Here is a 961170-nt window from a genome sequence, read left to right as displayed (position 1 = left end):
GTGGGTCTCTTGTAGACAGCATATATATGGGTCTTGCTTTTGTATCCATTCAGCAACCCTGTGTATTTTGGTTGGAGCATTTAATCCTTTCACGTTTAAGGTAATTATCGATATGTATGTTCCTGTGACCATTTTCTTAATTGTTTTGGGTTTGGTTTTGTAGGTCCTTTTCTTCTCTTGTGTTTCCCACTTAGAGAAGTTCCTTTAGCATTTGTTGTAGAGCTGGTTTGTTGGTGCTGAATTCTCTTAGCTTTTGCTTGTCTGTAAAGCTTTTGATTTCTCCATTGAATCTGAATGAGATCCTTGCTGGGTAGAGTAATCTTGGTTGTAGGTTCTTCCCTTTCATCACTTTAAGTATATCATGCCACTCCCTTCTGGCTTGTACAGTTTCTGCTGAGAAATCAGCTGTTAACCTTATGGGAGTTCCCTTGTATGTTATTTGTCATTTTTCCCTTGCTGTTCTCAATAATTTTTCTTTGTCTTTAATTTTTGCCAATTTGATTACTATGTGTCTCGGCGTGTTTCTCCTTGGGTTTATCCTGTGTGGGACTCACTGCACTACCTGGACTTGGGTGGCTATTTCCTTTCCAATGTTAGGGAAGTTTTCCCCTATAATCTCTTCAAATATTTTCTCTGGTCCTTTCTCTCTCTCTTCTCCTTCTGGGACCCGTATAATATGAATGTTGTTGCGTTTAATGTTGTCTCAGAGGTCTCTTAGGCTGTCTCCATTTCTTTTCATTCTTTTTTCTTTATTCTGTTCCACAGCAGTGAATTCCACCATTCTGTCTTCCAGGTCACTTATCCGTTCTTCTGCGTCAGTTATTCTGCTATTGATTCCTTCTAGTGTAGTTTTCCTTTCAGTTATTGTATTGTTCATCTCTGTTTGTTTGTTCTTTAATTCTTCTAGGTCTTTGTTAAACATTTCTTGCATCTTCTCGATCTTTGCCTCCATTGTTTTTCCGAGGTCCTGGATCATCTTCACTATCATTATTCTGAATTCTTTTTCTGGAAGGTTGTCTATCTCCACTTCATTTATTTGTTTTTCTGGGGTTTTATCTTGTTCCTTCATCTGGTACATAGCTCTGTGCCTTTTCATCTTGTCTATCTTTCTGTGAATGTGGTTTTTGTTCCATAGGCTGCAGGATTGTAGTTCTTCTTGCTTCTGCTGTCTCCCCTCTCGGTCAAGATCTTTCTTGTGGGAAAACATCCCAAAGTGAAATTCACATCACTTCTCATTTTTATGCTAAGGATTCCTATTTTGATCTTCCCAGTCTCCACCTGTCTTCTGGGCTCTAGCATTACATTTCCAACCTCTTGGTGTATTTTATCTCTTCCCCTAAAAAGTCCACACATTTAAATTGTGCTATATACAACTAAGACGTCTTCAAAGGACTTGAAAAGCAGAAAGAATAACGAAAACTTGGTGGAAGGTATGTAGTACATTACATCTAAAGGGAAAAAAAAAATCCCAAGCGTGAGGCAGTATTTTGTACTGGATGCCACAAATCCTCAGGTTATCCTCCTCCTTCTGTGGTCATTAAACAGCAATCTAATTATTAATCTGGCTTTCCAGGGAGTTCTACCTGTAAAAGTGGTTCTTCTCAAATTTAATGCTTTTGTTTACCATAAGCTAAAGTTCAGTTGCTGTCTCCGTGTTCAGAAATATTTTTATTCAATACGTGTTTATTGAGAGTGCACTATATTCTAGGCCCTGGAATCGAACATGATAAGTGACCCACAATATATATATGTGGATCTAGAAAAGCAAATAACTCAGATTTTTGACCTAGTCTGTGGGATCAGAGGGCTTGTCTAAGGTAATGGCATTTGAGAATGCTTAAGGGCCTTGGGGATAAAGGAAGTAAATTAAAGTTAAAAAAAATAGTGTTCTAAACCTGGTCTGGGACAAAATGTTATTGCTTGATAAAACTAGTAATCTTCTTTGAATAAATCAGAACATTGATACATGTTTAGTAATTTTCAATAATTGCCTAATTACTTATGGGATTAATATTTGATTTGGGAAACCATCTACTCACGCATCTACCTGACAGTCAAAAGGCTGGGAATCTTTAAGTAGGTTTTTTTTTTTTTTGTCTAATCTACATTTTCTATAAATGTCTCCCTAAGAGAGAAACCTTTAAATTGGCATACCAGAAGTTTTTTCCATACATCACGATTATAAGAAAATGCTGATGCATGCTCATAGCTAAATTGTCTGGAAAGTTGATGTTAATGTTTCAACAATTACTTCTAGGTTCTACAATTAGGCTAATGTAGAGAACAGACCAAAATGGTGGCAGGGGACATGGTGAAAAAGGAAGTCAAGGGATAAGCAAAATCCAGATTGAGCAAAGAATTGTCCTTTGACATTTGAACCTTATTCCTAAAAACAAAATGCAAAAGAGGTGAGGGAGGTAGGTGATCACATTTACGTTTTATAAAGATCAATGTTTCTATAGTAGTATTATCCAACAGGAATAGAAATATAAAGTGACACACAAATATGAACATCATATTTAATTGTAGAATTTGTAGTAGCCACATTAAAAAAGGAAAAATAATCAGGTGAATTAATTTTAATACTACAGTTAAAATAATCCAATATACTGAAAGTATTTTCATTTTAACATGTAATCACTGTAAAAATTATTTACTCAGTTGTTCACCAGCTTCAACTGTACCATGCTAGTCTAGAATATTCAGGCAAACTTTAAAAATTCCAGTGATAAATAAAATGTTTACAAGTTTTTTTACAATTTTATGGAAAACAACTTGAGAACTTTCATTTTTCTCTAATAAGATTCTAGTTCAGAAAGTGCTATGTTTAATTTCTATAAATTTGTTTTCTTGCTGATGAACTCCTGAGTAACTAAGAGATAATGTATATTTCATGTGGAGAAGAGAGCCTCCAACGATTACTTATCCAAATCATCTTCACTGAACTAAAAATTAATATTGAATTCAGTAATGCAATATTTTACCCATCAGTCGGTTCCCCCACCCCCGCCCGGCAAGCAAAACACTGTTGAAGCTTTTTAAACGTCTTAACTGATCAAAGACATAGATTTAGACAATTTTTAAGGTGGCTTATTTCTTATAAAAATACTGTGATTTTTTTTTTAACATTAAAGTCCAAAAGTCTGAAATAAAGGTATTTGAATTTCTCCAAATTTAAACATAATCCCCTGGTATTGTTGATTCTACCACTGTCTGAATATCTTTTAGCTACTATTCATTGGATTTCTCATTGGTCACTCTCTAGTGGAGAGCTTAGGTACTCATCAAAATAAGAAGCAGAGACCCAATTGTACTAACTGTAAGTCACTTAGGTTTGTGGCCTGAGTCTCAATGATTCTGATGCCTAAGAAAGTTGCTTGGCACATACTAGGTGTATAATATAAACATTTGTTGAGTAATAATAATAGCCAACATATAGCACTTAAGATGTGACAGACTTTTCTGAGTGCTTCTTGTATTTTAAAACATTCCATCTTCCTAAAAACCACATGAAAAGATGATCAACATCACTAACTATCAGAGAAATGCAAATCAAAAGTACAATGTGGTATCACTTCACACCAGTCAGAATGGCCATCATCAAAAAGTCTACACACAATAAATGCTGTAGAGGGTGCGGAGAAAACGGAACCCTCTTACACTGCCGGTGGGAATGTAGATTGGTACAATCACTATGGAGGACAGTAGAAGTTCCTTAAAAACTAAAAATAGAACTACCGTATGATCCAGCAATCCCACTCCTGGGTATATATCTGGAGAAAACCCATCATGCACCCCAACATTCATTGCAGCACTATTTACAATAGCCAAGACATGGAAGCAACCTAAATGTCCACTGACAGTGGAATGGATAAAGAAGATGTGGCACATATATACAATGGAATATTACTCAGCCATAACAAAGAATGAAATAATGCCATTTGCAGCAACATGGATAGATCTAGAGATTATCATATTAAGTGAAGTAAGTCAGAGAAAGACAAATATCATATGCTATCACTCATATGTGGAATCTAATTTAAAAAGATATAAATGAACTTATTTACAAAACAGAAACAGACTCACAGATTTCAAAACAAACTTATGGTTACCAAAGGGGAAATGTTGGGGGGGGGGGGAGGGATAAATTAGGGGCTTGGGATTAACATACTCACACTACTATATATAAAATAGATAACCAACAAGGACCTACTGTATAGCACAGGGAACTCTATTCAGTATTCTGTAATAACCTATATGGGTAAAGAATCTGAAAAAGAATGAATATATGCATAACAGAATCACTTTGCCATATACATGAAACTAACACAACATTTAACTCAACTATATTCTAACAAAATTAAAAAGTAAAAATAAAAAAATTGAAAATATCTAAAATAAATAAATAAAATATTTCATCTTCAAAGCAATCTTATGAGTAGATACTATAACTATCCCATTTTACAGATTAGGAAACTGGATGAAAGACTTACTTTTCATAAGACTTTAATATTACCATGAATACATTTACAAATTGAATCTTGAGAGTATTTGTTACACTACTGACATTATTAATTTATTATAATGGCAGTGCTAACACAGCAGCTGGCATTTATTCAGTTTCCTGAGTGCCAGGCATTGTTTTAAGTGCTTTACAGATCTAAACTCACTGCTACCAACAGCCTTATGAGGTAGGTACTATTACTACCACCATGTTATAAATGAGAAAACTTGGTTAAAAGATGCACTCTTAAAAATTTTTTTAAAAATACTGTTGACCCCTGAACAACACAGTAATCTGTTGAGAAATGGGTATTATTCTGATCATCATTTGATAGGTGAGGAAACTAGGCATAAAGAGGGTGAGTAAATTGGCCAAGGTCACACAGAGAAGAATGACAGTGTTGGGATTCACACTTATGCAGCCTGATGTTGCATGTGTCAGAATTATGTTCCAGTTTTGAATTAATTCAGTGTTTATCTGGATAAGATGAATTGTGGAAATTTCCCAATCTCCTAAATTTTAATCCATTATGGATACTAGACCCATATTAACTAATATATATATATATATATATATATTTTTTTTTTTTTTTGCTCAATAACTGTTCTAATTTTCCTGTTTTTAGAATTAAAACCCTACTTAGAGTACCCAAATGAACATTCCAATTACTGGGGTTGGAGACTGAGGTGCTTTGAAAAAATTCTCATTTTAAACGGGGTTCCGTTTCTTTTTATAATCTCTATTAAAAATAAAGCACCACCAGAAAAAATATTTTATGTTAAAAGCATCTTTAGAGCTAAAAGCTTAAAAAAAAGAGTTAATGGAATAAAAACAAATAATTAAGTGAATATCAACATTTTATTTTATATGAATGCTTATTTTATAACCATTTAGGTAGACTAGTCAGACTTTTCTAAAAATATTCACTGAATAAATACTTTTCATTTAAAAAGATATACCTAGTGCCTTCAATTTATTTCCTTACTTAAAAGCTATGAGGTCCTTTCTACAAGAAATGAAAAATAAAAATTCACATACATCCCTATTTATGGCATATTAATAGTACAAGCAACATTTTAAAGCTTGATACTTACGGTGCATAATTATTCAATTTTCTCCATATATAGACGCCACACCTTGTTGTCAATAAATAATTCCACTTTAATGGCAAAGTAATAATTTAGACAGATACAGGGTGCACATTTGCAAAAAAATATATGCAAGCTGGTTTACAAGCTAGAGGAACAATCAACCAATAGAAAATACATCACCCAGTTATGTCCACTGACACCAAGTACTTGTTGTCGGGGCTTTACAAAGACTACAAAACTTTTCAGATGATTTATTTCACTGTTTCTATTTACATGATATGTTACATCAAAAATGTACAAAATATAAAATGTATACAGACAAATGTTTCACAAACTAGTTTAAGTTGTAAACTAGGCGGACCTACTGGGATGTATTGCAGGAATTTGTTTATGATCGTGTTTGGACTGTGTTTCTCAAAACGGCAGGGAAAGATTAGCAATTTTCTTAGATCACATATTATACAAGGGCCACTAGTCACTCATCCAGCTACATATATTGATGCTTCACCACAGATGTGATCCACGTTTGAGGCTTCGTAGTCAGGGTGACCATTCTATGTGCATAAATTCAGTTCCGATTTCCCTTAGGGCAATAGCACCGTGGAGGACCTATAGACTGAGTGACATTCTGACAACTGCACAGATGTCTCGTGTTGTTATTGTTCTACAGCAACTGACCCGTGGGTGGTCACAGAGAGTAGCACCAATTGCACGTCCTGAAAGTAGCACATTTTCACGTGCATGGGACAAGCCTACACCATGGCCTAGCCCTTGGGTTGATAAATTTCAAACCTGTCCCCTGTGTGTGGTGGGAACTCCTCCAATCACTCCCATCAGTTTTCATGCACTCTCTTGAAAGCCTGCCACGACAGATGCATTTTCAGACATTTTTACTTTTCCGAAAATGGATTGGCTTCATGGACAGTTTTGAAGCATGCTCACTCTAGCACTGATAGCTCCTGCATGGTCATCACAACTGTAAATACAGGACAAACACACCAGATCATAACAGTGTTGAGGGTTTGCATTCTGTATTTGCAATGTACAGGAAATCTCAGCAAGTGAAACATCTCTTAACATCCACAGGATAAAATACAATTTTTGTGTGTGTGTTTGTTTCGATTTGTGCAAGTTTTTAAAATGATTATTTACAATACCTACCCAGTAGACTGTGCAAATCTAACGTCCTTTTACAGTATAAACGCTTCCTCATCCACAGTGACTTCACTGCATCAGTGTTCTCGAATGCTGAATTTCTCATGTACAACAATATCCATCAAAACAACATGCTCAAAACTCATAATAATTAAAAAAAAAAAAAAAAAAAGAATAGGGGAGAAAAGCGGAATCGTTGTGCTCATGCTGCATCTACTGCTTCCAGCTCTGCTGGATAAGAAATCACAATCTCCCGCCTTCTGAAACTCTTTCCCCTAGAGCTGGATGAAATTTAGCCACATGGCTTCGCTTTGAAGTGACAGTCAAAGAGGGTTTCTGGGTTGACTTGAGTATTTTGGAGGAGAGGCAAAGCAATCTATTCACAAGGTAAAAATACTGATCTTTCTCCTATCCATTTCTTCAAAAAACAAACACAAAACTAGAGAGAGATGGCTACTGCGTTAACCGGTGTTGTAAATGAAAAGACAGTGGCAATTACCAATGGTTCAGGATTTAAACCAACTGTTAAACTGTTGTAGAAATTGGTTTTAAGGCAGTGAGACAGCACCATAGGAAATGTTGCTTCTTTTCACTGACAAGGCTCAAACAAATAAAGCCCTAAAAAAGCCTTTTATCAGTGTTGACTAATAATTGGTATAAAACTCTTTTTAAGGGAGTGGGCAGGTGGTTTAAAAAGACCACGGTGGTAAAAACCACCTTTTCAAACCCGTGACTCAGACACTAAAAAGAGGGTGGAGCACATCCTGTGATCATGGCAGTTGAATGACACTGGCACTTCTCCAGCTTGTCACAGCAGTGTTTCCCTGGGGGTTGCACAATTCCATTTGTGCTTGCGGAGGCCTGGCCTCTTCATTTAGGAAATGGGGTGAGCGCACAACACAAACACTACTGGGGCTCCGTGACCAGCACCATGTGGCACAAAGGAGCTTGGAAGGATCAGAAGAATGGACCCTGCTTGGGGAGAACAGCCCCTCAGAGGAAACCAAAGGAAGGAACAACAACAAAAAAAAAGGTCTGCATTGTAAACTTTTAAAGAGGAAAAACAGAAAGTCCAGTTTGGCTAATCCCATGTGCAATCTATTCAGTTGCCCTGTCATTAGGGTCCTTTCCAGTTGAGTAATGGAGCCTTACATCACTCCACGGATATAAAAATGCCTAGAAAGGAAAGCAAGTTACGCTTCCGTGTCAATTTAGCATCTTGGCAGTTCAAACTTAGTTCTACTGCCTCCTTGGAGACCACGGCCCTGGGTCAGGGCGCTTTCATATTGGCAGTGGTTTAGTGAAAATACCTTACTTTTTAACCTTTTTTTTTTTTTTTTTTTTTTTTTAAAGCATAGTCTTTTCCCCTAACTTTGTTCACCCTCTAGAGGGTAGATTCAAGAGACGAATCCAAAACGTCTTCACGGTGGCTGGTGCTATCACTGTCGCAGCTTTGTGTGCCCGAGTAATTGGCTGCTTCTTGGAGTTTCATTAGCATATTCATCTGAAGGAAGAAAAAGAGACATCGATGGAGGCGATGATGCATCGAGGAAGCCAGTCCCAGAAAACACACGGCCCCGAGCCACACGGACGACCCATCTCATCCCCTCCAAGGGAAACGGAAAAAAATTTTAGATTTTTACTAGTTGCCCCTGGCTCCTACACTGTTTCTCCCGAACATGACTACAACAGCAAACCATAACGACAAAATAGGGCCTCCGGGTAAGTCTTTGATTTGCAGTTGTAAATGAATACAGCTCCAGCAGGGAGACTGGAAAGGAAACTGTATCACAGCTGGACATCTGGGCTCGTGGCTGGAGAGTACACCAAGCTGCTCAGCTTTCTGGCTGCGAGAAGCAGAAAGCACTGAATGACAACTGAAAGTCCTGAATGTTCCTACAGGCAGACGCACGCATGGGCTCCCGGACACGGTCCCTGGAGAGGAGGTGGGGATGGAGTGGAATGGAGCCCCCCCATCTGCTGCTTAGGAGCTGACCTCGAGAGGTGACCAAATGAAGCCGACCATGAACGTTGGAAGAGGGAGAAGGGAAGAATCACTGTCAAGTTTCTGTGGTTGTTGAATGTCTGGCTAAAATATGATGGATATCTCACTGAAAACTAAAACCACCTTCTGGAACAAGAGCGGCTGTCTCAAGTTTCCCAGCCTTATAGGACAATGGCAATGTTTGTTCTCATAAAAGGGACGTAGGCATGAAAGCAGCTGGGGAGAAAGACAGCTAGCATTTCCATGTATTAGAAAATAAAAGGCAGCCACCTTGCTTGGATTTTGATAGATCTGCAGATCCACTGGTAGGGATGGAAAAAGAAAGACTGTTTAAAAGTGAACCATGAATAAATGGTTCAACAGTTTTAGAAAGCACAGAAAAAATGGCACATGTCTTCGGGAGGGTTGTTTTCTTATCAAGGGTTTCTGTAAATTGTAATAATCTTTGTATTGTTTAATGCGCGCTAACTTTGCTATTTCATAATGTAATCAAAGTTGTTTTTTTTTTTTTTTTCCAACTCAGAAATATAGGGAATCTGATCCCAAAGAAAGGAGAAATCTAAAAAGGATTCCTTAGTCATATGTTAGGCTCTGCATGCTTGTATGCTCAGCGTAAAATGTGTGCTCAAAAAACACCTGTGAAATAAAATGACAAACTGGTAATTACCAATTCCAGCAAGGATGCCTTTCTGATGAAGAAGCTACAGTTATAGCATATTTTATAGCATATTTTAAAGTCATTTTAATATTCTTTAGGACAATATTTTTCAAAATAATTTTTTGTCTAATTCCCTGAATTTATTAAACTAGCTACATAAAGATACGAAATTAAAGTAGTTGGTGATAACCTCTTAAATCCAGTGAGTCAAAAAGCTAAATGTCTCCATCAATATACTGTTTCTCTCTCCTCTCTTCTTTGTTTCTCTGTCTCTTTCGTGCGTCTGAGTGCATACACACACACACACACACACCCCTACCTTCATGCACATTCATATTCCCTTTTTCCTTTCTTTTGTCAATCCCTCCCTTATTAGTAGCGGCTGTATATTCAAGCATCTGGGTGAAGATGATTTGTAAAAGAGAACTGTGTTTTGAGCACCTTCCAAGAGCAGAAATGATTTCAAGGGTTGTGCTTCTATCTCAGTCACAAATGTTTGAAATCACTTGAATGCTGACTGTTGTAAAAGTTTTACCGTGTAATAACAGTATTATTAAAGTCTTAATTTTTGAAAATGGTGCCATATAGTAAATACGTTCTATTAGAATAAGTTCAGAATCTCAGATTCATAATAAATACATATGAAGGCTTTACTCTGCCTTCTCATAGGGTTGCTTTGTACATTCAAGTCAAAGGAGATTACAAGAGGGAGGTAAGGTTCCATACCATTCAGTAGTCACTCGGATAGATCATTATTCTCTACAAAAGTACTTCCTTCCTCTCTTCCCCCCTCCTTCTTTCCCATACCCAGGGTGAGAAATATAATGTCTTACATTTGTAACACCTCCATAGGTCCTTATCATCCCTGGTATTTACACATCTGTTAGTCTCCCAGCCTCCATCCTCTCTCCTTTAATCTGCCCTCTATTCTATTATCAAGGTGATCTTTATAAACTGCAAATCTAATGAGATAAGTCCCTTGCTCAAAAACCTTTGGTGGCTCCCCATTGTCTGTGTGATAAAATTTTAACTTCCTACAAGACAAACAAGGCTTCACATGATTTTACAGTTGCAGACTTCTGTAGCTGTAATTCCTCCCGTCCCTTTTGTTCTAATCCCAACAATTTGTATACAGCTCCCTAAACTCATTATCTTTACTGTACTGTTCCATCACGTTTCACGTGCTATTTTCTTAATTTTGGGTCTTCTCCACCCAACCCCATGATGAATTTCTATTCATCTTTCCAGACCTAGCTCAAGCCTCTCCTCCTCTGGAGCTTTCTCCTAATCACTTCCTCAACAGACTCGCAACTCTATCTAGGATATATCTATCTAGGATATACTTCTATCATTATTTTACTATAATTCATATATATACATGTCTCTCTCCATGGCTGGACTGTGAACTTCTTAAGATCAGAAATGAGATCTTATTTATTTTCTGATCACCAGGTCTTTGCCTTGAGTACATACTTATTATTTACTAATATTTACTGAATGAATGAAATTAATGAGTTTGTTGATGATGAATACACATTATATTTTTAAACACTGTAAGATGTGCCAAACACTTGCATCCTTGTTCAGATTCAAAAATATATTACTGACATTAAATAGTAGATTTTTTTCTGATTTAATTGGACTGCAAATATGTTTTTACCTTATGTCAATAATTACAAAAATATAGAGCAATAAACGCAGAGAGATACTTACTTCTCTATCAGAATGTGCCTAATTCAAAGACTTTTAGATGATAAGGTTTTTGTCATTTAACATGTCAGATATCATAACCCCTTGTTCCTTAAGATGTTTAGGTGAACAGCAGGTTAGGAATCAGAGATTTTTTTTACCCAGATTCTCATTCAGAATGTGGAGATCCTGATCTCTTTTCCATACTAGAAGACAAGAGCATCCTGAGCCAGGGAAAGGAGTGATTAATGGGTTTAGCTGACCAGGACTATGGGAATTGGGAAAATTTAGGACATCCCGTAAATGTCCCATACTCTGTAGAGTAACCCTGAAAACAAACCTTTTAACACCTCACCTTTATCTGGAACTGTATTAAAAACTGCAAAGGGAGAACTGGAATTTATAAAAAAAATTCAGAGGAAATAACCCATATTTGTACTCTAAGGCTTAATTTTACTCTATTACATTTTAATAATTCTATCAGGAATTACTTAGTGTCTGCTCACAATTATGCAGAATTCAAACCAATTCCACCACCACTGTTGATTTCTAGCTACGTATGAGCTAAAGGGCCAGATACTTGTTATAAAAATACAAGTCCAGGCCCTTAAGAAGTTTATAGCCTAGACCAAAAGTCCTAAATAAGAGAACCCTGGGCTCTAAGTAGGTCAATGTATATATCTCTGTGACTTTATGGAACTTTTCGAAATAGTATGCAAAATCTTCTGTGTGTGTGCATTTCGTTGGGAAAAAAATCATGAAACTTCATCAGATGGTTCACATATAAACCCCAAAATGTTCAGAATGATCAGCTGAAATGATGACGACATATACATGTCAGGGTTGTTGGTATAAGGGTATTCCACAAGACAGCAAGTCATTTTCTGTCTTTAGGTACAGTTATAGATTATGATTTTAATCATTTCCTTTTTTGTTTGTTTTAAGTAACATAACAACCTTTATCTCAGCATGTCTTCTTTCTGTATTGGTTTCCCAGTGATCCCTTTAGTCAAGAGAATGGTAAGCTAACAAACACATTACGTTTGATACCAGTCTATGGAAAGTCATCTCTAAAAATAAAAAAATACATACAAAAGAAAAGTCATTTTACTAAGAACATCATGTACTTAATATTTTCAGAGTATTCATACTTTGGAGTTTTATTGACTTATATTAAGCCTTCCATGATTGCAAACTGAGCAAGGCAGAGAATAACGTCCCTTTGATTTCAAGTCAGTTTATTCTTCTCTACTGTTGCCAACAGAGGACTAATTCTAAATTTAGTCAGATACATGTAAAACATTCTTTAGTTCTTCAAGCATACATTAGATTATATTCTTTTGGTTTCTTTCATTTTAGAACAAAATTCAGTTTTCTCTTACATACCTAATGAATTGAGTACTGAATGTTTAAAATTTATTGATTTATTTACACAATTTTCTGCATAATAAAAGAAAAATTATGGCTGCAGAGTTCAGCCTGGTTTCAGTGTTTTTTTGATTATTTTTAAGCATATGAGTTTGGTCTTTCATTTTAAGAGTTTCACCCAATGAAAGTAGGCAAAAGGTAAAAATTTTAAAACTGAGTACCAATATCAGGACAGTTTCAAATATTACCTAGGATAACTAATGTCTCTGATGCATAAATACTAATGACCACACACTATAGTCAAGATTATACAGGAAGAATCAAACTATAAGCTTCTTACCAGGGGATCCCCCTCTGTGTCAGTTTGTGGAATGTGCTTTGAGGTTGTAGCTTCCTTTGTGGATATGCAGCCCTCATACCCAACATCTTCTGGTCGCAACTGAAGTAATGCTGGGCCCTCCTGAGGCAAAGATGCTGAGCTCCATGGGTATGTATCAAGCACCCACTTTGAGGGATCTTCCCAAGGTGCTCGTTTCCCATACATCTAAAAAGTGATCACATATTTAGCACATATAAAATGCATTTCTATTCAGTACAAAAGGTGACTACTAATTGATTGATTCCTTTGCACACTGAGTTCTTATGGGACTCAGGGGAATGAAGTGTCCATACACAATTTTCCAGATTTTAAACGTATATCTCTCTCTATAGTTCACTTAAAACTTGAAGGCTAGACAAAATAAAGCTAGAGACAAAATAAAGCTGAACATTTGGGATAGATTGTCAACATTTGGGGGAGAGCATGAGGGAGCTTTATTTTAAATACATGAAGAAATGGCTGCCCACATTTATCTTTGTTAGTAATTTTACAAACTGAAAGAAAGCTCATCATTGAGAAAGGAAAGTTCCAGTAATGGAGAAATAAAAAAGCTAGACACTAAATAGCTTTCTTTACTAAAGTGCACTTTGGAAAGATGATGAATGAAAGAGACTTCTTTTCTCTGTCTACTTCATTCTACTCAAATTTTCCTTGAAAATAAGAATCCTTTCTCCGACAACCATTTCCCTCAGATTAACTTCCTCTATAATCTCACTGCTTCCTATTAAAACTTTTTTTAGATATTTTTTTATAAGGCCACTAGTAAAAGAGGAAAACCATGGGAAATGAAAGATTTGTCAGAACTCATATGGAGGGAGAAAGTTAATAGAAAGAGATTATAAAGCCTGGTTAAAATACTGGCAGTGGAGTAGAGGGCAGATGAATCCAAGCGATGTTAAAGAATTTTTAAGCTGAAAGCAAAGCCAAAACCAAACTGGGAAGGGCACACTGAGGAGAAAGAGGTTGATGGGACTTGGTAAAAAAAAAAAAAAAAAAAAGTATAAGCAACAGGGGCACAGAAAGAAAAGTTAAAATTAAGAGGACGGTAACATGGGTACGCTAGTTCTTTAATGGACTCTCCTACTCCACTGAGAGCAATCCTGGTTACTAGGTGTATACACATCTTGGTCCTGGATGGCACAGAACACAGTGTGAAGTGTTCTATGTGGCTTCTTGCGGTTCAGTGAGACAAAAGCAAAATGGCGGACACTGAGGCCATGAAAGCCCATGGCTGCCTTGGAACTGTCTTTTGAGTTTCTCCTGGAGAAGTTGTATGACGTTGTGGCAGCTTGCCTTAAGAAAAAAAAAAAGTTCAGGTCCTGATAGCTGTGCATTTCTTTAGGGGGTGATGGTAGGGGTGGCAATGGCTAGTTTTCTTTTTTTTTTTTAATAGTTCTCTTCTTTTAGAGCAGAAAATTTCTCTCAGTTAAAAATCTACTTTATAGAGGATGTAAAACATAGCTTGCTATACAACTTAAACTAACTGAAGGAAAGTGTATAATCCTTGGAAAGGAAATGCTACCAAAAAAATATGAAAGTCTAGTAGAATCAATAGATGCCAGCCTTTTAAAGAATCACCAAGGACAGCAAAATTGGGGGTGACCAATAAAAAGCTAAACAGGCTCAATTCTATATTTCAGAGTAAAATAGATGCTATAGAAGAAGAATTGAAAGAAATGAAATTTAAACATTCAGAAGGAGATAATCTGATTGTTGACGTTTCAAGAAAGATAGAATCATCAGAATAAAAATTGGAATCCAGTGCATCACCAGTGCTTTTTTCAACTAGAACATCTGGTAAAGGGTATTCCCCATACGGTTCCCCATCAAAGCATCAGCCTTCATTTGAAGAGAGATTTTTCTATTCCTCTCAACTCAGATTTTCATCTTTGCAACCATGCTTTGTTTTTCCACCTCTTGTTCCAATTCATGGTTCTTTGTTGCCAGGAGATCCAAGGAAATGGTTCATGACGTGTGATTCCTTTTTTTCCTGTTCCTCCAGAAGTCAAATATGGACCATCCCAAGAACATCATCTGCCAACAGACTTCTGTTCCAGCATATCCTTCAGTAGAAATGAGAACTCTCTACTCACCAAAGGGTTTTCCTTTTTCTCTCCAAGTGCTGAATTCCTCCTGCCTCCTGCCACCACCCCCCCCCCCCCACCAACCCCCAGCTACTCCCTACATCATGGTTGAACCAGCTTTCACACTAACCTACTACTAAACATCCAGAACCACAGCAAAAATCTTGAGATCTTTTTATCCCTCCTCAAAAAAATTTTTTGAAGTATCTCTCAGTTTGGGAAACTGGTATTACCTTAGTGATTATGCCTTTGTTTAAATGGAAGCTTTATAGTATGATAATTCTCAGGACAGTGTTTTATAAATAATATTGATTTAAATATTAAAAATACTTTGTACTTAAAACAATGAGATCTAAGGATTTTTAGGTATTATTGTTTTTGAGTTTTTAAAACGCTTCTAATTCTTTCTAGGTATTAGCAAATGAATAGGAAATAAGGAGAATTTCATATATAAAGATTTGGATCATAGTTTATTAATATTGAAATAGTATATAGAGAACAAATAATTCATTTAAATATTTATTTTAAAATTATGACTGTGAATATTTTAAATACATTTTCATAAATATATATATATATATATATATATATATATATATTTTCTTTTTTTTTGGTAAAAATGGTTGAAATCAAGAGCCCCAACTCACATCTGACATAGCATAATAGTTTTAGAGGAATTCTGACATGTGCTATGTTATACTTGAAAAATAAAAACCTTTGGTACAGTCTTTAATTTTGTTGGAGACACTTTCTGGGGCTAGTTTGGCTTATACCCTTAAAAATATGAAATTGAGTTATTTAAATATGGATGAGAACCAATTAATAGCATTCTCTAGGATCATTACCTCTGAATGTTCAGATCATCCTCATAATATGATAGTTCTAAATCACTGCCATGCCCTTCTACTAGGTGAGGAAAGCATGATGGTAAAAGGAAGCGAAATGAAGTAAAATAGAAAACCAGTTTTTTTAGACAGTAAAATAAAGACTTAACACAGTATTGCAGATGACAAAATGTGAAAAGCATGAAGTATATCTTAATTCTAGCAGCAGTTGTGATAACCAGAAATAGAGATGCCTAAGCAAAAAACTGCCTAAATCTTAGCTAAGTTATTGTAAAGATGACTGGATTTTTCTGCCACAAGTTTGGTAATTATACAATATCAATCTTAAAATATTCACACGTAAGTTTTATAATTCTACAATTTCATGAAATTTCAACTTCAATATAAGGAAAAAATCAAGACTGATGGAAAAGGGATGATATATTTTATTGAAGAAAAAGGGTTTTCTTATTAGTGATATATTTCGACTTCTTAGAGAAGAGTAAATAGAAGGGGTGGTTGCAGGGCCTCACGATGCAAGGTAGATGACAGGAACAGCAGGGGTGCTCTTAAACCAACCTGCCATAGATTTTAAAAAGTCAAATGCCTTAGATTTAGAGCACTCTCATAAACAGTAAAGGATCTTACATGTGACATTAAAGGGCTTCAAACAAAGAAATATCCTAAAGCAAGGAAACTATAAGCAAAAACTACTTGTTGCAGATTATATAAGAAGAGAATAAATGATCAAGGTCCATAAAAACATGCCTTTCTCATAAGATGTAGAACTGCGCAGTTAACTAGCTATCTAATAAGAACAGGTCTGGGGACTTCCCTGGTGGTCCAGTGGTTAAGAATCCATCTTACAATGCAGGGGACACTGGTTCGATCCCTGGTCAGGGAACTAAGATCCCACATGCTGCAGGGCAACTAAGCCCATGTGCCACAGCTAGAGAGTCCTCGCGCCGCAACTAATAACCCTGCGTGCCACAACTAGAGAGAAGCCTGCGCACTGCAACAAAGAGCCCATGTGCCGCAACGAAAATCCCAGGTGCTGCAACTAAGACCCAGTGCAGCCAATAAATAAATAAATAAATATTAAAAAAAAACCCAACAGGTCTGTAAACACCTATGGCAATAAATTTGGCCTTCAGTGTGTAGTTGTTGGAATAACTGTGCTTTCTCTTTCTCCTACATATTTATTCTCAGAACAGAAAAAAAGTAGTGTATACTATTTGTTCTTTCAAACTTTACCACTATATTTATATAGTTCATGCCTTTATTTTTCTGCACAAATACTCAGAGAAATGAATTATTTTTGCTTTTAAAGGACGATTTTTTTTCACTTAGTTTTTTAAAACAGTAAAGAAAATTGAGTACTCTACCTGCAGACCTTCTCTCACTGCCTCCAGAATATAAGGTACCAAAGAATAGTTCCAGAGATCCATGAACCATACTCTAGAACCTTCTACATCCATGGGGCAAGGAAGGAAAAGTCGAGGACCTGAGAAGAAACAAATAACATTTTTAAGAACCATTATATGTAGCAATCTAAACCCATATTTAGACACCATTTGGGGGGAATGTTTCTTATAGGATTCTTAGAAAATTATAATCTTGGCCAGTTTGACTATTATTAAAGTGTGTTTCACTGAAGACCCAATCTCCAGGACCCTCCTTTCTTTTTACACTAAAACCTTAATCTAAAACATAACATTTTAGCATTAGGAGAAACCTGAAAGGTCATAATCCAGTCAATCTGCCCCATTTTACAAATGACAAAACTATGCTGGAATGAATTGTCAAATATAAAATATGTCATTATTTGCAGAAGTGGGTCTCTGCCTTGGTCTTCTGATCACAAATATAGAATTGTTCTTTCTAATTTACACTGTGTCTTTAGTGAGTATGTCTTTATGATCCACCGCAATGGGAAAGGGACATATTTTTCGTGCAATTTAAGAAGGAATACAAAAACAAACATCTTTATGCCAACTCAAGACAAATAATTCAAACAATTTTGTCTTCATGAAAAATGTAAAACAATTAAATTACCTCTAACTAAAATCTTCTCTCACAACTATATTTGATATGAGCCATAAACTAATATTTGTTTTTAGCATAAAAAAGGTACTCTAAACAGATACAATTTATTTCAAATGGTTATCTGATTTCTAGGTATTTGTCTCTATTAAACTTATTTGATGTCAGTAAAATCTTAGTAAACCATAATAGTCAGACAAAATGAATCTAATTAGAAATATTTATACAAAGCTTGGAAGAAGGCAAGCTTTCAGAAGGAAAAAAAAAATGAAAACTTAAATCTTTGGAAGCTTGAAAAACATTAGCTTCTCTTGTTATTTTCTGCCCGCCAATCTGGCCATCTTTACCACGTACACGTAGTTCCTGGAAAATGGCATATTGCAATTTTGGAACTCACCAATGGTAACATCAGAAGAACTGTGTGTTTCCAAAAAACTGTTGAGATGATGCCATGTCTTAGGAATCCAATCTATAATTTTGACTAGGTCATTATTGCGTATGTTCCTTTCAATTTCCATCTCTATCAGTTTCCTTCGAAGATATCTGCCTAAAAAGCCTTTCACTGGTTCTGTGTGGTTTGCACACAGCACCCACCTACAAAAAGAGAGAAAAAAAATACAAACTCAGAAATCTTTATATAAATTAAACTTTTATATAAATTAAACTTTTATATAAATTAAACTTTAAGTCCACAGTGATTCTCTTTCCAATATAAAGTAATAATGTTCCTAATTTAATTGGTGGCCATATGTTAATGATCACAGGGATGAGAAGGTCTATTAGCATTAGAGCTATACTGTAACTAACTTTTCATTCTGAGCTAAAGAGAAGCTCATGTGCGTCACAGCAGTGAGTGGGCATGTACAGGCTGAGCACTCTTCTGTAGGAGAATCACAAATCCTGAAATAGGAACTGTCTTCACATTTCTCACACTTAGAAAAAAAGTGCTCTACTTTAGCCAGTGACATAGTCAGCAGAAAAAACATTTCTTTTTTCTTCTTTTTGAAAGAAACACTTCTGATTACAGGTTGAGGATCACAAAATGTCTGCTTGAGAAAGAGTGTCAGAAGAAGTGAGAATTATTTTCACACCCCAGGTCACCACTGGCAGGATTTGTCAATGTACAAATGGAAAAAGCAATAACCAAAAGCAAACAGAAAAGAGACAATATGAAATAATTCAATTTATCTTCACCTGAAATTGTGATGCAGCTCTAGATTTGGTGATGAAGAAACTCCCTGATTCATTGTTCCAATAATATATGGACTGGGGAAAAAAAAGAAAATTTATATGTACTAACGGTAAGAGAGATTAATACATTAAAATTGTCTCAGAAAACAATTTAGATAAATATGGATTTTTCCATTTTAACATTAGGCTGTAAAAGGGTAATGTTGTAGTGATAGGTTGGAAAATGACAAAGATCACTGAACTGGAAATTAAGATTTGGGGTTCTAATTTCAGATCTGGCATCCTAAGCAAATCATTTTCCCTCTCTAATCCCACGTTTTCTCATCTATGAAATGAAAAGATTAGACAGAATAATCACAGTGATCTCACTCCACTCCAACATCTTATGATTCTTGTGCTTATAATCTAATTCATTAACTTTTTTTGTTTCATAATTATTTCAAAGGTTCTTAATAACATGAAAGAATTTGTATTCTTGTTTCAATATTTATTTTATGCTGATTAATTTTTAACATTTAAAAAATCTCTAGCAGAGATAACGGGGTTACTTGCACCATTAAAACTAACATTTATGTTGTTGTTCTTATATGTCCTTTTTTAGAGGCCATTCTATAGTGAATCTTAAGTGGGTTTTCAGATTTTTTTTATACCCTACTTTAACCCTTTCTTTCATGTAAATAGTTAAAAATTAGAATCACTAGTGGAGAGAGGTATATCTGAATGTATTAAAATTATTTCTACAGGAAGGTTGAATTTAAACTTTTATGGACTAAGAGTGAAACAAGAGCTCTTTAGCTTCGTTCTTGTTCTTAATTTCCCTGATTCAAACATTCCATCATTGATAATGGTCTCCCAGACTTTCAGCATACCTGTAGAAGTTAACATCATCAAGTAAATAATGTTGCCATAAAAGTGCCTGGGACGCCATTGTTAAATGAATAAGTAGATGTTCTAATGAACACGTAGAGGTTCTTTGGAAATATGGTATAATAGTAATGAAGGCTTCTCAAATTAATAGCATCCACTATACGTCTTAAAAGGTATAAAGGCACAAGAATGCATATTTGATCACCATTTTTTCATATCTTATCACTCGAAATATTTCACAAGCATACCATTTGTTGTATTTACAGTTGAGAAAACCATTGAAGACATCACTCAAAGAGCCCACATGATGAAGATTATCAAGAATTATTACAACTGGAAGCTCTACACCGTTATTATCAGCACTGCATTGTTCAGCCAGGTTAGCTAGATATTGTTGCAATTCCTTTAAAAAAATAAAGAAAACAAATACATCAATGAGAAATTTATACCAATGGAAAGCAATTCATAGTTTAGGAATGATACATTTTGTCTTCCATCCAGGTTCTTTGATTAAAACTCACAGATCATTCCATTGATATAAAACCTTATTTTACAAAGCAAAATAACATACAATGTTGAGAGGATACACTTTTAAAGGAAAGAGAAAAGCCAGTACAGGACACCTGAAGTAAATATAAAGCTGTAAACACAAGGACATATTTCTCAGTTGTTTTCTCCCTGGAAGAAAAGTGAAAAAAAAAAAAGAATTCTGGATATGAGCTCCTATGATAAACCACAAATTCTGAGATTCATTCTTGTTTTTGGTATTACAATGATAAAGATGGATTTTAGCAAACCTTATAATTTCAAGTATAGACTAAATCTAAAATGGCACCCCTAAGTTTCCATTAAGACTTTAAATATTTTAATTCCAATTCATTTTGATGAGGTGCATCTGAAAATACAGCCCTGGGACTCAAATAAAACTGTGGTTGGTTGGTTGGTTGGTTGGTTGGTTGGTGGTTGATTTGTTATTTATTTATTATCTGCTTGCAATTGTTGTAATTTATAACAACAGACAAAATGTGTTATATTTCATTGGGTCACTTAACATTAGCATTTAGCATTTATTAAGCTTCTTGGTTCTTTACAGATATTATTCCTTTCTAATAGCTTTTAATCTAAATATGATAACCAGTTCACTGATTGCTCTCACAGATGGGTAGGCCAGAAATATAATTAGATTTCTTAGAATTATCCTAATCAGTAAGAGCATTTCCATAATATTTGCATATTTACAATGACATTTTCAATTTGTACATCTTGAGCAGGGTTAAAAAACAATTTCATGATGGATCTTGAATAATGAATAGAATTCCAAATGATAAGTATGTAGTTTTTTACTCTTTCAACACAGCTTTAGCAAGCGCCTACTATGTGCCAGGTACTCTGGCACCAAGGATTTAGAGATTACTTCTATATTCAGGCATTAGAGTTGATAGAAAGGCAGGCCAACAAGTGAGTCTCAAGGCAGTGTGATAACTGAAATGCACAAAACACTATAGAAAAACTAAAGAGAGGCATCTAATCCAGATTTAAGGTTCATAGAACAAGAGGGTATGAGGGTAGGAGGTATAATTGAAGAATAAAGAGTAAAGTGTAAGAGGTGGAAGATACAAGTGTGTGATGTGTTGGGAGAAATATTGGTGTTCTGCTTTTGCAAGAGAAATGGTCCGTGGCAGTAGTGATCTCCATGAAAGGGGAAATCGAAAAGACTTTGAATCCATGCAGAGGAATTTGGATTTTACTATATAAACATGTGCACCATTCATATGTTGTTGTTTTCCCCAGGGTAGAGAAATTTATTTATCGAAGGAAACATACATGTGAAGGATAGGATGATTAATTAGAAATGGAAAACGCATTCAAGATGCTTACTGCCCGGAATAGGTTAGGCATGTATATAGATAACTAAAATTCACAGTGAAAACTCATACGTTACCTCAAAAGAATATACACCAAAGATTTTGTTCAGAGCATGTCAAGATTACTTGTAGCTTCTGGGAAAGACTTTCTGGTGGCAGTATTATTTGCTATTAACCCTTTATTTTAAAGATTAGGTAATACTGTGATGCTTAAAAATGGAAGAAGAGCTTTCTTCACAGATGGAGAAGAACAATGGCAGAAACATAAAAATATGATATCCATGTAGGAAAAACCCAGTAGTATATGTTTTGTGAAAGACTGGTAAATAAATTGGAAAGGAAAGTTTGCAACCTTGAATGGTTGGTAAGACTACTGGACTTTTCCTACTGACAGTGAAGAAACACTGACTATTCTGGGGATCTGAGTGATGTAGTTAGAATCATGATTTCAAAGTGTGGTAAGTACATTGCAAAGGAGGAAGAGGAACCAGTCAAGAGAACACTGAAATTGCTGAAGCCAAGAGACACTGTGGGACTCAAGAGGAATAGTAGAAGTATGGGAAGATTTTTGACCTAGAGCAGAAAGCAGTGGGGAAACACTGCAGGATTTTAATGTGGTCAGCTTTTAATTATGAAAGAAGAAGAATTATGAATGAATAGAAGACATTCTATTTCCATGAGGTGCAAGGATAAAGAGGCAGAGAGAGAAGGGGAATTTAATGCAAGTTGTAAATCAAGCAGTTAGTAAACAATTGCAATAGTCCAAGTAAGTGACAGAGTGTTTATTTGGGTGGGAGGGTAATGGTAATAGAGATGGATGAAAGAAGATGGATTTGTGATATATTTTCACAGATACATCACAAATATACAAGAATTGAAACTGGCATTTCTAAACATGTATATTTAGTATGCTAATGAAAACATACTTGTAAGCTAATAGAAATGCCTACCATATGGAAGAGTGGGCATGGCTAATAGTGTCCAATTGGAGCCAATACAAGTTGAAACAAGGGAGTCATCCAGATGAGAACAGAAGTGGGAGAGAACAGAATGTTGGGGAATATTTTCATTTACTGGAAGGTGAAGGAGAAACAGTCAGTGAAAGGCACTGGGCATCAGCTTATTAGAGGGTAGGAAGGAGACAAGGAGAGAATGATAATCATGAAAATCAGAACAATTTCTAGAAAGGGGGGATCAATTATAGCAATTTAGTATATACAGATCAAAAGAGGGAGAGAGAGGTGGGGGGAGAGGAGGAGGAGGTGGAGGTGAAGGGGGGCGGGAGAGGCAGAAGGGGAGGGGGAGAAGTTTGAATTGAATTTGGTAAATAAGATTCACTGGGTGATTTTGGAAAAAGAGGGCCATTAGATTCTCTTGTGGTCCTCTCTCATCTTGAGAAGGGTAGTAGATCCCTTTGGGAATCTAATGAAAACTATGGACCAGTCACAAGTAGAAACAGCCATACACAAATAATTTGGTCATACAACTTGAGTTTTCTCAAACCTCTTTGAAATCACTTCATGATCCCCACTCTAGCTTAATCGGGGTAAAATCTTAGATTGAAGTACTGATACATTAGCATTAGAAGTTTCATGTCCAAGATCTAATCAGGCAGAAAAAAACAGGTCTATCTATCAGATGGACATTGATAATGAGATGAATCCCATGCTTTGAAAACATACACAGAACATAGCAGTTATATAAAAACTATTGATCATTGCTATCTCTGATTTTGACTCCAGACACACTCAAAATGAATCTGCCAAGTCCAGCTTTCTGATCTTTTCCCACCTAGCATTCCAAGTGGCTTCAGCTGGCCACATATTCTTTACTAAATCCATCTCTAGCCTTCTGGGCCCACCATATCAAATGTCACAAAGTGTAATTGTTTATGTGTCCTGCTTTCAATCAAAATATTCCAGCTGGCAACTCGAGAGAGGGCTTGAAGAGTGGGAAGAGGAAAAGAATGTAAAATGCAGAGGGAACAAAAACATGAGAAGATTTTTTTCATTTGATGGTTTATTATTGGATTTTTTTGGAATCAGTGAGTGATTTGTGGCTTTGTCTCTTCAGAGCTATCGAAGGCATAGTAGAAAGCATGTCAGCAGTTACACAGTTCCACTTCTCAGGAAAAGAATTTATTTCGTACCTCATTCACCCTTTACTTAAGTAAATCTACACTCGGTAGCATCCCTCCTACAATCCCAACCTGTCATCCCCGTTTCTCTATACCACTCTCACATACAATCAACCCCCCGAAAATAAAGTGTGGATTCTCTGACAATTTGGCAAGAATTGGTCAAATTCTTTGGCCATGACTTGGTATCCAACATTACTGACAGCTCATTCAAATCTTACAAACCTAAAGAAACAATAAGCATTTGTTAGTTGTAGTTTGTGCTTTCTTGGTGATGAATGCCATGTGATTTGTCCATGGATTTCTTCCTATTACTGTTTACTAGCATCATTTGTTCTGTTCAAAGGCTCTTGGCAAGCTTTATTTTTCATCAGTTTGTAATAACAAAGATTAAACTGACCTCATAATGGCACAAGTGATTTTATTCAGAAAAAGTAGAAAATAAGAGTGCTGGATATATTTGATCAAATTTTAAAGGACATATAAATTATTATTGATTAAGAATATCTCCAAGTACTAAACATTTTTTTTAACTGAAATAAAAAGAACTATATATAACAGTATATTTTGGAGTGAGGCAAATTTTAGAACCAAAGTTAAGTTACCCTACTTTATTTTAGCATGTCGAATTATATCCAAGTCAATCTATCTGATTCAGAACTTGATTTTAAGTGATTCTCCAACTTTATCAAAATGCCTGTTTCCTCTAATAAATCTGTTCTTCTCCTATCTTCCAACCACTTGTTTTTTTAATAACAGAAGTAACTTCTAAAGAGTTCTGTCACATCAACATTAAGGAAACACCAAAGAGAGCACTGAGGGTAATTAAGAGATGTCAATTCTTTCATCATTTTGGCTGAAAAGAAAACAAAATGTGCTAAAAGCTTTTAAATAAAGCTACGAGGAGACCCAGAATTCACTGGAGGCGTTAAAGGTGTAGGCTGAAGCAAACAACTGCACTCTTCCTGCTTCTGCTTAAAGAAGAGTTCAATATTCTGCCTCAGGTGCCATGTCTCTCTCTACCTGAAATGAGAATGGGTGGTTCAACCACAATCCGAATAGTGCTGAGTTCCAAAGAAACATTTGGAATTCATGTGCTGTACTGAGTCCACATTAAGAGATCCCATCATGCTTTATACACACCTTTGTTCTCCTTGAAAAATACATATAAGCCAATTTTGAACAAAGATCCGTGTATGTGATGGGGGTGGGTGGTCTGTACGGGTCTGTGTGTATTTGTGTAAGAAAACCTTACAGTATTGGGAACCAAGAGCTATAATTAATAACTGCAGGCAACCCTTAGGTGGTGCTTGCTACTTGTACTATTCTCTCCCTCTCTGTGCTTCTATCTGTCTGTCTGTCTGTCTCTCTCTCTCTCTCTCACACACACACACACACACACACACAGAGATACACACTCATTTTGTCCTTACCACAACCCCACTATTTTTTCCCATTTTACAGCTGGGAAAACTAAGGCACAAAGAAATTCAACAATCAGCCCTAGGTCCCACAGTTGGTCAGTGATATGGACTTAATGAATTACTCCTTTAAGAAATTTTTGTTCACTAAATTAAATGTCTTGTTTATGTCAAGAATCCAGTGGGTTTGGGTTGCTTTTGGGAGTCATGCTTCTTTCCTAAAAATTTGCAGGCCAGAGGTTTCTGCGAGACTGGGTCAGTTTAGATCATCTAACCAGGTTATCTCTGGAAAAACAACGTGACCCAGTATCATCTGGATATCTTCAAGGTATTGCTTATAACAGATGTAGTTTCCTAAGAGAACCTTAGGTTGCACTGATCGAGAATGTAAATGAATAACTATAGGCAAAAATAGTCCAGTGTTAGGAATATATTAGGCATCAACTATTTCCTTTTTAGGATTCTTTATTTCACTCCGAATATACGAAAGTACTGGCTGGGTTTTATAGCCCCTCATGCCTATTTAAGAGCTGAGAGCATTCAGGATGATTATGGTACATTAAACCTTAGCAGATGGTGAAATGGAATATTGTTCAACTTCCTAAGGTTCCTAAGCAGAAATCCTATAGAAATATGATGTAAACAAATTGCTGTTCCCAGAATTTCTGCTTAGAATATATTAATTACACCCAAATTCCCATTGCTGCAACATCCCAGTTAATTCCTACTTATTTATTATGACCTAGACCAAGTATTGGCTTTTATAAAGCTCTGATTCCTGCAGGAAGAGTCATGGCCTCTTGTTTCTATGGTATTTGCATGGATCTCTTTCTGCTCTAATACTTCCTAAATGGATGTCTATGAGAAATCAGACAACAGAGACTCTGTCCTTTTCTTCTGTCCATTCTCAATGCTTGTGAATACCTGACACCTGCATGTCACTGAGCAGTCTTGTTCAAATTCATGAAATAGGGTTTAGTCATTCACCAGATTCTAGTTTTAGCTGAAGAGCTGGGTATGTTTCCATGTACAATATGGAAGTTTCATATAATCTTAAAGCTTAGTTTCTTAAGACACGGATAAATAGCAGCAGTTGTCTTAGGAGTCTGTGACTTACCTTACTAGACTTGTGGTCCACATTAAAAGTGGCAATTGCATCCTCTGTTTTTTTCCTCCCAGATTTGGTTATTACATATTCAGCAAGTTTGTTTGCTAAATAGGTCTTTCCAGTACCACTAGGTCCTGAGAGTATAATTCTGTGATGCTCCATCAACAAGTTAAAGTACCTTTGGGTAATTGGCTTAGGAATCAGCGTATCAAAAACAAAACTGTCCAAACTGTTTTCTTCTACCCCTGAAGGGAGAAACAAAGGGAAGAGTGTGGCTTATTGTTCTACATAACCTTGAAATTAAAATATAGTGTCAACTGGCAACGGGGCTTTGTTAGCCATTGGAATGCAGTCCTTGCAAGACACCTTCCTTGACATTTCGATCCCACGTGTGTTGCTATTTTAAGACAGAAAACATCAGTAGTAAGGCAGAGTGAACATCCAAATGAAAGCAAGTTTTTTTCCTCTTTGCTTAGACTTCCCTTGTCTATTTCATGCTTCTCACTTATGTTTCCACAGAGAGATGGAAGCATTACTATGAATTCTATCATAAAATCCTCCTTCTCTTTGAAGGTGGTAGTTTTGTTAAGAATAAATGTAAAAATTAAAATAAAAAGTACAAAAGTGTGTATGTTCTTCTCTTTTTCTTCCTCTTTCCTCCTCTTTATTTCCCTCTAGCTCTCATTATACATCCAAGCTGTACCACCCCTTAAGCTTTTGAAGAATATAAATGTAATAGGTATTTGGCAAGGAATTAAGAAGGAGAGCAACAGTTTCTCCTTTTACTCACCCAATTACCTTAATCATAAAATCAAATATTGACAAATCCCTCTATTAATCCATAGTTTATAGAGATGTGTTCTGACTCTTTAACATATACGAACAAGGAATTATGGATACAAGTATACTTTAGATATTCCATTTGCCTAGAATTAGTCACATTATTCAAAGCAAAGAGAATTTCTCATCCCTGATTCTTAACTTCCATTCTCTATCCCCAGTGGGTACTTACTGGGTATACATATTTTTAAATTAAAGGTAAAAGAATGAATATATTACCTTGGAATATGCAATAAACTTTTTGAGTCTCCCCTAAATCTAAGATGATAATGGAGAAAATCTAGAAAACTGAAATTTGCTAAATCACATTTGTTTTTCTGAGTCTTGGAGAAACTTCAAAATTACATCTCAAAACTCAAAGAATTCCATTTACTTGGATTTTTGTGTTTTTAGTAGGATTTTAGTGTTTTAAATATAAATACAGGTCACATCATATCAAAATTATCAAAGTGGTTAACATAGTTTTCAAATATGAAAATTTGAAGGGAAACTGCAAAAAAGAAAAGAAAAGAAATGTTGGTAAAAAAAAATACAACTGTGCTTTTCATTTTTATTTTTACCTTTCAGGTTCACAGTGATGATGTTATTATCGCCGACAAGGTATCCACAAGGCAGCAGTTCAGGCACTTCTAGGTTATGGGATCTAATTAAATCTCCTATACAGTAGCTGGCAATGCAGTCAGAGCTCAGACCAAGGCTAGTGGATGTATCAATTCGGAACACATATTCCTGAAATGGTATACACAAAAAAGGAAAGTCAAAACAGAGGTCCAACTCCTCTACAACAAATACAAAACTCATGGGGATGTGAAGCTAGCTATCAAGAATTTTAGAAATGGGTAATATAAGAACTATTAATATCAAACAGCATAAAGAGAGGATGGAGGAGAGGAAAAGCAGATATCTCTATGCCATTAAAGCTAAGGGAAGCATCCAAAATGAAACACATTTGAAAATTAATATCAGGATGTCTTGCACAACTTACCTTAAAGAGACGTCTAATTACACCATCTAAGACATCCCACTTGGTTTTTCCACTGACACCAATGGATCCTATCAAATATGCCTGAGACTTCTGATCCTAAATAAGAACAAAATAAAACAAGATAAAATCCAACTGTGTGTCTTTTTTTTATTATGATATCTTCTACTAAAAAATATTAATATTAGTGGTGATTAACACTAAAATATATATTAAACCTATGGGTTTTATAATAACAGACATACACAGTGGATTATACAAAATACCCCAACAAACTAATCAACCAAACAAACAAACTAACTAACAAAGTAACAGGATAGCAACAGAAACAAGAGAGAAAGAGATTAGATGAAGTAGTATGGTCAAGGAAAACTGATTCATGACCTGTTCAGTAGAAGGGAAAGGGCCAGGAGAGAACAAGTCTTCCGTTTTAATGCAGTGGGTGCATTCCTGAAGAGAAGCAACTTGGTAGGAAGGAAATGGTGACAGAGATGGAACAGAACTATATCATGAGTCCTAGAGCCTCATCTTAATGTTTTTGTGATCTTATCTTTAAGTCCAAAACTCAGTTTATTTTTTTATTTAGATTATCTCTAAAATCCAATCCAGTTTTGAAAAATAAGTTATCCATGGTAGTATGGCATTCACATATTCACAACACAGGTCCCATTTTGAATTTACCAGAAAATTCAATATTTAGAGGAACTTGCCAGGGAATCCTACAGGACTCATTTTGTCAAGCAAAGAACTCCTTTATAATACAAACAAAGGTCCCAAATTTATCGTTTTTGTAGGATGGAATTTTGAGGAATTTCTACATATATTAGAAAAGTAAGCAATTCAGTTTATAGTCTAACTGAAGCCGTTTTTATGTTGACTGGAATGGTTACATGAGATAGTGATCATGACACCAGTATATATAATTAGACAGTTGATATATCACAATCCTGATTCTAGTCACCAACTTGCATAGTCCTTAAGAGGTGGTAGAAAAAAAACCGAGTCAGGTGTTAGAAGACATGGATTCTACAACACACAACATCTACCATGTAATTAAGAAATGTGATGTTAGTTCAAGCCACTTAGCTGGCTCAGAGCCTCAATTTCTTCAACTGCAACATTTAACTTTATAAGGGTAAATGATTATCAGCACTATTTAGATATAACCTGAAGCCAATATCGGTTACAGAAAAAGTTGAGAAATTCACAGCAAACCATTCGTATTTTGTAACTACTGTTATAGACTGAATGTTTGTGTTCCCCCCCCCCAAATTCATATATTAAAGCCTCAACCCCCAATTGATGGTATTTGGAAATGGAGCCAGCAGGAGGCAATAAGAGCTAGATTAGGCCATGACAGTGGGTCTCTCATCATGGGATTAGTGGCCTTCTAAGTAGGGGAAGTAGTAGAGAGATCTCTTTCTCTCTCCCCAAGTACACACACTGAGGAAAGGCCAAGTGAGGACATAGGAAGAAGGCAGTCATCTGCAACCCAAGGAGAGAGCCCTCACCAGGAACCAAATCAGCCAGCACCTTGATCTTGGACTTAATAACTGTGAGAAAATAAATTTCTGTTGTTTAAGCCACCCAATCTATAGTATTTTGTTATGGTAACCCAAGAAGACTAAGACAACTACTTTCCAATGTTCAAAAATATTATCTTTCAGAATTACTTTGAAAAAGAAAACTTGTTTTACAGCGTTATTATAACTGAATCAAAATGGACATGCATACAGTGCTTTTAAGCAGCTGCTTTTAAATCAGAGATCATTAGACTATCTAAGCTTCACCGAGACTATTACAGTCTTTTACATAAAGACCCACTTGGGAAATTCAGGCACAGATCTGCAGCTCAAGCAGAAAGTTTATGGCATTAGAATTCTTGCAATACACGCTCAGTGTAAAACTTCACAACTGCTAGCTCACTTTTCAAACTTAAATACTTCAATTATCTTAAAATTCTAAAGATTTTTTTGTTTCTCTGTCTGATAAAAATTTTTTGGATACTTAAAAATTTGTGTTTTTGGCCACTGAACTACAATTTCAACTTGAAATAATAGTTTTAGTTTCAAGAAGAGGCTAGGGTCAGAATGGTATTGCCAGTTTGAAGGCAATATTTGATTCCAGAAAAATTAGAATATTTGCCTCATCATCTAAGACCTTGCTTTAAAATGATACACACAAGTAGCATCAATGAATTTGTCATACTGAGTTCAATAAGATATATCTTTCCAGTGTTTAGAAGAGCCATATAACTTATAGTCTCTTCTTTGTACAAAGACCATCTTGGAAGTTCTAGCGACATGTTACTATACATCATAAATATCACCTGTATTTAGTTAGACAAAATGTTTATGTCAAAGAAGGCAATGTGCTTTTTTGGTTTTAGAAATGAGAGTGGCTGACAACCAATATTGTTTTCAGTGAATGAACATGACATACTGAGACACATTTTTACCTATAGGATGATGTCATTTCTTTTGAGTCCCTAACTTTCATGCTTTTATAATAGATTAGGCCAATGCCAAGACAAACACCGCTGATAGTATATTTATGACAAATACTTATTTGATTCATGGTCATTCTCATCTTTTAGTAATAAAGAACTTAAGGTTAAAGAAATACCTTTGCTCGACCGTAGCCCTTGCTTATGGAGACTATAATTTTCACATTGCGGCCATCTTTATGTCCGGTTGCATCACCAGCATCATCGAGCAAAATATCTACCAAATTTTCAAAGAAACATACACAGACACACACACATACAATAGAGTCACATTAGCTTGGATTTCTTTACTGTCATCGTTTTCTCCCTCATAGTTTCACATCTTTCAATGGGAATATTCAGATTTTCTGCCACCCATTCTAACCTAACTGGTTTGAAAAACCTCAGCTTTCAAGAAGATGAGTGACTGTGTTGGGTTAAAGTTTCCATCTAAGAATTTATTTCTGCTTCCAAAGATCTTCACCCAAGTGTTCGGCACCCATTGCATTTAGATGAGGAAATAAGGGGTTCCTTTTTTCTATTATGCACAGGTCTGAGTAATACCTGAGTAATAGTCAGTTACCATTATAACCGTGACAACCTGAAAAGCAATCTGATTTTTCTATCCAACCGAAAACATCCAAGGTCATCACCCATGTAATTATGAATGCAAAGGTGGTGAGACTGACTGTCAACTGAAATGACTTTCAAGCATTTGGCACATTCCCTGCTATATGACTACTCACCTCATATCTATAATTTTAGGTAATGTTTTGAATTTCAACCACGGCATTATACTTCCCCACAGAAATATATTAATTATTGCTTTCCTGTTCTTTTTATGCTTATAGCTTCAAAACCAAAATAATACTTCTAGTAATCAGCTAAGAGTTACAGAAGTATGATAAAGCTAGCTAACCATTAACCCACCAACTTTAAAATGTGATTAAAGATTAATTTTCAAAATATATTATATGAGATTAACGTCCAGTTTGGAGAATGATTAAGGCAAACTATCCCACATATATGTTTTCCTTTGACAAGGATGCTATTATGTTTAATATGAAGATAGTGTTCTGGGGACAAAGAAAACTTGGTTATGTGTTGAAGAGCACATGGGCCTGGTGACAAGAGGACTCAACTGCTCAAAGTGTAAATTTAGAGGGCCAAGGACTGTGACTGTACCATTATAGAAGCAACAATTTCATCAGGTGCCTTCTGAAAATAAAATGGTTCTATTATCTTAATAATTAGGAATATGAAATTTTGCAAAGGAAGGAGTTAAAAAAATGCCATAACACCATAACAATCAAAAGCACATTCAGAGTTTAAGGAATATGGAGTTTTTTTGCTAGAAATTTTTAAATTGTCAAAGACAATCTCCCTTACTGAAATTTATTTATTTTTTTTACTAGATTAACATCCTCTCAGTCTCTCACCATTTTTCCTATCCAACTCAAACCTCTTCCTTAAGTGTCATTTTAATTCTCTTCTTGCTCCTTTTCTCAAAAGTTTAAAGTGGCTTATCGTTCACATCTAAATATCTTGTAATTCATGACCAAATTACCTCTTTAGTACTTTGCTCAATTATTCATAACTTCCTAGATATTCAAAAATATTTATTTTAACTAACAGTTTATTAAGCATCAAAGAAATCAGGAACTGTGGATTTCCCTGCTGGCGCAGTGGTTAAGATTCTGCCTTCCAATGCAGGGGCGTGGGTTCGAGCCCTGGTCTGGGAAGATCCCACATGCTGCGGAGAAGCTAAGCCTGTGCGCCATAACTACTGAGTCTGCGCTCTAGAGCCCGCGAGCCACAACTACTGAGCCTGCATGCTGATACTACTGAAGCCCGGGTGCCTAGAGCCCGTGCCCTGCAACAGGAGAAGCCACCGCAACAAGAAGCCCACGCACCACAACAAAGGGTAGCGCCCACTCGCCCCAACTAGAGAAAGCCCACACACAGCAACCAAGACCCAATGCAGTCAAAAATAAAAAAATAAATTTATTAAAAGAAAAAAAAAAGAAATCAGGAACTGTGTTGGGCATTGGGAATGAATACCATGGTGAGAAGGAAGATGAATTCCCTGCTCTTTTGGAGTATACATTCTCAACAAGGTAATATTGAATGTTTTAAGTGCTTTAGCAAAATGAATATAGTAGTTAAGAGTCAGGCACTGGAATCATCCAGATCTGGGCTCAAATATTAGCTCTATCACTTATTGGATGCATAATCTTGAAAAATTATCATAATCACTTTCCTAAGTCTTGGTTTCCTCATCTATAAAATGGGGCACAAAAGCACCAGCTTCGTAGGGTTACTGAGAACATAATAGAAAACACTTTTAAATCACTTTATCCTCCGTGTTTAGTAAGTTTATCTGTTCTAACCATTACTCCTTTTCTCTGTGTGTTTATTCTAACTCCTTGTGTTGACAGTGGGAAGAGCACATCATGACTCACTCTGGGTCCCCCCTGCCCACCCTGCCCAGTACATTGACGGGATGATCGCCTGAACAAACGACTCTGAGTAAAAACAAATAACAGCCAGTTTGAGATAAGGGTTCTCTGTGCTGTTTTATGGAAAATAAGTTAGAGTCCTCTGTTAACATTTTGAAAAAAGATTTGCCATTCTGGTTACGGTCAAGTGAAATTCTGACAAAAACTGAAGGTTTTTCAAACTTCTGTCTTCACTAGATGTATGGAACATGCACTATTATTTCAGGAACTGGACATTTGTCAATTAGCCTCTCTCCTGCCTACTTCTTTTTAAAAAAAAATTAATCATGAACTCTAGAAACTTTTTTTATTAAAAAGCCCCAGCATAAAGGCACTTTTGATTTCCAATTTTGAACCCACTAAACAAGAGTGAAGGCAATGAAAACAGTATCCTAGTCAAGTGATGTCAAGTGATTTACACTTTTTTTGCTAGTTCAGACATAAGTATCGCTATTGAAAAATAGTTGAGGAAATAAAATAATATAGGACTAAAAATAAACCATGAAAACAGGTCATTATAAAGCACATTTTTGAAAAAAAAAAATCTTCTCCTCACAAAATTGCCCCAAATTCTGAATCACGGCCATCAGTTCGATGGACACAGAAAATGTAAATTTAATTTCTTTGATTTTATATTTATCTTTATGAGTCCTAGTCTTTCCTAGACATTAATTTTGGTTTCATTTTTATATGGCTGTTCTTCCGAAACTACCTTCAGTACTAAATTTGCCTCCTTCAGACCTTATCATATTTCCATAGGCTAAACCAAAATCATGTAACAGGCAGTAAAATCCCACCATTAAGGCATCCTATAAGGTACCAGTCCTTTTCTCTCCTTAGAAGGGAAGCTCCAGGACACAGGCAGGCACTGACTGCCATTAGGTGTGGATCCTACCTCACCTCTCTCAGGTTCATCACCGACAAGCCAATGTACAGGATGCGGCTGAGGACTCTCAGATTCTATACATTTAAAGTTTTTGTTCCTTCTTTTTTCCCATCTTTTGAAGAATGTGGATGATAACACTTCATAGACAATTTACACATTCAAGTTATTACCATATTTCCATAGTTTTATTTTACCTAATGATTTATAAGTTCATTTAATTATGACATCTCGGTTTTTTCTTAGCTACTAATATTTCTTTTACTTGATGTGTATTCTCAAAATTCATTTTCCTTCCCCAATCCCTGCCAAATGGTATAAACGTTGTTTTCATGAACTTCAGGAAATTCCTACTTGCCTTTTAGTTTCTAGTTACCTTTTACAAGAAGAAAGCAAGTATGCATTTGGGCCATTCATTTTACACCATGAAGGGCAGATATAATTAGTAGAATTTTTTTAAATTCTGACCTTTTAGAAGCAAGAGATATGATTCATTAAAATATCATCAATATCAGCTTGCTGTATTTCTGTTTCTTTTCTTTTTTGTTTTCATCTTTATCTTTTTTTCTATATTTTGGTGTAATTTAAGGCAAGCCGTGAAGTTTCTCAATTCTATCATGGGATCTAAAATTGCCCAGGAACATGTATACATATTATTGGTTTCCAAGCGTCATCTAGTGGCTGTGTTTTGCAATCACTGCAGATCCTCATGTAAATCTTTCCTCACCTAAGTCTTATATATGTAGAATGATTCGATGCCATAGGAGCAGTTATACTTTATAATTGAATAGTTCATCAGCTATTGAGACAACATTATGTCATATGATTCTATTTGCAATTGAATAAAACTGTACCCTTGTTCCATCATTAGTACCACTGAATACAATAATAGAATCCAATGTGTTCTTTTTGTTTGTTGAAAATCTAATAGAGCTGCAGTCTGGGCAATGTAGTAGCATTATGTTCTCCCTGGGCTGCATCATGCAGGATCATCTAGTCAAATTTAGGAATAGGTCCTGATACACTTGTATACGGGCTTCGTACACTTAAAACACTATCAAATTGCATGGGGTTCTGAGTATTATATTCATTAGTACTAACAATCATCACTGAGAATATTACTTTTTCATCCTATGTGTAACCCTGGAGGAAGTACTTCTCAAACACAAGTAATTGTTTTAAAAAATGATATGAAAACCATATCTGTATGTCTTTTTACTCTTTCACACAGAATGTTCTTTTAAAATGACAATGAAGGGGTTTCCCTGGTGGCGCAGTGGTTGAGAGTCTGCCTGCCAATGCAGGGGACATGGGTTCGAGCCCTGGTCCGGGAGGATCCCACATGCCATGGAGCGGCTGAGCCCGTGCACCACAACTACTGAGCCTGTGCTCTAGAGCCCACTAGCCACAACTACTGAGCCCGTGTGCCACAACAACTGAGCCTGCACTCTAGAGCCTGTGCTCTGCAACAAGAGAAGCCACCGCAATGAGAAGCCTGTGCACCGCAATGAAGAGTAGCCCCTGCTCTCCACAACTAGAGAAAACCCGTGTGCAGCAACAAAGACCCAACGCAGCCAAAAATAAATAAATAAAATAAATTAAAATGATAATGAAGTAAAATAAATTTATAAGAGGAAAAAGGACTATTTCTGAGAACTAGGCCATTAACATTTTGAAGAGGGTATGGGTGAGAGCTGCAGCGGGTAAGGGCCTCCAAATTCGAGGTCTCCAGGCTTGTGAAGTCAGAGGCATGCTTTGATTCAGGCAGGCGTGTGCACAAAATCACCTGAGGTAACAGACTCCGTGATGTTCAAATTGTTCAGAGAGAGTCCTAAGGACTGGCGTGAGGATGAGGAGGAAGTGCTACTTGCGGACTCAGACGGGGGCCGAGCTGGCTTCGCAGCATTCCCCGTTTCTGCCTTCAACCGGTCGTTTTCCGCCTTCAGTATTTCAATCTCATTCTGTTGTGAAGATGGAAAACATGAAAAACATAGAGCTAGCTTGATTGAGAAAAGGGTACCAACTCTTTTAACAGGGTTAATTGGTTCATTTATTAAATAAACCATGTGGTGAGATATTAAATAAACAAACATAAATTATGGAAACAGGATTTCCTTCCAAAGAAGGAAAAGTAATCCTTTTCTCTGTCTCTCACATACACATATTCAGCTATTCACAAATACACACACTAACCAGTAGAACTTTTTATAATTTTTTAAAAATCTATCATATATTTGAGGAGTTTTCCAAATATGACATGGTCTCATGTGAATTAAGAATAACATAATTGAGGGCTTCCCTGGTGGCGCAGTGGTTAAGAATCCACCTGCCAATGCAGGGGACATGGGTTCAAGCCCTGGTCTGGGAAGATCCCACATGCCGCGGAGCAACAAGGCCCGTGAGCCACAACTACTGAGCCTGCGCGTCTGGGGCCTGTGCTCCGCAACAGGAGAGGCCGCGATGGTGAGAGGCCTGCGCACCGCGATGAAGAGTGGCCCCCGCTCGCCGCAATTAGAGAAAGCCCTTGCACAGAAACGAAGACCCAACACAACCAAAAATAAATAAAAAAAAAAAGAATAACATAATTGAAAAGTTCATACCATTTCTCATTTTAAAAGTAAACATACACACTATACATATATAAAAATAGATAATCAACAGGGACCTACTGTATAGCACAGGGAACTATACTCAATATTTTCTAATAACCTATAAGGGAAAAGAATCTGAAAAAGAATATTTATATCTATATCAATCTATATATGTATATATTCAGTTATATACGTATAACTGAATCACTGTGCTGTACACCTGAAACTAACATGACATTGTAAATCAACTATACTTCAATAAAATAAAAAATTTTAAAAAACTTAAAAAAAAAAAATTTAAATGAAAGTAATGTTAAAATCTCATAGAAAATAATGCCATTTGTAATACTCTGAATTCAGGGAGAGTTGAAAACCACAGTAAAACAAAAGTAATAAAATAAGGTGATTTAAAATGACCACTTCAGAATCCTAGCTAACGTCTGAAAAAGTTTTTGTTCCTTCAAAATGGGGCACTAAGCTCATAAAAACAACACAAGCCTATTGATGAATATATCCATTGGCAGATGAATCTGCTCAGCAATGAGCTTTTCCTATTTCAGTCATCTGTGGTACCAAGTGATTACTGGTTGACCATAATAAAATGAAAACTTAGTCTGAGCACAGACTGATTCTGAATTTAGCCTTCAGATGCTTCCAAAAAATAGAAAAGCTTTACTTCTACAGATGGCATTCTACATCACACTTACTTTCATATTTAGAAAGCTTGTGTTATATTTCTGTTGATTCCTCATTACATTCGTTTTTCAATAGAAAACAGGTAAAGGTGTTTTTGAAAGTCAGATTTCAAAAGAATAGGAAAAAGTTACCATAAGGGTAGATCATGGAAAAGTGAAGAAGCAAGGGCTGTAGTAGTGTCTCTAAAACCTTGGCTCTCAGTGAATCCAATCACTAGTACAGTGCCTTCAATGGTCCTTGAGTGCAACTGGCCAGTTTGCACTCCCACTTCCAAACCTGGATTTGACAAAATTCTCCACCCAGTATTGAGAAATGAGGTGCAGAGACTGAATAAACAGAGTGTATTTCCAAAAAGGATTTAAACGTGAGATTTGTTTTTATAATAACTAAGAGAAGAGAATAAGCAGCATTTTAAATCTCTCCCGTTTGTTCCCTGAAGGTGCTTTCGGACCGACCTGCATCCGATTCATGGCTTCCCGGATCTGATCGAGATGATGAGCAGAGCTGAGGGCCTCCAGCCGAATATCCGTTAATTTTAATTCCTTTTCTCTGAGCTCACTCTTCAGCTGCAGAATTATCTCTGCCTCAGCCTCTGTGCATTCACAGATCCTGAAGAAAGAAACAAGCACAAAACCAGTGGTTGGGGGATGCCAGAGGATTACGAAAGGCAATGCTTCTTTTAAAAGCTGAACTGCAATATTATCCAGCAGGTACAGAGATTATTTGCTGCTGGCAATACCTAGAGAAAAGGAAAAAGTTTTACAAACAGTAGTACATTCACAGGTTCAAAACTGAAAATAGTAGCCGTCTCTTTTAATCTTTTCTTCCTATTTTCTGAAGTTTAAAAACAATCTATCTTTACTGTATATAAAGTGATCCTCAAAATTCCCTTGTTGCTGTTTATGGAGCTGAAAAGTCATAATATTACTACATCTCATTCTACCATTTTTCAAGAGACTTGAGCCTCTATTTGCAACATGAAATTTGTTTAAAGCAAAGTTATTATGTCCTTAAAATGTTGATTTCTTGTTTTGTAAAATTTTGCAAAGAATAACCTTATTTGCCACAATACTATTTTCAGGTTACGATACAATTCAATATAAATATTGTAGAAAATAAATCAGGGAGATTAGTTTTGGACATTTAAATAATGGATGAGTGTTATATAATCCTCCTGGTAGGCTCAGCTGATTTAGGAGATCAGCTAATGAAACTGAATCACAGGTTTCAACCCAAATGGGCAGGCTAGTTGGGGGCTGCTTGAAGGTCATATACATTATATCCTATTGTTGTTCTGTAGACAGCTTTGTAGGAAGTATGTCAAAAGAATTTATTTTATGTTAATGAATATCTTTTCCATTTAAAATATGAGGACTAATTGCTGGTCACAAAATGATAGTGCTATGTTCTTTCCTCTAAGTCAGGAAATTATACAGGGTGTACAAGGGTCTTAAATAGTTCTATTAGTGGCCCTGCTTTATATGAATTCTGGGTGAGCCACTGTCTTGGGCACACAAGGAAATCTCATTTAAATAGTATATAGAACAAAGAGAATTATCAGAGCACATGTTTTACATTCTAAATGTTTTATTCTTTCTTGTAACATCAACTAGTGGGATACTATAAAAAAAAAATGCTATGCTAGATTATCTAACACAATTAAAGAAAAAAGGATTGAAGTTTGTCTTGAGGAAACCAAATTTTACTTCCAAAACAGGAGGACAGAGAAGGTAGTCATTGTTGAAATGCATGCGAGTGATTTTAGAAAAGGCAAGAGTGAACACTGCTTAGGTTAGAACCAGGATCTTTGCAGTTTTCATGCAACACACTCCATTTTACCGGGATCTATGCTTGTAGATCACAGGGCCATTTTGCCGTTTCTTTGGTGGCCAGACAAGGGGTAACCTGCATTTAATGCACAGTTAGACAGATACACGGACAAATGCAAGTGAAAAGAAGTGAAAATAATAACTTAGAAAAGGGGAGAATGAGATCAAGAACGGTCAATTTCTAATGTATGGAAAGCAGAAGAGAAACAAATGCTGTCTGCTATCCTAAGGAAGATCTGAAAATAATCGGTACAGAGATGGTGCTGCAGTTCCATTTAGAACACAGATCTAGGCTTGGCCTGAAGTTGTCTTTAACAAAATACTTCCGCAACCGGCAGAGGGAGTGACTTACGCTGAGGCGGATTGCGAGGGCTTCATGGAGGCTGGCCCACAGTCACCCGCATTGTGGGGCAACTTGGGGGACGCTGGAAGGGACGAATCAGTAAGCTCTTCAATGTCCGAATGTGAGGATGGAGGCTTGGTGGATTTTTTCTTCCCAAAGGCTTGTTTGAATGAGCTTCTCAGCTGCAAGAAGGACAGAAATTACCTTCCTTGTCTATTTGCACTGGGGGCATCTTGCTTTGGGCCGTTAGTTTGCAGGTGCCATCCTAGCCACTGCCTGGGGTCAGTATGTATAAGCAAAGGATTAACAGCTGTAGCACAGTATCTCTAAAAAAAAAAAAAGATACCGTGTTTTGTGTTTTTGTTTTATTCTTGTATTAATCCAGCGCAGCGCAAACATGGAAGGCTTTTAAACAGTGCAGGGTCAAGGGCATGGCTGTCAGAGCACTCATTTAAAACGAAGTACCTTGAAGGGATCTCCGTTCAGAAGGCTCCTCTCTTCAAGGCAATTTGTTTTAAATGGCTGCTTTAGCGCTACAATCAAGTCAGGGCCTGCTGACAATATAAACTTAAAAAGCAAAATGAAATCAAATTCACCTAACACTTCATTAATTGTGAGTTTCTATTCAAATTTTCAGTTCCCGGACTATGAGAAACCAGAGTTGGTATGCCCTACCGCGCTATTCAGAAAGTAGTTTTACTTCTCTTTAAAACTGGAGATTAAAATGAAAAGACACAAAGAAAAGACATACAAGGTAATCTGTTTTTAAAAGGTATAAAAGCCTCCTGCCAAAATGAATAGCATTCATGCCAAGGGTGGGTATTTTTATAGATGCATGCCAAATTGTCCATGGTTTATATTCACCTCACTTCCTCTAGAGTTCACCTTGCAGAAACATGAAAGAGTGTGGAATTACAAATCAAGGGAATGAAGGCTGATCAGTATTTTAAAATATTACCTGCATAAACATTTTTTTAAAACAGAAAAGATATTTCTCTCATTATTTACAGAAAGCACTCCAGTAAAATCCTCTGCTAGTTGTATTTTGGATTTCATCAAGAGTTCTACTTATTTAAAATCTACTTTTTTCTTTCATGGCATTAAAAGAAATCCTTTACTTCATTGTTTTTAAACATTTTGCAGTGATAGCATCTTCCCCTCAGTTTTTCAGCAATTACTTAATATCATAAATTCTATCTCTAGCAAACTTAAGGGACAGTCCTGTTAAAGTACATTTCTATATTTATCCTATGTTCTTTTGGTAAAAATACATATAGTTGATTTCTTATACAGTGACACTTTATTCACACTATAAACCCTGTTGATGCAAGGGGTAGAGAGGCTTTCAAGGTCTCTTCTTCCCCTTTTACTTTTTTTATTCCGTTTTTTCTCCACTTCCTCCATCCACCAGCACCACCACCATCACCACCATCAGCATCACCATCATCTTTTTCTTCTTCTTCATCTCTACCTCCACGGTAAGCCCCTGCTCCGAGCCATTTATTTACACATGTTACCCTATTTTTCTTTACAGTATCTCTATAAAGTCAGTATTAATTATCCAATTTTTACAGATGAGAAAATTTAGGCTCCCCAAAAGGTGAAGTCACTTGCCTAAGATCCAAATAGTTAAGTGTCAAAGCTGGGATTCAAATCCAAGTTTAGTTAGTGCCAACTCCAAAACGTTTGCTCTTCAGCACCATGCTGCCCTAATCTTGGTGATGAGTGTAGCCTTTGAGGTGTCAGCCACTTGAATGAGACACTGTAAACTGCTGTGGATCTCTAAAGCCCAAAAGGAAAAAGCCTGACTCACTGTGCAGTAATAAGCTTCTGAATTAGATGAATGCTAATGGCTTACCCAGTTTTTCTTTTTCTTCTTCTTGGAGTCAGCATCGTTACCACTGCCAATGCTGGAATGGCTCGTGGCACTGTTGATACTAGAAACGCTTTCGGAGGAATGCTGTCTTCTGATGCGGAGATCTAGCCACAGATAGACAGTATCACGTTTACCCATAAAAACTTGCAATCTGAACAAACAAGACTTTTAGGCTTTCTCAGAGGAAGTCCTCTAATAAATGTCAACATGGCTTTGTACAGATTATTACAATGCAGTTTTGGTTTTATAAGCTTAATAAAGTACAACCATATTTGCTTTAATTAACTGGGTTATTTGTATTAAGATTCAATGGGAATCTCAAGTAAGTCTGTAGCACTGGTGTTTTAATGAATTCTGAGTTTTGTCCCAAAATGAACTGCTATGCTAGTGATTTTTACTGAATACCTGGATCAAACAGCACTTCCAAAATGATTTATTCCAAATGATTTGTTCCATGGAGTAAAAGGAAACTCTTAATAGCATGATAATTAATCGTGTGTTTTTAATATTTGTCCTTCGAATAAAGCTACCAAAGCCAAATATATTAACTTTCCATTTCATGGAATCATACCTTGTTAGAGCCAAAACAAACCTTGCAAGTCATCTAAGCACTTCATACCACAGATGGAGCAACTGAAGTGCAAAGAAGTTAAGTAACCTGACCAAGGTCAAAGAGCCAATGGGGTGAAGGTCCTCAAGAGAGAATGTGGGTAGACTGCATTTGTGAATTAAACAGAAATCATACTTAAGACAGTGCAATTCTTGCATCATACCCTTAACCCCTGTCCATGACTTGGAAGAGTAATAGTAGTAACAATAATAACAGGTAATAATAAAGCTAGCTTTTACTACTCTGCTCTGGGAGTATCTAATTTTACTCTTAAAGTAAACCACTGAAATGAGTGTAATTATTAAATTTTCCCTGTGGTCACGTAACTGAAAAACAGTGAAGCCAACTTGAGACTTAGAAGTATCCTACTGTCTATTGTACTAATTGCCAGGTGATATGACCTCTATATACTCCTAAAAAGCATGGAGTGCTTCTCTAGATAATAAGATATTTTGAAGAGGATACCATTTGATACTAAATCACTTTTTGAACATATTCACTTACTCCATACAATCAGCTTATAAGATTTATTTATAGTCATTAAAATTAAAATTGAAATGATTTCTACTCACAGTGAACTTAAGTGTTAGCGGAGACACTAATAATTCATAAAATTATTTTAAGGTCAAATATGCTTTTAGGCCATTTCTATTGTCATATATAATTGGTATCAATGCATATTAGCCAAGCAAAAAAATCTCAGTGGAACTTATAAGATGTCAGAAATTATTATATAGCTTTCAAAAAGTTCCCATAGAAATAATAGTATGTAATCAAAGCTTTGCAGTTGACTAATTTAACAGTAAAATGACTGATGGCAATGGAACTGTAACTGGTTACTTTCAAAACATACAATAAATAAGTATATGTGTGGGTGTATAATACGCATATACATATCTCCATCCTTAATCTCATGTACATACATACCAATAAGTACTTTAATTTTTCCATTAAGAGAATAACCATGCTGAAAAATTTTACAGGAGGGTAAAAACAGAGCTGTTTTTAAGAATCCCTAGAGTTTGGTCCAAGAGTATTTTTTTTTTTTTAATGATGAGACCATTTACTGTTTTTGCATGCCCAAAACATTACCAGTACCAAAACCTAAATCAAGGTATTTATGTGTGTTGTTTTGATTCAACAATAAAGGAGCACAGTATCCTTTAATCAACTAATATGGAAATTATATGAATAAGCAATAAAAGAACATGTGTAGGTATCTGTGTTTTAAATTTCTGCTACAGTTGGCTATAAGCTTTTCTGAACAAGATTAGTATTTGCTATTTTTCCCTTCATAACTGACTTTTACAAATAAAACAGATGTATTAAGCGTTAAAGTATTCCAGAGTTTTTATTATATCCAGAATTAATAAATTATATTTGACTTCAAGTAATCCCAAATTTTAAAAAGATAGGTAAATTCTTGTAATCGTAGGTCAAAAGTAGTCCTTGGAGGTATTAGTTATGTTCAATTATGACCGCATTTCCAATAAAGATTGGCAAGGGCATAATTTCAATAATACCATGGAATGAAGGGAATGCATTTTACTTTTCTCTGGCAATTCTTTTCTAGTGTTTGTAAGTATCTGATTGAGTACATGTGGCATTGCAGAGCTCAGTAAAGAATGGCTGACCAAATGAATATCAACAATCTGAATGAATGGAGAAGCTTATTTTAAAAATATCTATTTCAGTTATATGTTTATTCATTCATTCATTTTCCACTTCCCACCTTCTGCACCGTCACTGTTGTAGTTCAAGCCACCACCATCACCTACCTGCTCTAAGAAAGAACAGCTGTCCAACTCACCTTCAAACCATTCTACAAACCATAGTTAGAGAAATCTTTTTAAAGAAAAACCTCATCATCATTCCCTTACCTGAGACTTCCCAGTAGATTTCCATTTTAATAAGAATAGAAAACATTTCAACTCTTAAATATGGCCTGAAGTTTCCTCAGTAATCTGGTCAGTATTTATCTCTCCAGCCTGGTTCTACTTACTTTACCTTCGGTCATTATCTTCCTTGTATCAGTTCCATAAAGGCACTAATCTCTTTTCTGACTCAAGACCCTCCTGGAATGCTCTTCTCTAAATATTTACAATATGCCTTGATATGAGTTTTAATACTACAGAAACACAATCTGAATATTCTATATACATTCAACCCTTTAAAACTATTTGTTTTTGTTAGTTTTAAATCTTACAAAATTATTTTTTAATCTTTCTTGGCCAAGTTGAATATTAACTATTATCATTTTGTTCATTTTAGGTATCCCTCCCACATTTCTGAGCAAAGGAGTTCCTATTTTTCAATTCCAGTAGATATATTAAGCTACCTGTTGCCTGAGATAAAAGGAATCTTTCCAGAAAGTTTTACTTCAGTGACTTGTACTGTGGTAAAGAAAGGATTAAGCCTTTTTAAATCCCTTCTGGACCTATTTACTGACATGAAGATTTAGAACATAAGCTGCTTTATTATAGCTCTAAGATAAGCTTTAAATATGCAGTAATTTTCCATGCCACATATAAATTAACTCCCCCACATGGAAAGTTGCTAAATTCTTAAGAGAAGTAGCCCCTAGAGAACTAGTTTGTCCTTCAATTTAAGTATATATAACTGTTTTCCTATAAGTTAAATTTCAAGTTTTTAAAAATTGTATTAGTCCTTTCTATAAAATTTGAATAAGCCCCTTTTATGTGCAAGCCATCATTACGGCCAGGATTAAGGATTAAGAAAACAGACCACCGTGCCATCGACCAGGAAAGGCAGACCATAAACAAATTAAGGCACCAAAGTGACTGAATGCAAATTTTGATGAGGGAAGTACAGTTATTTCCAGAAACATATCACAGAGGGACCTCATATGGTTTAGGAGACAAGGAGGCATGTTTAGACTAACTCTTGCAAGATCTCAAAAAGTTTTTATGCTGAACAAATAGGGTAGAAAGTTCCAAGTAGAATAAAGAGAATATATAAAGAACTTTTGAAGAACTGAAAGAAGTTCTGGATAGCTGAAATATGAAATACACAACACGACAAAATAGCAAGACATAAGGTCTAGAACAGTGTCTAGCACATAAATGGTAATATCAATAAATACTTGTTGAATGAATGAAGCTGGCAAAGAGAGATTATGTCATGTTAAGGAGTTAGTAGTTCATCTAAAGGCAATGGGATACCTGTTAAATATATATTGTTAGGCAACTGCTCTGGTCTCAGTGTGAAGAATGGCATAAGGAGGTGAAAGATGAAGAGAAGGAAGGCTCCTTAAGACTTAGGAGTTTGTGGTCATAGTTCAGGGGAGATATGAGGAATGGTGATAGCAGGATGAGAGAAAAGGGAACAAGATATATTTAATGGATGGAATCAATAGAACTTAGTGATTTACTGTGTAAGAAGGGAGGATTTCTGGCCATATGGAAGGATGGTGATGCTGTTTACTGAGAAAGGAACACTGAAGGCAAAGCAGGTCTGAGAAGGAAGAAGATAAGTTCAAATTTGGAGATGTTGACTTTCAGGTGACAAACAGACATCCAAAGATAACCTAATGGAGTTTTCTCTTTGGCAGCTAGATATACAGCTCTGTAACTCAAGAGACGAGCCTGCCCTGGAGAGATATATTTGACAGTTATCAATACATAAATAATAATTATAGGTAGAGTACTAGATGAGCTTGTATAAAATTTTAGATAGGATGAAGAGAATCATAATGTATAAAATCATAATGGAAGTCAGTTTAGGACTGCATTCTACGAAACATCAACATTTAACAAATGCATACAAACGAGTGAATCTACAAGAGAAACTGTGAAAGAAATTTCAAAGGAGCAGAAGAAAAACTAAGAATGTGCATGTCATGAGCATTAGAAGAAGTGAATGTTTCAAGTAGGATGCAGTGGACATCAGCATCAAATGCTATTTGCACAACAAATACAATAAGAATTTTAAATGTTGTACTGGATTTAGAGTCATCTAAGTCATTATTGATGATGGAGAGAACAGTTTTGGTGGAGTAGTGGAAAGAGAAACCACACTCCCGTGGTCTGAAGTGTAACTGGATGTTGAAGACAATGAATGATTCCATCAAACTTTCCCAAAATTCATCTGGAAGTGCGAAGAGAGATGACAGAGCACTCAGGATTTAGGAAAACATTTTTCAGCTGGTAAAGAGTTGAGCATATTGAATGCTACTGAAAAGAGTCAGAATAGGAATAAGTAGAACCTATGTAAAGAAAACAATGACATGACATTATCACAGAGTATTTCTTCAGTGGCAATCTAAGGAGTGGGGTAGTGGCAGAGAAGATTATTTTATCATTGTTTCCAATTGTTGAAGCATAGTAATAATTAAAAACACACCAACTTTTAGTCCATTTTCTTACTGTTATTTTAAGTTCTCTACAGAAAAGTACCTTTTTATTGCCCCCACCCAGGACGAGTTGCTCCCAGTATCCACTACTTCACCATATTGATTATTGTATTTTTACATACAGATCTAGATTTTCATACTCCTTCCCAGGTTTGTTTTGCTTGAAGGCAGCTATGAATACATTAATCAACCTCCTCAGACCCACCTTCACCAAATCAGATGGAGAGAAAAGTGTTGGACTGTAGAAGCAATTTCCTTAAGGTCAGTATGATACTGAAGCCTACTGTTCTTAAATTCTGAGATTCTGACTGCATTAGTAGCAACTTATATTGATATATTATAAAAGGCAGTGCGACTGAGTAAAAGCAGCTTTGTTCTAATTAATAAATAAAAATAGATTCCTAGCAGATTGGATGAAAAATGGCAAGATTTCTAAACATACCTTTGGGAGGGTGGTCTGGACCATTGAGTGCTCCCTGAATGGCTGCCTGGGCAGCAGAGTTCTGGGCCTTCAGCATTTCAATGGTTTCTCTTAGTTCGATCAGTTCAGACTCCTGTGAAACGAACAGAATTTAGGACCTTTAAAAGTAAAAGTCTTTTTCATAGCTCACTATCAAATGAGTTTGATTTTATGTAGTGCTAATGTCCTGGTAGATTTAGATGCGTGGCTGACCTTTCAAGTTGTGTCTTACAACCTCTTACTTGTAAATGTAAGAAGGTAAATGCAATAGAGAATTTAAAAATAATGTCTTGGTTATTCTCTTATAAATGTGATCTGAACAGTCTTTATTTCTTTAAAAGGGTGGTACCCAGAGCTGACCAGTACCACATAAAGCAAGATATCACACTGCTCATTTTAGATACCAAACTTATTAATACTACCCACGATTATATTTACATAAATACTATTATTGCATTGGTACATCATATTGCATTTACTGTTAACTGGAAACCCTGAGTTTTTGTCAAATGAGTGATTTTAGATTTTCTCATTTATTTTGCACTTAGGAAAGAGATTCTTTATATTCAAGAACAAAACCTGGAATTAATTCCTAACTCACTCCTATTAAATGCCATATGTCATCCTAGATTCTGGCACTTTTCAACCAACAGAATTCCTAGTATGAAGATCTAGTTTCACCAAGCCAAAGCAATACAGGAATTTTTAAAGAAGTGAATAGAAATATAGTCCTTAAAATAGTTAAATTATTTAAAAAGCTTACAAATCAAATTTTTATAAAACACCTATTTTCTTATTGAATTAAGGGTAATTTTAAGCTATGTCTCAACGAAAATCCGTGTATAAATTTGATCTCCCATAGTTATTTAAATGAATATCTTTACCAGAAATAAAGGACTCACTATTAGGAAGATAAGATAACAGCACCAACACAACAACAAGGAACAGGAGTGCTGTTTCAGCAGAAGCAATATTTCCATCAGGAGCACAAAAACAAGTAGTATCCTTCTTGGCAGTGATAGCAATCCTAAAAATTAGAATTCTTGTCAGCCTCTAGGAGGGGAGAATTCCTCCATAACGTGTTTGTCATTCATCGTTTTCTCCATTTTCTTTTTTGGCAGAAAGCCAAAGAATCAGACTTGGGTTCTTCACTCCATGGTAAGCAGTTTATCCCTACTTAATGTCTCCCAGTATATACGAAAAAAGGCAGGACCATGACAACTGCCTCTGCAGGAAACTGCTTCATACATGAGAATGTCCAATGACTATTCCAGCCTTAGACACTTTTTAAAAAAAAAAGATAGATGGTGCTAACTGAAACGATATCCAAGTTCGGAATAGATACTTGGCATCTCATATATCTATCTTCTTTGAGTATCTGGCATATTCCTGATAGAGGACAGTTAGGTATTTTTAAAAAACAAACCCTCTTACAGACTTTTAATAGCTTATAAGTCAAAGAATCTCATAATAGAAAATCAGTAGTGACCTCCTGGATTCATAGATGGATCTTCAAATACTTGAGTATAATTTCATTTGCATTTATTTATCATAAAGGAAAAAGAACATGTTTGTGAAAACTGCCAATACCATGACAAATTCAAATACAATTCATCATAATTTCTCAGTCTCTCCAAGTTTTATCTATATTCTGTCCCTTGCCCAACTAGTAATAGATAATTGTACCAAAATTGAATCTACTTCCCATTTAAATAAATCTCCCAAGTGATAAAATATTTATTGGAAATCCATTCTGCTTTTACCAGGAATTTATTCACAAAAGAATACCTATAGTGCATACTTAGTGAATCACATAATTTAAGTAGTTAATTTTACAACATATAAACTAAGATGAATGTTAAATTTTAAATAAAGTCAGACTTTCATCCTTGAATTTAAAATCAATAGTGTTTGTACTTTGGATTAAAAATCTGCTAAAACATTTGGCCATAGGTTTAAAGAGGAAAAATGAAATTGGAATCTCATGCAAATGTCTAAAAATTTAGCTTAATTTTACGGGTTGGCTGACTTATTTTACTGTCAAAATTCTACTCTTTTCTAGAGAAATCTCTTCTAAAAACTTTTTTTTTTTTTAATTAGAAGTAAAATGTCCAGGTAATATTGATTTTTCAGAAAACTGTGCTTAATGAAATAGAAGAGTGATCACTTTCTAAAATTTTAAGTATATTTTTAACAACAACAGATATTAGCAGGGTAGTTGTTACTCAGTGTGGCACAATAAACCCAAAGGAAGAATAACTAAGTAAGAAATATATTTGTTATATAATGTGGGAAAATCACATCTATGAAAATATTAGTTTAGCCAAATTCAGATTATCAGTTCTTTCGGAGAACTTCGTTAGTATAAATTGTCTTTAATTAGAAAGATAGTTAAGCAAGAAGAACTACAATCCTGCAGCCTGTGAAACAAAACCACATTCACAGAAAGACTAGATGAAAAGGCAGTGGGCTATGTACCAGTTGAAGGAACAAGATAAAACCCCAGAAAAAAAACTAAATGAAGTGGAGATAGGCAACCTTCCAGAAAAAGAATTCAGAATAACGATAGTGAAGATGATCCAGGACCTCAGAAAAAGAATGGAGGCAAAGATCGAGAAGATGCAAGAAATGTTTAACAAAGACCTAGAAGAATTAAAGAACAAACAAACAGAGATGAACAATACAATAACTGAAAGGAAAACTACACTAGAAGGAATCAATAGCAGAAAAACTGAGGCAGAAGAACAGATAAGTGACCTGGAAGACAGAATGGTGGAACTCACTGCTGCGGAACAGACTAAAGAAAAAAGAATGAAAAGAAATGAAGACAGCCTAAGAGACCTCTGGGACAATATTAAACACAACAACATTCGCATTATAGGGGTCCCAGAAGGAGAAGAGAGACAGAAAGGACCCGAGAAAATATCTGAAGAGATTATAGTCGAAAATTTCCCTAACATGGGAAAGGAAATAGCCACCCAAGTCCAGGAAGCGCAGTGAGTCCCATACAGGATAAACCCAAGGAGAAACACGCCGAGACACATAGTAATCAAATTGGTAAAAATTAAAGACAAAGAAAAATTATTGAAAGCAGCAAGGGAAAAACGACAAATAACATACAAGGGAACTCCCATAAGCTTAACAGCTGATTTCTCAGCAGAAACTGTACAAGCCAGAAGGGAGTGGCATGATATACTTAAAGTGATGAAAGGGAAGAACCTACAACCAAGATTGCTCTACTGGGCAAGGATCTCATTCAGATTCAACGGAGCTTTACAGACAAGCAAAAGCTGAGAATTCAGCACCACCAAACCAGCTGTACAACAAATGCTAAAGGAACTTCTCTAAGTGGGAAACACAAGAGAAGAAAAGGACCTACAAAAACAAACCCCAAACAATTAAGAAAATGGTCAGAGGGACATACATATCAATAATTACCTTAAACGTGAATGGATTAAATGCTCCAGCCAAAAAAAAAAAAACAGGCTTGCTGAATGGATACAAAAACAAACCCATATATATGCTGTCTACAAGAGACCCACTTCAGACCTAGGGACACATACAGACTGAAAGTGAGGGGATGGAAAAAGATATTCCATGCAAATGGAAATCAAAAGAAAGCTGGAGTAGCAATACTCACATCAGATAAAATAGACTTTAAAATAAAGAATGTTACAAGAGACAAGGAAGGACACTACATAATGATCAAGGGATCAATCCAAGAAGAAGATATAACAATTATAAATATATATGCACCCAACATAGGAGCACCTCAATACCTAAGGCAAGTGCTAACAGCTATAAAAGAGGAAATTGACAGTAACACAATAATAGTGGGGGAATTTAACACCTCACTTACACCAATGGACAGATCATCCAAAATGAAAAAATAAGGAAACAGAAGCTTTAAATGACACAATAGACCAGATAGATTTAATTGATATTTATAGGACATTCCATCCAAAAACAGCAGATTACATTTTCTTCTCAAGTGTGCATGGAACATTCTCTAGGAGAGATCACATCCTGGGTCACAATGAAGCCTCAATAAATTTAAGAAAATTGAAATCATATCAAGCATCTTTTCTGACCACAATGCTATGAGATTAGAAATGAATTACAGGAAAAAAAATGTAAAAAACACAAACACATGCAGGCTAAACAATACGTTACTAAATAACCAAGAGATCACTGAAGAAATCAAAGAGGAAATCAAAAAATACCGAGAGACAAATGACAATGAAAACACGACGATCCAAAACCTATGGGATGCAGAAAAAGCAGTTCTAAGACGGAAGTTTATAGCTATACAAGGCTACCTCAAGAAACAAGAAAAATCTCAAATAAACAATCTTAACCTTACACCTAAAGGAACTAGAGAAAGAAGAACAAACAAAACCCAAAGTTAGCAGAAGGAAAGAAATCATAAATATCACAGCAGAAATAAATGAAATAGAAACAAAGAAAACAATAGCAAAGATCAATAAAACTAAAAGCTGGTTCTTTGAGAAGATAAACAAAATTCATAAACCATTAGCCAGACTCATCAAGAAAAAGAGGGAGAGGACTCAAATCAGTAAAATTAGAAGTGAAAAAGAAGTTACAAGAGGCACCGCAGAAACACAAAGCATCCTAAGAGACTACTACAAGCAACTCTATGCCAAAAAAATGGACAATCTGGAAGAAATGGACAAATTCTTAGAGAGGTATCACATTCCAAGACTGAAGCAGGAAGAAATAGAAACTATGAACAGCCCAATCACAAGTAATGAAATTGAAACTGTGATTTAAAATCTTCCAACAAACTAAAGTCCAGGACCAGATGGCTTCACAGGTGAATTCTATCAAACATTTAGGAAAGAGCTAACACCCATCCTTCTCAAACTCCTCCAAAAAATTGCAGAGGAAGGAACACTCCCAAACACTATGAGGCCACCATCACCCTGATACCAAAACCAGACAAAGATACTACAAAAAAAGAAAATTACAGACCAATATCACTGATGAATATAGATGCAAAAATCCTCAACAAAATACTAGCAAACAGAATCCAACAACACATTAAAAGGATCATACACCATGATCAAGTGGGCTTTATCCCAGGGATGCAAGGATTCTTCAATATACGCAAATCAATCAATGTGATACACCATATTAACAAATTGAAGAATGAAAACCATATGATCATCTCAATAGATGCAGAAAAGGCTTCTGACAAAATTCAACACCAATTTATGATAAAAACTCTCCAGAAAGTGGGCATAGAGGGAACCTACCTCAACATAATAAAGGCCATATATGACAAACCCACAGCAAACATCATTCTCAATGGTGAAAAACTGAAAGCATTTCCTCTAAGGTCAGGAATGAGACAAGGATGTCCACTCTCACCACTATTATTCAACATAGTTTTGGAAGTCCTAGCCATGGCAATCAGAGAAGAAAAAGAAATAAAAGGAATACAAATTGGAAAAGAAGAAGTAAAACTGTCACTGTTTGCAGATGACATGATAGTATACATACAGAATCCTAAAGATGCCACCAGAAAACTACTAGAGCTAATCAGTGAATTTGGTAAAGTTGCAGGATACAAAATTAATGCACAGAAATCTCTTGCATTCCTATACACTAATGATGAAAAATCTGAAAGAGAAATTAAGGGAACACTCCCATTTACCATTGCAACAAAAAGAATAAAATACCTAGGAATAAACCTACCCAAGGAGACAGAAGATCTGTATGCAGAAAACTATAAGACACTGATGAAAGAAATTAAAGAAATTAAAGATGATAAGATGATTAAAGATGATACTAACAGATGGAGAGATATACCATGTTCTTGGATGGGAAGAATCAACATTGTGAAAATGACTATACTACCCAAAGCAATCTACAGATTCAATGCAATCCCTATCAAATTACCAATGGCATTTTTTACAGAACTAGAACAAATCATCTTAAAATTTGTATGGAGACACAAAAGACCCCGAATAGCCAAAGCAGTCTTGAGGGAAGAAAACGGAGCTGGAGGAATCAGACTCCCTGATCTCAGACTATACTACAAAGCTACAGTAATCAACAATATGGTACTGGCACAAAAACAGAAACATAGATCAATGGAACAAGATAGAAAGCCCAGAGATAAACCCACACACCTACGGTCAACTAATCTATGACAAAGGAGGCAAGGATATACAATGGAAAAAATACAGTCTCTTCAATAAGTGGTGCTGGGAAAACTGGACAGCTACATGTAAAAGAATGAAATTAGAACACTCCCTAACACCATACACAAAAATAAACTCAAAATGGATTCGAGATCTACATGTAAGACCAGACACTATAAAACTCTTAGAGGAAAACATAGGAAGAACACTCTTTGACATAAATCACAGCAAGATCTTTTTTGATACACCTCCTAGAGTAATGGAAATAAAAACAAAAATAAACAAATGGGACCTAATAAAACTTCAAAACTTTTGCACAGCAAAGGAAACCATAAACAAGACCAAAAGACAACTCTCAGAATGGGAGAAAATATTTGCAAACGAATCAACGGACAAAGGATTAATCTCCAAAATATAGAAACAGCTCATGCAGCTCAATAATACAAAAACAAACACCCCAATCCAAAAATGGGCAGAAGACCTAAATAGACATTTCTCCAAAGAAGACATACAGATGGCCAAGAAGCACATGAAAAGCTGCTCAACATCACTAATTATTAGGGAAATGCAAATCAAAACTATAATGAGGTATCACCTCACACCAGTTAGAATGGACATCTACAGAAAATCTACAAACAACAAATGCCGGAGAGGGTGTGGAGAAAAGGGAACCCTCTTGCACTGTTGGTGGGAATGTAAATTGATACAGCCACTATGGAGAACAGAATGGAGGTTCCTTAAAAAACTAAAAATAGAACTATCATATGACTCAGCAATCCCACTACTGGGCATATACCCAGAGAAAACCATAATTCAAAAAGACACATGCACCCCAATGTTCATCGCAGCACTATTTACAATAGCCAGGTCATGGAAGCAACCTAAATGCCCACCGACAGACAAGTGGATAAAGAAGATGTGGTACATATATACAATGGAATATTACTCAGCCATAAAAAGGAATGAAATTGGGTCATTTGTTTAGACATGGATGGATCTAGAGACTGTCATACAGAGTGAAGTAAGTCAGAAAGAGAAAAACAAATATCGTATATTAATGCATATATGTGGAACCTAGAAAAATGGTACAGATGAACCGGTTTTCAGGGCAGAAATTGAGACACAGATGTAGAGAACAAACATATGGACACCAAGGGGGGAAAGCAGCTGGGGGGTGGTGGTGGTGGTGTGATGAATTGGGCGATTGGGATTGACATGTATACACTGACGTATATAAAATTGATGACTAATAAGAACCTACTGTATAAAAAAATAAATAAAATTAAATTTAAAAATTAAAAAAAATGATAGTTAAATTCTACACTGATAGTCTGTTAAACCTGAAGTAGTTATCTCTCCATATCTGCAGAAGTCCCTTCCTTTTTTCTTACTTCAGTTAATGCGATCCACCCTCACCATCATTCAAACTAGCACTATCTCTTTCTCTGAGTCTTTCCATGTGATTTCCTCCTGTGCTTTGAATATCCTTCACCCTTAAGGGCCATGGTGACACGTCTCCATCCACATGACACCTCTTAGTTTTCCTTTGAGGAAAAATGAGCAGGTTCCTTCTCTATGCATCCAGACCATTTAATGCATTCAGCTTATTTAGCTGTCGAAGAGTTTATCTTTTCACCTGATTTATGATCTGATCTCAGTAAATCTTGGGACGATTTTGTTCAAATGTCTGGTCTATGTTAAACGGTGTTTCTTCCCTTCAAAGAATGATGTAAAACTTCAACTCTACTGCATATTTTAACGAGAGGGTGTCGATCACTTAGGATGCTATATACTAAAAACATCAATAACTTTATTATTCATTATAAACTGAAAGTCTCAATGTGGCTAAATCAGTGGAATCACTTCCTTTGGATGGCAACAAAGTGGGTTTTCCTTCCTCTCTTCTCCAAAAGTGTATAGTGATGAATATAAAGCATTTTAGAATGAAAACTGGACTGAGACAGAAATTTCTAAATAGTTTATTTCTCGCCTTCCTTTTTTCCCCTTTGTAATTATAGTTGATTGCTCACATTTATTTTTAAGGTACATATTCTCTAAGATGTCTATAATTCATGGAGCTTGCAGTGCTGCCGCCAAGGACAACTATGGACTCCCTGCTTTAGTTTTAGCCGTGGCAGGGAGTGTGGATTAGAAAAATAATTAGAAGTGAGTTCCAGAGATAAGCAACTATAAAATCGTTTGATAATCTGAAATATTTTCACATAGTCTTTTCATCTTAAAGGTGACCTAATAGAAGATAACTTAAGTTTTGAGAATCCCTATTAAAGCTTCAGAAAGAACCTGGAAAATGTAGATACCATCAAGAGATGAATTTGAAGTCTGTTCCTCTAATTTAGTAGTTCTCAGTTTCCTACTCTTCTCCCAAAGAGAAGACTGGGGCTGGACTAACTCTGCAGAGGGTCTTGGGAATAAGATGATCAGATAATATTTTATTGATATTTTCCACTTTTCAAAAATGATACTTTAAAACGTGAGAACCGAACTCAAATTTCATTTACCTACAATGAGCCATTCAAGATAACGATGCCCCAAACATAGGCTGACCACGTGAGATTCCAGTAATGTAGTCCATGTGAGTTTCTTGTGTAAAAGAGGCTGGATGGAGTCAGTATCTCTTCTAATTGTTTTGTACATGTCTCTGAGGCTAAACAAGCTATCAAGGTCAGACTTGAAATGCTTCAAAATAAAGTGATCAAATGATCAAATATTGTGTCATAATACTGGCGTTGCTCCGTGTTTTTCCAACTTAACTTCCTAACTACATCTGACCTCTTTCCAAATTTCTCCTGGGCACAGGCCTTATTGAGAATCTCACAGCTTGGCAACAAATCTCGTGAAACAGCCTGACCTTCTGTTTGAATTTCTAGGCAAGGCTCTTAAAATTTTTCCACTAAACCAGTCTTTTGCTTCCTCACACTAACACAGTTAATCTCACATTATCTAGCTATAGTTTCTTTGAACACACCCCACTCTCCAACCCCTCGTATGTGTCTTGAAATTTTGTGAAGTTCTCTGCTGAAAGAACCTGGCCAGCCCTGGTTCTAACTAAATGAACTGAATTCATCAAACCTCAGTAGCATAAGTAACTTGAATCCATAAGTAACTTACAGATTCAAATTATCCTATGCCCTAAAAGGCTAATGAATGTATTTTCTGAGTCTAGTGATAAATTTTTAAAAACACTTCTAGATGATAAATATTTAACCTGAACTAGGAGTTAATGTAAAGACCCAATTCAACTAAAATTTTAGCTTCTACATTATCTATTTACAGAGTTGGTTTTGAATTTTCTAAGTTTTAACATTTAAGTGTCTATTCATCTAGTCATCCAAAAAAGTAGTTTCACAGAGGTAAGAATGAGCAAACCCTAGACTTTATAGTTAGCATAGAATCAACATCTGAGCTCCACTACTCAAACAAAAATATATTCCTCTGTCATGCTCTGACCTTCTAACAAGACTAACCTACCACACCTTAACATATGTTCTAATTGCCTCTGGCACTACAGATATAAGGAAGTGATTTGAAAGTCTTCTAATTATCAATGAGTATATAGCCATAGTAAATCTGCAAGGATTTAGCAGTAGTTGTGTAAAAATTTCATTCATAAAAATATAGATTTGCAGAATTCTTATCATTTTGATGACCTTTATTGCAGCATAAGAAAATAAAACCCTGAACAATAATTTGAGGGACAATTTTTTCAATTCTGACAAGGATGGTACGTAGCTAGTACCACTCTATATGCACTGAAAAGAAGCCGTTTCATCACATATAGTGATGCTTCAGGGCATTCGGTCTTAATTCTTTTAAAGAATCTTGGTGGAAAAGTAGTAGTTAAGGGACAAGGACCTGAAATCCAGGTAAAATTCTTGATCAAACTATGTCACCATCACAATCTGTTGAGCCTTAGGTATAGGGGATACCTAGAGATAATGTCACTCTCTGGGCAGCATTACTGACGATTATCTTAATTACTCTTATTTATAGACTTACTGTTCCATAACACATGGTCTTCTGGCAGCTACAGGGAATGCTGTTAAACTACTGGGAAATGCTGCTAGACTGATCTTCATTAACTAACTTTTATCATGTGAGCCTAGTGTCAAAAATCTTTGAATGGCTCCCTGTTTCCAAGGACCAGATTCCTTAGATATCTTTCAAGCCTTGGTTCCACATTTCCCTCCACATTCCTTCTTTTTCCCTTAATGTCTCCCGTAATTTCCTTCCTTGCTGTGCATGCTCATGGTGTTCCTTCCTCTATGACATGCGGTCCTCCATCTCTCCTGAATTAATTTTTTTCATCCTCCCAGAGCCTGACAAGGCTCCTCTCGGCCACCTCTCCTCTAAAACTAATGTAAATAGACCCACAGACATAGAAAACAAACTTATGGTTACTAAAGGGGAAAGGGGAGGAGGGAAAAAATAGGAGTTTGGGATTAATATATACACATTACCATATAAAAAAGAGATAACCAACAAGGACCTGCTGTATAGCATAGGGAACTATACTCAATATTTTGTAATAGCCAATAATGGAAAATAATTTGAAAAAAAATAGATATAACTATTCTATAACTATATATATAACTGAATCATTTTGCTGTATACCTGAAATTAACACAACATTGTAAATCAACTATATTTCAATAAAAAACAAAACAAAACAAAAAACCACATAAAAAAACCTAAACCCCCCCCACCCCCAAAAACTAGTGTGAAAATGCAGTGGTTCTCTGTGAGAACACTCATGACATTGTCTTGTTATATTTCTAACTGCACCTCATATTTTCTGCCTCCTGAGTTATTCATACATGTCTTTTCTTTCTTTTATTTTTATTTGTTTATTTATTTTTACCAGGCTACAAGTACATAAAAGCAGTGTTTTGGCACATACATTTAGCAAGAGAATCGGTGTGACTTGGCATCTGGAAACAAGGAAAAAATTTAGAACATTATTCAAGGGAGTGATTTTGGTCTATAAACCTAACTAAAATTTTGATCCAGTTTTCAGGCTATTAATGCCATATGATTGTTGAAAATCACACACTGAAGCAGGAGTCTTGGATCTGAGTCCTAGTTTAGTTTATCTCTTTCTTTCTTTCTTTTTTTAATTCTTTTATTTTATTTTTTCTAAGTTTATCTATTTCTTAAGTAGATAACCAAGCACATGCAACCACCTTGGCCTTTGCTTCTTCATGTGTTAGCATCCTACCTTGCTTCCCAATATACTCATTCTTAGCTTAAAATTTTTCAGTGGTCCTTATCTTCACCTGAAATTCCCATATACTTGAATTATATTTTTATCATAATCTGTCACCTACTAGAATATAAACTCTATTTTATATTATAACTGGTTATAAACTAGGATATAAGTGTGTGTGTGTGTGTGTGTGTGTGTGTGTGTGTGTATTTCACTGCTGAATTCTCAGTAGCTAGAACAGTATCTCATACACGATAGAAATTCATTATTACTTTGGTGCACGACTAAATGGACAAAGGAACCTTGGAAGTCTAGAACAGAGTTTCAAAACCTCTGCTTTATATTCTCTTCTCTTTTTTCCCAGGATTGTTGGATCACCAGAGAACAATAAGCCCTTTTATCTCAGCTCCCTGAAGAAAATGGCTTTCCTGAAATATGACTAAATGTTATGCCCTCAGCTTTTAGAGAAATGTCTATTTGAACAGAGATTTTGTCTTTTGTTATTTCATGACCCCAATTTAAGAAACTTTACAATAAATTTGTCCTTGAATTCAGTGCCTGAAAGTTTGTCTCTTCAATCTAAATTATGCTCTTCTGGTCAGAAAATGAAAACTAAACACGTCAAGCAATCTCCCTTTGTGCCTTAGCTTCCTTGAGATCAATTCAGTTCAGTGAATTTCTACTTTGGGGTGGTAATTACCTAGGCTCAAGCATCTTGTTATATACATTCCTCTACTGGTTTTCACTAGATTCTGTCATTGAATTGTGTTATATCATAATCCAATAAACTTTATAAGATTCTCAAAACCACTCTGGAAAAAAGCAAGTTATAAATCTCAGATTACTAAAATAAACATTGTTAAATAAATAATATAATGAAATAAACATTGTTAATAAAATACAATGCTAATGTGAATGTTAAAAAACCTAATGTTGATAAAATAAAATAAGCATCGTTTTGTGTGTATACATATTTCAATTAAAAGAGCAACCATTCTACTTTCAGTTAAAAAAATGGCAAGGGCAATTGCAGACATGATATCTTCTGAGAAAACTTTACAATTTTGGCAATGTTACTTCAAGGATAATGTGCAAACAATTATATAATTCTTTGTATTATGGAGATGTATTCTAAAATATTCAGGAATTTTTCATAGACATTATAAATTAACAAACATGTATATATATCCAATTTCTACGAGAAATTTGCCTACAAATAAAAAAGAGCTGAAGGAAATATGGAGAGGCAAAATATATAAATTTTGACTTCTTAAAGATATTGTGACTTAAATACTAACCATGATTTCAAGCAATATGCCTGGCATACAACCAATGATGAATTTGGTTTATCTTACATTTTTTAAGGAAAAAAAGGAGAGAAATATAAAGAAAGGTAACATTTGTTGACTATCCACTGCCTGTGACATATTACAGTATCTCACTTACTCCTCAGAATGATTCTACAAGGTAGTTATAATAACTCCCACTTCTATAATGATAAAATTGAGGGTTACGAAAGGGAGATTCTCCAGCTCTTGAGAGACCTTGCCGAGATTCAAACTTGAGGCTACTGGACTCCAACATTTATAATCTTTCCCACCTGTATGCCCTTAAAAAGGCCTTGTAATCCTATTTGCTGAGTTCTTATGTTACACAGTGAAATGGTAAATTGTATCCCCCTCAAAAGATTAAGACAAAATTTATGTGGTCAAAGGAGTTTGTTATCTTCTCTTTCGGAACAGGCTTGACAGGGAGGGACAGTGTTTTCTTTCATGGGCAGGGGAGAGCTATGAAATAGGAGAATGAAAGAGAAGGGCAAACAGCATGCAGGTCTATAATTACACCAGGCAACTATAGGAATATTTGATTTTCTCTTTTGGTTTAATTGGACTGTTCAGTTTTTTGTTTTTTGTTTTTGTTTTTTTTAACTTTAAAAAAAGTAGTAAACTGACAAAACTCAATAATACATGCTAGTTCTTTAAAGCCAAAGCCATACTTTACAGAACTGAAGCCAAAATCGAAGCCATCCCTATGGAAAGATATAGGAACTGATTCTGAAATTATCCAGAACTATTTAGATATGGATCTCTTTGAAAATTAGATGAAAACTATGGAAATCTGCTCATATTATGCACATATGCCATTTTTACAAATATTTCCACACAATTTTAGAGACTTTTTAGACACTCAGCCAAGGACTCAGGTTAGGGCCACCAAATCAATGGCAGGGAGGTAAGTTACTGGTCATCATATGGAAAGTGTCCAGATTCTTTCTATCCAGTGTGGACCTTTTGATATTTCTGCCTTTGTGAACCAAATTCTCTGTTGCTTTTTTTTTTTTAAAAACCATTCCTTCTTCTACTCCATAAAATCCTTCAGGTTTATTTTAAAGCTTTTGATGTAGCCTAGCTTTACTTCAAAGACAGCATCCCCAGATGCCAACTAGTCTTGTTACTCCAAAATTACACAGGACTGTTCCTTGTCTCGTAGATACGGTAACTTAAGGCCCCTTACTTTACAGAGCCCTAACCTCTGTTTCAGGCCTTCTCCGTGAGTATCTCAGATCACAGCCATGGTCTATAACTGGGCTTATAGACCATGGATTTGTGAAAATTCTTGTCAGAGTGCAATTCTCATCAACTGCGTTAAATTATTCCTAGAATATTCTAACTCTTCTCCTGTTTCTTTTTCTTAACATTTGGCATTCTTTCAATAGTTCCAGTCACAAGTAAAATAATAGACTGCCTAAAAAGAACGTGTGTGTGTGTGTGTGTGTGTGTGTGTGTGTGTGTGTTCCAATATAGGTTAATCTGAATCATAAGTCTTTAAATTAAAATCCGAAAAGAAAAGGTATTATCTTGCCATTGTTCCAATTTACTTTAGAATGGATCCTCTCAGTATTATTTCTAAGGAGCTGCATCTCAGGTATTGCTTAAACACCCTATGCAACTTCCTGTCTTATTTCAAGCCCCAGTGGCAATTCCTGAACATACCTTCTGTTCCGCTGTCATGGTTAGACTTTGCAGTCGGCCAGTCATATTCCCTAAACTCTTTTCAAAAGCTGCTACGAGGTGAGCCTGCGAACAAAACAGAAGGAACACATCTTAAATGTCAGAACCTTATGTGGATGGATGAAAACCCTTCTCTTTACAAAATGCTTAATTTCAGGTATTCTTACTCTTTAAATACTATGACCGTCATGTCTGGCTTTCAGTGCTGACTCTCCGTTAACACAAATCTTCATCTATTATTTCTAAACTTCAGCTTAAAAATCAGTGTTTCAATCTTGAGTTCAATCTTGAACTCACTTAATGAGTTCAGCTTAAAAATCAGTGTTTCAATCTTGAGTTCAATCTTGAATTCATTTAATGAGTTCAGCTTCTGAAAGGGAATGGTATTTTGCACATAAAAACACCTTCTAACTTGCACATCATGGAGGATTTGACACCCAAAATACTGGATAAAGTTCTGAGTTGCCAAGTTTTTAGACTCAAAGCCCGGGAGGAGGTCGCAGCAATAGTCAATGGACGAATGTTCCTCATTTTTATACCTGCATGATGACCTTTGAAGATACTGTTAGCTCCTCTATTGAAATGATGCTCTCCTCCAAGTGCCAGACATCTGCTGACAGCTATAACATTATCTTTCCTCTTTTTCTACTTACAAAGAATTGAATCGAAAAGAGTTGTCTTCACTTTCCAAACTCTTTTCAATAAAAAGGGCTTTTATTCCTACTTTTTTCCCTTCCACTAAGGAAGTGTAGGTAGGCCAGCTAGAAATAATATTCAGTCATATTTTATTTAAGTTTTTGTGGCTCTGGGGTTTTATTTTAAATCTCAGAGAATTATACACATTGCAGTACATAACCGTAACTCTTACGATTAAGAAGTATTTGAAAATCTTATTATAGTTCTAAAATAGGCCAGTTTCTATTGACATGCCATCATGCAACAGCTTGACCTACAGAATATTATGCATGAAGAGATGCATCAACCTCTCACTATGGCTTGATGTAGAACCACAGGTATGTTATCCAATTTTATCGCATCCATAAAGAGATACGAGTACAGAATATTTTACAACCGACATCTATAATAAACTAGGTGTGGGGGAAAATTGGCAAAAGATTATTTTTTTGAGAGAAGGGAGTGAGAGGATGCAATTAAAATAAATTGCCTTGTAACTCTAGCAGAGCTGAAAGGCTGAGGTACCTATTATCAAATGGGTCACAGGAGTCCTAAGAATTAGGGCACTAGAAGTTTATTTCATTATTAGTAACAGCCAGAAGTTTATTCCATTACTGGCAACAGCTAGAATGTACAAGTCCCTTCCATTAGCATCATGATATAAAGGTGTCTTTGTTCCTAGCTCTGAGCTCATCCTGGGATGCCTTTGTTTTCCTGACACTGTAATATAGAGAAAGATAATTTATAGAAGATGCTATTAATCTTCAGTCCATCAGTAAGTAAAACTCTATTCTTTTCCACCTAGCTACAAAACAGAAACAGACTCACAGACATAGAGAACAGACTTGTGGTTGCCAAGGGGGAGGGGGGTGGGGGAGGGTAGGACTGGGAGTTTGGGGTTAGCAGATGCAAACTATTATATATAGGATGGATAAACAACAAGGTCCTACTGTATAGCACAGGGAACTATTCAATAGCCTGTGATCAACCATAGTGGAAAAGAATATAAAAAAAGAATGTCTATATAACTGAGTCACCTTGCTGTACAGCAGAGATTGGCACAGCATTGTAAATCAACTCTACTTCAATAAAAAAAAAAATTTAAATAACCAAAAAAAAAAAAAGCCTCTATTCTTTTCCACTCCCTTCTCCCTCTTTCCGCCTTTCCCTCTCTCTCAAACACACACATACACACGACCTTGAGAACTGTACTCCAAGGTTTGTTAGCAGGTTTAATCAGATAAATAACACTCTTTTTAAAAAACGAATAGTATCTAATAGTTCAAAACATTTCCAATGACAAGGAATGTCATTACATCAGACTTAGTACCCTCAGAAATTAGCATAAGGTTATGTCCCACTTTCTCTTATACTTAACCTTCACACTATGTTAAAGGTGAACAAAATGAAAATGTACACCTCACTGGTTTAACGTCGCGAATATTCATGCACTCAGCAGCCAAGTCAACAAAGAGGATTTGAAGACCCTGGAAGTCCTCCCTTGCCCCTTCCTCATCTCTGTCCCCTCTCCCTTCCGAAAAGATAACCACTAGAGTGACCTGTGTGATAATTATTTTCTTGCTTCCCTATATAGTTTGGCCACCTAAGCTTGCATCCTTAAACACTATGTTTTAGCTTGGCCTATTTTTAAAACTATCCGAGTGGAATCACATGGCATGATTTTCTTGGTGACAGTTTTCTTTTGCTTAACATTGTGTTTTGAGATTCATCCATGTGGTGTGCAGCAGCAGTTAGAATTTGCTGTAAAGCACTGCTCTGTGTGATTTATAATCTATTTGTCCATGACGACCATTAGTGCTGATTCCAGTTTAGACTGTTAAAAATAATCCTGCTATGAAGATACAATGGGTTACTAAATTCTAAAGCTAAAATAGCTTGTTTTCCTCTAAAATAGAAGAACTTTGTTAATATTCACTACAAGAAATGCCAGACTCTACATAACATTGAAAAGTTTCAATTCTCCCAAATAACTGTAAGGTTTAATTGTTGGACAATGAGTCCTTGAATATATATACTTACAGAAAATTACTTCATTTTACCAGCTGTGCATATTTTATCAGTTTAATAGGAATTAAAAATATGACAAAGAAAGCAGGGCTGTGAAGAATATGCTGCACAAATATATTGCTTATATTTGGTATCTATGAGTAAATATAAAATGTTCACCATTAGAAGGTCAGTTTTCAATCTTTGGAAAATTGCTCTTCATTAATTATTTACAAGAACATATATAACTAGTTACAAAAGAACATTTTAATTTGAGTCACATTGCTCTCAGTGAAAAGTTTGTTAAAAGTATGTTCGTGAAATGCTGCTTTAAGTTTATGTCCCCTTGACTTAGTTTATCATAATAGCTTTGTTACTTTGAAGTTAATAAAAGGGCAACTTTCGCACCAATTGGATTCATGGAAAGGCACTACAATAGGTAAAATAAAGGAAGGCATTTATACCAGTGATAATCTTTGTCACCTTACTGGAGACAAAAATGGAATGTAAGACTGATTAAACTATAGGAAAATATATCGTGTCTAAAAACTCTATAAAATGATGACTTTAAAAGAACTGTGGATTTTTAGGGGGACTGTTAATCATAGTTTACATGGTTCTGACTTTTCTCTTAGCAGCTGCATAATTTTCAAGCCACAGTAAAGTTGTATCAATATGTTGATGAATATTCCCTACTTGTGTTAGGTGAAGTCTGTGAAGGTAATAAAAGAGACAAGACTGAATATTAGTTAAGTTAATATAAGTTAAGTTAATATTAGTTAAGTTAATATAAGTTAATATTAGTTAAGGGAAAATATTTTTAATACATATTGCCTTTAGTTTTGGAATCACATAACGTAATCTGAATAGACATGTAAATAACTGTGGTACTAAAAAATAAGGTGGAATATCATTATGAAAAATGCCTGCATTGCATTTGTTCATTCAGAATTCAGTGACAGCCCATTAACCAAGTAAAAAATACTCTTTACATAGATGTATATGGGGATAGATAGACAGATTACATAGACAGACAGAAATAGAAGACTTTACATTTGAAAATCAATAGTTAGATGAACGGAAAATGACTCTGAAACTATCATAAATAAGATTTCACATTTCTTTTACTGTATAAAATTGTCCCTTCAGTGTCTGTCATTGTTAATCATGTGCAAAATAGTTTTCCCTTAAAGGAGATGCAGAAACACAAAAGTAACTGCCAGATTATATAAAAATATTAAATAGAGCAAAGATATAGGACACAATCCCAAGGAAAATAACACCTGAGAGATTTGTGGTTAAAAGACTTATGTGCTGAAAGGTAAAAAAACAAAACACACAAAACACAAAAAAAACTTTTTTTGGTTACACATTCATTCAGCGATATCTTTGAAAAGTGGTAGCGATAACTAGCCTTAGTGCCCATTTCCAGATGACCTAAGGGCGGAGATTTGTAAGAAATACATTAAGTGCATCCCACCTGGCTTGGCAGCATGAAGGTATGGGTCAGAGGCCAGGGGGCACCTGGCTGACTGTCTGATGTGACCGTACATTCCCGGGGGCCTTGGACTGTGGGGCTCCTGTTCTCTTCCTGTTTGTTGGTGGGGTATTGATTCAAGGAAGGCCAGGAAATAGCGCTGGCCAACATACCCTCTCTCCTTTCCCCAGACATCCTAGTGCACACAGCTCTATAAAGAGGCTTCCCAGGCTTTCTGCAGCTCTGCTCAGAGAACTTCGCAAGGAGAGGGGAAGGCTCAGCGTGCCTTCTACTGAATGGAGGTTATACTCTGTCAGGCAGATGAGAGGCGAGCTGACTGAATAACTTTCTGACTTACCACTGCCCCTTTTAACAAAGGGGGAGAAAAAGCAGAGAAACAGATGTTTCAAATTTAAATATTAAAACACAGATTATTTTGTCTGGACTCCATATAAATATAATCACGCTGCCAGGTCCAAACATGTGACGCATCAATTACAAAAAGAAAAAGAACCCAAAAAGCCCAAATTAAGGAAAACCAATTAAGTCCTGATAGAATTATTCATCTATTGAGTAAAACTGAATAGCTGGATCTTAAAATGATTACTAAATAAACAATAATAATAACAATTAATGATATTTTCTACAGAACCAGACATTGTAATTTGTCTTTATAAGTCATGGCTATGACACTTCTATACAATAGTGGTCATTGTAGTGATCCCATTTAACCGAAAAGTAAAAAGTTTACTTGTGGTCTGAATAAAATAATAAATAAAAAGCACATCTTTACCTCCAAATAGGAAATGTACAAGATTAAAAAATGTTTTTGAGTTACATTGAAGAAACTATACAGAAAAATTTTTCAGTCTTATAATTAATTTAAGTTCTGTACAAGTATATTAAAATATATGCATATATTACATACATCAACAGATGTTAACTCAGAGGCAATGACGCGAAACACACTCTGAATGAAATTTAAATGCAGTATTTCTTAGAACTGAGAAACCAAGTGTTTTCTCAAGTAAATCCTTTGATGACTTATAATGGTGCACTGAATCTGAAGTGTCATTTTAAACTAAGTGCTAAAGAGAATGAGTTCAAGATGGTTTGTACCTTATAAATAATTCAAATTTCTGAATGTGTAAAGGAGCTTATATCCTTAAAGATACAAACGGACATAAATATACAAGACTCCATCCCTAGTAATTATAATGATACTATTAAATGTTTAAAATAGGATTGACCTTAAAATGATTTTATAAACATTTATACAGGCATCCACTTACACAAGTTCTTAGTTACTGCAATAGTTTTAAAGTGAATTTTGATAAACTGCTTTGTAAAAGAGTAGAAGATAATATATATCTTCATTACCTGAATCTCCTGACTTTCATCTTTTGACAGTTTCAGCAATACATTTACCTGATGGTAAAAAGCTTTAACAATCCATATCACCACCGAATGAAAAAAGCACTAAATGGTGAAATAAGATTTAAATTCCCAAGAAATTAAAAACTAGACATCACTTTTAAAAATTGTGATAGATCTTTAGGTGTTTAATTTTTAAACTTGAAATAATTATAGATTCGTAAGAAGTTTCAAAGAGAGTACAGAGAGGACTCTTGTACCCCTTTACCCAGTTTGCCTCAATGGTTACATTTTATAAAATTATATATAATATCAAAACCAGAAATTCATTATTGGTACACATATGAAGATTCACAGATGTAAATAACCACCTTTCATCACCACAAAGCTCTTCCTATTGCTACCCTTTATAGTTACACCCACCTCTCAGGAGAGAGGTGACCACCTTCCTTAAATCCTGGCAACCACTAAGTTGTTCTTCATTTCTATAATTTTGTCATTTGAGAATGGTGAATAAATGGAATTATATAGTATGCGACCTTTTAAAATTGGTCTTTTTTTCACTAAGCTTAATGCACTTGAGATCCATCCAAGTTGCTGTGTGTATTAATAGTTATTTAATTTTACTGCTGAGTGGCAGTCCACGGTATGGATGTATCAGAGTTTGTTTATCCATGGACCTATTAAGAGACATTTTGGTTGTTTCCAATTTTTGCACTATTAAAAAATAAAGCTGCTACGTACAGGTTTCTGTGTGGGTCTGAGGTGATTTGAGAATATTTCTAAAATGCATTATGAAGTAAAAAAAGAAGAACCAAATAGGATATATATTAAGCTACCATCCACAGGCAAAATGTACTAATAATGATAACACAGACGTGCACAGGGAAGGCTGGAGATATTTGGATAGTTTTTCCAAGACTAGAACTTTTAAAACAAATTTATAAATTTGGCACCGATTTTTCTAATTTTATGTTTCTTACATTTTTTTCTTTATCACCCCCTAGGGAGACATCATAGATTTTTTTTTTTTCCTAATTGTCCCCTTCCTCCATGGCCATTTTAATATCACAAATATGCTGGATACCTGTTTATGTACTCTCTATATATCTGTGCTTTATGCATAAAAAGAGTACTTTAAAAAAAAAAAGAGTACTTTTTTTTTCCCCACCATAAGAACCACTATTCATGCTTTGACGGTCATATCAATGCCCAGCTGAGAATACATAGTCCATAGTCATGAAAACACAACAGTGAAAATAGTGTGGCATGCATGACTTGAGAGAAGTGGCAGATAGCCAATGGCTGACATCTTTGTAAAATGTTTGTTACCTTTCAAAACAGTGGCGTCGAGTTGTCCCCCAGGACTGTCCTCCTATGTTAGAACTTGGTTCCTTCTGTGTGTCTATGTGTGTGTGTGTGTGTGTGTGTGTGTGTGTGTGTGTGTATAAGCCTTTCCAAATGTGTACTGTATATATGTATTCAGGGGTATATAGAAGAACAATGTTGAAAGGAAACACAAGAAATCAATCAACAAGAATGGGAATGGGAATCTCAGAGGGAAAAGCAAGTATATATCTTTTATTAAACACTTCTTTTAATTTCAGTTTTTCTTTTTAATACAATATACATGTACATTTGTCACTTGGTATCTGTGGGAGATTGGTTCCAGGACCAAAATCCATGGATGCTCAAGTCCCATAGTTGGCCCTCCGCATCTGTGAGTTCCACATCCAAGGGTTCAACCAACCAAGGATGGTGTATGGTTGACCCTTAAACCACACGGGTTTGAACTATGCGGGTCAAGTTATATGCAGATATTTAGAAATGTGTGGATCCACTTACATGCAGATTTTTAAAATATCCATGCATAAGTGGACCTGCACAGTTCAAACCCGTGTTGTTCAAGGGTCAACCGTATTACTTTTTAAATGGAGACAGTATAAACATTATTGTGTAAAAGCCCAAATTCCATTATGTATAGCAGCCATTTATTAATCCAACAACTGATATGTAAGTCCATGCAAGAGACATTTACAAAATAAAACAAAACTCTGAGTAATCATTCAAGACATTTATATCTTTACTATCCAGCGCATAGGGTCTGTCGTTGAGCCTTCCTCATTGCAGACAAACACAACCCAGTGTGTTCCGGCTTTTACACTGTAATATGTCCTCTGGGTACAAATTCAGGAATCTAGACAGGAGTGCTTCATACTACTGTACATATAGCCTATAGTATAAAATTTACAGTGGCTTCTGAACTATTTAAGAATTATTCTTAGACAAAAAATATGGGTTAAATAATACTGTTCTCTTCCAGTATTGTCTAAACAGTTCTCTAAAACCTGCTATTATTTTAAGAATCCCCTGACAATATCTATAAAAAATAAATATAACCAATCCCAAATTCATTTGATTCTCCCAAAGTTAAAAAGCTAAAGTCAATTCAAATACAGTGCTAAAATGAATGCATTGTGAGTGAAATGACTTACTTATATACTGTGGAAGGTACTGGACTGGGCAAAAAATTCGTTTGGGTTCTCGATGGTATGGAAAAACCCAAACAAACTTTTTGCCAACCCAATATATTGCACAATAACTTTTATTCTTAAAATCTCTCTTATTTAAATCATACCCAGTGGGCCCACATTTGCTCACTCTTGCTGTGTTAAGCTTTGTTGAACAGATGGAAGAACTCCACGCAGAGCAGAGCGGTGAGGCAGGGAACAGGCCCAAAGCCACCCCGCGGGAGTGAGCAGACTGATGTTGAGTGAAGGTGTCAGGACATACGGCAAAATAGCAGGAGCTTCCTCACCCCTCACTGCTGCTTCTAACACTGTTGTTCCCTAGGGCCAGGCACGATGCCACATGTTCGCCTTTATTTCTGCTCCTACTCTGAGTATACTCCCTGGCACACTGAAAGATCTTCAGTAAACGTTAATATAATTGATGGTTTTTGCCATCATCATTTTTTGCCATCCTCAGCTGCTTAAACTGCTATAAGGAGGCTACCAAGGTTTTTGAGAGAACTGTAGCTCATTTATAACATAGCTAAGAAACCCAAATTTAGAGAATTAACTGGCTGCTTAACTAATTGTCCAATAAATTGTGCTGAAGGAGACAGGGCACAAGAATTTTTTATACTCCACAGTTAATCACTGTCAACCCCTCATTGTCTTGGAGCTGAAGAAAGTCTTACGTATGTGGGGCTGGGCGTTGGTAACAATGAGAAATAAGAAAAGAAATGACACTTGTAGGTTTTACTAATGTTTCCAACTTTACAAGAAACAAAAAGCCATTTTAACCACATTGTGATTTCTCATCAATGTGGATTTACGTTTGATTACCCAGCGTGAAGGAAAGTCCCACTATTTAGTGACTTAAAGTCTGTATACGGGCTTCCCTGGTGGTGCAGTGGTTGAGAATCTGCCTGCCAATGCAGGGCACACAGGTTCGAGCCCCGGTCTGGTAAGATCCCACATGCCGCGGAGCAACTAGGCCCGTGAGCCACAACTACTGAGCCTGCGCTTCTGGCGCCTGTGCTCCGCAACAAGAGAGGCCGCGATACTGAGAGGCCTGCGCACCGCGATGAAGAGTGGCCCCCGCTCGCCGCAACTAGAGAAAGCCCTCGCACAGAAACGAAGACCCAACACAGCAAAAATAAATAAATAAATAAATAAATAAATAAATAAATAAATAAAGCCAGAAAACATTAAAAAAAAAAAAGTCTGTATAATTTTGGACATTTAAAGTTTGTGAGTCTGTTACTAAAATTATCCCATTTACTATATAAACATCTGTTTTAACATATCAAAAAAAATCAAAAGTGACTTACATTTGCTGAAAGTTGAGATGTGAGAGTGGCAACTTTTTCCTGTGATGCAACAAGCTCTCTCCGTAGTTTATGGATTTGCTGAATGTAATTTAAAAAAAAAAAAATCAAATCAATATGCTAGTAGATTTTAACTTAAAACTAAGAATTCAATCCAAAAAAGCCAATACTATATAATTAGCTCACCTTACCCCCATTAAATATACATATATATATTTTCTGGGTCTTTTAATTTTTCTATCCATTTTTGTATGTTTATTTTTGTTTCCTATACTTTGGCAACTTCTCAGAAGCTGTAGAATATCCTGCAGTCACTGAAAGTTGGCTCCAATTCAACATTTAATGATTACATATTTGAAAATAATTTTATTGGCTGGAGTTTTAATTCCTAACACTCAGAGAAGCCTTCCCAAGTCTTTGTTATAATGCCCTTTATTCAGTGAGTTACTATGAGCTCTGGGCAGAAATGCTGTTATAGATTATCCATAGTTTCAAAAAAGGGGAAAAATCAGTAATACTGTGCAAACGGCTAGATAAACCAACAACATAAATATGCTAAAATGTTTTCCTGTTTGGTTAGGTCCACACTCAAATAAAAGTGAACCAGAAAAAGATGAGAGTATATATCATATTTAAAATTTTAATTTAAGCACTTTCCACAGTTTAATCTGCATGTTTCACGTTTCCATGAAATATAAACAGTGATTAGTAAGGTTAAGATATTCATAAGCAACTGAGACTAAGTCTACAAGTATACTTCTGGTCTCAAGGGATTTTAGTTACTTTGGTGCCAAACATTCTACTCTGATGATTCTCATTTCTTCAAAAGCAAGTTCTCTATTATTGTAGTTAGACTTTCAAAACACTACCTTAGTTTGAAAGAGCATTATTGACACAGTTCATTAACTGTCTTTTTTTTTTTTTTCCTACCCATTAGATTTTTGTGGAGAAGAAATGGTGGTAAATACTGAAAAGACTCTAAAAAAGAACTAAACTTTAAACTGGAATTAGAGACAGGGGACATTTACATAATTTTAGTAAATGTGATTCCATTTGACTCCTGTCCTTTAAAAAAAGAGATACACCCAGACCCAAAGAGCATTTGAGCTACATTCAAATGATGATGACCGCAAAAGGTTCCAGAAAGCAGAGAACATCTATTTTATTCTTAAAACAATACAAATTCAAAGAGGCTTTCTCAAATTAATAGTCTCTATTACATGATCAGATTTCCTTTAAAATAGAATCTAGGAAACCTTAAAGTAATATAAATCATTAAAAAAGAACCATGACCTACTATGGGGCATAAATAATTAAAGGAGAGGTGGATAATTACTAATACGGCAAACAGATGCGGTATTTCTATGCCTTAGTAGCTAATACATATTGTGGTCGATGGTAGAATTTTGCCATGTCCGTGAGATGTAAATAGTTTAGGTTTTTCAAAACCATATTTACTCTTTGGTCTAGCAATTATAAAGATAAAATTGAAATAATTTACACTTTTTCAATTTTTTTAAAATACGCACAAATTTTACTTTAAAAGGCTAATAAAATAAAACTTCAAAGGGAAGAGTTCCTTTGCAGAGGCTGTTACCAACGCATTTTTCTTTGCTCATGGTAAAACCAATCAAATAGTCATTACCACACCTTGAATAAAGGCCTAATTAAAGTCTCCCTGCTCTCCTTGGCCAGGACAACTCTTACACAAAGGGAAAGAAAAATAATGTTCTCTCCAGGCTGCAATCTGATTTGTACATGATTGCGATGAAATATTTGTGAAATGTGCGTGATTAGAACAATATACTACACTAGACATCAAGTGATTAGAAGCAGCAAAGTCCTCACACCAAATAATAGATGGGCTGGGATACTGATAAATTGTGTTGTGGAGGTCTAGTGCCTCAAATTCAATACTTGCCTTAATCCTATGCACTTAGTCTAACAGGCAGTGGGGGAAGAGACTATAATATAATAGACCACACATTCATTCATTCATCCATCAAAGATTTGTAAGTGCTTACTACTAGAGACAACTTATTAGATGTTGAGTTAAGACTCCAAGCTAGAATGTGAGAAAAGAGTTTGCTTCTAAAAACTTCGTTTCATTTTCTTTTAAGAGGAAATATCCAAGACCATTTATCACTAGCTGGGTCACTTCTATTAGCAGTGTTGGAGAGTTATGGGTTGTATCACAGAGCCCTCTAGTGGTCGAAACACTCATTTCATCATAAATGTAAACGAAAACAGTCAAATGTAAAAATGCTACAAGGTTTTTACCTCTGAATGAGCCTTTTCTTCAGCCTGTAAAAGAAAAAAGGAAAAAGAACTTAACTATAAATAATTAGTGTCAATTCATTCTACAAGTATAAAAGAATAAAATAATTATACTGTGTATTTAAAATGTTATTTTGGTCTAACATAAGAACATGGTAAAATATATGATATTATTAAATTAAAACAGTAAAAACAGGAACCTGTAGGACTGCAAATTACTATTTTGTTATATACAAACCTAATGGTATTTTTAAAATATCAGTTATTTGATTTATGGATATATACTCTGTCTTGAAAGCAAAGGATAGAATTAAAAAATGGTGTTACCCTAAGATCCAGACCATAAACAACAAAAAGAAAAGTTATAAAATTATACTTTAAAAAAGATGAGTGCAGAAAAAAATAATAGAGGAGATTTTTTTTTTCCATACAGATTTTAGGAAATTTATACTCTATGAAATTACAGAGATTTTTAGCCAAGAACTAGGAGTCGGAATTTTATTCTGCGATATATAGATCATAAAGAATGCCAAATAAGACTAGAGGCAAAATATTGACCTGTACTGACAACCACAGAAAATCTGCTGATTAGTTTCTATTTTATTTGTTTTTCTTAACGATCATTAAATAAGTTTACTGGGCTCCAAGTCAGCAAAACATTAAAACCCCCAGCGGTAAGGTGGTGATAAAAGTGTCTGACAAACATCGGCTCCACAGATAATGGAAATGAGCACTGCTGTAGGACCTCGAGGGGTGTTTTGGCCTCAGCTGTAGAAAACTCCTAGCTCTGTTTTTCTTCTTCACGTTGGGCTGCAAAACGCCAGAAAATGAATTATGTGCGCCATTGTATTTGCGAAGCTCCCTCATTCTGGAAAAAGCTGGAGAATGCACAATATTGCTGAACATTACAAGTCTGTTCATTGCCTTGAGCAGATCCAAAGCTGAAAAACAATCTCCTATCTCTCCTTTTGAGACATTTCCTGATTAACAGACGCAGAAGTACCTAAACCATTTTTTATCTCTTCTTTTCCTCCAGAAAACATAAACTAAAACAAAGTAAAATAACCCTCAGGATATTTTTTATGCATAAGCATCTCTTTTAAACTGGATTTTTTTTCTATCCTATATTTTCTTTATTCTTAAAAAATATGTATAGTTATTAATATAGTGGTTAAATGAAGAGTGGTTAACTAGTAGAATCCTAATAGCCTTGATAAGAAAACTGTTTTAAAAACAAATTCTGACATAAAGCTTTAATGTTTTATATCTCAACTTTTTAAAGTGAAGATTCAATATTTTTAAGTTATAATAATTTCAATGTTTCACATAAAGTTTGATTTTTGAATCAGACAGAATGAAGGAATTTTAAGATAAAAATTTCATGGATCAAAAGCTGGAGGTTGTTTGCCTTGAGGCATATGGCATGATTAACTTTGACTATTTGGTTTCCCTGGTATTTTGCGTATTTACTGCCAGTTTATTCTGTCCAAATCCTGCTTCTAGGCTTGTTAGGATTATATAGAACTGATACTCAATAAGTAACTTGCATATTGAAAAGAGCATTGTATGTTATTTTAAAAAAATAGTCAAGAAAGACAGTCATCACATTTTTTCATTAAAAAAGCCCTGAATAAGTTATACACACTAGTTATATGCATAACCATCACATATTAATTCTATATATACTGTATAGAATGACTTTCTCTTTGCTGACTTTTCAGAACTAACTTTTTCTTTAATCTTTGCCTTCTTTCATATCCTGTGGTTAGCAATACTGGGTAGGTGTTACCATAAAGTTGAAGCAATGAGCCAGAATATTAATATTTCTTTCAGTGGGTTAGGCATGGATTGATGACATTATGATGGAATATGATTACTTGCCATTTTTAAATGATAGTTTTGAAGCTGGCCCAATGTCCTCAAGGGTGGTAAACAATATAAAACACCTTGCCCAAATAAAAATATATTAGATGATTCTTTATTCTGTAAGCCATTACTTGGCCATTCATTCATCCTTTCAAATTTACTGATCAAAAAATGTTTACTTTAGTATTAGCTATGTGTTAGGAAATATGCTGAAGGGCCCCACAGTGAACTAACGTAGCCCTCACTCTTATGAAATCAATACAAATTAGATTCAAAGTACAAAACGGATCCAATACAATTTTTAATATACAGCCACTCAGAAAACATCTATTGCAAGGATCAAAATTTTAAATGTTTAACAGGACTAGACATACAAAGAACAAAAAGAGCCCTGGGTATTAAAAAAAAATCACACAGCCTTCCTAGGTTATCTGTTTTCCCCACTTTTCATAAAGATATGGATACTGAGGAGTATTTCTTTCCTGCAAGAAATGCAACAGCACAATAATAACTAACAGTGCAAACTCAGCTTCAGTGTCAGGAAGAGAACTGGTGGAGGCTGGGTCTTGCCTGAGATCACATGCCAACATCTAAAGGGGGCCATGCTGTAAACCTGGAGGAATTTCATCTCCGTGTTGCTAGATATTCCGATTACTTTAAAAAGGAACTGAGAAATTTGAATTTTTAGGTAAAACTCCATATTTTTTCAGTGTTGGCTTAGATTTAAAAACAAACACACAAACTCAAAAGTTTGCCAAAGGTAACAGCTTGGCAGGTCAGATTGGGTCTGTGATTTCCAACCAGTGTGTAATCTCCCTGGATCTTTCTGCTCAAAAATTCTGTAAGATGATTTACTCAGCTTTATAACAAGGTACTTTGGAAAATTTTACCAAACTGTAATTGGTAGAGACTTCAAGAGTTATATGTGAAGAAACAATCCTTTCAATTGGATTTATTATATTGGTAATTTGACAGGTAAATGTTCTTTGCAACAAGTCATCTTTGTTAGTTTAATATTTTTAATCAAAACATAGAATTCTATAAGTTGCATAAATGATGGTGTTAAAGACTGTTTATATTCATGGTTAGGAAGAGCAGTATATTGCCTCATAATAGCAAATAGTGTCTAATAGTCCTTTAAAAAAAAGAATCTATTTTCCCTAAACACTTTAATTTTTTTTTTTTTTTTCCCACACCACGTGGCTTGTGGAATCTTAGTTCCCCAACCAGGGATTGAACTCAGGCCCCTGGCGGTGGAAGTGCGGAGTCCTAATCACTGGACCGCCAGCAAATTCCCTAATTATTTTATGAAGGGATATCATGCACAACTGTGTTACTTGCACATGGCATAACTTCAAAGGTGCAAATCACAAAGACTATGATATAAATGGTGCTCCCATGCAGTTTATAATTTTTTGTAATTTATGGTATGTAATGAACCTTATCTTCTCTAACTATTGCAGAAATCCCTTGGGACAGATGGGATAGATCTGGCTGCTGTTTGTCAACTTTATGTTGCAGGTATAGTCCACAGAAATTTAGCAACTTGCCTGATGTCACACAATAATTCCTGATAGAGTCAGGCAAAAATGTAAATCAACTGATCCTTTATCCTGAGTCCTTAAGGAGGCATGCAAAAAAATGATAAATTGATTTTTCACTTCATAGTTTGAAAGCACTTTCACAGATATCTTTTCATTGCCAATTAACTATCAGTGCATGATAATGGGGGACTGGAGACAGAAATGACTCCTCTATCACCTGCAATTTTTCTCTTTATTAGTCCTCCACATATCCATTTATTTTAATTGTCTTACTACAGGTTGTCAGTTCAAGTATATAATTTCCATCATTTCCAAAAGAACTATTTAAATTTCTTAATTTCCTAATAATATCACCTTCTCATGTGATTTGATCACCTAATCCATTCTTTTCACACTTAACATGAGGGTCTATTTCATCACATAAATATGTGTGTATAGTCTCTTTATTTTCATCTCTGTGCCTATTTCGTATTGTACTCTTAATACTTCTCATTTATACTTTCTAATTTATCCTTATTATTTTGACATCTGCTCCTATAAATCTATAATTTTTAAAATGTACCTCCTTTGTTCCCTGTAAATCTGTAATATCCAGTATAGCAGCCACGAGGCACGTGTCTATATAAATTCAAATTACTTAAAATAAAAGATGCACTTCCTTTGTCATACCACACTCAATTCAAATACTCAATAGCCACATGTGACTAGTGGTTACTATATAATCTAGTACAGGTATAGAATAATTTTATTATCACAGAAAGGTCTATTAGACTCTTGTATACTAATTAGCCATCTGTTTTTCCTCAACCCATGCTCTTTTTCTTCTTGAGTTTTTCTCAGGCTTCATGAAGGTAGTTTCTTATCCAAATATTGTTTTTTATATATTTAAAATATGACTATAATGATGTTGCATCTTTTAATGTTATATAGAGACTTCAATTGCAAGGGTTTAAGTCAGAATATATCTCCCGTCAAGCAGTGGCATTGGCCCAATAGGAGGAACACGACATATTTCTTCTTTGTGTTTTTTCCGATACATTTTTCCATTTCTCACTTCTTTACGCGTTTGCCTAAAACAGCAGATTTATCTAAACACTAACAGTGATTTCATTATTCATAGAATCGATTGGCAAGGTTAATCATTAAAAGGAGAAATGATAAGAAAAATATTGCCTCTGCCAATGACAGTCTGATCTTGAGTGACACTTTAAAGCAATAAATATAAAAAGAGGGCCATAACATTTGAACTTAACAAAAATGAATGAAAAAATTAGCATTGCCCTTAATGCTTAATTATTCAGTGACAGCTGAGGCGTTGAACTTTTCATGAACCTTTCGATACAGGATTAGGGATTATTCATAGTGCTCAAGACTCAGTGAGATTCATAAACTAAAATATACCCCGCTCTAACCTAGGATGAAGGAACCTTTTCGTGAAACGTAACTGCCTGTAGACTATTTTTTTGAAAATGATGAAATTTTAATAAGTGGACAGAAAACTCATCTTGGCAAAAACAAAATATAATTTCACACATTGGGAAAATACGTTGATACACTGGCATTTCTCTCTTAAGAAATGAAGTTTTTAAAACCACGCTCTTTCAGAAGATACAGTTTAAAAAATCACCAAGCCTTTTAGGCTTTTACCCTTTGGTATGATCTTCTCAAAAAATGAACTTAAAAAAGAAAACGGAGAAAATACCATAGAACAATTACCAGTCATGGCTCAGGGAACCGAACAAGGAAAAGTGGTCAGTATTATAAGATTACAGTGGATCATCGTACATGGTTTCAGGGATTCTGAGTCATAGCCCATTGGGTTTTATGAGATTCAGTTTTCTATCCACTCATTGATTACAATGAGTACATAAAAGTCAAGTGGAAGCACATACAAATGAGCCATAGAAGGGCTGGGAGAGCACCCGCCACCTTATCAGTATGCAGGAGCTTAGAGGACACCCTTCTTTAACTGCGCGGCTTCTGTGTAAATGCCAACCTATTTAACCATTTGTGTGCTTGGCAAAGGCAAAAGCGTTTTCTTAACAGTCAACACTTACCGTAGAGTAAAGAGAAGAAGTGCTGGAGACCAGTGATAATGAAGAGCCATGAACTAAAGAAAGCAAAAAAGAACAAGAGGTGAAGTAATGAAGTCTGCTCAGAACTACCCGGCCTTTACTGAAAAGTGAAGAATAGGTGGTTAAGGAAATAAAAATAACATAAGAATCTGAGAACAAGTCTGCTGTCATTTTTTAGAGATCGAAATGTTGAGCCATGGAAAGGTCCCTAAAGTATCTCCTCCACCACGTTACAGAGAACTGACAAGTGCAAGCCCTTCTAGCATGCTTTGCACGTATTGAAAACTAGAGTAAACTCCCACATAATAAATAATCAGAAAATCATGGACACCTAAAGTTGCCATGAAAGTTTAAACTTTAAAAAAACTTTATGTATTTTATTTAATTTCATTTTTATACAACAAAGATCCATTTTCACTTTTTTTCTCCATAAACTTTCAGGGAAATAAGCTCTTCCAGCGTTATCTGTGACGAGCTGATTATACCCATTCTAATGGAGAAGGATGGTTTCCTTCATAATTTTAGTAACAGAAAAGTACTTCTTATTTCAAGGTGGTGTCTCATTGAAATTAAGGATGGAAATTGCATACTGTCTTTTAGGTAGGTGCATCAAAATACCAGTCTTAAACAATTAACAGAATGATTTCTATTTCTGCAAGTCCAATGTACAATATTAAGCCCAAAAGGTGCATAAAATTGTGCTTAATTATATTTGTAGAAAAGTTCTTCCTCTTTTCATTGTGGGATAATATAAGGATATTTCTGCTCACTCATCCATTAAATAAACATTAGTCAAATGCACACAATGTGACAGGCCCTTGCTAGATGCTGGGACTGTAAAATTGAATGTCACAATCCTAGGAGCTCAAAAAGAAGTAGAAAGATATGTAACTAAAAAGATAATCACAACAGGGTCATATACATACTATTAAGAGCAATGCTCTGGGTACTACAAAAGCACCTGGGGGTGCTCACGACCTGGTCTGGAGAGCACCAGGAAAACTGTGTAGGATAGAGGCAGTTGGGATGAAAATAAAGGGATGAATTTGAGAGACACCAGGAAGAACCTCTTTAAAACTGATGTGGGTCAAAAGCGGAATAAAAGACGACTCCCAGAGTCCTAGCTTGAGCAAATCACTCTGTGAGATGTGAAAAATGCTAGTCATCTTTAAACAAAAGCACATTCTTTCAACTTCTAGTAACACTGGTGTGAACTTAGACTGTTAGCATGGTGTACCAGTAGGAAGGTGGACGATGAATTAGGAGATCCCATTTTTAGTCTTTTTCTGCTGCTTAGGTCTATAACCTTAAAGTTTGTGGCTCAGTCTCCTCATCTTTCACCGTGAGCACCAGGCAGGGAATCAATAAAGTCCCTTACATTTCCTGTCCAACAATTCCTTGATTTTAGAGCATAATTTAAGAATTATAATAATTCAGTATTCAATGTATAGACATCAAAAAGCCATCTCGCCCACTGGGGCTGGCTTTCAACAGTTCAGATTATTTAATTCTCATACATGGAAGGCCAGAATTTCCCACCATATAAAGAGCATTCGCTCTGTAAATGAGGCATTCTAGAAAGCCATCAGTATGCTTAGCAAATCATTTTTCCAGTATTATAAGAGTGATAAAACCTGTCTGTGAAGAGAGTGATAGAACCATTTCAGAAAAGCGATGACTTGGGCTTCCCTGGTGGCGCAGTGGTTGAGAATCTGCCTGCCAATGCAGGGGACACGGGTTTGCGCCCTGGTCTGGGAAGATCCCACATGCCGCGGAGCGACTAAGCCCGTGCACCACAACTACTGAGCCTGCGCGTCTGGAGCCTGTGCTCCGCAACGGGAGAGGCCATGATAGTGAGAGGCCCGCGCACCGCGATGAAGAGTGGCCCCCACTTGCCGCAACTAGAGAAAGCCCTCACACAGAAACGAAGACCCAACACAGCCATAAATAAATAAATAAATAAATAAATAAAAATTAAAAAAAAAAAAAAAAAGAAAGAAAAGTGATGACTTTACATTTCAGATTAATTACATTTTGTCTACACTTGAAGCAATCAGCAGACCCTCAGGGTAAAATTCACTACCTGTCATGGTGAATTCAGTGGTTTGGTTAACATCCCAAAAGGCAGTGGCAACTATGGTCAACTGATTTAGTACCAGCATGTTAAATAAATGTACAGCGGTAACCTGAAGACCGGGAGTCAATTTTCACAGCTACCTCAATTATAGTCAGAAGATACTTTAAATAGGAAGGTGGGAAGGGGAAAGAGAAGGGAACAGAACTATTCTTGACTCTGCTTTCATCCTTAGAAATTACAGATACAGAAATCAGGGCTAATAAAGTTACAAAACTAGCTCATGTTCATACCACAGATAAATGGATGACCAGAGGTTTAAACCCTTGGTATGCTTAAAGATCTAGAGTCCCTTCTTTTATACAGACTTACTAAGGACTAGGATAGTAGGGCTGATTACACATCTGATTTTATTCTAATCTATTTGAACTTCTGTGTTTACCTTTATTTTATCCTTAGCTGATATGCTTTATAATATGTATGCCACAATTTTCCTTTGTGGGTACTTAAAAATCATTCATTAAATCAAAGAAGAAAATCTCTCAAATATTATCATCAAGTTTGACATTTGAGGTTATACAGTTTAGAAAATTACATACATTTGAAAATCAATTACGCCTCCTGAGTTTTTCAAAGAGTTTTTGTTATAAAGTATTCATGTAGAACTTTACAACTACAAAGACATTTATTAGGTCAGGTGAGAATCTTAATGTAATGGATAAGGAAATGTAACTTATAAAGCAAAAAGCAGGCACAATATGAATTCTAAAATAATATGATAATAAAAACTAACACCAGAGGGAGTTTCTGAGAATAAAAGTCGGCAGCATGTGGTTGTTTCATAAGAGAATTTTTTCTGGCTTATAAATCTTTTATGGTTTTTAAACTGAGGTGTCAAACAAAACAGTCACTTGGATATTTGGCACACCAGGGTAAAGTCTCTAAAATTACACAGATTTCTGTATGAGAACACCAGACTTACTCTGAACTGCTCTATAGCCAAGTATTAGTCTAAACAATTTCTGGCATATTTCCAAATACAGAAAGAAACAGAAGGTAATGCAGACTAAAATTTCTTCAAGCTTCAGGGCTCCCAAGTGAGAGTTTTACTTATTTACTTTGTTGAGGGAATCCTTGTGACGTGAGTGATGTGATAGTTTTCATGTCTGAGTTAACTAAAGTAACTTCATCTTTATTTCCCCCGATGCCTACCTTCTTCCATGCTGTCCCTGAATGAGCCTGAATGGCTGATGGCCCGTGGCCTCTCCTCCAGAGACGTGGCACTCCCACAAAGCTGGGAGTCGTCGTAGAGATCGAAGGATGAGTCTTGGGCTGGGATGCTGTTTGAACGCATCATGCTGGGCCCAGGAAGGTTAAATTGAGACAGATTTGTCGGGCTCACTGAAAAACAAAGCACACACAGCCTATTATTCTGGGATGTCTGCCTCTGAAACTTTCAATAGCAGTTACAGTGGAGTCCTCTTTTTTTCTAGCACTTTCATGGCAAGCAGTATGTCAATTTCTAAAGCAGTATTAAACAAAACCATCGAGCCACCTCTACTGTTTTTTGCTAGAAGTAACATGGTATTTCCTGCTGCCCATTATGAAGGAAAGATTGTCTTCCTAGAGGCTGCACATTTCTTTTTAGAGAAAAAATAGATCACTTTAATGGGAAAAGCAAAAATAGAAAGGAATATAAAATACAAGAAATCTAAATTTCCCAGGAAGAAATGTTTGAAGCTTCCAACCAAAGACTTTCAGTCATTTTGAGTTCTAAATTTTTGTCAGTTCATAATCAGTACCATCATTATTATCAAAGTTAGGTTATAATAGAGGCAAATAAAAATGAAATATAATCTAATGTACGTGGTATCCATAGCTCATCGTGAGGTGAATCACATAAAACTACCTTCTACTGTGTCTAAGATGAGAATGTCACGGTGAGACTGTCAAAAGTCATAAACTTGTGTTTCCAAAGCTGTACCTTAAGTCTGTAATTTGGAATATGAATTTATTTACCTAGTGCTTATTGCCGAATAGTTCTAATGACACTCAACATTTTAGGCCAACTGATAATCATCAATTTAAAGAAAGATGTGGTTGACTGAATGTGTAATTACATTGGAAAACAATGCTGTTTTAAAATTTGGAATAAAAGCAAAGCAGAAAAATTAAGAAATATATTTATCATAAATGCTCATATTTAAGAAACGCAAATTGTTACAGGCATATGAGAAAGCAGGCAGGAAACTCTTAAGATAGGAAGAGAACTGCTGAGTACTTTCAAAGCCTCGGGGAATTTATATCTTTGGCTTAGAAATAGTCTGATATCGTTTCAAAATATGTTATTTTTTTCTTTGACACAGAGACTACATTTCTTAATGTAATTACTGGATCTCAGAACAAAGTAAAATAGGAGGAGTACATACTATAAGATAACTTAAGGAGATTATCTCCTATTTGCCAGGCACTATGCTGGATATTTTACAGGTATTAATGAATCAATACACAGAACAACTCTGATACAACTAGCTATGAATTAGAGTAAAAAAAGACAAGAAAAGAAACAAAAAACCTAAGAACTGTATCTATGTGTGCATATGTGACATATAATAAAGAAAGAAAGAAACTGTGGATTTGCAAAGTCCCCAATCCATTGGAAGGAGGGAAGAAAGGATGGAAAGAAGGAAAGAAAGAAGAAAAGAAGAGAGAGCGAGAGAGCAAGAGAGAGAGATCTTTCAGGCACATTCCTTCAGTCAGCAGTGACAATCAATCTGATTGCTGAGGACAGCCAAAAGACACTCCAAAGGACATTCTAGACTTGAATGTTTATGTTTAACGTATCTGGATTGGGGTAAATCGTACTCTTCTAGGTCCACAGTATGAATTGACTTTTTGCTAAATAAATGAAGTATTCAACGCAATGAAGTACATCATTTTAATATATGTATATAGAGGTTAGAAAGACATTTCATTCACTGTTTGGCTTTGCGTAATTCTTACAGAATGGTTGCAGAGATATCCAAGTAAGTGTCCTTCTATAATTTTAAAACATAACACTTAGCTCATTCAAAGTGAAATAGTAATGAGGATTAGGGTAGACTTTAAAAGGAATAGTTTGTATTTATAAGCACTTCTGATAGCTTCTCCATTGGAAATATATTCATTTTATTTAAGAATGTTCAATTAAGTTAAAATCTATGACGGGTCTGCTTTTTTGTTATTGTGGTTAAATAGAAAGATAAATATGGCAAGATCCCGGGCTTCAAGAGTGACCTGTAGGGGAGGTGACTGAAAGGTAGAGAAATTAATAACATAGAATAGACTGAGAAAAGTTATGCAATAAAAGACAGAAGTATGACGGACAGAGAATTTTTGTAATGGGACACAAATTAGTACAGGGCTTCTAGTGGTGGCTTTGCTTTCCATTTGCTTTAGGCAAATACCTCCATTTCTACCCTTCAGTTTCTTCATGAATTAAAAAAAAAATGGCATAATAAATGGCCTCTAAGATCCATTCAAAGCCAGGAGAAGACATGTAAACATTTCTAATAGGACAGATATAGGTGTGACTATATATTAGGGAAAAGAGGACTACTGACTTTGTCTTAAGTTATATATCATACCAAAGCCACTGTTTTAATTAAATTATATGTTTATTTGTAATGATTTGAGGAGAACAGGAACTGACAGAAATATGGAGCGGGTTTTTAAATACCTCCAAGTTGCCCCCTGACTTTGCTGCCACATCTAGACACATCAGTGAGTTTATGATGTTGTTTTAGTAAGAGTTGTCATATGTAACCTAATTTTAATTTATTTTGTGGAATTTGGGAATATAACTGGGAACTAGGTGGAGATTCAAGAAATGTTTATTTGATCATTTAAAGAACTTCAGAAGTGTGATATATCTAGATTTAGGTAGTTTCTGCCATTGGCGGGTTTAGAGGAGAAACTAGAGCTGTCGTTAGAATTTACATAATAGATGCACGATTGAACCAGATGTAGGTCTTTTCCAACTCTGAGATTCTATTCTTCCATAAGTATAGAAGAAAGGGCTTAATTCTGAATGTCCTGAAGGGTGAATATGGAGAGGGGAGTAGAAGGACATTCAAAGTAGAGGGACCTTTGGGAGTAAAGCAAAGAAACTTCCTATACAAAGGTGTTTAAACATCACTCTGTAGGCAAAAGGGTCCATCAAATATACAGAATTTGAAAGTGACAGGTTGATAATAATGCTTCTACACGGTAACCCTTGAAGCAAGGTGAAAAATGAATCTGAGCAATTATCATCACTTGTGGGACGATGACAATGAGTCTCACTAGGTTATGGGATGCCTCACAAGGGCTGTGACCAATAGCAAATGAAATTGCATCCAAAAATTTATTATTTTTTATATAAATATATTCTGTTATGCTTTCTTGGGTAGGAATGGTTTCTAACGTAGCTATCACACCAGAGACTCTATACAAACCAGAGTTTACTTCGGCAGTAGCTCACAGTAGTCTACTAATAATGACATACTAGTAGTGATCTTAAATTTTAAATGTTTGTTATATATATGTGATTTTTTTACAGTAATATTTCTAAAAATTTTATGTATTAACATATTTTTAATGGGTAAGGATAAAAAAACATGGATACTGCAACTCTTGAATGTTAGTAATAATCACTTATCTTACTGATCATTCAGAAAAATTAATGATCAAATTGAAAACAAGTGATGACCAAAGTAAAATGTAGGACAATGCTATCCATATTCAAATTAAAGAGCTACATTTGATATAGTTTTTTAAATTTAATAATAAAGTAACTCTTATTTATGACTGCATTTTAATAGTATCTACTTTCTTGCCTAATAAATGTAAGTTCCAGAGATCTGGAAATACAACCCAAATTCTCTAAAAGTAATTTTCATGATTTTAAAATTAGTCATCGTTTTCTCTTGTAAAATAATACAACATAGAGATCTCACAGCGCCTGATTGGAATCCACATATGCTTATAAAACATGGCTGGGAACATGAGAGTGTGTTGACATGTATGGGAAGATCTTTCTTCATAAGTCCCACTGGGTGAAAATGTTGAGAAATTTGAGTAGAGGCAGTAAGATCAATTTGAAATCTACTGCAATTGTCTCTGACAGTGTAAGACATCTCTTTCCAATAAGAATGATGATGTAGCAGAGTCCACCAAGTCTGATAATCTCCTGTGTCTTTGCACACATTAGTCATGCCTCACAATATAACCTAGGTATTATGAACCCATTCAACAGAAGAGAAAGTTGAGGTTAAATGACTTGCTAAGATCAGACATAGTAGGTAGTGAGTTTTTTTTCTTCTCAAAGAAAGATGGAATAGATAGAGTCAGAGTAACAACAATGGGAAAATAATGGAGTGGGGATTCAAATACTCAAATTAATGTCAATTAATGAAAAGACTGACAGGAGACATGAGATACCCAGCAAACTCAGCAAACTAGGTGACATGGGTTTGATTCCAATGTTGCATAAAATTAGATTTTGTTTCATATGCCTATGACTCTATAAAAACATTTTTATTTCATTTTTTGAAGTCAAAGTTTTAAGCTTCCTGCTGTGTGCGTGTAACTACAACTCAAAGTAAAAGTTATACCATTCTTTGCCATCATGAGGCAAAGAAGTCTCATCATTGTGCATGTTTAGCAACAAAAACTTGGTGTTTGATATATATTCATTAGTGCATGTGGAACCATGACCAAAATAATTGTTTTTTTCATTGTCAAAAGCTCTATTCTCTATAGCAGGAATAGTTACAATAGAAGAGAAATAGCTTTGACTATCCCAACAGGGCGGAAAGTTGAAAAGTCCAAATTATTAAAGAATTTGGACAATCTGTTGGTCTATCATTAAAAAAAAAACTTCTCAAGTGAAAAGAGAAAAAAAAAAAATGATACTATTTTATATGTGACTTTATAGAAAAGAAATCTATTTTTAAAAGCATTGGATCTATTAAATGATAACTGTCATGTTTAGACTTTATTTTGTCACTTTCCCTGTGTTTTCTATGACATTTACACAAATGATTTTATATTTCATACAAATTATGCTAAACACAAAGTAATCCAATGGCTCAAATAGTCATTTCTTTTCACTGCATTTATCCAAAAATGTTCACAGGTTATTATCTTAATAGGAATTCTCATATGCATTTTAAGGAGAGTTTTAACTTTAAAATGATAAAAGAAGTGATCGTGGAGTCATGGAATCACATATTTTTCTTCTTCCTAATTATTTCTATTTTCTATTTTTCTACAAAAAGATAATTCATTTTCTTATAAGGATTAAGAAAACTTAAACAGAAAATAAGGAGGCGTTTTACTGGTTTTTAAGAGGACTCTGAGAAAACCCCTAGACTTAAAGTCAGGTGTTCTGGCATCAATTACTGCCTCTGCCCCTTACAAGGGGTGAGACTTTTTTTTTAAGTCAAATAATCTCTTTTTGCCTCTGGATCTTAGACTATAATATAACAACAGTATTACCTATGTCAACTTGTTGTCATGAGCAATAAACTGCATAATGTTTGGAAATTATTTTGTGGACAGTAAGCATACAAATAAAAGGTACTGTTAAGGTGTCTTTAACTCCTCTTTAAATGAACCATTCTTAGGGAGAGATGCCAGGGCTCCTGGGAGAGCAGGTGGTGAAAGGAACAAGATGAAACTGATGTTTTAGAATATTTTACCCAAGTTGGAAAAGTGGTATTTTCCCGTTGCAGAAGATGACATGGCAGAAGGGGAGACCAGGGGCGACTGATTGCCGGTGTCCTGCAGCCCTCCGGTAGAATGCGAGCGCAACCACTCTTTGCCCTCTTCTTGGTTGGCCTGCCGAGATGACGGGGTATATCTGCAAAACAGCACAGCTAAGACACTTCAGCACATCTGCAAGGGCAAGGCAATACTGAGACGAGAAAACAGTTGAGAGGAGCTAACTAGTCAGACCGAACAACATTCTCAAACAGATTGAATCTAATTATAATTGCTTAGTTCTTCCAGATGATTTGACACCATCTGTTTGAATCTCACAGGAAAAAAAATAAAGGATTTTGAAAAGAAAATGATGCTTCTGTGAGACATGTAGTTGAAAATCGTAAGCAGTGAGCAGACAGCCAGGTTAATCGAGAAGGGCTCAAAAGCACAGTGTTTAGAAGGATGTGAAGAGGGTGAAAAAACAGACTAAACATGGTGGACAGTAGTAGGCCAGAAGCCAAGGGAATTGCAGTAATGCTCAAAGGAAGACATAGGAAATAGAACACATATTGACAGATCATTTTTGTAAAAAAAAGGAAAAACACTTTTTTGGTTAAAATGCCACTTGACACCATGTCTGGATTTTTTTTTAAAAAAAATGGAGAGAGAAATGGGCTTACTTTATTGGAAAATAAATTTCTGGAATGAACTCTTAGAATGGAGTAATTGCAAGCTGTTTGCTCTTGCTAAGGAAGTGGAGAGGAGGAGGAGAACAGAGAAAGACCTATTTGGCCAGAATTCACTTTTATCAGAGTAACTAAATTCTTAGTACCAAAGAGCAGTCGACTTATGTTCATACAGTGTTATATCTCTATTCATAGTTCCTTCCATATCTTCTCATCAGATAAAAGTGTACAGTAAAGGATGGCCATGCATTAAATTTTATTTTATTTTTTATGAGGAACTGAATAATTATTTTGATATTATGATGTAATACTAGGCTAATTCATGTCTATATTGATCTGATAGATACCAGCACCCCTGAAAAATAGAAAATAAAGCTCTTCTTAGTTTTTACCAAAAGGATTCTTTAAAAATTATACCTTAATTACAGTATTTGTCATCTGATGATGAAAATATGTGTTCTTTGATTCAAATGAGAGCATCCTTCAACTTTTCAACATTCACTGGCCACATCTGTAGACTATATGGGGCGAGGTTTTGCAAGCATATGCCTCCAAGACGCAAATGTTAGGAAAATTAAAATTTTGTTTTAATTTTCAGAAGTGAGTTCTGAATTCGAATAAAAGTTGCTGCCTCCGAAATAATGGCTTTTACATTAGATTTAATTTACTGAGTTTTGGCCTCTAACAAAATCTCTACCTGAGGGCCATCTCACCAACTCCTCAGGCCAGAGAAAACATCAGGATTAAAAGTGATTTCATCCTCGATGTCAGGTGCTTCTTCGCAAACAAAAAAGGAAAGAGGTAAAGAGACAGCACAAAAAGTTTACGTAACAACAGAGAAAGGCAGCAATTGTGCTGAGAGAAATATATACCTTAGTCCCTTTTTGGGTAGTGTATTTCTGTCAAGCTGCATGCTGTTAAAACAAAGAAAACCCCTAAGGACATAATGTAAACAAAACTTCGAAATTACACATCCAACATAAATGGTTCTGTTTGAATTACACAAAATAAGTCTTTTTGTAACACATATTTAATGCTTAACTCATTGGAAAAGGCCAACCAAAGGAGACCAGATGTCCATTGTTGTGACACCTTCGATGATAATTTAGTGACAGGACTATGAGAAGATAGATTATATGTTAACATAATTCTCCTCTAGATTCTATTTACCTAGTCCTATGGTAGTTTTTCCTTCCCCATGCAAATAACTAGACTTCTGCTATGATTTCACATGCAGGAGAATCATAGAGGCGGAAATAAGAAAGATCTTCTCTGCCTAAGTTAAAGTGACAACTTCCAATGGACAGAGAAGATATAAAACACCTTTTAATACTTATTTTTTGTATTTAAATGATCTTTAATAAAAATAAAGGCAGATGTAATCCCACTTACACATAAGAGAAGAAAAATAATATATAATATCTGCTTGAAATGTAATGTTTCTGGCATCATTTAAATATTTTAATGAAATTAAACTATGCCACTTTTTAGAAATTATAAATTAGATGTTTAAAAGGCTATAAGCTTTCAGTTTCTATTTTTAAAAATTCCCAATTGGTCTTAGAAGGGGAAGAAAGAATGTGTCTGGAGAAAATGAGAAGTGGCCTTCCTAAAAATAGAGGAAGAGGGTGTCAACAACTAGGTGGGATAAGTCTAGGAATTTCTGTTATAATCTTTGGCATGTGGCTAAGCAAGTGATAAAATTAATTTGAATTTGCAGAATGATACATCTCTTCCATTAGAACCTCAAATGATCAAAATTAAATACACATGATATGCATAATGGGGATGATACAACATGAATGCAAGCACACTGACTTGAAATTTAATCACTCAAAATCAAAGCTAAAATGTTTTCTTCTATGTGTACTCCATTATTTAGCACTGCAATAGAAAGCATCCAAAAGCATCATACAACTTTTACTTTATGTTTTGGGAATGTCCACATAGGGTAATTACCATATTATGCAGAGGCCAGTTCTAGCATACATCTTGACTATAGATGTGTTTTTAGTAGTGTAGATAAACCAACAAACAAAAAGGAATCATACTGAACAAATATGAGAGACCTCTAAATATAAACTACACAATGCTGAAACATTAATATAGTCATAAGCCATTTTAAAGATTATCTCTTTCATGTGTGCAAATTTATTAATTTGAACATTGCAGAGTACATTGAAAATAGGCATTGTTTTGCCCATGTTATTAATTGTATAAACATTATGTGTTTGTATGATGCAGAGAATTTAATGAAAGAAAAATCAGAAAAAAATTTAAGTTTACCAGTATAAGTTAAAACTTTAAGTAGAAATATCTGTTTGAATCTGGATATTAATGATTTTATAATATAGACAGTTTTCACAAACCCTGAAAAGTCGAAAACTCTTACACCTGCCTAAGTGAAGGAGGAATTTTAACCAACAGTCTGAAGAAGACAGGCACCGTTTCAGTGCACGGTTATAAAGGCAGGGGAGCCAGATCTGGTAGTTAAAAACGAGCCAGAAATTTTAAAATTTGGCTACAACTTTAAATTATTTTTAAGGTTTGGTTTGGTCACAAAAAACAAAATGAACAAAACAAATGTGAACTATTAATAGTTATAACCAAAGGCCACCAATGATCTAGAGCAGTTAGAGGAAAAATTGTTAAAGAATTTGTTTGTTTGTTTATGATATTTTAATGAGGAGAAATTTAGACTAAAATTAAAATCTGAATGAAAAACTAACAGTACTAAGATAATGAGTATCAATAAAGTCTTCTGAAATCGTAGATAAACAGGTAAGTCATGGACTTACATACATCTCTATTATATGTTTCTAATTACTTTGTCTTAAATATTACACTTTGGCACATTTTCTCTTAGGCATGGCTCTTTGGTTTCCTTGATGTTCCCAACATTCTGCGGACTTAATTATGATTAAGCCAGGATCTCTGATAGGATCTAATTTTCTCTTCAAGGGATCATAAAGTTCTTGGGTGTACTTTAAAGGATTAGAATAAATTGCTATTGCTTGCAAATTTGTTCGCAAGAAAGAAAAAGCACAATTTCTTATATCAAAAATTATTTCAATCCAGTAATCCATTGGAAGAAACTAATTAAATGTTTATATTATATAATATACCTATGAAGATAATTTGCTTTTCACAGTTTAATATTCATCAATATATTTTACTAAGAACCAAGGGCAGAACATTCATTTATTCAAAATGAGTTTATTTAAAATTTATTTTAGAAAAATTATTTATCTGGCTATTTATAATACATCCATCTGTAAAATTGGTCTATTTAAAAGACTGAAAAAAAAAAAGATTTGCTTAAAGAGAATAAGTAACTGTGTATTTGCCAGTGTATTTCTATAGTGAGACTATATATATGTATGTATACTGACTTCTGTTAAAATATAGATCAAAGTAAAATATTAACATTGCATTTATGTTGCATAAAACTCATCAATCTTAACATCCGGTTTTATTTGAGGGTTACTTGGTTACAGATAATTACTTGACCATTTTTCTGTGTTTTAATGTATCAATGCCAAAGAAGTAGGTTGATGGTTAAACGGTCAACTTGTTGCAGTCATATTCATGATTAAAAACTAATCAGTATCTTGGAGGTTGATTCTGGTTAACAAACAATAACCTATTTGCCGTGTGCTTAGTTTGAGGTGATATGTCAGCGTCAATAATAGACTGAACAAAAGTTTGGGAAAGGTATCAGGCATTTTCAGTGACCAGGGGTGCTTTCACAAATAACTCAATTAAGATATACAGCCAAGACCATTTCTGAAAGCTTTAGGTGTGCCAAGAAACAAACAGCATTAAGTTCATCAGGAAAAAAGGGACAGTTTTAAGACGTGTGCCTGGGGGAAAGAGTCAGTACCAAAATATCTGAAAAAGGGTTTTTTAGGGAAGAGAATCTAGAGCCATTTTGGTCAACAGAGATGCTTTCTGGTAAGTATATTAGGTAAGGAATGCCTCATTATGGTCTTCATTTTAAGTTTAGAAGAAAACGGTAATTCATTAAATCAATGAGAAACACCTTGTAATGTGGTTTATTTTTAAAGGGCCTACTAAAAATGTCACCGGTGTTGTAATTTTCTCTAAGAATTCATATCTGACAACTGATCTTTCTTCCACTTCAACTAGGATTCCCAGTGATCCATTTGCCATTTTTCCACAGAAATGCTAATAAAGCCAATCGAACATTTTACTCTGAGCATAATCGTAGAATCCATTTAAATTTGGTCTTTAAAAATGCTTAAATTATCCTAAGGAGCTGTGCTGTCCTGGAGCTCAAGCCAAATCATTGACATGTCTTGAGAAAACATCATTCAATATGTAAATACATGCTATGAATTTTATTTAAATTGCCTATTGGGTATATATGTATGCATTCATATTAAGAAACTAATTATTCAATATTTTATGGATCCTTACTGTTTTTTTTCCTTCTACAAACTTGGTAATGAGACCAAAGAAAAGGCCCAGCCAGTCTCATCCATCTGACGTCCCTCTGCAAAGCGGCACTCCCACTGAAATCAAGGGAACTGAGCGGGGTGTGGGGAGAGGTAGGCACAGTGCAGGGAGGAGGGGGAGAGGACTTCATCGACGCCTCCAGGAGAGCTCACCTTTCTGAGAGAGTAGATCTCACACTACCCGTTCTCATGAGCAGGCTCTGCACCTCGTGAGTGCCTGTGGTCAGTCCAGACAGGGAGCCGTGGTGGCTGAGGGGGAGGTCAATGGACTCAGAGCTCGTATGGAGGCTAGTCATGGATTGGTAACTTGGAGTGTCCTTGCTGCCAGCAGAGGAACTGCTGAGATTGGCAGCCCACACGAGACCACCTGATGTGAAAGAGTGAACCGATGCTGGGCTGGAAGCCAACGAGTGACTTAAGCTTATAACATCTGTAGTTAAGTCTGAGGGTTTATTGAAGAGAGGGCTGCTGCTGCCACTTAGCCCACCAGCACTGCCCATGCTGCCCGTACCAGACGACGGTGATTCCAGACTGCCTTGCCGCGCTAATGTGGTACTAGGACTGGGCATTACAGAGGAGGATTTCACACCCTCAGTATTAGGTGCAGAGGCAGATTTGCCACCTGCCTTGGCACCAAACAACCTAAAAGAAAAACAAATAACAACTTCAGTTGTTCCGAGAAACTAATATCCACATTTAATATTTAGGGTTACAGTACATAGAGCCAAGTGTGCTTTGGTGGACCGAGCTACCGAGCACTTCCTGTCTCTATGTTAATGAACTTGATAAGCTTGAACTCCTAGTGCCAAAAATCTCTCATATCGCCAAAAGGGTAAGTCGGTCCTGGGCTGCCACCCCAGTGGTGGGGGGACATGGGCCAAACAAAAGGAACTATAAATCAAACATGAAAGTCCCTGGTTTTCACAATTAAGCGATCATGAGAATCTTTTGCAAAAATTAAATAGTTTGCACGTACTTGCTGCTACCTATTTACAGAACCATTATAATGAAACAACTTCTACGCATTCGGTATATAACATGTAAATTATGTTTCTTTTCTTTTTTTCTTTTCATTTTAACAGTTTATTCAAAATCTAAAAGGAATGCTTAAGGCAAGGTTTAGGAGGTTACGCTGTATAGCTGGTGGCCTGATTGACTTTCAGAGAGTATTTGTTTAGAAACAATATTGGACACTGACAGCAACATGTTGGTTTGTCTGTATTTTCCTCAAGAAAGACCAAAGGGTTTTATGTCAGTTGCCAGTGCTATTCAAATACATATCTGTAATAGTGATTTGAAACACAGTTGGTGCTAAGTTAGATGCTGGAGTTTAGTTCAGAAAACATTTTAGTTTTGTAAATGAAGCAGATGATATAATCGAATTTATGTAAATATGGAAATAAAGTGACATGAAGTAATGGCATAACGATGACTAATTAAGTTGCAGTGGAATCCGTATTTCCTACAGTGAAACATTTTGTGACGAATATGAGAAATTGTTTCATAGGTAAGGGCCACTGGAGGGCACCACTGGCTTCTACTTAAGCAACAGAGATATTTACTCTCACTACTAGAGACTATTCTTTCAAACGCGAGGCAACATTTCAAAAAAACAGCTCTTCAAGACTAATATTGCTACTGAGAGATATAAAACCTCTAGGTTTTGCAAACAGCCATGTATCTGAGATTGCCTGAAATATAAAAGTAAATGGTTCAAGACCCTTGATATCTCCCAGATATCAAGGTTCTTGGGTTAGTCAGTATAATAAAAACATTAAAAATACTTAACATGTCATGAAAGACAAATCATCCTCTCTCATTTCATAGATGAGGAAACAGACCCAGAGAGGTTTGACTATTTGTCCCAAGTCTTTCACTGTATGTATTTTCCTGCCACTTAAAAAACACATCAGTATTTAAAACAGTGATATCTCGAAGGAGAACTCTGCATATTCAATACCAAAGACAGTCCCGGTGCAGAAACCAAGTCCTGCTGCTTATCAGTCATATCAAAGAAAGCTGATGAAGAGTTAGAAAACCTAGCCCATTCCTTAGTTATAATCCTGTATCAAACATCCAAAGTTTTTCAGATTCTGTCAGTCATATCATACCTTGATTTTCATTCATACGTCAAGATATGGTACTATGTACATCTGTCCATTGTGATCCAGTACTGTACAAGGAACACAACTTCATCCACACTCATGATCATCAGCTCATTAAGAGCCAGCAAGATGATATAAACACTAGAAATGAATACCAATAGTCATAAAGACCTATTACGTTCTATTTTATTTTTAACTGTGGAAAGATGAAAATCTCTGGAAATTTTGCAAGCTACTATTTTATCACTCCTCCTAGGTATTGCCATCTGCTTTTAAGTCTCTCATAAATGCTATTTGTGTTGCTAATATGACAATGATAGTGAAACTACAAAGTTGAAGCAATTCTCAAAATGAGCCATATTTCTTTTACAAGCTATTTATATCATCAGCTTCATAAAACTCATTTTACTCAGAAACTGAATAACACATTCTAAGATATATGTGTCATAGAACATATATACTTAGGACACATATGTTTAGGATATACATCTTTTATACGACAGGATATAGGACACACATATATCCTAAGATATAGCATTTTATATTTTCTCAGCATCATTTTATGCTTTCTTACCTTCGAAATGTAGGTGAGGCAATGTCAGGATACTTGGACCCTGGCTGCCTGAGCCCTTGTGTCCCACAGGCACTAGCAGACGTGGGGCTGGATTTGGGGGAACCAGACAAAGAAACACTCTCTGAATCTGAGACTGCTACTTTTTCCTTCTCCTTGTCTGTCTGGTTGACAGTGACGGGACTCGAGCGCCCTGAGGCGATCTTCGTGGGTTCTCTCAGTTTCGAGGTAGTGGCACCAGCTGACTTACTGCTGACATTGGAATCTATACTGCTGGTGCTGGATCTGTGGCCACCTCGGCCGGGAATGCCACTGGTGCTGGATTTGGACGGGCGGGGCAAACTGCGGTATTGCAGGGAGGTCTTCGAGCTGACGTGCAGCACAACATCGTCCTGATTCTGTGAACCGTCCAAACTGGTTTTTCTCCCGGCATTTGACTTCCCACCAATGGCAGCAGATTTGGGGATCTTACCCAGTGTTGCTGAGCCACTTGTTATGGTGGCTCCACTGCTTGTGATCATGGCAGATGACCCTACTCCACTTGGTTTCTTAAATCCAAAAGAGCCAGTGGCCGTTGATCTCCCAATGCCTGAGGGGGGCTTTTTCCCCTCATCTCCACTGCTTTTTCCTGCATCTGAAGGAGACCTCTGTAGAGTCGATCCTTTCAGGGGAGTTTTCCCTTTCTCAGAAGCTTTGGCATCATCAGTTTTCCCTAATGAGTGAAAAATACACCAATTTATGTGCCTGCACAGTTTGATTTCACAATATTTCTTTAAACAAAGTATAAAATGTGAATACATCTTTATATTACTTCAATTCCTAAATAATCGTTGTTTTAGATTTAAATAGGCATGTCCTCTTAATACATTCAGAGGATTAACTACAAAGCTGTAAAAATATGGCTGTTAGAGGAAAGTGACGAGAGCTCAAGGAGATAAAATGAAAACGCCTATTTTTGCTATTTATTATTGCCTTATATCTTGCAACTCCCTTCCTTTATAAAGATAGCACTTAATCTCCTCAAACTAAGTGCTCAAAAAGGAATTCCTTTGACTATCTCTGAGATGATTGTATTTGGAGTGCCCCGTTACATCAGTACTTCAGGTGGCACTATTTAAAATGAGGAACCATTTTTAAAATAGGGAGAGAGTCTTTAAAAAAAAAAAAGGATAGTACAATTTGCACAATTCTTTCACTCTCGTTTTGCATCAAGTCTAATTCAGAAATGATGTTTCAAATCTCCAGCCTTCCAGGTAGATGAGCGTGACTGCTCTTTCTCTCAGAATTGTAAGTGAAACGTAGGGGCAGAGTGAACAGAAATATTCCAAACTTTCATAAGAAAGTCAGAATGAAGGCAATCTTATGTTTATTAATAAGTAGGCTTATTTCATTTCCACATGATCAGAAATGACTGTGGCAAAATAGACACTCACCAAATTACGATGATGCCCTCTAGAGGATGCCTGGAGCGTTACATTCATGTGGATGCATATGACAAAGCATGTGAAATTTAGAAATTTAGCATGAAGAAAAATCTGATTTAATTAAGAAAAGCTACTAAGAAAGACAAAAAGATCGAATGGAAACAATAAAACAATTTGGCATAACAGCTTTCAGATGACAAGCCTACCAGGGGTCTTGAGCGCACTGGTTCCAGCTTTTTGCCTAGATGGCGCTCCTCCTTGGGCTGACATGCCTCTCCTCCAGGAGCCTGTCTGTGAAACAGACAGGGAGGCTTTCTGCCCTGCCTTCTCAGGGTCTTCAGGAAGTCCAGAGGAAACGCCCTTCCACTTGCCACCTCCATCCCCATGGCTATCAAAGTCCTCCTCTGTTTTTTTCACCTCCTCGGTACTATCCCAGGGCTCATCTGTTGCAGATCGTTTCTCTGAATCTGTCTTCAGCTATGAAGAAAATAGGACAGAAAAACTTTGTGCAGAAAAGTCTATAAAGTGTGAATTAGGCCCTGGAATGTCCTTTCAGATAACTGGTTAAAAAAATAAAAAAGAAGCAGTGATTTGTATTTCAAAAGAGTTCTGAAGACTCCTCTATTTTTTTTATGTCTGTCTTCATTTAAGTTTCATTAATTTTAGCCCTATAATTCTCAATTGCACATATTAGAGAATGTCAGAAGAAATGTGTGCAAAAAACCCCAATTGAACACTCCAGAGAGGAAGGCACTTTCTATGTCAACTCTAACAAGGAAAAGTAAGACAAAATAAAACTTAATTACCTAATATTCATTCTCGATTCACCATTCACAAGAGATCCAGCAATGTGTCTCAGAGATCAGTATAAAAGTAATCAGGAACTATCCAAAATTAGACTATTAAAATCATTTTTGGAGTTCTAGACACACATATTATTATAAAGACAGATATGGCAACATAAGGCTTTCTGGGTTAGACTGTAATCAACTGAAAAAATATACATACCTAAACTGCTTCAGTTTATGCAATTCCTTCAGATTAAGAGGTTGTGCTATGTTTTAATGCAATGCAACATAATTTGGGGGAAAATGTGGCAGAAGCACTGGGGAAAGAGAGAGGGCAATTCTCACCTGCATGTTCTTTCGGGACGGGGCAGTGGCGTTGGAGTAAGAGCTGACGGAGGACGTGGTGTTCAGGTCATCAGTGCTGATGTTATCCAGGGTGTCACTGAGGCCGCTGCTCACCGAGCTGCTGTCATCCCAGCTAAAGGCAAAACAGGCAGCAGTAATGAGCTGAGCACACGAGGCACGATGCAAAAGTCACCCACACTCCCATTTAATGTGTGTCACGCGTTGGGAAGAGAATTCTTATTTTTTTAATCTTATGATGAAAAATGTGCACTTTCCATTTTTGGAAAATCATACTGCTAAGAACTGAGTGTAAACCTGAGAGTTATCTTATCGGAGGTTTGCTAAGAATCAGTGTCTACGGCAGATCCAGGGGAATGTTTATAGAATGAATGAAAATACTGCATGGCATCAGGAAAGAAGAACATTATCCATAACCTTTTTTTTTTCCCCTGAGAAGGCAATCAGGAGTCACATAGCATGAAAGAATTCACCCGTTGTGTTAAAAATTAAAAACAAAACAAAACAAAAAACTGGGCTTTGCTCAGGAACCAGAAAATCATTCCTCATTCTTTCTCCTACCAATAACTACTCCCAATCATTTACCAAATCTTGAAGATTGAGACTTATTCTATCATATCATCCCTCCTGCCATTTCTGGCCTGGGCAACATACAATATTCTTTTATCTGGCCTTCCTGCCTTCAGTCTTTCTCAATAAACTTCATCTGCTAAATTTGGGTCAGTGCTCAAATGTTCACATCTGGCCATGTCACTTCCTTATGTACCACTCTTCAAAGACTTCTCTTTACCAAGGTAGTAGATTCCAAAATGTAATGCACCTGCCCTGCGAGGTGCACAAAGTAATCCCTTGGGGCATAAGAAAAATATCTGAAATTCTGAATACATCTGTTCTTAATCTAAAGAAGAAGAAGTAAAATAGGCTATATTAATATTCATGTGCAGGCTAACATAGGCACCCTCACTTAGTCAGTGTGTCAGAAGATGCAGAAGTAATGTAGGGTGAGCAGGGTCAGCTGAATGAGAATGGGAGCTCCACAGGGTGAAGGGTTGAACCATGGTTCTCTCACTTACTGGCTGGTTCTCAGTCTCCTATGATACACTGCTGCTCACCTGCACTCTATTAATTGAATTCATGTAAACTGGATACAGATATTAGATACAGACAAAAGTTAAGCCTCATAAAATAGACAAGTGGCTTTAAAAAAACTGCCTGCAAATAATCCACACATTGAAGAGAATATCTGTAACGAAAGCACAAGCTAACCATAAAGGAATGGTGAACTGGTAACTTTTCCTACTCTGCTATGTGTACTTTATGAGTCTCACCACACATTCCAAATAAAAGTGATGTATTTAGATCATATAGCAAACCAACTAGAAAAGTAATTATCAAGAAGAAAATCTGAAATTTGAACTTATAGAAAATATCATTAAGGATGATCTCCCCCCAGGTGAGTATTTTGCTTGAGATATTAGCTACTGAGAGCTTAAAACATGATGACCAAACACATTTATAAATCATATTATTACCAATAATAATTGTATTTTTAATGACAGCAAAAGAGTATTTTGTACCACTGTAGCAAATACCTGCCATTTGTGGCTGCTCAAATCTTTTGAATATCTTCCCTACATCCTATTTTGATAAGTTCCCACATTATGAGTCTTACCTTCCGAAGGTAGACTGCAAAAAACTCACATTTCCAGACACCCTTATAGACAGATATGACATATAACAAAGGGCCTACAGAGTCACAAATGAGAAAATCTTCTGGCAAACACAGTAGCAGTCATTCAATTTTTCTCTTGTAAACACTGGCAGATATCTGGTCTCTAATTCCAAGGGTCAGAGGTGCCAAGTAGAGGAAGTAGTGATGCCCTAGAGCTATGGTTGGCTAAGCACCTACAAAGAGCCTGGTTCTCCAATCACCCCAATTATTCAGAGAGCCTTCTTATAACACTTCATTCCTTAGATAGTAGATTCTGTAGTTTGCAACCAAGAATCTCTATCGATACATTCATAATTTTAAAAATATTATTTCTTCTTTAACATATCTTTAAATTTTTCATGTTTATATATGCAGTGTAATACATATATTACCTTCTCATAGGAATGCATGCATATAATCATAAAATTATAAATATACACACTTGGGCAAGCACTAGTCTAAAGCAAAGTTCAGGCTCCTTTAAAAGACATACGAGGCTTTCCATTATGTGGCCCTAGCCTACCTCTTGAGCTTAAACTCTTTACATCCCCTGCCTCACTTTGCACACTCTGACTTAGAGCTGCATTCAATTCCCATCACCATCACATTATTTCCAACCTCTGTCTTCAATCAAGGTACCCCTGTGTGTACTTGACTAACCCACATTTATCTTGTAATGCAGTTCTAGCATCCATCTTCTGGGAAGCCCCTTTTACCTGCCGCTGTCGGGATGAATTAGGTAGCTTCCCCTCTGCACTGCCATAATACTATGCAGACTTATAGGACTGGATTTAGCACATTGTTTTATAAATCTATAAATATGTGTCAAAATGGACCATTAGCCTGTGAGTTTTCTGAGCACAGAACTGTGGAGTATTTTTCTTTTAATTTCTACTATTTATGGCAATGGCTGACATAAATGTTTAATAAATTCTCATGTTTTATTGAGATTAAAAGAAAGGCAGTTACAGAGGTAATCTTTCATAGTCATATGAAATGAATTTTTAAGAAATACTTACCACAATATATTCAGTACTCAAAGAGCAAAATTAAACAAAGAGGAAGTTTTACCTTTTTTTAAAAATGAATATTTTTAAAGTAACTATTTTTCTGGCAAGGAAGATAGAATCAATATTTCTAATAATAGCGTTTACCAATGTTAATCTTAGCATTAGCGACTAAAAGTAAATGTATCAACTCTTACTAGAATTTAAAAAAATCACTTGTTTTAAAACCATTTAAAGACTCAAATGAACACAATGACTTTGTAGTTAAAATGATATAAGTGAAAGAATCCAAAATAAGATATAAAGTTTCAATCTCTTGATAGAAAAATAAAAATATATCAAACTAACAAACATCATAGACATGAAGAACAAATTTCCAAATTTATCCTGGTGTAATGTAAAGCACAATGGATTCCTAAAATTAAAGTCTTTCACTTGAGCCTTTTTTAGAGGGGCATAGCTAGTATGTTCACTTAAACTTGCTACTCTGATCTCTCTGTCTCACAGAGTAGTGTGGGAAGCAAATGAATCATTTATATGAACCATTTGATAATACTTTACATTTTTCCATCTCCTCAAACTGCTTTACCTCTAAGATCTCAAATTCTGCAATCTCATTTTTTGATCACAGTCTTCTACACTTCCGGTGCTCTAAAATCTACTGATTTCCTAATTTTTATGTCTAGTTTATAGCTACTTCCTATTATCTATTTTTAATGGCCTTCTTGTGTTTTTTACTCCACTGAGCTCTTTACCAAATGATGCAGGATCCAAAGATGCTGGAACAAAAGGATCACTAAAGTCATAATCTAACCAGTACTCTGTTCTAGTTCTTGCCACCATAATGGTCTTCCATACCGGTCCTGTCTCTATGTTAATTAAACATGTTTTCTCCATTATTATTTTGGAAAATGACAGCAAATTCAACTAATCAGAATGACTAATATAACAATATTATTGTATATTTCATAATACATAATAATTATAATGACTGAATGCATATAGATTCAAGTTATCTAACCTCAGGTGATTTCTCAGCGCTACTAAGAAATTCTGCCTACTCCAAAAGTGGTTTCCTTCAAATTCCAAAGATATAGCTTTCTCTCTTCTTCCTCTGGATTCCAAGATCTTCCTCCTAATACTTTAGTGAAACTGCTTTCATTGAGGTCAATAAACCCATGGACTGAGTGCTTACTATGTGTCCTACTCTAAAATATTTTATATAATCTAATCCCAAACAAAACCATGAGACAGGCATTGTAAAGATAAAGGGGTTCAGGTAGTTTGAATGATGTGCCCAAGGCCCATGATGGAGCTGGGATTTGAACCCAGGAATTATGTCCCAAAGCTTGGTCAGCATTCCACTCCATTGCCTCCCATGTTCTCACCCCTTTTACCTTGAAATACACCAATGATGAGCCTTTACAGGCTCTTTGCAAACTTCACCAATCCACAGAACCCTTTACTTTTCTCCTCTTCTTTGGGATTCCTTTGAATTCCTCAAAATTCAGTACTTAATCTTAACTCACCTTAGACATTCTTTCTTGGAAATTTCTTAGTCTTTCACAACTTCAGTATCACCTCCATGATTATGACGCTCCAATTCACATCTCTAATCCAGACTTCTTTCCTGATTAATTGATCAGCATTTCCAGCCTTCTACTGAACACTTTCTCAAGGATGTCCTGTCAACATCTCAAATTCACTCCACCTAGATTCCATCATTTCTCGTTAACAATTCTTCTCCCTTTCAGTTACTGACTACCTGCTTATCCTTCTGCCATAAAATATTAGTGTTATTACCTCTCTTCTCTCACCTGGATCCACTGTTAATCAAGTTGTCTCTAATCCTTGAAAATCCATCTCAGCTATAGGTGACATGGCCCTCCTTGTGTTCCACATCGCCACTGTGCATGTCTGTCCCTCCTTCCATAAAAGCTATTAGTAAGAATCTGCTCTTATTCATTAAGTGATGAATAAATTATAGCTCCTCTCCTTTGAAGAACTCACTGCTTATTGTGGAGGTCAGAAGTTGAAACAAATTGTTATAATACAAAATGGCAAATGTTGTAATAGAGATGAATGTTAACTGTGTGGCAGGACAGAGCCACTACCACTCATTTGAAGAATTCAAGCATTTCTTCATGACAGAGATACTGCAGAGTGGTCAGAGGAAATAAATGTTAACCACTGTATTACAGCATATATCACTTGTTACAATCTAACCACTATTTTGGTGTTTTTCTATCTTCTTTGCCATGGTCTGAATTACCTGAAGCCAGAGACTGTGTGACACTTATCTTTATAATTCTAGCATGCAACATGGTGTCAACTATTGAATAGATGACTAGTAGATGTTTGTTAAATAAATGAAGCAGTTTTACTTAGAATACTGCTTCTATCCAATAAAGTTAAGTCGGATTGAATGCAATAATAAATGTAGAATTTGAGAAAAATGTGTTCAATATATTTCTCTGCTAAACAATCTTAAAGGAACAAATTTTGATTGATGACAACATCATTTTCCTTATCTTAAGGTTCTGTGTTTTGACTTTCATCTTTGGTTTTGTAGAGCCAGAATTCTCCCTAGGTAGGATGTAATTAATCTTGCTTATTATGGAACACTTAATTAAGTTAAAAACTTCATAGAAAACAGTTTTTTTAACTGACAAAAATGTTAATTTACTCACATAATTAGCCCTGAGTAGTATTTCTCAAACCCATCAATATATTTTCTTTATCCTTTCATTTTTAAATTCCTTAAGTGTTAAGAATTCTTGACTATATTCTTTATAAAAGGGCAAGTCTTTATCGCCTCCAAGTTACAGACCTATTGATCTGCTAAATTCTTCTCAACAATCTAGGATGGCTAAAAAATTACAAATCTGAGTATCTTATCCACATAGTTTGCATTTACACACTGAGTTATTGCCAGTTTTAAAATATTATGAATAAAGCTGTTAAGAACATTCACATACATTCCATTTATGTGGCATTCTAGAAAAGGCAAAACTATAGATATGTAGGACCGATCAGTGACTGCCAGTGGATGGGAGTGTGGGAAGATTTGTGGTGGCTGTTACATGACGATGCATATGTCAAAACTTACAACTGTAGAAAAAAACACTGTATGTAAAGTAAAAACAAATGTAGCCAATTAACCTGTTGATAAATTACAATTTGGATATACACTACTCATTATTCTAAGAAGAAAAGGATTGTTTTGGCATGCCTTTTACTATTTATATTTTTAATGCTTAATAACTCAATGGGGCTGAGGATCTATTTTATTTATCTGGTTGTGCATTTGTGGCTCTGACCCCTACGTTCACCCCTGGAGTTATATTTAGAAGCAGACCTGCTTGAAAACAAATGTGTTATATATTGAGAGTCCTTTTTTTTGCTTTTTATGTTGAAGAATTCTGAAATATTAAGTAAATAAATATTAAAATAATTTTGCAGATTTAAACCTAATTCCAGAGGAAAATGCTAGTCCTGTTTATAAGTAATTTTTTAACACACTCCTGTTTTTTGGTGTAGTAGCACTTCATTTAGCAGGTATTCAATCAGGCTCTTTGATAGCTTATATTGGCAGGTCAGCTGTACTACTTACACATATACATATAAAACATAGAGATTTTCTTTCAATAAAAACTAATTTCTATACTTCAGGCATTCAACAGTAACTTAAGTCTCAATTTGCCAGCTCATTAAATATTTCATTAATGAAATAAACAAACATGCTTCCTTTAGATGTACTCAGTTCCAACCCTAATTCAACTACAATCATGGAAATGCTGCCCACTAAGGTGATATTATGTCTGATTGCTATAAAAACACCTTCTTACACCTAAACTTTTAACAATATACTATTTTGTTAGCTTATTTTATTAAAGTTTAAAATAAGAAATAGCCATATAAACAATGTTTGTGTAACTTTTTAAATTATTTGATTATATATTGCATGTTTTTTAGAAAATATGGATATTTAATATTTGTCAGTATCTGAGTGTTCTTAGGCCAATGCTGTTGGAACACTATGGAACCAAGTGCCTGAGGTTTACCATCAACATTCTTCCTCCAGGGTACCAGCATGTCTTACTCCCTCATTCATGATGATTCTTGCAATATGTACCTGATTCTTAATGCTGACAGTAATCACCTGGTCAGACTCTACATGTATCACCAACCATAGGCTACTGTACACTGCTTTAGATTTGTGGATGCCACTTCCATTTACATCTCAGTCCTCTGAATATCACTTAGATATATAGGACAGGTCTTGAAACAAGTCCTAAATCTTTCCCCACAACATCCTCATTCTGAATTCTAAATTAAAACTCATATATCCTTGGTTCCATTTTCAAGTACTTTAAGAACATAAAAAGTTTTAAAATGTTAAGCAAATTCAACATTTTTTATATGTGATTTAAACGAAAATTCTGGAGTCAAGTTTGCCATTGGTAGATAATGCAGATAATGTAAATAAAGTGTTCATTCCAGTGCCTGAGACCTGTGGACACTCCACAAACATATAGTTTGATACACTAGAAGTATTAGTATTTAGGCACTGCAGACACTTAAGACGAATGTGGAGATTCCCATTTATTCCACAAGTGTCTACTATAAAATGGGGATTTTTAAAGATGTAAGTAAGGTAGCAGAAACAGAAAAAAATCTAGAGGCTAGAAGAAAAGGGGATACAAACTCCTAACATTTCATTGGTATATTAGAGGTCCAATGTTAAAAATCTCCTAAGATAATCATACTGAGAAAAATTGCTCTCTTCCAACCTAAATATTGGAAAACATAATAAGATACGATAAAGCATAAGTTCTAAGGATTTTACTAAATATTTCTTAAGACAAATAATTATTTCATGAAAAGAAAAACAAAGTCTCCGTAGCTATCCATAAGATCACTGTGTAAAAACTTCTGGGTATGCTTCCTGTTTCTGAGGGAAAAGTAAATAACATTTGCCTAAGAAAATAAAGTCACCACTTAAAACAAAACTCTATCACATTCCAGGATAGCTTTGTTTTCCATTCCCATTGTTTATGCCAATTTAAAAAATACACATAAGGAGATACAGGTATCTTAAAACTATTTAGACATAATGACCTTTGCAATAATAATTTTAAAAATACTGAGAATCAATTGTCTAGGCTTTGCACTTTGGTACTAATATGTTAAGTCAATGATATTTCCCTCAAAACTAAATGAGCACAAAACCACTTAGACCTATGCCATACTTTTTTTTTTTTTAAATCAGCAAACACAATACACTACCTGCCACATTTGAGCATTGCAACTGCTGAAGTGTAAATTCTATATTACTTCAGGGTCATTAATAGAAAGCAATGGAGTGTATTTCAACAACGATTTATTCAGCATTTCCCTGGAAAAAGATTTTATTACCAAGAAAAAGACTTTAGAATTGTAGAAACCTAAGTATATAACAAGATCAATATACTAAACATGATTTTACGTTAAAAATAGTCCTTTCAACCTATACAATGAACATGGTCTTTATCGCAGTTTTAAAAAAATGTCCTTCTCCTTTTAAAGTGTTTCGGCCATCCACTGCTCATTAACTGTGCAGTGGAGTATAAGCAACTGGTTTATAATCCAGTTGAAACGTCATTTCCTCTATGAATCCTTCCATGATTTCCAAGGAAACATGAACTCTTCCATGTCTGTATTTACTACAAGTGTGCTCCCACTGTCCTGTAAATTGTCTGCTTGCAAAGTGGGTTCAGCTACAGGACTGTGGTTGAGGGCAAATAGAGCGACTTCTTTTTTGTAGTTCCAGGGCTCAGGTTGGCATCTGGCCCATGACAGGTTCCTAGTGCTTGGGGAATAAATCAATTGTGAGTGAAAAAATGTTGCCTGCCATATCAGTAAACAAAGGATGTTGCAGCCATCGAGCCATCACATTAGAGCTGCCCCTCAGGAGAGAAACAGCATGCCCGCCATCAAGCCATCAGCCCTGCAGCCACCTCCCAACGGTGCACGCTGAGGATACTCAGGATGGGAAAACACAGGATGCTGGCCCCAGACAGCTGAGGTACATATCAAAGGAATGATTTCAATGAGCCCAGCCTTTTGCATCTTCTCATACATAGAAAAGCACTCAATTCATTAACCTGAGACGTCTGCTTTTCTTTAACTAACAGTTGTCTTTTGATGTTCTGACTACCTGGTCTTTGTTGCAAAAACTCCTATATATCCTGGCTCCGCCCTTATCTCTTTGGAGCAGTCCCTCAAAGCTATCCAAGCGTCTGTGTCCAGGCTTAAGTCCTCAGTTTTGTCTACCAAATAAAACACAATTTCAATGCTTAGGTTGTGCACTGTTTTCAATTGACACAATAAATCATCTAGTCTTACAGTCACAAACTACAGCCTTAATCTGTGGTTCATTCACTCATTCTAACACTCAAATGTGCGTATAACTATGAACTGTGGTTAAAAATCAACGTGATTATGTGAGAGGAAAACCAATCAGAAAGACCCACTACTTCTGGGTGAATAAAGAATGGCCTCTGAGGAGGTCGTTGTAAACAGTCATTAAGTAGACAACTGAAGGGTGCAGGAGAGCCATCTGTGAAAAGGGTGGAGAAGACAGCAGTACAGGAAGAGGAGACAGCCAGTGTAAAGACCCAGAAGCCACAAAGGTCAAAGGGCAGCAGGACTGTGCACCAGCAGGCAAGGGGGAAGTGTCAGTTCTGAGACTGGGAAGGGATGCAGGGCAGCCCTTCAAGGATCTTCTAGACAAAGACATGAGAGTTCCTTAGAAATCTGATAGAACTTCATCAAACAGTTCTAAGCAGTGAAACGACATGAGCAGATATAGGTTTGAAACATACTACTTTAGTGTTATGAATATATTAGAGGTAAAGAAGCGTAGAAGTGCGAAGCTCGATGCAGAGACTATTGCAACATCCTTCAGTTTTTGATGAGGGGTTTATAAGTAAATTAAAAGAAGGCAGTTTCAAGATATATTTGGAGGTAGAGAGGACAGGATTTGCTGTTGGATGGTGTGACATAATAAGATATAGATATTTGCTTTCTGTCCCCAGTTGCTGATTCAGAGCTACTAAAAATTTTGTAATTTTCTTAGTGATAGATGTGCTAGAACCTTTTGTTCTAATAGTTTTGTTCTACTATTAGAGACTTTTGTTCTAATATTTGGTCTTGGACTCCGGTGCCTAACACAGAGCTCCTAAATCCCTTGGAATTTCCTGGGTGAGAGGAGCATCTTTTGTTCTAATAAGACAACTCTTGGTTGGCTCCTGGATAGCCCATTGGTCTTTATTTTAAAACCACAATTCATAACTATTTGCACACTTACATATTAGAATGAGTGAATGTATCACAGATTAAGGCCTTAGTTTGTGACGTTGTAAGACTACATCATTTATTGATTTATCTCACACCTCCATCCTCTGGGAGGGAGAGAGGCTGAAGATTGAGTTAATGTATTATGCCTACATAATGAAGCCTCCATAAAAGTCCATAATTTATGGGGTTCATAGAGCTTCCAAGTGAACACACGGAGGTGCTGGGAGGGTGGCATGCTATACCTTGCTCTATGTAAATCTTCAATTGGTTGTTCATCTATATCTTTTGTCATATCCTTTATAATAAACCAGTAAATATAAATAAATGTTTCCCTGAGTTTTGTGAGCCATTCTAGCAAATTTTTGAACCTGTGGAGGGGGTCATGGGAGCCTCCAATTTATAGCTGGCCCGTCAGAAATACAGGAGGCCTGGGCTTGCAATTGGCACCTGAAGTGGGGCAGTCTTATGGGACTGAGCCCTTAACTTTGTGGGATCAGATGCAAACTCTGGGTAAATAGTGCCAGCACTGAGCTGAATTGAATTGTAGGGTACGCAGCTGGTGTTGAAGAATTGGTTGGTGTGGAGAAAAAAAACCCCAAACATTTGGTGTCAGAAGTATTTAGTGAGTAGGTTGCATTGAAAACAGTTTTTCTTTAGTTGGAATGTGGTAAAAGAGAAAACAAAAAGACTCTAGATCTCTTGCATAGTTTTAATCTTAAATTTTGTTTGCATTTAGTGCCATTATTTTCATATACCAAGGGAAGCTTATATGAGTTTACAATATCATAGTTTAAGTGTATAACTCTTGACAAAACTGGCAATTCACGTCAACACGGGGTTAAAGTCTCTCTATTTTCAGTATTTTTAGTGTGCACAAAATGCTATATATTTATCCATGAAATATTTAGAGAGACCACCATAAATACTGTGGGGATTTTGGGTAAGGAGAGCATCAATAAACTCTATGCATTGACCTTTCATTCCCTTTTCTTTTCTCTAGAAAACAAATAATGAATATTTACAACTATTCTATTATGGCATCAGATAGGGTAAGATAAATAAAAGAGAAAAAGCTCTTGTTCTTTATAAGAGAAAGCCCTATGTAGATTTGATTAAATGTGATGAATGGTGTTAGCTTGAAATGAATTTATGTAATCAGGCAGATTTTTTGTTTTAATGTTATCTGAGGCAGATAAGAAACATCTATTTTTGTGTTTATTACTATATGGGCTGAAATCACGAGATAAAATAATCTTATTAAAAATTACTTTGCTGAACCACATCACTGGAACGATGTTTTTATTATGGTTTTGTTAGTTTATTTCAAAGCCTATTTTCACGATGCTGTTATATGGCTGAAATGTGTACAAGTTTATTTAAACGTTTTCTATTAGTGATAAGCTGAGAATATAACATATAACTCATATGAAAGCTAACTCAGGATTCATTAAGGTCCATTTGGTATCTTTTTGTACTAATTAAAAGACCAATACGTGCTCATGGTTGAAAACTCAGAAGTCCAGAAATATATAAAAGAGACAAAGTAATTCATCTGTAATCCCACCTAGAAGTACCCACCAGTAACATTTTATAATTTCTGTCCAGTCATTTTCTGGATGTACAATATATACATATGTAACATACCTGGTTGAGACCTTGCTGATTATACCTGATTATATATCTGATTGTACCTTATTCATTTATTTTATATCACCTTATAATGATTTTTAATATCCTTAAATTTTCTTTGACACAAGTATATTATATGAATTATTATACATTTTCCCATTTCTGTTTTAGGATATATGAAATACTTTACAATTTTTTTTACTGTTGTTAGTAATACTGCAATGAATATTTTATATATAAGTATTCAGGTTACATTTATGATTATTTTCTTAGGATAAATTCCTAGAAAGAGAATTAGTGATTCACAGAATACAAACATTTTAAACACTGCAGATGTAGCATAATAAATGAAGAACACATCATTTTACACTCCTGCCAGCCATGTGAGTGCCAATCTTACAAAACCTGGATACTTTCAGGTATGTGATTTCCCTCAGTAATTCAAAAATTTTGAAATGTGAAATAGTTGTTTAATGTAGTTTTAATTAAATTGAGCAATTGTGAGATTAAATTTTCTATAGGTTTATTTGCTATTTTTATATCTATAAATTGTCTATGTCCTTCGTGTATTTTTCTAATAGAGTTTAAACAACATATAAGTATTAGATTTTTATATATTTAAAGTGTTTCAAATATTTTCTCAATCTATTTCTTGGTTTTTAGTTTTATTTATTATATTTTAAGGTATAGGGTTCAAAAAAATCAAGCTTTGATCTTTTCTTCTACAATTTCTCCCAGAAAAATTTGCATATATAATCTGATTTCTCCTCCTCCTTCTTTTTATATTCCATTGTTATGGTAAAGTAAGAAACTATTTTTTAAAACAAACAGTGAATTTCAAAGAGATCATTTATTGATAACTATTCCTTTCTATTTATTATTATAGTTCACTTATCAAGTCTCAATATATGCTATTTTTAAATGATTATGTATGTAATACCATACATACATGTAATACCGTGCTGTTCTAGTATAGTGAGGTCCAGAGGTTTTTTAATATTTTTTTTTTAGACTAAAGACTACAACTTAAAAATATATATTTAACTAAGAATTCAAGCCTTTAAAAAAACTTTCTCAAAATTACAGTAATTAGCTATTCTTCTAAAAAATTATTACCATGCATAGCTTTATTCACTAATTAGTGCATGAAACATTTATTGAATGGTATCATTATGGAAAATACTGAGAATACAGAAATCAAAAAGATATTATAGAGACACAACTTTTCCTTTAATGTAGAAAATGTGTAATTCTCACTTTTGAGAACCCAGACTTTTTTTCGATAGCTGAACATTTAGTTATAGATATTTTACTTAATAAGTAGCAATCACAGCTACTAATCCTCAGCTAAATCATCTCCCCTCTCTAAAATCTCCTTTATCACTTGAAATATTTTTGGCATTAGCCATATCTTTCAGAAGAAGAGACTTCTCTTCTTCCCCAAGTTACTATAATCTCATGGTTGAGTGTACAGAAACGTTATGTAGAGATAAAAGAACTTAGATAAAACCCAACAACTTAGCTACAGACCTAATAGCAAACAAGGTTGAAAATGGAAATCTGTTCCGTGTTATCTTGCTTGAGATAGCATACATTAAAGTAACAAGAACTCAATAAAATATTTTTATTTTTAAGAGAAATATTATTAACAATGAAGAGATATTTTTGCTCTGAGATACATAAAATATGTTATATAAAAACATTCCAGATTCTTCCATTCAACTTTCGGAAAGCTGCCTTGGTAAAGAACATTCCTTTACAAGCCACTCCAGCAAGTGAATATCTCTAGGAGGGGGTGAAAGATAGTTCAGAATCAGAGAGAGGTTTGCCAGGAAATTCACATCCCAGCAGTGAAGAACAACAGATGGCAGCAGTAACAATGAAAACTTGCAGCAGATCCTGGCTGGCACACTTTCAAAATAGCCATTTACATTTCCCACCACAAACAGCTAACTGCTGTCTCCTTGTATCGTATGCATGGATATAAAAGAGAAAAAAATGCAAGAATGACACTTAAATTGCCTTGACAGGGAAACGATTAAACCTTAAAAGCAAGAGTGAAGTGACGATGTGACCCTGGCTAGGTGTCTGAGTCTCCTGAGATTTCCCAGGCACCTAACTCATTGCTGAGGCTTTGCCTAAAACTATCTCCGGGTCTGAAACATTGCCAGCTGCTCCCAATCTACCCTCTCACTTTCCACACTCCGTCTCTCTGTCTCTGAGCCCGGCTTAGTAACTTCTATTTGATTTCTGTCTTCTTCCAGATGAAGATTTCATCCACAGATTTTTGTTGCTAATCCCGGATCAGAATATCTGACCAGATTCATCTTGTGTCCCACCCAGGAGGAACTGAGGATTCCGAAAAGGTGACACTTCAAGACGAGGCAGTGGTTGGTAAACAGACCATCTCTCACCTCAGGCAGGTAAAGTGGAGTCAGGGCACACCCAAAAAGAAAGAGGGCAGAACAGAAGCAAGCAAGAGAGGTCACTGAGTCCTCGCACACTGGGGAGTTAGTGGATTTATAGGAGTTGAAAAGGCTCAGAACATAAACAGGAGAGAAAAAAAAATGCGATACTCAGTAACAAAAAAAGATTTTGACAAATGGGTCAGTCTTCCATCTGAAACAGAGAGCATTTATATCAGTTGAGCAGAAATCAATTTCCCAGGATTTAGTGAGGGCAAACAGAAGAGCCTGAGGGAATGATGTAAAGCCGTGGAGAAAAGCATCTCCTTTTCAGGTAGTTTGGGTTGCAGGTTATGATGTTATTCCTTAGTCCTCTCAAGAGAGGAGAACTAGGTTTTATTCTATAAGCTTGGAGGAAGTCAGGTAATTGCTTGGGGCATATCCTATGTGGTACTGATTCATGGGATTGATTTTGAGAATTGTATTTCTCTTTTCCACATAGTGGATTTAATACTGTCTTGTCTTAGATTCAGGCATAAGACAGATATATGGAGACTCTTCTCAGGCTTGTATGAGTTAAAATGTTAGGGTCAGAAAATGAATTTTTTCAGTAGTGTTTAAACCAAATCTACTGCATTTCCTATATTCCATCTGGGTTACAGCTAGGGCTGTCAATAGCCTATGCAGGACTTCCCTGGTGATAAAGTGTTTAAGAAGCTCCCTGGCAATGCAGAGGACATGGGTTCGAGCCCTGGTCCGGGAAGATCCCGCATGCCGCGGAGCAACAAAGCCCGTGCGCCACAACTACTGAGCCTGCGCTCTAGAGCCCACGAGCCACAACTACTGAGCCTGCGTGCTGCAACTGCTGAAGCCCGCGCTTCTAGAGCCCATGCTCCTCAACAAGAGAAGCCACCGCAATGAGAAGCCTGCGCACCGCAACAAGAGCAGCACCTGCTCGCTGCAACTACAGAAAGCCCGCATGCAGCAACGAAGACACAAAGCAGCTAATAAATAAATAAATAAATAAATAAAATAGCCTATGTAGCAAGTGTATTTATATAGTTCCACAGAAGCATGGCTTTGAAAGCAGTGCGGTCTGGGTTTCAGCTCCACAGTCATTCAGCTGTGCGTACAAGTATACAACTTGTATGATCCTATATGACCATCCTGAGTACTATCATGGAAGCACACGCCCAAGACAAAAACCTAGATTTCTCCATCTTGTACGACCTAAATCCAATTGGTCACCAAGCTCAATCTGATCTCTATTCCCTCCATTTGCATTTCTTCATCCCCATTGCCACTGTCTTAATTAATGATCTCATGACTTCCCAGTAGACTAGTACTACTATCTCCTAATTGTCATCTCGGCCTCTGGTCTGGTCCAGTGCATCCTCCAAAAAGCCAGAATAAATTACCAAGAACTTAGCATGGTACAAAGACTCTTCGAAGTCTGCTGTTTGTGTTTTAGCCTAGTTTCCCATTGCTTCTCTACCTATAGTCATGTGGAGCTACCTTGCACTTTTTCAAGTGTTCTCTCAATTTCATAAATTCATGCATTCCTTAATGTATTTTTCTATATGTACATTTCCCCCAGACTGTTACATGTCTTTAGTTCCTTCTCAAAAACCTTCTCAAACGCCTCAGGCACTCACATAACCCTCCTGTGTATTCTGTGAGTATCCAATTCAAATGTTTATACTCCTTATTATAGCACTTCTCTCACCAAATTGATACTACTTATTTTTTTAACCTATCTTTTTACTTGGGATGTGATCTGCTTGAAGGTAATTTCTGATTACATGTATAATAAATTCTGTAAACTTGTACAAATACCATGGGTTACATTAACAAAACATTTATATAAGATTGGGAAATTTCATTCTCAAAAAGCTAAAATATGACACTCTCCCAATCTTTGCTTGTCTTTCAGACAAAATCTCTGAAAAATAAAATGCAGCAATTTAGTAATTTTTTACTCTTCAAATGTTAACACATAAAAGACTGCGTTGGGTCCAGTAAGAATTCAAATAAGGCAAAAGATGCAGATTTTGGCATTCCTAAGCCGAAGTCTTTCTATTGATCTTCCTTTCTTTATCCCTAGGTGGTCTCATTCAGTCTCATTACAACATATTGCAATTTATTCACTTCAGCCCCATAGGAAGCAGCTAGGTTTTACTGAGGGGCCAAAATATATGAAAGAAACCGATCTTCAATCCTAGAATCATTGCTTGTCTCACCCTACAGAAAGAACTCTCCCATTTGTGCTCACTCTGGGGTCTGGGCTCTTTGAGTGGACTGGTGAAATAAAAACACCAGGAACCCTTCAATTGTGTTTATAAACATATATGTTCATATTCTTTCTCTCTTTTACGCTTACACTTTCTTTAATCCTTGAGTTTGAATTGATTGAGGAAGTTTAAAGAAGTCACTTTCAGCAACTGGAATACCTTCCTGTAGAGCCTACCTAATTTGCAAGGCTCTCTGGAACTTTGGTATTGACAGAGGTAATGCATAGTATGAAATACAGCAATACGCTGTCTATCATATCAAGAAATATTTTTAAATATCTTTCATGTGCAAGACACTAAAACTAGGTGGTATATGCTTCTGATTTATAATCTGGTAGTTATCAATAAAAAACACTTTTTCTTTACTCTTCCTCATATTCTTGAGGGTTTTTTCTAATAATGACTAAAATAGTACACATTTATAATTGTGTAGTTACAAAGTGTTATAATTATGACCTTAAAAGATCAAATGATTTAGGATGTTCATAATGATATGACAGGGTTAATGTCATCCTCCAAGTTTAAATATGTAATTTGCAATCATCTCAGTAATTGTTGGTACTTTATCAGGTATAGTTTTTTGATTTGGGGAATTATTTCCTTCTCTTTAAAATGTTGTATTGATATCATTATATCCACTGAGTCATTTTAATTAAAAATAAACAGCCCATAACTTAACAAACGACAAAATGTTATACCTTGGGCATTTGAAATTCATATTTTTTAGATTGCTTTTGGGATAAAGGACGAGCAGACTTCATAGGTGCATGTTGGAAGGAAATTCCAATCTGGTCCAATTCTTCGCAAACAATCAGCTTCACAGTGTTTTTAGATAAACTCAAATGAATGGACACGGTATGAACGTCTCATCCTCCAATTGTATTCAAAATTGGTGCTTTAGAATTTCTCTTCAAAAATACAAATAGGGGCTTCCCTGGTGGCGCAGTGGTTGAGAATCTGCCTGCTAATGCAGGGGACACGGGTTCGAGCCCTGGTCTGGGAAGATCCTACATGCCGCGGGGCAACTAGGCCCGTGAGCCACAACTACTGAGCCTGCGCGTCTACAGCCTGTGCTCCGCAACAAGAGAGGCTGCGATAGTGAGAGGCCCGTGCACCGCGATGAAGAGTGACCCCCGCTCGAAACAACTAGAGAAAGCCCTCGCACAGAAACGAAGACCCAACGCAGCCAAAAATAACAAATTAAAAAAAATAATAATAATAATGTTTATAAAAAAATACAAATAGAAAACGATTATTAAGACATCTTGGTAAACGACAGTCTTCTGAATATGCCCTAGAATAAGTATATCTTCTAATGTAAAAGGAAAGATGATTTGGGGTAGGAATTAATGTTTACTGGGAAAGAAGAAACTTGTCTATTTTCCTGCTTAATGTGCCACTGTTTTTTTGTTTGTTTGTTTGTTTTTGTTAGTCCCTAGAGTCCCTGTGTTTTGTCAAACTGACACAGAGAGCATATGGCCTCCAGCCCCTATAGCTTGCTCTTCCAGTGCTCTGCAAATCTTTATACTACAGTGATGTGTGTTTTATTTCCAAACATTTAATATTTGGATTTGTTGTATTACTTCCATCACAACCTCATATACCATGAGATTTAAGGGTACTTTTGATTTCCTAATCAAAGCTTAAAATGCCTCCTCTGTTCTTTTATTCCATTCTTGATTTATGAGCGCCTTCTAAATTCCAGGCTCCATACTAATTGCTGCTATAAAATAATAAACAAAAATTAGATTGTGTCCTCAATAAGCAAACAGGATGCAGAAAAATATAGATGGGTAAATATCTATAACTGAGAACCTGAATTTTAGCTTATTTTTAGTCAATGACAGAAAATTAAGAATGCGTTACGGAAAATCTACCCCTGAATTTGTTCCCAAAACAGGCAGTCACAGATGTAGCCACAGAAACTTGAAAATGTTACTTAATGAATCATATTCATTGTTTATGAAATGATTTCTACTTTCATTTATTCATTCATGCTCCAAGGATTTGCTAGGTGCTTATTCAGTCTATGAAGATGAAAGGAACAAAATCCAGCCCCCTAGGATTTGACCAAATGGAAATTATTGTAGGAAGTAAACATGACTTGGCAAGTTTCTCTGGGGGATTTGACCAACCAACCAGATAATACTTAATCAATACATGAAAGCCAAATACATACCTTACTCTGCACTATGCAACAGGGAGAAATAAAATGTCTGCATCTCCTTACTATGGAATAGCCTTAGAACTTGGTTTAAGGCCCAAGTGAATATGGATGAAACAGTTGGGAAAATAATAAATACTTTCAAAGGTTAAAATGAGTTTTTTTTTCCTGGCATTAGAGAAATATTACCATACCAAGCATGAGCACATCTTTAAAGATGTATTTATCTTATACACTGTAAAACTCCCTCGATATAAGCCAAGTATTTCAGATGGGGCTGACCACTCCCTGCTCCCTTGTCTCCCAATTTTCACGGGTACCAATGTGAAATGTTACTTAAAATATCCTTGAACTTGAATGTGAACTTCACATGAATTCAAGAAATTCTGCAAGAATCTGGGCTATATGGAACCTGTGCTCTGCACTACTGTATCCCCAGCTGCCCAGCGCTTTGTATATATTAGGTTTGGATATTTGCTGGAATAATAATGAATGAATGTCACAGGCTGAAAAATACCAGGAAAATTAAATAAGCATTTTCCTTCTTACCCTTATGACTGCTCTTTAACTTAGAGTGAGTGAGTGCTATTTTGATAATGAACTGAGCATGAGAGTGATTCTTTGTCCAGACTTTAAAATGAAAACTCAAAAAGGAAGAAAAGGAGGAACAATAAGAAATGTAGCCAAAGAACAGATGAATTACTTGCTAAACCTTGATTGAAACACTGGTTTCACATAACATTTACTTTGAGTTAAGTTTTCGATCTGTTGAACGTGCTGAGCATTGAGGATTTATCATAGGATCATTTCCTGAATCACTAATTTTCAACAATTTAAAAACTGTCAACATTAATCAAAGAAAAATGCATTTTAGCTAGAAAGGGCCAATAGTGCACCTCCAAAGAACTGATCATAATCCTCTCCTAAAACCAAATTTGTTCACAAGGCTAAGGTTATTATTAAATGTTACATCTTCAAATGAGCTTTCAAATGTCAAAACATCGGAGAGACCTTCAAGATGGCGGAAGAATAAGATGTGGAGATCACTTTCCTCCCCACAAATACATCAGAAATACATCTACATGTGGAACAGCTCCTACAGAACACCTACTGAACGCTGGCAGAAGACCTCAGACCTCCCCAAAGGCAAGAAACTCCCCACGTACCTGGGTAGGGCAAAAGAGAAAAGAAATAACAGAGACAAAAGAATAGGGATGGGACCTGCACCAGTGGAAGGCAGCTGTGAAGGAGGAAAGGTTTCCACACACCAGGAAGCCCCTTCGCGGGCGGAGACTGCAGGTGGCGGAGGGGGGAAGCTTCGGAGCCACGGAGGAGAGCGCAGCCACAGGGGTGTGGAGGGCAAAGCGGAGAGATTCCCGCACAGAGGATCGGTGCCGACCAGCACTAACCAGCCCGAGAGGCTTGTCTGCTCAGCTGCCGGGGCGGGCGGGGGCTGGGAGCTGAGGCTCGGGCTTCGGTCGGATCGCAGGGAGAGGACTGGGGTTGGCGGCGTGAACACAGCCTGAAGGGGCTAGCGCACCACAGCTAGCCGGGAGGGAGTCCGGGAAAAAGCCTGGAGCTGCCGAAGAGGCAAGAGACTTTTTCTTGCCTCTTTGTTTCCTGGTGCGCGAGGAGAGGGGATTCAGAGCGCCGCTTAAAGGAGCTCCAGAGACGGGCGCGAGCCACGGCTATCAGCGCGGACCCCAGAGACGAGCATGAGACGCTAAGACTGCTGCTGCCGCCACCAAGAAGCCTGTGTGCAAGCACAGGTCACTCTCCACACCACCCCTCCCGGGAGCCAGTGCAGCCCGCCACTGCCAGGCTCCCGTGATCCAGGGACAACTTCCCCGGGAGAACACATGGCGCGCCTCAGGCTGGTGCAACGTCACGCCGGCCTCTGCCACCGCAGGCTCGCCCCACATCCGTACCCCTCCCTCCCCCTGGCCTGAGCGAGCCAGAGCCCCGGAATCAGCTGCTCCTTTAGCCCCGTCCTGTCTGAGCAAAGAACAGACGCCCTCAGGCTACCTACATGCAGAGGCGGGTCCAAATCCAAAGCTGAATCCCAGGAGCTGTGCGAACAAAGAAGACAAAGGGAAATCTCTCCCAGCAGCCTCAGGAGCAGCAGATTAAATCTCCACAATCAACTTGATGTACCCTGCATCTCTGGAATACCTGAACAGACAACGAATCAACCCAAAATTGAGGCGGTGGACGTTGGGAGCAACAATATATATATAATTTTCCTTCTTCTCTTTTTGTGAGTGTGTATGTGTATGCTTCTTTGTGTGATTCTGTCTGTATAGCTTTGCGTTTACCATTTGTCCTAGGGTTCTGTCTGTCCGTTTTTTTTTGTTTTTTTTTTTTTTTTAGTATAGTTTTTAGCTCTTGGTATCATTGGTGGATTTATTTTTAGTTTGGTTGCTCTCTCTTTTCTGTTTTTTTTCTTTTTTTATTACTTTAAAATTTTTTTATTTTTAATAATTATTTTTTATTTTACTAACTTAATTTTATTTCTTCCTTCCTTCCTTCCCTCCCTCCCTCCCTCCCTCCTTCCTTCCTTCCTTCTGTCCTTCCTTTCTTTCTTTCTTTCTTTTTTTCTCCCTTTTCTTCTGAGCCATGTGGCTGACAAGGTCTTGGTACTCCGGCCGGGTGTCAGTCCTGTGCCTCTGAGGTGGAAGAGCTGAGTTCAGGACATTTGTCCACCAGAGACCTCTTGGCTCCACGTAATACCAAATGGTGAAAGCTCTCCCAGAGATCTCCATCGCAATGCCAAGACCCAGCTCCACTCAATGACCAGCAAGCTACAGTGCTGGACACCCTATGCCAAACAACTAGCAAGACAGGAACACAATCCCACCCATGAGCAGAGAGGCTGCCTAAAATCAAAATAAAGTCACAGACACACCAAAAAACACCACGAGACGTAGTCCTGCCCACCAGAAACACAAGATCCAGCTTCATCCACCAGAACACAGGCCCTAGTCCCCTCCACGAGGAAGCCTACATAACCCACTGAACCAACCTTACCCACTGTGGCAGACACCAAAAAAAAATGGGAACTAAGAACCTGCAGCCTGTGAAAAGGAGACACCAAACACAGTAAGTTAAGCAAAATGAGAAGACAGAGAAATATACAGCAGATGAAGGAGCAAGGTAAAAACCCACCACACCAAACAAATGAAGAGGAAATAGGCAGTCTACCTGAGAGAGAATTCAGAGTAATGATAGTAAAGATGATTCAAAATCTTGGAAATAGAATGGAGAAAATACAAGAAACATTTAACAAGGACCTAGAAGAACTAAACAGCAAACAAACAATGATGAACAACAGAATAAATGAAATTAAAAATTCTCTAGAAGGAATGAATAGCAGAATAACTGAGGCAGAAGAATGGATAAGTGACCTGGAAGATAAAATAGTGGAAATAACTACCACAGAGCAGAATGAAGAAAAAAGAATTGAGGACAGTCTCAGAGACCTCTGGGACAACATTAAATGCACCAACATTCGAATTATAGGGGTCCCAGAAGAAGATGGCAAAAAGGGACTGAGAAAATATTTGAAGAGATTATAGTTGAAAACTTCCCTAATATGGGAAAGGAAATAGTGAATCAACTCCAGGAAGCACAGAGAGTCCCGTACAGGATAAATCCAAGGAGAAACACACCAAGACACATATTAATCAAACTATCAAAAATTAAACACAAAGAAAAATTATTAAAAGCAGCAAGGGAAAAACAACAAATAACATAAAAGGGAATCTGCAAAAGGTTAACAGCTGATCTTTCAGCAGAAACTCTGCAAGCCAGAAGGGAGTGTCAGGACATATTTAAAGTGATGAAAGGGAAAAACCTACAACCAAGATTACTCTACCCAGGAAGGATCTCATTCAGATTCGATGGAGAAATTAAAACCTTTACAGACAAGCGAAAGCTAATAGAATTCAGCACCAACAAACCAGCTTTACAACAAATGCTAAAGGAACTTCTCTAGGCAGGAAACACAAGACAAGGAAAAGACCTACAATAACAAACCCAAAACAAGTAAGAAAATGGTAATAGGACCATACATATCGATAATTACCTTAAATATAAGTGAATTAAATGCTCCAACCAAAAGACACAGACTGGCTGAATGGATACAAAAACAAGAACCATAAATATGCTGTCTACAAGAGACCCACTTCAGACCTAGGGACACATACAGACTGAAAGTGAGGGGACAGAAAAAGATATTCCATGCACATGGAAATCAAAAGAAAGCCGGAGTAGCCATTCTCATATCATGCAAAACAGACTTTAAAATGAAAACTATTACAAGAGACAGAGAAGGACACTACATAATGACCAAGCGATCAATCCAAGAAGAAGATATAACAATTGTAAATATTTATTCACCCAACATAGGAGCACCTAATACATAAGGCAAATGCTAACAGTCATAAAAGGGGAAATCGACAGTAACACAATCATAGTAGGGGACTTTAACACCCCACTTTCACCAATGGACAGATCATCCAAAATGAAAATAAATATGGAAACACAAGCTTTAAATGACACATTAAACAAGATGGACTTAATTGATATTTAAAGGACATTCCATCCAAAAACAACAGAATACCCTTTCTTCTCAAGTGCTTATGGAACATTCTCCAGGATAGATCATAACTTGGGTCACAAATCAAGCCTTAGTAAATTTAAGAAAATTGAAATCGTATCAAGTATCTTTTTCCGACCCCGACACTATGAGACTGGCTATCGATTCCAGGAAAAAAAACTGTAAAAATACAAACACATGGAGGCTAAACAATATGCTACTGAATAACCAAGAGATCACTGAAGAAGTCAAAGAGGAAATCAAAAAATACCTAGAAACAAATGGCAATGAAAATAAGATGACCCAAAACCTATGGGGTGCAGCAAAAGCAGTTCTAAGAGGGAAGTTTATAGCAATACAATCCTACCTCAAGAAACAAGAAACATCTCAGATAAACAACCTAACCTTACACCTAAAGCAATTAGAGAAAGAAGAACAAAAAAACCCCCGAAGTTAGCAGAAAGAAAGAAATCATAAAGATCAGATCAGAAATAAATGAAAAAGAAATGAAGGAAACAATAGCAAAGATCAATAAAACTAAAATCTGGTTCTTTGAGAAGATAAACAAAATTGATAAACCATTAGCCAGACTCATCAAGAAAAAAAGGGAGAAGACTCAAATCAATAGAATTAGACATGAAGAAGGAGAAGTAACAACTGACACTGCAGAAATACAAAGGATCATGAGAAATTACTACAAGCAACTGTATGCCGCTAAAAGGGACAAGCTGGAAGAAATGGACAAATTCTTAGAAAAGCACAAGCTTCCGAGACTGAACCAGGAAGAAATAGAAAATATAAACCAACCAATCAGAAGCACTGAAATTGAGACTGTGATTAAAAATCTTCCAATAAACAAAAGTCCAGGACCAGATGGCTTCACAGGCAAATTCTATCAAACATTTAGAGAAGAGCTAACACCTATCCTTCTCAAACTCTTCCAAAACATAGCAGAGGGAGGAACACTCCCAAACTCATTCTACGAGGCCACCATCACCCTGATACCAAAACCAGACAAAGATGTCACAAAGAAAGAAAACTACAGGCCAATATCACTAATGAACATAAATCCTCAACAAAATACTGGCAAACAGAGTCCAACAACACATTAAAAGGATCATACACCATGATGAAGTGGGGTTTATCCCAGGAATGCAAGGATTCTTCAATATATGCAAATCAATCAATGTGATAAACCATATTAACAAATTGAATGAGAAAAAGCATATGATCATCTCAATAGATGCAGAAAAAGCGTTTGACAAAATTCAACACCCATTTATGATAAAAACCCTCCAGAAAGCAGGCATAGGGGGAACTTACCTCAACATAATAAAGGCCATATATGACAAACCCACAGCCAACATTGTCCTCAATGGTGAAAAACTGAAACCATTTCCACTAAGATCAGGAACAAGACAAGGTTGCCCACTCTCACCACTATTATTCAACATAATTTTGGAAGTTTTAGACACAGCAATCAGAGAAGAAAAAGAAATAAAAGGAATCCAAATCAGAAAAGAAGTAATAAAGCTGTCACTGTTTGCAGATGACATGATATTATACATAGAGAATCCTAAAGATGCTACCAGAAAACTACTAGAGCTAATCAACGAATTTGGTAAAGTAGCAGGTTACAAAATGGAGAGGGGGAAGGGTAAGCTGGGACAAAGTGCGAGAGTGGCATGGACTTATATATACTACCAAATGTAAAATAGATAGCTAGTGGGAAGCAGCCACTTAGCACAGGGAGATCAGCTCAGTGCTTTTTGACCACCTAGAGGGGTGGGATAGGGAGGTGGGGAGGGAGACGCAAGAGGGAGGAGATATGGGGATATATGTATATGTACAGCTGATTCACTTTGTTATAAAGCAGAAACTAACACACCATTGTAAAGCAATTATACTCCAATGAAAATGTTAAAAAAAAATGTCAAAACATCGTAAGAATCGATAGGTATTATTTATATGATCTTTAACACTTCAAGCACATAACTTAAGTAGGGTCTCCTGAATTCGCTAGGTTAGTAATCCATTGTATTTCAAAAAGGCATTTTAAGATATAAACTGCACTCTTTTCAATTATATTATGCCATTTTACAATATAATAGTTACTTGAGTAAAAAGTTAAATTTGTATCTCTTTGGATATGTTCACACTTACACACACATGCCCACACAAAGCTCAGAAATAGCTCCAACTCTTTGCAAGATGTCATTCATCTTTCACTTTTATTGTTAGAGTTTGGAAGTGAAAGGATGGACCCCATGCAGAGGAATTTTCACATCTTTTTAACTTTTATCTTTGAAATCAATGGATTCTAGAAATATGAAAGTAACTATTGTAGAATCGTCTTTATCACTTTAAAGATAGATCATAAAGACTTGTATAGGGCGTCAACCATAGCAATTTCTGTTTCAGAGAAAATTTAAAAACATATGTGGAGGTAATTTTAAGAAGAACCTATAAAAGCAGTGCCTAGGGTTACTCTGTAATAAAGTCCACAATATACTGACAACAAAGGTCTATTTAATGTCAATGGTACCATGATCAGTGGGAAAATATTCCAAGAAGCTCACTCATCATATACTTTATATTATCTAACAGTTTGGAATCATTTAAGGCGCAATTCCTACGGTGAATTCTAACAGGCATCATCAGGCAATGTGGTTAATGTTAGTAGCAGAGGCTTTAAATTCAGACAAGCTTAAATTAGAATATTGGATAAATTTTTTTAACACCTTTGAATTTTCCATAGCTTAGTATTATAACATCCACATTTATTTGCAGTAGTGGAACCAAAGAAGTATGGATATAGGAACACTTGCAATTTAATGCAACTTTCAAAATATTTTTTGGAGGGGCCTGAATACAAAGTATGTTAGTCATCGCTTGATGCGGAGGATGATGGAGATACAAGAGAAGGAGAAACCTATGTATGATTCTAATTTTGCAAAATGGTGATAGAGTTGAATTCATAAAATAAGCAAACAAAATCATATAAAAGTCAAGCAGTGCAGAGCAGAAGAAAGCTTAAGTCAGAGTTTGAGAGGGAGGTAGTTTTGCATAGATATAGAAGACGGTGCAAAGACACCAAGCAATTGAAGATACCAGCCAGGCAGGAAACCAAGGCCAAAGCTGAAGAAGAACTAGAAGGTGATGATACACTGAAATTTTTGGGATCTGAAATTACTTTTGATTAGATGAGTTAGGTATAGTAGCTACGGAAGTATTGCCAGGTAGTATATATGTAGACTGGTGACCACAAGCATCAATCTACATGTGGTGAGGAGACAGAAGGGAACCAACTTCCCATAAAACACCGAGCATCTCTCATCATAACCCCAGAGTCCTAATTTCCACTGTTGACCCTGCCACTAATTAGTGCATTCAAATAGGATTAAAATCTCAGAAGTCATTCAGAATGCTAAACCTAAAAGCCATTATCCAAGCTAATAAAACAACTGAAATGAAGTTTACTTCATCTTAAAAATAAGGGAAGGAAATTAGAGAAAGGAAACCCCTGGAAAATCAAATGTAGTATATCTATGAAAAGGCTAAGTATTCTGGAGATTTATAGCTTATTTTTTGACAAATCAGAAACAAGAGTATGCCTATTTAACCAAGGCAAAGTGCCTTGGTTCTTTTAATACGTTAAATAAAATGGAGTTTCTTAGGTGTGTTACCATGTTTATCTGGATATTTTATTAATAATTATGGCCTTCTCCATATGGTTTAGCATTTATCTCTTTCTCATTTGTTTCCCCTGTATTAGCTTTATCTCTCCACTTGAATTAAATCTCAGAGAGGAGAAATCTGAGCTTATAAATAGGTGAATTCTATAAGGTTTGTTTTGTTTTGTTTTGAGGGGTAGGGGGAAAGGGGTGGTGGGGGGCAGAGAATCAGCTGGTTGACTAAATCACAAATTTAAATGATCAGATCTGCCATGTTTGCAAAGAGAGTGCAATGCACAAACATGCCTCTCATGCCGATTTCAAAATATATGAAGAGTAGAATCCATTAATAATCTCAAATTCTAAGAGATCAATGTGCAGTTACTGACGATGAACTGCATAGTTTCTTATGAAAGGTCAGAAGTTAAAACTCCTAATCTAAATGCCAGTAAGAGATTTTGGGGGCTGTAATATAAATGTGTTTTTTTTGGATCCCATCTTTGCTAGTACAACATGTCTGTCTTGGATCCACTCTGCAGTGATATGGGACACATAGCCATCTTCCCGCTCATGCTCTCAGATTCTGGGTGAGCCATCCCATCTTCAAATTCTCTGGGGACCCCTGTAAAAGCAAGTAGTTGCTGCCTAAGAGAAGCAAGACCTAGAAAGTTGCAGTGGTTGCAAGAGCAGTAGCATTTACATAGAGTTCTGGATAAGAGGATTTATTTTAGTTGCTTCCTGAGTTTCTCTCTTGAGAGGAGAACAAAAGGAGAAAGAAGTGGGATGAAGAACTTTGATCTTCTCTTCTAGAGAGGACATTATTAGCATTGCCTGTAAGTTTATGTGACAGTGAATTTCAAAAAAGCACTGAATTTCAAAAGTAAAAGTTGCCAAGCTAATTTGATCATTGGGTCTTCCCCCTTTGTTTGCCTAGTTGAGATAATATTGTTTGCAGTGATAATCCAGTCACACATTCTATAATAATAGAATTTTACGTTTTGTTGGAAAGGTGTTTGGAAAGAAAAGACAATGCTTGAATGAATTTTATATTTTACCCTGTTATATTTTGTTGATAATATGCTACCTGTAGATTTAGTTTTCTTCACATGCATTTCAGAACCACTATTTGATTTTAATCTATTTTATGTATTACATGAACTATATAGCTGTGACAATAAAGATCAATTCTAACTGTCATAAGGAGACTTACATGTTAAGTGAATAAGCAGCATATAAAATTGAATGAACCTTATACAGTATCATGTAGGTAAATACAAATATGCATATGAAAAAAGATTAGAAAAGAAAAATGATAACATCAGTTGTGCTTAAACAAGAGGTGGGGATTTTTTCTATTTAGCAAAAGTTCTCTATGATGTTATATTGCTTTTGCAATAAAAAATAATAGTTCATATTAATCATGTTGATCAATAAATGAATATTCAAATTAATTTTCTATTAGGATTTCATCTGCAAAAGTAAGGAAAATAAATATATCCTTAATTAAATATAAAGTCTCTGTAAGACTATAAAAATTAATTAGCTGGCCATTTTGATTCTAAAATACTCTTTGCATAATATACAGGGAAAACAGTCAAAAGAGGACAATACATTTTAGAGGCTGCATTTTATAAACTATTATTTCTAGAAGCAGACAGGAAGGTGAGACCTTATACTTCATGATAAGTCTACTTGACCATTGCTAGATTACTTTACCACCCACTAACATGGCTGTCATTAAATTAAAAAAAAAAAAAGTCAAACAACATAAAACTGCATGTTAAATCCCACCCAGGTCACAACCCCACCTTCTAAACACCCATTTCTTGGCTGTGCATTGCAACTGGGAAGGGGAGGGCAGGGAGGTTATAGTGATAATGTACAGATACTTTTGGATTCCTTCTGAATGTACAGCCTCCAAACTCATCTGCCCAATACAGGATAGAATACACACGTGGATACCAAGAGAACCTTTAATCCTCCCTGAGGCTGTTGATTTTCAGTTAAAAGTTTGATTTCTAGAATTAGATCATACACGTCAAGTTCTGTTACAAAACCAGCTCTCGCAGATTCATGTATCTTGGCAACTTAGCAAAGAAATCCTCGATATCAGTGAGATCAACAGAACCATTTTTAGAAAATCACTGCCAGACCTGAAGCTAATTTCCTTTAATTCTGCAACATCTGTAAGCCTCATATGGGAGTCTGGGTTTTAATTAGCCCTGCAGTCTTAAAAATGGCTAGTGATGCTTAAAAAAAAATAAACACCAAAAACCATTTCACAGGAAAACCGCAAGATAGTATAAAAGAGCAATATGGGCTACAGACTCTAGAATACATATTGTTTCACTGACAACTGTTAACACTTCATAGTCAGTTAATTCAAAAAAATGGGAAAAAGTGTTGGTGTCATATAAAGAGAATCTTCTTCACTAAAGAGTATTTAATTTTTTTTACTAGTATGAAAGATGGCCAGTGAAGCCATGATAACCCCAACACACAGATATATCTCAGTGGAAATCACATCTCAGTGGAAAGAAGTGATAATGCAGAACAAAATGTAAAGTGAATCTGGGCCACAAGTGGGCTGTAGAAATACTGACAGTAAAACAGATATATCTTTTCAAGTTTCTAATTCTAGCCAACTTTCAAGAGTTGTTTCATTTATTTCTTTGAGCTAAATGGAATAGTCCTTCAGTAATGTTTCATCTCTTCAAAATTTTTTCATTACCATGACTTCTTATGAAGCATAAAAACTTAAGAAGCTGAACATAAATAGTACCAACACCATCCAAATAGCCTTTCAGAGTGTCAATGTGATAAAAATATTGGTAGCAATAAAGATGCATGCTGTACGGCCATATTCTGACAAGGAGCAAGAAGTAAGCATTTGGGTGCAATTAATTTAAAAATAAATGTTATTACTCAAAGTGCTGCACACATATTATAATTGAATTTAATCTTATTTGCATTTTTCACATAATTGGATAATAATTCCAGCCATTCTTGTTAAGTTGTCAAAAGAAATTTTAACACGAGTAAATAAAAAAAAACATATGCTTCAAGAAAAGGCTTCAGGAAAAGCAAAGGTAAATAAAGCCAGAGTTAATGTTTTCTTTTTGTAATTTTGTTAACAGCATTACTATCACCAGTTCAATATTTAAAACAAGCCAAGAGCTGTCTGAGCATTTTGCAAGCAAAATCTCATTTAAGCTTCTCAACAATCCTATAAGGTAAGTGTTATTGTCACTATTTTGCAGAGAGGGAAACAGGTTTAGGGAAGTGAAATAATTTGCCCAAACTGAAAGAGTTACAAAATGGCTGAGCGGTAAGGTAAAACTGTATCTTGGACTCCTGAGCCTATGTTTTTAATTTTTATGCCATACTGTCTTTCTGATAAATTCACAAAACTCAGTACCTACTTGCTAAGTAAGTCTAGGTGACTTGATAGTAGATCACCAATCCACACTTCTATCAGAATACATTTTACTCGGAGCTTGGATTTTTGTAATTTGGGAACCACCTACTCTATTTCTTAGAGTTAAATCCTTTATCTCCTTTTGCCAGAATGTAGGTGTTTCCAAATGATCTATTCTTGGCTTTGTTCAGAATCTCCAGACCTGACCTTTTCCCTAAGTGCTAGTTTTCCATTTCAAACTGCCTGTCTGACATCTGCTCCCGGATGTTCAGCCTACACAAAATATGTTTCTTACTGAATTCATCTTCTTCTTTCCCAAATCCATCCTTTCTACTAGATTTTCTGATTCTGCCCACTCTTTTCACAATCACTTAGGAGGATAGAAACTAGTAGTTTGAATTACCCCTATAGTAAACGGTATACTTGTTCACAAATAGTCTATCCCCCTTCTCTTTTTGTGGCTTATCCATGTTTATCCCATTGACTTTGACCTTGGCCATGTGATGGTCTTTGGCCAACTGGGTGTCAGCAGATATGACATATGACACATCCTTTAAGTAGCAGTGCACATTTCTGCTGGCTTTCTTGTTCTTCCTCTCTGTCTTAAGAAAAGATACTCAAACAGGGGCTGCTCCTTCAGCCTGGATCTAGGAATGAGAAAACAAAGGAAAGCCAAGCCATAGCAGTCAAGCCACAACTGTGGCATGTTTTGTAAGCAAGGAATAAATGCTTGTTATTGTAAGCCACTGATATTAGTAGGTTATTTCTTGTAACTGCAACTACACATTTTCATTTTACTCTCACCTTGACATCAAATCCATTGCAATTTCCATTAGTTCTACATTTGTAATGTATCTTCCATCCTTTTTTTTCTTTGTATTTTCACCACCACTATCCTAATTATGTTGATCATTACCATCCCTTTTGATGATTTGCAATTCCTTATGCCTGCCTTTTACTCTAGTTTCTATCAAGATGACTCTTCCTCAAGTGAACTTTGAGCATCTCACAAACATCATATATGATTCTCTAAGGGGCAGAGGAAGGAAAGGTCTCACAGAATACTAAGTAACCCACTTATCAAATAGTGCTGATAGGTCAGTCAGAAGAGGAATGAGAAATGACCACTGGATTTAGCAACATGTATTTGACCTCAATGAAAGTCATTGCTAACCCTAATAAGAAGTTCATTTATTACCTCAAGAGGAAAAGATTTGCAAGAGTGGAGTCAATAGTCAACAGGATGAGAGAAATTGGAGATAGCAAGATAATTTTAAAACACGTTTCAAGAATTCTGGTGTAAAGAAAAGCAAAGAGGGTAGTGGCTCAAGGGCAATATGGACTTTGCAGAGGGGGCTTTGTCTTATTTGTTTATGGTGAGAGATAAATGTCAACATGTCTGTGTGCTGATAAGAATAACCTAGGGGAAACAAACAAACAAAAATCTGAAGATCCAGGCAGCTTAGAAATAATGGAGCTAAAAGTTTGAACAGAAGATAGGGGATGGGATCTAGTACTTAACTGGAGTGTCTGGCCTTGTATAATAGCTGAGACAGACTAACAGAAGATAATATAAGTGAGCGGTAAGTAAGTAGAGACGTAAGTGAGAGTTCTATTTGAATTGCTTCCGTTTTCTCAGGGAAATGGCAGGCAGGCTAACTGGGAGTTGAAATGGGAAGGGGAGATCAGGAGTTATGAGGAGAAAGAAGAGGTGTGAATTATCTGTTAAGAGAATGGAAGGATGAGTGACTAAGGGAATGCAGGGTTTCTGGGCATACTAGGAGTCCACTTGAGATCACTAGTCATGAATCTGCTATGAAGTCAGTCTGCATGATTTTTGAAATTTTCTGGCCACGTTCAGCTGGGCAGACGCAGAGTACAGAAAATGTTGGATTCAACTGCAGGTTGAAGTTTTGCTAGTCAAATAAGCAAAGGGAGAAGGGGGCAGTGGAGTAGGCGGGACATCCATAGCCAATAAAGGGATTTTTTTTTTGATGAATCATGGAATCTCACTCGCCTGAAGAAGACTATGAGGACACAGTGAAGGTGTGGGATTCTGACAAGTTTGGAATTAAGGGATTAAAGGTCCTGGTAGAATTATGTTACTCTTGGGGCTGGAATAACGAAAGGAGGAAACTGGAGGAGTCAGAGTGACTGTTATCATGATACTCAAAACTGTTCCAATGCAGAGGGTGAAACTTTTATCGACAGCAAGTTCTAGGAGGGGATAGTGGGAGCACGTGGTGAAGAGAGGATGGAAGGCAAGATCCCTGCAAGGTAAGGCGTCAAGGTCCCGAGAAGCTAGGCTGTTGGAAAGTGTGTGCAGACACTGACACCGTAATGGATTATGGCAGGAGTAGTGTAAGAGAAAGTGACAAAAACTGAGTTAACATCTTGCATACCTGAGGGAGAGTGGCTTAAGGTTCTTGGAATGATAACACCAAGAAGGGGCAGCAGGGGGTCTAGAGTGATAGTAGGGGCTTCAAAACTGGATGTTTGTTGGAAAGAGAGGGGAGTGGGTAGACGAAGGAGGACGTGGAACCTACATCCAGGCCCAGTCGCAGGAGGTCTGTGGGCAAAGAAGTGTATGGAATTAGAAGCCTAGGGGGAGAGGCGGTTTAGAGTGAAAAGAAGGTGAAGGGTGTGATTCAAGAAGAGATTACTGATAGAGGCAATTTAGCTGACAGTGGTTTTAAATCCTAAGAAGTGCGGTGAAAGGATTTCACGTATCGGGAAGGTGTGGAAAACAGAGTTTGAAAACGGATTTACAGGACTATATCGCTGTGGGGTATAGGTATGAGGGAGAAACTTTTAACTGTCACACTAAATGTATGTCTTGAAAAGTTTGTTGTATGTAACAACATAGTTTGTAAATCAAACATCTTCTGTTAAAATGTTAACAGTAGGAGGACTGCATCACACACTGCTTTTGTTTAATAATAGATGAACAGAAGCCACACGGAGCGTGTCTAAAACAAAACACCAAAGTAGTCAAGGTATAACTAGTTACCCTCATGTTAAAACTTAGCAGGAAAAAAGTTAACTAACCCAAAAGAACATGTTTTCCTTAAAACTCGTGCACAGATATTTTCAAAACGGGTCATTCATTTGGCAAAACAATGGAGGTAAAATAATTCATCAGCCCGTATATTTATATGTGAAAATGCGCATATGCCAGGGAATAAGATAAATTAAAGAGCACCCAGGGAAATAACACATCAGTGTGCTTGTCTTCAGGAAGTTTTGCATTTTAAAATGAAACATTACCTTTGCGGGTGGTCAGAGGCAGAAACACACAGCACAGGTTACAAAAACACGGGGCTGGTGAATGTGGAGGGCTCAGAACTCAAGATGCCTGACCCTGGGGACCCTGGGGACCCTGGGGACCCTGGGGAGCGTAACAGGTAGCCCCTCTCTTGGGCCTGGGAGAAACATGATCATTTCCACACAGGATGAACAGCACAGTGCCTCAGACAAACCTCTCTCCCACTTCCAGCCCGGACCCTCTCAGATTTCCCAGGTATATAAAAAGGCCTAGGCCAGGGTTTTAATAGAGAAAGCAGCAAGAGGCAAGGAGAAGAAATGACTGTCGACAGCGAGCAAGAGATTGTCAGCAAGACAGACAGCTGACATAAGCTGAGAGGAGCGTGAAGGACAGAGGGCACGTCCCCCGTGCATCTCCTGCCACTCACATCCTGTTAAGGTTTGCAATCACTACCTTGGGGCCCTTAGCTGTGCCGAGCCCCAAGCTCTGCGTCTGCACCAGGCCTGCTATGAGCCTTGCGGAGCTGAACTAACAGGCTCATGAGCTGCACCTATAAAAGGCATCATAGTGTCTGCTGACTCTGACCAAGAGAGATTCTTTCGAGAAAAGAACATTCCTTTGAGTCTGAAAAATCAACCTCACTTTCTCTTAACATATTATAATGTTATACAGTTTATAAGATATTAGAGATGCTGTAACACTGTAAGCAACTAAATGTTTCAAATACACATTGAAGGAAGAGTTATAGATCTTGATAGGTTTTTCTCCTAAGGGGGAAAAAAATCAAATTCTGACTTCTCCATTTCCTGCCTTATCGCCTTTCCTCTTCATACCTGCTAGCTTGTCACGTAGATACAATCTCTAAAATGCACCAGACCGCATTTATGATGACTAAATTGCCTGCGGTTGACAGGACTTTGAATTAGCCTATTTGTTATTACTGTGTGCATGTGCTCAGCTAAATAACGTCATAAGACAAACAACTTTGAGATAATTAGATGGTGGTGATTGTACGTGCGGCATGCACTTGACTCTCATGATTATTTCTGCAGTGAAGACTACCCATCCCATTGCATTCTGCAAAACAGAGCATCACAGTAGGAGAAAACAGTCCTGAGTCCCTAGCGACCATCAGTATCCATTTGAACACTATTATCTTACCATGAGTCCAATATCTTGGAAAAACTCCAAGGTAGCAGCCAATCAAGAGTTATGATCTATTTTAGATAGAAATTAAACCATAATAGGCAAAAGTGGTGGTGTGATGAATTGGGTGATTGGGATTGACATGTATACACTGATGTGTATAAAATTGATGACTAATAAGAACCTACTGTATAAAAAAGTAAATAAAATAAAATTCAAAAATTAAAAAAAGCCCAAAAAGCCAGATATCTCAAGTTAAAAAATAAATAAATAAATAAAAGTCATAATCAATACTGACACCCACTGTGTTAATGAGCTGCTGTCCTTATAATAACAATGCAATCAGAAGGTTAAGAAAAGTATCTCGGGGCTTCCCTGGTGGCGCAGTGGTTGAGAATCTGCCTGCCAATGCAGGGGACACGGGTTCGAGCCCTGGTCTGGGAAGATCCCACATGCCACGGAGCAGCTGGGCCCGTGAGCCACAACTGCTGAGCCTGCGCGTCTGGAGCCTGTGCCCCGCGACGGGAGGGGCCGCGATAGTGAAAGGCCCGCGCACCGCGATGAAGAGCGGTCCCCGCACCGCGATGAAGAGTGGCCCCCACTTGCCTCAACTGGAGAAAGCCCTCGCATGAACCGAAGACCCAACACAGCCAAAAATAAAATAAAATAAATAAAGAATCCAGAAAGGTCAGATATTTTAAAAAAAAAAAAAAAAAAAGAAAAGTATCTCTTCAAAGTGTGGTGATTAAGCCTTTAATCCAAAGAGAACATTTACTCAGATGAAAATTTATTCTAAAAGCATGTTTCAAGATAGAAAACATTTAAAGTTAATTTAAGGCTCATTCCATATATCACACAGACAACTTAATTTTACAAAAATTAAGTTGTCTTTAGAAAACAGGAGAAGGAGGCCAGCTCTACTTCTGCTGCCTGCTTGCTAAGGGGATGTGATACTTTCCTTTTCCTCTTCCCATTGGTTCTTTGTACTGTTATACCTCAACCTACACCACATGAGTACCTACTATGGAAGGGATACTTGTAAGCTAGAAAACTCTTAACTATATCCAATCCCTAAACTATTCTAGTCTGAAATAGCAGTCAAGAAAGCCCAGGTATGTGGATATAGTTTGAGATTCTGCTGTCAGCAGAATGTGTGTGTGTGGGAGAGGGCAGGATCATGTTCATAAGGTATTAAAATATAAACAAAACGCATTTGGCATGGTAAATGTGTTGATTCTCCATGCTTCGGTTGCCTCATTTGCAAAATGCAGAATACATTACTTTGTTTATGAATATAGGACACTTGGCACAGCATCTGGCCTGTAGTTAAACAATGTAAGTCCCCTTCCATTTCTCTACTGCCATACGCAGGGAAGGGAGTAACCATCACTTACCTTGCACGGAGTGACGGAAACTCCATTTGCTAGACAGGCCTAATCACTTCTCCAGCGTTCTCTTCGAAGATGCTTCTATTCTAGAGGTATGATCAGTGCACCAGGGTATCTAGTCATTCTCTAGCTAATTAAAGAGGTCTCATCTTTGTTTTCATATTTTTAAAGATGGGAGAGTTTTTAAAAATTAACACTTCTGTGATGAGAAAGAAAAAGAATTGTGCTTGGCACTATATAAGATTACAACTGTCCTATTAAAGTAGGTTTGGGATGATGGAGCAGGTATCAAATGCTGAATATCAAACAACAAATACCAAAATATACTGCTTCCTTTTGCTGATAAAAATGTCATCAGTCATGAAAATAATACATGGATCAATGGCAGCCTAATAAGACTTCAAAGAGATAGAATACGATGCTCTATTTTAAAGCACATTTCTTTCAAAATTGATGACTATGGACCAATTTTTCCAAAGACAGTTTCAGGTATATAAGCTACAAATCTAAGCTTTTATATCGAAGAACCTCACATGGTCTTTTCATTTAAAATTTTTTAAAACACCTCTTTAGAATTCCTGTGCTAACCTATCCTTGCCCCAGCTGTATGACTCAATGGCATCTCGGCTCTGCATGCTGTGACAGCTCTAGTTACAAAAGGTACGACACTTCCTAACAACAAGGCACATTCACAGCTGGGGATTTCAAATGACAGTTTTATTTTAGAGTCAATTCTGTCTGCTGCTTGAACACAGGAGGGTGTGATTTGTGTGAGTCTTATTCTTGATATTTTTAGGGAATCACAGAGTTAAGGATCTTAACCAGCAGAATATTTGTTAGAAATACGGTGACAATAATTTTCCTTATAATTTGATTTTTCTACATATTGCTGCCTATTTTCTAAAGTGGTTAAATATTCAGATGACTGATACGATGCCATATTTTCTTCTGGGTGTTTTGTAGGATTGAAATGGCAAATCTTACAGGGTCATCTTTCCAGTTTCTTGGTTCAGTTCTATTTGTCTATTATTACCGTGCAGTGTTACTGAGAGAGAAGCTATGGCTTGACATTTAGAAGGACAGAAAAAGTAAGATACAACTCTCATACTTGTTACTCTACCTCCTGGTGGCAACCAAGTTGGATGTAGTACAAAGAGAATGAGAATGTTATGGTTGAACTGTATGCCACTCTCCTCACCCGGCCAAAATTCACATGGTAGAGTCCTATTCCCCCAGCATGTTCAGAATGGGACCTTCTTGGAGATAGGGTCTTTACAGAAGTAATTAAGTTAAAGTGAGGTGATGAGGGCGGGCACTAATCCAATATGACTGATGTCTTTATAAAAAGGGGAAATTTGGATACACACACACAGAGCAAGACAATGTGAAGACATGAAGAGAAGACAGCCATCTACAAGGCCAGGAGAGAGGACTAGAACAGGTCCTTCCCTCACAGGTCTCAGAACAAGTCAAACTTGCAGACACCTGCATTTCCTACTTCTAGCCTCCAGAACCGTGACATTACATTTCTATTGTTTAAGGTGCCCAATTTGTGGGAGTTTGTCACAGCAGCCCTAGCAAACTAATACAGAGAATAAATGTCAGGCCTAAGAATGGTCTAGAACAGGAATCACCAAATTATGACTGTGGACCAAATTTCTGGTTTGAGTGTCTTGACCAAAATATTTTTAAGTGATCACCAGCTAGAATCAAATCCACACATTTCACACCTTAAACTTACACAATGTTATATGTCAGTTATATCTCAATTTACAAAAAGAAGCAAATAGCAATATTCTGGATGATAATGATTTTCAAAGACATTCACACATAATAAACTCTTCCATAATGCCTTCAATGTTAACGTTCTTATTTACATGCTTCTTTTTCTAACCTATATTTTTAAAACAAGCTCTCCACAAAATAAAGCATTTCATTTATTCACTCATTCATTTAAGTAAACATTAATTGAGCACTAACAGTGTATCATGCTCTGTGTTAGATGCTGAAAATACAACGTTGGATAAGATATGGAAAAAATATTTTTGATATCATGTGGAGAGTATTGTATAATACAAAAATGCACAAGATCAAATGGGGTTTCAGGACAACAGATGTATATTGACAACAACTGTATTTGAAACTAGGGGTAAGAGGATGAATAGGACACGGTCCCTGTCTTTGGATATATCATAGGCTTGTGGGAGAGACAGACACATAACGAGAGTCTTCAAAATAATACGATGAATTTTAAGATCGAAGTACACCCGGTACACAGAAAAGGAACACGGAGGCCGTTAAGGTTTTGAGGAAAGCTCACAGAGAAAACAACACCTGAAGTAACTCTCAGCGAATGAGTAAGCATTATGAAGGAAGACAGAAGGGTTGAGTATGGAATTCCAGGCCTAAGCAAAGACATGGAACAGCTGATTTTAGTATGTCGATATGTGTATATGTGTGTGTGGGGGGGGAAGCAATAAATAATTCAATATTTCCAAAGCATAAACTGTGAGGTCAGGCAAGGTCACATATGAGGTAAAGCTGTGGGCAAGAAGCCAGGAAGCCCAGCTTTAGAACAGAAGAAGGGAAGGAGTCAAAAAAAGGGTGCAATGGTAATTGTATAGATTAAGCAAGTTAAGATACAAGTAAGGACTTAGGCAGTGAAAATGCTTCTTTGGCCATGGTGACTAGTTCAAGAATGTGCATACCATAACCTGTCCAATTTTATTGAGTCTTAGGAATGTCGCAGAAGCTTGCTTCTGCACTGAACTTGAACCTTGAATTATATAGGACTCAGATAAAGGGAACCAGATACTGTTACATGCAGCTGCATTCAAACTCTGAGATACTTAGGGACCTCTCAGTTATTGGAACAGAGCATGCTTTTTTTCTTAATTCAGTTTTAATATGACTGTCTGTCATTTACAATTAAAAGAGGCCTAAGAGTGTAACTAGTTATTACTAATAGATCATTCATTTTTGTAAGTATAAAAATGAGGCTAAGAGAGCTATGTAACTTTCCAAAGTCACACAAACAGCCATTGTTTAGCTGCGATCTGAAGCCAGGAATCCAAACTTCAAAACCCTTTTTAATAACTAATTATGCTAAATTCTAGATCACAATACCATATTTTTTTCCAAATGTATACTGCCTATAGTGATTTAAGAATTTGTGGGCTTCCCTGGTGGCGCAGTGGTTAAGAATCTGCCTGCCAATGCAGGGGACATGGGTTCGAGCCCTGGTCTGGGAAGATCCCACATGCCGCGGAGCAACTAAGCCCGTGAGCCACAACTACTGAGCCTGCGCATCTGGAGCCTGTGCTACGCAACAAGAGAGGCCGCGACAGTGAGAGACCCGTGCACCGCGATGAAGAGTGGCCCCCGCTCGCCGGAACTGGAGAAAGCCCTCGCACAGAAACGAAGACCCAACACAGCCAAAAATAAATAAATAAATAAATTTAGAAAAAAAAAAAAAAATTTGTAACGAGTAAGCACATGGCAGGTACATGGGGAAAGTAGAAGGTAAATGATGGTCCTCATTAGATGGACTCATACCTGGTTGCCTAAATTTAGACTTAGGGTCTAAACTGGAGGAAAAGCTGGGAATCTCCATGTTTATTATGAAAACTTCATTTAATTACCCTGTGGTCAGTCCTCAACTGTACTCTGTGTCCCACACAAATTCTATTTCTTTTCTCCTCCCCAGAAAATAATCTCCAGTCTTTTGCTAAGATAGAAAAGGGGCAGGTGCCCAGTTATTCACGGTTGGGTTGGGGATCTGGGGATCTGACTGCTTCTTAAAAACCTTTTAACCCAGTTCCTCCTATTTTTACCTCATACTCATCCCTAAATCCCAAGGTAATTAATCCTAAAATTCCCAAGCCTTTTGGGGTTCCCATGGTGTAAATTGCATTGCTTCTTGCCTTCACCCTTGGCACGCTCCGTGCTTTCACGGGGCTGTTAAATCAATCACCATTCTCCCTCTGTCTTGCCGTTTTCCCAGCTTTCCTGCTATTGCTGCCTTCTGTATAGTTGTCCCTTGGTATCCGCAGGGGGATTGGTTCCAGGAGCCCCCACCCACCCTCCTAAAATCCAAGGATGCTCAACTCTGTTACCTAAAATGGTCCCAGATGGGGAACCTGTGGATTCAGAGGGCCAACTGTACTCTGACCATTGTGGCTTTATGTGTTTTAAAAATCTTTTCACTAAAATATTTGGAGAGTTTCAGCAGCAGCAGAGCTGGTATGATATCTGAATCTTAAAAATCAACTACACCAACATATTCTCAAAATGTAGTAGTTAAGTGGAATTTGAGCAGAATTTCTATTGGTTTTTACTATGATCAACCTGTTCTAGCCAACAGCCAATCAAACCGGCTTAGACAAGAAGGACAGAGGACAATCAAATTACTTAGTCAAAACTAAAGCTGGAAAAGATTTAAAAATTAAAAAAAGGATACTTATGAATGTTGTTTTTATAATCCACTTGTTTTGCTTCACCTGGGTTTAAATCCAGCTCTGCTATTTACTAATGGTGTGAACTGAAGCAAATGATTAATCTCTTTGTGCTATGGATGCTTCATTTGCAAAAAGATGACAATTACAGTTCCAAATACAGAAGGTTGTTATGAGGATTAAATTAGTTAATGCATGTGAAGTATTAAAAACTATTTCATTGGTTTCTGCTTTTATGTATATTTTCTTATTTCTTTGGTTTTAATTTGCTTTTCTTTTCCTAACTCCTTGAACTGGAGAATTCCTAACTTCTTGTAAGCTTAGCTCATTGATTTTCAGCCTTTCTTGTTTATTTTATAAATATAAGTATTTAAGGCTATAAATTTCCCTCTAAACATGATTTTAAGCTATATCCCACAAATTCTAATATGTAGTGTTCTCCTTATCGTTCAGAACAAAATATTTTCTATTTCCATTGTGATTTCTTCTTTTACCCAAATGTTATTAAGAAGTACATTTTCTAATTTTCAAACATACAGAGATTGTCTATCATTTTTGTTAATGATTTCTAGCTTAAAGCACTGTGGTCAGAGAACATACTCTATAGTATTTCAGTTCTTTGAAATTTGTGGGGACTTACTTCATGGCCCAACACATCTTTTTGTAAATATCCAATGTGTACTTGAAAAGAATGAATTCTACTATTCTTGGTTCTGGTGTCCTATACATGTACATAAGGTCAACTTTCTTATTGTATGGGTCAAATCTTCTATATCTTTATTGATTTTTTTTTGGGCGGGGGGTGCCTTCTTGTTCTATTAGTGACTGAAAGAAGTATATTAACATCTTCAAAGATGAAAAAAAGAAATATGTCTGGCACTAATGAGACACTCAATAAATACACTATTATTATAATTATTTTTATTTTTATCTAGTAAATATTTGGGTTATCAAGTGGATGTGCCTTGTACAAACTGTCTGGGATCAGAATAGATTATATTGTTAGAGAAACAAATGATAGGGTTTTGTTCTGTTAAGAAATAAAGCCCTTTGGATATTTGCTTAGGTTTGAAGAAGAAGCAACACAGTTTCAGTCAATATTGTTTACCACCTATTTTGTAAGAAAAACTGGCTGACAAAGTATTTTAAAATTATATCAAACTCATGAATTCTAAGAGTTTACAAAGCCCTAAATATACACTTGAAATTTCAAAAATCTAAAGTACAAGTAAATTACAAAACTTAATCTTAAGGAATGAGATTTACTTGGAGAAATAAAATTAAATTCCAAATGCACCTGTGTATATACATACACACACATATATACAAATATGCACATGTGCATATGTGAGGTGTTTACCTTTTAAGAAAAAATACATATAGACAGACAATCAGATAAGTTTCTCCTAATGGCCTTGCCAATAAAATCTGAAATTTGATGTATGTCTTAAAAATTTTGTGGTTGATTACACAAACTCCTTAGATAAAATTTATCTCATGTGATATTAGAGCACGCAATCATTAAAAGTCATATTTTAAAAAAATGTTTAGTATTATGGGGTAGTGTTCATTACATAAGTAGGTAAAGAAAGCAGGATAATCTATTGTATAGATGGTATAACCCAAACTGTGCAAACAGAGCGGATGAGCAAGCCTGGGAGGAAATACATCAAAGCAATATTCTTGGTTGTTCTGGAGATGGGAGGATTATGAATTATTTTTAGATTCTTCTTTATACTTTTACTTATTCTGTGAACTTTCCTCAATAATCACAGAAAAGCTTTATAATAACAAAATAACTAATTCAGAGAATAAGCACTCATTTGTAATGAAAACACTTTCATTTGCAACTTATCTAAAAAAACATATGGAAGCTCTGTTGATGCTTAAAAAAAGAAAAAATACAGCTCACTGCAGATAACTTTAACCGTTTCAAACACAAATTAAGTCAAGCAAGAAAAAAGAATATAAACAGAGCACATATGACTCTAATAAATATGTCCATGCCACCCACTCAAACAGCTGGAATGAGGAAGGTGCAGAATTTATCAGCTGCCAGCCGGAAGCCCTCAGTTGAATGATCCTAAGTTGAATGTCTCACCCCATTAGTTAGCCTATAAAAAAAGAATTCATCCGTAGCTTTTGAAGGGGGAAAAAAACTGTTTCATGTATAGATGCAACTCTTAAATCAAATTTAACAATTAAGTTCATTGACAAAAACCGCTCCCATTTATTGCTCTTTGTAAGACAAAAAAATCATGTAATATAAAAGGTCCACATTGTTTTTCCCTTCATATAAGTATACTTTTATTAGTATTTTTCTGTATATAAGATGAATCATATTTCTCCCCTTTCCATTTTTCTATTATTTCCTTGAGCCTGTTAGATATTTCAACAGACATTAGATTTCAAGATTAGGATAGATTTACATGTATAAAAGAACAAAACACTGCTAAATTGTGTTACTGATTAACAAACTAGCCAGCCTTTTAGAAGCTCTAATGCATGTGAAAATATTGTTCTGTCAATTGTGTTTTTACATTTATTGACAATCTGCAGTAGGAATAGAAAATGATCACATGCTGAAGGAAATTACCAACATTTACGAAGCTGAATAAGAAAGATCTATTCATATTTTACAGGTATGTTTAGCCAGAAAGGGACAACTGAAATAATTTTAAAAATCAGAGTATGTTATCCGGGCATGATAAAGCCCTTATCCATATTAATAATTTTATGAATAACAGTAAGAGTACAGGAACTGGATTCAAATCCAACCATTACCATTTATTAACAAAGTGTCTATAGGCAAGTTACTTGATCAAAGGACTGTCTCCCTCACTTATAAAACAGCAGTAATAAAGTCCACTTCACAGGGCTGCTGTGAAGATAAAATATAATAATGTACTTAACTAGTACGGTATGTTGGTTGCACTACTAGATCCTCAGTACAGATAGAAACTCTGGATATTTTTACTGTAACAGCCATGACTCCTCCTTGTCCTCAAGATCATCATCACCACTTTCATAAGATTCATTAGCAAATTGTTTTGGAAAGAGATAAGGTAAAACTACTCCATAAATAAGAGTACTGGGGACCATCTCCGCTATTGGGAGATGTATTCTGTACTGGTAAAGTTTAGCCATGGCCAAGTTTAATATCAGGGGCAGTCTTACAAAGGGTGGTAAAACTTACAGCCACCTGTATGTATGTTTTAAAAGATACTAAAAGGTATCCCAATCAAAAATATCTACAACTTGGGCTAGTTGTACTGACTAAGTATCCTTTGAATCTCAATGGCTTATAATAGGGATATTTTAAATAATCAAGGTGAGGCTAAAAAGCCCTTCTAATGTAAGACCTAATCAAGCCTAAAAAGCCCTTCTAATGTAAGACCTTTGAGTACAGGGTCCCCCAGGATTGAGCACAGAACTTGGCAGAGAGCAGGGTCTCAATACATGTGCACACATTATGTACATGTGTACACAATGTGTTCACATGTGTACAGCGTGAATTAATTCTATGAGGGGTATTACTTAAAAGTATTGGAAGTTTGTAAGATTATTCACAATGAGGTCAGGCAATGCTGAGAATCAGGACACAGGAGAGAAGTTTAGCACCAGTGCATAAGCCTGCAAAGATGAGCAAGGTACCCAAGGAAAGTTGAGGGGGGCAAATAAAACTTTTTCTACTTCTCCAGTGTTTTGCATTGGTCTCTCCCTACTTAAAGAAAGGAGGGCCAAAATGGCAGGCCATTTAATTATAAAATGAAATAATTATATTTACTTTATCTATTTTAATCTCAGCCTATTAAGCTTTTTTGTGTTTGCTTTTAATTACTATGGAAAGCCAGTAAGCTAATGAAGGAAATACTTCAGATATGGGAATATACTGATTCTGTGATTATGCAGGAATAAATCAACACAGAATAGAAGGAATTATTAGAATGTACATAAACTAGTGACAAGCATCATGAATCCAGACTCTGGAGATATCTGCTTGGTGGCTTAGGAGAAATCTCAGTTGCCTTCGCTTCTCTTGTTTGGAGAAGTCGTGAAAATACCAAAGGCCTCCTACCCTTAGAAATGACTCCCCACCTGATTTTATGAGAATTTTCCATGAGCCTTTTTGTAGAGGCAGTACAATTTTCTACACATTGATGAAAACTGTAGATTGAGGGTGAAGGGATACAAAATATACCACTGCAAAGAGCTTTTTCTTTCTTCCTAAACTCCCCTTGTCTGCCTGAAAGTGCCTCCCAAAAGAATTCAACTGTCATAAATCTCCTCCCTGGGAGTTTCACACCAGACAGGATTGGCTCCTATCACCAGAGACAAATGGCACCAAATAAGAAATTGCCTAAATAGACATTGTCACAAAACTATCATATCTCCCATCTCTTCTTCTATGGCCCCATTTATCTTTCCTAAAAGTCATTTGTTTTCCCAAAAGTGTCCTTCTCCCTGCCCCCTTCTCCCTATGAAGATGTCCCAATTTCTAACCATCTCCTTAAATCACATCTTTCTGTGATCTCCTGCATACATATGTGTATAAAAATTTGTCTCTTGTTCTTCTGTCAGAGTAATTCGCAGGCCACCAACCACTAAACCTAAGAGAAAAGATTTCCTCTTCCAGTAGGGGATTCATTATGACTAGATGCTTGGAACTATATATAGTAAGTTATAATGACTGATAATCTAGAGACATGTAATATCATGATAATCCTTAATGCCTTTTGTAAACTCGTTCATCAGCTGTGATTTTAGTTTCTCGATTATAGTATCATAAATGAAATCAATCTGTCATTTAATACAAAACAAAAATAATTTCTAGGATATATTATACTTTTATATTTTCAAAAAGTCATGACTAAACATGCAAAAAATCAGTAAAAATATGAATAGTTAAATTGATTCATTTATAATTGAAATGAGCAATCACTATATTTAAGAATATACTTTAGATAACAATGTAATGTCTATTACAGAATCCAGAATAGACCTGGTGAAATCTATTATTACAATTTGGGGAATTTGTCGGTTTTCAATAAAGACTGGTACCTGGAGCTTTGTCTTCCTCTCTTTTGAGACTCATTCTTTCATCATGAGTTAATGGCCACCTGGATAAATCATCTGCATAACCGAACTTTGACTTCTATGACCATTCTACTCTAGTAACTCAGGCGATGACTTACAGCTTGCTTAAATCATCCAGGAAACTTTACCTCTCAAATGTTAAACTTCGTATTATTTTACTTTATTTTTTGGCATAAACTCTCTTCACCTAACTTAACCTCTCCATGGAATTTGACATTGGTGCCTATTCCCTCTTCTCTCCATTTTAAAAGTACCAGTTAACCCTATTTGTCCTCCCCTTTGTGTTGGAGCTGATTTCTCTGCCTTCTTCAATGGCTGCTCTTCCCTTATTCCCTTTTTAAATGTCAGGGGTTCATTCTCAAGGTTTGTTTTCTCTCTCTACATCACCGATCCAAATGAGCTTTTAGCCTGCTCAGTGTTGATCTTCAGAGTGTTTTAAACAAAATCAACTATAGTTGCTGCCGTAACAGGCCTCACAGCCTCCAGAGTGATTTTATGGCTGGGATACAGACCTTAGATTGGTCCTATCTTGTATTAAAAACTTAGAAACGTGCTCAGATAGTTTTGCCACAATCCTTGCACCTGCCGGGCAGGCTTCTCACGAGTGGCAGCATTCTCATTCTGTACAGCAGGTATCACCACCAGCGTATCTCTTTGGGAAAATTTAATGGACCTAGGAAGTTTACATGACCATATGTGAGAACGTTCATGGTTTCTTGCTTTATATAAGCTTCTCTGTGATTTCCTAGATTACCTGACATTGAAAAGAATGTGTATCTTTATCTACTGATCTCACAGATGTGCTAAGATAGTTACCAATACGTAAAAATTGGGAGAGTTCTCAAAAAAGTCTAGACTCTTGACTGCACTTTACGGTTACCAAAGGGGAAATGTGGGGGGTTGGGGAGGGATAAATGAGGAGTTTGGGATTCACATATACACACCACTATACATAAAATAGATAATCAACAAGGACCTACTCTATAGCACAGGGAACTCTACTCAATATTCTGTAATAGTCTATATGGGAAAAGAATCTGAAAAAGAATGGATATATGTATAACTGAATCACTTAGCTGTACAACTGAAACTAACACAACATTGTAAATCAACTATACCCCAATATAAAATAAAAATTAAATTTAAAAAATCAAACGGTTTGCAATCCTCAGCCCTCCTTTCTACATTTGTGCATTTCCACAGGCAGCGACCTCTACAGTTGAGGGTAGATGCCCACTTGGACTGGTCATGTTTACCATGTCTCTTCTGCTTCACTCATTTCATGTGACGTTCCTGATCCCCGTAGGGTTTGGGCTTATGATATGCATAATACATATATTCACTACTTTAATCCAGCACTTACAGAAAGACTGAACCTATAACTCCAAGGATAAAACCACCTGGGAGTTACACAGTTTTATGGACTGAATTATGCCCGTCCCTTCATCCCCCATCACCACCAAATTCATATGGTGCAGTCCTAATCTCCAATGTGTCTATATTGGAGATTGTGCCTTTATGGAGGTAATTAAGGTTAAATAAGGTCATAATGGTGGGAGGAGGCTAGTCCAATACAACTGGGGTCTTTATCAGAAGAGAAACAGGCACTAAAGATCTCTGTCTTTCACTGAAAGAGAGCACAGAGAAAAGGCCATGTGAGGACACAGTGAGAAGGTCTGCAAGCCAGAAAAATGTCCTCATAGGAAAATGAATTTTCCAGCACTGTAGTCATGGACTTGTAGCCTCCAGAACTGTGAGAATACAAATGTCTGTTGTTTAAGCCACCCAGTCTGTGGTACTTTGTTATGGCAGTCCGAGCAGAGTACTACATACGGACCAAACCCAAGTTCCTCTCGAAATGATGCCCCGCTTTTGTTCTTCAGTTCAGTGCTGATCTTCCTTCACCTGAACTTGTACAGTCACTTCCTAAGGCAGTCTACCTAGGTTTGCATCATTCTCTTCAATATTCGCTGTGCGAGAGTTCTTTTTAAAATATAATGATTATAACGTGTTCTCACTTTAAAAAAAAAACTAATTAAAATAAGTAAAATAGCTTCTTATCACCTACAGATCCAAACACTCTAGAACAGCCATCTGGATCCATTGTCTCTTGTCCGCTGCTACCCACATCCCCAGGACACTAGCAAAATCACATTACTAATGGCTCTGACAGAGACTCTCTCCTTGACAGAACTTTAGTCAGAGTCCTCTGAGGTCGCTTCTCAACTCAGCCTTGACCTTGGCCCCTTGCTGGGCCTGCACAGCCCAGTTTTATTACAAATCCTGCTAGGACCATTCAGAAAGAATTCTCCACCCTTTACAGCTGATCACCTTAGATATCTGGTCAACCTTCTCATCCTCCACCCTCAGTACCTAATCAGCCTGGCCTACACTTCAGCAAGAATCCTGCTGACTGGGTTTAGCAAGACTCCCTCTACCCTCATATCTCCTTTCAGTAAACTTCCTTACCTAACCCCCTTCATTCTGCTTGTTGGCTATAAACCCCCACTTGTTCTTGCTGCACTCAGAACCAAGCCCAGCTCTGTACTGAGGTCATTTTCCCCCTACTGCAATAGTTCCTAACGAAATCTGCTTTTTACTGTTTTAACTCCCGTCGGCCTCTGGATTTCTTTAACAACTCCTTAAACCAAACTCTACTATGCCTCTATGCTCTCACTCCCCTATTCCTTCTGATTCCTCCCAGGCTGTATGTCAAAAAGTCTTAAGCTTTATTTATGGCCCCATTTAAATCCTACTGCTTTTGGAAGTGTTTTCTTATACTCCCAAGTCAAAATAATTATTTTCCTTTGGTGCTTCTAAGGCACTTTGTATACAAATCTATTATGACTTGGTCAATTTTATTATCACTTTATTTTTTGTTTCCATTATCCTCTCTGACCATTAAACTCAGGGCCTTTTACCTTTATTATTTTGTTTTACTTTTACCCAACGTGCTATTATGATGTCAGGCACTTATTATGATGTCATCACTTATTATGATGTCAGGCACTTAGTAATTATGTATTTATTAACTAAATATTGTTAATGCTAGTACAGAAGCCAGTGTAAGGACAGTAATAGGAATTAATGAAAGTAAAAACAACAATCATCTCCTACCCTCTCCTCAAAATTACCTTTTAAAAATAGCTCAACGAAACTGTATAAGTGTATGTGAATTAGGACTGACCTGATTATAACCAGAGCCAAATGGATAAAGTCTACACATTCTGTCTGTTATGAATTTATTCCAGTTGGCTGCTGGAAGCCCTCCTCTTTTCTTTGGGGCCATTTCAATCTGCTGAGAAGAGGAATTCAGCTATTCTCTATTGCCCATCACATTTTCTCCAGAAGTTGATCAAAGGGGAGCATATAACCTTCACTACAGCAACACGAACAATTCAAATCCATTGCCATACTAGCCAGCTGGGTACTTTGCCATTATAAAAGTGCATTTTTTCCTGATATACCTTTTAGAAAGAATATCTAAGAAATATGAAAACACTGCTGATTTTTTTTGCATTTAAGCTTTCTTATCAGTGAACTATTGTAAGCCCTATTATTTACCAATTTGCTAAAATGAACCAATCACTAATACGTTTTATATTATTATTTTTTTTTTTTAAAAACCTTGACTGAGGTATCTGGGAAACTAGAAGTACAGGAGTAAAAGACCTAATTCCTCACTCTTTTATATCCACTAAATGAGAGCATTAGGCTAAATGAGCATTTCTTAAAATATTATAGGAACAAATTATCATTATAGAGAAAAAGGTGGGGGAATCGATGAAAACAACTTAAGGAGCAATGAATTAAAGTTAAGCAGGTTTTATTTTAAACTGCAGGACTTCTCAGTACCTTCAGCCATTCTTGTCAATTCTATTTGGAATGGATATCAGAATTAAGAAAATTTTATGAAACGTTATCCTTTATAGATTAACAGGACTTTCACAACTTTAATATCTAAGATTATGCATTTTAAAACAATAACATCTTGAATCACTTTCTGAATATACTATTTTAAAAGAGCTTGAGATTTAGCTATAATAAAAGAGAAAATCCTAAAACTCCTATAGTAGGATTTTCACTATAACCCTATTGCTGTTTAATATATAAAAGTGATCAAAGCGTTTTTGTATTCCTCAAATTACACAATTCTTTCAAAAACCTTCTACATAATTCTCAAAATCTGAATCTGAGACAATTTATTTCAGGTGCAACACATCATTATTTGATCTAATTTAAAGATTAATGCCATTGTTATTTTGATAGTCTCTTTCACTTGATGAAGCACAGCTAATGAAGTAAAAATTTCCAAATATTATTTTTTATGTTTACATGTTTATGTTAAATGTTTACATTTTCATAGTCCTGGCATCTATTTGTTCATTTTAAGATAGTGTTTCATGAGTTTTGGTGTATATGTGAATCACCTGGTTAAAGCTCCGAATGCTGGACCCCAGGTTCAGCGAGTCTTAGATGGAGCTGATAATTTGCATCTCTAACAAGTTCCCAAGTGATGCTGATGCTGCTGATTCAAGTACCACACTTTAAGAACTGTGGCTTTTGCTGGTCGCAATTTATTAGTTGAATACCTGGGTTTTTCCGTTGGTCTGAGGTTCCTCAGCCAGGCTCCAGTCTGGAGGCTGGAGAGCTGGTTATCCCAAATGCCTCCAAAATAAGTCACCTTTGTATTGATTCCTAGCTTTTGCTATCATAAATCTCATTTCCCAAAGACCAACAGATTTTTTCCTCTCCTTTAATGTTTTCCACTGTCAGCTAACAATGAGTTGGTCATTAGTTTCAAAATGTGGCCCACACTTTGGATTTCTTTCCCTCTAATCACTCCTTCCTATTTTCCCACATAACTCATTCCCTCTCTTACATAATATCCTTGCAGTATCTTGTCTCTTTTCCCAGTCTTATTTGTCTCTTTAGCCAACTGGATGCTATCGCTAGCCTATATGAATATATAGCCTATATTCATTCCTTTGTTCATTCACTCCACAAGCATTTGTTAAAAGCTCAAAGTATCATAAATATGATGAAAATTTTGCATTCCTGAGCTTACACTGTAATGGGGGAGATACAAAACAAACATGTAAACAAATAATTAGGAGTGATGTGTACGTTGAAGAAAACAATATAAGATAATGGGAAAGAAAGTGACGGGAAATGAAATGTACCTTAGCTACTCTGGAAACACTTCGCTAAGAAGGTAACATTAAGCTGAAACAGAAATATGATGGAGGCAATAATGTAAGGAATGTAGAAAAGGGCATTCTAGGCAGAGGAAGTATCAATGTGAAAGCAGAAGTCCATCGTGTTTGAAGTTAGTGAGAGTCAGTGAGGGAAAACAGTTGAAGAATAGTTCAGGTGGGGGGTGGAGTGAGCAAAATTTTTCATAAGCCTTTTGTAACCACATGCTTCACACAGACACCTTGTGTACAGCCTAGGAGACTAGCGTATATACAGGATGAGAGCTGGCCAACAGCAGTTAAAACATCAACAGCATTTGAGTAAGGAGGAATTGACGACGAATATGAGAATTCACTGTCTAGCCTTTGAAGTTGGCAATATTAAAATGCACTATGAATTGTACACAGTTCTTATTTCAGAATGTGGATACATTAGGTCTTGCCCTTTCGTCCCCTTCATAAATGCTGAATTAAAGAACTACAGTAGCTCTGGAAATAGGCAATCCCTTCCTGCTTAAGAAATTAAAAATTCTGAGTGAAGAGGGGGCAAAATCAGGTCAGAAATATGTCTTACAGCATTATTTCACAAAGACAATATTGTCAAACAGCAGTGATTCTGATAAAATTGGCAAAACAATTCCCAGCAAAATAATAACAAGTATATGAAACACACAAACCTGTAAGCAATTTGAAATATGAAAGAGATTAGCTTAAAGCAAGAGTTGTATGCTTTCAAGAAACCCCTCAAGAAAAGCATCAAGCTTATTTTACCTGATAATTAGAATTATGTTTTAATCTTTATGTCATTAGCCCCCAGGTAGATCTGAGAGCATCTGAATTGAAAGGAATTTATCAGCCAGGGTTCTTTTCAAGTAAGGAACAGAAGTCTATGTTTATAATTTTGCTTTTGCAGATATTAAAATTTGCCACCATGTAACCTGAAATTTGTTAAATGTTCTCAACAGCAATGCAATTTCTTTTAGTGTACAGAGCTAAAAGTCTTGTAAGCAAAAGCACCTTAGTTTTCAAAATGTTCCAAAATAATTATTATATCAAAATAAAAAGTCCTTTGGTTTAATCCTGTAAAACTCCTAGGATCTCATTTATAGAATTGCTTTATGCATTCCTCACCATCAAATATACCGATGACATTACCTGTCTGCATCCACTGTCACATCATGAACCCCTCTCTGGATGACATCCCTGGAAGTCGCTGTGTCTGGTATTCGGTTCAGACTCCTAGTATACAGGTTGAGCCCTCCATCTGTCATGTACCTGAAAATAAATGCCTAATTAATCAACAGAAAATTAATTGACCTCAGCTGTATAATTTAACTTAATAAACAAATGGTGTGCAAAATTTTTAATAATTATGCAAATATGCTCTATTATAGTTTTTTCTATATGAATAGTCTACTCACCAGGAAGTATTAGAAAATCTTTTCAAGTTTATTAGGAAATTAATCTTCCTTACTGCAACAAGTAACTAGCCTATTATAAGACCTTCCTTTTTCTCCCCTTTGTTATCAATATTTTGAACAGACTTAGAGATAATGTAACTCTTAGCAAAATAAGAGCATGATTATTTCATTTTGTAAACACTATCTTTGAAGCATTGAAGGTCACAGGAGTAATCTTAAAATTAGATTAATTTATTTGATAAATAAAATATATACAGCAATTGACCACTATCATAAAATAATTACTAAGATGTATTAAATGCTTAAGATGTTGTCAGGAACCATTCTTTATAGTTTACATGTGATAACATTATTATCCCCACATTAGTGATAAAGAAAATAAGTAAGCACGAAATGGTTAAGGACTTACACAAGGTCACTCAACCAGTCCCAGCAGAATTGAGAATAAATCTAGAAAGTCAGCTTCAGAAACCATGATCTTAACCACCATGGACTGCTGTCTGAACTGAAGGACCACACTGCCTGCCTGTTTCCTGTCTCTGAGAACTACTTCCTTGCTATCACAGGACCACCATCTTCACACAGGGCTGGGAGACTCCCATAGTCATGTTACTATTAGATAATCCTTCCTTGGCAATGGGGGATTAGAACAGGTGTTAATCTCCTACCCCATGTGGGGCTAATCAAATGTTTCTTTCTTGAGAAATGGGATTAACAGATAGCTCATCAGTCTTTCTATGTGGAAAGAGTTTATGATAATGAAAACCCAGGAGCTTTGGGTATTTATCTTCACCAGATGCAAAGAGGCATAGAGAAAGCTGATCAGCAAAGTAGAAAGAATGACACAGGTGCACAAAAAGCACACTTGGCCGTGTGGTTTCAGCTTCACAACTTCTCCTGGGGTTCTAGGAGATATCCTTGCTTCCTTATAATAAGATCCCCAATTTGCTTAAACAAATTCGAGTTGATTTCACTATTTGGAACAAAAAATGTAATCATGACCATATTAAAGATCGACCAAATAGTTAAAACTACGATTATGAAGTTGGCTAATTGCTTACATGATTAGTAAATTCTGTCCTTATTAGTTGCAGGACCTTAAACAAATTTCTTAAACTGTGCCTCAATTTCTGCCTCAAAATGGGAAGAATAAAATTTACTGAAGATAGATATTATGGTAATTAAAGGAGAAATACATAAAGCTTTTAATATGAGAACTCTATAAATAATAGCGACTTGTTATTCACAAAGTCTCTCCCAACATATGTTTAAAAGGAAATATATGAATTTTATACACAAAACAAAAAGTTATGCTGTATTATCCTCGTAAGGTACTCTACATGGTTAATTTTCCTGAAAACCAAAGAATTTAATGCCACCAAAATTAAAACAATAAAAAGAGTACTTTGGTTCCAAAATGTGCTGAAGACTGACATACTCTTTTAAACAGGGAATACTAGATATGACAACTTTTCTTGATAACTAATTCATGATTATGAGCATCAATTTCCTGTATGACATATAGTGATACTAAATGAGACAAAGATTAAAGGATATTTGTCCTTCATACTTTTTAATTTGTCAGCTGCCATATTGATGCTGTCAGTGTTTTATTGTTTACTCTTACTTCCAATTTCTTATCTTATTGATATTTTCCACATAGTTCTCAACCAATTCTAAATATTTTTATTGCTTCTTTTCTTAAGGTGGAGTATATGAAATTCCTGATAAAGTAAAAGTGTTTAGTGAAAAATATTTTTCTCATTCACTCTCCTTTTGAAATTTTTTTTTTAAATTTTTCTATTTTATTTATTTTATTTTTGGCTGTGTTGGGTCATCATTGCTGTGCACGGGCTTTCTCTAGTTGCTGTGAGCGGGAGCTGCTATTTGTTGTGGTGTGCAGGCTTCTCATTGCGGTGGCTTCTCTTGTTGCGGAGCATGGGCTCTAGGCACGCGGGCTTCAGTAGTTGTGGTTCGTGGGCTCTAGAGCGCAGGCTCAGTAGTTGTGGCACACGGGCTTAGTTGCTCCGCGGCATGTGGGATCTTTCTGGACCAGGGCTCGAACCCGTGTCCCCTGCATTGGCAGGCGGATTCTTAACCACTGTGCCACTAGGGAAGCCCTGAAGCTGTGTTTTAAAAGTTTGGGGATGATAGAAATTTTCTCTCCAGATAAGTGAGATACTCCTTTTTTTAAAAAACTATCAACATGCTTGATCCTAAACTTAACCTCAGGAGGAAGTTAAAACAATGTATACATGTTAAGTTTTACATCTTATTGGTCTGTCTTATTCATTGGTGTATCTCTAAAAGTGTTTAGTAAAGTGTTTTGTATATAGTTTGGTATCAACAAATATATTAAACATTTGTTCAGCTGAATTTAAAAGGCCTCCGTACTGCAGGAAGAAACCATGACAGCAGATCGCAGCACTTTAGCCGTAATGGCGATGCATGTAAACAAGAAATAAGATGGAAGATGACTTCTATTAGAAACATAACCTTTCAATTATTCAATGCTTACAGAAGGGTAAGTTCTATAGACAAAGTTTAAATGCTTTGAAAACTAATTTTCCAAAGAAAAAAAAACTTTAAAATTTCAATGAATTAAGAAAAAAAATCAACTTTTTTCAGGAAGCGTTTCAAAGGATACTCATTTTCCTTTGACCCTGGGATTTTCCAGGTAATATCAAATAGGTTTACAACAGGTATTAATTGAACCAAAAATAGTCATATTTCCTCTGTTTACAGACACTGTCGCATTGGAATGTTGGTAGGGCATTCTCATAACAGAACCGTGAGTTTTTTATTTGAAAAATTATATATGGGCATCACACGAGTAAAGCAAATTTCTCATTTAAATTTTTTTCTTGAACATTCTTCCTTCTTTTCAGTTTTTCTGAAGGATTTAAAAATCTAAAAGAATGTGCGTTTCATAGTTCCTCTAGAAAAATTTGCTACAATCCAGGAAATATAAATGTTAGGGATCGGTTTGAAAGAATAATGTAAAATTTTAAAAAAAGATTTCCTAATAATGTTATATCTAAACTTCTAAACCATAAGCTAAGATGAGCTTAAGAGGTCACAGTCACAGGATGATTGGTACAAACAAAAAGTTGCATAGGAAATTTGTGAAGGTTACTGACAAAAAGTAAAATCTCTCAAACTATGAAAGTCTTAGGATAATTTTAGCCATGTTCAAATTCTATAAGCTATAAGATGATTCACATAAAAAATGCAATAGTCTCCCAAAGCATTTCTAACTCTTCCTCCCTTCCACTGCCATCTCTCGTCTTCCTTCTGTTGTACAAAAACTTTGCATACTTTGGCACATTTTCTTTAGGTGTGTGTTTTCCATATTAATATTTCCAGGCCATAGTGTTCCACCCTGCACTAGAATGAGATATTAAACTGCTTCCTGTACACAGATACGTGGATTTCCCATAACCACCTCAAATATAGCATAAACAGACCATATATTGCCTTTACCACTAAAGCTCATGCTCCTTTTGTATATGCTAATATAGTCATAGGGAAACACACCATCCACCTAGTTAACAATCTAGATAAATGACTTTCTTCTTGTCACTCACCACCCTCAACTACTACAGGATGCAGTCTGTTCAGACCTGTGAATCAACATCACTAGGTTCTAATTATGTCTGGAATTCACTGAAACAGGAAGAAACTATAAAAATCTTCTTTCTGTATGCTATTCAATCCCATTTTCTCAATCAACATAAATACATACAACTCTACCTCCACAGCAACTCCATGCTTTTTTTAAAAAAAGCTTCATATTTAAATACATCATATTTTTGCAACAGTATAAAATGTAACAGTACACATTAAATAATAATTAAAAAATAATATCAGTTTTCATGTACCCATAACCTGGCTTCAGAAACAGAACATTTCCAGTTTCTTCAGTGACCGTATAGGCTTTTTCCAGTCCTACATTTCTAAACTTCCTTTCTAGAGATATCTATTGCCCTAGATTTTGTGTTAAGCATTCCTTTACTTTTCTTTATGGTTTAGCCACATGGGCATATATTCCTAAAAATACACTGTTCAGCATCTCATGCATGTGAACTTCACATAAATTGAATCACATTGTATATATTCTTTTGTGACTTATTTCCTTCACTCAAAATTATATTTTTGCAAATCAACTATCTTGATGTGTATTACTGTATTTTTAATGTTAGTGTTATACAGCTTTGTTTTACAAGCACACTAGTTTATTTATCCGTTTGACTATTACAGACATTTGAGCTATTTTTAGATTTTTTGCTGTTACAAACAACTCTGCCGTGAACAACTGTATATGCACATTTCTTTACGCTCACAGGCAAGAGCTTGTCAAAGGTCTATATCTAGGAAAGGAATCATTGGGTCAAAAGGGATACACACACATATTCAAACCCTACTAGTCAATGCCAAAGAGTTTTCAAAATATTTTCAGAATAAACTCCTACTTGTCTATGAATAAGAATTCTCATGTTGGCTTTAATTCACAAGTTCCAGATTACCAAGCAGGTTGATCATATTTTTACTTTGTTATAGGCCATTTATGTTTTGTCTGTGAAATGTCTGTTTATGACTTTTGCTCATTTTTCTATTGGATTCTATGTTTGGTTTTGTTTTTTTCTTTCCCCATTGATAGTAACCCTTTATTAGTTGTATGTCTTGTATATGTTTGTGGCTTATGTGGGGTTTTATCCTGACATTTTTCTCTTACTTATTTTTATGTGAAATTAATTCTTCAGAATAAGAAGAAACTTGATCTAGATACCCTTCTAACTTCACACAGTAAATGCTTCTGTTATTTTTGTGTAGTGTTTTAGAATGTGATAATTAGCTTTTTTGAGATTTTTGGACTCTGTTCCCATCTCCCACTTTTATCTGGACCTTCTCTACCTTCACTTCTATTGCTACATCCTGTTCAATTTGCTTCTACTCCCGGAAGTTTTCCCTCAGTGTGGCGTCCTGTCCTGGAAGGGAGCTGTGGCTGGAGTTTAATGAATTCAATCTTCAACAAGATTGCTCCACTCCCTTCAGATATGACCTTCAGCCCTTACTGTCCCTGGCTGGTCAAGTGGTCAAAACCTTCCCAGCTTCAGTTGCTATCTTCAGATAGGCCCTGTGTGTTTTCTAGTCAGTTTCTCTTGGCTATTTTGTGGTTCTTCTGTTCTCAGTGTTATCAGACGCCCCACTACTACCTTCTGTTTCTTCGTACATAGATGCTGATGTCATTCTGCTCCTTTCTCCTTTGGCTCTTGACTGTCCTTCATTGCTTATACTTGGGGTTTGAGGTGATACCTTGTCATCTTCTTTTTTCAACAACGATCACGGTTTTTTCCCATGGTTTTGCTATCTAGTTGCTTTGTCTATTTTTGTGGGTATTTGGAAAGATTCACATATGCCCCTACCATATCTTCCTAGAATTCCGTTTTTACATTCAATATCTTATATCAGAAACTGTATATAACAATTAGCTATTTGTTATGACATGAAAACACAGGGCATCTAAAATGTGTGTGTGTTTTTTTAACCTCCAAGGAACTCTAGTTCAGCATCTAGAACACAGATCATGAACACAGATAATATTAAGGATTGTCCCCTTGATCCAAGGTGCCAGCTAAGAAAACTATACTAACAATGAATGATTGTTGTGAAGCTCTGTTATGTTCGTTTGTAAAAAATCAACTCCTAGGAGAGAAATGTGGACAAGTAGACATGTAGACAACTTCACAGGGTCAGTATGTCAAGATGGTTAAGAGTGGAGACTGGAGCCAGACTGCTTTTAAGTTCAAGTCCAGCACTGCATGCATCAAGAAAGTTTGAATTCTCAGAATACCAATGAACTAACTTTCTGAGTTCTACCTAAAGTTACTTAACCTATCTATGCCTCAGTTGTTTCATCTGTAAAATGGACATAGTAATGATATGCTTATCTCTTACAGTTATGGTGAGATATAAATGAGTTAGTATATGTAAAATGCATAGAGCATTACCTAGCACATAATAAGTGCTATATAAGCATTGACTAACATTACTGGCTATTTTTTCCATTAGACTTTATACATTCACTAAAAATAACTCTCATATCTTGAAAATGAAATGAATAGAAGCATTGTGATTAGGAATATGTGGTTTCCCATGTACATCCTTTTAACCCAACTCAAGTAACCCTGCCCTTCCCAATGCCTTGCATGCTTCAGTCATCACAAAGTTTCCTAAAGGAGAATTGTGGGAGGATCAGGGGATTAAAGCAGCATTAAAGTATCCACCTCCCTTTTAAAAAATGTCATTCTCCAGAATTAAATTACTTTGCGTTTGGGCCATTTAAAGCAGGATTTTAGGTTATATACTTGGCCCAACTATTTATCACTGTGACACCTGCAGATAACTTCAATTTCCACCCAATTAAAATATGTAACTTTTCCCCCAGTTTTCCAGGGTGTTCTGTTTTTTGCTTTACACATGGAGAATTTTTCGAAGAGATTCATTATAAGTAAGAGGCCTTCCTCTGACTAATTCCTAATTACTGGCAGATTCACATCCCCAAGTGTTTAAAGTAATTTTTAGAAGAGAAGAAAGAGATAAGCCTTTCCATGCTTCAAGAAATCTCGAATTCTCAGAATGCCGATTAACTTATTTTCTGAGTTCTACCTGAAGTACATGAAAAAAATGAAACTCCTTTCCCATTTACTTCATGACATTCCTTCTTGAATGAGAAAAAAATCCAAGATTAAACATCTTCATTCACTGCTTTGTCTTTTGAGCCTTTTTTGTCCCTTTAATCACTAAAACATACTTTAAAAAATTGGGAACAGACAGTTAACTTTGTGATTCAATTTTTTTCATGAATTGTAGCACAGACTTTTCTATGCCCTTTTTTCTTAAAGAAAACATCAAATTAAAGTTCCCCTGGGATATCTTCCTATCTTTTAACTTTAGGCTGACAAATCGGGCTGCATCCTACTGATGTTGACAATGGTACACTACATACGCTGGTGAGCAATGAGGAAGTACAACACATCCTGGGTGTCCTCCCCATAACCCCCCAGTCACCCTTGAGCTGAGACCAGTGACACTGCCTGCTGACCACGTCTAGTCATGCTCCATCCAGGGGACAGAACTCTGAGTCATTCTTTAAATTTCAGTGTCCCGTACTGTACCATGGGAAAGAGAACATGTATAAGGCCAAGCAGGTAAATATCATCAGAGGAAGTTTTCAAATAGGATTTGTGTTATTTTTACTTAGTGGTTTTTTTTTTTCTTCTTCTTCTTCTACTTTAGACACTGAGTATGAATGACTCAACACAAAGCGTGCAGACCACTAATGCGTTCTTACATGGACTCATTTGTGGGACTATTCAAGACCTCCTCTGAAAGGCCAACAGGGAACAAAACTGGAGAACAGATGTGAGAATCAGGTTTCCAGTGAGGCAGGAAACAAGTAGGAAGGACAAAGAACAGTATCTTAAAAATTTCTCATTAGTTCTGCAGAGACTAGCCAGCTCTCATCAAACCAATTTCCTCTTCCTCCTGGGCACAAAGATGAACGTTGGTTCCTGGCCTTGCTGTCAGTGAGATGGGGCTGCAGCAGTTCTGGATAAGGAAATGTGGGTAGAAGTCATAACCCCCACTTCCAGACCTGGTACATATGAACTATTCTTACACCATCATTCTTCCTCTCTTTTGTCATCTGTCTGTTGAAATCAACACCCAGGGTGACGTCGGCAGTCTGGTTGGATAATAGCAGAGTTACCTACCATCCATCTTAGTCCCCAACTGATGATCAGAAACACCAGGAGGGGTTTTATGTGAAGGAGGAATTAACTTCTTTGTGTTAAGTTACTGAGATTTTGAGATTTCTCTGTTACAGAAGTTAGTTGTCTAATACCGCGAGAGTCCTGGGAAATACAAAATGCTCCTGACTATAGGTATACTGGTAAAATACACTACTATAAGCAGAACTCAGTTTATTAAAAAATGACTTTCAAAAACCCCTTATCTAAGAATGTATATACATACACACGTACATACATATGTACACATATTACTATTCATTTATTGAATAAATGAGCAACTATAAAAATATAAAAACACTAACATGTGAGTATACGTGGGCTGGTACTGTGTCTATATTGTTCACCACTGAACACACAGTGCCTAGAATGTTGCTTGGCACATAGGAAGAATGCAACAAATATTTTTGAACACATACATACATACATACATAATTCAGCTCACGATCTCTCTTCTCTATTCTTTTCCCAGGATTCTTCACACCTCTCACAATTTCTACTCTCTCCTATATAAGATCATATCCTATGATTATTAGGTTGTTAATCATTAGATTAATAATTATTACTGATAAAAAAATGTAATTGTGATGATGATGATAATTTACTGAACACATATTGTGACAGGCTTTGTGCTAAGTACAATTTTGTGGGTTATTTTCTTCATTCCTAACAATTTCATGAAGATTTTGCAATTTTATCCTTATTACAGAAAGGAATTTGGATACGTTAAGCTCCCAAGGAGTTGGCAGATAGCAAATGGTAGAAAGAGACTTAATTTAGACACTCCAACTCCAGTGGCAACTCAACTGCTTCCTACCCTAATTAACAATAACCTGTCTCCCTAGTTCTAGACCTTTAGAAATTCAGAGCAGGTGGCCACCAGGAATGAACTGGTGGGTATCAGGATATCAAAGCAGAGCTGTTAAGTCTGATCAAAAACTCTTTTGTACTTTTTAAGGTCTTGTTCCCATTCAAACAAGCTTTTCATGACTGAAGTTAGGAAAGGTTACTTGTACAGAAGAGCGATTTCTGAGACCAGTCCTCTCAGATGCATAAGGACAAAGAAGAGGTAAAAACCTGGACTCACATGGAAAATATAGATAAAGTTAATTGGGAAGCTTTTCCTTTTATTATAGAGCCTAGGTTTTGAAGTCAGATGTATCTGAGTCCTAATGCAAGTCTAGTCTTTGCTTAGCTTTAATACAGTTGGGGCCAAGTGGGATCAGTTTCCTTATCTGTAAAACAGGTATAAAAATACTTACCTCATAAGGGTTGGTGGTGGGGAGGGGGTTAAATGAATTAATGTCCTTAAAGCACTTAAAAACAGTGAAGTAGGTAATAAATTTTCAACGTGTCAACTACAGTTATTAATAGAAGTAGTGTTAATAGAATATCCTATTTCCTCCTTTGGGCTCATCCTCAGATTGAACTAAATATTCCAAATTGCCAAAATGCTTTTGAGAGTTTTATAATCACAACTCTTTTTTGGAATGTAATAGAAAACAGAAGGAAAACAGGGGTTAACATAAAAAAATCTGATGCCATCAAAAGAGAATAAATAGACTGAAATTTTCAAATCTAAAATGATTTTCTCTCAAGTTAGATCGGAGGTGTATAATTGAAGAATGCTAGAAAATCTGTGTTCCTCAAAGCAGTTACAGGCAGCTTTGGCAAGCCAAAAAAAAAATCAAGCAGCTCAGCAAAACTCCTCCTGTCTCCTTCCCACGTCCTTCACTACAAAATCTGTTACTTAAGAAGCATGTGAAAATCACTCTGAAAAACACAGGGCACATGTGTTTCTCTGAACTAACCATAGAAAAAGTTAATGGGTTATAATGAAAAGACTTTATAGAAATTTTGGACATTTTACTGTTCATGAATGATTAGAAGAGAAGGCTGAAATACCCCCAAATAACCTTAGATTTCTCACATTTTCTAATGACTTTATTAACTAACCTATACCCCCTTCCTACAGCTACTGCATTGTAGTAGACCACCTCTCTTTACACAATTCTGTTAGAGACCGGGGCCCAGGGCCACTTACCCACTGTTGATGTCATCGGCCCTGAGACTTTTCCCAAGGATATCACCATCACTCATATATCCACCAACATCGACTTCAGAAGACATGTCCAGGTCACTGCTTGCTTTCTCACTCATGTCAATCTGTGACATGTTTCCCAGCCGAGAGACAGCAGCTCGACGGAGAGGCGTAGTGTACATGAACCTTGAGGGGTCTGTGTGGATGAAACGACTGGTACTGCTGCGAGGGTAGCCAGCACCCAGGGAGGGAGCATCTCCAGCCTGAAGTCTAGGACATGCCTGGCCCAACCTCCAGGTCATGGGAGTGGGTCGACCTGTCAAGTTGGGTATGGTCCTGCCGTTCACTTCCGTCGTCACAGTGCTGTCAAATGTTGTCTCCAGGGTGCTGTCAAATAAAATAGAGAAATCACTATATTCTGGTTCACCTGGGGCCATGGACCCAGAATGCATGAAGACAGGAACGCCTACAGTTGAGAGTCATTTCTTAGAAGTATGTCCATTTTCATGAAAGTCAAATTATACATTCATTTTGAGATTCTAAACACCTCTGCAGGTATCAAAATGTAGGACGGGGCATTCATCACAGATTGTTTGCTTTCAAAGGAAACGCCATCATTACATTTTAGATAAAACAAAATATTGTTTCACATTCTCAACCAACCCTTAATTTAACCCATTGTAGCCTTCCCAGAACTTTTCTGGAAGTTAACTACAATTATGTTTGAAAGACTCTCTACCACCTCTCCTCAGATGCATTTTAATTACAACTTCCACCATTGTTATTTGAGGCAGGCGTGAAAATCCATTTAGCAGTGATGGTGGTAGTTTCAGTAGCTAATTCAGATTAAATGGGAAATTATATTGAAGAAGAGATGGATAGGAGAAAAACATCACTGGGTAGGGCTGAGAAGTCACCAGTTGATTGTCATATAAAATTTAAGTGGGGCTTCCCTGGTGGTGCAGTGGTTGAGAATCTGCCTGCCAATGCAGGGGACACGGGTTCAAGCCCAGGTCTGGGAAGATCCCACATGCCGCGGAGCAACTAGGCCCGTGAGCCACAATTACTGAGCCTGCGCATCTGGAGCCTGTGCTCCGCAACAAGAGAGGCCGCGATAATGAGAGGCCCGCACACCGCGATGAAGAGTGGCCCCCACTTGCCGCAACTAGAGAAAGCCCTCGCACAGAAACGAAGACCCAACACAGCCATAAATAAATAAATAAATAAAAATTTAAAAAAAAATGTAAGTGAGAAAATAGTAAAGGAAAACTAAAATTCCTTCTTTATCATTACAAGAAGTTAAATGCTTAATTGTAATTTTTTCTTTATTGGCCCCAAAATAGGCAGAATTGAAGAAGACCTGTGACTTATCTGGGTCCCACGAAGACTGGACATAGTCTCTTCTAAATTCTGCCTCAAATCTGCTATGTTTTTAACTGTTCTCATTCTTCTTGTTTCAGGGTCTTCACCTAGAAGAGTAACATAATAATAAATTTGTTATTCATGCCATTTACTGTCCTGTGAATAATTTGAATAATTATATATAGATATAGATATAGATATGAGTTCCTTTTCACAAAGGTAAAATAATAGGTAGAAAATTCCAAATGACTATTATTATCTGAAATTATAATTTTTTTTCTACAAATAAAATGTGAATAGAAACAAATGTAATGTTACAAGTAATAATTTGAAGTGGCGATAATACAATAGTATTCCGTAGGTCTATGACCTTAATCATTGCAAAATGAGAGAGTCATTTGGAAATATACTGTACAGTGCTCCATGTTTCTAAGCTTAATTTAAAAATCTGAAACTATTTGGATCCCAATTACTTTCATAATCACCTATTTCAAAGTGTGCTCAGAATAGCTGAGATAAACTTGACTTATGTAGCAAGTATACATTTATACTCTGGGGAATCAGACAGAGGCCTTTTCTCATAGAAGCAATATCTTTTTAAGTCTTTTATTTTATTAGACTCAAGAACCAAGATCCAAGAATTGGATAGCTTTATTTTTAATTATTTCTCCACTTTCTACAGGGAACCAAAATATCCACATGTGACACCAGAGTGCCAGTAAAGTCTTAGGCATCTAATCCAGTAATAAGTCTACACATAAAATAAACAGCTCTGCCAGGGTGACAACTGTTGGCCTTGTTCAACCTCTATCTGTCATTTGGGGGCAGAGGTGCCATTAAACCATTTTGTTTATGGCCATGTAATAATTCCCAGGCCAGTGGCCATTGAAATTGGTGAATCTGGATAATAAGGACAATATGGAAAGGAAGGAGAGGAAACATAGTCTTAATTCTGTTCAATTTGAACTCAGGAGGATGTCTAGTGATGAGGAATTTTAAATAAAAAGAAAGAAGGAATAAAACAAGGGAAGGAAGGAAGGGGAATGAATGGATTAAGGGGCGAGAAGGTATAGGAAAGAAAGAAAGGAAGAGGATGGCAAAGGAGGGGATGGTAGGGAAGGGAAAGGAGTGCAGAAGGGATGGAAGGAAAAGAAAAAAAGAAGGAAAAGTGAAGGTAGAAAATGGCATGTATTAAATTCCAGTATGAAAACTGTCACATAGACAAGTCAAGATGCATATCTACCATCAGTTTTAAGAATACAGGTAGATATTCAACCTGTTCATTTTTCTTCCACAGTATTCATGCCAGGTTAAAAAAAACACACACAACAAATGCACACATTTAACATCTATAATAGAATCTTAGAGTTGGTGGGGACTTCAGAGATTGTCTTGGCTCACCTCTCAGCCAATGAGGGAAAACTCTTTGTGTCACTAGCGAGGTGGCCATGGGTCTCTGCCTAAAACCTCCAAGATCGGAAAGGCTTCCTCCTCTCCAGTAAGAGGCGACTCTTTCCAATATTAGGCCAATTAGGTCTCATTATAAAAACAATTCTGAGGACGTGTAATGATTTGCCCCCATTTAACTTCCACCCAGGGGTCTCAATGGCTCTGAAACCAAATGAATAATTTTATATCACTTTACCATGGCAGCCACTCAGAAAGACAAATGCTAATTTCTTCTTCAGCCAAACATTACTACACTGTTCATTATCCTTCATCCTGAATGGTTGCCAAAACAACCACCACTCTGCTGCCAGTCTGCAAATCTCTTCCTTTTAATTTACCAATTATTTGAATGATTGAAATATGCTTAATAACTGTATTATTATTTCAGATTTAGAAAGTACTGAAAAACTTCCTTAACTTCCCTGTGTGTGTGTACACACACACACACACACACGCGCGCGCGCGCGCGCGCGTGGAATATTACTCAGCCATAAAAAAGAATGAAATAATGCCATCTGTAGCAACATGGATGGATCTAGAGATTATCATACTAAGTGAAGTAGGTCAGACAGAGAAAGACAAATATCATATGCTATCACTTATAGGTGCAATCTAAAAAATGATACAAATGAACTTATTTACATAACAGAAACAGACTCACAGACAGAGAAAACAAACTTATGGTCACCAAAGGGGAAAGGTGGCAGAGGAGGGAGTAATATATACACGCTACTATATATAAAATAGATAAACAACAAGGACTTACTGTATAGCACAGGGAACTATACTCAATATTTAGTAATAACCTATAATGGGAAAATGATCTGAAAAGAATATATATATGTGTGTGTGTGTATAACTGAATCACTTTGCTGTACACCTGAAATTAACACAACATTGTAAATCAACTATACTTCAATAAAAAAAAAATTTAAAAAAAAGAAATAAGAGTATGTTGTACCCTCACGCACATGGCATAAACTTTTCTAACCCTAATTCAAGTCATACAATTTCTAACCTCATAGATTAACATTATTTTAAAATTCAGAACTGTTAATAACCCTTAAGACTCTAATTATATTTTCTCTGGAAATTCTTCCCATTCTTCTCCTCATAAATATAACAGAGCGTATTTGAGAAATGGCTAGAAAGAAGTCTACCTCTTATTTCCAAACAATCTGGCAGTATGCTGAAAGAAAAAGAAGGCTTTGTAAGGAAAATCTTGAAGGGCAGAAAAAAATATCATTACAGTCAAAGGAAAGGCAGGGGTGAAGAAGAGATTTTACTTAAAAAGGGCAAAAGTAACAGTGAAGGATGAGACCAAACTGGAGACACATTAAAGCTAATATTCAGTAGTTTATCTAAGATTTCACACAGTAGAGAAGCCTAAGATTCTAAGTGATGGTAAGAGAAAAGTCTTAAAGGAGAAAGTGCTGAGATGACTTTTATTGGAGGGAGTAAGGAAGGCAAGTCATTGCCCTTACACAAGTGTCAAAAATACACCATTACAAGTTCCCTATCTCCCATCTCCTAGCCCCTTCCCTTGGGGAGAACTTTGACTTTGTAATCAAGCTGCACCTCAACTACTTGCCAATTGCATAATATTAGTAACACTGATATTTGAATTACTTTCAATATCTTTTTTACATAAACTTTAAGAACAGTGTATTTTCAGACATTCCATTTCACTCAGTATTTTTTAACACCTTCTTTATCTCCTTTTAAATTTCCTTCTTCCAATCCAACAGGCATCTTAGATCCTTGGATTCTTCCAGTTGAATCCATTGTTTATACAGCTTCCCTCATATTTCAGAACCATTACCTCTCTCTCTCTCTCCATTGCTTTTTCTCCTCATGACATCTACTCATGACACTGCACCACTCATGACAATCAGACAAATGGACCTTTTCCTCCCAACACTTACTGAGCAAAACATAATTGCTGCCTCATTCGTGTCAGGAAAGATAATAACCAAATCAAAATTTCTTGCAGCAAATGTTCTCAATGACCCATGAAAGGCAAGATAAAGTTAAATGCACTTACAACCCCCCTAAGTATTGCACAAGCCTGAAATATCCTGTAAATTTGTATCCAAATGATGTCTAGAGAAATGGGGGCAGGGAGGGAATCACAACTGTGAAAAAGCCAAATGTAAAAGCGCAAATACCATTAAATATTTAGGAACAAATAAAAGTTAGCAGAAAAATGCACATGAGAAATTTAGTCACAAAAATGTATCCCCTTTCACTTTTATAATCTCAAAGCCAGCTATTATTCCTGAAAGAAGCCTCCTGTCAGACAAAATAGTAAGGGCTTATACACATTTTCCAGAATGGCATATTCTGCAATTTGCTTTGAATTTTTAACATTAGTGCAAACTACTTTCTCTTTGCTTGTAACATCTCTTCTATTAGGACAGAGTAACAGGGTCAGTTCGGTGCTTTTGCGTTTTTACTTAATAGCAGACGGACCATTTAATCTGTGTGGTCCTGCCCTTACTTTTCAAGCTTTAATTACACACATTGTAATGAACACTGCCAGCCTTTGTCATCTTTTACGAGGAAATCAAATTACATATGAATGAACCTGATTCACAGAGAGTTATGTCCTCTATACCAGCTATATTACAAATGTTATTTTTTAGAGTACAGCTGCCTGATTTATTTGGAGAAATCACCCTAATTTTGTGGATGACCCCAAAGGTGAGCTGGATAGAAAATTTTTCGACTCATCAGGTTAAACCAGACACTTTGGGGGAAAAATAGCAAAATATGGCTAACAGCTTTACCACTACCTTTTAAATATTCTCCTATATAGTTATAGCACAGACCCTAGTGTGTCTGATTTATTTAGGATATCCAGGAATAAAGAGTTGAACTCAGGGAACTCTGCCTAAAAACTAACTTGGAAGAAGCCATTTTGAGTCAGAAGCAGAACCTAGTCAAGCACGTAGCAAAAATCCTGCAATTCTTGTGTGCTGTGGGCTTGGATATATTTACCAACTTAACATGCATCATTATTTAGGGAATTGCATTGCAATGCTTCATTATCCTGATATGATTATTCATATCAGAGCTATTTGAATAAACTCTTCCTCTGACTTTCTCATTTGCATCTTTGAATACTGGCATATGCTGGGGGAGAAAAAAGCCTTAAGGAGAATAATCCCATAAATAAATTAGCAGATGCTCAGTTTAAAAACCATGGAATACACAGACACCTATTGAGAGATGACCCTCTGACAGTAATGCTCCAAGTTATTTATGTACAAAAAGGCATATGTCATATACACACCCAGCCACAGCATGCTATAATTTAACAGAACAACCAACACATGCTTTCAGGGGACTTTACTTTGGTCATATCTTTGAAAATACTTACATAAGAGGTATTTAGAACAAGATAAATGCTACCATTTTCAAGGCAAAAGACAAATATTATTTGATTCTACCGTTTCAGAGGATCAAGAAACAAAAAAAGATTCTTAAGGATTAAGACTCCCCCTCTTGCCTTTGTACTGCATGCAGGGTTTTTTGTTTTTTTTTTTTTTTATGAGAAGCAGTTCATCATGGAAATCACACGATGGTGAAGAAGTAAATCTTCAGTGTCTGAGCACTTGGTGTATTCAGATTCAGAAATCACTATTCCCGCAACTGTGGAAACATTACTCTTTTAAAGCTAAACTAACAAGAAAAATTGAGCGATATTCACCTCTGCTGTCTCTCTAAGCTTTCTTCTTCTAAAGCTGGTTCACTAAGATTCCAGAAAATCTCATAAAACCTCTTGTAACAGGAGAGTCTACACAGAGAATAAAAACAAACCTATATTTGGCTTCAGTTGTATGAATCAGAAACAAAGGGATCACTGGTCTGGTTTAATTCTTTCGAATTTAATGAGTCCTATATGAAGTCCTTTGTGGAAATACACACTGACATAAAAGAGGATGTGGTCAATGGCTTAATGCTTATGACTTTTTGAAGAAGGCACCATATGATATAAATATGCTACAGTAGAGCGCTGAACTTAGATATAACAATTAAAACGTATACAGTTTAGCTATTCAGGCAGGTGGCAAAACTGAAGAATTACTTCAGACATTGTCCTATCTAATTAATTAAAGATTATTATCAGAAGTTACTCCTAAGAATCATGTCATCAAACAGGCCTACTTTGTAAAGTATCAGAACAGTTCACACTCATCTACATAGTAATTTAAATAGTTATAATGTACACACTCAGAAGTATGTTTTGCCAAACACTTCAAAAAAAAGTGAGTAAAGCTGTCAGAAGAGGCCTCTGCATTTCCAGCATAACTAGAAAGTATGGTACTTGTCACCGAGGTACAAACAAGGCCATCTATTCAGACACCACTGAGGCAGCAGAAGAAACTTGACTATACAAAAAATTTACCCATGAGGTCCTTCATTCTTCATTCCAAATCTGTGGTGAGGTCACCTTGAGGGAAGTTGAATAAATAGGCCCCGTTAATGACTAAGTAAAAAAGAAATTTGGAGTTTTAAAATGTTAACACTTACTTATGGATGTCTAGAGTGTACTAGACTCCAGGCCAATAATGCCCAGGGCGGGTGGTTGCTATTTACTTTCTCCATATACACTTTACAACGAGTTCTCACAGTTCAGCTTTCTGAAGACAATCATTTCAAGAGACAAGGAATTTAAAATTGTTTTGAGTAACTACGGTTTCGAAAACATCAGTCAGAAGAACAGAAGCTATTTGGCTTAGGCAAAGAGGCAGCTTCTGAAAATTCCATCCTCCTTTTTAGGAGCAGACCCGACTTACCTAACAAGTCAGTGTAAAGGGCCTGTTCCAGGTCGCCAAGCATTGTCAGGATCACATCGTCGTCCAGAAGAGCTGTGCCTTCCCGCAGGCAGCTTTCTCCCTCCTCTTCGGCCCAGCCCCTGACGGTGCTGCCAGGCCTGGGGGACACATTTTCCTCTTCGGACCGGCTGTCTTCATCACTCTCACCTTCCAAGAATTTTCTGGAAGACCACTCTTCTAAGCTCTCCCTGCCTGCACGGCTGGCGGGCAGCAGGTTCCAGGCCCCCGGGCCACTGGTGTGGTACAGGGACTGCACGGACCTTGACAAGAATCTAGACAGCGAGCGCCTCTCTGCGTAGCTGGATTCCCTCTGGCTGGCCTTGGCGGCATTTCCAAACCAGTTGGAAATGCGCACAGTGGGTCGCCTCTCCCCCTCACTGGTGAGGGACAGATTGGTCAGAGACTTTTGCTTCTGAAGGCCAGCTCCCTTTGGCCTTACTTTGCTCTGAAACACAGAGAGTTCAGCCGGCCGCTGCATGACTCTCCTTACCGGCTTCTTCTCTTTCAATTGGACTTCATATTGTCTTTTCTGCACTGAGATGCCAACTGGCCCTTTTGGTTTTGATTAACACTTGCACTTCAATAAAAGCTCAGGCAAGGCTCAAACATCCACGTTAGATCCTAGAGCTATAGTACAATCAATGAGTTGCCCACAATTCAGCTTGCCAGGTCATGCCCCTCATCAGCAGTACTTACAAACATTTTGCTTGTGTATATCGGAAGCAGAAAAGAGTTCATCAAAGACACTGCTCCAGCTGAAAAGTAGCACAGGAAGCCAACTACGTTTTCCAGTCTTCATCCAATCACGTGTCTCAGCAGGGCGATGGGTCCACATTTCCCTCTATCGCTTCTGTATTCCCAAACGCGAGGTAGTGAAGCACCAGCGATGTCTCTGGCTTTGCTTTTTTTCCCTGCCTCTCACCAGCCCTTCACGGATCTATCTGGGTCTGCAGCCCTTTACTCTAGAGGAACTGACAAGGTGCCGCATGTAGAGCCTCCACATCAGAGCCCCGTAAGAGCAGATTAAGCACTGAAGCCAGCCCTGCACGCGCCTCTCGTGTTTTAGTATTCCACCTGCATTCTCAGATCTATGGCTCTTCCTTGCTGCAGTGGCTGCTGCTGGCTGCCATGGCAGCAAACATCCTGCTAAATTAAAACAGAGGCACAGAAGCGGCTGTCCAGCCTAGCATGCCACAGGTTTCAAAGCCAAGCCTGAATGAGATGCTACACGATTAACCCTATGCATGTTTAAATCACTCTCGGCTACCCCGCCTCAGATACGGCGAGACACACACACACACACACACACACACACTACATACACACTCACTCACATACATAACACACACTCCACGACACTGAGAATGACAGACTAATTCTCTAGAGCTGCAGGCAGCTGAAGCAGGCAGATCTGTCTTCTGAATGTTGGGATTTGTGCTGTAAAAGCACAAATCAAATTCAAGAGTGTAAAGGACCTAAAAAACGGAGCATGGCACTCTCCACCGGCAGACAGATAATGTTTTAAAGGGAAAGACTTCACCTCCTCTTTTAAAGAACAAATCCAAGGGCTTTTTATTCTGAAGATATTTAGTACAATCCTAATCTGACAATAAAAATCAAGATTTATTCCTATACAAAAATAGCGCAAAAAAAAACCTCAAAAGGTTTTTTTTTCTTTTTTCTTTTTGAGAAAGAATATTTTCACTCCAAGCGTATAATTGAAAGTTGATGGCCAAGTGTGTTGAAGATAATGATGTGACAAAAACCATAAAATGTATATTATGTTTTCTGACATAGAGCATTTTTCTTAGTCTATTCCATAAACCTATTACTGTATAATCAGCTCTTTAATATTTTGATAAAAAGCAGAAAACCTAAAGGGTAAATTTCTTTTTTTTTTTTTTTTTTTTAAATTTATTTATTTATTTATTTACTTTTGGCTGTGTTGGGTCTTCATTTCTGTGTGAGGGCTTTCTCCAGTTGCGGCGAGCGGGGGCCACTCCTCATCGCGGTGCACGGGCCTCTCACTGTCGCGGCATCTCTTGTTGCGGAGCACAAGCTCCAGACGTGCAGGCTCAGTAGTTGTGGCTCACAGGCCTAGTTGCTCCACGGCATGTGGGATCTTCCCAGACCAGGGCTCGAACCCGTGTCCCCTGCATTAGCAGGCAGATTCTCAACCACTGCGCCACCAGGGAAGCCCAAGGGTAAATTTCTTATATTTATCTTGTACTGGTTATAATTACCATCCTGAAATTCTGACTTTAGGAAAACTTTTAAAACACTTATCAGGTATAGTAGAGACCATGAACCACTGAGAGCTAATGAGAAGAGCATCGAGGAAAAGCTTTTCAGATTTTTCTGCCCATAAACATTCCTCACTAAAAGGGGGCAGCATGGAGAAATAGATGAAAATATTTGTGTCATTCAAATTGATATAATTCCCTAGCATTTTCTGAGCTAATATCATCAAATTAATTCTGATTTTTCACCTCCTGTTGCTAACTTCAGCTAAGGGGGAATGCTCAGTCTCTTAACTATGTAAATTAGCATTATAATGTACACTGCCTATACCTTTACATATGGTAACAACTTACTTTGCAAAGTTAATTATTCCTTATGCTCAAGCTCAAGGGTGTATGTAAAAGGGAATTAGCTGGAAAAAGGGCAATCATTTGTGATAAAAATTTTTGCAATTAAACAAACCTGTGAATTATGAATACTGATTCTCAATTCTTCATTCTTCAAAAATAAATTATGTTTATATAAAATGTGCTTAAATAAAATGAGGGTACAAAGGCTGAATCATAGAAACTGACAATTATCCTTCTAAAAACATCATTTCATAAAGTGTTTTTCAAAAGATCAAAATGCTACCCCACTTTGGATTTTTTCTTCATTTGGAGTTACTGTGATCCAGTAAATCAGCAAATTAGAAGACTAGAGTAAATTTGTTAAGGTTATGAAACTTTCATGTGTTTGATATGTATTACACTAAAGGACATATGCAGCATCCTCTAAAGTCTTACAGATTCACAAAGAATGGAATTCTTATGCTTTAGGCATCAAAAGTTAAACTTGAGCATTATAAGTGAAAGCAATAATGATGCCCTCTCCTTATACAAGGATACTTGTGTACCAGTCAGCTTAGACCACTGGTTCTCAAACTTGAATGTTCAGAACCTCTCCGAGGGTTTAATACAACGGAACCTGCTGGGCCCCAGCCCCATCTCTACTCATTCAGTCGGTCTGAAAGGGGCTTGAGACTCTGCATCTCTAACACATTCCCAGGTGATATAGATACTGCTAGGTCTCAAACCCCACTTTGAGAACTTCTAGGTGAGACTAGAGACTAGTGGTTTTCAACTGGGTCCTCCCGAGGGGACATTCAGCAGTATCAGGAGACAGTTTTGGTTGTCACAAAGGGGGGGTGTGGTGCTTCTGACATCTGAGAGTAGAAGCCAATGATACTGCTATACACCCTATAATGATAGGAACCCCACTCCCCAAACAAAGAATCATGCAGACTACATGTTGATAGCTACAAGGTTGAGAAATTCTGGCTTGGGCTACATTATATTGTATTTACAAATGATTTAGAAATTTCAGTGGCTTACAGAAACAAAGATGCACTTTGCTCACATTAATGTCTACTCTATGTTGGCTGCAGCTCTGGTCCAGGTACCCTTTATACAAAGACCCATATTGAAAGAGCAACTTCAGTCTAGGATATGTTGATATCATGATAGAGGGAAAAAGAGACAAGAAATCTAAGCTTCTGCTCAAGAATGGCCCATGTCATTTTTCCACTCACGTGTCATTGGTCAAATGAAATCACATGGCCCACTCTGACTCAGTGGGGCAAAAAGTATAACACACCTGTAGGGGTGAATTTAGGAAGGGACTAAGTCCAGTGGAGACAGCAGCAAGGGGCTGGCTATTTTGAAGATATAACCCGAACAGAGAAAAGCACCAAAAGGGCATTTTTGCTTGTTTCTTTGTTTAAAGATATTGTCAACTTGTAGTTATAGTAGTTTTTCCCCTGGGAACAACTACATGGGTCCTTAAGTTTACCTTGAACAACAGCAGGGGACCCAATTATTGCTCCTCTAGAGGCAGTTATCTCTGCTTGCTTTTGGGTGTACATTCATACATGGGTGTATTTATACTTACTTGTATTCAATCGTTTATTTATTTATTTTTTTAAAATAGATTATTTATTTATTTTATTTTTGGCTGTGTTGGGTCTTTGTTGCTGCCCGCGGGCTTTCTCTAGTCGCGGTGAGCGGGGGCTACTCTTCGTTGCGGTGCGCGGGCTTCTCATTGCAGTGGCTTCTCTTGCTGTGGAGCACGGGCTCTAGGCGCGCGGGCTTCAGCACTTGTGGCTCGCGGGCTCCAGAGCGCAGGCTCAGAAATGTATGTTACACAAGGCGGAGGAGGAAGCCTCGGTGTATGAGACAAACACGCCCAATCAATACTGAAAATGTGAATCGCTCTAATTTAGCCAAGACCTCACATAAAGTAGAGCTACTATAACGTTCTGAAAAGGAATGCTTTTGAGCTCTTTAGTAAACATAATTACAAAGTAGCTATTTAAGTAAAAGATCCAAACTGATTTAAAATGACCTGAGCTTGATCATCTTAATCTTTATAAACATCCAAGAAAAAGGCAAAATAAGTGATCATTTACAAATGTCTTAAATACCAAATATTTCCCATTATTCAATACAAAGTCTGGGAAGTCAGAAAAAAACACATGTAACCATTAGTTTATCTCTCTGTTCAATTTAAATTCTTACTTCTAAAATGATTTCCTGAATTCATCCAATTATTTAATTACTTTATTACAAATGACATATTGGCTTCACTGATTCTGATTCAGTCTGGCATCTATCACCATTTTTCAGTGTTGAAAAGGTTAAAGGTTAAAAAGTGGATTAAATAAATGTTATACATGTTGGTAGACAGTCTTATGCAAAACAAGGGGCATGTGTGAACCTTTGTATTAAAAAACATCTAAAAACTTTCTGAATGATTCCAATGGAATGAAAAACAAAGCTCACTTTGCATTTGGCAGGATCTCTTGGCACTTGATGAAAGGGATGGTCTCTGAAGCCAAATTCTTTTTGTCAATGAATGAGAGAATAAAACCCAAGCCAAAGCAGTAAAATCTAAACCGTCAATTCAGCTGGACTTGTAATATTGAGGTCATGGCATGAGTCTTAAGGATAGGCTGGAAGCAAGAAGCTCACTTGATCTTTGTCACAAATTATATAATGCATATCACCTGACTGTAATAATTAATAGAACCACCATCATCAGATTGGGTAAATATCACAGTTTCCTCCCTAAGAACATGACAAATAATGGGAAACTTGAGAGAGATACATAAAGACTTTGGAGGGATAAAAGGTCTCCAAATTGTAAAAGTCTTGAGTTTTCTCCAGCATATGCCATTTTATTGTGTAACTCATTTCTGATACTTATCTTCACACCACAATTTAACTATGTTTTTAACTTCTGCTACCATTTAGTCATGAAGACACTGTTCTTATAAATTCAAATGAGTTACTGCAGAGAGGAAATGTAAAGAGCTAAGCCTCCTAACAAATCTGCTTTTCAATGTGAACTATTCAAGTTTGCTCCTTAACAGTATCATAGAACTTTACATGTCATGCATCTCACAGGTCATGCAATAGGCATGCTTTTCACATTTGTTTAAGTACAAAAAGGGATATCCCTGGGTAACACAACAGAAAGGTGCAGGGAAGGAGGGAGACAGAGTCTCTGATGTGGCTTGTTCAGGGGCTCAGACATTTTCTGCAAAGACCTTGAGCTAATATTCTTCTGCTTTAGGTTCTGTTTTCCCTATGTTTGTTTCACTCGAGGGTGAAGGTAACTGCCAGCAGCTCCAAGCTTTCTTCTGATTAGCTTCAGGTCTAGTGGAAAAACAGAGTGTCTCTTTCCTAACAGCCAGGAAAAGTTCTGAGACTGATTCTCATTGGTTCTGACTGAACTGAATTGGGTCAGTTGTCCACTCCTGAAAGAGTCACTGTGGTCAACGGAATGGGTTGTTCTGATTGGATCTGCTTGGGTCAATTTCATTTGAACTACCTGAACAGAGACTGATGGGGCTATGGTTCCCCAAAAGAAAATCAAGGGGCTGTTACTAGCAGATGCAGCAATGGATGCTGGTCAGGCAAAACTATACCAGGACATCAAGGTACGTCAACTGTGAAGCCAATGGTGTTTAATATACAGAGCTTCTAACTTGGTTGAGCCAATGTAACTTTGTATTTTTTAAATTATTTCCAGGCTCCTCCAAATTGTATAGGCTTCAAACATTCACAAAACCTGGATCTTATCCAGCCAAGACTAACTCCATCAGAGTTCTCTATTATTTAGGCTACTTCACTTGGGGAACAGGACAGATTTACTCCCCACTGAGGTCCCCACAGCAACCTTTAACAATAAGGCTTCAACAGTAGCACTGGCATTGAAAATCACTGATCTACCAAAATTCCAAATGTACCCGGTTTTACAATAAGAAACAGACAAAAATAACAAGTAAAACTTTTTTTCAAATTACTTCCATTGAAGTTGTTTCTTCCTGAAATATTATGTCCTGATTTCTTTACCCATTAGAATTCTACTATACACATGCGTGGTCTTCTTTTAAGCCCTGTATAAATCTTTACAGTTAAGTTAGTTGTTCCCATAAATCTAGTAATTCAATTATTTGTGGTGTTAAAGTTTATTTGTCTCTTATTCCCCCATAGGAGAACTCATGTCTTAGTCATGTTTGTTTTCCCAATCCTTGGCATGCTTGGCATTTATAACGTACCTGGCGATGATTACTGAAAAGGTGGATGGAAGAATAAAACCGTATCTCACAATAATCCGGAGTTTACTAAGCATCACTATAGTCACCTCACAAAAAAGGGAACTAAGGGACAATGCAAACAACAACATAATGGCAGTGCAGAGGCCAGGATTAAGTTTTTCTACTTCCTAGAACACTTACCTGCTCATATCTCATGCTGTCTTTGAAGAAATATTCTAAGGGCTAGTCTAAGGCGTGGCATTAAATTCAAGTGTATATGTGGTTTGTGGTTTCCCTAGCAGCCAGAATATAGTAGCAACAAGAGAAATTAGAGAGAGAAAGAAAACTGTGGAAGGGGTCAAGGAAAGTTGTTTTGTTTTGTTTTAAATTAAGATTGCAGAGATGGCAGCATCCTGTGGGCTAAACAGAGTGGTTTGGTATAGAGGGAGATAAGGTAGAAAAGAAAGTAATCCAAGGAAAAGTGAAGTAAATAGGTATAAAATGCTGTACATGGGTAGATATGGTGGCAGGGGTTTGTGAAATTCTTTTCGCTCTGCTTAAATTTTTTTTAGTGACATCAACATCAAGGTCATCAGTTAAGAGAAAGGATGGGAGAAGTGGCACTGTAGCTTTGAAAAGAAGAGATAAGGTATAAAATTGTCATCTAAGAACAATCTCAAGTTCTTAGATGACAAAAAAAGAGTAAATGCACCAGAGAAATACAGAATGATTGCCGGGCAGCATTAACTACTCACTTGAAGTTGGTGGTCATGAATGTAAAGCGAATCACATCAACACGTGATGTGTTTTTCTCCAGGTTCATTCATTGCTGGTATGGACTAGGTGGAGACCTGAATGTTACCAGGTCCGTGGTTTCATCCAATGAGAACAATGAAGTGAAAGAGGTGTAAGGGAGTAAAGGGTATATGTAAAAGTAAAATCACATTCAGCCACTACAGGAATTCATCTGATTAAGGAAGGAAGAAAGGATATGTAGAGTTTGGAGAGGGTAAGTAAATGGTGGTGGGATCAATAAATTGGAAATCTTAGTAGAACCAGTGTCAGAGTCAGAGAATGAAAGGAAGGGCATTGAAAGGATAGGAGGATGTCATCAGCAAGAGTGGGGTGCATGGAAGCGAGATTATAGAGAAGCTGCAGATTCCGACGGTGCCCAGATGTAGGGTACGAACAGGAGAATAAGTAGCTCAAGGAAGGATTAGAGGGCAAGATCATTAGAAGAAAGGCCAGGGTATGCCAGCTCTGCTCTTGTCACTGGCCTACTTCCCTATGACTGTCATCCTCTCATCACTGGTCTACCAGTATACTCTCATCTACATTTCTCCAATTATGGTAATCAATTTATAGCTTTCTAATCATAAATATCTTTCTTTCATGAAATCTCAAGTTTGCAATTGAGAGAAATTTTCAGTACTCCACTATAGACTCATTTTAAACAAATGATCGTAGGAATGACATAATCAGATAAGCCTCATTTCAGCACTTATGTGTTGTTTTCTTTCTTTTATTCCTATCTAAATCATAGATTTAAATCTATGATTCTATATCAATACTTATTGACATAAATTAATATTATACCTTCTAATAAATCCATCAGACTATTATATTATGTTAAAGCCTAGTTTATTTTTCACTTTCAAATATTCTATTAAAAATCAGAACATTAAATGGAAATTAAAAATGTTTTTTTCCAGTTTTATTGAGATATAATTGGCATGTAGCAGTGTATTAGTTTAAGGTGTATAACATAATGATGTGACTTACATAAATGGAAATATTAACTGGAAGTATAAAAAATGATTAAATGGTCAAAAGAATAAGAAACTGGAGGAAAAAAGTTCAAAAATGGGTTACCGATTCAATCAGAGATACTAAGCGATATACTAATTTCAGAAAAACAAGGTTTCTTTGTGAAAATCACATAAAAATTAGAATTCAATGTGTACTTAAACGCATTTTCTCCTACAGATTTGAGCTCCAGTATTTTGTAGGCATATTGATACTAACTGAAGACATGCATGAGTAAAGAAATGTGTGAAACGTTCCACACTATGTTTAAATAATATCTAGTCACAATACAGATACATATCATCATTCACCAAGGGGCTATCTGGAGCTATGGAAAACCAACACTTTCTCCAAGTGCTTGAAAGATCTACAAGTATCCATATAGCTATGCCTTGGCATTACCATTTCTGCCCTTACCCTGAACTGGCCCACTGTAATCTCCACATGAAAACTCTGAAGCCTATGATACCACTGATGTTAATTCCAAAAGGAACCCTTGGGATGTTGTGCTGTCCTTGTTGTCAATATCCATTGATGGATACTGCAGTGACTGCTAATGCTCGCCAAAGTGTTTCAAGTCTGCTGAAGTGAGGAAGTTTCTTAACCTTCAAATTTGTGATATGGCTACGCTCATGAGCTTCAGAGCAATACTTTGAGTTCTAGGAGTACTACAGTAATTTTTAAAATTGAAATAGTCCTTTTAGTTTTTTCCTTAGGAATATACAAGGGCTGAGCCAGAGATTTATTGGACCAAAAGACATACCTCTACTGCCATGCATTCTTATACTTGGAAACACATAAAATGTTCTTAAACTGTCTTTCCCCTTAGAAGCAGTATATCACGTTAAGAGCCTACTTAGTTCCTATATTATATATTATATAGGTCCATATGGACCTATATATAATAAAATTATACCAAAGGCCTTCCATATGTGCCTAGGCTTATCCAGATCCTAGGAAAAATAGTGGACTAAAGCTGAGAATCTGACAAATTGGGTCTGGAGCATGTATATGTCATTTTTCTTACATTATTATATATATAATGAAATATTTCCATAATTACATTTTTCCCAGAACACACATTTGGAGCCACTGTGTAGAAATGTTCAAAATAACACAGAATTGTAGACAGCGCAGGGTTGGAGGCCTTGGAAATTTTACATTGCCATCTGATCATTAATATTTTTTTAAATCTCTAGATATATTCAAGAACTGCCTTATGAACAATAGAAGATTCTCCAGGTCTTCTCTGATAGTATTCAACTAGACTGAGGGCAACCATGACTTAAAATCTCAGCCTCCGAGAGCACTACCATTCTTTACAGAATTCATTACAGAGCAACAAAGAGACCATTCTAAGCAGAATAGTCAAATACCTAAGCATCTCTGAAGCATGAAATGTACACAGTCCATTTATGCCTAAGGGAAAACAGTATAGCATAAATATGATTTAATAAAAAGACTTATGGAGAGATTATAAAAATTCTGAGTTTGACCTACCCACCAATCAGGTCACTTACCGGATATCTCCTCTAGGCACTGCTTAGCTGTCTTACTGTATGATAAATCCATCTTAGTAGGACTGGTACAGGAATCGGCAGATGGTAAAGAGGTACCTTCATTTTCTGAATGTGCTCTGAAATTAACCAAGAAGACAGAAATACCAATTGCTGTCACCAGCGACTCATCAAAGTTCTCTAGTACAAGAAGAAATCAATGTATTAAAAGTTTTCTATGAAGGTAAGTGAGCATTTCTTTACGTCTGGGACATTCCAAAGCTGTCTATCTACAGGAGAATTTCCTTACTTTTCATATACAACCCAAGTTGTAGTGAGGTATTAAATCTGATTTCTTAGACTTTTCTAAGTTTGAAAGCTTGTAATTACCAATAATTGACTGCACTTTTTTGGGCAAAAGACTTGAAAAGATTCTTTTTTTTTTGCTGTCTCAGAGGAAGTCTGGCTAAACTGTGTTCTTCTGAGAATAATAAAAGCACTGAAAACACCCCTAAAATTATTTTTTCCATGCACATTCTATAAAATATATCCTAAAACACAAAGTATAAGTAAAATAAATATTGACTTTGCTATGGGCAATAAATGTCACTATGATGTCTTGATTTCAGAAAAATTAAAGTCAATCAAAAACAAATTCTCATTCTGACAACCCCCTTTTATAATATGTTTTATAGTTGTGTATATATGTTCATGGGTATGTATTTGTGTGTGTGATTAACATGTAAAGAGTAGGTCTAATCAAATAAAAAGCACTCCACAGAGGGACTGCATACGTTTTGATATTCCAATCTTCATGCATTGCTTCTTCCTTTTATGCACAGGCAAACGTTTTAAGAGGCACTATCTTTCCTTATGCAGCTTCAAAATCTACATATATTTGGTCAAAAACACCACATCTTTAGAAAGTCCACAGCGTGAACGACAAGAGAAAGAAGGAGACAAGACAATACAGCATTGTACACTGGACTTTGTTCTTTATAGTTATCTCATTTGCTCGGAGTCCCATTCCTAGTACTGAGTTTGGACCATGGCAAGTGATCACTAAACATTTCTTACTTTAAAAAAATCTAAAGAGAATATTTATATGTGAAAGAAAAATTCAGTATATCTTTAAATCAATTTTCGCTTAATATGTTACTTTTATTCTAAATCCTGGTTTTGTTTGAGAGAAAATAAAGTGCAATCATTGATGCCAGAAATATTTTCTATTTATCTGATGGGTCTAAAAACTCTGAAACGCTCATTAGGATTTTAATAAATCATGGAAAACTATATGCTGTATGTATGTATGTATATAGGAATTGACATATTAAAAGAAAGATAGAGCCATGCAAGAATTCATACAAAGCTGTGCCTTGACCTCCAGTGATTTCTGGCAGACATTCCTAGCTTATTGTAACTTAAAACTAAATATAAGGAGCACAGCAAAATTCAGAAGAGGACATGCTGTTCAAATGACAGGATATACCATTAAGGCCAGTAAAAATTTCAATGTTGTGAAAATCAACAGACATTTTTAGTCTTCACCTTCCTTGATATCTTGGTAGCATTTAGAATAGCAGACCATTCCTCCCTTCATGAAACTCTCCTTCCTTGGCTTCTATAATAAAAAATTTCCAGTTTGTTCCCCATTCTCTCTGGATGCTACTTTTTTTCTCTTTGTTCTCTTTTACCCAATCATTAAATGTCATGGTTGTCGGTAGTAAAAAAGAAGGGCAAAAAGTTGGGGGTTCCTCAAAGCAATATCCTAAGCTTCTTCCAGTTTGCATTGTACAGTCTCTCCAGACGATCTCAAACATACCTATTGTATTAGTGATGGCCTATCCACACATGAAGTCCAAATTCAAACTCTAACCCAGAACTTTTCTCTGAATTCCAGATGTGAATCATAACTGTCTAATTGACATTACCTCTTGATTATCACAGAGATAACTCAAACCCATCTTGTACAGAACTGAACTTGTGATATTTTCTCAACAAACCTGGTCCTTGTTCATAGCGCCCCTGGGTGAAACCTTCAGGGAGCCTGAGAGGCTTTGCATGGTCTGATCTCTGTCTGCCTCTCCAGTATCATCTTGCACTGGACTCCCCTTATCTCTCTCCCCTGTGGTCACAAGAATCTTCTACCCACATCCTATAGCTCCTGGCCTCAACAGGTCCTTTCTACTTGAATATTTTCCTTCCCACGACATCCAATTAAATTTCTCCCTTCAAGTCTCAGCTCAAGTGACTCTTTCTTAAAGAACCATCGCTAATTTTCAGGTGAAGTCCCAAGTTACAAATACTCATTTCTCCCTGTACTTATCTTGAGCACTTCATACTCTCGTAACATGACATTTGTGTAATTATTTGATAAATGTTCATCTTCCATACTAGAGTCCATTCTCGATGTTTAAGCTCATCATTGCACCCCAATGCCTAGCCACATGTCTAGCAGATATGCTGCACTCTGCAAATATTTGATAACTGAATGAATAAATCTTATCAGTAGTGATCATAAAATAGTGTCATTGGTGGGTAAAGCATATAGAAGGAAGCATGGTATAATGGTGCATGCTTTGCATTTGGTTGTAAAACAGCTCTCTCACTAAACAGTTATTAACTCACGTGACCTTGCTAAGTGACTTAGCCTCTCTGAACCTCAATTTGCTTATGTGTAAAAGGCAAAGAAAAATATGTTCCTCGCAAAATAATTGTGAGCTCAAGTGTTGTTATTACTAAAGGCCCGGAAAGGCATTCTCCTGAGGCATGTGGGATTCCGGTCAACGTTAAAATGTGGGGAATATATCCGGCTCTCTGGGCTATTTCTTTTCTTCTCTGGCCCCCAGGGTCTCCAATGTCCCCTGTCTATTGCCCCTCCCCACTCACTTCTAAAGTTCATTATCATCTATTCTTCCACTTGGGCTCTTTCCTTGTGAGCCACTGTACCACCCTGGCTTATTCCTTAGCCTAATGTCCATGAACGAGGGGAAAAGATTCCTCTGAAGTTTTCTAAGGATTGTTATTACTTGCTGAAGCCGTTTAAATGGAGAGTATGGAGTGAGATAGGACACCCCAGGGAAAGCTTACTGGCTGCTTGCCAAGAAGCCTCAGAGAGGCATGGTGCCTGGGTGACCTGGCTGGGAGCCAGGGTTGGCCTACAGTCATACAGGCTCAATTCACAGACCGGTTTCTCAGATGCTGAGTCACATAAAGTAGTTCACTGGGATGGCTGTCTAAAGCCCAATGCCAACTGATTTTTACTAGAACAAGACCAGAGCAATTACAGGAACCAGAATACTTGTAGCCATGTTAGTTATAAAGATGCAGAGCATCTCCCTCTAGGAAAATCTCTATGGAGCAAGAGAATATTCAGAATGTGTTTTGGGAGTCGAGTTCTTTCTTTGCTGCAAATATACAGATCTTAAAAAATATTCCTCAGTGTATGGCTATCTTTCTCAATGTATGAAACCTAGTACTCAATTCCATTGGCTAAGTCCCCACCCTCTGATAAAAAAAGTATTCAAACTTTGGTCTTAGAAACCTTTGTTTTACTTTATTTTTTAATGTGGCAGTGAACGTTTCTGGCTGATTTATTCTTTAATTTTTTTTTTTTTTTTTTAGTTTAGGTCACAAGAGAAAATCTTATTTATACCATATTTTCAAGTTCTTTGGTGTATGTTTCACAGTGTTCCCTATCTGAGTTACCTACATTAGAAATGATAGGGCAACAGACTGATCAAGGGAAGGAACATGGTGAAGTTAAACTTCAAATAATTATAAAAAGATCTCAGAAATTATCTTTGGTTTGTATTCACATGTAAATGGGTCCAGATCCCCTGCTCTATATATGTTACAAGACATTGATTTCTCCAGGATTTCTACCTCATTATTTGTTAAAGTGGAATCAGAGTTTAACTCCAGTCTCCAGAGGGACAATCAAAGGCAACTGGTAAAGATTTAACTTTTATACAAATGATCAAAGAAGTTCAGTTTAATCTCTGAAGGCTCTAAGCATGTCCTCTATTTTTGTGCATGCTTCATTCCAGTAAAATAACAGGTTTTGGTGTTGATTCATAAAACAATTTACGAAGACTTCAGAATCAACAGTGTTCTCTAACCAAAAGGTAGATATTGCAGTGGCATCATTCACTGTTCCCATGTAAACCGATATTGCATTCCTCTCATATTGACTGGGAAAAGGAAAAAATGATTCAAAATATTTAGAAGACATCATCCTGTGCAGACTATCTTACTGTGCATTTACAACATGGTCAACATGTTATAAGCACTTACTGAAACTGTAAGATAGGGCATTGCAAAAACACCATTTAATTTATTTAGAGTTCTAATAAGCTAGTGCTAGTGTCTGTTACTAAGAGTCCTAGTAGTTAAAGGTCTAGGTTTCACCAATAATTAACATAAAAGCTAGTTCTTGTTTATGTGCACTTACTATATGCCAAGTACTATGCCTAGTGTTTTATCTAGGGCATATCACTCAAACTTCACAACAATTGTGTTGCTATGGACTGAATATCTGTTTCCTCCCAAAATTCATGTGTTGAAACCTAACCCCCACTGTAATGATACTAGGAGATGGAGCCTTTGGGAGGTGATTAGGTCATGAGGATAGAGCCCTCATGCATGTGATTAGTGCCATTACAAAACAGACCTTGGAGAGCTCCCTTGCCCCTTCTGCCATGTGAGGACAGAGTGAAAAGATGGTCATCTATGAACCGGGAAGCAGGAGCTCACCAGATACCAAATCTACCGGCACTTCGATCTTGGACTTCCCAGCCTCCAGCACTATGAGAAATAAATGTTTGTTGCTTCAGCCACCTAGTCTATGGTGTTCCTGTTAGAGCAGCTGGAACAGACTAAGACACCTGTAATTTAGGTGCTGTGGATAAACTGAGGCTTCTAGAGCTGTAATAATTTGCCCTGTGTAACAAACTGGGAGATACTTAACCTGTACTTAAACCTGGACGCTTCTAAATATTGTTTTATTAACCACTACCCTACAATTTAATTCCATCCAAATGTCTCTGGACATTGAGCATGTTAATGTATGTGATCTCTCCTTAGCTGGCAGATAGCTTAGTCACTAAGTTATTAACAGACAGTACTTGAATGTGACAATACCCAATGGCCTAACCTTAATTTTACTCTTTACTACCTTAAATTTTTACTCCTAAGAAAAGGAAGCTATTATACATGCCATTTAAAGGAACTCAGCAATACATCTAGATACTATCAATCTTTAGATTTCCAATTTCATAAATAGGGGTGTTGCATATTGGTTTATATTAAAAATACACCCATATGAATTCATCTTGATATGGATATACTAGTCACAAATGTGGACACAGACAAAGCTGGTTTGAGTCAGCAACATTAACTAATGGTCTTATAGTTCCTCCTTTATAAACCCAACCTAAAAGAAAGAAAAACAAATATCTTTCCCAAACCAGCTCTCTCTTTCTTGGTGGGGAGGCAGACAGGTGACAGACAGGGCCAAGGCCAGGAATCTGTCGGAGTGAAGAGTAGCTCAGTGTGGATGGGAGATTTGTTAGATTTGTATGCTAGGGGTCGGGGGGCTGAGCAAATAAGAAAACATATTGAGTATAATGGGAGCCAGGTTTCTCCGCTGACAAAGGAAGGTGCAAGTATGGAAAGGAGAAAGCAAGCATAAACTCTGTGTGTTGATTTGGAATTGGAGGCGCTGTGAATTTATGGTTATATACCCATCTCTCTCTCTCTCTAATAGATAGCTCATTGATATTGAGATAAATACATGTGTAGGGACTTCTCTGGTGGCGCAGTGGTTAAGAATCTGCCTGCCAATGCAGGGGACACGGGTTCGAGCCCTGGTCCGGGAAGATCCCACATGCCGTGGAGTAACTAAGCCCGTGCGCCACAGCTACTGAGCCTGCGCTCTAGAGTCCGCGAGCCACAACTACTGAGCCCGCGTGCTGCAACTACTGAAGCCCGCGCGCCTAGAGCCCATGCTCCGCAACAAGAGAAGCCGCCGCAATGAGAAGCCCGCGCACCGCAATGAAGAGTAGTCCCTGCTTGCCGCAACTAGAGAAGGCCTGCGCACAGCAACGATGACCCAACGCAGCCGAAAATAAATAAATTAATTAATTAATAAATTTTTAAAAAAGGAAATAGGTTTAAAAAAAATATGTGTGTGTCTGTATGAGTGTGTGTGTACCTACATATATTTTACTATTTAGGAAAGCTAGGAGCAGTGAGATCTGGTTCCTAAATATTACTCTTCACAAAAGAAATCAGGGCACCTTAGATAAAAGCTAAAGCCAAGGCAGTGAGAGAACAAGATGAGCCTAGATTGCCTTGAGCCAAAAAGAAACAAAGTTCTCAAAGAATAATGGGGCAGAAGCCAGCTTGAAGGGGATCCCAGTAGCCAAAACTGGGAAATTCTAAACATCAAAATAAATAGTCATATTGATGGATTATAATCCACTGAAGACAATAGGAATCCATTAGTCCACAAAATTCAAAGAGAGGGAGAGGGAAAGAGTACAGGAGAAGGAAAAGGAGGAGGGGGGAAGGAGAGGGAGGAAGAGGGGGAGAAGGAGAAAAATAAGAAAAGGACATCATTTTCTTAAAGTTGAATGGCAAGGCATAAATGCAGAAGGAATAATGGAATTAGAAATCACATGACATCCATTGGAGTAAACTATTAATTTAGGCAAGAAACCTCAATGGATGCTAAAACCTATGGGTGAAAGCAGATCAACTGTGGCAAACATCATCCCAATCAAGCAATCAAATTCAACACCACCAAAATGGGGAATATCAATAATGTTGATACCTGATAGGAAGGCAATGGAAAAAACACAGTATCATTTCTGTGATATTATATATATCTAAATCTATATACATTTATATATATTTATATATATATATATATATCTGCAATCACGAGAAAATATCAGACAAACCCACATTAAGAATCATTCTATAAAATGCTTGCCTTCAACATATCAATGTCACGGAAGTCAAGGAAAGATTAAAGCACTGTTCCAGATCGAGGGATGTTAGGAAGACATGACGACTGGGTACAACGTTCATCCTGCATCGCTACAAGTGCTATCTCTGGGACAATTTGTGAAACTTGAAGAAAAAGGTCTCTGGGTGCTCTGAGTTAAATGTATATGGGAGTTCTTTGTACGATTCTTGCAAATTTTCTGTAACGTTAACAGCTTTTCCAAGAGAAGATAAAATACAGAAAAAAGAAACAGTTGTGGTTTGGTTGGGCAATCTGGCGCTGAACCTCGTAAGCTAAATACAGAAAGGGCAGTTTATCAAGCTTCTCTGTGGGGAGAATTGCCAACTCATAGCAGTCTTCTACACAACAGACCCTCTTCCAGCATTGGCTCTGCATTCCAGCTTAAAAATACTGCTGTGTGAGGGAGGTTAAACTGCTACCCAATGCACAGATATATATCAAACCCAGCCAAAGACAAGTTTGCAAGACAAGCATTCAGTAAGCTTTAGTTTGTGCTGATAACCAAGTTTGCCCAGTTCACATAAAACCACAATTGCAGTATAATCTGTAATAATAGCTGCAGGGCTTACAAAAGCTTTATCTGCAAGATGGTTACATGCTCCACATTTCAAACTTCATAGACTCGCAGCTCCTCCTACTCAATCTACTGGCTCAACAAATAAGCCAAACTTAAAACCATGTGAGTAAGCATTTTCAAAACTAATGTTTTGTATTCTTTGCCTTTCAGAATATAATATATTCAAGGGCCAATTTTCCATGTCACTTTCTAGGTAAATCTGAAATCTCACAAAAACTGTTACAACAAAAATCTTTCCTGAGAACCCTTGATGTTGTTATATAAGACAAATCATATTATACCAATTATATATATACATATACATATACATATAGAGTAACAAAAGGAAACCTCTAAATTCAGACTTTCTTGACCTAATTTTACAAATCAAGTGTGTACAGAGGGTTTCCGCTTATGTTTAACTAATGGGTTTAAGAAGCACAATGATTTTCTTCTCTGTTTAACAATGTTTTGCCTTATCTAAAGGTTGGGTTCCTTTTTCTTCTTCTGTGAACTGTCCTCACCCTGATTCTCTCCCTTTGCCTTTAGATGTTTGCGTTATGTCCAATGCACTGATTTCTTGACATTTACTACATACAAATGGTCAGAAAATAACAAAGAGCATGTAGACCTCAAACTAGCAAGTTATGAATCTGGTTAATAGCTATTTTGAAATTTATTGGGGGCTGTTAAAAATACTGAGGTTTAGAGAAAATGTGCACGCCTTTCTTTCCTCCTTGACTAAGGAATCACTTCACAACTTTACTTCACATATCTCTGCAAGCACAAGAAATATAGCTGTGAAGTAATGAAAGTAAAAACAATGGAAGAAAAAAAATGGCACATCAAAAGAGGGGAGGCAATCTTGAAGGTCCAGAGGAGCTGAGGTAACAATTTTTGAGCTCCAGGAAAGGAAAGCAAGTTTGAAGAATACAGCATAAAGGGCAGACACCAAGAAAGAAGAGGAACAAGGAAAAGTAGGTTTTTTCTTCTTAACTATGCTCTTCCTCTCCTTGCTATAATTGGTACCTCTAATTCAAGTCTTAACAAATCTAACTCTGAAAGTCTGTAAATTTCTCCTTCATCCAGCCATTGAACCCGGTGTATCCTACCCTGACCTCTCCCACTAACAATTCACTTACACAATAAAGACATAGTAATTTTCCAGATTATGCTGCACACACACACAAAGTCCAAGTTCTTGACATTCAAGAATTTCTACTAACACACCACTGTAAAGCAACTATACTCCAATAAAGATGTTAAAAAAAAAAAAAAAAGAATTTCTACTACAATCAGGTTCCAATCAATCTTCATTTTCCAGGAAAGCTAATCTCCTTGCCAACCACCTTACACATCTTGTGTTTACCCTATTTATTTGGTTCCTTTAGTCTTACATTTCCTTTCCTGTCCCCCTCATCTCCGAAAGCCCAAATCCCACTTCTCTTTCAGAATTCAGCTTAAGTGCCACTTTCTCTGATTCCAACAACTAGCGGTAATTTTCCATTTTTTGAAGTCTCGGTGTACAAAATCTGGTTCACTGCTGGGGGAAATGTTTACATTTCCTGCTTCATTCTGTAGTTATGTTTCAGTCAGTCTCTTGCCTACTACATTGTGGACCATGGAAGGGAAATAACATATGGGATGTGTGATGTTTCACTCTAACCGTGATGCCTTACACAGTAAATGTATTTAGTAGGTAGTCGAAAGAGGAAAAGAATAAGTGAATGAAGGTCCCGAAGAGAAGACATGGTTTCATTCTATAAACAGTTTAAAGCTGTTTACATTTCAACTAAACCCTACCATTTATAGGAATAAAAGACTTCTGAATTTTTCTTATTCCATTGTACATTTTTGGTAGTGTTTCTACTCTTCTATAGCAGATGAGTCTAACCCATGATGATGGTGTTTCATTCAACAATTTTTATTTGGTTCCTATTGTAGGTAGGCTCTGTCCTGGGCAATTACGCTACTAAATAAAAAAAGACAAGATGCTTGTTTTTCATTGAGTTTATGTTATAGTCGGAGGTGGCTGAAATCACACTTGTTAATAAGTAAACAAAAAGCCAGTGGATGGTGATAAACTCTATGAATAAAATACAAGAGGACAATGGCATATAATTTTGGCGAGACGCATTGTGAGTGTTCCTTCAGACTAGATGTTTGGAAACAGCTTGTGTGAAGAAGTAGCATGTAAGCAGAGTTCTGATGAGAAGGAGGCTGCTTTGATCCAGAAGAGAGTCCTTATACGCAAAGAGAACATCTATGACAAAGTCCCCAAAGCAGGACAGGTTAGTTTGTTAAGAAACAGAACGAAGGCAGGGAGGCAGTGAGCGTAGTTTAAGGGCTAGATAGAGGGCAGGATTATGTAGGAACTTGTAGGACTTGGTAAGATGCTTAGGTTTTACTTTTCAAGTGTAATGTAAATCCATTAGATGGTCTCATGAATTTAAATGACACGCAATTTATACTTTTAGAAGATTAGAGTCCCTGCTGTGTGAAGGCTGCTACTGGAAAGGACCAAAAGTGAATGCTGGAAGACTCATTGGAAACTAGGTGAAAATTGGTGGTGCCATGATCAGGGGAAGGCAGGGTGGAAATGGAAAGAAATGCCCAACTGAGGGTATGTTTTGGAGCAAGAGCCAATAGGACTAGCTGAATACAAGATGTGTTGGGAGAGAGTGAGCGAGAGAGAAGAGCAAAGTATGGATTCATTCCAAATTTTCTTCCTAGGCTCCCATTCAAGTAATCATGAATTCTAACCTCTAGTCTTTAGCAGTTTTGGTTACTAGCATTTTGCATAGCACTTCGTAATTTGCCTGTTATTTTTTCCAACATGCTTGGATTGTAAAATTGTAGAATGTCAAATTTGGATGATGCCATAACATTCCTCCTTCCACCTGACAAATTCTAACTCATCCTTTAAGTCTCATCTCTTCTCTTACCTCTTCTGTAATGCATACACTGACTCCACCCTCATGTAAGATTCAGGACAACTCTTCTACCTTATTTGTTGCATACACTTCCATGACAGCAATGATGTTTTAAGTTCTTGATTAAATTCTTTTTATTATCACCAATAAAACTGAGCTCCCAGAGAGCAGATAATTTTTTTTTTTTTTACTCTTTGTAACTCTTATTACATAGTATTTGCAGAATGAGTGATGAGTACATAAAAGAAAAAAATATTTGGTGAATTCCCTTAACTTAAACTATGGCAACTGGTCACTGTATCACTTCTTAAAAATCACCGGTAGCCACCTGCAGCACTTAAAAAAGGCAGGCTATTCCATTCACACAGGTCTACTTATTGGGAACTTCTTATATTGAGCTAAAATCTTCTTAAAGTTTTCACCTTTGATTTTAGTTATATCCACTCATTAAATGGATAAAGATATGCCCAGTTCAAAACTACTTTTATCACATAGTAGTGATAAATGAGTTACAAAAACTTAATATAGAATATCCTTGCACTGTGCAGGAAGTAGGACTAAAATGGAATTCATTAACTTCCAGAACTCCACATTATATTTATAGGCCTCTGAACATTCAATTTGCAAGAAAGAGTATTATGAAGCATATATTAAGGTCCCAGAAGGAATAATTAATAACCAGCATGACCTAGAAGTGGGCTGAGAACCGGGGAAAAATATCACCATCACCCATGGATCTTCCCATTATATAGAGGTTATTTAATTTTCTTTAAATATCAAACATATGTATGTTTATACATATATATACATATATATGTATTTTAAAGTTATTCTACTTAAAAGCAATTAAGTGTTTCCTAATATAAATGAATTCTGATTGCGATATCTGCAAATCTGCTATTGACATTTTCCCAGCCAGAATTTTCCTAGTAACAATAACTCTTATTTCTACACATACAGCAAGAACTGCTAAGCAAAGGAAGGCACACTACAGATTGAGGCATATATGGATTCAAAGGCAAACTCCTGCCAGGTCTGTGGCTTTAAGAGATTATCGTTATTCTGCCTTGAAATCGCTGCTTCTTCATCTCTGTAAAATGGGGTAACATTCCCTTGTCATGGGTTTATGACACAGTTTAAATGAAAAAAATGAACATAAATTTTGTAATACAGACTTGTATTAAGTAAGCATTCAACAAATACCATTATAAAATAGTAAATTATTACTATTATTGTATCAAATGATTAGCAACTCCAGAAAAGTCTGTCAGGGATTTTGCAAGAGAAATTCTTAAATGGTGTTGGAGTAGTCAGAGTTGAAAGGACATCAGGGGTCACATAAGCCAGATGACATGACTCTATGATATCTCTTTCACTGACAGTTAAGAAATTTGAATATTGACTACTCAACCTTAAGAGGATTTATATTATCATTTACAAAATTATTCTGAATTCATAAAAGACTTCAAGCAAACTTTTCCTCATATGTAGACTATGATGTGACATTTCTTATTAGATGGTTTTATTTATTTTCAACTACTTTATATTATTGATAATAAAACAAATAATTACTGACATTTATAAGCAATTTATTCTGAATCTGGCTCTGTGCTGAAGACTTTACACAAGATTGCCTTATTTAATCTTTAAAACAACCAAATGAGGTAGATATTCTTCTACCACACTTTACAGAATTAGAAACTGAAGTCTGGGGAAGGTCATTTACTGTGTGGCAGGTACTGTTCTGAACCCTGTATAAATATCAACTCATTTAATCTTCAAAACAGCCTTATGAGGAAGCTTCTATTATTATCATGCCCATTTTACAGATTATAAAAATTGAGTCTCAAGAGTCTTTAAATGCATTACACAAAGTCACATGACTAATAAATGGTGTCATCAAGATACCAACCCAGGCAACCTGGCTCTTGGGGCCATTGTCTCAATAATACAAGGTGCAGTTTCTGAACCATGGTAGAGCAAACGGACTCTACAGCCTGTAATCCTAGCTACTTGGCTATATTACCTCACTTTTACAATCTCCGTTTTAAAGAGGGCAAAAAGAAACTCAAAGAGGCTGGAGGATTTGGCAGTCACACGGTAGATTCACACTTTAACCTCTAAACTGTGCTGCTTCCTCTTTCAGATAGCAAAGGTTACACTGTCAAATGAAAATCACTAAATCCGTACCCACTGGATATGTTATTGCAAACAACCAAAGAAGTTTGCTGCTACTTATAGGAAGAAGCTTGCTAAACTGGTGGATATGTTCTTTTTGCTTAGATTTAGACTTTCCTGTGAAATTCATCCGTGGTGATTTGAAATGACTGATGTTCTTACAGAATACATTTGAGAGTGACAAGTGTGCTGAGAATGACATATTTTAAACTTTATAATTTTTTCTTATATTTTTGAAACGTGGATTATGATTTTGACATCTGAAATTCTCCTTTGTCAGATAGGGTCTCTGGAGCTAGAAGGATCTGCAGACTCCCATTGTAATACAGGTGGGACAGGCGCGACCTAGAGCAGTCCCCCTCAGCCATTGGCTGGCACCGCAGTGGGCCCCTCCCCCAAGCGAGCGACCATTAGTGAGCAACTGTCAATGAGCAACTGACTGTTAGTGGTCCCACTCAGCCATTGGCTGGCACTGTAGTGGGCCCCTCCCCCTCCTCCGTAGAAAAAGAGCAGCCCAGAGAATGCGGACTGAGGGAAAATGTTTTTTTGCGACTAGGGTGCCATCTTCTCGGTCTGCTGGCTTTCTGATTAAAGTCGTTATTCCTTGCCCCAACAACTCATCTCCCGATTTACTGGCCTGTCATGTGGCAAGCAGAGCAAGCTTGGTCTCGGTAACACCATGTGATGCAGATACAAAGGTTTTAAATGAATTTTTGCTATTAAAGTCAGAATAGCAGCCTTAAATGAGGTAGCCTAAGACCTGAAATTCAATAATTATGCATTTGTTTGGATGAGTACATAAAGCCCCAGAAAAAAGTCACTTAAAGCACTTAGGTTTTTCACTGAGGGAAAACAAATCATTATAATTATTTTCTTTACTTAAAAACTCATATATTTAATAAATTTAATAAAATTTGAAACTATATAATCGTGACCTTTTCCTATTTGCAGCAGATCCTACATCCTGTTTTTCCTGTTGATGAACCTGCCAAAGTCGCGGGCATTATTCCTCCCTAGCCACCTCTTCACTGAAAGGACAGTGGATAAAAACGGAGACACAGCAGCACTGACATAGTCCTAATCGAGTAAAACTTACCACAAGACAATAGGCAAAGTGTGTTCTTTTTACAACTGTCTAGTAGGATATATATTTTAAAATATAGCATGTGCTATGTATTTTAATAAATGAAAAATAATACACATATATAACAAAAATTTTAATAAAGTTAAATATAATAATTATATAGATTATTATTTTTGCCTGGAAACAACAGGCCTAGCTGTGGAAATTAATATAAATTTTATGTTGGGAAAGCAACGCCTTATAAACAACATTTAACAAACATGTACAGTGTGCCAGAATATATAATAAGCATCTTATATGCATTATGCCTGTTATTCTTCCCAACTCTACAAGGTAGATACTATTATTTCTATTTGACAGCTGCAAATGAGACTAAGAGATGTTAAATTCTTTGTCCAAAGGCATATAGCTGGTAAGTGGCAGAGCTGGGCATTAAGTCTATATCTGCCCGATCCCAGAGCGTGCCCCCTTAACCATTATGGTTTACTTTTTCTCATGCGTGAAAACAAAAATATCTCTCAACTCTATAAAAATGAGAATTATTTTAAAAGACTAATAATAGAAATAATAGTAGTAAAAGTAATAGACACAGGGAAAAGTCATGACATCTGGGTTCTATTTTCCCTTTGACGACAAGTAGGTTAACTTTCAAAGGCCTCGGTTCTTGCGTGGGGGGGGGGGGGGAGGGGAGGGGGGAGGGGAAGGAGATGAGGACTAACAGATTGGAGGATATGGGAGGCTTTCTTTTAAAAATTTGAATTCTAGGCCTCTCTCTCCAGCATGAAACACCGTTCCCAAAATGACTATGTGAAATAGGACTCCGCAACCTTCCTTATTATGTATACTCTTGAGAATGCAGACCTGTCAGTGTTTACAGCTGTGGACCCGCGGAGCCCGCCTTACCTATAAATGAACGGAGCCACGGTGGCAGTATTTGGGTGGTTGTGTTGCTGCTGCTGAGGGAGCTGGACGGCTCCATTTCCCACGCTCTGCGCACTGCCTTGCGCCGCTGACCCAGCACAGGAACCCGCCGGAGAAGCGTGGCTAGCTTCCCTTCCTTCCAAAGGAGCAGGGCAGTTGGATGTGCTTGCTTTCTCAGTCGTTACGGGCTTAGGGAAGGACTGGGAAGGGCTTCCCTTGGTAGTCCTGAATTTTTCAGACTCTTTGTTTGCTGAGCCTCCCGGTGAAACAGTTTGCTTTGCTGTTGGCACCTTTGAGCCCGGTTTTGGAATCCCACTGGAAGAGGGGATTAAGCTTTCCTTCTTGGCTGCTGTCGTCTTGCTGCCCTTTGGGATTAAGCTTGCAATTTTAGAGGTCTTTTTTGGAGTCGTCTCCGCCACCTGATCTTTCTCGTCCTTGACTGGTTTTTCAGTGCAAACTTTATTTTTGTCCCTGTTCTTTTCCTCTTTTTCCTTTGGCTGTAGCAAAGACTTTTTATTGCTGAGATTTTTGCTTCCAGCTTTTGGAGGGGCTAATTTCGGTGACACTTTGGGGCTGCTATTGGTTGAGCCGCCACTATTCAGACCACTGTTAAAGCCTTCCATTTCACCAGATTCAGATAAGGCATCGTCCTCTTTCCCACCCTCACTGGGTCCTGAACTGGGAGGTTGCAGGGGGCGTAAAGCAGTCCGTGTATTGACCAGCTTGAATTTCTCAAGCATGGATTTCTGTCCCGAGGGAGCTGCTTTGCCCCCGTCTGAGGCAGGGGGCTTCAGTCTGTCTGCAGATGGTGTGGGAGAGGTGGCTGGGCTCGACTGCTTCACGGTCAGCATGGTGGAGGTGGCGCTGTGCTTGGCGTTCATGGACTTGCTGCGCCACGGCTTGCTGGTGCTCGGAGAAGGGATGGCAGAGGCCGGGGGCTGCCCAGCGGTGCCGGGGGGCTGCGTGCTACCACTCACACCTGAAGATGGTTGAGGTCCTTTGGAGGAATCTGGACGTGGTTAAGAAGAAACATTGTTAAAAAGGCTGATTAGTTTTTGATCACTTATGTCACACCACTGAGTATTTCTAACTATAGGCACAAGGAAGTTTCTTTCCTCTGAACTGGAAACGGACATGCTATGTGGCATCAATCACTTCTGTAATGTGGTGGTTTTTGTACCATATATCAAACATTCAGTGTCTGAGGGACAGTGATTTTTGGGGGAAAAAAACACAACACTTTTTTTCCCTTCTAAAATTATTCTTAGCCAAATGAATTTTGCTGGTCACAGAGGTCTAAAGATGAATAAAACACTCTCCCTCCCCTAAGCAATTCTCTGTATTCTTCCAGCCACTACTGTAGCCCATAGCAGTGAATGGATATTCCACCTTGCCCTATAAAAATAATGAATACTGAGAAATTGCTTTAACTTACAGGAGCCTAGCTTATTCTTATCTGATTAAATATGCTTTAGAATCATAATTTAGCTTTTTTTTAATATTGTTTTTATTTGTACAAAATAAATATTGAAAGGGATGTTTATATGGGTCAGATAATCTACTAAGAAATATATAAAATATGTAATACAAATATGTAATACTACGAAATGTGTAATAATATGTATAATCCTTATAACAACACTACAAGGTATATATTGATATTTTACAAATAATTCTTACAAATAATAATTTTATAAATAATTAAAAAAAATTCTACATAACTGGTCTGAAGTCACCCGGCCTAGACCTGAACTGATTTCAAAGCCTGTGCTCTTAACTAGCACACCTGCAGGCTCCTGTAGTGATTTGAACAAACTTTAAATTCTAATTAAAAAAATCAAGCTACTTTTTGGGGGCTGTAAGAAAATAAGGCCAATTGTCATATAAGTACTTATAATGCACTAGTGTTTACTTACTTTCCACTTAGAAATCTCATTATGATATGAATTTCTATATGACTGTTATAGCACTGATTAATGCTTGATTACAAGTCTTATTTTTAAGCATGAAAAACTAAACCAAAAAGAGATTTTACAACAATGTATAGAATAAAAAAAAAAATTGAGCTTGGAGTTAAGAGATATCAGTATAAATGTTAACACTGGAGAACTATATAATTCTGGTCATGTCATTTACCTTAAATTTCATCTACCATAAATACCTCCCTCTTCCATCCTCTTTTTCCTTTTTTTCTGAGAAATGGAGTGACAAATGATTAAATTAGATATTTATGTAAAAGAGGCAACGTTGATACTGTTAACATACTAGATATTGTCAAATAAATGCTAAGCTGTTTTTGATGAAATGTCCAAAGGAAATATTTTATTAATAAATCCTTTCATAATATTCAGGAATTGGAGACCATTAAATTCCATTAAATATTCATAGATCTAAAACTACAATGCTTTCATTTTTAAATGTTTTTTCCAACAGTATCAAAATGCAGGATAAACATTAGGTAATTAAGCCAATTGGTATAGAATACTTGTCTTACCCATTTTTCAGAAGAAGAAATTTACATTAAAAAGTTAATAAAGAAAATTAGAGATAGGAAGAGGTTAAATTCTTCATTAAATATTTGTGTGAGTGAGTTTTTTTTAAAAAAAAATAAGTGTGCCTAAAATAATATAATAGATTTGTGAAGTTTATATTAACAATGCTAATAGTATAGACAAACGTAGATAACTTCACTGTGATTGCCTGTTTCCTCTACTGCACTGTTGATACAGTCCAGGAAAGCAAAGACCACACCTGTAATGCATCGTTCTACATTACACACATAGCACCTTCTGTGTGACAGGCACTAAACTAAGTTTTTGAAATACATTAACTCAGTCCTTCCAACAACTGCATAAAATTTTCATTATTACCCTCATTTTGCACATGAAGAAACTGAAGCACAAAGAGGTAAAAGAACTTGGCCAAAGTTACCCAATTTGTAAGTGACAAGTCTGAGAACAGAACTTAGCTTGGGATTCTAAGTTAATTCTGTCAAACACTATGTTATACTATTTTTCAAATGTACAAGAAGTTCAATGGCTTATCAGTTATAACATTATTCCTTGACTCTAGAAACACAAAAAATAGTGAATGTCAAATTCATGCCTTTAATAGGATTGTCAAGTAAACTTTATTTCTCGATTACCTAGATTCAACTGGAAACTAAGAACATCTCCAAACAAGATGCATTTTCTCAAGTTCAGTGAATTGTGTACATGCCTGTGCATTTCACACAGTGACCTTACTGTTGTGCAGATTTCTGTCCAACATATATGCCTCTATTTTTCTACTATTTCCAGAAATATTAATCAATGCTATTCAGTTCCTACAATCTCTAGGACTTGAATCTAGGCATAACATCTGTTAATATTCACTGAGTGGCTATTCTGTGCAAGACTCCCCAAGACACCTTACAATCAAGTCAGAGGAGAGAAATCAGACTCACAAAAGATGAATGGCATATATTAAACGTTAAACGAGTAGGAGGTGGGAAAGAAAATGCTAGAGATCAGAAGTGCACAAAGGGCTGTACAACATTAAATAAGATCAAGACAAATGAGCTAAGGGAGACATGCAGGCATTCAAGGCAGGAGTAATATAGAATTTTTATATGAAACTATGTGAAAATTTATTCTATTTATTTACATTTTAAAAATATGTACATACGTGTATTGGGACACAGAGTTAGAGAGAAATAAAGTACCCCCAAAATGAAATCGTAGTCTGTTGTAATATTGCTAAGAGGAACATAATGGCCTCATATTGAATTTATCTTCACTTTCTTACATTGATCTCAAAAGTTATTTGCGATATTTCTTATTCTATAATGAAAATAATATTAATAATTATTACAAATATAATAATGCCGACTGGCATTTTATTGAAGATTCTTTAACTATATTATCTCATATTAGTGTTCACAACAACCTGATGAGATGGGAAGGGCTCCTATTTTTTTTTTTTTTGACAATTTCATAATCACTTTGCCTATCTTTTTTTGGAAGGGCTCCTATTTCTAATTCACACTTGTGTAAACCCAAGCTTTGAGGGTCTAAACAACTCATTCAGTGGTGCACAGCTAGTGAGGAATGTGTGGTGTGGCTAGGATTTGATCCCACATGTGTGATTCTAGAGCCCAAGCTCTATAATTATCGTAGAATGTCTGATATTTTAAGTGTTTAACATAACGGTCTCAGACTTTAATGTGTGCTTAAGTCACTGGGGATCCTACTGAATGTACATCACATTGTGCTTCAGCAGATCTGCAGGAGGCCCCGAGATTCTGCATTTCTAACAACCTTCCACATGATACCAACGCTGCTGGTCACAGACCATGTTCGGCTTTAAAGAGTTATTTCTTATGACAGTGTCCAAATTGGCTAAATTCATTAAATGTTCCATAGCTCTGCAGCATTAATATTCTTCGCTCTGTGGACTTCTGGAACCTTGGTCAGTTCTGCATTCCCCCCAGATGCTTGGCAATCTGTGGTGAGAGACCACTAAAAACAAAAGAGGTTTTCCTAATGTCTTTTATTTCATCATTTTCGCCACATACTTAGCGTATATCTTCTGTGTTTCTGTAACTAGGTTAAGAAGCCAGGGGACTCCTACCCCTGTATGCCTGGGAGCTTTGGTGAGGATAACAGAAGAGGGCAGAAAAGGACCAGTCAGGATGCTCTGTAAGTGTGCCGACATTAGCTAGATAGACTGCTATCGCAGTTCAAGTACAGAGGAAATTCAACATCATCACACCCAAAAATGAGACAGGAGGGACTCTAAATTATGACATCGACATCCAGCCTACCGTAACGGTCACAGCAAAAGCTATAAAATCGTTCTCAGATGAGTACACACATAGAAGACACTTCTCTGAACTCAACTCTCAATCTGTGCCCAGCTCCTCTCTATAATCAGCAATGAGGTGCTTCAGGTTTCATGAAGAGTGAAAATCATAAGTCACTGTGCATCAGGAGAGCATTAGAATAATGAGTGTCTCTCTGGACACCTCACAAGAAAGGGTGCAGAACAACAGCTGCTGAAATGGCAGCCTCTGCAGCTCTGACAGATCGGGGGTCAGCACAAATTCTAGTCTCTGTGCGATTTACATATTCAATAGTAAGTAGCCTGGTCTCACTGATACATTGCTGACTGTTGTTAACTCAGCTTCTGACTATAAATGAACTGTTAGCTGGGTATGGCGGAAAAGCACAGGTATCTAATGCACATATTTAAGGGCATTCCTGCAACAGACTTGTATCTTGCGTTTGCAGGGCCTCTCTGCCTATAGCTGTTCCTTGTCTCTGGCGTCCAAAGAGAAAGTTTCTTCCACTCCCTCTCCTTTTCCTCCCCTTCTTCTTCCACCTCGCATCCACCACCACCAATTCCATTACAACCAAATAATATTATTTATCAACTGCTTACTTTTCCCAAGTACTTTGATACATGGTATCACATTTGGAGCTTCTACCCATATGCCTCTTATTTAAACTCATAATAATCTACAATATACTTATTGTTTCTCTTGTTATAAATGAGAAAACTGAAGCTTAGAGAAAGTAACTTGCTCCAAATCATGCATAGAGTAAAATTTAGAAAAGACAAAGCCAAAACTGGAACCCAGGTTTATGTGACTACAAAATTTGGAGGCTTTTGACTCTCCCTTCTTTCCATATGTTTGCCTGCGCACCCAAAAATTCTACCGGTTCGGTTCTCCAGAAGTCACATGTTTGTCACAACAGTGAAGGCAACTGGGTAACTCCCCGAAATATGGGTTCCTTCTTCCTCAATGAGCAGAATATAAATGGGGAGAACATGATACAAGATACTCACTATTCAGTTAGCTATATACTATCTCCTGGGGCATCCTACTGGCACCATCCTTTTGAGTTGATGTAAGAATAGATTTTAATTCCTGCTTAGAAAACATCTAAAGTCAGAGAGTTAATTTTTAGTTATTTCATATTGCAAAAAAAAAAAAAAAAACTTTGATGACCTGGGAAAAATGCCAATCTAGTTCTAAAATTAATACACGGAGGTAAATGTGGCAGTCACAACAGGCATATGGGAAGTTTAGATAAAGACGATTCTCCATGGAAATTTGGCAGGTTAGCTTCAGAGCTTAGTGCTATGTTGCCAATGGTGCTACTAGCCTGAGAAAGGACCAGGGAACATCCTCAGTTGTTTACTTCTTCTTCCTCACTGACTAGTATGCTGTTTGGATGGAAGCAAACCAGCTTTCAATTCACAAAGTAACAACACACAAAGTAGCAACAACAATAAAAATGACAACAGCACCACTCTTTTTAAAGTATTCACTGTACAGCAGGCATTGTGCTCAGTGATATGTATGGTCCCTGCTAATTATAGAACAACTTCAGCATCACAGATCATTATGGAAGGAAGGAAGTGACTGATCAATGTGGTGATGGCAATTAGTTTGGTAAATAATTAACTTAGACTCTCATTTTACAATAATATACCAAAATACACTGAACATTTTGAAAGTTAAAAAAAGTAGCATTCAAATTTATATATATTTTGTTACCAACTGGCCCCTTGTTTACCTCACCACACTGTCTCCCATAAATGACGGCTTGCGAAATGCCTCAATCATCAATTTTATGATGAACAGAAACATGGAATGCTATTACGGGGATTGTAGGGGCACTGTCCATTCTGCACATGTATATATTGTACCGTTTGTAATGTGAGAGTGCCACTCTGTGGACTATTGAAAAATTTAGGGAAGCTTTAATTCACCAGCCAGATTTTTAAAAAGTATGTAATTTGTGTACAGGCATATAAAATACGTGTACACCTCAATATGTAAGCATGTATACATAAGTAAACAACATATATGCCCAAGTCTATTTAGTCATATCACTTGATCTATGTACTTAATTATGTTACCTCATAAAAATCCTTAAGATTAACTTGAAATTATGTCATTATAGGTTTATATAATTATTAAGGAAATAAAGCAAAAAGTCATGGTGGAACACATAATGAAATCACCAGTAAAGAGATATAATGAGTAAAACATATTTGCATTGCATTGAAAAGGAAATAAAACAGTTCAGTTCTTTGGTCTTAAGAGTAATTTCAGAGTAATTAAAAAAGTACCTAAGAACTAGATAACTATGTTTTAGCTGTCAAAACTCCACGACTAATGTAACATTCACATTAAACCTATAGTTTTAAAAAGTTCAATTTCAATTTTGCTCAATTCTCCATATCAATCACACTAAATCTATGTTGAGTGTAAATGAAAGAAAACACTTTCACACCAGAAGATACTTCATTAGAACCTAGGAGAACAGAAAGGAAATCTCCTCTTCCATAGATGTACAGGTACCATGTAAGAATCACATGGGAGAAACAATAAAGAGATGGGAGCATGCCCTCTGGTACTGTGGCATGTTTCTTAGCAACATAGAAAAACATCTCTCTACTACGGAACTCTGTCAAGTAATAAGTATTTACAGATGATAATTCAGAAAGTGAATTCCAAATAGAGCTAGGGACATTTACATTCCTAATAATACTAAACTGTTAAGCCTTTTTCATATTTATCACGTCGATTTTATAAAACAAGAATTATTTCTTAAGATAATTTGCTTCAGGCATATAAAATGTGTGCCCAAATGAACCAGGGCATTTTTTTTTTTTTTCACAACATCCCTGATTTCCACTGAAAAGATATTTGATTTTTCTTTAAAGCATACATCTGTCTAGAGTAATCTCATAGGGTGCATGGGCAAATTGATAAATGCTAGTGTCAGAACATATTATTCATTGTCAGTCTCTGCATGTCAGGTCACCAAGGGAAGAAACTTGGACTCCCCAAAGAAATGCTTTTCTACAAACAATATACTATCTTCATTCCACCATTTGTTCTGAGAAATTTGTTCCTACATTCCATTTCAACAGAATGGTGGGGTGGCATTGCTTTCTATTTTAACATTTCTATTTCAGCCTTCTCTGCAAGTGATCATCTATGGCCGTGTTCACCGATATTTTAATCCATTTGGTGAAATGAGCACACTATTTTTTGGATTGTATTATTATTAAAATGGTATTAGATGTATCTTTTGAAATGCAGTTTGTGATTCTCTACTGATTTCCCTTTATTAGATAAGTCACACAATTCGTAAATAAGCTATTTTTACCATCCCATACATGTGAGAAGCTACTGTGCTTTCAACAGTATGTTTTTTAATAAGGAAGTGAAATTGTTTTAATTGTGAATAAACCTATACTATCTATTACAAATTCTAGAGATTCCCCAATTGATTCATATAACTCATCGTTTAAGACTTCTTAAAGAAAGTAGACAGTACATATTCACTTAGAAGCATTCAGGGAGCACATTACAGATAGTGTGATTATTTCTTTTGAGTAAAAATATCTTAATTTATTAAATTTAACTGTTATACTTTCTAATAACTAAAAAGGAATGGCAATTAGAATACTCAAGTTAGTAATTTCTGAATTCTGTCATTATAATATTGTAACCTTTGAAAATTCTTCTTTAATTTTCACCTTATTTGGCCATGCCTAGGATATGTATGAACTATATTGTCACAGAGATCAACCTGTCATCAGATGGAATCTTATATTTTTATATGCTATGCTAACATGAAAAATCTCCATGTCAAAGGTTAAATAAAACATTCTTATCCAAAAAGATGTACCATTCGAATAGTCTAAAGAATAAATTATAAACTGTTTCATATGTGATGTTTATATTTGTTTTGTTTGCTCTATAATTTAAGCTAATATTTTGGAAATATAAAATAGCATGACACAATGATTAATTTAGAGATGATATTGCATATACTGATATGAAGTTGTAACTCCACATTAATAGAAAATGCCATATAGCGTGTAAAACAAATTCCAGAAGGCTGTATTATATAATACAATTTATGCTTTAATTATTATTGACAGTTTACAGACATTTAATGCCAACATTTGATATATAATATTATAAATATTTGTGAATGTGAGATCATACACTTTAAATGTTTTGGAATTTTACTTTGTTGGAATTAAAAGTAATGGCTAATTCACCATGAAAACTCTTGCTCTTGATACTGACCTAAGGAAATCTGCTTATGGTCAAAAACCTTGTAATGTATGTTATCTGTCTCCACCTTGTGGTTATTATAAATATTGCTACTTTCTAATTTTGCACTACTTCCTAGACATACATAAGAGAGGCTGAATGGCTATGGAAAGATATGAATACTTGGCTACCTCTGGATTTTTACTTTTAGACACCAGAAATACAAAAAGTATTTCACATGATCAAAAAATACGTTATGATATCAAAGCGTTGGGTCATCTAAAGCATTTCTAGGTTTCTTTGCCAATGTTATTAGTCGTTTTTTGCAAAACTCTTATACAAGTGTAGTATCATGTAGCTAAAATCAGACACTTGAGCAGTCCACTCAGCATATCTTAATGTCTAAACATGTTTATTTTCCCTTAGAATTTCATAGCACATATAGGTCTGTGTATGATGCTTTCTAGGAAAGTCACAAAATGAGGGAGGTGTTTTTCTGATAAGAAATTCTTGTCCCCTTTCTCTCCAGGAGAAGTGTAAGTCTTCAGTAACATTTCTTAGGCCCTCAAATCAAAGGTTTTATTCTTTATTTTAAAGACAAAATCCTAACTTCCAAACACATACTATTTTCTTCTTTTTTCCATTCAACTCAAGAACTGGGGATGTTACAGGGATCAAGATACACTGCTTTGCTTACAGGGATTTACGGTCTGTCCAATTTTGTTTTAATGGGTAGGAAATTTTCACGGAAGTGTATAATTCATAGATCACCCCTGTCAATTCATGTCTGAGTAAGAGAAGTCTAATCAGATCATCCATATGAAACAATTGGAAATGATCTAATCTGAGCCAAAAAGTTTCTACCTGGTTCAATTAGTCAAACCAAATTTGCCAGCTGTTCTACTAAGTGTATTTGTCACTTTTGAATTTCATGTCTTGTTGCATGGAGAGTTAAATACTACACAGAGAAGTTAAAGTTTTACTGATTAGAAAATACTACCTCACAATCCCACAACGTGCCCTAGTCCCTCACAGGGTCACACTGCTCCCAGCAGCAGAGGTTCTTGATTTTCTCATGGTTTAGATGTAAATTACACATCCTCCCATTTGGATGCAGATTCCACAGGGATATGCATCAAGCCAGCACCTCTTTAAATACGCACTGTGCACATTAGAGAGAACTGTGTATCATACAGTAGTTAATATATAATCTGCCTTTAACACACACTTCCACTGTGTCTTTTCTTCCTGATCAATGTGTGATTGGATATTTCTATCATACACTCGTTCAAGAAAATAAAACAAACATGAATAATTTGTCTCTTATAGGAAAAACTAAGGTCATAATATTTATCTGTCCTGCTGCTTTCAAAGACTAAATACCCTTCATAATTATGTCTTAAATTTTGATGCTCCAACCTTAACTTCCTCAAACACGTATGGCACTTAATGTTAACTAAAACCAAGGATTTGAAAACATTTCATATAGGTTTATGACTTCAAGATAAGTGTTCATAGAACATGAGAAAACAAAAGAAAATGCTATTTACATGCATCCAGGAGGAACTTTTATTGAGAAACAGATTTTATACTTGGGGATAATCACTAACCACTTTAATATAAATGACTATATTTCCTTAAAGTGTTCTTCAGATAGGAAAGGTCCTGAAGAAAGCTGGAATTCAGGAGGAGGCACTTAGACAATATAAGAAAGTCCACTGATAACATTTCCATTCCAAACACTGCTTAAATACTAGATTTAACATGTAATTTATGAGGCTCATATGTTACACTTGTGCCTTAATGATGTAACGGGCGAACTCTTACCTTTTTCACTGCCATTTGCATAATTTGGAGGCTTGTTTTTATCAATGCTGTTAAAGCTCTGACTTCTCCTATTTAAATTGGAGGCTCCCTGGACCTTGCTGCTGCTGCCTGCAGCTGGCACCCTAGAGGGACCTGGAAGCCTGAAATAGTACAAGAAAAATTACATCATTATTGCACATTACAAAAAGATAGGGAACAGGAGGTTCTGAGCAGGGAAGGGTTAATGGGAAAATCATAACTTACGACGTTCAGCAGAAAATGTTGGTTTAAGTGACAAATAGCTAAACACAAGGTTTGAAAATCTTCAGAAAAATCTTGGTTCATATGATATAATTTGCCTCCGAAGTATATTAATAATGCAGGACGATTAGAAATAAAGTAATTTTAACTAAAAAAGTCATACCTATACGCACCTGATGAATAAAACTTTGATTTAAAGGTACTGTAACAACTACATGAAAAGCAAGGGAAATAATACTACTTAACTAGAATCTATTATATTCTCAGGGTATTAACCAGCTGCCTGCAGTTGTTGTTAAGTTGTTCTTTTCAATATACGGGGCATTTGTTTTTATCTTAGGTGGCTGTATCTTAAATGAACTTGTACATTAATAATAAGAAGAATAAAGTTACATACAAATTGCAAATAGCAAATGCTTACTGAGTATCTAAGCTAGTTAATTACTCGAAAACACGGTGTGGAGACCAAGGTCATGAGTTTGTTCATATTTGACTGATCTGTCTCACATAAAAACTTTCACTCTCTTGCCAAAAGTAAGCACCTAGACTCTAGCTGGTTGTCTCACAAGTGTGGCCAACTGATCACACAGGCCATGCGGCAAGGATGCAGGTCTCAGAAGAAGAAAATCTACGCTAGTAGAATGACAATTTAAAATACACCTACAGTGATAGTAGCTTTAGCTGCTCGCTGTGTATGAAGGACAAGACATGAGGAAATGTAGGTAGACTGTATTAGAATTAGGGGAAGTTTGACGGGAGGTAATTATCTGCAGTTATTTTATTTAAACTATAATTAAACATCAGTTTGGATTATTTATTTCACTATTTAAACAGTTTCCATATTAAAATTTCAGGTATCAATTATTTCAAGAACTGTGCGTAAAATATGCAATTACTATATTTTATTTTATACTAATACTAATGTATATTGTATATGTATAATAAACTCAATCTGCATAAATGAAAAACTAGAAATTAAGAATTAATATTGGACTCTTAAGACATTTAAAAACATGATATTAAGGGTCGCCAGCATCTTTGCTAGCATTTGCTGCCACCATGTGAATGTCACAGTGTACTGCTCTAATAAGTTCTATTTTAAAAGAAAAATAACAAAAACAATCCATAACTTATAAATGTAGCAATTAATTTTTTCTTGTTATACAAAATATTTAAAATAAAAGAATGTTTACATCTATTATATTGGTACCCGATATATCACAATTTCACAATCAGTTGCTACAATATTCACATTTTAACTCACCTTATTATACTACTTGACACATTATTTCCATAGATTATCAGGAAATCAAACTCTTAAATGTATACTATAAATATTTTATAATAGTAACAGGTATTGCGAAATGGAATGAACATCAGGAAAACACACACGCCAGCTTAAGACCAGAAATGTTGATATCTTGGAATAGTTAATAGTTTCAAAATGTTGACTGTATTTTGGAGTTTAAATACATATGGCTAATAAATAGTTCCTTCAGCTATTTTGCTAATTAGAGGTTGTGTCATGCACAAGATTGGAATCTTTTCCAAATGACTCCAGCATTTAACTTTTACTCAAATGGATCTACAGGGTTTGTAAGTCTAGCACAATAACCACAGACACCAGCAATTTTGAGTACCAGTGACTGCACTATGTAGAAGGAACTCAACTAATTAATTTGGCCAAATGTCCCATCATAATAAACCTGAGAACTAGTACTGTAGACACAGCCATAGGCTTAGAAAGTTCATTCCAAACTCACATTTATAAACAAATTTTGTCACAAAATTTGCCCTACTTGCAATGAAACTTGACCTGTTTCTAGAAAGCAATTAAAATGCATTTTGATCTTGACTGTGACCCATGAAGCCAAGTGATCTTTAGTTCTCAGAAGAACAAATTAAAGCAAATTAAAAAATCCATTTGCTCGTCTCATTACCCTAATTTGACAGTCAGCCAGAGCTCCAGATCATTCATCAAAGTAATAAAAAGAGAAATGAGAATGAAGCCAAAAAAAGAGATGTTCTATTAAATCAAAGAAGTACTTAAAATATATTTTATATTCATTAAGTCTTAGAAGTAGTAATAAAAAATGCTTATTGAACATGGCAGGTCACTGTTCTTTGCGCATCCTAGTTTATATCATTTCTTTTGATTTTTAATGAAATACCCTTTTAATTTGCCTTTCCAGAATCAGTTTAATTACTATGGAAATGAACATAACTTAGGAAACCAAGGCAAGGGGGAAAGCACATAACCTCAAGTCAAGGCATCATAAGTAGTTCTTGTGGTCAAACACTGCATAATATGATTCATTATTAGAGTAGTGACTAGTAAACCACCACTGAGATACTTCCCCAGTAAGTGAGATGGCACATATAACCACATAATAATCAGGGGGGCAAAACACATTTGCTGTGGCTTCACTTAGCTGTACCATCATGCCTCCAGTAACTTAACATTTAAAAAAATCACTTTCCACACATTTTTCTATACCAGTATTTTCCAAACAGTATATAATGCACTGTCATTTATTATAACAGATTGCCTTTAAAATACATATGTCATAAAGAAGCAAAAATTTAAATGATTAAAGATAAAAGAATGGTTCAGGCTGACCTGGTGCTAACTTTCCCACAAAAATCTGCCAATGTTTCTCACTTCTGCTTCAAAATGTGCAATAGTTAATGCATACCCATTTCAAAAAGCAATTACAATCTTGTTTTCCTTCCAGATTTGTGGCCTGGAAAGAATGGGGTCTTCAAAGTAATTTTTTTCCTTGACTTTCTCTAAGCCTAGAACCTAGACCTCAGCCCAGTCATAGCACTATGTATAACAAAACTGAATTAGAAGAACCCAAGACCCATTTCATCATCTAACACAAACATGTTCACGCCCAAGAGGGCGTATGGAAATCTACTTGGAAGAATTCGGTACTCTAACCTTTACATCCAGAAGTATGTCAGTTTTTGAAAAAATTTAGAATGGTAGGACAAAATATCCCTGGGCATTTACTTTATTATCACTAACAAGCAATAAATTAGAGATATTAACTGACCTAGTAGGCTTTTTTTGACTGGTTGCAATTCCACTGTGATTAGACTGAGTTGCATATCTGGCTGCCAGACTGTATGAGGAGAAACAGAGAAATTGAATTAAAGAGATTCTTTGAACATGGAAAGAAAGTACAAACTTACAAGAAAACTATGAGTTAATGAAATGCAATTAGAACATGTATAAACATGTATAAAGAACAAATTAGAAAATTATGATAATGCAACACATATACCATGACCTTTGACTATGAACATATTATGAAATAAATAATGCTGTGGACCCCTTAAGTGTGTCATCAACGAATTTTAAAAAATGGTTGTGTGACAATATTAATATTTTTAAAGTAATATTATTCCATCTTAGAAAAAATTCAACCTTTGTAAATGACAGTGAAAACTTCAGGAAAGCTAAAGCTTGACTTAACACCATAGCAAGATCTCTTTCTCAAAAAGATTCAAATGGAAAAAAGAGTATGAAATGAGAGTCATTATTTTCTTCTATAAACCCTTCTAGTTTGTTGTTTTAACCTAAATACTATTTTGAAAGACAAAAGATTAAAATATCTGGTTTCTGTGTAGTAAGTTATTGTTGATCTCTAGTCCTGGATAGAACATTTTATGGACGTGATTAATACAAGATGTTTTTCTAGAGAAAGATCTATGCAAAAAATTGAGATTAAAATGGAGTCAAATTCTTCAAAAACGGACTGAACAACTGCTGATGACAATTTCTGGGCATTCTTGAATTACAATTCTTAATGATTTTTTAAATCACAATCTTTGGTTGAAAACACACCAAAAAGCATTATGGAAACCAAGTTTTGAAGAGCAGTGGATACTTTATAAGCAAAATGAACATTTGTGCTTTAATTTGAACTGATTTCTGAATTACCTAATGGTTCTGAAATTAGTGTCCTGAAGGATATAGTAAGACTCAGTGGGCCTAAACATGTTCACACGTGCTGTGATGGTCATGGGTTGACGTGTGAGTGGAGAATCGCTCTGCTGGTGAATTGTGATGACTCTGCATGAACACGTTTGTTGTACACGCAGAGTTTCCAAGGCCTCCAAGGAAACAGGAACAACGTGGGGCTGTTGGAATCAGGGTGGAAGGGTCATGTGGAGCCCTGCTGTTAATCCAGTTGCTTTGCTGCTAAGTAGAGGGTATTTAACCAAGGGAAGGATCCCTTAAGATGGTGACATGTTTCCTAAGTAAACTCTTACTCCGTGCAGCCAGTCTGTGGTGGGAGTATGCAGGCCTTCGAACTGCCTGGCTAGAGAGGAATAAAGAATTCCTCATATCTAGACAGCTTTTCAGAGCACTTGTTTTTCAAGTGGATATGTGATATATTCTTATTCGCAGAGAGTGCATTCTGTATTCTAACTGTACTGGACACTGAGACAACTGGCTACAACCGGCCAAACTACCTCAGCAACAATAATATCAGAGGACAATTTAAAAGTAAAAACGAAAGCACTCCAATGAAATATTAATTCAAAAATTAAAAGTACCCAAAGTGAAAAAAAAGAATCTTCTGTGAACATATCAGTCTACTTTGTCAACCCAAGAATAAGAGAACTACCTACAGGTTCACCATGATGTCTTCTATCCTGTACCCTCCAAATTGAATACAAATATTAGCAGGAGAGATGCCAATAAAACAATGTACTTTCCCTCAGGGAACTGAAGCCACCTCATTGATTTTTTTCCTCCATGATTTTAAAGATGTATCATAATTTCTAGTATAGAAGTGGAAAACCAACAACAAAATCTAGAGGTTAATCGACTTGGCCAAAATCAATCTGATTTTATTGCCCACTTGTGTTTTCTGATTATTATGAGAATACTCTACTAGTTGCCTATATTTTTGCACCAAGCCATCCTACTTTAATTCTTTGAAACTGGGCTTCTGCTCTATACTATCCTTATAAATGTGAAACTGTTATTTGAAGAAGAGTTTGATTCAACTCTTACCATATTCTAATATTTTTATATTTGACCATATTTTTCCCTCTGCCTTTTTAAATTTCTCTCTTTCATAGACTGTCACACGAATAAACTCACTTGATCTGCCCACCATCATTCTTGTCCATTTTCTCTTTCTTTCACCAGGACTTCTTCCATTACCCATCTCTTAAAAGCATGCTTTTTCATATGTCATCTTTCCTCAAACACTTGTATGCATTCTTTCATTTGATTCTTACCTAAGATTTCAGATGAAATCTACTAGAAACTAGAGTTAATATCTGCATCATACTCCCGGACATCAATATCAACTGAATAAAAGACATCCATTTCCATGACCTTCAAAATCAATTACCACATCAAACTCACCATTTTCCTTTTTTTAATCCCCCAAGTTCTAATCAGATCCTTCCTTTCATTTCATGATTTCTGTACACAGGATCACCATTTTCTTTAGGTCTTTGGGCTTGAAACCTCAATAGTCAACTCTTCCCTTTTTCCTTCTTTTTAGTTATTGTAGATGTGCAATCAATACCCTGCCATGCTGATTCAACCTCTACAAATTTATCTATGTTCTCCTTCAATTTTCATGTTTACCACCTAACTCAAGCCCCAACGCGTCTCACAATGCCTCTAGCTCCCTTTCTTTCTTTCTTTCTTTCTTTCTTTTTCTTTCTTTTCTTCCTCCCTCCCTCCCTTCCTCCCTTCCTTCCTTCCTTCCTTCCTTTTATACCTGGCCCTGGCTCTCTATGCAGCAGAAACGAATTTTTTCCCCCACAGTGCTTGTGATACCATGTCCCTAATTTCAGATTTACAAATGGGCTAGTAACAAAGCAGGTGAATAGGTACAGCCAAAGCAGTTTATTAGTGAAATAGACACAAGGGACATGTAGACACAGCTCTGAGGCAAGTGGGGGTAGATAAATAGAGTCAGAACACCACTAAACTAAGGATTTGCAGACATCTGGTTAGAAGATTATGTATTTTTTTCCTGAAATGTTGTCAAATGAAAGTCCTTCTAGTTAATGGGTGGCAAAAAGTATCAGAAACAAAAGCACAAAAAATAAATATTTTGAGACACACTGTGGGTTCTACTAAAGGAAGTATCTTCTCATCTATCCTGTAAAGTAGAATATCAAGGGAAAGCTTTTTATTTCCCCTAACATGGAAGGGAAGAGGAGGAGATTAGAGACAGTCAATTAAAAAAAAGGATGAAACTCATCTGGTGTTCAATACACAGAAGGATCCAAACTGCCAGAACTATCCAATACAGCTTCAGTGCAAATCCCCATGTAGAACAGTAATATCCATTTATTATAAGGAAAGAAAGCTTCTCAAAGTAAACCGATCCTGAATTGCAATCACCTATTTTTATTAACCACCAGAGCCTCACTACTCATGGTATTGTCCACAGACGAACAAAATGGCATCACCTGGGCCTTGTTAGAAATACTGAATATTAGGTCTCATCCCAAATCTACTGAATCAGAATCTGCATTTTAACAGGATTCCTATGCATAATAAAAGCTGTGCTCTACAGAACATCCACAGATGTCCAAGCTTGGAAGAAAAACACTTGTTTCCAAAGTCAAAGAGCATAACCTAAACATCTCAAGCCATGCCTCATTTTCTGTTCTGCTGCGGCTGCTTTAGACAGTGCTGACACCCTCCTTCCTCTAGAAATCCTCAACTCACTTAGCTTTCTTAACACGACCGCTGTCTCTTGAGCTACTCCTCCTCCTTCCAAGACACAGGTCCACTCACCATCACCCCTTCTAAATTTTGTACTATGCCCATGAATATTTTCAAAGCCATAATCCTAGGTATCAGCTAGTATATCCCTCCATTCTTTTTATATCAAATCTGTATTTTATACTCCAATCTCAATTCTAAACTCAGAGCCTCTTTTCTAAGTATCTCATTATCTCCTATATATTCTACCTGGATCTATCAGCTATATTTCTCCCAGATATACCCAAAATGTTCAAACCTTAACACATTATTCTTTCAAATCATCTCTCTCTCTTTGACTTTGTTATTTAAATTTAGTGTCACCAACTTTTTTTTTTCCATTGAACAAAGAAGAGTTGTCTTCCTTGACATGACCCACTCCATTTTTACCTCTGTGTCATTTCTCTCATGGACTCTAATAATGCCCCTCCACTAGTCCCTTTGTTATTATCCCTTTTTTATTGCCAACCAAATCCAATCATTCTTCTCACAGTCAATAGAACTAACAGAACTTTCTTTCCCAAGAGAGAACAGATGTCAATCTCTTTCTTTGAAATTGCTGTTGACTCCCCATTGTCTGTAGGATATAGTCCAAGCTCTGTGATCTGGTTTACTGAGTGTTTCCGTGTGTCTCCTCAGACTCTCTTACAGCTTCATCTCCTCTACACATCTTCCATCCCATGTTCTCCACTGTCATCACACCTCTGCTTCTGGCCTGAGGCCTCTTCTCCCCCGGCTCCATGGCTTTTCTCATGAGGTTTCCTTCATCTGAAACACCATGGCTTCTCTTCCCCACATTATGAAATCTTACTTCTGCTTTAAGATCCTGCTCAAGTGTCACCTCCTTCTTGAGGCATTTCTCAAGTCCTGTAGAGTTAGTTTTGTCTTCCATTAGTCCCCAGGTCTTTATTCATCTCTAAGGATTAGGTTAACACGGAAATTTATCAGGGTAAATGCTTATCTCCTGAACAGATTACATTGTTCACCAGGACAGTAATTACGGTATGTTCATTTCTTCATTCTCAGTTCCTATCATGGGTTGGTACGTGTTCAGTAATTAACTATTGATTGCTATTTACTGGGTAGTATTATCAAAAAATGGTATGTTATATCACCATCTTTTAACCAAGGGAAATTGTTTTAAGAATGGAATTATCAGAAGTATATTAAAGGAAGACACTTGTCTTCATTGTGTCCTTATCAAGTGACAGTTTACATTTATTTGCTCATTTATTCCTCACAATAGTCCTGCAAAGGTGATCCTCTATTCCTGACTGAAAAATATGAAACCGCATTTAAACATTAAGTAACTTGTACAAGTTATACATCTTATAAATAATAGTACTGAAATTTAAACTTTCTTCTGTTGGATTCTATAAGCTGTGCTAGGTTCTAGTATATCATATCATTTTCTTGCAAAGCACAACTTGTGATACTTTAATGCTTCTTTTGCTATTAATTCATTGCCCTTTGGATTTGTATCTCCAAGACATTATGATAATAACTTTATATTGCCTTCAGAGTATCATCTCTTCCAGTGTCAAATAAATCTACTTTCAATAGATACTCTTCAGCATTTAGATAGGGAATTTTAAATAATTTCATTCCACAGATGACTTTATGTAGAAATCGGAAATAAACAGTAAAACAAATTTTAAATGGTCTGATGTTTTTAGTGTCCAAGCAATTCTCAAAAATCTTCCAAGTAAACACTATCTTTTAAATGTTTAAGCCACATTTTAGTAAGAGCTAGAAAATTATGGCATACTATTTATAACTTGCCACTCCCATGTTCATTGCACACATGACTAATTAATCAATCACAGAACTTTTTTTCTGCTGAGTCCTGTGGTAGCCTCAAAATCCTTGGCTAGGATTCCAGCAACCCTTATTAATTAGAACACTTAGAATGAGAGTAAAAACTTACTCGATCTCTTCCTTATGCTCTCATCAAATATTGTTAAGAAGATTTTGAGTGGCTCAGTGCAAGATTTTCGTGGAAGGTTCTATTTCTATTGTAGTTATTCTAAGAGTGGACTTCCATGCAGAAGTAAAAATTATATAATCTTATTCCTTAGCTTTCATCTTCAAAAATCAAATTGGACCCAGATATAAAGACATGTGCGTCATTAAAAGTCACCAAAACGTAATATCTGAGCCTCACACGTCTATCATTCTTTACCTCCATTGGCTACGATCAAGGTTCTTTCAAAAAAAAAAAAAACTCAGTTGAGGCAGTTAATATTTGAATTGCCTTAACTGGTTTTTAATTCCTATGATAGTTAAAATATTCTTTTAACAACTACTAATTGCCCAAGTAAAAAGTTGGAGAGCCACAGTAACTTCCTAAGAAATTGAGCCTTTGTCATGACCACAGCAGAGAATACCAAAAGGTTTAAATTGCAGAGTAAATAATAAATTCCCAGATTAGTGAGGTCCTTTTCTTTGATATGTAAAGAAGAAACTGGGGGGACGAAAGAGGTTGGGATATTTAGCAAGCCTGGAACCAGGAGACCACATAGGAAATCACTGCTACAATTCAGGAAAGATTTGATGAGGGCCTCAATGGAGGCAGAGGCACAGGAAATAAGAGTAAATGATTAATGAGAGAAGTTATAATCACGGACATAGGACTTGAAGGGAAAAATCTAAGATGGCTCTGGGGCCTCTGGCTTGGGTTGCACAGTACAGTTACATGGGAGCAGAGGGCAGGAAAAAGAGATTTAACATCCCTGATAGCGTGTAAAAAGGGAAAAAAAAAATCAAGACTCCACTTTTAAGTTATGTCATTAGTCAAAGGGTGAATAAAGTAACAGGAAATACTAGGAAGATGGATATTCACAGGTGAATAAATCCATTTTCACAGCAGAGATAAAGATTACTTTATGGTCTTATTATAATAGCTCTTTTATAAAGCACATAATAGTTTTGGATATTGAATAAATTAATAAATAAGAAATTGACTTCACACCCCTAAGGTATTTAAAGTGGCAGACAGACATAGATATTGAGAAATTTGATTTAGTTTTGTGTTCCACTTATTCTAATAAGCATATATTGATTGACATTATCCACCAATTAATAAATCATTTAAAAGGTTTTTACTGGGGCTTCCCTGGTGGCGCAGTGGTTGAGAATCTGCCTGCTAGTGCAGGGGACACGGGTTCGAGCCCTGGTCTGGGAAGATCCCACATGCCACGGAGCGGCTGGGCCCGTGGGCCACAACTGCTGAGCCTGCGCATCTGGAGCCTGTGCCCCGCAACGGGAGGGGCCGCGATAGTGAGAGGCCCGCGCACCGCGATGAAGAGTGGCCCCCGCTTGCCGCAACTAGAGAAAGCCCTCGCACGAACCGAAGACCCAGCACAGCCAAAAATAAATAAATAAATAAAAATAAAAGTAGCTATAAAAAAAAAAAAAAAAAAGCTCATAAAAGGTTTTTATTGACCACCGGCATGTATCAGCAATGTGCTAGAATGATTTAATTTGGGAAAATTATGTTTAAGAATGCAGGGATGACTGTTTCACTCTGAGAAGTATAACCCTTAAGACCATGTATTCCAACTCAAAACCCTTCCTAAAAAATACAATTTGGTATTTAATGGAAACTGAACTGACTTCAACCTTGGACGGAGAAACACAACAATATTAGGCAAGTGTGCAGAAAGTGGTACATTCAAATATCTATTTTCTGTGAATTATTAAGTTGAAATGCCAGTAGTAAAGATCTAACATATTGGTTAATAGCACAGACCCTAAAGCCTGAATACTCTACCTGAATCCCAGCTCAACTGTTCTCTGTGCCTGTGTCCTCAGGGGTTAAATAAGGATGACAATATTATCTATCTCAAGGTTTTTACAAGGATTAAATTGTAGATCACTTAGAAGGGTGTCTGGTAGAAATAAGTGCTGGAACAGTTAAAAAGAAAATTCAGTGGGATTCAGATGTACGCTTGGGAGTCCCTGGGTTCACTAAGCCCCCATGTGAGGCTCTATAAATAGTCTGGTGACTTCATTACAACATAACTTCCTATGTTCCTACAACTACCCTGCCCTCCTGTGCTTGGTTGTCTTCTCAACACCACATTCTTTGGTCCCACCTATCACTTTTGATGCTACTACATTCTTACTCTAAGACCCACAAGCCCGGACATCTCAGGACAGTGCCTGAGCTTTTAACTCTGGCTCTCAGTCTCCTGGTTTATAATTACTTTGAGACCCGATTTCGTGCAAGCAAATACAATTGTCTTATTCTCCCTCAAACCTCTCTGGATACTACTCACTCTTCTTGTTTTCTAAACTCAACAATATCAAGCCCTATAGGTACTAATCTTACAAAGAATCATCAGAAAATTGCCCCAATAGGACATCCAAGAGCCACCATTCCCAAAACAACACGCACAGGATGAGCCTTCCAGAACCTACAATTCTCAACACTGTACATAATCCCCAAAGTATCTCAAATACAGAATTTCATAAATGTTCTGTTCTGTGATACAGTCATTAGATGAAAATATAATTTTGATATGCTTAATGCTAGAGTATATTTGTTTTAATATTTCAACCACAGTTTTGTGTTAGATTTGCACTCTAAATGTCACAACTAATTTGAAAGACAGGGGTAAAATGTGTCAGAAATTGAGGCAGTCCTCGATAACAACAACAAAAATAATTTGCCTTTAAGAAGGTAGCAAACAGGCCTCCATAATTCTGAATATATTGCAGAACAACAAAAGGAATTCTCTTGTTTGCTCACTTGACCCATAAATGTTTGTAGTCTCCAGAGTTTTGTTCCGAGCCCTCCTTTTCTTCCCTAGCTTTATACTCTCTTCCTGAGTAATCTCTTCCATTTCTATAGTTTCAATCAACAAAACATTGCTAAGCCGATGTTCCCAGGTCCATATATCTGGCCGTGACCACTCTTCTGGGCTCCAGAGTCTCATATTAGATATCACCATCTAGAAGTCCCACTGAAATGTCAAGTTCATGAAGGCCAAAGCTGAACTTCCTTCTCTGCATCTCCTGCTCATCTGTTTCCACCACAGCATTACTATTTTTTCCCTGTTGAAATACATCATCACCAGTGAGTCAACAAAACTAGAAACGTGATGATTTCTTTGGCCCTTACCTCCAAACAGTCCCCAAATCCATCTTCCTCAGTCCCACCCTCACGCCTATTAACATGAAATTGTTCAAACTCTTGCCTCTATAGCTATAATGTATGACAAACCTGCACCCTCTCACATTTCTCCCCAAAGCACATTTTTCTCCACCCTGTCACCAAGGTCATGTTCCTAAGTTATAAGCAGCCTCATTTTCCTTCTGCTAAGAAAATTCCTGAAGCAACTTCCTTTACCTTCAAGAAAGAACTGGAGCATCCACAGCCCCCATGAATTGGCCTCTGCCTACCTTTCTAGCCTCCCTCTCATCATGCCCTGTGGCAATTTAAACCCAGAGCTATAATCAGTTATTTGATGCCCCTGTCATTAAAAGGTGAGATCTCTGTCCCACCCACCCTCCCTTTGAAGCTGGGTGGAATTGTCAGTCCTTCAACTATTGGGTCACAATACAGTTGGGTCACAGTACAATGTCCCTGAGACAGCCATGCCGGTGAGGCCACATGTAGTCGCTGTTCCAGACACGTGAGTGAGGAAGTCACCTCGGAAGTGGATTCTCCAACCACAGGTGCTTTGCCTCGGGGCAGTCTGTGACACTCCAGCTATTCCAGCCTTCCCTGTTCCAGAAATAGTGGAGTAGAGACAAGCCATTCCTGCTGTGCCCTGTCTGACTCCTAAGCTCATAAAATCCATGAGTATAATAAAATCGTTATTGTTTTGTGCCAATATATTTTAAACAGCAAGAGATACCCAGAACACATTTTCACTTTCACTTTCTGCTCGGCCGAAAGGTGGCAGTTTCCTGAAAGTGAAATGGCATTTTCCTCATCAGTGCCTTTGTATGGGCTTTGGTACTCTGTTGGAGTAGCTAGCACACCTCACTGAACCACCTGTTTGAACATCTAGGTCCTCTGTTAGATGATGGGCGAAATAAAAGGTTAAAGCATCACCAGATCTCAGCTACACATCTAGCATAATTCCTGGCACACAGTGGGGGCTGAATCTTTATTTGTTGAAAGGTCACATCTGAACTTTCGAACCACCGATAAGAAAGAACCCTGTGCTCTAAGGTAATATATGAAAGATCACTAGAACAATATTGTTTTTCATTAAGCCATGTGGTATTCACGGACTACACACAGTGACTGGTTCATCAAAACATAAAAATAAGCACAAAACAGTAATTTTTAAAATGGATGTACTTACTATAAATATGATAATACACTATGTTTATCAGAGCAATCTTTCATATTATGTAGGTTTTTATAACTCATCTATATTAAGAGATTTTACAGAAAATTGTTTTAGAATCAACCATCTTTCCTCCCTTCAGTCTACTTAACTTCAGCCTTGGAGTCACACGAATAGGAGTGGAAATCCCTATACACAACCCCTCTACAGTCACACCTTTAGTACTCTTGATTCCCAAAGAAAGAGAAAAAATGCTTAATCATAAAATCACATTTGTTCTACTAACAACACTATTCCCAAGGAACCAAGGAGGAATACAAAGAAGGAAATTACACAATATGAGGTAAGAAATTTCTTGGGCATAAATTTTGGTGGAAGTTTTTTACCTCCCAATCATACTTTTCTTTTGTAAGATGGTATCACGTGAAGAAGACAGGAATCATTTCCTTTCAAATTTACTAAAAATGGCTTGAGAGAAAATTAGGGATAAATTACCCAAAATGTATTATAATTAAGTACGTTGGAAGAAAGTCTTAAACTAAGGATTTTATATAAAATAACAAACATTGAAGATAGTAGAACACATTCACTAATATTTTTAAGGCTGAGATAGATTGAAATACATTTCCTTATATATCCTATGATTGCTAGAAATGAAACCGTACCTTCAGAATGAATATTTAAAGAATTCTTTAAACCAAATTCTTCCTTTAGTATATACAGTTTCCCTTCTGTAGGGTCCTTGTTCAATGTTATAAAATGATAACTGACAAGCTAATAGCTCTAAAAAAGAGGAAAGTGTTCGGCCACTTCTGCAAAATATCTTTTGTACCTTAAAATCATATACGCTCCTTCAAAAATATTTAAGACATTTTGTAACAACTATACTCACATCAGAGTATGTGATAAAAATATGTTGTCTCTATACATAAATTTTGCTGAGACTTCACTAAAAACAGTTATTGCCTAATCCATAAATGAGTCAGAAGCTTAGCCTTCATCCACATGTGTTTCTTTTTAGCAGTTGGGTGGCTGAAATATCATCCTGATTACACGTGAGACAGGTTACTGTGATAACTTATCCCATTAGTGAAATATGGCATGTAAATCTATTATAACCTCTGTCTTATCTTAAATTTCAACTGACAGTTAATAAGGCCACCTGCATGGTCTGCTTTTGTGGGATCTCAAAACAGTAACTAAAGAGGGAGATGCCTGGCTAGGATATTACTGCATCAAAGTCTCACGCTCTTTTAGGAATGGAGAACTTCAAGATAAAGAACTCAGGAAACCAGGCTCACATTTCTCTCACAATGTTACCATAAATTAGATTTTCACACTGCTTTTACTTACATGTAGCTCAAAACACTATGCTGCTGCATGGATCTTTTCCATTTACAACTTTCAGTGTGGAGTAAAATTATATCGCAATGCATTCAGTGTTCCATTCTAAAAGCCCATTTTAATGCAACCACCTTAAAAAAACTGGACCCTGAATACCGCTACACAAAACTATTTTTTTAAGTTAACTTTTATTTTATATTGGGATATAGTTGACTTCAATGTTGTGTGAGTTTCAGGTGTACAGCAAAGTGATTTAGATATACATATATATATATCCATTCTCTCTGATTCTTTTCCCATATAGGTTATTACTATTTTTTTAAGCTAAAAATGTAAACAAACTTTGGCAAAGACTACCCTGACGAGTGAAAAAATCTGGATTATTTAATACTTCTGAAGATTTTAAAAGTAAGGGGACACGGGTTCGAGCCCCGGTCCGGGAAGATCCCACATGCCGTGAGCAACTAAGCCCGTGCACCACAACTACTGAGCCTGCGCTCTAGAGCCCACGAGCCACAACTACTGAGCTCGTGTGCCCCAACTACTGAAGCCTGGGCACCTAGAGCCCGTGCTCCGCAACAAGAGAAGCCACCGCATTGAGAAGCCCGCGCACCACAACGAAGAGTAGCCCCCGCTCGCCACAACTAGAGAAAGCCCGCGCACAGCAATGAAGACCCAACGCAGCCAAAAATAAAATAAATAAATAAGTAAATAAATAAAAGTATTGTAGGAAGCACAAACTATGTTAAACTATTTCCTAGTACCCACGTTCATGAAAATGAACTTAATTATTATACTTATAAAATAATTATATAAATGTTTGAAGATCTATAAGAAAGTCCATTTTAGAGAGTCCTTATAATTGGGCTCCTCTCAATTTGCTGCAAAGCAAATGTAATCATTAATACAGTCAGTTTCATATCATTTAGGGGTAACTGGGGTCTCAAAACATCTCTGATGGTGGACTCTGGTCTAGAGTCTGCCCCCACTTGTGAGGAGAGAAAGCTGATTTTATTTACACATCTTTTGAGACTGAGAAGTCATTTAGAAAGGGGTGGGGGCTATGAGGGTGGTCAGAAGCAGAAGCACAGGAAATGGAGTGTAAAGAGGCAAATGTTGACAGTGCGCTTTGTAATGAAGAAGGACTCAACCAATGGCAAGACTATCTCAGCTGCAGAAACATGCAAGTCCCCCAAATTCAATTCTATGCTCACCCAGTCATCCCCTGATTACAATTTGTCTTTCTCTGTAGACCTGATGACAGGAAAATATTCAATGGTCATACTGACACAATTATACTGACACAGTTTTTGTGACAGGTGCATTTCTCCATTGTAAGACAATAAGTTGAACCTTTAAGACAGATTTTAGTGGAAAACAGATTAATACATAATAATTTCATATGGTATAAAATTGCAGATATAATAATCAACTCTACATTATCAGTGCTCTATTTGAGAAGACAGTACCCCAGAAATAGTAAAGATCAAATAGAACCAAACAATTTCTAGTGTTTGGGAGACAATGTTCATGCAATATATAAACAGGATATCAAAATGTCCTGGAGTAAAATATTAAAGAAATAAATCACCAATTAGCTATTCTGAGTAATGGCTCTGTGATGATACATGAATCATATATTTGGTAATTATAAGAGAAAATTATGAAACATTGGCTTACCATTGTTTTTATCGAGACATTTATGTCAGAGAGCACAAGTCTTAAATTCTCTAAATTAGGAGAGAGTCTAATACTTTAAAATATATTATATTCTCACAATTCCCTTGGAAAGATAGAGTACAACTGTGATGTTTTCATTTTCTACCTGGAGAAATTAAGCTCAGTTAATTGATTTTTATTTAGTTAAAGAAAAAAAAAAAAACAAAGTTATCAGAATGAAGAATGGTTCTGTCGATGAATGTGATGCCATTAACATGTTGATAAACAATAATTAAGGTTTAAGTTCGCAACAGCAAAGGATAACATGATAGATAAAAGGGGCCATCAATGACCAAGAGACTTCAGCAGCTTTTGGAGAACTGAAAAGAAATGAAGTATTTTTGATGTGGAACACATAGCCTCCATGTGTTCTCCATCAAAAATGAACACAGAAGCCTCATCCTACTATACGCATGGAGGGGGGATTCAGCCTGTAAGACTGAGGGAGGCTGGACTAGGAAATTTCAGATAAGATGAAGGGGATATAAGAAGAGGGAGAGTAATCGAACACCCATATCAATTACTATTGATGACCACTCCATGGCCAGACACAAACAAACCAATTAACCATCCAAACAAACAAGAAGTGATTTTAACTATAATAACTGAATAATCAAAGAAAAAAAATGCCCGCAAAGAGGGGTCTCTCAATTTACCTGGACTGATATCCCTCTAGAGCATCATTAAAGGAGCTATGGCCTATTCTTTTTTTTCAAACCAAAGTGTATTGCTCAGCCATTAAAAAGAATAAAATAGTGCCATGTGCAGCAACACGAATGGACCTGGAGATTATCATACTAAGTGAAGTAAATCAGATAAAGACAAATATCATATGATATCACTTATATGTAGAATCTAAAAAAATTGATACAAATGAACTTATTTACAAAATAGAAACAGACTCACAGACTTGGAGAACAAACTTCCCCCAGGGGGGAAGGGTGGGAGGGGGGGATTGATTGGGAGTTTGGGATTGATATGTACACACTGCTATATTTATTTAAAACAGATAACCAATAAATTAGAATTGCTTTCTAAAACAAATAAATAAATAAATTGAAGTGTGTCTTTGATACACAATAAGTTTCAAGTGTATAACACAGTGATTCATAATTTTTAAAGGTCATATTCCAATTATAGTTATTATAAAACACTGGCTGTAGTCCCTGTGTTGTACAATATATCCTTGTAGCTTATTTATTTTATACATGGTAGCTTGTACCTCTTAATCCCCTACCCTTATCTTGCCCCTTCCCCCTTCACTCTGCCCACTGGTAGCCACTAGTTTGTTCTCTGCATTTGTGGATCTGTTTCTTTTTTTTAATATTCACTAGTCTGTTTTGTTTTTTTAGATTCCACATATAAGTGATATTATGCAGTATTTGTGTTTCTCTGCCTGACTTACTTCACTTAGCATAATACCCTCCAAGTCCATCCATGTTGTTGGAAATGGCATTATTTCATTCTTTTTTATGGCTGAGTAATATTCCACTGTGTGTGTGTGTGTGTGTGTGTGTGTGTGTGTGTGTGTGTGTGTATACACATATATACACACACAATATCTTCTTTACCCTTTCATCTGTTGATGGACACTTAGGTTACCTCCATATCTTGGCAATTACAAACAATGCTGCTATGAACACTGGGATGCATGTATCTTTTTGAATAAGTGGTTTTGGGTTTTTTTGGATAGATACCCAGGAGTGGAATTGCTGGTTCTATGACCCCCTTTGCTCAGTATCATCTGAGTGAGGACTTTCCCAGAAGCCTGTTGAAATGTGCAGAAATATGGCTCCTACACATCTTATTTCTCCTTTTCTGATTTATGCCTCTCTACCATCAGCTGTCCAATTACTAGTACATACTTAAGTTTTTAATTGTTTGTCTATCACTAAATGTAAGCTTCAAAAGGGCAAGGATTCTTAGATTTCTTTTGTCCTCTACTGTATCTCCAATGCTTAGAAGAGTGCCTGGAACACACAAAGTGCTGAATAAACATTTGTTGAATATATTAATGGGGGATGGGAGAGATGGGAGAGTGTGTACATCAAAAGATAATGATCAAATTAATGAATAAAAATTAGTGGCAGTAGTATTTTATTTAGCTATAAGGGAGTAATTACTAAAGGAAATACCTAAAATAATTAATGGGGTTACCTCTCTGCAGCTAGACCAGGCTTGGGAAGGTCTGAGCATTGGGCCGTTATTTTTAAATCATAAGGATGTTATTACTTTGAATTACATTTATGTATTTAATAGAAGTTAGAAGTGTAATGGACAGAACTGATCAGAGAAAGTGAGAGAGGAAGGAACAGTGATGAGGGTGACTGGAGGTTTTTTAATGTGGGTCAATATATTTCATTATATATGTGATATGACCTAGAAGCGGGAGGAGGAAAGATGAAAGTGGCTGGTTTGAGTGCCTGTTACATGCTAAGGGCTGTGCTAAGTAAGGAGGAACTTTAAACACAAATTATGTCAGGTGGTCTTCTCAATACCCTTTTGAGAAAGCTACCACCATTCTAATATGAGGTAAGAACACTGGTATTTGAGCAGGTTAAAATCACTTGCCTCATGCCACATCACTGGGAATTGGTTGGCAGAATTGAAACCCATGTTTGCCTGACTCTAAAATAACCAACACTATACAGATGCTGCTTCATCATAACAACAGAACTATGAGTGGTTGTCAAGCTTTTAAAATAATGGAATAGAAGCACAGAACATAAGCAGTGTGTGTATGTGTGTGTGTACATACTCTTAGTATTACACCCTCTCTTGGTTTCCTCCATCAGTCAATTAAAGAATAATTTCTTTCCCTTCAATTATTTCTCTCTAGGAATAAAAAATTCTGTTATTTAAAAGGAGATTCATAAATGTTGTTTTTGTTTGTTTCATTTTCTTTAAAGTTTAATTGATTCCCTGTCTTTTATGAAGAGCACATTATAGGCCACAACACAGAGTCAATTAAGCAACTAATTGAAGCCAGGTTCATGAGGGCTTAAATTACCAGAGCCTTCCTGTCATCTTAAATTAAACTTCCTTATATACTTCTCAAGATTTATAACCCCAGGCTGAAAAGCTGTAAACCATCCCAGTTTCAGAGTGAATCTCCCAGAAGGAAATGATGTTTCCTGGAAAAGAGGAAGGCAAATGTCCTCCATAGAAGAAGGTTCCAAAAGCAATGTGTGTGGCAGGGGTCATGGGAGCCTTGAGAAGGGGCTGCAAAGGGAATAGACAAGTCACTCAAATAGCATGTGCCCAGAGATTTTTGCAATTTGACTTGTGAGTCCTATAGGAAGGAGCAAGTTCATCTAAACAGCAAGTAGACACATTCTTGACTTTCTCCTACAAAATGAAAAGCAGAAGGGCAAATGATTTTCTGTGGAGATCATAATCTCCCAAATTCCCAAAATAGCTCTTATTTTAGTTGAGAAAGACTTATTATCACTGCCTTTAACACTCTATCACCTATCTATGTAATTTCTTACCTACACTTTCACATGCATTTTGTTTCTTTTTTACATGTTTTAATTCTCTATAATATAAAAATACTTGTTCATGTGATTCAAAAATCACTGTTTTGGGATTGGTACAATTCACCAACTATTTAATAGTGGGATGGGAAATCATTTAATAATGTAGACAAAAATTAAGCTAAAAGGCCTGTATTCTAAGGAAAATCACCTCCCTTTTTTAAACTTTTAGCAAATAGAAAACATTTTTTTTCATTTGTTACTTTTTTTAAAAAATTAATTATTTATTTATTTTTGGCTGTGTTGGGTCTTCGTTTCTGTGCGAGGGCTTTCTCTAGTTGCGGCGAGCGGGGACCACTCTTCATCGCGGTGTGCGGGCCCCTCACTGTCGCGGCCTCTCTTGTTGCGGAGCACAGGCTCCAGACGCGCAGGCTCAGTAGCTGGGGCTCACGGGGCCAGTTGCTCCGCGGCATGTGGGATCTTCCCAGACCAGGGCTCGAACCCGTGTCCCCTGCATTAGCAGGCAGATTCTCAACCACTGAGCCACCAGGGAAGCCCTAGAAAACATTTTTTATGTATACTATTACCCTAACATCTCATGTATAACCAGACCAGTACATAAGAAAAATGAATTTTCATTTTATAATTTTCTTTCACTATAATGCTTTACTAGATATTCTCAGGAAAATTAGACATTCATGACATGATTTCTGCTCAGTGTTGGCTGGACTCACGTGCCAGGCACTGTGTACGGTTTTGGTGAAATTGAACTTTCTGTTACTTTTCATGTCAACGAGAATTCTGTCAAAACACACATATGTAAAAATATGATTAGCAGAAATATCCTGAATGTCTATGACATATTTACTGATGGAAATACATTTTCTGAGTTTGAAAATTATAGGATTCATGTCTACCTTGTTTTTTGAATAAGAAGTACTATTTTCCCCATCTCCTGGTTAATGCCTATAGAAAATAACTATGATCGCAACTCTTATATAAGATTTTTAGTACTTTATATTAAAACAGTTCTCATATTTTTTCCAGTTGGTTAGACAAAGGGCCTTTAATATACTCTTTTCAAAATAAAATGAAAAGCCAGAAAAATAAAAGAAATTGATTTTATATTTTATATTAAATAAATGCAAACAGGATACTTAACATTCTTTAATATAGCAAAATGTTTAAACTTTACTTACGTAAAGTCCTTCCAAAGATCACTGATATAGAGAAAAATTAATTTTTATATGAAATATGTTCAAATTTTTGAGATTGCTGAAGGACTGAGGAAATTTAGAATGAGTCGCAGCTTTATTTTAATACACATACTGCAAGTGGATAATTCAAGTCAAATGATAAACAGATCAGTGATCAAGGAAGAAGACTACCCTCACATATCAACACTAAACTTACACCAACCATGCCATTTTAGGGTTAATTCAGAACGTAGGTCTTTCAACAGTATTTTCTCCCTTGTAATATTAGTTTATGTTGACAAGGTAAGGACTTTTGTATTAATATTATTTATTAACAAATTAGTAATTTGGACATTTTAAAGATAATACGTTTGTGTCAGATTAGTTATGGCATTCATTTTTTTAACCAGCCTTTAATTAAAAATTTTAAACTCTGTACTAGCTGCAAATTAGAGGCATCATTTCTTAATACTAGATCAGATACCTTCTTTCGTTGTCTAAACCAAACATGACAGAGAAGACAGGAGTTATAAACATGCAAGCCTTTAAGCTATCAATGATATTTCATAGCCCAAACACTTCACTCATGTTACCTATTACTTTTTGTGGTACCAAAATGCTAATGATCTTGGTAATCTGCTTCCTTATCCCACAAAACAGAAACCACATATTGGTAAAGGAATGGTACTCCACAGAGGCAAGCAACACTGACAGCAGTGAATTAATGAATGACAGCCAGAAAACAAAGGGAACAAAATATTTATAATAAATAGGTAAAAGACCAAAGAGGTATATAGTCAGGCATCAACGAGGATGGAAGCAAATAGTTCCACACATCTGGATAAGGGCTGATGGTTCCACTACATATCATTCTGAAACTAACTGTAGTTCAATATCATGACCACCCAAGAATCAAGAACATTTTATCTTTATTATAGCAGTTTTGTAATACACACAATTCTCATTTTAAATGATGTACCATTGCAACTGTGAATGTTAGAAAGTTTCCCTACCTAAAATTAGAAGCAGCTATAAGAAAGATTCATTCACTCTTACTTAACTCATTTCAGAAATCATTACTAAGGACGTACTGTGTGTAAGGTTCTGGGCTAATCCCCTGAAATATAGAAGTGGTTACAATGTAAAAATACTGCTGTCCTCACAGTGCTTACATTCTGGAGGGGAGGAAGTGGCAATAATAAACAATGAATATAATAAATAAGTTGTAGGTTAGAGAGGGATTAGAGCTACAGAAAAGAAGGAAAACTACAGCAACCATGATGTGGAGTGCAGATGGGCAGCGTGCAGTGTTAAAAGAGAAGTTAAGGTCAGCATCAGTGAGAAGGCAACACTGGAGCGGTTGACTTGAAGGAGGTGAGAGATTCAGCCAAATGGCTATCAGAGGAAGAGCATTCCAGGCAAAGGAATCAGCTACAGCATATTTCCTAAGCGGGGAGCAAGCCTAGTCTATTTGACACCGTGGCAGGGCTTTGAGCAAAAGAGTGACATCTGACAGGTATGTTCAAAGAGTTTTGTAGATACTGACCCACTGAACCCCCAAAACGACTTCATGAAATCGGTGCCATTTTTTATACCCTTTTAGCAGATGAGAACCTGAAGCATAGAGAGGTTAGGTAAGTTGCCCAAGGTCACACAATTAGGAAGTGGTGGAACTGGGATCCAAGTGCAGGCAGTCTGATTCTAGAGGTGAGCGCTTAACAAGGAGATCTTCAGTCCTTGAACAGGACACACACAGGCACGCATGCTCGCTCACATGCGCACACACCCACACACACACACTCAAGAGTGGAGAGGAAGCTGAGAAGCCAGAAGAGGAGAGTTTGTTATCCACATTCTACGTCTCTTGGTCCACATTTTATTTTCTCTCTTGTATATTTTACTGGTTAACCTTTAGATCAAAATGTCTGTTTAAATGAAAGATGTTCAAATTGATTGAAAACATTTGGGGTTATTCTCAAAAGAGCAAAACAAATGAGCAATTCTTAATGTATAAAATAAATATTGTGGAAATATAGAGAGTTATGTCAATTTACTTTAAATAAACAAAGGGAACAAAACAAAAATACTCTCATGAAACAATGTGCACTAAAATTATTTTAGGTCTACAGAGAAAAATACAAGAACATTTTTCTGGCTAAATATCCACAATAATATAGCCACCAGTCATTTAAGCTATTCACTTGGGAAGAGCCTTGGAAGCAACAGAAAGGCTTCATAAATCATGATTTATGACTCTCATCTCATGTAAATGAAGATAATGTATCACTGAGATTCTTTTCCATGTTAATTATCTTGGTTCTATTGTATAGACACTTATTCCTTTCCTATGTATACTATCAATATAGGCTGTGAAAAATGCTTAGATACATTGTTATATTTAAGTTCACATAGATAATAATTCATACACTATTTCACTATGTCAGATCTATACAAATGGAAATAAGTATTAATGTCTGAAATATAACATTCTCCAAAACATAGAATAAATTCTGTTAAAATGAAGACTTGGCACTCCTCTTTATCATGGTCTTAACTAAGCACTACCTTTAGTACAGTAGCTACTGTGCATTTATTAAATTAACAATCCAAAAAGTAATTAAATCCAATTTATCAAAAGAAAAAATTGGGCTTCCCTGGTGGCGCAGTGGTTGAGAATCTGCCTGCCAATGCAGGGGACACGGGTTCGAGCCCTGGTCTGGGAAGATCCCACATGCCGCGGAACAGCTGGGCCCGTGAGCCACAATTGCTGAGCCTGCGCGTCTGGAGCCTGTGCTCCGCAACAAGAGAGGCCGCGATAGTGAGAGGCCCGCGCACCATGATGAAGAGTGGCCCCTGCTTGCCACAACTGGAGAAAGCCCTTGCACAGAAACGAAGACTCAACACAGCCATAAAAAATAAATAAATAAATAAATATTTTTAAAAAAGAAAAAATTATTTGAGTCTATCTCAGAATTAAAGGACACTGGTGAAAAGAATGCTTTTCCTAACCTTTCACTGAAAAAAATAAGATAGCTCTCCCCAAGATGGTATAAAATGACCATGCCTATTATATATAGGTCTATATTTTAAAATATAATCCAGTTTCATAATATCCATGCATATCCACCAAGAAGAGAAAAAAATTTCCCCCAAAGGGTCATAACCACTGAGAAATGTGGGGCAAGAAACTCCACATGGCAGATACAGAAATAGAGTGAGGGAAAGCAATGACAAATGATATCTCATCTCACTTCCAGAGTCAACATCCTTTGCACAACACCACTTCACTTCCTGTATTTTTCCAGCTACTATTCTTGCTTCTTGTCTGTTCAAATGGCTTAAACCAAACTCTAGGAAATATTATTTCTGGCAGTTCTCAAAACCTAGATCTCTTTCTACCAACCACCACTCCCCCCAAAAAAATTAATAATAAAAAATTTTAAAAATATATTTTGTTTTTTCTTCTTCTCTATTCTTAAGGACATCTAAAGAACTTATACTGTAGAGAATGTTTTTTTCACTTTGATTCCTGCACAATTTCACATGACATCACAAAATACCAAGACAAGCTTAAAGAACAGAAGCACATCTGCATTACTGAGTAAAAACAAATATCCCTTATCACTCCATGGCCTTTGTAGTACACTCTATATTTTTTGGTGAAACTGTGATTTTTCTTTATTAATAATTCACTAATGAGTAAAATTTGCCAAAGGAAATGAGTTTACATGGTTGTACAGAGACAGAAATATTGCTTAATATGAAGTGAGGGATGGTTGACAGATGAAAGAGAAGGGGATTTCTGAGCTGCTGAATATTTGACAGTAAGTGGGAAGTGGTTTGTGAATGTATCTTGGAATTTTATGTTAGCTTTCTGAGTCAATACTAATTGCCAAAAACAAACTCAAGGCAAACTGTATTATTAGGTTTTAGGCTTGGCTTCTAAGATGGAAAAAGTTAAATATTTACATATGTGTGATACAGTGTGTATATTTTAGTAGATGATAAAAGAGTAGTTTCATATTGGACATTCGCCCTCCTTAAGAAAAATGATCATAGCTATGTATGCCATAGAGCTAATGATCTGATAATCCGAACGTTGATCAGAAACATATGAGTAATTTGCCTGAAACCTGTTAACTTAATTACGTTCTGTGATCATTTTTTGATGTGTCAACTTAGCTAGGTTTATTTAGTTCCACTTAACACCAATCTGGTGTCGCCGTGAAAGCATTTTGTGGATGTGGTTAAAGTCCAGAGCAGTTGATTTTAAGTAAGGGAGATTACCCTAGATTATCACTAGGATAGTAGGCCTGACTCACTCCTTGAAAGGTCTTAAAAGCGGGAGTGTGGCCTCCTTGAGAGACGAAATTCCACCAGTTTATAGCGGTTTCAGCTCGTGCTAAGAGTGTCAGCTTGTCCTTCCTGCTGGGCTGCCCTCAGGATTTCAGACTTGCCTAGCCAGCCCCCATGATCATGTGAATCAATTCTTGAAAATAAATCTGTTTGCACTCTTTCTTACTGATTCTGCTTCTCTAGCTGAATCATGACTGATATAGTTCCAAACTGGAAAAAAGCAAAAACGAAAGAGTAAAGGAAGCTGCAGTGGTTTGTCAGCACCCCACACCGGCTGTGTCTACATGCACCCACAGACTCAAGTCAGACAAACAATGTGTGTATACAAACTCACACACACGTATACACACACATGCATGCACAGACAATCTCACATCAAAATGGTATGTTCCCAAACACTCAAACTCCAATGTTTAACAGACCTGAAAGTTTTGACAGATTTAACGATTTAATCGATCAAAAGCATCAACCAAAGAAAACTACACAACTGGAGACTAGGACTCAAAAAGCACATTCTAAACAATAATTTGTAGAAGGAAGGAACTGCGATACACTACTTACAAGAAAGACATTTCACACATTTTGATACAAACCACAATCACCTTCAGAAAACAAACACAAATATTTCACCTAAAAAGTGATAAGTGTTGGTCATCCAACCAATAGAAAAGTGGTTTTAAATTCTATAAGGTTAATCAAATAATCCCATCACTTTGATACAACTCCATAAATACGTTTTCCAAACTCTCAAACAAAAACTTATTAAAAACAAGTTGTATCAAGATAAATTCATTCTAAACACATTCCCCGCTTCCCTTCCTTACCTGGACTGCATATCTTGCTGGGTTTTGGCCTGACTGGCTTCTGCCTGAGGGCAGGCGTGAGTGACCCGCTGCTGAAGCTCCACCAACGACTGGTAATACTGCTGCTGCTGGTGTTGCTGCTGCTTGTAGCGAGACAAACTGAAAAACAGCCCTAGAATGGCTTTTAAGTTTCCATTTCTTATTTCTGTATCAAGTGGAAAATATAAAAAAAACAGTATCGTAGAAAATGATTATTTTTTACAAATGAAATTCTAGAAGCAAGTCTCTTAGGCTCAATCTATGGAGACAGAAATACAACTTGATTTTCTCAGTCACAGATTTAAGCAAATCTGATTTTCTGAAATATGCTAGCATTTCCAAATAGCTTGGAAATTTCAGGGAGAGAGAGGGAAGGGATGAAGCGTAGAGAGAACAAAGCTTACGCAAGTGATGTTCTTTGCTGACCCTGAACGACAGTTTTTCTAGAGTTAGTTTCTTCATGGAAATGGATGGGCTCTCAGTCTTGTGCTAATCATTTGGTTTAGCACTCTGCTTCCCTCACAAACACACACAGCTGTTACCAACACAGTGGTGGCTATGAGCTAGAGAAAGAAAGCCACTTAAATGCTGGTTGTCCTACATTATAACTACTGACGCACCTCATAATACGGGTGCACCTCATAATAGCAACTAGACTTATAACTGTTAGCACAATTCTAAATCACCCACCAACCAATTTATTTTAAAAAATACATGTATATGTCCTCCAAAAAGCAGACTACATCAGAGGTATCCATTTTTAATGATCCAATTCTTTTATTTTTAATTTATGTTACATATTAATAAATATTAAAGATCACCTGACTCATGACTTTAGATAACATAATTGAATAAATGTAAGTGGAATTCCGAGTTCTAACACATGGGGCTCCTGTGTAAGTTTTTCTAATATTGAATAAAAAATTAAATGCACAAAGTAGGCTACAACATGAGCCTACGTTTTCCTCCTGCAGTTATAACTTTAAAATTAGAAAAAGAGATACAAGTAAAGCTTGATATAACACTACACAACCTATAATCATATTTTAATTGAAACTTGCTATTGGCAATAAAATATATCCTCCTTTGAGGTCAAGGTTTTACGTCTCCTTTTTGGAATTTAGAAACATTAATAAACTACTTAGATTTCTTGCTCTCTGATGGTTTATAATGCCACACACACTATGCCGTGGAATTATTCATATAAAATGAGGCTGAATTGTTATAACCCTCAAATCTTCCTCACAGGGGTCATAACATATAAGTGTTGGCTTGATCAATATAAAGCTACAGTGAGAAAGTATTAATTTTCTCCTGTAAACCTGAATGATCTTATTGAAAGAGGTTTTTTTAACTTCTTATTTTATTACTATGCATGTTTAATCAACTTAGAAAATCATTCTGGGCATTCATATATTTTTAGGAGATAAATAAAAAGCAAGAGGTTTATGTTAATAAAAGATATCATGTTATACTCCCTAACACCATACACAAAAATAAACTCAAAATGGATTAAAGACCTAAATGTAAGACTGGACACTATCAAACTCTTAGAGGAAAACATAGGCAGAACACTCTACGACATAAATCACAGCAAGATCCTTTTTGACCCACCTCCTAGAGAAATGGAAATAAAAGCAAAAAATAAACAAGTGGGACCTAATGAAACTTAAAAGCTTTTGCACAGCCAAGGAAACCATAAACAAGACGAAAAGACAACCCTCAGAATGGGAGAAAATATTTGCAAACGAATCAACGGACAAAGGATTAATCTCCAAAATATACAAGTAGCTCATGCAGCTCAATATCAAAAAACAAACAACCCAATCCAAAAATGGGCAGAAGATCTAAATAGACATTTCTCCAAAGAAGATATACAGATTGCCAACAAACACATGAAAGGATGCTCAACATCACTAATCATTAGAGAAATGCAAATCAAAACTACAATGAGGTATCACCTCACACCGGTCAACGGCCATCATCAAAAAATCTACAAACAATAAATGCTGGAGAGGGTGTGGAGAAAAGGGAACCCTCTTGCACTGTTGGTGGGAATGTAAATTGATACAGCCACTATGGAGAACAGTATGGAGGTTCCTTAAAAAACTAAAAATAGAATTACCATATGATCCAGCAATCCCACTACTGGGCATATACCCTGAGAAAACCATAATTCAAAAAGACACATGGACCCCAATGTTCATTGCAGCACTATTTACAATAGCCAGGACATGGAAGCAGCCTAAGTGTCCATCGACAGATGAATGGATAAAGAAGATGTGGCACATATATACAATGGAATATTACTCAGCCATAAAAAGAAATGAAATTGATTTATTTGTAGTGAGGTGGATGCACCTAGAATCTGTCATGCAGAGTGAAGTAAGTCAGAAAGAGAAAAACAAATACCGTGTGCTAACACATATATATGTAATCTAAAAAAAAAAAAAAAAAGGTTCTGAAGAACCCAAGGGCAGGACAGGAATAAAGACACATACGTAGAGAATGGACTTGAGGACACGGGGAGGGGGAAGGGGAAGCTGGGATGAAGTGAGAGAGTGGCATGGACATATACACACTACCAAATGTAAAATAGATAGCTAGTGGGAAGCAGCTGCATAGCACAGGGAGATCAGCTTGGTGCTTTGTGACCACGAAGAGGGGTGGGATACGGACGGTGGGAGGGAGAGGCAAGAGGGAGGGGATATGGGGATATATGTGTATGTATAGCTGATTCACTTTGTTATACAGTAGAAACTAACACAACATTGTAAAGCAGTTATACTCCAATAAAGATATTTAAAAAAAAAAAGAATATGAAAAAACAAAACAAAGCAAAACAAAAAGATGTCATGTTATATGGAAGAGACATAAAACGAATAAATGGTAACATTTCTCACCAACTTTAACCACTTAGAAAGTAAAGTATTATCCTGGAGGATTTTATCAAATTTTATTCTAAGTAACAGAACCATGAGTTAGGTTTGAACATAAGTTTTTTGCCATTAAATATGTAACTTAATATTAAACATCATGATGACATATACAGATAAAGGATTAAAGAAATTTAAAATAAAATTTAAACAGTGAAGAAAAAGTGACAAACGTAAATAATTCTAGTACATGTCCATAATATTTCAGAATTCACACAATTCCTCTTTTTCCAATGGCAGCAAACTTTGAACAGCTTAGAATTGTCTAATATTTCTACTATCTGTGGGGGGAAAAGGCTTTTCAGAGTAAACTGACTGTAGTAGAAACAAGAAGCAACATAAATTGTCAAAAAGTGTTTAATCATAAAATTCTAATTAAAAATGGTTGTTGCTGATACAGCTCTCAAAGGACTTGGTATTTTATAACTTTAGCAATTGTTTTTTATTTATAGTACTAAATTGAAAATTTTGCAAAGGCTTCCTAAAAATATATGTGGAAGAAAAAGAAATACAGAAAAAAAAATAACAGATCTAGTTTTCTTTTTCCACTTTCCTATATTTCAATGTCAGTGATGATCTTTTAAACATTTAATAATTTTAAGGCCTTTACAAAGAACAGTTATTAATACTGTTAGTGCTAATTATTTAAGAACTCCTGATGACTTATTTAAAATTAACAAATATTTAGACTTGGACTACCAACTTGATTAAATTACAGAATTGTTATTGATAAAATATTTGAGCATTAATTACACTACTTTAACTGTATTTATGTCCATATACTGTATTTATTATCCAGCATTATCTATCTATCCATCCATCTACTTAAGACTCTAAAAACACTACCAACTGGTAATAACATAAAGATATTTTGTTAATATGTCCCCCTCCTATATACTCGGTAATGTAAAGAACAATTTTGGCAAAATCTGGAACATACCTACATAAAGCATACATTAACAACCATTGAATTTATGTTTCTATTATTTTGGAAACTTTACTGATTTCCTTTCTTGTATTAAGGGGCTATGTACTCCCACTTTACATTTCTAGCGTTATAAAAAGTCTTTTACAAACATGGATGCCATTTGTGACAACTGTGCTTTTTCTTACCTTCAGCAGATAGACCTTGAACATTTACTCCTCTGGCTGCTAGAAAACTAAGGCAGACATCAACATTTTCAATCTGCAACATGAAAAGCAGTGAAAAAGTAACTTAGAAGGTTATTTTTAAATAAATAAATGAGCTAGAATGAAGCCAGAGAGAAAGATAAAGAAAGAATGAATACTTTACATTCATTTCATACTAGAGATCTTTAACCAGAGTTTAACTAGAATTATTTTGGCTAATTGCAGAATGAATATAAAGATTGCATTGTCTGATTTAGTACTTACAAACAATTCATAGAGGCCTGACCAAGAATGGCATTCTTACAGATTAGCAACCCACCTACTTAACATAAAACCAGACTGATTTTGTGCTTCACAAACAAGTCTCAACTAAAGCATCCAAATAGGAGGAGACTCTTGCTTCTGTGAGTTAGAATACTAGGATGTGGGTAACTGAGATTCGAACAGTAATATTTGGTAAGTATGTCAAAAGATAAATAAGATGGAGAAAGGGTTAATATACATGAAAGAAATGAAGCATATTTTCATCCTAAATCATAGAAATTCTTTATTTTAAAAACTGCATTTGTACTTCTACAGTTGTTAATTCTCTGCTTAAATATAGGTATTGCCTTTGTAATTTAAAAGAGTGATGCCACTGCTTTTGAACAGTTCGTTTCAACATGATAGCCAGTGATTAACCATTTAGGGTGAGAAGCAAAAAAAAAGACTAATTTATGTTAATTCATGGGTTGATTTCAGTATTAGTTATGGCATTATGTAGCAAAGTTAAATAGCTAAGACTTTTTAAAAGAATGTAGGAAACTAGAAAGTTCCAGTTCTTTGTGAGTCATCTCCCTGGGTTTTGTGGTATTCCATAAATCTTGAAATTCTAAAGTAAATAAGAGATTTAAAGTTAATACTTGGCAAGGTACTGTTTTCTGTCTTATTAAATTCTCATCAAAAGCTATGCAGGAGGACATACAAAGTTTTGCCAATGTCCTCTCTAGCTGAGCTTCATAGGAAGGTCAAAATGTCTGTTAAAGAAAATAAAAAGAAAAAAAATATATTCTAGAATCTGTCTTTATAAAATGGACAACTGTTTACATTCCTTTTTAAATGTAATTTTGTGCAAAATTAAAGTAATAATATCCAATGAGAGGTTCTTTGCTTTAAAATGATTGCAGCCAAGGTATACACATTTGCTTTGAGAAAAAAATAACTACTTTATTGATTCATTTCAAAATAAGTTTTACTGAAAGAATGATAGAGTTGAAGACGCTGAATGTTACATGACCAAGTGGACCTTCTCTTTCTACTTGTCAACGCCTAAATACCTAAAAAACCTATGGTTCTGGAATCCACTCCAAATTCCTTCCTTCACATTTCACTTTGCTATTAGAAAATAAGATAACATAAAGGAAAGAAAAAGAAAAGTGTAACAGACACTTTTACGAATATAAACAGAATATACTACTGTGTCTACCCAATGTGTTCTTTAAAAAATTTTTTTTCGGATTGATTAAAAATAAAAGATGCCAAATAATTATTGTGGCCTAATATTAAGACAGAGAATTGAGCTGAGTATTTTTGAATGTTTGCTGTAACAGTCCTGGTATTATTAATTTTATATCAATTATATGAATTTTATAGAAAGTAAGAAGATTTCTGGCCCAAATATATATAATTTACTGCAAAATGTATTTTTATTATACATAAACAGATTAGTTCATTGGAAGACCAAGAAAATATTCATGAACAGTGTCTGTAATTAAATGTGTAAAATGGCTTTTTTGGCTGTTCAGAATAAAAAATAAACTGCTGTCTAGATTGGGTATTAGACACAAACAACTCTCTCTCAACACGCACCATAAGTTAGAAAGGGAAATTAAAAGGGTCCTAGTAGAGGAAAGAAAAAAATACTCAAAATATACCTTACATTCCTTTCATATCGATTTATCAGAAGCATTCAACCTTTTGTAATAGTCCTTTACAGTCATTCACTACGAGCACCGACAATTTGAGGTAGTTAATTCTGTTTCCCATCTTACTATAGCAGGTAAGTAACAGCAACAGAATAAGTACTTGAATACAAAATCTCCAGTATGACCATTAAAGGATAGTTCATTACAATTTATTTATTTATTCACCAATTTTTGTTTTTGGTCAAAATTAATTTTCGAACAATGTAACAACATAACAAACATAACTTAAGAAAATAATATCCTCTCCCTACCTAACTCCAAAGTCATCTATAAATTCAATCCTGTTTGTTGGTACTACTTATATTTTTTACCCAGCGGTAAGTTATAATAAAAGAAAATGGCTGTGAGAAATGTTGTTAAATGTCATTTATATGATTAGTTTCCTTATCAGAGGCATACTCTAAAATAATTTGAGAATACTTTCTACCTATATAATAATATACTTTGGTTAATGATTATTTTTATTTTAATAAATTTGAGACATTAGTTTCTCATAATTCCTGCTTTAAAATAATAGATTGTCCCCTTACATTTCCCAGTTAAATATCTATAAATACTGTTTTAGTTCCTAATTTTTTTGTCATGTCAAACCTCAACTGTTCTTTGAACTAAAAACCTCTAAACATTTTTGAAATCCCAAACAGATAAAAGTGATTTTGCCATCAAATTTATCCAACTAACTGAAGTGAGTTTTATTTTTTCTCAGTATTATTTGAATCATATACCAAATAAGCTATCAAAATTCAAACTGTACTTTTAACAGCTAATAATTTGGGTCAATTTTTAATTAGAATAATTTCATGTACTTAATAAACAAATAAACAACCCAATGCACAGTTACCTAAATATAATGGAAACAAAAGTTTCATAGATCAGTACTTACACTTACTACATGAAATCGCTGTGATGCTTTCTACTAATAACATTGTCTTCTCTTTTCATTAATTAATTAATGCTTTTTAATCTGTATTTAAATATTGGTTAAAATCCACTAGATGAATTTCAGGATCCATTGATGGACAGTAATCAACAATTTGAAAAACACTGCCCTGAAGAAGACCAGAGCATTGACACATCTACAGTACCTTTTCTTTTGGGGGGTGGGGGTGGGCGTTATATTCAATGACTAATCAGAAAGTGGAAAATTATCCTCACAAGCGAAGTCTCTGCATGGATTTAATTACATCAGTTAACTGGCACACAACAAAAACAAAATATTAAAAATACCGGTTATATAATCACATAGTTAATTTTTAGGATATGTTTACAAACGGCGTCCTTGGGTTCAAGTTAATTTTTAGGATGTGTTTACAAATGGCGTCCTTGGGTTCAAGATCTGAAAAAGAATTTTAACTCTTTTCAATCCCCTTTAATTTGTCTAGATACCAAATCATTTTGAAAAGGAAAGCAACTGAGTTGAAATTTGAGTCAATCTTTTACAAGCAATCAGTTATTTGACCAAATTTAAACAACTATTTCAAAATTACTAGGTTATTTAACAAAGTCAATCATTTCTTGATCTCTCTCTCTCTCCTCACTCCCTCTATTTGGTTTGCCGGTAAATAGAGGTGTTTGTTGAGTTTTCATAGTGTTATTTATTTATTTATTCCGGTTTTTTTTTTTTTTTTTTTTTTTTTATGAAGACATGGTTTTAGTGAAGCTCTAAGCCTCTGAGAGACAGGAACTGAATTTTGTTGACTCGTGTACCTTCGGCAGCCTAGCATGGTGTTTGGTGTCTGATAGATGCTCAGTACATACTTGAGGAAGAAGGGAGGAAAGGAGTGTTGGCCAATTGGTCCTTGTATTTTTGGAAGAAATGAATCCAAGAAAAAAAAAAAAAAGAGAGAGACAGAGATAGACACAGAGGGAGACAAAGACAGAGAGTCATTTGATCCAGAGGCTACATGTTATATTCTCTTTGGGATCTTTTAAAATATACTACTTCCCTGTGCCTGACCCCAGACAATAAGAATCAGAAATTCTGTTAGTTGGGATTGGACATCAGTTTGTTTTCAAATTTTAGCTCCTAATCTCAGTCTACCCTCATCTTTACAGATTAAGCAACTGACCTCCAGAGAAAGTCTCACATAAAGATGAGCAAAAGAAGCTAACAAAAGAGTATATACTATATGAGGCTCAATTTATGAAATTCAAGATCAAGACTAAACAATGAAAACAGACATTACAATAGTGATAAACTTTGGAGGGGTACAGTCTGGAAAGCAGCACAAGGGGAACAGACACGCTAGAAGTGTCCTTTGTTTTGATCTGAGTGGTGAGTACACGGGTGTAGAGATATTTAAAATCAATCATCTATACACTTAAGACTGGAGTATTTTATACACTTTTTATGTTTGCTTTACCTCAAATTCTATTAGAGTATTTATACTCTTCTATGTATGTTTTACTTAAATTAAAAATAAAAATAAAATGATTGGTCCCTCGCTTTGTTGAGAATAGATTCCAGGCATATAAAGACAGAAGTACGGAAACCTGTCAGGTAGCTCGTGCAAGTAATTCAAGTGAAAGATGATAGTGTTTCAGACAATGGTGGTGGCAGTGAGGTGATGAGAAAGGATCACCTTCTGGATCCGAAAGGATCAGATTCTGGATATAATTTGAAGGAATCTAATGGGAAGATGCGGCATATAAGAGACAGGAGTCACGGATGATGCCAAGGTTTCTGGCCTCAGTAGCCAGGTGGATGACATCTCCAGCCATAAGATGGGAAAAGCCACAGACAGATACAAGGGGTTAATTTCTGGACCTGTTATCTAGTCTCTTAGACACCCAAATGGATGTACAGGCCTTTGGACACACAATCTGGAGTTCAACTGAGAGGTTTCGGAACAGAGATCTAAATTTCAGGGTTATCCTCATACAGAAGGTAATTAAAGCCATGGGGCTAGATTAAATCACCAAGGACGTGCAGCTATAAAAGAGAAGAGGAACAAACAGTGGGCCTGAGGAGACTCACTGGAAAGAAGAGGAGGAACCAACAGAGGAAACGGAAGACAAGCCACCAGTGACATGTCAGGCAAATCAGGAGAGTATGGGACACAGAAAAGCACCTGAAGAAAGTACATTAACTCCAAGGGGCACATGAGCTCTAGCTAACGCAGCTGGTTAGTAAGATGAGAACTAAGAACTGACTCTTAGATTTAGGATTAAATAAATCAACTCATAAAAGCCTCAATCCTACTACTCCCTGCCTCTCATGCTTGCTGGCACTTGGGCTCTCTCTTTCTCTTTCTCTCTCTCTCTCTGTATATGTATACACACACAGAGAGAGAGAGTAAGAGTACCTTAGGCACGCTATCAACAATTGTTGAGGGAATGAATTAACTACACAGGGATAAAATGATGTTTTATGCTTAGATCATTCAAATAAAAAAAGACATAAACAATACTTTATAATACTATTAATAATCAAATTTAGCGTTATCTGCCCAGGCAACTTAGACTTCTGCAGCATCCTAAGCTTCTCTCTAATGCTCACCACACTCATCTCCACTGGAGGGATCCGGCATCTCCCCTCTCCCATTTACCCTTCTATGGGAACTTGTTGACATTATATTTTAGGATTGATAGAAATAAATAATTTAAAAGAATTTCCAAAATTGAGGAGCCCATAAAGATCATCTTATCTGACCTTTTCAAATTAAATAATGAGATGAGAACCAGATAATATACATCATTACTTAGAGGACCCAATGAAATTGCACATAAATACGTACATAGTACAATGCACTGCACATAGTAAGAACTCTAATAAACTCAAGAATAAAAAAGTAGCTGTGATTACTGTAACAGTCTTTAATATTAATAGCAGGTGGTAATGGTATAAAATAGCATCATAGCGTCTTTTGCTTTTGGTATTACAGCAGTTTTTCTGAGAATTATCCACACTGCACAAAACCTGCTTTCCAAACTTTTAATTCAACAGTTTGCAAACTGTGCTACACATTAGAATCGCCTGATGAACTTTAAATCTATACATGCCCAATTTACACCATCATCAGTTAAATCAGAATGCCTGTGGAGAGCAGTTATCAAAAAAACTGTTCAAAGTCCCCAGGTGATTCCAGTTTGCAGCGATGCCTGGAAAACAAAGCTTCCACCTATGCTCTTCAAAGAAAGTAACTGAATATAATTTCAATTTACCCCATGTGGATGAAAGAATTGCACTGTTCACACTGTAGCACTATATTGCCTTTTGTGTATTTGAACCACTATACTATATAATTCATTGTTTTACACTTATTCCTTTGGTATTAAAATATATCTTTGTCGGGCTTCCGTGGTGGTTCAGTGGTTAAGAATCCGCCAGCCAAAGCGGGGAACACGGGTTCGAGCCCTGGTCTGGGAAGATCCCACATGCCGCAGAGCGACTAAGCCTGTGCGCCACAACTACTGAGCCTGTGCTCTAGAGCCCGCAAGCCACAACTATTGAGCCCACGTGCCACAACTACTGAAGCCTGCACGCCTAGAGCCTGTGCTCCACAACAAGAGTAGCCACCAGAATGAGAAGCCCACGCACTGCAACCAAGAGCAGTCCCCGCTCGCCGCAGCTAGAAAAAGCCTGTGCGCAGCCACGAAGACACAGTGCAGCCAAAAATAAACAAATTAAATAAATAAATTTAAAAATATATATATATATAAATATCTTTGCCTTTGTAGTAGTAATACAAAGAAATCCATTCTGTTCTTTGGACACCCCATTTCTCATCTGGCTCAGGTAACAGTCATATCTGCAGCTCATGGACAACTCCCAGGACTTCTACTTGCCTATTTTATGTCATGCACTATTTCTTGGGTCCTTCTGTTTGTGGCTTACATTTTATTGGCATGGAACACCTACGTTGCCTCTCTTTTTCCTGCTAAATTTGAGGATGGCTAAATAACTACAAAAATACTGACTGTATACTGAAAATAAAACCAAAAGTTTCTAAATTATAGATACAATCAATGTTTCCAGAAGTTTTAAAATGTTTGGGAGTAAAAAAAAAAAAAAATGTTTGGGCACACTGAGCCTTTAGGCTTTTAGATTGTATGAAAATAATGTTATCACAATGGCCTAAGCCAAAACAGTTTTTCTAGAGTAAATAAGTAAATTGATCATTGCGTGTGTTTTCTTTATTGAAGATACTAAATAAATTCAACAGAAGTTGATTCATATTTTTAGACATGAATAATTTCTATTTGTATAACCAATATTAGTATCTTAAAGCAATACCATTTAATTTTGTTTATGTTCTATAAATCAAACCATTCACTGATTCATCATTTTTTAAATTATTTTTCTTTTTTAGTTTTTTTGGTTTAAAAAAAATTTTTAGCATCTTTATTGGAGTATAATTACTTTACCATGTTGTGTTAGCTTCTGCTGTATAACAAAGTGAATCAGCTTTATGTATACATATATCCCCATATCCCCTCCCTCTTGCCTCTCCCTCCCACCGTCCCTATCCCACCCCTCTTCGTGGTCACAAAGCACCAAGCTGATCTCCCTGTCCTATGCAGCTGCTTCCCACTAGCTTTCTGTTTTACATTTGGTAGTGTGTATATGCCAATGCCACTCTCTCACTTCATCCCAGCTTACCCTTCCCCCTCAAACCCAGGGGGGCATTTTTTTAGATTCCATATTTATGTGTTAGCACACAGTATTTGTTTTTCTCTTTCTGACTTACTTCACTCTGTATGACAGACTCTAGGTCCATCCACCTCACTACAAATAAATCAATTTCATTTCATTTTATGGCTGAGTAATATTCCATTGTATATATGTGCCACATCTTCTTTATCCATTCATCTGTTGATGGACACTTAGGTTGCTTCCATGTCCTGGCTATTGTAAATGGAGCTGCAATGAACATTGTGGTACATGACTCTTTTTGAATTATGGTTTTCTCAGGGTATGTGCCCAGTAGTAGGATTGCTGGGTCATATGGTAGTTCTGTTTTTAGCTTTTTAAGGAACCTCCATACTGTTTTCCATAGTGGCGTTATCAATCTACATTCCCACCAACAGTGCAAGAGGGTTCCCTTTTCTCCACACCCTCTCCAGCATTTATTGTTTGTAGATTTTTTGATGATGGCCATTCTGACCGGTGTGAGGTGATACCACATTGTAGTTTTGATTTGCATTTCTCTAATGATTAGTGATGTTGAGCATCCTTTCATGTGTTTGTTGGCAATCTGTATATCTTCTTTGGAGAAATGTCTATTTAGATCTTCTGCCCATTTTTGGATTGGGTTGTTTGTTTTTTTGATACTGAGCTGCATGAGCTGCTTGTATATTTTGGAGATTAATCCTTTGTCAGTTGCTTCGTTTGCAAATATTTTCTCCCATTCTGAGGGTTGTCTTTTCATCTTGTTTACGGTTACCTTGGCTGTGCAAAAGTTTTTAAGTTTCATTAGGTCCCATTTGCTTATTTTTGTTTTTATTTCCATTTCTCTAGGCGGTGGGTCAAAAAGGATCTTGCTGTGATTTATGTCAAAGAGTGTTCTTCCTGTGTTTTCCTCTAAAAGTTTTATAGTGTCTGGCCTTAAATTTAGGTCATTAACCCATTTTGAGTTTATCTTTGTGGATGGTGTTACGAAGTACTCGAATTTCGTTCTTTTACATGTAGCTGTCCAGTTTTCTGAGCACCACTTATTGAAGAGGCTGTTTTTTCTCCATTGTATATTCTTGCCTCCTTTGTCAAAGATAAAATGATCATATGTGCGTGGGTTTATCTCTGGGCTTTCTCTCCTGTTCCATTGATCTTTATTTCTGTTTTTGTGCCAGTACCATATTGTCTTGATTACTGTAGCTTTGTAGTATAGTATGAAGTCAGGGAGCCTGATTCTTCCAGCTCCGTTTATCTTTCTCAAGATTGCTTTGGCTGTTCGGGGTCTTTTGTGTTTCCATACAAATTGTGAAATCTTTTGTTCTAGTTCTGTGAAAAATGCCATTGGTAGTTTGATAGGGATTGCACTGAATATGTAGATTGCTTTGGGTAGTACAGTCAATTTCACAATGTTGATTCTTCCAATCCAAGAACATGGTATATCTCGCCATCTGTTGGTATCGTCTTTAATTTCTTTCATCAGCGTCTTATAGTTTTCTGCATACAGGTCTTTTGTTTCCTTAGGTAGGTTTATTCCTAGGTATTTTATTCTTTTTGTTGCGATGGTAAATGGGAGTGTTTCCTTAATTTCTCTTTCAGATTTTTCATCATTACTGTATAGGAATGCACGAGATTTCTGTGCATTAATTTTGTATCCTGCTACTTTACCAAGTTCATTGATTAGCTCTGGTAGTTTCCTGGTAGAGTCTTTAGGATTCTTTATGTATAGTATCATGTCATCTGCAAACAGTGACAGCTTTACTTCTTCTTTTCCGATTTGGATTCCTTTTATTTCTTTTTCTTCCCTGATTGCTATGGCTAAAATTTCCAAAACTAAGTTGAATAACAGTGGTGAGAGTGGGCATCCTTGTCTTGTTGCTGATTTTAGAAGAAATGGTTTCAGTTTTTCACCATTGAGAATGATGTTGGCTCTGGGTTTGTCATATATGGCCTTTATTATGTTGAGGTAAGTTCCCTCTATGCCTACTTTCTGGAGAGTTTTTATCATAAATGGGTGTTGAATTTTGTCAAAAGCTTTTTCTGCATCTACTGAGATTATCATATGGTTTTTATCCATCAGTTTGTTAATATGATGTATCCCATTGATTGATTTGTGTATACTGAAGAATCCTTGCCTTCCTAGGATAAACCCCACTTGATCATGGTGTATGATCCTTTTAATGTGTTGTTGAATTCTGTTTGCTGGTATTTTGTTGAGAATTTTTGCATCTATGTTCATCAGTGATATTGGCCTGTAGTTTTCCTTTTAGGTGACATCTTTGGTTTTGGTATCAGGGTGATGGTGGCCTCGTAGAATGAGCTTGGGAGTGTTCCTCCCTCTGCTATATTTTGGAAGAGTTTGAGAAGGACAGGTGTTAGCTCTTCTCTAAAAGTTTGATAGAATTCACCTGTGAAGCCATGTGGTCCAGGGCTTTTGTTTGTTGGAAGATTTTTATTCACAGTTTCAATTTCAGTGCTTGTGATTGGTCTCTTTATATTTTCTATTTCTTCCTGGTTCAGTCTCGGAAGGTTGTGCTTTTCTAAGAATTTGTCCATTTCTTCCAGGTTGTCCATTTTATTGGCATATAGTTGCTTGTAGTAATCTCTCATGATCCTTTGTATTTCTACAGTGTCAGTTGTTACTTCTCCTTTTTCATTTCTAATTCTATTGATTTGAGTCTTCTCCCTGTTTTTCTTGATGAGTCTGGCTAATGGTTTATCAATTTTGTTTATCTTCTCAAAGAACCAGCTTTTAGTTTTATTGATCTTTGCTATTGTTTCCTTCATTTCTCTTTCATTTTTTTCTGATCTGATCTTTACGATTTCTTTCCTTCTGCTAACTTTGGGGGGTTTTTTTGTTCTTCTTTCTCTAATTGTTTTAGGTGTGAGGTTAGGTTGTTTATCTGAGATGTTTCGTGTTTCTTGAGGTAGGATTGTACTACTATAAACTTCCCTCTTAGAACTGCTTTTGCTGCATCCCATAGGTTTGGGGTCATCTTCTTTCATTGCCATTTGTTTCTAGGTATTTTTTGATTTCCTCTTTGACTTCTTCAGTGATCTCTTGGTTATTTAGTAGCATATTGTTTAGCCTCCATGTGTTTGTATTTTTACAGTTTTTTTTCCTGGAATTGATATCCAGTCTCATAGCGCTGGGGTCTGAAAAAGATACTTGATACGATTTCAATTTTCTTAAATTTAGCAAGGCTTGATCTGTGACCCAAGATATGATCTATCCTGGGGAATGTTCCATGAGCACTTGAGAAGAATGTGTATTCTGTTGTTTTTGGATGGAATGTCCTATAAATATCAATTAAGTCCATCTTATTTAATGTATCATTTAAAGCTTGTGTTTTCTTATGTATTTTCATTTTGGATGATGTGTCCATTGGTGAAAGTGGGGTGTTAAAGTCCCCTACTATGATTGTGTTACTGTCGATTTCCCCTTTTATGGCTGTTAGCATTTGCCTTATGTATTGAGGTGCTCCTATGTTGGGTGCATAAATATCTACAATTGTTATATCTCCTTGGATTGATCCCTTGATCGTTATGCAGTGTTCTTCTCTGTCTCTTGAAATTGTTTTTATTTTAAAGTCTATTTTGTCTGATATGAGAATTGCTACTCCAGCTTTCTTTTGATTTCCATTTGCAGGGAATATCTTTTTCCATCCCCTCACTTTCAGTCTCTGTGTGTCCCTAGGTCTGAAGTGGGTCTCTTGTAGACAGCATATATACAGGTCTTGTTTTTGTATCCATTCAGCCAGTCTATGTCTTTTGGTTGGAGCATTTAATCCATTTACATTTAAGGTAGTTATCAATATGTATGTTCCTATTACCATTTTCTTAATTGTTTTGGGTTCGTTTTTGTAGGTCTTTTTCTTGTCTTGTGTTTCCTGCCTAGAGAAGTTCCTTTAGCACTTTTTGTAAAGCTGGTTTGGTGGTGCTGAATTCTCTTAACTTTTGCTTGCCTGTAAAGTTTTTAATTTCTCCGTTGAATCTGAATGAGATCCTTGCTGGGTAGAGTAATCTTGGTTGTAGGTTTTTCTCCTTCATCACTTTAAATATATCCTGCCACTCCTTTCTGGCTTGCAGAGTTTCTGCTGAAAGATCAGCTGTTAACCTTATGGAGAGTCCCTTGTATGTTATTTGTTGCCTTTCCCTTGCTGCTTTTAATATTTTTTCTTTGTATTTAATTTTTGATAGTTTGATTAATATGTGTCTTGGTGTGTTTCTCCTTGGATTTATCCTGTATGGGACTCTGTGCACTTCCCGGACTTAATTGACTATTTCCTTTCCCATGTTACAGAAGTTTTCAACTATAATCTGTTCAAATATTTTCCAGACCCTTTCTTTTTCTCTTCTTCTGGGATCCCTAAAATTCAAATGTTGGTGTGTTTAATGTTGTCCCAGAGGTCTCTGAGACTGTCCTCAATTCTTTTTTCTTCATTCTGCTCTGTGGTAGTTATTTCCACTATTTTATCTTCCAGGTCACTTATCTGTTCTTCTGCATCAGTTATTCTGCTATTCACTCCTTCTAGAGAATTTTAAATTTCATTTATTGTGTTGTTCATCATTGTTTGTTTGCTCTTTAGTTCTTCAAGGTCCTTGTTAAACATTTCTTGTATTTTCTCCATTCTATTTCCAAGATTTTGGATCATCTTTCCTATCATTACTGTGAATTCTTTTTCAGGTAGACTGCCTATTTCCTCTCATTTGTTTGGTCTGGTGGGTTTTTACCTTGCTCCTTCATCTGCTGCATATTTCTCTGTCTTCGCATTTTTCTCAAATTACTGTGTTTGGTGTCTCCTTTTCACAGGCTGCAGGTTCTTAGTTCCCGTTTTTTTTTTTTTGGTGTCTGCCCCCCAGTGGGTAAGGTTGGTTCAATGGCTTGTGTAGGCTTCCTGGTGGAGGGGACTGATTTCCATGTTGTGGTGGGTGGGGCTGGATCTTGTCTTTCTGGTGGGCAGGGCCACATCTGGTTGAGTGTTTTGGGGTGTCTGTGAACTTGGTATGATTTTAGGGAGCCTCTCTGCTAATGGGTGGGGTTGTGTTCCTGTCTTGCTAGTTGTTTGGCATGGGGGGTCTAGCAGTGGAGCTTGCTGGCCATTGGGTGGAGCTGGGTCTTAGCGTTGAGATGGAGGTCCCTGGGAGAGCTCTCATCAACTGATATTACATGGGGCCAGGAGGTCTCTGGTGGTCCAGTGTCCTGAACTCGGCTCTCCCACCTCAGAGGCTCAGGCCTGACATCAGGCTGGAGCACCAAGACCCTGTCAGCCACACGGCTCAGAAGAAAAGGGAGAAAAAAAGAAAGAAAAAAAATAATAAAAAAATAAATAAATAAAATAATTAAAATAAAAAATACTTAAATAAATACATACATACATAAATACATAAATAAATAAAATAAGAAGAGAGCAACCAAACCAATAAACAAATCCACCAATGATAACAAGTGCTAAAAACTATACTAAGGTAAACATAAGAATCAAAAACAAGTCAGTCACAGACAGCAAACCCCAAGTCTACAGTTGCTCCCAAAGTCCACCACCCCAATTTTGGGATGATTCGTTGTCTATTCAGGTATTCCACAGATGCAGGGTACATCAAGTTGCTTGTGGGGATTTAATCTGCTGCTCCTGAGGCTGCACAGAGAAATTTCCCTTTCTCTTCTTTGTTCGCACAGCTCCTGGGGTTCAGCTTTGGTTTTGACCCCACCTCTGCGTGTAGGTTGCCATCAGGCATCTGTTCCCACCCAGACAGGAGGGGGTCAAATCAGCGGCTGATTCGGGGGCTCTGGCTCACTCAGGCCAGGGGGAGGGAGGGGTACGGAATGCGGGGCGAGCCTGCGGCGGCAGAGGCCGGCATGACATTGCAATAGCCTGAGGCGCGCTGTGTGTTCTCCCGGGGAAGCTGTCCCTGAATCATGGCACCCTGGCAGTGGTGGGCTGCACAGGCTCCTGGGGGTGTTTGGATAGTGACATGTGCTTGCACACAGGATTCTTGGTGGCTGCAGCAGCCTTAGTGTCTCATGCCCGTCTCTGGTGTCTGCGCTGATAGCCGCGGCTCGCACTCGTCTCTGGAGCTCATTTAGGCGGTGCTCTGCCTTCTGTGAGCAGACAGGGAAGGAATCCCCTCTCCTCGTGCACCCCGAAACAATGGTCTCTTGCCTCTTAGGCAGCTCCAGACTTTTACCCGGACCCCCTCCTGGTTAGCTGTGGCACACTAGCCCCCTTCAGGCTGTGTTCACGCAGCCAACCCCAGTCCTCTCCCTGCGATCTGACCGAAGCCTGAGCCTCAGCTCTCAGCCCCCGCCCGCCCCGGCGGGTGAGCAGACAAGCCTCTCGGTCTGGTGAGTGCTGGTCGGCACCCATCCTCTGTGCGGGCATCTCTCCGCTTTGCCCTCCACACCCCTGTTGCTGTGCTCTCCTCCGTGGCTCCGAAGCTTCCCCCCTTCCCACCCCCTGTCTTCGCCAGTGAAGGGGCTTCCTAGTGTGTGGAAACTTTTCCTCCTTCACAGCTCCCTCTCAGAGGTGCAGGTCCCATCCCTATTCTTTTGTCTGTTTTTTCTTTTGCCCTACCCAGGTACGTGGGGAGTTTCTTGCCTTTTGGGAAGTCTGAGGTCTTCTGCCAGCATTCAGTAGGTGTTCTGTAGGAGTTGTTCCACATGTAGATGTATTTTTGATGTATTTGTGGGGAAGAAGGTGATCTCCATGTCTTACTCCTCTGCCATCTTGAAAGGTCTCCATTCATCATTTATTAAACTTACTTTATGCCTGGAATTGTACTCGGTGCTACAGATAGAAATTTCAAGATATAGCCACTATTCTTGTATATTCTAAAGAGCATTGATTTCTTTCCAGTATTTTCCACTATTCCCACAAAGAATGGGAGTCATTTTTCAGGAATTTCTTTGTTTGATTTCATAATTGTACATTTATCTTGGCCCTTATGAACTTGCTCAATATGAACATGGCTAATTGTTAAATCACAAATTGGATTTCAAATGAGGAAAACAAGAGTTTTCATTATCTTCACTTATGAAAACTCTAGACAGTCATCAGTGTATGTATGCTTTCAAATTATTTTTAAACCTGAGGGTCAATATGTATTCTCAACATATTAAACACAGAGTGTGTGTTGCATATATTTGGACTTATTCATTTCAGTGTTGAATGAAGTAGTCCAATAAAAGAGTAGTGTTTTTAATTAGCACAACTTTTTTTTCCCCACTGTCTACAAGAGACTCACTTTATTTATTTTTATTGGGGTGTAGTTGTTTTACAATGTTGTGTTAGTTTCTACTGTACAGGGAAGTGGAGTTCCCTGTGCTATACCGCAGGTTCTCATTCGTTATTTGTTTTATACATATTAGTGTATAGTGTATATATGTCAATCCCAATCTCCCAATTATTGAACTCATGAACTTTAAGTGGCACGTTTGATGCCACCCAGCCTTTTAGTATTTTTACTACAAAACTAGGATAATCTGTTTTGGAAGATGTAATTGGAGGCATCTTTCACAATATTAACAAAATTATGCCTTGCCTATTCATAGGTTTCTTTCATTTTTACTTACGGATATTTAATGGAAATTACATTCTGAGTATGATTAGTATCAATTTGAGATCAGTTTGTGATTAAATTTTAACCATGGCATCAACACTTAACAACAAGTAATCAATTCATTCAGCCTCTATTGACTGTTTATTATGGGCAAACAGCTCTACTAGATGGTTAAAGGATGTAAAAATGACTATAAGTTCTTTGCCTTTGTGAGCTGTGTGAGCTTGTAAAATAGCTGAAGAGACGAAAAAAGATTCATAAATCACCATAACACAAGGCGTAATAGTCCAAAAAAGAATTATAGAGAACACTATAAGGCAGTGAAGAGAATGGATTTATCAATTTTCACTACGGATCTGGTGAAAGCTTCAAAGAAGAAGTGTCATTTGGATGCACAGGATAAGTCTGATTCTGAGAAGGTTAGACAGGCCTCAGAAGGGGAAGCAGCCATGCCCAACAGAGCAGCTTAGAGCAACACACAACTGCTCAAAAGGATGCCTGAAAACAGACCATGCCAGCCTTTCCTTTCTGCAATTATGTTTACAGAGCTGAATTTGGCCTGGAACTGAAAAGGCTCTGATGCCCCCTGGGATTCTAAAACCACTGCAATATAAAAAGTTAAATAATTGTAAACCAGGTAGTAGGCGTAATATTTCAAAGACTGAGTTCTCTCTACAGACACAATGCATCCTGGTTAGGGCATGTCTGAGGTACTGCTGCTGTGAATCATACACAGAGAATGTGTAGAAGAATATAAAGCAAACGTAACTTTCATTCTCTCCGATGGTAAGTTCTTTTGTGACTTGTGCTATTTTTAATTAACGATTCTTCCTATTTTTCATGATAAACATACACTGCTAGTATCATTATCTAAATTAATTACATTTGATTTCAACCAAAAATAAATAGATAAGATGGCTCAGTTTCAGCAAAATCCCATCCTATCATAAAATTCAAATAATTATATAGATTTTAGCCAAAGATTTTAATATAACTCTTTTAAATATAAATGTTTGGAGAATTAAAGTAAAATGCAACAGTGTTTTTGCATTGGTTAAAAATTCTTAAGATGTTTGCTTTCATTCACTCACATAACGATTATTTATTCATTGAGACATGTCCAAGCCCTTAAAAATATATGTAGTCTCACAGGAGAGATAATTCCAATGTAATGTGATGAATGTTATAATCAGAGAAACATAGACTCCTAAAGAAGCATGCAGAACAGTCTATTCACGATCAGAGGTAAAGGGACTAGGAAAGGAGAAAGTTATTAGTAACTAAGACTTCTCTGTCATGGTTACAAAGATACCTTCTTCTGAAGTTGCCATAATTATAGCATTTTTCCAATGATAAAAGTGTTGATCAGAGAATTAAACTGAGATGCTCAAGGTTACACAGAGAGAATATGTCAAAAACAGAGCCTGTATCATTAACTCCCACATTTTTTTTTCTGCTTCAAGGGAAGCCTGAGCTAGTTCCTGAGAGGTTAGGAAGGGTTAACCAAATAACAGGATGTGGGGTGAAGTCAACCCAAAGAAGGAGCAATATGTGAACTGGTCAGGGTTGAGAAACACCGTTAATTAAGGGACTGGGGAATTCAGAATAGCCAGGGATATTAAGAGTTGAACCCCACTTAAATCTTTCTCCACAATGTCTTTGTTTATCATTGCGAAAACAGGACCCTCCAAAGGCTGGCGGCCTTCAGTAGGTTTCAAGAAACTACGTTGGAGGTGAGATCAGGCAGAAGGTCTCCAAGAACAAGTATCTTGAGATCTGGAAAATCTAGCGGCAGAAGACGAGGCCATAGAGATAAACAGGGGCTAGATGTGGAACATCTTCCATGTCTTGCTAAGGGCCTGGGCTTGATAGTGAAGCTCAGGGCGCTAATGGTGTGTTTGATGCAAAAGAAAGAAATGGTCAGCGTTGCACTGAAGATCTCTATTTTATATGACCACACAGTATATACATAGGTTTATAGATAGAAATTAATAAAAGTTTCACAAGTCAATTTCTACCTATACTATCTGCAATGCACTCTGATTTTTAAAAAGTCTATTTTAGTGTATTTAATTTTAATATGTCATTTGTAAAATATTAACTTCAGAACACACTAGGTGAACAGGCCACACTGTGAGGAACTGGATACCACATGTCAAGAGAAGCATGGGAAATGGCTTGAAAGCCACTTTTTCCTCCACCACTTAACAACCCAGCACAGGAAGGGAGTTCATACACAGTTTTAAGCATGGAGGTTATTTACTCCAAATGCAAAATCCTTTTTTCATCTTTACCGTAGACTCTGGTAAATTTGATATTATTTTGACCATTCAGTAGAGGCTTAGAAATGACATACTTTGTACAAGTTTACACAATTAATAAATAGCAGAGCCAGAATTCAAACTCAGCCCTGTCAGTCTCCAATGAAATCACCATTTCTGCCACATTATGGTTCCTACCACTGTAATTTAGACATTCTGACTGAGTCATTTCCAGCTTCTGACTCAAGCTCTCTACATGATTGACAGGCAGTTAGGATACAGGCCTGGCACAAGATAGGTGCTCCATAAATATGTGGTTGAATGTAAGGATGAAATTGTGTAGTGTGAAAGGAAGGACAGAAAGAATATGCAAAATCTATTTGTTCCATACATATTCTAAGTTCATAAGGTTTAAATGATTCCAAATTATTTCACAACTAACCAATGCATTTTTATCTCCCTGTAGATGAACATACAGAATGACTGAAGTGGCCACAAGCCAAGGAATGCTGGCAGCCACCAGAAGCTGGAATGGGCAAGGAATGGATTCCCTCTACAGCCTCCAGAGGGAGCACAGGACTGCTGAAGCCTTGATTTTGGCCCTGTGATACTGATTGCAGACTTCTGGCATCCAGAACAGTGAGAGATTTAAGTTCTACTGTTTGAAGCCACCACATCTGTGATAATTTGTTATAGCAGTCACAGGAAACCAATGCAGCAGAGCAGTAGATCCCAAAACTTCAGCAAGCCTAAGGGTCAGCTGGGATCTGTAAGCATGCAGAGTTCTAGGCCTTGCCCTCTGAGGTTTGATTTGTTAAGTCTGTGGGGAGGGGAGGTGAAAGGCACAGTTTAACTAGGTATTTCATGTCATCGAATGCTATGTCCCATGTTTTCCTCTCCTATCTCAAGTTAGTTTGTGTTGTGGGATAGGGAGAGGGAGGAGATAGAAATTTTGTTTAGCTCTTCAGTTTGTTTTTGTGTTTAGTTGGTCTGGGGTTAGCTACAAGGAGTCAGTTCATTAATTAAGCACTATAGTATAATAATTTAAAGTTTTGCAGTCAAATAAATCTGAGTTTGAATCACAGTTACGCAATTTACGCACTGTGAGAAATAAAGTTTTTACTCTCCTGAAGCCTCAGCTTCCTTATCTGTGAAATGAGAATGAAAGCAGTTCCCACACAATATATTATGAGAGGATTACAGATGTTTATGAAGAGCTTAGCTCCATACTAGGCATATGTGTATCTATGTCTGTGTGTACATGTGTGTATGCATAAATTTTCATACTAGGAATGCTTTATATAAACACATATATAACAGAAGTGTGTATGTGACTAGATAGATAGATAGATAGACAGATAGATAGATAAGGGTACAGATATGGAAATTCTATTAGAATTTTATCAGATAAAAATTTTTTGTTTAAAATTCTATATTCTGCTTTAACTGACTTGGTGATTAGACAATAATGAACATCATTTAATATTAGTTGCCAATTATAGATGATATTAAATCTTCATTATAGGCTATAATTGCCAATATAAAGTGTTATAAATATAAAATTATAAAATACTATGTCAGTACTCATTGACCTGAAAATATACTCTGTAGGTTTTTAATAATTCCTGCTTCTCGGTTTGTTTCAGAGAACAAAACAAAATAAGGAATCTTACTCTTTTACTATGAAGTTATAAAACCATTCTAAACAAATAATATCTGTTTAGATATAGGGCTAAAGTTACATATAACAATTAATTATTTTCCAAATGCATAATTTCACCACAAAATTTATAAATCATTATCTCATATGCCCACACCCTCTCCCAACCTAACCAAAGCTTTTATTCCTGCCATAGATGGAAGAAACAAGCATAATATTAAAGAAAAATGCTCATTTATATTGCAAGTTTGGAGGGAGGGTAAGGAGGGGAGGGATCCAAACTTTAAAGAAGAAGGGGAGGTGGGGAAGAAGGAGAAGGACGGGGAGGGGGAAGAAGAGGAAGAGATCAAAATCTCAAGACTTGAGTCCCAGGCCGTATTTTTTTAAATGCATTTGTTAATAAGTTTTAAAGCAATTTGGCCTAGACTCAAATAGACATGAGACCAAACACTGATTCTTCCACTTACTAAATAGGGACACAGGCAGCCTCATTGAGACAAGTTCTTTTGTAGGTTTGCTATGATGACTCAATGAAAAATGCAAGCAAAGCATCTAGTACAGCACTGGATAAAGATGGTTGACATTCAGCCTGCAGATGAATCAATAAGTGATACTGATATGGCTGAACTCTCAGGTCCATCTCTGAAATTTGATGCTTCTATGATATGATTTCATAATATTTTTTAATGTTTGAAACATGGCTAATACAAATCAAATGGGCAATACAATTTTTCAAAGTGTAACCAGACACGTCATGTATTTTGTCTGTGGCTATCCACACAGGTCAGTTTAATTTAATTCATATTAAAATCATTTAAATATAATATCATAAAGCAAGTAGATTGGGTACATCTACTGATTTTCAAATAATTTATCTTATCAAAGATATACTTCCCAAATGATTATACTGAGATCAAGTGAACAAGATTCCCCCATTTCATTTCCTTTTTCTGTCCTATGGAAGTATTTTTTAAAAACATTGTTTAATCACCATAGGTTTTTAAGCTAAGAATGTCATAGGTCATATTTAAAATGGCTTCATATCTTAGTGTATTGTTTTCCAAACTAGGGTTTTAAAAACTGCTCTTATTTCATATTTTTTAGTACTGAGTATTAAATTTCTCAGTTAATTTTCTATTAATTTCAAGAAGGGGGTTGAAAAAGATGGAGCAGTAAATTCTTTAAAAAAAAAAACTAGATTAGTGAGGGTAATAAAACTAAAATTATGAAAGGATTGCTACAAAATATGTTTTCTAATACAAGGTATGATGGTATTTTGTGTTTACTCAGATAGTGGCTTATCAGTGGGAAACAACTTAACAGCATTTTAAGTCAAAACTATCAGGATAAAGAACATTCTAAATGTTTAAGAAAGTGGTTGGTATTTAAATATATAGTAGAAATATTAAGCACATTTGCAATTTTTTATGTATAGAATAAAGCTTAAGAACTACCTGCAAAACCAGAAATATTTTATATCTTGTCTCCAGAAAGAAGGAAAAAATCTGTACGTGGAATCTGGTGTCCAACCCAAAGGGAGTTACTTAACTTCAATTTCTATTTGTCCTACTAACAGCACAAACCAATTTAAATACTGATACTCATAAGAAAAACATTTACACTATTTATTCTATAATATAAAATTAATGTAGAAAAGCATTCTTGTATCTTCAGCATTTATTTAATTTCTGAATGGCAGACCAGATAACTTCCATAAAAATATTGTTTTTTGTTGCAAATTAGACGTAATATATTCTAAGAAATGTCTTTCTTACTTTACTATGAATGTAGTTTTAAAAAGCTATAAAGATTGAAAACCCAGGTATATCTATAAGATGAAATATTGAACAGAAACCGTGGTCTTTGGTGTTTCATTAACTCAATCTAGCAAGTCGGAGTTCTAACAGACTTTAATCAGTCTAATTTCCTCATTGCAGAAATGAGTGAAAACTCTGAGCATTTACTGAATTCTTTTTCCTGGATCATCTAATCAGAATTAGAATTCCAGTGACCACTGTCCTTTCAACATGACACACTTTCAGCACTCCCATGTTATTTCAATTACTTCATTCAAAATTTACAAGTATACAGAGCAACTTTGAGAGACAAACTCAGTTTTAAAAATCATCAGGGTGATATTCTAATCATTTAATATAAATTTCCTAATACTTGTAGTTTATGCCTATTCTTCTGAAGTGTGAGCCTAAATAAAAATAATGAATCATTAAGGAAACTACAAAGTAGAGATTTTCAGTTAGTATTTCTTTAGAGATCAGAGCTCTATTTGTGGGAAAGCATTTGTCTTCATTAAGCTATCTTTTTCTAGACATTCCAGAAGATGAACAGTTTCAAAATGGCAGGGGATCATGTGAATGGACTAACTTAGCAATATTCCACGCCTCTGAGTCATAGTGCTAGAATCCTGCAGTGTGCCATTTATAAGATTTTATTAAACCTTTAGAGCATTCCAATATTTTAGCTCTTCCCTATTTGGTTAGGAGCCTCATCTTCTTATCTTACCTAAATAGATCCTTTAAAAGGGCAGCAATAACAAGCAGTGGCTGAAAGAATTAAAACTTAAAAGGACAGCATAGTGATAAAAGAACAGGATACTTTTTCTATCAAGAATAGTTTCACTGTCTGGATTGCTGTAAACTATAGAAATGGAATAAAGATGCCTGTGAAATCCATGATGGTAATTATTGTGGCAGCCATAACCCTGTGGGACATGGAATCAGAGAATTAAGGGAAGACTAAAACCTAATTTTTCATCTCCTAGGAATAGAAAAGGGTAAGAGGCACAAGTTTTCCAAAAATCAGCATCTCAGCAAATTTCAAACAATATGATATGATAGAAAAGAAGGGAGAATGTTGTGGCTGAAAAAACCAGTCGAGCTATTAGAGTGAGGTGAAGGGAGGAAGCAGCGAAGAGGAAGGACAGGCTGGGAACCACACCCTCACCTCTACCCCACCATCTAATTCTTGGTTTGCAACTATTTCACATGATCAAATTTCCTAACACCTCCATGCATTTATGAAGATTATTAAATATCATGGCCTAGTTTATTAGCACCCCACTCTAACCAACTGAGCTAACTGGCCAAGAGCTCTAATGGTCTATTTTAAAATAAAGGAAGTTTTGTTTTCAAAACAACTTTTCCTCTACGTGTCTTACATTTTTGTCTAAGAACCTTGCACTTGTGCCTCTGCATTTCAAATACATGTTGGGCATTTTTTTTCTGCTATTTTTAATCTGCTGGGCATTCTGGATGTTCCTGGTATTTATAGTTGGCTAATTTATTTCCTCATGTAATCTCACCAGAGTTGTGGCATGCAGCATATATTTTGAATCCTGATACCACCCACCTAGAAATTACTTAACAGGTGCCATCCATATTAGTAACTTCATCTTTGGATGAGGTTAAATATAGTGTTGAATAAGCTCCTACAAACTTAGTTCTGTTTTTTTCAGGATGAGTTTGGTCTCAAACTTATTAAGGAAAGATAGCAATAGATAGCAGTTGAAACTTGGAATAAATATGAATCAAAACCTCTCAATAATCCTGCTAATAAAGACAAGTTCATATTTTTCTTAAATATGTGCCCTTTAGCCAATGATATTTGAAAGAATTTTGGTTGAATTTTCTTTATCTGCTATAAAATACTATAATCAATGTTTTTTCTTTATATTATAACGTAACCATTAGAGAACGACATGGAAAAGAGCACATTAATATTATCTAATAGTCTGAAGTCATTATCATATTGATTTGAATTCCTTCCATTTCTACGTAATCCACTAACAAATACCACCTCTTCAAGCAATCATATCCCCTTATGAAAGGAAAGTGTATCCCCATTGTTTTCCAACATTAAATATTCCACACAGACTTCAAATTTCCTCCTCTGCCACATCCCTGAGGATCTGGCATGGTCACTTGTCTCCCCATTCCCCTGGATCCTCCCCTCTCCCTATTGCTTCCTCCTTCTCTGCCGACTTCTGCCCTTGCAAAAACTTCCCTCACCTTGACTTCCTCTCAAACTATATATTTTTTATGCATCCTTCAATAGGAAAGTCCTGGAAAGATCATTCAAGACTCAGTGGATATCTGCACCTCTCAGCTATTCTTGAACACATGATCACTCTACAGAAGATGTTTACATGAAGGTCATTAATGCCTGTCTAATTACCAAAACTAACTCTTCTGCCTTCTGGTATACCAACCCATTGACTAGGTAGCATTTGACAGCATCTGCCACATTTTCCTCATCTTACTTTGCCCTGTCCCACTGGGTTAGTCCAAGTATGTATTACAGCTTAAGCTACCATAGCTACCCTAAGGATTAACAATCCATATCTGTTGATCCACTCTCTCAGTGATGGGCTCACTTTCTCACCACTCTTTTCACCCTTTTCTGACTCCTTCACCTCTGCTTATCACATATATGTTGGTATTCCTCAGTGTGAGAACCTCAGCTTTCTTCCTTTCTGACTTTACACAGATCTCCTAGAGATCTCATCCTTGGCCACGGCTTCAACCATTACCTATGCAGTAGGTATATTCTAACCAATACCTTACTTCTGGCCTTTAGAATCACATGCCTAATTGCCTCCAATAACATCCTACTTGACGTTCCAATGGATACATCAAATTCTACTTGTCAAAATCTGAATTTGTCCTCTTCCCCTCTTCACCTTTTAGCCTGTTTTCTCCCTCCATAATAATCATCTGGTTTAATGGTAACTATTTACTCATTCAGGCCAAAAAATCGGGGACCATTGCATAGTCCCTATATTTTTCATCTCCCATACCCAACTGAAGGCCGACACTTAAGTATTCTACAATGCCCAGAAGGCACCTGGGGTGATCATTTTTAATATTTACATCAGATCACAACACAGCCCAGCTTTAAAAGTCCTCCAAAGGCTCCTCAATCAACTTAGAGTAACATACAAACTCCTTCCTTTGGTCCTACATAATCATGCTTCCGTCGTCCCCTCTAATCACCTCTCACTGTGCTCAAACCACAGTGGTCTTCTGCTTCTGGAACACACCAAGCTCACTTCCTTCACATTCCTTTTGTTCTTCCCTATTAACATTGTTGCTATTATTTATTTGAATATTTGCTCCTCTGATCCTCAAGTGTCCCTACACCTGATGCCTTATGTACTCAGTTAATATTGTCTAAATATGAATAGCTGGCTGTTATTCATCAATATACCATACATTCATACCATGAGAGAACTTCTATTACTAAAGGCTGAAAATAATCCAATAAAGGTTACCAAGTTTGAAATTAAAAAAGAAAAAAAAAAAAGACAATTTGTAACTAGAAACAGTAGCAGACCTAGTTTTACCTTACCTTTTGTTAAACATGAACGCCAACCAAAGGCCATGAAAAATCAGATATATAAAAAGCATTGGCCAAGTAGTTCTATGAGTAAGGACAGTGCTCACTGCTACTAACACGGCACTGCTCGGTTGCTACACAATAAAGAAACAGGCAACATCCTGTTTGGAAAAGATGTATGAAATTTATAAGCCTAGTCATGCTATCATAATTCTCTTTCCTCTACTCTCTTGTCTCAGTTAAAATCTGGAATTTTTATTCATTAATAACATAGTACCGATGCCAATTCTTAAGAACAGAGGCAAAAATAATTCAGCCAAAAAAGCTACATTTGTGTCATATGTATTCTTCTGAATCACCTTATTGAAGGCATGCCAATTTCAGGTTAGAAATTCAACCACATCAAAAAAAATGAGGTTACAAGTCATTGTTACTCAAAATTCAGTGTAATTCTGACTAAAACTTTTTGGCTGGAAAAAAAAAATCACCTATTTTATAACATTTGCATTTCTCAGGTTTTGGCTTTTCTGTTTTTTTTTTTTTTTTAAATCAGAAGCAGAAATATCAACATAACATGTATACTAGATGTTGCATGACATTTGGGGGCTAATAAGGAGCAGGAAGTAATAAAATTAAGAGAGTCTTATACTCATGAGAATATTTTCAGATTTGTAGAATCTTAGGCACAGATGTTTCAGATAAATATCTAAGGACTGCATCTCTATCTATAGTTATGAGTTTTGAAGGTTTATTTGTTTATTATCTGTCATAAAGTAATAGCTTGGCTATTTATTGAACTGTAATCAGAATCAAATTGGAATGACAGCAGAGAACATAAGAGTTTTAGTATCCAACATCTCTTTATGGTTGAAATAATGAAAGTAAAACCAACAGTGTTGGGTTTGAGAAATAACATATGATATTCAGGGACTATAGAGCTTTTTAATATAAAGCCTTAAAAATCTTTTAACAGGTATTAATTCATGAATGTGCTCTTTATAAAGTTTATAGCAATACTATTCTGCATTTCCATATCAGTTTAGGTAGTAAAGAATGTCCATAATTATATGTTATTATCATATCATAATTAGGGTTCATTTTACAGATGAGAAATCTGAGGCTCAGAGAAGTTACATGTCTTTCCCATCATCGTGCAGCTTTTATTATAGCAGGGCCTAAAGGTATTATAACTACTTCCAGTAAAACTGCAGGAAATAACTATAATTAATTTTAATAGAGTCGTCTTTGTGCCCAGAGTAATTAGATCAGGAAGTTTCCTTAAAACTGAAATGTTTTACAGAGAATCTTTCTTTAGAGTGATTTTTTTCACAAGAGCGACACAGAGTTCATGACACTGTAGTAGGTCCTTAGAGGAGTGCTTAAACACACACACACACACACACACACAGACGTGCTAGTTAATCACTCTTTAAAAATAAATTCTTTTTATTATTTTGGATTTCAGTTTTCTGACATTAAATAAAGCAGGTCAGCAGGTCAAAGCAGTTCATCATTTTTTTCATTCTTCCAGTTTCTGTCAATTAAGTACTCATTATTTTTATTTTAAATGCCTATTCTATGCTAAAAAGAGTTTTGGAGGAAACCTCATCTTGTGGATTTTGGCTGTCATTCCTGATTATATCTGCTGACATAACTTCAGTTAAGGCATTTTGGTTTCATGTTGTCCTATAAAATTAAGTTGTGGCTATTTAATTAAGAAAGGGGTGGGTTTTTATCTCGGCAGTTTATTAATCTATTATTTTATTATAAAACTCTAGGCTTTACCAAGTGGTAAAAATAAGAGAGGGCTGGGGGACAGACAGACCTCTAGATCGACAACTTTCTGGAAAAGGCTATGAATCATATCTCCTAGTCAGTCCCTGCTCAGCAAAATTCCAGCAGCCTGCCCTTAGAGTTATTTCCAAAAGTGTTGAAGAGTCCATGTGTTTACATTGGACTTTGTTATGAGCGAAGAAAATACTATTCGTATATTTTTAAAATGCACATGGCAACTTCTGTTCTTCAAACCAGTTGTTCAGACAAAAAGGCTCCACTTAAAACTGGAAATGGGATTTATTGCCACCAAGACCAGTGTTAAATTATTCAGACATCAGAACAGAACAAAAAAAAAAAGGTCAAGAATCTGATCAAACACCTGGAGATTGGTTCTTCAGGAGTCATACATATTAAACCGTATCGTTGTTATCACTTCTTCCTAAATTGCACCCAAAGAAATATATATGATAGAATATGATCAAATGGTTTCTTAAACAAGGAGAGAGACATGCAAAAGAAACTTCTAGCCCATTTATAAATGCAGTTAACTCTGGAAGTGAAGACAAGCAATCTATTTAGAATAAACATGATTCTTACCATCTGAGATTGACTCCTAGGACATCCATTGATATCTTCAACTTTTTCATTTGCTAAAGCCAAGAAATAAAATAAAAGAGAGAAAAAAAGAATGACATGCTTAAGCCATGAAGTGAAACACAAAAAAAGGAGACTAAGAAAAAAAGAAAAAAAAAAAAACACCAAGCACAATGCTGGTGCTACATTCACTCTGTCTCCTAAGCCGTGTACAAGAAGACACTCTTGTTAGCAGCCGTCAGGTCCCTATGCACAAATCAGGCAAATAAAAAAAAAAAGTGAGTGAGAAGGAAGTTGCTGCTAATTCCTTAGCTTGTGCCAAATGACTGCTGGCATGAAACCTTTCACAATTGTCCCTGCTGGATCAGGATATAGTTTCAAGGAATCTCAGAGTGTATGAGTTGCTCCAGCTAACGAAATGCACACATGGGAGACATATGGTTTAATGAAGCGTTCATTTCTGACAATTCAGTGTATGTAAAGATACAGTTCTAGCCATTTAAAAGCATGGCCAAACTGCCTTTTTCAAACATTCTCACATAAACATTTTAATTAAATCACGGGGAGAGCTGCATTAATCTCAGAGACACGTGGACCAAGTTCCTAAGCATCCAAATTAAATTGTATTTTACCAAAGTGTGTGGGCGCAGAAACTTTCATGGCTTTTCTCAGAGGGCAGATCTTACCAATGATCTGGATGATTTCTGCTAGCAGTACTCCATCTGCAATGTCTTGCTGCAAATCCTTGATCAGCCGCTTGTGGCCCGATTTTGCCAGGTAGTGGTTGGCCCAGTCCGTGTAAATCTGTTGAACAGAGGGAGGGAAGAAGTGAGATGGGACGAGGGAAAAGAGAGGCAATAAAAATGCTTAAGACAAATGTTGGATTCAAAGGGAAGTTATTCTGGATCACATTCCAGCTTAAGGAGTCATAGCTCCAAAGGAAATAGTTGTAAAATAATTTTTAAACAGCTCTTTCCCCCACTTATCTCTTGTTTCAAAGGGGGATGACTCACTCTTTTTTCAAAACCCGGGACTAGTCACTTGTGACACAGCAAAACTCCCTTCCTGGATGACTACTGAGGAAGCTCCTGTTTGCAAATCAGTTTGAGTTTTTACTCCCTTGCCCCTGGTTCTATCATATTGAAAATAATCTGCCTGTCCTTGTAAAAGGAAGCCACCTGGATTGATTTATACCAGAATCTTACTATAAAAATGTGTGTTTCTCTGAGAAGACGTTATTAAATTTGTCATGTGAGATACTGTATGTGACAATATTTTGGCATCATTTTATGAAACAATTGCAAATGCCTAAGCTATTTTATTTGAACTGTCATATCCCATTTCAGCCTCTTGAAATGCATTTATATAAGAGAATAGAGGAAGTAAATGCAGTTATTACATAGAAATTATAATACAGAATTGAGGAGCAGATTATGAGCCATAAGGTTGGCGATCTACATAAAGTAGAGGTGTCCCTCCAATAACAGATTATGATAGAAGAAAAAACTGAAACTGTTCAAAAACTTCACAAAAATAAAATGTTACTAATTTTTCAAATGTTATAGGCACTTACTGATGTAATATGATCTAAATGCAAGGAAATAAATAAGACTTTAATTTCATGAATGGCTCATATGGACATATTAATACATTTATTACAAGGCAGACTATAATATGTGATATGATAGAAGATTGCAAAATTTGAAATGAGAATAGAGGAGGACAATTAACTGAGAAATATACCCATAAAAATGTGTTATAGAAGCACTGGAATTAGTACTGGACACATAATAGAACCTAAAGATAGGAAGTGGAGGAAAGGGCTTTCCCCACAGAGGGGACAAGATACAGAAAGGCAGAGGAAAAAAGGAATCAAGGGCACAGTTGTAAATTATATAATCAAGGCAGGATGCCTGAAATTATGACAAATTAGACTGGAAAGGTAAATTGAGCTTTGTAGTCATGAGCACTAAGTGCCAAGCAAAATGTAAAAAATGCTTTTTTTATTTCTAACAAAACTAATACAAGGTTTTGTAAAAATAAAATAAAATAGAAGTGTAGAAACTGAGAAATGAAGTTCTCCCCACAACTTGCAACCCCACCCACTTTTGAATAACTGGGTATAAATAGTTCTAGAATTTTTTCTACGCCTACACACTTCACCACATGACACAGTATTACACACACATACACATACTCACGATAGAATGCGTAACCAAATCTGGCTCATATTTATGTATCACCGCATTTTTCAGTTTTTTATGTAACAGTATTTTAATAACACTTCTAAAACCATTTCGCATATATTTTCTCACTATTTTTGATGTAATATTATACATGATATCAATCCCCTGTTGAAGGATATTTAATTTTTTTTTAATGTTTCCACTGCATCTAAATTTGTAAGATACATCTTATATATGTATCTTGGCACATTCATATACTAGTATTTTTTACAGGACCAAAACCTAAAAGTGGGACCACTAAGTTTTTTTAATGTATCCTAGGTACAAACATTCCAAAATACAACATAGAAGAAAAAGACAGTGTTTCTTTATTTTAGAAAATACAAAGTGGCATCTTAATGCATATGTAGTGGTATTAAGTGTCCTGAAAGACATAAATAATTTGAAGCATCCTGTTGCATAAGAAAAACATATATGAGGGCAACACTACATCTTTCTCCATGTTCATGATCTTCTTTATACTGAAGATATTAAAGTGTGAGAAAAATCACTTGCACAACTGTCTCCTGAATTAGAAAACAAACACATGATTTCTAGATAGACACTTTTATTTGGTGATCATTTTCCTCAAGATTTTAGTCTGCTTGTGTTATTGTAAAATTTTAATTTTATAAGGATTTATACTGTTTAGAATATAAAAAATTGAGCACTTTCCCTTCATCTACGCATCAATCAAATGATAGCATTAATTGTTTGGTTTCTAGTAGAAATTTCAGGGCGAGCCAGGCTTGATTTGTGCCTATCCCCTAGGCAGTGAATTATAAGCACCAGTTAATTGACTTTAAAGGATCCACAAAGATGAAGAACATGAGTTCTGTAGTCAAGCAGACCTGGCTTTGAGGCCCAGCAGGCCGCTTGCCACCCCTGGGACATTGAACAAGTTGCTTATCCTTTCTAAACCTGATTCCTCATCTGCAAAATAAGGATAATAATAATACTTACATTATAAAATTGTGTCAGGAATAAATAAGATACCACTTGTAAAGTGCCTGTCACAGAGTTAGCCCTGAAAAAAGGTCTGCTGTTATTATCATTTTATGGCATCTAAGTGTTATTTGCTATGATGGCTTTCCAACAAATATGTGTTGATGTTATCATTTTGCAAAGGCTAAAAAATTTGTAAGTATTGGCGGTCGAAGACTGGAGAAACTGTATCGTTGCTTTCTTAACACTACTCACATCTCTGACTCCTGCTATCTTATTCACTGGGGCCACAGATCTGTCTGCCATCCAAACTCAGAGGAATGTATCCAATTTTAAGGCTGTGATGTTCTCATCCAGGCCTGCAATGCCTCCATCATGACACAACCTCCAACAAACTCTATGTTGCATGGATTCTTCTTTTTTAATGACGGCATTAAATTATGGAAAATATATTCATTTAACATTTATTTAAATATACACAGAATGGAATGTATTAAAAATCAAAACAATAATACTTTTATTCTCCAAATGCATGTCAACAGTGCCTTAGCCTCTATCCAAATCCCTCCTGGGACTCAGGTGAGAAAACAGATGGGAAACCAGCTGGTTGGCTTCAAGACCTTGTTGGGATAGCCTCTGGCTGAGCTCATGAAACACGTTTTCACTTGGTCCAGGATTCCTTCTAGAGGAATCCCAAGCCCGAGTGCTTTGACTCGTCCAGCATCTCTAACACATGAAACTTTGCTCAGATAGTAGCTCTGACTTAGCTGCAATCAGAAAAATCTATTCAGATTAAATAAATGAATTTAAAAACTAAGTCCCATGCACTTTATTTACTTACTCTTTCTAACAGACATGTGTAGAAGATACCTGATTCAAGTTAATCAGTGATTTTCAAAGGGTTATAATCTAGATTAGGAAATATAAAACAATTACAAAGCAACTTATACATATATTTAAAATTAAATATATATAAACTTATATTTTCCTGTCTTTTAAAAAATAAAAAATTAAATTTAAAAAAGTGGACATATGAACTGTGTCTTTAAGGAGACAGTTTTCAAGCAAAGGACACATGGTATATAAATATATATATTTAAAACTCATCAATAAACTTTCTGTAATAACCTGATGAGAGAAGATACAAACAACCTTGTCAATCATCATTAGAATCTGTTGTTCAAATAAACACAACAGAATGGTGAAATCATGTCCGGATTTTGGATCAGAGCTCCAAAGTTGCCCTTGATTCATTCCCATAAAAATAATCACAGTATTTAACCTCTTAGCCTCAGTTGAATGAGTGAAATGTGTGGTACTTATTTCGTAGGATTAGGGTATGAATTATAGTTTTGTTTTTTTTTAGTGAAGAAACTGATATAATTGGAAATAATATCATATCAATCATAAATCAATATTTGGTATTTTCTATAGCAGGGTCATTGAGTGTTTAAGTCATCAAGGTTGTGACCAAAGCTTTAAATATCATTTACCTTAAAACATCTGAGGAAAGCTGGCTTCAGATGTTTAAACTGCAATATTATGAATATAAATGTCACCTCATGCAATAATTATATTTCAGTTAATTCAGAAGAATTAATGAGATTACATTTACCAAAGTGCTACTTAGAAACTCTAGCACAGTTGTATGTTTAATAATGCATTTACAGTAATTTAAAATAATAGAAATTAAAGGCACCATGGTATACTTTATATTTCATATTTATCAGCATGGGTTTTAGGGCCTATTATGCAACAGCAGGTATTCTTTAAGGAACAGTCTATATGGTTGGAATTTCTGCTCTGCCCCTCAATATCCATGTGGATACCGACTGAACATTTATTTCCTCTCAGTGTAAGATTTTTCTCATCTGTAAAATGGCAATAATAGTATTACCTATTAATGGGATTATTGTGAGGAGTTAATAAATTTATACTTTTGGAACATGGCCTTTCACTTACTAAATATTTGTTAAATGTCAAATAGTATTATTAGTTCACATTTTCATATTTACATTAATCATAATTAGTTTATTAACATTATACAAGAGTATCTTTGTCAAATCCTTAAATCTTAGCTGTCCACCCAAATGTAGTTGACCTAACTAATTAAGGAAAACTGCTGCAAGTTGTAATGATCTCTTAATTATTTGATCCTCTAATATTTCTTTTACAGTGCTAATTTTTAAATTATAAAATAATAGGGTCAAATAGAAGGCAATATTCCTGATTTCAAGCTATACTATAAAGCTATGGTCATCAAAACAATATGGTACTAGCATAACAACAGATAAATAGACCAATGGAACAGAATTGAGAGCATAGAAATAAAACCATGCATATATAATCAACTCATATTTGACAAAAGAGCTAAGAACACTCAGTGGAGAAAAGGCAGTCACTTCAATAAATGCTGCTGAGATAATTAGATAGTCACATGTGAAAGAATGAAACTGGACCCATATTTTATGCCACTTAAAAAAAATTAACTCAAAAATGGATTAAGACCTGAAACCATGAAACCCCTAGAAACAAATACAGAAATAAATTCCTTGACATGGGTCTTGGGAATGAAGTTTTGGATATGACATCTAAAGCACAAGAAACAAAACAAAACAAAACAAAAAACAAGTGGGACTACACCAAACTACAAAGCTTCTGCACAGCAAAAGAAATCATCAACAAAGTGAAAAGACAACCCATGGAATGGGAAAAAATTATTTGCAAACAGTATAATCTGATAAAGGAATACCTAAAATATATAAAGAAATTGTACAATTCAATACCAAAAATACAAATAATCCAATCAAAAATAGGCAAAGGATTTGAATAGACATTTGTCCAAAGAAAATACATAAAATTCCAACAGGTATAACAAAAGATGTTCAATATCACTAGTCATTAGGGAAGTGCAAATTAAAACCACAGTGTGATAGCACCTCACGCCTGTTAGAATGGCTGTTATCATAAAGACAAGAGATAACAAATGCTGACATGGATATGGAGAAAAGGGAACCCCTGTGTACTACTGGTGGAATTTTAAATTGGTATAGCCACTAGGGAAATTAGTATGGAGGATCCTCAAGCAGTTAAAAATAGAACTACCATATGATCTAGCATTTCTACTTCTGGAAATATATACAAAGGAAATAGAAACGCTAACTCAAAAAGATATCTGCAACCCTCTGTTCATAGGAGCATTATTTACAATAGCTAAGACATAGAAAAAAACCTAAGTGTCCATCGATGGATGAACGGGAAAAAAAGTTGTGGTACATATATAGATATATAAAATATAGATATATAAATTTATACACACACACACACGATGGAATGTTATTCACTCATAGAAAATGAGGAAATCCTACTATTTGCCACAATATGAATGAAACTTGAAGGCATTATGCTAAGTGGAATAAGTCATACAGAGAAATACAAATATTGTATAATCTCACTTATACTTTTAGATGTGGAATCTAAAAACAAATGAAAAAACCTCATTGAAAAAAGATCAGACTTGTGGTTACCAGAGGCGGAGGGTGGAGGGCGAGGGGGAATTGGAGAAAGGTGGCAAAAGGTACAAACTTCCAGTTACAAGATAAATAAGCACTAAGGATGTAACGCGTGGCATGATGACTACAGTTAATACTGCTATATGATACATAGGAAATTTGTTAAGAGAGTTAATCCTGTGAGTTCTCATCACAAAAAGACTCCCCCTCCCATTTTTTTCTTTTTACTGTATCTATGTATATGAGAAGTTGGATGTTAACTGAACCTACTGTGGTAATAATTTCACAGTATATGTAAACCAAACCATCAGGCTGTATGCCTTAAACGTATACAGTGATGTATATCAATTATTTCTCAATAAAACGGCAAATGAATAAATAATAAACATGGCTGTAAAAAAAAACAAACAAAAATAGAAGACAAAATACAGACATCATACTGCTTTTATCCTGTTACAGTAAAACAACATCAGAAGATCTACTTTGGTTCTCCATTGCGTCTTAAACTTTTGTTTATGAAGATTTTTTTTTTTTTTACTACTGACAATATAATGCACTGCCTTTGCGTATCACAGCAAACTGCTCCTGAATTTTTAAACCATAATTCAGTATTTGACGAGTGTATTGTAAGTAACCTGACAGTTATATAAAAATGATTATGACTGTTTTTGTTACTGCATACACTACCCTGAGGTATACAAATGTTTCAATGAGACATAATAATTTATTTTTAATGAGTGCTAAATGATCAAAGAAATGTAAAGAAGTAGGTGGGGAAAGGCAGACTCTTCAGTCAAGAGCCTATTTTAACAGAAAGACACTAACCTATAACCTACTTAGAAAATATTATAAATGAAGTCAGATGATTTTAAATATTAGTTGAGCTGGTTTCAACCCTGCATTTATTTATACACATTAGTTTCTCCCCAACATTCAAGGAGTAGTGATATATTCCCATAAGCACTGCTCTCTGGTTTAGTCAAATTACAGGTTTTGAGAAGTCAAATAGGCTCTTCTAATCCATAGCAGAAAGAAACTGTTTTGAAAACCAACAATTTCAACAGTAATAATTGGGCTTTCACATTACATAAATCAGCAAAGGACTAAGCACATAAAAGATAAGCCATAAATGGTAGATTAGGGAAGAGTGACCAGTGATGAAAGTATTTTTTCCCACAAAGAAAAGAATTAGTCCTGGGAAGAGAATTGGAAGGAAGGGAAAGTGCTAAGATTCGACCTAACAGGCCACCTCTCTGGGTGGAGTTTCATAGTAGCATCTGGACCCGAGAAGGACTCACAAAGCATAACATCTACCAAAAGTTTATGGGAGAGCATCCATTTTTTCTTCCAATTCCTGAGAACCATATGGGATTTTCTAAGGGAAAGCAAGTGATCCCAGAGTGTATTTGAAATCAGGACAGGAAGAATGCTTAGACCTAATATGGGAAAGGACAGAAAGCAAGAAATATGTGAGCACAGGTTATGATAACTCCAGTCTGACAGACATCATAAATTTCACCACTTACCGGACAGTGGCACTGATGGGCACTAACGGCCCATAAGATGTGGCATCATGGTGCCGTGGTAGTAAGTATCCTTGTTCACCAACCCTCCTCAGACTATCACTTCAGGGAGAAAGATGTACAAGGGAAGGAGAAGAATCTGAAGTTGACTGGGCCTATTCTGATAGGACTGAACTTTAAACCAGAAGTAACTGAATACTTTGAATTGGGAAAAATAAATTTTCTCCTGCTGTACAGAAATAGACATTTGAGAGGTGAGCTTATATATATATATTCTTTTTTTATAAAAATAGAATCTACCTCTTTGTTTATTATTATTATTTTGATCACGCTACGCAGCTTATGGGGTCTTAGTTTCCCGACCAGGGATCAAACCTGGGCCCCCTGCAGTGGAAGAGCAGAGTCCTAACCACTGGACCGCCAGGGAATTCCCTATATATTCTTTTTAAAAGCTATAATTTTGTACACCTCAGTGTATGATTCAAAACTCCATGAGTGATAGGCAATGTTGGGCAAAGGAGATTAGAAAAAGTACAGTATGGAATTAAGACCTGAAACATGCTATTTATACTCAGTTTGAAATCTGATCACAGACCGGATCTTCAGTTGCTATCACAGAACTGATATGACCAAAAGATCCATGGAGTTCAATGTCATGACTCTTGCAGACCTTCTAGAAATCTCAATACTGAGGGCTATGAGGGACTATTATAAAATGAACCCATTAAAAGCTTTTGATAATATAAACATCATCACAATATATGTAATAGATTCACCAAGTAAATGGTTCAACTCAGCTAGTTTATTTCTCAGTTTTTACATCAAGGAAAATACTATTAATGAACTTTTTAAAAATATTTCAAGTTTGAAGGTTGATTAAAAGTGAATATTGATGAGTCAACAACCCCAGAAAATCAGAAGAAGGTCTATGAAAGCAGGTAAATTCTATAGTAAACATAAAATAAACTCTAATAAGTTCCTTTTGCTATTTTTCTTTATTTCTCACACCCAATCTCTGACCCAGTTCTGTTAATTCTATCTCCTTAATATCTTTTGACCCTTCGGCTCCATTACTGCTGTAATTATTCTGGTTCAGCTTTTCATCATCTCTCACCCAAATTGCTTTAAAAGTCCTAGAAACTGTCTCTAAATTAGGCAGGGTATGCACTAAACTATTCTATACACTATAGATAGGGACTGCTTTAAAATGCAAATCTGATAAATTTACCTTCCTACCTAAAAATCACAAGAGAGCTCACACTTGACTTCAGAATAAAAGTTTCCTTATGAAGCCAATTTACTCCAGTTCTTAAAAGTGAATTTGTTTAAAGAAAAATGCCCCCCCCCAAAAAAAAAGAGAGAGAAAAAAGAAAGCCACAACTATGAAGGTCCTAGAAGAATGATGGAAGATTGAGGAATGCCATCCAAAAGGATGAGCTTTGACAAGCAGAGAGAAGGGGAAAGCATATTCCATATATATATATATATATATATATATATATATATGGAGGGATAGTGAAACTTATTAAGGGGCAGAGGTGTATTTCTTATTCTGAATTCTGAATCCATTTGGTCTGAATAATTCCACTTGGTCAGAGCATGGGGAAGAGGCACATGGAAAAGCTAGAGAGAAGACAGGAGTCAGGCAGGGGTCCTTTGTAAAGTAAAGAGGGCTGTATCAATATTTTAGGTAAAAGCTTATTTTTATGTAGGAGGCATAACAATGACAGATATGGGGCTTCCCTAGTGGCACAGTGGTTAAGAATCTGCCTGCCAATGCAGGGGACACGGGTTCGAGCCCTGGTCTGGGAAGATCCCACATGCCGCGGAGCAGCTGGGCCCGTGAGCCACAACTACTGAGCCTGCGCGTCTGGAGCCTGTGCTCCGCAACAAGAGAGGCCGCGACAGTGAGAGGCCCGCGCACCGCGATGAAGAGTGGCCCCCGCTCGCCGCAACTAGAGAAAGCCCTCGCACAGAAACGAAAACCCAACATACCCAAAAATAAATAAATAAATTAAAAAAAAAAAACAAAAAAAATTCCTATATTCTTTAAAAAAAAAAATGACAGATATGGCTGTATTTCTAAACTCTAGCTCTGGTGTAGCTATGAGGGATAGAGAAAAACAATAAAGGGAGACTGCTTAAGAGGCTAAGCCTTAAGATGTAAGACCCCCACTTTCTGGATGGTAAAATAAATACTTTTCCACCATGTATTTTCTAGGAATTCTCCCTTAAGACAGCAAGAACAAAAACCGAAAGCTCAAACTCAATCTCCTGTGACTACAGTATATGAATATGGAAATCAGCTGAAAGAGTGATACATGATTTAGCAAAGAGGAGTAAGGGAACATCAAGCCTACAGGAGCCTGCAGAGGGAGACATCAGAGCAATGCAAAGAGATTTTCCCATAGAATCCCAGAACAGCTCAGGAAGTGTGGGCAACAGACCAAGTGGAAAGTTGGGGTGGGGGAAACCAGAGACAAGAGCTACTACTTACCTCTCCCTCATACCATCAAGAGCCAGGAAATACAGACCAGGGAAAATCCAGACTTAGAGATATCAGTCAGACAGGCGGGTGGAGGTATAAGAATGAAAATGAGGGATTAAATGAAATTATGCATCCTGATACCGAGACTCCAGCAACTGTCTTCCTGTCCTAGGTTCTTTCTCCTTCAGAAATGCAAGATTATATCTCCCCCATCCGCATTCCAGCCAGAAGTGGCAAGTCCTTCTCGGACAACAATTATCATCCCTAAAACCAACAGACATCAACATTCAAGGTACCCAGTGGATCAACCAGCTGGCCAGTGATGACCTAGAGTGAATCCCAGAGGACACTAAGAAATGTGTGGACGTGTGAACATAGCTTTTTAGTGTCTCACACTTGATACATACAGAGTTGAAGGTTACCATACATTTGATGAAATCCTCTAAAATACAATACAGACAGCAGATGGGTAGATAAAAAAGAATAAAATAGTGTCAAAGGCAGGAGTAGAATAAGAATTTGTTATAATGTTGGTGTCTACCACTTAATAGACACCCAAAAAAGCCTGGCTTACAGCATTTTGGTCCATCTATACACAATCCATATACGTAATATATATATGATATACATGATGCATTCATTTTTAGATTTTAAAAAAACATAAATATTTCTTAATTTTTAAAAAATATTTGATTTTTGGTTACAAAAAAGAAAACTTCTTAATGATGATTAGTATATCAAAATTCTGGTCCATGTCACATATATTACTAATAATATATTCCATGTGTAGGGATTACCAGTCTTAAGTAAACATTAAAATTCATATACATGCAAAAATATCACTTTCCATTATTACTGCATTTAACCTTTCAAGTTCTCTGAGAGTTATTTCCTACCTGAGAAAAGAATATACCTTGGCTGCCTACTGTACTTATTTTGACCATAAGCCAGATGGAGCAAATAATCAACATCAATATTCTCAACTTTCATGCTTGCAACCCTACCCATCCCAGTGACACTTCCTTGGCATATAGCTGTCAAATGTACCACTTGATTCAAGTTTCAGATTTTATTGAAACTGAAATTACATTGATATTTTCATTTACAACTGCATTTATCTGTTTAAATTTATAGCCCAAGTGATTAGCTTGGAATGTAATGACATCTCCTTTTAGGCATACCTCGGAGATATTATGGGTTCGATTCTAGACCATCTAAATAAAACAAGTATCTCAATAAAGCAAGTCACAAGAATTTTTTGGTTTCCCAGTATATACAAAAGCTATGTTTAAACTATGCTGTAGTCTATTAAGTGTGCAATAGCATTATGTCTAAAAAAACAATGTACATACCTTAATTAAAAAATACTTCATTGCTAAAAAATTCTAACCATCGTCTGAGCCTTCAGCTAGTCGTAATTTTTTGCAATACTAACAGCAAAAATCACTGATCACAGATCATCATAACAAATGTAATAATAATGAAAAAGGCTGAAATATTGCATGAATTACCCAAATGTGACACAGAGACATGAAGTGAGCAAATGCTGCTTGGAAAGCTCAATGCAGGGTTGCCACAAACCTTCAATTTGTAAAAGAAACCCCCTAGAAAACAAAAAACGCAATTACCTGTGAAGCGCAATAAGGTGAAACAATAAAACGAGGTAAGCCTGTATTTTCACATAGGAATAAGAAATTTTTAGATGAGCAGAAACAGACCTAAATGTAATCTAAAAGGAAAACAAGAGAGAGAGTTTACTATGCTAACTACAGTATTCCTGATTTTTTTTTTTTTTTTTTTTTTTTTTTTTACCTGCAGTTTATTTGTAGGGAAAATAATGAAACCAGAATACAAACTGGGGCGTGCATAATCAAATCAAATCAGCCAACACTGATTGCGCAGCGCTGTGCTGGGTACTGTGGCCACATTAAAAAGGATAAGACACATAGTTTGTCCCTGAGGAGGGAAGGAAGGACTGTGCAGGGAGCAGGTTAGCCAATTTTGAGAACCCACCAGGTGTTCCTTGCAATGATGATTGCCTCGTCTCTCCGCATCTTGCCTATCTGGTGACACTCCAGCTACCTCGATCTTTTTTCCAAATCATCCCTCCCCACACTCTTGTGAAGACTCCCTGGCATTTATTTGCAGTTATATATGTCACTCTCCGATCCTCTGACCACTCCAAATGTACTGACTGTTTTGGTTTTTGAGTCATATTTTCTCCTCTAACCTTAAGTGTCACCATCATCCTGCGCAATTTCCTCACCAGTGGACAATCCAATAAAGACTCTGCCAGAAATGTAATATATAAAGAAGAACCATCTATCCTGTCTTAAATTCACAGTGCTTTTTAATGATCTTTTCTTCTACAGAGAAAATGACATTTTGTAAATTTTTGAAAAAGGAGTTGGATATTATAACTATTATAACTATAACTGGTACTAATTTAAATTTTTTTCACTTAACTTCAATTGCATTGCCACTGCTACCAGCAGCATGACCAAAAAATAGGCTTTATAGTATTCTTTCTCCAAGATGTAGTATCTGCTAATAATATTGTTGAGAGTAAGGCACTATTTTAAACACATTAAATGGTTTAACTCAGTCAATCCTCAAAGCTTCCTAAGAGGAAGATACTATTATTCCATTTTAGATATGAGGATCTTGAAACAGAGAGGTGAGGTGTTTTCCCCAGGTCTCAATATAAGGGCGCCAAATAATCCAGATATTCTGGCTCAGAAGCTCTCCTCTTAGCTCACACAAAAGGAGATATTTCATTTATGAGCTTCCCTAACTCCAGCCTCCTACAGTTATTTCCACTGCATCTGACATGCATCTCAAAATATGGGGGAAAAGCTCCTTTATTTGACTGCTACAACATCTGGCGTTTATAGAACGCTCTATAGGGAATCCATCCTAACTGCTTGCAAAATTCTAATAACCCAGGTGACAACATGTGTTAAAACCTGCATATTAAACTGTACCAAAGAGTATTTTAGAAAACCAGTTAAGAGAACTTTTACTTCTCATACTTTTCTAGGGGAAAAAAAAAGCATGATACTTGAAATTCTTTTACCTTCTTTTTATCTCAGTCTGATAATTGATGCAAGTTAAATTCAAGGTAAATATTAGCAACCGTCCTTCAAAGAAGAAATAATATGGCAGAAAAATATGCGTAAGAAAATAATATTAATGAAGCACAAAGGTGAGAGAGAATAAACCTCGATTAGTCTTAGCAATTCAGTTTCTAGGCTTCTGACCTGGGTATTTCCACTCACGTACCCATAATCAGCAGTGAGGAATTGACTGTTAGAAACATCAAGTATAGACCAGTAATTCTCAAAGTATGGCCCCTGGACCAACATCATCGGAGTCATCTAGGAACTTGTTAGAAATGCAAATTATCAGCCCTTACCCTAGAACCACTGACTCAGAAACTCTAAAGGTGGGGACAGTAATCTGAGTTTTAAAAATTCTCCCGGTGATTTTGATGTATGCTAGCTAATATTTGAGGACCACTGGCATAGACAATGATTTTCACACATAAAAATGGTTTTATTTCTAGCACTTTAAACTGTGTTTCACTGTAAAGAGAATGTTATTTCAATGTAAATTAAAAGTAGCAAAAGACTCACAGCTTATATAGTATTTTCCCTTACCTCCTAAAATTCTCCTGCTACCAAAAAAAAAAAAACCCAAACACCAAAAAACACCTCAGAGTGAGCCCAGAAAATACTGACTATAAGTGCTCTTTGCAAACCATTCATTCCTATGTTAAAACCTTTAAATTTTTAGAAATAAAGGTAGGCATCCATTTCGAAGTTTTATTAAGGTTAAAAAAAATCTATTTATTTAGAAGGAGGTGAACAACAGGTGGTGGAGGTGAACAACAGGTGGTTTATATTTACTTAGGCTAAAAACATAAAACTTGGAAGCTGAGAGAGAACACACTTCCTGCTGTGCTAAAAAGCTGCAATGAAGAGTAATGGAAATAGAAATGCATCACCCCAGGGGCACTAATACATCCATCCAGCCAGCCACTGCTAGTCTGCAGGAGTGAAATTTCTGGGGACAAAAAGAGACTTTTAAAAATATTTGTTTTCTTGCCATCTTCCTTTTTGTCGTTGTTACATGAATTCTAAGCAAACACAATACTATTTGGAAGATTTTGTTGATCCCCATGGGGCCATATCCTATTTTCATAAATATTTGAAATTTTTGAAACTATCATGAATTGTAGTAACACACACACATATATGTGTATATACATGACACATGGTGATATGTGTCATTTAGTTTGCTGTTTGCTAAGGACACTTTGATGGATCCAATTTATATTCCAATCAGACACAATTATTTATCAGCTTCCTGCATGTGGTTTCTCTACAGTGACATGCTATAGCTCCAAATCACCACAGGTAGGGGCTAGAGCCACATAACTCCAAGACCATCAGCTGGAGTGCATCTACTGTACAGCTTTGTCATGCTGCAAAGTAAACCTGCTCACCTAATCGGACAACCACACTAGTGGTCTCTTGACCCCGACGAGAGCACCAAGATTTTAGAAGTCATCACATTGACAATCACCATAAAAATCTCCAAATTTCATTCTGAAATCCTTTCATTTTAAATGTACCACAACAGGTAGACTGCTAAGGATTCAATTTAAATCCCTTACAAGTTATTACACTTCATTAAGTAAAATGGAAAATAAAAATGAAAAAAAAAAGGCAGACTGCTCACTATATGATTTCATACTGTATTTATATACAAATGCAAGGTAGCAAATAGAAATCAAAGATTCTAATTTGGCCAATATTTCAAGTTCAAGCCTCCAAACCAAATTTTACAATCTATTTTCGTATAAACCTATTCCAGTGATTGAAGTTGTTCCCCAAGAGGATGTGAAACATGGTCTAGAACATTCACCCAACATGGACAACTCAGGAAGTAAAACTTCTCACTAAGCAGGTAAGCCAATCTCAGCTGATGTTGTTCTCTAACTTCCAACCCCTCTGAGAAAAAATAACATAAAGTTAAATTTTTGAAGGGTTTCAGAAGTAGAGCTTGGAGTCAGAGATTCTGGGCTCCTTTCCCAGTCCCACCACTTACTACTGGATCTTGAGTTTCCTCCTCTTTAATGCAGGGATCATATCCTTATCTACCCTATCTCAGAGGATTATTGTGAGGATTAACTGTAATAGAAAACATTTGCAAAAGCAAAATATATTGTACAAAATAAGGCATCATTATTATAATCCATGAAATATGTTACCCATGAATTACATTTAAAAACATATTCCCCTAAAACAAACATAGAATCATTTCAAAGACCTATTGCACATGCATACTGAGATCAACTATGTTTTGTTTTTTAATTGCATTAATGAGACACAGAAACTAATTTGTCTCCACAAAATGCCCTTATCTCGAATTTCTTCTCTGTCCATATCTGATGTATTTCCTAGTCTATTCCAAGAAAGGTCATACATCAGCTATGTATTATGACAATGGATGATTTTTATGAAGAGCTGACCTAACTAGCAATGCCTTTCCAGCCGCTTCATGACTATAAGTGACCCCACTCCCATCCCTTGTCAGAAAACCTATTACATTTTAGCTACTGTTCACCAAAACTGGTGTTCCAGCTTCCACAGCATAGAGTATCCGCTAGCAAGCAGCTTCTCGCACAGGAACTTCATTTCCAGCTCTCCTCTTCTTGCATTTAGGTAGGAAAATGTAGACTTCTTCTCACCAATGGGATGTGAACTGAAGTGATACTCATCTCTTCCCAGCCTGGCCCATAAAAATACCCCACACCGTATTCTCCATCCTTTTTGCCCTCGGTGCAGCTGGAAGTTCATATCTAGGTGGAATATGGAAGCCACATGATGAAAATGGCAGAGCTATCATTAGTATAAGTTCTGAGTGACTGTCCAAAACAGAGCATCCCTGATTCCACAACCAACAAGCAGGAAACACCTTTGACTGTGGGAGTGAGAAATAAACAGCTACTGTGCTAAGCCCCTGGAATCCAGGTGTTTCTTACAGACTGGTGTTAATTTAAATTACAGAGACATTCTCCTTGCAGCCGAAGACTCTTCACAGAACAAATCGCCTGTGTCCAAGAATTTGATGATGATGCCAATGGAGAAAAATAGGAAATATTCCTATTTCCCTTCCAGAGACCATTGCTCTGTACCCACAGTCCTTACCAAGGACTTTCTCTTCATTCCTGATAATCTTTTCATTAATTCATTTCATGTGTATCTTCTGAGCACTTATTATGGGCTCTTGATCATTAGGAATGCCTCTCTCTTCCTTGTGAAGCTCTGAACTTGGGTCCTCAGCAATTCCATTCAACTTGTTGCTACTGTCCCTGGGATGGGAACGTGGGCATACGTTGGTCAAATTTCCACAACTGGAATCCTTAGAACTTGGTATAACATTTTTTTTCTTAATGATGATTAAAAAGAGAACTAAGTATTAAATATATTTACTTATTTATTTTTTCTTTTTATCATCAAATTTATTTAACTCCTCAATGTCACACAAAATGAAGTCTAGACATACGTGGTATTATGTTTCTGTGGGTCATTTTTTTTTTTTTAACATCTTTATTGGAGTATAATTGCTTTACAATGGTGTGTTAGTTTCTGCTTTATTACAAAGTAAATCAGGTATACATATACCTATGTTTCCATATCTCTTCCCTCTTGTGTCTCCCTCCCTCCCACCCTCCCTATCCCACCCCTCTAGGTGGTCACAGAGCACCAAGCTGATCTCCATCTGTTATGTGGCTGCTTCCCACTAGCTATCTATTTTACGTTTGGAAGTGTATATATGTCCATGCCACTCTCTCACTTTATCACACCTTCCCCTTCCCCCTCCCCATATCCTCAAGTCCATTCTCTAGTAGGTCTGTGTCTTTATTCCCTTCTTGCCCCTAGGTTCTTCATGACTTTTATTTTAATTTTTTTCTTAGATTCCATATATATGTGTTAGCACACGGTATTTCTTTTTCTGTTTCTGACTTACTTCACTCTGTATGACAGACTCTACGTCCATCCACCTCACTACAAATAACTCAATTTCGTTTCTTTTTATGGCTGAGTAATATTCCATTGTATATATGTGCCACATCTTCTTTATCCATTCATCTGTTGATGGACACTTAGGTTGCTTCTATGTCCTGGCTATTGTAAATAGAGCTGCAATGAACATTTTGGTACACGACTCTTTTGGAATTATGGCTTTCTCAGGGTATATGCCCAGTAGTGGGATTGCTGGGTCGTATGGTAGTTCAATTTTTAGTTTCTTAAGGAACCTCCATACTGTTCTCCATAGTGGCTGTATCAATTTACATTCCCACCAACAGTGGAAGAGTGTTCCCTTTTCTCCACACCCTCTCCAGCATTTATTGTTTGTAGATTTTTTGATGATGGCCATTCTCACCAGTGTGAGATGATATCTCACTGTAGTTTTCATTTGCATTTCTTTAATGATTAATGATGTTGGGCACCCTTTCATGTGTTTGTTGGCAATCTGTATATCTTCTTTGGAGAAATATCTATTTAGGTCTTCTGCCCATTTTTGGATTGGGCTGTTTTTTTTTTTAGATATTGAGCTGCATGAGCTGTTTATATATTTTGGAGATTAATCCTTTGTCCGTTGAATCATTTGCAAATATTTTCTCCCATTCTGAGGGTTGTCTTTTCATCTTGTTTATGGTTTCCTTTGCTGTGCAAAAGCTTTTAATTTTCATTAGGTCCCATTTGTTTATTTTTGTTTTTATTTCCATTTCTCTAGGAGGTGGGTCAAAAAGGATCTTGCTGTGATTTATGTCATAGCATGTTCTGCCTATGTTTTCCTCTAAGAGTTTTATAGTGTCTGGCCTTACATTTAGGTCTTTAATCCATTTTGAGTTTATTTTTGTATATGGTGTTAGGGAGTGTTCTAGTTTCATACTTTTACATGTACCTGTCCAGTTTTCCCAGCACCACTTATTGAAGAGGCTGTCTTTTCTCCACTGTATATTCTTGCCTCCTTTATCAAAGATAAGGTGACCATATGTGCGTGGGTTTATCTCTGGGCTTTTTATCCTGTTCCATTGATCTATATTTCTGTTTTTGTGCCAGTACCATACTGTCTTGATTACTGTAGCTTTGTAGTATAGTCTGAAGTCCAGGAGCCTGATTCCTCCTGCTCCGTTTTTCCTTCTCAAGATTGCTTTGGCTATTCGGGGTCTTTTGTGTTTCCATACAAATTGTGAAACTTTTTGTTCTAGTTCTGTGAAAAATGTCAGTGGTAATTTGATAGGGATTGCACTGAATCTACAGATTGCTTTGGGTAGTAGAGTCATTAACAAAATGTTGATTCTTCCAATCCAAGAATGTGGTATACGTCTCCATCTATTTGTATCATCTTTAATTTCTTTCATCAGTGTCTTATAATTTTCTGCATACAGGTCTTTTGTCTCCATAGGCAGGTTTATTCCTAGATATTTCATTCTTTTTGTTGCAATGGTAAATGGGAGTCTTTTCTTAATTTCACTTTCAGATTTTTCATCATTAGTGTATAGGAATGCAAGAGATTTCTGTGCATTAATTTTGTATCCTGTTACTTTACCAAATTCATTGATTAGCTCTAGGAGTTTTCTGGTAGCATCTTTAGGATTCTCTATGTATAGTATCATGTCATCTGCGAACAGTGACAGCTTTAATTCTTCTTTTCCGATTTGGATTCCTTTTATTTCTTTTTCTTCTAGGATTGCTGAGGCTAAAACTTCCAAAACTATGTTGAATAATAGTGGTGAGAGTGGGCACCCTTGGGTTGTTCCTGATCTTAGTGGAAATGGTTTCAGTTTTTCACCATTGCGGATGATGTTGGCTGTGGGTTTGTCATACATGGCCTTTATTATGTTGAGGAAAGTTCCCTCTATGCCTACTTTCTGCAGGGCTTTTATCATAAATGGGTGTTGGATTTTGTCGAAAGCTTTCTCTGCATCTATTGAGATGATCATATGGTTTTTCTCCTTCAATTTGTTAATATGGTGTATCACATTGATTGATTTGCTTATATCGAGGAATCCTTGCATTCCTGGGATAAACCCCACTTGATCATGGTGTATGATCCTTTTAATATGCTGTTGGATTCTGTTTGCTAGTATTTTGTTGAGGATTTTTGCATCTATGTTCATCAGTGATATTGGCCTGTAGTTTTCTTTCTTTGTGACATCTTTGTCTGGTTTTGGTATCAGGGTGATGGTGGCCTCGTAGAATGAGTTGGGGAGTGTTCCTCCCTCTGCTATATTTTGGAAGAGTTTGAGAAGGATAGGTGCTAGCTCTTCTCTAAATGTTTGATAGAATTCGCCTGTGAAGCCATGTGGTCCTGGGCTTTTGTTTGTTGGAAGATTTTTTTATCACAGTTTCAATTTCAGTGCTTGTGATTGGTCTGTTCATATTTTCTATTTCTTCCTGGTTCAGTTTCATAAGGTTGTGCTTTTCTAAGAATTTGTCCATTTCTTCCAGGTTGTCCATTTTATTGGTATATAGTTGCTTGCAGTAATCTCTCATGAACCTTTGTATTTCTGCAGTGACAGTGGTTACTTCTTCTTTTTCATTTCTAATTCTATTGATTTGAGTCTTCTCCCTTTTTTTCTTGATGAGTCTGGCTAATGGTTTATCAATTTTGTTCACCTTCTCAAAGAACCAGCTTTTAGTGTTGTTGATCTTTGCTACCGTTTCCTTCATTTCTTTTTTCATTTATTTCTGATCTGATCTTTATGATTTCTTTCCTTCTGCTAACTTTGGGGTTTTTTTGTTCTTCTTTCTATAATTGCTTTAGATGTAAGGTTAGGTTGTTTATTTGAGATGTTTCTTGTCCTTAAGGTACGATTGTATTGCTATAAACTTCCCTCTTAGAACTGCTTTTGCTGCATCCCATAGGTTTTGGGTCATTGTGTTTTCATTGTCATTTGTTTCTAGGTATTTTTTGATATCCTTTTGACTTCTTCAGTGATCTCTTGGTTATTAAGTAGTGTACTGTTTCGCCTCCATGTGTTTGTATTTTTTACAGTTTTTTTCCTGTAATTGATATCTAGTCTCATAGCATTGTGGTCGAAAAAGATACTTAATATGATTTCAATTTTCTTAAATTTACCAAGATTTGATTCGTGACTCAAGATATGATCTATCCTGGAGAATGTTCCATCAGCTCTTGCGAAGAATGTGTAATCTGTTGTTTTTGGATGGAATGTCCTATAAATATCAATTAAGTTCATCTTGTTTCATGTATCATTTAGAGCTTGTGTTTCCATATTTATTTTCATTTTGGATGATGTGTCCATTGGTGAAAGTGGGGTGTTAAAGTCCCCTACTATGATTGTGTTACTGTCGATTTCCCCTTTTATGGCTGTTAGTATTTGCCTTATGTATGGAGGTGCTCCTGTGTTGGGTGCATAAATATTTACAGTTCTTATATCTTCCTCTTGGATTGATCCCTTGATCATTATGTAGTGTCCTTCTTTATCTCTTGTAATAGTTTTTATTTTGAAATCTATTTTGTCTGATATGAGAATGGCTACTCCAGCTTTCTTTTGATTTCCATTTGCAGGGAATATCTTTTTCCATCCCCTCACTTTCAGTCTGTATGTGTCCCTAGGTCTGAAGTGGGTCTCTTGTAGACAGCATATATATGGGTCTTGTTTTTGTATCCATTCAGCCACTCTATGTCTTTTGGTTGGAGCATTTAATCCATTTACATTTAAGGTAATTATCAATATGTATGTTCCTATTACCATTTTCTTAATTGTTTTGGATTTGTTTTTGTAGGTCTTTTCCTTGTCTTGTGTTTCCTGCCTAGAGAAGTTCCTTTAGCGTTTGTTGTAAAGCTGGTTTGGTGGTGCTGAATTCTCTTAGCTTTTGCTTGTCTCTAAAGGTTTTAATTTCTCCATCAAATGTTAATGAGATCCTTGCTAGGTAGAGTAATCTAGGTTGTAGATTTTTCTCCTTCATCCTTTAAAAAGTCCAGCCACTCCCTTCTGGCTTGCAGAGTTTCTTCTGAAAGATCAGCTGTTAACCTTATGGGGATTCCCTTGTGTGTTATTTGTTGTTTTTCCCTTGCTGCTTTTAATATTTTTTCTTTGTATTTAATTTTTGATAGTTTGATTAATATGTGTCTTGGCATGTTTCTCCTTGGATTTATCCTGTATGGGACTCTGTCTGCTTCCTGGACTTGATTAACTATTTCCTTTCCCATATTAGGGAAGTTTTCAACTATCATCGCTTCAAATATTTTCTCAGTCCCTTTCTTTTTCTCTTCTTCTTCTGGGACCCCTATAATTCAAATGTTGGTGCATTTAATGTTGTCCCAGAGGTCTCTGAGACTGTCCTCAATTCTTTTCATTCTTTTTTCTTTATTCTGCTCTGCAGTAGTTATTTCTACTCTTTTATATTCCAGGTCACTTATCCGTTCTTCTGCCTCAGTTATTCTGCTATTGATCCCTTCTAGACAATTTTTAATTTCATTTATTGTGTTGTTCAGCACTGTTTGTTTGCTCTTTAGTTCTTCTAGGTCCTTATTAAACGTTTCTTGTATTTTCTCCATTCTATTGCCAAGATTTTGGATCATCTCTACTATCATTATTCTGAATTCTTTTTCAGGTAGACTCCCTATTTCCTCTTCATTTGTTAGGTGTGGTGGGTTTCTGCCTTGCTCCTTCATCTGCTGTGTTTTTTCTGTCTTCTCATTTTGCTTAACTTACTGTGTTTGGGGTCTCCTTTTCGCAGGCTCCAGGTTCGTAGTTCCCGTTGTTTTTGGTGTCTGTCCCCAGTGGCTAAGGTTGGTTAAGTGGGTTGTGTAGACTTCCTGGTGGAGGGGCCTAGTGCCTGTGTTCTGGTGGATGAGGTTGAATCTTGTCTTTCTGGTGGGCAGGTCCACATCTTGTGGTGTGTTTTGGGGTGTCTGTGGCCTTATTATGATTTTAGGCAGCCTCTCTGCTAATGGATGGGGTTGTGTTCCTGTCTTGCTAGTTGTTTGGCATAGGGTGTCCAGCACTGTAGCTTACTGGTCGTTGAGTGGAGCTGGGTCTTGGCGTTGAGATGGAGATCTCTGGGAGATTTTTGCCGTTTGATATTACGTGGAGCTGGGAGGTCTCTTGTGGACCAGTGTCCTGAACTTGGCTCTCCCACCTCAGAGGCACAGCCCTGATGCCTGGCTGGAGCACCAAGAGCCTTTCATCCACACGGCTCAGAATAAAAGGGAGAAAAAATAAAAAGAAAGAAAGAAGATAAAATGAAATAAAATAAAATAAAGTTATGAAAATAAAAAATAATTATTAAGAAAAAATTTTTAAAAAGTAAAAAACAAACAAAAAAAACCAGACAGAAAGAACCCTAGGACAAATGGTAAAAGCACAGCTATACAGACAAAATCACACAGAGAAGCATACACATACACACTCACAAAAAGAGAAAAAGGGAAAAAAATACATATATCGGTGCTCCCAACGTCCACCTCCTTAATTTGGGATGATTCGTTGTCTATTCAGGTATTCCACAGATGCAGGTACATCAAGTTGATTGTGGGGATTTAATCCGCTGCTCCTGAGGCTGCTGGGAGAGATTTCCCTTTCTCTTCTTTGTTCGTACAGCTCCTGGGGTTCAGCTTTGGATTTGGACCCGCCTCTGCGTGTAGGTTGCCTGAGGGCATCTGTTCTTCGCTCAGACAGAACGGGGTTAAAGGAGCGGCTGATTCGGGGGCTCTGGCTCACTCAGGCCGGGGGGAGGGAGGGGTACGGAGGAGGCGGGGCGAGCCTGCGGCGGCAGAGGCCGGCGTGACGTTGCAGCAGCCTGAGGCGCGCCGTGCGTGCGTTCTCCCGGGGAAGTTTTCCCTGGATCACGGGACCCTGGCAGTGGCGGGCTGCACAGGCTCACAGGAGGGGCGGTGTGGAGAGTGACCTGTGCTCGCACACAGGCTTCTTGGTGGCGGCAGCAGCAGCCTTAGCGTCTCCTGCCCGTCTCTGGGGTCCGCACTGTGGGCCGCGGCTCGCCCCCATCTCTGGAGCTCCTTTAAACGGCGCTCTGAATCCCCTCTCCTCGCGCACCAGGAAACAGAGAGGCAAGAAAAAGACTCTTGCCTGTTCGGCAGCTGCAGTCTTTTTCCCAGACTCCCCCCGGCTAGCCGTGGTGCACTAGCCCCTTCAGGCTGTGTTCACGCAGCCAACCCCAGTCCTCTCCCTGCGATCCGACCAAAGCCCGAGCCTCAGCTCCCAGCCCCGCCCGCCCCGGCGGGTGAGCAGACAAGCCTCTCGGGCTGGTGAGCGCTGCTCGGCGCCGAGCCTCTGTGCGGGAATCTCTCCGCTTTGCCCTCCGCACCCCTGTGGCTGCGCTCTCCTCCGCGGCTCCGAAGCTCCCCCACTCCGCCACCCGCAGTCTCCGCCCACGAAGGGGCTTCCTAGTGTGTGGAAACCTTTCCTCCTTCACAGCTCCCTCCCACTGGTGCCGGTCCCGCACCCAGGTATGTGGGGAGTTCCTTGCCTTTTGGGAAGTCTGAGGTCTTCTGCCAGCGTTCAGTAGGTGTTCTGTAGGAGCTGTTCCACATGTAGATGTATTTCTGATGTATTTGTGGATAGGAAGGTGATCTCCGTGTCTTACTCTTCCGCCATCTTGAAGCTCCCGGGTCCTAAATATATTTAATATCCCGATTTTGCTTTATAATTTACAAGTGAGTTATCTCACTTGCTCCTCACAATACTTTTTTTTTTTTAATATTTATTTATTTGGTTGCACCAGGTCTTAGTTGCGGCTCACTGGCTCCTTAGTTGCAGCTCTCCAGCTCCTTAGTTGTGGCACGTGGGCTCCTTAATTGTGGCATGCGAACTCTTAGTTGTAGCATGCATGTGGGATCTAGTTCCCTGACCAGGGATCAAACCCAGGCCCCCTGCATTGGGAGTGTGGAGTCTTATCCACTACACCACCAGGGAAGTCCCCTCACAATACTCTTTTGAGTTGAATAGTGTAGGTGTTATAGTCCTACTTCACAGACCTACAGAAGGGGTAACATGGGTTTAGGTGCACTGTTTGGGAAAATTAACCATCATTTATAACATTGTTTCTATGGCAATGGTGGTTCCAAATTTCAGTAAAATACATTTTTTAAAAAATACATTTTTAATAATTTGGAAGATGATCAATTTCTAAATCCATCACAGCCTCTCATCTATTTTAGTTCTGATGTGTGTGTATGTGTGTGTGTGTGTGTGTGTGTGTGTGTGAAATTAAATTCAGTGGCTTATAAATTATGTAAAAAATAAGCATTGGTTTTTAAAATTCAGAATTCTTCACTATCATAATTTAGGTGGTAGAATTCTGGAGTAATAGAATGTTTTTGCTTTTTTTTTTTTTTTTTCTCAAATTGGCTTTAGGCTTGTCATACACCCCCTGTGATATTCTTTATTCTCTTTTTAATGTGCATTTATGTGCCAAGAAAATGTCATTTGTAATATGAATTATTGTATTTAAAAATAAGAATTAAAATAAAACCCAGTAGGTAAATTATTATTACTAAATAAGGTTTATTCACCCTAGGAAAAATTAAGTAGCCATGAAAAATAGAAATTATGATGCTTATATACCAAAATGCAAAAGTATTAATATGATGCAAAAAAGTAGAGTATAAGACAATCTTTAGATGTGCATGTAAAAAATACTAGAAGCAAATGCAGGGAATAACAGTATTTGTAATGAGGGTGATTAGATTTACAGATTTTTCTCTATATTTAACAAAATTCTATAATATTATATTTCTTATATAATTAAAATTGAATTGAAATCATTACCTCACAGGTATATTAGTAAAAATACTTCAAGAGCATTTCTTAGTCTTCTTGAAAAAAGAAGATGCAGTGAGACTTTGAATTCAAAGCAGTAATATGAACACTCATTACTACTTATCACTCCCATAGAGAGAACTACAGGTAACAAGAGGGGTTTGGGACCACATAAAGTTGAGGGACACATGCCAAGGGCACAAGAGTGAAGCCAGTTCTGGACAAAGGTAGGCGCCAAAGTTGGCAAGTAGTCTGAAAGCACTTCGGGGTGGCCCATCTACGACCAACACTTTTGCAGGATAACAGCAGAAGGCAGGCACAAGGGAGCTGCAAAAGTCGGAAGAAATACTGATGAGGGAATTTCCAGAAGTAAAGGCGTGGAGGCAATTGAAGAACTAGAAGATCAAGGGATCAGACAAGAACCAGGATGTTCATAAGAGCTCGGTGACCAGAAAAGCAATTAGGAGACTGAATACAAAGCACTAGCCTCCAAAAGGGCAGAAATCTTAAAAACAGAAATCTCTCTGGTTCACAGCTCAGAGATTTTAAAACACTGAGGCAGGGAACCATCCCAGGGTGGCTATTCTGGCACTTTCAGGAAGAGGAGGTAATTGGAACTGATGGCTGATTTAAGGAGTGTCTTCAGGGCTGACAGAGCCAGTAGCTTTCTTTAAGCAAATGGCCAGAAGCCCTTGTACTCAAAGTTCACTGACGCAAATATTCAGAGCAAGCTCTGATCTAACTGCCACAGTTCCCACTAAGACATGAAGGACACCCGCCCCAGTACAGCATTTACTCCCACGAGTTGGGCACTTTACGAGTATGATTTCCTACATCTTCCAAAGGATCCTATGAGATGGGCATTGTTATATAGTTGGCCCTCGGCATTCGCAGATGCTGCATCCGTAGACATGGAGGCTGACTGAGCTATGCATTTTATACGAGGGCTTGGTGTTTGTCGAGAGTCCTGGAACCAGTTCCTCGTGGACACCGAGGGGCCACTGGATTTATTTTACACAGGAGACAAGTGAGGCTCAGACCACTTTACCAACTCACCAAAGTCTATAAATAGTAAGTCACAGAGCCAGGTTTGAAACTGCTTCTCTCTCTCCTATACCCGTATGTTTTCAATGACTCCATACCATCTTCTCTGTTGGTATAAACAAACAAAAAAGGGTAATATTAAAAATGTTCAAAATGTTTGCCCTGGTACTGCCTTTATATGCCCATAAAATAGCTGGTTCTTTTAAGAATATGTCACTTTAACCCTATGCTTTCCAGTAAATTTTTCATCTTTTCACATTAGAAGGCTCATGTTAACTCCATGGTAAAAGGACTTAGCTATGAGAAAGAACTTACTGTTGGACAGTCTTTCCTAAATCAGTTCCAAGCTGCAGCTATTAATAGCATTTTTTCTTTGCTCTAATATATTTGGATTAATAATGATCACAATTTGTTGATTATTCCAGACTGCTAGTGTCTCTGATAGGGTATATATGGCTAATTCTGGGGTGCAGGATTATAAAGTATATTGTTGCCACATGGCTATAATTCTTCAACAGTTCTGTCAATAGTAAAAATGAAATTTGAGTTTCATCTCTATGACTCCATCAACTATATGCAGTTAGTATGGACTTAGCAGAACATTTATTAGCCTCTAAACTTTCAAATTAAAATTTGAATAAAAATTAACATTTACAGAACTCCATATCTTGAAGATACATGTCCTCAGTTACTAGATTTATGATGACAAAAAAAAATTCACATCTTTTCTCAAACTAGCCTAAATTTAAGGTTAAGCCTTTGTCAAAAAGTCTGCTGAATACTTCACATACCTCTACTCTTAAATTTCAACTTCTTCACTGGCAGTTGAGTCTTGGGAATGGGTGTCCTTTTCATGTTCTTATCATGGAATAATTAGAAGCCCACTTTCCTAACCAAAATTCTCTACTCAGAAATACCTACAGCCTTCCATTCCCTTTTTTGACAAGAACATGGGCAGATAACCCAAAAGAACCTGAACAGTGACCTTTAAAAGTCTAATACTCTCCACATTCACAAGGTAAAACAATTGTCAATGTCACCTTATTCTTTGATAATCTTGTCTTTCTCAAGACAAGAAGCATCTCATGTAATTTTTTAATATAACTTTTTGTGACAAATATTGCTGTTAATATTTGGATTTATACTTTCAAATCAAGTAGAAAAAATGGCAAATATTTGGCTACATGAGCGAGAAGGTGTTTGAGCATTGGTACATTTGCCAATGTACTAAATATGTACAAGTACATATTTGTACTTGTCTTTCTGATAGTTCTAATTTTCACAATATATATTTCTCTAAAACTTTAATTTTCCACAATACCAAATTAATTATGTTTCCAGAAAAATGCTATGAAGTATTTATTTGTTCTATGAACTTTCTAAGTAAAAAGGTCACTTAGGACTTACTTCATTTTATAGTTTGGGAGCTTTTTATTGTGTTTTTTAAATTTATCTTTTCCATTTTCTTCATGTCCAATGTTAGACCATTCATTCCCAAAACAAACTCCAATTTTTTTCAAACGAGAGAAAACAGCTTGAATTGGATAAAGTAACTGAGAAAATTACGTACAATATAGAGCAAAGTATTCTCTATTCAAATTTGAATTATGAGTTATAGAGTGCTAATTATATATAGTTGAGTAACAGTAATAACAATAAAACATATGGATCTCTTACCATGTGCTAGGCACCGTGCTATGCTCTACACAGGGACACAATGCAATTCTCAAAACCATACATTAGGGCTTCCCTGGTGGCGCAGTGGTTGAGAGTCTGCCTGCCAATGCAGGGGACACGGGTTCGAGCCCTGGTCTGGGAAGATCCCACATGCCACGGAGCAACTGGGCCCGTGAGCCACAATTACTGAGCCTGCGCATCTGGAGCCTGTGCTCCGCAACAAGAGAGGCCGCGATGGTGAGAGGCCCGCGCACCGCGATGAAGAGTGGTCCCCACTTGCCGCAACTAGAGAAAGCCCTCGCACAGAAGCGAAGACTCAACACAGTCATAAATAAATAAATAAATAAATAAATAAATAAATAAATAAATAAAAGAACATGAATTTCTTTAAAAAAAAAAGAAAAAAACCATACATTAAAGACAGTGTTATTACTGTTATTTTACAGATGAGGAAACTAAGGTTTATATACATTAAGCAATTTGCCAAAGTTCACACAGGTAGTAAGTGGCTGAGACTAAACTCTTCACCAAGCCAAAAAAACTCTGAAACTTTTAATACTATGTTATATTTTAAATGCATTTGATAAATAATGTCTAAAACAGTGTAAGTTCTAAACTTGCTGTATGTATAGTGTCATTGCCAAAACGAAATACAAATGATTGTTCAGCCCTCTATAGAAATCATCACTCGTTCCCTTCAAATTCTAACCACACAGCCCAACAATGACAAAAGGTCACCAGACAATAAAAGCTCAATTAGGTTTTCATAAAGTTGAATAAACAGCGGCCCTTTGAGAGCCAGAATTCTGTTGATCTGATCAAATAAAAAGCAAAGAGAGTATAATTGCCATTGAGAACACTGTCCAGGCAGATTGTCTCAATGGAAGCACATTGATTCTCCTACGAAAATAGATGTTTGATAAAATAATATGAATTCTGCCTTGAAAGATATAAAGATGTCCTTCAGTGGTTGCTATGTAACATATTTCAGTTTAAGAAATAAGCTAAATTACAGACTTTTACATTTTAAATTATGTATTTTGGTAAAACAGGGCATTAAAAAGTAAGGCGCAAGGCAATGGCTTACTTAAGACATGATGTATTCCTTGCTATCCCCACTTCTACTTGTGCAAAGCTGCAACAGTTCTGCCTGAGTATTTTTAGAAGTTAAGCTGGACCCCAATAGTTGAAGTCTATACTGCAATATTTGAATTCTCCTCCTCCACTTCCACCCCAATAGTTGAAGTCTAAATTAACAACACTCATGTGGGTCTTCTGATAAGGAGGTCTAAATGACCTAATTCACATGTATTTACTTCATTTGTTGGCCCATGTTTCAATTCATGTGGACACCTGGTCAAGATTTAACAGAGCAAAGAAATCTTTGATCACACTTTAACCCCCCCTCACCTTAATCCATGATTAACAGCCTGTGTGCCAGTCATCTGTTTCGTTTTGCCCATAGACGACAAATGTTTGTTCTGTTTATTCTCCTTCTGTGATATGTATACTCATTCCAAACCTAAGTTTCTCTCCCTTGTTCATTCACTAAAGATTCCAATTCTTCCTCTATCTTGTTGTCTTTGAAAATACTCTTTCTCCTATGTTCCCTTCAAACCAGCTCTTGGGTTCATTCTTTCCCCTTCCTTGAATGAATCACTTGGCCATTTGTACATATTTTCTGTGGTAGAGTGTAATAATGTTGTCCACTCTTCCCATAATGATATGGAGTTGCTCTTTAACTTTGAATTGGGGTTGGGCATTTGACTTGCTTTGCCCAACATTACTTTAGCAAACATGACACAAGCAGAGCCTAGAAAAGCACTTGTGCAATAGATACTGCTGCTTGCTGCTCTTGGAACTCTGAGCTGCCATGTGAACAAGCCTGGACTATTCTGCTGGATAAGGAAAGACCATGTGGAATGAAGTCCCAGTCATCCCAGTTTTATCAGATAAGGCCACTGTGGGCCAGCTTGACAAAAGCCACCCAACTCTCAAAAACAATCACTTAGCTGTCTGGCAGCTGACCACGAACATGAGTGACCCATGGAACACAGTCAAACTGTCTTGATGAGCCCAAGCCAAATTGTTGACCCACAAAGTTGTAAACTATATAAATGGTTGTTGTCTTAAGACATGGAGTTTGGGTTGGTTTTGCAGCAAAAGCTACCCGATACCTCTTCCAATAACTTGAAATAGGTATGGATGTGCTAACGGAATCAGTAGCTAACAGCTCTGAACTAGCTGATGTAAAAGGTCCCCATAATATAGACTGTAATCATACTCAGCCAAATAGTTTCTATTTATGGATCACTGGCTAACAGAATGTAGATGTCATATGCAAGATAATAAAGTCCCTAAAAGAAAACAGCCTTGACCATGAAAACTTGTCCAAAAGAAGGGTCACAAAGTGGTGCTTAATATATCTCATTTAAGCAAAGCTCTAATAATTAAAGCAAGGGGAATCCCTAGGATCGAGAAAGAAGAGAAAAATATCACAATTGACCATTCCATACTGAAAGACAGAATATTGTTCTTTAGGTATAAGTTAATGCTTAATTTTGATTAGTTCAATCTGGACTTCACATAGTTTGTTAGCTCTTCTGCTAGAAAACAATGCTGCTGACAGTGTGCAGGTAAATGAAAGTTTTTCTAAATGCCATCCCATGCTTTCCACGTTTCAGAAGAGAAACTACAGATTAAAAGGACCATGCAATATTACTCAGCCATAAAAAGAAACGAAATGGAGTTATTTGTAGTGAGGTGGATGGAGTTAGAGTCTGTCATACAGAGTGAAGTAAGTCAGAAAAAGAAAAACAAATACAGTATGCTAACACATATGTATGGAATCTAAGGGGAAAAAAAAGTCATGAAGAACCTAGTGGCAAGACAGGAATAAAGACACAGATTTACTAGAGAATGGACTTGAGGATATGGGGAGGGGGAAGGGTAAGATGTGACAAAGAGAGAGAGTGGCATGGACATATATACACTACCAAATGTAAAATAGATAGCTAGTGGGAAGCAACCGCATAGCACAGGGCGATCAGCTATGTACTTTGTGACCACCTAGAGGTGTGGGATAGGGAGGGCGGGAGGAAGGGAGATGCAAGAGGGAGGAGATATGGGAACATATGTATATGCATAACTGATTTACTTTGTTATAAAGCAGAAACTAACACACCATTGTAAAGCAATTATACTCCAATAAAGATGTTAAAAAAAAAAAAAAGGATCCATTTGGTCACTGCCTTTAGATGCAAAATCACAGTATGAGTCAGGGTCCAGTCAGGAAAATAGAAATCACTCTAGAGAAGTAGGACTTTAAGAATCTAATCTGTGGCCACTGAACAGCCATGAAGACAAATAAAGAATGTTTAATCCAGATTTTAGCAAGAACAGGAAGCCATTATCACCTCTACAGCAAAGGGGAAAAGAGGTGTGGTATTGCTGAATCCTAGAAGCTAGACTTCACTGATGGAAGCTACAACTGATGAGATATGAGACCACAGAAGAGAAGACAAACTCACTGCATAAAATGCCAACCTACCATCCACAAGTGTTCAAAGATTAAAATATACTGAATACAACAGAAAAAATATATTAGGTAGATTTTGTACTTTAGACTTTTGTTGAAATGTTCACTAAAATCTATGGAAAACCTGCCTCCCTCCTATTTCAACTAACGCCTAATAGCCTTTACTCTGTTTCTAATACAATCTTTACACCATCTGTCCCTTTCCTGGTAGGATTAACCATTCCTTCCTCTTTGCTTTGGTACCTTTTAGTTGAAGGAACTGCACTCCCACAAGGTACAACCAGAAAGGAGCCTTAGTCTTTCCCTTCAAAAGTTTTCTGGATTTATTCTTTCTTCTTCCTGAAACAAAACATTGGACCAGTAGTACATATTTTCCAATGATTTTCAAATAATAAATAGTCTTTTAGTTGCAGCATTAAATAAACATTGGACCAGTAGTACATATTTTCCAATGATTTTCAAATAATAAATAGTCTTTTAGTCTTTTAGTCTTAATGTCACCCTAAAGATTTGTCTCCCAATTACCTCCACACCCTCATTAGAATTTAAGTTTCATGTCATCAGGCATGGTCTTGCTCACTGCTGTATCTCTAGTCGCTTGGACTAGGTCTAGCCCATAGGAAGTGCTCAATAAATACTGATGGGATAAAATGAATGAATGAGGAATGCATGTGGCCACAGAGTACACATAGCAAACATCTTACCAATTTTACAACTTCCTTGTCTTTATAGTTCTACTGGAGAAGACAATGATGCAGTCAATTTAATTATTTCTCAGAGATAAAGCGATTATCTTCAAAGATAAGAAAAAATTTACCCTCCTGGTCCTGATCAAATTTTGCAGATGTAAAATGGCAAAAATTACATAAAAAGATGCAAAGAATACACTATTCCGTTGAATTACTTGATTCTGGCTGGAAGATCTTTTCTTTCTTTTAACATGAAGAGACCCAGTGGGAAATCCCTGGCTTGCATGTCTGTTTTTGTCAAACATTCAACAGTAACTGATAATCTCTACATCTGTTATTTATTTGACAGATCTCCAGAGGGCCATACAAGTGGAAATTTCAGAAAAGCCCTAAACAAACTCCACAGCTCTATGCAATGCCAGGAAGAATTTTTAGCCATTATATAAACGTTAGGTTTAATTTAATGTACACACAAATGGCTACTTACTGATGCATTCTTCTGCATAAAGCATGAAATGTGAAATTCTGTGATGTGTCCACTATGGTATTTAAAAAAAAAAAAATTACATATTGAAATTAAGCCACTTGACTCTGGGAGGAGGCAGAAGTCAAAATTTGCAGCTGGTCAGGAAGTAAATCCAGGGTGGAGAAATTTCTGCAGAGCTCAGGAAGAGAGGAGGATTGTAAGGCATGAAGGAAGACATTTAGGTTTTGTTACGGTGTTTTTAAGATTCTGACAGCTGGAATCAAAAAGATGCAAGATATCTCTTAAACATACACTGCATAACTAAACTAAATGATCTTCAGAAATTAATGAGCTGCATTTGGCTTGGATTTTTAAAAGCCATTTAAATGACTTAATATTGTAAAATAATACGCATGTGCAACACACGCATCAGGCATAAAATGGAAAAACACCAGATCCTGAAACAAAGACAAAGCACCTATACATTTCTTAACCTGGTAACGGATTTAAGTTTATTGTTTTGAGTTTTAAGTGTCCGTTTTATGAATGAGAACAGATACCTGAAAATTGCTTTCTACAAACTATTCAACATTCATTTTAGTGCAAAACAGACTAGGCAAGACCCCATGGATTGTCACTCCATACTTGTGCAAGGAAAATAAAAGCAAGATATACAAGTTATCCCATAGGGCACTAGCTAACCCTTTGAGGGAATTTAATCTGTGCCTGTGACCATAATTTATTTTAATGGTATTCCCCCAAACAAGAAGTTATCCTTCAAGTATGACTTTTAGATAAAAGCAAAATCATTTATCTTGCAATTTCATGACACAGAAACATCTGTAGCAAAACACTAGAGAGCACCCCTCACTAAAATATCAAAGTAGCTGCTAAACTCAGAGGCCAGCTGCAGTACACGCAGTAGAAATTTACCCCCCAATACATCTTACACCTTCTCACATGATTGACTGATTGGCTGCCTGATGAGTGAATAAACGACTGAAGCTTCTAATAGTGAATCAAAGGCATACTCTCTTCACATGCCAATAAGACCAATAAGCATTCATCTGCAGAAGAGATTGTTGGATGGTTCTCTCCTGAAGCAGCTTAAAAAGTTGGCATAGATACAAAATGTAAAAATTGTGGGACACATTAACCAGCTAAACATCTGCTGAAATTTTCATTCAATTAAAAGCAGAGCATCTTAAAACCTCGACTTGGCTTCCTTAAAATGTCATGGCTCAGAGGTAAAGAGGGACTTCTGCACTGGATATGATTAAGGCCCACAAAGAATTAAGAAAAAAAAAAAGTTAACATTCAATGAATCTGTATTATATTCTAGGTACAGTGCTAAAAAAAACTGCCTGAGAAATCCGAGATCCACATCAGACTGAAAAAGGATATGTGTAACAGACAGAAAGAAGAGGCACAGAACTAAGAAAACACTTTAAAACTCGTCTGTAAAAATGTCTGAAGCCCAGCATAAAAACTGTGTAAACATTTTAATTAGTTATATTTAAAGATAGAACTTAAGTGAGAAAAGATAAAAACATGCAAATCCTATTTTGCTTTTAGCCTCTTAAAGCCTCATTCACAAACATATTCCTTGAATTCAGAATCTAATCTGCCAATAAACTACAACCTAAGTCAAATGATCCTAACTAAAAAAATCAATTAAATAGAGTTAATACCGGTACCTACAAAACTCTTAGAATAATGCCTAGAACATGGTTAAATACTAGATAAGTGTTATCTATGATGATCATCATAATCTTACTTCTTCTTATTCAAATACATTAACCTTCTAGTGGTTTACTGGATGGAGCACACGTTTCAGGGACTTTTGAGAGTTTTCTACCCACAACCCACTCACCAATAGTGACTTGAGTGCCATTGGACATAGGCATGTGGACTTTCCTTCTGTTCCTTCCTTTAGTGTAGCTAAGTGGCTCTCCTCTGAGTATAAGAATTGCTGTGTACATAATATACAAAGTGAAAGTATATGTGTACATATGACACATACCATGTACACATCATATATTGGGGCCAATTAAACTATTTTAAGGATTTTTTTTTCACTAGGCACATTTTTTTCATATCTTTAATGGACTTTTTGAAATTACATTAAACAAAAGAGTGATTCAACTGTAACTGGTAACCTGGAAATGGAAAACATGATTTCGGTGGAAATAACTGAAGATTATAGAAAATAACAGTAAAAAAAAATTATCTAGACACTTTATACTAAAGTCTTAAGGTACACATTGCTATTTCCCAAAGTTCTTGGGGAAAAAAAGCATGTTTTTAGACCATGATAATCATTATCATCATCTTTTAAGAAACAGAGATTGATCCAATTTTTCAAAATTGGGGAAAATGTGTATTTGCAGATCACTAGCTTGATGCAGATTTATGGAAAAATTCTAGTGTGAATTACTAAGTAATTGATTTATGAGTATTTACATAGTAAAAGATGTTTCTAGCAATCAGACTGTTTACTAGGAACAAATCAAATTAACACCGTATCATTGTAATAGGGTTACTAGGCATTCCTTGGCTTGTAGACCCATCACTCTATTCTCTCTCCATAGTCACATGGTGCTTTCCCAATGTGTCTGTGTCCAAAGTTCCCTCTTCTCATAAGAACACTAGTCATTGGATTATAGCCCACCCTAACCCAGTATGATCCCAACCTAACTGGATTATATCAGCAAAGATCCCATTTCCAAATAAGGTACAGTAGGTTAGGGCTTCAACATACATTTTGGGGGGGTCAAAGTTCAATCCCCAATAGTACTTTATTCCAGGTAATTGACATTATGTTGCCTCAATTAATGGTTGCCATAAACTCTGTGGAGTAGGCATCACTCCCTCTTAACTGATGAAAAGAAAGCTCGTTAAGATTAATTTACTTTTTTGGAAGGACACAGCAAGTAAGAGGCTGAGTCTCATTTAAACATGGAACTGCCTGATTACAAAGTCTTTGTTTCTGAAACTGGGGTACGAATATATGAACATCCTGGAGATAATAAAATGTGTGATCGGTGGTATAAAAACCTTTCTGATTAACATGCTCTATCTTTCATGGAAATTAACTTTATCTAATGATGTGAGTTAAAACATTAATTTTATTTTAAAATCAACACATTTTGTAATGGAATGTTAAATTCACATAGGGTATCATAAATTAATTTTAGCTTCAAAACAAGTCTGGAGAACTGATTTCTGGCAAACTCTTATAAGTAAATATTCATTCCATCAGTCTGTAGATATTTTATTTTTTGAGTTAAAAATAATTAGAGAAACACTGCCAGAATGATAGTTTTGTTTTGTTTTGTTTTTTGTTGTTTTTTGTTTTGTTTAATATATAGGATGGATCATCATTTGCCAGGATGTTGCAGAAAGTCCTGGATAGGATTCCATTCTTTGAATATAAATTGATAATAAACCAAAATATCTTTTTTCTCTTCTTATTAGTTAATATTTTAACAAAAACAAAGACACAAGATGGAGTGAAAATCTTAAAACAACTCTGGTATGATAAATCAAGAGTCATAAATTTTTCACGGCAAAGTTTCATGCTCTCACTAGTCAACAAGTTGGATAAATTTTATGAAAATGCCAGATTCTAATCCCATTTCTGCAAGGAAATTCTAGAACATCTAAAGGTTAGGATAAGTCCCATTTCTAACCTTCATTTATCATGAAGTCTTGAGGTATTTGATCAGTTATCTCATCAAGATGGCTCTTCACTCTTTCTTCGGACACATGGGTACTAAATTATTCAACAGCTAGTGTTTGGTTGAAATAACACAGTACTGCCCTAAGGGATTCATTCTTTCTTTCTTTCTTTCTCCCTCCTTCTCTCCCTCTCCTTCTCCCTCTCCCTCTCCCCACCCCCCTTTTTCTCCCTTCCCTTCCCCTCCCTGCCTTTCTTTTCCTCTCCCTTCCCCTCTCCTCCCTTCCCTTCCCCTCCCTTCCTTTCCCTTTCTTTATTTCTTTCATTCGGCATCTCTTTATTATGCCCATACTATCTTCTAGGCACTATGCTATAGGCTGATAGAAGTATAAAAAAGGTGGCCATTCAATTCTATTCCAAATACAGAAGTTTTGGGAGTTTTCCTCTCTGCTCTTCTGTTGTTTCTCTCTACTAATTAGTATCTATACTACCTCAGTATCTAGCTAGCTTGCTCGCACTCTCTCTCTCTCTCTCCATTCCCCCCTCCCTCGCCCCACGCCATGGTTTATTGTTTCCCATGTTTCTTTCATCCCTCAGCTTTCAAGCAAAATGGCTTCAGAGACACATCATCAGCCTACTGGGTACCCATTTTCTCTCTGAGCTCTAGGGGAACCTCGTGAATATAGATAATAGGGCATAATCCGTTAGAGCCTTTCAGTTCTATTCTTCCACAGAGGTCATCTGTTTGGGGTGCCCAGGGTTTTCCATGTCACCAATTTCGGGTGCAGAATGACTTGCTGGAACCACAGTGTCTCAGATATGAGGGTTTAATGCTTCTTGTGACCAGGTCCTAGCAAGTTGCTGAAGTTCAAAGCAAACATACTTAGACAAAGGCAAGAGAGAGTTTTTAGATTATGATACCCTTATTAGCAATCTGTTAAACTTAAGACTACCCCAATTCTATTAAACATTAGAAGAGCCAAATATTATCTATCCTCTCTAATTGAACTCCTTCTGGGGCACAGTTTAAGAATGCCTTAATAGTAAAATAGTGCTATTCCAAAAAGAACTTTAAAATAAAAAAAGTAGGAACACTGTAAAGTTGTCTCAAAAATGACAACAGTGAAAACATTTAAATGATAGCTTAAATATCATGAGGTATTTTAGTCCCTAAAGATATCCACACCACCAGGGCAAATGTAAACACTTTTTAAAAAAAAAAAATTTTTTTATTATTATTATTTTTTGGCCGTGCCGCACAGCATGTGGGATCTTAGTTCCCTGATCAAGGATAGAACCCACACCCCCTGCATTGGAAGCGTGGAGTCTTAACCACTGGACCGCCAGGGAAGTCCCCTAAACACATTTTTAGATATTCAATTCTTTGTTTAAAGTAAATTGTTATACCTTTAAAAATGTACCTAGTAACTGTAGACTTTGATGTTAATCCAATCATTTCAATAGCATCTGATAGTTATAAAGATTGAAGAGATTATTCCACAATATATAAGCATTCATGGAAATTATCTGTATAAGAAAACCATAAAATAAACTCTCCATTTCCACTGAGTCATATTAGATAATGGGTGACACATTCAAAAGGTGACAACTTCATGCCAGTAGCTGATTTTAAAAGGCAAAATACTTATGTTCATTTGAAGAACTAGTTCTACTTAAAAGAGAATAAACAAGTTGGTCTGCCTTTTCTTCTGTGACGACAATCACTAGCATGTAGTACCACAATCTCCTCATAACATTTTTTCTCTTTTTATAGACTTTGAGTTGGCATCTCTTGTGCTCCTTCCTCTTATCTGTGAATCAGCCTAGACCCGGGGGGAATGCAGTCATTATCTGGCTGGAAACAGGCCTAAATTGCACCACTGTTTCAGCAAGATCAAAGGAGAAAAAGGTCCCCCAAAATTTCTCAACTATATATGTTCAGATACATTTGCTGATTGTATTTCCTGTTTTAAAGTTTATGTCATCTTTAATGATCAGATAGTTATAAAATCTTATACCTACAAATGTAATTCTGATAATAACAGTAGCCACATTCTGAGAACCAGCTACAGGCTAGGAACTTTATTAGGGGCTTTATATCGAGAATCTAGTTTAATCCTCACAACAAAACTATAAGGCAAATAGTATTAGTCCTGTTTTAGAGATAAGGAAACTGAGGCTGAGAGAAATTAAGTAGCTAGAGCAGCGTCAAACATCAAATGGATGGGTCATGATTTGAATCCAGTCTGCCTATTTCCACATCTATAGTCTATGTTCTTTTCCCTGAACTATGTATGGTTTGTTTTGACTTTCAGATTCTTTAAATACAAACTATTCAAGCTATTTTTACAGGCAAGTATAAAGTGCTGTCATTATACAGAAGGAGCAATCTGATCTATAAATTATGCAAAGAAGAAAAAAATATCTGAGAGTGGTACGCTGAATGCTTCTCTGAAATACTGTAAATAGTAAAGCAATGGAAAAATCCAACTATTAATCAAGGTCTTTTAACTATATCTAAGCCACTTATCAAAGCAAAGTATGCATTTTTATGATGAATATTATTTTCAGAAAAAATAGCAGAAAGTCTAAACATTATTATAAAATGGAATTCATATGATCACCAAAAACTGTTTAGACACCAGAAGCTAGAGATTAACAAGGATATATTCTTTTTAAACTGCGTTTTCTCCCTTTTAAAAATATTTGTATCATTGTTTCTTTTTCTTCACACAAATACATTTGTGTACATTTTGCTGAGTGATGCCCATTTGGAAACTATCTTATAGTTCTAAAATAAATAAATAAAAGACTTCCAAACTTTCCAGTGAAGCATAATATATTTAGCCCATACGAAGTCATAAACAATATGTCAGCTCCAATACTTTCTAGAAGCATATGTTGTTGGTTTTATACCATATTTACAATATGGTGATTTTAATATTTATGTTTATTTTCCAATATGTAATTAGTAGTCTATGTGGAAATAAGCAATTCTGAATACAAGTTATTTGGAATAGCCTGCTGACAAATAAATATATAATTTGTGATTGCTACTTACAACCAAGGCCTCATTATGTTTTAAAATAAGAATAAAATATAACAAAACAAGCTAAAAACCACTGCTAACCATAATTCTATAGTTTCTATGTGGGAGTGGTTTATTTCTAGCTTTCCAGAATATTATGGAAGAAAATATGCGGGGATCACTGTGTTTAGTACACAGGCCAGTAACTTTATTCAGCCACTCACACAGTGAAAGAAAAGTTCATATAATCCACACCTACTTCCAAGTATGTGGCACGCATGTAATGTTATTCAGATATGAAATATTGCTGTCAGTTAATGTTTATTGAGCTTGTTCACTTGCCCGGCATCATGCCTATGTCCAATATACTGGATATATTAGCTGCCTCTTAGGTGTTTACAGTCTTAGGAGATGGTCCTGAAGTCTTAGCTTTCTTAACTGAAAAATCAGATGTAATAATACCTATTATATAGAGTTGTTGTGAGGACTCACATGTGTGTGTGTGGGTGTATGTATATATATATTTATATATAATAGATATACATACACCCACACACACACATATGTTTCCCTATCTCTATGTATATATAAAACAAATGAATACCACGTAAAAGTATAAGAGAGAGAAAAACCAGTGACTTGCGTTACTATTCATCACAAAGGCAGAACCAGGAGAGGTCTGGAGCGTGTGAGAAAAGCTGCATAGAAGAGATGGGACTGAGCAAAATCTTACGAGATGAAAGGGCTACCAACAGCTCTCATCTGGTGGCTACCGGAAACCACACCAACCAAAGCTCAGCCTGTAGAAAGACAAGGAGGAATGGCTTTCCACAGAAATGAATAAAACTCTCAAAGACTCAGACTGGAAACAATTACATGCTATCTGAATGAACTCTCATCTCTCCTGAACTCAGGCTCTTGTGCATTCTGTTCCTTCTGACTTGAAGGCACTTTTTTGCTTTTCGATACATTCTTTGAGTCATATCTTCTCAGGGAAGATTTTCATGTCTACTGAGCCCATCTTCTCTACCCTTCCCTCTCCTCTCCTCTCTAATCAGTTATCTTGATTGTTACTCATCCACCAAAGAATCGAAAATCTGAATTCAAATCTAAAGTTCTCTGTCCAGCTTTCTGGATCCTTTGCAATCTGATTTTCAGTCATCCTCTTCCCTTATATCATGGAGCTCTAGAGTGGTAGAGAAACCATGGACACTAGAGTTAATTGGCATGTCTATAGATAAGCTATCAAAGGGATCCTGGAAACAGGATGCCTAATCTGGGGGACTCCCCTCCCTCCCCTCCTCTCCCCTTTATGTCTTTCTTCCTTCTTTCATGAGGGTCAATTGACTTTCTCAGCTCTGCAGGTCCATGGCAAATACAGGTTTGATGTTTTTTGAACTAATGAATCCAGTGTCTAAAGCTAACTACTTACACTCATGGTCTACAATTTCCAGGGAGAAGAAACAGAATTGGCATAGCTTGGATCAAAAATCCACCCTTTATCTAACAGAAGTGGCCAGAGGGAGCAATGTCCCAAGGCATGCTGCCTACTCAGCAGATTGTGGAAAAAGTACTCAGTGAAGTGAAGGAAGCTCCAGGTACCCATGACCTGTCTACTTCAGTATTCAATACCAATCCAAAATGTTCTAGTTAGCTCAAAAAGTTTCTACTGTGATCAACACACAACAGTTAATTACTGTGGTAATTTTTGTGCTAATATTTTTTTGGGTCTGGTCAGTCACAGTTAATATAGCTTTTATTAAACAATAAAATAATTACTATTGTTATAAAAGATAAACATATTATTTCTATACTGAGTTACATTATTATTAATTCAAAAAGCTTCCAAGAATGAGAAATGCATTAAATTTGGAGATAAAATCCAGTGGGATGTAAATATATAATTGAAAACTGAAAACATAAATGTAAACTGAAAATATGAACTTAATATATTTGAAAGTAAATGTGAAAAAGGAAAAAGAATGCACACAGTTATGGCACCAAACTTCTATAACCTTGGACAAATCAATCAAGTTCTCTAGGTCCTCGCCAACCTATAATTTGACAGATGCAATTTGTAGGTCTCCCCACTTTAAAAACTATGACGTTTTTCCCCCATACACATATAGTATTTGAGATAATGATATAAAATCTAGAGAATTTCTTTCAAACAAAATGACTCACTGATGATATAAAGAAATAAATGCATGGCAAAGAAAACCCTTTTTCCCACTTGCATACAACCACTAATGAATGCAAGTAGATATATTTGTTTTTTTCCCCAAAGTAATTTTTATAGCTTATATCAATCCATTCTGAATCTGAATATTGAGATCTCAGTTAGTATTAAAAATCACCAAATCCCTGAAGACATAGATAACATTTCGCTATGCCAAAAGGTGAGTTTTTAATGAAATAATTTCAGATATATTCAAAGGCATTTACAGACCAGGGGGATAGCATATTGACTTTGCTATCACTGTAGCAGTTAGTATGAGAATAACTTTTCATTCCTTGATTTATGCATTGGCACCATTTATACATACTTATTTCAGATCTCTTTCTTAGCATTCTTTTAAAAAAATAAAGTACCTGATCAAATTAAAGCAACCATATGGCATGACCAGCATAGCAGGAAAACAAAACACCAGCACTTGTGCAGATAAAGCATAGAAGGAAAATTAGAGTAGATAGACGTATAATGAAATAATCATGAAAACAACTTTTGGTCCTAAACCCAAAATAAGTTAGGATAGAATTCAGAGAAACTGGCAGTAGTTCTAAAGTAAATTTAATAAGTAGTGCTATGCCTTTCTAGTCCCTGTTGGCTTGGTTTTCATGACCACTACCTTTTGGGATAATCTTTAGTGCATTTTTCACAGGCCCAGTATTATAGGGGCTGCCTACACACGTAAAAACAACACAGTGGTTCATTCAATCAAATGGCTGGGCACCAGCCAAACTACTGGTTCAGTGGGACTGACCACTTCAAAGAGTGGGCATGATCTTCCCAGAAACCAATTTCAGGTACATCCTAATTAAAGATAATTAAGTGAGGGAGATAATTCAGAGAAATTCCACCACCAATAAAATATCTAGTCAAAGTGTCAGGAGACGATTTTTGAAAACAACATATAACAACTAAAATGTAATGCCAGAAATAAAAAATAAGAATATAAATCACTTGTTTCAGAGACAGAAATAAGAGTAAAGATAATTATAATGAAATCATTTACTATAGGACCATCTCTTCTTCCACAAGCACCCTACATACAATCATATGGTAGACGACTATTGCTAAATCCAGAGGGCACTTCTACGTGCCACTCAGAAAGACACCACTGGATAATCTCAGAGCTGCATACTCAAGCAAACCCAGAGACCCCAAACAGAAAGGAAAGGAATCTTCCTCTTTAAAGAGCCAGGGTAGCTCAGCTGAGACTAGTAGAAAGGGCAGCAACATCTCAGTCTGAATATGAAGCAGAGAAGAGGGATAGAGCTACAGGAAAGACTGATGGTTGATTCAGAGAACCAGAGAAGGAAGGACCTATGGCAAGAATAGTCCAGATTTGGGGAGCTGTACAGAGTGAGCAATCTCCAGGTGAGCTGCATTTTCCACATTCAGCTCGGGTGGACTTTATAACTGCTGACATTACCTGTGTTAAATTCCCTTCGTGTTCAGAATCTGTGCCTTCTCTTGCCCTCAAGAGGACAGTGCTGTGAGAGCAGAGTTAAGGAGAGCATATTGAAAAAGATCATATAAATCAAACAATAAAATGGCCAAGTTCTCCCTCTATAAAGAAGCAAAGAGGCAGACACCAGGTCCAACCTGCATGGACGCTTTAATGTGATTCTAATGTAGAAGAAATTCGAGAACAAAATTGTCTATTTTTATAGACAATATTTAATATGCTAAATAGACTTTGAGAACAAGAAGTCTATTTAGCATATTTGGAGGTGAAAGGAACAAAAGGGTCAAGATTTCAAGACGGTAGCCAAAGAAAAGAAGGACAGTTAGTACATGACAAAGAAAACATGACAACAAACAGAAGAAAAAGAGATATAAGGAACAGAAATTAAGTTGACTATATTACGGGTCTTTTGTAGCTAGTGGATGAACAGTTTATTTTGAAAAAGATACACAAACTTTAAAACTTTGAACACATAAAATATGCTTCATTTTATGATCCAGATATCATTAAAATTTTAGACTTTGCACCCTTCCCTGCTCCAAAATTCACATTTACATCTTCAGAAATGATCAGTTTGTATCTGTCTCCTCAAGAAGCCTTGGACAGATCATCCTGCATCCTCTAGCATCTAATCCTCATAAAACTCTGTCCATTGCATTTTATGACCCATCTTCCATTCTCCCTGTACACTGCCTTTTTCAAGGTCAATAATGACTTCCAAGTGTTAAATTCATGGGCCATTTTTTCATTCGGATACACTTGACATATCAGCAGCTTTTGATGTAGTTGATCATTCTCTCCTCCTTGAACCCCTTCCTCACATGGCTTCCAGGGTACCACATTCTCTAGGTTTTCCTCCTGCCTCCCTGACTGCTCCTTCTTGGTCTCCACATGTTTTTTTTTTTTTTTTTCCTGCATCTCCCTGACCCTTCAACACTGATGGTTCTCCAGTATCAGTAGTCAAACCTCTTCTCTTCTCAATTTACACTTTCTTCTTTGGAGAATTCATCAAGTTTCATGACTTTAAATACTACCTGTACATTACTGACTCCAAAATGGTTAACTATAATTATCTCTAGGGAGATGATATATTCATCTATATTCTAGATTCACAGATCCAGCTTCTCAACCCACTATCTCTACTTGGATATCCAGAAAGCATCTTGTGATGGTTAATTTTATGTGCCAACCTGACATGGCCACAGGATGCCCAGATATCTGGTAAAACATGATTTCTGGGTGTGTCTGAGGGTGTTTCCAAAGAGATTAGCATTTGAATTGGTGCACTGAGTAAACCGGATGGCCCTCCCCAAAATGGGGGGCGGGGGCGGCAGGGCTGGCATCATCCAATCCACTGAGGGCCTGAATAGAACCAAAAGGCAGAGGAAGGTTGATTTGCTCCCAGCCTGACTGAATAAGCTGGGACATCAGTCCTCTGTCTTTAGCACTCCTGGCTCTCAGGTCTTTGGACCTGGACTGCAATCTACACCATCGGCTGTCTGGCTCTCATGCCTTTGAACTACACCACCAGATTTCCTGGGTCTCCAGCTTTCAGAGAGCAGATAATGGGATTTTTCAGCCTCCATACCATTGCAAGCCAATACCTTTTAATAAATAATAAATCTCTATAAGCAATCTCATCATATATTATGTATATGATATAAATATAATATATATAAAATACTCTATTCCTCTGGAGAATCCTAATACACATCTCAAACCCAACATTTCCAAAATTGAGCCTCTGATCCCTACCTTACCGAAACTGGCTCCTCCTGCATTCTCCCCCATCTCATTTCCCATCTCATTTTATCCTTCCAACTGGTCCTTCTAAAACCCTGGTGTCATCCTTGACTCCCCTCTTCCTTTTATATCCTGTGTACCATTTGTCAGCAAATTCTGATAACTTTACCTCTGTAATAGTTAATTATGTATTTAACAGGACGAAAACTTATATTCATTCAGTTTGACTAGTTTGATGATAATTGAAATGAGATGAAATGCAAATGGATTATAAGGATATTTCTGTATATGCTTGCCAGAGAATATGTGATATAACATGATCCCCAAAAAGTACCAAAGGCCAGAAATTCAGCATTGGTTCAAGTGTGTGTGATCTTAGTCACTTAGCTAATTTCCATAATCATCATATTCTCTTCTATGAAATGGGAATATAGGGACACCTAACTTGTAATAGTTATTATAAGAAACAAACGGAGTATAAATTTCAAAAGCCAAGTAAGAATAGGTACTTATAATAGAAATTATTGATGAGATGTCCCAGTATTAGGTCAGCTGAGATGTGGACCACTTGGACACAGAGCTATAAAGAAACAGGGTTGTGAGATTGGACGTTGAGCTCAATGAGTGTAGGATCTATAATAAAATATGTACATAGATTTTCTCTCTTGAGACCTCATTGGAATTGTACAATTCCCACAGCACTTTGAACACCATGAATACCAAAGAACACAGACATATTATATAAACATACACCCCACACACCTGCCAACCAGCCCCCGGCACAAAAAATATGCCAATATAAAAGAAAAACAGGGCAAAATAGGAGCTTAGAATGGGCTGATGGAGACTACCAGTACAGTTCATGATGAAAGAAAGCAGAAGAAAGAACCACAGAAGCCAGAGCAGTACTAAGCCCAGGGCAGCCTACAGGCTTGCAATTCAAATTGCTGTGACAAAGTAACTGGAAATTGAAGTCCACAGAGGTGTACCCAAGGCCCAGCTAGGGAAAGACCACTTTGTTTTTGAGTAAAATAAATATGAGAGAGTAGATATGAGGCAAACTGGCAAAAAAGGGCAACAAAGAATGAGGTCAGAGCTCCAGGATGACATGGAGAATGCCAGTAAATACTTGAATATCCTATCAAGTTAAAGAATGATGTGATGTGACAACATGTACTAGTCATTTACTGAAACACCCTGTAATGGTTTCAGAAGATTTATTTCCATGAAAGTTAAGATGAACTGTTCTCTAGGAGAGACCAAGAATCAATGAAAATGGTCAGTGGGCGTAGAAAAAACACCAGAAGAAATAAAAGGAAAGGGCCCAAAATTCAAAGTCACGACTTTTAGAGAAAAATCAATTTTTTTCTTTTTGATGCTTCCTAGGCCAGAGCTTGTAAAATGCTTATGAGCCTACAAATCACCTGGGACTTATTTAAATGAAGATTCCTCTTCAGGAGATCTAGAGCAGAGCCTGAGATTTTGCATTTTTAACAAGCTCACAAGCGACAGGTTATGCTTCTACCACTGGTCCACACTTTAACCAGTGAGGTACTGGTGTGTAAGCAACTGGAAAGCCTGACGTGGGTCTTCTGTGGCTGGTCATTGGCCTCCTGCAGCCCAAGACCTACAGCTTTGCTCTGTTTGGCCCACACAATTTAAAGTCTACAATGAGAAAGCACGAGACTATAGGTAAAGATTGGGTTTCCTGGTTCTCTTAGAATCTTAAGACAGCTGGCATCACTGCACCTGTCAACCATCAGTTGACACTGGAGGGGAGGGAAAGTTACCCCTTCAGAGGAGGCATGTCCCCTCCAATTGCCAACAGCCTCCTTCACTACCAAGTACATCCCTGACAGAGGCAGAGACCATTTTTCTATTCATCATGCAATTTTTATGTTGATTTTGTTTAGAAGAGAGATATTTTTCCATCCCCATGTCTGTCAAAACTGAGGAAACAAATGTAAACCTAGTTGTATCACATTGTATACTTTTTCCATATCAATCATTTATATTATCTGCCAATCCCCTTCACATTTTTGACTTTGAAATACATGGTTTTATTCATCTATCTATTTCCAGTACCTAAGACAGAGCCTGGCAAACAGTAATATGAAATGAACTGCTAATAGAAAACAGAGACTTGGAATCAAGAGCCTTCTTTTGGAATCCTTTAGCAGTACCCTGTTTTGTTACATTAGTATTTCCACTGGTTTTAATGTGCAGGCAGATCCGTGAGCTATACTTACATCTACCTACAGTGAATCTATAGATTCACAGTCAATCTTTTAGATGAATTTTGTGGCCTGACAAACTAGAGAGTAGGGATATAGCTATCCTGAAAAAGATCTTACTTATTGTTACCAGAAATGATGATAAAATTAAACGCACAACTTTACTATAAATTGCTTACTTCATTAATTTTCTAACATTAGAACCACTTTCTCAGTTTTGTGACAGATTTCCATTGTCCTAAGAATAGCATTAAAAGAATCTTTTTATTTTTTTAAACTGGAAATTGAGATCAAAAGACAAACTAAATGACCCCAGAAGTTCAGAATAAAATCAAATCCCACTTTCAGTGGTTATAAATCATAATGTATACTTTTATATGAGCTCTTTGCAAAAGAGTGGGAAACATAACTCCCCTTATCAGATCTGTGTATTTTGTTTAAAAAGGAACATTTGTGTAAATGTTTCCAGACAGAATTTTTTTAAATGTGTGTGTGTGCATATATATATATATGTTGGTACAGGGTGGAGTGGCATATGGAAGGAAGGCAGATCTGAAACAGAATCATGATGCCTACTTAAAGCAGACACTTTAAAATATCTTTTTTTACAAAAGAAAACATAAAACTTAATATATTTTATACAAAGCTCTGGAGTAAAATTTTGCACTGAGAACCGCTGAGAACATTAACAACATAAAGTCAAAGCCAAATAATAGAAAGGCAGGTTCTAATCAAAATACTTATCTTGTATTCAGAGAGTATAAGTTTTATATGCAGGAGCACGTCCAAGACTCAAAAACCATTCCCTTTACTGTTTATCATGAAAGCATTGACCAGAAAGTTTTGAACATTATACCATCCACAGTCTACTATTCCCTTCTTTCCTCCTTCCCACAAAATGCACACGCACACTCACGCGCGCGCACACACACACACACACACACACAACTTCCCTTCTTTTTAAAATATGTTTTTAAAATCAGGTCAGTCCCAGACAAACCAGCAAGTCTCTGCTGACTTTTCACTCTCTGTTGCTATTACTCTGTTTGTTCATATTTCATATTCCCAATTCCTTTCATCGCACCCCATCACAAGGGTCCCAGCCATCCAAGGCAGCCATTGGAGGAATCCAGGAAAATAACATATTTTTCAAGAAACATTGCTGTCCTTTTCTTATCCCTCTTCCTTTGATCAGACCCCATCATCTCACGTCTCCTTCAAATGTGCCCTAATTTGCTAATATTTTAATGAGTTACTCCTGTACAGGTGAGGCATTTGGTGTCAAGAAAATAAGAATGTGCGAGAAATATTTGTGAGAGCAGAGGTAGGCAGTCAACTGGATCAAGCCCTCCAAAGATGCTTTGTTTTGCAAACACAGTGTTTTAAAAAGATTTTAGCTAGTTTTTAAAGCTCAGATTATTTCAGATTTCTGGCTTCTTTTGAGAAATGGGAAGATCTAGCAGCACTAGATACACATTCTTGCATGTCAATAGTGACCACTTTTCAGTTAACCAATCCTCTTCACCATTACCTGTAGTTTCATACCATCGGCACTTTTCACACATTTACTCTTCTTGTCCGGTCCCCAGAGACATTTCTTTGACTTTACAATTCCCGTACTAGGTATTGGCTAATCCTTTCTAATTCTGCTAGCTACAGTTGGTAGGGTTGGTTAAAATAATGCAACGCCAAGGAATTGGGTTTTTTCTAATAATCAATCCTGCTTCACTTTCCATAGATTATTGTTTTCCAAACCCAAATTACTGAAATTTTTATATTAACATGAAATACCACTTAGAGCAAGATTTAAAGATTTTTAACAGATATATATTTTCTCTAACTTTTATCTTGGCTTATAAACTATTTTGAATCTTATTTTAGAAATAGAAACCTTCCTAGGTTACCTTCATAATTGTCATGCTGAGAGGGCAGTGACAACACCACAGTGTTAGTCAACTGGAAAAATATCTAGGAAAGTGCTGGGCAAATTTCCAAAGTCAACAAACCAAAGTAAAACTGCTATAGTTTCAGGAAGTCAGGGGGTGAGAGGGGAGCTGAAGTTCTGGGACCCATGAGATCAAATCACACATTTGAAAGGGGATGCAGGTAAGTGCCGAGAGGTAGAGAAAGGCAACAGCTGGGCAAAAATAAGTTGCTTTTGACATCCTTGGTGTTTTCTGCAGAAAACAGGTAGCTGTTTGTCTACTCTTTAGAATATGTTAGTGTAACTAGATGGCAATTAGGAGAGCAATATTATAATTACAGTTGAAGCTTTCATTCAACAGCTAAAAGGAAGTTCTTTGAGCATCCTGAAGACGCTTCTCCAGCTCTGACAAACTCACTCTGCTTTAAACACCACTGCAAAAACTCTGATTGAAGTTGCTGAAGTCACTATTCCAAAGCCTTACTGGAGCAAGGTATCATTCTTGCCTCCTAACTCTACAATCCTGACCCCCTGATTTTGTCTTTGAGCAAGACTCATCCCTTAAAAGTCAGATTAAGCTTGCCTACACAATTTCAAATTTTCAATCCCCCTTCACTTTTTCTTAGATTGGGTATCTGATTTTTCTTACATTAATAGTCTTTATCAATTCACTTATAATAAGATGCTTTGTTTATTAATATGTGCATATGATCATGCCAATATAAGTACTCTATGCAGTTCAACTCTAATATGAATATATTGGCATTATGGACTTCTACTAGATCTTTCCTTTTTTCTAATTTTCAAGCAATATTATGGAAGCAACCTAAATGTTCATCAACAGATGAATGGATAAAGAAGATGTGGCATACACACACAAGTATACACACATGCACACACACACACACACATATACAGTAGAATATTACTCAGCCATAAAAAGAATGAAATAATGCCATTTGAAGCAACATGGATGGACCTAGAGATTATCATATTAAGTGAAATAACACAAATACCATACGATATCACTTACACATGAAATCTAAAAAAAAAATGATATAAATGAATTTATTTACAAAACAGAAATAGACCCACAGACACAGAAAGCAAACTTATGGTTACCAAAGAGGAAAGGAGGGGTAGGGATAAATGAAAAGTTTGGTATTAACTTATACACACTACTATATATAAAAGAGATAACCAAAAAGGACCTACTGTATAGCACAGGGAACTATACTCAATATTTTGAAATAACCTATATGGGAAAAGAATCTGAAAAAGAATATATATATATATATATATATATATATATATATATATATATATATATATATATATATACACACATACATAACTGAATCACTGTGCTGTACAAGAGAAACCAACACAACATTGTCCATCAAGTATACGTCAATAAAAATAAATATGTAAATATATAAGTAAGAACAATTTAAACAATCTTAATTACTCTTCTGAGTTTTATGCTTGAGGAGAAAGTTCATGTTGAGCAGCAGAGAAAGTCTGACTTAACAGTAAACTCCTAAGAAAATGTTTAATTTGGTAGAAGGGGACCTCCATAAACGTTGACATTAGAAGATTTGCAGCATGATGTAAGTTGTAGTCGGTTATTTAGCTCATTCCTGAGGTTCTTAAAGATAACAAATTTCTTTCCTTAGTTCCTTTATGTTCCTTTGAATCCTATATTTATAAAGACATTTTCCACACCATGTAAGAAAAATGCTATAGTTAGATATAAAGTTCTTATAACTACGTCAGTATTTCTAAGCACTGATCAGAAGACTAACATCCACTGAGATATTAATAGTTGTTACTCAATGGCACTGAATGATTATCATGAAGCTCATCACTTATGATATTGTTTCCTTACTTACATAACTAATATCAAAGTTAGTTACCTACCAAATATTCATTACCCCGCTCTCCTTTCCTTTATAATAGCTACATATATTTATTACTTTGTACCAGGTACTGTATCAGCACTTCATTCCTATTTTCTCATTATTCTCATTTTGAAATAAAGAAAATGAGGCTTATCAGGTTTAAATAACTTTCTCAAAATCATACAGTTGATAAATGGTAAAGCTGAAATTAAAACAAGAGAGTCTGATTCTATTGCTTGCCTCCTTTATGAACTTAGGGAAACCTTTGGTGATCCTCTGACATATAAAGAAATAATTTTCCATCAGCAAGAAGATATACGCAGCATTCATCAACTCACCTTTGCATTAAACGCTTCTCAGTGATTACAGGCTATGACACAGGCTTACAACTTTAGTATCTTTCTTGTATTGATATATAAAATATGTCACATTTTGGTAATTTATTAAGCAATTAATTTATGAGACCATTTTTGCCCTCTAATGTTAGTTTGAATTATTCCCCTCTATTATTGTATCTTTTTAATACAGTAATCTAACAAAAAATTACAACTATAAAAGTGTTCCATGGTCAAATACACCTGAGAAATGTTGGTGTAGGTTAATGTCTCTAAACCCATGAAAGTGGCAGAGTGGATGACTAGCCTCCCAGAGGCTTCTGCTAGACTAGTAGATGAGGAATTACACCTGCAAGCCTGTTGGTCACAGAGCAGCAAAGAGGAGAAATTGATGGAATCAATGATACCTTTCCTGTGAAGGAAAATAAATGGACAAGGGAACAGTGGCACTTAGGATGAATGACTTCTCTCTGGAAGGTAGCATAGTGTTAAACAAGCCTATTAGACTGAAAAGCAGGAGTCCAATGCCGTTTCTATGGCTGCTGGCTTTTGGAGTTGTGCATAAGTCCTTCAACTCCAATTGTTTCAATGAACAAGGTTTGTTAAATTGCTAGCTGTTTGTGATATATATGATAAAGTGCATTATATTAAGTGCATTATATCACTGAACTTAGGTTGTTCCTGTTTCAAAAAATGTAAAGGGCCACAAATAATAGGACTGAAATTTGTTAAAGAGTTCTTGAAAAAAATATAGGCACACCTCATTTTATTGTGCTTTGTTTTATGGCGCTTCGCAGATATTGCAATTTTTACAATATGAAGGTTTGTGGCAACCCTGTGTTAAGCAAGCCTATTGGTACCATTTTTCCAGTAGCATTTGCTCACTTTGTGTCTCTGTGTCACATTTTGGTAATTTTCAAACGTTTTTGTCATTATTATATCTGTTACAGTGATCTATGATCAGTGATCTCTGATGTTACAATTGCAAAAAGATTATGACTCAATGAAAGCTCAGATGATGGTTAGAATTTTTTAGCAAAAAAGTATTTTTTAATTGAGGTAGGTATTTTTATTTGACATAATGCTTTCCATACTTAATAGAATACAGTATAGTATAAACATAACTTTTATATTTACTGGGAAACAAAAAAATTTGTGACTTGCATTGTTGCAATATTTGCTTTATTGTGGTGGCCTGGAGCTGAACCTGCGATATTTCCAAGGTATGCCTGCATATAGATTTGAGTGTACGAGAAACAAGATTGCATTTACCCCAAACAGACAACAGACGTATCTTTGTCTGCCAAGAATATAAACAAGGAGGTGAGAGACAAAGTGCCTTATGCAATATTTTGAGTTCAACATAATATGAAAACAATGCTCACCACATAAACATTTACTAAGTTATTATCAAAATAATCTTTGGTAGTACATTTATACTGAATCACAGCATAGGTACAGAATACCCTATCTAAATCACTGAGAAAATATATTTGATCTAAGTTATCTTGTCATTTCAGTTTGTTTCACTTACCAATTTTTAAAGCAGAAATACCAAGGAAAAGTTCTAATATTTCATCAGGAATGCTAAATTAACAAGGAGTCTTACTTATAAAACAGGATAATCTTGCTTAAGAGAAGAAAGGGCAGAAAATATTTGACTAAGCACAGGCTACTTTGGAGAACTAGCTTGTGTCTAAATTATTAAATCATTTATCATATTAGAATATTGGGCATGATTCCCTTCCTTTGAACTAGTTTCTGAAACATTATATAGGCATTTCAGATGCTGATGTGACTTGACGCTACTTTCAAAAGAACTTGAAGCTTTTCTACAGAGTTTACAGATAGCTGTTTAAGACACTTTGGGATATGTTCACATTGTGGAGTACCTACTTTGGGCAAAAAGTCATCTTCATATTCAATACTTTAAATTCTAATATTATAGCTGGTATATTGAGATTTAGGGATATCTTTCTAAGTCAAGATAGAGCAGGCTATTTACCCTCTGAGGTTTTTTATAAATATTTTTTATAAATATCGAAGTATAACAGATGTTCTCTAAATTAAAAAGGAAAGGTAAAAAATAGACATGTTTTTCTAATTCCAACCATGGATAACCATATATGAATTAGAGATGAGCTAGGGCATAAAAATTATATTTCTTTACTTCATAATTTCCTTAAAATTAAAGAAATCAAAATAGGCTATAAATAGCAAAGTTCTCAGGAAGGTCATTCATCAAAAAAATTTAACCAAGAGCTAAGATTTGATTGAATATGAATTATAATTTGTTAGAACAAGAATTTATAAAATGAAGGCGTATGAGACTAACATAACATAAAATTCAAAGATTAAGTTCTAATTCTTAGGTTTTTCTCTTATTCTACCTATCCACGGGGTTTGGTTCCAGTTATGAATAAGTAGACAGGCTTAAGACAGCTACAGGATAAGTGTGGTAACTACTGCATGTATTTATAGAGTCCAAATTTATAATAGCTATTCTTCATATATCCTGTAGAAGTTACCAAATGCAGATAAATGGTATAACTATTGGACATATTTTTGTATGCTTATGTGAGGACTAGAATTTTCTTTCATCCTAAAGATATGAACTGTACTTAGGAATGATATTAAGAAGAACCCAAAGTTATTGGTTCATGTATATCTCTAATAACAACTGGGTTTCAACAGCTCAACAGCCATTAACCCTAAACTGTAATTAATGATGATCAAGATTAATGACAAGATTCTTTAAGTTCGGTATAACATGATTTGTTGAGTTAAGTATAACACTATTTATTACAGAGTAAAAGAATATTTACTGAGTTATCATTGAAATAATTTATGGTAGTTGAAATAGTTGCATTTACCATGGATTGTCCAGCATTTAAATTTTAATCCTAGCTAAATCCACCTGTATAAGTCAGGGTTCTCTATGGAAACAGAAGGTATACATATAATGAGATTTATTATAAGGAATTGGTTCATGTGATTATGAAGGCTGAGAATCCCAAGGTGTACAGTCAGCAAGCTGGAGACACAGGAGAGTGGGTTGTGTAGTTCCAGTCTGAGTCCAAATGCCTGAGAACCAGGAGAACCAAAGGGGTAAGTTCTAGTCCAAGGGCAGGAAAATACTATGTCCCAGCTCAAGCACTCAACCTTTGTTGTATTTAGGTCTTTAATTGATTGGATGAGGCTCATCCGCATTAGGGAGAGTATCTCTACTCAGTCTACCAATTCAAATGTCATCTCACCTATAAACACTCTCACAGTCACACCCAGAGTAACATTTGACCAAATGTTTGGGCACCCTGTGGCCCAATCAAGTTGACACCTAAAATTAACTATCATGCTACCCAAAAGGTGGGTGTTTCTAAACTACATCAATTTTTAAGATAAAATGAGGTGTTTTATTTCTCTTAAAGTTTACTATTTATTTTAAAATAAATTAAATCATATATATTGATATCTAATATCTAAAAAAGATAAGTCACAAGTTACAGAAAAAATGACTCAGAATTAAAGATCACAAAAGCAGTGTAAATATCTAAATAAATCTACTGAAGGGGAAAATCACATTAACATGTAATAACTCCTCTAATCCTTCCAACAAATATTTATTGAGTTCCTATTAAGTTTTGGGCATTTTACTAAAGGCTAATGATGTAAGAGTAAACAAAGCAGATATGGTCTCTGTTATCATGGAACATAATCTAGTGGAGAAAATAGGCATCACATAATCACACTAATAAATACAAATTTTGATAGAACTTTACTACATCCCTAAACACAAGGAGTCACTGTCTTTCCCTGGATACTGGTTCTCAAGTTACCACATAAGGCACACATTACTCACACTCAACTTTTCCCTTGAAAAATACTGAAGTTTCCCCTAAAGTAGAAGATGCATAGTTTTAAGTATACAAGTCTATTCTATTAGTCATGTTGAAACTGAAACCAAGAAGGGATTCAACTCTTCCATCTCATGATGGAATGATGAGCTGAACTTTCCACACAGCATTTAAATTAATTTCTTTCATTATCTACTCCCAATTTCTCTCTTTCACCAGTGCCTATAAATAAAGTTTTCTAAATTAAATGCACCTATGATGGGACACCACTGTGAGGGGTGCATCTGTTTCTTGAGAACAGGATCTTCTTTAAAGCAAGGTCAAATTTATATTCTTAGCATCTACCATTGTAGCTGGAAATTAATAATTGTTCATTTAATTAGCATGGAAAACTGTTGTCAAAACGCCATGAGCCTAGAAGAGAACTTTTCTTTCTCAAAAAGCTTGGAATCCATACTAAATGAAAACAATTGAAAAATCTCACCCGAAGACATTTTAAATTGACTATGGTGACTGAAATCAAGGGGTAAGTTATATACAAATCACGTCAAAAGGCAACACCAGACTAGAACCACAATTACATATCTCATTTCAGCCTAGTAATTATTTATGGAGAGCTGGCTATGTGGTAGGCACTGTGCTAGATATTTATTTAAGAAGAACAGATTTTTTAAAAAGTACCTCCAAGGAATAAAGATGCAGATGTAGAGAATGGACTTGAGGACACGGGGAGGGGGAAGGGTAAGCTGGGACGAAGTGAGAGAGTGGCATGGACCTATATACACTACCAAATGTAAAATAGCTAGCTAGTGGGAAGCAGCTGCATAGCACAGGGAGATCAGCTTGGTGCTTTGTGACCACCTAGAGGGGTGGGATAGGGAGGATGGGAGGGAGATGCAAGAGGGAGGGGATATGGGGATATATGTATACATATAGCTGATTCACTTTGTTATACAGCAGAAACTAATACAACATTGTAAAGCACTTATATGCCAATAAAGACGTTAAATTAAAAAAATAAAAATAAAAAAATAAAAAGTACCTCCAATTCCAGAAAGATGAAGGAAATGACATTAAACATGTAACAAATTTAGCAGCTTTTATTCAGCAAGCTACAACAGCTAAAAACAAGAATATCAGAAAAACTGTGGGATGTAACTACATATTTGAGAAAGAAGAATTCAGCAACAAGTTATCCAGGGGTGGAAGCAACAAAATGCTTAAATGACATCTAAGACCAATTTGAGATATTTTCAAACGAAAAGAAATTACACCCTCATTGAAGAAATATGAACAAAGCATGGTTACTATACTTGAGGGACTTATAGTCTGTGTTAGACTAAGACAAAGATAATATAAATAAACATAATACGTTAAGTCTAAGATATAGACACACTGTAGTGATAGTGGGAAGATACAGAAGTTCAAACGAGCTAGAGGGAAAAAAAACTGAACCACTAAACAGCAGGTTGTGTGAGCAGAAGCCATTTAGTGTTATCAGAGCAGAGAAATGACGCCATAAATGAATGCAGGGACCAGATCATGGCTTTTTTGTATACCATGCTGTGTAGATGGGAATTCACCCCGTGGCAATAGGGAGCATTCACCTGGATGCGATGTGGTAAAATTGACGTTTCTCAGGCAACGGTTGAAAGATTGGTTGGGAGGCAGTAAGACTGGATTGGGACTATCAACAAGGTGACTTCAGAGAGTACAGATGAGAGATTACGATGATGGGAAGCAGGACAGTGATAAAGAGAGAAATGGGAGAGGGAAGGGTTGAAGAAATATTTAAGACATAAAATAAGCAGGATCTGGTGACTGACTTGATACCAGGAATGAAGAATAGATATTTGGCTTAAATAGATAAATGATGCCACTTTTAACTGGGAGGAGGAAATGCCAAAAATAATTTATTGTTTGTTTAAACAGAAATATTCTTAAACGGAAAGATTTAGTTACTCCCATTGTCAAAAACGGTGAGAAAGCTCATGGAACTAGAGTTATATCTTGCTTTGGATTAAAATTAGTCTTAAGCAACAGGACAGTTAGAGAATGACTCAAATTGCAAGTAGGTTCTTTGCTTCAGCAATGTTCTTTCAGGAATGTGACCACTCCAATGTATTTAAGTGCATGTTAATGATCGGTAACTACTCAACTGAGAAACTAAGGGAAGGAGATGGGCGTAGGCAGAGAAATTTAGAATGAATATTAGACGTCACTTCCAATTAAAGATCAGAGCATATTCTTGAACATTTTGATTCACAAAAATACTCCTCTGGGGCAGATAGAACCTGTAAGAAGCAAAGGAACCTTCATATATGACCAACATAACTCTTATTTCTATGTATATGTTTATTATATAACAAACTAATATGCATTTATTGAGCACTGTTCTGTACAAGGTATTGTTGTGCACGGCTACATTTTTTTCTGAAAATAAGAGGCACATATGCATATATAGCTACAAAAAAACAAGTAATGGTAAAAGCTGTGACTAACTATGTAGTCTCTTTAGACTTCAGATTGATCACTTGTACAATTAGGCCACTGAATGCTAAGGGCCTTTCAAACTCTGTGACTCTGTGACTCTGACATAAATCGACACACTTCACTGTAATAAAACACTAACTCCTAGAAAAAAGCTTAAATATTTTAATTGTTTTTTCCCTACTCTCTATAAGGATAATCCCATGTTTCCAGGAACAACCATGAGACAATTAAATGGTCAGCCTCCTTTACTTTAAAGTAAATGACACAAAATTTGACAGGATATACTCTCCATGGCAGATTTATAGTCCATGAATATAGACTTTTCTAACAATAAAGATAAGATTCCAGAAATGTTCCATCCATTCATCCTCATCCTTATTACTATACTTATGATAAAACATACTTAGCATTTCTGAAAATGGGGTGCATCTCATAATCATTTGGCATTGTCAACATTTATTTCCTTCTTCTAAAGTTTTACTGAATTGATGGGGAATCTGAGAATTGCAGAAATAAAGAAATAATCAGAGCTATCATTTGGAGCTGCTTCTAGGCACCATGCTAAATGGCACCCGGTTATTAAGTGAACCAACTGGTTTTAGAAGCCAGCTCTGCCTTTTAGCTGAATGAGGTATAAAGTTTTAAAGCTATAGTAGGTGCTGGGCCTCCCAGAGAGGTTACTTTTGGCTTTGTTTCAAATTACTACAAGATCACATGGAAAAAATATTTCAGGTGGCCAAATGTAATTTTTGTACCTCTTTTTAAAAATATGGCATGAAAGTATAATCAATCTTTTCTAGGAACGATTTCCAGCTGGACCTGTGATTTCCAATTTCCCTGTGGTATACCGAAAGTTAAGAGAAAGGGAAAAACCAAGTAACTACAGCAAAAACCTAATGCAGCAGAGACCATCTTTGAGGAAAAGAAAAGAGAAAATAAGTCTCTTTACTGTGAAATACGTTAGTCAGTGCACATCTTCTCTCTCGCACTCTCTCTCTCAGTAAACATGTTAGAAGAAAATAGCTGTTTACCCAAACAGTATATCAAATGATTTTGCTGAGCAGTGGATAAAGCTGTAAAAGACTAACTGCCATTTTCCATGAATGCTGATGGATGATGAAATCTGATCCTGATACGCAGTTTATGGAAGATTCCAACGGAGCTACTAACCATTTGCAAACACTGTAATGACTTGAGATTTCACCTGGCAGCACAGTGGAGCCAAGTGTTAGAATGGGGCAGGGAGACAGAGAGACCCATGTTAAAGCCAGCTCCTAAGGTCAAAATCGCCATGACAAAAAATCCCTTTAAAAAATGGTATGCCGATAATAAACTCATATTTATGCTCGCTTATGTTTGAGATCCACTAAGGTAGCCTAAAGGAAAGCACAGCTATCTAGGCATTCTGCCTCAAAACAACTACAGAATAGCTGGTCATTAATTGGCAGGGTAGGTGGAGACAGCAACAATGCCTTGTACAACTCCAGAGGATGCCATTTACATGCCGTCTATGTATCAATAGATAGTATCTACCAAAGTTGAAGCAAGACAACACTGAGGCTCTGGATGGAGAAGTTTAAAGAAGTACTAGTTGCCTGCAGGGTTTATCCCACTTCTAACAAATACGGAACCTCTATAAAGGAAAGAGTAACTGCATGCTAACAGAATTGTCCATTTTCCTGACAATTAGGGGAAACCACATTTTACAAGATGTGACTCCGCTATGAGACAAGCGATGTGCCAAAGAAAGATTTCCTCCCTCAGGCCTTCTCTTCCTAGAATGAGAAATACAATAAGAGGAACAGAACTATGCCACTCACTGTGTCTTAATTACTTAGAAATGGAAGTTCAGGCATATTTTTATGAAGTGCCATTGGGAGGCCGGAAAGGCTTGGGGCTCCTATTCACTCTTTCTTACCTATTGTAGAATCGTAAAAGGAAAACTCATATAATAGTAACTACTACCATTTATTAGGCACCTAGGATAGGCACATTTTTACAAATATTATCACATTTACAATATTGCTGTAAGGCAGAGATTATCGCCATGAAGTATCAATGAAGAAAATGAGAGTAGAGAACTTAAATCATTTATCCAAGGTCCTGACTAGTAAGTAAGAGGGCCAGCATTTGAACCCACATCTGTGGGACTTCATCATTATTGGAAAAGATGACTACTTTGACTTAACAAGAGAAAGTGCTTTTTAAAAAGTTATAGCTCACTAACAGTGAAACAAACTGGTTTGTGAGGCAGTGAACTCTGATGATTACACATAATAATTATGTACCTCCATATGGAGTACTTTACGGTGGTAAAATAATTTTCACATACATGATCTCATTCAGCTTACATAGCCCTGTGGATCAAATATTATTTTAATTCCCATTTAATATGAATTCTGTGAACATGAGTCTTACATTATGTAGAGACTTGACTTAGATAGCTACTAAAACAACTTGCTGTTTCAAAACACTATGGTTCTCTGAAGGTATGGAGGAGAAATTTTTGAGCCTGGGGACTTTCCAGGGTTACTTGCTTAATCTAGACTGTGTTGTAACTCTCCCTTACTAACTCATAAATAGTTCCTCTGCATCAGCTATATTTGGTGGCACAGAGCTACCGACCTCCAGGCGCTGCCACATTCCGCCCACTGAGAGCTGCTTCCTGTTACTAGTCATTGAAAACTAAGAAATGGCTCTCTGAGACAAAGCACGTGCAGGCATAGTCACAAATATGCTCAATGAGGACTGAAAATCTACAAATTCAGGTCTCTCCTCTGTAAACATTGAACTTTATGAGACGGAGGTGAGGGTTAGTTTTTCTCAGACATTCTCAGAAAGCAATTCAGGTCAGAACTTGATGGCCAAAAGCTACTTCGAGAGCAAAGAGTATGTACCGTGGGAACTCTAACAACCATTATACAATTAAAATAAAACAAATGTAACCAGAATGTCTAAGCTCCACTTGCCAGAGACCTCTTAATCAGATCACATTACTTACCTTTTTTTTTTTTTTTAATAGACAGTTTTTTAGAATAGTTTTAGGTTTACAGAAAATTGAGACGACAGTACAGAGAGTTCCCATATACCCAGCACCCAATTTCCTCTTTTGTTAACATCTTACATTACTATGTATATTTGTTACAATCAACAAATCAATATTAATACATTATTATTAACTAAAATCCGTATTTCATTCTTATTTCTTTAGTTTTTGACTAACGTCTTTTTTGTTTTTCCTGTTCCGGGATCTCATGCAGGATACCATAATACTTTTAGTTGGTCTGCTTAGGGTCCTCTTGGCTCTGCCCATTTCTCAGACCATGGCTACAAAAGAGTGATAGAAACATAAACCAATTGCATTTCCACATGGACTTCCATATCTATATTATTTATTTTAGAATTTTGATGGAAATAAGAACAATAACAACTCACAGTGCCATCGTCATGCTACCCTATGCCTTGGAAAAAGACTAACCTGAAACGCTAAGTGTTTCTCCAATACACCCTATTTTTCTCAAAAGATACAAGGGCAAAGAGGAAATTATTGTGGGTCTCTCTAAGTATTACCTATTGCTAGAGGAACATGCAAATGGAGACAAGGAATATTATAGACTACTCATTAATAACGTGTTTGCAATGTATTATCTACCATGTAATTTACATACAGCTTAAATACGTATAGGCAATAAAATACATCACTCATATGAGCAGGAATACAATCAAAATACTGTCGATTTAATCAGATTCCATAATCAAATAAGAATTCCTTTTCTCATTATTACTAGATTCAACTTATGCATTCATTCATTCATAAACTCATTCATTTAATAAGTATGTATTGTGGCTGTTCTATATGCCAGGTGAGGTTTTAGGAAGTGAGAACACAATAGTGAATACTCCCTGTTCTCATACAGCTCACATTCCAATGGGGAAATTAATTGATAATTATAATGTATTGATAAGTACTGTCACTTATCAAGCAGAACAATCAAACAGGATAATAAGGAGCAACAAGGTGTTTTCTTGAGAAGTGTAGTCAGAGAAGATCTTTTTGATGAGGTGTGACTGGAGCAGAAAGTTGTATAAAATATAGAGATGAGCCTTGGGTAACCTAAGGGTAACAATCACTATAGAAGTCCTGAGGCAATCATGCATGGAGTGTTTAATAGCGTAAAATAGTAATTTAAATGTTTACACTGTAGTTTGTTGGCAGTTTGAAGAAAAAGGGGCTTTCCAAAAAATACTTCTGGAGAAAATATACTTTCAAAATGTTTCTTCTGTATAAAAACCAACAAATGACCAAAAAGACCTTCCTTTCACCTCTACTGGTGGCAGCTAACGTCTTGCCATGAAAAACTTTACTCTTGCCCAATGGCTTGTTATTTGTAAAGATAAAAGAAATGCATTCTTCCTATAAGAAAATATAAATCTGTTGTGCGACTTTTGTGAATTTCCTCTAATGTATATTTTTATATATTTATCATGGAAGCTGTTAACGTCAAACTGAGTAACCAAATTTATAGAGAGTAAGGAGAATGAAATAATCATTTATTAAGCCAGATACCCCTGTATGCTTAATTTATTTACTCATTATAATAACATAATAAGGTAGGTATTATTAACCTCATTTTAGAGATCAAAAATCTAAAGCATCACAGCCTTTTGTAACTTGTTCCAGAGAGACTCCCAAAAGGTAATTATAGTATATAAACCCATTCTGAGAGATTCCAAAGCTTAAAACCTACTACACCCATGAAATCATTCACCAGTAATTAATACAATGCAAATAAATTTGGGTGTTTTTAAAATCTACCCAACCCATTTGAAAAGATTAAAAAGAATGTTAGCACCTAGTATTCTCTAAGTTATAGAGAAACAGACACTCTTACAACATTGTTATTGAAAGAACAAATTCATATAATATTTAGAAAGAGAGATTTCATATAATATAATATGATTTAACATGCTATAATATGATACAATATATAGCTTTTAAAATGTTAACAACATTTGGTCTTCTAGATATTTACCCTAAATAAAAAAAATAGTCATGGTTCTTTGCTATGACATTATAATAATTTGCAAACAAAAATTACATGTAACAGACGTTGAACACTAGGCACGTACTGAGAGAAAGTTTAACAGACCTATGGTAGGAATTCTTTCAGTCATTAAAAATCAACTTCCCAGTTCAGAAGATGCATGCACTCCAGTGTTCACAACAGCACTACTTACAAGATCCAAAATATGGAAGAAACCTAATGTCCATCAACAGACAAATGGATAAATAAGATGTGGTATGTGTACATATACACATACATATATATTCCATTGTGTGTGTATATACATACACAGTGGAATATTAGCCTCAAAAAAGAATGAAATAATGCCATTTGCAGCAATATGGATGGACCTAGAGATTATCATATTGAGTGAAATAAGTGAGGTAAGTCAGACAGAGAAAGACAAATATCATATGCTATCACTTATATGTGGAATCTTAAAAAAATGATACAAATGAACTTATTTACAAAACAGAAGCAGACTCACAACATAGAAAACAAACTTTTGGTTACCAAAATGGAAAGCAAGGGAGAGATAACTTAGGAGTTTTGGATTAACAGATACACACTACTTTATATAAAATAGATAACCAACAAGGTCCTACTGTATAGCACAGGGAACTATATTCAGTATCTCGGGAAAACCTATATAATGGAAAAAAATCTGGGAAAGAATACACACACACACACACACACACACACACACACACAAGCACGCACACACACTTATAACTGAATCACTTTGCTATACACCAGAAACAACTAACATAACATTGTAAATCAACTATATTTCAATTTAAAAAAATCAACTTCCTCAAAATATGTATGGATATGGAGAAATATTTTAAAAATATTAGTTTAAAAGGATAAAATATGTACAAAATGTATATCTTCTTATATGTTAAAACTAAAGGTAATTACTCTAATAAATTTTAAAAGTAACATCTGAAAAATGGGGTTAGAGGTTTTTTTAACTTTCATCTATATTTTTCAAGTTCTCTGAAATGAGCATACGTTATATTTATTCAACACAATAGAAAAAGAAAAATGATATTAAAAAACAGATCTACATTGGTTAAAGCCAGAGCCATAATCACATATTTAGAGGGTTCCAAATTTTTAAGTCTACAAAAGAGTAATATTAATATCTTGGCAAAGATGACTTAAGTTGCAGTGGCCAAGACCTCAGCTTGAAGAAAATAAAATGCTTCAATTGACTTTTCTCAGTAGTTGTGCCTCTATTATACATTTTCTTGGTTCCCCAGGATTGTCATTAACTAGTGGTTCTGTCCTAGAACTTGGCCTTGTGTCCTAGAATCTCCAACCAGAGCTTTCCCGAGTCTGAGGTCTCTTTCCCAAGACCACGGTCTTTCCCTAAGTACCAACATTTCAGGGTGCACCCTCAGCTCTCGTGTATGCATTTCCACTAATACCCACATTGGGTTATTCTCTGAATGCTTTTGTTTCTCAGAAATTTAGAACTTAAAGTGAAGTTACAGTATATGTAAAATGAACACAAATACCACTCAGGCGGCATCATGTATGTCATTCATTCATTCATTCATTTATTTAATTTTTGGGCACGCTGCACAGCATGTGGGATCTTAGTTCCCTGAACAGGGATCGAACCCGTGCCCCCTGCATTGGAAGCATGGAGTCTTAACCACTGGTCCACCAGGGAAATCCCTATGTCACTTAGTTTTAATTTTTCTTATTAGCTGGTCTCAAATATAAGTTTACCTTATTTCATGTTCAATTAAAGAAAAGGCAATCTGCACTCATGCTTAAGGAAAAAGAAAACAATAAATTGCAAGCTAGTATAGTACACAAAAGTATCATGTGTGCTAGTCTTCAATTTAAGAAAATCTCAAAGACAATTTCTACTGAAGTTTATTTTCTACTTATATGCTAATATATAGAAGTTATCTCTCATATAAGATTCATCCACTTAGATCTGTATTAAAATGTATTTCACGTACTTAAATTGACTACAAGCTCCTAACAAGTGAAGCTGGGCATACACATTTTTCAATACCCTTGTAAATGATTGGATTCAAGAGCTAAAGCTATCATAAATGGACTTTCTACCATGTTCACACAGGCTTTCACCTTGCTTTTAAGTTGAGGATGATGTATATCCTTGAATTTCGGGAACAATGACTGGTGATTTTCAGAATTCAGTTTAAATCCTTTCCCTCTCTCGGTTTGGTTTTTAAGATCCTCATGGATCAACTTTTTCTTGCCAGGTCTCCCACTATTTTCCTCTACAGAATTATCCTTAAAGACTGGTTGTTTTTCCCACTCCGCTCACTTCCTTTCCTTTCCCCAGTGTGTGGCAGATCCCCATCCGAACATTCTCCAGCACCTGTAACAGAAGCACCATGACTAACTGACTCATCAACTTGATAAAATTTCATTTCCAGACCCAATATTTCTCCCTGATTTCTATTCCTAAATGTCTCACTAATAAAAAGAAAATGTTCCAATTATCTAGGCTTTATTCTGATTTACTCGATCACCTAAAATATAGTAATTTGATCCCTATATATTCTTGCCTGAAATTATATAGAGATGTGATGATTATTAGAAATTTTTATATAGCCTATCTTTATATAGTATGTTGCAATAACATATTCAGATATTTTTCTTGGTAAACTGTCACAGATATAAAATTTGAGTTAGGTAACAACAAAAGACTATTTATGTATTTACTTATTTCCTATCCAACACAAAAATGATACACAAAACAGAACTGAACACACATCATTCATTCATTCATCAAACAGTATACACCTTGTATATGTTAAACACTAGAAATATATTGGTTGGCAAAAAAATCACAGGTTTTTCCCCCCATAAAGTTTGTGGCCTAGTGAGAAAAATATATTTAATAAATAATTATACTAATACATATATTATGAAAAATAGAGATAAGGGCTTTGAATGAAAGGAACATGATATCAGGAGAGCATAAAGCAAAGGAAACTAATCTAAATTTGGATGGTGGAGGCAGGTGGTCCAGGAAGTTGGCCCTGAAGAAGTAAAGTTTGAACTAAAATCTGAAAATGAGTAAGAGTTAACCAGGTTAAGAGCAAGGGAAGAAAACTCCAAACAGAAACAGCACTTCCAAAAATCCTGAAGAGGGAGGGGCATGCCATGTTCAAAACGGCTGACATGGTCAGGTTCACATCTATTAAGACAAATTTTCATTTTCTCAACAAATGATCATAGGCATAATATGTCAGTACATTAGCTGATGTGTTTCAGAAAAAATTGTCATACCAAAACATATTTTTCAATACAAAATTATTTTGAGTTGACATTTATTTCTCCAAATAGGGTATTTACTTACTATATGTCAAGAACTTTATATTGTTATTTAATGGAATCCTAGTACAGCTGGGAAATTGAGGCTTAGAATGGTTAGGCAATTTGCCCAATGTCATAAGGCTGGTAAGGGGCAAACCTAAGAATAGAATCAGCCCTGCCCAAAGCCCAGCTTCATTTCCACCATATTAATTAAAACATGCATTCTCAGTAGTAGAGCAGAGCATTCGCACTCTTCATTTTAAATGGCTTGTACAGATCTGTAAGTGTCGTTTTTGCATAGTGACATTTAAGGCTCTCATAACAATTATTTAAATTAACCAGACTTCATGCAAGCGTTGAGTTTTTTAGGAGTACCTATTTTTAGTCCATAGGAACATATTCCCCTGGCTCTGTTTCTCTCCACATTATAATCCAGCGATCCCAGCATGCTGTTTATTCTTCTCAAGTTCTTCCAAATATTAATAGCTCTTTGAGTTAGAGCCAACGAAAAAGTCTGAAGACTAGAAGAAAATGACAAACTTTGGTTTACAATAGAACCAGCACCTCCACAATGCAGAACCTGTGCCTGAGATGAAGGCCAGTATCTGGGGCGAGCAGACTCCACTCTCTGGTTTTCCTCAGTGCTTTACCTAAACACATCCACTCTTAAGTGGCCTCAGCACCCTGCAATCCACTAGGTCAGTGCAGCCCAGAACTGTAGGCTGCCTGCTTTTTATACTATTTGGGGCCTGAGGGGGTGGGGTCACAACAGCACCCTAGGGTTTACTCTATCACCATGAAGAAAGATTTTGCTATACTACAATTACTCAAACTAATTAGTGTTTTAGTTTTTATTATACCTTTGGGTCTACTCAAGGGTTGAGTGTCACAGCTCTAGGAATGGCCTGTCTGCCATGCTTGGGAATGTTCACATTTTATTCTCATACCGTAGAATATTCTACAGCTTTGATTCTGTTTGAAAGCACACCATGTGTTCCACTCCGTTCCTCACACCCATCTATTCATTATTTTTCAAGGGTCATTCAATACTCATCTCCCTGCAACCATCAAGCTCAGCTAAATTTTAATTTCACTTACTTTAAACAATTACCCTTAGGATTTTATATACTAACCTATATTTTAATAACTCACATATTTTTTTAAATGTACTTTAGCCCTGCATATGCATTCCGGCTTAGAAATGCCAAATATTCTTTTAGAGAAAAGGTTAGAGGAAATCAATATGTATTAAGAAATACAACAGTCAAGAGGAACAAAGAATAATTATGTATCTTGGACTGCATCCACTTTCAACTTGAACAATTGCATTTATCATGTCTAAACACTGACTTCCTTTTAAACTGTTAAATTTATTGCTTGTTTTGACTGTCACATTACTAAATTTAATCCTTGCCATGTTATTGGCATGTTCTAAAGAATAAATGTAGCTGTTAATAATTTTATTTGGTTACATTGAAGAGGAGGCTAAGTATAAATGAGACATTTTCAAGAATTTATCTTCACTGGGAATCTATGTTTCTTGTTATTTGATGGGCAAATTTAGCTATAGACCAAAGCTTTGATTGGATATTAAGAGGATTTCTTTCCTTTTATAATTATTAAACGAGCTATTCAAGTTACTCACTGAGTTATTCAAGAAGAATATAGAGCAAATATATAGCTTCTATGCCACAAACTTAAGAGATTTTAAATCTTAATCAAATGGCAAACTTCTTATAAATAACCAACAGAGTAAATCTGTCACTAGGCCTTTCTCAAAATTTTTCTGATTGTAATTAACCTTAGTTATTGGTCTTGATGTTAGATGAAGAAAATGTTTGGTTCGGTATCCTGTGGTTGCTGGATGCTCCGGCTTCTCTGAATCAAATCAAAGTGCCCTTATGGCCCCATAGACCAGGAGGCCTGTGCAATTTGCATGAGCCAGCAGCCACTTAGGCTAACTTGTTCCTGTGGTACCAAAGTCTTTTATATGTTAATATAAATGTTTCAGACATTAAAAAAAAAACAAAACAAAACTCCCTTCCCTACAAACTTCCACTTACAGAATAAATAAGTCATGGGCATGTAATGTACAGCATGGGGAATATAATCAATAATATTGTTTCAAGTTTGTATGGTGACAAATGGTAACTAAACTTATTGTGGTGATCATTTCACAATGTATACAAATGTCAAATCACTATGTTGTTCATATGAAATATTATATTGTATGTCAAATATACTTCAATAAAAAAGAAAAATAGAAAAATCCAGTAAATAAAAACTCCCTTCTTCTATCCAGCAGCACTGTGTAAACCTCAAAACCATTCTAATTAAACCTTAAGCTTTATGTATTCAATCTCAATTCTCCAATAGAATGTAGAAAGATAATATTCTAACATCCCCATAATTCCTCTACCACTATTCATATTTTATCCAAGTTGACAAATCATTCAACATCAATATAACTGTGCTCAAGAATTATGTTTTTCTTTTGCATTTGGATTTTTACTTTTTTAAAGTTAAAATCTGGTTTCAAACCATATGCTTAAAATTTTATTAATTACCCTTCATAAAATGTATTTGGTAAACAAATACTGGAAAAATGTTATCACATATTATTTTGGTGGCAAGCTGACAAACTCCTATCATGTGAGGCCGATGGGAACATCCCTAAGAGCAGTGGATTGTCTTTTCATGCATTTTTAAAAAGAAGTGTATACTGATTACTCAGTAGGCACAAATTAAGGGATCTCAAAGCTTAGGGGAAAAGGGGGAAATGGGAAAGTTTGTTTCACAGTAGTCACTAAGCAAACATATTAGGATGACAAAAATATGCATGTAGGATAAGAGAAGCAATCGGTTGTTTTATAATGTAGAAAGTTATATAGTAGAGGTTTTGTACATTCGTTTGTTGTTAAATACATTATCATAAAACTTATAAACACCCCTAAATATTACTCTTAATATCATTTCCTTAAATTATAATACATAGACTATTTAACAGAGCTAATTTTTTAAACTATTTAACTACTATCAACAGCAGTGACTAAATACATTTTAAGGGTTCAAACATTAACTAATGAATATTTTTCCTGTATCTCAGAGATAGCTATAGTTCCAAAGAACCTCAAAATCTCCCTTGGAAAATGTGTTTGTAATAAAAGAAGATTGGAAAACAAAAACAAGTTCTATTATGTTTGTTGGTAAAAGGATTTGAAATATTCAGTGTCCTTATGGACATTATGAGAGTAAAAGGAAGCATCTATTCTTTCTTGTTCAATAGAAATGTCTCACGTATCAGTTTTTCCTCCCATTTCAAAGTAAAATAAAATAAAAACAGGATGAAAACATACAGACTCATCTACATGAACTATGAAAGAGTTTTGAACTGCAGAGTATGTTTTAGTTCAACCATGTAGTTTTAAAAAGGAGCTAATGTAAATAAACATACCTTACATTTCCTCACCAACTATTCACATTTCATCAAAGTCATCATTTATTGACAATATAAATGCCTTTCTCATAGATTTTATCATGATGCATGTAATGGCCATAAAGAATTAAAATCAATCATAAAACGTGCCTGATGCCAGCAGGCTAATCCTGGAGAAGAGTAAACATTCTGAACCCTTTTAGGGTTACTCCCGGTTTAGCTCACTCATTCATTCTTTCATTTATTATTTGAATAGATATTTATTGAGCACCAACTTTGTGCAAGACACCACTCAAGACACAGAGGGTCCGGGATGAAAAAGAATAAGACAGGCAAGGCCTCTCCCCTCATGGTGCATAATTCTAAAACAAACAAAACAAAACAATGAATGAGAGAATTACAGATTGAGATAAGGTAACATGACACATAGTGGGTGGGCAGAGGGAATTTTAGATAGGAAAGGGGTTGCTTAAGAGGTGAGCAGAGACTCCACTGGTATATATAGTTCTGAGGGATGTCTACTTCTATTCAGACTAGCCTTAAGAATTTCTATAATCTTTGCTCTCTCAGCCATCTCAGAAATTATAACCAACTGCATCAAAGCTTTATAAATTCTTACTCTAGAGAGTAGCATTTGTTTAGCAAGCTCCTCCACTCTGCTGCACCAGGGAAATTCTTGCAGTGAACATATGCTAGTGGACATGTGATATTTGTAAGGTAGTTAAAATAAGGATTACTTGTTATGAAAAGGACTCAAAGCCATTTCATAACGACATATGTTTGAACAAATTTCACTATTACACTTAGATACATTGGCAAACCATTGGGCCCTACTTCTGAGAAGATGAGGGACTGATAAGGAAAGGGGAAGTATAACTTGGTAGAATTCAGTAAAATAGAAAATAGAAAGAAAATAGAAAAAGAAGATATGAACAAGGGGTGCATGAAGAAGCTATAGCTGGATGAAAGTACAAATCAAATTTGAGATGCCCTAATCACAGTATTTAAACAAATCTTTGTATTTAGGTATCTTCTAAGATGTACCAAAGATGTTCATTAGTCCTGCCCCCATTTATATTTATATTATAATATCTGCCATAAGAGGCATATTTTTACAGAGACAGATGAACTGAAATATTAATATATATATTGGAGAATTTGGGGATCTGTTACTATTAACTTGATTGCCCTGAGTGACTCCCTTAAATGATTTTTGTTTCCGTCTTCTGGTGTAATAGCCCTATTATTAAAAACCAACAAACAAAAAACACATAAAATTAAATTGTGAGAAAACTGTCTTTAAGTAAATGTCTTAGTTCTCAATTTTCCTACTTTCAAAGGTCAGTCAAATATTCATTGTAGCCTTAAAACATGACTCTTCCCGATTGTAGAAAAACTTTTTTTCCCTATGTAGTCAATTCAAACTTTTTCATTCAAAAGGATAATTTAAGACTATAGGAATAATGCAAACTGAATGAATCCCATACACACTTATGCCAATGGGGAATGAAAAGGATCATGATAAAAAGAAAACTGAAGAGTTAGACATATTACGACCCAAACCAATAGATTTTTTAAAATATCTTGCTAAAATGATCAGGAGAGTAACTTATGCTATTATTTATTTTAGAAAAAACGTAGTTAAAATACTTAATTAGGAGGCCTTCAAAAAGTTGTCTACCAAATAGTGACTATAAATAAGGAAATATGAAGTGATTAAAAAATACTTGGGTGACTTGTACAAGTTTAACCAGTAGTCAGAGTATCTTCTCAACATATCCCCTGACATCTGAAGAGAATTGAGCTTCTAGGACTTTAAATATAGATGATTCATTTTAACAACCCTTAGATAAATAAGTTAAAAGCTAACTCTGTCAAACAAGTATGTATTCTGATCTACCCATCTTCAGCGGAATTGTTATTTGTTTACACTTTGCAGTTCGTTTCTCTAGTTGGCACTCCCAGCCCTTACATTTTAAAGATAAACATGTTGTATTTGGTATGAGCAGATGCAGATAATTTAACACAGATTTTTCAAGATGTCCATTTCTTAAGAATATGAATACAATCCATCAAGTCACTGGCAAAAAGTTTTCATTAGCAAAGAAGAAAGGGAATTCAGAATGGTAACATGCAGTGTTTATGATACAAGTAAAGAAAGGGAATGCTTTAGCCTTTTTTTTTTTTTTTAAAGATGAGAAAAAAAGGAAGGGGAAGGTTTCATGACCTTCTAAAATTGAGTGTGACAGTATCCTCCTTCATCCTGTCCCCATTCAAGTCCTAAAATAAATAGTTGCTTCACCCAAGAAACTTCTGCCCGATTAATATGGAAACATTAGATAAGCTATCGCTTAATCAAAATAATGTTTTAAAAAAAGGTCACATATCACCACCAATGAAACAATACTCTCCCTTTGGGCTTTCATTTGTTTGATGAATTCCAACAAAAGGAGAATAATGATGCTGTCTTTTTAATAATTTTTTGTTATCATTTGCTTGGTACACTCATTGGACCTTGCTACGAAGGATTACAGGAAGGATTATGAATTTAATACATGTTTTCACTTTTGGTTCCATTTCAAAATAGAACATCAAGCCAAAGGAAACAGTCTCAAATTATTCAACAGATTCTACAGGCTGGCCATAGCGGATTCTGCATCAGTTTCAGTTGATAGTACAACTTTCTGTTCACCTCCCCCCAAACTCCTTTGGCATTACAAAACTGGAAACAAATTCATCTTGTTGACAAGCAGAACTGACTCAAGGAAGGCAAGATACTTTATTATCTTTGTCATTAAACTTTAGGTAATTAAAATGTCACACCAAATTTTCCTTTGTTCAAAAGGCTCTTCAGGGATAACTGATGAACTGCTCTTCTCTGTACACTTAACTTGAAAACATTTTTAAAAAGGTTATTTTAATGATATAAAAAATAAAATTAATAGACTGTTACTTTATTCAGCACTCCTCCAAAGACCCATGAAGAGAAACATAATTCATTTTAATGTGTATCCCACATCTGCAGAAACCTCTGAAGAGCTGTATTTGCCTGTTATTTAAAATAACAATCATCACAATATTATCCATTGGAAAAATTAGAGAACATGTCAGAAATGAGGCAGCAGAAAAGTATCTTTTTGTGTGTGCGGAATTCTTTCTTGACCTTTCACTGTATATTTTAAAAGTACTTTTAGACAAACGCAATTTATAGCAATTGATAAAAATGATTGAAATCCTACCTAATGTTTATTCACATTGATAATAGCCTGGGAAGGGAGTGACTATTTTTCTAATGGCTCAAAACATGAACTTTGTTTGTAGAATAATGGAGTTTAAATATAATATGTAATAGAATATAAACTAGTAAACATACTTCAGAAAAATTATTTAAGATCTCAGGACATTTTATAGTCTCCTCTAAGATTTCAGGAGCTTTTCCCCATAATCTACCCCCTCCCCAATCCCAACAATTTAAAGCCAAATTGGCTTCCATGATATCCGGCCAAAAGGTAACAGAAACTCTAACTTAGACATCTTATTGCTTATATAGCAGGTTGCAAAAGTCCAGGGGATTCAGGGGGCCATATTTCACGTTATTTAACTGTCTGATTTATTTTATCAGGATACAATAGGAAACTCCACTTGCAACGCTGAAGCATTTTCTTAGTGTGCTTTTAAGACAGACATACAAATTGGTTTCATTAGAACATCATTCCAAATTTCTTAGCATTTGACCAGAATGTAAATGTTATTAATTTAACCCATTAAATATTGTCCTCTCTAATCATGACTGATGCCATATGATAATAGAAAACTGGACAAAAAGTCACAAAACTTCTTGTTGGTTGTGGTTAATTAAGAGAGTTTCATGCAGATGAATGTATATAATCATCTGCATAAAATAGAAGAAAAAAAAGAGGAAGAAAATTTTAGTTTCTCTTAAGCCAGGAAACATTTTAAACAATTATGACCCTGTAAATACCACAGGGCTATATGATATTGCAATCACTTGCTAACTTTATCTCTACTACATAGGAGACAACCATGGTTATGGCATCAAGATGAAGGATACGAATGCCCAGAACAAATGTCTCTGTGATCAAGAAAGGAATTAATGGGATTTACCGATACTCTGCTTTTAAATGACTCTTTGTCATTTCTTCACAAACACATATCAAATGAATATTGTATCGTATAGTTAAGTAATTCAGACTAAAATGATCATGCTTACCCATTCTGTGAAGGGCAGTTTTGATCCTCAAGCCCTTTATATCCCTTTTATAGGCCCATTAAAGCAGTTTGACCAAGAATTACTGAAATGCTAAGTTCACTGCCATTCGAAATTGTATGAGAGACTGCCAGCATCCCTTCCCATTCAATTTGAAACCCATGTGGAGTTCTATTTAAAATTTTAAACCTGACTTTAGGCATTCACATCTGCACCTAATATTTTGACAGTAAAAACTAACCTCATTCTGTTTAAATGTCAAATACAGACTTGGGAGTATTATATTTTATTCAAATAAAATAATGGCAATTTATTCCAACCCCAAAGTAATAATGCTTTATTGAATATCGCAATTTGTGCCCTACACCCAGAAAACATTTAACAAAAGAGAAATATTTTCCTCCCTCCCTCCTACCCTCCCTATCCCACCCAAGAGGGAAGAGATATGGGGATATATGTATATGTATAGCTGATTCACCTTGTTATAAAGCAGAAACTAACACACCATTGTAAAGCAATCATATTCCAATAAAGACGTAAAAAAAAAAAAAGAGAGAGAAATATTTTCTAGTAACTAGAAAAATAAATATTTTTTTGTTTGTTTGAATACTCATGATTGCTGTCGTGCAGTACTACTTTGGAAATGGCTATTTCTAATTCAAGTATGAAAAAAGATTTAACAATTAGTTTTTAAACCTCAGCAACATTTTAATATTCTTTGATTTTAAATAATGTGCATAATAAAATTTTAAACAGTACAAAGTGCATATATGTGTGTGTGTGTGTTTACATGTATAACTTTATATATGTAATAAATGTATATATATATACTTGTAGATATATGTGTGTTGTATGTATATATGTGTATAATTATGTGTGTATTTTATATATATAAATTATATATATAGCATATATATATAACAGCGTAACAGTATATTATATTATTATATATTACAGTAAAGTAAGACCACCTCTACCCTTGAGCACTAAGCTTCTCAGTTTCCCTTCCTTCCTTGGAGGCAATCACTGTTACTATTTTCCTATGTATCATTCCAGAGCTGGTATAGGCATAAATAAATACATATGTACATATACATGCAAATATATTTTGTGTGTATTTGATTACAAAAGTGGAAGCATCCTATCCACCATGTTATGTATTCTACTCTTTCCAGTTAACATATCTCGAGTCTAACTCATTATCAGTACATGTAGATCAACCACATTTTTTAATGAACAGGGAAATATTTTAAATGTGCTTCACTTGTTAGCAGGAATTGATTCCACTTATGAGGAAATACAATTAGGTATAAAAATAAAATGGTGACAGTGTAAGCAAGAGAAGGAAAAGAGAAATACAAGAATGACAAGGCATGTCAGAGTTCAAATTCAGGGCTAAGTTACCATTTTAAATATTTTCTTGGATATCAGAAAGATACAGCAAGAAAGGTTATCAATTTAGTCTTTGCTATCAAAAAACTGTTCTCCCAAGAGAGCCACTCTGATTTTCCTTAAGCCTGAAAAAGTACTAACTCTGCCATAGAACCTTTGCCCTGAGGGCCAAAAGACATATCTCTAGGGACTATATATTTCTCTTAGACAAAACTGAAAAATTTGAAGAGTGGAGTTATATTTTAAATTGTTTCTAAGACACATTTGCAATAATAGTTTTCAGGGTCTTACAATATAATCTCTAAGGTTGCAATCTTGGAATGTAACTGTATACCAAGGAAAGCTTACGAGTATAATAAGATATGCTAAGAGTTTCATGAATTAAAGAAAAATCACAGCTAAACTGAAATTTTTTTCCCTTCTCTAAAAGATCTCAACCAGTTTGGAAACAGACCTCTTGAAAAGAGATCTCAACCAGTTTTTTACAACTTCTACTTCTCATTCTTGGATAGGGTGACCGAAACTATTTTATTGTGAATGATACACCCTTACTCATTTAAAAACAAAGGAGCTACACTTTCTACAGCTGTAATGAAAATAAACTAGAAGAAATACCTGTCAGTATGTAATGCCAGTCAATAAACACAAAAGGCTTATGATCTTAGGTTGGGGTAAAGAAGCTTACATCTCTCTCAGTAGGAAACCGTAACAGAATTATCCAGGGCAACTCCTCTGCTAAGCACTGTACATGCAGTTGTATACTTAATGAGATTTTGTAAGATTTTATTTGGATTGGTTTTGGGTTTGGGTAAAGCAGCTATTGTTATGTGGATAAGCATGCTTATACAGCAGGATTTTCCTTTTAAATATTTTCCTGGGGTTCAACAGGAACAAACTTTTGATTTGTGAGCTTTTGCTTTCCCTGAAGAAAAGTGGTCAGACTGAAATGAGAGTAGAGAGGCTCCCCTAGTTCTGGAAGCAGAATTCCCACAGTGTGAAAAACCACAATGAGATAGTGGTAATAAAATATGGCTGTGAGTTCCCAATCTGTCTTCAACAGAGCTGCTTTCTCACCAATTCTCCTGGTAAATCAATTGTGTATATAAACAGCTGGAGTCTTAGATATTAACTTTAACACGGTGGTTGTACGCATCATACTTCCTGAGTACCTGAGGTATTGCTGAACCTTTGTGAATCTTAATTAACAACACAGTCCCACCGAAACATTTCCTGGAACATATGTATTTTGAGTCAAATTCTTCATGCACATGGAACCCAATCCCCCTAAACGCCCTGTCTCCCATTTTCATTTTCTTTTCATGTTTTCCACCCCCCATGAATAGCAAATTTTTCAAGCCATACTCCAGAGCTTAAAACACTGCAATGTACTTTACAGTGTGAATGATGGATAACTTTTTGAAATATTATAAGCTATTGTGTTTTATTTCAGAAGCCACTGCCAAAAGTAAAAATCACAGGCCAGATTCCTAACTCCCTTAGAACTCTCCTATAGAAGTGACCTCTTGAAATTCCTAAACCCGTGAAATAAATATGGATTGTATTTTGTCTCAAATGTAAAATGTGTTTTTAGTCTTGGCAAAATGCATAGATAACGTTTGTTACCTAATGTGAATTTTACACTCATGTCCTTACAAAGATAGTTAAAAAAAAAAAAAAAAAAAAGTAAGGCAAACAAAACAACAACAAAACTCATCAACTTTGTGTCACAAAAACGTAACCAACTCCATAGCATTGTTAATATAAGAGTTTATGGGGTGGATCATTTTCCATCTACATAATACATCTACATGATACAGATTTTTATTATCCTCAGTTTTAAGACATGGCTTTATATCTGAGCATTTAATTAAATATTTTGCAAGAACATTTAAATATGATTAATTCCTTTAAGGAAAAGATTATCCAAGGAAGACTTTTTCCAAAACCTTGTTTTTTTCTTGTCCTTAAAAAAATCCAAGAAATGTCATATATAACTAAAGATAATGGTTTAAAATTCAGAAAAAAGGAACTGTTATGAATCAAAATAATGATATTTTAAATTCACTATTACAAGTATTGCTGAATATTTGAAGATAACAGAATTGATTACATTTTGATTTTAGTTGCTGAATTAATGAGACATAATTTTTTTAAAAATTTTTGTCACAACCTTCCTATTCCATGCAACCATCACCACTAAAAATAAAACAGAAATCCCACAATTATCATATAAGTTCAAAGAAAACTGAAACTAAAATCTAAGAGTATATAACAATAGCTATTATTATTATTATCATTATTATTAAAGGCTCAATTTATTCCAATTACTATAAAAAGATATCTAACACTTAAAAACACTTCATGAATGTCATATTATGATTTCTATTTTAGAGAGAAAGGACATGGAGCACAGAGAGGTTAAATGATATATTCAAGGTTACTCCTTTAATAAGTGGCAGGGCTGGAATTTATATGTAAAATTGGCTGGTTCCAACTTTCATGCTTGAATTCCTCCACAAATTTATCAGAAACATGTAGGTTTGAATTTCCCTTAATTGGAATCTCATTTTACATATTATCAAAATGAATGCATTTGTTTAAAAAAAGTTAAAGATGTATTCTATGCAAAACTAGAAAAATAGTTTTAAATACTTGATAATGCTAAATGAAGTCTAAACAATTAGAACTTAACCATTCTTATCCTTTCACTGTCCAAAGTAATTGTAAAAATTTTAAACCATTTTAAGATCTGTAAAAATCTTATTTTCAGAAACTATCATTTCTTTTTTCTTTTTGTTTTTTTTTTGGCCACGCGTCATGCAGGATCTTAGTTCCCCAACCAGGGATCGAACCCACACCCCCTGCAGTGGAAGGGCGTCTTAACCACTGGACCACCAGGGAAGTCCTCAGAAACTATCATTTCTTATTTTCAACTCAAACAGTTCAAATTTTCAAATGTTTACTTTCACAATGTCTGGGGAAATTTTTTTTTAAAAAGCCATTCCCTAATATTCAAATATTTAATGTTATTTTGGAAAAGAAAGTAGATAATTAACTTTATTTTTCCTCTTTTCAACTTTACATTTTAATGTCTCTTTATTTCCCCAAATTGTAAAATAATATAATAGTAAGAATTTTATTTTTACTATTTTACTTTTTATTACATCAATTTAAAACTGTGATGACATTCATTCCACTACAAAATTTTCCAAGGGAAAGTTTTTCAATTATTTTTGGACTTAAGAACTTTAAACATTAAGTTAAGCCAATATAGTCTTAATTGAAACAAATCTAGATTTCCAGTGTGTATCTTTACACTTTAGAATAAAGACAACAAATTTTGGGTGGAACTTCCGTGTGAGAACATAGCCCTTGGGGCTCAGAAGATGCCAACAGCCAGCTTTCAGAATTTATGAGCAATTTATCAGTATTTTCTCCTAATTTCACCGTCATTATCATTTCATAAACTGGTATTTATGTTCAGACTTAAACAGCTAAAGGTAACAAGAACAATAATAAGAATACTCTAGTCAATAGAAGCCCAAGATCTACAAGCCCTACGTTTTTCCTAAAAGAGAACAAACAGCAGGGACTTAAAAGATCTTAATGTACATCCATTGGTAAAAAGAATTATAAAGCATTCCTTTGTAATCCATGGCATACGTGTCAGAAAAAATGAATTGCAGAAAAATTATATTGACATGAAAACTGTAATATTCCAAAATGTATAGGAAAAAGAAATTTTAATAATAAAACTTACATGGAGATAAACTGTATAACATTATTATGAAAATCCAGTACATATCAGTATCAGTTAGCATTTGCTATAAAATATTATACATTACCAAAAATTTAGTAAATTGAAACAACCACCATTTTTTAGCTCATGACACTGTGCGTTGACAGCGTGGGCTAAGCTCAGCTGAGCAGTTCTTCACTTGATCTTGGCTGGTCTCACTCAAGTATCTGCATTGTGCTGGTAGTCGATGTCTCACTCATTGAGCGAGTTTGGCATTAGATAGCTGTTGGCTGGGTACCTGCATCATTTGCCATTCATTATCCAGTGGGCTAGTCCAGGCTTATTCACCTAGGGCTCCCAAGAGCAGCAAGTGGGAAAACCACTAGGCTCAGAATTCTTAGAGTGTCCCTTCAACTACATCCTATTGCTAGAAGTAAATTTCAAGGTCAGCCCAGATTCAAAATGGGGGTAGCATCCTGCATCCCACTTTGATGAGAGGAGCTACGATGTCATGCAGGATTTTTATACTATACCACAAAGTCATTAAACAAAGACCTTATGAGAAAATAGGAAAATGTGTAGTGCCCTTTAGGGATAGCATAGGTTCACTAAGAATAGATTCTATCAAACTAACTTTCTTTCATTTTGCGACAGTGTTACTAAGTTGGCAGCCAAGGGAATAACAATCATAGATATTTTAATTTTAGCAGATTTTTTGGATAATGATTTCACTAATTTTTTTTCGCAAAAAATATACCGAATTTCAGGCTATACAGTAGAACATTTTGGTAATTTATAAACTTGTGTGTGTATTACAAAGCAGCTGTGGAATATATTATACATATTCAATTTTACATCTCAAATAATGTTTTTCATTAATAACTAATTATTAATAGTGTTCTTCATGACGTATATAATAGACCCTGAGGCCAGAATTGGAAAATGTTTTCAACATTCTAGGAAACAAATATTTAAGAGTGAGTTGTGAATTTTACCTAATCATAACATATATTCATTGTAGTTAGGTAGGAGGGAGTGTATTTTTGAGAGATTAAAACAGCATATTTTTGTCCTTATTTATTTCTGTTTCTTAGTTGACATATGGTTCCTCGATTCATTGAAACAATGATATTTATTACTTCCAGAAGACAGAATTCAGCATATGACAAGGAACTCATTGCTCAACTGTATTTCAAATATTTTTTTAAGTCCATAGTGACAAAACAGTTTTGAAAGTTAGGATTCATTGAATGAGAGTATTTTCCAGATTGCAAAAGCTTCCTTTTACTTACCACATTGAAAACCTGAACATAGAGTTCATATAAAACACAATGCAGAGGACGCAGGAGATATTTTCAGAGAGACTAACTGTGATGGTGAGAATTTTAAAAAATTCCAATAGCAGGTAGGAAGCAAGGAGATTCAGAAGGGGTATGTCTAAAATACGATACCATTAGGATCCAAGATGGAAGACCATGACTCCATACCCTGGGGAGTAGTCCCAGGATTGACTGTTGGTTAAGAAGACTTCCCAGATACGTTGAGGATCAGGGTGAAAGCTAAGAGGACTTGCATTCCACTTCCCATCTGGTAGCTGGCAGGGCTAAAACGCAGGGTGCCCCTTGCCAATATCAATAGCCAAAGTACAGGGAAAATGGCAACAGGACACACTTTGCCAGACAGAGCTTGAAACAGCATTCCTGATATGCACCAAATCCAGAGTTTCTATGTATGCCAGTGGGGATATGCGAAAGTGCTGAGAGGACTATGTATCCAAAGAGAGCTGGCATTACGGCAAGGCAGATGCAGAATTTAGGCAATGGTAACCAGCAGTGGGTGTCCACACAGTATCTAAAGCCCAGCTCTCAGCAGAAAACGGCACAGCATGTCCAGTGACCAAGCTGTATGGGGCCATCACAGCACAGACCAGTAAGGATGTAGATGGTTGCAAGCAAACCCGAGAGCCTTTCCCACTCCATCTGCTACTACCTTGAGGATACACAAAGTTCCCTAAACATACTGTGTCCATCTGTCAGATGATGTCATTTCATAAATGAGAAAAGAAGAGAGAAACCTCATAGAGAAAGGAAAACAGCACTGACAAGAAGTTTCACCTTCAAATAACTAAATATTTACTCTAATGAGGCTTTCCTAAGCAAACAAACAGAAAAAGGAGTCTAATTTAGGTTTCTCCCATCCTCACCAATCTTTACTACCACTATCAGCAGGAATGGAGGTTGGAGAGCAAGAAGAGATATGTTATAGAAGATATTGAATTATATTTTCTTACACCTTGGAGAAGTTGTGTATCTTAAAGCCCTTTAAGTCAAACATACAAATTACAATGCACTTGGCTGAATTTACTACACTACAATGGACCTGTGATTACTTACAGGAAGATCCAGATCATACATCACCCTAGACAAGGAAAACTGTATTAACATCCATAAACCTACTCTGGCGATAGAGTATGGACATTGTTGCTGAATAGACTGATCTCATCAATTATGTTCTAACTGACAAGGAAATCAAAGAATGCCAAGATAATCTGAGGTGTTGGAGCATGTCTGGAACATCTCCCATCTCCCTACTGGTCCTCCAGCACAAAGCAATGGCTGGCTTTCTGTGAAACGATGAGTCTTGGATTTGATGTTAAAGTCATAATCATTTTTCTCAAGCCGGATTCTTAGGGTAACCTAAGTAATAGTTAACAACAACTGGGACACTTAGGTCAAAGACTTCTATATTCACTTTTTAAGATTATATGGCTTTAAGATGGTCCATTTCAATTTGCTGGGTCTTGATTTTATCAATGTACAAAAAAGAGATACTTGTATTAGAATACCCTCCACTATCCCTTCCACTGCTAATATGATACATTTCATGATATAGATTGAGAGACACATGAAACGACCATTGAACTGGGATAGATTCACTCAGGATGCACTAGTACACTATATTAAAGCTAAAATTAGGAAGATTTTGACCTTGAATTACTCCAATAGCAGAAATATACCAAAACAGTAGAGCCAATATTTATATCCTAGCAATCATGAACAGCCTCTAGGATAGCTCTTTTTGAAACAAAGTCATCAGGAGGCAAATCATGAGTTGAAAAAAATAAGATTACAAAAGTCATTATTGATTTTTTTAATGCAATGAAAATGTTTAAATTCTTACTGTACCCAAGGCATTGTGTTAGGGATCTCAGGGGATATAAACATGAATCAAATAGGCCTCTCCTTAAAGTACGAGTTAAAATGAGAAAATTCATTTCAATTAGATTAGGGAGAACTTTGAATGAATGCCAAGATTCCCCGCTGTGCTAGGGAAGATTAATTTGTCAACGGCGTCTAGGAAGGACTAGTATCACTTTTATAGCCACAAAAATCAAAGAAAACATTGCTATTATACAGTCATTCCTGAGAGATTCTAAACTTATGATCTATAAACCTCAGTGAACTGGCAACACAGTACAATCTCTTTTTTGGAATATATGTCAAATCGAATGGCATCACGCTGAGAAGACTGATGGCTTCAGTCTTTATTAAAGAAATTTATCTCGATTTACCTGGGTTCTACCCTCTAAAATAAAGAACAGCAATGCAATTTAAATCATCTAGTGTTCCAGAACATATGGCAAAAGTAGCACTCATTTTGTTCAATAGATAAAAAGGCAGGTACCTCTTTATCCTTTATGCCACTGCCAGAATAAACTGTTCCAAGTATTTAGTAAATTATGTGTTGTATTAAAAATGGTGTGAGCTCATTATTTTTTTTGTGTAGTGGAGGACAAAGTTCCTGTATGTCTCCAACTTGACTGTTTCCAGCAGAGAAAAGGTTTGATTTACTTGGACTAAAATACTTGGCATACAATGGAAGGAGGGTAAGAACTTCTCACTGATTTTTCCCATTAAGCATTCTTGGGCAAACCTGAGAAATTACTCCACAGAATGGATCTTATATTCATTCAGCGGCCCAGCTTTGCCACTAGTAGCAAAATTCATAGGCTTAACTCAGAGCAGTCCTGTTATTTTAACATGACTGTTTCTATTTATAAAGTTACACAATCCAGTTGGTTCCTTCTTCCTCCCTGTCTGAAACACAGTTTACAGAAAGAAACCACAGTCATTACGTAATTGTATTGCCAGGAAATCCTAGTGTTGTTTTCTGGTAGAGAGTATAAGACCCGCACCTTGACTTATGCCTTACTCATCCTAAATCACATCTGTTCTTTGGGGCACTTTCTCCTGGCTCAAGAATGTGCTCTGAAATTTTACTATGTTTATTAGAAGGCCGTTTTTGCTATTATGACTATTCACGTTGTGGTTTTACAGATGTCCTGTAAAGGAAAGCCCGCTGTACAACAGGAACTAACCGTGGCCAAGTCCTTTGGAGAGCAGTGACACATCTACAAGAGGATCCAGGTGGTAAGACATGTGAAAAACAGTTTTACACGACCGCACTTGAGAAGAAGAAAGCAAAAGACAAGGCAGCCATTGGGACTTGTTCTAACTCTCCTTTCAACTTAAAGGCAGCTGCACCAACTGGATATGTTCATGAGTCACCATTGTGACACGGTGGTACAGACAGGAACTTTCCTCTGGAAGGTGAAACGAGCTACAAATGCAGCAGAATGAACACAGGGATATGATGTCCAAGATTTTCTTGCAACTCCTTAAAATATTAAATTTAATTAAAAGTTTACTTATTACCTGATCAAGGCTGCAGAAGAGAAAGGGACATGCCAGTGCTTGTGCTACCCTTACTCCGTGTACCATCTTTTCTCATATTTCATGCAGAGTGAGTTGTAGATATGTCAGCACCTGGTCCACTGTCGGCCTAAAAGGACTTCTTTCCTGCTGAAACCTCTGCAGCCTTATATTTCAGTTGGATTTTATCTTCTCGCTCTTTCAATTCTCTCAGCTTGCTTCACACAGACCAGACATAAGAGCTAAACAAAATGTGTTTAGTGCCTGAGGGAATTAATTTTCTGCCTAGGATAACTAGACAAAGTGTGATGCAATTCCGCCCCTGAATTTAAAATGCTGTGTTATCTTGAAGGCAATCTTCCTCATCCAATAAAAACAGAGATGGAAAACGGGTGATCTTAAAAAACATTTTTCTGAAACCTAAGATTCTCACACATACACAAATGCCTCTGATAATTTTGGGTGTAGACAGATGCTCTCTTCCTCTCTGAACGTCCCCAACATTTTGTCAATGGTCTACTGTTCAAGTGTGGACTTTCTCCCAGACCACATCCTGTCTGTCTTACAGAGAAGGATGCTGCTGGAGTAAATGAAAGTCCTGTTTTTCTGTGTAGTCTCTAAGGTGGAGAGAAAACAAATCAACCTCAAGATAGCTCTAAATTCAACTTAGGACCTATAGGACTTACGGTGGAAATTACCTGATGAACTCTGGGAACTAAGTATGTTTGTTTTATTGACAACTCTAAGTCTTTCACACAAAAGGAAACAACAGGACATTCATTATTGCCAACACTAGTTAAAATGACACAGATAAGGAAGGAGCAGATGTAAGTATCTGAACCTCAAAAAAAAACTTCTGGGGGAGGAGAGAAGATGGCGGAAGAGTAAGACGCGGAGATCACCTTCCTTCCCACAGATACAGTAGAAATACATCTACACGTGAAACTGCTCCTACAGAACACCCACTGAACGCTGGCAGAAAACGTCAGACCTCCCAAAAGGCAAGAAACTCCCCCCGTACTTGGGTAGGGCAAAAGAAAAATGAAATAACAGAGACAAAAGAATAGGGACCGCACCTGCACCAGTGGGAGGGAGCCGTGAAGGAGGAAAGATTTCCCCACACTAGGAAGCCCCTTCGCGGGCAGAGACTGCGGGTGGCAGAAGGGGAAGCTTCGGAGCCACGGAGGAGAGCACAGCCACAGGGATGCGGAGGGCAAAGTGGAGAGATTCCCGCACGTAGGATCGGCGCCGACCAGCGCTCACCAGCCCGAGAGGCTTGTCTGCTCACCCGCCGGGGCGGGCGGGGCTGGGAGCTGAGGCTCGGGCTTCTGTCGGATCGCAGGGAGAGGACTGGGGTTGGCGGCGTGAACACAGCCTGAAGGGGTTAGCGCACCACAGCTGGCTGGGAGGGAGACCGGGAAAAAGTCTGCAGCTGCCGAAGAGGCAAGAGACTTTTTCTTGCCTCTTTGTTTTGCGGCGCGCAAGGAGAGGGGATTCAGAGCGCCGCCTAAACGAACTCCAGAGACTGGCGCGAGCCGCGGCTATCAGCGCGGACCCCAGAGACGGGCGTGAGACGCTGGGGCTGCTGCTGCCGCCTCCAAAAATCCTGTGTGCGAGCACAGGTCACTCTCCACACCACCCCTCCTGGGAGCCTGTGCAGCCCGCCACTGCCAGGGTCCCGTGATCCAGGGACAACTTCCCCGGGAGAACGCACTGCGCACCTCAGGCTGGTGCAACGTCACACCGGCCTCTGCCGCCGCAGGCTCGCCCCGCCTCCTCTGTACCCCGCCCTCCCCCCGGCCTGAGTGAGCCAGAGCCCCCAACGCAGCTGCTCCTTTAACCCCGTCCTGTCTGGGCGGGGAACAGACACCCTCAGGCGACCTACACGCAGAGGCGGGTCCAAATCCAAAGCTGATCCCCAGGAGCTGTGCGAACAAAGAAGAGAAAGGGAAATCTCTCCCAGCAGCCTCAGAAGCAGCGGATTAAAACTCCACAAACAATTTGATGTGCCTGCATCTGTTGAATACCTGAATAGACAACGAATCATCCCAAATTCAGGAGGTGGACTTTGGGAGAAGGATATATTAAGTTTTCCCCTTTTCCTTTTTTTGTGAGTGTATATGTATATGCTTCTGGGTGAGATTTTGTCTGTATAGCTTTGCTTTATAATAGCTTTATTTTACTTCACTATATTATAGCCTCTTTCTTTCTTTCTTTCTATTTTTTCTCCCTTTTACTCTGAGCTGTGTGGACGAAAGGCTCTTGGTGCTCCAGCCAGGCATCAGGGCCGTACCTCTGAGGTGGGAGAGCCAACTTCAGGACACTGGTCCACAAGAGACCTCCCAGCTCCACGTAATACCAAACGGCAAAAATCTCTCAGAGATCTCCATCTCAACATCAAGACCCAGCATCACTCAATGACCAGCAAGCTACAGTGCTGAACACCCTATGCCAAACAACTAGCAAGACAAGAACACAGCCCCATCCATTAGCAAAGAGGCTGCCTAAAATCATAATAAGGCCACAGACACCCCAAAATACACCACCAGACGTGGACGTGCCCACCAGAAAGACAAGATCCAGCCTCATCCACCAGAACACAGGCACCAGACCCCTCCACCAGGAAGCCTACACAACCCACTGAACCAACCTTAGCCACTGGGGACAGATACCAAAAACAACGGGAACTACGAACGTGTAGCCTGTGAAAAGGAGACCCCAAACACAGTAAGATAAGCAAAATGAGATGACAGAAAAACACACAGCAGGTGAAGGAGCAGGGTCAAAACACACCAGACTTAACAAATGAAGAGGAAATAGGTAGTCTACCTGAAAAAGAATTCAGAATAATGATAGTAAGGATGATCCAAAATCTGGGAAATAGAATAGACAAAATGCAAGAAACATTTAACAAGGACGTAGAAGAACTAAAGAGGAACCAAGCAACGATGAAAAACACAATAAATGAAATTAAAAATACTCTAGATGGGATCAATAGCAGAATAACTGAGGCAGAAGAAAGGATAAGTGACCTGGAAGATAAAATGGTGGAAATAACTACTGCAGAGCAGGATAAAGAAAAAAGAATGAAAAGAACTGAGGACAGTCTCAGAGACCTCTGGGACAACATTAAACGCACCAACATTCTAATTATAGGGGTCCCAGAAGAAGAAGAGAAAAAGAAAGGGACTGAGAAAATATTTGAAAAGATTATAGTTGAAAACTTCCCTAATACGGGAAAGGAAATAGTTAATCAAGTCCTGGAAGCACAGAGAGTCCCATACAGGATAAACCCAAGGAGAAACATGCCAAGACACATATTAATCAAACTGTCAAAAATTAAATATAAGGAAAACATATTAAAAGCAGCAAGGGAAAAACAACAAATAACACACAAGGGAATCCCCATAAGGTTAACATCTGATCTTTCAGCAGAAACTCTGCAAGCCAGAAGGGAGTGGCAGGATATACTTAAAGTCATGAAGGAGAAAAACCTACAACCAAGATTACTCTACCCAGCAAGGATCTCATTCAGATGTGATGGAGAAATTAAAACTTTTACAGACAAGCAAAAGCTGAGAGAGTTCAGCACCACCAAACCAGCTTTACAACAAATGCTAAAGGAACTTCTCTAGGCAAGAAACACAAGAGAAGGAAAACACCTACAATAACAAACCCAAAACATTTAAGAAAATGGGAATAGGAACATACATATCGATAATTACCTTGAATGTAAATGGATTAAATGCTCCCACCAAAAGACACAGGCTGGCTGAATGGATACAAAAACAAGACCCATATATATGTTGTCTACAAGAGACCCACTTCAGACCTAGAGACACATACAGACTCAAAGTCAGGGGATGGAAAAAGATATTCCATGCAAATGGACATCAAAAGAAAGCTGGAGTAGCAATTCTCATATCAGACAAAATAGACTTTAAAATAAAGACTATTACAAGAGACAAAGAAGGACACTATATAATGATCAAGGGATTGATCCAAGAGGAAGGTATAACAATTGTAAATATTTATGCACCCAACATAGGAACACCTCAATACATAAGGCAAATACTAACAGCTATAAAAGAGGAAATCAACAGCAACACAATCATAGTAGGCGACTTTAACACCCCACTTTCACCAATGGACAGAACATCCAAAATGAAAATAAATAAGGAAACACAAGCTTTAAATGATACATTAAACAAGATGGACTTAATTGATATTTATAGGACATTCCACCCCAAAACAACAGAATACACATTTTTCTCAAGTTCTCATGGAACATTCTCCAGGATAGATCATATCTTGGGTCACAAATCAAGCCTTGGTAAATTTAAGAACATTGAAATCGTATCAAGTATCTTTTCTGACCACAACGCTATGAGACTAGATATCAATTACAGGAAAAGATCTGTAAAAAATACAAACACATGGAGGCTACACAATACACTACTTAATAACGAAGTGATCACTGAAGAAATCAAACGGGAAATAAAAAAATACCTAGAAACAAATGACAATGGAGATACGACGACCCAAAACCTATGGGACGCAGCAAAAGCAGTGCTAAGAGGGAAGTTTATAGCAATACAAGCCTACCTCAAGAAACAGGAAATATCTCGAATAAACAACCTAACCTTGCACCTAAAGCAATTAGAGAAAGAAGAACAAAAAAACCCCAAAGCCAGCAGAAGGAAAGAAATCATAAAGATTAGGTCAGAAATAAATGAAAAAGAAATGAAGGAAACAATAGCAAAAATCAATGAAACTAAAAGCTGGTTCTTTGAGAAGATAAACAAAATTGATAAACCATTAGCCAGACTCATCAAGAGAAAAAGGGAGAAGACTCAAATCAATAGAATTAGAAATGAAAAAGGAGAAGTAACCACTGACACTGCAGAAATACAAAAGATCATGAGAGATTACTACAAGCAACTCTATGCCAATAAAATGGACAACCTGGAAGAAATGGACAGATTCTTAGAAATGCACAAACTGCCGAGACTGAACCAGGAAGAAATAGAAAATATGAACAGACCAATCACAAGCACTGAAATTGAAACTGTGATTAAAAACCTTCCAACAAACAAAAGCCCAGGACCAGATGGCTTCACAGGTGAATTCTATCAAACATTTAGAGAAGAGCTAACACCTATCCTTCTCAAACTCTTCCAAAATACTGCAGAGGAACACTCCCAAACTCATTCTACGAGGCCACCATCACCCTGATACCAAAACCAGACAAAGATGTCACAAAGAAAGAAAACTACAGGCCAATATCACTGATGAACATACATGCAAAAATCCTCAACAAAATACTAGCAAACAGAATCCAACAGCATATTAAAAGGATCATACACCATGATCAAGTGGGGTTTATCCCAGGAATGCAAGGATTCTTCAACATATGCAAATCAGTCAATGTGATACACCATATTAACAAACTGAAGGAGAAAAACCATATGATCATCTCAATAGATGCAGAGAAAGCTTTCGACAAAATTCAACACCCATTTATGATAAAAGCCCTGCAGAAAGTAGGCATAGAGGGAACTTTCCTCAACATAATAAAGGCCATATATGACAAACCCACAGCCAACATCGTCCTCAATGGTGAAAAACTGAAACCATTTCCACTAAGATCAGGAACAAGACAAGGTTGCCCACTCTCACCACTATTATTCAACATAGTTTTGGAAGTGTTAGCCACAGCAATCAGAGAAGACAAAGAAATAAAAGGAATCCAAATCGGAAAAGAAGAAGTAAAGCTGTCACTATTTGCAGATGACATGATACTATACATAGAGAATCCTAAAGATGCTACCAGAAAACTCCTAGAGCTAATCAATGAATTTGGTAAAGTAGCAGGATACAAAATTAATGCACAGAAATCTCTTGCATTTCTATACACTAATGACGAAAAATCTGAAAGTGAAATTAAGAAAACACTCCCGTTTACCACTGCAACAAAAAGAATAAAATATCTAGGAATAAACCTACCTAAGGAGACAAAAGACCTGTATGCAGAAAATTATAAGACACTGATGAAAGAAATTAAAGATGATACAAATAGATGGAGAGATATACCATGTTCCTGGATTGGAAGAATCAAAATTGTGAAAATGACTCTACTACCCAAAGCAATCTACAGATTCAATGCAATCCCTATCAAACTACCACTGGCATTTTTCACAGAACTAGAACAAAAAATTTCACAATTTGTATGGAAACACAAAAGACCCCGAATAGCCAAAGCAATCTTGAGAACGAAAAATGGAGCTGGGGGAATCAGGCTCCCTGACTTCAGACTATACTACAAAGCTTCAGTAATCAAGACAGTTTGGTACTGGCACAAAAACAGAAATATAGATCAATGGAACAGGATAGAAAGCCCAGAGATAAACCCACACACATATGGTCACCTTATCTTTGGTAAAGGAGGCAAGCATATACAGTGGAGAAAAGACAGCCTCTTCAATAAGTGGTGCTGGGAAAATTGGACAGGTACATGTAAAAGTATGAAATTAGAACACTCCCTGACACCATGCACAAAAATAAACTCAAAATGGATTAAAGACCTAAGTGTAAGGGCAGACACTATCAAACTCTTAGAGGAAAACATAGGCAGAACACTCTATGACATACATCACAGCAAGATCCTTTTTGACCCAGCTCCCAGAGAAATGGAAATAAGAACACAAATAAACAAATGGGACCTAATGAAACTTAAAAGCTTTTGCACAGCAAAGGAAACCATAAACAAGACCAAAAGACAACCATCAGAATGGGAGAAAATATTTGCAAATGAAGCAAATGACAAAGGATTAATCTCCAGGATTTACAAGCAGCTCATGCAGCTCAATAACAAAAATACGAACAACCCAATCCAAAAATGGGCAGAAGACCTAAATAGACATTTCTCCAAAGAAGATATACAGATGGCCTACAGACACATGAAAGAATGCTCAACATCATTAATCATTAGAGAAATGCAAATCAAAACTACAATGAGATATCATCTCACACCGGTCAGAATGGCCATCATCAAAAAATCTAGAAACAATAAATGCTGGAGAGGGTGTGGAGGAAAGGGAACACTCTTGCACTGTTGGTGGGAATGTAAATTGATACAGCCACTATGGAGAACAGTATGGAGGTTCCTTAAAAAACTACAAATAGAACTACCATACGATCCAGCAATCCCACTACTGGGCATATACCCTGAGAAAACCATAGGTCAAAAAGAGTCATGTACCAAAATGTTCATTGCAGCTCTATTTACAATAGCCAGGACATGGAGGCAACCTAAATGTCCATCGACAGATGAATGGATAAAGAAGATGTGGCACATATATACAATGGAATATTACTCAGCCATAAAAAGAAATGAAATGGAGGTATTTGTAATGAGGTGGATGGAGTTAGAGTCTGTCATACAGAGTGAAGTAAGTCAGAAAGAGAAAAACAAATACAGTATGCTAACACATATATACGGAATCTAAGGAGAAAAAAAAAAAAAAAAAAAGGCCATGAAGAACCTAGTGGCAAGACGGGAATAAAGACACAGACCTACTAGAGAATGGACTTGAGGATATGGGGAGGGGGTGGGGTGAGATGTGACAGGGTAAGAGAGTGTCATGGACATATATACACTACCAAATGTAAAATAGATAGCTAGTGGGAAGCAGCCGCATAGCACAGGGAGATCAGCTCGGTGCTTTGTGACCACCTAGAGGGGTGGGATGGGGAGGGTGGGAGGGAGGGAGATGCAAGAGGGAAGAGAAATGGGAACATATTGTATATGTATAACTGATTCACTGTTATAAAGCAGAAGCTAACACACCATTGTAAGGCAATTATACTTCAATAAAGATGTTTAAAAAAAAAAAAAAAACTCTTCTTTGAATAACTAAAACCTCCACAGAAACTACTTCTAATTTGAATAATTGCCATTCAAGAAAGGACATGTTCTGTTAAATCTCACTAGAGAACCGACAGTCTGGCAATGAATTTTTAATTAAATGAGGTGATGTTTTAAAACCAATAAATATAAAATACATTTTCTACTACTACAAAATTAGAATTAATAATTAGACAAAAATGCAATAAAATTAAAGAGGAACACATGAAAATCTGATTCAGAATTAGTGGGACCCACCATCCCAGTGTGCCCTGGACTGAGAGATTCCCAAAACAAGAACTTTCAGTGCTAAAATCAAGACAGTTCTGGGAAAGCCACTATAGCTGGTCACTCTATGTAGACTTAATAATTTCTTTTATTTTAATGGTTGCTTATAGAAAATGGGGGTCAGGGGAGAAAACAGTAAGTAAAATCTGGAATAAAAATGTTATCAATAAAATTTTTATTTAAATTACACAGTAATGTCTCTGTATGCCCCTAGGAAATATTTCTTGCACACCCAAAAGCAGACAAAGATGTGAACCTCCTAAGCAAATATTAGCTCATGCTTTGGGCACTGATTAAAACATCACTTGCTTAACCTTCACGTATCACCAACTCAAATGCTCATATCCAAATGTGCAGATGACCCCTAGTAACTATACAAAACATTGCAGCACAAATTTTATACACCAGCTCTTTCCTCTGGCTTTATCCTATTCTATTATTCTTTTCTTCTTATAATCCTATTTTATTTGCACATGTTTTGAAATCTTATATGTTGCATTTTTTTAAATTCTACTATATCTTTTTTTCAAAAGAGACAGTATTTAAATCAGTGGTACTAAACTGAGGGCAATTTCTCCCCCACCAAGGGGAGGCAACGTCTGGAGACATTTTTGATTGTCATAACTGGAGAGAATAAATCTGTTCAAAATAAAATAAACATATCTCGAATGTATAATCATAGTTATGATTATTGGAAATCTGAATAATTGTTTCTGATATTTCTAGGTAATATCAAACAGGAATTTAATGTTGCCACATATAATAAATATAAATTCCTAAAAAGAGTCCCAGTTGTTGCTAGTATATTTCCCATAAAGCCTATCATGTCAAAATGAGCTTTCAAACATATATACACACACACACACACACACACACACAGACACACACACTTCCCCTTGTACATAGTAAGTAAACAATGAATAGTTGATGATGGACTAATTGATTAATAAAGATACGAAAATCACCTAGGATCCATGATAAGAGGCAGAAGTAGAAATTGGAAGGATTTACATTTGTGCAATAGCCACCTTGTTTTAGAATACAATAGATCTAGCCTGAATGAGAGGAAAAGAGCAGAGAGAACATATTGTTGCAGATGATAAACCTTGTGTTCAATGGAAGAAGGCAACACACGAGTGTGGATATCAAAAAGTCAGCCAAAGGAAGGAAGAAACAGCTATAAAAAGCAGATGGCTTGAAGAGAAAGGAAATGTAAAACAGAATCCAAAAAAAATATAGGTCAAAATAATAACATAAATGGTTCTGGCAAAAATATCACTCTGTAGAAATTCAACAAATTGTCAAAAAAAGAAAGGCACAGCAAGATTAAAAATGTAAGCATTCGGGGGCAGTAAAGAGAAATGTCTGTTACCTGCATATGTTACAGAGTCTAAAAACTGAACAACTTAAATTGATCCATGCTAAAGCTAAATAGTAAACACTGTGAAAGAGAAGTAGAAACCTGAGTAGATAATCCCAGATGCACAACTAAATCTAAAGACCAATTAAGTCATTTAGAAATTTACCTTGCATTTGAAAAGAGGTTGCTTGATGCACTCTTCCTTATATTTGCTCACCAAGGTCTGAAAGGATTGTAATATGAGTTGCTTCTTTCAATACCAGTGGTGGGTCTGTCAATGACCCATTCATACTTTCCCACTAGGTCCTTTTTGGAACCAATATGCAATGTAGTGACAGAAGCTACATGGTGTCTCCAGGCCAAGAGAGCAGATATTCCCTCACACAACTATGCAGCCACCCATTTGACATCTAGAAGCCAGCAAATGCCTCCTTCCTGCTGTGACGCCTGACTCCAGCCTGAATCTTTAAATTTCATTTCTAGAATTCAGATCTGACACTGTCTTAGCTTTTCTGGCTCCCAGCTTGATGCAGAGTTTCCAGGTCCCGCAAGACAAGAATGCTACAAGCTGAGTAGTAAAGCGAGTAGAAACAAGGGCACAGGACCAAGAGAGAGTTGCTTTCAGGATGTGAGTTTGGATCACCAGGTTGGAACAGGAGAAACTGAAGGTGGTTAGCAAAATCATCAAGTGGCAAGCAGCCTGAGCAGTCACGATACCACAGTGAGCTTTCTGCATATGATACATTTGGGTAGATGGGCCTGGTCCATTTTTTAAAAGCAGAGTTAACTACAAGATATTTTCTTTCTGTACATTGAGAAACTTGAATACTTGAAACTTATGGTCCTCCACACATTCAATGTTTTGCCGTTAAAGACATGTTCTTATAATTCAAGGCAACATTTTGACAACCTGGAAGCCACTTCTGGGCCCTCAGAATATTTTTCATATGGCAATTTTTTGCCTAATGTTGAACATCTGACGAATTAGACAGTCATGAGCTAACTAAATTCTGGCTAATAGCTCACCAAACCATTTCTGGGCGCACAGCTAGACTATATTTCCTAGCCTTTCTAGCAATTAGGTATCATATGACTGGGTTCTGGCCAATAGAACTGAGTAGAAGTGATATGTGGAATTTCTAAGTCTCTTACACAATCCTCTCTTTCACTGATGGTTAGTTAAAGGTGGGATGGTACAACCACAAGCTAAAAAAAAAAAAACAAACTGATTTCCTGAGTTACCATAAACCTGTGTCAGCAAACTTTCTATAAAGGATCAGATAGTAAATATTTCGGACTTCGCAGGCCATACTTTATTATAACCACTCCACTCTGCTGTCACAGCACAAAAGCAGCCATGGAGAACACAGAAACAAATGTCCTGGCTGTGTTCCAATAAAACTTTACTTACTAAAATTGGGTGGCAACCCAGATTTGACCTATGGACCACCGTTTGTCTACCCCTGATGATACAAACAGCCAAGAGAACGAAAAATAAACTCCTACTGTGTTAAGTCACTGAGACCTTGAATCTGTCTGCTAGAGAAGTTAGCATTACCTTGACTAACAAAATGCCATTTTCACTGTACGAAGTTTACTCTAACTCATGTCCCGATGGGAAATTATGAGCCTGCCCACCTCAGGTTTTCAGTTTTACAAAAGAGTGAACATCAAAGAATAACTTCAAGAGTGAACATCAGTTTGACAACATCCAAATACAGCAAAAAGAGATGGCCTGCTGTTTTTGTTTCTTTGGGTTGTTTTCTTTGATGGAGATCAGATCATGTTATGTTATTGGGAAAACTTAGGTAAATTTTTGCCACTGCCTTTTCATCTGGTGCCTTTATCTCCAGGCAGACTTGTAACACTTTTTAACAAATCATTCCATTTCCTGGGAACAGTGGAGAAATCCTGCTATGTGTCCAATTAATGATCTCTCCCACAGATATTGAATTTCTCTATTGGCTCTAGTGACTAGGAGTCCAAAGAAAAGCACTTCTTAAAGCAAAAAAGGAGTAACAGTGGGAGAAAGAAGAGTGCAAAGTGAAATCTGTCAAAGATTAATTCAGCCCCCCTGTAAGAATCCACAGTTTTCTTTGTTTTCCCATTATGTGACTCAGAATCCACAAAAAGAAGAAATAACATTGATTTTGACTGTGGTTTATAAATTGTTCTGAGAGAGAGACAGAGAGGGAGATTGGAAAGTAAGGACTTAAGAGTCAAATAGACCTAGGTTGGCATTCCCGCTTTATCCTAGTACCTCTCTGAGCTCAGTTTCTACATATATTTAATTGTAATAATAATAAATTGGGTATAGCATCCAGCATGTGGTAGGTACTCAGAAAGTATTGATAATTATCATGGTTGATTGCTACTGGCTGCCAAGTTCACAAATTATCATTTCCAAATAAACTAAGTTTTGTTTGAAGAAACATGTACATGTTCTTCAAGATGCAGAATTCTGTGTTTTGCTGATAATTAATAAGTTGATCCAAACAGCTACAGCTTACTGCACTAGATGTGTCCCTCTTCCATTGCTCTTGAGAGGGATGTCTTAGACAAAAGTTTGCTCCATCACACACTCCTAATCTTCTGATTTTTGAACTCTCCTTTTACTGGATATTTCCATATTTCATTTCATCCTCACCTTTCTAAAATATAGACTTGATCATGTCTCTTTGACATCCTTCCCCCCATCCTCTATAGACTAAGCCCAACCTCCTTACTGGGCATTTAATGTCATCTTCCCATAGCCTCATCTCAACTGCATCTCTCTTATCTAAATCCTAGGATTGGTGAATAATCTGTAGTTTTCTAAACATAGCACAGTGTTTCATACCTTGATAGATGCTATTCTACCTAAGATGTTCTTTCTTCCATATTTATTTAGCTAAAAAAATTCATTCTTCAAAACATGGCTGAAATGTTACTCTACTCGTACATGGAAATTAATCACTGTTTCCTTTGTTCTACTAACAATGCTTAATATTACTACTTTTGGTATTAAACTATTAGATACTTTTATAGTATTATAATAGGTAATAAGTTGACCACCAACTATGTACAACACTCTGCTGGCATACAGTCTTTATGCAAATGTTATGTGGTTAGTTTATATTATTGTCCTCATTTTATAGATGAAGAAGCTAAGACTTAAGTATTAATTGACTTGCCACAGTCACTTTGTTAGTGAATATTGGAGCATTCTAAAATGAGAATTGTGGTCAGCAGACATCAAGTGCTGTAAACAGGATGAAAATAAGACGTAAATATGAGTCAATAAAAAATGTCTTTTCCACCCCAAAACACACCACCACACGTGGACCTGCCCACCAGAAAGAAAAGATCCAGCCTCATCCACCAGAACACAGGCACCAGTCCCCTCCACCAGGAAGCCTACACAACCCACTGGACCAACCTTAGCCACTAGGGGCAGACACCAAAAACAATGGGAACTACTAACCTGCAGCCTGTGAAAAGGAGACCCCAAACACAGTAAGTTAAGCAAAATGAGAAGACAGAGAAACACACAGCAGATGAAGGAGCAAGGTAAAAACCCACCAGACCTAACAAATGAACAGGAAATAGGCAGATTACCTGAAAAAGAATTCAGAATAATGATAGTAAAGATGATCCAAAATCTTGTAAATAGAATGGAGAAAATAAAAGAAACGTTTAACAAGGACCTAGAAGAACTAAAGAGCAAACAAACAATGATGAACAAAAAAATAAATGAAATTAAAAATTCTCTAGAAGGAATCAATAGCAGAATAACTGAGGCAGAAGAACGGATAAGTGACCTGGAACATAAAATAGTGGAAATAACTACTGCAGAGCAGAATAAAGAAAAAAAATGAAAACAATTGAGGACAGTCTCAGACACATCTGGCACAACATTAAACGCTCCAATATTCGAATTATAGGGGTCCCAGAAGAAGAGAAAAAGAAAGGGACTGAGAAATATTTGAAGAGATGATAGTTGAAAACTTCCCTAATATGGCAAAGGAAATAGTAAATCAAGTCCAGGAAGAACAGAGAGTCCCATACAGGATAAATCCAAGGAGAAACATGCCAAGACACATATTAATCAAACTATCAAAAATTTAATACAAAGAACAAATATTAAAAGCAGCAAGAGAAACACACAAATAATATACAAGAGAATCCCCATAAGGATAACAGCGGATCTTTCAGCAGAAACTCTCCAAGCCAAAAGGGAGTGGCAGGACATATTTAAAGTGATGAAGGGAAAAAACCTACAACCAAGATTACTCTACCCAGAAAGGATCTCATTCAGATTTGACAGAGAAATTAAAACTTTTACAGACAAGCAAAGCTAAGAGAATTCAGCACCACCAAACTAGCTTTACAAAAAGTGCTAAAGGAACTTCTCTAGGCAGGAAACACAAGACAAGGAAAAGACCTACAAAAACGAACCCAAAACAATTAAGAAAATGGTAATAGGAACATACATATTGATAACTACCTTAAATGTAAATGGATTAAATGCTCCAACCAAAAGACATAGACTGGCTGAATGGATACAAAAACAAGACCTGTATATATGCTGTCTACAAGAGACCCACTTCAGACCTAGGGACACATAGAGACTGAAAGTGAGGGGATGGAAAAAGATATTCCCTGCAAATGGAAATCAAAAGAAAGCTGGAGTAGCAATTCTCATATCACAGACAAAATAGACTCTAAAATAAAAACTATTTCAAGAGACAGAGAAGGACACTGCATAATGATCAAGGGATCAATCCAAGAAGATATAACAATTGTAAATATTCATGCACCCAACATAGGAGCACCTCCATACATAAGGCAAATGCTAACAGCCATAAAAGGGGAAATCGACAGTAACACAGTCATAGTAGGGGACTTTAACACCCCACTTTCACCAATGGACACATCATCCAAAATGAAAATAAATACGGAAACACGAGCTTTAAATGACACATTAAACAAGACAGACTTAATTGATATTTATAGGACATTCCATCCAAAAACAACAGAATACCCTTTCTTCTAAAGTGCTTATGCAACATTCTCCAGGACAGATCATGTCTTGGGTCACAAATCAAGCCTTGTTAAATTTAAGAAAATTGAAATCGTATCAAGTATCCTTTCCGACCACAATGCTATGAGACTAGATATCAATTACAGGAAAAAAACTGTAAAAAATACAAACACATCGAGGCTAAACAATACACTACTTAATAACCAAGAGATCACTGAAGAAATCAAAGAGGAAATCAAAAAATACCTAGAAACAAATGACAATGAAAACACGACGACCCACAACCTATGGGATGCAGCAAAAGCAGTTCTAAGAGGGAAGTTTATAGCAATACAATCCTACCTTAAGAAACAAGAAACACCTCAAATAAACAACCTAACCTTAAACATAAAGCAATTAGAGAAAGAAGAACAAAAAAACCCCAAAGTTAGCAGAAGGAAAGAAATCATAAAGATCAGATAAGAAATAAATGAAAAAGAAATGAGGGAAACGATAGCAAAGATCAATAACACTAATAGCTGGTTCTTGGAGAAGATAAACAAAGTTGATAAACCATTAGCCAGACTCATCAAGAAAAAAAGGGAGAAGACTCAAATCAATAGAATTAGAAAAGAAAAAGGAAAAATAACAACTCACACTGCAGAAATACAAAGGATCATGAGAGATTATTACAAGCAACTCTATGCCAATAAAATGGACAACCTGGAAGAAATAGACAAATTCTTAGAAAAGCACAACCTTCCGAGACTGAACCAGGAAGAAATAGAAAATATGAACAGACCAATCACAAGCACTGAAATTGAAACTGTGATTAAAAATCTTCCAACAAACAAAAGTCCAGGACCAGATGGCTTCACAGGCGAATTCTATCAAACATTTAGAGAAGAGCTAACACCTATCCTTCTCAAACTCTTCCAAAATATAGCAGAGGGAGGAACACTCCCAAACTCATTCTACGAGGCCACCATAACCCTGATATCAAAACCAGACAAAGATGTCACAAAGAAAGAAAACTACTGGCCAATATCACTGATAAACATAGATGCAAAAATCCTCAACAAAATACTGGCAAACAGAATCCAACAGCACATTAAAAAGATCATACACCATGATCAAGTGGGGTTTATCCCAGGAATGCAAGGATTCTTCAATATACGCAAATCGATCAATGTGATACACCATATTTACAAATTGAAGGAGAAAAACCATATGATCATCTCAATAGAGGCAGAGAAAGCTTTCGACAAAATTCAACACCCATTTATGATAAAAACCCTCCAGAAAGTAGGCATAGTGGGAACTTACCTCAACATAATAAAGGCCATATATGATAAACCCAGAGCCAACATCATCCTCAATGGTGAAAAACTGAAACCATTTCCACTAAGATCAGGAACAAGACAAGTTGCGCCCTCTCACCACTATTATTCAACAGAGTTTTGGAAGTTTTAGCCAGAGCAACCAGAGAAGAAAAAGAACTAAAAGGAACCCAAATCAGAAAAGAAGAAGTAAAGGTGTCACTGTTTGCAAATGACATGATACTATACATAGAGAATCCTAAAGATGCTACTAGAAAACTACTAGAGCTAATCCATGAATTTGGTAAAGTAGCAGGATACAAAATTAATGCACAGAAATCTCTTGCATTCCTATACACTAATGATGAAAAATCTGAAAGTGAAATTAAGAAAACACTCCCATTTACCACTGCAACAAAAAGAATAAAATATCTAGGAACAAACCTACCTAAGGAGACAAAAGACCTGTATGCAGAAAATTATAAGACACTGATGAAAGAAATTAAAGATGATACAAACAGATGGAGAGATATACCATGTTCTTGGATTGGAAGAATCAACATTGTGAAAATGACTATACTACCCAAAGCAATCTACAGATTCAATGCAATCCCTATCAAACTACCACTGGCATTTTTCACAGAACTAGAACAAAAAATCTCACAATTTGCATGGAAACACAAACGACCCCGAATAGCCAAAGCAATCTTGAGAAGGAAAAATGGAGCGGGAGGAATCAGGCTCCCTGACTTCAGACTATACTACAAAGCTACAGTAATCAAGACAGTATGGTACTGGCACAAAAACAGAAATATAGATCAATGGAACAGGACAGAAAGCCCAGAGATAAACCCACACACATATGATCACCTTATCTTTGATAAAGGAGGCAAGAATATACAATGGAGAAAAGACAGCCTCTTCAATAAGTGGTGCTGTGAAAACTGGACAGCTACATGTAAAAGAATGAAATTAGAACACTCCCTAACACCACACACAAAAATAAACTCAAAATGGATTAAAGACCTAAACGTAAGGCCAGACACCATCAAACTCTTAGAGGAAAACATAGGCAGAACACTCTATGACATAAATCACAGCAAGATCCTTTTTGACCCACCTCCTAGAGAAATGGAAATAAAAACAAAAATAAACAAATGGGACCTAATGAAACTTAAAAGCTTTTGCACAGCAAAGGAAACCATATACAAGACCAAAAGACAACCCTCAGAATGGGAGAAAATATTTGCAAGTGAAGCAACGGACAAAGGATTAATCTCCAAAACATACAAGCAGCTCATGCAGCTCAATATCAAAAAAACAAACAACCCAATCCAAAAATGGGCAGAAGACCTAAATAGACATTTCCCCAAAGAAGATATACAGATTGCCAACAGACACATGAAAGAATGCTCAACATCATTAATCATTAGAGAAATGCAGATCAAAACTACAATGAGATATCATCTCACACCAGTCAGAATGGCCATCATCAAAAAATCTACAAACAATAAATGCTGGAGAGGGTGTGGAGAAATGGAACTCTCTTGCACTGTTGGTGGGAATGTAAATTGATACAGCCACTATGGAGAACAGTATGGAGGTTCTTTAAGAAACTAAAAATTGAACTACCATACGACCCAGCAATCCCACTACTGGGCATATACCCTGAGAAAACCATAGGTCAAAAAGAGTCATGTACCAAAATGTTCATTGCAGCTCTATTTACAATAGCCAGGACACGGAAGCAACCTAAGTGTCCATCAACAGATGAATGGATAAAGAAGATGTGGCACATATATACAATGGAATATTACTCAGCCATAAGAAGAAACAAAATTGGGTTATCTGCAGTGAGGTGGATGGATGTAGAGTCTGTCATACAGAGTGAAGTAAGTCAGAAAGAGAAAAACAAATACCGTATGCTAACTCATATATATGAAATCTAAGAAAAAAGAAAAATGGTCATGAAGAACCTAGGGGCAAGACGGGAATAAAGATGCAGATCTACTGGAGAATGGACTTGAGGATATGGGGAAGGGGAAGGGGAAGCTGGGACAAAGTGAGAGAGTGGCATGGACATATATACACTACCAAATGTAAAATAGATAGCTAGTGGGAAGCAGCCACATAGCACAGGGAGATCAGCTTGGTGCTTTGTGACCACCTAGAGGGGTGGGATAGGGAGGGCGGGAGGGAGGGAGACGCAAGAGGGAAGAGATATGGGGATATATGTATATGTATAACTGATTCACTTTGTTATAAAGCAGAAACTAACACACCATTGTAAAGCAATTATACTCCAATAAAGATGTTAAAAAAAAAACCCAGCAATTTAGAAGTGTATAAGGTAAAAAAAAAAAAAAACAGAAAAGATGTCTTTTTAAAAGCCATTTTTAACCTCTCAGAAAACAGAAGTCAGAAATCAAGAAAAGTAAAGCAAATGTAAACCTTGGAATAGTGCCAATGGACACAAAGTACTCTTTAACGAAATGTATCTGCAAAGTTAGAAAGAGTGATCATCTGAAGCATGTTGAAGGATATAATAATAATTATTATTAAAAATAGTAAAGATCTGAGCATTTTTGGAAGCTGATTCTAAAGCAGTGTTTCCCTACGGAGTTTGATTTCACCTTCCCCACAGATGCATTTCACAAAGTCTGGAGGCATTTTTGGCTGTCACACTGGAGAACACTACTAGCATTTAGTAGATAATGGCAGGGATGATGTTAAATATCCCACAATAGTAAGACTATTCCCCTAAAACACAGAATTATCAGTTCCAAAATGTGACAAGTTTGAAAAATCTGGGTCCAAAGAATCCAATGGATTCGAAGAGATTGAAAAAATAAGAGAAATGTGATAACTGACAGGACAAAATCAGGAGGAAGAAGAAGGGGAGTAGATAATAAAAATATTCTCCTTAGAAAAGCTTTACCAAGAACTATTGTCCTCAGTTCTCTTTCATTTTTTACAGATAACAGAGATTGAAGTTGAGACAGTTTAAGTGACTTATCATTTCAAAATCTAGCAGAAGTTTAATTCAAATCTTTTGAGCTCCTAATTTGATGTTCTTTTAACTATGACACCTAGTATTTTAAGTTCAAGATTGACTGAGGGTAATTGTTGGAGATACGACAGCATTAATATCAACCATGAAACAATTATTTTGTTTAAAAATCATGACATACCTAATGATTTTATGTCTCCATAAACAATATACTTAGTGCCTTCGTTTTTATTAAAGGAAAGAAAAATGTCTATAACACTGGAAAGGAAGAAACTAAGAAGAATACATTTGGCAAATCAGCATCAAATATACACTCAGTATTGACACTTGCAGAAGAACAATTTAAAAGTTGTATGAGGTTTTGAATAACATTTAATCACATATAATTTACACCAGAAATTCTGGTAATTTCATAGTTTAAAGCATTACATATAATTCTTTAAAGACGTTGTAAAGCACAAACTAAAATAATAGACAACAGTATTAGACTGTCACATTTCTATAAATTGTTACTTAAGGGAAATAAATGTATGATACTGAAAATCTGAGCCTTCTGCCAGCAGAGAAGAAGTTAAAATTCAAGGGTCATTACAGCGTTCTTTACACTACTGCTACCACAAAGGCAAAAACAATTAAAACAACCATTAACAGCTTCACTATAAAACTTGGAGCATGAAGTATAACCAGAAAAAGAAATCATCATGTTTCTTTAAATACAAACAACTAAATGTGCAAGCACAGCAGAAACAGGCAAAGCAGGCGGAATCATCTAGAGACCTGAGGGCTGACCTATGCAGCTGTGGCCTGGCCAGCTCTGGAAGTGCTACCATGCGAGCGAGCCAACAGGAGTGTCCACAGTCCTCAGCAATCAGGCATCTTCGCCATGAAGGAAACAGCTGGAGCCCAGAGCCTGTCATCTACTCTATTGACATCTGCTGCTATATATTTCTCTTCTGGGGTTTCTTTTATTTATTTCTGTTTTTCAAACAATTCGGTGGAGACCCTGTGTCCACTTAATTGTCTTCTAATAATTCTAGGCACTTGGGCATACCAATGCTTTATTTGCAACTCATGAGCAATGCTAATTAAATACTTACAGCAAACCTTACTTTTATATATATATATATATATATATATATATATATATGGAAATCAAGTCAACCAATAGCCCTTCTTCTCTCCCCCTGGCACCAGAAGTCCCCATTGTTGCAATGTTGTTTATTGGTTAAGAGTAGCATCTTCTGGAACCACAGTCTTAGTTTGAATCCATTTTCTACCACATTGAGATACTGGCAAGTATTTAACCTCAGCCTCAGTTTCTTCATCTGTAAAATGGGGATGATAACAGTGCTTATATTATAAGACTATTGTGAGGACTGAATGCAATACTCCATGAAATGCTTGGTCCAGTAAATGGCATATAGCAAGCCTCTATAGACATTAGTTAATATTAGTCCCTTTCTGCTATTACTTCTCCTAAATGTCACTGACAGTGTAATTTTGTCTCATTTTTACCTAAGAGCCTTCCTCATTGTCTTCCTAATGAAGTCTGCCTACATCTATAATCTGACCCCAAACTGTTCGTTTTCACTAATAGTCTGCTCAAACCATGATGGCTTACTCTCTGGGTACTCCTCTATGAAATCCTCTCCTCAAAAGAATGCTTTTTCCTTTCTATATATGAGCCCTATCTGCCCATTAAATTACAACTACTTGATGAAGTATTTTCTGAATGTTCCAACCAAATAGGATTTCTCTCAAATGTAAATTAGGAAAAAATTGCCCTCATTAGCAATATTATCCATATATTTGCTTGTCTATATCACAATTTATGTTTTTAAAAAATATTCAGTTTAATGCTTTTGAGTATCTTCTGTTTTCAAAGCATTAGCGTTAGCACTATATGAACAAAATAGTAAGCAATAAACTCTATCTTGATTGTCCTTACAACTAATAGGGTAAGAACATTAAGCAAGTATCCATTCTACCATGTATATAAATTCCACTCTTCATTCAAGAATTTCCTTTATATCTCCCCAACTGGATATAAACTTTCCTTCCTTTTAACCTCTACAACAATTTATTTATTATTTTCTTTGACTTTTGAAGTGAGCCTTAAAAGAAATAGGTGAAACTTGGAGAAAAGGTTATAACTAGAAAAAATATTGCAAGTATATCATGATGAGAGAGTGTAATGTAAAAGACAATAAAGGCTTTGTAGAGACAAATCTAGATTCAAATTCTGGATTTTGATACTAGTAGTTAACTGTCTGCTCTTACGAGTGTCTCCCACTCTATCTAGGCCTCAGATTACTTCTCTGTAAATGTGGATACAGTGCCTTCTTAGAAACATTGTGAGAATAAAATGAGAAATTTCCTATAAAGTACAAGATAGGTGCTCAAAAAATTAATTGTTTTCTATAATAATGTAAAAAGAATCTTGAGTTTGCATAGGTAATTCAAGAAAGGAGGGGTGAGCAAGCCCAAGTCTGAAAAAAGTTAGAAATGAGAACAGAGGTAAAATTTAGGTGACAGATCAAGCCAAAAGGAGGATGGGGATTAAAAAGTGAAGGCCAGTTTTCAGTGGTAGGTATGGCTGAGGAACTTTCATGAACAAGGCTGTCTAATGCTCAACTGTATGTTATTTGGTGAACCATGAAAATGTAAAACACTCTTTCTTAACCTTAATCTCCAGATTCTTAAGTAACATTTCCAAAGCAAAGTTACTCTCTTTCTCATTTGGGTGAACGCCCAGGAAGAAAGGAAAAACAAATCCATATGAGGAGAGACTCTAGAAAATTCAAGGAAAGCAAGAAATCAGAACAAGAGGTAAATAGAAAAAATATGCCTTTTAGATATCATGGTGGAATTTGAAAATAGGCCATGGAATCTGTAATTAAAGTTATTTATTTGTTAAGACCACAACGAGATATCACCTCACATCTGTCAGAATGGCTATCATCAAAAAGAACACAAATAACAAATGTTGACGAGGATGTGGAGAAAAGGGAACCCATGTACACTGTTGGTGGGAATGTAAATTGGTGCAGCCACTATGGAAAACAGTATGGAGATTTCTCAAAAATGTAAAAAGAGAACTACCATATGACCCAGCAATTCCACTCCTGGGTATATACCCCCCCTAAAAAACACTAATTTGAAAAGATACATGCACCCCAATGTTCATAGCAGCATTATTTACAATAGCCAAGATAGAGAAGCAACCTAAGTGTCCATCAACAGATGAATGGATAAAGAAGATGTGGTATATATATACAATGGAATACTACTCAGCCATCAAAAAGAATGGAATTTTGCCATTTGCAGCAACATAGATGGACTTGGAGGGCATTATGCTAAGTGAAATAAGTCACACAGAGAAAGACAAATACTGTATGATATCACTTATATGTATGAATCTAAACAATACAACAAACTAGTGAATATAACAAAAAAGAAGCCAACTCACAGATATAGAGAATAAACTAGTGGTTACCAGTGGGGAGAGGGAAGGGGAGAGGGGCAATATAGGTGTAGGAGACTAAGAAGTACAAACTCTTAGGTATAAAATAAGCTACAAGGATATATTATACATCATGGGAAATACAGCCGATAATTTATAATAATTATAAATGGAGTATAACCTTTAAAAATTGTGAATCACTACATTGTACACCTATAACTCATATAATATTGTGCAGCAACTGTACTTCAATTAAAAAAAAAAAAGAACAGTGAGATTAAGCAATCTGAAAAATTTGGGACACCCAAGAATGAGATATAGAGTAGCTAGATAGAGCTATGATAGAAGAAGTGACAACAATTAGGAGACTGAAATGCCTGAATTAAAAAAAATTGTAAGACAGGAGAAGAAACTACAGTTTTTTCTTTAATCAGAATGGTAAATGTTTTGGATGGATGTGATGGAGAGACACTGGAGAAGAGACCAATTTGGAATTATTACAGTAATTGACAGAAAACTTAACAAGGGCCAAAGCATGAGGATGTGCATAAGGGGATAAATCCAAGCTGTAGTACAGAAGCAAAATCTCCAATTTCTAGCAAATTATGGAATGTGGAATAGCGATGTATATCACCAGAAATCAGACTAGGAGTTCAAGATTAGATGCCTGGAATGATGGCATGTACACTAACCAAAAACAAGGATAGGAGAAGGGAGTGTTGGATTGAAGATACATTTCTGACACTGTCATATACAGGTTTGTTCTCTCTCACCAGACTGTGAGGCTGTTTGGTGCAAGGACCAGCAGAATACTCCACATAAATGTTTCTTAATGACAGTCATCTATTGTGGGTACTATCAATGGTCTCTTTTCCTTAGAAATAGAACCCATAATTTTTAGTTGGGCCTAGAATAAACTCTACATTTTCCAGTCTCCACTGCAACTAGATAAGGCCTTGGAACTATCAACAGGCCAAATGGATGTGGAAGAATCCTTAATGAAACAGGATGTGTCTTTTTAATTGAGTGTAACTCAATTATCCACTCGAGACTGAGAGATGGATGCCAAAATGACGTTGGTGGACAAAAAGAGAGAGCCTGGTTCCCTGACAATTTCATGAAGTCACCATACCAGTCATGGATGGCTTACTTCCAGATATCCTTTAAATGAAAAAGAAACTCCTATCTTACTTATGCTGTTATGTGGATTTTTTTTTTTTTTTTACTATTTGCAGCCAAATCTAATTTTCTCTAACACAACGACCTTGATCATTTTTGCTGTTTTCTTTAGTTCTACTTTTTTCAGAAGTTTATACAAATCTTTATTCTTTTCTAACATTTAGAAATATTCTGAAATGCTGACCAGGCATTCTTTACATTTGTTTGAAAAAGTTTTCAATCTGATAAGCGGCATGGTAAAAACATCTCTATAAATACAACATTGCTTACCACAGAGTCTTATTGGAATATCAGATGCATGATTGATATGTTTGCTAACCAAAGAGACCAACCAAAATTCTATTGCAAGTAGTACTTACAGTGGTCAAGTCTTAGGCCAAGGCCATTTATCAAAGTACAAGTTTGAGTAAACCTGCAGAGATGATAGCCATGGTCAGGAGAGAAAAGTGGTTTCTCTTCCATCTAATCCAGACAAGTCATTGTGGGTACACAGAATATTAGAAGAGAACGACATGCATTTGTTTTAATTATTTGCATAAAGTTAAATATTGTTAGTCTTTTATTGATAATTTACACTTTCCTACTTTTACCCTGAATTGTTTATGTTGGAATGAGAACTCTAAGCCTAAAATTAACTATTTTCTTTTAATTGCTTTTTCTTGGATAGATAGTGTTGTCCTAAAACACAAAAGGAATAATTTTAGAACTAGAAGTACTTTAAAAATCATTCATTCTAAACCTTACGTTTTATAGATTGAATGATCCAAAGAGACTAATGAACATAACTAAATCTTTCTCAGTATAATTGTTCATTCATTGATTCATTCATTCATGTATTAATCCATTCAATTACTAATTGTTATGCCTAAAGCATTGAGGAGGGGGAGCTGTAGCACAGAATAAGGTCCTAGGTGCTATATATTTTCAATTTAGTGGGGATAGAAATAAATTATCCAAATAATTAAAACGCAATATAAATTAAAGTGTCGTAAGCATTACTACAGATGAATAACCACAGGAAAGGAAAAGAGAGGAAAGAGTAACTAGCAAAGACTTTATGAAGAAAGCTGCATTTGCGCTGCACCTGAGAGGATTTGAACAGGTGAAGACAGAATGGACATTTCAGACAAAAAGCGTGACTTTCTTTTTAACTTGTAGAGTTGATTTCTATACGAAGCCTTTTCTTAAATTATTTTTAAATCACATTTGGGTGGGAGAGTAAACTCAAATCATTCCCTAAGGAGCCAGAGGTGAGAATGTAAAGCTTGATGTCATAGTTAATGCTGCATTAAAAAGTGATGTTCATCAAGGTACAAAGGAATCCCCGTGAATCCCCTTCACCAACTGAAGGGCCATGTACCCCTCAGCATCTGGAGAAAATGAGTGTAGTATGGCTTAAAACCCAAAAGCTATGAGCTACTGCTCACAAATGTCATAAATTAAATGACTGAAAAAGATGTCAGTAATAAGTAAAAGAGTAGGGTTTCAATTTACAAGTGAAAACCCAGACAAATGTGCAGTATCAAGGAAAATCACACTTCATTTTCCTTCATACTACAATGAATTAAGCAGGCTAGGATTCACATATTCAGTCAGAAAGTGTTTAAAATGCAAACGACATTTAGAGAAAAGTGATGGTGTCTGTACTAGTTTTCACAAATAAATCTTTTTTTTACTTTATATCTGAAAAATAGCTCCCCTTTTCCTCATATTTGTGATCAATTACAGTTATCAGCAAGAGAGTTATCTAGGATTTAACTAGGCACTTCATCAATAAGTAGTACTGATAACACAGGCATATTCAGAGAATTTCGTTCACAACTTTTACTACCATAAATTATAAATACAGTTCTGCATAGGCTAAATATTCAGCTTTTCAAACTACTTACTTTCTTACACCGGTATTCCTCTACTACTCCCCACTTCACAGCATGTTTTATATTCTACCTAAAAGGAAATTTGCATTTCAGCTCTATAAGTCTGTAGGTAACCTTTCAGCCACTAACCTTGCTGTCTTCTGTCTCCTTAGCTTTTCCTTGGAGGGGTTTCTTCTCTTCAAATTCACAGGCTGATTGTAATGTGACCTGACAAGAAAGCATTGAGCTCTCTGATTCAGTAAGTTCCAAAGGTCTCGAAGAATAGTGCTGTGACCCAGTAGTGCCAAAATTTGGTATCGGAAGAGCAGTATGAATAGGCTTTGACCCAACAGCTGGCTGCCTCAGTTTTGAGGCAACCCCAAGTACAGGCATGGCTTCTATAAAAGTATCTTCTTGCTGCCAAAGAAAATGCTTCTAACCTCAGTCTGGTAGACTCCAACTTTAGTATTTCCAGAACAAATACTTTAAACAAAACTAGCAGTCAACATGATTTAAAAAAAAAAAAAAAAACACAACTAATAATATAACTTTCAGGAAGAGGCAAAACTCCCCTTCATCTTTAGTTAAGTTTCTTTCTTGCTGGCTTGAATTCTCATATTCTCATTCTCTCATATATCCATTCTCTCTCTCTCTCTGCTCAGTGAGTCTGTGTCCATGTAATATTAACTGTTCCTTTGGGGAGGAAACTTTTCTTGAAGGTAACTGCTACAAAGCTCCTTCTCTAGGATTAAAGAGCTCCTAGTTTTACCTTTTCTTCTCACTACAGCAGTCTGAGTCTGAGCCCTGAGAGTGAAAAAGAACAAAAGGAAAGCCCTTCAGTCCAACTGTCAAAGCAGCCAAAAGACCACAATAGTGGAAGGACAGGCATTCTTCCTAACTTCAGAAATAACCAGCCTGCATTCTCTTTTTAAAGAAAATTGTATTTCCCCCAGTTTAAAAAAAAAAAAGAATGGACACGATTAATGGCCAAAACAAACAGCTGTTGGAAGAACTTTTAGCCCGGAAACAATCTCAGCAATGAAGCTGTTTGTCTGATTTCCAGCTATTTTTCACTACTGACAGCCATGAACCACGGTGTTCATTCTGTTTCATCCCATGAAATCAGGTTAAATTCAGGCAATATCAGCTAAAGCTGCTAAATCATTCAGTAGATTATGCCTGCCTAGGTTATGGAAATATAGTAAATACAGAGAACAGGGCACCAGATATATAGTAATCATTTAAAATTTAGTAATGGTGATAATAAAAATATTTAGAGCTAATACATATGGGAAATGTACTACATAGCAGTTACTGGGCAAGCACTTCATCCTAAAAGAATACCACCTTTGAATAGGAGACAAAGGCCCTTAGAAGTAATTAGCTTAAGGTCACAGAAAATGGGGTTTCTCAAACTGGGTTCAACAAACCACAACCTGCAGTGCTTGCTAAAAACATAGATTCCTGAATTCATCCCAAATCTACCAAATAAGAATCAGGAGGGAGAGGGAGAAGTTTGAGAACTGAATTTAAATAAATTAATTGATTCTCCTAGACACTAAAATTTATGATCTGTATTTTACTTGATTTGTAGCTTTACAGTTCAGGGAATGGACTCTAAAAGGCTTGACTGCCTGTAGTCAAATCTTTGCTTCCTCACTTACTAGCTGTATGAATGTGGCAGTTGCTATGACTCAGTTTCATCTTCTGTAAAATGGGAAAAAATCTGTGCTTCTTTCACAAGGTAGTTGTGAGAATTAAAGAAAATAAATGGATGAAGTCATTAGAACAGAGTCTACTATATAGTAAGTGCTCAATGAATGTTAGGTATTAATGTTATTAGAAATATAATAGCCTTGAGAATTACTGAGGTAAGTTCAAGAGGCATAATTGAAGAGTTTGGCCAGGATCATAGGGTTAACATAACTGAACTCGGTAAAATGCTGAAAATAAAAATGAGATAAATTTATAGTCATTTTTTCCCATCAAACCTAACAGGAAAAGCAGCAATGAGTCCTAAAACACACTGTCTTTTAAAGCCAAGCTTAAGTTGAAGGCAGTAAGAGAATTCTAACCAGGCTAGATTTTAATATCAGTGAGTTTGAAAATATATAATAAAACCTCATGACATGACAATTTGCTATTATTCATTTATAAGAAAGAGAGAGAAAAAAAGAACTACTATGAACACTAAAAATATGCTTGTGAAAAGAAAAAATATGGTTAGTCAACTCCGATATTTTCTAAGATAGAGTCACACTCCTATATTTAACAGCTTGATTGAAGTAAAATTTACACATAATAAAATTCAGCAATTCTAAGGAAATAATTCATGTCACCAGCACCATAATCAAAATGTGGAGTATTTCCTTCATCCTAAAAGCTTCTTTCATGCCCCTTTGTAGTCAACATCCCACACTCAACTCCAGCAACCCATGAAGTGCTTGCTGACACTGGTTTTGCCTTTACAAGTACACGTTTAAATGAAATCATGCAGTATTTTTGTCTGACTTTGTTCACTTCGCATAATACTTTTGAAATCTGTCCATGTTATGTGTATCAACAGTTCTTTCTTTTGTATAGCTGAGATGTATTCCATTGCATGGTATGGCACAATTTGTTTATGCATTCTTCAGTTGAAAGACATACGGACTGTCTCCAGATTGAGGATATTATGAACAAACCTCTATAAATATGTGTATATGTTTTGTGTTGATATTATTTTATTTTCTCATGGATGAATAACTAGGAGGGGATCAGCATATATTTAACTATATATGAAACTACCAAACTGTTTTCCAAAACATACCAGTAGCAATACTTCACATTGTCAATCTTTTAGCCATTTTAGTGAGGGGCATAGTGCATCACTGCAGTTTTAATTTGAATTTTTCTAATAATTTATTGATATTGAGTATCTTTTCATATGTTTATATGCCATGCCATCCATATATCATCTTTGGTGACATATCTGTTCAAAATGTTTACCAATATTTTTGTCTTATTATTGAGTTTTAATAGCTCTTTATATATTTTGGATACAGGTCCTTTCTTAGATACATTTTTTAAAACATATTCTCCTAGTATACAGATTGCCTTTCATTAGGAGAAAATTCTCTATATATTTTTCACATTATTGCAGTCTTGAGAGCAGAGGCCATAACTAACTGTCCTTTTATGCTAAATTATCTTTTCTAGGATTCTGAGTTGTAAACAGCCTCGGAAGACTTCTATCTAGAAGCAAACAGCCTTGGAAGATAGGAATGGTGCTTCCCCTGAAGTAAAGAGTAGATTTATTTGCTGTATATTTTAATAAAAATCATGTCTCCCTCCAGGAAAAAAAGGTGACACAGGTTTGCTTACAACTAATTATAAAAGATTTGTGTTCCCTAGGCTCAAAGTTCTTCTCCTGTAACCCAACCTACTGCATATGCAGACATCACCTGGCCCTTGTCACACTGTCCTGTAGGAACTGAGGCTAGAGAAACCTACAGAAGAAAATACGATATTCTGGCTACTGCTATTGCTCTAAGTAATAAACCATCTCTGGTCTCTAATAGAGAAGTCTAATGTCTTCTGCCAACACCCATGAATATATGCCAGGTTAACTTATTAGCTTTCAAACAGAGTAAAGTCTCAGACGCCTTACAGTTCTTGACACCCTTTAGTTATCTTAATATTGTCTTTTAACAATATCATCAGTTTTTGCTTTATGTATTTAAAGCTTTATCACTGGCTTCATACACATGTAGGATTATTATTTCTTCTTGATGAGCTAGCTGTCTCCTTTAACATCCATAATGAAAATACTTTCTTTATGTTTGTTAGTATTTCTTATTCTAAAGTCTACTTTGGCAATATTTTGATTTTTTTTTGATTAGTGTTTGGTATAACTTTTCCATTCTTTGTGCCTTTACAGCTAAAGTGGATTTCTGTTAGGGTATACATTTTAAATCTTGTTCTTTTATTATCTCTGACAATCTGTGCCTTTTAATTGGAGTATTTAGACCACTTCAGATAAATGTAATTATTGATATGACTGGTTTAAGTCTACCATCTTACCATTAGTTTTCTATTTGTTCTTTATTCTTCTTCCCCTTTTTTCCTGTCTTCTTTGGATCGATTCATTTTTTTTATGATTCCCTTTTATGTCTGCTCTTGATTTAATAACATAGTTCTATGTCTTAACATTTTTTAATGGTTGCTCTAGGGTTTACAATTTAAACCACTAACTTATTACAATATACCTTCAAATAATATTAAATCACTTTATGTATAATGTACAGGCCCCACAGTATTTTATTTTCATGTTCCCCTCACATTTTTTGTTATTATTGTCATACATCTTCTTTACATACATTAAAATAGCACATTATTACGTTGTTCTAAACTGTCAATTTCCTTTTAAAGAAAAACAAAAATGAATAAAAATGCATTTTATGTTTATCCACATAATTTCTGTTTCCGGTGGTCTTTATTCCTTTGTGTAGATGCAAATTTCCATCTGGTATCATTTTCCTTCTCCTTGAACAACCTCCGTAAAATTTATTTTATTACAGATTTGCTAATGATTAACTGTCTCAGCTTCCGTTTGGCTGAAAAAGAGTTTACTTCACCTCTGTTTTTAAAAGAAATTTTTTTCTGAGTATAGAATTCTGAGTTAAAAATTTTCCTTCTTTGATACTTTAAAGATGCCACTCTATTGTTTTTCATTTGCATAGTTCCTAAGGAGAAGTCTGTTGTAATTCTGATCTTTGTTCCTCCCTGCGTACTGTGGTTATTTTATCCAGCTTTTGTTATGATTTCCTCATTTTAGTCATTTTTAGCAATTTGACTTTTGTTATGTTTCTTTGGTTTTGTGTTCATTGGCAGTCTTCAGAGTTTTGTCGAATTTAGAAAATTTAGAACAGTTATTTCTAAAAATATTTGTTGCCTCCCCCTTTCCTTCTGGGGCTCCAATTACATATGTGTTGGATCATTTGCTTTTGTACCATGGGTTACTAATGCTTTCATTTATTCTTTAGGTCTTTTAAACTCTGTTTTTCATTTTGCAATCAATTAACCTCTATTGCTATGTTGTCAAGTTCACCAACCTTTACTTCTATAATACTTAATCTGCTGTACCTTATCTAGTGTACTTTATTTCTGATAATGCATTTTTCTTCTCTAGAAGTTCCATTGAGTGTTTTTTGTATCTACCATTTCTTTTCTCACTGTATTTATGTTCTCTTCTACCTTCTTGCATTTATGAGGAATATTAATAATAGTTGTTTAATATTCTTATACATAAATTTTATCATCTCTGCCATTTCAGAGTATGTTTTTATTAATGGATCTTTTTTTTTCCTCCTGGATATGACTCATGTTATACTGCTTTTTACATGTCTGGTAATTTTTTCCTGGATGGGAGACATTTTGAGTTATACATTGTTGTGTGGTGGATTTCATGTGGTGTATGACTTTGTAAAGGCACAATTAAGTTACTTTTGAGACTTTATTACAAGCTATTTTTAAAAAGGTACAGAGCAGCTTGTTGTCTAGGGCTAGTTTAACACCACTCCTAAAGAAATACAATTTTTTGAACTCAAACAAATGCCTATTAGGTGGCCTCTCCACTCCAGCTGGGGGAAATACCCAGTGTCCCCAGACTTATGTGAGTTTTGGGAATTGTTTATCATACCCCTTTCTGGTGCTTCTTTCCTTGACCTTTGCTTGTTTCCTCTCATACAAGTACAGTGTAGTCCTTTACCAAACACTGGAGGAAACGCCTCTGTAAGTTTCCAGTGTTCATTCTCATTCTCTCTCTCTCTCTCATTCATTTTTCCCTTCCTTCCTGGTACTCTGTCTGAAAATTTTAGACCTCTAGGCTTTCCTGAACTTTGATTTCAGTCTCTACAACTCAGCACAATGGCTGGACTCTACGTGGGTTCTCCAGACCTTCTCTGGGATCTGGATATTCCCTCCAGGCAGTAAGCTGGCACAATAATAGTACTGCTTTTTAATTATCCTTCCCTCGGGTATCACAGACCTGCGCTGCCTTTTATCCAATGGCTGAATAATATTTTTTTTTTATATTTTTGTCCAGTTTCTAGTTGTTTAAGACAGGAGATTAAATCAGATCCCTATTAATCTATAATGGTTAGAAGCAAAAGTAAAGAGTCAGATCCTAATTTTTTTTCTCCAATCCATCCTGAAAAAACTGTTTAATGTTATTAGTTTTTCACAATATACCTCAAAACCTTTATTGGTTTGTTAGCCTCCTTCATTTAGCTGAGAACGTCCCTTAAACCTTAGAGAAGAAATATTTTGTACTGACAACTTGCAAGATGTTTGACTGATTGGGTTAGATTGTCTGCCAGCTCTAATGAGAAAATTCAAATAATAAAAACTAATACAGGATACAATGAGCATGGAGTTAAAACTCTTCTCCAAACTTGGCTTGAAGAACTTAAAACACTAAGATCTGTTTTAGAATGTCTTTCCAGAATCCCCATTGGCACCATTCTTTTTCAGATATCTGGGAAAAGTTTGATGCAGAAAGAAGTATTAGCCATGTAGTATATATGAGGGGGCAATAAGCCAAGATATGCCTTTATTGTGGTATTAAGCAGGGAAAAAGAAGGTAAACCAGCTGGTTCAAATATAAAGGTAGGTGAGGAGTACAAAGGAGCCAATAATAAAAGTTAATGGGCATTTGGAAATGCACATCATACCCACTAAAATGAGGAACAATTCAGGAGAGGTGAAAACTAATTATATTTGCTCTATGGCATATATTTAGCATCTTACAGGCTTCCTTACAATATACTACTGATATAGTTAATTGAGCAAATAAAATTCACCAAATTCAGAAGGCCTCTTAACCACAAAGTACAATGAAAAGCAAATGTAGTAAGCTTTGAAATGGCACTTCACGTTGATATTCTCCCTTTCAGAATATCATCCCCCAGGGTCAAAAATACACACATCTGGAGAAAGGATAGTTATTTTATTAAGACAAAAATCTCTTTGATAGTCTTGCCAGATAAATTTCAGTGTTCCAACAAGACAGTAGACCTTACTGAAAAAGGACATTAATAACTTTAAAAATAGTTACACTTGAAAGGACTACTCCTATTGGCATATAAGTACACAAACACACTGTGTTATGAAGGTAAAGAAAGGGAACTTAAGCCAAGTCCTGATAGTTTGGTCCTGGAAAATGCAGCCAAATAATTTTAGGCATAGCAATATATAAAAACACTTTTTTATAAAGGTATGTTTTTTTTACTACTGTTCTCTTGCCACTTTTAATTATTTTCAGCTATTTTTGAATATTATATATAGATACGAATTGGTTAAAATAAAAAGAGATGACTGTTTAAAAGGTATCAATAAAAATGTTGTTTGCAAAGGTTGTACTTACTAGTTGTGAAGAATTTGTAGGAATATCACTTGGAATATTACACATTCTCATATCCTGAGCATCCTAGGGCATGATATATAACCATTGCTCTTACTCTTTCAGAATAAAAATGTTAACTATCCCCTACTTTATTTCAGATATATTGAGGGTGCACCAGGATTCTTTCAGGAATTCAGGAGAAATATTTTCTAAAGTTCTCTTTTTAACTTTATTTTCAGATTTTAACCCAAAAAGTGAGCTGAATTCATTGTTGCCTGTGATCAGCAGATATGTCCCTTAGTTTTAGCAAAGGGAATTTCAGATATAACTAACTTTCATCTCCATTCTAGGAGACCACCCAGAAGACCCACCCAAATCAATAGCTTCGCAAAGGTGGTCTTTATCACATCATGCAATATTTTACTAGGAACCCTGGGGATATTTCAAAACAGCTCTGTGTGTGTGTGTGTGTGTGTGTGTGTGTGTGTGTGTGTGTGTGTGTGACAGAGAGAGAGAGAGTGAGTGAGAGAGAGAGAGAGAGAGAGGCGGGGAGGAGAGGAGAAGTACTGAGAGATTCAGCAAGATTCCCTATTACTCATCCTACCTGAAGGCATGAAAATAAGAAATGGGGAATTAGGAAGAGTGAGGAAGAAAACATGAGGTCTAAGGATTGTTCTCCTACTATCCTGAGTATTTTATTCAGGTGCTTGGTCAGCAATATAATATTACATACACATTAAAACCATCTGTTTATTCCACTGAACAGAAGTAATGATCCAGGGCCAGCACTCGTAGTTACAGTGCCTTCCACACCTGGACTGGTGCAATGCACAATCTTCCCAGCTGTATGCAATGGTCCTATTCTTAACAGCCCAGAAATAAAATAAGACTAATAACTGGAAATCCATGTTTTTGTATCAGGGACATCTAATCCATTGGATTCAGAATATATAGAAAATACACCATAAAAGATGCAAGCTTCAAATATATTCTTAAAAAAGTCTGAGGGAACACTTCAAAGTTTTCTTTTTCTTTCTTATCTGCCTTTCACCAAAATAGTTTTCTTTATGTATTTCCTTTTAGACATTATATTCATCCTGACCTTGACATCTGTTTTCTTTCCCAATCAGTTTTCTTACTAAAATATTGATGTACAAATATACATTCCCTTCACTTCCACATTATCCGAATCTCAAGGGTTCCTTTTCTTGAAATTTCACAAAGGAAGAATGATTTCTGACAGCAGTAGAAACAGTTGCCTAACTCTTTCTTACATATTTTTGGTCATTGCTTTTATGAACAACACATATGTTGCCCTAAATATCTTCCTCTTTCCTGTTCTAATTGCTTGAACATTGAACATGGCTGAGTAGAAAAGTATACTGTTGATAAAGTATGATAGACTTCCATAAAGATGACTTTTAATTAATTAATTTTAATTAATTTAGTTTAGGAAATTCTTTATTGTTATCAACATAAGATATACATGAGGAGCTTCTAATTTTTAACAAAGTTGAAAATTTAGGCTAAGGTTAAGATGTTTTGTTTTATTTTCCTCATTTTATTCCTTGTACCCATATTTTCTTGCTAAATATTTTCACAAAAACATTTTGTTTCTCTTCCCCCCCACAATGCTTCCACAAAATTTTTATAAGCATTAGGGGCTAGGCAAGGATGAGAACAGGGGGGAAAAAAAGGATAACTAAATTTGGTATCTAAAACATCAGCCTATTTTTCATTTTTCAATAGCTATATTTTTAAGAATTAGATTCCTCAAACTTAGAAGAAATGAGAATTTTAAAATTTGCTAATAACATGCTACTAAGTAGCTGGTGATAAGGTAGATTTTCATCTAACAGAAGAGGAAGTTTGACTCTTAGTAACCTCAGCTTAAAATCCTCACTATTAGTCAATTCTTGTACTTTCAGGATGAGTAGCATATTTATACCATGGTTATGTTAATAGTCAGTCCAGACAAAAAGGAAAAAGAGGGTGAGGGGAGAGGGAATCACCAAAAAATTTATAAGGTTCCCAGTGGTCTCATAAAAAGTTCACAGAAACATCTATTGCTGCCACGAGTCTTCTCTTTGCCAAGTTCTATAACAGTACCAAGAAGGTTTGAAATCAATCAATTCCACTATCACTGACAGAAATCTCCTTAGTCACTGAAAATGCCTTCAATGGATTTTAAGAATATGGAGAGAATTTGCACAGCCAAAATAAAATAGAATAAAATACCATTAGATTTGCTGAAAATGGGATGGGCTGAAGTCTATCAACTGGCACGATACATCCTACATGTGAACTTGGAATATAGAAACAGGGGGATGAACAGTTTGCTAAATTTTAAAATAATCTCACTTTTCATTACTTAAACTTGGCTTATAATACATGCATTTTCATATTCTTTATCGTAAGTAAAACAAAATCTCTTACATATATTTCTGGAATTAACAGAAAAGAACTCTCTCCTCTTAGATGCAGGCAGGATGAAAGAGGAAATGTTAAAGATGAAAGGTAATGTGTTATTTGTCTCCTCTCCTCTAAACCCCGTCTGATGGAGACCATCAGATGCTAACCTGGATGAGATCACTGAAAACAAAGGGTTCACATACTCTTAGTCTTGGGGACAACACTGCCAACTTTCCACACTTTCCAACTTTCCACACTTTCTGACAAAAAACAGGCAAACAAAACAAGACAAAACACTTTGAACAAATGTAAATGGAAAGTTTCATAATTCGAATTGGATGGGATAGATTCTTCTCCCATAAAGCCAATTTCCCTGTTTCCTATTAAGCATTAAAATTACTCATTAGAAATATATCATTTTCATAGGACAGCTTTAAAAACCATGCCCCAAAGGATGTGCATTCTAGAAGTTTTATTTCTGTAATTCTTTCAGCAATAACAGCATATTTGCATTTTGTATTGTACATATCCCAGACTCTCATGAAACAAGATATTTGGGATTTCTCTAAGAAGAGCATTATGAGAAATCAATTCAATTCAATTGTATGGCTTACTCTAATTTAATTAAATTATTAAACTCCCATGTTCTTTGAAGTTGTTTTTCTTTATATTCATCAGGAAGAAATCCTTACACGCCCTCTTCCCCAAACACAAAAAGCCCAGTTTCTACATATATTTATTTCACCATACCTCACAGCTTCTAATTCATCTGCTTATTGTATCTTATCTAAAAAGTGCTACCTCAATAGCCCAAAGCTATTAAGTGATAAGATCAGGTTCTATACTGTAGCCCTCTTTCCTCTTGTTAGAGAGGAACTATACAACAACATTGCCTGATCGCTGAAAGATGCTTAGACACACATTTACCCAGATGAATTTACCTCTGAAGGTTAAAAGGAGATAAATGAGAGACCAGTGGTGATTTTTTCCCCACCAGCTTGCATCTCTCAGCTGGGTTTTAAAAGCTATCTTACAAAACAAGCATATGGAGACCATAACTGCTATAGTGTACATAAACAAGAAAAATAATGACAATAACATGCCACGAAAACTATAATAAAGGTGAAGTGACCATTTAATTGCACATCTGGCAATGTTAAGAGCTGAAAAGGAGAAAATGCTGAAGAGAGGTTAACATTTGCCTCTGCAGTAAAAAAGTAGAGTGTGGTCTTGACAGAATCAATGGAAGAACTTTGCAAAGCATTTTAATCAACAAGCAGTGCCGTCAAGGAAACTTTACTCTAAAGTAAAAAACAAAAAAACAAACAAAAAAAACCTCAGGTAAACTCAGCAGCTTCTCCTCTTGAGTTTTTCTCCAAAAGATCTGACTTACACAACGCATCTATGGCAAAGAACAGGGTTTATTATTCCTTCACAGAATATTCAGTAAAAGGGTAAAATTATTAGTAAATCTTAAAGTAGGTACAGCCATTCCAGGCTCACAATCTTAAAACAGTGAGCTCCATTTAGATAAGCTTTAAAGTTTGGTTGCCCACTTTCTTTCTCTCCAGTTTACATTTTATTGGTATATTTTCTTTCTCAGTATCTGAGCTCCTACAAGCATCCTTCCAAAAATTGATCACCAACGTGTACACGGTAAACTAGGTTTAAGCATCAATAACTAGCCAACCAGAAGATGGAAAGAGTATAATAAATTGGAAAAGAGAATGAAAAAATTGAAATCAACTGGAGCAACCACAATTTGACGGAAACATGTAAAATACCAGCTATGCAGACACAGAGTCACAAAATTCAGTTTGTCAATCAGCAAGAATTCATAGAGTTGTTAACATATAGATGGCACTTTATTATTCTCTCTGAACTTTTAGCTTTAAACGTTCACTGGAAAACAGTGAAAATTCCCTCCATAGGTTAGAGATCATAACGGTGTTTAGAAGTGAGCTGAAACATAAATAAAGCCCTAAACCCACATTATTTACTTCAAATAACTTAAAATATTTGCCTATTGATATAAAAAAATTTTTTCCCTCCAATTCTGGCTTAGGGAAGTGGGGAGAGGAGTGGCAAATAATAAAACGAAGTAAACGTAAAGCTAAATGGAAAAAGATATCGTGTTTGTAAGTAAAATTCAAAGCTGACTAGACACAAAGACTGTAGGGTCCATAGCTGGGCACCATTCAAGAGAGAGGCAGATAACACTGCATGTCACAGGCTACCTGGCGGCTTCATCTTTCATTTTTTCTAGTCATTTGTGCTCACATTGGATAAAGAACTTCTAGATAGTCCTGGATGATAAACTCACAGGAAAGGGAGCAAAGGGAAATAAATGCCATTATCTTAGAGCTGATCTGAAAATACTGACCCAGTACCAATTCTACCCAGAAAGTGAAAACCGTGGTTTTCCAGTGTGTTCACTTTTCAGAAGGCTGACAAATTCCTTCTCTCTGTACAGATGCACCTTCTTCTCTGACTGAGCTAAAACCACTTATTTACATATTGATCACAGTGGAGGGTGGTCATCAAGTCTGAAAATATAGATGAATACATTAGATGATACATGGATATTACAGTACAAATCATTAAAAACAGCCTATGTTTCCAGACTTCCTGCTTCTAGTATTTTTTTTAAGTCTTCATTCTTAACCCCTTCCAATGAATACTGTGTTCATTTCCCCCAAACATGCCTTGTAATTATACACAAATCTCCACCAATTCATTCTTCATTACTCTCCCATCAAGTTTCTTCCTGCCTTTGAAATTCTGTCTTATATTTCCTCAATACTCCTGGCTCTTATTCCCTGTCCTCTCAAATCATTTGCCATATGAGACTAGCTTGACACATAATATAATGTATTTCAATTCCCCACCTCTGTTAGTGCATACTCATATATTAAGAGGTTCCAAAATACCATAAAATATCAATAGAAAATTATCCAGTTCTCCTTAGACATCAGATTATTATTTTATTGGAATATCCAAAAATTACTAAGTACCACACCCAAGTTCTAGTTTTGATAGATCATACTTGGCAATCTAAAAATTACAGTGTACAGTTCAGAAAGGATGTGGAGATGAGATGTAGGGGAAAAAAGATTTGATGAATTATGACATCTCAGGAAGCCATGACCACACTTTATATTAGAACTAAGATGTTCTAATATAAAGCGATAATTTTATAAGACTACGATGTAATTTTAAAAGCTACAACTTACTGGAGATGATATACATGATCATTTAAAAAGCCATGCATCAAGGGGTGTATCAGGATTGCTTTAATGCACCATATTTAACCTGTCTACTCATAGTAGAGATCCTTAGCCTACCCAAATATTTAAAATGAAAGGTCAATATTTACTATGTGCTCCTGAAAATGCATATGCTGTAATTCTAGTAATGAGAAAATAGTAGCATAATAACATAGCAGCATCTTCACAGAACAAGATGTTCAAGTTTCACCACTTGGATTTTTAAAGTAATTGTATCTCTGCCCACTCTAGTATCCTCTGGATCAAGGGAGATCCTTAATTGCTTCAATATAAACTATATAAGTAACTGTCATGCCATAAATAAAAAACTGCACTGAACTAAATAGTAAGTTATGACTAAAATTACTGTCTACAAATTATTTGCTTTTTGTCTTATTTATTTATTCAGCCTCAAACTTTACTTTGAAATAACGAAGAACATCTGACTGGTAGTGAATAGAGCCAGAACTAAAATTCAAGAAACATGTATCCCCCGTTCCACCATCAGCACTCACCACCTTGTCAATTGCATTGCCATGCTCTGATGTTCATGTCAGTTCCCACCCCTGACAGTCTTCAAGGATCCCCTCCATTAACAGTGCCAACTTAAATGATAGCAAAATCAGCACATCTTGCTGCATACATCTTAACTCTTTGGGAAAATTAAACAAAAGCATCTCTTCCTCTCCCTAAGTTGGGGATTCACATTCCAACCGCACTGATTAATAGCACCAGCAGAAGCAACTTTCTAATCAACATTTTAAAACCATGAACCATCTTAAAACAGTCTTAACTTGTTTTCAAGCTTGCACATCCAGTAGCTAATGTGTTTTGTTGGGTTTAATCACAGGTGAGTCCCACTAATGGGCAATTCCAGTCTAATTAAGGAGGAAAGTAGGCCTGTGCTCATGAGGACTCACTTTCTCAGTTTACAAACTGCTTCTCCGCACTTCTTTAGTACTTTCCACAGGATCCAGTGTTTTCCCTGTTTCAATAACTGCCTCTGCTTACCACAATCAGTTGTTTTTATTGGCTCTAACCCACTCATTCCCTTTGAATTCAACCTTTTCTCCCTGTTGATGTTTTCTTGGTATAACATTTCAAATAAAGATCTCCATTGCTTGGTGTTGCTTTATTTATTTCTCTTTTGATTTGCATGGTGTAGAGTTTGGTGGAAGTAGAGTTCAATGCCAGGCCATGGCAGAGAAAGCAGAATGCCTGATTTGGAGACCACATCTTCCCAAAGGATTCTTGAGAAATTTATCACAGGGCAGGAAATGTTCTCCCCAAACCAGTTTTTCCTCAACCTATGAAGGGCCATGAGCCTCCCTGAACAATGACACATTAATTCCCCTGGGATATTGGACTTGTGAGTGTCCACCAAACTCTGGCATGATATTAGGTCAGTGGTCCTTTAATGGTAGTGGGCTTCGGAACCACCCGTAGGGCTTGCTAAAACACAGCTGGCCGGGCCCCACCCCCAGAGTCTCTGAAATGATAAATCTGGGGGTGGGGCCTGAGAATTTGTTTTTCTAACAAGTTCCTAAATGCTGCTGATCTGGAGACCGCACTCTGTGAACCACTGTTTTGTAGTGTGCAACACAGACAAGAGCAAGAAAGAGGGTTTACTTTTGAGAATAACTTAGATGTATTTATACTAGATGCCAGAAAAAAATAAACACTGAAGGAAATGAAGACACTGAAGTTCTAGAATTTGCCACCTTTCCTGAAATAGTTTGGATTAGTGCCAGACTCCAATTTTTTGAGTAATTGCTGTCAGTCCTGTGAACCAATCTAGTACTGGCCCTGTGGTTGGTGACTAGTGCTATCCTTCATAATTCCCTATGAACAATCTCTTAGATACACATTTAATTCTGTCCTCCCTAAGCCCTTTTATTTTGATGGGTTTATCTTTCTCCCAAGCTGTTTTCTGCAGGATAGCTTTAGGATTTGGGATAGCCTCTCCATGTATGAATATAACCATTGGAAGGAGGATGCAGAGGAGATACAAACAGAACCGAGGGAAAAAACCAAACAAACAAATCAATCAGGTCTGGTGATCTGAGTGGCAGAAACTGATGGGTACTTTCTTCAGGGCTTCCTAAGATCAATTTCAGATTTTCTGTTACTCTGTTCAAGGACTTCACTCCGGGGGAAAAAAAAAAAACTTGATTCACAAAACTTGGGTCACATCCCTAGTCCTTGGCCAGGAAAAGTAGAATACCTTGATATATCGTCCTATCAAGACAGTATCCAATGTCTTTGATGGCTGGTTCCCCAAAGTAAAATGAGTGTGCTGTCAGCAAGAGAATGAGTAATGAATGTTGGCAGGTGAAAACAAAAGATGTCCACTGCACACAGGCTCCTTGCTTGTATGTAAACTCTGCCCAGGCACCAATGGCTGAGAGAATTCCAGGACCCTTAAGAGTTTGGTGACTTTTTATTTATGAAGACTGTCTATGTCAATCCCTGAGTTTTGCTCAATGAGCAAATGTGATTTTTGTTACATTAGAAAAAAAAAAGTTCCTCTATACTTCACTGGGACTAAGCTCTGATCTCTGAAATAATCATGGAAGTCAGGGTGGGTAGAAAAGAATCATTTATTAAATAGCATTTCATTATTTAAGTTATTTATCTTCATATTTAGCCAATCACTTAAATTCCCATCAGAATAGGCTATCCAGGTATCTCTAGTCCAAGGAGAGTACAAGGTAAGTTAAAGGAATAGAACTGAAGCTGAAGTTTGTTACAATTAAAGAATTTGTATGGCATGGAGTTTAGCAACAGGATGTGGGGCTGTTATTTCAGGCTAGGGCAGTAAAAGAAAACAGAGGAAAATACATGTCTCACTGAATGAAGAAATCCTAGAAGAATGGAATAAAATTTTCTATGCTTATGCTTACCAGTTTGCAGAACATTATAAAGAAATGTCAAGGTTAAGTGTAAATAAAAATGTGATGATGGAATCAAGGCTCTGAAATTAATCAGCATCTCCAAAGTCAAGAATCACCTTACCAGGTTATTCATTTGAGTAGTAAGAAGATAAAAGGCTTAAGGGTTAAAACAAACCAAAAAGTAAACTTTGTTTTTAAACTCACATACAGTAGAAAATAATTTTAATAAGATATGTTTGTGAATAAAATAATCATAAACTTGAAAATAATTTTTTCATTAATGCAAAAATTAACAAAATGAATAGTCATAATATTCAAAAAATGATCTCATCTTAGGATATCAAATATTTGGTCATAATTTGCGCTAAAATCACCATAATGTCATAAAAATATGATCTAGCAATTTTATTCCTGAATAGATAACCTAAAGAATTAAAAACAAATAATTCTAAAATTTGTAAGGAAACACAAAAGATTCCAAATAGCCAAAGCAATCCTGAGAAAGAAGGACAAAGTTGGAGGTATCACTCTCCCTGATTTCAAATTATGCTACAAAGCAACAGTAATCAAAACAATATGGTACTGGAACATAAACAGATACATAGGTCAGTGGAACTGAATAGAGAGCCCAGAGATAAACCCATACTTATAGGGGCAATTAATCTATGATAAAGTAGGCAAGAATATACAATGGGGACTTCCCTGGTGGTGCAGTGGTTAAGAATCCGCCTGCCAGTGCAGGGGACATGGGTTTGAGCCCTGGTCTGGGAAGATCCCACATGCCGCGGAACAACTAAGCCCGTGTGCCACAACTACTGAGCCTGCGCTTCTAGAGCCCGCAAGCCACAACTACTGAAGCCCACATGCCTAGAGCCGAGCCCATGCTCCGCAACAAGAGAAGCCACCACAATGAGAAGCCTGCGCACTGCAACGAAGAGTAGCCCCCGCTCACCACAACTAGAGAAAAGCCCACGCAGAGCAACAAAGATCCAACGCAGCCAAAAATAAAATAAATTAAAAAAAAAAAAAAAAGAATATACAATGGGGAAAAAGACAGTCTCTTCAATAAATAGAGCTGGAGAGCTACATACAATAGAAGTTAACTGGACCTTACACCATATGAAAAAATAAACTCAAAATGGCTCAAGGACAAATGTAATACCAGAAGCCATGAGATTCCTAGAAGAGTCTTAGCAATATTTTTTGGATCTGTCTCCTCAGGCAACCCACTGAATGAGAGAAGATATTGACAAATAATATATCTGATAATGGGTTAATATCCAAAATATACAAAGAACTCTTACAACTTAATATCAAAAAAATAAACAATCTGATTAAAAAAATTGGCAGAGAACCTAAATAGACATTTTTCCAAAGAAGACATACCAATGGCTAATAGGCACATGAAAATATGCAGAACATCACTAATCATCAGGGAAATGCAAATCAAAACCACAATGAGATATCACCACACACCTTTCAGAAAGGTTATTATCAAAAAGTATACAAATAACAAGTTTTGGTAAGGATACAGAATAAAGGGAACTCTTGTGCATTGTTGGTGGGAATACAAATTGTTACAACCACTGTAGAAAACAGTCTGGATATTCCTCAGAAAATTAGAAATAGAACCACTATACGACCCAGCAATTCCACTTTGGGTATTTATCTGAAGAAGACAAAAACACTAATTAGAAAAGATATATGCAACCCTATGTTCATTGCAGCATTACTTACAAGAGCCAAGATATGAATTAACCTAAGTGCCCATCAACAGATGAATATATAAAAAAGATGTGGTATACACACACACAACACACACACACACACACACACACAGAGGAATACTACTCAGGCATAAAAAATAATGAAATTTTGCCATTTGCAGCAATATGGATGGACTTGGAGGGCATCATGCTAAGTGATATAAGTCAGACAGAGAAAGACAAATACTGTATGATTTCACTTATACTTGGAACCTAGAGAACAAAACAAATGAGCAAACATAAGAAAACAGACACAGAATCATAGATTCAGAGAAGAAAACAGGTGGTTACCAGAGGGGAGAGGGGTGGGAAGAGAAGAGAAATAGGTGAGGGAGATTAAGAGGTTCAAATTTCCAGTTACAAAATAAGTAAGTCACAGAGATGTAATGTACAGCATAGGGAATATAGTCAATAACACTGTAAAGAACTTCGTATGGTGACAGATGGTAACAAAACTTAGGGTAATCATTTCATAATGTATAAAAACACATTTTTGTACAGCATAGTGTACAAAGCACTATGCTGTACACCTAAAACTAATATAATATAGTAAGTCAATTATACTTGAGTAAAAATAAATAAAAGAAAATTCAAAGCATGAAAAAAAATACACTAAAAATTACATGTGCATTCATGTTCATAGCAGCATTACTCATAATAGCCAAGAGGTGGAAACAGGCCAAAGGCCCATCGATGGATGAATGGATAAACAAATTGTGGATATACATACAATGAAAGACGTAGCCTGTAAAAGGAATGAAGTACTGATATATGCTACAATGGGAATGAACCTTGAAAACATTGTACTAAGTGAAAGAAGCCAGATACAAAGGTTATATGTCATACAACTCCAATTTCTATGAAATATCCGGAATAGGTAAATACATAGAGACAGAAATCAAACTGGTGGTTGCCAGGGGCTAAGAAGAGGAGAGGAAATGAGCAACTGCTTAATGAGTACAGGGTTTCCTTTTGATGTGATAAAAGTTTTAAGGAACTAGATTGAGTTGGTGGTTGCACAACATTGTGAGTGTACTAAATGCCACTGAATGCCACTTCAAAATGGTTAATTTTGTGCTATGTTATCTTCTCTTATTTTACAGCATTTCCAGTGAATGCCTTTCTTTCTTCTTTCCACCTATCCATGTCCTTCTCTTCTTAGAAAGGCAATTCACATGTCATTTACTGATTAAGACCTTCTTGTTAATTCCAACCCCAAGTTAACTTTCACTTCTCTGAGTGTTTATACTGTATTTCATATTCAGTCATTCAGTCAACAAATATTTGTTAAGCACCCACTATGTGCAGGGCACTGTGTTAAGTTCTGGAAAAGTTTTCGTGAGCCCCTTACAACAAATGAGAAGGATTATATTATCAAACTAAAGAAGGCTTACCATCAAATCAATAAAAGTACTTTGAAAAAAAGAAACATTCCTTGAGAACATCTAACTTAATAATCTGACTGAGACTTGGGGATGGAGGTTGTCAGGAAAGGGTTCTCTTAATACCTGTTTTATCATATATTCTCTTAATTATGAATTACTATAATTAATTTTTCCATATATTAGAAAACAAGGCCAAATAATATGCAAATTATCATGCTCTTAAATGATACTGAAAGAATGGAAGAATGGGTGGATGATCAGTAGATATTCATGGCCTATAGGAGTAGATGGTGAAGAACTGGATAGAGATACTACCACCTAATAGCTGATAACTACAATACTAATTAACACTTTTATTCTTTAAGTTTTAAAAATTCATCTACTATGCACATTTACATCCCATTTGAGAGAAATCTTTTTCATTGAAAAACGTTCAATATTTCCCTTTAAGAAATCTAACTGCCTTCAATATTTATTATACGTAGTCATAGCAGGGGAATCTGATATAAAGCTATTTGTTTATTTTTATCATTCACTGCATATTTTTAAATGAGCAAGTATTTTTGAGTAAGAAAGCTTAATAAAGCTGATTTAACATAAATCTTTTAAGTGGCAATTTTAAAAAAAAGACAATTTGAATATTGGCCTACTTTTATTCATAATGGCTTGGCAGAAATATTTGTTAAGGAATGAAAAGAATTTAAAAAATTTTTAAGAAACATATTTGTTGACATTATACCTGAAATGTCTTAGTTCTATTTTAATTAATTGCCCTAACGTATTTAATCCTAGAAAGAAAAATCTGCTTATTAGCCTTGTTGGTCTGCAACATTACGCTAAGTTTTAAAGTATTTTCTTTTTCTAAAACAGTTATCAGTCTATAAATGGAATCATATAATATCACTTTAAAACAATCAATTATTCACTAAGTAATAACAATCAATTATTCACTAAAACATAAAAACATGTAATGGATCTTGTACCCCAAAAAATGTGTAAAATGACTAAGAAGTTCAGAAAACCGACCAACAGAATTTGGAATTAAACTGAAAACGAAGGCAAAACCCGGATCAATCCTGAGCAGAACAGTTTGAATAGTCAGGCATTTGAGAATCTGGTTTTAATAGATACTTGATTTAGTATTTCTACAACAGCAAAGGTGACAAGCCAATAAAAATATTTTGCAATTCAATTTTTGCTGCACTGGAGCAACCAGGAACCCAACCAAAGGCAGATCTGATACACAGACCAAGTACATATCTGCCAAACATTAAAGCCAAAATGATTTGTAATTCACCATGGAAAAAGCCACACAAGGGTGGTTTTGCTATGAATTTGAAATTAGCAAGTTAACCCAATTTAAAGGACAGAGTTCAAACATAAAGAATAAACAACCCACATCAGCAAAGTATTTTTTATTCTGCATTTTTTTCATAACTAAAAAAAACAAAAAAAAACAAGAAAGATAGTAACTCATTCCTCAGTTCACTGGCTAAAATGTAAACAATATACCAAGGAAGAAAGCTAGACAGTGTGACACTGTCATTAAAATATCATCGAATATAGGATGTTGCATAATAAATGTACCCTTTAAATTGTCTGAAGGGGTTTTCAAAGTACTAGGCACACAAGAAGAATGTAATTTTTAAAGCTTTTTTGGGCTTCATTAACACAGTTTACTTGAAACACATTTATATTACCCTAGTATCCACTTACAGAAAACAATTATTTGACTCTCTCAGGAAAAACTGTTTTCCTTTTGAATCCCTGGGAATAACAGCAAAAGCATTTCTTCTTTTTCCATCTTTCCTTCCTAAAAATCAGAGATAACCTTGACTGAGCTATAAATGTAAATCACACAGTTAATCTAATACGAAATTCATGACATACCTAACTTCTCAAATCTCTTAGGTTTGGTTTTCCTAGAGTCAGTTACTGTGGGAGGATTAATCGTATTTGCTATAGAAAGTCATTAATGTATTTTTAGCTGATTTCTGTCCAGTAACCCCTGAACATCTAGGCTAACTTGGGAAAGAAGAGAAGACTAGAAAAAAGTGCTATTCTACAAATATATACCAAGCATCAAAATATATAACAAACCCTCTGGGCAAGAATCATTTCTCATATTCTTATATTCATGGAAACACTTTAACGCCAAAGGCTTCTTTTAAATGATGTATTCTTTTAAAGAGTGGTTTAGCCCACTTTTATATTTATATGTACAATTCCAGGATGTTCAACATGGAGCCTGTGAGAGACTAAATGACCATTAATTCATTTATCAAATATTGAGTCAGCAGCAGCTATGAGCAAAAGTGCTATAAAGAATAGAGAGAGATGTAAGGAATGTCGTCTCTCCCTCAGTAGCTTACTAACTGAAAAGGAAAGCTAAGACAAGACCTTTTCACTTAGAAATCATGAAAGAGTGAAGGTGAACATCTCTGATGGGCTAAGGGAGTTAATTACCCCCAAAGGGCTGAAGAATGAAGAATTTTGGACATGAGGGGCAGCTCTTAGTTTTTCCAGGCATTAAACTGAAGTCTTCGGGAGCAAGTCACAGCAAGCATTCCAGGTTGACTCATCATTAAGTAAAAAAACCCAAGAAAGAAAAAGTTAAGTTTTATATACTAAGTTTTCCAATTTGGATGGAGCACACTACTTTTTCAGAGTTTTAGTGAAATAAAATATCGCCCAAGTTCCATTTTTATTCATCAAAGAAAGAAAGAATGCAAAAAACATATTAATGCGTCCTAAGGCTCTGAAAATCAATACCGTAAGTACACAGTGTCAAAACAGAAATTCTAAAATCACGGGAAAAACAAATATCCTTCTCTTCCTCAGCATGTATGTTTGTGTGAGAGAGTGGCAAATAAATGTTGAGGATGTGAATTTTAAAAATAGGAGAAGAAATTAAAATTCATGTATAATTAATTTTTAAAATCCATTACATCTCTATGCCTTTTTTTTTTTTAACATCTTTATTGGAGTATAATTGCTTTACAATGGTGTGTTAGTTTCTACTTTATAACCATTACATCTCTAAAACCACTTTGAGGTAAGGTTTAGTTTTTGTTCACAATGACAGTATTTTTAATGCATGCTATGTAATGATATAAATTACATATATAGTATTACATATATATGTGCATATATACATATATATATATACACACACACAGTACGGTATGTGGTCATGTAAACGGGGGAAAGGAACTAATAGTTACTGAGTAATGTCTATGCAGTAGCCACTCTGCCACGTTGCTGTCATATACTTAGCTCATTGAATCCTGAGTGCCATACTTTGAGCTAGGTTATAATAGCAGTTTTTTGTTGTAGGGAACTAAAACTCTGTGAGATGCAATATTGTACCCAAGGTAAATCTAGATGAATTAGAATCTGAAATCAAAAATAATTTTTTTCAGATTCTAATGCTCAGGTAGGCAAAGCAAAGAAACATATCATTTTTGGTAAGAAAAGACTGTTGTCATGTTTTTCCCTAATTGCCTCTTTAACAAAATCATAGAATCCACTGTGAAAAATTGCAATGTTTTAAAAAATCATGAGGAGTATCCTGGGTGAATAAGTATAGAAATAAATGAGGAATGTTCTATTATGTGTTTTATCTCACAAATCTGTGTCCATTAAAAAGCAGGTCTTAAAAATATTCCCCCAATTAATTCTTCACAACTCATTCTGACATAAACTCAGATATGTAGGCCACTTCCACAGATGCCAAAGTCTGTTGTTTCTTCTAATTTTAAAAGCAGATTTACATAATCATTTCTAAATAAAATCGTAAATTGTTTATAGACCATAGTAGTGCCTACTATACTTAAAAATGACAAGAAAAATGCCTATTTTCTTTGTTAGGAAATATTAGAAAACTAAGGCTAATATCAAACCAATGACTTTCGGGGGTCAAATGCTCCATTTTATAAATAGTAACCATCAAAATTTTCACATTCTCTCAAGAAAAATATGAGCCCCAAGAACATACCATTATACACTCACTAGAACCCATTTACTTTACACCACTATAGCAAACACGTGTGATTTGTAGATTTAAATATCTCAGTTTATTAGCTATGGCAGTTGACTTCCATGTTCCATTTCTGCTTTGGGAGAGTTTCATTTCTAAAGCCCACCCATAAATACAGCCAGTCCCTTCCTGCTTACCCTCTTCCCTTTTGGCCTTTACCTATGTTTTGCTGGCCAAATTGAATCTTTGCAGTGGCTGCCAAGTTCAAGGCCTCAAAAGCCATCTCATGACACTACTGTTGATGTTCCATGAAAGTCCAAGTCTCCTACTATTAAACTATTATTCAAACCCATGGTTTGACATGTTTTAACTGTTATACCTCTCAGAAAGCAAGTACAATATGATGGTGAGAATGATGCCTTTTAACACAGTATTCTACTTGTGCCATTAATTTTTTGGGACATTGACTCACTGAGATTACTGTTGAGATTCTGGAAGAATCAAATAATATAACAGCATTATAACTAAGTACAGATAACGTAAAGCACTGTAATTACATACATTTATTTCATATTTAAAATATATACTATATGTATACCAACCCATGTATACACATATAAAATTTGTGACACTGTATAAATCAGATGTCTGTGTTCTAATGTCAGACCAACAAATGTCAATTGTCACCTCTACCACTTACTAGTATAAAACTCTGGGGGAACTTATTAGCCTCCTAGTATTTCACTTTCCTGTTTGATTTTTTTTAATGAAAAATAATAGTCTATGATAAGGCTAAAACAGGAGAATGTATGTGAAGAATTTAACATTGTGTGTGACATATATTAAGAGCTCATTTATTGTTAGGTGCAGTCACCATCATAAGCACCATCATCACTGGGGGAGGAATAAATTTTCTTAGTATTTATCGCCAGTCATAGCAACTAAACTTTGGCTCAGTCACATTCTGACTTAAAAATTATAATGAGACAATAATTCTTAATAAAGGATCATGCTGACTTTAAAATCACGTTCAATGATTTATCCACTTTACTTCATTAACAGGAAAGCTAATCAAAGCATTAAACATAAATTAAAAATCCAATAAAGCAAGGGAGGCTCAAAAGTTATATTTGTAGTAGCCTGTTACAAGAAAAAGCCCCAATAATCATATCTCCTGGTATCCAAACCTTTGTGTTATCTCCTCTCACGCTGACTCCTCCCACATGTGCTTTGGCCAATGGAAGAAGAGCAAACACTATACAAACAGATGCCTTAATGGTACTTACACACTGGGGTGTGCCCCATCTCTTGTTGCTCTGGCCCAAGCTAGCCTTGTATAGACATGTGGTCGTGCTGAGAGCCAGTACCAACCACCAGACGTGTGAGCGAGGCCATGAGGGACCAGCCAACTCACTGCAGATGCTTGAACACAGCCAAAACACAGGGAGCAGACAAAAGCCATTCCAGTTGAGCCACAGAACAATTTGTTAATGAATGGTGGTCTGGGGGTGTTTTGTTATGTACTAAAAGCTAATTGATAAAGTATTTCTCCTCCAATGAAGTAATTCTAAGTTACTCATTTGGATCAAAGAGAAGTTCCATTTCATTAATTCATTAATTTGTTCATTAATACCTATTTATAGTATATAAACATTGAAAAACAAAGTCAAATCCTATATGAATCTTGCCCTCAAGAATTTCCTCATAGCAACATGAGGTCAGAGGAAAGGAAGTCCCCCCCAACAGTAATCATAACAGTTATGATATTTCATTATCATTTATCATTAAAAATGATAAAATAAAATTAAAATTTACATATTCAAGCACCATACATTATCTCATTTAATCCTCATGAAGCCTTATAAACAAGGTTTTACTTGTATTCTTATTCCTCGGGTGAGGAAAATGAGGTTCAAGATGTTAAATAATTTGTCTGTCACACAGCTATTAAATGCACTGATTTTCCATAATTTCTACATACAGTTATACAACTAACTATACACATATATAAAAGTTATGTAAGACTAAATGTATTTATATATCACAGTAACAATGAGTTTTAAAAGAGAAAGATCAATGGAAATGCTTACTTTCAAATTGCCTTTACTAAAGCAAATTTATTAAACATGCAGTGTGTGTTACCTACCCTGAACTTAGTTTCTTCCTCATTTATCAAATGAAGGTATTTGAATACGTTATCTTTAAACAACTTTCTATGTTGTAAAAATTCTGTTTAATCCTTAGGTACAGAAAATTAAATCAGCAAACATGTTAGTTACAGATTTACTTACTCTAAGTATATAATGAAATAGTCACATCATAATTTTTGAATCAGTTTAACATGCACAAATACATATATATTGAGAACCTACAAAAGATGCTTTTAAAGAAGACCACATGTAAATAATAGGTTATAGAAAAAACAAATCCGGTTCCTAAGACCTTGATTAATACTCTTATTGGCTCTGATATGACCTGGGTAAGTTGTGTTCTCTGTGCCTCAGTTTTCTAATTTGTAAAAATAGGACAATAATGTATATTCCATGAATATTTTGTAAATGAAATAAAAAACAAGAGACACTGTTTATTTGTGCTAGGCATTGTACATACATAATCTCCACTCTGACACAAAGTATGAAAAAGCACTATTATTTTCATTTTATAGTAAGAAGTTGAAAACTTGTACCAAGGTCACACATCTTAGGTGAAAGCAAACCAATACTGAAACCCAAATATCTCTGACTTTGCTGCACTGTGCTCTGAAAAATATAAAGGTTGATGTTAAAATGACATGGTTTTAGATAGATAGCTGGCAAGATCAGTCTTCTCGATCGATAGCTAGGTGGTAGCTTGATTTCAATTTGGGGACCATTAGAAGTAAAGTGATCTTACAAACCACCTAATTTAAATAACAATAAGAAAATGGAGTCCCTAAGAAGTTTACTTACTTTCCCAAGATTTTACTTGATAGTTTGAGAGGAAAACTTGGCTATAAACAGATTCCTGACATTAAGTTCAGTGCTTTTCTTCTTTATTATAAATTGGAAGCTACAACTTAACTACCTTAACACCTTAAACAGAAGACATTAAGAAATTATCACTTTTCTTTCAATCTTAGACAAAATACCACCTTCTCAATGAAACCTTCCTGATTTCAATATAATATTGCCTGATTCTTTTTATTATACCTCTATTGTTTTTTTTCCTTCACAAGATTAACTATCAGCTATAATTATTTTACTTATTCACTCATTCATTCATTTCATTTCATTATTGTCTGTGCTTTCTCAGTAGAAATTAAGTTCATAGAGGTCAGCCTCATTTGGTGTATGGGTGGACCATACAATTGCAACTGACATCAGCAAGGTCCAAGAAAGGTTTTAGCTTCTTAGGGTAACTAGGCACATAGGGCCATAGGTTGCCTCTCTGAAGACCCTTGCACTGGAATCATGGAATGAACCAGCTAAGAGACAGCAGATTTGAAGGGCCACAGTAACATGTCCACTGAGAGAAATGCCTCTTGGTAGTAACCGGTGGGAAGTGATGATTTGATGATGTCCAAATCCCCTATATATTAGTAAGGGAGTTTTTAGAAACAGACACCGAGACAGGATTAAATGTGCTAAGATTTTACTACGGGAAACATCTATGAAAGAAAATAGGGAGGGAGACTTAAAAGGTTGTGCCTGCCTTCAGAATGTACCAGTCTGATCCCAATGGAGGAGAGAGGGAAGGACATTTGGGAGTGAAAGTGCCTCAGGCTGCTGGGCAATCGAAGGACAGTTCAGCAAGGTTGTGGAGAGTCCTTGAACCAGAGTTGCCCATCAAAGGAATCCCATGGAACAGGCCTGCCTTAAGATCCCTGCTGTGCTTAGTAATTGGTTGCTAGCAGTCCCCCGAGAAGCCCGTGTCAATGTGCTGATGGAGTTCAGGGCACAGCAGCAGGGTACTTGGTTCAGTGATGCTCCCTGTAGCTTATGGTCTGAGAGGTGTATTGTCATGGCCACCACGATCCATGTCCAAAGCCTTAGCCCTACATGATATTTGGGTACCACGTAGGTGGGTGTATGAGGGGGCCCTAAAAACAGCTGAAGATTAATTTTTTGCCAGCCTAACAGGAGGTTTAATTGGTTAAAGTAACAATTAAATTGAATTATGAAACAAAGACTTTTATTGCTTGGCACCTGCATTTGTGAACTGAGCTTTATATTTGCTGCATGGAGGAGGATAAAGAATTCCAAGCAGAGGGAAAAGCAGATGGTCCAGAGATGGAAGAAAAAAAAAAAAAATTGGAGGAATTGGAAGAAAATAAGTCTGGCAGTAGCATACAAAGTGAGAATGATACTAATGTTAGATGATGTTGATGACAAAAAAATGTAAGATGCTTTGTGCTTAGGTGGCTTTTACAGCAGTACATAACAGATGTTAGGTTCTGCCACATGCCTGTGGTAAGCCATGGGCTACTCATTACCCTTTGTGAGCCTCAGCAACTCTTCTGAAAATAGGAATGATAACAGCACCTATGTCATAAGGGACTTATGAGGACTAAATGAGACAGTATGTTTAAAGCACCCATCGTAAGTTTCTAAGAGTTAAGTCGGTTCAATCTCATCAGAGAACCTGTTCCACATGCCAGGAAAATACTCTTTTATCATTAGGACCCACCCATAAGGATGAGTCAGAAGGAAGGAATGACAAAAAAAAAGGAAACCCTTCTTACTGTCCTACAGGAACTAAGAAAACACCAAACTGAGGTCAAGGTTCTTGCCTTTTTCTCTTGCTTCCTTTTCCTCCTCTTTTGAAATTATACCCTAAAAGGGTATAAGGGGAGAAGGGGGTGGTGGAGAGAAATGTCTTTAAAAGCATGAGGTAAGTGGAAGAAAGTAGCAAGGTAAGGAGGACCTCAGTCTGCAGAGGTTGCCTGAGTGGAGTGGTCCAGCAGAGAGGCTCTAGTTTTCACTCCTGAATGTTCTCACATCGTTAGACAGTGAGTTGAGAGTCACTGGGCCTGCTGAGGGGTCCCCTGGGTAGTGAATCTTATAGGCTGAGATAAATGTCCACGATCTCAAACCATACAGAGGATGGTGCAGAGCCTCAAAGGCCAGAAAACCTCTAAAACAAGCAAAGCCTGGTCAACTGGGGGGCAAAGGTCGGCCCTGCCCAAGCCACGAAGCCAGACTGCAAACTACACTAACAGCTGTCCCCACCTGCCAAGACCAGCAACCAGGTGGACAAGGGTAATCAACCCAGGGGTCAGAGAAAACAGAAGTTTCAGAACCCAAGAACCTCAACTCTTTACCCATAAGACTACGCAAGTCACTTATTCCTCAACACCTTATACCCAGACCGATCTAGGAAAAAAGCCTAAAATGGGGCAGAGGCCTGAATCCAAGCTTGAATGTTTTCTCCTAGAGATGCCGAGCATCACCTAAAGAGCCAGTTGCATATATCTTATCTATTTTTTTCTGGTAAGTCAGAAGATGTAGGCCTTTGTGAAGGACACCAGCTCCGTTTAAGAAAGCACGTGTCCACTGTGCATCACAGTTGTAGTATGAGAAAATTTGCTATCATTTCTTTTATGGTTATTTATATTGCAAATGACAGTAGGGGCACCAAAGAGAGGCTTGTTACTGCTGATGCGAGTTCGTGGGCAGATGAAGAAAAGTAAGGTGTTCCAGACAGTGGGAACAGGAGGATAAAGCTAGGCAGTGGGTACCAGAAAATAAGTACTAAGGAAAAGAAAGTAGTTCAATAACAGCTAGAGGGTAGAGGGTCAGGGGACAGAGGAAGTAATGACTAATAAACAAAGTGGCAACGTAGGCAGGAGGCAGTTGATGAAGAGCTGGTAAGAAAATGGAGATATTTATTAGGGGAGGGATACGACAATCAGACGTAATTTCCAGGAAATCCCACTCTGGCAGAGAAGTGGAAAATTTATTGGAAGGATTTGAGATCAGAATAAGGAAAATAGGTTAGTTGGCATAATCCAAGCAAGAAATGATTAGAGCCTGAAGTGAGGCAGTGGCAAAAGGAAATGGAAAGCAGAGGATAGACTAGTACGTATGTTAAATAGAAGAGTCACGACTTGGTTACTGGATTACTGTGGATGGGGTAGGAGGTTAGAGGGACACTTCTACTGTGGCTTCCACTTCTCTGGCTGGGGAAGATGGAGTAGAAAGGGATACCATGCACAAGGTGAGGGAAAGCAGGGGCGGGGATTGAGTTTGGGGAGCCAGGAAACAGAGAAGATAAGTTCGGTTAGGAGACAAAATCAAGTTTAGTTTGATTTTTTTATTCTGTTATTGTTTCAGTCTACTATAAGAAGTTAATCTCTTGTAATCTCAATTACTATGTCTTAGAAATGGAAATCCTATTATTTAACCATCCTGAAAGCAGTAGTCAGGCCTGGTATCTCTACAAATTCTACATAATAGAAGGAAGAAGAAGGAGAGGTGGGTGGGAAGGAGGAGGTGGAAGAAGAAACACCTGAAAAAGCCTTTGTTTGTTTGTTTTTTTTTTAAAAAAAAAAGGCTAAATGCTTTCAAGAACATTCCATGTGTAAAATGCATTAAGTCAAAGTATATTGAAAGATTCATAGACTTTTAGAGCCGAAAGACACCTTAGAGATCAGGTCATCCAAGTTAGCATTTTTATAGATGGGGCAACAGGGGTACAGAGGGGTTAAGAAACCTGGCCAAGCTCACACACGGGAGCCCATCTCAGGACTACTCTTCCGCGCCTGCGGGGCTTTCTGCCTCTACGGACCACACTCAGCATTACCTTAAGGCCAAAACCATCGCAGACTGAGAAATGAACACAGCACATTTTTACCTGCTGCATTTCTTTCTAACATCCAGGATTTCTAATTTTACTACAAACGTCTCAACATCATTCTGAATAACTCTTAACAGTAAGAAAGTTGCGTATATGCACACAATACACTTCCACAAAATCCACAGTAAAGACATTATTTGGGTCTATTGATACTCACTACAATCCCATGAGGATTATCCATACTTGGTGAAAACAGCAAGGCACAGCAATGTGAAATGTCTTGCCCAAGATCACAGAGTTAATAATTCGTGAAGTTAGGACTGGAACACTAGGAGTCTAGCTCTAGCATCTTGAACTGTATAATACACCGTCTCTCAGTCATCTCTCTCTCTCTCTCTCCTTTTTTTGTTCTCAAACTAACAGGGCTAATGAAACATTTTAATAATACTGAAAATATTTTCAAACACGTTGCCATTTAAATCTAGATCTAATCATTATCAAGAAAAGTCCATGAACAATTTTGAAATGTGTATATCTGTAAAACTATCAAACTGCACACTCCGTATTAACTGTATGATGATCTACCCAACAATCTTGGTAAATCACATTGACATAAAATGAACAGTTTCAAAAAAAATTGCTAAATAACAAAGAAGATTATTTTTAAAAACTGCTTAACTTAGTTCAAGGAATCGCTACGAGGTGGAGGCTTATGAATTCATATCCATTAGACAATGAATACATCCTAAAAGAAACAATGCCAGTAAAATTTGCGGGTCACATCAGGGTTTGTACCTAAGCTACCCTCTGGGCATCTAAGCAAGTGCTGCTGGTTTAAAGGACAGGTAGGACGGGTGAGCCACACAAACAAGAACTCTGTTTCTCCACAGTTGTCCCTGGCGTTCACCAGCTCTTCAACCTCAGGATGACATTGTCCAATAAGATGAGAGGATAAAGGGAGTACTTTTCAATCAACTTAAAGTAATAAATAGTTCTTAAACATCAAAGCTCTTCTCAGGTATTCTGATATAATGGGGAATAACAGTCTGAGCAGAGAAATGGCATGATGGAACTGAGGATAATATGTGCTAAGAGACAGAAGGCCAAGACATCCTTTAGAAGAACAATGTGATTCTAAGGCCTTAATACCATTGCTGGTAGCATTCGGAAGGAGAGACCCTGAGCAGTCAGAAATGATAAAAGCTGGTGATGTGGGGATAGGAAAAAGGGAAGAGTTAGAGATTCAGGGATTTCTTCTACATAGTCCTTCCATCTGTAACCCCAACTCTCAACATCAGCTTTAATAGGATCTTTTTTTTTTTAATAGGATCTTTTAATAGGAGCTTTCCCAAGGATCCACCTTGTATGCTGCCTCCATCTGAACTGCTTCAAAATGTTCAAAGAAATTATACTTATTATTTGAACTACGTGGCTGTTGACATGCTGCCCAAATGAACAAAAATATTTTATTTGGCCCACTTTACAAAAAAATAGAATGATGTTTCAAAAACATTCCCTTTAAATTATCCTAGTATTACAAAGACCAAAAAAAAAAAAAGCAGTCACTTCAGTTTTAACATATGAACAACATTAAAATGACATATGAAGAATATTAAAACACATGGATAATAGTCACCATTTGGAAATGATAGCAGGCAAAGGGGTATATGATGAACAATCCAAAAATATAAAGTTTTATCTCAGGAAAAAAAACCCAATAAAATAATATCAGTGTTCTCGTATTTCACCATAATCAGAATTATCTTATTCTCTATCATACTTCTCGAAAAGAAATAAGTAGTGCCACACAGCAGTTCGGAGCATAACAAAATAGCCATTTTCAATTATTTTTGAGAAATGACTTAAATAGGGACTCTTTTTAAGAGGCACTATTTGGCACAAATCTCAACTGCAATCATTTTTATTGGAAAGATTTCATGGGCTCCCACAGCTTAGGTGAGAGAATTTGATCTCAAACCCCAAGCTAAAATTCTTATAAATCTGCACTCATCAAAAAAGATCATTCAGCTCCTGCTAAGCCTTGACTTGTGTAAGGTTTAACATGACAAACTTCTCTTCATCTCAGTATACGTAGGCTCTGTTACTAAAGGATTTGGAAGGAGGCATGGCCACAGGTTTCTTGGGTTTCCAAAGTATGTACTTAGAAAATGGCCCCCTGATAAAAGGCATCTTGAAGCTACTGTAGGAGCCAACCATTATTGCTGATGGCATTCAGGGTAGGCTGCCCCCAAAATGCCACTTTGGCATATTGATGATTTTGAATTAATTACTTAAGAAACAGCCAGTACAAGAAGAACACTCTGACCCTCCTCTGTCTGTCAAGGTGAGGGAAAGCAGGGGAGGGATTGTTTAGCTCCCTTCCCCTTCTTCCTACTCCTTTACCTCAGTGCCTCCTAGGAAGGTATCTGTGTAACATGCAAACCCTTTTCCAATTAGCATCCATCTCTGTTTAGGGGATCTCCATCCTCCCCCATTGCACATTGCCTTAGGAAATAGTGACTACTTCTCACTAAGGACGTCAAAGTAGTAAATATCTTCAGGACCCTGTTCAGGACAGAAAGAGGCCAGGCATGGGCAGAGTCCAGGTCAGTCTGAGGCTCTCTGAGGTTTTTCAGTGTTGAGTAAGTGATACAACAATTAATATAGGAATAACTGGAGTTCAGAGTGAAGGCATGAAGACCACATGACCTTCACTGTGGCTCCTGCCCTTCACCCTGTACTGTGCCTATAGTTCCTGCCCATTTTCCAAGTCTGGACCTCCAGGTTCCCACTGATCCACTGAACTTGCAGTATCCTTCTCACTAATTCACTGAACTTACATTATCCTTATTAATTCCCATTTTACTTTTGTGAGTTAGCTTCTGAAGCTTGGTACTAAGATCATTGACAGACACATCTCCCAACGTCAAATGTACCCAAATTGATCCTGCCAACATATTGCTCCTCCAGCCATACAAGAAATGGAAAATACAAGATACTAGTTCAAGGACCTGCTTCATTGACCAAACTGATTGATTCCTGCCATAGGCTGAGTTCTACTACTGACTCTCACTGCACCTCTAACCTTGACATGCCTTTAGCAGGTAACTTCCTGCTTTTGATGATGGGATATTAGTTATATCATCCTTCCTTTAGGTAACATTGTCCTAGTTTTGTGGTCCCTGCGTGGCCTAACTTCTGACAGCTGTATCTGCTCAACTACCAATACTTTCAGATTCTGACTTTAATCAGTATGCAGTCTGAACTTCCATTCATGATGTGTATCTTAGTAAGTCTATCAGTTTTCAGTTCCTACTGTTATTCAGAATGATAATCAAAGGTTAATAGAAGGGATAAAGAACCATCACTGCCTTCTATCCAGACCAAGGAAGTACCATAATAGATTCCTCTTTGAACAACTCATAGTTGCAGGCTCCTAAAAAATCTCTCCCAGCCTTGATACCTCAGGGAATTCATTCTGAATTCACAGGATTTCCATCTCCTTTAGTGTCCCTGTGCTTTCTGTTGCCTCATCTCTAGATTCTTCCTGTGTTCACTGATAATTCAGTTGTACACTCCTCTATATGACTTTGGTTTACGTTTCTCTCCGTGAGATCACTGGACTCCCTGCTCAGTCCAGTGTTCTAATCCACTTGGCAATAAGCTCAATACAGCAGGGACAGCTTCTACTTATCTGGGAGAGAGGGAATGTTACATCTCCACCAACAACTGAAGAGAATAATTGTGTTGAAGTTAGTGGTATTTCCATCCTTCTCTTTAGCAATCATAGCTACCGCTCACAGAATGTTGCTGAGTGGCAGGTACCAGCCTAAGCACTTTAGGTACCTAATCTTATTTGATTCCCAGAATGCTTCAAATAAATTGGCATTATTGCTCCTCATTTATGGATGAGAAAACTGAAGGTCAGAAACATTACGTATTATACAAGTTCACATAGCTTGTGGATGGCAGAGTCAGGATGGAAACCCAAGTTACTCTGATCCCAAAGTCTGTGGTTTGAATCACTACACTGTAACTCTAGTCTGCTCCCAACACACACACCCATGAAAAAAATCAACAAGTCTTAACCTGGTAATTGAGCCCGCCCCCCGCCCCCTGATTTGCTTCTATTTGCCTTTCCAGAGTCACCTCTCCCTTTGCCCCTACCTCTCTAGCTCAGCCACATGGAATCTGAACTCCAGGCAAATTGAAATTCACGTATCTACAAATAAGCTATACATCTTAAGCCATAGATGGCCATCCTTTTATTAATGCAGTTTCCTCTAATGTAAAACATTCTCACCCTTATAAGCTCCATTTTCAGTCCTATTCATTCCATATGATCCAGATCAAACACATCCTTTCCATGAAGCCTGCCCCATTCCCCCACTTAAACAAAAATTTGCCCCTTATTTTAATTCCCATAACACTTTATTTACTCTCTACATAATCCACGTCCCTCCAATTCAACAAGATGCTGAGTTCCTTGGAAGCTCACATTGTGGTCTACTCTTCTCCATGCTCTTCTCTGTGTACCATACTCTTCCTTGGTAGTTTCCATTGTTGGATTCACTTAAGTGTGCTTCTGCCTGATCACAATCCCAGCACATCCTGAGAGAAGGCAATGTGGTTGCCAGACACTGGCAATCAGAGGCTGAGGCAGGAGATAGACGGGCCCCAGGCTGAGCAGCCAGAGTTTGTCCCCTGTGGAAAGATCCTCCAAAATAGCAGGAGCGAGAGTGAAGCTGAGCCCTGCCCAGGTAAGAGACCACATATTTCTCATTCTCAAGGTTAAGGATAGCCTTCCCCACTATACATGTGCAGAGAGGCTTCTTGGAGGTCAAAAAAGGGAGTGATGTAATGTCAACCTACCCATAGGCCTCTTCACTAGAATGCATTTTGGCTAAGAGATGCACGCACACACATGAGAGGCCCCTGAGGTAAACCAAATACGGAAACAGAACCAGGCAAAGCAAGATGACTGGCCAAAGGAAACCCGGAAGAACTGCCCCATATACGTGATTCAAACTACCACCACAACGCAACTCTTTCTCTGAGTCCGCCCGTGTGCCTATCCACATGTACCCCTTTTCCTCCTAATAAACACTTTACTTGTTTCACTACTTTCCATTTCTTTGTGGAAATTCATTTTCTGCAAAGCCGTATGGGCCAGGGCCTTGTCATGGGCCACTAGTGGCTAGGATTCAGCGCTCTCCCCGCTGCGGCCTGACTTCAGTCTCTGGCTGGGAACCGCAGTCCTGCTTCAAGCCGCTGCACGGCCAGGCCACCTGAGAACAAGGCCACCAGACCTGCACTTGCTCCTCTTCCTCCTCTTCCTTCACAACTGCAGGCTCCATGCGCTCGGTCTGGGGAGGTTCTCCGACCAGGCCTGGAAAGGTCATGTGCTTACACTTTATAAGTACAAAGGCAAGGATTGGTTCCAACAGTCCTAATAAGTAAAACATGAAGAAGCAGCTGGAATCTATAATCCAAACTGGACTTAATACAGCACCTTTTAAAATGGCACCTTAATATTATAAATTGAAAAATAAATAATCATATATAGAGTCAGTGGTATAAGTGAATATAAAAAAATATGTTCCAAGGATAACTTGTGATGGGTTGCTTAACAACATAATGAGAAAAACAACTGCTAAGGAACCGCTTCTTCCCATGCTCCCTCCCACCTCCACCTCACCTCCAGAGAGTCTGTAAACACAGCCTGGGATATTGTGTCAGCATATGCTCCATTTTCACACTAAGATGGAAAAGAGAACTTTGCAAATAAAAAGTGGGGAAAAATTAAAGTATGTTCTCAAATGTGGAAAGCTCAACTAAGCAATAAATAGTCTAGAATGAGAGCAACATGTGACTTGGTCCTTTTTCATCTGGATACTACTTTCAGCTCCACTAGAATTTTCTTACTTTCCTATTTCAAGTGGGATAATTTCTTTGAAAAGGTACAGCTATGAAAGATGCAAGGATATGCAGAGGATAAAATCTCTGTGCAAAATAAGCTACCAGCTTACAGGCTGTTTGCTCAAGCTAGGGAATCTTTAAGTTCTCTCTAGGACAAGTCACATCATAACTATATGACTGGTCAAATTCATAAAGCTAAGCTTTAATTCATGAGACAAGTTTTCATTTTAAATTTTATTTGAATCATAGCTTTTCCAGCTAGTGTGATCAAAATTATTATCTGGTGTGGTGCATTTTTTTATTATATTTTGAAGGAAACAGAAAAATTTCATCCAAAAAAAAAAAAAAAGGAAAGAAAAAAGAGAAGAAAGAAAAAGACAAATTTCATAAGGAACCTCAACACGTTGTTTAGGTTAAAGTAGATATAGGGAACCAGAGCTCTGTAACATGAAGACATCACCTCCATCACCAAACTTCTCTAGAGGCAACTTGAGGACTCCTACACATCAAAGGAAACTATTATTAGTGAAATTGCTTTAACTTTGCAAATGAAAGATGTGGCGCATAGATTGTTACAGAAGCCTCCTGGTATTTACATCTCTATGTAAAAGCCTTCCATTGAGTGTGCATGGAAAATGTGACGATTCTAACCAATAGACTACAGCAAAGGTGATGAGATGTCATTTCCAGGATTACACTATGTTATGCAAAACTTTCCTTGCTAGCCAACTTGCTCTAGGATCTCTGTCTCCCCTTTTTCACTTTGAAGAAGCAAAATGCCATGAATTCTACAGCCAAAGAGAAAGGAATGCTGCCAAGAGCCATGCCAGTGGAGGAAGCAGATGTTTCCACAGTTGAGCTTCTATAAGAAAACACAGTTTTGGTCAACACACTGATTGCAACAGAGCCTAAGCAAATCTCCGACCCACAGACACTGTGAGATAAATAAATGTGTGTTGTTTTAAGCCACTAAGTGTGTGGTAATTGTTACACAGTATAGAAAACTCATAGAGAAAAACTAACATCCCCAAAATATACCTAAGCAGAGCCAAGGACAAAACCTACCTCTTACGGTTAGAATTCTCTATCTCCATGCTGCCTCCAAGGAAAATGAATGTAACGAAGATGGCCTTAAGGATCCCCTCAGCATCACTAAACTTTAGACAGGTTTCTTCCTGACTTTTGGTCTCTGCCTTCTCTTTTCTTAGAGGATTTGCTTTTTAAAAAATTGAATTTGTAAATTCTCCCTCTGCCCCTTTGAGATATAAATCTTTTCCCAGCCTCTAACTCATGTTACTACCTAGGAAAGTCTTTCTCAAGGACCTGGGAAACATCCCTTTGAAATTTTATCAAGAAAGATTGGGCCTCAATCTTCCAGTCTCAGTGGGAGGGTAGGAGCCTAGATTCGGTAAACTGCCATATTGCAAACACATTGACCAACCTCCCCACAAATGTCCCACAGACTTTTCCACTAGCTCATCCCAGCATTTAAAAATTCTACTGCTGGGGGCTTCCCTGGTGGCGCAGTGGTTGAGAATCTGCCTGGCAATGCAGGGGACACGGGTTCGAGCCTTGGTCTGGGAGGATCCCACATGCCGCAGAGCAACTGGGCCCGTGAGCCACAACTACTGAGCCTGCACGTCTGGAGCTTGTGCTCCGCGACAAGAGAGGCCGCGATGGTGAGAGGCCCGCACACCGCGATGAAGAGTGGCCCCCGCTTGCCGCAACTAGAGAAAGCCCTCGCACAGAAACGAAGACCCAACACAGCCAAAAATAAATTAAAAAAAAAAAAAAATTCTACTGCCTTTCGGTTCATCAGAATTAAAACAATCTCCCTCCTCTACTGTATAACCTTGAATCTTACTGCAATAGTCTTGACCTCTAATAGTCACGAATAGTAAAGTCTTCCTTGACTGTTTAACTCCACCTAGTGTTTGCCCAATTCTGGAAGCTACCTTTCATACTTTATTCACATTGAACTTCACTGAGTTGTGCAACATGGTGGCCCAGCTGTATATATTAGTTCTTTCCAACAAGCAGTTTAAGATTGTTGTAAATTCTCTTTTACAGCAGTCCTGGATGATCTGAGTATATGCAAGCTACATAGAACTTCAATTTCAGAATACAGGCACCTTGGAGATATCCTGGGTTCAATTCCAGACCACCACGATAAACTGAATATCACAATATAGTGAATCACACGAATTTTTTGGTTTCCCAGTGTGTAGAGAAGTCATGTTTACACTGTACTATAGTCTATTAAGTGTTCGATAGCATTATGGCTAAAATAACAATGTATATACTTTAATAGAAAAATACTTTATTGCTAAAAATTGCTATCATCTGAGCCTTCAGTGAGTTATAATCTTTTTGTAATCATAACATCAAAAATCACTGATCATAGATCACGGTAACAAACATAATAATAATGAAAGAGTTTGAAATACTGTGAGAATTACCAAAATGTGACATGGAGACATGAAGTGAGGAAATGCTATTGGAAAAATGGTGCCTGTAGACTTGCTCAAGACAAGGTTGCCACAAACGTACAATTTGCAAAAAAATGCAGTATCTGCGCAGAGCAATAAACGAAGCACAATAAAACGAGGCATTGCCTGTATGTCCATTTTACTGGAATGGTTGGTTTTATACCCCTTGAGATATTATTTTAGTTTTAGTTTCGCCCTACTCATGGGTAGAAGCCAAAAGTTTAATTCATACCCTCTGGGTGAGATTTTTCAGTGTCGTGACAAAATTTCAACTCAAAACCACAAATCTCAGTGGCTTTATAACATTTATCCAAAATCGACACTTGTAGCAGAAATAAGTAATGTGACCAACTGCCACAAAAGTGTCATTACAAAGCAATGTATAAGTATAGACTCTAATAATTTATTCTCACATATGCAAAGTGGCACAGGCTAGTATCAAAGAGACCTCTTTTTTAAATTTACATTTCAAAGCCTATTAATGTGTGTTTTTATTAATAATTTGAGAAAATTACATATTCCAATGCACAATATACATCACAGCTTAACTTAGTCATGTGAGACATTCAATCCCAATAATCACTAAATTGATTCTGTCTTTCTTTGTCCCAAAGACAACAGTTGATGCTATATAATTATATACACATTTGTTAGTGAGGATTGAGAACTCTTTTTGCTTGAAGACGACAATTTTATACTTTACTAATATATACAATTTCCCTTCTCCAGCAAACTGCTTTTATAATTTTAAAATAAACTTTTTTCCCATTTCATATAAAATAATACATGTTCATTATAATAATGTGGAAAATAAAATGGTGTAACAAAAGAAATAATGATCTATAATTTTATCAAAGAGAATCGCTAATATTTTTGGTGTAGTATCTTCTAGTTTTTTTAATACATTTTTTAAGAAAAAAAATGTTGCAATCATACTGATTTAACACTTACATAGTCTACTTTATTATCTTAACAGTATACACCAAGCATTTTTCCCTAGATGGTTACTAATTCTTTTCATTCTTTTAAGTGACTATATAATAGTTCACTGAATAAATGTACAGTGATTTACTGAATCCTTGTTTTCCTATTAAACATACACTTAAGCATCAGAATATGCTAAGTGGAATTTGAACTACTGGATTACATGGATAAGGAAATCTTCACATTCATTTCTATTAATCACTGTGTGAGTAGTGTAAAACTGCTCCTGTTTAGACTTATTCAGAGGCCATATTTATCAGTGGTGTAATCCCAGAGCATGGCTTTGATGAGCTTAGGGATTGATGATTTTGAGACATCAGGTCAGAGAGGTGCAGTAACTTCATAAGGAGGTTATCACCATCCTTCTGAACAAAGGACTGAGAATGAATGAGCTCTCCAAAATCAATAGTTGGGGTTTGCTTCTGAACATCTGGTAACCTGTATAAATTCAATTAAAAAAATATATATATATATACACCTGTGCCTTTGTGTGTTTTTCTGTAGAGGGACCATAGCTTTCATCAGATTCTCAAGAGTTCTATGACCTACCAAAAGGTATTTAGCTATTAAATGCGGGAAGAGTTCAATACATACAAAAAATTACTAATCTGTTATATGACACATATCTACCCTGTCGTCATATCTTTCTTTTCTGTGAGATTAGAAGTGCTTATTTTTGTTCACATGTTTATAAAATGTCACCAACCTAGAATTTACCCCAGCAGATCTCAATCCAGTTTTCCTTGGTCAGACACATGTGGCAGATGAAACTCACATGTAACACACTAGTAAGGTTTCCATGAATGGCCTGGTAGGTTATGCCTTTCCCAAATAACTCCTGGTCTGAGAGAGATGGGGACCAAAATCCTTGCCACATCTTGAGGACAAAAGTATGAGCCCTGACCTTAGATTGTATCCTCTAAGAGGACATAATATCCTTTTTTAAACCATAGAAAGGTACCACATGGGCTAGTGGCAGTCATGTACACACACAAGGACAAACTTCCGTTGACATGCTACTCCCAGCATTAGATGTAAATTTACCTCTTTTATCAAACTTAAGAAAGTGAATGATGGTCTTCTTTAAGATACCATTATAAGGACCATCTAGTAATTGTCAATTCATGTCAAAATGTAAATATTTTGCTATTATTATTTAATTATGTTTGGTAACAAAAATATTGGCATTTGTGACTGACCTGATGATATACTAGTATGCAATGCTATTGTGATAAGAAAAATGTCAACCAATATAGATTTTGGAAGTTGTTTATTCATTTATTTTTAATCTTACCTGTTCCCAAAGTTCGAAGGTGGTCTATATAGTTATATACAATAAAAAAAGATATAAATTTTTAAATAAATAGATGAGGAAATAGATCAGAGGGAAAATGAGAATAAGAAAGGTAAGATAAAGTCAGGAGTGAAGGTGACAGACAAGTACACCTTGCAAGATGAGATCCACTGGCTAGAGCTTGGTGATGAATTTAAGTTTTGCAAGAGACAGCTGAAATTGACAAATAGAGAGACTCTTTTAAGTGGAATATCCATGTCTAAAGCCACCAGCTCCTTCTATATAATGGTACAAATTTACGTATTTTATTCATAAGATAAAATCATCCATTTGTTCATAGTATAAGCTCAACTAATCCTGGTACTAAGATCAGACAGAAATTTCTCCCAGGGATCCCCATAGGAGTACTCTGTGATATATAAATATAGTAAATAGAATGGCAGGCTTCATAAATCTTTATTTTTTAACTTCCTCAATGTAGACTGTTATATTCACAACACATTAGAATTCAGAAAATTATATTTTAACAGAGATTGGAAAAAATGTGGTGTAGGTATCTTAATCAGATACCAGCCTATTGTAATCAGAGGAAGATTTTGGTCTTTTAAATGCACGGTTTTAAGGTGGTCATCTACTTGCAGAAATCAACCTTCAAAAAGTGTTTTGTGGAGTGAGGAATAACTGTCCCTAGATGGGCATGTGACCCTCCAGGAGGCCACAGGTCACATATTTGCCTTCATTCAATTTTGTTACTTTCTTGGCTTCTCTAGTCCTTTAAGTTTGTAATTACCAGTCTAGAGGGGTGGATGATCTGCGCCTCCTTCAAGGAATCCTCCATAAGTACTCTTTTTCTCATTCCAGCTTTTGATAAACATTTGGAGCAGTGACATCAAAATAATATGCTCTGAGAAGTCCGTTGAATACACTGTCATACATTGCTGATTGAGCAGTGATTATACAGAAAAATAAGACTATGACCAGCATCAACTTATGAAGGCTAATAAAGTCTACCCTACCTCTTCACGGAAGTGGAGCAAAGGAGGGCGATGATTGGATAACTGCAGACACTTCCTGTTATGCCTTTCCCAGTGTGTGAGAATATAACCATCTGAGCACCTGAGTAGAAGATGATATGTTCATTCTTTCTAGTCTCTATAGCTGGGCAGGCAGCTATGCGTCACTGCTCACCTGAGCATGAAAATCACAACTAGAAACTGCTATGTAATTCTCAAGAAAATTATTTCATTCACATTAATTCAGTAATATTAATGTAAAAATGTCATGTGAACTCAACCATTTTTAACCCATGACCAATCCTGATCGTGAGCTTAACAGGCAAGGTAAGGACAACAAAAACCTAACAGAGTTTTTGGCAACATAATACAAAGTATTGCAAAATAATCATATCTAATGCCTACCAGTTCCTAAGATAGAACAGCAGCTTGTGAATCTGCCAAATCCTACTTATTTTTTGTTCATTAACAAAACAGCAGGGGTTGGTTGACATAAATATAAAAATAGCATATAGTGTGATGACATAATTAAGGAAATAAACATATCAAAGTTACATATTATGTATACTGGGAAAAACAGCATATAAAGTTGTCAAAAGACATATTTGAGAGTTAATCTTTGATAATTAATCTATTAAAATTGCACCTCCTCATACTCCCCAACAGCATTCTCTATTTGCCTTTCCCGCCTTATATTTCCCCATAGCTCTCATCACTAACATATTATGTAGTTCACTTATATATATTGCTTATTGTCTGACTCCCCCACTAGATTTTAAACTCCATTGGGACAATAATTATTTTTCCACTTCACCGAGCCAGGGATTATATATTTCCAACATGTGTAAGTAAGTATTACTTACTAGCACGTAGTAAGTATTCGATAAATATCTGTGAATAAACAGAATAAACAGAATGACTTGCAGTCAATTTTCTTTAAAATATACAGAACACCTTGCAGAATCCAAAGTCAGCTAATAGGGACATCAAATAGAATATTCCAATGGAAGATGTTATTGTTTATATTGCTTTTCTTTTGCAATCTTGGTGGTAACAATCACAGTCTTTTTGCTTTTGTCTACAATAATTTCAATACATTCTTATCCCTGAGGATCATCACTAGAGAAAACAATAAAAAGCTGATGGTTTGGGCAAAAGGAGTTCTGATAACGTGATACAGTAAATAATCAATACTTTGGGGGAAAACAATCTCTGATTATTTATTACTGAAGTGCATGCCAACCAGCTATATATCCCATAATGATGTCATATCTATGACATTGGATGGCTTTGTAGCCAATAGAAGAACTCATCTGTTTCTGCCATTTAGGATGATTAAATATTGGAATGATAGAGTGTCAGAAACTAGCTTATTTTTTCACCATTACAGTTTCTTCACATAATATATATGCTATTGAAATGCCCAGATTTATCTTTTGCTCATGAAAAGTCATAATGCAAACAACTAAAGAATGCTGAACAGCTGGTAGGAAAGACCAGCAATCTGTTTAGTTCATTAAGTCAGGTCTGGGTGCTATCATGTAACACGTGTGTCCCACAAGCACATTTTGCCCATCAAGAGTCATCCTAAACCTCAGTAAGAATTCAACACAGATTCCAACTGCTTGAACCATCAAGGATTTTCCTTTTAAAACAGCTTCTCATGTGACTGTGAGTTTACCCACTGAAATAGAACCTATCAAACCAAGAAGAACTTATATTTAAGATAAAAGGATAGCCAAAAAAAACACCAAAAAACAACTCAGTGCAGCTTTTAATATGAAAATTGCTAGCATCTCTTTACTAATTTTACTCAGTGAAGTCAATTCAGTGTTAACACTATTTATCATTAGCTTCAGCAAGGATTTGATTCTGAGATTTCCTTATAGAAAGACATATACTATTCATAAAAGGAGTGACAAGTACAGTCAAAGATTTATGAATAAAAATACTCAGTTTGGTGATAAGTCATTGCTTTTTCCTAATTAAAAGATTTCAAAACTAATCTCTTCTTTTATTTTGAAATCATCTTTGTGTTTTATTGTCTGTCGCTCAGAGTACAAAGCATACAAAGTTTTTGAAAAGCCTTCACAGAATCAGTGTAACTTAGAGATCAGACAGATCCAAGTTTGAATACTGGTTTTGCCCCTTGTAGTGCTGTCACCTGGAGCAAATTACACAACCTCTCCAAGTCCCAGTATTCTCATCTGTAAATGGAGCTAATGATATCCAATTCAGGGTTGAGGTAAGGTCTAAAGGAGATCATTATGCAAAGCCCTTAGCACAGTGTCTGGTACATCATAAAAGAATGATACATATTAAGTATTATTAGTAGGTACCAATGTTGAATATATAGTATTAATTTTTCATACTTGATCATATCCTGGGCTAACCTAAATCCAAATGGTAAAGTCTTAAACTTCCTATAAAAGCAAGGAAGGGTGGGCAGGCTCCAGAAGCTGTGGTATAGGTGTGATTGCTAGGCTATCATTAACTACTCAGACCTGAAGCTCTGGGCAACTGTGGAGGCAAGCCACCTCTAAGTCAAATTCAACTTTCTAGGTCTATTTTTCAAGAGCTCTTAAGTAGTTCAGGCAAAAGTCCTCACTAAACAACACTCGCCTGGTTACTTGGGAGGACAATTTATTGATTGGCTCAGTTCCTTGACATGCTCAATCCCAGTGACAGCCAAGTCCAAGGTTACTTCAGGAGAGAACCTCTTTTCATTTAGAATTGCTCCATCTCTAAGACTGCAAACTGACAATCTACTCTCCTCCTACAGGGATTTAGCTTTCTCATTTCTGATTTTTCCACTCTTATGAATGTTGTCCTCAGTGCCAATATTCTTTCTTATAAACTAAAGAAAGACCCTCGCCCCCAGCCTCTTAATACTTCCAATGACAAAAAAAAAATTTTTAATTAAAAAATAAAATCTAGAACTCTAGCATGAACAAGTTTCTTGTGTCTTGTGTTTTCATATTCCTACTGGCATCCAATAAAACATACCCAAATTCAAACCCATCATCTTCTTTAAAAACAAATTTCTCCTTCTTATTTATTTCCTTAGCTCCATTAAAAAAAAAAAAATTAACCTGAATATCCCAGTTATTGGTCAAACATTCATTTCACTAGATATACTGATGAGAAGTTACCATCTCAAAACAGGAACTGACAGTTTTTTAAAAATTAGTAACATTCACTACCAGGTTAACTGGAAAAATATCAGTATAGGATATGCTCAATTAATGTCTAATGGTCATCATTATAACTTTTTAAAATCAATTCCTTATTGAGACATCTGATTTTCTATAATGGCAGTATATTTCAAACACTAGCATCAAAGACATTAATTTAATTACAAAAGTAAACCATTTAAGTTGAGATTATTACTAAATTACTCTAATGATTCAAGCTTTACTAATTTACGAAAGTGTAGTAATTCCTGTTTATTAACCCATGATCAGAATTGTCTCTTCAAACATTCCTGTGACTTTTCTTTGATGAATTTACTGTTTACTCTTTTAGGGCAAGGAAATGTACAGAAAAAGTCTCAGATGTCAAAGTAGTTATCCGGCTAACCATACAAAACAGATCAACATTCCTCTTTTCAAATACAGTAACTACTTCACTATCAGAAAATGCTTCTGACAGATGGCATGACTACTCTGGGATCTGTGCTCTTCTGTTAGTTATTACTGACAAACTGGGCATTTTACATATGTCTGAAGTTATATTAGAAATTATATTTGAAAGCTTGGAAGCCATATATAACTGAGCCTTATATCAAATGTAATTTATATCAAACACATATTTGACTAAGAATCATTTCACAAATACACAGCAACTATATGTAGTAGTTTAAAACACAGGTTCTGGAGCTGACCTGCCTGGATTTCAATTTGGGCTTAGTTCTTTATTTTATGAGTGACCCTAGCAAATTATTTAACCTCTCTATGCCTGTTTCCTCAACTATAAGATGGCAATGAAAATAATACCTACCTACCTCAAAAGGTTTTTAAAGAAGATTAGATACATTAATTCATGTAAAAGACTTAAAACAATGCCTTGTTCATAATAAATATTCACTCAATGTCTGCTATTAATATGTTCTTGAGAAAAGGCATTACCATTGAGCAAAATTAACTTTAGGAAGAAGAGAATCACGAATATTCACTAGGCACACATCATGTGCCACAGTTGTGCTGGCTATTTTATCCAGATCATCTCATGTGGTTCTCACAACAGTCCTGTAGGAAATTATACCTACCCATTATGAAGAGGTCAAAATTGAGACTTAGTTCAAGTAACTTAGGTAGAGATACAAAACTACCATACCAGAAGCCAAGATTGGAACCTACCCCTGTGACCCCTTGACTTTCCACCACACTTCCTACTAGTCATTTCATCCCTTTTCATAAAATTCTTAATTGTTTAATTTTAGTATCCTTGAATTTTTAGCTAGAATACATCTTATATAGAAGCTATACAAAATTATCATTTTTAAACATAAGAGGAGACAGACCTTATGCCCTTCACTAAAATTAACTCAAAATGGATCACAGTCATAGATGTGAAACACAAAACTATAAAATTCCTAGAAGATAACATAGGAGAAAACCTAGATGACCTTGAGTATGGTGATGCATATTTTAGATACAACACCAAAGACATGGCTCATAAAAGAAATCATTGATAAGCTGGACTTCATTAAAATTAAAGGCTACTCCATGAAGAAGACAAGCCACAGACAGGGGGAAATTACTGCAAAAGACACACCTGATAAAGGACTGCTATCCAAAATATACAAAGAACTCTTAAAGCTCAACAATAAGAAAACAAACCACCCAATTTTTAAAAAATGGGTCAAAATACACAGAGTGGAAGGTTGGACAAAAAAAAAAAAAACCCAAAAACAAGAACCTACAATATGCTGCCTACAAGAGGCTCACTTCAGGATGAAAGACACACACAATCTCAAAGTGAGAGGATAGAAAAAGATATTTCATATAAATGGAAACAAGAAAGTGGGGCTAGCAATACTCATATCGGACAAAATAGACTTTAAAACAAAAGCCACAAAGGAAAAAAAAAAGGGCCAAAGACCTTAATAGATACCTCACCAAAGAAAATATATGGATGGCAAGTAAGTATATGAAAAGATGCTCCACATCATATGTCATCAGGAAAATGCAAATTAAAATGAGATACTACTACATACCTATTAGAATGACCAAAATCTGAAACACTAACACCACCAAATGTTGGTGAGGCTATGCCACAACAGGAACTCTCATGCACTACTGATTCAAATACAAAATGGTATAGCCACTATGGAAGACAGTTTGGCAGTTTCTTATAAAACTAAACATACTATTACCATACAATCACCAATCACTCTCCTTGGTATTTACCCAAAGGAATTGAAAACTTATGTCCACGCAAAAACCTGTGCGTAGAATTTTTGCAACAGTTTAATTCACAACTGCCAAAAGTTGGAAGCAACCAAGATGTACTTCAGTGGATGAATGGATAAATAAACTGTGGTACATTCAGACAATGGAATATTTTTCAGCATTTTAAGAAAATTAGCTATCCTCTGTGGTGACCTAAATGGGAAGGAAATCTAAAAAAGAGTGGATATATGTATACATATAACTGATTCACTTTGCTGTAGAGCAGAAACTAACACAACATTGTAAAGCAACTATATTCCAAAAAAAAAAAGAAGAGAAAATGAGCTATCAAGCCATGAAAGACATGAAGAAAACTTAAGCACCTATTACTAAGTGAAAGAAGCCCATCTAAGAATGCTGTATATTGTAAGATTCCAACTATATGACAGTTTAGAAAAGGAAAAATTATGAAGACAATAAAAAGATAAGTGGTTTCAGGGGGTTGAAGGGAGGGGAGATGAACAGGCAAAGCACAGAGGAATTTTAGGGCAATGAAAACACTCTGTATGATAGTATAGTGATGGATATATGTCATTATACATTTTTCCAGACCCACTGGATGTACAACACCAAGAGGCAACCCTTTGGTAAACTAAGGACTTTGGGTGATTATGATGTGCTAATGTAGGTTCATCCTTAGTAAAAAATGTACCATTCTGAAGAGTGATGCTGATAATGAGAGAGACTATGGGTCAGGGGGTATATGGGCAATCTCTGTGCCTCCCTCAATTTTATTATAAAACTGAAACTTCTCTAAAAATATATTTTTTTAAAAAAGCAGGAGGAGACTGAAGCTCAGAGGGTTAAGGGACTTGTCCTGAGGCCATGTGGCTATCCTATTTTTTACTTTCTTCAGCTATATCAATATGTTTTTTATACGAAAACCATCCTCTTTCAATGTTAAAAACATTCTCTTGGCCATTATCCATATTAGACAGCGATTCGATGAATATGTATGAGGCCATGATAACTGGGGAATGAAAGGGCCAGCCACTAAGGAAAGTGCTAAGCCAGGTTCCAAGACTGAGATAAAAAGAATACCTTTGTTGGTGGATTACAGTCATGCCAAAGGGGGAGTTAAGTTTCACTTGCAAAGGAAATGGAGAGAAAAAGGTGGTGTTGATGTGCAAAAGGAATTGACAGATTTTCCACACCTCCTTTAAAAGTAATTACAATCTCTTCTATTTCCTATATCTTCACCATCTTCCTTTCTTCTAGCTCTTCTCCCTTGTGGGATAAATGTGATCTAAGTTTTTCTATCTGGGAGCAAAAAAGTAGCCTGTCTGGATAAGACTTCAGTTCCCAATTCCCTGCTCTCTTTTCTCCTTCAGCAAATTTGACCACTCAACATCTCCTCTTTCTCACGTCCCTTAAATTTCTCAAACTATGGCCATTTCTCTTTCCCAACCAGTCAGCTGAAACAGATCTAGCTCTGACATTCAATAATCATTGCACATTTCTCATTTGGTTTCATGTCCCTCCTTCAGAGTTCACCAATGATTCTTTCCTCCTTCATTACAGTTTTCTCTTCTTATTTCTGTGTTATAATCTTCTCTTGGTTCTTCTTCTCCTGTCATTCTTTGACCTTGGTGTCCTCCTCTTATCTAGTCAGTTTCTTCAGGTTTCATTGTTGGCCTTCCTTCTATTCTCAGTCTGGGTGCCTATCTTGAATTTCCTTTTCTTCCACTGTACCCGCTCTACCTTTTCAGCATCAGCTCTTACCATCTCTCAGGTGAACTCGAGACTCCAGCCATACTCTTCCTCCTGTACCCCATGTTCTTTCAGAACTGCATGCCTTTGGTCATGTTACTCCTTTTATTTGCATGGCCCTTTTCTTCTCTGGCTTCCTGACTTTAGCTTAAGAATCATCTTAACTGAATGCGTGAAACACAGTCAGCTACTGCTGCTTCTATATTTTCAAAAGTCTCTGCAGCACCTATCACCTTCTTTTGTAATTGGACCTCTCCTCCAGCGGAATGTGATCTTCAAAGGCACCTCCTTGAAATAGATCATTTACCTTCATAGCCTAAGTAATTGGCATGATACCTAGATACCATAGACCCGTCTACAAGCAGTTCTTGGTAGTCTGATCAGTGAACAATTAGAGTCATGGGGTAAGCAGCTGACACTGACATTTAGAGAGGCACAAGAGCGCAGAGCTGAGGCCAAAGTGGCTGGAAAAGAGATTTGTGGCTGAGGGTCTCAGAAAGGACAAAGAACTTTGGAGACTGAAGAATTCAGGTCTGGCAGCAAGACTGTTGTCAAAAGTCTTCCTTCAGCTCCAGGTATGAACATACTAGCCTCTTCCAACAAGATGTGAATAAAGAAGAAAGTTTAAAAGATTAGGATTTCTGGGGATTTCCACCTTCCAAACACCATTTTTTAATTTAATAATCTTCATAATGTTTTATGTTCATGAAAACTTTTAAGCAGGTTTCTTAACCTAGCATAATTGACAACATACCATTAAGAGATTTTACAAGAGGGCATGGGGAGGACTGGCTTGCTGATGAATACGCAGATACTTCCTGGATGAGGTATATATGTTATGTGATCTGGGACAGCTTCCAAAACAATGACCCAGACTTGCTTTCACAAATGTCACTTATATATTGACATGAATATGCAGAAATTTATGTACTTACTCACTCCATTTATAAAGGAGAGGTCTGTTAGCTAATTCAGAGCTACAGACCTCCTATAAGATGGTAAAATAGTTAAAGCAGAACAAAATGCAATAAAGCCATGTAGGAGAGCAGAATTTACCACCCCAAAATGGGTCTCTTTGGCATGTGGATTATTTCGAGCTGAAAATCATCAAGGCCCAAGAGACTCAAGAAGAACCTTTGGCCTTCCCCCTAACTGCCTAAAAGAATGTCGATAGAGGACTTATTCCAGGAAAGGAACTAACACCGTAGATAACTATAGCATGAACTAGGTGTGGTAGACCAGGAGGAATCTAGCATAGTCTGTTTGTTAAAATTCCCCTCTGTGTCCCGTTGTCTCTGCATGGACCAGCCAACATTTGTTTACCAAATATTTGCTTTTCCATCTCCATGTGAATTGCCTTCCTCTCGTTTGAAGTCCCAAACCACTACTGCCAACATTCTATTTTGGCTTTAGCTGAAGATGGTATTTAAGGTGAGGGCTTTGGCCATTTTGCCAAGTTAGTTTTCCTGGGTCTCTCCCATGTGTACATGTTATTAAACTTTTGATTGATGTTCTCTTATTAATGTCTCATGTCCATTTAATTCTTAGATCAGCCAGAAGAACCTAGAAGAGTAGAAAAAAATTTCTTCCTTCCCAACAGCTAACAACAATGCAATGTTTTATTGGGTTTAAAAACAGTATAAAACCAATTTAATAAAAGTCTCCTTTTTTAAATCTCATGAAGTAATAAAGAAAATTAATTTCATGTTCAAATCAACTAAATATCCACTTAAATGAGGTTAAATTCTCTTTTGCAACTTGAGTAAAGTGATCTTAAAACACTTCAGGATTAAATTTTTCTTTAAACTCCTAAATAGATAAGAATAGTTCATTTCTATCTTCCTTTCAAAATAACCAATGACTGGTCCCAATTACAAAATGCCCAGAGTCCTCTGTGTGGGCCTTAAAACATGTACCAAAATAACTATGATTGCCTATGTGGTAATATTAGCATTTGATGAGTGACAATTGGGGTGATTTTATTGATTTTGAACAGATTGTATTACTTAGGATATGAATGCCAAACAAACATATAAACAAGGCAGACAACAGTATGTACAGCTTAATTAGGAAGGACAGTGCCCATGCACAGATGGTCACACACATAAAGGAATGGCATCTACAATGTTGTTATACTTCAGAAGGCATTCATCCACTTGTGGGAAGACTGGAAGAAATTGAGAAGGACAAGAAAAGATGACTTAGAACCAAGAAGAAAACTTTTTACACAATTAAACAGCTCTAATGGGCAGTGCCACCTTTTACAACCAGGCAAGTGAGGCCCCTGCCCTGGGCCCCAGTCTTCAGGGGCTCCCACACTTGAAGTGCCTTCTTTGAACGTTTCTTTTCTTCTTAAAATAAGTTTATTGACGTATAATTGATATACCAAAAAACTACGCATATCTGATTTACAGTTTCATGAGTTTGGACATATGCATAAAGCCAGAAAGCCATCACCACAAAGTAACAGATATATCCATCACTTCTGAAAGTTTCCTTCCTGTTTTGTGTGTGTGTGGTAAGAACACTTAACATGAGGTCTATCCTCTTGACAAATTTTTAAGTGTGCAATACAGTATTATTAACTATAGGTGCTATGTTGTACAGCAAATTTCTAGAACTTATTCCTCTTGCATAACTAAAACATTATACCACTTCACTGAAATTTTCTAAAGAAGCCCTTCTCTGGTGCCTGGAGCGTGCCAGGGTCTGCAGTGCTATCTGGGTGTGGAACCCCGAATTCAGACCAGAACTGTATTGGACCTATTCCTGTTTCCTCTATTTGAGGTCTTCTCCAATGCTTTATCCCAAGTATGGGGTGAACCAGTTGTTCCGATTAGTTTAGGGATTCACACCTATTTCAGGGCTTAGTGACCTTGTTCTAGTTCCAGGAGAGCAGCCTGGAAAAGGATCCCTCCCACTGGTCAGTGTACTATTTCTTCCATAAGGTTGTACAAGGTTAGGTTGCAAAAATGGTGCAAACGTAAATGATCTTGAACAATGTTTATTCATGTTGGACAGAGGGCAAGTTCAGGTTCTGGGCAACCAAAGGTCTACCACTAGCCTTGAGCTTCATGGGCCCGTGCATCAGTTTGCCCATGTTCCAACTGTGGTGATGATGCTGGTCTATAGCACTTAAGGGTAGCAGGGGTAGCAGCAGGCATTCTTTATCCTGTGGACTCATTGCCCACTGCATCCAGAGCTGCCATCCCTCCCCATTTGCTAATTGTCAGACAGTCCTCTAGTAGTGGCCATATCTATCTTCTCAAAGGCATGTCAAGACCGTTTTTCCCTAATGCCAATGAGTCCTTGTGATCAATATCCTCTCTTACTTCCTACTGATGTGCTTCCCCAGGTCGGTCGTCAGCTGTATGGCCAAGGGAGAGATATTCCTTGTATGAAGAGGCAACTTCTTTCTCTCTACCCAAGGTCCCCTCACCCCTGCCCTATGGGTGGCCTTGTGTAGAAGACAGGGGCACGGTTAACATTCAAAATGATCACAATCTAGGAATGCACTTATTATGGCCTAAAGAGTTCATGAAAAGATATACTTGAAAGATGGATGTGTTATTCTCAGTTCACACTCTAAATTCTAAATTTAACATGACTAGGAAACAAATTATGGTTCACATTTCCCTCCACATTCTGAGTAAGAGGTCCATTCATGGTTATTAGTGTTTATAGGAACAACCTCTGAGGGAGCCACCAGAGGCCAGTGTTCATGGGAAGAACAATGGATAATACAGTGTCGTGAATAATCCAATGAGCATTTAATAAATGGCATCATGGAACTGTAGAGGCAATATGTATGTTGTTTCAATATAAATAGGTTCTGAAGAATTACGGCACTGAAAATAATGGTCGTGTCACAGTGGGGAATAATCAATTAACATAAAATTGTCCATTTAACAATAAAGAACTTGAAGAGATGGGTGGAATTTTAAGGAGGAAGAGTTCTGTCAACTAAGAACTTTGTAGCAGTTATCCCTGTTCGTATGTGGAACAGTCATCTTTTGAACATTTCCATGATAAGAGAGTTCAAAGAACACAAACGTCAGGAAGGTTGGGATTTGATAGTTGCACAGTGTAGCGCAGTGAAGCAGATGATCTTCAGGATGTTACAGAATTATAACAGTCTTCCATCTCTCCTTCCTTGGGGAGAGACAGTGGAATTCCCAAAGTGGTTTCAAAGTAGTTCTCTATGTAACTCCATGTTTCAACAAGGCATTGCTTAGGGTTTCTCAGAATAAAAGTATGAAGCTGATAGAGATTTATGAGTTAAAAATATTAATATGCACATAAGCTGTCAATTTGGGGAAAAAATCCCATTGAAATAGAATTTTAAGAATCTTCTAAGATTGTTGTTCTTCCATTATTCTGTTAAGATAACTAAGCCACATGGCTGTGTGCAATGACTGTGAGTGCTCCTACTATAGTAACAGGGTAAACCGTGCACTGTAGTTTCTAGAATCTGTGGTTTATTCTGTTTCCTTCACTCTTCTCTCCTCTGAATCATCCAGTTCCATCACTACCTTCATGTAATTCCACCGTTATGCAGGTAAAAGTGTAAGTATTCTGGACAAAAACATCATTACCATCATCAGCCTAAGATATTCTCAAATATGCCATCTCTTTATTTTTAAAGATACACATTTGATTTTGAAGTAAATTTGAATTCAAATGGAATTATTAACAGTGCCACTATATATTGTTCTCTTAACATGTAACAACCTAGCAGAGACCAGTAGAGTGAAAGGAGGGAAAGTTGAACTAGTGAACGTGTTAGGCACTGTACTAATATAATCTCTGATCGGCTTTTTTTTTTTAAATGGTAAATTGTTTTTCTTATTCATATTGTTTTTAAGGATCTACCTTAGGGGGTGATCTATAGATATGCCTGGTCTCTTCCTACTAGGTCTAGTAGAAAGCCAGTGTATTCTTTATGTCCATGACAACCAATCACAGCACGGGTCACTGCGACCACTGACTTTCAGGTTGTGTGCCTGGATCAACCTTGGTTTAGATTATCAGTACTCTCCTACAGTCAGTCCTATGGTCAACTGCCAGGATACAGTGCTCCTCATAACATATAGGGTCCTGGATCGCCCCCCTCTTTTCTTGTATCAACCAGTATCCGTGCATAGGGAGGTAGTCTTCCTGATAGTCCCTATTGTAGTCGTAAAAAGACTTGGGCTACTGCCACATTTCCCCTAAAGTTTCCCTGATTCATGACCATGCCTGAGATTTTGGACTTTTCTGGGACAAGAACCCCACTTTGAAATGCATTTAGTGATGGGCACTCAGAAACCCCTCTAATGTATGTGAAGCACTCTTTGTGGATTAGCACCTTGCTTCTAATATGTCCCCCATCTCCAGTCTACACTGTCAAATACCTGCTACTTGCTGTATACCTGTACTTCCTGCTGATATGCTCAATCAAAAAAACAAAACAAAAAAAAGGACCCCTTGCAGAGATGTAACTAGAAATTCTTGCTTCCTGGGGAAGCCCACAGAATCTTTGTGGAGGATATGGCCTCTTCTGGAATTCTCTAGTTTCTCGCATCTTTGCTAATGCTAAGTAGCCTGACCTGAAACCTGGGGTAAGCTTTAAGGCCTCAGTCAGAAAGATAGCAGTAGGAGGGTGAGTTTTCTTTTGCTTTTAAAGTGGTCAGAGCTTAACATTACTTAACTTTGTTTCCTAGAAATCCATTTGCCTGGAAAAACCTTATCACTCAGAACTAACTATGGTCCTAACTCCTAGTACACACAGTTTCTTGAATCACATTTGAGCTTGGTAGAAGTTTTGGCATCCTAGTGACCCAGGGCTGTGACCTTCTACCTTCCTTCCAGTCTCTGTATGCTCTATGTTGTCCTGGGTTCATACTGAATCCTACCCTGTAAGTCAACACTGAAAAAGTCATAAAACTTTTATGATAATGTTTCTCTTCCTTTGACCAAGAATTTCATCTAAAATGGAGTTCATTTTCAATGCAACTTCTTCAAAATGATGGCTTTGAAGTTCTACTTACTGACAGCTAGAGTAATATTAAAAACAAGACTACAGACGCCTTTGCAAACTCTCCAACTGCTGGTAGTACATGTGTCACTAAACAATAGCCAAAACCAGCAATGAAGGCTTAGAGATGCTAAGGCAGGTTAACATTTCACTTTGAAATTCACATGCATGACAAGAAACCCTGTCTCCAAAGCAAACTTGCATGCTGCTCTGAGGTTCCCAGAAATCCATCTGCCCATTCCTATTCCATTCAGGACGGTGGGACCAAGGCCAAGATATTTCCTCAGCATAAAAATGATCTCCACCTGAATGTGTAACTAAAATCCTGACAAAAGGAAAATTATTTTAGAGTAAGATTCAAAACTTTTTTTACATGGCTACTCAGTGACTCAAAAGAGGCTGCTTTCCTCATACACATGGATATTTCCTGCCATATCTGGATTTCATATTGGTGCTAATGGAGATTCAAAACATTAAACATATTCTATACCAGAGATCTTCTGATGTTCACAATGTTCAACAGTCTAGGAGGTTCAAATCACCACTAAAAAGGTTCCAGCTCCCTTGGATTTAAAACTGATCCTGGGAAAGAAGCACTTATACATTAATATATACTAAAAAAGAGGACACTCAATTCACTCTTTGGGCTTCTGCTGCAAACAGGAACCCACTGCATACTGAAGCATAACTTCAAGCAGAAGTTATGTGACAGTGCTTTAGAATCCAGAAAAACAGCAGTACAGGGCAGACGGACTACTAGGAAAGTCTTTGATTCCTCTAGAATCAAACTGAAATATAATCCGGAAATATTTTTAAAATCAGACAGTCTTCATCAATAAGCAACCTTATTTAACTCTTGCATATTTGTTAGTAGAGTGGTGAATATCCACAGCAGAGTTAATTAATACTTGTTCATTTGAACAAACATAGCAGATAACCAAAATAATGACATTTAATCCATTTAGAGCCCATTTCTCAGGTTAACTTCAGCTATATTGGGCACCAGGGATGAATTTATTTGGGGAGTTACCTAAGAATCAGAGGACTATATTTAGAGTTTCACACTCATTTCAATTAACATAGTTTCATTACCTATGAAATAAAGTTCAGTTTCTAGCTACCTGGAATCTCAAGACCACTGGCCCTACATAAATTCCTAAGTCAGTCAAAAACAAAGATCTGAGATCCCAGCTCCGCCACTTTAAGCTGTGTGAGTCTGGCAAATTTTGGAAACCTTCTGGGCCCCCTTTTCCCTTTAACACATCTTCATATCTTTGTGAAGAGCTAGATAACATTAATAAAGCAACTACTACAATCCTAGCACATAGGTGGCTCTCAATAACTATTAGTTATGATAAATATTCCTGCTAATCAAAAACAGAAATTAAAAATGATGAAACACTGTTTTTTGTCTATTAAACTTGAAAAAAAAAAAAACATGATAGCAGTGAAATAAAGATGCAATGAGGGGCTTCCCTGGTGGCACAGTGGTTAAGAATCCACCTGCCAATGCAGGGGACACGGGTTCGAGCCCTGGTCCAGGAAGATCCCACATGCCGTGGAGCAACTAAACCTGTGCGTCACAACTACTGAGCCTGAGCTCTAGAGCCCGCGAGCCACAATTACCGAGCCCATGTGCCACAACTACTGAAGCCCACGAACCTAGAGCCTGTGATCCGCAACAAGATAACCCACCGCAATGAGATGCCCATGCACAGCAACGAAGAGCAGCCCTCGTTAGCATCCTCCTGTATTGGTATGACCGGTTAGATTGCAACTGTAAGATCCAATGTGGTAGCTATCAGCCACAAGTGGCAACTGACCACTAGAAATGTGGCCAATCCAAGCTGAGAAATGTGGTAAGTCTAAATACACATCAGATTTCAAAGAATTCATATTAAAAATATAAATTATCTTATTAACAATTTTATACTGATGATATACTGAAATTACACCTTGGCTTAAATGAAAAGCCTTAGCTCCTTAAGTAAAATACCTTAGATTCTTAAATTTTTCAGATATTGTGAAATTTAACTTCATTATTAAATTCACTGCTCTAAGTTCAAAGTACTGCTTGATTTTTTTTCTTTTACCTACTTTCCAAGAAAGGAAGCAATTTTACTACTGTCTTTAGCCCAACTGCTTAAGTGTAGTTTACATTTCAAATAAACCAGTTTCCACCTATAAGAAATAACATTAAAAAAATTATTTTAAAAAGTAATATAATCATGTATATTTTATAGCTGTTAGCAGTTTATAGCTATTTAGACTGCATTCAATTGGGTAGTGAGGATTGGTTCAAGATGGTGGAGTAGAAGGATGTGCTCTCACTCCCTCTTGTGAGAACAACAGAATCACAACTAACTGCTGAACAATAATCGACAGGAAGACACTGGAACTCACCAAAAAATATACCCCACATCCAAAGACAAAGGAGAAGCCAAAATGAGATGGTAGGAGGGGTGCAATCACAATAAAATCAAATCCCATAACTGCTGGGTGGGTGACTCACAAACTGGAGAACACTTATACCACATAAGTCCACCCACTGGAGTGAAGGTTCTAAGACCCACGTCAGGCTTCCCAACCTGGGGGTCTGACAGTGGGAGGAGGAATTCCTAGAGAATCAGACTTTGAAGGCTAGCAGGATTTGATTGCAGGACTTCGACAGGACTGGGGGAAACAGAGACTCCACTCTTGGAGGGCACACACAAAGTAGTGTGCGCATCGGGACCCAGGGGAAGGAGCAGTGACCCCATAGGAGACTGAATCAGACCTACCTGCTAGTGTTGGAGGGTCTCCTGCAGAGGGGAGAGGAGGCTGTGTCTCACCGTGAGGACAAGGACACTGGCAGCAGAAGTTCTGAGAAGTACTCCTTGATGTGAGCTCTCCCATAGTCTGCCATTAGCCCCACCAAAGAGCCCAGGTAGGCTCCAGTGTTGAGTCGCCTCAGGCCAAACAACTAACAGGGAGGGAACCGAGCACCACCCATCAGCAGTCAAGCAGATTAAAGTTTTACTGAGCTCTGCCCACAAAAGCAACAGCCAGCTCTACCCACCACCACTCCCTCCCATCAGGAAACCTGCACAAGCCTCTCAGACAGCCTCATCCACCGGAGGGCAGACAGCAGAAGCAAGAAGAACTACAACCCTGCAGCCTATGGAACAAAAACCACATTCACTGAAAGATAAAGAGGAAAAGGCAGAGGGCTATGTACCAGATGAAGGAACAAGAAACAAACCCAGAAAAACAACTAAATGAAGTGGAGATAGGCAATCTTTCAGAAAAAGAATTCAGAATAATGACAGTGAAGATGATTCAGGACCTTGGAAAAAGAACGGAGGCAATGACCGAGAAGATGCAAGAAATGTTCAACAAAGACCTAGAAGAATTAAAGAACAAGCAAACAGAGATGAACAAAACAATAACTGAAATGAAAAATACACTAGAAGGAATCAATAGCAGAGTAACTGAGGCAGAAAAACGGATAAGTGACCTGGAAGACAGAATGGTGGAATTCACTGCTGCGGAACAGAATAAAGAAAAAATAATGAAAAGAAATGAAGAGAGCCTAAGAGATCTCTGGGACAAGATTAAATACAACAACATTTGCATTATAGGGGTCCCAGAAGGAGAAGAGAGAGAGAAAGGACCAGAGAAAATATTTGAAGAGATTATAGTCGAAAACTTCCCTAACGTGGGAAAGGAAACAGCCACCCAAGCCCAGGAAGTGCAGAGAGTCCCATACAGGATAAACCCAAGGAGAAACAGGCCGAGACACATAGTAATCAAACTGGCAAAAATTAAAGACAAAGAAAAATTATTGAAAGTAACAAGGGAAAAATGACAAATAACATACAAGGGAACTCCCTTAAGGTTAACAGCTGATTTCTCAGCAGAAACTCTACAAGCCAGAAGGGGGTGGCATGATATGCTTAAAGTGATGAAAGGGAAGAACCTACAACCAAGACTACTCTACCCGGCAGGGATCTCATTCAGATTCGATGGAGACATCAAAAGCTTTACAGACAAGCAAAAGCTAAGAGAATTCAGCACCACCAAACCAGCTCTACAACAAATGCTAAAGGAGCTTCTCTAAGTGGGAAAAACAAGAGAAGAAAAGGACCTACAAAAACAAACCCAAAACAATTAAGAACATGGTCATAGGAACATACATATGGATAATTACCTTAAACGTGAATGGATTAAATGCTCCAACCAACAGACACAGGCTCACTGAACAGATACAAAAACAAGACCCATATATATGCTGTCTACAAGAGGCGCACTTCAGACCTAGTGACACATTCAGACTGAAAGTGAGGGGATGAAAAAAGATATTCCATGCAAATGGAAATCAAAAGAAAGCTGGAGTAGCAACACTCATACCAGATAAAATAGACTTTAAAATAAAGAATATTACAAGAGACAAGGAAGGACACTACATAATGATCAAGGGATCAATCCAAGAAGATATAACAATTAGAAATATATATGCACCCAACATAGGAGCACCTCAATGCATAAGGCAACTGCTAACAGCTGTAAAACAGGAAATCGACAGTAACACAATAATAGTGGGGGACTTCAACACCTCACTTACACCAATGGACAGATCATCCAAAGAGAAAATTAATAAGGAAAAACAAGCTTTAAATGACACAATAGACCAGATAGATTTAATTGATACTTATAGGACATTCCATCCAAAAACAGCAGATTACACTTTCTTCTCAAGTGCACACAGAACATTTTCCAGGATAGATCACATCTTGGGTCACAAATCAAGCCTCAGTAAAATTAGGAAAATTAAAATCATATGAATCATCTTTTCTGACCACAATGCTATGAGACTAGAAATCAATTACAGGGAAAAAAACGTTAAAAACACAAACACATGGAGGCTAAACAATACGTTACTAAATAACCAAGAGATCACTGAAGAAATCAAAGAGGAAATCAAAAAATACCTAGAGACAAATGACAATGAAAACATGACGATCCAAAACCTATGGGATGCAGCAAAAGCAGTTCTAAGAGGGAAGTATATAGCTATACAAGCCTACCTCAAGAAACAAGAAAAATCTCAAATAAACAATTTAACGTTACACCTAAAGGAACTAGAGAAAGAAGAACAAACAAAACCCAAAGTTAGCAGAAGGAAAGAAATCACAAAGATCAGAGCAGAAATAAATGAAATAGAAATAAAGGAAACAATAGCAAAGATCAATAAAACTAAAAACTGGTTCTTTGAGAAGATAAACAAAATTGATAAACCATTAGCCAGACTCATCAAGAAAAAGAGGGAGAGGACTCAAATCAATAAAATTAGAAATGAAAAAGGAGAAGTTACAGCAGACACCACAGATATACAAAGCATCCTAAGAGACTACTAGAAGCAACTCTATGCCAATAAAATGGACAACCTGGAAGAAATGGACAAATTCTTAGAAAGGTATAACCTTCCAAGACTGAACCAGGAAGAAATAGAAAATATGAACAGACCAATCACAAGCACTGAAATTGAAACTGTGATTAAAAATCTTCCAACAAACAACAGTCCAGGACCAGAAGGCTTCACAGGTGAATTCTATCAAACATTTAGAGAAGAGCTAACACCCATCCTTCTCAAACTCTTCCAAAACATTGCAGAAGAAGGAACACTCCCAAACTCATTCTATGAGGCCACCATCACCCTGATAACAAAACCAGACAAAGATACTCCAAAAAAAGAAAATGACAGACCAGTATCACTCATGAATATAGACACAAAAATCCTCAACAAAATACTAGCAAACAGAATCCAACAACACATTAAAAGGATCATACACCATGATCAAGTGGGATTTATCCCAGGGATGCAAGGATTCTTCAATATACGCAAATCAGTCAATGTGATACACCACATTAACAAATTGAAGAATAAAAACCATATGATCATCTCAATAGATGCAGAAAAAGCTTTTGATAAAATTCAACACCCATTTATGATAAAAATTCTCCAGAAAGTGGGCATAGAGGGAACCTACCTCAACAGAGTAAAGGCCATATACGACAGACCAACAGCAAACATCACTCTTAATAGTGAAAAATTTGAAAGCATTTCCTCAAGATCAGGAACAAGACAAGGTTGTCCACTCTCGCCACTATTATTCAACATAATTTTGGAAGTCCTAGCCACAGCAATCAGAGAAGAAAAAGAAATAAAAGGAATTTTTTTTTTAATTTTTATTTATTATTTATTTATTATGTTTATTTTTGGCTGTGTTGGGTCTTCGTTTCTGTGTGAGGGCTTTCTCCAGTTGCGGCGAGTGGGGGCCACTCTTCATCGCGGTGCAGGGGCCTCTCACTATCGCGGCCTCTCTTGTTGCGGAGCAGAGGCTCCAGACGCTCAGGCTCAGTAGTTGTGGCTCACGGGCCCAGTCGCTCCGCGGCATGTGGGATCCTCCCAGACCAGGGCTCGAACCCGTGTCCCCTGCACTGGCAGGCAGATTCTCAACCACTGCGCCACCAGAGAAGCCCCAAAAGGAATATTAATTGGAAAAGAAGAAGTAAAACTGTCACTGTTTGCAGGTGACATGATACTATACATAGAGAAACCTAAAGATGCCACCAGAAAACTACTAGAGCTAATCCATGAATTTGGTAAAGTTGCAGGATACAAAATTAATGCACAGAAATCTCTTGCATTCCTATACATTAATGATGAAAAATCTGAAAGAGAAATTAAGGAAACACTCCCATTTACCACTGCAACAAAAAGAATAAAATACCTAGGAATAAACCTACCTAGGGAGACAAAAAGACCTGTATGCAGAAAATTATAAGACACTTTTGAAAGAAGTTAAAGATGATACCAATAGATGGAGAGATATACAACGTTCCTGGATTGGAAGAATCAATATTGTGAAAATGACTATACTACCCAAAGTAATCTACAGATTCAATGCAATCCCTATCACCAATGGCATTTTTTACAGAACTAGAACAAAAAATTTGTATGGAGACACAAAAGACCCTGAATAGCAAAAGCAGTCTTGAGGGAAAAAAACGGGGCTGGAGGAATCAGACTCTCTGACTTTGGACTATACTACAAAGCTACAGTAATCAAGACAATATGGTACTGGCACAAAAACAGAAATATAGATCAATGGAATAGGATAGAAAGCCCAGAGATAAACCCACGCACCTATGGTCAACTAATCTATGACAAAAGAGGCAAGGATATACAATGGAGAAAAGACAGCCTCTTCAATAAGTGGTGCTGGGAAAACTGGACAGCTACGTGTAAAAGAATGAAATTAGAACACTCCCTAACACCATACACAAAAATAAACTCAAAATGGATTAGAGACCTAAATGTAAGGCCAGACACTATAAAACTCTTAGAGGAAAACATAGGCAGAACACTCTATGACATAAATCACAGCAAGATCCTTTTTTGACCCACCTCCTAGAGTAATGGAAATAAAAACAAAAATAAACAAATGGGACCTAATGAAACTTAAAAGCTTTTCAATAGCCAAGGAAGCTACAAGCAACACGAAAAGTCAACCCTCACAATGGGATAAAATATTTGCAAACGAAGCAACAGACAAAGGGTTAATATCCAAAACAGCTCATGCAGCTCAATATTATAAAAAGAAACAACCCAATCAAAAAATGGGCAGAAGACCTAAATAGACATTTCTCCAAAGAAGACATACAGATGGCCAAGACGCACATGAAAAGCTGCTCAACATCACTAATTATTAGAGAAATGCAAATCAAAACTACAATGAGGTATCACCTCACACCAGTCAGAATGGCCATCATCAAAAAATCTACAAACAATAAATGCTGGAGAGGGTGTGGAGAAAAGGGAACCCTCTTGCACTGTTGGTGGGAATGTAAATTGATACAGCCACTATGGAGAATAGTATGGAGGTTCCTTAAAAAACTAAAAATAGAATTACCATATGACCCAGCAATCCCACTACTGGGCATATACCCTGAGAAAACCATAATTCAAAAAGACACATGGACCCCAATGTTCATTGCAGCACTATTTACAATAGTCAGGTCATGGAAGCAACCTAAATGCCCATCGACAGACGAATGGATAAAGAAGATGTGGTACATATATACAATGGAATATTACTCAGCCATAAAAAGGAAAGAAATTGGGTCATTTGTAGAGACATGGGTGGACCTAGAGATTGTCATACAGAGTGAAGTAAGCCAGAAGGAGAAAAACAAATATCACATATTAATGCATATATGTGCAACCTAGAAAAATGGTACAGATGAACCGGTTTGCAGGGCAGAAATTGAGACACAGAGGTAGAGAACAAATGTATGGACACCAAGGGGGGGAAAGCAGTGGCAGGTGGGGGTGTTGGTGTGATGAATTGGGAGAATTGGATTGACATGTATACACTGATGTGTATAAAATGGATGACTAATAAGAACCTGCTGTATAAAAATATAAATAAAATAAAATTCAAAAATTCAAAAAAAAATTGGGTAGTGACTTGGAAGATAAATATAGATATTCCATAATTATGTCTCAGTCACCTTTTCTGGTATTGAATAATAAATAGAAGATACGAGGAACCTGTCCTTTTTTCTCTGTTTAATCTTATTATTTATTTTCCTGAATGATATAAGTTAAATTTATTTACTCATCAATTACTAATCACCTACTATGGGCCAGGAAGCATTGTAGGTGGTAGAATGTACAGTATACAAAATAGTCTCTGTTCTTATGAAGTTTAAATTTTAGAGGGAGGAAAAAATCATAAACCAGTAAACAAACACACACACATATATATATATGTCTCATGATGATAAATCAAAATAGAAAACATATGTCAAGGTAAGAAGTTAGAGAGTGATAGAAGAGGTGATATCTTAACACAGTGGCCAGAGGCCTTTCTAATTAGATGACATTTAAGCAGAAAAAAATGATGAGACAAGCCTTGTAGATATTTAAAGAAATAACATTCCAGCGGGAACATCAGTAGCAGAAGTGCCAAGCCTGGCCTGTGCTTTTTGTGTTTTGGATTATCGAGAAGGCCAACATAGTTGGAGCAAAGTAAGCAAGGGTAGAACCATGGGGACAGATCATCGTGGAGTTTGTAGAACACAAAAAGGGCTTCTGTTTTAATTCTGAGTGAAATGAGAGTTCCTAGAGGGTTATGGTGGAAGTGATACAAGATATGACTTGCTTGAAAATTTATAATGCATCAAGGTGATTGACCAGGTGATTCACATGTTTTGTATAATCCCAGAGTATTGAGGAAACGGGAGATCAAGGAGAATTAATAACTAAGATCACATTGCTAGTGAATCACAGAGGTAGAATTCCAATCCCATCTCTCTTATTTAAAAAGTCCAAATCACCTTTTGGCATCACAAAAGGTTAGTGATAAGAGTATCATGGAAAACATTATGAAAATTATTCAATATGTATAGAAATATCAGGAGGACAAGAGCTAAACACATCAGTAGACTCGTCTTTCAGTTTATGGTCCTTAATATTAAAGTCTGTACAATCACTGACTATGGGGAATATATAATAGTTAATGCTTAATATATGTTTAAAAAGTGAATACATGGTATTTTCGAATTATAGCGAGGAAGGCGCATTTCAACATGTCAAGAAAGCAATACTGAGGTAGTGTGGTGGACTATAATTTTGCCTAAACATTCTTGCTGCTCCCCTCCCCGACAAACCAGGCCCATTGCTGCAGGAAGCAATACTTTCCATCACATTATCATCAGGCTTGGCCATGTGAATGACTTTGGCTCATGAAATATGATTGGAAAAGATATGAGACACAGGCCTCGTGCGAGCAGAAGCTGTAAGAGCCAGCATGTAGTCTCACAATCTCTTTCTCCAATCTGTCACCATCTTGGCATGGTCCAGGAAAGGGTTGCCCCTCAGCTTGTGTCCCACCATGAAGGGACATGAAGGGGAGCCTCACACAATACTGAACATGAGCAAGAAATAAGGCTCTAACTTTGTTACTGTAGTATAAACTAGGAAAGGCCAACTAATAGACGTAAACGGTGTGTCGAATACGTTGCAAACTGGCAGGTTTTAGTCTTAAGAAAGTAGTAACTGAAATCTTAAGCTAAGAGTGAAGTTAGGAGTTTCTAGCAAGTTAAATAACAAAGAAGAATCCTTTCAGGAATGAGATAAATCTACTAAATGTAATTTTTTCTTAAATGGCAGGGAACAGTTAAATAAATAGTGTAGCCGTATGTACGTGCCACATCTTCTTTATCCATTCATCTGTTGATGGACACTAGGTTGCTTCCATGTCCTGACTATTGAAAATAGTGCTGCAATGAACATTGTGGTACATGACTCTTTTGGAATTATGGTTTTCTCAGGATATATGCCCAGTAGTGGGATTGCTGGGTCATATGGTAGGTAGTTCTATTTTTAGTTTTTTAAGGAACCTCCATACTGTTCTCCATAGTGGCGTTATCAATCTACATTCCCACCAACAGTGCAAGAGGGTTCCTTTTTCTCCACACCCTCTCCAGCAGTTATTGTTTGCAGATTTTTTGATGATGGCCATCCTGACCGGTATGAGATAATACCTCATGGTAGTTTTGATTTGCACTTGTCTAATGATTAGTGATGTTGAGCACCCTTTCATGTGTTTGTTGGCAATCTGTATATCTTCTTTGGAGAAATGTCTACTTAGGTCTTCTGCCCATTTTTGGATGGCGTTGTTTGTTTTTTTGACACTGAGCTGCATGAGCTGCTTGTAAATTTTGGAGATTAATCCTTTGTCAGTTGCTTCATTTGCAAATATTTTCTCCCATTCTGAGGGTTGTCTTTTCATCTTGTTTATGGTTTCCTTTGCTGTGCAAAAGCTTTGAAGTTTCATTAGGTCCCATTTGCTTATTTTTGTTTTTATTTCCATTTCTCTAGGAGGTGAGTCAAAAAGGATCTTGCTGTGATTTATGTCAAAGAGTGTTCTGCCTATGTTTTCCTCTAAGAGTTTTATAGTGTCTGGCCTTACATTTAGGTCTTTAATCCATTTTGAGTTTATTTTTGTGTATGGTGTTATGGAGTGTTCTAATTTCATTCTTTTACACGTAGCTGTCCAGTTTTCCCAGCACCACTTATTGAAGAGGCTGTCTTTTCTCCATTGTACATTCTTGCCTTATTGCTCAGCCATAAAAAGAAACAAAATTGTTATTTGTAGTGAGGTGGATGGACTTAGAGTCTGTCATAAAGAGTGAAGTAAGTCAGAAAGAGAAAATGAAAAACAAATACCATTTGCTAAGACATACATATGAAATCTAAAAAAAAAAAAAAAAAAAAAGGTTCTGAAAAACCTAGGGGCAGGACAGGAATAAAGATGCAGACGTAGAGAATGGATTTGAGGACACGGGGAGGGGGAAGGGTAAGCTGGGACGAAGTGAGAGAGTGGCATGGACTTATATACACTATCAAATGTAAAATAGATAGCTAGTGGGAAGCAGCCGCATAGCACAGGGAGATCAGCTCGGTGCTTTGTGACCACCTAGAGGGGTAGGATAGGGAGGGTGGGAGGGAGACACAAGAGGGAGGAGATATGGGGATATATGTATATGTATAGCTGATTCACTTTGTTATAAAGCAGAAACTAACACACCATTGTAAAGCAATTATACTCCAATAAAGATGATAAAAAAATAAAATAAAGTATAAAAGAATTAGCCTAAAAAAAAATAGTGTAGCTGAAATGTACCTATTAACGATAGGTGGAAATATTTGGTGGACACTGTATATGTCAAAGACTTCCAAAGTACGTCTATATTTTGGTTATTAGGAGCTCTTTACTTTCAAGTAAGAAAATAAGAATAATGCAAATTAATAACATAATAATTCAGAATGTCAATTTTAAACCATTACTGAAATACTCAATCTCAAAAGAAAGTCAACCAAGAATCTTTATATAACCTCCAGCCATAAAATATAGAGTTATGGATATTTCTTTTTTATATGACACTCCAGACTCATAAACTACACAGCTCCTGAAGAAGCCTGTCTTACTGACATCACTGAATGTAACAAGAGAATGGCCAAGACAATCTAGACATTTCCAAGCACTCCTTTATTCCCATGTCCAGAATAATAAGGAGGACAACATACTGCGTAGAAAAATAAAAATACATGCTTCCTGGAGATAAGAGATAATTGAAAATTTAAAAATAAATTTGACAGTCAAATAAGTATGACATACATAAACTTAAAAAACCATATAAGCCAACATTCTGAAAGATTATTCTATCTTATAATGTTCTAATTTTTATAAGTCTACTTAATTTCCATAAAATCTAGTTTTTAATAACATTGGTAATAAAAATAAAGGCAAAATGCATTAAGAACCTACTGGGTGGCAGTAGTTGTGCATATTATATAACATAGTTCTCACACACCTCTATAAAGATGATACTTTTATTACCTCTATTTTTTAGAGAAAACAAAATGAGAATGCAAAAAGGCATGTGTAATTTGTGCCTGTTAAGTAACAGTGCTAGGATTCCAAAGTTGATATTTCTATTCCCAAGCCCATTCTAAGTTAGTATTTTAGGTTTTTTCCTGTGCTTTCCTATAGTGTATTAAGATCTTTAAAGTAATATTTATCCTTAAATATGTCTTAAAAGGATTTCTAATTTGACATTATTTTAACCTACTAATGTTACTCTCCAATAGTTTCTCAAAAAGGAGACTGTAACTCACACCAAATAAAGGCAGAGGGCTTTGTACCCTTCACATGCCCAGAACATGGTAGATGGTAGATATGGATGAGCAAACAGGTCAAAATATATGTAGCCTATATTAAATTAAAGTTATGTATTTCCTATTTGCAAGGCAGGAATAGAGACGCAGACATAGAGAACAGATGTGTGGACACAGGGGGGAAGGGGAGGGTGGGATGAATTGGGAGATTAGGATTGACATGTATACACTACCATGTGTAAAATAGATAGCTAGTGGGAACCTGCTGTGTAGCACAGGGAGCTCAGCTTGGTGCTCTGTGGTGACCTAGAGGGGTGGGATGGAGGTCCAAGAGGGAGGGGATGTATGTAACATATAGCTGATTCACTTTGTTGTACAACAGAAACTAACACAACATTGTAAAGCAACTATACTCCAATAAAAAAAATAATAATAAAAGAAGAGCCTTATTAGAAAAAAATAAAGAAATTATTAATTGTGATATAAGAGATCTGCATCAATTTCAGAAATAGTCTATTAGGAAAAAAAAAAGTCTGAGTAAAACAGATTTCAGGAAAAAGAGGCTTAGAAATACCAAGATGGTGAGGTACACATCTGTATGAAAAGGTTTACCTGTAGGCTTACCTTCATAGCTAACTTTGAAATAAGGGAAAATTAAGTTATTGGGTTTTTGTTTTTTAATTCAGGAAAGAAACTTATCGTTTAGGATATCATATTTAAATCTTTTGATAAAAGATTCTCTATTCATGCCAACAATTTTCACCCAACACTACCTGATTATGTCTTTGAGTTTAGTGCAAAATCAGGAGCAAAGTAACAATATCATAAGGAACACGACTCTGGCAACACTTTTTTCCAAGGCAGAGGGAAAAAACCTCATAGCATCATTGGTTTCATGAGCCATACAGGCAAAGTTTCACATAAACAGCTAATTCATTGGAAGCACAGCCAAAAGGAACATTAACGTTTTCCTGGGATTTTCATAAAGTCTCACTAATACCGGTTAACAGGCCTGCCTTCCTGCCTATTTTAGTAGCAGCAAGAAACACGAAATTTTGATTAAGAAGCTTGCTTTCTGCAGCTACCCAATTTTAGTAGGTAAGAATTAGTTATTCAATTAACCTCAAAGTCTGGGCTGTACAGAAACAGAGAACTACATTTGTATGCTACGAATTGAGACCATGGAAGAGAAAGACCAGGTAAAGGAGTTCTTTAGGAGCAATGAAGGTCACCATAATGATCCAATATAGGGAAATGGTAATAGCCATTGCTTGTATTGGAGTATAGCTGTAAAAGAACTCTCACATATATTGTTATTCCCTTCCCATGTGAGCATGAATGGGGAATTAAGCCAACAGATAATTCAGTTAATCTCTTTGACACTGGTTCCTTGTGACTGGAAGCTTTGGTATTCCTAATCCTATGTCAAGATTAGCTTGAAGAGAGTGAAGGACCTGAGAGTTAATGGCCAAAATAAGGGCTCTAAATGGCTAAAACTGACAGAAAGGCAGGGTGATACTGAATGATGAGATGCCTGTGACATGCCTCTGGAGAAGCTCATTCAGAAATATACATCATTTCAGTGATAAAGTAAAAATTATTAACTGTTTCTGAAACAAACAAGTGTACTAGCCTAATTTTTTTCCATATGTGAAGACTCAAAATCACAGTTAATTATGTGGTGCTAAAAGTGGCACAAAATTTAGTGGCACTAAAAGTGGCTGTCTTACCAATGTGAAAATCTTGAATTTCTGTTAGTGAACTATGTGTAGAATGATGGAACATCTTTCATTTAATTCTTCTTTGAATATAATTTGATGCATTATTACCTCAATAAGCACTCATTATCTTCATCTGTAAAATAATTTCACTTTAGACAAGAATTTTTTATATAATGTGTACAACTTTCATGCTATTTCTTAAAAAGCAATTAGTTCAGTGTTGTAGAACAATAGTAATGGACCTCCCCCTCTTCTCTCTCCCTTTTCAACTAATCTGGGGCAAAGGATTAAAAAAGAATACAACATTTCATTTTTAATGCTATCATCATTCTCAATATGACCTAACCAGTAAAAACTGCAAAATCAGCAGTAGATCCAGACCTAGGGATTGTCTTTAAAAAGAGAGAGAAGAGAAACACACATGAGCTGCATCCAAGAAGCTGTCATTAGACTTAGGGATGAAGTTCGCTTTTGGCTACTGCTAAGCTCAGCAATTGCTACTTCTCCACTTCTGACTGGGTATCTACTTTTAAAAGAAGAGATTTAGAGAATATTTGAAAAGGAATCTTCCCTGTGAAAAGCTTGGTCATAAACTTCAATTGAAAAAAACATTTTATTAGGTGTCTACAATGTGCGAGGCAGGAAGCTCATGAGAATGATTAAGTAGTTTTCTCCACTGTGAAGGTTCTAGACACTCAATAAATATGAATAAATGGCTTTATTTGACAGGTAAAAGTTGGTCGGAATTCTTTTTTACTGTTTTATGTGGTTTCAATTTCTAGCCCCACGTAGCTCTTACAGAAGATTGAAAAATTTCCAAAGTATGGATGAACTGAGCTTACGAGACCTAAATTATTCATAAAATATGACTGAATGGTTCACATCTTAGAGATGTATTAGCACCTTCAGGTCACAGGGTTACCATTCAGTTTGCTAGATAAGAAGTAAAGACTATGTCATTGACTAGGTAAGTTAGAGCAGGGTGACAATGAGGCCAGAATGTCAAAAGCTAACTCTCTAAAGACCCTAAATCCCATACTCTTGCCAAAAAGGAATGTAACGTGCATATTCAATTCTGAGAGATGAGGAGAAGGAGGAGGCTATTCTGTGTCAATCCCTGTTCTAAGTCACTTACCTTAATCCTTCCCAGAGCTCCATGAGGTTGAAACTTTTGATATCTCACTTTACAGTTGAGACAACAGACTCAGGTTAAATAACTTGCCTGGGCATATAAGTGGTAGAGTCAGAATTCAAACTCAGGCAGTCTGGATCTAAGTCCTGTTCCGGCCTTTTTAAGTGGATTGCTTTGCATTCCATTAAACAGAGACATTTTGATGTGTCTTTACCTGCTTTTACCTATAAACTGAGAAAAACGGACTTGGCTAGATTTTTTTTTTTTTTTAATAGCAGTGCCACCCTGAACTTGTGGGTACTGGCACATTCAGGTAGCAGTTCTATCCCTATAAGAGTAACACAAACATCCTGTCTCTATATCTCTTTAGAGAATGTCAAGCAAATAGTTTCCTCCCCAGATTCCAGGTCAAAATGGAGTTTGCTTCATGTTTTACACCAAAGACAGGATCTGTGCCAAGTTTAAATTAAGAGCAAAAGTCAAAGTAATGGTGCATCAGTTGTGGGTTTGGCAATGGCAAGAAAGATAGCCTCAAAGAAAACTCATACCTTTTATGGAAACCAAATATTGACCACAGTTGGCACATAGAAAACTGCACGGACAAACAAAACTGCTGGATAAACAAATCAAAATTACATAGGAAGCTGACACCCATTCTTTACAGTGGAAAACCAAAGATAAAAATGAGTCACAAATTTTATATTCTTGGAAAGGATAAATGTTCACCCATCTAGTAATGTTTTTTAAAAATTTCCCTGAAGATGTCTAATATTCCCAATATTTTCTTTAATAACAAACTAAGAATACCTACAATGTGTTCATGTCACAGGACAATTGACTATAAACTCGGTTGTGAAAGAAAAAAACAAAACAAAACCTTGACCTGAACAATGTGTCATTTAATAATACAAAATGTATTCTCAGATTCCTATAACATTTCTAGATTATAAAAAAAAGTATGTGTATACTTGTGTGTGTCTGGATATTGGACTTGAGGGAGAAAAAAGCGTTCTTTCAACAATAGCTTTATCCAAGACTGGTATTTTTGAAGTAGAGAGGCTTATAAGGGTGTAACACATCAGTCATCCTTTTTTGTCTCTTTTTTATCCAGTGTCCTTATATTTCCTTTGCCCTGACACACACCAAATTAAGCTTTCATACGCATAACAGATTCTAAAGAAATAAGAGGATCAATTTGTTCAAACTAAGATCCACTACATCTTTGTGAAACTCTAAAGAAGAGAACCCTTTTAGCCCATCTCCCTGAAAATAAACAAGAAGGAGAAAAAGAAAATTCTTACAATTTGCCATGAGATTGTAGGAATCACTAAGCAAATTATAAAGGCAGTCAGGTAGCCAAAGGCACCTTCATTTTCAATTCTAAGTGAACTATAGTGTAAAAAACTATAATCCTCTTATAGTTCATGAAAACCTTCAAAGGGGATAGACCATCATTTCTTGTGAGTTCTGCGTTCTGCCTTTTTTATTGTACTTCATTGCGTTGCTTGATTTGGGAAAAAAATCCACGTGAAGCTATTTCTGACTTTCCCTTTTTAATGCTAACAGTATACCCCTTGTGATACGCTCTTTTACCACTTGACACTGTATCACAATTAAGTCCAATTCAGGCTTTAAATGGAGAGCTGAGGTCCAAACAACGTGCTTTAATAGGCCCAGAAGCTAATCAAGAGTGAGACCCTCCAGTCACAGCCTATCTCAGTTCTTACCCAGGATTGTCTTTCTTGTTGCTTTCTCAAATTTTAGATTTGCATTCAATAATCATGGCATCTTTGACTTTTAAAAGGAAAATAGAAGTTATTCCTTTTAATCTCTACCAAACCAAAGATTCCTCTTTATTATATCTCTCTGGCAGTGGCTGTCCATGCCTTCCCAGGAGAATCAAGTCTGCTTCTTGAAGCTTTTACTTGAAAGAAAATAATTCCAGCATCTGTTCCATTGGCAATTTGAATATCTGAAGAAAACTGGTCAGCCTCCAGCCTCATTTGGACCCACTCTGACATATTAAGCGCTCTTCTTAAGTCATGGCTCATAGACAGCAGCACAACCCTCTGGATGGGGCCTGCACATCACAGTGTGCAAAGTGTCTAGGAATTCTTTTTTTTTTTAATTCTGTTTATTTTTTTGAAGTATAATTCATTTACAATGTTGTGTTAGTTTTTGGTGTAGAGCAAAGTGATTCAGTTATACTATAGGTAGGTGGGTAGATAGATAAATAAATAGGTAGATAGATATAGATATATATTCTTTTTCATATTCTCTTCCATTATGGTTTATTATAGGACATTGAATACAGTTTCCTGTGCTATACAGTAGGTCCTTATTGTTTATCTACTTTATATATAGTAGTGATATCTGCTAATCACAAACTCCTAATTTATCCCTCCCTCACCCCCTTTCCTTTTTGGTAACCATTAAGTCTGTCTTCTATGTCTGTGAGTCTGTTTGTTTCATAAACAAGTTCATTTGTGTCGTATTTTAGATTCCACATATTAGTGATATCATACAATATTTGTCTCTTTCTGACTTATTTCACTTAGTGTGATAATCTCTAGGTCCATCTATGTTGCTGCAGATGGGTAGTTCATTCTTTTTAATGGAATTAGTTCATTCTTTTAGTAGTATTCCATTGTACATGTATACCACACCTTCTTTATCCATTCATCTATCAATGGATACTTAGGTTGCTTCCATGTCTTGGCTATTGTAAATAGCACTGCTATGAACACTGGGGTGCATGTGTCTTTTTGAATTAGAGTTTTCTCCAGATATATGTCCAGCAGTGGGATTGTTAGACCATATGGCAAATCTATTTTTAGTTTTTTGAGGAACCTCCATACTGTTTCCCATAGTGGCTGCACCAAAATATATCCCTACCAACAGTGTAGGAGGGTTCCCTTTTCCCCACACCCTCTCCAGAATTTATTATTTGTAGACATTTTAATGATAGCCATTCTGACTGGTGTGAGGTAAAAATATGGAACACTACACGAATGTGCATGTCATCCTTGCTCAGGGGCCATGCCAATCTTCTCTGTATCATTCCCGTTTTTAGTATATGTGCTGCCGAAGAGAGCACTGTCTAGGACTTCTCTTGATCTTTACTATGTTTCTATCATGACTAAGGTTTTTATTTTTTAGCAGCTGCTTCATACTACTGGCTCATATTAATCTTGTAGTCATATAAAAATACCCAGATTCACCTTTCTAAAAAGCGTCATTTGCTATCAAGCTGTGTTTCCACTACCTTAAAATTGTCCAAACTGGTTTTTACAATAAATATTTACATTCAAATTTAATCCCATAATTTGATGCAATCCATCAGTTGAAGCTATTAACCTTGTACACTGATGTTCTCATCCATCATATTAATGCCCCCTCCCATATTTCTATCATCTGCAAAAGTTAATTACATATCTTTTATGACTTCATCTAAGTTTTAATATTTAAAAATGTTTTAAAATGTTAAACCCAGTCTCAGGGCTGAATCCTTCGTGGTCAGATCCTCAAATATCCCTCAACGTAACAGAATCGTTAGAAACAAAAAGTCCTGCCTTTTCCGTTTACAATTATATTTCCTTCTCTGTTCATCTGATGCCCATCATTACAGCCTAGTTAGAATCACTCTCTTTAGAATTGTATTTCATACCAAGTTTTCCTTCATCATGCCTGTCATCATTAAAGAAGAACATCTCTTTTCAATAGCCCTGGGTAAGATTAGGGTGGGAGAATATTTCCCACTTCACTTTATGTCATTGAAAGTTTATTGTCAACACTGCGGGATGGCTTAACATCACATGTATCTTAACTTAAAAGGCCAACTTGAATCTTACCCACCATCTTGAAAGCGTGATATACAAAAATTTTTGCTCAACTAGAACAACAGAAATCTTGAATTTGACAATGAGCAAAGTAAAACACAAATTGATTGCAGTAACCAAATTGCTCGGGCAGATTTACAGAGACACCACCATGCCACTGAACAACTGATGATGTAATTTTCCATCTAGAATCCCAGATTGTATTTTACTGTAAAATTACTGGTAGGAAGTGATAGCACTAGGCCCTTCCAACATACTGTTCTATGATATCAAAATGGAACAAATTTATAATCCTGTTTTTTTTAACATGCTGCTTTCTGATTACTTTCTAAATATGGTTTAACAATTTTAAATGACTGCTTTAATGTGTCAAACACTAAATAGGATTTATCCACTGGTTTTTTTCTTAGGTATAACTGCCCAAAATAGAATCAACAGACTTAATCTATTGCCACATAAATTTATTTTATAATTCAAGAAAATATTTAAAAAGCAGAAAAAGAAGTCTATATCAAATACAGCAGGACACTACTTTCAAGGCATCAAATATTTTGGGAGACCATTATCATACCAGTCAAAATGTGACTGAGTCTGAAAAGTGTCCATTTAATTATTTTTCCGACTTTTAATAACTATTCAGACTATGACATTTAGCAGAACTAAGCAGTAGAAATAATAATCCTGGAAAAATGAGTCATTATTTCATCTTTCCAAAGCACGAGAGTAGCTGAAATGCTATACGTGAGAAAAGAGTTCCCAGTTGGCTACTGTCTCAAACCTCAGGTCCAAAGGCAGAGAAATCCTCCTTCTTGGTATACAGGCAATTCTGTACTCAAAGTCGTTAAGTCACCTTTGTAGCAGTAACTCACTGTCCAACTATATGATATTTTATAAGTATTTTCATCCCTCCAGTCTTCCTTTTCCCATTTCCTTCTCCAAATAGATTGACATTTCTTGGAAGACAGATTATTTCTGTAATTTCTATATGTTTCTCATAAGGACTAAAACAGTATTAGGTATATAGTATCATATACCTATATACACACACACATACACATATACAGACATAGATACCTGTAGGTAGATTGAAAAACAGCTCTTCAACATCCAGGAGGCTAGGAAGTTTATTTTTACAAGGATTGCAACACTGTTTATACTGATACTTTTTTTACCTTGACTTCTAATGGGGATTTCACACAAGTGTTCCTGGGCAACCACCTATGGTTTTCAGGTAAATGCATTTTCAGATTGTCTAAGGCATATATACTATCTAGCCCGGTAAGAAAATGTTTGCCAACTTGGATTTAAGCAAAACACACAACACAGAGTAGCCCTCAACTAACAGGAGTAATGGGAGAAGCTAGATTAGCCTGATAGGTTTTCTCTTGACTGCTCTTTTACTGCTGTCATTATCAGCTTGCCAACTGGGCAACAGGTTACCACTCTTTACTAATGCCTCCTAGATTATGTTCCTATATTTTGACCTTAAGTATTTAGCTAATCTTGTGGAGCTACATGGATTTCTAGTCTGTTTTCAGTATCAGGCCTTCCTGACCCCTGTTCCATTTTCCCATATAATTCCTTGGTGTCCTATCCACTTGAGAGTTCACTGTTGTCCCAGTTATTTTATTTTCCTTTGTTCCCCTCTGTCAAGGACTACCAGAAAGGTTGCAAAGCCATTGTAATTGACTCAGAATACACATGTAACCACACCAAGACCTCTCTATTGCTCAGCAAGCCTTTAATTCCCTCCCGAATGACTCCTTATTGCATTCTCCTCCACACTTGACCCCAAACTTTACCATCAAAACTTCTCAGTCTTTCTTCCTTCTCTCAGTACCCTCAAGTCATTCCAGGAGTATTTACTGAGAAGATGGCCTTGCTTCTAAATTTACAGAGAAGATGATAGCCCCTAGAAACAACACCTTGCAGTCTCCTTCCTCTCCACCTGATGTGGCTGCCTTCTTCTGCATGTATCCTTTCACTGAGCTCTACCTTCCAAGGCTCCTGAGTTTATCCCCAATCTTCTCATAGGCAATGTGTTCCATCAAAGGCTTTCTGCTCCTTTATCACTGTACTTGTTTCTCTCACTCATCTGACTCAAACATTCCCAGCTTTCACAAGAGCCAATGATTAATACCTGGTTAAGTGGTGTAAATTCTTACTGGGATAATAAGAGGACAAGAGACAGCCTCAGTTTCATGCAGAATGAATGATGTAATACCACGAACAATGTGTTGGTTTCAGTTACTAACTCATTTGACAAAGTCTAATGATTAATATTAAAATCAGCAAAAATTACTGTAACACTAGCTTTTAACCAAAAGACAACACCTTAGTCGCAGATTATAAATTTTTTAAAATAAAATAGGGAGTTCCTCATCCCACTTATTTAACACCTCACTGTACAAAATAAGACACAGAAATACAGTTATTGTTCACCCCTTGAAATGCAAATCTTACACAGAAAGATGGAGCTACTTAGTATCCAAGGATATTCTCATGACCTATTTTAGAACCACTACATTCTTAAGTTCATATCTTCCAAAAAAGCCCATTATGATTTTTTAATTTTACATAAAATAAATATTATTATGTTAGTTTCCTGACACACCTTCCCCTGACTTCTTTTTTTTTAATTAATATACTATGAAAAACACTGAAAAAAACCCCCACCACAATCAAAACTTAAGTATGGCAAAGAGCCTATATAAAAGTTTAAGAAGTGCCATATTCTACAAGCTCCCTGAAATTAGGCTGAGGAAAAATAATGTGTCTTATATATGCTTCCACTTGCTAAACAGAGAAGTCCTTTCACAATACATGAGGCTTCTCACTTACTCCTATAGCTTTTCTGTCTCAACTCAAAACTCAAAGTCTTGTGTTTCTGATTCCTAGGATAAATACCTAGGAGTCAAGTGCTGTGTCATTTGAGAGGTATACGCTTAATTTTATAATGATGGTGTATCATTTACATTGCCACCAGCAAAAGCAATATGCTGAGACAAATTAGTTCAATCAGGACAGGCTACATATATATTAACATTGTACCAGCTGAATTAAGGATGCAACTGATATGATGGTTAAAACTGTAACATAGAGGTCAAACTTGAAAAACTCATAAGCAGAGTGAAAAAGAGCAAAGAGCTAAAATTACGTCAGAAGAAAATTTTTATAGAGGTAGCAGAACAGAGCATTAATAAGATTTTAGGTATACTGAATGTGGAAACCAGAAAAATAAGCAATAAGAGTCTCAATATTTACTGAAGAATGAGTGGTAATTATGAAAGAAAACTTGGTGAAACTATATGAAGATCAAAAGAAGTTCACTGTGTTCTTAACAAATTCAAATTAAATAAATAAGAGGCTTTTTAACCCTTCTGCCTAAGAAGAGTCATACACTTCTTAATTTTTTTTTTTTTTGGTACAATGATAAACTAATGTCCAAAATCATGAAGTCAGGAAAATAATGTTATTAATGAAAAAAGAAAGACATTAATTTGTTATCACACCCATCTGCAAAACTGAATTCCTAAAAAAATACTGAGCACTGCCTACAGTTTTAATGACCAACCAATAATTTTATATTTAGCCACATTTTTAGTCATATATAAAGGCAAGAAAAAGACATCTTCAGTAATTCAAACTTCCTATTTATTAAACAAGCTATTTGAATACATACTCTAGGTGACTGAGTAGTAAGTCAAATTTAAGAGATCTTAAATAAGGAAGTGACGGCATATAATACTGGCAGGGAGAATAAAAACCAGTTAAATAAAAGTTGTTTAATTGTAGTAAATATAGTAAAAGTAAAAAAAACCTGACAATACAAAAATTAAAAATAGGTATTTATAGAATACAAATATATAATGTAAAAATTAATAGCTTGTAACAACAACATAATTCCTAAACCTCAGACTATTGTATGTATATATAAAACAATGGAAAATAATGACTAAATTGATGGGGGCAGGTAAAGAAAAAGTGCTAAATGTATCACACTTTATAAGGATTTTGTTTTTCTCTGTCTCTCCTTTTTATTCTCATTTTTTTCTTTCTCTTACTATCTTTGCCAATTAAATTTTGTTGTTGGTATTTCTAAAATCAAGAAATATTAGTTCCAATTCTTTATACCCAGGAAAAAATAACATTTCAAAAAATACTTTCCCCATAAATGATTTTTTTTTTTTTTTTTAAGTATCGGACTCTCCTAAACTGATAACCTACAATCTACCTGGCAAACTTCTGTGCACTTCTGTTGGTCTGAAAGGCTAAGGGTCAGAAAGTTGCTTAGGCGTCCTTCACTCCGTTTCTGCCAAGGAGGAATCCTCGGTCATCACATTCCCTGACACGGGGTCACCTGGCTTCTGCTGAAGTAGTCACAGTATTTGCAAGTTAACTTCCTTGCAAACCACCTTACACCATGGTTGCATAGCGCTAACAGAAAATGATGCTTCTCTTCCACCTCCCAGTATTATTCACCCATTTGTTCCTCTTCTGCCGTCATGTAGTCTACTGACAAGCCTTCTCCTTTCCAGGGTAATCAGAGCAGCTTATCCTCACCGGAAACCATGAAAAACCTCTTACCCTTCCAGTCATCCTCTTAGAAAATGACCCCAAGAAATGGATTCGGTACTTCAGATGTGGTCTTGACCACAGAATGGGATTCATCAGTACAGTACCATGGGTAAAACACTCCCTTTAACTGGAAATATACCTTTATTAATGTATGATGAGTCCTAATTTCATTGTTATTTTTTCATTCAAACTGAACTATTTAACACACTATTTCAAAATTAATTTGTAAAAGAATAACTCTCCCCTTCCCCCCATATATGTCATAAACATTCCCCCCCCCTTTTTTTTTTGCAAAATCAGATTTCGTCCAACCAATAATATATGTTTTTGACTTCTGTAATGGCCCTTTTTTTGGCTACATATCACCTTATCACTTTCTAGACGGTTACTTTCACAATTTTTAAAGCATTCCAGTTCTACGTACCAGTTTTCCACATATTAGAAACTTAACATTAAAGAGGAAAATATCCACACATTCAGTGAAGCATGTTTAAGCTTTAAATTGAGTGCTATATTGTTAGTTTTCTCATGTCTACATGGGGATAATAATTACATTGCAACAGTTTTAATAAAACCTGTAAAAATCCACCAAGTATAGGAATTGAAAAATAATTGGTATGCAATAAATAGTAATTATCAGTTCTAATCCAAGAATTGGGAATCAAGTGGCATCTTTTTTTCTCTTTACTGTATAACTGAACAAACAGAAAATGTTAATTAATAATACGGTTACTGTCAATTTAATTAAAAAAAATAAACTTTGTAATTTTCTTTTAAGGCGTTGATGACATTCTTTTAATTCATACAAATGACTGTTAAATCAAACAGATTTTGTACTTCATATTAAAATTTGATTTAAATAATTCAAATGCATAATGAAAAAGGTCACTGTGTGAAGCATTATAAAACACTAGGACATTTGTCTTTTAGATTTAAATGTTTAAAGCTCCAGAACCATAGCCACTCTCTACTTAGAAGAGACAATTATCCATGTGGATTCGAATTTTCCATCATCTGACATTATTCCAATTTATTATTACTGTAATTTTCTGGGATCTGAAAGGTTGAGTAGAATAGTTGAGGTTAAAAGAAAATCCGTTTACTTCTCACAAACTTATTTTCATACCATTTTAAAATTTGCCGCTAAAGGAATAATTATTCTTTGGGTAGATTTGGTTTAAATCAGTCAGATACAATTTTCACTACTAGTTAGGAATACCCAATTTAATCAGTTTTTACAATAAAAACTGTCTTTTGATCTGGTATGACCTTCTTGGTGAATGTTCAATGAATATTGATTTTGCTCCTATTAAGTGTAGCATCAGGCTAGATGCTGGACATACACAGAGGTAACAAAAAAGTATAAAACCTTATTCTCTGCATGAAAAAAGACACTACCTAAGTAAAGATATGGGATATACAAAGAAGACACATACCCTAGAAATATGTAATGCCATTATTTTAAGAAAACATATTAGAAAACAGTAGCTAACATTTATATGCTATTTAAGATGTGCCAAGTACTATTTTAGATTACTTCCTTTAGTCCTCATAACAACTCTATGAGATAGGTCCTTTTATCCAGATCTAACTAATGAGGAAACTGAAATACACAGGCTAATCTCTTGCCTCAAATCACACCAACAGTTAGTACTGGAGCCAGGGTTTAAACCAAAATCCAGTTCCAGAACCCACAATCTTAACTGCTCTACTGCTCTGCTTCTCATTACACCTTTTCTGCCCAGTAATTTATTGAGGTATGATTTACATCTAGAAAATATATACATCTTAAGTATACAGCTTGAAAAACTTTGGCAAATGTATATGCCTGTGTAACCACCATCCAAATCAAGATATACGTATGTGTGCCTGTGTGCTTCTGTGGATGTGTGTGCACCTGTGCACTTTTGGGTCTGGCTTCCATTAATTATATCTTGGTAAATTTATTTATAAACTTTGGGGGAAAAGGAGGTGTCATTAGGAAGTAATGATAACAACTAAAGCCTTCTATACGCCTCGTAATTGCCCCATGAGGAAACTATTGCAATTGTCTCCATTTTACAGAATAGGAACTGAAGTGCAGAAAAATTAAGGAGGAAGCAGTAAGACTTGGCATTTTCACTCTACCAACTGATCAATTTAAAAGATAAAGAGGTAAAAAGAGATGACAAGATGGACATTAGGAGAGATTTTAAAATACCAAGAAAAAATTCCATAATTCACATTTATATTCGATTTGCCATGAGAATCCAACTGGACATGGACTAGACTGCATATCTTGAGAGATTCACTATGGACCAAACAGAAAGGAGCTGAAGTTAAACATCCAGGAACCCAATGAGGAAAAATAAGTTGGAGACAGGAAGTATATTCTTAAAGGATGCCAAAATTAAGATGGATGGGGTGGGACATCAAGGGAAGTAAAGAGAGAAGAGGGAGCAAGGGAAAAGCTAGTGAAATTTGCTGTCACTCAAAAGGGAACTAGAAAAACACATGAAAGCATGTTTGAAAGTTTCTAGAATGTGGTCAGATTCAGTCACCAAATCAATGCAAAACACTTGGAAATACTGGTTATCTCTAGAAAAGCAGTGGCTGTTGAATTCTTACAAGACAGAGGGCATACTAGTAGTTGAAGAGCCCGATAAATGGCTATGAGTCCTTCACAGAAATTACATATATAAAGTTATCCTTTAATTTGTGACAGTTGCTAATATCCTGTAGTTGTTCTTGTCACCTTTAGAGAACATTATCAGGTCTGGCCTTGTTCATTTGAGTTCTGTTTCTCCTAGATGGAATGCTCACCCTTCTTCCCCTTTCACTTGCCTTTAGTGGTTCTTAGTCCTGGGTGTACATCAGAATCTCCTGGAGAACTTTTAAAACAGTATCAATGTTCACATCCCCTGGGAGAGGACGGCATATCAAAGAAGTACCTGGGAGTTTTTTCAAAGTATACATGCTTCCTTCTCCACCCCTGGGATGTTGGGAAGCAGAATGTAGAGTTTGCAAATGACCCTTAGTGGATTCTGCTATTCTTCCCTCCTCTTTAAGAAACACTGTTCTACGCATTCCTTGGATGAGCTCAATCTCTCCTAAGGCTTCAAAAACCAGGTGTACCCTAATGACTCCTAAATCTTCATCTCCATTCCGGATACCATGTGACCAGTACATATTTCTCCCTGTACCTCCAAAGAAACGTCAACCTCAACACATCTTTTTTCCTCTGCCTTCCTCATCTGAATGAATGGTGTTACCATGCACAGAATCATACTGAATTTCTCTTTTTCCCCATATCTTTATTTCTTCACCCACTCCCAGAGTTAAATGGGGGCCAAATGAAATTTTAGGGGAAAAAATAAAAGTAGCATAATTTTAGGCTCAAATCGCTTCTTACCTCAATATTACTGCACTACTTTTGAATTGGCCTCATTAACACTAATCTTGTTCTTCCGAAATCCATCCTCCACAGTGCTGCCCAAGAGACCTGCCTGACAATTTCACTCATTTACCTAAATCCGTGCAATGGGTTCACCCATCGTGGGCAAACATCAAAATTCTTATGGTGACCGACAATGTCTCTGAGAGCCATGAGAATACACAGTACATCTTGAATTTAGTTTCTTTAGAACAGTAATGACATTGGTGGCCCCCAAGGAACCACAGATTCCAGTATTCATGCCTTTGTTGTAGTCCTCTCCCCGTGAATCTGTCCTTGAGTAGCAGATGGGAAGTGTAGGCATCGGAAGGATACAGGCATACCAATTAAACATACGAACGAGGGTGTTAAAAAATGTTCTATTGTGACTTTGGTAACTGTTTTTAAAGATTTTGTTTTATTTTTAAGCTTATGTAGCGGTATATGCACTCATTTATTGCACATGGCACTTCATTTTATGAAAGGCTGTGTCTGGAGTTATAACAGCAGATTCAAATGACAGGTATGTCATGCACCATTACTTTAAAGTAAAACTGCATATAAGGAAGTAATTTGTCTTTCCAAGATTAAAATATATATATATTTCTGATGATAATAAAATATCTAACAGGGCAGAAAAATTAAAGGAATATTGGAAAATTTAAAGAAGAAAAATAATCACCCTAAATAGTAAGAAAGTCTTTAATCAAGAAAAAGAAGGGACTCCTGCCAGGGGTCATCTGCTGTTTACAGGAGGGTTTAACATGTTTTCCCTCTTATCTTTAAATCATTCAAATTCAGCTAACCATTGTTGAGCTCCTACTGTGAACAGTGACCTGCACTTTCCTTTATGTTAATTCATTTATTATTAATATTTTGCACATACTGGTATTGACATTAAAATCCTATTTAAGAATAACTGAACAAAGTGTTTATATTCAAAGGTAAGTATCATTTTCTAGTGCCCTATTATTAATATTATAAACAATGTTCAGTATACTAATTTTCAATACATAGCTTATCAGACATTAAAAGACCCTGTCAAAATTTCCATGATTGGTCATTTTTTTTTCTTTAAAATATCTTCTTTGTCCTGTTGTGTCTAAATCTTTGCAATTATGTGAATAATATCACATTCTTGGTATCTGTGCAGAAAAAAGCCTATACTATCATTCAAGTGCACATACACAGTATATATCACCGACATTTATATATCAATTTACACATTATTAGCTTTTTCAGAGAGAAAATTGATTCAACTTCATCCGTCCTTGGTAAAATGAGTTACATCTGACTGTTCATGTAAAACATCAAGGCTATCAGGGAATAAAACACACACCATATTTTCAAAGGCAAATGAAGGAAGTAACCTTACGATTGCCTTCAACAGTAATTCTGTTGTTTTTGCTTCTAAATATTTCCTTTTACTTACAGGAAGCAGTCAAGGTTGACACATTAGGCGGTCTTGCCTAGAAGAGAATATTTTTAATAGTGATTTGCTGGAGGCATGGCTTTGGGCTGTGCAGTGTCCCTGGAACTGGCTGTTTAAAATCCCAGATGGGCTGACTCATCCCTTCCACTTTTGGAGGTTAAAAAAAAGAAGGCACATCTTACAATTTACTGCAGGCAGATCTCTGAGGCCAGGTTGTAGATCATCTGCTCAGACTGCAAAATTATATCCAAATACGCAAATCAAAAACCTCAAATTTAGTTGCTGTGACTCTGACTTCTATAAAGGTCATCAGCCAATGCTTCAAAACGCAGGGTTTTTTTTTATGCCAGGTATTTCTCATGTATAGATCAAGGTATCAGCCAAAGATTAAAGATTATCACATGGCTAGCACACATATTGAATCTGAGGAATTAGAAGGACAAAGGGACATGGTCTCTGGTTCCAAGATAAAAAAGTATTGTGATATTGTGATTTACAAGGCATATGTATTTGGTCATTTGGATGACCTAAGGATGAGGCTGGCTGCCAATGGAGTTAACCACGTGATTAGAATGTTGGAACTTTCAGTCCCACTCCCTGACCTCTGGAGAGGACCTGGGGGTTGAATTAATCACCAGTGGCCAATGATTTAACCAATCATGCCTTATATAATGAAGTCTCCATAAAACCAAAAGGATGAGATTCGGAGAGCTTCTGGGCTGGTGAACACTGTGGAGATGCGGGAGAGTGCCCACCTAGAGAAGGCATGGAAGCTCTGTGCCCTTTCCCCATACTATGCCCTATGCCTCTCTTCCATCTAACTGTTCCTGAGTTATATCCTTTTATAATAAAGTGGTAATCTAGTAAGCAAAATATTTCTCTGAGTTCTATTAGCTGCTCTAGCAAATTAATTAAACCCAAGAAGGATGTTCTGAGAACCTCAGATTTATAGCCAGTAGCTCAGAAGGAAAGATAACAACCTGGGCTTGCAACGTATGAAATGGGGGTGCAGTCTTGTAGAACTGGACCCTTAAACCTGTGGAATCGACGTTATCTCTGGGTAAACTGTCAGAATTGAGTTGAATTCATGCACACCCTGCTGGTGTCTAAGAATTGCTTGTTGGAGTTGAGGAGAATCTCCCCACATGCACTGGAAATTTAAGTATGCAATTAAGTTATTAAATATCAGAACAAATTTAAGTATGTAAATGAAAAGACCACAAATACAACAGGAATCCAAGAAAGGAAAAATGACTGGTTCATGGAAGACAGGATAGGATGTAAAAAAGTAGAGTCTATCAAGTTGACAGATTGCTAGACCTTCTCCATCACGTTCCTACTTTCATCCTTACAGCAGTAGTGAACAAAGATATCTCAACTGTTTTCTAAGTCAAATGGCCCCTTTTGTACTCTGGATGCTATCCTTTTCCCATTGAAATGTTCCTCCACGATTCCTTTTTTGCTCAGAATCTTCAAATTCATCTCTGATTCTTTCCCTTGAGTCTCTCTCACCTTAAAAAAAATCTTTCGACCCTATTTTTCCTCACGTTATCTCCTAGCTTTGCGAAATGTCTAGTCTACACAAATTGGATTTATTTCCTCACCTCTCTTTTATCTATAAACTGAAAACAAGCTCTTAACCCAACTTCCTCAACGAATCTAATCTAAACCAAGTCAGGAATGGCTTGCTAAGTGCCAAAAGGTCTAGTGGCCTTTCAGTAAAATTTGATCACTCTCTCCTTGAAATTCTACTCACTATTCTCAAGCTTTCATGAAACCGTTATTTGTTGGTTTCCCTCAGAACTTGGCTCTTCTTCTATCTCCTCTGTGGTCTTTGTTTCTAGCTACCATTTAAATGTGATTTTCCCCCAATTATAACCACATTCCTCTTTACTATTTAGTTGATATCTGTCAAATGATCCCAGATGATGTTTTTTCGTTTGTTTGTTTTGGCTGAGTTGGGTCTTTCTTGCGGCACATGGGCTTTTCTCTAGTTGTGGCGAGCGGGGGCTACTCTTCATTGTGGTGCGCAGGCTTCTCGTTGCGGTGGCTTCTCTTGTTGTGGAGCATGGGCTCTAGGGCGCGTGGGCTTCAGTAGCTGTGGTACGCAGGCTCCGTAGTTGTGGCTTGCGGGCTCTAGAGTGCAGGATCAGTAGTTGTGGCGCATGGGCTTAGTTGCTCCGCAGCATGTGGGATCTTCCTGGACCAGGGCTCAAACCCATGTCCCCTGCATTGGCAGGCGGATTCTTAACCACTGTGTCACCAGGGAAGTCCCCCATATGATGTTTTGTAACTTTGCTTATGTCCCTGAGACGGTTACAACCATGTCCAATATGTGCAGGTGATTTACACAGGTGAAACCCAGACTGAAATACACAGGTTACACATACATTTCATCCATTCATTCATATTCATTTCTCTCTCTCTCTCTCACACACACACACACGCACACACACATGTTAAAGCAACCAAGCATTGCACATTTCCATCTAGAAGCTTCCCAGGTTACACAGAATTGCTATATCTCAAACTGAAGACATATTTTCCTTATCTCCCCCATGCTCTTCTTCCTGGTTTTCTTGTATAGGTGAATGGTGCTTCATCTACCTAGTTACTCAAGGCAAGAACAAAGGAATCATACCCTTCATCCCCTCTTCCAATCTTTCACTAAGACTGATTAAATGTACTTCCTTAATGCCTGTCCTATTTGTCCCCTCTTCTCTGTGCCTACTTTTTACCTCTATCAACATCAGTTTCTTAAATGTTCTCATCCCTACATCCCCTCTTCAGACTTTTCCAACGATCTTCTATAATGTCAGAGGGCCCTTTCTAAAACAAATCCAATCACATTATTTTCTTACTTAAAATCCTTCAATGGCTTCTTCTAGCTATCAGGCTAAAGCCCAGAGGTCTTCAATATGACAAAAAGGTTCTTCATGAACTAGTTTCTCCGATGCCTACAGATTTTTTTTCTACCAGTTTCCCACATGCCCCCTTTATATGTGCATCCTAAATCCTATGCTCCGGCTCTGCTTAATTACTTTCAATTCCCCAAATACACTCTGTTTTTTCAACCTGTGCACTCGCTATTCCTCTGTCCACAACGTAGTTAGAGCTAACATAGGATAATAACTAACCACACGTGCTCAGGAGTCAGGTTACGTAGATTTAAATATCAGCTCCTCCATTCACTGGCTCGGTGAGAGTTTGCTAATTAAACTCTGTGTCCCTTGTTTTTCTTTTTTGTAAAACAGGATGAAAACAACTTTTACCTCGTAGCATTGTGACAAGGATTAGATGAGACATTCCATACGAAGCAATGAAAATATGGCAGCAATAACCTCTCATTAATGTCGGCAGTAATCGCCAAACATATTTGCAATGACTATCTGCAGGAAGGACTAAATTCTGTCCAGTTTAAGGAGTATATCACCAAAATAATCAAGCAACTGAGACACAATGTTGAGGTCCTGTAGCTTGGTTCCACTCACCCACAGAGGCACCTTCAGAAACAATGAGAAGAGCCTCCTTTCAAATCTCCCTCTGTAGATGAATGTTCTCTTTCAGTCAAATTCTTCTCAGGTTCAGTTAATGTCCAACTCCTTTCCTAAATTCCTCTTCATCTGTCTTCATTCCATTTCAATGCCATAACCTTTTTTGGGAAATGCTCATCAAGTGATACAACCCTACTTCAACACCCCTGCACAAGAGCTGCAAAGTAGGCTCTTGAATTTTGGGTGGGAAAGGCACTACAGATCCCTAATGAGGGAGAAGAATATTAATTTGCAGTGACCCCAGTCCACTGCAGTGGTCCCAATGCAAACTTTACTATTTGGGGGATTTCATTTGTGGGTTCTCATCTTTTTTTGCCTGGTTTTCAAACTCTTCCTCTCTACTATTTCATTCTCTGTATCCTATAAACCGATTCAAACCTCTCCCACGCTAAAGCTGCTAAATGCAGCAACAGATCCTCACTTCTCTTTATTCTGCCCCTTATAGCTTAATTCTAGCGACAACTGCACATTTCAGACTCTTCCTCAAGCATTCCTCCTCCTTTTTAATTAATAGACTCCAAATATAATTTTATATTCAAAATGTTATATGCAAACGTTTTTTAAAGTTAAATAATACTGGAAAGATTTTAATAAGAACAGCAGTCCTCTGTGTCAACATGGAGTTCAACTCCTTGAAAGGCAATCATTTTAACTCTTAGTTAATTTTTCTAGAATTAATCTCAAAGGTACAAACAATATCCGTGCTATTTCCTATTATTTCAAAGTTCAAGAATCTCTTGAATTCTTACACGGAAGGTGAGGATTTTTCTTTCTCCTATGAGTTTACTCCCTAATGAGCTTTTCCTAATCACAATTTGGATAGAAATTGCTGTTTGGTGTTTATATTACAGTAACTAAGTAACTTTGTTTACTGCTGGGTCATGCACTGCATCATAAAATCATTTACTTTATTATAATTTTTTTTTCCTTGGAATTAATTGACTCTTTTAAAATATCTGCATAGTGTTCTATGTTCCTGTCACTAAATTCTTCTGTGAATCTTTATGGGGGAGCACGTAGGCTAATTCATCATTTTAACTTTTCGTTTCTTCTGAAAGACCTTCCCCTGGAGCCCTCCCCTATACTCCAACAGTCAGCACTGGTTGCTCTGTAGGTCTGGTATACAAGTGTCACCCTTGCCTTCAAGTTCATTTGTCTGGGAATTATCTTCACCTCTCTTCTGGGTTAGATCTCTTCATTCCTGAATCTCACGTAATCATCATTCTTGATTTATTCCTTTGATTTGACAGACCATAAATGAGGTGAGTGGTAAAAATTTCAACGCCAGGTATTTGCTCAAATATCTTTCTTTTTCTTTTGTTTTAATACTCATATTATTCAGAGATTAGCTAAATATCAAAATCTAGGTTGGCAATCATTTTCCTTCAAGTACCGCAGGAATTGTTCCATTTTTTTTCTGGCTTCTAGCACCCCTTTCGAGAACGGTCTTCTTTATTCTTTTTTTTTTTTTTTTTAACATCTTTATTGGAGTATAATTGCTTTACAATGGTGTGTTAGTTTCTGCTTTATAACAAAGTGAATCAGCTATACGTATACATATATCCACATATCTCCTCCCTCTTGCATCTCCCTCCCACCCTCCCTATCCCACCCCTCTAGGTGGACACAATTCTTTTTTTTTTTTTTTTTTTTTAATTTTATTTATTTATTTATTTATGGCTGTGTTGGGTCTTCGTTTCTGTGTGAGGGCTTTCTCCAGTTGCGGAGAGCGGGGGCCACTCTTCATCGCGGTGCGCGGGCCTCTCACTATCGCGGCCTCTCTTGTTGGGGAGCACAGGCTCCAGACGCGCAGGCTCAGCAATTGCGGCTCACGGGCCTAGTTGCTCCACGGCATGTGGGATCTTCCCAGACCAGGGCTCGAACCCGTGTCCCCCGCATTAGCAGGCAGATTCTCAACCACTGTGCCACCAGGGAAGCCCCGGACACAATTCTTTATTCTTTTTTGAAAGTTACCTTCTTTTCTGAAAGCTTTTACATTTTTCTCTTTTTCATGACTGCTCAAAATCTCATCATGATGCGCCTTTCTTTTTCTTTTTTAAAAAAATTCATTATACTATATAATTCAGTGGGCACTTTCGATCTGGAACCTCAATAACTCAGGCCAGATTATCTATGTATTATTACACTCCTAATTTTTTTACTTGTATCTTCTCAATTCTGTCTCATTGGAACTCACGATCATAGAATTTTATTTTATTCACTGCAACATCCCAGCATCTAGAACAATAGATGGTACATAATGATGCTCAAAAAAATTGACTGAATATATTAATTAGGATACTAGACTTCTCAGTTTACTTTCCTATCTTTTCTTTCCTATTATGGTTCTCTTCTGTCTTTTTTAGCTGTTACTGTCTTCCTCACTTTTAACTGCCAAACCTTTCATTATTTTTAAAATTTCTTGGAGTTATACTTTTTCATTTCTAAAAATCTTGTTTGTTCACTAAATGTTCTGTTTTAAATATCTCATCCTACTCTTATTTCATGTATCTTTTTTTCCCCTCTGAGCTTATCAGTGATTGCTCTTTAAGTTTTCTTTTGCTATATGTATTATAAATGTTTTCATTTCTTCTGAGCTATTTTTCCTGATTTTTTTTTTCCCTACTCTCCTTTCTTGAGAAAGAAATCTATCATTCTCCCACTAAGGGAGCTAAAAGCTTGGATGCAGCATTCTGTAAAAGGAAGGATTTCATGGTTTCTCTATTTAGAATCTACATTGCCAATTACTTATCTTGCTTTCAGGCCTTCTATTGTATCTGAAATTATTGTATCAGATACAACAGTGTGTCTGATACTATTTCTGTTCAGTTTCACCAGGGAGTAAACCTCCTGCCTTATTTCAGGATTGAGGAGGAATTGTCACATGGCTGCAGAGGGAATCTGGGAGACTAAATAGCTCATTTGGAATTTCAGCTATCATTCATCCCCCATTTCAGTGATTCTTGTCATCTCTGATTCCTGAACCATGCCAGGGTCTGAAGGCAAAACTCTATTTCTCGTTGGCTCTTCCTTCTTCAGGTAGTTATATTTCAGCTTTCTGTACTCTACTGACCATGTTTCCTTTGCATTTCACTCTTCAACATGCCATAGATCTTATTCATATCCTTTCCCATCTCTTTCCTGGTAGGTTTTTATTCTTTGCCAACGTTTTAGTGAGATTTGAGAAGTAAAAATAAACATGCAAACTCAATCTTCCATGTTTAAGCAGAAGACTTCCCTTCCCTTTCCAATTATGAAATCAGGCTTCCATGCCTTTCTTGCTGCTAAAACTGTTTTAGCAAGGATCAATAATGACATTTTACATTCTAAAACCAACATACTGATGATTTCCAAACCTATATATATGAAGCCAAAGCCTCTCTTTAAGTAAACATATACAAGTGTGCTCTGAACATCATTTACAAAACTGGACTCACTGTTTCCTCCACCCTCAAGCTATTACTGCCTTAAACGATACCACTAGAGTATTCAACTTACTACTCAAGCTGGAGACCTGGATATTTTCTCCCTCTCCCTCATCCTTCCCCAACTAATAAAACAATTCAATAGTTGTGACTAAATTACTGTGTTTTATATCATTGTCTCCCCTCTATCCTCAGTGGTCATGGTTTAGTCCATTTTTAAGCAATGTGTATCTGGGTTACAGAAATAATCCAGCTATATTCTTTCTGTCTCTAGTCTTGCATTTTCCATACTGTTGCAAGTGAGTGTTTTCCTATACACAAATCTAACCATGCCACTGTGCGCTAGAATGCAATAAAACGCTTTTGATCACAAGCTAGAGTAACCAACTCAGACAACCTTAGGCATTTTTTGGTTCCTGTGACCAAATTGCCAAAATGGGATGCTTGCCCCGGACGGACTGGAATGAATCAGGTATTGGAATACCTCCAAAAGACTTCCTAGATCTCTCCTCTGCTTCTCTTGGTGTGTTAGGTTTATGAACTACACTGACTACGCCCACGAGACTGGAATCACAGTCACCTGCAATCTGGAGCGTACATTCCACCAGCTATGCTACCAGAGGAGTAAGGATTTGTACCCTTTTATTCCCACTCTTTAATCCTAAAGAAAGATACTGATGAGGCCAGTTTGGGTTTCTTGCCTACTCTGATAGCCAGTGGGAATGCAGACGATTGACAGAATGAATAGGGGAGTGGCTTCCCACAAAAGGAATAATTAGAAGGACGCTGAGCAACACCATTTATCCCGCTGTGTAATATAGACTGTCTGGACTCGAGTTCCAGCACAACTCCCTAGCTGTATAACTAGGGCAAGTTACTTACCTTCTCAGTGCCTTACTTGTCTAAAATAAAAAGTGAGACTAAGGACAGTGATTACTTCATAGACTTGTTGATTTAATCAGGGTAAAATTCTTACAACAGTCTCAGCTTCATTGTAAGTAATAAACAAACATGAGTCATGTATAAATAAATCAAATTCTTCTCACCATGACAAAGAAAACCCATTACGACCTGGCCCTGCTTAATATTTCAGCATTATTTCTTATCCCGTTCCTCATACTGACACTTCCAGACTGTGCTGAACAATATATATCTCCATGCCTCTTGGCCCTTGCTCACGCGATTCTCTCTCCCTGGAATGCCCTTCCCTAGTTTTGTCTGCCTATGTGCCATGTAAGTTTCATTTCAGTATTAAAATATTTATACCTAAACTTGGTAATGGTACTTCTAAATGATACCAAAAAAAAAAAAAAACAAACGGTCAAAGATTTATGCAATATTTTAAATGCTCCTCTTAAGAGCTGAAATAGGAAATGGCTTCCTTTCCCCCTCCTCTTTACTTCAGTCCCACGTTTACTGTTGTTTTATACAGACTAAAGACGCCCACATATATAGCTCCAGCCCAGACTGAACTCTCAGACCTTGAAAAAATTATTAAACTCCCCCCTTGAAGCCCCACGTTGATGACTCAAAGGTCTCTCAAACTCAATATACCCAAGGCTGAACTCAATCTTCCTACTACAACTGCTCTTTCTCTGCCTGTACTTGTTCTTATGAACAGAGACAACCTCCCCACGGCTCCTGCCACCCTCACTATTCACTTCATCATCAACTTGTGGACATTTCTCAACACAGCCTCCCTTCTCCAGTTCCATCTCTGTTCCCTTCATTCATGAATGGCTGCAGCCAGAGGGATCATTTTGAATGCAATCTTATTGTATTTCTCCTTTGGTTAAAAGGGTTCAATAGCTTTCCTTTCTCTTTCACACAAAGCCCAATATGCTCACCCTGGCAATGTGACGTCTTGCATGATCTGGACTCCGCCCACCTCTCCATTTTTATCTTAAGCCATTCTCCTGCTCACCTCACCAAGGAGGAGATTTCTCTGACTTCTTCAGATTCCTCCAATTTGCTAAGTAGCTTCCTGACGTGTGGTCTTTACCCATGCTCTTCCTTTTGCCTCAAACAGTGCTCCTCACTTCCTAACATGTATAAATCCATCCAGCGTTCCAGTCAACTTAAATGTCGCTTTATCAGGTAAAGTATGCCTAAGAATATTCTTCCCATTTTTATGGCACCCTGTTTTTCATTTTCATGCCCAAGTCACAATTTTAATTAATTAATTCTTTGGTTAATCCCTTACTTTCCTTTCTTTTCCATTTTCCCATAAGTTCCTGAAAGGCAGGAGTTTTGTCTTATTTATGACTAAAGCCTCATTTCTTCGCAGAATACCTCTAACATAATTGGAACACAATAAATATTTTTTGAGTAAGTGAAACTGCCAACATTAGGTAAGTATAGTAAATTCTTTCATCGTAGTATTGTGTGGCTGTGAAAAGACGTATGTTAAAAACTGCTGATGCGAGAAAATGCTAAATTATACACATAGTATTTCAATTCAGTAAAAAATGCACAGAAGATAGATGGGGTAGGCAGAAAAATGACACCCCTCCCCAAAGATGCTCACATTCTAATCCCTGGAAACTTTGAATATGTTATATTACAAGGGAAAGGGTAATTAAGACTGCTAATCAGTTGACCTTGAAATAAAGAAATTATTCTGGATTATTTGGCAGGGCCCACTGTAAGCACAGGGTCTTTTAAATGGAAGATGCAGCAGAAGACTCACAGTCAGAGCCAAGTAGGAAAGGAGAGACTCCATCAGCCATTGCTGGCTTTGAAGATAGAAGGAAAACACAAACCAAGGAAGGTGGACACCTTCTAGAAGGTGTAAAAGGCCAAGAAAATTCTCTCCAGAGCCTCCAGAAAGAATGCAGCCTTGCATTCTTAATTTTACCTCAGTGAGACCCATTTTGGACTTCTGACCTCCAGAACTGTAAGATAAAATATTTTAAGCCATCAGTTTGTGGTAATTTGTTAGAGCAGCAACAGGAAACTAATACAGTAGGGTATATGAGGATAGGAGAGTTGACATGTTTTTGTTTTCAAATTTTGTACGTTTTTGTAGGCAAGCTCTCTGCAGCTTCTCCTTTCTCTGATTTTAGCCCCATTTTACCAGTTGGCAGCATTGTGCTTAAGACTGCCATATTTCTACTGAACCCATGAAATTAAAAAAAAAAAAAATCTAGAGAAATTATCTGGCTTACAGATGCAAGTTTTTTTTTTTTTTTTTTTCTAAACACATGTTAAATGAAAACGTAGATGGCAAATATCCTGAGACTATTCAGGGAAATTGCATAGTTTTTCTTGCTAAAATGATGAATGAATAAATTTTCATCAGTTACATTAATATTACAAAAGGACTTTAGTAAGTATCTATATAGCTTGATGACTTTTAGCACTGAAAGACAGAAACAGTTCCCAGGATAATATTATTGTCCTTTTACTATTTTATCCTCTTTCTATGCCTTTATAGCAGTAATGAAAATAAGCACTGGATTTAGGAATCTGAGAAGCATGTTTTAGTTCCTAATGGGAAAGAAAAGGGAAATCCTCGATGGAATTTTTTCTTAATGCCAGCATCTCCTAGATGCTTAAACTATCTTGAAATAAGCTCTCTGAATAAAATACACATGGATACCTGGTACTACTTTATATCTAGGAAACTTGGAAGTCAGTGAAGTCTTTACAGTTAATGAATTTACTTACAAGATTAGAAAATGTACTCTAGAATTATGCATTCAACAATACCATCCTTGGGCTTCCCTGGTGGCGCAGTAGTTAAGAATCCACCTGCCAATGCAGGGGACACGGGTCCGGAAAGATCCCACATGCCACGGAGTAACTGAGCCCGTGTGCCACAACTCCTGAGACTGCACTCTAGAGCCCGCGAGCCACAACTACTGAGCCCACGTGCCACAACTACTGAAGCCCGCGTGCCTAGAGCCCGTGCCCTGCAACAAGAGAAGCCACTGCAATGAGAATCCCGTGCACCTCAATGAAGAGTAGCCCCTGCTCACCACAACTAGAGAAAGCCCACACTCAGCAACGAAGACCCAACACAGCCATAAATAAATAATAAATTTATTTTAAAACTACCATTTTCAATTCTATCTTATTTTGAAGTGAGTGTAAATTGACCTTTGAAAGACCTGAAATTTAAATTAGAACATATGGTTTACTTATAAACTTGACTGAAAAGATGAATTTTTACACAGAAGCATAAAATATTTATCTTCAATTACATGACTGTTATGTTGTCAAATAATTCATGCAATTTTTTTTCTAAAACCTTTTCTAGTTATTTATTGGTGAATAAACAGATTAAAAATCTGCTTTTGTTTTTGCACATGGACAAATCCCTGAAACTTTTAGATATAATATTGAAACCATATGAAAACCTGTCACTGAACGGAGGAAATTATTTAGAGAGAAAGAACACCACACACCACCAAGCAAATGGAAAAAAAAACAGTGCAAAGCATCAACAGAGCTGGTTTCATTTCCCTCTAGCACCTTCTGGTGGTAAACGCGGTGTATTGCTGAATCCTCTAGCATGGACAGAAAGCATTTACTGCAAACATTATTTAATGCTCAGTATCTTGATTCTCCCCCAAAGCAGTCTAAATATATTTTTAATTTTTTCTGTAGTTACGGTTATACATTCATAATATGATCATATCAGAAAAGATAATTTTAAGATTCCTGTCAGAACTCTGAGTTAATTTATTTGCAGGTACCATGAATTTTTTGAATGTCTGCACTCAGAAATAAAATTGGATAAGGTAGAATCAAATAACAGAACTGTAGACAAATACATAAGTACCCACATATGTGATCTCAGCCTGGATTATATATGAAAGAAGCAATTTTAAGATAAATGTGCCTTTATTTTTCTTTATTAGATTTAGAATGTGGTATTATTTAGTGTCAATAATGTCTAACATTTCTTGAGATCTTACAAGAATGCCTGGAATAATTTAAAATATGTTATACACAATCTCATTTGGTTACACAATAAGTTAATGAGATATATAAATATACATATATGTGTGTGTGTTTATTATCCACATTTGATGGATACAGAAAAGTAATAATTTATTTGGCATATTTAAAAATAATGAATAGAAAAACTTAAGAGACAAAGACTCAAATGTACTCTCATATTCAAAGAATAAATGAATGGATAAATGTATTCACTACTTAAAATCATGTATATATGTAGGACCAAACATTGGGAATTTAACATGAAAAAGGCTCTTCACTCTATTGAAAGCATTTACTGTATAAGCTGCAGAAGATAGAAATGAAAAAATATCATAGCAACTGTCATAATAGATACATATGTACCAAATGTCAGAATTGCCAAGAAGATAAGCCCCTAAATCTGCATGAAGAAACAGAAAGGGCATCAGCTGGCTGGTCATCAGGATGTGCCCATTAATCCTCTATTTCCATGATCATTAAGCATCCAAGGAATTAAAATTTGGCTTTGCACCTGGATTTCCTGCAGGGAGAAGATACATAAGCCAGAAGATTCAAAACCTTCACAGTCTCTGTCATAATTTAAGTTTTGAAATGTATGTACATTAAGTGGACAAAGATCATCTCTATTTTGTTTATCACCGACCTCTCAACAGCTGACAGATTGCTGGGCACACAGTGCGACTTGCTCAATATCTGCTCAATGATTCTACAGGGCCTCTGAAGCCTGCCGGCCTCCTCAAGGAACATCTCATAACCCCGCACACACTACCATCCTATGCAGCCAAATATGTTCAATACTTTTCAGTAGCATTAAGTGTAACAATTAAGTGGTGCGATTCTGCAAAAGTGAAAGGTCAATGCATACAGTGTTTACTGTATTGATAGGCACTTGAATTAGAGGCAGGGTTTGATTTGAAAGGAAAGGGGACTGAGAGGAGATGTTTTGGTAGATCACGCAATCTCCCAAGAGGGCAGAGACCACGCCACTGTCACGTCTGCATCCTAGTAACCCACTCAGTGTTTGGCACATAGTAGACAGACAATCAAATATTTGTTGAAGAATGAAGAACAATAAATATATGAAACAGCTTATGTTTTGTACGGAGAGTTAATCACAAACTAGAAAAACACTAAAATTCTGAAACGCAGAAGAACTATTTAAAATCACTAAAGCTTGTCACACAAAAGCTACAGCCATACCCCTATACAGAGTTAGAAACAGAAAGAAACTCTGCACACATTCATCTGGACTTAGATTCATTGAGGCTTATGCCAAATATGCATGGCAAAGAAGGAGAAAAAGAGCAATCGTTTGAGAAGTCGGAGAGCTGAACTTCATGAGTAAGATTTTGGCTAGAAAATTGCTATCCCCGTAAACACTGCATGATTTCCAAGGAACATGACAAAATTTCTATCAATAATGCCATAAGATAAATATTTGGCTTAATTCAAGAATAGTTCAGATTTTTTTATTTAAACCATTTCCCCATATAAACAAAGCATGGAAACAGCCTGGACGCTCTTCAAAAGACTCTAAAAGAACTCAACGACCCATATAATAACATTATTTAACAAAATTTCTCCCAGACTATAGCAGAATATTTTTCATTTTTTCCATTTGTGCAATTTATGCGTAATATGAATACTGCCCGTGAAAAAAAGTCTCACAGCCCTTTAGTAATCAAAAGTTATTGTTAAACAGCATTACCGGTATAATGCTTTATAGGAGCAAAGGTTTAAACAAAAGTCTTCAGCTACCACATACCACAACAACAACAGTTTTTACACTACCTGGTACTTTAACATAGAAATACACAGCATGTACTTTGCTTGAAAGGATACAAGTACATTAATTACAGGAAGTCTTAAACCCCCTTTTTCCTCAACAAAGGGTGTTTATAATTCCTATCAAATGAAGTATGTCAGTCACAGCCCAGTTCGCAGTGTAGAAAAATAGTAACATACACAACTGAAGTCATTTTCATGTCTTCCATTTTGTATAGAAATCCCACTTTTACAATAAAACAAGAGAATAAACAAAAATGTGCATCATGTTGAAAGGGTTGTTTGTGGGCTCCACCACTGCTCTTTTCAATGCAAACATTTGTCCAGCAGAAAATTGAGTTTCAGTTCCATTTAAACACACAGAGCACATGGTTTATGGCAATTGTTGGCACAGAGTAAAAATCACAGTTCTTCCAAGTGTTTTATTCTTGAATTTCTTGCCCACAGAAAACCTGAGCAGTGCAGTGGTTTCCAGACCTGGTTAGGGTTGGCTCTCCTGAATCAGAAAAGCCTCTTTTCCTTTAATTAACAGACTTTTTTTTGAGATTTTACCTCCCACGAATCAGATAATGGTCATGAACTGCTCTGCCTTGCTTGAAAATGTGCTATGTAAATTGCTACATTCTTACAGAGCACTTTCCAAAAATGGCTGTTCATGGGCTGATATGACTTTCAGCATTTCAGATCTTGAATGTAACATCTTAATTTCAATATAAAGGATGCATAATAAGGATTACTGATTTTAAAAAGATCAACAACTAAAGCTACTCTCTTTACTCTCCATTCAATGCTTCATGTTCTTACACCCATGTCTCTTACTTACAACTAGCACTAATTTAAGTGTAAAATATCTACCTAAATTATTGAATTATAGGATTTCTAATATCTGAAATGGATATGGATACAATCACATATGTGAGGGAATTAAGACAAATATAAACAGGAAATTTTAAAATTTTAATTACTCAGAATTTGCAGTAAACTCAAATTTCTTTATTATGCTAACACAGGGCAAAGTAGCTACTGTCAAAATGAGCCAATTGGATAAATTAAGCTGGGGTAAAAATCCACGTGTTCAGAATATATCCTATAGTCATGACATGCAATAAGATTAGTTTCATGTTTTACACCCTTACAATGGACTTACAAAAGTAACTGATGAATATTCAACTAGTATCCAAATTTTGCAAATGGGAGATTAGAGTTTTAGATATGTTAAATGACTGTCCCTTGTTCCCCAGCTTAGAGTGGATCCACTGGATCTGGATGTGGACCATGATTCTCCCTATTACCAAAAACAAAAACAAAAAACAAATTTATCTCTAAATCAGATTCAGACCACACTGCTGGGCTCACAAATACAGAATTCTGTAACACTGTAACAGTGGTGCATAAATAACTTTTAACTCTGGTATAGAAGTTAAAAGACAAAAGTATAAAAGGTAACTACAATAATAAAATTATGTTAATAAATATACAATACATAAAGATATAATTTGTGACATCAATAACCAGTATAGGTGGGGTAAGAAGTAAAACAACAGAGTTTAGTATGTGATTGAAGTTAAGTTGTTATAAGTTTAAAAAAATGTTATAACTATGTTTTACGTAAGCCCCATGGAAACTGCAAAGAAAATATTTATAGGAGATACACAAAAGAAAAAGAGAATAGAATCAAAGCATATCATTTAAAAAAAAAATCAACAAACCACAAAGGAAGAAGACAGCAGGAGAAGAAAAAATGGACAAAACAACTACAGGGCAGAAATCTATTCACTAAATGGCAATAGCAAATCTGTAACTATCATTAATTACTTTAAATGTATAGATTAAACTTTCTAGTCAAAAGACATGGAATGACTAAATGGATTTTTTAAAAATCTAATTATTTGCTCTCTACAAGAGACCCACTTCAGATTTAAGAACACACATAGGCTAAAAGGGAAAGAAGGAAAAACATAATCTATGCAAATGGTAATCAAAAGAAAGCAGGGGCAGTCCACTTATATAAGGCAAAATAAACTTTAAATTTAAAAACTGTCACAAAATAAAGAAGAACATTATAAAATAATAAAAGAGTCAATTTAGGGACTTCCCTGGTGGCGCAGTGGTTAAGAATCCTCCTGCCAATGCAGGGGACATGGGTTAGAGCCCTGGTCCAGGAGGATCCCACATTCTGCAGAGCAACTAAGCCCATGCGCCACAACTACTGAGCCTGCAAGCCACAACTACTGAGCCTGCGTGCCACAACTACTGAAGCCCACGTGCCTAGAGCCCATGCTCCACAACAAAGAGAAGCCAACACAATGAGAAGCCCGCGCACTGCAACAAAGGGTAGCCCCCGCTTACCGCAACTAGAGAAAGCCCATGAGCAGCCACAAAGACCCAATGCAGCCAAAAATAAATAAATAAATAAATAAATAAATATTTTTTAAAAAGAGTCAATTTATAAGGAAGATACAAAAACTATAAATACAAATACAAATTCTTCTCAAGTGCACAGCAAATATTCTCCAGGATAAATGATGTGTTAGGTCACAAAACCAGCCTTATAGATTTAAGAAGATTAAAATTATACCAAATATCTTTTCTGACTACATTGGAATGAAACTAGAAATCAATTATAGAAGGAAAACTGGAAAATTCACAAATTTGTTGAAATGAAATAGCACACTCTTGAACAACCAATGGATCAAAAAAGAAACCAAAAGGGAAATTAGAAAATATATTGAGACAAATGAAAACACAAAATACCAAAATTTATGATATGCAGGAAAAAAAAAATTCACAAATTGGATAGTTTAGAGTGGTAAATGCCTACATTTTAGAAGACAGATCTCAAATAAACAACCTAATTTTTCACCTCAAGGAAATAGAAAAAGAAGAACACATGAAGTCCAAAGTTAGCAGAAGAAAGGAAATAATAATATTAGAGCAGAAATAAACAAAACAGCGAATAGAAAAACCAACAAAACTAGTTGATTTTTTTTAAGATAATATAATTAACAAATCTTAACCTTGACTAACTGGACAAAAAGGGAAGACACAAGTAAACAAAATCAAAAATGAACAAGGAGATATTATATATATCTGATGCCACAGAAATAAAAAGAATTATACAAGAATACTATGAACTACATGCTAAAAAAATTGAATAACCTAGAAGAAATGGAAAATCTGAACAGACCTACAACTAGTAAGACTGAGTCAGTAATCACAAAAACCTTTCATCAAAGAAAAACCCAAGACCAAATGGCTTCACTGGTCAATTTTACCAAACATTTAAGGAAGAATTAATACCAATTCTTCTCAAACTCTTTCCAAAAACTGAAGAGAAGGGAACAGTTCCAGATTCATTTTATGAGGACAGAATTACCCTGATACCAAAGCCAAGCAAAGATACTATAAGAAAAGAAAACTACAGGCCAATATACCTGATGAATATACTTGCAAAAATCCTCCAAAAAAATACTAGCAAACCAAATTCAACAGCACATTATAAGAATCAGACACCCTGAACAAGTGGAATTTATCCCTAGGAGGCAAAGATGGTTCAACAATGGAAATCAATCAATGTAATATACCATATTAACAGAACAAATAATAAAAATCACATGATCATCTCATGAGAAGCAGAAAAGGTGTTTGACAAAATTCAACACCTCTCATGATAAAAAAACTCAACAAACTATGACTAGAAAGAAATTGCCTCAACATAATACAGGCCATATATGAAAACCCACAGCTTATGCTCAGTGGTGAAAAACTGAGAGCTTTTCCTCTAAAATCAGGAACAAGGCACAGATACCCACTCTCATCTCTTTTCAACATAGTCTGGATGTCCCAGCCAGAGCAATTAGGTAAGAAAAAGAAAAAAGTGGTATCCAAATTAGAAATGAAGAAGTCAAATTATCTGTTTGCAAATGACATGATCTTAAATGGAGAAAAAAAATTTCACACACACACAGACTCTTTTAACGAAAAAACAAATTCTGTAAAGCTGTAGGATGCATAATCAACATACAGTAATCAGTTGCACATTTATATGCTAATAACAAATATTATGAAAATCAAATTAAGAAAACGATCCCATACACAGCAGCACTAAAAAGAATAAAATACTTAGGAACAGACTACCAAAAAGAATAAAATACTTGGGAATAAACTTAACCAAGGAGGCAAAAGAACATACACTTTTGAAAACTACAAAACACTGATGAAAGAAATTAAAGATGACACATAAACGGAAAGACATTCTGTGTTCAGGTATTGGAAGACTTAATATTGTTAAAATTTCCAAGGTGATCTACAGAGTCAACGCAATCCCTATCAAAATCTCAATGGCATTTTTGGAGAAATAGAAAAAAAATTCTAAAATTAATATAGAACCACATAGGAGCCCGAATAGTCAAAACATCCTTGAGACAAAAGAACAAAGCTGGAAGCCTCATATCCTCTGACATCAAAACATATTACAAAGCTATAGTAATCAAAAGAGTGTGGTACTGGCATATAAACCAGTGAAACAGAGTAGAAAGCCCAGAAATATACCCATGTATATTTGGTCAAATGACCTTTGACGAGGGTGCCAAGACTACACAGTGGGGAAAGGACAGTCTCTTCAACATATGGTAATGGGAAAACTGGATATTCACATGCATGAGAATGAAAGTGAACCCTTATCTTATACCATACACAAAAATCAACTCAAAATGGATTAATGATTTAAACCTAAAACTATAAAACTCCTAGAAGAAAACATAAAAGAAAAGCTTCATAAGATTAGTCTGAACATAACATTGCAATGATTTACTGGCTAGATACCAAAAGCACAAGCAATTAAAGCAAAACTAGACAACTGGGACTATGTTAAACTAAAAAGCTTCTACACGGCAAAGGAAACAATCAACAGAGTATAAAAACAACCTATGAAATGCGACAAAATATTTGTAAACCCTGTATCTGCTAAGGGCTTTAATACCCAAAGCATGTAAGGAATACCTACAAATCAATAGCAAATAAATAACCCTATTAAAAAGTGGCAAAGAACTTGAATAGGTATTTCTCCAAAGAAGACATACAAATGACCAACATGTAAATGAAAAGATGCTCAACATCACTAATCATCAGGAAAATACAAATCAAAACCACAATGAGTTATCATCTCATATCCGTTAGGATGGCCACTGAGGGGAATAAAAACAGAAACTAATTAATGTTGATAAGGATATGCAGAAATTGGAACCTTTGTGCACTCTTTGTGGTAATACAAAATGGTACAATCAGTATGGAAATCAGCATGGAGGTTCTTCAAAAAATTTAAAATTGAACTACCACATGACCTAGTAATACCACTTCTGGGTATTTATTTTAAAAGAAAACTGAAAATAGCTCTCAAAGAGATATTTACACTGCCATGTTTATTACAGTATTATTCACAATAGCCAAGAGGTTGAAACAATCTAGATGTTCACTGATGGATGAATGGGTAAAGACAATGTTATATATACATGTAATGGAATATCATTCATCCTTAAAAATGAAGGAAATCTTGTCATATGCTATAACATGTATTAACCTTGAGGACATTATGCTAAATGAAATAAACCAGTCATAGAAGGACAAACACTGTATGATTTCCCTTATATGAGGTACCTAAGGTAGTCAAACTCATAGAAGCAGAAAATGGGATGGTGCCTGACAGAGGCTGGTGGGGAGGGAAATGGGAAGTCACTGTTCAATGAGCATAGATGAGAAAGTTTTAGAGATCTGCTGTACAACAATGTGCATATAGTTAATACTGTACTGCACACTTAAAAATTTAAGAGAGTAGATTCCATGTTATGTGTTTTTACTACAATGAAAAAGAAGCGTAAAAAAAATCAGAGATGTTCAATAATTCCCTTCATATACACATATGCACACACTCATGCACAGACATATGTTTAATTTTCAGCAAGCTGCGAAACACAGTTGTTTTACTCTCTTTACCACAGTGCTCCCTTATAATAAACATTACAGGCAGTTTCCCGAAAGCCATATTCTATAGGATTTCTGCTGTCAATATGAGGTGTATAATTTGCTTCCCAGATGGAATGTGCTTCATGCATATCCCATTTAATATGCATCAAAATCTGGTGTGGTGGGAATTGTACCTCCCTTTTGACAGATAAGAAAGTTGAGGCTTATAAATGTTAAGAGGGAATAAATAGCATAGTTTAGATTGAAATTAGATATGCGGAACTCTAGTCTAGGATTCTAGCCACGATTTTTGTCCAAGAGAAAAATTGAGAATTTAGATTTATTCATTGGTAACTTGATTTGTTACTATATGACCCTGAATGAGAAATGATTTCAGTTTCTTTGATAAGGTGCTTATAAATTTCTATGTCATGACTGAAAAATGTGCAGGAAAACTAAAGGTCATAATTTCTGCTATTCCTCTAAATGCAATTGCCCAGATGTGTAAAGAAAAGAAAATCTCATTATTTCCTTTTGAGAAATGCAATTAGATTTCTTGAACTCCAAAACTTATCTTAAAAAACAGATATTATAATATTTAATTTAACCTCTTATGTAGAAAAAAATACTGATGATCTCAAGATTTATATAGATTAGAAAGAAACTTGAAAACTGAGACTATATTTCATTTTGAGAATTTGACAAATTCTAAGAGGTTCAAAGTTACAGTTACAGGTTTTATACATTGTAAATATAAATATACTGTACTTGTGAAGTACAATGATTTTTCTTTTGCCTCTAAATCTTGATAATGGCCTCAGCTCTACACAGCTCTGAGAATTTTGCACTGTAGGTATGAAATGGTACCTATAAATAAACCTAAGGTATAATTTTATAAAGACCTCATTTTCTCATGATGTAAATAAATGGCATCCTACAAAAATGACTGAAGGCTACAATAACTTTTTCACCATTCAACAAAATGGCACACTACACAGAGAAAATACACAAGAAGTAAAAAATGGCCGAGTCAGCAAAGCTTTGCTACTCAGCCCATATGTGCCTACTTAGTTAATGAGATACCCTGCATACAGTAACAAAAGACATTGAAAAACAGACTTTACTTCAAAACTTATCAATGGTTTAAAATATCTAAAACTAGTGTCCTCAGTAATGGTAGAGTTCATTTCAATAACATCTATAGCAGAGTAATTTAATAATCCTATTTCTTTTGGGGTAAAAATATTTTATCAGCTACAAATTTTGAAAATGCTATTTTAATACTCTATTACATATATACACAAGTGTGTATATATATATAAATATTTGTTGTTTTGGACATTTTTTAAAATATTGGACATTCATATTCAAAAAGCAATGAAAATAGATGTAGATATAAAAAATAGAAATCAAAGTTTCAAAGTTTAATACGTGAAATACGTACTTTTTAACTTAAGATTTGATTCCACTATATACCAACTATATATTAATGAATGTTAACCGACTGAAGAGGTCATTTTCTATGGTATGATAGACAGGATACATTTTTAGCATGGTGACTATAGTTAAAGTATTGTACTGCACATTTGAAAGTTTCTAAGAAAGTAAGTCTTAAAAGTTCTCATCACAAGAAAAAAATTTATAACAATGTATGGTGATGGATGTTAACTAGATTTATTGTGGGTATCATTTCAGAATATATACAAATATTCACTCATTAATGTTGTACACCTGAAACTAATATAATGTTATATGTCAATTATTCCTCAAAAAAGAAGTGTTTTATTCAAGTTTAATTGTCAAATCATACTTCTTATGAAATACTCCCTTTTGTCCTATGAATTTAATATCACAATTGCTGGATTACCAAAACAATCCTGTTGACAGATAGGATTATAACTAATGTTTTATAATTCTCACTGTTACAATTTCAATGAGAGAGCCAAATGTGGCCTGCCATTTATCTATACTTATATGGCACTTAATACCTTAGTATTAATCTAAATTAAATTCTTGTGGGTTAAAAAATAATGAAAAGTAAATACATTCTTAAGATACTTTGTGAATCTGAAAAATATGTTATACACATTATACATATTTAGCTCTTTATGCCAAGTGGAACTTTTAATAACTTTTATATAAACTTACTTTCTACAGTCAATTTAAAAGGCAAACATTCCCAAATTGTAAGGGATACTTTATAAAAGGAGTGTCTTTGCAAATTTCCTTCCAGCTAGCACATGAGATTTGAAAGCAAAAATTTTAATTAAAAAATTAAAAATTGAATTCATGGATGTTTAGCAATTTTATTATAAACAAAACCATAGACAAATGCTATTGAATCTAACATATTTTAATTTTTCGATGTCTAATGGGCAGATGTCTTTTATTAGATCCTATTACAAGAATCCCTAAAGAAACCAATGTTCTAAGGTGGCCTTAGTCAAATCTATATTGGAGAAATAAAATAAGAATGTAATCTCACCCATAGGTCGGGGCTGTGCCTTCAATTCTAAAGAGATCTGTTAGACTGTAGGACACAAAGCTGAATAAAGTCAAGAAGATCAGGAACTAGATCTATTAATCAGAGATTGTGCACAGGGCTCATTACAGTTAAGCATGTAGCTAGCAAACTGAAAAAACAACAAAATAATAGCCTCAGCTGATGAACTTCCCAGGTTAAATCTGAGTATAGGGTAGAGTTGCACTGGATCTGCTTCTCTATCCATTCGTGTGGTACTATTTTGGATATTTCTTCATAGCTTCATTTCTCAAATTTCTAAATTATACATATTTGACATCTCTATGCCTTATACCCTCAATCTCTGAGAAAGATTCTGAGAAGCAGAGCCTGTAACATCAATTTCTTTGGAATTTCTCCAAATGCCTGTCACAAGCCATGCATTATGCATATAATAAACTATATTCCCAGAAGAAAACTGAGAAAATGTTATCTTTCTTATCTCTGTAAAATAGAATATTTTTTACCATGCAGAAAAAGATAAAGTATTTCCTCAATGTAATAATATTATAAAAATATACTGGGACTTCCCTGGTGGTGCAGTGGTTAAGAATCCGCCTGCCAATGCAGGGGACACAGGTTCAAGCCCTGGTCTGGGAAGATCCCACATGCTGCAGAGTAACTAAGCCCGTGTGCCACAGCTACTGAGCCTGCACTCTAGAGCCTGCGAGCCACAATTACGGAGCCCGCGTGCTGCAACTACTGAAGCCTGCGCGCCTAGAGCCCGTGCTCTGCAACAAGAGAAGCCACCGCAATGAGAAGCCTGCACACCGCAACGAAGAGTAGCCCCTGCTCACTGCAACTAGAGGAAGCCCACACGTAGAAACGAAGACCCAATGCAGCCAAAAATAAATAAATAAATTTATTTTTTTAAAAAAATATAATAATAACAATAACAGCAACTAATGCTTATTGGGCACTTAATTTTGCTAGGAAATATTACTTTCCCCATTTTAGAAATGATGAAAATGAATCTAAATGATTAATTACTTAGCCCACAACATCCACTGAACTGGTAAATGTTAGAGATAGGATTCAGATCCAGATTTTCTGACTATAAAGCCCATGCTGTTACCCACCACAAGATAGGATATACATTTGTTTTATTTCCATTTCTGGCTTGCACATTTCCATAATTAACCTTAGATTAGAGAGAGATAAAAAGCAAGGATGCAACAGGGGAAATAAAGACATCAAAAGGTCATGAAGAAAAAGATCAGGAAGGAAGTTCATTAAAGGAAACTTTAAAACATGATAAAGAGTATAAAATAGAATAAGCATGAGTGCTTCCACTCAACATTTCATGAGTTTCATGTACTCTATAGGTTACTCAACACCATATTTACTTCTCAGTTCACTGACTTTCACTTAAATGTGTAATTAAGAATAGATGTATTGGGCTTCCCTGGTGGCGCAGTGGTTGAGAATCTGCCTGCTTATGCAGGGGACACGGGTTCAAGCCCTGGTCTGGGAAGATCCCACATGCCGCGGAGCAACTGAGCCCGTGAGCCACAACTACTGAGCCTGCGCGTCTGGAGCCTGTGCCCCGCAACGGGAGGGGCCGCGATAGTGAAAGGCCCGCGCACCGCGATGAAGAGTGGCCCCCACTTGCCGCAACTAGAGAAAGCCCTCACACGAAAACTAAGAGACCCAACACAGCCATAAATAAATAAATAAAGTATTAAAAAAAAAAACAAAAAAAAAACCTAATCTTTAGGAAAAAAAAAAAAAAAAAGAATAGATGTATTATTAAAATCAAGCTTTGGAATACTATTTCACAATGCAAAAACTGTTCACTCTGTAAGTTTTAAACAGTATATAAAACTGAATATTCATTATAAATCAAATTTTAAAACTGTATCACTACAGGAGTAGATAGGTACAGATATATAGCATAGATAATTTCTTTTTTTAACATCTTTATTGGAGTATAATTGCTTTACAATGGTGTGTTAGTTTCTGCTTTAAAACAAAGTGAATCAGCTATACATATACATATATCCCCACATCCCCTCCCTCTTGCATCTCCCTCTCACCCTCCCTATCCCACCCCTCTAGGTGGTCACAAAGCGCCAAGCTGATCTCCCTGTGCTATGCGGCTGCTTCCCACTAGCTATCTATTTTACATTTGGTAGTGTATATATGTCCACGCCACTCTCTCACTTCGTCCCAGCTTACCCTTCCCCCTCCCTGTGTCCTCAAGTCCATTCTCTATGTCTGCGTCTTTATTCCTGTCCTGCCCCTAGGTTCTTCAGAACCTTTCTTTTTTTGTTTTTAGATTCCATATATATGTGCTAGCATACAGTATTTGTTTTTCTCTTTCTGACTTAACTTCACTCTGTATGACAGACTCTAGGTCCATCCACCTCACTACAAATAACTAAATTTCCTTTCTTTTTATGGCTGAGTAATATTCCATTGTATATATGTGCCACATCTTCTTCATCCATTCATCTGATGATGGACACTTAGGTTGCTTCCATGTCCTGGCTATTGTAAATAGAGCTGCAATGAACATTGTGGTTACATGACTCTTTTTGAATTATGGTTTTCTCAGGGTATACATAGCATAGATAATTTCTGAACACACCATACTTTTGTCAGTAAAGATAATTTTATAACTGGATAGAAAAACAAATGCTGAAGAAAAAATCAGAAACCAATGCATACACACATCAATCTCCCTCTTTAAGATGAAATCAGTTGCCTGTTGTTTTCTTCCACCTAAATGAATGAGTGAACACACAGAGCTGGCATGCATAGGTATGGTGCTTAAGTCAACTGTAACCAACCAAAAGGGCCATTTCCTGGTCTCAGTGTTGCCTCAGTGGAAGAACACTGGGCCTGACCTAGCGTCCATGGTGACCTGACTCCAGAGGGTGGTAGGACAGTCAATATATGAACTAAAGGGACCTGGGCCCACAGCCCCAAGTGGCCATGAGCTCTGGAAGAACCATCGCAGAAACAGTCCCGCAGGACTGAGTCACTTGTTCACTGTGGTGAAAAAACCAGCTATTAGCTCTGGAGCCAGCCAAAGCTGGTTATGAAATTTAACCGCATGTAATTGTGTTAAGTGATTTCCATCACCGTGCTTGCCTGTTTATCAACATGAATCATTTGCATGTATGAGTTTGCTTTATTTCTGTGCAAACTCTGAAGCAATGGTTACTAATTAGGAGAGATGTGAATTGTTTGGCACTTTATATGAGTTAGTTAAGCCCCATTTGAAAAGAAATGTCGGGCTTCCCTGGTGGTGCAGTGGTTGAGAATCTCCCTGCCAATGCAGGGGACACAGGTTCAAGCCCTGGTCTGGAAAGATCCCACATGCCGCGGAGCAACTAAGCCTGTGAGCCACATCTACCGAGCCCACGTACTGCATCTACTGAAGCCCGCATGCTCTAGAACCTGTGCTCCGCAATAAGCCACCGCAATGAGAAGCCCGCACACTACAACGAAGAGTAGCCCCCACTCGATGCAACTAGAGAAAGCCCGCGCACAGCAACGAAGACCCAGCACAGCCAAAAATAATAAATAAATAAAAATAAATAAATTTATTAAAAAAAAAGAAAAGAAATGTCCATAGTTGGGGACTTACTACAACCAACAGTTAATAAGAATCCAACAGGCAAAACTAAGATTGTAAGCACCTTTGGGCCACTGTAAACATATTCTGGCTAGGACATCAGATTAATACTTATCTTACTGGAGTCTCAGTTCTAATTAGAAGTGGCCTTTCACCGGGGACACATTTTGGACCCCAATATTTTTTGGCCCTGAACTTATCAGAGACTGGCATCTTCCTGTTTCCTAAGCTTTGATGTAAACAGAGGGCTTTAAATATATTTCACTTTGGAGGGAGCCTGTGTACATTTAAACTGGTACTTTCTGGAAACAGTGAGTGTTCTTACAAGTGGAGCAAATTCACAAGGGGAAAATATTATATAATAAACATACAATGATATCTCCCTTCTACTTAAGCTGCAGTATCTTTCACTGGTCCAGCATTCTTTTCCTCTTGGCTTCCCCTTAGTCTCTGCTGTTTATTTTCATAAAAACGTATCTCTATCTCTCTGAAAAGGAGACTGTGGCTTAAGGGGTGTACCAAAGTTAGACATGATGAAACACAACAATAGAAAGTAATACAAGACAGCTAAAACCAGTGTTTGCTTCTAACATGCTCAAGTTACAGGTGGTTTAAATGATGGGGGTGGGGGGGGGGGCTGAAGGATAGATGCAGACAGCCCTAAGTCAGAAGAACTAAAAGCTTTTTAATGGAGTTGTGGGTTTTGAAAAAAATAAAATAAAAAGAGAGAGAGAGAGAGGAGGCAGAATAGGTTCATTGGAAATAGAGAGCTCTACAAACAGCCCACCAGAGAAAGGATAAAACCAAACACAGGAGGCAATGAATAAAAAAACAGGAAGATCAAGTTGAAGGGGAAAGAACCTCCACTCTATTTATTGGCATAGAGACTGAGTACCAGAAGACTAATCAGAAAATTTCCTGAGAGCTGATTTAGTGGCTGATTAGTGGCTACTGGGATAGCGGCTTTTATCGCAAGCTGCAAGAGGATATCTAAGACCGGAAATGAAGACATCTTTTCCCAAAACCTATAGCTCAGAAAGAGCTTGGTCCACGACTAGTGTTCAAGATGAGAGCCTAGAACTGGTAAAAAGGAATGACAGCAGCATCCCCAAGCAGACTGTCAAGCATTGCATACCTGCATCTCACTGGGTATAACCAAGTAACTACATCTGATTTACTACAGGCAAATATAGTTTTCACTCTGCAGTTTCCTCCCTCTGTGAGAAGAGAGGTTCAAGGACTTACAGGACAGCTTTGGACCCCTGGGAGGGAAAGAGAGAGAGAAGCAACAGACAGGCATCAAGGGTTTGAAAGGACAGTTGCCGTCTTTTGTCTCCCAGGGGATGGTGATAAAAAATTATCACTAGATTCACAGCTATGAGGATTCCAGCTAAAAGCTTCCAGTCTGTGGACACCTCCCTCCCTCAGAGATCCCCTGTCCCGCTGACATCCTGGATAACTTTCTTCAGGCAGCTTAAGAAACAAGACTGACAGGACATCAGGAGTGCCTGCCCTTTAGCTACCCTTGACACCACACTCCATGCCACAGCCAGAGATCGGATCCTATTTGTAATTTCCCCCAGTTTTTAAGCTATAATTTCAAGATCAGTTCAAAGTTCTTGCCCCTTCTCCCAGATTTGAAAAGTAAAGAGACGAGAAAAGAAAATTATCACGATACTCTTTCTGCTTTCACTGATTCCCTTACAGTCAGGGAAAGAAAATCGTAACATGTTAACACTAACAGCAAAGACCGGAAGGGTCCCACGTGACTAGTGATGCACAGACAGCAAAAGGCAGGGCAGAAGGCAGAGCAAAAAACAGAAAAATAAAAATTTAAAAAAAGCAAACAAAAAACCAAGCAAAGAAAAAAAACCTACTTCAGTCTACAGCGTGGGGTGAGGTCACATTAACAAGAGTAAAGACCACATGAGTCTCTGAGGCTCCCACTAGTAATTCTAATGCAAAGTCACAGAGGGTCTGCAGATGACTGGGGGATTCCAAGTGGGTTTGATGTTTCACAAAATGCAAAGCACTCAGAGTTTTGTTGTATACTGAGACAGTTCAATTAGCAATTATTTCCAAAATGCACAATGTCTAGTTACTTTCTTTCTTTGAGAAGTGCAAAGTGACACAGTATTTGAAGAGGGTTTATTGTTTTATAAGGTCATTGGTTTGAAATGGAATCAAGAAATATGGTACAAAAGTTCTGACCAACAAAAATTGAACAACTTAAAAATTCTTAGAAACAATTTTTTTAACTATGTTTAAAGGTAGCTGCCAAAAACAGAAAACCCGACTCAAAGAAATTTTGCCAAGTATATTAGATTAGTTCATTTAATCCACTGCCAAGAGCTAGAACAAGGAAAACACTCGAATTGTTTCTAGAAATAGAAGTAACTTGAAGTGCTGTCTTTCGAATATGTTAGTGGAATTCTATGAAGATTCAAGAGAGCTGGAACAAAGAACACAAGTTCTTGTCTATGTGCATGTCAGAGATATTCTTCCAGGACTTTGTTCATGAACAGTTACAGAATAACATCTCTATTAATTCGTTCATTAAACTACGGTTTTGTAATATATTTCTAAGCACTTGTAAGTAATTTCTACTGGTACCTATGAGGGGAAAGCAAGATAAATCACATTAACATCCATTTACCAGATGTAAAAATTGGTACAAAGAAGACAAGTGAGTTTCAACCTCACGTAGAACACTGGCAGATTCGAACTTGAACACAGTCTTCTACTTCTGCTTTTAATCCATGAGACTCAATAAACTGTAGGGCATCCAAATTGTTAATTATTTGACAAGAGTTCCAAATAGGTAACAGTTGCCCAGAATCAAGTCCAGGAAAAATCAAAAGTTTTAGATTTACGAACTAAGTCTATGTTCAGACTTAACAATTTTTGCTTCATAATCAAGAGAGTCCATGCAAAAGCATTTTGTTTCTGAAGTGATTTTTCAGTGTTCTGGAGAGAGTTCATATTTGAAATACATTAGGATATTTAAAAGAAAAAAGTGTACACCCTAACAAGAATAATCATCTACTGATTTTTTTTTCGGTTAGGATCCATTTAATAACTATTGGCTTTCAAAATGCAGCTTTCTAAGATATACACTACTATGAAAAGTAATTACTTTAAAAAGTAATGTTGGGGTGCATGTATCTTTTCAAATTATGGTTTTCTCTGGTATATGCCCAGAAGTAGGATTGCTGGGTCATATTGTAGTTCTATTTTTAGTTTTTTAAGGAACCTCCATAATGTTCTCCATAGTGGCTGTATCAATTTACATTCCCACCAACAGTGCAGGAGGGTTCACTACAGCACTATTTACAATAGCCAGGACATGGAAGTAACCTAAATGTCCATCAACAGAGGAATGGATAAAGAAGATGTGGTACATATATACAATGGAATATTACTCAGCCATAAAAAAAGAACAAAATAATGCCATTTGCAGCAACATGGATGGACCTAGAGATTGTCATACTTAGTGAAGTTAAGTCAGACACAGAAATACAAATATCATATGATATAGCTTATATGTGGAATCTTAAAAAAAAGGGTACAAATGAACTTATTTACAAAACAGAAGTAGAGTCCTGGCTGTAGAAAACAAACTTATGGTTACCAGGGGATGGGGGGTAGGGATAAATTGGGATTGACATATACACACTACTATACATAAAATAGATAATTAACGCATATATGTGGAATCTAGAAAAATGGTGCAGATGAATCTATTTGCAAAGCAGAAATAGAGACACAGACGTAGAGAACAAACATATGGACACCAAGGGGGGAAAACGGGGGGTGGGATGAATTGGCAGATTGGGATTGACATATATACAATACTATGTATAAAACAGATAACTAATGAGAACCTGCAGTATAGCACAGGGAACTCTACTCAGTGCTCTATGGTGACGCAAATGGGAAGGAAATCCAAAAAAGAGGGGATATATATATACATATAGCTAATTCACTTCACTGTGCCGCAGAAACTAACACAGTGTTGCAAAGCAACTATACTCCAATAAAAATTTTAAAAAAATAAAAAATAAAAAAATAGATAACTAATAAGAACCTACTGTAGAGCATAGGGAACTCTACTCAGTACTCTGTAATGGCCTATATGGGAAAAGAATCTAAAAAAAAAGAGTGGATATATGAATATGTATAACTGATTCACTTTGCTGTACACCTGAAACTGACACAATATAAATCAACTATACTCTAATAAAAATTTAAAAAGAAAAAAGTAATGCAAGCTGAGATTTGTCTCTGCTGATGCTCATATGAGGTCCACATTAGAAGAGCTCAAGATTCCAGATAGTTCTTCTGGGGCCATGTTGTATAACTGGGTATACTGAGTTTGGCTCAGTCTTTAACATTAACAAATTGAACAGAGACAGATTAAAAGATAGCTGGAAAATATATATGGAAGGAAAACACACACCTTTTAATTAAACAAGCATTTATTGTTTACTCCACGTCAGGCACAATGCTAATTGATGGAAATACAAAATCAGTATTGAGAAGGTTGCAATTTAACAGGAGAGTAGGAAACAAGTGCAGTATAAAGAGTGCTTATATTCAAAATCCTTTTTTTCCACTTTTTTAAAAAATTTATTTTATTGAAGTATAGTTGATTTACAGTGTTGTGTTAATTTCTGCTCTACAGCAAAGTGATTCAGTGATACATATATATACTTTTTTTGTGTATGTCAGATAAATAATGTATTTTAAGTAAATAAAACTACGAAATAAAACATCAAGAATGGGCAACTAATGGCATTAAGTTTTATACAGCAGAAGGGCATGAGGGAAGTATACTAAGATGTGTTTAAATTTATGATTCCAGGGAGCTAAGAAATGGGTACGTAATCTCCTCACAGTATTCCTTGCTGACAGGTCTACTTGGTTGACCTCTGTGAAAGGCTGAGCCACCACCGTGTCTGTTCCAGACCATGACAATGGGCATGTTCCAAATTCTCAGTATCTCAGGTTTTAAATGATCAAGTGTGGATATACCTAACTCACAATTTTATTGTAATTAAGCAGAAAGTCCTTTTCATACATAAAGGACTTTTTAAAACACTGTTTGATATAATCCCTTGCTGTACCTAGCAAATATCTTATGGCACCTAAAATACTTTACTGAATTTATATTTATACTGTTTCCCTTCCATTCTATTGCATGTCTCTTAAAGGCACTGGATGTTTACAAACACAATACCTTACAGAGCAGACACACAGTAGGGACCCAGTCATTGTAAATGAAAATGTTTTGAAACACAGAAGAAAAGAAAGTTAAAATTGTTTAATAGTAAAAGAAAAAAGTTACAGGACATGGTGCGGGGGGAAGGGTAAGCAGGGACGAAGTGAGAGAGTAGCATTGACATATGTACACTACCAAATGCAAAATAGCTAGTGGGAAGCAGCCACATAGCATAGGGAGATCAGCTCGGTGCTCTGTGACTACCTAGAGGGGTGGGATAGGGAGGGTGGGAGGGAGGCACAAGAGGGAGGGGATATGGGGATATATGTATGCATATGGCTGATTCACTGTTATACAGCGGAAACTAACACAACATTGTAAAGCAATTTTACTCCAATAAAGATGTTAAAAAAAAAGAAAAAAGAAAAGAAAAAAGGTAGAATTCAAGCTGGTCCCTTGAAAAAGAGTAGGAATTTAGTAGATAAATGAAAGCAGGCAAAACATGCATAGACCTGCATACTATCAGCACGCAAAAAAAGCACACCTTTTCCCCCAGATATTCTAATCCTGGGTCTGTTTTATCTTTTGATTTCCAGTGTGAGAAGAGTGATCAGGGCCAGGGAAGACAATCACAATAACTTACCACTTGGCAGGTGTTAGAGTCTGCACATTAAAAGTCCAGTTTCAAAGAGGTCTCAGTAAGGGATGGAGGACATAGATCAACAGGTTAAGTTTGTCCCTAATTTGAAGTCTTTTTACATGGAAATGAGAGAACGATCTCAAAGTCTCTGAACAACTATCAGAAATATAGTATGTACTTCTAGAAGTTGAATTTACTCATTAAAGTTTTAATATTATTTTTTCACCATTCATAATGGAGATCTGTTAACGTTAATTGAGTTCGCCAAAATGATTATCCAGGCTTTCTGGAGTCTGCACAGTAATAAGTCTACCTGAAATTTCATTAGCTTTTTATTAAATCATATCTCAGCTACACAACAGGGTAATCTTCTTTGATTTGAAGTATGAATCATAAAAGCTAGAGGTTGTTCAATAATAACTTTCCTGTCCTTTATAAAAGAATTGTACTTTCTCAGTCATAGATATCATGGACGGTAAGAACAACCTCTATGCTAATAGCTTTGATGGGGAAAATACAATCAAAATGGATAAACATATCAAAAACTTATTCCAATTGAAGAAAGAAATACATGTGAAAATATGCAACTTAAAATCAGAAATAAGATGGATATTGTAAATATCTGAAAACTCATATAAGACTATGAAAAAATATCAACTGTAGTCCAACTATTAAAAACATCCATTAGTAATAACTGGCAGCTCTACATCTTCAAACTGTGGCTAGGACATTAAGCTCCTTGATGGCATAAACTTGGACTGTTTGTTATCAGCATTAAAAACAGTACCGATGATTTCACTGAATCCATCCCTAAACTTAAGGTCAGCAAATGGCCTGGGTGAAACCAACTAATGTACCATAACTGGTTGGAGCGCCAATAACCATAGGTATCTCCTTTTTTTTTTTTTTTTTTTCAAGAAACTGTGTCCAAAAATGGAACCATACAGAGAAATATAATGCTAAGAAATGGAGAGATAATATCTTAAAATATAATTTTGAGGACTGGGTCTAAAGCCATTTTATAATTTTAAATTTCTGAGTTTTGTGATAGCCAATAAATTTCCTTTGAATTTCAAGCCAGTTTTCCTATCATTTATTTCACTATCATGCGAGAAACCATCATAGTTAATACATATGCAAATATGACAAAGATACAGTCTCCTTTAAGCTAACATAGAAATATGGTTAGTGTAGTATCAGGGCAACAATGAGATTCCTCCATTAGCTTACCACTGTCTCCTGCACCTTAAAAATGACTTACAGTGTGCTATTAAGTTTCTAAAATCGTATCATAAAATCTTTTATTTCACAAATATAAACTAAATTTAAAATTCAAATATCCTAAGAAGAAGTAATGCTATTCCAGAAACTCACATATGAGTGGGAAATTACCAGATAATAAGGGTGTTTGATCTGATAGGACAGGTCATAGAGAACAGACATATAAATGGCTCTTAGAAATGTGGGAAATAAAATATCTCATACAACTTCTTTAGTTCATTTAGATTTTTTTGTAATACAGCTTTTAGCCAACCTAGTTTACTAATGTCCAGTTTGTTAAAGTGGAGTCCAGTTCACTCCACTTTAGCAAATATTGAGAATTGGCTTTTTATTACTATTATTACCCTTCGCTATTAATGAGTATAGGAAAATCCACAGGCTCATTAACAGGAACATTTTCCCTTGAAAAAAAAGCTGATATGTTTTGCTATCTAAAAGGCAGTTTTTATAGAATTGCCTGAAACTTTTAAAGGATTTAAGAGCAACAATTGCTGGATTATCATGGGATTTCCAGAGCACGTGTACCCAATACTATTTTGGAAATCAAGCAAATAGGACTCAGGGCTACTTGACTGACTAGCATTTGGGATATGGCAGCTTTCGTTTGTGCTTCAAGGTGTAAGCTCTGTTAACAATACCTTATAAACTCCAGATTGGCACTACTGCTACTAATCCAATCTATGTGAATCACTTCCCAATTATTTTTAAGTGCTACACATACATACACATATATAGACACACACACACACACAGAAGCAAGTCTCTAATCTTAAAGCTTTTTAATAGCTTTAAATATTATTAAAATTAACAGAGAAGAAAAGTCTTTATCCAACTTAAAAGCAACAATGAAAAAGAAGCATGAAAACAGAATAGAAAAGATCCTCTGAACATTCTTTTAAAGGTGTTCATTCAATACATGTTTAATTGATCTACTATGGCTTAGATTAAACTCAAAATGGCAGGGATCTCACCAAGATCATCCATTCCATTCCTCTAGCATTGCAAGTGAGAGAAATGTCACACAGAGAAGTCCAGTGTTGTGTAGAAGGTCATGCAAATGATCACTGGCAAGACTAGTGGTATTAAAATCAAATCCTGTGGTCCAACTGTCTTTCTACTTCTGCAGCATTTTTAAGTGATTTACACTGCAGAAAATATCACTATTTTCATCCATTCAGCAACCATTTTTCTATTGTCAGAATCTTATTTCATTTAGAAATTACTGCTTTCTCAATGATTTTTAACTTTGTGGAACTGTCAAAAAGGGAATTCTACTCTCTCCTGACCAAGGTGTGCACAGATGGCTGAAAACAGGCCCACTAGACTTGTTCCCTAAGGAATCTGATCCCTCATGGTTTGCTCATGGAAATGGAAAATGTTACAAATATTTTGCAAAATTTTCATAGTTTCTTATAAAGTTAAACATAACTTGCCATATGACCCAGTGAGCTTACTCCTAGATGTTTACCAAGATAAATGTAAATACTCCTCTACAAAACAATCTGTATGCAAATGTTCAAGGCAGCTTTATTCAGAATAGCTAAAAATCAGAGACGACTCATACATCCACAGCTGATGAATGGATAAATTGTGGTAAATCCATAAAATAGAATACTCTTCCACAATAAAAGTAAATAAATTACTGATATATGCAATACATGGATGAACCTTAAAAATATGTTAAGTAAAGGGAGACACAATCTTAAATACTATATAATTCCATTTATATAACACTGTGGAATAAGAAAAACTTTAGAGACAGAAAACAGATCAGTTGTTGCCAGGGGCTAGGAAGGGAGAAGGGGATCAAAGATGCATGAGAAAACTCTGAGGGAATAGGGAATGTTCTAGATTATAAGGAATATCTAGATTACTATGGTGGATACAGGACTATACATATTGATCAAAACTTATCAAACTCTACAGCTTAAAGAATGACTTTTAGGTATGTATGAATAAACCTGTAAAATAAAAAATTATTTTAAAAAAGGAAAAATAAAGGGTTGTTGTTTTTTTTTCAGATAAACAAAACTGGAGGAAACTGGTCACCAGCAGGCCATTCCATCACAAAAAAATTTTAAAGAAACTTCTTCAGGCTAAAGGGAAGTAATACCAGATAGGAATAAAAATAAATGAAAATTTCTGATACACAGGAAAATATAAAATACTATCTATTTTCTTCCTGTTAATTTATTTGAAAGGCATATATTTATTTTAAAGCAAAACTAATAATATTTATAGTGAAATTTTTTTTATGTTTATAAAACTAAAATATATGACAACAATAGCACAAAGAACAACAGTAAATATAAATGTACTTTTATATGGTTTCCATATTTTATGTGAAGTGATATAATATTAACCACAAGTAGACTGTGACAGTTAAGGATGAATATTTGCAATCCCAGGGCAACCACTAGAAAAAAAATCAGAATGCTATAATCAAAAAGCCAGTAAGCAAATTATAATGGTAGAAAAATTTTAAATTTGATTAATCTGAATGAAAACAGGATAATAACAGAGGGGGGAAAGTACATGTGACAACTAGGAAATGAATAGAGATAGTAAACTTACCGCCAAGCATAAGAATAAATATAATAAGTATAAATATACTAATACTCCAATAAAAGGCAGAAATTACCAGACAGTATAAAAAGGCAAGATTCAATTATATTCTCTGCAAGAGATGCACTTTAAATAGAAAAACACAGATATAAAGTAAAAAACAAAGGAAAAGAAATTTAAAACTTATACTATGTAAATAGTAGGCATATACTATGCAAACAGAAAGCAGGTATGGCTATCTGATGTCAGACAAAGTAATCTTCAAGACATAAAGTATTACTGGAGTTAAAGGAGGACGTTTTGTACTAATGAATGGGTCAATTCATAGAAAAGACAGAAAAATCCTAAATGTGAATGCACCTAACAAGAGAACTTCAAAATTCATAAAGCAATTGAAAAATAAAGGGAAAAATTAATAAATTCACAATCACAGTTAGAGATATTAATAGCCCTCTTTATGGTAATGGATAGAACTAGAAAAATCAATCAGGGTATCAGAAGAATAAGCATTATCAACTAACTTGACTTACATGATGTATATAGAACATTATGCCCAATAACTAAATATTTTGTTCCATGTGTACATGGAACATTCACCAGGGTAAACCATACGCTGGGTCATAAAAAAATTTAAATCTTACAAAATATGTTCTCTGACCACTAAAATACTTGAATTTAAGGAATTAATAACAATAAAATACAAAGCAAAGCCACTCAAATTTGGAAATTAAACAACACTCTACTAAAAAAAACAAACAACAAAAGAAAAAAATATGAGACAAAGAAGAAATCATGATTGGAAATAGAAAATAATTTGAACTCAAGAATAATGAAAATACAACATAGAAAAATTTGTGAGATGCACCCCAAATAGTGATAGAGGGAAATTTATACATTCAAATGCTTATATTAGAAAAAATGATTTCTCAGGTTCCTAATTTAAGAAGCTAGAAAAATTAGCAACTTAAAGCAAATTCTGTTTTCTGTAACTATACTCTCATCTCTACTGCTTTTTAACTTATAAATTCCGTCTCATCTTTCAAGGTCCAGTTCAACTATCTATCATCTCTTTTGGGAGGCCCTTAATCCATAGCTTACTGTTTCCATCTCTTTCTTCTCAAGCTCTTGACACATATTTTATTTATTAATTTCTTAACTTATGGCACTGTATATGATTTTATTCCTTTCATTCTAGGCTGTAAGTACTTTGAGGGCAGGAGTAACATCTCATTACTCCTTTTATCCATGGTGTTTGTCATAAGATCTGCCATACGTAGGCACTTACTAAAATCTTATTTAATGCATGAGTGATTAAGGGAACGAGTCAAAGTGAAATGCAAATCCATGAGTGTACACAATTCTGAAATAATGAAAATATGAAATTAAAAGGACACTTCTGCCAGCTTAAAGTGAGAAGCGGAACTTGGGGCCAAAAAACAAAGAATCATCATCTTCCTTTTACAGACGAGTAGATTGAGAAAGTAAGATTAAGCAACTTGGTCACGGTTATAACTCACAAGGAATCTGGATTTATATCTAGGACAGTCTGACTCCAATGTCCCTGATTTTAATTACTATGTTTGGTCAGTTAGTTGAAGCCATTTCAACCTGCTCATCGCTGTTGGGAGAGGCCCCAAGACAAGCCTGAGGGCAGTTGTAGGGAGAAGGAAGAAGATACGGATGATGACACAGTAATGGTGCATCTAGAGGCACAAAGAGGGCTGGGAGAGTAATGGGCTCAAGGAAGCCTGGAGAGAGAGGTGACTGGAAGGTAAGAGGGTTGTGGGAGCTAATTACACAACCCAGGCTCTTGCAGGCCAGGAGAATTACATAGGATACCCAGATATGCTGACTCCCCTGCGAGAAGGAAACTGGGTCAGAAGCAGAGAAATGCAGCTCTGTAATAAGGCGAAGAGCTCAGCTGACAGAGGATACCAGCAAGAGGCTTTCGATTGCATCACCAAAGATGAAGCTAGTGAGCTAAATATATCCTGATTTTGAACTGGCAGTAGTTGGAAATAATTACACAATGTACATGAGTTAGTGATAAAGCACAACTGCTTCCAGTATGTTTGTGTTCAAGCAGCATTAGATTATAAACAGGAGAACAGATGAGTGTAGGAAGCCTATGCATACATCACTCCATGTCGTTATTTACTCATTCAGCAAATGTATTTGCACCTATCATGTCTGACTAAGGACAGTCACCTTGTGACTCCAACAGGAAGAAAGACGAATGGCCCCTGCACTCAAAGAGCTCAGGTTCTTGTCACATGTCACAAAGGAGAAAGAACAAGAGCATCACATCATGTACATCCTGGAGAACCAGAAGATTCTTACTCAGCAACAACAGAGAAAAGCTACTTTAGGTATGTTTGGGAATTTAAAAAATATCTCCAGGGAAAGGGCTGTGACTTACTAGAAATCCCTACTTAGGATGGAGCCAGTGCCACTTGTTAGGAAGCCAGAGAAAGTTTCTAAAACCAGGAAGCACCCAGCTAAGGGTCTTTCTGTGTTGGCCACAATTCCTACAGACAATTCAGAAAGCATGCATGGTGCTCAAGCCCTCATTTACTCCATCAAATATTGAGCCCTTTGATAGATGGGATAATGTCTTATGCCCAAGAGTAGACATGGAATCATCTGAAAATCCTCTTTAGTGGTTCTCATTCTATGAAAGGTACAAGAGGTCCATGAGCATCACCTACTTTCTACCAAACACCTACAGTTCCAAACCCAGGATGTGGCTATTCTAGAACAAAATTCACTACAGGGATGAGGCAGCTGTCACAGCGTACATTACTGAGAGCACACCAGCCATGGAGAACAGTGCCTGAGGTAGAACAGTCCCAGCGGAAGATGGGAGACAGCATGTGAATACAGACAACTTGGTTCTACTTATTTAATCTCCCAGTTTTGCCAAAGGCTAGCCTGATGTATTAATCATCTATTGCTGTTTAACAGATTACCACAAGCTTAGCAGCTCAAAATAACACGTTTATTATTTCACAGTTCCTGTGGGTCAGGAGACCAGGCAGAATTAATTAACTGGGGTCTCTGCATCAGGGTCTATCCCAAGGCTGCACTGAAGGTGTTGGCCAGGGCTGGGGTCTCATCTGAGGACACAACTGGGAAGAAATCTGCTTCCAAACTCACATGGTTGTTGGCAAAATTAAGTTCCTTGCAGGCTGTTGGACTAAGGACCTCAGTTCTTACCAGCTGTTGACCAGAGGCCCCCATTTAGTTCCTCAGCACATGAATCTGTCTAACATAGCAACTTGTTTCCTAAAAACCTTAACTCAAAACAATACCAATAATTGTGGTACATGGACAAAGGATGCCTTTTTAGGCTACAGGCCTAGATTATTTAAAGTGGTAGCAGATATTTTTAGCAAGTAGTGTCCATAGGTTTTCTTCCTTTCAATATCTATTCTGATGAAATGTGAGTTTTATAGTCATTCATTTAACAAATATTTATTGTTTTAAGAGCACTGTTTTAATTTAGGAAGTACACTTGGCATTAAAATGGACAAAGCCCTGTCTTTAAAAAGCTTACATTCAAGTAAGGGGAGAGCTTCTATGATGACTTGGGGGTTTGATAAAAGATTATACTTACTGTGTGCTTACTGGGTGCCAGTCAACGGGTTAAGTGTTTTATATGCATTTTATCTTTAAATATCTCTTCTACTGAATACATTATATAATTTAATTTCCTTATATATTAGATACTATTCTACATCCAGTTTAGAGTAACCTATCTGTGGTGGCATAATAAGCTGTGGGTATATGTTTTGATCCCTGGTCTTTTTTGATTCCAAAGTCCCTAACTTTAACTGCTGTATATACCACACACAGTTCAGAGAGCCATCAGTTTGGGAAACACATGAACAGGACCATGAAAAAGACCAAAGTATTAGACATTGACAAAGACTCTGACCAAACTTTAGACAGGCCTCTTTTTGACCAAGACTTGTCCTTGGGCCCTGTCATCAGTCTGCCTAGTTCAGGTGTAGCAACAATCCTACTAAGTCAGTTCAGTGAGAATCCCCCCACCCGTGATATCTGACCATTCTGGCCTGACTTCAGCAAGAATTCCTCCCCCTCCCCTTCATGCCTCCTCTTAATCTTTTCTATCCACTGACCCTTCCTCCTGCTCTTTGGCTATAACTCCCCCTTGTCCTTGCTGTACTCAGAGTTGAACCCTATCTCCCCCCCTTATTGTGGCAATCTCGATGCCTGTCTCAATAATCCTGAATAAAGTCTTCCTCACCATTTTAACAATCATCCAAACAATTTTTTCTTTAAAAAATATTAAGTATCTAGGAGGGCTACACAAACCAGAGATAGCTCAAGGAGAGACCATTCATATTAACGGTAGTCTGGTAGTTGGCTTTCATCTGTAAACACGTGGTCTGGACACTGAAATTGGTTGTGAAGGTTTGTGTGCATGACAGATTATAGCTTCAAAGGAAGGAGGGACCCTTTTTATAACCACGCTTGGTGTAGAAAATATTGACCATGATGACATTCAATCACTAAATTCTGCTGCAGGTACTAGGACTAGAGAAGAGAAAACTGAGATACATAAGAATAGAGATCACAGGCACTATAAAGCTTGATAATAAGGATAGAGTGGGGAATTGTACTGCTAGAGCAAAACCCCAGGGACCTGCACGGTGTCCCAGTGATTCTGCTGGTAAGAGACATAGCATCCTAAGTATTTCTCATGTATCCTATTAGAAAATTGTGTCAGCTGGGATTAAAGATTGCAAGCAGAGGCAGATGCTCTTTCATTTGAAGGACATTAAAAAGGTCACCCAGAGAAATAAAATGAACTAACTTCTGTGGTCCAGAAAGTCATAGGGCACGGTATCTTTTTGGGAGAAGAGTGACAGTCCAGAGCAGGAGATAAAGTGGATAATTTCTGTGAGCATAGCTACCAGGACAATAATACTATGACCCTGGCGTTTTCAAGGCTAATGAGGCATGGAAGATGGTAACAGGTATTGTCCAGTAACATAAGAATGTTATGGACAATACAGTGTGAAGGGCTAATTCTAATAGGAGTTCCCACAGTCCCCAGTAAGTAACTAGAAGCCATAATAAATAACAGGTTGTCAGTAAAGGATCCGCCACCTATGAATGGTTCCATGGTTAGCACGAATGGCATCTTCACAAAGTAGTCATTCAGCTGATTCTAGCTAAATGGTGCTGGTCCAAGTGATTTCTAGATTACAGGCTGGATTACCAGGTACAAAGGATTGTAGATGGAAAGGATGACAAGATTTTCTCATGGCCAAATAATGATCTTCTCATTCTTTGGGCTCCTAGGTTGAAACGTTGTTGTAGTGGTCCTTGCTCGTGGGATATAGGGATCTAGAAGTCACACCCCAGCATTCTGCATGGCTTGGTCCCTGACAACCTCCCCTTACCCTCTCCCTTCTTCTCTTCACTCTGGACACTCTGGTTTTCTTTGTCATTTGAAGGGCCTTTGTACATGCTGCCCCTCTAACAAGAATGTCCCCTCCACATTTTCCCCCACCACATCTGCTTGGTTAACTTCTATTCTTCAGATCTTAACCCAGACATAACTTGATCAGAGAATCTTTCGCCGATCTCCCAGATTAGGTCAGTTCTCGCTTTTTATTACGTTCTTAAAATTATGTGCTTTTCCTCTGCAGCCTTATCATATTATAATTTCTCTGATTCCTTGATTAGCATCTGTCTCTCCCAATAGATTATAAGCTTTATAAAGGCATAAATGTAAACTTGTCTTTTAAAAATTATATCATTTTGCACATTATTATCTCTCTTGTATATAACAGCACTCAAAAACAACCAAAAAATAAATGGCTGAATGAGCTAATGAAATATAATTACTATACCTTTATATATATATAGCTAAACATGCTTCTTTGTTCTCAGCATTCACTATAGCTCAGAACTATCACTCATAATGGTGATTGATGGTGAGGGGCAGGAGCTTCTGGACCCACCATGAGTAGTACACAGTGCCAGATGCAAAGTATACTGTACACCATGATCGATAAAGGGCTTCAACAAATTCATTTGATCCTCACCACAATCCTATAAGGATTGGTTAATAATACCATTTCCTTATTACAAATTTGGCATACTATGGGCTAGAGAGGAAACGATTTACTAAATGCCATGGACCTATTAAATGGTGGAGCAGTGCCTTTGACACAAGTTGTTTGAGTCTTAGTCTATTTCTCATTCAAAAATAGCAATATTTACAAAATGAGTTCGTATATTGTAAAACTATAAATGTAAAACATTTCATTAGGATTTCTCATGTAACTTTAAAATTTAATCATCGTATCCCTATGTGAAATAATAGACTCATTGCATAAACAGATATATTTCATACTTAATACTCTTGGCACTCTTGTCCTTCATTTATATATTCCAATGTAATGTTTATTTGAGACACAATCTTAGGCACAGAAACTTCCCAACTAGGTCGTGTATTAGAATCCCTGGAGGGAGCTTTATACAAATACAGAGGAACATGTGGCACCCATGGATAAACATTTGGCATCATTGCTAAAGGTGATACCATGATGTAGAAGGTATAGTCCCTATATTAAATGAGCTTAAGTTTAACAACTTAAATATATATGCGTGTGTGTGTTTATTAAAACTTGACAAAGGAAAGTGATGTGGGTAAGACCTTAACTGCTTTGACTTCTGACAGATCTGAGTTCAAATCCAAGATCCTCCAATTACTAGGTGTATGATGTGGGGGAAGTTACTTCCTAAGCCTCAATGATCTCGTCTATAAATAACCAACCTCACAGCATTTTATCTAGTATAAAGCAATCACTCAAAAATGAAAACAGGGCTTCCCTGGTGGCGCAGTGGTTGAGACTCTGCCTGCTAATGCAGGAGACACGGGTTCGAGCCCTGGTCTGGGAGGATCCCACATGCCGCAGAGCAACTGGGCCCGTGAGCCACAATTACTGAGCCTGCGCGTCTGGAGCCTGTGCTCCGCAACAAGAGAGGCCACGATAGTGAGAGGCCCGCGCACCGTGATGAAGAGTGGCCCCCGCTCGCCGCAACTAGAGAAAGCCCTCGCACAGAAACGAAGACCCAACACAGCCAAAAATTAATTAATTAATTAATTAAGTTTAAAAAAAATGAAAACAACAGTAGTAAGACACACCTTAATAAAGGCACAACATTACATGAAAATTCAAAGAAGGAAAAATTACATTGGTCAGAAAGGGTCATTATCATTAATGCCCAGCCATTCACATGAAGCTGTATTAAATTAAAAACAAATTAAAACAAACAAAACATAGACATCACAAGATTTTTAATTAAAAATATGAGATGAATTGTTTATTTTTTCAAAGAATCACTTTTAGTTTCACAATGGTACCCTAAATCTTATACATTTTGTGGGTACTTCCTCTCAGGAAATCACACCGTACTACTTTCTATAGAGGTGATGCCAAAACCCACCACCTGAGTTGCCACTGTGATACCTAAACTATTAAAAGTTCAGGTTCAAATAAACCAAGCAGAAATAAAGGATGCCATTTACATGGGAATGTCACACAGTAATTGAATTCTAAAGCCATAATTCATGACAATAATTGAGTTGTTAATGGCCCTGAAAGAACTTGCTCTAGAATGGTCAAATCCCTTCTGACCAACTTGCCACCTGCTGCCCCTCTTATAATATCTGATCATTTGGTTTTCTCTACGATTTTATTTTTACTTCAAAACTGTAATTTTGTATTTTTAAGTGCTATTTTAAATGTTCTTGATTTTAAAACAGACATGAGACGGAAGATGTTCACTCATGTAATCCTTATCAGAATAATATTACTTGCTTCCTTTTAGTAGATGCATGACAGTAGCCAACTTTCTCCTCTATTAAATTAAGGTTTCCATTTAATCTGATTTCATTTTTCATTTATCAAGGTTTGACTGACTACTCACTCCATGTACTAAGCAATGTTGCAGGTGCTAGGAAAACAAAGAGTAATGGATTGATTCTACCTTAGCGTCCTGAAATAGTCTATTTCTTGTCTGTAATATAACTGTGATTCAACAACATTTTTCCGGTGTTATTTCATCTAGCATCTTTATTTTTTAATAACTGTATTATTAATATAAAAATAATGTTATTTAGTTTGGCTCAGAACTGGAAAATTAATGCAAGGAAAATAATGGATATAATTGAAAAGCTATATGAATTTAGAACATAATTTATTGCTAGCATGTAGGTGTAGTTTAAGAGGTTGGTTTTAATTTTAGCAATCTGAACCACTGAAACATAAACTCAGAAAAGCGTTCACACTGAATAAGTGCTCCTTTTTATATGAGGAAGGGAGGAAAAGGGGGCAATTTGTGAGTGAGTATTATTCTAGGCATCACACATATATTTTATTATTTATTATTCACAACCATCCAGGATTGTAAATAAGATAACACTCACTTTAACAAAGGAGAAAACTAAGGCTCTAGAAAGGTAAATAACTTGCCTAATATCCTTCTGCTATATGACAGAGTTGAGAATGGAATTCACAGCTATCTGGCTGCATAACCCAGGCTCTTTCCATTCCTCTGTACTGCCCCATATACAGCAGAGATGAGATAAGAATGCCTTTGACAACAGAAAGAAATAAAAATGTAAGTTTCAGGAAATTAAAATGTATTTATATTAGAATGATGTTTACAAAGTATAAAACATTTGAAAGGATTTATTGGATTTTAATTACCTTGTTAGAAATGGTAACTAAACATTATCCTTTATAAGAATGGATTTTCTAGACATTTTAGCAGTGCTTTTATGTTCCCAGCCTCATACAATCAACACTAAATTTACCCACCTCCTTGGGAGTCTCTCATTTGTCAAAGTGACCCAAGACTTCCCTGGGGCATCAAACTGAGACAGTTTGTTTCTCAAGTGGTGTCTAGGAACCATCTGTATCAGAGTAACTTGTGAAACGAAAAAATATTCAGCCCCACTGATTTGGAATGCTTGAGAAAGGGACCTGAAAATCTGCATTTTATCAAGCACCGTAAACTATTCTGATACAGGTGGCTCCTGAAGAACCTTGAATGTTGAACGTTAACATACCCTGAAGTATGAGAACCACTTATCCGAGAGGGAGAAAACAGCTCCATGTCGGTGATTACTCAATTTCATTTCAGAATGGCAAATGGAAAAAAAAACACCTACTTCTGATCATATTTACTCTTGATATGATCATCACTCTTGGAGACGGAGACTGCAACTAATATTTAGCACTCCCAAATCTAACAGCTGACTTGGTGATAATTAATCTTACTATGATTTCCGAAAATATTGAAATATTCCATTGTATCATAGAATTCAAGTAGTAAAAAAAATAGATGCATTACTTAAAATGTTGACTCCCCATTTTAATTATTACCTTAAATAAAAACAGCTGAATATGAAGCTCTCCTTTAGCAATGGTCATTTGGAAATGTTACCTTTATAATAAACCCTTACCTCAGTTTAGGTTCCTATTCATTTTTCTTTTTTACTGCATCTGAACACGAGGACAGTGTTTCTACAATCAGCTCTCAGTGAAAACCATCTAAGTATAGTACACTGCTACAGTTGCTAAGGTAACCACCATATGCTAGTCCCTCAAAAGTTTTGAGTTCACAGACATCTTAACCCACCTTCCTGAAACATCCAATATAAAAGCCACTGCCTAGAGAAATCTGGGCTCCTGTGTATTGGTTAGACATCTCAGACTAGACAGTCTATGGCATCAGAAGAGGTTGATATTTTTAGTTTACAATTTTCATTGCACTTCAACCGTTGGTAGAAGACTAGATGTGTTCTAAAATGGAATCTTGGATGAGCTCATCTTGATTCATTCAGTGACTTTACATTGCTTTGGCTTGAACATTGGTATATAATGTTGAGATTTCTGAGATTTTTTTTTTTTTTCCTGGCAGCAGATGTTCAAGACATGAGAATAACATATTTTGCTCAGAAAAAGCAGCAGCAGTTTCAGCAGGAAACGTTATCTTTTTTAGACTTGTTAAATACTTGGAAATAGTACGCTCAGTGTGTTGAGATCCTCCATATTCCTACTGATAAGGTTTTTAATAATGCTCTCAACCCAATTGCCTCCTTAACCCTTCTGCTATTCCAGTCAAATACTGAACTTCCCCCATTTTACACTTCCTATTACCTTGGTTTCAGCTGAGCACTTCCAGAGAAAGTTATGGAAGGATGTAAATTTGGCCCACTGATAATTCAGGTTTTCAAATTTCAGCTGGCTTCTTATATACCATCTTAGAAACCCTTTCATTCGCCCCTTACTGATTATGGAACACACATGCTCAGAGCAGTCGGCCATACGCTTCCTTGCCCCCGACGCCCATACAGCCCAATTTCACTGAGTTTCTTTTCTTTTACTGCCTCCCCTTCTTCATTACCCATCAGTCTTTAGTATTCTCTACAATCTAACTTGCAATAACTTCCTTCTACTGAAACTTCACTATCCAAAATCTTGCATTTGCAATAAATCACTTCTTGTAATAACTGTGCTTTATTTGAACACTGCTTTTTGTAATACTTCACTCTCCTAGTTACGTTTCTGTCGGATCTTATGCTGTCTCCTTCACTTACTGATTCCTCAATAAAATTCAACTGAACAAATATCCATTATGTATGTACTATTATCTTGTTGCTAGACTAGTCCTTAGAGATCAAACACTGAATGAGATAACAAGGTCCTTATCCTCAGGGTACCTACAGTCTAGTGAGGAAAGGAGACAGTAAAAACAGTATTAAGAAAGAAATAGCACAGAGTACAGTGAGCTATTATACACTAAGCAGGTCTAACCTAAGCCAGGGGGTCAGGAATGGTCTTCATGAGGAAGAGACTGAATCCTCCTTAATCAAACACCATTTGCACCATATCTTAACCTAATTAAGATGTTTCACATAAATTTTTAGCAATCATAAAAACTTTAAATATATTAATGTTGTTTTGAACTTTGTGGACCAACAATAATTATGTGGGAGAAATGAACTGGAAGGAAAATTTCAAGAAGAAAATATAACAACTTAAAATTTCCATCTCTTAAAATTGAGTTTGTACATAGACTATTTAAATCGGTATCAGTGGGTTTCAATTTGCTATGATGTTTACATCCCATTGGATATAATTAAAAGTGTGATATAACAGTTCTATGTGAAATCAATATTTATGATATGCTGAAACATTTATCCTTATGAAGATGCAATGAAAAATTAAGATACGGACTAGAGTACATTTTTTATAAAAATAATTTTGAGGGAATACTCGGTCCAAAAGGTTAAAAACCCTATATGGCGTACTGATGTTTTTTTAGAAGTTGTTATTATGCAGTAAGGTGATGTATAAGACTCTGTCCTGATCCTCAAGTAGCTTATAATCAAGAAAGGTATTACCATCTCTTTAATAGAGAAAGCTTATGGAACCTACCTAAATTCACATTACCATTCAGTGGTAGAGCCTGAGAATCCAGTTTTTCTCATGATTTTTCCTTTTTACTGTGCTAGAATGCTTCCATATGCTGTTCTTTTTTGCTCATACTTGGCCTGTTACTGGGCAAATAAATAGTCCATTTAAACTCTGGCAGATATAAGCTCGATTAAGTTTCTTTCATTATCTCTAGGCATTTCCTGGGTCTATTTCCCAGCTCTGGATTGTCTACAGATTCAGACATTTGAGGTGTTCTTAGATCTTGGATTCTGAGAAATGAGTTTGGGATGGACCCAGAAGCAGAAGGATAAAGTGTACACTTAAAGGACTCACTGATAAATATGGGCTCCACAGAGCTTTCTTCCATATGTACACACACACACACACCCACACACCCCTTTCTCATATATGAACACATAGTGTATCCAAATAATGAAGAACATCCCTAATAAAAATCAAACAGCAGACCTAATAAAATGCACCAGGCTACTTCCTTCTGTTTTTGTAATTGATTATCTGTCATAGAAAAAAAAAAAAAAAAAGAGAGAGAGAGAGAGAACACTGCACATCAACCGCTCATGTTCTTCCAGCCTGGAGGTATAAAATTACAGGACTGGGTTGACCAGAGATAAGACTCAGAAAATGTTAGTATGAAAAACCATATTTTGTACACATATCAAATCATGTTGTATATGTTAAACTTACACAATGTTGTATGTAAATTATATCTCAATAAAACTGAAAAGAAATAAAAAGAAAATTTTGTAACCAGACTGAAATGTGCATATGCTGGAAATTATGGATTTAGTTAGTACAAGATGCAGAATGGCTGACAGTGAAGATGCAAAGGTTGCTATGGAAAAGAGACCCCACTAAGAGGCAGTATTGCATTTTAGACATGTACACATTATTAATTTTCTTTTTTTTTTAATTCTCCTATAACTCTATGTTTGTATATTACAACATAAATCCTAATTAGAAAAGATCTGAGATTTGAAAACTTCATCAGGGTTTTTATGGAGAGCTATTTTAAGAGAGTAAGTGTCTGAAATAGAGAAATAGGCAGTAATGTGTATTAAGAGCTTGTTATGAAGTCCAATGGACCTGGTTAAAATACTGGCTTCACTCCACCGTGTACTTATGATCTGGGATATGTTATCTCGGCCATCTAAGCACAGTGTCATCATCTATACATGCGGATAATAATAAAAGGAAATAATACATGCAAAGTATTCAGCAGTCATGGATGCTATGTGTGGGCTCATCAATGACTTTGAGGCTTAAAATGGCCTTAGAAATTGAAGTCTAGTAATTCAAATATTATATATATATATATATATATGGTATAAAACTCATTTTACTAAAAAGAGCCAAACTACAAAACCCACTTTAGAATAAAGTGTCTGATTTTAATGCAAAAAAAAAAAAAACCAAACAAAAAACTTAATGATCATTATGGCTAAGCTTAATCACTATGGTAGGTGGTAGGCTGTGGATAGTCATATATCAGGACTCAAAGAGAAGGAAGGGAGATCCCACATGTAGATGGCTTAATCAATCAATCTCTCTCCAATTAAATATTGACTTTCAAAAACTAGACATTTGTGTTTAGTTGGCAATGCTAAAAAGACCCTACTAGCAAGTAATAGCTCCATGCCTATAGTAAACGTTATCAAAGTTTTCTCAAGTTTCTTAAGCACTCTAAATGCCAAGAGTCCACAGGAGCAAAATAAATTCAATGTGTCTAAATTTTTCTATTTAAAAAGTATTATGTATATAAACAACTTTTAAAGTTGTTAATGGATGCTACTCTCTAGTAGGCTTAGAGTCTACATAGAGTAGCTTAAAACACATTGAAACTAATTATCTTTAATGAGGTTTGAAACACACTGGCAATGACCTGACAAAAAAGCCATTTTTAAGAGTTCTCTGAGGCGTACTCAGAGTAGAGATCTGAATCTTCAGGGCCAGCCCAAAAGGCTCTTGGGAAGGGAAAAAAAATGTTAACTTTGGCAGTTGGGTAGAAAGGATGAAAGTGGATAGGAAGCCAAGATACAAATGAGATATAGAAATAATGGTGTGTTTATTTGTTTGCGTGTGTGTGTGTGTGTTAGAAGTATGTTAATGATTGGGCTAGATGACCCATCATTGAAGGCACAGAATGAACAAAGAAAGGAAGTTAAGAGTTTATCATTTTATAATGCAGTTGGAAACAATGATCAGCAGATGGCACACTTGTCAGGAAACCTGTTTCACTGCATTAAAGAACTGCTCAGACACTTGACAAGTTTCATGGCATGTCACACATTGCTTCTAGGAAGCACAGTGAAAAGATGCACGCATATTTACATATTTGGATTCTTCAATAACCCATTCACAGAACAGTCATTTTTCAATTAGAGCAGAGGAAGACTAGGAGGCCCCACATAAGTACAAAGTAATTCTAATTAAGAATTCCAGCTTCAGAATCTTGAAAAGGAATAATGATGTTAGAGGATTAACATGATCTGATTTTAAGACGTACTATAATGCTAAGATAATCATAACAGTCTGGTACCGACATAAAGACAAAAAGATCAATGGAACAGAGAGTCCAGAAATGACCCAAATGATTTTGACAAAGGTGTCAATGGGATTCAGTGAGGAAAGGAAGGTCTTCCATCATATTTTGCTAGAGTAAGTAGATATCTGTATAGAAGAAACTGGACCTTGTTTCATACCTCAGGCCACATTCAAAAATTAACTTAATCAGGTCTGGATTACAAACTTAAATGTAAAAAAACATACTATCAAGTTCATTGAAGAAAACATAGCAAATGATCTTTGTGATCAATTAGAAAAAAAATTTTTAATAGAACAAAAAAAGAATGAATCGTTCTTATAATTTTTAAGAAATTATAATAAATCTGATTTCATCAGACTTAAAACTTCTGCTCATTGAGAGACACCATTAAGAAAATGAGAGGGAGGGAGACGCAAGAGGGAAGAGATATGGGGATATATGTATATGTATAACTGATTCACTTTGTTATAAAGCAGAAACTAACACACCATTGTAAAGCAATTATACTCCAATAAAGATGTTAAAAAAAAAAAGAAAAGGAGAAGGCAAACCACAAAATGAGAAAATATTTGCAGTACATAAATCATATACTTGTATCCAGATTATCTAAATAATACCTACAAATAAATACTAATATGATGATCAAACAAGTCAGTTAAAAAGGGCAAAATACTTGACACTTCAGAAAAGTGTATATTGGAATGCCAACAAACACCTGAAAAACGTGCATCATAACCATCAGGGAAATGCAAAATAAAACCACACGAAGATATGACTTCACACTCATTAGAAGGGCTAAAGTTAAAGTGTAATAGCATTTAATGTGGGAAAGAATTCAGAGCAATGGCACTGCTCAGATATTACTGGTGGAAGTATAAAACTGCTCCACATCTGTGGAAAATCATGAGACAGTTTCTTATAAAATTATAAATATAGCTACCTTATGATCCATTAATTCCACCCCTATGCATTTACCCAAAATAAATAAAAATGTCTCCCAAAATATTACATACAAATATTCATGGTAATCTTATTCATAATAACCTAAAACTGTAAACAACCCAGGCATCCATCAACGGGAAAAAGAATATTCAACTGTAACATATTCATACAATGAAACGCTATTCAGCAATAATAAAGAATAAGCTTCTGATGATGGTAAATGGATAAATCTCAAAAACTTTATGCTTAGGAGAACCCAGACATAAAAACATACCTACTGTATAACCCATTGTTGCAATGTTCAAGAACAAACAAAATCATTCTATGAAGCAAGAAATCGGAAGAGCCATTGCCTCTGGGAGAGAGTGGGATAAACTGGAAAGACGGCAATGCTAATGTATCCTGATTGAGGCTTTGGTTACACGGGTGCATACACTTATCAAAACTCATCAAACTACACTTGAGATCTGTGAATCTTACTGTTTGAAATTATACCAGCAAAAAAGGAGAAAATATTCAATTGGACAGAACACCTTGTGTCAGAACTTACTGAGGAAAAAAAGGTTGACTATTTAACATGTTACATTGTTAGTTCTTACCTCTTCTCAACTGCAAATGCCACTCACATGCAGATGTTTCAACCCAGGAGAGATTCTCTTTTGAATTAAAATTTTAAAAGAGACATTTCTGTAGTAAAAGAAGCCTTCATGTTACTGAAAATACCCACTGGCTACTGTCCTGTTGCTTTGGTGCTCTTCTTCCTTGCACTCACAGGACACAAAAGGAATGCCAAAGACTTCCTGGGCCCGAATTCCTATTCACTAAAGGTTTGATAGATTTGACATCACCAACATAAATAACTCTTACCTGCCTTTCACCAAAAAGACATCTAAAGCGTGTTTTTCTGAATTGAACGTTACTTTACCTAGGCTTTCAATATCACTGCTCTGAAGGGAGATGAAGTAAGTTGGGGAACCACTGTTTTGTACTGAAATATTTTCAAAATTAAAAGATAGAATAAAGTGCTTGCCAGAGAGAAGTGATCAAGCCATCTTGGAGGTAATAACAATAAAGATAGGAATACTGCATATATTTAGACATGTAACAACAACTTCAGAAAAATTTATAGATAAAATCCCAGTGCCAGAAGTCTAAGAATGTGACAAAAAATTCTTATCTTATAATCTTAGTCAACCCTGATAAAAAAATTAAAAGGAAAACTATTTTAATAAATTCTTGCCTCCACTAGATCAAAAATGCCAGTCAGTACTTTTTCTGTGTGTCCACATTTTACTCTTCAGATTCTACTCTATTCCAGACCCCTTCTCCTAGCATTTGCTCTTACCTCCTACCTGAAGGCAAAAGGTCAAGATGCTCTTAACTTTCCATTAGCATACATATGGAGATATTTTATCTTTTATAGTCAACCATTTTCCACATATCTTAGAAGAAAAGTTTGCTGAAAATCAATAAGGGGCACCAAGAAGAAAGGATGCCTCTTCCCTAGCTGAATTCTGACCCAGTAGAGAAAGAAGACAAAAATCAATGAAGTCCAAAATATCACCTTTCTTATTGTTGAAGTTGAAGTTAACATTGGAGACAATGACTGAAGTGTGAGAGTTAAATAAAGTTTCTAATATCAAAAACCAAAACAAAGCAGTCTTACCAACCCAGTCATAGCAATAAGAAGTAAAGGAGAATTCACAACAGAAAGTAAAGAGGAAGAGTGGGCTACGAACACCCAGCTTGTCCAAATTCACAAATTAAGCAAATTATGCCTCCTTCTTCCTTTAGGGGAGTAGTGGGTAGAAGGTGGAAAGAAGCAGTGTTACCCTAGTTAAGTATTCTTTCCTCGTGGAGGGAAATACCACCACTGGGTGGGAAAGAAGTTCATCTCTATTTCTCACCCTCATCCCTGCTGCATCCCTCCCCACTGACATAAAAATATCTGTCTTAAACTTTTATCTGAATTGAATCCAGACACTGTAGCTCTAGAACCTGTTATTTTCTCTCTCCCTCCACCAGTTAATCCTCACTTTCCCCTGTAATTCCTGGCTTCTTTCCTCCTTCAGTGTGATAGGATGCAATTTCTATTGTTAAAAACCTTTCCCCTCACCCACACACCCTCATGCGTCTATAAATCGTCTCTTTGCGCCGCGATGAAGAGTGGCCCCCGCTTGCCACAACTAGAGAAAGCCCTCGCACAGAAACGAGGACCCAACACAGCCATAAATAAATAAAAAATCGTCTCTTTGCATTCTCAGCTCAGTTTCTGAAGGACTGATACATGATGTTCGCCTCCACACTGCCCATTACTTCTCCATCCGCTGTAATCTGGCCTTCCTCTCACCGACCCACTGATAGTTTGGTACCTCAAGTCAGCAACTGTCTCTGAGTTATCAAAGCTACTGAGTGTATATCACTCCTTATCCTACTGGACTTTTCAATGTCAGTTAATACTGTTGACCATTCTTTCCTTCTCAAAGATACGTCATTATTGTCTTTTCTGACACTGTCTTTTCCGGCTTCCTTGATACTTCTCAGGCTGCTGCTTCTCTATTTTCCCAGCAGTTCCTCCTCTTCCTCCAAGGGATGGTGTTCCTCAGTGTCTCATCTCTAGCTTTCTCTTCTCATACTGTACCCCTTTGCTGAGTGGTCTCTTTCACCCCCCTGGAGTCAACTATCACTTAAAAATGGGTAACTCTTGTACTTTTTTAACTGTCCTTTAAGTCCCTCTCCTGAGACCAAGCCTCAAATACTTCCCTCCTACAAGTGAAGCAAACTCAGCAGGGCCTGAAAGGAATGCACTGTCCTGTTCACCACCTTGTATGTGCTCTCCCTTAGTGAATGGCATCAAACTCTGCTTATTCATTTGTAAGTGCTCCTCAAGACTCAACTTCTCATTCAACTCATCATCTCCATTCAAGACTTATCAATGGAATCCTAGTATCATCCTACCCTTCATAGTTTCCCCAGAATCTCCATTAGGCCCCTAACACTAGCAGAGGCCTTCATCAACTCTTACCTGGACATTTATGATATTCAAGTGCACCACCTCAGTCATACCGAAATTAAAAAGAGCTAAATATAAAGTCCTGAATTGGGGTTAAAAACAAAGAGAAAGAGCCAGAGCTTAGTGAACTGCCAATTCAAATGAGTTAACATTGACAGTAACTGCTCAGAAGTCTAATATAGACACAATCATATTTAAGATGCCTTTGTTCACAAGAAAAAGAATGCAAATGCAAACTGGTTTTTTTTAAAGTTTTGGGGTTACTTAAAAGATAATGAGATACTTAAAGAATCTCAAAGGAAGCAGGACCTCACCAGGCTCTAGAAACAGAAGCCAGAAAGCCTTCAGGAATCTGGGCACACGCTCTTCATCTTTTCTCTCTTTCCTCTCTGTCCTTCTGTTTACTTCTGATCTCTCTGGGACTAGATTTCTCTCCTTCTTAGGGTACCATATGGTATAAGATGGCTGAGGTACTGCTCCTGCATTTTTAGAGATCTCTTAATTCGACCCACATAAAGAGACTGACCAGAATCAAATTATTAAAAACAATCCTGAGAAAGGTGGAAGTCACAGAAACAGACCTACTCACATCAATTGAAGGGTTGTTAGAAAACAGAGGTTATGCCAACAAATGAAACAAGTACCAGCTAGCATTCTGCAGAAGCCTGGGGAGCTTCCTTGAAGAAATAAGGAATTCCTATGTCCCTTTTTTGTCCCCAAAGAGAAAACAGTTAAGGCATGCTATTCATACAGTGATAACCTTGAGTTATTAATAAAAAACTATGCTTAGTACATTCTGTTTTCTGAATCAAATGCCTGCAATACTTAAGATTTCCATAGAAATGATAATTTCCATTAAAGTACCTTAAAGCAAACATTACAAGGTTAAGCGCTTAAACGTCAGTTATGAGAAAAGTTCACTTATCCATTCCCCTGGTATGCTGAATGGTTGAGGTATTCTGCTTCCAATCCTTTCTCAAATAAGGTTGATTACACATTTTAAAAATACAACATAACTGTATAATGTCTACTGCTTCCTCCTAATCTACCACTCCCATTTGCCCACCAGCTTCATCCTTTTCTATTTACTGGAGTTTATATGTACTTTATTTATAAATCCCTATCAAATATTAAGTACTTAAAATAGAAACTAAATTGTCAAATTCCTAACAGCAAAGCAAAGCCAATAGGGCATAATATCAGAGCCTGCTACTTCTCCTTTAGAAAATCATGCAATTTAGCAATCTTAAAGTTATAAGAAACAAAATATTCCAAATTTAAATTTGTGAGAAAATAACAACAACAACCCGTTTACTTGCTGTAAGAAAACTAACCAGTGGCTAGAAAATAGAGGTTGGCAGTGTTAGGGTAATATCCTAGAATTTTAAAAAATGATTTTATATCTTTATTGCTTTAGAACAGTGAATTTATTTGCTACTTTAGTAGATTGTTCAGGCCTAAAAAATAGTTTGGCTCCAAAACACATTCATTTAAGTATTAGTAACAGCAGCAGCAGCAGACTTGCTAATTGCAGAGTGATGCGTTAATTACTCTATGCACACATCTCATTTATCTACACAGCAAGCCTATATAGGCACTGGTATAGCCCCATTTTACAGATGAAACAGTGAGGTTTACAGTACTACTTGCCTGAGAGCTACTAAGTGAAATCAGGATTAGAAGGCCAATCCCTCTGTTCCTGTCTGGCTACACAATTTGCTGGACGCAGCACAAAATAAAAATGTGAGGACGCTTGTTCAAAACTGATTAAGAATGTTAAGATGGCCACAGCAGAGCATTAAACCAAGTGTGGGCTCTTCTAAGTGCACCAAGAGTCAGCCCTGCCTCTGCTCCATCAGATCACAAAATGCATGAAACTTTCTCTTTTTTTAAATCTATCTAAATTATGTTCTTCAAAGAATAAGTCGTTGTAATGGCTAATTAGCTAATTATAAACTAAGACTCAGAATTCATATTATGGGCTGTGCCTAGATACACTCAATAATATTTGTTGAATAAATAAACTTACTTCTTGGCCTCAAACTGAACCCCTCTCTTCAATAACTCACATTGAAAATGCCTCTGGTTAAACGCAGGGATGGGTTAAGAAAAGATAAACGGATCATAAGGAATCCATCCACACCACTGGTAGAAACACTTCATGTTCCATTTGTGCCGGCTTGGGAGTTTTTATGACTGTAAAGAAGCTATTTTACAATCTAATTATCATTTCTATCTAGAGTTGACATTTAAATTCTGGGGCTCTAAGCGAAGCTTAAAGAATGTACTCCTCACTTCCCCACCTCCACCTCCAGAACACACCACCCTCATCCCACCCCCTAAGCCCTTAACTTTCCCTAATAAACAGTTTACCAGCAGAAGCAAAAAACGTTCTTTCTCCTCAATCTGGGCCCGGTGAAGAACAACGTGATTGATACTTAAACTCTGCCTTTCAAAAGACATTAAAGGGGGCTTCCCTGGTGGCGCAGTGGTTGAGAGTCTGCCTGCCAATGCAGGGGACATGGGTTCGAGCCCTGGTCTGGGAAGATCCCACATGCCGCGGAGCAACTGGGCCCTTGAGCCACAACTACTGAGCCTGCGCGTCTGGAGCTTGCGCTCCGCAACAAGAGAGGCCGCGATAGTGAGAGGCCGCGATAGTGAGAGGCCCGCGCACCGCGATGAAGAGTGGCCCTTGCTTGCCACAACTAGAGAAAGCCCTCGCACAGAAACGAAGACCCAACACAGCCATAAATAAATAAAATTAAAAAAAAAAAAGTGCTAACTGCTAAAAGGAAAAAATAAAAAGGGCTGAAAACTTGCCAGTATTAAAAAAAAAAAAAAAAAAAAAAAAGACATTAAAGGGTCCAGTTTGCAAGCTACACAAGAAGAGTTCTGCAAAAAGAAAAGAAAGCCTACCTCCTTCTAATCGTGGAGGATTATAGAAAGGAAAAAATAAAAACAAAAACCAAAATAAGACATGCTTGTTGGCTCTGCAGGGGGAGCACTGAAAACAGTGTATCATGTTCCTGAAAGAGGTCACAGGAGGAGGCCACTTTGTGGGCTCCTCTTTGATGGGCCAGGGAGCCAAGATATCAAGGTGGTAGAATCCTATCAGGCAGAGGATAACATTAACGCTAGCATTCAGAACGCTAACCTTCCCGTGTCAGATTGATGATATGTTGAGAACCAATGGGTTTACCACTGAGCCCTCTTGGTGAGTGAGGGCCTACGGAATCTCCCAAGCCAGGAGCCAAATGGAGGATAAAAGAGAGGTCAGGAGGTCTACATGACTAGCCACCGAGGGGAGTGTCTAGAAACACCGGCCAAGACCAAAGTACAAACAGAAGAGCATGCATCAACCAGGTAGACCAAGAACAGAAACCTGGAGGGTACAAACACCAGCTGGTGTGCACACACACACAAGGACCAGCATGGGAGGGAGCGCCACGCCCCTCCCATGACCCCAGGTCTCATAAGGCATAACCTTCCCAGGACACTCACCCTCACAGACACCTGGATGCCGTCGTAGACAGGGAAGTGGGGTAAAAGGGAGGTACTTCAAGGAACACATTTTTCTCTAAATGAGAGCCTGAGGTTGACCTAAAAGGACTATTTAAATGTCCATATTGGACAAATTTAAATTGTATTGGTGTGATGGTCAGTTTTATGCCTCAACTTGGCTAGGCCAGAGTTCCCAGTTATTCAAACACTAACCTAGGTGTTGCGGTGATGGTATTTTGTGAATATGATTAAAATCCATAATCAGTAAACTTTAAGTAAGGGGGGCTATCCTAGATATTCTGGGTGAGCCTTTCAGTTGATAGGTCTTCAAAGCAGAGCCAAAGGAAATTCTGCCCTCAGATGGCAGCTTCAGCTCCTGCCAAGAGCACTAGCCCGCCCTATGGGTGTGCCAATGGACTTGTCTAGCTTGCCCTCACAACTGTGTGAGCCAATTGCTTGTAATAAATCTCTTAATATAGATTTCCTCCTATTTGTTTCTCTGGCTGAACTCGGACTGACATAATCAAATAACCACAAAGAAAGCCAATGATAAAATATGTAAATATTACATTTTTCTTCACATCTTAGCTTGTGGCATGAGTAATTTAATATACGTAAATAAGACCTGCATACTGTAAGGATTTTGTTCATATTCCCCCTCTTTGCCTGAAATGCAATTCTATTCTCTATCCTTCTGGTCCCAATCTAAAGATCTGCTTCCTTCAGGAATGCTTTCTTTGACTACCCATCAAATTCAGATCCTGCTGTTAAATATGCTCATGACACCTGTTCTTCTCTTGTAGCACTTATTACAATTGAAATGAATGTTTCATTATTTGACATTCATTTGTCTTCCCCTCTCAAGTTTAAGCTTTATGAAGACAGAGCCAGGTTTGACTTGGTCAACAATATATCCTCACTATCAAGCACACTGCCAAGGACATATAGCGCATGCTCAATAAATATTAAATGAGTGAATACATGGGTATAAAGTTTTAAAAAAACACCCTGCCTTCCACATTTGATTATAATTTGAAAATATCTGCTTTCGGCAGTTGATCCTTAGTGATATCTTTCAAAGAACACTTGTGTAGGATTCAGAATGTGGAATTTAGAGGTAAGAAATGCAGGTGTTATTACTGTTGCCTGTGTAGATGGCCCACTGAATACCACTGTTAGTCAGTTGGGCTGTTATAACAAAATACCACAGACTGCGTAGTTTATAAACAACAGAAATTTATTTCTCATAGTTCTAGAGGCTGAAGACCAAGATCAGTGTGCCCGATGGCAAGCAAGGATCCTCTTGTGGGTTGCAGACTTCTGGTATCCTCACTTGATGGAAGGGGTAAGGGATCTTTCTAGGGTCTTCTTTTATAAGATTGCTAATTCCATTCATGAGGAATCCACCCTCATTACCTAACCATCTCCCAAGGCTCCTCTCTCAATACTATCATCTAGGGGGTTAAGTTTCAACATATGAATTTGGGGGGATACATTCAGACCCAAATACATTCAGACCCAACATATGAATTTGGGGGGATACACAGCAATCATGAACTCCTTTTTAGTTAATATGACCCAAATCACATGAGCGATAAATGGCCCAAAGCCAGAGCTGCATGAAGAAGAGCTCGTAAATCAGTTTGCCAATTTTACATTTATGCAGAAACAGAGATTTTATGGTTCTCTGAGACAGCTAAATGGCACCACATTTTATGACATTCTTAATAGTATTTTAAGATCCCTTTGGAAATAATGATTCACCTCATACCTTGGGATATTAATTTGGAAGTTAAAATTAGGTAATGAGAATTTAGGAAGTTGTAAATATTTTTAATAAAAACCTATATTCACACTCTAAAGGCAAACCAAATTCTTGTTATTTTGGCACACTCTAAATATTAGGCATTGATCATAATATATTAGCAAGAAAAGTAGATATGAAATAGAACCTCCTTATAATTCTACGTATTCCACAATTTAAGAAATGAAATCTTTCGTGTTGAAAACCCTTTCCATGAGAAAAGGATCTTCAACTATCTTCTCACTTATTTCTTTTTTAAGTAGATAAATCTGAGAAAAGGCTGAAATCAAACACTCTATACAGAAACTCAGGAATAAATATTTACTTTCAAATAAATTTGATGCCACTGGTGAACCACAGTATTACTTGGATGTGTGTTCAACAAATTAGTGCATCTTTCATATTCACTAAGATAGATAACTTCACTGGCTTAAGGAAGACTTCATGCTTGAAAGGAGACACAGGAACTTTAAAATGTATGTTATGCTTTGGGTATAATGTTAAGAGAAAATCTTAACAGTTATAGCTAGTATTTACTAGTGCTACCCCTTTCAATGAATCACAAGAAATTACTATTATAACTATTAAGCTCTGTTTAATCATTCATACAGTACTCAGAGTATGAAGGTCTTGCAATGCAATTTGATTATAAAAGACTAAATTTTAAATTCAAATATGTATGTACAGTGAAAACAAAATTGTCAATGGAGTTTTTTTAATCAAAATGAAGGAAATATCATTCAACAAAAAAAAAAAAAGATGAGTAAAAAAATCGCTATTCCCATAAGTTAATATCTCTGATTTAATGATTAGGTGTAAACTTTGAAAAAAATTTGAATTTGTGTACCGAACTATACTTGATTACTGCTAAATATGAGCAAACACAACTAATAACTACTAATTTCAACAAAAGTCATTAATGTGCAAATATACAACAGTTTTTAAAAACTGGGGAAAAGAAAAAGAATAGGAAGAACAAAGGGCAAGCATATTTTACTAGGAAGCCATTAGTTTTTTTTTTTCTTTTCTCTTACTACCCTTCAAAATACTCAAAAAATTTTAAATCCAATTTCATACTGACTAAAACTACTCCTTTCCCACAAAATTCCTTGCATTCCCTATTTACATTCTCTGTGATTGGGAATTTATCTTTAGGATTTGGACATGGGACTGATGAATCTAAAAGAAAAAAAAAAACCCTTTGCACTCTGAAAATTAGTTTTTAAGTTATCATTTCTGAGTAATAACACTCACAAACCCCATTTTAGTGCATATAATCTGTGCTTAATAAACTCTTCAATATAGGATACCATTAATTGAAATTTTTTGGCTTCTTTAAGAAATTAAATATGAAACACCCAGAAAACAGATCTGCTTCCAAAAGAAACCCATTTTTACTCACCACGATAAGCAACACATAGAAAATGTTCAATAGAAGTATAACAAATCAAATCAAACTTACAAGAATTTCTTTCAAATTTTATCCTCCTATCTAATGTTTCAAAGCAAAATTCTAAATCAAATAAAAATACTTAATCCAGATAGAATAAACTTCAAAGAAGCACAATACATACCTTTAAATAAGAGGATTTACTTCATCATTCAATTTAATACCTTTAGCAGAATATTTAGACTTACTTAGCACAAGTAAATTGCTCTACAGTCTTTGAATTCATTCTCAGGATGTATTAAATTAAAACTATCATTTTCTTGTGGAGTATTTTTTCCCTAATAAACAATATTCAGGAATTCGGCTTCCTATTTAACATACATCAGATTAAACGACTCTGTCCCTTCATTTAAGTAATCTGACTTTTTTGTAGTCTAGCCAGTATAAAATTCATTCATTCACCCATTCATTCTACAAGTATTTGTTCCCCGTCCGCTATGTACAACGTGTTTGGTTTAACAGGAGTAGTTATTAAAACCACAAACCAAGGACCATGGTTGTGCCAGTAATTTGAAAAGGAATTGTTTATGGATGGTTTGAAAGACTCAAGAGAGAAGTCTCTGGATAACAAACAAAACAAGCAATTGATTGGAACCACCTGGGGCTGGATTTGTCTTCATGAATACACCTGAAAGAATTTAATATGGAATTTTGTAAAAACAGAGGAGATTGGGAGTAAAATTGTACTTAAATTATGATTAATGGACAATAAACTAATTATATTCATAATTTCATAGGCTCCTCAAGTTTTCTTATCTGCCAAGTAAGGCAGATAAGATCCTAAACACTAGGTAAATATTGAATAAAGGCATTAAAATGAAATGTGTAAAGATTTTGAGAGGTCATATGATGTGTATTTCTTTTCTAATTTGAGAAACTATCAAAGTAACATTCCCTTGGTAATTCTAGGCAAACCATTTTAGCTTTCAGTGGAATGGTTACAATTAGAGGCTGAAAGAAAAACTGCCAGGGAATCCCCATCTGTTCTCTAGTAACTGAGTAATTACTGATTGAGTAATCCTGGGAAAGTTACATCAACCCTCTGGCCTCAGTTACTTCAACTATAAAATAGGAATGACTGTGTATACCTGTTATAGGTTTAATGTTTGTGTATCCGCCCTGCCCCCACTCCTCCAGCCAATTAATAGGTTGAAACCTACCCCCAAAGGGATGGTATTAGGAGGCAGGACCCTTGAAAGTTTGTTAGGTCATGAGGGTGGAGCCCTCATGAATGGGATTAGTGCCCTTACAAAAGAGACCTCAGAGAGCAATCCTGTCCCTTCTTCCTTGTAGGACACAGCAAGAAGATGGCTGTGTATGAACCAGGAAGCTTGTCTTCACCAAATACCAAATCTGCCCAGTGCTTTGATCTTGGACTCCCCAGCCTCCAGAACTGTGAGAAATAAATTTTTGTATTTCAGCCACCTAGTCTATGGTGTTTCTGTTAGAGCAGCCCGAACAGACTACGACAACTTCTAGGGTTTTTATGAGGATGAATGAGATGATGTCAATAATGTGCTAAATATAAAGCCTGGCATGCAGCAAATGTTTGTCAATATTTATTTATTTATTTATTTATTTTAATATTTATTTTTATAACTGAATTTCAGAACATAAAATCTTCTAAAGATATATAAGCTCTACACAGTTTTTAATCTTCCCAAGATACTGGGATATTTGATCAATAATGGAGACTTCCTCACAACTTCCTGACAGAAAAGAATATTGTCATGATAAGAAAAACATGATGAAGAGAGACTGCTCTCTTTTTTTCCAGAGTAACTTTAAAAAAATTTGTAATCTTTACATAAAAACCATAATATGAAATAGTGCCACAAGGCCCATAAATAATTTGGTCCTTAGAACTAAAAATGAAAAACAGAAAAGGCAATACGATTTCTGTGATGCTGACTAAATACAAGAAATTATGAATTATTAATTGTCTCTGATTTACACACAAATATTAGAGTTGGATTTCTTAGTAGGAAGAATTAAACCATGGATATGTCCTTGATTTAGCTTTAGGGGATCCAGTGATCTAAAGGAACTATATACAAAATTGTATTTGCATAAGAGCCGAAATGCTTTTTTCAGACGAAAAGGGCTTTCATAGATTACTTTATAGGTTCTCAAAAGGGTCCATAAACCAACCACAAAAGGTCAGATATCCCTGCTCCAATAGTGCTGACATAAATCACAGCTCTTAGGAACAGCAAAGCACTGCAAACTTGTTTACAGGAACTGTCACTCAATGTTTATTTTTAGTGTACAAGGATAACAATGTTATCAGAGAAGACTCTACATGGATTAACAAGATTTTAGTATGCATTTTGTTTTCTTGTTTTTAACTTAAATAAATATAAATAAATGGAGAGGCAGTTAAGGTATCCCATCTTAACTGATAAAGAAGTCTGAACAGAGATTTATAGAGTAATAAGTACTTTACTTTTGAAGTACAATGAAATATATGACTTAGGAATTATAATAGTACTATAAGTGAGAAGATTATCATCTATGACTTTAGCAGAGTGGTATTAAAATAATATATTTTCACTAGATCATATTTGTCATTAATCATGATACTGTCAAATTACCTATTACTTTAATATAATTACAAGTGTACATTCAAAAACGTCAAAAAGTATTTTAAAATATCCTCAAGCATTGTGAGGAAGCAATGGACACAGATCTATTGAATATTAAGCCAACTCTTCCAGGAAGAAAAAACAAGAATATGTTAAATAGAACTTAATTCTTCATTGAATATGACAATTATTTGGTACAGGATGGAAAATTATTCTGATATATGTTAAGCAGGATGACTATGGGTATTTAAAAGAATGTGTAGTTCTCATGTTGCTAAAATAATTTGGATCCAGAATCTAAAATAAATATTAAACATGTTATTAACTATTCATACAAGTACTTTACCATTGGCACACACCAAGACCTGAATAATTTCATGGTTTATCAGTTTGGCTGATTTTGTTTCCCATCATGTTTACCATCATCAAACCTTGTAACAAGCTAAAGGGTTAATAATAAGAAATGGTTTACATATCATCAGCTCTGAGAAATATTACACCAGGGCATTTCAACCAAATTTTATAAGGATAGCTAAAACATATTGATCACTTTTCATATACCAGTCACTGTTATTCAAAAAATATGTATATATTGTTTTATATATATATGATGTATATACATTTACATAGATAACACAGGCACAGATATTTGTGTCTGTGTATGCATATGTGTGTATGCAGATAGATAGATAGATAGATAACAGATAGATACAGCACCTCCAACACACATGCACATACTTACCCACATGTATACATAGGGTTAAAATGATAAGTACATATCTATTTCATAACAACCCAAGAAGGCAGATACTACTATTTTCTCCATTTTGCAGATTGGAAACATGGCCTCAGAGAACATAAATAAATTGCCCATGATTACATAGCTGATAAGTGACTGAGCCAAAAATGTGAACTTAGATAATACAGTCCAGAGTCCTGGCTCTTACCCATTGCTTACAGCTGCCTCTGGGAGTAATGGTAACAAATAGGTAAGACAGTTGGTGAGGAGAGATGGGTTGTTTGGGAAGTGGTGGCAACATGAAGAGATGCCAATTTGGTAAAAGCTCTTGAGGTAATGCTGATTATATTGATACTTTAGGTGTGATATTAAAACATACATGCAACTGAGTGCAGTTACAGATATACACCCAGGCATGGTGCAGGCTCGCCCACACACACTTGAAAGAAATGTTGCTTCACATGCAGGATAATCCTTACTTGTACTGGGAAAGGTTAACTTTGTATGTGCACCTTTTTGTTTATGTTTGTTTACTTTTTTCTTTGTGTCCTTAATTTCCAAACTGATGCAGTTTCAGAGCTGACAAATTGAAAACTCCATAAACCTGTCTTTGGCTTGAAAAGTAAGGTATGTTTTGACACAACTCACATAGTATTCAGATGATGATGTATGTTTGGCATTATATCAATTAATACTGTGGGGAAAACAGGTGTTTGTGTTCGATGCAGTTAAAAATCTTCACTCAGAAATTATTTAAGGAAAAAAGATCTTCCTAGTAAAACATGAGATGTTTAAAATGACTCAGATTGTTGGTTAAAAGAAAAAAAGCTGAAGTGAATAAAAAAGATTTGTATCCAATGTATTCTAAAAGAGTGTAATTTACAACATTTAAGTGAAAATTAAATAGATGCACTGTTGCTGTAAATTGCAAATTATGCAATAAACATGATATGGCATAAGCATTTTTCTTTCATGAAATAAAAACCTGACTGTAAGGAATGCATTCTTAATGCATTTAGTGTTGATCACATATTCACCTTAAAATACGCATCCTTTTGGAAAAAAAGAAAAAAGTTAATCTTTTCACCAAAATGATCTCGAATAAAACAACTCTATTTCATTGCCAACTTTTGTTTTGTTTTCATATTGTCTGTACAGCCTAGGAATGGAGTCTAAGGCATGAAACATTTTCAATGTAATTGTAATGAAATGTAAATATATAATCAAACCTATGTAAAGTCTCATTTTTATAAATTTAAAGTACCTGTTAACTATAGTTAGAAAAAGCATAATACTCTGGAGAAATACATGCAAAAATCCATTCCATCACTCAGTAAGCATGTATGAAGTATTCATTACATGCTAGGCATGGGTATCTACTCTCCAATAGCACACAGACTATTTCTGAGAGACATCCAGAATAGGTATCTTTTAAAAGTCCTAAGGGTTCTATGAAAAACTACTAGAACTAATAAATATGTAGCAATTTTATAGGATAAAAGATAAATATAAACATCAATTGTATCTGATATATGAACAAACTATCTAAAAATATAATTTAAAAAACAAATTTTTAACAATAGCATTAAAAGAATAAAATATTTAGGAATAAATTTAACATAAGTGCAAGATCTGTAAACTAAAAACGATAATACATTGCTGAGAAAAACTTTAAAAGACCTAAAAAACGGTGAGATATGCCACGTTCATGGATTGGAAGACTCCATATGATTAAGATGGCAATTCTCCAAGCTGATCTACAAATTCAGCAGAATCTCAATCAAAATCCCAGCAATCATTATTGTAGAAATTGACAAGCTAATCCTAAATTTTATATAAAAAGGCAAAAGACCTAGAATAGTTTAAACAATTTCAAAAAAGAAAGTCAAAGTTGAAGGATGTATACTCCTTGATTTTAGAGGTTAATATAAAGCTGCAGTAATCAAGACAGTATGTTATTTCCATATAGATAGACATAAATACCAATGGAACAGAATAGAAAATCCAGAAACATACCCGTCTAATTATGTCAACTGATTTTTGATAAATATGCCAAGGCAACTTAAGGGGAAAAAGGAAAGCCTTTTCACTGAATGACATTGGGATGATTGGATATTTATATGAGAAAATAAATTTAAAATCTAGCCTCCACCACTTACAAAAATAAACTCAAAATGGAACATATATTCGAATTAAAACTACAAACCACCTAGAAGAAATAGGAGAATAGAAAAAACTGGAGAAAACCCCTGACTTTGGAGTTAGACGAACTTTTCTTACATGTTATTCCAAAGGCATGACCCATCAAGAAACAAACTATTAAATTTAAATTCAGCAAAATTAAAAACCTTTCCCTTCAGAAAACACCATTAAGTAAGTGAAAAGATAAGCTACAGACCATGAGAAAACATTTGCAACTCATATATCTAATAAAGGTGTTGTTCTCTCTACAATTATGATATGCAAATTAAAACCACAATAAGATACTACTACTTACACTAGAATAGCTAAAATCAAAAAGTCTGAAAAACCCGTTTGCTGAGGATGTGGAAAACTGGAACTCTTAATAATTGCTGGTAGGAATGTAAAACAGCACGTCCATATTGGATAACAGTTGGCCAGGGATGGGGAGAAGGGTGGACTGCAAGGGGGCACAGAGGAATTTTTGGTGAAGACAGACATGGTCTAAAATTGGACTGAGGCCATGGTTACACAACTGCACATATTTCTTCAAAGGTATCAAATTGTAAACTTACAAGGGTGAACTTACGTACATTATACTTCAATAAAACTGTTAAAAACAAAAGGAGTACCTTTAGATAATTCATGTAGACACCTTGTGGTATAAACATGAAAAATTGTCTGATCCCTTTGAAGGCACAGGATTGGTTCATAGAAGTGAATCTTTCTGACTTTCCCCAAATTCCCAGCTTCAATAGCTTATGACATCATGGGCTTCCCTGGTGGCGCAGTGGTTAAGAATCCGCCTGCCAATGCAGGGGACATGGGTTCGAGCTCTGGTCCAGGAAGATCCCACATGCTGTGGAGCAACTTAGCCCGTGCGCTACAACTGCTGAGCCTGTGCTCTAGAGCCCACGAGTCACAACTACTGAAGCCCACACGCCTAGAGCCTGTGCTCCACAGCAAGAGATGCCACCGCAACGAGAAGCCTGAGCACCACAAGGAAGAGTAGCCTCCGCTCGCCGCAACTAGAGAAAGCCCGAGTGCAGCAACGAAGACCCAATGCAGCCAAAAATAAATAAATTAAATAAAGTTAAAAAACATACTTTATGACATCGCAATGTTTGACTTAAATGCTGAGATAAAACAAATTCCATTCAAATGGAAAAATGGGACTAACACCTACTTGCTAAAATTTTTCTATCCTCTTTAAAAAACCATATATTTAAACTGATAATGGTAGTTGAATAAAAGAACTTCATTAGACTTTGCTCCACCCAACATAAGTAATTTCTGATGCATTATATATACATATGGCATATACACACACACACACACACACACACACACACACACACACACACTCCATAAAAAAAGATGGCTATCTGGTATTCTTCACTTCAGGGGATATCTGTATGCTTTTTCTTTATTCAGAAAACCAGAATTTTTCCCAATACCCTTCCCACATAGACACATATGTTTGCAAACATGAAAATAAAGATATACACATACATGTATACAGTGCTGTAATGCATTTATGTATAACACATATATATCCATATATGGATAAATAAATAATAATAAATAAATAAATAATTTATTTTGTATTCACACAGTACTTACTATTTGTTAAACACTGTTCTTAGTGCTTCTAGTTTCACTATTGTTCCAACCTAAGGGAGGTAGTAGTGGTATCTTATTTTATAGACTAGGATACTAGAGAGAAGTTAAATCCCAAAAGCAGAGCAGAAAGCTACTGTTTTTCCCTTCCTGTATCATTCCACTTTCTTCTGGTCATCATACACCCACTACTACTTTGAAAAGTACTCTTTCCATACTAGTACCTGCCTTTCACAAGCTACAGTTGAAGAACTGACCAAAAGCAAGCTAACTAGATCCCCCCCCTAAAATTAGATCCCCAAGCATAGGACACAAGTTGCTGTTACACGCATCCCAAAGCACCTCCGACCCTTTCTTATTCGAAATCTGGATCTTCAGTTGTGCCTTCTACTACATGAGCTGCCAGACATCCTTTTAGTAAATTCAATTTGTGTTCAAATGATCACATTTTACTCTGTCATATGTAACTGAAGTAGCCTAAAAATAATAAACACTAGCTCAGCTAAAATTCTGATTCTAGCCCCTGCAGCCTTAAAAAATGGAAGGCGCACTGGCCATCTGATTCACAGTCACCTAGTCATATATCCTTATGCACCACCTGTGGACAAGGGTTCAGGAAGTTAAGTGCAAAGGAAAAGTCTGTCCTAATTATGGAGCAAATTTCAGATTTTTTTTTTTTTAAGGTATTTTAAAATCCTCGTGGCTGTTAAATCATCTACTCCAATCATCATCCATATAATCAGCTATATAAGAACAACTTAAAAAAAAAGCATGGGGAAGATTTTGATAGTAACAGTCACCCAACAAAGCAGAGAAAACACAAGAATGGATCAGTCAGTGTTAAGTTTGAAAGGATTAAGGGCTCACAGAGAAAAAGCAGTTGAAATTTTACTTCAATATTTTTTAAGATCAATATAAATATGGTGGGGAATTCCCTTAAGTTTTAACGAGCAAAATTTTCTAACGAGTTGATAAAGCTAGGTTTGCCAACAGGTAATTATGCAAGCAGCTTGGCTGAAAAGTAGAAAAGTTTTACAATTAATTTGACTCAAAGGGCCTGTATTGTCTCAGGCATTCTTCATTAAAATATATCAGCAATGGGCAACATATTTGTGCTTTGACGAGTCTAAAAGGCCAAGCAGCTAGTTTCAATAACAATCTGAGTTATTTGGAGGAATTTCTTCTAGATTTAGTATAGCTGCTAAAAATTTATGAGAAATAGGATTTTCGATCCTCAGTACTCATTCAATTGGATCAAATCACTTGAAAACATGTGGAAAGTTTGGAAACTGTTCCTATCATTAGCAGTACCTTTAGTTTGATTATTAATCTTATCATTAACCTAATAATAGGTATTATAAAGATCATCTCTATGATCTTTATTAGCCTGTTATTAAGCAATACCATAAATGGGAAATTTAAGTCATTAACATTAACTAATGTTTACCTGCCACTCATATCAGGCTCCAAGAACATTTTCAGATTTATTACCCCCATGAAACAAAACATCCTCTACAAGTGAATTACAATTTATATAATTTTTAAATTGAAATAATAAACCACACTAACTCAAGTCAAGGACATGTAGAAGTATTATAATGGTTCATAACATATGGTAAAATGTTCTCTTACCAAATTTTTGCACTTAAGACAAATCCCCTCTCTTCAAATCATGATTAGATTAATTCAGCGTACCTAATAACAAGGCTTCCAGCTGTATCTCCTTGAAACTCAGCATCAGGTGAAATATCTCCTGACATCAAAGAAGTGGCAACTAGAACGTCTTCTCAAGTTCTTTGTTGTTCTCTTGAACGCTCAAGGTTTAGCTTAAATGTCGAACTTCAGGGAAGATTTTTTTATTCCACCCCCTCCTCCACAGCCTAGGGTAACTTCCCCAATTACACCTCTCAATATACCTCATATTTCTCCTTTCAAGATATTAAAAAGACGAAATCAAATTACTGTATGTAATTGTTTAAGGAACATTTTTTGATTATCAGATCGAAGGGGGATGTGATTAACTGCTTCACCACTGCACCCCTAGAAGCCAGCACAAAGCCTGGCACTTAGGAAATATCTAAAAAGGGAGGGAGAGACAGAAGGTTTGCCATGGGCCAAATCTGGAGGAGACAAGCTTAAAAGACAAAGAGAAGACAGGGTGGAGGGACACCAGGGCCATACCGCTGAAATTAAACAACATATCTCAATATATCTGAATAGAAAGATCTTTGTTTCAGCATATTCTGGCTAAATGATTCATGAAGGGACCCAAACTAAAATGAAAGAGGAACTCAAAATGATCTTGGTAAGGAAAATAAAACTACTGCAAAGGGAAGCAAAAAGTATAGACTGTCATTTTGAAAAGAAAGAGCTATTAAATCATTCATTTTCAAAGGCATATGCAGAAATCTTTAGTCATACCAAAGATAGCAGAGAGCAAGTGATATTGGCAAAATGATTTTGTATGCGTCATATTACAGAAGATTGCTCGAATTTAGTCTATTATAACAAAGTCATTTTTAAATAAGATTACAATAGAAAGGTCATGATGATGTATAGTTACAATGCACATGAATTTCACTCTTATTTTAAAATTCAAATTGGAAGTTTCTTTATATTTCTGATTTACTCTCCCTTGTTTGTATGCTGAAGTCACTTTGTGAATCAAATATAATCCAAGCATTCAGCAGCATAATTGATGCAAACATGATATGCTAATTTATGCATTTTAATTACATAAGATAAAGTGAAACTTTAATAAGTACCAATCAAACAAAAATTAATATAGCATATAGTATATTACTATCCAGGGGTTACATTTATCGTATTGTCTCTCTCTCTTATTACTAATACTCAGTATAGAACTTGAAATACACAAATACCATCAGACTTGAACAATCTAAGGTCAATAACAACCTATGTTTTATTCACTAATTTATCCTCAGTGCCGAGTAGAATGCCTCCATATAAGAGGTGTTCAATAAATGTTGACTGAAAGAATGAATGACTTGTTCATTTCCAGTCTAGGTCCATCTATGTGGCAGTGGTCTCTCTGCAGAGCCACTGGCTTGAACAAGGTCTAATCCAAACTAAATATATTCTGAAATTAATTTAAGAAATTGAGGAAGGAACAGCACTGCAGAAGGCCAGCTATGGGGAAAAGCTATGATCACAGCTTATCATTTGAGCCTGATTCTATCTGAACCACCTCCCTGGTACTTTCCTACTTCCCAAATAGCTTACTCTATGACGTGCTGAAAGAATTAATAACATCAGAAACAATATGTGGTACAATCAGAGAATTTCTAATTGACTCTGAAAGAAAAAAAAAAAATTTCCTCACTAGACACCCTAACCAATAATATCTACTAGTGAAAAGTTCAGGAAGGTTCACAGAAAGTAGAGTTGAAAGAAACTTTATCAGGCCTCGTCAGCTCTACCCTTCACGCACGAAGCAAACCTGAGATAATTATTAGAGCAAATAGCCATCAAAATGTTTATGTCATATATTAGGGGACTTGCTGGTTGTAGATTTCTTCACAGTTTCTCCACAGTCGGATGAACAATACCATTCAGGGGCTTCCCTGGTGGCGCAGTGCTTGAGAATCTGCCTGCCAATGCAGGGGACACGGGTTCGAGCCCTGGTCTGGGAAGATCCCACATGCCGCGGAGCAACTAGGCCCGTGAGCCACAACTACTGAGCCTGCGCGTCTGGAGCCTGTGCTCCGCAACAAGAGAGGCCGCGATAGTGAGAGGCCCGCGCACAGCGATGAAGAGTGGCCCCCGCTCACCGCAACTAGAGAAAGCCCTCGCACAGAAACGAAGACCCAACACAGCCAAAAATAAATAAATAAATAAATAAATAAACAAATAAATAAATAAATAAATTTAAAAAACAAAAGTTCAAGGAATGGTGGTTTAAAAAAAAAAAAAAAAAAAAATACCATTCAGAGGAGAGCTCTTCCACTGACTGCCAAGCTCATCATCAAGAAGCAGAAATACTTGAATAATCAGTTTGGCCCTAATCCAACTATTACCATTTAATAACCAGTCAGTAATAAAGTCTAAGACTCTGTAATTTGTGAGATATAAATACTGTTATTAAACTGCTTGTCTGCAATGTTCACCACCCTTTGATGTTTTTGACTTAAAACACCATACATGACTTAAAGTCTCCAACCAAGAGCCCAATTAATTAAGTAAAATTAAGGGTGTCTGGCTGTCTGCGTGTACATGTGTATGTGTTACTGAAAAGATAATAAAGATCAGGTCTCTAACTACAGCTGAATCATAACATAATTCAGGATCAGACCTTGTTTGATGATAAATTCCAGCAGCTTCTTGGCTTTTATACTCCTCCAAAGAAATTCCTTTGAAACCAGGACTTTTACTGGACAAATCTGCAATACTCAGTTATACTTTGTATGTCTTTCCAAATAGGCATGATTTTTTCAAATAGGCCAAAATCTCTGTTTGGGCAATGATAGAGAGTCTAACATCAGGGAAAAATCAGGATCTGTTTTCTTGTCTTTGTTATGTCATTACTTTTGAACAGCTGCCAGGTTTCCCCTTGGTCTTGAGGGCCCAAAATGTAATATTATTGCATTTCCCCATCTGTTTTAGGAGAAGTTGAGATGTACACTGTAAATTAAGGTACAGAAAACCACATTTTGCTTTTATATGGTATAGGAATGGTAGAACTGTGCTTTGAAATCAAGCAATTTCCTGACTGGCAGGCTCTATTTTTCTGCACTAGTAAAACACAATACAGTAGTAATATCACTAGAAAGAGTGGTGCATCTATATTACTTCATTCCATCCCTTAGAGAGGGTTGGCACAGTATAACAATAGTACTGCTTGTAAAATGTTAATAAATCACTTCATTTTATATCAAAAAGAATCAGAAACAGCACTAAACAAGCAGTGACTTGATTCTGATCATGTGCCTTTTCAAGTGTTTCTGGAAGGATGGAAGGAGGGGAAAACGGAGGGGAAAAAAAACCTCAAGTCCCAAACTTTCTCAAATTTCTGAGATTAAAGAAAAATGTCTATTCGGTTTCAGCAAAAAAAACGTGCTACAAGTCTACAGCTGGCTGCAACACAGAGCTGTTTCAGAAGACTAATGACTTAAGCTTATTGTTATTTTAGCTGATGCAGAAACAGAGAAAAATATAATTTGGTGTACAGACGAAGACATGTAAAACCTTTTTAATGCACAGGGGAGCCGCTCACCCTTTACCAAGAAATGTCACCCCCCTAATTCTTTTTTTTAACTATAAAGAAGTTATATGCTTGGCTTTTTAACTCTTCATTGTATGAATATGCAATAATTTATCCATTCTCTTCTTGATGGCATTATTTAGATTATTTCCAATTTTTGCTACTACAATTTTATTTCTTGCACACATGGACAAATGTATCTCAGAAATATATATATATATATATATATATATATATATATATATATATATATATACATATATAAAAGACCATCTGAAACTGATGTTTTTGTAGGTCAAAAACAGCTAAGTGTCAGCAATTTCAGACAGTTCCACTTAATAGTAGAATTGCCGGGTCACTTCAGGATTACTAGGTTTTACCAAATTGCTCTCCAAAGTGGTTTTGCAATTTATATTTTCTCTATCAGGAGTATTTTAAACAAAGTTTTGCTTTTCTCCAGGCTTTTCTGAAAAATGATGACTCATCCCCCACTGAAGAACTGCTTTTTCCTGTGTGTTGCAAGACAAGTCTCTTTCTCTCTGCTCCGCGTCTCTGTGATTAGCTTTCCAAATTCATCATTTCCTTTGTACAGTACGCTTGGCAATTACAATCTTCTACTTCCCTGGTACATTTTAATACCATAAAACTTAGTCAAAGGAAACAAACAGCAGCATATCTAAACAAGGGTGAAGGTGCATGAAACAAGACTCATCAACCAGCCTTAATCTCTAAGAACTGGATCCAAGAATCAGATGATGGTCAGGAAGATTCTATACAAGTACCTATGCCTGGGCCATTCCTTCGGCCATGGGGCTTCTTCTCAACTCTTTTCCATAACCAGTGTCCCCCTTTTGAAAGCTCAGGTCGAATGTTCCTCCTTGTCATGTCTTTTTTAGGCCTCCAGTCAGACTTTGATCTCTGCTACCTCTGTTCCCGCGGAGCAACAGTGCACGTTTTATATTTCTGTGTGGGCAACTGTGTCTGTACGTGGGGCGTGTGCAGGGAAGGAGGGGGCTAAGATCCTAGAATCTTGGGTTTTAAGGCTGATGATTGCTTTGCACAGTCAGACATCACTTCCTTTAGGAAGCTATTCCTCACCTCTGAAATCTGAACCTGGTATTCTTCTTTGTGCTTCTCCTAGTACCTGATTTCTGTCTGCCGTTGCGTGTAGCCAGCTATCAGTGGACTGCCTGTTCCCAAAGAGGCTTTCCTACTCCCTGTGGTTCCCATTCGTCTTTTTACACCTGGCACTGAGCACCCTCATACTTAACAGATGAATAGGAAATATGTGTCACTTAATTTTTCTCCTTCGACACTGACTTCATACCATGAGCCAGCCAGTGTTCTAGCAGTGAAGTTCCAGCAAGGAACAAGGGAGACAAATCCTTGCCCTCATAGAATTTACAGCCTGGTTGGTGGAGACAACCAACAAACAAACTGGTAAATCTATAATGTGTCAGATCATAAAGAGTGCTACAGATAAAAACAAAGTGTGTTGAATAAATGAATGAATGAACCGTTCAGTTTCTGCTTCAGTGTTCCTCTAAAGACTATAAATTGCACAAGAGCAGAGAGTGGGTCTATCTTGTTCATTTCTGAGCCATTTATACCTAGACAAGTTCCTAGCACCCAGACTAGATGGCTGACTGACTAAATTAATGAATGAAGGAATCTCAAATGGTCCTTTATACATAGAAGATGAGGGTAAATAAAAACTTGCTTATAGGGCTTCCCTGGTGGCGCAGTGGTTAAGAATCCGCCTGCCAATGCAGGAGACATGGGTTCGAGCCCTGGTCTGGGAAGATCCCACATGCCGCGGAGCAACTGGGCCCGTGAGCCACAATTACTGAGCCTGCGCGTCTGGAGCCTGTGCTCCGCAACAAGAGAGGCCGCGATAGTGAGAGGCCCGTGCACCATGATGAAGAGCGGCCCCCGCTTGCCACAACTAGAGAAAGCCCTCGCACAGAAACGAAGACCCAACACAACCATAAATAAAATAATTAATTACTTAAAAAATATATATATATTAAAAAAAAAAAAAACTTGCTTATAGATCCTTGATCTATTGCCAATCCAGATGGAGATCGTCTAGCGACCCCAAATTTCATCTCGATGGGTATTTTCCCTACATCTACCTCAGTGATTCTAAACCAGGATGCTATGTGCCTATCACCAATTATTTTTCAATGTGAAAAACTTTTGCTGAATATAGATACAGTTACTCCAATGTCCTTTAAATAGAATGGCATGTCCTTAGAACATGCTATGTGGAGTATACTGGAGGTTAAAAAAAAAGCAGCATGGGTCCAAATAAATATTCATCCTTCCTAGAGTATGTTTAAACACTGTCACCTAAGTCCATTAGAGAGCAGGTTCAAGATAATCAACGGTCCTTCTCAAATAGAGCAACAAGGCAAAGAATAAACAAGGTCACATGATATCTGTGATCTGGCCACTGCAGACATTGCTCTGGTGATGGCACTATAAATAGTACTGATTTTACCGTTGTTTGGAGAGTTTTAATCTATTCAAGTACGATGGCCAAACTATTAGCATAAAAATTTCACAAGTTCAAAAAATAGTGTAAGAATCCTCTCTTAAGTTGCTCTATTCTCCAATCAGTATTTTCAGAATATCGAGAAGGTACTTAGCAAATAAGAGAATTGCTGCTCTATGGCCTGTAGATTCCTTTGAAAGACTGTGCACACTCAATACACACATAAGACCGTGACTTCTCAGAGAAAGGAGACACCCACACTGGATATGGCAGCAAGGCAAAGGTATAAAGTACAGAAGTATCACAAGGTGGTAGTAAGCTGACAAGAAGTACACGACATGGATTCCCGGTCTTTAAAGAGAATAATGGTGCAGAAGAGCAAAGAGTTATCCTTTCTAGGGGCTGTTGAGATACATTAAGAGAAATTCCAAGATTTTATCCTCTGTTTTCAAACAAAGCAGCAGAAACAATTCCCCATTATACTCGAGGCTGCAGTGTAAAGTGAAGTTTGGCAATTCATAAAAATCATTCAAAGGTCCTATTTTTTAATTAATGTATTTAATTGGGACGAGACATTAATTTCTCTCCTAAGACTTAGCTATGCTATGTTTTTCAATTAATTATCAATGGCTAAAGAAATCCCTATAGACAAGAAACATTATGTTCTATGCTCTAGTGCACAAATAAGATGACAAATGGCAGCAGAGCACACCACAGAGGTTACTTCATGATGCATCAAACAGTGTCTGTTGAGGACCTTTGACTTGTTAATTAAAATGTCAATTAATTTTAAAAATTTCTATGACAGTAAAATAAGAAAATAAAAAAATACTACTGAAAAACATGATTCTGTCATATCACAGCACAATTTTAAAAAATAATTACATTCTTTGACACTACTGCAGGCAAACATGAGCTACTTAATAGAACACAGAACATTGTAAAATATATGCAATACATTTAAAACAAAGCACTGATTGAACTACTAAAGTAAGCATTTAGATGATATGTATGAAAGGCAGCATTGAGCATTTGGAATTAGACAGCCTAGATTTAAATCTGATGGCCATATTTACTAGCTATGTAAACATGAGCAAGTGTGCATGCCTCATTTCCTTTTCTATAAGATGGGAATAATAATAGTGCCTACCTCATGTGAATATGGGGATTAAGTAAGTTAATATTTATAAAATACTTAGGATAATCTCTAGAACATAGCAGTTACTATGTATCTGTGTGATAAAAATTACTTTTAAAATACATCCATCTTTGGAAAAAATGTATGTTTTTGTCAATATTGGAAATTGCTTCAACTCTAGCCTTGAGGAACAAAAACGGTAAAAAGGCTGCAATTTTCCTGATCATGAGGATATCTTCCCCCTAAAATTCTAAGGAATATCTCTTTACAATTCCAAGTGTCATAAATAAATTTTAAACCTCTGTGATGCTTTAAACATTACAAATTCTATGGTCAATTTTTTGTCACAAGCATTAGTAATCACCTAAAGTCAAACATTTATAGTGTTGATTTATTTTACATATTAAATCTATTATGTATCCCTAGATGTTTATAAACTAGTTGAACATTTTTAAAGAAAAAATATTTATTTCTATAAAATAATTTCTATAAAATCACTATTTCTGATGTAATGAAGTAGTAGAATGTAGAGGAGAAGAGGATGACTTTGGAATGAAACTAAGATGTGAGTACTGGGGCTTCCCTGGTGGTGCAGTGGTTGAGAATCTGCCTGCCAATGCAGGGGACACGGGTTCGAGCCCTGGTCTGGGAAGATCCCACATGCCGCGGAGCAACTGGGCCCGTGAGCCACAACTACTGAGCCTGCGCATCTGGAGCCTGTGCTCCGCAACAAGAGAGGCCGCGATAGTGAGAGGCCTGCGCACCGCGATGAAGAGTGGCCCGCGCTTGCCGTAACTAGAGGAAACCCTTGCACAGAAACAAAGACCCAACACAGCCAAAAAATAAATAAATAAATAATAATTAAAGGTGCTAATAATTAAAAAAAAAAAAAAAAAAAAAAGATGTGAGTACTGTATCAGCCTTACATTAATTCTGTAACTTTGGGAAGTTTATTTAATTCTCAGAGCTTTAATTTCCTCATCTTCAAAACAGGAATAATAATTGCTCCTACTTCAGGGTATTTTTGTTGAAAAGATTACATAATTCAAGGATACTGTTTAATCTCAGAACCTGGAACAGAGTAGTGTTCAATAAATATCAATATTATAGATATTATTAGGTTTTATAGTCAAATGCTCTTAAATCAGTTTTTACATGCCTCTTCAGCAAGGTAGAGAAATTAATCAGTCCCAACTTATTAGAAGGTCTCAGGTAAAGTCACATTATAAAGGCTGAGGGCATCTGAAAACATCCTCTGTATTTTATTTTTTAATCAACTATTGCTATTAACACAAAACAATCATAGAAACATCTCAGGAGAAAACATGACCTAACATATTTTCCCAGCTTAAATTACTTTTCTCATCTTACATAACCATCCCTCTCACTTAGAAGGCAAAACTGTCCTTAAAATAATCTTTGCTAGGGTTATGATATAATCACCATTTATAAATCTTTAAATATGAATGCTTTATTTTCTCATTGTTTTCTTTTAGACTTTTATTGTCTCAGTAAATTTTATGAGTCATATAGATAATGTGTTGTTTTAATTACTACTAAAATCTAAGAATGTATAAGAATGGATTATGGAATTCTCATCATTAACATACATACAGAATATTTTTAAGGAAATTCCAAAAATGGAAGAAAGGTGACACCTACTCCAAAGTTTCACACTATGAGTGCCATGTTTTACATGTTAAAACATATATATTTCTGTGCTTAAGGATACAAAAATTGTCATCTATTAAAGGTGAAGATGTTGCAAGGAAAAGAGCATCTCTTTTCAACATGTTTAATAACCATCTTTAATTAATTAACATTAGTTGTCGTCCCCAATCTAGATTACATTGCGATTGGTCCCTTATAGTACTGTTTATGGTGTTGACAGCCTTTAGAACAAAGAAATTATTGCTCACGCTGCTTCACAAAATGATCAAAAATCATCTATGTAAATGCAACTATCATGTAATGGCAGAAGCCCAATAAATGTTATTTAAAAGTAAAGTGAATTTATCAAACCATCAAAATAGCAGTGCATGCAATCCAATGATGAAGAGAATGCTCTACAGATAAAGACCATGCAGCCTGAAAGCGGAACCTTACGTTATGAAAACAGCCACTGTTTACTGAGGACTTGCTCTGTGTCAGATATCATTTAAGTTTGAAAACAGCATATCTCATTTTAATCCTCTCAACACCTCAAAGGATTCTTGTAAAACAACCTGAATTAATGAGCTTTGCCAAGGTGGCTGTAAACAAAATTAAAGTACACATAAAGAAGTGAGAAATAGAAGCAGGAAGAAGTATTCCATTTACATTAACAACAAATCTATTAAATATCTAGAGATGAATTTAACAAAACAGACCAGGATTATATGAAGAAAACATCAATATATCTTTGATGTTTAGAACAAGATATAGAACAAGATCTGAACAATTAAGAACTCATTTTATATTCTGGGATGGGAAAATTTATCATGCAAATGTTAGATCTTCCAAAATAAATATATACATTTGATTCAATTCCAATTAGCATTCTGATAATATTGTTTTTCAAATAGAATAAAATGAGCATATTTTACCTTACCACACTATGTCCTTACCCAAAAGAAAGTAGTGGCAAATGGAAATAATTATCGTGCAAACTCCTTCATTGAAATAATAGTTTATAAAGGAAATATTTTTGACTTTGAATTTCACATTTACAAGAACTATCTAGCATTTTAAAAAGAACAGCTCAATGCTAACATGCTAACAATTTTTTACTATTTCCAACCTCAATACTAACATAAAATGTTATTTGGGGATGTAAATTGGTTTAGTTTCTCCTTTAAAATTTTTAAGTGAATTCTTTAATTTTGGAAAGTGTTTTGAATCTTTTAGATTTTTTTCTGGCATGGTCAAGAACAATATCTAGTTTTCTTTGATAAACATCTTTATGAACTCAACAGAATTGTCAATTTTGAAGAAAAATGACTATTTTAATTTCTTCACTGTGAACATATGTGATATGCAACAATTGTAGATTAACTTTAGCAAAAGAAATGTTATTTTATATTAGGTATACATTGACTTTAACAATAAGTATTGAGAAAAAAAGTTTTTAAGAGTCTAAGGACTGTGTGGGGGAAGGGATAAATTGGAAGACTGGGACTGACATATACATACTACTATATATAAAATAGATAACTAAAAAGGACCTACTGTATAGCACAGGGAACTCTACTCAATGCTCTGTAATGGCCTATATGGGAAAAGAATCTAAAAAAGAGTGGATATATGTATATGTATAACAGATTCACTTTACTGTACACCTGAAACTAACACTGTAAATCAACTATACCCCGATAAAAATTTTTTTAAAAAGTCTAAGGATTGTAATGATGTCTCATCTTTAGAATCCTTCATTCTGCTTATGTAAAAAATATAATGAAATAGTTACAGATTCATAAGAGTATTACAATGATGATGTACATTTAGGATACTAAATGGGCATAACAACAGAACATATCTCCTAGGGACACGGTGAGAATACAATGAGATAATACACATAAAGCATTTAACGTGTTGCCGAGCATATTATTTTTTAAAATCAATAAAATTCATTAACTAAATTTATTCTGATAGAAACATTTTTTTCATTTCTCTCTGAATATGAACCTCTAAGTCAAAATTAGAAATACCTAGAAAAATAATTTTGTTCAAATTAGTGTCATTGTATGAAGATAAGAGGAGACCAGCTGCAATGACAGTTAACATTTCTGAGTGCTTACTAGGCGCAATGCTAAACATTAGTAAAGATTTTAAATTATGGGATATGCATGTGTGTATCTCCTAAGATATATTTAACATACAATTATACAAAAACATTTATACATGCTTTATTCAAAAATCAACATATGTATATCTTTTTATATATACAGATACATATATAGAATATTCATAGATATTTATAGAATATAAAAAAGAAAACCCCAAAATTGATATATTGCTTTTAAAAGATTCTTCATTCCCGGTAGTATAAGGGATGGACTTTAGATTTTTTTCTTTAAAATAGCCAGTAAAGATAACAGAGGTAATAATAAATATTTAACAGTGATATATAAATGTATGGATGGTATAAACTTAGTAGTTTTTTTTTTTTTTTACAAAGAACATCAAAAGATTGCAACCCCTTTGAAAAAAATGCATCAACATCACCATTCTCATTTTAGTTAGAAAAATAGAGGAATAGTAAAGCTCCCCAGGTGTGTCTCTTAGTGGAATGAGTAGGATATAAAACAATTTTCTTGATTCTCCACCTGATCTCAATCCTTCCACCAAGCTCCAAATCACTTAGGCAAACACCAGGCAGATCACTACTCTGTTCCAGTTGACATTATACCCATTACCCAACTGATGATTAGAAATGGAAAAGGTACTAATGATTCCTGGGTGCCTGCAATGTGTCAGGCTACAGAGGTTATTTAGCCAAACAATACATTTTAGTGGTTTAGGAAAATGGACTGGGCCCCAGTGAACTATACTTTCTTTAAGGTCAGAAGTGGTCAATGCTAACAATTTAATAAGGTTCCACCAAAGAAAAGAGGGAAACTGATCACGCTTAACTCATAACCGTTGTGCCTTGACATAATCACATAAGGGGGTGATATAGAATAAGAACCGACTTAATATCAAGAGTATCATCCTCACAATGGGGGAAGCTGGTATTTCCAGTCTCAGCCTTAGCATATGGTGACTCCAGAACTTGAACTTGGATCTCTGAATCCAGAGTCATTGCTGTCTCCTCTATAGCACTCTGTTGGCCACAGTGTCCGAGACTCTGCTGAAAATATCTATAAGCTTTTCTCTCCAGAAAAACTGGCATAACGCCAGTGCTCTTTCCAGGGACATTTTATAAATTAAAGCAACACTGATTTAATTGTTATGAAATGGCCTTTTTTTTTTTTCTTTTTTTCCCCCCATGATGGATTAGTTCCTGGAGTAGCTACTTGCCAAATGGTACCCTAGTGTCCTGAAAGAGTTAAGGCAGCTTGTACATTTGCATAATTTACAACCAGGGAGTAGCTGGGGACTAGGAGAATCTGGTTCAGTAGGCCATTTAGAAATTCATTAAAATGTATTCACTCTTCATGCTTTTCCTGGTTATGACTAGTACCTAAAAACATCAAAAATGTGTTTCCAGAAGTAAAGTAGAAAATAAGGTAAAACCAACATGCTTACATCTGTAACTGTAAACTCTTAAATCACCTCGTTGTTTGAGGGCTTTTTCCTTAAACACAGAAACTTATTCATATATTCACATTAGGCAGTTAATTGAACAGAATAGAGGTTGCTATGGAAACAGTATGGTATGCCCTAGTACTTAGTGAAGAAATGAACACTACTAATTATCACCAAATGTATGATATTTCTGCTTTTGTACTCTATAGTTCTTAATGTACAATCTGTTTAATGAACAGCAAGTTGTTCACCCAGCGTGCACAGGGTGAATGAGGCCTAAAAATAGATGATTAAATCATCAGGTGTGAATCTGCCAGTTCTACTGAAATAAAGCAATAAAAGACTTGTTTTTCTCCCACATATCTTAACAAGAATGGGAGGCTTATTAGAGCCTAAAGCCTTAAATATAAGCAGTTAAGACAATAGGAAAATACTGCCAAGAAAAAAAAAAATCTGGTTCTTCCCTCACTTCATTAAAGTACTTCACATAACCAACGCACTCAAAAAGGCATGTACTGAATGCTTACTATGGGCCAGGTACCGGGGTGGAATGGAGGCCTGGTCTTAAGGTACATGATTTTACTCTGTTACAAAGCCAACTCTATTAGCTTCCATAAAAGAGTTACAAAAAGCAGGCTATTGGGAACACAGAAGATGAGCAGATTAAATCCAGCCCAGGAGACTGAAGAAAACAGTTTTCAGCCAATATCCCTGAAAGATGGTGAAACTCCTGACCCACTGAGGAGCTCATAGCTGCCAGAAGGAATAACTTGCGCATCTTCGGGCATAGCCTCGAGTTCCACTAGGAAGACGGTACGGACACTGAATTAGGAGGCTCCTTCACCAGGAGGGAGAGGAATCTGCAATTGGATGGTCTGCTCTTCACACTCCTACGTCCCAGAGTATGTGCATGAGAATCTGGCTGCAGCTTTCCTAACTAACTTTGACCCTGGTCATTTGAGTCCTGGAGTTCACTGTCCAGTTCCTGACTGAGGTTCTTCTCTCACCTTGCTTCCATCACCTCTGGTGCTAAATCTAAGGGACCTCCTCCAGCAACTACTTTAGTAACCACTCTTGCCATGAGTTGGCCCCAATAAAGACTCCCTTAAAAACACCTGGATTATGCAAGAATGGAAATTTTGAGACTAGTACAACCTGGCAAGGACTCACCTGTTGTGTAGGTTAGCTCCTCCCATCTTCTCCCAAGCCTGCTTTGTTCCTACTTTCAGCAAGCTACGCATTCCCAACACACCCAAAAAAGCAGGGTAACAAGCAGAATGTCATTTTAGACAGAGAGGAGAGTTTTTAATGTACAAAAATGAATATGGCTTACATACATTTAAGCAGTAAAGTATATTAAGACAGTAAAATAGGATATTACTACATAGCTTGGAAAGGTCTGTTGGTACCACACTGTAGAGAATATTTAATGTTTTAGATTTTATTCCGGGGAAAAATAAGAATAAATGGTATTTCAATAGTCTAAGCAAGAGATAAAAGGAACCAAAAAAAGAACCATATTTACCCACAGCTTTGCAAGTGAAACGCCCAAGCTCCAATCACAATGCACATTAAATAATGGGTACTGGATAAATATTTGTAGATGATCCCAATGCTGTCAGGTCAGCTTCAAATGTCAAACTAAAGGCCACTTATCACAATCACAACTTAAAAGCCACTATTTTCTGCTCTATTTCCGTGATTCATAGAGCAGTCTCAGAATTTTTGTCACTTCACTTAGCACATGAAATTTATAATTAAACATTAATCAAGCTGCAAATATTTATTGAATACTTACATCCAAGCCTGTTGGAATACTATTACTAGATTCTAAAGAAAGACAGTATTTATGGGCTTGTAAATAAGTCAGCTATCATTTTTTACAGCTTTATTATTTCTGTACTAGGATAAAATTGTTATTAACTAGTATAGGTACTAATCAGCATCTTATAAAACTGGGTTTTAGGCATTCTTGAGAACTTTTTTCAATATGATAGAATTATTTTCAACTATATAAGCAATTAAGGTTTACTTACTGTGTACATTCAATTTAATACCCTCAATGTACTTGAGAATGCTATTAAATTTTTTTAAATTCTGGGAAATGCAGAAAATATGTTTAGATTTTGGATTCCTCAAAAGCAACTTGCAAACAGAAAAAAGAAAAAAAAAAACAGCAAATGTGTGACAATTATACTTTAATGATACAAATAAAAATTGAAAAAATTGTCTCTCTTGCTGATATTATGTTTCTTCTCTCAGGTTACAAATTTAAGCATGTTGTTAGGCAAGAATTGTCCGATATAATTTTTAACTTTTTACATATGAATTTATCTATTGAGTTTTGTTTCTTTCCATTAATTTTATGCAGAACTCACTTTCAATTATTCATTTTGGCTTGTTCAGTTTATGGATTATTCAGGTCTTTTGTTTCTGAAACTGCCTCTTTTTAAATTCAAATCACTACATATCTGTTCTTATTAGCAACAGTATTAATAGATAATAAAAATCATTAATGCTTATTAAGAACTTACTATGTGCCAAGCATTGCTCAGAGCATTTTATATGTAGTAAACCACTAAATCCTCACAATGATCCTCTAAAGTAGGCAATATTATTATTTCTAATTTACAGGTGAGGAAAAAGAGGGTAACTAATTTCCTTGAAGTTGCAAAGCTCATGAGTGGTGATGTCAGCATTTAAACCCAGGCAGTCTGTTTCTAGAGTTCACACTCTTAACAACTTCCCTATTATTTATACTTCATTCCTTCAAAAGTATTTCTTACTTTTGAAGAAAGTACTTTTGAAGTATTTTTAAACCTCATCCTATATACTGACTGTTTACAATACTACAGAAAACCAAAGTCAAAGGCTGGAAAAATCTCCAATCCACTTATCTCCAATAAGCCACTAACACATGAAAATATGCTCAATATCACTAATTATTAGAGAAATGCAAATCAAAACTACAAGGAGGTATCACCTCACACCAGTCAGAACGGTCATTATTAAAAAGTCTACAAATAACAAATGCTGGAGAGGGTGTGGAGAAAAGGGAACCCTCCTACACTGTTGGTGGGAATGTAAGTTGGTGTAGTCACTATGGAGAACAGTATGGAGGTTCCTCAGAAAACTAAAAATAGAATTACCATATGATCCTGCAATCCCACTCCTGGGCATATACCCAGACAAAACTATAATTCAAAAAGATACACCTTTTTATGTGTTTGATGGCCATCTGTATGTCTTCTTTGGAGAAATGTCTATTTAGGTCTTCCACCCATTTTCTGATTGGGTTTTTTTTTTTGGTTTTGAGCTGCATAAGCTGTTTGTATATTTTGGAGATTAATCCTTTGTTAGTTGCTTCGTTTGCAAATATTTTCTCCCATTCTGAGGGTTGTCTTTTTGTCTTGTTTATGGTTTCCTTTGCCGTGCAGAAGTGCTTTTAAGTTTAATTAGGTCCCATTTGTTTATTTTTGTTTTTATTCTCATTACTCTAGGAGGTGGGTCAAAAAAGATCTTGCTGTAATTTATGTCAAAGAATGTTCTGCCCCCATGTCTGGATTCCAGAGTCTGTTTTTAAACACCACACTAAGCAGACTCCTATTTTTAACAGATATCAGCTCTAAAAATTATCTCCATCTCCTCAGAAGACTGCCCATACTAGTGAGCTTATCTTATTATTTATAGTAAATTTTGTTAAAATAGAAATTTTCTAACAGTAATATTCACTGTACTTATCATCAAGCTATTTAATGAGTATGCTGTGTTATTTTTAAAGTTATATTTATTATAAACATATTTAAAATATGCCTAGTAATATTTATATTAATAAAATATTGATAGTGGTTAAAAAAAAAAAAAAAAGAATGTTCTGCCTATGTTTTCCTCTAAGAGTTTTATAGTGTCTGGCCTTACATTTAGGTCTTTAAGAGACACAGACGTAGAGAACAAACATATGGATACCAAGGGGGAAAGGGGGGGTGGAATGAATTGGGAGATTGGGATTGACATATGTACACTACTGATACGACGTACAAAATAGATAACTAATGAGAACCTACTGTAGAGCACAGGGAACTCTACTCAGTGCTCTGTGGTGACCTAAATGGGAAGGAAAGCCAAAAAAGAGGGGATATATGTACACATATAGCTGATTCACTTTGCCGTACAGTAGAAACTAACACAACATTGTAAAGCAACTACACTCCAATAAAAATTTTTTAAAAAGATACATACACCCCTATGTTCATAGCAGCACTATTCACAATAGCCCAAACATGGAAACAACCTAAATGTCCATCGACAGATGAATGGATAATAAAGATGTGGTACATACACACAATGGAATACTACTCAGCCATAAAAAGAACAAAATAATGTCATTTGCAGCAACATGGATGCAACTAGAGATTATCCTACTAACTGAAGTAAGTCAAAAAGAGAAAGACAAATACCATATGATATCATTTACATGTGGAATCTAAAATATGGCACAAATGAACCTATCTACAAAATATAAACAGACTCACAGCATAGAGATCAGACTAGTGGTTGCCCGGGGGAAGGGGGGAGGGAGAGGGATGGACTGGTAATTTGGGGTTGGTAGATGCAAACTATTACATTTAGAATGGATAAACAACAAGGTCCCGCTGTATAGCACAGAGAACTATATCTAGTCTTCTGGGATAAGCCATAATGGAAAAGAATTTTTAAAAAGAATGTCTGTATGTGTATAACTGAGTCACTTTGCTGTACAGCAGAGGTTGGTACAACACTGTAAATCAACTATACTTCAATTAAAAAAAAAAAAAAGAAGAAATAGAATAAGCCACTAAAATATCCCTGAGAATTAGGAATGTCTGCCTTTAATTACAATGCAATGTTTGAAAGGGCTTAAAGAGGTTAAATGGTAGATAATGTCGATTTTAACTTTGCAATAACATGTTTCTCAAATGAACATCCCATAAATTGAGAGTAATTCATAAATCTTGGAGTCATACTTGATTCTTCTCTTTCTCTCCCACCCTACATTCCATCCCTCCCTCAGCATATCCTGCAAACTCTATCTTCAAGAGTCACTTCACAATTCTGCCCTTTCACCTGTCCAAGTCAACCTCTGCTTCCACTCTTGCCAGACCAAGAAAACTACAGAGTGTAGAGTGATCCCTTGGAAACATTTGTCAGATAGTATCCCTTCTATACGCAGGATCTTGCAGCGGTGTTTAAGATGCCTCTGAATATAAGCTGTTCTTTGGGCTAACACGGAGTTTTCATCTCTCTGGGCACTTGGCTGCCTCTCCAACTTTGTTTCTACAACTTTCCTCTTGCTCTCTGGTCTCCTCACTGGTCTTCAACACGACCATTATTCTAGAGCTTTTGTTGATCTCTCTGCTTAATATCTTACCCCACACATATTCATATGCTGACATCCGCCGTTTATTCAGTTTCTACTCAAAACGCCACCTCCTCACGACGACGGTCTTTTCTCGGGCTGCCCCTTTAAAATAACCCTTTGTCATTTTTCTATCCACTTAACTCTTTTTCCTAGTGCTTAACTACACTACCTGACATTATTTATATTGTCTTCATTATTATGATGCAAGTTCCCTTAAGACATTGTTGTATGCTTAATTCCTAGAGCAGTGTCTGACACACAATGAATGCTGAAAAAACATTTGCTGAAAGAATGGATGAATTCAGAAACAACATTTCTTCTTATAATCATTTCACTAGTACAGTAATAAATGAAGCTAATTCTTCATCATCTTATTTTAAGGAGATTGAATCATAAGCTCTTGCCCTGAGTTTTTAACAGATATTTTTATCTATAATTCTCCCCTGTAAAATGCTGTCAATAATGTAAACGTTGAAATGTCTGTCTTTATGTTACTGATAAGAATTATCTTCCTCATTCTCTTCTAAGAGAAAACTCAGGGAAAATCCTGGCATTTGACTATTTTTTAAGACAAGAACACGAACACAAAGATACCTCCATCTCAGAGAACGTGGTAGACCTTAAGAATGGTGCACAGAAGTAAGGCAGACTCCCCTGAAGTTTCTCATCCCTTATTACGTTGCCTCTTAGATAATATCCCCCCAAACGCCCACTGACTGAGTTACACAGTTCACTCAAGGGCTGTGCCTGCACTTGGGATCAGAAACTCTCTGCTGTGCAGGTGATCTCTCATAATGTAGGATGTTTCACTTTCCAGATTCCCACCAACTCAATACCAGAGGCGCCCCCCAGGGATTGTAACAACTGAAAACATTTCCAAACATTCCCACACCCCCAGTTAAGAACCTGTGATAGTCTGTAAACACTTGAGGTTCATTCTTATTCTGTAATATTCTCCTCCCAGTCTGACTTAATTCTGTTTGCTTATAATCCACTGAAGATATTATCCTCAGATTAACCTCCTGAAGCACAGCTCTAATCACGATGCCCTGCCCATGGCTCTCTGGTGCTTAAAGAGACAATGGGTAAAAACAGGCCTTTGTTATCTTTAATTTTAGTTTAATGCATTATTTTATTTTTAGTCTTACAGTATTTTAATAAAAGAATCAATCCATTTTCAGTAACAGAAAAATACCATATTTTAATCTGAAGAAAACATACTCATGCTGATACAAATGTGTTCTGGCCTCAAAACCATAGTATCCCAAGACATCTAAAGCAGACACTGTGATGAGTCATTCCTCTTCCTGCCCTGATATTTGCCAAGTCACACTTCTGTCAATACAGTTTGGTATCCATTAGTTTCTATTATGAGACTGTCTAACATAAAATGGTCTTACAAATATCATCGACTGAAAATCACTATGTGTATATCACATTCTCCGGGTACATACAGATATGCACTTTCGCACCTACCTAGATGACAAAAGAATTGCTATGTCTGCATCTAACTCTCAGTACTGTTTCAGACACCAAATACATTTTTTAAAGTATATAAATTATAGATACACACATACATATTTCATCCAACTTTATGTTTCATAAATTCTCCACATCAAAATTCATTTAGTAAATGGAACAAAATTAATGTGATTGATAGAACACAATGTGTGGAAGCCAGGAACTAAAACATGAGGACTTTACTGCCTTTCTAAATATTCTGGAACAAGTACAACTAGCCTATGCATCATGTTTTCTTGGTGCTTGGCTAATCATTTCTCCTCCAACTTCCAATGAAAAATTCATAAGGATGAGCATGATGTAGAGCACAATGGACCTTGATTAGTGTGGTGTGGTGGAAAAACACTGAAGACTTGAAATTCAATGCTGTGAGTCTCCTGCCTCCTCTACTCTTTTTCCTCATTTGTATAATTAAATAATAATAATAATAATAATGACTGGGGCAAGCGCTATGCTAGAAAGATAAGGGAACCAAAACATTGTTGTTGAAAGAATAAGAACATTAAATTTGAATTATTCCAGCATCACTGAAGCCTATACACTTCACCCAAATATTATTTCTCAGGTTCTAAGATACAGAATGATGTAATGGCAGGCAGTAAAATGTAAACTGTGTGATTGTCATGTGGGGTGGGGGATCATCTTCTTTTGATGAGACTTCCTGAGCTCACAGGTGGTATGCAACGAAGCTTTGTGGTTGAAAGGGAGAGCTCAATGACAGTTGTATTAGCTTCTGCTTACTTATTTAGGGTTTAAACAAAATGATGGTTTTTATCCAGAGGCTACATTCGTTCATTTCTCACATCTGTTGGGTTGTTGGGTGCTTTGTTGGGTAGGGCATTGCTTATATGTGCCAGTCTCTATAGCTCCATTCTCAAAATAGGGCTCAAAAGTTGTAGGAAGGCTTCTTAACTACCATCCCCTGGGGTTTCACTGTGATTGACCCAGAAAATATAGGGGAAATAATTTTATAAATGATAAACTTGTAAATGGCAAACATAATTGTTTATTTATCACTTCTAGTACATCTCAAGACTGAGTTTCAGAATGAACTCAAATACATCAAAAATCCAATCCTTCTTCAAGAACAGCTTTTTAAAAACTTGAGCCACTTGTTTCACCCCTCCATCAGCTTCTCCAACTTCTCTACACTCATGCTGCCATGTCTATGCCTGCTTCAAACTTTTACTATGATGTCACCTAAGTTTCTCAACTCTTTTTTTGATTCAAGTATTTTATGACTTTTGGTTTTCATAACGTCTAAGTTTTTAACTGTTCATTCAATTCATTCACATAAATGCCAAAATATTTTCCTTCTGTACTCTTTCAGCAACCAGCTATTTTGGTCTCTTTTTCATAAAATGGACATTCAAAATCAGAAGTGTTATTCTGAAGATTGGGCACAAGTACAAGTAAATCTTTGTGTGAATAGATTTCACTGGGGTATCTACATTTTTGTCTCAGTAACACCTGCCAACATCATCGTGAGTAGAAAAAATGACCACATTTACTGAGCAACTACTCTATGAAGTAGCACGTGATAAAGAAGTTTTCATCATCGATTATCTTCAAAAAACCCCATTATAAACATTAGAAAGATGAGGCTCAGGAAGATAAGTTGCCCAAGGTTTCATTGGTAGCAAAGTCGGGCACAGGAGGAGGGAAAGGCTGAATTTCAGGTATGAGACTAACACAGCTCTAGTTTTTCCAAAATGACACTTATTTTTATGATTTGGTCTAAAAGGTACTCTCTAAATGGAAAGCATCCTTAATTTTACAATGAAGAAAATTTGTTTGTTTCTATTTTGGCAATGGAAGTAAATTCAGGATCATCTGTCTTTCACATCCTTTTAATAAACCCTTTATCAGAAGGGTGTATAAACATTTGAAATCTTCCAAACTGGGTGTGTGTGTGTGTGTGTGTGTGTGTGTGTGTGTGTGTGTGTGTAAGAGAGACACACAGAAAAAAAGAAACAGACATTCCAAATTTGCAATTCCTCTCCTCTCTTAAAAACTGCTTTCACTCCAAAGTCATTTTGAGAATGGAGTGCCTCCCTGTGTTCCTCTTTTTTTTTTTTTTTTTTTAAGAAATACACATGAAGAAAAATGGTGACTTAAATGAAAGTAATTCACACATGACAACTCTACTTACTTATTTTTCTTTCCCCCGTGTTCCCTGTGATAGCAAAAGCATTCATTCCTTCAATAGTCCAGAAACAATTAATACCATACATCATGTGTGAATCCAACTGACAGGACACACCATCTGCAGCAACCGTGAAATGCCTGCTTCGGAGGCCAAGCACACCTGCCATCAAAGCTCAAGACAAGAAAATATGCTAAGATTCACAGCTACATTTTTAATACATACATTTTATTTACTTTACCAATAAAGAAAATTGTCAAAGTAAGAGGAAATCATGAAAGGCAATTGCTCTGGTCAGAACAAAGGACCAGTAGAAAAGACTTAGAGTCTGATTTCTGGATCTGTCTGATGTGGTTTATGGTCTTAATCAGAAGCTTATGGAATCTAAAAAATATTATTGATGAATATACATTCCTTTTAAATATTTCAGGAAGCTTTGTGGCTTTTGACAGTATTCATAAACTTAAGTAGGGATAAAGAGACAGCTTTATTTTCTGAGGAAGCATGGAGAATCATGGTTGGCAGTGATCATTTTGTTATGCCAATAGAATAAACCACTTTTTCAAAAGATGGCAAAGTAAAATTGCTTTATGAAGGAGACGCATTGTGCTAAAAGCACAATAACATGCGCTAAATACTAAATTGAATACTAAAAGCATTCGATATACTACTAACTTGGCTTATAAAACATATTTTCAATGATTATTACAACAAGATTATCATTTTGTGAGCGAATCTCCTGAGTCATCCTTTATGTCCTTAGGTTTCAAAGCTACACTTTTTGGTTACACAATACAAAGCTTATCCTAACAATGCAACTAAAAGAAACATAAGCTCCTTGGATACAAGAAGGAACCTCTACCAGGCTATTGACAATCAATTTAGACTTTGTGTGCTTTCAATTCTTTATTTGTAGATGAGGGCTAATAATATTTATTGTCTTATTATTTATTGCCCCTCCTTTCTTCTTCCTTCTGTCCTTATTTCTCTGAGGTATTATAAGATCAATGAATAAATCTTATGAAATACTAAGATAAAAGTAATATTCAAGGATTACAACCTTTTTTTTTTTATTAAGGGTGAATCTCTTTTGTGACTTTCTGTCTGAATTTAAAAAAAAAAAAAAAAAAAATTCCACAAGGACTCAGAGGCAAAGAATATACAAATCAATTTTCACTGCAAAGTAAAGGAGCTGTTACAGTGGAGGATTACTGGACTGAATGTCAATACTATGACATAGTATGAGTGTGTTTCATGTTTGGTAATTGCAATCATTGTTGCTTTTGTTGTGGTCATCCCTGTACAATGCTTGGTGTCAGTCGATTTATCTCTTGTAAAAATAAAATACAGTGTGTGTGTGTGAAAAAAAAAAAAAAAAAAAAGGGTGAATCTCTTCAAGTTATTTTGTTAATATTATGAGATATCATATAAATATGTTAAAACACATTGCAACAGTTTAGAAGTGAGTTTAATTCAATAGATTATAACTGCCTAACACTTCAGTTTTATGAATGTTTTCCATTTATCTCCTTTATTTTAAATTAAAAATACTAAATGACCATCAGCAAAATCAATTAAAAGAATCATTGTTTAATTATAATATTGGCATAGATGAACAAATAAAAGGTGTATGCCATTTTGAATAGACAAAAAAACGTAGAGCACTTAATATTTCACTTGTGTTTTAACAGCACCTGACTATCAACAGGTTTAAAATCATTTCAAATAAACACTATACTAGTTAATTATTGCTCAGTATAACAAATTATCCTCCAAACTAGTGGCTTAAAACAGTAAACATGTACTATTTTTTGGTTTCTGTGGGTCATGACTTTGGCAGCAGTTTAGTTGGGTGGTTACAGCTCAGTATCTCTCATGATGCTGCAGTCAAGACAGTGGCCAGGGTTTGCCATCATCTGAAGGCTTGACTGTGGCTGGAGGATTCAATTCCCAAATGGCTTACTCACATGGTCTAGACAGGCCTCAGTCCCTTACTATGTGTCTCTCCATAGAGCTTCCTCATAAGATGGCTGTGTCGTCATAAGATGGCAGCTAGCTTTCCCCTAAGACAAGTGATCCAAAAGAGCAGGATGGAAGTTTTATGACCTAGGTTTGGATGTCAGTCCCTGTCTGATAGCAACATCCTTGGTTACACAAATCAGCCCTACTCCATGTAGGATGGAACTTAAGGGCATGAATACAGGGGATTACAGGATCACCGGGGAACATTTGGAAGCTGTCTACTACAATCACCTATCCTGTAAAATGGTCAAATCTTAAGAACTGTCGATCTACCCTAGAAAATTCAATAGTCATTTGTCCAAAGAGCTTCCAGTAGGTGTGGAACTCAATGAGCAAAACTGTGAAATGTGTCAAAGATAAAGTCACAGAAGACGTCCTCAGGAAGCTCATAAGAATAAGCAAGATAAATGATTATTCAGAATCATGTTAATGCTAAAATGGATTCTAATACATTCTTCTTGAATAATTAAAAAAAGGATTAAACTAGTGAAGAGTTTAAAGTCCACTGGCAGTAGCTTAGGATCATAAAATATAAAAGAAATAAAGAAGAGATACTGAGCTTTTCTGCAGAACACCATCCTCCCTTCACAGTTAATAAGAGGTCTCTGAAAAGGAGATGTATGACTGCACAGGATCCACTTTAATATATTACTGTGTATGTAGTAGAAATAACAGGCTTTGAAGTCAGGAAGACCTGGTTTCCCTGCCCAGTTCTCATATTTACTGGGTCGACTTAGGCAAGTAACGATATTTCTGAGAACAGTTTCCCTACCTCTAAAATTGTCCTACCTACCCCACTGGTTATTATATGGGTCACAGAAGCCTATGGATGTGTTGGAGATTGCACTAAGCCTTATATATGTTAAGAAGGGGTATGGTTTATTTTTGAATATTATACTTGAATCACCAGGGCAGCTGAGCATTCATCAAGAATTGCCCAAGGATGATTAGATCCCTATTCTCATATAAATAAGATAGCTAACATGGAAATGAAAGACAGAAAAAAAAAATCCATTAAATAAAACTTATGCTTTGACATTATTTGTAAAGAAGCAAAAGGAAGTTGAAAATAGCCAGGCTTTCCTGAGTCTGTGGTCAGAAGGAATTCTAAAATTAGACAAGACTATCATATAGTTTTTATCATATAGTTTTCAAGGAAAAATAAGGTTTTCATTTAAAGTCAATACTTCATTAAAATGGTATAAAAATACTTTGTGACACTTCTAATAGCAAAATAAACTTTTATAAAGTATAAAGAGTTGTGGACTGAGAAATACAGGGTGAAAAATGAATATTACTTTTTAAAATATTTAAATGATACTTATTTGTTTCTATATCACAGATTAGACATTTTTAAAAAAGGAAATACTTCTGCTAGAATGCCCTTCCCCCCTTCTTCTTCACCTCACTACCTTTTGGGTGACCTGGTCCTATAGGGCTCAGCTCAGGGCTCATCTTTTTTAGAAAGACTTTTGATGTTGCTATCACCCCCGACTCAAGATTAGGTGCCGCTCTCCTGAATGAGCACAGCACCCATAATGATAATGTTGTTGATGCAGGTAATGATAATACCCACCACAACTAACATTCTTTAAGAACTTGCTGTGCACCAAGCACTGTGTTAAGTGCTTTACATATGATTTTGTTTAACCTTATCAAAAAGTATATGACAGTAAGCAGTACTATAACTGTCGTTTTACATATGATGAAACTGAGATGCTCACTGTTGAAGATCACATAGCCAGAAATGCTGGAACCAGTGCCTGAACTCAGGCAGTCTGACCCTAGGACGCACACTCTTAACTGCTGAGTGAATGCTGCCTTATTTATCTTAAAATACTCATTATGTAGGACAGTGCCTGGTCCACAAAGGTGCCCAGTTGCATTTTTCAAAAAATAAATAAGTGATTTAAAATATTATAGTGATAAAATTTTAAATATTATTAATAATTAAAAGTTTCTTCTCACTATTATAGTCAGACTGAGAACAAAAGGTTTCTAGAAAATACAGAATTCCTAATGCCACAATAAAGGATGACACTTGCATTATAAAGGCTATGTGTTTAAGAGGTATCCATGCACAGACTTCCTTTCCTTACAGATCAGAAGTTCTCAACCAGGGGTGATTTTGCCCCCAAGGAACCTTTGGCAATGACTGGAGACATTTTTGGTTGTTGCGACTGAGAGGGTAGTGCTACTGACATCTAGTGGATAGAAGCCAGGGATGCTGGGAAGCAATCCACTCTGTGGAAAACAGCCACCCACAACAAAGACCTGCCTAACCTAAAATGTCAGTAGGCATTATAGAGCAAGCTAGTCCTGAATATATATTCCCTCCTAAACTTTAATATGCTGATTAATATTTAAGGAATCTCCACTAGCCTCCAAATTCCATAATGTTTTATATCCTAAATAGCAGTTAAAAGTAAAAACAAAAAAACACAATATCAAAGAGCAAAAGAGAGAGATACCAATGCTTTGGAAAATGATGACTTCTGGAAAGATGAACATTGACCTCGGAGGACACTAGAACATCAAAAGTAAAGGTTGGTGCAAATCAAAACTACAATGAGGTACCACCTCACACTAGTCAGAATGCCCATCATTAAAAAGTCTACAAATAATAAATGCTGGAGAGGGTGTGGAGAAAAAAGAACACTCCTACACTGTTGTTGGGAATGTAAATTGATACACCCACTATGGAAAACAGTATGTAGGTTCCTTAAAAAATTAAAAATAGAACTACCATATAATCCAGCAATCCCACCCCTGGGCATATAATATATGGAGAAAAACATAATTTGAAAAGATATATGTACCACAATGTTCACTGCAGCACAATTTACAAAAGCCAAGACATGAAACCAAGCTAAATGTCCACTGACGAATGGATAAAGAAGATGTGGTATACAATGGAATATTACTCAGCCATAAAAAAGAATGAAATGATGCCATTTGCAGCAACATAGATGGACCTAGAGATTTTCACACTGAGTGAAGTAAATCAAAGACAAATATCATATGATATCACTTATATGTGGAATCTAAAAAAAAAAAAAAAGGTACAAATGAACTTACAAAACAGAAATAGACCCACAGACAGAGAAAACAAACTTATGGTTACCAAAGGGGAAAAGGAGGAAGGGATAAATTAGGAGGTTGGGATTAACATATACACAGTACTATATATAATACAAATAAACAACAACGATCTACTGTATAGTACAGGGAACTATACTCAATATCTTGTAATAAACTATAATGGAAAAGAATCTGAAAAAGTATATATATATACACATACACACACATACACACACACACACACATATTTGTATAAATGAATCACTTTGCTGTACACTTGAAGTTAACACTGTAAATTAACTATACTTCAATAAAAAAAGTTATATTAAATAAGAAATTTAACATGGGAACAAATTTTTTTTTAAAGAATGGAATATATAGGTAGCAGAAAAAAAAATCGAAAGTTGGTGGGAAGGAGAGTTATTCACTGAATATACCTACTTGGTATTCAGACCATGGGCTAGGCATCTAGAAACATTACAATACCCTACAATGTTTCACACAAGAAGGGATTGAGTTTTAGAAAGACAAAGTAGCTTTGCTGGGGTCACAGGTTCAATGAAGTGGCAAGGCCTAGACACATAGATGCCTGGTCTAAAGGCCCAAGCTCCCCCTTTTCATGATCACAAACTTAATGTTATATGGGGGAAGTCCAGCCAGAAGAAGACCAGGCCCCCGGTACCAAATCAACCAACAGCTGCCAGGTCAACTTGGTTTGTAGTTAAATATTATAAACGGTTTCTTGGAGAAAAACCCTTGAGTCCCTAATAGACAAAAAGACAATGCCACAGAGAAGTGACAAAATTTCAGTGAACTGCCATACAAAACATAGAAATAAATGACATCATACGTGGGTTTATACTGTGAAAAGGCCATTTATTCCCCACATACTCCTTCCAGCCTCACCCACAAATGCTGAGAACAAGGCCCTTTTGAAAGTCATGGGCACAAGTGTTGGAAGAACACAGGCCGCCTTGAATACCAAGAATTTCCCTCTGCTATTCTCTACAGAGTGAACACCAAATAAGGGCAAAAGACAACATGATGGGAAATGAGACAGCACACTTCAAGGACAGAGGACACCTGAGTCCCTGGAGCACAATTTTCATATAAAAAGGCTGTTTACTCCTCCTTGAGGCTAAAGGTTGCTAACTTCACTTCCCAGACTTCTCTTTACTGCCATGTTCCCAAACCCTCCCAAATGATGTGCCAATATAATCAACTGCCTTAGACACTGAAAACACTGATAAAGAGAAATGAAAGTTGTTGTGTTCCTTTTTAAACAAAGAACAAATTTTACGCATGTAGAGGACTCATACGTGCATAAAAATCCACTCACTGTAGTATTTAGAATTCTGAGCAAACTATGCAAATAACTGGCCAATAAACAAATAAATAAAATCTAGTTTATTCTGCTTCCAAGGCAAGATGAGTCTAGAGCTCAATGAGATTGGTAATTGCCACTAAAGGAGACTCCTTTCAAATCGCAGGGGGTGGCATTTTAAAAATGAGAAGAAAGAATATAGATCAAAAATATTTCTGAAAACTGTAATTCTGTAAAATAATAAAGCAACATTAGAGAAAAATATCTCTTTGCTCCAAAATCTGTCAGGGTGCCTTCTAAATCCACAGGAAGTAGTGATCGGCTCAGATAAATGCATGCCCTCATCAAGCCAAATTATCCTGGAAAAGCAACACTGATACCACCAAGGTGCACCTGTTCTCCCCTGCTGCCTCCCACCTCCAGGTGGGGAAGGAAGTGCTAATTCTGAAGACTGGAGGATGCAAAGAGAGAGAGCAATTTGACAAGACCTACCTGTGAGAACACACCATTTGCTTTCACATAACCGCCTCTGCCAGGAAGAAAGACATAATTACAGAAATTACAGATTTATTATCCAACAGTGAATCAGATACTTAAGTTTTGCTCTATAAAAACTCAAAATTGCGTATTTTCTACAATGCAGATCATCATTGGGAGGTACCTTCCACATGAATGACTGAAGAGTGATTCTTCCACAGCCAAGGCCAAATAATAGCTGTATTTTCACCAAATTCACATATTTCAAATAATATTGTAATATAAAATAATTTCGCCAGCAATTACGCTTCTACAAGCCTGTTTGCACTATTTACTATGGGATTATGAACTTATAAGGTCTAGTCTTTTCTGGCAAATAATCTAAAAATTAGTTTTGCTAATAGCTCATTAAGAATTGAAACTAGAGGGGCTTCCCTGGTGGCGCAGTGGTTGAGAATACACCTGCCAGTGCAGGGGACACGGGTTCGAGCCCTGATCCTGGAAGATCCCACATGCTGTGGAGCAACTGGGCCCGTGCACCACAACTACTGAGCCTGCGTGCCACAACTACTGAAGCCTGTGCTCTAGAGCCCATGCTCCACAACAAGAGAAGCCACCGCACTAAGAAGCCCACGCACCACAACGAAGAGCAGTCCCCGCTCACTGCAACTAGAGAAAGCCCGCGTGCAGCAATGAAAACCCAATGCAGCCATAAATAAATAAATTTATATATATAAAAAAAAAAGAATTGAGACTAGAAATGTACAATGAAATCATAACAATAAATACCATCCAAAATGTCTGAGGTGACATTTCTGGGGTCATTATCTCCTTAGCTCATTAACAGCATTTATAGAATTAAAAAAAGCAATGAGTGGTAGCAAACATCCTTGAGTAACTTCCTGAATCAACAATTTAAAACATGAAGAGGGCTTCCCTGGTGGCGCAGTGGTTGAGAATCTGCCTGCCAATGCAGGAGACACGGGTTCGAGCCCTGGTCTGGGAAGATCCCACATGCCGCGGAGCAAATGGGCCCGTGAGCCACAACTACTGAGCCTGCGCGTCTGGAGCCTGTGCTCCGCAACAAGAGAGGCCGCGATAGTGAGAGGCCCGCGCACCGCGATGAAGAGTGGCCCCCGCTCGCCGCAACTGGAGAGAGCCCTCGCACAGAAACGAAGACCCAACACAGCCAAAAAATAAATAAATAAATAAATAAAAAATAAATAAATAAAACACGAAGAGACGTTTGTGCCCTTTTCTCCCAAGGGATAGAGTACTGTTAATCCGTTTCAGGTTTAAAAAAAAAGTACATTTGATAAGCGATCCTCAATTATTTATGTCTTCTGCTTTTATTACAGCAACTTTGTTCATCATTTTTAAGTATGCACTTTCAAAACACTTCAGGAAAAATATCAAAGCTTTGTAAAATATGTAGAGCATGATTCAATTTGTGGTGTGTGTATGTGTATTTTATATAAACTGCAAGGATACACAAAAACCTGTTAATGGTGATTGCCTCTGGGGAGTAGACTGGCGATTGATGGAAAATTTCCTAAAGAATTTTCATTTCATATATTTTTAAGCATTTGAACTTTCTACTATGTGCACATATTTCTCTTAAAATAAAATTGTTTCAACTTTTTCAAAGTAAGAATGTAATATTTTATAGGAGAATAAATAGCTAGTATTTATATTTATCATTTCATCCTTTTGCCCAGTCTCATCAAACTCAACTGAAATTATAATTCTTTTTCCCCAGAAAGGGGAGGCATTCTAGGCATTGCAACTAATTTTCTCCAACTCAAGGAAAAAGCTTTCTGACAGGAAAAGATGAACAAAATGGAACATTAAAATAAATGGAAAATTAGAAAACAAAATTGCTTTGTCAGGAGGGAGATTTCACTGGGAAGCGTTGCCCTGCAGGGTGCCCTGGTTAAAGTACTTCTATTTCCACCTTCTGAGGTGGGTTATTAGGTACAAGAGAATAAACTCTTCTCACACTGACATGTAAAATGAAAAAGTATTATTAAAGTAGTCAAAATTCACAAACATGAATATTACTATTAAGAAGAACTAAAAAAAATATTTTTAAATAGGACTTTTCAAAATTACCTGAAAACTAGACACCCTCTATTCTCAAGGGTTTAGTTTTTACTTTTCTCTTATTCTAGTTTCTTGTCTTCTTGTCTATTTTATTTCTAAAAGTGTACAGATCCCACACATCTTGGGTCAAATATACTTAGTCTCTTAAAATATCCCACTTTCCAAATAAAAAGGCAAAAAGAGGCGCTTTACTTCTGAGTCCATGGAGACTGGGTTCCCATTCTCAGGGCTTTCAGCAGAACTTGACTCTTTTAGTGCTGCCTGGAGGTAGGAAGCCCTAGAGTTCCAAGCACAAATAAGATGGTCTTTGAAATTTTCTTCTGAATCTCAATAAATGGAGTCCAGCTGATTCCAGACAGACTTTCAGGATGAGATCTCAACTACAGAGCTACTGATCCATCACCAGCTCCTTCCGTGACCAGCACAACTCTTTCATCGTACCTGTCTCCCGTCCACAGGTACTCCTCCCATATCACATTGCATGCCAAAGAAGAACATAGCCAGAATTTTCAAAGAGAGGATTGATGGGACTTGACAAATGATTAGATGAGGAGAATGAAATGGAGAATTCCCAGTTTTCTCTGGAATGTGACTGGGGAAATCTGCTACCAGCCTGGACAAATCAAGGTAGAGCCCTAGAAAAGAGCTTTACTATGTACAAGAGGGTAAGACCTCAGCTGCTTAGCATGTTGAGCCTCAGCAAGCCAAAAGAGTCTTTCTCTTATTAGCATCTTGTTATGGCCCAACTGCACATCCAGAACAAAGCAAATATTTTGCACATAGGATATAACAGTCTGTTTCAATTACACGGAAAGCATAATACGGTCTCAACTGACACTTGTGATTAATTCTAATAAGGACTTGCTTTAGAAGGTTTTTGGCAGAATGTTTGAAGCTGACAGTTCACAAAAGACAAGGACTTCACTGTTTACAACAAATATGGAAACAATAATGATACTGTACTATCTCTCCTCATTTCCCTGCATCTATTTAAGAAGAATGTTTGAATAGCATGATAGTATGTCCATATCTTGACATTTTTATGAATTTTATGGAAGTAATATAAATGCAGTGACACACCCATAAAACTTCTTCCTTTATTATCTAGTTGTTTGAAAGTCCTTAGAAACCTGGCATCAGAAAAGCAGGGAAAATAATTTCAAATGGTTCCATTCCCTTTGCAAATCTTTTAACAGTCTCCTTTCTTACTGGATCTTTTTCTTTGCATGGCAAAGTTTCTCAGGGGAAAAAAAAAAAAAAAGTTAAGGAAACACTTTCACATCATTGTGATCCAATCACCTTTGCCCAAATCACCGTGGAAGAGAACATTTGAACCAATTCTCACAAGCATTTATTCAGCTCCAATTATTTACAATACACCTCTACAAAATGCTGGGGATAATTCCAGAGGACAGGACAAAGTTCTTGCTCTCAGAAGGTTTACACTCTGTTTAGCGAGACAATATATGCAGATGAAAACAGTTAAATGATAATGCAAAGCTGTATGGCAGTAAGAGAAGAATGGATCAGACAGTAGGATTTGTTTGGGGTTGAAACTGAAGAAAGTGGAACTGCCACGGAGGTGAATACTTGATAAACACATATTCTACAAGTTGATGACTTAAGTTTCATGCGTGGCACCGCCCCCTCCCTCCCCCCTCCCCCCTCCCCCGGGCAATATTGGTTTTGGCTTCCTGGCTACCGTCCCTCCCCCATCCTCAGATACTTCATTCACTCATCTGTATTCTTGCAAAGTGTAAATGCTCACACAAAATCAAGTTTTTTAGAAGCCTAAAATATCTGGGATGGCTCTAGGCAAAACCGCATCTGCAAAGTTTGTTTCCTTCCATTTTCCCTTATCCAGTTATTCAGTCATTTTCCTTATTATCAAAAGAAAAATCCATTCCTTGTTGAAGGCTAAAATTCCTCATAGAATTAAGAGGATAGGTTGGTGGAGATGGGGGTGGTAGAAGATTTTTCCTAAATTGCATCATGAAAATAAGTACACAGTAAAACTTTTGCTAAGCTAAATCTTGGGTTTTAGTTAATTGTGTACAGCCAGAATTATTATTAACAGATTTAAAACTATTTGTGTAAACATATGGGCAACTATTTTTGAACTATGACAGATATTTCAGATTAAAAAAACCTTTTAAATGTTCTCATTTCACTACACTTTATTAAATAAAATGCACAAAAGATCTGGAATTCCATTCATTAACTGTAGTAAATATTTTTTATAACATCCTTGCATTCATTTATCTCCTGACTCCAATCATCTTTTAGGGGCAGAACATAATCCCAGCAAAGTCAATCGCAGATTCTAGGCCTGACCACAGTCATGGGTTTAAGAATGGCATGTGACCTAAAAGAATCCAATTGGAGTGAGTTTCAGGACTGTTTCCAGCAGTTTGGGACACAAACCCTGTCTTCTGTCCTAAATCTGTGAGGGTACCTATTACAGCCTGAGGGAAGCAAGCATGAGGGTGAAGTTTGTGGTGGGAGTCTTGACTGAATTAAGCCTAAATTAAGTCAGATTCCTTTATTGTTCAAGGCATTTTTAGCAGGTTTTCCCTTTTCCTGCAACTAAATACATAATGACTCTTGAATTCAGCAAATATACACTGAGCACATGCTATGTGCTAGGTTCTAGGAGTGCAGCAAAGAAGACATAAATTCTTCCCTGAAGTTGCTCACATTCTAGCAGAAAAGTTAAAAAAAAATACAAAAACACAACTAAACTAATATAGTGTGATAATGAATTAAGAAGGTAAACAGGATGACAGAATGTTATGAAAGAAGGGGACCTAATCCAGCACTGGTTTAATAAAACCTACTTTAAAAAATTAACAAAAAGTCAGAATAAACCACATCATTATCTTATATACAGCATAACCATCCACCAGTTAACAGCATGGCGTCCCTTTGCATTCAATATGAATTGCCTAAATTTAAATGCCAAATACTAATACTGTCACCCAACATCGAGCCCCTTGAAGTCACCAACTCATTCCTGAAACAAACTGTCATTTACTGTGTAGCATGATGAAGACATTCCAGTGAATAAAATGCAAAGTATTAACTCCTAGGCCACTACCAGGTAACTCATTTTACCTGAGGGGTTTTTCAGAAGGAATCTCTGGGGACTTGAAAGTCAACAAACTCAGTGAGGCAAAAATTAACTGCAATTTTTTAAAAACCACAGTGGTAAAATAGTAGCTGGATGGTAAAATATATTCCTCTATAAGCGAAATGTTCCCTGTGGAATCATATGCAATAAAGGATATGAAAACAAGTTAAAGAGTATAAAGAACTCAAGACAAATGCTGGTTATTGACATTCTTCTAGAGTGTACACTGTTACTATAATCAGACACTCAGGAAGTATGATTATTTCATGCACTTACCTCTTTTTTTAAAAAATTATTTATTTATTTATTTATTTATGGCTGTGTTGGGTCTTCGTTTCTGTGCGAGGGCTTTCTCTAGTTGTGGCAAGCAGGGCCCACTCTTCATCGCGGTGTGCGGGCCTCTCACTATCGCGGCCTCTCTTGTTGCGGAGCACAGGCTCCAGACGCGCAGGCTCAGTAGTTGTGGCTCACGGGCCCATTTGCTCCGCGGCATGTGGGATCTTCCCAGACCAGGGCTCGAACCCGTGTCTCCTGCATTGGCAGGCAGACTCTCAACCACTGCGCCACCAGGGAAGCCCCATGCACTTACCTCTTACATCTTTAATCTTAGAGGACAAAATGAACATGTTAAAGAAGGCTCAATACAAATTAATGTGCAGAAATAAAGAACTGATATCCTACTCTTTTTACGTGGGTTTGTACAAATAAAACCAGATGGTATGGTTTGGAGATTTGTTTCCTTGACTTTTTGTCATTCAGAAAGGAATATAATGAGAGTCAATTGATTAACTGAATCTTCTAGTTTAATAGCAAAGTGGGCAAGAAAACTAATATTTAAAGGTAACTACCAAAGGGTAAGTGCTGTCAATTTCATTTTTATAACTACCCTGTTTGGATGATTATTCCCATTTTACAGACAAGGAAATTGAGACTCTGAGAGCTTAAATGACTTGACCGAATGAATGACTGTAAGGCATTTTTCTAGGCATGATTTTAATGTATCTCATAACCGTATTATTTAGAATTGCTATAGCTAAGAGGCATTTCTACAGCATAGAAAACTGAACTGCTTTTGAAATGATTTATCATTAGTGATGATGCAGCCCCTTCTCTCTTGTTCCGTAAGTATTGAGTCCTCAGTCCATCTTTCATAATTGAAACTATAGCTTAATTTTTAGATACTAGGCTCTCAACAAATACTGAAGCAACATAAGGTCAACTCCTAAAGCAAACACCCATTTCACAGTATTCCATTTGCCTTGTTTTTTTTAAGTGCACCATCTAAAATAGTTAAGTGAGTCTTTATTTAAATTTAGAGTTTAAAGGAACAAGGCTTATTTCTGTACATAGTGCAGTGTTAATTCGAGTCCAGTTTTGTGAGAGACAGTGAATAAATCTTCTTAATAAGCTACCTAAACATCCCCAAGATAGTCAGAATTTTACCAACTATGTACAAAGTTTACACCTATATACAAAGTTTAAACCTATCTAAATAAGGACAAAACAAACAAATGAACTATGGACTATATCAGCACAAACTAAACAACCTAGGAGACACTCAAAAGTAAGGAAATGTCATCAAAGAAACAGCAACACAATCCAATCGTCAATTTGCATCTCAATTGCATTCTATAGAGCTATTTTTCCAAAATGGGACCCCACCCCCCAAAACTACTTAAGAATAATGTACGGTTCTTAGAGGGGAAAAAAAGTCATTTAAAGAGTATTTATTTGGGGCTACTCTGTACTGGGCATTGTTGTAGGTTCTTTATCAACACCTCTGTTCATAGTTTTATTAAGATTTCAGTATGTATGGTTTTAAGTATTCATCTTTCTGAGAATGCTAATCCTTTTCTCATTACTTTTACATTTTCATTCCAAACTAACTTTCCTAGCCAGTCTGGAACCTCAAACTTCCAGCATTCTTGACTCACTTTTCTCTCTTATTCTTCTGTTGCACCCCCCCCCCCCTTCTGCCCTGGATAAAAAAGTATCCATTCTGCCCTAAATGTTTGCAATCAAAAGTATTGCTAAAAATGTCATCTATGCCAACTGAAGCACGATTGATGGTTTCTGACTCCATCTGGGCCATTGGCACTGGTCTGCCCTCACCACATTTGTCTTTAGTGAGTTCCTTTTCATATTTCCCATTGCAGCCTTTTACTCTTCCTATGTTCTCCACTCTAACCATCCCATTATACACAGTTGATAAACCAGCTTTCTAGTTCATAGAGAAAATATCAAACAGGAACTCTCCCAACTTGTCTCCTCAAACATCATCTCTAAACTTATCCAATACGGACTATTTTCTTATACATTTCTTATATATTTTCTTATACTGTTTTCTTTCCTTCGCTCCTATCTTTCTTATGAAGGACTTCCTCCATGTACTAGACACCTCCCTCCTATGCTTTAAGCAACTCCCTTCGCACTGGCTTCTTTCTCTGAGACTGTAAACACATTTAAAACTTCCACGTAGAAGGGAGGAAGAGAAGAAGGAAATAAGGAGGAAGGCGGGAAGAAGGAAGAATATAACTCATTAGAGATTTGTCTTCAATTCAAGGTCCTGTCCTACCGCTCTTTCCCTTCATCATAATCATCCATCCAGCTTCTGTTCATCAGCAGAAAGTCTTTGAAAGCATCACAGTCTACATTTTCTGTCTTCATTTGCTCAGTTTTTGTTAATCTACAGCTCAGTGGGCATTACTCCACAAGTTACGATCCTCCAGTTTCTACTAATACCAGTGTACTAAAATGCCTTTTGCTGAAATCACCAAAGAGTTCATTAATGTCATACCCGACACCTAGTTTCAGTTCTCACCTCAACTGATCTCTCTTCAGCGCTTGCGACTTCTCAATACTCACTCCTTCTTGGTTCCCACATACCAATGAGCATGGATTGTTGCGCTTACAGGTGAACCTAAGGGCCACCGCCTGTGAGTCAGTTCTCAAGTCTATCACCTTAAAAGCTATTTCCTTAATGATAATAAGGAAGGAGATAAATACTGAACTATTGCAAGGAATTGAGAGAGATTATATTATTCAATTCTCTGAATTAAGGGCTAAGTGCTTCAATATTTCTTAGAGTTCCCTGTGGCACTGGTCTTTGCTTCACATGAATAAATTGAGCAGTAGACTGAGGCCGTATTTCAAGGCCATTGTGACTGGACTCTTAGGGAATGTGGAAGCTGTCTTCTGATAGATGGTAATCTATCCGAGGATGTTATAGACTGCTGCTATAGGAGTAGTGGAATGAGTTCCACAACTTCGAAAGAGAAGCCTAATGTCAATCTTCCCCATCTCCCCCTCTACTCTATTAACCTTTCTGACTGGCTTCGACTCTTATCTCCTATCCACTCCTTCCAAGGTTGCTGTCCTTTAGATTCTGCTGTTAGCCTTTAATCTTCACTACTAATGCCCTCCCCAGTTCATCTGAAACAGAAATAAATTGCTGATGACTGTCAAATTTATCTCTGTCATTATCAAAATCCTTACTCCAAACTACCTATTGGACATAGCTATCAGATAGTCTCAAAGACACTTAAAATTTTAAATATCCAAAATGGAACTCATTATCTCCCCATGTCTTCCTAAATCTGTCTTACCTCCTCCATCTCAGATCTCTATTAATGTGGTCATCAGACACTCTGTAGCTTAACTACTAATTATACCTCAGAATTCATTCTCCCTCCTTTCCTTTAACAATAGAATCCCCAAGTTCTAGCTGCGTACATGGCCATCCAGAATAAAGACTATAATTCCCAGCCTTCCTTACTTCTAAAAATGGCTACGTGACTAAGTTGTGGCAATAGAATGTGAACAGACTTCCTGAGCATGCTTCTTCCTATTTGATGGACTGGTAAGGAGACTTATTCAACCATATGAATGAGGGTATCACCCTAAGGGAAGGTAGAGAACCAAGAAAATATATCTGAATCTGCAATACCACAGAACCCCATATTATCTCTAGACTGCTAAGCCTGGATTGTTTCCCTGAAAGAGAAATTAACTTTTGTCTATTTTTTTTAATAATTGACAATTTTAAATTATACACATTTAAGGTGTACAACTTGATGATTTGATATATGTATGTGTTGTGAAATAATCACCACAATCAAGCTAATTATCATATCCATCACCTCACAAGTACCTTTTTCTTCTTTCTTTTTTTTTAATGTAGTAATGCTTAAGATCTATACTCTCTTAGCAAATTTCAAGCATAAACACAATACAGTATTGTTAACTATAGTCACATTGCTATACAGAAGTTCATCCTGCATAATTGAAACTTTGTACTCTTTGACCACCATCTTCCCATTCTACTCTCTGATTCTATTTGTCCATTTTAGATTCCATATATAGCTGAGATCATAAAGTATTTGTTTTCTGTAACCGGCTTATTTCACTTAGCATAATGTCTTCTAGGTTCATCCATGTTGTCACAAATGGCAGGATTTCCTTCTTTCTTAAGGTTTAATAATATTCCATTGTGTATATACACATATCACATTTCCTTGATCCATTCACCCACCAACTTCTGCCTTGTTTAAAACTAACAAAACATTGTAAAACAACTATACCCCAATTTTTAAAAAAAGTATTGTTAAATTGGATTTTTGGTACAGCAGCCAACCAAAATTCTAAATAATACACACCCCATCTCAAGATAGAAATTTCAAAGGCACTTCTCATCAATATATCTCATCCCCTACCTTCAATCATTTATCAAATCTTATTCATTCTATCTGAGAAAAAAATCTTAAATTCAAAACAGTATGGTACTGGCACAAAAACAGATCAATGGAACAGAATAGAGAGCCCAGAAATAAACCCACACACTTATAGTCAATTAATCTACAACAAAGGAGGCAAGAATATACAATCAAGAAAAGACAGTCTCTTCAATAAGTGGTTCTGGGAAAACTGGGCAGCTACATGTATAACAATGAGATTAGAACACTCTCTAAGACCATATACAAAAATAAACTCAAAATGGATTAAAGACCTGAATACAACACCAGAAACCATAAAACTCCTAGAGGAAAACATAAACAGAACACTCTTTGACATAAATTGAAGCAATACTTTTTGGATCTGTTTCCTAAAGCAAAGGAAATAAAAGCAAAAATAAACAAATGGGACCTAATTAAACTGAAAAGTTTTTGCAGAGCAAAGGAAACCACTGACAAAACAAAAAGACAACCTACTGAACAGGAGAAAATATTTGCAAATGATATGACCAATAAGGGGTTAATGTCCAACATATACAAACAGTTTATACAACTCAGCATCAAACAAACAAACAAACAACTCAATTAAAAAATGGGCAGAAGGACTGAATAGACATTTTTCCAAAGAGGAAACGCAGATGGCCAACAGGCACATGAAAAGATGCTCAACATCATTAATCAGCAGGGAAACCCAAATCAAAACCACAATGAGATATCACCTCACACCAGCCAGAATGGCTGTCAGCAAAAAGAATACAAATAAAAAATGTTGGTGAGGATGTGGAGAAAAGGGAACCCTGGTACCCTGGTATACTGTTGGTGGGAATGTAAATTGGTACAGCCACCGTGGAAACAGTATGGCAGTTTCTCAAAAACTAAAAATAGAACTATCATATGACCCAGCAATTCCACTCCTGGGTATATATCCAAAAAAAAACAAAAAGGCTAATTCAAAAACATACATGCACCCCAATTTTCATAGCAGCATTATTTACAATTGCCAGGATATTGAAGTAACCTAAGTGTCCATTAACAGACAAATGGATAAAGAAGACATGGTGTGTATATGTGTACAATGGAATACTACTCAGCCATAAAAAAAGAATGAAATTTTGCCATTTGCAGCAATATGGATGGACTTGGAGGGCATTATGCTAAGTGAAATAAGTCAGACAGAAAAAGACAAATACTGTATGATATCACTTACAGGTGGAATCTAAAAAACACAAAAAGCTAGTGAATATAACAAAAAAGAAACAGACTCACAGACATAGAGAACAAACTAGTGGTTATCAGTGGGGAGAAGGAAGGGGGGAGGGGAAATATAGGGGTAGAAGAATAAGAGATACAAACTATTATGTAAAAAATAAGCTACAAGGATGTATTGTACAATACCAGGAATATAGCCAATATTTTATAATAACTATAAATGGAGCATAACCTTTAAAAACTGTGCATCACTATATTGCACACCTGTAACTTACATAATATTATACATCAATTTAAAAAAAATCTAAAAAAAAAAGTTTTAAAAATCTCAAATTCAATTCCTCTTCTCTAAGTGCAGGGACACTGTTTGAGCTCTAGCTACCAAAGCCTTTAGCTTAGAATTTTCTAAGTCTCATATTTGATGCTCCTTGCACTCTGGTCTATTCTCCAACAGCCTATAGCAAAACCTTCCTATCAAATAAATCCTTTGCTATCAGTCTTCAGCATCAAATCTTCTGAAGGTTTCCCAGTATCTACCAAATACAATCCCAATCTCTTAGCTTGGTATACATCTATCTTCGAAATCCTTCTCACTTCTTATCATCCCTCACTATGCACCACATGCTCCTGTCACACAGAAGTTCCCCTTACTTTCAAAATGATCTCAGCCTTCTTATGACACTACGCCTTTGCTCTTGAAGTCTAATTGAAATACCCCCTTTCCTCTTCTTGGTCATGAAAACACCTACTTAACCCTTAAGTCCCAGTATAAATGTCACATCATCAATGAAGACTCTTAGAAATCTTTCCATAGAAATTATTGCTCTATTATCTGTGTTCTATCTATTATATGAGTTAGCTCAGACTTCTGTAACGCAGTCATAAATTGTATTTTAATTTACCTATTTGTATGTCTGACTCACTCTAGATTTCTGAAGGATAGAAATCATTTTATGATTTATCTTTGTATCTCTATCACCCTGGCATGTACTGAACAGTAGTAAATATTTTTTTAATAACTGCATAAATCCTTCAAAAGTTTAAGCAGCACATCTACAAAGATTGATTTATGAATGTAAGGAAGCATCCTACCAGTATTAAAATAAATAATGGTGATAGTTCTCCCTTATATTCAGCCAGGACTCCCCCCATCAAATCCCTCTTTTTGGTTACAAAAGGAAAAGCAATAGCTGACATGGTAGCTTAGGAATCGTAAAGCGCATGAGCTTTGAAGTCACAGTGCCTGGTTTCAAATCCTAACTCTGCCACTTACCAGCTGTATGACCCTGGGCATGTCACTTACCCTCTGTGCTTCAGATTTTTCATCTGAAATGAAGAATTATTCCCACCTAATACGGTATTTGTGAGGATATTAAAAGTTTGAATATGTAATGAGTTGTAAATATAGAAAAAATGTAAATGCATTGGGTATGTAATGAGTTTCCATATACAGCACTTAAAACAGGAACTGCCACACTAAGCACTATATTAGGGCTAGCTGTTCTTACAATTTCAAAAACAAAATGTTACAAGGAAGGCTAAAGAGGGTCCTGAGAGACGTGAGTGAACAGTAGGGATGACTAATTATTTGCTATCTTTTCTCATTATTATCAGGTAGGGATACATTTCTAAAACTGGCTAATTATTACATAAATAATTAAGTTTCTAAGGTTACAGGATGCCTGGAAAAAGCCTGCCGCTTTAAGGCCCAGAACATGCAAAGATATCTGTAGAGATATCTGTAAAAATACTGGAAGCCAGAGCCCAGTGTCTGCTAGATTGGTCCTGAACTGGACCTTTATTCCTATCTAACAATCATCCATCATCACTTGTCCTGGGATGAACCTGACTCGTCTCTCTGACCAAATTTCTGTACTTTCCTTTCCAGCTCTGCCATCCAGTGGATGCTTTTCCTTTAGCACCCAATTCATATACTCATGCCCTGATTTATGATGTGTTTTTATCCCCTTTTGAGATAATGCACTTGCCAGTTGCATTTCTGCTAAGTTCTCGTCTCTGATATGTAGACCGTATCTACATTGTGGCTTTACCCTGTAGTCCAAAGAGTCCGTACCCTACTGTCTTTCCCGATTCCTACATCAGAGGCTGAGTATGAAGCTTGGGAAAGACTTGAAAGTGGAAAGATGGGTTGGAGAGAACAGTCAGGAGGGCATATGGACCTGTGTTGGAAAATTCAGTAAAAGAGAGAGCTAAGATGTACTGGGCAGTGGTCAGTACTAGATCACAGACGTAAACCCAGTATATCAGTAATAGTATATAGAAAAAAGATGAAAGAAGTGAACGCCAAAGGTCTGCTTTACCAATTCTGCCTAGAGCTGGCCTAGGTACTAAATATTTAAGCACAAACATCAAAACTCTAGTTTTGCTTTCCCTGGGGTAAACTTACACTTAACGCTGCATTTCTTTGACCGCATGCACTACACATTTGCCTAAGCATCAATGTTTCTAAATATATTCTGACAGCAAGTACAGCTACAAAGCGGAAGAAAATCTGTGATGTTGTGTAGTTTTTCAAAGATCTGACAGTCTTCTTTAATAATTAAAAAGCTGCTATATTGGTCTAATGGCAAAATATTTCTGCAAATTGACTTTCCATTCATAGTGTGAGAAGATTGGACTAAAAACTGGATAATCGTTAAGGTGCCTTCCTGCTCTATATTTCTTGGGTTTGTTTGTGTTTAGCTTATAAACTGGAAACTAACCAGATTAAAAATTTACAATCTCTCAAATGTAAATCACAGCATTTTATTAGAGAAGGAAACTTGATGTGAATCTTCTTTTAATAACACTAATATGTTTAAAGAAATAAGAAAACCTGAGGAAATACTAAGACTTTGCAAATTACAATTGTCAAGAAGACTATGATAACTGATGATAAAAAACAAGGGTTTTAAAATACTTGAATAAATATTTATCACTATTACCAAAAAGTTAAATATTCTATCTTGAAATGGTTTTCTACAGAATTTTGTTTTATCTTTGACTAGTGAGAAATTTATGGTATGCAAATTATATTTTAACAAATGGACTCAGCATTATCCTTATAAGTCACATTATTGGTAAGTACACCAGATAAATGATTATAGAATAGAACATTCAAAAGTCATGCTTAAATCCTACTTCCGGGTATACATCCAAGAAAACTGAAATTAGGATCTGGAAGAGATATCTGCACTCCAGGTTCACTGTAGCATGATTCAAGATATGGAAACAACCTAAATGTCCATTGATGGATGAATGGATAAAGACAATATGGTAAAGAATAGTGTTCAGCTCTTAAAAAAAAAAAAATTTAAAAAAAGGGAAATCCTGCCATATACAACAACATGGATAAAATTTGAGGACAAAACACTAAGTGAAATAAGCCATTCACAGAAGGACAAATACTGCCTAATTTCACTTGTGTGAGGCATCTAAAATAATTAAACCCATAGAAGCAGAAAGCAGAGTAATGATTGCCTGGGGCTCAGGGGAGGAAGTTATTGTTCAATGGGTATAAAGTTTCAGTTGTACAAGATGAATACGTTCTAGAGATCTTCTGTACAAGACTGTGTCTGTAGATAACAACAGTGTATTGTGCAATTTAAAAATGTGTTAAAAGGGTAGATCTCATATGAAATGTCCTTAACACAAAAACAAAAATTAAAAAAACAAAAGAGCCTAAGGAAATATGTGGTGGTATGTCTATTACCTTGATTGTGGTGATAGCCTCATGGGTGTACGCATATGTGCAACCTCATCAAACTGTATACATTAAATATGTGCAGTTTTTTAATATACCAATGATACCTCAATTAAGCTGTTTATAATTAATTAATTAATTAATTAAAGTTATGCTTAAAACTATTCCAAGATTTCTGGCGGACAATTACGCACTATTATAAAATCTTCAAATATATGCATAACTATTATCTAACAATTCCACTTCTACAAATTTATCCTAAAAATGAAAGATATGTTGAAAGATTTAGCAAACTTTAGTTGTGAATAATTTCAATGGTATGATATATCTCAAATAAACATGGAAATAAAGTCTCAACAACAGTGAAATGGATACTTGATTGGGATACATCCATAAAGAAAATTCATCCATTTAAAATGAGGTTGTAGAATAATTCTTATGTATTTTTTAAAGGGCTACTTTATTATGAGATAAAAATTTCCAATGACAAAACAGCCGGTGTAATAAAATCACAAATTTGCTGAAAATCTACATATAAATATATTCAAAGAAATATTCTGAAAAGAATGGTCTAACCTTCCACAATAAGTATACATGGCTATATAATTTTTTTTTTAATTTTAAGCTATTTGTAGGAAGGGAGCATGGATTTTTACACAACTGAAATACAATGGTTGCCAGGCATGCAATTGTTCAGTGCTCAGAGACTTCCTCATGAATTTATTTATACCCATCTTGTTCCCACCTTTTCTCTTTTTTCCTTCTTCCCCCTTGTCAGAGACGTAAGACGGTTTTCATCCTCCTTTCCAAGACTAACTCCACAATAAACCTCCGAGTCCATCCCCTGCATATTAACCTGAAAACTCATATCTTGCTACCATGTCAAATGTTCCATGACTCCATCAAAGTTTTCTGATCATCTCAAGCTGACTCAGGTGCAGCTTTGTCTTACTGTATTTTGTACACACCTCTGTTTTCTTATCGTATTTCAATTGTTTGCATGTATCACAGGGCGGAAACTGGAAGCTATCTGAGACAAGAAAGCATGTATTTTCATGTTTATACTCCCAGCATTCAGTACAGTGCCCATACCCAATATTTGTTCCATGAATTTCAAATAAAAGTCTATTAAAATCCCTCCTTGAAAATACAATTAAGTAACTCAAGATCCTCTAAAATTTAATCACATACCTAATCACTATGCTAGCCAAAATTTTATTCAATTGGTAAAAAATGATATTTCCTTAATGTCACTGAAAATGACTAAGCCTAGAAGATAAAGATGTTGGATAATTATACAGTACATGCTCTGTACACTGGGGATATCAAGACTTCACGGCTTAGTGAGGGAGACGGGCATAGAAACAAGTCATTTCATAGCATATGACTAGTACCAAATAGAGGCCAGTACAATTTGATGTGGGAATACAGAGAAGTGAGTAATGACATATCTTATTGGTGATGTCATACTTATCCCAACAAAGAGAGAACAGGCTGAAGAAAGGAGTTATTATCACTACTTTGGACCCTAACTATCATTTAACTCTTACCAACAACTGTTGCCTTCTAAAGAGTTCTTCAGGGTTTCCACATTAGACATTAGATATCATTTTGCGTCTTGAGCTGGCCAATGTTGCCCAATTTTAGAATGATGATATACACGGATCTCTGTCAGCATATTGTTCTTTGCGTTAAAGAAAGTGATCGTGATTCCATGCTCCTGAATTGGCAGAGAATCCAATCAATGGATACACAGAGAAGTAGCCATGCCTTGACTATAAGCCATGTCATGATCTCATTTTTAACAACTTTATTTTGCTTCTCTCCATCCCACCTATCAACTTTACTTCCTGGCAAAGTCAAATTGCATATGGATGCCCAAACACACCAGCCTAGTTCAGGTCTCTGCACCTTCAAACACAATGCCCCCCTGCCAAAAGCTACTTAAGTCCACCCCTCCAACAGTTAATCACTACTTCCTCTGTATTACCTCTGTACTTTACACAAGCTTCTCTTGTCTCATTGATTAATCTATTACACTCTTTTTCTCTCTTAGTCTCTGAGAAACTGTCATTTACATCGTCTACTCTCAGCACCTAGTGCAGCATCTGGAAATGATTGCTTAAAGAATAGATTGTTTAACATATCTTTAATTTAAAAGTATAAAGATATGCTAAAATATTCTGACTTACTCTAGCTATAAGCTATGAAACTGGCTGAACATGTGATTATCTGAAATAAATCTGAGAAAAAAAATTTAAGCAATTTTACTTGATAGCTAAGAAATCTGAACTGTCAATTATATACCCTGGTAGCATTACATTTAAATTTTTATTTTACTGGTATTTAAAGAGTAAAATATTTATGCTGTAATGTACCAATCAATAAATATTAAAATGGATTTGATAAAAGTCTAATTTTTTTCAGATTCTTTTACTATAATAACCTATAATGGAAAAGAATCTGAAAAAGAACATTCATATATATATATAAATATGATGTTGGATAATTATTCAGTACCTGCTATATATATATAGCTATATATATATATAGCTGAATCACTTCGTTGTACACCTGAAACATTGTAAATCAACTATGCTTCAATAAAAAAGGCTAAACTTTGATCAAATCCAGGGTCTGTACAAACAAAACCTGTTATTTTGATATGCTCAAATAATCAAAAACTACCATTTTCTGAGTTCTTGTCATATTTCTTGCACTTGTAAAGGCTTTATGATACACTGCAACCATCCCATGAGAACTATTACTATTCTCCTTGAGTATGCAAGATTCAGAGACATCAAGCCTCTTGTCCAGTGTCAAACATACATGAAAGTGGTAGAGCTGGGATTTGCACTCAGATTTGCCTGGCCTCAGAGCCCAAACTTTTAGTCACTAGTTATGTGACTAAAACGACAAGCTGCTCAGAGATGGCCAGAATGGACCAGACAGTTGAATAAAAACTATAAATCCACTAACTCTCCAGCATTCTTAAGGCAAGTTTCTCCCTACTTGAGATAAACAATTTCACAATTCAGTGCATTACTTTCCTGCTTATTATTTATCTGCCAGACAAATGTATCTGTCACAGAGCTAATTAGAACTACATGAATATGACAAATATTAAAGTTAAACATATAGAGATAAGCAACACTTCACATTTGTATAGGATGGTTTACTTCTTCCATAAACTTCTTTTTTGACATGATAAAAGATGTGCTGAAAATAAATTATGGAGGGATTTGTTCAATAAGTATTCACTTAATAATCTACTATATGTAACTGGATAGAATATAAAAATTGGTACGATATAGCCTTACCCACAAGGTAATCTCAGTCTCTTGGGAAATCCACCTTAGAAGGTACAATGAATTAACTACCACAATTGGAGGGATACAAATAAGGAGGTCATGCCAACATATCCTACCATTCAAGCTTAGTACAATTGACCATTTCCTTGGAAAACGTTTTTTGTTAATGTCCCACAAGAAAATAATACGCTACCACAAGATCCTTAGAATTAAATAAACAACAAAAATATCCACAACATTTTACGGTCTCAAGCACAGTTTGTAGCTTATAGCCCTAGAGAAATCAGGGTGAGACAGAACACGCTGTGTACTTTTCATTGTTGTCAAAATCACACATTTATGAGAAAAACAATTAAACCACTCAACATGCAGATACACATGGAGACATGTTAGATAAGAAACAAGCTCAACGACTATTTATCATAATCAGTACTGCATTCCAGTCAGTAGGATCTTACATCATAGATGCACTTTCTCAAGCATTATATTGATACTGAATTCTTTTTATTCTCATAATTGGGTTTTCCTAACTTGGCATTGATTAAACAAAACTGCATTTAAGGAAAAGAATAGATGATTACAAATCATATGATGGAAAAACAATTATCCTATTGTATATTGCCTGGATTCCATTTTGAACTCCAGTAAGGCGGTCCTGGAAAAATGTCCTCTAACCTTCAACCCATGTGTGAAGAGCGTCTCATCTCTTCCTCTTTTTCTTTTATTGATGCACTTGCTTGTTGCCAACCTATGTGTTTTAGGCCCAGAGCAGCCTGATCTGGCACTTTAATGCCCTAAAACCCAACAGCGATCTTACTCTGGTTGGGGAACATTCCTTCCAAGTAAATATCCAGGCTGTTTTGCCAGATATTCAACTAACAAAAATCAATTACTGTACAGTATTTCTGTTCAGTCTTGCCGTCGACAGACCATTATTATACACAAGGATTTTTGACAAGTCAGTGGAAACTGGTTAAAATAATTGGGTGCATTTATTTAAACACTGGAAGAAGGGCTAAGCTGTTTTGTTTATTTCTTTCCTTAGAACAGACAGATGATTATAGATTGATGTTTATAGAATCTTGAGTGGCTGTTCTCTTCTCTGTGACAGTATTTTCAGGACAGTAGACCAGCTACTTCCTCCTATCCCCACCTCCCCCATGGGCAGTAGGAATGATTAAATAAAATGTCTGTAATTATAAATGTGTGAGAAAATACCCATAATTCCTCTGCTAAAAGACATAAAATGTATTAGCATCTTTTTTTGTTGTTCCAACAGCAAAAGGTCTTAGTAAGGTTTTCCTTTTAGGATTTTGTTAGTCACTGGCATTAAGTAGACCTGCTGGCTGAAAATGAGAAGAGATATAAATTATGGGAAATTTGTTCAAAAATTAGTAAGTGAATATTATGTGACATAAATTGTGCCAGTATATATGTAGTTTCATATGCTGAAGATTGCAAAGGTAGAAGAATCATGTGATATTAGAGAGGAGAATAAATATTGAGAAAGGAGCATTAAGACACTTGACAAAAAAAAAAAAAAAGGCATTTGACAATGTAACAAGCTATAAACATCTACTTTCTCTTCTATCCAAAATACTGCCCCTCCCCCCAAAAAAATCACAAAAAAATATAACACTTAGGCTATTTGGGAGAGAAACGGGGGGTGGGGGGAAGAGAAAAGAGGAAGAGGGGGAGATAAATTGAGAGCGAGAGAGAAGTTAAATGTTAGAATAAGACGTAATCAGCTTTATGTTATTTAAACCTAAGGGATAAAAATACATACACGCACACACATGGGGGTACATACATGCATGCATACACACACACATACCCTCCACAGAGTAAATGAGTGTTAATAGCGTCGGTGTAATAGTGGCATTCCTTTTCAACAGCTCCATTATTTTTTCAACTATGATCATTTCTAGACACCCAATGGTGATTTGGGTTTCTCTTTTCTCTGCTAAGCCCAGTCTTCTCTGAAAGCTGGCTTCCATCCTTGCTGTAGGCTACAAAAAAGGAGGACTGTTTGCATGGCACAGCACCAAGCCCTTTAACTCAGAGACTCGTGCCACTTAGCTCAGTTTTTTACCACCTCCATCTGCTGCCCAAGAAGAATTAGATCCCGATTGTCTCGGCCACTGAGAAAGGATATTTATAGAATTCCTCTGGCATTTCCTAAGGCCTCTGGCTTTTCCACTCAAATGTCAGCATTTTCTTTTCATTCAATAGGCTTCGCTAAACAAAAATATGACACTGTGTGAAATGGTTTGATACAAGTAGGGTGAATTCAGAATACCCAGTATATGGGCAACCTGGGTAATCACCTGCCAGAGGAGATCATTCAGCCAAAATATTTAGGGGAATTTAGAAGAGTTTTGCAATTTAGCATATGTGAACAAATACAACATATGTAGCAGCACCCATCAAGATAGCAGACCAAAGACTAGGAACAACTGTTAGGCTACAGGGCATAATCTGATGATCTTCATTAAGGAAGGTCAGAAGATAAATCACCCCTTGAGGCTTTACTCTATTACAAAAAGGATTGGGTGGGCATGATGAGACCCCTGTTGTAAAGGGAAAGGACAGGGAGCTACTTCGATTAAAGCTTCAGAATAACGCAAAGGGAATCTCTTTATACAACCATAATAATGTTTACATGAGACCAAAGAATGACATATGGCATGTGACATATATCTACAACAATAGAACATTCTGGAACTGATCTATTACCTCTCTGGGGCTGCTTGTAGAGCAGAAGCATCATGCAGCAAGTCCCAAGCAGCATTAGTATAGGCCCTCTCTAGGTGACCCTTTCGTCAGAGTGTGGACAGTGCCCCATCAGCCCCCAGCCAGCTTCCAACTCCATGGTGACTTTCAATAAGCTTCCTAATGTCAGGCAGCAGCTGGCCTTCAATTTTCTGAGGAGGAAACCTGGGAGGAAAGCGCAATGAGCCAGGCAGGATCCGAAGCTGATTTTGGAGCCAGACACTGTGCAAAGCACCTGCAGTGTCTGGCCATTAAGAAGCCCAGAATTTCTAGTTTCTAACAACCGTGCAGCCACCTACCACTGACTCCTGTTTCGGAAGCCTTGCTTCAACAGGAAAGCGTATTTTACAATTCACAAACCATCTCAGAAATTCATAATACTCTTTACATTTTACTAAAATTTGGGTAGACTTTCTGATCCATCAGTAATAAAGTAAACATGGTATTGTACTTAGACACATATATATATATACATAGGGATATATAGGTACATGTACATATACACATATATAGAAACACACATATAATACAGACACATACATCCAAGCTTATATAAATATATATGTGCATATATTTTTATATTTATATAGGATTGCCTCCTGAGGCAAAAAATGAGGTGCACTCATTTTTAGATAGACATATCTAGAATAATTTGTTTTATGTTTAAGTGGTTTAGAAATCAAATGACACATCTAAATAAGGCTGATCAAATTGTTGTGCATAAGGTTTCCTGACCACTCAATTTATCTCTATTGGCTGATTCAAGAAATTAGCAGCACCAGCTTCCTCTGCTTCTTCCACCCGTGTAGAGTTGCCATGTATATTTTAGAAATTTTCCAGAAATACCTCCAACTTCAAAGTTTGTGCAGACTAATTAAATAAGGACATCACAAGCATTTCCCCCATGCTGTAAAGTTTCCCACAGCAAATAATCCTAAAAACCTACAAAGGAAATCTGGCAGGTAAGATATATTTCATTGTCCATAAAAGTAAATTAAATAGACAAGTATCTTTCAATGTATTTGAGATGAACTGAAGTAACATATTTTTAAATTACAACTTTCTTTTTAAAAAATAAGGTTTCAAAAATGACAGAGATTAAGAAGATAGTGGCTTTAATGAGCAGGGAATTTAGAAAAAATAACTAACATACATGAGGAGAACTGTATTTATCTCATACACTTTCTGCTTTCTCCTCCAACTTTCCAGTTAAATGACTATAAGCAGCGTTCAAGGGAACCAGTTTGATAAGTCACCACTGCCTGGCTGATATCATTTCCTCCTCTTCCTCTTTTCCTTGAGCCATTCTTACACAGCAAGCACTATACAATGGGACTTCCATGGCTTATCACCCTTATTATAATAACCACCTAAGGAGGTGGGTATTATTATGACTCCCATCTTTCAGATAAATAAACTATGGCTAAAAGAGCTATAATCACATAGAAGAGAAAGAGTAATCTTGGCACTCATACTCAGATCTGTAGGACTCTGCAAGCTTCTCTGTTAATCACTATAAAATTCTATGTCTATTCACAAACTCCACGTAAGCTTCTACGTATAAACTCCTGGTGATCCATCTCCACGAATGAGCACATTGACGTGAATAATTAAAACCACAAGGTGGGGTCTTAACTTCATTCTTCCATCTGCTATTGAGTCTTCTCATCTTAATCATGGAGGGAAGGCCTGAGCAAAATGCAGGCTAGGAGCTTAACCCATCACTGATGAGGCATCCACAATCCCATCTCCCAGGTGTCCGTGTTCTGCCATCACCTGACCTAAAGTGCCCAGTGCAGATACAGGTACACCACCTCTTCCCGGAATTGTTATTTGTCCAATGGAATGATGACTCTATACCTAGACAGCTTTTTGTTCCCCACAGAGCTTTGAGACTGTTTTGGTCTTGTATCACTCATGAATTATAGTAACCACTAAACCCTAATCTATACTACCTGCTCACTCTGTTCCAAGTTTATATGAATTGTCTTCCTTCATGTTCTCAAAAATCCTGTAAGGAAAGACTATTACTGTCCCTACTTTACAGACAAGGAGACTCAAACACAAAGATTAAGCAACTTGATCAAGGTGATTCAGCTAGGAAAGAGCAGAACTGGTGTTCACACCCAGCCTGCCTGACTCCAGAGCCCAGGCTCTTAACATGAATTTTTGTAAAACATACCTGGTGGACAACTAAATTCAACTTCAATTTAAGGTGTTCCATATCGTGGTTCTTCATATAGTTTGTATGCAAAAAATAAGGCTTCGGCAAAAGACTCTATACTTTTGATGATAAAATTCAAGGAGATCAAATATGAGTTAAAACTATACTTGCCAGAGTCCACTGACATCTTTGTCATGGATGAGAATGTTGTGGCCCTTTGCAGTGGCCTGTGGACAATTAGCCTCTTCCATAATCATAGGACTCAACTAAGTGTCACAAGAGTCCAGAAATAGGAAAAAGTTGTCTCCATAAGAGCATCGGGAAATCATTTCCAAGAAGAGTGTAATTTTAATTTTCTTTTTGTTTAGTTTATTTATTTATTTTATTGAAGTCTAGCTGATTTACAATATTATATATTAGTTTCAGGTGTACGATATAGTGACTCATTATTTTTATAGATTATACTCCATTTAAACTTGTTACAAAATAATGGCTTAATTTTCTTTTGAACTATGACCCAAATATAAGTTAATGCTTTCATATCTTAATTCAGTAGGCTGATTTTTCTTATATATGATATCTGATTATAAATTTAGCTGTCATTTTCAGATACATTTGGATACATGCAATGTATATGTGTATACTCATACTCTATTAATCCAAGCATGGACAAATATTATTTATAAATTCTTTTGTTTTAAGAAAATGTACTTCTGCAGTTCCCTTTTTACTAAGATAATGTCCAATATATTTTTTGGAACCCCTAGTTTGACTATCATCATCTACAAAATAGAGATGATAAACGTGATTTAAAAAGAGCATTCACATTTTCGTTATGTCAGAGAATGCTCGCTAACTAGGAGTCTCTGAGCAGGCCATGTTCTGAAAAGGGTAATTAACACTACAAACCCATTTTACGAATGAGGTAAGTTGAAGCTCAGTGTGGTTAAGTCACTGAACCAAATTCACAGAGCTATTAAGTAAAGGAGCCAGGATTTAAGTTACTGTCTCCCTCTCTTCAAGGCCTGTGTTTTTCCTACTCTTTCATACTACCACCATCTTCCTCCAGGGGAAAAATTATAAAATGTTTCCTTCCTAAAACAATCTTTGTCTCAGGATTTAGATCCTTTATTTCCAGCCTCAGTTAATCCAGGCTGTTTTGGCTTTGACGGGGCTTGACACTCGTATATCACCTATAGAAGCTTAGGTTCTGGGATGCCGAGCTGTCTTTACTGAAAGCTCTAGCATATCACCCATCTGGATCATCTATTCACTCCGTGCTAGCTTTTAATTTGCTGTACCCAGTCCTAACTTGTAACCCACTGCCTTCATCTCCTACTGTTCAGTATCCAGAGACCCAGCTAAAACTCCATTCCAAAAGGGATTTAAACTTTGAAAAAGAGAATCAAAGTTACCTAATTTTGTTTTTCTCATCAAACAAAAAGCAATATTGTGTTAAAATTACAATTTTGCTTTTAGAAGAATAGAAAAAAACAGGTATTTTTGCAAATCAGCCCTATACTTTTCATGTGAATTTCTTTCTTTATAAGTATGCACCAAAGTAAGATCTTTATTGGAGAGGAGGTTATGATCATTCATTCGTTTATTCAGCAAACACCATAGGTAGTCTGCACTAAGCCTGTTGCTAGGCACTGGGGATATGGGGGTACTTAAGACCTAGGACTTAAAGTTCCTGAACCCCTGTGGTTACAAGCAAAGGTGTCCATTAAGAATTACATCACAAGTTGGGATGTGGACACCACTGTCTGAAACTGCCAAGGAAACAATAAAGGATGTTCAATTTAAGTGCCCTAGTGGGTTGTTTCTATCCTATCACTGGTCACACATAACAGTAAACATGTACTGGCTTATGACATTAAGACAAGCTTCTCTGTATTAAATTTGGGAATGACTGGTATACATAAATGTATGTTTAAAAAACATGTGAAGATGATAAGCTGTTAAACATTGTAATGGACAGTCTAATTTTTTAAAAATCGCCTTGATGGAACTGCAGCTATTAGTCTATATGTGTCTTTGATCACAGCTCTGACACTATGACCTTGAGAAAGTTACATGGCCACTCTGGGCCTCAGATTTCTCACCTTCAGAGTGAGCTGTGTAATCTCTAAGATTTTTTTTTTTTTTTGGCTTTAAAATTCTGTAACTATTACATGGAACACATACTTCAGTCTATTAAGTCTTAACATTCCTGATAAATTAAGTATTCATGTAACATATTTGCATTATTAGTCAAACTCCGTGCTATTCTTTCATTTTTAATGAATATAATGGTTTAGCCAAGCTTTCCATTTTGTACCTAAACTGGTCTGATATTACCTCACTGAAAATGGGCTTCTGTAATACATATTTTGGACCAATGCTGCCTGGAACACACATTTACCTAATGATGCCTTTGCTGACTGGTTAACATTTTATTTGTTCTAGCTTTGGTAAAATTTCTGTCTAAGAGAAGCTTAGGAAACATATTGGCACTATTGATCTTACCTTTTGGCAAGAAAACAATAAATATATATAACAGATGAGTTGAACTACAATATAAATGGGTACAATTATGATTTTAAATCATTTGCTAAAATGATGGAAAATATTATGCATGCATTTTTGTAAGTATTTTACAGTTCTTTTTTTGATCTCAATACCTTTGCCCTGATACTAACTAATTTGTTGGCTGACCTTATTATGTTCTAAGATTTGAAACAGCATTTAGTTCCCCGTGAGATCGTGGAAAGCAATTTTGGAAAGTCTTCATTTTAATGCAGCAGTGAAAATTTATTATCAAATAATTTATTATGGATAATCATTTACGGTAATTCAATGTTTTCTTTATATATAATGCAAAACTGATTATCTCACTCATTGTATGTTGCTTCTTAAGATAGGGAGCTTTGGGCTTTTCCACGTAAGCAAGAATAAGCAATATAAACAGTTCAAATATTAATTTGGTAATTGGTCTAACTGGCCTTTAAGATCCTCTCACTTTGCTCACTAAATTTATGGCAGGAGAAAAGGTTCTTGTCCTCTTTATCACAGAACAATGATGGCCTCCCATTCCAATTTTGTGCACTAAAAATGACAAAATACCTTCCATGACTGCTCTTTTTCCTTTGACTTGCATTGGTCTATCTCTGACTCTGACTCCCCTAATATCCCATTATCCATTGCATTTTAACCAGGACAACATTTCAGCAGTGATGTCCAACAGAACTTTCTGCAATGATGAAAATGCTGTATATGTGTGCTGTCCAATATGGTAGCCACTAGCCACAGGTAATGATTAAGCACTTAAAATATGGCTAGTGCAACTGAAGAACCGAATTATTTAATTTTAACTAATTTAAACTGTAATATCTACAGTGGCTAATGAATACTGTATCAGTAAGCACAAAGTATTCAAAGCTTTTCTAAGCTCTGGTTTCTATTTTGCAATAGTTGTGCTAGCTTTACTTGCTCTTGGAAATAATCTTAAATTTTTGTCAGGTGCTCTCTAAGACTTTTAGAAAAAACTAAATAACACTTCAGTTAATCAACATTCTGTTAAAATTAAGTTCCTCTCTACAAAAGCCTATTTTTAATTATGTTTGTAAACAAGAGTATGAAAGCCCATTATCTCTGAGAAAAAACTAAAACAGCAGTGTGTGCTAATGGACCCCTAGTCTTTCTGAATATCGGAAAGAATCTAGTCATATAAAACTAGCACAAAAAGGGCTGATTACATTTTCTTACCTGGTAAAGTGCTCTCCTAAGCACTAGCAATAAAGTCTTTCTTCCAGGAAAAAAAATCTTAATAATTGTGGCCAATCGATGTTATAAGACCTTACAGAATAGAATTCATGTAAAAGAAACTGATGGTCAGTGTAAATTACAAAATCACATTACAGCAAGTTTTTGAGAATGGACATGCATAATATTTCAGAGGTAAAGAAATCAACAAACCTAATGACATCATGTATTTTATACAGTAGTATGGCTCATCAGAGAATAATTATTTTTCATTTCTGTGTTTTCTCTTCCCCAGCAAGAGAGTTGTTGGAAATTATCTTGAAGTCATTGAAATTGATTCTAAGGTCCAAGGAAGTTTTACTAGAAGCCCACTATCCAGGTAAAGAGAGTATAATCAAGCACACTGCATTTGACAGTAGAAAAAAAATGGTGGCTGATGTCTAAGGGTAAGTGCCTGGAGAGGAGAGACCTTGCAAACAGGTGTGATGCAGTGTCCCTGACACCAGCTAATACTTGGGAAGTGAGTATATGTATGTGACCTGAAAAGGAGGAACACGGAACACTGCAGCTTGGAGACGAGATTGGAAGGGGGAATGAAAATAAGATCACGCAGGGCTCCGTAGGCCATGTTAAGGAGTTCGGATTGTACTCTGAATGCACTGGAAAGTCACTGAAGGGTTTTAGGAAGGCAAATGATAAATCTGGAGGCACTGTGCATTTAAAAAAAATCATTGTTACACTCATGAATACTCTTAGTGTCATATATTAGGCTGGACCACTAATTTAGTACCTGATGATGGCTATGAAAGACATTTTATAAATGGCAAGTGCTACAGAAATATTAAGGCACAGTTTTTATTTAACATTATTTTGTACTTTTCTCCCGAAGTAATGTGGAAATCACTGCATCAGTTCATAATTATATAAAAATATTTTACAGAGTGAAGCAGACTAAGACATTAATTACAAAATTCACATTGTTTTTAAAGTTTAAATCCTTTCCCAGTGTTAATTAGAGAATACATGTAGACACAAGGTGTTGTTTATCTGTTATTTGCAAACATTACGATTTGCCAATACCAGCAACTGTTAAAAGATAGAGGTCCTTCTTACTGAGATAGCATAAGGTAAAACTTCTACATTGTACCTAACACGGTTGTTTAATCAAGGAGTTGGTAAGGGTTTCAAAGGAGAACATCTAATTTTAATGAAAAATATAAAGTATAAAATTAACTACCAGCAGCAAAACATGAAAAGCAATCAGGAAAATTCATGAAGTTTCCATCACCTTCTTAAGAAGAGGCAGCCTTGCCATAGAACTGAATAGGCACATTTTGATTAGTACGCTACAGCTATTATTAGCATTTGTTGAAAACACAAACATTAGGAAAATGTGACACCTGTAGCCAGAGAACCATTGAAAAATATATCAAAAAAATAATTAAAAGAAACCCCCCCCCCAAAAAGAAGAATATTGCCAAAGTAGAAAATCAAAAGGGCCATTTATATAGTACACTATGCTCATCTTCATTTTGCATCAGACAAATCAAACATACAGTAATTTAGGTCTAAAGATGGGCACAAATCCATTTTATTTTATTTTTTAATATCCCCTCAAAAATGATGTGACTATGCCTGGAAATGGCCAGCACTCTTACCTCTGGGATGGGCCCTACTTCCCGTTCATTTCCACCAGGGTGAGCATTCATTCTGAATGTGAATGGGGTCCAACAGAACATCCTGCTTCACTACAGGAGAGCAAGGCGGCTCTTATACCTGTGTGTCCTCACATGTGTCACTGGCACGGCCAGGAGACCAGGTAGCCAAGCTTTGTGCGTTATCCGGTGGCTGATGAGGACAGCAAAATTGAGAAGCTGAGATAGAGTGTGGCCCTACCTGTGTGGACTGATGATTTTTCTCTGTGTAGCCCATCAAATTTAAACATGACCTGTGTTCCTTACAACGTATTTTCCAACAACTAAATGAAGCTTCCATGTGATTTTATGAAACCTGTCACCTTTAATAAGGTAGAGAACCTTGAATCTAAGTTCCCAAATGTGACAAGTCTAACGTGACCAAACCAGGTTGAATGCCAACAAAGAACTGCAGTTTCCCAAATCTGGATTCTCATTTTTGACATCTTTTCCAAGTCGTTTTGGAGGTAGCTTTTGAAAAATATTTGCTCAAAGAAAGTATATCATACTCAGACTCATATATCAGAAAAGTTGAATAGAAAACTTGAAAGGCTTTTGTATATTTATATCCTTCAAACAGATTTTTAATAAAGCATTAATAAATGTTTTTAAGAAAGAAGAGAAAATATGTGATATGTAATTTCCATGCACATAGAAAACATGCTAAACATAGGTAGATAAAAATTTTAAATAAAATCATAGACCACTAAGCAAAAAAGAAAGATGCAACCTGGTGAGTTCTCTGACCTTGGGCAAGTCCTTCACAAGAATGGACATAAAGAATATCTGACCTACAGCTCCACTGAGCTGCAAGTGTGGATAGAAATGCAAGGAAAAGTGTTCTGTAAAATAGAGGTTGCTAGTCAAATATTAGTTTGGAGCCTAACTCACTTCATTATGCAAAAGGAATGTGATGGACATAAATGGATAAACTCATTAGTAATGCAGTTAACACAGTAAAGTGTATTACCGTTACCTACCACAGGGCACCAGTCGGCACTCCATAAATACACAAATGCACACTGAATTCAACCGAAATACTGTATCATTCAAATCTATGTACAATTAATAAATTGATAATGTCCACCTTTAAATAAAATATTATGCTAAAATAAAATACATAATACAACTAAGGGCAGCATTACTAACCTGAATCTACTACCCTCCATCTCTCTCTCTGACACAATCACTTTTCAAAACCTAGTTAGTTAACTGGAAGGTATCAAGCAATATGTAGAACCTTCTGAATACACTGTAGAAAATTCTCAGCCAAGAATTGCACCCATTGGGCACTAATGAACTATTTTACCATTATGCAAAAATGCTTATAAGAAATAGCTTCTAAACAGGCAATATAATATTGCACATTTTAATGTACTTTAACCAACTACACTGTCCAGTGAAATATGTGTTGAGAAGCATTTATAATGGAGTTTATTCTACAAAATATGAAAAACTGATCATAGAGAATGATTCCAAAAATGATAAAAAGGTATTTGTTTTTATTGCATTAATGCTTGGAACTGACATTTCCAGACTCAAATTGGAGCACAATAATCGTGCCCCTCTATGAAACATACAAATGATCAAATATATAAAATTTATCTCTAAGTCAAGGAAAACTCCATACATATGGGATGGAGTCCTAAATCTGATTTTTAAGTCCCTTGTTGAAAACTGTGTGTTTCCCATACATATCATGTAACAAATACTGCTTAGAATCCCAGGAGAATGGAAAAAACTACCTAGTGCCGCTAAAAAGACTAATAACAGCAGTCTCCCTTAACTCCTCTAAAATCCTCTAAGCTCTCTTGATCCCCAAGTTACACCGAAGAGAAGGATCAAACTTGGGGAAGTAAGGCAGAAAAATTATAAATATGCCACTAGACTGTAAATACACTGAAAACAAGCATTACATCTCATAAACATATCCCCCCATGTTGTTTTGTATGTATTTTCAAACATACAGAAAAGTTGAAATAATTTTACAGTGAACACCTGTATACCTACCACTAGACTCTACAATTAACATTTTACTACGTTTGCTTTATCACATATCTTTGTGATATACAATTTTTATGTTCTCAATCTCACTTTGGAAATGAGAGGGATAAATCCTGAGTTAGTTGATGTATTGAGAATTTTCCCTATGTTCAATGTTCTTTTACTCTTTGAAATTGAAATAAAATCCATACTAATGTTTAGAATTTAGAAGGTAAATTTTTATTTAAAATGTACCATGAATTAAGGGTAACTTTGTACTTGTCACCATGCCATGGCCAGAAAGTATTTTGGTTTAATAATTCATCATCCTAAGGGAAATAAAGCCTTTGAACTCACAGACTTTCTTCTGACCGGCTCTAGGGTTGAGCTCTAGTCACATATGTCTGACCCTGATCCATATTTTAGAATGAAATATCCTGAGCACCAACTATTCTCTCTCTCTCTTCAGGAAACAGGCAAACTGAGCCCTGGCCTCAGATGAACTACTAATACCAAGTCTAATAGAAATCAGGAAAGAACACTGGGACCCACAGGGTAATTCTACCCTAGGGCTGGTGTGGAGAACTGAAGACTGATTGATAAGCTCCACTTCCACCTCTTCGTGTGTGTGTGTGTGTGTGTGTGTGTGTGTGTGTGTGTATGTGTGCGTGCGTGCGCGCGCGCACACGCGTTTTGTTCCCATTCCCAAATAAAGAAGCCCTTCACCTTTTGGGGACTCTGGCGTTAAGAGTGTCTAAACTGTCTGTTAAATGCAGATGGAAGAGAGAAGTCTAAGACGGGCTGCCGTGATTGCAGCTAACCCGGAAGTCATTCGACATCAGCTCTTCCAAGGCTTCAGAGGAAGTCAAACGATGAGAGGGTAGTAACATTCCTGCCCTTCGGCTCACATTCTGCCTCTGTCCCCAGAGGAGGGACCATGTTCAACTCCTTAGTTCATCCCCAACAGCCACCAGCTATTGAGAGTTTCTGCGTGGGAGGCACTGTTCCAGATGCTTTGTATGTGATTATTTTCACTACTCCCATTTTAAGAAATAACACAAGAGAGAAAACTAGGAGAAGACAGGAGCTGAGTAATTTGACAACGTGCCAAAGCCAAGAATCAAACTCAGGCAGTCATTCTAGATCCTTTGCTCCTAACTATTCCTTACACTACTTTTTACTAGACCTTACCAAAGACGTTGCTAGCCTACTGGTCAAGTCATGAGTGAAATAGTGGGCCATGTTTTATTACTGGGCAGTGTTTTTTTCTGCTCAAGGTACGGTCAGGAGCCTCAACATTCTTCCTGTTGTACTGCTCATTTGTGGGAAGCTCACCTAACAGGGCCCTCCTCTTCGGGAAGTCTCTCTCTGTCCATCGTCATCCACACAACTAACTTGGTTAGTATATTCAGGTCTTCTCAGTGGAGCAGTGATTCTAGCTTTGCAGGACTAGAAAACCCAGATTTGGCTTCTGGACCTAAGGTACCATATCTTCTCAGAGATGATCTACTTTTACGACAGTTTAGAAGCATTTATATATATATATACACTCTTTTTATAATGCTATTCCTTTGTTCCCATTTACCACTGTTTTGTGTATATTTAGCTTCCTCAGCAGGGAAACTCAGAGGTAGAGAGGAGTGAATAGGAAGACTTCACATAAAATCTCACCTCAAATCCCAAGCACCAGATTCAATGAATGATTCCTAATTGTGTTTGGTTTGCTTTTTAGTAAATCGGGTAATAGCAGGAGATGGGAAAAGGTGCTAGCAGCTTCCTCAGCAACTGCTTGGGACAATTTCAGCTGCAGAGACCATCAACAATGGGGTGACAGTGGGAGGAGGCAGCAGCTGTCCTGTGAATGGGTCCCCTGTCAACTGAGGGTGTGTAAGTCAGGGCCAGCCATACTGTGCAAGTGTTGATGCTATCATCTATCTGGGTGTGCACTGGGGACGTCCAAGAGTACAATGGGAATGACTAAAAAGGATAAAAGAATTCTGGAAAAATTTAAATTCCAAGCAGCTGTGTTAACACAGAGCCAAACGCTAGCCCAGAACTCTCGATATAGAATGTCTTAGTTTAGGTTTCCACAGAGCAGACCAGAAACAATGATTCAAATGCAAGGAGTTGATTTGGCTGACGATTCCAGGAAATATGGGAGGGAAGTCAGGACGGGAGATTAGAACCAGAAGACAGAGAATAAAGGGCATCTTATGACAACAGTAGGTCCTTAATCCCACTGAGGACCTCTCAGACACGGTCTCTAGGGCAGTGCTTCTCAAATACTGCTGTGCATCAGAATCACCTGCAGGTCTTGTTACAAATGCACATTCTGATTCCGCAGGTTTAGCGTGGGGTCTGAGACTGCATTCCTTACATGCTCCCAGATGAGAAAGCTGCTGCGGCTACCCCTCAGAACACTTCGAAGAGGAAAGATGTTGATTTCTTGCTTATTTCTCATTCGATTTTTCCAAATTTGCATATATAATTAACAATTTCTTATGTCCACTGCTTTCACCACCTATTAGTAAATCTGCTTTGTTTCGGGTAACTCTTATCCCAGGCATTGCATCCTCACTGAGTATCAGCAGTCTTGGAAACATTTCGTCAGTCTTCATGGAAGGAAAACACAAAAAGTTCTGTCCACCTGGCCCCAGTGCTATTAAATCAGGTGGCCCTACTCATGAGCAGGGAGCGTGCTATCCACAGACACGAATCAAGCAGCTCAGCCCACTCCCAACCCCTCTGACTCTTCTCTGCTAACACATTTGTTGTTGCTCCCCACTCCATTCTAGTGCCAGCTTGTATTCTGATTTTGTGATAAGCCTCAAATCTATGGTCTTTGGAAATGAGGAATATATCTGTTTTCCTGATTTTGATACTCAGCCCTCTTTAATGGTATGTATTCATGCATTCACAGGTTCTTACCCACGTGGCTACCTCAGGGTAATAAGCTTTCTGGAATCTCAGTCCTCATGTTTATACTCATCTGGAACCTCAAGAGAGGCAAATGGACATGGTTGAACTATTGTTTTAAAATTATTGTGCTATGTTCAAATGTATATGTTTCTACAGTCAAATGGAGAACAGTCCCAGCCCCTTTAGAAACAGAATCTTAAAGAGAAACTAACAATGATATGATTGGCCATTCAAGGCAGGGCAGCAAATATTATAAAATTTGCTTTTAAAAGTTATGTATTTATATATAATAGGTATAAATATATGTTTAAAATATAATGATATATGTATAAAAAGGTGAGAACAAATCAGTGCATTAGCGTAGTACAAGTTTTCTACATTGTATGTGTACATATTTTTTCAATATATTTTAGAAAAAGATTAGTCCCAGTCATTCCGTCATGAAATAATAAAAGCTTGAATAACTCATGTGCTAATATCAAGACAGAGGAAGGTATTTATGAAAAAACAGGAATTAAAATTTACTAAACCTTATATGTTTGTATTAATACTGAGATCATAATTTATGACAACTAATAACCATAATAACACTTTATATATAATTCTGCCTTCAAAATGTTCAAAACATATATAACTCAAGTATCATGTATTTCAGACTTGTCTATTTTGTCTCTTTATTTATATGCAGATTATGTGGTCATTATATCTGTTGATGTTTTAAATCCACCAATCAGGAAAAAGAACATGGTCTAGTTTACAACAAATGAGAAGAACCATGAAGCATGGTTCAGTACAATGTTTACTTTTATCTATTTCCAGCTCTTTCTGTTATCCCAAGTCTGTTTACACTGAAAATATATGTAGTCAGAAGCAAAAAGGCCAGTGGCCATACAAACTTTCAGAAGTCTATTTGAGGAACACGAATGATATAATAGAGGAAGTTTTAAAGGAGGTTCTATCCAAGTTCAGATTTGAAAGAGAAGCTTCTAGAATCACTTCTGAGCAGAAAAAGAGCTCACCTTATCTAATTCATCCTTAGAGAACTCCAGGTCAAGTGGCTTAGAGACGGCTGTTTATAGCATCCTTTTTATAAAAGACGAAGGGGCAGAGGAAGAAATTACGGGCAGTCTTAATCGGCATCACAATGTGCCACAATGCCAGTACTAGTTTCTTAGTGAACCTGATATTCATATTTGTGCCCATACCTGTATTCCAGATTTATATAATAACAGTGCAAAATGGCTGCTCAATGTACAGTTGTCCCTTGAATACACAAAAGTTAGGGGCATTGATCCCCTCGCAGTCAAAAATCCACCTATAATTTTCCACTCACCCTCTGTACCTGAGGTTCTGAGTCTGAGGTTTCAACCAACCATGGACCGTGTACTGTAGTACATATTCACTGAAAAAAATCTGCATGTAAGCAGACCCACACAGTTCAAACCAGGTGTTAATAAAGGGTCAACTATATTTCAAAAATTAAGAGTTTGAATAATCGGTAACGAGATGACTAGTCAATTTCGTTGAAACCCCCAGACAATCCATTCCTATTAGCGCTCATGCTTCAGGACTGGAGGATTAATAAACGATGTGGTTTTGCTTCAGAAACCTCATCCTCCCTCATGGTCCTTTTAACATATATTGTACACACTAACAAAAAAGAAGTCAGGCAGATTTATAAAGATAAAGCACCGTGTAATGAGTCCAACCTTCAAGAATATCAAAGAATGAAGGGCTGAATCTATCCTAAGCCTCTCTTCCATAGCAATTTATCTTTGTATTTTATCTTAAGAAGACAGATCTTTCATCAGTCTCCAACATAATTTCAAGTAGTCCTCAACACCTGTGAGAATAATCCCAATACACTTCTTAACTCTTATACGATGTTGTTTTACCATCACTGCAAGAAAATGCAACAAATGTAGTCTAAATTAAAAGAATCAGCACACTAAAAGAAAATAAAAATAAATATTAGGCTAGCTTTAAATTGATAAAGTAGTTTTACTCTATAAAGCAGTGGCAACCATAAGTGGGTAAGATTTTTCAGTAAAATTATTAGAGTAGCCCAACACAGTCATATACAGATACACACACCTGGATCATACTTCTGCATGATGTCAACAGAAAAAAAAAAGAACAAAACTAGTCTATGCGGATAGACAGTGATGAAGCACTCACTGTCACTTACAGATGATGCTTTCTCTAACTCCCCACTTAAACTTGATTTTAAGTCCACAACATCACAGGGGCTGCCCTTAAAATAATAGGCTTGCTCCATCAGTATTCCCTTTTCTATTAATAAACACAATCATTGCTCTCATTTTCCATGATTTTCCACATCTTAAACACTCTTATTCACTACACCCGGAGTATGTCACTTCTGAAATCAGCGTCATCTCTTAGAAAGAAAGACATGATGTGTTGGAATTTATCTTGAGTTTTTTTGCATGGCAGTGTGAAAATAATGCTAACATGTAAAAGACATGATTTTAGGAAGTGACAAACTGAGATGGCAACCATCTTGGACATTTCCATAAAAGTAAGTACCTCCGCATATATGCAATAATACTGCTCATCCCTTTCTGGTTTAGAGAATAGAGGAACAAAATAATTCCAACAGGTCACTCTATATTTATTGTATGTCACTGCCATAATTTCAAAATGTGTATCCTGCTACCCTTTTCAGCAGTACCTAGTAAATTGTTGACTATGACAAATTGTTTGGTTTAATATACAAAATATCCATGGAGCAATAAAGCAGTGTCCCAGGGCTGTCTGGACAGCAAACTGCTGCAATTAGACTGACAGTGAAATCTACTGAGCTGTGCTTTTCAGTTCAAGGTCACAAGTAATTATACAGAAGTGACATTTGTACCTTAGGGCTTTCACTGTTCCAGGAGCTTTTGCAGAAATAATTCCACAAAGCAATACAATTAGTGGAAAGCAATATACTAACTTCGCTGGCATCAATGAGCAAACAAGGGTCAAAAGGTAAAGTTTCCAAAAATAAACACCTCATTATGGTCATTCAGGAGCTTTTCGATGCCATCATAATTCTCCCATCTGGGACATTCCAGAAGCTGAATGCCAAGAGGAGGATTATGGGCCAATACTAACTGAAAGGTCTACTGATAAAAATCACAGGAATCAAAAAGACAACTGAATTCCACCTACTCCTGCACTAATCCAAGTTGATTTGAAATTCTTAGAAGTATTCTCAATTCCTATAAGAGCCACATTTCTGGTTTATCCATAATGAAGAGCACTTCAATATAGGATCTGTGGAGATGATAGCTTTTTAACTTTCAAGTATGTTTTCCTATGTTCAGACTTAGTGAGGTGATGAGGCATTACTTAAAAGAAGTCCAAGAGAATTCACACACAATTTTGAACCCTTTAATTTTGAATAATAATGTGTGTATGTATCTTTTGGTATGTATATTCTTGAGGAACTGATCATTAATGTTTACAGGACCGAATATCTTAAAGAGGTAAAAGCAGTTTTTATCTTTGTAAGAAGGTACTTTCTTAATAAATCAGAAAGGACCAAGCATGTGCGTGGTATATAGCAAGTACTCCACAAATGATCTCTTCCCTGACATTTACCTACTCATTACAGTAAAACACACATTCACAAACTCTCATGCTCAGCATCCTAAAAGTTTCTACTTAGAAGCAGAGCAAAATAAGTACAAATCCACATATTTTAAATTAAGAACAAAAGCTAGTGAACTATTTATATACTGAACAAGAAATCGGTTGTGCAGAGCACAAAATAGGAGCCTATACTCAAGCCAGTTAAACACAGCTTGCTTTGAATGTCTACCATACATATGTCAAACTGTGAAAAGGACACATTTTTCAGTAATACCAGAAAAATGTTTCACCTCTGTATTTTCAAGTTGTGAGTTAGAATTGATGCATTTTATTTCACTGATGTAAAACACTGTGCCTGTTAAATTAATTCATCACAGAGGACTACAAACACTTAAAGTAATTACATGAATGATCTTATAATCTCTACTGGCAATTGTGTGGTGTCAGGATTGTGCCCAAAGCTTAGTCTATAAAGATTTATGATGCTACATTTCATTTTTCTCCTTAATACAAACTCACAAATCTGTCATTAGACTAGGTATTCCTGCTGACACTTAACAAATTGAAATCTTAAGGATTGATCAACTGATCAATCAACATCTGAGTTTCTGACTTATTCACTGCAAATGCCTACACCAATTGGGTGGCCAGGAGATCATTAGAACCCCATTTTCCACCTTGATACTGCTCAATGAAAATGTTCATTCCTCCCCCATCTCCCTACCAACTAGAAGGTAAAGCTACAGGGAAATAGGGATCCTCTTGTACCACAACACCAAGCTGTTTTTAAATATTTTTTCCACAGAATCATGGATCCTCATCGTTTGTCTAAACTTTTATATTCTTTATGTGCTAAACAGTCCTTCGTGAATTGGCCTGGGTGGCTAAGCATCATTACAGACCATTATTTAAAGTTCCATTCAAGAAATTTTCCAAATGACTTTTAAAATTCATTCCATTCCATTTCATTCCATTCTTTAGCTTGCAATCCATTCTGTGTTTGCAAAAATATCTCTTATTTGGGAAGTGAAAGGATAGCACTTGTAGAGGTACTTTGCTTTCTTGCCAGAAAAGCAGGGCTTCTATCAAAAATCAGAACTCTGTAGTATTAATTGCTTACCTAACCCACTTCCCTCTTGTCAACTGAAAAATAATGAACAACCTAAAAGTTGAGAATTCTGTTTTATTCGGGCGGACGAAACTGAAGACTTTTTTGCAACAAAGACCAGGCAGTCAAAACGTCAAAAGGTTACTGTTAATTAAAGAAAACCAGATACCTCAAGTTAAGGAATTTAGTGCTTTTCTATGTATGGGAAGATGCAAGAGTCAGGGCTCACTGAAATCATTCCTTTGATATGCACCTCAGCTATCTGGGGCCAGCATCCTATGCTTTCTCAACCTGAGTCTCCTCAGGGTGCATCTTCAGGGGTAGTTGCAGTGGCTGATGGTGGGCATCCTGTTTCTATCCTGAGTTCCCTCAGGGCTCACTGTTGGGGCAGCTACAATGTGATGGCTTGATGGCTGCAACATCCGTTTTTAATGATATGGCAGGCAATATTTTTCATTCACACTCTTCACTAGCCTAATACAGTACGCAAATTACCATCAGTGTGAAGGACATTTTAAAAATGTGAATAGAGAAAAAGGATTAAAGGCTCCTCAGTAGTTAAGAAATTGAAGGGCATGCTTTAGACGGAAACTTAGCTTGCCAACTCTTTCGGATTAACACCCTTAGTGCTAACAACAGCAAAAAGAAAATGCCGACCGTTTAAAACACCAACAGCATTCTTGGTAACACACTTATTTGTGCAGAAATTTATACCCACAATGAACTGAAAACTGACCAGGCATCTTAGATTTTATAGTACTTAGTGTTTTCTGAGATTTACTTATACTGAAGGTAAATTCAATGAAGGAACCAAACTGGCACAAATAATCCATCCATTTCTGCCTGGATTGATGCAAAGGGATCCGATCCGTGTAGCCCCCAATCCATGGCACTGGTCATAAGATCAGAACAAATTAATAAGCTGTTGACTCTTTATGGCCTCTTCTAAATTTCTTACCTCTAAAACTGTGAAAGAGCTAGGTGTCTTCTGGGAGTACAAAGTGAGTAGTAAATAATTTCTGAGACAGATGTAAAAACAAACCTTAATCATGCCCCTGAGACCCAGTTCTAGCTAAAAATCTTCTTTCTATTATCTCACTATTCCTTGCTTTCGTGCCTTAGCCAGTGGGTCCCCACACGCATCTCCTGTACTAATGGATTCAATGAAAGGCACCACAAAAGAGAATATATTTCATTATGAGCAGGCTTTCTCTGCTGGGCACCATCTCTGACCCTTCTGATAAGTGCTCTCACAACAGTGCAACAGTTTAGCAGGTAAGAGTTTCTAAAAAGGTAGAAAAATGAGGTTGAAATGTGACCCTCAGTATTCAATTCCCAGCTTCCTACTCAGAAGCTCTCTAAGACCATTTAAAAATATATATTAGCACAGTCCTTTCTTGATATTTTCCATTAGTTCCTTAGACATCACACATGAAGAGGCAAACCAAAGCTCACAGTTGCCTCACAACTCTCTTTCTAGGCTAGCTGGAAAAATGAGAAGCTGATGTGCACCAAGGACATGAAATCAGAGAATTTCAAATGCCAACTATGCCTCCTAATAACAGCAAGGCAGGTGTTCTCTTTTAGGAGAGCTCTAACTTGCTCCATTACTCCAGAGATGCCCCAGGACATCCTGGATCTCAGATCATCCTGGATCTCAGAAAACTGTTCACATGAGGTCAGGCCAGCATGTCACTAGAATCAAGTCAAGGGTGAGCAAACACAGCAGAATCCTTTACAAACCCACTGGATGGATGAATTCAGAAGACTTTAGAAACAAAACCACTAACTGATAATGAAATCCAGACCCATAGCAACACTTGGCTACAGGATTAATTTCCATGAAATACTATGTTATTTTATCTCTCAAAGCACATTCATTTTCAATTTATAAAATTCTATGTAAGCAAAAACAAAAATGACCAAGCAAAAGGAAATGTATTTGTATTACCTTCTTCTGATCTTCTAGCTTGTGACTCACTGGATTCTTTCCATGTCTGTTCATCTCTGAAGATAAATCCATCACATTAGGTTCTTACCCTTCACAATGGAATCTCTTCAGAAAAGCAGCAAACTAATCCAAGATGCAATCACCAGGAAAACACTGGAATGCCACATTTCCCATCACGCACCGTGTCTGAACTTCATCAACTCCAAGGAATGATTAAAAAATCCATTGATTGAATGGAAAACATGAATTGTGTAATTTACTCCTGGGACTTTCCAAATCAGCATATGGTTTTAAATGTGGACTTCTCAAAAGCAAAATATTCATCCAGGAATTTTAACTCCAACTGCTATCTTTTTCTTTCTTCACAGTTTTCCATTTTAATAAATAATTACACAGTTCCTGTAAACCTGTGATAAGAAAAAATAAGCACACAGTTAATTCTCCCCCACTACTTATAGTACAATTAATGAAAACTTCGTATCTGAAATGTCCAATTTAGAAAAAGATTGTAGGCATGGATTATATTTCACATAAAAGTAATAGCAAGTGAAAGGCATTATTCTTTAACCCTATGGTCTTTAAGATACCAATTATAATACCTGAACCAAAAGAGATTAAAACCAGGGATTCATAGCACATCAAAGCAAAAAATCAACAGGGAATACACATACATTCACCAAACATGTATATGCTCCATGGTCCCCCTCATTAATTTCAGCATTCATAGAACTACAGAATTCAGAAAAGAGCCCAATATAACTAGACACTATGCTAGACTGACACTTTTCATAAACAACTTTATTTAAACTTTAAAATGAATCTATAAAATGGTTCTTATTACTCTATTTTAAGATGAGGAGATTGAGAGGGTGAGTAAATTTTGTAAGTCTAGTCAAAAAAGTGTAACAGGACTAGAATTTGAATTCAGATACCTTTGGCTCCAAAACACATTCTTTGTCCTAGACATAGCTGTGTCAATTCATATTACGTATTTTATTGTCCACAAGGATACCATAAATGAGTTTATTAAGTGCCTTGCTAGATTACGAATGCACAGGGCACTCTCCTTATAATCCAGTGGTTTCCAAACCCAGCCAGAAAACTGAATCTACTGGTAATAATCTTAATCACATAGATTCCCGGGGTCCACGCAACCCTGCTAATTCAGAAGCTACACGGCAGTGCCTGCAAATCTGTTCTGGGTTTTGTTGTTGTTTTTCCATCTCTTCTAAACAATTCTGATGCAAGAAAACCACGGAAGAGTTGAAACCTCCCGCTAATACAGGGCTCTTCCCAAACTTGTCTGCATTTTGGAATCATCTGGGAAGCTTCAAAAACTACTGACTCTTATGTCTCATCCCCAGAGACTGTGATTTAATTAGTCTGAGATATGGCCTGAGTCTTGGAACCACTGATCTAATATATATATATATATATATCCCCTTTATGTAACTGACCAATCACTGCATGAATACATCAAACAAGAGGAAACTTGGTGTCTCAGAAGGCAGCTCTTTCCATACTGGAGCAGTTCCAGTCTTTAAATTGTTCTTCCTAATTTGGAGATGAAGTCTGCCTTCCTGAATGTGTCTGTACATTTGCAATTATTTACATCCTTGTAGTCCTCAATGTACACAAAATCTTTTAAACTTCCCTTTTCATCTGACAGTCCTTCAAGTATCACCTTAGTGGGTTAACCATCCCTAGTGCCTTCAACAATTCCTCACTACCCTGGTTATTACTTAAACGGCTTTACTTGTGACATGACCCATAAAATGTGCTATCCAGAAATGAGCACAAGGGTCGAGCATGGCACGCTCTCTTTAAGAACTCATCTCCAGGTACCACAAAACATGCCAGGCCAAGCATACGACAAATGATAAAGTAGACAGATAACGCTTGAAGATCAGCTCCTGAACTGTTTCCTGACTAGTCATTCTTTTGCCAAGCCTTGCTCCTTCTACAACTCCTCTGCTCTGCTGCTTAGGTATTTTTACTACATACTATGTAGTACATAGTTTGTGTACTATGTGAATGTTACCAGCAAAGGAAACTGCACAGGCAAAGGCTTGGACATAGGAGAAAACACAGTCCATCCAAGGAATTCAAAGAAATTCAATGAGAAGCCACTGCAAATGTTTAAGAAAGAATGTAACATAAAATAATTTTTTATTTTAAAAGTTTGTCTTAACTAAAATATGGAAAATAGATGGGAGAGAACAAAACCTGTGGCAAGAGAAACCTTCTAGGGATTGTTAGAACCATCAAAGAGACAACAGCATTCTGAACTAGTGTAGGAGCTGACCGGTGGGAAAGAATGACAAAACTGAGTGACATAGTACATAAAAGGAGGAGTTGACGGAATTGGTAATTGATTGGACATGTGTGTGGTTTAAGGGTGCATGAGCATAGGGACAATGATATCATTACCTAAGATAGCAAATCCCACAAGAGAAGCACTTTAGACATGGGGAAGATAAAAGAATTTGTAAAGCAAACAAAAGATGCTTACTAAAATCCAGAAAATTCCAAGCCAATCTCACTGATGGACATAGAAGTAACTGTCCTAAAGGAATACTAGCAAACTGAATCCAGTAAAATATAAAATGAATCATACATCAATTCCAGGATGGTATCACCCCAGGAATAAAAGACTGGTTTAAGATTTGAAAATCAATCAGTGTAATTCACCACATTAACAAAACAAGGAAGAACAATGATATGTTCATCTCTATTGCTGCAGAAATATAATCTGACAAATTAAACATTGATTCGTGATCCAAGCAAAAACCTCTTGGCAAATGAGGACTGGAAAGAGACTTTCATAATCGTCCTTTATCTGATAAAGTATATTCATAAAATATCTATAGCAAACACATACTTATGGGTGAAAAGTTAAAGATTTTCCATTTGCTCAGGAATAACACATAAATACCTGCTAACATGATGTCTATTCTATATTGTACTTAAAGTCCTAGCCATGCAGTGAGACAAGAAAATATGAGAGAGGGAGAGAAACAGAGACAGAGACAGAGGGAAGGAGGGGGAGGGATGGAGAAGGATGCAGGCAAGCGGTATAAGCATTAGAAAGGAAGAAAAAAAAACTGTATTTGCAAATGTCATGATGATATATATAGAAACTACTAAAAAATCAAGAGATAAATTACTAGAATTAATGTGTTCAGCAATTTTCCTGGATACAAATATACAACATTCCTTTATATTTCTTTATAACAGCAACAAATACTCAGAAAATGAAACTCTAAAAAGATACTATTTTACGCTGTCACTTAGAATAACAAATATCTTGGAATGAATCTCATAGAAGACGGTCAAAACTTTATGATAAGGCAATAAAACACCATCAAAAAATAAATATCTAGATGAATAGAGGGCTTATTAATAAACTAAGATTCAGTACTGTAGAACTGCCAACTCATGCCTAAAGGATTTATAGATTCAGTGCATTACTAATCAAAATCCCCAGTTTTCTTTTTACAACTCTAGAAGATGCTCCTAAAATATATATGGAAATGTAAAAGACCAAGAAAATCCAGGACACTCATGAAGAACAAGTTGCAACTATTTGCTTTACCAGATGTGAAGACCTATTATCAACCAACAGTAAATAAAAAGGCATGTAACTGGTACAAGGGTAGACAAGTTCACCAATGGAATGCAAGAGCCCAGAGAAGGACTCTTAACACACATGGTCACATGATTAATTACAAAGCTGAAATTGCAAAGCTGTGGGGAAAAAGTCTTTTCAATAAAGAGTTCTGGGTCAATTGGCTATTCATATGGAAAAAAATAAAACTTGACCTCTACTTCACACCAATAATCAATTCCAGGCGGATTGTAGACAAAACAATAAGGCTTCTGGGAAAATATTTTCATGATCTAAGGGAAGGGAAAGATTTCTTAAACAAAAGTCACTAAACATAAAGAAAAAATATAACTAAGATTAGATTAAAATCAAGAACTTTTATTCATCAGATTGTACCAATAAGAAAATATAAATGCAACCCATAGAGTAGGAAAATGTACTTGTTACACATATAACTACACGTAAAAACACCCAAAAATCGAGCAAAGACAGGCAACAGTGAAATATATTTGAATAAGCACTCCAAAAGTAATAATAAAAATAGAGATGGAGAACAGATTAGTGGTTGCTACGGGTTAGGGATGGAGAGAGAAGGTAAGGTTGCCTAAAAGGCATGACACAAGGAAGCCTTGTAGTAAGAGAACAATGTTGAATCTTGATTGCAGAAGTGGTTGTATGAACCTACACGTGTGATAAAATTGCATGGAACAATACACATACACACACAGATGAGTGTATATAACGCTGTTGAAATAGGAATCAACTCAGTGGATCATATTGATACCAATCTCCAGGCTTTGACATTGCTCTACAGTTATGCAAGATGTCACCATTGGAGGAAACCAGGTGGTAACTGCTTCTGCCACTTCCTGTAAACCTGCAATTATTTAAAAATAAAATTGAGAAAAAAGAGGATGTACAAATGGCCAGTAAGCACATGAGAAATGAACACCATCCTTAGCAATCAGAAAAACGCTAATGTAAACCATAATGAGATATGAACTTTCATTTACCTAAATGGATCAAAATAACAAAAAATGACAAAACCAACTGTTGGCAAAGACATGGAGGAACAATAACACTGCTGGTCAGAGTATAAATGGGTACAACTATCTTGAAAAAAAATTAGTATTTCCTACTACATTTGAAGATACTTATACTATATAACTCAACAATAATACTCCTAGGCACGTACTGTTAAAAAAACATATGCATAGGTGCATCAAGAGATACGTACAGGGCTTCCCTGGTGGCGCAGTGGTTGAGAATCTGCCTGCCAATGCAGGGGACGCGGGTTCGAGCCCTGGTCTGGGAAGATCCCACATGCCGCGGAGCAACTGGGCCCGTGAGCCACAACTACTGAGCCTGCGCGTCTGGAGCCTGTGCCCCGCAACGGGAGGCCGCGATAATGAGAGGCCCGCGCACCGCGATGAAGAGTGGCCCCCGCTCTCCGCAACTGGAGAAAGCCCTCGCACAGAAACGAAGACCCAACACAGCCATAAATAAATAAATAAATAAATTTTAAAAAAAAAGAAAGGAGGGAAATTGATTAAAAAAAAAAAAAAAAAAGAGATACGTACAAGAAAGTTTCTTCAGAATGGCAAAAAAAAAAAAAAAAAAAACACAACTGGAAACAACACAACAACATTAGAATAGGTAAATAATTTGTGGTATATTTATACAAAGGATAACTATACATTAAATAAAATGAATAAACTATAGATATACATATCAACATGGATGAACCTCAAACACACTAAGAATTTAAAGTCCAAACAAAAAAGTGTATACTGTATGATTCCATTTTTATAAAGTTCAAAATCTTGTAAAACTCTACTATAGTGTTAGAAGTCAGGAGAGTGGTTACCTTTGGTGAGGGGGAAGGAAGGGGTTTTGATTGGAGTTTGGAGCGCTATCAGTATTCCATTTTTTGACTTAAGTGGGCATTACATGGATGTTAGCTTTATAACAACTCAGTGAGCTGTAAATTTACATTCTGTGCAGTTTTCCTGATGTCTAACATACTTCATAATAAAAAATTTAGCTAAGAAAAAACACAGATACCTCTATGTCTTTAGTATTCCCGTGTCTTTAGTCTCCCCAGCAAGCAACAACAACAACAAAAATTCAAGTTAGACTAATTAAACTTGTTACTAGTGGGCATTGTTCTTCTTTTCTAAGGGTATGGACCAGCTGTTTGATTATGGCACAGAGTTTTGTCTGAGAACAATGTCAGCCTTACCAAGACATGGTCTATTAACTGTCAAAAAATGTATTCATCTCTTGACTTCAAACATCTCTCCTACCTTCTTTAGAGTGATGAGTTATTGTAGTCTATCAACCATACTTTTTATACATATATATTTATATCAGTATAAAATAGAATTTCCAAAGTACCATTAATTCTCTAAGTTATTTAAATTTACCCACCTTACCTAATACCTTTAATTACAGTGTTAAAAGACATCTAAAAGACACATAGCACTGAGTGCCTAATATGTACTCAGCATGGTGCAGGCCCAAAATAGCCAAATTTCAAATCTAGTCCTTGTCTTTACAGAGTTTACAGTCCAGTGGGGAGTCAGATTTAAATAAAACCAAGGAGTATCAGCGTACTCTTCAACTTTGTCCAACATCAAAACCTAAGCATATGGACGAGTTTACACCAATGATAAAAGGCAATTTCATGTGGACAGAATGTATTGAATATTATGCATATAAAAATTAATTTGAATATGACTTCAGTTCATTTTAAATGCATAAAGAATCTAATATAACTTATGCTTACTTTCATGGAATAAAAACCATTTATGATAAAACTAAACTAACTGGCAAAAAAAGAACAGATTATGTATACTGAAAAGATTCTCACAGGTTATTCTCTCATATGGAGGTAACTGTCAATATGTCATATTAATTCTCTTCTACTCTTACTGAATAGAATTCAGTGGTTGGGTTCGGTAGTGAAATCCATTTACTTTATGCGTTAAGTATAAATACTTTCATTTTTCTATAGCTTAAGAGAAGGTTTCCATCTTGCTCAAACTCATCTAGAAGTCCCTCACTTAGATTCAGGATGAAAAACATCATGAATGTGAGATTTTTGAAATGATTTTTGAGTGACTGGGGTATGTGCTACTTCCTAAAATATCCTTCTCACGAGGATTTTAAGGGGACCACTCAGAGAGCTTCCTTCCATTTGTATGTTCCCTGCAACTGAGAAAACACAGAAGCCCAGTACCTGAGTGAGGTAAGGTGGCCTGTGGCAGCAGGGTAGGGTAATGCATCTGAGAAGTAAATTGTAGCCTTGTCTGATCGTAGATCAAAGATGTATATGCATCTTAGGATAGGAACTGTGGTAGGAATGTTTGCCTGAATTCACTTATGAAAGGAAAGGGATCCTGCTCAAAAGAGTAATTTGCCAGGGTAGGTAAGGGACTCCTGCAGGAGGAGGCTGTAGGTACTGCTGGGAAGAGAAGCAAAGGAGAGATCCGAAATGTTCATTCTCAAGGAGAGGTCATTACCCAGATCAAGGGAGGTGAGATCAGAGGGACCCGACAGTGAAATCTTCAAACATCTCAGGCAAGTAACCAAAAGAGTTAGTTTTAAATATCCCCCAGGCCTATAGACAATGAAGCCATTAAGCCAATACTGGCCATAAAGCCAGTATCAGCCAATAAGAAATTTCTACCTCTATACCTCTCGTCTCTTCCTCACTTCCCCTACAAAGACCCTAGTGAGTGGGTGAGGAGGTGAACAAAGAAGGTTCTTTCCAACTGGCTAAAGTGGGGCAAGGAGGGGCACTGGTACCCTGTCTTGGTTTGGTTGAAGAGGAAGAGCTTTTGAATACTGATGTGTTTATAAACATATTGAAATAAATATTCTAAATTTTGAATTGAAACTTGTTTTGTGACCTAAAGTGATCATAAAGCTTATATTATCTAAAGGTGAACAAAAACAGGAACTAAGCCAAATTTCCATCCAGGGACAGACAAACAATTCTACTCAGAAGTCTGAAGAAAAAGGACAGAAGTTTGGAATAGAGATTTGGATTTAGGAGTCATCAGTCTAAAGAGATCACTCATAGAAGTTACATAAATTGAGAAAAGCACCAAAGGCATACCTCCAGGAAAGAATGAAATTGTCTTAGGTACTACTGCCAAAATTATCTCAAAAAATGCAAACATGATCATGACACAATTCAAATTCTTCAACAGTTCCCTAACCCCTAAAGCCAAAAAGAAAATCAAAATCAAAATTCCTTAGCATGTCATTCAACACTCTACCCTATCATGATCCCTTCTTAACTTTCCAGCTTCATATATTACCACTTCCGTGCTTATTTTTTTTATAGTTACACCAAAAACCTTAAGTTCCTGAGTACAATATCTCATTCTACAACTTGAGCATTCTACAACTTGGCCATAAGTCCCACACATCCACTTTGCAAACTCCCACTTGCCGTTAAAAAGTCTCTCAAATCCATTTCCTCTCCAAAGGCTCCACTTTCTTTATGCTCCCAACCCTACTCCAGACAAGTTGGCCCCTTCTTCCCCAATGTTCTACTAGTATTTATAGACTTCCCCCATACTATCACGCTTACCTAGTTACTCATCACCCACTGGACTGTCAACCCCTATATACTTTCTCAAAACCCCCAAGGTCTGACACAACGCCTGGAGGCTGGTAGCCATTCATAAAGGGATTCTTATGATTCTGAAAAAAACATATGAAATATGCATACGTACATACATGACTGTATAAATATATACTCCAACCAATACAGGTGACCCTGACCAATGTGGGTTTTAGGAGCACCGACCCTCACACAGTTGATAATCCACTTTGCAGTCAGCCCTCCACATCCGTGGATTCAATCTATCGTGGATCGTGTAATAGTGTAGTACATATTTCTTGAAAAACATCACATATAAGTGGACCTGCACAGTTCAAACCTTTGTTGTTCAAGGGTCAACTGTAATTTCCTATAAACCCAAAAAAGGCTGTACCAAAATTGTCTCTTTTCATCAAAAACATATATATAAGTTTAGAAATGGCAATAAGCCCTTTCTGAAATTATTTTAGCCATTCTCTTTTTATTTAAGGCATCACACTCAAAGTACAAAAATCTTAAGTGTATATAGCCTATGATTCACTCAGTTAAGCACCACCCACATCAAGATACAAAACATTTCCAAAACTCCAGGAGACTCCCTAATTCCCCTTCTCCCTTAATAGTCCTAAAGGTAACCACCGATCTGTTTTATCACCATAGATCTGTTTTCTCTGTTCTTGAAACTTCATATTAAGTGGAATCATACAGTGTGTCCTCAATTTGCTTTTCTTTTTTCAACATTAAATCTGGAGGATTCATCTGTGTAGTTTTACGTAGCAGTAGTTCATTACTTTCTTTTGCTCTATGGAGGGGTGTCTGTGCTTATGTGTCCCAATTCACGTACTTGCCCGAAATAAAGCCCAGCTCAACACTGGGATTTTTAATCATCCATAACTCCATATCCTAATTCAGGCTTTCTGGACTCTTTGTGTTTACAAATGAAGAAAATAGAGGTTCACTTTATTTCACATATTTTTCCCAGGCTCTATGACCTCTATTTAAGTCAAAGAGAATGCAAAAGAATCAACAGTCCCTGTGTCCGTACTGTTGAGTGGGTAATAAAACCAGATCCAGAAACCATTGAAAAATGACTGGAAATTTCTTTTGGAATTTTAACCACTAATCAGAGGTGAAATGGCCATTGTTTATGTTTTGAATTCTGATAATGAATTGTTAAATACAGTTGACCTCTGAACAAAGTGGAGGTTAAGGGAGCCAACCCCTCAGTGCAGTAGAAAATCCCAGCATAACTTCACAGTCAGCTCTCCATAGCTATGGTTCCACATCCAGATTCAAACAACCTTGGATAGTGTAGTAACGTAGTGTGCATTTAGTGAAAAAAATCCACAAGTAAGTGGACACACACAGTTCAAATACATGTTGTTCGTGTCAACTGTAATCTCTATGTAGCTAAATCAGTATTTCTAAAATGCAAAGAAAAGGATCCAGGCCCAAATGGAAAGGGTTAAGATAAGAAGTTGCTCCAGTAGAAAATGGCGTTGGGGCCAGAAGTTCTCCTTGCCCTCCTACCAAAGGGTCCCAGACCCGTGACTCCAGTGTTCCATGTAATAAAGAACTCTACCACTATACAACTATTAGAAAACTACTGGAATAATATGACTATTACAAAAAATGTTTTAAAAAGTTTTTGATAAACATCAATACCCATTCATGATTTAAATGTAAAAAGAAAATTCTAAATAATAGAAATAGGAATAGAAAGAAGCCAAATAACTACAGCAGAGAATATCTTATTAATGGTGAACAGAAGAATATATAGAATGATACCATTTATATAAAATTTAAAACAATGTAAATCATTGTTAAGCAATATTTATAAATAAAGATACAGTTAAAGTATAAAACCATGAATGAAATAAGTCTCTTAAAAGTCAGGAATAAGATAAAGATGTCTGTCACCCATTCAATAAACCTTTATACCATACGCACTTATCACAAGACAAAAAATAAAATAAAATAGTAAGAATAGAAAAGGTAGAAAAAGTATTTGCATATAATATTATTGATTATATGGAGAGTTTGAGAAAATTTATTTTTAAATTATTTAGAAGAAATAAACAAGTCTATCATTTACAATATACCAACAAAATATACACCTTTATAGCAGCAACAACAATAAAAATAGTGAAAGAAAATATAATTTTAAAACCAATTCCATTAGTAAGAGATACACAGAATATAATATCCTTATAGATAAAACTAGAAAAAAAATAAGATCTTTATATAGAACGGTCTGATTTTAAATTGAAAGGCATAAAAATTATCTATATAAATGGAGAGATATAACATGTTCATGGGTAAGAGGACTGAATAGCTTAAAGATGACAGTTGTATTCTAATTATTCTGTAAGTTCAATTCAGTTCCAATCAAAATTTCAATGTATAACTTTTATGTAACTCAAAAGGATTATTAAATTCATATATAAGAACAAAGGGATAAGGCTAGCCAAGACAATTTTGAAAAATGCATGCTTTCATAAACATCAAGATTTACATAAAACAAAGATATTTAAGACATAAAGGTATTGGACAAAGTAAAAGATCAATAAATACTGGAATAAAATATATAGCTCAGAAATAGAAATACACATACCCACATAAAGACTATTTAATAAGTAATACAATGAGGAAAGAAATGACAATTTTAAAAACTGATTCTGGGATAAGTGGTTATCCACATAGAAAAATATAAGACTAATAGAAAAAAAAATTTTACATACTACAGAAAAAACGCTAATCTAATAAAAGAGATTGAAAAAATTGACCACAGCCATTTGTACAACAAAAAGTAAGCATATAACATAGAAAAGCCAGAGACTTGGAAAATCTATTTACATTATACATATACATATGTGCATGTGTACATACTAAAAAGAGAACTCTTATCAAAAAACTACAAACAAAGAAGACACAAGACCCAGTAGAAAAAAGGAGCAAATCATATGAACAGGCAATGTCCACAATAGGAACCATGGATGGCCGATAAACACATGAAAAGTAGTAACTGGGGAAATACAAAGTTTTTAAAAACAAATTATGTCCCACACAATGGATTGTTAAAATTTTTTAAATGTTACCAACAGTAAATGTTGGAAAAGATAATACAAAAATTTTCATGAACTGCCAGTGGGTGTGTAACTGCTGTATTGGTATAGGGCAAGCACTATAGTGAGTAATCTGGCAAAACTTAGTATAGTTAAATGTCAGCAGATCTTCAGTTGAATTCCTAGGGAGACATGTATACACTAAAGGACGTGTGTGAGCATGTTCATTATAGCATCCTTGGCACTGATTTTTAAAAAATTAGAAATATTCTAAATATCCAAGTATCAGAAATTTTAAATAAGTGAATTGTGGCATATATTTATATTACATGGTTTATAGCTTTTAAAATGAATAATCTAAAGCTCCACATGTCTCATAGACAAATCTTGATAACATAGCCATGCATCAAGTAAGGAAGCTGAACAAAATAGAGTTTAATATCACTTATAATAAGTTTAAAAACATGTAAAGAAACACCAAATACCATTTAGAAATACACAGAAATATGGTAAAAGCATAAAAACATGTAAGAAATGAGAAATCTGAAATCGAGATAGCAGGTTTTTTCCTGGGGTGAGGATATAGAAATGAGATTGGGGAGGATTGCAAAGGAAGCTTTAATAATGATGCAGTAACCCATGTCTTCAAAAAATTTCTAAAGACAAATGTTAAAATGCGGCAAAACTAGATGTTGAGTACATAGAAGTGTTAATTCCATGTATTCTCTATGCTTATTCACTGTGCTTTTCTTAACACTTACAGTAGTTCACAGTAAAAACAAGAAATGTTAAAAAACAACAACAAAAGTGAGAATTTACAGAACGCAAAAGTATTTATAATAGATAAATCAACCAACCAACCAACCAACCAACCAACCAACCAACCAACCAACTTCGGAACTATAGCAAATGGTTTTCTGCAGGGCTAGAACCTCCCCATAGGTGGCACTTGACAATGTGCCAGGAGGAGAGAGCTCTTTTTGGTTGTTCCATTTAACTGGTGACACCGCTGGCATTTACTGGGTGGGAGGGGGAGCATGATAAATGTCTTGCAATGTGACTGGTACAATCCAGCACAAGGAAAAACTGTCCCTACATCTCCCACTGACAGACACAGTCACTATACCAAGTAGCCCTGGAACATGCCTGACTTGACCACTGTGTGAGTTCAAGACCCCCACCATGAGAAGATGACCTCCCCCTTGGGACTCTTCCTTTAGTAATGTTTTTTTTCCCCAGAGCCTCCCATGTGTCAGAGATTGTTCTAGGACCAGGAAGAGATTAGATGCTTAAGGCTCTGTCCTGCCCCCTCCCCCTAAGCTGAGTTCCCAGCTCATCCTCTCAGCTCCATCAAGTTAACCCCAGGACATCCTTATGCTCTACCTTACTCTGCTGTACACCATGAAACAGAGCCTTGGTGCTACTGGTTGCCCCATAAATGCCACCCCCCCACACACACACATAAATGTATCCCTTTTTAGGTATCACAGAGAACCTGGTAACCAGAAAGTCAACACAAATTTTGGGGGTTTTCAGAAAACTGCAACCCAATTTTGTAAGACAAAACAAATTTTTCTCTTGTATACCATGTATGCAGGAAAATTACTGAAAAAAAAAAAAGAAGAAAAACCTCCTTGCATCATGCTTCGCAAACTACGTTCTTGTAAAATTCCATCTTTCCCACCGGTGATACACAAGAGAAATAATAACAGCAGGGGAAAACATTATGTTCCCTGCAACATGGCTGCTCTGCTTCATTTCTGTAGAATGGAAATGGTACGTTATTTGCTTTATCAGATAAATTGGCTCTGCAGCCCACATTTAAAACAACATACATGGGTTTTCAGGAGGAAGTTTGGACTTGATTAGTTCAAGATAAAGGGATGCAAAGAGGGTTGAATATGATTCTGAGCCAATAACCGTATCTGTAATGGAGATGGAACAGTATAAAACATTCATATTCTTAGGTACTAATGATAAGTCGGAAAAAAGCTTGCATCTTTTAGCTAAATTTGTTTATTGCCTGAAAACTCAATGTAGTAATTCAAGTCCAAGTGACAGGAAATTACAGTTTCCTGGCTGACATCAATTCAATCTTCAGTAATAGTTCTGAAATGGAGTTTCTAAGCTCTGAAGAGAGAAGAAAAACACACACATACACAATATTTTCAATAACTTAGGTCACAACCCAGATGATATAGCACACATTATGTGGATAAAATTATGATGTGTGCTTCTAAACATGCAAGGCCTTATTATGTCATTTTAATCAAACTTTTCATTTGATCAGGTTCTCACATTTAGTCTGCACATGGACTTGGTTATTTAGAAAATACAGGCTCCCATAAGGGAGATTTGAAACACATGGCTGTTTCTTGTTACAAAAGCAAATAGACAATCATTTAATCAAGGTAATCATAAAAGTTATACTGAAAATTGCTGAGCTAAGAAAAGTTTCAAAAATCTTTTTCGTTTTCTTGCTGTGGAAAGATTGTCATCTACATAGATCCTCCCAAGCGTAAGGGAGCATTTTTCTTCTTTTCTACCCATGCTCATTCCCCCATAGATACAATTAGTTCAAACTTTCCTGAAAGCAGACACTGCTGATTGTCACCCAATATCTGTTCTCTGTTTATCCTCAAGGTTTCACCTGTATATAGGTCCCCAAAATGAGAGACTACATTAACCAGTTTCCCTGGTGGCAAGGTCTCACCATTTCACGATGCTATGGCCAATAGAATACAAGCAGAAATGACAGTGCCACTTTCAAATAACTTCAAAAGGAAATTGCTTGTGTGGCAATTTTCTCTCTTCCCCCAATTCCCATGGGCTGGAATGTAGTGTTGTGCTGGTCAGAATACCATGTAACAAGGACACCACACTGGAATGTCAGAGCAATGAGATGGAAGGAACCTGGGAACCTCGGGTGCTACTGGTCTGTGAAGAAAGAGGAAATATATGGAGAAAACCTAAATCCAACCCATAGCATGATGGCCAACTCAGTCAAGCCCAGCTTGATCCATTAACAAGAAAATAAATGCTTGCTGTTCTAAGCTACTGAATTTGGAGGGAAGAAAACAGGAGAGGTTAGCCAACATTATTGAACCAATATATAATACTGAAGAGAAAGAAGACAGGATGCTATATTAAAGAAAACAATTTGAACTTCATGAATTTGGAATTAGAAGTTTTAAAAACTTTTATGTGTAACTGTTCATGGTTTCAACTCAATTTCTTGATCTTCAAAACAGAAGGGTTAAATCCACAATCTCTAAGGATGCTTACAACTTTAATATTCTAAGATTTTGTACATTGTCTCCCAATTTCTGCCACTTTCTTAGCCAAGGCCCTTTACTCGTTTGATCAGTGGATTGCAACCTACAGATACTCTGAGTAGAAGAACATTCCCCTTGTTAAGATATGTTCTTGGCCCTCCTTGATTTCAGATCATCCTAAGTCATGATTTGTCACCATTTTATAGCCCAAGTGGTCTACACTTTACTTTGTTATTATATCCCACCTTTGGACAGCAGTAATAGAGTTTATGATATTTAATAATATAAACTCTGTATGCATTAGAGAATCAGAAGTCTGGCCAGCATATAAAACTGTGGAAACTCTCTACTAGAGGAACTAGTGATATATTTTGAACAGAGAACAAAGAAACACTAGTCCTCAATGAAGGTCATTCCCTTACATAATAAGATTTGTAAAAGGACAGGGAGAGGAGAACCCCTTTGGGGAAAGTTAGTAGTATTTTGTATCTAGTACAAAACCTGCTTTGGGCATATTTTTTTTTTCTTTCTTCAGCAGTGTATTTTCATGTATCACTATCCGTAGGCGTAGAAGAAACTAGGCTGTATGTTCACCATAGCATTTTCTCCTCCTGTGCACATAGGAAGACCACAATTCTCAGCCACAGGGTTGGGATTACATTGCTTAGGGGATTACATTCTCACCATTCTCACCAACAGCAAAAGCAGGATGTTACTTCTGGAACTAGACAGTGAAATACATTGAGTGCAAGTCCCTAACACTCTTTCCCATCTGTGTAGCTAAAAGGGAAACAGTTTGAACCCCTGAGTTACGAGTGAAGGAGAGTCACCAAGGAGAGTGGTCCGGCCCACATCAGAAAATGACACAAGTGAGAAATCAACCTGTGTTGTGCGAAGCCGCTGACATTTGAAATTTCTTATTACCACAGTTATCCTCAGCCATATAGGAGGATCCCTGGGCCCTATGCCCCCGCAGCATCGCATGGCTCCTCTTCTGCTCCACTGGAATGTTGCTATCACACACTGAAAACCTTTTTCTTTTGTTCATCAATAAAATTTGGATGGGGCTTCCCTGGTGGTGCAGTGGTTGAGAATCCGCCTGCCAATGCAGGGGACACGGGTTCGAGCCCTGGTCTGGGAAGATCCCACATGCCGCGGAGCAACTGGGCCCGTGAGCCACAACTACTGAGCCTGCGCATCTGGAGCCTGTGCTCCGCAACAAGAGAGGCCGCGATAGTGAGAGGCCCGCGCACCGCGATGAAGAGTGGCCCCCACTTGCCGCAACTAGAGAAAGCCCTCACACAGAAACGAAGACCCAACACAGCCATAAATAAATAAATAAATAAAAATTTAAAAAAATAAAATTTGGATGAACTGATAAAGTGGAAATACAACAGCCCAAAATTTTTTTTAAGTTTCTAGTTCTGCTAGCACGTACAACTTGCCACTGCACAAGCGTACTCTTGGAGTGCTCAAGAAGAGTACTCAGGAAGATGTAAGGTATGCTTTATGCAGTTATTCAATTTCCAAATGGACTAGAGTTTTACAGAATCTTAATCTCATTATGGAAAAAATTTTGATAGTTACTAATAAGTTGTTTTAATATGCTCATACATGTTAGGTATCAAGAAATAAAACTGAAATGCAAAGGTATACTCTTTTCTGTTTAAACATTCACAATGAGTATAAATATCTTGAGAAATAGGAAATATAGTCAAATGAGATATATCCACTTCAGTATTCCTCTAAGACAATGTTACTTAGGGACAGTTGAGCCTATCTTATTTTTACTCTTCAGGAGTAAGTTATCTTAGCATGCAGTTTAATAAATGATTGTGAAAATATGATAGGAAACAGAAAGGAAGAGAGGAAGGGAGGAAGGAAGACTGTATTAGCCAACCAAAGACATTTAATATTCAATTATTTTGTGAAGGATTATTCTACATTTGTCTTTCTGAAAATCTAGCTCTGTACATAATGTAAAGATATTTAACAAAAAAAGACTGTTTAATAATGGGGAAATACAGTATTTTAAAATATCTGAATCACCAATAATCCATCCACACTAATAATTTACATTCAGAAATCAGAATTACATTGGACTTAATTTCTGTTTAATATTAGTTTTGAAAGGAATCTCAGAGCAAATCAATAGTATAAATAGTACTTCAACAAGTACTAGATGCTTCAAAGCACTTCAGCTCCATGTAATTTGTTTACAAGTGATACATGTGTTAATTACAAACGGCTCTTACTATTCATAAACGAACTCAGGTATTCCTTCATTCAATGCATATGCACTGAGCGCTTTATAAGAGCACGATAAAATGACATTTTCTCAAATGTATTCTAGAAAACAGACTTTTGAAAATGGCAAGCTAATCCTGATCCCAATTATCTACTTCAGTAAAATTTTGGCAAAATTATTGTATTTAAATTTTTGTAGCATAACTTCAAATGAAAAAGGACCATGGGAAGGGGTTCATGAAGAATAACAGATCTTCAGCTTAGATCAGGTCTTATGACAGCCTACCTGACCAGAGATTTAAGCATCAGAGAGTGTATGTTAGGCATGTGGGCTATCAGGAGGGGTGTTATAGTTTTATTTTCTTGCTTTTGTCTGTTTTAATTGTTATTAGGCAAAATATGCATTCTCAATTTCCAAACCTGTCTGGACACTTGCTATTATCTTAAAACTAGTCACTTCACACATTCATAATAATGACCTAATCCCTAAATATGATTAATGCATTTGATACTGATGTTGTAACTGAGAAAGGTAGAGAAGAGGAAAAAGTTTCCAAACAGAGGGACTGGGGCAGAGGAAACAGTGTGGGAATGTTTGGAGAGCAAGAGTGGACCATATTGATTTTTTATTAGATTTAGAGCCATTCATGAAGAATGAAGGCATCACTTTCCTTGTTAAATGGTACAGCTTTAATCTTGACAGTCAACTTACAGAGAGCAACTAGCATAATACAATTTTGAAATAAAAAAAAAAGTAAATAAAGAACAACCAAAAAACAGGTGACCTTGGTGCTATTCTCTGGAGGAAGGTACTGGTTCCAATGGATAGCATGGCCTTAAATTGCAAACAGGAAACACTATATAAACATCTGCCTACTTCTGTTTAAAATATGAATATGTATTCTATTTACATAAATGAATTCAGCAACATTAAGTCACATGACAGACTACTAGTTTAGTTTAACCAAAACAATGGCTATATATGTAGTTTAAGGTACTACTTACATTTTCTTTTGATGTCCTTACATAAAAGCAATTTCTTACTCAATTTGTTCAGCAATAGTACAGAAAAACGTTTTAGCATCTCAATAAAGATAATTCCTTGTATGCTTACAAGGACTAGTTATTATTCTTCTAGGACCTGAAAACATATAGTGAGCCCAAATAAAGGAACATGAATTCTATCTGATTTAAACTCTGTTTCAATGGTAATCCTATAGAAGAATGTGTACTGTTGAAGTGGGAGGTGTGTTATTTTTGTTTTGTTTTGTTTTTGAAGGGGAGAGAATAATCTTTAATCATATTTAGTAATTAAGTTTGGGTCTTTGAAATGATTCAAGGTTTGCCAAATATTTCTCTACACACAGCATCCATCAGATACTTTTCAAAACAAATGAAATAGAGGAATATTTTCATATGAAAAAAGTACATTACTTAACTTCTGAAATATCTGGATGAAATCAATTATTGACAATCATACTAAATCCTAAAGCCCCCAAATCTCTAGTTAAAATACTGTACAAATGAATGTACAACTTGATTCAAATACATATTTTCGAACATGAAAGTTATTTTTTCCTTTTGAGTATGGCATGTCATTCCATAAATGGAATAAGGTGTACAGAACCCACAATTTCTCTGATGAACATTAAAGAATCAGCTTTAATGTTTCTTTTCACTTTTTGCTTACATTAATATGATGGACATTTATTCACAATTCATACAAAAAGAACAGATGAACACTTTTTATAGATAGTGTTATTCATCCTGATACTCTTCTTTCAAAGGAACTACAGATTATAACAATAGCTTACACATGTAGCATTTTCTATAAGCCATGCTCTGCACTAAGTACCATCTCATTACCTCCTCACCAAAAATCTGTGAATTTGGGACTTCCATTCTCTCCACTTTACAGACAAGGAAACTGAGACATACGAAGGTGAAACAACCTACCAAAGGTCATATAGGTAGTAAATGGTGGAAGGAGGCAGCTTGATTCAGAGTTAAAAGTGTGCCTTGAACCATTTTACTCTCCTTCCTGGAACAGTGGGTTTTCAGGAAATATTTGTTGGATGAGTGAAAGGAATGCAGTAATAATACCTACATCATAAATAAAGTGAATAACTGATTTTTGAAATGAATTAACCACGTTTGTATATTATAATTTTCAAGGTATCTTCCTATCTCTTATCTCATTAGAAAACCCTTTTAAACAACAAATCACTGTACAATAACAACATAATAGCAGCAAATAGTTATGATTTAAGTCAGTTGTATCCATCTGGTCTTCAGATTCCTCCTCAGTAAAATAAGAAATCTAAAGGCCATCTAAATTTCTACGAATCTCTAACTCGACATGGTTTGTTCATGGCTACCCAGGAAAAGGGCATGTTTTTAACTGCAAACCCAAATTTTCCCATGCAAATCTCTTTGCCACACATCTCCTCAAGACTTGCTTCCTTAAAGTCCTGAGCTGTTCTACTCCAGGTAATGCTCTTTTGTTCTCTATCCTTTTCCTCCCGTCTATGTACCCAGAGACTCACCTCTTTTTCTTAAACACTTAATTTTCCATGCCAACATTTCTTTAATATTACATTTCTTCAGTGGCAGATTAATCAGATAAACTCAGAAGACATGACTCCCAAGGAACAAGCTGCCCTTCTCTTTTATAAAAATTTTTCAAAGTGTCACTAAACATATATGGGCCCCCTTAAAAATGGTCTGACAGGGAAGGGCTTAGTGGAATTATTTCATAAGGAAAAGCTGTCTCTTCTCCACAATTTATGTATTCAGTTATTTACATCAGTGTGGATAGCTGCTTTATTCTATGAGTTATAATTCATTACTCTCATCAATTATTTTCTTGTTCAATTTGTTTCGGATTTGATCACTAGAAGCTCCTTCAAATTGGCACTTACATCCTTTCAACACCCCTCATCACTTTTTATCATGATAAAATATAAATAACATAAAATTTACCATCCAAACTATTTTTAAGTGTACCATTCAGTGGTATTAAATACACTGACTTTTCTGTGCAACACCATAACCACTCATTCCTATAACTCTTTTCATCTTGTAAAACTGAAACTCTATATGTATTAAACAATAACTCCCCAAACTCCCCTGCCCCCAGCCCCTGGCAACCACCATTGTACTTCCTGTCTTTATGACTCTAATTACTCTAAGTACCTCATATAAGTGGAATCACATAGCGTTTGCCTTTTTGTAACTGGTTTGTTTCACTTAGTATAATGTCCTCAAGGTTCATTCGTGTTTTAGCATATTGCAGACTTTTCTTCCTTTCAAAGGCTGAATAGTATTCCACTGTAAGTATATACCACATTTTGTTTATCCATTCATCTGTCAATGGACACTTGGGTTGGTTTCACGTTTTAGCGATTGTGAATAATGCTGCTATGAACATGAGTGTACAGATATCTCTTTGAGACCCTGCTTTCAATTATTTTGGTCATATACCCAGAAGTAAAATTGCAGGATCATATGGTAATTCCATTTTTAATTTTTTGAGAAACATTCAAAATGTTTTTCACAGAAGCTGTAACAGTTTATATTCCCACCAAGAACACACAAGAGTTCAAAATTTTCAACATCCTTGCCAACATTAGTTGTTTTCTGGTTTGTTTGTTTTTTAATAGTAACCATTATAATGAGTGTGAAGTGGTATCTCACTGTGGTTTTTATTTGCATTTCCCTAATGATCAGTGGTTTGAGCTTCTTTTCATGTGCTTATGGGCCACTCATATATTTTCTCTGGAGAAATATCTATTTAAACCCTTCACCCATTTTTAAAATCTGATTGTTTTGTTGTTGTTAAGTTTTAGGAATTATTTATATATCCTAGATATTAATCCTTTACAGGATATATGATTTGTAAATATTTTCTCTCATTTAGTTGGTTTAATTTTTACCCTGTTTATAATGTCTTTTGACGAAAAATTTTACAAAATTTTCATGAAGTCTAATCTGTCTATTTTTTACTTTAGTTACCTTTGCCTTTGATGTCATATCCAAAAAATCATTGCCAAATCCAATGTCATGAAGGTGTGTCCTATGTTTTTTTCTAAGGGTTTCATTGTTTTGGGTCTTACATTTAGATCCTTTTCCATTTTGAGTTAAGTTTTGTATATGGTGTTAAGTATAGGTCCAATTTCATTCTTTTGCATGTGGATATCCAGCTTTCCCAGCACCATTTCTGGAAAAGACTGTCCTTTCCCCATTGAATGGTCTTGCCACCTTTTCATAAATCATCTGACCATATATATGAGGATTTATTTCTAGGCTCTCTATTCCTAGTCCATTGGTCCATATATCTGTCTTTATGCCAATACCACACTATTTTGATTACTGTAGCTTTATAGTATGTTTTGAAATCAGAAAGTGAGAATCCTACAGTTTTGTTCTTTTTAAAGATTGTGTTGGCTATTTGGGGTCCCTTGAGATTGCATATGAAATTCAGGATGGGTTTTTCTATTTATGCAAAAATATCACTGGGATTTTGATAGGGATTGCATTGAAACTATAGATTGCTTTTGGTAGTAGTATAGACATTTTAACAATATTGAGTCTTACAATCCATGAACATGGTATATGTTTTCATTTATTTATGTCCTCTTTAATTTTTCACAATGATTTGTAGTTTTCATTGTACAAGATTTTCATCAGCATGGTTGATCCCTAAGTATTTTACTCTTAATTCCTAAGTATTTTATTCTTTTTGATAATGTTGCAAATGTAATTGTTATGTGATTTCCTTTTCAGATTGTTCATTGTACATAAATATAAGTACAAATTATTTTTGTGTGTTGATTTTGTATCCTGCTACTTTGCTGAATTCTTTTATTAGTTCTAACAGGTGGTTTTTGTGGAATCCTTGGGGCGTTTTACATATAAGATCATATCATCTGCAAACAGATAATTACACTTCTTTTCCAGTTTGGATACCTTCTCTTTCTTTTTCCTGCCTAATTGCTCTGGCTCAATCTTCCAGTACTATACTGAATAGGGGTTGTGAAAGTGGGAATCCTAGTTCATTCCTGATCTTAGAGAAAAAGCTTTCAGTAGTCTTTCACCACTGAGTATGATGTTTATTGTGGGTTGTTAATATATGGCTTTTATTACACTTATGTAGTTTCCTTCTATTCCTAGTTTGTTGCATACTTATATCATGAAAGGGTTTTGAATTTTTCAAATGCTTTCTATGCATCAATTGAGATGATCATGTGAATTTTTTCCTTCATTCTGTTGATGTGGTGTATTATATTGACGGATTTTCCTATGTTGAAGCATCTTTGCACTCCAGGAATAAATCCCATGTTATGGTGTATAATCCATCTAACATGCGACCGAATTCTGTTTGCTAGGTTTGAGGATTCTTTGTATTAATGCTCATAAGGGATACTGGTCTATAGTTTTCTTGTATTGTCTGGCTTTGGTATCAGGGTAATGCAGCCTTTTTGAATGAGTCCAGAAGTATAAACTCCTATTCAATTTTTTTGGAAAAGTTTGAGAAGGATTAACTCTTCTTTAAATGTTTAGTAGAATTTTCCAGTGAAGCCATCAGGTCAGGTCCATGGCTTTTTTGTGTGTCAGGAGATTTTTGATTACTTATCCAATCTGCTTTCTAGTTATAGGTCTATTCATATTTGCTATTTCTTTATGAATTAGTCTTGGTAAATTTTGTGTTTCTACATATTTGTCCATTTCATCTACATTATCCAATTTGTTGATATACGATTCTTCATAGCTCTGATTCTAACCAAAACCATTAGTTCATTCTAGCCTTCTCTTCTCCCTTTTCTATTTGTAACTTCTTTCTCTGACAGTGAGAAATCTGGCTCTCATTATCCACAATATATATATATATTTTTTTCAGTTCTAATATACACATGAAGTAGTTCAGAATTGCTAACCCAAACCCCTCTGAGAAATGTATTTATTAACTGGAGCACAGTATTTGTATAACATTCTTTGTCTCTAACCTTACAGTACACAGCCAAATACTGTTTTCCAAATTTACTTAGTTAAATCTCTTTCCCCATCTCCTGCATTGTGGTTATGGCACTCATCCATAATAGAGTTATGTTCATTTGCCACTTTCCAAATTCCATTTTGGGTTCTCCCCACATCCTGGTTGATTCAAATTGTTTATTTGGAGAGGGGGAGTATGTGAAAGATAACCATGTTTATAAGAATCAAAGCTACAAAAAACGGGTATTAAGAAAAGTGTCACTCTCATGTCAACCATCTTCTCACTCATCCCCTGTAGGTAACAATCTAAGTAGTTTCTGGCTTATCCTTACTACATTTCCTTTGGGAAAATGAGCAGACACACTGTATTTTCTTATATTTACTATTTCTGATATAAAGTATAGCACAATACAGACAGTCTTTTGTACTTTGCTCTTTTACGTTTTTACTGCTGCATAGTATTCCACTCAACAAATATACAATAGCTTATTCAGCCATTCTTGTGGGGGGGTGGGAGCATTTGGGTTGTTTCCAGTATTCTGCAATTCTAATTGAAGCTGCAATTAATAAACTTGTATAGATATTTCCAGAGTACTGTAGTTACAGGGGAGATTCCTAAAAGTGCAGTTGCTGGTCAAAAGGTAGTAGTACTATCCAATTCCCATTCACAAGGATTGTACCAGCTTGCATTCCTACTAGCAATGCTTGAGAGCACCTGTTTCCTCACAGCCTCATCAATGGGATGTGTCATCATACTTTTAATTTTCACTAACCTGAGAGTTGAAAAATGGCATCTCAGTATTATTTTTACTGTCATTTATCTAATTATGGGTGAATTTGAACTTTTTTTTTTGATGTTTGAGTGCCATTTTTGTATTTTTACTTGCAAGTTTGAAATGTTCATAACTTTTCCGATTTTTTTGGTGTTTTAGTCTTTTATTTCTCAGCCTCTCAGAATTCTTTGTATATGAAAGATGTACTAAGGCCTTTGTGGCATATGTTGCAAATATTTACTGCCAGTTCATAAATTGTCTTTGCTTTGCTTATGGGTTTTTTTTTTATTTATTTATTTATTTATTTATTTATTTATTTATTTATTGCTGTGTTGGGTCTTCGTTTCTGTGCGAGGGCTTTCTCTAGTTGCGGCAAGCGGGGGCCACTCTTCATCGCGGTGCGCGGGCCTCTCACTATCGTGGCCTCTCTTGTTGCGGAGCACAGGCTCCAGACGCGCAGGCTCAGTAATTGTAGCTCACGGGCCTAGTCGCTCCGCAGCATCTGGGATCCTCCCAGACCAGGGCCCGAACCCACATCCCCCGCACTGGCAGGCAGACTCTCAACCACTGCGCCACCAGGGAAGCCCTGCTTATGGGGTTTTATCCCATGAGGTGTGTGTGTGTGTGCTCATGTATATGTGGTCAAAATTACCAACTTTTTTCTTTTATTGACTTTAGATTTTGAGTCATAAGTAGGTATGACTTCCCTTACACCAGGGTAAAAGAGGAAATCACTCATGTTTTCTTTTAGTGTGTGTATGGTAACAATTCTTTTTTTTTTACACAAATATATTTCTACTAATTAAATTAGTCAAATGATATTAACTTAAAAACAACAAAAGAGGAAATTTTTCATTTCTTTAAATAGAAACAGTCTGTTTATGTTAAAAAGGAAAATCAAAAGTATCTATTTTAATTACTGCTTAATCTTTAATAGTTTCATCCTGTATTTTCTATTTTGTTTGGAAGTCATCATTAAATAAGCCAGGACTTGCAGGAATACTTGAGATGAAAGCATAGAAGAAATTTCAGGGAAGTTTCCCCAGATCCTTCATATGCTCTGCAACCTAGACTCCAGATCCAAAAGGAAAATAAACAGCATTCGTAGGTTTTCCTAATCAAAATGAGCATCTTTTACTGTTCTGGGTATACAAATGCTACTTGCTCTCATAGCTGACATATAAGAAACAAAATTTTTGTTTCGTATAATTCAGTTCTTGTCTACAAGGAGCTCACAATTGAGTAAATAAGCTAAAACATAGACAAATACAAGGTAATAATTGGTAACTGTCAGAATGAAAGGATGGCGAGTAAATTGCAATAAGCAGGAGACTATGATCAGAGCTAGGTTTGTTTCCTGCCCTCCTGTGACATCAGACTCAGTGGCCTCATCAGTAAAAAAGGGAAAATAAAAACACCCTTCATATCCAGAAGATTAAACAGTATAATGTATATGAAAGCACTTACCCTCAGGAATTGTCACAAATATGCAAAAAGCTCAAAATATATTATTTAAATGAATCAGATACAGACAACATTTGCTATTCAGGTCAGAGAAAAAAGACTATAAAAGATATGCCATAAATAGCATATCTGCAAAAATGCACAGTTATTTGTACCAAATACAGTACGGAATATTTTCCTGCTCTCACTATAATTACAGCAAATTGAGTATGTTTAAACTTTCTCTATAAATTATCTTCCCCATTTATGTGATTTTTATTGGAGCATACCAGAACATTTATTTGCATACCAGAACAAACTAAACTAAATAAATCCTTTACATTTAAAGGTATAAAAGATATATTTCCCAGTAAAGCAATTTAGCTTGTATTTCCCTAACAGGAAATACTTCCGTCTAGTATAACATCACAATGTACACATGTATGTAAATATACACACATGCACACATGTACACACATGGAATCTGAATTATATATGTACAATTAATATATGTTAATAAATATAATTACAATATATTTTATATATTTATTTATTTAAGCATGCTTTAACATATGTTTGAGGATGGAAAATACCTGGATATCACAAAGGGCAATTTGTTATGTAGACTACACAAACTTTTTAATGTAATGTTGTTTCCTGAAGTACTACTAGAAGATATGACTGAAAACAAAAATGAACTCATGCAATATAACTTAAGAATCATATCCCTGCACTGTGAAAGCTTGGCAAATCCTGAAACTTACTTTCAGTGTACAATAGTGAACTCTGAAGTTACATACGGTGTTAAAATTAAAAGGCAGAGTACCTCTGTTTTTGAGGAATGGTTTCAAAGTTATCAATGTCAGGGTTCAAATTTAGGCTATATTGAGATGTACAATTTAGGCTACATTTATATTTGCATAGAAAATGATGTACTTTCCATAACTCATTATCTATTTTAGCCTCACACAAGGTTCAGAGCGAAAGTATGTGTCTTGGAATACCAGTTTCAAATATTAAGGGAAATTCTACTGCAAAAATGAGAAAATGAAAACAAAACAATTTTTTTAAAGAACATAATGATTTAAATAATTTAGGCCCTTATCACTTTTACTTTATATGGTTTCCCTTCTTTCTTATCCTCTTAAATGATACGTTTTCATCTGTTCATTCAGTATTTATCTATTAGCGATAAAACACAGGCTAAGAGTCGTGTTAAACTTTGGGAATATAAAGATGAATAATATTCAGCTTCTACTCTCAAGAAACTCACGACCTAGTGAGGTGACCGTCCTTGTTGTTATTCCTCATGTAGCCCTCATGTCAACTTTTTAAGATGTTTCCCAGTCACTTTCAGGAATGTGGTCCTTCTCCCCCTGCCAATTACAGCAGGTGATAAATGATATTCCTCAGGCCCAATGACTATCAGAACCAGTAGCTCGGACTCATCTAAGGCATTGGTTGATGCCTCTGCAAGAGACCACTGGTGTTCCACAAACACCAGTGTATCACCCTCTTCTTTTAGTAGCAGAAATACCAAATTAAAGTTTTCAAATTAAATAGTTAAACAACTGCCTACCTAGCTAGAGAGACTAGTGTGATCGTATGACTCATTTCTGGCTAATGGAACCTAGGCAGAACTGATGTGTGCTACTGCTCTTAGAAGAAATGGATATATGCTCACCTGACCTCTCCTCTTCCCATGACCTGAAGTATACATACTCTGGCAAGAGCCAGAGCAGCCATCTTGGACCAAGACATGAAAGCTGCATATTGAGAAGAACATAACAGTAAGATTGAATGAGCCCGAGTCCCTGGATGGCTGTCTGAGAAGTAACACACTAGCCCTAGTCTACCCTTGGAGTGCCATGTAAGGATAAAATATACATGTGAACATACACACACACACACACACGCACACACACGCACACACTCCAAAAACTTCTCTTATTAAAGCTACATTATGAGGGGTGGTGAGAATTACTTGTAACAGCAACTTGGACTATACCTTAACTGATCCCCGTCCTTACTGCATGGGACTTCTCCCTAAGAGTATCCCTGTGACTGTCCTCTTCAGGATTTGGGTCTACACTATTCCCCCCAGTCTCTGCTTCCAGAAAGTTGAACCATACTCCTCTTCCCCAGTTTTGCTTAGATAAATGTGTTGGCATGACTTAGCTTAGAATCCTGATTTGGCCTTACACTCTGTCTCACTATTCCGGATCACGCACGGACCACATGGGCTGGCTGTGTCCTGGAAGCACTCAGCAATGTCCCAGCCTGAATATGGCTGTGAAGCTCTTACATATTTCATCAAAGAAAGAAGTTTGTCTCATTTTCTAGGTTCTTATGATCACACATATTTGCCCTAATTCTCCTTTCACTGAAGCTCTTTCCTGAGAACACATTTAAATTACAACCACAGAAGAGAATTGCTACACTAAGAGAAATGAGATGGACCCTTGGCAGTCTCATGTTTAATACTTGTAGTTCCATCACTTGATTTTCAACTCTTTCCAGCAACTTATGGGGCCGTGGCATTTAGTGATCTGTTCATTTTTACGTTAACTTAGTCATCATTGTTTTAGAACTGCACGTTCTAGGACAGAGGGGATAGTGAGAGGTAGAAGGAGGTAAAGAGGGTGGGGGGGTGCTTAAAGCAGAAGGGATGAAAGGAAGAGAAAGAAGAGAGGAAGAAAAATAAAGGGAGAAGAGAAAAGAGAGCAGGGAGGGGAGAAAGGGTGATGAGACAGAGGAGAAGACAGAGAAGGGGAGGGATGAGAGCTCTCAGTTCAAGGCTCTTTGTAGCTTTGAGATCTAGAAAATAAATCTAACAAGACGTAGAAGATGTTTTAAGAGGCTAGGTTAACCGTGAAATAAATCTGCACTTCTGCTGTCATAGCCAGAAGAGGGAATTAACTCAAATACTCCACAAATCCCGACCTTTCCAAAGAAACTCAAAGCAATTTTAAGAAACAAGTTGTATACCTTCCTCATCTCAGAAAAGACCTTCTCCCAGTACCCGGTCTGAGCAAATTGAAAAGAAGTGACTCCAAGCAAATTCCTCAGTAAGTAAGAGTGCCCAATTTCCTATAAAAGCAATGTTTTCTATATCTATTTCTATAAAGGCAATGTTTTATTGATCTAGATACCAGAAAATAAAGGAGTTCTCTTGCCAAGCTGGAGGAATAGAGGCCTTTATACCTTTAACATTCTGGCTTGCAAACTAACCTTTAATTTAGAAAGAAATACTTTTCCCTTTGTTAAAGGAAAATCAAATTCAGAAAGGAAGAATTTTAAGAGGGAATTGGGTCTGAGAAATCAAACTCATAAAAATCAAATAGAGAATCCAGAAAAGATATTTTAGAATTTGACTTTGATTAAAAATCAATCCCTCTGAAATAACCCGATTCCTTATCGCCAAGGAGTAATTCAATCAAACATTTAGTTTAAGCAAGCTACCAAATTAATGTGGGGAGTGGTCTAGGTCTGTTGACCTTTAGAGTTGGCTCAAAGACTGCCTTGCTTTGGTTTGGCAATATTTTTCAAAAAAAAATGTTGTTACTTTTACATGGGTCCAGGAATCAGTGGAAATTTTCAACAGAAATTTATTATACAACAACTGAAAATTCAAAGCACATAATAATTTTACCAATTTCTTACCGAGTTGGAGTTGGAGAATTAAAATACAAGTAGACAAAACATTTATACTATGAAGTGATATTTGGAGGAAATATTAAAACTTCTACTAAATGTTTAGATATCTTCTAATATTAGAAAAACACTTGTGGAATTACAGCAAAAGTCAATATAAAATGATAGAATATAAAAATACTAAAACTAAAAATCACTTACTCCTTAGTTGTAGTCAACCAAGCACAGGTTTTTAAAATAGCCATTAATGAAAAAATCATGAATCATAAATTATGTTTATGCAGTGATATCATTTAATACTTCCATCTACAAAACCAAGCCAGCAACTAACCTGAGAGTATGATTCATAATAAATCTAAATTTTAAAATATAAAGCTTTTTAAAACCCAGGTTAGGCTTTAAAATATTTTGCTAATATGTAAAATATTTTATGTTCCTGCCTTAAACTGTGAACAAACTTTGGTTACTGACCTTGTAAAAAATATACACAAATCTGTTTGCTCCAAAATCCTACAATACAACTCACTCATGCTTTTGCAGTGTAGACTGTTTGCTCAGCATCATATTTCCCTTTTCTCTGTGTCTTGCCCCCAAAGCTCAGTGCCCAGAACTGCTTCACAAGCACTACATCAAAATTTGTTACCATTGCAATGTAGGAAGGATAAAATAACACTCAAATGTTAATAAGGAATATATAAGGAATGAATGTTTAACAAAAATAGGCATGAAGAGAATGCATGTCATCTGAAATGGTATACTTTTGGTGCTAAGGCCTTGGCATTTGCCTAGTATACTGAAAAAATTTTCAAGAATGACTACCCAAGCAAAGGAAGGCTAGTCCTAGGGACCTCGGTTGTACTGAGGAAAGGCTTTTAGAAATAAGCAGCCATTTGCTTCATGAATCGAAATGAATTTCCCATAATCAATGAGATTATCTTCCATACCAGGGCCTAAACTTTCCTCTGGTGTTCTGAAAATCAACGTAGACAAGGGCCAACTGTACCAAGAATGCTTCTCACATACTTTTAAGGGATAACACCATTCATGCAAAGTTAAAATCATGTGAATTTCTGCTAAGGACCTAAGTTAAAACATACTTTTAAAGTAAATAAGGGAACTATAATTAAATCTCTTTAAAGGAATCATCTTTCTAGAAGACTTACCTAACACCTGTAGGATCCCTTGAATCATGTTAACTAAGGATCTGTCCTGGAAATTCTATTTTTAAGAAATTTTTTTTTATTGCTTGGGGTATGGAAAAAGAACTTGTACATCTGAAACTGACACACTTGGGCTTGGGGAAGATGATATGGAGACGGTAGAGCAAGTGGAAGCAGATGGCAGTCCAACTTCTTCATTTCTCACTCTCTGAGTTAAACACTTCTGAGGTTCTGCTCTGTTTTCCCTCCATTTCTTCTTTCAGAGGAAGAGGGAATAACATTACAAAGAAAAAGAGGATGAGAATAGGGTAGCTTCCCTTGCTTTGCTATTTTTTCCCACATCTCAGCCCACAGAAGATATTTAAGCTACGTCTAAACAACACACCAAACACAAGCAAATTCTAAGTTTTAGCCATGGTTTAGTGTCAGTGTGTACAGCAGTTGTGTTTTGGGCCTGAACCACCCCTCCCCTCCCCCGCCGAATGAGTACACACCTGGCTTCACTTACTCACCAAACCTGACCATCCAATGACAAGTCAACAGAATTCAAATGGTCACTCTGCACAGGAGTCTGCCAAGGGCATTTGAGAGAACAACCTGAGTCTCTATTGAACTCAGACTCTCTACTTCGGGGTGGTCCAATTTTGTCTAAATAAAAAAAGTATGAGTATGTGTAAGTGTATTTCTATGAATATGTCTGTGTGCAGAAGAAGAAATAATTATCTCTGAGAAGTGGGACTAGAGGTCTTTTTATTTTAATTACAGAAATTTTCAAAGGATATAAAAATAAAGTGAACAGCATAACGAACCTCTATGCACCCAAAACTTACAAGGGCCAATACAGTTTCATCTAGACTCTCACCTCTTTGCCCACCCAACATTATTTTGAAGCAAATATCATCATGTATCATTTACTTACAAATTCATTTCATTATTTTTTATTGCATATATTTCCCAAAGATTTTAACGTGACTATTTCTTTTATATTAGGGGAAAAAACAATAAATGTTATCAAATAAAAATATGGAATCCAAGGCAGGACCAAGAGACCATTAAGTGCTAAATAGAAACTGTAAACCAATATTAATAAAGAATACAGCTCAGGATTATAATACTTATTGGCTTGTCACTGAAGACTTCTTACTACCATTTCCTATTTCAATTATCTTTTTACCTCTTTAATGTTTTTGCTGTTTGGGAGGACGTATAGGCCTTTAAACTGTTGGTAAACAACACTTGAAATTAAGATGAATATTCACAGCAAAGATACTGACTTCCTCCTCAACACCTGGATGTATATTTTCCTTCTGCCCTCCCTGCTTTGTGTTACCACGCATGTTTTAACATCTATCTGCATGGCCTTTGTACAATCCAAAAAGAATTCAAATGTTGAAGGAGCCATGACCTAAGGTATTTATGATTTTAAAACCTAGTGAGAATTAGGCACAATTCACTGTGTAGCTTCAAAATATATATTTTGTTCAAAAGCACTATTTGGGAATTGAAACACACATTTTTTAAAGGTCTAATGTCATGCCCCTTTAAAAATCATGTTAAATTTGAGATCTGAAGTTGGAAGTAAATGAACTTTTCTAAAACTACTACCTGAATCCAACATTGACTACCTGTTGTAAAATGAAAGGTGACTTGTATTAAGTAGGCTCCCAGAGAGGCCCTTCATTACAAATACATCTTTGAAGAGATATGCATTCACTGTACTCAATCCTACTCTTCCAGCTTGGGTCAAGGTGTTTTAGGGGTCAAGTACAGAATATAGTAAACTGAGTTCTTATAAGAGTGATAGGGAAGGACCAAGTGGGATACTAAGAATAAAAATGAACACACTCTCTCCAAAATGTTGTCAGCTGACAGCAAAAATCTAACCTCTAGCCTGATGCAGTCAATGTAATGTAATTACATACCCTTCTTCATAATCCATGCTCCTTACTAGAAGCAAAGCTTAAAGGGGTGGGGGTGGTGGGGACAGTAAGACCTGACAGGGGAAAGGTGTGCTTCTTCCTATTGAAATTGATTTCTATCTAGGCAGTTCCACTGGACAGCACAGCAGTTTCACAGAGGAATGAACTTCAGGACATAACCAAAGATGCTTTCTAGTTTAATCCCGAGTTCAATTAAACACTCACAGAAATCCTACTAGGTGTCATTTTAAAATTGTACCCTCTGCCTTCTTTTTTAGGCCTACTGAAACAATCTAAATGTGATATCCCTAGTCTTCCTAATTAAAACCAAAAGGAACCATTGATGAAATATATAAATAACCCTCTCTGGAAAGACCTGGCGGGTCATTTGTTTTCCTGATTATGAAAATGTAGCTTGCGTCACAAGCAAGCTCCCTGCTGAAGCAGACCATGAAATGAGTGTCTTACTTGCAATGTTGCTTTTACTTCTGGGTGTTGTCAGCCTCACAGGCCCGGCTACTGATCATCATTCTGAGGTGGATTCGACTGACCAGTTACCAGGCACTTAATGACAGTCAGGGGTCAGCAGCCATTGTCACAATCAAGCAGAGGCAATACGAGACACACATGTCCATAACATGGCAATTGGGTAAGCAGCATTCGCCCCAGACCACCTTTGGTATCACAACCCGAATTTCACATCACTCACATAAAACAATTAAGAAGACCAGTCCTGACAGCTGTTAGGCAAAACAACAGAGAAGACAGAACAATAAGTTGTGGAAACACCTGGCTTATTTTGAGCCACACAGATTCTTAGGCAGCAACGTGGAGAAGAGAGAATGTATTATTTATTGAACACACATACTACAAGAGAGCAAGAGGGCAAAATGATGCGTTAAATGAAATAACAAATCAATAAAAATTCACTCCCTTCTACTTCAAATGAGAATCTCAGAGGATGGTTCCCTGATTCTGTAATAAAAAAGGTATATTGCTATGTGCTAGTACTGCAATAACACTTCATCTCCTATACTTCTTCCTATTTCAGGGACAGGCAAGGGATTCTTAACATTTTAAAATGAGATGATTCATGTGATGTTTCGGTTGGCCATGTAAATCGTATACTCATATCTCAGTTCATACAGCTCCATATTTTAATATTAATTTATAACGGACATTCATCAGATTATGCTGTTTCTTTGTGGATCTCATGATTCGTCAAATATGAAGTCCAATTTTAAAAAACCTACATCTAAAGAGCATTATCATCACATAAAATTTTTTAGCATACCCTAACAAAGACATAAAAGATTCAGAATAATATGTCAGACTGCCTGCACACACTAATTTTCCTTTAATAAACCGCTATCTTTGGTTAAAAAAAATTCACAACCTACCAGTTTATTTTTGCTAAAGATGCAGACTTTTAGAGGTGAGCTTTCCTATGAAGACAGCGCTTTCGGGGCAGGGGTTAGACAGCCTTTCCCCAAGAATGTATGGGTCCCTTGACAGGAATTTTACTGTTTCTTTAGGAATATCAAACATTTCAATCTCATATGCTCTCACACATCACATCAGGCACATCAACGGTTCATCTGCCCTCCAAACCAACACCCAAAAGAATGATGCCACCTCTGCACCCGAATGTGGTGCCTTTTGCCTCCTGTGGTAAACAGCTACATTTCTCTTACACAATCTCCTTAAAAAGCTCACACATTTCTACTGTATTGCAACATTATGCTTTTAATTGACTTCAGTTGTATTTAAGAAAAACGCACAAATACAAAACTTAATACACATGAGACACTGTACTAAGAGCTTTACAAATACTAACTTATCTCATCTTCATAACAACCCTGTATGATAGACGATATTACTATCCCCTTTTTACAGATGAGGAAATTGAGACGCAGAGCCTGGTATTTTCCCAAGGTCATATGGCTATTAAGTGGCACAGCAGAAATTACAACCCAGGAATCTAACGCCATAAAAAAAAATTCTAAGGCTTTCTACTACTCATGCATAATATTGATGAGGTGAAGCCACTTTATATATTTTTTTCAGAAATCTTATTTAGAGTGATAAAACGACTAAAATTCACTTGAAGGTTAAATATATATGAATAGTAAAGAAATTTCAGGAAAAAAGTAATGCTTTTCCCTACCAGTTGCTTAAAAGATAGAAGAATTTAGTGTACAAAGATTCAATTCAAATCAGCGATGAGAAGAAACATCCAATAAGTGGTATATAGGGGCAACTAGCTAGTATTCAATCTGGGAAAGCAATTTAAGATGTCTGTAAATATTTCATATAGTATAAATTTTGTTTTGGTATATTAAAATACATTAACTACAGTTAAAGCATGATATTCTGATGCTTTGCATTTCAGATTCTGCCAAACCAAAGGAAGAGAACAATCATACATTTTGCCACCAAAACACAGGTTAAGATTAAATAGTATCTGCTTTATACATTCAAAACAATTTTGAAAAATAACTGCTGATTTCATAAACTGACTGAGATTTCTAGGGTTCACTCATATGTGGGTCTCCTCTTCTTCTAGGCACATAGAGTTTTGTGGGCTAAGTGACTGCTTCTGACCAACAAGCCAGAAAAATTAAATCACAATGCTGTGGCTGAAAATGCGGCCTGTCCTAGACGGTGCTGGTAAGTAACAGTGGGGCTCCATCAGCTTGGATGACTGAGTGGCTGTGTGGAGCAGAGCACACGATCACCTTAAGTTCACTATGTAGCATGAGAAGAAATACACCTGCATTTATTCCTTCAACATAAGGAGGGAACATTCCTTCCTCCATCCTGTAGTACAAATGCTAACATAATAAAGCAGCACACTAAGGGGGCTTATAAAGAATGATAGGTCATTTGTAAAGCCATGGTGGAATTCAAAAGAACATTAAGTAATAAACAATGTAAAAATCAAATCATGAATTATCGGTCAAATCTGACAGACTTTCCAGAAATGGAAAAGAAAAATACAAAAGTTGACTCCAACAAAGAGAATTAATAATATAATTAAAGATAACTGATTTTCAACAAGTGGATGGTAGGTATTTTCTTGATGAAGAGACTAAGACAAATAGAACAAATATAATGATCCAACATACTAAAACATTAGAGCTAAATAATGACCTACATGATCAGTCGAAAACACTCAACACATACAAGTCAAAATTAATAAAAGAATAATAGGGCTGGGGCTTCCCTGGTGGCGCAGTGGTTGAGAATCTGCCTGCCAATGCAGCGGACACGGGCTCGAGCCCCGGTCTGGGAAGATCCCACGTGCCGCGGAGCAACTGGGCCCGTGAGCCACAACTACTGAGCCTGCGCGTCTGGAGCCTGTGCTCCGCAATGGGAGGGGCCGCGATAGTGAGAGGCCTGCGCACCGCGATGAAGAGCGGCCCCCACTTGCCGCAACTAGAGAAAGCCCTCGCACAGAAACGAAGACGCAACACAACCATAAATAAAAAGAAATAAATTAATTTTTAAAAAAAAGGAATAACAGGGCTGAAATGGGTTAAAGAAACATTCCTATAGGGACATTTGAAAAGAAAACAGAGAGAGAGAGAGAAATCAGGCCACAGTCATTTGCTCTGAAATAATACATTACAAAAGATAAGAAATAAATAAAAAGGATATCAAGTATGACCCTGGAGCTCAAAATTTTAAACAGAGTCAACCTGTATCCATAATGCAAGTTTGTCTAAAAATGAAAATATGTATAGAATATGTAGGAAAGTAGAGTTTGGTTTGTTTCCTCTTATCTTGTCAAAATCTTTAAAGACCCTACAGTGGAATCCCAGGTACAAAAAAAGAGATGTTTTAAGCAAAAAAAAAGGATTGCAAAATGTAAGAGAGCATAAAAAGATTCTGAGTGTTTGACTATTAAATCAGAAATGTTTTGCATGTAAGAGCTTGTATATGTAAGACTATCAGCTCTGTCAACATTTATGCTCACCTAAGAAAAATGTAAGAAAGTATCATGCATTTCATTTTCTTCATATAGTTTTCTTGATGCTACAGTAACATCTTTTTGCAGCTGGCAGGGAATTTCAAGCTCACCATGGGCAATAAGAAACACTTGTGTGAGACAGATCTGATTGGTTTGGATGTATTGATAGAGACTTGATTATATTTATTCCAGAAACCTCTATCTGCTGTAGTAATGAGAAAATAATTACTGTGCAAAAACTCTTATCAACAGATACTTCATTTATTGGTACTGTGCATATAGTTGATATATAACAACAATTACAAATGTAGTAATTTCCTGATAGCTTTTTTACACATTATTGTTGAGAGTAGGATTAATTTCCCCCATATCTAACCTTCTAGGCCTGGAGTATGTGTTTGTTGTTTTAACTTTACATAATATTTATCCTTGCCAGTATCCACATTTAAATTTTATGTTACAGACATCTTATGTGGTCAGAAAAAGTTATCTTAATAAGATACGGAAGGAATCGAAGCTAAGGAACGCCCAAGTGCTTAATAACAAAGGTAATGAGGGTAAGCCAAACACAAAGATACATGAAAATATAAGCAAAACCTCTACATCATTCAAAATTCATGTGTGATAATGTATGTTTAAATGCCAAACGAAAATTAGTAATTTTTAAATGACAGAAATCAGGAAGGCTTCAAGGAATAGTTGAAAGGATATGTATAAATGCATTTTTTATGTTTATTAGTAGTATTGACATAAAATTTGAAATGTAAAACTTAAGAACAAAAGAGTTGATAACATCATATGTATCACTTTGCCAGGCTCAAGCATGTTTATTTTCATGTTCTAGAGATACCACGGGGGTTGAAAATGGTGCATAAGCATCATTCAATTTATGGCCATCACAGTGGCTGGCACCACCAACTGGACAGTTTCCAGGTCAGACACCTATGCATTTATCCTCAAAGTCCCCTCTTCCTAATCTACTGCATTCACTTAAACATAAAGCCACACTCATTCAACCTCTTAAACTCCTCTGCTGCCTCAAGCCGACCTTCAGCCTCCTTCATTTCTCACTTGGATCACTAAGAACTTTTCAAATTGTTTACCTTACCCTTCTGAAATCCACTATTCACACAGAGAAAGAGTCACCCCCTGAAATTACAGATTCCAGAATGGCAATTCCTTCTTTAAATGGCATTCACTGACTCCCTATTTGCTCCAAGATGAGGTCCCAACCCTGTAGTATAACTTACAAAGGCCCTTAAGAATCTGGCACTGGGTATCTCTCCACCCACATCCCTGGGTACTCTGCACCCCACCCAGCCAGCTCTGCCCCAAACACAATGAAACACTGAACACCAGGTTCAATAAGCTCACAAAAGAGCCCTGTGAAATTACTATTACGAGGTTATCAACATAAAAAAGTGAAACTGGCACCCTCGTCTTGGCTAACAACTATGACAAGAGATCATTTTATCCCTGTCACTATTTTAACTTGTCACTATCAGGATTAACACTAGCCTAGGGTTATTCTGGAAGACCTAAAGCTAAATAGAAAGACTCACTACACCTAACTTATACTATTAGTTTTCTAATATTTTGTGCTTTTCACATCTCCTTAAATAAACAAACAAACAGAACACAATGCTAATAGGAAAGATGTATTAAGTGCTTAATATATACTGGAATTTTGCTGTGTGTGTCTGAAGTATAAGGTAATATAGAAAAGCAAATTGGTGGTGGCAGAATAGTGGAACTTTTTATTTCAACACGACTTTTTATTGCTTCCACCATTTCAAAAAATATATATGAAAAATAAAAAGACCTACACACTGAAGACTGGTCTTCAACTAAGCTGCAGTTCTTAATTTTTGGTATTGATCATCTTCTTCTCTCTAGCATATTAATTAAAAGAATCAAGGCTGATGTCATCTCTGGCAATGAGAGAAGGACAGAGAAACATGAAAAGAAATCCAAAAACCCTAACAGTTTAATTTTGTACATCACATGTCGGAACAGTTACTTGCTGTCAACACCAGCACTTGAAGATCCATGGAAGTTCTACCTTTATTTCCTGATCTCCCTCTTACCTATCCCTTGACCAAAACCCATATACAAAATCAAACACACAAAACAGAAGAAAAAAGTTGTAAATGAAAGCTCATTGTATTATACTAGAAACTAACAACCACTTTTTTTTTTAACTCTCAACATGTCAAACTCAACTTGGTTCAATGTGCTTTTTGATTTAACACTGCTACTGAACCTCATCTTTTTGGTACCTGCCTAGATGATCCGTACAAAACACAAGAAAATAATTCATCTTCACATTTTTTGAGAAAAACAGAACTGAGTTCCACTATATGTCCCAGGGAAAAGCTCATGATATACATTATCAGCTAAAATAAACTATTTTTTAAAATTTCACACCGCATGCAATCTTTTATTACATGGAATATATTCATGAGATACGTTTCTGTATTCTTGAAATTGCGATAATGCCCAGGTTTCTGAATACAAGTAGGGTTTCTTGGTCCTTCTGTTGACCACTTACCAGTATTGCTTCAGAAACTTTCAAAGCACAGAAGAAATAGGATTCTCTTCAAACATAATTTATTGGCACTCAAAGTAAGAACATACATACCAAGACAATCACTTGAGTAACCCAGAAATTTGTTTAAGAAACACTTTTCAAATTTTATAGATAATTTGGCCTGAATTTTATAGATTATTTGGCCTGAACAACTGTCCGCTTCAATCAGTATAGCAGACATTCTAAGCTTGTGATGGACTGATTCCAGTATCTTATAAAAGATGTAGAAATTCTGTCCAATCTCAATAGGTTGTTCACACCACTATTGGGAGACTATGTTCCATGAATATTTTCACATTTCTGCACACTCAGGACCTTCTGGGTAAAAACTACTGGCAACCTGGGTGAAAGGATGATTGAATGGAAGTTAGAGATAGTGAATTATTCCAGAGAGATTTAAGGGCTTATCTGCCTCAGAGATATTTACTTACATTTTAAGGGTGATAAAAATCTCAGGACCTTTCCTTCCCCTCCCCAGACAGGATTTGTCTCTCCATGTGGGAAAAGGGAAAATATGCTTGGTGCCTTATACAACCTCTGAGTTTCATAATTTAGGAGTTCCTGTCCTTTGGCAAGTCTCTGCACGCACAGATGTGTCTAGCCCACACTGCACTGCCCCATGGGAAACTGGAACACAGGGGAATTAGCGCTCTAAGATGTGAGTAAATGCTCTGTTCTCTGATCAAGAGGTCTCCTGTTTTTAAGTGTTTATACAGGCACACTACGATGGCAGGTGAGCTTTTCGCTTACAAGAAGCTTCCTCTCTTTTCAAAATTTTTTAATTGAAGTATAGTTGATATTCAATATTATATGTTACAGGTATAGAAAATAATGATTCACAATTTTTAAAGGTTATACTCCATTTATAGTTATTATAAAATATTGGCTATATTCCCTGTGTTGTACAATATATCCTTATAGCTTATTTTATACATAATAGTTTGTACTTCTTAACCCCCTACCTCTATACTTCCCCTCCCTGCTTCCCTCTCTCTGCTGGTAACCACTAGCCTGTTTTCTGTAAGTCATCTTCTTTTTTCTTACATTCACTAGTTTGTTGTATTTTTTTAGATTCTACATATAAGAGATATCATACAGTATTTGTCTTTCTCTGCCTGAATTATTTCACTTATCATAGTACCATCCATGTTGTTGCAAATGGTAGGATTCCCTTCTTTTTTATGACTTCTGAGTAGCATTCCATTGTGTATATATATATATATATATATATATATATACCACGTCTTCTCTATCAATTCATTTGTTAATGGACATTTAGGTTGCTTCCATATCTTGGCTATTGTAAATGATGCTGAACATTGGGGTGCATGTATCTTTTCAAATCAGTGTTTTCACTTTCCTTGGATATATACCCAGGAATGGAATTGCTGGCTCATATGGTAGTTATATTTTTAGTTTTTTGAGAAACCTCCATACTGTTTTCCACAGTGGCTGCACCAATTTACATTCCCACCAACAGTGCACAAGGGTTCCCTTCTCTCCACATCCTTGCCACCTTTTGTTATTTGTGTTCCTTTTGATGATAGCCCTTCTGACTCCAAGGGGAGGCAAGGTGGATTCCAGGAGCAGGAAGAGGAATCTCGAGCAGAGAGAAAGACCCTTCAGTATCAGATTCAACATCTTCCCACCAATGTTTTTTAGTCAGACTCATGATTTTTTACCTGCACTATTGCTGTAGCCTATCTTTTCCTCCAGAGGCTTCCTCCACGTTATTTTTGCAATATCGTCCTTAAACACATCTCACATCAATCTATATCTCCCCCCTTTAAAAACTGTAACAAAAGGCAGTGAAGTACCACATTAAAAGCAGAAGTTTTGGAATCTGAGACTGTGTGGCTGCAAACCCAGCTGTGCAGGTCATTTGCTATGTGACTTTGGTTAAGTTACTTAACCTCTTAGTCTCCTTGTCTACTACATAGGAATAAGACAATACATGCAAATAACTTAACAACCTATTGCCCATGGTTAACCCCCAATAAATGGTGGTTACTATAATCACTGTTAGCACAGCTCTTCATCACCTTGAGAATAAAGTATGAACCACATAAAAATTCCTGTTGGAAAACATCATAATCTGGCTCCAAATGTTCTCACTTCTGCAACTCAAACTCCAGACATGCTGTATCTCTCATCATCCTCAAGGCATGCTCTTCCTTCGCAACTCCAGGGCTTTACTTGTGCTCCTTCTATTACTTAGAGGCATTTATCCTTCTCCACCATGGAAGTGACTGCTCATCCTTGACCCAGGTCCTCCTTTGTCTGCCTTTGGCAGGCAGTCACTCCATCCTCTGGGCTCCAGCCCCACAGCTCTATCTAAGCTCTCCTTACACTGACTGTAATCATCATTATTTACTTAGGCAACTGTCTCCCACGCTACAGGAGCTGTAAGTGTGGTGATGGCCTGAATCAAGATAGAGTGGCCCATCTGCTAGGCTGGATTATATACAGTATGGAGTCATGGTGGCTGAAGGCCAAGGGGTGAGAGGGTCTGAATCTTGCCTGAGTAAGGTGGCAGAGTGATGTAGCTACAGAAACAGTGTTCATTGTCAGGTATCAGGGTCAAGGTGGAGCTCCAAATGCAAAAGCAAATCAGAAAATCACAAGGCAATATACAGATTCAATGCAATCCCTATCAAAATACCAATGGCATTTTTCAAAGAACTGGAACAAAAAATTTTAAAAATTGTAAGGAAACACAAAAGACTCCAGATAGTCAAAACAATCTGTAAAAAGAACAGAGCTTGAAGTATCATGCTCCCTGACTTCAGACTATACTACAAAGCTACAGTAAACAAAACAGTATGGTGCTGGCACAAAAACAGACATATAGATAAATGGAACAGAATAGAGAGCCCAGAAATAAACCCACACACTTATGGTGAATTAATCTATGACAAAAGAGGCAAGAATGTATAATGGAGAAAACACTGTCTTTTCAATAAGCGGTGCTGGGAAAACTAGAGAGCTATATGTTATAAAATGAAATTAGAACATTTTCTAGCACCATATAAAAAATAAACTCAAAATGGATTAAAGACCTAAATATAAGACCAGAAACCATAAAACTTTTAGAAGAAAACATAGAACAGTCTTTGACATAAATCAGAGCAATATTTTTTTGGATGTTTCTTAAAGCAAAAGAAATAAAAACAAAAATAAACAAATGGGACCTAATTAAGCTGAAAATCTTCTGCAGGTTAAAGGAAACCATCAACAAAGTGAAACGACAACCTACTAACTAGGAGAAAACATTTGAAAATTATATGATCAATAAGGGGTTAATAGCCAAAATATACAAACAGCTCATACAACTCAACATCAAAAAAAAAAAAAAAAAACCTGATCGAAAAATGGGCAAAAGACCAGAATAGACATTTTTCCAAAGAAGTCATACAGATGGCCAACAGGCACATGAAAAGATGCTCAACACCGTTAATCATTAGAGAAATGCAAAATCAGAACCACAATGAGATATCACATCACACCTGCCAGAATGGCTATCATCAAAAAGAATACAAATAACAAATGTTGGCGAGGACGTGGAGAAAAGGGAACCCTTATACACCATTGGTGGGAATGTAAATTGGTGCAGCCACTGTGGAAAACAGTATGGAGGTTTCTCAAAAAACTACAAATAGAACTACCATATGACCCAGCAATTCCACTCCTGGGTATATATCCAAAGAAAGTGAAAACACTGATTTGAAAAGATACATGCACCCCAATGTTCATAGCAGCATTATTTACAATAGCCAAGATATGGAAGCAACCTATGTATCAATCAACAGATGAATGGATAAAGAAGATGTGGTATGGACACACACACACTGGAATACTACTCAGCCATAAAAAAGAATGAAATAACTCCATTTGCAGCAACATGAATGGACCTGGAGGGTGTTACACCTAGCAAAGTAAGTCAGAGAAAGACAAATACTATATGATATCACTTATTTACGGAGCCTAAGAAGGAAAAAATACTAGTGAATATAAAAAAAAAGAAACAAACTCACAGATATAGAGAACAAACTAGTGGTTACTAGTAAGGAGAGGAAAGGGGGTAGGGGATTAAGAGATATAAACTACTATGTACAAAATAAACAAGCTACAAGGATATATTGTACAGCACAGGAAATATAGCCAATATTTTATAATAACCATAAATGGAGAATAACCTTCAAAAATGGTGAATCATGTTGTACACCTGAAATTATACAATGTTGTAAATCAACTATACTGAAATTAAAAAGAATACAAAATAAAAGATAAAATTAATTAAAACAATTTTTTTAACATCTTCATTGGAGTATAATTGCTTTACAATGGTGTGTTAGTTTCTGCTTTATAACAAAGTGAATCAGCTATACATATACATATATCCCCATATCTCCTCCCTCTTGTGTCTCCCTCCCACCCTCCCTATCACACCCCTCTAGTTGGTCACAAAGCACCGAGATGATCTCCCTGTGCTATGTGGCTACTTCTCACTAGCTATCTATTTTACATTTGGTAGTGTATATATGTCCATGCCACTCTCTAACATCGTCCCAGCTTACCCTTCCCCCTCCCTGTGTCCTCAAGTCCATTCTCTATGTCTGCGTCTTTATTCCTGTCCTGTCCCTAGGTTCTTCAGAACTATTTTTTTTTTTTAGATTCCATATGTATGTGTTAGCATACAGTATTTGTTTTTCTCTTTCTGACTTACTTCACTCTGTATGACAGACTCTAGGTCCATCCGCCTCACTACAAATAACTCAATTTCGTTTCTTTTTATGGCTGAGTAATATTCCATTGTATATATGTGCCACATCTTCTTTATCCATTCATCTGTTGATGGACACTTAGGTTGCTTCCATGTCCTGGCTATTGTAAATAAAGCTGCAATGAACATTGTGGTACATGACTCTTTTTGAATTATGGTTTTCTAAGAGTATATGCCCAGTAGTGGGATTGCTGGGTCGTATGGTAATCTTATAGCCTTATGTTAAATAAAAATATATTAAACTCTGAAACACAGATTTATTATCAAAATCAATCTCTCTCCTCCTTCTCCACTTCCTCCCCATCCTTTTTTTTTTTAAACTTTGGGTTTATTTATTTATTTATTTATTTATTTTTGGCTGTGTTAGGTCTTCGTTTCTGTGCGAGGGCTTTCTCTAGTTGCGGCAAGTGGGGGCCACTCTTCATCGCGGTGCGCGGGCCTCTCATTATCGCGGCCTCTCTTGTTGCGGAGCACAAGCTCCAGACGCGCAGGCTCCAGAAGCGCAGGCTCAGTAATTGTGGCTCACGGGCCCAATTGCTCCGCGGCATGTGGGATCTTCCCAGGCCAGGGCTTGAACCCGTGTCCCCTGCATTGGCAGGCAGATTCTCAACCACTGTGCCATCAGGGAAGCCCCTCCCCATCCTTTTTATTCTCCTCCTTCTCCTTCTGTCTGTCTCTGCTTCTCCTTCATTTAACTCATATGTATATACAATGATGTTGAAAAATACCAAATATACTTTTGAGCCTAACTACCCACTATAAAAACATTTTGTGATACTTTAAAGCTATGACCAGAATCCAAGAAATTATATAACACATGAATTAAAAACTACTTAGAGTGACACTTTCAGCCTTCTCAAAATGTTCAGATATATCTGCATTCAAACTCTCTCTGAACAGAATATCAAGCATGGAAACTCTATTATTGGCTAAACTCACCTTACATATACTATCATTAACAAGTGTTAAAAGCTGTGATGTTAAAAACAGAATTTAGAAAAAACTTGATAATGTTTTTGTCTATGTAGAAAAAATGTAGTAACTGCCAGATCTAGAAGTGAGAATCTGTTATGTATGCATTTCATAACATTTGCTATAAATTATGGAGTTGTGGACACTCAACATATATAACAAAATATAACACAGCACGGATGGTGAACTAACATTGAGGTCTTCCTTCTGTCATTCTTGACAGATAACCTCTAAATGATCTTATGCCTCATAATAAAGATGAAAACATAACAATTTTCTTATATTAGTATAGGCCATATTATTGGTATAGTCACAGAAAAGAGGTAAATTTTTCATCTTTGGGCCCATTTCTATTCTTGGTCAATGAAATTATTAAGATAAATAAAATAGACTCTAGTCATCTTAAACAGATTATTTGCAAAATCTTTTTGTTTTTGCCAATAGAATCAGACATGTGATTATATTAAGCAATGAAGTTACTCTAGGGTTTCGTATATTCTCAAATAAAACTACTTATATACAACATTAGCCATTATTTAATAACTATATGCATACAAACATATAGTGGCTTTCGTGACTACACATTAAAGAATATACTGAATTTTTTACCTTTACCAAAAAGTTACTGAATAATACAGATACATAAAATTCAAAACTACCAAATCCCACTAGCAGAAATGGTGACAGAAAGCAACTAAGGCCATGAAAACATACCAAAGTACCCCCCAAACCTGTTCTTCTACATTTATCTTAACTCACTCTTCCTACTTTGTCACTAAACTCATTTGCATTGCTTGCTTTAACTCCTTTCCTTGACAACTATACATTATTTAATGAATACATCTGTCAAAATAATTTACTCATATCTCATTCTTTATATCTTTTTTGTATGTTGAGAATAGTATGTGTATTTTTCCCAGAGAAAGGAAATATAAGAAGAGGAAGCAGCCACCTACATGGAGAAAATAGATTTTCTGCTTTTAGCTGAATTAAATTACAATGTACGATGATGCTAATTTCTCCGAAGTAAAACACAACAGAATGTTACGATTTTATTCCAAACATACAATTATCTTTGAACTATTTTAAACATACAGATTAAAAAACAGACTATAACTTTTAATATTATTTAAATATCTAGAAATAATTTCTATTATTAAATATACAGAATACAATAGGCCTTGTACTATTCTTTACTATTGTTCTTTACTATTCTTTACTATTGTTGCATTACTCTAAATAGCAAATAAGCTACTACTATTAGAGCCTTAAAAACTATAGCATTAAATCACCAAATTAAGTGAATAAATGTATTCTTATACGGAAATTAATGGCTGTGCTTTACGCAGTTTAGTATCTCTGTTGAAATGCCATCCAATTTCAATTCAGAACTTTCTCGTCTCCTCTGACCTCTAGCAATTTTGTCAGCAGAGGTTCAATTTTGTCAGCAGAGCAAAATTTTGTCAGCTGAGGCTCTAAGCAAGTGAGTTTCGTGAATAACAAAATTGCATCAAGTTATCTTTGCAACTTTTGTCTAGCACATGGGCTGTCATACACTAGGTGCCCAATAAATGCTTATTGACTTGAACGACTGCAATTTTTACTAAATGATAATTTGTACTCCCTTCTTTTGGTCATGGCTCCAGAAAGAGAAGGAAGGCCCAGATCTTCCACACACTGCACCCAGAGCCAGCAAAGGGTTAAAATCACTCTATATACCAGGAAACCACATCACTACGGAAAATCGAGGCCAAAGATGCACTCCTCTCACATACCAGCGGGTACATGAGCCTAGATCCTGACTTCACTCTTTCTTGTTTTTTTATTGATATAAAGAGTGAAATATATATTGATATATAATTCACATACCATAAAATCCACCCTTTTAAAGGCTATAATTCAACATTTTTTAGAATATTCATGCAGCTGTGCAATGATCAACACGACATCATTTCAGAACATATTTTCACCTCAAAAAGAAACCTTGTAGCCATTAACAGCCATTCCCCATTCCCTCAGCCCTCCAGTCTCTGGCAACCACTAATCTACTTTCTGTTTCTGGGGATTTGCCAGGTCTGAACATTTCATATAAATAATCATACAATATGTGGCCGTTTGTGACTGACTTCTTTCACTTAGCATGTTTTCAAGGTTCATCTGTATTGTAGTATATATCTCTACTTCATTCCTTTTTATTGCCACATAACCTATTATATAAATTATTACATTTTATTTACCCATTCATCAGTTGATTGATATTAGGGTTGTTCTCACTTTTTGGCTACTATAAATACTGCTGCTACAAACTTCTGTGTACAAGTCTTTGTGTGACATAGGTTTTCATTTCTCTTGGGTGTATGCCTAGGAGTGCAACTGCTTAACTCGATTCTAAACATTTCGAGGAACTGCTAACCTCTTTTCCAAAGTGACTGTACCATTTTACAATCCCAGCAGCAATGTTTAAGATTTTAATGTCTCCACCTCCTAACAACATTCCCATTCTATGGGTTATTGATTCACTTTCTTGACGTTGTCCTTTGGAGTACGACAAATTTTAATTTTGATGAAGTCCAATCTATCTATTTTTCCTTTTGTTGCTTATACTTTTGGTGTCATATCTAAGAAACCATTGCCTAATCCAAGATCATGAAAATTTACTCCTACATTTTCTTTTAAAAGTTTTATAGTTGTAGCTCTTACATTTAGGTCTGTAATCCATTTTGAGTTAATTCTGGTATACTTCATACCATATACAAAAGTCATTCTTCTGCATGTGGATATCCAATTATTCTAGCACTATTTGTTGAAAAGACTCTTCTTTCCCCAGTGAATTATCTTGGCAACCTTGTAGAACATGCTATAGCTTCTTAAAGGCAAATGTTTATCTGTTTAGATTGTAATGGAATTTTCTAATTGTTCTACCATTAGATTTAAGGTTGTAGTTCATTTTTACAAGATTTTCTTGTGGTTCTATTCTCAAATCCTCTGTTTAAACTGGTAGCAACCCTAAAATTTTTTTTTTCATTTCAAAGACAATATTTGTTTTAAAATCAAGACTTTATTTTCTAGGTGTATTGTGCTAAGCATAATATCACATTGACTCTTTGGGACAACATTATGAAGAGAGTTCTAAAACATTAATTTCGTTATAAGCTCTACTATGGTTGTTCACCCTTTTAAAGAACAGCTATGAGCAGAAGCAGGACTCATTATGCAAAGCCAGACTGCCCTTAAATTTACTAAAACAGCCAGTGTAGAAGAGAGCTCTTGCCTTAGAGCTGCCTGATCGATCTTTGCTTTGCTAACAGTACCCAGCTTTCATTTTAGGAAACAACTTTCCTTCCCTACACGATATCTTGCTGGAGCAGTAAATCAAGGTGCTATGCGCTCCCCCTACAGACCCCCCAAGGAGTGCCTGAAGGTCTTATGGGTCTTTTCCTTTTTCCATCCATATAAGGATAAGTTGTGGCAACAACCTGAAATACAAGCTCTTAGAAATTCGAGCAAGGTAATGCAAGGACAGAGTAAGCAATCTGAGTTCATACATCCCACGCAGCTGCCAGAGAAAGATGATTAAAATGTTCCTCCTCCCAAAAGCCATATTAATATGCCTGGTTCCGGTCTATCTGAAGCCTGGTTTATGTTACTCCTTTCAATAATGGAAACTACACCATAAACTTCAAATAAATTCATTTATTTGCTTAAGCTAATCATAAGAATTCACTGATTGAAAAAAAAGAACCTTAACTTATATAGTCAATTCCAAAGCTATCACTAGAGATTTTAATCGTGTTTTCTAATATGATTTTTTCCATAAATGAAAACTGATAAGCTTTCTCAGAGAGTCTGTTTAATAGCTGGGTCAACACAAATTACACAATTGCTTGATTTAATGAGCTTGTTTAAGCAGGTGGTTTCTAGCATCATTAATGTCATCATAACTTGTCTCCTTGTCTGGGAAACACCATCCCACTAACTTGCATACAGCTTTGTACATGTGTATATTCCTTAGATGCTTTTGACTTAAGTTTGCCAAACTGCTTTCCAAGTACTTTTCAAGGGAATATTAATTAATGGCAGACACCAAAAAACAGGGAAAGAACTGAATTTTGGCATGTGTTTTTAATTTAAAGATAAGAAGTGATGAGTTACAAGATTTTTTTTTCCTGCCAAAATATTGTGGATAAAGACTCAGTATGTGGGAACTACCACTCAACCTGATGGAGTAAATTTCCATGATCTTTTGTTAGGCAATGACTTCTTAGGTATGACATCAAAAGTAATAGCAACAATAGAAAAAAAAAAAGACCAATTGGGCTTTATCGAAAGTAAAGAAGTAAGAAGGCTTCAGAGGATTCCATCCTCTAGCCATTAAAATAGCCCCTGACTTTCTAATCTTTCCAGTTAAGGCCTCAGACACCATGGAGCAGAGACAAACATCTCCACATTTGGACTATGCCCTATCTAAATTTCTGACCCATGTATTCCCATAAGCATACAAAATGATGACAGTTTTATATCACTAAGTTTTGAGGTTTTTTTTTTTTTTTTAATAGCAATAGGAACAGATTTTGATTCCTATAAGTGGGGTACCACCATAACAAACCTAAAACATGTGCCAATAGATACCCAGAACAACAGATATGGTCTTGTCCCTTCCAATCTATTGGGAGGTACAGACAAGTAAATAAGCAACAGCAATAAAGAACTAAAAAGCACCATGATAAGATGAAATGACTGCACCGGAATGTGAGCATGAGCGCCTCTCCTTGTCTGTGGTTCTCAGGGAAGATTTCCTCTGTGTAGTGGCATCTCAAGTGAGGACAGAAAAGTAGGAAGACAATGTTCAAAACCAAAGCAAGATCATGTGTGAAGGCTCGGGGGTCATATAGCCATGCAACATTTGAGAACATACATTAAGTTTCTGTGTGACCGGAGCTCAGAATGTGAGGAAGTAAGAGGTGAATCTAAACTGAAGAAAGGGGAGGAGGTCAAGCCCTGAAATACTTTATACGACATTCTAAGTAGTTTTTTCTTACCCCAAGGGCAAGACCACCAATGTTTTAAGCACGGAGACAGCATGATTACACATGATTTTGAGTAACGTGGGGAGAACACATTGAAAAGTAGTGGCAGAGAGAATGCAGAAAGCCACCACAGAAATCTAGGGAGATAGTGGGCTGAATTAAGTAGTTGCTACAGAGATGGAAAACCCTGAACAGATTCTAGAATGAGTTAAACAGTAAGACAGAGAAAAGTAGGAGTCAAGGATGAAGACCAGGTTTGGACTTTGGCAAGGGATTGAATGGTGGAACCAAAGCCTGAGAAAGGGAATCAAAAAAGAACAGCTGGTGGGGGAATATGGTAAATCATAATGAAGTGTTTGGCTCCTTCTAAATATAAAATGAAAACACTTATAGACATGAGAAATTGACAGATTTCTCATATATATGAATATTTCTTCAGGGATGTTTTTAAAAATAGATGCTTAAAGAAAAAATTTAATAAGCATCAAATATTTGTACATTAAATATTAAAACATTTAAGAAATGTTTTTCACTATGTGGGAAAGGGATCAAGCCCCCCCTCCCCAGAATCAATGGTTGCTATTTTCAGTTTTAATATTCAATACATAAATATTCGCATCAGAAGGAAGAAACTGTCCTTTAAGAAACTGCCTCTCCAAAAAGAAAAGATACCCAGATTCAGCAATCTAGTCTTTCAGAAAATGGGAAATCAGTGAGAATCTTCATGCTGGTGTGTTTGGAATTACTTAACAAGCCATCACGTGGCCACTGAACCAAATTCTCTCTCATATCACAGCCCAGCACCCCTACACTGAGAGGCCAGATTAGCTATACTCATCAACTAAAAATAAACACTTCCTTCCCTATCACAATTTGCCTCTTAACTCAGCTGGGCAAAACAACACAATATTCATTGTGATTCACAGAATACTTTCAGATCTAATTATAATTTCCATCAGTTTCTGAACATGTTGTGTTTTCAATATGAATTCCAACACAACTGGATGATTCACACATCAATATGAATCGAGGGCTCTGGTGATGACAAACATCTGTACTGTTGCACATGCAGATGATAAAATGGTAGGATCAGAGTTTGTTTATTTTGTTCACAGAATAATGTGAATAAGGCCAAGGTCAAAAGCTTAGTCCTTTTTTGGGGAATTTGAAATTGCTTTCTTTAACCTAGCACCCCTAGCACAGGCTAATGTGTTCATAAAGGCATACAACTGATTCCAAGGGTATCCTCGTATCAAGGTTGTATTATGAAAAACCCATGGACACGTCCAGAAAATCAAATTAATGTTTATGCCTGGGTGACTGTGTATCAGGAACTCTCAGTTTGTCCCACACGCTGTTCAGTCAGCACCACACAAAAATAGTGTTCTAACACCTTGGCATTTTTCACAGTCTTACTATTGAAGCTTTTACCTTACTATGTTTCCTGCCATACTTCATTATTATCTCCTAATTCTGTACGTTTGTGATTTTCTGATTTGTTTTTGCATTTGGAGTTCTACCTTGGCCCTGGTACCTGACAATGAGCGCTATTTCTGCAGCTACATAGCTCTGCCTCCTTACTCAGGGCAGGATTCAGACTCTCTCACCCCTTGGCCTCCAGCCACCGTGACTCCACATTCTGTATAATCCAGCCTAGCAGATGGGCCACTCTATCTTGGTTCAAGCCCTCACCACACTTTCCCTTAAATTTCCTCAAGGAAAGCCAGCCAAGACCTCCTTCTAAACTTTAGAGATGAATTGCCAATGGCCTATATAATACTGCCACTTGAATGTCTTCCAGGAATCTTAAACTGAAAACCACATTTGGACGCTATGTCCCATCTCCCCCCCCCCCGCATCAATCAATTCCTTCTTCCAAATGGTTGCTTACACCAGAAATAAGGGAGACATTCTTGGGACTTTCCTTTCCCTCACCACACACCAAGGCCTGTCTTGTCAATTCTGCCTCCAAAACCCAGTAGAAACACTCTTAACTACTCTCCAGTTACCTGACTCTTAGATTAACTGATATTTTCCATTTCTTCTATAAAAAGACACTGACTAGCGACCATGGCACATTGAATGCTTGCAACCAATACAAGGTTTACTTCTGGCATCACCCTACATTTTTACTCCCTCCAATCAAATGGCATCTGTGCCAGAAGTCAGTTGTATTTTTCTCTAGACTTGCTGATACCAATATGCACTTATTACTGAAATTATATATTTCAATTATATACTATATAAACTGGTTAATTTTGAATTTTAAAAAGTTTGGCTCTACAAAAACAAGGTAGAATGTTCTGGAAGATCTCCAAGAAAAACTGCTATATGAATTTTTAAATCCCATAATGGACAAAACTGGAAAAAAAAAAAAAGAAGCTAGAAAGTTCTGTGCTGTCATTCTCATCCCTGCTTCATAAAGACATTTACAGATATCTTTCAATTCTTGCTTCAGGTAAGGGAGCCAAAACCGGAAATCATGGAAGATGTAACTATGGGTATGGTTCACACAAAAGCAAACCAAACAAAATCAGTTCAGAACTCCAATTCACAGATTCACATTCAACGAATGGTCCCAAGCTGTATCAAAAGATTGGCAATGAGTATTTATATTCTTTAAGTTAAAATAAAATATAGGACCTGCGTATATATTTTTTAGTATTTCTCTTTAACCAGATTTTTCAACTAACTAACCAAATAGTGTAAATTCCATTGGATAATACAAATAATAATAGTAGCTAATATTTACTGATATGAACCCTGTACCAAACACAACTATCCTCATTTTACAGATAATGAAACTGAGGGCTGCATCTGTATATCCTGACTCTGCCCATCACTTTGACCACCCTTGTATTCTTCAGTAGCCTCTTAGCCAGTCTGTACACTTCCACTCTCACTCTTTCACCAACTTTCATGAATCAATGAATAGCAGAAAGTATATTTTAATTCAACCCTACTTATGCCATCCCCTACTTAAAGCTTTTCAACGTTGTTACACTTGGAAAAATATTCAAAATCCTTACAAGGTTCTTCTTGACCTGGCACTTATATATTTCTCCTTCTTTCTCTCCTAACCCATGCTTCCTTGTTCACTGCATTCCAGTTACCTTGGCCTTCTTTTAGTTTTCACAATGTGCCAAGATCTTTCCCATTTCTAAGAATTTTTCCATGCTGTTTACTCTGTTAAAACGATTCTCTTTTCTAGTTTCTCTTCATCCTTCAGACCTCAACTTGTGCATCAACTTGTCTCGGAATTCCAATTTAATTACCTCTTCTTGCTAATATTTAAACTCATTAGCACTCAATACTTTTCTTTCATAAGACAGGACAATTGAAAAATATGTATTTATTTGTGATTATTTTAATCCCATCTTTCAGGGGGTAAGGGCCATATGTATTTCACTCACCTCCACCATACCTCCCACAGTACCTTTAATCTAGGAGGTAAACTCACAAATAATTATTCAATGAATCAATCCATCAATGTTCATATCTGAAGCAGAGAACAGAGGCAATGCCAAAGAGTTTTCAAGTGGCCATAAAACGTCCACTACCAAAGGGTTTCCTAAAAATGGGTGATGGTCACTCTCCAGTGATGCTGTGAAGTATCTCCAGGTATAAGACTCCTCCACCACCTACATTATATTCTGTTTCTATTTTAACCATCATTATATTTGAGATGTCTAATTCATGAACTCAGAATTGTATTCCTCTTTATCACAGATCTAGGAAGTCTACCAAATAATATCTATGTAATGTTAGCATTCGTGTTCACTTTCTTAACTTAGGCAGATATTAAAAATATTAAATATATAGGTCATTTGATTGTATGTTAGAATACTGTTCCAGAAATCAAAACAGTTCCTAAGGCAGCCAGTAGCCCATCTACATACACTAACATCCCCCTTCTTCCATGAACCGCACTTGAGGAGAAAACATCAAGTCTTCACGCAAGCTCTAGTGTTATTTTAGACACAATCCCAGCAAGCATAGCTTGCAGTCAGAATCAGCAAATAAAGAGGATTGGCTTTCTAGAAGTAGGCACATTGCCAGTGGTGAGAAATAACAGTAGACATGAGATTTCACAAAAAGACAGCTGTCTGGATCCATTTAGTACATGGTCAAGCAGGGCTACATATTTTAATATATCCTGAGGACAGTGTCAGTGGTCAGCATAATAATAAAAATGCCTAATGATGACCTTGTATTGTGAAGAAAATTTATATTATTTTCACTGTGTACTGCTTCAAAAGACAAGGAAGAGAGTACTACATCATAGGGGGGAAATCACCTGAAAAACATGTATTCATCTGGAATACGTCATTTCCTGACAACATGTCACAAAATCAATTTACGCTATCTTAGAGTATAGTTTATCTTAGAGTTTGGCATTCCATGCCTTATTAAAATAAATTAAATAAATAAATTAAAAATAAATAAATTAAAAATAGGCTCTATAAAGTTTCAAACATAAAACTTTCCTAATATTCCTCTAAAGAAGGGGCATAACATAAATTATCAAAATAAAAGATTAATCGTTCTGCTTCAGTGATTTTATAATTGTGAAGTGCCCATCTTTTGAGAATAAGGCTTAGATTAATAAGGAACATAAGAAAATAGTACAGCATAAAGTTTTAACAAGATTTTCCAAAGTAGTAAAGCACTTTAACCTAACAGTCTTCCAAACAGATGAACTAGGTTGAAATAGTCTAACATTTCCAAAATAATAATACAAAATGTTTACATATTATATGTACTTATGTATTTATATTTGATTCCCACTGTACATTATCTTTGGATTCTCTCAAAGCATATTCTTCACAAACTGCTAAAATAGGAGCCCAAAGTAAATACAGTAAATGGAAACCTGCTTGATCAAGAATCATGTAGACTAATTCAAACACTGATTACTAGAAATTTAATTACTAATCAAAATTAAATAGAGATTATACAACTGCAAAGACAAAAATTATAATAGAAATTATGTTTACTATGTGTCAGATATTGTTCTAAGTAAGCATATTATCAGAAGGATCTCATCTAATCCTTAGAACAAAGCTAGCAAGTAGGTACCATTATAATCCCCAGTTAAAGCAGGAAAACCTAAGGCACAGAAAGGTTTATATGTTGCTTTAAAATTGCACAGCTAGTAAATGATGAAGTTGGATAAGATTCCTCAAAGTCCACCTTCAGAACGTACTTTTAACCATACCAAAACACTATCAATGAGGTCTTTAACTATGCACATAAAGGCATAGCTATATTTCATTTTTAGAAAGTTGTTATGTGGAATACACATAAAAGTGATATAAAACAAAATTTTGGAGAATGTTTTTTTCCTCAAGTGTTTGTTTTATATATGAAGGAAAGCACAAAGTGTCAATGATTTAATACAAAATAAGATGCATTCAATGATCTTCAAAACATTTTAATTCAATGACCTCAAAATATTTTACTGTTTTTAAAAAAAAGGTTATAGAAGAATAGCAGTATGCTCTTCTTCAAACTGCCTCAAATCCCAGAAGCCAGTAGTCTATAAAGAGTGTGCTACTGTATAAATTAACAATATAACACAGAGTCATAACCAGTGTTTTAGAATCAGCAGAGTCAAAAGGCATGCATTAGAGATGTAAATTTTCAATGTAGACAAAACAGCCTTCTGTCTACCCTAGAAAATGCCATCTAGGATTTTCATAGCTAGAGAGGAAAAGTCAATGTCTGGCTTCAAAGCATCTAAGGACAGGCTGACTCTTTTGTGAGGAGCTAATGCAGCTGACGACTTAAAGTTGAAGCCAATGCTCATTTTACCATTCCCCAAATCCTAGGGTCCTTAAGAATTATGCTCAATCTACTCTGCCTGTGCTCTGTAAACGAAACAACAAAGCCTGGATGATAGCACATCTGTTGACAACATGCTCTGATGGAGATGTACAAGACTCATGTTGTTTTCATGCCTGCTAACACAACATCCATTCTGCAGCCCATGGATCAAGGAGTCATTACGACTTTCCAGTCATTATTTAAGAAACACATTTTCTAAGGCTACAGTTGTCATAGATAGTGATTCCTCTGAAGGATGTGGGCAAAGTCAATTGAAAACCTCTGGGAAGGATTCATTATTCTAGCTGCTGTTAAGAACATCTGTGATTCATGGGAAGAGGTCAGAATATCAACATTAACAGAAGTTTGAAAGAAGTCAATTCAAAGAGGGGTTCAAGACTTCAGAAGAGGAAATAACTGCCGATGTGGTGAAAACAACAAGAAAACTAGAATTAGAAGTGGAACCTGAAGATGGGACTGAATTGCTGCAATCTCATAATAAAACTTGAAAGGATAAGGAGCTACTTCTCATGGATGAGCAAAGAAAGTGTTCTCTTGAGATGAAACCTACCCTGAGTGAAGATGCTATGAAGACTGTTGAAATGATGACAAAGGATTTAGAAAATTACATAGGGCTTCCCTGGTGGCGCAGTGGTTGAGAATCTGCCTGCCAATGCAGGGGACACGGGTTCGAGCCCCGGTCTGGGCAGATCCCACGTGCCGCGGAGCAACTAGGCCCGTGAGCCACAATTACTGAGCCTGCGCATCTGGAGCGTGTGCTCCGCAACAAGAGAGGCCGCGATAGTGAGAGGCCCGTGCACCGTGATGAAGAGTGGCCCCCGCTCGCCGCAACTAGAGGAAGCCCTCGCACAGAAACGAAGACCCAACACAGCCATAAATAAATAAATAAATAATTTAAAAAATAGGTTTACCTTAAAAAAAAAAAATTACATAAACCTAGTTGTTGTAACAATGACAGGGTTTGATAGAATGGACTCCAATTTTGAAAGAAGTTCTACTGTGGGTTAAATGCTATCAAACAGCATTGATGCTACAGAGAAATCATTCGTGAACAGAAGAGTCAATAGATGCAGCAAACCTCACTGTGATCTTCTTTTAAGAAACTGCCACAGCCATCCCAGCCTTCAACCACGCTGATCGGTTAGCAGCATCAACACTTAGGCAAGACCTGCCACCAGCAGAAAGATTACACCTTGCTGAAGGCTCAGAGATGGTTAGGATTTTTTTAACAATAAGGTACTTCTAAATTAAGGTATGCACATTTTTTTTAGACATAATGGTATTGCACACTTGATAGACTATAGCGTAAATATAAACTTTCATGTGCACTAGGAAACCAAAAAATTCATGTGATTCCCTTTATTGTACTGGGCTGGAACCAAACCCACAATGTCTGGAGGTGTGCATGTAAACATTTATGAACTACCTTCTATGTCCCATTGGCTCTGCCAAAGGTGGCGATACAGCAGTGAATAAGAGAGCCATGGCCCCTGACTTCAGAATATTTGCAAAATGCCTGGATGGCTTTTGCAAGCACACAGTAGGTACCCAATAAATGGTTACTGATACTGTCACTGTTATTAGTATTTATTAGCATTATTCTGGCCCAGCAAAATGCTGACAATATTGAGATGAGAGCTAGGCCTCTCTCTCCACTAGGAACATCTATCCCATTACTCTCTACAGTGTGTCTTGAAATAAAGGAAGTTTAAATGAGAGTATATTTATGAGAGAAGAAAGGGAGATAAAACCACTGAGCAGACCCACTGGGACCCCACAAGCATAGATAAAATTCCATTGTGAAAAGCACCTTGGGGCTTCCCTGGTGGTACAGTGGTTGAGAATCTGCCTGCTAATGCAGGGGACACGGGTTTGATCCCTGGTCTGGGAGGATCCCACATGCCGTGGAGCAGCTGGGCCCGTGAGCCACAACTACTGAGCCTGCGCGTCTGGAGCCTGTGCTCCGCAAGAGAGGCCACGATAGTGAGAGGCCCGCGCACCGCGATGAAGAGTGGCCCCCGCTTGCCGCAGCTAGAGGAAGCCCTCGCACGGAAACGAAGACCCAACACAGCCAAAAATAAATTAATTAATTAATTAATAATAATTAAAAAGGTGTTAATAATTTAAAGAAAAACAAAACAGCATCTTGGCTTTATATAAGATGTAGAGGCCTCCTCTTATGGGTCTTTATTTGAGCCTGGGAAAATATTTCTCAAGGTAAGGGTAAAAACCCTTCTCCACTATGGCTGGATACTCTTCCTCCTTCTGTGACCAGAGAGAACAGGACTACGTCTTCATTTTTAAATATTTATTTAGTTCAGATGACCAGGTGGTCTCTCTCAGGAAAAAGAACAAGTAACCTATTCTGGGAGAGGTATACTCCTCTTGTTCCAATTTTCTGTTGTCCAGAACAAGTACAGATTTCCCTTTGGGGACCCAAAGGGTAGGGTGGTTGGAGAAAAGAAGGTCATGGACTGACCAAACAGGCCCCAAACCAGTTACTAAAATTGTCAATGGAGAACTAACTAAAAATACACAGCAATCATCCATATGAACAGTGCCAAGGCTATTACACTGTCTCACTATAGCAGATATTCCTGTTCCATTCAGATTCATGGATATGTACCACACATTAATGGAAGGGGAAAAGTCATCAGTTATAATAAATGAAGAAAATTTAAAAAGCAGGATACTGTGAAAGGTATTTTTATCTATGTCAAAATTTCATTGAATATTCAAAGTTCCTACAACATCCAATCAACTGATATTTATTAAATAAACACTACGTGTCAGTGACTATCAAACTCCAGTGGGATAAAGTCCATTTGACTTGAAAATTATAGATAATGGGTAACAAGGACAAAACAATTTCAAGGGCAATCTCTTCTACTGATAGAGAGCTACCAGGAGAAGTCAGAAGGAAATTGGTTTCAATTTGGCAAATGCGGATATAAAAGAAGTAAATGTAATCTCTTCTTTTAAGAGATTTAGGAGAAGAATGAAAGACTCAGAGACACAGATAGACTGAGTCCTTAAGCCTCAAGCTACTTGTCTGTGTTTGCCTGAAAGTGAGAGGATATGCATGCATGGGTGTGTGGACGTGCACACACACATAAGGGGGGCCCTGCACACATGTTCGTTTTAAAGCTGAGCCAGACAGCTTGTTTCTAGCCTTAGTGAAGAAGCCTGTATTAAAGGAGAGGTTGAAAATTAAACAAAAAGAGGAACTAATTGAAGGAATCAATTCTCAGAGAGGAAAGGAGGTAACTGGACCAAGAGAAATTAGCCTTGAATAGGAGAAGTCTTGTAGATAATCTTAAAGCAAAGGTCTTCGGGGGAAAAATATAATTCTAGATGTAGAATTTATAAAGTGCATGATGGAGTAAAGAAAACTAAAATACTCTTATTTCCAAGAATAAATAGAACTCCATAAATGGAAAGACAAACATGAAAAGTACAGCCACATATCTTCCCAGATACAACACAAAATGCCACTTACAGTATTTTCCCTTTATTGTTTATATGAAACAACACTCATGAAAGAGATTTTCTATTGGATTGCCCTAAATATATGTTCCCTTTGGTATGAGAATTTTCATCTTATAGTAACATCTTCACTGTCACCAGTTAAAAGCTACCTAACTTACAGTGGAATCTTTGGTCCGTTATGAAAATTAAACTGCACTTACAAATCATAATAATGTATCATTTGAATGTTTTAATGAAAGTTAAAAAAGAACCTTCCTACTGCACAGATTTAAAAGGTGTATTTGGGTCTAAATAAAAGAGAAAAATCAAAATGTAGCTCTCTTTTTATAATACAAAATTATGCTCTTGCTTCCAAAGAATAGGATACAGATGGGGCAAACAAGAACTTTCCAGTCAAGCAGTCTGGCAAACACTACCTTAGCCAAGTGATCAAAGTTACTATCACCAGGAATAAGTGATGTTGATATGATGCACCTCCTGATAGGAGGTGAGAAGAAAGGAACTTGGCTACTGTGGTATTCTTCACCAAGCCTCACAACTCAAGTCTAATATTAGTCGAAACTAAATTGAGGAATACTTTATAAATCACCCACCAGTAACCCTGAATAAACGTCAAGGTCATGCAAAAGAAAAGGTTAAAATACTGTCACAGGTCAGAGGACACTAAGTCATGATGGTTAAATGTAATGTGATAACTTGGACTGGATCACTGAACAGAAAAAGGGACATTAGTGGAAAAATTTGTGAAATCCAAATAAATTCCAAAACTTAGTAAATATTAATGCAGTGGGTGTTTCCCTGGTGGCTCAGTGGTTAAGAATCTGCCTGCCAATGCAGGGTACACAGGTTCAAGCCCTGGTCCGGGATGATCCCACAGGCCGCTGTGCATCACAACTACTGAGCCTGTGGCTCTAGAGCCCACGAGCCACAACTACTGAGCCCGCGAGCCACAACTACTGAAGCCTGCTCGCCTAGAGCCCGTGCTCCGCAACAAGAGAAGCCACCGCAATGAGAAGCCCGCGCACCGCAACGAAGAGTAGCCCCCGCTTGCCGCAACTAGAGAAAGCCTGCGCGCTGCAACGAGGACCCAACGCAGTCAAAAAAACAAAAAATATATTAATGCACTAACACTGGTTTCCTAGTTTTGACAAATATACCATGGCTAACCTTAGGGGAAATGAGTAAGAGGAGTAAGAAAACTCACTACTATCGTCACAATTTTTCTACAAATATAAAATAACCCCCAAAATGCAAAGTTTATTTAAAAATAAACTTACTTTAAAAAAAGAAATTAAATTAAAACCCGGTATCTATTTCTGAATTACCTCAAATTGTAATTAAACTGCTGCAACAGAAGCACTCATGTCCCCAGTTAAAGCATGAGAACAGAATAAAAGGTTAATTTTGAAGTGTAGTTATAAAAATCTTGAATTAAAATTAGCAACATGAAATCTACTGCCTACATTGTAAAAGCCATTCTGTTTATAGTTTCTTTCCTTCTGTTCTGAAACTATTTTTGCCATTTTATTGGACTTAGTTTTAGATGTCTTTCTGATATTTCTGAAAATATCATTTTTATATTAATTGGCTATATTCTTATGGACACAGATTTTACACAAACTTGAACCAAACTGCTATGCTAGTTGTGCTCTTTAGAACGTGAAGGCTCCTTGGGCTATGACCCTAATATGAAAAGTAAACATGTAAACTAGATCCAAAACACAAAGACTGTCACTTGGTTCATCGAATGACAGCATTTATTTAATACTTCCACATGATCCTTAAATATGTATTTCCTTTTTTAAACAGCCTTACTGAGATATAACTTATACAGTCTAAAATTCACCCACTTAAAGTGTACAATTCAGTGGGTTTTATTATATTACCAGAGTTGTACAACCATCACCACAAGCTAATTTTAGAACATTTCATCATCCAAAACAAAACCCCCATACACATTAGCAGCCATTCCTCATTCCCCATCCCACCCTCAACCCAGGCAACTGTTAATCTACTTTACAGCTCTGTAAATTTGCCTATTCTGGACATGTCATATTAATGAAATCAAACATGTGGTCCTTTATGACTGGCTTCAGTTAACATAATGCTTTCAAGATTCATCCATGTTGTAGCATATATCAGCACGTCCTTTCTTTTTATGGCCAAATAATATTCCATTGAGTGAGTATACCACATTTTGTTTATCCATTTATCAGCTGATGGACATTAGGGTTATTTCCAATTTGGGCCTAGTATGAATAGAGCTGCCATGAATATTCATTTGTATACAAGTTTTTGTGTGGATATATATTTTCATTGCTCTCAAATATATACTTCGAGGTAGAACTGAATTGCTTCATCAATGGTAACTCTATGTTGAACGTTTTGAAGAACCGCCCAACTGTTTTCCAAAGTGGCTGCACTATTTTAAAGTCCCTTCAGTAATAAATGAGGTTTCCAATTTCTCCACATTCTCACCAACACTTGTCATTGTCTGTCTTAAAACATGTATTTTCAAAACTCATCACTTCTCTTGGTCATGTTACTCCCTATTAAAATTGTTTGTTGTCTTCTGATCTCCTTTCCAAGAAAACTCCTATGTTGCCAAACAACTCTACAAAACAAGTTTTAAATGATACGAAATATACTAAATCCATAATCCATCTTAATTCTATTATTTTCAAAGTGTTTTATTTCATTCCCCTCTGACCTAATCATTATCCTTCTTTCTTCCATTAATAATGACTTTAATATGACTTTTCAAAATATAAATTCCCACTAAAGTAATTCATAGCAAAGCAATTAATGTGACATGCATTTATATGGGTGACAGGAGCAAAATTATTAATTTAGCCATGTTCATAGACTTCTCTCTTTCTCCAGTCAAAGATAATTGTGTGATTCAGTTTCTTATTGCTGCCCAGGACCCATTAATGAATCATAAAATCGATTGGATGGGTCGTAACTGAAAATTTTAAATAGAGGACGGAGGAGAATAGAGGGGTGGGGAAGGGTGAAGTGGACCAAAATGGAATGGAATAAAATAGAAATGTTAGAGTCCACTGCATTATTTTCTGATACTTTTCACTCGTTTTATATGTTCAAGAAAGTTTGAAAGCCACTGCTGAAATCACAAATTTGATTTTCCCTTACCTCTTAAACAAGAGTAATTCCTTCCTAAATTGAAAGAACTGAAAAAGGTAGAAAGGGAAGTATTTTTAAAAGACAGATTGTGAAAAAGGAATTTGGAGAATTAATCTGAAAAGAAAAGAGCTGTGAGTTAGAAAAGGACATTTTAATACATGCTGATAGTGAGCTACATATTTAGCTTATTTTTATGTCTGTTGAAGGTCAGAGCAAGTAAAGAATAGGATATATTTTTAATTATTTTGGACTATAAACTTTGCCTCTTGCATGCCATTCTGCTCTGATACTAAGTAATGAGTTTCTAGGTTATTAAAAGCCACATAATATATTCATACTTACAAATATATATTCATTTATGTAAACAGACATTTATTATGATTGGAAAAGATGACTTAACAACTCTCTATGGAAAGGGAATTTGTCTTTTTTTAGAGATGACAGTAGCTTATAGTTAAGAGCATAAACTTTGGAGTCAGGCAGGCTTCAGCTTATCCCAACTTTACTTCCAACTATATATGGTACACTGGGAAAATGACTCAACCTATATAAGACTCAATTTTCTTCTGAAAACCCATTAGGTTGCCTTAAAAATCAAATAATATAAGTCATATTAAAACAAACAGTGCAATATCCTACGACCCAGCACATAGTATCAGTAAATGGAAGCTATTTTTATTCAAATTATTTTATAAGTCTTAAATGTATTTTAAAGCAGATAATCCAAAGATATAGTCCATTTTAATCGAGAGAAAGTGAGTGGGTACATTAGAAAATGCTGCTGGCGTAAGACAAGGACCAGCACCATTCAGTGATTCTATCGACTGCCAGTTCATGGAACTACTGTATTCGTTACAATTTTTAAAACTGACATATGACAAGCAAAAAAAAAAAAAAAAGAAAAGAAAAAAACATTATTCCTTGTGTTCCAATTTCCAATAATGAAAGGTAATTATAGCTGAAATCAGCTCTATAACTGTCCCCTGATAGCACAGGAAATCTGTGTGCATCAACCAGGTAAAATTATAAGGCTTCAAGACATATACAGGAATAGGATATTGAAAACAATTATAACTTATGCATTGTATATAACCTTGATTAAACTACACCATACCTCTGGGAAGACAAACAGGCTGGCATAAACACCATTTGTTAAATGTGAAGCAACTGGGGAAAATGGAGATGGAAAGAGCTGATCAAGAAAGTCTAGGAAATCAACTGCAAATTAAAATATTGGAATAACTACTTTAAACTCATGCTCCTGTTGTAACCTGGTTGAAGTCCTTTGCAACCAGTTAGTTCACTTAGAAAATGTCACTTCTGAGACCCTCTAACACTTGCTCATACAAGGGAATTATACACATGTCAGAGAGGTTCCACTGTGACCCATAATCCTCTCCAGGCTGCCTACAAAGGGTGAGGTTTCTGAGACACCTCCAGATTATCTAGTAAATTGCACAATCCACTGGTATCTGATTCTAAATAATTCATCGATATCATGACCAAAAGTAAATCTGCAACAAAAATCATGTCTAGTCTGGTGTCTGACACATAGTAGGTCCTCAACAAGTGTTTATTAGAGGGAGGCAAGAGATCAGGAACAGTAAGATCTACTGTCTTAAGTAACAACACCTATTTCATTTCATTCTCTAACAGAATTTTCCCCAAATTCTAAAAGATTATTTCTTCAATTATTAGAAAAAACTACAAACATTCATTGCTCTGGACAAAGGTGTGTATTAAATATTGAAGATTAACCTATTTAAAAGAGGTAACAGATAAAAGGGCCATTCGCTCCTAATAACAGGAGCAAAAAGGAAGAGAAGGGATAAAGAGAAAAACAAAATTAATTGGATACCACCAGAGAATGTTAAGGTACCACCTTATTTTTCCAAAAATTAATGAATAAAGAGAAAAATATAAAACTTATGATACTATTCCTGTTTAAAATGTATCTCACAGTAAATATGAGACAGGTTTATGTAGGGAAATCCTACCTAATAAATGCAAACAGAAGGAAAGAATTAGACTGCCACCATTTTTCAGTATCTAATAAAATAACTGATTTGTGCAATCAATAGCCGTCAATGGTAAAACCATTAGGAGCAAAGTTGATGGCAAAGTTCAGGCTGCCACCTGTCACCATCTGAACCCAACCTGAGTATCACTAAAAGTGAAACAAACAGACATTGTTTACCACTGATGTGATGAAATGTGAAATACACAGCACCACTTACGAATTATTCTTGCAAAAAATATATGTAAATCTAAATAAGTCTTTCAATCTAACTTCCAGTCTACGGGCAACATGTAGAATAGGGGAATGAGTTAAATATCTGGACAAAGGAGCAGTGAGAAAAATCTAAACTCCAAAACGTGGGACTTTCTACAGGACAACTAACTGATTGCTTCTACAAAATGAACAAATGGGAGAGAGGGAAGATGGGATGAAGAGAGGGATGGGGGAAATGAAGAAGGGATGAATGGAAAAGGAAAGATGGAGGGATGGTGAGAAACGGAGGGAGGAAGGGAAGGGGGGAGGTAAGGAGAAGGGAAGGACAGAGGTAAGAAGACGGGGAGGAGGGAGGGAGGGAAGGAGGGAGAGAGGGAGGGAGCAGGAGATGAAAGAAGTTAGCTCTTAGATCCAAAGAACCCAAGAGATTAAAGAACACAACCAGATAAAAGGTATGGATCTTGTCTGGAACCTGATTTGAAGAAACCAACTGTTTAAAACAAACACACATTTCTTAGACAAACAAGTAAATGTGAATTTGATATGAACTGAGAATAACCTTAAGCTCATTTTATTTGAGGTTATAATTAAACTGTATTTAGTGGTCTACTAATGACGAAGTAATAGCTTTAAGTGCCATACAGCTGAAAGCTAACTACAACAGATGAAGAGAGGAAGCTCCAAGGGAGGGACCACATTTATTTTTCTCTCTGCTGTGCCCTACGTGCCTAACACAGCGCCCATACTGCGAGACAATGGGCCACTCAGTGATTACTGAATGACTGTATCTAGGATAGTCTAAGAGCACATCTCAGAAGCTTGCCAGGGAACTTTAACAAGTGAAATACAGCAAATAACAGAAAGCTCTTGAGAACATTCAAACTGCTTTGTTTGAATGGCTAGAATTTCACGCACATTTGGAAGAAAAATGAGAGAGGTAGCTGCAGTAGCAAGGAGGAAGCAAATCATAATTACACTCCATATGTTATGCTATGAACTTCGTGTTTTACCCTTTTGGTAGAGGGCAGTCATGGAAAGGGTTGCACTATCCAGACACTGTCAAATTTTACCTGGGGGCGAGGAGCAAAATTTCCTCCAGTTGAGAATCACGGCACTATAACTTTTGTGAATCAGAAGGTGAAACTCAAGGCAGGGAAACAGATCAGAAGGCTACTGCACAAAGAGAGTAAGTACCTGAGCTAACGCGCTAGTGTGGGGAATGGAGAAAAACAGATTTGAGAGACAGCGGAGAGGCAAACATAGCAACCAATTATGGGTAGTGACTGAGGCTTAACAATGGTCAAAGACAGTGCCCAGCTACCTTGATTGAGCAACTGGAAGGGAGGGCTAATCATTCAAACACGGACTAAAGATGAGAGGGGGCTCATTTATTCATTTATCCAACAACTAATGGGTAATGTGGTGAACAACAAAAAAATACCAATACCCTTCTTCTTCTACAACTGATTTTCTAATAGATGTACGCAAGTCAACAAACACAGGAATAACCTAACTTCTGAGAATGGTAATTGCTATAAAGAGATGAAGCCTGTGAAAATGTTTAAAATCTGAAGCTGGACACATAGAAAGAGATATTAGTATCGTGTAGTTGTTTCATCATGCAGGCTTGGAATTGGAAGACATGATCTTTCATTCCAATTCTGCTATTAATTTGTTGTGTTACTTGGAAATGTTGCTTGGCCTGTGTAAGTCTCAGTTTCCCCCAATTGTGACATGAGGATAATAAGAGTACTTATTTAATAGGGCTGTTATGAGTTTTAAACAGGAAAGAACATAGTTGTGGGTGTACATGTCTATATGGCCATGTATGCGTGTAGAATCTTACTGCAATGTCTGGCACGTATGAGTACTCAATAATAACTATTATCATATAATCATTCAGCTGCGTGTGGGGAGGGAGAGGGCTAGGGCTTAACAGCTTTTCTCAAAGTCATTCAGCACTTAGGTTTTTCATGCTTTATGCCTTCATTCAACAAGTTTTCATCGTGTGCGTACTCTGTAGTTGATACTGTTCTAAGAGCCAGGGACCCAGCAGTGAACAAGACAGACAAGGTTCCAGGCTTCAGCACCAAAGCTGTTCCTGGCAGCTTCATCCTTCTCAGCAGCTGGGTCTTTCCACTTCACAGGCTGTCTGGACACATCCTTGATGTACAATCCACAAAATTCCCATCATGACTTCATACTGGTCCATTTCAAGGGCAAGATATAACAGCTAAAAAGCTTCACCAGAGTCTGAGGGTATTTAGAAGATTAGACACCTGTTTCCCCCTTGCCAGTCTATGATGATATTAGGTTGAAAGTTGTTTGAGAGAAAAATGGCTTGGCTCTATAGAAAGCAATTCCAGTCAACAATGGTAGCCAAGCTGAAATCTTGCTAAAATTGCATCCTGGGGCCAGTTGTGCTCTAAAATAATGATATTTACATCTCCTAAGTGGGAGCAATAGGAGGAACAGCTGAGAATAGAGAACAGATGAATACTGCAGACATTCTTGAATTGATGGATTCCAGGAGCTGGAGGGTTGCTCACTGCCGTCCTATATCGGCTTCTGAGTGATTACTGGGTCAGGATCTGAGTCAATGGGTCTCAACCTTGGTCAGACGTGACTGTCACTTGGACATATCTTAAAAATAGGCAGACCTGGGCCTTCCCCCTCAGACATTCTCATTTAATTAGATTGGGTGGGGCCTGGGTGTTGGTATTTTTATAAAGTTCTCCAGATGATTCTGAAGTTTATAACTTCTTCTGTGGACAATTGATCAGAGCAAATCATAATCAGTGTATGACTTCAACTGAAATGTTTTCAACAAGGAGAAGGTATGAAGTTGTCAAATTAATTAGAAGAAAAACTGTAAGTTATTTTACCCACTCCTCCCTAGGTCATCCTCAAATTATCATTACTTCTTTTAATCCCAAGTCTCAAAGGAAGAATAGTGATTATTATTGAACTAATAATCAAATTCATTAACAATAATTCATATTAACCTAGTAACTATTTTTAAGAAGCTGCATTTTTGTGATATATGGTTTAAATAAACTAACACACAGAAAAAATATAAATCCATTTTTTAAAATTCCTAAAAATAACTTTAGCCCTCAAAATCTCATTTCTTATCTTGATCTCTATCATCTTTCTTTCACACTTTGTTAAACTGGATGCCAGGTTCCAATTTAATATAAAATAGGTTCTCTGTATTGGAGGACAACTGTACCCAAAAGCAGCCAATAAAGAGGATACTGTAATCTTATAATAAATGACAGAAATTTGGATTGATAGCATTCATTGAAAACAAAAATAAAAATAAAAAAATAAGTTATATTTTAAATGAACCAAAAATAAATATAATTTCAGAGGCACTATTTTTCTGACAAAATTGCATGAAAATATTACAAGACATTGTTCACTTTATTTCTGATTCACTCAAAAAAAGGATCATTTCATTTTCCAATGATTCGCATCATTTGCTTTATATTTCACCAAGCAACTGCTCATTGTGAAATTTGATATCAAATGCAAGAAAAGACGGCATCATTAAGCACAGGAGATATTTGAATGGAGACTAATTTTTGAGGTAACTATCAATAAACAGCTTCATGTTATAGCAATCTTTTCTCCCTACTCAACTTTATATATGGATAATAAGGACTCTGTACATTATTCTAAAATTATCATCATAGAGCAGAATGAGCTGATTAGTCACTAAAACCATCGGTGATCAGATTAGTAAAATACGCAAAGAATCACATAAAATGTGATCTTTACATACAAAATAGCCATCAGCCCTAACAACAATTGATATCAAGGTCCAATGTTATTCTGAAATCAACTATTGATCTTAAAGTAGAATATATATGAGATACAAAGGCTTTTGTCTGTGCTAGAAACAATATTCTATCACAGTTGCTGACAAATAGTATTAAATGATAATTATAATGTGATACTCTAATGCTTTACATAGTGTTTTATTGTTTATATAATATGAAGATATTATTACCCCACTTTATAGATGTGGAAATTGAGGCTCAGAAGTGCTAAGGAATGCACCCAAGGATGTTGGGTTAGAAGAGGTAGATATGAAATTCAAAGCCAAATCTTGGCTCCAGATATAAAGGTTTTGGTTTTCTAAATGGTACTTCTGTGACTTTTAAGAATATTTATAAGTATTTTTAGCAAAAAGGCCAGAGAAGTACCTTTCTTTATTATTTCTGTGGGATGGGAACATTTCTTTCTAACGTATGGGGCCAGAAAGACAACTTTATTTTTACTTTATTTTATTTTCTAGGAGGGAAAAGTGGGCAGATATGTCATAAAAATGACAGAATTTACCAAGAAACATTGTTTTTAAGCAATTCCCATCACCCTTCAGTCACGTCTGTCCATTCAAATTAATACACAAGGAGCAAATTCTACAAAAGCACTCAAAGAATCTCCTTCATCATCAAATCTGTATTTCAGCTCCTTTCTAAAGTTTACTTAGCCAGAAGCTTACGATTATTCAATTAACTCCCCAAACCCCAAAACACTCACGTAAGTAATGACCTTTACACATCAGTCATAGTAGGAACCATCGTCTACTGATTTAAATTATTTCAAGCCTGGCACGAAGTAGACGTATCTTTGTTAAGCTAAGTCGCTAATCTCCTCATTATATGCTTTTGTGTATGAGATGTAAATTCACATTTGTGTGAACATTTAACTAATCTAACCCCTCCTGTATACTAGCAACTCATGAGGGCAGCACTGTACCTTTTTCTATTAGTAATTATACACCCAGAACAGAGCATGCTGCCTGGCACACAATTGGCCCTTATCCTGTCACGAGATTTTATATACAGTCCTTAGAATAATGGAAGATTTTCAGGCCTATAGCAAGCACGCTAAGTGTTTACTGTCATTGATGGTTTTGAATCAACGAATGAATCATTGACAACCTTATCACAATCTGATGTAGCAGATAAGGAAGCTTTTACAGTCTATATTTTTACCAGATTTTTTTTAACTTAGAGAAATAACATAAGTTGACCAAAAATACTTCGCAAGGATCTATCTTGCAATGCCATATCATAGAGATTAAATGAATCAGACTAAGATCTGATTAAAAGAAGGGAGACATATCTATTCTTGGCAGTTCCTAAAATATGAATCCAATCAGAAACTTCAGACCATAAGAAGCAGACAAGCCAGCCCCCCTGAGTGTATCTCAGTCCTGACTAGCATTCAACTCCTTTATTCAGCACAGCAGACTGTGTTTTTCAAAGATGGTGGCAACAGTATCTTCCTTCCCACATGTTTACCTCCAATGGGACCTATTTACTCCTAAAGTCCTAAAATCACCCCTAAAGGGTCAAGTCTAATCCCCCTTCCCTTGACGCTGGGTTTTGCTTAGTGAATTTTTTTTGACCAATAGAATATGGCAGAAGTGAAATTCTGAGACAAAGAGGGCTAGAGAAGAAACCCTACAGCTTCTATTTGGGCTTCTTGGAACCACCTAGCTGGGCCCAGACAACTCATAGGACCAAAACAGCCAACATCATCAACTTCCAAGTGACCACCTTGCAAGCTGCCTTAAGACCTCAAATATCCAACTTGGCAACATTACTCAAGGGGATAACTGCACAATCTTTGGAATCAGATGAAATCAGATAGATATACAGTCAGATATACAGTCACATACTAGTTCTGCAAATTACTAGTTGTGTCATACTGGGCAATTTTCTTCTCTGAGTCTCAATTTCACAATATATGAAAAACAGAGATAATATATTTTCATGAAGTTACTATGAAAATGAAATAAAGTAATGTATGGACAACTCTTGACATGCAGTGACTCTAGGTTACTGAATGAAAATAGTTCCCCCTCTTCTGGAATTTGTAACCACCATTCTGCAGCATTTCCTCATGGAGAGCACACTGCAATCCACCATGAAAATAAAAGTTAAAACATGCATCAGTGTAAGAATATAGAGCACTGCTGACTGAATTTGGATCTATCAACTGTAAGTCATTCATTTAAAAATGAAAGGAAACAACCATAAAGCCCCTATGTTTAAGATGCAGGTTAGGTGAAGTAGTACCAGGCTAGCTGGAGGTTCCCTTCCGCAATATTTTCAAGACACGCCAACTTTTGCTTATGCACTTTCAGACTGAACCTGGGATTAGGCTTCATGTTCGAAATTGCAATTTGGAGAAGTAGCTTATATTCCAGAGAAGAAACAGATAATACTTCACACTTCACACTGACTACACATCTGAGAAAAAAGAATGACAGCCTCACTGTCAATGTTACAGAACCTGGAATTGACACATATGCCAAGAAGCTAAGTCATCCTCATCTTCGTTCTCTTACTATCAATTGGCATGAACATATGAGAAAAATGCAAATGAGGCAGACACAGAAAGTGTCAGGGGAAGAAAGTATATAACTTTGATTGGAGTATTACTCCTTCCAGATGATAAAGCTCTCCAGGCTCATCAAAATGTTTCTCTACAGTCACAGCTCTTGTCACTCAGTATCCAGTATTTTTGACTACTAACAATGTGTAGTCAACCTAGTGTTTAAAGAAAGAATAGATTTGAAGAGTTTTTCAATAAGACCATTTAAAACAGAGTAGGATCAGTTAACATACAATTTCTCAAAGAGAGATCAGAAACCATTTAGAGAAAAGGAAGAGAGATACTAGGAAAATGGCATTAAACAGTCCTGCAATTGAAGAGCGAATTTAGCACTGAGATAAATTTTGTGATGGATTTTATAGTTCTCCATCTGCAAGCAAGCTCATTTCAGAGGCAGATTTTGCTGGCATTAAATCCTGGGAAGAATGTATTTTGTGGATCCTTACATGCAAAGGGAGATGTTAGAAATGGGATGGAAACTATCTTTTGAAAATGGAACAGCAAAACTATCTTCTTAGAGCCATTTCTTATAACAACCTTTGATGAACACTTAGGACATAATAATAAATAATTTCATGAAGCTTAAATAATATATTGCTTCTTGAAGGTACATCCTAATGAAAAATTTAGGGAAAGCAATGAAATATTCTCATTAGTTACTTTAGACCTGTGGTTCCAAGATAGCAGGAATTTCTAATGAGTAAAATCAGGGGTGAGGGGAGAAAAGAACACCAGGACATGGGGCTGCCACGTGTTACTTTTGTCAGATAAAGATACTTTTAGGTCTATCATTGTAATCACCTCAAAAAGAAAGGCTATTTTATTTTTTTTAAATCTTTATTGGAGTATAATTGCTTTACTATGTTGTGTTAGTTTCTGCTGTATAACAAAGTGAATCAGCTATACATATACATATATCCCCTTATCCCCTCCCTCTTGCATCTCCCTCCCACCCTCCCTATCCCACCCATCTAGGTGGTCAGAAAGCACTGAGCTGATCTCCCTGTGCTATCCGGCTGCTTCCCACTAGCTATCTATTTTACATTTGGTAGTGTATGTATGTCAATGCTACTCTCTCACTTCGTCCCAGCTTACCCTTCCCCCACCAACCCGTGTCCTCAAGTCCATTCTCTACGTCTATGCCTTTATTCCTGTCCTGCCCCTAGGTTCACCAGAACCATTTTTTTTTCTTAGATTCCATATATATGTGCTAGCATACAGTATTTGTTTTTCTCGTTCTGACTTACTTCACTCTGTATGACAGACTCTAACTCCATCCACCTCACTACGAATAACTCAATTTCGTTTCTTTTTATGGCTAAGTAACATTCCACTGTATATTTGTGCCACATCTCCCTTATCCATTCATCTGTCAATGGACACTTAGGTTGCTTCCATGACCTGGCTATTTTAAATAGTGCTGCAATGAACACTGTGGTACTTGTCTCTTTTTGAATTATGGTTTTCTTGGGGTATATGCCCAGTAGTGGGATTGCTGGGTCATATGGTAGTTCTATTTTTAGGTTTTTAAGGAACCTCCATACTGTTCTCCATAGTGGCTGTATCAATTTACATTCCCACCAACAGTGCAAGAGGGTTCCCTTTTCTCCACACCCTCCCCAGCTTTTATTGTTTGTAGATTTTTTGATGATGGCCATTCTGACTAGGGTGAGGTGATACCTCACTGTAGTTTTGACTTGCATTTCTCTAATGATTAGTGATGTTAAGCATCCTTTCATGTGTTTGTTGGCAATCTGTATATCTTCTTTGGAGAAATGTCTATTTAGGCCTTCTGCCCATTTTTGGATTGGGTTGTTTGTTTTTTTGATATTGAGCTGCATGAGCTGCTTGTATATTTTGGAGGTTAATACTTTGTCAGTTGCTTCATTTGCAAATATTTTCTTCCATTCTGAGGGTTGTCTTTTCGTCTTGTTTATGGTTTCCTTTGCTGTGCAAAAACTTTTAAGTTGCATTAGGTCCCATTTGTTTATTTTTGTTTTTATTTCCATTTCTCTAGGAGGTGGGTCAAAAAGGATCTTGCTGTGACTTATGTCACAGAGTGTTCTGCCTATGTTTTCCACTAAGAGTTTTATAGTGCCTGGCCTTACATTTAGGTCTTTAATCCATTTTGAGTTTATTTTTGTGGATGGTGTTTGTTAGGGAGTGTTCTAATTTCTTTCCTTTACATGTAGCTGTCCAGTTTTCCCAGCAACACTTATTGAAGAGGCTGTCTTTTCTCCACTGTATATTCTTGCCTCCTTTGTCAAAGATAAGGTGACCAAATGTGCATGGGTTTATCTCTGGGCTTTCTATCCTGTTCCATTGATCTATATTTCTGTTTTTGTGCCAGTACCATACTGTCTTGATTACTGTAGCTTTGTAGTATAGTCTGAAGTCAGGGAGCCTGATTCCTCCAGCTCCGTTTTTCTTTCTCAAGATTGCTTTGGCTATTCAGGGTCTTTTGTGCTTCCATAAAAATTGTGAAATATTTTGTTCTAGTTCTGTGAAAAATGCCATTGGTAGTTTGATAGGTATTGCACTGAATCTGTGGATTGCTTTGGGTAGTATAGTCATAGAAAGGCTATTTTAAATGGCAAAAAAAGATGGCATTATTATATTAAGTTAAAAGGTTAGTCCTTTAGTAAATTTTATAAAATGTCTGATAAGATCACCTCATACTTCTAACATCCTCTTTTGTTTTCCCTATGTGCCACTAACAGTGAAACGTTTGCCACAGAATAGCACCAGAACACAGACATTTGGGAATTACCCCCTCAGATGATTTTCCTAAAATAAAGAGCTGACTTCACAGGTGAGTGGTCCATGCAGTCTCACAGGGCCCTGTACTCAGAAGTGCATCTCACTTGGGGGTTTAAGGCTCTGTGTTCATCATCTTGAGCACCTAAACATGCAAAATGCCTACTGTTTACATTTTGCCTTGGGCATCCCCAAATTATGTAGCCAGTCCTGCCTAAAATATTGCGGGCATCATGTATGTTTTAAAGTAACCTGCCTAGCAATCAATTCAGGATTTCGTTTCGAGTGAATGCCCAAAGTACCAACATAATACTGTCCATTGAAAGGACAGTGAAAGCCTTCAGAGGTAAGAGTAGGAAGTGGCAAGCAGACATTTTACAGTGAAAACTGTGGTGTCTAATGCCACCCAGATCAAAGGTTATTTCAGCTCTCAACAGGTTGCCGAATGCCTTGGGAGAAAAGGTTAACATTTTTCTAAAGGAATAAAAGCTTGAATTGCTCAAGTGATAAGACCAGTGATAAGCTGAGACTGCATAGGTCTGTACTGGGAAACACGCAAAAAAAATGTTGAGTTGGGCCAGGAAAATGTGAATATCCTTTATTATGACTCTCTAGCACACACCACCACCTCTTGAAGGGCCTGCCAGAATGAATGAGCCCCAAAAGGGACACTTAAGTTGTCTTCCCAGCTGTGCTGCTAAGAAGAATTATTTAATCTTGTCCACGCAAACTTGGACAATTTATGCCCAAAACTATCCCTAAGATTTGGCAAAGCTAAAGTACAAATGTTCCTCCTGACAGTAATTAGCCTAAATGTGATATGGCTTTGGAGCAAAATCAATATGGAATTAAGTCCAGCTGGCTCTGACACTTAAGCAAGCGCTGTACCACCCCAAGCAAGGGATCTTCCTTTATCTCCCTAAACCTTACTTTCCTCTACCTGTAAAATGGGTATGGATGAGGGTGGTGACCAAATCAACATTTTAATCTAATGGCTAAGAGCAGACACTCTAGAGTAATCCTGGCCCTGCCACTTACTGGTTGTACAGTCTTTGTCAAGTCACTTTATCTCTGTCTCAGGAGTGCCTACTCATTAGTTTTGAATCCAAAAAGACCTGTTAGTTGTGTGCCCCACTATAACTCTTACTAACTCTCACTGTACTGGGAATGTACACCCAATATCACCTTTGTTCCAAGGCTATCGGGAGACCCCCCCGGCTGACCCAGACCTTGCACCTTCAGACCTTTTACAGATGTCAAACAACATACCCGTGCCTGTTCCCCCCAGTTTCTCATTCTCCAACATCCAAATAGCAGAATATACATTGAGACATTGACCTTGCACAAATCAGTTAGCCCCACACGCATCCATTCTGATGAAATAGGATGCCCCTAACTGGGCCCGGGCTGAGAGTCAGGTGTGTCTAGCATGTGATGACATTCACTTCATACATCTATAGGTATGGATTACTATTCTCCTGGGATTTAGGTCATGTTATATTGAAATTATCCATGCCTGCCTCCTGCTAGAGTTTAATTCCCTGAGGACAGGGCAGTGTCTCTTTCATCAGCTTTGTTCCACCAGTGCTCATCATACAGCACACTTACCTCACATGGACTGTAGATTAAATGTCTAAAAAGGAACTAGTAAAGTACTCAATGCAAAGTAGACTCTCAATAACTATCAGTACCCCTCAAATTATGCCTTCCTTTTCTTTTCCACAAAGTAAGGCTGGGCTAAGCTTTTGGTCATTTATTTTTGTGTTGAAGTATTTTACTTGATGCTTAACTCTTTGAGTATCATTTTTTTTTTAAACATTTTTATTGAAGTATAATTGCTTTACAATGGTGTGTTAGTTTCTGCTTTATAACAAAGTGAATCAGTTATACATATACATATGTTCCCATATCTCTTCCCTCTTGCATCTCCCTCCCTCCCACCCTCCCCATCCCACCCCTCTAGGTGGTCACAAAGCACCGAGCTGATCTCTCTGTGCTATGCGGCTGCTTCCCACTAGCTATCTATTTTACATTTGGTAGTGTATATATGTCCATGACACTCTCTCACCCTGTCACATCTCACCCCTCCCCCTCCCCATATCCTCAAGTCCATTCTCTAGTAGGTTTGTGTCTTTATTCCCGTCTTGCCACTAGGTTCTTCATGGCCTTTTTTTTTTTTTTCCTTAGATTCTATATATATATGTGTTAGCATACTGTATTTGTTTTTCTCTTTCTGACTTACTTCACTCTGTATGACAGACTCTAACTCCATCCACCTCATTACAAATACCTCCATTTCATTTCTTTTTATGGCTGAGTAATGTTCCATTGTATATATGTGCCACATCTTCTTTATCCATTCATCTGATGATGGACACTTAGGTTGCTTCCATGTCCTGGCTATTGTAAATAGAGCTGCAATGAACATTTTGGTACATGACTCTTTTTGAATTATGGTTTTCTCAGGGTATATGCCCAGTAGTGGTATTGCTGGGTCGTATGGTAGTTCTATTTTTAGTTTTTTAAGGAACCTCCATACTGTTCTCCATAGTGGCTGTATCAATTTACATTCCCACCAACAGTGCAAGAGGGTTCCCTTTCCTCCACACCCTCTCCAGCATTTATTGTTTCTAGATTTTTTGATGATGGCCATTCTGACTGGTGTGAGGTGATACCTCATTGTAGTTTTGATTTGCATTTCTCTAATGATTAATGATGTGGAGCATTCTTTCATGTGTCTGTTGGCAATCTGTATATCTTCTTTGGAGAAATGTCTATTTAGGTCTTCTGCCCATTTTTGGATTGGGTTGTTTTTTTTTTGTTATTGAGCTGCATGAGCTGCTTGTAAATCTTGGAGATTAATCCTTTGTCAGTTGTTTCATTTGCAAATATTTTCTCCCATTCTGAGGGTTGTCTTTTGGTCTTGTTTATGGTTTCCTTTGCTGTGCAAAAGCTTTTAAGTTTCATTAGGTCCCATTTGTTTATTTGCGTTTTTATTTCCATTTCTCTAGGAGTTGGGTCAAAAAAGGATCTTGCTGTGATTTGTCATAGAGTGTTCTGCCTATGTTTTCCTCTAAGAGTTTGATAGTGTCTGGCCTTACACTTAGGTCTTTAATTGAGTATCATTAAGTCATGTATGTTATACAAGGGGATAATTCAGTTCTACAATAAGTTTCTTCAATTCTAGCCTAAAAGTTGCCACCAAAACAATGCTTTCCAAATAAGGGCATACCTTGCAGACAATGCAGGTTTGGTTGCAGACCACTGCAATAAAGTGAACATCGCAAGAAAGTGAGCCACACGAACTTTTTAGTTTCCCAGTGCACAGAAAAGTCAATGCCTACACTATACTATAGTCTATTAAGCATGCAACAGCATTATGTCTAAAAAAAAAACCAATGTACATACCTGAATTTTAAAATCCTTTTTTGTTAAAAACCTACCATCAGGGACTTCCCTGGTGGTGCAGTGGTTAAGAATCCACCTGCCAATGCAGGGGACACAGGTTCGAGCCCTGGTCCGGGAAGATTCCCACATGCCGCGGAGCAACTAATAAGCCCGTGCGCCACAGCTACTGAGCCTGCGCTCTAGAGCCCGCGAGCCACAACTACTGAGCCTGCGCACCTAGAAGCCTGTGCTCCACAACAAGAGAAGCCACCACAGTGAGAAGCCTGTGCACCGCAACGAAGAGTAGCCCCTGCTCGCCACAACTAGAGAAAGCCCGCACGCAGCAACAAAGACCCAACGTAGCCAAAAATAAATTAATTTAAAAACAAAAACAAAAAAAAACTAACCATCCTCTGAGCCTTTAGCAAGTTGTAATCTTTTTGCTGCCGGAGGGTCTTGCCTCATTGCTGATGGCACTGAGAAGGACGGTGGCGGCCAAAGGCTGGGGTGGCAGTGGCAATTTCTTAAAATAAGACAACCATGAAGTTTGCTGCATCAATTGACTCTTCCTTTCACTTGAACACTTAGAGGCCAATGTAGGGTTATTAATTGGTCTCATTTCAAAACTGTTGTGTCTCGGGGAATAGGGTGGTCTGAGGAGAAGTAGAGAGAGGAGGAACAGTGGAGCAGTCAGAACACACACGACACTGATCAAGTTTGCTGTCTTATACAGGTGTGGTTCACGGTGCCCCAAAGCGATTACAATAGTAACATCAAAGATCACTGATCAGAGATCACCAAAACAAATATAATAATAATTTAAAAGTTTGAAATACTTTGAGAATTGCCAAAATGTGACAGAGACACAAAGTGAGCAAATGCTATTGGAAAAATGGTGTCAGTAGACTTGCTTGATGCAGAGTTGCCGCAAACCTTCAGTTTATCAAAAACGCAGTATCTGCATATCTGTGAAGCACAATAGAGCAAAGCGCAATAAAATGAGCTATGCCTGTACCGGTTGCTTGATAAATAGTTGATGGATGAATAAGTGAGTAAATAATTGAGGACTTTGCAATCTGTTCTATCATCTCCTCTGCCATTCATTGCAGATGTGGCTAAGAATTTATAACAAACCAGCAACTCTAAATGCAGAAAGACCAAACCACACAGACCTGTAGGAGTGGCACCCATAACTCCTGTGCTCTTATGCACATTCCCACCCTTGCAGGCAAGTGCCATTTGTTTTGCAAGAAACCTTAGAGTAACCAAGCCAAGAGAATCCCTCCAGGGCTTATGCAAAATTAAAAGATTTAGCTTCTAAGGCGCAATTATAAGGGGAACTTCTAGTCTGCAATATGGAGTTAAAAATCTCTGGCACTCCATCATTTCATTAAAAGCTCAGCTGAACAAATCTTGCATCCATTTGATACATTTCAACTCTAGTAAATTACTATGAGTTTATAAACTCCTAATAACTGAAGATATATACACATGGATAAGAATCACAAAGGAACTATGTAAAAGTATGTTAATGGTTTCTAATTCTCTCGGTTTTCTATTTCTTTTTCCTCAGCTTTCAAAAAGTAGAAAGTCTCTCAAAAGGAAGCCTTGGGAAAATAGCAAAGTACTGCATGGGGCAGTGCTTCTCAAACTTCAGTCACTTCGGAATCACCCAGAGGACTGATTAAACATACATGGCTGGGCTCCAACCTGAGTTTCTCATCCTGTAGATCTGGGGTAGCACCCACATATTTGCATTGCTATAAGCTTTTAAGGGGTGCTGATGCTGCGGGCCCAGGAATTATACTTTGTAAAGCACTGGCATAAGGCAGAGGTAGTACTCAGGCTGCAGAAACTCAGGGATGAGAGTGCCAGCTTTGGACCAGACACATAGGTGAGCGTTAGAGCTTCCCAACTGTATTAAATGTGGCAGATTAGCGGTAGCCTATCTTCCTTTGAATAACTTTTCCATATTTGGAAGTATTCCCATGTCCCACGTCCCCAGTGCTGAAGTTAAACTCAAACTGCAGCCACATCCCAGACATGTGACCTGAGCTTCACTCATCAGGTGTACCCACTGAGCCATCAATTCACAAGTGAGCAATGTGTGGAAACAAGCTCTCTGGGCAGCTTCCATACTGCTGACACTGGGAATGGTGGCCATTGGTAGGCATCCAGTTTCCTGAGGCCTCAGTGGCTGCCAGGTCAAGTTCCTGATGTTCAAGAGGCATCAGTGTAACAAGGTCAAGTTTCTAGCATTAATTGCTTGGTGCATCAGCTTCCTCAACAGGCCAGTTAAGCAGCTTGACTTCAGTCACTGTCCCAGGAAGGTGATACCTGAGTCCCAGCTCTAGCTGCTCAAATGTTCTTTGGGCCACCTAATATCCTGTCATTAACTCCTTTCTGCCAAATGGATTCTGAGGGTCATAATTAAGAACTCAATAACATCCACATTCTAGTACTGCGAACCAATAAATATCAACATAGCCTCAATTTCCTTCTTCATAAAATGAAAATACTACAAAATGGAGAGTGGTTTGAAAAAATTTACATAGTATGGATTAAATATATATTCTGAAAGACATTTTTAACTTCAAACATATTCTGCTTTGTCACAAAACTCCAATTTCATGACACTTAATAATCTTACAAAATATAGTTAATAGGTAATTTTTCACAAACAAGAGATTCTTTTAACTGACATCAGCTAGCCAGAAAAATGAATTTATGTTGAAGTATGTTTTTCCTCTCATCTTTCCTCCTCTTAGAATTGTGGATATTTTCAAATGAAATATTCATTATATGAAAATGAAAAACAGTGATTAGTAAATTGCCTGGAAGAAAGAGAAAACAGTATTCAAGGTGATGTTTCCAACACACAGACTTTCCCTAGGTTATGCCTATAAGAGAAATGGAGAGAAACCAAAATGTGCTTTTCCGCTTCTACTTTTTCCATAGCCCCACAAAGACCTCCTGGCAAAGCTGTCACATCTAATCTTATCTTACATTCCTGCATGCTATTTACTAAACTCTTATTTATTTTTTTTGATTCAGCTGACAAGCTGACGAGCACAACTGCAGTTTCTAGTTTTCACTGCGATTTTCTTTTTCCTTCTGATCCTCGGGATAGATGCTGTTGTCTGATAATCTCCCTACTTGAACCCATTTGACTGATGTCGAGTGCAAAGTAGCAAGCTGGACCACACATTCACCAACCACCTCCAGTCCTCTCCCTCCTTGTCACTCAAAGGTCAAGTTCCTCGAGGCCATGCTGGTTTCAATCAAGGCCCAGGATGCCCAGTAAAGCTGTCACAGGCCTATATTTTAAGAACACTGAAGCTGGGAGAGACTTTGCACATTTGGCCACAATCACACACCAATTACAAGTACTAGAAAGAGGGCCTGATCTCAGATCTCCCTGACTCTAACAGTCCCAATTCTTAACCATTTTTGTAATATTTCCTCTTTCAATGAATGTGAAATAGGAATTACATTTATTCTGTATACCTCCTGAAAGCCTGACTTATTAAAATTTTTTAGAATACAGTAAATATTTACTCAAGTGGTAGTCACCTGGTCATCTATTAGAATCCCTGTTTTGATAAGAGACTGATATCTTAATCCTAATTCTTTAAAAATCCAAGTCTGAGACAAATATTCCAGGCTGAGGCTTGAACAGAAGGGGCAATTCCAACACAGCAAGGCTGAGGAGGAAGGAGAAAAAGCAGCTAAGGAGGGAAAGAAAATACAAGGTGGGGGCATTATGAAGCTTATAAGGAAATAGTCAGTGGCTCAGGTACACAGGGGGGATGTCTTCAGATAGGCCATGTGAAACCATGGCACCTTGCAACAATCAGGAGAGAATTTTATCTACACACCTCTTCCGGTCATAGCTTCCTCATTGGTCAGAGTCAGCCCCATGTTACAGTAACCCTCTAACATTTTCTGTTTTCTTTATCCTTCCCTCTACATAACTGCTGGGACAGAAGCCAGACCCTATGTATCTTGGGACTGCATGTCTTCTAAGACCAAAAGCTGTAAGAGGACCCCCTGTGAGTCTTGTCAGTCTGGCCCTAGAGGTTGGACTTGGGTGTCAGAGCCGCTATGGCCGGGTCTCACTCCAGCAGGGGAGGTGCTAGGAGATGCAACAGTGGCGGTGGTGGTGAGGCCTTCTATTAGGCAAGTTACCAAGGCCTGGGGAGGCACAGAGCTGGGTCTAGAACAGCTGGTTAGACAGAGTTTCTTATGCGCCCTCCAAATGATTCAAAATGGTCTGTGATTCAAAACATGCCAGTGGGGTTAATGACCTGCTGAAGATCGAACAGCAAGTTAGCAGAAGTTTGCAACGAGCAACTCCCGAGAGCTCCTCTGGTGTGCTTTCCACTACAGCACAGTTGCCTTAAAACTTCCCCAGAATCTTTTTACATCCTCACAGTCCTTTAGACCACAGGTAGTAAGCAAACACCTAGAAGGCCCAGACACGTACCACCAACTAGTAAACTGTGCCAGCTGTTTGCACATTAGACCACAACAAAGCATCCTCCCTTTTTTTTTTAAACATTTTGTCTTTGGTCTTACATTTCCAATTTTGATAGAGCAAAGAAGGGAGAAATATTTCTCTGCCATAAGAAAAATAATGTAAGTGTGATGATAAATGAAAACTCCCTGTGGTAGGCTATAGCCAGCTCACACCAGATAGTCTGAGCAGCTTCTCTACTCCTTATTCCACTCCTTCACACTGGTAACCTGAAATCGGCCATGGCGGAAAATCATCAAATGCTACAAACCAGGGTTCTTACTTTCCGCAGAGCCAAGTAAACACTGACCAGCATAACAGTGCACATGGCCTCACTTTTAGACAATAGAAAGTTATGGGGCCTGTAGACTAGGGAACAACTCCCTTTAAAGATGACAGTGAGATTGACTGAGTCTTAGAAAAATATTGCCACACAAGAATGTAGGCTCGACCTTTCAAGTCTTCCAGGAAGTGAGAAACCCAAGTATCTAAATTAAAACCTCTAATTTTTCAACATCAGCTAATTTTTTTCCCCTAAACATCTCCCTGAGACAAACTGGGACTCCTGGCCTCAAGTTTGCAAATTCCAGCTTAAACCAAGTGTGATCCCAAAGGGTAGCATGCTAAACACCTTCAACTAAAAAAACACCAACATGGAAGATTTGGTTTGAATTTGTCTTTTCTGGGAAAAATAGCAAAAGATGCTCCTTGGACTTATCCCATATTAACTATCCCTTATTTAACGTAGCAGCAGTATCATTTGGTATTTATCTGACTGCCAGAAATGCACTGACCTAACTAGCAGTGCTGTGGGACTAAAATCTTACACTCCCTCTTCCTTTGTTGGGCAAACTTCATCCATATTACTTTACAAAGTTCCAGATGACTTGCAGGCTGCTGATTTTAATATTAGCCTTTACTTGAGCAGGCTCCCAGTGGGATAATTGGCAACACATGAAACTATTTTTTTTTTTGTAATCTTGCTTGAGGAACTATCTTTATTATCCAAAAATGACAATAGATGGAAAACACAGGAAAAAAATCTGGTTTCCAAATTCTAAGTTTTGTTCTACTGGAAATGCCATTGGTTGCAAGGATGTAGTGACATCCAAGAATCGCTTGTAAGATCCACAGATACATCTACAGGATAAGTGCAGGAGAGTGGCTCCTTGCCTTGTAGCTGGAGCTGCAGTGAGCCTAGTTTGCCACTGTTCGCACCTTAGCTTCACAGATTCCTGGTGAACTTGAGCTTGTTTTCTTTTTAATTTGACAAGACTGAAAGACTATACTTTTTTAAAAAATAAAAAAGACATGGAAGCAGCCTAAATGCCCATCAACAAATAAAGAAGATGTGGTACATATATACAATGGAATATTACTCAGAAATAAGAAAGAATGAAATAATGCCATTTGTAGAAACATGGATGGAACTAGAGATTATCATACTAAGTGAAGTAAGTCAGACAAAGACAAATATATGATCTCACTTATACGTGGAATCTGAAAAAATGATACAAGTGAACTTATTTACAAAACAGAAACAGACTCACAGACATAGAAAACAAACTTATGGTTACCAAAGGGGAAAGGTAGGGAGCAGGGATAAATTAGGAGTTTGGGATTAACAATATACACAGTACTATATATAAAATAAATAACCAACAAAGACCTACTGTATAGCACAGGGAACTCTATTTAATATTCTGTAATAACCTATATGGGAAAAGAATCTGAAAAAGAATAGATATATGTATACGTATAAATGAATCACTTTGCTGTACACCTGAAACTAACACAACATTGTAAATCAACTATACTTCAATATGAAATAAAATTTTTTTTTAACTGCATACATTGACATGATACTATACATAGAGAATCCTAAAGATGTTACCAAAAAACTACTAGAGCTAATCAACAAATTTGGTAAAGCAGCAGGATAAAAAATTAATGCACAGAAATCTCTTGCATTCCTATACATGAATGATGAAAAATCTGAAAGAGAAATTAAGGAAACATTCCCATTTATCACTGCAACAAAAAGAATAAAATACCTAAGAATAAACCTACCTAAGGAGACAAAAGACCTATATGCAGAAAACTATAAGACACTAGTGAAAGAAATTAAAGATGATACAAACAGATGGAGAGATATACTATGTTCTTGGATTTCAACATTGTGAAAATGACTATACTACCCAAAGCAATCTACAGATTCAATGCAATCCCTATCGAACTACCAATGGCATTTTTCACAGAACTAGAACAAAATATTTCACAACTTGTATGGAAACACAAAAGACCCCGAATAGCCAAAGCAATCTTGAGAAAGAAAAACAGAGCTGGAGGAATCAGGCTCCCTGACTTCAGACTATACTACAAAGCTACAGTAATCAAGACAGTATGGTACTGGCACAAAAACAGACATATAGATCAATGGAACAGGATAGAAAGCCCAGAGATAAACCCATGCACATATGGTCACTTTATTTTTGATGAAGGAGGCAAGAATATACAGTGGAGAAAAGACAGCCTCTTCAATAAGTGTTGCTGGGAAAACTGGACAGCTACATGTAAAAGAATGAAATTAGAACACTCCCTAACACCATCCACAAAAATAAACTCAAAATGGATTAAAGACCTAAATGCAAGGCCAGACACTATCAAACTCTTAGTGGAAAACACAGGCAGAACACTGTGACATAAATCACAGCAAGATCCTTTTTGACCCACCTCCTAGAGAAATGGATATAAAAACAAAAATAAACAAAATGGGACCTAATGAAACTTAAAAGCTTTTGCACAGCAAAGGAAACCATAAACAGATGAAAAGACAACCCTCAGAATGGGAGAAAATGTTTGCAAATGAAGCAACTGACGAAGGATTAACCTCCAAAATTTACAAGCAGCTCATGCAGCTCAATATCAGAAAAACAAACAACCCAATCCAAAAATGGGCAGAAGACCTAAATAGACATTTCCCCAAAGAAGATATACAGATTGCCAACAAACACATGAAAGAATGCTCAACATCACTAATCATCATTAGAGAAATGTAAATCAAAACTACAGTGAGGTATCACCTCACCCCAGTCAGAATGGCCATCATCAAAAAATCTACAAACAATAAATGCTGGAGAGGGTGTGGAGAAAAGGGAACCCTCTTGCACTCTTGGTGGGAATATAAATTGATACAGCCACTATGGAGAACAGTATGGAGATTCCTTAAAAAACTAAATATAGAACTACCATACAACCCGGCAAGCCCACTACTGGGCATATACCCTGAGAGAACCATAATTCAAAGAGTTATGTACCACAATGTTCATTGCAGCACTATTTACAATAGCCAGGACATGGAAGCAACCTAAGTGTCCATCGACAGATGAATGGATAAAGAAGATGTGGCACATATATACAATGGAATATTACTCAGCCATAAAAAGAAATGAAATTGAGTTATTTGTAGTGAGGTGGATGGACTTAGAGTCTGTCCTACAGAGTGAAGTAAGTCAGAAAGAGAAAAAGAAATACCGATGCTGACACATATATATGAAATCTAAAAAAAAAAAATGGTTATGAAGAACCTAAGGGCAGGACAGGAATAAAGACGCATACGTAGAGAATGGACTTGAGGACACGGGGAGGGGGAAGGGTAAGCTGGGACGAAGTGAGAGAGTGGCATGGACTTATAAATACTACCAGTTGTAAAACAGATAGCTAGTGGGAAGCAGCCGCATAGCACAGGGAGATCAGCTTGGTGCTTTGTGACCACTTAGAGGGGTGGGATAGGGAGGGTGGGAGGGAGACGCAAGAGGGAGGAGATATGGGGATATATGTATATGTATAGCTGATTCACTTTGTTATAAAGCAGAAGCTAACACACCATTGTAAAGCAATTATACTCTAACAAAGATGTTAAAAAATAAATAAAGTTTTAAAAATTAAAAAAAATTGCATACATTTAAGGTGTACCATATGATGTTTTGATATACATAATGAAAAGACTACTACAGCAAGCTAGTTAACATATGCATCTCCTCATATACCTTTTGTGTATGGATGGGTGGTAAGAGCACCTGAAATCTACAATCAAGCAAATTTCCAGTATTCAGTACAGTATTATTAACTATTGTCATCATGTTGTATATTACATCTCTAGATTTATTCATCCTACTTAACTGCAATTTTGTACCCTTTGACCATTATCTCCCCGTTTTTTCCACCTCCCCACCCCTGGCAACCACCATTCTACTCTCTGCTTCTATGCTTTCAAAGCAACTTTTTTAGATTCCACATCTAAGTGAGAACATGCAGTATTTTTCGTTCTATGTCTGGCTTATTTCACCTCGCATAATGTCCTCCAGGTTCATCCATGTTGTCACAAATGGCAGGATCTCCTTCTTTTTAAGGCTAAATAATATTCCAGTATATTATAATTATAATACATCTTTATATAGATATATATGTGTATATATACATACACACATATATAGTGATATATATATATATATCTATCTATCTATCTATCTATCTATCTCACCATTTCTCTATCCATTCATCAATTGATGGACACTTAGGTTTTCATATATTGGCTATTGTGAATAGTGCCTCAATAAACATGGGAGTGCAGGTATCGCTTGAAGATACTGATTTCATTTCCTTTGGGCATATATTCAGAAGAGGCACAAAACAATGACTCTAACCCTAGAATTTACATTCATGCCCAATGGGCAGGCTTTTCCTTTAATTTCTGATTATATTCTTTTTCTGAATTCTCTCTGGTTCCCCAAAAGTCAGCTGGCAGGATGTCTTGCTGTTAGGTATTCCATATACATACCTAGATCAGTGGAGTTTCATTAGTAAGCACAGCTGAGGGAATTTGGATCCTCCCTCGGTAGGGAGCTGCACGGTGCTGAGTAGAACACATAGGAAATATGGATGCAACTGCATGAGCAGTCGGATGTAGATGAAACATCTCTCCAGATTCTATGCCAACCTTATAAAACTTAGTTTAATATAAATCTGAATGCTCTTCAACACATTCTGTCTGCCAGCCCACAACAACTTTGGGGCTAATTTTTTAAATTTATATTTACCATTCACTTGCTACCTAGATGGTAGAATTTGGTAATATCTCTCAACTTTGCACTGTCAACCAACATATTTGTAATCAATATATATGTACAGAGTGTCTGAAAAGTCAGGAAACATAGGAAAAACTTATTTTTAAACAGTTTGTTAGTTACATTTTTAAATATGCTATCCTCAAGGCATTTTACTTCAACACCTAGAAAACATTTTGGGTAAAGTGTCTCTAAATTTAAAGCAATGGGTACAACAGTTAATATACTACAGAGTGTCCAAAATAAGTGTAAACACAGAGAGAAATGTGATTTTATTTTTTCCGATGAACAATATTCAGACCCTGAGTACAATCAATATTTTACCCTCATTCAGTGAAGAAGAAAAAAAAGATTATTCAAGTGATCATATACTTTTTTGTCTCATTTAGAAGGAAAATGATGCTATCCAAATTCAAATATTTGTTCAGTCCTTTCTTTACAATGGGACATGCAAAGACAATATGTCTAAAGCACTGCAAAATGGACACAAATCCAACTGGTTTGAGTAGACCACAACCAAAACCTTAGCATCACTATGATATTTTTTCTGAGCTTGTGAGTAACCAGACACAGTCAGGAAGAAAAAGGAGACAATAAATAAAACAAATGAGCTATTTCTCAAATGCAAATATTTTGGCTCAAGTTGAAAGATTATATTGTTTATGGACACAAGATACACTAAAATAGCAAAACCAGTATTCTCTTAAAATACACCACATGCTGAGTAGAAAATATGTAATCTGTTCAAGTATTGAACAGAAAATCTTTTCCCATAGCACACAACCACATGTATGAGGAAGATTAATAGATATTACTTTGAGAAGGTTACTGGAGAGAAAATTTCCTATTGGGAAACTTTATTATCCAGAGTAGGATACACTGATTACCAACTTCCATTAAGCTTATTTATTAAGGCTACTTTATATTCTACTCAGAGTCTGTTTACCAAGTAAAATGCAAGGAAACAAATCCCCATTGCATTGACTAACTCAGTATCCTAGACATTAAAGATTGCATGGACAGGTTTTGCATTTTTCTGCTTAGATCACCATTTAAAGATTATGCACATTACCTGGTAACATCAGGCTTTTCTACTGCTACATCACAGCTCAGTTATTTCTGTGTACCAGAAAATCTGAACTTATTTACCTTTGTTATTAACAGAAACGTACTTTGTCATAATGTCCTTAAAATTTATAGACTTCATGGGCACACATTTTCTTTCTTGAAATACTAGTACTGAAAATAAAACACAGCTTTACCATTCATCCCTGGGTATCATCAGTCTAATATATAAATAGTGAGTAGGATGATTGATGTATCCATGTTATATTAAGCAATTCAACAAGCCTTCATCTTTCAGAAAATACTGAGTCTCTAGTCCAAAACAGACTTGCAGTTAGAAGAAATACGTGAACAAATAATCAAAGAAATAACCCAAATCAAATCATCTTATAGTATACCTTAAACGTATACAATGTTATATGTCAATTATGTTGCAATAAACTAGAAAGAAAGAAAAAGCAAGAACCCCAAAGTTAATGATGTACTACTATGAAACTTAGTGGGTATAAATGTCTCTAGGAGCTTCTGGATATAAGAAGCTGGGTCAATTAATGCTAAAAAGAGTTATAACAGGTTATGAATCAGAACATTCTTGTTGGGGTCTCAGAGGTGCCAAGAGCTAGAGAAGAAACGTATGCTCACAGTGTGGAAGGAAAAGTTAACCGAGGTTTTGCTGAGAATCTTCAGGACAGAGTTTCAGAAGAATGTGCCAAATCCCTGAAGGATTCTTTTTTCAAAAGACAGCAAACCGGGGTTCCCTGGTGGCGCAGTGGTTGAGAATCTGCCTGCCAATGCAGGGGACACGGGTTCGAGCCCTGGTCTGGGAAGATCCCACATGCCGGGGAGCAACTAGGCCCGTGAGCCACAACTAACTGAGCCTGCGCGTCTGGAGCCTGTGCTCTGCAATAAGAGAGCCCGCGATAGTGAGAGGCCCGCGCACCGCGATGAAGAGTGGACCCCGCTTGCCACAACTAGAGAAAGCCCTTGCACAGAAACAAAGATCCAACACAGCCAAAAATAATTAATTAAAAAAAAAAAATCAGCTATACTTCAATTTAAAAAAAAAAAAAAAGACAGCAAACCAGTGTTTGAGGGGCAGGGAAAAGGCAAGTACAATACTGCTAGAGCTTTTGACAGCTCCTTCCCTTCTGCCTGCCCCAGGGAGGAAAGCACCACTTTCTTTTCCTACAGGAACTGTCTGGATTCAGACTTCTCTGGTTGTAAATCTAATACATCAATATTTGCTATAAAAATGAGTATCCAACCTACTAAACTCCTAATAACTCAATACCCAGGCAGACTGTCCATCTGTCTAAGTATTGCCCTATTTCATATGTCGCTACGCATTTCCCTTTCCAAGCCATTATTTACTACACACACACAGGAAGGGTCAGCAGGGGAGCCACTGTGATGGGATGATGTTTATCAACTAACCCCATCCCCTTAATAATTCTGCCCGCCTTAAAACTAAATTCCTGTTCATAGCTCACATTCCACAAACCAACTCACATGAGTTACAGGAAAGGCCCTGCCACATCAGCTTCTGGACTCCTTTGAAATCTGCAGATTCCAGTGTGGCAGCACCGCCATGGTGATATGTACTTCAAATCCATTCAACCCCAGAAGATCTTAGTGTTTGTACACGTGTGTGTGTGTGTGTGTGTGTGTGTGTGTGTGTAGTGTAAGACCTGACAGATGTGAGGGTTTTTGTAATGCAAGTGCCTGACTTAAGCTTTGATTGCCCTGGCTTGCATTTCAAGGAGGCATCCGCCCCAAAGTCTGCTATCTCCTATAAACACACTGCCAGCCACTAGACTGGATAAAGAGCCAGGCGACCTCCCCACAGCGAGGCTCCTTTGTTTTAGAGATCTTGGTCGATTTCAAAAACTGACTGGGCTATTTGCCTTCTTTCTCTTCCCACTCTTCACATTCCCGCTCTTACGCTTTAAATTCACCTACAAAGGATGAGCCTAGGAAACCCTAGGCGCCCACCCTCCATGCCAGTAAAAGCAAAACCACAGCCCCTGCTGCTTGCTCTCCCCCTCAAACCCCAAACCGCATTGTGTGCATTGTAGTTTCCAGGTCTTTTAAGTAATAAACTTCTATTTTTATCAGAGTTTCCTGATTTAACCATCAGGAGGGCATCTTGCAATCACAGTAAGAACCACAAAGGCTGGTCCAACTATAACACTGGTTATTGATAGGATGAGACCAGCACAAAACAGTGTGTGTGTCCTTGTGTTCAATGTGATTTTCAAAGTCAACCCGTTGAGTAGGATCACAGGGGAGAAAAGTAGCAAATTGCTATAAACTGAATGTTTGTGTCCCCCACCAACTCATATGCTGAAACCTTATTCCCAATGTGATATTAGAAGGCAGCGCCTTTGGGAGGTGATTAGGTCATGAGGGAAAGTCGTCATGCGTGAGACTAGTGTCCTTATAAAAGAGACCAGAGAGAGCTCTCTCACCTCTGCCATCTGGGGACACAGCAAGGTGATGGCCATTTATGAACCAGGAAGCAGGCCCTGACCAGCCACCTAATCTGCAGGCACCTTGATATTAGACTTCCTAGCCTCCAAAACCATGTGAAATAAAGTTCTATTGTTTACAAACCACAGTCTGTGGTATTCTATTATAGCAGCCCAAACAGACTAAGATACAAATACTACTCCAAATCCATTTTTTATAATCACAACCATGACTTCAGCCTCTGCTCCTCCGATAAGGTTTGGGGACCCACGCCACATGACAAGAGCCCCATCATAACCTCATGCAGGAGCTTGGCTTTGGGAGGGCCAGCTTTGCCAGGCTGTGGTTCTTACCTCCTATTTCTTGGATTTTCTCTTTTTTATCCCGTATAATTTCCTCCTTTCTTCTCTATGACAATTATCTTTACTAACTACATTTTAATCCTTTCCAAATGGCTTTGTATTAGACTTGACTTCTCGCCTTTTGATCCACTAACTAGCTTTTCACTATCCTCTACCTCCTTTGCAGTCTGTTCATAAACCTGGACCTCCCTCTCCCCACTCCACCCTTTCTTCACACGTTACCAATCCTTTGTGCTTTGCTTTTCATCTTCCCTTGCATGTGAGATTATCTACTTCTATTCTCTGTAAAGCCTTTGTTCTCATTTTGTCATTTTCTAGAGGAAATGTCACCTCTAATCTTATTTTCAGCTCTTCAAATATCTCCTACTTTCTTTCATGATTAATTTATGTTAAGGCTGGGATATATTACAGTTGTCTCCAGCCAAATCACTAGAGAGTCTGTATAATATAAAGGTAATCAATTAATAATTACAAATTGCTAAAAAATGTTTTCCAGTCTCTGCATTTCAAATGCATGTTTAAATGGACAATTATTTAGAAAAGGAAAAAGGAAATAAGGCTTCACCACCTGATACCTCTTGTAAACAAATAATGGAACATATACTTCTTATCATCCCAAAACACATCAAGATGGGACTATATTACAATTCTGATCTCTTTAAACAAGGAAAATATCCCTTGGAAAACAAAATAACATAGATTTTAGGGTGCAGATCATTGAACTAGAGAATTTCATTATTTTTTCTCCCATGGAAAAGTGAGATTGAAAATCCTATGGTATAAGCTACACCAGAAATGAAGCTTCCTGGATACATTGAAGTTATTTTCACCACACTCTTTGAATAGGTGACCTTGCCAGAAATATGTCATCAAAGAAAAGAACAAGACTGTGCAGCCTCCAGACAAGTTATGTTAATTCATGTGTCATTTGCAAGTTATGTAAATACTTCATTAAAAAGTGTAAAGGATTAAACAATGACTTGTCATATTTTAATAATGAATACAATATTGTAGACTCTCATAATTCAATTCATTCTGTGCATCAGACACACAGATTCCTAATTAGGCATTTGCTATAATGTGTATTTGAACCAACATGGCAGGCTTTCTAGCCAACTGTACTGATTTTCATTTCACCAACTTTATTTTGATTTTTGGGCTCTTCCCATAAAGGAAATAAACACTGGCAAAAGTTTAATCTATTTTGGGGTAGGGGAGGTAGAGATGTCATGATGTCTTAGAGAATTAAATAAAAGGCACAGACTCTCCTCCCAGAGAAGCATATGAGAACCTGTGCATGTACATATCATACATCTGCACCAACACAGAATTTTATCTGTACTTTTGGGGATTACCTGGAGTTCCTAATTATTCATAGCCAGAGTAAGATCCCAAGGACACAGTGCAACATTAATAACACTGGGAATATCTTGTTAAATTTTCTAAACAGTCTTTCACACTATATATGAAAGAATCCTTCTAAGATGATAAGTGGCAACATACAAATGTGAGAAATGCCCAGAAACTGTGTGTGCTTCCCCTTTTAGAAGATAGGAAAGAATACTTTTTTATTTAAAAAATCCCTAACTTCACTGTCTTATACAGTCACTACTAGATACCAAGCACTGGAAATGTGATTACAAGTCTAAACTGAGATGTGCATTAAATGATAATTAACCAGATTTCTAAAATTTAGTACCATATATGTATATATATATGTGTGTGTATATATATATATGTGTATGTATGTGTGTGTGTGTATATATATATATACATATATATATATATATAGTAGCTCACTAACAATTTTCAGTTTATTATATGATGAAATGTTTAAATCTTGGGTAAAGTCAATTATACGACTATAATTAATTTCCTCTGCTTTTTACAGTTGAGATGCAGCTACTAGAAAATTTAAAATTGCATGTGTGGCTTGTGTTATACTTCTACTGGACAGGGCTGGTCTAGAAATATAAATCAATAGCTCTTCATCATATACCTAATCCTGCAAGAGTATTAGGTGGTTATAATCTTCCACCTAGAGGCAATAATTCCATACCTGGCTTATATAGTGCATTTCTGATTTATTCATGTGAAAAACTACTATCATTCACTGCCCTTCTCCCCCCCTCCTCCATTACTACCAATAACCCTTCTGCTGCTTTTATCTCTGTCCCCTTCTCTTCTTCCATCACTATCTGCTTCTGGCCATGTTTCCCATAGGTCCCGGCCACTACTGTCTAGCACTAGAAGACTGGACCATCCCTACCGTCAAGGCCATGTGGACTTTTAACATTGTTGGACTTAGAATTCTTTCATTTTCCTTCTTAATTTTTCATAGCATGATACTATTTGTATTATGGTGCATTAGCCTCAGGAAAGGTGTTAATTCTGGGGATTTTCTACATTCCTTGTCCTGAAGAAGTTTACCATTATATATGAGATAAGGCATTCAAATATAAAACAAGAAGATAATTAAAAGTTTTTAGAAGAATGTAATCAAGTGTTGAAATGTGTGCGATGGACCATAACCACAGCTCATAAAGATTTCTTTTTTAAAAAAGTATAAATTATTGCCTAACAAGTTTTCCATCTTAAATGTCACTGATAAGACGAGAGTCTACAAGATTATATTTCTATACTGTTCCAAAGCAATTGACTGAAATGTGAAAAAAATGGGAAAATGTTTATTTATAGGAAAACAAAAAATATTTGATTAAGTTCAATATCTTGATGATTAGAAGCAATGATTTGAGTATTAGCTCAGAAGTCATATACTCACATATAAACTCAAGATTTTTTTAAATTGCCTGCAAGCACATGGAATGGCTACATATGAAGAATTCAGGTTCCTGAGAACTGCAAGAAAACAATTCCGAGGAAACTTCAAAGCGGGAAACCGGAAAATTTTCATTTGAAACTTAGAAGTGTACAAGCCAGAGTTTCAATTACTATTTTTTTTTTTTTTTTGATGAGAACTCGTAAGATTTACTGTCTTAAAAATGTTCATATATAACATAGGGCAGTGTTAATTATATTTATTATGTTGTACATGACATCCTTAGTACTTATTTATCTGATAACTGGAAGTTTGTACCTTTTGACCACCTTCATACAATTTCTCCTCCCCACCCCTGCCTCTAGTAACCACAAATACAATCTCTTTTTATATAAGTGTTTCTTTGTTTGCTTGCTTGTGTGTTTTTGTTTTTTGTTTTGACCTAAATGGATGAAATACTATTTTCTCACTGTTGTATTTGGTATCGTAAAATTGGTCAACTTAAGTCAGTGCACAAACTTTTGTCAGTGATGTGTATTAATCACCAACTATGAGATTTTTTTTTAGGTAATGATTTTTTTTCAACCACTTTGTTTACAGTTCAAACAACAGGTATTTAACAAGGGGGTATGCCTGCCTGTTACAACAGATTTTTAATCTTGGTCAAACAAATGTGTACTATGTAACAGGGCAAAGTTCACAATCCCTCCATCTTCAATCTCCATCCTTTCAAAAAAATCCATATGTCATATAATATTCCAAATGCAATTCGCCTTCCAGCTTAACCTTGGCCTTTGCCCATAATTATTAAAAGGCCTGGATGATGGCAGTAATTCAGTTTATTATTGTTCGTGTGGCAGGACAATCAATACTGTGGCAGCATTTCACACATCACCTGCTATCTTCACTATTTCCATGTTGAAGTATCTGCAAGAGTCTGCAGAGGGTCTGTATCTATGTACTCAGGAGTCAAACAGTAGCTGTCAAGAGACAGATACTCATACAAAAAAAAAATTGCAAAAAAAGCAACAACAAAAAACTCTAAACACTGCAAGATAAAGAAATAAAAACATGACAGAGGAAAATAAAAGTACAGGAGGAATTATTTCCAGTTTTTGAAATCTATAAATGTGAAATTTTACAGCAATCACAACAATATTCTAAATGTATGTATTAGAAACTTGTTGGATAAGAAAATGTGAGCGTACCATATTGCTTGTTACTATACACATGAATTCTTTATTTTTCTATATTTGTATTTCTGTATTCTAATTCCTGTATCTTTTTCTACATTAGAAAATACCTGGAATTATGTTTACTGTGCTGTATGTACATTAAATCTAGAATGGACATACTGCAATGAATTTCCTATAGCCATGCTCCATAAACATGATTTTACCTATATGACAACTATAACACACAGGTATCAATAACTGTTTGTTGAATGAATGAATGAGTAAATAAATACCTAAGTACAGAATCCAGGATTTTTCTTTAAATAGTATTTATTGAAAACTACTAATTAATTGGGCTGTACAGACACAATGTAGCTCCCCACTGGTTCCTTTCCCCCTAGACAATGAGGTGGAGAAATTTTCCAATACACACTCTTAATTGAAAATCAATGGGTGTGAAGAGGGGTAGAGGCTGGGAGGGTGGACAATTCAGCAAGTCAGTTTTATAACATCTGCTTTCCATAGCAATGAGCTCACCAGCAAATCAGATTGGGTCTGTTGTTTTATATTTTAATTTAATGATTTGGAAGGAAAACAAATTTAGCATATGACACTTTCTAGATATACTGCAAAACCCCCCTGTGAAGTCACCAAAATGGAAAGAATATAGTCAAATATCAATAGGAAACAGAGATCCTCCCTCAACTGAACTGTTGTCGAGGAGAATCCAAGACAAATACACACACACGCACACACACGTACACACTCATGATAGGAAGAGTCAAATTAGAAATAAATAAGTGTGTAGTCATGTAATAAACCTTTTGCCTAATAGTGGGTATGGCTCATTGAGGTATTCTCCACAATTTCATTTAATCCACTGTGGTATTGCAAACTTAAGGATATGTCTACAAGTATCTAAAATTGATAAGAAAGGAACAATATTTCTGAAGCATATACATATCCATAATTAACCAAGTTGAATTTCTTTCCCAAATGTAGCTAAGGAAATACACAACAATCCTCTGCTTCTTTTTTTTCTTTAGATATCCAAAGCAAAATCCAACAGTTATTTCCCAAAGCTTCTTGAATTCTCTGCACTAGAAGAAAAATGGACTATTATGTAAGACAGTGGTCTCAAATGATTTCCCTAGCACGTATTCATTCAAGGAAAATGTGTTCTTGTGACCCTTGCTTTAGAAAATTAAAATGAATAACTGGAAAAATTCGTATATAATTGAAAGCCATAGCATGTATATTGGCAGCTTAACAACATCTAATTTTACCTTTCATGTACCCCTCACAAACTCTCTAATGCAAGTGTCCCCAACCCCCGGGCAGTGGACCGGTACCAGTCCATGGCCCCTTAGGGACTGGGCCACACAGCAGGAGATGAGCAGCAGGCAAGCAAGCGAAGCTTCATCTGCTGCACCCCACGGCTCCCCATCACTCTACATTACAGCCTGAACTACCACCCCTCCCCCCCATCCGTGGAAAAACTGTCTTCCACAAAACCAGTCCCTGGTGCCAAAAAGGTTGGGGACTGCTGTTCTGATGAACATTACCGTCCAGTGAATTAAGAAACAATGACACAAGGCTTCCTAAGATACTCAACAACAGCATTAAGCACTTTCCAGTATAGAAGACAAAATTCACATGGGAATAATTTGATTACAATGAAGCGATGGCTGAATTTCTGGTTTTGCCCTTGCTATAGTGAAAACTGTATGCAGCCTCAATTTCTTTACTTTTAATTTAGTTATCAGCAGGTAAAACAGTTCACATGGTGATGGATGTAGCCCTTAATTGGACATTAATGAAGAATATGAATCTCTGAGAGTCTGCTTTTCTACGCTTTCTTTTTGTTGTGGAACACATAAGACTACTGGCAACCATGTATCATGCTTATCTTTTACCTCCTCGTTTATGATTACTCTTTATATTTTTCTTCCTTCAGTTATTTCATATTAAATATTATTTCCTTTTTCTGAAGAAAGCAAATATTTATCACTGGCTCACCAAGACCAATGCTTACAGTTGAAGAGATGAACAAATTAATATTCATAATCAAGTGTAAAGAAAGAAGGAATAAGGACCATTCTTAGCTATGGGGAGAAGGCAGGCTAGAAGGAGGTGCGGCCCACAGAATGGGCTTTGTACCCAATTCAGCCTGGGGCTGGCCTAAGTGAATTTCCTACGTGTGGCTCAAAGGCCACTTCACCAAGCGCCATAGTCAGAAGTAGAGCTGTGGCCTGAAGGACTTAGCAGGATCTTGCCAGGAATCTAGCTATAAAGAATATTTCTTGGTTAATAATAATAGTGACATTTTATTAGGATCACACGATATACTAGGTACACTATATTCATTCAATCAGTAAATCCTACCTACAATCCTATCAAGTAGATACTATTTTCATCCTTATTTTATAAATTAACAAACAGCCTCAGAGCGATTAAGCAACTTGATTAAAACCACGCAACTGGGAGTGGTGAGAGCAAAAAAGATATCTCCTATTCTCTAGATGCATGAAAGACCATCAAAAACTAAAATTATGCTAGGAAAATAGTAGCTGAGAAGATTTAGGAAAACAGCCTCAGGAGGGAGAGTCCTGCACGTGACCAAGTTATTGTTTTTATATCCTTCCAACAGTTCCAGTATAAGAATTAGCCACTGAGGTAGATCTGACTCAAGCAAGAACAGTCTTCCCATTCAATAAAATGAATATAATGCATGCTCTGGCATTATCCACACCCACTCTTAAGGATGTTGTAGAAAGGGTCAGAAAGTCAAATTCAAATTTCTCAGGAATGAAAAGAAGCTAAATGTAGTATAGTATTTCAGCAGGAATGTCCAAGAAAGAGACTTATCTAGAACGAATGATCATGGGAGCTGTGTCAGTACGGAGCAACACGGGCTGTAAGGCCACTCTTGGGAAAGTAGGTACAGGGACCTCACAATAACAACAACAACAGCAACAACTATTACACGTGTTAACATTTTATAGGGTGCTTACCATGTGCCAGGCATTGCTCCAAGGGATTTAAGTGAATTAACTCATTTAATCCTCATAACAACTTCATAGGCAGACATCAATATTAGCCCCATTTCTTTTTTTCTTTTTTTTTTTTTAATTAATTTATTTATTTATTTATGGCTGTGTTGGTTCTTCGTTTCTGTGCGAGGGCTTTCTCTAGTTGCGGCAAGTGGGGGCCACTCTTCATCACGGTGCGCGGGCCTCCCATTATCGCGGCCTCTCTTGTTGCGGAGCACAGGCTCCAGACGCGCAGGCTCAGTAATTGTGGCTCACAGGCTTAGTTGCTCCGCGGCATGTGGGATCCTCCCAGACCAGGGCTCGAACCCGTGTCCCCTGCATTGGCAGGCAGACTCTCAACCACTGCGCCACCAGGGAAGCCCAGCCCCATTTCTTAAATGAGAAAACTGAGACACAAAGTCATTTAGCTAGCAAGTGGTTGGAACAGGGATTAAAACTCAGGCCACCTGGATTCTAAGTGTGCACTCAAATTCCAAAGACAATGCCCATACAGCAACCCCTCAGCCATATATAATATTTTTAGATATTAGGTATCTAGGTGTTACAGCATGGGTATTGGTAAAGAACAGAGATCTAATTTTTAATCCATCACATACTGTAAACTGTATGATGAAACCAAATGAACCTCTTTGTTTCTAGTGAGTAAATCAATTTCTATGTGTCATTGAAGGTTTCTGATAATGATCATTTGAATTATTACCTGTGTCAAGAAGTACAGTGCCTGAAAGTGTGCATTTCAAGCAAAAGAAACAGAAAAAGAAATTAGAAATATTACTACTGCTTTTGCTTTGCATTTAAAGAGACCTTTCCCTTCAATTAACTCTGAAATCACTTCTTACGTACATCACCATCTATCCTTTCAAATTGTTAAGGCCAAAAATAAAGGATTAAATATAAAGGAGTATACATTCAACTAAAGAATTAGCCAAAATGACACAGCAGGGACCTCCCTGGTGGTGCAGTGGTTAAGAATTTGCCTGTCAGTGCAGAGGACACAGGTTCAAGCCCTGGTCCAGGAAGATCCCACATGCCGCGGAGCAACTAAGCCCGTGCGCCACAACTACTGAGCCTGCGCTCTGGAGCCCACAAGCCACAAGTACTGAGCCAGCGTACCACAACTACTGAAGCCCACACTCCTAGAGCCGGTGCTCCGCAACAAGAGAAGCCACCGCAATGAGAAGCCCGCGCACCGCAACGAAGAGTAGCCCCCGCTCGCAGCAACTAGAGAAAGCCCACAGGCAGCAACGAAGACCCGACGCAGCCAAAAATAAATAAATACATAAATAAAATTTTAAAATAAATAAATACTGACACAGCAGTTTTACAAATGTTGAAATTAAATCCAAATTAATTTTAAAGAAAAGTGCATGGGTAGTATGATGTTTGAATGTTTTGAGCTGTGTTCTTAACCTCATCTTTAATCTTTAGAAAACTAAAACGAGAGTCAATCTATGTGTAGATAACACCATGGAAAATATAAGAAGACCAATGAAATCCCTAAGACAGAGTTTAGAACTCTTATCACTCAAAGCCACCATCTGAAAAGCATAATGAAGCATTCACATTCCGCCCAGAAGGCTTTAATCGCTCCAGCTTCATTAAGTTTAACATTTTTCTAACTCAGATCACAGCTATGAATCTTGCCACTGATCCTGACTCAATATTTTCACAGTAGTTCATTGCTAGTCAGGTTTGCACCTGCTTTCTGATTGCCTGCACCCATTTCCAAGTTGAAATCAATGAAACCTATTAGCATGTTCTCTACTCGGCACTTTAATTTTGGATAGCGATGTATTATTAATGTAATCATCCCGGCAAGCCTGGTTCAGCGCAGAAGTAAAATTGAAGGGTTCACAATAGAGAATGTTAATAAGAATGCTTATTAAATTGTATTGAAATCTAAATAATTGAATGCATATTTGACACAAATTTTAAATTGAAATGGATCACACCAAAGTAGAGGGCTGTCAGTGGAGAACAGAGATCCTTTACACTTTTAAAAGACAAAACATGATTCTAACCATGTACCATTGTATTCATGACATATAACCAAGACAACTTATTTCTACATCTGAAGATGACTGCTCCCTTTTTTACGTCTTTACTATGCTTGGCATTTTCTATGAAAAAAACAATCCTCCTTCCCCAAGTCAGGTAAAGATGATGTAGCATCACTAGATGCCAGGTACCGATTAGGTAAATGTAAAGACCCTCAGGAGAAAAATTAGTGAAGAAGTTGATGAACTCATGCATTGTCAAAGAAGAGGGGAATTTTAATATAACAGAATTAACAATTAAAAGCAGACATTTGGTTAATTTGTTATTTAATTTTTTTCACCAAGAACCTCCTACTATTTGAAGATTAATATTTACTTTCCTTAGCACTTGCCTAATAAATATTAATGAGGACATGCTCCTCATAATTGAAATAAATTTATTGATTCCCAACATGAACAGGTTGTTTAAGCAAATTTACTTTCTATACTCTAGGCTCCTATAATCTAAAACAGTCAACCAAAATAGACACCATAGAAGAGCAGCAACAGAGCGGTATTAAAACAATGGTTGTCACATACATAGCAGCTGCCTACCTGTCTGAGCATATCAAAGTAGACCAAAGCCAGGGGAAGAACTTCTTTAAGTTCTGCTCTAAGGGAAAAAAAGGCTATGAGGTCATATGACATCACCCAAATTCTCCGAGAGAATTCAGAGGCACTTTGCTGGGTCATGGAATTTGAGAAACCTGCCTGTCTTCTCATGGGGTTGACAGTTTGGAGCTAGGGATTAATGATCTGATACAGCAATTCACTCCACATATATAAGGCACTTGCTTTATACTAGAATGGTGCACTTCTCCACTCAAAGTTATGGCAATGTCTCCTGATAAGCCTCATGGTTTTGTTTTTTTCAACAGTCTGCCTATATTTCCTCTCCTATACAAACCAGCAGTCACCAGAGAACATATTTGAGGGGTACCAAATGGAAAAAATACTTGAAGGTTATTTGTTACAGTAGTTCAGGTAAATTATGAGAGCTCAAACCAGGTTAGATGCAGTGAGGACAAAAAGGAAATACCTGAAATATAGTTATGAGATCAAATTGACTAGGATTTGTGATTGACGCATATGTGAATGAGCAAGAACGTGAAATTAAGTTTGAAACCAGGTCTGTACTTTGCACGAATTAATAGATAGTGAATTCCTCCAACTGAGAAAAAGAATACAGAAGTAATTGGCTAAGGAGGTGACGGATTCAGTCCAGGACCTCATAAGATGCCCAGGTGAATATCCAGCAGGATTTTCACACCTGAAATCCCAGTGAGGGGTTGTTCTGGACTGGAGACAGAGATTGGGCAACCATCAGCATTTTTCTTTTTTTAAGATTTTTTTGATGTGGACCATTTTTAAAGTCTCTATTGAATTTTTTACAATATTGCTTCTGTTTTATGTTTTGGTTTTTTGGCCACGAGGCACATGGAATCTTAGCTCCCCGACCAGGGATCGAACCTGCACCCCCTGCATTAGAAGGCGAAGTCTTAACCACTGGACCACCAGGGAAGTCAAAAGTGTTCTCAAATAGAAATATAATTCAATTCACCTATGAAATTTAGAATCTTCTAGTAGCTCCATTTTTAAAAGTAAAAAGGATAAATGAAGTTATATTTTATTTTATTAAATGTATGCAAAATACCTTTTCAGCATGTGGTACTAGCTACATTTCAAGTGATAAGTAGCCAAATGCACTTAGTGGCTACTGCATTGTACACCGCAGACTTGGGAGAAGTTGAAGACTTGAGAATGGGTGTGTTACATAGAAAGTGTAAGTAAAATAAGAAGGAAGGACTAAAAATAGGACTGTGGATAACACCAACAGAGACGATGGAAAAACAGCCTGCATCTGAGATAAGGGTGAACTTAAAAAAAAAAAAAACACAAACACAAAAACCAGGAAAAATGAACCCAAAGGAAAGAGATTTTCACAGAAAAGAGACTCGTAAATAGAGTTAGGTACAAGAAGACCAGTTAGGCAAAACTTAAAATCCTACAGTTACTGATAATTTTAGCATCAACCTATCAACAGTGTACGGCAATAGAAGTTTGGGCAGATTCAGATTTGGGGGGACTGAAAATTTAACCAATTTTAGAATCCCCTTTAAAAGGACAAAATTATGAATACAAAATTGTGTAGGCCCCTATGAAGGCCTAGCAGAGGGTTCATGTAAATGAGGGGCCCTGAAGTTTAAGCCTCAGTAGCTTCATGGAAAATCTGCTGTTAATGGGTGCACGATTTCAATGGAAGGTAAGAATATGGACACGTTTTCAGACATGTTTGAAAAAACTGGAAGCAAAGAAACTGCATGGTACCTATAGGATTAACATGAAGGTTCAGATAGAGTAACCAAGCTACATAAAATTTAGCATGAGGTGACATGTCAGAGGGTAGGGGATGCCATAGAGGCAAAAATGGAGCTAGCGATGTAACTTAACGTCATGGAAAGGCAATCCATGCTAGAACACCTGCAGACTGTACTCCCTCTTAGATATTCAAAACGTAAAAAGAACTCTAAGAAGTACTAGCTCCTCTTTCCAAATAATTCAGATTATGCAAAAAGGGTCTTCAAGTTTCTTTCAATTTCTTTAATGTCTAATTCTTTAATGTCTCATTTAAAGACTCATTAAAGAAACCAGAAATCTAAGATTCCGTCGGCCTTTACCCCATGCTTCTCCTAACCACTTACAGCCCACAGAACTTCTCTACCATCCTTTTACTTTTACTTAATTTTCAGAGTTCACAAAAATAAAATGAAAGAAAATCTTGATTGCCCTGAAACAGTAAACATAGGCTTACATCATGTAACTCCTTTGTGATATTTATTCTTAGAATAAAGCTACATATCATGATTCTGAATAATTTAGAAATCCAGCCAAGCACAGGCATCCACAAATTTCTGAGTAAAGCTTTTGGGGACTCGCATGACAAAATGAATGAAAGGCTAAAAATGAAGATTCTTTGCAGTTTCAAAATTAAAGCTTTCATTTAGAGTGGTCCTCTGCCATATGGGACCACCTGGCTGCTGAGAGCAAAATCCTATCACCATGACTACTGAGCTCAAACTTTCCATAACGTCTTTGGGATTCTTATGATATACCCCTTCCTCCAGCCTATTTTTTTTATTCCCCCAAATAAGTGTAGCTTGTTAAAGCTGTATTTCGTAACAAGCCATTCCTATACCGAAACAGAAAAAGCAATGATCAGATTGTCTGTCCTTCAGTGAACTAAAAGAGTAACCAACACACAGAACACATTCTACAAAGCTCCCTCAGTTGAATCAAAATGGCCATGGATTGCTGAGAAACTTCAGAAGTATTCAAAGAACTCAAATGGGAAGGTTAAAAAAACCAATAGTGTAAAGCACTTTAGATTATGTACAGCAATTATACGTAAATCAACCTATTCAGACCTCAAAAACCACTAGGAGGTAAGAATCATTTTCCATAGGAAATGGTGGATCAGAGAAGTAAGTGACTTGCCTCAGTTAGGGAACAAGAAGGAGAATTCGAGATTTCTTGGCAACACAGCTCATGATCTTCCTTACAATCACAGATTTCAATTAGTCAAAAATTGAGTCAGAGCTACAGAATAAAAAGGAATTTACTGGCTCATCCACCCATTCATCTGCCAGGTACCACGTACTGAATTCCAGTGAAGAGGCTAGATCTGTTTTTGCAGGAAGCCTGTATTAATGCATGCAACTTTTCAGCCACAGACACATTAAACTGGTACTGATTAACAGCAAGAGTGTTCTTCATCCCCAAAAGCAGGCAATTGCCCCACTAAAAAAAATAAAAATAAAAGGTTGAATGACTGCATCACATTTATTTATTATCTTATTCTCCTTCATGTGCATTTTCCAGTTTGCAGGTTTCCTCACTCACTCTCCCTTTTAAAACATTCGGGCATTTGGTCTTCAGAATGTTTCAGCTCATTAACAAAAAAATTTCATAAATCCCAAGAGAATAATTAAGGGGATAGGATCCTTAACTATCTCATATACATGTTTAATCTGACATTCAGTGAACAGTGAAATTATTATAGCCCCACCAGTTGTGACATGCAATACCTATGTAAGCTTAACCAAGAAAAACATATCAAAGTCAGTGCACTGGGTAAATTATAGTATTCAGTCATCAGAGAAGGTCCCACATCAAAGCAAATTTAATTCCATTATCATGGGCTTTTCAAAGTGAAATTAGAAATAAGGCTTAAATAACAGTTGAAGCAAAGGCAAGACAATTGCCACAAGTAAATAATGTGAATGATACTTATTCTTATCCAAAAGACAAACACATCTGCGAACATTTAGAATGATAGTAATAAAAAAGAAGGGGGAAAAAAGACATTTCTCTAGTGAACTGTTCATGAACATCAATAGAAAGCCCTCTTTCTAGGTCTCTCTGATATTTGTCTATGGCCAGCCTGTGGTTACTGTGTTATAATGGTCAAATATTTGTAAGCCTTGCCCTTTTTTAATCCTCCAAATGGAAGAAATAGCTCCTCCAAGGAATGCTATTCCAGAAGAGGCCAGAAGTTGTGCTGTGGGGCTCTCCCTCCTATCTCACCACTCAGCTGCTCTACAGTACAGGCCAGGGAGTTCTATGATCCCTATCAGTGAGGAGCGCTAACCACTTGGAGTTCTTTAGTTGTTTGTTCAATCATGGAAAAAAGGACTGGCCAGAAAAGTATGGAAGCTATGAAGGTCTCCCTGGTAGAAGACCTGTTTAGTGCTACCCAATAAAATAAATTTTCTCAGGATGAGAATAGGGACCTGATGACAACAGCATTTTTCAAGGCAGTATCTTGAACCCTGCTCTAAACAATTTGGGGTTAACAGTTAATATGATCTCCAACCTAGACATCATCTGGACCTAGACCTTACCTTCAAAATGACTATTTTGTCATATAAAATAAATGGATATTCAAGTCATGCTGCATCCTAGGACATTTGCTAAAAGGCATTCAGATTTACTGTGACAAAATAATCTGCTGAAATACTGAATTGTCTTCCCTTGTAATTTCTTATTTTGGAGATTTGGAGATCTGGAATGGCCCACTGAAAGTTATTTTAAGAAGAACTAAGGGAGGGAGGGAGGAAGATTTGCTGAGACTAGGAAAGGAACAAAGGTCCAGAGCTTGGATTTCCCATCATGCCACCAGGTTCTGCAAAAATGGAATTCTGTTACAGAATATGAAGGAATGAAGCATTTTCAGTAGACTTAAATTTATGGAAGGTGATTCAGACTAGCTACTTACTTTGATATTTTTCTTAAAGTCTGTCAAAATCAAATACTTGCTATGCTAAGCCCTCTCACCATTCTAGCTCCACAAAAGATTAGGGCATTCGATGATTTCATGAGTCAACTGTAGGACATTTTTCATTTCACATTATCATTCAAATGGAGTCACCACTCTAGGACCCTGCTACTTACATACGACACAAAAATGGCAAATGTCTCAACATCTGAGGGATTTTTAACAGAATATGTTACCCTTGGTTAATGTATGTGAAGATCATAGGTAAATTCTTCCTAAAGTCCCTGACTGAACCAAATTTGACAGTTATAACAACTGAAAAGAAACTTTTAGTCAATGAGACAACACTACTACAAGCCTCAAAAAGAAATGTCTTGTATAAATAATTGATATATGTAAACAGAAAAATTTTGCCAATAGACAACAGAATATAGGAAACATTTGCTTCCTCATATGCCTTGAACAATAACAATTACCATTTGCACCGCCCACAAAAGCTTAAGAACATGGAATACAGAGTCTAAATGGGAAAAAAGAGCCACCTTCAGAGACTCTGTCATTCAATAAAACTCAGAATGGAATTCTAAAACTATCACAGCACATCAAACTTCCAAACATCAAGTGTTCCTAATCATTCATATAAAAGCAAAACTCAGAAACTGTGTCATGATCCAGAGAAAAACACCTCTGGACCTGAAATATATAGTTAGCTGTGCAGACTTAAGAATCAGACTGCATGCATCTCAATCCCAGCTTTGCCACTTACCAGCTATGTGAGCTTTGCCAAGTGGTAGGAACCTTTCTGTACCTTAGTTTGTCCATCTATAAAATGGGGATAATGATAGGGTCTAAATTTTAAGATTATTTCTTAGGTCGACATGAGACCTCAAAATATAGATAAAGCACTGTGTTGAGGCATATATGGTTCCTGGCACACTGCCCCCAAAACATGTTACAGGGTGTTGTTGTTGCTGCTCTTATTACTTGTAAATAGCTGTAAATGGAAACCATGAGGTGGCTCTGTTTTCTGAGTGCCAATTCATTCAACAAATATTTTTAAAGCACCTACTATATCTATATACATATATACGGAGTACATGTGGCTATAGATATAGAGATATAGTGGCACCAAATACAAAGGCAAGCTCCCTCCTTCTGGATCTTCCATTCCAATGGTGAGATGGAGACAGACAACAGATACACAAAGAGCGTGAGAGTGTTCTGCTAAAACAGCTGAAGTGACAGCAAGTGCTGTTTTAGTTTGTGGCCTGAAAAGGAGTCTCTGAAAAGTAAGTATTTGAGCTGATTTCTAAACAACAGAAAAGTACCTGCCTCAAAAAGATCTGGGTCAAGAGTTTCTGGGGAAGAGAATATTAAGTTCAGAGGCCCTAAGGCAGAAAGGAGCCTCAGGGGCCTTTGGAAGAGTTTCTCTCACAGAATGATCCTAACAGGAGAGGAGGTATCAGTAGAAACTCTTTTGTTGACATGCAGCATGAGCCTTCAGGGAGCAGTGTCTGCTTCTTGGTGCTATGTACAGAGCCAGAAGTCTAGATCAAGAATCTCCATAAATTAGCACAAGCATTCTTTACCACAGTAGAGTGGACATAATGGGCCACAGTATTTATTCCATCTCAAACCTCTGCAACAATTGCACCTCGAGGGGGATTAACCAAGATGGCGGAGTAGAAGGACGTGCTCTCACTCCCTCTGGCGAGAGCACCAGAATCACAACTGGCTGCTGGACAATCATTGACAGGAAGACCCTGGACTTCACCAAGGAGGATACCCCACGTCCAAGGAGAGAGGAGAAGCCACAGTGAAACGGTAGGAGGGGCGCAATCAGAGTAAAATCAAATCCCATAACTGCTAGGTGGGTGGCTCACAGACTGGCGAACACTTATAACACAGAAGTCCACCCACTGGAGTGAAGGTTCTGAGCCCCACGTCAGGCTTCCCAACCTGGGGGTCTGGCTACGGGAGGAGGAATTCCTAGAGAATCAGACTTTGAAGCCTAGTGGGAATTGACTGCAGGACTTTGACAGGACAGGGGGAAACAGAGACCCCACTCTTGGAGGGCACACACAAAGTAATGTGTGCATCGGGACCCAGGGGAAGGAGCAGTGACCCTGGGGGAGACTGAACCAGACCTACCTGCTGGTGTTGGGAGGTCCCCTGCAGAGGCGAGTGGTGGCTCTGTTTCACCGTGGGGATAAGGACACTGGCAGCAGAGGTTCTGGGAAGTTCTCCTTGGCGTGAGCCCTCCCAGAGTCTGCCATTAACCCCACCAAAGAGCACGGGTAGGCTCCAGTGTTGGGTTGCCTCAGGCAAAACAACCAACAGGGAGGGAACCCAGCCCTACCCATCAACAGTCAAGTGGATTAAGGTTTTACTGAGCTCTGACCGCCACAACAACAGGGAGGGAACCCAGCCCCACCCATCAATAGTCAAGTGGATTAAGGTTTTACTGAGCTCTGACCGCCACAGCAAAAGTCAGCTCTACCCACCACCAGAGCCTCCCATCAAGCCTCTTAGATAGCCTCAACCACCAGAGGGCAGACAACAGAAGCAAGAAAAACTACAATCCTGCAGCCTGTGGACCAAAAACCACAGTTACAGAAAGATAGAGAAGATGAAAAGGCAGAGGGCTATGTACCAGATGAAGGAACAAGAAAAATCCCCAGAAAAACAACTAAATGAAGTGGAGATAGGCAACCTTCCAGAAAAAGAATTCAGAATAATGATAGTGAAGATGATCCAGGACCTCGGAATAAGAATGGAGGCAAAGATTGAGAAGATGCAAGAAATGATTAACAAAGACCTAGAAGAATTAAAGAACAAACAAACAGAGATGACCAATACAATAACTGAAATGAAAACTACACTAGAAGGAATCAATAGCAGAATAACGGAGGCAGAAGAACGGATAAGTGACCTGGAAGACAGAATGGTGGAATTCACTGCTGCGGAACAGACTAAAGAAAAAAGAATGAAAAGAAATGAAGACAGCCTAAGAGACCTCTGGGACAACATTAAAGGCAACAACATTCACATTATAGGGGTCCCAGAAGGAGAAGAGAGAGTGAAAGGACCAGAGAAAATACTTGAAGAGATTATAGTCGAAAACTTCCCTAACATGGGAAAGGAAATAGCCACCCAAGTCCAGGAAGCGCAGAGAGTCCCATACAGGATAAACCCAAGGAGAAACACGCCAAGACACATAGTAATCAAAGTGGCAAAAATTAAAGATAAAGAAAAATTATTGAAAGCAGCAAGGGAAAAATGACAAATAACATACAAGGGAACTCCCATAAGGTTAACAGCTGATTTCTCAGCAGAAACTCTGCAAGCCAGAAGGGAGTGGCATGATATACTTAAAGTGATGAAAGGGAAGAACCTACAACCAAGATTACTCTACCCGGCAAGGATCTCATTTAGATTTGATGGAGAAATCAAAAGCTTTACAGACAAGCAAAAGCTAAGAGAATTCAGCACCACCAAACCAGCTCTACAACAAATGCTAAAGGAACTTCTCTAAGTGGGAAACACAAGAGAAGAAAAGGACCTACAAAAAGAAACCCAAAACAATTAAGAAAATGGTCATAGGAACATACATATCGGTAATTACCTTAAACGTGAATGGATTAAATGCCCCAACCAAAAGACATAGACTGGCTGAATGGATACAACAACAAGACCCATATATATGCTGTCGACAAGAGACCCACTTTAGACCTAGGGACACATACAGACTGAAAGTGAGGGGATGGAAAAAGATATTCCATGCAAATGGAAATCAAAAGAAAGCTGGAGTAGCTATACTCATATCAGATAAAATAGACTTTAAAATAAAGAATGTTACAAGAGACAAGGAAGGACACTACATAATAATCCAGGGATCAATCCAAGAAGAAGATATAACAATTATAAATATATATGCACCCAACATAGGAGCACCTCAATACATAAGGCAACTGCTAACAGCTGTAAAAGAGGAAATCGACAGTAACACAATAATAGTGGGGGACTTTAACACTTCACTTACACCAATGGACAGATCATCCAAAATGAAAATAAATAAGGAAACAGAAGCTTTAAATGACACAATAGACCAGTTAGATTTAATTGATACATATAGGACATTCCATCCAAAAACAGCAGATTACACGTTCTTCTCAAGTGCGCATGGAACATTCTCCAAGATAGATCACATCTTGGGTCACAAATCAAGCCTCAGTAAATTTAAGAAAATTGAAATCATATCAAGCATCTTTTCTGACCACAACGCTATGAGATTAGAAATGAATTACAGGGAAAAAAACGTAAAAAAGTCAAACACATGGAGGCTAAACAATACGTTACTAAATAACCAAGAGATCACTGAAGAAATCAAACAGGAAATAAAAAAATACCTAGAGACAAATGACAATGAAAACACGACGACCCAAAACCTATGGGATGCAGCAAAAGCGGTTCTAAGAGGGAAGTTTATAGCTATACAAGCCTACCTAAAGAAACAAGAAAAAGCTCAAGTAAACAATCTAACCTTACACCTAAAGAAACTAGAGAAAGAAGAACAAACAAAACCCAAAGTTAGCAGAAGGAAAGAAATCATAAAGGTCAGAGCAGAAATAAATGAAATAGAAACAAAGAAAACAATAGCAAAGATCAATAAAACTAAAAGTTGGTTCTTTGAGAAGATAAACAAAATTGATAAGCCATTAGCCAGACTCATCAAGAAAAAGAGGGAGAGGACTCAAATCAATAAAATCAGAAATGAAAAAGGAGAAGTTACAACAGACAACGCAGAAATACAAAGCATCCTAAGAGACTACTACAAGCAACTTTATGCCAATAAAATGGACAATCTGGAAGAAATGGACAAATTCTTAGAAAGGTATAACCTTCCAAGACTGAATCAGGAAGAAACAGAAAATATGAACAGACCAATCACAAGGAATGAAATTGAAACTGTGATTAAAAATCTTCCAACAAACAAAAGTCCAGGACCAGATGGCTTCACAGGTGAATTCTATCAAACATTCAGAGAAGAGCTAACACCCATCCTTCTCAAACTCTTCCAAAAAATTGCAGAGGAAGGAACACTCCCAAACTCATTCTATGAGGCCACCATCACCCTGATACCAAAACCAGACAAAGACACTACAAAAAAAGAAAATGACAGACCAATATCACTGATGAATATAGATGCAAAAATCCTCAACAAAATACTAGCAAACAGAATCCAACAACACATTAAAAGGATCATACACCACGATCAAGTGGGATTTATCCCAGGGATGCAAGGATTCTTCAATATATGCAAATCAATCAATGTGATACACCATATTAACAAATTGAAGAATAAAAACCATATGATCATCTCAATAGATGCAGAAAAAGCTTTTGACAAAATTCAACACCCATTTATGATAAAAACTCTCCAGAAAGTGGGCATAGAGGGAACCTACCTCAACATAATAAAGGCCATATATGACAAACCCACAGCAAACATCATTCTCAATGGTGAAAAAATGAAAGCATTTCCTCTAAGATCAGGAACGAGACAAGGATGTCCACTATCACCACTATTATTCAACATAGTTCTGGAAGACCTAGCCACGGCAATCAGAGAAGAAAAAGAAATAAAAGGAATCCAAATTGAAAAAGAAGAAGTAAAACTGTCACTGTTTGCAGATGACATGATACTATACATAGAGAATCCTAAAACTGCCACCAGAAAACTGCTAGAGCTAATTAATGAATATGGTAAAGTTGCAGGATACAAAATTAATGCACAGAAATCTCTTGCATTTCTATACACTAATGATGAAAAATCTGAAAGAGAAATTATGGAAACACTCCCATTTACCATTGCAACAAAAAGAATAAAATACCTAGGAATAAACCTACCTAGGGAGACAAAAGACCTGTATGCAGAAAACTCTAAGACACTGATGAAAGAAATTAAAGATGATACCAACAGATGGAGAGATATACCATGTTCTTGGATTGGAAGAATCAACATTGTGAAAATGAGTATACTACCCAAAGCAATCTACAGATTCAATGCAATCCCTATCAAATTACCAATGGCATTTTTTACGGAGCTAGAACAAATCATCTTAAAATTTGTATGGAGACACAAAAGACCCCGAATAGCCAAAGCAGTCTTGAGGCAAAAAAATGGAGCTGGAGGAATCAGACTCCCTGACTTCAGACTATACTACAAAGCTACAGTAATCAAGACAATATGGTACTGGCACAAAAACAGAAACATAGATCAATGGAACAAGATAGAAAGCCCAGAGATTAACCCACGCACCTATGGTCAACTAATCTATGACAAAGGAGGCAAAGATATACAATGGAGAAAAGACAGTCTCTTCAATAAGTGGTGCTGGGAAAACTGGACAGCTACATATAAAAGAATGAAATTAGATTACTCCCTCACACCATACACAAAAATAAACTCAAAATGGATTAGAGACCTAAATATAAGACTGGACACTATAAAACTCTTAGAGGAAAACATAGGAAGAACACTCTTTGACATAAATCACAGCAAGATCTTTTTTGATCCACCTCCTAGAGTAATGGAAATAAAAACAAAAATAAACAAGTGGGACCTAATGAAACTTCAAAGCTTTTGCACAGCAAAGGAAACCATAAACAAGACGAAAAGACAACCCTCAGAATGGGAGAAAATATTTGCAAATGAATCAACGGACAAAGGATTAATCTCCAAAATACATAAACAGCTCATTCAGCTCAATATCAAAGAAACAAACACCCCAATCCAAAAATGGGCAGAAGACCTAAATAGACATTTCTCCAAAGAAGACATACAGACGGCCACGAAGCACATGAAAAGATGCTCAACATCACTAATTATTAGAGAAATGCAAATGAAAACTACAATGAGGTATCACCTCACTCCTGTTAGAATGGGCATCATCAGAAAATCTACAAACAACAAATGCTGGAGAGGGTGTGGAGAAAAGGGAACCCTCTTGCACTGTTGGTGGGAATGTAAATTGATAGAGCCACTATGGAGAACAATATGGAGGTTCCTTAAAAAACTAAAAATAGAATTACCATATGACCCAGCAATCCCACTACTGGGCATATACCCAGAGAAAACCGTAATTCAAAAAGACACATGCACCCGAATGTTCATTGCAGCACTATTTACAATAGCCAGGTCATGGAAGCAACCTAAATGCCCATCAACAGACGAATGGATAAAGAAGTTGTGGTACATATATACAATGGAATATTACTCAGCCATAAAAAGGAACGAAATTGAGTCATTTGTTGAGACGTGGATGGATCTAGAGACTGTCATACAGAGTGAAGTAAGTCAGAAAGAGAGAAACAAATATCGTATATTAATGCATGTATGTGGAACCTAGAAAAATGGTACAGATGAGCCAGTTTGCAGGGCAGAAGTTGAGACACAGATGTAGAGAATGGACATATGGACACCAAGGGGGGAAAACTGCGGTGAGGTGGGGATGGTGGTGTGCTGAATTGGGCGATTGGGATTGACATGTATACACTGATGTGTATAAAATTGAAGCCTAATAAGAACCTGCAGTATAAAAAAACAAACAAAACAACTAATACTAAACTTTCATTGGGTTATTTGTATGGAAATATGTTAATATAAATGTTTCAGACATTACATGAAATTTCTAAAAATCTTATATTTGTATTTGTATGGAAATATGTATGGAAATATGTTAATATAAATGTTTCAGACATTAAATGAAATTTCTAAAAATCTTATATTTGTATTTGTATGGAAATATGTATGGAAATATGTTAATATAAATGTTTCAGACATTACATGAAATTTCTAAAAATCTTATATGTTCTGGTATAATGTTATAAGTAATAATCCTAGTTATTACTTTAAAATGTATATCTCAGAAATAACTAATTTTCTTGTCAACTGCATTATTATGAACTTTCATCAACTCTTTAACCGTGGTCATTTTTAAGTCTTTTGTCATTTACAGACAGTTCTGGGTGTACTCTGATGATTTTGCAAATATGTTCCTATAAAAGGGTTTCATCTTCAAGAAATTCATGGAAAAGACTCTGACAAGTACAGGTTTCTGGTAACTGACTGTACTGCTGAACTGAATGAATAAGCATTTTCAGAACTCTAATGAAAAACTGATGAACTCATAAAAGTGCTAACAAAAGATCAAGATGAAAAAAAAAAAATGAATTACATGGGACTGAGTGAACTGATGAGGATGAGTATAATTTTTGTGACTTTCTGTCTGAATTTAAAAAAAAAGAAAAAATCCCACAAGGACTCAGAGGCAAAGAATATACAAATCAATTTTCACTGCAAAGTAAAGGAGCTGTTACAGTGGAGGATTACTGGACTGAATGTCAATATTATGACATAGTATGAGTGTGTTTCATGTTTGGTAATTGCAATCATTGTTGCTTTTGTTGTGGTCATCCATGTACAATGCTTGGTGTCAGTCTATTTATCTCTTGTAAAAATAAAATACAGTGTGTGTGTGTGAAAAAAAAAACAAAAAAACAATTGCACCTCGACAAGAGCTGATATGCTGTTTCTTCTCACCATGGGTATAAACCTACCATATTTAAGTTTGGAAAATTCATGAACTGGTGATACAGGCAAAGCTTTATCAGAAGTCCAGGCTCTTGTGCAACTCATCCAAAAGAATCTGTGTGAGGAACACAAAGGAAGAAACACAAAACACAAAGGAAGAAACACACACACACACACTAAGGCTGAGGAGCAAAGAGAACAAACAAGCAGTTTAGGGCGAAGCGAAAGTTACACACTAGAAGAAGAAGAGTGTGGGCCTCCTCAGGAGTGAGGGGCCCCCTGCAGGGTTGTTGATCCCCCTTTTTATCTTATTTTTAGGCCTTTGAATGGGTGGGGGTCTTTTTGATTAGGGGTGGAATATTCACTGAGGCAAGGGTTGAGGTGTGGCCTGGACTGCACCAGGTCGCATCAGATCCCGGTCCTGGGCATGTGTCACCTGAAGCCACCGCACATGCACTCTAAGAGCTGTTTTCCCTTAAATTTTCCCCTACTAGTCGAGCGCCCCGTGCAGAGGGTCATCAGCAACCTTGCGTTTTCACTGCGCATGCTCCATGGTTTTCATGGTCAGAGTTTCTTGCTCAGATGCTAGAAAATTTCTGTTTTAGATGCCATTTCCTCCAAGCGTCATGGCCTCATTAAGCGCAAAATAACTAGATGCTGTTGCAGGGATAAGAGCATCATAAAACATGAAGAGTTTTACAAACAGAAAGTATCATTTCCTCTCCTTTTTTAACAACAAAAATAGAGACATTGAAATTGACAGTAGAGTAGTAAAAGTGTGGATTTTGACTGAATTCTTCCAATTATAAAAGTGAACTTAAAAAAAACTCACCTTCTGGTCAAATATACATTTGACAGAAGAGTGTTCTATTGGGTCTCAGCCTTAGAGCAAACACTCATGTAGATGACTTTTAGGCACATCCCCACCTGACATCCGTCACATCTGGAGCAAACTAGAGTCATTGATCAAAATCCCTCATGGATGCCCACATTCCCAGGAATCTAGGAGTTAAAGATACTCCTTCCCCAAAATAAGCAAAAAAAGCAATGTACTTTTCTGCATGGAGGAAATGGATGATTTTAAAATGAAAACAATATACATACACACACATATACATATATACATCCACACGTAGACTTTAACAATATTATCTCAGGTGAAAATAAACCCCTGAACTATCAAAAATAAATTAGATTCTATATATATGCGTCAGCATACGGTATTTGCTTTTCTCTATCTGACTTACTTCACTCTGCATGACAGACTCTAGGTCCATCCACCTCACTACAAATAACTCAATTTCGTTTCTTTTTATGGCTGAGTAATATTCCATTGTATATATGTGCCACATCTTCTTTATCCCTTCATCTGTCGATGGACATTTAGGTTGGTTCCATGTCCTAGCTATTGTAAATAGTGCTGCAGTGAACACTGTGGTACATGACTCGTTTTGAATTATGGTTTTCTCAGGGTATATGCCCAGTAGTGGGATTGCTGGGTTATATGGAATCTAAAAAAAAAAAATGGTACTGATGAACCTAGCTGCAGGGCGGGAATAAAGAGGTAGATATAGAGAATGGATTTGATGACATGGGGTCGGAGGGCGAAGCTGGGGCGAAGTGAGAGTAGCATCGATATATATACACTACCGAATGTAAAATAGTTGGCTGGTGGGAAGCAGCAGCATAGCACAGGGAGATGGGCTTGGTGCTTTGCGATGACCTGGAGGGGTGGGATAGGGAGGATGGGAGGGATGCTCAAGAGGGAGGGGATATGGGGACATGTGTATGCATATGGCTGATTCGCTTTGTTGTGCAACAGAAACTAACACGGTATTGTGAAGCAATTATACTCCAATAAAGACCTATTTAAAAAATAAATAAATAAATAAATTAGACATGATCACTCTCCTAAGAAGCTTGTACTTCATGGGAAAATATATTTATCATATGAATTATGATATTGTGATGGTTAATTTCAAGTGTCAACTTGACTGGGCCACCGGGTATCCGGGTATTTGGTCCAATATTATTCTGGGTGTTTCTGTGAGGGTGTTCTTAGGTAAGATTAACATTTAAACGGGAAGACTTTAATATCCAGTATTTTATCTCAGTTTCCTCACCTTCAAAATGGGGAAAATAGTTATACCTGCAGGGCAGGGTTGGGAATGATAAGTGAAAGAATTAATATTTGTTAAAACTTACAAAACTACCTGATATATACTTGTGTTCTGTGTTTGCGCTTATTAACAATACCACTGGTTGTAGTATGTTGACTAACATCCCACAGCTATTATGTAGTAAAACTGAATTTTGAACCCCACTTCTCAAAAAAGTCCAGCTCCTAACCACTCGTCTACACTTCCACTCGTTATAAACAAGGGGGACAATGTTGTAGGAAGAGTCCATCAAATAATGTATTTGCAGAACCTTCTTCCATAAGACATGAGAATGATGGGCCATTATTAATTATGGGGGTGGTATAAAAAGAAGGAGCTAATTTCTAAGGTGAAAAAGGCCTAGATTACTTAGGGCTCGATCGACCATAACCAGCTTCCTGAATTGCACTTGAAAGCAAATTGGCAGCCAGAGCTGAGTGAGTGAAGAGCCTTGGTATAATGTGCTCCCCGCGGCTCGCTCTCTTAGCACTTTATACCACCAGAGTTTGTTTTATTTGCTTAGTTTAGAAGTCAATAAAACTGTGCGCAGAGCTGCTAGGCACACGTAAAACAAGAAAATACAACCATAGAGAAAAAAATAAATAAATCAAAGAAAAACAACATTATCCTTCCTTCTGAATCCTCGGGTTCCAGCCAAGGTCCATAAAGGTCCCACTGACAAAAATATGCCCTTGACATCTTACTGGAGGGTAAAAGTTTCATGCTGATCAACAAATCCCTTTAAGACAATATTAGTTACACACAGTCTGTTGAAACAGCTCCTAGATGTGGTCGTTAAATACAGCCGAATAAAGAGCTACTTGGAAACCACGGATAAAAAAGTTACAACACTTGGACTTCAGCTTTAGCCCTTTTTCAGGAGTTCTTGACACAGATAATATGAAAGAATATGGCTTAAAGGGAAATGTATTCCATCACATGAGCTTTTAATCCTAATACCATGAATCCTTATACAAGATCACCCAGCAGGCATACTGCAGTTTTACGATCTAGATTTACAGCTCTCCAAAAGTAAGGAGGAGAAAACTTAAGGCCTGTACCCAAGTCTTGTGCCTCTGGCTCCCAGACCAGACACCCCGCAACAGGGGCTAGTATTAACAACAGCACACGTCCCTAAGAGGTGGCAGTATTAACACAACCTCATGACCCACATCTGTTTCTGCACATGTAACTAACCATCAACGTTTCACATATACTTTTGATGATATACAAGAAAAGCACTTGGTAAGACTCAAAGGTAAACTAGCCAATCACTACAAATATTTTCAGAGTCTTAAGTGATTGCCAAGGTCAAGGTGTAGGAGTAGAGTTTAGCTCCATTACAGCTCAGTCTAACGCTGCTACTTCTCAGTGTTTAGCAAGGAAATGTCCTACTTAAACTGTTACTGTCCTAGTTGTTTTATATGTTCTTAAGATTTGGAATGTGCAAGTCATTAAATTGCCTTGAGCCTAATGGAGTTGTAATGCATCTCATAATCCCTCAGGTCTAAAAGCAATAAGGAGGACACTCAGCCACTTTTGTTTCTTAGCCTGGGGAATCCAAAACCCTCTTCATCAAATGAATTAAGAATATAGAGAATAAAGAATGACTAAAAGTCATGCCGAACCAGCGGATGTCAAACCGACATGGTCAATTGCCTTAGTGTAAGAATAGAGATAACATCTGACCTCTGGAGCACAAGCCTCTTGAGAAATAACTGCTAAAAGCTCATCAAACAACAAACAGGCAAGACGTACCATATGTAACCTACTAGACAAAGCTTTAGATAACTAGAATCTCAAAGTCAAATATGAAGCTGTTGGAGCTTGTTAATGCCTAAACTGGGATCTGTTTAAACCTACAATTAAATCAAAAGAGAGTTTAATGAGAAGTCAATAGATTTCATAAAGAAATATCTCGGCAGTTCTTATGGTTTCTAAGACATAAAACAGCTTCAACAGTTTCATGGTGCCTGTCTGGAGGCAGGTCCCTTGTTTTTGCCAGCCTTCCTACTGTTCTTCCAGCTGTCAAAATGAATTTACCCACAGGCAGGACATGGCCATACAAGGCAATCTGTGAAAACAAGCGTAATGAAAATAACAACAACATTAATAAAACTGGATTAAATGCAATGAAAATGATATTATTTCAAGCTGCTCATGGATATTTGGTAATCATTAATGAAATCTGTGCCAAGAGAAATATATTGAGTCCTTCATACCATTTCCTAGGAAGATGTTTTCCAGTCCTCTAGCAATCTAGGGGGGGCTATGTGACTGAATGCTGGCCAAGAAAACAGCAGCAGAAGGGAATTCTATCACTGCTAGAATTAGGCCCTTAAATCTGCCAACATGATCCTATATACCCTCTCCACTCACTGCCCAGCTGGATGGGGGTGGGGTGGGGGGAGGGCTGGAATTCCAGTTAGAATTCTAAGGATGCTCTAGGGCACAGACAGAACCCCACAAGAGAGGATTCTGGATCCTTAAGTCACCACTTGAAAAAGAACAACCCAGGTGAGCCTCTTGACTTGCAATTACCACTAATTATCTGCACTAACATTGCTGTTAACGTTCCAACTGATTTTGAGATTCCCAAACTCTATCAAAATGTAGGGAGGATGTGAAGTTATGTATCTAAAAATAAAAGCTAATATTTACTGAGGACTAAATACGTGCCAGGCACTTCCTAAGTGTTTCCCATCCATTATGGCATAGTTCTCAAGAGAATGGGTGATCCTTATTATCCCCAGGAGGACGCTGAAGCTAGGGGAGATTCAGTAAACGCCCAAGGTTATACAGCAAGAGGAGGCAGAGCTTGGTTGAAACTAGCAGCCTTTCTCCAGAGCTCACAGAACAAAACTTCACGGAGTCAGTACTCAGTACCTCCCAGGCGCTGTGCTACGGAACTGGGACACAGGGAATAAGTAGGGCTCCTGACTTTGAGCAGCTTACAGTCAAGTGGGGAAATGATTGAAAGTAAACACTGAGTGTTTTCACTACCCTAATAAATAATAAGGAACCACCTTAATAAAAAAATAATAATAAAAGCACAAATGAAATTTTAAAACTTCCAGGTAAATTTGGAATGGCAGCTTCGTGTGAACACTGTCACTACTCTTCATTTGACTGTACATCCCCAATTCCCAGGCATTACCCCGAGGCCTTCCCAACCTTGAACCCCTGGAGGAACCAGCTGAGGAACAGAATCACCTGACCTCCATTTCTTATACCCTGGCTCCTAGTAGGACTTCTCTATTAAGGCTTCTAAGCAGCCTGGGGTTTAGTTACAAATTAAGTCACCTTTTGATTAATTGTTGCCTGCCCATTTGGTGGACTGCTGCTGATTTCAAGGAAGCAAATGCCACATTCTTTAGCCTGCAGGTGTGTCTTCCTGAATGCTTCAGAAGCCTCTTTGGTCTATCCTACTGGCTGCTTCCTTTGCTGATTACACCATCCTGTACTCAGTCTCCTTTCCTGGTCAATCAAGCTACAGCCAACTACAGTGAGAGGTCTCTGATGATTAAGGGATGACTGCCCAAGGGCTTGACACTAATATCCTTTCTAAACTCTTAATTTTAAATACACTACAAAATTCATTCATTTCATAAATATTTACTGAATCTCTGACTACCCCACAGACTGTGCTAGGAAGAGGCAGGAATATAAAGATAAGTAAAAACACATGCATTCCCAGCCATCATAGAGCATAGTTTATTAATGACTAGACACTAATGGTGCTATGAAGCAGTACCTAATGCCTCAAAAGTACAAGATATAGTATAATAGGATAATTAGGATAGGAGAGGATAGAGACAACAAAGGGTAAATGGATATTAATTAGGCTGAGATTGGCGGGAAACACATTTTATATTGAGGGCCCAGCTTGTGCAAGGACTATGTGGGAAGAGAGAGCGTGGTAAACAGAAGGGGATTAAAGAATGCAAAGAGTGAGGGGAAGGCTAGGACAAGATAAAGCTGTAAGGTGGGCAAAGGCCAGATCACATACGGACTCATAGGTTCTGTTAAGAATGAGAAGTCACAGAAGGTTTTAAGGAATGCTACAACTGCTTCTAGAAACACTGCCACTAGATCATGTAGCTCTCAGAAAACTGCAGAAACCTATATAAAAGGAGGTTACCCTCATTACCTGGGTGAGCTTCCCAGAGGCATAACTGACTTGTTATTTATACACACCCTGTGTGCAGTTTTCCCTACAACAGGAGCCATCTAATTAGAAGAGGGGGTGTGAAATCTATCCCTGACTTTAGCTGAAGTGATCAGTGATACCACCTACGCCCTGGAAGGCTTTCAGGTCAGCCTCACCTCACTGGCCAAGGCTATTATGGATGACAGAAATGCACTAGACTTACTAATTTTTGGGCCAAGGCAGAGTATATACAATCACTAATATATCCTGCTATGCCTGGATTAATGCCTCAGTCCAAGTGGAAAGATCAATACACAAATTTAAGGAGAAAGCACCAGGTTTTCTAAGATTGGCCCTGATATTATATGGGATTTGTTCAATTAGTTAGTTTGGGACCCTGGAGTTGCACGGCTGGAGCCCTGGAGGATGAGTTTGGCCTCATCATGCTGCTGGGAATCCTGTCGATAGTAGTCTTTTTTTTTTTTTTTTTTTAATAAATTTATTTATTTATTTTTATTTTTGGCTGTGTTGGGTCTTCGTTGCTGTGCGTGGGCTTTCTCTAGTTGCTGTGAGCGGGGGCTACTCTTCGTTGCGGTGTGCGGGCTTCTCATTGCGGTGGCTTCTCTTGTTGCGGAGCACAGGCTCTAGGCGTGCAGGCTTCAGTAGTTGTGGCACGTGGGCTCAGTAGTTGTGGCACGTGGGCTCAGTAGTTGTGGCTCGCGGGCTCTAGAGCGCAGGCTCAGTAGCTGTGGCGCACGGGCTTAGTTGCTCCGCAGCATGTGGGATCTTCCCGGACCAGGGCTCGAACCCATGTCCCCTGCATTGGCAGGCGGATTCTTAACCACTGTGCCACCAGGGAAGCCCAATAGTAGTCTTAATTAAATACTGTATGACATAAATTAAACAGATTTGATGCAGCTTCTGTTGGTCAGATTAATTAGAATGGCCAGTGGAATGACATACTCATGGCAAAATCCTCCGGAAGCCAAGATGGAGTAGAAAGGAAAGAAGGCTATTACTGAAGACAATTTTCTATGGGGTCTCACATTCACACATACCTGACAAGCAGAAGCACAAACAGCCTTTGTTCTGGACTATCTTTTCAAGGATGTTTGTGTAGAAAATAGTTTTGGAAGACAGAAACTGTATCTCTCTCCAAAGCAAAGTACAGATTTATTTACTGTCCAGTATAATAAAGACAATGACTCTGTCCAAGGCAAAGGTCAGGCAGATTTGCTTAGAGGACACTGAAAAAATTCAGTTCCCCTAATCATGGTTGATGCGTTCCTTTTCTGTAATGCAACCCACTGCATGTACAGGCATTGTCAGGCCCTCTTCGAATTGTCCACGGGGATAGGGGCTCAAGGAACTAGTGCAAATGCTAATACTCCAGCTACTGCTATTGCTATGAGTAACAAAATCCTTTATATCTGAATCAGAAGTCTTGTGTCTGCCAGCAAACATAAATTGTAGCAGGCTAATATATTAGCTTGCAAGTAGAGTAAAATCTCAGACTCTCCTCATTTCTCGACATTCATAACCTCAGAGGCAGACATTTTTCAGATGAGGTTCTGCCTAGTTAAGTGTGGTATCTTAAACCATTCAGTTAGTTTTTTTTTAATCAATTAAGCTGTATCTAAGTAGTATGAATCCAGGCATGACGTATGTAAGGGGAATCTATGCCCCTGGGATTGATCTCAAATATTCTTGTCCTCCAGATACTCATTTTTTAACGTGCTAAATTTATTTATTTATTCAAAGACAAGTGTTTTTACTGATGAGCACTAGCCCCACTATATGCCAATTAGTACATGAGTTTTCCTTAGCCACAGGGGTTGGCATGTAGTCTAACTTGTTTCAAATAAAGTAAATTCTAAAGCTCCTATTCTAGGGTTTAGCAAGAGTATACTCTGCACTTTTGGATAGTTTGACATAGGGTATGAAGCCTAGAATTAGGGCAGCTATTTTCCAGTGAGAGACAGTATTCTGAAGAAAAGACAACTCAAAAAGAATGACACAGGGCTTCCCTGGTGGCGCAGTGGTTGAGAATCTGCCTGCCAATGCAGGGGACACGGGTTCGAGACCTGGTCTGGGAAGATCCCACATGCCGCGGAGCAACTAGGCCTGTGAGCCACAATTACTGAGCCTGCGCGTCTGGAGCCTGTGCTCCGCAACAAGAGAGGCCGCGATAGTGAGAGGCCCGCGCATCGCGATGAAGAGTGGCCCCCACTCGCCACAACTAGAGAAAGCCCTCGCACAGAAACGAAGACCCAACACAGCCATAAATAAATAAATAAATAGATAAATAAATAAAAATTAAAAAAAAAAGACTGCCATGGATACTAGGGAAAAAAAAAAAAAAAAAAGAATGACACAGCCAAGATAATCACAGATAAATGGTGCTGGAGCTGAGATCAAACCACAACTGAAGAAAACATATTGCTGGACTTTTGGTTACATGAGTCAGAAAAACACCCTTAATTCAGCCACTCTCCAATGCATTTTCCAAAACTCGCAACTCTCGGGTTGACTGATACAGTCCATCTGGCTTTAGAACCCATTTTCATAACCACTACACTATACTGGCTCTCACTTTTCCCACTGTCAGACACCCAAAAAGCTATTACTTGTGGAACACTGCACAGAATCAAGAAACGAGATTAAAAAAAAAAAAAAAAAAGACAATCATCAGCAAATAATTATCCCAAAGTTTTCACATGGTATGAAAGAAACAGGGTTTTCCTTGTCCAGGGCTGCTGGCATGAAAGTTATTCAAAGCTGATACACTGATAAATAACTACTAAGAGCAAAGAAGGAGAAAACACTAAAAAACAATCACTGAAAGCCATCTAAAGCATTTGGCAAAGGAAGGCATGAGCAGTCTTCTACGTATTAATATGGTTATCAGACATCCAGAAATAGATATCAGGATGCTATAGCCAGATTTTCAGATTTGGCTTCAACTGATAAGAGCACAGAATGTTTGAAGAATTTCAAGTAGTGGAATGTTTATACAGGATACAGTAGTAGGAAATTAATCTGAAGAAGCAGGTATGTAGGGATCAGATCATAAAGGCCAGCATGATTTGATGTGTGGGCTAATCGGTTTCATCTTTATCCTGAAAGTCAGATGTTTTAATTTGGAAGACATAGACCACAGATGTGGTCAATGAACACTCTGGGACTATAATTACTCTGTGTGTGTGTGTGTGTGTGTGTGTGTGCACGCATGTGTACAAATACCCACTGGAAAAGGATCTATAACTGTTTTTAAATTCTAAAAGGGGTCCGTGAATGAAGAACGGTTATGAAATCTGCAGGGAAATTTTCCTCAAGTTATGCGTTGGAGAGATGAGTCTGGATCAAGGACTGAATATAGACTGAGCAGACAGTACATGATACTGAAGGAGGGGAAATCAGGTCAGAGACTGTAAGAAGTGCCCAGGCTAGAAAAGATACAGACAGCACTGAAATCAGGCAGCTCAGAGTTTCTGTTGAGGACAACCGACAGGCAACAATATCCTTGCTATAATCATGTGTACCATAATGAGTACATATACATTTTAAATCTCCAAGGATACACTTACAAAGAAGAGCATTATATACAAGTCGTTTTCTGGTAAGTCTCTGGATTAATTTCAGCTATCAGTAAGTCTGAGAATGGTTTTATTTTACATCTTGATAAATGTCTTTCAGTTTGCGGACAATACTAAGTATTTCTGGCTAGCAAAATGTCAATCACATTAATAAACTGCAAGAAGACTGCACAAAGCTATGGGAGTGGGAAGAAATGTGAGCAAATATTCTTAGCCAAAATAATCCAAGTTTTACTTGCACAATGGTTCTTACAATGTAATCAGAGAATGATTATGCAAAAGGACAATATACAAATGAAAAGACAATCAACCTTACTAACAGTAGGGAAAAGCACAAAACCTTTAATATTTTTACTACTCTGGATATAAAAGTCTGATAATATCGGGTGTTGACAAGGAAGCTGACCAATTCTTGCATGGCTAGTGGAAGAAAAACTTGGTAAAACAGCTTTGGAGAATGATGTGTTAACACCTACTAAAGTTAAAGATACGTATACCCATAGTAAGGCAAAATAATGGCCTCTCCAGAGATGTCTACCTTTTAATCCCTGAAACCTGCATGTTACATGACATGGCATGAGGGATTTTGCAGATCTGAGATGAGGGGACCATCCAGGTGGGCCCAATATAATCATAAGAGTTCTTATAAAAAGGAGGAGGTAGGAAGGTCGAAGAGAACAAATATAGCAAAATGTTGAATTTTGGTAAAGGTAAGCGGTGAATAGGTAGCTGTTCGTCATTCTCCTTCCTTTACTCATTGATGACTTCAAGAGTTGCAGGCCCAGTAATCTGCTGCAACCTCCCCACTCAAGACCACCACTCCCTAAACCAGTCAAATATCCCTGGAAAGGTATAAGAAAACAAGAGCGTTGCTTTTCTGGTCTTTTTTTAGATCAAAAAACTAAATAGAAGTATCAGAAAATAGTTATAAACCTCACATACCCAGATGCTAGCACTCAAAGAAGAGATTTCAAGGGAATACAAGTTTAGAAAGCCTTATGAAATGTGTATAAGGCAGATCTTCTCAAATTTGGGGGTTTCAGAGCCCCTGAAAGCCCTTAAAAATTACTGAGGACCATAGTGATCTTTTATTTATATGGGTTGGATCTAACAGCACTTACCTATTAAGAATTAAAATTGAGAAGCGTTTAAATATTTGTTAATGCATCTTAAATAACAATATTGTGCCAACTGCACGTTAAAACATACATATGTATCTTTTGTGAAAAATAACTATTTTCTAAAACAAAAATAATTAGTGACAAGAGTGGCATTATTCTACTTTTTTGTAAAACTCTTTACTATCTGGCTTAAATAAAAGCCCATTGGATTCTACTGAGACATATTGTTTTGGTTGAAGTGTATAAAGATAGTCTGACTTCACATAGATCTGTAGTTGAAAAAGAGTTGGTCCACTCTGTGGACCCTTGAAAACTTTGGGGGACCTCCAGCGTTCCTCAGACCAAACTTTGAGAACCACTGGTAAAGGGAGTATTCCTTATTCCCAAAGGCTGAAGAAGAATATGACCAAAGTGTAACAATGTTACATAAAAACATGTTTTAAATTATCTGGTCAGCTTAATACTAATAAAATTACAGAACTCCAGAACTATAATTTCTGCCAACCCCACACACACATTGTGAGGCTTAAAAGATAAAGTTTTTTGGACAAAAACAAGGAAGTGCTTCTTTTATCATTAGGTGATCAACTTAAGCTTTAACAAATAGTAGAATGTGAAAAAAGATAAATGGTTTTAAGAGAATTAAACAATTTTGATTCAAACGACTTTGAAATACTCATAGGTAATAAATTCATAATGGCTAAGAAAACAGTACAAGTTCCATTCCCGTAAGTGCTCCACACCCAAAAGAAGTGAATATGTGCTGAACAAGTAGAAAGAAATATTTCTTCATTATATGTTCTATTTCTTATAAAAGAGAAAAATCAGCCAAGAAAAGGAAAGTCAGAATACCAAATTTGCAATGCTATTATAGAACTTTATGATAAAATTGAATTAGCCATATTTTTGCATGTGTGTGTGTTCAAATAAGTATATTTTACTTATGTCTTATCTTGTATTGTAATATTTTTAATGCCCGCACCACATACCTTTTTATTTTTTTTAACATCTTTATTGGAGTATAATTGCTTTACAATGGTGTGTTAGTTTCTGCTTTATAACAAAGTGAATCAGTTATACATATACATATGTTCCCATATCTCTTCCCTCTTGCATCTCCCTCCCTCCCATCCTCCCTATCTCACCCCTCTAGGTGGTCACAAAGCACCGAGGTGATCTCCCTGTGCTATGCGGCTGCTTCCCACTAGCTATCTATTTTACGTTTGTATATATGGATATATGTCCATGCCACTCTCTCACTTCCTCCCAGCTTCCCCTTCCCCCTCCCCGTGTCCTCAAGTCCATTCTCTACGTCTGAATTAGCCATATTTTAAGCAATGATAATTTGCCACAGTAGATATATTTTAATTTAAATGAGTACTTGGATATCTAAATAAGGTTATTTCAGTTCAAAAATCAGACAACGAGAGTTATGGAAAAAAACAGTGAAAACAGCAACAACGGCAGCAAGCACACCACTCCCACCCTGCTTTGGTACTTCGGTGAGTATCACAGGCAAAAAACTGCAATCATGGAGAACCATAAATAAAACACAGCTACAAGTGCATAGTCCACTTTCATCCTCTTAGCATACACCTCAGGGTACCCAAGCAACATAATCTGGCCAGATCCTAATAACTCCTGATAGAAATATAAGAGCCTGGGGTTTATTGCTAACATAACTAACCTGGAGTTTATTTCATAAAACTCCAGAAGGGATGGGGTGGGGACAGGGGATTCTTATATATAGGTTGTCCCTTATTCTGGAGGTATTTAACTCTATGTCAACACATGCACAGCTCCAATATATGAGATTCTTAGTTTAAATATTAATTGTGTAACACTGACAGAAAATAAACGGTTACATTTCTGCAAATTAACAATTTAAAGGTCCGCCACAGGTTTGTTTTTGAATAAGCCTTCTTTAGCCTTTTAAAAATCAAGTGAAGGGCTTCCCTGATGGCGCAGTGGTTAAGAATCCACCTGCCAATGCGGGGGACACGGGTTCAAGCCCTGGTCCGGGAAGATCCCACATGCCGCGGAGCAACTAAGCCTGTGTGCCACAACTACTGAGCCTGTGCTCTAGAGCCCGCGAGCCACAACTACTGAAGCCCGTGTGCCACAACTACTGAAGTCCGCACGCCTAGAGCCTGTGCTCTGCAACAAGAGAAGCCACCACAATGAGAAGCCCGCGTGCCACAACAAAGAGTAGCCCCCTGCTCGCTGCAACTAGAGCAAGCCTGTGCGCAGCAACGAAGACCCAAAGCAGCCAAAAATAAATAAATAAAATAAATTTTAAAAAATCAAGTGAAGAAATTAACCAGATGAAGTGTTAACAGGAGCTATATCCAAGATAAAAGAAAAAGCTCAAGAAAAGCATTATTTTTAGCATCACAAATTAAACAAATTAGTAAATTAGCAAGGCTGCTAGATATATACAGTACATTTTCCCATCACAATTTGTATCTAGCATAGCTGAGGTCCAGTGCATCTTTTTTTTTTCTTTTCTTTTTTTTTTTTTTAAACTTTGGGTTTATTTATTTATTTATTTTTATGGCTGTGTTGAGTCTTCCTTTCTGTGCGAGGGCTTTCTCTAGTTGCGGCAAGTGGGGGCCATTCTTCATCGCGGTGCACGGGCCTCTCACTATCGCGGCCTCTCTTGCTGCGGAGCACAGGCTCCAGACGCGCAGGCTCAGCAATTGTGGCTCACGGGCCCAGTTGCTCCGAGGCATGTGGGATCTTCCCAGACCAGGGCTCAAACCCGTAGCTTCTGCATTGGCAGGCAGATTCTCAACCACTGCGCCACCAGGGAAGCCCGAGGTCCAGTGCATCTTAATGGGAATCCACTACAATTAGCACAGTCTCCCAACCTTCAAATTCATGTGTTGCTATCAACACTGTAAATTTAAATTCTGGAACAATGCCCAGAATTTTTTTGTTAACTGAAAACCAAGCATATCCCTGAAAGAAAGAGGTCTCCTCCCTCCGTGGTGCATGCACATTTTGCTTCTCAATAGTTTGGGCAACACATTCTTGTAGACTATATTTTTCTGGCCTAGCTTTGTGACATCAATTCTCAAAAGTGATGTGTGTTATTAGCACAATGGGTGGGCAATTTTCAAAAGTACTTTAAACAAATCACAGTTAAATATGATTCATTTTAATTTTCAACAAATATTTGACACCTATCACCATAAAGAGAGAAAAAAAAGGTCATAAAATCATCCGGCCTATCACAGGAATGTAAGACTGCAGCACTCAGGAAGCTGTCTTTTCCAAACAACTGAGGTCAGACTGATACGGAACTCAAAATTTTTCAGATTTTAGGAAAGTAATATGGTGATATTCCATATGTTATACAACTCTTTCTGGGGGGTTAGAGTATCATGCTATCATCAAACATTAATATCCTGTAGTGAAACATACAATATACATTAACTATAAATAATAGCCTCACATCAGTTCAGGCTAGGTATTACAATTAAATGAGATGTGGAAAAAATGTTTCCAATCATGCCACTTGAGTTGCATACAAACATGGCAGCAAAAAGAGAAAAAAAAAAGTGAAAACAAATATAATAGAAAAAATGAAAACATTTGAGCAAAAATTAAATGAAGGAGAAAAGATTAAAGAGAATAAGAAGGAAAGTGAGAAAGGTTCAAGCTCTCACTGTATAAACATCCAGATGGGACTTTTTTTTAAGCTTTCATGGTCCAACATATCCAACGAGCAAACAGAAAGATCAAGGTCACCAACTGGCTAGTGGGGGAGACTAAAGAGGACGTGGGAGAGCTCGTTGTTTTTACTGCCATTTTAGTAGGCAGAATGGCACTCAAAAGATGTCCACATCCTAATCCCTGGAACCTGTGAATACATTACATGGCAAGGGTGATTTTGCAGATGGGATTAAGGTTGCAAACTTTAAAACAGGGGCTTTAGTGTGAATTTTCCAGGTTAACCAAAACTACTCATACAAGTTCTTAAGAGCAGAGAACTTTCTCTCCCTGGTGTCAGAGAAATGTGAAGTATGAGAGGAACATGATCCATTGCTGCTGAGGGTGGAGAGGAAGAGACACCAGGAAAGCAGAAAGCGGAAAGCATGTGAAGGAATACAGACAGATTCTGGCAGCAAGCACTGGCCCCTGGCCGACAGCCAGCAAAGAAAGGGTGGCCTCTGTCCCACAGCTGCAAGAAACTGGACTCACCTATGAGCAAGAATGAGCTTGGAAATGGATCCATCCCCAGGAAGAAACACAGCCCATCTAACATCCTGATATCAGCCTTGTGAGATTCTAAGCAAAGAACCCAGCTGGGTCACACTGTACCCTGGATTTCTGACCCACAAAACTGTAAGATAATAAAAGGATATTGTTTTAATTACTACATCTCTTGTAATTTGTTATGGCAGCAACAGAAAACTAATACAGCCATCACCTTGAAAAGTGATGTTGGCCAAATTCAGTTGGTGGTTGGCTACAAAGAGAGAAGCATTATTAAGTATGGGCTAGTGAAGTTAAAAACAGAAAAAGGCAACAGGGATGACTAAACCTGGCTGTAGTAAAGTGAAATTTAAATATACCAAAATATTTTTTAAATTTAATATCTACTACATGCTGGCAGAGAGTACACTGAAATTTATATAAACAATTATTTGTACTCCTCATGGTCAAAGTTCTACTTTTCTATTATTTGTGGTATCACCATCAGTAGGAATTTTAACATCACGATTCTTTTATACAAACTGGTTTACAAAACTGAATACACAGGGAGGACATAAATCTCAATGAAAAGCATTGAGTATGTGTCACAGATAAACCAAGCTAGTCTCAGGGCAAAGACTGTCATTCAAACTGACATTTTAGCAAACATTCAAATATTGATTTATCAAGTGATTACATATGAAAGACTATTATTTATGGAAGATAGAATGTTATTTAAATCAGATATGACAATAATTTGGACTTTAATATATAAATAAGTTATCTTGTCTCAACAGGTATGAATTACCTAAAATTTTGTTTTCGTTTAACTGAACTAGAGTTGACATACAATATCAAATTAGTTTCAGGTGTACAACAAAGTGATTCAACAGTTATATAATTTCGATCACTACAATAGGCCTAGTAACAACCTATCACCATACAAAGTTACTGCAATATTATTGACCATATTGCCTATGCTGTACATTACATCCCCATGATTTATTTTATAACTGGCAGTTTGTACCTCTTAATCTATGTCACCTATTTCACCCAACACCCCCCCAATACCACTAGTTCATGCTTTGTTTCTGTTACTGTTTCTGTTTTGTTTTTTGATTCCACATATAAGTGAAATCATATGGTATTTGTCTTTCTCTGACTTACTTCACTAAGCGTAATACACTCTAGGTCCATCCACATTGTTGCAAATGGCAAAATTGCATTCTTTTTTATAGCTAAATAATATTCCTATGGTGTGTGTGTGTACACACCACATCTTCTTTATCCATTCGTCTATCAGTAAATACAGGTTGCTTCCATATCTTGGCTATTATAAATAATGCTACAATGAACACAGGGACGCATATATCTTTTTGAATGAGTATTTTCATTTTCATTGGATAAATACCCACCAGTGGAATTCCTGGATCATATGGTAGTTCTATTTTTAATTTTTTGAGGAACCTCCATACTGTTTGCCATAGTGGCTGTACTAATTTGCATCCCCACCAAGAGTGCAGGAGGGTTCCCTTTTCTCCATATCCTCACCAACACTTATTTGTCTTTTCAATAATAGCCATTCTGACAGATGTGTGGTGATATCTCATGAATTTGATTTGCATTTCCCTGATGATTAGTGGTGATAAGCATCTTTTCATGTATCTGTTGGCCATCCGTATGTCTTCCTTGGAAAAGTGTCTATTCAGGTCCTTTGTCCATTTTTTAATTAGATTTTTTTTTGATATTAAGTTGTGTGTGTTCTTTATACATTTTGAATATTAACCTCTTATAAGACATATCATTTGCAAATATCTTTTCCCATTCAGTAGGGTGTCCTTCCATCTTCCTGATGGTTGCCTTCACTGTGCAAAAAGCTTTTTAGTTTGATGCAGTTGCATTTGTTTATTTTTGCTTTTGTTACCCTTGCCTGAGGATACAGATCAAAAAAACAAATAGTAAGACCAATGTCAAAGAGCATACTGCCTATATTTTCTTCTAGGAGTTTTATGGTTTCAGGTCTTACATTTAAGTCTTTAATCGATTTTGAGTTTATTTTTGTATGTGGTGTGAGAAAGTGATTGTTTTGCCAACACCATTTATTGAAGAGATTGTCTTTTCTCCACTGTATATTCTTGGCTCCTTGGCTCATAAATTAATTGACCATATAAGCATGGGTTTATTTCTGGGCTCTCTATTCTGTTCCACTTATATTTCTTGTTTTTGTGCCAGTACCATATAATTTTGATTATTACAGCTTTGTAATATAATCTGAAATCAGGGAACATGACAATTCTAGCTTTGTTCTTCTTTCTTAAGATTGTTTTGGCTATTCAGGGTCTTTGTTGGTTCCACACAAATTTTAGGATTTGTCCAGTTCTGTGAAAAATTCCCTTGTTCTTTGATAGGACTGCATTGAATCTGTAGACTGCTTTGGCTAATATGGACATTTTAACAATATTAATTCTTCCAATTCATAAACATATATTTCCATTTATTTGTGGTATCTTAAGTTTCTTTCACCAATGTCTTATAGTTTTCTCAGTACAGATTTTTCACCTCCTTGGTTAAATTTATTCCTAGGTATTTTATTCTTTTTGATGAGATTATAAATGGGATTGTTTTCTTAAATTCTCTTTCTGATAGTTTGTTATTAGTGTATAAAAATACAACGTATTTCTGTATATTGACTTTGTATCCTGCAACTTTACGGAATTCATCTATTAGTTCTAATAATTTTTTTTTCTTTTAAAGTACACCTGAATTATACATTATTTAATTTTTATTTATTTATTTATTTTTGGCTGTGTTGGGTCTTTGTTTCTGTGCGAGGGCTTTCTCCAGTTGTGGCAAGCAGGGGCCAGTCTTCATCGCGGTGCGCGGGCCTCTCACTATCACGGCCTCTCTTGTTGCGGAGCACAGGCTCCAGACGCACAGGCTCAGTAATTGTGGCTCACGGGCCTAGCTGCTCCGCAGCATGTGGGATCTTCCCAGACCAGGGCTTGAACCCGTGTCCCCTGCATTGGCAGGCAGATTCTCAACCACTGAGCCACCAGGGAAGCCCTTAATAATTTTTTGATGGATTCTTTAGGGCTTTTCTGTATATAGTATCAAATTGTCTGTACATAATGACAATTTTCCCTCTTTTCCAATTTGGATACTTTGATTTCTTTTTCTTGTCTGACTGCTGTGGTTAAGACTTCCAGTACTATGTTGAATAGAAGAAGTGAGAGTAGGCATCCTTGTCTCATTCCAGATTTTAGCAGGAAGGCTTTCAGCTTTTCACCGTTGAGTATTATGTTGACTGTGGGACTGTCATAAATAGCTTTTATTATGTTGAGATATGTTCTCTCTAAACCCACTTTCATAAGCGTTATCATGAACGGATGTTGAATTTTATCAAATGCTCTTTCTCCATCTATTGAGATGATCATGTGGTTTTTGTCTTTTCTTTTGTTGATGTGGTGTATCACACCGATTTCTGTATGTTGAACCATCCTTGGGACCCTGGGATGAATCCAACTTGATTGTAGTGTATGATCTTTTTTACATGTTGTTGGATTCAGTTTGATAATATTTTGTTGAAAATTTTTGTATCTATATTCATCAAAGATATTGGCCTGTAATTTTCTTTTTTGGTATTATCTTTGTCTGGTTTGGGTATCAGGGTGATGGTGGCTTCAATAGAATGACTTTGGGAGTGTTCCTCTTCTTCAGTCTTTTGGAAGAGTTTGAGAAGGATCAGTATAAGTTCTTCTTTTTATGTTTGATAGACTTCCCTAGTGAAGTCATCTGGTCCTGGACTTTTGTTTGCAGGGAGGTTTTTTAATTACAGATTCTATTTTACTTTTAGTGATCGGTCTCTTCAAATTATCTATTTCTTCTTGATTCAGTTTTGGTGGGCTGTATGTTTCTAGAAACTTGTCCATTTCTTCTAGGTTGTCCAGTTTGTTGGCATATAATTGTTCATAGCATTCTCTTACTTTTTTTGTATTTCTGTGGTATCAGATGTTATTTCTCCTCTTTCGTTTCTTATTTTGTTTATTTGGGTCCTCTCACTTTTCTTCTCAGTGAGCCTGGCTGGAGGTTTGTCAATTTTGCTTACCCTTTCAAAGAGCCAGCTCTTGGTTTTATTGATTTTTTCTATTTTTTTTTTTTAATCTCTATTTTATTGACACTTGTTTCAAAGCCTAACATGATCCCAGAGAATGTGAAATTTAAACGAATGTGTATTCTGCTGTTTGGGGATGGAATCTTCTGTATAAGTTCATCTGGTCTAATGTGTCATTTAAGGTCAATGTTTCCTTGTTGATTTTCTGTCTGGATGATCCATCCACTGATGTAAGTGGGGTGTTAAAGTCCCCTACTATTATTACTATCAATTTCTCCCTTTGTGTCTGTTAATATTTGCTTTATGTGTTTAGGTGCTTCTATGTTGGTTGCATATTTATTTACAAGTGTTATATCTTCTTGTTGGACTGACTGCTTTATCATTATGTAATGCCCTTGTCTCTTGTTATACTTTTTGTCTTAAAGTCTATTTTAACTAATGTAAGTATCGCTACCCCAGCTTTCTTTTCATTTGCATGGAATATCTTTTTCCACACCCTCACTTTTTGTCCGTATTTGTCTTTAGCTCTCAAGTGAGTCTCTTGTAGGCAGCATATATCTGGGTCTGGTTTTTGTATCCATTCTGCCACCTTATGTCTTTTGATTGCAGCATTTATTCCACTTATATTTAAAGTAATCATTGATAGATATGTACTTAATGCCACTTTGTTGATTGTTTTCTGGTTGTTTTGTTGTTCATCTCTGTTCCTTTCTTCTTTTGCTCTTGTGATTTAATGACTTTCTTTCATGCTATGTTTGTTTTCCTTTCTCTTTACTTTTGTGTATCCATTATTGGTTTTTGGTTTGTATTTACCATGAGGTTCTTATATAACAACCTGGGTATTCAGCAGTCTATTTTGAGTTGACAGTCACTTAAGTTTGACTGCATTCTAAGAGCACTACCTTTTTACTGCCTCCCCATGTTGTTTCTGCTGCCATTTAACATCTTTTTATTTTGCATGTCTCTTAACTAATTATGGTAGATATGGATGATTTTACTACCTTTGTCTTTTGACCTTCACACATGCTATCTTTTTGGTTGACCCACTACCTTTACTATATGTTTGTCATTGCCAGTGAGATTTTTTTCTTTCATAATTTTCTTGTTTCTGGTTATGGCCTTTTCTGTTTAAAGAAGTCCCCTTAACATTTCTTGTAAGGCCAATCTAGTGGCGATAAATTCCTTTAGTTTTTGCTTGTCTGGGAAAACCTTTCTCTCTCCTTCAATTCTGAATGCTAACCTACTAGGTAGAGTATTCTTGGTCATAAGTTTTGTCCTCCTATACACTAAATATACCTTGCCAGTCACTTCTGGACTGTAAAGTTTCTGCTGAAAAATCAACTGATAGTCTAATGTGGGTTTCCTTTTACATAACTAGTAGTTTTTCTCTTGCTACTTTTAAAATTCTCCCTTTAACTTTTGACATTTTAATTATAACGGGTCTTGATGTGGGTCTCTTTGGGTTCATCTTGTTTGGGACTATCTGTGCTTTAACTTGGATGCCTATTTCCTTCACCAGGTTAGAGAAGTTTTCAGGCATTATTTCTTCAAATACGTTTTCTCTCCCTTTCTCTCTCTCTTCTTCTTCCAGGACCCCTATATAATGTGAATTTTAGTATGCTTGATGTTATCTCAGACGTCCTTTAAACTATCCTTACTTTTTTTCTTTTTGCTGCTCCAACTGGGTGATTTCCACTCTGTCCCAGATTGCTGATCCATTCTTCTGAATCCTCTAATCTGCTGTTGATTCCCTCTATTGTATTTTTCATTTCCATTATTGTATTCTTCAGTTCTGATTAGTTCTTTTTTACATTTTCTATCTCTTGTTGAAGTTCTGAGTTCATTCATTCTTCTCTTGAGTTCTGTGAGCATCTTTATGACTACTTCTTTGAATTATTTATGCAGTAAATTGCTTATTTCCAATTCATTTAGTTCTTTTTCTGAGGTTTTGTCTTGTTCTTTCGTTTGAAGGTATTCCTTTGTCTCCTCATTTTGCCTAACTCTCCATGTTTGTTTCTATATATTACACACATCAGCTACATCTCCCAGTCTTGAAAGAGAGGTCTTATGTAGGTGTCCTGTGGGGCCCAGTGGTGCAATCTCCCTTGGTCAATAGAACCAAGTGCTCCAGGGTTATCCCCTGTGTGGGCTGTGTGCACCCTCCTTTTGTGGTTGGGCCACTATTGCTGCAGGTATGCTGATGTGTGGAGTTGGCCCCCAGCCTTGCTGGCTGAGAGGTCTGGCTATGACTACTGTAGGCATGCTGATATGTGGGGATGGACCCCCAGAGCAGAAGCCACTTTGGAGGGTGCTGATGCTGGCCTGGGCTGCCCTCCAGGTGGGGCAGGGTGGGAGCTACTTTGGAGGGGCTGGCCAGGGCAGGTGGGCTGAGTGTGGCTAGTCCTCAAGGGAATTCCCGGGCAAGTTACACAGTGTTAGCTAGCATGCTGAAGAGTGACAGAAATGGCTCCTGCCAGCACTGGGTGAGCCAAGTGGAAGCAGAATGAAAAAACAGTGGTGCCCACCAGTACACCTACACCCAGAGGAAGTTCCACCAGATCCCTGCCACTCTCAGCACATGGCCTAAAATCAGTCAATCAATCTCCTTCTTGTATGATCCAGATGTTTTTCAAGCTGCTACCCTGCACAGGGATTCGACACAAGTGAGTTTATGCACAAGCTCTTCAAGAATAGAGTTTCAGTTTCCCACAGCCCTCAAACTCTCCCAAATGTAAGCCCGGCTGGTTTTGAAAGCCTGGTGTTATGGGGGTCTCTTCTTCCCAGTGCAGGTCCCCATGGCTAGAGAGCCCAACATGGTGCTTGGAACCCTCCCCCCTCTGAGGGGACCTCTCTGGTTGTGATTATCCCTCCCATTTGTGGGTTGATATCCCTCCCACTGGGGATACGGATTCCGACTAGACTGTGTCTCTGCCCCTCCTACCCATCTCAATGTGGCCTATTCTTTATATCCTTAGTTGTAGAAGATCTGTTATGCTAGTCTTCTGGTTGTTCTCAGAGATAGTCATTCTATATGCAGTTGTAGTCTGGGTGTGTCTTTGGGAAGAGGTGAGCTCAGGATCTTCCTACTCTGCCATCTTGATCCAGACACCTTCATTTAATGAATCTTACAAAACCTGCAGAGGATCATGTAGATATAACCCATTATCTAATAGCCCTGGATCATCTTACCATAGTTTAAACCACACCAGCTAACCTATTATGAGTATATTGATCTCTCCTATGATTCTAGATCTTAGAACCCAAAACCAAAGTCAAAAGGAAAAATCCATTGTATATCCTCCTTTGGCTAATTGCTTTTCTAAGGAAAAGTCTGTAAGCATAAATTAAGCAAGTTGAATATTTTATAATTGGAGACTGCACTCAAGTTCAACATTCAAGTGCCTAACTTTTTATAGAAATGACCATACTGTATTTAGCCATTTTCAGTACTACATAGCATAAAAATTTCCAAAGTTCACAGAAGTCAAGGAATCCAGTAACCAATTTTGTTATATATTCTTTAACATGAACTGAGTACTACATTACCTGAGTGCTGTTGTCTTCTCATCAAGCCTAGTACCATAAAATTCAAAAAAGACTCTTCAGCAACATTTTGACAAATATCCTCAAACTTATTTCAGGCATCTTGAGAATTTTTAAGCCTTTTCCGAGGCATGTTTTACTTTCTTTTAGTTATAGATTCTCTTATAGCAAGCCTATACTTTCCAAATCAAGCTGTAGTCTTCTTTTTTTTTTTCCAGCCGCACCATGCGGCTTGCGGGATATTAGTTCCCCAACCAGGGATTGAACCCAGGCCAAACAGTGAAAGCGCTGAGTCTTAACCACTGGACTGCCAGGGAATTCCCCAAGCTGTAGTCTTCTTCAAGCATATTCAAAGTAGGAATAGTCTTCTTAAAACTGGCTATGCAAAGTACAAACTCCCTTCTTGAGTTTGCCAAGTAGTATGTGCCTGTAAATTTCTAACTAGTTACATTTGCTTTTTATCTAACCCATTAACTCAAATTTATTGAATTAGAAAATTAGAAAATAAAAATAGACAGCAAACAAAATAAAATTTAAACCTAACCATAAAATGCTTGGTGTGTGTATTAAAATGTTATTAGTATAGATTCAGAATATGAAGGAAATGTCATGGCCAAAATATTAAGAAAAACATTCAACCAGCAATATATATTGACATTCAAAGGATATTTAGTAACTACCGCTATGTATCCAGTAAGAAAAGAGTGTAATTGATAAAATACAGGAAGCAGCCTCATTCTAATAGCTAAATTTAGGTTTAGCCCTGCATTATCTCATGTTAATGTTTGGTATTTACAATATATTTCTTCTGAATTGATGCAATAAGCCAACAAAATGGGTCACCCACCACATTCCATGCTTTCCTAAGTCATTTTCCAACTGCATTTGTGGTTTTCTTGAGTAAAGTTCCAACCTAAAATGTTTAAAATATCTTCCTAAGAGTCACATTCTTTCCCTTAAAGACTGCGTAAATGCAACTAACTTAAAATAGGTTTATATTCCCCTACAAATAAGCATTGGTCCAGAGAATGAACCTGGCCAGACTTGAAAGACAGCAACAGAAGACCAAGAATATGAATAAAAGATGACGACCACCCACCCCCAAGCCCAAGAGCTAAAGCATATGCCTCATGACACAGACATTCTCCGCCGGATGATTTTGAAAAATACAAAATAAAATTTTTGCAGACTGACCTTTTACCAGGATTAAATCATTCTGAAGCAGTCTATAAGATTAGATATCTTCTTGGCCCTCAAGGTAGTTTACAGCTGTATCAAATGTGCACTTTTGCTTAAAGCACGCAGTAGCCTATCCAGGTTTTCGATTGGGAGAAGTCTGTATCACGTTAATCATATTCTGCCCAGGTAGTTGGCCCAAAGAACAGTTGCTTAGGTACAGCAATGTACTCATTAATCCTGGTATCAAGCCCACTATCAGATGATAACCTGATATTTATCTTTCATTTCTCACTACCCCGTTAAAGCAAAAGACACCTTACATTGTTAGTGGGTCATTTATCTCACATGAGAAGGTCTTAGAGAGATACATTAACAGCAGAAAAAAGAGGAACCAGCTTTTTAGCGCAGACAGCTCAATGACAGAATGAAAACTAGCATTACATAAATGAAAAGTAAAAAGCTGGGAAAGCAATCGGAAGATGAATTCGAACGGAGCAGAAGCTAGCCTCTAAATTTCATCACGTGTAGCTCATAGATTTGAAATCTCCTGCAGCTGAAGGTTAAAAAAATGAGGGCTGGGCCTGTGATTCTCTCTTGGTAAAGCTACTCGGAGTCAAGTCGAGTCGGATATATCCAAGATTCTCATGACCCCCGGCAGCATTCCCATCTCATCACCGTGAGGAACGTCCCATCAATGGTTTGGAGAGCATCTATCTCATCAGCACAGTCCGCCCTTGCTGTAAATCATGTCTGTGATTTATCGGCATCGGCAGAAGGACTGCGCCCTTTCAGCTCTGCTGGTCACAACGGGAACGTCTGGAGTCATTTTGGTGAAAGACATTTGCGTCGGCTGCTGAAATTCTATCCTTCTGTGAGCTGAATCCTCATTATCTCACACACCTAGCAAGGATTTTTTTTTTTATAAATTTATTTATTTATTTGTTTTTATATTTGGCTGCGTTGGGACTTCGTTGCTGCGCGCGGGCTTTCTCTAGTTGCAGCGAGTGAGGGCTACTCTTCGTTGCGGTGCGCGGGCTTCTCATTGCGGCGGCCTCTCTTGTTGTGGAGCACAGGCTCTAGGCGCGAGGGCTTCAGTAGTTGTGGCTCGCGGGCTCTAGAGCGCAGGCTCAGTAGTTGTGGCGCCTGGGCTTAGTTGCTCTGCGGCATGTGGGATCTTCCTGGACCAAGGCTTGAACCCGTGTCCCCTGCTTTGGCAGGCGGATTCCAAACCACTGCACCACCAGGGAAGCCCCCAGCAAGGATTTGCCTATAAGGTTTAAGTGCCTTTCAAGACCTCCCTCTTCCCTGCAAGGAGTGCCTAAAAAACTTATCACAAAGTGATTTTGTAATTTCCTGTGTGCATAAGGTAGCAATTTGGACTTTCATTTCTGTCAAAGAACTTGGAAAATAACATCTATTTTATGGATTATCACCTCGGACCTACTTCCACTGGGTATAGCCTCTCCCTCCTGAAATCAAAAGAAAAAAAAAAAAAAAAAAAAAAAGAATTCAATGACTCCCTAATGCATACAGGGTTAAGTTCTAATTCCTTGAATCAACATTTCCGGCCCTCCACAATCTAGTTCAGGATTTCACCACCTCAGCACTAATGACATTCTGGGCCAGAAAATTATTTCTGTAGGACTGTCCTGTGGATTGTTCAGTATTTGGGAGCACCCCTGTCCCTACCAACTAGATGCCAGCAGCACCCCCTGAACCCTCCAGCTGTGACACCAAAAACATCTCCAGACATGGTCAAACATCACCCCCTGTTGCAAATCACTGATCCAACACAAACCACCTTGCTGGGAATTTTTACCAACAGGCCTCCACATAAAGCTTCTAATCTAGCAAAACAAAATCTCAATTATAGTTTGGAAACTTGTTAGGCTTTCTCATTTTCATATTTTTCCAAAATATGCTACATGTATCTTCTTCAAGATCCACCTTCAATTCCAATTTCTAAAAATTTTTTCTCTAGTTTGAATGCTAGCGTTTATTCTTTAAAGATCTTGATTTTACCCCTGGTACCACACTTAGTAATTATGACCTCATGTAAGCCTCCTAAGTCTCTTTATCATTACTTAATAAGGATAATAATAGCTAGCCTGTGTACCTGGTTATTGTGAGAAGCAAATAAGATGAGGTACGTGGAAGTGTTTTGACAACTGTAAAACACAAAACAAATGTAAAGTACTATCAATAAACCATGAAATGCCTTCTTCTCTTTCTCCCTTCCAAGTTGTTATTTAGCTCTTGCCCTGTGATTTATATATTCACATCCCCATCAAGTCTTCATTATACGAAGGCAAAGAAGATTCCCAGATTATAAGAGCTTTCAACAATGACCAGGACAATGACACATTTAATAAATATGTTTCAACTGCTTCATTAGTTTAACTCTTGAATCACAGCTACTTCAGAAAAAGGTAATTTAACTTTAGATTCCCTATCTTCCTATAGTTATCAATTCTTCACACCTAAAACAGTTCCATAGAGTACACGAGTACACAAGACTGTTTGGACTTACCCCAACACTCCCGCTTGCCACTGCCCAAAAAAACCCATCTGGTATTTCATTAGGAAACTTGAGACCCATTCTGAGAATTTAGGAAATAGCATTAAGACATATTTGAAGGAAGAAAAGGGAAAATAATCAGGACTGGGGTTAGGTAGTAAATGCTGGTTCAATCTCCCCCTTGTCTCCCCTATTCAGCAAACAGCAAACCTCCACTCTTCTTTGTAAATGTTTGCCTCCTTTGGCAGTGGCAAAGCTGTTTATATTTATAACACCCCCGAAAGTCATCCATAAGTATGGCTCCAAAGCTGCACTATCTGTAGAATCTTCATCACTGTCCCATGACTACCTTCATTATTTGAAGAGGGTTTCAATTTTTGGTTATAGCCAAGTCACTCAGACAAAAGTTCATGAATGAGGTTGGTGATCATTTGGGGTAACACTGTGCTTAATGAAAACTTAATTCTATAAAGTTAACCTGCAAGACTCAAACTCTCTAACCACAAGTGACAAAAATGTTTAGGACAGTAGCAATATTTATTGATTAAGTGATGATAATTTTAAAGCAATATGCATCGGTATGTTTTATTTTTGATAGTTCATTATAAAAATAGTCATATTACAGAAAGCCAGAGCTCGCATGGGAAAAAGCAACAGGTTATATGCATCATCTTTGAAAGACAAGTAAGATGCCATGGAATCAATCCAATTGTATTCTGCATTAAAAGTTTGTTCCTGAATAAGTTATACTTTAGTTTAAATGCTTATAAATCTGATTATTAATGCTTTTGAAGGATTTTTTAGTAAATACTGTGACAGAACACAGAATCTTTTTTTCTAATTTTGACCATGAATAACCTAAAATTCGCACTGAGTTAATTCACTCAAAATAGACAATAACCAATACAAATTATCATAAGTAAGTAAAGCGGATTTATTTTTAAATCTTTACCATCTCTAACGTTGAAATGCATCTTTCTAGAATGAAACGCACAGGGGACTTCCCTGGTGGTCCAGTGGTGGAGAGTCTGCCTTCCAATGCAGGGGACGCAGGTTTAATCCCTGGTCGGGGAACTGGGATCCCACATGCCGCGGGGCAACTAAGCCCGCGTGCCCCAACTGTTGAGCTCACGTGCCACAAACTACAGAGCTCAGGCGCCCTGGAGCCTGCGAGCCACAACTAGAGAAGAGAAAACCCTCTCGCAACAACTAGAGAGAAACTCGAGCAGACCGTGTGCCGTGATGAAAAGATCCCGCATGCCTCAACAAAGATCCCGTGTGCCGCAACTAAGACTCGACGCAGCTAAAAAAAATAAAAACATTTTTTAAAAAAATGAAACGCACACTCTAAAAATGGCGCCTATATTTCCTGCTGGCATTTAACAATGAATCCTCATGGATGACCCATTTAAAAAACAGACCATAGTTCACTGCAAATTGTACTCCAGTACCACATTGGCAAAGGATGAGGAATCAACTGAGTTACTGATCAAATCTGTACATAAATATACAGATACTCTTATGGTTTATAAGTTTTATCTAGGATAAGAGCCTTTATTAAAAAATCAATACGTTTCCTAATTGATCCACTAGAAGTTTCATTTTGATGGTGAGGAGTAGAGTCAGAAGCAGTATCTGGTTGATTTTATTCAGCACTTTACAACAGTGGACCATGATTCAGATGTGGTTAGAAAGAAGTCTATTGAGATTTAGAGGTGGATTTTAGACGCTATTTGATTTCTAACGCAGCAAACTTAACAGCTAATTGATAACTTGGAATTGTAGATGAGTTGTAAAGTTAGGCCAATTTCCCTGGAGTTAAAGAGAGAGTCTCTTACAAACCCCAGTCCTACAATAGATCTGCATAAATACACTTCAAAAATATCAGGGTATGAGAACCAAATCATTTAAGTCTGTGTAGATCTAATGGGGGAAAAAAGGTATTTTTACAGCCTATGAAATCAATTTTTTAAATATGCAACTAATGGTCTATGGACTCTTAGAAGGTAATATTTACTGGCTTTCTGTAGTGCTTGGTTCAATGTTATCACATTTACTAAAGCCAGAAGAATGCTTTTATAATACCTCAATATCAAAAATTAAGAAAAATCTAATAGTCTAAAAGCACTTAGCAAGGAAAAGAGCAAGTTACAGTGCTCTTCTTATATAAAATTGTTTTAGCTAAAAAGAAATACCCCAAACTCCCTTTGCACCCAAAAATATATAAAGTATAAATTGGCCACATATTAGTATTATCAAGGGTCATATCAACCCATTACCTATATTCACTATATATATATACCTATATAGAGATTACCTATATTCAATATGCTGAGGAAACTTGGTGAAAATAAGGAACATTCTGTCTATAATTCAGCCTGTCTCCTCTAGACATAAAGATTATTGTCTTTTCTGGGAGGCAACTCTAAGGAAAAAGGTTTCTGTTGAAGAAAGGAGTCCGAGGTCAAGGGAAATAAACCCAATGCAAAAGGCTCCAATTAATCTAAATACAATAAGCAGTCAATTTCCACAGAGCTTGTCAAATTCCAACTATTTTCATAGTTCATAGAAAAAAGGAGTGTGACTTTAAAAAGCTACAAAAGAAGCTGCCACTAATATGGCTGTTACCTTGTATCAGACTCTTCTCTAACTTGTAATTTACATCTATTTAACTGTCTCAACAACAGGTAGTGTGATTACAACCTCCAAGGTCACACATCTTATAAATGGCAGAAACAGGACTAGCCCATGCTCTCAGCCACTACTGATACTGCCTCTGCTAAAACAAGCAACTACACAACCGTAAGGAAAGAACAGAGTCCAATCCTTTCTAAATTAGAAAAGACAAGCAATTACAAGCAAGAGGTTTACATCCGAACAACAGATGCAGATGGGAACCCCATTTACCATAGGGATTTAGGAAATAATTAGTTCTCTGGGGACTAAATCTAAGGTAACAGTTATCCCTATCCCCCTATGGAATAGTTGGAAAGTATAATTGGTTAATCAAGTATTTAATGAGCACCTACTAAGTGCCCAGTACCGCTAGGTATTATAGGAAATGAAATAGAAGTCAAAGGCATGTTATGTGCCCCATGGGACATTAACAAGCTTTATTCCAAATATCTTACTAGATGCAAGAAGAAACAAGGCCAGAAACAATTAAGGAATAAGCTCACAGGTAATGAAGTGCAAATAATTGCAGCATAAACAGGAACTACCCTAAAAAATCTAATTTCTGCTTTGGGGGAGCACTGCAAAGTTGTCAACGTTTACCTTGACCTATCTGCAATTAACGAGCTCTCACACAGCTGCACTAAGATATCAAAAAATCTACTAGAACAAATATTTATAGTCCATCATAGAAAATTACAACTGTAGGAATAAGTAGGAAAAGAACATTCTAAGTTTATTTTAAATGTGTATTAATGCAAGATTTGAGCTAATTTAATAGCGGTTATTTTCATGGCTTTCCTGGCTCTTCTCACCTCCTTCACCCAAAGAGTGCAGGTGGAGAGTGCAAAGGATAGTTAAGTGTAGTTGTAATGAGCTCCTTGTTTCTGTAAGGGGTCTGTCTACAAGGAGCTGGAGGAGGTGGTGAAAACAGAGCTCCTATTTTCTATTTTTTTTCCTATTATGCAGACGGCTGAGATTTTTGCTATACAAGAACCAGAGAAAAATTATCTTCTGCCTGAAATGTTTTACTTCCCCCATTGAATATACAAGCCAGAAAACTCCCACTTAATCTCTATTTCTATCTAATTAACAGCACCCCATCTCCTGTCCTCCTGGGCCCAGAAAAAAAAAAACAGACTCATGGATTCTTCCCACCCAAAATCAATGTCAAATTTAGAGTTCCTAAGCAGAGCAAACTACGGTACATTGTTGTGGCCCAAGAGCAATGGTGGTGATACAGGAGGCTAGAGGGTTGTATAAATGTGTAATGACTACTGTCAGTCCTCAGGGGGTAGAGCTCATTATAAACCTTGTCAGGGTCTTAACATCCAAAATGCAAAATTTTGTAAGAAAATGCAGTCACCAACTGCAGATGTACCGAGTGAAGTTGCAGACCTACTGTAAACTTCAGGCAATGAATACCATTAAAAAGTGAGCAGCCATAAAATTTTATGATGGTTTAACTCTTTTTAGACCTACCCTCAGTTCTTAGTGATGACACCAACTCTCTGTGCCAGCGTGCAATGACTAATGTAACAATGTTCCAGAATGTGTACTGTGTAGAAACCTTTACATTCATTCTTCATTTATTCACCAAAACAACTGTAGAATATTTTCCCATTGAATGCTACTTCTGAAAAGCTAGTTATGGGAGGAAAAAATAGACTTAATCCATTTCTATAGTTAGCATTCAGAGTCCTTGTATAGGTGAGAACTCCTTGAGCGTGATGGATGGGAACACTTTCTCAGTCAAAAACCTTGACCTCTATGTGGAGATAACTTGACCTTCATCATGAATAACTGGGGTTTGCTAAATGCAAGCTCCTTCTCAAGGACAGCAGAGATTACTTCCCTAAAGACTCTCCAGTCTGAGGAGTTCCAAAATAAACTATTTTCTATTGCATGGATACGTGTGGTGGTGTTTATATTCCTTCCTGGTATTGAAGAATCAAGGATGTTCTCAATGAGAATAATGTTAATGATAAAGGCTAACAAGCACACCTTTTTAATCTGTGTGCCTGGCATTGTTCTAAGCAAATTCCATACATTAACTCAGGTTAACTTCATCACAACTATATGAGTACTGTAGAGGTGCTACAATTATCTTTATTATATAGTTGAAGAAACTGAGGCACAGAAACTAACAGTAAGGAAGTGGCAGAGCCAGGATTCAGTCTCAGGCAATGTGAGTCCAGAGTCTGTGCCCTTCCTCCCACATGCTTCTCAACTGCACCCTAAATGCCATCCCTATGCCACCTAATTTTAGTCAGTTGAAGAATCACATGAGAACATACTATAGATCTGAAGTTTTAAATGTCTTTCTAACTGCAATTGTTCAGTATTTACTTCTCAACATCTTTCCTGAAAATACATCTTCCATGAGGCTACTTTGTAATGTTTCTACAATAAAGTCAAGGTCCAGCAGGAACATCTCGTCAATGGAATTTAAGAATTAATTATCCAATTTCAACTATTAGAACTCTAGCACCTTTTTATCAGGTATCTTTTTTACAGAACCCATGACCAACCATTATTGAATGGATTAACTGGTCATGATAATAACTGGTTCAACCCCTTATATGCAAAAAAGTTACCATGAACACAACTTCTAATCTAAAGGACCAAATACTATACATAGTATTTAAAGCTATATTGTCTCAAGAAAGTTTAGTAAATGAAAAATAGGACAAAAGAAATGCTGTATTTTGAATGATATACCAAGAGCAACAAAGACTTCAGGAAACTAATTGGGAGCCTCTCTTTAGACCTGGGACCTTACACTTGGTGATTTGAGGATGGAAAGGAACTGAGGTGGGCTGGTAAGTGAACCTTTTGACCCAATGTATCCAAACTTGAAGGTTTTTTTTAAACCGTGTTTTGCTGGAAACTAACACCTCTACGGACGGAGTTTAGATTGTGTGTGTGTCAATTCCTAACTCCTGCTTCAAATATTAGTCTCATCTCATAGTTCCCCACCAAGGACCTCACATTTATTACTCCCCCCCCAGACCCTGTATTTCGAAAGAATTTGTTCCAACTTCAGCCCAAACTAAAGAACAACTTAGTTTATGCAACAATAACAATGATAATTATGTTGTTTCTCGTAGAGTTTTTGAAAGATTAAAAATAATTTACACGCTCCATTAGAGAGTGGTTAAATGCAGGCTCTGGGACCAGAACAATATTGGTACGAATCTCATTTCAGCCACAATCACATACTAGTTAGACAAACAATCTTGGACTGGTTTCGTGACTTCTATGTATCTCAATTTCTTTACTTGTAAAAAGGGGAAAAGAGAGTGATAGCAGCACCTACCTCACAAGACTTCTGGGAGGATTAAATGAGTAAGTACTTGATAAACCCAGCACCTAGTGAGTCTTCCACAAAGATGAGCGACCACAACTACCATCTGAACACAATTGATTCCTAAAAGTCTCTAGACTGACCACAGATAAAACCACTACCTTGATGTCTTCTTTCAAAAAAAAAAAAAAGTTCCCAAACAAATTGGATTAAGACATCTTCTTATTAGTTTATTATGAAACAAAGTGCTTCAGTGGAATAGTGTATGAACAATTGGCAATCCCTTGCAGATAAGGGTTCATTTTAATTTATGATAAATAGGCTAATCAGTGTTTTGATGCAATCTTGACAGATGTGTCTTACTTTGACACTAAGCTTTAACCCCCCATTTGCAGTTTTCACTGCTTCTTCATTATTTCATTATGGCAACATATGTTTTCAAAGTGTTATACTATATCTTATACCATTTTTATTACTTTATGCCTCCATGTGGAAGAGCCTTGAGTATCATCTCCTGTGATGTAACAGGGGCAGCTTCTCTTAAATTTCACTGCTGTATCCATACAACCAGGCCTAAACCACAGCTGCTATTTCCCTTCTCAAAACTAGTATGATCTATCAGGTGGAAAGAATGGATGCATCTGGGTTTGAAGGATAGCTATCACCTAGTTTGTTAAGAAATCACCATGCACCAGGCCTGGCAGGAAACACTTCACATGCACTAATTCTTACAAAAATTCTCTAAGGTAGATGTGATTATCACCCACATTATACTGAGTGAGAAACTGCAACAGAGTTACATAACTTGACAAAGTCCACACAGCTAGAAAGTGGCAAGGCTTAGATTCCAATACAGGCAACTTGTTCCAGGGCCTGTGCTCTTCCCTAGTATATATGCTACTTCCTATCTGCACTATGTGAATCTGGTTGGAAGCAATATTTAAGTTCTAGGTCTGAAATTTCTTATCTTGTTCAAATATATCAATACCTAACTCACAGTCTGTTACAAATCTAAATAACAGAAGTGAACTGTGTGGTATAATGGCTAATACAGAGCTGCCATTAAATAATCTTTATAATCGTTCTCTTCCTCTATTCTCTAAAGATGGGGCTAAGTTATATGCAAAGCTCCCCCTACAGAATATTTCCTAGGTACTTTGCAGAAACCATTCAATAAAAATGCCATTTTATGCTGGAGAAGGTGTGGAGAAAAGGGAACCCTCCTCTACTGTTGGTGGGAATGTAAACTGGTACAGCCACTATGGAGAACAGTATGGAGTTTCCTTAAAAAACTAAAAATAGAGTTGCCATATGATCCAGCAATCCCACTCCTGGGCATATATCTGGAATATAGCCAATATTTTGTAGTAACTGTAAATGGACTAATGTGAAAAGATACATGTACCCCAATGTTCATAGCAGTACTATCTACAATAGCCAAGACATGGAAGCAACCTAAATGTTCATTGACAGATGAATGGATAAAAAGTGGTACATATATACAAAGGAATATTACTCAACCATAAAAAAAGAATGAAATATTGCCATTTGCAGCCACGTGGATAGACCTAGAGATTATCAGACTAAGTGAAGTTAAGTCAGACAGAGAAAGATAAATATTATATGATATCACTTACATGTGGAATCTAAAAAATAATACAATTGAATCTACATGCAAAACAGAAACAGACTCACAGACCTAGAAAACTTATGGCTACCAAAACGGAAAGTGAAGGGGCAGGGATAAATTAGGAGTATGGAATTAACAGATACAAACTACTATATATAAAACAGGTAAGCAACAAAGATTTACTGCATAGCCCCAGAAACTATATTCAGTATCTTATAATAATATATAATGGAAGATAATCTAAATATATATATTTTTTAGATTATTATTATATATTATATTTATTATATATATATATAACTAAATCACTTTGCTGTACAACTGAAAATAATACAATATTGTAAATCAATTATACTGCGATTTAAAAATGCCTTTTTAAAAGATGTGCTTGTTGCATTATTTACAACTGCCAAGATATGGAGGCAACTTAAGCGTCCATCGACAGAGGAAAGGATAAAGATGATGTGGCACATACATACAATGGAATACTGCTCAGCCATAGAAAGAATGAAATTTTGCCATTTGCAGCAACATGGACAGACCTGGAAGGCATTATGCTAAGTGAAATAAGTCAGACAGAGAAAGCCAAATACTGTATGATATCACTTGTATGTGGAATCTAAAACATAACAACAAACTAGTGAATGTAACAAAAAAGCAGCAGACTCACAGATATAGAGAACAAACTAGTGATTACCAGTGGGGAGAAGCAGGGAGAGGCAATATAGGGGTGGGGGAGTGGAAGGTACAAATCACTGGGTATGAGATAGGCCACAAGGATGTATTATACAACACAAGGAATATAGCCAATATTTTGTAATAACTGTAAATGGACTGTAATCTTTAAAATTATATAAAGATTTTAAAAATTTAAAGAATGATTCAGTGAAAAAAATGTGCTTATTTTTTTCAAAAATGGTGCTGGAACAACTGGACATTCACAGGCAAAAGAAAAAAAAAAAAAAAGAATCTAGACATTAACTTACACCCATCACAAAAATTCATTAAAATAGACCACAGACCTAATGTAAAACACAAAACTATAAAACTCCTAGAGAAAAACCTAAAAGAAAATCTAGATGATTTAGGGTTTGGCAAATGACTTTTTAGATACAACACCACAGGCATGATCCATGAAAGAAGGAACTGACAAGCTAGACTTCACTAAAATTAAAAAAAATTTTTCGGCAAAAGACACTGCCAAGAAATGAAAAGACAAGCCAGAGACAGGGAGAAAAACATTTTCCAAAGATGTATCTAGTAAAGGACTAACTATTAAATTTCAATAATAAAACAACCTAAAATTTTAAAACTGACCAAAGATCTTAAAAGACACCTCACCAGGGCTTCCCTGGTGGAGCAGTGGTTGAGAGTCTGCCTGCCAATGCAGGGGACACGGGTTCGAGCCCTGGTCTGGGAGGATCCTACATGCCGCAGAGCAACTAAGCCCATGAGCCACAATTACTGAGCCTATGCGTCTGGAGCCTGTGCTCCACAACAAGAGAGGCCGCGATAGTGAGAGGCCCACGCACCGTGATGAAGAGTGGCCCCCACTTGCCACAACTGGAGAAAGCCCTCGCACAGAAACGAAGACCCAACACAGCCATAAATAAATAAATAAATAAAATTAAAAGAAAAAAAAAAAAGAATTATTTGCAACTTATAAAAAAAAAAAAGACACCTCACCAAAGAAGATATAAAAATAGCAAATAAGCATAGGAAAAAATGCTCCACATCGTATGTCATCAGGGTAATGCAAATTAAAACAACCATGAGATACCATGACACACCTATCAGAATGGCCGAAATCCAGAACACTGACAATACCAAACGCTGGTGAGGGTGTGGAGCAACAGGAACTCTCATCCACTGTTGGTGGGAATGTAAAATGGTACAGCTACTTTGGAAGACGGTTTCATGGTTTCTTACAAAACTAAACATGCCCTAACCATATGATCCAGCAGTCATGCTCCTTGGTATTTACCAAAATGAGTTGAAAATTTATGTCCACACAAAAACCTGCACACAGATGTTTACAGCAGCTTCATTCATAACTGCCAAAAATTGGAAGCAACTAAGATGTCCTTCAGTAAGTGAGTGGATAAACAAACTGTGGTACATCTAGACAATGCTTTTTCGAAGGTGCTGAAAAGAAACAAACTATCAAGCCATGAAAAGACATGGAGGAAACAAAAATCATACTACTACGTGAAAGAATCCAGTCTGAATAAGCTATATATTGTATGATTCTAACTACATGACATTCTGGAAAAGGCAAAACTATAAAGACAGTAAAAAGATCAGTGGTTGCAAGGGACTAGGGGGTCAGAGGGAGGGATGAGTAAGTGGAGCACAGAAGATTTTCAGGGCACTGAAACTACTCTTTATGATACCATAACAATGAATACATGTCATTATAAATCTGCTCAAACCCGCACAATGTACAACACCAAGAGTGAATCCTAATGTAAAGTATGGACTTTAGGTGATAATGATGTGTCAGGGTAGGTTCATCAGTTGTAATAAATGTACCACTCTGGTGGGGGATGTTGGTAATGGGGGAGGCTATGCGTGTGTGGGCTCAGGAGACGTACAGGAAAGCTCTGTACCTGCCCCTCAATTTTGCTGTGAACCTCAAACTCTCTAAAACATAAAGTCTATTCTTAAAATGAAGAGGTACATATATATATTTTTAGGAATGTATGCTCCTCAAGAGCAGGGATATATTTTCTGTACGTTCCATTGTGCCTACTACACTGTAAACACTCAATAAATACTGGTGATAAAAAGCAGTGAGTCTTGATGATAAGAGTGAGAAATGTAAATCTCAAAACAAAAAAGGTAGCTGTTATATTCACATACATGCGTGCATGCATGTGTATGTGAATACACACACACACATATACATGCATGCATATGTATATATACCTTTTCTATATTCATATATATTCTTTTTGACTAACATAACAAAATTGATTAATGAAGGTCCCCTTGCCTCTGGTGGTTCTGGGAAACAACTGAAGATGTCAGAAGGGGGTTGTGGTAGATTGGATTTCTGTTCACCCACAGGTTTACTCTGTGGCAACTTCTGTGATGCCCCTCCCTGCAGGAAGCCTTGACAATCTAGCTCAGCCATAGCTACATGACTTGACTTGGCCAATGAAATGTAGGCAGAAGTGATATATGCCACCGCTGGCTTTGAGAACCAGTGCACTGTGCATTAACTCTCTCTCTGCCACAAGACCAGCAATATTCTACTGCCTTTCAGGCAGGGAATCGATTGGAGAAACTCTGGAATAGTGTTGCAGCTGAATCACAGTAGAAATGTTCTATGAGTGAAAAATAAACTTTTATTTTTGTTAAAGTGCTAAGATTTGGGGGTTGTTAGTGCAGCGTACCCGGGCCTATGCTGACAGAGGCGTGCCATCAGAGCTTAAAGTTTGGAGGTTAATAAATATATATTTTTCTCATAGTCCTGTTGTCTTTTTCCCAACTTGCATACATGCTCTACAGCCAGAATACTGTAGCGAAGAAGTATGGCTCCCTGACTCTTTTTTTTTCTGCCCTTAGGATTTTTCTTTTACTTAACCTTCCTAGGTTTTTATTAATGTTATTTACGGGGAGAAGGAAAGTCAAAGAAAAGACAAACCACATTCAAACTTTCACACCTAAAATCGTGAAAGCTTCCAAACATTTAGGTCCTGTGTTTTGTTTAAAAGGATGATCAAAACTTAAAATTATAGGATCCATGAAATTATTCTAAGGACTTAAGCTAAGTAATCACTTAACTTTTACCACATGTACACTAGAAGGCGGTCTTGATGTGGAATCAGAAGACCTGGGTATGGATTTTGGTCCTGCTCTATAGCAACTACATTTTGAGACACCAATCCTACCTACATCCTTTATTTGGAAATGACCCAAACTTACCACCCTGTGAAAGTGCAGTCATGTTTGTGAAGGTGAATGATTTATCTTTATACTAAGTGACTGCAGACAACTAGCTCCCAGTCTGCGAGGCCAAGTCCAAATGGACTTCATTTCCAAGGCTTCAATGTCTATGAGATTGCATTATAACATATCTCTTATGATAGACTGAGAGGCCTTTTAAAAGAGAATTGCCATAGAAAGTCTTGATTAAACGCGTGCTTTAAGTGAATTACTTTCTGAACCTGGGTCTACTGAGCTGTAGAATTGACTGAAACATCCTTGCTTGGCTGTTGGGAGATACAAATAATGTGAATATAAGCAACTATATGGGCATGATCAATTTGAAAAGAAATTTGAGAGGAGCAGTTCACATCATTCCTAAAGTAAACATTCTTCTCAATTTTCAGGCAAGTTAATTACTGGTAATCAAATATTCATTGTAACAACTATACCTGCCATATATATTTGAAGTATGTCAAATTTTATGAGTATTTAACTTAAAATGTATTAAAACTCCCTATATAATTAATAGAAGTATAGTATTTTAAAATTCAGTATATATGTTTTTAGTATTTTAGACAACAGTGAATTTTAGCTGAAACTCTTAATATTATTACCCTTAATTGTTTGTTAAAACTATCTGGCCCTTGTTAAGAAACTCAACATCCTTTGAAAGCAATGTTTCTTTGGAAAAGTATAAGGAGCTTTAAGTTTCCTGGAATTGTTTATAGCAAAAATCTAGAATTGAAAGGAACCCACATTTGGGGAAAGAGGAAGGAGTACACTGGGCTTAAGCATACGTTTTAGGTGCCTGGGGGATTTTTATTTTCTCTTCCTATACACAACCTAGAAAACAACGTTTCCTGGATGAACCGTCATTCTGGGTACCTACTTAACCTCTCGAACATCATGTTTAATATGTACCATCTCTAGGCAGGTGGTGTTTTCTTTGAAGGAAAACAATGACATTTCCCCCCAAAATGACGTGAAGAAGTTCAGGAAATATTTCCAGAAAGTCTATTTTAATACACTAAATTCTAAGTGATTTATGGCTCTGCTTCCAAAAGCAAGACAGGAATATTAACTGCTCACTAAACATGAACCTCAATTTACATACAATCTTGTTCTTTAATACTCTTCTTTTCAGGACCCCAAAGGTTGTACCCAACTGTCCACCATGTTTTGAATTGCCTTGTTAGAGACAGTTTTCAACACAGGACGTTATTTTACTGTCCTATATCACCTTTTTGTGGATCCAAATCTGTAGAGTTATGGTTGGCTCCATGAAGGCCATTTTTAATAAAATACTTTAATCTTACAAATACTTTCAAGTTATCTCCTTCTTTTGGGTGCCTGAAAATTGCTTGAGAATGTGAAAATTGCTTGGATGTCTCCTCCTAAAAGGACATTAATATAGCAGCATCAGCATGGTGAAGTTTAATGACTAAAGTAGTGCCAATTCCAGCCTGAGCTTGATCTATTTCAATCTCAGCTACATAGGGACAAATAGACAGAAAGCATTTACAGCCATTCTTGGTAACATTTGTTATGTCTTAAATGTTATTTACCACATAGTTTTCTCAGTTCCCTTTTCACATTAAAATGCTTAGGTCACTGGAATTTTTCCAGGAGTCAACTTAAGAGAATTTAACCAACACAGTACTGATCAAATGGAACAAAGTATAGGGCATCATTCAGAAGAAACAAAAATCTTGGACTCAGAGTCCAAAAATATATCATAAAGACAAAATTCTGCATTAAATATGCAATATCAATGGCTTCCTATTTTCTTTAAACACCCCAGAAAGTTATTCTACTCGCAAATATAGCAGGCAGTTATATAGCTCATTAGAATATTTTTAAATCAAAATAAAACTGTGTTATTTCCGAGGCATTTGAAGTTCCAAAGCAGTGATTATCATAATAAGGTCAATGAATCATTGTTGGTCTATTGATATCCACCAGGTGGTGTTTAAAAAGACATACTAAACTATTCGTGTTTTGAGTATATTAATGAGTGCATTAATTAACTTATTATAATTGCTGCTGATGAGGCATTAAGAAAGAACAATGTCCATCACCCCACTTGTAGTAGTAAACATCTCTCCAGTCTTTGTGTTATCTCAATTACAAGCAGAAACATTGGACTGGCCAAAAATTTCATTTGGCTTTTTCCATGTTACAGAAAAACCCGAACAAACTTTTTGGCCAACCCAACATATGACATGACTGCCCTCCCTCCCCCCCCACCCCCAGTTCTTTTGTCTGGAGTACTGAAATATTGAAAACATTTTAAAAAATCAAATATCAAAGTGTACTTCAAAAAAAAAAGCATTCTTCAATGTAAAGATAGTCTGACTTAGGTCATATGGAATAAGCAAAGATTTGATCCCTCTGGCCAATGGGGAAGACTTGTTCTGCTGAAGGAGCCATAGAAAGTTACAGGGCAGCAATTATATTCCACAGAGAAGAATGAAGAACCTTAACTTCTAGCATTCCACAGAGCAGGGCAGTAGTAAAATATATGGAACAGCAGGTAAGGCAATAAAACAAGAGTTAATGAAGACCAGCATCTAAGCTTTCATCAATTTCAGGAAGAGAAACTAAAGACATTCTGCAATTAGTCTATTAGTTCTAACAAAGACACAACTAGCTTAACGCAGTGCTGTCCAATAGAACTTTCTGTGACAATGGAAAGGTTCCATTCTGCCCTATACAATATGTAGCCACTCGTCCATGCAGCTATTGAGAACTTGAAATGTGGCTAGTGAAACTAAATTTTTAAATTTTTATTTAATTGTATTTAATTCAAATAGCCACATGGGGCTAATGGCTACCATATCAGACAGTACAAGTCTAGGAAACTTTATCATGGAACGTAGGATAACTTGGTACAGAGAATTAGTGAGAAACACAAAGCAGGTAAATAAGGGAAGAAAAGCATCAAGACCAGAGGAACCCAAATGAGGCTGAGGGGTGAGAAGGGGGGCACCAGTTTCTTAGGCAGAGGAAGGAGCTATGTCAAAATCACATTAATATTTTCATTTTAATTTGCTACGTATGTTTTCATATTTGAGTTGTTTAGCCTACTCCCATTCCAAACCAAATGTGGGTTTAAATATTTCAGCCACATGTATGAATAAAATAAGACAGAATACAGCATGTAGCACATCTACTGTATATTGTAAGTACCTGATAAATGTTGACTCCTTCTTTTTCAATGTTAGAGTAACTCTTTTAGATATTGGTAAGGAAAGCTACCTGAGCCAGATGGAGCCAACTGAAAATTATAATTGGGATTCTGTGCCTCAAGTGTGCACACCAGGTAAGTAACGCTCCCATCCTATTTATAGAGATACCTGTACAAGGTGTGTTCCTGTTTCTGTGGATCACATGCTGCAATAACTAATTTTAATACTTAAGACTTGCACATACATTAAATTCATACAAACTGGGAATATTTTTAACACATGATATGGCTTAGTTGTCAAGATATCTTAGCAGTATTTTTAATGGTAGATATAGGAACTAATACTTTATAATATTTCATGAGTCAACAATTCAAAAGAAGAGATTCTTATTTCTATTGGTATGGATAAATCTGTAACTGAGCTTAGATTGAGATGTGTAATTATGAGGGAAAAATATATGTTGGAGGGAAATGAAAAACTTTAACCACGAGAACACACAGAAGAGAGTCATTTTATCTTTTCATTGTCTACACTTCTAGTAAAATTAATCTGAAAGACACAGAAAAACCAATCTTTAGAGCAGCTGCTAATAATTAAATAAATCACTCACTTTAATAATGCATTATACACATATCAAGAGACAAATTATTCACTTCATGTCTAGGGTATCTCATGATGTTTAAACTTTGACTATTACGAAAATAGAATTTTAACTTGATTTTATGTTAACGCTGCAAGATCTTAGCACTTTTTAATAATGAATTGAGAAAGAGAGCTTCAAGTTTAGGGTTAAAAATGTTACATTACTCACTATCAGAAATAAAGTGATACTTCAAAGAAAGCAAAAGTGGAGTCTTGGCTCTTTGGACCTTGAAAGTTTTGAGGCTCCTTAGGTTAAAAAAAAAAAAAAAAGACTCAAATATGGGAATCCCATAGACCTCAGAGCACCGCACAGTTTTTTATAGAAGGCTCAAATCTCTTCAAGGTATAGGCTACATTCATGCTAGGGTCTTTTTGTCTCCAACTAAACTTCTTAGAGATACTATTTTTGAGAATAAAAAGAAGAAGAAAAAAATGCCACTGATGTTAGGCAGTATATATGTATATATATGTATATATTGAGAAGAGAAAGGCATGAATTCGTATCTGAAACATTAGGGAAAAGTAAACAACACTTTTTTTCAAGTTGAAGTTTCATTATAGTGCTCAGTCTATTTGTTCCACCTTCACTATCATCATTTTTGCTTCTTCATATTTCTGTATATGTGGAACCTAGAAATCATGGTACAGATGAACCGGTTTGCAGGGCAGAAATTGAGACACAGATGTGGAGAACAAATGTATGGACACCAAGGGGGGTAAGCGGCAGGGGGTGGTGGTGGTGCTGTGATGAATTGGGAGACTGGGATTGACATGTATACACTAACATGTATAGAATGGATAACAAATAAGAACCTGCTGTATAAAAAAATAAAATAAAATTCCAAAAAAAAAATTTCTGTATATAAGAGTTCTTTGAATTATAAAGAATCTAGAAGATAAGACAACATTAACAATAATAATAACAACAACCTCCAATAAAGCACCTACCATATGCTAAGTGTGATGTTAGGTGATCTATGTATATTTTCTCTCCTTAAAACAGCCCAGTACAGGTAGGTATAGCTACCATTTTACAATGAAATCACAGGCTTAACAAGGTTGAACAGCCTGTCCAAGGTCATTCGGTTAGTAACCAGGAGAGCTAGAAATCAAATCAAAGTTGGCAAAAAGCCCTTACCCAAAGACTAAGGGGTTAGACAAGCTGTGATATGGGCATAATGGAAGGAATAAGGGGATGATGCAACAAGACGACAGTTATTTTCTCTTCCCAGCACCATCTCTGTCCTGATGCTAATTCCTCTTCCACAGCAGCACTCTCTACAGCATGCTGTAATAGCACACATATCTAACATGACGGCTACAGGCATCAGTCAATCCTAGTATTAAGACCAGGGTGCTTGTTGACAGCAAAAGAAAAAAAAAATCTACAGTATGGTGTCACTTTGCGTAGGAAATGCAAGAAGTAAAGTTAAATCTTGAGCCTCTGCTTTTGAAAAGGAGCTTCAATGATCATTAACATCTCTTACCTTCTTTTTTTTAATATATAACTACACTAACAATAAAAAGCCCAAAGACTTTTACAACACAGAATTCTTGGAAACACATTTTTATCAGAACAATCTATGTGATGTGTTAAACTCAGTATTTTTGCTCTTTATAAAAATAAGCTTATACGTATCAGAGCTAAAACATAAGAGTATTAACAATATAAGTGACTGCATATAGTGGATTTTCCTCCCACAGAGGTTTTATCATTTTTCTCATGCAAACCAACATTAATACAAGGACCCAAGCATTGCAAGAAGTCAAGATGGTCCTTGGGCACCACCACTGTTCACAGGTGCCCACCATTCCCAGGTGCCAACATGTTACAAGCGTGCATTTTAACCCTCAGTGCAGATTCCTTTCCCTTAATATTTCCTAGAAAGAAAATTTCTCCCAGAATATCTTTCATACTCTATTTTATTAAGTCTCATTTTTAAATTGTCTAAACAGAAATTAGTAGGGATGCTGAACTCAAAAACTATAGTAATACTACCACTTAACACCTTGACACCAAAATCACAAACCATAAAATTAAAAAACTGATAAACTGGACTTAAAGCTAAAACTTTTCCACTTCAAAAGACACCAATAAGAAAACTATAAGATCAACCAGAGACGATCAGAAATTATCTGTAAATCATATATCTGATAAAGGACTTGTATGTGGAATATATAAAGAACTCTTACAACTCAACAGTAAGTAGACAAACCAATTTAAAAATTGGCAAAACAATTCAATGGATATTTTACCAAAGAAGAAGAATGGCTGATAAGCATATGAAAAGATGATCAACATCATTATTCATTAGGGGATGCAAACCAAATCCACAATGAAATACCACTATATATCAGCTAGATGGCTGTTATCAAAGACAGACAATACCAAATGTTGGTAAGGACATGGAGAAACTGGGTCACTTGTACATTTCTGGAGAGAACTGGTTCAGACACTCTGGAGAACGTATTGGCAGTTGCTTTAATATTAAACATAAACAACCTAGCAATTCCACTCCTAGGAATCTAAGAGGGATGAAAACATATGTTCACACAAAGACTTGTACACAAATGCTCACAGCAGTATTATTATTCATAATAGCCAAAAGAATGGAAACAATCCAAATGTCCATACACATAAGTGAATGTGACATATCCATACAACTGACCAGTATTTAGCAGTAAATTAGGAATGAACTACTGGTAAGTGCTACAACATGGATAAACCTCAAATGTTTATGCCAAGTGAAATAAGGCAGACACCAAAAAAACTACATATTCTATGATAACATTTATATGAAATATCCAGAAAGTGTAAATCTATGGAAAAACATATCAATGGTTACCTGGATTGTGACTGCAAAAATGCACACAGGACCTTGGAGGTTGATGGAAATTTTACAAAACTAAATTGTGGTGTATTGTGGCACAACTTAGTAAATTTATTAATAATTACTGCATTGTACATTGCAATGGGTGAATTCTTCAATATAGGTAAAATTGTATAATATACCTAAAAACATTTTTAAAATAATAAGGCCTTTCATGACTATACCACTTTTCTTATTTTCCCAGTGGAAAATAAAGTTGAAATCCAGGGACTTCCCTGGTGGCGCAGTGGTTAAGGATCCGCCTGTCAATGCAGGGGACACGGGTTCGAGCCCTGGTCCGGGAAGATCCCACATGTCACAGAGCAAATAAGCCCGTGCGCCACAACTACTGAGCCCACGGGCCACAACTACTGAGCCCGCGGGCCACAACTACGGAAACCCACACACCTAGAGCCCCCGCTCGCCGCAACTAGAGAAATCCCACACACAGCAAAGAAGACCCAACACAGCCAAAAATAAATAAATTAAATTAATTAATTTAAAAAAAAAAGTTGAAATCCAGAGAAACTCAAAAGCTAACATGAGAGATATCATGTGTCAGTCACCCAGAAATAAAGCATGTTGACATGTTTTAAAGTAGAACTGTTAGACTTCCCTGGTGGCGCAGTGGTTAAGAATCTGCCTGCCAAAGCAGGGGACACGGGTTCGATCCCTGGTCCGGGAAGATCCCACATGCTGCGGAGCAACTAAGCCCGTGCACCACAACTACTGAGGCTGCGCTCTAGAGCCCGCGAGCCACAACTACTGAAGCCCGCGCACCTAGAGCCTGTGCTCCGCAACAAGAGAAGCCACCGCAATGAGAAGCCCGCGCACTGCAACGAAGAGAAGCCCCCGCTCACCGCAACTAGAGAAAGCCCACATGCAGCAATGAAGACCCAATGCAGCCAAAAAATAAATAAATAAATGCTCCTTTAATAAATAAATAAAGTGGAACTGTTATCCTCCAAAAACTTCGTAAGTAAGAGCAGGCAGAAATAAAGACAATTAACTAAATCCATATATAATTAAGTCAACTAATCAAAATGAAAACAATTTTAATAAAATTCTAATTTGGAGTCTTTCCACTTTTCCAAGTTTTAGTGCATTTAAAATTGACAAGCCAACCAGAATTCATTTCTTTCTATAATTCATAGGTAATTCCAAAGAATTAAAGGCTGTGAGAAAGTTTATTCTTTTTGACAAGGTATATGATGTCAGTCAGAATGTTGGATTCCTCCTTCTCATAGGGAAATCCTAGTTGCAGATTTGAGAATATTATGTACCCCCTTTGTTCCTATCTCTTTCCTTCTATGAAAAATGGAAAAATATGTCTTTTTCTCCTTCACGGGGTTGAGAGGCATCACAGCCAAATTATATTCATATCCTGTACATCTGCAACAAAGATTTGAAAGCTGTAATAAATCAGATGTAAAACTTCCCTTCACTGGTTATTGAAAAAGCCCCTCAAAATTACTGAGAATGTTGTTCAAGCTGAACTACATGAGTCAGGTGATGGCTAAGATTAAAGACACCAGTTAATAAGAGGCGTCTCTGTCCTCAAGGAACTCACGGCCCAGAGGTGAAAACAAATCATTTCCATGCCATATGGTCAGCTCCTTTTTTCTGTCCACCTAATACATTTATAGATTACACTTGAATATATCTTTTTTTCTGGTTAAGTTTCTATATGCGTAAATGGTTTCAGTCCTACCAGACAAAAGTTCTGCACCACAATGTGATATGACTTAGATGGCTACCTCCCCATGAAAGTAATTGTGGAATGCTTCAAGACATTCTGGATTGGGCGGAAGACATATCAAGCTGCCTACAATAAGGATCTTAATTGGATGCCCAGAGAAACAATACGCAGTTGCCTGATGACAACTACCTCGGGTAACCATGAGTTACATATACAAAATGGAAGACGTAATGTTTTGAAAACAGTTTAATTATTTATATTTAAAATTGGAAGTCCTGGCCTTCCCTGGTGGCGCAGTGGTTAAGAATCCGCCTGCCAATGCAGGGGACACGGGTTTGAGCCCTGGTCCGGGAAGATCCCACATGCCGCTGAGCAACTAAGCCCGTGCGCCACAACTACTGAGCCTGCGCTCTAGAGCCCGCGAGCCACAACTACTGACCCCACGTGCCACAACTACTGAAGCCTGAACGCCTAGAGCCCGTACTCCGCAACGAGAAGCCACGGCGATGAGAAGACCGCACACGGCAACGAAGAGAAGCCCTCACTCAGTGGGGCTTGCAACTAGAGAAAGCCCGCACGCAGCCAAAAATAAAAATAAATAAAATAATTTTTTTTTAAATTTATAAAAAACAAAATAATAATAAAATAAAATTGGAAGCCCCAATTCAAGGGAAAAGGGGCAGTTCCAGTCCTCAATGGGATTTCTAATGAAAAGTTTGCTCTAAGCTTAGATGAGTAACCCAAATACATTTGCACAGCTGCTCCAATTAAACAAGGATAACTTAAATAAACAAAAACTTCTGCATATGATCTCAATAAAAACAACCACGTCTTGTGGATCCATGCTTAGGACTGAATCAACTACATGGTCATTCCTCCCAGAAGTTAAACGCACATCACAGTGGTATTCTGTAATATACCCTCAAATCTGTCTTCTTTTCCACTTTCAAAATGTTAGGAAATGCTTGTGATCGGTAAAAATGTTCCACCCAGACACTATTGTTTGAACACTGGTCAATGGTGTGCATTTTTGAGATGATGAGCTGCATTTCCATTTATCAGCCAGATATTAAGAACATCTCCTTGGTTGAGCTCAATGGAGGGGAAACATTGGTTGGCCACTGCAAAGGGAAGTTTCTATCCAACCCAGAGATTCCCCTGCTGTCCAATGTTCTGCTTTTTCCTAATAAACTTAAATCAGTAGAAAGTTCTTGGCTTTTTCTCTTTACAGGGAGTAGCCTCGAGTACGATGATAATCATTAATCATAATACAATGTGTTACATTTCTATTTTGCTATTAATCTAAAGAGACTGAAAAATTTTTAAGATATACAGAAGTTTCAACATCCATTTTTGAAACTGAGCCATTACTGAGGCAGAACAGAAGAACCCATCAAGCCCTCCAGATTTACTCTGCAACCAAAGAATACCACAGGCTGGATGACTCAATAGAGGCCCCCAGGAGGCAATGAGAACCACTGTCTAGTACTGTGGCTTTCCATTTCTGGAGAACACGTAACCTTTCAAACTGCTGTCTGGCTCTACAGAGTGCCCACTTAGTTTCCCTATGAATCTATACATCAGGAACATTTTCATTCAATTCCACGAACGCTGTGCCAGGCACACAGAATCTTTTGGGCACTATGATGTTAAATATAAAACAAACATCAGTGAGAGCTGATCCTATTTTTTGTTTAATTTAATAGCAATAACATCCACAAAACTCAAAACAGACACATTTAATGAGATATTTGAGTCTGGTAGTTTGGAAAATCATGAGTCTGGGACCTAGAAGTCGAAGAATTCATGTTTAGTCCTGCACAGTTATTTGACCCGTGGTTAGAGAGAAAGCAGGCCATCTTCCTCTTTTTTGGGACCATGGAGGCGAAAGGGCATCGCTAAGCTAGTTCTATCTGTAGGTATAGAATACTGAAGATAAAAAATTAGGAGAAGGGCCATAGAATTAAGATTAAGAACCCACGCGCAGGACCATTTAGTGATTCTCGCTGTGACTGAGCAGGACCCTGTGGGGTCTTTCCAGGACAGATCCCCTCGCCCATACCCTCTGCTTTAGCTCCTCTCTGAAGTACCCAGCTAATATTATCTGATGCACATTTCCTAAGTTGTTTTACAGATGTGAAAAACCCCATCAAATGGAAGATGTTATGGGGAGGGGGAGGGGTGAGATGTGACAGAGTGAGAGAGTGTCATGGACATATATACACTACCAAATGTAAAATAGCTAGTGGGAAGCAGCCGCATAGCACAGGGAGATCAGCTCGGTGCTTTGTGACCACCTAGAGGGGTGGGATAGGGAGGGTGGGAGGGAGGGAGATGCAAGAGGGAAGAGATATGGGAACATATGTATATGTATAGCTGATTCACTATGTTATAAAGCAGAAACTAACACACCATTGTAAAGCAATTATACTTCAATAAAGATGTTAAAAAAAAAAAAAATGGAAGATGTTAACTACTTGATGGCCATGAGCACATAACCCCCAGGCCTACCGTAGCCTAAAGATTGAAAACGTTAACCCCTGTGTCACTGCCCTGTTACCTCACCATCAACCAATCGATGGGAGAACTGCGCACAAGCTGATCACATACCCTGCAACTCCTCCCGCTCCCTCCTCTTGCTTTTAAAAATGCTTTCCTGAAACCCACGCGGAGTTCGGGCTTTTTCAGCACAAGCTGTCCCCAACTACTTGTATGGTTTTATAATTAATGCTTCACTTTCCTTCACCACAACCCGGGGTCAGCAGCTTGGCCTTACTGCACTCAGGAGAGTGGACCCAAGTTTGGTTCAGTAATACTGGGAGATTCTGTCAGTGGAAAGCTGTAGGAAAATTTGACTGCCGTTTCCATATTTGGGAAGAGTAAATATGTCTAAAAGTCTCCACAATTCCTCAGACTGGCCATAACTTCATGACTCCAAATGGGTTTCCAATAGGTAGGACAAATAATCATACTAAACAACTCTTCTCTGCAAGAGCTAGAATCATCCCAATTCCATATCCCATTGAAAAGTGGGGCCAGGCTACTCATTTAAGCATCTCTCAGCTGATCTGTGGTTCTTAATGCTATTAAGAGCCCCACTCAATGACCTCATTTTCCAGACTTCCTATAGTGAAGATGGGTTTAGATACTGTTCCACCTCTAACCTACAAGTGGAGTCACTAGGATTTTTCCTCATATAATTCAGTACATGGCTTCACATTTCCTCAAGTTGATATATAATCAGTAATGTGGCATTGTCTCAAAAATAAACAGGATGTGCATGTTTTCAAGGTCCAGAATAATAGCTATGTATCATATTTTTCTAACCACAGCCATATGGGGGGGGGGGGTATAAAAATTCCCCAGGGGATATCAGGCAGAGTTTATCATTGGTTGTTTAGAACATTTCCTACGTCTCAAATATGGCAATAAATAATGTGTGTAAAAAGTGAAGCAAATATGCTACTTTGCTTTGTTTCAAGAGAAGGTCACTTGCTTTTTATTAATTTCAAAGTAAATCAAATTTGCTGGGTAAAACATAGAATTCAGTCCTCTAATCAGAATTTTCTTACATCTGTCATGAAAGAAATTTGCACTCTCTTGAGAAGGGCTGACTATCTACAAGAGAGTTTTATAAATTCTGAAAACCTTTGGTCTACTCCCACAGGCCGCAAATTATTTTTGTAACCATTAGATTACCGTAACTCTATAATGACATTTTAAATAAGATCATATGGTTTGACACTAAATTAGTTTCCAGTGTTTTCCTAGGGAACATAATTCTTGGAGATGATTATAAAACAGAATTCTGTGGTCAAGTAAGTATGGGAAACACTGTGGCCTCCTGCTGGTTGTTCTCAAAGCACAAAAGCATATTCAAGGTTCTGAGAAGTTCTGCAGAAAAGAACTTTTTAAACTATTTAACACCAGCATTTTGTCCATTTTTGTAGCCCCAGAAACCTTCTCTCACATGATTACAGTCTCCGGCGTCAGTGTCCCTAAAACACACCCTTCACTAACTGTGCTGCTGCTTTAATCCATGAGATTCTCTAAACTATTTAAATAATTGAATAAATAATGAATAATGATAGAGATTATTCAGAGGTTTGGTTGCTACTACCTGGTTTATTTGTCTGTACCTCATCACTTGACTTCAGTGAACATGTTCTAAACGAATGAATAAACATCCTCCACATTTCCAGCATGAGATGGTGTTACGAGTTGAATTGTATCCTCCAAAGAAGTTATACTTAAGTCTTAACCCCCAGTACCTCAGAATGTGACCTTATTAGGAAATCAAGTGAAATGAGTTCTCTAGGGTACACCATAATTCAATATGACTGTTGTGCTTGTACAAAAGAGAAGTTTAGACAAAGAGAAAGACATGCAAAGAGAGAAGATGATGTAAAGATACACACAGAAAAGATGGCCACATGACTGGAATGATGCATCTAGAAGCCAAGTAATGCCAAGTCTCGTGGCAAACACCAGAAGCTAAAAGAATCAAGGAAGGACTCTCCCCTACAGCACCTTTATCTCAGACTTCTAGCCTCCAGAATTTTGAGATAATAAATTTCTTTTGTCTTAAACCATCCAATTTTTGGCACTGGGTTATGGCAGAGTCCTAGGAAACTAATACAGATGGCATAACTACAGATACTTTATATCTTTTTATATATTGGCTGGATATAATGAACTAGGTCAGTACTAAACTGTCTTCATAGCCTCTTTCATAATAGATTCATTTATATAATGTATTTACAAGTTGAATTTTAGATTTCAATCAGCAAATCCATATCCATTGGAGAAAATCTAAAAGTCAAGGAAAATGAAGGGAAAAAAAGGAAAGTAATAAACAAAAAATAAATCAACGTCATATGAGCAACACTCTGTAACAGAAGAACTCTACAGAGAGGATCTCATTTCACAACATTCTCATTGAATATATGATGCTTGATACGCTCCACATCTGGAAAATTTATATATAAGAATTACGTCGTTCCATACATGCGCCAACAGGCACGTGAAAAGATGCTCAACATCACTAATTATTAGAAAAGTGCAAATCAAAACTACAAGATACCACCTCACACCAGTCAGAATGGCCATCATTAAAAAGTCTACAAATAACAAATGCTGGAGAGGATGTGGAGAAAAGGGAACCATCCTACACTGTTGGTGGGAATGTAAGATGGTGCAGCCACTATGCAAAACAATATGGATGCTCCTCAGAAAACTAAAAAGAGAGTTGCCACGTGATCCAGCAATCCCACTGCTGGGCATATACGTGGATGAAACTATCATTCAAAATGATACGTGCTCCCCTATGTTCACAGCAGCACTATTCACAATAGCCAAGACCTGGAAACAACCTAAATGTCCATCAACAGATGAACGGATAAAGATTATGTGATACATATATACAATGGAATATTACTCAGCCATAAAAAAAAGAATGAAATAATGTCATTTGCAGCACATGGATGGACCTAGAGATTATCATACTAAGTGAAGTAAGTCAAAAAGAGAAAGACAAATACCATATGTTATCACTTATATGTGGAATCTAAAATATGACACAAATGAAGTTATCTATGAAACAGAAACAGACTCACAGACATAGAGAACAGCCTTGTGGTTGCCAAGGGGGTTGGGGAAGGGATGGAGTGGGAGTTTGGGGTCAGCGGATGCAAACTAGTGTATAAAGAATGGATAAACAACAAGGGGCTACTGTAAACCACAGGGAACTATATTCAATATCCTGTGATATACCATAATGGAAAATATAAAATATAATGTATGTGTGTGTGTGTATAGATGTATAACTTAATCATTTTGCTATACAGCAGAAATTAACATGACATTGTAAATCAACTCTACTTCAATTAAAAAAAAAGAATTATGTCTTTCCAGATATTGCAGTGGACATTTCAGAAAATATAGCTGTGCAGAATGCTGGTAGAATTGTCCTTTTTTTTTTTTTTTAAGACAATTCTAGGTCATGATCAGCCTGTTTTGAAGCAAACAGATATTATCATGAGAGTAACACAGTTATGTATTATCGTCAATATGTTTCTAAAGAGATATTACTTCATGTTGACTGAGTTCTTCTCACTTTCTTAAGGCACACCATGAAATTCGTCACAGGAGGAACTGAGGAAGAGCTGTCCAGGAGCCGCTAAAGGTACATAATAGCTGATGGATGCAGGGATCCACACATTCAGGCAGAAAAGCTGGCTCTACAGTTCAGAAATAAAGTGGTCCATAAAAAAAAGTGCTACCTGAATTTGGTTTCCTTTCCATGTACTCAAGGACAGTGAGCTAGGCAGCATTTGTTTTTCCTAGTCTTTTCTCAGAAGTGGTGACCTCCAATCCTAGGGCAGACATCAGTAACTAGGGTCCTGCTACTTGTGGCTACTTAGGGCCGACAACCACGGTGGTCAGAAAGTAGGCAAAGGCCGCTGGTAAAGCCCACATCTGGTTGAGGAACAAAGAGGGCAATTTTCTCTTACACTGTCAAGGCTAAACTGTACAAAAGTTCACTGTCAAAAGTTAGAAGATGAATTTTTTTCTTCCACTATTTCAATAAAACCAATTTTCAATATCTGTACCCTAACACCTTCAAATTGCAATTGCTAATACATTATTATTATATTTATTAGTGTGTGAAGGTACTATATACACATATAAATATATACACAGACATATATCTTATTGTGATGCATATTATCTCATAGAACTCTAACAACAAACTATGTAATCCTTGCTGAATGTCCAAACTTCCTTGCGTGGTAGTAACAAAAAAAATTTTTAAGTAGACAAACAGCCAAAGAATAATTTTTTTAAAAAAGCAAAGATCTAAGGACTAATTATTTCTAACTGAGTGGTTCAAACTGATAAATTTAGCATTTATCAGTAAGAAACAACAGTAAAGAATTATACGTCACAGGGCTTCCCTGGTGGCGCAGTGGTTGAGAATCTGCCTGCCAATGCAGGGGACACGGGTTCGAGCCCTGGTCTGGGAAGATCCCACATGCCGTGTAGCAACTAGGCCCGTGAGCCACAACTACTGAGCCTGTGCGTCTGGAGCCTGTGCTCCGCAACAAGAGAGGCCGCGATAGTGAGAGGCCCGTGCACCGCGATGAAGAGTGGCCCCCGCTTGCCGCAACTAGAGAAAGCCCTCGCACAGAAACGAAGACCCAACACAGCCAAAAATAAAATATAAAAATAAATAAATAAATTTAAAGAAATTGCCAAACTATGGAAAAAAAAAAAAAAGAATTATACGTCAAATGCCTAATTAAGATTGTCTTAATATTTACTCCATATCTTTGTACTGAACCACTAGAGAGTGTCTTTATTGGTTCTGCAGTGTCTGTCCCAAGAAGAATATATATACTTAGGGTCCACATTTGGTTTCATGTCCGTAGATCAAAGGTTTCTCCTCCATCTAAGGGGGGCTGATCAGTTTAGACCCACAGAGACTGTCAATGATTTAACCATTTTAAGATAGGAACTTCCTACTTGTAAGTATTTGCAAGTCATCAGCTGCATATACAGCTATTTCCTGATCCACTACGGCTGGTCCCAACTTGTATTCAAAAATGTTACACAGTGAAGAATAAAATTCCAATACTCCAGATTCAACATCTCATTATTTATTCATTAGGGATGCATATCTAATGTCTCGGCACGGCACTGAAAATGTCCTAATGCTAATGAAACGATGGCTTAAAAGTGGTGGATATTTAAAACCTAGCTCTGGAAAGCAATTCAGCTCAGTCACCAGCATGATAATGACCTTCTAATCTTGGGCTCAAAACCCAGATTTTGTAATGGTTTGCTGGGTTTAAAAGCGAAGAAATCTCAACCTACTTCTCTAATATCACTACATTTGAAAATAATACAAGAAATAGGAAGCACCAAAATACTTGAAATTTCATGCTGCTATTGGCTCCTCAGGATATTACCACTTCAGACAAAATCAGGACTGTCTGAGCACAGAGAAATCCCAGCAATCTTTGATGTTCCATGTCAGACAGGGAGATGCTACAGACTGTCTCCTGCACAAACATCAAGCTACATGCCCTGGAACAATGCCAGAGAGAAACAAGCATTAATGAGTTATTTTCTATTGTTACTCATGCTATGGCAGTGCCTTATAATTATGCAAACTACTGAAGGGACAATTTGAAATCTAATCAGGATTAGGAAAAAATCCTTACATTTTCACATTTTTTACAAGCCACATTTGTTTTAATATCTACTTAGCTAAGCTCATTCAGAATATGCCCCTCCTATAATAAGTCAATTTGCATTTATTTTGTCTTTCATGTTTCTTTATGCAGTGCCAATAAAATGAGTTAGAAACTGACCTCCCCTGGAAAGATTAAGTCAGACCTAATGACTTTATACTCAATTGAGAAGAACCTGAATCAATGTGATTTTAAGGCTGCACTTTTCGTATCCACTTTAAGCATTTGAATCCTCGTAAGATATCAAATTAAGTTGTTTCCAAAATGCTTGAATCCCAATGTAGAACACTAGATTGTTTAAAATAAAAGCACCAGAACAATCACTTCTAGACCAAACTTCACACACTGAATCAAATTCAACAGAGTATGCAGGCTTTTGAATTGATTTTGTAGTACGTGTCTGGCAAAACTTCAAATGACTACACTCTAAGATGTTGAGCCCCTCCCCCAAAATCGTTTTTTTGCATCCAAAATTTAGAATAGTTAGCTAGAAGGCAATACATTCCCTATTTACAAATATTGATAGAAATACCTTGAAAAAGTAATGGCTGCTCAGAACAAAAATTTCAGACAGCACAGAAGGGTGAAAAATCAAAGGCCTCCCTCTCTTTCAGACCCCATTTCTACTTCTCAGAAGTGAACCACTTAATAATTTATTGCATATTCTTTGATACATTTTCTGTACAAAGAAGAGCATCCTGCAATTTTTCTCCACTTAATACGTCTTGGATATCTTCCCAAGGATATCTATGTCGTTCTTTGTAATGTCTATTCATCTCACTGTATGGATTTGCTGTAATTTAATCAGTTCCTAATTTATGAGCAGTCCAGTTGTCTGCAGTTTTAAATTTTACAAAACAATGCTATCAGGAGCACCCTTGTCCATATATCCTAAGAACTTATCCTTCAGCTGCCCAAGCACATGAACGGTACTGCTGTGTCAAAAAGACTGCCAAACTGCCTTCCATAAAGCTTGTCCTTAATGCTCTACCAAGCCCTGGTATGTGAAAGTTCCCATTTCTCCACGCCCTCACTCAGGGGAAAGGATGAATAACTAAGTTCTGTTGGCCCAACTTCACATAAGCATCTTAAAACCTGTTGTTTCATTTATTCCTCTCAATACAATCCTCTAAGTTTTGTATTATCCTCCTTTTAACAGATGAGGACTCAGATTTAGAAAAGGTGAGCTGAGGCAAAACCAACATTAAAACCTGGGGTGCCTAGTTCCTAGAGACAAGCTTTTTCCAATCTGCTAAGTTCCTATGTCAGTCAACAAACTGTGGGTTCATAATTAAAATTCAGGAACTTTTCCCACCAGCTGTCTTGGGACGTTTCACCAACCAAGGCAAGCAGCAGATGACTGAGATGCAATAGTAACTTCGGAATAGCTATTTAGGAGGTGTCCAGAGTCAATACTCTGATTTTATTTGCCTCAAAAATGGGAGTAGAAGTTAGGAGACAGGACAAGAAATATTTTCATTTTCTGTCTTGATTCTATCAAAAATCTAATCACGACACTTAGGAGAAAATGACTTGTAAGTACTTGCCATTTGCCCTCCTGTGCGATGAGAAATTCTCAGTTACCACCCTCTCCCAGTCTGTGATAATAAAATCTGTAGGTACAGCATTATCTCGGCATCTTGTGGGTATTTTGTTTTACTTTGTGGTCCAAGGATACCAGGAATCAATAGTATTTTTAATCAAATTGGTCCCACATTACACAGAAAAGTGCCATGATTTATAATCTGTTTATTTGACCAATGGCTTTCAATTTCCTAAGACTTCTCTCATCAAATTTGGAAACAGAATTTCTGGAATGGAGGACATATCTGACCAGTTTTCTTAAAGTGGATTTAAGTTACAAATTCCAACAAGTAAAAAAGAAAAATGGTCAGGGTAATATCAAAGGAACAAAGAAACAATAAAAACTCAATCTTGATTATTTATCTCTTTAGAGTTGAACTTTTTCCAGGAAGGTCTTAGAATAGGCATACATATATTTGGGAAAGTGCGTTTTTTAAGAGTTAATTTGTTTCTAATTCTACTTGAAGCACTTAAAGAGAATCACCAGAAATAAAAATAAAAAGCAATCAAGAGGTAAAAAGAACATGGTAGAACAAGGAGTCAGACCTAGGTTTAAGTGCTGTTCCAACAAAACTACCTACCCTACAAATTATGAGGAGGCAATGTAGCTGGTACATATCTGGCCTTCCATAAACGTTTTCCCTCAACTACTTCATTTTATAAATACTTTCTAAGCACCTACTATGTGCCAATTATCATGCTACGTTCTCAGCTGCCCAGTACTACAGCCACTGCCCACATGTAGCCGCTGAACACTTGAAATGTGGCCGGTATGAACTGAGACGTGCTGTAAGTGTAAATACACACCAAATTTCCAAGATGTTAGAAAAATACAGAACATCTTATAAACATTTTATAGAGATATGTTGAAACGATCATTGTCTGGGATATACTGAGTTAAATAAGATACATTAAAGTTAATTTCACCTTGCTTTTTTAATGAGTTTACCAAAAAATTTAAAATTACAGGTGGCTTACATTCTATTTCTATTGGACAGCACGGTTCTAGATTCATGCTTCCCAAATTTTAATGTGCATCAAACTCACCTGGGATCTTGATAAAATGCAGCTTCATGATTCATCACGTCTGGGGTGAGGCCTAAGGTGCTGCATTCTAACAAACTCCCAGGTGATCCCAAGGTCTGGTCTGCAGGCCTCTCTTTGAGCATCCAGGCTCTGGACATGTGCTACCCAAACGTGCCATACTGAGCAGTGCTGGTTTGCAAGTATCTATTATCAGTCCAAAAGGAGGCAGGAGCATAAATGGAAGAAAATGAGAATGAAGGTTTAGAAACTATTATTGTAATCTGACACTGTCGCAAGATCCAACTACAAGATCACTGGACTCATCCTAGTGAACAAGATACAGGTCAGTTGGAATGTGGTCGGACTCATGTGCTACAAGCTGTGTATTTGTCATCACTAGTGGCCTATTATGACAGAAGAATTTTTCAAGTTGGTATTTCACCATAGTAGTTTCAGAAGCACTGCTCTAGAGCTTAAACCATCCTGGCCAAAGAGGGTTCACAGAATACCACTGTGTGGTGTATTAGGAAATGTAAAAAATTCCCAGTTAAATAAATTTTTTAAACTTTAGGCTAAAAATGATAGAAATGAACTTATTTACAAAACAGAAACAGACTCACAGACTTCGAAAACAAACCTATGGTTACCAAAGGGGAAAGGTAGGGGGGAGAGATAAATTAGGAGTTTGGGATTAACATATACACACTACTACATATAAAATAGATCATCAACAAAGACCTACTGTATAGCACAGGGAACTCTACTCAATATTCTGTAATAACCTATATGGGAAAATAATCTGAAAAAGAATAGACATATGTATACATATAACTGAATCACTGTGCTGTACACAACACACTAACACAACACTGTAAATCAACTGTACTCCAATATAAAATAGAAATTAAATTTAAAATTTTTTTAAAATTTAGGTTAAACAAAGTTTAGTTGGCCTCTTTACTGCAGGATTTCTCATAGTCTTCAATATGCTTATGTGTTTTTGCATCTCCAAGAGAACAGAGCACATAATGTTGCCCAACTATTTTTGTTATCAAAACCCCTCACCCTATACCAGCATCATTACCATGTCTCAAGAAATAATGCTGTGTGGAATACCAGTGTATGAAATCACTCTCCTAAATGATATAACGGAGGTATCTTGCTTTTTCAGCCATTTGAAAAATACTGATTAAGTACTAATTAAAATTCACCTGGGGTACATCCATTACCATGATCCTGAACAGTTCAAGCCATTTTAATTTTCAAAAAGTTATTTATGTTTCTCTAAGATGAGACTTGGTCTCTTCACAGCAGAATGGCTGTTGTGGCACTTAAATACATCACTGCAAAACATAATTTAAGTTAAAAAAATACCACAATCACATGATACCACAGTATTTTAGGGTCTTGCAGCATTACCGTTAACAATTTTATTATAAGGCTAATTTGGAATTTAATTTAGATAACACATTTGTGATTATACAGTCTCTCCTCTCACCACTAATGAAATCCATAATGAAATATCACCGCTCCACTTGGTATTCAAAGTTACTACTTAGGCTGAGCTCTCTTTTTACAAAAATCACACTTCCTTACTTTGTAAGCAATTAGAGACTTTTAAGTATAAACTGCCCTTAAGTTAGAGGGGATGATCTGTATGTTCAATTTCTTGACAAACTTCACCTCCACACCTAAAGGAATTTCAGGGCAAACAGAATGAGGCTGAAGTCTACAAAAACATTGATTACAAAAGATGGTCCTCAACATCTTTTCTTTTAACCACCACTGGCAGCAGGAATACCCTTGGCCATAAAAACACAAGTTTGGAAAATACCCATGTTCATTTTGCTGAGACAATACAAGTAATAGCCTTTTTGTTTGTTTGTTCATGAATGACTGCTAATAGCTGCAGCAAGCTCACTTTAGTTATATGATGTCAAGAAGAATATTGGCTGTTATTTCATGAATACATCCTTGGCACCAGGAACAATATTTGACAGATACTAAGCATTCAACAAATATGTTTTGATAAATATGTAGGGCTCTTCTATGAAAAACAATATTTTAATACCAACTGAGTATATGCATTTGTTGTAGAAAGATCAGAAAAAATACGGAAACAAAAGCAAAACATGCTTATAATCCTCACAGTTTACCTTTAACATCCATTTGTACCCTAGTGCATATACTTCAAGACACTTTTTCAATAAACATGGAATCATTTTATGAATAAATGAAGTTTAAGAAATGGCTCTACTGTTGAAGACAAACTATTCCTCCTCCCTTATCATTTTCCCCTTTGTCTGGAAAGAGGTACTCTTTTGGTCAAATCTTTGTGCACTCCCTAACAGTTTCTTTAGGAACTATTCCTGAAAGGACATGTACATTGTAAAGCCCTTGTTATGCATTTCCAAACTATCCTTCAGAAAGGCTGTAACTTCTCACAGCACAACAAGCAGTACAGAAGACTCATCTTCAGGATTTTAAATAAAAGTCAGAAGCTATGACTCAAAAACTCCACTTTTTATAACCTCCTACCTCAACATCAACAAATGGCGCACATTAAATAATGGCTGTGATGGCCACTATAAGAGACTTTAAAAATCTAACCTCTCCCTCAGGAAAGCAACCATATAACAATACTATAAAACAAGGACCTGGCCCTTTAGGTACATAGGAGGCAAAAAATCCCAGCGCTCAGTACAGAAGAAATAACACAGTGTGAAAAAGTACGAGAATAGAGGAATGAGTTTTATCAGGTAAAATTTCAGTTTTGTAATTCCATGCCAATGAGAGTATTAAGATAATAAAACAGTGAAAAATTACTCATTTATCTCACTCAGGGGAAGTCAACTTCTATGGAACGTTTCAAGGAGTAAAGCTGATGCGCTTGGGGGGAGGAGGCAGTACGTTCCATATTTTCTGAGGTGGAGGAGCCCAAGTGACCAGACATGGGTAATGCTCTAAGCAAAGAACACTAGAGGATATTCCCAAGAAAAAAACTGTAAATTAGAACATGGGCACATCAGAAATAGTCATATTAATTTAATGGGCAATATCAATCCTAGCACAGTAAACAAAAGCCTCTAGAAAGTTCAGTAGAAAGATCAAAAATTTAAGGCATAAATTGATCCAACTGATGTTGACTGATTCATGTTGATGGACATGACAGTTCTTTGGGGCATGACACACAGATTTCTATCTACTCACAAGTCTGTGTATTGGTCTCCAAGCACCTAATGTCAGACACCTTCTCGCAGAGTCAACATTAGCTGCACCCCATCCCACCCAACCTACACACCCAACAACCCCAGCTAAGTTACTGGTGAGCTCTTACGATCTGACTTATAAGATCTTTGTACCAGACTCAAGACTAGGTCACGCTCTTACTGAAAATACAACCATTAGCTGATTTGGAGGCCACCAAGGTCTGAAGGGAGGGTCTAAGAGGAAGGTGATGAATTTAGGAACCGGGATTCAATAAGACTTCGGAGTATTAGTTTGCTTGAACCTCAATGAAAGGCTGGGAAAGGGGGGGAGATGGATATGTTTTTTGTTGTTGTTGTTATTGTTGTTTTCTAAGCCTAATTATCTTTTCTGCAAGAGGCATGGCTCCTGCACAGGAGAGAATACACTCACCCCTATGCCTACACTGTCTAGGGCTCCCAGAGGCTCAGTCTCTGCGAGGACTCTTGTATAATGTGACATCTGCAGGAGTACAGTAGTGGCCGATTTCAAAAACTGGGGAAAAACTGTGGAGGAAAACGAAGGTCAGGAAAAAGAATGTCAGGAAAATATCTGCTGATTTCTTCTTTCACATAAATATTCACAATACCACAGATTAATTTGAATACTGAGCTTTCATTTAAAGTGTATAAAACTTCCATGATGACAAATTCTTCAAGCATTTTTCAAGACATGTAACGTATGTTTATTTTCCTTTCACTATAATTGGGCTGTTATTTTAAAAAAAAACCATTGGATCACTTCTCTACCTTGGTGAAAATTCCCAGTCATATGGTTATAATCAAGGGTCAAATTGCTAATGACACCAAAATCAATGAGAGCCCTGAAATTAGAGGGTGGGGCCCCCTTGACTGCCACACCCATATTAACGCTTTCTTTTTAGGATAAAAAGAGGCTTTAAGCACTCTGGCTTCTTGGTTGATTTATCTAGAACCACATGACAGCGCTCCCTATTCCATATTCCATGTTCAAATTTTCCTTCACCTCCACTCCCTTACACACACACACCAAAAACACAAAACAAAAAAACAAACAGAAAAAAACCTCAAAAACTCAAGTATCTTCTGACCTCATGATCCAGAAATAAGATATAAATTAGTAGGTCTGATCTAAAAACATGCCAATTTCATTTAGCTTAAACCAACTGAATAACCTTAAAGAGCCTTTTCTGAACTTTCTTTTCTAAAAATAAAGAAATCAAAATACATGTTTCATTGCCTTTAGTAGAGATTAAATAACTCAATTTTGAATCTACATCAGTATCACTTTTTACCTGACAGTTAGTGAAACAGAAAAGAATTATCAGGAAAATGTAGAGTTTAAAATAAATACTTTTTGACACCTGATTACAGGAATAGGAACAAAGCCGGCTGGTTGAGGAAAGTTTAAAGGCTTACTTTGGAGACTGAGTTTCATCCTGTATACTCTTTTTCTTGATTATAAAAGGATATTTTCTTTGGTTATTCTGCTACACCCTCCTCTTTGTTTTCCATCATCATCCTAAATACCATCAAAAAGCTAGATTGAAAATCCTTGTTTCAACAGCAATCTTTTTCTCCATATTATAAAATGAATTAATTAATGAATTCAATAAATATTTATTGAGCACATTCCTCTATGCCAGGCACCATTCTGGGAATTAGAGGAAATACAGACAGTAAGAGGCAAATATCTCTGCCCACAGAGAACATTCATTCTTTGGACTAAATTTTGACTGAAAACTCAAAATGTCTGTGTTCAGACATTGAACTAAACAGCAAATACATTAACAATGAAGAAAACACAATCTCACCCTCAAGAAGTTGCAATTTACTTGTTTTTTCCTGCTAATTTTATTTTGGGTTCTTTTTCCCCTATATTTTACTTTTATAGAAAGTGAATCCTAGGATACTTAGGCCCAAGTTAGCCTAACAAAATATCTTATTAGATAATAATTTACCAAATACCAAGAATTTCCACTCATTTGGTTTTATAAAAAGTGTTCCTAACCTCATTACAATAAACTAAACTTCAAAGTTATCTAGAAGCAAGTGTTAATGTTGACAAATTTGACTCATTTAGAGCTGTTGATTTCTGGAGACTCACCTGAATTTTAAAACCATTTTTGCCAGTACCTCCTATTTACCTTTTCACACCCCTCCTCTCATCCAGGATCTACAGGCCAGACCATTCTCTCATTTCTGCATTTCAATTAGGTGATACCTTGAGTTGAACTGCCTTCCCTACACTAAGGCCCCAAGTATATTTTCTTTGATTCCTACTTAGAAAGCACATTAAAAGATAAGCCTCAATTAGATTACAGATTCAAAATGATTTAAAAAGGAATTTAATTACGTTTTTTGAGTGTAAAAAAAAAGGGGGCGTATTTAGCATGATGGGATGAAAGAAGGGCTCTAAGCAGAGTTTCACATAATAATATTAGAAACGTTTTGCTATGCAAGTGATAATTAGGTGGTCTCTGCTGTACTATCACAGAATTTGAACATACAAAAGGATCATGTATGCAAAGCACAAAAATGAAAACAATTACAAAATCTGAATGCATTGTATGAGAAACTGTAAAGATGAAAGCCTGCTACTATTAGCCAGCTATTATTTTGATGTTAATTTCCTAACACTTAAAAATAACTGAAGAAAGAAGGGAAGTTTTTCTCTGAAATTTTGACTAACCAAGAGTGTAATAATGAAGAAGAAGAATTAACACTCAGTTGCAGTTTTATGTTCCATGGGGATTTCATAATAGCTAATCAGTTATAAAAGAAAATATATATACAGACACACATATATACATATATACACAAATATACACGTACTCATATCTGTGCGTTTTAATCATAAAGACCTATCTTTAGCTCATGGAACTGTGAGACTTAGAGATGCTGGATCTAAACCCATATAAAAAATTCTCACTGCAAACAGACTATCCAAGAAGCCCAAACAATACGCAATCATGACACAATGAACTTAGTTTGCAGATGTGAACATGTCTTTTATTAAAAGGGTTACTTCTCAAGACGGTGCAATAACACCAATTACTCTCCATTCCTGAACCTCCACATGCACAATGAGGGGATCAGGACTTGAAACAGTGCCATGATATAAAAGGGAAATGACGGAGGAGAAGAAATGGGCTTTGGATTAATGAGCTGGCATACACACGGCGGCCTTAATGGGCAGCGCTGACAGGGTTCAATTATAGTGGAGTGTGCAGCCTCATTACTGCCAGTGGCTGTCATTTAGGGCACTGGTGCAGAGGAGAATCCAACTGACTGCAGACAAAGGGAGAGAGAAATACATGAAAACAAAAGACATTTACAAAGCATCTTCAGGAGCAAAGATCCTCCTACCCTCACCCCCAACACACACACACACACACACACAAATACACACACACACACCACAGGCAAACACCATATGCTCCTCAGCTCTACTTACAAATCCAGCACACACACAGGCACAAGGTCTTTGTATTTACACACAGTGAAGTTTCCTCCAGCTTGGCTTGCTCATTGCTTATTACATGGAGGGCTTTTAGGCAGAAATATAATTAAGAGCTAGTGTCAAGGCGATTTTTTAAAGTGGAACCTTAAATACAATCCCTCCAAAAAAATTAATTCCCATTAAAATTATTACTCTTTTTACTGGGCACCGGTGCCTTCTTATCCATTTACTCCACACTGTTATTAACGATGATCACCCTATATGACATAATTTTCACTACAAAGTCAAAATTAAAAAAGTAAAAGGAAGTATTCTGAGTCCATGAATAGTTATGTGTAAATTTTCTAGGCTATTTAAATTCTCTTCATGTCCTGGTGTTTAAATGGAGGGGGAAACGTGCTAAATGGAAATTTGATAAGGCCTGACTAATAAAAGTTTCAGCAATGTGTGAGATCAAGTCTTGCCACAGAAAATCCATTTCTAAAATGCACTCCATGAATTCACTTATGAAAGACAAAAGGCTGCCTCTCTTTCCCTTGAAAAATCTTCTGCCTCTAAAAAACGAGTATACATTTAACTAACTGATTCGAAAACAGTGGCTTGACATGAATATCAAAAATAATCAAAGTATGGATATAAAATAACAGTACATCTACTATGCATTTATTCAGATTTAGTCTATAAATTTTAACACACAACACATGCAGTGCTTGATATGCAGTATAATCTTATGATAGTTACTTGAACAGTAAATTGTAAGCTGACATTTTTTTCTTCTAGAAAAACATCTTCTGCAGGTGAATTTTAACAACCTCCGTTTAAATAATAATTGGGTTACTTTTCAATTAACTATGACCATTCAGAAACAAAATCAGTCTTAGCGGAGATAATTCAGGACATGCTTTAGTGTCTTTTAAAAAGAAGCAATAGAAAACTATCAGGATTACTCAGAGGATAGTTTTCAGCTCCCCTTTCTGAACCCATAATAAACATGTACAGTTGAAACCGATTTAAGCCTAGGAGTACATCCCCCAAATCAGAAGGAATAATACATAAATGCAGAGCACAGATTACTGGGTTAAATGAAGCTAAAATAACAAGAAACATGCAAAGGGAAAATATCTCAAATGAACTACCAACAAGCTACCTCTTGAAAAAGACCTATATGCCTTCACATTAAAAAATGGCTAAAAGTAGTCATTTTTCTACAAGGGATTCATACTAAGACCTTTTCTAATACAGGTAGATGCTAGAAATAAGGCATAGTTATGATTCTGAATGGAAAACACAACAGAAGCAACTAAAAGATGAACATTTCCATTCATTTCTATATTACAGCATGTATTCTCATTCCAACATTTATAGGTAAGTAGAACCCAAACAAGATTAACTTATTTGGATAAAGCATCCTTTTACCAAGGACGATTATGCTCTGGTGGGAATTTCCAATTTGAAATGTTAACTTAGACCAAAAGCCTCCAAGTCACCCTAGTTATTCAAGTCCAGCAGCTCCTGCTGTCATATTCTGGCTTGTGGCATCAGGACCATGACGACCAGGGAGATCGAGCCATTAGCTGATCACAAATGGTGTGTCATCCTCCCACGTCTGGCTGGAGTCTACCCACACTGTCTCCTCACTCCACCATATTTACCTCTCACTCAGACTCACCACTCCAGTCAAGTGAATAACCTCAGCAGTTCCTCACTAGCTACAACATCTAGAAGTTCCACCATGGGTAGCCAACGAAATACCAATGAACAAAAAAAAACGGGCCATGTAACACTCACTGTGTACCAAGAAGAGCCAGAGATATTGCTTTAAAGGGCTTCATATAGCACTGAGTAGCCCCACAAACACGACAAAGGCAAGTCACTTAGTCCTGTAAATTTATAGGTGGAGAAATCAAGGCAATCTTTACAGAGTTTTAATAGGCTATAAATACAGAAAGAGCAAACTGTATCTGAAGCATCTATGTGCAGAGCCTGGCTACTGAAAAACGTTGATTTTCCTCTGCCTACCCTTTACCGTAATGCATGCATGACTTCATTATGTCTTAAGACCCGTAGCACTTTGCGGCTTACGTCTCATCTCAGATCTGCCAAGCTAAACCACAAGAGTGTAGGACGAGGACCACCACAGCTTAAGCGCTATGCAACCACTAAAAATATATTTTATATATACCTCTGATCTCAGTGACATAATTGGTAGAGACTAAAATACACTGCAACCCACCTCATCATTTCCTGCCTGCAGTGTTAGTAGTTCAAAGAAAAATCTTGTCCTTTGGTCTTTATTATAGTCTTAAAAAGCCCTATTCAATTTTTATTCAGAAAATTTGTTACTAAAATATGCTTTGTTCTCTTCTAAAACTTCCAAATGCTATCACGAGTAAGATTAGTTTTTCCTCCTAAGATATGGAAAACTGCATACCAAGCCGTAAGTATGGTTACCAACGGGAAGGAAGAGGAAATGAAATTAGGAGGGAGTTTATATAAAGAGATACAAATATTTTTATATTATAGTATAGATTGATTTAAATTCTTACTCTTTAAACTTTTATATTACCATGTGTGCATTTTTTAAAGTAAAATTAAGAAAAAACATTAAATTTTTTTAATTTAATTAAAGTTAAATTAAAAATTAACAAAAAATAATTACTGACATTTCTCCAATTATGAGATGGGCATCTTCCTGTTGTTTCCAGTAGAGAATGTATGTCTTACTGCTTCTCTTATCTCGACTTAAAAAAAAATAAAAAGCATGAGGTTTTGCTAACTAATGTTTCCATCTTTGGGCCTGCCCTCAAAGATTCAGCTCACTGGCATCTGGAGAAAATGTATGCATGCAATAGTTACTTATATGACCTGAAAGATAGACACAGCTAAGCCAGACTCAGCAAACATCCTACCAATAAAATGCCTTTTCTCTTGGGAGCAAGATTTGATTGGTTTTTCACTTCCAGAAGGCGGAACCACCTTCGGCCAACAACATTCATTTCCCCAGACTTCATTCAGCAGGGGTCTTCCATTCTCACCAGATATCCAAGTTTCTGATCTGTTCCAATGTTTAATAGATGCAAAATTCCACAGTCATCCAGTGTGTGTTCCACACCCAACTGTACACAAATCCATCCCATGCACACTCCATAAAACCAAATGCCAAGCAACAACAGTGGTTTTAGCTGTGGCAAACACTCAAGATACCAACTATCTTCTTCCTTACCCCCACCCTCCCCATCACTAAAAGCAAACCCAAACTCATACATTTCCCTTTGATCCTGATTCCCTTGATTTACTTGATCCCAGGCTCAAGTTCCCTCACTCTGTGCCTTTTAAGTTCAATTTCAATTTCTGGCCCATTCCATTTGAGGGACCCTGTAGATCAGTATTCCTCCAACTTCAATACGCACACTATTTAGTTCAGGCTGCTATAACAAAATGCCATACACGAGATGGTTTACAAACAACAGAAATTTATTTCTCACAGTTCTGGAGGCTGGGATGTCCAGGAATAAGGTAGCTGCAGATTCAGTGTCTGGTGAGGACCTGCTCCCTGGTTCCTAGAAGGCAGTCTTCTAGGCATGTCCTCACATGGCAGAAGGGGTGAGGGAGCTCTCTGGGGGTCTCTTTATAAGGGCATTAATCCTCATCATGAAGGCTCTGTCCTCATGACCCAATCACTGCTCAAAGACTCCACCTCCAAATACCATCACGTTGGGGGTTAGGTTTCAACATATGAATTTTGAGAGGAACACACCAACATCAGTCTATAGAACATAACAATCACCTCAGAGGTTTGTGAAAAATGCAGATTTTGAATCAGTAGATCTGGGGTGATGACTCAGGTTCTGCATTTTTTTTGGCCGCGCCGTGCAGCATGTGGAAATCTTAGTTCCCTGACCAAGGATTGAACCTGTGCCCCCTGCAGTTGAAGCACGGCGTCTTAACCACTGGACGGCCAGGAAAGTCCCTCAGATTCTGCATTATAAACAAGCTCTCAGATCATGACTAGGCTGCAGGTCCTGCTAATTTGAATAACACATTTCTCTACATCCCTCTTAGTTTCCTGGACCTTAACATTCCTAATTGTTAGTTATCACTTGTTCTTCCAGTATGCATATTCCTCTTGCTAAATATGAGGTACCCTGGTCCCTTCCCACAAAATCATCAACGACATCCCGATACAAACATAAGGCCGTGATTCTGCGATACCTAGGCAGCTATTCATGGAAAAAATCATTTCAGATAGGTCGTGAAGCCCAATCAAACAATCATCCTCGTAATCATCATCTATATTCAGGCTATTAGAAAATATTAAGTTGCCCAGCCATTTAAATTAATTTGTGTTAAATATACAAACTAAGAGATATGATCCAGGTCTCATTCTCATACTGTGATCACATGCATGCCCTAATACAGTGGTCACACAATTATATCACTGAAATCTATAGGCATAATCAAGATTTCCTGTAAGTTTCTAAGCTGTAGAGCACTTGGACGTCACTCTATAGGAAACAGCTCAGTATTACTTTACGCCACGGCTGCTGCTTTTTCTAACAATTGCACAGGTTACATCGTAATAAGATAATCTATGTATGAGCAAACCACATGCCTCCCTCACGATCCTCTAAGGGCTCTTTTGCATGAACATAAAAAATCAGCTCTTTTCAAAGGATTTAAGGGAGAGGAGTGTCCAACAATGTTTAACACCACAGTTAGCAGCTTAACTGCCCTAAACCCTCTAAGCACACATAAATAAAGCAAGATTTCATTATGGGTCTGACAACATTGTATAGCTCTACATTTTTTATTTGATTTCAATCCCAGGAAAAAGCATAGAGGAAGAAAAGAGGTGCTTGTGGACTAAAAGAATGCATCATAAAATATCATTCTAAGAAATAAAGAAACAGAGAAAAAAGAATGACAGTGAATCAAGAAATGCCTTCAACGTATTTAGCACTTTCTCAAAAATATGCAAAAATTGTATCTAACACATTGCTCTCGCTACATTTTAATTGGAGCCCCTCATTCCAGCCATAGTTTGAGCATTGGAAGTCTGATTACAAAAAAGGCACATTTTCCAGCGGTGATTTTTTTTTTTAATCAGTCATCAATTTTATACACATCACTTTATACATGTCAATCCCAATCGCCCAATTCAGCACACCACCATCCCCACCCCACCGCAGTTTTCCCCACTTGGTGTCCATACGTTTGTTCTCTACATCTGTGTCTCAACTTCTGCCCTGCAACCCGGTTCATCTGTACCATTTTTCTAGGTTCCACATACATGCGTTAATATACGATATTTGTTTCTCTCTTTCTGACATACTTCACTCTGTATGACAGTCTCTAGATCCATCCACGTCTCAACAAATGACTCAATTTCGTTCCTTTTTATGGCTGAGTAATATTCCATTGTATATATGTACCACCTCTTCTTTATCCATTCGTCTGTTGATGGGCATTTAGGTTGCTTCCATGACCTGGCTATTGTAAATAGTGCTGTAATGAACATTCGGGTGCATGTGTCTTTTTGAATTACGGTTTTCTCTGGGTATATGCCCAGTAGTGGGATTGCTGGGTCATATGGTAATTCTATTTTTAGTTTTTTAAGGAACCTCCATATTGTTCTCCATAGTGTCTGTATCAATTTACATTCCCATCAACAGTGCAAGAGGGTTCCCTTTTCTCCACACCCTCTCCAGCATTTGTTGTTTGTAGATTTTCTGATGATGCCCATTCTAACTGGTGTGAGGTGATACCTCATTGTAGTTTTCATTTGCATTTCTCTAATAATTAGTGATGTTGAGCATCTTTTCATGTGCTTCGTGGCCATCTGTATGTCTTCTTTGGAGAAATGTCTATTTAGGTCTTCTGCCCATTTTTGGATTGGGGTGTTTGTTTCTTTAATATTGAGCTGAATGAGCTGTTTATATATTTTGCAGATTAATCCTTTGTCCGTTGATTCATTTGCAAATATTTTCTCCCATTCTGAGGGTTGTCTTTTCGTCTTGTTTATGGTTTCCTTTGCTGTGCAAAAGCTTTGAAGTTTCATTAGGTCCCATTTGTTTATTTCTGTTTTTATTTACATTACTCTAGGAGGTGGATCAAAAAAGATCTTGCTGTGATTTATGTCAAAGAGCGTTCTTCCTATGTTTTCCTCTAAGAGTTTTATAGCGTCCGGTCTTACATTTAGGTCTCTAATCCATTTTGAGTTTATTTTTGTGTATGGTGTGAGGGAGTATTCTAATTTCATTCTTTTACATGTAGCTGTCCAGTTTTCCCAGCACCACTTATTGAAGAGACTGTCTTTTCTCCATTGTATATCTTTGCCTCCTTTGTCATAGATCAGTTGACCATAGGTGTGTGGGTTTATCTCTGGGCTTTCTATCCTGTTCCATTGATCTGTATTTCTGCTTTTGTGCCAGTACCATATTGTCTTGGTTACTGTAGCTTTGTAGTATAGTCTGAAGTCAGGGAGTCTGATTCCTCCAGCTCCGTTTTTTTCCCTCAAGACTGCTTTGGCTATTCGGGGTCTTCTGTGTCTCCATACAGATTTTAAGATATTTTGTTCTAGTTCTGTAAAAAATGCCATTGATAGTTTGGTAGGGATTGCACTGAATCTGTAGATTGCTTTGGGTAGTATAGTCATTTTCACAATGTTGATTCTTCCAATCCAAGAACACGGTATATCTCTCCATCTGTTGGTATCATCTTTAATTTCTTTCATCAGTGTCTTAGAGTTTTCTGCACACAGGTCTTTTTCCTCCCTAGGTAGGTTTATTCCTAAGTATTTTATTCTTTTTGTTGCAATGGTAAATGGGAGTATTTCCATAATCTGTCTTTCAGATTTTCCATCATTAGTGTATAGGAATGCAAGAGATTTCTGTGCATTAATTTTGTATCCTGCAACTTTACCAAATTCATTAATTAGCTCTAGCAGTTTTCTGGTGGCAGTTTTAGGATTCTCTATGTATAGTATCATGTCATCTGCAAACAGTGACAGTTTTACTTCTTCTTTTCCAATTTGGATTCCTTTTATTTCTTTTTCTTCTCTGATTGCCGTGGCTAGGACTTCCAAAACTATGTTGAATAATAGTGGTGAGAGTGGACATCCTTGTCTCGTTCCTGATCTTAGAGGAAATGCTTTCAGTTTTTCACCATTGAGAATGATGTTTGCTGTGGGTTTGTCATATATGGCCTTTATTATGTTGAGGTAGGTTCCCTCTATGCCCATTTTCTAGAGAGTTTTTATCATAAATGGGTGTTGAATTTTGTCAAAAGCTTTTTCTGCATCTATTTGAGATGATCATATGGTTTTTATTCTTCAATTTGTTAATATGGTGTATCACATTGATTGACTTGCGCATATTGAAGAATCCTTGCATCCCTGGGATAAATCCCACTTGATCGTGGTGTATGATCCTTTTAATGTGTTGTTGGATTCTGTTTGCTAGTATTTTGTTGAGGATTTTTGCATCTATATTCATCAGTGATATTGGTCTGTCATTTTCTTTTTTTGTAATACCTTTGTCTGGTTTTGGTATCAGGGTGATGGTGGCCTCATAGAATGAGTTTGGGAGTCTTCCTTCCTCTGCAATATTTTGGAAGAGTTTGAGAAGGATAGGTGTTAGCTCTTCTCTAAATATTTGATAGAATTCACCTGTGAAGCCATCTGGTCCTGGACTTTTGTTTGTTGGAAGATTTTTAATCACAGTTTCAATTTCATTACTTGTGATTGGTCTGTTCATATTTTCTCTTTCTTCCTGGTTCAATCTTGGAAGGTTATACTTCTCTAAGAATTTGTCCATTTCTTCCAGGTTGTCTAGTTTATTGGCATAGAGTTGCTTGTAGTAGTCTCTTAGGAGGATTTGTGTTTCTGCGGTGTCTGTTGTAACTTCTCCTTTTTCATTTCTGATTTTATTGATTTGAGTCCTCTCCCTCTTTTTCTTGATGAGTCTGGCTAATGGCTTATCAATTTTGTTTATCTTCTCAAAGAACCAGCTTTTAGTTTTATTGATCTTTGCTATTGTTTTCTTTGTTTCTATTTCATTTATTTCCGCTCTGATCTTTATGATTTCTTTCCTTCTACTAACTTTGGGTTTTGTTTGTTCTTCTTTCTCTAGTTTCTTTAGGTGTAAGGTTAGATTGTTTACTTGAGATTTTTCTTGTTTCTTTAGGTAGGCTTGTATAGCTATAAACTTCCCTCTTAGAACTGCTTTTGCTGCATTCCATAGGTTTTGGGTCGTCGTGTTTTCATTGTCATTTGTCTCTAGGTATTTTCTGATTTCCTCTTTGTTTTCTTCAGTGATCTCTTGGTTATTTAGTAACATATTGTTTAGCCTCCATGTGTTTGTGTTTTTTACGTTTTTTTTCCCTGTAATTCATTTCTAATCTCATAGCGTTGTGGTCAGAAAAGATGCTTGGTAAGATTTCAATTTTCTTAAATTTACTGAGGCTTGATTTGTGACCCAAGATATGATCTCTCCTGGAGAATATTCCGCGCGCACTTGAGAAGAACGTGTAATCCACTGTTTTTGGATGGAATGTCCTATAAATATCAATTAAATCTATCTGGTCTATTGTGTCATTTAAAGCTTCTGTTTCCTTATTTATTTTCATTTTGGATGATCTGTCCATTGGTGTAAGTGAGGTGTTAAAGTCCCCCACTATGATGGTGTTACTGTCAATTTCCTCTTTTATAGCTGTTAGCAGTTGCCTTATGTATTGAGGTGCTCCTATGTTGGGTGCATATATATTTATAATTGTTATATCTTCTTCTTGGATTGATCCCTTGATCATTATGTAGTGTCCTTCCTTGTCTCTTGTAACATTCTTTATTTTAAAGTCTATTTTATCTGATATGAGTATAGCTACTCCAGCTTTCTTTTGCTTCCCATTTGCATGGAATATCTTTTTCCATCCCTTCACTTTCAGTCTGTATGTGTCCCTAGGTCTGAAGTGGGTCTCTTGTAGACAGCATATATATGGGTCTTGTTGTTGTATCCATTCAGCCAGTCTATGTCTTTTGGTTGGGGCATTTAATCCATTCACGTTTAAGGTAATTATCGATATGTATGTTCCTATGACCATTTTCTTAATTGTTTTGGGTTTGCTTTTGTAGGTCCTTTTCTTCTCTTGTGTTTCCCACTTAGAGAAGTTCCTTTAGCATTTGTTGTAGAGCTGGTTTGGTGGTGCTGAATTCTCTTAGCTTTTGCTTGTCTGTAAAGCTTTTGATTTCTCCATCAAATCTAAATGAGATCCTTGCCGGGTAGAGTAATCTTGGTTGTAGGTTCTTCCCTTTCATCATTTTAAGTATATCATGCCCCCTCCTTCTGGCTTGTAGAGTTTCTGCTGAGAAATCAGCTGTTAACCTTATGGGAGTTCCCTTGTATGTTATTTGTCATTTTTCCCTTGCTGCTTTCAATAATTTTTCTTTGTCTTTAATTTTTGCCACTTTGACTATGTGTCTCAGCGTGTTTCTCCTTGGGTTTATCCTGTATGGGACTCTCTGCGCTTCCTGGACTTGGGTGGCTATTTCCTTTCCCACGTTAGGGAAGTTTTTGACTATAATCTCTTCAAATATTTTCTCTGGTCCTTTCTCTCTCTCTTCTCCTTCTGGGACCCTTATAATGCAAATGTTGTTACATTTAATGTTGTCCCAGAGGTCTCTTAGGCTGTCTTCATTTCTTTTCATTCTTTTTTCTTTAGTCTGTTCCGCAGCAGTGAATTCCACCATTCTGTCTTCCAGGTCACTTATCCATTCGTCTGCCTCAGTTATTCTGCTATTGATTCCTTCTAGTGTAGTTTTCATTTCAGTTATTGTATTGGTCATCTCTGTTTGTTTGTTCTTTAATTCTTCTAGGTCTTTGTTAAACATTTCTTGCATCTTCTCAATCTTTGCCTCCATTCTTATTCCGAGGTCCTGGATCATCCTCACTATCATTATTCTGAATTCTTTTTCTGGAAGGTTGCCTATCTCCACTTCATTTAGTTGTTTTTCTGGGGTTTTATCTTGTTCCTTCATCTGGGGCATAGCCCTCTGCCTTTTCATCTTGTCTATCTTTCTGTAAATGTGGTTTTTGTTCCACAGGCTGCAGGATTGTAGTTTTTCTTGCTTCTGCTGTCTGCCCTCTGGTGGTTGAGGCTATCTAAGAGGCTTGATGGGAGGCTCTGGTGGTGGGTAGAGCTGACTGTTGCTGTGGCGGTCAGAGCTCCGAAAACTTTAATCCACTTGACTGCTGATGGGTGGGGCTGGGTTCCCTCCCTGTTGGTTGTTTTGCCTGAGGCAACCCAACACTGGAGCCTACCTGGGCTCTTTGGTGGGGCTAATGGCAGACTCTGGGAGGGCTCACGCCAAGGAGTACTTCCCAGAACCTCCAAGTGGTGATTTTTAAATCAATGCATTCTCTTTGCCCACAACTCCTCTCCATTACGTTACAACTCCCTAGTCATATTCTTTCATGTCTCAGGACATTAGTGACTCCTTCCAGTTAAAAAACAGCTTATTGTGGTTTGCCTCTTCCTAGAGTATCTCTAATATACTCAGGAGAGAATCCAGCAGAGTCTCTGACTCCTGGACTTTGTTTTCTGAAACAACCAATACCATGGACCTCAGGTTTGCTTCCAGGACCTGATCCTCTCATCACACCTCTGCAGAAAATTGGATACAAGTGATACAAACTTTAAGAACATGGGTGTGTATTTACCACTTCACTGGTAAGTGAAAAAAATTACAACAGACCTCGGAAATAATTGGGTCCAGGGCCCCAAATCCTGGGACTTCATAGATAGTTAACTATTTGTCCTTTTTCCAATGCACTATAAATCTGCAGTCTCTCTGGGCCATTACAAGTCTTCAACTTTATTCCCAACACAAATTTCTCCTGCTGTTTTATAGGATTTTCTTTAGTATTGAGAAGAATGGATGACATTTACTGTCCTCCTTCCAACTGCTCCTCGTGAACTTACAATTTGTTATTTAAATCACCATTTATTTATCTACATATGAAATAATTCTCAATTCCTGTTCACTTTTACTCATAGGTCCTATTTCCCAAACCATTAGTCATGCTCCAGATGTTTCCAACAAAGAATACTGGAGAAGGATTACTTGTGAATACTGTATGCTACATTTCTGTTTAAACATCCCTATTTCCAATTTAGTAGAAGTAAAACTGCGTTTAATCAGGGGATAAGAGATGTGTCTCTCAGGAATGGATCCAACTACATTAAATCATGGAGAACTACCACTTCTAAATACCAATAAATGTTTAAAATTTTGATTGCAATTTAAAAATTTTTTTAATAAGAATCAAAATTCACAACATTTAAAGTTCACACTGCCATGAAGAGAAGAGAATAAATGCAAATGACCTAATTTTAATTGGTTCCTGTGAGTCATGTTATAAGTGTAACTTTCAGAGAGTGATTAGCACAAAAGGAAATTCCCACACTTCTAATCTAGAATTTGCAAGCATTTTTAATCACTGTTCTGGAAACTCTCATACTTAATGTAAATAAATCATTCATGAGTCCCTCTAAATACAATAAACTCTGGAATTTTCTTCCTAAAAACGATAGCACTGCATTTATTTTTCTAATAAGAGGGAAGAGGAAAAAAAACTGTACTGAAAGAAAGTTATAAAATTGGACGTAATGCAACAAAATGACAGATTAGGTGTGGCAATGCTTATATTCCCTTCGTGATTCTGTTCTTGTTTTTATAAATCAAAATCGAGGATATTAAGTGCCAGTCAGACACATCCCACCTGGGATCTCTGCCTGCTTATACTACTGCCACGATAAAAGAAGTTCTGCCATCACTTTACATCACTGACAGCTCTGGCTATAATGCAAGAGAAAGAGTCTAGCTCTTCCTTTGGATTTAGATAGCTTCTTTTATGGTAACAGCCATGTGCACTTATTTTATTTTTCCTGTAAAAGAGGTCGGTATGAATCAAACACTGGCTGATGAGAAATTTGGTCAGAGTGTGCCACTGATACATGATCACTTTTCTGGACATCATGTTGTTTTAATGTCAAATCAGTCCTGCATTTTCTGAAGTTGGCTACCATCCCCCATTGTTATGTTACCCTTTCACTTCTACACAGAAGTCCTATCTGTTGTGAGTTGCCCACTGAATCTCTAACTGGGAAGCATACCCCTTATCTTGGTTGCATTCTCTCTAGAGTTGTGGCAAGACTGAGACAAGATAGTAATAACTGGCCGCCAGGAACTCTGAGGCCTCACTCCTGTGTCTGCTCGAGCAGCAATAATAGTTAATCAACACATTCCCTCCCATTTCATGGCTGCTGTTCTCCTCCGATGCTATAGGTAAACTGAAGAATCCGTCTTGGTCTTGGCAGTAGGACTAACCGGGGCCTCTTATTTGAAAGAGGGAGGATGGGTGCTCACTCTCACCCTAAAAAGGCTCCCTCTTTAATGCAAAGAAATAAGAATTTTACAAGCAAAATTCAGGGAACTAGGATTGCAGAAACGGCTTCAGAACAAATCCTATTCTTTAAAAAAAAAAACTAGAAATAGCAAGAAGACACAACATTAGAGACAATGTCTGCTTTGATCCACTTTAGAAATTATGTAGTCTCGTTCCCTCGTGCGACAGATATGAAACCAGAGTCCCAGAGAATAAACATCACTTGCCCAAAGTCACAGAGGGAGCTGCAAGCCAGAGACGGAACCCAATCTCTTTACCACTTAGACATTTTACCACTAGGAATACAGTTGATTACATTAAACCATCATTAACAACCCACCTCTAATCCTCCTGTCCGGAGCCGGAGACTCTCTCTCAAACTTGGGCCATTTAGCATCTCAGACCTCTTCTGAAGAGGATTGAGGTGGGTAGAGTTTAGCCTGAAGACCCCACAAAAGCAAAAGCATGCCGGTCCACTTGTAGGTAGGAGGACCCTCCATGAAAGTAGAGCCTGCCCTAGAATTTTAACCTGTTGTTTTTTGTTTTTTGTCTTTTCCGTAGTCTGGAAAAGAGCCAAGAACCGCATGACCTCTAGATGGAACTTAAACCCAGATCAATCTTTCAGAAAAGTTTAAATGGGGCAGGGTGTTCCAAGAATCCATCCAGAACAGAAAATGAATCCATAGGCACTATGGGCTATTCCCACACTGGGAGGTAATTTTCTGCTCCTCCTCCTGCCTTCAGTAACTTTCTCTGCAGCCGACCCCATGTGGAGAGATGTCCAGAGCAAAGGGCCCTTGCGTGCCATTTGTATGCCAAGCCTGTAGGTCCCTAATATTGTGTATTGGCCCCATTCTAATCACCATGCTTTTGCAAACTAAGAAAGGCAAACTATAATTTGGAAACGGCTGCTGTTGTTTGTTTGCTTCCTCTTTGATAGCCATAGCACACAGCAAAATGCCTCGCATATTGCAGGCCCTTAATAAAGGCTTGTTGAAGTATTTCTTTTTAATGTAATGTTCTACTGGTAATTGTAGGCCCTGTTTTTTTTATTTTTTTTTAAGTTTTTTTGATGTGGACCATTTTTTAAAGTCTTTATTGAATTTGTTACAATATTGCTTCTGTTTTGTGTTTTGGGTTTTTTGGCCATGAAGCATGTGGAATCTTAGCTCCCTGACCAGGGATCAAACCTGCAACCCCCTGCATTGGAAGGCGAAGTCTTAACCACTGGACCACCAGGGAAGTCCCTGTAGGCCCTGTTTCAACTGCATCTGTACTGGCTCTGTTGACATGTTTTTAAAGATTATCCCAAAAGAATTTTGGAAATAATGAAAGAGGATAGTGATCCTCCTAAAATATTACCCCATGATATTTTGTAACACCCAGAAAGAAAACAAGACCTATGAAAGCTAATTAATCCCATGAAAATATTGTATTTTTTGTTTTTATTGAAGTATAGTTGATTTACAATACCATGTTAGTTTCAGGTACACAGCACAGCAATTCAGTTTTATACACACACACACACACAATGGGTCCTTGTTGGTTATCTATTTTATATTATAGCAGTGTGTATACGTTAATCCCAACCTCCTAATTCATCCCTCCCCATGAAAATATTTTAAATGACAAATGCATTTTGAATCGAACTCAGATACCTGTGATTCCTAAGTCTATGAACATAGAATACATTCAAGCATGAAAGGACAGGAGGAAATACGCCCAAGTTTTTGTCTAAACAACAGTCATAGCCAGCAGTTGTTCCTCTCTGTTACATGGTGTTCACTATAATGAAGTACAGAGAAGAGGGTCCTCCTATTACATTTTTGGTATTAAATAGCAAACATTCCCGCTTTCCCAGCTTCTCAAGAATGTCATCCTGTAATAACAGAGTATTAGACTCGGAGGGGAGCAAGCCAATACTCTCATTTTACAGATAATAAATAAATCCTCACAGCACTCTTACATGAGAGCTTTCAAATGTTTTACTACAGTCTCTCTAATCTTCCCCCAATCTTCTTCTTTAGAATGTCCCATAGAACATTTTTTTCCAGCTGTCTTTTCTCCTCTAAAGTTATTTAAATCTTCAGAATAAATTCACTCTTTCCCATAACCAGAACTACACCACCACCTTCTCCAAAGCCTCCCACATAACTCATGCAATTTTTAAACTACGTTTCCAGCCTCCAGCAGCTTTCAAAAATGCACAACTTGTACCACTGCTCAACACCCTTATCCACTTGCAGACCATGAATATGGGAAAGTCTCATCAATACCAATAACAACAAAATTAGTATAATTAGAAGAAATGATTATACCCAATAGGGGAAGAATCCAAGAAGCTACAAGATGGCAAGAAAGTGAGACAGCCTCTATTTTACTACTTTTGAAATGGATGTTGGTTGTCACTATATAGAAGAAGTGGCTGGCTGGGAGACATAACTTATGAAGTGCAAGGAAGACTCTTATATCTAAAACTATCTCACCCATCTGCTGAAAATTCTTCATTTCGCTGTAGCATAACCCATGAAACTTATTTAAGTTAGAAAGTTTTACTCTTAACAAAATGCAAATGCTAAGAGGAGCAATACAGTGTCTCCTATGAATTACAGTTGACCCTTGAACTATGCAGGGCTTAGGGGCGCGGATCACTGAAAATCCATATGTAACTTTACAACCGGCCCTTCATATCTGAGGTTCTGCATTCGTGGATTCAACCAACCACATGTAGTACTGTAATATGTATTTTTTAAAATCTGCATAAAAGTGGACCCACAGAGTTCAAACCTGTGTTGGTCATGGGTCAACTGTATTTCTAATTTCACATAAATTAGATTGATTATCTGGCTCCTCTAATAATTAGCTGAGATCCAATACCTATGGAAGTCCTTATAAAGTGAGGATTGACAGTAAAATGTTTTGCATTATAGAGGGTAATTAAGGAGTAAGTTTGAAGTTTGGGAAAGGGAGCATTAGGAGATAAAAGAAAGTAGAAAGCAAGACAAATGTCACTTGCCTCAGAACGTTGACAAAACCCTATCCTTCCTTCAAAAGGTTGAATTTCCTTTGATAAAAAAAGAGCAAAAAACACTACTTTTACTTTCTGCAGATTGTTGTGGCCCTTGAGACTTTTATAATCATTGAACACTTTTGAAATAGCAAAATAGCGCTTTAGTAATTCCTTCAACCTAAGCAAATGGGTGTGCTCAGAGGGAAAAGGAGGGAGCTGAGAGAATGAATGACACTGAGAAAGGAAGAAATAAATGAGAAAAGTCAGTCATTAGTTAAAGGGAGGCAGTATCCAGCACATAAACCTACAGCAGGGGTTCTCAACCAGCGGTGATTCTGTCCCCCAGGAGACATTAGGGCAATCTGGAGACATTTTTAATTGTCACAACTAGAAGGGAAGGAATGATCTGGCATCTAGTGGATGGGGTCAGGGATGTTGCTAAACACCCTACAATACATAGGACAGCTACCCACAATAAAGAATTATCCAGCCCATGGGTGGACCTGGAGATTATCATACTAGGTGAAGGAAGTCAGACAGAGAAAAATAAATATCATACGCTATCACTTATATGTGGAACCTTAAAAGTGATACAAATGAACTTATTTACAAAACAGAAACAGACATAGAAAACAAACTTATGGTTACCAAAGGGGAAAGGGGAGGGGGAGGGATAAATTAGGAGTTCAGAATTAACAAATACACACTACTATACATAAAATAAACAACAAGGTCCTACTGTATAGCACAGGTAACTACAATCAATACCTTATAGTAACTTATAAAGGAAAAGAATCTGAAAAAAATACGTGTGTGTGTGTGTGTATGTATATCTATATCTATATCTATATATAGATATAAACGGAATCACTTTGCTATACAACAGAAACAAACAGTGTAAATCAACTATACTTCAATAAAAAACTTTAAAAATTAAAAAACAAAAAAAGAATTATCCAGCCCAGCGCAGATTGAGAAACTCTGGTTTAGACTTCTATAAAACATGAAAAATGATTGCAGGAACAATGAAACAAGGGTCTTTTACCAGGTACAAAAAGTTTCTCCAGGGAAGATCTCGCTTTGCTTGTGCTGATCTGCATAGCCCAGAAGCAGGCCGATGTTTTCTCCAAAACTTTGTTAAGACAAAAGTTGATAGTAGAGTAAAAGAGCTTAGCTGCTATCCAAAGCTTCACCCGCAACTGACCAAAGAATATGAGCATGAGTCACTGCAATGGCACCCAAATATGCAAAGTGATTTGGTAAGATGAAGAGTTATGGGTTGGAGAGGTACCAAAATCTTAAGAACTGCATCCATATTTAGAGATGAAACAGAAGTAGACATTATACCCTTGGGATTTTCAGTCCATCCTATGAAAAGTATGGAAGTTCAAGTGAATCCAGATAATAATAATGATGACAACAGCAACCAGCATTGATTCAAAACTTCCTGTGTGCCAAATACATGCTAAATTCTTTACAGGCACAATATTGTCTGGTTATTATAAACTATTCATTTTACAGTTAGGAAAACTTAGGCTCAGAGAGATAAGGTAATAATTACAAAGAGCAAATTTAGGAATCAAACCTAGGTATATCTGACTCCAGAGTCTAGGTTTAACCACTGTGCCATACCAACCTCCTAATGAATCAGAGTACTGACCCAAAAGAAAGAGAAAAAAACAACATTCCTCCATTTATCCCTCAATTATCTGAGTGCCTCCTGAGAGCTAAGAAGAAGACAGACAAGATGCCTTGATCTCAGACAGCTAACAAACCAGCGGGGGATAGAAAATCTCCAGAATGAGACTCTAGGGGTTAGCTGGAATCTTTGATGATAAAGTCCATAAGGACAAAGCAGAAACAAGAGCTTTCTACTTGTTCGAGAAATTTTGATTCCCTTTAACCAGACCCAGTGCAAAGCACAGCTTAATCATGTGCTGACTCCTCTCCTCTCTTTAAAAGCCAAAACTAACCCTTGCTTCCCCATACAGATAGAAAGAGCTCTCTCCTCACTAAAGACCATTTGATGGCAAATTCCAAACAAAGATTCCATGTAAGGACTTGCCACTCTCTAGCCATCCAGCTCTAGGAAAAAAATAGGTTTAAGTCTTCCTTAAGAATATGAACTTCTCAGATCCCAAACTGCCAGTCACACAGAAAATGATGAGAGGCATCAAAATACTACAATAAACAAAAGAAGCTTCAGAAGCAGTTGTCTGATGCAACAGCTGCTGCCTGCACATGAGACAGTCTCATACATTATGAAGAACATGGGAGAGCAGGAAAATCCCCTGGATTAGCACACAAAAAACTGTATTTCACATCACAGCTTTATCACTTTCTGGTTGTGACCCTGGTCAAGTAAATTAACCCTCCAAGAATGCCCATTTCCTCTCCTATTAACTGAGAATAATAGCTTCCCTGCCTACCTTACAGAAACGCAATAAAGAAAACAATACGTATGGAAGGGCCCTGTAAACTGTCAACGTTACCCATTACACGGGGTATCGAATTTCATCCGCCTCCAATTGTTAGAGGCGAAATATTTGATTAGAAATGCTTGGTAGTAAACACAACACAACACCCCATCCAAGCGCCACTATCACCAAGTGCCACCAGCAGAAGCATGGTCACTGCAGGGGCAGAACCTGACTGCGGTGGTCTCTCCACAAGATGGCACTAGAGCTTCCTCATTGTCAGTTTCCATCTTTAGTGCTTTGCTTAGAGACACAGAACCAAACAGTTGATTTATTGATAGTCATGATCTCTCAGGTTTCATATTTCAGCCCATTTCTCATAGGTATATTGCACAACATCTCCCCTCCCCCACCCCAGTACGTAGGAAGGACTCTATAACCTGAAACAGGGAAGGGGTCGTTTCTCCTCTCCCCATTTGTGCCACCACAGCAAGCCAACTTTAGAAAAAAACAAGAAAAAAAGACTAACAAAAGCGTAGGTGGAAAAGTTAGCTGACATCTATTCAAGTAGCACTGAAATATTCTGAATGAATGCCACATATATAATGTAATGAATGATACATTTATGTAGCTAAGGGCAGAGACTTGGTTGCTAGTATATCTGATTTCAAAACTATCCAAATTTCATGGTCGTTCACAGTGAGGTTTGCCCTCTTCCCAGTGTAAGTTCAAGATGCCTATAATAGTGTCCGAAAGAAACTATTTCTATTATGCAGCAATGGTTAACAATGCAGGCTCTGGATCAAACTATCCAAGTTCCTATGCACATAAGACCATGTGACCTTGAACACATACCTATGTGACCTTGGACAAGTCACTTAACTTTCTCGCTCTCAGTTGCTTTCTGTGTAAAATGAAGATAATAATAGTAACTACTTCCTATGGCCATTGTGAGGATGAAATGAGGTAATCCAGGTCAACTATGTAACATTGCCTGACATTACACTATACATTCAGGAAATGTTAGCAGCTACTTATTATGACTGAATGATCGTCAGCTGAGACATATGCAAGGTCTTACTAATTTCCAGATAGGTAAATGATCTAAAAGATCTCCTGATTCCCAAGTCCACTTTAATTGCTAAGCAAAGATTCCAAACAGTGAGCACCTGAGGGTAAATTTTCAAAAAGCATGACATCTAAAGATACCAGCAACAACATGTTAGGTATAAGAGTGACCAGTCCACAGAGAAACCAAACCACAGCAAAGCAGGCGCTCAACATAAAGCAGGGAGCACAGGACTGAGTTCCTAGCAGCCTTCGCATTTAATGCAGAAAAGGCCCAAAAGGAGAGGACAGGACGCAAGGCCGAGGAAAAGCCTGGGCCGCTGACAACGAAGCAGGCCACTCAGGAGCACCCAGGGTCAGAGACAGACAATACGACCACAGGAGAAATTCCCCCTGAGGTTCAAGGGGGAATACTGAAGAGAACAGAATTGACAAGAAAACCAGGAAGGTCATGAAAGATCAAACAGACTTGCTGGAGGTTGAAAGAAATCATAATGACCTTATTTAATGGCATAGTATTAAAAAGATGCTGGAGATGGAAATGGAAGCCGTAGGCTGGAACCCCAGCCCATATCTCCGGCCCCTCCAGACGTCCCTTGTTACCCTCCAGAGGCACAAACCAGCCATTTCTGCTACAGCTCTTGCTGTGAAAACACGAATTTGTTCCAACGTAATTGATTGTATCAGGAAACAATTTAAGCATAAGCAAATCTTGCATTGGATTATATGCCACGTCATCTTTGGGAAAGACTAGGTGAGCAAAGAAAACAGCAGCTGGCTGAACCAAGCCAGGTAGGAATACAAAAAACTATGCACACCACGCACTTCAGCATCTACCAGCTCCCGCAGCTCCTGTATTATGAGGCTCACGATCCACATCTGCTGTTACAGTTTTCACTCCCACTTCAGATAACCCTCCAGGCAACACTCTGCGAAAATTTACAAGCTACAACCCTTCCGACAGCAAATTCCACAGGTAAACTTCAGATTCTTTTCAAGGAAATGTGCCACATTTGCTATGGTATTTCTATATTTCTTAACCTTTTAACTTATGTAAAACTGTGCTACCATGTCTATTATTAGGTTTCTATCTTTTTCCTTATAAGTCACTGAGGAAGCTTTTGAGCTTTCCCATAAGCCATGTGGTTTTTCATTGTGCAATTCTGCAATAGTGACTTTTAGGAATGCGTAGGTGACATTATAGCAGACCTGACTGTGTCTTGGAGTTACCACATATACTCTGATGTTTTACATGACCGTGTAAAATTGTTCCCATTGGCTAGAGCGCCACCCTGCATCTTAGACTTATGCTCACTCTTTCTTTTCTAGTTAAATCCTACTTTCCCTTAAAATTTAGCTCTTCCAGAAAAGGCTGGCCAGCCCACCTACTTATATGCTCTTTCTCTGAGCTCTCACAGCACTTCCCATGCACGCTTCTATCGTTACACATACCATGAGGTACAGAAATTATACCTTTACAGGTAACTCTACCACTGTTTTCAATCTCAAAAGCATGCACCCATTTTATGTATTTGGGCCTCTTCAACACGGCATAGCATAGGCATGTAAGAAATGTCTGCTGAGGTAAATGGAACAACACAAAGCACTTTTGAGTTTAACAACCCATTTGATATCTCACAACTCAGCAACAATATCTATACAGAATCTCAGGAAGGAAAGAAAAACTAGAGGAAACAAGGATCATTCAAAACAAGCTGAGTATGTTCGAAGTTGCCAAATCAATAAAAAGGATGTAAAATTAAGAGGAATCGATAGGAAAAGTACACACCAAAGGAGACACCGATGAATATTATATTTATATGCTGAGAGAAAGTATCTGAAAACATTGGGATAATGTGTTTATAAGTAACTTGTGAGTGTCATATATGGAGAAAGAATGAGACTGTTTTGCACCTACACAGTGACCTTTTGCCAGGAATTTCAGAATAGCTGCTACATCATGTTTTCCCCTTACTAAGCATCCTTTTAAGTAAGATTTTCCATATATGTTATGGGAAGGGCATTTCAGGGAAGGCTTACTAACTTTGACATGAGCTATGTTTAAGCCAACGAAAGGGTCTATTTCCTGGTCTTCCCTGAATGGAGACTGAGATGAGACATAATAACAATTTCATTTTAGCTAGGCAATGTATAGGCAACGTACAGACTGATGTTAAAAGCTTTACCATAGATTCTGATAAAGTACGCAGAAAAGAGCCTAACCTAGTGACTGTAAAGAATTTTTGTAGAGGTGAGAACTACAATCAAATTTCACCAAATGAAGGTTACTCCTTATATTGCTTTTAAAGCTGCACGCTGCATGCAATGCAACAATTGTCCTTGAAGATGACATGCATTCACTGCTCGAATGCAAACAAGAATAAGACAATGTAGAAGCTGAATTAAATGCACTTCAAGCCTTTCATTTTACTACTTAATGAAAGAAAAATTCTCCTCCAGTTGGTAAGAAATGAAACAGGAAAAAGCAGAAGGACAGAAAGCATCACAAAGCAATGTTATAAACAAAGGGAGAAACTCCATTCACAAGAGTAAGTTCAAGGAAAAAGAAAAAAAAGCACTCCAAAGAAATAACAGGGTGAGTAAATAAATAACATGAAGGAGAGTGCAAACAAACCCAGATTCTGATAAACAAGCTTTATTTATAAAACTTGTTTAAGATGAGATGCTTTTTAAAAGGCTGCCAGAGGCTACCATTGGACTAGGAAACTTCAAGGGCGATTTAAATTAACTTATATGATTACTATCTGTGATAAAGGAATGAGATATGTCAGAAGGGACCAAAATGCTCCCTTGGATATGGAGGAGGGAGGGTACAGTAGATGAGAAATTCAATGATACAGTGAATAAAGAAATTACTATCAGAATCAGATTTCTTTAAATTTATATATACTGCACAAAGCAATCTTCAATGGCTATGCAGATCTTTATCAAAAACTCTAATCAATTCCTACTTCTATCTGTTATACTTTGATGCCATATAATTCAGTGTTGTTGATTTTTAATGATTTCTAATAGCACTCGAGTACTTTTCCCATGCCAGCTACTATTTTAAGTACTTTATGTATATAAACTTATTTAATTCTTAAAGAAAGTGATTATTACTGTTCCCATTTTACACATGAGGAAACTGAGACCCAGAGAGAGATATGCAGAGCCAGAATTTGAACCCAAACCATCTAGATCTAAAGGGCTTGGGATTAACATATACACACTACTGTATATAAAATAGGTAAACAACAAGGACCTACTGTATAACACAGGGAAGTATACTTAACATCTTGTAATAACCTATAATGGAAAAGAATCTGATAAAGAATATGTATATACATATATACGTAACTGAATCACTTTGCTGTACACTTGAAACTAATACAACATAGTAAATCAACTATACTTCAATTAAAAAAAACCCTTTAAAAAAAAGTCTACACCACCACTGACTATACCAAACAATAAACATATTCTGTTTAAATGTATCCACCCCTCAAAAAAAGTATACTTAAGAATCTATTTGAGAAGTGATACATAAGACGAATGGACTCATGTGTTTTTTTATGTGAATTCCTATTGTCCGTGTATGGTTCAAGGGGAGAATGTGTAGCCAACATGGCACTTGCAGTTACTCGGCTGTAACCCTAGGACTGGAGCCAAGAGACGCACCCCAATTTGCTGGAGTGCAAGAGAGTGTCATTCACCCAGCTGGGAAGAGAAAATATACACAGCTACTAGGACCAGCTCCAAAATGGAAAACAGTATGTTTTAAATTATCATTTCTCTAGAGACAACACTTCTTCTCTATTCAAAACTGCTAACAAAAGTTCCCTCTTTTGCCCCCGAGTAATTTAAACAACAATTTGCCAATAGCCAGAGTTAGCTGAGCCACACACAACCTCACCTTAACCACCTGCCTCCTCCAACACTCCTTCTGGCAACTGCAGTTGGCAAACATTGATGGCAGTACTGTTCCCAGCTGGCCTAAGGATACGGGGGGCGGGGCGGGGGGGCGGATAAAGCTAGGGGCCCTGAATAAACATGCCTTATGGATTTCATCACAGATTCCAAGAAGAGTTCTTTGGATGCTTCATAGTGTTAAAGATGTAATGCCAGAAAGAGAAAGGACAGATTGCTAGAGTAGTGAGGTATAGAGTCGTGAGGACAGACTTGGAAACCCACGGGTAAGAGCCAAATACCCATATCCAAAAGCACAGAAGGATTTTTTTATATCCCAAATGATAACTCAATAACATCAACAGCTGAAGTTCTCACTGCCTCCAAGAAATTATTCCTGATCACCAAGGTTACTCTAGATGCCCTCAAAGAACCACGCATTCACTCTTATCCTGGTACATTTCACATTACAGTGTGATCGGCAAGTGCCTGTTGACTTGGTCCCCACGTGAGCTCCGTGATAGCAGACACTGTGTCCTGTCACCATGTATACTCCATGACTGTACTGGACCTGGCACATAACAGACACCCAATAATGTTTTTGAATGAATGAACGATACAGGCCAAACCAGCTGGCATATTCTAAACCCAAACTCATCTTGAGGTCCAAAGATAGCATGAGCTGGAGTCAGCTCCTAAAGAATTCAGGATCACCTAAAGGCAGTTCGAAGCTAGCACAAATCTTTTTTTAAATGGGAGAAGAAAAAGGTGGATGTTTGCCCCATGGTGGTGCTTGTGGAAGGATGTGATAGGATGCTTAGTAATAGGGAAAAATGGAAAACACTGCCAGAAAAAAAGGTGAAGGTGACAATGACAACTCTGACGAAACTTTCAGTCCACATTAATGGGTTAAGATCTAAAAAGAATACATATACCTGATAATCAGGTGAGATTTTTGCCTCACTTTATTTCTGCTTTATATTCTGCTTTACACCTATTTGCCTACATTTTATTTCATGGCTTGTGTGCTTTAAACTGAGTACCTATTTGGAAATCATTAAAATCTGGATTTAACCGAGTTTGGGTGTGTTCTAGAAAATTAGGGGAAGAGAAAAAAGCAGAAAGTCTAGGCAATATTTTTATAGATGAATAATTTCATCTATATGCCCTTCCCCGAGTAACCACTTATTGTATTTTATCATTTTTAATCTGTTTTTACTTTGCAAGAGTGAAGCCAAATGGTTCTCAGAATTCTTTAACTGACCATTTGTAAAATAATTTCAGTCATACATACTGAAGTTTTTATAGGCACAAAATGTAGAACTTCAAAGGACAGGGAAAAAAATGAAGAAAAAAAAACAAAGACAAAAAAGCATTTACTCCACGGCACATAACATCAGTTAACATAAATATACAAAGACTTGTGTTCTGCTGTCATATTCCAGAGCCTGAAATAACTGGTCAAGCCACATGAACCTACATTCATTTTAACCCTATGAATCAAGAACTATCGTTCATAATGTAGCAGTGCTAAGAGAGCTGTCCGTCCATCACTGGTCACCGTCACCAGTAACAGATACTCACACGTGGGAAACAAACAATAAAAAAATAAGATGTTCCTCTGAGTCACTAGCACATTAAAAACGAGTAGAAGCAAGTACGTTTCAGAGGTATGCATTCGTTCAAACAGATATGCATTAGTTCAATTAACCAAGGTTTCTTAAAGTGCTAGCATGCAACAGGCATTGTGTTGGGTTCTGGGGATATAAAATAAAACACTGCTAGTTGCATGGTTCATAATCTACTGAAGGGGGGAAAAGTCTATGGAAAATAATTTGAATACAGCTAAAACAAATATATGTATATACACACACATATAACGTATATACGTGTGTGCGTATATATATCTATATACGCACACACGCATATATATAACTGTGGTGAGTGGAGTGGAACAGAGGTTTGTTCAGGAAAGATGGAAGAAGTGACACCTCAACTAAATCATAAAAAGCGCAAGAACCAGCAAGTGTGTGTGTCTGCTTCTGTTTGTGTGGGATGAGAGTTATGTGGCAGGGGTAAGGGAAGGAAGGAAATGGGAGCACAAGGGGAGGAAGGGCATGAATAAAGATATGAAGGCAAGAGAAAGCAGGTTACATAGAAACGGTAGAGTAAAACTGAACTCATGAGGCACGAGAGCTTAGAAATGGAGCATCACAGATGGACAAGGCTGATGGTGCAGGGCCTTTCATGCCATGTTAAGAAACTTGGACATTTTCCCATAGGCAATGGAGGGCTCATAAGAGGTTTTAAACAGGAAAGTGAGGTGGTCATAGTTGTGATTCTCAAGTGACTGCCTCAAGTAATGCAACTCTTGCACAAGTCGTTATAGCATCAGGTCAACATACAATAAAGCTTTAAGGTGCAGCAAGACAGTGTTCAGGATGTGAATGTTCTGAGTGGTGAGCAGATTCCTGATGAGGTCCATGGGGTTCAGGGGAATGGATAGAGCCCTGATTAACATAAGGGTTCCTAAAATATGTGTGGAGCAACCTCCATTGCCAGGAATTGGGCACTCTGACACACTGCCAGTGGGATAGTATGTCAGTAAGATGATGGTATTATACAATTTAGAATTACACAGCAAATCCCTTAAAAACATTCATACCCTTTGACTTAGTAATTATGCATCTGGAAAGATAACCTAAAGAATAATCTAAATTTAGGGAAATGTTTATACCCAGAGATGTTAATCACAGCAATTTTACAGTAGCAAATATTTGGGGAAAAAAAGGTCCAACAATAGGGAAATGACTGAATAAACAATAGTGGATTTATTCAATGAACTCATTATAAAATCATTCTAAGTATAATTTTAATAATACCAAACAAGTTTCCTTTGTAATAAGTAAAAAAAAGCAAGATACAAAATTGTACATAATATGATCACCTCTAAAAACACAGCTACCTGTATATTAAAAAGTGAGAATTGGTATACGTACATAAAAATGCTAGGACTACTTAATTTTAAGTTATAAGAATATGGGTAATTTTTTCCTTAATTATAATTTTGTGTCTCCCAGGTTTTCTATAGTGTGTATTTCGTTATTGGCAAATAAAATAATATTTAATTTAAAAAAACACTATTTTGGTTTCTTGATACCACCCAGGACGGTGTAAGCCCCCTATACCCTCTCTCTCTCCCCATGGTTGATTATAACTGAAAACTCTGGACAAGACACAAAATGCAACTACTTGAAAACTCTAAGAAATAAACAAGAGCAGGTGATTTAGGGAGGGAAGTCAAAACTTAAAGACAGTGCAATGGTGGTTTCTAGATTTTACCCCCCTTTTTTACATCCCTGCTTTGACCCAAGGCTGGGCCTGAATCCCAGAACTATACAGTGGGTACAAATGGCAAAAAAAAAAAAAAAAACTCCAACAGAAAGCCCTCTCCTTCTCTCCAGAGGACTTGGGAAAGAGACCCCTGCAAACAGGAGGGTATGGAGGGAATCCTTCCTTTTTTTCCTCTTCCAGTCTGGCCTGACACCAGCTGCAGTCCCAGCATTGCACTTCTGCCACAGCTATGACTCAAACATTAGGATCTAGAGAGAAAACCCATTTCTTGACTCAAAGGAACTGGGCAAATGAACCCAAGTGGTCTGAAGAATGTGAGGGTATCAGCATTTCTATTTCTGCCTCTCTCTTCCCCCAAACCTCCCACTCCACTCCACCCCTGTTGCTCTATCCCTAGGGCAGCCCAGATGGGCAGAACTGTGCAATAGCACAGGGAACTAAATTGAAACGCTAGCTTTTTTCACCAGAGAAATAGGAAAACAGACCCCTGTGAGTCAGAGAGTATTGAGGAAAATCCAATTAGGAAAGATCTGGAGAAGGGGATCAGCTAATGCTGTATATAAACCAACACAAGTCCCAGGCCATCCCGACTGTGCACTTTGTGACACAGACACAAAGAAACCCCACAAAGGTTTTGAGAATTAAGCTATGATCCAAACCACCAACCGAGTCTGAAATGAAACCCAGTGTGAGGAATGCATGAAGTGGACCCAAAGCAGCACAGCAAAGGGCTGGAAAACAGGACTGACATTGGGAAAACCACCTACTGAAGTGGTACAAACCTAAATGGGTCGACTGCCTGCTGAAACAAAGAAACAAAAGAAATCGACATTCTCAAGGGGACTTTAACAAGACTCAGAGTGTCAGAAAGTAATATTCAAAGAGTCCAGGATATAATCCAAACTCACTCAACATCCAAAACACCAGGAAATTCTGACCAATTCACAAGGAAAACGAACAATAGGGACCAGCCCAAGACGATCTTAAAATTAATAAAGATTTTTTAAAAAGCAATTGTAACTGTGGTAAATATGAACACGCTTTTGAAATGAATTGAAAGGGAAAGGTCTCCATAGAGATCAAGAAACCATAAAGAGGACTTCCCCGGTGGCATAGCAGTTAAGAATCCGCCTGCCAATGCAGGGGACACGGGTTCGATCCCTGGTCCAGGAAGATCCCACATGCCGCGGAGCAACTGAGCCTGCACACCTACAGCCCGTGCTCCACAACAAGAGAAACCACTGCAATGAGAAGCACGTGCACTGCAATGAAGAGTAGCTCCCTGCTCATCGCAGCTAGAGAAAGCCCACGTGCAGCAATGGAGACGCAACACAGCCAAAAATAAATAAATTGTTAAAAAAAAGAAAAGAAAAGAAACCATAAAGAAGAAAGGGCAAGTTTACTAGTTTTTTTCCTCTTCTTTCTTATTTTGAAGTAAGTGCAAACAGTTAAAAATTTTTGAAGCACACACACTAAAAAATCCCTGAAATTTAAAATTTTGAAATTTAAAAGTTCAGTGGATTGTCTCAATAACAAAATAGAGATGAAAAGGGAAAGTGTCAGTGAACTTAAAGATAAATCAATAGAAATTAACCAATCTGAAGAAAAGACAATGATATTTTTTTAATGAACAGAATCTCAAGGACATGTGGGACAATATCAAAAAGGTAAACATTTGTGTCACTGGATTCCTGGAAGGAGAGAAGAATGATAAGGGTGCAGAAAAAAAAAAATATGAAGAAATAATGGCTGACAGAATCCTACATTTGGTGAAACATTAATTTACAGATTCATTAAGCCAAGTGAACCTCAAAAAAGGTAAACTCAGAACCATATCCAGACATATTGTAATCAAATGGCTGAAAGCAGCCAGAGGAGAAAAGACCATTAAATACAGGGGAGGGTCCAAATGACTGTGGATTTCTCATGAGAAACCATGGCGAACAGAAGATAATGGAACACATTGCTAAAGTACTAAAGGAAAAGAATTATCAGGCTGGGATTATAGATTCAGTGAAAATACACTTTAGGAATGAAATCAAAATTAAGGCATTCTCAGACAAAGGAAAGCAAATAGAATTTGTCACCAGCAGACTAATAATAAAAGAAATGCTTAAGGAAGGTCTTCACGTTGAAGGGAAATACAAGGAATGAAGGAAGACCAAGAGAAATAATAAATAACAGGGTAAAGAGATTACTTTTCTTCTCAAAGGTTTTAAAAATATGTACGACACATGAAAGCAAAAATTCTAGCACAGCGAGGGTAGGAAGGAGAAAGACGTATATAGTAGACTGCAAAAGTCAACTATGTATGCTAATTTTTTTAAAACCCTAAGAATAAAATAAAGAGATATAGGCAAAAAGGCAATTAATAACATACTAAATTTTCAAGTAATACAAAAGAAGGCAAGAAGAAGTACCAGAGAAGGGAAAAAAACAGAAGATAAAAACAGAAAATAATACAATGTAGACCTAAATCCAACTATATCAGTAATTATGTTAAATGCAAATGGTCTAAACACACAAATGAAAAGATAAAGTGTGAGACTAAGCAACAATAGTAACAAAGACCCAACTATATTTTGTCTACAAAAACCCACATTAAATACAAGCATATATGTGAGTTAAAAGTCAAAAGAAATTAAAATGTATCATGCAAATTCCAATCACAAGAAAGCTAGAGTAGCTATATTAATATGAGGCAAAGAAGGTATCAGAACCAAAAAATAAGGATTAAAAGGAACATTTCATGATGACAAAAGCATCAATTCAACAAGGCGACATTTAAAAAAAGAAAACGTATTGTTTTTTATGCGGCTAATGACAGAATACCAAAATACATAAAGCAAAAGCTGATGGAACAAAAAAGAGGAATAGCTATATCCATAATTATACTTGGAGACTTCAACACTTCTCAGAAACTCATGGAAAAAGTAGACAGAAAAATCGACAAAAATGTAGGAGAAGTGAACAATACTACCAACCAACTTGACCTGACATTTTTAATTCACTACACCAACAACAGCCAAATGCCTATTCTTTCAAGTGAAGAGGAAACATTCATCCTGGGCCACAAAACAAACAAACAAATTTAAAAGAAATTAAATGTTACAAAGTATGTTTTCTGACCACAACAGAATTAAACTAAAAATCAGTAACAGAAAGATAACTGGAAAATGCCCAAATATTTGCAACTTAAATAACACATTTCTAAATAATCCACAGGTCAAAAAAGAAAGTCTCCAGGGAAATTAGAATATACTTGGAACTAAATAAAAACAAAATGAAATTACAACACATCAAAATTTGTGGGATTCTGGTAAAAAGAAGTGCACTGAGGGTAAATGATATCATTAAATGCTTATATAAGAAAAGAAAGTTCAAAATCATTAATATAAGCTTTCACCTTAAGAAACTAGAAAATGAGCACATTACACCTAGAACAAGCAGAAGAAAGTGAAATAATAAAGGCAAGAGCAAAAATTAATGAAATTGACAACAAAAAACAATAGCAGAAAAAGAAAAAATAAATGAAACCAAAAGCCAATTCTCTGAAAAGACCAATAAAACTGAAAAAACTCTATCAAAGGTGATTCAATGAAAAAGATTTACAAAGAATAAAAGAAAAATACAATTACCAATAACAGGAATGAAAGAGATAGTATCACTACAGACCCTACAAACATTAAGAGGATAATAAGGGAACACTATAAACAGCTATTTGACAACTTAGATGAAAGGGACAATTCCTTGAAAGACACAAACCATCAAACTGAAACAGATAACGTGAATAGGCCTACAGCTATTTTGAAAAATTCAATTCACAATTAAAATCCTTCCAACAAAGACAACTCCAGGCCCAGATGGTTTCACTGAGAAATTCTACCAAATATTCAAGGAAGAAATCATATCAGTGTCACAATACCTCTTTCAGAAAATGGAAGAGGAAAGAACACTTCCCAACTCATTTTATGAGTCTAGCATTACACTGAGACTAAAACCAGATAAAGACATTACAAGAAAACTACAAATATTCTTCATGAATATAGATTCAAAAATCCTCAAAATATGAGCATATCACATGTATGTATATACACACAAACACACACCATATATATACATACAGTACTTTATAATTAATTAGGGTTCATTCCAGTAATACAAGTCTACTTTAACATTCTAAAAATAAATGTAGGGCTTCCCTGGTGGTGCAGTGGTTGAGAATTCGCCTGCCAATGCAGGGGACACGGGTTCGAGCCCTGGTCTGGGAAGATCCCACATGCCGCGGAGCAACTGGGCCCGTGAGCCACAATTACTGAGCCTGCGCGTCTGGAGCCTGTGCTCTGCAACAAGGGAGGCCGCGATAGTGAGAGGCCCGCGCACCGCGATGAAGAGTGGCCCCCGCTCGCCACAACTAGAGAAAGCCCTTGCACAGAAATGAAGACCCAACACAGCCAAAAATAAATAAATAAATAAATAAATTTATAATAAATAAATAAATGTACTTCACCATATTAACAGACTAGTGAAAAAAAATCTGATTACATCAGTAGATACAGAAAAAAGCATATGACAAAATTTAACACCCATTCACAATTTTTAAAAAATTATGTTAGCAGCATGAAAGGGAATCCTCTTAACCTAATAAAGGGCATCTACAAAAAAAAAAAAAAACAAAAACAAAACCTACAGCTAACATCAAACTTGATAACAGACTGGATGCTTTCCCCTAAAATTGGGGAAAATGTAAAGCTATCTGCTCTCACCATTTCTTTTCAACATTTCAAAGTTCTAACAGGTGCAATAAGATGAAAAAACAAAAGGCATACAGACTGAAAAGAAGCAATAAAACTATTCCTATTTGTAGACAACATGATTGCCTGTATTTAAAAAAAGAAAAAACCAAGAAATCCTCATAAGCAGCTTCTATAACTAGTAAGTAAATTTTACTAAGACCATAGGAAACAAGTAGAAATGCAAAAATCAGTATTTCTATAAGTAACAATAAGCAATTAGAAATAAAAAAGGTTTTAAACTACCATTTATAATAGCACTCTCTAAAATATTTGGATGATTAAAACTTTAACAATAGGCACTATCTGTATGCTGAAAATTTACAAAACACTGATGTAAGAGAAATAAAAAATAAAGGGAGAGATACAACATGCTCATAGATAGAAAGATTCAATATCATTAAGATGTCCATTATCCCAAATTGATATATAGAAACTGCATTATAGAGTCAACACAACTCCTATAAAATTGCCAGGAGAAAAAAAATTTTTTTTCGATCAAATAAGCTGATTTTAAAATTCATACAGAAAGGCAAAGGAACCAGAATAGCCAAAACAAGTTTGAAAGAACAAAGTTGGAGTATTTCCAGTACCTGATTCTAAGGCTTTCTGTAAAGTTATGGTAATCAAGAAAGTGTGGTGTTATCAAAGGACTGACACATGTATTACTGGAAAAGAATGGAGAGACCAGAAGTAAAAGCACACAAATACAATCAATTTTGACAAGCATGCAAAGGTGATTCAATGAAGAAGGATTTTTTCAACAACTGGTACTAGAATAATTGAACATACATATGCCAAAAAAACCACAAAAAACAAAAAAAACTCTTGCCATATATTCTACGCCTTATACAAAAATTAACTGATAATGGATTATAAATCTAAATATAATTCCTAAAACTATAAAACTTTTATGGGAAAACACGGAATTTTTTTCTGACCTTGGGTGAAGCAAATAGTTCTTAAATACAGCATTAAAAGTATGACCCAAAAAAGAAATACAGATAAACTGGACTTAAAATTTAAAACATTTTGCTCAGCAAAAGCCTCTGTTAAGAGAATTCAAAGACAAGCCACAGAGTGGGGAAAAAAAATTTTTCAAGTCACAAAACTGACAAAGGACTTGTATCCAGAGTATATGAGGAATACTTAACAATAAGAAAACAAACCGTTTTTCAATGTGCAAGAGGTTTGAACAAGCAATTCACTGTGGAAGACATATAGATTAAGCACATGAAAAGGTGCTCAACATTAGTCATTAGAAAAATGCAAAAGAGGACTACAGTGAGGTATTATTACATACCTATTAGAACAGCTAAGCTTAAAGAAAAAAGAAAATACCAAGTGCTAACAAAGAAGGAGAGCAACAAAGACATTCATACGTTGCTGGTGGGAAGAGTTCAAAATGTTAGTCACTTTGAAAAAAAGTTTGACGGTTTCTTATAAAGTTAATTATACACTTACCATACAGTTCAACAATCCCACTCCTAGATGTTTATCCAAGAAAAATAAATACTTAAATTCACATAAAAATTTGTATGTGAACATTTAGAGCAGGCTTATTCATAACTGCCAAAAACTGGAAACAGCCCAGATGTCTCAGCTGGTATATGGGTAAGCAAACTATGGTAAATCCATACAATGGAACATTACTCAATGAAAAGGAAAAACTGATACACACAACAGCTTAGATGAATCCCAAATGCATTATACTGAGCAAAAAAAGCCCAACTTAAAAGTCTACATATTATTCCATTTATATCACATTCTGAAAAAAGTCAAATTATAAGGAAGGAGAACAAATCAGTGGTTGCCAGGGGTTGGGGGGCAGGGGGTGGGTTTGACTACAAAGAGGCAGCTTGAGGAAATTTCTAAGAGAAGGAACAGGAATTTCTAAATAGAAGAGGAGTCTGAACCTTGAACGTGCTGATGGTTACACTACCCCATGCAATTTGTCATAATTCACAGAACTACTCGTCAAAAAAGTGACTTTCAACATATGTAAATTTCAAAAAAAAAATAATAATAATAACTTTTATATCTTCACTAAGTCTCCTGTTGCCTTTTATTCAGCTCCCAAATCTTATAAGAAAATGCAGCACTTTTGGAACAAGACAACTGCACACACATCAAACAATCATAGCGTTCCCTGGTTCATCAATTATAAATATTTCTGTTTCAACTTCTTAGAAAGCAGTGCATCAAAATATATGTGATAGTAATGACTAGGATCAAGAAGCCTAAATATAAAGACCTGTTTTAAACTTAGTCTGGCTCTGCAAACAGTAATGCTTATTTGTTTACCATTGGAAAGGCAAAGTTAAGATAAATAAAACATTTCAGTAAAAGGGTGAGTTTCATCTAATAGAAACAAGAATTTCAAGCTACTGCCTGTTGTTCAGAACTGAAAAGGGATGATAGAGGAAAAGTCAATGTCATCAGAATTCCTATCCAAACATACCTTACCATGGCCATTCTGCTTTAAGCATTACCTAAGATAACAAAAGCTTCAGAATTTTAATCTCCTTTCTACACACATCCATAAGCTTTTGAAGTAAAAACACACACAAGGGCTTCCCTGGTGGTGCAGTGGTTAAGAATCCGCCTGCCATGCAGGGGACATGGGTTCGGGCCCTGGTCCAGGAAGATCCCACATGCCGTGGAGCAACTAAGCCCATGCCACACAACTACCGAGCCTGCGCTCTAGAGCCCTCGAGCCACAACTACTGAGCCCACGTGCCTAGAGCCCGTGCTCCGCAACAAGAGAAGCCACCGCAATGAGAAGCCCGCGCACCACAACGAAGAATAGCCCCCGCTCACCGCAACTAGAGAAAAGCCCACACGCAGCAATGAAGTCCCAATGCAGCTAATAATTAATTAATTTAAAAACAAAAACAAAAACTGCTGAGTTAGGTTGATTAAAAAAAAAATACACAAAAAACTCCAAAAACAAAGACGATACAGCAATTAGACAACTAAAGTTATTACAAAACTGAAACCTTTTTAATATTTTTTTAAACTAATCCTTTACTATGAGAAGGATCTTTCAGTTAATCAAATAATTGCCATCATTTCAAAGGAACGTTAATCACTCTGGCACGGACATGAAGTTGGACCTGTGACCCTAGTGGCCCTCAGTAGCATGGTGCCCGCCTCTCTCCACACCAGGTGTGAACTAGGCCTTTATTTCCACTCTGCTTGGATGTGTCCAGGTGTGGGAGCTGCAGAACCAGGAGCTTATCATTTAAAAGGCCAACATAACAGGAACAGCCCAGATGAAAGGAAACAACTGCCCACCCTTGTGTAGCCAGGTTTATAACAAAATGTAAGAGGAGGTAAAAAAGCATAAAACCTAAGCTGTTGCTCTGAAGAATGAGATGACAGGAAAACAAAGGCAGGCAAATCAACAGAAGCGGACAGGGAGGTGTGACGCCCTGGAGAAACGGTAGGGATTAGCACATGAGCATTTGCCTTCCTGATTCTAATCACCAGGATTCTCTTCTGCACAGGCTCCAGGGCCGACACTGGGAGACCCTCAGGGCTCAGCTGCAAATTTAGGTTTGGGGAGAACAGTGTTTCTCATTTTTCTCTTCCATATTTGCCTCCAGTGGTCAAGATACTAGCTCAGTGTCAAATGTATAAACGAAGAAATTAATCTCTAATAAGAAATAAGAAGATATAAATACAATACCGTTATTATGAATGTCACATACTCGGTGAATGTATTATATGCAATGGAATTTCAGGAAAACGAATACTGACCCTGATATAACACTTTTTGTCTTACTCTAACCTATCCTTTAGCTGTTTTATAATTGGAAGTGTCAGCAAATAAGAACGGAGATGAGCGGTATCCACTCCACACCGGGTCCTCGGCACCCACTACCTCATTCGATCCTCACTACAGCATGGTGAAGTAGACGTTATCATCTCTCCCCTATAGATGAGGGAACTGGTCCAGAGAGGTAAAGTTGTTCGCCCAAAATTAAAGAGTCAAGCACTACAGGATAAGATCTAAAACCAAACCCCAAATATGATTGCTTAAGCATGATTTTCTTACCCTAATCTGCCTCCATTAGAGCTAAGGGTACAGGTTCCTCTCCTCCCCATCACCTTCTAAGCGTACCAGTGGAAGTGTACCATTCCAAGAAGTTGCTTACTTTTCCTTAGTGATCTTTATAGTGACACCAAATGGAATTCCAGAGGCCTGAACTTGGTTACATTTTTTCTAGTACCAGGTACAGTGTCTGAATGTGAACTACACAGCACAAGTAGAAAGACCCAAATATACACCAAAGAAACTGAAAGAAGTTTTTCCATTTATTCATGTCTTCTTTCTTTCATCAACATTATATAGTTTTCAGTGTATGAGTCTTACACTTCCTTGATTTATTCCTAAGCATTTTATTCTTTTTGATGTATTCTAAATGGGATTGTTCTCTTAATTTCCTTTTTGGATAGTTCATTGTTAGTATACTGAAAAGTAACTAATACAATGTTATGTCAATTACACCTCAATTTAAAAAAAGAAAACAGCCGCTGATTTTTGTATGTTGATTTTGTATCTTGCAACATTACTGAATTTGTTAATTAGTTCTAACAGTTTTTTGTGGAATCTGTAGGGTTTTCAACATATAAGACCACATGATCTTTAAACAGATAATTTTACTCCTTCCTTTCCAATTTGGATGCCTCTTACTCCTCCCATGTTCATGGATTAGAAGATTTAATATTATTAAAATGTCCATACTACCCAAAGTGGTCTACAGATTCAACGTGATCTCTATCAAAATCCAAACAGCATGTTTTTACAGAAATGGGCGGAAAAAATCCTAAAATTCATATGGAACCTTTTTACAAAGGACTCCAGATAGCCGAAACAATCTTGAGAAAGAAGAACAAAGCTGAAGGCATCACACTGCCTCATCTCAAATTACAGTGATTCTTGAACAACATGGGTTCAAACTGTACAGGTCCACTTATACAAGGATTTTTTTCAATAATAATTACTACAGTATTACATGATACACAGTTGGTTGAATCCACGGATGTGAACCATATGTATACAGAGGGCCAACTATAAATTATACTAAGATTTTGGACTGCACAGAGGGTCAGCACCCCTAACCCCTGCATTGTTCAAGGGTCAAGTTTATGTTACAAAGCCATAATAATTAAAACACGAAGGTACTGGCATAAAAACAGACACATAGACCAATGGAACAGAATAGAGAGCCCAGAAATAAATCCAGGCATATATGTCAACTGCTCTTAGACAAGGGTGCCAAAAACACACAATGGGGAAAGGACAGTCTCTGCAACACATGGTGTTGGGAAAGGATAGTCTCTGCAACAAATGGTATCAGAAAAACAAAAAGAATGAAATTAGATCCTTATATCATACACAAAAATCAAATCAAAAATTGATTAACAATTTAAACATAACACCTGAAACTGTAAAATTCCTTCAGGAAAACATAGGGGAAAAACTTTACGACACTGGTCTAGGCAATGCTTTCTTGGATATGACACCAAAAACACAAGCAATAAAAGCAAAAATAGACAAGTGGGACTACATCAAATTTAAAAGCTTCTGCATAAAAAGCCAACCAATGGAATGGGAGAAAATACTTGCAAATCATATATCTGATAAGGGGTTAATATCCAAAATATATAAAGAACTCCTACAACTCAATAGTAAAAAAAAAAAAAAAAAAAAAAAAAAAATCCGATTAATAAATGGGCAAAGGACTTGAATAAATATTTCTCTACAGACAACATACAAATGACAAACAGGTATATGAAAAAATGTTCAGCATCACGGATCATGATGGAAATGCAAGTCAAAACCATAATGAGATATCTTCTCCTACCTATTAGGATAGCTATTATCAAAAAACAAAAGATAACAAGTGTTGGCAAGAATGCAGAGATATCGGATGCTATTGTATGATATTGGTAGAAATGTAAAATGGTGCAGCCATATGGAAAACCATACGGAATTTCCTCAAAAAGTTAAACATAGAACTACCATATGATCCAGCAATCCCACTTCTTGGTATATAGCCAAAAGAACTGAAATAAGGATCTCAAAGAGAGACCTGCCCTCCCTTGCTCAATTGCAACATCAATCACAATAACCAAGACATAGAAGCAACCAAAGTGCCCATTGAGAGATGAAAGGATAAAGAAAATGTGATACACACACACACACACACACACACACACACACACACACACAATGGACTGTTATTCAGCCTTAAAGAAGAAGGAAATCCTGCTATATACAGAAACATGGATGAACCTGGAGGACATTATGCAAAGTGAAATAAGCCACACGTAGGAAGACAAATATTGTATGATTCCACTCAGTGGTTGCCAGGGGCTGGGGCAGGGGGACATGGGGAGTTGCTATTCGATAGGTATGAAGTGTCAGTTACATAAGGTAAATCAGTTCTAGAGACCTGCTGTACAACATTGTGCCTACAGTTAACGATACTGTACTGTAGACTTAAAATTTTGCCAAGAGGGTAGATCTCATGTTAAGTGTTTTTAACCACAATAGTAAAAAGCAAAAAAGAAATGAGAAGTTATGCCTTCTTGAACACTCATGCAAACAGTACAGGAAAAAAAAAAAAAAAAAAAAAAAAGAAGGAGCATAGACTTCGGTATCAGAGAGAATTGAGTTGAAAATCCAGCTCAGTCACTTTCTAGGCATTTAAATCTTTCTTAGGCTAGGCTCTCTTCTCAGTAAAATGGAAATTATAACACTTCTCAGGATGGCCCTCAGGATTAAAGTATACTATATGCAAATACCTGCCAGAGTACCTGGCACACAAGGAGTGAGCAGTATTAGCATCCTTCCTTTATAATTATCGTGAACTTCTTCATAATTTACAAAAATGCTAGTGCAAGTGACCCTGAATACGAATCTAATGCAAAAAGAATATGGAAACTGAGACTAAGCAAAGTGAACTGAGTCAAGATAACAAGTAACGTCTAACTGCTGCCTTTATAAACACTCTTTCAGGCAGAGCCCTCAGAAGCTAGCTGGTTGGCCCCAAGTCTTTCCTCTCCAGCCTGCCACTTCGACTCCGGCCCATAAATGGTGCAAAGCAGTTCCCCATCAGCCGGCTGCTTGGCCTCCCACCTGAAAAGGAGCACTCACCATCCAGTTCGGACTCCGCTGTGCCCGCCCTACCTCTGAGTTCCACTACATTTCAGCAGCAACGGGCCCCTGCTGCAGGCTGCCCTCCCAATGAAAAAAAAGGGATGGCAGGGAGAAACCTTTCTTTTTGAAACCTGCTACATATGTGCTGTGCCTCTTCTTCTGCTACTCACGAAATATACTGATTCCAGCCTCACGCAGTGGATAAGAAAGGAGGCAGGAAACGCTTGAGGGCTTCCCTCCTTCCCTCCCTCGGTCCTTCATTCCTTCCTGCCTTCTAACACTGAGGGAGCAAAGTACTTTGCTCAGTGCAAACGTTACAGTGTATTCTGCCTGCCTGTCGTGGGACAGGATGTTTTGAAGATGTAACGATGGCCGTGTGCTTAGTAATTTAATGTTGGATCACTCTTTTCAAAGAAGGGAGAAGGAAAGGAAGAAAATTCAAATCCTTGGGAGGAATATGTAGAAGTGATGGCCCTATTATCCTCTTAATGAGTTTTTATCTCTCTTACAAGGGGATTACCATAGTCACTGCCATTAGCGTTTGGTAATGCCCTAATGACTAAATTAGGTCAGTCGAAAGAAAGAGGTTAAAATTCAACAATAATCATGAAAATACTAACAATTTTATTATAATAATAAATGTGGGGATTTCCTCCCCTGCTGATTAGTTCTAAATATACGTGCTTTAATAAAATGCTAAACAATTATGAGTAATATAATTGGAAATACTACCACTCACGACATTCATATAAAATGTACCAGATATACGAATTTCGCTTTTAGGGAAAAAGTTGTTGTTATAATTCTGAGAACGCACAGTTAGTTCTTATAATTAAAAATATTACCTTTCATAATGTTGGCCTTATATTCTAATTGCTTCACAACAAATTCATCAACATTTTTACCCAGGTGCTACCTATATCTAAATCTAAATGTCATATTATAAAATTTCAAAATATAATTATGTGCATGTATTTAAAAACAATGTTGAAAGAAAGCATTATCTCAAGATCCTTTATTTATTCCTATAATCATAAAGAAATTGTGTCAAACATAAGTATTGAATACTAAGTGTTTCAATAGCTAAACTATTAGAACAAGTGATTTTAATCAGTATGTATAAAATTACATGCCTACATGTACAGCTCTGCATGAAATGTCTCATTAGAAAAAAATGTTTAGTCTCACAGTGTTGAAAAATTAGGTTTTACCTTTAAAAAGAAAAGCTGCATGCTACTGTATTATGCCAATTGATATTGACAACAAGTTAAAGTCTCCATTATGATACCGTTTTCTCCCAATACGGAGTCTGAGAACAGTCCCTTTCAATCCACAAAGACAATAATATGATCATATCAAATCTATAATGTCAACAGGTTTATGATCATAAACACTTGATGAGCTGAACATTGTACCTACCCTTCAATAACGCTTGCAGTGTGACAGGACCTGGTGGTTACCATAGCGATCATGTGGCAGCTTCTGATTTATTACCTTGTTCCCCAGGACTGTGATGGCTCCTTGGCTATACCTTCAGCAGCTATTTCAGATTTGAGAGCTACACTATGATAAATGTCCACTATCTGAAAGATATACTCAGCAGACGGTAACCTTGGAGAGCAGTGCTTTAAATGCAAATTGCCAGCTTTGCCTTGCTCTTAGACTATGAAAGAGTGATTCCAAAGCCATGAAAAGGGGTGACCTCTGCCCCCTGACACATGAATTCATCTCCTTAGGGACTGTCATTTTCAGGGATACCACCCAGTGAATAGTTAAGCAGTCTGAAATAGAAGATGAGGCAATAAATTCTGCTGAGCCTAGCCCAAGTTGCACATTGATTATAAAAGCAGGCATGCGTCTAAGCAATTAGTGAGGCATTCAGTTATGTGGCGCAAATGTTCAATGTATTTAGAAAGTTATCACCACCGGTCAATAAATTATGTCATTTCATCTCAACTAATTGACACAGCTAACGCTTTCACACGGAGCCCTGAAAAGAGCATTTCAGGGAATAAATCTCCCAGCCGGGTGTCCATTTGCCAATGCTTCCTAGTTATACATGCCAAAGGATGATGAGTTCTTATAAAAACTACCAGGTTTTATCTGATTTTTGCTTTAGGAAAACACACCATACACAATACCAGTGATTCGTCACAGGAGTTTGTCACGCAATGAGGTAGTACAGAGATGTCAGCTGTTGCCACTACACGTGTGAATTAACATCCTAGGAAGATTATGATATATATCATTTCATTCCCTTACATTGTTTCTATTATTTCATTTGACTGCATGGCAATAAAATATTGAGAGAATATGGCCTTTTAAGCTTATCAAGCTCATAAGCACCATACACTAATTTGTGTATTAGGAAGTCCCACACGGTAACCAAGTTATGGATTCTGCCATCTAAATCCCTTGCTTTGACAGAAAGGACGTTGCTTTTAGGATAAATAAAACAATCTCCACAATCATTTATGTTCAGTTCTTAAAGCTCTGTTTGCAGAAATCTTTTATAAGGATGAAAACACACACAGCATTTTCACAGCATAATAGATCAGCACAAATGGAGACCAGTTTACTTTCTCTTTTGCAGGACTGATAGAAAAGCCTAACCGTGGCCAAGTATGTATTCTTCCTGACTCACAAAACCCAGAGGTGAGAATGTGTTTTCCATCTTCTGCTTTGTTGATTCATCAAATCTGTACAATTCCTGTCTGTGCAGTACATTAATGGGCTCCCCATAAATCATGTCTGACCTAACCAAAGAATTACTTAATACTAAGTCTTATTTTGTTTTATTGGTAGATAGGGTAGAGAGGAAGATCAAATAAGTCAAAAGACCTCCCCTTTTCAAATAACTGCATTCACAGAATAACTGCAAGAAATACCTTCAAATTTCAAATCATATATCCTAGTTTAAGGGTTTTTTTGGGGGATGGGCAGAAATTGATTGCCTTGGATTAGCTACTTGATTTTGTACTGGGTAAAGAAAACTCAGTAGATTACAGAAAACTCTCCACCCACCCACTCTGCCCCCCAGCTCTTTATAGCAAATGGTTACATGTCAGTGAGCAGAGCAAGCTATTTAATTGAATCTGACCTGTCTGTTCCCCCAACTAGAAATTCATAGGTACCTCCCTTATGAGACCAGTTGGGGATTAGTATCTTTTTACTGCAAATCAGATACACAAGAGGGAGAATTCATATAATAAGGCATTAAGAAGTCACAAGATAACAGCATCCAGAATGAAATATTTCATTACCCTAGAAAACTGTATCCATGTATTTGGTATTAAGAAGTCCCAAAGTTAGAGAGGAATTCTTATGTAAATATAAAAATCATAGCAGTTCTCCTGTGAACAGCAATAAATTAGGCAAATGCATAATTTGCAAGGCCGGCTTGACCTCAACTGTGTAAACACTGAACTAGTATTTTCTTATAGGTCTCCACTCTGCTAATGTCCTGGAAACTATAGCAATCGCCCCAACTCTTCCAGAAACTCCTCGTCCAAAACCATTTTCCAGGTCCTAGTCCTCATCAGTAATACAGCAGCTCCACCTCCACACCCACAACCAGACCCTGCTCTCTAAGGAACAGGACAAGGAACACACAATTGGTTTTTTGTTTGCTTGTTTGTTTTTAAATATTTATTTATTTATTTGGCTGCACTGTATCTTAGTTGCGGCACGTGGGATCTAGTTCCCTGACCAGGGATTGAACCTGGGCCTCCTGCATTGGGAGCGCAGAGTCTTGACCACTGGACCACCAGGGAAGTCCCTCACAATTGGTTTTTACAGCACCTCTTTATCCTGTTTTCTTTCCCCTCTACCTCTCTATAAGACCTCGAGCATAGTGAGCACATGTGATTACAAGCAAAATGGAATGCAAAACTACCAATCCCTTCCTGTCATCGAATTCTGAACCAATTAGATCATCACCCATCCAGACCCAATGCTAGAAAAGGAAGAAAAAAAAGTGTTGACAGAGGTCCCCAGTCTTCAACACCTGCTTCAGCAACTCTTGCAAATTCTATCACTTTACTTCCCTTACCTACATTGCCCACTAGGAGTTAACAACTGTCAGCCAGCCAAGAGTCATTCTGGCCCAGAGGTCAGCAATCTTACTAAATCCCTATGCCACCACTGGGACAAAGTAATGCCCACACTGTTCACTGCAAGTCAAGGGGGAAGATGATTGAAGAGAGAAAAAGACAAGCCAGAGGGAAAATTTAAAGAGTAGGAACTGGATGGGAGCAAGTGGCAGAGAGAAGACCTGCAAATATGTTCTCACCTAGACTGTTCCTACCTTTCTTCTTAGAGTTCACCAGTCAAGAAAGCATTTGGTGTAATTAAATAACCACTGCAACTGGGAAACTCCTCTAAGAGCACAAGCTTACATTTTTGTAACTGATGTCATTCTACTGTGAAAACACAGCCCACACCCAGAAGGATTGGTGTAGTCATCCTTTGGCATTTTGTAGACAAGTGCTAAAATTTTGCAAGTACGAAACATATTGACATTTATTTTTATAATGGCAATGCTCCAAAAGAGAATGAACCGTCTTTCATTTTAACGAACAAGAATTAGGCTGGAGCAAATGCACATGATACAGCTTCTCATTTTTAATCTCATTTATGTATGCTAAATACATATTAAACAATCTTTCTAGCGTTAAGTCTCAGCTATGCAATTACAGGTTCATGTCCCTTCTGTTTGTGTTTGTTCATATCTGACAGAGAAGCCATGATCACTGAGTTTGCTGTAAAGATCATAATAGTAGATACAGAGGCCTAGTGACCATTTTCAAACACACCATAAAGTGAAGAAAAGTGATGTTTGCCTCATTTGTTAAGATAAAACTTTTACTTCACAATGCACAAAACTTCACTTATTTCCAGAGAAAACCTCTATGAAGTCAAAACTAGAATGAGGTACCACCTCACACCAGTCAGAATGGCCATCATTAATAAGTCTACAAATAACAAATGCTGGACAGGGTGTGGAGAAAAGGGAATCCTCCTACACTGTTGGTGGGAGTGTAAGTTGGTACAGCCACTATGGAAAACAGTATGGCGATTACTCAGAAAACTAAAAATAGAATTACCATATGATCCAGCAATCCCACTCCTGGAAATACACCCAGACAAACTATAACTCAAAAAGATACATGCACCCCTATGTTCATAGCAGCACTGTTCACAATAGCCAAAACATGGAAACACCCTAAATGTCCATCGACAGATGAATGGAAAAAGAAGATGTGGTTTATGTATACAATGGAATACTACTCAGCCATAAAAAAGAACAAAATAATGCCATTTGCAGCAACATGGATGCAACTAGAGATTATCATACTAAGTGAAGTAAGTCAGAAAGACAAATACCATATCATATCACTTATATGTGGAATTTAAAATATGACACAAATGAACCTATCTACAAAACAGAAACAGACTCACAGGCATAGAGATCAGACTTGTGGTTGCCCAGGGGGAGAAGGGGAGGGAGAGGGATGGACAGGGAATTTGGGGTTGGTAGATGCAAACTATTACATTTAGAATGGATAAACAAGGTCCTAATGTACAGCACAGGGAACTAGATTCAATATCCTATGATAAACCATAATGGAAAAGGATATAAAAAAAAGAACATATATATGTGTGTATAACTGAGTCATTTGCTGTACAGCAGAGACTGGCACAACATTGTAAATCAACTATACTTCAATAAAAAAATAAATTAAAAAAAGAGAAAGCCTCTATGATTATATACAAGAATACAACTCGCTCTGTGCTCGTACTGTCCAGAATTTTTTTTTTGAAAGTAGCATATAACAAGAGAGACACATCTAAAGATAATGGGATAGTAAGGGGAAACAGCCACAGCATTGACAAGCAGTTCTAGGCCTGTGGCTATTTCACCTGGGGAAGCAGATTCAACCCGAGAAGACCCATCTATGTGAGGGGGATTAGATGTGCTCTTGATGGCACCAGGTATCAAACTAGCAGCAGTGAGCAGGAGTTTAGGCAAACAAATGACAACTTAAAATAAGGAAACTTTCTATTTTGAAAAATCAGCATTATTTAAAGATGGAAAGAGCTTTGTAGATTACTGTGTAAGGATAATCTAGAAAGCTGAGAAGGAGGTTATAGAGAAAATTCAAGCTTAAGAAAAACGACTCCAAAACATTTCAGGTCCTTTTAGATGGACTATGATATTTGATCACTGGAAATGTTATTAAGCAAGAATAGAAAAATGATATACTCAACTCTGAAACACTCTAAGGACTAATTAGCTACCCAGTTACTTGCTGCCAATGCCAACTGGCCAACTACAAAAATTTAAATTATTAATGTATATTTCCTTTTTTCTAAAAATAAGGTTTCAATCAAAGTAGGGTAAAGCAAAAAAAAAAAAAAAAAAAAATAGGGTTAAGCAAATGAACCAATAAAATGCTCTAAACCTTCAATATGGCACCAAACACAGCTCAAATATTTCACTTGTTTCCTTCTCCTAATCCCAACGCCATTTTCCACTGGCAGAGAAGATGGAACAGAAACAGGCTGAATAAACACAACAGAAGAATTGGTTCTGATCTCTCCAATCAACAACAAGCCACTTTTGGGCCCCTTCAGCTGACATCACAAATCACTCTAATATAATGTAATTTTCTGCAGTTTCCATATAAACAATCCTTTAAGTGGTGGGCTGAGTGAGGAAGTGCTCGAGGAATCAGTATTTTCTCACTGGTGTTTCAGTTATATGCTTCCTGTGACAATTTCTGAATATTCTACTTACTGACATGTATGATACTTAACTTGATAGCTGTTCTGTGGTAGAGAAGCTGGACTATACATAGCTTTAAGTTCCATTCCAAACCCAAGAGTCTATAAGCTCATGCAACTTGGAAATTAAAGCTGAATCAAACTGCAAACAATATACCCAATCTGAAGAATTTTTAAATACTTATTTTTTTCCTCTCCCCAGGAAAGCTGAGAGTGTTATAATTATTCACTTTTCAATATTTATTGAGCACCTATTATGTGCTAGACATTATTTCTGTATGCCCAGTTCCTAGAACAAACTAAAGAAAGCCACTGTCCTGATGAGCTTATATTCTAGGGACACATTTAAACAGTCCGAAAGTATTTGTGTCTGTGACAATGTTGCTGGATAAGATTAACATTTGAATCAGTAGACTGAGTAAAGCAGATTGCCGTCCCAAATGTCAGTGGGCCTCATATAACCTGTTGAAGGCTGAGTAAGAAATAAATAAATAAATAAAGTACTTGAACTATAAAAAAAAACTCAAACCATTATAAACCTTCATTTATATAGAAAGGCTACACAATGTATATGTGTGTGTGTGTGTATATATATATATATATATATATATATATACTTCATACATAAATCATGTGTAAAATATGAACCCAGAAGTTGAAAAAAACAGCAAAATTCTATGTTAATAAATTAATAGATTATACACAAAATGGATTAGAAAGATATATAACCAAATAACCAAAAGCCAAAGAGCATTATTCCAAAGTCCATACACATGGACCCATCAGGCACAGACTACGTGATCAGGGACAACTTCCTGTGAATGCTTTTCTGTTTATTATGAGCCTTTAATCATCAGGTACACATTGGGTGCCTAATAGTTATTAGCTCTACTACCCTTCATTCATTATGCTTACTATGTGCAAGTTACTATGGGAGTATATAAAGATAAAAGACATGGTCCCATGTTCAAGGAACATAAAGTATGCTAGCCAAGATTAGATACATACACAAATACAGAAATCATAATACAGTAATGAAAAAGAATACCATAAGATAGGAAGTTTGATAGTAGTGGACGGTGCAAAACTGTTGGAAGAGTTAGAGGCAGATTCTAGAGAGCATGAATGCTAGGCTAAGGCTAAGCTGCGTAGTGTTCAAGGCACGGTCTCTGATGTTTGAATCAGAGCCCAGGGCAGAGAGAGAATAAAGAGAACCGAGACCACAGACAGGACCCAGCCCCCATGTGCAACAGGCAGGACCAGGTAATGATAGCAGAGCTCATAAGGGTTTTCCCCAAAGAAAGGCAGAACATGGGTCCAAGTGTCTGGCATCAGAGAACAGGTCTAGATACACAAGATACAGGCCCTAGTCAGGGAGGATGAAGGCAGACACAGCCTGGGTCCTGGAAGACCTGGGCAGAGGTTCTGACATGATGAGATAATGCAGACATAGCTACTGACACTAGGTTCAAAGTCTGTTCACAAGAGAACCCAGGGAATGGAACCCAGACTTTGTAAACAGCAGGACAAGAATCATGGCTAATTTTATGCTTAGCCAATCAAGATAACTGCCTGGGTTTCTGAAATTCCCTCTAAGAGATTCCCCTCAGAGACTGAGATGAGAATAAGCCTGCAAGCAAGCGCTAAGGAGTCTCAGCTATAGAGCTGCGAAGACTGGAATTAGAGGAAGCCAGGAATCCAGATGTGTCCTTTCAGCTGTCCCGAAAGAACTCTTCATCTTCTAATACAGTGAAGGACAAAACTACTATACGTTTCATGTGGGACATTAGCAAATACAATAAGATAGAATTTTCCTCCAACAACTATGTGATTTAAATTCATACGAAATTCAGAGCAAAAGTCAGTATCTTCCTCTAAAAAATGCAGTCTTAGAGAGTTACTAAAAGATGTGTGGCCTGGCCTTCTAAGAAAAATATGTGTGTTTATTTCATGGAGAAATTAAATAAAGAAAAAATGACCTTGAACAAGTAACTTAATATCACCAAACGTTCTGTAATTTGAACATGATGATAGGCTCATTATGAGCACTAAATGAGATACTAAGGGAAGAGCTCACTCAGGTACATATTATCATACCTTTTACTGCAGTATTTCATTAAATATTCTGTGCCACCAATTGTAAAATTATTATAAGAAGAAAATAATCTAAAAGAAATAATATACTATAATAGGGAAGAAAAGAAAAAGACTGTCAATTAACCATAATGCATCACTGATTTTAAGATATATCCTGATTTCAGAGATTTTTTTTAATGCGGAAAAATGTGTGGTTTAGCATTAAAGAAAAAATGATACTAACTAAAAGTAATTAAATTAACAGCTTCCTTTAAATACAGGACCATACCTGAAGGGAAATTATCCATGCTTATAGTGAAGATTACGCACTCAACTTAATCAGAGGACAGAACTACATCATGATGCAATGTCAATTTCAGCAGCACAAAAAGTACTATATTGGCCTTGAAAGGGATCTTGAAGAATAGCCTTCTTGCCCAGACCCGGATTTTGTACCTTCCAGATTCCCATCCCCTAAGAGACAATTATTCCCATTGTTACATTCTGCACGTGTTTGTTTTTCCTCCCAGTTAAGAAAGTACAGCTGTGCTCTACAAGCTTTTAAGCACCAAACTATGTTATTGGCTTCTAAATTCTAGCTCTGTGCCTATCTGATGAATCAATTAATGAATGACTCTTCAAGATACCTGAAACAACCAGCACAACCAGCTTAAGACAACCATCAAGACTGGTCTGGAAATAGTAGAATGTAAAAGCAGGGCATAAAGGCAACAAATACCTTAATTCACACTTCTCAACCCCAGTTGCTAGGGCTGAATTGAGTCCCCCGAAAACCTATGTTGAAGCCCAAACCCCCAATGTCATGGTATTGAAATGGGGCCTTCAGGAGGTAACTAGGGTTCAATGAGGTCATGAGGGTGAGGCCTTCATGATGGGATTAGTAGCTTTATAAGGAGAAGACAGATCTCTCTCTGCCAAGTGAGGACACTGAGAGAAGGCAGCTATCTACAAGCTAGGAAGAGCACTCTCCTAAGGAATGGAATCTGCAGGTACCTCCAAAGACACGGAGGAAAAGGAAATATTTGTAGAACAAAACCCTAGACAAATCATCAAATGTGAGTGGTAGGTTGGGGCTTTCTCCCTGAATGACAACATAAAGGTAAACAAATGCGGTCCACAACTGAATTGTATTTAAAACATCTATCAGGTAAAAAAAAAAAAAAAAAATCTATCAGGTTATTGGATGAGGGCATGTAAAAATTAAGACACTGTTAACAACTAGAAAATACTTCAGTATTACTCTCAGGCCATCACATAAAGTGAACACAAGATGGCCCCAGTCTCTCTAACAAGCAAAATCTAAGGGTATGAAATCTGCTAGCGTATGTATTTGGAGATGGGGTTATACAGAGGTGAAGTCCTGAGTTACTGGCAAACAGGAATCGCCAACATGTTTCTTATTGCCAACGTGGGTAACAAAAGAACTATAAGTTCTCATTTCCTGTGTGCTTAACTATATGCCAGGTACCGTACGAGTGTTGAACATGTAAAAATATAGTATCTCATTTAATTCTCACAACAATCTTTTGCTCCCCATTTCTAATATGCTAGTTACCAAGTCTTGAGGATCACAGCACCTACGTTTCTGGTTAGCCATTTGTCCCCTCCATCCCCTCTGCCACTACGTTAACTTAGGCCCTCATCACCTTTAACTTAAACTGCTGAATGTATTTTCTTACTAAATTCCTACTCTCAAGTCTCAGCCCTCTCCTGACTCATTCCCCACACCACTGGAGCACTTATCCTTATAAGACGCAAGTTCATCATTCTCTCCAGTGCCACAGGTTCTAAACCCTTAGCACGGCACAGCATGAGAGGCTCTATGTGATACAGTCCCCGTCTGCCTTTGGATACTCGACTACTGCCCCCTTCCAACCACGCACACTAGGCTGCAGCCATGCCACGCTCCCAGTGTATCTTCAGTACCCTACACGTGCCATGCTGGTTCACCCCTCCATGCCTCCTGCAAACTCTTACAAATCCTACAAGACTCAACTCAAGCCTCATCTCCTCCTCTGAAGACTTCTATGACACAAACCCTCCTCCTGCAGCAACTGCCACCCACCAAGAATGGCAACCAGAAAGGACACATTTCCACTTCATGCTCCCACAGTGCAAGGCCCATTCTCTGGAAGGCTGCTGGGAGTGTGGGGTGTCTAACAGGAGCACCTGGATGCCCACCCAAAGGGCATGCTTTAAACTCAGTGAATTTCACCACAATCCAGGGTATGGTCCTTACATAACTCAATTTCCAGTGACAGGCAATGTTGCTCAGACTGGAGAAGCTAAATCACACTCACTAACCAACCAAAGACTTAATGATATAAAGAGAAAAGTCTTCAGCCCGGCTACTAATCAGGACACAAAATTAAGTAAAATAAAAATATAACATGTGAAATGACAGTGTCAACAAATTTCTGGTCTTTATTACATCTAACTGACCTTCACTGGGTTCTGATCCTATTCATGCCCGCAGCATGTCTTATTTTTATAGCTTCATTGAAGCAACACAGATGATGTCTTTCTTTGTCTGCCCTGCCTTGGGAGACAGTTTTCCAAAAGCCCAATCCTTATCTTCCTTTTCCTTCTCATTTTAATCATCCAAAAGACATACTTTCGCCACATCACGCCAGGAAATGAGTAAGTATGCTAACTGCACCTAAGAAAATATGCAAAGTACTAACATTTCTGAAGCCAAGAAGGATTTTTAACACATTGTCTTTATCTGATTTCCCTCCTAAAAATAAAAATTGAGTGACTGTGTACCAGGAAGTTTATTTTTAGTGGGTAAATATATATATATGTATATACGTTCCACTTTACTCCAGCTCTTCCTAATTTCTTCCAAGAAACTATGTACTCATATGAAACTAGTTATTATGTTTATTGAAAATAAACAAAGTCAGCATTTCAGCAGTCATACACATGAGTGTCTATTTCTTTCCCCTGAGCTGTGTATAATACCCCAATATTTCAAAATATCTTGGGTTAACACTGCGGTTTATTATATGCTTATTGCCACTAAGCTTTAATTTCTATCACCAAAAAAAATTACTTGAAAATTTTAATTATACATTTAGATGCTCCATTATCAAGTTACCCTAGTGTACAATTCTTTTGGCTAACAATATAGACAGTGCTGGATAAATCCATTTTTCTAACCAGTATGTAAATGAAGATACCAATTACCTCAAAATTTCAGACAATGCTGTTGTAGGGAAAAAAAATTAAAGAAAGAAAGGAAGAGAGAGGCACATTAAATTCTAACAAATGGGATATGGGAAAGCTTCATCAGATAGAGATTAACAATTGCCTCAAAATCATGGCATGGCATTGTTATTTGGATAATGTTAACCATGGGTAGACAACACAGTATACAAAGGCTGTTCTGAATTTTAAAATCTACTGACTCTGCTAATTCACATACAATACACTGACCACTAGCACCCCACGGATTGTGGTCAAATATCCAGCAAGCCAGCTGGGCCAGGAACAGATCTGAGAACATCTGGGAAGTCAACAGTAGGCAACAATATGGTTCCTGCATACCAAAGTTACCCAAATACGCTTTCTTCCAACTCTTTGTCATTGGAAGAAAATAACATAGCACTGGATAATATCTTAAATAGGCATACAAGCAGGGAATCATCTTAAAAAATTTATCCCTCAATATCTTAAACAGTCACTGCCTTAGAGAGCCAACAATGGTGAGGACACAGACCTTTCCACCTTGCCTCTTAAAGAAGGGTTGTGGTCGAGAGGGGTTTAATATCCCTTCCCTAAGTAGTCTGCTTACCTCAATTTCTTAAGATTACCAATAAGGAAACATGGAAATGCATTCTTAGGGAGTTGAGAGATCCAAATTCTTTCTCACTTGGTAACACTGGGTAATTCATTTTTTTAGACATGAGTTTTTTCATCATTAGAGAAAGAGGTATAACTAACTTATTCTAAGATTCTCTCCAACGTATACAAAGAGCTTAGAATTTACTAAGCACTAGACTTCCACATTTTTTCACAAAATAATTAGGATAAAAATACAGATTTTTATGTATGCATTACCTGTTTCCTAGAAGACTGAACTCTAGCCATCCCATAAAAATGACGATCACTACTTTTCCTTGGAACTCTCCACAGGAGACTATATACTCTTCCCTAGCAATAAGCTCACATACTTAAGAAGCAGCTAAACAGAATGTTGTACAAATTGCCCAAAATAAATGCATAGATGGAACCCTGGATGGCACAAATCACAAGAAACGCCATTTTAACATTTGGGGTGGGAAGCAGAGAAAATGCATCAGCTCACAATGAAGAATCAAAGTATTGAACCTGTCCTATATCTGAATCACTACACAGACAGTTAGGAACAGAAGGCGAAATCCTGACTTTGGTCTCCTCTTCATTATTATTGCTTTAAAAGCACCATTTCCCAAACAGTGCTCTATGAGATATTCACAGATGCCCTGCTGGAAAAGGAGCTCCCATGGCCCTCATGTCTGAGTGAAACACTTAATTAAATAGGTTTCTCTGCCACTGGACTTTTCAGAGCCCTGGAATGTGAATATACATCCTGTATCTTCCAGAGAGGAATAAAGAATGCATCACTACCCTGCCTTTTCCTTCCCTTCCCCCTGCCCCCTCAAGGAATACCTATTAACCCTTCCTAAAAGGGAAGAACACTCACCTACTAGAATACAAAATAAAATCTTGATGTCTGCTTTTTGTCAAATTCCCACCAGCCCATCTATTTCCCCATATGCAAAATTTAAATTCTACTACAGGTTAATTATCATCAAGGAAACACTGGACGTTAGTGCATATATTGGGGCTGGCCAAAAAGTTCGTAACGGAAAAACCCGAACGAACTTTTTGGCCAGCCCCAAAATAATGCTTGAATGGAAAAAAAAAGAACCCTCTCTTTCACTGTATTGCCCACACCCTTTCCAGAGCATGTCAAAATTACTGCATTAAGAATGAGATTGAATTTAACATTATTTCAAGCTTTTTTTTTTGGGGGGGGAAGCAGATGACATAAATATACTACTATGATACTGTGATACTCTGCTCCAAAAATTATACTCAACCATCTACTTATTTCTCTCCTCATCACCCCTCACCTCCACACACACACAGTCATACAATTTTATGATAAAATAACTCAGGAACAGAAAAGCAGCACAATCACAGTGTTACTCCAACAGCTTCTCTTTATACAACCCGCAGCTTAAGGGAAGGTCAGTGGCATACAAAAAGCAATGACTTTGAAATGTATGTCATGAAACGGAGCCATCTATCAATATGCCTGACAAGAAGAACGTGAGAGTCCATTTCAGTTGGCCAGAATGACTGCTGTACCTCACATTCGGAGGCAGTAAGCCAAGATGGAATGAGTATTACCAAGTTGTTATGGTAACTAAATTGTGGCTGGTTCCGTAAAACATTAGCCTTCCATGGCAGGGACCGTGTTTAAAATTCAGCATGAGTCAGGGTCCCTGCTCCAAATGAGGCAGCAGTGGGCACCTCCACCTGCAATAAGCCACTCCAGGAACAAACCTCACTTAAGCAGAATGGCAGTCACCATCCAGGCGAGCTCAGCTGCCCCAGGCCAAAGGCTTTCACTCGTTAACTCTCAACGCTGTGACACCCCAACCTAAATGACAACCTTCCCCACCTGACTTCACCAATAAATAAGAACCATCCGGAAAAGGGAAACAAAACAAACCAACAGACCAAAGGACACAGTAACTACAGCTGAAAGCCAAAATCTCAGCTAGAACAGGGGTCCAGTATCATCAGCACGTATGGAAGAGCCTTTCAGACTGGGGCTCTGGAGTCAGAGATTCAGTATGAATACTGACCCTGTTACTGACTACCTACGTGACCTGGAAAAAGCACCCTCTTTTCACCTAAGCCTGTCTGTACAAATGAGACAACTGCGGAACTGCATAATGGTTAGACATGTGAGAATGAACAGCATGGATTGTTATCCTTTGTCTGTGGCCAACTAGCTGTGTGACTTCAGACAAGTTACTTAACTTCTCCAAGCCTCAGTGCCTTCAGCTGTAAAATAAGGATTAACACTACCTACCCCTTACGGTGGTCATGAAGGTTAAAGACGACCTGACTGGAACACAGTAGGAACTTAATACATGTTAGCTATTGCTATCATTCTGATGGTGGGAGCTATGACTACCTACGGTAGGCATTACAATGGTGCCCTAAAGATGGGCACATCCTAACCCCTGGAACTGAAACGTAACAGGACCCTATGGTCCTTGCCCCCCATGTCCTCAACCTGCCTTTTGTCTGTGGAAAAACTTCAGCCAAAGAATAAGCTTAATCAGAGAAGTGAGAAAATGCAGAAACAAAGGAAAACAGTCAAACAGGACAAAATAGTAATAGTTTAGTCATTAAGCACAGTCAAGGACCTTTAGTTCCTCCTCAAGGGCTGTAGATAATATTCTGAGCCATATCCTGTGGGCTGTCTTGTAGATACTGAAACCCCCAGCAGGTGGAAGAAGTTAACTACATGATGGCCAGACTGTAGCCATGACATAAGCTGCCACAATTCCGAGAATGGGCCTCAAGGAAATAGGAACCGACTCTGGAACTGAAGATTAACTGTACTTAAAACAATCAAGGTGACGCTGGTCAGACCACCGCATGACCAATTGCAAGATGACTGTCAGAGCTGACTGTACTGTTTCTGCATGTAGGCCCCTCCCTTCAGCAATAAAAGCTCTTCCCCACTGGTTGGGGTGGGGGGAGGAGTCGGCCTTTGGACAAGAGTCCGCCCTCTCTCCTGGCCTTGCCGGTGGCCAGCATCCAAAGTAAAGCAACTTTCCTTTCCACCAACCTTGCCTCCTTACTGGCTTTAAAGCGGCAAACAGCCGAACTCCACTTCCAGTTACAGAACCTGTGGCTATATTACCCTACATGTCAATAGGAACTTTGTAGATGTGATTATATAAAGGGTCTTGAGATGGGGAGATGATCATGGATTACCCAGGTAGATCTGATGTAATCACAAGGGTCCTTGTAATGGGGAGGGAAGCCAGAGAGCCAGGAGTCAGAGGAGATGTGAGGACAAAAGCGGAGGTAGAGAGAGAGATTTGAAGATGACATGCTGTTGGCTTTGAAAACGGAGGGGGCCGTGAGCCAAGAAATGTGCACAAGCTTTAGAAGCTGGAAAAGGCAAGAAAACAGATTTTCCCCTAGAGCCTCCTAAAGGAACAGAACCCTTCTGGCACCTTGATTTGAGGAAGTCTGACCTCCAGAACTGTTAAAAAAAAAAAAAAAAAAAAATTGTGACCTTTTAAATTTATAACTGTAACAAATTGATTATGTTGTTTTAAGCTACTACATTGCTGGTAATTTGTTACAGCAGCAATAGGATACTAATATACTACCTTATCAATATATTAAATGGGAAAGTATGTACAAAATGCATCGCACAGAACAGGCTCTGAATAAATGATGGCTGTTGAATTCTACTGGACAGACGCCAGTGACCAGAAGGCCTCCACGACTCTCTGAGAAACCACAGTCACGTAGTTTTCCACTGCAGCTAATGTCTGTTACCTGCAGCAACCTGTATGCCTCCTACCACATATCAAACAGTTACAGATAGATATCATCCTCTAACCATTCATTCGCAGATAATTGCACCTGAAATAGTCCAGATAACTAAATGAACCAGAAATGGAGGTGCCATCAACCAAGAAGCTTCTGAACTTTGAAGATGAGCAAACCTAGACAGGAATATCATTAGCCCAAGGGCGGTCTTATAACTCAAAGCAGAAAAAACCCATAGTGCTTTGAAAAGAAATAACAAAAAGCATGTCTACTTGCCTCAGGTCAGGTTTAAGACTACTGAGCCTACAAATCTGATGGCATCCATGACGAGGAACCTCCAGACGATCACTGAGAAGGGCTGAGACATAGAAATTCAAGAGCCTGCCGCCACAGTTAATAAAACACAAAATTGGGAGGATCAATAAAAGATAGGTTTCTCCTCTCTCCTGTTCCAGTAATGTCCAGTGTGGATGGAGTGTTGCACTTTTGGCACATGTCTGCCAGTACATGGAGGGGCGTGTTGACTTCATTCCACCTCCTCTGTGAGGGGCTTGAATTCCTGCTGCTGGATGTTGCAGACCTACAGGAGAGGAGGCTTTAATCTAGAGGACTATACAGAGTGATTAGGGCAATCTTAGGAATAACACTGCCAAATCACGTGCGGGAAGATGGACGGAAGATCTGCAAAGAAGAGACAGGAAAGGGAAAAGAATACAGCAGAGAAACATGGGGACAGAGAACACATGATAGAATTAACTGATTATTCCATTTGGGAAATTCATAGACAAATCAGGACTGTTACTTTCGTATGTGCCTTCATATACCACCCTAAAAATAGCCTTATTAGCCTTATTTATTTTTTATTTTTTATCATCTATGACCTAGGGTCTCGGCAGTGGGACGTTCTTCTTGATGATTACGGAGGGTCAGGGAACAACCTTATCACTTTCCTGAACACACAGAACAATTTCTGATTTGATATTTGTTTTTCAAGGCTATATCTACATTTCCACCCTTACGTTTATATTCTGCAGGTTCATGTCTTTCAAACAAGAAAACAATAAAAAAGGTTAGAAGAAATGAAATTATCCCAAGCTCCTACTCCAATGGAAAGACAAAATATGAGATTAAAAAAAAAAGTCACAAACAAGAAGATGAAGCCCCAAAGGAACACTTTAGATGAGATTATATCCTTCTTCTGCTAGGATTTGCATTTGCCTATTATCTTCTGGACATGAAGATGTGGCATGGGATTCCAGCTGAGGGCAAGTGATGGGTGGAATATACTCACGGAAGGTCAGAGTTTTCAAACTGTCCTCTAGGGATCTCCCAGGATCCTTGGGTGGGGTGTGTATGTGGAAGGGAGGGTGGGGAACTGGAACCTTGCCCCTGTCCATGCTGCAGAATGAACTTTCGTTTTACATTTTGGGTTTCTTGAAGAAAAAAAGTGCTTAAAAATATTTAATTTAATCCAACTATCTCATTTCACCAACAAACATGGAGAACTGAAGACAGTGTAACAAATCAGCACAGGACAGTCGGGTTGATGCCTGATGACCCACTGTAATTTTGAATAGCAGCTCCATAAAGTAACAATAAATTGTATAGTCACCCAAGCTGGAGAAGTTACAGATCTGCCTAAGGTCCCACATTCCTGTGTGGTTCAGCCAGTACCAGATCATGGCTTGTAGGATTATTCCTACTACTCAGACCTAGCCTCTTATCAGAAAGAAAATTTGTTTATTTGCTTTTTGTTTTTGTTTCACCGACAGGGAAAAGAATTCCATTATAACCTAATAGCAGGCATGGAAAAAATTTAAATGGTCACTGGGTATTTTTTCTTATTTTATTCTACACTGATTCTTTGCCTTAGTTATTAATCAAAACACCATAGAGCCTGTTTGTATGATCCTTTTGAAAAGTTATGTTAGACTTCTGGATTTTTTTTTTTTTTCAGTATTTCTGACTTAAACTGAGGTGTAAAAACTGTCCAGAAATGAACCAGAAATGTGTACTAGAGGGAATTCCCAGTATAAACAGGGTCCTTATTTCTAGATCTTCTATTTTACTTATTTTTGAATAATGCAAATAACAACACAAAAATTAGGAAGTTGAACGCAAAATCTGCATTCTTTTTTCATATGAAATGTGAGGTTTCACAGCAATTTTCTACTTGTTTCCATAAACCAGCCCCAGGAAACTTAGGGCATGTATTTACCATCTTTTCCCGTCTGTGAGTTGATAAACGTGTCCAGGGGTGTTCCATAACAATTCTTTATGGCCGACACCCCTGACCTGCCATGGGGGTCACTATCATTGCTTTTCAGAGTGAGACCTCATCCATTTATAGAGTCTTCCTTATTTTGTGTCTCTCTGAAAAAGGTGTTGCCTTTTCCCCCAACCCTTAGGACCAAGTCCCATTTGGGCCATTAACATCCAAACAGAACTTCTTGCTAGCTAGGGGAAAGAGACTTCTGAAACTCACTCGAGATGAGATGATGCCTTGCCCTACAAATGCTGACCCAGCCACGTCACCTCAGCATAGCCATGCTGCCTCCATACCCAGAGGCATGCCTGGAAAATGCAAATGCAGACAGAAAAGAACAGGAATTATGACAAGCCTCTTATCAGTATACGTACTCTGAACAGTGTATGCTTCCGGGTTCCAAGCAATATGTAAGTTGTTTACGTGAGAAAATCCTGTCAAGCTCTACTATTTGACTAATGCTCATATGAAACCTTACTGGTGACAGAAGAAATAGTAAATAGTAGAAGTAGACAACAAGCACTGGAACGGCAATGAGAAAAGCTAGGGCATAGCTTCCAGTAGACCTGAGATTAGAACAATGTTGTTTTCTCAGATCTTGCAGCCTTAAAAAATATTTATTGCATGTGCTTGGTGTAATAGATGCCTAACTGAGATATGACTTCCTATTGTAACTGAGACTGCACTGTAAGTAGGAAGATGAATAGATTATTTCACCTTGGCAACTGCATTACTTTTCAATGTCCTAATTTAAATGCAAAGATCGGGAAGCAAACAGACCTGTACTCCTGTCTCCACTGCAACACTCACCTGCTGTGCAATCTCTATCCTCCCTGGGCCTCAATGAGGTGAACTTTTATCCTACTAACTTTGCAGAATTATGTATGTTGAGGGCTTTGAGAAATATCTAAAGCCATATACAACTATCTGACTTTAAAGGACCGTAGATAGACTGCACACTCTTTTCTACACACTCTTTTCTAAAGACCAGGAAATTGTCCCTATGACAAACTGATGATGTCCCCAAAAAGACAGTTTGTGCTCTTGGCCTGCTGAGCCTCAGGACACCTGAAGACTTGGAGAGAAAAGGTTAATGCACGAAAGGAAACATGGAGATTAGGCGATTCTACAGCAGGGATGAGGAGAGGAGGAAATGCCAAATCAATTATCTTGCCTAAACACAATCAAATGTTCCCATATTCCTCCCACAGTAACGGGCAACCATTTCAAAATCTGAGGCATATACAACTTTAACCTTGTCAGGATGGTTTCCTCAAAGGACTGTTTTGTTGGGGGGAAAAAAACCATTCAGGGCTGCACACTTACAGAATTATTCCTCCCCAGTCATTTGTTTGGCATGAAAACCTGATCTGCTTTATGTAATTAGCTGATTAAAAGCGGTATTTGATTGAGCCCTAGCTATACAAAGTGATCTTGAGCTGATTGAAGGACACATTCAAACTCTTCGATTGACAGTGTTTGTGTTGGGGATAATATATCTTTACTCAAGGAGGGGATTAACATTCCTATTTGAACAATCTGAACACCTATGATAATGTACTTATTCATTCCAGAGGCGGGTTTTATTAGTCCCTTTTGAGAACGAAAAAAAAACACAATGATACTTTAAATCATACACTCCTGAGAAAAAATGGGTAAATTATCCACAATGATTATTTACAGTGAGAATGGAAACAAAAATTATCATACTTGATCCATTGATGATGTATAGAAGGAAGAGACTGCATCATGTAACTAAAATTCACCATCACTATCGACTTTGCAGCCAATGTCAAAGATGAGATACACTGACTCCAAACACAAGCAGAAAAGAAGTGGTTTGCAGAAGGATATATTTTTTTCCTTCCATTCATGCCTCCCTAATAAAACAAGCAGATCATGCTTTTTTTCCCTTCAACTGTCATTACTAATTTTAAAATATGTATGGCTTCCCCCAATGATACAGAAGTATAATTAAAGTCCTACCATGGTTGAGAATGCCCCAGAAGTAATGAGTAATAGAATCCTTGCCCCATTACCTTAGCAACTACATGCCTTTCTTGATTAATCATAGATGTCAATTCAAAACTCTAGACATTAGTGGAACTCGGTTCTAATTCCACTCTACCACTAATGACTGTTCTGAATTCAAATAAACCACTGAACTTTACTCCAAGCCTCAATATAGTTACCTGTAAATTGGGGCAAATACATGTACCACGTACCTTCCAAATTTAAAATCATCATATGCTAAAGTACTTCAGAATAAAGCAAAAGGACTACATAAATAAACCTGCAACAAATACCAAATAGGTATTTCCTATTAACATTAAATCTCCATAGGAAGAGTAAAATATCCTTCTGTAGTCCTCCTGGAGATTTTCTATAAACCCATTTGTAGAAAGAGGAAATGACTTACTGTATCTCATGTACTTTAAATGATACCATTTTAAACTTGTTTTTAACTCAAGTAGAAAATAGAATTTGAGCACTTTGTCACCAGGCCTTAGGGACTCTTCTATCACCTCTCAGAGATGGTCTGACCCTGGCCATAGGCTATTTTAATTTACCCCCCATTGACACAGCTAGCTATCATGGAGACCCAGCACTTGATCAAATCAATCAGGCCCTCGGGCAAAATAAAACCACTTTGAACAGGCAGCGAATGAATCTGGTTTAAAAGTCAGATAAACTTACGAAAAAAATAAAAGACAGTTGGCTGGAATAGCATGCAACTGCACCTCCTTATGCATAAAGTTAATCAATTAGCAGTAAATTGTTAGAACTTTACCATTTGATCTGATCATTTTGCAGCTTCCAAAGCCTCCCCCTCTGGCATACAGCTGTGAACTCTGTTTCTACTAGAAACAGACCCTGGAAGTTCAATGCTTTCATCCCCCTGTATTTTATCCTCCCTCGGTCCAGCAAAGCTTTAATACCTGTGTGAAAACAGACTCTACACTAGTTGGCTACACATACAAGAAATAAAAATCCGTATAACTAGGATTCTAACCATAAAACCATTTGCCCACGTGGTATTCCCATCATGCCCAAAGACACAAGCATGTTTGGAGGTTGAAATGTAAATGGGATTATTTATTTGCTGAGCATGACAGGAGGAAAAATAAAATGTAGTGCTACGGTCCCCACAATTAGAACTCAGTCAGTGTATTGTCCACTGTCAGGGTGCTGAATTTCAATCTGTTCTTTCAATGTAACACACACATACACATGCACCAAGAAGAAAAAAAAAAAAAAAAGCCTGAGCATGAAGCATACAGCACAAATTCTATTACACAGAAAGCAGGGAAGACATATAATGAAATCTTTTTCTGTCTACAAGGTCATCCTTCTAATTCATGGAATTCATTTAATCCTGAGGTCCAATTCAATGTGTCCTCTTCTACAAATAAATCCATACAGGTTCCTAACAAGAGCTTTGATAGGGGGTTCAGAATGCAAATGAGAAAAGCAACCATAACATAGCCACTGGTAAATTGCTTTTGGGGGGGGGGGGTAAGTACCACAAAAGAAGCATTTTTCCATTTTAAGTATCTTTTAGAGGGCAATAAACTGCTGTATCCAAAAAATTAAACTCTAACTCTAAGCAAAAAGTGAAACTAATAACATGTGCTAGAGGTTAATTTTCAAGGGCTTGGATCTATAATTTACCACCCACTTCTTCATTAGCGGCACCAACTCATCATTAAAAACTTCTCTAGACTGTGCCTTCCTTTGGGACTCGTGATTCACGTGACTGGGAGAGTAACAATTATTCATCATTCAGTCTTTAGTCACTGCTCATCAAAAAGGACCAAGGTCTGACTTCACCTTTGTATCACATATGACAGATTTTATGAGAAGCTACAAACATTTAAAAGTCCTGCTGTTTAGATTAATCTGATGAAACAGAACATCTCAATATTCATTGGAAAGTCAGTGAAATAAAACCACTCCTCCCACCAAAACAACCGACATGGTTATTTCCTTAAAATCTTGCTACAGTAATAGGGAGATAACTCAAAACACTCCTCAAAACAGCAAAGAAAACATAATTATCAATTAATAAAATGGTAGATATCCTATGACGTGTCAGTCTATCTTTCCATCTTATAAAAATATTGTTTGATTTTTCCACTAACAGAGAGACAAATGATATATATATGTCTTGGTATACAGGAGTTCTCCTACTGTCAGAATGCCTTTGTTTGTGAAATGCTTTGTGCTCACTCACTAATACTACATACACGTTTACCAGCTGAAGCATAAATCTGTGTCTCATTCTTTTCTGAGAAAAATTTATTACATTTAAGCGGTTACCATCAGCTGAACTGTAATATCTAAGTATGACATGTGAGGGATTTTCAAGTGAATATTCAAACACACAGTTCTGTGGTTATCCACATTTCACTGATAATTACTCGGCCTTAAAAGGCCGGCAGAAGTCATGCCAAACCCTTACACCATTTTGATGCTCCAGGCTTCAGCTCAAATTTCTCTGGATCAACTGAGTCATAGCAGGGGCAGCTCTTTCAATCTCAAACATTCCCCGTTTTCTGTTGATTGCCTCACATAATGACTCTACCTTTGCTTGTATCAGGACACAATAATGCTGACTGTGGAGAGGGATTTCAATATCCTCACCCAAATCTGCCTAATCCCGGTCAAGGTCCCACACACTATTGGCCATGCTACGATTCATTTTTGCTTCCTACCATATCTCATTTTCTAATGAACCTTCCTCAGGCAGGTAAACAAGACAATCTCAGATTTCAAGACATATTTAAAATTCAGCTCATGGCTTTGGCCTTTATTATGAACTTAAAATAAATACACACTGCAACTGACGTTTAAGGATCCTTTCCATTGCAACACTGCCAAGTTCTTGCTGGACATCGAGTCTTTATTCTTAATAAAATCAAAATGCATAGTAAATGTACACTTAATTATTGTATACTTACTATAACAGCTGGGTTCATTAGCAACAATAGCCCACCTAATTCTCACATCAGTTCTGCAACAGGTGCTATTATCATGCCCACTTTGCAGATAAAGAAACTGAGACATGGAGAAGCTACATAATTTGTCCACGTTCACACAACCTATAAGAAGTATTAGCATACTGTGAAGACTCAGCTCTGAGATGACACTTCGTATTGCTTCTGCACCAAACAATGTTATATTAAGATGTTATAATTCTGATATCTGCTTTCAAAGGGAATTATACAAATGGCTTCCCTGTTTAACATTGTTCAATGATCACTGATACTTGCAGAATAAAGTACTAACTCTTTGATCTAGAATTTATACACTTTCTGGGTTACCTACCCTTCCACCTTCATCACGAGGCACCTGTCCCTGACACATAATTTTGCTTGTGGGGACGGACTGTTCCCTAACTTTTCACGTTCCCTTATGTCTTTGTACACTTGCAGACTCACATCCTGAAACATCCTCCCCCATTGTGTCCATCTGGCAGGTTCCCACTCATCTTTCATGACTCACTTCAAGCATCTTCCCTCTGGGCATTTGTCCCTGAGGCCCAGCCAGCAGGCAGAACGGTCACTCCCACTTCTGCTTTCCCAGGCCCCCTCTTCATACGTCTAGTACAGCTATGAAAGTTTCATACTAAAACTGTTTGTCTGTCTCTCGCCAGCAGTGACCTCCTTAAGAGCGACTATTTTCTCTGTCATCCTTTCGGCAGTACACATGCTTCAAAAAATAAGCAAAGGAAAGAATGTATAAGTGGCATTATTGGAGTTGAACAACAAACATCGCCTACATACAAGCTCTGGAATTCTAGGACTTTGTGGCTGGCAAGACTGAACAACTAGGAAGATGTGATCTACAGAGAGTCATTTCTATGTCTTAAGAGGAGTTCTTTAAAAATTACTCAACATGGGGGACTTCCCTGGTGGCGCAGTGGTTAAGAATCCGCCTGCCAATGCAGGGGCCACGGGTTCGATCCCTGGTCTGGGAAGATCCCACGTGCCACGGAGCAACTAAGCCTGTGTGCCACAACTACTGAGCCTGCGCTCTAGAGCCTGAAAGCCACAACTACTGAGCCCACATGCCACAACTACTGAAGCCCGCACACCCTAGGGCCCACATGCCACAACTACCGAGCCCACGTGCTGCAACTACTGAAGCCCACGCACCTACGGCCCATGCTTCACAACAAGAGAAGCCACCACAAAATGAGAAGCCCACGCACCACAACAAAGAGTAGCCCCCGCTCGCCGCAACTATAGAAAACCCACACGCAGCAACGAAGACCCAACTCAGCCAAAAAAATAATAAAAAATAAAAAATACTCAACATGGAAATCTCGTTGTACAGAAACTATACCTGTTAGCATAGGTCCAAAGTGGAAAGAGCATGACACTTGTAAAGACCCTACGAATAGCTCAGCATGGCTGGAATGGGAGGTGAAGATGGTCAGATGCAAAAAAAGGCAGGGCCAGATCCTAGAGGTCCACATGCCATGGAACAGATTGAACTCTGCTTGAATACTTTACTAGCATTCGTGGTTCAAATGCCTTCCTCCATCAAGCACCCTGTAGCTTCCCCATCCGGAGGAAGCCTTCCCCTCCTGCATCTGCTCCTCTCCATGGCTATTGCACTTGTCTACAGAACTTGCCACCTTTTCCTCTGCACAAGTCTTATCTGCTGGACATAAACTCAGTAAGGGCAAAGTCTATGTCCTTCTTCCTGCCACTTACTCCTAGAACATAGCCCAGAGCCCAGTACATTGTGGTGTGAAAAATCAGGCATTCTCTAGGTTCTGAAACTACTTTATATATATATATATATATATATATATATATATATATATATATATATATATATATTTCAACTAAAATTCAGTAGAGTCTATAAGCATTACAACAAATTTATGATTATGCATCATAGCAATTACAGAATAGATTTCAAGTAACAAAATTTCTCTCTGGAATTCCCAACATGCTAGATCTTCACTTGGGCACAAAACTTTGCATAAATAGCTATCTTGTTATTGATTACATAGACATGAGGTCTCAACACAGTCTCCTGTCTAGAGTAAGTTGTAAAGCTGTATTTGATTCACAATCACTTACGTCAAAAGCTTAGAAAAGGTTTCAAATGCATCATACTGAAAATGTTGGTGAAGAAAAGTATTGTTATGGGTAGGGGCAATGTGGTTGTGGGGATAAAGAGGACATTTATGTCCTTAGTGAGTAAAAAAGGTTAGATTCACACATTAGGTCACAAACCACAGCTCAAAACCTACCAATTTTCTAGAAGAAGAGGGAAAAACAATAACACAACCATACAGGGGCCAGGCAGAGGAAGACTCACTCTCCCAGCACGTGGGCATCAAAGGAATCAATAGGAAAATTGATGTTCCTGAAGATTCAGCTACAGATCAAGGACAGTGTAAGGTGCATGCTGGAAGTTAGCATTTCAATTTGAATCAGAGCTAGTATCATCATGCTGAAACATTTCACTGAAAGCATAACCTTCAAATGTGAACATTTCATAATCATGGAATCTACTACAAGGACCCAGCATCATAAGAAAACAAATACTACCTTTTTAGTGTGAACGGCTGCCCTTTATTCTAAAGTATGCTGTATACTTTGTGGGTTATTTTGTGGGAAAATTTCCTTATGTAGACTTTGCCCTGGATTCTCCCATGAGAAGAAGCAGAACATGGATATTTCTTCGTCACTTAAAAAAGTTAATGTAATTAAATGGTTGACAATGAGATACATGGATGAGCCCAAAGGTACCCAGCCTTTGTGTGGTGAGACATTCACTCCAGATGCCACCTCCCTTAGAGCCATACACACTGTAGAGACTTGGGATACAGGGGAAGGATTCCTGGCAGCCAGAAGGAAGAGGCAATCCTGCTGCCACATTCACAGAATCATCCTGTGGTATTTCCTCCCCACCAACCCTGCTAGAAGGAAGGAGGGACAGAGGCAGCTGCTCAGTAATAAATATCAACAAGGACCAATGAACATTTGCACAGTACTTTAGAGTCTGAGTCCCATCACATATATTACCTTAATCTGAATCATGGTGAACCGAGGTCCACAGTTGGCCAAGCTGGCCAGAGCCATCATCAACCAGTGTAAGGTCCATAAAGGCAATGGACACGCATACAAAAAATCAGCAAAGTTTCAAGTATTAGGACGGTAACAACTACAAAGCTTCCATCTAAAGAACTCTTCCTCCCACGATTAATTCAAACACCATAAGGTCATCCAGTTAAAACATTAATATTTTCAATTCCTTTTACAGGCCCACAATCTCTAAGTTCAATTCATAATCCAAAAAGCTCTGAAAATCCAAAGGTTTCTCATAACTGAACTTGAAGTAAAATAAGGTTACAGTCTTTATCTCACTGTATTAGTTTTCTATCAGTGCTGTAATAAGTTACCACGAATGTAGTGGCTTAAAACACAAATTTATTGTCTTACATTTCTGGAGTTCAGAGGTCCGACAGGGGTCTCACTGAGCTAAAATCAGACTGTCAGCAGGATGGCATTCCTGTCTGGAGGCTCTAGATGACCATCTGTTTCCTTGCCTTTTGCAGCTTCTACAGGCCATCTGCATTTCTTCACCCATGGCCCCTTCCTCCATCTGCAAAGGCAGCAAGGTAGCATCTCTCTGTTTCCACCACCACATCTCCTCCTCCCACCACAGCTGGGAAAGTTTCTCTGCTTTCAAGGACCCTTGTGATTACACTGGGCTCACCCAGACAATCCAGGATCATGCCCTCATCTCTAAGTCTTTAAGCCTCAATCACAAACGCAAAGTCCCCTTTGGCCATGAAAGGTGACATAGTCACGGGTTCTGAGGATTGGAATGTGGACATTTTAGGAAGAGGGCATTATTCTGTCTACTACTCCTACCTACTCTGCATATTCATAGATTTTCTTACAGAAATAGTCATATGTTTGACCAAGAGAAGCTGCTCCAGGCCACACTGGGATTGTTACATGACACACACACATACACACACACACACACACTCTATTGTCTTTCTAAAATATGAAGAAGTCCAAATTCTGAAATATTTCTTATCCCTAGGGTTTCAGATAAGATTGTGACCTATACCATGATGTATCTGTACTACTGGACCTCTCCCTCCTCACCAGGGCCTTTTCTGTCCACCCCTTCTAAAGAAGGAATTGCTCTTCTAATAGGTCAGATACAAAAACAATGACCAGACTTTAATTATTAGTGAGCAGGGTCACCATGCTTTAAAGAGCACAAAACCAGGGTCTAGTCCCTCTCTCCTTCTACTTCCTAGTTTTATACGGCTGTTAAGAGGGGTCCTAATTTCAACTTAGGACATGACCATTCCTTTCTCTTCTTGACTTAATTCCCAAATTACGGCTAGACCAGAGCATATGAAGACTAAAAATATATATTTGGACTCAAGCCTAGAGTACGTGCTCCAAACCACCTTCTTCCAAAGAGCCCTGCATCAAGGGTAATTGGCACCAGCTCAAGCTATTAATAAAGTGGTATTCTCATTACCATTTGGCTGCCACCGCCTGCATTTACCTTCCCTGGGGTCCCCTGCACAGGAACAGAGGTAATTGGCAGAACAGATTCAGGTATGTCTGGGACTCTAACATACTACTATTCAAACCCCACCTCAACCCTTAAAATATACAATTAGCAAGCACAAATATCAGGAAATTTACTTGAATGTTCATAAAATGCATTTCCATTCTGGCAGGGAAATATATATATATATATTTCCAAAGTATGATACAGACATTTGCCGTATAGGGAATACGCTGAACAGACATTCCTAGCTAGTTAGCTAAAAAGGAAAGAGCTATAGGTAATGGCATAATTTCTAGTGCAACTTCCTGTGACATTACTGAGAGGTTATCTGCTGTAGGCAGAAAAGCCTTTGTGGTTACTGAAGCCACATATAGGAGACTTTCAAAAGAGCATTAGCATTCATTAACAGTGTAGAACTCAGGATAACTCTCAATTATGGTGACATAATTTAACTGGATCTTGTGTTGAGTGCAGCCTAGCTATAATAAATTGTAAAGTCTAGCTATAAATAATCAGCTGAACACTCTGAAAAATAAAAAAAAAATGTTTATAATTAAGCACATTCCAACTTTCTCTAGGGCAAGGACCTTGTCTTACTCATTTCTGTACCCCTGTTATCCTCATCACAGCAGAGAAGGCAATTAACATATATATCTATAAACTTTTTGTTAAAAATCATGTTTACTTCACGGGGTAAATTAAAGCCATGCCAAATGTGCAAAGGACATAAAACAAGCATACAAGATGAACACATTATCCAACAAAAACAAAAACCTGCTTAGCAGAAGACATCTACAAAAACACTCCCAGACTCTATACACATCTGCCATATAGCCTTTTCACCAGCAACTAAGAGTAGCTTAATTTCCACATATTTCACAAAGAACAGAAAAACCAGACCAGACGTGTTGCTTATCCTCAATTCTAAAGGTAGTTCTTACTACACACTGTGCTCAAACATAAAAATATCAAGAAGAACTAGTGACTTCATTATCTTTCTCCTGAGGCTTGTGATGCAACTCATTTGTGATGTCCTAAAAACTAAATTCTGAATGTCTACTTATTGGTTTTCCTAAGTCCTCCCAGGTGATGCTTGTTCAAATAGCAAATGTACATGCCATGGACCAAAAAAAAAAAAAAAAAAATCAATTTCAATTCCCAGAGAGCATGATATTGGTACAGGTCAGTGAACACCATCACTGTTTTATACCAAGATAACCTTGGATCTGAAAAAATTCTCGGGGGCAAAAGAATCCTATTTGTAACCCTACCTAACAAATTAAATAGCAAAAGTACTAAAACCTTATGCTCCAAAGCTGAAGACTAACAGCTCATTTATGAAAATAATCTAATATTCACACCAATCTAAACGCTCAAAAACCTTATTTCTTAGTGTTCTCCAACTGCCTAGTACCTACTTAATATATATTAACGATTCAATCACCCTTTAAATTTTTATGGGATAATTTATGTAGATAAAATCAAACAGATCCATGAAAAAAGTGAGGTTATTGTCTTTTTTTGGTTTTCTAATCCATACCATTTTGTATGTACCAAAATTTTACTTATATAGAATCTATTCTACCTACAATAATATCCAATTTTTAGATTCCCTTAAACTTGTAATATAACAATGAGAAAAATAGATCGATACATAAAACCCAGAACCATGCTTAAGGAGGGAAGCCTAACAATATACACCAAAGACCGGAAGTGCAGACTCACGAAGAATGGCTACATTAGGTAATATTACCAGGGCCTCATTTGGAGCATATTCTATTTTGGGAACTTTTATCTTACCTAGTTCAGAAGATAACAGAAGAAAAGCTTCTATGGTAATGAAAGCCTAAATTTTAAAGGCCTGTCTGTGTGTTTGGGGGTGGGAGGAGCTCTTTGGGGGAATAACGTGAAAGTAAACTACGACACTAGTTCAAAGTTTACCCAAGCGTGGCTAGAACACATCCCAGCCCTCAATCTCCAGCCCCTACTTTCTCTCAAAATTCCCAAACCGTTGAATTTTTAAACAGATACTTTGCCAAATGGAAGTGCTGAGATTAAGTTCCAGGTTTGTAACCAATGCAAGAAGAGACATTACACCTTCTGCCCTCATTTAATTATGGATAATGTCCACAAAAGATTCATTCTGAGGAGTAAAAGCTTAAAAGAAAGCTAGGATGCCAGAAATTCACTGTGGTAAATTCAGATTTAAACAGCATCCTGTCAGCTAGAATTCTATTAACTGGCACTTCTACCTACCTATAGAACAATGATAACTAGTTATTGATATTTATAATAACAACCCTGAGGCAGTTTAAGGTTTTTATAGTGCTGCTGTATAACAAATTACTCCAAAATTTAGCAGTTTCAAACATTTAGTAACTCATGCACTTCCTATTGGTTATGAATTCAGAAGCAGCTTAGCTAGTTGGTTCTGGCTTATGGTCTCTCAAGAGAATACAGTCAGTGTGTTAACAAGGACTGCAGTCATCTGAAGACTTCACCAGGGCTGAAGGACCCTCTTCCAAGGTGGCTGCTTCATGCGGCTGGTAAACTGGTGCTGGCTGTCAGCAGAACGCCTCACTTCCTTGCCACTGGACTCTCTATGGCCTGCTTGAGTGTCCTCACAACATGGCAGGTGGCTTCTCCCAGAGTGAGTCACCCAAGAGAGCAAGGCAAAAGTGACAATGTCTTTTATGACTTCACTTCACAAGTCATACACCATCACATCCGCCATATTTCTCTGATCACATAGAACCATGCTTTTAAAATGTGGGAGAATAATTTACAAGAGAATGAATAGCAAAAGGAAAGGATCATCTGGGGACCATCTTGGGAGCTTGCTTTTACAATCCTGAAATAAGCTTCCAAATGAAAGAAAGATAATGCTCAATATAGTTTTAGAACTATTTATTATAGCCCAATTGCTTGAAAATTATTCTTTTTTTTTTTTTTTTTTGGCCATGCCATGCAGCTTGTGGGATGTTAGTTCCCCAACCAGGGATTGAAGGTGGGCCTAGGCAGTGGGAGAGTGGAGTCCTAACCACTGGACTTCCAGGGAATTCAATCTTTAATATGATAATTTGGCATCAATCCTACTGGATGACATCTTTGAGGGAGACATTTCATAAATGTCTGCTGAACCAAACTAATCCCAGAGTTTTAAACCCTGACATTACATTTGCTCAGTTCCAACACATTTCTCAAGTATCATTTTGTGTATATTATTTTGACTTGCCACTAAATGCTCAGTGTTATAATAACTCTATCACTTTAGTATCAATTTTCTGAGAGTAGTATCATTATTTAAAAAGCAGATATTCTAGATCCTCAAAACCAGAGTGCATCAGAATTTCCATGGTCAGAGAATCACAGAATCAAGAAGGATCTTAAGAGGTTACCTAATTTGTTACAGTTGAATGATGGGTCCCAGGGAATCCATATACCGTCCTTTCTACTTTTTAATTTTTTTTCATTATGCAAAGTTTTGAATAAAGAGGCATACTAATCCAATACATTCATTTTGCAGATGAGGACATACCCTCAATATGTAAAGAAATTTACCTATTCAATGCAGCTCTTAATACTAGAACTCATGAAGGAAAAAAAAAGCAAGGATGAAACATCACATCTTTAAACAAGTAACATTTTCTCATCAATGAGACTTCAAGTGACTTCACAAAAAAAAATTATTCAGCAACCTTCTTTAGCAAAAGCTTGTAGCTTTAGGATTACATTAGGGTAAGAAGAGGCAGCTGTAGCTTGTGAGTAAACAACATTCTAATACTAAAGCTAGAAGCTTTACATTTGTCAGTTTTTTAAGCTGATGTATTATATTACTACTGTAGCTAATCCTGATTTCAAGTTTCAATTTTTGAATTTAAAAAATCCATGGATAGGAGGAGCTTTAAGATGGCGGAAGAGTAAGATGCGGAGGTCACCTTCCTCCCCACAAATACATCAGAAATACATCTACATGTGGAACAACTCCTACAGAACACCTACTGAACGCTGGCAGAAGACCTCAGACCTCCCCAAAGGCAAGAAACTCCCCACATACCTGGGTGTGGGACCGGCACCAGTAGGAGGGAGCTGTGAAGGAGGAAAGGTTTCCACACACTAGGAAGCCCCTTCACTGGTGGAGATGGTGGGGCGGTGGGGGGGTGGCGGAGGGGGGAAGCTTCAGAGCCGCGGAGGAGAGCGCGACAACAGGGGTGCGGAGGCCAAAGCGGAGAGACTCCCACACAGAGGAGCGGTGCCGACCAGCACTCACCAGCCCGAGAGGCTTGTCTGCTCGGCCGCCGGGGCGGGCGGGCACTGGGAGCTGAGGCTCGGGCTTCGGACGTCGGATCCCAGGGAGAGGACTGGGGTTGGCGGCGTGAACACAGCCTGAAGGGGGCTAGTGCACCACGGCTAGCCGGGAGGGAATCCAGGAAAAAGTCTGGAGCTGCCAAAGAGACAAGAAACTTTTTCTTGCCTCTTTGTTTCCTGGTGCACAAGGAGAGGGGATTCAGAGCGCCGCTTAAAGGAGCTCCAGAGATGGGCGCGAGCCGTGGCTATCAGCGCGGACCCCAGAGACGGGCATGAAACGCTAAGGCTGCTGCCGCCGCCACCAAGAAGCCTGTGTGCAAGCACAGGTCACTGTCCACACCGCCCCTCCCGGGAGCCGGTGCAGCCCACCACTGCCAGGCTCCCGTGATCCAGGGACAACTTCCCCAGGAGAACGCACGGCGCGCCTCAGGCTGCTGCAACGTCACGCCGGCCTCTGACGCCGCAGGCTCGCCCCGCATCCGTACCCCTCCCTCCCCCCGGCCTGAGTGAGCCAGAGCCCCCAACGCAGCTGCTCCTTTAACCCCGTCCTGTCTGAGCGAAGAACAGACGCCCTCAGGTGACCTACACACAGAGGTGGGTCCAAATCCAAAGCTGAACCCCAGGAGCTGTGCAAACAAAGAAGAGAAAGGGAAATCTCTCCCAGCAGCCTCAGGAGCAGCGGATTAAATCTCCACAATCAACTTGATGTACCCTGCATCTGTGGAATACCTGAATAGACAACGAACATCCCAAAATTGAGGTGGTGCACTTTGGGACCAAAGATATATTTTTTTTTCCCTTTTTCTCTTTTTGTGAGTGTGTATGTGTATGTTTCCGTCTGTGATTTTGTCTGTACAGCTTTGCTTTTACCATTTGTCCTAGGGTTCTGTCTGTCCGTTTTTTTTTTTTTTTATTACTTAAAAAAATTTTTTTTCTTAATAATTATTTATTTTTTATTTTAATAACTTTATTTTATTTTACTTTATCTTCTTTTTTCTTTCTTTTTTTTCTCCCTTTTATTCTCAGCTGTGTGGAGGACAGGCTCTTGGTGCTCCAGCCAGGTGTCAGGGCTGTGCCACTGAGGCAGGAGAGCCAAGTTCAGGACACTGGTCTACACGAGACCTCCCACCTCCATGTAATATCAAACGGTGAAAATCTCCCAGAGATCTCCATCTCAACGCCAAGACCCAGCTTCACTCAACAACCAGCAAGCTACAGTGCAGGACACCCTATGCCAAACAACTAGCAACACAGGAACACAACACTATCCATTAGCAGAGAGGCTGCCTAAAATCATAATAAGGTCACAGACACCCCAAAACACAGCACCAGATGTGGACCTGCCCACCAGAAAGACAAGATCCAGCCTCATCCACCAGAACACAAACACCAGTCCCCTCCACCAGGAAGCCTACACAACCCACTGAACCAATCTTAGCCACTGGGGACAGACACCAAAAACAATGGACACTACGAACCTGCAGCCTGCGAAAAAGAGACCCCCAAACACAGTAAGTTAAGCAAAATGAGAAGACAGAGAAACACACAGCAGATGAAGGAGCAAGGGAAAAACCCACCAGACCTAACAAATGAAGAGGAAATAAGCAGTCTACCTGAAAAAGAATTCAGAATAATGATAGTAAAGATGATCCAAAATCTTGGAAATAGAATAGAGAAAATACGAGAAATGTTTAACAAGGACCTAGAAGAACTAAAGAGCAAACAAACAGTGATGAACAACACAATAAATGAAATTAAAAATTCTCTAGAGGGAATCAATAGCAGAATAACTGAGGCAGAAGAACGGATAAGTGACCTTGAAGATAAAATAGCAGAAATAATTACTGCAGAGCAGAATAAAGAAAAAAGAATGAAAAGAATTAAGGACAGTCTCAGAGACCTGTGGGACAACATTAAATGCACCAACATTAGAATTATAGGGGTCCCAGAACAAGAAGAGAAAAAGAAAGGGACTGAGAAAATATTTGAAGAGATTATAGTTGAAAACTTCCCTAATATGAGAAAGGAAATAGTTAATCAAGTCCAGGAAGCACAGAGAGTCCCACACAGGATAAATCCAAGGAGAAACATGCCAAGCCACATATTAATCGAACTATCAAAAATTAAATACAAAGAACAAATATTAAAAGCAGCAAGGGAAAAACAATAAATAACACATAAGGGAATCCCCATAAGATTAACAGCTGATCAACAGCTGATCTTTCAGCAGAAACTCTTCAAGCCAGAAGGGAGTGCCAGGACATATTTAAAGTGATGAAGGAGAAAAACCTACAACCAAGATTACTGTACCCAGCAAGGATCTCATTCAGATTTGATGGAAAAATTAAAACCTTTAGAGACAAGCAAAAGCTAAGAGTATTCAGCACCACCAAACCAGCTTTACAACAAATGCTAAAGGAACTTCTCTAGGAAGTTCTCTAGGCAGGAAACACAAGAGAAGGAAAAGACCTACAATAATAAACCCAAAACAATTAAGAAAATGGTAATAGGAACATACATATCGATAATTACCTTAAATGTAAATGGATTAAATGCTCCAACCAAAAGACACAGACTGACTGAATGGATACAAAAATAAGACGCATATGTATGCTGTCTACAAGAGACCCACTTCAGACCTAGGGACACATACAGACCGACAGTGCGGGGATGGAAAAAGATATTCCATGCAAATGGAAATCAAAAGAAAGCTGGAGTAGCAATACTTATATCAAACAAAATAGACTTTAAAACAAAGACTATTACAAGAGACAAAGAAGGACACTACATAACGATCAAGGGATCAATCCAAGAAGAAGATATAACAATTGAAAATATATATGCACCCAAAATAGGAGCACCTCAATACATAAGGCAAAAACTTACAGCCATAAAAGGGGAAATTGACAGTAACACAATCATAGTAGGGGACTTTAACACCCCACTTTCACCAATGGACAGATCATCCAAAATGAAAATAAATAAGGAGACACAAGCTTTAAATGATACATTATACAAGATGGACTTAATTGATATTTATAGGACAGTCCATCCAAAAACAACAGACTACGTTCTTCTCAAGTGCTCATGGAACATTCTCCAGGATAGATCATATCTTGGGTCACAAATCAAGCCTTGGTTAATTTAAGAAAATTGAAATCATATCAAGTATCTTTTCTGACCACAACGCTATGAGACTAGGTATCAATTACAGGGAAAAATATGTAAGAAATACAAACACATGGAGGCTAAACAACACACTACTTAATACCCAGGAGATCACTGAAGAAATCAAAGAGGAAATCAAAAAATATCTAGAAACAAATGACAATGAAAACACGACGACCCAAAACCTATGGGATGCAGCAAAAGCAGTTCTAAAAGGGAAGTTTATAGTAATACAATCCTACCCTAAGAAACAAGAAACATCTCAAACAAACAACCTAACCTTACACCTCAAGCAATTAGAGAAAGAAGAACAAAAAAACCCCAAAGTTAGCAGAAGGAAAGAAATCATAAAGATCAGATCAGAAATGAAAAAGAAATGAAGGAAACGATAGCAAAGATCAATAAAACTAAAAGCTGGTTCTTTGAGAAGATAAACAAAATTGATAAACCATTAGCCAGACTTATCAAGAAAAAAAGGGAGAAGACTCAAATCAATAGCATTAGAAATGAAAAAGGAGAAGTAACTACTGACACTGCAGAAATACAGAGGATCATGAGAGATTACTACAAGCAACTCTATGCCAATAAAATGGACAACCTGGAAGAAATGGACAAATTCTTAAAGATGCACAACCTTCCAAGACTGAACCAGGAAGAAATAGAAAATATGAACAGACCAATCACAAGCACTGAAATTGAAAGTGTGATTAAAAATCTTCCAACAAACAAAAGCCCAGGACCAGATGGTTTCACAGGCGAATTCTATCAAACATTTAGAGAAGAGCTAACACCTATCCTTCTCAAACTCTTACAAAATACAGCAGAGGGAGAAACACTCCCAAATTCATTCTACGAGGCCACCATCACTCTGATACCAAAACCAGACAAAGATGTCACAAAGAAAACTACAGGCCAATATCACTGATGAACATACATGCAAAAATCCTCAACAAAATACTAGCAAACAGAATCCAACAGCACATTAAAAGGATCATACACCATGATCAAGTGGGGTTTATCTCAGTAATGCAAGGATTCTTCAATATACGCAAATCAATCAACGTGATACACCATATTAACAAATTGAAGGGGAAAAACCATATGATCATCTCAATAGATGCAGAGAAAGCTTTCGACAAAATTCAACACCCATTTATGAGAAAAACCCTCCAGAAAGTAGGCATAGAGGGAACTTTCCTCAACATAATAAAGGCCATATATGACAAACCCACAGCCAACATCATACTCAATGGTGAAAAACTGAAACCATTTCCACTAAGATCAGGAACAAGACAAGGTTGCCCACTCTCACCACTATTATTCAACATAGTTTTGGAAGTTTTAGCCACAGCAATCAGAGAAGAAATAAAAGGAATCCAAATTGGAAAAGAAGAAGTAAAGCTGTCATTGTTTGCAGATGACGTGATACTATACATAGAGAATCCTAAAGATGCCACCAGACAACTAGTAGAGCTAATCAATGAATTTGGTAAAGTAGCAGGATACAAAATTAATGCACAGATCTCTTGCATTCCTATACACTAATGATGAAAAATCTGAAAGAGAAATTAAGGAAACACTCCCATTTACCATAGCAACAAAAAGAATAAAATACCTAGGAATAAACCTATCTAAGGAGACAAAAGACCTGTCTATAAACTATAAGACACTGATGAAAGAAATTAAAGATGATACAAACAGATGGAGAGATATACCATGTTCTTGGATTGGAAGAATCAACATTGTGAAAATGACTCTACTACCCAAAGCAATCTACAGATTCAATGCAATCCCTATCAAACTACCAATGGCATTTTTCACAGAACTAGAACAAAAAATTTCACAATTTGTATGGAAACACAAAAGTCCCCAAATAGCCAAAGCAATCTTGAGAAAGAAAAACGGAGCTGGAAGAATCAGGCTCCCTGACTTCAGACTATACTACAAAGCTACAGTAATCAAGACAGTATGGTACTGGCACAAAAACAGAAATATAGATCAATGGAACAGGATAGAAAGCCCAGAGATAAACCCACGCACATATGGTCACCTTATCTTTGATAAAGGAGGCAAGAATATACAGTGGAGAAAAGACAGCCTCTTCAATAAGTGGTGCTGGGGAAAATGGACAGCTACTTGTAAAAGAATGAAATTAGAACACTCCCTAACACCATACACAAAAATAAACTAAAAATGGATTAAAGACCTAAACGTAAGGCCAGACACCGTCAAACTCTTAGAGGAAAACATAGGCAGAACACTCTATGACATAAATCACAGCAAGATCCTTTTTGACCCACCTGCTAGAGAAATGTAAATAAAAACACAAATAAACAAATGGGACCTAATGAAACTTAAAAACTTTTGCACAGCAAAGGAAACCATAAACAAGATGAAAAGACAACCCTCAGAATGGGAGAAAATACTTGCAAACGAAGCAACTGACAAAGGACTAATCTCCAAGATTTACAAGCAGCTCATGCAGCTCAATATCAAAAAAACAAACAACCCAATCCAAAAATGGGCAGAAGACCTAAATAGACATTTCTCCAAAGAAGACATACAGAGCGCCAACAAACACATGAAAGGATGCTCAACATCACTAATCATTAGAGAAATGCAAATCAAAACTACAGTGAGGTATCACCTCACCCCAGTCAGAATGGCCATCATCAAAAAATCTAGAAACAATAAATGCTGGAGAGGGTGCGGAGAAAAGGGCACCCTCTTGCACTGTTGGTGGGAATGTAAATTGATACAGCCACTATGGAGAACAGTATGGAGGTTCCTTAAAAAACTAAAAATAGAACTGCCATATGACCCAGCAAGCCCACTACTGGGCATATACTCTGAGAGAACCATAATTCAAAAAGAGTCATGTACCACAATGTTCATTGCAGCACTATTTACAATAGCCAAGACATAGAAGCAACCTAAGTGTCCACCGACAGATGAATGGATAAACAAGATGTGGCACATATATACAATGGAATATTACTCAGCCATAAAAAGGAACGAAACTGAGTTATTTGTAGTGAGGTGGATGGACCTAGAGACTGTCATACAGAGTGAAGGAAGTCAGAAAGAGAAAAACAAATACTGTATGCTAACACATATATATGGAATCTAAAAAAAAAGAAAAAAAAATGGTCAGAAGAACCTAGGGGCAAGACAGGAATAAAGATGCAGACCTACTGGAGAATGGACTTGAGGATACGGGGAGGGGGAAGGGTAAGCTGGGACGAAGTGAGAGAGTGGCATGGACATATATACACTACCAAACGTGAAATAGATAGCTAGTGGGAAGCAGCCGCATAGCACAGGGAGATCAGCTCGGTGCTTTGTGACCACCTAGAGGGGTGGGATAGGGTGGGTGGGTGGGAGGGAGATGCAAAAGGGAAGAGATATGGGGATATATGTATATGTATAACTGATTCACTTTGTTATAAAGCAGAAACTATCACACCACTGTAAAGCAATTATACTCCAATAATGATGTTAAAAAAAAAAAAAAGTCAGCAAAACTGGGAATAAAATAAGTATAACTTAAAAAAAAAAATCTATGGATAGTGTTGATACTGCATATAGACTAAGCTTTTCTGGAAACAAGAAGAATGGATCCCCTCCAAATAAATGTATTCTTGTCTCCCAGGCATCTGGTCATTACTTTCAGCTCGAGACCGTAGGGAAAAGCTAAGGTGGGAGGGTGGGAGGGCACAACTCTTATGTGGACAAATATTATGATGTACGTTCAGACTTAGAAGGAAAAATCTAAACAGAAGTATAACTGGATTTCTGATACTGCTTCTGTTGTTGAAATGGAACAGTAATAATAATAGTAGTGAATATGCAATGAATATTTTCTACATGTCAGGAGGAGTTCTAAATATTAATATTCTCTTCCATTTAGTCTTTACAAAAGTCCTTCTCAACAACTTTTACGGATGAGGAAACTAAGACTCAGATCAAGAAAATTACCAAAAATAACCTACATGGTAACTACCAGAGCTGGGATTCAAACTCAAGCAGTCTACTCTAGAAGCTAAATCTTCAAGTGTTGTGCAATACTGCCTAAAAATGGATCAATACAATCAGGCAGCCATGGTGTCGGATACCATCTTAATAAGGTAGCATAAGATGGAGTTCAATAACATAAATGTTTCTTTTGAATGGAAAAAAACTCCTAAGGGTATGACTTTGTGGTCATATTTGTAATTGCAACATAAGCATGTAAAAGGAACAATTTCTTCCTCAATGCTATGCCTACAAACCTACCAAAAGCCACCAAGTAAGGCCTGGAGACTTAGATGATGTTCCCCAGTAGAAAACACTGAAAGCTCGATATGAGTTATATATATAAATGGACTGCATATAAATATCTACAAAACAAGATGAAAGAAATACAAAGTTTTCAAATCTTCTTGACTATACCTGAACTGTTCTAGATCACTTCTTGTCAAAAATGCTGACTTTCCAATCTGCTCGCTAGAAAACGTTGGCCCTATGTCACCGGTAGTGTTTCCAGACCTTTAAATCTCTGTCTAGGTCCCCATTATCTCAAGTACTTACCCAAACAAGCACAACCAGCAATCGTCCCAACCGCGACGTTTCGTATGAAAATGCTGCATAGATTAACAAAAAGGAGCATTGTACAAACACTGTAGAATCTAGTAACATGAACAAGCAGCTTCTAAATCCTTACAGGGACCAAACTAATTCTAAAACCAACTTTACAATGTTTAAAGAAAATAAGATAATAGTAAACAGATAATTCTGAAGACCTGGAGCTTTAGAAAAAAAAAAAGGGACCACTGAGTTACATAACCAACTTGAGTGATGCATTGAATTCAAAACCTGTGTTACTGCAATGCTTGTCCTGAGACTTCATCTGGGACAGAGGAGGAGGATGACCTGTGGAAACGTCACCACCAGAGGCTCATAACAGGTATTACTGTTGACAGTCAGACTTGGGAGGAAAAATGAAGTCTGAGCAGAAAGATAGCTCTGGGGATTTTTCCTATCCTGAGGTCCACTTAACCTAACAGAAAATTACTTTTCGTTACAAAATGGGGGAGGGGGAAGAGGAGATCTTAAATGGTTAAAAAAAAAAAAAAAGGAAATTTATTCCTCACTTGCATTCATGTCAGTAAAAGGGTGATCCCTGCTGGGGTTATTCAGTTCTGCATATTACATTACATGATTAGTCATTAAGCATCGACTACCTATATCCACAGAATAGAGAGTAATATATTTGCCTTTTCCTGAATGGAAGGAAATATTCAGCATCATTACCCGTACGTCAATGGTATAAGGAAATATTTCCTTTCTCTATTCGGAAGTCTTGTCTGTTGCCTCTGAGTGTGTGTGTGTGTGTTTTAGTATCCACCATTGCTACACATGTACACCTGTTTATATATGATTATGTCATATTCACATATATTTGAGAATTCAAAGACAGGAAAAAGATTACTATGCCCATTTTTCTTCTGGAGAAAACAAAGCCAAGTGACATCTGTGAACAAGGAGGCCAGCGCAAGAATCACTCTGTGACGCAGTCAGAAGGAAGAATATAACCTTGACCTCTTGAGTCCTATTTCCAAACACACCTCCCTGACTGCCAACATTTTAAAGTTGACACAGCCTCTCATATTTGATTTGGTGATTTTCTCACCCTAATTATCCTAGCTACACACAAAGTCAGTTGCACATACACACTTCTTTATAAATTCTTTTCAATTAAAAAAAGTAACCTGCGTTTTCTGAAAATTTTATAACATTCAAGTGAAAGAGGAGCTAAGGTGAATCGCAAAGCTGGGAATCATTGTTCTGACTAAAGTCAAAAAGTTAACACCAGTCCATACAAGGAAGGCAGCACGCTTTTCCTATCAGGGATCGTTATCCCTGAATGATCACAAAGTGTGGATCTGGGTCCACACTTCAGCTTGCACCCAGGACAACCATTTCCTGTTGCCATGGGTTACAAGGATGAGTCACTTGGAGCCCTCCAGACAACTTGCGAGACGTCTTATCTTATACCAATGTCAGAATTAACAAAATATATTCTTGGTAATTAGCAGTGCTCAGCAATACAGTCTATTAAAATATCAGATCAAAAACAGCTGTTAATCCCTCTGCATGAAAATGGGGACTTGAGGTAAGTAAACTTGAGGGATTTTTTTCCTATTATAAAGCAGATAGGTTGGGAATGATAAGCTTTCATTAAATGATCCATATATAGATGCAATCACAAGGGGGAGAAAACAGTTTCAGGATCAATGTACTATAAATAAGAGAGTAATTTGTGTCTTGTCACCAATATACCTTTTAACCTCAAATCACACAAGGCTTAATCAGAACAGGCTTTATGTTAAATCCTTCACATACACACATGAAAAGGAGCATTCACACCAAAAACATTAAATGTCCAGGAGGGAATGACCTCTCTTAAACCAAGAACAAGAAAAAATGAACATTTTATTGCATCTACAATTAATTATACATTCAAGCTCCATGCAGCCTGCCAGGAGTATCTTGGAAATGTGTCAGGAGCAACCCACCCAACCAAGGAACACCAAAAAATCAGAAGTCAGGTGCAAACAATAATGTGGGACCATTACTACTATCACCGTTCACTAGAAGAAGAAAACGTTGTAGGAAAAACATGCTTTTTGGATATCACTGGCAAGGGGCTTTAAGTCTTTTATAAATATTCATTTGAAATGCATAAATATGACCTCGGGTCCAAAAAGTATTAGGTGTAGAATTAAGAAGAGGAAAATACACTTAAAACCTACAGCTCCTTAATTGGCTAAAACCAAAGACAGTGTGGGGTGACATGGCAATATTTATCTTTTCTTGATTTGGGTATAGGTTCCATTATATCAGTAGGTTCTCTTCTTCCTGACCCATTCTCTGCTCCAAGATCCTTTATCCTACATTAAAAGTTGAATTTAAAAACAAATGTGCAGACAAAGGAAAGGAGGCAATGGGAGCTCTCTAAAACTGAGACCTTTTTCTATATGAACTATGAACACCACTGAAACAGAGTGGAGGAAAATCATTGATTAGTATTGTTTTCACCCATGAATTACTCTGACCTCAGGAAAACTTGAGAGCATAAAAACTAGATCTTTTAAGAAACAAAAGAAATCCGTATAAATCCTGTTTCTGGTTAAATAGAAGTCATCCCTTTTTCACCTTTGTTTTCACATGATTCAGACATCTTAAGTTTCAAAGAAAAATAAAACCATAGTGAAAAGCACCTCAACATAAATAAGGCTGAATGGGTTCTATACTATAGGGGCTCTGTTTCCAAATAAGTTTTAACTTATACCTACCTAGTATGCTGATACACATGCTAAGAACCAAAAGCAAAAGTCTGATTTTATTGTATTTTCATGTCTTCAGTACTGAAGTCTGAATCTAGTTATGTATTTTACACTAGAGTTGCTATGTCTTTTCTATTCTTTGGCAGGTCTCAATTGTCCTGGCCCCCCACTTGGTTCTTTTAGGCAGCCTCGACTTTGGGAAGCAAGCCTCTGAACCTTAATTATGATCTATCTACTCATTCCAGTGACTAAGTGCAAAACTGTGAGGTTTAAAGAGATAATTAAGGGAATAGAAGTTGCATGTTCCTCATCAACTGGGAGAAAAAACACACACACACCTGTCTCCCAATTCCCCTAAAATTAAATATCTAAGAGGGGAAAGAGTTTATCAATAATTTAAAAGGGAAGTTTCTCTAGACTAAAACTAGATTTTTAAAAAGATAGATTTCTTTATACCCATGGCTTACGTGGATTTAAAACACATGCAGCCCTTACAATACATGTCATACTGGGAGCACGGAAGCAAGCTGCAGAACTCTGATACTGACATAGACGCCCAGCTTAGAATGCAGTTCTGCAGAATCAAGGGAGATCAATAGATTCAGGAAACAAATATGTTGATGGATGAGGACGAGGCTGAAAACGACCAGGTTGAGGTGGCCACGCTGCAGGTTTCACTGCTCTTCCCATGCTGTCAGAACCAAAGGTTACAAACGATGCCCCTTTATTTTAAGAGGGAAAGGAGAAAAGGAAACGAGGGGAGGAAAAAAGAGGCAAGGAAGGGAACAGAATGGAGCCAGTCATGAGCAAAGGAAGAAAGAAAGGAGAAAGAGAAAGAGAGAAACCCAGAGAGGGGCGGGGGAGTAGGAAGAAAAGCTATGATGTATGGACGCTCGCCAGCCACCCAGCCGAGCGCTCCATCACCCCCAAGCCTGCGCCCCTCGCTCGCTCGTCTGGAAACGTGGGGGTCCCCGCTTCCGCCGCCCTGGTGCTGACAGCCCTCCCCGCGACCCAGGCCGGCGCACCCAGCGCCGAGATGCCCAAAGTAGCCCACCAGAGCCCAGCCACCCGAGCCCGCCACTCCCTGGACCGCGCTCGCCACCCACCCCCGCCCCGACTTCTCCCCGCGCCCCCATCACTAGTCTCAGGGAAAAAGCCGACGAGAGCGCAAGGATGGGAAAATCAAAAAGAGGAGGGGAGGGGGGCAACCAAAAGAATTATATATAAATAAAATTTAAGAAAAAATTATATATATATAATCTTTTTCTTAAATAATGTGTTCATGGGTCCTGGGGGAACAGCAGGGGAGGAGACCCGTGGCAGGCACCTGGGAAGGAACACGCTGTTGCAAATACCCCGGGCTGCGTTGGGCTGGGCGATTTTCCACAAAAGGAAGTTTGGAAGAAGCGCAGCGGTTTGCCTTTGCAAAGAACGAAATCCCAGCGTTACCTGACTGAGGACAAGCCGGCGGGCCGCGGAAATCCTCAGGTTTGCGATATTGAGCCACTTGATCAGGTTACTATGGAAATCGTTTTAAGGAGAAGAAAAAAAAAAAAAAAAAAAAAGCCACCAGCCAGGCACATCCTCGTCACCCCCGAAGGAAACTGCCGGGGCCGCCGAACGCGGGCGCGGGACCGGGCGCGGCGCCTCTCCCGGCCCGGCTAGCTCTTTCTTCCCTCCTTGGCCGGGCCGCGCCTCCCCGCCCCGCGCCGCCGCCGCCGCCGCCGAGCAGCCCGCGGGCCGAGCGAGCCCTCCGCGGCGCGCAGCCGGGAGCGAGAGCGCGAGCGAGCTCGCAGCCGCCTGCCAGCCTCGGCTGCGGGCGGCGGGCGGCGCTGTTTCCCAGCAGCGCAGCTGGAATTTAAAGAGACAGGCGCGTCGCGGGGTCAGGGCCTCGGCCCGCGAGAGGAGCACGTCGGACGCCCACCGTCTCCGCCCCGGCGAGTGGCCAGAGCCGGCCCTGCGAGAAAAGTTTCCTACGGGGATAGCGGGAGGAGCGCTTGAAACCAGCCTCGGCCTCCTCTCCCGAATGCAGAACACAGGCTGCAAGGAGAGTACGAGGGATTTTTCTTTTTTTTTCCCCTCCCTTGGAGACTAGGGGGGAAATGATTTGTATGCTCAACAAGTCATGCACCTATTTTCAGCCGCGCTCGTTTCCGTCCTTGTGCACCGACTTTTTTCATTGAAAGCACAGGGAGACAAATGGGGGTTCACTCCTGGTTTTATGCCAGACTCCAAGCAGAGACGCATGGGTTTGGAGGGAAGGTGGTGGCGGGAAGATACAGCTGTCAAATATCTTGGAAAATCTTTTTTTATTTCCTCTTCCTCTCTCAGCCAGCGAAGCACCTCCTTTTCCCTTCCCTCCCAGCCCTGGAGAACAGGCTTGAAGGTAGACTCCAACCTCTGGTCCAGCATCATCCGACAAATTACCTTCCCGCCGTCACCTTTTCTCTACAGCGTTGAATGCAAGCCTGCTTCTGTTGCCGAGAATAAGCAAGAATCTAGCAGAAAGAAGCATCTAGTCTGGCTGGCCCTTTTCAATCCCTAGCGGAAAGCCAGTTTTTCAGTGGGCAGTTCTCTCACTGCTATTGCAAATAAGGCTCAGATTTGTGCTGTTCCCAACATAGAGCCCAGAAAGAATGTGTTTATAAATTTACATGGTTTAATACCACCACGGATGTATTTAGAGTACCAGAGAAATTATCCAATCAATTTATTTTGCTATTCTAACCATCACCTTTCACTGCATTATATACTAAACAGCCATCGTGGTACCAGTTCAGCCCAGATTTTCCCCAGAGAGTAAAGAATAAGGAGACTCTCCCTGTGGTCTTGTCCAAATCAATCAAACTGACTCCACAGAGGCACTCTTCCAAAGAGTAGCAAATGCTCCATAAATGGGGATGGCACTCTATTGGGTTGGTAGAATGTATTCTCAGAAGGAATGAATCTACTACGTCTAGATTATCAACACCTTGTGGGCAGGAACCATGTATATTTCTCTACATTTTTATGAGCCCAGCACAAAGCAAGGATGCTACATTCTAACTCAAGTGTCTTAAATTTCTTCCCTGTCTCTCCTTACGGACTTACCTCCTGTTCCACGCATCCATCTTGCTCGTCTTTTACCCTTCTTTCCGGGTAAGCCTTCAAAAAATAATAGTCTTACCTAAATCCTCCCATAGTTCCCCCATTTCCTTCAGGAAAACAGACAAATTTCTTATCATGGTATAGGACAGGGTTTATCATGCATCGGAGTCACCTGGAGAGCTTATTAAAGATTTCTAGGCCCCATGTTCCTGTTCAACTTTTCCCCTTTAATGGGTCTAGGCTGGGGCAGAAGAATTTGTAGTCCTAACAAGACCCCAGCTGATGCTGATGTTGTGGATCTGGGACCCACCCTTTGAGAACCATCTTTGATGAGGTAGCCCCCCGCCGACTCCTCCTGTTTCATCATCCTTCACACCTGCCCCACAGTTGCCAAGCCAGTTAACTTACTGATGCCATGCTTTCTCAGACAGCACCCACTCACCCCCACCTGTGCACATGCTGGTCTCTGCCAGTAATCCCCTCCCCCCCTTCCCACGTCCTCCCCCACCACATCTGGTCACTTTTGCTCAACCCCCAAAACTAAACTCCTTCAGGAGGCCTCCCCAGACACTCCCAGGTCCCACATCTGAGTTTAGAACCACACCTTGTGCTGCCGCTGTACCCACTTTTCACACCTAAGGTATAATAATTGTATGTTTACCTGTCTGCTTCCTCGCTAGACTGGGTGTGCTAGGGGCAGGGGCTGTAGCTTATTTATCCACGCATCCCCCAGTGCCTAGCACCTTGGCCGAGATATTGCAGCTCAATAAATGTGGAGGAGGGTGAGGAGAGACAGGGAGAAGAAGAGGGACATTTCTGGTTGCTGATGATTGTGATGATGATCAAAGACAAAGGACAGAGTGACATAAGGGAAGGTGTAATAATATTAGAAAGGACAGAGGGAAAACAAGGAATTAATATTTATGAACTTCTAGCATGTATCAGATACTGGGTTAAATGCTTTGCATGTCTGCTATAAACAGTGTTTGTGTCTCCCCTAAATTCATATGTTGAAACCTAATCCCCAGTGTGATGGTATGTGAAGGTGGGACCTTTGGGGAGGGGATTAGGACATGAGGGTAGAGCCCTCTTAAGTGGAATTTAGTGCCCTTGTAAAAGAGATTCCAGAGAGTTCCCTCACTCCTTCCTCCACATGAAGACACAGTGAGAAGATGGTCATCTACTAGGAAGCTTGTCCTTGCCAGACACCGAATCTGCTGGCTTCTTGATCTTGAACTTGCCAGCCTCCAGAACTGTGAGAAATAAAACAGTTTGTCATTTAAGCCACCTAGTCTTGGGTATTCTTGTTAGAGCAGCCGAAAAGTTTAAGACAATGTTACCTCATCTCTTCCTCAAAGCAACCCTGCAAGATCAGTATTACCTGAAATCTAAGGCGAGGAAAAGTTAAGTAGCTTGCTCAATATCACACAGCTGTTTGGTAGCTGTTGTGAGTGAAGTGAGGAAGGTTATGCTTTACTGCAAGTGCCACAGAGACAGGTTTCCACAGGTATAAATGTGTTTAATGCACATCTTGTTAATGTTCATGAGTTTTTGTTACTTTGATGAATATCACTTGACCTCTCACTTCCCTCCCTGCCTCACAGGCTAGGGCAGGGACCTCGAAGGCTTTATTGATGCTTCCCTGCCTCAACAGTCCAGTGAGGACTTCTCCGGCTGCTGAATGTCGTTTCTGTGTGGTCTTGCTCAACCTACATATGGTACCCTTAATGCTATATAAATTTGTAACCGACCGACTAAACCAGACACGTAAACATCCATTACAGTGACAGGGCCAGAGTTCTTAACTTGTCCGTCTTTCCACTATACTACATTTTACTATAATGGAGGTAAACATCAACTGGCAAGAAAATATGTGAATAAATTAAAAGTATGGTAGATAAAATTATTTGTGCTCCCTTTTGGACATTTGTCAAACATATACATATGTACATACATACACACACACACACACATACACACATAGAACGGAAGTGAGTTTGTATGAAAGTAGATTTTACAGACATTAGGGATAAGGCTTCAATCAAAAATTCAGCTAATTTGTTATAAATAAACCAACTCTCATAGCTCATAAAATCAGTTCGTATAAACTTGGCAACCATACAAAGACATAAAATAAATTAGTATCAAATATTTCTCTATAGGAATGTTCATTTTCCTTGAATGTGTGTCTTTTACATAGGATTGTGCTAACATCATGACATTCTTACAGCCAGAAGGTATCTTTAGGGCAGTGGTTCTTTCTTTAGCTGCACAGTAGAAACACTTGGGGGAGCATTCAAATACCGGAACGCCCAGGTTGCACCTCAAAGCAATTGTGTCAGAACCTCTAGGATTGGCATCCAGGCATCAGGGTTTTTAAAGCCTGCCAGGTCATTCTGATGGACAAGCAGGATTGAGAACCACTTCTTCTGAGATGATCTGCAGTGGAATTCAAACCCGGCTCTTCCTTAGAATCACCTGGGAAATGTTAAAGGCTACCATGCCCAGGCCCACCTATAGAGATTCTGATTTGGTTTAGGTGGGGCCTAGTGCTTTCTACACCTAAAAGCAACCCCAGGAGATTCTAATGTTGAGCCAGGTTTGAGAATTATGGTCTTAGACCAATAGTTCTCAGAGCAGGGTCCTCAGGACAGTGCCATGAGCATCACCTGGGAACTTGTTAGAAATACAGACTCTCGGGCTTCCCTGGTGGCCCAGTGGTTAAGAATCCGCCTGCCAACGCAGGGGACGTGGGTTCGAGCCCTGGTCCGGGAAGATCCCACAGGCCGCGGAGCAACTAAGCCCGTGTGCCACAACTACTGAAGCCCACACGCCTAGAGCCCGTGCTCCACAGCAAGAGAAGCCACCGCAATGAGAAGCCCGTGCACCACAACAAAGAGTAGCCCCTGCTCCCTGAAACTAGAGAAAACCCACTCGCAGCAATGAAGACTCAAAGCAGCCAAAAATAAATAAATAAAATAAAATAAATTTATAAAAAAAAAAAAAGAAATACAGACTTTCTTTCCCATCCCAGATCTAGTGAATCAGAAATGCTCGTGGTGGGGTCCAAAACTCTGTATTTCCACAAGTCCTCCTGATTATTCTGATATGCCTTAAGTTTGGGAACCACTGCCTTACAACATGGTATTAATGGCATCATTCTCCTTTGGAATTAAGAACTCAGCATTATCTTCAGCAAACATCTACTGAATCCCTACCACGGTGGTTCTAACAAGTTTCCAGATGCTGCAGGATCAGGGACCACAGTTTAAGAACCACTGTCCTATTATGTGCCAGGCCCTGTAATAATTAAGTATTAACAATCTTGAAATTTGTTTTCAAAAGGAACCTATCCCAAAATAAAACCAATGTGTTGTGGCTCCATCGAGCTTATTAAAAGAAAAGTCTTGTACCTCATTCCCTAAGTAAAAAAGTACAGGATTGTGTAATATATATATATATATTTTACCTACTTTGACTTACCAGGTCAGAAAAACCTTTTGCATTCAGCCCTAAAAGCTATGGGCACCATAGTTATGGATGTGATTGTAAAAAGTTCCTTTACTATACTAGACTGCAGAAAAACCCCAGGGGAAAAAAAGAAAAAAAAAAAAAAGATAATCCCTCTCCCCTCAAACCAAAGCATCAGATCCAGGGCATAAGAAAGCTGCTGATGAAAATGTTGCCCTCTCTGGCTACACAAATGAGCCAATTTGCCTTCCCAAAGAGGCTACTCTTCTTCCTGTAATTGCTTTAAGGAGAAGGAAAAACCTGTTCATTCTCAAATAGCAAAAACCGTTCTTAGTGCCTTGCTGTAAATGTAGCTATATAAACTCTGTCCATCCTAACCCACAGACGTTAAAAGAACCCCTGGTTCCCACAGCCTGAGCTTCTTTCCAGGGAAAAGCACAGAAGTGCAGATGACTGAAAGCAAGCACTGTGTCACTAATCTTTGCCTCTAGTCAGGCAGCCAAAGAAAACCCCCAACCAGAGCACTCAAAAGAAGACACCCCAGACCATGAAATCTCCTTTCATCCTTTTAGCTGCTTGAATTGATTTCAGGCTACTAACCTGGATCCTTGAGGGAGGATCTTTTGGGGATAAGCTTTTTTTTTTTTTTTTTAAATGGTAAGAGACCCTACCTCTACTTGGCAATTGCTTTTGAAAAATTCTGAAATAGGGCTTTCCTGGTGGCGCAGTGGTTGAGAGTCTGCCTGCCGATGCAGTGGACGCGGGTTCGAGCCCTGGTCTGGGAAGATCCCACATGCCACGGAGCAACTGGGCCCGTGAGCCACAGCTACTGAGCCTGCGTGTCTGGAGCCTGTGCTCCGAAACAAGAGAAGCCGCGATAGTGAGAGGCCCGCGCACCGCGATGAAGAATGGCCTCCGCTTGCCCCAACTATAGAAAGCCCTCGCACAGAAACGAGGACCCAACACAGCCAAAAATAAATAAATTAATTTAAAAAAAAATTCTGAAATAGACTGCTAAACTGCATTTTCTTTCTGATACTACTTTAGGATCAATGGCATTTCTCTGCTTTAACAGATGAGAGCTCCAGGGAGAAGATCCTAAAAGAGCTCCGAGTTGCCAGCCAAAACATCAGGTGCTGAGTTGCTGACAAGAGAAAAAGCTTTCTAAGAGTGATCTACCAGCCTGTGTTTGCCTGTGCCTTTTCAAATGGCCACAATGTTATTTACTACATCAGCCACTGAACTACTTACTCTCCAAAGGTCTTAAAGTTTGAATGAAGTCTCCCTCTATAGCACAATATATAAGGAGAAGAATTATACATGCGATTGTCCTTATCAGTGAATACAAAACAACACTCCCACGGAACACTCAATAAGCAAAACATAAATGATAAATAGAAAGCTAGGATCACCTCTTGGTTATTCAGCCCTGTAGAGAGTCTAAATTGAATATGTGAAAAGTTCAGAAATAGGAAAAAGTTCTGTTCCTCAAATCTACAGATCTTTGTAAAATTTGTCTCCCCTAAAGGGAATCCTGTTTACTTCCATGCATTCAAAGTTCCAAAGCCTAAACTAGAAGTTATGTGGAACAGGAGAGCGAGGGAATAGTCCTGAACTCTGGTAATAACTGAGGGCGGGTAGGTATTAGTGGAAGTTTACTCATGTTTATTCCATCAAGCACTGTGATAGGAGTATACCTTTTTCTCCTACCAAGGGATTGGCGAGGGCCAGTTTGGGGAGGAATTTCATTAGCATCTATTAATGGGTTATTGGTTTCTTCTAATGTTTTTAGCAAGATGCCTTTAGGAACGAAAACACCAGTATAAACCAGCTTATTGATTTGCTTATTCCACTCACAGAATGCCCCCCTAACCACAGCTGTTGGGAATTCAAACATAGAAAAGTTAACTTATTACAAATAATGTGGATAATACACGAATAGCAGATATAGCCCTCAGGCAAAATAACTATTTAAAAATAGCATGAAGACAGCTTTTCTTCCATAACTTCATGTCATCCAAAGCTACTTATCACTTCATGCAATTCCAAAATACTCAAGCTACACATTACATTTTATGTAATATATAAAGATATAGACATAAGAGATAGATAGAAGTGTATTTGAACCTACACTGTAAATCTGATTTATTGCATGGGAAACTTTCAGAGTTCCTAATACATATATGTGAGGGTTCAGTCTACATGTTTGATGAAAATGAGCTAGCATATTTCTGATTTATGTTTCATTAATATCTACTATTTAAATGTTTCCATATTGACACTCATATAGTATCAAAAGCATGTGTATGAGAGAGAGTATGCATGCACACATTGGCTTTAATTTGATTTCCTACTCTCAAAAATTCTCAAACAAAATTGTCAAACATCTTCTGCTTCTTAAAAGGAATGTCTTATTTAGCTTGATAAGAACACCAACCCTGTTTATAACAAACCGAGATACTTCATTCTGAAACCCCCAACATTTTACTCACTATATAACTCTTCTGTGTAAACACTTGATTCAAGTCACAGTCTGCAATCCGAGATCCTGAAAAGATGGATAGGCCCTGAATCACATGATATGTAATGTGGAGTTGTATCTCACCTCCTATAACAGCTGTCATAGGAGAGCAGATGTGAAATGCTAATGTCTGTCTCCTTGATGTTTTGCAGACTAGTGAGGTTTTCCTGGTAATTTATAAACTTGTTGAAGTCATGAGCGCTTATGAAGCCAGTTTTATTTCCAGCTTAACCAGGAGTCTTACCTAAAAGGGCAACACTTATTACTTCTGTCAACTACTGTGTTTGTTCTGTGTTAATACCAGTTATCATTAATCTACCTGAGAATCAAAGTTTATTTAGTCTTCCACCCTTAGTTGTACACAGTATCCAGTTAGAATGACAGATGCCGGTGCTGGTGAAGATAAATAGTAAATTCCTTTACATAAAAATTGCACTAATATCTTTAAAAACATCTAGATAAGAACGATTTCTTTCTTGCTAATGCTACCAAATAGGGTATGAATGGAGAAATATAAATTGAATGCTGGTCATAAGAACACATGCCCAAAGACTATCTCCTTAATGTAAAAATGAAGTAAATTGAACAAAAAGCTCATAGAGAATGATGGATATATGATGAGAAAATATATGGTCCTTCCAATTTATTTCCTGAACTCTGAGATCTCTAAGAGGTGATGAGATTTTCACGAGGAAAAGTTAAAGTGATTGCAGACATAGATTTGTTCCATTGAAGGCAAGTGCAAACCCTTGGCAAAGCACATATTTTGAAACATATATATCCATAAAATTTACTTAGAAGCATCTGACTTCCTTTGAGAGTTTTAAGAAATGACTCAATCAATATATTCATTTGAAAACTGAGATCCAAAATCTGTAGTCAGTATTTATGACCATTTTATTACTTTTTTTTTCCTAAAATTTTCAACATCCTTTCTACAGGCTGTTACATCCTGATGTCTGTGGGAGGTTTCCAACTCTGTTTCAAAGTTCTCAAAAGAAGAGGGTTTACAGCATGTTATTTCTGTAGACCGCCTAACTTTTGAAATCCTTCGAAATTTTAATAGGAACTCTCTGCAAGGATGTATTTTACCCATACAAGTTGATAATATTTGTATCCAACAAATCAATTTAAAAGAATAAGTTTGGAAGTAACTGTCAGGATTATAACCTGTTATTTTGTGACTGTGAGTTTTCCAGAACACATGCATAGTAATCAAAGCAATAATACAATAATACAATAATACATATTTTTCTCTAACCTGGTTCATAAAGCCTAATTCAGATTTATATTATTTTTAAAATAGCAAAGACCTTTACTTCTTGCTTTAGCATTGTAATTTAATAATTCAAATATAGCATTTTATTCAGATTGCTCAGATTTCCTCACTTCAGTATAATTTTGCCTGAAACATTTCCTTCTTGCCAAACTGTAAATTTAAATGTATCTCATGAGTTCTCATGTAATAGAATGGTAAGAAGAAATCTCTTAAGAATGATTAATCAATCAGCAAATTTAGTGTGGACCTACTATGTGTAAGACAGAGTAACCACACTACAAGAGATTACAAAAGTTGTAGGGAATCATTCCTTTACTAAAAAAGCTTTCTATCTACCTGGGATTACAGTTTATGAGAATGAAGCAATTAACTAGTGATATAAGAGAATGTACACTTCAAATGAGTCATCTGTCATTAAGAATAACCAAAGATAATTTTCCAGCCCTTAATTTGAATGTTCTGAGCAAATGGGGTTAAAGTGAGCTAGTGACTTTTAATAAGGCCTTACAGAGCCTTGATACTCAAAATGTGATCCAAAGGACCAGCTTCCAATGCATTACCTGGAAGCTGGTTACAGATGCAGTCTCAGGCCTCAACCCAGACCTATGAATCACAATCTTTATTTTCATATCATTTCTTTTCAAAATCAATCATATGCCCATAAATTTGAGACTGTTATGGAGGAAGTAGTCCTTGATCTAAAAGAACAAAATAGGTAAGATTATAGTCGTAAGCAGAATCAGAAGGTGAAGGGCCCCGAAAGTTCAACTGAATCCATTTTTCTGTCTGCAGTGGTCAAGTATAGAAAGTATTAGAACACAGGTATAAGCGGAACAAGGACATCAATTAGGAAAACATAGCCTAAGAAGACACACCATGTATTTTGGTGATTGTCCGAGCGAGTTCTCTTCTTCTATGAGGAAAAAGAGCTAAAGGTAACATTCTTACATGCACCAAAGGAGAGAGAAGTGAATCCAATTGGTCAGAGCCTGAGATTCATTGAGCTATGTCTTGTAGCGGCCCTAAATTCTGTTCCTCAAAAGAATGAATTAGCCTGGCTGCCCTTTCACTGGAGAACTATCCTGTACTTCTTGTTTTTGTGGAATAAAAATACCTGAGCAGAGTTTGCGTATCCCACCCATGGGAGGGGTGGGGAGGAAGGGGCATGGTGGATGAAGCTGGAAACCTGTCCTCCTCTGTTTTGCATAAAAATGGGCATGTGAGGCAGCCCATTTTGTTTAAGTAGATTCTTGTTGGTCAAATAGATATTTTTGATCAGGTAGATTCTTGTTGGGCAAGTAGATTCAAAATATGCAGGATTTTTGTCTGAGGACCAAAGTCCCAAGATCTAGATTCCTTATGGAAAGTAAAAGGCCCTCCTCAACCCCAAGCCCCAGAATTGGGGGTTTATAGAGAGGTTAACAATATATCTTTCAAACTAGAATACCTTTGAGGGTGAAAAGAGAAAATTCTTTAAAACCACACCAGGACAACAGGTATAAACTAAGACTATCCTAAACAAACCTGTGTTATCATATAAATTATAGTGTGACTGCACAAGAAACTGGTATAAAATGCCCTAAAATCTCAGAATGTGAATACAGTGAAATCTCTTTCACTTCTCCAAGTAATATCTTGAGCCCCTAATTTCTTTATTAGTAGGCAGTCATGTAACTTCTTCTTTAGAACCCTCCTTTCATCAACCAAAACCTCCGATGTTCACACAGCCCAACTTGCACATTCAACCAGGAAGAACACTGGAGTCTTGTACATTGCTTCTTATGATGTGGTTGGCCCTATTGAAGCTGGGTTCTACAAAATTCCAGAGTTGGTGCCAATCCACCACTGAAATAATGACTTGATAATCTAGATCCAAGCTCAAGCCACTGTCATTCCGCAAGGGAGCAGGAACCCACTTCCTCAGTGCTAAACAAGGGCAAGAGCACCTCTCTCTTGATCTCCCAACATTCCTAGGTCTTAGCTGCCAACATTCTGGGGTCTGGATTGGTTCAATGTCACCCAACCAGAGACCACTTTACTTTCCCTCCCCAGGGTGTTGGGCAGCTTTTCATCTTCTATTCTCCAAACACAAAGTTGTTACTCTTCTGAGGAAGGTAATACTCTGTGAATCAAAGATAGTTTACCCTGCTCCTGAGAACCCTTCTATCTTTACAGGAAGATGAAAGTTGATGATACCTTTTATGATTCCAAAACTAAATTTTAGCACCTCTCGAGAGAGATTTTTTTTAAATTATAAGATAAATAAGCACAAGGGATGCAATATACAGCATGATGACTACAGCTGGTGTATGATATATAGCAAAGTTAAGAGAGTTAATCTGAGAGTTCTTATCACAAGGAGAAAAATTATTTTCTTTTTTCTTTTTTTCTTGCTTTTCCTTTTATTATATCTATGTAAGAAGATAAATGTTAGCTGAACCTATTGTGGTAATCATTTCACAATATATGTAGATCAAACCATCATGCTGTCTGCCTTAAACTTATACAGGAATGCATGCCAATTATTTCTCAATAAAACTGGAAAATAATTCTTAAAAGAACTAAAAAAATACAGCTTAAAAAATTTCAGAGAGAGAGAAGGTACCAACATTATTATATTTATTTTTCCCTTTTTTATCTAATAAAACTACATGTCTTGTAAAAAGAAGTAGTACAAAATAATTTTTTTTAAAAAGGTGAACTCTGATGGTATGTTCTGCTATGCACAGATTAAAAAAATTGGAATGTGTCTCCTATTTGCCAAGTAGGTGTCATCGTGATTTAACAAAGACCTGGGAGAAAAGGTATTAACATTGGTGTTGGGGATGGAAATGACTGAATGTCAACTAGAGCCATTTCCTAAGAAAAATTTTACTGTATTATGCAAGTGAAATAAGATAGAAAAAGATAAACACTATATGCTATCACTTATATGTGGAATCTAAGAAATACAACAAACTAATGAATATGACAAAAAGGAAGCATACTCACAGATATAGAGAACAAATTAGTGGTTATCAGTGGGGATTGGGAAAGAAGGAGGGCCAAGTTAGGGATAAAGGATTAAGAGGTACAAACTACTATGTATAAAATAAGCTACAAGGATATATTGTACAGCACAGAAAATATAGCCAATATTTTATAATAACTATAAATGGAGTATAACCTTTAAAAATTGTGAATCCCTATACTGTACACCTGTAATGTATAATATGGTACATCAACTATAATTCAATAAAAAATAAATAATTTTAAAAGGCATAATTGACCCCAAAAAAACCACTTTACTGAACATAGAAACTGATTAGGCTTCTTAATAGACCAAAAATAAAATATGGAAAGAAAAAATAAAGTGTGAAACCAAGTTTTAAATCTGAATGATGAGAATAATACTGATGCCATGAACAAGTGAAAGTTAAGCAAATGTAGCTGGTTTAAGTGAGATGATTAATTCACTTTAAGAAACATTGATTTTCAGCTTTTTAACAGTAGAATATCCAAATGGAAGTATCTATTGGAGAGTTGGAAATTTTAAAAAATAGAGCATGGTTAAAAATTAGAAGTTACTGTACAAAGTTGAGAGTCTTTTACTTCTTAGGGGATTATAGCCTCATGGATGTGCTCATTAAGGGTAAATAAAGAGTGGGGTGAAAAAGATGTGTCATCAAAGAGTCAAAGATGGGACTTCCCTGGTAGCGCAGTGGTTAAGAATCCGCCTGCCAACGCAGGGGACACAGGTTCAATTCCTGGTCCAGGAAGATCCCACATGACGCGGAGCAACTAAGCCCATGCACCACAACTACTGAGCCCACGTGCCACAACTACTGAAGCCCGCGCGCCTAGAGCCCATGCTCTGCAACAAGAGAAGCCACCGCAGTGAGAAGCCCGCGCACCGCAATGAAGAGTAGCCCCCGCTCGCTGCAACTAGAAAAAGCCCGCACGCAGCAACAAAGACCCAACGCAGCCAAAAATAAATAAATAAATAAATAAATTTTTAAATGTTTAAGAAAAGAAGTCAAAGAAAGTACAGGCACCTCAGAGATACTGCAGATTCGCAGTAAAGCAAATATTGCAATAAAGCAAGTTACACCAATTTTTTGGTTTCCCAGTGCATAGAAAAGTTATGTTTACACCATACTGTAGTTTTCTTAGTGTGCAATAGCATTATGTTTAAAAAGTAGTGCATATACCTCAATTAAAGAACACTTTATTGTTAAAAAAGGCTAACCATCACCTGAGCCTTCAGCAAATTGTAATCTTTATGCAGTAGTCACATCAAAGATCACAGATCACCATCATAAATATAATACTTTTAAAAGTTTGAAATATTTAGAGAATTACCAAAGTGAGACCCAGAGACACAAAATGAGCAAATGTTGTTGGTAAAATGGCACCAGTAGACTTTCTGGACGCTTAGTTGCTGCAAACCTTCAACTTGTCAAAAACAAAATACCTGGGAAGCACAATAAAGCAAATCACAATGAAACGTGGTATGCCTGTATGATCAAAAAGACAGTCGTGTACTGTTGACTTGGAAATGGAAATTAATGTCAGTGTAACAGAGAACTTTGTAAAGAGAGAGAACATGGAAAACCTAAAGAGAAATTCAACCAGTTGGAAGTCAACAGTATTAAATGTCATGGAAAGATAAGAGGACACAAAGAGTCTAAAAATAAGCCCTTGGATTTTATACAAAGCAAAAGGTACAAATATTTAAGTGCCAACTATTTCCTAGGTGCTTTTACTTATATGAAATATTTTAAGAGGAAACATTGAACAGTGTCCCTGGATGTGGAGACCAGACAGATAATTTTGGCAGGGAAAGAACAGAGCAACATGAAGTGGTGACTCAGAGGATCAAGCTAGATTCTCTTGTAATCAAGATGCAACAATCTCTACTTGCTTGAAAGCAGGGAGGAAGAAACTTATAGGGAGAGAAATTGGAGGGGTTATGATAGAAGCTAAGTGATTGTAATGGTAAATGTTGAAAAGTTGAAGTTTTCTCATTATTAGCAATAATTAGCAATTTCATGTTCTCTATCAAAGAGTTAATTTTGTTTAATTATGCATGGAATGAGTCTATGTTTCTATATCAGCTCTCCTTGTCTCCCTGCCCTTTGCTTTTATGGTTTTACATTCTTAAAAACAAATTCTTTTTCATTCCACTCTAACCTTGTGAACAGTTAACTAGTTTTACAAAGAAATATAAATTTTGAGTAATCAGCCTAATTGCTGACACAATCTTACATTTATAAATTATATTAAAAAAAAATCCACCAGGGGATTTCAAATCTTCCTTAAAAATCAACGAGATGTTGCTCACATAGATTATTATAATAAAATTTTTAAACAGGTTTTATCTCATAGCAGTGATTCTCCTGCTTCCCTCAAATCATCTTGCCTCATTAGACACTGATGTATTCTAAAAATTATATAAATGTATCTGTGAAGTAGAATAACTACCAAAAAGTAATTTCCTCATTTCTTGCATTATGAAGCTCTTCCAAATGCCAAGTATTATAATGCAATATTCTAAACTGGCAGTTTATTTCCTGTATTCAGAGTAATACTGTCTTATCTAAACCAAAAGACAAGTACCTTCTAGCCCTCGTCATTCCTCTAAGCACCAGCCACCCAATTCTCTAGAATTGAGAACCAGTCTCAGCTGCATCAGCTGCTCCCTTGACATCTCTTGGTTAACCTCCCATGCCTAAACGTCCCTTGGGCAAGATAAAATTTCAGTGTGATAGGATATCATTTTCTCTTACAATTAAATCCTAGACAGGCAGATACAATAGCAACTTCATCTCTTGCCCAAAAGCTAGCCACTTTTGGATGATGATTACTAAGTAGAGTTACTTCCCCAGAAATAAGAAGCAGAGACTGTCAAATGAATCACACATGGGTATTTCGCTATTACACACAAAAGGAGCTAAGTGGGCTGAAAAGAAGAAAAGAAACAGCTATTGATTTCATTGCCACATCAAAGAGAAAGCTGAGCAAAATTCAGTCATCAACAACCACAAACCAATCTAGCCTTGGTTGGGCAATAAAACTAAAAATAATTGAAAATAATAAAATCATTTGAGCAGTGTCAATACACACACATTAAATTTAAATTCATGCTGACTTTTCTGACTTGAAAAAGGTGAAAATACAAGTGAATAACTGTAAAAGTATTTCAGAAGAAATACCGTATAGCTATTTCATAAGCTTGTTGAAAGAATCTCATGAGTTATTGATGTATGTGAAGCTACTTAGAAAATTATAAAGTGCTATATAAATGTTAGCCTTAGTATTAGAAAATCCAAGATATTATTATTAAATGGTTGTTACTACTAGCCATAGTTTATCAGTTGTGAAATCCACTCTAAATAAATGTTAAAATGTTTGGAGCTGCTTACATTGACATCCATAAGGTTTATTTGTAAAATTAATTTCAGAAATCTTCTGGTTAATGCTTAAGGATAAGCAGATGTCAATTGTGGTATATTACTATTTAGAAACTGGTAAATCTAGAAATTTTCTAGGAATGCAAATTTCAAAGGTAAAATTTTTTCTTCTTGTCTTTGCAAAATTATTCACCAAATGTTATGCAAAGTGCAAAAAAAAAAAAAAAGAAAACCCTTTGTTACAATCTCCCTATTATGTCTCTCCTGAAATATTAATGTCAAATAATTATAAGGTTCTTTTGTATTCTTCTTCAGGAACACAAATTATAGGCAAAGACTTCAAAATAAAGAAGTGCTTCTCAAATTTAACATGCATACAAATCACCTAGGCATCTTGTTAAAATGCAGATTCTGATTCAGTAAGTCTGGGCTGAGGCCTGAGGACCTGAGATTCTTCATTTCTAATGAACTCCCAAGTGACGTCAGTGTTGCTGGTTCAGGGCCATACTTTAAGTCTAAAAAACTTATCAAGGTTGGGTGCTGTATTACTTAGGGTTCCACAGAGAAACAGAACCATTCTATCCTATATATAGATGAGAGAGAGAGGAAGAGAGACTGATTTATTATAAGGAATTGGCTCACGCAATCATAGAGGCTGAGAAGTCCCAAGATCTTCAGCTGGAGACCTAGGATAACCAGTGGTGTAGGTCCCATCCAAAAGCCTGCACGCTTGAGACCCAAGAAGAACCAATGTTTCAATTCTAGTCCAAAATCAGGAAAAGACTGATATATCAATACCAGCTCAAGCAGTAAGGCAGGAGCAGCTCCCTCTTACTTGCAGGAGGGTCAGGCTTTCCATTCTAGTCAGACCTTCAACTACTGATGAGGGCCAACCATGTTAGGAAAGGAAATCTGCTTTACTCATTCTACCAATCCAAAAGTTAGACATTCAAAAACAGTCTCACAGACACACCCAGAATAATGTCTGACCAAATATCTGGGCACCCCATGACCCAGTCAAGTTGACACATAAAACTAACCACCTCAAAATCATTGGAAATGATATATAGCAAAAAGCACCCTAAAGGCTACATAGTGCTGTCTCTGCTTTTATTACACACCTTTAAATCTGTGCAACACTCGATCCGGCTTCAGTTTTGTTATTCATCTGACATAAACTATAAGCTCCCCAGAGAAACTTTATGAATACTTCCAGAGTATCCTTGCCACTGAAAAACATCACTAAACAGTAATGGTCATGAAATTTCCATGAGATAGTAATCATAAACATTTGAGATAATAATCATAAACATATAAAAGGAAGTCTCCTGTGGCTCAGTGCATCCATTCATTGTGGACTTCCTAACTACATTCATTAAAAATCAAAGGTTTGGGACTTCCCTGGTGGCGCAGTGGTTAAGAATCCGCCTGCCAATGCAAGGGACACCGGTTCAATCCCTGGTCCGGGAAGATCCCACATGCTGCAGAGCAACTAAGCCCATGCGCCACAGCTAACTGAGCCTGCGCTCTAGAGCCCGCGAGCCACAACTGCTGAGCCCGCGCGCCTAGAGCCCGTGCTCCGCAACGCGAGAAGCCACCGCAATGAGAAGCCCATGCACCGCAAGGAAGAATGGCCCCCACTCGCTGCAACTAGAGAAAGCCTGCAAGCAGAAATGAAGACCCAACGCAGACAAAAATAAATGAATAAAAATAAATAAATCTATTAAAAAAAAATCAAAGGTTTGCATGTTTCACTAAAGAAATATAGGGATAATAATTATGAAAGCCTCTACGTTACTATGAAAGATCTCAAAGTATAAAATTCTTTGACCAACACTATCTCATTGGAATTTTATAAAGCTCTGGCAGGTATTAGTGTCATCATGTTTTACAGATGAAAAAACTAAAAAGCTCCAAGACGTTTTATTGCCTGGGGTAAATCATCTTGCTCACAAATTCGTGGCAGAGCTAAGGTTTTAATCTCACAGTGCTAGGCTTTCTCACACATTAGGATTTCTCAGCCTCCGCACTATTGACATTGTAGGCAGGATAATTCTTCGTTTGGGGATGGGGGCTGTCCCATGTATTGCAGAACACTTAGCAGCAACCCTGGCTCTTCCCACTAGATACCAATAGCACCCTCCCCCACTTATGACAACAAAAACATCTCTAGATGCTGCCAAATGTCTCTTGGGAGCAAAATCACCCCACTTGAGAACCTGTCACACATCATGCCACCTTTATAGTAGCACTTTTATAAATTTTCAAATAATTCTCACAAGCTTAATAACATTATCAAGGTAGATAACAATGATAACTTAGAATCAGAGGGTATTGGTTTCCTGTGTTTGCCATAACAAATTACCACAAACTCGATGGCTTCAAATTAGAGAGTTATTCTGGAGTTTTGGAGGCCAGAAGTCAGAAATCAAGGTGTTGGTGGAGCCACATTCCCTCTGAAGGCTTTAGGGAAGAATCCTTCCTGGCCTCTCCCAGCTCCTGGTGGCTCCAGGTGTTCCTTGGCTTTTGGCTACATCACGCCAATCTCTGCCTCTATGTTCACATGGTCTTCTTCTCTGTGTCCTGTTCTCTTCTGTCTTCTATAAGTACACTTGTCGTTGGATTTAGAGTCCAGAAAGGAATCTAGAATGATCTCATCTCAAGATCTGTAACTTAAATACATCTGCAAAGACCTTTTTTGCAAATAAGCTCTCACTCACAGGTTCTGGGTAGATGTAGCTTTCGGGGGGCTACCATTCTACTCACTTCACAGATTACATGTTTCCCTAAGAATTTAAAACACTTTCTCGATAATCTATCATCTCATTAATTTCACAAATGCTCTAGAAAATGGAGAGAGAGGTAAGAAAATGAGGCACAAAGAGATTAGGGGCAAATTTGCTACAGTCAATGAGTTACAGATTTACTAAGAGAATCTTCTCGTCCATGTTCAAGGCCTTCCCCACTGGATCTATACCAGGGTGGTGAGAGAACCAGTTGAATTGCATCCTGCTCTATGAATCATACAATTTTGCAGTTTAGTTCCAATGGGAAATAGAAAAGCAAAAGAGAACACAGCTGGATTTTTAGATCCTTTTGTTGGTTTTTTAGAAGATCAGCTGTTGATTTCTAAAATTAACAGGATTTCTGGAACCTGATGAAAGAAAACAAACATGGAACCCCATTTAATAAAGTTGCTTCTCAGTGTGTAAGCATCCTTTAAAATTCATCCTGTGTGTTTTCATGTTAATTAAAAAAAAATCTGTGGTTATAGAATCATGAATAGAAATACAGAGCATTAGCTTTCATCATGCATGATATTAATCACAATCTCATATACTGCAAAAAACTATGAGATCATGCTCACTTAACAGAGCTTGGTCACAGAGTAATGGTCTGCTGATTTCCCCAAAATATTGCATTTCTCTCTTTGATACCTCTGCATTTTCATTCTAAGCGATGTTGACATTTTAACCAGAGTATCCAGTAAGTTATGAATCACCAGCAGACACCAGATGACTCAGTTACAGAATTACAACCATGATTTGTATAAAAAGTCTTTTGAAATATATCATAACGGAACAATCCCCTTCTTGGTTCTCTTGCAATAGTCACACTCTTTCTTCTAAAGGTTAGCAGGAAGGTGTCCATCCAGTCACTTACTCATTTTTTTCTGATCTCCATTTGTAACTGTAAGCCAAATTCACCAAAATTACATCCCTATTATGTCCTTTGTTGCATGTCCTAGATTTTATTTGAACATTTTTTATTTATTAAAAAGCAAGATATTCACATGGTTTAATTTTTTTAAAAAATAGCAAACGGGGTTATAGTATACAAAGTGTAAATTTCCTATCAAGCCCAGGTCTCTGTCCTAGTCCTCTGTAGCAATCAGTGTTGACAGCTTTGAATGTATCTTTCCAGAAATATTTTACATACACTCAAGTCTCCTTGTAAAGAGAGCCCTTTCTACTAAAGCACAAATCATTCTTACTTAATGATAGAGTTCTCACATTGTTTTAGACCATGGTCTCTGACAGGATTAACTCCAACCTGCCCCAAATCTTCTGAGGGGATTAAATCAAGTCATTAGATTCAGTAGGCATCACCTCACAACTTGGAAAAAGAAGAGTATATTTTAAAATATCTTGTTAATGAATAATCCTAAAGCAAGCTCTACCCTTAATATTCTGTGTACCAAAATCATCTCACTCAAACGTTATCCTATAAGGGGACTTTTAAATTTTATTCTCAGAGAGAAATAATGTATCTTCATAAAATCAAATTTCAAGTGACAAATCTCTTGCTTCAAAAATAAAATATCCCCAGGTTTCTCTATTATATATTCCCAGAGATCACTAAACCCTTACATTTACTTTGATTCTTCTTTTAATGGTTGAAGTTGTTAATGGGTTTATCTATTAAGGAAAAAATCTAGAGGTACACATAAGTCAGAGTTAGATTTATGCTATATCATAATAAAGCCACACTCTACAACTACAGAAGCTAACACAAGGCCTGAAAAAATTAGGCAAGATTTAAAGCAGGCGGAAGTTTAGCTTTAATTCAGTATCATGAACAGCATAAGAACTGTTCTTTAGCTACAGCTTTTCCGTGCCTTCTGCTACAGATTTATTGTAAAAAGGAGCATGAGAGGGCTTAGCGAATGTTTTATAATGTTGTCAGGGTGTCTGAAGCCTGATTCTGTAAACCCGTGGTTATCCAGCAGAGATGGGCCAGCAGGGTCGGGTATGGTTAGAAGATGCTGCATGATTCCGATTGCCTTCCTCCACCCAATGTACGTACATAACATGGATGTTTTTAGTCAGACCTTTCAAGAAGCAGATATTAAGACAGAATGACATTTAAGAAATTTATTAGAGACCTACCTGTAAGAGAAAATGGGAAGATGCTGGGAAGGCAGTAAAACCTTGATGCAGGTCTGCCCGAGTGGAGAGGGAGGAGAGAGAAGGGAGGGAGGAAGGTTGGAGGGACGTGTCTTAGTGTGCAGTATCTTCTAAGGAAAGTTTGGCAGGGCCATGGGAGGTGGGTGCGGGGAGAATAGGAGGTGGGTAGGAAGGGCCTCAAGCCAAAGTTACCTGTCAGAGAAGTCCCACATCTCCCAGGGATAGGCTTGCCTTAGTAACCCAGGAGAGCTCAGTCACTGGCTGAGAGCAGCCTGTAGGAGGCGTGGCCTCAGCACAAACTTGGTGATGAATTTCAGAGCTCCACATCTGGGGACCTCAGTCAATTATGCTCCCTGTAACTGATGATCCGAGGAGCTCATTCTCCTGGCAGACATGCACCATCTCAGATGAGACCAATCACTCCAAATATATTTTAGGCTGGTCTTTAGAGCCATACACTTATTAAATTGCAAGATCTGTTTTCAGAGTTTCAGTATGACTCCCTACCTCCAAGATTACCCTCAACAGAGATGTTTCCAATTCTAAACCTGCCCTTGGTCAACAAAGCAATTAGCAATAAATTAATTCACACTAAGAAGGGAATGATCACTATGCTTCTTGCTTAACTCTTCTTTAACTCACCAAGTTGATTTAACTTGCCAAGTTGAATGGATCTTTAATTGGTAGACATATTTTTATTGAGGTAAACTTGACATACATAAAGTACATTACATAAAAAACACAGGTCTTAAGGGCAAAATTTGAAGAGTTTTGATATTATATACACTCATGTAACCACCACTCCAGCGAAGATTTAGACCACAACAGAAAGTTTCCTCATGTTACCTTCCAGTAGATTCTAACCTTCCCATAAATAACCACTTCTCTAAGTTCTATCACTAGAGATTAGTTTTGGCTATTTTTCAAGTTCATATAAAGAGTCATACAGTATATATTTTTTTAGTATCTGGCTTCTTCCACTTTGCATAGTATTTTTGAGGTTTATCCATGTTGCTGCAAATGCATTCAGCTGTTCATTCCCTTTTTTATTGCTGAGTAGTATTCCATTGCATGGATATACCACAGTTTGTTTATCCATTCACTTGTTAATAGACATTTGTGTTGTTTACAATTTGAGGCTAATCTGAATAAAACTGCTCTGAATATTCATGGAGAAATTTTTGTGTGGACATATGTCTTCATCTTTTGGGTCAATCTGAATTAAAAAGTAGGTGTATATTTACTTTATAAGAAAAGAGTTTTCCATTGTTTGTATGATTTTATACCCCATAACTGGTGGCATTTTGAGAAATACTGAATGATATTTTAGGCCTTCTCTCAAATCACACCACTCAACTAACTTCATTTAGGTAAAAGATTAATCCTGAAAGAAATGATTTATATATCTTTCTTCTAGCCAAAGCGTACTGATGCCCTAACACCCCATTCTACTGATGAAAAAAACAGAGTTCAGGAAATACTAAAGCTTGCCCAAAGTCAAACAGCTAATAGGTGCAATCAGGATTCAAACTCAGCTCAGCTCCTTTTACAGCAAAACCAATGGTCTTTCCCCCAAACAAACTTCCAAAGCATAGCACTAAAAAAACCCTAGCTTTAGCCAGAGGCCAGAGGCTCAGGGAGAAGAGGCTTGAAATTCAGTGGCAATCTTTTCTCTACTTTCTACAGAAGGTGGGGTGAGAGACCACCTGCTCTTCCTTATCAACCCTGCCCAGGTCTGTTCTTCAGTTCCCTCCCCTGTCTTAGAAACAAAGGGGATTTGTAAAGGACCTTCTGTCCACCTTGTTTGTTTTTCCCTCCTCCCCAGTCTAATGCTAAGAGATTATCGTTGTTATTGTTATTGCCAATTAAAAGATAAGGAAACAGTGTCTCTGTTTATATAATTTGTCTATACAAATTACAGATTAGTGTGTCTTTCTTATTCATTAGTTTTTGGCTTCTTGAAAACAGAGATCATTACTGTCTTCCCTTAATATCCTCACTGCCAAGCACTGTGTAGACTAAGGGCCAGGCAAACAGTAGACAGTGTGAATGAATGGATCACAAACAAGTTTTTCTGGCTTCAAGTTCATAAGTCTTTTCATTAGGCAGTATATACTAAAACCTTATTTACTTCAAATTCTTAAAACTAGGAGGTTGAATGAGATGACCTCCAAGATTTTATTCAATTTAGGAAGGCTAGGATTCCATGTGTCTGCACTTAATACAAACCTTATAGGAAAGGAACCAGTATTTTTCTCTGATAACACCTTAAAATTATCAAAGAGAGAGAGAGAGAGATGAGCCCTTGAATGTAGGAGGGGAACCTACTGCGATGAATGAGTAAAACGCCCCACAGGATGAAGTCTGTCAAGAAACTAAGAGCCCATCCAAAGGTGACGTTGAACACACGCCCCTTCTCAAACAGCACAAATAGGAGATGTCTACTCCTGGTGGGGTGACAAGTTCTGGAAAAGTCATTTTCATGAAAAACATAAGCTCCTTATTTGCATAGATGACAACAGAATTCTAGGAAAGATAGAATCAAGAAATATAAATTAGAGAACAAGAAAAGCTATGCACTAAACATATAAATCAATGCTCAAAAAATAAGAAAGAACAATCATCTCTTGGTTGTGCATACAACTCCAGACTGTCCTAATAGCATCACATTCTTCCCTTTGGTTCTTCGTCAGACTCACTGCCATGGTGTTCCCAAGCACTGAAGGCCACCTGCTTTGTAACAGATAAGGCATTAGATTGAAGACATCACTTTCACCAAACTGCCGTCCCTGTTATCAGCCAAGTGTCCTTCTCTAAGGCAGAAACTCTCAGAGAAATGAAACCCTCCACTGCCTCTGCCTAGCAGAAATCACACCAATGCTATCCTTCCAATCCATGATTACATTTTTGGTCTAGACACTAAGGTAACTGATAAAAGTCCCTTTCTTTTTATGTGAAATATCAAGAAATAATTCATTATTCAATCTCTTTATTGCACATGTACCAACAAACTTTAATCTATGGGTATAGATCACCATGAACATTAAGTTTCTCTGATATATTTTACATAATTTAATGGAAACTGTAGCTTTCAATCCACTGGGAATATAACATTACCATCTTCAAAGTGTTTTCCTAAACACAACACTCAATCTCCCTTCAAGATGAAGGGTCTTACCCAAGGTGATAATGAAAAGACCTCAAAGGTCCTTCAAGTAAGCAATTTATACTTTTAGAATAGATTGATTTATCTCTGCTTTTGGGAAGGTTTCAGTATGTACAAATTATAGCTTCATACTTCATTTCAGAATCCTGTTGTTTCTGAAAAGAGAATACATTCTTGCTCCTGTGGAGAGTAAAATCAACCCTATTTTTATGTCTGGGGTAGCTCCTATTTGGGTACTTTGGTGTGTTTCACTGTATGTAACAACAGGAAATACTATAATTTTCTAACAAGTAGTAGCTTGAACTGAAAAAATAAACCATAGACAAATTATATCATTTTAAGTGGACCCTCCACCCCCAATTCCCTTCTTAATTCTGTCAATGGCTTTTAATTATTATTGGGGTAAAAAACAACCTTGTGCCTCCACCCTCTGGTACCTCATGATCTCGTAAGTCTTTTCCTTCCAGGGACTCCCCTGCTTCCATCTCCCCTCTCTGCCATCCACCATATGCCCCTCCCTGCAACTTCTCCAACAGTCCTCATTTCCTTCCATCTCCGGGACTTCAAACACACTGAAAATCTATCTCCATCTCCTACCCATAGATGTACCCCACCTCCCAACTGGTTAGGAAAACTCAACCCTTCCTTCAGATTTCAGCTCTGTGATCACATCCTACAGGAAAGGTCTCACTTAGCTCATTCACCAGGTTTCACTTTTTTCATGTGTTTCTCTTTTATTATACTTATCGAAGTAGTCATTTGAATGTATTTGCTTGATTCTTTGATGAATATCATCATCCCTGTTCCATGAGGCAAAAATCATAACTTTTTTGTGGTCATTAGCACATTCCTGGCACAGTGTTCAATAAATATATTTAGTCAAGAAACTGAATTTTTAAATGTAATCTACATAAAGAACATAAAACAAATTTTAGTGAGAAAAACCGTAAGCAAGGGAGATTGGGATTGACATATATACACTAATATGTATAAAATAGATAACTAATAAGAACCTGCTGTATAGCACAGGGAACTCTACTTCATTTCGCTGTACAGTAGAAACTAACACAACATTGTAAAACAACTATACCCCAATTAAAAAAAAAAAACCGTAAGCAAGGATAATTAGAATATATAAAGAAATGCTTCTTTTTAGTAAAGACATTGGAGGAAAACACTAGTACAAGTCAAAGGGAAATCTAACTAATATTGGCTTTAAAGAAGAAAAATTATGTGATTTTGTTGGGGGGAGAAGCGCTTGTGTAAAAACTGATTTGCTGATTCTGTATCAAGATTCTTGGTGCTTTGCTTGGTTATTTGTATAAAAAGTGACTCGTTCTTCTTTTCAAGCAACAAAAGCTCAATTTCACATTCAAAAATGTCTGCATCACAATTGCTGCTCCAACATTTGGACTTGAAAGAAAATATTTATAAACCTGTATGAAAGATATTTTCCTCTGACTTGCCTTCTTACTCAGAACCAATAAACATCCTATTTGTAAATCCCAAACCTCAAAGGCATAGGTAACTCAGCTTAGCTGTTTTACTCAAGTAGGTATAATAATCTACAGGGACTAATAACATGGGAAAACCCAAAAATCATGATGAAAACTGAGGTTACCAACCTTTACTTTGCTTTTCACTGAAATCTCATCTTTACATTCTTTGTGGGTTTTTTGTTTTTGTTTTTTTAAAATCTGATGTCTATTTATTTATTTATTTATTTATTTATTTATTTATTTATGGCTGTGTTGGGTCTTCGTTTCTGTGCGAGGGCTTTCTCTAGTTGCGGCGAGCAGGGGCCACTCTTCATCGCGGTGTGCGGGCCTCTCACTCTCGCGGCCTCTCTTGTTGCGGAGCACAGACTCCAGATGCTCAGGCTCAGTAATTGTGGCTCACGGGCCCAGTTGCTCCGCGGCATGTGGGATCTTCCCAGACCAGGGCTCGAACCCGTGTCCCCTGCATTGGCAGGCAGATTCTCAACCACTGCGCCACCAGGGAAGCCCTGTTTTTTTGTTTTTTTGTGTGAAACTGCTGAGTGTCTAAGATGTGAGTATCTTAGGGTAAAGTGAGCAAAGTTCTGACTCAGAAGCAACCATTCAAGATGCTGCATTGAATTGAAAAGGATTCCTAATAAAGGGGTGTGGAACACAGGTGGAGTCCTCGGGTCACCACCCGTGCAAGGAAGAATTCCTTCTCTCCCACCTACCCAACCACTACACCCAGCACATATGTTGCTCATTTTTTGTTTGTTGATTGAGTGACTGAATGAATGAATTAATGATTTTGATAGCATCATAGCATGCATTCATAATACTGTACAGAGTATATCAAAAAAATATTATCTACTTGGGGCATCAGAACCTCACCTCAGGGAATTTGACAAAACCTGGAGAGGGTCTTTAACTTAGAACACTTTAGGGAATACAAAAAGTCAAGAGAGAATAAGTAAACCTAAAAAAAATGAAAATTTTAGAATAAATTTGACCAAATTTCATAGTTTGCCATGGTAAACAGTATCTAAGGATTTCTGCCAGGAAATCCTTATTGGTACGTCTCTATTCTATTCTAGTTTCTATTCTGTATTTTGGTCTGAACACCTTTTCTTGCATTTTTCAAGTTCTGCTGTTCCTCTTGTGTGATTTATTAGTTAGGCTGATTGTTGCAATGAACAACCAACAGATTGTAAGTGCCTTAAACCAATAAGGGTGTCTTTCTTGTTCAGGTCACCATCAATGTAGATTCAGTGAGATGGCAGGGTGGTCCACTCCACACAATCATTGAAGGACCAGGCTCTTTCCAACTGGTGGCCCTTTGGGGCTCTAATGTAGAGGCTAAATGTCAGAGCCTTTACTGGAATCTCTAGATGCAGACCAGCCAATAGGCAAAACTTGAGAAGGATCTGCATGTTCTCATGCGAGGAGTATGAGCTAAGCCTGAAAATGGCACGCATTCCTTTTATCCACATGCCATTGGCAGGAACTTGGTCACATGCAAGGGGGGGGGGGTGAAATTTAGAAAAGTGAAATACCAAGGGAGAGAATTTTAAACAGCTAGCTAGCCAGTTTCTTCCACCGTGTCCCCCATTTCCTAGCCATACGTTGCCCTGTTCTGGGATGTCACTTCTTTGCATCAGGATATCATCTTCAATCTCCATTTATGGACTTGCTGAAAGTTGACTGGACTTAAAATTATGTATCCATTTTTTATCCCTAAGTATATTTCCTCGTGCTCTGTAAAATGCTTGCCACGAATTATTTATTAACCCAGAATGGCTTTTCTCTGTCTAGCTCTGACAGCCTTCTGTTGTGGGTCTTCCTGATGCATATTCTTGGCTTGCAGTGAGGAAAGGGTGCTTGAAACACTCTCTTAGTCAGGAGAAGGGAGCTAAATATGGCCTTTATCTCCTGTTGAGTAGAAAAGCCCATTAAAAATACCCCCCCAGTGGCAACAACCACAAAGCATTCCTTCCCAATCTGTTTTATGGCCTCATTTTATAAAAAGTTACTAATATTTATGATTGTTCATTTGTTTTTATCTGAGACATCTGGGAACCTTTACTCTTCAAACATGAGTCTTCCTTCTCCGATGTACTGTTTCCCTAGGCTCAAAAAATACTGATAAAGAATAGCCTCAAACGAATCTGTCTCCTGGATGAATTGCCCACGCAAATTAAAAAGCTTCACTTGCATTCTTACATATTCAGTTCAGTAGCGTGGTTAACCCAAACCCTTGTACTTTTTTTCCGACGAGACAAATGAGAAAAGAAGTGCACTTTAGGACCTCCCTGGTGGCGCAGTGGTTAAGAATCTGCCTACCAATGAAGGGGACACGGGTTAGAGCCCTGGCCCAGGAAGATCCCACATGCCGCAGAGCAACTAAGCCCATGTGCCACAACTACTGAGCCTGTGCTCTAGAGCCCGCGAGCCACAACTACTGAGCCTGTGTGCCACAACTACTGAAGCCCCTGCGCCTAGAGCCTGTGCTCTGCAAAGAGAAGCCACCGCAATGAGAAGCACGTGCACTACAATGAAGAGGAGCCCCCGCTCGCCGCAACAAAAGCCCACGCGCAGTGATGAAGACCCAACGGAGCCAAAAATAAATAAATTTTAAAACACCCGCACTTTAATTTTATTCCAATGATAAGAAAATTAGAGTTATTTTATACTAAAAAACCTTAATATGGTCTGAAAATCTCAACAATTTTTTATCATCTGAAACAACTTTAATGGATTTTCTCTAGTATGCCATTAGTACAATACATTTTGTTTTATTGAGGTCAAACTACATTCCCTTGTCTTGCTCCCTAGGATTAGGAAATTAGGTACAAATACATTTTGTTTTATTGAGGTCAAACTACATTCCCTTGTCTTGCTCCCTAGGATTAGGAAATTAGGTGAAAATTAGCTCACTGTGGTTACATTCATTTTAATATTCCTGCATAAAGGAGAGGACTAGCAAAAGGGCAAGCTGATACCTCACAAAGATCAAGCACTTTATATTAAGCCAGAGTCCCTGTGATGTAAGGGGAAAATAAGAAAGTAAGAAAGACAATCTACAAATAAATGAGTGAAAGCACCACTGAAGGTAGTGGTTATTGACTTTTGAAAGCTTTTCTTAAAAATTAGCATGTGTTTTATGTATAAATGCATTAAGTATTAAGCCACACAGAAAGTCAGCTTTGAGTGCTTCATTTCTCTATATCCTCTTTAGCTACAAGTAGAGCTAACTATAAATATATTTTTTCTTCCTATAGGTGTCATTTTCCTAAGAGCTTTAAGACTACTTTATCATTTCAGTTACAAGTTAATTAAGTACTATACACACACAGTACAAATATATAAGGCACAGTTATGCTTTATATGGTATAAATACATACATACATGATACAAATACATATATTTTCACACACACATAAATAAATACCACCCATATATGCTGGATATTGAAAGTTAGCTTTAGCTTTCTCAAGCTCCCTTTTATCTTCCTTCTAATTGGAGAGACTGGAAAACCTAAAACTAAATATTTAGACTTCCTTGAATCTAAGATTCTTAATGCGAATCTAAGATTCTTGATGCAAACAAGATTCTTGAAGGCACCTTCGTGAAATATGGGAGACAAAGAAGGATGAAAGAATCGGTCTGTACCTTTTTGGTTCTTTCTGCTGTCAAGCAATGCATGGAAATGGGAGTTGCTTTCAGCAACAATGACCCAGGGTCTGTTCACAAGCTGTCCAGGTGTTAAGAAATGGTTGGGTCAGCTTCTTCTGGCTTTGTGATCTCTGGATCACAGCTGTAGGTCCATTCCGCAGATTCCTGGGGAATGAGAAGAAGTTGTCCACAGCAGCAGCTTCATTACAGACCTGCTTTATTAGAGATGACTAATCTTGGGATCAAAGTTATGGGCTGTGTTCTTGAACTTATACCACCGTTTATAGCGTTAGAGGTGCTAGCTCCAAGTAAATTATGAACTCTTCTGGAAGTCATTCCTGGAGGCCCATCTTAGAACCCACTTCTTCCTCCCTTCTCATAATTTATGAGCATAAAATATCATGTATTAAATTAAAGGCATAGAATGTTTCCCATTCCTTGCACTGAACCCTGACTGATGTAACTGTATGACATTTTATGTAATTTTTCAGTGTATTCAACTGTTCTCTAATTCACTGGGCTATAACTGTTGCACCTGGTGCAACTCCATACAAATCTGCTCACAATTTCCCTCAGGATAATTTGTCCCCTCCGAAGCCCTACAACCAGTTTTGTGTCATTGTCTAAGGAATTCTAGGTACATCTTTGTCAAAGAGCTTCCTCTCCCACATCTTTCTAATTTCAGTTTAGACTCTCTTGCTTTTTGCTGCATTCCCACTTACAGCCCCTCTCAGTCTCAACCCTGATACCACTTTTACACTCAAGGTATTTAATGATGCATATTTTCTTCAATATTGATGAGGTTTGAGTTTTTCTCTTTTATCTTGGGTAAATATAAATTTTATAATAAATCCCTCTGCTTTGGGTTTATGGAAAAAAGAATAGCCATAACAATAACAAAGTAGCAAAAACAAAGTCATTCAATATGATCTCCATTCCCTTTGTGGGAGAAAATAACCAATCAAAAATGTGAATCAATAATTCAGAATTAGATCCAGGATGATTTTATTTTTTAAGTCTGCATTTCTTGCTGCTTTTCTCTTCTCCCCTTGGAAGGTCATTGGTGATTTTTCTACAAATTTTATCCTTCCTTCTACTCCTGGCAAGACTCACAGAGACAGAGCCTGTCAACTCTGTGAGCTAAGACTCTTATGACAGACTATAGGAGAGAAAAGCCTCTGCTGCCGCCGGGACCACAAAGCAGACGAAATCAAGACTAAATGCTACCTCTACAACAGAGTGAGAGAAGCATCTCCAAGGAGCAGTGGTGGAGTAGAAATATGTTATGGCTACTGGAAACCTTTGTGATAGTCATCCATTTTTTCATAGTGAGGCAATATATCCGTTTCTTTGGGGAACTGCCTCTTATTCACCCTATGCTGCCTGGTAACTATCACTGACAATATTCCACCATGTGCTACTTACAAGGTGGTTTTTGATTCAAGCTAGGCCAATCCTCCTCTCTCTTCCAGGTGTGTGAAAACTGAATAGAGACCCACAGGAACTGAAGACACTGGGACTGAGACATCCACTGTTAGGCCCTCCAAGATGTCCTGTGCTCCTTTGCTTGCCTCTCATCCTCAAACTTAGTTGTTTTTGTGAACATTTTTTTAAAATTTTGTGAGCTCCCTAGTATATTTTAATAAGCCCCCTTTATTAAAATGTTTGAGACTGAATTTTGTTTCATTTTAACTAGAGAACCCTAACCAATCTTCCCCTCCCCTAATCCATCACTCCCTGTCTCCCTCCTTTTCATTACATATGGTCCAACTGACTCTTCACAGGCAGTAAAATCCATCTTACCATTGCTGGGCAAAAGCATCCCATCATTTATTCATTCAACAAACACAGATTAAGATTTCACTAAATGACACATGCTAGAAATACAAAGATGGCAGCTTATATTCTAGCAAGAGATAATGCAATACAGAGTAAAATTTAGGGAAAGAATTAGCAGAAGAAACAACATCTGAACTCTTGAAAAGAGTTTAGACATTTTATGAAATAGAAGGGAAGGAAGGAATGTACTCCAGACAAAAAAAATCTGGCGAAAGCAGGAAGAGTCTAGCCTTTGAGCTCAAACGACTAAGCATTGTGTTAAACTAGAACCCAGATTCAAACTGGAAAGTGATGGAAAATTGGACTGGAATGGGAAAAGGAGCCAGATTAGTAAAACCAGATTATGTGCTCAGAACACAATGGAAAGATAAGAACGTACAGATACCACTAGTTGCCCTCTCCCCCTATTTCTCCTCCCTCCTCACAGTGTTAGCGCTCACAATTTTAAACTGGACTCATCAATGCATAGAATGAAGAATGCATGTGCCAGCTTCTCTTAATAGTTAGATATGTACATGTGACTAAATTCTGGCTAATGCGAAGTGAGCAAATTACTGTCTGCAATATGGGGGTCATGCTCTTTAGAAAGGAGCTTGCCCTCTCCTTCCCCACTTCCCCTCCCTACTGGGAATGTAAACAAGTGATGGTGAGGCAACTTGGATGATGCTGATGAGAGCAGCACCTTGAGGATGGGGAGCAAATAGACTGAAGTTTCCTGGGTCCCCAGCTTCATGGAGCTTCCACACATGCCCTGGAATAATTATACTTTATCTATTACACAGAAACAAATATCAACGTTAACCCAGTTTAACCAATGTACAGTGGCCATCTGTCACAGCAGGTGAATCAGTAACATAACTGTAACAAGAGGACTTAAGAATAGAAAATAAAGACATAACAATTAAATTTATGCTTTAGAACAGGAGTTAGCAAACTATGGCCTGCAAGCAAAAGTCAGCCCACTTCATGTTTCTATATGACACATGAGCAAGATGTTTTTTACATTTTTAAATTGCTGAAAAGAAACAAAAGAAGAATAATATTTTGTGATATGTGAAAATTATATAAAATTTAAGGCCCATATAAACGTTGCATGGGAACACAGCCATGTTCATTCATTTATGTACTGTCTATTGCTGCTTTCACATTACATCAACCTGGTTGAAGAGTTGGAAGAGAGATCACATGGCCCACAGTCTAAAATATTTACTGCCTGGTCCTTTACAGAAAGAGTTGCCAATTCCTGCTTTAGATGATCACCTCAATGGATGCACCAAATTTCCTGAAGAATGAAGAGAATAAAATCAAACAAGAGCAAATCAGAAGGAAGAGTGGTTCAAGATGGCAGAGTACAAGGATGTGTGCTCACTCCCTCTTATGAGAGCACCGGAATCACAACTAACTGATGAACAATCATCGACAGGAAAACACTGGAACTCACCAAAAAAGACACCCTACATCCAAAGACAAAGGAGAAGCCGCAATGAGACGGTAGGAGGGGCGCTATCACAATAAAATCAAATCCCATAACCGCTGGGTGGGTGACTCACAAACAGGAGAACGATTATACCACAGAAGTCCACCCACTGGAGTGAAGGTTCTGAGCCCCATGTCAGGCTTCCCAACCTGGGGGTATGGCAACAGAAGGGGGAATTCTCAGAAAATCAGACTTTGAAGGCTAGCGGGATTTGATTGCAGAACATTGACAGGACTAGGGGAAACAGAGGCTCCACTCTTGGAGGGCACACACAAAGTAGTATGCACACCAGGACCCAGGGGGAAGGAGCAGTGACCCCATAGGAGACTCAACCAGACTTACCTGCTAGTGTTGGAGGGTCTCCTGCAAAGGCAGGGAGTGGCTGTGGTTCACCTTGGGGACAAGGACACTGGCAGCAGAAGTCTGGGAAGTACTCCTTGGAGTGAGCTCTCCCGTAGTCCACCATTAGCTCCACCAAAGAGCCTGTAGGCTCCAGTGCTGGGTCGCCTCAGGCCAAACAAGCAACAAGGAGGGAACTCAGCTCAACCCATTAGCAGACAAGCGGATTAAAGTTTTACTGAGCTCTGACCAACAGAGCAACACCCAGCTCTACCCACCACCAGTCCCTCCCATCAGGAAGCTTGCACAAGCCTCTTAGATAGCCTCATCCACCAGAGGACAGACAGCAGAAGCAAGAAGAACTATAATCCTGCAGCCTGTAGAATGAAAACCACATTCACAGAAACCACATTCACAGACAAAATGAAAAGGCAGAGGACTATGTACCAGATGAAGGGACAAGATAAAACCCCAGAGAAGCAATAAATGAACTGGAGATAGGCAACCTTCCAGAAAAAGAATCTCAGAATAATTATAGTGAAGATGATCCAGGACCTCGGAAAAAGAATGGAGGCAAAGATCAAGAAGATGCAAGAAATGTTTAACAAAGACCCAGAAGAATTAAAGAACAAAGAAACAGAGATGAACAATACAATAACTGAAATGAAAAATACAGTAGAAGGAATCAATAGCAGAATAACTGAGGCAGAAGAACGGATAAGTGACCTGGAAGACAGAATGGTAGAAATTACTGCAGCAGAACAGAATAAAGAAAACAGAATGAAAAGAAATGAAGACAGCCTAAGAGACCTCTGGGACAACATTAAACGCACCACATTCGCAATATAAGGGTCCCAGAAGGAGGAGAGAGAGAGAAAGGACCTGAGAAAATATTTGAAGAGATTATAGTCAAAAACTTCCTTAACGTGGGAAAGGAAATAGCCACCTGAGTCCAGGAAGCGCAGAGAGTCCCAGGCAGGATAAACCCAAGGAGAAACACGCCGAGACACATAGTAATCAAAGTGGCAAAAATTAAAGACAAAGAAAAATTATTAAAAGCAACAAGGGAAAAATGACAAATAACATACAAAGGAACTCCCATAAGGTTAACAGATGATTTCTAAGCAGAAACTCTACAAGCCAGAAGGGAGTGGCATGATATATTTAAAGTCTTGAAAGGGAAGAACCTGCAACCAAGATTACTCTACTCAGCAAGAATCTCATTCAGATTCAAGAGAGAAATAAAAAGCTTTACAGACAAGCAAAAGCTAAGAAAATTCAGCACCACCAGACCAGCTCTATAACAAATGCTAAAGAAACTTCTCTAAGTGGGAAACACAAGAGAAGAAAAGGACCTACAAAAACAAACCCAAAACAATTAAGAAAATGGTAATAGGAACATACATATCGATAATTACCTTAAATGTGAATGGATTAAACGCTCCAACCAAAAGACAAAGGCTTGCTGAATGGATACAAAAACAAGACCCTTATATATGCTGTCTACAAGGACCCACTGCAGACTTAGGGACGCATACAGACTGAAAGTGAGGGGATGGAAAAAGATATTCCATGCAAATGGAAATCAAAAGAAAGCTGGAGTAGCAATACTCATATCAGATAAAATAGACTTTAATATAAAGAATGTTACAAGAGACAAGGAAGGACACTACGTAATGATCAAGGGATCAATCCAAGAAGAAGATATAACAATTATAAACATATATGCACCCAACATAGGAGTACCTCAATACATAAGGCAACTGCTAACAGCTATAAAAGAGGAAATCGACAGTAACACAATAATAGTGGGGGACCTTAACACCTCACTTACACCAATGGACAGATCATCCAAACAGAAAATTAAAAAGGAAAAACAAGCTTTAAATGACACAATAGACCAGAGAGATTTAACTGATATTTATAGGACATTCCATTTGAAAACAGCAGATTACACTTTCTTCTCAAGTGCACATGGAACAGTCTCCAGGATAGATCACATCTTGGGTCACAAATCAAGCCTCAGCAAATTTAAGAAAATCGAAATCATATCAAGCATCTTTTCCAAACACAACACTATGAGATTAGAAATCAGGTACAGGGAAAAAAACATAAAAAACGCAAACACATGGAGGCTAAACAATACATTACTAAATAACCAAGACATCACTGAAGAAACCAAAGAGGAAATCAAAAAATACCTAGAGACAAAGGACAACGAAAACAGGACAATCCAAAGCCTATGGGATGTAGCAAAAGCAGTCTTAAGAGGGCAATCCTTCCTGAAGAAACAAGAAAAATCTCAAACAATCTAACCTTACACCTAAAGGAACTAGAGAAAGAAGAACAAACAAAACCCAAAGTTAGTAGAAGGTAAGAAATCATAAAGATCAGAGGAGAAATAAATGAAATAGAAACAAAGAAAACAATAGCAAAGATCAATAAAACTAAAAGCTGGTTCTCTGAGAAGATAAACAAAATTGATAAACCTTTAGCCAGACTTATCAAGAAAAAAAGGGAGAGGACTCAAATCAATAAAATTAGAAATGAGGGACTACCCTGGTGGCACAGTGCTTGAGAATCTGCCTGACAATGCAGGGGACACAGGTTCAAGCCCTGGTATGGGAAGATCCCACATGCTGCTGAGCAACTAAGCCCATGAGCCACAAATACTGAGCCTGCACTCTAGAGTCTGAGAGCCACAACTACTGAGCCCGCGTGCCTAGAGCCTGTGCTCTGCAACAAGAGAAACCACCACAATGAGAAGCCCATGCACCCCAATGAAGAGTAGCCCCTGCTCCCCACAACTAGAGAAAGCCTGCGTGCAGCAACGAAGACCCAACACAGCCATAAATAAATAAATAAATAAAATAAAAATAAACACCATGACAATCCTATGAGGCAACGATTGCAACCCCTTTTTGCAGAAGAAAACAGAGGGTCTCAGAGGTCCAAAGCCACAGAGTTCCTAAATGGTAAAGTTGGGATTTGAACCCAAGTTTGTCTGACTGTGCTTAAGGAAGAAAAGCCAGCACTCAGGCCAGGCAGCAGAGTCAGGCCCAGCCAAGTGTGACTGGTGCTGGATTGTGAGTGTTCGTGGTGGCACCAAGCACAGGAGACATCGGATGCTAAAGAGAGGGGTTCGTCAGACCCCTGGTAGGAGGCACACTTTTTCACAGTTGGAGGCTGACAGGTGGCTGCACGGCTACAAGATCACATGGAAACCACGGACCAGAGAGTGTGGGTGAAGAGGGGGCTTGCACAGAGCTGCTGGGGCACCCAACCTGCCCTGCGGGGGCCTGCTTCTCACCCCAGATACAGAGGGGCTTCCTTGGGACCCTCACAGAGCTTGAGGTATGCCCCCTGAGTGCCACAGGGATGGCACACTGGCTGGTGTCTGCCTCAAGCCCTGTATCAGCTGCATCACACTTTGTCCCTAGCTCAGCAAAGGGAGTGTGTCTCCCAGGGTACAAGGTGGGCCAGGGCCGAGTGAGCCAGCCTGGGGATTCTCTTAGATTCATGGGCTACCAAGAGGGGCAAACGGCCCAGGGAGGAGGACGGGGGTGGACCTTGGATTCCTGAGGCTCAGTAGCAGAAGGGAGAGACACAGGACCCTGGTTGGGGGCCCCGGAGTGGCCATGAAAGTGCCCAAGAGAGGACACTCCACACCCTTCAAGCACCCAGAGACAGGGCCTGTGTCCGCAACACCTGATGGGCAGGGCTTCTCTGCCCCTTCCCATTCCTCCCGTCCCCTGCCTCCACCGGGCTGACATGTGGGGAAGATCAAAGAGGGGATCTGAGGAGAGAAAGAGGGAAGAGGGCCCTCATCCCTTATTCTCACCCCATGGCGCCAGGAATGAGTTCAGTGTGAATCAGTCCTGAATCTTGGCTGTGACTCGGGTTTGGAGACTTGAAGAACTCATGTGCGATGGCAAGTGACCGCAGGGCTCTGCCTTGCTCAGAATGGCTGGAGCAGCTCCAGGCGTGGAGGAATCTCCGCACACCAAGAGATCTGGGCTGCAGGAGCATTACAAAGTTGCTTTTGGATAATTCTGTGCGTCCTGGTGCAGCCTAGGCCCGGACAGGCACCGGGAGGAAAGCATTTCAAAGAGCCTGGCGTGTTTTCTGCAGGAGGGACAGATTGGTGGCAGAAGGGAGAAGGGGCTGGAGGTGGCTGCTGTTTCTGATGCAGGTTTGAAAGGAAAGGAGGGAGCGGGAGATGCAGGGAGAATTTGAAGGTCGAGTCCAGGGGGAGTTTTTCTGGATGGGAGAACTGTGAGCCTGTGTCAATGTGGATGGTATGGGACGTGGGTGGGGGGTAGGGGTGCACCCCTGTTGGGTGAGGTCCATGGTGAGTGGGAGGAGGCTGGGAGCAGGGCCAGCCAGAGAAGGACCGGGAACCAGTTGCAGCAGGGCGTCTGGGAGGGCTCCACTCCCCAGGGCCACCACCCCACCCCCACACAACTGCAAGCACACAGAAGCTTAAACTGGGTAGCATGGGCTACCCCCCAGGCCCAGCCCACTCCTACTTTGCAGGAGATGGTCTTTTCAGGGATGGTACATCCTCCATCCCTCACTTATTGGCAGCTCCAGGGACTGCTAGGAGGCCTACTAACTACGCCTACTAACTACTAACTAATCCCATGAGCCACAACTACTAAGCCTGCGCTCTAGAGCCCGTGAGCCACAACTACTGAGCCTGTGTGCCACAACTACTGAAGCCCACACTCCTAGAGCCCGTGCTCTGCAACAAGAGAAGCCACCACAATGAGAAGCCCATGCACTGCAACGAAGAGGAGCCCCCGCTCACCGCAACTAGAGAAAGCCCACTTGCAGCAACGAAGACCCAATGCAGCCAAAAATAAATTAAATAAATAAATAAATAAATAAATAAAAATTAAAAAAATAAAATTAGAAATGAAAAACGAGACGTTATAATGGACACTGCAGAAATACAAAGCATCATAAGAGACTACTACAAGCAACTCTATGCCAATAAAATGGACAACCTGGAAGAAATGGACAAATTCTTAAAAAGGTATAACCTTCTAAGACTGAACCAGGAAGAAACAGAAAATATGAACAGACCAATCACAAGTAATGAAATTGAAACTGTGATTAAAAATCTTCCAACAAACAAAAGTCCAGGACCAGATGGCTTCACAGGTGAATTCTATCAAACATTTAGAGAAGAGCTAACACCCATCCTTCTCAAACTCTTCCAAAAAACTGCAGAGGAAGGAACACTCCCAAACTCATTCTATGAGGCCACCATCACCCTGATACCAAAACCAGACAAAGATACTCCAAAAAAAGAAAATTACAGATGAGTATCACTGATGAATATAGATGCAAAAATCCTCAACAAAATACTAGCAAACAAAATCCAACAACACATTAAAAGGATCATACAACATGATCAAGTGGGATTTATCCCAGGGATGTAAGGATTCTTCAATATATGTAAATCAATCAATGTGATACACTATATTAACAAATTGAAGAATAAAAACCATATGATCATCTCAATAGATGCAGAAAAAGCTTTTGACAAAATTCATCACCCATTTCTGATAAAAACCCTCCAGAAAGTAGGCACAGAGGGAACCTACCTCAACATAATAAAGGCCATATACGACAAACCCACAGCAAACATCATTCGCAATGGTGAAAAACTGAAAGCATTTCCTCTAAGATCAGGAACAAGACAAGGATGTCCACTCTTGCCACTATTATTCAACATAGTTTCGGAAGTCCTAGCCACGGCAATCAGAGAAGAAAAAGAAATAAAAGGAATCCAAATAGGAAAAGAAGAAGTAAAGCTGTCACTGTTTGCAGATGACATGATACTATACATAGAGAATCCTAAAGATGCCACCAGAAAAGTACTAGAGCTAATCAATGAATTGGGTAAAGTTGCAGGATATATAATTAATGCACAGAAATCTCTTGCATTCCTATACACTAACAAAGAAAGATCAGAAAGAGAAATTAAGGAAACAATTCCATTCACCATTGCAACAAAAATAATAAAATGCCTAGGAATAAACCTATCTAAGGAGGTAAAAGACCTGTACTCAGGAAATTATAAGACACTGATGAAAGAGATCAAAGATGGCACAAACAGATGGAGATATGTACCATGTTCTTGGATTGGAAGAATCAACATTGTGAAAATGACTATACTACCCAAAGCAATCTACAGATTCAATGCAATCGCTACCAAACTACCAATGGCATTTTTACAGAACTAGAACAAAATATCTTAAAATCTGTATGGAGACACAGAAGACCCCGAATAGCCAAAGCAATCTTGAGGGAAAAAAATGGAGCTGGAGGAATCAGACTCCCTGACTTCAGACTATACTACAAAGCTACAGTAGCCAAGAAAATATGGTACTGGCACAAAAGCAGAAATATAGATCAATGGAACCCAGAGATAAACCCACACACCTATGGTCAACTGGTCTATGACAAAGGAGGCAAGGATATACAATGGAGAAAAGACAGTCTCTTCAATAACTGGTGCTGGGAAAACTGGTCAGCTACATGTAAAAGAATGAAATTAGAATACTTCCTAACACCATATACAAAAATAAACTCAAAATGGATTAAAGACCTAAATGTAAGACTGGACACTATAAAACCCTTAGAAGAAAACATAGGAAGAACACTCTTTGACATAAATCACAGCTAGATCTTTTTTGACCCACCTCCTAGAGTAATGGAAATAAAAACAAAAATAAACAAATGGCGCCTAATGAAACGTAAATGCTTTTGCACAGCAAAGGAAACTATAAACAAGATGAAAAGACAACCCTCAGAATGGGAGAAAATATTTGCAAACGAATCAATGGACAAAGGATTAATCTCCAAAATATATAAACAGCTCATGCAGCTCAATATTAAAAAAACAAACAACCCAATCCAAAAATGGGCAGAAGACCTAAATAGACATTTCTCCAAAGAAGACATACAGATGGCCAAGAGGCACATGAAAAGATGCTCAACATCACTAATATTAGAGATATGCAAATCAAAACTACAATGAGGTATCACTTCACACCAGTCAGAATGGCCATCATCAAAAAATCGACAAACAACAAATGCTGGAGAGGGTGTGGAAAAAAGGGAACCCTCTTGCACTGTTGGTGGGAATGTAAACTGATACAGCCACTATGAAGAACAGTATGGAGGTTCCTTAAAAAACTAAAAATAGAATTACCATACGACCCAGCAATCCCACTACTGGGCATATACCCTGAGAAAACCATAATTCAAAAAGAGTCATGTACCACAATGTTCATTGCAGCACTATTTACAATAGCCAGGTCATGGAAGCAACCTAAATGCCCATCGACAGATGAATGGATAAAGAAGTTGTGGTACATATATACAATGGAATATTACTCAGCCATAAAAAGGAATGAAATCGGGTCATTTGTAGAGATATGGATGGACCTAGAGACTGTCATACAGAGTGAAGTAAGTCAGAAAAGAAAAACAAATATTGTATATTAACGCATATATATGGAATCCAGAAAAATGGTACAGATGAACCGGTTTGCAAGGCAGAAATAGAGACACAGCTGTAGAGAACAAACGTAAGGTTACCAAGGTGGGGAAGCGGGGGAAACGGGGTGGGATGAATTGGGGGATTAGGATTGATATATATACACTAATATGTATAAAATAGATAACTAGTAAGAACCTGCTGTATAAAAAAATAAAATAAAATTCAAATTTAAATAAAGTAACATAAAAACAACAAAATAAGATATTTGAAATAAATCCAAATATACTGGTAATCACAATCACGATCAGTTAAAAAAAAAAAAAAAGAACCAATCAGAAGGTTATCCAGTGGTCTACATAAAAGAGATAAAGGGGTTAAACCAAATTATTTATCCCCAGTGGGGATAAACACAAAAGGGTATATTAAAGATCTATTTAGATAGTGAAATCAACACAATTAAGAAATTTCATCCCAATAGAGGTATTGAGATCACAGTGGAATATGTCATTTTCCCAAATTTCTATGTATATGACAAACTACTAAAATAAAAACCTTTGCCCCATTCAAAGTTGGTAACTGTCAAACCTCCTCAATGGATCTGCCATAGAAGCCCAAATTCATCACTATCACCCTCTCTAAGCTTTACCAACATTTGTTTTCACTCATCATGTTTAAGTCCTAACTTGACCCTCAGCAGAAGTTTCTCCTGTCTGGTCTTAAGTGACAAGACGTCTAGAACATGTCTTCCTACCTCCCCTCACACAGTCAGCAAAACCGATACCATGTCATCTTCAGACAGCTTTCTTGGTACCCTATTTATTTCTGACTTTAAATTAACTGTTGTTCTCAGTTTCAAAATTTATACTCATTGCCATAAATACTTGATATTTATGGAAAACTGGAACCACATAAATATTAACATGCCATCATGCATGTATACTCTATAAATAATAGCTAAGTCATTACATAGATATTTTAATCAGTCAACTGAGATCAATCTGTAAAGTCTCATTTTAAGGCCTCCTAATCAATGAGTAGACCAAAACAAAACACATGTACTTGCCCCTGCCATTGTATATAGCACTGATGTTTGATTTACAACAGATGTGATTTGAAATAAGAAAGAGGCTGTATTTCAAATCCACCTGAGACGATATATACATTGTTGCAGTTCATTCATCATTCATTCATTCATCAATTTAACAAGTATTTATCACATGCCTATTATGATCCAGTAGGGATGTCAGACACTGGGATACCAGACAGATAGGGCTTCTTTCCTTAGAGAGCATATGAATTAGTGAAGGACCCAACCAACAGGCTGTCGCAACACCCTGTGGTGAATGCTGAGCTGTAAATGGGGCAATGGATACACAGAAAACAACCTAGCTCAGGTAGGGGGAGATGGGGGAAGGCTTCCTATTGGAAGTGATGTCCAAGCTGAGGCCTGGAGTGTGAGTAAGAGTTATCCAAGAGAAAAAGGAAGAGTAGGAAAAAAGAACAGCATGTGGACAGACTGGGAAGAGAGAGTGTGAAAAAACAAATGGCCCCTTTGTATCATAGGTACAGTCAGCGTCTGCAATCAGGTGATACTATCAACCTTCTCGTCCCCATTGTGGTCTGAAAAGGGACTGCTTTGGAGATGCCCTCAGGACCGCAGGTGTTCCCCCTGCCCCTGACACTCCCTCCCCACCCCCGCTTCCAGATACACCACTGTTCTAGTAAAAGTGAAGGAAGCTCCACCTGGCTGAAAATGAAAGTAAGAGGAGGGTATGCCGAGTAAAGCAATGACAAGGACGGCCTGCAGAGGACCCAGTATTATTTAGGATTTCTGTTTCTTATCCCTTGGCCTGCCTTACCACCAATCCATTTGACTGGTGAATCCCTGAAGCGTCCATGTCTGCTTATTGCTTGGTCAACAGTCCCCAACTGGCACTGGCACTGGAGACCACCATGCCAGGGCTACTAGGGTTGATGTGTAACCATGTGTGCATCTAATGTGCTGTAGTTGGAGACCACCATGCCAGGGCTACTCGGGTTGATGTGTAACCATGTGTGCATCTAATGTGCTGTCAGTTTTGACTTTTTCCTTGGAAGGGAGTTTAGGTAGAATGCTTTCTTTTTGAGCCACATAGCTGGGCTCTGGCTTCTGGGCTCTTCCAAAACAACATGGAAAAACATGAAAGAATTCAAATCATTGCTTTTTTCAATCAGGAGGCAGCATTAATAGGAAACTAATCTAGTTCACCTAATTACATTTCCTAATTTACATCCAACTTGAAGGAAAAAAAAACATGCATCATTGTTACAAATATTATTGTGTTTGACTTGTTTTTCCCCTATAACATTTGAATATTCTACTTCCCTTCCTCGGGTCTATGGTACAATGATTTGTATTGTTCCTGAGTAATGTTTTCCAAGACAGGTGGAGGAAAAAACATAAATTAAGAATTTCCTTACCAAAAATTTTAGAATAACAAAATGTTTACTGAAAATTGGTTCACATTGGCTGGCATCCTGGCAAGTTTAACTCAGAAAGCATCCACAGCATGGGAAATCGTACTGGTGACTTTTCGTTGAACTTTCTCAGCAGCCACCAATTAAATTCCATTTTCACTTGATAGATAAGTGAGCTCAGGCTTCAGTGAGTTGATGTGGAAAGAAACATAGCTTCCTTCTCTTAATAGCTTGAGACAACCTAGATGTAAGTAATCAAAACAAATATTCATAGAACTTTCAAGCGGCTTCATCACTTGACAGTGCCTGGGCAACACACTGGAGAGCACATACAGCCGTAATTTTTCAAAAAAAGGAGTAACTAGTCTGTTTTCAATTATACCCCCATTGAGCCAACAGCTGAAAAGGGTGTAGGGGGAAGTATATAGGTGTTGTCAAGTCAGTAAAGAGAAGATTTGGAGTTATTTTATAACCATTGATCATACTGTAAAAATGAGAGGTTTGTCCTCATTACTTGATATATAAATAAATCACCTCTTCCATTTCTCTCCTGCTTCCAACACCAAACACTAGGTTTGGGTCAATGTGTGTCTCCCTAAAAATAAAAAAATACTATAAAGATACAACAAAATAATTTATGTATATTTCACATAGTAATGCTGTGTTCTTATTTTCAGTTAAGTATTTTATATTATGACTTGAAATATCTGGTCAGGCTATAGATGTTAGTAAAGTTGCATCGATCAGTCTATTCATTGATACAGGAAATTGTGCTTCCATAATTAAACTAGTCTAGATGAGGATAATAATTATAGGTATCAACTTTGATCTGAAAAGAAAAAAGTTACAGAAGTTACAGGTATGCTGCACAAACACACACACACACACACACACACACAGAGTCACTGTGCTAGAATTGCTATATTTTAAAATAAAATAACTTACATTCTGAGAAAATAGCCTCTTTGACATCAGGAAAAATCAGGATTAAAAACCATTTTTATAAACTATTTTTAATAAATGTGTTTTCATTAATTTCAGGTATGTTTGGCAAAACAGGACAGTTCTTTTCAGTCCACTTTAATTACATAATTATGATCATAATTTTATGTATTATTTGTAAACAGTTCTTCTAAGATGATGAAAAATTTGTAATAAGAATCATTTGGGGGGCTTCCCTGGTGGCGCAGTGGTTGAGAATCTGCCTGCCAATGCAGGGGACACGGGTTCGAGCCCTGGTTTGGGAGGATCCCACATGCCGCAGAGCGACTGGGCCCGTGAGCCACAACTACTGAGCCTGCGCGTCTGGAGCTTGTGTTCCGCAACAAGAGAGGCGGCGACAGTGAGAGGCCCGCGCACCGCGATGAAGAGTGGCCCCCGCTCGCCGCAACTAGAGAAAGCCCACGCACAGAAACGAAGACCCAACACGGCCATAAATAAATAAATAAATAAATAAAATTTAAGAAGCATTTGGTTGAGGTCTTATTATGATGTTAATTTCTTTAAGAAATATATTTTCTGAAGATTGTAAAAAGGCCTTCTCTTTGTATGGGGATTTATTGTTTACAGACACTTTTACCTACATGTTCTCATTTAATCCTTAGGATAATGCTATGAGACATTTAAATTTTCCCTCCTTTTCACAGATGCAAAAAAACAGAGGCTCAGTAGAGTTAAGAAGCTAGCCCAAGGCCACACACACAGAAGAAGTGACAAAGTCAATATACAAATCCATTTCTTCTTACTCTATAGCTCTTTCACTTATGAAACAAAGTATTAGCCCAGCTGGCAACCAAATTATCACTATTTCTTCATTAGTGGAATGAGGTAATGAGGTTTCACTTTATCATTCATAATTCAGAGATGCAACCCTAAGGCCTGCACGAAAATGACATCTACCATTATGGTAACACATTACACTCATGGTAACACATTATACTCATTGGCTAGGATTCAGAAGGCAATTTTTACCTGTTATTTTTTTAGTTAAGTATCTTATATTATGATTGGAAATATCTGGTTGGTTTACAAAACATTTCAAGCCCTCAAGACATTTTAGGAAAACTCAATTCACTGACCTTCTTTTCTAATGACTTCTTCCACCTCCACCGCCAACATTCACTCTTCTGTGATCGTGGAAGCTGTGACTCAGAACAAGACATCCTGCTCTTTGGCACAACTTTCCTGTTCGACAGTTTCTGCCATGACCCTTTAGCCTTGTCAGGCCCTGAAGTCCATGATAATGGGAAAAATACCAACCCTGATGTACCTAACCACCTGCTCTTTCCATGTCTCCCTCCATGGACATGAGCATCACTGGAGAAAGTCACTCAGCGGAACAACTGGCACCACTCTAAGTTCAAGGTTATTGGTTATCATCCTCAAACTGACTCTCAACACCACCTGGAATTCATTCTGGATTCTATAGTCTACTCACTCTCCCACCTCCAGGACTAGTGGAAACCTTCTCCACTCTTCAGTAAACCAACATCCCCGATTTCCCCTGACCTTTGGCCTTAGAAGATGACCTCTGTTTTATTCCTTTGAGAGAAAGTAAAACCTAGTGAAAGGAAACCCTTCTACTTCCCTCTGTCAAATGTACAAGGTAGATATATCTGCACTCACTCCTTACTCTTTCCATCAACAAATGTTTGTAGAATGCCTACCATACTCCACGTATTGTCCTGAAAACCAGAGCTAAAGCTGGGAACAGGACAAAGACATTCTGTCCCATGGAGTTACCTACCAGTGAATAAGTATATAAGATAATTTCAGAGAGTGAAAAGTGCTGCTGTGAGGAATAAGAGTAGGATGATGGCTTAGGCCATGATTGGGGATGGCGATAAAAGGTGGCAACATTAAGATACGGTGCTCTGTGAGGAGGTGGCATTTCAGTTATGACTCAGATGACTAGAGTGAGTCAGTCATGGGAAGATCAAGAGAGAAAGCAAGAGCCAAGGTCCTGAAGAGATGCGTTTATTACATGTTCAAGGAACAACAACAAAAAAGCTCCATATGACTTGAGCACAGTAAGCAAGGAAGAGAATGGTATGAGACAGGGTCCTCTACTTATCCCTTAAACTACAAGAGAGCTGATCTGAACGCAGTCTTTCTATCTGGGCTCTCGAACCCATGCTCTTTGCCTTCCCGAGAATGCTCACGTGCTGATATACTAGATCTGGCTCCTCTGTACTCTCTCTCAATCTGCTCTTTTCTATCAGCATTTAAACATGTTCATGACGCGTTAAAACACATCCCGATTTTCTCCTCCAGATTCAGAGCCTATTCAAACTTCAAAAAAGAGTTGTAAATCCTTATCCTTTTCTTCCCCACCCTCTCACACCCCAATACTCTCCAGTATATTTCCATCCCAAGCCTTGACCAAAACAGCTTTCTCTAACGTCGAAAGTGATCTCCATTCCACTTGATCTCCTGACTACATATGACTCTGTTGACCTTGACCTTCTCCTTGAATTTTTCCATCCCTTTCCCTAAGGACTCTAATATTAGACTCTCTTGGTTTTCCTTCTACCACCTGGCAAGCAGCTCAGTCTCCATCATCTTTACAAACACGTCCTCCACCGTTCCATTATCAGTGGTTCTCAAACTTGAGAGCGCATCAAAACCATCTGAAGACATATTGCTGGGTCCCACTCCCGGAGTTTTTGATTCAGTAGGTTTATTTGCTTTTCCAGTAGATTCCCAGGTGATTCGAATACTTCTGGTCTGGGGACTATACTTTGGGAGCCACTCTATTAAATATAGCTCCTCAAGGCTTAATATTAGCTAACTCCTGTTTTCACTTTCTACTCTTTCTATTGATAATTTCATGCACAGCCATTGCTTCAATTATCAGCTTTATATTGGGTTGGCCAAAAGTTTCATTCGGTTTTAAGTAAAAATAAAAGACACTTTTTTCATTTTCACCAAGAACTTTACTGAACAACGTATTCACTGCCAGAGCGAACTTTTTGGCCAACCCAACATCAATGATACACAAATGTACATACCTCTTGTCTTAGATCCAGACCCAAATATCCAATTGGAGTCAAAAACCTCCGCTTGCACCCATCAAAATCACTCTCAACCTCCATGTATGCCTCAAAATGAACTTGTAATAAACCAGTTAGTTTTTCAAGGTTTCCTATCCAAGGAAATCACGCCTTGTCATCCTATTATGGAAGTCAGAATCTAAGAGTCATCCTCAAGACCTCCCTCTCACTTGCCACCCCTATATCTAAAACTTTTTTAACTTCTATGGATTTTACCTTCTAAATATCTCTCCATGAATTGTTCATGGCTCTCCATGTACTTCATTACCATCCTTGTCTAAACCACCATTCTCTTTCCTGGGCTACTGGCTATAGCAATCTTCTTAACTTCTTCCAATCCATTCTTCACATTTTATCCAGAGCCATCACTTCAAATGGCTTATATCATCCCTCTGCCTAAATTTCCCTTTGTTTCATGGAATAAAAAATCCTTGTGGCCTGCATGGTCTGGTGCCTGCCTATGTGTCTCCATCTCACTTCATATCTTACTCCTTGCTCTCTGCCCATCAAACATCCTGGCTCTCGCAATTCTTCAAGCACTATGCTTCTTCAGGCCACAGGCTCTTTGCACATTCTTTCCCTTCTAACAAGAGTTCTGCTGAATTCCTCTTCTCTAGAATTCCTAGTCATCCCTCATATTCCCTCATCACCCTCACCAGTCAAGGTCAGTGTCTTCTATTATACGCTTTCACAGTATCAGTTACCTTTACCAAAGCAATTTCACAGTTTGTAAATATACATTTATTTATGTGAATGTTTCATTAAAATTTGTCTCCTTCTAAACTCCATGAGGTCAGGAACAGAGTCTGTATTTTCTCACCAGGACATCTCCAGGGCCTAATGAAAGTGACAGAAACAAGGTCCACGATAAATATTTATTGAATGAATAAATAAATGAGACTGACTGTTTACTTTTTAAATAAGGTATTTACCCCTGTTTTCCTAGAGGGCTTTGTTCTGACCCTTAGGGGACCTTCTTCAGCATCAGAATTTCATTAGCTGCTATCAGCATCTTGGTTATTGTTATGCAAAAGCTACTAAGAGTGTATTCCTGAAGGCTGTATTTTGCTTAGACTTTCCTAGGAAATGTGAGTGTGTGCACACAGGCTGTGGGTATTTCATATTAACTGACCTCCTACTGTGTTGCTCAGAAAGCAACTTGTGATTTGCTACCATTCTAATTTTCTTTCTAATATTGTATCACGACTTCCGAATCCTCAGTGGGTTTAGAGCAGCTGTTAGGGAATATAAGAAGTAAAAGTTGATTGTGTATGGAAAATTGGCCTGCATATGAGACAAATAGCTTTAGTTTCTTTACTGCATTTACTGTACTACAATTATCTGAAATCTCAACCTCACTGGATTGCAAGAAACTGCAGCAGCTTTAATTAATGCTTTTGCCACCATTCCCATTGATTATTGCAAATGCCTGTATGTCTCTCCAAATGTTGTCTTCTGAGGGTTCTGGGTACTTCAAAGGACCTCCACTGTTGCACTGCTCTCTTGCAGCTCATTAAAGCTCATATAATAAATGACCCCTCTGGCTCTTATTTCTCTATGCTTAACATCACCGGGACCCATGCTGGTTTCAGATCTCATCCTGCCCCTTGTTTGGAGAATCTGTGCTTTTCTGCAGTTTAGCCTTTGCATTTCTAGTGATTAATTCAAATATCTTTTGCAACCCCATTGTTTAGGCGCTACATGGTGTAAGCTTCTTGCATGTGCTATACTCAGAACACCATTTTAAGATTTGCGGAGTCAAACCATCAATTGCACATAAAAATTCAGTGGTGTTTTGGCCCTATGTTTTGAAAAAGCAAATTCCAACACTGCTTTAAGACATCTCTCTGGTCTTTTTTTTTAGCTTCTTGCTGACATGTTTAGGAAGAATATATGAGAATAAATGCATTATTTAAATTTCCAGGTTGTCTATAGCAACCCGTTTTCAGTCTAATTAGGACCGATAGGTTGCGAAATGCCTAAAGCAAATCCATTAACACTTAACTACTTCTCTTCTGGATCTATACTACACTGACTGACAGAAGATCCAAGCATCACATTTTTCAGGAGGGCTAATGACTTGATAATGTATTCATTGTGTCAGATGTCAGGCGTACAGTAGGACTGTGAGAACTACAAAGAAGAAAAGAAGAAACAGCATTTGCTAATGTCTTCCTCCCTTGTGTCCCCATGGTAGTGTCACTGGCAGAGCAATCTCCAGTTCATGTAGGTGGTGACAGAGGAGGGACCTTCAGGATGAAGGGCACCTTTGCAATGATTTCTGTCTAGATTATAGTCATAAGGGATCTTGTTCACCAGCTTAATGTGTGAGTGGGGGTGTGTGTCAGCCTAAGCTTCGTGTTTATCAGCTACATCCTCAGTTTTGTGTGGCTAGGTAGTCATGAGCCCCCAGGGAAAGAAAGGAAGCGACTGCATTTATTCTCAGTGTTCCCAGTGGTCAGGTAAGGTGCTTTCGTGCTATGGTATATGGCAAGGTGAGTGGCGTTTAATGAATGAATAAGGTGACCTTTTAGAAGAGTCAGTGCTGCTTCTCACATGAATCAGTGACAGGGTCAATTGTTATAAGAACCAAGAGGGACTATGAGAGGAGGAGGCAAGGGGGTAGAGCAGCTACCCAGCTGCTCAAAGAGCTAGAAGTAAAGGTCTCTCTCTCCCTCTCTCCCCCCTCATCTCTGTCTGTCTCTCTCTTTGTCTCTTTCTCTCTCTGTCACACACACACACACACACACACACACCCCTCCTTTTCCCGTGCATTATTAGAATTTAGTGATGCTATTCAATTTTATCACCTTTAAATGAGAAATTATAAATCAATAACAATTATGAGCTATAACTACAAAGTAACATGGCTGACTTTTTAACAAACATAACAGAATTTTTACATTACATAAACAGGTTTTGTCCTTTTTAAGAAAGGAAGTTATAGGTTTATTTCAAGGATTCTATTGGCCAGTCTCTTGCAACTCTTATTTTGGAATGGCCTTTGAAACCTGTGACATATTCTTTTGCATATCGTCCAGGGGAGCAAAGCTGCATCTCTTCAGGGTGTACCTAATTTGTGAAAGTAAACGAAAGGCATTCAGAGCCAAGTTCAGTGATTAAAAGTATATGTCCAAACTGCGTGATATAACCTGGGCTGTAAAGTGAGGTGCATTTCTAGAGTAAGCATTCCTGATTGTCCTGCACTGGCTCCTCTGCTTATCTCCTGCCCACACCCCCAGCACACCTTATGAACCTACTGGTGTTCATTATTATCTAGTAATACTAGACAACTTAGCTTGTTTGAGGTCAGCAGTATTTTTCAACTTTATGTCAATCTCTACTCTATTCCCAACTTACAGATCTTGAATCCAGAACTTGATTCTACTTCTGGCTCTTTTAACTGGGTATTAGCAATGATTTCCCCACTGCTTAAACTACTAATTTTCCAAATAAACTCTGACTTAAATTTTTCTCTTGCCTTTGGATGCTGTGTGTTTGCTGACAAAGGACTCCCTACTCTACCTTGCTCCCCTGGAAACCCAAACTCTACCATGAGCCATGTAGTCCACAAGCTTAGAATTCCACTGTTGTGAACACAATTTCAAAATATGTGTTTCATTAAAAATAGAACTACCATACAACCCAGCAATCCTTCTACTGGGCATATACCCAGAGAAAACCATAATTCAAAAACAGTCACGTACCACTATGTTCATTGCAGCACTATTTACAGTAGCCAGGACATGGAAGCAACCTAAGTGTCCATCGACAGATGAATGGATAAAAAAGATGTGGCACATATACACATACAATGGAATATTACTCAGCCATAAAAAGAAATGAAAGTGAGTTATTTGTAGTGAGGTGGATGGACCTAGAGTCTGTCATACAGAGTGAAGTAAGTCAGAAAGAGAAAAACAAATACCGTAGGCTAACACATACATATGGAATCTAAAAAAAAAAATGAACCTAGGGGCAGGACAGGAATAAAGACACAGACGTGAAGAACAAACTTGAGGACACTGGGTGGGGGGGCGGGGGGGAGGGGAAGCTGGGACAAAGTGAGAGAGTGGCATGGACATATATACACTAACAAACGTAAAATAGATAGCTAGTGGGAAGCAGCCGCATAGCACAGGGAGATCAGCTCGGTGCTTTGTGACCACCTAGAGGGGTGGGATAGGGAGGGTGGGAGGGAGGCGCAAGAGGGAGGAGATATGGGGATATATGTATAGGTATAGCTGATTCACTCTGTTATACAGCAGAAACTAACACAACATTGTAAAGCAATTATACTCCAATAAAGATGTAAAAAAAATTTTAATCATGATACTGATAAAGGGGTAATTATATGAATAAATATATTTCTGCTTTTTAACAAAAAAAAATGTGTTTCAGAGCTATTTTAACTACTGGTGCTGCTATTGGAATAAGTATAGAATAAGCATAAGACCTTCCAAGATGACTACTTTTCAAATAATACTTGAATGTGTACATTCAGACATGAGTGCTTTATTTTTTCCTCCAACTTTTTATTATGGAAGATTTTAAATGTTTTTGCCCAGCTTCAACAGCTTTCTCGTCTTCTTGTTTCATCAACCTCCTTCCAAATTTTTTCTGGAGTATTTTAAAGCAAAGTCCAGATACCATATCATTTCTCCTAGAAATACGTCAGTATTTCTATCAGTATGTCAGTACTTAGTCAAACAGATAAGGGAGTTTTAAAAAACAAAATCACTGTTCTATTATTAAACTCAATAAAATTACTGAAAAATTTTTAATACTGTCTATATTCTAATTCATGTTTAATTTTCCCAATTATCTCAGAAACGTCCTTTTAGACCTGGTGTTTGAATCAGGATGCAAACAAGGTCTATACATCATATGTAATGTGTCTCTGAAGACTCTTTTAATAGGTATTTTTGCTATAAATAACAACATACATATAATCTTATACATTACTGTTATCAACTTACCTTCCATAGCTAAATTATAAAGAGCTAATTTGCTTATTTATATATAAGTATGAGTTTCTTGTTTTCATTGAGCATCAAATTCCTGTATAAAGTAGTGAATTTCCCTCAGCAGAGACTAAAGAAAGGACTCAAGTTCACCTGCTGTCTACATGGAGTGGGCATAAGAGGCAGGGCCTTGACTGTGATTACTTCAAACTCTCCCTTCTTGACTTTTGATTTTGATTCCATAAAAATGATAATTCATCATTTCTATAATAAAGTCAGTGTTCATAGATATTGTTTACATCACTCTGTCTCAGATTTTGCAATATGAGCTCTCAAAAGGAGAGTTTATTTCAATGATAAATGGCTCTTCATTATGTTACTCTTCTACTATTTTATTGCCAAATAAATCTGTTAACTGTTAATATACAGCATATTGTGGAACATGAACATTTCAAAAAGAATGGTAAGCATCTTCCAACATGCTATCCAAATGATAACAATTTCCTTTAATTTGTAAAATAAAAGCACAATAAAATCCTAACTCCTTGCCATTAGCTTTATAAAAAAGATACACGTTTATGCTACCTTCTTATATCTCCAATTTGCATAGCCCTACTCCTGGGTTTTTATGTTAAATCCTTCTTTTTTCATTTAGTGTGGTTTCTTTCTAGAAGCATATATAAATATGAATTCAGAAAGAACTGTACTGTAAAAATGTATAGTTAGGAAAATCTTAATTATACACCATTAAAAGATAATACTCATTTAAAAATCAGTGCTCATTTAACCACATATTTCAGTGCATTAATAGTATTACTTTGTGTCATGATCTGCAAATTCATTATTGAATCATTTTCAAACTAGTATATTATATATACAAATGCAGCCCAGAAATAACAGGTTAATAGTCTTGCTTCAGCTGGAACTAATTCTATGTTCAAGTCATTCTCCTTAGGGGGGGAAAAAAAATTGAAGAATTTAATTGAGCATTTGGAATACCAAAAGAGAAAATTGATGTATTTAGGAGCAGACTGACGCAAATAACATTCCACTGCATTAGCATTTATTTGTACAGCAGTCTCCAATCGAGCTCCTGTGCCTTAGCTTCTTAAGGTAAATATCTTCCTTTGCTTTAGAAGAGATTTCAATCTGGCTTTAGAAAGCATTCCAATCTGGCAACTGCCAATAAAAGACCCAATTCTATACCTCACATTCCCATGAGTAGAGCTCACTGACACCAATATTAAAGTTTTATTTATGAAAATCCCCTACTCTTTTTTTTTAACTGAGGAAATATAGCACTGTCATCCCCACTGTCCTAACCACACACAGTGTGTGTGTGTGTGCACGCACGTGTGCACATAGGTACATGCATGTTCACACATGCACATACAGGAGCACATGAACACAAAGAATAAAAGCAGTTACAATTTGGCGGGCATTATCTTATAGGAGTAGGTAATTCTACCAATATTCTATACTTAATATTCTACAGGCTTCGTATTTTCAAATTATAAACCAGTAAATCATTCCACTAAAAATCTGTAACAGTTTCCTGGCCAAAAATCCATACTTTGGTGGTAATGAAAGCAATTCAAGAGATGAATGCGTATCAATAAATATTTAATATCTGGAATTAAAACTCCTGCCCAAGATCTGAATGACAGAAAACTGTAAGGAATAACAATTTTGAGGAGCCATTCAATTACAATAAAAATTCCCTTCCTAAAAATGCCTGGAAAGGATTCAATTTACTTATTTTCTCAATAAGTCTTCCTGAAAATTCCATCCAAAAAATTGTGGCAGTCAGTTTGGGTTTTATTGCACAAGGGAGATTGATTTTTACAGGAATCTCAGGGTAATTCCCTTTGTAAATCCCTCCCTGCCAAAAATCCTCTACCATGTGAATGATCTATATAAGATTGCCTTGCCAGTTTGTCTTTGTAGTAAAGGTTTTCTTAAAAGAAGGCTATAGTGATAGCCTCCACATTGTCTGCAGAAAAATAATGAATTCTGCAGATTATCTAGAACAGCTGAGCAACTGTGGCTTCTCCACCTGAGACCTCAGCAGGTTACAGAGCCATGACAGCAGGGACAGACATCAACGGAGACTCGGGTTGAAGAACAGGAGAAATGAATGGCCTGTTTTTCTAAGCAGGTACCTTAATGCTTCCCAAAGGTAAATACAATTTATTCTTATAAATTCCGTTGTTTTAAAAATTCTAGTCTAATTTACCCCCTTTCCACAACCCTTTCAACTAATATTGACAAAAGAGAGCAAACCACACCGCGTCCAATGGCACATAGTGTTCTCATTAATTGAATTATTCAGTGGGCTTTAAACACTGAAATGTATTATTGAAATTTAATGGCTTTTTAGTATACTAAAAGTTACAGAGGTTAAAAGACATTTATGGAAGGTTATGCACATTGCTTATAGAATGCAATAAAGATAAAAGTAATTGAGAAATTTGAAATACTAATGTTCAAGTTTTTTGGTTTGGTTTTTGTTTTAGAAAATTAGTCATATTTAGCAGAAAGACTCTAAAATATTAGTCCCCATACTCCACAAAATAAAATTATTTCTAGCCACAGACAGGAATGACAATACAAATTAATTCTGATTACTTTCTATTGTGGTTTGGACAGAACATGACATTTCCCCTACTAGTGTAAGATTTGTTTCTCTGTTTAATTTCTCGAGATACCTAAAAAGGCCAGTAAACATAGAAGGTGCTTAGAAATAACACTTGTATTCGTAATAATACTGCTTAATCAAGAGAACAGTTTCACAGAATGGCCTAAAGCCTTCACCACTCATCCAATTTTTTTTTTTTTTTTTAAAGAGCTAGAAGTGCTCTTTTTTTTTTTTTTTTTAAACTTTGGGTTTATTTATTTTATTTATTTATTTACTTATGGCTGTGTTGGGTCTTCGTTTCTGTGTAAGGGCTCTCTCCAGTTGTGGCAAGTGGGGGCCACTCTTCATCGCGGTGCGCGGGCCTCTCACTATCGCGGCCTCTCCTGTTGCGGAGCACAGGCTCCAGATGCGCAGGCTCAGTAATTGTGGCTCACGGGCCTAGCCGCTCCGCGGCATGTGGGATCCTCCCAGACCAGGGCTCGAACCCGTGTCCCCTGCATTGGCAGGCAGAGTCTCAACCACTGCGCCACCAGGGAAGCCCCTCTCATCCAATTTTTTAACCACATGTCTCTTCCCGGGGAAGAGCAAAGAAATAAAAATAAATTGTTATCCTTTACCACTTTTTCGACTTCTATTGTTAATATCCTTTGGATGAGTGGCTATTTGCAAAGTTAACATGGACTATTTGTTATTTCCATCAGATATTAAAATATTTTCTTAAAGTTAGCCTGGGAATCACAATGCTACGTGTATGGCTACAAATCTCCTTACCCTGTTAAGTTTAAATTTTATTAAAATATCATCCAGTAGAATGTAGACAACCCACAACCACCCATAAAAGAAAATCTTCATTGCAGGATTATGAAGCAGGACGAAGTATAGAAAACGGATTTTGTTTATATTTTTCAATAAAGCAAAATTCACAAAGGATGACTAGAATGTCCTAAGGAAAGCTCCCTTCACTCAAAATTTCCTTCTGTTGGTACCAGTTCTTTCTTTCTGCTGACAGATGGCTAGGCTTTTAAGGCCTTCCTGGCCCTAGACTTGTCCAGCATTTAAAAAGAGACGATATTATTTTGCCTCTAAAGACTCACACCAGAATACTTACTGTTCCTACACAGACATACCTCGTTTTAATGCACTTCACTTTATTGAGCTTCACAGATACTGTGTTTTTTACAAATTGAAGGTGTGCGGCAACCCTGCGTCGAGCAAGTCTATTGGTGCCATTTTTCCAACAGCATTTGCTCACTCCGTGTCTGTGAGATTTTGCTAATTCTTGCAATATGTCAAACTCTTTCATTATCGTTATATTTGTTATGGTGATATGTGGTCAGTGATTTTTATGTTACTATTGTAATTGCTTTGGAGGTGCCACAAACCACAGCCATATGAGACAGCAAACTTAACCGATAAATGTTGTATGGGTTCTGACTGCCCCACCCACCAGTCATTCCCCTCTCTCCTGCTCTCCTTGGGCTTCCCTATTACTTGAGGCTCAACAACATTGAAATTAGGCCAATTAATAACCCTACAGTGACCTCTAAGTGTTCAAGTGAGAGGAAGAGTTGCTCATGTCTCAGTTTAAATCAAAAGTTAGAAATGATTAAGCGTAGTGAGGAAGGCATGTGGAAAGTCAAGATAGGTTGAAAGCTAGGCCTCTGGTGCCAGTTAGCCAAGCTGTGAATGCAAAGGAAGTGTTCTTGAAGGAGACTACCACTCCAGTGAACACACAAATGATAAGAAAGAGAATCAGCCTATTGCTGATATGGAGAAAGTTTTAGTGGACTGGATAGAAGATCAAACCAGCCACAACACTCCCTTAAGCCAAAGCCTAGTCCAGAGCAAGGCCCTAACTCTCTTTAATTCTCTGAAGGCTGAGAGAGGTGAGGAAGTTGCATAAGAAATGCTTGAAGCTAGAAGAGGTTGGTTCCTCAGGGTTAAGGAAAGAAGCTATCTCAATAACGTAAAAGTATAAGGTGAAGCAGCAAGTGCTGATGTAGAAGCCGCAGCAAGTTATCCAGAAGATCTAGCTAAGATAATTCATGAAGGTGGCTACACTAAACAACAGATTTTCAATGTAGACAATACAGCCTTCTATTGGAAGAAGATGACATCTAGGATTTTCATAGCTAAAGAGGAGAAGTCAATGCCTGGCTTCAAAGCGTCAAAGGACTGCCTGGCTTCAAAGCGTCAAAGGACAGCCTGACTCTCTTGTTAGGAGCTAATGTAACTGGTGACTTGAAGCCAGTGCTCTTTTACCATTCCAAAAATCTTAGGTCCCTTAAGAATTATGCTGAATCTACTCTACCTGGGCTCTATAAATGGAACAACAAAGTCTGGATGACAGCACATCTGTTTACAACACGGTTAACCAAATATTTTAAGCCCACTATTGAAACCTACTAAGAAAAAAAAGATTCCTTTCAAAATATTACTGCTCACTGATAATGCATCTGGTCACCAAAGAGCTCTGATGGAGATATACAAGATTCATGTTGTTTTCATGCTGCTAACACAACATCCATTCTGCAGCCCATGGAGCAAGGAGTAATTTCAACTTTCAAGTCATTATTTAAGATATACACTAAGTAAGGCTATAGCTGCCATGCATAGTGATTCCTCTGATGGATTTGAGCAAAGTCAATTGGAAATCTTCTGGAAAGTATTCACCATTCTAGATGCCATTAAGAACATTTGTGATTCATGGGAAGAGGCCAAAATATCAACATTAACAGGAGTTTGGAAGAAGCTGATTCCAACCCTCATGGATGATTTCAATGGAGGAAGTAACTATAGAGGTAATGAAAACAGCAAGAGAACTAGAATTAGAAGTGGAGCCTGAAGATAGGATTGAATTGCTGTAACATCATGATAATACTTCAAAGGATGAGGAGTTGTTTCCTATGGATGAGCAAAGAAAGTGGTTTCTTGAGATGGAATCTAACCCTGGTGAAGATGCTGTGAAGATTGTTGAAATGACAACAAAAGATTTAGAATATTACATAAACAGGTGATAAAGCAGCGGCAGGCTTTGAGAAAACTGACTCTAGTTTTTTTATTTTTTTTTAACGCAAGGAACATTCACTGAGAAAATACTATTTGCAGAACACTGGATTAGATACTATGGAGCTCATTAATCGAGCCCCACTGGAAGAGGAGTGCAGAGGATTTGCAGGAGATCATATGCACCACTGGGGGTTTGGAGAAGCTTCTTGTAAGAGACATCTGAGAGAGGCTTGTTGTAAGATATGAGGGGAGGGGGCTCAGGGCCATGGTAGGGATTCCATAGGTATTGTAGAGTAAGTCCTGTCATCTCCTGCCAGACAAGCTCCTGATGGGGCCAGATGTGATACTGGATGGGCAAGGAGCCATGAATTATCTTCTCTCCCTCCTGGAGCTGGATCTGCTGAGGACTGACTCTAGTTTTGAAAGAAGTTCTACTGTGGGTAAAATGCTGAAGAATAGCATTGCATGCTACAGAGAAATCATTCGTGAAAGGAAGAGTCAATCGATGCAGCAAACTTTATTGTTCTCTTATTTTAAGAAATTTCCAAAGCCCCACCCGCCAAGCTTTAGCAACCACCAACTCGATCAGACAGCAGCCATCAACCCTGAGGCAAGATCCTCTACCAGCAAAAAGACTACGACAGTCTGAAGACTCAGACAATGGTTAACAATTTTTAGCAATAAAATATTTTTAATTAAGGTATGTACGTGATTTTTCAAGATATAATGCTATTGCACACTTAATAGGCTATAGGATAGTGTAAACATAACTTTTATATGCACTGGGAAACCAAAAAATTTGTGTGACTCGTTTCATTGTGGTATTTACTTTATTGTAGTGGTCTGGAACCCAGCCCACAATATCTCTGAAGTGTGCCTGTATATAATATAGAAATAAAAATACATTTAGAAATATATAGAAATGGACTGTTCCTATGTATATACTATAAAAGCAGTATTCTTAGAGCTGTTATTCTAGGAAGTGTACAGAGCCAGTATCTCTTGCTGTTCCACAGAAGTGGATAAGGAGCTCATAAGTACATAAGTATATAAATAGACCTCAACATAACAACGCACAAAACACCTGAGGCAGAGCTGGGTATTGCCCACAAACCACAGTATCATACAGTTCACATGTTACCCCCTACATTTCTGAATAAATGTCTTAGTTCTCTGAGTCTACATGAAAGCAATATACTTCCATTAGCTTTCATGCTGTGGTCTTGCATATATGGGGGTGACTTTGCTTTTAAAGTCTGCTCAACAAAACACAAACCGAAAGCTATTTAGGATAAAGAAGTAGGGTGCTATATAAGATGTCATACAAGACATAATTCCCCACAGATGCTCCCGGTGATAATTGTATGTGCAGGTAATAGTGCCATTTTGAAATATTGTTAAAAGTCAGAACCCTGCTGAGTCCAAAGAAGATAAAGTCTCTTGAACAAGTTAAGTTATTCTCAGCTGGTGCCTTTTCAACTAAGTCATCTTGCTCTATTATTTTTAAATTTAAAGCCTCTGAATTCCCACTTAAAATACTGCCTAACAAACCACCCTTGACACACACTGCACCATCATTCCACTAGATTATACAGAGGCATAGAACAAATGAAAAAGAAACAGAAACACCAAAAACAAGTGCTGATAATCACTCTGCTTCCAGAATCAGGGAAAATTATTCACTGCAAGGGCAATGGAACCAGACTGAATGATCACATCAGTGACTTACCCCTGCTACACAACCACAAAAGGGCAGGCCTGCCTCCTTATAAGTAGGTAGGTGACACTTTTTCATCCTCTGTCTTTCCGCTGGTTCAGAAACACAAAGTTTATACCAAGCAGAAAACTAAGCAGCTATGTTTCCACCATATGGATAGACAGAGAAAATCAAAGTGCCATCATCCTTGTTCTCACTGCCTACACATTCTACCCCATGTCCAACTGGAAACTGTAAATACCAAAAGACAGAGTAGAATGTTATGGACAGAGGTCAGGTATGCAGATAGTTCAAAAGATAGCTCAAGGGATGTCCCTGGTGGCACAGTGGTTAAGAATCCACCTGCCAACGCAGGGGACACAGGTTCGAGCCCTGGTCCGGGAAGATCCCACATGCCACAAAGCAACTAAGCCCCTGCGTCACAACTACTGAGCCTGCACTCTAGAGCCCGCGAGCCACAACTACTGAGCCCCTGTGCCACAACTACTGAAGGCCGCGCGCTTAGAGCCCATGCTCCGCAACAAGAGAAGCCACTGCAATGAGAAGCCTGTGCACCACAACAAAGAGTAGCCCCCGTTTGCCGCAACTAGAGAAAGCCCGTGCACAGCAACGAAGACCCAATGCAGACAAAAATAAATAAATTAATTAATTAAGTTAAAAAAAAAAGATAGCTCAAAATCAAGAACCCAGAAATGGCAATAAAGCAGGTGAGAACTAAAACCAGTTTAACATAATGCCATGTGAATGTAATAAATTTGGTTACTAAACTGAGTCTACATATAAATGATAGTACTTTAAAAAAAAGTATGTTATTAAAAAATAATTTTAAATGTATAATCTGGGCTTTAAACCCCAGATTATAGAAACAAACAGGGAAGTGAGGGTAATTGCTTAGGCCCCCAGAACTTAGAAACATCCTTGGCTCTGCTCTTTCCCTCACGCACCATATTTACTCCCTAAGCAAATCCCGCTGGCCTTCACACCTGCAAAATATACCCAGACCTTATCCCTTCTCACCTTCTCCACCAAGGCACCTTAAACGCACACCTGGATTATTGCAATATGCCTGCTAATCCATCTCTCCATATCCTATTTTCCCCACTTTTGCAGTCTCTTATCAACACTGCAGTCAGTGTGCTCCTTTTGAAAATATGTCAGGTATAATCGTTGTTTTGTCCACATCTTCAAATTGTTGCCCATCTCAATCAAAGTAGAATTCAAAGTCCTACAGCAGCCATGGGACCCTATAAACGCTGGCTCCTACTGACTATTTTTTTTTAATAAATTTATTTATTTATTTGTTTATTTAGTTATTTAGTTATTGGCTGCACTGGGTCTTCGTTGCTGTGTGCAGGCTTTCTCTAGTTGCAGCAAGCGGGGGCTACTCTTCGCTGCGGTGCGTGGGCTTCTCATTGCAGTGTGCGGACTTATTGTGGTGGCTTCTCTTGTTGCCGAGCACAGGCTCTAGCCGTGCGGGCTTCAGTAGTTGTGGCACGCAGGCTCAGTAGTTGTGGTTCATGGGCTCTAGAGCGCAGGCTCAGCAGTTGCGACGCATGGTCTTAGTTGCTCCGCGGCATGTGGGATCTTCCCCGACCAGGGCTCGAACCCATATCCCCTGCATTGGCAAGCAGATTCTTAACCACTGCGCTACCTGGGAAGTCCCCCTACTGACTTCTGCAACATCATCTACTCCTTTTCCCTATGCTCACTCCTTGCCTTGAACATGCCAGATGCTCTCCAGCCTCAATATCTTTGCATACGCTGCACTCTTTCCTAGACCATTCTTCCCCTTGACATACATGTAGGCACTGAGCATATGTGTGAGGCTCTTCACATAATCCATATGAGTGACAATCTTGAAAGTGAAGCAGTGTATATGAGTGGTCTTACTCTCTCATCTCCTTCAGCTCTCTGCTCAAAAGTCACCTTCTCAGGAAAGCATCCTTTGACCATCCTACTTAAAAATGCAATACTTCTCCAGAAATTCCCATCTCCCTTCTCTGCCTTCTTTTTCTCCACAGTATTTACCACCATTTGACATACTACAATATTTCATTTAATGTAAGACATCATTAACTATTAGGCTCACCATTTTAAAACTATTCTACTCCAAAAATCATGGCGAATTAAATATATCACCAGTTGTAAGAGGCATCCTGATTTCAAAGATGTTAAATTGTGAAAAAAATGTACTTCTTTGAATCAATGAAAAATGGTCATTTACTTGTTTATTATCTCTCTCCCTTAAGCTCCAAGAAGGGAGAGATTTTTATCCTTATTTTTCACAACTTGAACGGTGATAAGTGAACCGTGATAGGTATTCATGAAGTATTCTTTTTACTTTATTTATTTTATTTTTATTTATTTCTGGCTGCGCCAGGTCTTCGTTGCTGTGTGCAGGCTTTCCCTAGTTGCAGCGAGCGGGGGCTACTCTTCATTGCGGTGCATGGACTTCTCATGGTGGTGGCTTCTCTTGTTGCAGAGCACGGGCTCTAGGTGTGCAGGCTTCAGTAGTCGTGGTGTGTGGGCTCAGTAGTTGTGGCTCGCCAGCTCTAGAGCGCAGGGTCAGTAGCTGTGGTGCATGGGCATAGTTGCTCCGCAGCATGTGGGATCTTCCCGGACCAGGGCTCAAACCCTGTCCCCAGCATTGGCAGATGGACTCATGAGGAAGCCCCTCATGAAGTATTTTTAATTGAATGAATGAAAGCAAGTAAAAGTAGGTTTCCTCATTCTACATAAGGGAAATTTACAAGATGATACTTCACCTTTGACATGTATAATCGGCTATAAATGTGAGTTGAGTATTTTTTAGGTAAAATGCTATGTAATTCAAGATTTAAAAATCAAAAGGTACAATATCCAATAAAGAAATAAAAATCAAGAACCTTAACAGACTGAAGGGTATGGTCCCAAGTGCACGCTTGTGTGCGCACACACACATGCACACACCAAAAACTGGTTGAAACAGAAGGAAAAATAGATAAAAATACAATTTTTGAGTGAGACTTTAAAATATCTCTTCTTGCCTTTGAGATGTTTAAAAAGGTATGAAATAACATGGAAAATGAATAATACAATTGAATAAATTGAACAAATAGTTATATAGTTAGCTATGTAAAAAATCTTTATTTTCAAGTGTCAAGGAAATATTTATAAAAAATGTTCACATTCTTGTCTTGGTCACAAAATATAGTGTAAATAGTCAAACTATAGTTTAAATAGCAAAAGTCAGAACACAAAAGAAGTAACAAGGCAACAACAAAAACAAACAAACAAAAAAGCATGAACTATATCAGGTATAACTATGTATAAGTAATTTAAATTTCTGTACTAAACAATAAAGATTCAAGTCGTTCTCTTTTCCATAATTGGTAGGTAAAAAAATCCATTTTTTCCCTTCAATGAGAGTCTTTTCACTTACTTTTTAAATCTTTTATAACATAAACTGTGTTTTTTTAAATTAATTTTTATTGGAGTATGGTTGCTTTACCATAAACTGTGCTTTAATTACTTTTATTTTTAGTTAATTAAAAGGTATATATCACGTTTTAATTCTACTAGTTGTCAACTTAAAGATATACAATAATGCTAACTAAAGATAATCAATATATGCTAACAAAAGACATTCAAAACAGAAAGACACAGGAAGCTTAAAGTAAAAGTATGGGAATAATAAATAAGAAAAACAAAGGACAACAACAACAAAAATAGAAACAAAAAACCAATGGAAAGCAGGATTAAAAACATAAAGCTAAAAGCAGAAATCAATGTCTCAAAATATAGCAAAACAATTAGATAAAAAGGTAAATATAAGAGCTGATTCTTGGCTCAAAATAATGAAACAAACAAATCTCTGTCAAATATAAATTTTGAAAGGGAAAACAAATCAACAATGAGAAATAGAAGGGAACTAGAAGGCCCCAAAGACCAGGTTGCTGGAAAGCAGAGTGGCACGCTGAAACTGTGGCTGATCTTGGATCCTCTCCTGATCTTGAAACCAAGAGGCTAGGACTTAGCAGCCTCCAAAGGAACAAGAAAGCAAGCAAGGCACTGGGACCCAGCAGGAGAGACTTACAATTGGGACCACTTCACAAACCTGGGAAGACTATATCCTCAAGGAAGCATGGACCAAAAAGAAGATTACTACCAGCAGAAGAAGGCAAGAAATTGTCTGTATACCAGCCTGAGCTCTGAGCAGGGGTATAACATGACTGCCAAAGAATTAATAACTACGGACCTGCTCATATGAGTTTGGTGTTTGATTTTATACAACATATATAGTCCCAGAAACCCCAAATCAACAAAACTTAAAGTGGTCCCCAGCCTGGTAAAAGCCTGCCCCACTAAAAGAGAAAAAATATTAATCCTGCATGGAGGGATGCCTCCCTCACAAGATTCTCACATATGAAGCCCCAGTACGCATGACTTCACAATCCTAACTTACGAAACACATGAGAAAATAAGACTCCCGTGAACAAGGGTCAAGAAGAACAACAGCAGAACACACAGTATTAGACTGTCATGAATTTCAGATACCAGAATTATTGGATACAAACTATAAAATAATTATATTCAAAATATCTGAGAAATAAAAGTTGGAATGGAAAACATGAGAAAGGAACAAAAGATCATTTTCTTTTCTAACATGACAGACAAGATACACTGAATGATAGTCACTGACTGAAAGAATTAAAATGCTGCATACAATACAAAGAAAATATTTTTAGCATATTATTGAACTGGTACAAAAGCAAAGAATCTGCAGGTCCTCAAAACTCATTGAAAATTGAAATCCTAAAAGGAAAGTAACACCCAAACTGGCTATTGTCCTGAGGATTTCTGCTGCTCCTCTGGAGACCTTGGGGTTTCACTTCAATTTCTGCATGGAATTCTCAGGAAACAGAAGGTAGAGTCCTGGGACCAAGTGAATTAGGAACCTAATAAGGGATCCTAAGTAAACGGAACCCCACAGGCTATCCCTTCAGTGGGGATATGAATTAGAAATAAATCCATCACACAGAAGGGGAAAGCCAGGAAATTTCCCTAATTTAGACTTGCATTTGGTGAAGGAGGAAAAAAATCCTCTCCTAAAACTTTTTATCCACAAGCCAACAAACATGCAGGGTTTTGTTGCACATTCATACTACTTATATGGTAAAAAAAAAAAGTCTCTAAATAGAAAAATTAAAGTGATTCTGGGTTAATTTTGCCAAGTGACTGTTAAAAGCAAATAAAAATCCTCTTCGAGGAATTCACCTTCAACTCGAGCCTCAAAAATTCCTACAGATAAAGTTCCAGAAATAAAGCAGTTTACACTAAAATGTCATGAAACACATTAAAAAAAAAAAGGTATCATGAGTGAAAACAAGTAGAAATAACAGATGCAGAAACAAACCTGCAAAGACAGCAGATATTGACAATATCAGAATACCAAAAATACTATAATTAACAAATTCAAAGAATTTAAAGGGAAGCTTGAATATATGAACAAAGAATAACCAAAAATAACCTAACAATACTTCTGGAATTAAAACAATATTTCTGGTTGAAATAAAAATACTCAATGATAATTAAGTAATAGATTGACAGAATGTAGCCAAGAGAGATAAAGAGATAGAAACTATGAAAGAGAAGTTAAAAGGCATGAAACTTAGAAAGAGATGGTCTAAGGTGCATCTATTCAGAGTTCCAAAGATGACAATAGAAAGAATGGAGAAGAGATCTCTTTAGAGGGATAATGGCTTAGAATTTTCCAGAATTACTGAGTGACACTAAAATCCAGATCAAAGAAACCCAACCTACTCCAAGCAGGATAAATAAAAAGAAACCCACACCTACAGAGACCACAACAGTGAAACAAGAGAACATCAACTTAAAGGAGATCTTAAAACCATTCAAAGGATAATGAGTAATTACTAACACAGAACTGGCAATTAGGCTGAATGTTCACTTGCTGAGGGTAACAGTGGGAGCCAGAAGACAGTAGAATGATAGCTTCACTGTATTGAAAAAAAAATCAATATAGCATTCTATATCCTAAGAAACTGCCTTTGAAAAATGTAAATGAAATTAAGGCATTTTAGACAAAAGAGAGTTTATCACCTAAAAACCTTCACTAATGGAAATTCTAAATTTTATATCTATCAGAGAGATGAAAAATCATATTGTTTAGGGCAAAACTATCAAGAGAAACATATATGTAATTTTATAGTTTCTAGTAGCCACATTAAGCCCATTAAAAACAAACAGGTGAAATTAATTTTAAAAACAGTGTATTTAAGCAAATGTACTAAAAATTATCATTTTAACAGGCAATAAATATTTAAAGACTGATGAGATCACTTACATTTATTTTTTCACAATGTCTTTGAAATCCAGTGTGTATTTTGTACCAACACATTGCAATACCAATGCTAACATTTAAAGTAAAATGTAGTCCTAATCAAAACAATAAATTATGTTTAATAGAAGACCTTTTTCCACTTTTTTGCTTTTCTAATTTAAGTTAAATAAAATTAATAAAACTTAACATTTAATTCCTCAGTCTCACTAACCACATTTCAAGGGCGATAGTCTCATGTGGCTAGTGGCTACCACAGTAGACAATGCAGGTTTGGAGGATTTGTGATTTACAGTGGAATGATGGGGAGCTATGTTGATAAATAAGAGAGAAAATTTAGTTAAGCATTGCCTTATGAAACAGTGACAATCATTATCATCCTCATTGATATTATCATCACAGAGAATATGGAAGCAGCCATGAAATGGGGAAAAATAGTTTATAATTGGGTGGGAGGTGATTAGAGTGAAAGCATTCTAAAAGCCTTATATTTGTGAGAGAGAGGTGAAATCTTTCAGACTTTGTTAGATTAAATATGCAAGTTAAAATATATAGGATAGGGTCATGTCAGAAAATATGGTAGGGCAGAGACCTCCAGGAGTCATCCCTCTCAAGAAACACTAAAAATTTGGCAAAACAAAACAACATGTTGGAATCAATTTTATCAGAACTCTGGAAGATAGCTGAAGGTTTTCAGCAACCAATGGCTTAATCACCAGAAAAAGCCACTGAAATAGGGTAAGAGATTCTTGTGGTATTTTAACTTACCCTAGCTCCACGTCTTCCCTGGCATGGCGACATTCTAGAAGATGACAGCCTGCATTTCCGGTGTGGATATCTAGTACCAGAGGCAGCAGAAAGGGACTTATTCCCACAGAATTGTGATTGTGTGTTCTGTTGTTAAGTGGGGTTTCCCCAAAAGACTTCTGCAAGGGTCTTCCCTTGGTTTTGCCTAACTCATAACTCTATCATAGACTGGAGTGGTTATGTGGTCCTCAAAAACAAGGAAAACAAATGAACAAGTTGCTGCCACCTGGGGAAAAAAAATAAAAGTTGGGGCAAACAAGAGACCTGCTGAAAGCCTGGGAGGAAGAACTGGAGAGTGTGATTTTTTTTTTTTTTTTTTTTGGAGGGGGGTAGAGAATAGGAGCTTTATAATTGATTTTCAACTACGGTAACAGGACTATTCAGTGGGGAAAGAATAGTCTCTTCCACAAATGGTGCTGGGACAAATAGATATCCACATGTAAAAGAATGAACTTGGACCTTTACACTATATACAAAAATTAACTCATAAAGATTCAAAGATCTAAATTTAAGGTCTACCACTATAAAATAAAATAGGGGAAAATCTTCATGAATTTAGCAATTGTTTGGCAATGCCTTCTTAAATATGATATCAAAAGCACAGGCAACAAAAGATAAAATAGATAACTTGGATTTCATCGAAATTTAAAACTTCCGTGCATCAAAGGACACTATCAAGAAAGTGAAAAGACAATCCACAGACTGGGAGAAAATATTTGCAAATCATGTACCTGATAAGGGTCTAATATCCAGAATATATAAAGAACTCACAGCTCAGCAACAAAAAGACAAACAAACCAATTTTAAAATGGATAAATGACTTATAATAGACATTTCTCCAGAAAAATTCCAAATAACCAACAAGCACATGAAAAGATGCTAAATGGCTTTAGTTATTGAGGAACTGCAAATGAAAACCACACTGAGACACCACTTGTGGTATGTGACGTGAGACATTACCTCCACTGGGATGGCCATTTAAAAAAAAAAGGAAAATTATAAGTGTTTGGAAGGATGTGGAGAAACTGGAATCCTTGTGCATTGCTGGTGGAAATGTAAAATGGTGCAGTGCTGTGGAGAACAATTTGGTGTTTCCTCAAAAAGTTAAACATGGAATTACCATATAACCCAGTAATGTTCCTCCTAGGTGTATATATACAAAGGGATTAAAAACAGGTGTTCAAACAAAAACTTGTACAAGAATGTTCACAGGAGCTCTATTTACAATAACTAAAAGGTAGAAACAACCCAAATGTCCATCAACAGGTAAATGGATAAATAAAATGTGGGATAGCCATTCAATAGACTATTATTCAGCCATAAAGAGAATTATTCATATGCCACTGATACATGCTACAACATGGATGGACCTTGAAAACATGCTAAGTGAAAGAAGCCAGACACAAAGGACACATATTGTATGATTACATTTATAGGAACTATCCAGAATAGGCTAATCCATAGAGAGAGCAAGTTGCCAGGAGTTGGGAGAGTGGTGAATTGGGAGGGACTGCTTAATGATCACATGGCTTCTGCTGGGGGTAATAAAAAATTTCCAGAGCTAGACAGTTCCATTTGCACAATGTCTGCACATTGTGAATGTAGTTAATGCCATTGAAATGTACACTTTAAAATGATTACAATGACAAATTCAATGTTATCTTATTTTACCACAATTAAATGTATGTGTTTGTGTGTGTGTTAATGATTAGCTAGAGGACATAAAATTTCTCAACATAGGGAGAATAAAGAATTGAAAAAATAAAAGCATCCACAAGAAACTCACTGAAAATTACATTTAGTATGATTAGTAAATTATACACACAATATATATGTATATTTCATGTTAATTTTTAAAGTAAAACAAAAGAACAATATACAATATAAAAGACCCAGAACACAGAGGTCTTCACAGATCTTTGTTTTAATATGTATGGATTACAGAGTAGATTAAGCAGAGCTGAAATTTACAAAATAAAAGAATTAGTAGACTGGAAGACAGATCTGATGAAATCGTCAGAATGCAGCACCAACACACATTAAAGAGAGGATGAAAGTCACGGAGAGGAACGGACTGAAAGCATGTATCACTGGAATTTCAGAGGGAAAAAAATAAAGAGAATTGGAAAGAGGCAATATTTAATTTTGAAGGATAGTGTTCCATAAGCAATGAGGATTCCTGTTTTTCATCCTCACATTTGGAAAGTACCACAAATTGCAAGATAAATAATCTCTTATTTCTACTGAAGTTTAATATAGGTGAGTCAGTACAACGATATCCAGCATTCCTAATTTCTATTATAAATGTTTTTCTCTAAGTAACCTAGGTATTCATAACATACGCACATACATACTTCATGCAACACTTGTGATATGCCTTTTCTCACTACAGAAATGATGTCAGTGGACTTTCTTGTAATTAATGAATAATAATTTAAGTCTACACTAGATTCTGTTACACAAGCATGATGATTATTTGGGGAGAAAATGATGTTGAACACAAACATCATTTTCTTGGTTCCAAGTTCTACCTTATGTGGGAAATTTTCAAGACTACTGGCTGTATCTTGGAAATCTTTCCAGCAATTAAAGCTATATTATTTGTTTGTTTTTGAGAAAGAAAGAAAGACATGTTAGACACGGAATATCTTTGTTAAGCCAAAAATGAAATACAAATGGAATAGGAATATTTGAATGGAAACCATTTTGGTAAATGTAGGACATGTGGTCATTATAAATATACTCAAGCTGAAGAATCATTTGGTATCTACTGATTTTATACAGTAGGTTAAAATACAGGCCTGTTCAGTTTACTCTTTCCATTTAATATATTTAAAGTGCAACCCAGGAAATTTGCTTAAGTAATTTATCCACCTAACTAGCCTTAGATTTGTTTTTAAATAAACATAAAACCAAGTTGTATCTCTATCCTACCTTCTCTATACTTCCCAGATTTGCTGTGATGCAGGACCAAGCCTATTCCTTGTCAAGACTTTGGCGGTACTGGTTTATACTAAAATTCTTTCTTTATGACTTCAGTAAAACAATAATTAAAAGAAGGCTTTTAATAAATAAGCCAACATGTGGGAGCCTTTCCCCAATCATATCTTATTGATTATAACACTTATGAAGTGCCATTATACCAGGAAAACAACACCCTGCTAACCACTTTGAAGTATTTTGCTGTACTTCTAAGACCAACTTTCCCTTTCTGTTATTGGGTGTGTCATGAATGATTCTCTTCACATTAGACCATCATGCTTTGGGATTAAGAATAAGAACCTTGAGCTACAACTATGTTGGTCTCTGAAATTTACGAAAGTAAGTTGATGTGTAAGTTCAGGATAAGAAATATACATGAAAATAATTTACGGTAATGCCAAAATTCCCTGTAGCCTGTTTACATAACCTCAACAAATAATCTTGTCAAATTTCATACAGTCAGTCCAACTATAGGTAGTCAGGCTGAGGAGTGAAATTGTCAAGGAATGCATCAGGAATTCAAGCCTTAATAATAATAACAGGAAAAAACCTTGGCTTATTGAGTAAAAAACTTTAGCCTGTTCTAGTAGATCTGTGTGGTGCAATAAGGTAGCCACCAGCCACATGAAGCTATCACGCACCTGAAATGCGGTGAGTGAGTATTAAGATGTGATATAAGTGTAAAATCCACACTGGATTTTTAAGAATTAATATTAAAAAAAAAGAATATGTCACGAAAAGGCTTTGTGTTGATTACATTTTGAAATGATAACACTTTGGATACATTGGGTTAAATGAAATACATTATCACAATTAATTTCATGTTTCTTTTCCATGTGCTTACTAGAAAATTTTAAATGATATATGTAGTTCATAGCTGTGGCTTTCATTATGTTTCTATTGGACAGTGCTGAATATAGTGGATTTTCAAAGATAAAGTTCTTGGTCATCCGTGGCTGTTCCGACTAAAGATTCCATCAAAAGTTTCACTCATTTAGGTTAAAGCCCAAAACTGCTGTTTAAAAATGTTTTAAGCGGACTTCCCTGGTGGTCCAGTGGCTAAGACTCCGCACTCCCAATGCAGGAGGCCCGGATTTGATCCCTGGTCAGGGAACTAGATCCCACATGCTGCAACTAAGAGTTCTCATACCGCAACTGAAGATCCCACATGCCACAACTAAAATGATCCCATGTGCCACAACTAAAGATCCCACATGCTTCAATGAAGATCCCACGTGCTGCAACTAAAAAAAAAAAAAAAAAAAAAAGATCCTGCATGCCACAACGAAGATCCCGCACACAGCAACGAAGATCCTGTGTGCTGCAACTAAGACCCAGCAAAGCCAAATAAATAAATAAGTAAAAACAGCAACACAATTATAAAAAAAAAATGTATTAAGGATCAGGCTGAGTTAGTAGATGGATAAATATTAGGTTTACCTGGTAAAAATGAGTTTTCAAACACATGTATAATTATGACAATACAATTTCCAATGACTTTAATGACATCTTTAAACTTTAGAAACCGGTTTTCTTTTGTATACAACTTACAGTTCTTTTTCTTCTTTCAGTATATGCATCATAGAAAGGAGGTAATATGTACTTTATATTTCTATAAATAACTTAACATTTACTTAATATTTCAGTATACATACTATACACCTTATCCTACTTTATTTCATATTTTAAGAATTCTCACTAAGTTCTGCTAACACTATGAAAGAAAAATTCTTTTACTTATAGTTATCAGTGATATTTTACAATGCCATAATAAAACCTATGGCTCTGATTTGGTTTATAAAGGAAAATATTAAAGGTACTGGGGAGTAGAATAAAATCAATTTGGCTGTTTCTAAGTCATAATAAATTATCTAACTCTTCTACACCTGACTATTTGCAGTGAATTATGCTGCTATAGACATAATTTTTCTTCATTTCTAATTCAGTAACATGTCTTATTTTTATATTTTTCTTTATTTTATAATTTGTTCTTATATTTTACTCAATCTTTCAAGTTTCCTAAATAAGAGTATATTTCATTTATAATTTAGAAAAAATTGTTTAAAGTTATAAAGGTATATAAGAATTCAGAAGAAGGAGAGAGTGGAGTAGACATTATAGTCTGTCAGTGACTGTTACTTTTCCCCCTTCTTTTGGGTGCAGCCCTGGTTTTCCTTCAGGAACTCTCCTTCCCACTCTTAACCTAATGGTCTGGGTGGAGCTAACTGCCATCTTTAATGCTTATTACATCACATCCCCTTGGCCACAGGGATGGCCACTAATCAGAGCCAATTCAAAGTTAGTCCTAAGACTCTTACTGAGGCAACCAATAGAGAGATGCTGATTTTTGCTGAGGAAATAGGATATAAATCTGGAGCTATTATAAGTCACCGTGCATTACAAGGGGATGGCCCTTCTGAAAATGGAGTCAATAAAGAGAAAAGAAGAACTAAGTGATAGAAAAAGACTTAACATTTGAGCCCTTGTATCCTGTTGTATCTAAAAAGAGCCCACCTTTGGACAGCCCAGATATGTGTGTCAAAAAACTACTCTGAATTCCTTAAAATAGTTTAAGTTGGGTTTTCTGTCATAGGGCTAATATTTAGCAAAAACACACCTATACAGCTGTGCCATTTTGGGGATAGGGGTACATACATCCTGATGAATTGGTGCCCATTCCAGCAATCACTTTGATTAGTTTGCTGCCCACAACATTCTGATTGCTAAATATTTTAAATATTACCTTTGCTTTTAATCAAAAGAACTTGAATAATAATGTAAAATTTAGAAATATGACTAAGGGTAATATTTCAGTTGATAAGAAGAGAATGAGGAAGGGCAAAAAAATCTATTCACAAAGACATAATTCAATAAGCACATGCTTTTACCATCAAGTTATAAAAAGATATCAACCCATCTTTTCTGCCTGAGCAGGTCATTTTCCCCCTTGGAGTATTTTTCCTCTATTATTAAATGGGCATTAAAAATAACTCCTCTGCCTATCTTAGAACACCATAAGTATCAAATCTGATACTACCTATAAAAACACTTTCTTTCAGTGAAAGGAATATTTATATTTTTCTTATTTAAGCTATGACTCGTTTTTATAGAAACTTTGAAATATTACATATATAAATGTTTGTGATCTCAATACCCAGAAATAATAACTAATAACTTTTTACATTTTAATTACAGAGATACTTCGTGGGATATCTATTTAAAAAAAAAACTTTTTTACACTTAAAACATCCTTCCCTATTATTAAGTGTTACTACATTGGCGTCCCTAAGTCATATGGTAATGTAGCATTGATTACCCTCACTATTTACACTTTATTTATCCCAGAGCATATCCCATTTTAGAAAATGGACTAGGTTTCATATCAAAGGGTCAGCTGCATTAGACAGTTTCTAATGTCCACCAGTGCTCAATAGGTGATATACAAATATGAAGGGGGCCAGATGTAAGACAAGAGGCACTAAGTGCTTGTATTTTGACTAGCCATAACCAATTATAATGCCTTTTTAAAATACAGGAGGGACAAAAAAAAACAAGCCAAACAACGCAGGTCTCCAAGCAGTTTTCTGTTCAAAAACTGCCAATCTGAGATCCTGATAATCCTTACTAATTGGGTATTTATCCCATAAAAATTGTGTGAGAATAAAGAGACCAACAATTCATTTATCTACCTTTCCTAGGAAGTAAATTATTATTACCTTTGCTTCACCTAGTGATAAAATGAGACAGCATCTGAATACCAGTAACTTTATGTTGTTCTTCCTTTTGAATAAAAAACATAAGTATAGTGTCAGTAAAATCTGCTGACAGAGAAGGTTCTGGTGAAACAATTCTACAGTTCTGTAAGCTTAGAATTTTCAAGCACACTGGAATGCTATGTGTCCACCATGCCTTTAAAGTATAATGTTTCATTATTTTAATGCAACTTACATTTGTCTATTTGGGTTTTATTGGAAAGAATTCCACTAATGCAGCAAAATTTACTTACACTTTAAGCCAGAAACTGTTAATGACAATTTTAGCAGGCTCCTAGGAACAGCCAGGTTAAGATCATACCTATCTTATACTGTGTTTATGTTGACTCATTTTCCTCAAAAACTTGGTCAAATAAATGACTTGTCAATTCTACTCAATATTGAATATGTGCCTAGGGAAGTCACCAGTTGGTTGCAACTGCTGGCCAACTGTATAAAATACTCCTGCATAGACTGCAATTTGTTCAATGAAAACTTCCTTAGGCAAATTGATCTTGAACTCCTTTCAATTTTTGAAGCATCATCAACATTATTCTTTAAAAGTTACTAGGTAAGATATTTAAACTATTTAGAATATAGGCATAAAAAACTAGACTCTATAAGGAAGAACTTGGTTTAGCCACTAATTATCTGTTTAATCTTTCTGAGTTTGAGATTCCTCATTGTTTAGACAGGAAAAATAACACACCTCTCACAGTATGAGAATTAAACGAGGTAAATGCATGCATTCAATGGTACTTCGGCTATCTAAGTGGCACTGGTGGGAATTAGTAGTCCAACAGGTATTCTAGCATTACTAACTCTTCATTCCATTTCTTAAAATAGTCTCAGGAAAACAGCAATTTTTATTGAACTTAGAACATGGTGTAATTAAATTTATCATTCCATAAATTGCTAGATAAATATAGATACATACATTAAAAGTAAAAAAGACCATCTACTAATCATAAATCTTTGGTCAGGTGAAGTGATGGTACATATGTTTCAATGTTTGCCATCTTCTCTTGCTTCTGATAAGACTTGATACAATAGTTCAAGAAATGGTATCACGAATACAAGAAATTATTTTGATCAAATTCTAGAAAGATCCTCTCTTTGAATGAGAGAGAGAGAGAAATCCATGGAAAATTCCAAAATCCAATAATTTTAAAAGTAGTTACACTTTGGGAGTGGCCAAGACAGCAGACTAGGAAGACCCTGAGTCACCTCCTCCCGCAGGCACACCACAGTCACAACATTTACAACTATCTATGAGAACAACCTGAAGACTAGAAGAAGAGATTTTCCACAACTAAAGCTATAAAGGAGGAAACACAACAAGATGGGTAGGAGGGGAGGAGATGCAGTATAGTCAAGACGCACATCCCTGGGTGGGCAACCCACACATGGGAGGATAATCACAATTGCAGAAGCTCTCCCCAAGGAGCGATGCACCCAAGCACCACACCAAGCTCCCCAGACTGGGGGTCCTGCACCAGGAAGATGAGCCTCCAAAATGTCTACCTTTGAAGGCCAGCAGGACTTATGTATGGGAGAGCTTGAGGGCTGTAGGAAGTAGAGACTCTGCTCTTAATGAGTACACATAAAATCTCACATGCTCCCAGTCCCAGCACAGAGGCTGTAATTGGAAAGGAGCCTGGGTCAGACCCACTTGCGGATCTTAGAGAGCCTCTGAAAGAGGCAGGAGGCAACTGGGTCTCCCCTGGGGACACAGATGCTGGTGGCAGACATTCGGGGAGCTTGTTCTACCATTAGGACAACCGTGCTGGTGAGCACCATTTTGGAGTTCTCCCTCTAGCCTATTAGAACTGGGAGCTTACCAGCCCACCAGCAGGTTGACATCAGTCTCAGGACCCAGCCCCATGCACCAGATCTGGGACCCCAACCCCCTGCAGCCGGGGGCCCCAGGATTGGGCCCCACCTACCAGTGGGCAGCGTGAGCCCTGGGACCCACCAGGCCGTGCAGCCAGCCACGCTGGAACCCAGCCCTGCCCACCAGGGGGTAGGCAGTCACCATGCAAGACAGGGCCTGGCAGCCAAACAGGCTGGTATCCAGCCTTGCCTACCAGTGTACCCACAGTACACAGTCCCACCACAATGGAAGGGCCCTCTAGGAGTACCCAGGGGTTACTCCTAGAGTATATAGCTTTCGTGATGGGGGGAGTGTGTTGCTGGGTCCTATAGGACATTACCTATGTAAGGCTACTTCTCCAAGATCATGAAATTTAACTTACCTACCTAATACACAGAAATAAATAAACACAGAGAATTAGAAAAACTGAGGAGACAGAGGAACGCGTTCCAAATGAAGGAACAAGATAAAACCCCAGAAGAACTAAGTGAAGTGGTAAAAAGCAATCTACCTGATAAAGAGTTCAAGGTAATGATCATAAAGATGCTCAATGAACTCAGGAGAAGAATGGATGAACACAGTGAGAAGTTTAACAAACAGCTGGAAAATCTAAATAAGAATCAAACAGAGCTGAATAATACAATAAATGAAATTTAAAATATACTAGAATGAATCAACAGTAGATGAGGATACAAAAGAACAGGTGAATGAACTGTAAGACAGAATAGTGGAAATCACCCAAGTTGAACAGAAAAAAAAAAAAAAAAAAGAATGAAAAATGAGGATAGTTTAAGAGACCTTGGAGACAACATCAAGCATGCTAACATTCACATTATAGGGGTCGCGAAAGAAGAGAGAGAGAAAGGGGCAGAGATCTTATTTGAAGAAATAATAGATGAAAAACTTCCCTAACCTGGGAAAGGAAACAGACATCCAGGTCCAGGAAGCACAGAGTGTCCCCAACAAGATCAACCCAAAGAGGTCCACACCAAGACACATTATAATTACAATTCCAAAAATTAAAGATAAAGAGACAATCTTAAAAGCAGCAAGAAAAAAGCAACTAGTTACATACAAGGGAGCTTCCATAAAACTATCAGCTGACTCTTCAGCAGAAACTTGGCGGACCAAAAGGGAGTGGCACAATGTATTTTAAGTGATGAAAGGAAAAAAACTACAACCAACAATACTCTACCAGGCGAGGTTAGCATTCAGATTTGAAGGAGAGACAAATAGTTTCACAGACAAGCAAAAGCTAAAAGAGTTCAGCATCACTAAACTGACTTTACATAAAATGTTAAAGAGACTTTTCCAAGCAGAAAAGAAAAGACCACCACTAGAAATATGGAAATTACAAAAGTAAAAATATCAATGGTAAAGGCAAACACACAGTAAAGACAGTAGATCAACCACTTGTAAAGCTAGTAGAAACGTTAAAAGACAAAAGCAGTGAAATAATCTATATCCACAAAAAGTGTTAATACACAAAACAAAAAGATGCAAAATGTGATGTCAAATCATTAATTGTGGGGTTGGGGGGGCAGTAAAAATGCAGTGTTGTTAAAATGTGCTTGAACTTAAGGGATCATCAACGTAAAATTATATAAACCTCATTGTAAACACAAACCAAAACCTATAACAGATAAACACAAAAAGGAACCCAAATACAACACTAAAGACAGTCATCAAATCTCAAGAGAAGAGAGCAAAAGAAGAAGCAAAAAACAAAAACAAACTACAAAAACAACCAGAAAACAATTAACAAAATAGTGACAAGTATATATCTATCAATAATTACTATCAATGAAAATGGACTAGATGCTTCAATCAAAAGACATTTAGTGGCTGAATGGATAAAAAACAGGACCTATATACATGCTGCCTACAAAAGATTCACTTCAGATCTAAAGACACACACAGCCTCAAAGTCAGGGGATGCAAAAAGGTATTCCATGCAAATGTAAAAAAAAAAGAAAGCTGGGGTAGCAATACTTATATCAGACAAAATAGACTTTAAAAGAAAGACTATAACAAGACACAAAGAAGGATATTACATAAAGATAAAGGAATCAATCCAACAAGAAGATATAAACTTGTAAACATGTATAGACTCAACATAGGAGCACATAAATGCATATAATAAATAAAAGAAGAAATTGACAATAACACAATAATAGTAGGGGACTTTAACACCCCACTTACATCAATGAATAGATCATGCAGACAGAAAATGAATAAGCAAATTGTCCTTAAATGACACATTAGACCAGATGGAGATATATATGTATATGTAAAACTTTCCATCCAAAAGCAGCAGATTACATGTTCTTTTCAAGTGCACATGAAACACTCTCCAGGACAGATCATTTCCTAGGCCACAAAACCAGTCTTAATAAATTTAAGAAGACTGAAATCATATCAAGCAACTTTTCTGACCACAATGTTATGAAACTAGAAATCAATTACAAGAAAAAAACTGTAAAAAACATAACACATGGAGGCTAAACAACATGCTACAAAACAACTAAATGGGTCACTGAAGACAGCAAATTGGAAATCAAAAAATACTTGGATTCAAATGAAAACAGAAACACAATGATCCAAAATCTATGGAACACAGCAAAAGCAGTTTTTAAAGGAAAGTTTATAGCAATACAAGCCTACCTCAGAAAATAAGAAAAATCTCACAAAAACAATACAAGCTTACACTTAAAAAAGTAGAAAAAGAAGACCAAACAAAATCCAAGGTTAGTAGAAATTAATAAATAATAAAGACCAGAGCAGAAATAAATAAAATAGAGACTAAAAAACAACAGAAAAGATCAGTGAAACTGACAGCTAGTCCTTTGAAAAAATAAACTAAATTGAAAAATCTTTTTTTTTTAATTTTTTTAATAGATCTTTATTGTAGTACAATTACTTCACAATACTGTGTTAGTTTCTGTTGCACAACAAAGCGAATCAGCCATATGCATACACATGTCGCCATATTTCCTCCCTCTTGAGCCTCCCTCCCATCCTCCTTATCCCACCCCTCTAGGTCATCACAAAGCACAGAGCCAATCTCCCTGGCTATGCTGCTGTTTCCCACTAGCTATCTGTTTTACATTTGATAGTGTATATATGTCAATGCTACTCTCTCACTTCGTCCCAGCTTACCCTTCCCCCTCCCCGTGTCCTCAAGTCCATTCTCTACATGTGCATCTTTATTCCTGTCCTGCCCCTGGGTTCTTCAGACCTTTTTTTTTTTTTTTTAGATTCCATACATATGCGTTAGCATAAGGTATTTGTTTTTCTCTTTCTGGTTTCCTTCACTCTGCATGACAGACTCTCGGTCCATCCACCTCACTACAAATAACTCAATTTCGTTTCTTTTTCTGGCTGAGTAATATTCCATTGTATATATGTGCCACATCTTCTTTATCCATTCATCTGTCAATGGACACTTGGGTTGCTTCCATGTCCTGCCTATTATAGATAGTGCTGCAATAAACATTGTGGTACATGCTTGTCTTTGAATTATGGTTTTCTCAGGGTATATGCCCAGTAGTGGGATTGCTGGGTCATATGGTAGTTCTATTTTTAGTTTTTTAAGGAACCTCCATATTGTTTTCCATAGTGGCTGTATCAATTTACATTCCCACCAACAGTGCAGGAGGGTTCCCTTTTCACCACACCCTTTCCAGCATTTATTGTTTCTAGATTCTTTGATAATGGCCATTCTGACTGTCATGAGGTGATACCTCATTGTAGTTTCGATTTGCATTTCTCAAATAATTAGTGATGTTGAGCATCTTTTCATGTGCCTCTTGGCCATCTGTATGTCTTCCTTGGTGAAATGTCTATTTAGGTCTTATGCCCATTTTTTAAATGGATTGTTCATTTTTTTGATATTGAGCTCTATGAGCTGTTTGTATATTTTGGAGATTATCCCTTTGTTGTTTCATTTGCAAATATTTTCTTCCATTCTGAGGGTTGTCTTTTTGTCTTGTTTATGGTTTCCTTTACTGTGCAAAAGCTTTTAAGTTTAATTAAGTCCCATTTGTTTATTTTTGTTTTTATTTTCATTACTCTAGGAGGTGGGTCAAAAAAGATCTGGCTGTAGATTATGTCAAAGAGTGTTTTTCCTATGTTTTCCTCTAAGAGTTTTATAGTGTCTGGTCTTACATTTAAGTCTTTAATCCATTTGGAGTTTATTTTTGTATATGGTGTTAGGTAGTGTTCTAATTTCATTCTTTTACATGTAGCTGTCCAGTTTCCCCAGCACCAGTTATTGAAGAGGCTGTCTTTTCTCCATTGTATGTTCTTGCCTCCTTTGTCATAAATTAGGTGCCCATATGTGTGTGGGTTTATCTCTGGGCATTCTATCTTGTATCATTGATTTATATTTCTGTTTTTGTGCCAGTACCATACTGTCTTGATTACTGTAGCTTTGTGGTATAGTTTGTAGTCGGGGAGCCTGATTCCTCCAACTCCGTTTTGCTTTCTCAAGATTGCTTTGGCTATTTGGGGTCTTTTGTGTTTCCATACGAATTGTAAAATTTTTTGTTCTAATTCTGTGAAGACTGCCATTGGTAGTTTGATAAGGATTGCATTGAATCTGTAGATTGCTTTGGGTAGTACAGTCATTTTCACAATGTTGATTCTTCCAATCCAAGAACATGGTATATCTCTCCATCTGTTTATGTCATCTTTGATTTCTTTCATCAGTGGTTTATAGTTTTCTGAGTACAAGTCTTTCACCTCCTTAGGTAGGTTTATTCCTAGGTATTTTATTCTTTTTGCTGCAATGGTAAATAAGAGTGTTTCCTTAATTTCTCTTTCTGGTTTTTAGTTGTTGGTGTACAGGAATGCCAGAGATTTCTGTGCATTAATTTGGTATCCTGAAACCTTACCAAATTCATTGATTAGTTCTAGTAGTTTTCTGGTAGCATCTTTAGGATTTTCTATGTATAGTATCATGTCATCTGCAAACAGTGACAGTTTTACTTCTTCTTTTCCAATTTGTATTCCTTTTATTTCTTTTTCTTCTCTTCTGCCGTGGCTAGGACTTCCAAAACTATGTTGAATAATAGTGGTGAGAGTGGACATCTCATCTCTTGTCTTGTTCCTGATCTTACAGGAAATGCTTTCAGTTTTTCACCATTGAGAATAATGTTTGCTGTGGGTTTGTCATATATGGCCTTTATTATGTTGAGGTAGGTTCCCTCTATGCCCACTTTCTGGAGAGGTTTTATCATAAATGGGTGTTGAATTTTGTCAAAAGCTTTTTCTGCATCTATTGAGATGATCATATGGTTTTTATTCCTTAATTTCTGAATGTGGTGTATCACATCGATTGATTTGCGTATATTGAAGAATCTTGCATCACTGGGATAAATCCCACTTGATCATGGTGTATGATCCTTTTAATGTGCTGTTGGATTCTGTTTGCTAGTATTTTGTTCAGGATTTTTGCATCTATGTTCATCAGTGATATTGCTCTACAATTGTTTTTTGTTTGTGATATCTTTTTTGGTATCAGTGTGATGGTGGCTTCATACAATGAATTAGGAGTGTTTCTCCCTCCACAATTTTTTGGAACAGTTTGAGAAGGATCAGTGTTAGCTCTTCTCTAAATGTTTGATAGAATTCACCTGTGAAGCCATCTGGTCCTGGACTTTCCGAGATTCTGGATCATCTTTACTGTCATTACTCTGAATTCTTTTTCAGGTAGATTGCCTATTTCCTCTTCATTTATTTGGTCTTGTAGGTTTTTACCTTGCTCCTTCATCTGTGACTTTTTTTATTTTTATTTTTTTATTTTTATGAGTGGGATTGTGTTCCTGTCTTAAAGGTTCTTTGGCCTGAGGTTTCCACCTCTGGGGTTTGTTGGCTAGCGGGTAGAGCTGGGTCTTGGTGCTTACATGAGGAACTCCGTGAGACCTCACTCCAATGAATATTCCCTAGGGTCTGAGGTTCTCTGTTAGTCCAATGGTTTGGACTCAGGGCTCCCACAGCAGGAGCTTTGGCCCAACCCCGGGCTCGTGAACCAAGATCCCACAAGCTGTGTGGGGCAGCAAAAAACAAAAACAAAAACAAAAAAAACAAACTAGAAAATAAAATTAGACTAGGAAACTAAGAGATATGTTAGGAAGAATATAAAAATAAAAATATATATGAATCAACAACTGGAGGGTACAACATTACCACAGTATTAAAAAAGAAGAGGAGGGGGAAAAAAGGGGGGGAGGCCTTGGCTGTGGAGGGCAGGGCCTAAGCGAGGATGAGGTTTGGGCAGTGGGCAGGGCCAATGCTCAGGACCCACAGGGCTGAAAAAGGCCCTGGGGGCTGTGGGGGGTGGGGCTTAGGCTCAAGAAACAAAAGAGGTCCAGGCATGCCCCCCACCCCTGGTCTTTGAGGGCAGGGGACCTCACCTGGGAGCCCAGCAGGCTTCCTGGGCTCAAGTGGGTGGGGCAATAGCCCTCCGCTCCTCTTCGGCTCCTCCTGGAGGGCCCTTCCCACCTGCCTCTTTTGTTCTCCCCTCGGCCTCCTTCCTATGCCCCCAAGGACCCACGTGGCCTGGAGGGGGGTTTGGAGGTCAGGGGATCAGCCTGGGAGCTGAGCAGGCTCCCTGGGCCCGAGTGGGAGGTACAATCGCTCTCTGTTCCCCTCCCGCTCCTCCTGGATGGCTCCTCCCACCTGCTTCTCCTGATCTCTCTGGCCTCCCTCCTATGCCCCCAAGGACCCATGCAGCCTGTAGGGGACTTTGGAGGGCAGGGTATCGGCCTCGGAGCTCAGCAGGCTCCCTGGGCCTGAGTGGGCAGTGCAATCGTGCTCTGCTCCTCTCCCGCTCCTCCTGGAGGGCCCCTCCCACCTGCCTCTCCTGATCTTCCAGCCTCCCTCCTATGCCCCCAGGACCCACGTGGCCTGGATGGGGTTTTGAAGGTGGGATACCAGCCTGGGAGCTCAACAGGCTCCCCACCCAAGTGGGCCAGGTGACCCCCTCCTCTCCTCTCCAGCTCTTCCTGGAGAGTCCCTCTCGCCTGCTTCTCCTGATCTCCTCCACTTCAGGGGCACCGATCCTGTCTGGCCTCCACTTCTCCTCCCCCCTCAGTCCCCCTATGTCCTACTGGTTCACCTTGGGGTTCCTCCCATCTCTTTGGGTGTCAGAGTTCTCCACCAGCGGCCGGCAGGCGCCCTAGTTGTGGGGAGATGCTAACTCCACATCTTCCTACACCGCCATCTTGACTCCACCTCCCAAAATTGATAAATCTTTAATCAGACCCATCAAGAGGAAAAGAGAGAGAGCCCAAATAGAAATGAAAAAAAGAGAAGTTACACCGACACCACAGAAATGCAAAGGATCATAAGACATTACTACAAACAATTATATGCCAATGAAATGGGCAACCTAGGAGAAATGGATAATTTCCCAGCAATGTATAATCTCCCCAAACTGAGTTAGAAGAAATAGAAAATATAAACAGACTAATTATCAGTAATCAAAAAACTCCCAAAAAGTAAAAGTCCAGGACCCGAGAGCATCACAGGTGATTTCTACCAAACATTTAAAGAAGAGTTAACATCTCTCCTTCTCAAACTATTCCAAAAAATCAAAGAAGAAATACTTCCCAATTCATTCAATGAGGCCAGCATCACCCTGATATAAAAACCAGATGAAGACAAAAAAAGAAAGAAATAAAATTACAAGCCAATACAACTGATGAACACTGATGCAAAAATTCTCAACAAAATACTAGCAAATTGAATTTCACTACACATTAAATGGATCATACACCATGATCCAGTGGGATTTATCCCAGGGATGCAAGGATGGTTCAATATCTATAATTCAATGTGATATACCACATTAACATAATGGAGGATAAAAATCATATGATCATCTTAACAGATGTGGAAAAAGTATTTGACAAAATTCAACATTCATTTATGATAAAAACTCTTAACAAAATGGGTACAGATGGAACATACCTGAACATAATAAAAGCCATATATGACAAACCCACAGCCAATGTCATACTCAATGGTGAAAAGCTAAAAGTATTTCCTGTAAGATCATGAAAACAACAACAGTGACCACTCTTACCAATTTTATTCAACATAGTACTGGAAGCCCTAACCACATCAATTAGACAAGAAAAAGAGATAAAAGGCATCCAAATTGGAAAAGAAGAAGTAAAGCCATCACTGTTTGCAGATGACATGATGCTGTATGTAGAAAATCCTAAAGATGTCACCATAAAACTATTAAAGCTAATAAAGGTATTCAGTAAAGTTGCAGGATAAAAAATTAATATACAGAAATCTGTTGCATTTCTATACACTCACAACAACCTATAAGAAAGAGAAATTAAGAAAACAATCCCATTTACAATTGCATCAAAAAGAATAAAATACCTAGAAATAAATCTAACCAAAGAGGTAACAGACCTATACACAGAAAACTGTAAGACAACGATGAAAGAAATTGATGATGACACAAACAGAAACATATACCATGCTCATGGATTAGAAAAATTAATATTTTTAAAATGACCATACTACCCAAGGCAATCTACAAATTTGATGCAATCCCTATCAAAATATCAATGGCATTTTTCACAAAACTAAAATAAATAATTCTAAAATTTGTATGGAAACACAAAGGACCATGAATAGTCAAAACAATCTTGAGAAAGAAGAATAAAGCTGGAAGTATCACTCTCCCTGATTTCAAACTACACTACAAAGTTACAATAATCAAAACTGGCACAAACACACACACATAGATCAATGGAACAGAATAGAGGCCCAGAAATAAACCCACACTTACATGGTCAAATAATTCATGACAAAGGAGAAAAGAATATACAATGGGGAAAAAGTCTCTTCAATAAATGAAGTTGTGAAAATTGGACAGCAACATGCAAAAGAATCAACTGGACTGCTTTCTCACACCATATTCAAAAAATAAACTCCAAGTGAATTTAATACTTAAATGGAAGACCTGAAACCATAAAACTAGAAGAAAACATAGGCAGTATGCTCTTTGACATTAGTCATAGCAATATTTTTTTGGCTATGTCTCGTTAGGCAAGGGAAACAGAAGCAAAAATAAACAAATGAGAATATATCAAACTTAAAAGCTTTTGCACAGAGAAAAAACTATCAATAAAATGATAAGGCAGCCTACTGAATGGGAGAAAATATTTGCAAGCAATATATTTGATAAGGGGTTAATACCCAAAATATACAAAGAAATCATACAGCTTAACATCAAAAAAACCAAACAACCCAATTAAAAAATGAGCGGAGGACCTGAATAGACACTTTTCCAAATAAAACATACAGATGATCAACAGACACATGAAAAGATGCTCAATATCATCAGGAAAATGCAAATTAAAACCACAATGAGATATTGCCTCACACCTATCAGAATGACTATTATCAAAAAGACAACAAATAACAAGGGTTGGCAAGGATGTGAAGAAAAGGGAACCCTTGTGCACTGTTCTTAGGAATGTAAATCGGTACAGCCACTATAGAAAATAGTGGAAGTTTTTCAAAAAATTAAAAATAGAAGTACCATATGATCTAGCAATTCCACTTCTGGGCATTTTTCCAAAGAAAACTAAAAACACTAATTTGCGAAGATATATGCACCCTCATGTTCATTTCAGCATTATTAACAATATCCAAGATATGGAACCAACCTAAGTATCCATAAATAGTTGACTGGATAAAGAAGATGTGGTATGTACACACATACACACACACACACACACACACACACACACAATGGAATATTATTCAGCCATAAAAAAAGAATGAAATTTTGCTATTTGTGATAGCATGGATAGACCTAGAAGACATTATGCTAAGTGAAATAAGTCAGACAGAGAAGGATAAATAAGATATGGATTTCACTTTTATGTGGAATCTAATAAACAATCAACCATAACAAAACAGAAACAGATTCATAGACACAGAGAACAAACTGGTGGTTGCCAGAGGAGAAGAGCATGAAAATGGTGCGTGAAGTTAAGAAGTACAAACTTCCAGTTATAAAATAAATAAGTCACAGGGATATAATGTACATCATAGGGAATATAATCAATAATACTGTAGTAACTTTGTATAGTGACAGCTGGTAACTAGATTTATCGTGGTAACCATTTTGTAATGTATAAAAATATCAAATCACTGTTGTACACCTAAATCTAATATAATTTTGTAAGTCTATCATGCTTCAATTAAAAAAAAGTCAGTCACAGACAATGGTGCCCACCAGCACCAGTGTCACATAGTGGAAGGAGCTCCCAAGAATGGCTGCAGCCAGCATCTATGTCCCCAGGGTGAGCCACAGCCCTTACCACCTCCGCCTCTCCAGGAGACTCTCCAAGACCAGCAGAAATTCCTGGACCTTGGAACTTCTGCTGTTTCAAAAGAATTGAGAGTCCCTATAGAGACAGGAAGTTAACTCATGGTCTTGAAAGATATTATACAGCTGCTGAAGCACCAGTCATCACCCCTGTGTTCTAAGCAGGGAGCGGAATTAAGGCAAAAGGATTGGTCTCGGCCAACAGTTCCCCTTTTAAGTATTCTTCCTGGATGTTTCACCCAACAACTTTTACTTATGTATCATTAGAAAGATCTCAGTCACATGGTCACCACACCTATAAGAAAAGCTGAAAATATGGTATCTGAATGGTCTTGAATAAAATCGGGATTCTACTACTGAGAAAAAAATTAGTCATACTTTGACATCCCTATAAATACTATCCTTAGATGTAGTCTAGAAGTTAGAATTGCTCCACCATTTGCAGTGTAGACTTGGGCAACTCATTTAGCTTATTTGTTCCTCAGTTTCCTAATCTATCAGTTGAGAGAGTTTAATAAGATGGTCCCTTTCATCTCTAAAATGAGCACAATTCTATGATACTGTTGATGAGTGACATTAACTAGGGATGATTGACACTACTAAATATTCATTTATATTTATAGTATTTATAAATATATATATCATATATATTTATAGTATTCATTTTCAACTGAGCCCTCATTTATACTCAATAAGTATTGTATGCACCCCTTAGTATATTATTTATAGTAATTATCCCAAAGCCTCACTAGTCTCAAGTCCTCTCCCATTCCATCATCCACATTGGGCAGATGTAGACCCAAACTAATGAAATCTTCAGGTAGACACAGACCAGCTCCTAGCAATTGGTTTGTAAGAAGCAGGCAGCATAATGAAGATACCTCTCAGGATAGTTTTGGTACTATCTATTTGATACTGAAGAGCCACCACATGCACGCTGATGATGGAAATCACCATTTGGAATGCAATGCTGTTTCTACATTTTGATTCATCTGTCATCTTTTTCACATGTGTCTATTTGAAGACCAAGTGTTGGAAATATACATAATGTCACCAAAAAAGGTTGATGGTATACCCATTATGTTAATTAAATTCTACCCCCTTATTTTTGTTCTGAGAAATTGCTAAATGATCTAAGTGTTAAAATTAAATGGTTGGTCCTGAGAGTAGGGCCATTTCACAGTAACAGTGGAATAGAGAGAATATGTTAAAATTAGAATAAGCTTAAGAAAGAATTATACACTCTGACCAAGGTGGGAAAATTAGCTGAAGTATCTGCCAAGAGAAAGTGGAAAGTTCTAAGATACCAGATGTCTCTGTGGGTTCCAAATTTGGAATTCTTTGTCACCTTTTCAATCTTCCTTCAGAAGTATCAAGGCTTACAATGCATGTGGTTTGGCATATGGGCTGTTATTTTGCATTTCTAGACTCTGAGTCTGCCTTTCAATCAGCATCCAAGCTATTTTGCTAAGTTCTATGATATCTTAGGATATATGGCTCTCAAGAACATGAAGTAAAGAAATAATTACTTGTTCTGTCCCTCCTTCATTTCATAATGAAGATCTGCAGACAAAATTTAGGGCCCAAGGAAGCATAACCACTATCTTTCATTGCTTTCTGGAAGTCCTTCTGAATGTTTTTTTGTGGAAGAAAAAGCTTTAATTTTTTGAATATCATAGAGGGCAGTCTGGGATCTCCCTTTCTAGCCATACTTCTCTCTTCAGCACCAGCCCCTCCCTGAACCTCCGCACTGAGAACCAACTATGATTCCTGTACCTGATTTCAGGTGATCAAGACAATGGGACAATGTATATGAAAACCAATTATTCATTTAGCAATGACAGTTAAATTGAAAATGAATAAATGATGGGAGAAGAAAGAACAATTAAAAGCCAAATGAGAAAGAACTCTAATATAAAATATAAAAGAAGCACCCATTTCAAAATTAAGACATTAATTTTCATATATCTCATTTTTCTTGATCTTGGATTGCAGGACTATTCAGGATTGTTCACTAGATGTAATATATTATGTTGGTGGCAAATTACTGATTTGTAAACATCACATAGCACCCTTGAACATGTAAAACTTATGTTTGTCTGCATTCTCAGTTGTTTAGAAATCAATTGTTAAAGTCTAAATGGATAGTTTCATACCTTCCAACTTATCAATAGCACATGAATAATGTGAAATGCCTAAAAAATATCCCTTTCTTCTACCCGTGAAAAAAACTGTTACACAAAATTGAGGTTAGGACTGTGTTTTATCAACATGCTAAAAATGCTATTTTTAAAATTTTATTTATTTATTCATTTTTGGCTGCCTTGGGTCTTTGTTGCTGCACACGGGGCTTTCTTAGTTGTGGCGAGTGGGGGTTACTCTTCGTTACGGTGCGCGTGCTTCTCATTACAGTGGCTTCTCTTGTTGCGGAGCACAGGGTCTAGGCGTGTGGGCTTCAGTAGTTGTGGCACGGGGCTCAGTAGTTGTGACTCGCGGGCTCTAAAGAGCAGGCTCAGTAGTTGTGGCGCACGGGCTTAGTTGCTCCACAGCATGTGGGATCCTCCCAGACCAGGGCTCGAACCTGTGTCCCCTGCATTGGCAGGCGGATTCTTAACCACTGCGCCACCAGGGAAGCCCTAAAATGCTATTTTTAAAATAGTGGCAAACCTCTTTGGAAAATGACCTCTATAATGAAGAATCAATTCTGGCAGGATCATTATGCATATTAGTTAAACATTCATGGGAAAGGTGGAGCAGCCTGCAGAGTGTTTAAAAGTAGAAACAAGAGAGCATAAATGTCCTATGTCATAAACTATATCCTGGCAGAGGCTTATGGGTCCTGAAATTAGAGAAGACAACTGAAAGTTACCAGATACAGAGACTTTTCTTCCCTTTTATTTTGTATCCAGGTAGAAGCAGCTACAGGGGAGAAAAATGTTTTTAAAAAGATAAAAGCATATTTTGAAGCTGGAATCTCTTAAGTTTAACAAAAATAAGTTGAGAAAGTATATAAATGTAAAGTCGTGAACTGTATGTGACAATCTATGGAATAGTGACTTAGAACTGCTTTTCTCTCCCAATCAATAACGAGGAGGTTTTCTGATTGGAAAGCTAAAACCCAGGTGAACATCCAGAAGATTCCCGCTGCTGAATCATATGAGATGGAGGGAAATGTCATGGAAGTCACAGCTTGGGAAACTAGCAAAACTTAATTATTCAACAGCCCTTCCCCCTTCGTCTTTGCCAAAGGAATGGATCATCATGTTGGGAGAGGAGAGTGTGCCCACGTGCTCAGCCCCAGGAGATGTCTGTGGCTTGTTTAATACAATCATAGCAATCCTAGCCTCCTTTGCTAGTCAATCATCAGGCCAATATTCTGTGCATCTTTGAGGGTGGAAATGGGGGACCATGTGATCCAATTCTTCTAAGGAGTCACAAAGGAAAGCCTCATGAAGAGCCTGGGAGAGATCTGTCTTCCTGACACAAGAAAAGCCCTTTTCCTTCAGCCCGAAACAAACATGATGTCACGAGGTCCTAATGCTTCCTCAGTAGCCATCTTGTAGCTTAAGGGCCAACACATCAACAAGCTGAGGATGGCAGAGAAGTAAGGTAGAAAACTAGTTCCTTGATATGAACTTTGGGCTGCTTTACCAAATCTAGAACCACCTCCTCCCAGAATTCTCACTCTGTAGGAAAATGAAAGTCCTTTATTTTTGAGTCTCTGTTACTTGAGAATTGTGTAGCTTGCAGCTGAGCGATGCTAACTGATAGAAAAATATAGATTGTAAAAGTAAGAGGACTTCGTGATTCTAAGGCGGGAGAGTCACCTCCCACTTTGCAAGGGCCACCATGCAGAAGAGTGCAGATCAAGAGATAAAGTTCTGCTGATAAACAAAGGAGCGGGAATGCATGTTGGGGTCCATCTTTGCGATTTCTACCTCTGATAATGAAGTTTTCTGCAATCACATGTGAGGCGACACATGCTCTTCATTAACAGAAGCAATACCAGAGATGGAAAAATCACTGTTAAAATAGTCAATAAACTCTTCAATCAGTTCTGTGTCACTCCTGTGATATTTTATTTCACTTGGCATTTCTATCGGTAAGTTTATTAGAAACAGACATTTGTTTCTAAGAGACATCAGGGAATTCAGTAATGCCTAGAGATTTCCTAAATGATGGTTCATATATGTATTGAGTCTCACATATGTTTTATGGTTTCATTTAAATATGTGTGTGTAGACACAAATAAACACGCCAAGACACACAGATTGTATTTAAAGAATTAATTCCCCTTAGATTCTAAATTTCTGAAAGGCAGTGAGTGTCCACAGTTTAATGCATTTACTGGAGAACTAATATTAATTGACTGAAAGGAAACTTCCAAAATCAGATAAATATTCACCTTATACTGCAGACACACTGTATTATCTAGCTCTTTATATAACTTCTTACATTTATACTCAGTATGATGTTTTGTGTTTCCTTAAATATCTGAGGAAGCAAAACAAGGGTGATGCTAATAAAAATGTAAATATAAATAAAATAAAAATGTAGTTCTCTGCGTAACTTGAAGCTCTGTTTTATCATCAGTCCTCCATTCCTCACTTTGACCGTGATATTCATATAATAATAACTGGGATATAAATTTTCTTAGCTCTTCCTTTCCTTGCAAAGACTCCACCAATGCCCAACTTCGGTCTTTATCCTTTTGCCTTATCATGAGTATGAAAAATAGGCTGGAGCACCTTTTTTTAGAATGAAAAAAGTTTTCACACTTGCATAACTCATACAGTTGAAATGGCCTGAAATCAACAGTCCCCAGAAAAGCAACTTTGAAAAGACACCAAGGCTGAAAAGCAGTAACTGCAAAGAAGTACTTTGAAAAGGATAGTAAGGAAAAGTTCCTATAAAACTGTATGGGAGAGAGAAAAATATCTGGAATGAGAAGACATTCACTTTGGAAACTTTACAGTTTTGAAAATGTTATACATCTAAGTTTTTTTAATCCCTAAAGTTTTCCTGAGATTACAGATGTTTGAAGCTCCCAAATTGGCGTTGCGATTCTTGGTAGGAAAATTTGATTTCCAGAATAGCTTTCTCACTGCATAAAATATTAGGATAATTACTTAGTTGGCAGAATAAATCAGCAAGAATTGAGCATGTCCAAGTCCCCCCAGAAGTAAAGGAAAGATGTGGAGACAGGAGCAAAATGTAGAGTAGAGGAAGAGGCAAGTGCATTGGGTTTGGAGGAGTTAGAACTTACTCCTGTCCACCTCTCTGATTCATATTCTTATTCTCTCTGTTTCTCTCTCTATGCCTGTCTCTCTGTGTGTCTGTCTGTCTGTGTCTGTGTGTGTGTCTCTCTCTCTCACACACACACACACAAACACACACATACACAGAGGCCATAGAAGGACCCTGTCCTGCAATCCCTAGAGGATTTGGTCTGGAACAAGGAAAGCCTTTAGTGTCCATGTGTGGGCAGATAAGGGGAGCCTTTGTGTCAGTGAATGTTCCCAAGAAAGCATGGCTGCTAATAGGCTTCCTGGTTCCCCCAGGACAAGGCCTTGGGCGTGTCACTGTCTGATTATGGCAGTTATCTCTCTTACATTCCCACGCAACCCTCTGAAGATTTGTGGGAATTCCTTTTTCCCTTTTTCTCTCTCTGCCCCATCTGGAAAATATTGCAATGTTTGTGTTCACTTCCTATGGCCCTTGTCATCCCAGGGCTGAGCCAGGCCTTGCTGCTCTTTCCTTTCACACAGGCCTGTAAGGTATGTCCTCTCCTCTGCCTCCTTCCCTCTGAAGTAGTTGTTTATGACACAGAGCCTCCTTTGCTCTTTTATCCTCTTCATCAAAAACAACTTCATTACCTGCATTTGCCTTCGGTCTTATGATGTCAATGAAACCCTGAGCTCTCACCCACCAGGGTCTAGTACAAGTTGGGTGTGCTCAGGTGTGAATACAAACCAGGGTGATCTTCAATCGTCTGAACCAATCTCAAGTGATGCTTTGTCCTTGGAGCTTTGGGATGGTCACTAGCTCTGGACTGGGGTGCATCAATGAGGATCTTCGGCTGAAAAAAATTCTGCCGAACTTAAACATAAAAAATGTATTGGAAGAATACGAGGGTAGGATTGATATATTCCCGGAATTCACAGAAGATCAGAGGAATGAGGCTCTGTCCTGGACAGGAAGGAGAGTTTGGGGGACTAAGAAAGAAAAATCTCAGCAGTGGCCTCATATTAGGGACATCCAGGTCATCATGAGTAAGTGCCAAAGAGCACTCTTTTATTTGATTCAATTAGTTATGATTCAATGGGCCAGTAAAGACCCTCTGATGGGCTGAACAGAGGTTACACGCCTTCTCCTGGGCAAACAAGATGAGGAGAGAGCCTCTAGTTCCAACGAGCTCCAGAGTAAAAGGTATAAATCTGGATTTTCCTGCACTGCAAAACTAAACAAACGGAAGAGAGATGATTCCCCAAAATAAAATTATGATGCTGTTGAGAGCTATGCAGCCCAAAGTGATAGAGGTACATTACACAGGGCCCCCTTTCCACTTTTACCTAAAGGTTGTGGTTTCCTAAGGTTGCACAGTGCTGGTACATGGTAGGTGATTAATAAATATTTGTTGACTGAGTGGAATACCCCCATCTCCCAGAGGTCCTGATGGAGGGTGGTCCCGGGCCAGATTATCCAAGAGATGATTAATGTTCAGAATAAATCCTTCCTGGAGCCTTAGTCTGAGGCTATGTCAAACCAACTCCTGAGGCAAGAAGGTCCAAGGTAAGATGTGGATTAAAGGTAAAGCTGGAAAAGATGAGGATCAAGGCAAAACTGATTTCTCTCTCTCTTTCTCTTTAACTGCATATCACATCCTACTCTTATTACCTACCTTAAAGCAGAACAGAGGCTTAGTGTTATTTACGGAAGACTATTGCAATATCACAGGTATTAAGAAAGATCATAGTACAATTAGCCCTGAAGAGTTGATAAGAATTGTTCACATGCTCAAAATATTCATCACTGGGATTCAATTTGTTTGGCCATTACAGTGTATTTTCTTTAGTGCCCTTCAAAAAATAATCTTCTTTTCTTTCTGTTCATTGGAACAAAGAGTTCTCACTGGGAAAATGAAGATACTTTATAGCAAGCTCTTGTGGATCCAGCATTTAAGGAAGATTATGTACTCTTCATCATTTCTCTGGTATCCTTCTATTATTTGCTGGGCAATCACTCAAATATATTTTGGAATATAAACTTTTATGTAAGAATAGTTTTAAATAAAGAAAACCTTCCTTGTTTTGTGGCTAGTTGAGCCACTAAATAAAAGATATCTTCTTTATTTTCTCATGGAAACTGATTATAATCATTAGTAAGCACTATTTTCACGTTCCTTTTCCTATCACTATTTCTACAAAAGTTGAAACAAATAGTTGAAAGAAGCTTTGTCAATAAGAATCAATACTGGGCATCCTTCATACCTAAACAATGCCAGAATACCATTAATGATGGGTGGAGAAAGCAAAAGTGGAAGATGCAATTATTATTATTGTATTTTATTTTTAATAATAATAAATGCTTAATTATAACACAATTTAGAGAATTATTTTGACATTAAATATGATCAGAATTGATCTATGTATGCTATAATCAAGTGATAAAAATGAAGAATATAAATTGGCAACCTGATTTCAATTTTTTTTTTGACTCCAGAGATACAATGTCACCTTACGAATATTTGTATCTTCTGTCTCCTTCAGAACTAAACTCACCTGGTCACTCAGCTCTTACAGTGCTTGTTGCAATTCAGTTCAACAAGATTTACTGAGTGAAGTTTAGAGTAGGGTGCTATGTTAGGCAGAACAAGACATACAAAAAAGAATAAGAGAAATGACCTATCTGCCAAGAGGTAATGGTCTGATAGGGTGGAAGAGGCAAGTACAATGATACCAGCCAAAAGAATAAGTGTCAAAGAGAGAAACAAAGATCTGTCTTCAACTATATAAAGGACAATTCTGTGGAGAAGGAGAGAATATGTTTTCAGAATTGCCCAGTATGTCACAACATATATAAACCCATTCATTGGCCAGCTGCCTGGGAAATACCTGTATTGTAGAAACAATTTGATCATGGCCCCTGGGAAACCTCGGCTTTCAGATCTCTGTAAAGTTGAGGGAAATAGGAGGAACCAAGATGGGGGAGTAGAAGGACGTGCTCTCACTTTCTCTTGCGAGAACACCAAAATCACAACTGGCTGCTGGACAATCATCGACAGGAAGAAATTGGAACTCACCAAAAAAGATACCCCACATCCAAAGACAATGGGGAAATCAAAATGAGATGGTAGGAGGGGCACAATCACAGTAAAATCAAATCCCATAACTTCTGGGTGGGTGACTCACAGACTGGAGAACACTTATACCACAGAAGTCTACCCACTGGAGTGAAGGTTCTGAGCCCCATGTCAGGCTTCCCAACCTGGGGGTCCAGCAACGGGAGGAGGAATTCCTAGAGAATCAGACTTCGAAGCCTAGTGGGAAGTGATTGCAGGACTTGGACAGGACTGGGGGAAACAGAGACTCCACTCTTGGAGGGCACACACAAAGAAGTGTGCGCATCGGGACCCAGGGGAAGGAGCAGTGAACCCAGGGGAGACTGAAGCAGAACTACCTGCTAGTGTTGGAGGGTCTCCTGCAGAGGCGGGGGGTGGCTGTGGCTCACTGTGGGGACAAGGACACTGGCAGCAGAAGTTCTAGGAAGTACTCCTTGGCGTGGGCCCTCCCAGAGTCTGTCATTAGCCTCACCAGAGAGCTCAGGTAGGCTACAGGGTTGGGTTGCCTCAGGCAAAACAACCAACAGGGAGGGAACCCAGCCCCACCCATGAACAGTCAAGTGGATTAAAGTTTTACTGAGCTCTGTCCACCAGAGCAACAGTCAGCTCTACCCACCACCAGTCCCTCCCGTCAAGCCTCTTAGATAGCCTCATCCACCAGAGGGCAGAGAGCAGAAGCAAGAAGAACTACAATCCTGCAGCCTGTGGAACAAAAAACCACTTTCACAGAAAGATAGACAAGATGAAAAGGCAGAGGGCTATGTACCAGATGAAGGAACAAGATACAACCCCAGAAAAACAACAAAATGAAGTTGAGATAGGCAAACTTCCAGGAAAAAGAATTAAGAATAATGATAGTGAAGATGATCCAGGACCTCGGAAAAAGAATGGAGGCAAAGATCGAGAAGATGCAAGAAATGTTTAACAAAGACCTAGAAGAATTAAAGAACAAACAAACAGAGATGAACAATACAATAACTGAAATGAAAAATACACTAGAAGGAATCAATAGCAGAATAACTGAGGCAGAAGAACGGATAAGTGACCTGGAAGACAGAATGGTGGAATTCACTGCTGTGGAACACAGTAAAGAAAAAAGAATGAAAAGAAATGAAGACAGCCTAACAGACTTCTGGGACAACATTAAACGCCACAACATTCGCATTATAAGGGTCCCAGAAGGAGAAGAGAGAGAGAAAGGACCTGAGAAAATATTTGAAGAGATTATAGTCGAAAACTTACCTAAAATGGGAAAGGAAATAGCCACCCAACTACAGGAAGTGCAGAGAGTCCCATACAGGATAAACCCAAGGAGAAACACACCGAGACACATAGTAATCAAACTGGCAAAAATTAAAGACAAAGAAAAATTATTGAAAGCAGCAAGGGAAAAATGAAAAACAACATACAAGGGAACTCCCATAAGGTTAACAGCTGATTTCTCAGCAGAAACTCTACAAGCCAGAAGGAGGGGGCATGATATACTTAAAATGATGAAAGTGAAGAACCTACAACCAAGATTACTCTACACGGCAAGGATCTCATTCAGATTCGATGGAGAAATCAAAAGCTTTACAAACAAGCACAAGCTAAGAGAATTCATAACCACCAAACCAGCTCTAAAACAAATGCGAAGGGAACTTCTCTAAGTGGGAAACACAAGAGAAGAAAAGGATCTACAAAAACAAACCCAAAACAATTAAGAAAATGGTCATAGGAACATACATATCGATAATTACCTTAAACGTGAATGGATTAAATGCTCCAACCAAAAGACAGGCTTGCTGAATGGATACAAAACCAAGACCCATCTATAGGCTGTCTACAAGAGACCCACTTCAGACCTAGGGACACATACAGACTGAAAGTGAGGGGATGGAAAAAGATATTCCATGCAAATGGAAATCAAAAGAAAGCTGGAGTAGCTATACTCATATCAGATAAAATAGACTTTAAATAAAGAATGTTACAAGACACAAGGAAGGACACTACATAATGATCAAGGGATCAATCCAAGAAGAAGATATAACAATTATAAATATATATGCACCCAACATAGGAGCACCTCAATACATAAGGCAACTTGCTATAAAAGAGGAAATCGACAGTAACACAATAATAGTGGGGGACTTTAACACCTCACTTACACCAATGGACAGATCATCCAAACAGAAAATTAAAAAGGAAACACAAGCTTTAAATGACACAACAGACCAGAGAGATTTAATTGATATTTATAGGACATTCCATCCAAAAACAGCAGATTACACTTACTTCTCCAGTGCGCATGGAACATTCTCCAGGATAGATCACATCTTGGGTCACAAATCAAGCCTCAGTAAATTTAGGAAAATTGAAATCATATCAAGCATCTTTTCTGACCACAACGCTATGAGATGAGAAATGAATTACAGGGAAAAAAACGTAAAAAAATACAAACACATGGAGGCTAAACAATAAGTTACTAAATAACCAAGAGATCACTGAAGAAATCAAACAGGAAATAAAAAAATACCTAGAGACAAATGACAATGAAAACACGACGATCCAAAACCTATAGGATGCAGCAAAAGCAGTTCTGAGAGGGAAGTTTATAGCTATACAAGCCTACCTCAAGAAACAAGAAAAATCTCAAGTAAACAATCTAACCTTACACCTAAAGGAACTAGAGGAAGAAGAACAAACAAAACCCAAAGTTAGCAGAAGGAAGGAAATCATAAAGATCAGAGCACAAATAAATGAAATAGAAACAAAGAAAACAATAGCAAAGGTCAATAAAACTAAAAGCTGGTTCTTTGAGAAGATAAACAAAATTGATAAACCATTAGCCAGACTCATCAAGAAAAAGAGGGAGAGGACTCAAATCAATAAAATTAGAAATGAAAAAGGAGAAGTTACAACAGACACCGCAGAAATACAAAGCATCCTAAGAGACTACTACAAGCAGCTCTATGCCAATAAAATGGACAACCTGGAAGAAATGGACAAATTCTTAGAAAGGTATAACCTTCCAAGACTGAACCAGGAAGAAACAGAAAATATGAACAGACCAATCACAAGTAATGAAATTGAAACTGTGATTATAAATCTTCCAACAGAGAAAAGTCCAGGACCAGATGGCTTCACATGTGAATTCTATCAAACACTTAGAGAAGAGCTAACACCCATCCTTCTCAAACTCTTCCAAAAAATTGTAGGGGGAAAAAAAAAAATTGCAGGGGAAGGAACACTCCCAACTCATTCTATGAGGCCACCATCACCCTGATACCAAAACCAGACAAAGATACTACAAAAAAAGAAAATGACAGACCAATATCACTGATGAATATAGATGCAAAAATCCTCAACAAAATACTAGCAAACAGAATCCAACAACACATTAAAAGGATCATACACCATGATCAAGTGGGCTTTATCCCAGGGCTGCAAGGATTCTTCAATATACGCAAATCAATCAATGTGATACACCATATTAACAAATTGAAGAATAAAAACCATATGATCATCTCAATAGTTGCACAAAAAGCTTTTGACAAAATTCAACACCCACTTATGATAAAAACTCTCCAGAAAGTGGGCATAGAGGGAACCTACCTCAGCATAATAAAGGCTATATACGACAAACCCACGGCAAATATCATTCTCAATGGTGAAAAACTAAAAGCATTTCCTCTAAGATCAGGAACAAGACAAGGATGTCCATTCTCATCACTATTATTCAACATAGTTTTGGAATCCTAGCCATGGCAATCAGAGAAGAAAAAGAAATAAAAGGAATCCAAACTGGAAAAGAAGTAAAACTGTCACTGTTTGCAGATGACATGATACTATACATAGAGAATCCTAAAAATGCCACCAGAAAACTACTAGAGCTAATCAATTTGGTAGAATTTGGTAAAGTTGCAGGATACAAAATTAATGCACAGAAATCTCTTGCATTCCAACACACTAACGATGAAAAATCTGAAAGAGAAATGATGGAAACACTCCCATTTACCATTGCAACAAAAAGAATAAAATACCTAGGAATAAACCTACCTAGGGAGACAAAAGACCTGTATGCAGAAAACTATAAGACAATGATGAAAGATATTAAAGATGATACCAACAGATGGAGAGACATACCATGTTCTTGGATTGGAAGAATCAATATTGTGAAAATGACTATACTACCCAAAGCAATCTACAGATTCAATGCAATCCCTATCAAATTACCAATGGCATTTTTTACAGAACTAGAACAAGTATGAACAATATGGTACTGGCACAAAAATAGAAACATAGATCAATGGAACAAGACAGAAAGCCCAGAGATAAACCCACGCACCTATGGTCAACTAATCTATGACAAAGGAGGCAAAGATATACAATGGAGAAAAGACAGTCTCTTCAATAAGTGGTGCTGGGAAAAATGGACAGCTACATGTAAAAGAATGAAATTAGAACACTCCCTAACACCATACACAAAAATAAACTCAAAATGGATTCAAGGCCTAAATGTAAGACCGGACACTATAAAACTCTTAGAGGAAAACATATGAAGAACACTCTTTGACATAAATCACAGCTAGATCTTTTTTGATCCACCTCCTAGAGTAATGGAAATAAAAACAAAAATAAACAAATGGGACCTAATGAAACTTCAAAGCTTTTGCACAGCAAAGGAAACCATAAACAAGACGAAAAGACAACCCTCAGAATGGGAGAAAATATTTGCAAGCGAATCAATGGACAAAGGATTAATCTCCAAAATATATAAACAGCTCATGCAGCTCAATATTAAAGAAACAAACAACCCAATCCAAAAATGGGCAGAGGACCTAAATAGACATTTCTCCAAAGAAGACATACAGATGGCCAAGAAGCACATGAAAAGATGCTCAACATCCCTAATTACTAGAGAAATGCAAATCAAAACTACAATGAGGTATCACCTCACAGCAGTTAGAATGGGCATCCTCAGAGGATCTACAAAAAACAAATGCTGGAGAGGGTGTGGAAAAAAGGGAACCCTCTTGCACTGTTGGTGGGAATGTAAATTGATAGAGCCACTATGGAGAACAGAATGGAGGTTCCTTAAAATACTAAAAACAGAATTACCATATGATCCAGCAATCCTACTACTGGGCATATATCCAGAGAAAACCATAATTCAAAAAGAGTCATGTACCACAATGTTCATTGCAGCACTATTTACAATAGTCAGGTCATGGAAGCAACCTAAATGTCCGTCGACAGATGAATGGATAAAGAAGTTGTGGTACATATATACAATGGAATATTACTCAGCCATAAAAAAGAACGAAATTGAGTCATTTGTTGAGACGTGGATGGATCTAGAGATTGTCATACAGAGTGAAGTAAGTCAGAAAGAGAAAAACAAATATCGTACATTAACGCATGTATGTGGAACCTAGAAAAACGGTACAGATGAACCGGTTTTCAGGGCAGAAGTTGAGACACAGATTTAGAGAACAAACGTATGGACACCAAGCGGGGAAAACCGCGGTGGGGTGGGGATGGTGGTGTGCTGAATTGGGCGATTGGCATTGACATGTATACACTGATGTGTATAAAATTGATGACTAATAAGAACCTGCAGTATAAAAAATCAAAGAAAAAAAAACCCAACTAATCCAAAAAAAAAAAGTTGAGGGAAATAATGCTTACAATCTCTCTGTCTTACAGCCTTATTCTGTGGATGGACTGTACGATATTTTTAAAGGTTCAACTTTCTGGAGGACACCGTAAAAATGAAATCTGATTAGTGAATCTAACGTTTTAGGGTACATAAAAATGTTATGAGTGCTTCCACACATTTCTTTATATAAAAATCATCATAGGGTTGAAAATGCCGCCTTATATTCTCCATAAACTCTATAAAGAACACTATAACCTTAAATTAAGAAGGGTTTGTCTCAGGTACAGAATCAAAATGGCCAGAATTGGCAGTGCAAATGAAGACAGACCTATGCCCTGAGTGACTTCAGGTTCCCTGTAGATGCAGGAAAGGAAGATTAGCCTGAAGAATCACTATAGGTCTTAGAAACAAAGGCTATTACATCTTAGTATATAAATTTTGATTGAAAAGTTTGGTATCAAGTTAATGTCAAAAGGTCAAGAGTTAGTTGAAAGTTGGTATGTGAAGCTTAATTGAAGATCTTGGGAGGAAAGTGATGAAAAAATAAAAGAGTTAAGAGGAGAGTAGGGTAACATAACAGACATGATAGTCATCTTCAAGTATATAAAAGGCAGTCATGACCCCAGAAGTCAGCACTTGGACAAAAAGTATGTGCAGAGCTAAATTGAGCAATTTTGATTGACTAGAAGGAATACTTTCTAACCATGATAACTTTACAAAATTAGAGTGGGATATCTTAGAACATAATAGTTTTCTATCACTGGTAATGCTCAGATGGAGGGGTAAGAGAAGGAGTGGGGGGGGAGGAAGCAGCAAAACTATTTGTTGAGTTCCTCATCATGTGCCAGGCTCCAGACTAAGTGCTTTACATGCATCATCTCATGAAATCTTCACCACAACCCTATGTCATATATTATTATTTCCATCTTAGAAAAAAGAACCTGGGGCGTGGAGGATATAAGCAACTTTCCCAAGGTCACACAGGTAGTATGTAGTTAAGCAGGGATTTAAATTTGATTCTGACTCCCAAGTCTATCATATCATACTTTCTTTCATTGGGGATGTTGTGTAAAAGATTTAAGCAGGTTTTTATTTTTCCCTGGGATAGGAAAATCAATGATCTGTTGTTGTTGCTTATCTTTCCAACTTGGAGATTCTACAACTCAACAAATATGAGGCATAGATAGATTAAATGACGGTGAATGTTATCGAATTCTAGTTACTGCTAGAACTGTGTCTAAAACCTACTTCCTGGATCTCAGCCAGCTCAGTGCTCTTTTCACAATTATCAGTCTGCCTTCCAAGTATGGATCTGGGTATAGGGACAAGGGAAGAGTGAATAAACAACATGGAAAAATTCTCTTGGACTAATGCTGAAAACAAGCAAAACTGGAAAGGGCAATTGCCCCCCAAATGATAGGACAACCTATTGAAAAAAAAGAATGCAGAAAACGACTTTGTGTTTTAAAAGTATGTGAGAAAGCTCCTTAAAGTTTGAGAAGATCTGAAAAGCTGAGAGTGAAAGACATGTATGCTAGATCTAACACACATTCAATTTCTCTTTGAACAATAAGGATACTTGAATGGTAAGAGTAATATGATAATTCTTCCCTGGACTTGGAAACTCTTCGTTAGATGATCTTGCTTATACCCAGCATTTCTTATGTCTTTCCATATTTGTTTTGAGGTTAAAGTACTTTTGCATTGTTTTTACATCAAATCTTCATAATAACCCTTTCAGTAAATGAAAAGTATGTTATTAGCCTGTGTGTATTTTATAAGTAAGGAAACTGAGGCCCATGAAGGTGATTTAAATGAGTCAAAGTCCCATAGCTGGTGCATGACCCAGCTGAGATCAGGTAGATTTGTCAACTCACAGAGCAGTGCTCTTTCTCTGACACCACATTGACTTTCGAGACTACAGGACAGGATAATACAGAGGACTTCAAAAGCAAGTACAATAGCCATACGTATGTCCTATAGAACATTTCCTTTATATGCTACTTTATTTTTCAAAAGAGAGAATCTGGCTTAGAGTATTACAAATATCACATTTACTTCATCCATCCAGGTAGCATTTTTATGCCTCAAATGTATATCTATTTAAGGTAACGTAAAGATAAAAAAACAAAAGGACATATGTGGAAACTTCTATATGTGGATTAACCTATGTGATCATTTGTAAAAAGAAAAGAGTGCTAGATAAAAGCACTGAGTAGACTACATTCACAAGGAAACAGGAATAGGCATATTTGTAATTTTAACAGGACTCAATGGCATATCCCAGTGGAACATGATTTTTAATTTGGTGTTTTATTTTGTTTATCAATATCCACTTTTTCACCCGCTAATAATTAAGAGTGAAGAAAGTGATTTTCTCAAGGGCAATGAGGTAGACATTGTGTGTACTCATAGACCACCATACATTTGTAAAATTCAGGGCCAGAGGAAACAAACAGATTTCACAGTGAATGAGTAACAGGAAGGCTAATATTGAGGGTCTGAAAGGCTATCACCGTCTTTTTACTGAGGTCAAGGAATCCAGACTCCCTAAGACAGAAAAGTGGTAAGGAAAGGAAAAACTGGTTTATATCAATTGAGATGGCAGGTTAAAACCCTCTCTTTTCAATTTATTTTATTGTTTGAACATAGTAGCAACTCCAGAGGGACAGTCTCCCCGCCCTCTTTGAATTGCTAAAGCAAGTATGCTGAAAAGAAGGAAACATCTTTGGATTGTTTCTTACCAACAGAAAATAAACTTCTTGCTTATAAAAACTAGTGACCACAAAGACTAGCATTCAGAGCAAAACTGTGGAGAAAATTTTCTGCTTCTATGACCAAAAAAGTCTATAAAACAATTTAGGAATAAAAACCCGCACCAAAATTTTAAATGTAGGTAACAGATTATTACAGGTAATAGGCTAATTCTAATACGTTGGATACTTGCTTTCTTGAGGGAAAGAAGGTGATGGAATATAATGAACAACCTCGGGACATTCTAACCAATGGTGTGAAGGCTGGGTTTCCAAGGTAACAACACAATACATGCTCTAGAAAACTGTATTAAACCAACAGGGAAGAGGTAAGTTAAAATGAAACAGTGCCAAGGAAAGATATTACTTGACATGGTCATAATTGTATATACAGCCCACTCCCTTTTAAAATAGAATACTCCAAAAAGAAAATTTATAAATCCTAACAACAAAAGAATATACGTAGATTCTGGAAGCATCCATCAGGCTAAGAGGCAAGAAGTTAAAAGTGTATACATTCTCCCTGTCTTAAAGACAACTAAATGAAAGCTCTCTGTGGTTAAGTAACTTTCCCAAGATTATGCAACTGACAAGTAAGTGGTAGAAATCATTTAACCTAGTTCTCAGGTCCAGTATCTTTACGATTCCCACCAAGATGCCTATCCCTAGACCTGGGGCTGAAACATGTCAGGGGCCAAGTGGGCACCCCTGTGAATGGAAATCACCTTATTTGTTTCAGCTCAGGCCCAACAACTATGCCAATAGCTGCTGTGCTTGGCTATGTAGACCCAGTAGCTCAGGAGAAGGGTCTGGGCTCTAGAAACAGACATGCAAGTCATACAACTATAAATGGCACTTTAAGCCATGGGTTTTGATGTACCAGAGATCATTAAAAAGTGAGAAGACCAAAAAGCTAACATAGTCCATGGGAAACATGCATAGTTAAGAGCTTCAAAGAGGGAGAAACCACAGGGGAAAAACGTAGCTTCCAGGAAGAAAACCAAGAATGAAAGATCTGAATGTTAGGAGGAAACTCAGGAAAAACTAGCTTTATAAAAGTCCAGTGAGGAGACAATTCAAGAAAGAAGTGGTCAACTCTGTAAAATATTACAGAAAGGTCAAGTATTATAGAACAGTTTTCATAGGACAGATATAAAGTTTTTATAGGACAAAACCCAACCTCAGAAACACTTCTAAACCTAAAAACAAAAACCTCCAGACCCTCCAGATTATAAGACTACCCAAGGTAGAAGAGAGACCCTATGGAACGGCTTTTTCATCCTAATATTTATGAAGAAACTACCATACCCCTGAGTCTGGCCACAATTCCTATGGATAGGAAATGAGACCACACAGGTCTCTTCAGCTCTCTGTACATCACATCATGCAAGATTTCCAACCCTCCTCAAACTTCCTTCCCTCAATTACTAGTTTACGATGCCCCTAAAGTGCGTCTCACCTAAGCTCCCCAAAGCCATCCTTTCATCTCCTATGCAGCTCATCATTTTTTTTCCTCCATTGCTCCTCATTGCTCTGGTGTTGTCTTATAATAATAATAGTAGTAATAATAATAATTCCCATTTATTGAGCACTTACTATATGCCAAGTACTTCACGTGCCTTATTTTTAATCCTCAGAACAGGCTCAGAGAGGTTAAGGAAGTTGCCCAAGGCTATACATAAGGAAGGAGCAGAGCCAGGATTTCCAGCAGGTCTGTCTGGAACCCCAGCCTGCCTCTCCACCACTGTACCATACATACGACCCCTGTGAAGACAAACCACAGCCAACTTTGTTGCCAGTGGAGGGATGGCACAGCTTCTGTGAACACTGTGTGCATGGCTTCCTTGCTTTAATGTTGGAAGACACTACTATCTTCTCTTCTATGTCTAGATGTAGGCTAATAAGCTTCCCCTGTAAAGGCTACTATGTTTGCTTCATTAACAAATAATAAACACAAATGGCACTTTCACATCCTATCGCTAGCATCAATGCAAACACAGTTCCTCATCAAAGATTCCCCCATCATTTTATGAAATAAAGCCCTGGGGAGCCAGCCCCAATGGACCCATGAACTTGTCTAGGCATGTGTGAGTCCAAAAGAGAACACAACTTAGACCTGAACTAAAATCTCTGACACATATAAATCTTCTCGAAATCTAGTTGGATGGTTTTTAAATACTGAGTTGCAAAGAAATTTGAGCTTTAAGAAAGGGAGACAAGGTTACAAAACACAGCTTACAGGACAAATAGGAGGACTGGGGGCTGCCATAAACAGAGAACTCAGGTCCTAAGCTTGGGACAGACTGGGAAAAATTGAAAAGGATCTCTTTTTTAGAAAGAGAGGTCTTAAAACACTTAAATGCTCAAAGGAGATTTGCCTTAGGAGAGGGAGAACTGGTTCAAAGGGCCAATTTAGGGTGATCTATAAGTTAAAGGGAAAGATAAGCAAAGTTTTATCAACACAAACCTTCAGCTAATCAGAATTTATAACTTAAATTGTGAAAATTCCTTTATTTTCTCTGATAAAAAGAATTAGGTAACCAACCTAGCCTCACTTTCGCTGTAGCTACCCAAAAGTTCAGTGCCAAATTTGAGGCTTAATTATAGCAACAATAATTAACAATGTGGGTCTTTACAAGCTATGTCTTTTTCCCCTTATAGAAAATGTTACCCTATTCCTCAATTTTACATTTAACCATTTAACTATATGTAAACTTTGGGGGACAGATTTTCATTGTAGATAAATAATGATGGATGATTGATAGATGATAATAGATAGATACATAGATACAGAAATGATGACTGAAAGATCAATGACAAACTGGTATAGAACAGGAAGAAACTTGCCAGGCTTTTGTGACCCATTGTGGGAATGTGGGAGATAAAAGAATTAAAAGACCCAAAAACGATTCCCAGGTTCTCTAGCTCCGGTGGCTGAAGAGAAGGTGGAGTCAATTCAGAAAGAAAATACATCCTGAGAAGCTGGGAAGGATAATGAGTTCAGTTTGTACATGTTGAGCTTGAAAGGCCTGGAAATATCCAGGAGGTAGTTAAATATACTAGTCAAGTCTAAAGCTTGGAGAAATGTTCTGAACAGAAGATACAGATTTTTTTTTTTAAGCTGCAGTATAAAGAATGCAATTTAACATGAGAATGAAAGCAATCACCCAGGGAAAAGTCCCCTCTTCCTGGACTTAACCATAGTAAGAATAGAAACCATCCAAGGGCAGAATTCTCATAACACCAGCATTGAAGAGGAAAACAACATAGGAAACAGGCAAAAAGTACTGAGTGGAACCAGGAAAGGACAGTGCTTGGCAAATTAAGGAATCGGGGTGTCAAATGAAGCAGAGAGCTTCAGTTAAAAAATACTGAAAATGCTAAGAAATTTGGGCAGTTAGAAGATTACTCATGGCCTTAGGAGGAGCTGACTCATTAACATGATGGGAGCAGAAGCCATTCTTTTGAGAAGTACAGATGGGAAGAAAGGAAGATGCAAAAGGCAGAAACACCCCCCCGAAATCAGAGAATTTGAAGGGGATGTTAAAAGCAGAGGCAGGCTTGTGCTTTGCCTTCTGGCTGGGAGTCTGCATGGAGACCTGTGATAAGGGGTTAGAAAGGGCTGAGCAAGGTAACTGGTAACATGGCACAGAGTACGTGGCTGAGGGGTCTCTGTTTTGCCGCCCAAAGGGTACACAGAGCTGCTGAGAGGACCATAAACCAGGAGGAGCTTGGGATAGGGTTGAAAAGGCCACAGAATGCAAGTCCCATAGGAAGGGCATCTGTGGTGGGTGCTGCTGGTTTACGTGAACACAGGACACCTTTCCCAGAGAGACAGGCTCGATCAGCTGTACCCCAGCCAACACCAATGCCCAGGGGTAAGATCAGCTTAGCCATACTGCATCTAAAGCTAGAAGTGGTCCTGGGAAAGCTCAGACCAGGAGCTCCTGTCTCCATGCCAGGGGGTCTGTTAGCATCACCCTGAACACCGATTATCTTGAGAAAGAGGAGGGGAGAGAACTCCTCTTAAGAAGGGGGAGACACTGCCCCAGTAAGGAGTATAATTTTGACTTGAATGACCATATAACCAAATGACGACTCTAGAACAACCCAAAAAATAATTTTTACAGTTTGAAACAACTCCATACTTCAAAAGGATAAATTTAAGGTTTGGAGGGTTATTTTTTCTGGTTTTATTTTTCCCACTATGAGGGCAGTGGAGGTTAGAGTGCAAGATGAGAGCAATTATAAAAATTTTTTTAAAAACTCTAGTTTTGCCCATGTTAAATATAGGGAATAAATTTTTACCCTTCTGTGCTTGCAAACAAAATGTCCTTGCAAATACAGCCAGGATAATGGTAGCATTTGTGTTGGAGAGGATGACAGTGAAAGAGTTGCCCACATTTTTAATTAACATGAGGGGCTAACCAATCAGAAAGCAGGTGATGGGGATAAAGGACGTCATTCAAGATGGCAGAATCGTCAGAGTGGCAGAATCTTTCTTCGTAAAGGTGGAAGAATGATGGAATTAGAGATGCCATTTTTTAGAGAAGGCAGAAAACTGACAAGATCCTTCAACTCTATGGTTCCCTGCATTTGAGAAGATGTAGTGGAAATGACACATTCATGGGAAAGCCATATTTTATTCTAGTAAAGAACAGCAAGAGCATTCTGTAAAGAAAGTGAGGATGTAGGAGAACTGGTTTGCGATGGAATGAAGTTTGGATAGGTGGAGCAGTGGAGTTTGGGTCCTCTCTCATAATGAGAAGCACAGATTGACACCAGGCAAGAGATAGCCATAGAAATGAGCATGTCTGGGGCATAAGGGATGAGCTAACTCTGATTTTTCAAAGAGAATTCTGGTGTAAATGGCTTGAGTACAAACATTATTTGAGGTCCCAGATAGAGTTGGAGGCCTTGTCACAAGCCAGCAATAGTTGGCCTAATTTGACATCACCAAGGTCAAACCAGGCCAATCCCTCTCAGGTATAGAGGCCTGCTTTGTAGATTTTGAGGCTGATTCTAATGAAGGTCCTGGTTAGGCACAGATACAAATTTCTCAGTAGAAATGTGAGGCTGGGAGCAGTCTCTGCTCTCCTGAGCAGCAAGCCCAAGCCACCTTCAACTCTCACCATCTGGTGGTAACAATCTCCATCACTGACCAAAGTGTGGACGTTTTCTACATCTCCAACCCTTTCACCACCCAAAGTCTCTTTTATTCTCTTTCTCCATCAGACCAGTTTTGTAAAATATTATCTATTACTGAGAATCAAATATTGACCAGAGGGGGAAGTCAATTATTTAACAAGTGGGAAAGACTTCAAAGCATTAAGCAGTACATTCTGGAAAATTTCAAAGATCAGTCAGAATTTCTAGAGAGAGAGCCAGACCTTGTGGAGAGAGAAGAACAAAAGAAGAGCAAACTAGCAGAAATGTGGAGTGGTTTGCATTCTGTTAACATCAAGAGTGAGAGTAGCCAAGAGCACAGAAAGAGTTTTACTGAGTAGAAGCAAAAAGTCTTCCTCAGACTTGGCTGTCCATATTCCACTCCTGGTTGCTTCCACCTGATCATAATGACGTCACATGAAGGAAATGCAAATAAGAATTAGATGATAATTAGAGGTAGGGTTCCACTTGGTCTTGTCGGCTCGGACTTGGAAGAAGGACTAGGGCAGTGTTCATGTTGGCTGCACATTGGAATTACCTGGGAGCTTCAAAAACGCTGACTTTTATAAGTTCCCCAGGTGATGCTAATAAGTATCCAAAATTGAAAACTACTGGTCTTGGGAGTATTCTGAGGGAAGTTTGTACCAGAGACAAAGAATGTTGTCCTTAATGGGAAGAATATCACATATATAAAGGAGTTAACTTAAGCTTATGCACATCAGAGTTTCTGAGTCCTACGAAACCTTTTTCTTTTTTTAACATCTTTATTGGAGTATAATTGCTTTACAATGCTGTGTTAGTTTCTGCTTTATACCATAGTGAATCAGCTCTACATATACATATATCCCCATATCTCCTCCCTCTTGCGTCTCCCTCCCACCCTCCCTATTCCACCCGTCTAGGTGGTCACAAAGCACCGAGCTGATCTCCCTGTGCTATGCGGCTGCTTCCCACTAGCTATCTGTTTTACATTTGGTAGTGTATATATGTCCATGCCACTCTCTCACTTCGTCCCAGCTTCCCCTTCCCCCTCCCCATGTCCTCAAGTCCATTCTATGTCTACCTCTTTATTCCTGCCCTGCAACTAGGTTCATCAGTACCATTTGTTTTTTTTTGTTTTTTTAGATTCCCTATATATGCGTTAGCATACGGTATTTGTTTTTCTCTTTCTGACTTACTTCACTCTGTATGACAGACTCTAGGTCCATCCACCTCACTACAAATAACTCAATTTTGTTTCTTTTTATGGTTGAGTAATATTCCATTGTATATATGTGCCACATCTTCTTTATCCATTCATCTGTCGATGGACACTTTGGTTGTTTCCGTGTCCTGGCTATTGTAAACAGAGCTGCAGTGAACATTGTGGTACATGACTCTTTTTGAATTATGGTTTTCTCAGGGTATATGCCCAGTAGTGGGATTGCTGGGTCGTATGGTAGTTCTATTTTTAGATTCTTAAGGAACATCCATACTGTTCTCCATAGTGGCTGTATCAATTTACATTCCCACCAACAGTGCAAGAAGGTTCCCTTTTCTCCACACGCTCTCGAGGGTTGTCTTTTCGTCTTGTTTATGGTTTCCTTTGCTGTGCAAAAGTTTTTAAGTTTCATTAGGTCCCATTTGTTTATTTGTGTTTTTATTTCCATTTCTCTAGGAGGTGGGTCAAAAAGGATCTTGCTGTGATTTATGTCATAGAGTGTTCTGCCTATGTTTTCCTCTAAGAGTTTGATGGTGTCTGGCCTTACATTTAGGTCTTTAATCCATTTTGAGTATATTTTTGTGTATGGTGTTAGGAAGTGTTCTAATTTCATTCTTTTACATGTAGCTGTCCAGTTTTCCCAGCACCACTTATTGAAGAGGCTGTCTTTTCTCCATTGTATATTCTTGCCTCCTTTACCAAAAATAAGCCACGAAACCTTTGTTTCTCTTACTGGTCTTGGTTAAGTAATAAATCACACAGTTGCCTATTACAAGGATTCATGTGATGTATGCAAGAGCATCACTTCCAGGAAGGGGACCGGAGAACCGTGGAACGGGAAACTGCGTGTTCACTCTCCTGGCATCCAAGCATGCGGAACACCATCAGGGAAAGCCTGGCCGCTCTCCTTGCCCTCATCTCTCCAGAGGACCAGGCTCACGCTAGCTGGGGAATACGATAGGGAGTCCACATCATGCAGTGGGTAACCACTGACTTACACACGTCTTCTCGTTTGAAGCCATAGTATTAGTTCATGATAAAATAACCAGCATCCCACTGGAAAGGTGATGCAGAACTGAGCCTAGATAAACATAATGAGGTTCCAGGGGCACACAGGCAGTCAGAAATGATATGGTACAGTTGGAAAATGAAGCTAAGGGCAAAAATACAAAGCTATGTCCCAGATGAGTACGTGTAGAATGTTCTTTCAGTTCTCAAAATTTTGAAAATAATTCTCTGATGCTGGTAAGTCATTTAAGAGCCTTAAGGACACAGATAACCCAGGAAGGAATATCTGGTCTCAGAGGAGGTAATTGCCTGCACGACACAGCCAAAGACTCACTTATCTAATTTATTGTCGGACTCAGGCCCCTCCACAATGACAGTATTTGGCCATATTTCTAGTGTTCCTTCATTTTATGACTTGGTTTCTTATTTGTTTGTTTAAAGTTTGTTATTTATTCTTATCCTGGCAATGTGACTTGTTACATTATGTCAGATGTGCCCTTCTCTGCACAGAAGAAGCAAATTAGCTCTGAAGACTTAGCTCTGACACCACATCTAAATCATACAGGACTAAGTTTTCAAATATTCCAGATGAGACAAACGATTAAGCAAATATTGCACACAAGAGGATTTAGGAAATGTACGCATGGCTTTTAAACTGTGGCAGTGTAAGCTATTTATATGAACTTCTGCCTTGGCCAAGATGACAATTTAATCCCTAAAAGAGCTGATGTATGTACAAGTGACCGGCCCAGTGCCTGGTGGGTTGTTGACACTCAGTTGTCTTAATGAAATCTGAATGTGAGTCTTACTCTTAGAAGGAAGCCGTGGATGTGATTCTGACCATCGGAACTGAAAGTGAGAACATTTGGGACAAGATGACTATGCACTTTAAAATTAGAAATGCAAAAAAAGGCAGATGGTAGGTTTTGTCTGATGTGGTTTGGCTGTTTCAAGCACAGCTTAAAAGGCAGATGCCAGAAAGTATTCAGGAGATTGAATACAACTTACCAGCTTCATGTCAGACAGCCTACTCTGACCCTACCATTACTACTTTTGTTTTTCTCACTTCCTGCCTATTTTACCTTTCCACTTTTGTGAGACTCTCAGCTCCAGACACTCCTGTCTCAGTCCTAAATTGCATCTTACATTTTCCACCTGACATGGACTGACACCTTTGTAGTTCTGGTATTTGATAATGTACCTTACTTGGCTCAGTCTTGGGAAGCCCCATTATCTAAGCACTGGCCTCACAACCGACACAAATATGGAGCAACTTCACAGTACTGGACCAAACAACTTCAATCAGACACTTTCCTTAGACTTCAGACAGCCAATTTTTTAAAGTGCTGAGAAGAGAAAACCGTGTTCCATGGCACCTCCAAAATAAATAACAGGGATCAACAGCTCGATAGGGATAGTAGACTCCTTAAAATAAAATTGTATTAACACATTTAAATGTTATTTTCCCTTTTTCTCTTCCCTATCTGTAAATGTTAGAATGCCCTGGGTTTGGTTCTTAGCCATTTCTCTTCTTTAACTGGACTTCAAGGGATTTTATTGAATGTTGTGGCTTAAACATGTTAATTCACAACTGACTTTCAATTTTATATCTGTAGGCCCACCCCCTCCTCTGGACTCCTATCTTATATATGCTGCACCTTGACATCTTCACTTGGAGATTTGAAAATGTTTGAAACATGACATGTCTTCATCCAAAGCCTACTCTTTCTTTTAGTCTTGCCCATCTCAGTGAATGTACCACCATCCACAATGTTGGTAGGAAGGAAACAGAAGGCAGGAGGAAAGGGAGAAAGGAAGGAAGGGAGGGAGGGAGAGAGTGAAAGAATGAGGTTGGGAAAACAACCAATTAATAGGAGTATAATGTGGTATTGGAAAGTATGGAAGCAGAAACTAAGTTTTAAATAGAATTTTGGGGGACCAAACACTTTGGGAATTGTTTATGCTTTATTTATTGATCCAGATTTTAAACTACATTTTAAGCATGAGAGGCAGGGATCACAGAGAATCAACACTTTTAAAAAAATGAATGATAGGGTCAGCAAAGTCCATTTAAAATGTCTTATGACTTACCATGCAATCAAGCTTATCAATACTCTGCTGAAGTAAAGAAGTTCTCCTGAAAACAATACTAGCTATTTTTTGAAACATGATTATTGAGATATAGAGACCGAGTAAAGTCCAGAACAATGTGAAATATTAAGTAAAGTAGGTTTAGGTTGCAGCCATTTGTGAAATGTTGTTTAAATGCATGTGGGGTGGTGTTTGCTTATTTTAAGGCAGGTTTTAAAACCAAATCTGATGGATAAAATGTGCTAAGAAAGAAGAAAGACAAGGAAGAATCTCCAACACTGTTTCCTTATCTCTCTCTTCATGTGTATATAATCATCACTGAGTACACAACCCTGCCCATGAATTTAGCCCCATAATGTTTGGCTATGATTAGCATTTCTACCCTTGGTATATCAAGACAACAAT

The 961170-nt window shown here is 37.0% G+C and overlaps 1 protein-coding gene and 1 non-coding gene across 6 annotated transcripts; both read right to left on the bottom strand.

Annotated features, from left to right (window-relative positions):
* Positions 1-5676: 5676 nt before the first annotated feature.
* Positions 5677-590410, bottom strand: NAV3 (neuron navigator 3). Of its 5 annotated transcripts, none has more exons than XM_059936568.1 (39): positions 590313-590410; positions 260793-260910; positions 260110-260162; positions 233311-233383; positions 229244-229427; positions 206329-206397; positions 203030-203169; positions 192118-193144; positions 177455-177570; positions 161017-161125; positions 159660-160043; positions 149539-149658; positions 97584-97716; positions 96657-96927; positions 95030-95738; positions 92504-92992; positions 88745-88786; positions 87183-87343; positions 81673-81861; positions 78369-78421; positions 72905-72928; positions 70628-70705; positions 61239-61322; positions 46837-46948; positions 41395-41516; positions 40401-40421; positions 39546-39718; positions 37820-37973; positions 35864-36038; positions 30837-30934; positions 28215-28310; positions 27790-27958; positions 26399-26634; positions 20107-20261; positions 18995-19066; positions 18198-18394; positions 17143-17261; positions 12811-13014; positions 5677-8254 (listed from the first exon to the last, which is right to left on the bottom strand). In XM_059936568.1, exons 1-39 carry the CDS (start codon positions 590382-590384, stop codon positions 8135-8137), a joined length of 6921 nt encoding a protein of 2306 aa, XP_059792551.1. In that variant the 5' UTR covers positions 590385-590410; the 3' UTR covers positions 5677-8134. The 5 variants fall into 5 exon arrangements, with proteins under 5 accessions (XP_059792551.1, XP_059792548.1, XP_059792549.1 ...); XM_059936565.1 differs by lacking the exon at positions 590313-590410 and adding an exon at positions 369342-369584; XM_059936566.1 differs by lacking the exons at positions 40401-40421; positions 590313-590410 and adding an exon at positions 369342-369584.
* On the bottom strand, positions 442502-442609 carry LOC132373906 (U6 spliceosomal RNA). The gene has a single exon (XR_009505562.1). It is a non-coding gene; the product is annotated as a U6 spliceosomal RNA (small nuclear RNA).
* Positions 590411-961170: the final 370760 nt, after the last annotated feature.

The sequence above is a fragment of the Balaenoptera ricei genome, chromosome 10 (genome assembly GCF_028023285.1).
Source record: "Balaenoptera ricei isolate mBalRic1 chromosome 10, mBalRic1.hap2, whole genome shotgun sequence".
In the NCBI taxonomy this organism is placed as follows: Eukaryota; Metazoa; Chordata; class Mammalia; order Artiodactyla; family Balaenopteridae; genus Balaenoptera; species Balaenoptera ricei.
The sequence above is the reverse complement of the archived record's forward strand: the minus strand, read 5'-3'. Positions and strand labels throughout refer to the sequence as shown.

Coding starts and splice junctions, on each gene's coding strand:
- NAV3 (XM_059936565.1), bottom strand. CDS start 369,584: ATGCCTGTACTTGGGGTTGCCTCAAAACTGAGGCAGCCAGCTGTTGGG. Junction 177,571..192,117: donor GTGGCTCCGTTCATTTATAG/GTAAGGCGGGCT, acceptor GGTTAATTTCAG/AGCACATTCAGAAAATGAAG. Junction 39,719..40,400: donor TGAACTCTAGAGGAAGTGAG/GTGAATATAAAC, acceptor TCCTTCTTGCAG/CTGAGAAGCTCATTCAAACA.